This window comes from Penicillium manginii (genome assembly GCF_028828005.1).
Source record: "Penicillium manginii strain IBT 31320 chromosome Unknown utg000006l:1.0-4164085.0:1.0-4166146.0, whole genome shotgun sequence".
Lineage (NCBI taxonomy): Eukaryota > Fungi > Ascomycota > Eurotiomycetes > Eurotiales > Aspergillaceae > Penicillium > Penicillium manginii.
The window spans coordinates 651,408-1,492,096 of record NW_026643107.1 but is presented as its reverse complement, the minus strand read 5'-3'; the positions used below and the strand labels follow the sequence as shown (position 1 = coordinate 1,492,096).

General features: G+C 45.0%; 264 protein-coding genes across 264 annotated transcripts; 140 read left to right on the top strand and 124 right to left on the bottom strand.

The window, feature by feature from the left end:
* Positions 1 to 3,438: 3,438 nt before the first annotated feature.
* N7533_008913 (uncharacterized protein) lies at positions 3,439 to 4,706 on the bottom strand (the record flags this gene model as incomplete). The annotated part of the gene is made up of 2 exons (XM_057105563.1): positions 3,439 to 4,242; positions 4,308 to 4,706. The coding sequence occupies 2 exons, from the start codon at positions 4,704 to 4,706 to the stop codon at positions 3,439 to 3,441; spliced, it is 1,203 nt and encodes a 400-aa protein (XP_056957012.1).
* A 429-nt stretch (positions 4,707 to 5,135) lies between these two features.
* Positions 5,136 to 5,321, bottom strand: N7533_008912 (uncharacterized protein; the record flags this gene model as incomplete). The annotated part of the gene is made up of 1 exon (XM_057105562.1): positions 5,136 to 5,321. The coding sequence occupies one exon, from the start codon at positions 5,319 to 5,321 to the stop codon at positions 5,136 to 5,138; it is 186 nt and encodes a 61-aa protein (XP_056957011.1).
* Positions 5,322 to 5,765: 444 nt separating this feature from the next.
* Positions 5,766 to 6,744, bottom strand: N7533_008911 (uncharacterized protein; the record flags this gene model as incomplete). The annotated part of the gene is made up of 3 exons (XM_057105561.1): positions 5,766 to 6,308; positions 6,378 to 6,521; positions 6,568 to 6,744. 3 exons carry the CDS (start codon positions 6,742 to 6,744, stop codon positions 5,766 to 5,768), a joined length of 864 nt encoding a protein of 287 aa, XP_056957010.1.
* Positions 6,745 to 9,157: 2,413 nt separating this feature from the next.
* N7533_008910 (uncharacterized protein) lies at positions 9,158 to 11,421 on the bottom strand (the record flags this gene model as incomplete). Its single annotated transcript, XM_057105560.1, has 3 exons — positions 9,158 to 10,364; positions 10,418 to 10,487; positions 10,545 to 11,421. 3 exons carry the CDS (start codon positions 11,419 to 11,421, stop codon positions 9,158 to 9,160), a joined length of 2,154 nt encoding a protein of 717 aa, XP_056957009.1.
* Positions 11,422 to 12,898: 1,477 nt separating this feature from the next.
* On the top strand, positions 12,899 to 14,522 carry nop12 (rRNA-processing protein NOP12; the record flags this gene model as incomplete). The annotated part of the gene is made up of 2 exons (XM_057105559.1): positions 12,899 to 13,021; positions 13,080 to 14,522. 2 exons carry the CDS (start codon positions 12,899 to 12,901, stop codon positions 14,520 to 14,522), a joined length of 1,566 nt encoding a protein of 521 aa, XP_056957008.1.
* Positions 14,523 to 14,967: 445 nt separating this feature from the next.
* Positions 14,968 to 15,362, bottom strand: N7533_008908 (uncharacterized protein; the record flags this gene model as incomplete). The annotated part of the gene is made up of 2 exons (XM_057105558.1): positions 14,968 to 15,144; positions 15,210 to 15,362. 2 exons carry the CDS (start codon positions 15,360 to 15,362, stop codon positions 14,968 to 14,970), a joined length of 330 nt encoding a protein of 109 aa, XP_056957007.1.
* Positions 15,363 to 15,529: 167 nt separating this feature from the next.
* Positions 15,530 to 18,138, bottom strand: N7533_008907 (RNA-processing protein PTA1; the record flags this gene model as incomplete). The annotated part of the gene is given in 8 exon segments (XM_057105557.1): positions 15,530 to 15,672; positions 15,739 to 15,809; positions 15,888 to 16,735; positions 16,793 to 17,345; positions 17,410 to 17,540; positions 17,598 to 17,666; positions 17,678 to 17,762; positions 17,813 to 18,138. The coding sequence occupies 8 exon segments, from the start codon at positions 18,136 to 18,138 to the stop codon at positions 15,530 to 15,532; spliced, it is 2,226 nt and encodes a 741-aa protein (XP_056957006.1).
* A 606-nt stretch (positions 18,139 to 18,744) lies between these two features.
* Positions 18,745 to 19,229, top strand: N7533_008906 (uncharacterized protein; the record flags this gene model as incomplete). Its single annotated transcript, XM_057105556.1, has 3 exons — positions 18,745 to 18,758; positions 18,826 to 18,950; positions 19,144 to 19,229. The coding sequence occupies 3 exons, from the start codon at positions 18,745 to 18,747 to the stop codon at positions 19,227 to 19,229; spliced, it is 225 nt and encodes a 74-aa protein (XP_056957005.1).
* Positions 19,230 to 19,808: 579 nt separating this feature from the next.
* N7533_008905 (dolichyl-diphosphooligosaccharide--protein glycosyltransferase subunit STT3) lies at positions 19,809 to 22,333 on the bottom strand (the record flags this gene model as incomplete). Its single annotated transcript, XM_057105555.1, has 5 exons — positions 19,809 to 20,079; positions 20,142 to 21,864; positions 21,953 to 22,033; positions 22,124 to 22,147; positions 22,204 to 22,333. 5 exons carry the CDS (start codon positions 22,331 to 22,333, stop codon positions 19,809 to 19,811), a joined length of 2,229 nt encoding a protein of 742 aa, XP_056957004.1.
* A 294-nt stretch (positions 22,334 to 22,627) lies between these two features.
* On the top strand, positions 22,628 to 23,409 carry N7533_008904 (CSN8/PSMD8/EIF3K family protein; the record flags this gene model as incomplete). Its single annotated transcript, XM_057105554.1, has 3 exons — positions 22,628 to 22,845; positions 22,905 to 23,086; positions 23,147 to 23,409. The coding sequence occupies 3 exons, from the start codon at positions 22,628 to 22,630 to the stop codon at positions 23,407 to 23,409; spliced, it is 663 nt and encodes a 220-aa protein (XP_056957003.1).
* Positions 23,410 to 23,883: 474 nt separating this feature from the next.
* Positions 23,884 to 24,382, bottom strand: N7533_008903 (ATP synthase subunit e; the record flags this gene model as incomplete). Its single annotated transcript, XM_057105553.1, has 3 exons — positions 23,884 to 23,957; positions 24,081 to 24,270; positions 24,362 to 24,382. 3 exons carry the CDS (start codon positions 24,380 to 24,382, stop codon positions 23,884 to 23,886), a joined length of 285 nt encoding a protein of 94 aa, XP_056957002.1.
* Positions 24,383 to 24,629: 247 nt separating this feature from the next.
* Positions 24,630 to 26,835, top strand: N7533_008902 (uncharacterized protein; the record flags this gene model as incomplete). The annotated part of the gene is made up of 3 exons (XM_057105552.1): positions 24,630 to 24,761; positions 24,818 to 25,654; positions 25,711 to 26,835. The coding sequence occupies 3 exons, from the start codon at positions 24,630 to 24,632 to the stop codon at positions 26,833 to 26,835; spliced, it is 2,094 nt and encodes a 697-aa protein (XP_056957001.1).
* Positions 26,836 to 27,866: 1,031 nt separating this feature from the next.
* On the bottom strand, positions 27,867 to 28,975 carry N7533_008901 (uncharacterized protein; the record flags this gene model as incomplete). The annotated part of the gene is made up of 2 exons (XM_057105551.1): positions 27,867 to 28,274; positions 28,361 to 28,975. The coding sequence occupies 2 exons, from the start codon at positions 28,973 to 28,975 to the stop codon at positions 27,867 to 27,869; spliced, it is 1,023 nt and encodes a 340-aa protein (XP_056957000.1).
* A 2,333-nt stretch (positions 28,976 to 31,308) lies between these two features.
* Positions 31,309 to 32,445, top strand: N7533_008900 (uncharacterized protein; the record flags this gene model as incomplete). The annotated part of the gene is made up of 1 exon (XM_057105550.1): positions 31,309 to 32,445. The coding sequence occupies one exon, from the start codon at positions 31,309 to 31,311 to the stop codon at positions 32,443 to 32,445; it is 1,137 nt and encodes a 378-aa protein (XP_056956999.1).
* A 659-nt stretch (positions 32,446 to 33,104) lies between these two features.
* On the top strand, positions 33,105 to 35,577 carry pmt4 (dolichyl-phosphate-mannose-protein mannosyltransferase; the record flags this gene model as incomplete). Its single annotated transcript, XM_057105549.1, has 4 exons — positions 33,105 to 33,326; positions 33,408 to 34,601; positions 34,652 to 35,048; positions 35,117 to 35,577. 4 exons carry the CDS (start codon positions 33,105 to 33,107, stop codon positions 35,575 to 35,577), a joined length of 2,274 nt encoding a protein of 757 aa, XP_056956998.1.
* Positions 35,578 to 38,831: 3,254 nt separating this feature from the next.
* Positions 38,832 to 41,826, top strand: N7533_008898 (uncharacterized protein; the record flags this gene model as incomplete). The annotated part of the gene is made up of 3 exons (XM_057105548.1): positions 38,832 to 39,566; positions 39,624 to 40,809; positions 40,919 to 41,826. 3 exons carry the CDS (start codon positions 38,832 to 38,834, stop codon positions 41,824 to 41,826), a joined length of 2,829 nt encoding a protein of 942 aa, XP_056956997.1.
* A 2,070-nt stretch (positions 41,827 to 43,896) lies between these two features.
* On the top strand, positions 43,897 to 44,653 carry N7533_008897 (DNA-directed RNA polymerase II core subunit RPB11; the record flags this gene model as incomplete). Its single annotated transcript, XM_057105547.1, has 4 exons — positions 43,897 to 44,027; positions 44,166 to 44,224; positions 44,301 to 44,410; positions 44,465 to 44,653. Coding segments are annotated over 4 exons (489 nt in total), but the record flags the coding sequence as incomplete, so codon positions are not given.
* A 748-nt stretch (positions 44,654 to 45,401) lies between these two features.
* On the top strand, positions 45,402 to 46,918 carry N7533_008896 (Amino acid transporter transmembrane; the record flags this gene model as incomplete). The annotated part of the gene is made up of 3 exons (XM_057105546.1): positions 45,402 to 45,688; positions 45,755 to 46,651; positions 46,717 to 46,918. 3 exons carry the CDS (start codon positions 45,402 to 45,404, stop codon positions 46,916 to 46,918), a joined length of 1,386 nt encoding a protein of 461 aa, XP_056956995.1.
* Positions 46,919 to 47,376: 458 nt separating this feature from the next.
* pan1 (actin cytoskeleton-regulatory complex protein PAN1) lies at positions 47,377 to 51,882 on the top strand (the record flags this gene model as incomplete). Its single annotated transcript, XM_057105545.1, is given in 7 exon segments — positions 47,377 to 47,602; positions 47,623 to 47,745; positions 47,868 to 48,983; positions 48,998 to 50,072; positions 50,126 to 50,653; positions 50,711 to 51,630; positions 51,677 to 51,882. 7 exon segments carry the CDS (start codon positions 47,377 to 47,379, stop codon positions 51,880 to 51,882), a joined length of 4,194 nt encoding a protein of 1,397 aa, XP_056956994.1.
* Positions 51,883 to 53,177: 1,295 nt separating this feature from the next.
* On the bottom strand, positions 53,178 to 56,376 carry N7533_008894 (sodium/calcium exchanger protein; the record flags this gene model as incomplete). Its single annotated transcript, XM_057105544.1, has 3 exons — positions 53,178 to 54,334; positions 54,453 to 56,106; positions 56,185 to 56,376. The coding sequence occupies 3 exons, from the start codon at positions 56,374 to 56,376 to the stop codon at positions 53,178 to 53,180; spliced, it is 3,003 nt and encodes a 1,000-aa protein (XP_056956993.1).
* A 624-nt stretch (positions 56,377 to 57,000) lies between these two features.
* Positions 57,001 to 59,750, top strand: N7533_008893 (condensin subunit BRN1; the record flags this gene model as incomplete). The annotated part of the gene is made up of 3 exons (XM_057105543.1): positions 57,001 to 57,077; positions 57,141 to 57,717; positions 57,780 to 59,750. 3 exons carry the CDS (start codon positions 57,001 to 57,003, stop codon positions 59,748 to 59,750), a joined length of 2,625 nt encoding a protein of 874 aa, XP_056956992.1.
* A 580-nt stretch (positions 59,751 to 60,330) lies between these two features.
* Positions 60,331 to 61,218, top strand: N7533_008892 (alpha/beta hydrolase family protein; the record flags this gene model as incomplete). Its single annotated transcript, XM_057105542.1, has 1 exon — positions 60,331 to 61,218. The coding sequence occupies one exon, from the start codon at positions 60,331 to 60,333 to the stop codon at positions 61,216 to 61,218; it is 888 nt and encodes a 295-aa protein (XP_056956991.1).
* Positions 61,219 to 61,826: 608 nt separating this feature from the next.
* On the bottom strand, positions 61,827 to 63,455 carry N7533_008891 (uncharacterized protein; the record flags this gene model as incomplete). The annotated part of the gene is made up of 3 exons (XM_057105541.1): positions 61,827 to 62,387; positions 62,447 to 62,914; positions 62,973 to 63,455. The coding sequence occupies 3 exons, from the start codon at positions 63,453 to 63,455 to the stop codon at positions 61,827 to 61,829; spliced, it is 1,512 nt and encodes a 503-aa protein (XP_056956990.1).
* Positions 63,456 to 67,951: 4,496 nt separating this feature from the next.
* Positions 67,952 to 69,541, top strand: N7533_008890 (C2H2 zinc finger protein; the record flags this gene model as incomplete). The annotated part of the gene is made up of 1 exon (XM_057105540.1): positions 67,952 to 69,541. One exon carries the CDS (start codon positions 67,952 to 67,954, stop codon positions 69,539 to 69,541), a length of 1,590 nt encoding a protein of 529 aa, XP_056956989.1.
* Positions 69,542 to 70,726: 1,185 nt separating this feature from the next.
* Positions 70,727 to 71,319, top strand: N7533_008889 (uncharacterized protein; the record flags this gene model as incomplete). The annotated part of the gene is made up of 3 exons (XM_057105539.1): positions 70,727 to 70,795; positions 70,922 to 71,011; positions 71,098 to 71,319. The coding sequence occupies 3 exons, from the start codon at positions 70,727 to 70,729 to the stop codon at positions 71,317 to 71,319; spliced, it is 381 nt and encodes a 126-aa protein (XP_056956988.1).
* A 109-nt stretch (positions 71,320 to 71,428) lies between these two features.
* Positions 71,429 to 72,513, bottom strand: N7533_008888 (uncharacterized protein; the record flags this gene model as incomplete). Its single annotated transcript, XM_057105538.1, has 4 exons — positions 71,429 to 71,755; positions 71,844 to 72,086; positions 72,159 to 72,327; positions 72,443 to 72,513. 4 exons carry the CDS (start codon positions 72,511 to 72,513, stop codon positions 71,429 to 71,431), a joined length of 810 nt encoding a protein of 269 aa, XP_056956987.1.
* Positions 72,514 to 73,049: 536 nt separating this feature from the next.
* On the bottom strand, positions 73,050 to 74,076 carry N7533_008887 (SRPBCC family protein; the record flags this gene model as incomplete). The annotated part of the gene is made up of 2 exons (XM_057105537.1): positions 73,050 to 73,516; positions 73,593 to 74,076. 2 exons carry the CDS (start codon positions 74,074 to 74,076, stop codon positions 73,050 to 73,052), a joined length of 951 nt encoding a protein of 316 aa, XP_056956986.1.
* A 265-nt stretch (positions 74,077 to 74,341) lies between these two features.
* On the bottom strand, positions 74,342 to 75,558 carry N7533_008886 (Stk19 family serine/threonine-protein kinase; the record flags this gene model as incomplete). Its single annotated transcript, XM_057105536.1, has 2 exons — positions 74,342 to 74,934; positions 75,003 to 75,558. The coding sequence occupies 2 exons, from the start codon at positions 75,556 to 75,558 to the stop codon at positions 74,342 to 74,344; spliced, it is 1,149 nt and encodes a 382-aa protein (XP_056956985.1).
* A 959-nt stretch (positions 75,559 to 76,517) lies between these two features.
* N7533_008885 (putative alpha,alpha-trehalose phosphate synthase subunit TPS3) lies at positions 76,518 to 79,453 on the top strand (the record flags this gene model as incomplete). The annotated part of the gene is made up of 3 exons (XM_057105535.1): positions 76,518 to 76,540; positions 76,611 to 79,327; positions 79,392 to 79,453. 3 exons carry the CDS (start codon positions 76,518 to 76,520, stop codon positions 79,451 to 79,453), a joined length of 2,802 nt encoding a protein of 933 aa, XP_056956984.1.
* Positions 79,454 to 80,080: 627 nt separating this feature from the next.
* On the top strand, positions 80,081 to 81,152 carry N7533_008884 (thioesterase family protein; the record flags this gene model as incomplete). The annotated part of the gene is made up of 2 exons (XM_057105534.1): positions 80,081 to 80,183; positions 80,239 to 81,152. The coding sequence occupies 2 exons, from the start codon at positions 80,081 to 80,083 to the stop codon at positions 81,150 to 81,152; spliced, it is 1,017 nt and encodes a 338-aa protein (XP_056956983.1).
* Positions 81,153 to 81,470: 318 nt separating this feature from the next.
* N7533_008883 (PaaI family thioesterase) lies at positions 81,471 to 82,160 on the bottom strand (the record flags this gene model as incomplete). Its single annotated transcript, XM_057105533.1, has 1 exon — positions 81,471 to 82,160. One exon carries the CDS (start codon positions 82,158 to 82,160, stop codon positions 81,471 to 81,473), a length of 690 nt encoding a protein of 229 aa, XP_056956982.1.
* Positions 82,161 to 83,857: 1,697 nt separating this feature from the next.
* On the top strand, positions 83,858 to 84,085 carry N7533_008882 (ankyrin repeat-containing domain protein; the record flags this gene model as incomplete). Its single annotated transcript, XM_057105532.1, has 1 exon — positions 83,858 to 84,085. The coding sequence occupies one exon, from the start codon at positions 83,858 to 83,860 to the stop codon at positions 84,083 to 84,085; it is 228 nt and encodes a 75-aa protein (XP_056956981.1).
* A 1,149-nt stretch (positions 84,086 to 85,234) lies between these two features.
* N7533_008881 (uncharacterized protein) lies at positions 85,235 to 85,942 on the top strand (the record flags this gene model as incomplete). The annotated part of the gene is made up of 3 exons (XM_057105531.1): positions 85,235 to 85,352; positions 85,408 to 85,484; positions 85,547 to 85,942. The coding sequence occupies 3 exons, from the start codon at positions 85,235 to 85,237 to the stop codon at positions 85,940 to 85,942; spliced, it is 591 nt and encodes a 196-aa protein (XP_056956980.1).
* Positions 85,943 to 86,606: 664 nt separating this feature from the next.
* On the top strand, positions 86,607 to 88,132 carry N7533_008880 (PCI domain protein; the record flags this gene model as incomplete). The annotated part of the gene is made up of 2 exons (XM_057105530.1): positions 86,607 to 86,847; positions 86,994 to 88,132. 2 exons carry the CDS (start codon positions 86,607 to 86,609, stop codon positions 88,130 to 88,132), a joined length of 1,380 nt encoding a protein of 459 aa, XP_056956979.1.
* Positions 88,133 to 88,779: 647 nt separating this feature from the next.
* Positions 88,780 to 89,424, bottom strand: ura6 (uridylate kinase ura6; the record flags this gene model as incomplete). The annotated part of the gene is made up of 1 exon (XM_057105529.1): positions 88,780 to 89,424. The coding sequence occupies one exon, from the start codon at positions 89,422 to 89,424 to the stop codon at positions 88,780 to 88,782; it is 645 nt and encodes a 214-aa protein (XP_056956978.1).
* Positions 89,425 to 89,561: 137 nt separating this feature from the next.
* N7533_008878 (uncharacterized protein) lies at positions 89,562 to 89,843 on the bottom strand (the record flags this gene model as incomplete). The annotated part of the gene is made up of 1 exon (XM_057105528.1): positions 89,562 to 89,843. The coding sequence occupies one exon, from the start codon at positions 89,841 to 89,843 to the stop codon at positions 89,562 to 89,564; it is 282 nt and encodes a 93-aa protein (XP_056956977.1).
* Positions 89,844 to 90,832: 989 nt separating this feature from the next.
* Positions 90,833 to 91,950, bottom strand: N7533_008877 (beta-ketoacyl reductase; the record flags this gene model as incomplete). Its single annotated transcript, XM_057105527.1, has 2 exons — positions 90,833 to 91,651; positions 91,717 to 91,950. 2 exons carry the CDS (start codon positions 91,948 to 91,950, stop codon positions 90,833 to 90,835), a joined length of 1,053 nt encoding a protein of 350 aa, XP_056956976.1.
* Positions 91,951 to 92,051: 101 nt separating this feature from the next.
* Positions 92,052 to 97,733, bottom strand: N7533_008876 (type I iterative polyketide synthase; the record flags this gene model as incomplete). Its single annotated transcript, XM_057105526.1, has 4 exons — positions 92,052 to 94,601; positions 94,723 to 95,798; positions 95,889 to 96,901; positions 97,027 to 97,733. The coding sequence occupies 4 exons, from the start codon at positions 97,731 to 97,733 to the stop codon at positions 92,052 to 92,054; spliced, it is 5,346 nt and encodes a 1,781-aa protein (XP_056956975.1).
* Positions 97,734 to 98,286: 553 nt separating this feature from the next.
* N7533_008875 (uncharacterized protein) lies at positions 98,287 to 99,291 on the top strand (the record flags this gene model as incomplete). The annotated part of the gene is made up of 6 exons (XM_057105525.1): positions 98,287 to 98,328; positions 98,389 to 98,407; positions 98,481 to 98,564; positions 98,616 to 98,918; positions 98,980 to 99,051; positions 99,125 to 99,291. 6 exons carry the CDS (start codon positions 98,287 to 98,289, stop codon positions 99,289 to 99,291), a joined length of 687 nt encoding a protein of 228 aa, XP_056956974.1.
* A 934-nt stretch (positions 99,292 to 100,225) lies between these two features.
* N7533_008874 (uncharacterized protein) lies at positions 100,226 to 101,354 on the top strand (the record flags this gene model as incomplete). Its single annotated transcript, XM_057105524.1, has 3 exons — positions 100,226 to 100,546; positions 100,787 to 101,041; positions 101,154 to 101,354. The coding sequence occupies 3 exons, from the start codon at positions 100,226 to 100,228 to the stop codon at positions 101,352 to 101,354; spliced, it is 777 nt and encodes a 258-aa protein (XP_056956973.1).
* A 2,410-nt stretch (positions 101,355 to 103,764) lies between these two features.
* N7533_008873 (flavin monoamine oxidase family protein) lies at positions 103,765 to 105,156 on the bottom strand (the record flags this gene model as incomplete). Its single annotated transcript, XM_057105523.1, has 1 exon — positions 103,765 to 105,156. The coding sequence occupies one exon, from the start codon at positions 105,154 to 105,156 to the stop codon at positions 103,765 to 103,767; it is 1,392 nt and encodes a 463-aa protein (XP_056956972.1).
* A 1,044-nt stretch (positions 105,157 to 106,200) lies between these two features.
* N7533_008872 (actin-binding ADF family protein) lies at positions 106,201 to 106,787 on the bottom strand (the record flags this gene model as incomplete). Its single annotated transcript, XM_057105522.1, has 3 exons — positions 106,201 to 106,226; positions 106,306 to 106,436; positions 106,525 to 106,787. 3 exons carry the CDS (start codon positions 106,785 to 106,787, stop codon positions 106,201 to 106,203), a joined length of 420 nt encoding a protein of 139 aa, XP_056956971.1.
* Positions 106,788 to 108,129: 1,342 nt separating this feature from the next.
* N7533_008871 (primary-amine oxidase) lies at positions 108,130 to 110,356 on the bottom strand (the record flags this gene model as incomplete). Its single annotated transcript, XM_057105521.1, has 5 exons — positions 108,130 to 108,289; positions 108,348 to 108,471; positions 108,523 to 109,125; positions 109,191 to 110,073; positions 110,135 to 110,356. 5 exons carry the CDS (start codon positions 110,354 to 110,356, stop codon positions 108,130 to 108,132), a joined length of 1,992 nt encoding a protein of 663 aa, XP_056956970.1.
* Positions 110,357 to 112,002: 1,646 nt separating this feature from the next.
* On the top strand, positions 112,003 to 112,359 carry N7533_008870 (uncharacterized protein; the record flags this gene model as incomplete). Its single annotated transcript, XM_057105520.1, has 1 exon — positions 112,003 to 112,359. The coding sequence occupies one exon, from the start codon at positions 112,003 to 112,005 to the stop codon at positions 112,357 to 112,359; it is 357 nt and encodes a 118-aa protein (XP_056956969.1).
* A 336-nt stretch (positions 112,360 to 112,695) lies between these two features.
* Positions 112,696 to 113,367, bottom strand: N7533_008869 (uncharacterized protein; the record flags this gene model as incomplete). Its single annotated transcript, XM_057105519.1, has 1 exon — positions 112,696 to 113,367. The coding sequence occupies one exon, from the start codon at positions 113,365 to 113,367 to the stop codon at positions 112,696 to 112,698; it is 672 nt and encodes a 223-aa protein (XP_056956968.1).
* A 1,881-nt stretch (positions 113,368 to 115,248) lies between these two features.
* On the bottom strand, positions 115,249 to 115,902 carry N7533_008868 (Zn(II)2Cys6 transcription factor domain-containing protein; the record flags this gene model as incomplete). The annotated part of the gene is made up of 1 exon (XM_057105518.1): positions 115,249 to 115,902. The coding sequence occupies one exon, from the start codon at positions 115,900 to 115,902 to the stop codon at positions 115,249 to 115,251; it is 654 nt and encodes a 217-aa protein (XP_056956967.1).
* Positions 115,903 to 116,579: 677 nt separating this feature from the next.
* On the bottom strand, positions 116,580 to 117,197 carry N7533_008867 (uncharacterized protein; the record flags this gene model as incomplete). The annotated part of the gene is made up of 2 exons (XM_057105517.1): positions 116,580 to 117,081; positions 117,139 to 117,197. 2 exons carry the CDS (start codon positions 117,195 to 117,197, stop codon positions 116,580 to 116,582), a joined length of 561 nt encoding a protein of 186 aa, XP_056956966.1.
* A 1,883-nt stretch (positions 117,198 to 119,080) lies between these two features.
* N7533_008866 (flavin monoamine oxidase family protein) lies at positions 119,081 to 120,791 on the bottom strand (the record flags this gene model as incomplete). Its single annotated transcript, XM_057105516.1, has 5 exons — positions 119,081 to 119,338; positions 119,386 to 120,239; positions 120,295 to 120,435; positions 120,484 to 120,552; positions 120,605 to 120,791. 5 exons carry the CDS (start codon positions 120,789 to 120,791, stop codon positions 119,081 to 119,083), a joined length of 1,509 nt encoding a protein of 502 aa, XP_056956965.1.
* Positions 120,792 to 122,024: 1,233 nt separating this feature from the next.
* N7533_008865 (uncharacterized protein) lies at positions 122,025 to 122,852 on the top strand (the record flags this gene model as incomplete). Its single annotated transcript, XM_057105515.1, has 1 exon — positions 122,025 to 122,852. One exon carries the CDS (start codon positions 122,025 to 122,027, stop codon positions 122,850 to 122,852), a length of 828 nt encoding a protein of 275 aa, XP_056956964.1.
* Positions 122,853 to 124,957: 2,105 nt separating this feature from the next.
* N7533_008864 (polyamine transporter TPO5) lies at positions 124,958 to 126,376 on the top strand (the record flags this gene model as incomplete). Its single annotated transcript, XM_057105514.1, has 3 exons — positions 124,958 to 125,064; positions 125,119 to 125,679; positions 125,734 to 126,376. 3 exons carry the CDS (start codon positions 124,958 to 124,960, stop codon positions 126,374 to 126,376), a joined length of 1,311 nt encoding a protein of 436 aa, XP_056956963.1.
* Positions 126,377 to 128,478: 2,102 nt separating this feature from the next.
* Positions 128,479 to 130,531, bottom strand: N7533_008863 (uncharacterized protein; the record flags this gene model as incomplete). Its single annotated transcript, XM_057105513.1, has 2 exons — positions 128,479 to 130,356; positions 130,445 to 130,531. 2 exons carry the CDS (start codon positions 130,529 to 130,531, stop codon positions 128,479 to 128,481), a joined length of 1,965 nt encoding a protein of 654 aa, XP_056956962.1.
* Positions 130,532 to 131,952: 1,421 nt separating this feature from the next.
* Positions 131,953 to 132,638, bottom strand: N7533_008862 (lipase; the record flags this gene model as incomplete). The annotated part of the gene is made up of 3 exons (XM_057105512.1): positions 131,953 to 132,058; positions 132,109 to 132,510; positions 132,589 to 132,638. The coding sequence occupies 3 exons, from the start codon at positions 132,636 to 132,638 to the stop codon at positions 131,953 to 131,955; spliced, it is 558 nt and encodes a 185-aa protein (XP_056956961.1).
* A 1,226-nt stretch (positions 132,639 to 133,864) lies between these two features.
* On the bottom strand, positions 133,865 to 134,074 carry N7533_008861 (uncharacterized protein; the record flags this gene model as incomplete). Its single annotated transcript, XM_057105511.1, has 1 exon — positions 133,865 to 134,074. One exon carries the CDS (start codon positions 134,072 to 134,074, stop codon positions 133,865 to 133,867), a length of 210 nt encoding a protein of 69 aa, XP_056956960.1.
* A 1,332-nt stretch (positions 134,075 to 135,406) lies between these two features.
* N7533_008860 (putative hexokinase) lies at positions 135,407 to 137,038 on the top strand (the record flags this gene model as incomplete). The annotated part of the gene is made up of 1 exon (XM_057105510.1): positions 135,407 to 137,038. One exon carries the CDS (start codon positions 135,407 to 135,409, stop codon positions 137,036 to 137,038), a length of 1,632 nt encoding a protein of 543 aa, XP_056956959.1.
* A 2,515-nt stretch (positions 137,039 to 139,553) lies between these two features.
* Positions 139,554 to 141,246, bottom strand: N7533_008859 (uncharacterized protein; the record flags this gene model as incomplete). Its single annotated transcript, XM_057105509.1, has 5 exons — positions 139,554 to 139,867; positions 139,934 to 140,564; positions 140,662 to 140,798; positions 140,860 to 140,991; positions 141,048 to 141,246. 5 exons carry the CDS (start codon positions 141,244 to 141,246, stop codon positions 139,554 to 139,556), a joined length of 1,413 nt encoding a protein of 470 aa, XP_056956958.1.
* Positions 141,247 to 141,772: 526 nt separating this feature from the next.
* Positions 141,773 to 143,085, bottom strand: N7533_008858 (SDR family oxidoreductase; the record flags this gene model as incomplete). Its single annotated transcript, XM_057105508.1, has 2 exons — positions 141,773 to 142,995; positions 143,055 to 143,085. The coding sequence occupies 2 exons, from the start codon at positions 143,083 to 143,085 to the stop codon at positions 141,773 to 141,775; spliced, it is 1,254 nt and encodes a 417-aa protein (XP_056956957.1).
* Positions 143,086 to 144,499: 1,414 nt separating this feature from the next.
* Positions 144,500 to 146,236, top strand: N7533_008857 (inorganic phosphate transporter; the record flags this gene model as incomplete). The annotated part of the gene is made up of 1 exon (XM_057105507.1): positions 144,500 to 146,236. One exon carries the CDS (start codon positions 144,500 to 144,502, stop codon positions 146,234 to 146,236), a length of 1,737 nt encoding a protein of 578 aa, XP_056956956.1.
* Positions 146,237 to 147,391: 1,155 nt separating this feature from the next.
* N7533_008856 (uncharacterized protein) lies at positions 147,392 to 147,853 on the top strand (the record flags this gene model as incomplete). The annotated part of the gene is made up of 1 exon (XM_057105506.1): positions 147,392 to 147,853. One exon carries the CDS (start codon positions 147,392 to 147,394, stop codon positions 147,851 to 147,853), a length of 462 nt encoding a protein of 153 aa, XP_056956955.1.
* A 1,860-nt stretch (positions 147,854 to 149,713) lies between these two features.
* N7533_008855 (ketopantoate reductase family protein) lies at positions 149,714 to 150,526 on the top strand (the record flags this gene model as incomplete). Its single annotated transcript, XM_057105505.1, has 1 exon — positions 149,714 to 150,526. One exon carries the CDS (start codon positions 149,714 to 149,716, stop codon positions 150,524 to 150,526), a length of 813 nt encoding a protein of 270 aa, XP_056956954.1.
* Positions 150,527 to 150,558: 32 nt separating this feature from the next.
* Positions 150,559 to 150,770, top strand: N7533_008854 (Ketopantoate reductase ApbA/PanE; the record flags this gene model as incomplete). The annotated part of the gene is given in 2 exon segments (XM_057105504.1): positions 150,559 to 150,626; positions 150,641 to 150,770. The coding sequence occupies 2 exon segments, from the start codon at positions 150,559 to 150,561 to the stop codon at positions 150,768 to 150,770; spliced, it is 198 nt and encodes a 65-aa protein (XP_056956953.1).
* A 632-nt stretch (positions 150,771 to 151,402) lies between these two features.
* N7533_008853 (major facilitator superfamily domain-containing protein) lies at positions 151,403 to 152,931 on the top strand (the record flags this gene model as incomplete). The annotated part of the gene is made up of 2 exons (XM_057105503.1): positions 151,403 to 152,672; positions 152,744 to 152,931. 2 exons carry the CDS (start codon positions 151,403 to 151,405, stop codon positions 152,929 to 152,931), a joined length of 1,458 nt encoding a protein of 485 aa, XP_056956952.1.
* Positions 152,932 to 153,491: 560 nt separating this feature from the next.
* On the top strand, positions 153,492 to 154,766 carry N7533_008852 (NAD(P)-dependent alcohol dehydrogenase; the record flags this gene model as incomplete). Its single annotated transcript, XM_057105502.1, has 3 exons — positions 153,492 to 153,693; positions 153,768 to 154,540; positions 154,605 to 154,766. Coding segments are annotated over 3 exons (1,137 nt in total), but the record flags the coding sequence as incomplete, so codon positions are not given.
* Positions 154,767 to 155,778: 1,012 nt separating this feature from the next.
* On the top strand, positions 155,779 to 157,333 carry N7533_008851 (aldehyde dehydrogenase; the record flags this gene model as incomplete). The annotated part of the gene is made up of 3 exons (XM_057105501.1): positions 155,779 to 156,242; positions 156,299 to 156,692; positions 156,749 to 157,333. 3 exons carry the CDS (start codon positions 155,779 to 155,781, stop codon positions 157,331 to 157,333), a joined length of 1,443 nt encoding a protein of 480 aa, XP_056956950.1.
* A 2,606-nt stretch (positions 157,334 to 159,939) lies between these two features.
* N7533_008850 (uncharacterized protein) lies at positions 159,940 to 162,760 on the top strand (the record flags this gene model as incomplete). Its single annotated transcript, XM_057105500.1, has 5 exons — positions 159,940 to 159,985; positions 160,101 to 160,555; positions 160,614 to 161,345; positions 161,405 to 162,176; positions 162,225 to 162,760. The coding sequence occupies 5 exons, from the start codon at positions 159,940 to 159,942 to the stop codon at positions 162,758 to 162,760; spliced, it is 2,541 nt and encodes an 846-aa protein (XP_056956949.1).
* A 1,913-nt stretch (positions 162,761 to 164,673) lies between these two features.
* On the top strand, positions 164,674 to 167,312 carry N7533_008849 (uncharacterized protein; the record flags this gene model as incomplete). The annotated part of the gene is made up of 3 exons (XM_057105499.1): positions 164,674 to 165,222; positions 165,269 to 166,712; positions 166,783 to 167,312. 3 exons carry the CDS (start codon positions 164,674 to 164,676, stop codon positions 167,310 to 167,312), a joined length of 2,523 nt encoding a protein of 840 aa, XP_056956948.1.
* A 5,094-nt stretch (positions 167,313 to 172,406) lies between these two features.
* Positions 172,407 to 175,045, bottom strand: N7533_008848 (uncharacterized protein; the record flags this gene model as incomplete). Its single annotated transcript, XM_057105498.1, has 3 exons — positions 172,407 to 172,936; positions 173,007 to 174,450; positions 174,497 to 175,045. 3 exons carry the CDS (start codon positions 175,043 to 175,045, stop codon positions 172,407 to 172,409), a joined length of 2,523 nt encoding a protein of 840 aa, XP_056956947.1.
* A 10,463-nt stretch (positions 175,046 to 185,508) lies between these two features.
* N7533_008847 (amidohydrolase family protein) lies at positions 185,509 to 186,567 on the bottom strand (the record flags this gene model as incomplete). Its single annotated transcript, XM_057105497.1, has 1 exon — positions 185,509 to 186,567. One exon carries the CDS (start codon positions 186,565 to 186,567, stop codon positions 185,509 to 185,511), a length of 1,059 nt encoding a protein of 352 aa, XP_056956946.1.
* A 1,360-nt stretch (positions 186,568 to 187,927) lies between these two features.
* On the bottom strand, positions 187,928 to 188,287 carry N7533_008846 (uncharacterized protein; the record flags this gene model as incomplete). Its single annotated transcript, XM_057105496.1, has 1 exon — positions 187,928 to 188,287. The coding sequence occupies one exon, from the start codon at positions 188,285 to 188,287 to the stop codon at positions 187,928 to 187,930; it is 360 nt and encodes a 119-aa protein (XP_056956945.1).
* Positions 188,288 to 188,945: 658 nt separating this feature from the next.
* N7533_008845 (CDC27 family protein) lies at positions 188,946 to 189,542 on the top strand (the record flags this gene model as incomplete). The annotated part of the gene is made up of 1 exon (XM_057105495.1): positions 188,946 to 189,542. The coding sequence occupies one exon, from the start codon at positions 188,946 to 188,948 to the stop codon at positions 189,540 to 189,542; it is 597 nt and encodes a 198-aa protein (XP_056956944.1).
* Positions 189,543 to 192,244: 2,702 nt separating this feature from the next.
* Positions 192,245 to 194,623, top strand: N7533_008844 (uncharacterized protein; the record flags this gene model as incomplete). Its single annotated transcript, XM_057105494.1, has 10 exons — positions 192,245 to 192,385; positions 192,459 to 192,832; positions 192,901 to 193,157; positions 193,217 to 193,597; positions 193,645 to 193,802; positions 193,854 to 193,948; positions 194,004 to 194,137; positions 194,188 to 194,247; positions 194,320 to 194,412; positions 194,472 to 194,623. 10 exons carry the CDS (start codon positions 192,245 to 192,247, stop codon positions 194,621 to 194,623), a joined length of 1,845 nt encoding a protein of 614 aa, XP_056956943.1.
* Positions 194,624 to 195,591: 968 nt separating this feature from the next.
* Positions 195,592 to 196,371, top strand: N7533_008843 (C40 family peptidase; the record flags this gene model as incomplete). The annotated part of the gene is made up of 2 exons (XM_057105493.1): positions 195,592 to 196,301; positions 196,362 to 196,371. The coding sequence occupies 2 exons, from the start codon at positions 195,592 to 195,594 to the stop codon at positions 196,369 to 196,371; spliced, it is 720 nt and encodes a 239-aa protein (XP_056956942.1).
* A 332-nt stretch (positions 196,372 to 196,703) lies between these two features.
* N7533_008842 (DUF2458 domain-containing protein) lies at positions 196,704 to 197,556 on the bottom strand (the record flags this gene model as incomplete). The annotated part of the gene is made up of 3 exons (XM_057105492.1): positions 196,704 to 196,961; positions 197,036 to 197,075; positions 197,150 to 197,556. 3 exons carry the CDS (start codon positions 197,554 to 197,556, stop codon positions 196,704 to 196,706), a joined length of 705 nt encoding a protein of 234 aa, XP_056956941.1.
* A 399-nt stretch (positions 197,557 to 197,955) lies between these two features.
* N7533_008841 (cytochrome c oxidase assembly protein COX14) lies at positions 197,956 to 198,932 on the top strand (the record flags this gene model as incomplete). Its single annotated transcript, XM_057105491.1, has 2 exons — positions 197,956 to 198,280; positions 198,442 to 198,932. 2 exons carry the CDS (start codon positions 197,956 to 197,958, stop codon positions 198,930 to 198,932), a joined length of 816 nt encoding a protein of 271 aa, XP_056956940.1.
* Positions 198,933 to 200,140: 1,208 nt separating this feature from the next.
* Positions 200,141 to 201,434, bottom strand: N7533_008840 (3-deoxy-7-phosphoheptulonate synthase; the record flags this gene model as incomplete). Its single annotated transcript, XM_057105490.1, has 3 exons — positions 200,141 to 201,145; positions 201,215 to 201,270; positions 201,392 to 201,434. The coding sequence occupies 3 exons, from the start codon at positions 201,432 to 201,434 to the stop codon at positions 200,141 to 200,143; spliced, it is 1,104 nt and encodes a 367-aa protein (XP_056956939.1).
* Positions 201,435 to 202,420: 986 nt separating this feature from the next.
* N7533_008839 (uncharacterized protein) lies at positions 202,421 to 203,392 on the top strand (the record flags this gene model as incomplete). Its single annotated transcript, XM_057105489.1, has 2 exons — positions 202,421 to 202,489; positions 202,592 to 203,392. The coding sequence occupies 2 exons, from the start codon at positions 202,421 to 202,423 to the stop codon at positions 203,390 to 203,392; spliced, it is 870 nt and encodes a 289-aa protein (XP_056956938.1).
* A 4,661-nt stretch (positions 203,393 to 208,053) lies between these two features.
* N7533_008838 (uncharacterized protein) lies at positions 208,054 to 208,653 on the bottom strand (the record flags this gene model as incomplete). Its single annotated transcript, XM_057105488.1, has 1 exon — positions 208,054 to 208,653. The coding sequence occupies one exon, from the start codon at positions 208,651 to 208,653 to the stop codon at positions 208,054 to 208,056; it is 600 nt and encodes a 199-aa protein (XP_056956937.1).
* Positions 208,654 to 209,207: 554 nt separating this feature from the next.
* Positions 209,208 to 210,445, top strand: N7533_008837 (uncharacterized protein; the record flags this gene model as incomplete). The annotated part of the gene is made up of 2 exons (XM_057105487.1): positions 209,208 to 209,472; positions 209,541 to 210,445. 2 exons carry the CDS (start codon positions 209,208 to 209,210, stop codon positions 210,443 to 210,445), a joined length of 1,170 nt encoding a protein of 389 aa, XP_056956936.1.
* A 2,168-nt stretch (positions 210,446 to 212,613) lies between these two features.
* N7533_008836 (uncharacterized protein) lies at positions 212,614 to 213,324 on the bottom strand (the record flags this gene model as incomplete). The annotated part of the gene is made up of 1 exon (XM_057105486.1): positions 212,614 to 213,324. The coding sequence occupies one exon, from the start codon at positions 213,322 to 213,324 to the stop codon at positions 212,614 to 212,616; it is 711 nt and encodes a 236-aa protein (XP_056956935.1).
* A 987-nt stretch (positions 213,325 to 214,311) lies between these two features.
* N7533_008835 (Zn(II)2Cys6 transcription factor domain-containing protein) lies at positions 214,312 to 216,098 on the top strand (the record flags this gene model as incomplete). Its single annotated transcript, XM_057105485.1, has 3 exons — positions 214,312 to 214,362; positions 214,427 to 215,014; positions 215,280 to 216,098. The coding sequence occupies 3 exons, from the start codon at positions 214,312 to 214,314 to the stop codon at positions 216,096 to 216,098; spliced, it is 1,458 nt and encodes a 485-aa protein (XP_056956934.1).
* Positions 216,099 to 216,621: 523 nt separating this feature from the next.
* Positions 216,622 to 217,914, top strand: N7533_008834 (uncharacterized protein; the record flags this gene model as incomplete). Its single annotated transcript, XM_057105484.1, has 1 exon — positions 216,622 to 217,914. One exon carries the CDS (start codon positions 216,622 to 216,624, stop codon positions 217,912 to 217,914), a length of 1,293 nt encoding a protein of 430 aa, XP_056956933.1.
* A 565-nt stretch (positions 217,915 to 218,479) lies between these two features.
* N7533_008833 (GlcG/HbpS family heme-binding protein) lies at positions 218,480 to 218,965 on the bottom strand (the record flags this gene model as incomplete). Its single annotated transcript, XM_057105483.1, has 1 exon — positions 218,480 to 218,965. The coding sequence occupies one exon, from the start codon at positions 218,963 to 218,965 to the stop codon at positions 218,480 to 218,482; it is 486 nt and encodes a 161-aa protein (XP_056956932.1).
* A 2,222-nt stretch (positions 218,966 to 221,187) lies between these two features.
* Positions 221,188 to 222,816, top strand: N7533_008832 (uncharacterized protein; the record flags this gene model as incomplete). Its single annotated transcript, XM_057105482.1, has 4 exons — positions 221,188 to 222,023; positions 222,102 to 222,509; positions 222,611 to 222,752; positions 222,805 to 222,816. 4 exons carry the CDS (start codon positions 221,188 to 221,190, stop codon positions 222,814 to 222,816), a joined length of 1,398 nt encoding a protein of 465 aa, XP_056956931.1.
* A 452-nt stretch (positions 222,817 to 223,268) lies between these two features.
* Positions 223,269 to 225,050, bottom strand: N7533_008831 (cytochrome P450; the record flags this gene model as incomplete). Its single annotated transcript, XM_057105481.1, has 4 exons — positions 223,269 to 224,384; positions 224,456 to 224,665; positions 224,750 to 224,778; positions 224,843 to 225,050. 4 exons carry the CDS (start codon positions 225,048 to 225,050, stop codon positions 223,269 to 223,271), a joined length of 1,563 nt encoding a protein of 520 aa, XP_056956930.1.
* Positions 225,051 to 226,041: 991 nt separating this feature from the next.
* N7533_008830 (cytochrome P450) lies at positions 226,042 to 227,719 on the top strand (the record flags this gene model as incomplete). Its single annotated transcript, XM_057105480.1, has 3 exons — positions 226,042 to 226,235; positions 226,297 to 226,746; positions 226,813 to 227,719. The coding sequence occupies 3 exons, from the start codon at positions 226,042 to 226,044 to the stop codon at positions 227,717 to 227,719; spliced, it is 1,551 nt and encodes a 516-aa protein (XP_056956929.1).
* Positions 227,720 to 231,101: 3,382 nt separating this feature from the next.
* N7533_008829 (uncharacterized protein) lies at positions 231,102 to 234,461 on the bottom strand (the record flags this gene model as incomplete). Its single annotated transcript, XM_057105479.1, has 6 exons — positions 231,102 to 231,838; positions 232,190 to 232,899; positions 232,970 to 233,391; positions 233,539 to 233,731; positions 233,784 to 233,987; positions 234,040 to 234,461. The coding sequence occupies 6 exons, from the start codon at positions 234,459 to 234,461 to the stop codon at positions 231,102 to 231,104; spliced, it is 2,688 nt and encodes an 895-aa protein (XP_056956928.1).
* Positions 234,462 to 236,046: 1,585 nt separating this feature from the next.
* Positions 236,047 to 237,285, top strand: N7533_008828 (3-ketoacyl-CoA thiolase peroxisomal; the record flags this gene model as incomplete). Its single annotated transcript, XM_057105478.1, has 1 exon — positions 236,047 to 237,285. One exon carries the CDS (start codon positions 236,047 to 236,049, stop codon positions 237,283 to 237,285), a length of 1,239 nt encoding a protein of 412 aa, XP_056956927.1.
* A 158-nt stretch (positions 237,286 to 237,443) lies between these two features.
* Positions 237,444 to 238,614, bottom strand: N7533_008827 (uncharacterized protein; the record flags this gene model as incomplete). Its single annotated transcript, XM_057105477.1, has 4 exons — positions 237,444 to 237,586; positions 237,644 to 237,760; positions 237,815 to 238,004; positions 238,072 to 238,614. The coding sequence occupies 4 exons, from the start codon at positions 238,612 to 238,614 to the stop codon at positions 237,444 to 237,446; spliced, it is 993 nt and encodes a 330-aa protein (XP_056956926.1).
* A 720-nt stretch (positions 238,615 to 239,334) lies between these two features.
* On the top strand, positions 239,335 to 240,579 carry N7533_008826 (mitochondrial 54S ribosomal mL50 protein; the record flags this gene model as incomplete). The annotated part of the gene is made up of 3 exons (XM_057105476.1): positions 239,335 to 239,732; positions 239,832 to 240,189; positions 240,250 to 240,579. The coding sequence occupies 3 exons, from the start codon at positions 239,335 to 239,337 to the stop codon at positions 240,577 to 240,579; spliced, it is 1,086 nt and encodes a 361-aa protein (XP_056956925.1).
* Positions 240,580 to 240,950: 371 nt separating this feature from the next.
* N7533_008825 (replication termination factor 2) lies at positions 240,951 to 242,054 on the bottom strand (the record flags this gene model as incomplete). Its single annotated transcript, XM_057105475.1, has 3 exons — positions 240,951 to 241,418; positions 241,481 to 241,970; positions 242,035 to 242,054. The coding sequence occupies 3 exons, from the start codon at positions 242,052 to 242,054 to the stop codon at positions 240,951 to 240,953; spliced, it is 978 nt and encodes a 325-aa protein (XP_056956924.1).
* A 155-nt stretch (positions 242,055 to 242,209) lies between these two features.
* On the top strand, positions 242,210 to 244,107 carry N7533_008824 (uncharacterized protein; the record flags this gene model as incomplete). Its single annotated transcript, XM_057105474.1, has 3 exons — positions 242,210 to 242,309; positions 242,454 to 243,404; positions 243,458 to 244,107. 3 exons carry the CDS (start codon positions 242,210 to 242,212, stop codon positions 244,105 to 244,107), a joined length of 1,701 nt encoding a protein of 566 aa, XP_056956923.1.
* Positions 244,108 to 248,557: 4,450 nt separating this feature from the next.
* On the top strand, positions 248,558 to 249,640 carry N7533_008823 (GFA family protein; the record flags this gene model as incomplete). The annotated part of the gene is made up of 1 exon (XM_057105473.1): positions 248,558 to 249,640. The coding sequence occupies one exon, from the start codon at positions 248,558 to 248,560 to the stop codon at positions 249,638 to 249,640; it is 1,083 nt and encodes a 360-aa protein (XP_056956922.1).
* Positions 249,641 to 249,840: 200 nt separating this feature from the next.
* Positions 249,841 to 251,799, top strand: N7533_008822 (putative topoisomerase family protein TRF4; the record flags this gene model as incomplete). The annotated part of the gene is made up of 2 exons (XM_057105472.1): positions 249,841 to 251,370; positions 251,431 to 251,799. The coding sequence occupies 2 exons, from the start codon at positions 249,841 to 249,843 to the stop codon at positions 251,797 to 251,799; spliced, it is 1,899 nt and encodes a 632-aa protein (XP_056956921.1).
* Positions 251,800 to 254,866: 3,067 nt separating this feature from the next.
* N7533_008821 (sugar O-acetyltransferase) lies at positions 254,867 to 255,649 on the bottom strand (the record flags this gene model as incomplete). The annotated part of the gene is made up of 3 exons (XM_057105471.1): positions 254,867 to 255,191; positions 255,245 to 255,467; positions 255,556 to 255,649. The coding sequence occupies 3 exons, from the start codon at positions 255,647 to 255,649 to the stop codon at positions 254,867 to 254,869; spliced, it is 642 nt and encodes a 213-aa protein (XP_056956920.1).
* A 1,467-nt stretch (positions 255,650 to 257,116) lies between these two features.
* Positions 257,117 to 258,333, top strand: N7533_008820 (aldo/keto reductase; the record flags this gene model as incomplete). Its single annotated transcript, XM_057105470.1, has 4 exons — positions 257,117 to 257,302; positions 257,351 to 257,546; positions 257,606 to 257,940; positions 258,004 to 258,333. 4 exons carry the CDS (start codon positions 257,117 to 257,119, stop codon positions 258,331 to 258,333), a joined length of 1,047 nt encoding a protein of 348 aa, XP_056956919.1.
* A 293-nt stretch (positions 258,334 to 258,626) lies between these two features.
* On the bottom strand, positions 258,627 to 259,975 carry N7533_008819 (D-arabinose 1-dehydrogenase (NAD(P)(+)) ARA2; the record flags this gene model as incomplete). The annotated part of the gene is made up of 2 exons (XM_057105469.1): positions 258,627 to 259,527; positions 259,566 to 259,975. The coding sequence occupies 2 exons, from the start codon at positions 259,973 to 259,975 to the stop codon at positions 258,627 to 258,629; spliced, it is 1,311 nt and encodes a 436-aa protein (XP_056956918.1).
* Positions 259,976 to 260,934: 959 nt separating this feature from the next.
* N7533_008818 (import motor complex subunit PAM16) lies at positions 260,935 to 261,428 on the bottom strand (the record flags this gene model as incomplete). The annotated part of the gene is made up of 3 exons (XM_057105468.1): positions 260,935 to 261,105; positions 261,167 to 261,343; positions 261,426 to 261,428. 3 exons carry the CDS (start codon positions 261,426 to 261,428, stop codon positions 260,935 to 260,937), a joined length of 351 nt encoding a protein of 116 aa, XP_056956917.1.
* A 537-nt stretch (positions 261,429 to 261,965) lies between these two features.
* Positions 261,966 to 263,820, top strand: N7533_008817 (PEX28-32 family peroxisomal membrane protein; the record flags this gene model as incomplete). The annotated part of the gene is made up of 2 exons (XM_057105467.1): positions 261,966 to 263,126; positions 263,179 to 263,820. The coding sequence occupies 2 exons, from the start codon at positions 261,966 to 261,968 to the stop codon at positions 263,818 to 263,820; spliced, it is 1,803 nt and encodes a 600-aa protein (XP_056956916.1).
* Positions 263,821 to 264,182: 362 nt separating this feature from the next.
* On the bottom strand, positions 264,183 to 266,129 carry N7533_008816 (Zn(II)2Cys6 transcription factor; the record flags this gene model as incomplete). Its single annotated transcript, XM_057105466.1, has 4 exons — positions 264,183 to 264,747; positions 264,814 to 265,023; positions 265,080 to 265,898; positions 265,969 to 266,129. 4 exons carry the CDS (start codon positions 266,127 to 266,129, stop codon positions 264,183 to 264,185), a joined length of 1,755 nt encoding a protein of 584 aa, XP_056956915.1.
* A 596-nt stretch (positions 266,130 to 266,725) lies between these two features.
* On the top strand, positions 266,726 to 268,946 carry N7533_008815 (uncharacterized protein; the record flags this gene model as incomplete). Its single annotated transcript, XM_057105465.1, has 4 exons — positions 266,726 to 267,037; positions 267,110 to 267,689; positions 267,742 to 268,650; positions 268,711 to 268,946. The coding sequence occupies 4 exons, from the start codon at positions 266,726 to 266,728 to the stop codon at positions 268,944 to 268,946; spliced, it is 2,037 nt and encodes a 678-aa protein (XP_056956914.1).
* A 275-nt stretch (positions 268,947 to 269,221) lies between these two features.
* On the bottom strand, positions 269,222 to 270,652 carry N7533_008814 (putative integral membrane protein; the record flags this gene model as incomplete). Its single annotated transcript, XM_057105464.1, has 6 exons — positions 269,222 to 269,591; positions 269,681 to 270,153; positions 270,201 to 270,268; positions 270,321 to 270,357; positions 270,415 to 270,434; positions 270,490 to 270,652. The coding sequence occupies 6 exons, from the start codon at positions 270,650 to 270,652 to the stop codon at positions 269,222 to 269,224; spliced, it is 1,131 nt and encodes a 376-aa protein (XP_056956913.1).
* Positions 270,653 to 272,693: 2,041 nt separating this feature from the next.
* Positions 272,694 to 273,972, bottom strand: N7533_008813 (uncharacterized protein; the record flags this gene model as incomplete). Its single annotated transcript, XM_057105463.1, has 5 exons — positions 272,694 to 272,827; positions 272,886 to 272,955; positions 273,045 to 273,367; positions 273,456 to 273,611; positions 273,684 to 273,972. The coding sequence occupies 5 exons, from the start codon at positions 273,970 to 273,972 to the stop codon at positions 272,694 to 272,696; spliced, it is 972 nt and encodes a 323-aa protein (XP_056956912.1).
* Positions 273,973 to 274,731: 759 nt separating this feature from the next.
* Positions 274,732 to 276,747, top strand: N7533_008812 (putative MFS sugar transporter; the record flags this gene model as incomplete). The annotated part of the gene is made up of 8 exons (XM_057105462.1): positions 274,732 to 274,803; positions 274,864 to 275,138; positions 275,192 to 275,738; positions 275,793 to 275,880; positions 275,941 to 276,139; positions 276,198 to 276,298; positions 276,351 to 276,449; positions 276,515 to 276,747. 8 exons carry the CDS (start codon positions 274,732 to 274,734, stop codon positions 276,745 to 276,747), a joined length of 1,614 nt encoding a protein of 537 aa, XP_056956911.1.
* Positions 276,748 to 278,531: 1,784 nt separating this feature from the next.
* N7533_008811 (putative cyclopropane-fatty-acyl-phospholipid synthase) lies at positions 278,532 to 280,300 on the bottom strand (the record flags this gene model as incomplete). Its single annotated transcript, XM_057105461.1, has 4 exons — positions 278,532 to 278,741; positions 278,816 to 279,567; positions 279,628 to 280,114; positions 280,193 to 280,300. The coding sequence occupies 4 exons, from the start codon at positions 280,298 to 280,300 to the stop codon at positions 278,532 to 278,534; spliced, it is 1,557 nt and encodes a 518-aa protein (XP_056956910.1).
* A 1,866-nt stretch (positions 280,301 to 282,166) lies between these two features.
* Positions 282,167 to 282,526, bottom strand: N7533_008810 (uncharacterized protein; the record flags this gene model as incomplete). Its single annotated transcript, XM_057105460.1, has 2 exons — positions 282,167 to 282,223; positions 282,284 to 282,526. 2 exons carry the CDS (start codon positions 282,524 to 282,526, stop codon positions 282,167 to 282,169), a joined length of 300 nt encoding a protein of 99 aa, XP_056956909.1.
* A 2,221-nt stretch (positions 282,527 to 284,747) lies between these two features.
* Positions 284,748 to 285,069, top strand: N7533_008809 (uncharacterized protein; the record flags this gene model as incomplete). The annotated part of the gene is made up of 2 exons (XM_057105459.1): positions 284,748 to 284,957; positions 285,010 to 285,069. 2 exons carry the CDS (start codon positions 284,748 to 284,750, stop codon positions 285,067 to 285,069), a joined length of 270 nt encoding a protein of 89 aa, XP_056956908.1.
* Positions 285,070 to 287,436: 2,367 nt separating this feature from the next.
* On the bottom strand, positions 287,437 to 288,820 carry N7533_008808 (uncharacterized protein; the record flags this gene model as incomplete). Its single annotated transcript, XM_057105458.1, has 3 exons — positions 287,437 to 288,230; positions 288,295 to 288,525; positions 288,592 to 288,820. 3 exons carry the CDS (start codon positions 288,818 to 288,820, stop codon positions 287,437 to 287,439), a joined length of 1,254 nt encoding a protein of 417 aa, XP_056956907.1.
* Positions 288,821 to 289,359: 539 nt separating this feature from the next.
* N7533_008807 (tropomyosin) lies at positions 289,360 to 290,100 on the top strand (the record flags this gene model as incomplete). Its single annotated transcript, XM_057105457.1, has 3 exons — positions 289,360 to 289,377; positions 289,559 to 289,863; positions 289,938 to 290,100. The coding sequence occupies 3 exons, from the start codon at positions 289,360 to 289,362 to the stop codon at positions 290,098 to 290,100; spliced, it is 486 nt and encodes a 161-aa protein (XP_056956906.1).
* Positions 290,101 to 290,483: 383 nt separating this feature from the next.
* Positions 290,484 to 291,252, bottom strand: N7533_008806 (rRNA-processing protein RRP17; the record flags this gene model as incomplete). The annotated part of the gene is made up of 2 exons (XM_057105456.1): positions 290,484 to 290,996; positions 291,076 to 291,252. The coding sequence occupies 2 exons, from the start codon at positions 291,250 to 291,252 to the stop codon at positions 290,484 to 290,486; spliced, it is 690 nt and encodes a 229-aa protein (XP_056956905.1).
* Positions 291,253 to 291,520: 268 nt separating this feature from the next.
* Positions 291,521 to 292,692, top strand: N7533_008805 (Ac45/VOA1 transmembrane domain-containing protein; the record flags this gene model as incomplete). Its single annotated transcript, XM_057105455.1, has 5 exons — positions 291,521 to 291,615; positions 291,684 to 291,982; positions 292,145 to 292,182; positions 292,249 to 292,501; positions 292,556 to 292,692. The coding sequence occupies 5 exons, from the start codon at positions 291,521 to 291,523 to the stop codon at positions 292,690 to 292,692; spliced, it is 822 nt and encodes a 273-aa protein (XP_056956904.1).
* A 653-nt stretch (positions 292,693 to 293,345) lies between these two features.
* Positions 293,346 to 293,900, top strand: N7533_008804 (uncharacterized protein; the record flags this gene model as incomplete). Its single annotated transcript, XM_057105454.1, has 1 exon — positions 293,346 to 293,900. One exon carries the CDS (start codon positions 293,346 to 293,348, stop codon positions 293,898 to 293,900), a length of 555 nt encoding a protein of 184 aa, XP_056956903.1.
* Positions 293,901 to 293,929: 29 nt separating this feature from the next.
* On the top strand, positions 293,930 to 294,538 carry N7533_008803 (uncharacterized protein; the record flags this gene model as incomplete). Its single annotated transcript, XM_057105453.1, has 1 exon — positions 293,930 to 294,538. One exon carries the CDS (start codon positions 293,930 to 293,932, stop codon positions 294,536 to 294,538), a length of 609 nt encoding a protein of 202 aa, XP_056956902.1.
* Positions 294,539 to 295,111: 573 nt separating this feature from the next.
* Positions 295,112 to 295,904, bottom strand: N7533_008802 (BTB/POZ domain-containing protein; the record flags this gene model as incomplete). Its single annotated transcript, XM_057105452.1, has 2 exons — positions 295,112 to 295,793; positions 295,861 to 295,904. The coding sequence occupies 2 exons, from the start codon at positions 295,902 to 295,904 to the stop codon at positions 295,112 to 295,114; spliced, it is 726 nt and encodes a 241-aa protein (XP_056956901.1).
* A 681-nt stretch (positions 295,905 to 296,585) lies between these two features.
* N7533_008801 (uncharacterized protein) lies at positions 296,586 to 296,957 on the top strand (the record flags this gene model as incomplete). Its single annotated transcript, XM_057105451.1, has 2 exons — positions 296,586 to 296,635; positions 296,801 to 296,957. The coding sequence occupies 2 exons, from the start codon at positions 296,586 to 296,588 to the stop codon at positions 296,955 to 296,957; spliced, it is 207 nt and encodes a 68-aa protein (XP_056956900.1).
* An 888-nt stretch (positions 296,958 to 297,845) lies between these two features.
* N7533_008800 (uncharacterized protein) lies at positions 297,846 to 299,849 on the bottom strand (the record flags this gene model as incomplete). Its single annotated transcript, XM_057105450.1, has 1 exon — positions 297,846 to 299,849. One exon carries the CDS (start codon positions 299,847 to 299,849, stop codon positions 297,846 to 297,848), a length of 2,004 nt encoding a protein of 667 aa, XP_056956899.1.
* Positions 299,850 to 301,570: 1,721 nt separating this feature from the next.
* N7533_008799 (EXS domain-containing protein) lies at positions 301,571 to 303,169 on the bottom strand (the record flags this gene model as incomplete). The annotated part of the gene is made up of 5 exons (XM_057105449.1): positions 301,571 to 301,644; positions 301,768 to 302,084; positions 302,152 to 302,831; positions 302,969 to 303,018; positions 303,085 to 303,169. The coding sequence occupies 5 exons, from the start codon at positions 303,167 to 303,169 to the stop codon at positions 301,571 to 301,573; spliced, it is 1,206 nt and encodes a 401-aa protein (XP_056956898.1).
* Positions 303,170 to 304,188: 1,019 nt separating this feature from the next.
* pex10 (ubiquitin-protein ligase peroxin 10) lies at positions 304,189 to 305,364 on the top strand (the record flags this gene model as incomplete). The annotated part of the gene is made up of 1 exon (XM_057105448.1): positions 304,189 to 305,364. The coding sequence occupies one exon, from the start codon at positions 304,189 to 304,191 to the stop codon at positions 305,362 to 305,364; it is 1,176 nt and encodes a 391-aa protein (XP_056956897.1).
* Positions 305,365 to 305,573: 209 nt separating this feature from the next.
* On the bottom strand, positions 305,574 to 307,094 carry N7533_008797 (flavin-containing monooxygenase; the record flags this gene model as incomplete). The annotated part of the gene is made up of 2 exons (XM_057105447.1): positions 305,574 to 306,883; positions 306,944 to 307,094. The coding sequence occupies 2 exons, from the start codon at positions 307,092 to 307,094 to the stop codon at positions 305,574 to 305,576; spliced, it is 1,461 nt and encodes a 486-aa protein (XP_056956896.1).
* Positions 307,095 to 308,128: 1,034 nt separating this feature from the next.
* On the bottom strand, positions 308,129 to 309,693 carry N7533_008796 (NAD(P)/FAD-dependent oxidoreductase; the record flags this gene model as incomplete). Its single annotated transcript, XM_057105446.1, has 2 exons — positions 308,129 to 309,037; positions 309,103 to 309,693. The coding sequence occupies 2 exons, from the start codon at positions 309,691 to 309,693 to the stop codon at positions 308,129 to 308,131; spliced, it is 1,500 nt and encodes a 499-aa protein (XP_056956895.1).
* A 733-nt stretch (positions 309,694 to 310,426) lies between these two features.
* On the top strand, positions 310,427 to 311,785 carry N7533_008795 (saccharopine dehydrogenase family protein; the record flags this gene model as incomplete). Its single annotated transcript, XM_057105445.1, has 1 exon — positions 310,427 to 311,785. The coding sequence occupies one exon, from the start codon at positions 310,427 to 310,429 to the stop codon at positions 311,783 to 311,785; it is 1,359 nt and encodes a 452-aa protein (XP_056956894.1).
* A 664-nt stretch (positions 311,786 to 312,449) lies between these two features.
* On the top strand, positions 312,450 to 313,763 carry N7533_008794 (flavin monoamine oxidase family protein; the record flags this gene model as incomplete). Its single annotated transcript, XM_057105444.1, has 1 exon — positions 312,450 to 313,763. The coding sequence occupies one exon, from the start codon at positions 312,450 to 312,452 to the stop codon at positions 313,761 to 313,763; it is 1,314 nt and encodes a 437-aa protein (XP_056956893.1).
* A 418-nt stretch (positions 313,764 to 314,181) lies between these two features.
* Positions 314,182 to 316,680, top strand: N7533_008793 (Zn(II)2Cys6 transcription factor domain-containing protein; the record flags this gene model as incomplete). Its single annotated transcript, XM_057105443.1, has 3 exons — positions 314,182 to 315,127; positions 315,183 to 316,408; positions 316,459 to 316,680. The coding sequence occupies 3 exons, from the start codon at positions 314,182 to 314,184 to the stop codon at positions 316,678 to 316,680; spliced, it is 2,394 nt and encodes a 797-aa protein (XP_056956892.1).
* A 331-nt stretch (positions 316,681 to 317,011) lies between these two features.
* Positions 317,012 to 320,360, bottom strand: N7533_008792 (3'-5' exonuclease; the record flags this gene model as incomplete). Its single annotated transcript, XM_057105442.1, has 4 exons — positions 317,012 to 317,169; positions 317,237 to 320,030; positions 320,192 to 320,255; positions 320,317 to 320,360. 4 exons carry the CDS (start codon positions 320,358 to 320,360, stop codon positions 317,012 to 317,014), a joined length of 3,060 nt encoding a protein of 1,019 aa, XP_056956891.1.
* A 345-nt stretch (positions 320,361 to 320,705) lies between these two features.
* On the top strand, positions 320,706 to 321,293 carry N7533_008791 (RNA-binding protein LSM5; the record flags this gene model as incomplete). Its single annotated transcript, XM_057105441.1, has 6 exons — positions 320,706 to 320,730; positions 320,787 to 320,843; positions 320,901 to 320,939; positions 321,003 to 321,030; positions 321,142 to 321,205; positions 321,255 to 321,293. The coding sequence occupies 6 exons, from the start codon at positions 320,706 to 320,708 to the stop codon at positions 321,291 to 321,293; spliced, it is 252 nt and encodes an 83-aa protein (XP_056956890.1).
* A 4,609-nt stretch (positions 321,294 to 325,902) lies between these two features.
* N7533_008790 (amino acid permease GAP1) lies at positions 325,903 to 327,871 on the top strand (the record flags this gene model as incomplete). The annotated part of the gene is made up of 3 exons (XM_057105440.1): positions 325,903 to 326,182; positions 326,272 to 326,689; positions 326,809 to 327,871. 3 exons carry the CDS (start codon positions 325,903 to 325,905, stop codon positions 327,869 to 327,871), a joined length of 1,761 nt encoding a protein of 586 aa, XP_056956889.1.
* A 1,249-nt stretch (positions 327,872 to 329,120) lies between these two features.
* On the top strand, positions 329,121 to 332,049 carry N7533_008789 (GTPase-activating protein RGD2; the record flags this gene model as incomplete). Its single annotated transcript, XM_057105439.1, has 5 exons — positions 329,121 to 329,351; positions 329,449 to 330,607; positions 330,656 to 330,751; positions 330,806 to 330,991; positions 331,055 to 332,049. The coding sequence occupies 5 exons, from the start codon at positions 329,121 to 329,123 to the stop codon at positions 332,047 to 332,049; spliced, it is 2,667 nt and encodes an 888-aa protein (XP_056956888.1).
* A 1,155-nt stretch (positions 332,050 to 333,204) lies between these two features.
* N7533_008788 (uncharacterized protein) lies at positions 333,205 to 335,514 on the bottom strand (the record flags this gene model as incomplete). Its single annotated transcript, XM_057105438.1, has 1 exon — positions 333,205 to 335,514. The coding sequence occupies one exon, from the start codon at positions 335,512 to 335,514 to the stop codon at positions 333,205 to 333,207; it is 2,310 nt and encodes a 769-aa protein (XP_056956887.1).
* Positions 335,515 to 336,433: 919 nt separating this feature from the next.
* N7533_008787 (uncharacterized protein) lies at positions 336,434 to 337,048 on the bottom strand (the record flags this gene model as incomplete). The annotated part of the gene is made up of 1 exon (XM_057105437.1): positions 336,434 to 337,048. One exon carries the CDS (start codon positions 337,046 to 337,048, stop codon positions 336,434 to 336,436), a length of 615 nt encoding a protein of 204 aa, XP_056956886.1.
* Positions 337,049 to 338,078: 1,030 nt separating this feature from the next.
* Positions 338,079 to 339,113, top strand: N7533_008786 (uncharacterized protein; the record flags this gene model as incomplete). Its single annotated transcript, XM_057105436.1, has 4 exons — positions 338,079 to 338,527; positions 338,590 to 338,698; positions 338,782 to 338,952; positions 339,027 to 339,113. The coding sequence occupies 4 exons, from the start codon at positions 338,079 to 338,081 to the stop codon at positions 339,111 to 339,113; spliced, it is 816 nt and encodes a 271-aa protein (XP_056956885.1).
* An 823-nt stretch (positions 339,114 to 339,936) lies between these two features.
* Positions 339,937 to 342,159, bottom strand: N7533_008785 (AAA family ATPase CDC6; the record flags this gene model as incomplete). Its single annotated transcript, XM_057105435.1, has 5 exons — positions 339,937 to 341,175; positions 341,231 to 341,353; positions 341,460 to 341,662; positions 341,723 to 342,040; positions 342,111 to 342,159. The coding sequence occupies 5 exons, from the start codon at positions 342,157 to 342,159 to the stop codon at positions 339,937 to 339,939; spliced, it is 1,932 nt and encodes a 643-aa protein (XP_056956884.1).
* A 692-nt stretch (positions 342,160 to 342,851) lies between these two features.
* On the top strand, positions 342,852 to 344,535 carry N7533_008784 (DNA-protein crosslink repair co-factor UBX5; the record flags this gene model as incomplete). Its single annotated transcript, XM_057105434.1, has 2 exons — positions 342,852 to 343,353; positions 343,439 to 344,535. The coding sequence occupies 2 exons, from the start codon at positions 342,852 to 342,854 to the stop codon at positions 344,533 to 344,535; spliced, it is 1,599 nt and encodes a 532-aa protein (XP_056956883.1).
* A 989-nt stretch (positions 344,536 to 345,524) lies between these two features.
* Positions 345,525 to 347,782, top strand: N7533_008783 (putative Ste20-like serine/threonine protein kinase; the record flags this gene model as incomplete). The annotated part of the gene is made up of 5 exons (XM_057105433.1): positions 345,525 to 345,576; positions 345,633 to 345,663; positions 345,729 to 346,045; positions 346,115 to 347,211; positions 347,321 to 347,782. The coding sequence occupies 5 exons, from the start codon at positions 345,525 to 345,527 to the stop codon at positions 347,780 to 347,782; spliced, it is 1,959 nt and encodes a 652-aa protein (XP_056956882.1).
* Positions 347,783 to 348,521: 739 nt separating this feature from the next.
* On the bottom strand, positions 348,522 to 351,322 carry N7533_008782 (putative C6 transcription factor; the record flags this gene model as incomplete). The annotated part of the gene is made up of 5 exons (XM_057105432.1): positions 348,522 to 349,326; positions 349,397 to 350,774; positions 350,830 to 350,946; positions 351,022 to 351,056; positions 351,141 to 351,322. 5 exons carry the CDS (start codon positions 351,320 to 351,322, stop codon positions 348,522 to 348,524), a joined length of 2,517 nt encoding a protein of 838 aa, XP_056956881.1.
* A 789-nt stretch (positions 351,323 to 352,111) lies between these two features.
* On the top strand, positions 352,112 to 353,530 carry N7533_008781 (L-rhamnonate dehydratase; the record flags this gene model as incomplete). The annotated part of the gene is made up of 3 exons (XM_057105431.1): positions 352,112 to 352,195; positions 352,272 to 352,494; positions 352,563 to 353,530. 3 exons carry the CDS (start codon positions 352,112 to 352,114, stop codon positions 353,528 to 353,530), a joined length of 1,275 nt encoding a protein of 424 aa, XP_056956880.1.
* Positions 353,531 to 354,078: 548 nt separating this feature from the next.
* On the top strand, positions 354,079 to 355,070 carry N7533_008780 (SDR family NAD(P)-dependent oxidoreductase; the record flags this gene model as incomplete). Its single annotated transcript, XM_057105430.1, has 4 exons — positions 354,079 to 354,147; positions 354,210 to 354,478; positions 354,537 to 354,954; positions 355,020 to 355,070. The coding sequence occupies 4 exons, from the start codon at positions 354,079 to 354,081 to the stop codon at positions 355,068 to 355,070; spliced, it is 807 nt and encodes a 268-aa protein (XP_056956879.1).
* A 54-nt stretch (positions 355,071 to 355,124) lies between these two features.
* N7533_008779 (uncharacterized protein) lies at positions 355,125 to 356,279 on the bottom strand (the record flags this gene model as incomplete). Its single annotated transcript, XM_057105429.1, has 1 exon — positions 355,125 to 356,279. One exon carries the CDS (start codon positions 356,277 to 356,279, stop codon positions 355,125 to 355,127), a length of 1,155 nt encoding a protein of 384 aa, XP_056956878.1.
* Positions 356,280 to 356,959: 680 nt separating this feature from the next.
* On the bottom strand, positions 356,960 to 358,609 carry N7533_008778 (Gibberellin 3-beta hydroxylase; the record flags this gene model as incomplete). The annotated part of the gene is made up of 5 exons (XM_057105428.1): positions 356,960 to 357,204; positions 357,273 to 357,864; positions 357,933 to 358,058; positions 358,122 to 358,355; positions 358,601 to 358,609. The coding sequence occupies 5 exons, from the start codon at positions 358,607 to 358,609 to the stop codon at positions 356,960 to 356,962; spliced, it is 1,206 nt and encodes a 401-aa protein (XP_056956877.1).
* Positions 358,610 to 359,155: 546 nt separating this feature from the next.
* Positions 359,156 to 359,602, top strand: N7533_008777 (RidA family protein; the record flags this gene model as incomplete). Its single annotated transcript, XM_057105427.1, has 3 exons — positions 359,156 to 359,207; positions 359,267 to 359,340; positions 359,417 to 359,602. 3 exons carry the CDS (start codon positions 359,156 to 359,158, stop codon positions 359,600 to 359,602), a joined length of 312 nt encoding a protein of 103 aa, XP_056956876.1.
* A 671-nt stretch (positions 359,603 to 360,273) lies between these two features.
* On the bottom strand, positions 360,274 to 361,073 carry N7533_008776 (HpcH/HpaI aldolase family protein; the record flags this gene model as incomplete). Its single annotated transcript, XM_057105426.1, has 2 exons — positions 360,274 to 360,627; positions 360,693 to 361,073. The coding sequence occupies 2 exons, from the start codon at positions 361,071 to 361,073 to the stop codon at positions 360,274 to 360,276; spliced, it is 735 nt and encodes a 244-aa protein (XP_056956875.1).
* Positions 361,074 to 361,881: 808 nt separating this feature from the next.
* N7533_008775 (major facilitator superfamily domain-containing protein) lies at positions 361,882 to 363,408 on the top strand (the record flags this gene model as incomplete). The annotated part of the gene is made up of 1 exon (XM_057105425.1): positions 361,882 to 363,408. The coding sequence occupies one exon, from the start codon at positions 361,882 to 361,884 to the stop codon at positions 363,406 to 363,408; it is 1,527 nt and encodes a 508-aa protein (XP_056956874.1).
* A 153-nt stretch (positions 363,409 to 363,561) lies between these two features.
* Positions 363,562 to 365,641, bottom strand: N7533_008774 (uncharacterized protein; the record flags this gene model as incomplete). Its single annotated transcript, XM_057105424.1, is given in 2 exon segments — positions 363,562 to 364,026; positions 364,040 to 365,641. The coding sequence occupies 2 exon segments, from the start codon at positions 365,639 to 365,641 to the stop codon at positions 363,562 to 363,564; spliced, it is 2,067 nt and encodes a 688-aa protein (XP_056956873.1).
* Positions 365,642 to 366,800: 1,159 nt separating this feature from the next.
* N7533_008773 (fungal specific transcription factor domain-containing protein) lies at positions 366,801 to 368,342 on the top strand (the record flags this gene model as incomplete). The annotated part of the gene is made up of 5 exons (XM_057105423.1): positions 366,801 to 366,957; positions 367,043 to 367,350; positions 367,409 to 367,542; positions 367,602 to 368,238; positions 368,295 to 368,342. 5 exons carry the CDS (start codon positions 366,801 to 366,803, stop codon positions 368,340 to 368,342), a joined length of 1,284 nt encoding a protein of 427 aa, XP_056956872.1.
* A 240-nt stretch (positions 368,343 to 368,582) lies between these two features.
* On the bottom strand, positions 368,583 to 370,053 carry N7533_008772 (Plant methyltransferase dimerization; the record flags this gene model as incomplete). The annotated part of the gene is made up of 5 exons (XM_057105422.1): positions 368,583 to 368,908; positions 368,967 to 369,433; positions 369,501 to 369,624; positions 369,688 to 369,814; positions 369,886 to 370,053. 5 exons carry the CDS (start codon positions 370,051 to 370,053, stop codon positions 368,583 to 368,585), a joined length of 1,212 nt encoding a protein of 403 aa, XP_056956871.1.
* A 636-nt stretch (positions 370,054 to 370,689) lies between these two features.
* Positions 370,690 to 372,543, bottom strand: N7533_008771 (T6SS phospholipase effector Tle1-like catalytic domain-containing protein; the record flags this gene model as incomplete). The annotated part of the gene is made up of 2 exons (XM_057105421.1): positions 370,690 to 372,348; positions 372,412 to 372,543. The coding sequence occupies 2 exons, from the start codon at positions 372,541 to 372,543 to the stop codon at positions 370,690 to 370,692; spliced, it is 1,791 nt and encodes a 596-aa protein (XP_056956870.1).
* A 723-nt stretch (positions 372,544 to 373,266) lies between these two features.
* On the bottom strand, positions 373,267 to 375,045 carry N7533_008770 (uncharacterized protein; the record flags this gene model as incomplete). Its single annotated transcript, XM_057105420.1, has 1 exon — positions 373,267 to 375,045. One exon carries the CDS (start codon positions 375,043 to 375,045, stop codon positions 373,267 to 373,269), a length of 1,779 nt encoding a protein of 592 aa, XP_056956869.1.
* A 1,233-nt stretch (positions 375,046 to 376,278) lies between these two features.
* N7533_008769 (monocarboxylate permease) lies at positions 376,279 to 377,556 on the bottom strand (the record flags this gene model as incomplete). Its single annotated transcript, XM_057105419.1, has 1 exon — positions 376,279 to 377,556. The coding sequence occupies one exon, from the start codon at positions 377,554 to 377,556 to the stop codon at positions 376,279 to 376,281; it is 1,278 nt and encodes a 425-aa protein (XP_056956868.1).
* A 913-nt stretch (positions 377,557 to 378,469) lies between these two features.
* Positions 378,470 to 380,339, top strand: zrfD (putative plasma membrane zinc ion transporter; the record flags this gene model as incomplete). Its single annotated transcript, XM_057105418.1, has 4 exons — positions 378,470 to 378,722; positions 378,784 to 379,863; positions 379,922 to 380,021; positions 380,081 to 380,339. The coding sequence occupies 4 exons, from the start codon at positions 378,470 to 378,472 to the stop codon at positions 380,337 to 380,339; spliced, it is 1,692 nt and encodes a 563-aa protein (XP_056956867.1).
* A 674-nt stretch (positions 380,340 to 381,013) lies between these two features.
* N7533_008767 (putative glyoxalase family protein) lies at positions 381,014 to 381,472 on the top strand (the record flags this gene model as incomplete). The annotated part of the gene is made up of 2 exons (XM_057105417.1): positions 381,014 to 381,147; positions 381,226 to 381,472. 2 exons carry the CDS (start codon positions 381,014 to 381,016, stop codon positions 381,470 to 381,472), a joined length of 381 nt encoding a protein of 126 aa, XP_056956866.1.
* A 795-nt stretch (positions 381,473 to 382,267) lies between these two features.
* N7533_008766 (zinc-dependent alcohol dehydrogenase) lies at positions 382,268 to 383,536 on the top strand (the record flags this gene model as incomplete). Its single annotated transcript, XM_057105416.1, has 4 exons — positions 382,268 to 382,386; positions 382,443 to 382,491; positions 382,544 to 382,700; positions 382,764 to 383,536. The coding sequence occupies 4 exons, from the start codon at positions 382,268 to 382,270 to the stop codon at positions 383,534 to 383,536; spliced, it is 1,098 nt and encodes a 365-aa protein (XP_056956865.1).
* A 3,434-nt stretch (positions 383,537 to 386,970) lies between these two features.
* On the bottom strand, positions 386,971 to 388,551 carry N7533_008765 (uncharacterized protein; the record flags this gene model as incomplete). The annotated part of the gene is made up of 2 exons (XM_057105415.1): positions 386,971 to 388,005; positions 388,102 to 388,551. The coding sequence occupies 2 exons, from the start codon at positions 388,549 to 388,551 to the stop codon at positions 386,971 to 386,973; spliced, it is 1,485 nt and encodes a 494-aa protein (XP_056956864.1).
* A 1,815-nt stretch (positions 388,552 to 390,366) lies between these two features.
* N7533_008764 (uncharacterized protein) lies at positions 390,367 to 390,907 on the top strand (the record flags this gene model as incomplete). Its single annotated transcript, XM_057105414.1, has 2 exons — positions 390,367 to 390,386; positions 390,721 to 390,907. 2 exons carry the CDS (start codon positions 390,367 to 390,369, stop codon positions 390,905 to 390,907), a joined length of 207 nt encoding a protein of 68 aa, XP_056956863.1.
* Positions 390,908 to 391,924: 1,017 nt separating this feature from the next.
* N7533_008763 (uncharacterized protein) lies at positions 391,925 to 395,711 on the bottom strand (the record flags this gene model as incomplete). Its single annotated transcript, XM_057105413.1, is given in 3 exon segments — positions 391,925 to 394,045; positions 394,062 to 395,375; positions 395,436 to 395,711. The coding sequence occupies 3 exon segments, from the start codon at positions 395,709 to 395,711 to the stop codon at positions 391,925 to 391,927; spliced, it is 3,711 nt and encodes a 1,236-aa protein (XP_056956862.1).
* Positions 395,712 to 396,607: 896 nt separating this feature from the next.
* On the top strand, positions 396,608 to 399,874 carry N7533_008762 (uncharacterized protein; the record flags this gene model as incomplete). The annotated part of the gene is made up of 2 exons (XM_057105412.1): positions 396,608 to 399,293; positions 399,354 to 399,874. 2 exons carry the CDS (start codon positions 396,608 to 396,610, stop codon positions 399,872 to 399,874), a joined length of 3,207 nt encoding a protein of 1,068 aa, XP_056956861.1.
* A 2,550-nt stretch (positions 399,875 to 402,424) lies between these two features.
* Positions 402,425 to 404,263, top strand: N7533_008761 (uncharacterized protein; the record flags this gene model as incomplete). The annotated part of the gene is made up of 3 exons (XM_057105411.1): positions 402,425 to 402,817; positions 402,913 to 403,382; positions 403,435 to 404,263. The coding sequence occupies 3 exons, from the start codon at positions 402,425 to 402,427 to the stop codon at positions 404,261 to 404,263; spliced, it is 1,692 nt and encodes a 563-aa protein (XP_056956860.1).
* A 597-nt stretch (positions 404,264 to 404,860) lies between these two features.
* On the top strand, positions 404,861 to 406,272 carry N7533_008760 (cytochrome P450; the record flags this gene model as incomplete). Its single annotated transcript, XM_057105410.1, has 2 exons — positions 404,861 to 405,166; positions 405,223 to 406,272. 2 exons carry the CDS (start codon positions 404,861 to 404,863, stop codon positions 406,270 to 406,272), a joined length of 1,356 nt encoding a protein of 451 aa, XP_056956859.1.
* Positions 406,273 to 407,175: 903 nt separating this feature from the next.
* On the top strand, positions 407,176 to 408,625 carry N7533_008759 (uncharacterized protein; the record flags this gene model as incomplete). Its single annotated transcript, XM_057105409.1, has 5 exons — positions 407,176 to 407,339; positions 407,397 to 407,483; positions 407,550 to 407,772; positions 407,841 to 407,979; positions 408,045 to 408,625. Coding segments are annotated over 5 exons (1,194 nt in total), but the record flags the coding sequence as incomplete, so codon positions are not given.
* Positions 408,626 to 408,967: 342 nt separating this feature from the next.
* On the bottom strand, positions 408,968 to 410,556 carry N7533_008758 (mitochondrial 37S ribosomal protein mS29; the record flags this gene model as incomplete). The annotated part of the gene is made up of 2 exons (XM_057105408.1): positions 408,968 to 409,842; positions 409,911 to 410,556. The coding sequence occupies 2 exons, from the start codon at positions 410,554 to 410,556 to the stop codon at positions 408,968 to 408,970; spliced, it is 1,521 nt and encodes a 506-aa protein (XP_056956857.1).
* Positions 410,557 to 410,852: 296 nt separating this feature from the next.
* N7533_008757 (ribosome biogenesis protein RRS1) lies at positions 410,853 to 411,651 on the top strand (the record flags this gene model as incomplete). Its single annotated transcript, XM_057105407.1, has 3 exons — positions 410,853 to 410,905; positions 411,041 to 411,236; positions 411,286 to 411,651. 3 exons carry the CDS (start codon positions 410,853 to 410,855, stop codon positions 411,649 to 411,651), a joined length of 615 nt encoding a protein of 204 aa, XP_056956856.1.
* Positions 411,652 to 412,876: 1,225 nt separating this feature from the next.
* On the bottom strand, positions 412,877 to 414,946 carry N7533_008756 (uncharacterized protein; the record flags this gene model as incomplete). The annotated part of the gene is made up of 2 exons (XM_057105406.1): positions 412,877 to 414,339; positions 414,403 to 414,946. 2 exons carry the CDS (start codon positions 414,944 to 414,946, stop codon positions 412,877 to 412,879), a joined length of 2,007 nt encoding a protein of 668 aa, XP_056956855.1.
* Positions 414,947 to 418,238: 3,292 nt separating this feature from the next.
* N7533_008755 (Rab geranylgeranyltransferase subunit beta BET2) lies at positions 418,239 to 419,506 on the top strand (the record flags this gene model as incomplete). The annotated part of the gene is made up of 5 exons (XM_057105405.1): positions 418,239 to 418,346; positions 418,410 to 418,695; positions 418,767 to 419,218; positions 419,281 to 419,408; positions 419,464 to 419,506. 5 exons carry the CDS (start codon positions 418,239 to 418,241, stop codon positions 419,504 to 419,506), a joined length of 1,017 nt encoding a protein of 338 aa, XP_056956854.1.
* Positions 419,507 to 420,177: 671 nt separating this feature from the next.
* On the top strand, positions 420,178 to 421,764 carry N7533_008754 (uncharacterized protein; the record flags this gene model as incomplete). The annotated part of the gene is made up of 1 exon (XM_057105404.1): positions 420,178 to 421,764. One exon carries the CDS (start codon positions 420,178 to 420,180, stop codon positions 421,762 to 421,764), a length of 1,587 nt encoding a protein of 528 aa, XP_056956853.1.
* A 614-nt stretch (positions 421,765 to 422,378) lies between these two features.
* On the top strand, positions 422,379 to 425,942 carry msh3 (mismatch repair protein MSH3; the record flags this gene model as incomplete). The annotated part of the gene is made up of 4 exons (XM_057105403.1): positions 422,379 to 422,675; positions 422,713 to 423,223; positions 423,307 to 424,394; positions 424,455 to 425,942. The coding sequence occupies 4 exons, from the start codon at positions 422,379 to 422,381 to the stop codon at positions 425,940 to 425,942; spliced, it is 3,384 nt and encodes a 1,127-aa protein (XP_056956852.1).
* Positions 425,943 to 426,316: 374 nt separating this feature from the next.
* On the top strand, positions 426,317 to 429,298 carry N7533_008752 (uncharacterized protein; the record flags this gene model as incomplete). The annotated part of the gene is made up of 3 exons (XM_057105402.1): positions 426,317 to 426,398; positions 426,464 to 426,614; positions 426,670 to 429,298. The coding sequence occupies 3 exons, from the start codon at positions 426,317 to 426,319 to the stop codon at positions 429,296 to 429,298; spliced, it is 2,862 nt and encodes a 953-aa protein (XP_056956851.1).
* An 862-nt stretch (positions 429,299 to 430,160) lies between these two features.
* N7533_008751 (Nucleoside phosphorylase) lies at positions 430,161 to 431,288 on the top strand (the record flags this gene model as incomplete). Its single annotated transcript, XM_057105401.1, has 1 exon — positions 430,161 to 431,288. The coding sequence occupies one exon, from the start codon at positions 430,161 to 430,163 to the stop codon at positions 431,286 to 431,288; it is 1,128 nt and encodes a 375-aa protein (XP_056956850.1).
* A 285-nt stretch (positions 431,289 to 431,573) lies between these two features.
* On the bottom strand, positions 431,574 to 432,400 carry N7533_008750 (DUF899 domain-containing protein; the record flags this gene model as incomplete). Its single annotated transcript, XM_057105400.1, has 2 exons — positions 431,574 to 432,224; positions 432,383 to 432,400. The coding sequence occupies 2 exons, from the start codon at positions 432,398 to 432,400 to the stop codon at positions 431,574 to 431,576; spliced, it is 669 nt and encodes a 222-aa protein (XP_056956849.1).
* A 971-nt stretch (positions 432,401 to 433,371) lies between these two features.
* Positions 433,372 to 433,974, bottom strand: N7533_008749 (40S ribosomal protein eS28; the record flags this gene model as incomplete). Its single annotated transcript, XM_057105399.1, has 3 exons — positions 433,372 to 433,433; positions 433,665 to 433,748; positions 433,914 to 433,974. The coding sequence occupies 3 exons, from the start codon at positions 433,972 to 433,974 to the stop codon at positions 433,372 to 433,374; spliced, it is 207 nt and encodes a 68-aa protein (XP_056956848.1).
* A 693-nt stretch (positions 433,975 to 434,667) lies between these two features.
* On the top strand, positions 434,668 to 435,808 carry N7533_008748 (ATP phosphoribosyltransferase; the record flags this gene model as incomplete). Its single annotated transcript, XM_057105398.1, has 4 exons — positions 434,668 to 434,684; positions 434,739 to 434,773; positions 434,868 to 435,359; positions 435,435 to 435,808. 4 exons carry the CDS (start codon positions 434,668 to 434,670, stop codon positions 435,806 to 435,808), a joined length of 918 nt encoding a protein of 305 aa, XP_056956847.1.
* Positions 435,809 to 437,195: 1,387 nt separating this feature from the next.
* N7533_008747 (uncharacterized protein) lies at positions 437,196 to 440,030 on the bottom strand (the record flags this gene model as incomplete). The annotated part of the gene is made up of 1 exon (XM_057105397.1): positions 437,196 to 440,030. One exon carries the CDS (start codon positions 440,028 to 440,030, stop codon positions 437,196 to 437,198), a length of 2,835 nt encoding a protein of 944 aa, XP_056956846.1.
* Positions 440,031 to 440,823: 793 nt separating this feature from the next.
* dprC lies at positions 440,824 to 441,376 on the bottom strand (the record flags this gene model as incomplete). The annotated part of the gene is made up of 2 exons (XM_057105396.1): positions 440,824 to 440,943; positions 441,020 to 441,376. 2 exons carry the CDS (start codon positions 441,374 to 441,376, stop codon positions 440,824 to 440,826), a joined length of 477 nt encoding a protein of 158 aa, XP_056956845.1.
* A 519-nt stretch (positions 441,377 to 441,895) lies between these two features.
* Positions 441,896 to 443,030, top strand: N7533_008745 (NADP-dependent oxidoreductase; the record flags this gene model as incomplete). Its single annotated transcript, XM_057105395.1, has 2 exons — positions 441,896 to 442,714; positions 442,785 to 443,030. The coding sequence occupies 2 exons, from the start codon at positions 441,896 to 441,898 to the stop codon at positions 443,028 to 443,030; spliced, it is 1,065 nt and encodes a 354-aa protein (XP_056956844.1).
* A 375-nt stretch (positions 443,031 to 443,405) lies between these two features.
* N7533_008744 (uncharacterized protein) lies at positions 443,406 to 444,860 on the bottom strand (the record flags this gene model as incomplete). The annotated part of the gene is made up of 2 exons (XM_057105394.1): positions 443,406 to 443,567; positions 443,634 to 444,860. The coding sequence occupies 2 exons, from the start codon at positions 444,858 to 444,860 to the stop codon at positions 443,406 to 443,408; spliced, it is 1,389 nt and encodes a 462-aa protein (XP_056956843.1).
* A 1,659-nt stretch (positions 444,861 to 446,519) lies between these two features.
* Positions 446,520 to 449,820, top strand: N7533_008743 (cation-translocating P-type ATPase; the record flags this gene model as incomplete). Its single annotated transcript, XM_057105393.1, has 2 exons — positions 446,520 to 448,521; positions 448,562 to 449,820. 2 exons carry the CDS (start codon positions 446,520 to 446,522, stop codon positions 449,818 to 449,820), a joined length of 3,261 nt encoding a protein of 1,086 aa, XP_056956842.1.
* Positions 449,821 to 450,779: 959 nt separating this feature from the next.
* On the bottom strand, positions 450,780 to 453,167 carry N7533_008742 (transcription factor domain-containing protein; the record flags this gene model as incomplete). The annotated part of the gene is made up of 8 exons (XM_057105392.1): positions 450,780 to 451,011; positions 451,082 to 451,296; positions 451,372 to 451,917; positions 451,980 to 452,263; positions 452,328 to 452,843; positions 452,887 to 452,986; positions 453,055 to 453,078; positions 453,135 to 453,167. 8 exons carry the CDS (start codon positions 453,165 to 453,167, stop codon positions 450,780 to 450,782), a joined length of 1,950 nt encoding a protein of 649 aa, XP_056956841.1.
* Positions 453,168 to 453,677: 510 nt separating this feature from the next.
* N7533_008741 (ABC transporter B family protein) lies at positions 453,678 to 458,066 on the top strand (the record flags this gene model as incomplete). The annotated part of the gene is made up of 10 exons (XM_057105391.1): positions 453,678 to 453,869; positions 453,928 to 454,005; positions 454,072 to 454,187; positions 454,240 to 454,294; positions 454,365 to 454,966; positions 455,024 to 455,600; positions 455,652 to 456,213; positions 456,266 to 456,438; positions 456,488 to 457,984; positions 458,040 to 458,066. 10 exons carry the CDS (start codon positions 453,678 to 453,680, stop codon positions 458,064 to 458,066), a joined length of 3,879 nt encoding a protein of 1,292 aa, XP_056956840.1.
* A 637-nt stretch (positions 458,067 to 458,703) lies between these two features.
* Positions 458,704 to 462,056, top strand: N7533_008740 (glycoside hydrolase family 35 protein; the record flags this gene model as incomplete). The annotated part of the gene is made up of 7 exons (XM_057105390.1): positions 458,704 to 458,820; positions 458,889 to 459,134; positions 459,178 to 459,580; positions 459,601 to 460,551; positions 460,599 to 460,967; positions 461,034 to 461,528; positions 461,587 to 462,056. The coding sequence occupies 7 exons, from the start codon at positions 458,704 to 458,706 to the stop codon at positions 462,054 to 462,056; spliced, it is 3,051 nt and encodes a 1,016-aa protein (XP_056956839.1).
* A 974-nt stretch (positions 462,057 to 463,030) lies between these two features.
* Positions 463,031 to 464,371, top strand: N7533_008739 (uncharacterized protein; the record flags this gene model as incomplete). Its single annotated transcript, XM_057105389.1, has 1 exon — positions 463,031 to 464,371. The coding sequence occupies one exon, from the start codon at positions 463,031 to 463,033 to the stop codon at positions 464,369 to 464,371; it is 1,341 nt and encodes a 446-aa protein (XP_056956838.1).
* Positions 464,372 to 464,842: 471 nt separating this feature from the next.
* N7533_008738 (uncharacterized protein) lies at positions 464,843 to 465,655 on the top strand (the record flags this gene model as incomplete). Its single annotated transcript, XM_057105388.1, has 1 exon — positions 464,843 to 465,655. One exon carries the CDS (start codon positions 464,843 to 464,845, stop codon positions 465,653 to 465,655), a length of 813 nt encoding a protein of 270 aa, XP_056956837.1.
* Positions 465,656 to 466,370: 715 nt separating this feature from the next.
* On the top strand, positions 466,371 to 466,740 carry N7533_008737 (uncharacterized protein; the record flags this gene model as incomplete). The annotated part of the gene is made up of 2 exons (XM_057105387.1): positions 466,371 to 466,437; positions 466,499 to 466,740. 2 exons carry the CDS (start codon positions 466,371 to 466,373, stop codon positions 466,738 to 466,740), a joined length of 309 nt encoding a protein of 102 aa, XP_056956836.1.
* An 823-nt stretch (positions 466,741 to 467,563) lies between these two features.
* N7533_008736 (uncharacterized protein) lies at positions 467,564 to 469,445 on the bottom strand (the record flags this gene model as incomplete). Its single annotated transcript, XM_057105386.1, has 7 exons — positions 467,564 to 467,571; positions 467,628 to 467,949; positions 468,003 to 468,051; positions 468,107 to 468,243; positions 468,293 to 468,797; positions 468,870 to 468,953; positions 469,018 to 469,445. The coding sequence occupies 7 exons, from the start codon at positions 469,443 to 469,445 to the stop codon at positions 467,564 to 467,566; spliced, it is 1,533 nt and encodes a 510-aa protein (XP_056956835.1).
* Positions 469,446 to 472,547: 3,102 nt separating this feature from the next.
* N7533_008735 (oxygenase MpaB family protein) lies at positions 472,548 to 473,408 on the top strand (the record flags this gene model as incomplete). Its single annotated transcript, XM_057105385.1, has 1 exon — positions 472,548 to 473,408. One exon carries the CDS (start codon positions 472,548 to 472,550, stop codon positions 473,406 to 473,408), a length of 861 nt encoding a protein of 286 aa, XP_056956834.1.
* Positions 473,409 to 474,725: 1,317 nt separating this feature from the next.
* N7533_008734 (uncharacterized protein) lies at positions 474,726 to 475,334 on the top strand (the record flags this gene model as incomplete). The annotated part of the gene is made up of 2 exons (XM_057105384.1): positions 474,726 to 474,788; positions 474,849 to 475,334. 2 exons carry the CDS (start codon positions 474,726 to 474,728, stop codon positions 475,332 to 475,334), a joined length of 549 nt encoding a protein of 182 aa, XP_056956833.1.
* Positions 475,335 to 476,173: 839 nt separating this feature from the next.
* On the top strand, positions 476,174 to 477,690 carry N7533_008733 (putative ubiquitin conjugating enzyme E2; the record flags this gene model as incomplete). The annotated part of the gene is made up of 3 exons (XM_057105383.1): positions 476,174 to 476,176; positions 476,233 to 476,562; positions 476,635 to 477,690. The coding sequence occupies 3 exons, from the start codon at positions 476,174 to 476,176 to the stop codon at positions 477,688 to 477,690; spliced, it is 1,389 nt and encodes a 462-aa protein (XP_056956832.1).
* A 1,150-nt stretch (positions 477,691 to 478,840) lies between these two features.
* ssdA (mRNA-binding translational repressor SSD1) lies at positions 478,841 to 483,150 on the bottom strand (the record flags this gene model as incomplete). Its single annotated transcript, XM_057105382.1, has 5 exons — positions 478,841 to 478,880; positions 478,936 to 479,939; positions 480,002 to 482,541; positions 482,603 to 482,986; positions 483,051 to 483,150. 5 exons carry the CDS (start codon positions 483,148 to 483,150, stop codon positions 478,841 to 478,843), a joined length of 4,068 nt encoding a protein of 1,355 aa, XP_056956831.1.
* A 2,304-nt stretch (positions 483,151 to 485,454) lies between these two features.
* Positions 485,455 to 487,091, top strand: N7533_008731 (putative RNA export mediator Gle1; the record flags this gene model as incomplete). Its single annotated transcript, XM_057105381.1, has 2 exons — positions 485,455 to 486,264; positions 486,333 to 487,091. 2 exons carry the CDS (start codon positions 485,455 to 485,457, stop codon positions 487,089 to 487,091), a joined length of 1,569 nt encoding a protein of 522 aa, XP_056956830.1.
* Positions 487,092 to 487,898: 807 nt separating this feature from the next.
* Positions 487,899 to 488,225, top strand: N7533_008730 (uncharacterized protein; the record flags this gene model as incomplete). The annotated part of the gene is made up of 1 exon (XM_057105380.1): positions 487,899 to 488,225. The coding sequence occupies one exon, from the start codon at positions 487,899 to 487,901 to the stop codon at positions 488,223 to 488,225; it is 327 nt and encodes a 108-aa protein (XP_056956829.1).
* A 1,174-nt stretch (positions 488,226 to 489,399) lies between these two features.
* On the top strand, positions 489,400 to 490,502 carry bgt1 (1,3-beta-glucanosyltransferase Bgt1; the record flags this gene model as incomplete). Its single annotated transcript, XM_057105379.1, has 3 exons — positions 489,400 to 489,656; positions 489,730 to 490,193; positions 490,267 to 490,502. The coding sequence occupies 3 exons, from the start codon at positions 489,400 to 489,402 to the stop codon at positions 490,500 to 490,502; spliced, it is 957 nt and encodes a 318-aa protein (XP_056956828.1).
* Positions 490,503 to 491,558: 1,056 nt separating this feature from the next.
* Positions 491,559 to 498,566, top strand: N7533_008728 (putative myosin class II heavy chain (MHC); the record flags this gene model as incomplete). The annotated part of the gene is made up of 3 exons (XM_057105378.1): positions 491,559 to 491,562; positions 491,865 to 495,606; positions 495,656 to 498,566. 3 exons carry the CDS (start codon positions 491,559 to 491,561, stop codon positions 498,564 to 498,566), a joined length of 6,657 nt encoding a protein of 2,218 aa, XP_056956827.1.
* Positions 498,567 to 499,664: 1,098 nt separating this feature from the next.
* Positions 499,665 to 500,401, top strand: N7533_008727 (p24 family protein; the record flags this gene model as incomplete). Its single annotated transcript, XM_057105377.1, has 2 exons — positions 499,665 to 499,866; positions 500,001 to 500,401. The coding sequence occupies 2 exons, from the start codon at positions 499,665 to 499,667 to the stop codon at positions 500,399 to 500,401; spliced, it is 603 nt and encodes a 200-aa protein (XP_056956826.1).
* A 651-nt stretch (positions 500,402 to 501,052) lies between these two features.
* N7533_008726 (uncharacterized protein) lies at positions 501,053 to 502,111 on the top strand (the record flags this gene model as incomplete). The annotated part of the gene is made up of 2 exons (XM_057105376.1): positions 501,053 to 501,325; positions 501,689 to 502,111. Coding segments are annotated over 2 exons (696 nt in total), but the record flags the coding sequence as incomplete, so codon positions are not given.
* Positions 502,112 to 502,171: 60 nt separating this feature from the next.
* N7533_008725 (uncharacterized protein) lies at positions 502,172 to 503,051 on the bottom strand (the record flags this gene model as incomplete). Its single annotated transcript, XM_057105375.1, has 3 exons — positions 502,172 to 502,857; positions 502,930 to 502,948; positions 503,010 to 503,051. The coding sequence occupies 3 exons, from the start codon at positions 503,049 to 503,051 to the stop codon at positions 502,172 to 502,174; spliced, it is 747 nt and encodes a 248-aa protein (XP_056956824.1).
* Positions 503,052 to 503,918: 867 nt separating this feature from the next.
* Positions 503,919 to 511,918, top strand: N7533_008724 (type I polyketide synthase; the record flags this gene model as incomplete). The annotated part of the gene is made up of 7 exons (XM_057105374.1): positions 503,919 to 504,663; positions 504,729 to 505,279; positions 505,332 to 505,869; positions 505,923 to 510,589; positions 510,644 to 510,964; positions 511,017 to 511,535; positions 511,559 to 511,918. 7 exons carry the CDS (start codon positions 503,919 to 503,921, stop codon positions 511,916 to 511,918), a joined length of 7,701 nt encoding a protein of 2,566 aa, XP_056956823.1.
* A 230-nt stretch (positions 511,919 to 512,148) lies between these two features.
* N7533_008723 (uncharacterized protein) lies at positions 512,149 to 512,655 on the bottom strand (the record flags this gene model as incomplete). Its single annotated transcript, XM_057105373.1, has 1 exon — positions 512,149 to 512,655. One exon carries the CDS (start codon positions 512,653 to 512,655, stop codon positions 512,149 to 512,151), a length of 507 nt encoding a protein of 168 aa, XP_056956822.1.
* Positions 512,656 to 513,261: 606 nt separating this feature from the next.
* Positions 513,262 to 514,243, bottom strand: N7533_008722 (uncharacterized protein; the record flags this gene model as incomplete). The annotated part of the gene is made up of 2 exons (XM_057105372.1): positions 513,262 to 513,987; positions 514,052 to 514,243. 2 exons carry the CDS (start codon positions 514,241 to 514,243, stop codon positions 513,262 to 513,264), a joined length of 918 nt encoding a protein of 305 aa, XP_056956821.1.
* Positions 514,244 to 515,912: 1,669 nt separating this feature from the next.
* On the top strand, positions 515,913 to 517,177 carry N7533_008721 (uncharacterized protein; the record flags this gene model as incomplete). Its single annotated transcript, XM_057105371.1, has 4 exons — positions 515,913 to 516,113; positions 516,174 to 516,546; positions 516,611 to 516,728; positions 516,787 to 517,177. The coding sequence occupies 4 exons, from the start codon at positions 515,913 to 515,915 to the stop codon at positions 517,175 to 517,177; spliced, it is 1,083 nt and encodes a 360-aa protein (XP_056956820.1).
* A 2,062-nt stretch (positions 517,178 to 519,239) lies between these two features.
* Positions 519,240 to 520,918, top strand: N7533_008720 (sugar porter family MFS transporter; the record flags this gene model as incomplete). The annotated part of the gene is made up of 3 exons (XM_057105370.1): positions 519,240 to 519,318; positions 519,384 to 520,522; positions 520,586 to 520,918. The coding sequence occupies 3 exons, from the start codon at positions 519,240 to 519,242 to the stop codon at positions 520,916 to 520,918; spliced, it is 1,551 nt and encodes a 516-aa protein (XP_056956819.1).
* Positions 520,919 to 522,680: 1,762 nt separating this feature from the next.
* On the bottom strand, positions 522,681 to 526,572 carry N7533_008719 (uncharacterized protein; the record flags this gene model as incomplete). The annotated part of the gene is made up of 2 exons (XM_057105369.1): positions 522,681 to 525,757; positions 525,912 to 526,572. The coding sequence occupies 2 exons, from the start codon at positions 526,570 to 526,572 to the stop codon at positions 522,681 to 522,683; spliced, it is 3,738 nt and encodes a 1,245-aa protein (XP_056956818.1).
* A 341-nt stretch (positions 526,573 to 526,913) lies between these two features.
* Positions 526,914 to 528,536, top strand: N7533_008718 (caspase family protein; the record flags this gene model as incomplete). Its single annotated transcript, XM_057105368.1, has 1 exon — positions 526,914 to 528,536. The coding sequence occupies one exon, from the start codon at positions 526,914 to 526,916 to the stop codon at positions 528,534 to 528,536; it is 1,623 nt and encodes a 540-aa protein (XP_056956817.1).
* Positions 528,537 to 528,731: 195 nt separating this feature from the next.
* Positions 528,732 to 529,545, top strand: N7533_008717 (uncharacterized protein; the record flags this gene model as incomplete). Its single annotated transcript, XM_057105367.1, has 3 exons — positions 528,732 to 528,992; positions 529,072 to 529,248; positions 529,315 to 529,545. 3 exons carry the CDS (start codon positions 528,732 to 528,734, stop codon positions 529,543 to 529,545), a joined length of 669 nt encoding a protein of 222 aa, XP_056956816.1.
* Positions 529,546 to 531,584: 2,039 nt separating this feature from the next.
* Positions 531,585 to 532,689, top strand: N7533_008716 (RlpA-like double-psi beta-barrel domain-containing protein; the record flags this gene model as incomplete). The annotated part of the gene is made up of 3 exons (XM_057105366.1): positions 531,585 to 531,614; positions 531,785 to 532,245; positions 532,293 to 532,689. 3 exons carry the CDS (start codon positions 531,585 to 531,587, stop codon positions 532,687 to 532,689), a joined length of 888 nt encoding a protein of 295 aa, XP_056956815.1.
* Positions 532,690 to 533,075: 386 nt separating this feature from the next.
* N7533_008715 (uncharacterized protein) lies at positions 533,076 to 533,417 on the bottom strand (the record flags this gene model as incomplete). Its single annotated transcript, XM_057105365.1, has 1 exon — positions 533,076 to 533,417. One exon carries the CDS (start codon positions 533,415 to 533,417, stop codon positions 533,076 to 533,078), a length of 342 nt encoding a protein of 113 aa, XP_056956814.1.
* A 5,032-nt stretch (positions 533,418 to 538,449) lies between these two features.
* Positions 538,450 to 538,965, bottom strand: N7533_008714 (uncharacterized protein; the record flags this gene model as incomplete). Its single annotated transcript, XM_057105364.1, has 1 exon — positions 538,450 to 538,965. One exon carries the CDS (start codon positions 538,963 to 538,965, stop codon positions 538,450 to 538,452), a length of 516 nt encoding a protein of 171 aa, XP_056956813.1.
* Positions 538,966 to 539,111: 146 nt separating this feature from the next.
* Positions 539,112 to 539,348, top strand: N7533_008713 (uncharacterized protein; the record flags this gene model as incomplete). The annotated part of the gene is made up of 1 exon (XM_057105363.1): positions 539,112 to 539,348. The coding sequence occupies one exon, from the start codon at positions 539,112 to 539,114 to the stop codon at positions 539,346 to 539,348; it is 237 nt and encodes a 78-aa protein (XP_056956812.1).
* A 1,262-nt stretch (positions 539,349 to 540,610) lies between these two features.
* On the bottom strand, positions 540,611 to 541,218 carry N7533_008712 (uncharacterized protein; the record flags this gene model as incomplete). The annotated part of the gene is made up of 4 exons (XM_057105362.1): positions 540,611 to 540,883; positions 540,952 to 541,003; positions 541,061 to 541,142; positions 541,203 to 541,218. The coding sequence occupies 4 exons, from the start codon at positions 541,216 to 541,218 to the stop codon at positions 540,611 to 540,613; spliced, it is 423 nt and encodes a 140-aa protein (XP_056956811.1).
* A 659-nt stretch (positions 541,219 to 541,877) lies between these two features.
* N7533_008711 (uncharacterized protein) lies at positions 541,878 to 545,933 on the bottom strand (the record flags this gene model as incomplete). Its single annotated transcript, XM_057105361.1, has 1 exon — positions 541,878 to 545,933. One exon carries the CDS (start codon positions 545,931 to 545,933, stop codon positions 541,878 to 541,880), a length of 4,056 nt encoding a protein of 1,351 aa, XP_056956810.1.
* A 536-nt stretch (positions 545,934 to 546,469) lies between these two features.
* On the bottom strand, positions 546,470 to 546,980 carry N7533_008710 (uncharacterized protein; the record flags this gene model as incomplete). Its single annotated transcript, XM_057105360.1, has 2 exons — positions 546,470 to 546,751; positions 546,828 to 546,980. The coding sequence occupies 2 exons, from the start codon at positions 546,978 to 546,980 to the stop codon at positions 546,470 to 546,472; spliced, it is 435 nt and encodes a 144-aa protein (XP_056956809.1).
* A 92-nt stretch (positions 546,981 to 547,072) lies between these two features.
* On the bottom strand, positions 547,073 to 549,931 carry N7533_008709 (uncharacterized protein; the record flags this gene model as incomplete). The annotated part of the gene is made up of 1 exon (XM_057105359.1): positions 547,073 to 549,931. The coding sequence occupies one exon, from the start codon at positions 549,929 to 549,931 to the stop codon at positions 547,073 to 547,075; it is 2,859 nt and encodes a 952-aa protein (XP_056956808.1).
* Positions 549,932 to 551,806: 1,875 nt separating this feature from the next.
* Positions 551,807 to 553,172, top strand: N7533_008708 (LysM peptidoglycan-binding domain-containing protein; the record flags this gene model as incomplete). The annotated part of the gene is made up of 2 exons (XM_057105358.1): positions 551,807 to 552,001; positions 552,057 to 553,172. The coding sequence occupies 2 exons, from the start codon at positions 551,807 to 551,809 to the stop codon at positions 553,170 to 553,172; spliced, it is 1,311 nt and encodes a 436-aa protein (XP_056956807.1).
* An 817-nt stretch (positions 553,173 to 553,989) lies between these two features.
* On the top strand, positions 553,990 to 555,128 carry N7533_008707 (uncharacterized protein; the record flags this gene model as incomplete). Its single annotated transcript, XM_057105357.1, has 3 exons — positions 553,990 to 554,049; positions 554,209 to 554,453; positions 554,519 to 555,128. The coding sequence occupies 3 exons, from the start codon at positions 553,990 to 553,992 to the stop codon at positions 555,126 to 555,128; spliced, it is 915 nt and encodes a 304-aa protein (XP_056956806.1).
* Positions 555,129 to 557,806: 2,678 nt separating this feature from the next.
* On the top strand, positions 557,807 to 558,697 carry N7533_008706 (uncharacterized protein; the record flags this gene model as incomplete). Its single annotated transcript, XM_057105356.1, has 1 exon — positions 557,807 to 558,697. The coding sequence occupies one exon, from the start codon at positions 557,807 to 557,809 to the stop codon at positions 558,695 to 558,697; it is 891 nt and encodes a 296-aa protein (XP_056956805.1).
* A 189-nt stretch (positions 558,698 to 558,886) lies between these two features.
* On the top strand, positions 558,887 to 560,512 carry N7533_008705 (uncharacterized protein; the record flags this gene model as incomplete). Its single annotated transcript, XM_057105355.1, has 1 exon — positions 558,887 to 560,512. The coding sequence occupies one exon, from the start codon at positions 558,887 to 558,889 to the stop codon at positions 560,510 to 560,512; it is 1,626 nt and encodes a 541-aa protein (XP_056956804.1).
* Positions 560,513 to 561,176: 664 nt separating this feature from the next.
* Positions 561,177 to 561,554, bottom strand: N7533_008704 (uncharacterized protein; the record flags this gene model as incomplete). Its single annotated transcript, XM_057105354.1, has 1 exon — positions 561,177 to 561,554. One exon carries the CDS (start codon positions 561,552 to 561,554, stop codon positions 561,177 to 561,179), a length of 378 nt encoding a protein of 125 aa, XP_056956803.1.
* Positions 561,555 to 561,629: 75 nt separating this feature from the next.
* Positions 561,630 to 562,984, bottom strand: N7533_008703 (uncharacterized protein; the record flags this gene model as incomplete). The annotated part of the gene is made up of 2 exons (XM_057105353.1): positions 561,630 to 562,099; positions 562,150 to 562,984. The coding sequence occupies 2 exons, from the start codon at positions 562,982 to 562,984 to the stop codon at positions 561,630 to 561,632; spliced, it is 1,305 nt and encodes a 434-aa protein (XP_056956802.1).
* An 890-nt stretch (positions 562,985 to 563,874) lies between these two features.
* Positions 563,875 to 565,303, top strand: N7533_008702 (histidinol-phosphate transaminase; the record flags this gene model as incomplete). Its single annotated transcript, XM_057105352.1, has 3 exons — positions 563,875 to 563,960; positions 564,010 to 564,180; positions 564,253 to 565,303. The coding sequence occupies 3 exons, from the start codon at positions 563,875 to 563,877 to the stop codon at positions 565,301 to 565,303; spliced, it is 1,308 nt and encodes a 435-aa protein (XP_056956801.1).
* A 1,235-nt stretch (positions 565,304 to 566,538) lies between these two features.
* N7533_008701 (putative integral membrane protein Pth11-like) lies at positions 566,539 to 568,204 on the top strand (the record flags this gene model as incomplete). The annotated part of the gene is given in 3 exon segments (XM_057105351.1): positions 566,539 to 566,882; positions 566,946 to 567,652; positions 567,666 to 568,204. 3 exon segments carry the CDS (start codon positions 566,539 to 566,541, stop codon positions 568,202 to 568,204), a joined length of 1,590 nt encoding a protein of 529 aa, XP_056956800.1.
* Positions 568,205 to 569,149: 945 nt separating this feature from the next.
* Positions 569,150 to 570,140, bottom strand: N7533_008700 (DNA-directed RNA polymerase core subunit RPB5; the record flags this gene model as incomplete). The annotated part of the gene is made up of 3 exons (XM_057105350.1): positions 569,150 to 569,672; positions 569,860 to 569,942; positions 570,042 to 570,140. 3 exons carry the CDS (start codon positions 570,138 to 570,140, stop codon positions 569,150 to 569,152), a joined length of 705 nt encoding a protein of 234 aa, XP_056956799.1.
* Positions 570,141 to 570,415: 275 nt separating this feature from the next.
* Positions 570,416 to 572,154, top strand: bfr1 (putative nuclear segregation protein (Bfr1); the record flags this gene model as incomplete). Its single annotated transcript, XM_057105349.1, has 4 exons — positions 570,416 to 570,526; positions 570,697 to 571,054; positions 571,093 to 571,871; positions 571,948 to 572,154. 4 exons carry the CDS (start codon positions 570,416 to 570,418, stop codon positions 572,152 to 572,154), a joined length of 1,455 nt encoding a protein of 484 aa, XP_056956798.1.
* Positions 572,155 to 573,658: 1,504 nt separating this feature from the next.
* Positions 573,659 to 574,953, top strand: N7533_008698 (uncharacterized protein; the record flags this gene model as incomplete). The annotated part of the gene is made up of 2 exons (XM_057105348.1): positions 573,659 to 574,083; positions 574,137 to 574,953. 2 exons carry the CDS (start codon positions 573,659 to 573,661, stop codon positions 574,951 to 574,953), a joined length of 1,242 nt encoding a protein of 413 aa, XP_056956797.1.
* A 1,520-nt stretch (positions 574,954 to 576,473) lies between these two features.
* Positions 576,474 to 576,815, bottom strand: N7533_008697 (uncharacterized protein; the record flags this gene model as incomplete). Its single annotated transcript, XM_057105347.1, has 1 exon — positions 576,474 to 576,815. One exon carries the CDS (start codon positions 576,813 to 576,815, stop codon positions 576,474 to 576,476), a length of 342 nt encoding a protein of 113 aa, XP_056956796.1.
* Positions 576,816 to 577,601: 786 nt separating this feature from the next.
* Positions 577,602 to 578,094, top strand: N7533_008696 (uncharacterized protein; the record flags this gene model as incomplete). Its single annotated transcript, XM_057105346.1, has 2 exons — positions 577,602 to 577,619; positions 577,711 to 578,094. The coding sequence occupies 2 exons, from the start codon at positions 577,602 to 577,604 to the stop codon at positions 578,092 to 578,094; spliced, it is 402 nt and encodes a 133-aa protein (XP_056956795.1).
* Positions 578,095 to 578,769: 675 nt separating this feature from the next.
* Positions 578,770 to 579,372, bottom strand: N7533_008695 (uncharacterized protein; the record flags this gene model as incomplete). Its single annotated transcript, XM_057105345.1, has 1 exon — positions 578,770 to 579,372. The coding sequence occupies one exon, from the start codon at positions 579,370 to 579,372 to the stop codon at positions 578,770 to 578,772; it is 603 nt and encodes a 200-aa protein (XP_056956794.1).
* Positions 579,373 to 579,751: 379 nt separating this feature from the next.
* On the bottom strand, positions 579,752 to 583,149 carry N7533_008694 (glycoside hydrolase family 35 protein; the record flags this gene model as incomplete). Its single annotated transcript, XM_057105344.1, has 7 exons — positions 579,752 to 581,082; positions 581,134 to 581,806; positions 581,868 to 582,002; positions 582,054 to 582,435; positions 582,493 to 582,795; positions 582,860 to 582,936; positions 583,015 to 583,149. The coding sequence occupies 7 exons, from the start codon at positions 583,147 to 583,149 to the stop codon at positions 579,752 to 579,754; spliced, it is 3,036 nt and encodes a 1,011-aa protein (XP_056956793.1).
* Positions 583,150 to 584,072: 923 nt separating this feature from the next.
* On the bottom strand, positions 584,073 to 586,912 carry N7533_008693 (tRNA (cytosine-C5-)-methyltransferase; the record flags this gene model as incomplete). The annotated part of the gene is made up of 4 exons (XM_057105343.1): positions 584,073 to 584,379; positions 584,445 to 586,583; positions 586,641 to 586,822; positions 586,889 to 586,912. The coding sequence occupies 4 exons, from the start codon at positions 586,910 to 586,912 to the stop codon at positions 584,073 to 584,075; spliced, it is 2,652 nt and encodes an 883-aa protein (XP_056956792.1).
* A 746-nt stretch (positions 586,913 to 587,658) lies between these two features.
* Positions 587,659 to 588,837, bottom strand: N7533_008692 (AA9 family lytic polysaccharide monooxygenase; the record flags this gene model as incomplete). The annotated part of the gene is made up of 1 exon (XM_057105342.1): positions 587,659 to 588,837. The coding sequence occupies one exon, from the start codon at positions 588,835 to 588,837 to the stop codon at positions 587,659 to 587,661; it is 1,179 nt and encodes a 392-aa protein (XP_056956791.1).
* Positions 588,838 to 590,149: 1,312 nt separating this feature from the next.
* N7533_008691 (Zn(II)2Cys6 transcription factor) lies at positions 590,150 to 591,773 on the bottom strand (the record flags this gene model as incomplete). Its single annotated transcript, XM_057105341.1, has 4 exons — positions 590,150 to 590,894; positions 590,945 to 591,069; positions 591,150 to 591,433; positions 591,491 to 591,773. 4 exons carry the CDS (start codon positions 591,771 to 591,773, stop codon positions 590,150 to 590,152), a joined length of 1,437 nt encoding a protein of 478 aa, XP_056956790.1.
* Positions 591,774 to 592,392: 619 nt separating this feature from the next.
* Positions 592,393 to 594,191, top strand: N7533_008690 (uncharacterized protein; the record flags this gene model as incomplete). Its single annotated transcript, XM_057105340.1, has 4 exons — positions 592,393 to 592,567; positions 592,622 to 592,772; positions 592,834 to 594,082; positions 594,156 to 594,191. 4 exons carry the CDS (start codon positions 592,393 to 592,395, stop codon positions 594,189 to 594,191), a joined length of 1,611 nt encoding a protein of 536 aa, XP_056956789.1.
* A 682-nt stretch (positions 594,192 to 594,873) lies between these two features.
* On the bottom strand, positions 594,874 to 596,586 carry N7533_008689 (DUF1996 and WSC domain-containing protein; the record flags this gene model as incomplete). Its single annotated transcript, XM_057105339.1, has 3 exons — positions 594,874 to 595,569; positions 595,626 to 596,178; positions 596,237 to 596,586. The coding sequence occupies 3 exons, from the start codon at positions 596,584 to 596,586 to the stop codon at positions 594,874 to 594,876; spliced, it is 1,599 nt and encodes a 532-aa protein (XP_056956788.1).
* Positions 596,587 to 597,896: 1,310 nt separating this feature from the next.
* On the bottom strand, positions 597,897 to 599,695 carry N7533_008688 (uncharacterized protein; the record flags this gene model as incomplete). The annotated part of the gene is given in 4 exon segments (XM_057105338.1): positions 597,897 to 598,979; positions 599,037 to 599,280; positions 599,297 to 599,535; positions 599,594 to 599,695. 4 exon segments carry the CDS (start codon positions 599,693 to 599,695, stop codon positions 597,897 to 597,899), a joined length of 1,668 nt encoding a protein of 555 aa, XP_056956787.1.
* A 927-nt stretch (positions 599,696 to 600,622) lies between these two features.
* N7533_008687 (uncharacterized protein) lies at positions 600,623 to 602,082 on the bottom strand (the record flags this gene model as incomplete). Its single annotated transcript, XM_057105337.1, has 4 exons — positions 600,623 to 600,938; positions 601,015 to 601,184; positions 601,262 to 601,692; positions 601,752 to 602,082. The coding sequence occupies 4 exons, from the start codon at positions 602,080 to 602,082 to the stop codon at positions 600,623 to 600,625; spliced, it is 1,248 nt and encodes a 415-aa protein (XP_056956786.1).
* Positions 602,083 to 602,890: 808 nt separating this feature from the next.
* N7533_008686 (uncharacterized protein) lies at positions 602,891 to 603,838 on the top strand (the record flags this gene model as incomplete). Its single annotated transcript, XM_057105336.1, has 1 exon — positions 602,891 to 603,838. One exon carries the CDS (start codon positions 602,891 to 602,893, stop codon positions 603,836 to 603,838), a length of 948 nt encoding a protein of 315 aa, XP_056956785.1.
* A 153-nt stretch (positions 603,839 to 603,991) lies between these two features.
* Positions 603,992 to 606,053, bottom strand: N7533_008685 (putative MFS transporter; the record flags this gene model as incomplete). The annotated part of the gene is made up of 8 exons (XM_057105335.1): positions 603,992 to 604,306; positions 604,366 to 605,070; positions 605,129 to 605,224; positions 605,292 to 605,445; positions 605,502 to 605,692; positions 605,758 to 605,899; positions 605,954 to 605,964; positions 606,030 to 606,053. 8 exons carry the CDS (start codon positions 606,051 to 606,053, stop codon positions 603,992 to 603,994), a joined length of 1,638 nt encoding a protein of 545 aa, XP_056956784.1.
* Positions 606,054 to 607,738: 1,685 nt separating this feature from the next.
* Positions 607,739 to 609,170, top strand: N7533_008684 (uncharacterized protein; the record flags this gene model as incomplete). The annotated part of the gene is made up of 2 exons (XM_057105334.1): positions 607,739 to 607,829; positions 607,894 to 609,170. 2 exons carry the CDS (start codon positions 607,739 to 607,741, stop codon positions 609,168 to 609,170), a joined length of 1,368 nt encoding a protein of 455 aa, XP_056956783.1.
* A 228-nt stretch (positions 609,171 to 609,398) lies between these two features.
* N7533_008683 (uncharacterized protein) lies at positions 609,399 to 612,086 on the top strand (the record flags this gene model as incomplete). Its single annotated transcript, XM_057105333.1, has 1 exon — positions 609,399 to 612,086. One exon carries the CDS (start codon positions 609,399 to 609,401, stop codon positions 612,084 to 612,086), a length of 2,688 nt encoding a protein of 895 aa, XP_056956782.1.
* A 294-nt stretch (positions 612,087 to 612,380) lies between these two features.
* Positions 612,381 to 614,656, bottom strand: N7533_008682 (Zn(II)2Cys6 transcription factor; the record flags this gene model as incomplete). The annotated part of the gene is made up of 4 exons (XM_057105332.1): positions 612,381 to 613,296; positions 613,351 to 614,345; positions 614,398 to 614,541; positions 614,600 to 614,656. The coding sequence occupies 4 exons, from the start codon at positions 614,654 to 614,656 to the stop codon at positions 612,381 to 612,383; spliced, it is 2,112 nt and encodes a 703-aa protein (XP_056956781.1).
* A 1,577-nt stretch (positions 614,657 to 616,233) lies between these two features.
* On the top strand, positions 616,234 to 618,910 carry N7533_008681 (glycoside hydrolase family 92 protein; the record flags this gene model as incomplete). Its single annotated transcript, XM_057105331.1, has 6 exons — positions 616,234 to 616,384; positions 616,445 to 616,477; positions 616,528 to 616,637; positions 616,688 to 617,514; positions 617,576 to 618,259; positions 618,328 to 618,910. The coding sequence occupies 6 exons, from the start codon at positions 616,234 to 616,236 to the stop codon at positions 618,908 to 618,910; spliced, it is 2,388 nt and encodes a 795-aa protein (XP_056956780.1).
* A 341-nt stretch (positions 618,911 to 619,251) lies between these two features.
* N7533_008680 (uncharacterized protein) lies at positions 619,252 to 621,690 on the top strand (the record flags this gene model as incomplete). Its single annotated transcript, XM_057105330.1, has 5 exons — positions 619,252 to 619,527; positions 619,598 to 620,102; positions 620,152 to 620,831; positions 620,895 to 621,542; positions 621,610 to 621,690. The coding sequence occupies 5 exons, from the start codon at positions 619,252 to 619,254 to the stop codon at positions 621,688 to 621,690; spliced, it is 2,190 nt and encodes a 729-aa protein (XP_056956779.1).
* A 594-nt stretch (positions 621,691 to 622,284) lies between these two features.
* N7533_008679 (SDR family oxidoreductase) lies at positions 622,285 to 623,274 on the bottom strand (the record flags this gene model as incomplete). Its single annotated transcript, XM_057105329.1, has 4 exons — positions 622,285 to 622,368; positions 622,420 to 622,617; positions 622,688 to 623,062; positions 623,140 to 623,274. The coding sequence occupies 4 exons, from the start codon at positions 623,272 to 623,274 to the stop codon at positions 622,285 to 622,287; spliced, it is 792 nt and encodes a 263-aa protein (XP_056956778.1).
* A 564-nt stretch (positions 623,275 to 623,838) lies between these two features.
* On the bottom strand, positions 623,839 to 625,577 carry N7533_008678 (uncharacterized protein; the record flags this gene model as incomplete). Its single annotated transcript, XM_057105328.1, has 4 exons — positions 623,839 to 624,501; positions 624,566 to 624,797; positions 624,860 to 625,373; positions 625,433 to 625,577. 4 exons carry the CDS (start codon positions 625,575 to 625,577, stop codon positions 623,839 to 623,841), a joined length of 1,554 nt encoding a protein of 517 aa, XP_056956777.1.
* A 511-nt stretch (positions 625,578 to 626,088) lies between these two features.
* Positions 626,089 to 627,021, top strand: N7533_008677 (L-xylulose reductase; the record flags this gene model as incomplete). The annotated part of the gene is made up of 3 exons (XM_057105327.1): positions 626,089 to 626,355; positions 626,423 to 626,677; positions 626,734 to 627,021. 3 exons carry the CDS (start codon positions 626,089 to 626,091, stop codon positions 627,019 to 627,021), a joined length of 810 nt encoding a protein of 269 aa, XP_056956776.1.
* Positions 627,022 to 627,203: 182 nt separating this feature from the next.
* Positions 627,204 to 628,978, bottom strand: N7533_008676 (uncharacterized protein; the record flags this gene model as incomplete). The annotated part of the gene is made up of 4 exons (XM_057105326.1): positions 627,204 to 627,483; positions 627,534 to 627,729; positions 627,785 to 628,397; positions 628,448 to 628,978. 4 exons carry the CDS (start codon positions 628,976 to 628,978, stop codon positions 627,204 to 627,206), a joined length of 1,620 nt encoding a protein of 539 aa, XP_056956775.1.
* Positions 628,979 to 630,273: 1,295 nt separating this feature from the next.
* Positions 630,274 to 631,905, bottom strand: N7533_008675 (Zn(II)2Cys6 transcription factor domain-containing protein; the record flags this gene model as incomplete). Its single annotated transcript, XM_057105325.1, has 1 exon — positions 630,274 to 631,905. One exon carries the CDS (start codon positions 631,903 to 631,905, stop codon positions 630,274 to 630,276), a length of 1,632 nt encoding a protein of 543 aa, XP_056956774.1.
* Positions 631,906 to 632,435: 530 nt separating this feature from the next.
* Positions 632,436 to 633,704, top strand: N7533_008674 (NAD(P)-dependent alcohol dehydrogenase; the record flags this gene model as incomplete). Its single annotated transcript, XM_057105324.1, has 4 exons — positions 632,436 to 632,607; positions 632,666 to 632,795; positions 632,860 to 633,418; positions 633,468 to 633,704. 4 exons carry the CDS (start codon positions 632,436 to 632,438, stop codon positions 633,702 to 633,704), a joined length of 1,098 nt encoding a protein of 365 aa, XP_056956773.1.
* Positions 633,705 to 634,081: 377 nt separating this feature from the next.
* Positions 634,082 to 635,959, top strand: N7533_008673 (fungal specific transcription factor domain-containing protein; the record flags this gene model as incomplete). Its single annotated transcript, XM_057105323.1, has 3 exons — positions 634,082 to 635,004; positions 635,051 to 635,698; positions 635,752 to 635,959. 3 exons carry the CDS (start codon positions 634,082 to 634,084, stop codon positions 635,957 to 635,959), a joined length of 1,779 nt encoding a protein of 592 aa, XP_056956772.1.
* A 598-nt stretch (positions 635,960 to 636,557) lies between these two features.
* Positions 636,558 to 637,694, bottom strand: N7533_008672 (Major facilitator superfamily domain general substrate transporter; the record flags this gene model as incomplete). Its single annotated transcript, XM_057105322.1, has 3 exons — positions 636,558 to 636,812; positions 636,866 to 636,962; positions 637,021 to 637,694. 3 exons carry the CDS (start codon positions 637,692 to 637,694, stop codon positions 636,558 to 636,560), a joined length of 1,026 nt encoding a protein of 341 aa, XP_056956771.1.
* Positions 637,695 to 638,778: 1,084 nt separating this feature from the next.
* Positions 638,779 to 639,855, top strand: N7533_008671 (uncharacterized protein; the record flags this gene model as incomplete). Its single annotated transcript, XM_057105321.1, has 2 exons — positions 638,779 to 639,030; positions 639,100 to 639,855. 2 exons carry the CDS (start codon positions 638,779 to 638,781, stop codon positions 639,853 to 639,855), a joined length of 1,008 nt encoding a protein of 335 aa, XP_056956770.1.
* Positions 639,856 to 639,984: 129 nt separating this feature from the next.
* N7533_008670 (uncharacterized protein) lies at positions 639,985 to 641,499 on the bottom strand (the record flags this gene model as incomplete). The annotated part of the gene is given in 4 exon segments (XM_057105320.1): positions 639,985 to 640,107; positions 640,124 to 640,318; positions 640,395 to 641,258; positions 641,317 to 641,499. The coding sequence occupies 4 exon segments, from the start codon at positions 641,497 to 641,499 to the stop codon at positions 639,985 to 639,987; spliced, it is 1,365 nt and encodes a 454-aa protein (XP_056956769.1).
* Positions 641,500 to 641,850: 351 nt separating this feature from the next.
* N7533_008669 (uncharacterized protein) lies at positions 641,851 to 642,480 on the bottom strand (the record flags this gene model as incomplete). The annotated part of the gene is made up of 1 exon (XM_057105319.1): positions 641,851 to 642,480. The coding sequence occupies one exon, from the start codon at positions 642,478 to 642,480 to the stop codon at positions 641,851 to 641,853; it is 630 nt and encodes a 209-aa protein (XP_056956768.1).
* Positions 642,481 to 642,975: 495 nt separating this feature from the next.
* Positions 642,976 to 645,042, top strand: N7533_008668 (putative C6 transcription factor; the record flags this gene model as incomplete). The annotated part of the gene is made up of 1 exon (XM_057105318.1): positions 642,976 to 645,042. The coding sequence occupies one exon, from the start codon at positions 642,976 to 642,978 to the stop codon at positions 645,040 to 645,042; it is 2,067 nt and encodes a 688-aa protein (XP_056956767.1).
* Positions 645,043 to 645,212: 170 nt separating this feature from the next.
* Positions 645,213 to 646,475, top strand: N7533_008667 (uncharacterized protein; the record flags this gene model as incomplete). Its single annotated transcript, XM_057105317.1, has 1 exon — positions 645,213 to 646,475. One exon carries the CDS (start codon positions 645,213 to 645,215, stop codon positions 646,473 to 646,475), a length of 1,263 nt encoding a protein of 420 aa, XP_056956766.1.
* Positions 646,476 to 647,305: 830 nt separating this feature from the next.
* Positions 647,306 to 648,602, top strand: N7533_008666 (aldo/keto reductase family protein; the record flags this gene model as incomplete). Its single annotated transcript, XM_057105316.1, has 6 exons — positions 647,306 to 647,562; positions 647,632 to 647,708; positions 647,767 to 647,846; positions 647,912 to 648,002; positions 648,070 to 648,275; positions 648,336 to 648,602. 6 exons carry the CDS (start codon positions 647,306 to 647,308, stop codon positions 648,600 to 648,602), a joined length of 978 nt encoding a protein of 325 aa, XP_056956765.1.
* Positions 648,603 to 648,815: 213 nt separating this feature from the next.
* On the bottom strand, positions 648,816 to 650,272 carry N7533_008665 (uncharacterized protein; the record flags this gene model as incomplete). Its single annotated transcript, XM_057105315.1, has 5 exons — positions 648,816 to 649,008; positions 649,074 to 649,164; positions 649,240 to 649,903; positions 649,974 to 650,095; positions 650,161 to 650,272. The coding sequence occupies 5 exons, from the start codon at positions 650,270 to 650,272 to the stop codon at positions 648,816 to 648,818; spliced, it is 1,182 nt and encodes a 393-aa protein (XP_056956764.1).
* Positions 650,273 to 651,180: 908 nt separating this feature from the next.
* N7533_008664 (NACHT and WD domain protein) lies at positions 651,181 to 656,390 on the top strand (the record flags this gene model as incomplete). Its single annotated transcript, XM_057105314.1, has 5 exons — positions 651,181 to 651,804; positions 651,878 to 651,960; positions 652,026 to 652,143; positions 652,344 to 652,506; positions 652,576 to 656,390. 5 exons carry the CDS (start codon positions 651,181 to 651,183, stop codon positions 656,388 to 656,390), a joined length of 4,803 nt encoding a protein of 1,600 aa, XP_056956763.1.
* A 341-nt stretch (positions 656,391 to 656,731) lies between these two features.
* N7533_008663 (putative GTPase activating protein (Evi5)) lies at positions 656,732 to 659,697 on the bottom strand (the record flags this gene model as incomplete). Its single annotated transcript, XM_057105313.1, has 4 exons — positions 656,732 to 658,121; positions 658,219 to 658,575; positions 658,651 to 659,264; positions 659,353 to 659,697. The coding sequence occupies 4 exons, from the start codon at positions 659,695 to 659,697 to the stop codon at positions 656,732 to 656,734; spliced, it is 2,706 nt and encodes a 901-aa protein (XP_056956762.1).
* Positions 659,698 to 661,726: 2,029 nt separating this feature from the next.
* Positions 661,727 to 667,132, top strand: N7533_008662 (DNA topoisomerase 2; the record flags this gene model as incomplete). The annotated part of the gene is made up of 4 exons (XM_057105312.1): positions 661,727 to 661,810; positions 661,877 to 662,121; positions 662,165 to 662,183; positions 662,255 to 667,132. 4 exons carry the CDS (start codon positions 661,727 to 661,729, stop codon positions 667,130 to 667,132), a joined length of 5,226 nt encoding a protein of 1,741 aa, XP_056956761.1.
* Positions 667,133 to 667,664: 532 nt separating this feature from the next.
* Positions 667,665 to 669,465, bottom strand: N7533_008661 (uncharacterized protein; the record flags this gene model as incomplete). The annotated part of the gene is made up of 5 exons (XM_057105311.1): positions 667,665 to 668,532; positions 668,583 to 668,688; positions 668,757 to 668,841; positions 668,924 to 669,031; positions 669,100 to 669,465. 5 exons carry the CDS (start codon positions 669,463 to 669,465, stop codon positions 667,665 to 667,667), a joined length of 1,533 nt encoding a protein of 510 aa, XP_056956760.1.
* Positions 669,466 to 673,205: 3,740 nt separating this feature from the next.
* Positions 673,206 to 674,745, bottom strand: N7533_008660 (uncharacterized protein; the record flags this gene model as incomplete). The annotated part of the gene is made up of 6 exons (XM_057105310.1): positions 673,206 to 673,676; positions 673,740 to 673,936; positions 674,005 to 674,122; positions 674,206 to 674,237; positions 674,325 to 674,441; positions 674,706 to 674,745. 6 exons carry the CDS (start codon positions 674,743 to 674,745, stop codon positions 673,206 to 673,208), a joined length of 975 nt encoding a protein of 324 aa, XP_056956759.1.
* Positions 674,746 to 675,226: 481 nt separating this feature from the next.
* Positions 675,227 to 676,350, bottom strand: N7533_008659 (phosphotransferase family protein; the record flags this gene model as incomplete). Its single annotated transcript, XM_057105309.1, has 2 exons — positions 675,227 to 675,632; positions 675,713 to 676,350. The coding sequence occupies 2 exons, from the start codon at positions 676,348 to 676,350 to the stop codon at positions 675,227 to 675,229; spliced, it is 1,044 nt and encodes a 347-aa protein (XP_056956758.1).
* Positions 676,351 to 677,057: 707 nt separating this feature from the next.
* On the top strand, positions 677,058 to 681,078 carry N7533_008658 (uncharacterized protein; the record flags this gene model as incomplete). The annotated part of the gene is made up of 6 exons (XM_057105308.1): positions 677,058 to 677,236; positions 677,296 to 677,386; positions 677,460 to 680,060; positions 680,111 to 680,443; positions 680,499 to 680,565; positions 680,666 to 681,078. The coding sequence occupies 6 exons, from the start codon at positions 677,058 to 677,060 to the stop codon at positions 681,076 to 681,078; spliced, it is 3,684 nt and encodes a 1,227-aa protein (XP_056956757.1).
* A 1,133-nt stretch (positions 681,079 to 682,211) lies between these two features.
* On the bottom strand, positions 682,212 to 685,533 carry N7533_008657 (putative nuclear serine protease HtrA2/Nma111; the record flags this gene model as incomplete). Its single annotated transcript, XM_057105307.1, has 4 exons — positions 682,212 to 682,388; positions 682,464 to 682,661; positions 682,722 to 685,022; positions 685,120 to 685,533. The coding sequence occupies 4 exons, from the start codon at positions 685,531 to 685,533 to the stop codon at positions 682,212 to 682,214; spliced, it is 3,090 nt and encodes a 1,029-aa protein (XP_056956756.1).
* Positions 685,534 to 686,529: 996 nt separating this feature from the next.
* Positions 686,530 to 687,973, bottom strand: N7533_008656 (uncharacterized protein; the record flags this gene model as incomplete). The annotated part of the gene is made up of 2 exons (XM_057105306.1): positions 686,530 to 687,404; positions 687,757 to 687,973. The coding sequence occupies 2 exons, from the start codon at positions 687,971 to 687,973 to the stop codon at positions 686,530 to 686,532; spliced, it is 1,092 nt and encodes a 363-aa protein (XP_056956755.1).
* Positions 687,974 to 693,517: 5,544 nt separating this feature from the next.
* Positions 693,518 to 695,262, top strand: N7533_008655 (DUF2841 domain-containing protein; the record flags this gene model as incomplete). The annotated part of the gene is made up of 5 exons (XM_057105305.1): positions 693,518 to 693,716; positions 693,834 to 694,364; positions 694,473 to 694,658; positions 694,714 to 694,952; positions 695,020 to 695,262. The coding sequence occupies 5 exons, from the start codon at positions 693,518 to 693,520 to the stop codon at positions 695,260 to 695,262; spliced, it is 1,398 nt and encodes a 465-aa protein (XP_056956754.1).
* Positions 695,263 to 695,568: 306 nt separating this feature from the next.
* N7533_008654 (putative endo-1,4-beta-xylanase) lies at positions 695,569 to 697,035 on the bottom strand (the record flags this gene model as incomplete). Its single annotated transcript, XM_057105304.1, has 5 exons — positions 695,569 to 696,329; positions 696,389 to 696,502; positions 696,559 to 696,691; positions 696,766 to 696,922; positions 696,980 to 697,035. The coding sequence occupies 5 exons, from the start codon at positions 697,033 to 697,035 to the stop codon at positions 695,569 to 695,571; spliced, it is 1,221 nt and encodes a 406-aa protein (XP_056956753.1).
* Positions 697,036 to 698,175: 1,140 nt separating this feature from the next.
* On the bottom strand, positions 698,176 to 699,591 carry N7533_008653 (HSP70/90 family co-chaperone CNS1; the record flags this gene model as incomplete). The annotated part of the gene is made up of 3 exons (XM_057105303.1): positions 698,176 to 698,891; positions 698,951 to 699,223; positions 699,294 to 699,591. 3 exons carry the CDS (start codon positions 699,589 to 699,591, stop codon positions 698,176 to 698,178), a joined length of 1,287 nt encoding a protein of 428 aa, XP_056956752.1.
* A 1,858-nt stretch (positions 699,592 to 701,449) lies between these two features.
* N7533_008652 (uncharacterized protein) lies at positions 701,450 to 701,803 on the top strand (the record flags this gene model as incomplete). The annotated part of the gene is made up of 1 exon (XM_057105302.1): positions 701,450 to 701,803. One exon carries the CDS (start codon positions 701,450 to 701,452, stop codon positions 701,801 to 701,803), a length of 354 nt encoding a protein of 117 aa, XP_056956751.1.
* Positions 701,804 to 811,619: 109,816 nt separating this feature from the next.
* Positions 811,620 to 815,471, bottom strand: N7533_008651 (uncharacterized protein; the record flags this gene model as incomplete). Its single annotated transcript, XM_057105301.1, has 4 exons — positions 811,620 to 811,624; positions 811,677 to 813,613; positions 813,983 to 815,312; positions 815,372 to 815,471. The coding sequence occupies 4 exons, from the start codon at positions 815,469 to 815,471 to the stop codon at positions 811,620 to 811,622; spliced, it is 3,372 nt and encodes a 1,123-aa protein (XP_056956750.1).
* A 22,553-nt stretch (positions 815,472 to 838,024) lies between these two features.
* Positions 838,025 to 839,772, top strand: N7533_008650 (chromate transporter; the record flags this gene model as incomplete). Its single annotated transcript, XM_057105300.1, has 4 exons — positions 838,025 to 838,273; positions 838,342 to 838,463; positions 838,520 to 839,091; positions 839,144 to 839,772. The coding sequence occupies 4 exons, from the start codon at positions 838,025 to 838,027 to the stop codon at positions 839,770 to 839,772; spliced, it is 1,572 nt and encodes a 523-aa protein (XP_056956749.1).
* Between the last annotated feature and the right edge of the window lie 917 nt (positions 839,773 to 840,689).

Sequence of the window (840,689 nt, the reverse complement as noted above, 5' to 3'; positions counted from 1 at the left end):
TCACGTGTGGATGATCTCCCTAATCTGACATGCATAAGAAGCGAGTCAAACACTTGGCAATGTAAAGTTTGGGGCCAATCGAAGCCGGTCTCTAAACGCCAGCACACGTATCATGTATTATTTACAATAATCGAGATGCAAAAGAACAAACGAAACCTGGGGCTGAAGCCATGTTCGTATAATCAATCAATCACATGCAAGGTGCTACGGTAAATGATTCATACTCTCACTCACTGCATTAGCTTGCTGGGAGGGCGCTCTAGCCGGCCTATCAATGATTCTCACACGCAAAGCACCTTTGCATATTTGGCCTACGAATCCTTAAGTCAAAGCCGGCGTTAACCAAGCACCATCTGCTTTTGCCACCTGGGCATCTTCTACAGATTCTTCTACTGGCAACGTAGTATTTTTTACAAAAGGAAGCCAGCTGAAAATAACTTGAACAACTTGATATGTGTTACTAATAATTACTCATAATACTACTAGTAGGTATCAGTAATAATTTCTCCCAATTCAGCTATATACTAGTCCTATTTGCGACCCCTAAAGTTCAACTTGAACACTGATGCTTCCAAATAGTACTCGATCTTCCTAGGTGAGAAACCATTTCTAGTCGCAGCGCCTAAACTAGACATATTGTGATATCCTTACTAAAAGCAAGAGATTAAGTTTTCTAGTGGCACATAGCAGTTGTGTAATGAGAGAAAATATTATTCAAGAGAAGGTGGCAGAAGAGGGATTCTGTAGCCAACACATAAGATCAGATGATATGACTGGTGCATTAAATTTACATTAGATTTGACAGCAGTGTATCCAAAATCCATATGACTATTACATACTAATCTATGATTGGAAAGTGCCTTGGCTCATGTAGCAAAAATGATTGACCGACTAGCACTTCTCGGGATAACTATAGGTTTAGGTAGCATACAAAGTCAAACTCCCGAGGCTTTAACCCTGGCACTTGCATATGTTATCTAGTATACAATACATCTTTCTTCATCATGCGTGAGCGAGGTTTCGTGGACGTGCAAAAAAAAATTCTTTTTTTTTTGAAGAAAAAAAAGATTCAAAATAGTCAAGCAAAAGATTTTCGTACAGCTAAATTTGAGCAGAGCAATCTACAATAAGCCTCGAATAATTTCCTACTTTTTTTTAATTCACAAGACAGCATCATGATCAACACCATGTTTCAACTTCCTTCAATTTCCAAAAACTCCCATATTGTTCCTCTTTCCCCCTCCGCAACAAGTTTTAGCTTCACATCATCATTCCCGCTTATTTGAAGTGCACACAAGCCATCCCCCATCTTCGAAAGGATTTCATATCCACCGCTCACATAGTGCCGAACGCATAATTCTGGTCGTTTGGTAGTACTTTCTATCATGCAAGCCCCCGAAACCATATTCTTGAAGCGTATCCAACGGTTCTTGCCTTCCACACAGCGCCAGTGACTACCACGTCCATCAATACGAGGGACTAAGAAGTCACGACCGTATTCGAGTAATTCTAGCTGCCCATCCACCGATGTGATAACGAGACCCCTCTCGATATCACGAATAATGAAAGTCCCCCCCATTATATGGAGGTCCTATTTTCGGTGCACGATACGGTGCATGGTACGGGGGTGGAGCGACGTCAGTTTGAAACTCGGGTATACTTGTATGCGTATTAATAGGCGTCAGTACAGAATCTGATGAATAACCCAATGAAGTTTCGATATTCTCCATGATAAATTTTAGTGAGTGTGATCGTGAATTTCGAAAAGGTAAGGGATCTGCTGATCCGAAAGATAGAAATTAGAGATTATGATGATCTATTCATGACCATCTGATCATCAGCCGCCGACAGATTAGGTATATTGAGTCATGTGTCCGCCAATATCGTTACTTAATATGTGAAAAAAGAGGAGAGATATTGAGATAGAGGCCTTCAATTTATTAGAAGTGGATGGAGATGTACAGCATTTACGCGAGACTGGGTGGGTCCTATAAAAACTGATAGTGTGGTTAAAACTGAGAAGGTTATCTACATTTACTAGTTCACTAGCAACTTGAAGATCCAAATCATGGCTCAAGGAATGTTTGACCAGAACCTTATTAGACTAATATACGTCTCATGTTCTATCCAAAGTGAACGTGCACATTGAAACCCATAGCCCTTCTCCTGTTAATATTATTCTGGTGTCAATACCACTCGAAGATTGGTTTAACCATATGCCTGGCCTAGTTAAAGAAATAAACTCCCTCAGAAGATGGACAGTATTAAACTAATCTTGATTTTAGCAATAGTAGATGGTGGTTAACTATAGCAGCAAACATGAAAAGACAATTTCCTAGACTTCTCCGCCCATCAGCCAAGACCCTTCATCTCAAGTTCCAAAAACTCCCATATCGTACCACTTCGTCCCCTCTTAGCCAAAACAAGCTCCTTGTCATCGGCAGCACCTATTTCCATCGCACGGAAGTCATCCGGATAATTTACAAGTATCTCATATCCATCATTCCCATCATGTCTGAGGCAGAAGTATTCATTTTGCTTGTGGACCTCTGCCTTTGCTATGAAACGCCTGTCTGAGCAACTTTTGTCATTCCAGTATCCATAGTTTGCATTATTGTGCCCGATGAAGCCCCCCCGAAACCAAATTCTTGAAGCCTAGCCAGCGGTCCTGGCTTTCTACACAGCGCCAATGGCTGCCACGGCCAGATCGACAAGTAACAAATAGGTCATTGTTTCCGGATAGCAAGGTTAGTTTCCCATCCACAAGTGTGATGATGAGACCCCTTTGGCGATCACGGATGATGAAGGTCGCTCCATCTTCAGAAGGACCTTCAGAAGGACCTGTCTTTCGTGGAGAAGTGAAGTCTGCGTCTGACTATGATGAAGTAGTATGCGGAGGAGTCGCTCCATCGAACAAAGGTCTCATCTTCGGTGATACGGGGTCAGTGACTTTGGCGTATACCCACTGCGGAATGGTGCGTTGAGGTCTCATTGCAAGATCGGATGGATAGATTCTCGAAGTCTCGAAACTCTTTGCAGTTGGAGTGATTATTCGGGTGGGATCTACTTGAATCTACTTGATTGAAACAGAGGCAGGGGAAGATGATCTATTGATGACCACCATAAGATATGCGGGGTCGTATGTTCTCATAGACACGATGAGTGATGGGTGACGAGCCTTGGGACTAGCTATGAAATGGTAGAGGGAGATATTCATCTATTAGAAATGGATGGAGATGCACAGGAGATATTTGAGAACTTGGAATAGAATTAGACTAAAGTAGGTCCTAGATTCTCTTAGAGTAAAAGTAACAAAACTCCTTGGCACCAGGTATCGCTCCATGTCGAAGAAAGCACAAGAAAGAACCCCAGCCGATATGAACCCAAACAAAAGCAGTGTGTTGGGAACAGGGCAGAAAGAAGCAAGTATCACGACCCCTACCAAGAAGGAACAACCTTCTTCAAGAACTTCATAAACTTAAAGAACCCCACCGCATACTCGACATTCCCATACGGATCAACAACCCGCTGAGGAAACGCAATACCAGCGCCAAAAAGCCCCGGAATCTTCTCCCCATCACCAACGGCAGCAGTCTCGTGAAAAGCACCCGTCTCATGATCGAACTCCATACTCAACGGCTTCGCCTCATCCCCCACATCCTTAACCAGCTGGGGCAATGGATCTCTCGTGAATCCCACGGCCTGCGTGATATAATCACAACCCGGCAGGTTGGCACGATACATCTCCTTCTCTTTCGCCTCACCACCGGCACAATCGACCTTGGTCACGATCTTGCCCGCAGCAGAAGTAGCAAGCACGTTCTCTTCCAACTGGCTGCGCGCAAAGTCCGCCGCCAACCCCTTCAACCCCGTGTTATCGCGCAGAATCCACCCATCCATGAACTCCGCATACCGAAGCGGATGGCGGGTGAACCATTTGACACGGAGGCGCGGGTGGGAAGATTGAGCTAGAGTGACGAGGTTAAGGAGGGCCAGGATAGCGCTATGAGAGGCGCCGACAACAGCAACGGTGGTGGGCTTTGTTGTTGGGAGAGTCTCGGCGAGCAATGAGGGTTTGAGAACGGTGTCGAGGTCCAAGGAGTGGATTTCCAGGCCTGGGATTGGCACGGGCAGGTTTGTTGGGTGCGAGCCTGTGCAGAGGATTAGGCGGGATGTTTCGATTTCAAGCTCGTCGGCCTCGTTGGCAGACTTGATTCTGACGGTCCATTTTGCTTGGTCGGGCTGTGATGTCATTGTTAGCGGTACTGTTGTCGTCCGCAGGGGGTTGGGGTTGGTTCTCGGCTTACCCTTGAGGACAAAGTAGCAGCTGTAACAAAGCCCTGATAAGCGTAGACCTGCTCCATTTTGACGAGACCGTTTGTCAGACCGCGGATCATGTCGGCGGCGTAGTGCAGGTGGCAGGTCTTCTCCTGGTCCAGTTTAGCCATGGTGGTGAAGGCATTTGGGCGCGGGGTGTTTTCGATGATGGTTCGGAAGGGTTGGAGGGAGGTGGCGTAGGACTGGAAAAAGGAGACTTTGGTGTTGCTGGGGACCTCGCGATATTTGCGGTTTACTCGGCCTGACTCGAAACTGGGGTCGATCCAGGCTATTGAGCCCAGTTGTCGCTCGAGGAGGTTGCCCACGACTGCGACGCCGGCTGGGCCGGCACCCACGACCACGGCGGCGCATTTGCGTGTGGTTGTCATTTTGGGTGGGATTTGAGATATCTGGAGTCAAGAAATGGGAGGGGAAACTGGGAAGTAGAGAAGGGACAGATTTTAGGAAGAAACGGTAGGAGGGAGGAAATGCAGATGTAGACCAAAAACGGGATTGATTGGGGTATCTAAATAAAGCAAAAGTCACACGGCGCACACCGCAAGAAAGGAGGGGGTTTTGGTTCATAGTATCCGTATTTCAGCCAAGACCCCGACAGGAATGCGTCAACCTTTGAATCCCCTGGGAAGAGTCGCCCTCGCCCCTCCCGATCATCATTAGTAGCGCAGATAACGCAACCAACAACCAGTCGGACCCTCGCTAAAGGAACGGGAACCTCAACTCAGTGACACATCGCGCGGCCAGGAAGTGGGTATCGTCATCGTCTTTCCCATCTCTCGGTCGAAATGCACATTCCGCTCTTAGACCAGACAGACAGAACTCAGCTGATTATCGTGGTCCTCGAATTGGCTAATACCGGCCGAGAGAGTGAAGACTGACGCAGCGGGCCCCACTGTCGCGGACGGTTGTCGTCGGCCTGTCGGCCTGTCGGCTGTGTCGGGGCGTGCGTGCGTGTGAGCGGCGAGAGAGGGGGAAATAATGGACATGCTGGGGATGGCCTCATGGTCGAAGGGAGGCTGCCCTCAGGGGGGGTTGTCGGGGTGTTTTTCGAGTCATTAGATCAACCAGCATCATTTTCCAGGCATCTTTAGGCCAATTCCGGGGAAAGAAAGAAAGAAAGGTGGTGGTGGGCGTGCTGGTAGTCTTATACATCAACGGGCTGTCGATCTTGGCGAGCACGCAATTCTCGACACCTCAGAAATGAGGCATCCAGTGGGACTAGTACGCTTAGGACTTACGGAGTACGGGGTAAGATAGATAGACTAAACCCTGAGATCTATTCTAATTTAGGGAAATGGAAAGAAAGTAGTAATCTACATATGACTAGTCTCTCGTAATAGTAGCAGAGACCCAGTCCAGTCAAGTCCAGTTCAGCCGGCATGTCATAAGCTACGTACAAACTACTCTGCTAGTAACAACAATGACACGCCTCAAACAGCCCAGAACACCCTAGCACTCGCCGAAGAAACATGGTTCGTCCATTGTCCAAACCTCGCTCGTCCCCAAAGCGCAATAGAATCCCCAACCTCCAGCTCACGCACCACCCGTCCGTCAAGGGTATACCGACCACGGCCCTCCGTGCGTTCGATATCATGCGCCTCCGTCGACTCAGACGACACATTATCGAGGTGATGCCAGGTAATGACGCGGTTCTGCATCTCCGAAACCCTCGCGCCATTCATCTGCAATTGCTTACTTCGCGGAAGGAGAAGCTCATCGTTTGGTTCAAAGTGTCTCTTCACTTTGCCCGTCTCGTCTTCTAGAATCTCCTGCTCGGAACCGTCCACGTACATCCTTTTCTTATGCGCTTCGTGAATCACCTCCACGTCGAACCAGGTGAATGACCCTCCATACATGTCATCGTGGATCCGAGAGCCACCCTGGTCGTGAGACGAGATGTGGAAGATGATTTTGCGGCAAGGGTGGGCGGTGCGGTGCGGTAGGGGTTTAGGAGATTCCTCTTCTTCAAGAGCCTAGAGATATAAAGGGTGGTAAGCAGATGCCACGTCTTGAGGGCCATGGTCTTGCTGGGCTTGACAAACCTTCCTATCAAAGCAGAGTGGCACAGTCTTAAACAAGACTTGATCCCGATCCCATGCAATTCTCCTTTCCCCTTCCATCACATGTTCTGTCGAGGGCCAGTATTCAGCCTCGTCGATAATGGCGTCCACCAGCTCGGGGGGGTACTAGCTTCTTAAGCTTCCATTGGAGTATGTATCGAGCTTTGAGCACATCCCACAGCGTGGGAAAGAAGTTCTCTGTATCTCGATTCGGTTTTGAGAGTGAGCTTGACGCAGGCTGTGGGTCGGAAGATTCGTTGTTGTCATCATTGTCCTGGTTTTTGTCGGTGTTGCGATCTGGGAGTCCGAAGAGTCTCTCAACGTCCCGGCGTAATCGGAGGGGAAGCATTGTGAGGTGACGATGGCTGTCACTGTAGGTGTGGTTCCCGGGTATGTGTGTGTGAAGAGAGTTAAGTCAGAGTGTCAGACCAGGGGTATTTGTAGAACAAGTAGCATTGAAAAGAGAGGAGAAGAAAAGAGCCGGAAGGATGGATGGATTGAAGATCAGGCTGTAACCCCACCAGAGCTCACCCGCCCTTTAAGTTCAATGGAAACCTCCTTTTCGAGCTTTTCAAGGATTATGTCAAGGAAACCCACATTCCTATGTAATCTCCATAATAGTTCTTTGATATGCGCCTGGTGGCAATTTAAGTCTTGGAAATGCTAGTAGTTCAAATGCTAAGTTCCCCAGGTTAATTGGGTGTCTACAAGCTCTATCTTATCGTAGTCACCCCGCACGTCATCCTAGGATCCCCCAGGTGTAAACTACATATGATGCTATACATCCCTAGGGTTACAATGAGCTTGCCAGATATTCATCTAGAATGTGACAAATCGAAATTACTTTGTGGCAATGCACCATATTTGATTTAAGGGGAAGAGATTGGTATTTCTAGGAAAGGTTCGCTGAAACGACCATCGTCAATCTAACTTGTTTACATGACGTCAGCATGCTAGCACTTGGCATTTCCATTGAAACCATGCGCGCATTCAACAGATCCAAAAATATTAAGCCGAGATTAAACGTTCTCGCTGGAAAAAATCATGTACCCGAGCAGTTGTTTGCCAGGGAGGCTTTATATACCGGCTGCACCGTACTCACGATATAAAAGAAATGGCAGAGAAAGAGTTATAAGCTAGGTATTCAACTTCCACCGGCCGGGGCAATATTTGGCAAAAGTCTAGATAATTAGGTACTACTACAGAGGTACTATGCAACGAAACTTGAAATCTTTCTTCATACAAGTCTACAGGTGCCATAAGCTATCATGTTTGGGGGAAGATACAAGGGCAGTCAAAACTGCCGGTGCAGGGCGAATCTAGTATGCTGAATTCGAAGCTATCTACTCCGTACCTAGATACAGTATCATTGCGGGCTCGGAATCCCTGACTTTAAGTTCGAACTTGATATGATCACCTGGACATATCATCGAGAGCTTTAGTTGACAGCTTCCCGGCAGGGTTATGATCTGATTTTTGTAAGAAGAAAAGGTTCCTGGATCTGGATTAGAATCGTTTCAATTAACCATGGGGCGGCTTATCAATTCTATTGAGAGTATCTAGGTAGTAGTAGTAGTAGTAGTAGTAGTAGTAGTAGTAGTAGTAGTAGTAGTAGTAGTAGTAGTAGTAGTATACTTCTTTCAAGTTTCATTGCCCAGATGGTTTTGAACCAAAAAGCCCTGGAGAACTTGAAGATTACTCGACCACTCGTTGCAGAAAAATATGATAGAACTCATTACCTAGGTATCTATCTATCTCAACGTTGGAAGATTTATATCAAATAACGTCAGAGCTGGTTACCTTATAGAAGTACCTAGGTAGCCAATGCAGGGTATAATTACCTAGCACCTAGGTACGTAGTTACCTACTAGCACTAGTACTACTAGTAGTATGACTCGGAGGTGGTTGCCGTGAAACCAACAGACTAGTTGCGCTCCAAGCCCTCCAGGGTTTAAATTCGTTAACTTCGTGCCCGGTGGAGAAGGCTACGCTGAAACTGCCTAGGTAAACTACTCATAGTACTAGAAAAGGAACATAAATACTATACAAGTCATTCAAAGAACTTGAAGTCATCCGTTTAATGTCACGCCAGACTCGGACGGCGGGCATCTCGACCAAACACCATAAACAGGCCGACATATATGCGTGGTATGTACACCTACAGACGCCAACATAGAACCAAAAAGAAAGGGAAAAAAAAAACAGATAAGAGAAGATCCACTTCTCCCTGAGGAAACAACCAATGCAAGAGAGGATATGGTTACTCCTATCGATATAGAGAGGGGAAAGATCCACAAATAAAAGGGAAGAAAAAGGCACAAGTCACATACCCCCGCATAACAAACACCTCCGTATGGATAAGAGATAGGGCGAACAAAGTTGTATATGACATTGGGAATGTTCTTTCCATCCAAATCGAACTCGGCTAGGCCAAGCTAGCAGTGAGTGAGCTCACATGTCATATTGAAGATGAACTCAGGAAAACCTGGTCTGACCTGACCTACCCGGCGGTTCATACACAAACAATGCCACCCTTCTCTCTTTCTAGGTTGGAACGCTGATCAGAAATACATTTGCCGGCAGAGAGCAATAGCAGAAGTAAAACAGTGGGGAATCTTCATTAGGGATAGGAGAGATTGAGGAGATGGGATGATGTGGAGTGTCGATACAGATCGAGTGAGGACGTTTCTGTCGAGAAATTTGTTCAGTCATGAGAGTGCGTAAAGGAATTATCAGCGTTGGGCTAGGGTCATCCCCAATGCTTATCGCGCTGGCATATGACTTGATCCAGATCCCGTTAATACCTCGGTCTGTTGGGGACGGTAATGAACAGCATCAACGGGTTTCGAGGTCAGGGGAGAAGCATCTGGTTTTGGACCGACAGAGTGTTGGAACAGATTTGATCGAGCGGGAGGAGGGGAGAAGAGAGGATTGCGGGTGGAAGAGACGTCCGCGACTGGCGAACGGTGCTCGAGGCCGTGACTTGGGTGTGGTTGGGATTTTCGAACATCGAGAGGGGAGGAACTTTGGGAACGGAAGCCGGATTTACGCTCTGTGTCATAGTCCGGATGTCGCCACGACCCTTGATGTGGGTGTCGTGGGTCTTGCTCAATGCCGTAAGGGGTGTTATTGGCCGATGAATTCGCAGCCGAAGCATTCTCGGGAATAGTAGATGCTGATCCATTCGGAGCATGGACATCTACCATCCGCTTCTGAGCTGCGGGTGTCGCGAATGATGATGCATTAGGGGCCTCAAAGGCCCGCCCTTGAGGTCGATGAGGCTGAGGATATTGGTGTTGGGCTTGTTGCTGATGAATTGGATGTTGTGGGTTGGCCCACGGTGTTTGCTCCAAAAAGGCTTCTTCGGCTTCAGCTGCGGTGCGGAACATGTTGGATGACATGGCTGACATGGCACCACGATGTTGTAACGTAGAGGATGATTGTGATTGTCTTGGGGCCACAACACGAGGCTCGACTGTAATTCCCATCTTCTCCAAATCGTCGTCCAGTTCTGATGGACGAGCTCCAAGCAAGGTTGGTGCGGCTGGGAAACCAACATATTTTGCAACACCTGCCATAACTGAAACTTCTTGATTGTACGCAGCTTGGTGCGCGATTTGTTGAGATCGGCGGGTAGGGAATGGGATTACATGGTGAGGGCTCAGTTCGTCCGTCTTGAAGCGATCATGCTGGATGGCATAGAACTGCTGGCTGATGGCGCTTGAGTGGACTTCACGCACATCCCGAACTTTCTGGAAGAAAGTGCTCATAGCCTGCGCACGTTCGGCCATGCTCTTGGTAACGAGCGACTTCATGCGGTAGTAGTACAAGGTCCGTTCGTATTGGAGCTTGGCATCCCGGTAATGTTGCACACACTCGATTTGGCGCAGATATTCGGGATGAGTGGGGTTTGGTCCGTTCAGCATTTCTAGCTCACGATTAAGTTTCGAGATCCGCTCATCATAGATCCTGAGAAGAGGTTAGCAGATGGAAGGGGTCCCGCGACAGGAAGAAGTCCTTACTTATCACGCAACGCAGCAAATTCTTTTTCTAGCGTTGCTAATGACTCCATGGCAGACATCTTTTTCGCAGCTGAACAGTATGTAAGCAAATCTGATCCCAGGTAGGCTCCAGTGTCCTGCGACTTACATTCTTCTTCGACTCTGGCGGCGACCTCTGCATTGTGGGGTCCCTCGACACGTTCCACAGGCTCTTCATCTTCGACGAGGTTGTCATCCACGGCATCTTCTCCGATGAGCTCGCCGCCTTCCGTGTCCCCGTCCACATCTGTATTCCGTTTTCCTTTCCGCTTACCCTTCTTGCTTTTCTTTCCTTTGATTGTGACAGCGGGTAGGTCTGATTCGGGAAGGTCGTCAAGCGGAAGTTCGTCGTCCATGGTCGCTGTAGGGTCATCCATCATTGGCTCCGGGGAGAGGGGGGTATCGTCGTCGATTGGGTCGCTTAAATCGCTTTTGAGGGAGCTCCGGCGTTTCTTAAGTGGCTCATCGTCGCCGATTTCTGTACCAGTGTCGTCACCCAGCTCAACGCGTTTGCGTTTCTTCCCAATGCTATCTGGAAGCTCAACGTCATCGAGCAACTCCATACCTTCCTCGATAATCCCATTATTTTGAGAGGGTCGCCTCTTGCTAGGCGAGTCATCCAGCGCATGCTCCTCTGCCTCGTCCACGTCCTCCAGGGTGGTGGACTGGTGGAGTTTGCTCGGACTGGGACCAGCGCTGCCAACACTAAGCACGATGTCTCGCTTTCGAATGTTGTGAGGGGAATCTTCGAGGCGCTCGGTTTCCGCTTCCGAGTCGTTTTCAAGCTGCCTCTCGGGTTTAGGTGACTCTTCAAAGTCGGATGGCTCGTCGTCAGAAACATCGTCAATTTCACTCAAGCTGCTAGAGCGTCCATCGTCCATGAGGGGGTCATCCAAGAAGGGATTTCGTTCGCCATTGGTCATGGTAGATTCTGCCCCCGTCGTTGGGCCGACGGAGGCTTGTTCTCTGCTTTCGGCTACCTCCATCTGCAGTTGTTCGAGGCACTAAGGCAGTGAGTGGCGGTATGTAGGAGGAGAAGGGTATGGTTGGGGGGTATGGTGCCAAAGGGCTTGCTTGGCGGCGTTTGGGATGGTGGTGGGAGAGGAAGGACGTCAAGGTCACCGATCCACCAGGGAAGGGTTTCGTGGGGAGTCTGGAACAACCATATAATTGATTAGTTCAATTGCCATGCTAGCTGGGTCAAAAAGGCCCGGGTCAAGGTGGTGGAGGGGAAGTGGTAGGGTGGGAGGGAATGGTAGGTCAGCGCCTCCAGAGAAGGCGGTGCGGAGATTGATCATCGCGGCAACGCCTCCACCCCCCAAAGCCGGCAAGCGACGCTTCCTGGAGGGCCGGCAACTGCGCGCGTTCAAATCATCGTGACAAAAAAGCTCCTTAAAAACAAGATGCTTCTTTTCACCATAGCCACGAGCTAGAGGGATCCTAAATGGGACGAAGAGGTGCAAGCGACGTACCGTCTCAACAATGCGCCGGGAGCGCCGCTGGGAACGAGCAAAGCTGCTCGCGACCAAGCACGATTATCACCACCAGTGTGTTTCAGAGACACAGGTGAGCAACTAGGACCACGTCCACGCGTCTCACAGGTATAGAATGCCAGTAGAAGCTGTCGGATCACCGATGCGCCGGTGCTTAGGAGCGAGGGGAGGTCGGCTAGGAAGCGGGCAGGACCACAGTGGAGGGTCGCGGGGGGGGGCGGTCGGCATGAAGAATAGGAGGATAACAAGGATCGTTCGCAATGCTAGCGAGGGCGATGGGGGAAGCAAATCGAGCAGTAAAATCGTAACAGGGGTGGGGAGAGAGCCGAACGACAGGATGATTCCTGGGCGCCCCCATCATAGCAGTCCGTTCTGCCAGGCCCCGAGGCTCACCGCCGCAAAACCTCCAGTCACGTGGACGATGACATCGTCCGGAGACGGCGTGCATAGGTAAGCATAACATACCACATACCCTAGGTATTAGACATGGCAGTTGGCCTATGGCTATATCACATGGTTTAAGGTGGTCTGTGACAACTGAAGGGCCCATGCGATCGTATGATAGTCTGAAGGACTTCTCAGAGCTATATCAGGCAAGAATACGGACAGATTTGGATTAATGCACTGGAGATGACGACACGTCCATCTGTATCGGGCTTTTTAAGTTGACAGAAGTGAAGGGAAAACAAAGTCTGCTAATACTTTTGCATCCCGAAAAATCCTAGGCAAGTAAATACCTAATAGCTTCCAACACACAAGCATGTAAGTGAGTTGACTTTGCCCCAGAGCGCCCTCCAATCATGTGATGCGCAGCCCAGCTCCGCCCGGACCGATAAGCGCAACGAAAAAAAAAGTTCGGGGCTAGATTGGTATGCGTTGAACCCCCCCCATATAAATCAACCTCTACCCATTAAGTTCCCATTTGAAGATATTTGTTTCTTCTCGGGAATCACCATACACACATTACAAGATGGGCAAGAAATCATCCAAGACGCAATCCAAGGAGGAGAGCCAGCCGGCCACCGGTGGCCTCCCATTCATCAGCGGTAGCGCATCTTTGGACCCAACATTGTCCTCGCTCTTCGCGGCAAGCGTACGTTGCAATTATACCAGTGAAGCGAAAATAATGGAGCTGACATTTTCTGCTTTAGTCTGGACCTGTCCAAGCACCGGCGGTGAAGTACAGCAATGCTGCTGCAGGCAAGCCCTCCAAAAAGACCAAAAAGGCCGACAAGGTCGAGGCCGCCGAGGAGGATGATGAAGTGATGGAAGATGCTTCCGAGGAGAGCGAATCTGATTCCGCAGAGGAGAAGGCAGAGGAAACACAAGGCCGCAAGCGAAAGCGTGGTCCCGCGGAGGAAGTCGAAGAAACCTACATGCGCCGCCTCGCCAAAGAGGAGGAAAAAGACGAGGAAAAGCGCAAAGCCGAGTATGCCAAGCGTCAGAAGCCCGATGAGGACTCCGACAACAGCGAAAAATCCGACGACGAGGAGGAAGAGAGCAAGGAAAAGGACAGTGACGACGAGGAGAAGAGTGCTCCGCCTCCAGTTCACGAGAGCGTATCTGGCAACGCTAAGGCCAGCGAAGTTGAAAAGTCCAGCCGAACTGTCTTCCTGGGCAACGTTTCCACCGAAGCTATCAAATCCAAAACAGCCAAGAAGACTCTCCTCCGCCATCTGGCCTCCCACTTATCCAGCCTGCCCGAGTCCAGCGGCCCACACAAGGTCGAGTCGATCCGATTCCGCTCCGTCCCATTCGCCAGCGGTGGTGGTCTCCCCAAGCGCGCATCTTTCGCCAGACGGGAGATCCTCGACGAGACCACGCCCAGCACTAACGCCTACGCCGTCTACACCACCATCCAAGGCGCGCGCAAGGCCCCCGCCGCCCTAAACGGAACCGTCGTCCTGGACCGCCACATCCGCGTCGACAGCATCGCCCACCCGGCTGAGATCGACAACAAGCGCTGCGTCTTCGTGGGTAACCTCGACTTCGTCGACCAGGAGGGTATCACCGAGGACCACAATGGCAAGAAGAAGAAGGCGCGCGCATCCGCCGATATCGAGGAGGGTCTCTGGCGGATCTTCAACCAGCACACAGGCGACACCAAGGACAAGAAGACAGTGAAGAAGAACGTTGAATTCGTCCGCGTGATTCGTGACCGCGCCACTCGCGTCGGCAAGGGCTTCGCCTACGTCCAATTCTTCGACGCGAACAACGTCGAGGCCGCTCTCCTCCTGAACGAGAAGAACTACCCGCCGATGCTGCCGCGCAAACTGCGCGTCACTCGTGCGCGCAAGATGGCCAAGAAGCAGGATGATGATGGCGGCAAGAATGGTCGTCGCGGTGATCTTGCTCAGAAGACGCTTCAGGGTCGTGCTAACAAGCTACTTGGTCGCGCTGGTGCAGCTAAGATCAAGGAGGCTGGCAAAGGGGGTATTGCTGGTAACTCGATGGTTTTCGAGGGTCACCGTGCTACCGAGGCTGGAAATAGCATGAAGGTCAAGGTTAAGAGCCGTGGATCGAAGGGTAAGCCCAAGGGTCGGGGCAGCAAGCGTGCTGCGGCCTACCGTGCTGCCGGTGGTCAGAAGCCATGAACGTGACGAGCTTTTGTTAAAGTCTTTGTCTCAAAAAAACAATATTTTGTATCTTTCACGGGCGTTGAGCTGGGCATTGGAATTGTTGCAAATACCAGGTATAAAATGCATGATATCTCTCTGAACCCATTTAATAGGCAGTCCCGAGGTCGGCTGTGTCTTTATCAAAGTATTTCTGAAAGTAAGAACGTAATTCGTACGATGGTTCTCCTAGACCGAATCTACTCGAACCTCTATTTGCATCAAAATATCCATCTAAGTGATGGAACTCTAGAGGTCTATATAATAATTTAGAAAATCATCGCCTGTTACTCCACCAGATTCGCAACCCCAATACGCTGACTAGAAACACATAAATGGACCTAGCTGGTTAAGAATATGATATGAAGAATAAGAACTAGAAAAGACACGAACACAAACGCTTTTGAACAGAGAGGGGATATGTCTAATAAACATCAACAGGTTTCCGCTTCAAGTTGTAAGTAGCACAGATATGCTCTTTGAAATTTCCACAACTGATAAGGGCAAGGTCAGCTCCGTCCACGCCATCGCTGGACGGGACAATTGAACACCGATCCTCATTCTCAAAAACCTGTGCATCTTCATAGCCCTTCTCCAGGCGCTAGCATTATCATCATCATCATCACGCCGGGAAGATATCCGGGATGATAATCCCGTAAATCTCACCGTGGTCAAAACATCCGTCGCCGACGACATAATTCTTTGCTTTTGCCAGATCTCGATGAAAGCCACCGGCTGGAGGTTGGACCCGCAGCCGTAGCAGCCAAAATAGACATATTCACGGTTGGTGAACTTGTTGGTCAACACCACAGCGTTCATTCGAAATACCCGACTCAGTTGGGCACTCCGCAGCGAACGCTCCGTCCTTTCATAAACCACATACTCATCCTCAGTCTCATTTCCGAAATATTGAAAACTGCTTCTTTTCACACTTTGACATCAAAATCGACCACTGTCCTGAATGGATGATGGAGGTCGTAAGTTGCTTATGTCGATGGCTCCTGGCTGACAGCGGTCTGTGTGTCCGCTGGCTGTGCCGATGAACCATTGGAAGGTTCATCAGTAGCTTGAATAGCCTGTGGTCGCCACTTTGCCAGAACTTTCCCAGCTGCGGGCCGAGATTCCTCGTCTGTGGAGTGATGAGTTAGGACAAAAGCTTCAAAGTGAGGTATCAGGTGAAACCAGAGAAACATACAAGTGTGATAGACATGCTCGAGTGTGTCGAGACACAGCTCACGAGCCGGAGGTCGGAACATGATCAAGTACCTGGAGAGTAGAAAACCACACGTCAGTACCGCAGAAAAAAGTGGTTTGGGGGTTAGGGGACGATAAGTGAAATCTTACATAAGGGCTTGGACGCAAAGATTCACACGTTCAGGGTCCTTTGCGAGACTGGCAATGCGCTGGGTGATAGGAATTGTGATCTCAGGAACCTCGCTGAGGAAGCGCACCGTGACCTTGATATCGCGCGAGTCCAAGTATGGCAAAATTCCATCTAAGAGTCGTGTCGCCCAGCGATCATAGTGAAGCGGGACGACAGGCTCTTCCTCTTCGCCGCTTTCATCACGTCGAGCGGCTGCAGCCTTCATCTGTACTCTATCATTGTACCATTCCTCGTTGAGCCATCCAATACCGATATTAAGTCGGCCACGGAAGTCCTCCAGAACGTGCCGATACAACGTCTCGCGAATAGAATCCGAAATCGTCGTTTGTCTGCGAGAGGCAACTGCGGACTCTCCCTTGCCACTTGGTTCCAGGCCAGCTGGGGCGCGAGTGGCAAGGCGCGTGAGGAGCACGGCCCAAGCATCCCGATCAAAAGTGCTTCCAGCCAGCCGGGAGAAACCGAGCTGTTGGGTTTTTCCTTTGTTTGTCGCGGGAGCGGTCTCGTTCAAGGTGATCATGCTGAAAACGCGCGCAACGGCGCTGCGGCCCACATCGGCGGCTTCTTCCTCGCTGAGAGGGGGTGGCTGAGGCAGAACGAATGGGCCCAGTGATACCAAGTCCGGCTGTAGATCTGCTACTTCATGGGCTGCAGGAGTTCTCTCATCCACGGCGCCTTCGGCTACATCCATGGGCTCATAATCTGGCTCATAATCGTCGTCTTCGTCGTCGTCAGGTGAGGTCGCAATCTGCTGTTGTTGACGCTGCAAATTCTGTTCTTTTGTTATGGACTCGTATCGATTCCGGACAGCCTGAAAGCGCATTTAGCTATAGTCTCTTATAGAAGATGTTTCCATGTATATGCTTACATCAATAGCCTGTGTAAGCATGGATGGGTTAACGCGTTGAAGTAGGGGTAGAGTAATCTTCACGACGAGGTCGATGGGAAGCTGCGTAACATCAAATGAGGACAGTGCGGCGTCTTCAGTCAATGTAAATAGCTTCTCGTAGCTCGGAGGCCCCGGGGCCATTGGGGGAATCTTCATCAGTGGAGGGGCAAGTGCATCTAAACGAGCCCGCTTTGCGGTATCCAAACCATCTGTTGGTTCAATGGGAAATGCACGTTTCCGAGAGGCGTCTTCTACTTCCTCTAGCCTAGCTTGCATGAGACGCTCAATGTAAATTTGCATCTTACCCACGTAAGGGTGGTTCTGGTTCTTCTTGATGATGTTGACGAGTAGGGCTCTAGCGGTTCGCTCCATAGATTTGACATTGACTCGGACGGTTGGCGTGAATGGGGGTCGGACATGTCTAGTTGGGAAGAACTCTAGCACAGTGTTGATGATCTTGTTGGCGATAGACTGGCGAGTACGGATGAGTGGCGAGAGACAATTCAGTGTTGCATTGACGATTAGCACATCACTAGGAAAGGGTGAGTATAAAATTTTATATCGAATGTAATGCCCAGGTGGGTGTCAGGTCATACCATAACTCTTCTTGGAACACGCCGAGGAGTCGATCAAGCAAGCCCGATGCCTCAGCCTCGAGATAGGAGATTTTGAGAACGGGATGAGTTCGAGGAACAATGGCGAGTGATGTCTCATTTTGCTCAGGTCGCTGTAAGAAAGATCAGTATGGAGGAGGCCGCGCAAGGTAGACTTATATAGAACATACTCGTGGGTCTGATATCAGCCCGGGCGTCTGAACTTGAACCACGCGCTGCAGGAACTTGACGCAGCAGATCTTGACTGGACAAGGAAAGAGTCCATCTTTCGCAAGATGTCTTCTTTGATCATTGTCATTGTCTCCCATGATTTATTATCGCCGGGGTGGTTCACGCTGCCAATCGTTAGTACTGAAAACCAATTCAACCATTCTCCAAAACATACATATGTCGAAACACCAAGGGGTACAAGCTGGCCGCGGTTTGAACTAAGGCTTGTAGTACGGCAATATCTGTCTCAGGAAGAGCAAGAGTGTCTTGAATGGTCTGGAGCACATTTGGCGCAAGTTGTTCCTTCAAAGATACGGACAGAACCGGACTAGAGAAGGTCTCAGCCATAAATTCCGCCCCCCATCTTCGCAGTTCGACCCTCGAATTAGCTCCGACGATAGGCAGAATTCCATTGACGATCTGCGGGTAGAGAGCAGCGTCACCGAGGACGAGGTTGCGAGCTGCATTCAACTGATTGAGTTGTACGGCAGTTTGAGCCATGGCGAAAACGGTAGGATTTTGATGAGGATACGCGGTTCGTCGAAAGGCAAGGGAGTAAGGTCGGCGCAATAGGCGATCAGGGCGTGTTTGCTTGCTTCTCGGATCGAAGCACGATTAAAGCAGCGCGCTGTTAGAGGACAGCCACGCGCTAGTGATTGGTGATGCTGCAACGGATGGCGATGTATGATCTGCGAGGAGAAGATGAATGAAGGAGGGGGGTATGGACGTGGGTTGTTCAGAAACAAAGGATGGATACGCAAGAAGCAAAGGTCCGCAGGGGCCGAGAAAAGATGGGGAAGTAATTAATCGATATCGGGCGCGACGGTCTAACCTGAACATGCAGGGTCGGGGTTACCACGGGCAAATTTAGTGGGAATGGCGACTAAGCGTGACCCTAATCAGGACGAATTAATATTTGTGAGCTTCCAAGGGGTATTCCACTACTTTGAATCACCCAAATCACTAACAACATCACTCCAGAATAGCAATCTGCATGAATGAGTACATGCGATGGTCTGACATATTGCCAAGACTCCATCTCCCGTGCGGACCAAATCGACTTCAATGTTACAATTCTTGCCTTTTAAGCCTACCAACACTTTCACCATGGCCGCTGGAATGTCAGTCATTACCTTCAGATATCAATCCGACCTATATCTTTACCCTTAACTGACTTTTCATATACAGCTTCAACTCTACATACTACGGCAAGGATTACCGCGCCGGTGCCGCCCTCCTGCGTGCCCGCCGACCATTCCTTGTCAAGAACGCCCTGACTGGGTTCGGACTCTTTGCCTTTACAATTGGTGTCTGTACGTATCCCTCGATATACGATATTCCCCTATATACAGTTCTCTGCCCCCTCCTGCAACCCAGTCCATCGTGGCGCAGAGAGAGGGTCATGCCACTCTGCGAACGACCACCACCTCCCCCTTCACGCATACATATCAGAGCCAGATAAGGCATATCATTAGACTGTGGGACTAACAGTCCGGATTTTACCAGATGCCTACACTATCCGCGCTGTCGGCCAAGAAGAGTTCTCCGACGTGAAGGTCCCCGAGACCCCCGTCTCATCCGAGAAAAAATAAGCGCAATATCGAGGCCCTATGAGGAATTGGGCCACCAGGCCACCACTCTAGGGGGCGTCATTGAATTGCGATTTCTGCGTGTACCATATAACCGCATCAATGGGAGGGGTGGGAGCAGGAATTAGGCCCGCCAATATGGTCTTCCTGCGGCGGAAAACAGCAACGGAGCACTTCGGGGTTATGGAGTCTTTCATCGAACAGGTCATGATTCTTGACCTGTGAGCTCAGCGGCTTTGATTCATTGCATCTATGATATCTTGTACAGGGTGGATTTGCTGGGGATAGCATGTATACCATTACATAGACCTCACCTGAAATCCACATTTCTCTTCTCTTTCAAGGTTTACCTGGTGTAGTACCAGTAGTTAACTGAACAACTAGTCTACTGTATAATACAAGGTGCAATAATTTCTCCAAGCGGTCTCATTGTATACTATCCATGGATGTCAAAGCTATGGTACTCAGTATATTCATATCACCCGCAAAGAAACAAAGGTCAAAGCCTTGCTGTCATAGAAAAGAAGTGCAATAACAAAAGTAATTCAGAAGATACAGGGAACGTTTACTAGTCGAAAGGGTTTACTCGGTTCGCAGAACGCGAGGTCCCTTCTTCTTAGTCGCGCGCTTGCGCTTCAGACCCTTGTCAAAAGAAACAGCGTTGCTGTGATCACGGCCGAAGTTGTCCAGATCCTTGACCTTGAAGATACGGATGATCCAGTTCTCACTGGTGAAAGCTTCCTCGAGGGTGTTAAGCGTCGGGCTCTCCGCAGGCAATTTAACGCCACGAACTCGGTCGACGGCTTGGCCGGCGGGGAAGAGAGAGTTGTAGTTGTAGTAAGACATTTTGTACCTGGTGATAAAGAGTTAGTAAATGATGGCTCTGTATGTATCAAACTGGTTAAAATCACGTACATCAGGCTGTTCTTCATGGTGGGAGTGGCCTCTTCGTCGACGCGATACTCGCCGCGAGCAGTGAAGAAGTCACGCTCCTTGATCTCGTCGGGCCAAATACCCTCCGCGATGCGGACCATCCACAAGAACTTGTTCAGATCATCACCCGAGTAGCCAAGGAGACCGCCGAACACTACCAGAACGTAGTCGACGTCGTGTTGACGCAGAATGGGGTAGCTGACTTCTTCGCGAGAGCTCATGGCCTTGCCGACGGTGGCAATGTGAGTGTTGTTCCAGGTGTTGTTGTCGACAAGAGTGGGACGGTCGGCCATACCACCGATCTGGTAACCGTAATCCCACCAGGACATGATCTTGGCATTGTCCTCGGTGTTTTGACGGAGCCAGTAGTAGGCCTCGCGATAGTCATCGATGATGTGCTGGCTTCCATCGGGCAGGCGGCTAGCGAGCACGACCGAAGGGGACGAGTACGCGTTCGAGGTAACCCAAGTACAGTGAGCAACAAACATCAGAAGGTAGATGGTCAGGGAACCTGTCACAATAGCCTTCGAGAAGTAGGAGTAGATTCCCACAACGGGCTTCTTGGTCGACGAGAACGCTTTAGCCTTCTCTGTGTTCACTTTGTCCTTGCTCTCGGGAGTAGGCTTGGTCATGACTAGGAAGCTATCAAAGATGGTCGAGAGAGCCAGAGCGGCGGCGACACAGACAATCGGGGTGAGAGTCAGCATCAGACGAACCATGACACCGGCGAAGTAGCTGGAGAGAACAGCATAGATAATGACAAAGACATGCTCATCCTTCAGGTTCTGGAAACACATGAACACACCGGCGGGGAAAAGCCAGATCAAGAAGTTCAGGTCAAAGAAGAAGGCAGGCCAAGCGGTAGGCTGGTGCTCGGAGACGGAGGCGATGATAGGAATGTGAATCTTAGCATAGCCGGTATCCCACAGCGAGTAGAAACGTCCACTCCAGGGAGCAATGACGCCAGAAACGGAGAGAAGGATGAGACCAGTGAATCCAAGACCGAAGGTAAGCAGGACCATAGAAGTGAGGAGTTTCTGGAACTGCTTGCCGGGCAAGTATGCGCGAACAAATTCAGCGAATGCGACGAGCTGAATGAGACCGAAGACACCCAGGGCCGACATATGATCACTGTTGCGGATAGGCAGGAAACCCACGAAGGGAATCTGCATGCTGCCCAACGTTCCCAATGCATACCAGGTGGTATAGCTAATGTAAAGGCGGGAGCTATAACGACCCATGCAAAGCAGAACGAACACATGGAGAGGGATTAGGTTAGTGATAAAGACATATCCACCCCAAGCGGAGACCATGTATCCGTAGAACAGAGCAGTCAATGCACCCCACATGATTGAGCCATTCTTGACAGCCTTGATCCACAGGAAGAAGGTGAAGACAAGCAGGAAAATGGCAATGGCTTCATTGTCGTAGCTACCGGCCACGGAACGAGAGATATAACCGGGAGTAATACCCATAAATGCAGCCGCAAGAAGACCAGCGGATGGAGAATGAGACATCTCACGGGTCAAGAGGTACATTGCCAGGGCAGTCAGACCCGAAAATCCGGGGGCAAGAAGAACACAGACGTTGCGGATATCGACAGGGATTGTGAGGAGGCGGAGGATGTGGTAGATGACACCACTGGTCACCATCAGACCTGGGTACAAAGTGCCACCAGTGACACGACCCAGAGGATGCCATGTTCCTGAACGGGGAAGGAATTGTATCAGCGCTACTCTGCGGCACGGAGGGGATTTGAACGACACGCAAGCATTGGGAAGGGGAAAGCATACGGTCATCAAACCAATCCCAGAAACTGTAAAAGCCATTTTGAACAAGGTATTTTGTTGCTCGGAAGTTGAACCACGGATCGACTGCAATTGAAAGTAGGTCAATATGTCATCTTTGTATATCTGGCCGTTGCGATGTCGTGGGCTGAGAGAACTGGAACGGGGGGATCGTACATTCGTGAATAATACTTTCAAATCCTGTAATTGAGATTAGATAAAATATGCGAGCAGTCAGATTATGGTCATTGACATACGGATAACACTGAAAAGGCGACTGGCGACGGCGGCCGCAGCGATCGTGAGAAGGATGATGATCCGTAATAGACCGCGCGTGCTCCGGCCGGAGCTGCCTTTCAGCAAGACATCAAGGGAAGAATGGGCCATAATGGCCTGGAAGAAGGAGTAAAGTCCAAATTAACAAAGATGAATCATGAAAACTAGAAAGGAATGGGGCCGAGCTGCCAATGGGTTGCCTGGTGGAAAGGTTGCAAGAGGGAGAGCTACGCAAGGTGGTCACTTCTGAAGGTCTTGGCGTCTTTCCCCGACGCCACCTCCGACTGCTCCCCGCATCATCCATTCAACAATCAAGCACCAGCTACACCCACGTCGAAGCCTTGTCAACCTCAAGATACTCCTGAATTCAAGAGCATAAAATATTAATCTCATAGCTACTGCCATATGATGGAGCTTCCTTCCTTCACCAAGGAGCAGATCACCAAGGTGATCGTCTCAAATGCTCCTCCCTCACAGCTCTTCGAGATTCTGTCGCAATACGAATCAGATGCCTGCCTCATGTCTGCTGGTAGTGGCAGCCCTGAAACAGGTGCAGGTGATCCCGAAATGCTGTGCCTGTACTACTCGGGCTTCTTCTTCGCTCATCTTCTTACCAAACAAATGTCAAAGCTCCCCATCATACTTCAAGTGATGTAGTCGCTAATAATTTGACATACAACAGACCAGAAGCGCGCGCACTTACCCAGCGAATTCCAGTAACATTAAAGCATCACGATCCTTCCTTACAAAATTGCTTGAATTTGCTGCGAGCAATCTGGCAGAATGAGCATGGTCAGGTCTATCGGATTCTCCGTGGCTTGCCGTGGCCAGACACCCTGAAACATTTGGTAAAAAGATATGAGAGTATGTGCTTAGCTTCAAGAATGGCTTGTTGGTAATTGCTTACTGATTTTCGTGCTATAGGTTTCTTTCAAGACCAGACCTTGATCGCGGTTAGCACCTCATACGAAGCGATTCGACCCGCCGTAGCGGCAGGATACCTGGGGCTAGATACCCAGGCTGCGGAGAAAGACAATCAGACAATCATTCAAAAGTTTACCGATTGCGGTTGGACCTGGAACCCGGAGACCCGATTGCTGTACCCATCTCCGATCACTGTACCGCCCACAAACAGCCAACCTCCCAGTGGTATTCGTGAGACAATGGCAATGCTAGGGAATCGCTAGAGTATGTTTTGAAGCATATTATGACAAGACATGGAGCAATAAATGGCTGCAAGACGGGCGAGAAGGCGATCTCATGGAATGGCACATTTACAATCTATTGTTGGAGTTCAGGACAGGAATGCAAAGCACTTGATTACGGACCGGCTAGTCGAACACGGAAGCCAGTATTATAACGCCGGAATGCATAACACAATCTTTTGCTCTTGAGGTCCAACTGTATTGTACAGGCGCACGACACAGCCCAGGGTATGTACAGGACCAAAATGATAACGTCTAAAACGATAAAGTAAAGAAAACGAAACCAAAAGAAACCATTCCGTCTTTCGCTCGCAATGTCGCAACTCGGGGGGAAATCAGACCCGATCAATCGTACAGTAAATGGAGCCGAGCAAATGCTCAAATACCCTGGGAGGGAGGTGCGAGTTTCGCAAAGAGATGCGTTTTCATTCCTCCACTCTAGTTAATTCATCGCATTTAAGGGTTCTCGGCAAACTTGGCCTGCAGGAAGGCCTCGAGGTCGAACTTGGGGTCGGAGAAATCGGTAATGACTGTAACATAGCAACCATCGGTTAGCGCGGTGTCTCTGGAATTGGGGCTCTTTCGGCCTCTTCGGTCTCGTCGAATGCTATCATTGTACGAGAACAGATGGAGAGTCTTAAAGGGTCACGTACGGCCGGAGGATTGCGTCTTGGTCTCCTGGGGCTGGGTCTTCTTCCTCCACTCGGCCTTGGCCTGTTCAATCAGACGCTCCTTGCGGGTGTACTCGTGCTCGATCTCGGCGCGCTTGGTCTGGGAGGTGAGGGAGGACTGGTGGTAGACACCATAGACGAGACCGGCAACGAGAGCCGAGTAACGGAGGACCTAGAATGGCGGTAGATGGTCAACATCCGATTTCGCATTGAGAGGGGGGGCGTGTCGGTCCCTGCCGGGGAAGGATACGGATGATACTCACGTTGACACCTTGGCTAGCCATTTCTGTGAGTATCCGGAGGACGGGAATGCGACGTTAAATGAAGGAGTGGGAAATCGGAAAACCGTTCAACAAGAGTCGACCGTCAATGGCAGTGAATCCTCGGGTTGGGCAAGGCGAGGTTTGGTCGTCCCTGGTCTGCGCGAGTTTTTCCGGCGCCGTTCGGGCCTGTCCGCTTATGTCATCCCGTAAATAAAGAGCAACACGCTACTACAGCTACAATGCTTCGACCGGGTCGTATGATTTCAGGATGTCGTCCATGCAGCAGCGCAAGAATGAGATCCTGGCCAAGCGGGCTAAGCTTGCTGAGTTGAAAAAACAGCGTGAGCTCCGCCAAAAGGAATTCACCAACAACCGGAACAGTGTCGGAGATGCTTCAGAGGTATGGAGATACGACCGGGGGGAGCTCACATAGGGAAACTAACTGGATTATATTAGATCGCTTCGCCGGTTCCAAGTCATTCTGGCAGTAGAGCTGAACTTGATGATTTGATTTCTCGGCTGGTGGACCGTCCTGGGTCAGCTTCCCTTAGCCATGGCGCTGAGGACCAGTCGCGCCGAGGAAGTCGGCCAACTTCAGTACTCAGCGCCAGCCAGTTGAGTGGAGAGAACGCCGAAACCTATACCCCTTCATCCAGACCTCAGTCCCAGTCTATCGCCGTTCAAACTGTCGGAGATGAACCCTACACTGCCTCTACGCCCGAAGCTCAACCCCAAACCCATGCCCCGCCGCCCCCTGAACCCAAACCGGAAGTCGTCACGTACAGCAAGGGTGTGCAGACAGATGGCTTAGACTTCCCAGAAGATCCAGATGAGTCCATTGGCTCAGATGATGATGACCTCACCGGGACTTCACGATCAAACAAACGTCTTAGTCGGCGGGGTCGTGAGCGCGACGAGGAGATCCGTCAAAAGATTCGCGCCGAGATTGAAGAGGAATTGCAAGCTACCAAACAAACCGGGCAAGATGCAACTGCCGCACAGTCATCAGACCTAAGATATCCTATGCGTACACTTGAGGATGATGAGCTGAAAGCTGTGACCTCATCGGATGATTTCCTGGACTTTGTGGAGCGTTCCGCAAAGGTCATTGAGCGGGCTCTCGATGAGGAATACGATGTTCTTGCAGACTATGAACTAGGTGGTGTGGATGGAGACCTGGAAGAAGACGAAGAAACTGGCAAGAAGAGGAGGGGTATCCGAGAGATTTGCCAGTTTTGGGACGAGCGATGGAGTAAGAAGCGCATGATCAGTGACATAAGTTTCTCTCCCAAGGTGCGTCTTGTTTGATTTCGGGTCACAGACTCAATCTCAACTAATCCGGTCTTTAGTTTCCTGAACTCGTGCTGGCATCTTACACCAAGAACCCATCTGCCCCCCATGAGCCAGACGGCTTGGTGCAGGTTTGGAATCAACATCTACAGTCACGTCCTGAATATGTTTTCCACTCTACTTCTGACATTCTTACCGCCAAATTCTCTCCTTTCCACCCTAATCTCATCGTCGGAGGCTCATATTCGGGACAAGTACTCCTGTGGGATACTCGTTCCTCTCGTGCTGGCGGGGGTGCTCCCGTTCAAAAGACGCCACTCACCGGATCTGGACACACTCACCCTGTGTATAGTATCTCTATCATTGGCACCCAGAATGCGCACAACATTCTGACCTCTTCAACGGATGGAGTGGTCTGTGGCTGGACAGTCGATATGCTCTCCCAGCCCCAGGAGTATCTCGAGTTGACTACTCCCCCTCCATCCAAGACGGAGGACCTTGCACCAACAACCATGTCATTCCCACAGTCCGACCCAACATTCTTCATTGTCGGTACCGAAGAGGGAGGTATCTACCCTTGCCATCGATATGATCGCGCCGGGGCCAAGGCTGGCACAGATCACCGCCTCGCCTACCGCGGCCACGCCGCCCCAATCATGTCGACCGCGTTCCACCCTGCTCGCGGCCCTGTCGATCTGGGTGATTTGATGCTAAGCTCCAGTCTTGACTGGAGTGTGAAACTTTGGCGTGTGCGGGCACCGGCCACAACAGCTTCTGTCACTTCTGGCACGGCCGCCGCGCAGGTCGTTTCGCCCATTCTGGATATCACTCGGGAGGATGTTGTATACGACGCACGTTGGTCTCCACACCGACCCGGCGTGTTCTCTCTAGTCGACGGCGCCGGAAACTTGGAAGTGTGGGATCTCTACACAGACACTGAAGTCCCAGTTGTACGCACTAGTCCATCCCGTGGCTCCAATGGCGGCATCTCCCGTAGTCTGAACAAGGTTGCCTGGGAAGAGCGTGAGGGCAGACGCATCGCTACCGGTGGGCTCAATGGCGTGGTTACGGTTTTTGAAGTTGGCAAGGGCCTGGGTGGTCCTTCTGAGGAGGTACCTGCTGATGAGTGGACAGGCATGAAACGACTAGTTGGAAAGCTGGAACAGAATGATAGAGTTGCTTAACGGACGAAGTCTCCTGCAAGGCCGAATGCCACTGTTTTACTTTCGACTGTTTGTTGTCTTGCATGTCTCTTGATGTTGCACATTTTGTCTGCCATATACCATATACCCCTTTTTCTCTTCAATAACATAATTCAGGGATATTTGTACCTACAGACCATGAAAGAACCTTGGAATACATAGACCTACCTAGCTACCAGGGGTTATGTGTCTGTCTTAGTCGCTACGGTTTACAGCGAGGATTATGTAACTTAACCCATCCCACTGGCTTACCTTCCATTCCTTCTTATTTCTCTCTATGGATTTGACATCTTCTTGCCTTTTTCAATTTACTAGGATACAGTGACCGCAAGTGTTTGGCAGGGAGGGAGGATTTTGGGGGCTCAGTAGTGCCCGTGGCGTACCTTCGAGTGTTTTGGAAATGTACAATATGCACATCCGTAAGATAAAAAGACTTGAGGAAGTCATCGTGTCTTGAATTTACTGGCAGGAAACATTCAAGTTCCAAATGGCCGTGGTAGTATTGAGCTATTGTCCTCCAGGGCTCTTTCATTGGCCCGAGTCAATAAAGCCTGGGAGGAATACTAGCAGCGGTTGAGGTGCACTAGTCATCTGACTTGGTCATATCCAGCATTCAGACCCAGAAGGGACTACTAGTAGTTACTACTAGTGGTATATATGCCATCATGATCCCGCCTGGCAAGTTTTCTAGAATACAGCAAAACAATAGTCGTGCTAATAACATCACTAAATGTATAACATTACTAACAAAAGATACAGTCAATCGATGACTTTGTCAAGAATATTGAATTCTCAAAATTATATTGGTAGTTGAGCTGATTGTATTGTAGAAAATACTGTCTTCTCAGAAATGTTATCTTGTTGATACCTAGATAGACATAAATCTTAACCACTGGCAAGTGGTTGAAAGAATTTCACTTCAAACCGAATTAAATCGAGGAAAGTGATAGCTGGTATAGATTTTGGAATGATAGTGATTACATAATTTAGAAGAGAGCTGAGTAGAACAAGACTTAATGAATTAGTCCATCCTCGACGGCCTTCTTCAGGCCGTCATCAATGAGAAGCTGCAAGTTATCTTCCACTTTCCCATCCTCCCACATCTCCAGAATGTTCTGCCAAATCTTTTGGCTCTTTGCGTCTTTTTCAATCAATTTCTTGATTTTATCAAGTTCATCTTGGATTGGACCATTGCCAGTGCCCTCGGGTATAGACCAGCACATTCTTGACGCGCCTGCCCCTATGGCTTTTAGCTTCAGGAGACTCGCCATCACAATCATGTTAATGACCATTCCAAAATCCACCTCTCTTTCCTCGTCTTCGAAAATCCATTTGGCCAATTCTTGATCCTTGGGTTTCCATATATCATCGCTTTGAGTCTCGCTCTTGAGATTTCTCACGAGGTATGGAGTATCGAATTTCTATATAGTCAGCAAGAGTATTCACTCAGGTAGAATTAGACTCCGAGTAGAACGCATGCCCAGGTGAGATATAAGAAAATTCGTACCTTGAAGTCATGCGATAATCCCATCCCATAAGCGGACTGGATGTTCCAATCATAAAAGCCTGGATAACCTCCGAATTTCTTCGTAAGCATTTCAATCTTTCTATTTCTCTCGTCTGGACCGTCAGAGAAATGTAATCGCTCCATCAAAATGCCCTTCAAAAGTTCTTCTCTGGAGCCCTCAACGCTGCGGTATCCAGGGATGTCTTTCAAAGGATCGGTGCTTGGTGGCCGAGAATCATGACTTGGGAAATATGGGTCAGAGAGGACAATGGAACATTCAACTATCATGACCGATACCCAATTCACAATTCTAGATAATGATTCCTCGCCAAGTGAGGTAATATCTGGGTGGTATTTGTTGAAAAAGGCCCTGATATACCTTTTACTGATGCGGTTATACTGTTCATCCCAGTGATCACGTAGACTATTGTAAAAGCTGACCAGTTGTCCACGGGCAGTTTGGATTCGCTGATACTCATCTTCTGACATGACGTCGATTTTCTTGGCTGGTCGACGAATCTCCTCTTCACGCTCTGCCTGTGCCGCGTTGAATCTGTCCCACGCTGCCTCGAGGCGTTTTTGGCCGCCTCGTAGGTGGCTGACCGATTCGGGCATTTTGAAAGCTTTTCCACAAGAAGCTTGGTGTAGTTTCTGAGGATCAAAATGGTTGTCTAGATTTCAAGATAGTAGAGAAACGCGGGCATTAAGTATCCTCTCTCGGTGCACGATAGAGTCACATCTTGCCTTTCTAAGCCACACCGCTCCTTTCCAATTATTATCTATCACAATTTCAGAAGAGGAATTTACGTCGTACGAGGTGCGGATCGCGATGGATTCTGCATCATACATGCATGTAAATGAGGGGCGTGCATAGGCGGAGTCTAAGATCTCTCCGATATTATAAGATTTGGACCTCGGGGAATGGCCGATCTGGTGGATCTTTCACTAGCCAGATCTTGCATGCTAGGTCCAGGCGAATCATTAATCACCACGTCTATTTGCTGCAATATCGTATTTCTGTTGCATACTCATGCAAATCTTGTACTACCCTATCTTCAACTGCGTACGGAGTACTCCGTAATTGAATTGAAATCGCTTTAGTAATGTGTCTTCATTGCTTTTTGACAGGGAACTGTTAGTGAATGGATGGGTGAGTCCCCAGAAAGGTAGCCTAATGGCTGAATAGTCAGTTCCATGTTAGAGTATTCTCCTCTTTCAACTCCATTGGGAAGTTGTCTTCATCAGTCGAATAGGATCGACGCCCCATTTGATGGAAGTTAAATAACTTTTGGTCACTCGCTTACTGATTGTAGTCGGCCTCTCGGGGGCACGAGGATTGCGTACGGGTCATCGGGCATGAAACCGAGCTTTTCCGGCATAAAATTTAAAAATTATGTCGGCTCTGGGCCTATCTTTTTGGTGGCAAGGAGTTTTCGCCAAATCAGGAGATGCTTCTCATGCCAATGAGTCGTTACAATAGACTATGAGATGTGTGGCCTGCGACACACAGGAAATTCGGATTAAGCGAGGGCTTCGGTACAGTGATAACTGGGGAGCCTCGACATCCAAAGCCTCTGTATAAATCGTGAGATTTTCGACCTCGGAATCATTCTTATATACATTGTTTCTCTTTCACTGTCGACTGACGCAATATATTCTGGCCTTGGCCGTTGGTTCTGTCACAAGTGTCTCTGTGGCGGGGTAATTACCCCAGCAACAGATGCATGTCTGGAGGGCTTTTGCTTTCTTTTCTTTTCTTTGCTCTGCTTCCCGCATTCGAGTGGCACTTTTCTGGACACTTCTTTCTAAATAAGAACTGGCAAATCCGCACCCAGCTGTTTGCTCCACATCTGCTTGGTCGGATATGCTGGAATATTGCGCATGATCAGGTCTAGCACTATCTGACAAAGCAACTTGAATGCTCCTTGGTAAGAAATCTGATCTTGGCCAACGAGGAGTCATCGGAAATTCATTGGGCCTGCTTTGAAAAGGGAAAAAAGAGTGTTTTTCTTTTTCTCTTAATGCCATGGACGTGCGGACAGTCGGCAATATGACGCCGAAGAAGGAAGTGTTTCGCCTAATTTGTTCCTTTCAACGATCTAGTCATTCAGGGGACAAGCACACTACGAAAAATATCTTGTGATATAGCTGACTCTCCTTATGCCACAAACAGATCAATAGGACACAAAATTGAATCCCACAGCCCTAATCTTCTGCCCTGGCCTTTCCAAGTTTCGTTGATGACAGCTATCCCTTTGGCGAAATCGAGCCCGATTCTGAAGATCCCTCCGCGCCTGTCGGAAGAAAGGAGGATCAACTTATCATATGGTTATAGCGCAGGTACCAGGAGCAAAGAAAATAAGCCAGGGGCTTAACAAGCATCCTATCTCGTGGGGTGTTTCATTGGACCGATAAGCTGCCCCCACAGAAGGACCATCGGGGAAGGAAGAAAGCCTGGACGGCCAACGCAAGGAGTTAGAAATCGGCCCAAAGTTGAGCACTCAAGTGTCCGACACCTCCGATGCCCATAATTTAGAAGTGTCTTCTATGTTGATTATATTCCCAATGCATCTGCAGGGTCACATCGAGCCGAAGGTACCACTAAAAACATGGTCATTGCCATGGCTATGGCTCCATTGCAACGTCAAACCAGTTACTGAGTGGAGTAAAAGGTCAACATATCTCGAAAAGCAGCTGCTTTGATGTTATAAATATAATTCATATGGAAGAGCTTCATGAAGTGAAGATATACACGGTAGTCTAACTACTTCAGCCAGTAAGCTTCCGGCCCGCCGCTGCCCCACGCTTCGGGCGAATGGATCGGCCAGGAAACTGAGGAGCTTTCACTTCACCTCTTCCCCAGGTCCTCTTGTCTCCCCTCTTTTCTTTTCTTTTCTCCTTCTCTCCACACCCCGGATTCCAAGTCACTCAGTATACCTTTTGTGACTATGGTCGAGCTCATCAATTCCCCCGACTCTCGAGCTTTGCTCCCTCCTCTCCTCGCCTGTCTTCCTATAGCCTTTGTCTCCCCACGCCCGCCACCAGCCCTCCTCCCACTACTCTCCCCAATCCTCCGCCAACGACTCCAAATCCTTACCTCAGTATCTACTTCTACTGATGACTCATGGTTGAAGCTTCTCTGTTGGGACACCGCCAAAGCGGACCGTCTCCAGAGCATCGTCGGCAGCACCACTTTTGAGCCACACCCCGTCTCCGGCGAGATTGAGCTCGCAGACGACCTGCCGGCAACCTACAAACGGATTGACGACGAGACTCTCCAGTCACTGGTCTTGCTACCAGAGTACAGTCTAGCAGTGATCTACCTGTGGTGCCCCACCGACGAGCATGGCCGCGGCTGGCGGGTGGCGGAACTGCTTCCGCGGGAGAGCCCTGCAGACGACGAAAACACCTGGGCCTCTTCCATTAGCGAAGCAACTACACAGGCAAAAGACAGACTTCTGGCAGAAATCCTGGATGAGAAGGACGAAAAGTCAAACAGTGAACAAGTCCAGGACGAGGAAGAAGACGATGACGACGATTACTGGGCTCAGTATGATGCCACCCCCGGCGGCGGGGAAACACCTAACGTTAAGACCCCCGCACCGGCGTCCTCAAAGGGTCCATCTGGCCTCTCTGAAGCATCGTACTTTTCCCAGTACGGTGATGTGCAGCCGGCGATGGATAGCCATGACCCCACCGAGGAACAGCCAGAAGTTGGTCCGTCATCTTTGAACGGAGATATTCTTGCCACTCTACTACGCTCGCAAATGAGTGGATCTGATGACCCGGCAAATGGCCCTCGCAAAAATGGTTACTCTCATGATAATATCCCCATCGATGCGTCTGCGCATGCTCTTAGCCACCCCCGCCCCGCATCTGCTTCTTCAGGCAGTTCCGATGCCGTCGCGAAGCTGGAGCAGGAAGCGGAGAGCCAATCCACCTACGAAGTAGGCGTGAAGCAACATATTGGTACCAGTATCAAGAGTCTGTTCCGTCTGGCTAAGGCGACAGGAATGTCACGAAGTGACTTCCAGTGCTTGGTGCAGACCGAGGTGCAGCTTTTGAATTTGACAGATGACGAATGAGGATTTGGTGTTTGATTTTTTATTATTTGCTTTATTATTTGCTTTTATCTTGACTGATACCCATGAGCTACGAGACCTGTTTTTGGCATGTCGGTGTATATTTGGAACGAAATCATCAAACTAGATGCATTCTGGGGTTTGGGAGCATTGTTGAATGTCTGAAACTGCATATCTTCTTATCTCATCTTTTCTTTTCCTCATTCATTCTTATTGATTTCCTTGTTGGTTCTTTATTACTCTTAGCTTTGGTTTTATCTAAGGAAATATTACGATCAACTTCAAACGCACTTAGATGCTATGTATATCCACCGCCTCATGACTGTGCAATCCCGACTCTGATTGGTAGGGCTGCGGTGATGTGCGCCGCCCGGGCCACCGCCCTCCCCAGAAACAAGAAGGACACGCAGCCTCACACGCCCCCTCCGACAACTCCTTATTCAACACCCTGTTTCTTTTGGCACTCGTTTGATTGAGTGCCATGCTATTTGGTGGTTCTGGTAAGTCTATCTTTACCTCTACTCCGTGACCCCTCTCCCTCCCTCGCGATTCGATGATTCGGTGCTGACGTTGCGCGTTTTCGGAAGTCTATTTACTTTAGGTAGTTTCACGGTCGCTCTCTTCCTTTAATATTTTCTTTCTTTCCTTTTATTTCGCCCATCATGTCGTCCTCGCCTTCTCTGCGCAAGAGAGGTGGCAAGAAGGATACTCCCGCCGTCAGCTCCAATGATGGCTCAGCTCCAGTGGTCGCCTCCGGCAAGCGAAACTCGGAATGGGATTACTGGCTGGCCATAACCATTCTGACCGTCTTGGCCTTTGCGACTCGCTTCTGGCGCATTGACTACCCCAATGAGGTGGTCTTCGATGAGGTTCACTTTGGAAAGGTACGCTCCCTGAAGCTCCGCGACACCATCATATTCGACGAAAAGGGGGCCTGGTCGAGCTAACACAATTGCTAAATCTAGTTCGCCTCTTACTATCTGCAACGCATGTACTTCTTCGATGTCCACCCGCCGTTTGGAAAGCTGCTCTTTGCACTCATGGGCTGGTTGATCGGATTTGATGGCCACTTCTTCTTCGAGAACATCGGTGACTCGTACATCGAGAACAATGTCCCCTACGTGGCACTCCGCGCTATGCCTGCCACCCTCGGTGCCCTTACTATCCCCGTTGTGTTTTTGACCATGTGGGAATCCGGGTACTCTCTGCCTGCCTGTGTTCTGGCCGCCGGTCTGATGGTGTTTGACAATGCCCACATTGCCGAGGATCGTCTCATTCTTCTGGACGCAACCCTGGTTCTGAGCATGGCTCTGAGTGTTCTATGCTACGTCAAGTTCTACAAGCTGCGTCATGAGGCGTTCGGGCGCAAGTGGTGGAAGTGGCTGCTTTTGACTGGATTCTGCCTGAGCTGCGTAATCTCCACCAAGTATGTCGGTGTATTCACCTTCGTCACCATTGGTGCGGCTGTCCTAGTCGATCTGTGGAACCTCTTGGACATCAATCGCCGCCAGGGTGCCCTTGATATGGTCACTTTCACCAAGCACTTTATTGCCCGTGGTGTTGGCCTTGTTGTGATCCCGTTCTTCTTCTATCTGTTCTGGTTCCAGGTTCACTTCGCCATTCTCACCCGCTCCGGACCCGGCGATGAGTTCATGTCCCCGGAATTCCAGGAGACTCTCAGTGACAACGCTATGACTGCTCAGTCAGTCGGCGTCCAGTACTTCGACAGCATTACCATGCGTCACAAGGACACCAAGGTTCTCCTCCACAGCCACTACGAGAACTACCCCCTGCGATATGACGATGGCCGTATCTCCAGCCAGGGACAGCAGGTTACTGGATACCCCCACAACGACACGAACAACCTGTGGCAAATTCTTCCCACCAAGCCCCTCGCAGATGATGGCCAGCCCAAGAGCGTGCAAAACGGTGATTTCATTCAGCTCCGCCATGTGGGCACTGACACCTTCCTCCTGACCCACGATGTGGCTTCTCCTTTCTTCCCAACCAACCAGGAGTTCACCACTGTCTCTCAAGAGCTGGCTGCCGGCGATCGCCACAACGACACCATGTTCGAGATCCAGATCCAGAACGGCAAGCCGGAGCAAGAGTTCCGCACATATGCAAGCTTGTTCAAGCTGATTCATGTGCCGACTCGAGTTGCCATGTGGACACACACCACCCCCTTCCCGAATGGGGCTTCAAGCAGGCCGAGATCAACGGCAACAAGAACATCCTGCAATCCAGCAACGTATGGTTCGCCGAGACCATTGACGGTCTGGAAGCTGATAGCCCTCGCCTGGTGCGCCAGGAGCGCAAGCCCAAGCAAATCTCCTTCCTGCGCAAATACTTCGAGCTGCAGGGAGCCATGTTCCACCACAACAACGCCCTGACCAGCAGCCACCCCTACGCCACCGAGCCATTCCAGTGGCCCTTCCTGCTCCGCGGCGTGAGCTTCTGGACCAAGAACGACACCCGCGAGCAGATCTACTTCCTCGGTAACCCCATCGGATGGTGGATTGCCAGCAGTCTGCTCGCCGTTTTCGCCGGCATCGTTGGAGCCGACCAGCTTTCGCTCCGCCGTGGCGTGGACGCCCTCGAAGAAAGTAAGTTATCTAACATTCCCCCACGCACGACCCGTGAACAATTCACTAACGTCTTTTTTTTTCTCCAGTCTGGGGCCCCGGCACCCGGTCGCGCCTGTACAACAGCACGGGCTTCCTGTTCCTGTGCTGGGCCGCACACTACTTCCCCTTCTGGCTCATGGGCCGCCAACGTTTCCTGCACCACTACCTGCCCTCGCACCTGGCGTCGACGATGGTGACTGGCGCGCTGATTGAATTTATCTTCAACCTGCAGCCACTGGATCCTGACACGGCCGCCCCACCTGCCGACGATCCCTCTGGCAAGGCCAAGGGACGGGTGAGCCGGAGTGTGCGCCGATTCGTCACGGCGAAGGAGCGCATGGGGTGCAAGTCTGTCATTGCGGCGTGGGCGGCGACGACGGTCATTCTTGGCGTTACGATCTGGGGCTTTATCTTCTATGCGCCTTTGACTTATGGTACCCCGGGTTTGGATGTGGATGGTGTTGTTGCGCGCAAGTGGTTGAACTACGACCTTCACTTTGCCAAATAGATAAATCCCATAGTTGAGAGGAGGGGAGGGGAGGGGAGGGGAGATGGAGATTTGTGTTTGTCGGGAGATCTGCGAGGAAGAAGGAAGATTGCATTAAAATCGAAGCTAAGCTAAGCTAAGCTAAGCAATCTGTACGATATATTTTTGTCAAGTTGAAAACGGGATAGATGGGACTGGATCGGGAGGTTGGCGACGGAGGTGTTGATCGACTTCATTTTGTGGATCCTTGTGGAGGGATGCTTCACGCACTGCCATTCCATGTTTTGTAGCGATCTCAAGTTATCTTCCAATTATGTGCTTTTATGTATTCTGTCTGCTATTCCAAGGTTCCCGAGGTCTTTAGGGTTGGTGGTTGCACCAAGCATTGGTGGATGACCCGAGTGTGACGGGGCAGGTGGTACGGCTGTTGAAATCGGCCGTGAGGTAAGCGGGTGACTGGTCAAGACTGGTATCAAATTGAATATCCCTAGACAGAATGGGAATATGAGTAGGGAGTAGATCTGGGTACCACTATGCGAGGTCAAGTGAGATAGCTTGTGATTACATTCTTGAAAGAAGAGGCCAGAACATGAGAATGTGATGGTATGAGTACTGTATACTTGTATACAGTGTGTATACTGAGTAGTATGCAGTATACAGTGGCGTTCCAAAAGTTTGAAACACCCCCTATTTTTCTGCCGCTTTTTCTGCCGCACTAAAACCTCGCGACCGGCACAAAATAAAAACCTCATGTATTGACAATTGCTAATAACTAGTATACCAGCCATCATTTTCAATAACTTGCTGTACACGGTGTGGCATAGTAATAGCCAAATTTTCTAGTATCGCTATATCAATCATAGACCACGCTATCTGTGCTACCCCAATAATAAACTGTAGAGTATCGTCGTTATTTGGCATGCCCCTAATCTCAGGGTGCAATTCATATATCTTTGCCTTGAGTAACGACCATAAATTCTCAATTGGACTTAGATCAGGCGAATATGGAGGCCATTTCATAATCTCATAGTCCTGATCAGCAATCCAATCACGAACAATATGTGCAGTATGAACTGAAGCATTGTCTTGTTGAAACACAGCACCTTCAACTCCGCTTAGCAAAGTTGGAAGCACACGCTGATATAATTCCAAGATAACAAATCGGTTCACCCCTCCATTAGGAGAATCTGGATCTCCAAAGAGTGGAATAAGTCCGGATCGACGACCGGTCCCTGAAAAGGCAGCCCAAAACATTTGCTTAACACTTTTGTGACATGGGACCTGTTGAACATCTCGTTCCGCAATTTGGCGGTTTCGTGGTGTAAAAGTCCACTCTCGCCGTCCTCCTTTTCCTCTTTCGATAGTTGTTTCATCTGACCAGAAGATCTTTTTCCATTTTTCAGAGTCATAATCTTGGACTCGATGTGCCCAAGCCAGTCTCTGGCGAGCCTGTTGGTCGGTTAACTCAGGTCGTTGAAGTTGAAGCCATTTCCGTTTATTTTCACCTTGGAGAAGTCGCCAAATAGTCGCTCGACCGCATTTGAAGTTGACTAAAGCTAGTAGAGCATCATACTTAATTCGTGGGTTCTCTGATATTGCTTCAAGTATCCTCAATCGATCTGTTTCATCCAACTTTTTTGGTGTACCAGAACGAGGTAATGCAGCCTGAGTTGGGCCTCGTTTTTCCGCCCGAGCAACTGTAGTTTTGATTGTTCCAATTGGAATATAAGGATAGCGTTCATGGATCTCAGTATATGACCATCCAATAGCTTTCAATTCAACAAGTCGAACACGTTCATGTGGTGCTAATTGACACCGGCGTGAGCGTTGTGTTACATTTGGATGCTGTGACGGTGTATCATATTGGTTTTGCACCAATTGCAGAGCAGTATGACGAATTGGTGGCATTCTAAAGGCCCAAATAGCTCAATATAACGCGTGGAATGTGTATAATATGCTATATACAACGCACGTCGCGTAGTAGAATAGGGGGCGGTGTACTAATATAGTGGGCGGTAGGGGAAGGCGGTCGCTCAGGGTGTTTCAAACCTTTGGAACGCCACTGTACTACTGTGGGTATGCCAAATATGATTGGCTTCCCTCGCTTAGTAATGTTTATTTTTAGGCCATCAGGGCACTACCTCTCGCTATACATAGAAGATTGGTTTCACATGGTCGGGTCTGGCCTGATCAGAGGACGATCCTTAGTATTTAGCACACTGGTATACATCTAGTGTACAATACTAGTACACTAGTACATACCAGTGTGCTCAATACTGAGTATACTGATACTAGTATACTAGTACACTAGTATGTATACTGCTGGTCGACAGCCACAAGAGGCAATAATGCAGGGACTAGACTCTCGGCCTTCCCCCAAACGGTTGGCACCCCTCTAAACTTTTCCTTTCTCATTCTTGCCTCAACATTCTTTCCTTTTTGTCTTTGCCCTCATTCTTGTCTGGTTGCTCTGCTATTCCCACAGTTGTCACCCACCTTGAGGCACAGCTGTCTACTCTACCCGAGCTGAAAGTCCCTGTTGATCCACCTCCCCACCTGCTGCTTCCCCATTCCGATCTGACTCGCTCGTCCTCCTCGGGAGTCAATCTCGAGCGGAGCCCAAGTGAAACCATCCATTCTGCTCCTGAGGTCTCACACTTCTTTCTTTGGCCGTTTGCCCGCCTAATTTTCTCTGGCTTTCACCTCTCTCTTTTCCGGTGATCATCCTCCTCCTCTTCCACCTACCCCGAGGGACAATCCCCAATCCAATTTAATCCACTCCATTCCAATCCAATCACTCCAGGAGAACTGCCAAGGTGTGTGTCGCTCGTTGCATCACCCGATCGCTGTGGATTCTGAATGGGCCTTGATCAGCCGCTAAGGAAACTGTGTTGTGTTGTGGTGTTTCGGGAACTTAACTCCGTGCCAGAAGCTTCCTTTGTGACTGACTCGTTGCAATTCTTTGCTAGCCCATCCCCTGATTAACAACCTCTCCCCCACCGATTGTTGTTTATCTTCTGCTCTCCCCTTGCGACCGCCGGCCGATCGTCTATCCCGTTAACTAGACACGTCCGTTTTCTGCTGGCTGTCAACCTGCATTTGACACATCCAAAATCCCCCCCGAGTCCCCCGAGCGATAATTCCTCCACTCTCCATCCCAGGATCGGCCAAGCAAAACCTTATGGGCGCACACCACAACGACATCCAGAGGACTTAGTGATACATTTGGTTTATTCTAGAACGCTTCCCTTCGTTAGGCCAATAAGCCGCTCACAATGCCAATGAAGCTGCCCAAGAGCTTTCAACGACGCAAGTCTTCCGGAAACATTCTGGAGGACGTGGAGACACGCCCGCAGTCCTCTTTCAAGGTTTTCGAACGTCCGGGGCCTCACAGATCGATGACGGACGGTGCTCCGCTCACTAAACGCATGAGCGAGGGTAATGTAGTCCCGTCCATGTTGGAAGATGACAATATCTTCGCGGGTACCGAGCAACCCCTGGACAAGAATCGGTATGATGAACACCCTCACGCTCGACCTTTGGACTCCCTGAGAATGCGTCTGACCCGAAAACGGCACAGTGGTGCAACGTACGAGAGTTCGACGTCAACTCGTCTGAGCTCTTCGTCCACCCTCCCTTCCTCCACAGAAATCCCATCCGAAGACACCGCATCCCCGCATTCACGGATCCACGATATCCCCGTCCCACCTCCACTTTCTGGGGCCCTCCGCGCCGCTGCTGGTAGAACATTCTCCTTTGGTGGTCGATTTAGTAAGAACTCGAATTCAGGGCCCCCCGCTCCTCCCCGGCATGCAACGCCGCCGGAGGAGACGAGGCAGCGAACAGTGTCAGGAAGTACCAATGACACAGCGACTCCGCCAAAACTTCCAGATTCGCACTGGGATCTAGGGGCAGGGTCGGACGATTTTGGAAAGATGTTCGACCATTTAGGAAAAAGGGATAGCGCCATGTTGCGCGACCCTTCCCCTCAACCTCAACGGTCTAATCAGGTACGCGGAGGCTCTTAATCTTATCATGCAAGGGGTCTATACTAATTGATGATATAGTACTCCTCTTCTCCACCTACACAAGCCCTTCCAGAGTTTCAAGCCAGCAGAAATGCACGACCCCCGCCTATTAGTACAGACCGCTCAGTTCCCGTCGAACCCTCCCCTTACTCATGGGACAGTCGTCATACAAGGCATTATTCCCAGGAAGGCCTTCTTAATGATCATGATGCCGGTAGAGGAAGGGATACCGGTTCACCAGCTCAATCCTCCGCCGATACCGTCACTGGATTTCGCAGGCCGTCACCCGGTCCCAACCAAACCCTCGGTGCTACCACTTCCCATCGTGCCCTCGAACGCCCCAACAGAAGACAATCCAATTTCTCGAATTTGCGCCGGAGTGGAGTATACTCGTACGGAGGGGACGCTAGCCCGATTGAAGACGAGGACGCCAACCTTGTCAGAAAATCTCTGCTTTGGACCGACGGTGGTCCTTCACCCAACGCAACGCCTTATTTTGACAAGGGCAAGGCAGCGAGTCCTATCTACGCAGAGCCAGAGCCAGAATCGATGTTCTCAGGTCGCGAGTCCCCCGATCCGGCCATTGCGGACCATGGCCGTTTGGCTGTGCAGTTCGCTGAAAGCGTGCCCAAGAGGAGTTCCCCGGGAAATAAGGTCATGACCCCATCCCAATTCGAACATTACCGCCAACAGCAAGAACTGCGTCGTTCTAATAGCAATGCAACGAAGAGTGATGATGAATCTGTCAATGATGAATTCGATGACGAGGAAGATGAGGCCGAGAAGCAACGCGAGACGGAGCGACAACGCAGGAAGCAGGAGGCCCATCTCTCTGTATACCGCCAACAGATGATGAAGGTGACAGGTCAGAAAAGCCCTTCACCGTCACTTCGCCCCGAGATGAGCGGTGCAAGCAGCAGCACCCCCAATCTCAATTCAAACCGCCTTTCCCATCTGGGTGACAAATCCTCCAGTGGCAAAAGCGCCGAGGAAGACGACGACGAAGTTCCACTCGGTATCCTGGCGGCCCACGGGTTCCCTAATCGCAACAGACCACCTACTCGTCTGAACAATGCCAGCTCTAACCCGAACCTTCGCGCGTCGTTGCAGCCGTCTTATGCGTCGTCTGCTCACTCCATCCACGGTGCCGAGCCTTATAATAGAAGCAACTTGCCTGCGTTCGCACGCAACCTGCCGCCAGAGCCCTATGTCGGCGCTGGTCTCAGTCCGAGAGTCTAATCGCGAATCACTCGCTTTCGGCGGCGGCTCCGGCTCGGTTTATGGAGGTGCATCATCTCCAGCACCTCCTCCTGGTGGCCTAATTAACGTGATAGCCAATGAGGAGCGGGCTCGGGCCGCGAGGAGAGGCAGCCCGAACACCCAGGCAATGTTCGATCCGATGGGAGGAATGGGAGGAATGGGGGCGATTGGAGGTGGTATCCCTCGACCTTACTCGATGATGCCTCAGCAGCAGGGCCAGATCACCCCATCGGAGCAGGCTCAATTGAACCTCTCAAACCAGATGTCGCAGATGGTGCAGATGCAGATGGACTTCATGCGGAATATGATGGCCATGCAAGGCGGCCAAGGCACCCCACCACCAATGATGCCGGGCATGCAAATGCCTCCTGGTATGGGCATGCCAGGTATGCCTATGCCAATGCCAGGCATGCCAACCGGACCTCCGTCCATCAGCGGAGGTCGACCCGTCTCCATGCCAAATGCAGCCGCCGCCCAGCCGAACTTCGACCAGCGAACTCTCGGCCTGCTCGACCCCAACAACATCGCCAATCGCCGCGGCTCTCCCATGCCCACCATGTCGGGATACCCATTCCCCAACAATAATCCCGGCTACGCCGCATCCATCGCACCATCGGAGCGCAGCAACGCAGGCCTCGCATCCCGCTACCGCCCAGTCTCGATGATTAATAATGAGAACGAACGCCCCGGGACATCACCGAATCTGAAGCCCTGGAATGACGAAAATCATCTCTCACCCATGTCCGCGTCACGCCCCCACTCCGGCCTCGCTAAGTCCACAACCATGGCGACCGTGACCGTGCGACCTGTTTCACAGGCCGGTCAGTCTCCAGCAGGCCGCCAGGCTCAATCTGGCTCTGGGGACGAAGATGAAGACGAGGGTTGGGCGGATATGATGAAGAAACGTGATAAGAAGAAGAGTAGCTGGAAGATGAAGCGGGCTACTTCTTCCTTTGGCGATTTGTTGGGTGCCGTGCACTGAGTGCATTGCACTAACTCCGCCCAATCCCTCGCCCAAGACCAGAACAACCCGCCCCAACAAAGAAGGCTATCTATCCAGCCCGATTGGATTGAAGTCAAAATCACCACCAATTGCAATCACTATCAGAATCACGCCCACCGCGTTGTATAAAAATGACACCCATCCTTGATGTTTTCGCTCGTCTCGCCCGCCTCACTGACATGACATGATATGACAACAACCCATCCATTTATTATTACACCCACTGCATACGATCTAGGCATTCCATGCGGAATTATCCTGCCGTCAAGCAACAATCTCGTCTCGTCTCATATCGTCCGGCGGCGGGGCGGGACGAGCGGTCCTTCTTCTAACTATGAGTTACCATCCTTCATCAAGGCATCAGATGAAGCGCAACAAAGTTTATCATATCAACTGAGTACGAGAACATATGTCCCCCTATTTTCCATGGTTTTCTTTGTATTTTCTTTTCTGGCATTGGCGCAGGAACGGCATGGCGTTAATCTTATTTGTTTTCCCCCCTCTGGTCCGAGTCATTATTTGTTGTTTTTCGAATGTTTTGGATCATCGTCGCATCTCGTTCCGTCCTTGTTCTCTCCGGGCATTTATGTTATCTTCTCTCACATAATACATTTCGGCCGTTGGTCGGTTATACTATCTTAATTTTTTGATTGAGTTTGTGTTGGTTCACTTGGTATTACCTAGGGTCGTGGGCAGTAGGTAGGGTCTTCCAGCTTGAAGGTTGTCCTAAGTACCTAACCTTGGAAGTAGCTAGTAGTACATATTTAGGTACTGGGGAGTAGTTCATGTATCCACCGGAGCAGATATATATTTGAAATTTCCAGAGCGCGGGATCACGAAATCATTCGTAGTATACTAGGTACCTAGTTATCTGCAATTTGACCCCACGAGAATAAGGGCTACTAGTATACGCATTGAAATACGAATATTTGAAATTTAGACTTATTTTCATGATTGTTTCATGCCCAGGTGTAGAATTCTTGCTATGCTGTGGAGGATCAGCACCTGTGGACTGCCGCCCAAATTAACCTTCACAGATCCACAACCCCCAAGTTGAGCGTTAGCAAAAGTACCTGGTACTAGGTATTCTCTAGTACATAGGATAAAATTTCCTCAGCTTACCTTGGTATATACTTAATAAAATTGATCTACCCCTTCAATCGTATGTTCAAGACGTTGAACTCTCACAACCATTTTGGGTTTAGCGCATCACGTGAGAGTCACGGGGTAGTCACCAAATCACGTGTTTGATATCGCGCATTTGCCTTTGATCGCGGGCCCGACACTTTTCAACCTGTAGATCAACTTCGAATCCATCGCCACAGGGTTTTCCACCAGCTCCATCAAATATAGCAATACGATCACTTCGACTGGACGGGCTGCGTTTCTAATAGCTTACATCAAACTCCAAGCACGCCTGAAGCCTTGGCACTTTTGGGATTATCAACCGCATCACCGCAGCGGGTCCTTTTTAATCGCTGGCAAGCGCTTCATTGGAACGGCCTTGCTAGAAGTCCTATATCTCGACACTTGGAATCGGACTAATTGCCTATTGAACTTGGTTATAAAATCCATACATCCAAATCGACCTCACGCCAGGAAGATCACTTTTCGCCTCATCAGTTTCTGTCTTGAAGTCAATTGAGATATCAGCATCATGAACGCGCCGGATCGGTGAGTAATATTTGATTTGAATGCGTGTGCAATTTTGCTTTCATATCTGCTTCACAAATATGCCGGTCTTGTCATTACCTTGTCTCTTCTCATTGAATGCGGTGGATTGATCTACCTCTCCTGGACTCTTGATGGCTTTTGCTGCCTCGAAGCGGACCGGTAAACTGTGACCGCTATTCACAGGAAGGTGCGATGGAGGGCTGCCTGGCCTCACTTGCCTCACTTTCTTCACGGCAACAGCCCTCTTCGCACCTTCCCTCATTCTTCTATCCGTTGTTTCCCATATCCTTGTTTAGGATCGGGACTGTCAACATGATGGATTCTCTTCCCCCAAGACCCCCAACCCCTCCGGGAGTACCTCTTCCACATAACCCCATGGCAAATCTCAATTCGGAATTTCCGTTCGAAGCCAGCAGCGTCACCTTTGCGCGGGAACTCGCAGGACGTCCTGCGCGTCCAGTCGGGCGCTGGGCTCCTCCTGGTCTCCAGACCAATGGCGTTGATGTGTCAGTTTAAGGAAGAGAATCTATTGCCCAGACTCTTTCCTGAATCATGTCCTTGTCCTTTGCCCGTTGAACCCTTGCAAACATGTTTCTCGCACGTCTGGTTTTGCGTAATGCGCACCAACTAACATTCCTTTCTAGTTACGAGGCTATTCTGCTCGCCCCCGGTGAGAACAAGATTGATGTCGACGTTGATACCCGTAAGTTCTCTCAGGCCCATGACTCCAGCCAAAAGGCATCTTTTCGTAACCAAAAAAAACTGACCATGACTATCAGGTCTCCCCTCCGCTGCTATCTTCACTTTCCACAAGGAGGACCACACCCTCGCCAACATGCTCCGCACTCGTCTGCTGAAGACTTCGCACGTTATCTTCTCCGCCTACCGCGTAAGGAATTACTTTCTCTTGTCAATGTATACCGGACTAATGTTTATTGACCAGGTCCCTCACCCCCTGACCCCCAACTTCCAGCTGCGCGTACAGACGGATGGCGAGATCACCCCTCGCGACGCAGTAATCAATGCCTGCCAAGCTCTGATCAAGGATCTGGGAATTCTGTCCCGAGAATTTACCAAGGAATACGAGTTGCGCAAGATGGCCAATGCGGCTAATCAGCAACAGGCTACTGTTGAGTAGGTGGCGAGTCGGCACTCTCACTTCGCTATCTCTCTGATTTACAAGCTCGGTACAATCGTGGATTTGATTCTTCATCTGGCGCATGGAGCGGCGCTAAGATTTCATATGCTTTGCTTTTTCGAAGATTTGGGATTGTCCTTTTCTTTGCTTTTTTACCCCACACGCTGGCGAGTCCTGACCTGACTTGACCGACACCCAGTGGTTCGACGCTTTACTAAAGTCCGCAGTCCTGGCGAGGACTCATGGTAGTTATGAATTGCATTCCTCAATGCCGTGTTTTAGAATGGATGCCTCTGCAATAAAAGCCACCTTGTGGAAACAAGAACATGCATAGCGACTCCCAGGTCTGGAAGGGTCGGCTTGACATAACACTAATTAAATGGACCTGAAATAATAACCAATCTACTGATAGGACCCAACCGCTGGGCGAACAAAACTTTCGCCTAAGATCAGTCATGTCACTATTGTATGTTTGAAGGATTGTCGGGAATCTTGTCGGGAAATTCAACTGGACACCCTTATCAAGGTTCAAATTCACCGACGCCAAAATTATCACTTGCAGGGAAAGACCGCTAAGCTATCGGCTTTTTAACCTAAATCTTATTCTTTGGAATTAGATTCCTGGGCCTGGTAGGTATTTGATTGGTGATAACCCCCCCTATAGCAGTGGAGGAATTTGCCTAAGCGAAAATTGGGGAGATGGGAATTCCATGCGAGGAGGGGATCATCGAAACCTATAAAGATGGCTCGGTCTCCCCGGATTCTCTTATACCTCTCTGTCTCTTTTCATGGCTTTGCGCAGCTTTTGATCAAGTCTATTCTCGATACCTATTATCTAATATCCCTTGTTTACAATTTGGCCAAAGTGGAGGTCAATGCTGTACCACCCGTTTACCAGAATGACAAGATTACGGAGAGAAAGGAAGATTCTGTCTTTGAGGAGGAAGGTCATCTCAAGACTGGTGAAGTCCACGATGCCTTTGGTAACGAGGAGAACGCCGAGATCAAGTACAAAACATTAAAGTGGTGGTATGTATGCAATAAAACATGCTCTTAAACCTATTGAAAAAGAGGTTCTAACGCGATATCTCTCAGGCAATGTGGTCGTCTCATGATCTGTGAATCAGTGTCGCTGGGTGTACTCTCACTACCCTCCGCTATGGCGATACTAGGCCTCGTTCTAGGTGTCATCTTGATCATTGGCCTCGGTCTTCTTGCAACCTACACCGGCTACAACATCGGCTTATTTCGCGAACGATACCCACACATTCAAAACCTAGGTGATGCCAGAGAGATCTTACTTGGCAAGTTCGGCCGCGAGCTCTTCGGTACAGGGCTATTTCTCTTCTGTCTTTTCATTATGAGAAGCCATATTCTCACCTTCCGTATCATGATGAACACCGTCACCAACCACGCCACCTGCTCTATTCTCTTTGGTATCATCGGCATGGTCATTTCTATCATCCTCTCCCTCCCACGTATGACGAAAGGCATGATATGGATGTCCTTCGTCTCGTTCCTCAGTATTTTGACTGCAGTAATGATCACCATGATTTCCGTTGGAATCGAAAGCCCCTCCCCCGGTACTATTATTAAAGCCACCACCGAAACAACCATTTACACAGCCTTCCAGGTGGTCTCGAATGTCGTATTCGCCTACTGCGCCCACGTTGCCTTCTTCGGTCTGATCGCCGAATTGGAGACACCGCAGGACTTTAAGAAATCTCTCTTCATGCTTCAAGGCTTCGAGATCTGCCTTTATCTCACCGTCGCCATCGTCGTCTACTTCTATATCGGAAGCGAAGTGACATCCCCGGCCTTCAACTCCGCTGGCCCTCTAATGAGCAAGATAGCCTTTGGAATCGCCATCCCAACTATTATCGGCGCCGGTGTCGTCAATGGCCACACTGACCTTGGATATATCTACTCCCGCATTTGCACGAATTTGAAGTCCGCCTGCACCAGTGCAATAAGCGCTCTGTCGGTATTTGGGTCGGTCTCCGTGTGTCTTGTTGGACTGTTGCATGGATTATTGCCGAAGCTATCCCCGTCTTTAGTGATTTGAATGGCTTGATTAGCGCTGTCTTCGCTAGCTGGTTCAGTTATGGTCTCTCTGGTGTTTATTGGTTGCATCTGAACTATGGCCAGTGGACTGTGTCGCCGAAGAAGATTGCTCTTATCGGTTTAAATATAGAAATCGCTTGCTTTGGTCTTGTTCTTTGTGTGCTTGGGTTGTATGCTTCATGGGGCGGCTATTAGTGCTAACGCTAATAGTAATAGCTTTACCTATAAGAATACTGATATTTAGGTCTCCTGTGAGTTTATTCATCCATGGATGCTGCTTTGATTATATATGGAAATGAGCTTTGATAGACCTGATTGTGAGATGGGTATCTGGTCAATACTGGCATTGGAAATATCTATAACACTAGCACTTGCCGAATATTCTACAAATTGCAAATATTTCAACCCACCCAACCTTGTAAATGCAAGTAATCATCTATCTTATATCAGTGTTGTATACTTCGTACTATGCTGTGCTATTTTTGGTGGACCGTGAACCCCTGACTAATCAACCGGGCGGGCCTCCGCGTCTCAGCGACGGCGTCATTTACGTTGCTCCTGACACCCACCCCCTCTACATTCATTCTTTCTTCACATCAATCTCTCATCGGTTCTTCTGCTTCTGTTTTGTCCATGCGAGCGCCGTGTCTATGATGTACTCCTCGTCGAATTCCTTCGTCGGCGGTGGTGCTGGTGGCCGACCCGGCCAGGCACCATTCATGCAACAGCAACAGCAGCAACCCCAATACTCGCAATTCCCTCAGGGACAACAGCAGCAACCAATGCAGCCTCAAGCAACGGGATTCGTGCCCCAGCCGACCGGTTTCGCCGGCCAGCCTTCACCGTTTGGCAATGCGCAGCTCCAACCTCAGGCCACTGGTTTCCCCGCGGGACAACAGCTCCAGCCACAGTTCACTGGGTACCCCGGACAGCCCCAACAGCCCCAGCCGACCGGCTTCCAGCCTCAATATACCGGATTCCAAAACCAGAACCAGACTCAGTCACAGCCACCCGTGCCGCCCGTGCCAGCTATCCCGCAACAGCATCTTGCCCAAGCGACAGGCCTCCCTAATCGGCCCAAGACCTCGAGCGAGATCGCGAGCTCCTTCCAACAAACCGGCGCCTCTGGCCCCCCCTCCTCAAGTGCCCCCAAAGAATGGCGCTCGCATCCCAAGTATCCGATTGTCGTTCATTACCGCTCAGGACCAAGCCAAGTTCGAGCAGCTGTTCAAGTCTGCAGTCACCGATAGCAAAACAATGGATGGCGACAAAGCGAGGGATCTCCTGATGCGCTCGAAGCTTACGGGCACTGATCTTTCTAAAATTTGGGTTCTGTCTGACTCTACCAAGTCCGGCCAGCTCTTCTTCCCGGAATTCGCATTGGCAATGTATCTATGTAATCTGCGCCTGACTGGCCGTGAGCTCCCCTCCGCATTGCCCGATACCATCAAGAATGAGGTCTCGAGCATGGTTGACATCATCTCGTTCGATGTCCCCGACACGCAGCCCGAGCCGGCCCAGCGTACTAATGTTCCTAATTTCGATGGCTCTGTGCTCCAGAACAACTCCACACCCCCAATAGTCCAGCAGCCTCAGCCTCAACAACCAAGCAACACACAGCTCTTGAACCAACTTACTGCGCAACCCACTGGATTCTTCAACCAGCAGACCGGCATGCAGCCTCAGCAAACCGGTTTCCCAGGCCAAAATCAGTCGCAATTCCTTCAGGCTCAGCAGACTGGATTCATGGCCAACCCGCAAGCCACAGGATACAGTGGTCCCCGACCTCCAATGCCGCCTATGCCTACTGGTTTCGCCTCCAACCTGAGCCCTGCCCAGACTGGCGGTCTACAGGCACAGCCTACGGGTATTCCTGGACAGTGGGGCTTCATTAACACGCCCTCGCAGGGTCTCCCTAATATCGAGGCCATGAAGCAGCAACTCATGCCGCAACCTGGCCGCGAAGGAGGGTTTACTACCGCCAATCTTTCCGGAAACGCTAAAGTTGCCTGGGCTATTACCAAGGAAGAAAAGAAGATCTACGACGATCTATTCCGTGCCTGGGATGGTTTCCGAAAGGGTTTTATCAGTGGCGAGACTGCTATTGAGATCATGGGTCAGAGTGGTTTGAACCGAAACGACCTCGAGCGGATTTGGACTTTGGCCGATCCTAATAACCGTGGCCGTCTCAATATGGACGAGTTCGCCGTGGGAATGCATTTGATCTACAGAGCTCTCAACGGATATCCCGTTCCTGCTCGTCTGCCCCCTGAGCTCATTCCCCCTCTACTAGACATCTGAATGATTCCATCGGCACGGTCAAGTCGCTTCTGTCGCAGGATGCTGAGACCCGGAAGACCACCGGGGCATTCTTGCAGCCTCAGAAGACTGGAGTCAGCTACTTGAAGGACCACTCCTTCCGCGGTGGTGCTAATAACCAGCCTGGGGCTACTCGCAAGGATGCGACGATGTTCAAGAACAATGATTCTGCAGGCGGCTACCGTTCAAGCGCCCGTCGCCGTGTTGGTAACGATACTCGCACACCATCCCCAGCTCCTTCTTCTCAAAATTCCGAGGGCGATGACCTCACTCCCGACCAGCTGCGAAAGAAGATTCGCGAAGCCAAGGTTATGCTTGATGCCGTTGACTTCCAAGATGAAAACCGTGCTGAGGATGATGACGTCCATGATCGTCGGGACCGCCGTGAAGCAGAGAGCCTCATGGAACGTATCCGACGCGTCCAGGACGATATCGATACTCATCCCAATGCTAGCTTCCGTCAGCTTGATAGTGGGGCCGAGCGCAGATCTCTCCGTCGCCAGCTTCAAGGCTATGAAGACCAGGTTCCGCAGGCTGCCTCGGATGTTCGACGCATTGAGCGTGAGATCGCCGAGGCCAAGCTTGAACTTTTCCGCTTGAAGGATGCTAAGGCGCACCCCACCAGCGCGGGTAACATCGTTGGTACTGGACCCGGTGGTGCGATTACCGAGGCAGATCGGATCAAGGCGCGCGCGCGCGCGCGTATGCAGGCTCGTGCTGCTGAGCTGGCAGGACGTCCTGCTCCCGCTGCGGAGGGTGACGATGGCGAGGCCGCTCGCCGCTTGGAGAGCGAGAGCGCAGACGTGAAGGCGGAGCGAGAGCGTAACGACGTTATGACCCGTGACGTTGAAGAAAGCGTTCGAGAGTTTACCCGCAGTCTTGAGGACAGTCTCCGCGACGAAGGCGAGAATTCCACTCGCGAACACGAGAAGCGCCGTTGGGAGGATGCTCTTGGCGTTGAGGATATCACTCGTGATTTCATCTATGATTTGAGCCGCAACAGCAAGACTGCGCATGTGCGCAAGGACGAGTAAGTTGATCCCTGCCACTTCTTTACCATGACTATATTAATATGACCTCCAGTCGTGAGCGCTCAACCCAGGAGCAGCGCCGCACCCCTGCTGCCGAGGAGGCACCAGTCCGTCCTTACATGCCGCCATCTACTGGCTCCTCGGGATCTACCCCCGGGAATACACACGAGGACCGCGTTGCCGCTGCTAGGGAGCGTGCGCAGAAGCGGATTGCCGAGCGTATGGCTGCTGCTGGTCTGAAGCCTGCCAGCTCTGAAGAGACCCTCGTGCAACGCCAGGAGCGGGAAAGGAAAGAGCGTGAAGAGCGCGTGCGACGTGCCGAGGAGGAAGATGCTAAGCGCGAGCAAGAGAGATCTCGCCGTTTGGCCGAGGAGAAGGGTGATTCTGCACCCGCAGCAGCTGCTCCCAAGGCGGCCGGCAAGAAGCCTCCACCTGCTCCTCCCACTCGCAGAGCCCGGACCGATAGTGCCGGTCAAGCTGACTCGAAGAAGGCGGATGAGGCTGCCAAGGAACATGCTGTCCGTGAACAGGCCATTAAGGAAGAACAGGAGGCCCAGGAGGCAGAGACAAAGCGTCTCGAGTAAGTCTCTTCAATTAGACCTTCTATACTGGTAATTTTGTACTAATCCGATACTAGGGTCGAGGCCCAGTCGCACGAGGATGAGTTCGAGAAAGAGAAGCAGGCCCAAGCTGCCCGGCTCCGTGCTCTTGAGGAGCAAGTCCGACAAGGCAAGGTGAAGAAGCAGGAGGAGAAGCGCCGTAAGGCTGAAGCCGCGCGCGAAGCCAAGGACAACGAAGCTCGTCTCGCAGCCCAACGTGCCGAACTCGAAGCTGCAAAGGAACGTGAGCGCCAATTGCAGCTTGAACTTGAAGGCATCGATGATGAGAGCTCTTCAGATGACGAGGGCCCCGACGATATCACTCCTCAACATAGCACTCCTACCCAGAGCCAAGTTCTGAGTGCGCCGCCACCCGTTCCCACAATCTCCATCCCCGAGCCTCCCGCGCAAGAAATCGAGACGGCCTTCAGCCCCGAGCAGCAGCCTACCTCTCCTGAGAGCTCTCGCTCCCAGCCTGCAGCTACCCCGGATGCTGAGTCCAAGAACCCCTACTACAAGTCCTTGGGCCAGGGCCAGCAACCCGCAGACTCGACCCCAGCGACCTCCCCTCCTGCCGCGCAGTCTACGAACCCCTTCCACCGCCTCCAGCAACAAGAAGCCATCAAGCCCGCATTTACCGGCGCCGGTCCCCTGGAGCGCAAGAGCCGTGCTCGCCCCGAAGAAGACGATGACTGGTCCGCCGCCGGCTCCGACGCCGACTCGTCCGATGACGAGGACGAGCGCGCAGGAGGCGGTAGCGCCAAACAACTTGCCAGCATCCTGTTCGGCACTATGGCTCCTCCCCGTCCCCTAAGTGCCATGGACGAAGACAAGGCCTCTTCCGAATACACCACCCCGGTCCAAGAGAGCCCTATTGCGCCCCCTCCCCCTCCCCCTGCACCCGCAGCTATCCCCGGGCCCGCCAGTGATGATGTATCATCTCCTGCCGCACCAGCTGGTCTCCCTCCCCCTCCCCCCTCCACCACCGCCTCCTCCTCCCCCAGGTATGGGCTCTGCACCCGCAGCACCGCCCCCACCACCACCCGTCTCTGGGGCTCCCGGTGCTCCACCACCACCTCCACCTGCCGCAGCTGGAGCTGGAGGTGACAACCGCTCAGCTCTGCTAGCCTCTATCCAGGCCGGGACGGGGTTGAGGAAGACGAAGACGAATGACCGCAGCACCAGCAATTCTGCTGGCCGCGTGTTGTAAGTGTCAGCTGCGCGAGAGACAGTCATAATCAACCTTTGGAACATAGTTGTACAGAGAGAGAAGGCTAGTTTGAACCTGTCATATGCTTCGTGAGATTGAGGGATTGATCGGATCGGATCGGATCAGTCAATTTAGTTCAGGTTCAGGCTTGGTGCTGGGTAGTTATATCCATGGTATGCGTGCGTTGGTGGTCGTTGACTCTTTATGTAATTCTTCACAATACTTATTGGTGCTTTTTTGCCCTCACTGTTTCTACTTATTCCGTGTTCGTAGTATTTCGTAATCTTAATGCTCGACAAACCCCGGTCGATAACTCTGAGGCTTTCTTGACTATTGACTGCTATGATGATTCTATTTCCAAAACGGCTCTACATGCATTGAGAAAGATGATGACAATTCAATTCATTTGCCTACCTAAGTACGGTTTGTCAACAAACTTCCAGATGAACTGCAACCTTAATCCAAGAGAGTACAATGCAAATAGAAACTGTAACCTCGGACATGCGAGTACTTGTATCCAAACAATTCCACCAAATCAACGATGGCTGAAGATAAAACGTGTCCCGAACGGGTAATAATACATTGTAATATTACAGGCGGTGAGAGCCGCTCTTAAGTATGGCAAAAAAACAAAAAACTCAAGGGATCTCGAAAATTCACCGGACCTTTGATGGCAGAATGTAATTTTGGGGAAATGCTTATGAAATTATAGTACGGTACATAACTTACAATACACCACCTTTATGTTGATAGGCTCGCTCCTTCCTCTCCTCGTCTCCTCTTGCTTCTTACCGATAGTACTAGGACTACTGGTAGAGATAGAGATATCCAGAATGACTCGGATACCTAAGATGATATGAGTCACAGAATCAACCTGTAAATTTGGTGATGTGACCCATTGTCTACTAGGTAAGAAAATCAGTCTTCTTGTACTCTGTAGTACTAAGTGTTGAAAATCTCCTAATATAATGCGCTCCGATCAAAGCTTTGATTAATGACATGGATGATAGTATTGAAGAAATGCTTTAAAAATGTGACCATGCAAAATACAAGTTCATGCAACAAAGTCAGTAGCCAAGCCAACTTGGATTCGACACAAGAAATGCCAAAGACTCCACATCCTTTCCCACCAATGGGAAAGGACGAGGAGAATGCCGAAGGAAAAGAAATGGATAATGCATGATCTCATCAAAAAGAAAAAAAAACGCCAGATGAGCCTGAGGACAAAACCCAATCCCAACCCTAGACCTGCACGCATGCGGAACGGAAACACGGAGTGAGTATGAGCGAGAGTCTTATGTTAACTCCGCAATCACATTGCCAATGGTACTAATACACCAAACAACAATAAGACCCCAGCCAATTCTCTTATCCATGCGCCACCCGTTTAGCGGAACGACAATCAAAAGACCAACCAGGACAACAAGCAAGGTAGCACCGCTGATAACCAGAACCTTGGAGATTTCAATCTCGTAAGAGGTTTCCGCAGCAGTCATACCTCCACTCCCGCCAGAAAAGATTTCGTCACGGCGGGATGGAGTGCCTGATCGATTGAGAGTCATGTATAGCCCGCCCAACCCGATACCGAGGAGGATGTTGAGCATGGGTCCGCCGAAGCAAGCGCTCAGTGCCATGACGGGGTATCCGAGCCTTGCGACTGTGATGTCGGCGACGAGGTCGCCGAGGGAATTCCCGACGGCGAAGACGGTGAGACCGAGGAGGGAGTCTGAGATGTCGAGAATGACGCCGAGTGTTTTGAGGAGGGAGACGACTTCTGTTGCTATTGTTGCAATCCAGGATATTGCGACCAGGAAGCCGAGCATGGAGAGGACGGGGCGCCATGATGATGGGAGGGGTTGCGATTGTGGTTCTAGATCTGGGGCGGTAGCCTCGTGCTCTCCGGATGAGTGGTTTGTTGAGGAAAGTCGGTTATATGGGCGACTGCGTGTCGTGATAATGAGGAGGGTGAGGCAGATGAAAGAGAAGAGCAGAGATATCAGAGCCGGGAGGATGAAGTTGCGTGGATTGAGGGATGTGTCTACGGTAGTCCAGGCAATCAGGGTAAAGAAGAATGGACCCGTGAAGAGTTGGATTGAGACTAGCCAGCGATTCCAGTCCTTGGCAGACGTTACTGTGTCAATTGCTGGAGGCGGGGGTGCTGCTGGTAGCTCCGAGTCCCAACGAGGTCGGCTGTAAGAGTCGTCATGAGAAGGTTTGTGGGGATGGGAATGTGTTGTTGATATCTCGGGGATGGAATCACGACGGCCATGTCCAATGGGATGAATGGTGGGACTGTCGGCTGGTAGTCGTACTCTTGGAGCAGGTCCATCAGTATCGAATTGTTCGATGATCACCGCCGGTATGGGGTCTGGTTCTTCGTATTCCGGAGCTTGAGGTTCGATGACCGGGACAGTGATTGTGAGAAGAAAGACACTGGGTGCGGCAACTATCCCTAGAAAACGTCCCATGATACTTCTGCCTTTCCAGCCAGCCAGTGTTGGGAAAAGTGTACATGCAAGTTGCTGGGGGGGGAGGTAAGACAGAATCAGGCCACCATTTTCTCAATCGACATGAAGAGCTATCCGTAAGCCTATCATCAAAGGGGTCATGGACGAGGAGCTGTTCTGATGGACTGGCCACCGGATTGGGTAAACGGATACTGGGTGCCCGTGATGATGGGGCTGAAGTGTCATCGACGTATATCGGGAACGGGGCCGAAGGGCTTTCTAGACCAGCCATAGATTGATAGCTGCCGCTCGTGCCTCGTGGCGAGACTGCCTGTGGCGATCGGTCATGAGTCGTACTTGATTGATAGTTGGGGGAACTGAAAGCACCAGGTGGAGCTAGTAGATCAGGTGTTTGGGGAGCATTCGCGGCAGTGGGACTTCCGTTTGGTGATGGCTGTGTAGATGCCGAGGGAGAGAGTGTTATTGCCACATTAGTATCGATTCGAGGTGGCTGCACAGATTGTCGACTGGGCACCTCCTCAGAAGGTCGTCTAACAGTAAGCTGCGGTACCTCTTCTTGATGACGACCTAGCACACTGGGGTCCAGTTCCAATCTATCGGCATCATTGGCTGACACTGCTCGAGCCCTAGAGCCTTCGGCGCTATGCGGCGACAGGCGGTCGTTAGACCCAGAGGGCCTGGTAGCACGAGGATGGGATGCCACGGATCTAGTGTCCCAAGTCTGAGAAGATGCATCGCCATCGTCCGAATAGCTGCCTAGGCTGTTTGACGGCCTGTGTCTGATATTCCTCTCTTTCTCAAGCGAGTGTAGCACGGATCGGAATTCCAGCGCACCAACAAGACTTGGTCGAATCGGATTCATAGTGTTTCGTCTCGATCGATTCGGAGGTCGATAAACGTGCATGTTGTCTCGAATCTCGGCTAAATACCGGTTGCGGGTTTCGTCGTCCTCGTCATCCTCCTCTTTCCAACTAGGGGCTCTTTCGGCGCGTTCCAGTAGGTCAAAGTCATCGGTGGATGCACCGCGGAGAAGGTTCCGAGAGTCGCGTGATTCCGATGCAACACCTGGGTCATCGTCATCCAAAGGCTGTTCGTATTCCAGCTCCTGGTTGTCAGGGATATGGAAATGTGTCCGTGCTGCCATGTCCCTTTCGTGACGTTTCCGACGTCGAACCAGATACCAGTGCCACGCCACAACCATGAAAACGTAGAATGCATATAGAGCAACCATTGCAGCCGATTCCCAGACATGGAGCCGTCCATCGGCTAGGAGAAACATGCTGAAGCTGATGGCGACCACGAAATAACCAACATCCCGGACAAAGCTTCTTCGCGCGACCTTGAACGGCCGGACTAGAGCCATGGAGCCGGCCACGACAGACGTGATGAAACTTGCAGCTCCAATCAATTCGCCAATGGCTAGGCTGCCACTATTCGAGCGCATGGCGGCGAATGTTGAGAAGACATCGGGACTTCCATTGCCGAATGCGAGAAAAGTAACGCCCGTGAGACTCTCGCTCAAGCCCAGAATGCTCGCCAGTGTACTCAAGTCGATACATAGGAAATCACTGGCGGCGATGCCGATGGTACTGAAGAGGAGCGACAACCAGAGGATCAAGATGAGAAATGCAAGCGGTTTTGCATCCGGGAGGGCGCAATAGTATAGCTGTAGATAAGAGAATAGGCCATCTTGGTGATCTGGGCAATTGTCGCGGACATATGCACATTGGTCTTTAACTTCACGTACGAGACGACACTATGCATGTCACACAGCGAAAGAATTAGCTTTCAAGTGGTCTAGGGAGAGGCTGCTTATACGGGATTATTGTCATACCTCTGGCTCTTTATTGCGCTTGACAAGAAGTGTGGTCGCTGTGGTACGATCCGCTTGACCCTTTCCAACCCATGCGATAAGAAAGCTCAGTGTCGCAAGGGTTGTAAAAACGGCTATGGAAGTGTAAAAAGGCCGTACGGAGTACCGAGGCGATTTGCGGGCCGGCCGCAGAAAGGGTGATGACTGGAGCATTATGGCCTCGGACACTACTGCATTGTGAGCCGATGAAGCTCTGAAGTAGTCCTTGACCTGCAGTTTATGCTGCGAAAGGGAAGCAACTGTTTAAACGAGTCGCGTGTGCCCTCCATTGACCTGGCATGAACGTGAGGAGCTGCCAATGCGGTGAGCTCGGTGATGTCAGCCTGCACAGCGAAGAGTGGGCCAATGCACTGCCTACTGCATTTTGGGTTTATGCAAAGCCACCACACGAAGTTGAGAAACGTGACGATGTGGATCGATCTGGGAGAAATCAAGGAAATTGTGAGATATCCAAGGAAGTTTTGCATGTAGGCCCCAACGACACAAGAGTCCAATGGGATGCTGGGAGCGATGGTCATAGACACCCGAGAGAGAAGGCATTAACACGTGATAAAGTATACACACCAGACGTGATACTACAATGTACCACGTGATCACCCGTTGTGGCAGGCGCGACTGGCAGTCGCTGCCGTGCGATAGGAAAGTCACGTGGTATGTTTGTTTGTTGACATTGTTTGTGCCCGCCCCTCTCCATCAGCTGCAACCACGACCGGCTATCGCAACCAGCAACCAACATCCAGCGCATCTCGATCTTCCCAGCTGGGGGAAACCGCAATCATGCCTCGTGTAGTCAACAAGGCGCATCATCGCCGTTCCAACGGCGCCTCGACACCTCAGAAGAACTCGCCTATCAAGTATGTCGCATCCATTCGCAGTTCGTTGTACCTGGAGCACCCGGGGTTCTAACAGTCTATCAGGGTTCCTCTTAACGATGATATGGGAGAGAAAGCGGCTCGGAAGGAAGCCAGACAAGCTCTTCATGACCGCCAGATGAACCAGATTAAGGCCGCCGTCAAGACACCCATGCCCCCCCGTCGATACACATCTTACAACAACGAAGGGGCTGACAGTCCCACAACACCTCGAGGATCGACCGGTCACCGTGGCCGCGACAGCGATGTTAGTGGTCGGGGTGTAACTCCGATGAAGCGTGTGCCTATTCTGGCCAACTTCGAAGAGTGGATGAAGATGGCAACGGATAATAAAATCAACGCAAACAACTCCTGGAACTTCGCTCTGATTGACTACTTCCACGACATGTCACTATTGAAAGAAGGAGATGGTGTCAACTTCCAAAAAGCCAGTTGCACCCTCGATGGATGTGTGAAGATCTACACCAGCCGTGTGGATAGTGTCGCAACAGAAACCGGCAAGCTTCTGAGTGGCTTGGCTGATAGCCGCGACAAGCGGGGTCGTGAAGCCGATGCCGAGGGAGAAGATGGGGATGAAGATGAAGACGGTGAAGATGGAGGCACTCGCAAGTCGCGTAAGAAGGTTTGTCCCACTGTACTGCTATCAAGTTGTGGAAATGCGCACCCGCTGACCAGTTTCTACAGAATCGCTCACATGAGGCTACACTTGCCCCGTCATTTGCATCATTACAATTGAAGAAGTTTGAGTTGGAGTTTGCGGTGGATCCACTCTTCAAGAAGGCATCTGCTGATTTCGACGAAGGCGGTGCCAAGGGACTGTTGCTGAACCACCTTGCTATCGATGGCCAGGGAAAAATTGTTTTTGATAGCAGTGACGACGCTGTGGATGACAGCTCTAAGACAGCCGAGGGCGACCGACAAGAGTCCGAGGATCCTGATACACAAGCCGAAGAGCAGCTACAAAACGAGGACAAGGCGAAGAATGCCCAACAAGCCAGCGAAAACTTCGAAGATGACCCGAATCTCGATCTCGCCACTCTTGCAAACCAATTCTTCCCCGATCTGGATTATTTGGACGAGCAGGATATCTGTCCCTCCCTGAAGAATTTCAACCTGGGTGACCCTAACGGATCACTGGACATCCCACTCCTGAAAGCACCCGAGGAATGGCGACAGGATAAGAATGACGACGGAGTCGAAGATCCCTCAGGGATCATGCTTGATGACGACAACGCGGTTGGCTTCGATGATGACGATGGAACACTGGCTGGTTTCGACCTTAGCGGTGACACCGGCTTCGGTGATGGAGGAGAGGCATGGGCAAGAGAGGCTGCTTTAGAACCCATGCTTAAGGTTCACCTAATGGAAGATGGTGAAAATGCCGACGGAGATGGAGACCTCGATAATGAAGACGCCTACGCCATCTCTATGTCGCATCAGCCTAGTAAGCAAGACCATGAGAATATTCTGAGCTACTTCGACAATGCGGCCTCCAAGAATTGGGCTGGTCCTGAGCATTGGAAAATTCGGAGAATCAAGGACCATACCGCCGCTAGCACTACTGCTGCACCAAAGCAACGCAAAGAGAAAGAGCCTTTCGAAATTGACTTTGGGGCCTCTCTTGAACCATCTCTCGCAGAGTTGATTTACACTCCTGCCAGCTCCAATTCCGCTATTTCCCTACCCAAGACGCAATGGAAGACCAAGGGTCGCAATCTATTGCCTGACGATAAGCACTTCAACTCCCGTCAACTACTCCGGCTGTTCCTGAAGCCGAAAGCTCAAATGGGCTCAAGGAAACTTATGTCACGACGGATCAACCACAACCGGCCAGACCAGACATCCGGCAATGGTGATATGGACGAGGCATTCTGGGCGAATCACAAGACTGAAGATGTGGATGAAGAGGGCATTCCTGGTGCCTATGATGCCAACTTCTTCGCTGATGATGATGGCCTTGCTTTCCCTAATGGCATGGATATCGACGACGACGATGACAACCTGCCATTCGCAGACGCACGGGAAATGCTCTCACCACCTACCGATGGTACCCAAGGCACGGCAGCTGGCGATGCCGGAGGGCAGACCGGACTCTCCGCATTATTAAACATGGTTGGTGCGACACCAAGCAAGGGTGGATACGGTTCACAATTAGTCACTCAAGGCGCACGTCGCGCTCGACCAGACTACGTGAACTATGCTCGCGTGGCGAAGAAGGTGGATGTTCGACGCCTCAAGAACGAAATGTGGAGAGGCATGGGTGAGCGACTCATCGCTGCTACAGATTTTGCCTCCGCTTCACAACCAGGTGCCGTGTCAAGCGAACCACCAGCTGAACCTGAGAGTGAAGCCGATCCTACCCCGCCCACGCCCACACCCCAGCAAAGCAGCCCAGAAAAAGCCATCGACCTTGGGGATGACGGCCGACTTCGATTCACGAAGATCATGAACAACCTGAAGGCAGTATATCCCACTGAAACACTGCGGGATATCAGCACCTCCTTTGGATTCATCTGCTTGTTGCATTTGGCTAACGAGCAGGGTCTGGTCCTTGAGAGTGATATCAGCAAGATCGCCAGTGGTGCCGCTACCCTGGAAGAGATCTTCGTCAGTCGGGATGTCCACGCTGTCCTAGAAGAGGGCGGTGGGATGTAATTTTCCATCTTTGACGTGCTAGTATGTATGTACAGGTCCGTTACCTTAAGATCGGAACACGTGTTAGTCATGAATTTCATGGACAGATTGGGTTGGATCTACTTGATCCGCGGAGTTGTTTAGGAATTTGGGCTCTTGCAGAGTGGCGCTGGGGATTTTTTTTATTTGCTGTTCCATTGATTCCCAATGCGAGATCGGTGAACTTTGCATACACATTCAATTTCTTGTAGATCCTTTGATAGGATTAATGGAATGAATCCAGACATCTATTTTGAACCTGTATTTCTATTTTTCAAGGTTTCAAGTTATTCCCTTGTTATGTCTTAAGTGATACACTCAACAAAGAGCTCCACCGCCAAGCCTCAATCAAAGCCTCCAGACTGAGATTATTCATTAAATGGATCGTGCGGCCTCGGGGACTCCCGCATAAATACTGAGGATTCCCCACTCCGTACCTAGGTACTTCAGTTCATCAAAACAAGCTTGTCTGGATTACTCCCGATCTACTAGTAGCAAAGACAACCAACCTACTTTGACCATTCATCCTTATCCAGCAATAGACTCCCCTACTCCTTTCAAAATGATTGAACCACCTCAGAACCAAGAAACAACACCAGTTGACACCACTCGCGAGTCCAACACCCCCCAAAAAACACCAGACTGGCTCTCCCGCCGTCTCGCAAAGACGCTCGAAAACCAACTCTTCGTCGGCAACGCAGGGGCCTTGAAGTACGAATACCTCGGAAGAAACGGCGACGAACTAGAAGGCAAGCATTATACACTGACATCAGCAGTTGGAAGCAAAGTGGGTGTCCACGAATACGCAGCCCAAGGCGAGAACATCAATCTTGATATCGTGGTCCTATTCTTCCACGGAAACCTCCGACCTACACGATATCTCAAAGATATCTTCCAGCCGCTCGTCGAGAATGGCATCACGATCATCGGCCGTGACTTCGTCGGCTACGACGGAAGCTCATTCGTACCGAATGTCGACGGGGCACTGGAAATTGCCGCACTGGCAAACGACGAAGCGGTCATCAACTGGACGCTCGAGAAGTATTCGAAATCCCGCATCGTGATCTGCGGCCGCTCGATGGGTACGCTCGGCTTGGCTGGGCACTTGGCTCGGCCCAGAGTCATTGGGGCTATTGGCATTGTGCCGGTCACGAGCCTGGACTCTCTAGTTGATGGTTTGGTGGCGGTGCTTCCGCGGCCTCTGAGCGGTTTGGTCTCTCTTCTTGGTTATCCAGATTCGATTGCGCATGCGGCGTTTCCACGCGGGTTTCGGTCGACCACTGAGCCGAGGATTGTTAGTAGTGGATTTGCGTCGGATTTTACGGGTGTAGCCCGTAAATTGGTCTTTCTTTTTCCGGCGGACGAGGATGAGTTCGTGCCTAAGGGCCAGGTTGACCTTTTTCGACGGGGATGGAGGAGAAAGGGTGTCGTGTTGATGTTAGTTGGTTGAAGGGGGGTCATCATGCTTTGCCGACGTCTGATCAGCTAATCGAGGCCTTGGAAGCTCTGAGAGATCATCGGGTTTGAGCCTCAGACTCGGATATAGAGCTACAAGGTTCAACCTTGGACCTTGGACTTGAAACTTGTGCGCCAAAGGCAATCGCAAGCTGAACCCGCCAGGAACTAGGAGGGAGGTTGAACTAAGCGTATACTAATAGTATCAGGATATGAAACGAGTCTTATCGAAAGCCGAGGGGGCAATATTTAAGCAAAAGGTTTTTCAAAACAAGAGCAGTAGTAAAACAACCAAGCTCTCCAACTAGTAGTAGGTATCTGTATCCCAAACTCCAACGCCAGTGTAGATCATTCAAGTTTGTCCGAGTCCATGCCTCCCGTAGAAGAGCAAATTAGGGAATATCATGATAAAATAGGTAAAAGCAAGAACAAAGAAGTAACAGGAGATAGATATGTGCAAGATTTCGACCGCAAAACGATCGTATACATTTTTTTCAATAGAGTTTTTTAATAATTTTTTTTGGACGAAATCAAGCTGAACTCTCTCACTCCCACACGCCTGGAAGAACGTCACGTAAAACTAAGCATCCAAACTTGGAAGTTCTAGTACTTGTGCACGGCGGGAGGGAAAGCCGGACCCATGGGGCTGGTATATCCGCCTGGGATAGGCACAGCGGCGTATTCCGTCTCGCCCGGTGCAGCAGCAACGTGTTGCGGGGGAGGCGGGGACGGGGAGTGTGAGGGAGCAGCGAATTCGAATTCATCTTGAGCTGTTTTTGGGGTAGGTTGTTGGACACGGATGGGTGGGGCTTGGAGTTGGAATGAAGGGACGGGGCGGGTTGGGGAGCGCGGCGAGGCATATTGCGTTTTCGTGGGCGATGTCGGGGCCTGGCCTTTCTCTGCGGCTGAGTATGCGTCAACCGGGGTTGCGGCGGCGAAAGGCGATTTAGGCGGGTATGATGAGAAGCCTGCGAAGCCAGGTGTGTTGGGGGCTGATTGGAGACGGAGCTGGGCGAGGTAGAGATCGTCTCGTGCTTGGTCGCGGCCGTTCATGCTCTTCATCAGTCGGCGCTTGGTCCAGATGCGGTAGAGGACTACGGCATAGATCAGGATGGCAAGAACCTCGATGACGACTTCGATGATGGCGCAGACAAGACCCCAGTCCTGCGTTGTTTGTTAGCTTTCCAAGGTTTGTGTACTCGGGGAGGGAGCAGTGGATTTACCTGGAGACGACATAGCAAAGCGTAGTCGATTGTGTTGCTGTAGATCTCTTCACGAGTATTCTGGGCGCAGGACCATCCCCACATATCTTTATTATTCCCACTTGATTTGGAGTGTTGGTAGACAGCTGCACCGACAATCCACATAATCAAACTGAAAACGAAGAAGAATATGGAGAAGACGGTATAGTAGATGGCCGTCTTTTCGGCACGTTTGTGGCCACCTTTCCAGTAAGCCCAGAAGACAATTAAGCAAGCAAAGAGAGAAACACAAGCCATTCCCAGAAGCATATATTGAGCCCATGGGTTTGTGCCCTCGGCCCAAGGAGGAAGAGAGCTGCGCGTCGGGATGGATTTTGTCGCCCTGAAGACGGTCAAAGTCACTGCCAGGAGAGCCAGAATGATCAAACTGCAACCAAAGTTGACGAAACGAAGGAAAATCTTGGCGATGCGAACGCGGAGTTTGATTCTCTGGAAAATATTAGAAAATTGTGCGCTTAATAAGGGTGAGAAGTTGTAGTTTCCTTACCATGTCTCGGGCATTTTCTTTATCCGCAACTTTTTCTTGCTTCTCAAGCAAGTACTCCTCGCGGAACGTGGGGCTGAGCGGGTTCAATGAGCGAGCAGTGTTGGGCACCTTCAAGTCGGCCCTCCATGGCGAGGCTGGGGGGAGGGAGTCGTCCACATGCTTCGCTGGGTCATTCGCTGATACATAACCAAACCCAACGTCCGCAACACCACCACCAGTGGTCTTGTTCTGGGGGTCGGCAAAAGGAGATCTAGCTGATGGTTCGATTGGCGAATGAATTGTTGTGGCCTCGGCAAACCGAGCTGTGCGGGGGCTTTTTAGAGAAGCACCGCTGCTCTCGGAGGAGCTGCGAGTCTCGTTGGTTGTGTGCTGCTGTGGCGGGGGACCCATTGCGCTGTGATAGGAACTGCGAGTAAGATCCACTGGAACGACGGGTGCGTAGTTCTGGGGTGAACCGTTGTTGCTATCGCCAGAAATCGACATCTCAAGGAAGAGCGATACAATCTGAGATCAACAAAGATCGATCAAGAGAGCCAGCTCTTGACAGGAGTCCAAAAGGTATTCCTCGTAGAATTATAAGAGGATCGGCTCAAAGGGAATACCGAGTCAATTGTGTGCTGCGATCCCAGCCGTGTGTGCGTGTGTAACAACTGCTGAGCAAGATAAACGTTTTCGCAGGATCACCTTGGATAACCGTGAGCGAGACCTGCTGTCCACGGATTAAACAAACACAAAACCAGTCAAGGCGGCGGATGGTGACAGGGAGGAGAAAGAGAAAGACGTGAGAAGACGCAGGAGCTGGCCATGGCTTTCTTGAATATCAATCACCGCTGGTGTGTCGACTTGAGGGGCGGGGGCAAGAACTGCAAGCCGATGGTCGCTCATCACTTCGTGCCAGGGTCAGAGTAAGCGCCGGAGGGAATAGTGTTGGTGCGACGGAGATCATGATTGGGGAACGGTCCCTCTGGACGGGGAGCCTGCATCTTCACACTGTCGGTCGTGCAGACTCAGCACTGTGACTGGATGGTTGAGGTGATCGGTCGAGCTTGTCACAGTGGGGTCTCCAGCCAGTGAGAGGCATTCAACGGCCCTGGGCACCTCCTCACGATGCACGCCCATCACCTCAACCGGCGCTAATCCGCTGATCGCCTAGCCAACCACACCTCCTCCCGAACCGCTCGAAAATGGGGTGGGATGTGGGATGGAAGGATAGGAGCACGGGGCATGAAGCCCAAGCCGGGACCAAAATACCCGCCAACCCGCATCCTAGAATGGATGCAAGCCTGTCACACAGGGTCAATAAACACCAGGTCCTTCCCCTGGCGCTTCGCCAGGTTTCGAGTCGAATGTATCCGAGGTCAGTGCGCGGGGGAATTTGAGATCTCGGGGAGGGGTAGGAGAAGTGATGTGGTGTGGTGTGGTGTGGTGTGGTGTGGGAGGTTGCCCAAGTTAGCACCTCACTACTAGCGTAAGAAGACATGACCGTGAATGCTTGTATAGAGTGACACTAGTACATGGCTTAGCTAAAATAATGCTTGTGATAGTAGTCATGCACGCAATGGCCTGCCGATTTCACGATCTCCACATCTACAAAGGACACCGAGAGGCTACTCTTAGTACGAACCACTAGTCAATAACTATGTAGTTAGTAGTACAGCAATGTACTCCCCCAGTATCAATTCATGATATAGTCCAATTCCATACACTACGATCCATAATCTTCAAGCTAGAAAGTTTACCCTTCATATACTCGGCAGACCCCGGCCACTTGCACTGCCTAACTTGTCAGACCCAATGTCAGGGCCTTCATGCTTCCAGTATATTCTATTTTCAGACTCTCTATAATTTAAGATTCACTACGATTTCCGCGGTAAGACAGAAAGCATACTAGGCCGCTGGTCTGGAATCAATAAACTGACCTATCCATTTACTAACTACTAGTCGTATCTCGTGGTGGACAGCGGACAGCACTTATTTATGTACTGCTGCTTTTGCGCGGCCCTCTGAAGCAGAAAGCTTAGCTATATAGCTTGAGTGATGGGTTGCCTTATACTAAAGAGAACCTACATGTATTATAGTATGATCTACAGTATATGTCTCAAGATAGGCTGGTATTATGTTCAAAACCGGCGGGGATTTTATTATTCCCCAACTGGTTAAAATACATGGCTGTGAGTTCTCGACAGGCCGGATAGACCGGCAGTACCTAGGTATCGCTCACCATACTCCAGAAAGCAGCATTAATTCACTTCCAGTAAGAATGATACTTATTTTCTAGGGAGAGAAATTTTCTTCTAGCACACAAGTGCCAATGAGTCCTTTATATGTGCCTAGATCTGGTTGATTCTTTAGGCCATCCTAGCTTCTAAATTAATCTCGCAGCCAACCTCCAAAAAATCGGAGAATTTAAATCCGATCCACCCCTAGAATAATCCTGAGAGGCTAGAGACTATTAAGTAACAAATGCCCAGGTGTCAGCTTACTGTTGATGCTTCTCACCAGCCACATCTCTGATGTAATTGGACAAGGCACCAGGGATCCTGAAACGCGATGGCGGACTTGACCATGGTGTTGGAACCTTTGAGCGATGATGAACTGAAACCCGTACACAGCAACAATTTCATACTGGCCAAGCTGTCCTTTCAATCATATCCACTCTTTTCTGTCTGACGCAGTCCCAAGCCACAATTCCAATTGATTAGACCTGTGATCGATACAATTACAATAAGTGTGGATACACAGGGAAACATTTTCCGATACAACAACTTGAAATATGGGGATGGCTGCCGAATCGGGAATCCAGGTGGCTGTTGACCAAGTAATTATAGAACTACAGCATGGTCTTCGTGTCATGGGAATGGAAATATCAATATCCTTCTAAGCTCTAGAGGTTGCTATGTAGTGTCTTTTCCAAATTCTTCCCAGACCACGGTTTCTGTTTGACCTTGAACACACCTGGACATACCGTGACAATAATCCTTCAACGTATTCAAGCTCGTTTGCTTCAATTCTAGGCCAATTGTTCATTAATTCAAGTCCAAAAGCCCCAGGCAATATCTGCGAACGCCACATTTCTCTAGTGGCCCATCACTTTCATCACCGCTTGCCACCTCATTCCAAGCTATCCCTTGCGCCACGTCCCTGCCCTTGGACTTGACATTGAAGTGCGATTACGAGGAAAGACCCCAGGTACAGACTCGGAATAATAAAGAATCCCTCAAGTGCCAATGGAAGCTCACGGCCCCCAATCCGAACCGTGAGACTACTAGTAACCACTCGGGCTATGCAAGGCCTGCAAGAGCCTCACCGGGCTATGCAGGTATGACCGCCTTATACCTAGCATATTTGCCCCGGCGCCGGGGGAGATGCATCGAGAAGCCTGATCTGACTGATCTGATCTTGATCTACCTTTGGATGCCTTCTCTCCCCAGTCCCACTCCCGTCCACATGAAGATTGGCTTGGTGCGACTGTGACCCATTTAGAATACTACAGCTGGCCTGACCTGACACTGACACCGCTACCCCTTACCCACCATGTATATGCACAGTGCCAGCCTCGCTTCACTGCCCACGCGAGTGCACGCGAGCGGAATCCCGGATCGATTCACGACGCTATGCTTATGCTTGTCGATCCTGGACTGAAGAACAAACAGATTGAGCCTCAGCTCGGGTGGGCGGTAAAATGAAACCGCAGCAGACTGGGCCTAAAGCTGCGGCATCCTCGGTCAGGGATGTGCATTGGTGCATTGGTGCGATGGGATTGGGATTAGTTTCCACACATCCACGGTCAGGCCCCGAACCAAGGTGGGTTCGAGTAGATCTGCCGCCCGCCCCGGCGAGCGACATGAGGATGTCCACGGGGTGACATCACGGGTGAAGTGTGGCAAGGGCTGGTGGTACGTCGGTCGTACATGGCTGTATTATCCGGAGGATACGGTGCATAAGGAGGAAGAGAGGCAGAGTCAAACAGATGTGACCCTCAGCCGCTGAAGATGGGAATGCAAGTGCACACATTTGAGGGACGGGAAGGGAAAGCCTCGTGTTGATGCTGTTAGACCCACAGTCCGCCACAAACACCTTAGCGGCTACACAGCCTCAATCTTATTGAAGTAGAGGTACTTAGCAACACATATAATGATACATGTGGTCACAAGTATCAGTACATACCTGCAGGGTTCATTTCCAAGAGCCTCGACCGTGACCGACCAGGACTGTGACTGATACCAACTGGTACTACTCCGTATATACATAGAGTAATGTAAATTACTTAACCATACCATACGCCAATTGCTCCAATTTATTACTACGCCACGCCAGCCCCCCCCCAGAAATATACGATACACGTACCGTTGCTCTATCCTGTTTCTGCCTGTTGCTGTTGTTCCTGTTCTTGCTCTGCCTTGGCTTGACTCTTGTTCTTGTTCCTACTCTTGTTCTCTGCTTCTCTTCTCTTCTGCCGTCTTGTTTTATGGTTTGGGTCATGGTGTATGAGAACCATCCCAAGAGATAACCAAGAAACATCAACATTCCTCCCCTCTTTCTCCACCGCCCCAACTTAACTCAGCTCTCTCAGTCAACTTCGTTCCTGCGCAACCCGCACCCGCCACGGTTCCAAACTTCCACACTTCCACGCCTGATGGCCTGGCTCCATTCAAATCACCAATCTCCTTGATTCTCCCCCCAGTTACTATTTCAACGCAAGGCCCAAGCCCCCCCCTAGGCATTCCAAGTGGATCTTCTTTTGGGTCCAACGACTCTGAAAAGCTGAAACCGAACCTCGTCAGCTTGCGCCACACTTGCCTGAAGGTGAAGTGAAGTGAGTGTGAACGCCCCACACGCCCTGGACTTCGCCTTCATCCTCCTCTCACCCCCGTCTCTCGTTCGCCCGGTTGTTCCAAAAGCTCTTGTGGTTGGTTTTGTCCTTTCCCCTTTCTTCAGTTTCACCCTCATGCTCTTTTCCACCGCATACATTCTCTAACATGACTTCGGAAGTAGCCATCGCCTTGGTTCGTCCACCCATCGAGGCTGGCGCGAAACCTTCTGCCTCCATGGCGGTATTGATGCACTCTAACAACGAGACTGTCGCCATCTCAAACTCCATTTCTGCTTCCTCTACCTCTCTCTCTAGCCCGGAACCCATCGCCTTTCTCAAAGGCCACTCAAAACCCGATACCAATTTAAGCTCCATCGCCAGCGCCGGTCTACACGTCTCGCGATCTCAACCCCCTCAGATGACAAGTCCAACGACGATGCCGGCCGACCGGCCGGCAGAACAAGACCGGGAACCCGAAAGAAACAACACACAGGTTGCCCGCGAAGCATTGGGGGCCAGCGAGAGGTCACCGGCCCCCTCCATCCACGAGCCTTCGATTCACGCATCGCCGGAACAGATGCAGGTCGACTCACACCCAAATGACCCGGCGTCAGACCCTTACAAATCAATCGATCATAATTCGAACTCTCTCATGCATACATCAACCGTCGCGAGCCCAGGCCCCATTGAAGACTCAGCCTCCCAGGATGGCGATCGACCGCGTCCTCGGGCGGTCTCGGATCTGGAGCAAGAGAGCAACAAAGCTTTTTCGTATCCTATGCCCAGTGGCGGTCCAGGAATGCTGGCGGCAAACAACCCACCTGTGAATGCTCGTCGTCCAAGTCTTAGCGATCCGCGCCGTGGACTTAGCTTGCCAGATGCGGGCTACAACAGAGGGAGCCCGCGCTCGCCGTCCGCAAAGAAGCACCGTTGTCCCTACTGCGCCACAGAGTTCACACGACAACACAACCTCAAGAGCCATCTGCTCACCCATAGCCAAGAGAAACCATTTGTCTGCCAAACCTGTCAATCTCGCTTCCGCCGATTACACGACTTGAAACGACACACCAAACTCCATACAGGCGAGCGCCCTCATATCTGTCCAAAATGCGGGCGTCGATTTGCTCGAGGCGACGCGCTTGCGCGCCACAATAAGGGTCAAGGGGGTTGTGCTGGTCGTCGATCAAGCATGGGTAGCTTTGCAGCAGACGACGACTACGGTGACGGCAACCCGGCAGATGACGCAATGAATGGATTGGTCTACGCCGAGCCAGAGCGAATGGACGAGGAGGATGAGCGACGACTCAACATGCCGGGCATGCGCAAGTCCGATGTTGATTCTCTCTCCAGATCCGACTCTCTCCAGCCCCGCCTGCCCAGTACTTATCCACCGATCGCTGCTGGCCGTGCTCTCTACCCACCTCCAGGCTCGCACGGTGGATCAGGAACATCGACAGCGGCAACATCACAACCTTCAAATATGACGTTCCCGCCCGCAGGTCATACATCCGGCTCGTCCATTTTCACCCCAACAAATGTCGGTGACAGCCCCAAGCCACTCTCCCCGAACTCCCTCTCGCACCACGACGGAAACACACAACCTCACCGCGCACACTCCCCCGGCATGGGCCAGTCTTTGCCTCACCCTCAGTCATCTTTCGCTCGCACAGCGCAGCCAAACCACGCCCCACCCCCCACCGGGCTTGGGCCTGCCATTACCAACCGGAGCGCCCCATCTTCCCCCGCCCGTTATTAGTTCTCCTGATGCCAGATACGGCTTGCAGGCACCAGCAAAACACACATCACAACACAGTCATTCTGGTTCCCATCACGGACCACCAAAGGTGGGGCTTGACGGCCCGGAGCCAAACAATGACGCCGGCCAAATCGATAAGCTCTGGCAATATGTTCGCTCCATGCATGATGAGATGGTCGGATTACGAGAAGAAGTTGCGTCGCTGCGTGCGCATATCGCATCGAACTCGGCGCCTCAACCGGTGGAATTAAATCAACCTAATTCTGGTCCGCGATGATGGTCATATGATGGTCATGTATGATACGGTCTTATCTCGCCCAGCTCATCCTTTGAAAGGAAACCCGTCCTTTCCTGCACCCTCTCCCATTTTTGTCGATATTCTTTTGTCGATATGCTTTTGTTCCAACCTGCAGTATGGAACTTTTTCAATGTCTCATGATCCGACAGTTGCCGGCGTTGGTGGCTTTCATTTTTCTTGAACCTCTACCCTTTTTCGCACTAATCGATATTGGCCCTTTTCCAAAAAAAAAGGACCTTCTGTCCTACAGGCTTTATCTTCTCTTTTGAAATTCCCCTCCTTTTCCTCATATCTTGATTTCCTTTTTGTCTACAGATTCTCTTCTTGCGAGGTGTTCTCTTCAATGGTCAACTGGGGGAGTTCGGCGTACTTGCACTTCTTAGGATGCATGGAACGACCCTGGCTTGGAGTTTTTCAGTCTTATCCCTTTTCTCTATTTTTTTTTATACTTTGACCCGCCTCCCACTCTCACCGCCCCCTTTCACTTCTCTGTCCAGCTATTTGACTCTAGGTAGTGATAATATACCCAATGTTACAGTGTCTAGTAATAAGCATGAACCTCCGGCTTTAGAACGGTTATTCAGTATGGACCACTAATTACAATCCTCATACAATCACAATTAGGATTAGAACACAATCAATTACATAGATTACAATTAATGTTTAAGCTTCAATCCATCCGGCCCCATCCCCATCCCATGCATAACCATGTGGAGTCGATCCGAGACCTCCTCCCCACTCGGCCCAACTGTTGGACCGAGGCTCGCTTCAACCCCCCCCCCCTGTCTAGCTGAAATACCCCCGGAGCTCCGGTTTCTCCATCACATCGCATCTAAACCTTACACCACAACCTTGAACTTACGATATAACCCAGTTCCATAAGAAAAATGTCTGCACCATCAGGAGCCCTCACAGCATCGGCTGTGTCTTTTGTCCTACTTTCCATTGGCCACACTGTACGTACTACATAGTCAAACTACAACTTGAACTTGATACCCTAGGCCCCCCCCCACGCAGCGCATTCGCATTGAATTCGCACTCGCATTTGCCGAATAGGATCAATACCGAGCTGACATCCCCAGATCGGCGGCAAAGAATGGACATCCGACAAAGTCTTCAAAAATATCAAGGGCAGCCGAGCCTGGGCCTGTGGAAAGGTTGGCTGGTATCAGGTAAGAAAGACTAGACATTTCCCTCCTTAACATAACACTCCACCCATACTCTACTCTACCACGGGCCAATCTAACAAAGCTTACAGGGGAGCGCATTCTTCTTCCTCTCCGCAATCCTGCACTACCAGTGGTCCCGCGACCCGTCTGCCCTGCAGGACCCGCTGAACAAGGCCATGGCTGGCATCATTAATGTCCTGCTGTGGTCCAGCTCGGCCTGGTATGTTAAGAATGGGATCTTTCCTAACGTTATTGCTTGTGGGTTGGCGGCTTCGTTGCAGGCCTTTGGCGTGTTGAAGGAGGTGCTTTGAGCGTGGTTTGCCTAGGTGCCAGTGGTTACTACTAGTAGTAATGTAATCGAATGGGAAATGTAAATAGTTTGAATTGCCAATGATTGAGTCAAAACCATCCATCACAATCCTATTTCCTAACATAAACACTCAACATATCCGACCCCTTCCCACTCTCATACGAAATCTCAGGCTTAACATACAACATTCTGTCAAATTGCCCCGTCCTTGGATCCCGCTGATCTTCAACTCCTGCTTTCGGAGGATAAACAATCCCATCACCACCCTCCGCAAGCAAATCCCAATAAACACCCTGCAAAGGCCACGGCGGCCCCGTCAACCTGGGATCTTTAAAGAGAGGAAATTCCAAGCAGACGAGCATACCGCCCGAAACAAGTAGATCGGCCATACGGCCCGCCCACCGCGCGCGCATACTTGGGTGCAGCGCGCAGAGAAACTACGTTCATAGAATAGAATAGTTAGCCTTTCCGAGACGACACGAATCAGACTCGGACAAGATGAGATTGGCACCGGGATAAACTAACAGTGTAGTCATAAATCACGTCGAATTTTTCACCGGAGTCCGCGAAGAAATCACCTTGGATAAATGATACTGAGCCTTTCTCGGGCCTGCTAGTGCTGGAGCCGAAGTTGTAGCTCTGCGGGGAGGGGAATTCTTCACGGGCGTAGCGCTCTGCGGTGGCGACGCCTTTGGCTGAGATTTCGAGGCCGGTTGCGTTGAAGCCGTGGAGGGCGAGCATGACTACGTCGTAGCCTTTTCCGCATCCCTGGGTTTAAGGGTTAGTTGAGGTCGGTTTTGAACTTGGGTTGTTGGCTTGCGGAGAGAGTGGACTGCGTACAGGTATGAGGACTTTCTTTCGCCGACCGTCAGCTGTGATCGGGCTTAGAATATCGGGTCTTTGCTCGATGAGATTGATTAGGGCTGGTGAGGGTTTGCCTCTATCCCACATGTCGTCATTGTTGGTTTCCCATAGGTTTGTCCATGCTTCGTTGTGGTTGTTGATTGAACTATAGTCTGCCAGTTAGGTTTCCGTATTTTCAAAATAATAAGAAAGTAATAAGAAAATAATAAGAAAGAAAGAGGAAGTCGATGGTGGAGGTAGACGATAACGATATACGATACCTTTTCTCAAAGTGTTTAATGAGACGACTCTTTCCCTCGGACGTCTGAATTCGCTCCGGGGTATCCGTCATGATGTCGAGAATTCGCCGTGGATTGGGTGGGGGGGATAGAAGTTGAATTGACTGTTCTAAATTTGATCACGGGTTTAGTTGGTCTTTGGGAAAGGTTTTATAGATGCAGGTCGGTCACTTGGCTTCTCCCGATTACTTGGAGTCATAGGGAGATTCTATCTGGTACGATTCGATGCGATGCGCCTTTGGGTTTGCCGTTTTGGTCGATTGCCCGCCCCACTCATGTCTGTGATTAATTGGTGGGCATTCTCGATTTTGGATCTGGATTTTGGATCACTCATAAATATAGTTAGTCTATGGTGAAACTCTTTATAGAAAATGGCAAAGGGGTATTTATTGTAGTGGTGAGGATCATTTTGTTTCGACCATGTGGGATTTGAGCTGTAGAACAGAAAAGCCGAGTGGATGCATGTTGGCCAAGATAGAATTCGATTCACAAGTATTAATATATTTACTGTAACTTCAACGCAGTGCCAAGGTCCAAACTTGCAATCATCATGTGCCAAATGTATAACTCCCCACGCCTTATCCCCAAACTATGCCAAAGCCCGCCGTTTCGTAGTCCAATCAATGAACAAGCCCACATCCGCTACAATCGCGCGAGGCACGCCACCAAGCGTCCAATTCCTCTGCACCCATTGTGGAATCGACCCGCCAGCATCAGAGGTAGTCGCCATAGTCCATTGAATAAGTGGTGGGTACACATGGCGTTCCCCAGATTGCGAAGAAGGCTCTGGGGGACGATTCTTCTTCGCAACGCGCTCGACACTGGCGTAGTTGGCGAAGATTGTGCGCTTTGATACGGTCGATTTGATCTTTTCATAAATAGCCGTGGGTGTAGTGAATCGGTCTGCATAGAGGGGTATTTGAACAGTCATGAATCCTTTAGATGGGTGAGAAGGTTCGTTGCTGTGTGCATCATATGTGGCGGAGATGGTGAATGAGATGAAGGAGCGTGGGGAAATTATAGCTGTTGGGTGAAATGTGTGAGTGATGAGATTGACTGCGTTGAGTTTGTGTTAGTCTTGGATCCTTACGCTGCAAAAAAAGAGAATTGGTTAGTACAAAGGCGCACTCACCCTCAACATCCACATCTTTAAACGTGACTCCATTCATATCAAGCTCCCCGATCTCCTGCTCTGTCCATTGAAGTAATCGCTCAACGCCGGTGACACTAGGAGTATATTCCATTTCGTGCTCGGCATGCTCTGATCGCAACCCATCTTCGAATTCGGTCCACGACGCGCTACCGGCGACAGCTGCGTCGGGGTGTTCGCTTTGGCGGCAGACCCAGAATTCAGGCTTGCGTTTGGATGGAGATTCCGAAGTCTGCTCGTATTTGCGCCATTTTCGAGAGAGACGGATTTCTGCATATGCTGGGGATGAGCGGCGCGCTTTGGGGTCTTTTTCCCAGGTCGGGAGGTCTGAATTGAGGAGCTCGAGAGCTTCTTGGAGAGCGGTGCTCGCAACCTGTCTTGCTCCTGGGCGCGTGGGCCGAGATGGAAGAGATGGGTGGGCGGGTAGGACTGTGAACGGATGGGGCTGGAGCTGGATTAGGGGCATCTTACTAGTAGTCAAGGGATGGATGATACCAGTACCTAGGTGCTAACTGGGCAATGGAGTGGAATGGGGAACAATCTGGGGGAAAGAATGAACCAAAGCTTGAGGGACCGAGGGATCGGCGGAGCTTGTTTGGTTTGTGGTTCGCGCAGTGACGTTGTTGGTGGGGCGATCTGTTCGCATATATAGATAGGTAGAGACAGAGATAGAAATCGATATTTGTATTTGTATTTGTATTCGAAGGGGTATCATTTTATACAGTCATACGCTAGATGCAGCGGACTCCAGGTCCTACACTACCTGTCTCAAACATTTCCACAAGGCCGGCCCCCACGGTTTCTTCCAGCACCCAGCGGAACTGCATGCCATATAAATCCTTCCATTTCTTCGTTTTACCCGGCAAAATACCCGCAAATTCCCCTCGGGCCCTTTTGGCCAGATGGAAACTCTTTTCAGTTTCCACCGCTCCATCCCAACGGTCTCTCAATAAGCCCATGGGGGCCTCACTGCAGCTGGACCGCCGGAGAAGAGCCATCATGTGAGCACGACCAGCGCCCAGCAAACGAAGATATGTCCCGGTATTTGGCAGTGACAAAAATAGCGTCGCAGCGCGAGATTGGGCATCGGTCTGCACAGATCGGTTGGAATCAGAAGATCGAACCGGTTCATTCCGACTGGCCGACGAGACCGCCGCGCTGGGCAATTTAGGAAGAGACGCAAGACTCAGTGACCCTTGCGTAAAAGAAGAGGATGATACGAGGAATCCCGCACGCATCAACGACCTATATTCTTCTGGTTCAAATACGCTCTGCGAGATCGCAGAGCTGGTTCCGATGCGGCCAAGTATGTCGAGGAATTTCTCTGGAAATGGAGAAATGTCAGCTGCATGTCCCTGACGATAGATCCCGGGCCGAAACTTGAACACATACCCTTGACATCAGCATCGAGAGCTGAGCTTTCACGCACCAATTTCTCCCAATCGTCCGCAAGAACCAGGCAATCACCTAGCCCAGCTGCATCATTGCCCCGGCCTGGAACGACCAGACGCCGGACTCGGCCCGCCTGAACCAACTCTACAATCTCCCTTTCCACCTGCGTGGGAGCATCGATCAACATATGCACATGTGCCACCGATGCTAGCGGAGGCAGTGACCGTCGCAAGTTCAGAACCTCCGCTATGCGCGTGCTATTCATCCCGGCTCGAGCGGGCAGCTCGTCAAACATTTTTGTCCGAATATACTCGATTGCTTGGACGACATTCTCAACAGATGCAGTATGTGATATATAATGCGATACGCCTAGATCTGGAAGAGGGTCATCATCGTCAAGCAGACCCTCCTCGGCTGCCCGCTTCACGCCACTCGCTGCGGCGGAGATTGGTTTGCGTCGCGCATGGGTGGCAAATGGGGAGGCCTGGGGTTTGCGGGCAGCTGGCTTGCGTTTCTTGACACCGGAGACTGGAGCTGAGGTGAGACGCAAGGGCATGCCTGGGAGGAATTGTTCCGATGTTCAGGATGGAATGATGAAGGAGCCTCGTTGCTGCCAAACGCCTACATTGAAGATTACCTAATCAATGTCAGGTGACTGCGTTCCGAAAGTAACCCTTTGGAAAGCTATCACGATTGTCATTTATAGATAGATACCTTAGGGTAGATCCTCTGGGAGAATGGTATGAGCGTTATTTTCCTTTGAATTAAAATGCCGCATTCTTGCAATTGACAAGCGTCAATACGTACTTCAACAAGGACAGGCCGATCAAACCCCGCCAACCAATAACTCCGGAATGTGTCAAACCACCCACATTGAGAGCCCTGATAGCAAACATTAGACCCGTAAATAGATTGAGTTAGCTGCTTGATTGAATATCAACCTTGGAAGAGCAAATGACACCTTCACTGCCGATCAGGCACTTTTGTCACAAAGATCCCGCCAATGACATCAAAGGCCTCATAGTCTGGTATATGTAATACCGTAATAAAACATCAACGTCAGGGTGGAACAGCCGGAAATCTGTATAGCCCCGTTCGATTCAATACAGCCGCCATTCAACGGTGCCTTGAAAGCTTTGGGTCTCGCCCCGTGGTCTCATTCTACGCCGAGAAAAAGAAGAGAAAAAGCAGGACCCCCCCCCGGACTGCTACATTTTAAACGCACCATACCCCCAACCCTGAGTACCCAAAGCATTCCAAGGTATCTACGACTACTCACCGGAGTACCGGGACCACCTGATCTACTTTCACATGACGTAGCCATGAGAAAATAGATCTTAACTTGATCAACTTTTCTTGCTTCCTGCTGGTCGATGACAGCTTTATGCCCGACATAAGGGTTCTTGCTCTTCACTCGCTTCCTGTCTGCTACTTCTCTTCTTCAATCGCTTTACGCGAGGTCCCTGTCGCGCCGTGTCCGCCATTCCTGTCCTCTGTTGAGGTTGGTGTTCCACCATGACGGTCTTCATCGCGTCACTGTAAGCGACCATAAAATCATCCTGTCTCCACCCAATTCAAAGCCAGATTCTAACCTTAAGCTTCTGTCAGTTTTTTACCATACACCGTCAACTTTCACGTTGAAAACTCTCGCTATCGCGCCGTCCCACCTCCTCCGACCGCCGTTAATAATGCGGGGGCTGACTCGGCTCCTCCGCACCCCAATGCGGGCGCCAGTTTATTCGAGAACAACAACCCTACGCCTCAGAAAGGGTTGACCCCCGGTGCAACAACCGATCATGAGCGAATATTCACAAGCAACCCCGCGCAACCCGACGAAGAGGATGGAGGATACTTCGCACTACCCACGATCCCTGAACACGCAGAAAGCCAACTGCTCACTGAGAGTGAAGGCCACTCTCCTGCATGGGGTGCTACGAGATCGCTGAATCAACCGAAGCCTCAGTCACTCCTGTCGCCATCGCCGTCCATCTTGAAGCACCAAGATCATGTCATGCTCAATAAGGAACCTGCGCCCAAGACCCCGGACGCCAAGCCGACCAGTCCATACCTCGGAGTCGTCAAGCCGGAGCTATATGCCCGCAAACAGTCATTTTCCCGGGCAGATTGGACCATTGAAACAGCTGAGCAAGGCAACGGTGGTTTGCGGAATGCGGTTCGTTCTGCGAAGGAGTCTGGATACCTGGGTGAGCTGATGTGGGTCGGGACATTGGGAATGCCCACCGATGCGCTGATCAATTACACGCGCAATGAGATTGCCGAGAGATTGGAAGACGAGTACGATTCGTTGACGGTATTCGTTAGCGATGGTGACTTTGATGGACACTACACTCACTTCTGCAAGACGATTCTCTGGCCCGTTTTCCATTACCAGATTCCAGACAACCCGAAGAGCAAGGCCTATGAAGATCATTCGTGGATCTACTATGTAAAGCTGAACCAGGAATTTGCGGAAAGTATCGCCAAGAACTGGAAGCGCGGCGATTCGATCTGGGTCCAGGATTATCATCTGCTGCTTGTGCCTGCGATGTTGCGCAAGATGCTGCCTGATGCGGAAATTGGTTTCTTCCTACACATTGCGTTCCCATCGTCAGAGGTCTTCAAATGCTTGGCCCCGCGAAAAGAACTACTTGAGGGTATTCTCGGCGCCAATTTGATCGGTTTCCAGACTACCGAGTATTGTCGCCACTTTTTGCAGACCTGCAGTCGGATTCTCTGCGTGGAAGCCACCAATGAGGGTATCCAGATGGAAGATCGTTTTATCAATGTTGGAACTTTCCCAATTGGTATTGATCCAACGTCATGGGACAAGCGTCGTAAGGCAGCCGATGTCGAGAGATGGGTCGATACCATTTCCGATCGTTACCAAGGCAAGCGGTTGATAGTCTCGCGCGATAAGATTGACTCTGTTCGGGGTATCCGGCAGAAGCTGCTCAGCTATGAGCTGTTTCTCAACACATATCCAGAGTGGGCGGACAAGGTTGTTCTCATCCAAGTGGCAACCAGCACCACAGAACAGCCGGAGTTGGAAGCAACCATCTCTGATATTGCTATGCGCATCAACTCCAACCATTCGACTTTGGCACATCAGCCCTTGGTTTTCCTGAAACAAGACTTAGCATTCCCACAATATCTTGCACTCATCACGGTAGCGGACGCTTTAATGATCACCAGTCTCCGCGAGGGAATGAACCTCACCAGTCATGAGTTTGTATACTGCCAGGATGGCAGCTACGGCGATAAGAAACATGGATCACTCATCCTCAGCGAATTCACAGGCAGTGCATCGGTATTTGGAAACCACGCACTTTTGGTCAATCCCTGGGATTACCGACAGTGCTCGGAGGCCATTTACACCGCGCTCACCCGGGACGAGAACAAGAAGAAGGAGGTATGGGAAGCGCTGCACCGCGCAGTATTGCAGAACTCGACTGCCAACTGGGTCAAGTCCTTCAATGAGACTTTGACTCGGGTCTGGAACGAGCAGTCTTCACGAGAGATCATGGCCGTGCCACGACTATCTACACCGCGACTAATCGAAAGATACCGCCAGTCAAAGCGCCGGCTTATGATTGTCGACTATGAAGGCACACTCGCCTCATGGGGATCTCCACGGAGTATCATTCTCACCACACCTCAGCGTGCGATCACAACATTGACCGAACTAACCGATGATCCTGCCAATATCGTCTACGTGATGAGCTCTCGCATGCCAGAGGAGATGGAACGACTATTCCGCCAAGTCAACCACTTGGGCCTGATCGCCGAGAACGGATGTTTCGTTCGCAAGCCCGATTCCGATGAGTGGTCGAATCTTGCCGACAAGCATAGCATTCAAAAGTGGAAGACTGCCGTCTCACCAATCTTGGCTTATTTCAAGGTGCGCAGCGAAGGGAGCTGGGTGGAAGAGCGACATTGTTCCCTTGTGTTTCACCACGGGTCGGCCGAGGATCGCCTCAGCGCTGGGCGATTGGCTGCTGAATGCGCGGACCATATTAATGATGCCTGTGCTGGTCATGGTGTGCATGCGATTCCAGTCGAGGGCGCTTTGATTGTAGAAACATCCAGCACGAACAAGGCAACTGCAGCTGCGAAGGTCTGGAAGTGGTCATTGGAAGCTTCGAAGCAGAACGAAGAGGTCTCCAAACCGGACTTCTTACTGATTATTGGCGACAACCGCGAAGATGAGCCTGTATTCCGGTGGGCGAACAAGCTGGAAGATGCCAAAGCTGTGGACTATGCAATGACCGTGACATTGGGGTCGAGAAGCACGGAAGCTAGGGCGACATTGACGCAAGGCGTGACAGGTTCGTTTTTTTTTTGCCCTTTTATCAAGTTAACGAACTGAATTGACCCCGCTGATTCTTTTAGGTGTCCTCTCTTGCTTGCAGCAGCTGGCTGCGCCCGCAGAGAACAAATCGACCCAGCAGTAACTAATGATAGAGACGTTGTAATCTGTTCAACCAGCATGGATAATCGCTTTCGACAACGCAACCATGAGTCCATGAGGGTTAAAAGGATTGGCGTTTTTTATTTTCGGATTTTTCTTTCTTGATTCTAGTGGATACTAAGGGGTTCTACTATTACATGATCATCCCATCTGGATACATACTACCATACTACCATATATCTACTGCATCAGACACTGTTGGATAGTACAGCATCATCTCTGGCGTCTTTATGCACGCCACAATACCCACGACACATTCTCTACTCTTTAACATTATTCTGTAATGTAATTCAAAAGTAATTTCAAATTCTGTCACTCAAAGACAGCACCAAATATCTTCACATGACCACAATAACATACTGCTCAACCTACTAATTCACAGCTTCTGGCCAACCCCTCGATCGCATAATCTCATAATCGTGCCGAATCCTTTCAAGTGAGCTTCTACCCTAATGCCGATAGGTGGAGGTCGGTCGGTGGGTCTTATGGGGAAAGGGCCTTGGGCCGAGGTTCACCGAGTACCTGCGGAGTACAAGTATACATCGAGAGTACCCCGACGGAGAATCTCTCTCTTTACTTTCCCATTCTTTATCCCTATAACCACTACACCATGTCTCCCGTCAATGCCTCCTTCGAAGACGCGATCCGCGTCACCCCAGAAGGCGCCAACAAATACAGCGCCAACCTGCGCTCGGAGTGGTGCATCGGAGCCGGTATGTCATCCCCATGAATCCCGCAGCAGCACCCCCAACTAACGAAAGACACAAGTTCCTCACGGCGGCTACACAACCTCCGTTATATACCGACTAGCCCTAGTCCACTTCGCCCACGCCCACCCAAACCAATATGACACGCCAGCCTCCCCGATTTCCCTCCAACTATCCTTCCTCCGCCGCACAGCCGCCGGCCCCGCAACAATGGAAGTCGAAGACGTGAAGATCGGCGCCCGAACAAGCACAATTCACATCAAACTCCTCCAACCCTCCGAAAAGAAAAGAGACCTCCTAGAAATAAAAGTGGCGGGCTATATCACCGTCAGCCCGCCGACCGCAGAGGTCGGCATCAGCGCTCCAACAGGCTGGACACCCCAACCCGCCGCGCCGTCGGGCTCCAGACCCGGCGGGCAGATCGATTTCGACGCGTTGGCTAACGGCAAGGATGGCGAGTGGGTTAAGCTTGAGCCGCCTTATCCTGAGTTCCGACGCGCGGCGGCGCAATTGGAGCTGTATGGGCCGGGTAAGGGCGCAACGCAGAAGGCTAGATCGGGGAGTATGGCGATCGATCAGTGGGCGCGGTTTCAGCCTGGCGGTGATGTGAAGGGTCGGTGGACGGATGCGACTATTCCTTATTTGATTGATATGTTTCCCATGGCGCTGGATGGGTTTGATACTGTTTCTGCGGAGGCGGAGGCTAAGGCGCAGGGGGGTAAGGGGTCGGGGCCTAGGGCTAAGTTTTGGTATCCGACTGTTACGCTGAATGTTGATATGAAGAAGCATTTGCCGGCTGAGGGGGTGGAGTGGCTTTATTCGAGGATTGTGACGAAGGTTGTTAGGGATGGGAGGACGGATTTGGATGTTACAGTGCTTGATCAGAATGGGGAGGTTATTGCGTTGAGTACGCAGGTTGGGCTTGTTGTTAGTGCTAGTCGGAATATTGGGACGAGGAAGATGGAGAAGTTGTAGAGTTGGCCAAGCTGGAGCGTCATGTTTTTCGTGGATAGATGTACATAGTCAAGTTTCATAGATGTACATATAAAGTACACATTCCTCCAAGGCTACTTCAAGTTCCGGTTATATTCTAAGGCCGTAGGTGGAAAGAAATAGTCCGTCTCGTGATAATCTGTATAGTTCATGGTATCTTTTCAGTATGTACAATTCTGATCGCTCAAGGTCCATCTTTCTCCAAGTTATAGCTTAGATGTAAAATCGACCCCCACGGTAATGGTCTAATCTACAAGAAACCTCAAAACATCTATATACAACCCATACGCTCCACATCATTCATAGCTTCTCATCCGGCGTAACAATCCAAAAAGCCATAGCCTCAGCCTTAACGACCTTCCTCTTCGCCCACTCAAGATGACCCCCAGAACTCTCCTCATCCTCCTGCAAAGCCTGCGCCCTGACCCAAAACTTCTTCCCCACACGCCCAACAACCTTCGTCTTAACAACCAGCAACGCAGGATTCGTTACCCGCTTCTTATACCGAACATCCAACTGCGCCGTGAAGATACTCCCACGCGCATTATCACCAGCATCAGATCCCGCCCCACTCGTATGCGCCCCAACGGCCAGCGACATCGCCTCGTCGATCAGCGTCGCGACTATACCCCCGTGCACGGTATCCGGGTGTCCCGAGAGCCCCGGGCTCGAGAGATCAAGAAGCATAATTATATCCGCGGGCATAGCGCTCGGCGTGGGGTTTGCCTTTGCGGCCTCGGCCTCTTGTTTTGTTGCGGGGAGCCAGGTGGGTGTTTTGGACGGGGGTGGGGAAATGTTGAGCCGTTGAAGCGTTAGGACGTGCGGGATTGTTGTGGATGTGCCAAGTGTGGTTGCGAAGTAGCCGTCTTCGCCGGTGGGCTTCATTTGGCGTGAGTCGGTTCGGATGGGCTTGTAGTCCGCCGAGGAGATGAGTGAGTTTGCCCATGGGTTTGAGCGGAAATGCGCGATGGCGGGTTCTGTTTCGGCCATTGTTACAAGGTTTGGTCTGCGTGCTGTCGGTGTGGTTTGTGAGGATGGATTTTGAGGAGGAGATGCTCGGAGTAGATGATTTTGGGTGGATTTAATGGCTGTTAAGCTCATCCATTTTTCCGAAGGCCATAGGATACCCCGACACTTTGGCCGCGGGTCTTGGAGAACCGATTAGATTAGCCTCGGTTCGGCTTCTTTGGGAAATTTGAGTGATGATCATATCACGTGAGATATCCATATACATATAAACGCCAGCATTCACATCTGGGCAGTTTCAGGGCTGACCTTCTTGATATACAGATAAAGTTTGCTTATTCAGAATGAGACACGGGTATCCGAATAGTACTTTTTCATTTTTAAGGGGCCGATGATGCTTTGTTTTTTTTTTGAGAAACAACGGTTCATTCACGGCGGTTTCCACTCCGAGAATCGGATCGGAGTACAGAGCGGTCTACATTTAATTTTGAGTACTTCTGATAGCACTATGAGAAGAGCTTTTATCGCCTGCTTGTGGCCTTTATCTTTCTTTACTACTCTTCCACTCTTGATCAATCACGACGTGTCTCACCAGTCTCCCTACAGAAATTCTGTATATGATAATAGCAAACCTACTAGACGATCACTGTCGTTGCGTTGATCTCTGTGCACTTTCTCAGAACAATCACCACTTATACGCAATTGTCACCAAGGAGCTTGATCGCCATCTATGCCATACGTTTTCTCAGGGTCTAGAGAACACTATCTTGGAATGGTCTGCAGTAAATGGGAAAGAAGATTCTGTTAACAGAGTACTCAAAGCAGGGACTCGCATACAGGACCTTAGTGAACATCATGATGGCACTCCATGGTCACTAATTCACGTTGCAGCCAGAGATTGAAATGTCATCATCGTGAAAGCTTCCATCGGCTACTACGGTGTTAAGTTCAGCCAGTCAAGTAAAAAGGTGTGGGATGAGGAGGAGATACTAATATTCCGAGGTGCCATAAGAAGAGGGCACGAGTCAGTTGTTAGACTCTTGATTGATCATGGAGCTAGGTTGAAATCCACACGATTTCATATCAAAGATGATCATCAATATCGGGGCTTCTTCCACGGGATATTTACTAGTCCTTTGTCAGAGGCTATCCGATGCCGACGTGAAGCTGTTGTCAAAGTCCTCATTGACAATGGAGCCAGTTTGTCTATAAAACACCAGGCTTCCGGAGAGGATCCCTTGTCTCTAGCCACACGACACAGCCATGTATCGATTGTCAAACTCCTTCTAGATTATGGCTGCAATCCCTGCCCTCCGGACACTGACGTTCAGAACAACCATACGACTCCCGCGTGGATGATTGCGGCAAGCATGAATATCGAAATTCTCCAGGTATTCATGGTGAAGGGCTTCAAGCTCACATTTCCTGGACATTCGTAGGATTGGTGTATCGTGAGAGCCCTCAAATTCGACAAAATCGAGTTGGTCAAGTTTCTATATGATAATGGACCCAGGTTCATACTCTACGACCTCTGCTTCAACTTCAAAGTGCCGTACTCGGGCGAAAACTGGCCTTTCGGCCAGGATGCTTACCAGGATGACTATTATTTTGAGCTCAGCAGCGCAATCGGCCGTCATCCTAAAAATTTCGCCTTCCTGCTGTATACTCTGGACTTGGACTCGATTATGAAAGGGAATTATCAGTAGCCTGTCGTCTTCTTGATGCAGGGTGCAGCACAAGGAGGCAGCAAGAGCATGATGGAACTCATGCTGAGTGTGGACTGGGCTTCCAAGGAGCCAATGATCGAGCTGCCACAGTGGCAGGGCCGTCTGACAAGTTGTCTTCTTTCCGCTGTGAAAGCTGGAAAACTCCGAGTTTCAAATATGCTCTGCCACCACGGCGTTGGAACAGGTTCTCGGGGTAATCCCTGCCTGGCATTAAACCGTTAATATCCAAGATTGTTCAAGTTAGGCACTGGCAGCAATATCCTTAGCTTTCTCTTTCACCTCCATCTTATTTTCCCATCCATGGATAGCACTGAATACATATTTATGCGACATAACTCGCTTCCTACTAGACCGAAGAGTTTTTTTGCCGCTGGAATATAAATTCAACTTGAAGCTGGCAGCCGCCGATACTGTTGGAAAGCTGAGTACTGCCATAGTATGTTTTCAAGTTCTCCATGAGATAGCCCAGGGCTACGGATCAGTACGGAGTTCTTGGACCACGATAAGGTGCCTAGATATCCGGCATGTTCTTGTTGTGTTTCACGCAGGGTCACCGAGTTATGCTGGAAGTATACTAGCGCGGTGGGATGGGACTGGATAAAACCTGGCGGACGACGGAGCTAGTCACGCTAGTGCCGAAAAAGGTGGAGAGGGTTCGGTTGGAAGAAGGATTCAATTTTTAGCATTCCCATGTGTCTCAAATTCTGGGGTTTCTAGTCAGTATGTATTACAGATCTCAGAGATTGTTTTACCCGGGTATGCGATTGGGATGACAGCTGCAAGGGGGCGAGCAGTGCCGGGGTGATGGGAATTCGGGATTGGAATGTATGTACCCCGTAGAGATAAACAAGGGAAGAGTGTTGGGGAGTGGTTTATCGGCACTATCGGGAGCTGCAGAGGAATAACAACAAAAGTACGTTGAAGTGGACCTGCTAGGGTGAGGGTGCTCTAGGGTACCTTAGCTGTAACTATGGCCCCGGGGGTGCTATGTAAGCTGTACGGAGTACGGAATACTCGGCAGGGTCCAGCAAATACGGGAGTCACGACATGGTCAGTATTGGACGCTGCGAGGGAGAGCATGTTGAATTGTCGATCAAAATAAGAAGCTGTAGGGGAGAAGAGTAAACAGTAAACAGTAAATCCGGGGAAGAAGGGAGATAGATACTCAGGTCATGTGGTATGCCTTCCTCCGTTACCGTAGTCACCCTACAGGTAACTCACCTTGGCACTGGCACTTTCCTTAGGGTGGTATTTGGGCGCTTTGTTTCCTTGTTTTTCTTTCCTTTTTCTTCTCTCCTCCTCACCTTTCTATCCTCCACAGTTTCACTTCCTGTATTCATTTCTCCGACATCCCATACACATTAATCAATCATGCGCTCCTCCATTGTCCTCGTCTCTGCCTTCGCGGCCGCGGCTCTTGGCTCCAACTCCACTTCTTACACCTTCCCCGCAGGGTTCAACATTGGCCTGGTCAAGCCCGATGAGCTAAGTGAGTCAATTGCGTTCCCAATCTGCTTAAGCTGCGCTAACAATTACTCCCCTAGGCTCGTGGTGTACCGGTCAGCGTAATGTCTGCCCCGAGCTTTGCGAGAGCGGAACCAAGCAAAACACCTGCGACCCGGTATGCGATATCCCTATCCGAGCATTGATCATTGATCAATTATGACTGACTTATTATTTTAGACAACCCTCATTTTCAACTGTGTTTGCTCCGACGGGTCAACTCCCGATGTCACTCCATACATCCAAACCGTCCCCTTCTACGTCTGCCAGGCGAATTTCGCGCAGTGCATTGACGCCCACCCCAACGATGCTGATGGCCAGAAGGCCTGCAAGGAGGCTGCTCACTGCGGTAGCAAGAACGCCAGTGCAATCAGCACCACCACCACCGCTTCATCTTCGGCTACCACCACTCTCGCCATGACCACTTCCGACTCGGACTCCAGCGAGACCTCGTCCTCCGTGGCTGAGGCCACGGCTGCCGCCACCAGCAATGTGGCCATTGCCATGGGTGAGGGCTCTTACTCGACCGGTGTCTTGGCCGGTGCCATGTTCCTGGCTATCCGCATGTTCCTGTGAGGGAAAAGCATCCATCTATCCAGGTGTCTTTCGGTTCTGGTCCGAGACCGTATTTTGGAAGTCATCCGCGTTCAATTGTCCTATTCTCTCATTTCAGCGCGATCACGACTTCGGCATTGTTTTGGTTTCCTCTTTTTTCTTTATTGAGTGTCTGATTCCCCGTTCTTCTCGGCTTTTGCGAATGCCCTCCTATCCGCTTTTTATGCCCGTCCATGCTTGTCTTAGCTTAGCGTTAGCATAATGGACCTCGGTGCCTAGTAATAATTTCAACTGTGCCTTGAGGTGTTGTATATCTAGGTGTTTTTTACCTTTCATACCAGTGAGAGTGTGTATCAGCCTGGTAGGTACAGATTGCCTATTTCCTTTGGGCCTACCCCGGTAGCGGTACCCATACAAATATGGCAAATCGTCGCGAGAATATCTCTCAAGTTTCAATGAAATGAATTTAATCTCTAGAATGAATGTAAATGTATCCTTCGTTAGTGTTGGCTTACCCTGTGACCAGTGTAAGTGTACTTGATGGTGTTCTGCGGCAGACGGTGTTCCCTTCGCCAAGACTTTTTTGGCACACACTGAAATTTCTCAACTTATCGATTAGACTCCACCATCAAAGAACACTCTCTCCCTCTCCCTCCCCCCCTCCTCCTCTCACCACATACACATCATGCCCGCTCCGACTACTACCCTCCTCATTGAGGGTTCGTTCTCCGAGCTCGCTGAGGAGTTCGCCAACTACATCGATTCCCTCCGCAAAGAGGGCAGCCTCCAGTCCGAGATCGCCCCGCTCCTCCAGCCGATCCGCGAGCAGGAACAGTCCGAAGGCGAGCCCGACCAGAAGCAGTACGATGAGGTCCTCAAGAAGATTGTCGGCGCTGCGACCGCTCTGAACGGTGCCCCCGAGAAGGGTGAGTGGGAATCCCCGAGGAATTGTGGTGGCCAGACCAGGAAAAAAGACCATCCATCGAATATCATCAGGCCGCGCCGTTGCAAAATTCTGGGAACATAAAGAAATGGAGGAAAAAGAAATGCTGACATGCCTGGAATTACGCAGAGATCACTCCCTCCTACAACTTGCTCGTTCACCTCGTGCACCAGTCTTCCGACCCTGACATGTTCCTCCCTCGCATCTGCACCTATCTCGCTAAGCCCATCACCACCTCTCCCCAATTCGGCCCTACTCTGGCCATCAACATCCTCACCACCATCTTCAACACCCTCTCCGCAAACGACTCCAGCCGCTACCACGTCCTCCTGGCCATCGTTGCCGTCATCCGCCAATCTGGATCCGGATACGCCTTCGAGGCCCTGAAGCCCCAGCTGGTCAACCAGCTGCCCACATGGTTGTCCGCCTGGGAGCTGGACGCCGAGGAGGCACAGAAGTTGCACCTGGCCGTTGCCGACGCTGCCACCGCCGCTGGTGACGAAGATCTCGCCCAGTCGCACGTTGTCCAGGCTCTGCAGACCATCCCCGCTGCCGAGTCCACCAAGCCCGCTGCCCGCGACCTGGGTGTGCGCGCTCTCGCCTCTGCCCTGCGTCGCCCCGCCGTCTTCGACTTCACCCCTCTGACTGCCTCCGACGCCGTCCAGGCCCTCCGCTCCAGCGACAGCACTCTCTTCGACCTCCTGGAGATCTTCACCTCCGACACCCTCGACGCCTACGAGGAGTTCGTCGGTGCCAACCCTCTCGCCTCGATCTCCGGCGGCGTCCTCGCCGATGCCTCCGATGCCCTGCAGACCAAGATGCGTCTGCTCACCCTGACTTCTCTGGCCTCCTCCACCCCTTCGCGTTCGCTCCCCTATGCCACCATCGCCTCCGCTCTCCGTGTCCCCGCTTCCGACGTCGAGATGTGGGTTATCGACACCATTCGTGCCGGTCTGGTCGAGGGTAAGCTCTCGCAGCTGCGATCCGAGTTCCTCGTGCACCGCGCTACTTACCGTGTCTTCGGTGAGAAGCAGTGGGCTGAGGTACAGGGTCGCTTGATGGTCTGGCGCCGCTCTCTCGAGGGTGTCCTCACTGTGATCCGCTCCGAGCGTGAGCGTTTCGTCCGTGAGGGTATCCAGGCTGCCGCTGACCAGGAAGCTGCCGCTGCTGCTGGTAAGAACGGTGACAAGGGCCGAGGCCTCGTTGACCGGCGGCGCAACCCCCAGCAGGCTTCTCAACCTCGTGAGGTTGAGGGCACTGCTGAGTAAAGAATGAAAAAAAAGACAAGGAATAAAAACTTCTTCTGGGTTGCTATATTTTTGCGGAGAATCCTGCATTTGGATTAGGTGTTCTATGAGGCTGGAGTGTTGAGAAGTGAAGTGGACCAAAAAAGAACATTTTGCGAAAAGATTCTTCCAGTTGATAATAGAGGGCAGAGAAAGAGAACCCCCCCCCTCCTCTGTCTTCTTTCTTCTCCTCATGCATTTATTATTTTCTTTTTTTATTTTGTCTCTTTTTTCGAGGCCAGTTGGATTGGAGTGAATGCCATCTACTGGCCGCCCGTTGATATTGGGATCCCCACGAGTCATGTCATGTCTGTTTTTACTTGAGTGTTTTATGTTTTCCCGGAGGGATAACTTTGTTTTATTTCCTGACCTCTGATGATCAAGAATAACAATAACAATATTTCTAGACTTTCTTAATTCCGCGTAGTCATACTAGTACCAGTATTCATAGCTATAGCTATAGCCACATTCACAGCCACAAGAATGCCCCGCCATGGAACCCAATCTCAGGGGCTAATCTAGACAAATTTGCAAAACATCCCATAAAATTACAGCAAAAGACACATCTCTATTGATCTAATTGAAGGCACACAGACCCCTTATACACAAAAAAACACCCCTGAACTCATTTAAGAGCGAGCGTGCAAACCCCGCTCCTCAATCCCCGCCTTAACACTCTCATAAACCTCCTCAACAGACCCCGTAGCCGTAACAGTAACAACCTTATCCTGCGCCCGGAAAGCCTCAACAACAGGCATACTCGTCTCAACGAAAGTGCGGAACCGCTTCCGAATGGAAGCAGCATTATCATCATCACGCCCACTCGTCTCCCCGCGCTTCAACAACCGACTCTCCATAACGTCCTCGGGACAATCGAGGAAGAGCACCAGCTCCGAGGGACAAACGCTCGCTTCAAAGAATTCCGCCTGGTCGAGTTTGCGCGGGAAGCCGTCGATCAGGAAGCGGGCTTTTGTGCCTGCGGGAGGCGGGTTGGTCGCTAGTGACTCGGCCATGGCGTCGGAGAGCAGGTTCACGGTTACTTCCATGGGGACGATTTTGCCTTCCGTGATGTATTCTTTGATCATTTTGCCGCGGGAGGAGCCTTCGCGGACTTGTTCGGCGCGGAGGAGGTCGCCGGCTGAGAGGTGGACGAAGGAGTAGTCTTTGACTAGGTTGGCGGATTGGGTGCCTTTTCCGCTGCCGGGGCCGCCCAGGAAGAAGACGACTGTTACGTCGTTGGTGGAGAAGCGGGGGGTGAGGTCGGTGGGTGCCATGGTGGAATTGGAGGGGGGATTGGGATTGGGGAGGTGGAGGGTTGTTGGTGGGAGATGGAGGGGAGGAAAGGTGAGGTGGTGCGGTGTGGATTGGAGGGGGAGCGGCGTGGGTGCGGGATCAACGCAGGAGGCTTAGCCTAGTTTGACGGGCGCGATTGGTTGGTTCCGGTGCGGGACTTGACGAGGAGGATGTAGGAGCCGGAGCCCATGAGAAAAATTGCGATGATGGGGATGACGGGGAAGTTTGAGCGGCTTTGTTGGGGGGCGTGTGAGGATGGGCGAGGTGTTGATCCTGGCTTGTTGTTGGAGCTGGTGCTGGAGTTGAGGCGGCGCTGGGCGAGGCCGCTGGGGAGTGGTCTGGAGAGGAGGGATCGAGTGGTGAATCGTCCAAGGGCTGAGGTGGAAGAGAAGAGAGACATTGAGAAAGGGTGGCGATCTGAAAAGTTGAACTCGGTGTTGGTGTTGGTGTTGAAGAAAAAGGAGGATACCGGAACGGGTTAGTTACTTATCTCGATGGCATTTGATGTGCCGCATTGGGCCAGAAGATGGATTCTAGATCATATTATACCAGTAGGTACGGATTAGTACTATTAGTGTCATCTTCTACTTTTGAGTAGAACAAGTGACTTCCTGTCCTATACAGACCTCCACTTCAAGCTACTGTATGGGTAAAAGTCGACCAACCAGCGTCGGGGGCGGCCGTCAATCCCGGCATAAAAGTTTGGAAACACCGCTCATGCATCGAAGCTTCCACGGCTGAGCCATAGAAGGCAGCTAGAAATATGCTGGTAAGAGTCAGCCAACCAGCGACTGGATTGACCGTCAACCCCGGAATTCAGATTTCAAAATTGAGGGCAAATGGGTGTAAGTCGATACCAACTGAGCCATGATGAGCGCGGGCTCACCAATGGTAGAGAGATGTGGCGTCGACACTGCGCAGGTAATTGCTGGCATGAATATACAGCCTCGCTTTGATAGAGCAGGCGATGATCTTATCGCTTGAACTTAAGCTTGTCATGGTCACTCTCTAAAAGTTCAGTCCAATCTTGGAAATGGCCACCGAATTTGTCAGGAACACCCAGCGGAGCGACATTGTGTACATGAGAAGAATACTCCGGTCTACTAGGTCAGTTGATCTTCCATTAATCATTAAATCTTCATAGAAGAAAGCTCTATTCAAACTTGAAGGATAGTAGAAGAGCAGACATTCTAAAGGTTTGCTGGTACACAGTAACAGTATCCATATCAAAAGATTTCTATTCCAAGGTATTCATATAGAGATGCAAGAAATGCAAAAGTAAAACAGACGTCAGAAAACATCAACACATGAAAAAAATAGTACAAAGAAAATAACCCTGCTTGCGATGTGGCAAGCTCAATCCAATCCAATCCAATCAAATCGCACCGTCTAGGCCTGCGACTTATTAAGAATAATCTCTGCCAGCGCAATCAAAGACCCACTAGACAAGAGCTCTAACACCTGAACATTGGCATTCGCCTCACGGGCAATCCAATTGCGAATCTCAATTGCAACAAGCGAGTCCAGACCCAACGAGGCAACAGTAATAGAAGGATCCATGTCCTCCAGCGAAATAACAAGGACTTGCGCCAGCTTCGCAGCCAGAGCCTCATAACAAATCTGCAACGCCTCCTCCTTGGACGGCGCATTGGCAAGCTGAGCGTTCAGCGGAACGGATGGTCCATTTCCAGCACCAGCGCCACTGCCATGTCGCGCCTTGGCCTCCTCGTACAGAATGCTGAACTTGGCGTCCTGCGCCCAGAAGTGGTCCAGCGTGCTGCCGAGCTCGAGACCTGTGATGCAGTGCCCGCCACAGGATCGCGTCAGATCTCCCGTGATCGCGGCTGCGAATAGGGCTAGGACTTCGGCTTCGTCCATGCCGTCTGTGCCGATGTTCTTGAGAACCTCCTGCTGGCGCTTGCTGTCGACCTCGGCCAGGTAGCCGACGTCTCGGACGGCGGTGAGGTCGATGGATGTACCAGGCAGGCCTTGCGAGCGGCGGTATTCCATGAATGCGTCTAGGAAGACGTTTGCTGCGGCGTACGCGGCTTGGCCTCTGTTACCGATTGTGCCAGCGACGGAGGATAGGGCGACGAAGAAGTCTAGTGGTGAGTCGGAGAGGACGTCGTGGAGGTTCCAGGCTCCTTCGACCTTGCTCTCGGCGACTGCGTTGAAGTCTTCCAAGGTCATCTTTTCAAAGAGGATATCCTGGATGAGGTTGTTAGTAATTGGCATATTTTATAGAGAGTCAGGGATTCGCGAAGGCTTCTTACCCGAAGAACCATAGCACCGTGGACAACACCGCGCACCGGAGGAAGGTCTTTCATATCTTCCTTGACAAGCTTCTCGACGGAGGCCCGGCTGCTCACATCGCACGCCTTGACGGTAATGTGGGTGCCATCAACGGCCAGCTCATCAATCAGCTGCTGCACCTGATCATTGACAGATGCGCTTCGCGACACAAGGACGATGTTTCTGGCGCCCTTCGAAGACATCCACTTGGCCATACTTCGGCCAAGACCGCCAGTACCACCAATGAGGATATAGGAAGCATCGGCCTTGAGAACATGACCAGTCTTCAATGTGACAGCCTGGAAAAAGGAGTCAGTCATCGCGAACGTATCGGCTCGTTGTTGAATTTACTTACCTTGACCTGATCCTCGGGGTGAGGAACAACAACAATCTTACCCATAGCCTTACCAGTCTGCAATGTGCGGAAGGCAGTCTCAAGTTCCGAGATGCGGTACGCAGTCACAGGCGAAATAGGCTTCACGGCACCCTTACCCATAAGCTGAGTGACATTGTCAAGAAGACGTCTCATCAGCTTAGGCTTGCGGGCCGCAACCTTGGTAAGATCAACCGAGGCAAACGAGACATTGTATTCGAATGGCAGCATATCCAGACGAGTGTTCTTCGTGATATCGGCCTTACCGATCTCAACAAAGCGACCAAACGGTGCCAGGCACTCCCAGGTCTCACGGAGAAGATCACCCGCCAGCGAGTTGACCACCACATCGACACCTTCGCCGTTTGTGGCTCTCTTGATGCCACGCGCGAAGGAAGTGTCGCGACTGTAGAGGATGTGGTCCTCTGGAATACCGTATTGTGTCATGAGGAACTGCTTCTTTTCCACGCTGCCGACAGTAACGAAGATCTCGGCTCCGATCATCTGTGCCAGCATGATGGCTGACTGTCCGACACCACCGGCACCGGCGTGGATGAGAACCCGCTCATCTTCTTGCAGTCTGCCCAGATCGAAGAGTGCGTAGTACGCAGTGGCGAAGACGACTGGGACAGTGGCGGCGACTTCGAAGGTCATGTTGTCTGGGATGGGAGCTGCGCTCGTGGCTGGGCAACGGGCGTAGGTCGAGTAAGCACCCAGTGGCAGAGCCATGACTCGCTGGCCAACCTGGAGGCTTGTCACGTTCTTGCCGATAGATGTCACGATACCACTGCACTCGATACCGATGTAAGGTTGAGCCAGTTGACCCATGGTGACGACGATATCCTTGAAGTTGAGACCGGTGGCCTTGACCTCGATCTCGATGTCATCGTCAGGAAGCTCGGGGACGATATCCTCAGTGAAATACAGAGTATCCAGGGCACCGAGGTTACCAATCTGGAGCTTGAATCGTCGACCGGGCTGTTGGAATGGCTGAGAAGCGATGGTCATCTCGTGAGTCTCGTTGTGAACGAAGGCGTTGGTGGCAGTGTCGTCCATGGCGCGGGGCACCAGGAGGTCAGAACCATTAGCCTTGAACTCGAAGTCATCGACGGGTTTGGCTCCGTTTGTGGGCCAGAGAGCATCAATGGCAGCCAGGATAGGAGCTGTGGGCTTCTCCAGATCCTCGATCTCGAGACCGAGGGTAGCAACCTTGGCAAGAGTTTCGGAACGAATACTGCGGATCAAACCGACAATCATCTGGGCATCTGGGTTATCCAGACGGTAGACCCAAAGAAGGTGGGAAGCATTCAACAGTGTCTTCTGAATGATCTCGAAAACGTCAGCGGTCAAGTCCCGCAGAGTCTTGTTTCCAGTCTGAAGAACGACGACATGTTTCTCGGTAGCATCGATATCTTCCAAGGAGGTGACTGTCGGGTGCCACTTGGCCTTTTCCTTGGAAATGGCATCCTTCAGTTTGTCGACATTGCCATCTGACTTTCCGAATTGGGTGATCAAAAGATCGGTTTGATGCAGGATGCCGTTTCCATTCATGGTGACTGCGTCGTCAGGGCTAAGAGGGGTGAGTAGGCCATTTGAGACACCGTTCGGTACGAGATGGCCATTCACTGCTCCATTAGCGGTCACGGCGTGGCCGTTAGCCTCGACATTGATTGGGCTCTCCAAGCTGGCTAGGGACTGCCATTCGAATTTGTAGCACAGATCGCGAGTTTGGCTATTGCCCAGCGAGCCACCGTCCTTGAGGGGAGTCATGACCAAGCCCTCCATGTTGATCAAGACCTCGTTGGAGTGGATGGGAGTTACCCACAGATCAAACTTGGTGGGCTCAGGCGATGGCTGACTGGGACCTCCAATACACCAAGCCTTGGTATATTCTCCAGGAGTGGAGGGGATCTCACTACTGACGATCAAGCTCTTAATCAGAGTAGGCATGTAGAGAGTGTCAAGCTCCATGCGGCCCTTTCCGAGAATGGGCCAGACAAGGTGTAGCAAGGCATCCAGGAAAGTCGGGTGAATTGTCAGAGGAACCTCATAGTTCTTAGGCATTCCGCTCTTGGTGTCTCTGACGTACAAGTCTGCGCATGAGTGGCGAGGATCGGAGAAGCAGTTCTCCAGCCCTTGGAATGGAGCGCCATAGCCAGCACCGACGTCCGCGAGAACTTGGTACAAGTTCTGAATGTCAATCTTGTACGTGGCTGACTCCTTGACCTTGTCAATCTGAGAGACGAAGAAATTCTCTTCGGATTCGGCGACGTTGGAGACAGAGGTCTGCTGTTTCTTGCTGGCGCGGACGCGGACTAGACCAGAGCAGTGCTCGGTCCAGCCGCGCTTTTCAGACCACGAAAAAATGCGGAACTGATCCCAGATATCCGAGTGGCCACGAGTACCTTCAGCAAATGGCTGAAGAGTGATGGAAGTCTCAGCGTAAGACTCATCCGTCAGAACAAGCGCTGATCCAACGGAAACCTCTCGGAACTCGAATTGGGAGAAAGGAATCTCCTTCTGTACAGCGCGTCGGCGTGCAGCTTCAATGGCCATAGCAAGCTTTCAATCTATTAGTACTTTCCCTCAAGGTTTGGATGAGAATAAAACTTACATAACCAGCCATTGGGTACACAATCATGCCTTGCATCTTGTGGTCGCGCAGCCATGGAATATCATCGAGGCGAACGATGTTGCGCCATGTCGGCTCCAGGTCGTTCGAGTACATCGCCTGTGCACCAAGGACATCGTTTCGGACACCATCTCGCTTAACATGCTTGTCTGCGATACGGGACTCGTGCCAGTAACGGGTAGAGTGCTGCCACGGGTATCGAGGAAGGTCTCTCAGGAAGGACCTGTTCTTAGCATAGCTGGAAGGGAAGTTGAGATCAGTGATCTTTAGTGATGCACCTCGTACGTAAGCTGCACCAGCAGCATCCATGACGGACTCGCTGGGGTCGGCATTACGGACCACAGTCGGGGCATAGCCAATCTTAGACGCCGCCGAGCCCAGGCTCTTCTGGATATCAAGGATAGGTCCCTTCAGAGCAGAGTGGGGACCAACTTCAATGAGAAGGTGGGGACGGGTCTCTTCATCATCGCACATCTTGCTCAGGGCATCAGAGAACAAGACGGAGGATGTCAGGTTCTGAATCCAGTAGGCTGGGCCCAATTCAGATGGCTGGGCGATCTCACCAGTCACGGAAGAGAAGAAGGTCGCGGTAGAAGTAGTTGCCGGCTGGATAGACTCGATGGCAGCCAGATAGGCCTCGGCGACATTCTTCATATGGTCTGAATGGTAGGCCACATCGATCTTGAGGCGTCGGTTGAACAATGCCTTCTCTTGCAGGATAGGCTCCAGCTCGTCAATGGCAGAAACATCTCCAGAAACAGTCACACTAGAAGGGCTGTTCACACAGGCGATGGTAGCGTAGCTTCCCAGAGTCTTCAGCATCGGCTTGACGGCCTCGGGTCCAGCACCGATGGCAATCATCGTGCCCTTTAGCAGCGGGAATGTCTTCTTAAGGAGCTGCGTCATTTGACCACGGCGGTATGAAAGGGCCATCGCACCCTCAAGGTCATAGATACCAGCAGCATACGCAGCACCGATCTCTCCAGAGCTGTGTCCGACAACCGAGGAGGGTAGAATGCCCCAAGACCGCAGCAGATCAGTCAGTGCAACCTGGAGTGCTGTGCAAGCCGGCTGGCTCAGATGAGGAGAGTTGATCTGAGATTCTGAAGCATCCTTCTCAAGCTCCTCAAGAAGAGAAAATTCCGCACCAAGTTTGCGCAGGCATTCGTCGGCTCGCAAAATAGCAGACTTGAACACTGGGTAGTCGGCCATAAGCGGGATACCCATCTGGGCCCATTGGGCTCCTTGTCCAGTGAAGACAAATGCAACGGTAGGCGCACCCAGTACTCGAACTGGGTTGACCTTCAACTGAGCCAAGCGGATACCAAGCTCATCAAGTGATGTCGCCGAGACGGCAACGCGGTATGAAAGCTGCGACAATTTGCTTCCGAGAGTGTAGGCAAAGTTTCCGAAAAGAGAGTTCTCAAACACCTCCGGTCTTTGTTCGAAATAAACGCCGAAATCATGAATTCTAGTCTTGAGCGAGTCTTTATCGTTTGCTGAAATGAGGAACAGGCGACGCTTGGGGTCTCCGTCAGCCTCGGCGTCGTCCGCGGCTTGAGATGGCGCAGGAGGCTTCTGCATCACGACGTGGGCATTGGCACCTCCAAAGCCATAGTTCGAGACACTGATATATTTCTTGCCTCGAGGCCAGGGTCGCGTGGAGTTGACGACCTTCATGTGCCATTCATTGAGAGGGATATTAGGGTTCGGTTTCTTGAAGTCGGCATTTGGAAGCAACAATCCGTTATCCAGGATCATAGCTGCTTTAATGATTGATGCAATACCGCTTGCACCTTCCAAATGGCCGATATTGGACTTGACGGATCCAATATAGAGGGGGTTTCTGGCTGTCCGGTTTTGGCCCAAGGCTGCGTGAACCGCACCGGCTTCAATAGGATCTCCGGCCTTCGTACCAGTACCGTGCATTTCAGCAAAACCACACTCGTCGGGGTTCAAATTGGCCTCAGCATAAACGCGGCGGATCAAGTTCTCTTGCGCCTTCTCGTTCGGCAACGTGATACCCTTTGTCCTTCCATCTTGGTTGACACCCGAATTGGCAATTATAGCCCGAATCGGATCCTTATCGCGGAGCGCAGCCGAGAGGGGTTTGAGAAGAACAACACCAGCACCCTCGCCTCGCGCGAAGCCGGATTTCGCCCTCTCTTCGAATGCGTATGTTTTTCCTTCGTCGTTGAACAGTCTAAAATTAGAAGAGGTAAAAAGTTAGTAAGTGCGCCGAAAGATCGAAAGCCCGGGGAAAAAAGCTAGAGCAGGAGTACTGACTGTGACATGGACATGGAAACAAAATAATCAGGGAGAAGGTTCAATCTGCAACCTCCGACAAGCGCCTCTTTTGATTCACCACTGCGCAAGCTCTGTACAGCATAGTGAAGAGCCACGAGCGAGGAGGAGCAGGCTGTGTCGACGGTCAAACTCGGACCCGACAAATCGAAGAAATATGAAATTCTGTTTGATTGGAGGGACGGCGCATTGCCAGTGGCCTGGTATATTGGAGCAGTTTCAATATCGCGCAAGTTGCGCAGCTCGTAATCGGCGAAGTTGCCACCGATGAAGACACCGACATTACGACCGGCAAGGGATTCTTTGGGAATGCCAGCACTCTCCAAAGCTTCGTATGAGGTTTCTAAAAGCAATCGCTGCTGGGGGTCCATGGAAATGGCCTCCTGAACGGTGACATTGAAGAAGGGGGCGTCGAATCGGGAGACATCCTCGTCGAGAAAGTAACCCCCGATGGGGTTTGTGGTGCCCGACTTGGATGGATTAGGATGATGGTAGGCACCGGAGTCGAAACGGTCTTTGGGAATGGGAGACCATCCACTGCGACCGCGTGTGCATAACTCCCATAAGTCGCCGGGGGAGGAGACCTGACCGGAGAGACGACAGGCGTAACCGATAATCGCGATGGGTTCGTGAGTCTCATTGACTCCATTCACACCGTCGGGCTGTGACCCGTTCTCGGCACTATTCATGGTATATAAGATTCTCCTTTTTTTGTGTAAAAGAGAAGGAGATAGAGAAGGAGAAGGAGAGGAGGGGGGTGGAAGAGGGGTTTAAAAGAACGAAAGTATAGAATTGGGGGAAGTGGATTCGCCAGAATTGACGGGACTCATGATTAAATAGAATAGAATAAACCAAAGACTTTTTATCCAGATGGGCACTGACAGGAGCGATCCAGAGCTTCTCCGAAAAAATCAATAAAAAATCAATGGAAACGATCAGCATCCTCTTTTTTGCGCCGAGGCGATAAACGTATTGGGTGCGTAACTTCGGACTGCAGTACAAGCCCCTTGGGGTTAGACACAAATTCAGGTACGTTTCGACCCACGGCACCCCATCGGCCATGCAACCCACAATCCACGCGAGCTTGAGGCACGGAGCTACTTGGGATCGCCGATCACATGTGTTTCGGAGGGAATTGGCTGATTTATGAGCAGCCAGGGAGCGCTATCTTTATTCTCTTTCTTCCCCTATCAGCTGTGCAACATTCCATTCATTCTCTCATTCGGTCTAGACTAGACAGCCATGAAGTTTCTCTGCTTGCACGGTGCCATTGGCAATGTCGATGTAAGTATTCAACTTGGAATTGAAGTGATCATAGAGGAAATATGCTAACTATCTCCAAAGAACATCAGTATCCAGCTTGGTATGCAGCAAGAGAGACCCCAATCTACGATACCCAGAGAACCTCCTTCTTACTGACCATCAATATTATACAGCTCCCCTTCAGAAAGACCTAGGACAAGACCAGTCTGCGTCCTTCCATTACATCAATGCGCCCGTCAAGATCACACCACCAGCAGGTATGAAGCTTTTGTACTCTTCTGTCTCGGACCATGCTCACCAAGATACAGGATTCGAGGAATACTTTGGTGTCGGTCCTCACTATCGCTGGGCAGACGATGGCGGTGCTGCCGAAGATTCTATGATCAGCCGCGTTCGACAAATCCCCGTGGGACAAAATCCTGAAGATGTGATGCGCGACCTGGTGGGCGATCGCCAAGTTCCCTGGCTCAACTACAAGGGCGTCATGGAGTATCTATACCAAACCCTGGAGGAGAACCCAGACATTGGAGGTATTATCGGCTACAGTGAAGGTGCCTCTATGGCCGCTACCTTCATCCTGGATGAACAACGGCGATTCGAGGAGGAAGGCCGTGAGCGCCGCCTCAAATGTGCCATGTTCATTACTGGTTGGCCACCCATGTCGCCGGAAAGGGGGGGTTCTCCTGGCGGACGAGGTTGAAGATATGATTGACGTCCCCACCCTTCATGTTGTTGGTGCGAACGGTATGTACTCCCAACTATTGGCTCCCGGTCCCCTTCTTTTTTTTTTGGCTCGGCAATACTAATGGCTAGGTAGATCCTTTCCGTCATGGTGCATATGCGCTCTACAATGTTTGCGACCCGGATACAGCCATCTTCTTCGATACGGGGAAGGGCCACACCATTCCCCGCTCAGGATTAGTGATTAACGAATTGGCCAATGCGGTTCGTGATATTGTTGAGAAGTCTCACGAAGAGGAATGAAAATGAGATTCCTCATTCTGGGCTGTGATTACGTCGATCGGCGAATCCCCTTGCGCTGTGCTATTATACAAGTTCTGTATCATTTCCAAGGTTGTGATTGGTTTATGTGATCTGTGATCACCAGGGGTGTACATTGGCGTTACAGGAGAATTACATAGTTTTCATTATCATTCATTTGCAGTATTATTGATCACATTTATTTCGAATTTTGCTTCTTTCTACCCCGTACTAGCACAGAAACTTGGAATATGATGGTTCAATCGCAAGATGCTGCCATAAAGTAGGCGAATGGCGTACGTTGCCTCTAGCTTCAGCGGTTTTGTGCGACATCCTCATTCTCAGTAAGTTTTGCTTTGATTTTTTTTGGCATCTTCGATACTATCTGTACCTTCAAAACACTCTGCAACACACTTAGGGTTTGAAATGTTTCATCCTCCCCTATTTTCCCTTTTCCCGTTTTCCCACACTTCACATGTGGTGGATGATCTTGATCGACCAGAAGGCTCGATAAGCTGAGGACTGCCCCACAAGTATTGGCACCAAACCCTGTTTCCTAGTGGGAGCCACTCATCTTCAGCCTGGTGGATCCTGACGATCCCAATCTCCAGATCTAGCTCGGCCTGTCGCACACCACGGCTAATATCATCAGCAGCCATTTCTCGATAGTATCCAGCATATCCCTAGAGAATACCACCATATGTGTCTAGTCTGTGCACGGACGTTTTGACCTATGGTCATATTAAGGTGAAATGGCACAACTTTACTAGCGATCAGAAAGGAAACAGCCTCAACCCGAACCAGAGTCGGAGCCAGATTCAAAGGAACCACCAGAAGGTAAATCTAGCCCAAACCAAAGTCAGACACGGCAAATCCCCGATAACCATCCCATATCCTCCACTCGTCCGCACCCACCACCCAATCAACTGTGCTCGTCATGCGATTCCAGAACCTCGTGTTGGCTTTCGGTGTCCTGGTCCACACCCAGCCCACGCCACCAGAACAATGCGCCACTGGAGTGCACGCCATTCTTATCCGAGGCCAGGGACCGGGCGATCACTTGAATGTAATGGTGACCATCCAGAATCTAGTCTTGCAACTTATTCCAGGTTCGACTAGCATAGCTTTGCCCTATAAACACGGCGCAGACGATCACCGTGTCGCTGCTGGCAATGGGGCGTATCTGATGCAGCAGTATATCCGAGAATACATCGCCGACTGTCCAAACTCGAAGATCTTCCTACATGGATACTCATTGGTAAGTTCTCCCTCCATGGTCGGACACATCCCGTTTCAGATCGGTTTTTCCATTTCTCCTCCGAGTCATCGAACCCGTGTTTTCCTGCTGGTTGGAAGGTTTATGCGACTACTATCCATCCCCCCCCCGTACGCTAGCAATCAAATCCCCGAAAAACGGCCATGCAACCACCGTAATCCCGGCAGGATTGCTGTCTTCGGTGGCGATATGAAATCCAGCTGAAACATAAACTCTCCACAGGGAGGAATTGTCCTGATGGATGGTCTATGTGGAACCAGTTCGTCCTGGCTATTCCCTGTGACGGCACTAGAGCCAAAGTATAACAAGAGTGGTAAGCTCCATCGTATCAAATCCATCCCAGCCAGAATTTTCCGGTTTGGCGGGAGAACCCTAAATATGTCTGGAACGCTAGTAATTGCCGCTGTCTGCTACGGCGAGGAGACATTCCTGCCGCAACAGCCCTGGAATATCGGGAGCTGCACCGATGGGACGGGGGTAAGCGATCCATTTTCGTTTGAGTCCGAGTTACCTCTACGGTTATTGTTTGCCGTCGGGGATATTACACTGGCAGATATCCCGAATAGAGTCCCGATGCTGAAGTCATTAGTTGTATCCACGCATTCACCCCGAGTGGTGCGATCCTTTCAAGGGATCGCTGCGAAGCTACTGCGACACGGGCGATGTGGAGTGCTGTCTTGTCAATGGACAGTCCGGTGACAATCTCGCGCATTTCTTGTATATTTTTAAATATAATATGGATGTCATACACTTCATTCAGCGCCGACTGAATGAGACGCGTTCTCAATAATTAATTTCCTCTTTTTTTCTCATCTTGCTCGATCATATTTGATCTTTCTACACCTCACATTTAATCAATTTTATTTTTCCCACATCAATGATTTCAAATTTTGAATCTATCATTTATCATATTACTATTCGTTTTCTTCTCCTTTTGCTCCACGCTCCTCCCTATTCAAGATTTGACACACTTGCCGATGCGGAATGTGGATATCTCATCGCTCGATCCAGTTGGCAATCTGACGCAATTGAGAAAAAACCCTATGAGGATGATCCTGGCCACGTTGCCACCGTTCCCGATCATCTGCACCAGTCACAGCGCGAATAGCATAGGGTTTGACTTAGCTCGCCCCAAGTGGAGCTCAGACCCTGAGCGCAAAGTTTAGTTGAACTGCTTAGTGCAGAGGAGTGGAGCACAATGATAGGCTCATATTCGTCCTAGGGGCAACACTAATTTTTTCGCCCGGCAAGGGAGCCCCCAATTCCCGTCGGCTTTGACTCGCGACGCGCTTGCCCTGAGCGCCAATTTTCTCTTTCTTCTATTAAGATTGGCGGCAATCAATAGGGGAGTTTCTCGGCATTTCTCGGGGTGTCTAGCATCGCCCCGTCAGTTTATCCAATCGATAGTTACCATAGGTAGGGAGTACTCCGTGCGGACTCCTCTCCCCTAATTTTTATTCCCGATTGCCTCTGCGATCGAAAATCAAGTGGGGAGCAGACTCGTAATATTGGATCTTCATTCATTATTTTTTTTTCACCTTCCTTGTATCGTAAGGTAGATACCTTCGAGGGAAAGCTAAGCACGAAACTAGTGACTAAAATTCATTTTCGAAAGAGAGGATCTTCTTAGGGTTCGGTCGGGTTTCGGGCGCTATTGATTGTTAGAGCTGCCACAAGGTATGGAGGGACTCAAGTTTAGATTGAATATCAGATTATCAAAAAATTTGGTCGGGCGCAATGCTGAAAATTGGTCTCAACCCCGTTAATCAGATTAATAGACCCGGGGTTTGACAGCTACAGTAGCCCGGTTGTTACCCCAGCCTTGAATTTGAGACCATCCTGTAGCCGTGGGTGAAACCCCGGAATGCATAGCCTAATGAGGATTGACTTCCAAGCTTAGCACTGGGAAGAGCCTCAACTGCCGAAACCTAGACTCTTCTTCGAAACCTCAATTCTCAAGCGCCTCAAATTCAAATACTACCATTCTCAGACTCGGTGAAATTTATCTTTTTTGTTCTTAAATTTCAGTTATTTCATATAATCAGGAACTGGCTTCGTTCTCACCCAAGGCTCCGCTCCTCGGCATCTGAAACAAATGCGACACAACCGTTCAAGATAGCCACCCCGCCTCAAAAATGAGTCTTTGGAAGTATGCAAGACTGATCCACGGCAGACTTTCCGAGAACCCTCCTTCAAGGAAACGCCCTCCTCCCCGCAAACCGCTTCTCTAACCAGGGCTCCCTCTTGCATATCCCAAAACATGGACCCATTCACAACGGTTGATCTACCTCGGCTACAACGCTCGTCCTGTTAAACCTTAAAAACGATCGCTTCATGCCGGATCTTCTGTACCCGTATGTCCTGACTGTGGCACCGGTCGGGTACTGGTAGGGCTTTGAGAATTGTGGAACGAGCACTCTGCCCTGTCAAAGCGTGCCTTTGGGAAGATCGCTGGCGCCCCTGCAGGAACAGAAACGATCAAGAAACAAACCAGTAACGCTATTTCCAGTAAACTCAATTGTAGCTCTGAATAATCAGACCTGTCCTTTGCGGCTGTTCCATGTAGATGAACAGAATTGAAAATTTTTGGGCCCTCGGCTCCCTCAAGCAACCATTCAGAGCAGCGCATTCCCCATACCTGAGTTCCAGGCCCTCTATAATCTTCCTGCCCACGGAGCGAATTTTCATGAACGGTCTCAGCGCATTCTGAATAGATCAATCACTCCCTCCTGCAACGGACCGTGTCGCAGAACCGGGATCGGGAGCAGTCACGAATAGATAACGAGGTTCATTTAGACAAATGTTAACATGTAAATATCGCTTTTCCAAAACATTGATCAAATCATGAATCTCCAGGTGCGCTATCCTCAAAAGATGGTTGGTCATCTCGAAGAGATTCAGTAAAGCTCTAGATCCCGGCTTTCTATCTCGATCATGGTCCCGGCCGGGTCGGGTGAATCACCTGTGACCTGACGTCTAGCCTTACGGAGCCAATACCTGATATGTACTTATCCGTATTCTTATTTTAGAACCTAGCATGTGATAGCGGGCATATTTCAGTGTTTCAATATCTTGCTACGAAAGCTCATTGGCTTTGTAGATATCAACCTAGATAAACCGATGTGGGATTGTGCTCGCTGGCCAAACCTAAGTACTATCAACAACAGTTTTATCCAATGGAGATAGTAGTATCTCTCCAATCAGAAACTATTCAGCAATGCCGGCAACACAACCGTCTCAGTAAAGTTCCAAAGCTTCGACGAATCCTGATCATGAAAGGCAGCACCCGTATACCACGTACTTCGATACCCCTGCAAAGCATAGAGATCATTATAAAACCCATCAGCAATGCTACCCGGAGATACAGTTAATTCAAAAGGAACATGGCTCTTAAAGCGCAAGAAATTGGCCGCTCCGGAAAAATTCCCCGTGAACCCGTTTCTCTGCAGGTTCTGGATATAAGAGAGTATTTCACCCTTCACGTAGGAGTCCGGCAGAATTTTCTGACTGCCATATTTCACGTCGAAAAGTCCGTTGACGGCTGTAGCGGATATAGAGTATACTGCTGGCATATGGGGGATGTTGAAGGAGGTATTGGCTGATACGGAGCTGGAGCTGAAGTTCGATGGAAGGCCTGTACCGCGCAAGAGGGAGGTATAGTACCCCACGCTTCTGAATTCGTTGAAAACCTGTGCTTCGGTGTGATCGGGCTTGAATGGGAGCAGATTGACGAGGGTTTGGGGGATTGTGATGAGTATTTTCTTTGCTTTTATTGTTTGGATTCCGTTCGGTGTGTTGACATCTATTTGAACTCCGTTTGTATCTCTTTGCGTGGCCGATGCTACGGTGCTTCCGTAAAGGACATTGGATCCAAGAATTCTGGACGCTTGGTCGTAGATTTGATGATTGTTACCGCTGGTCGGAAGCAAGGCGCCATTTACCATTGTGTTGAGGACATCGAACCCGAATATCTTGAACACATATAGTGTTGGCTGATTGAGGATGTTGCCAAGACCCTGGTTGAACTGGGCTATCATGAATGTCGCATTTGCGATTGCAGGGTATTTGGCAACAAACTGGCCGAATGGAAGCAGTAGATCTTCTGGCACAGGGCTGGGGAGGTTGTATCCTGTCTCTAGGCCCGGGTATTGGGCGAGTTGTTGGGCGTAGGCTGCCAGCGCTGCCGATGGATCGGGAGGAGTGAAATTGACCGGCTGGGCAGTTTGAGGGTCCAAGTATGCAGTTATGGGTGGGAATATCTGTGAAAGATTTTGCAGAGCGCAGGATATATTTAGTCGTGCGAAATATTGGCGAACAACAGGCAGGTCGTGGAATAGAATGACTCCATAATCCACTACCTTTTTGGTCGATGGATCAACGTATGTTTCGGTGTGGCCACCCAAGATGTTTTCTCTTTCGATAACGACAACTGATTTTCCTTGATCACGAAGTCTAATCGCGGCGTAGGTGCCTGAAGAGCCGCCGCCGATAATGACAACATCCCTAGTAAGTGGTTTGCTAGCACAACCTCCGGAAGAAATGAACAGTCCGAGGCCAAAAATTAGTAGCCTTTTGCACGAGAGCCAAATCATGATTTGATATCAGGCACTTGAGATGGGAAATGGGAAAAAATGGCTCTTGCTGACATTACCGGGTGAAGGCAAGGTGGTATGCGCGGGTTTTAAGTATGCAGAGCTCACATTCCTTGGGTTTGCCCAGAATTACTTGGCAATTTGTTGTGCCAGTCTAGTGAAAACATTGACGCGTCTTTCTCTATGGCTATATTTGCCTAAAGTACCATTACCTACAATAATTTCCCCACTAAGATTATCTTTCGTTTGCTTGGAGCAAACATCTAACGATCCAGAGAAACCAAAAATTATATGGTTCCAAATACATTCTCAAAAACGGCTAGATTGGAGACTAGCTGAACAGAACAATTTAGCTATATGATTAGATCCCAAGCATATTGCTAGTTACACGAAAAAAGTGTCCATGATACGAGATTTGGACATTTTGTAGGTGTTTGACCTTTGACAAATTCTAATGCACGCACCCTCTTGAGCGGTTTGACCACCCACAAATGGCGGAAGCTCAGGTGGATTATCTATTGCCATTGAATTTTTTTGAATTTTCTCTAAATATCGAACATAGGCTCACACCCATTGCCACCGGAGTTATGTGTCTGCTCGGGATATTTTCAGTGTCAATGGTAGATTGTTGCAGACCAGGGATGCCGCATCGCTGCTAGAAGAGGGAAGCTTATTCTACATTGTAAGCCGACAATACCAGGGCGCTTGCAGTGCAGTGAATTATTATGGTTTCCAAGCAAGGTTGGTAGAATTTTCATCTTACTACATAGATTGCCGTTACGTTGTTACTCCCCGAGGTTGTGACGGGAAGAACTTTCAGCGGGAAGCACCGAAGTTACACCCACGGTGTCGCTGATGTGAATTGCGGACATTGGCTGTCAAGGTCCAGATTTTCGCCAAGATATCATCTACGACAATTGTATGTAGGAGAGGAAAAGTCATTGGTAGGCTCTAAACCCTTCTGTCATAGATTCTCGAATAGAGTGGAGGTACTCGGTTTCCCGGCTTCAAGAGCCCCCGGATGCATAAGACATTGGAAATTCCTCAAAGGACCTTGAACTGACCCATGACTGGGAAAAAAAACGCGCATTAGATACTTGTGTGCTGTGATAAGAACCAACGGCGATTCCCCAACAGGTAGATACGTACTTGATGCGTGAGCCAGCTCCGCCTGGGTGTGTGCCTGAACATGAATACTAATGTCCAAGAGTGCCCTGAAGAGGTGGTCCTTGTTGGTGGTGTAGTATGACTTGTCATGAATGCTCGCGCGCTCTGGCACCCTGAACAAAATGGGGTGGTTAGCATGCTCCATTTCAGGGGATCTGCAGGATCGCCGCCTCAAATGCGGGGGAGACCAATGTAACATACCACGTGATGAAGACAAGCTTGTGTCGTTGACCATCGCCAGAGGGAGAATCGTACCTGAAGTCGACGACGGCATATCGGGGAGTGTCGTCCTTGAAATGGGCGAGGAGCTCTGAGTATTCCTTATATTTGCCGGATGCGTTGACGGTTATCTTCTTGTCGTGTGCGCTAGCTTCATAAATGACGTAATCGAGGTTGTCGGTCTCTTTGACCTCGTCAAAGACAGTCTCGCACTCGGGCGAGATGGTTGCAAAGCCTTTCGTCATGATTGGGAGTGTGGATTGGAGAAATATTGAGAAGTTGAAACTGGAAGTGGGAAGAGAAAGGGGTGAAGAAAAGGAAGAAAGAGAGTGTCGGCTGATCAAACCTACCTGCTCCCTGACTTGCGGGGAAGCTATGCGATTAGTCATGCATTGCATGACAATGGAGGTGCAGACACCGTCCAGTGGATGGCATGGGAGCCTGATTGCAAGATTGGCTGGATGGCAAACAATTTGACCTGTTCCTGGTGGGTCTTTTGTTGGATCTACGCTCTGCCCAAGTAGAAATACTGTCATCTGAATACCAGCACGTGCCCCCACTCTTCTATACCAGGCACGAGGATAACCATTTCACTCTCTTCACTCTCTCCTTTCACCTCACTTCTTACATCTTCTTTTATTCCATCCATTTCTCTCCCCAACAAGGTTGATCCCGTACACTTGCGACCGTGATGCCAGCTACTTTGACATCCATACTTGGTGTCTTGGCCGACACCACGACCGACGATTTATCGATTCTTCCCGAAATCAATACCCATGCTACGTGCAGTGAGGTTGAGCGTCGCAAGTATACTCCCTAGCCCGGAAACAGACCTGTTCGTGGTCGGGGACGAGCAGCGAAGCAGCGAGCGTCATCGCGAGATTTCTCAGCGTGGAACTAGGGCTTATTCGAACCCTCGCCGAGTCAGAACAAGGTCCAGCAAACGATCCAGGGGCCAGTTTGGGAAGGGAGGTATATACAAGGGTTCGAGGCTCACATGGATCATGATATTCAGAACAAGAATAAGATCAAGTTTCAAGACAACAATACAGATACATCAGGATTGGATGTAAATGCCCGGTCCCAGGATGTAATTTATCGTAAAGACATGGTCTTCAAATCTTACGGCTAAACTGGAACACTGGTGGGAAAGGTCATACAAAAAGGACCGAGGGTCAAATCTCCAAACCCGTTCTACTAGTGGTCCAAATGCGCGATATCTCAATTTCATGAATTAATCCAATTGACTAATGAGCTGTCAATGTCAGATAGAAAAGACAAAAATAGCCAGAAGCCTGTGTTACAGCTCTTGGATAACTTGGACCTGAAGACAGACCAGGCAATCGGAAGCAACAATTGGAGTAGTTAGAGAGGTCTATTCAATCCGAGTCGACAAGAAAGTTACCACGATGGACAAGCAGCTATCTAACGCGGTACTACATAGTTATCTTACCGCAGTGATTGTTCAAAATTCCATTTGTTGTGACGTTGGAATGCACTTATACGAGAGATTTGCAACTGATTCAAGTAGCCAAAACTGAAATAAAAACGGAAACAATGGACAGGAACAATGAGTGTGCTGAAATTTTAAAGCTTTGAGCTTGACTCATTGCAGCACCTAGCTGTTGCCTCAAGAGAAACCAGCTGGGATTGGTTGGTCTCCTGTCGCGAAGGAGGTACATCGATCGAAGGATTCTGCGTGAAGAAGTTGACAGGCTTGAGCGCAACGTTGAGGATTTCGACAGGCCTTTGAATTTCAATGTCAGCATATATTCGAGTGAAATTAGCGGAGATGAGACACTGACATGACGGGAAAATCTTCAATTCTGGGGACGTGGTTCATGCCAAACTGGACCCAGACGACGATATCGTCATCGACAACCTTGTCATCTCGAGCTGCCCAGCTCTTGATACCATCACCACCGCGGCCTAGCATTAATTAATACAGCGCCCAGTCACGCAAATGGGATTGAAGCTCACTCTGATTGGTATATTTTCCGCCGCAGAACAGTTCATCATGCTTGTACTTGGTTAGGTAAATGCTGTGGTCACCAAACTCCGCACGCTTGAAGTGATAGCTGTCGGGATGAGCCATGATTTTCTGCATGGGCGGAACCTGGATCTTGTAAGAGATAGGCTTGTGGTTGACGGGATTGCGAATCTGGTTGTTCTGCATCATGAAGACGCGGCTTTTCGAGGGGTCCAAGTCCAGGCCACCGGGTTTCTCCACGACAGTTGTTTTGGAGATATAGCCATTTCCATGGGGGTTGAAATCATCCATGGGCATTGGATAGCACTCGGAGTAGGCAAGTTGGTTCCCAGTTTCGTAGTCTCCGATGGCTGGATCGATACGCAGAGAGAGCAGATGCTGGTGGTGCTGTGCGAGAACACCGTTATGCACAACTGTGCCCCATGGAACGGAGACATCAGGGTCAATGGCAGCAGTTGACAGAATTCCGGTCGCCCGGACTTCATAATGGAGCTCTCCTGCCTGGTTGAAGACGAATGCCAGGATATATTCATAGTTGGATACCGTCAAGATCTGCTGGACGACGAGCTGTCTATTGCGAACGACACAAGCGCCTTGAATGGGTTAGTATTTCTTCACCTCGAATGCTTCAAAGGTTTGGGGCTGAGTGTTTGCTTACGTTCAGTACGATAGTTGGAGTGCTTCCACCCGATACCGTTGTCTTGCTCATGGATACAGATAGCATTCTTCTTCATGAGTGGCTCACCGGCAGGATCAGCGACAAGGCCATCAAGATAAGTAATTGAGCCCAGGCAGTCACAACCCAGTGAAAGATTGTTTGCAACGAGACCTGCACCCACATCCCCCAGGTCAAAGGCTTGCTTGCGATGGTAGGGGCTGCGGGGATCGGCGTAGGGCACAGTCATTTCGCTCAAGCTGATACGGTAGAAGACTGGACGGCCATCATATCTCACATCACGCAGCAGAAGACCCTCCCGGTAGTTGAAGCAAATTCTGAACTGCCATTTCTGCCACTGCAGGACTTTCTCAGAGTTGATGGAATAAGAGGTCCCCTCCGGTTGAAGAACACGAAGCGGCTTGAGGTCTTTCCGGAGTTGCACTTCTTCAGGTACATACTCATTAGGCTCGACATATCGCCAAGGTTGAGTTTCGCTGGCCTTGACGCCCGATCCAGTGGGGATGTAGTCGATGTGTGTGACCTCCATGCGAGTAGCATCCACGACGGGGGAGAAAGCTAATGGTCGAGCATAATGGTTACTGTCAGGATTCTTCTTCTCGCCAACGAACATATAGATCTGATACTGGCGTCGGTAGTCATCAACGCCATCTGATCCAAACCCCCACGCCTCAGCAATGGCTGTGAGGTGATCGGGGAGTTGCAGCCTGGCGACTTCGGCAAGCACATCCGGGTTTTTCATCACCATTTCTTCGATTTTCCCGACTTCTTCGAAGTCAACATTTCCGTGGTACTTTGGACTCATGCGCTCAGTCTTCTCAATGATACTTTCAGTCAGATTGGCAAAAGTCGTGATGAAATGTTCCTAATTATGATTTCAGCTTGAACAGGCGGGATAATTATGGATTGAACGGTGGTCCTCATACCGTTCCCTTGAAGTAATATGCCGCAAAAGCCACCCTGGGAATGTATGGAAGGGCCGTGCCATTTTCCTGGGCTTTGAAATATTGAATGACGAGTTCTTTGGGAGGCTCCTCCAGAGTAATGGCTTTGAATGTCAACTGCTGACCTCTGTGGAGCTGACGCACGAGAGCAGCCGCATGCTTCACTTCAGCGGGAGTAAGATCAAGAAGAGGATGGATTGCCATTGTGTTGGATGTCATTTCTTTTCACGTTTTGAAGATACCTGCACTTGAAAACTGCCGAGGACTCGGAAATTCAACTCTGAATGCCACGGCGTGGTGATACCGGGCGATCCTGGACAGCATCCGATGGGGTCCTTTATATACTATGCACCTTGAAATATCTCCTAGTATGAATAGGAACTTGAAGTCTAGAGCTTGTTCCTCTGATCCCATTCCCACTTTCAAGCTGCTTCCAAGGTTTATTTTGGACTCCACAGGGATAATTTTAGCACCGAACAATACTATTACACCCGTGGACGCCCAGGTCAATGGCCTAAGGTTCCGGTTCAAGTTCAAGTTGACGCCACCACTGACTTTTATTCGCTATCATTCTCTCAATGTGGAGCACATATCTTCCGAGCGCGATATTTGCCTGCTAGGGATTATCCGCCAACCTTGGAACTATCGGTATCCTTATCAAATATCACCACTATCTGAGGTCCGAAAAATTACCTGATTGGGAATAATGGCATGACTGGTACGTAACCATGGATCTAGTTTTCAGTGAGGATTACGGACCCTCTTTTTGTATTTCTGGCTACTACTAGTAGTACTAGTGACTAGCTTTGCACGCTGATGCTGATTTATAAGTTTTTGATGAAAATTCCTTTCTGGGGTCCTCACTGCCCAGGTGTTTTTACTTCCAGCAAGCACCTTTGCACTGTTGTGCCGATCTATTTCAAAAAAGGAATATGCCCAGGCTGTCACTTAGTAACAGCCGGCAAGGGACTCGATATGTTCGCCGATCTTCACAGAGTCGTGTAAAATGGCAAAAGGGCTATTGATATGGATTACTCAAAGTTTGAACTGGGCTCTATCAACTTGGATAAGATCGAGGGGGATTGGGGAAGCATGTAGAGTTTGCTCGCGATGATCATGTTTCTATTGGCTTATCCGATGCGGGGATGGCGCGTATATTGGCCTCGATCTGGAAATGGGGCCGTATATTCAGTAACCGGTGACGCATCCGAATAAATCGGCAATCGCACATGAGAGCGGCAAAACCAAGCTGTATTAAGAATAAGATACGCTGGGAAATGTTTCACAATATGAAACTTCAACAACAATAAGGCTCGTAGCATGTACCAAATTCGACTAGTACGATTATGTTCTGGCCGCGCTTGTTGAGTTGGCCACTCGCAAGACTATTGCATTTGTCGCGCGAAGATGCCCTGATTAGTATTTTTGATCCACATTCTCGTTGGCAAAAGTCAAATCCACTTCAAAAAAAAACATTCCAAGATGCGATAGTCGGCCACCTTCTCCACGGGCGGGTTTTTTGCCTGTCTGAGAGCAGGCCTTTCACTTTCGTGTGGTATTTCCGGGGAGGGGGTCCGATCGTAGTTCTGACCCGAGAGATATCCTCTGGTAACTAATATCGGAAGCGTTTGGTGTTAAATAATTAAGCTGTCCCAATTGAATGGATTTCATTCAGCTTCGCCCTATATTCAAATTTTTTTGGAATCACTTCTATTGTCTAGAAACGTCATACATCACTTTCAAGCTGGCATCGATCTTCTCGCTTGGCGTCGAACCAAAGTCAAATAACAATATGACCTCGGCTCAGACATTCTATTCACCCCCGCCCCGTGGGTGAGCTTTTCACTAAAATGGGAATTTCGCACGCGGCCATTGTTCCCGCAACCGCCAAGATCGTGATCACCTCTGGCGAGCCTGGTTTGGATTTGAAGACAGGAGAGTTGGTCACCTCTTCCCCCGAGGCACAAGTCAACGCGGCCTATGATACTATCGACCTTGTTCTCAAGAATGCTGGCGTTGAGAAGGGTATTAGGGGAGCTCATAAATTCACTGCTCTGCTTATCGATACAAAGTATGAAGATGTGCTGATGAGCACCTGGAGGGAACGGTATCCTGGACACAAACCCGTCTTCATGGCCTTTGGTGTTCGGCAACTGGGAATGGAGGGAATGATTGTGGAGCTTCGCGCTGAGGCCATTATCGAGTGAAAAAAACCTTAGGAAGTCGGCGAATTAGGGGTGCTGCCGTTGAATAGAGATTGAACTGGAATAGCCCGGGCACGGCATGTGAATATTTCAATGTCGATTTTAGTGTTTTGCCTCTGATTTTCAACTATCTCGCCTTCTTTTACAGACTATAGACTTAGATGTGAACGATGAAGTGAAACTTAGAGCTGTCCATGAAATTTCAGGCCATCCCCAGAATATACTAGTGGTCGCCTATGATCAGGAAAGGAAGTCGAGGCTTTATAAACTGATATTATGATATCGAGAAATTTTTATTTACTTGATATCTAGTATAAAATATTCTTTCGTTCGATTTAATCAATCAAATGCCGGATGTGAGGAAATGAACGAGGGTGAAACCCGATCAGTCCAGTCCCAGCTTCGAACAGCCCCATGATCATAATTTCTCCAGCACCATGTGATCGTAGCCTCAAATATCCTAAAGTGACTTTCATCACCTCCAGGTATTAGCTTTGAGAATGCCTCCATAGTAATTTGACGATCTAGGTCCTTTCTACAGATTAGGCCGTGAAAGAATATTGGAAAAAGTAAGAGTGCTGGTGCCTGGGACGAAGAGAGGTTTTTGAAATGCTCAATTCCTGGAGTCGCCAGTTGTTGAAGCTTTTCAGTTTCGATACTTTCGGGATAAACGATCAAATGAAGCCAAATGAAAAGTGAAGATTGGTATAACCACTTCATTTCTTCATCGCCGGCTAAGGTTCCAGCGTCGAATCCTTCCCAGTTCTCGATATCCTGCCACAATTTCACCCCTCGAGAGATGGTTGTAGACAATATGGTTGTTTCATTCTTTGCTTGGAAATGAAGAGTTTGAACACGAAGTATCAGTCGCGAGAGTTGATGATTCGAGCTGGGTGTGTGTACACCTCTGGTTGCTTCAGCACCACGGGAGGGTCTTTCGTCGGCGTAATCTTCGAATGCCTTGCGGGCTTGTAGAATTGCGAAAAGGAAGACTCTTGCGTCGAAATTCATTTTCAAGGCGATAGGTTTGGAAATTCGCTTTTGTGGGATTATTTAATACTCGCGATCCCTCAAATTGTCGTACTTCAAGTTGTAAGGCTATGGCGGTATTTTCGCTAAGGGCGCTAGTGTCGCCTATGGGTGAAGTGACCTGTCTATAAGACCGCACGGTGCTTGTCATTTTGTCTTAGTATTCAAATCTTTTACGCACCATGCTTGTACTAGTAATGTTCTGAATATCAATTTGATAATGTCAGCTATCAAAAATGATATCATATTAACAGTATGGCTAGAAATATGAAACTTTCAATATGATCATGGTTTATCGTATCTCTGAAGGACTTGGATTAAGATACTTGGTAAGGCATGGGATAGGCACGCCCTCCCGGGCGTATTTCAAACTAAAGCGCGGCTATAGTAAACCGAAAACGACATAGCGTGTAGATTCAACCAAGGGCAGGGCATTCCGGGGCTACTTCGAGTATGAGAATTGAATTACCCCGCACCAAATATAAATAAACTGAACGTCTTACCTAGGAACATACCTAGGTAGAGTTTGAGCCTAAACACAAGTATTGAAGTGTCTTTTGATGCCTTTTTTGTGGGTATCTGATGTGAAGCCGTGGCAAAAGTTCCAAGCGGTTCTGCATCTCCTTTCGACCTTCCTGCGGGGAAAGATGAGAAAATGAAGAGCTCATGCCTAGTAATTAGAGCCGATTGGTTATGAACACCGGAGGGAAAACAGGATTTCATTTAGGAAATACAGGGTGGATACGCATGTTTTGACACCCCAGTACTTAATATTGCTAGTAATTTTGGTTTGAATATGGTAATATTACATCACCACTGCTAGGAGATGTCTTATAAACTGTTAGGCAGTGGGTCATAGGCCCACCTCTATGTATAGGGGTGCTAAAACCTTGGAAAATGCGTGTCCCCCCGTACTTGTAGTCTCAAAAATTACCTTTACACCACTTAGAAATTATTTTCTTGTTTTTTAAAACACACTAAAAATTCAAACAAGAATCATAGGCAGTATACCCACACTTGAACAAGAATCAGAGGACATTATGATATCAACGCCTTCCCGACATTCTTTCCACCTCTTAATCAGGTGTTTAGAAGCCTGGAGGGCAATGGCAGATCGCCATCCAGTCTCAATCAATTTCAGTCGGGATAGAGTTGCCGAGCGATATTTTCCTGTATTTAATGAGAGCCCCGCGATGAATAAAGGCCAACAGAGGACACCGTTAGCCGAAGAAGTATCGGGAAGACGCTCGAGAGTCTCGAAGAATCTTGCTAAGGTTTCTCTGGCTAATTCATCATAGATTGACGTTCCAGAGTGCATAACTTGCCAGAGCAGTAGTTGACATGCCAAGTAGTAGAGGTTTGATGTTATATGGAGCTCGGCTGAGCAATCGACGTTCTCAGTTCCCAAGATTTGGTCCGGGTTGGTATGAATTGAGACCCGCCAGAGATCGGATTGAATCGCAGATAGCTCCATTTCAAGAGAAGTTTGATTGGACGGTCGGATGGAATGGCGATTGACCGTCACGGAGAGGCGGAGAATGATGTGAAAGATCTCGGATTCTGACCCCAAGAGCATCCCTCGGCTTTGATGACTTTGAAGAAATGGTGAATGAAAAACGCGATAGGCGAATTCGTCATTGGAATTGATGCGGCTGCCATGTGTAGAAGCAGCCAGCGTGAAGAAGTAGCAGAATAGTTCGAGTAAAAAGCCACGAAGGTCGGGGTTCTCAGGCGCGTAGTTGATGCGATTGGAGATAAGAGTGATTGCACCATTTATGTGGATCAACAGCCTGTCGAGACTAGTGAAATTCACGGCCTTTGCATCGTTAGTCGACACAAACAATTAACGGATTCAAAAGTAGCTCATACTTCATGGACACAAAGAAGAAGAACTGCACAGAGAGTCTCATCTGACTTCAGCTTAGCCACCTGTGGACACAACATAAGGAAGGTTGGTTGTGCGTATAACTCACCCGAAGCAAGGATTTCTTGGTCACAACCGGGGCCCATCTCCTTCGTAATAGCGGCTGATAACCCCACACTAGCCCGTGCGTAGTGATAATTTGATATGCTTTGGAGCTCAATTGATTCTCGACCGATCTTGCCAAGGTCACCAGCGGCGACTGCCAGAACACATTCCATCACCAAGGCGTTTCGCATCGCTATAGGGATGAAATGAACTAAGAAGTTCGACCCTTCTAAAACACGAATAGATGCGATCCAAACTGGGCAATACTTCACGAAGTGTGAAATCAGACGCTCTTGCAGGTTCATACTTGGAGCTGCAAAAACATTGATACAGTGGCTCAGTTCCTGGGGAATTTCAAAGTCTCTATTGTAAGCCTGTGGTCGGTGCAAGCGTTGTTTTCGCCGCTGCTGACCCCAGGTACATTGGATATTGTTCTTGCTGCAAGCAAGACAAATTGGATGTTGCTCGTCACACTTTTTCTTGCGTCGACGACAGGTTAGACAACCAGTGCTTGTGCGTTTAGCATTCCGACCTGTGCTGATAGTCATGGTGGCAGAGTGGAATTGTGAGTGTGCGGATTAGAGAAACTCGAACGACAGGTCAAACGGTAGTATTCAAGTGTCCGATTGGAGAAAATAGCAGCGAGGAGCAGGGGATTGGAAGAAGTGTGGCGAAACTAGGTGTGTGTCAACGATAGGGCTGACAGATGACAGGCTTGTCTCGACATCTGGATGTGTTTATCAAACGAAGGCTTCGAGGCAATCGTCCCCTCTCCACACTAATTGCAGAGCGTGCGGGACTTTTTCTTTTTCGGGAAGGAAGCGATACGCGGGAATTCGATGTGCTACCCCAGGATTGTCAAGATAAGTGAACAGCCTAAATCTCCATTGGCCGGCCCCGCTCGCGGCAATTCCCAGCTCCAAATGGATTAGCGCTGTATGATAATGTAATGTGTATTGAAGTATAAATTTATCTGGTTTCAATTGGATAGCGGAGATATGTTGCCCCGCAGCTAAACCCCTTTGGGGACCAAACGAGCCTAAAATCTCGAGTTGTTACGAGATGACCTAGTACTAGTACGTTTTTCGCATCTCCCAAGTCATTTTCCCCCCCAAGCATCTTGGCTACCACGGCCTAAATATGAGGTTCAAATGTGTCATTTCTACTCCTGATCTGGGATACACTGGCACCTCGTCATACTCTCAAGAATCCCGGACTTGGCTTCTCAACTGACGATAAGATCCCACTTCCGTGATTTCAGCGCTTGACGCCAATCTGGAAAGTTGGCATGCTGGATATATCTAAGAAAATCCAGCGCAACACCAATATTTCCAAGACAGGTCCGTGTCCACAACCGTAGCAACAGTTGGAGAGAAATCTCGAACTCCGAACTATCTTTCGTCTCACTCGCAACAATAAATACAAGCGGGCTCGATCCGATAAAGGCTAGACTATTCTCTGGTACACGCAAAACGTCTTCCAAGCAAGCTGAAATTGCTTCTTGCTTGGAACAGGGGAGTAAACTGCGTATCATCAAGATCTGAAGATCCCTTGCATCACTGCCGTGGGTTTGCATGAGCCTTTCTAGGATGATGTGTAGATAAACTACCAAGGTATGCCTGTAACCACTTGCAATATGACCCAGGTGAGCCGACATTTCTGGGGCCATCCCACAAGGCAGCTTCAGGAATTTCAGGTCTCGTGGATCAGACTGTATCATCTGCACTCTGTGCTTTTGGATTAGTACTTCGAATGGGACTGTTTGGAAGGGGGCATCTTCGTACGTTTTCATGGCTGCACGCAGTATGGTGTCCATGTCAATATCATCGGTGAAATCAGACATGATGATTTGTGCCAGAGAATTCAAGACCGAAATAAACCTCCCAGAAAGTCCCATATAGGGATCAATGTGATTGTTTAATATAAGTTGACCCTCGATTTCTTCATCGGAATCGGTATCCTCAGAGGAGAAAGAAAATACCTCGGTTCGAGTAACTCCTGAAATGTACCAATGGTAGGCAACACTTGAACGCAGATGTCAGTTGATACTTAGGTATATGGAGCTCCTTTCAAGTTGATTTGGGCAACATCGCTTACAAACTCTGTATATAGGACACCATCTCTTCCGAAATATTGTTTTTAATATGGCGAGAGATATTAAACATTTTCTGCAATCCTCTTAAATGAGGTCGCCAGTTTTTTGGCTCACCTGAGATGATCTCATATTTGCAGAGGAATATCGATGTCAGTAACATAAGCTCACGCTGTTCCACTGAGAGACTGGGCCCGAGGTCGCTGATTAAATGTCGAAGCGCGCTAGAGGCCCTGTTATAGTATTTTATTGACACCATTTGATACTCGGCTTTCCGCTCGCAAATAGACAGATGGCACGCCGAGGTCGCATATAGAGCATTGGTAACCATTGACGATGCGACGATGCGAGGAAAGCTAATACTTCTTAGGCTGTTTATTGGCCCATCGATATTGATAAGTATCGTGGAAAGCTTCTCAACATAATGCTTCATGAGATAATCCTCAATTGGAGGAAGTTGAGTTGATGGCGAGGGGATGATACATCCGGGAATGTTCATAAAGAAATGAGAGGGCTTGCAGCCAGTACCGGTGGGTTCTAGCACCGTATCCTCGTTGGCTCCGACCGATGATGACCTAGTGCCTGCCTTAGGAGACGAGGTAGGTACCTGATAATCTGAATTGGGTAGTCCCGGCGTAGCTTTCAAGTGTCTCCGAGTGTACGATCGAGAAAGTCTTGAAGCACGAAATAAATCTGGAGTTTCACATTCCAGATTGAGACGCCTACAATTCTCACATCTGTATAACCATCAGCGCTCGCACTACCTAGGTATAATTATACTAGTTTGGTTCTGCCATTTACCGCGGTTTCTGCTCGTCGCATTTCTTCCGACGCCTTTTGCATGTCAAGCAGCCGGTGTGTCGAGAGATTGGCGATCGGGTGGAACAACCTAAGTCACTCGAAAACGAGTAGACAAAATCCATTTCATGTAATCAAGCCTTGCGAGTAGTATGTTGCCTAGTGATAGGTCCACGAGGATGATATGTTTGCATGTAAAGTTTTCTTTTCTTTTATTTTCTTGTGAAATGAATGGGTACTTTGAAGATTGCATATATAACTTGAATCAATCTTGGAATCCGCATCCCTCTTCTCGAGGGGGGCTTGTTGGACCTTTGCGGAGAGGGTTGGGATATTATGCTGTTTACAGTTCAAAATAGCCGCGCGGCCAAACCCGGCTCCCAATTCAATCCGGTCCATGGAAACGATAGGACTAAAGGCCGCCAGGGTAGTTGTATGCAGCTAAGAATGGAGGGGTTCAATCCAATTTTTACTCCATCTGTCTCTGATTCGTAATTAGTCTAATGTCTTCGCTAAAAATGATCGAAACATCACTACCGACTACTCATATCACGGGAGTGGGGGGGCAAGTAAATCTAGCCACCTGATAATCTAGGCATTTTACGTAAACTAAATGATTCTGAGTCAAATCATAGTTGTAAACTGAATACCTAGGTAAACATAATATGGTTTTCCTAATCCAACATTTCCATGGCAGGATAAACTTGCTGGCTGTGTTAAGGACATTGGGACCCTGGTGTGAGTGCTCGAATGGAATTAGGAAATTCGCTGGACTCTAAGTAGATTTGGATGACAACTTCACATTGAGACCTTGAATCAATATCAAACTATCTCCCCTACAAGTGGTAGTCAGTCTTGCGAATTCCAGTCTTGTCCTCATCTCTGAGCTGGTTGAGAATCTCAATTCCATTCAATGTACCCTGCTCGAGAGCACCGTCGATGAAGTTGCGCCAGGCTTGAGCCCAGTCAGCATTTGCGAAGAAGATATTGCCATGGGGTTTGCGCAGCTCCTCAATGTAGGTTGACATAAATCTGGGAGGCATGAAACAGGGTCCTCCTTGGGTGTATTCATCAGTGTTCCAGTTGTGGAAGGCCTACATATGATTAGCAATTATTTACTCTCAAGTCTAACATGACTCACAATAGCTTTGACGTCCATAGAATGAAACTTGTTCCAAGCCTCGACGAGTTTCTCAGGGGCCTCTTCCAAGACAAAGTTATCGCGCCAATCACCACCAAATGCGGTCAGGTGGGCATCACCATCGGGAGTGAGACCATCGCCGAACGCCATGTTCAGAGGGCTAGGGTGACTTGCACCTGCCCATGATGCAAAATCTGGGCCCTTGACGACGGCATGACACTTGGTCATGAAGTTGATATGACCAGCGGCCACGGCCTCTTCGCGTAGCTTACCAAAGGGAGGTTCAAACTTAATGGACTTGAGGGTGTTAAGTGGAGCTGTGCAAAGCACCTTGCGCCCCTTGAAAACACGGCCATCCCGAGTATAGATCTGGGTACCATTTGCCTTCTGCTCAATGGACGAAACGTGTGTCTTGAAAGTGTACTCCAGCCCGCAATCAACAGCATCATTGAAGATTTGGCGGTTGAGGTGAGATGAGCCATCCTTCATTTTGTAGTTGATCCAGATCTCGTCCATGAGATCATATTGATGGCCGTTGATAGAATGACTGCGTATCATATCCCAGTAACCAGCATTCTTCATATCTGGTCTACCTCCAGCAAGATTAACGACCATGGCAGTCAAGACGCCCTGCTCTTCCTCATTGAGCAGGTGCTTGATCTCTTGAAAGCGGTCGTAGCAGGAGTAGGCGTCTACCTTCTTGACAGCCTCTCGGTCGACCCAAGCGTTACCAGTTTGTTGGTACGGCAAAGGACAGATCTTCTTGCCTTCCGCACCATCGATGTTGACAAATAGTTTCCAAACCTTCCCGGAAATCTTGCTAGCCTCCTCGTGCGACAGATTTCGCTTAGACCCTTTTTGACTGGATTAGTACATCTGAGTTATGTAGAAGCACCGCAGAAGTCTCACCAGGAACGTTGATGGAGTAAAAGTCATTTTTATGGCTAGGGTCGCGCGAGCAAATAAGGTCCATCTTGTAACGCATCACCTCACGGTGTGTATATGGCTGAGTATGAAAGATCCAGGTGCCACCCATCTCCCATTTGTAGCCTAGTCGATATTGTTAGATAGGTCTCTCAACAGAGTGGGAATCATTACCATTATGCTCGATGGTGTAAGACCGTCCACCGACGCGATCACGCCCTTCGATAAGAAGTACAGATCGCCCTGAATGACCCGTTACTACCAGATTGCCAGATGGGATATTTCTCATATTTACCTGCGTTTGTGAGATCGCGAGCAGCGGCAAGGCCAGCATAGCCACCGCCGACAATCAACACATCATAGATGGTGCTTGGGGGCGACTTAATCTTTTGAGGCGGGGAGATGGCGCCTTCACAAGCGAAGCCACCATGGCGAAGTCCGTCCTCAGGTGTCCACATGTACGCATCCTTAGTTGTAGCCATTGCAAAAGTATTTGCTTCTTTTTCAACTGAGAGAAAGTCGAGGGAAAATCCGAACCTTGGAATCAATCAAGAGCCCTGTAGTAGAGTAAATACCAGCGGTGCTACTACTAACAGTAGTAGTACTAGGATGATTGTGATCGCACCTGGGCACCTGAGCAGTTTATGAGAAATATTTGATTTTTCCTAGAGACCTCTTGCAACGAATATATAGCCACTGGCATTGGAAATTGAATGCTTTCACTGACCTTGGCCTGTGCCAACGCTTTGCTTAGTTTTTTACGCGGTATTTCCGGCTAAATGGATCGGTACTTTCTGTGGCTTTCAAATTACACATGGGTGGTTAACACATCCATAATCCACTACGTGAATGACATACCGTGGGTGATGTGTCGCAGGGTAAATCTCCGCTTTCCAAGATAGGAGAATGGAATTATGCACCTGCTAGCCGCTTTCAATTAGGATACAGGGCAATATGTGCAAAGTAAGGTCACGGAAAAGGCAAGTTTTCCGCCGCGTGGGGGGTTTTATTTTCGAAAGGAGGTACAGATTAAACTGCCGAACATTGTCTGTGCACAAATTGATTGAGACTAAACCGATCTCCGTTCGACTTAGCCGCGCCGCCCCGCTCGATTTAATTTACTTCGAAATTCTATAACCTCATTCAGCCACACTTTGCCGCGTCCCTCGTCGATCCATATCTATTGATTCTATCTCCAAAAAGGGGAAAATCCACGCCAGTCACTTCTAAGTCCACTGATGATTTTTTTCGGCAACGAAGTGGCGTGCAAGAGTGACTCACAGAGCAACAGAGATAGGGAAAACTGGGAATCAATAGATGTCAAACTCAACTTTAGATGTCCTTCGCATATTGCACAGCCAGGAGGTTGGGATGGCTATAGTTATTGGCAGGGTCAAGGACCCACCAGGGTTTACGGTATACAGTTAACTCCAGGGCCCGTACTCCGTAATTACCAGATATCTACTCTAACCTTTATCTTGCGGCTTGTCAGAAACGTCAATACTCCGTTGTGCGTTTTCTCGAGGGTTGGTCTCCCAGAAGGGCAAAGTCGCGTCGTATTTTCCATATTGGGAAGGTAACACGCAAAATTCAATTGGTAAGCACTGGCATGTCCAGGTTCCAGTCAAGTATATATTTCAAGAACATTGGAATGTTGAAACAATATTGTCCTTGTCATTAAACCGAAGAAAGTTAAACACTTCCTACGTACTAGTATGTCCTGCACTATCGAAGAAGTCGCCGCTCAAAAGCGCAACCCGCGCCCATTTCCCGACACGCCTGAAAATGTATTTGCACAGTTCAGTCTCAAAGGACGCACAGTTTGTGTGACAGGTGCCAGCGATGGTATCGGTTTCGCAGTCGCCGAGGCTATGGCTGAAGCTGGAGCCAACCTCGCACTATGGTACAACAACAACCCAGCCGCCAAGACTAAGGGAGCCGAACTGGCCAAAAAGCACAATATCAAAGTGAACGCGTACCAGGTTGAGGTCTCAAAGCCCGAGGAAGTTCAAGCTGCAGTGCAAAAAGTCGTCAAGTCCTTTGGCAGGCTTGATATATTCGTCGCCAACGCTGGCATGTGCATCTCGAAGCCTGTTCTCGATACCAGCCTAGACGAGTATCGACGCCAAATGGCTGTGAACGTCGATGGTGTATTTTTCTGCGCCAAATACGCCGGCGAAGTCTTCAAATCTCAAGGCTCGGGAAATCTGATCATCACAAGCAGTATTTCGGGTCACATTGTGAATGTACCAGTGGATCAGCCAGTTTATAACGCTACCAAAGCGTATGTGAGACATCTCGGCAAGAGTTTGGCTAGAGAATGGAGGGAATTTGCCAGAGTGAACACTGTCAGTCCAGGCTTTTTCAACACTAAGATGGGCGCAGGCGCGGAGGATGAAAATGAGGTGTATCGTATGGCTGTCTTGGGTAGACAAGGTCATGTCAAAGAAATCAAAGCGGCCTATTTGTACTTAGCAAGTGATGCAAGCAGCTTTACCACTGGTAGTGATATTGTGGTCGACGGAGGCTACCTCTTGCCGTGAAAACTATTCAAGGTTGCGTTATAAGGGATATTTTACGCAGGTGCCCAGGTGGTTGGTAAAATAGGTTGCTTTATGACACCCGATTCTGATTTCACCACACCTATTACCTAAAATCAAGATCTATACAATATGGCAATGTAGTAGATAAAAAATCGCGACTCTAGTACATTCGCTTTTTTTACTTCCAGTAATGACCTATGCCGTGAGATTGTGTCCTTTTAGACGCCATATTCATATATCTTCCTGGGCCACCCACCTGAGCATGCATCTGAATTTCGCCCGCATTGACATCCTAGAAGGTGAATGTGTCTAAAAATGTTCATTATACACTGGCCAGTCTGTATGACGGTGACTAAAATGTCACAAGCTGATTAGCCTTCGGTGCTTGTCTTTTTAGGAGCCCTTTGGGCTCTTTGGAAATATTTGATAAATGCCCAGCGTCACGACGGGGCTTGATAACCGAGTAAATTATCACCTCATCGAGTAAGATACACACTCGAGCAGTTCGAAAAGGCGCCAAAATTGTTTTTAAGAATTGAGAAATTTATAATCCGTACAATCCACTGATCCCGATAATATCTAGAAATAGTGAGGGGTAAATGGTCAAAAAGACTTTATCTGTCGATTGCACATTCGCCACTATTCCCAGGACAACCTTGGAAATTGATAAGAAAGAATCCCGTTCCGGGGCTCGCTTTATCTAAGACGGACAGCGCGCGTATTTTGCACCAGATTTGGATTAGACGAGGCTAGGAATGATCATTCTCTTTACGGATCAGCCAGGCTGTATCCGACGTTGATTAGGACAACCCCCTCTTTGCTGTGTCACGGAGCCTCTGTTTGATGGAATCTGTATACTCTATTCTCTTCGCTCCATTGGGACTTTTTTAACGCGATGTCCCCATCCCTCTTCTACTTTCCCACAGCAAGTACCCCGCATCGGATCCCATGTTGGTCTGTGCTGTGGGATAGATATGATACCAGATTCAGGACTAATGGCTTTTGAGTCCCCGGGTCTGGGTCATCCGCCACTGAACGTTATTTTGAACAAATCATCGTCATGTGATATGGTTTCAACTTACCTCCTCTCACTCCAGGGCTATAGCCTAGATGATTCTTTTTCAAGATCCATATTCAGACAATGATACCTAACACAGTTCAAAAAGCTCTCTGTAAAATCGTTCCTATATCTTTTGGTTAAAAGCCTTGGAAGTTGAAATTATGGGTACCATACAAATATTATCCTGAAATTGACGCGGGGAGAGAGGTTCCATAATTCGGTATTTCGGATTACTCCGGCTAGCACCGTTGATCGTTCGGCGGAACAAGGACAAACAAAATTTACATTGATCAATCAATGGTTCCGAGGCGGATACTCTTGGGGCGACGATATCATGGTATCTACACTGGCGGAGGTATATGCCCAGGTGTCTAGCCGGAAAAATCTACTAGTAGCGCACATTGGCAACAAGTTATCATTGGCGTTTATAGGGCGTTTGATTCATACAGCCCTGAGTAAAACAGAAAAGTGAAAACAAATTCGCCATCTTGTCACAAATATAGGTATTTGTATGTTCAGAGACGACTTTCGGGGCCCAGTAATTTTGTGCAAGGCCGAAACGCAACGGACTTTTAGTATAATATTCGCCTGGTGGGGAGTCACTCATACCCAATATGGAAATGAAAACGCCGGAATAATTTCAGGCTAAAGCCAAACCAAACTCTACTGGTAGACATGTACAATACCATATTTTCTATGAGAGCTCTGGACTAAATCCCAGCCAATATGGATAGGGTTTAACTGCGGAGAATTAATTTTGCTATCGAAGGTTTAGCAATGGCCTCGGGAGTCTTCCAAATACCCTAGGGCACCAGAATACAAGATAAGAACAAATCAGCGTGTGATTGTTTAGCCTGAATCCATCAGAAAGTCTGCTATCTCAGACCTTCCATTAATTTCAGAAGATGATGCCTTGTTATATGAAGCAGGATTCGTCAAATCTTCAATCAACGGTAAACCCAGAAGAATAATACCGAGCTGCGAGCAACTCTACAGTTCATTCGGATTTTCAAGGTGTATAAAACACAAACAATTCAAGTTCTACATGATGACGAAATCGATTAAGAATGGCGATGAATGTATGGACATAGTACAGCCATCTTACGTGGAGGAGCTACCTCGCCATCTCAGCATGATGAGTATTTTCGGCCTGTGAGAGCCACATCATGTCACGAAAGGCCTGCCTATGTTAACCTTCAGCTCCAGGTCATTTGCTATCATTGCCGTTCCATTCGGGCTAAGTACAACATTGTACATTGGACTCATCAACGGACAATCGGTATCTATATTTTATGGGTGGATTCTCATGTCCATCCTATCCACCTGCATCGCAGCGTCTCTGGCCGAAATATGTGCCGTCTATCCCACTGCTGGTGGAGTTTATTATTGGGCAGCGCTTTTATCTAACGAAAAATGGGGACCTATTGCCTCTTGGACTACAGGTTGGCTTTACCTGGTCGGTAATTGGATGTCAACATGTTCCATCGCGTTTGGTGGATCTCAATTGATTCTTTCAGCACCGACTCTATTCTCGGATGAATATTCGCCAACCGCGGTGCACACAGTCCTTACATTCTGGGCCATTCTGTTGCTTTGTATGCTGATCAACATATTTGGGGTTAAGTTGCTCGACAGTATCAACAAACTCTGTATCTGGTGGACCGGCGTAACCGTTATTGCGGTTTTGGTCGTCCTCCTGGCAATGTGCAAAGAAAAAAGAAGTGCAGGGTTTGTTTTTACACATTTTGATGCCTCGGAAAGTGGCTGGTAAGCGATTTAAGCTGTCGCCTCGGTGCAATACTAGATACTAACATTTCCCAGGTCCGATGTATGGTCATTCTGTATAAGTCTACTTCAAGGAGCATTCACACTCACTGGCTACGGGATGATAGCAGTGATGTGCGAGGAAGTCCAGAACGCCGAACGAGAAGTTCCAAGAGCAATGGTTCTATCAGTCGTGGCATCTGGTTTCACGGGCATCATCTACCTGCTCGCCATTCTCTTCGTCTTGCCAGAAGTTGCGCCCCTCATACAAATCGCAAATACAGGTCAGCCAATCGGTATGCTATTCCGCGATGCAACGAATTCCCCCATTGCAGGTGTCATTTTGCTCCTGCTTGTCGTTGGAATCATGTTCTTCGCTTGCATTGGTGCTATGGCGACGGCATCCCGATGCGCCTATGCCCTTGCGCGTGATAAAGCGATCCCGGGACACAGATATTGGAAGAAGGTGGACGATCGATTCGAGATTCCCCTTCTAGCACTGATTCTCACCGTCATAGTCATCAGTCTTCTGGGACTCATCTATCTTGGCTCGTCTGCCGCTTTCAATGCTTTTACTGGCGCTACTGCGATATGCCTTTCTGCCGCCTTTGTGTCTCCTGTCGTTATCTCAGTTATTCAAGGCCGCAAAGACCTCAAGGGCTCCCCTTTACTCCCTCGGAAGATTCGGGTGGACCATTAATATTGTTTCTGTTATTTGGGTGGGCTTCAGTATCATTCTATACTGCATGCCTGTTAGCCTACCGGTTACATTGGCGAATATGAACTACGCAAGCGTTGTGTTCTGTGGGTTCGCAGCGATCAGTGTAGCCTGGTACTACGCAGAGGGAAGAACTGATTTCTCTGGGCCACCAATGCGACTTGGAGGTATCCCCGTGATGAATGCTACCGAGCCTCAGCATATCTATGGCGATAATTGCTCAACTACAGATCCCAAGAAATGTTGAGATGATGCCTCACCTGGGGACACCCAAGTTCTCCAGATCGGCATATACCAGCGCCCCTGCTTTGTTTTTACCTGGATGTAAGCCAAGCTATTCGACATCTTCAAACTCCATTGGTAGGCCTCAAGGAAATATGTCCTTGAAAAACCTTGGGTGTGGTGCCCAGTTGGTCGACGAAATTTGAAGACATCATTTGACTGCCACTTTTCAGTCGAGTGGGTACGAGTAGAATTTAGGAATGGCGAATGAATGAAATCTCAAATAACTGAAAGCCAGTATATTGTAAAAATTCGGACATGTATGAAAATTCTTACGAGTAGAAAGCAAGTCAAAATGAAATTCATCCATGTACACACATACCAGGCACTTCGTGACAGCAATGCGTGTTCCTCAGGCTGTAATACAATATCCGACAGCCTCGGGCCAGGCACAGTGAGAATTTTGCTAGTAACTGTATATCCTTGACAACCTTTGCTGCAAACTTTGGAAGTTCATAAACCCTTGGAAGCCTAAGGCGCCCGCGAAGCAAGAGAGAAATGAGATTGTGATCTGCCCAATTCCATTGTGATTGACAGGGTTCATTCCTTGGCGACTCCTTTATGTTCAAGTTTGCCCACTTACTACTCCGTACTCCGCAGTATTTATTGCCCCTGGCAAGGATTGCGTCCTGCATGTGGGCTAGTAAATGCATAATAGATACGGAGTACAACAAATGTGCTATGCTATCCAGATCCTAGGATAACATGTCAGGGCTCTTCCATGCTCCTTCCGGTGTGTCAATGATGACGTAGTCTCGAGCACGCATTGAATCAATCATATGCATAGAACGAGCCGATGGATTAGATTGTTTCAATGTGCTACGAAGATGATACATCGGACGGAGATCAAACGGAGACCCGGTCCCGTTAGGGCTGTCTTGGCGGGATAAGCAACTCGCCACGGTGTCGCGTTCGAACCGGTATGGATCTACATCAGGGGGCGGGGCCGGACGTGCCAGCTTAACTCGGAGAAGATGATTCTGGGCCCGGGGTTTATTTGAAGGATTGCGTAGACTAATCTACTAGTAGAGAATCGGTGTTTGGAAAAGATGTAATATGATTTGGCTCCTATTTTCAGTGAGACGAAATTTGAAGATATTGAAATGTATGTACATACGTCGATTAGAATGTTCAGAAATACAGGTGCGAGATAAGACGTTGTGAATAGTTTTACACAAGAAAAGAAAAGAAGAACCAACAAATAAGAAAATTGAAAGAATTGAAACATAGACGGGGAAGGAGTTGCTGTCTCCAGCCCCACTGCCAGGTTCGAGGTAGAAGTCGAGTTTGAGATCCTCTGGCTTGATCCAGTTTACTTTCTTTCTCGTTTCATGTTTGGAAGACCCCCACGTAGGTCAGAAGTGAGGAGTGAGAAGACAAAACAAAAGGTAATGAAGACAAAATGTACACCTTAAAAGAAAAAAAACGCCAGATGGGGTATGATATGCGTGGAACGATCATAGCCTGATTGTATGTATGTATGAACCCATACGCTTCTTCTTCCCTCCTCGGCCGGGGGAAAGTGTTGTTTCCGATATTTTCGTTCAAGTCCACAGTTAGTGGATGTTTGGTTTGATAAAAATTCCTTTTTTTTGTCGATTCTTTTTTCTTTCCAGCCAACTTCACCGGGAAGAAAAGCACAGAAAGAAGAAATTCGAAATCCCAAGAAGGAAATTGTAAATGCGAAGACGAAGACAGATGCGACCGCTTGTAATCATGCGTGAGAATAATAAGAATGGACAATAAAATTAAACACGCCTTAAAAAGGGCGCGTGAAAAGCGGAGTGGCTGTGTTTGGAAATTTAGTCATGAGTTTGCGATCGCAGATGAATCTCTTCCACCGGGAGTCCCTCCTCTGAGGGGACATGCTGGTATGAGCGGCGTCTGCGCATTTGGATATAACGCCAGGAGCCAAGGATGATACCGCCGACGGAGCAGGCGACCAAGATGAAGATCAGTAGGCCACCAACGCCACGAATAACGTCGTAGGCACGGTACACGGCCTTGGCGACTTCTTTAGCGTCAGCGTAGGTTTGTTGCGGCTCGGAGTCCGAGTCTGATCCCATGTCCATATCCATCGAGGAGTCGGCCTGGTCATCGGTGGTCTCTTTATCTGCGACGACCTCCTTGTCGCCACTGGCTTTGTCACTGGTGTCGCTTGTGCCCTCCTTGACCTGGTTGATGATTGAAGGGTCATCCGGAGAAGGTCCAGCAGCGGAGCCCTTGAAACCGACAGATTGCCAGTTGCTTGGGATCTCGCTGCGCTGGACAAGAGATTTGCCCATGGACTTGCCCTCGGCGTCGACGGCCTCGGCGGTGATCCAGTCCATGTATCCATCGACGATATACATAGTTTCGAAATCAGACTTCTTGGCGTGGCCGATGAGCACGCTTTCACCGCGGTCGTAGGCTTTGGCGTAGAAGTTCCATCCGGCAACGTCGGTGGCACCGTTCCAGCTAACGTGGATAATGGTGGTCGTGTCATCGTCGTTGGTGCCGTAGACGGAGGCGACTACGTCCGGAGGATTGGTTGGGCGACCGATGAATTCGGACTTGTAGGCGCGGTAGGTCGAGTAGCGGGTTGAGACAAAGCGGGCGGTCATCAAGGTGTCGCCGTTGGGGGCGTGCTCACTCTGATAGCCCCGCTCACTCCAACCAGCGAAGATGTTGCCATTGGGGAGGGTCTCGGCGCTGCCGCGGAGACGGGTCAGGCTGCTGTCGGGGCGGTTGATGCGGTTGATGACACGGGCAGTCATGGCCAGGGTATCCATCTCGATGAAGAGCACCGAGGACACGTTCTCGTCGTTACCACGCTCATCGGAAGCGTTGTTCAGCATCGAGATGACATGGTGAGTGCCGTTGGAAGAGACGAATTTCACATCGTGCTGCTTGGAGAAGGTGAAGTCCATATCGAAGTCACCCGTAGGGCCACTGGTCAAGCGCCACATGATCTCACCGGTCTCGCCGGAAATACCGTAGATGGTGTTAGTGAACCGCAGGGAGATAATGAAGTCACCGGCCTCGTTCTTGTCGACAGCGTTGATATGCACATAATCCCAGCCAGGCCGACCCCATGGCGCATCCCACGAGTGAAACATGTTCGACTCGGTGAGCGCAATGGCATCTTTGCTGTTCCATTGGGACAAAACGTTGCTATTTTCCATGTCCAATTCGACGAATCCACCCGTGACCACCCAGCTCTCCTCCGTCGGACGTCCGAACTCGGCCAGATTGACGACTTGCGAGTGGTATGTGCAGGCAACAGCGGACTTGCCCCCGGGCAAGATATTGAATTCGTGCATGTTGAAGTCGTGCAATTCCTCCGGCTGGAAGACCTGGCGTATTTGCTTATAGTTCTTGTCCAAGACAACTCCGCTTCCCTTACCCCCTCCATCCTCCTCGAGTTGCCAGTTCAAGATAAATGATAGCTCCACCTCATCGTCAATGTTGGTAACGGGTCGGAAGTCGAATACATTTTGGTTATCGTACTGAACGGAGCCGGCCCAGACTAGCTTTCCATCGCCATCGTAGATATAAGGTCCAACTTGATATTGTTGGTACTTTTGGGTGGGGTCTTCAGGCGAGATCTGGCCGTATGGCGCGACGAACCAGTATCCGGGAGCCACTCTCTCACGGTCAAGGTAGTTGACTTCCCACTTCAAAGCGCGAACCTCGGGGAGCTATAGTAATTGTAGACCGTTATTAGCATTTCGTTCAGAACCGGGTCCGCGGGGCCAAGTAAAAAAAGGGGAGAGCGGAGCCACCAACCGTCACGAAGGACATCAAGTCCGCATCTTTGCGCTGTGCGACAACATTATGCAGGGAAGATAGTAATAATAGTGCGGAGAACAACATGATGAAAGAGTGGCTAGGGAAGCACGCGATCTTCCCCGAGTCGAAGCAGGCAACAAGAAAAAAAAAACCGGAGAAAGACGAAAGCAGGGATGGGAAAAGAGGAGAAGAAGAGAGGGGACGGCTACAAGATAGCCCAGGAACGAAGCATTCGGACGTCCCGACTTTCAAACGAGTGGAGAGGACTAAGGCAAGGAAAGGCAGGAGAAGACTCCACGCAGGCCTTTCCTCTTTTTTTTTTGTCTGGCCTTCCAGCCGCCCACTGACCTCAGGGGATGGCGTGGAATCTGACGATCCAGGCGAAGGATCTTGGCATTGTTTCGGACGGTGGAGCCGCGGTCAAGCAGCGACGCTGAGTGGTGCACAGGTGCATCTTTGGAGCGAAGGTCTTGGGAGCGAGGCGGACATCGATTCCACTCGTATCCGTAGCCCAGTCGGGGTTCCACAAGTGAGCATCCTAATCACGGTTGAAGCGTTGGATTCGGTCTTGATTGCCCAGTCTAGCATTGGACCAGCCACGGGGGCAAAACCCCCCGAGCGTAAAAGTGCTAGCACCGCCATTCTCAGTCATGCGTGTTCATTCGATAATTCGCTAATGCAACACGCAAGACACAGAAGGACTCGTCGCGCCTCACAGGGCTAAGCCGGTAGACCCGATTAAATGTGGAGGGACACGAGGCCGGAAGGATGTGAGTGGCTGACAAACCCAGGGGAAGTCTTGGCACTTTATGCGGGTTACGTATGGACTACTCCATGCAATAATATCAATTAAATGCTTTTGCACCATTATACATCTGCACGGAGTAAAATATGATAAGATCCTTCCAGGAGAGATCCACTGCGGCAGAAATGACGATCGTCTCCCATTCCTTCTTCAGAGACTTCACCTGACATGATCTCTGTACACAATTCAATTTCAGTGGAATGGGCTCTCCGCTTTTCTAGCGTCGGCATTAGCCATGTTTAAACGGTAAAAAACTAGTCCGGTGGAGCACAACACGGCATTGCAATTTCTACCAACTCGGAGCTAAGAGTTTTCGCCATGAGGCTATCACAGTTAAGCATATGTCTAAGAAAATGGTGTGATTCGGGGGTTCAATGAGGAGACTGGGGTAATAGAAGATTATAGAAGTAAAGAATAGAATGAAAAGAAGCGATGTATCCACGTTGAGTGCTGGGTAGTTCCCATTAAGGTTGGCCTCCACAACAGTACTACTTCCGTGGCTCAGGAGAACACCTTGGAGAAAAAGGAGAACCCACGCAACACAAAATAAAGACGACAAAAATCAACAGGCCTCTATACTTTGTACTCCGTACTCGCTAAAATGATGGCGACCCGAAGAAAAAAAAGAAGATAAATAAATGAAAAATAACAGAGCCCCAGGACGCGTACCACCGGCCACATCCGCCCAAAAACAAACACTTCAAGACGACGCGTAGCCCATAGGCGGCTCCGCTGTCGTATGTGGCGGGGGCTTATTCAACAAGTGCGCAGCAGCAGCAGCAGCAGCAACAACCACCAAGTTCTGTCTAGCAGATCCGTCAAATCCAGCTCCGCCGCCACCAGCCCACCAACGTACTCGCGATCGATCCGATCCAAGCTCGCGGGCCCGCCGTGCGCAATGGCGTCCAGGGCCAACGCCCACGCAAGGATTATACAGCACCCCTCATGCGTAGACCCCGCCAGCGACCTGACCCGCACGAACGCTCTGAAGATGTGCGGCTGTGACGCCGACGCCGACGCCACGCGCGTCGCGGCGCAATGCCGACATAGAGGGGCCGGGCTGTAGCTGGACGATCTCGTCGAAGGTCGAGTAGATGGTCGTTGTGAGACGTCAGCTGAGTCGCCGTCGTTGGCGCGTAGGGTGCGTATGGATATGGATGAGGTGTTTTGATCCTGTTGATAGAGTGCTGGTGTACATGCAAGTGAGGACAGGACCGGGTAAACGAGAATACGAATCACATTGCCGTAGAAGTCTGGACTGATCGCGACAAAATCAGGACGCTCAGGCTGATGGTCGAAATCTGAGCGCTCATTGGGTGTTCAAGCTGTCAGGGACCAGGTGAGGATCGCCACGGGCAGGTTGGTTTGGGTCGAGATGTAGTTCATTGCGTGGCGTCGGATAGGGAGCGGAGTGTCTCTTCTGTCAACGAGAACGGCGCATCTCCCATTTCTTTGATCGTGTCCATTTTTCTAGTAGCTGGAGGGTTTTGTTTTGGACGGAGTTGAGTTCGCTTGGTGATGCTGTGAGCCGCAACTTCGATGGTGGGTAAATCATTGGACAGCTCTCTTCCAAGGACGGACAAGGCTGTCCCAACAGATGATGGTATGGTCGTTGAGACTGGCTGCTGAAGCAAGCTCGCAGATTCTGATATACCCTAGGGTAGTTGTTGCGCTCTCGTTGTATTCCGCAGTGAGGTCCACGGGTGGTGACAGGGGCTCTTGGGGGTAGCTGCGGGTTGGCCAACAGCCCCCGCAATCAACAAGCCCAAAGAAGACAACTCGTGATCGATAATTCCCTATTATGCGCGTGCCCACCCCTACCAGCTGTACCCTGCCAGGGCCTAATATCTCGCCAACTTCCATCCTCTCCTTACTAGCCAAATCACCCACCACCCGGGCGACGCCCTCGCGATCAAATATCCCATATCGCTAGGCCAAGAGTATCGAAGAAAACCAGTTTGGCTTGCCCTGTGTTGACCCTATACATCCCCTCACTTTCGGCACGAGGAAGATCGCCAGAACTATCAACCTCCAAGGCCATTACTGGGCTCTGACATTGGCTAATCTTTCCCAGGAAACACAGACCACGAGAACAGAGCGTCTCAAGACAGGGAAACCATTCCAGACACTCATTAGTCGACTCTACTAAATCTTACAGTCGATTTCAACCTATGGGAGACGAGCATGGGCAGCGATAATCATTATCGCTGCCTTGACCTGACTCGGACTCGCTCTCCCCGCAGATCACCCCGTGGGGTAAGACACGCGGAATCGAATCACTCTCGGCCCAGCAATAATTCTCTCGTATCTGGCTCGCATTGACGGCAACATACATCAAGACTGACAATTACTCAAAGACCCTGAGTGCCATGCGATGCGCCGTCTCCCGTCAAGTCCACCACGTTTACTCAGTACATCGCACTCAACCCTACCCCTACCCCTACCCCTTACCCCCAGTCCGTGCTTCCCTGTGACAGCCGACCATTTACGGGGGCCGGTCGGATCGGATCAGATCAGATCAGGTCGTGAAGAACAGCCTATTGACTGGGCCGTATGTGAAGATGTAACTTTGCCTGCAGAGGGTTTCCACCCCTGTCGCGCTCGCACCGGGCTTATCCGTGGCGATCGGCTTCATCCTCGTGGCGGCGAATTCGGAGTCGGACAGAAGGCATGGCAGGGCGGGTCGCGGCATAGCTGGCCATGCCCTGCACTGCCACGCCATGGCGCGTGCCACAGCAACATCGGATGTTCGGGCGAAGATGGACGTGGTCGCCGAGAGTTGTCCTAGGTGCCGTTGTGATGGATGTGGATCGCCAATCCATTGGCATTGGAACAAAAGAGTTTCGGTCCCATGGCCTCTGGCTTGGACTGGCTGCTACGATGACCGGGCTACGACTCCGAAGGCGATGGTTATGATTATGATGATGTGATGTGCCGTTTTGACGGGGTTGATGTCATGTTGTTGTGGAGCATTCTTGAAGAAAGTCAAATGCACCGGTTGGCAGTACCTGGCTTCAAGGGATACACCTTGGCAGCTCTATGTCCACAACTATAGGCATCGAGATTGTCGGCAGAGTGTGGAGTATAGGTATGAATGGGATCACTTGGTGATGTTGCTGCAAAGAAGGACACTATAGTGTCTGGCATTGGATTGAAGTGTGGTTACATGCAACTGCATCGACCATCAGATCCTAAAAGGGGACGATGGCCGGAGGGATGTTTCAGAGTATGAAATATGGGATGGAGATACTACTTGACAGCAAAACAAGGTATAACTAATAGCTACTGACTCCAATAGTCTACACTACTGTACAGTCTTTGTACAATCGGGGACCCATACAGTTTTGTAGTTAGGGGGGGGTTCCACATGAGTGTAACCGTCCCGACCAGTTGGGGCCGACTACCACCGTTGCACTCAAGGGGGTCATCGAGTATGTGCATACCACTGGATACCGTCCCTGGCGAGGTATGGTGTATTGTATGGATCATGGGGGATTTGAAAAAGCAATAATCATATTCAGGCAGAATCAAAAGAGGGGAAGAATAGAATACTCCGTAGGATCGATCTGATAACTGATCGAGAAGTCATTTAATAATGTACTCATGGTAATCACAATACCAGGTACTTGATACCACTCCTTCCATCGTCCTCTACAGTGGCACCCTACGGTACACATCTGTACCATACAATACGGTAATCCACCGACTTCAAGTTGCACTCCGGTGACACTCCAAGAATGGGCCAATGTTGATCCATGCTTCGTCCCTTCTTTGGTGGGGATCTCGTCTTTCTCTTTCTCTCTCTGCGACTCTCTTCTACACTCCCACTGTTCCGATCCACCTACGCTACTCCGTGGGAGTGTCACCTTGTCCTTGCTCCCTATAACTTCCATCCCGCGATTATCCTGAAAATCAAGACTTGACCTGCCTTGACGCCCATGATTCCCTCCCACCTCCATTCTTGCAGTCCTTTGCTGCTGTGAACTCAATCACCACCAGTTCCAACTACGATCCCTCCACTGGGAATATCTTAATCCCACCACCCTCCCTTCGGTCCCGAGCTCACTTCGCCTCTCGACTTGCCTCACTCAGCCTCAGCCTTGCTCACCCTCAACAACCTCCAACCTACGACCCCCTCCCTTACACTTTCCACCATGGCGGCCCCGCTGGTCAAAGTCTTGCATCGCCTGCAGGAGCTCTTCCAGAACGTGGTGTCTGCACTCGAAACAATGATCCTCTTCCCCTCCCTCTTCCGCGGCTTTTCGCCTCGTCGCAAGAAGCCCTTCCTTGGCGCTCACTGGCGTCGCCGTACCCTCGACGATTTCGCCATTGAGGTCGAGAACCTCTTCTCAGCACCGCTCTCCACCGATAAGATGATTGACATGTCGAAGATGATCCGCAGCCAGTTTCGTGATTGTCTCCAGAACAGCCCATACTGCATGCTCCCCTCATACACACACGCCCTACCCACCGGTTTGGAAACGGGAATGTACCTGGCGCTGGACGTTGGAGGATCAACATTCCGGGTTGCGTTGATTGAATTGTCGGGTCCCGATAAGGAAATGCGCATTGTCAAGGTCAACTCTTCATACATTGATAATACTGTAAAATTGCTGGAGGGAACCAAGTTCTTTGACTGGATGGCCAATAATATCGACACTGTACTGAAAGAAGTTGGTGCTGATTACGGACGTGGCGAGGCGCCTTTATCCATTGGATTGTCCTGGTCCTTCCCCATCGATCAGACGTCCGTCCGCAGTGGAAAGGTCATTCAAATGGGCAAGGGATTCCGTTGCTCCGATGGAACGGAGGGTATGGATCTCGGTCAATTATTGACAGAATCCTGCCGCAAGCGCGATTTGAATGTTGAAATGGCCGCCATTGTGAACGATAGCTCCGCTGCCCTCCTCTCGCGCGCCTACGTTGACCCCAAGACTCGCATGTCTCTCATCCTGGGTACTGGTACCAACATGGCGATCCATTTCCCCGTCCACGAGATCGGCAAGGACAAATTTGGCACCCGCCCCGAGGGTTGGTTCGACTATGCGAAGCACGTTATCATTAACACCGAAATGAGCATGTTTGGAGGTGGCGTCCTTCCCATGACCCGTTGGGACGATGTCCTCAATCGCACTCATCTGCGTCCCGACTACCAACCCTTGGAATACATGATTACTGGTCGCTATCTCGGAGAGATCGTGCGTCTGATCATCGCCGAGGCCGTCAATACCGCTGCTCTGTTCGGCGGCGAGCTCCCCCACTCCATGCGCGAGCCCTATTCCTTCGACACCAGCATTGTCGCATTCATCGAGGAAGACTCCTCCGTCTCCATGGCTGCCTCCGCCGCTCTCCTTCAAAAGGAACACACTTTCCCTAGCTACCCATCTGTCGACGACCTCCGCTTCGTCCGACGCATCTGTCAAAATGTCTCGCGCCGCTCAGCCGGATACCTCGCAACTGCCATTCACAGCATGTGGTGTCTCAGCAACGAGGTCGAGTATCCCAACAGCACCAAGACTGATCCTCTCGCCAAAGAATCTCCCGAAATCACTGTCGTCGAGAGCGACGATGCAGACAAGACAATGACCATCGCCTGCGACGGCACTGTCATCAACAAGTACCCCGGCTTCCGCGACACGTGCCAGAACTACCTCGACCAACTCGCCAAACAAAGCCACCCATCCACCTCCTCCCCGATTCGTCTCGAGGCCGCGCACGAGAGCGCCATCCTCGGCGCAGCAGTCGCGGTCGCCGTTGCGGTGGCCGAGTCGGATGAACAGAGGTAGATACACATCGATCTTTCAAAAAGCGTCTCCAGTTCGACGAATTTACACGATGCACGAATCCCTGCATAGAAAAATCCTCTACCTACACACCCTTCCTCCTTCTCTGTCACTTTTCTTCCTCTCCTCATCATCGCTCACGGCGTTGAGCCACATCTTTATTGCCCACGTTTATCTCGATTGTCGCTCCGGGTGGCTTCTTGCATGATTTATTTCTTATCTTCATAGGGTGGCGCCGGGTGGGATCGAGTCGAGTTGCTGAGAAGTTCCGGCTAGCCAGCTGGCTCCGGGAATGAGATGAGTAGTCCTTCTTCCTCACTCACTCACTCAGTGATCTGTTTCCCCCACACCCGGAATAATTCATGGTCCCTTCTCCCTGTCCCACAATTACTATTAGCATTTGCGAGGTGTTATCTTTCTTTTACTGTTGCATGGGTCTACGGTTTCTATCGAGTTCAATTTCTATCACGCGTTTTTCTCTTTTTCTACTTTCTCTCTCATTTCTCGCACGGCGGTGTTCGGATTTTCATCTATTACTAGTAACTCGTGCCCTTGTATTACTTGGGCCCCCGGCTGGGTCTTTTCGATCATGATAGGCCTGTCCTGGTTTCTCGGAAGGGAGAGGAGGCGTTTAATGTCTAGGAAATTATTACTCTACTGCCTTGTATTCAAGATTTCAATTGGTTTGCAAGATCGTAGTTTTTTTGGAGCGACATTTGCTCGTTTGATCTTCTTGGAAGCTACTAGCGACAACTTGAAAGCACCATCCCACCCTATATGTCTCTATAGGTACGTAATAGATACACGAGCCATCTTGAAAGCCTTGGAACTCGAACCCAGGAGGCCTGGACTCGGGGAGATTCTCTAAGGTTGTGGGAAGGCAGCGAGTGCCTGTGAGCAAGTCAGTTGGTATCTCTTCCCAGTCGTCACCTAAAACATAAACGCCGGGTTAAACGTGGCCATCGGGTTTAGCATAATCGCTGAGTCATCGAATATCGTCGCGCCATAATCTGGTGAGCATCTATGCCTGCAGGTTGTTGGCCTTGATGTAAAGCTTGAAGTTGGAACCGGTCGAGGTTGCTCAGCGCTGGGGGCAGGTTTCGGCTTCGGTTTTAGTTTCGGCGCCTTGGGCTTCTCTGTTCTCGTACGCTTTTTTCTCTCTCGTCTATGTACTTTCGGCGGGCTAGCTCTATGTACCTTTGGCGGGCTAGCAGTACTAATAGTACTAGTATCAGGTAGTCGACGATGTTTCTGAGGGCGAAGCTTCAAGCAAGCAACACGCAGGTTCTGGTAGAGATGATTCAATCGAAAACGAATTTTGCCACGGTTCCTCTGATCTCCTGCTGTGATCTCCGAGTCATCGCTGGCAGTCTTTTTTGGAGATTTTGTTTTTCGACCATGATCAACGGCTGGGCTTTTTTGAAGCAGTTCTGGTGAACGCAGACTCCGAGGCGGAGATCCTTGTCGGATTTGTTTCGGATAGAGTAATGGGGAGATGTATCTCACGGAGAAGCGCGTGCATGTTTCCTTGAAGCGTAATCTGTCGGCTGCTGAGAGGCACCCAAAAATTATGTCCACTATTTCCGGGGGCAGTCCTTGGAGTGTGGGTCTCGCTGGGGTGTAGATGGGCGGGCGTGTGATGACATCGGTGCGAGCTTGCCCACCTCCGTGGTCTTGAAGTTTCAGTTCAAGTTTTCTCAGAGACCACTACCAGCGGACTCGAACCCGAAGTTGCTTGAAGATGAGAGATATGGCCAAATATGGTATAGTTTAACCTTAGAAACTACTATTTCCTTGATGAGATATTTGTAAGATCTGAAGGCGCGTGCAGTGAAGATGTATTATTAGCACTAATATGTCAGGAACGACGAAAATTGACATCCGCCTTCATTTTAGGCTCCGATCTTTACTATTAGTCGCGGAAAAGAAGTGTGTATGATGATGGTGCTGCCGAGTCCGAATCGGGAAATCGGATAGAGCCACTCATCATTAGTGCATCATCTTCTTCACTTTATGCCACAGTCACTCTATGCCACAGTGAACGGAAATCGAGACCTTCTCATTATGATACTTGCATTTTGGTAACCACCACACGCTACTAAAACTGGCGTATGTCTCTCGGTGATTCTTCCAAACCAAAAGTGCCAAGAAATGAGATGGCCGATGGTTTCCGGTTGAGGGCGGCTGTGATGCCTGAGGCATATGCCCTCAACGAGAAGTTATATGACAATTATCTTTGTGTGAGGGCTCTTGCAATTTGGCATTTCATCTGGATATGAAAGGATCATGAATTGACACGTAACCGCTACTGAAATCTCCACGCGGGCCTTTTCTCCGAAAATAGTCTGTCAAGCTCCTCCGCAGATTTCCCCTTTGTTTCGGGCACTTCCAACCATATCCAAATGAAGCTCAGCAAGCAAAGACCAAGCCACACAAAAGCTGCCTTGCCGCCAAGATTAGCTAGTAAATGATATACGCTTGTCAACAGGCATTCTTCTAAGTGCGAGTCATGCAGCATCTAGCCAAAATAAAATCGCTCACCTTGATCAGTATTGATGAGGTAAGGGGTGGAAAAGCTCAAGGACCAGCTCACAACGGCGTTTGTTACCATGGCTAATCCTTGGGTATGAGATCTAAGCTCTAAGGAGCTTATTTCAGAACACATGCTCCAACAGACTGCACCGATTGTTGGGGCGTGTAGACCTATGGCGAAATTCATAGTATACGCCATGAAAAGTAAGGATACGCGTGTTTCGAAACATCCTGCCACTCCGGTGCTCAGCAGAAGAGCGCTATTTAGTACTGTCCCAACGAGTAAAAGTCGGCGTCTCCCTGTCATGGAAATCGTGTTAACAATGGACTTTTAGGAAGATAAGCGATGAAGGAAATGTGACATACCGATGTAAGACATAAGAATCCATGATAGCATATTACCGAGTAGAGCAACTCCAAAGCTAGCTACTGCCAGCTTAAACGTGAGCTGAACATCGAGTCCACAAATTCCCAAGAAATAGAGGGATTGGGAATAGAGTGCTATTCCTGCAAACTGTTGAACCAAAAACATCCCACAAGCAATACGAGTTCTTCGAAAGTCGGTGCTTTTAAAACAACTAGAATATCCGGGTGCATTCTCAGTAGATCGTAGTTGACGCTCTTGCTCAATTGTTCCTTTGAGAAATTCCATATATCCCTTCGTCATGGCCGGGGACTTAGCGTATAGCTTTTGAATATTTGCCTCGGCTGCTTTGTATTTGTTCTTCCGTATTAGATACCAGGGGCTTTCGGGAAGAATCAGAGCGAAAAGGAGTATCGCGCAAGGGAAAGCCCATTGAGCGGCGAAGGCAATTTTGTACGAATCTGGAGTGAGGATGCCGATCCTCGTACTCCCAATCGCCATTGCAGCTAACTGCCCGCTGTTCATGAAAAAGTTGATCGCGGCGGTAAGAACAGGTCGTAGAGGCAAGGGTGAGATTTCGGAGGTATAAGTAGAAGCGAGTGCTAGGAAAAATCCCAAAGCGAGTCCATTAACCTGGTTTTTTAGTTTGCTTCTTGATCACCCAGAATCAAGTCTCCAAGGGCAAGAAAATGCAACACAGACTTTTAGCTGGGGTAAGAACAAAGCTTACCATTTTTCCAGCTAGGAGCATCCCGTGTTGGGAAGCTGCGTACTGTAGACCTATACCGAGGATAGATAAGAGGCAGCCAAGAATAAACCCTGACCGTCGCCCAGCTCTGTCAGAAAACCAGCCACATAACAGACTTCCTAAAGGGATGATCAATATTCGTAGCCGATCTTGCTTTCTGGGACAGGAACTGATTTATACCCAAGCTCATCCCGAGAAAAGTCATAGCAGACCATAGAGCGTTCCAGGTAGCAGGAATGAGAAACTCGCCATTATACTCGTATCCAAATTCCATTTTAAAACCTGGCATTGCCATTATGACTGCATTTATGGCTAGAGAGTTGGATAAGTAATCTGTAAAGTTCAGGCCACGAACAAGCTTAGCATACCAATGTCAAAGCCCCAAAGAGCCGAGTTGACACAAGCACCTAGGCTAAATAGAACAACTCTGGGATTTTCCTTTGCTGACTGCCATGCTGACATAGTCTGAACCTTGATTGGTGTAGTCCCCGGGGCTCCTGTATGCGTCTCGGGAGCCTCACGGGCCTCGCTTGAGGTCTTCCTGATCGAACTGAAAGAATCCTTCATTTTGAGATAGCACTAGGTGCACTCAGATATGATCTTGAATAGAGACTTTTAAAATGAGCAGATGGAAGTAGGAAATTTCGGCGACGGAGAACGTACATTATTTATCTAATGGGGTTCGGAGTAACATCTTTGTGCTACTTTCCGAACCTAAGATGATTCAAGTCAAGGAAGGTGGGAGAATCGAGATATTAGAACCTTGAGAGAATGTCAGACCCTGGCAAAAGGAGGGTCAAAACCTGATAGTGGTAGGCTACGTTATCGCACAATCTACTTAAAATGACTTCGAATCTACTCTTGGGGAATGTACGGCCGGTTAATTAGCTGCAGTCAGATGTTTTATCGCTGAGAGATTCAAACCTTACGAGGCTCGTTTTGCTTCCAAGGGTTGGAAGGTAAGAATCTTATAATTTGAATAAAGCTTTTATTTAAAATGTAACTAACAAGAAAAAACAATCTCATCCACTGGAATTCGGTTGGTTTCTGAGTCACATTGCTTTTAACTGAATTATTCGATGGCCTTCAAACCCTAGTAATCGTGTTTCAGCTGCTGGAGTGGAGGTAAAATACCGGCTTCTTCGAGCCGCTCGAATGTATCAACCAGCTCATCCCAAGTATCTGCATATCCAGTCCAGCCTAACTTTCTGGCCTTGCTCATGCTGCCGATACAATTCCAATCTCGCCCAAGCACAAAAGTGAGGAAGTCCCATGTGGCCTTCTCCCAGGCCATTTGGTCAAGGCCATACTGCTTCCGTAATCTTGCCCAGATTTCATTCACATCGGAACGTTTGGCCCATTTCTCTGGATCAATCTGTAAACGTAGAGTTGGTGCATCCGTCGCTATCGGATCCTTTGCGAGGCCCATGTTCTTGGCATGAAGAATCAAGGGATGCTGTGTATTCTTCAATTGTATAGTTGATGACTCATAGTCTTTGAAGCCACTGTTTGAAAACATTTGATCGGGGATCTTGCAACCGAATCGCTCGGCTAGCTTGGGCCACAAATTTTGGAACGATTCCGAATCTCCGTTCGTCACATTGAAAATTTCATTTCCAGCGCCCGCAGCTTTAGCAGCCCACAGGCAAAACTGTGCATGAAGATTGGCAGATGTCCAAGTGTTGAATGTGAGGTAATTATCTTTGTTTCCGGGGAAGGGTAGCTCGGAACCTGGCGAAGCTTTGCAAACCACACAGTAAAGGCCGATGGCAGTGGCTTCATTCATAAAGTTTCCTTTTGCAAATCCTAGCACATCTTCAGGGAGTGTACATACCCATTCCCAGTTGCCCGCTTTTGCTGCCTTTGCAAGGATCTGCTGTTGCGTGTAGTAGAAGATTGGCGGCCAAGAGACGCCCCCTGCGCTATCCAATAAAAGCGGGTCGCTTTCAAGTGATGGCTGCTTGACACGTCCAAGATGGACGCCATATTGTTTGAATCCGCAAGTGAGAACGAAGCGCTTGATGTGCTTGTCTTCACCCATTTTGGTCAAGGCCGACAAGAAGCTGGATAGCATGGCCGCATTGATCCGATCAGTCTCGCCGGGATCGTCGTTTGGTAGGTATGCGCAAAAGAAGATGTGTTCGGCAGAAACTCCCGCGAGGTCTTTCGCCATGTGGTCTGAATTTCCTTGGAGGTCGAGATGAACATGTTGAACCTTTGGGTGGTCGAGCCCTGCATTGCTTCGGGAAAGACTGTAGATTTTCGTGTACGAAGGGTCCTTGATGAGATGTCTCACAATCTCACTTCCGGTAATACCTAGGCATTCATCAGCCCGCGAGCTTCGGTCAGTGTTGTACCGTCTTTGATTTTCGTACCGGTGGCACCTGTGACGATTGCAGCTGGCATTTTCACGTTTTCAGGCAAGCAATTGCTCCAGGACTTTAGAAAACATTGACAGAATGATCATCTGAATATATTAGTAGTCGGGGTTGGCTAAGACTGACGTAGCTTTGGAACTCAATAAAATGCGCGATATGTGTATAATACGTCATCTATCGGTATCCGTACTCTGAGTCGGAGACATGATTCAGCCAATGCGGTCGCAGTCGGCATCCAACTGATCCTTCTAGTTTTGACGGAAAGGCAGATATGGTATGAACTTGAAGTGGTGATTGTACCAGAGAGAGCAGAGGATAGAGAGCGAAGCTACCTCGAGACAGACTGATTTTACGGCATGTCGATCTTGGCGCCTCAGGCATCAATATCTCAACATTTCAAAATTTGATACTATCATTATGATAGATTCAAAGGGTAAACTAGGTATGACAACCTTGATATGAGAGTATATGCAGCTTGCACCTGGCCACTGGAACCTTGGAATGCTAATGATGCTATCGAAGGATATCCATTAAAGGGTGCCCAGGTGTTGATCGAGCTTGATGTGATGTCTAAGAGGAGGTTTCTTAAAAATAGATCAGTCTGGTCAATTCGACGGATTGAATGGGATTTACGGACCTGCTATCAAATTTGAATATCAGCACTCTATTATCGGAGATGAACTGATATTTCTTAGAATTGATGCCTTACCATCCCGAGTCGATGAATTTGCATCTAAAGTATCGTGGTTGATTCGGTTAGTTTGCCACTCTAGATGAATTTCAATTCAAAGTATTCTCTGATATGAAGATAATCCATTACATGCTGGTAACAATGGTTAGGACCAGAATCATTGTCGTTCTATCTGGTTCTGGAACGGCGGACATTTGGGGCAGTGCTATCTATCCACTTTCCGCCGAGACGTCCGCCCAGCGGACCAAGACCCCCAAGACCTCGGCGCCGAGCAGCAACAGATAATATTATCGAATTCTCATTCAATCACATTTGCCCAGTAGAAAACGTGTTCTTCAGTAAAATATTATAGGCTGCGGAGCCCCATTTCATATCTGCTCGTCGCCAAGTGATGAGCTCAGTCCGCCCTTGGCATCTTCTCGGCGACAACATCTTCCTCCTACCGGTAGTGAATGTTCGTATGATGGCGAATGAGTCGGACCAGTAGTTGTGAACTTCGCGTTGCACCTTGCTTGTCATGCCATTGTCATAGGCCGAAACTCATATATTGGCGAGCTGAATTTCCACTCGGCGGACCTCGAGCCAAGTGCCCGTGGACCTTCGCTCTTATTGAGCCTTGGCGATGCATGTGGGCTAACAGAGTCCTATAAAACATGTCCTGTCGACTGCATATATTTTCCTCTGGTTCACTTATCACAAACATTTCAAATTCTCATCGTTTTTTCCTCCCGCTTGCGAGGAAGCCGCAGACATGGTGCCGGCAGCTACCGCCAAGTACGATTGGATTCTTGCCCTTACCACAATCGCCTTTGTGTTCAGTGCCTTCGGAAATGGAGCAAATGATGTCGCCAACGCTTACGCCACTTCGATCGCAGCTCGGACCCTACACATGGCCACAGCAGGTGTCCTGGCCATCATCACGGAATTCATTGGTGCCGTGGCAATGGGTGCCAGAGTCACAGATACAATTAAAAATGGAATCATCGACGTTAATAGATTCGAGGGCAAACCAGGTGGTCTCATGCTGGCCATGGGCTGCGCCGAGATTGGCAGTGCCTCATGGTTGATGTTTTCCACAATTGTTGGCTTCCCCGTGTCAACGACCCAGACCATCGTCGGTGCCCTCATCGGTGTCGGTTTCGCATCTCAGGCTTCAATCAGCTGGGCTTGGGAAAAAGGAAGTGTATCTCAAGTGGCTGCATCATGGGGCATTGCTCCACTTATCGCTGCTGCATTCTCCGCGCTTATTTTTGGAACCCTCAAGTATGCGGTACTTGAGCGACACGATTCGTTCAAATGGGCCATGCGTCTCATACCATTCTACCTGGCTATGACTGGTGCCATCTTGGCTCTTTTCATTGTCGTCGAGGCCCCAACTGCACCTTCTCTGGAAGAATTCGGAGCCGGCAAGGCGGCTGGAATCATCCTCGGCGTCTTCTTTGGCTGTCTTCTCGTCGCTTATGTCTTCTTCGTCCCATATTTCCATCGCCGGATCGTTAAAAATGATCCCCAAATCAGATTCTACCATGTTCCTCTCGGACCCCTGCTTTTGAGAGAAGATCCGCCTCTCTATTTCCCCAGTACTAGGGAATCAGCAGTTACCAGCTATTACGAAGACGCTTATGGCGAGGTGCGAGCAGGACAGAAAGACATGGCAAAGAACCAAACTACTACAAATGCGGATTCTGTGCTTCCTTCGCCTGAAATTGCACCAAAACAACAAACCGAGCGGCCCGATGACGACGAAGAGAAGAAGTTGGATTCCACACCTACTCCAGCAAAGAAGCCGCGCAAGAAACACCTTGAGCCGAAAGAAAGGTATCTTGACCCGATTGAGAACCTCTCTTGGACCGATCCCAAAAGGTACTGGGGTTATACCAAGTGGCTGCTTCTGCAGGGAGTGACAAGGGACGTTGTCACTCACGACTCTCCTGAACTACGCGCCATCCACGCCCGGGCGCATCGATACGACGATCGGGTAGAGCATCTATGGACATATTGCCAAGTCGTGTCAGCCATGATGATGTCAATTGCACACGGTTCGAATGATGTCGCTAACGCTGTTGGACCCTGGGCTGCCGTATACAGCACCTACCACGCAGGTGTTGTGGAAACCGAAGCCCCGACACCAGTCTGGTTTCTCGTCGTAGCTGGATTACTTCTGGGTCTCGGGTTCTGGTTCTATGGGTACAACATTGTCCGCGCGCTTGGTAACAAAATCACCCAGATGTCCCCGACTCGTGGTTTCAGTGTTGAACTCGGTGCGGCTATCACTGTACTACTGGCTTCAAGACTCGGTCTCCCTGTTTCAACTACCCAATGCCTCACTGGTGCCGCGATGGGTGTGGCTTTAATGAATTATGATCTTGGAGCTGTCAATTGGAGACAGCTAGCTTTCATTTTCGGTGGCTGGGTTCTGACCCTTCCTTGCGCAGGTCTCATTTCTGGATCGATCTGCTTGATGGCATTGAACACACCCCATTTATAGCATACTAGTAATTATCTGTGAAGACTTTGAATTTCAAGTTTAATTTGAAAATTTCGAATTTCCAAGGTTCAATTTCCAAGGTTCTCTGAGTTAGTAGAAGGATGGATCCAAACTGTCACACAAGTCAAACTTGAACTTGAAAGTTTTTTACTTTCTCAACCTTGGAAATTTTTCGTCGTTTTTGTGCCAGTGGTTTCATTACCACCACCGTGACCCAGGTACTGTAGATTGTAAATAAATTCTAATTCAAGTACTACATTCCAGGCCTTCGAAATTCATTTCGTTGATACTGATAATAGGACGAAGCTCCTGACATAAATTCGCTAGGATCTCAACTGGGAGATAAGCATTATGTTCATTATATTCAAATTTCTTCGATGATGATACTAATTTCTGAATGTTGCTACATGGTTTGACTGTAGCCTAACAAGGAGATAATCCGGAACATAATCTTATTGGCTGGGACGAACGACACCAGGAGCACGTGATAATGACTAATGTAGTATCCCGATCAACAGCGAAATCCGCTACAGACACCACACTGTATTCGATCGCCCCACAAATCTCTCGCGCGCCCTGTACAGTACGTCGCGAAACCGGTGCAACAGCTTCATTCTCCGATAAACTTTACTGCCCCTTGCGCCAAGATGCACTAGTCTGTATTTGGATTTCTTCCGGGAGTTGCGTATGTATTCCTATCTCTCCTGCACATTTTGCTGCGATAAATTCAAAACGAAGCATGACTGGTCACGACACGAGAAAACTTTACATTTGAACTTGGGGGGATGGATGTGTGCTCCTAATGGAGGCGCGCCTGTCTCTCCAATAACTGGAAGGAGGCATTGTGCCTTCTGCTCTTGCCTGGATCCAACTACCGAGCTTTTTGCGCAGCATAACTATACGCACTGTTCTCGCACATTCCAACGAAAGGATCACCTCGTGCAGCATCTACGTCTTGTCCTTCGTCTTGATATATTACCTCTCATTGAAACATGGAAAGCACCCGAGTTAGTGGCTACTTCGTGCTGTGGCTTCTGCGACTGTCGCCTAGGTAGTTGGAACGAAAGAGCCCTGCATTTAGCTGCACACTTTCGAGATGGTCTCACGATTGATAAAAGGAGAGGGGAACATGATTTTCCACCACCCATAGCCCAAATGGTTACCAACTCTCTCCCTCCGTATATTATTGCTTCGGAATCTAATACAGTGGTGCCGTTTTCGGCAACAAGTCCTAGCGTCAGAGATAATTTCACCCAAATCTCGGGACGTGCAAGTGGTTTTCAAGACGAGGGAACTCAATTGGCGTCTTCATTTCAGCAACTCCAGGCCACAGAGGAAAGGGCTTTGGGTACTTTCACAGAAGTTTTGACTAAGCACCTCGGTCGGTACGCGAGGCAGCAAATGAGTCGTGGTATTGTTCCTACGGATGAAATGTTCCAGTATCAAGCGAGGCGCCTTCTTTATGACTCTGAGGATTCATGGAGCCAAACCATAGCAGACAATTCGGACTGGATAGTTTCTTTTAGGGAGGAGCATAGCCCTCAGTATGAAAGCTCGAAAAGTCCTGGAACTGCAAATTTTGGAGACCTGACAGGCATTTCGCATCCCGAGATATGATCAATACAGCTTGGATTTTGGCTTGCTTTCGATATATACTAGTACGCCAACTTGAAAAACTCCAGTCTTCTGTTCAGTTGTCCACTGGTATTTACTCCGCGTCCTCGGCAACCTCATCTGTCCAGACATTGTCCCCGCGACCAAACATAACATCCTTCATCCTTGCGTATCATAGAAAGATGAGGGCCTTCCCCCTGAGAAATTGAGATCTCAATGTCACCATGCTGAATATGAACGACTGGCTGTATGAGGTATGCTGTACCGGCGACAAACGAGCCAACTAGACTTCCACTTTTGGATGCCTCGATAAGATCAAAAACCGTGAAGTTCTTTTCAACCACCTCCAACGCGTCGCATCCAGAGCTAGAATATGTTTTGTCACCCAGTCTTTCCCTTACAAGATCCAAAACACTCTGGGATGTCACACCAGCAAGAATAAGATGATTACTCAAAGGGGCAGTCACAAGCTGCAGCTTTCCCTGAGGAGTTCGCCAAATGATAAAGAAGTTAGCTGAGCCGGCCTCTGTAATGTATCCCTCCGGCCCAAATAGCCATAGAACCTGATTATAGCTACGTCTTTTAGCTTCCCCTTGCACAAGCAATAAAGGGGCGTAGTTACTGCTTACTTTAGTAGATCCCGTTCCACCCGGCCATGAGCGGACTGCGTCCTCGCCACTGTAGAGTAGACGGAGGCCCTTCGATCGGCCGGTAGGGGCTGACCAGTATAACAGAAGTATAACCAACAATGCCTCATTGGGGACGTAGAATCCTAGACTTACATCGGGTCCGATCAAAGTCGGGCGAATGTATAAAGACTCACCGTGACGGGATATCGGAAGCCATTTAGAGACAGTCAATCTCGCACAGCTTTCTGATGTGATTCAATAATTCCTTGGGATCGAATTCAGGGAGGCAGATGTACCTGGCGGAAGCCAGCATTCGTACACAGTCATATTCAGGTCGGAAGAGGCGGAGCTTCCCATCAACCCCACAATGCACCTTCATTGCTTCGAAGCACGAATTAGAGTAATGCAGAACGCTGGCAGTGGGTTAAAATGGGATTGGGGCAAAAGGGACCATCTCTGGGTCAGCCCAGCCCTGTTGGGATGTCCATCGAGCAACTATCATATGATCCGTGCAGACTTTGTGCGCGTGAAATTCCTCCGAATCAGCTGCAGGGACGACTTTGGGGGTTTGAGTCAGGTTTAATTTGAGTCGTGACGCATCGAGAGAGTTGCTTATCGACCGCGCATTGGCATTGACCATTCGTTCAAATGCTAGAGGGAGGAATCCATTGGTGTCTTCAAAAGTCCCAGCCACTTTGATCGATGTTGATGGGTAGAATATGAATACCTAACAGAACAAAACAAATATACCTGGGCAGAAGGTAGGGAGAAGTCAAGTTACAAGTACCCTGAGCTTTATGATTTTATGTGAAGAACCAGACTTCCTAAACTCCCTCGTGTGTCATTAGTAAAAAGGGGGTAGGGAATGAATCCTTGATATACGCCCTTTGAGCAAAATTAACCACCACCTCCTACAGAAATTCCAGCCAGTTGGCTTCCGTTTTTCATTCGAACTCATCGTTAACAATTATGGGGCTCGGTGTGATGATGGTCCTGACGAGACATGGGATGGGGTGAGTGGCGATAGGTTGTTAGTCTCTACCCCCACAGGGCGTGCTGGCGGACACGCCCTTACGCCTTTGCGCCTTCGCGCCCTGGCCCCATCGGCTGTCATATAGTCCCTTCTATGGGTGTATTTATAACTACATCATACACCTACGCACGGCGCCTTGTGACGAGGAATCACATCCCGAGGTCACTGGGGAAGAAACTTCTTTCATTCTCATCTCACCCAATGTACACTACTACTTCCACACTCGCCGGCCTACGGCCACGCGTCCATATAATCGGCCTTGGGAGCATCGGAACATTTGCAGCACATTCTATCTCCGAAATTCTCTCTGGCCCGACCGTGACACTCCTCCTATACCGAAAGTCGCTTCTGCGAGAGTATCGATTGGTAGGCAGTCACATACAATTCGAGTCAAGGGGTGGGAAGAAAATAAGCTCGCGGGGATATGAGATCGAGACGCTCTCCGACTCCCACTGGTATAGCACTCCACCAACAGCCTCTCCAAATAAGAATTATTGGAAAGTCACTCAAACTCCAATCAACAATCCCATCGTCTGTGTCAAAGGAATACAGACTGTCTCAGCCATTCGTTCGCTTGCCCATCGTTTGCATCGAGACTCGAATATCCTGTTCCTTCAGAATGGGTCTGGTGTCATTGAAACACTCAATGATCAGTTATTTCCAGATACAAAATCTCGTCCAAACTATCTTATCGGTGTCACTTCCCACAGTGTGACGCTCAACAAATCTTTTGATATCACACATACTGGATTCTCTGCAACCTCAATAGGTGCAGTTCCTCGCGACCCAGACACAAATATATTGGAGACACAATCGAATTATCTCCTTGATATCGTTCCCAGATCGACAACACTGAACGCCAGATCATACTCATACACAGATATTTTACAAATCCAACTTGAAAAACTTTCAGTCAATGCATTTTGCAACCCACTCTGCGCTCTCGACGATTCACCAAATGAGTTTCTATTCACGATGCCGGAAATGAGACAAGCCATACTCCGGGAAATTTAAAAAAATTGTCTTGGCTCTTCCAGAACTCAAGGATGTTGTTGGTCTGGAAAAAGGATTTTCAGCGGAGACTCTGGAAGTCACCGTCAACACGTGCTCCATGGTATGGGATTTAAGGGCGAGGAGGGAGACTGAGATCAATTTCATCAATGGTTCTTGGAGTCGAATGGGTCGTAAAGTTGGGGTGAAGATACCTGTTAATGACCAATTGGTGAAGCAAATACTTGAAAAGTGCTCGAGTTATTGAATAAAAGATTATATATCATCATCACAGGCCCTGGGGGGGGGGCAACTCTAACGAGAACTATCTTACCGCGATCCTCCTTCAGAGTATGAGGGGCTGATTACTTCTACGATGTAGTCTTCTTCAACAGTAATTGTCGGTAAAATAATCCTATTCGATAGATGAGATTTTGCAGGAGTGAAATCAGACCAAAGGAATGCTTCACTTCCGAAATAGCCTCTCCGAATCTCTGGCCGCACTCTCTCGGGGTGAATGTCCGTGTCACTTAGTAGTACTTACTAGTCTTGGCCTGGAAAAAGTTTAATAGAGCACCTTGGCGGTCCCACACAATAACCTACGTGATCGATGTCCCACTGGGCGGAGGTCCCGCTGTATCTTACCCCAGACAACTGATACCCCGGATTGTCATTACCCCGGAAAATTGAGTTCGGGGTCTGGGAAGCTCGATTGCGCAATCTACCAACAAGTCTCATTGATTGGTATCCCCTCAAGTTGTAAACCCACTTTGATTTGAAAATAAATATCGTTATAAATACTACTGAATCGCAACTCTTACAGCTCAACTTGACTTAGGCTTGAAGTCATTCACGGTGTTTTCACCAAACTTCAACCTTATCACACACAGTTTTATCGATATGAAAGACGCCGAAATGAAAATAGAAAGTGTCGGTTCCGATGCTACGGTCGAGCAACTGGAGTCTGCCCTGTCTTCCACCCCAAAAGACGCCGCTGATCAATATACCCCTCTGGATTGGGCACTCTGGCGAAAGTACTACATTGTGGCTCTGGTCTCAACTTTCACGCTGATGGCCCAGATGGGTTCAGCGCTGGTCAACCCATCATTTGTCACGATTGCGTCAGACCTCCATGTTACTGTCGAGGAGGCATCGTACTCCATTACCATTTATATGCTTTTCGCCGGCGTTTTTCCTCTGTTCATCGCACCTTTCGCCAATGTCTACGGGCGACGCCCTCTGTATCTTCTTTTCACCATTTTGTCCATTGTTGGCTTTATTGTGGCTGCAGTTTCACCATCATGGGGAGGACTCATTGCTGGTCGTGTCATTAGCGCCATTGGATGCAGTATTCCGCTGGGGATCGGAGCTGCAACTATCTGCGATCTCTTCCCGCAAGGACAGCGAGGATTACCTATGGGCATATTTGCCTGGGCAACAACCAACGGTCCTCACATTGCGCCACTGGCTGGAGGTTACATTTCACAAGCATACGGCTGGAGATGGTGCAATTGGATTTCGGCAATAATTGAAGGTGGCTTGCTGCTGTTGGCCATTTTCACTCTTCCCGAAACCCTCGTCTCGGACGACCCGGATGGGGAGGCCAAGCGTTCTGCGATGCAGAGGATGCTCTATTTTGGCAAAATCGTTGATTGTCGAATTCAACTCAGAGACTTCTTTCTGCCACTAAGGCTGATGAAATACGCAGCAGTCACGCTACCTTGTATAATGTACATGGTAAATCTTTCTTACGGCAGTCCTCTTTTCGCAGTCACCGGATCTTTCATCTCTGCCAGTGTTTACCACTTCGATCTCGGACAAACCGGCCTTTTTCTTGGGCTACCACTCACAGTGGGTTGTGTGCTTGGCGAGCTATCGGCGGGATGGGTCAGTGATCTCATCATCAACACTTATGCTAGATATCACGGTGGATATCGAAAGGCCGAGGCCCGCCTATACCTATTACCCTTGGTTTTTCTTACTGCAATTGGCACTGCCACATTTGGTTACTGTATCGAAGAAAGAAAACCATGGATCCAGGCTGCTGTCTGCATGGCGGTCTCGGGATTCGGAACGCAAATCGCGACAACTGTCACTTATACATATTGCTGTGACTCGTATCCAAGCCAGTCCAGTGATGTCAGTGTTGTTATCAATCTTTTGAAATCACGTAAGTTCAAGTTGCTAAGACCCGGCCCCAGCCTCCGATACTTTGGCCAATTCATTCTCATTCGTATCTAGTTTTCGCATTCAACGTCGGTTTCTACGCACTCCCAACAGCAGATCAGTTGGGATTCACAGCAGGATTTAGTATCTTCGCTGCGATTAGCGCCGCGGTAACTATCCCAGTGTTTATCTTGATCATCTACGGGGAAAAAATCAGGCGCACACAGGGAAATCCGAATTCAAGTGCCAGTAATTCCCAGTGAAATGGTATTAGAGTAGTATATAGTGGTTTTAGTTTGAGAACTGGCCGTCCATCCAATTATACTACTTGTTTTATAAAAGTCAAGTCAAGCTTAGAGCCTCCGATTATATCAAAAGCAAAACGGATAACTAGAAGGCATCAATACTAGGCCATTTGTTGCAGGAGAGAGAGAGCCTCAGCACCGGGTGTTCCCCCAAATCTATCCCTAAATAATTGCACTTCTCGCCGAGTAGAGGCTGAAGCATGGGTGTCGGATCTAGTACCAGTCGCTGATTGGTCGTCTAATTGCCGAGCGCTAATCCCCTCTCGGCAAATGACCCGGATATATCCCAATTAGGTCGGTGTTTTAAACGTAGCAGACATTAGCAACATCATTTTTTGATCGGCCCCACCGGAAAAATACGTAACAACGAAGTCTACGTATCTTGGTATGTTTTTCGCGATTAATGTGCGCATTCTTTCAAGGCTCCGTGCCCCCGCGCCATTCTCGAACCACTCTCATACATTGTTTGCCGAAGTAAAACCTAGAAGTCATGTCAGACTATCCTCTACAACGTTCAGGTATTTGAGATGTCAATTACTACGCAAGCACTAGTTGCCCCAAAAGCTAATGGATCGTTGAAGATTCAAGACATACATCTTGATGACTTGCGTCCGAACGAAGCTCTTGTGGAAATCCATGCCGTTGGTATCTGCCATGCGGACATCTCCTGCCTGAATGGCACGATTCCGGTCAAATTTCCATGCGTTTTTGGTCACGAAGGTTGGTGCAATTCATCCCTGAAAAGCAGACTTGCAAACAAAACATGTCTGATTCTTTAATTCACCAAACCAAAGGCGCAGGCAAAATTCTCCAAATTGGCAGTGCAATTAGAAATATCATTCCCGGTGATAAAGTTATTCTCAGTTACAATGCTTGCTACGATTGCCCTACGTGCCTATCGGGCTGTCCAGCATATTGTCACCATATGTTAAAACTGAATTTTGGAGGGACAAGATTGGACGATTCCTACACCATGCGGACAAGTGATGGGTCTCCTATATCTGGCAACTTTTTCGGTCAAAGCTCGTTTTCAAAGACCGCAATTGTTTCCAAGTCTAGCATTGTGAAGGTTCCACCAAACACACCTTTGCAGCTTCTGGCCCCATTGGGTTGTGGCTTGCAAACTGGAGCGGGAGCGATTTTTAACATCCTGAATCTTTCAAAGGGTAGCTCCGTGGTTGTATTTGGCACAGGGGCTGTTGGAATGGCCGCGATAATGGCCGCAAAAATCCGCCGGGTTGATATCATCATTGCTATTGACATTCTCCAAAATCGGTTAGCAACGGCCCGGACCCTCGGAGCGACACATGCCATGGAATTCAACGGGTCGGATTCGATTTTGCAGATAAGAACAATATGCGGCGGGGTTGGAGCAACGTGCGCGATTGATACAACTGGAAACATAACTGTTATAGAAGAAATGATGGAATGTCTCGGACCAAAAGGAAAAGGTATCACCATTGGAGCCCCCTCGCCTGGCCAAAAAGTCAAGGTTGACGTATTTCGCCATATAACCCTTGGCAGACAGTACATTGGATGTAACCAAGGTGATTCCGTGCCACAGGAGGTATGCAAACTTGGACTAAGAACCCGAAACACATGAACCCGAACATTGACTCAAAACCTATTAGATGATTCCGATCTTGATTGAACAGTATTTCAATGGCAATTTTCCCGTAGAGAAGATAGTAAAGATATACGATTTTGCCGACTTCGAATCTGCCCTCAAGGACATCAAATCAGGCCGAACGATCAAGCCTGTGTTGATTTGGCCTGAGGCTAGCCACCTTTAAGATGATTTTCGGTTGAGCCGGATGGAGAGAACCATCGTGAGTTCTTTTCTTCCTCTCATGGCTACGTCTTTAAAGATTTTCAATCCGATGCATTATACGGTCCATGTTTCTACCATCTGGGCGCTCGCAACAAGGGAATCACGATTCTCATTCACGTCACTCTGGGTACATTATTGGATCTTTATCCAAAGTTACTTTACCTTCAAGTAATATTTACCAGCTTTTGGGGATCAATATGGATTATATGGCAATGCAGCCTGGTCTTATCTTGTAGGAATAGCTTTCAATATTACTGGTACTAAATGCAAGACTCGAACATGAACGAGAAGATATATATGTGAGCAATGATTCTTTCCAGGCAACCCGGCTATTGAGGAGAACGGGAAGCGAAGTTGGAATACGACTTACTCAAAATTAGCTTACCTTTTCAATTTGACCTAGGTGGAATGGATCTGTTCCATTCCCATCTTCAGTGCACAAAACCCGTAGTTTCTCCGGGTCAAAGAAAATAGCCTGCTCTATTATTTGTTACCATGATACTATCCAATGAGCCCTGGAGATGTCCAGTCGAAGAGGTTCTATAGGCGCATATGGTGCTGAAAAAGAAGATATACCTGAAGTAACAGTCCCGACGCTATGCCTGGACTTTCATAATATCATGGCATGATCTACCGGTCCCGCTCTGTTTCCAGGTGGCTTTATTTGACCTTCGTATTAATCCTAGTGCTACTAGTACTAGTGAAATAGTCTTCCGGTCAAGATGCCGGGGGAAATCTAGCGGACTTTCGGTGTCTTGTCCGCCCGACCCGGGGATAAGTCGGAATTAATGTTTATGGCCAAACCCCCAGATATACGGAGTGACATACTACTAGTAGAGCACAATGATCATGTATATTTATTTCTGTCAAGGCCCATATACCAACTTGAATTTGAAGAATCTTGGAAGTTTTATATCATCACTTCCTCTCAAAATTATCCAAAACCTTGATCGCTTTGCAAAATAATTGTGAAAATGACCGCGATTATTACGGGCGCAGCTCAAACAGTTCCCTTGATTATCAACGGTCAAGACGTTACTACAGAAGCTACTTTCAGTGTTATCAACCCCAGAACTGGTCAGGAAGTCTGGAAATCATGCTCCGCAACTGCTATCGATGCCGCTAAAGCGGTAGAAAGTGCACAAGCCGCACTCCCTGCCTGGTCAAAAACCAAACCAGCTGTGCGTCGTGATATTCTACTACGCGCAGCAGATTTGTTTGAGAATCGTGAAGACGAACTCCGACAGTACCAGATAGACGAAACCGGAGCGGATCCAAAATTCGTTGATTGGATTCTCCCTTTGACTGTCGAGCAACTCAAGGACGTTGCGGGGAAAGTCACCTCCATCCAAGGCGCAGTGCCTGCAACTTCCGAAGAAGGCAGAAGTGCCATCGTTTACAAAGAGCCATATGGAGTGATTCTCGGGATTGCCCCATGGTATGTGCTCTTCGCATGATATAAAACTTGCAAATTCTGACAATCCATCCTGATAGGAACGCGCCTTGGCCTTTGGGCTGCCGGGCAGTGTCTTATGCACTCGCCGCTGGGAATACAGTGGTCCTCAAAGGGCCTGAGCTCTCGCCACGCTGCTACTGGGCAATTGTTGACATTTTCCGAAAGGCTGGTCTTCCAGATGGCTGTCTCAACCTTGTCATTCACCGCCCCGAGGATGCGGTTGAAATCACGAATGTTCTCATTGCCCACCCATCCATAAAAAAGATCAATTTTACTGGCAGTACAGCGGTCGGTGCCATTATATCATCACTTGCTGGGAAGTATCTCAAGCCAATTATCACCGAACTTGGTGGTAAAGCCAGCGCAATCATTCTCAAGGATGCGGACATCGCAAAGGCTGCACATGCATGCGCTCTAGGCGCCTTTCTTCATGTATGAATTACACCCCCCCTATGTATACGAAAATCGCTAACAATTCATTCGCATAGGCTGGTCAGGTTTGCATGTCCACTGAACGCATCATCCTTCATTCTTCATTGCTTGAGTCTTTTATTAAAGCATTCAAGGAATGCACAGATGAGATTTTTCCTCATTCCGGTCTTTCGCCTGTGCTCGTATCATCGGCTGGGGCTCAAAAGACCAGAGCTCTTGTATCTGGGGCTTTAAATGATGGCGCAGAAGTTGTATTCGGCAATCCCACTGAGGACACATCTTCTCCCACAATGCGGCCAATCGTTCTGCGAAACTTGAAGAAAGACTCAGATCTATATTATACCGAGAGCTTTGGCCCTACCGTTGTGATCTTCACGTTCGAATCAGAAGTGGAGGCATTGACCATCGCCAACGACACTGAATATGGGCTTGCGGGAGCTGTCTTCACGGAGGATCTCGCAACTGGTCTGAGAGTCGCGAGGCAGTACGAGACCGGTGCTGTCCATATCAATGCCATGAGCATTCATGATGATGTTTCGCTGCCCCATGGAGGTTTGAAAAATAGTGGATTTGGTAGATTTACAGGTATGGCAGGCATTGAGGAATATCTGACCAGCCGGGTAGTTACTTGGCGAGACTAGAGCACCATGTGTGTATTTCTACAGATAGCTTTATCTTCCATTCCATGCCGTCAAACTGTCTTTATAGTATAAGGGGAAGTATTCAATTTCCATGAAATTTCTTTCTGATTCAAGACTTCAAAGTTGCTTCCGGAAGTTCATGATATTTTTTATCCTTTGATTAGTATTCTCGTATGTTGCGAGATTACAAGAGCTCGGGGCTCCTTTCCTCAAGCGAGTCGCCATGCTCCAGGCTCGAACACCATAATTACTTATCAATTAAATCGATGCAACTTGAAGGTTGCTCACCTGCTCAGACGGTGCGAAGGTGGGGACTACTATCAAATCCATTCAATAGCTAGGTAGCTCGGGAGCAGACCTTGGAAGCTAGCACCAGAAGTTAGTACGAGTACCTAGCCTACACTGTAATTTTTGGTATCATTGGGAAATAGTACTAATTGATCAGTGCACCCCTTTAACGAACTTTGAAAATACCCTATTGTGGAGGCTGGTATGCAGCCGCGTCAGGCACCCTAGGATGCTGCATGCTCGCCGTTTGTCACCTTATTATTAGTAGTGGCTCTCGCTTAGTTCTTCATCACACACACGATCATTCTTCGACACATCTCCAGTAGTAGCTATCGTCATCACCTATCATATGGATCAAAATATAACTTATCAGTACAGATATTTACCTAGGTAGAATGCGAACAAAGTTATGGCTGTTGATATATTCCAAGGTAGAGTTGTAATTGAATGACTTAACTATGATATTTGGGGCCTGGCGGCTCGCATGAAATGGCGGCTCTCTTAAAATTGTGAAACGAATTAGTCAATAAACAATTATAATTTCTCATACCTCACTACGAGAATTTATGTAAAAAATATTGTATCTGCAGGTCCATACGATAACTCATTTGAATTGTATTCAATTCAATTCAATTCAATTCAAGATTCTATTAACCCAATGCAGCCTAGCTAGTGAGCGCCGTGGCTATGTAGGCGTTCCCTCCATCGGGAACCAGAACCATCCTAACGCCACGCCCGTAGTAACAGCAGACAAAGGAGATACGGCGTATTGCCATAGAAAAACAAATAATAACTCCCACAATGACGGTACCGAAACGCTCATAATGACTGTAATCGGCTACTGCCAGCTCACGCAGCGCCTATGACCACTCTCCGTGGTCTCACCCCGTAGTCTCCCTATCCCCGCCACTACCGATATAACCTCAGTTACGCCCTGGTTCCTCCTGCAGTTGTTCCTTATAGGGTAGTAGCTCCTCCGCCTGTACGACCTCTCGTAGTCGCCAGTTGATAGTATACTTCCTTATATGTATTGTCTTCACCCCTAGTGCCCGCTCCCTTCGAGCGTTTCAACGTTGACGTCGACATCCTCGTATTCCACGTCGCGGAATTGACCAAGGAGTCCAATTCGGTGCATGAATTCGGCCACGTAGCGGATGGCCTACGAGTCCGAAACAATTATATTGTAATCGGTTGTGCGCCCTAGGTCGGTCTTATACCATATCTTGTTCAATATGGTTTCCCGTAGGCTAGTGTATAACGGGCACTATAAGAGGATATGCTAGGGTGTCTGGCTTCCCTTATCGTAGTGACATCGGCCTTTACTAAATTGATCGTCTTATTTCCGCTAATTGGTATATTTATATAGGAAATGCCTCAATCCGATCTACTGTAAGTAGACTGCGGCACGGTTTTGGGTTTGGTCTTCAAATGCTAACCAAACCCAAATCGATTTGGTCTGCGGTTTTCATATCTTTACCAAACCCAAATCGATTCGGTTTGCGGTTCTAAGATCTTTACCAAAACCTAACCGCAAATTTTACGGTTAACCAAAACCGCAATGCGGTTACCTTGCGGTTAACCGCACTAGCATAAAAGATGAAGATCTTACCTATCTAAGCCACCCCACCGTTTTTATACACCTGATAACTAAGCTCAAATAATGCATTCTTACATATGGTTTCGTTATTACTACTGTAATCATTTATTTTTCTTACTTTTTGTTGGAAATGATTTGAAATAGAGCGGTATTCTAAAAGATAAAATATTAGTCTACAAAAAATTCAAGTTCAAAGTTGGATTTTGGACATTGGTGGCGAGATTTACTGTGTGTTGTGATTAGTTTTTGTAATCGAGTATAGTTATCGCAGAAATATATATTTGACTTAGAGAGATTATGCTGCATCTTTAGGTCAGTAGAACATGAAAAGCCTAACTTGACTAATTTTTAAGTATTCTGAATTTTGATCATATGTTATAAAAGAGCTAGTTTTTTACATATCTCTAATAATTTTTAATCTAGTATTACAATATAAAAGTGTTAAAAAATATGTCCTAAAAGTGCAAAGTTGCAGTGATAAATGGTTATATTGCGGTCGTGCTGCGGTTACCTTGTGGTTTTCCTGTGGTTTTTGCGGTTTTCAGGGGTATTTTGCGGTTATCTTGCGGTTATCTTGCGGTTTTTGCGGTTTTTGGTAATCTTAGTGCGGTTATTGTGAGGGGTCTTTGCGGTTAACCGCAGGATAACCGTATTAGTAGCTCTAATATCCAATTAGAGTATATCTTTGACTCCACTCTATAATTGCTTTTGTAACACATCAATGTCCTCGGTCGCGTCTGGTGTTTGTGGTCCTCTCGTCGAATCTTGTAAGTTGTTTGTCTCTCATTTACACATATTGGCTCTCAAGACCATAGCCAAAGATGGCCTATACCTCATCAGTCTTCACCGATCAGCATTCTGATACTGACTTTCTCCTACCAGATGACCTACCATCACTCAGTACATATTGTCGTACTGCCACCGAGTCAATTACACCATCCATTTGCTCTCAACAACTGCAATTACCGCGAGCGCCCTTATTCCTTACACGTACTGGGCCACATCTTCAGCGATTTTGGATCCTTGTAGAAATGGACCCCGCAACAGGCCAAACTCGGAAGGATTTCACTGAGTGGTGGCTTCAAACAGAGTATGGCACAAGAAAAGACATCGAGACCACCATTCATTGGGACCACAAAAAGAGAGCTTCAGTCTGGGATCACTTTGAGCAAGTAGCTCATGAACGGACAGGAGAGCCTAAAGTTATGTGTAAGCGTTGCCTTACTACACTTACTCATCCAAATATTCGGCGTGGAGGAACATCACCAATGAACACACATCTGAAAGGGAATACCTGTCATCCAAAGCATGGGATTGGCAAGTTACTTGCGAAGCAGGTAAGTATATATACTATCTTTAAGATACTGCTTTTAGCTAATAACTTATAATTTGTAGTCACAAACTTCAAGAGCAACTTTAACTACTTTCTCTGAAGAAGTGCTTGCCCAGAAAGTCCTATCTCTTATCCTCGTCGCACGGCTCCCATTCCGTATCCTTGATCGTCCAGAATTCCAGGAATTAGCTGATCTAATTGCTGTTGCTCCTTCACGGGTCAAACTACCCTCGCCCCGGACGATTAGCCGACAACTACACTCGAATATCCAACAAGGACAACAGAGTATAATAGATATGCTCCCAGATGATAGTAGACTATCTCTATCACTTGATTGCTGGACATCACCTTTCCAGCAGGGCTTTATGGCTATTACTGGTTATTTTCTGGATAACGATTGGGAGTATCGAGAGGCTCTACTTGGCTTTGAACCCTTACAAGGCTCACATACTGGGAGTAACCTAAGCTCAGTAGTTATTGGTATTCTCGAAAAGTATAAAATTGCCGATCGGGTTCTGTCAGTAACAACTGATAATGCTACCAATAACAATACAATGATGCTCAGTATTCAGGATGAGCTTAAAAGTCAGGGCATTGGAAGTGACGGGCTTGGTAATGGTATATTCCGTGTTCCATGCCTGGCCCATGTGATCCAACTGAGTCTGAATCAACTTCTCGGAAAAATAAAAGCAATGCCATCCAATAATGAGGCAGAGGATGGATGGTCAGATGACCGTGAGCGCCAGGCGCGTTCCCAGCAATCAAAGAGAGAGATTATCCAGACTTTGAACAAGGTATGTGATGATTCAGCAGAAAGAGAGAGAGAATAACAGCTAATAATAGTTATCTGTAGATCCGAAATCTTGCTATCTTTATTAATGCAAGTCCTCAGCGCCGAGCTGCATTTCTTGTAATCCAGTCCCAGGAGCCTCGACTGCTTCCTCTTCAAGATATACGGACTCGATGGAATTCTACATTTCTGATGCTCGGCCGAGCAAAACGACTACAGAAGAGCTTTCAAGAATACTGTACAGCAAACGGCTATCTCCATTTTCCGCTTGACAAAGAAGAATGGCGTCAGATCGACTACTTACTGTGTATCACTGAGCCATTCTTTAAGTTTACAACTGCTCTCTCGAAAACAAAAGACACCACAATCCATCTTATCTTTGGCGTTTACAATAAGCTTTTCAATCACCTAGAGAACTCCGAGAACCAGCTTCGCCAAAAGAGACTCCCATGGAAGAAATCAATGCTGAGGGCATTACAGGCGGCAAGGGAAAAGCTTTCTGAGTATTATCAAGCAACTGATAAGGAGTTTTATAGGGATCTTTATGGTATTGCTACCATTCTTGCCCCATCAAAGAAACTTCGATTCTTTACCTCAAGAGATTGGCAAGGGGATATTGATTTTGGTGCAAGATATCGTGGGTGTCTTGAAAAAGAGTTCTGGCGATACAAACGGCGATTTTCAGATCAAGCTGAAGAATCATCCTCTGATGTCCGGCAGAACTCCAGTGATATTAATGAGATTGAGATGCTATGTGACTCACAGACTTCATTTTATGCAGCAGAAGTACCAGCAGAGGAGGAGGATGATGAACTGGCTCGATATCTTGCAAAAGGTAAGTCTAATTACGTATCTGTCTATCTCAGATACTAATTTTATCTAGGCCTTATTTCACAACAGCCCCGTTTATTCTGGAGGGAGCATCAAAAAGAGTTCCCAGTGCTGGCTGCACTAGCCCGGGATATTCTTTCAATTCCTGCGAGTGGCGCAGGTGTTGAGCGTCTTTTTAACTGTGCTCGAGATATTTGTCACTACAGACGGGGCCGCCTTAATGCTGATACTATCAAGGAGTTGATGCTGCAATCGTGTGCTGTAAAATTTGAGGTTGAACAGAGAGAGATTGACTTTACAAAAGAGCTTGTACTAGCGGGTGAGGCAGCGATGATTGAACAAGACAGAGGATCAATAGCCCCTCTTCCAGCATTGGATCCAATTAGCGATAATGAAGAGGAGGAAGGAGAGAAGGAGGAGGAGGAGGAGGAAGATAGACAGGAGCCATCAGGAGAGACACAAAAACGAGCGCGTTCTGGAAGTACTAGCTCGCAGGAGGATCAAATGGAACACGAAGGCACACAGCGAGCGACGCGGATTCGCAAGAAGCCTAAAATGCCAGAGGGGTTCCAACTGGCGCCTTTGTAGCTTAAATACTGTCAGATTATATTTCTTGATTTGGTCTTCTATCCAGTTTCTTTGTTCTGTAGTCTCTGTATTCCGTATATCCTGGAGATGATTTTTCGCCTGACAATTAGTCAGAGCTCTCATACATGACCGAAACAACAAAATTACCAAAAAAACTGCATAAAAATCTATCTGCCCAGCAGGTCACGAGGCTTAGCATGTTTGTATTGTTTACAAGACCGCGGTTAACCGCAAAACTGCAGCGGTTTTCATTTGAAGACCAAGACCGAACCGCAAAATTTTGCGGTCTTGGGATGAAGACCAAAACCGAACCGCAAAATTTTGCGGTTTTGATATGAAGACCAAAACCGCTGCGGTTTTGGTTAGGTTTTAGGTTAACCGCGGTCTTTGCGGTTAGTGCCGCAGTCTAACTGTAAGTATATCTATACTAGGATTAAGGAATAGGCCTTCGGTAGTCTACTATATAGCTAGAGGACTTTCTTCAAAGGTATCTCCACTAACTAGTGATATTACTTCGCTATTTTCTTATTTACCTATACTTTTACCTACCTAGTCTTAATATACTGCTGTACCCAGCGTCGTGTAGATGAGGCCAATCGGACTTCGGTACTACAATAGTCTACCCTATCCCCTTTTTTAGCGGTAAACCTAGCTTCAATATTAGCTGTCTTATTATCCGGCACACCTATATATATGGGGATCTAATAGATCTTAATAGTAGTGGGAATTGGGCTATATATAGGTGTAAGCGATCGGAGGGCCTGTATGTAGTTATATATTTAAGCGAGTATGTATTGGTCTGAGGATCACTTAGGATTACTAATAGCTTAGATAGTAGTTTAGCTATCTATAAAGATAACTAACTTAGTTATATAAATATAGTTTAGCTCTAAATCTGTATTCTAGTTAGAACTTTCACAGATTTCTGTGCTTTAACAAGAATCTTCTATACTTTAGCTAGACTTCGGCAATGGGTCCAAATGGGTCCAACTTTTGGACCCATACCCAACCCATGATGGGTTATGGGTTTTTTCAAAATGGTGCACCCATCCCGATGGGTACCCATGGGTTTTTCATGGGTACCCATATGGGTACAAAAAACCCATATTGTGCATAAATTTGAGGCTTGGCATGGATAATTCAGCTGACTGATCATTGTAATTTTGATATTCATGACTTCATGGCTGTATAGTTACAGTCTCTTCTCAAAATACATTTTTTAAAATCAGCAGAAGAATCTTTGAATCAAATTATTTATTTTTTTCAGATCAAATTGTTAAATTTAGGTAGCAGTGGTTCTATTTTTGTAGTATGTAATGTTTTGGCTGTTTTGACGCTTAACCTTGGAAGAACATGGAGATATATATCTCTAGGAAGGTAATACATACTCCAATATAACAGGGATCAAAAATGCTTTTCACTTCAAGAACTACCAAAATCTAGAGCACTAATAAATACTCATAGAGAATAAAGTCTACTAGTATTTATTTATTCATTTTTACTATAGATACCCAGGTAATAGAGAGCTTTTAGAGACAAAGAGTCTATCTTATAGGTGGGATGGTTTTTCGCCCAAAAACTGCCCATGGTCAAAATCTTTTTTCGACCCAAAAAGTGGGAAATGGGTTGGGAATGGGTATTAAATGGGTTTCTGATGGGTATTATGGGTTTCCGATGGGTTTTTGATGGGCTTTCGATATATCACATGGGCTTGATGGGTTGGTGATGGGTTTCAGTGGATCAGATCTGTGCCCATAGCCAATAAAATATCATTTCCCTATATTGCTTTTACTTATCCCCTTTTCCAGCTGGATTTAGAAGAATCTGTCTGTTCAGTCAATCTCTTTGCTAAAGGTATGTTCTCTCCTAATATGTCTCGCTTTCTCTACAGCTATTTTTCAGTTGGTGTCAATATGTCCCAAGGCCAAAGCCAGGAGTCTGACTTTCTGCCCTCTCTTTATGAGGGGGACACAGGTCAGTTAACTGATTTTACTCCTTCAAATCCTCTTATTACGCCGACAAACAGTATTCTTGGTTCTTGTCCAATTGAAGGTAGTGAGCCTGATTTTCTCCGACCGAGCAATCTTCCTCCCCCTGACTTATTTACTCGTGTTGGCCCCAATCGGAGAAAGGCATTTGTACTTTACAACAGCATGACTCACACAGATTGGGTTGATTGGTGGCTCCAGACAGACTTTGGACAGAAAAGCAATCTCAAATGGGATACAAATCGCAATTCAGATATCTGGAGTCACTTTGATCAGGTTGCCGCTTGTAAAGATGGGGCACCAAAGGTTATGTGTAAAAACTGTGCCCGGATCTTAGAGCATCCTGCATCAATTTTACCAAATGGCAGAAGTCTATATGGTACATCAACTCTGTTAAAGCATCTCAAAACAGCAGCTTGCCAAAAGGTCAAGGCCAACAGAAAAGAGGATATCTCTCAGTTCCTAATATCAGAAGTATGTTCTCTATTTACTATTATTTATCTTATATTAACTATTTTAGGGCCAAACAGCTACTCAGTCATTCTCACAAACTACATGGGAGACACAGCTATTGCAGTTTCTCACCTTAAATCGCCTACCATTCCATCTTATTGAACATCCAACCTTCCACACCCTTATCCGATCTGCACGCTTAGCACCTTCTCCTCCGATGATACCTTCTGCAACAACGATTCGGCGACGATTACGAGATATTATCCAAGATAAACAACGCTCTACTCTCAAAACCCTTCCTCCTGAGTCAAAAATATCGATTGCACTAGATTGTTGGACTTCTCCCTATAACCAGGCTTTTATGGCAATCACTGGTTATTTTGTTAATGCCAACTGGGTATATCAAGAGGTTCTTCTTGGATTTAAGCCATTATATGGCTCACATACTGGTGCAAATCTAAGCGCAGTTCTCCTTGAGACCTTGACCCATCACAACATCCAAAATCGAGTCTTTGGAATTACAACAGACAATGCGACAAACAACAAAACTTTGGTGGATACAATTCAGCAAGCACTCTCTAGTGAGACCACTGTTATCCGAATCCCTTGTCTTGCCCATGTCATCCAGCTCTGTCTGAATCAGCTTCTTGATCGTCTTAAAGCTGTACCCCAAAATGATGCCGCTGAGACAAAATGGACCGATCGGCAATCGTCTGCAGCAAAGGCAAATGCAAAACAACAGAAACATGAGATTTCAGGCACATTGAACAAGGTCCGCTATCTTGCAATTTACATCCATGCCAGTCCTCAACGGCGAGAGACCTTTCTCCAGCTTCAGCCTAAAGAACCTAGGCTAGTGCCTATTCAAGATGTCCGAAATCGATGGAACTCAACCTTTTTGATGCTTCGACGTGCCAAACGACTACGCAGCTACTTTATATCATTCTGTGAGCAGTATGATTGTAAAGAGATGTTGCTTAATAATGAGGAGTGGCGTCAGATTGATTATCTTCTCTGTATTACAGAGCCTTTCTTTGACTACACTACTGAGCTGTCAAAGACAAAGGAGGTTACTACACATCTGGTTTTCAAGCTCTACAATGCACTCTTTGAGCATCTTGAGAAGTCAATAGGTCAGCTAAAGAAGAAGCGGATTCCATGGAAAAAGCAGATGCTCCAATCACTTGAAGCTGGCCGACAGAGGCTTGGTGGCTACTATTCGCAAACAGATGGTGTGAAAGGACATATCTTTGCGATTTGTACTATGGTTGCACCAGATAGCAAATTCCAGTTCTTTCAAACTGATGACTGGGAGCAACAGTGGCGTGTTGCATATCGCAAATCATTCCAGTCAGCACTGCTTCCATATCAGCAACGTCTTGCCAGAGATCAAGCCTCACCTACACCCCAGGCATCATCAAGACCTACATCAAAACTCAACAAGATGCTCAGTGGGAGCAAGACTATAGCAAAACCTGTTGGAGATGAGGCTGCTCAGTATCTTGATAGTGGTCAGTCTTGTTCTTTAACTCTTTCATAAAGAGTCTTTATCTTTAATATTCTATACTAATTTATTTCTAGACCCAGTCGAAGATGAACCACTTCATTTTTGGCGTGAGAACCAGTCTCGGTTTCCCGCAACTGCATTGCTTGCTCGAGATTTTCTTTCAATCCCTGCAACTGGTGCTGGTGTTGAGCGGCTTTTTAACACCGCGCGTGATGTCTGCCATTACCGACGCGGCCGTTTAAAGTCTGAGACTATTGAAGAAATCATGCTATTCCTGTGTGCATCAAGATTCGATCTCCAGGAGGCAGAGATGAAGCAGCTTGAGAAGTATTTTACGTTGGATGAGATTGAGATGTCAAAGGAACAGAATGATGAGAATCTCCAGGATGTTGAGATAGTTTCGATTAGTGATAATGAGGAGGAGGAGGAGGAGGAGGAGGAGGAGGAGGAGGATATTGTTGTAGCTTCTACTACTGAATTAATAGATCTTGGTGTTGAGGGTCAAGATCCTCAGCAGCCTCTATTACCAGAGAATGGGACTCAGCTACGGATGTCTACAAGGAAGCGTAAACACAGAGAGGACAATAATTTTGAGCAGTACTAGAATTTGAATAATAGAATTAATTTGAATCAATTATCATCATCATGTAGGTTCTTTTACATGTGACTAGAATACCTAAAATTACAGCTAAATTTGCATTAATTATGCAATCACGAGATTTTTCGTAGTTTGCCCTGTTTACAGCAATATGGGTACCCATATGGGTACCCATGATGGGTTATGGGTTTTGAGCTCCGACCCATAACCCATCATGGGTCGGAGATTTGGACCCAAAACCTAACCCATCGATGGGTTGGGTATGGGTACCCATGGGTACCCGTGGGTCGTGCCGAAGTCTAGTTCTACCTAGTATCTACTAAGTTTAGCTACTATAAGCCCTTAGTGTTACTACCTCTACTACTACTTAGCTCTATAGGAATACCACAGATATTATTAATAGAAGAATCTAATAATATAATAGATAGTACTATTATATTAACTATATATTCTAGTAACAGGGAGCAAAGTACCAGCATAAACTAGACTATTAGTAGGATCTAAGAAAAACTAGTAAGGAAAGCAATAACAAAAATATTATCTAAGTAGGTAAAAAAGGTGACAAAGGCCAGGGAGATGGTTATATTAGATATAGAAGGTGTTGAAGTAATATCCTAGGAAATACCGGAGGTATAGAAAGTACCCTAAGTAAATCTATTTAGGAACTAGTAACAGTTTAACTTTATAACTACCTAAGAACTATATATTTTTAATATATTTAACGTAACTATAATTAATATTAACTTCTAACCTACTACTATAAGTATCAGTAAGACTATTATAACTATATTGAAAGAGAAAGTAGTAAGAGCCAGAACTACTAAGGTCTGTAAAGTAATAGTAAAGAAATATAAAGAGCAGAGTTAATAGAGTAAACCTAATAAGAAGAAACTAGACTGATAATTAATAAGGTTTATTAGCTAATTAGAATAAATAAACTAGGAATTAGAGCTTAGCTCTATAAAGGATCTAGACTTAACAGAGATAGAGAGATAGCTTAATAAGGACTAGATATATAGTAATGTAGACTTTCAACTATTATCGTTACTACCGGATATAACTAAAAAACTATTATTAAATAAGAAGAGGAAGTAGCCCTATAGTGAATTAGAGCTATTATTTAACCTATATAGTAGTTAGTGAACTAATAAAGTAACTAAGACTACTAATAAAAATAGTAATAAATAGAGCACAACTGTAATAATATATAAACGGAAAATAACTTAGTATCCTCTAGTATAATATTAATTAATTAAAGGATATTATTATAGTGTAGTTTATACAGAACCTAGCTATTATTAAAACTGATATTATTGCTATTTAGGAGCCCTAGAAAAATCTATTTAGTAATATAACTTATTATTCTGCTAAGAATATCTATAAACTACTATATCTAGAGTATTAGGGTAGAGGAGTTAGAGATAGAACTAATAGAACTGATAGAACTGGGAACCGGACTTAGGTATATATATTTATCTTAAAGAAGCTTACTGAATAGGTATATATAGTCTATAGTAAGGATATATAGAAGCTTAGTATTAGTACACTAATAGGTAATCTATAAATCATAAATATCTATAATAATATACACACCTATATAGTACTATATCTACTACTAGTACTACTTCTGGAGATAAGTAATAATAGTATATATATAGTCTTAGGGGACTTTAATCTATACTATCTATAGTAGAGAGAGGAAAGTATAAAGGTAGATAAGAAAGTAGAGAAACTGCTAGATCTGATAGAGAGATTAGTAATTAATAACTAGCTACTAGAGGGAATAATTATATATAGGGATACTTGTTCAGAATTAACTATTGACTTAGTACTTATATTAGTATTAGTAAGACCCTATATAATTAATTATAAGGTCTAAATTAAGGTTTATATAGACTTAGACTACATCCCTATCTATACTATTATTAATATAGATATAATAGTGCCCGAGGACCTGGTCCTATAGCGGAATTAGAAGGTAATAGATAAGCCTAAGCTAATCTAGTTTGTAAATAATAATATCTAAAATTAGTATCTAGAGCTAGATAATTATTACTAGATTTAATATAATTAGACTTCGGCAGAACCCATATTTTGGACCCATTCTTGGCATTTCTTGGCATGCCAAGCACCCATAAAACCCATCAAAAACCCATCCTGCATAAAATCTGTATAAAACCTGTATAAGGAGGCCTAATTAGGCAAGTCTTGGCATTTTTATGCTTAAACTCTAAATGATGGGTTCTTGGCGATGGGTTATGGGTCCAACCCTTCAACCCATAACCCATTTTGCCGAAGTCTAAATATAATATAATATAACTACTCTAGACCGTATAGTAGGTAATATAAGATATAGTACTTTGGGCTCGCCTATCTATATTTATAAAGGAGGGATAGATATAGGAGTGTAAGGAGATAATCTTAACTTACTAATAGCTATTTTGTGAGATTAGTAAATACAGAACTAAGGAGGAAAAAGAGGAAGTACACTAAGTATATATAGTAATATAGAATTAGAAGGGGAGGATAATTAAGAAAGTACTTAATATAGACTTCTGCTAGTAGGTATATAAGGTTAGTAAGTCTAAAGGAGGGCTCTGGAAACTCTCTAAATAGGCTTGTAATTAGGTCTAGAGTAATAGTAGTAGTATAATATCCTTATTAATAGGCTCTAATAGTGTAGAAGTTATTGATGACCTAGGGAAGGTAGAACTTCTCTATAAAATCTTCTTCCTACTACTACTAGAGGCTAATCTCTCAGATCTTGTACCAGACCGCTATATCTACTACTGATTAGTAATTGAATTTCTATCTATTACTAAATAAAAAGTACTCGATACTATTTATTAGGTATCTCCTAATAAAGTCCCCGGAGAAGATACTATCCCTAACTATATATAGAAAGTCCTGGCGGCTAATTGTGGTAACTTCACCCCAATTATCACTAGGATCTTTAATATATATATATAAACAGGATATAATCTAGGGTACTTCTAGGAGTCAATTACTATTATACTATAGAAGGGTAGCCCCTAAGACTTCCAAAAACTAAAGTTATATTACCCAGTAGCCCTAATCAATATAATAGCAAAGCTACTAGAATCTATCATTACTATATATATCTCTAATACTATAGAAGCTTATTAGTTATTACTAAGAATATATCTAGGGGGCAGAAAAAGTATCTCTATTAACTATATTATCTAGTTAATTATCAATAAGGTCTATAGGGCCTAGGGATAAAGCTATTAAGTCTTAATAGTGCTGCTCAATATAGTAGAAGTCTATGATAATATCTCCTATTAACGTCTACTATTGAATATATACTATCTAGGCCTAGGCTCTATAGTACCTTAGATAGAAGCCTTCTTAACTAACTGAAGTACCTATATTAAGCTTCTAGATTTTCTCAGTAAGCTATTTCCTATACCTATAGATATCCTATAGAGTTCGCCACTATTCCCTATCCTATTCCTACTTTTTAATACCCCCCCTAGTCCAAATATACTATAAGGAAACCGGGGATAGTATAACTAAAGGATTTAGATAAGTAGACAATATAGTGATTGTGGTAGTATCAGAAAGCTATTATACTAATACAAAACTTCTATAAAAAACCCTAGAATATATAGAATAATAGGTAAGACACTATATAGTATAGTTTACCCCTAAAAAGTTTGAACTTATCTATTTCAAGAACTCTTAAGAGTCACTAATTAAATAAAATAAGACTATAAGTATTCTCTCTAATATAGACCTATATAATTTTGCTGTCTGTTATCTATAGGGTAATAATCGGATACTAGTATTACTTCCTAATAGAGGGTAAATTAAGCCTATAGAGTACACTAAATATCTAGGAATCTAGTTAGATAAAAGCCTCTCTTTTTAAAAATACTAAGACTATACAATTACTAAAGCTAACAGTAGTTTAGAAGCTCTCTAGGGTATTACTAACTCTATATAGGGTATTTTCTTACTCTATATATATAAAGTCTATTAAGTAGTAGTTATCTCTTAGCTATTATACGGTCTCTTAGTATAGTATACCCCGGTAGTAGATAATATAAAGGCCTAGGAACATAATCGAGTAGTAATAGTATTTATCTATATATAAAAATAGGCCGTAATTACTATCAGTAGCATATTTAAGGAAGTAAGTAGTGCCCTACTTAACGTAGAGCTATATATACTATCTATCTATCTACAAATATAATAAAATATTGAGGAAACTACTATCCAGATCTAAACTAACCCAGCCTAGATATAACTAGGGACCCTTCTACACTAATATAAGCTAAAAAGATATTATCTTAGAGGCTGGTGTCCTCTGGAAGCCCTCTAGTGGAAGAAGAACAAGGTTCTATATACCTTTATACTGTTAAATAGGGTCTAGAAGACCCACTAAGCCAATATTCTATAGCTATAGGAGCCTAGGATTAAGTACACTATTACTAATTCTGTAGAGGAAGTAATTACTATATATAACTAATTCTAGGGATAAATACTCAATTAGGAAATTAAGTATATACTCTTACTATATCTCCGAATATATTAAATACCAGAGAAAGCACTAATAGAGCTTTTCTTTACTAACGGTAGTAGCTACTAAAACTATATAGGTATAGCTATAGTCTCACTCCGCCTAATAGAAGCTAAGGGAAGTCTCTATTTAAACCGGTACCTAGGGACTACTAAGAATTCAATAGTATATATAGCTAAACTGAACAGCGTTAAGATAGCACTTAGTATATTCGTTAAGGAGTAGTAGGCTAGCCAGACCTATAAAAGGTATAGCTAAAGTTAGACTTCGGCACGACCCACGGGTACCCATGGGTACCCATACCCAACCCATCGATGGGTTAGGTTTTGGGTCCAAATCTCCGACCCATGATGGGTTATGGGTCGGAGCTCAAAACCCATAACCCATCATGGGTACCCATATGGGTACCCATATTGCTGTAAACAGGGCAAACTACGAAAAATCTCGTGATTGCATAATTAATGCAAATTTAGCTGTAATTTTAGGTATTCTAGTCACATGTAAAAGAACCTACATGATGATGATAATTGATTCAAATTAATTCTATTATTCAAATTCTAGTACTGCTCAAAATTATTGTCCTCTCTGTGTTTACGCTTCCTTGTAGACATCCGTAGCTGAGTCCCATTCTCTGGTAATAGAGGCTGCTGAGGATCTTGACCCTCAACACCAAGATCTATTAATTCAGTAGTAGAAGCTACAACAATATCCTCCTCCTCCTCCTCCTCCTCCTCCTCCTCCTCCTCATTATCACTAATCGAAACTATCTCAACATCCTGGAGATTCTCATCATTCTGTTCCTTTGACATCTCAATCTCATCCAACGTAAAATACTTCTCAAGCTGCTTCATCTCTGCCTCCTGGAGATCGAATCTTGATGCACACAGGAATAGCATGATTTCTTCAATAGTCTCAGACTTTAAACGGCCGCGTCGGTAATGGCAGACATCACGCGCGGTGTTAAAAAGCCGCTCAACACCAGCACCAGTTGCAGGGATTGAAAGAAAATCTCGAGCAAGCAATGCAGTTGCGGGAAACCGAGACTGGTTCTCACGCCAAAAATGAAGTGGTTCATCTTCGACTGGGTCTAGAAATAAATTAGTATAGAATATTAAAGATAAAGACTCTTTATGAAAGAGTTAAAGAACAAGACTGACCACTATCAAGATACTGAGCAGCCTCATCTCCAACAGGTTTTGCTATAGTCTTGCTCCCACTGAGCATCTTGTTGAGTTTTGATGTAGGTCTTGATGATGCCTGGGGTGTAGGTGAGGCTTGATCTCTGGCAAGACGTTGCTGATATGGAAGCAGTGCTGACTGGAATGATTTGCGATATGCAACACGCCACTGTTGCTCCCAGTCATCAGTTTGAAAGAACTGGAATTTGCTATCTGGTGCAACCATAGTACAAATCGCAAAGATATGTCCTTTCACACCATCTGTTTGCGAATAGTAGCCACCAAGCTTCTGTCGGCCAGCTTCAAGTGATTGGAGCATCTGCTTTTTCCATGGAATCCGCTTCTTCTTTAGCTGACCTATTGACTTCTCAAGATGCTCAAAGAGTGCATTGTAGAGCTTGAAAACCAGATGTGTAGTAACCTCCTTTGTCTTTGACAGCTCAGTAGTGTAGTCAAAGAAAGGCTCTGTAATACAGAGAAGATAATCAATCTGACGCCACTCCTCATTATTAAGCAACATCTCTTTACAATCATACTGCTCACAGAATGATATAAAGTAGCTGCGTAGTCGTTTGGCACGTCGAAGCATCAAAAAGGTTGAGTTCCATCGAGTTCGGACATCTTGAATAGGCACTAGCCTAGGTTCTTTAGGCTGAAGCTGGAGAAAGGTCTCTCGCCGTTGAGGACTGGCATGGATGTAAATTGCAAGATAGCGGACCTTGTTCAATGTGCCTGAAATCTCATGTTTCTGTTGTTTTGCATTTGCCTTTGCTGCAGACGATTGCCGATCGGTCCATTTTGTCTCAGCGGCATCATTTTGGGGTACAGCTTTAAGACGATCAAGAAGCTGATTCAGACAGAGCTGGATGACATGGGCAAGACAAGGGATTCGGATAACAGTGGTCTCACTAGAGAGTGCTTGCTGAATTGTATCCACCAAAGTTTTGTTGTTTGTCGCATTGTCTGTTGTAATTCCAAAGACTCGATTTTGGATGTTGTGATGGGTCAAGGTCTCAAGGAGAACTGCGCTTAGATTTGCACCAGTATGTGAGCCATATAATGGCTTAAATCCAAGAAGAACCTCTTGATATACCCAGTTGGCATTAACAAAATAACCAGTGATTGCCATAAAAGCCTGGTTATAGGGAGAAGTCCAACAATCTAGTGCAATCGATATTTTTGACTCAGGAGGAAGGGTTTTGAGAGTAGAGCGTTGTTTATCTTGGATAATATCTCGTAATCGTCGCCGAATCGTTGTTGCAGAAGGTATCATCGGAGGAGAAGGTGCTAAGCGTGCAGATCGGATAAGGGTGTGGAAGGTTGGATGTTCAATAAGATGGAATGGTAGGCGATTTAAGGTGAGAAACTGCAATAGCTGTGTCTCCCATGTAGTTTGTGAGAATGACTGAGTAGCTGTTTGGCCCTAAAATAGTTAATATAAGATAAATAATAGTAAATAGAGAACATACTTCTGATATTAGGAACTGAGAGATATCCTCTTTTCTGTTGGCCTTGACCTTTTGGCAAGCTGCTGTTTTGAGATGCTTTAACAGAGTTGATGTACCATATAGACTTCTGCCATTTGGTAAAATTGATGCAGGATGCTCTAAGATCCGGGCACAGTTTTTACACATAACCTTTGGTGCCCCATCTTTACAAGCGGCAACCTGATCAAAGTGACTCCAGATATCTGAATTGCGATTTGTATCCCATTTGAGATTGCTTTTCTGTCCAAAGTCTGTCTGGAGCCACCAATCAACCCAATCTGTGTGAGTCATGCTGTTGTAAAGTACAAATGCCTTTCTCCGATCGGGGCCAACACGAGTAAATAAGTCAGGGGGAGGAAGATTGCTCGGTCGGAGAAAATCAGGCTCACTACCTTCAATTGGACAAGAACCAAGAATACTGTTTGTCGGCGTAATAAGAGGATTTGAAGGAGTAAAATCAGTTAACTGACCTGTGTCCCCCTCATAAAGAGAGGGCAGAAAGTCAGACTCCTGGCTTTGGCCTTGGGACATATTGACACCAACTGAAAAATAGCTGTAGAGAAAGCGAGACATATTAGGAGAGAACATACCTTTAGCAAAGAGATTGACTGAACAGACAGATTCTTCTAAATCCAGCTGGAAAAGGGGATAAGTAAAAGCAATATAGGGAAATGATATTTTATTGGCTATGGGCACAGATCTGATCCACTGAAACCCATCACCAACCCATCAAGCCCATGTGATATATCGAAAGCCCATCAAAAACCCATCGGAAACCCATAATACCCATCAGAAACCCATTTAATACCCATTCCCAACCCATTTCCCACTTTTTGGGTCGAAAAAGATTTTGACCATGGGCAGTTTTTGGGCGAAAAACCATCCCACCTATAAGATAGACTCTTTGTCTCTAAAAGCTCTCTATTACCTGGGTATCTATAGTAAAAATGAATAAATAAATACTAGTAGACTTTATTCTCTATGAGTATTTATTAGTGCTCTAGATTTTGGTAGTTCTTGAAGTGAAAAGCATTTTTGATCCCTGTTATATTGGAGTATGTATTACCTTCCTAGAGATATATATCTCCATGTTCTTCCAAGGTTAAGCGTCAAAACAGCCAAAACATTACATACTACAAAAATAGAACCACTGCTACCTAAATTTAACAATTTGATCTGAAAAAAATAAATAATTTGATTCAAAGATTCTTCTGCTGATTTTAAAAAATGTATTTTGAGAAGAGACTGTAACTATACAGCCATGAAGTCATGAATATCAAAATTACAATGATCAGTCAGCTGAATTATCCATGCCAAGCCTCAAATTTATGCACAATATGGGTTTTTTGTACCCATATGGGTACCCATGAAAAACCCATGGGTACCCATCGGGATGGGTGCACCATTTTGAAAAAACCCATAACCCATCATGGGTTGGGTATGGGTCCAAAAGTTGGACCCATTTGGACCCATTGCCGAAGTCTAGGGTAGAACTATAGACGTTACCTTACTATAGCTATTAATTAATCAATCTCTGTATTCCTTACCTTACACTCCTTACTCCATATAGTATATATACCCCTATAATTAGTATACTTCTAGCTATTTTTATTATATTTATAGGAGGTACAGTCTTGAGATTAATATGTTACGGACCCCGCGACGCGGGGGCTGCAACTCACAAATGGGCCATCGAGAGCCAATCATTTTGCAACCACCACAACCGCCCACAGGTCACGTGCGGAACATCATAAGAAACCATGGCCTTCCCACCAGAGCCACACGATACAGGATAACTGGGTCAACGGATGGGGAAGACATGGTTAACCCAGGCATCGTGCGAAGGGCAGCATCTTGCGTCGGGCTGGTCCCTACGGGTCGTTCCACCCTACGGTAGCTCGGTCCGCACGACAAGCTAGGGCGCGCGACGGAAGGCGCCACAGGAACCAGACCATCGCACGAATCACCACGAGTTCCTAGTAACCCAGAAAAGTCGTGGAGGTTCGTACGATAACACCCGACGCGGGGACAAGGACGCCATGCGATAAGCACGTAATCACAGGGTATACCAGCGGGTATACCAAGAGGTAGATGGAAGGGCACAATCTGGTATACCACCAGGTGTACCCTCCGATATACCACGCCACGAAGGATTAGATATATAAGGACACTCCTTACACACATGTATTTAGCTCTTCGCGATTAATCAATCTAAGTTACTACAGTATACCTTTTGGGATTACTCTTCATTCAGTTTCAGTCCTGTGACAAACATACTACAAGTAGGGGAGCTCTTCGGACTGACCTACTTGGCGCACTACCTGGCGCCTCCTTGAAGTTACTCTATAAGATCCGAGTCCGTGTAAGGCTTAGCACAGCAACGGTACGATTGCGAGTTGATACTTGAGGAGTACGAGTGATAGATATCACGACAACCAACGACACAGACGACAACTGGTAAGTTGTCCACCCAGATCTAACCACTCACTGTGACCAGTTAGCAAAGCGTGTAACACATTAATCGCCCTGTCAACCGAGACTGTGAAGTTTAATCATCATGTCCGCCACCGGCAGTAACAACAGAAAGACACCAGTTCCCGTCCCGCCGCAGACACAAACTCGGCGCGAGGACGACTGGGAAGATCAGCAAGAAGCCAAGGTGAATGCCTTGGAAAGACACATCAAGATCCTTACCGACCAGCTCAACAACTTCGGCCAAGGACACAATCGCGACATCAACGAGCTGCGCGAGTCCATCCAGCAAACGGATGCCCAATTCCAGGCACCATCGCCTATGGCACCAAAACTGCCCAAGGCAGAGAACTTTGACGGAACTCGCTCTAAGTTGCGAGGGTTCCTCACTCAGATGAACATGTACCTCGATGTCAACAAACTTCGGTTGAACACTGAAGCAAGCAAAGTCATCTTCGTGTCAACCTACCTTCGAGGACAGGCATGGGATTGGCTTGAACCATATGTCCGAGAATACTATGAGAAAGATAGTTCGGAATGGTCAACCACCGCGACAACCATCTTTTCCAGCTATTCCAAATTCAGAGAACACCTGGAGAAGACATTCGGCGACATCGACGCCAAGAAAACAGCTGAACGAAAGCTGAAGCGACTTCGACAAACAACGTCGGCATCGGTCTACACTGCGGAGTTTATGCAGCAAGCAGCCATCCTCGGGTGGGATGATTACGCATTGATTCCTTACTACGATGAAGGACTCAAGTCGCACATCAAGGATGAGCTAGCGCGAAGGGACAGACCCGAAACAATGGACGAACTCATTGACTTCGCGGTCCGAGTCGATAACCGGTTTTACGACCGACAGATGCAGAAACGTGAGGTGGAGGGATGGCGACGAGGCTATGGGCGCTCGCACCATCAACGGAACCAGCCTCAGCGACAGCATCAACGACCTAATCGGGACAGTGACCCGTACGGTCCACGACCCATGGAGCTCGATGCGGCGAGGCTACCAATGGAGGAACAGAAGCGTCGAAAGGACAACAGACTCTGTTTCAATTGTGGCAAACCAGGCCACATGGCAAAAGACTGTCGTGGCAAGAAAGACGACAAGAAACCACAGCAACTGCGCGCGACTCAAGAAAGAGGAGCGTACGACACCACGGGAACAGGAAGGGCGCAACGACTTTGCGCTACCCAAGAGAATAAGCAACCTGAGACGAAGGTCTCAGAAGAAACCCAGACACAAGGCGAGTGGACAGCAGGACGGCCACCACTGCGCACCAGCAAAGAAGAGTTATCCGAGCAAGAGGTCGACGAGATCCGTCAAACGCTCGAAGGGGTCAGTCAGATCCAAGGAAGCCGCGAGGAAAGGGTTGATAGGATCATCGACGCCCTAACCAAACTTCGTGAAGAACGCCAACGGCGGAAGGCCGAGCCCAAGGAGCAGGAGCTCAGGGCCACACAGGAAGCTGACGCAGCTTCAGTCGACTCCCAGCTCGCAGAGTACGACAGACAGGAACAGTATCCGCGGATTGACCTGAATACAGTAGAAAGTCAAGGGTGGACCCAACACGCCTGGGAACCCGTTGACACCCAGGAACCAACGAACGAGTTTCTGGGAACGCCTCAAGAGTCCCCCAGGAACGATGAACTTCCAAGAACAGTTGAAGGACTCCTACGACACTGGACAACCCTTACAGAGGAAGAGGTTCAAGAAATCACAGAAATCCCAGAGACCCCACCAAGGAGATACTGGATGAGTTATGAAGAGGAGCAAGAACTACGACGGCTCTACGAAGCAGGTGGCATGGCCCCCGGAGACCCTCGTAAGTTCCTCTTTGACGATTCGGACGACGACGAAACAGCGCCGTACGTCACTAGCGCGGAAGGAACATGCCCGTGTCACCGGGAAGATTGCGCTTGCATCGGATATGCGCGACACCCCGATCACGACCTGAGAGCTACGATTGGATGTTATGACTACGACTGCAAGACGCATATGCAAGGCAAGCTGGACCATGGAGGGATCGAACCCAAGCCATCGCCACGAATGCGACGCCCAGAGTGGAGACAGCAACTCGCAGCGACAGCATGGGGAAAACACATGAAGGCGGAAGCACTGATAACCTTCCACGGAGGAAACGAGATCAGTGCACGAGTCATGATTGACTCAGGAGCCGCAGGAAACTTCATGGATCCAAGATATGTCTCGACTGGTAGAGTACCAACCGTCAGAAAAGATCAGGTTACTCCACTTGTTGGACTCAACGGAGAAAAGCTAAGCAAGGGAATCACCCACCATACCGAATGGATCGACATGGTCATCGGGAACCACATGGAGTCAATATGCTTTGACATCACCGATCTAGGAGGGTACGAGGTGGTACTTGGTGTCCCTTGGCTACGCCAGCATAGCCCAAGAATCGATTGGCGAAGAGACGAGATCTACTTCGAACACTGCGATTGCACGCAAACAACAACCAGATGGACTGGAGAAGAACCACCGAGCATTGAAGGGCCTAGCCCCGGGACGGCAGGTACCTATTGCGGCCCGCACGAGGTTGACCCTAAGCGGAGCAAGCAGCCCAGAGGCGGGGCATCAGGGAGAATCATGGATGTTGACGTTATCGCGACGACGGAACAGCGACCGGACATGTCGGACGACGAACTCAAGGACTACATCATGATACACCACGAATCACGACAAGCCCTCTGCGCAACAGGGGAAGAAACACAGATACCTGAGGAGTACCAAGAGTACCGGGATGTGTTTGAGCCACCAAAGGATGGTGTGCTCCCAAAGCATGGTCCGTTCGACCATGAGATTAGACTCAAGGAAGGCAAGGAGCCGACCTTCAGGCCGATCTACCAGCTATCACCAATTGAGATGAAAACCCTGAGGGAATACATCGACGAAAACCTCAAAAAGGGATACATCCGGCACTCGACATCATCAGCTGGATACCCAATCATCTTTGTACCAAAGAAGGGGAATGAGCTTCGACTATGTGTGGACTATCGACATCTGAATGACATTACCATCAAGGACCGACACCCATTACCTCTTATCCAGGAGATGCAGGACCGCATCCAAGGAAGTGTTTATTTCACCAAATACGACATCACCAACGCATACAATCGCCTTAGGATCAAAGAAGGCGACGAGTGGAAAACAGCGTTCAGAACGAAATACGGGCATTTTGAGTATACGGTCATGCCGTTTGGACTCACGAATGCACCCGCAGCGTTTCAACGATTCATCTTCAGTGTATTGGAAGAATATCTAGATATCTTCGTGATGGCATATCTCGACGACATCCTAGTGTTCTCCAAGACCATGGAGGAACACGTTCAGCACAACAAAAAGGTGCTACAGAAGCTCAGAGAAGCTGAAGTCACGCTCAAACTCAAGAAGTGTGAATTTCACGTCCAGGAAACAGATTTCCTAGGATACGTAATCAGCAAAAACGGATTTGGCATGCAGGAAGACAAGGTCAGAAGCATCCTAGACTGGCCAACACTCAAGAATGTGAAGGAAGTCCAACAGTTCATGGGGTTATGCAACTACTACCGACGATCGATCGACGGGTTTGGTAAGATTGCGGTCAACCTCAACAAACTGCTCAGGAAAGACCAAAAGTGGGTTTGGGACAACCAAGCAGAAAAAGCGTTTAGCGACCTCAAGAAAGTGTTCGTTGAACGAACGATACTCGCACCAGCCGACCCAAGCAAACCATACACAGTGGAAACCGATGCATCGGACTATGCACTCGGAGCGCGACTCACTCAACCGGGAGACGACGGGAAACCAAGACCAGTGGCATTCTGGTCTCAGGGGAATGATAGCCGCCGAACTCAACTACGACATCCACGACAAGGAATTGCTAGCCATAGTGTCAGCACTCAAGGTCTGGAGAGCGTACCTGGAAGGAGCAGAACATCAGATACTTGTCAAATCGGATCATAAGAATCTCACATTCTTCACAAGCACGAAGGAACTGACGAGACGACAAGCGAGATGGGCAGAAACCCTGGCAAGATACGATTACAGGATCGAACATTGTCCAGGCACAGCCAACAGCCAAGCAGACGCGCTTAGCAGAAGACCCGACTACGCGATAGGGGTTAAGGAAGCCGTACCAGCAATACTCAAGTCAGACAATGACGGCCATCTAGTATATAACCACCAGAGCTTAGCCGCCACCAGCGAAATCAGGAACGATGGATGGATCAACAGACTAAGAGAAAGCCTGATCGGTGACCCGATCCACAAAACGGGATCCACCGAAAGAATCACCAATGAAGACGGATTGATCTACATCCATGGATTGATCTACGTTCCACAGAAGCTTCAACAGGAAGCGATACAGCGACACCACGACGACCTCACGCATGGGCACATGGGAGTGGAAAAAACGGTAGAATTCCTATCAAGGAACTACTACATCCCAAGCATGCACAGAAAGGTCAGAAATTACATCAGGCAATGCGACACTTGTCAGCGAAACAAGCCATCGCGACACACACCCTATGGCGAGTTACAGAACTCGGAAGTACCAACACGACCATGGGAATGGATCACACTGGATTTCATCACCAAACTACCAAAGTCAGAAGGACATGACATGATCATGGTAGTTGTGGACCGATTGACGAAATATTCGTACATGATACCAACAACGGAAACGATCGATGCCAAAGCCATGGCATCCCTGTTGTTCAGATACATATTCGCCAACCACGGAACACCCGAGAAGATGACATCAGATAGGGACAAGCTCTTCACGAGCAAAATGTGGAAATCATTCGCGGATATCGTAGGCATTGAGCATAGACTCTCCACTGCCTATCATCCTCAAACGAACGGTCAAACAGAACGAACGAACCAAACTTTGGAACAGTATCTAAGGCACTACGTGAATTACCAACAAGATGATTGGGCAGGACTGTTACCATTGGCACAATTTGCGTACAATAACGCCATGCACGCAACCACGAAAGAGACCCCGTTCTTCGCAAACTATGGGTATAATCCCTCAATCATCGGAGAAACCATTGGGAAACAAGCAGAGGCAGAATCATCGAGACTTCTGGCCTCAGGACTCAAGCAACTACACCTCCAATTGGCAAGAGACATCGAGTTCTTCAACCTACGAATGAAGCATTACTACGACCAAGGCCACCAGGAGGGACCAGACCTAAAAAGAGGGAAAAAGTGTACCTCCTACGTCGGAACATCAAAACCAAACGACCAAGCTCGAAACTTGACCATCTAAAGTTAGGACCATTCGAAATCGAAGAAAAAACAGGACCGGTCAATTATCGCTTGAGACTACCTGACAGCATGCGACGCATTCATGCGAATTTTCATATATCGTTACTCGAACCCGCACCGAAAAACGCTAAACTCGCTGCAAATGTGGAAATAGAGGAAGAAACAGAAAACGAATATGAAGTCGAGAGCGTCCTAAACATGAAGCGTGTCAACGGAGAACCCCACTACCTAGTGAAATGGAAAGGCTACGATACCTCGGAAAACACATGGGAACCTATCAAGAACCTGACGGACTGCCGCCAGCTGGTTCAACAGTTCCACCAGGAGGCTGGCCAAAGACGCCATCAAGGGAAGAAGCGTCCGGGACGGCCCAGAAAGCATCTGGCATCTGGTCCATCGACGCCACCATCCTCGTCAGACTCGAGTCTGACGTAGCAGCCAGTTGACGAATCTCTTGCTGCTCGGCCAGACGGTCGAACTCCGAAAGCTCAGCAAGAGATGGGGGATCGTCCTCATTGAGACGATCCGACACCACCGAGTCGTGATCCAACATCCGACCACCACGATCTTTGAGAAATTGTTGATGTTTCTGCAAGCGAAGAATTTTCGCCATTGCCTCATTCATTTTTTGGGAATACTGAAGAAATTGTTTTTGGGCCTCAGTAAGGTCCGCCGAAACTTTCTGCTCCTCCCGTTGCAAGTCATCCCACTCCTTGTCGGTATGAAAGCTTCGTTCACACACCTGGCCCCGACGAGCGCAGGTGGAACACTTCTTGCTATTCGCATAAGGACTCATAATGCAACACTTGCCACGGACGAGACAATAATCACAAGGGGATGACGCGGGGCGACCAGACTGTTCGATTCTAAGGGCAAGACGATTGTTGTCAGCGTACTTGTTACGTTTCGGCTTTTGAACAGCGGGTTTAGGCATATTGAACCATGACGGAGAAATTGAAAAACAGAACGGACCAACACTTACCTGAGGGGGGTGGACGTTTATAAAGGATTCTCGAGGACGAGAACCAAGGAGAGGGGAGGATGATGTTACGGACCCCGCGACGCGGGGGCTGCAACTCACAAATGGGCCATCGAGAGCCAATCATTTTGCAACCACCACAACCGCCCACAGGTCACGTGCGGAACATCATAAGAAACCATGGCCTTCCCACCAGAGCCACACGATACAGGATAACTGGGTCAACGGATGGGGAAGACATGGTTAACCCAGGCATCGTGCGAAGGGCAGCATCTTGCGTCGGGCTGGTCCCTACGGGTCGTTCCACCCTACGGTAGCTCGGTCCGCACGACAAGCTAGGGCGCGCGACGGAAGGCGCCACAGGAACCAGACCATCGCACGAATCACCACGAGTTCCTAGTAACCCAGAAAAGTCGTGGAGGTTCGTACGATAACACCCGACGCGGGGACAAGGACGCCATGCGATAAGCACGTAATCACAGGGTATACCAGCGGGTATACCAAGAGGTAGATGGAAGGGCACAATCTGGTATACCACCAGGTGTACCCTCCGATATACCACGCCACGAAGGATTAGATATATAAGGACACTCCTTACACACATGTATTTAGCTCTTCGCGATTAATCAATCTAAGTTACTACAGTATACCTTTTGGGATTACTCTTCATTCAGTTTCAGTCCTGTGACAAACATACTACAAGTAGGGGAGCTCTTCGGACTGACCTACTTGGCGCACTACCTGGCGCCTCCTTGAAGTTACTCTATAAGATCCGAGTCCGTGTAAGGCTTAGCACAGCAACGGTACGATTGCGAGTTGATACTTGAGGAGTACGAGTGATAGATATCACGACAACCAACGACACAGACGACAACTGGTAAGTTGTCCACCCAGATCTAACCACTCACTGTGACCAGTTAGCAAAGCGTGTAACATAATACTTCTCTATATAATATATATATTTTATTTTATTAGTATAGAAGATTCCTATATATCTAAATTATTAGTAGTTAAAGTACTATTATATATAGAGACCTCTATTATATAGAAGTACCTAATACTAGTTTAAATCCTAGAGTACTCTCTCCTTAATAGTCTAGTTTACTACCTATAGATTACTAAGTTTAAGGATAATTGAAGCTAACTTTACTCTATCCTTTAGTATCTATAGCTAGTTAATTTTTATAATTACTACTAGGGTAGTATTAACCTTCCAATACTAAGAGTTCTCTACCATAATAGCTTTTCTAATTATCTCCTAGGTCTCCTATAATACCTAGATTGGGTTACCCCTTATTAGCCGGTTAATTAGCAATTTTACCTATATACTGTATACAATCACCCCCCAGGATAGTATATAGATAAATACTATTAAGCCGAAGCTCTTTACCCATCCCCTGTATAGCTATATTAACTACACCTCCCAGATATTATATACTGTAATCCGGAGATTACCTAATTTAAGCTAGCAGACTACCCTAACTATTACTATCACCAACGTAGCCATACCCAACTCTTTAGTAAAGTCTGTACGGACCTTATTAGTGTAGGCCTTGATCTCCTAAGAGGTCTGGCTACAATATCTTTTTCTCCTAATTACGATCGTTAAGGCAGATAATCATATCCCGGTTACGTACTATATCTAGAGATATAGGGGAAGAGGCATTCAAGGATAGGGGCAACGACAGTTAATAGGCTGGCGTAGGCACGTATACCGCGGCTTAGGCCTAGGTAGCCGTACCTATACACGTCGGAGGCTCTATAGCTGCTTTGACAGCGTTATGAATCTCCTTAGAGAGATCGTTACGGAGGGACTAAAGCTCCTACTACCAATCGTATAAGGGAAGTCTTGCGAGATCGTCAGTGAGCGCTCTAGTACTCTCAAGGAATTCCCTTATCCGGTCTGGTTTCATCGGTTTCTGACTACTATTGAGTTCCATCAATAGCTCCGTGGCGTTACGATTGAGGTTCTGAGCGCGTTCACGATTCGAATGCAAATTTTTCAACGTGGTGGATGCGCCCCCTGAAGGGCGTGAAACCACCTTCTCCACGCGCCGCACCGGCATTTTGAGCTAGGATATACCAAACCGGGCTCAAAATGTAGCGCGTGGAGTTATTTAAAACTTGCAAGGTACTAGAAGTTGCCAACTGGCGTGGTTCCTGAGATATTTCAAAAATTCGATTTGCGCCGAAATAGTTGTTTTTTCATTTGAATTGTAATGTAGTACATATTGAAGCAGTAGTTACAAGATCCCCGAGCTTCACTTAATCCAACTTCAAAATCCTTCGTGCGTTTCCCCAGCCAATCTTGGCTCTCGAGTTATTGTTCAGATCCAAATTATCGAACCACGAGCCAATCTCATTGTAATCCTCGTAGGGGTAGTCAACACTCCACATAAGCCTATCCTCTCCACAGGACTTCAAAGTATTGAAAAAAGTACCATCATCTATGACTCCAGCCGTGGTGATGTAGAAGTTCTTTTCCCAATACTCCTGCAATCGCAACTTGCAGGGAGTGTGGTGAGATTGGAAGTGTCTCAGCCTATGGTCGATGCGATTGATCGAGAACGGTATTCCCTCGCCGCAGTGTCCGAGTATAATCCGCAAATTAGGGTGCTTATCGAACAACCCCGAGATCATCAAGCGAATCGCGTGTGTGGCTGTTTCCGTTCCAAATCCCCATGGGCTACCACCTAGGAACTCGTATCCCTTGTAGGCACGCATCTGGCTTGGCGAGGGGATCCGTGGGTGCATATAGAGCGGCACGTCGAGCTCGGCCATTTTGGCCCAGAATGGAGCGCATTGTGGTTCGTCCAGATACTGAATTTGGTCGGCGCTTCCAATGTTGGAGAATCCATTGATTAGGATGCCGACAAACCCAAGACCCTTGATGCAGCGCTCAGCTTCCGCAGCTGCAGACTTGGGGTCTTGCATAGCGACACAACCAAACGCCCGGAATCGATCGGCGTAAGGCCCTGCGGTGTACAGCTCGTGGATTTCGTTATTGACCTTGCGGGCCGTATCAACCGCAACAGCAGTATCAAAGATTCCTTCGATACCGGGCATGGTCAAGGAGACCACGGTGAGAACCACGCCGGCTTCGTCCATAGCCTTCACACGAGCCTCAACATTGGTGAGTCTGTCTTTCACGTCTGCAACATACTTGGTGTCGACGTAGGGAAGCTCGGCTGTGCTGTTCACAGGCGGTAGTGTCGCTGTGGCATTGAAAACGTGGGTAGAGATTGCCTCCTCGATAGCAATCTTCTGGAAAGTCTTTTTGGCGGCTCCGCTGAACGTAGGTCTTTGGGTGAGCGACTCGGACATTTTGGGGTTGTCGAAAGAGCTGAAACGGGCGACAGGTAGTTTTCAAGACCGGGCCAAGTATATAGATGTAATAGGGTAACGGAGAGAAATTCCTTCGCTGACCTCGGGAGTACTAGTTTATAAGCTTGGAAACTTGATGTTGAACAGGTTAAAAAAACAGCTTTACTACTACTTTGTGTTCGAATTTATACTCTTCACTGGACAGCCGGATGACTCGGACATTCCGAGGCCAGCAACGCTCTTCGGATGTAAATGAACCTTGGAGCACAACCTTGGAAGGCGTTAACGTTGGAACATGCTCCGATGTTGAGGGTTCACATGAGCTAGTATTGAAAGCGAGTCCCACTTCCCATAGTCAGTATGCCTAGTCCCACAGTCCCACCGGCCTTCGGCAGAGCTTCCCAGTAAGTTCGGACTCGGAGTTATGGTCACGGAGTCCGAGAGGTGCGAGAACTATCTGAAAGGTGTTAGTCAAGGTTAACATATTCTACAATCGAACAATTTTTGTACAGTTACTACCGGAAATATGATCAACTGCTTGCCAAACGTCTATATCCGCATAAACGTTCCGTTTGTGTTCAAGCCGGTTAAGAGCCGCCAAGCATGAATGCCTCAGGCATCAAGGATCGCCCCCTTCCGCTCCAAGATCGCTGCCACTCTTCCTATTAGATAATTAGACACTCGCATTTCATCACCACTTTCAGAGCTCCGACTCAGAGCCCCTGCCAGTATAGAAAGATCGTCACAAGTTCGCCCCATTGGTTTTTGGAGTATATTCGATATGGAGATCTCAACGCTTGCTTGACAGAGCCTTTACCCGAAGAAGAGGTGAGGAAAATAGCATACCAGGTAGTTGAAGGTTTGGTCTTCCTGCATGATAATTCTTTCGTTCATCGAGACATCAAACCAAAGGTAAAAAAAAGCCAGAAGCAGATAGGGAGAGAGATTTTGGGATGAGACCGTCCAGCTAACGCGTTTAAAACATCTTTGTCGTTCAAAAAGGCCCTGAGTGGCTGATCAAGGTTGGTGGTTTTGGGTTGAGCAAGCGAACCAGCGAGGATAGTAATTTACGCACCAGACAGGGTACACAAGCATTCATGGCCCCCGAGATCCAGGGTATCCTACCTCCCGAAGAGGAAGAGGGAAACCAGAACTACCAATATACGGAAAGTGTTGACATTTGGGCGCTTGGTGTGGCCATATTCTATCTACTCTTTCATGATTATCCATTTTCCCTGAACTAGCCAAGTAAGCTGCCTCAATATATCCGGGGTGCTGATTTTTCCCTTCCCAACATCGCCGTCGCAAGATTTCAGCCAAGAATGTTACGGCTTCATGGAGGCAGTTATGGCACGGAATTCTAAGATAAGGTTGTCTTCAAGAAAGACATTGGAGAGCAAGTGGCTTGTGAAATGCTATTCCAGCCCTGATCCGAGTTCTTCTCCAAGTCCACCTTTCGGAACAAACTTTTTGAATTCTTCAGCGAGAATATCTCTCGCCACGCGTCCTCAATAGAGTTACCCAGCAGCTCCTCGCCGCCGTTGGCAGCTTCAGAGCCTAGTGGTTCGAAAATTGAATTCAGCATCATGAAGGATCGTGATGTAAGCGAGGATGTTGAAGGCGCATCACAGAACAACTTCATCCCGGAGATCTCCTTGGGTCCGAAATGCTCAGAACCGCAGATATCATTGCCCATTATCTCAGGATCAGAGCTAGACATTCCAAGAGTCGAAAGCAATTGGAGATCTTCTCTAGAGACCTTAATCAAAGACGATGCACAGTCAAGGTCAGACACGCCACTCGCCAAAGCAAATATCTCTGCGAGCGACGGGAGCAATTCGTCGCCCAATGAACATTCGTCTTCAATGCATCACAAAGCTAGAAAGGCTGACCTTGATCATCCTCTCTCCGATTCCTCTACCTACTTCGCAGATCCCGGACTGGATGGCCCTGTTGTCGCATCTGAATACGACGGGTCACTACTATTGGATCCTTTTACGTCCCAAAGAGCTTCCTCCATCCATCAGCGATCAAGCACGGGCGATCTTATGAGTTCAACCAGGAACCATGCTTCCAGCGTTGCTTCCAATTCTACACAATCCATAATCTCTTTTATTGAACCTTCAAGTTCAAGTTCCCACTTGGAGTCCTAAGAAAATATGTTTCAAAAAGAGGTCGCTGCTAGTGGTGGGAGGTGTGCATCGCTCCATGATACTCCACAAACACACATAATGTTGGAAATGCTCAAATACTACAACTAAAATGAGGCAGACAAACTCCTGCAACAGGTTCTCAATACACAGAAGCACACATTTGGAACAAAGCATGAAGCAACGCTGAAGCCATATCACTCTGTGGGGAAGCTCTGTTATCAGAACATGCAGTATTCCACCGCAAGCGCGCTTTTCGAATTCGCAGCAGAGGGGAGAAAGGAGATAATCGGGCTAAAACACCCGGATACTCTGAGGTCGTTTTACTGGCTTGGCGATACGAAATTTGAGCTTGAGCTTTTCCAAGAGGCAGAGGTGGTTCTGAGACAGAACGCAGAAGACCGAGCAAGTATTCTTGGATCCAACAACCATGAAACCCTCCAAACAAGTCACAGACTTGGTATTTCTCTCTGGGCTCAACAGAGGTGGAAGGACACTCTGTCCGTTCTGGAATTGGTGGTCGAGCAAAGACGAAATACCTTGGGTCAAGGGCATCCAAACACTCTGAGCTCTTTGTTTTGGACTGGCTACTCCTTCTACAAGCTTGAGCTGTACGGAAATGCACGGCTAGTTTTCGAAGAAGTAGCCGTTGACCAGAAGGTAACCCTTGGGTTTTTGGGTCACGAAACTATCCGGACGATATGTTTCATCGGCCGCTGCCTCTATCAGTTAGAGAGATGGGACGAAGCGACAGCTACATTAGAAAAGGCGGCCACGTTGAACCATCTCTCAGGGCCAAACCGCACTACGTTACATGTGCTTTAGTTCTTGGTCGCGCTCTCTTATACTCGGAAAGGTATGATAAAGCGAACCGCATACTCAAAGAAAGAAGCTGCAGACGGGCAGAGATGTATCCTTGGGCCAACGCACCGTGAAACCCTATGGTCATTGTATAGGCTTGGTCGATCATTTCAGTAGCTAGGCCAGTCTTTGGAGGCGGAAGCTACTTTCCAGGAAGCAGTGGAGGGTGGAGTCGAGACTCTTGGACTAGACCATTCCGAGACCTTGAGCTCCATGTACAGGCTTGGCGTTTCACAATGCAAGTTGAATTTTTTTGCAAAAGCCAAGGATAAACTGCATCAGGCTCTGAAGGGACAGCTAAAGGCCCTTAGACCCAGCGACGTGAATACTCTGGACTCGCTCTTGTGGCTCGGTTGCCCAGTTCATCACGTGTAACTTTATGATCAAGCTGAAGCCATATATCGTGAGGCTTTAACATGGGAGATCGAGATTTTCGGAAATGCTCGTTCAAGTACTTTGGGTAGCATTGATTCACTTGGGTGGGTATACTTTCGCGATGAGAAATATGACAAGGCGGAGGAGCTTACTGCGTTATTAGTTGAACGCAGAATGGAAACAAACGGGCTCGTGGATACAAGAACACTGGAAGCAAAGAGTCTTCTGGCTTTCACACTTCAGGCACAGGAATACATGAAACGTGCATTATCGTTACACCTTGAAGTATTTGATAGCAGAGTTGAGGTTCTAGGACCGCAGCACGAAGATACGATGAAGAGCATGCATGAAGTTAAGAAGTGTGAAGCCGAGCTACAAGTAGAGGAAATGAGAGGGAACGAGGCATGGGAGCGGACAAGAGCGTCTTACTCGACAGAATCATCGAGAGGATCGCCTGAGGAGGAAAGGAGGAACAAGAAGAATGATTGGAATGATGTGTGGACGCGAGTAAAACGAAGGGTGAGCAAGCCGGATGAAACATTCTGAAGGGATTGCCTTGCCCATACGCTTCAAATAAACGGAAGGTATGGCGTATTCCCGCTCAGTTCCCGAGCCAAGGAGGACCGCGGCCTCGGTGGCATTCCTAGGAAAGCCGAGCCCGGCGCGGCGTACGACCACTTTCTGCTTACGGCCGCTGGATAGTACCGGGGCCAAGCTTCTAAATCTTACCATGAAAAGAAAGCGATGGATATGAAAGTGGGGCCAGGAAAGAGTCACACAAACTGAATATGCAACTGAATCCTTCTGGAAAGTCATGCCAAGACCAAGGTCGATTGTTCATTCCCATGGGTACTACATAGATCGGGCGCTGGATGTAGTAATGGATTATGCGGGTAGAATCGAAGGAGCCTTCCGAAGGAATGAGGCTTTGGGACTATTCCCTCGCGAAATCCTCGCATTTAGGGATTATGCATTTCAGTTCTCCCCTCACGGACCAGGTCCCACTTATGGAACCCGGGGGCTTTAGGCCTAAACTCAAATAAGTATCCGGGGCAAACAATCTTCGAATATGATTAGTGGGACGTTCTAAAATTCTGCCCCAATATCATCACCTCCTTACATGGCTTGGTGAACTTGATCACCTTGCTTGCCCTACCGGCTAAAAAGCGTTCCGCCATGCTGCCAAGGGTCGTCCAGGAGTCCCACGTGCAATCCACGTGTAAAAGCCAGTTGCAAGCTTTCGAGTATGTACCAGCCAAGTGAACCCATTTCGATCGATCTGCAGAGTACTTTTCCGAGTTGATACCGACTTGCCGCGGTGCAGAATCGTACGACGCAGGGGGAGTCAGGCAATGCAAAAAAAGCAAACGGTTCCCGGGCGTTGCTGACTTGAATCCTCACAAGGATACCGTAGCATACAAACTCGGACTAGATCAGCGGTGTGTCAGTGGCGCGCCTCATCTTCTGACCCCCGCTAAGTCTCGGGCTTTACCGAGGGAAGGCTTTCGCCATGTCATACTCCCTACGGAGTCGGTCCGCGCAACCCTCACCTCCAACTGGCCCCCAATTGTCAGATCTGCATGACCAGCAAGTTGCCCCATGCCGTGAATGGCTTGTTATGCCCGATGACTGACTAGGCTACCCAAAAACAGAAGGATTCCCCCAGTCTTGGCCTGTTAGGCAATTGGTGGACGGACCCGTCTCCCCGCTTCGACGCTTACGCTTCGAGCCTGTTAAGTGGGTCGAGTAGGGAGTCAGTCCTGCACAATAATCTCACTCTTTTCTCTCTGCTCGTATGATCATGTATGTAGTTGATGTGCTGTGTCAGGCTACGGTGGCCTATCTTTCTCATATGGGGGATTTCCAGCGCCCGAATTTATGATCTACCAACTCTCAAGCCATCAAGCCACCAAGCCACTGAACTCTCCCAATCAGGGACATTGAAAGTAACAAGTGTGAACTTTACCCCAAGCCGCCCGCTAGGATCCCGCCCCAAGGATCTTAGCCTCTTACGCCCGTAGTCTGTGCAATCATTGCAAATGTAGCCAAGGGGGCTGAGACCCGCCAAGGGTTGCTTTCGGCTTGACCGGCTTTCAGCCCGAGCGAGCTCGATAACGTTATATGTGGGATGCAGGTGCCAATCTGTTTTCCCCACGGGGATTGCCTTTGGAAGATTTCATTGACCCACAGGTGACTGTTTGGCCCAGGAGCTGGTTGACTTCTTCACCACCTCCTTTCACTATCTCTCCGCGTCGATACCCTCAAATCAAAATAGAGAATTTACCATCAAGATGAGTGAGAAAAAGCTCACCGAAGAGCCGAGCCAGGTGGCTCAGGTGGAGCACGCGAAGGACAAACGGACGCTCAGTGTGACCGATGCCACGACCCCGCGTATAGCTTCTGGAGTCAACATCATCGAGAACCCTTTGACGGTGAGAATCATGCACAACAACTGTCACATCTCAAAACAGGTAAAGAAAAAGCTGACAATGATCTTTCTTGAAGCGCGTTTCCAGAGAGCAAGCCGCACTCGATGCCCGCCATTTCGCCGAGACGCACAATATGGCCGAACATGCCGACTTGTTCGCGAGAGCTGCCCAGGTTGCTCGCGAGCCCAAGGAGTTTGAGGCACTCGAACTACACGATGATGAGCGGAATGCGCTTGTATACGAAAGGGATCACAAATGGCACGGCCCCAAGATGCTTTGGTATGCCATCGGCTTGTGCGCCGTTGGTGCGGCTACTCAAGGATGGGATCAGACTGGAGCCAACGGCGCCAACCTATCCTTCCCCGAAGAGTTTGGCCTCACGGGTAAAGGCCGCGACGAGTGGATTGTTGGATTGATCAATTCTATTATTTTCCTGACGGCGGGTCTTATGTACGTTGTATATGCAAGGATTTGAATTTGAGGACACCAAGAATCTCGGGAGCTAATTCATTCGATAGCGGTGCATTCATTGTCGATCCAATGAATCACTACCTGGGTCGACGAGGAGAGATCTTCGTCACTGCATTATGTCTTGTCGCTACGCCGATTGGTTCTGGATTCGCACGAAACTGGCACGACCTTTTTGTCTGTCGATTTATTATGGGCATTGGTATTGGAGCAAAAAATGCTACGGTCCCTATCTACTCGGCTGAAATGGCGCCTGCTCGAATTCGAGGTGCCCTCGTCATGTTTTGGCAGCTCTGGGTTGTGGCAGGTATGTTATTCCAAATCCCGCGTATAATTCGCATTCGCGCTCGTCTGATTCTTCCATAGGTATTTTCCTTGGTTTCTGCGCGAATGTCATCGTCAAGGATACCGGCGATATTGCCTGGCGTCTCCAGTTCGGTTCGGCCTTTATTCCGTCATTTGTTCTTGCCGTTGGAATTTTCTTCTGCCCCGAGTCGCCCCGTTGGCTCATGAAGCATGGTAAACATGACAAGGCGTTCCAATCGATGCTGGCACTCAGAGCCCACCCTATCATCGGCGCAAGAGACTTTTACTACTCGTACGTCATTTATGAGGAGGAGCTCAAAGAGGCACGGGGAGCTGGTTACTTTGCTCGCATGCGGGACATTTTCGCAGTACCGAGAATCCGACGCGCAAACTATGGTGCCTCGACTGTCATGATTGCCCAGCAGATGTGTGGCATCAATAGTAAGTTCTTCTTGCTTCCCCGAGAACCAAGCTCTGACCCCGTGCAGTCATCTCTTTCTTCAGTTCTTCCATCTTCTCCAATGCTGGATATGATGACACGCAGGCTTTGTATGCCTCACTTGGTTATGGCGCAGTGCAGGTTGTGTTCACCATTCCAACCCTATTCCTCATTGATACCAAGGGTCGACGAACTTTGACCTTGATTGTGAGTTCTCTCATATCCAAAGAAAAATAAGGTGTTTTCTAATCATCTCAGACGTTCCCCCTGATGTGTATTTTCTTGTTGGCTGCCGGACTGTCTATCTTGAACAAAGCAGACTCGCCTTCTTTGCATGTCGCACCAGTTGTCATGTGAGTATCAAATAGAAAAGAGTTGGTAAAACGGATGACTGATGACTGTAATCAGATTTGTCTACCTGTTCACCATCTGCTATTCGCTGGGTGAAGGCCCAGTTGCGTTCCAATATTCTGCCGAGGTGTTCCCCACCATTCAGCGTGAGCAAGGAATGGCCTGGGCTGTCTGCATCAATAACACTTTTGGTAAGACCTCGAACAAATCAACTTGGAAATCCTAGGCTAACGATTCTCAGCTGGTATCCTGGGGTTGACCTGGTTCCGTATGGAAACCGTCATGACTCAAACTGGTGCTTGTAAGTACCCGCGGTGACCATGAAAATACCCCTAAATATACTAGTTCTAGCACTAACTAGGATTTTACTCAGTCGGTTTCTACGCCGGTTTGAACCTAATCGCTTGGTTTATGATATTCTGCTTCGTGAGAGAAACGAAGCAATTGACCTTGGAGGAATTGGACCGTGAGTTACTTCAGGCAGCCGACTTGATTCTTCCTCGAATCATATCTAACATATCACAGAGGTTTTCTCCGTCCCGACGAGAGATTTCATCCACCATGAATTGACCGTCTGGCTTCCTTGGTTCATCAAGCGATACATCTTCCGCAAGGATATCCCCAAGCCACCTCCAATCATCGCCACGGCCGACGAGGCCAAGCATGTTACTGCCTAATCAATCGGCCGAGGTCAAGGGTGAGAGACTATAATCAGTCAATAATAATCCGTCTTTTTTCACTTAGTTCGTCTTGATGTTACTAGTTAAAGTGCCTGTGCAGAATGATTCAGCTCCCTAGTTCTTCAACTTGAATGCAAGCGATTCCCATTGCTACTATTAAATCCAAAGTCTCTTTCCAAACTAAAAATAAACGGATCGACGAGGAGTTATTTCGTATCGGACAGCATACACTCAGTGGTATAATTGCAGATTGTATGATCTTCCCAACCTCCACTCACACGTGCGGCAGCCAACGGCCTCCACTGATTAATTTCCGACATGACAGAGCAAAAGGAGCAGGGGTAAATACGAGCGCAATCATAATATTTAGAAACGATCAACCCATCGTCAAACCAACCCAAAAATGCACCGTAACATTCCATTCACAAATACGAAAGATCACCATGCGCTAGAGCCTCAAATGTCGTGCAGAGTTATTTTTAGCCCGTGATCCCGCAGCCACGAACTCTACTCCAGATTACGAGACTATGCACAATGCAGGAACGTCAAAAGCACGATGCTTCTTGGATGGTAAGAATACTAAGCATATTGTGAGTTATTGGCCGGAAAAAATAGCCGTTGTAGACGGAATGGCTATAGTTAGAACAATTGAAATACGAAATTTGGCCCCCGGCGACCACCTCTTCCCGTAATCCGAAGCCTTTAGTGATGATCTTTCACACATTCCTCAATTTTTTGGGGAGAAAATACGAGAGGTTATGATGTCAACCCTCGTGAAATCATTCTACTCTTGAAGCGGGCGTGTCGGGGCCGATTAGTACCTAGGTAGAGGAGAAATATGTATAAAAGCCCTCGACTTTCCATGGAAAAAGTCATATCAAACCCAAGCACATCTACCTTCGAGCTATCAGCAATCGTCCCGAAAATCCCAACTTAGAAAGCATCAAAGTCAACCTTCCTTCATCATGCTGTTCTCTTCAATCCTCGCCGTTTCTCTGGCAGCTTTACCCGCGATCAGCGCCTACCCCATCACAGGGGACACCGTCAACTGCCGCTCCGGCCCAGGAACAAACCACGCCGTCGTGAAAAGCTACAAAAGGGGCGAAGACATCAAAATTATCTGCCAAGCCTCCGGCACCGACGTCAAGGGCGACAGCCTTTGGGACAAAACCTCCGATAACTGCTACGTGACCGATTACTACGTCAAAACTGGCAGCACCAGCTATGTCACCGACAAATGCGGCTCCAGCGGCGGCGGAAGTGGTGGCAGTGGCAACGGAGACGGAAGCTCCATCGTCAAAGCCGCAGAGAAGGAAAAAGGTCTCCCCTACGTCTGGGGCGGGGGTAACTATAACGGACCGACTGGTGGCGGATTTGACTGCTCTGGTCTGACGCAGTATGCGCTGTACCAGTCGCTGCACAAGAAGATTCCGCGCACGGCGCAGACCCAGTACGATGCGACTAGTATCGGGAAGAGATATCCGCGCTCGGAGGCTAAGGAGGGCGATTTGCTTTTCTGGGCTGAGGGCGGGAATTGTAAGTCGGGTGTTTCGCATGTGGGTATTTTTATTAAGAAGGACCTTATGATTAATGCGGCGCATACGGGGACGCCGGTGAGGGAACAGTCCATTTGGACTTCTTATGGTGGGGAGAGTATTTGTGATTATGTTATGAGGTATGTGTTCGAATTCTTTTTGGCCTTTTCTTCGTTGGGTGGACGTGCTAACTGGTGTAGATTCTGGTAGATTCTTCTGATATGGCGTGCCAGAGGTTATAGTGTGAGGAAATTGGGATAGCTCTGTCTTCAAGCTTGTGATGTCGAGATAGAGCTTTTCTTGGATAGCTGAATATTGTTTTCAATTGCACTTCTTGTGCTCCGTAGATGCAGGGACATTCCTGTTACTGAGTAGGGACAAAGACATCGTATCCAGGCGTAGTCCAAGCAGCTGTAAAAATGGTTTGGTTAATCTGTACTGCTGAGCCCTTTCTGTGTTTGGTTCATCGAACCGTCGTAAATATGATTGGAAGGACTTCAATCGTTCCGAGGAGCTCGTTGAAGGTGTCAGCCAGCCGACGCTCACTCTTTACATAAATCCTCAAGCAACCCCAGCATCCGTCGTTGCAATTCAACCAGTTCAGATTTAGTCACTTTACCAGCATTCAATCCATCGATCTCAGACGGGCGATCCGACTCAACGACAAGACTCTGCTTCAGGGCAAAGAAAGGAATATCCAAGCCTCGCAGTTCCGAGACGAGCGCCGTAGCCATTTTCGCCGAGACTTTGTAGACCTTGGCATCGTAGATGTCCAGTTCGGCTTTTTCATCTTGAGCTGTCTGAAAAAGTGAGAGGTGAATTGTTAATGACGGATCTGTGATTGGCAGATAGCCTCCGCATGGACTGTGCCTACCGATATGTCCTTTTGATCAACGGGTGCGCCGATGGATCGTCTGTCAACAAGTAAGTTAGTGATGATACAATTTTGGGTGTTGATTAAGAGAGTGACGGGCTGTTTGATACATACAATACTGCGTCGAGCTCTTTTTTCTTCTCCCCGCGGGACTGTTGCCTCGATATTAATGCCTCGCGACTCTTCCACCACTGCCGCTCGTGGCTATGTTGGCTGTGGATAAGGCCGCGGATGCGAAGTTGGGTTTCTTCATTTTGGCCGACTGACCGCATCACATGGCGGAGTGCGGCGGGCCAGGTGGTGATGGTTGATGCGTCTGTAGTTGAGGTGGATGGTTTGGGTGAATTGGAATGTGGGCGTGGAGCGGAATGGAGCTCTTTTGGTCGCTGTTGCCTTTGCTGGGGTGTTTCTGATCGACTGGGTGGTGTCGATGTATTCTGAGATGATTGCTGTTGCGACGCTAGACCCGATAGTGTTTTGAGGACCGAGTCTAGGTCGGAGCTATTGTAGGGATACTCCATGGTTGGGGGAAGAAATACAAAGAAGGGGGAGAATGTATGTAGAAGACACCCTGTGTATGTGTAGATGTTCAGAGTGGTTGCAGAATGGGTGTTTCTCTATGGAATAAGGGCTGTGGAGTAACTCAGATGCACCTTACGGTGCCTTGAAGGTATATGAAGTGGTCTGGTTGAAGCTGTCCGAATGTCTTGGCGCATCTCCCGCTGAAAATTTACCTTCAACAAGTTTCCACCTGCCCATCAAATCCACCGTCCTTCCCACCCATCATTCCACCTTAACTACCGGCCCTAGAGCCAGATCCACTCGCATTGACAAACCTTCCTCTCTCGACTTCTCATCCATCCCATCGTCAGCCGCCCTTGTTAGGGGGGAATTCACCTTCACATCAGACCACCGCCGTCATGTCCCGATCCGCCGCGGACGCAACGCGATTCACAGCAACAGGCCCCTACGCCAGTTCCAAACCCGGCGGCGCGCCCTACGAACTGCCTACCTTCATGCAGAAAGACAATGCCGCGACCGGCAAGCCTACGGGCCAGACACCGCAGCGCGGACCAGATGGACAACCCGAGACGCCGAAGCAGAAGGTCGAGCGGCTGCGAGCGCAGGCTCGGGCTGCCCGGGTCGCGCAGTCGTCGTCGGGCTCGGATCGTTTAATTGAATTTGGGCGGAAGTTCGCCAATAAGGCGCACAAGGGAATGGTTTACTCACTCATTGTTGCTTCGGGTATGTGTGGCTGTCTGATCTAGGACGTGGACGTGGACGCGGAGGTGACGGGTGTGGTTCTGCCAACCGGCATGAACCAGCCGTGCTATTCTCCGTGATCTACGTGGATGCGAGTCGTCGTGTGATATGGCATTGAACCCGGACTAACGTGCGGCTTCTAGGTGTTTGCGGTGTCCTCACAGTCTACTCGATGGTCTCGCTGACCATGTATAACCGCCGCCAACGCACACTCTGGATCGAAAAGGAACTCGCCGTTCTAAGCGCCGCCCGCACCGCCCATGCCAACGGCACCGCTACCGAGGACCAAATCGAACTGATTAAGAAGGAGGATATCGCGGAAATCATTAAGCAGAAGCGTGCGGAGGAGAAGGCCCAGAAGCCTTGGGCTAAGGCGAAGCGATTCCTCTTCGAGAAGATGAATATGGAAGATACTGCCGCGCAGGTCCCCTCACACGCATCTTCCGAAGTTGAGGCTATGCAGCCAGGTGTTTGGGATGCTCTGCAGGCGAAGCAGGCCGCGGATGCCGCCGCTGCAAAGGCCAACGCCCCGGTGCCGGGTCAATTGGATGTGATGGCTGAGAACGCGGAGCAGGCTGCGAAGGCAACAACGCGCAGTTGGACTAACCGGTTGACCTTTGGCTTGGTGCGGTAGGACCGAGGAGATTCTTCTGGAAGAAACCTGGGGTCGGATTCGGGACGATGGAAAAGACGACAATGAACAAGACCTACCGTCGCATCCTTATAATCATGTCCCAGCCGTGGACGTCACTGTCACTGTCGCTGCCTGCCACTGTACCGTCGTGTCATCGGGGGGATTCACCTACCGGTCCCAGTCCTCGTCCCAGGCCACTCCGACTCCCACCTCCATTCCACAGTCATCCGAGTTCTTGAATAATCTTGCATGGCATGTTACGAGCTCCCTCGCAGCGTGCTTTCATCGTGACAGGGGGGTTCCGGCGTTGCATTTGTCCTTCAGTGTTGTTCTTTTGCCGTTTTTCCCTTTGACTTTACTTTTCCTTTCCTTTCCTTTCCTTTCATTCCTCTCTCTTCTCACCGAGGCTGTGTTCCTATCTGATTCAGGTGCTCTCCCTAACCGAAAAAAAGTCCAAAGGACTCGGAAGAGACACCCGTGTATATTGTGTACAGTACATAGAAAAAAACCTGCTCTTTAAGTTTCTCCACCTCCACCCACGAGTGCAACATAACAAAGAGACACAAAACCAGCGAGTCCCCACCACGTAACAGTCCAATAAAAAGATGATTCAAAATAAATAAAATCAAATTAAAGAACCAGTGAAGGGCAAAAAGGTCCTCCCTTGTCCCCACCGCTAATCCCAAGAGGGTCGCCCGATACCGAGTCGGGAAATGCCCGGCGGAAGAGCGCTTTGCCCTCGCCATTCCCTCGCCCAGTCCATTCCCCCAACGCGCCCCGGTGGAGCGAGGGGTCGATTGAAGATCCTGTGGAAACTCTGGTCCCGGGAGCTTGAAGCTGTGACTTTAATTCTGGTCTGACGGTGGGTCCGGGGTGTTTGTGTCTGGGGTAAGTATACGTTGATCTACAGGTGGGGTGGTGGTGGGAGGAGCATACACAAGCACACAAGGGCGAGAAGTTGAGAAGGGAAAATCTTAAGCACCTGCATTTTGGAGAACACTACTAAGTAGGAAACGCTGCACATACAAGAATAAGCGAAAAGCAAAACTACCAGATATCTATGCCTCTCTCTTCTCAATTTCAAAATAGACAGAATAAGAAATGATTTTTTATCTCGGAAAGGATTCAACCCGGGAAATGAACAAAGGAAAAATAGACAGAGAGATACATCACAACCAACAGACACACACACAAACAAACAAACACACCTAGTTACCATTCGCCTTGGACTTAATCACCTCACGACGAGCACGAACACCATCAGCCAAATCATGCAGCGTCTCAACAGTCATCTCCCAGTTAATACAAGCATCGGTAATAGAAACACCCTTGAGCAAATGCGAAGGTCCCTCGGGGGGTACCTTCTGGTTACCCTCATAGATATTCGACTCAATCATAACGCCAATAATGCCCGTCTCACCCTCGCGCAACTGATCACTAACCTCCTTCGCCACAAGCGGCTGGTTAAGGTGGTTCTTCTTCGAATTCCCATGCGAGCAGTCCACCATCAGCACCTCGCGCTGCTTCTTCGCGCGCAACGCCTCGCGCGCAATGCGGATGTTCTCGCGGTCGTAGTTCGTGCCCCGGTTACCGCCGCGCAGGATCACGAAGCCGTGCTCGTTACCGGCGGTCTTGGTGATGGCAGCGAGACCCTGCTTCGTGACGCCGAGGAAGCGATGCGGGTGTGCGGCTGCGCCAATGGCGTCGATTGCGACGGTGAGATTGCCGTCTGTGCCGTTCTTGTAGCCGATTGGGAAGGAGAGGCCTGAGGCGAGTTCGCGGTGGAGCTGGGACTCAGTTGTGCGGGCGCCGATGGCGCCAAGCGAGATTAGGTCTGCCATGTACTGGGGGGAAATGGTGTCGAGCATTTCCGAGGCGATGGGGAGGCCGGTGCTGGTTAGGTCGACGTAGAGTTTGCGGCTGACGCGGAGGCCTTTGTTGATGTTGTAGGACTCGTCGATGTCGGGATCGTTGATTAGGCCCTTCCAGCCGACGGTTGTGCGGGGCTTCTCGAGGTAGGCGCGCATGATTATGCAGAGGTCCTTGGAGAGTTTGGTGGAGAGTTCCTTTAGGCGGCGGGCGTACTCGAGGGCTGTGTCTGGGTCGTGGATTGAGCAGGGGCCGACGACGACGAGGAGGCGGTCGTCGCGTTGCTCGATGATCTCGACGGCGTCATTGCGGCCTTGGCGGACGGCTTTGATGGCGCGCTCGGGCTGGAGGGAATTGTTAGTTTTGGTTTTGCTGTTGGGTTTGGTGATGGTGGGGGGAAAAAAATGACTCACGGCGGGGATCTCGGTTTGGAGGAACTGAGGCTGCAGGAGAGGGTCGTAGCCGAGGACTAGGATGGTTAGTAGGGGAAATCATAGGATGAAACGAGGAGCAGAGGAGGAATTGAATAAAATAAAATTATAGAAATCATGCAATGGGTGTATTATAGGGAGCAATTCATGAATACTTACCGCGAGTGTCCTCGTTAACTTCGGTGGTGTTGACAAGAGGCATTGCGCAGAGAGACTGTGCTAGAGCAGGGGAGAATGGTTAGGAGGAGAGAAAGGTAGAATTGAAGGAGAAGAAGAAGACGAAGTCAACTTACCAGAGCAGGCGAAATATAAATGCAAAACTTGAAGTGGGTGACGAGGCAAGAGAGAAAGGAAAAGAAGAAAGTTGGTGGAGGGCAAAATACGCTAAATTTAAGTGGGGGACAGCGGAGACCTACTACTAGTAGGGTGATGAGATGTATACTACAGGTACCCAGGTATATGTATACTAGTAGTCGTACTAGTATACATAATACTAGTATGCTGATACTACTAATACTAATACTAGTATTATTATTCAATAATACAAATCAGATTCACCAGATGATAGATCGCCTGCAGACAAACTATTTGCCCACATTGACCCCTCGGAGATACACAGCCAATCAGAGCCCGCATAATTATATAGACCGATGCTGTGGCTAGGCACTGACTACAGCATGTGTCACCATACGAGTTCCTCTCTGGGTCACCCTCCAGCTAAGCCAGTATTCTAGTCCAGCTAGTTCAGTCCAGCTGAGATCAGATCCTCCATGCAGCTGCATTGCATACGTTGCCCGTACAGAGTGGTACACCCGATAGAGGAGAATTCTTTATTGTTGAAAGACACCTGGGCATAATTTAGTAGTAGTACTTACAGTAATAATTATAGTAATACTTACTATATGATTGACCTGATCGGATTCAATACAATGTACTATATCTATTACACATACGGAGTATAACTATTACTACTACTACTAGTAGTAGTAGAGTAGTAATGCTGTTCTATACTATGCTGTACTCAGCTTACTACTCAGTACTTTCTCCCACGGCAACCGGCTCCACCTCCCCTTCTCCGTCTCCATCTCTGTGCTCCTCCACCTCCGAACTTCTTCCGCCCTTACTTCCCATGAGCTCACTCATTCAGAGGATGGCGCATCCTCCCTGACTCTCCCTCTACCATTCATCATGTTCCGTACCCAATCTCTTAAACGCTCCCGCGACGATGTCGGCGACCTGCAACCCCTTGGTCCCAAGGTACGCACTATCTACTCCATACTCTTTCGCGACTTCACGCGTCAAAGACCACCACCTCGCCCACCCCATCTTACATGCAGCGTCGCTGACCCAATCTGATAGAAAATCCGCCCGTGGCATGGCCCTGCGCCCAATGCTGTTTCCCTCCCCGTCCCCGAATCAGCCGACATCGATCAAGCTCTTCGATTTCGCGCTCCGACCCTAACCCCCATCGACTCATCGGACGAGGAAGATGTTCAAAATACCAATAATCACGGAGTGTACACCTCAACAAAAGTGTTCCGCCCTAAACCCTCGGCCCTGCACTTGGATTTGAACGCGAACCTAAATCAAGCCCCGACAAAGCTCCTCCTGTCCGGCGACGACCTCTCCCCATGGCAACAAGCCTACGCCTCGAACCACAACCACCCATCCCCCATCCCCCACGCTCTCGTGAACCACTCCCTCGACATAAACGACTCGGTCCTCACAGCCCCAGGCTTCGGCCACGATGACTTCGAGCCAACACCATCCATAACCCCCGCCCTCTCATCCATGCTCCAACCCGACACCCTCATGGAAATAGAAGACATCGCCCCCTTCCACAAAGAAACCCCGACAATCAGGCTCCCAAGTCCAGTCAGCGATACCGACATGGCAATGGCCGACATGGACCCGGGTTACCCCTACCCATACCCCACCCGCGTGCCCACGCCAGGCCTCGACTACGGAAACGTGTCGCCGCAGCCGGTAGCAGCACACCCCATGTCGCGGAGTACCTCCAGTCAATCAGCCACGCGCACGCCCAGCCCGTGTCCTATTCCGCACCGTCGCTCCGCGCTGGTCATGGGTTATCGTGCCGATTGCGATAAATGTCGGTGCAAAGTTCCTGGCCATTACAGCCATATCATTCAGCGGGCTTGATGGGTTGTGCGAGACATGAGACACCGAGGTGCATTTGACTCGATTTTATGGGTCAGCTGAACGACTGTGATGACTACCGCTACTCGCTTACATTTTCTTTTTTGTTTTTGTCTCCTCTTTGATTTCACTTTATTTTATATTTCCTAGGGTCGATGGTTCGCTTTTTGCTCTCTTATATTGCGCTGTATAACATAGCCTTATATTTGCTTTCGTCGCTTTATACGCACACTGCGAAATCGTGTGGTGGGATTTTCCGCGATTGGCGTTTTGAATTTGAATATGAATACCATGGGTGGGATGGATGGATGGGAGTTTGCCCTGGATGGACTTGCCATTGGATCACAATAGGTTCCTTTTGTTCGTTTCTGATTTGCTCTGTTTTGCTTCTGCTTTTTTCTTAATATGGTCTGCTAGTACTGTATACTAGTAAGTTCACATGTCTAGCTGGGGCACAACTTAAATATAATAAAAACTTGAATCAACATAAATATGACAGTGAAGCCACTACGTAAGTTCAAATATAGTAGTTAGTATACACCTACTACCTACCTAGGTAGTTACTAGTAGTAGTATTCCATTCCAACTTGAAAGTTTTCACCCAATCAAAACCGCGACCGCCTAAATTCCGACGGCGACACAGCCTGTCAAAGCCTCTAAATACGCTCTCAGTCCCCGCCGCTGGCCAAACCATGGTCACAAGATGCAAGTCGGCTGCATCGGTCGAGGTTCGTCTCAGAATTTTCCGCCTTGTCTCACTACGTTCAAGCGGGTGCAATTGTAATTTGCGATGATAATGAACCAGACGAAGGGCACGCAGAGGAGAGACATTTAGAAGTTCGATAGAATTAGCACAAGCTCAGAGTGTGGGCCGTAATGCTCCTCATTTAGATAACCGCGTCCCATGTCCTACTTGACCCTTGACCCCCTAAGCATTCAACACTTCTCATCCCAAGTCGGTTAACAAGTCCTGCATGATTGGGTTATTCACATAAATCGCATCATTGTGGTATTCAATGTCCCCTGGCAGTTCTATTTTAATCAAAGCCTGGAGGAAGATGCGATCAAGATATCCGTGTTGACGAATGGACCAGCGTTAGGAGATGTAGCCGTGAAAGTGGTTCCAGGCGAAGCAGTTGTAAACTGAAGTTTTGCTTTGTTATCAGGATTCAAATTTCAAGTAAGTTTACTCGGGGAAGGGGTGAAGATAATTCGGTCACTGAATGGAAGTTCAAATTGAAGGTGCATTGGGATATCATCCTAGGTCTCGAAACCTTTCCTTCAAGCATGGGAATGGATGATTAGAACCGGCACAAATGCCGGGAAAGAAAGTAGTATTCAACACTCAAAGCAGTGGCCTGTCATCTCCTCCTCTCCCGGTTTGCTTTTGACATAGGCTGACATCATCTCTCTGAAAGTCTCAGGAACTCGACGAAGAACTATCAATCAGTCTTTGTTCAAATCCCCCCACGCTGAGATGCATCAGCAAAAGCCGTGCAACCTACCAGTCAGCCCGGACCCTTCATTCCCATATATTGTTCGGCTCGAAGAATGTCCCTTTGACAACAGTTTGTAGCCAGAAGCCGTCGGGCAGGAGCCAGTCGAATGCGGGTAACGTGTTTCAAGATCACTAAGATCAGAAGTAGCGTGTGAGCAAGAGCCAGGTTGTTGGTCTCAAACAGAGAGACTCACTAATTCAGAAGATAAATCAATCTGACGATCAGCTCTGGAAGAAGGGGTTTTCCTTGAACATCTTCGAAGAAACTAACATGTGCTCTTCCTCGCGGTTTTGTTACAATTTCTTGCGACGACATCATACCATAATGTGGTCGCTAGCATTGAAACCCTTGCTGGCAGGATGGAAACCTCTCCAAGCACGAGGTAGCCAAGGTTAGGTCCTAGCGGAACAGCTGTTCCTCTGTTTTTGGCCCCGATTACTTCAAGGGAATGGTCTTTCGGAAGTATGGCGAAGTTTCCGCATGATAGGCTCGAAACTGGGTAAGGAAATTAGTTCACCTGATCGGTCTGCCCAGCGATAGGACTGGTGACAAATGAGGGTTCCACGTTGGCGTCTCTGTCGCTCGGCATAACCGTGCACCCTCCACGAGTTTGTTCAAATTCGGTGCTTCCATTTTGATGTGCATCGATTCGGCTACTCGTCCGAGAAATTTTCAGCAATAAGCGTGCATCAAGTGCCCAGCGCGACGAAAGTCCTGCTGCCTGGACATTGCACACCTTGCTGGAGTACCGTTGGAGAGGGTCGAGTCAGGAACAAGAGCCACCGGACTGTTGTAAGTGCCACGGTTTGTGGCCGACCAGTCGAATGGCGCCAAAGGTTGTGATCGCAGAATGGGAGGAGGCGAGGGCGAGAAGGAATTGACGCCGTGATCTATATTCCCTATCATAATGCGAGCCAGTAGTCGGCCACTCTCAAGCGGGTCGGCGTTTGGCTTGTACCGAAATACCCATTTGTAGCAGGGTCAAGGTCGGATCGATTGACACCGTCGAGAAAAATGTCGTTTATAACGTCATAGGCGTGCGAGTCTTTTCCTTTTCAAAAATTAGGATACGCCAGAATCCCCCCCCGTGATACGTCGATAGGCCGAGCAGTGGCCCGCGTTAGAGTTGATCTGACATGAATCGCCAGTTGACTAGGCTATCTGTTACCGGGGATGATCTCGTGAGAGATCTTCTGCCGTATTCAGTTTTCAAAGTAATGTGAGATGGAAACCAGGAAGTGGTGCATACATGCGGGTATTGAGGAGAGAAGAGAGGGAGGGTGGCCGGGAGGCAAGATGCGAGTGCTTGATGTGGAGCCTGAGGCTGCACGCGTAAACAAACCCTGGGAAGCGGCAGTCAAACAGACCCTTCCTCTCAAGACGGTAGTAGTATCGGGTGATCCACGGGAGGGCCATTTCAATCTCCTGCAAAATGTCGATGCTCTACTTAGGAAGTGTAATTTTGACATGGAGCTCAGCCCGGTTGTTCATTTGCGGAAATGCGATATCGTGGTGGTGATAGGAAGCATTTGAAACCTTCGCCTCCGGCGTAGCAGCAGATTCGAAAGCATATGCGCTCGATTACTTCACGAAGCAGCGAATATTTCTTGAATTAAACCATAAAGAGACATCGTAAGCGATAGCAGGTAGACTGATCCGGTATGTGGTCTTCTGAATGAAAGGAATACGCTGGAATTCTGATCGGCAAGCTGGGAGTCACTCATCAGATAGATTGTAGAACGAGCAACATGATTGAATTTATTAAGTGGACTGAGAGCCAAGGGTAGCCCGTATGGTAAAGGAGCTAGGTGTTCAAGTTGTACTTGAACATGCACCGTTAACCTACAAAATTACTAGTGCCCGTGGAGTAAGGGGAGATTCCAACGTTAGTGGGACTCTATCAGCTTCAATGTTGATTCAAAGACAATTGAGGAAAACCAAACAGCAGGTGGCTTCAGCCATCAATGGAATATCCAAATCTGAATGATACCTAGGTAGCCAGCCGCAAATAGTACCGTTCGGACTAATGGGCCAGAATATATTGTATGGCAGACTCCCCTCACATAACGGTTCTTATGAGATCCGCAAGACCAAAACGGAAGCGTCAAAAGCACACTATTACAGTGTATCATTCAGACTCCAAAGGTCGTCACGTTCGTATCTCAACTCCTACGCCCTCGGCATATCATTTGCCAATTGTGGAGCGCTGATGGTAAAAACAATATCATTCATGCGACGCATCTTCTTCTAATAGCCGAGCTAGGTATGAGATATGAATCTTCGCATGTTTCCAATATCATAGAATAGGCAGATGAGAATATCTCTTTTAAACCGATTCGTTGTAGTGGACATCAACATTGAAAGCTATAGTCGTCTTCATGAGAAGGCTGAAGCACACCCTTGTCTGACTTTCTCGCCTGGATGATTTCTCCCTTACAGTCAGCGGTGTTCTTGGCCGTATTTTGTTGAATTCAGACCACACCTTTAGCGCCAAGCTGCTCAACCAACATGATCTACATCGCCTGATTTTCAGCAGGGTTGACTATTGAACGTTCATCATTTGGTAAATCAATTGAAGTTTTCCGAGAATCCGATATTACTGAGGGTGGCAGTGGGACTTTTTGGCCGGAGCCAGTTGAAGCCTGGGTAAAATAAATTTGGAAGTAGAACCTTGGAAGGCATGAGGACCCGCTCATCTGCTTGCTGATATCATTCGTCGTTTGAATGGTTACCCGACAGGACCATTTTCAATCTACTTGATACCTCAACTGTGTGATACGATCCTTGGATATTGGCTTAATTTAACGCAATATACAAATCCGAGCCCTACGATTTAGTGGAGTCTTCAACAACCAAATAAAAATATAGGGGAGAGTTTAAAGACCGACGGCACAATAACTACTACGTCGGGCAGCCTGTAGTAGCAGGCACCGGAAGGATAAGAATTAGATACCCAGAAAAGGAGGAAAGGAACACGAATTAGGTACAGATAAGCGGGGGCAAGAACACGCTACGTAGTTCGGGACAGGCAGGCAAGAAAACAAACCGAAGAAGAGAAAAATCCTCTGACAAATGCAGTAGCTTTGTTACTTACAGAAAGCTGATGAGCAAGCAGTATCATTGACATAATATCAGACATGATAGGAAAGAGGAGTCGGGCTAGTCTTACCGTATGGGAGGGCCAGGAGGTAGCTCCTCGAGCCTCTCGAGCTGGTTCGAAGTGACTTGACATCGCTCCACGTAAGCCGTTTTCACGAGTTTGCGAGCAAGTCTGGTATAAATCGAGCAATGTGAGAGAACGGAGAGCGCTTCATTGGATTCCCGACTGGAAGAAACCACGCCCAATTCGGAGTCACCCTCATAAAAGTGATAAATGAGCCGGAAGGCAGAGTTCAAAGATCTCTCCTTGCGCTGATCTCGGGTCAGCTGCCGGTCTCCATCTGACTTTTCATAGTTGGGATTGAGCTCATGGACGATATCACTCAGGCTCCGGCCGACAAAAACGTCAATTTCGAGACGTTTGAGCGTCTCGCAGATCCTGCGATAGTTATTCATTCGCGTTGAGATTTTGCCGAAGATCTCCCCAAATCCATCCCCGAGGGAAGTATTGATTAGCCCGAAGAAGAGGATTTCGGTGTCGAGCATGAGCACCTGGGCCGTCGTGCCTGGGGTAGGGAACCATCGGGTTCTGACCAGCCTTGTAATGAATGGGATCTTGTCTAGGTCGACCAAGTACTCCCTGTTCACGATGCGAATCATGATCATAGTTTCCGCGTTTGTGTTGTTCATCTATAGGTGAAAGCACATGGCCTAGTGTTTGTCAAAATATCTGGTATTTCACCTTTGCGTGCCGAAAGGAACAAATGGAACGGGATAGTGTTCTGTCTTTCAATCCCCTCGTGAGAAATCCAGCTACGACGATAGAAGGAGAAGGAGCTGTTAAGATCTAATAGGAAAACACTACATAGGAGAAGAAAAGGAAAATCCAAAGACGGAGGGACTTGATCCGATACACGTGAACGAAGCGTGCAAAGTTAACAAACATGCAGTTCACTAGACTCCAGGACGCTTCATATACTGATATTTAGCGCTTATGAGCAGACATTTCATTGGGTAGGATAATCTCAATACATGACTACTCCTATACTGATCTGCCACTCTTCATAGCTCCTAAGGCTGTGCTGAGTCGTCCTTTCCGCGCCTTCCCACGTTGGCGTGTTTGCCTCACTCCGCAGGCGCTCCTTCCTCTTTTTACTTCTCAACTTGAACATCCTCTCATCTTTCTCTTAGTCTCACACTCTCCCTATTCTGATCACATCATGGATGATCTTATGCTTGACCTTTTGTTTGACCCAGACGAAATATCTCCGTGGTCGTTACTGTGGCCGTCATGCCTTTTATGTGGCGCCGTAATTCGCCCTGCTCATTGTAGCGTTTCTTCCACGGCATATCAGAGGACTGTAGGCAGGCAGCTCCATCAAAAGAATGACCAGGAACATAAGCAAGTTGTTATTTCCGCAAAAAAGGTCGAGGAAGAGTACCTTTCCGATTGCCCATCACTCGGAGCATCCACGTTCCGAGCCAGTGAGTCGCCCACCAAAACAATCCCCTTGATCCTCGACATATCAATACTAACTCTATTCTACCAATAGTCATGATCGATGTGGATGGGCAGTTTCACTTGACCGGTATCTGCATTGCTGGCTGGAGCTGCAACGACATGAGAAACTTCGCCGTTCTTCCAAGAGACATGTCCATTGCACGCATCGGCGCAAGCAGCCCGGACTTTTCATTCCATCCAGCACCTTGTGAGCCGGGATTCACACGCTTTCGACCCCTGGGGGTGAAAGATGCGCCACCCAAGCAGCCGCCATCTTCCCCAACTGGGTACTTGCTCCATGCACATTGCTGGATGCTCCTGGGTCGAGTCTGCGAGCGGAAGAAAGCGACATTGGAACTCCTCGATTTGGGCCGAGTTGTGCGCGCAGCAACGGCACTACGGACAACAGAACCCAATGCTTGGTACATGGCCGGCGGTTATGGTCATGGCAATCCTCTCGTCATCCCCCGGATTCGGAGTGCAATTTCTCTCGCCGAAAGGACCGTCACACGGACAAGATGTGCCAAAAGCTCTGCGCTCAAGGCGATACAGTCGACACTTTCAATGGAATCGAGCCACCCGATGAACACTCTGCCCCTCGATATCGCCGTTATGATTGCTGAACTGCTCTGCCCTGTTGTTTACCACGAATATCAAGCCGCGACGCTCAGGGACTTTCTTTCTATCTTTCAGTGGACACTGCCCGAGTGTTTTTGGCGGAGTCGAGTGGACGAGGGATTGTTCTTTGAACTGGAGGACCTCCGGAAGTCCGATATCAATACTAGTATCGACTGGCAAGCTCTGCGATTAGAACTGATGCAAATTTACGGATACAGATTACGCTATCGAACTGGATGGGCAATTCGAATTCAGGTACTTGGAACGTTGATAAAGTTGCTGGCTGCCTATCTAGAAGACAAGGAAGAGCAAGCGCCAGGCCACAAGCTTTTACTTTGAGTGCTTGCTCACTCTTACGGGCATGCAACCCAATGTCCGCCACAGCTGAAGATGTAGTTGAGAAATGGAGCACAAATGAGTAATCCCGTGGGTTCGTGTTGGCCATTCTCTATGATCATAGGGACTGGTTTTCGCCACGGTTGATAAGGCCCGGTGCGAGGGCACAGTATGTAGAGATCGATTGGTCAAATAAGACCGTTATCTTCGACATATCATATGAATTCAAATCAAACTAATTTCAATCAAACTTCCCCTCACAACCATTCGGATCTGCCACTTTCAGCCATATTGTCGTGAGAATATGGAGAGTGCGAGATTTTTCCAGGGTAAAGTAACCGATAGTCGGTATTGAGAGGATACTTCTGAGATGTGGAAGAATGTTTGTTCCAAGGTTTGTGGGAGGAGAGTAGAGTTTAATTGCCTCAGGCACCCGATCGTCCCTTCCCTTTCATGGTTAATGAATCCCATGCCAGTGGTTCCTCATGGGATTTCCATTCACCGGTATATAAGTCCCATAAGCTCTTGACAAGGGACGCGGTTAAAACGTGATTCCTATAATATTTCCATTGGAATCTACTTGGTATAGTTATCAGGCTAGGTTTAAAAATTCCAAGGTTGTACATAATTGTGGTAATTTAAGCCGGTTTGAATTATGTTCATTGATTTGTGGGGTGGCAATTGTCAAAGCGATGAAACTAACATTCTACTCTGCATTATTAATACTGTGGTACTACAAGTATATCAATCAAATCATTTCAATCAGCTCTCTAGTCAATTAAGTCTTGGAAATTCCTCACTAATCACCCCGTATAAGTACTGTGGAGATATAAGAATAGTAGGTCTGAGATTTGGAAGCGAAACAAACAATCACTAGTAGTTAAGTGCCTCTGGTATGACAAGAACCTTGGAAGAAGGTCTGTGGTTCAATGAAGGTAGTGGAATGATTTACTTGTGCCTATCCATTCTAATAACCTTTGGTCAGAACTATATGTCAGAACTAGATCAAAAAGCTTTCAAATAAAGAATGTCCAAAAGAGTACTATTAGGTAGTGAGACAATCATCAAAGGGGCTGAACTTGATAGATACAAGTACTAGTACAATGAAAATGTATCAACCCTGGAGTCCATGGATTATGAATATAATCACATCCATTATACATGCCCATAGAACCTCTAAAAGGAAGATCGAATGTTTCATAGAATTAATAGGGAACGAATGCCCGAAGTCATAGGTCCTGCCAGGGCCTTTACGAGGTAAACCGTGCTGCTGGGCGAATATATCATCTCTGAGCTGCGTCTCAAGGCAGAATCCTAGGCCACGAAACCTTTGAAATCATTATCTAGGTAGACACTACTTATACTGAGACGGTTGCCGTTATATCGCGTCGTAATAGTATTTTCCCAATCACGCCCCGCCACCCCCCGCAACCCCAACGCCCGCACCAAGGACCGCGACATTCCCACCCGCCATACGTCTGCGATTGTGCTTCCGGCTCCAATCCGCATACTCCTTCTTGGATTTCTGGTATGCATCGTAGTCAAGAAGATATTGGTTGTAGTTGTTGTATTGGCCGCGGCGTGGTGGAAAGAGTCCGGGCTTCGCGGGCTTGGGGGAGCTGAGGCCGAAGCACATGTTGTTCGGGGTATGAGAACTTGGAAATAATCCTGGATATTTGGAACTTTGAGTGAAATAAATCTAAATCGAGAGTAGAGGTTCAAAGTTTGCAGATGGAATTAAAAATTCGCATGGGGGATGGAGGATTATATGAACTTCAACGGCCCCACTGACTGCACTGCCTCGATCCTTCTTGGTCTTCTTGGGGCGCTCAGGTGGGGGCCAGATCTGCCGCGTATAGTTGAAAGTGGAAGAGAGGCTGCTAGTATGCTTTAGGTAAAGAGGAAGTAAACTAGAACTCTCGATAGAGAACTGTTGCGATCGAAGTTTTTCACTTATTCGAATCAGATAATGATATTGGTGAAGATTCATGATAAGAAGCATTGATAAAACACATAGTAACAGACCTGAAAGAATCAGACCCAGCACAAATTCGCGAGGATCATTCCGGATTACCCCCATAAAAGCAAAGATAGAAGAAAATATCAATAACAGTCGTCGTAAATGAGCCACTTGATCCCCTTGGTGGTCCGCGTGTCTCCGTAGACAGTGTTTAAAACTGCTCCGCGGCAAAAACAGCCAGCGCGTGAGCTTTTTCGTTCATCTCCTTGTTCACCAGCCAGAACTCGACCGTGGTTTTGTTTCCTAGCTCCTCGATCATACTGTCAATCAGTCGCCAGGTACTTTCGTTCGCGACGGCCTGACCCTTACAGTTCTTCCAGCCATTGCTCTTCCACTTCGGCAACCATTCCGTAACACCCTTGACAAGATACTCGGAATCAGACTTGATGACAAGGGTGTGTAAAGGCCAAGACTTCTTCTTCCCATTGATGTCGGCGGCCTTTTCCGACTTCCACATCATTTGAAGCATCAAGGTACGAGCCAATGCCGCCGAGCACGCCTTCAGCGAAGCAACCTGGGCCGTGGGGTGTTCCTCTTCGAAAGTGCTGGCAAAGTTATGCAGATTTTCATGCCCGTAGAAGACTGCGATCGAGATTTTCTTGTTCACCTGCGGGATGTTTGGGTGTATACTGTCGATGGCGACGACGATGCAGTCAACGTGTCCCGGGTGGTTCTTGCAATCCTCGCAGATAACGGGGGAATCTGGACAGGCGAGATAAGTCCAGTTGCCGACTTTGGCTTCGACTTCAAACATGGAGAAGTTCTTTGGATATCTTTCGACCATGAATCGACGATCATGCGAGGTAGGAGTGGGCTTGCTTTCCAAGGAGATGGAGTCCACGGCAGCTTCCAGCTTGGGCATTTCCAGGGCTGGGAAGGTGCCGGTGCCATGGACTGAGACAGGATGGTTTGCCAGATGGGAGGGCAGTTTAGCCTGGAGAGGGTTGGGTGAGCTTTTGATTTGATATTATGGATCCTGAGATTGGGACTCGTTGCTTACTCCGACACAGTGGGAGTACAGGCCGAAATTGTTTGACTTGCGAAGAGTTCGCCTTCTGGTAGTGCGGGACGGAGGAGGATGCATGTTGGGTTGAGTTGGAGGAATTAGAACAGGCAGCATGGGTGACGGTGGAAGACAGAGTTGAGGGGAGATATGGGGGAGAGGAGGTTTTAATGAAAGGAACCTGGAAAAGAAAGAGAAATGGAAATAGAGAGAAGGGAGACCAAGAGGGAAGGAACGAGTGGCAGCATAGCCCATCGCTCTTTCCTTGAATGAATTCCGTGGAGTTAACTTTAGTCTTACTAACCACTAGTACTATGCTATACTACAAGTATCAAAGAGCATCATGTTCATATACTGTACCCCGTTCTTTGTTATCTTCTTTGACAAACTGTGTTATTTGAGTAACGCTAAGTAATGATCCCTCCGCTGGGTTGGATAGGATCATGACGCTTTTCAAGTATTTAACTATTTGTCATTGATTCACCTCTATGCAAACTCTTCCATTCTATAGATATACAACTTCTTGCGGTTGGCAAAGTCTTTATCCCAGGAATAGTTCTGGTGAGCCCATGTCAAAGCATAGACCAGACCTTACTTGATCGGGTTAGTTGACAGCCCATCCAAAAAGGTGGGGGCGATTGGGGGCCAAAACTCCTGGCGCCTGCAGACCTCGGGATTCCTGAATCCATAGCCATCGTTTGACTCGAGGAGTATTGCATCCAGAGCAGTGAGACAGTACCTTCTAGTCTGAAACTCGAAAATCTTTCCCCTTTGGACTCTCCTTTTCAGCGCTCTTGGTAGATAGATACGCTCTCCCATATCGGTGCCCACGCATTCAGCTGCATCATGGCGATAATCTCAAAGGGTTGCGAGGATTGCCGGGCTAAGAAGATCCGTGTGAGTACCAAATAAGTGTTGGACTTCGTCGAGGCACTACTTATCCTGATATTTCTGCGTTTAGTGCGATCAGAAACAGCCCCATTGCGGACGTTGCACTCGTGCGGGCAAACAGTGCCGGTATCGGGATCCAAATGAGTTGATGTTCCGAGATAAAACAGAGCATACTATCAATCGCGCTCGTCGTCTAATTGCAGAGAAAGCAGCCTTGAATCAAGTCAAGCCCATGCCTTCATCGAAACTTTTTCATGGTCTGAATGCTGGCGTTCACAAGCTAGACATAATCTCCGCCCACTCCGTGCACTTACCTCCAGCCATCGATCCAGGGCGGACGATGCGCTACCAGGTTATGTCATCTTATTGCTCCGACTATTTTCCTCGTATAAAACTCACAATCGATGTTAATCCTACCCACTTCGTTTTCTTGGGCATCTTCGCCCTATCTCAAAAGAGTCATATGCTAGAGACTGCCTGTTCTGCATTGGCATACATTTTCCAAGGCAAAGTTCACCATGATGAGCATTCTCTGCAACATGGCATCCGGCTTTACAATCATGCAATTCGCCATTTAGCGAGCGCAGTGAGTCGCAAATCGGATACGGTCAAAACGCAAGATATCGTGTATACCACCGTTATTTTCCAACAGATCCAGGTGAGGGGTCCTACATCATTCAGAAAACAGTACGTGTACAACTGACCCTTTTCTAGATTCATTATTGCTCACATAGCCTTAATGAATGGCTCGCTCATATAGACGGCCTGAATGCAATTATAAGACACTACAGTTCAGCCCTCGAGGGCAAATCTTCAACACCACTACTGCATGCTTGTTGTGGAGAATATCAGAAGTTTCAGGTGGTAAGCAATAATTCAATATCTTCATCTTTGATCCAATCATTAACTTGATGGTTATTCAGGGACTCACTGGGTTCATGCATCTATCAGACGATACAATAGACTGGCTGAAGGAGCCACACAAGGGTGGCATATGGGCTGAGTATCTTGAGAGTATGGCCGAGCTTTCACGAATTGGCAAGGTTGTCAGTACTACCAATACCTCTGATCACGCTGCTTTCAAGTCTCTCCTTTCCGACTGTCTTTCTCTCGAAAAGAAATGCATGGAAATGTGGACGAAGATCAATCCCAAAAGACAACCTCCAACATACGCCCGCGGCGAACTCACAACCGGAATCGCACCCACGGATGCTTTATTTGGCCCAGCTTATCGCTTCTCCAGTCTCGATGAGGCCATATTACATTCCTTGCTCTGGATAGCCCTCTCCTTCCTCTTCCCCCTAATCCGCCAATGCCATGTCCTTTCAAAACCAAAACATGATTTCCCGGATCCCACTTCCATGGTCGACGATTTCCAGGACGAAGCACATCGCATTTCAATATCCTATGTCGCCAAGGCAGTTCGGTGTCTCCCATACAGTAGTCAAAAGGGCATGAATGCGTGGGGGTTGTCTTACGCGGTGTGGGTCGCAACTCAGGCTTCTCGTGTATACGCGCACACCAGGGATTGGGAGCGCTTTTCATGGGCGCAGAATGCTTTGTCATATTTGGAAAACCGCGGATTTGGCTTCGCTGCTCAGTTCCGTGATATGTGGGGAAAGTATTGGTTTGAAACCGATAAACACGATGCGTACAGGGTTCTGAGTTTGAGAACCCCGCCTGAAAAGTATAAAAATGATCCTAATGGAGATACAGAAAAAGGTACTACTATGCTACCATAAAATCATGATACAGCCTCGGAATCGAATTTTATTTGGAGGTCCTCAAGTTAGCCATTTCACGCACTTTCTACTAATAATAGTCCAACAGAAATTGAAAAGGAGAAACATTTAATCCCCTGGCTGTAGCCGGTGGATAAAAAGAATCCGAGCCCAGTACACTGGGTCCTAAACTAGCTCCAAACACAAGCGGTGGGTGCGTTGTACGCAGTACATTTAGTCTTTTTGACAGCCCTTGACGGGGCCAAATGAAGCAATGACATTGTTTCCGGGACCCGCTAGCCTCCACTGCGCATTTTCTTGTCTTTCGACTGGCCCTACGCCATGAATCTAACCAATTCGGCTCCATAGCGCGAGGATGCCGTTGAAACTTGTTTCCACTCATTACGTGGTATTTAAGTTCATCTATGACTGCTGGCGGGGCAGTTCTTCTCCTATTTTGACGCGAACTTCTCTCCCTCCTGGGCATACGATCGACCACTGGCACTGTACCATATTGTATAACTAAGTATTGGGACTGCCCACTATGGGATCCATAGAACACACTCGATCCATCCCAAAGCTCACGGCTATAGAACAGATCAGTCCCCGGGGCTATGCGCGCTATATCTTCCCGTTCCAAATAAGAGAGAACTGCAATGTCGACGAAATCTTCCATGTCGTTCGACAGGGGTACGATTTTCTCGCGAAACAGATCCCAGAGACGGCGTGTGAGGTAGTTCCGGATCTCGATTCATGGCAGAAGAACGTCATGAAATTACGCATGCCGAATGACGGCGAGTTTGACCTGGTCACAGCAAAGGATCTGCGAGAGCCAGGTGCTTTCCCGTATACATTCGCAGAGCTCAAGGCCAAAAGCTTCCCTCCATCCGCCTTCGAAGGAGACCTTCTCTGCCGTCGAGAAGTCTGGCCAACGCCCGATGAAAGAATACCCATTTCACTTGCGCAGTGTAATTTCATTCCCGGCGGCCTTCTTTTATCGTGGAATGTCTTCCATATGATCGGAGACGGCGGGTGCTTTTTCACATGGGCTAAGGTCTGGGCTGAAGGATGTCGGCGGGCGCAGGGTCTGAATATCGATAACCCAGTCCACCTTCCCAACGCGCTCTGGGATGATCGCGAACAGGCTATCAATCCTCCCTCTCGCTACAAGGGCAGACTGGAGGATCATCCAGAATACATCCTCTTACCATTCACGCCGACAGAAATGCCGCCGAAGATGCTGACAACGACCCACCGCGCTCAAATCTTCTACTTTTCGCCCGAATCGCTGGTCAAATTGAAGAAGGAGGCTGATCCGTCGAACGCGACCGAGCTTTCGGATCAGAAATGGATTTCTACCAACGACGCCATCTGCGCGCTGATCTGGCGAGCCATCATGGCGGCGCAATTCCCCCTGAAGAGTCCGGAAGAAGCCGGAGACGGTGAAAACAGTGGAGACAGTGAAGACAGTGATCCCATAACCAACTTTGGCATCTATATGGATGGTCGGTTACGAACGAACCCAAGGATTCACCCCGAGGCCTTGGGCTGTTTCATGACGTGCTGCGGAGCGACAGTTTCTCTCCGCAAAATGCTCGGACAGCTCAATATTGCCGATCTTTCCGTGCTCGTGCGCAAGGCTATCGTCAGCACGGAGGGGCACTCTATCTGCGATGTCGCGGCGCTTGCGAATAATCAGGAACATCCGACTCGACTTGCGCTGTCGGCGAATCTGGATCTTTCCGGGAAGAATATTTCGCTGTCGTCGTGGGTGAATTTTGATTTGTATTCTTTGGATTGGGGGGAGATACTGGGGGGGGTAGGATTGAGGCTGTGAGAATGCCGCGGATCGGGATGATTCATGGCGCTCAGGTTGTGCTGCCTGTTTTGCCGAATGGAGGGGTGGAGGTCATGGCTGGTATTGAGGGGGAGTTTTTGGAGAGACTTCTTCAGGAGCCGATTTTGAGGAGGTTTGCTGTGCCGGTGTAGATGTGAGTGATTCTTCGCTTGGAAGGTAAACCTAGGTACTCGCTGACATGCCCAGTTGGTTGTTCTCCCTGCTTCATGTCTTGTCAATGATGACCACTATTCGGATCCAATTGATCTGTGATTTGTATACTTGCTCCGAATCTGAAATTGTCAGAATCCTTACACTATTAACTTGAACTAATTGGATTGAACCCCTGAAATGATATAAATTTCTACTATTCAACTTCCAATGTTCTTTACCAGATCATCGCCCATCTGATACAACCACAACTTCATATCGAACTTGAATGATTTGATGACACTGGCGTTTTCCGATCATCGACAGACGCCGCTGCAAGAAGAGGAGCCCTGAAAAAGTGAATAGTCTAATGACAAAATGATTCTCTAGGTAATCTATTTTACAAAAGGGCAATCTATTGCAACTTGTCCGCCACCTGCTTAAGTGCAGCCTGGGCACAAGCCTCATCGAAATCTCCGCTAGGAGCACCGCCAACGCCAATAGCACCGATCGTCTCATTGCCAACCTTAATCGGCACACCTCCGGCAAGAATCAAGAAATCGTCAATTGCGACGAGCTGGGCGGCACCGGGATTCTGGATGTTCTTGACCATGGCACTGGTCACCGTACGTGCGGATGCAGCTGTATAGGCCTTGCGACGTGCCGCCTCTGGCGTGTGGATGGCTGCGCCATCGGCGCGAAGGAGGGCTCGCAGAACACCCTCGCGGTCGAGAACAGCTGCGGAAACGCTGTACTGTTGTTTGGCGCAAGCTTGGACTGCGTTCTGGGCGATCTCGACGGCGAGATTGAGAGGGATGTTTTGTTCCTGCAGGAGGTTTGAGGCAGTAGCGGTTGAGAAGGCTGCTGCGATGCAGCTAGCGAGGATCAGGAATTTGACCATTTTGGCGATGTTCGAGTTTGGGTTTGTGGTTGAGTTGGATGGTTCGTACTAGTGGGAATGAGCTGAGGCGATTTGAGGCTCCAGGGAGGTCCTGTAGTACTAGTATTGGTCTGGAATGAAGAGGCAGAAGGCAATGCGTAAAAAAATATAACTGCTCAAGACAATCGAGATACTTATATAGATATTGGTAGAGATTCAACATGGTGCAATTCACGTCACCAAGACCATTAGAGGTTCCTAATTGGGTAAGTGCCAAGTCCTTGGAAATAATCCATGGATCAAGGTATAATTAGGTTAGTCACCGTCGGCATCTTAGCAATGCCTATAGTTCTAAGTGGGGCTTTCCTTTCTCGGCTGCCGCCGCTTTTACGAGTGCGCTCAGCCTCAGGATAAGTGAGTAAACGTCAGTACGGCCTCAAACTCGGTGCTCAAATCACTCGCTCCTGTGAGGTATTCAATCACTAATGCTCATAATATGAATATCTCCATTCAAAAAAGGTGTTGCGTTATTTCTACCCACCATATGAAAAACTTGAATGGGAATGAGCAAGTTTGTTTGCTTTTTTCTTTTAGGATAACGTGGACAGAGGAGATGATTTCTACTATATCTCAAGCTAAGTTAACAACCCATTGTATTCCAACCTTGGAACAATTTGCACAAAGTCGACCGATGTAAGCAAAATGGTTGTGTTCAAGGTCAAGTTGAACAAGAAAATCAAGTAGTCAGGGGCACATAGGGAGAAAGTGTGTCGATATGGATATCAAGGACTCGTAGCAGGTGTGTCGATTTCGCAATTAAACGCATTTACACCCTCAGCCCTGGTTCTCGATTCTTCAAGTCCGTAGATCATGTGACCTTGCAGCAAAAATCGCCATTTTCCCTAATCTTGTCAGCCTATATGGATAGACATATTTCTCAGGTGCTGGAAAAGATCCTGACAAAAACTCAACCTGCAAAGCGAAGACTGTCCTTGCTGTGGGCCGGAGTGGTTCTGGATGACTCGCGGCGGACATGTCCCTGCCCCGGGCAGGGCTGGAAACTGAGCTGATTTGACTCCTTACCAACGATTATCATCTGCCCACATTGGTATTTCAAGATAACTATCGATCTCTCCTGCGGCAGCGAAGCTTTCAAACAGCAACTCAATACAGCGGTTCTGTGCGTGGAAATTAATCATGAGCCTCATGAGGAGCATCAGGGCAGTGAACCCTCATACATAGCGGCATGGGTTGTGATAGCCTACCTATTAATGTGTTTTACTAGTAGCGAGTCGGCCGCCCAAGTGGGTCGTCCAGTGCAAAAATTATAGGGATACCATACTAGATCCAAAATGAAATATCTCAGCAATAACAAATTATTTCTATTCAAATTTATGATTAGTGATTATTGGTGCTCAACCAAAGAAATATGGTTTACTTCAAAGGTTTCCTAGAATGGTTTTAGTGATATCTCAGAAATAAGACCAAAATTCAAACTCCACGGCTTTGAAGTGCCCTCCTGCCCAGGTGATTTTTGCCAAACTTGGAGATTCTGGAGATAGTATATATTCCATCAACAGGATGATAGATAGATCTGAAAGAACTTGAATCTTTTTTTTTGAACTTCCAGGCCCTGGAGATTAAGGGTACGAGAAAAATAATAAATCACTGGAAGGCAAAAATTTCAACGAATTATACAAATAAGTCAGGGTCGCTGAGATCATGATATTGAGTTGTAATTTATTGCTTTAACTATGGTGTTTCGTGCTGGCCGACCCGCTTGGGTAGCCGACCTCGGGACTCGCTATTAAAACACAGTTATAAGAAGACGAAGCTGGAAGCGGTAATTGGGGTTGGTCACAGACATTTGTGGTGCCACTGAAATGGAACTGGGGGCCAAATACCGAATGGCATACATACATACATCACCCTGAGACTAGTGTAAAATATCCCGCAGTCACATTGTGGTGGCTGACTTTTTGGCTGTTCTAATTGGGTGTCTAGTAAGCTGATGGTTACAATTGCTCGGGAGTATTTTGTTTCAGGCATTCTTACTGCCAAGATAGATTACCTAAACCCCCTCCGTAACGTCGTTGTTTTCTTTTCTTTTTCTTTGTCTTTTTTCGTTTCTGGGCAACCCTGCATACGTGGTCAGATGACCGGCCCCTGAGCTCGCCCTGTTGAAAACAATCGAATTTCTCCGATCATTTTGCGATCTCCTTTTTTCATTCCTATTGCTACCAATGGCCGTGTCCCAGAGATCTCCCGCTACCAAGGCTCCACCTGCTAAGGGTGTCAAGGAGAACAAATTCAGAGATGGCGCGTCCGATGAGTTCGAGTTTGGTGGCTCAATTGGCGTATTGCTGCTTATGACTGGGTTCCCCCTCATAATGTGGTATATGTGGATTGGCGCAACTTACTACGATGGCAAGCTTCCCCTGCCTAAGATTGACGAGTCTTGGTCTGATTTTGGCCGTCACCTGTGCCAATTGGTCTATGAGGGTGCCTATCCTACCGCCAAGGCATGGATCATCTACTGGGTCTTTTTTATCATGGAGTCTTTGATGTACTGCTACATGCCTGGCGTTTCCAATTATGGCCGTCCCCTGCTTCATGAAAACGGAAAGAGGCTTCCCTACTACTGCTCTGCCTACTGCAGTTTCTATGCGACACTTGCAATTGTTGGTGCCTTGCATTGGTCCGGCTTGTTTCCTCTGTATACCTTGATTGACGAATTCGGACCTATCATGACTGTCTCTATCCTGTCTGGCTTCCTGAACAGCTTCATCGTGTACTTCCAGGCTATTGTACGCGGGCGGACCCACAGAATGTCGGGCTCTCCCATCTATGATTTCTTTATGGGTGCCGAGTTGAACCCACGCATTGGTATCTTGGACTTCAAGATGTTTTACGAAGTCAGGATTCCCTGGTTTATTCTATTCCTTATTACCTTGTCTGTGGCAGCTCGTCAGTACGAGACATATGGCTATGTTTCAGCCGAGGTGGTTTTCCTTGCTGGTGCCCATTACCTATATACCAATGCCTGTGCCAAGGCAGAGCAAATGATCATCACAAGTTGGTAAGTCGAGATAACCTTGGATATCCCTTCTTTGAAAAGAAAAGATTCAAGTTAGCCATTCTAATACTATTTAAACAGGGACATGTACTATGAGAAACTTGGATTCTTGCTCACCTTTTGGAACATGGCCGGCGTGCCATTTTCATATTGTCATTGTGCACTTTACTTGGCCAACCATCATCCTTCTGAGTATCGCTGGAACAGATTCGCTCTGGCAGTGTTTGCCGTCCTATACATCTTCTTTTACTGGATGTGGGACAGTGCCAATGGCCAGAAAAATGCGTTCCGTCATGAGGAGAAGGGTCAGCTTATCAAACGTAACACTTTCCCGCAAGTTCCTTGGCAAGCTATCAAGAACCCCAAGACAATTCAAACCGATGCAGGCGATCATATCATGGTCGATGGCTGGTTTGCGATTATCCGGAAACCCAATTATGTACCTGACATGTTCTTCTCTATGTCCTGGGGTCTCATTACTGGATTCAAGTAAGCAATTCCTTTCGAAAAGGCCACCAACTCAGATAATAGTCTTTATGGCATCTCCAAATGCCGCCTCAGGTGGCTATTTACTAACCAAAGTTTTACAGGAGCCCATTCCCTTGGTTCTATTTTATTTTCTTCATGGCCATGATCATCCACCGTACCAATCGGGATATCAACAGATGCCGTCGCAAGTACGGCGAGGCCTGGAAGCGCTATGAGAAGCAGGTTCCCTACCTGTTCATTCCAGTAAGTTTTCAAATGATAACCAAGACAGGATTCAGTGCTGACTGGCCTGCAGTATGTCATCTAGATGGCGTGTTGACCATGCAAAATCGGTCAATGTGGCTACTTCTTTGCTTCTTGTACGAAATGGATACCTAATTTGGAGCCCTTGTGAACTCTACTTTCGCGTTTGACACCTGTCGGCCGCAGTCCTTTCTTTTCTTTTTTTCTATTGACACTTGCTAAATTTTGAGGCTACTTTTTCCAAGATCCTAGACTTTATGCTTTGGTATCTGATACCGTCTCTGATCGCAAGAGTGATACTGTTTGTAATATATTAGGCGAAGGATTGATAGAACTTTTTTTTTTCGAATACATTGATTTCAATTGTCTGAACCTTTCTGAAACTTCAGTCATCTATATTCACAGCCCTGGAGTAATTTATTCAGCAGTGCCAGTATTTGTTTAATTCCAGTTTGTAGTATGCGTCCCACTCCTCTAATATCAGCTCCGATAGTCTATAATCTACTAACATCCTCCCTATGCTTGAGTGGGACGGCACCATGCATGCAAGTGTCTGTTAGGATAATAGGCTGCAATACACTCTCGCCACTCCATGTCCTCGGGCGTCGTTCCGTCAATAACCATATCAAAGTTTCGAATCATAGTCGCAAAAGCGATATACATCTCTGCCCAAGCAAGGTTCATCCCGAAACACATGCGAGGACCTCGACTGAATGGCACAAGCCAGTGATCCAAGTTACTCTTGTTATGCGATTTGGGATTTGTCTTTCCATCCTCACTTTCCACTTCCTCCTCGCTCTCTAGCCACCTCGCAGGTCGGAAATCCAGAGCATCCTTACCCCATACATCCGCAGACTGGTGCACATGCAAGATCGCCATGCCAACTGTGGCTCCTCCTGGAATTTGCTGGCCCGAGATGACGGCGCCAGTCGCAGGTACAACGCGGGTTAGTGATACACCCGACGGGATAAAGCGAAGCGATTCTTTAATAGTCGCTGTGAGCAGTGGCAAGCGTTCGAGATCAGCTAGTAAGGGCTGCTTCTCGATATCAGGCCAAATAGTCAGAAGTTCACTTCTGAGCATTTTAAGGAGGATGGGATCCTGCATCGTATGCCAGTGACCCATGAGCAGCGTGTCTGCCACTGTATTCGCACCCGCGAAAATAAGTGTGAAACCCTCGTCGTGTAGCGCTGTCAGGTCCGGGACCTCTTTTCTTCGGTATGCCTGGGGATCAAGCATACGGTGGAATAAGGTTTGATGGGGCACTTCATCAAGCTTTGAGGGACAATTCAGAACAACCTGAAGCTGTTGCTGAATCAGATCGCGGACTTGATAGAGACGCGGAGCCAGCCGTTTAGCATCAGGGACAAGTCGCATAACTAGAGATGGAGGAATGGCAAAAACCAGATCGCGAATCAAGGGGAAGTTCTTCAACAATGGCAGCAGCTTCAGACTAGCATCCATTGCTAGGATCAGAGGATCGCTGAAACCCGGTGCATCGATCGCATTCACACTGTTTCCAAAGGTGAAGCACATAATGGTATCGAGGGTGTAGGACCGGAAGGCATAAAGGAGGTCGATAGAACTTTTTGTTGCGTTTGTTTTGGTAATGGAGGAGGCGAGGCGGGTTGCCTGTGGTTTGAAAATATGTGAGTTAGTAGATAGGAATAATATTGCCGGATAAAATGTAGCAGCACACTTACATTTCGCCAGACAAGATGCTCCAGGTTTGTAATTGCCTTCTTGGAGAAGATGGGAAGAAGCACCTCCCGGCGCTCCTTTGCCTGGGCATATTTCAGGAACACAAAAGATCCTGTGGTGACACCAGGGGTTCGGTAGAGGCCGGGATCCTTGTCCCATCTCTTGCTGCTGTTATAAATGTCATGAAATGCGGATGGATTTCCGAAATGGAGCTAGATGCAGAAAGCTCCCGTCAGTGACACGAGGATAGTAAAGATAGAAGAGGAAAACAAAATAAAGAGTTAGTGAAGTCCTACTTCATTTGGTCCGATCCGAACAATTTCACCTGGAGGTAGTTGTTGCATTAGAAAAGAAAACCATATTTTGATTGCTTTCCCAGTTTGTCTCACCATATTTCGCGTGCAAGTCAAAGAGCTCTTGAGCCAGTGTCTCTTGCTTGATAACTTCCTTGTATGCTTTCCAACTTGATGTAGCGCCGGCCATCCATGGCCCGGGAAATTTCCGTAATGGGTGGAAGAATACATTGTATATTATACGACAAGATCCTAAAAATACCGCGGCTGCCAGTACTGATAAGGAAAGTAGTAGAAATGCCATGATGTTCGTGAGATCTTTTACAAACGTTGGAAGTGAGCAGTCCAACGGTATGGGGAAAGGGACATATTTAAGTTTGAACTCTTCAAGAACCTCTTCCAGGACCATGTCACGAACCTCGCCGCCACGATCATACTTCTGGTAATCTATCCAAGGCGTGACGAGGGGGGGGTATTGTCGGGACTACCACATGGGGGCCGCATATAATATGACCAAAAATAATGATTTAGGGCAGCCATAATCTGGATTCATGTATGTTAAGCACGATAAGCCCTTGGATAATACGGAGTACACCGAGGTGCATGAAAAACTGGCTCCCGTATACGACACTAGATCAAATATAGCATGTGGTTTTACTGCAGCTTAGTGCATGGGTCTAAAATACAGAGTACTAAACAGGCTTGGCTCGGGTCAAGCAAATTATAGAAGGTGATTTGTCAGAGATCTATCATGGGTACGCAGGATGCTGCAATATCTTCCGTAGTTTATAGCATCTGATCTCGATTGAAAACACATCAGATAGTTACCAGGCTCCCTTGAATGTCATTTAAAGTGAGAACGTCTCTTGCATGCATGAGGTTTAACCTCGCAAGGCATAACATCTATGTATTACTAGCGAGTGGATCACACCATAGTCAGCCGGCTAAAAGCCACAATTGTACTTTGTAGTCCATTTAGCATGTTATTGGCTAGAAGCAAAGGTATTATTGTATTGCCTAAATCAGTTCTGTACGGTAATATGGTTTGGGTATCCATTCAGCCGCCACTCTAGGGCTTACGTGTGATTACCGCGCCTGAATATCGGCCAGACTGATGGAATTAACACAGCCCTTCAGTTTCCGCAGGAAGCGAGTAATATTCTACGTGATTCTGATTATAGTATTACCTTGAAACATTATCAATGAGTTTGTTTGAGCCAGCTCGGCACTTTTTGGCCGACGAAGAGTTTTAAGAAAAGCAAACTACAAGTCTCCCTCACAGCAATTACAAAAGTATGGTGCTTCAAACTCTTGTCTTGGTTTTTTTGTTTACTTGGCTTATTTATGCCTCAATCAGTCACAAGCTATCATCAAAGACGAAAGAGGCTGCTTGCTCACCCCCTCCTATCTTCCCCTCCTGGATCCCCTTCGCAAGTCATATTTATGGAATTGCAACCAAAGGTTCAAATCCCTACCTTTCGTCATTATGGTATCTACAGACCCCTTTCTATCCATTTATTGTGTCCGCTATTCACGAGAAAGATTCACAGTTCGACCCAAAACTCGCCAGTCAAGACTCTCAAACTCCCCGGACTGGACATGCATTTGGTTCACCCGCTAGATTCGGCTAGCATGAAGCAATTCACGAATATGCGGCATCTGAGTTTGATGACTGTTTTCCGTGTCGCTGTTGGGCCCTCAATGGGTCTTGTATCTGCAAGTGAAAAATGCCTCACTGATCCCGATACTGGTGACTTCAAGCGAGGATTGTCGAAGTTGTTCAACGGTGAGCTCAGAAAACTGGATAACCTTCGAAAATATGCAAGACAAATGGACGCAACAATTGATGGATATTGGGATGAGACGGCTCCGAAACCTGGTTCAACAACAGAAGTTGGCCTTGGATCCTGGACCTTTGATTTCCTTTCTCACTCGATGGGCGATGTATTTTGGGGCGAAGAAGGGCCGTTCAAAGAGAAAGAATTCCGTGATAATCTCAGGTACGCATAAGTCACTCGTGAAATTCTCGAATCGGTTTCAAACGGCTAAATATTTTCTACATGCAGAATCTTTATTCAAAATCTAGAGAGTCTGCGCAACCCGATACCATGGCTGGTCCCATCTGAGATTCGTTCAGCGCGGAAATCTGTTCGTGACAAGATTAGCCAAAGTACCGAAAGTGAGAGTTATGGGAATCAAGAGAAGCAGGGAGTAACACTCTTCGCTCAACTTGCTTCTCTCTATGAGTCCCTTGAGCTTCCCCGCGAAGGGTTTACTGATTGTCATCTGACAGCCATCGTCGGGCTGATGTCAAATGTGATTAACATCATAATATGGGCAATGTGTGAAGTCCTGGCTAATCCAGAGCTTCTGATGTCCCTTCTCACTGAGATTAAAACCGTTGTCGATGATTCGTTCTCAAACATGACCATCGACGTTGACCATCTCCGGCACTCCTGTCCACTTCTAGTGGCAACCTGGTACGAGCTTCTGCGCACGTACGGAGATGCCCCGGTCGCGCGCGGGGTGCATGAGAACACTGTTTTTGACAATAAATATCAACTCGAGAAGGGATCAATTATCATGGCTCCGATTCATCTGCATAACTTTGATAGGGATATTTGGGGTGACGACGTGGAATTATTCCGACCCAGCCGATTTCTCCAGAAGGACGGGGAGATCAACCAAGAGCTGGTCAAGCATCTCAACGTCTTTGGCCTGCCCGGTATGCATCAGTGTCCCGGGCGATACATTGCTCTCAACTTGACCATTGGTCTTTTGGCTAAATCTCTGCTGGTGTTTGAATTTACGCCCACCCCTGGGGGAGCTCTTGGACGGGGAGTAGTACCCGCACGAAAAGATACTATGTTAGGGTTGCCGGCTCTGCGCCAGGATCCTACTGTTATCTTGAAGCGCCGAGATGGAATTCAAGGTGTACAGCTATTATTTAACAATGTGCAACCCGGCTGGTGAAAATTGCAGTATTTAGAATGAATGTCTGATCTAGCTCGCTAAGTGTCAAAGCCGGGGCTTCAGGCCACATAATCGTCTACAGATTGATGAATAGCAGAATCTTGACATACGAATTGATTGGTAGTTTTTGTTTAAAAAAAAAAACACAAAAGCAAAAGCAAAACAAAGCAAAAACCCCTTAGAAGTCGAGTTTACTAGCTTTTCCCAAATACTACTCCATCACATGCTTGAAGAAATCTCGGTCGCTAGTGTGCTCCATACTTGGCGACAACAAAACTTTCCGAGACAATGACTTGTCATATTCTTACTTTCGTAAGCAGGCAGCCCGATGCCTCGCCCGTCATAATCTAACATCATTCATTGGCCAGCAATTCATGCTAATTTTGGCCCCTCATTGTTGGTTACATCGGAGATAAAAACTAGGTTCGTCGCCCCACGAGCCGCATTAAGCTGTGGACCGGGCCGCTGTCATGGAGACTCCGAGCATACGTAGTACTTGATGATCTTGGGGAGGTGGCTACGGATAGCATAGCGGCGCGGATCGTTTACGATGGGTTGTGGTGGCTGCCGATTTATTTCAATCCACAGTATATGATTAATGGGGTTATCCTGGGATGTCCACGGGTACATACGGTGTGCAGATAGAAAAGAGTAGACTAACGCTAAGTCTTAGTTAAACAACACCTTTCTACCACGGCCGCAGGTCCGTGCGTTTCCTATTGGTCTCGCACCCCCCAGCTCTCTGGCAATGAAATTATTTTAACCGCTTACGAGACAGTGTTCCGCTCCATTCCGAGCCTTCTGGCTAAGCCATACCACCGTGAAATACCAAGGCAGATCTGCCCTAGCCGATTCTCTTTCTCGGTTCTGGTACACACAGTACTAGGTGGTAATGTGTTTTTCTAGCGAGTCGGCCATCCACTTGGGTAAGCGAGTCAGTCATCGCCAAAAATAGGGGGGTACCATACTAAATTTAAAATGATGTCTCAACAACAAGAAATTCTTTTTATTCGAATTTGGGATTAGTGACAACTTGCAATCAATTAGAACTTCAAGTTGAACTTGAAGGTATTTTTACCATATTTCCACAAATATAAGTAATACTACCTCACTATCAAAATTCCAACTTGGAGCACTCGGGCTGGAGTAGAGAAACAAAATATTCAAAGATGCAAGAAAAGTTACCTACTAAATACTTAGGTAAGGCAGCTCCTTCAAAGAATTTTGTGAACTAGTAAGGGTTGTTGGAATATTGAGCTATGATTTATTGCCTTAACTATGGTGTATCGTGCTGGGCGACCCGCTTGGGTGGCCGACTTGCTACTAAAGCAAGTTATTAGTAAGAGTGGTAGTAGTAGCCTATGATTCCTGTTTTCGAGATTGCTTCTATGTAGGTGGAGGGCTCATTCGTGGCGTTCTAAGGTTTGCGTAGATGGCTTCTGGCAATTCCATTTGCATAGGAAAACCTTCTCGGTGCTTCGTGGTAAGGGTTTCGGGGCTTGCTCTCAAGATCCGATCCAAAGCTACCTATTTTGTAATATCGAAAAATCATGTCCCACTGTTTTCCTTCAGAAGGAAATATGTATATGCGTCTCCAAAACAGTAACATTCGTCGAAGGTCATATTCATTCCATATCCCAAAAGCCTCATCTTTTGATTGTAAGAGTTCACAACGCATCTCCTTTTCTTCCTCTGCTTCTCGAGAATTCGAAATGAGTACTACCGGATAATGTCTCAATATATTTTTTTGCGGGCAATGAATCGTTGTTCTCAGCAAACTTCTCGCTTGCCGCCGTTGGATTATCCCGCAAAGGTTGGAAGCTATGGGTTTCAGCCTTCATTAGATCTATTGACATGAATAGTTTGATACTTTGAGGAAATGTTTTCAAGTCTCAACTTCCTCCCCTGATAGACCTCTGCTTTCTTCTTCTCTACAGTGATAACTTCATTCATCTCTCTCATCTTTTCTTGGTCCTGAGGTCTTCGACGCGATTTAAAGATTGCTGACCAACACTCTAAAGCTGAGCTAAAAGACTAGAATTAGTATTTACAATGCCGCTTTCGTGATTCTCCAGTTGTTCCAACGTCAGCTGCCCAAGATCCCCAATTGAAATTTTAGGTCTCGTCTATTGGAATCATATTCACTCCGAGGGTGAACTCATATCATGATCATGATGCTTACCTAGGTATGTTCATCAAGATAACAGTAACATGTTGTAGTTCAGAACTCGAAGTATTGATTGAGTTCAAGTTGCTAATTCGGAGGGAAAAATACTACTGGTACCTAACGCTACTACCAAACTATACCTCGGTCGACTCGGAACTCAAGAGCTTGATTTCCAACCAACCTTGGATTGAGGTTCGTTCTTCGTATAGACCTGTCCACCTAGATCGGAATTTTTGACCTGCTCTACGAATCGATTTGCTGTGTATGCTGGATCTCGAGTGATTAGAGCATCGTGCTCATGACGAAGGCTACTCCCACTAGGCTTAGTGAGCAAACACTCTTATAACATAATAATCACTGGTCGCTCAGGTCGCTTAGGATCGTGCTCAAATCTGCCCAGAGAGTAAAAGCGGCGAGGGGTGAGCACTAGAACGGAAAGAGAAGGCCAAGAGTTGCCAAGCATCTTTCCGCTGCGCCTCCACGATAGCCGACCGCCAAGATTTTCAGAGGCAGCAGTCTCAATTTGGGGAGAAAAATGAACGAAGTTGAATTCACAGGTTAACTACAATTTGCTAATTCAAAATTGATAATTTGGTATACAGAGTTAATTCAGGAAGGCGGAATCGAATTACTAGTATGTTGTGGTCTATATGTCAACTAGGAAGCTTCTTCACTAAAGTAAGGTTATCAATCAGCTGTGGGGAACACGGATCCGTATGCGGCTGAGCATTTACCTTTTTTAACCCTTGCTGTCGGTTTCTTGGAAATCGATGGCGACAGACAAGGAAGAAGCCGACGGTTACTCAGGCTGCCAAATTTCGAGTTCGCCTTTCTCAGCCATCTAGACCGCGCCACTCAGCGAGTATCCGCTACTCGGTAACTGCCGAACGCCGCACTACGCCGAACGCCGCACCAGCCTGTATACACTTGCGTATAGACTCCTCGATTGATCGTTTTCCAGACGAAGAATGTTCATGGGGATCACTCTATCTACTTTTGATGATGAGATTCCGTGTTTCAATATGGAAAGTGACAGGCATGAACGCAAGAATAGACCATATTCTTGCAGCATTTAGAATACTGCTTGTTGGGAACCTGTTTTCATTTTGGTAGGCCTATAGGTATGGTGGAGATCATCAATTCCTCAAGGCAAATACCCGCGGGAATTTCAACGATCGATTGACTTCTTCGGCTGTCGAGGGCCATAGCCGTGTTTTAACTGAGCCGATAGGCGAATGGCCAGCCCAATCTTTCAGAGGGAGTAATAACACTCTCAAGACAGAAGGCCACCTCTTTTCCACGATATCGCGTGTTCGCAATCTGATGCGGGTCCAGTATCGTGAGGATTTCGGAAAGTGAACCACGCCGATGAATGACGGGAGGTCGGAGATGAAGCGTCACTGCACGTTGATGTTTTTGGGATGTTTCGGAAAAGAATCTTGTTCGAAGGACGTTCAAGTTGGCTGGATTCATCACCTCTAGATATTCTAGAAGATCAAATACGAAGAACTCCTCTGATTCTGTCCTATCTTCACACGGATCACTATGCTCATCCGCATGCTTGAATATCTCGTCGTGTGGCAGATATAGCCTGACGAGAAAAAGGACATCGCGAGAGACGTTGTGTTGTAAAAGTTCCTCAAAGCATCGACCCTTGGCCTCCGGGTCCGGAACGCAGCGCAGCCAGAGAATATCCTCGACGCTACTATACAGGAATACCAACCACACGGATGGTGTAATTTCATGAGCTGGCATTGACGTTGCTTGAAAAAGAATCTCGGCGTCCAAGTCAATTACATGCAGCTCCTCCTGTATGGAAACCAATTCTTCAGGATTCCTTCCCTCGTGAAGAAGCTGCTGCACAAGTTCTGGTCTTGAGAAAAGAGCAGCGATAAGTAGCAGATTCGGGCCGGAGGTTGCGTTCTGCTGCTTCAGGCGTCTTAAAAGATCCTCTGGGAGGGATTTTAAACTTATATCATGGCATATCAATGCACATAAGAAGTCGGGAGGATGATTTGATCGCTTTTCACCGCGGCCAAAAGGACCGACACATTGTCGGTTGGCTCCCCAGATATGGCCTTCGAATACCCGTGGCGTCCTTCCCGAAATATCCTGTGTTTTCATCCGTATTTCAGAATGCTTTTCGACAGCATGGTATACCTCCGCCAGAAAGTGTGAGGGTATATCATATTTCCCAATGCAGTTGGCCGAACTTAGCATACCAAGAAGAGTATCAAGCATAATTCTGAACGCTCCACCTTCCGAAAAAGAGAAAGAACAGTCTAGCCATGAATATACCGTACTAGTGCAGTCCTCTTCGAATTTCCTCCGTTCTCTTTGCGTGGCATTATGAAGTGCAGGCGGCGCAAATTTGAATGATGCAAGTAGTAAACGGAATATTCCAGAATAGGCATCAAATTCTGGTACACGATGACACATTTGAGCTTCTCTGGTAATCGAAATATACTCGCGTACACTGCGGTGAAGAAATCCCACCTCGTAGCTAAAGTAATCGTTTCCATCTGCTCCATAACTGCGAACACGCTTCATCTCTAACAGGCCCTGGGAAAGCCGGTCCAACAAGCACGAGACACGCTCAAGTCGCTCATTAAACTCCGCCTCTGTGCATGCTCTCAATGGTAGGTTGTAGGGGAATTCCGAGTTTCCGAGCTCCTCGAGCCATGAATATGCTATCGCAATTCGGACAGGTGGCCGCCAGTGATAGAAATCGGGAATCACCAAGAGGAATAATTGATCTGACATTTGGCAATCATTTGGATCAATAGATTCGAGTATTTGATTGAAGAGCTCATCCAAACCCTTTGGCAACAAATCAATCTGCTTTTTCAAGTCTTTCTCAGTGGCACGATATCCAATACTTTTCAAGAGGGAGCGCACGGCCAGCCTCGCCCACAGAAACACCCCGTCGGCAGCGTCAACAACTTTGATTACCAGATCTCTATATGTATTCTTTACTCGATCGAAGTTGGGATCATTTTCAAACATGGCCAAACTGAAATTTGAGATATCCCCCCCAAGTCAGCTCGTGGATGCTTATTTGATGATTGCAGTTGTTTTTGAACGATTCCATGAAAGCAACATGAGGTCGACTGCTGACACAAAGCTTGATGTTCTCCGTCTGGGATGTCCAAGACTTAAGGCTTCGACATAAATGCCAGTGGTCAACTTCGTCACCTTCGAACTCGTCCAGCCCATCAATGAAGAAGCAAAAATAACTCTCAGAGGAGCTTGCTTCCTCGATTAGGCGGCCAAACGCTTCTTTGACTTCTTCGAACCGAATTGGAGCAGTCGCTAGGCTTGAGCTTCGCCAGGTATCTGGAAACAGCCGTGGGATGAGACTAGGCAATTGTCTGCAGATTTCGAACAATAGACTTCGATATAGACCTTCGAGGGACATTTGTTTCTTGTCTCCTGAATTCCAGAAGAAAAATCGAACAAAAATCAAGGTGTGATCAACAGACCAAACCTCCAACTGATCCTTAACCTGGGAAGACCCAGCAAGAAATTTCATCAATGTGGATTTCCCCGATCCTGCCTTGCCGGATATGTGAAAGACGCCACAGCCAGAATTGAGCCAAGCAAGAAAGTTCTCTCGCGTACTCTTTCGCAAGATTTTCTGCTTTGTTCTTACCCTCTTATGATGAGATCTCTGAGAAACCATCTCCGAGTCGTCTATTTTATCCTGCGGTTGAATAGGGGCAACTCCCTGATCATCTATCGATTCAAACTCTTCGTCAATCATCCATGCAAAAGTTCCACTCTCGGAGTTTTCAATATAGTTCTCGCGTTCATACATGGAGTCGAAGACGAGGCGTTCCAATACTCTATTTTCCCGCAAGAACGAAGTTGCCACGGTGTGGAAATCTAACAACGAACCCCCCCAGCTGAGCCAAAGACGTCTCCGTCGGTCCATGTATCATATTAGCTGCAGGATTAATTTGGAGAGACTGGATTAGTGCCAAAATAGTCTGGTGCAAATCGTCCAACTGTGAGGTTGTCTGGCTCTGAAGTGCTTCACCCTCGCTGCGGAGCGCCTCCAATTGGTCATTGATGAAACTGTTCTGCGCATCTGAATGTTGACTGAGCTCTTCTTAGTATATCTTGAAGCTCCTGAGTTTCCCCCATTACGAACCTGAACATGACTTGCAATCTAATCAAGATCTGTGACTGGTAACCATTCAGTCGCCTCTCGATTGCATCGATTTCCTTCTCCTTCCGCATACTACGCCACTTCACTCTCAGGCCGTCCCATTTTGAGTGCTTGTCCCCGAGTTTCAAATATCCCAGTATTTGGTTGAGCTCTTCTGACAACTTATGGCAGTTTCCCGCCAAGGCGCACAATTGCTTTTCGTTCTCAGTCTGAGCTATGATGTCCGTGGACAGTTTCTGTGTGACAAGATTCAAGTCGACAACTAGAATGCTTAAGCTTTCGTTCTCTGAGGTCATTCCACTTGGGCTGGAAAGAACTTTGTTGACGCCAGAAATGACTTTGTAGGAAAAATCAATAAATGCAAGAATGTTGCCAGCAAGGCCGATGGCCGTGAGGGGATCCATGGTGCCGCCCCGTCCCGGGTTATGTATGAGGTAGGTATGGAGAAACAACAACCGTCAGCAGGTGTCAAGGGAATTTGAGTTGCAATATCATAAGAAGATGAATGGTTGATGAATTGTGGAGAGGTTTCGAGGCCTTGCTTTGGAGGTTGCCAGTTACCCCGCCATCTCAGCCTCCCGAAACAGCACATTCACATCTTAGGCGCTAAGCCAAAAATAGCAGCAAGAGTGAATATATGAAGCGTGTTTTTATTTGATATTTATGAGTATACTGCTACGAGCTTGTATTGAATGTTCTGAGTACTCGAGAATGAGACGTGAGTACACATATCCATAAACACGGCGTCCATGTTACTGACTCCAACACGAGTAACTGGAGCTTGATATCGAACATTTTCACATCCACCAACACCCCGCGCGTTTACTCCCTAGTGATACTGTTCTGTCATTTATTTAGGAACAAATCCAACCTTTACTCATCTGAGAGCTTCCTAGATGTGTTGACGTGGCATGGGCCTTACTCTATCCCGCTTGGCTGGATATCATGGCTCGGCTCATCTTGCTTGCATGACCTCTGGCATCATCTAAAAATGAAACCTGGAGATGATTAAAGGTAACGAATGTTCGCTTCTATTGGTCTATCGGGTCTCACGAGAAACCGAAGAAAGGCTGATCGTCAAAAGAGTTCCTCCGATACTGGAAGCCACGAGTGAGAATCAGGTACAGTCCGAACGATATTTCGACAATTACAATGAGTGATAAATCGTATGCATTAAACGGCTGAAGTTGTCGGGCGTGATATAATAGTATTTTAGGCAAAGATCAAAGGGCCCTTGCACCACATGAAAGAATACAATATCTGGATTGAGGACAGGGTTCGATGTCTGCTCTGTGAGGAAATGTTTCAAGAGAACTTACTAGTTCACATCACGCCGTAGAGAAGAGAAATCCTCCATGAATCCAGATATTATAATCAAGCAGAATTTATCAAATTCTGTCGGCAGTATCCATGGATGTATATGGATGGTCCGCCCATGGTATCTCTTCCGATCCGATGATGACTAATCGACCGAGTCGGCTCGGTGGGGGAGCCGTCGGATAATCCAGTATGGGGACGAGTTGTCATCTTTTGACCTAGAAGAGAAAAAAGTGAATGGAAACTATATGGGCTCGTTACTCTGACCGTAAATAAACCTCCTTAAAGGTCTCAGTGGAATGACGGTTTACAGGGTGCTAAATAATTATGGTTGAATGTGTAGCCAGGGCCGACCCCACACGCGGCAGAGCCCTTAGCCGATCTTCAATGCCGGGCCTCGCCACGGGACTGGCTTCTCTCTCCTACTTCCGACCCCGGAATTTCACCCGGCATTTTCCTATAAGAGTTGCCGGCGACAGCTAAGGCCGATTTTCTGTCGAGCTTCAATCTTCCTCCTCCATCTCCGCGCTCGAATTGTACAGTGTGCAGGCATACCCCAGATTCATTCGAAGAGGAGTCTCGAAATTCCCGGATATACGCACCCTCGGCCCATATACACTTTTCGCCGATCCCCATTGTTAACAGCTTATTTCTCCCAACAAAACCGCAACAATGGCCTCCCCAATCCCTCGTGGACTCAAGCAGGTGCTCCAGAAGTCGCCGAACGACATTGTCATCCTCTCCTCTCTCCGTACCCCCGTCACTCGCGCCAAGAAGGGTGGTTTCAAGGATGCCTACCCCGAAGAGCTGCTTGCCAGCGTTCTGCGCGCCACTCTCAAGGCCAACCCTAACCTCGACCCTGCCCTGATCGAGGAATGCACCATTGGTTCCGTCCTGCAAGAGCTCGGTGGCGCAAAGGCCGGCCGCATGGCCCAGATCCACGCCGGATTCCCCAACACCGTCCCCTTCAACACCATCAACCGCCAATGCTCCTCCGGCCTGGCCGCTATCACCGCCGTTGCTAACGGCATTCGCGCCGGCGCCGTCGATGTCGGTGTCGGTGGTGGTATGGAGTCCATGACTCGCAACTACGGCTCCCGCGCCATCCCCACTGTCCTCTGGCCCGAGCTGAAGGAGTCTCACTCCCAGGATGCCCAGGACTGCATCATGCCCATGGGTTTGACCTCTGAGAACGTCGCCAAGCGCTACGGTATCACCCGCGCGGACCAGGACGCTTTCGCTGTCGATTCGCACGCGAAGGCTTCTGCCGCCCAGAAGGCCGGTCGCTTCACCGGCATCGTCCCTACCACCACCAAGTCCTACTCCGCCGAGAACCCCGACGCTGCTCCCCAGGAGATCACCGTTGCTCAGGATGACGGTATCCGCCACGGTCTCTCCCTCGAGAAGGTGGCTGCTCTCAAGCCTGCTTTCGCCGCCGACGGTGCCAGTACCGCCGGTAACAGCTCCCAGGTCAGCGACGGTGCCGCCGCTGCTCTGCTGATGCGCCGTTCCACTGCCGAGGAGCTCGGTCTTTCCGGTTCCATCAAGGCCCGCTGGGTCGCTTCTGCCGTTGCTGGCTGCGCTCCTGATGAGATGGGTATTGGCCCTGCTGTTGCCATTCCCAAGCTGCTCCAGAGCGTTGGTGTGACTGTTCCCGATGTCGGTGTCTGGGAGATCAACGAGGCTTTCGCCTCCCAGGCTCTGTACAGTGTCCGCAAGCTTGGCATTGACGAGGCTAAGGTTAACCCCAACGGTGGTGCTATCGCTATCGGTCACCCTCTCGGTGCTACCGGTGCTCGCCAGCTGGCTGATCTGCTACCTGAGTTGGAGCGCAGCGGTCAGGACATTGGTGTTGTCAGCATGTGCATTGGTACCGGTATGGGTATGGCTGGTATGTTTGTTCGCGAGTAAAAAAGCCTTATGTTCTCCGGAGTTTCTCTTTTCCTTTCATGTTACACTATGATATGAGCGATGCAGTGTATATACATTTTCCGTACAATAGATGATTGTATATTCAATATTTCTTCTTTTCTTTAATCAGATGGATCATCGTGTTGTGTGTGTAATATCTAGTAAGGGAAATCCTCACCCACCAACTTCTCACTCAATCTCCACAACCTTTCTGCTTCGAAGTCACTGGTTGCCCATGGTTTAAGAGTGTCTACCAAGGGATCTGCGATGTGCGAGTCGATGAGATACGCGCCATTATGCGCTGGATGAATAGTATGTCAGCTTGCACTTTGGGGCCAATTTGCAAATGTTCACATACATTTGATAAGAGGGTCGAAAGAAGCATAGAAATGTGTCGCGACGCCTCTTTCCGGTGCCTTGAAATCAAAGGATGTTTTCCATCCCTCGGCGTTCCCCAGTCGCCGATCAGTTGACCCTATACGCGAATTAGATCGAAGGTAGGACAATGCCATCTCCAGGGCCAACCTACAAAGTCCTTTTGCATCCACATCGTCCCAATCAAGATGACTGCCCAAGTTCGTGAGAATAACACCGGGGTGTAAGCTAAACGCAAGCAAGCCATGCTTCATGCTCAACTTGTTTGCCAACGACAACGCCATTAGCATATTGGCTGTTTTAGACTGTCCATAGGCAACCCATTTATCGTAGGTTTTTCCCTCCTATAATTATTGAGCACATAATTCCTTGTTTCGTAGCATATTTTTTAACCAAAGGCTGTTCACTCACATCGAAGTTGTAGTCATCAAAACGTAACGGGCTAAGTCGGTGCCCATCACTAGCAACCATCACAATCCTCGGACTCGTAGATTTGAGAATCTTCTTCATAATCAAATTCGTGAAAATAAAAGGACCAAGATGGTTCGTAGCAAATTGTGACTCAAACCCATCCACCGAAACTCCGTAGTCTGGCGCCATGATCCCGGCATTGTTGACCAGGACGTCGATGACAGGAATGTCATTCCAGTTGTCTACTATCTCGGCAGCTGCATCACGCGTACCCTGCAAAGAGCTCAAGTCCAATTTCAGGGTGCGGATGTTGACGTTTGGGCTTTCGGCTTGGATTTCCTCGGTACATTGCTTGAGTTTGGTTATGTTTCGGCCGGCAAGGATGATGCAAGCGGGGCTGGCATTTGCGATATTTTGAGCGTAATATCCACCCAGGGATCCTGGAGAGGCTCCTGTAATTAAGATTGTTTTGCCTTGGATGATAGATTTGTAGTCGTTGACTAGTTCGCTGGCCGTGGTGTTCGTGTCATATTGGGCAGGCATAGTGAGTCGATGATGAGGCGGTATATTGATAGGTAGTTGGAGTGGAAATGAATGTGCTATAGGGCGATATTAATTGCTATTTTATACCTTGATATCTAAGTTTCTGAGTAATAGGCCTTTTGATCTTCCAAGGTTTGTAATCTACTTAGTGGAAAAGTATATCGGGAATATGTTCGGTAACCCCGACTATCTTCGGATCCATCTTGAAGTTCGGGGTTAGCTGGCTAATGGCCATCCACGAATCAGCTAACCCCAAAAATTAGAGAATTGGCTAGTAGTAGATAGTACGTAACTTAATGTTGATTCAGAGTAATTTGCGGGTGTCTTAATCGAAAATTACGGCTCTGATTCGATTTTTTAGTACTCAAAATCTTTTAGCAGCCTTGGAACTTAGAGCAGGTGTAAAAATTGGAAGTTATTATATAGTTATATCATGTACCTACCAGATCCCGAGGTCTAGAACAATCTGAATGCCCTGAATTCTAGTGCGACCGCATATTTCCCCTGCGGAAGTAGTTACTTGAACATCACTTGTGTCCAACTTGATTCAATTACTCCTCATAGACCTCATAAAACGCAATATTACTTAATGTGATGGTACCAGTTCATAGATCAAAAATGCCAAGCATTAGCGTCACGTGACCCATATCTCAATTTGTTTCGCCGAGCAAAAGTTGCCCGCGCATCAAAGCTGATCACTTCAAGTTCCATATCGCGACCATGCGCCCCGTCACACGCCTACCCTTGCGAGAGGCATTGTATGTCTGCTCGAGCTGCAGACAAGAAGCCGTTCCGCGTGTCTCACCACTGGCACGCCAGTTCCAACACCAGACCCGTCGCTATGCCTCCGACTCCCCGTCTTTCTTAGACCGCACTCGTCGCAAGCTATGGAACTCTGAAAAGCCACCTGGCGCGGCCGACCCGTACACCGGAGACTCGCAACTGTCACAATCGTCCACTGCTGCGGAGGGCGAATTGGCTGGAGGCGAGACCTCTGAACTCGCCAAGGGCGACAACTACGTCCAGGCGGAGACCTGGGCGGGATTGGCCAAGGTTGGATATCTTCCTGAGCAAGAATGGACCCAAGCTGGCAGTTCCAATGCCGATAAATATCACCGGTATGTGCTGGATTCGCTTCACCTTATTTACGCGGAGAGACCACGGTCCCCGTAACCCCCGAAGATACCGAATGGATTTTAATCAATCGATGCCTCTAGATTCGGTGAACAAACCCGCACTCGTCCCATCCTCCCTGCTGCGCACCAAACCGCCGTGGAGATCTGCCTGCTTCACCTGCTCGGCAAGCCCTTGGAGAGCATCTGCCAGGTCAACCGACACAATACCCAGATCCGCGAGATGATCGAGAGCTGTACCGTCCAGCCCTCCGAAACCCAGGGATGGGAGATCAAGTTCCCCGACCAGCAAACCAAGGAAGCCCTCGTCTTTGTGTTCAACCAGATTGGAGGAGAAGAAGCGGCCCAAATCGAATCGACCGAGTTCGTCAAGCGCGATCGCCAGGTCGAGACCGAGCCCTACCGACTTCTCTCCCTGGTCGACCCCAAGATCAAGTTTGCTGTATGTTCCTCTTCACCCTGGGCCTCCTGAGTGAGAAACTTGCTAACTGAACCGTAACAGTACATCAAGCGTCTCAGCCAGCTGCACAACCGCCGTATCCCGGACAAGGCTATTACCTCATCCAACTCCATCGGCGAACTGATCGTCGCCCTCTCATCCCGATTGAAGGAGAAGCCCAAGAACGTCACCAAGTCGCTACACAGTGCTTGGGACGCTGGCCTTCTGCCGCCCAACCTCGCTTTCCAGGCCACCCGCATCCGCCAGTCCGACCGCGACGAGGACGCTGGTCGCAAGAAGGTCATTTACTCCGAGTACATTAAACGCGGCCTCATTACCCCCAAGACGAATATCAAACATAAGAAGCCGGAGACGCGCCAGGGCCGGGCTTAAGTGAAGGGCATTGATCATGACCGAGGAGGCAATGTACAACTTGGCCAAGGGTGGTTATGTTTACAAGCGTTCCCACCCAATGGCGACTCTGTAAAGAAGATGATGGACCGTGAGGCTGGCAGGAAGCTTTCGGCCATTCTCGAGGCATTTGTCGTTTTGATATCAGGCTATCCTTTTGTGTATACTAGAAATTTATTTGCATTCGCTTTATTTGAAAGAATTCCATCATTCCCAAAGAAATGTACAGTGCTCGTGCACGATCGTAGCCATCTTAGCTGGCATCAAATACGCCCCTCCAAAAAGGCCCCCTGTAAACTCCGTGACCAACTCCATAGAAATCAATCGACATGGCGAATCACGCTGAAAAGAAACTACCGACGCGCTGCGGGAATAGAGAAACCTCTAGTCATGAAATCTGCACTCTTTTTACCATCGTCCTTCTTAGTGAATAGGCTGTCGAGATTCTCGTTGCGACCCATCATCTTCCGCCGCTTCTTCTTCTCATTCTCTTCTTCTAGTACGCGCGCCGCAAGCGATGCCGTGGATGCATTCTTGATTCCATTCCCAGAGGAAGCCGGAGTAGGCGTTCCCGTGTTAATCTGGTTCTTCGGCTTGGGAGCAGACGCAGTATCGGCCTTTTCTGTAGATCCGCTAGGAACATCCGTCGTGTTTTCGGTGGTAGCATGCTTCTTGCGCTTTTTTGAGCCAGGAGCCTTCTTCAGAGAGTGAGTGAGGCCCTGCTCGGCGAGTTTCTGGCCACGGGCAATCATGCGTTGCTTGTCTTCTTCTTTGGTAGGGAGGATTGAGATGATGTTTTCTTCGGCGTAGGGTTCGTTGCACTGGAGACATTTTTGTTAGCTTTGTTGTTCTTCGCAAAATAGCTATAGCAAAAGACACTTACCTGCAAGCACTTTTCACCCTTGAGTTGGCGAATAGCTTCCTCGGCAAAGACATGTCCGCAGGGCACGAGGTAGACAGTCTTCATGCCTGGTCCAACTGGCTTTGCGGTAATAGGGCAGATCCAGCCCTCGCGGCGCTGGTGTCGGTGCGCATTGACGCGGTCCGCAGGGTGCTCGCTCAGCTCGGTGTCAACTTCGAAGTGAAGCTCGACCACGTCGCGGAGAGACTTTACTCGGCCGCACAGGACCTCCTCGCAGTCGGACTTGGAGCTGATGCCCTCACCATCGTCTCCGGGAAGTAGGAATTGCAGCACTGCGTCCTTGTTGTATAGATTTCCGACACTGTCCGATACAATCGGTCGCGCAAGCGCCTTATGCGAAAGTGGGCAAGTTGCCCAGAAATGTTCTTGCTGTTCGCGCTGGGTTTCTTTCAGTTGAGCGGTCGTCGGGGCGCGGGCCGCTTCACGAACGAGTTCGCGGCGGGTGGGAATACTGTAGATAACATGTCAGATGTTTCTCAATAGCAGAGCTGATACTTGTGTATCCAAAAACTCACCTTCCACCGTCGTTGCCCATGTTGTGAACTGCAGAATCAAGATCGTTGCGCTGGTCATCTTTGCCACTGCAGGCGATACTCTTTAAAGATAGCGGGATTCCCAATTAGGTAAGCACTTATCACCAGCTGGCCCGAAGCTCTCTCCGCAATCCTTCCCCAGCTCAATGCCTCAATCATGAGACTCCCTCAGTCGCTTTTCCTGCTGGCTGTGGCCGGGTCTACTGCCCGGGCGAGCAGCGACAAAATTTCACGCCCTCGAGGTGTTGCCCCGGAGTGTAAGCACCCGAACCCTGATCTGTTTATCCCCACCCCCAAAGTGTCCACACCCGGCGGATCATCAATGGGGTAGTAAATAGTGGCCTCTACTCAAATATCTCGTGCTATTGACGTCGATTATGCTAATTCTTATGGATCTGCAGATGCCAAGTTCTACCAGGATCAAGAGACCTTCACCTGCATTTCGAATCCCTCGGTTAAGATTCCATTCTCCGCCGTGAATGATGACTTCTGCGATTGTCCCGACGGAAGTGATGAGCCCGGCACATCAGCCTGCTCGCACCTCTCCCGCAACTCGCCATTGACGGTGGCTGAGCGTCCAGGATACAGTGATGTCGACCTCGCTGTCGCATTGCCCGGATTCTACTGCAAGAACAAGGGCCACAAGCCTTCCTTCGTGCCATTCCAGCGTGTCAATGATGGAATCTGCGACTACGAGCTGTGCTGTGATGGTAGTGATGAATGGGCCCGCCCTGGTGGCACCAAGTGTGAGGACCGCTGCAAGGAGATTGGTAAGAAGTGGCGGAAGGAGGAGGAGCAGCGGCAGAAGTCTAGGACTGCCGCGTTGAAGAAGAAGAAGGACCTTCTGGTGGATGCTGGACGACAGGTCAAGGAGATTGAAGATCACGTTATCCGGCTGGAGGCTGAGATTAAGGGCTCTGAGGTCAAGGTTGAGGGCCTCGAGGCTGAACTGAAGAAGGTCGAGGATGAGGAGCGCAAGGTGGTCCGCAGTTCTGGAAAGGGTAAGGGCAAGGTCAATGCCCTTGCTGGTGTTGCCAAGGGTCGCGTTGAGGAATTGCGCGATGCGCTTTCTGTTGTTCGTGGACAGAGAGACGAGGCTCGTTCCCGGCTGAAGGAGCTTGAAGATATTCTCTCTAAATTTAAGGTTGAATATAACCCCAACTTCAACGATGAGGGTGTGAAGCGCGCCGTCCGCGGTTGGGAGGACTATGCTGCCCGTGAGCTTGGTAACGATGAGGATACCGCCGAGGAGCGAGATCTCGATGAAATTGCCAAGGCTGATGATGAAAACTCCGGTATTGACTGGGCGCACTGGGAGAACACGGAGGATGGATGCAACGAATCTGACATACGTAAGTGGAGCCCCCAATAGTCCCACGGGCAATTTATTAACAAAATATCACAGTATACAAGCTTGCAGCCTGGCTTCCGCCTACCCTTGTCAAGTTCCTCGAAGACCAGTTCTTTTCTCTCAAAGCCTTCCTCGAATCCAGTGGAGTCGTGTCCAAGACCGAGGAAGGATCGACCTCAGAATCCAAGGCTCTGACGGAGGCGCGCAATGCACTCAAGTCCGAGGAGGATACTTTGAAAGATCTTAAGAACAAGCTTCGCGACCAACACGCCGACCTTGAGAAGGACTACGGTACCGCTGGAATTTTCCGTGCCCTCAAGGGACAGTGTATTAAGCTCGACGCCGGCGAGTACACTTATGAACACTGCTTCTTGGAAGACACCAAACAACTTCAAAGAAAGGGCGGCTCGTCTATGTCTATGGGCAAGTTCGTCCGCATTGGCTACACGAGCGTCGAGGAGCTGAACGAGGCGGGAGATGTCATTTCCATCGAGAAGATCTCACTCGAGTACGAAAATGGCCAGCACTGCTGGAACGGTCCTAACCGATCGACCAAGGTTGTCTTGGAGTGTGGTGAACAAAACGAGATCCTCAAGACGGCCGAGGATGAGAAGTGTGTCTACTCGATGCTCGTCACAACTCCAGCCGTCTGCCCTGGTGGCGATGAGGGCGATAGCGCGCCCCGGTCGAAAGACGAGCTATGAACAGATCTCGCCGTGTGAACTATTTGATTGCATATGCATCGATTGATATGCCGTCTTGCTTCCATATATTCGAGGTGTGAGGATTAGATTTTGATTTGAACTTGAATACATACCAGCGTGTTACATTTCCAGAGAACAACCTCACCACCGCAGTAAATGCACAAATGCAAACTACTCAAGCGTAATATCTTCAAAGGTAAGGTTTGAGTTCACTTTTCAAGGTTAAAACCTTGGAATTTCTAACTTGAACCTTGGAAGCCTCTCCACTATCAAACATTCCCGGATGAGGCCGAATTGCGAGTAGCTTACGATGAAACAGAACTTGAACACTGGCACAATGGAAAAAGCCCGAATATGATATTGCAAGTCTCAAGGACCGAAGAGCATTAAACATACACTAAAAACAAAGCAACCCATCCCAAAGACCCCAAAAATCAAAACCAGACCCAATCATGATCGAATATTGTATTGCACAGGAAAAAGGACCACTCGTAGTTCAGTAGCAGATACTAACTAGTCGTTCCCACTAGTTTGAAAGTAAGGGAAGGCCGGGTCTGGTATGGGTTGTCGAGTTGGAGGAGGATGGCGGTGGCGGCGCCGGGTGTGCTAGCTTAGTGCTGGTAGAATCATCAGACCTTCCTCCTTAACCAAGTCTACCCCGGGGAAAGGGAGCAAATAATATCCATTTAAAGGAAAGGGATAACATACAGTGCAGCTGGAGCAGGAGCAAGAGTTGCAGTTGCCGGAGCAGCAGTTGCAGGAGCAGGGAGACATGTTGGGTGGATGGGTTGGTTAATGGGATAAAACCGTGAAAAGATTTAAGAATGCTTTGTTTGGAAGATGGTCGGATGTTTGTTTGACTGGATGAAGAAAACGAAACTGACTGGGGGGGGGAAAGGCTAGCTTTATACTTGATTTAGTACCAAAATGCCCAGGGTGTTCTCGAGCCTCGCTTTAGCTATTCATGCTATGATGTACATACATACTCCGTACTCTCTGCCTCCCAGCTAGGTAGTAGTGGTAAGCTAGGCTACGACAACTGCGGAGTAAGTTGCCTCCGATTCGATACCGGAAAGAAAAAAGGAAGACTCAGTACGGAGTACGGAGTCCAAAAAAAGAAAAGAATAATTCTCATTTCTTCATTCGTTGCCGACAGGAGTTTCCTCCCCAACTACGGGCGAGGGTGATCCGTGAGGCAAACCCCAGCGCATCGCGTGGTCGAGTCAAATGCTCTTGCAATACGGAGTAGGTACGGAGTAGGTAGTAACTATGCATCTGCTGTATGGCCTTGTTACTCCTCACGGTCTCCACTTTCTTTTTTCCACGCCCACTCACGCGCTACCCGCCTTGATAGAGCGGGTAAGCCTTAACGCTCCCGCCAATGACCGGGGCATGGTTTGGTTTGCCTGTCCGGTTTTCGCCAGTTCGAAGTGGGGAAGACGTGGTATTGTATGATGGGCGGTGGTGGCCGTTGTACATACTACTTCCTGCTGCTATCTCCGATATGTTTTCTTGTGTTTTGGAGTACCCTTTCTGGCCCTTTCCGCAGATCGATGTGTTGGTGTTGACTCGGGTCGGTTAGGTTCATGCAGATGACGAGGTGTGGTTGTTGTGGTAGGTTATGGCAGCTTGTTGGGGGCGATGTGTTTTCCGTTTCCGTTTCTGCTTCTCTTGTTTTCTCAGCATTTCGACGAATGAGGATTCTTTGTTTGTATTCTGGGCGTTTTGTGTTGCTCTATGGGTGTGTTGTTTAGGGTCCCCCGGGGTGCTAGCTCGCCATGGACAACTTACCTATACTTCATTAGAAATTGACACAGCTTCGCAGTACATATCACTTCCAACTTGAAGCACTCTCCATTTACGCATATAATGACGCCAATATTGAGCAAGCATTATGCTGCCATTTTAGTTATCTTACGATTATGGAGTTGCTCCGCGGTATACTCGGCGGTTTGAACTATGTGGACCTGTGACGAAGGACACCATACCAGACTCGCCTTCCATAAACAAACTTTGGACCACCATCGTACCACGATAATGATGGCCATATTTCGGAGATCCCATGTAAGATCGACCCTAATAGGCGCAGGTCGACTAGATCTCCACATCGTTTTCGGGACGGGCCTCACGTTACTTGATACGTACAGTCACCATATTCAGAAGACAGAGGCAACGTGGTCATACAGTGGGGTTTACTCAAGATGAATTTTCCGGCGCCAGGAGCGGCGAAGGGTCGGGATCTGGGCGCTGCAGCCTATGAGGTGGTGTTTGCGTGGATTGGGGACCTTGGAGGAGGGGCGCCCCGAGGGCTTATTGGCAGTTCTGTATTATGAAGCTGCATATCCAAGCCCACTGTGGTAGGAATGCTGCGGTCTTCGTTGTTCCATGATGCTCTTTGTGAACTAAAAAAGCAAAGCGAGACGCTTTGGATATCGACTACATGGGAGGTTGCCGCCAGCTGGTAGAGTTATCAAAAGCGAATACTACTCACACCTCGGGCCAAAGGGATCGGCAGAACGGTAGAAACCGTAAAACCCCACGCCATAACAGCCTTTTGTAAGCGGCATGGATATTATCCTCTTTGAGAGGCGAGATCAGATAAATGGTGGATTCAGAAGCTCCCTACGCTCTCACCGGGACTGGGACCTACAGTAGCTACCCTCGCACGGGTCCAAGATCGGGCCCAACGTACGTACCGGTCCACATCCAGCACAGGCACAAACTTGCTGGAATCGAGTAGGGCCGAAGCGCCGAGAAACCAAAGTGGATCGTTTCGTCTCCTCCTGCAGACCCAAGTCAAGGCTACCGAAGCATATCATACTTTTGGTCCCCACGGACCCTCGCCGATATGCACGCGGTCCGATACCTATTGGGCCCAAGACGAGTATTGCAAGGCACCCAGGCCATTCGCAGATGACCCGCTATTCTTTTCCTGGGTTGGTGCAGGCCAATGTATGTCTCTGCAGAGACATCATGGAATTACGGGGACTGTTCTCGAGGCAAAAAAGACGCATCGGCAAAATATCAGCCGCGGAAGCCGATAGAAATTGGCAATGGCGGCGTGGAAATACTGCCGGATACGGTTATTACGACGAGAAGGATGGGGCGAGGTGGATCAATATGTTTGAAAAGAAAGACCCAGGTGTAGACTTACTATAGGGGAGATTGGTTGTGTTGAGCAGTCGAGGGTAGCAAGGGTAGCAAGGGTTGCATGCTGATTCGGAGAGATTACGCCAGGCTGCTGCTGCTGCATAGCATTGAGCACTATATGGTGACTGTTATCTACCCATCAAGTACATCAAATCGATGTCGTGGCATAGCTGCTGTCCAGGGTATGATGGGCAGTTAAGCTCATCACCTCCAACAAGTCTAAAGGGCCCGAAAATTGGGTCGATGCCCACAAGGTACTTGATAGACAGGAATAAAAGTGATTCAGTAACCCGGAGTCATGATATTTCGACTACAACGATTGACTAGACATTTTTTGGGGGTTGTTTTGCTCTGTTTTGCATGAAAAAAGAAAACAAAAAGGACGGTAGAACTCCACAGTGCCCGATCTCACATCACATCACTACCAGCCTGGTAGATGAGATCTCTTCCTCATCGCTTATCTCCATTCGCATTTCGATTCGACAATGAACAAGATCCGTTCAAGCAGCTCCCCATCACAACGTGGTGATCAAGTTGAGTGGTTTACTTCTAGAGAGTCGGGAAAAAGCGGGGGGGTTAGCCAGCGGGTCACGTCACGTCATTTTTCGGACGGTGATAAAGGGGTCAAGATGATGGGACTTCACGTACGGGGCACTGGCATGCGCCGGCAGGGCACTGGCAGGAAGCACCGCAGCTGCAGCCGTGGTCGGAACCTGGTGGTGGTCAGCGTCTGTCAATGACTGAAAGGAGGGGAACACGAGTGCAGGTAACCCCGCCATGACCCCGCCTTGCCAGGGTCTCGTGCAAAACGCAAAGATTGGAGAGTGCAGCGGTAGATGCGGCATGCGTGTAGTGAAGGGGTCATATAAAGGATTTGGCAACGTACCCATTTTGAGATAGAGAGGTATTGGTGGTTTAAAAGGTGGGAAACGTAGAGTTGAGCGTGAAGCGAAGCGGCAGAGAGGATGAGGTGGGGGAAATTCCACTTTGGGGGGACCAGCTTTTTATACTCGGACCGCCCGTGACTTCCCGGTACTACTTTACTCTTTACTTGCCAGTGACTGATGTACTCTCCGAGTCGCTGCACTGGCAATTTTTAGTTACAAGGAGAGCACATTTCTGCACTCGCCCCGCCTGAGCACATTTCCATCTTGCACTTGCGCACTCGAGCACTCGACCCTGTGAATATCGGCAAGCTGAGTGAGCCTCGACCCAAAGTCAACATTGATCCGCCAATCATCTACCCTAAAAAGCAAATCAGATTCTCCAATTTCCAAAGTAAAAGGCAAACAAAGCACGCATGGCAACCTCGGTCACTTGTTTGTGTGGGGGCGTTAAGCAGTCCATCCAGCTGGATCCCGACGCAGACCATTCCCTGCTCCAACTATGTCATTGCACCAATTGTCGCGCCATTACTGGCCTCCTGGGTGCATCGTATTATCTCATGCAGGACGGACCCGTCAACTTGGACGGACTACAGATCTACTCAGAATCTCCTCATGTTAGCCGCTTCTTTTGTAGAAACTGTGGTGCTCACATCTTTGCCCGGCTGGCATCGAGTGGGAGATATCTAGTTGCCTCGGGGGTCGTTGTAGCAACTGACACTCTTCCAGTGAAGAGTGTCCAGCACTGGCAGACCGAGGATACTGGCGATGGTGGACTAAGCACATTCCTTCCAGGTTGGCCATCGAGAGAGAGATGTGCTTTACAGGCCGGTTTCGAACAGTTGTCTCGCGAAAATGTCAATACCAACAACACAAGTCAGGATACGTTGACCATTTCGCCACACCGGGACGAACTGCATGGTCAATGCCACTGCGGAGGCATTCGATTCTACGTCACTTCACCAGACATATCTTCATCCCAGGCATGGTCACCCTGGCCTGACTTGCTAGTTCCCTATCACTCCGAATCCTCAGAAAACATCAACGATGTCAAATGGTGGCTGTCCGATGGAGATACCAAGTATCTGGCAGGGACATGTGCCTGCACTTCCTGTCGGCTCGGCAGCGGATTTCCGATTCAAACCTGGGCCTTTATTCCCAGATCTAATCTCTTCAATGATGACCGATCGCCACTATCCTTTGATCGTGGAACAATGCAGCGGTATGAGAGCTCCCCAGGTGTATACCGGGAGTTCTGCAATCGTTGCGGAGCCAATGTCTTCTGGCACAATACTGGGCGACCAACGATAATCGACGTGAGTGTGGGGTTGTTGAGAGGGGAGGGAGCCAGAGTAGAGGGTTGGCTCAAATGGGCAACGGGGAGAGTTAGCTTCACCGAGCTTGCCGTGCAGAAGGACCTTGTTGGACTTCTAGAGAAAGGCTTGCAAGAGTATCATAGGAGCCCTAGCCAGGCTGAGATAGACAAGATGTTTAAATAGACCAAGTAGTCTAAATTGTGTGTGAAGTGTGAAAGTTGGCGATTGACCCACATTCTGCCATCTAACACCGCCTCCATGATAAGGCGCACATCTTTTTTTTTCTTGGCCTGAGACGGGCCTCAATTTGCATCGCATCTTCTTTCGCCAAGTTTGCTTTCGAGTTCGTCAAGTTACACGCCCAGTCCATCCCTCTCAACGACATGGCGCCCTTCGTTTTCCAAGGGAACGATGCGCCCCGAGGACCATCCGGAAGAGGTCGAGACCACCGAGATCACCGAGACCACCGAGACCGTCGGTCGCGTCCCAGACGCGAATTTACCTTTCGCTTCCCCCATACCTCAGAGCGACCTTTGCTAGCGCCGAACCGAGAAACAACACCAGAGCTTCTGACAGCCAATGACGAAGAGAAGGCGGCCCCCAAATTTGCGTCTCTCGACGCGCTAAGTGACAGTGAAGAAGCGGAAATGGACCTCTCGGACTCTTCAGATGATGAATCGCGCCCGCGAAAACGACGTGCCATCGCCTCTGACGATAAGGATGGCGATTCAAAGCCTAAGCCAGCACCAGCGCCAACTCCAAAATGGTCCAATCCCGACCCATACACAGCCTTGCCGCCGCCCGATGAGACCACGGGGAAGAAGCTTGATGTGGTGAAGCTGATTCGCAAAGCTAGGCTGGCAGCCGTAGCACCAAAGCAGGAAGACGCGGTGGCCGAGAACCATGACTTCATCTCGTTGGGCGCGCTGGGTGGACCAGGAGAAGAGGAGGAGGAGGGAGAGGACAAAAGAGAAAGTCCCCCGGCAAATGCCCCCAGAGGCCCCAAGAGCATGGCGAACCAGAGCCAGGTCCAGAGTCAAGAATCAGCACTTTTGCAACGCAAACGAACCCGTGATGACGAACCAAAGGGATTCTCTACAAAGGTCGGAAAGCCAATGTCAAGGTTCCACAGTGATGGCTCTGTGCTGTATGCCTGGAAGGCCTTGTCTCCGCAGTCGGCTACACCCTGGACCGATGGAATGAGTGCTCTGCACATGGGTACCCGCCTACACCAGGAGGTTCTTGGCTTTTACAATTGGATCAAGCCCCATGATTTTGAACACCTTGTGCGACAAGATCTCATCCAGCGGTTAGAGACAGTGTTCAAGGAGAGGTATGCCGGCGTAGAACTTCATGCTTTTGGTTCGTTTGCTTCGGGACTATATCTTCCCATTGCCGATGTTGATTTGGTTCTTATGTCTCGGGATTTCGTTCGCACGGGGAAGAGAAACTTTGGCGAAAGACCTGGCCAGATCTATGCATTCAGTGCTTTCATTAAGAACGCGGGGATCGCGGTTCCCGGCTCCATCGAAAGTATTGCGCACGCTCGTGTGCCCATTATCAAATTCGTGGACAAGGTTACTGGCTTGCGCGTTGATTTATCCTTTGATAATGACAGTGGCATTAGGGCGAACGAAACGTTCAGAATGTGGAAGGAACAGTACCCAGCGATGCCGGTGATTGTTTCGGTCATCAAGCAGTTCTTGCTTATTCGAGGGCTCAACGAGGTACCAACCGGAGGCCTAGGTGGTTTCTCCATCACTTGTCTGGTTGCGAGTCTGTTGCAGCATATGCCGCGACGCGAAGAGTTCAATCTGGGCAAGATCCTGTTAAACTTTTTCGATTACTACGGTAATATCTTCCAGTATGAAGACGTGGGTATTCGTATGAATCCGCCAATGTTCTTTAACAAGGTAAGTGGAACCCTAATGCGCGACCCATTGCACAACATACCATCCTAACACCCGCCGTAGAACTTTGGCAGCCGGGACCGTCTCACGATTGAGGACCCGAACAACCCAGACAATGACATATCGGGTGGAACGAAGGAGATTGCGTTGGTGTTCCGGACATTCTCCCAGGCCTTCACCATTCTCTCTCGGCGTATGCTCGAGTTGACAAATGCCCAAGACACCAATGGCAGTATTCTGGGCTCAATAATCGCCGCCAACTACGAAGAGTACATGATCCAACGGTTCCAACTGCGCGAGGTATATGAGTCCTCCAGTAGATTCGACATCTACCGCAACCCACCACCACCTCCTGCTTCCCCACCTCCGCAACGTTCCCAACCGCCTCCACCTCTGCCTCCTGGTCCGCCGCCCACGATTCGTGCCGCCTAAACGTCGCCCGTTCTCAGGTCCTTATGACTGCGCGATATCGGTCAACTTCTTCTGCGTTTGATTAATTGTTAGAGATACCCTCCGTTACGCTCCGTGGAAATAAAATACATCTACGATGATGTCAATGTCGGTCTTGACTTACGTTGGTAGCTTGGCAGCACCATTTTTTGCATTTTCAGCGCCTTTCTTCGTTCTTCTTCTTTCCCTTGCTGTTATTCATTTATTCTTAACCCACAAGCCGGAATGAAATCTGGACTTGAATGATCTCACCTCTGCCAGGTATGCCAGTTCGAGTTCGAGTTCGAATGTCCCCGAAACGGCCATGATTTCCCCAGCGTTCTGTCCGACTTGTGTTGATGCACTGCACTGCACTGCACCGCGCTTCATTTCGAGCATTGGCAGATCTTTTGTGACTACTGATCCAACACACTCACTGTTATCATTATTCCAAAGGTATTTTTTATCTAGTCATCCAATGAAACCTCTTGGTCAAGTGGTGATCTGAGATTATCTGCTTGTCTGACTGGTATTTACTCCCCTTCCCATCCTCCTTCTCATCAAGAACGGGCTATATGCTCATTCTTGGAGAGGATACGAGGCATGCAGTGAAATCGGAGAATTCGTGGAATCAATTTTCTTCCTAACACTTCTACTTTGACGCTAGGTAGAAGAAGGATTGCAAGTAAAATCCGAGGACTTGCTTACTTGTCAAATCGATGCCGACAGTGATGATTAAGCGCTTAAAGATCTCAGGTGGAAGAGGCAGAACCAAACCCATAGCGTAACGCCCCGCTTCACAATCAGAATATGAGGTCCAGGAGAGATAGAAAAGACCAATGGATCACAAATTCGTGTCTTATACGAAAAACTTGAAGTTGCATTATGCTCGTGGCCCTTGCTCCGGTATTTGGGACGGGGATCATTTGATCGAAGATGGGGGTGAGCAATGAATCCAGATATAGTAAGCCGTAAAATATCACCCGCATCAAACGTCCAGCCAAAAAGCCAAATTTCCAGATCTGCAGAAACCACCTCTCCTGTCTTGAGGAGCTGTTCTGTGGAATGGGTGTAGACTGGCTGGAATTTGGTGCTTTGATCCTCGTCGAGACCCCAATGAGAAACCCCAGAGACAGCCAAGAGGTCCTTCACTGAAATAGAGATAGTGATGGGAGAAGAACTCGAGATACTAGAAATTCTGGCTTTTAACGGACTGTACAACATTGCCGTGGAGTTTCTGCCTGAGCATAGAGATGCACTGTACCGAAATTTTCCGAGCTGGAACGACAGCATGCTCGATGGGCTCTCATTTCTGCGCACCTCAGATTCCTCTGCGATCTACTACTTCATGCATCTTATATTCCAGGAATATTTCGCGGCTTCGTATTTCGTTCAGTGCTGGATAGATGAAACGCCCCTGGATCTTATCCCTTTGGGCACGGAAACCCAAAGTTTGGAGCCCGAGGAGTTTTTAGGACACGAGAAATACAACGGACTTTACAATGTCATGTGGAGAATCATTTCAGGGCTACTTTCGATGTCACGAAAACTCGGGAGTGATCGCAACGCGCTGCTTGGGTTCTTTTGGGCATTAGAATCCGAGCCTCGTGACCTACTCGGGCTAGCACACCTGAGACTTCTGATGCATTGCTTTAATGAAGTTGATTGCATTCTGGATCAAAACAGTAACAGAGGAGTTAAGCGGACATTCAAAGCATACAGAAGATCTTCTCTATCGCTTAAAATGTGTTCCTGTACCAGAGCTAGTATCGGTCACTGTCCAGGTGGTCTTTTTCTTTGAGCGGTTCAAAGATCTCCCATAACACACTGTACAAGGTCTTCTTTTTCATTTAGTAGACGAGCATTCAATCGCCAGAATCAAGACAGCAAAATGCATTGGGGTTCAACAAGCTCTCTCAGAGAGGATTTACCAGACTCTTACCTCTCAACCCGGGGAAAGGAACCCCAAGATTAGAGCAAGTGCAGCTTTTGTTCTCAGTCACAGATCAGAATATCCGAGCGAATGTCTTAACGCTCTACTACCGCTTCTGCACGACCCAGGGGATAACGTGGTAGAGTCTGCGATCCGAGCATTGAAAAGCACATAGCCAATATCTAAGTGCTTTCTCAAAAGCCCGGAATTGCCACTGGATGTTTTGGAAACAGTTATCCTCCACCTTGAGGACCCTGATATCGAAGCGGTTCAGATTCTCGTGACACAGAAATCTCTACCAATGTCCATTTTCGAATCACTCATCACTCTCCTCGGAAAGGAATATAATTCACCAAAAGGCCACGGTGCATGGAAGGTATTGAGCAAACGCGTCGAATTTTTTTCTATCCTTCCAAATCTTACACAAAAATTTGTGACACCTTTAACCAGGGGGTTGGTGGCATTGGCGTTCAAGCAAGACCTGTGCTGTTACTTCCGAGGCGTAATCCTGGTTTTCGACCTCCCTGAACGTATGTGGGAGATACCAATGCCGCGTCCAGAAGATAGACACAAATTTGTCGCTGCACTGAAAATAGCCCGAGAAGAGATTTCCGACTTTGTACCTACCGAGTCCCATAGTCCATCAGTGCAGTAAAGTTTGATGTATCATACGAGTCAGTTTGGGGTTTCGACGTGGCGTTTACTTCCTTCGTTCAATGGATCCTGCAGGAGTCTAGATCGCTTTGAGATGATTAGGCAGTCATCCATATCTTCTTTCCTCGTCGTCGTTCACCTCTGCCTCTCTTCCATATCACCGAATACATTGCTTTCAGCATCACTATGCGTACACTCCGTACGGGAATGTGTGGAATGTGAACAGATCATGTTCATGATTTGGGAATACCAAATAAACTAGTCATTCCATCGTAAATATGATGAAAGATTTGAAGATACCGACCAACTGCTTCTCTAACCCGCAAGAACCCTCACAGCAGGAATCTTTTACATTTGGCTGGTGGCCCATAATCGGCTCAACGGCACACGCGAGCTCATGGCTTCCGATTGTGCAACAAGCCATATCTCGCAAGATGGTCGGAAAGGATGCCAAAAAGCGGAATAGAAATAAAATTTCTCAAGCTATTCAACAGTTGAACCCTGTTGGGTTGAACGGATCACCCGCGCAGGAACCCCCACCGCAATACTAAAAGGTGGAATATTTGCCTTCACGACAGAGCCGGCACCGATCGAACAGCCCGAGCCAATCGTCACACCGGCTAAGATTATAACACCAGCACCGATCCAGCAGTCGTCTTCAACAACAACGGGCCGTGTAAATTCATATCCTCGGTTTGCTCTTCGGTCTGCGATCATGGTATGGTGCTCCCCAGTGATGATACTGACATTCGGGCCGATTTCCACATTGTTCCCAATCGTGACCAATCCACAGTCAAGAATGGTAAGACTAAAGAGACGGAGTATTAAGTAATTTGTTTCCAGTCGGGTTGTGGCACCTACTGGAAGTTGGCATAAAAGTTCTCCCCTATACTAATGTTACATCCATAGTCGACAAAGAGAGGTGGTTCAATATAGATGCTTTGTCCTGTGCAACCGAAGAGTGTCTTGAGGATGGATTCTCTCTGTTGATCGGTCTTTTTTGAACTGACATCTCCGCAAAGAGATGCATTAAATTCTCCAGTGAGCTGTCTTGCTCGCAACCTACCCTCTATGAGCTCTGGTGCTAGGGGAGTATATCTGCGCTCGGAAGGCGAGGCAATAGTTAGTCGTTAAACGGAGGCAGGTGAAGAAAATAACATACAAGCAGCCACTTATCATTCGCTCGTATTCTTCTCCCGAGCAGATACTTTGGAGTCCTCGAGCCTTGGCAATTATCTCCATATCCTTTTCTGTTTTGGGAATCATATTGAACCTTCAACTACCTAGGTATAAGTTGAAATGACTTTAGAACGGTATTTGTGTCGTGAGGGTTTTCTATGATTCTCCAAGGCTTATGACCTCGATGAGACCTCTTCGCGGAGTAGATGATCAATTTATACTTAGGTATGGTCCACCTCGGCATTCATCTTGATAGTCATCGCCGCTAGTTCTAGCTCTGACACCTCGAGATCAGTTAGCCGTCCAATGGGAGGATAGTATGAACATGGCTCGCCCGGGGGTTGCTCGAATACGAACATGCGGAGGGATGATCTCGGTTACGCGGGCCTGCGACCCTGTGAAGAGCGCGATTTCCACGAAACTTCGATGCAATACGACAAGTCTAGATTCGCGTTTAGACCTCCCGTGGGTGACTCTCCAGACTCTCCACCCGCACCGCGCTACGGCGGATAGAGCCCTGGAGGGACATCTTGGGCCCGAGGATCGGGCATCTCATAGTCCTAACGGCTGTTCTGTGTTTTTGTACATAAAGGGCTCTCCTGACCCTCCTCTACTTCTATATCACAAATTAGCCTGTCTTCGCTTATATGTATACACGGTGTCCAGGTGGGCAAATTACTCTTTTGAGACTACTAGTATGGTGTCAGTCGCACAAATTGGCGCGCTCTGGTCCATGTCACTCAGCTGAACTCGATAAGACTCTCCTGGCTGAGGCCATCCCGAAGATTACCCGCCTTCCAAGGTTTACAATGACCTTTTCGAGACTCACTTTCCCACCTTACGGGTGTTCATCGACCTCCTCTTGATGGTACCGATGAAGAAGTGTAAGCCTCGTATATGTGCCTGCATTGCTAGTCAGCCTTTTTTGCAAAGCGCGACTGTACACGAGTTCCCGGTCAGTTATGAATTGATGGCTGAGGCTCAATGTGATATCAGCCCCGAGCAGGCTGCGGCTCGTGTCCGTGACTGGTGGTGAGGCTCTACTGCAAGAAATTACAGTAGGTATTAGTGTTCTTGAGTAGTAGAGTGCAGGGGATGAAGATGGTTTAAAAATTGGCAAATATGTTACTAGTATGCACTTAATTATCCTGGAAATATACGGAAACAAACGCTCTTTCACGGCTCTATCAGGCCCTTGGGGTCATATTCCAAGGGTTTTGATTGATGTTTGTTGGCTTCACCGGCCCGACACTCCGAGAATTACTCACACCTACCTCGTATTCATCCCTGGAAAGAAAGGAATCACCTCGAACTAGGGGAATCACAAAGAGATATCTTTCTATGTGATTTGAAATCAAGATGATGCCTTACGACTTTGAGATTCCTCGACGGTGCCGATAAGACTTATTAACTACTTAAACCCGATCTATCCCAGAGAAATATATTCATCTTCATCGTATGAAACTATTACTTCATTGTCTATCTATCTGAATCGAAAATTTAATTTCTCGAATACTATACATCTCTGAAAAATGGCTGCTGAACTCCCCCCCCATGCTACGAGAATCCAGAAACAAAACAAATGCCTCCTACAGACGATTAGGAAGCAGTGGCCTCTATGTCTCGGTCCCTGTTCTTGGTGGCATGAGTGTAGGGTCCTCGGAATTCGGCAATTGGATTCTCGAGGAATCTGAGGCACTTCCTCTGTTGAAAGCAGCATACGATCGTGGAATTAATACTGTAAGATTGTGAATTCGAGATGAGAAACTTGGCACTGACTTGAAACAGTGGGACACCTCCAACAACTACTCGAACGGTGTATCAGAGGAAATATTCGGCAAGACCATCAAACACTACAACATTCCTCGACATAAAATTCTCATCCTTACCAAGTGCTGGGCACCTGTCAGTGAGCATGAAAATACATACGTTGTCCCATTCGCTGAAACAATGAGGGAAGACAAGGAATACGTCAATCAATTTGGTAAGCCCTTTGTATCTTCTACTATTGCCTCTTTACATGTCACATACCAACCAGATCAGGCCTTTCTCGTCAAGCCATTTTCAATTCAGTGGATGCCTCACTTCGACGACTTGGCGTAGATTATATCGACCTTTTCCAAATCCACCGATTCGACCCAAATACCCCCATTGAAGAAACCATGGAAGCACTGCATGATCTTGTTCGAAATGGAAAGATTCGCTACATCGGAGCTAGTTCGATGAGAACCTATCAATTTGCGATGATGCAGTTCTGTGCTGAGAAACACGGCTGGACCAAGTTCATTTCTATGCAGAACCAGTACAGTCTCACATATCGGGAGGAGGAGCGGGAGATGATCCGTTTTTGTAACGAGACAGGCGTCGGTTTGATTCCAGTATGTCTCAGTCCTATACAGCACTCATGGTTTGGATCAAGAGCTAACCACGGTTTTTTACAGTGGAGTCCACTCGATGCTGGTCGACTGGCGCGACCTCTACAACAAGTCGGGGCAACTGATCGTCTAGAGACGACTCTCCCAAGCGATATTCCGAGTATAGATGCAGAGATCATCAACCGAGTGGAAGAGATAGCTAAAAAGAAGGATTGGACTATGAGCCAGGTTGCCTTGGCTTGGGTGAGCCGTCGTGTGACTGGCCCCATTGTTGGCTTTAGTTCGGTGGAAAGAATCGATGAAGCTATAGACTGTGGAGTTAGGACCTTGACAATTGAGGAGGAAACTTACCTCGAGGACCCATATTTGCCTAAGGGCATTAGTGGTCATGATTAAACACTGCTTCTATCGACGGAATGATTATCTTGAATTTTGAGGGCATAAAACAGACAACTTTCTACTTGCAGTTCGTTCAACATTTCATTCATTTAATGCAGCATCCGGAGGCATTGCCTTTCTCTCTCAGAGATCCAGTACATGCAAACCTTTTTTGACTGTTCAAGTTGATGCCATTTAAACCGTCGTGGGCATCGATGAGGCGTTTCAACATTCACCACCATGCGCTCGTCCTTGTATTTTCTGCGCAGCGAATCTTAATATACCGACACTACGTGCCGGCCATCTCTTATTTACTCAAGCTGTCTCTCCACATCCAACGGCGGGGTCAACATTCCCTCATCGAGAGTAGTATCGTCGGCAGAAGCGTGGACGACCTCCCCTTCAACCCCAAGTCGTTTAACGAGAGCCAAATGCTCTTCAGACAAAGAGTTCTTGAAGTCCGCATCAGGGCTCGCCCACACATAATCAACCCACTCCTCCCCAATAACCTGACGAATCTCAGCAGCCAGCTGCAAAATATTTGCGCGGCGCGTACGAGACCAAGCCCGATCCGTAATCAGACCCTCAGAAGGCGTGAGAATATTCGAAGCAGACGGCGCAGCACCACCAACCACCTCAGTCAAAGCCGTTGGAGTAGAAGCCCCCTTACTCTCAAACTCCCCATCCCCATCCTCACAATTCTCAAGCCCCTCAACAATACTATTCCAAACCCTCAACGTCTCATCCAACTCGGCAACATTACTAACCCCCATAACACTAACCCCCAACCTCCTCCCAGCACCAACACTCTTAACAGAAATAAACCCGGGATCCGAATCCACACCCCTCGCAACCGGCGCACCAAGCCCACCAACCGCCGCCCCATCCCTCAGCCAAGACTCAAGCGCAAACCGAATAGCAACAACCTCCAACTTCTCCCCACGCACATCCGCCAGACTCGCCGCATCACGCACAGCAGCGCGCAACGCATCAGGCGCAGGATGAAAATCCCCCATAGACCCAATCGGCACCCCATCCCTACGCAAAAGCCCCATCCCCAACGGCGAAGCATTAGGAACAACGTCCACGCCCGCAGCCAAAAGCCTCGGCAACGCAGTCGTCGCGAGCCGCGTATTCTGCAGCGTGAAGTTCGCGTAGCTCATGACGATATCGAGGGGTTCGCCCGTCTCGCGGAGGATCATTTCCGCCAGGCTGGACAGTGTGTCGACCGGGTATCCGGAGATACCGACATAGCGTATGAGTCCTTCATCGCGCATGTGGCGCAGTTCGCGAACGGCGGTTCAGGACTTCGGTGGGGCTGACGAATTCGACGTCGTGGCAGTAGACGACGTCTCAGGTAGGTTGTATGGAGTCTGGAGAGACTGCGGCGGACGCTGGCGCGCAGCCAGGGCGGGGAGTAGTCGAAGGAGGAGGAGGCAACGCGGCCTACTTTTGTGAGGAGGTGGTATGTGTTTCTTGGGTGGGAGGTGCTGATTTTGGGAGAGGAGAGGGCTGCGCCGAGGAGGTCTTCGGCTGGGCCGTAGTAGGGGGATGTGTCGAATGCGCGGATTCCGTGGGAGAGGGCGCGGTGGACGAGTTCTGTTGTTGGGAGGGCGTAGGGGTCTGCGTTGTATTGGGAGTTGAAGGTTGCTGTGCCCATTATTAGTGGGGGGGGAGGGTTGTTGAGAGGGGGGTTGAGGGGCGCATTGTTGTGGTTGTAGTTGGCATTGAATTGTGAATTGAGAGGGAGAGGGAGATGAAGAAGATAAGGACTCGAAAGAAACTTGGAATTAGAATATAGGACAGATCGGGGGGGAAGGACGAAGATAATTTCGATCGAATTATCCCGATGCGGAGGCCGGAGTGGGACAGGAAAGATTCCACGATTTCCCCCACTTCGCTCCGGATGGCGCCATGGCGGTTAGTTTACTAGGTTGCAAAAGTCTTTCCATTTTCAAGTTAGTTCCCCGTTAGTTTGCTTTTGGTTTGCTTTTGGTTTGCTGTGCCTGGGGTGAGTCGGGGGTATTCAAAGGCCGAAGAGCGGCTCGGAGGGTGGACAGTTGGTCGTTTCGTGGCGGTGGCAAAATAATGTACTTTTGTTACTTTGTTGCTTTAAATGTGTTATGCAGGACATGCAGGAGAAATAGGTGAGGTGACAAGAACAGCATTAGAACATGTGCAGTTTACAGCTATAGTACATATGTTTTCCCAAGAGTGGAGAAGGGGAGGGGCTGCAGTAATAAGCAGGATGATATACACAAGGCCCCGAGAGGCTGGAGAGATCAAACCATCGCCATGAGTTGATGTCGATGTTGATCCCTCTCTCTAAGACAGGAAGGAGAGAAACAAATAGAGGGCTTCTCCCTCACGAGAACCCCCCAATAAACGCCATGCTATGCCAAATCAAAAGACGAGCGGTTCCGTGCTTTTGTCGCGAGAGGCGACCGAAGTGGGCGGGTGGACGAGCGGAAGGGAAAGGTGGACGAGGATCCCCAGGTGAAAAGAAAACCGGAATCCTAACCACATGTCGGAATGAATCAAACGCGATAGAAGATGCGACGACAAGCGCAGGAAGTGATGATGGGATCACGGAAAAGCAGATGTCCTGGGCGCACTGCTTCACCGGTCCTTGTAGACCTTGGGGTTCCAACCCTCACTCAATTCCTTATCCTGCGCAGCCTTTCGCTGGGTCTGACGGACTTCCATCTCTATCCGTTCACGCGCACGCAGAATCTTGCTCTGGAGGTAGAAACTGCCACCCTTCTGGGGATCGTTCAGGTCGAACAGCTTCTTGAATCGATCCATAACATGCTCGACGTTGGGTTCGGCACCGCCACCGGGGGGGCTTGACATTGAGGATCTTGTAGGACTCATCGAGGGTGATTCCGGAGCCACCGCTGAAGGCAGAACCTCCCTTCTTGCCGGCGTTGTGTTTGCCGGTGGCTTGGGCCTGCTTGTAGGCTTCACCGAAGGCGCGGCCGAAGACCCGGGCTCCGGTGATGATGACTTGGGAGACAATGCGGTGCGCCTGGGAGAGGAGAATTGTTAGTTATAATTATAATGAATGAAAGGAGATAGTATGATAATTCTATTTGGAAGAAAGTACTCACCATGACGTGAACGGGGAAGGGCGATGATCACAAGGAGGTGAAGAAGGAAGAAGGGGAAAATTTCGGCTGCGCGTTTTAGCGTCGGCGGGTCGGCATAGCAGTATACAAGAGTAACTATACTATAGTTAGGTACCATAGTAGTATATAGGATATTATATAGTATCTCATTAATTATCTACTTACAATACTTTATATCTGATTATTCTAACTATTCTGATCATGACTAGTATCATTTAATACAATTCACTAAATACTGTCATCTCTCCTCCATGTGTCTCGGCCTAGCACAGTCACATGTCCTCCCCAACTCCCCCCCGCAGATCACTTGAAAGCCGACGAACCCCCAGGCCTTTCACCAGGCCCTTAAAAGCATTTGATCGCCCGCTCCAGATGAGCTGACAACGACTCCCATGACGTCTCCGTAATTGGATGGCAGCTTTAGGTACCTCTCCTTTTGCCCTTGCCCATGCCCACTTCTCCTCCATCTAATGCTATCCAGACGATCTTCCGTGGATCGATTCCATGGCACCCTCAACGCCCATGCAGGATGGCCAGTCTGATTCTCTACCCCCAACGATAGCCGCCTTCTCCCCTTCCACCATCTCAGGCTCAGCCCTGACCTCGCGGCAACGCTCCAGCGTCATCGTGCATCGCAAATCACCACTGCTGGTGGCTACGCCGCCGCCCATCACCAGGGCCCTCGCCTACTCCCATCCATTCCTCCTACCACTCAACAAATTCGCCGGCCTCTTATCATGGTCAACAGGGGACCCATGGCAGAGCTTTCTCCTCGTAGCCACTTTCTGGACAGTGGTATTGTACAGCGATGCCATCATCCTCTGGGCCGGCCCGATTCTCGTCGTCATCGGCTTAATACTCGGCATGTACGGACGGCGCTATTCACCCCTCTCATCAACAACGTCCACAGGCGAAAAGCACCCGGGCAAGACGTCGACGGACACAACGACCCGCCATCAGAAAAGTCTGGACGATATCGTTGAGACACTCCGCATTTTCACAACAAGGTGTAATATCCTCCTCGAACCGCTGCTCGATTTGACCGACTTTCTATCCACGCAGCGCACGGCTACGTCCGCGACCACTCGGCCTGCACTGACTGCCTTATTCCTTCGTATCCTCTTGGTGACGCCTATCTGGATAGCCTTGACTCTCCCTCCCCTTTACATAATTACCACCCGCCGTGTCGTCATGATCGTCGGCACTATAATTCTGACATACCACTCGCGCCCGGCCCGAGTCTCGCGCGTTATTCTCTGGCGTTCGAGGGGTGTCCGCCGACTTTGCGGCATGATCACTGGTCTTTCGGTGGCTGATGGGCCGAGCGCGCAGAAGACGCCCGCCCAAGACCAGGGTCAGGGCCAGGGTTTGAATATCGCAACTCGGCGGCGTGGAGATGCTTCCGGGGTGCGATTTACTTTTGTCGTGTACGAGAATCAGCGCCGCTGGCTTGGGATTGGGTGGACTTATTCGTTGTTCCCGGCTGAGCGGGCTGCCTGGACTGATGAACATTTGAATTCTGTTCCAGCGAAGGACTCGTTTGAACTTCCTGATGTTCAAACTGGTGGTTCGAAGTGGCGCTGGGTGGAGGGGAGTGAGTGGCGCATTGAGGGTGCGGATAACTCCACGAACGGCAAGGACAAGACGTCTACTGTCGAGGGGTGGATCTACTATGATAACAAGGTATGTATCAAATACGGCTTACAAACACCTCGAAAATTTCTAACAGTTTCAGTGGAACGACGGACGCCGTGGCCAAGATGGCTGGGACCGATATACACGCCGAAGAAAATGGTACCGCGACGCCGAACTTGTCGAACTCCAAGAAGACAGCGAGCCTTCCGAAGAAAACGTCTCAGCCTTAACCCAGGCCCTAGAAAAGGAAAAAGAACAGGGCACCAGTAAAGAGAAAGACTCCGAACAGGAACCCAGCAGCACCAGCGCCGGCCTTTCCAACTCCACGCCTCTCAAGTCTCGCCGCCGACGCTGGTTCAGCAGCGGGAGTAAGGAGAAAGATCGCGCCAGCAGTGGCGGTGGCGGCGGCGGCAGCACTTCTGCGGATGTTGGTCGATCTACCAGCTCGAATCCGAATCCGAATCCGAATCCAACGCCTTCGGGAGACGGTTCTGTTTCGGATGGAAGTGCACGTGTGACACCCCCGCGCCCGATCAGTACTAATTCCCGCAAGGCCTCGCAGTATAGCGGTCGTGAGGGAAGCGTCATGACAAGCGATAGCGCCAGCGCTAGTACTCGCGAAAAAGAAATTGCGAGTTCGCAGGATCGGCTTGATCGGTGGGGAATGCGTGCTGCTGGTGGGACAGAGAGGGCGGAGCGGGAGTTTGGATTGAGCGATGAGGTGAATATGGGATTGAGTTGAGATGTGCCTTCAGGTTTTTTTTTTGTTCGTACCATCCATCGTCCTTCCGGGTGTTGGTGCTTTATTCTTGTCATTGCTGTCTCTGTCTCTGTCTCTCTTGTTGGTCGCTTTTGGCGGGGTTGGTGGTTTCGGTTTGGATGGGTTATGGGTTTTACGTGAACGCTTTCAAATACCCTATTGAAGTTCATCATGTGGACGTTGTCACATTGCTCGTTGCTCTATATATTACAATTCTATGCTGTACAATTCACATAAACATCATTTCGTGAGGGGGGTGGTGTGTGCCAGAAACTTTTGGAGAGAAGGAAAGGATAAGTGCAAAGAGAAGAAGAGGGGAAGAGAGCAGAGCAGCCAAATGTGATTCATGCAAGGGTCAAATCCCACTGAAGCTCCTCCAAAATATCAAACCAATGCACGTTTCCCACATTTGCGCCAGACGGGTTTCGAATATGGGCATCTCTTCTCGACCACAATATCTTTAGTACGTCCTTGGCGCGCTGGGTATTTCCAATGCCGAAATTACTCTGCAATTTGGTCAGGGAATCGAGGACAAGATCTCTGTGCGCAAAGACCGAGCTCTCACAGCCGGAGATAAAGAGCGGGAATGTGAGTGCCGAGTACTCGCAGTGGTTGTCCAGGTGGAGCGATTCGATTCGTGAGAGGCATGTATCAACGGCAGTAGCTTTCGGTATGGAAATTAATGATGTAAATTCGGTTTCACCGGGGTAGGGGGTATCAGCGGCTGATGGTGGTTGGGATTGGGGTTGATTGTTGTGCATGCGTTCCAGGATGGAGTGGAGGTATATGAATCCTGCGTCGCGGAAACATTCTGCGACGAGTTGAAGGCGGCTTAGAGCTTCGCTTGTGAGGCCTTGGGGTATTATATAGCGCGTGTTTGTGTGGGACCATGTGAGGAGGGAGTCGTTTCTATAGGAGTCAGCTAAGGCAGTTCTTCACTTGGGAATTGTTTTCCCTGGTGAGAGCGAAACGCACATGGAGGCTATTGCGAGGCGAAGAGAAATAGTGTCGTTTTGTAGAGAGGGAAGTTCGACGATGCGTGCGCAGAGATTCAAGATCTGTTCAGTGTACCCGATGTATATGTCCAATCGGGGAGGACCTAGGTCTGTATGTGTGGCGAAGTCCTCGCTAGGAGTAATGCGTTTACGATTGCTGATTCGAGCCATATTATAGGCATAAACATATCTATGGGTTTGTTAGTTAAATGGTGGCCTTGACACCGATGTCAACTTATGACTTACAGGCCTCGAAGAAATTCTGCAGCATCACGGTCCATGGCTACCAACCCGCCGCGGGAAGCGATTAAGCGCTGCAGAGCATTCAAGTGAACCACCCATTGCTTCACGCTTCCACGGACAACTTCGTACTTGCACAGTAGGCCAACTGCCAACATGGTATCGTCAGAGAGACCATTCGTGGAGCTATCGGCGATCTCTGTGCGGATACCGCTGAGAGCTCGGCCGTAGAAACCTGCCGCGGCAGTTTGTGCGCTGAATCCTGCGGACCGGTTGGCAAGATGAAGAGCAGAGACTGCACATACTGCCTTCATTAAGAGAGGCGATGATATTGCGCGAGGAATGAGTAGAGAGCGTAATGGGTTATCGTCACTTTCGAGGTTGGCGAGAAGCCGGGATCCAAACTCGACGTGATATTGCAGGTAATGCGTCTCGTTGTCGCCAAGGTGGCTGATAAAGCTGTGTTGCCGCGGGATCATCGTCAGAGCGTCAGTCTGGCTCGATGATGAAGGTGTTTTGTATTTATCAATCTGATCCGTGTGGTCTGGCTCTTCGTTCAAATCGATGATTCGTCCTCGTGGCGAGGACAGTTGAGATGGACTGGGGGAAAGCGAATCTGTGGTAGGTGAAGGCTGTATGTGCAGCCACAAATCTGAAGAGGGCGACGGTGCCGGAGACAAGAGCTGAGACGGCGTGGAAACACTCAGTCGTCGTCGTTTCTGTTCGTCTGGTTGGTTGAAGACTTGCGCTGACGGGCCCAACGGTTGCACCCAGAGATCTCCATAACCCTCGCAAGTTCGACCTTGTTTGATGCAATTGTTGCAGCTATCTAAAGATCAGTCATTTATTCTTTTTTTTTTAATTCAATCTAATTTTGCGAAAAGTAATCCCCTACCTCGGCTTGGCCTTGTCGCAACCTTTGCGGCGCTTTTTGCAGGTGATACATCCTGAGCGAGTCCAAGGAGTACCAGATTGACGGTTTCGGATCTTCTTTGCAGCCTTTGTCCCGGAGATATCCGGAGAACACGGCCAACCGGTATCAGCGTAGGTTGTCATTGTCATGATGGATGGGGGAGTGAAGGTCGCATCAAGATCTGTTCCCCGCGAATTGATAACCGCGTTCTACCCGCCATACCCGATCAGGACAAAGTTGCGCCAGCACGTGACTCTTATCGGGCTGTCAGGGACGACACCCTATGGGAAGCAGAAAATCCTTAGGATTCCTTACCTTATGTGCTGTAGGAACATACAGACTGTGTGCAACATCATCATGCGTTAATCCTAGGAAAGAAGGTACTGTCGAGGATAATCGCATATGATCATGATTAACTCTGCTAGTACATACCATATTTATTGTAGTACAAAGTACAAAGCACATACATTAACGCATTCCATGCATCAAAGCATGCGCCAAGCCCCCGCGATCCACTGCCCTTTGGAGGACCACGCTAGTCCGTAAATGGAAAGTACAACCATTTGTTGCCGATAAGAAAAAGATACGCGATCCCATCCTTAAATTCCCCGTCGCCCTTCCCCTCTCCAGATTTCCCCTCTTCACTTCCCCGGATTCTCTCCATTGTGTCCTTCCCTCTCCTCTTTCTCTCCAATTCCTTGCTCCCAGTCCCTCGACCGGGCTGATCTCATACACAAAGATGGTGACTCAAGCCCGCCATCCCTTCGACCCTATTTCCCCAGAGGAAATCAAGCTCGCTGTCCGCATTCTCGAGGCCACCTTCCCCGGCGTTGAATTGCGCTATAAGCGAATTGATGTGAACGAGCCTATTAAGAAAGATGTGCTACCATACATTGAGGCCGAGCGCCTACGACGACCTCTTCCTGCTCCGCCGGCCCGTCTCCTCTACACCCTCTTCCACCGCCTCGATACCGGCGCATTCTATAAGGCTGTCTTGAACGCCGATAAGCGGACCATTGTGTATGCCAAGGAGCTTCCCCGCGAGGTTCAGGTATGCATCATCACCCTTCTTCGAGTATTGCTTTGCAACAAAGATCCTTTGTCTAACAGGCTTGTTTTATAGGGCCCCATTGATCCCGACGAAATTACTGAGATTGAAGAACTTTGCATGAGACACCCCGCCGTCCTTGCCGAAATTGAGAAGTTGCAATTGCCCGCCGGTGTCACAGTTTGCAATGACCCGTGGATGTATGGAACAGATAACGAGACCGAGTCAAGGCGGCTCTTCCAATGCTTCATGTACCTGATTGAGGTGGATCACCCTCAGAATAACCATTACTCCCTGCCGTGCAAGTTCTCTCCGGTGTTTGACGGTCTCACCCACGAATTGGTTCGCATGGACTATCTCCCTGGTGGGCCGGATTTTGAAACTACTCAAACACAGCCCTGGAAGCCTGTCAAAGCTATCCAATACACACACGACCTCTTGGACGAACCCCTCAGAACAGACCTGAAGCCGTACATCGTTCAGCAGCCAGAGGGTCCCTCCTACACAGCAGATGGAAACTCGGTCTACTGGCAGAAGTGGCGCTTTCGTCTAGGTTTCAACATTCGAGAAGGCCTTGTCCTCTATAACATTACATATGATAACCGCAATGTCTTTTACCGTCTCGCTGTCTCGGAAATGACTGTGCCATATGGAGGTAAGTTATCACTTTATCGATATATCATGCCTCTTTTGCTAATATTTCGAAGATCCCCGTGCTCCATACCACCGAAAGCAAGCGTTTGATGTAGGCGACACAGGGTTTGGCATGAATGCTAATCAGTTATCTCTCGGATGCGATTGCCTGGGCCACATCAAATACTTTGATGGCTACCGAAATGACTGCAAGGGCAACCCTGTTCAATTAAAGAACGTGGTCTGTATGCACGAACAAGACAATGGCCTCCAGCACAAGCACACTAACTATAGGACCGGTGCTGCCACAGTCGTGCGTAACCGTCAATTGGTTCTCCAAATGATCTGCACGGTTGCCAATTACGAATACATTTTCGCATACATCTTCGACCAAGCAGGGAATGTGGAACTTGAAGTCCGCGCCACTGGGATTCTATCGACTGTTCCATTCGATAATGAGAACGGTCAGACCGTCCCCTGGGGCACGAATGTGGGCCCTGGTGTGATGGCTCCCTTCCATCAACACATGTTCTCATTCCGCATTGACCCTGCTATCGATGGTTTCAAAAACACAGTTTATTATGAAGATAGTGTGCCTATGCCTGAAGACGACACTAATCCATGGCTTGTCGGTTACACTACTGAGTCTACGGTTATCAACAAGGCCAGCACAGCAAACACCAGCGTCGACCGGAACCGCGTGTTCAAGATCCGCAATGATTCAATTAATAACCCGATCACCTATAAGCCAGTGGCCTACAAGCTGCAGACTGCGCCGAGCCAGATGCTTCTTGTGAACAAAAACGCCCTCGGCTACCGCAGAGCCGAGTTCGCTACCAAGCCTATATGGGTAACTAAATACCAAGACGACGAACTCTACGCCGCTGGCGAGTTCACAAACCAAAGCCGTCGTGCCGAGGGTGTCGAGACCTGGGTCCAGCGCAAGGATAACACCGAGAACGAGGACGTGGTTCTCTGGCACAGTAAGCTTCTCTTCGAATATCCTTTCGTCTCTGAAATAACAATTACTAACACTCATCTAGCCTTCGGTCTCACTCATAACCCCCGCATTGAAGACTTCCCTGTTATGCCCATGGAGCGTGTCAGCGTTATGCTGAAACCTGATGGGTTCTTCACCAAGAATCCTGCTTTGGATGTTCCTCAGTCTGCTCAAACCTTCAACAAGTCCACTCTTCACCCGGAGACCGTCAGTGCTTGCTGCGCTCCCTCTGCCGGATCCGGATCTGGTAAAGCGAAGCTGTATAAACGCATGGATTGAGTTATGAATTGCTTTGATACCCTTTCCTTTCTTTTTCCATCTCCAAACGTGATGCTTGGATCTTGAATTTTAGATATGACATTATGAACCTGCACAGTTGAATGAATTTGATTTCTAGGCCTCGAGGCCTAGGTTTATTTCAATAGATATTCGCACCTGCTCTTATTATTGTAAGAAGCCATATATTCTTGTTCGACAATCTATCGCCTGGCATTATTAAAAGTGGGGGTTTCCCTCATACAAGCATCACATCCCAAAACTTGAAGCTGGTCGTTTTAGACATCATGATGTCGGCTTTCATGAGCCGAAGAAACGTCCACGTCAACTGTCCTTGTAACCCCAATACCACCAAATGATGTACTTCGTAAACTGTCATGTTTTCCGTTGTCCACGTTGACCGTGGTCTCAATCCTTGGATTGCCTTGTGCATTGTACATGAGCACATCCTCATCAGACTCCCTCTCAAGAACACTCATTTGCTTTGTGCTTCGTTGTGTCTTGCTTTGGTTTCGTAGTGTGTCCATTTTATAATCGGAGGGGCTTGTTGTTGCTTTATTGCTCGAGTATTCGCGGAGGACCTTTTTCAAGAGGGCGGAAAGGGCAGGTAGACAGGTGCAAATCACCCCGATGGAGATTTCAGCATTGCTGTAGAAAATGGACGAGTCAGTCGGTGGATTTTCAAATATGCATCATTTGAGAGGGATTCGGATGGGCTTGGAGAACTTTCGACATACCCTAGCATATTGACCCTCATAAAGGCCAATGTGGTATCTTTCGATTTAGCGGTAATAGCAATTAGGATCAAGCGAATGATACTAGATGCAACGGCCAATCCACCAGCTCCGAGGATAGCAATTACTCTCATCTTCTTCTTGTTAGACATTTGCAGACTCAAAGTCAAGGGTAGTGGCAGCAGCAGAACAATCAGATCACTAGTAACGCTGATGACGGCGTCGGCCATGATGATAGCGTTCTCGTTCATACAGCTTCCCTCGATACTATCATCCCAAAATTTCGATATCGGGTTGCAAAGTCTGATTTTGACAATGACGGCTGGGATGTAGTACGCGAGCATGATTCCCATGAAGGCGTAGATGAAAATGACGGCTTTGCGGAAGGGATTGAATACGCGGGTCATGATCCAAAGAAGGCAGAATTTGGTGATGTATGCTGTCGGTCCGTACATGACGAGTGTCACGTAGACGGTCTGTGAAGTTAGTTACCGTAGCATTTTTTGAAGTTTGCCTGGCTTACTTTTGAAAAAGGAATGAGGTTTTCATCTGGTACGTCGGCAAGATGAAGGCCTCCTCCATAGTGGCCCACTTTAAGAATGTCAGTGAAAAGACTCATGTAAATTCATAAAATACCACTTACTGAGGAGGGCAATTATCGAGTAGCAGACACCCAGGAACTTTGGCAAAAATTAGTCGACGTCCTGTAACGAGAACACACTTTTTCTTTTTCATACCCATGCCGCCATACAGGCCCCTTTGGCTCATGTTAGCTCTTAATATTTAGGGTACGGTGAAGGGAACAAACTCACAGTCCTCCTTTCCAAATCCATTCAGAATGAACTGACGAGTATAAACTCGAAGACCAAAGAAAAGGGTCATGGTAATGATACATAGTGACTGGCAGGCATAATTCCACTTCTGCACACTGCGATCGATATCGACATCACCAGGATCGCGAGGCAACAATGCCATTATAGACGGCATCATATCAACACCATAAGTATACTCACAGGGCCGAAGTCACAGGACTCGAGTCTGGCTGTTTCGGGGTGCTCTCTAGATATTATACTCCAAACAGTACTTGGCATTGCAGACCCCTGCTCAGGACTCGCACAGCAAGCATCTTACGACAATTGAGTTCACAATTCCTGTATTGATAGTATCCACTTCGAACTGACGGCGAACCGGTGGACTGTAAAGGTCCGATCGGCTTTTTTTTTCGAAACACTCTCTGCAAGAACGTGCCCCACGAGGGAAATTGGCAGATACCCACTATAGACAAGATGGGCATGTGCGCATGGAGAAGAAGTAAGCGGAAGTGGGGAGGCACGAGCATCTTTTACTCTTCCATTTTAGTGCACTGTGTGGAATATGGAGTGCCTACCTAGGTATTGGGGTACTAGCTAGTAGGTTCAAATAATTGCAATATCCCAAAATTACCTATAAGGACTACCTAGGTATTGAAACCTGTTTCCACCGGACATGGTATGTGACTAGGTACTGATGGAGAAGGCTTAAGCTTGGTAGGCTTTTGAATATACATTTTGTAAAGTCTATCAATGAGCATACTAGAACTAGCGATTGATTCCACCCAACAAAACGCAGGCGATAGTATGCTTTCCAAGGCCATTAACGTGGGCTCTACCATACTTTTCTTTCTATTATTTGAATATTTGACTTCGGAAGCTCAATAGGGCGATTAGACAGGGATTTTAGGACGAGGTCGAAAACCATTTTGTAACATTCCAAAGCCCTCTTACTACTACTAGGTACATTTCAAGGCTTATAAGAAGATTGGTCTACTGGGATTTGGACGTACACCGAGCAACCGATTCAGGCTACCACTAACTAATACCACCTAGGTATATGTATAGTACTACGTAAGTTCAACTTGAAGTTGAAGTTGCTGCCCACTGGCAAGTACTCAGTATTGCCGGTAGTTTTGGAAACACCTCGATACATTACTTGGACATCGAAGCCTTGTATGTAATTAGTACGACAATTACGCACTTCTGAGTCTGGAATTTGGTCGCGACGCGAAGGATTTCGATGCTTTTGGTGGAGCCACGCTATAACACGGGAAGAGGCGGAAAGTGGAGCCCAACGTTAGGATCTCCACCAGTCAGTTGCCCGGGGCAGGGGTTCTTGCTGCTGAAAATATGCAAGCTAACGGATTAGATAGGCTTGGGGGTGGATCGAGGCGGCCAGAACTGAGGAGTGCGGTGGAAACTCTTAGTAAAGAGCTAGCAAATTGGGAATGACGATGGAGAAGTCAAAAATACGAGATGGGATCCACACACCTCGCGCTGGTGACTGGAATCCCTCAGGGACTTAAACCCGATAATCCTTCGAAGACGATCCCTGCAGAGGATGAGAACTGCAGAAAGGCGTTGGTCGGAACATCGGCATCATATGGATGCCACTTTTTGTTCAACGCTGGTCATTTCCTGGGACGGCTGCTTCGTCCGCTGTTCTGATTTTTCTGATTTTTCTTAAAACATGAATTGATCTGATCTGTCGGCCCGCCAGCCTGGGGAATGGGTCCTTTGGCGGATGTGGACCTTGGTCCAGGTAGGATATTGGAGGCGAAAACCAGGAGGAACTCCCTACGGAGTACTGGATCCTATAGTCGTATCTATGTACATACCGAGTACCGAGTACCGAGTTGACAGGGGCGTGGCTCGTTCTCGTTTCAAGACAAACTCTCAATTCGTTCCGTTCTCCGTACTGATCTTCAAAAGTGGCGATAGTATCCATTCGTTTATTGGATTTCCAGTTGTCGCTTTCTTGCCGGCGAATTCAAGGAACGTAAAAGTCAATCCAATCGTTGTAGAAAGATGATTGGAACTAACTTTATTAACTTATTGACGTGAAACTTTGAGAGCGATTAATTTTTCGGTACTTGCATTGAGTTTTATTGATGGTCCCGCTTTCGGTGAAAGAGAAAGCCACCGATGCCAACTATTTACACTCTTTGTAGGAAGTACATAGGGCCATACTTCGTATACAATGTCTAGAAGATGGCCATCATGTTGGGAGGAGAGGATACGCCACCGGGCATATTTAACGGCACGGAAGTCACAAAGAAGCTCCATCGCTGTAGCTCCTCACATGTTCGCGCTAATGCTTCTAGATCGAAGAGCTCGCCTGCTTTTGCTTTAGTACATTCTCCCTTCCTCGGGGTAAATGTCGCATCCATGCTTACCGATCGGCATGCCCCATCCTGCGAGTACATACTCATGCAAGAAGACATCAGGGGATTGAGGCGGGTAAACCTATGACGTGTGTTAAAGAATTATCCTCTTGCAGCATGATATCCGACTCTTCAGGTCGCTGAAAAATGGCAAGGGATGTGTCGTCTTACCTCCCAACTGATGGCATCACTGGCAATCGCGGCGAATCCGCTGTTCCACAGCCAGCGGAGCACATCAGTTGTCGCTTCCACGCCAGCGTGCTCAGGACTGGCATTGTCCGAATAGGCCTTCTTTTGGGCATCCGTCATTACGGTGTCCCATTCCTTCGTAACTCCAACCCGAACGAAAAGGGTATCACCCTTTTGGAAGGTGATATTGTTCTCCTTGGCGATCTGCAGAATGTCTGACAAGCGCACCTGGTGCGTCGAAAAAGTGGAATATTCAATCCCCTTTTTCTCAGCCCATGTGGCATAGTCGATCAATACTCCACGTCCTATCACGCGAGAACCGTTAGTCCCAGGGGCTCGGGGAGTAGTCCGAAGGATTGAGACAGGCAAAAAAAAGGAAATATCAAGACTGACCGGCAATTCCTTCCCGCGCCCAATGCTGAAGTCCAATACGATCATTTTCGCGATCATTGATTTCATCCACGGTCGTTCCGCCGTAGAATACGCGTTCTGATTGACCAGGAACTGTTTGGGAAAAGTGGCGCAGTCCATCCCACTGGCTACTTTGTTCTATGTGGCAGGTCAACTTCCATGCAGGCGACGCGAGCAACATTCCAGACCTTGCTCAATGTCGTAACTTACGGGGATTCATAGTATAAATATCATCAAATGCAACACCTCCGAGGAGAGGAACAATTTGATGCTGACATGACTGGCGGTTGAGATTCGGATAGTCCAGTTTGGTCAACTCCCACCCCATAGTAACGCGACGACCAGTCTTGATTTCATTCACAGCCGCCTTAGCTACCACTTCAGGGGTCAGAATAGCCAGTTTACCCAACCCCTCCTCGTAGCTGCCAGGCTTCCCCGCCCAAACCTGCTTAGGGTTGGGAAGCTCATCGAAGGGGATATCAAACGGAGACTGAGACATGGCTCTGTTTTGCTATTCCTCGTATTTGGCCTGATCGTGTCAAGAAGGGATATGATTAGAGTGCAGTATATTAGAAGCAGGCTAAATAGTGGTATTCTCTTTCGGAAGAGAACCGAGTCAATCTTCTGAAAGTTTCGAGAGTAGTTCAGGGTGGAGTCATTTACCCCTCGTGGGTACATTCGGTGCATGCTGCCATCCCAGACCCTCCAGAGAGCACGGCCAAATCAATCGGACGTAAGTCGTGCGCTACAAATTGCTTTTTTTTTCTTATCCTTTTTGCCGAACTCGAACCATCTCGACTCTGCACTGCAGTTTGACCCCGCTCATGAACGTGACTTGCCAATAATATAGTTTATTGAGATTCTGCCGGGACTTTGATCTGCATCATCCCTGGATGGCCCATCTGCGTAGGTTTGAGCACTCGTTCTCACCATTAATACGCCTTGTACAATGGGCCCACGCGTGTGACAGCCTTAGCCGCTGTTGTGAACGATCGGCAAGTGAGTTGTTTCTGCTCACGGTCGAACTTTATTAAAACAATTGCATCCACATGCCAGTGGGTCAGCTCCACCAAGCTGTCAGCGAGTAACTTCTCTGTCTGTTGCCCCCCTTGCTGGTCGCAATGAGGGAGCAGTGTGTTTTGCTCGCTTCTTTTTCGCAAACTTAGGCCTGCCCAATCCTGGACCTATGCTCGCATCATCCTCTCTGACTGTCTAATCATCATTCTTTCCTTTGGGCCAGACTTCGGGCCGCTTCATCATGGCACGATTTGGGTCACAGACCAGTACCTACAACAGGCTGGTGACTATCTTTGTTGCCATTGGGTCTATGGTGAGTAATTTTCGCTGTCATATACACCAGCTACCAATTTAATAACACATTCAATTTTAGACCTACGGTTATTGTGCTTCAATCATCTCCAGTACGATCGGTCAGCCAGGATGGTATACCTATTTCAACCTTCCTGCGGAAGGCATGCCTGGATATGACACGATCACCACGCCTGTCATCTCAACTGCAAATGGTGTATTCAGCGCTGGTGGTGCCGTCGGTACATTATTCATTATGTGGTCCTGTGAATACTTCGGTCGCAAAGCGAACATTCAATTCGGAGCTTTCTTCGCGATGTTCGGAGGTGCACTGCAGGGTGGTGCCAATTCACTTGAGTATGAAAAACGCCTCGTTTCAATGCTATCAGTCAATTACTAACATCTCAAAGGATGTTCCAAGCAGGCCGTTTTATCTGCGGTCTTGGAATCGGTATTCTGGTCACTGTTTGCCCCATGTACCTCTCGGAAATGTCGAGCGCCCAGCGTCGCGGCTGGCTAGTTGGTCACCATGCCATCTTCCTTGTCTTTGGATACATGCTCGCTGGATGGGTCGGGTTCGCGTGCTACTACGCGGAGAGCACCATTCCTGCCTTCGGCTGGAGATTCCCCTTGGCTCTGCAGTGTCTGCCCGCGTTGGTACTACTAATCGGTTCACCTTGGCTGCCACGCTCCCCTCGCTGGTTGATTTCGAAGGGGAAGTTTGACGAGGCCGAGCTTGTACTTCAGCGACTCCGTCAAACTCCCGATGACCCCGACAATCTAGTCGCAAAGGAAGAGTTCTATCAGACGAAGGAGCAGATTCAACTTGAGGCAGAGAAGCTGGCAGCCTACGGTAGTGTCTGGAAGGCCGTTTTCAAGAAGCCTTCCTACCGGAAGCGCATGATCATTGGTTTCCTTACCCAGTGGGGTGCTGAATTTGGCGGCCCTCTCATTATCGTGAGTCCATATATTTTTGGTTTTCCGTGCAGTATATCTCACTAACATAAACAGAACAACTATGCTGTTCTTTTGTACACCAATCTCGGCATGGAAGGCAGTATGCCTCTGCTTCTAAGTGCTGTTTGGCTGACAACCGCCGGTAAGGCTTACTCTAAGCCCTCCGGAGAGTGTTGATATCATAATACTAACCCCTTCTTAGGTTTGATCTACAATCCACTCGGTGCTTGGCTTCATGACAAAGTCAACTCTCGACGCGGAATGTATATGACCGGTTTCGCCGGTATCATTGTTAGCACATCTTGCCTTGCTGCTATGACCGCACAGTATGCTGGCACGACCAACAAGGTTGGAAATGGTTTCGGTATCTTCTTTATCTACCTTTACCTGGCTTTCCAGGGGTCAGTCTTAATTCCCCCGCCATCAATTCATATCTTCGTTATACTAAGTCCTTAGCAGTACATGCTGCGACACTACTATGTACCTCTATGTCTCCGAGATCTTCCCTACCGAAATCCGTCCGATCGGTATGGGTTTCTCGTTGTTCGGCCAGTTTGCCGGTAAGTCCATTACTCATTCCGAAGGAGAAAGACATTTACTAAATCATCCAAGCTACACTAATACTTCTGGAAACGGCACCTATGGGCTTCAACAATGTTGGCTGGAAATACTATCTTGTCATCATTTGCTGGTCTGCCTTCTTCATTCCGGGTAGGTTCAAAACATCAAACTCATTGGAGTTTCCAGTAGACTAATCACGCTAACTATCTTGGTAGTCATCTACTTCTTCTGGCCTGAGACTGCCCGCCTTACTCTGGAGGAGATTGCTCAGAACTTCGGCGAAGAGGTTGCCGTAAAGCTGACCGATGCGACCGACGAGGAAAAGGCTAAAATTGATCATCAAATTGCCCATTCCCATGGTATTCTGCCTCCCTCCGAGAGCTCAGGCTCTGCGAAGGATGTCGAGAAAGAGGGTGTCGCTACGGATCAGAATGGCACTCAAGCCTAGATCCAGTTTATCTAGTCAACCTTGAAAACGCTTTGAGGGCCATGGCGCCTTGGAAAGGCATTTACAAAATATCATAATATGGTGCAATTCAAGTTGGATCGACTTGGTCAAGTTGAATCCTTGAACCACTTGATGCCTCTTGACAATCCTTGGCGGGTTATTTTTAATGAATTTAGGTAGCAGAGATATGCCTTCCAATACTGCTCACCTGGGCAGGTGTACTCTTCTTTTGAAAGTTTCATGTCTAACTTTCTCGCTCTGTGTATTTTTCTTCACTATTTCTAATTCTTCACTATTTCTAATAAACTGGGAGAACTGTTAATATGTAAGCTCTATAGAGCGGGTCTTCATTAACGCCATCGAAATTTCAATCGTGCATAATATTCGATCTAAACATATGTACTGATATGGTTAAAAACATGTTCGACGCTGAGAAATTGGAATCTATTTTAGAAGGATGTGACATCCTGAGAACGCCATGGAATAATGTGATCCAGGATACATTCATTGTCGTGTTAAACGCATGGTTTGATGCTTGCCAAGGCCTTTCAAGAAGCTGGCTCGAATAGTCTCAGACCACCTTGTCCTACAAGATGCAATAAAATAGGGATCAGATTTGGTCGTCCACTTGGCAAAACACGTATCATGAGAGCAACCAAGTACTAGTATACTAGATACACAAAGTCTGGCCTGGGCCCGGATATCACTTACGCGCTATCATCAGGCAGAACACATGCAGGGTTACTAGCTTGACTGATCTTCGTCAAAAGCTGTACAGAGTACTCAAATCAGTAATCAGAACTATCCCCAAGGGTATCGTTTCCTTCGATATAGACATACCGGGTCACAACAAGCTGCTTTCCGCCCATCTTGGCAAGAGCTATATGTCGTCTTTCCACTCTTGGCTTCATCCACTTTATTGGCTCGGACACCTTCAACTCGAGCCCATTAGCAGCTATCCTTTTTCTTTCGCAGATGGCACAACAACGTTGCTCATCGGTTCGGGGACAAGCATACACATTTTCCCGGTATATAAAAAGCCTATGAGCGCATTCCGGTCCAATTTGTCACAGCATACGCCAGGGGGGGCCGGCAGGAATGGGGTTGACAGGCTTGATGCAGGAGAATTCAGCGCTCACGACGGCCACGAGGGCGAATAACGCGGAGATTTTCATATCCTCCTGTTTTGCTCCGACGCTGTGGCTCTATTTTTTTCACTTGGTTTTTTGGAAGAAAATGGCGTGGCTGCAGATTCTGTCAAGTCTCGAGGGGCTGAACGATCTTCAGTTTCCGCATTGGGAATGGACCGACCCACTCAGTCAGGGGAGATCGTGATCGAAAATTGGCTACGTCATTCAAGTTGGTAATGGGTGAATTTACGGCGAGCAGAGTTTGGGTATCATCAGTAATTTGAATATGGTCAATACAAAGGAGTAAATAAGCCCATATCGTGAGATCCCGAAATACCTGAAATATGAGGGATCGAACCACTAGTAGGAGATCGAGTTACGGACATATAAAGAACACGCCATGGGCATGATAGGCACAGGCATAGCCTGGATCCATATCCCCATCCCCGCCTGCGGTTCATCCCCAGATGTGACTTTGACTCGCCGGTCTATTCACTTCGGTTCATACTCAGAATTTCATAAAAATATGTTCGCAGCCCGTGGGCTAAGGATTACCACGTCACTCAGACGTTCATCAACACGCTATGAATGCGACTTGATCTGTGCAGATCAAGTTGAGACGCTAGAAAATGGACGATGACTCTGGACGAAAATTTACAAGTCCTTCTTGATGACATGGGCACTGGGGACAGTGCCATTCGCGCGGTTGATGGCAGCTTGGCGAGCACCGGTGAGACCGAACTGAGATTGGATACCCTCGACACGGTGGGTAGAGTTGATGTTCTTGACGAGGGTGAGCTGCCAGCAGGTAGCCCCACCCTGGCGAGAGGTGATAGTGGAGGCGGCAAGGAAGTATTCCCAGATCTAGAAATTTGTCAACAAATTTACATCAAAAAGGAATCATGTATAGAATCTTGGAAGCCTTCGTGAACACTTACGCGGAACCATCTCTTGCCGTACTTGTCTTCAACCTTGTCTTTGTTTCCCATCCAATTCCGGTACCAGCGCCATAGAGTAGCAGAGTAGTGAACACCGATAGTGTCAATGCCCTTGATCTCGAAGCCGGCACCCTCGAGGCGGTCGACGACAAATCCAAGAGGAGTACTAGCATCAGCACCAGGGAAGATGTATTTGTTCATGAACAGACCCCAGATAAGGTCCTCGTATTGCCAAGACTTGCGGAGACCGGCGATCTGCAAGAAGAAAACACCATCATCATCGAGCATATCGTAGACCTGAGACAAGAAAGTGCTGAAGTGACGAACACCAACGTGCTCGGCCATCTCAAGACAAGTGATCTTTTGGTAGCCACCTTCGACACGAGGGGAATCACGGTAGTCTGAGCACACGATTCGGCTTTGGTCCTCCTCAATACCGGCGACACGGAGACCCTTGTTTCCCCAGGCAGTCTGGTTGCGGCCGAGGGTGATACCAGTGACGTGGGCGCCGTAGTGAGCCGAGGCATACTTGGCAAGAGTACCCCAGCCGCAGCCAAGGTCGAGCATCTTGTCACCGGGTTGAATACCAATCTTCTCGCAAACAACGGCCAGCTTATTGTCTTGCAACTCCTCGAGAGTCTCCTCTTTGTTGATGTCACCAATAATCCCGGAGGTATAGATCATACGGGGGCCGAGGAACCAAGCATAGAAGTCATCGCCGCGGTCATAGTGGTCACGGACCTGCTCCTCGTCTGTAGGGCTAGTTAGCACATCTTCATTTAACGAGACACACTTATGGGGATGATCCATACCCTGGGAACGAGTGTGGAGGAGCATCTCGGGGATGAAGCCAAACAGGAAGTGCTTGAAAAGACCCATGGTGAACTTAAAGTTGGCCCAGTCGTGGCGGTATTCGAGAGCCTCGAGGGCATCCATCTTGAAATCAACCTCACCATTGAAGTACTTCTCGTAGAACACCTCCATGGGGATCTTGCTCTTGCCACGGTAGGTAGCACGGTCGTGCTCGGAGTGGAATTGCAGGTAGTGTTCGACGGGGCGGCCACAGTACTTGGCCTTCTCGGTCTTGCGGGGAGAGATAGAGGACGAGATACTCCAGAAAGCCATGAGAACGGGAATTGTAGTGAATAGAGCGAAGAAGATGGTGGTGTAGAGGCCGCCGCTGACCTGGCGGGCCAGGTACCAGGGGACCACGAAGAGCAGGAAGGCCATCAAGCCATTGGAAAAGCTATCGCTTCCCGGAGAATCGGCGGGGACGGGAGCATTCTTGATAGCCAGATACTGGAGGTGTATACTGCGTTAGTTTTTGGGCGTACTTGCACCTTCAATAGCTCTCTACTATAGAGCTAGATTACTTACTAAAGTAGTTGGTACACCGCAGTCAAAGGCAGGTTTGGACTGCACAGGAGCCGGAGGAGTTTGAATAAACTCAAAGTCCGTACTGGACTCCGGATGAGGGGTCGTCATGGCTTTGAGATTTCCAATTGAGAAAGGTGTGACGATGAAAAGGAGACCTCGGTATCAGTAAATAAATGGCAATTTGGGTGGGCGGTGAGTTTACTTCCGCGGCTTCCCATTTGCGCTAGTTGGAGTACAAATAAACATTAATTATGCAATCTAATTTAATCTAATTGGTCTAGCTCCTATTAGGCCAGGCAACCATATTGATGAATGTCAGTAATTGGTTATCATTTAGTCAATACTTGATTGGCACTGTCCTCTCTCTCCAGGGCTTTACTTGGTAGAACATGAATTCAACTTGGAATATCCATGGCCAACTAGGAAGTGGGACCCAGACCCAAATAAGCCTCACTAGTATCTGTTAGTCTAGTGTCAAATATGCAGAATAGCCAGAGGGGCTGGAAAACATTGGAAGTACTATATCAGCACTGCAGTGATTCTAAATTCACACAGTACCTACCTGTCTATCACTTTGTGATCATTCATTCCTTTAAATCATCCTCCAGGGCTCTCGAGGGTCTAGGCACGGTCGTTAGGTCCACCCGCGGGTCGTGGCGAAGTCTAGCCCAGGTACAGGTCTCCGCAAAAGGAGGGTGGCTTGTGCTGCCAAACCCTGGATCCAATCAGGCCATATTCTTTGTGGCTTGAGTTGCCGTGAGCCAGTTTGCGGGTTGGCAGGTTCAAGTTTATGAGGTGTCATCGTCATAGAAGCCCACCAGGACATTCAAAAGTACCCCCAATAAAAACTATATCAACTGGATAAGGGAGATCCTGATCGATACTACATTGATTATCACTACAATGTATTGCCCTAGCGAAAAATCAAAACCCGAGGTAACAAGACCCGCCCGCTTTCCCTGAAAAGCTGAAAAATGTACTAACAATCTCCCAACCCAGCCTATGACTAAAAGCGAGAAGGAACATTTTAGCAAATACGACAAATGGCCATGTAAGAAATATTGCGCTCCTAATGTACTTTCTGTGTGCCTTCCTTTGGAGAGGTAACTTTTAGCTAATTTTGAACAGAGCCTTGAAGCTTTTCATGCCAGGGGTTTCTCTCAGAAAAATACGCCCAGTCAGATCAACCATGTCCACCACCTCTTAGGCTGTTATGAGACCAATACTCAGAGTCAAAATAAATCGCACCAAACCAATTCTCACTTCCAACGTGATGTGATACCCTCTTTGTCGGAAAGACGATCATCTCGTTCAGAGGGAGAAGAAGAAATAAGCAGCGAGAAAGAAGGCTCATATTGATGACTTATGCTTGATGAAAGTGAACGTTTATGAGAATTGAAATGAATGACTCGGAAGAATACGAATATTTTATCAGATATATGCTCTGAATTAGCAATACCACCATCTTGAAGTTATATCTTAGTAATTGATAGTAATCAATATCTTCCGAAAAATATGGCCGGGGATGTTACTGCAGGGAGTGTCGAGGTTGAGACCTCACCTGGGCAGATACCCAGTTCAGCTTCCTCCGTTGCGGACTTACTCCCTCCGAGCAATCCAGCTATTTATTTCTATCAGTCCACCGCTGTCATGACACTAAAATTCAAGTTCACTTAGTTAGGAATTGGTATTCCTTGCAAGCTCCGAGTCTTTTCTCAATTTGAAGATCTCGTGGTCCCAAATGCCCGCAGCCTGAGCTTATCTGAGAAATTACCTTCAGGCACTCACTGGCAAGAACAATATAAAATCATGTCTAGGGCCTCTTCCAAATGTTCGATTCTACGTGTACTTAAAACTTGCCATTTGAATCGAAAGCTACATGTTCGAGGTTGCGTTTGTGTGGAATTAATAGATATTATTTTATTAGGATTAGCCTCACTTGTAGGATTATGTCCATAGGTACAAGTCTGAGATTTAAAGCAAGTGGTTGAGACTGCACTGGAGGTTGAGATCCAGGTTGATCAGACCAGTCTGCGATATAAGTTAGCTTTTCGTTTTCTTTCTTTATTATCATTATAGAAATCCACATACCTGCTCAACGTCGCTCTGCGAGCAGCAGTAGACGTCACCGCCGGAGCAGGACTCGCCCAGAAGGCCGGTGAGCAAGTTGCCGAGGGACAGAAGACCACCGTTTCCGTTGTTGCTGCAGACAACAGTCTGGTGGCTGTCGCAAACAGTCTTTCCGGAGTCATCATCACTACCCTTGACCTTGCCCTCGGAAGTGGGCATGGCCAGGGCAGTGGCGAAGAGAAGAGAGGCGATGAAGAACTTCATGATGACTGGCTTGGTGGTGGTATCTATTCTCAGTCTGTTAGCTGAAATGGGACTCCATGAGAAGTAAATTGCATGCATATCATCACGTACCGTCGGGTCGGCGGTGGAAAGAGAAATGGGATAATCGAAGGCGTAAAGGTCTAGGAAGTGAACATGGGAGTATTTATAAAATTCAACGCTGAGCTTTCATCTACCAAGACTTCCAACTGAAGAAAAATAATCATGTAACCGTGCTATACCACCCCGTATGCTGCCCAATTACCCATTTGGTAGGTTCATTTGGCTTGAATAAGCATAGGCTCGTTTCCGAAAACGGTTCCCCCACGACCCGCTGATGAATCATACACAAAACCTAGAAGCCTTCCTTTACGTCAAGTCTCAGTCTGCGTCAAAATAAATCTCTCATGCAAGAACAATATGTAATTAATAAATATTAGGTACAGTCAGAAACCCCGCAGAACTTTGGAAAATTAGGACCCTGCAGGTTCAGAATTTTGCGCACCCCGAAATAGACAATGGTGAGACTTTGAAATCAACCGGACCACCCGCCCCCAGTGAATAAAAGGTTTTCCGCCACGATAAACTTAATTCACCTTGCCATGTGTCTAATCCGTCGAAAAGAGTATTTGGCGCATTGCGGGACCCATTTCCAACATCTAGCAAGCTGAAAGCCGCCTCGCGTATTAACCGCCCGTTGATATCCAATATTGCCACAGGAAGATAAGTGTTAAGATGGTTCGTTGATTCAGGAGCTGACTGTGTTAAAACTAACGCGTTTTCAGCCAAAGGGTCAAGCGCAGCTTTAAAACTTCACGGATTACTAGATCTTGAATAAAATATTGATTTAGTGCCCCGTGTGACATGACTACTAATTAGTGAGTCACAACAATTTCTTCATGATTTTTATCCTAAATATACTACTAGCACTATTCCAACTTCAGGTTGGAGAACATACGTCTCAGAACAAAAAGAAAGAACTTGAAGAATATCATCGCCTCCCCCGAGAACAGGACTTCACAACTAGGCTCCACAGAAAATCAAAGAATTATAGTGCAACAAACCTCTGCTTGATGTTCATCTTTTCCTGGCACCCGAATGCAGTCCAGATGAGTTTTCTGATTTTCTATGGGATGCCCCGATCCAGCAATCCGGTCGACGAGTCGTGAATATACTCTCCTCTGAATTACAGGTGGTGGTGGTAGAATGGGCCGGTCTCAACTTGGCAAATCAAGGTCCGGACGGAAATTGCGGCCAATGGCTATCCACTGGTAGCTGGGGAGACAATAGTTAATATTTTCAGTTACCTTGGTCCACTTCAGTAGTGGATTTAGGTCCATGAAGTAGGTGGGTTATGACAATCTTTACTAGATATGCTATTTCACATACCCCAAGGGCCATCTCGGATACCGTTTCCGTTCCTTGTTACATTGGTTGACCTCCATTTCATTCTAAAAACACCACCCACGCAAACATCATCAGAGTTAAGTCAATGACGCTCCGCTATGATAGGAGCATTCGGGACCTTTGGGGGCCCCTATATTGATCAAATTCTTGTAAGGCGGTCTATTACATATCTTGGTACTTTTGAATATGTGTGGAATCTCATAAAACAGGGTTGCTCCACAGTTGCCGCAAGCAGTCAGATAATCTTATCCAAGCCACCAAGCCACCTTGTCATATCTCCGGAGTGACGATCCATACCTTCCGAGGGCTGCTCATTGGAGCCTCCCTTTCCAAACTAGGGGAGCCGTGCTATGAAGGGACACTGGATTATCGCGTGGTTACCCAGGTACGCTGGGGAAAACGGAAGTCATCTTACAGCCAGTGTATCACTCTACATTATTTCGTCTGTGAGTCATGACCTAATAATTTCATCAGCTGCTGAATAGAATCAAACGCTTTCCGTCTACCTTGGAATGGTATAGTGCAACATGTAGTGAATAAAGGTGATGATCGACTCTACATACCACATCAGCAAGGGATGTGATCTGCAACGTGGAATGGAGATCTCGTACAATATTTCTCGGCATCATAATTCAGCCCCCTCCGGATTTAGAACTCTCGGGGGTGCTTTAAAAAGGGCCTCAAGGTCGCTCAGTAGAATCATCTTAACACATCAAATCATCTCTTCAATCAATCCATCTATTCAGTATGAACATCAACCTCCCGACCATCTATGTTATACACTAACCTTTCTAGAACCAATCCACACACCTTCAAAATGAAGTTCATCCTCGTCGCTCTTACTCTCGCTGCTACCGCCATTGCCACCTCCTCCGGCGAGGGCAAGGTCTGCAAGTCTGGCCAGTCTGTTGTCTGCTCCGACAACGGCAACGGTGGTCTCCTGACCCTGGGCAACGTCGCCCCCGGTGCTCTGGGCGAGTCCTGCGCCGGCGGTGACGTCTACTGCTGTGACGACAAGGATGTCGCCGTAAGTACTCACTTTCCAACTCGGAATATACACTCGCTAATCATTCGAATAGAGCGGCAACCTCGTCAACCTCGACGTCAACGCTCAGTGCTCTCTCAACCACCTTCTGTAAGAAGCTTTCACAGTAAAGCTTTCTTGCTTCTGTCTTGAATGCCTTATGTCCAATTTTATTGTTTGATATATGGTTGTTGGGCCTCGGGTCAGAAATTTTGATGGATGACTTGCTATATGGGTTTTAAAGTAGTCCTAATACGAACCAATTAATCCTGACTACTTGCTCCCTTTCTCATGGCAATGCTCTCAGCTGGCCAGTCAACTCTTTTTTGTAGCTTCTTCAGTATTGTAAATTTCCTTTCACTATGTCTTTTACGGGTTCAACTGTACATTGCCTAATTCCCAGAGATACAAACCGCTCTACAGTATCAGTATGAAATGACACGACTCTGTAAGTTTTCAATTGAATTGCATCAATTATAGAAACATGAATTTGGCGAGGGAAGGTAAATAGAGCAAAATAAGCTTTAGCCCCTTGTCCTGAACCTCGGAACCTCCATGGGGTTTGAAAAGATCACGTACATCCCACTAGTCTACGCATTTAGTAGTATGTAGGCTCGGAAGTAGAGTTTTGAGTCGAGATTGATATATGTCAGCAGGTAGGAAGGTCTAATGCCCGACCGCTACTAGCATGCTTGACCGTACCGTGTGAGTACTTGCGTCATGCGTGTGGATGAGTGTCAGCTGCACAAGTACGAGAGAGAGTCGAAAAAGGTTGACAACGGAATAATTTGACAGATTGGTAGCACCGTATAGAAACGATTCCTTTCATGAATCATCTAGACATGTTCCTCAATACTATTGCCAGCATCAACTAGCTCTAACCATCATGGAATATATTGAAGCGCACTCAGAAGCCGTCAGCTTCGTCCTACAAGTACTGAGGTACTACATAGGTAGGTCAAGCTCAAATATGACGGAGGGGGCTTTTTCCATGTGATATCTCCTTTTAGACGCGTCAGTCGGCTCTTACCGGAGCATTCCTGCCGGTAGATCCATTCTCAGGCGTCTGGGTCATAACGCGTGCCAAACTTTCTCGGAGGTGAGGTCCCGGGGTCTCTTCGCCCGGTCGCGTCCCTCCAAGGTTGAAACGATAACAAAACTGCGGATCCGGAGTTCTTTTTTGTTAGTTTACTTCCAATATTGGAATCCCCAAATGACCTACTAGTATTACCAAGGTATGTCAGTACTAACTTGTTTTACTAGCGAGTCGGCCAGCGCGAAACACCATAGCTTGGACAATAAATTACGACTCCCGAGGTTGATATATCAACAACCCTATTTTCTAATATAACCCTACAACAAAATTGTATCATTGTTGATTTTCCTTGTATCCGAGTCCTGGGATATTTCTTTAACCTCCTCAACTTGAACTTGAAGTCATCGGCCCGGGAGTTTCCAGGAAGTCCCAAACCTTGGAAGGTTGTTGGAACGTCAAGTTGAAACATACCTAGGTAGGTACTATATGTTTGTAGAGTACCCAGGTAGGAGTAGTATGTACTATTAGGTAGGTACTAGTACTTCAAGTTGATAAAAGTTCAACTTGAAGTTATAAAGCATCACTCAAATTACTACAGAAAAAGATAGATTGTTACTTCTATTGATTATATCAACCGAACGGAATTTTAAATAGAAAGGATCTGTTGTTGAGATATTTTATTCCACATTTAGTATCCATGGATGGTATCCCCCTATTTTTGGCAATGGTCGACCCGCTTGGATGGCCGAATCGCTAGTGAAACACGTTGTATATACTACTTAGGTAGCTTGTCGGATCCGTGGAATTCACCTGGGCAGTTACTACAATACTAGTAGTACTACTAGTCCATGTTTTATCAGTCAACCATCATGATACATACAGTCAAGAATCGGGAATTGAAAACCAGATTCAATGCCGATTACTAGTAAGACCAACTCCTCAAAGTCTCAGATAGCACTGATCCTTGAAGGGAAAAAGCTCTCTCAATGCCCCTCCCCATATACTTATGGCCAGATCAAGGTACAATCGGTTAAGTGTTTCTCAAAGGATATCACCTGACTTCGGTCCTATTCTTGGCTGAGGGCGACATGATGTTCTTCTAGTCTCTAGCTGTACACTAGTAGTATTGGTACATTGTCAGTGTGACAGATGGAACATCGGTTTTTTTTGGAAAGGCCATATGTGAACTTTGTTCAAGGTCAGATACAATTCTCCACTACCCGAACCTCGACGAAAGCCCAGCTCAAGCCCGCAGCTGTGCAGAAATCCAATTCCATCCTAGAGGTCCCATACAATAATACGCCATAATCCACCCTCACAGCCTAGACCAGCCCGATCAAGAAAGCAGAAAGAAAAAAGATAGTACAAAACGAAAGTAATTCAAATGATAGTGGTTAAGTTTCATAACGATGTCATGGCAAGAATAAAAGAGTGAAACCCAGCTTACTACAGCGCCAGCTGGAAATTCAAAGCCTCGTCATCTTCCTCGAAAGTAGGCAGATTCTCCTCGAGTTCCTGCGCAGTGCTGGTTTCTTCGGGAGAGTCGAAGCTGCCGGCGGCCTTGCAACGGGTCCACATGTCCGAGCCCAGCGGGGGAGCGCCGTAGAGCTGCATGTATGTCTCCGGTGAGAGTGTTGTGTGGGTAGTAGACGGCTTCGAGTCTTCTTTGTTTTCGTTCAGAGTGGAAGACACACTTCGGCCCTTGGAGTAGCCGAGAGTGCTATTGGACGCAGCGGCAGCGGCGGTGTTGCGCATGGACGACGGGTTGGTTGGGACCCGGGTCTTCTTCCTCGGCATCAAAGCGGAGGGGAGAGCGGAGGGCAGTCGGGACTTGGAAGCCGGAGCGACACGAGCGGGAGCAGCGCTTGGTGTGGGTGCAGAAGCCAGGGCGCTGGCAGCTTCACGGGAGCGAAGCGTGGAGACGGTGCGGGTGTGACGCGTGGTAGTCGATACGGGAGTCCTTGAGCGTGTGCTGCGAGGTTGCGGCATCGGGGCTTTCATCAATTCGTCTTCGCTGGGCTCATTGAGGGTGATTGTGTCCAGCTGCTTCATGATCATTTCCTCGGCCATCTTATCGCATCTCAGTGAGTCCTCGCGGAATTTCCGTTGCCTTTGGGTGAGGCCATCGCGGCCGACTTGTTGTTTGCCGTACACACTTTCCAGTCCGAGTGCGCGGTTCCTTGGTCGGAACTGAGGGAAGGTTGTGTCGTATGTGATATCGTCTGGAAGGTCCGGGAGATCTGGAAAGTTTATCAGTATACGCGCGTTTTTCGGCTAACTCCACTCGAAATATCCAGGTCTTACCTTTCGGCTTGGGTGGCATGTATTCAATATCTGGTACGTCATCTTGAGGAGCTTCGGTAAAGACCTTTGTTTGGGATTGCTGGAGAACAGGACCGGTCTTCTTGCGCACGGTGGAAGCGCGTCGGTTCGTGTTTCCTGGCTTCAAAGCTCCTCCAAATGGAGCGGGTGTTTGAGGAGCTCTGGCTTTCTGATTGTTTGTCTTGACACCCAGAGGAGCACGGTTTCGAGGTTCTAGCAGCACATTTCAGTTAGCTTGGGTCTATTCGAGTAATATCAAAACACGGAATTCGCGCGTACCCATGGGAGTGACTGGGGCCAGCTTTCCGGGCTTGCCATTATCTTGACGAGCTCCATTTCCCTTGACTGTATTCTTGCCAAATGCCAACGGATTGTTTTCGTCTCGAAGAGGGATCTGTCTGCCGGGAGTCTTGGGAGCAAGCTGTCTCATGCCTTGGTTCATAGGCTTGGCGGCGGCGGCGGTTTGGTGAGTGTTTACCAGGTTTTCCTGGTCACGGATAGCCAGCATGGCGGCGAGAAGGTATATGCTGTGAGCATGCACAGCACTTGATTTCTTGGGTATTGTGTGAAGTGTCTCGGTCTTGAAGGTCTGGAGGAGTGAAGGAAGCTCTGTTCTAGAGCATCCCATCTGTCAGTGAAGGTCGTGGTTGCCCGTGGAGACGCGGCGATCGGAAGGCGGTGATTGGCTGGTTGACACGGGGGCTTTGTGTACAACTGATGCCTGATTCCTAAGGCCTGATTAAGGCCACAATACATTTATTGTGGCCTGTGTACATCCACATTGGGCAAGTACCGAGTACTTGTGTTACAGCGTATTTTATAGTGAGTAAGCGAGTACTGTCTACCGCCTCATGCTTCCCCCCCTGCTCCATCGCTGGCCCCTTCTCTCCCAATTCTGGCCCAAAGGATATTCCCTCTTCCCCCCCCCACCATTTCCAACCAACCGGCTACGCTGAGCGACAGCCTTGACTTCCTTTCACCCATACATATTAACTTCCATCTTCTTTCTTCCTACCCATCCTACATCTCTCAAATACTTCACTCAAAATGGACAAGATCAAGGAGGTATGTGTTTTGGCCCCCCCCTGTCCTTCCCTGGCGGGGTAGCTTGACAAGCTGTCCCCTTTGCCCTTTGCACCTTGCACCTTGCACCTTGCACCGTTCCCCTTCCGTGCCCTGCATATTAGTCCTGCATCTGCACTGCCGAGCATAATCACACGATGCTAATCACCAGCTTCGCCAATAGCGTATGAACGCCCTCCGCGTGGAGGCTGACGAGGCTCACGATGCCGTCGAGGAGCTGAAGGCCAAGGTCAAGACCCTGGAGCAGGAGAGCCTTTCCAAGGAGCAGGAGATCACATCCCTCAACCACCGCAACCAGCTCCTCGAGGAGGAAGTTGAGAAGCTTGAGTCCTCCGTTAAGGACGCCAAGGACGCCGCCAACCAGAGCGCCCAACACGACACCCAAAATGAGGCCCTCCAGCGCCGGGTGCAACTCCTCGAGGAGGAGGCGGAGGAGAACGACAAGACTCTGCGCGAGACAAACGAGAAGTACGCCCACGCATCATCTTTACCACGATCTCTTGCCGCTTTGCACCACAGCCAGCTAACTTTCCAACCTACAGGCTCCGCCAAACCGACGTCAAGGCCGGCCACTACGAGCGCAAGGTGCAAGCACTGGAGACGGAACGCGACCAGTGGGAGGCCAAGTACGAGGAGATGTCGGAGAAGCACAGTAAGCTCGAGAAGGACCTGCACGAGCTGGAGGTCTCCATCAGCAACGTCTAAGCAGGACGCTGAGTATCGGTGGAGGGTGTCGGAATACGTCGGGTTGGATGCAGGCTCACTTCCCTTTTTCGAGCTGTCTGCTTTGTTTTCTTTTTTTATCATACAGCGGCTGGTTGCGTTATTCCTCATCCTTCTACCGTGCTGGAGAACACCTTTCATTTCCATTGCACACATGTCATATTGACTACGGTACCGGGTCGAATTGCTCGAATTAATCCACCATTTTTTGTGCCCTCCCCAGTCGTCTCGTCTCGTGAAAGTCATAGATATTTGATGCGCAAGCAGTATTTGCATATGGTGTGGTATAAGAATAAATCGACAGAAAATAACCAGCTCTTTTCTTCCTTTTCTTTCCAAAGTTTCCTTTCCTTTCCTTCCCTCGATCATTTCTCTTTGCGTTTCTCGGCCTTCTTGGACTTTGATGCCCGTTGCTTGGCGTGGTTGATTTTCCGGTCTGCCTTGCTCTCGTACCGGAACGACCGCTTCTTATTCACCTTCTTAGGTCGGTCTGCACCATACTTCTTCGCCTTCTTGGGTTTCTTGTCGTCGGCGTTTTCTTCGGTAGCCTCGACTGGGTATTCCTTCTTCTCCTCCTCTTCCGCGTCGGAGTCGTCCTCTCGTACGGCCTTTCGTAAACCCTCTCGCGACGGGTCCATTTCCTCCACGGTGACAGTTGTGTATTTATCTTCGTCGATATATTCCGCCTCATAGTCCACCGCGGGTGGTTCCTCGATGCCGCCCCATTCCTCATCGTCCTCCTCGGCGTCGGAATTGGCGTCGCTGGTACCGCCGTTCACCTCCCGATCAATCTGCTTGTCCATCTCCTTGAGACGCTTCAGTTGCCTTTGATGCTCTTCCAAAGCTTCCTTGTATTCAGCGGCACGTTCTTCGCGCATCTAGAGAAAAAAAAAGAAATTAGTCCTGCGACGGCATTTTCACCCGGGGACAGAGAATTCTGCAAGAAGCAGAACTTACCCTGGCACGATCATGTCTGCGCTCCTCCTTGTATCTCTTTTCAGCCGCAGCCTGTCCATGCTTAATGCGCTCCTGCTTGCGCTTGCGGAACCCAGTCAGCCATTCCTGTCGGGCTTCTGGGTCGAAATTGACTTCTTCGGTCTTGGAGACCTTGCGGCGTTTGACGGAGGGGCCCATAGTGACAAAATAGCAATCAAGAAATAAGTCGGTCAGAAGATTAACCCAATGGTATAAGAAAATAAGAAGAAGCAAAACCGCACTGGCGCTGTGCGATAGGATATTCTCAAAGGCCGAGAAAAAAAAAAGTCGGGTTGAATGTGAAGCTCAGGCGGGTCGGGCCTGTCGACCGCCTCCGAGACCAGCGGCTGAACTCCTCCCCCGTTGACGTTGGCTATTGGCATTAACCATCCTCCCCCAGTTTCACACATCCACACACACCCACGCCATGCATCTAAGCAGGGTTGGACTGTTGGCCCTTGCGGCAGCTGCAGTTGATGCTTTCCGCGATACTTCGCCATTCTTCCTGGCCTCGACTTCCGAGTATGTTTGTTTCCTGTGGCCCATGGCCCACCTCCGAAAGCTACGGCCAGCTAATCACTCGCCCCTAGGTTGTTGGCCAACTCCGCCTATATCAAGACCAGCGCTTCACTATTCGACGACTTGAGCTCTTCGCTGAGCAGCTGCCCGTCGGATTACTATGTCGTCGTTCACCAACCCGGTGTCCACAGCTCGGATTTCTCGACTCGCAAGTCGGCACCCCGCCTTGGCGCGAAGATGATGGGCAAGGACAAGTCCATTCGGTCGCAGATGAGCGTCAATGAAGTCGCGGGATTATTGGATGTGAAGGAGATCAAGAACATCCTCCAGGAGAAGTGCAAGGCGGAGACTACTGCTATCGACGGCTCATGTGAGTTGCCTCACCCTCCCTGCCGGAACCCGTTGCGGAACAGGAGGAGATATATGGGATATGCATGGGAGCTGCAAACTGACATCGGCGTGTAGCTGGAGAATATCCCTCTTACTTTGACTCGGCTCCTCGGGTTATTGACATTGAATTTCCCATGCTTAGCTTGGGCTCGGATCGTGCCAGCCAGCTGTCCGATAATGGTACGTTGATGCTATCCTACTCTGGAAGGATAATCATGAACTTGTTCTGACTCTAACCGTCCACAGATGGCCTCATCTCCGATATCATTGACCGTCTTCCCCCCCAAGTCCAAGTATACTCTCCTCTACGTTACTTCGCCTCGCGAGTTCCCCGAGTCCGACTCTGTGATCTACGAGTCCGATGGAGCTGGCTCTAGCTACCTGGATCCCATCCACATGGACCTGAAGCGGGACTACTCTTCCTACAAGTCCGACTCCAGTGATTCCGAGTCAGACCGCAGGATCTCCCTGTTTGACGAATACCAATTCTTTACTCCCGGTTCGTAGCCCCTCCTTGGCTTCGTTTGTCGATCCCTTCTAACGTTTTTAACAGGTATCTTTATGGGTCTGATTGCAACCTTCTTCTTTGTCACCATTTTGTATATTGGTGTCAGTGCTCTGAGTAGCCTTCAAGTCCCCTACGCTGCGTTTGAAAAGGACACTTCCGCCGCCGCGAAGAAACAGCAGTGATCGGAGTGAGTAGGTGGGCTAAAGCTAGACTTATACCTTGCACGTGGCATGTTTTTATCAAATTTCCTTGTTTCTTTTCGGGTCCAGGGGTACATTTATTGTTGCGTATTTTCATGTATGATATAATATGTTCAACAAATTCTTACTGCGTTGCGATGCTTTGCTATGCTATACTAGGATATCATGTGACACTACCCCAGAGTTTGGCCTGAGGCTGCCAATCTCGTCTCGCTTTGCCTCAACTGGTTTGGTCTTTTCGCTTCCTTCCAATTCTCGCTTACCCCAAGCAGCTTTTCTCCCTTTCTTAATCCCCTAACGCTCGTTGTTTCCCACTCTGGGATAGTCATTCGTTTTACCTGCCGACCCTCGATGGTCTACCTCTCACACTGCGGCCTGTAAACTGTGCGTTAAGCCCCTGATCTGCCAGGAACACAGGCACCGCACCGACCAGGCTTTCTGTCAGCCAGGACGAATTACGATCCCCTTTACGGGCCAGGGCAGCGAGGAGCAGGGATAAGGGTTCGTTGAAAGAACTGAGTATCAGAAGATTCTTTGCCTTGTACACCCACACTGATCGTCCATCTACATTCCACTCCACAGACCCGCTGTGGAGAATCGAATCCGTTAATTTCATTGTTTACTGTCTGGTCACCATGAGACTTCTCCCACGAGGGCTGGGGAATTCCCAGCCGCGACTGATTCTTCTTTTTCTGTTGGTGATTGTCATCGCAGCTCGTGTGTCTGCCCAGAAGGCGGGGGATAAAACGACGGAGACAACAGCCGATGCCCAGACCACCGACGATCGCTCGACCAGTGACAGCAGCACAACCACCCCTAGCGTGACCGAAACCACTACCACAGCTAAGGAAACCACTTCAACCTCGTCCTCCGAAACTGGAAAAACAACCACCACCACCACCTCCTCCTCCTCCTCCTCCTCCTCCTCCTCCACAAAGTCGGACAAGACGACCACTACCATGGATACAACGACGACTTCGTCGACCTCCACCTCGGAAACCTCAACCTCAACTTCAACCACCGACACCACAACATCATCCGTTTCCACAACAACGGAATCAACATCCTCATCAACCACCACAGGCGCCCCAATAGTAACCGTCCCCCCGACCGCAAATGCACCATACATGCAAACAACAAACACGCCAGAAGGAACAGTCTTCATCGCCGTCGGCGCCGCCTCGGCCTAATCGGCTTAGCCGTCCTCGCCTGGCGCGGAATGGTCGCATGGTCCGTAAACCGCTCCGTCCGCCGCGCAGCAATGGCCCAATCCGAATCCAAGCGCCTCCTCCGCGGAAGCCGCAAGAAGCGCTCAACAGTCTACGCCCCGGCCCCCGCGACCGACGTCTCCCTAGAAAAACTCGGCGCAGCAACCCGCGCAAGCTACAAGCCCTCCTCCAAGCGCGGCCCCAGCGGCGGCAGCGGCCTCTTTTACTCGCCGACAGCTGGCGGTGCCGGAGCGGGCGCAGGCGCAGCGGCCGGATCGCACCATAGTCTCGGCGCGACGAATAATCGTGGCTCGACGTACCTCCCGCCGGGATTCTATACTGCTGCTGGTAATAACTCGACCAGGGACTCGATTGGTGGTGCGCCGGGTGCGGGTGGTGGTGCGGGATACCCGCCTAATGGTTCTTCGCCTTCTTTGCCGCCGACGGGGCCTGGGACGTACTATGATGCGCCGCCGCGGCAGTCGTATGGTGGTGCGTCGACCAGTTCGTTGAATCTTAGTCAGGTGCAGCAAGGCCGGGCGCCGAGTGCGTATCTGGAGGATCTTTTTGAGAATCATAGTTCGCCGCCGCCGCGTCGGTCGGATCGGCGGGAGAGGTAGGGTGTGAGGGTTTGTCTGTGTAATGTAGCATGGTACTTATGACAGGGACGATATGATATTCGACGGGTTTGATTGAGCATTTATTGTTTTGCGATTTACTTTTTATGTTTTGATTCTTCTTTCATGTGTGCTATAGTTGTTTGATCTTTTACATTTATCTAGTGCTTGTTGTTTTTTCGAAAGGTGTTTATGGTGTTCTTTTTCTGCTCTCCTCTTTTCTTTTCGTTTTGTTCTATCAGCGTGCTATTTTCTTTATATAACTCATCGGCCTTTTGAATGTTCCTACTACCTGGTCATGCACAAATATCATTCTTTCTTCCTCTGGATTCGTCTTCCAAGGTTGAGTGATTCATATTTTAAACTTAGCAGTCTTCGATACCCCATTGGTGTCAATGAAACTTCATCTATCGTGAAAGTTCCACTACTGGTTTTTTTGAAACTGGAGCTTAACTTCAAGTTTGCCAGGGGCTTTTCATTCTTAGATTTAGATTAAAATCGATGTCGTACACACAAACGCTCGCCCTCGACGAGGACCCGTGGGCAACTTCCATCCACGCAACTGGTTCGATCTAACTAGACTTTGTTCAAATCGAAACGAAATCTTTTCCCGCTGATAGGATCTTCAACAGTGACCTCATTCGTAGGTGTCAGGGTATACAGGGCACTCTGAATCTCTTTGAGGAGGTCAGCTCCGAAAGAGGGGCAAGCCAGGATCTCTCCGTTAAACTTGTGATCTCTGCTGCGAAGAAAACCTTCAACACATGCTGAAGCCAAAGCACGTCGCACCGGATGCCTGCTCGGCAAAAAGCTTGCTGAAACAAGATGATCTCGTGTGAGACAATAGGTGTTGTGATCGATGTCTCGGCCGTGTCTGTTGGAATTTGGATGCGGGTTGGATACTATGGTGTCCTTGATAAAGGGCACGATTTTTTCTTCTATCCCGGTAATTGAGTACTTGTCCGCAAATCTTGCGAGTCTCAGGAGGGCCGAGATATGTTCTTCCGGGCCTCCGATATCCAAGTCGAAAGTGCGTCGATACAGCCATTGAATAAGTGCTTCGAGGCTATGCACTGAGACATCGTCGTCGGTCTCTTCCAGAGTGACCGTCTGCTCCTGTGACTCTAGGAATTCGCCGTTGAACATTTTCGAGAAGACTGGCGATTCTGCGCAGAGGAGACTTTTCGAAATCACGTATTCCTTGTTGCTAGGCTGGAGGCATATTTTGACGGAAGGGCCCTGATAGAGGGGAAGGACCCTGGATCATGATACCACAGTTTTCAGAAAACCGCTTTCCCAAGATATCCCAGCCTAGAGATACTTACTTGGTTACAAAGTGCTCTGTACTTCCTTGGGATGGCTCGCTCATTGTTATGGAATCAAACTTGAAGGATGCTGCGGTTGGGAGTAAATGGTGTCGAGAGACTCGAGAGTTTGGAATATGGGAAGAGAGAAAGTTCAATCTTGGAAGTTCAAGTTGTATTGCAGGTGACTTCCATGTGTGAATGGTGTTGAGGGTAAGTGCTCTAGGCGTCCACTGCCTCAGGCGCCCCCCGCCCCTTCCCTAGTATATACCTACCTAGGTAGGTAGCTTCAAGTTCACCTTCGTCTCCACAAATTCTTGCTAGACAATGTTTCTTTTACATTCTTAAGAGGAATATCAACTTAAACTGAATATACTTTGTACATAAATAACATCATTTTCCCATAACTATAAGTTTCGAGACATAGCAAGACCTTGAAGCAGAGTATATCAAGGATATCCCAGCCATCGGTGGAAGCTATTCTACGTATACAAATTGCTTGATTCTACGTGTTTAAGGTACTGAGTGTATTGTCTGGTAGGATACCGGGTTAATGGAACATCAATTGCCGGTATGATTCACTGTCGACAAGATATAAACACCTATCTATCTATTCGTACGAATATGAAATTATACTCCCGATACCTCTATATTATCAACTTGGATATCGACTTGGATAAAATGTGCTTTATAGTATCCAAATCTATCAAGCCTTAGAGACAGCACTAGGAGTGAATTTACCCATAATGGCTGTCTCTATATCTCTCAAGCAGCAGAAAAAGGAATTCAGCAACATGTTACATAAGAGACCTTTTACTAACTGAAAAATCAAATTCCACAGAAATTCGGGGAATATCGAAGTATCGAAATATTGTGAGTCTTCAATCTATCTCCAAACATTTTCTACATTGGAAAATACTAACTTAAAAAGTGAGACAAAATATGGCAAAGGAAGTTCTAGAAAAGGTTCCAAGAAGGGCTCCAAGAAGGGCTCCAAGAAGGGTTCCAAGAAGAGTCATAAAGGCAAAGATACAGTTCACCAATCCTCACACAACCCAAAGGACGATGAGAAAGTTGTCAAATTCAAAGTCATTGGCAAAAAGGGCACCAGTAGATAGAAAAGACATGCCATTGTTATCCAGATGGACGTGTCACTGAGTCTATGAAAGATGAAGGCACATCTCGAGGCGGAGATTCCACTTCGCAAGTGTGATATTTGGAACAAACCATCTATAGGACGAATCACAGGTTTGCATGTAGACTTAGGCCTCAGGCCTTGGGTAAATTATCTGCGTATCTAGTTCTTTCTGGTTTATCCGCCCCCTTGTTCTTCTCTTTCCTTTTCATGCTTAGATTTCCCGTCAATACTACTTAAATACTACGATTGTTGACATTTTTGATCATAACGTGACTGAGCTGTTACTGTCAACCTAGAAAAGGGTTCTAACTGAATATGATCGTACTACTTTACACTTCTAGTAGTAAAGCCACCCGGGCAGATACGAGGACGTAGGGGGGACTTGTCAGAAAGCTCCCGAAGCACCTCCGCTGTTTCGTTCAAGGCGATTGCGCGCTCAATGATTTTGTCTTTTTAGAGCTTTTGAGATTGAAATAAATTACGGATCTAACAACCTTCTTTTGGCAGAAGTAAGTAACAAGGATTTATATGTAGCAAACAGGCCTAGAAGCCTTACTGCTTGGTATTACAGCAGCTTCTAAGATAATCAATCCTCTGGTAGGCGATTCACCATGGCTAGAATTAGTCACGTGCTCATGGAAACTTGTGTCGTCCTTTTTGCTTCCTCGCTACACCTCGTACGGACAGTCAATTTTAGTTTATAATGTCATCGATTCAGCTTAAGACGGTATCTACCAATTACTATAAGCAAGATCGTTGCAAAGCTTCTCCCTCGAGAATGAAAAGCTAAGTTTAGAATTTTCTTTCACTATTCCATCTCGCATTTCCACCCTGCAAAGACAATCGGAACAGGCTACTAATATCAATGCTATGTTGCCGAAGCATCGAAACTATGTAAATAACGCCTCCACGTCGGGATAGCTAAATTATGTTCCTTCTCCCGCTTGGCCGCCAGTTTCTTTGATATCTTTCGAGGCTGCCCTTTGGGTTTTGCTGCTGGAAACAGTCGATAAAATATAGGCTCCCAGCTCGGATCAAGATGATCATGTCTTCCTCCTGCAGACTGCCATCCTTTCAACAGTTCAATTTCTCGAGCTATCAACTTCTCACGACGACCAATATGAGAATCCCTCTTCACACGCCAATTACTGGAGAAAGTGTTGACGAACCATGGTGAATGAGCACCATGCACTGTGATCGTAAGGTCTTTGAAAAGAAGTGGACTTTGCGGATTGGCTTCGGAGATGCTTTGGAAAATTTGAAGGGCAAGCTTTTCGTCCACTATAGAGTCAACTATCACCTTCCGCACATGGCCATTTCGAAGTCTGAGAGACGTGCCCGATTCTTCGTCGAGGAATTCTTTATTGAGAAACTCATTCTCAAACTCGTCGAATGAAGGATCACTGGGCATCTCAGATCCCACTCCGGTGAAACCTTGTGATGAAGAGGTAACTTCAACTCTAGGCAACGTAGGTAGCCCTTTCAGGGCGACTTCAATGTGGAGATCAAGGCATTGGAGATTTCGTATCGACCCCAGAGCAGCATAGACTTCGGACTTCTCAGCGTGGCTTTGTGCACCGTCAATCCCAAGTTCTAAATTCTCGAGCAATGTGCACTTTTGGCTGATTTTACGAATTTGATCCCTGCTCACAACCTGCCAAGCTGCGGGCGTCCCAAGCTTAAGCTTGCGCAAATGAGACCCATGGGTATCGACGAGAGAATCAATGTCAATTCGTAAGTGCCAATTGTTCAGTTCAAGTTCGGTTAAGGGCGGCAATTTCTGCAGGAATTCACAAGCACCATCATAAAACTGCACCGGACGAGGATCTCGTGACCCATAGCGGCCAGGTCCAAAATTCAGACGAAGAACCTTTAAAGATGGGAATGATGACAACCCCGTCTCTTTCCAAATATCAAACGTCTCATCTGCCAGTTCAGCATGAATCTTAAGAACCTGCAGGACCGAAAAGTCCGTAGCATAACTCCATTCGTAGAGACGCAGTGGGTGGAACATCTGCCAAAACTCAAATTGCAGAGCCTCCAATGATGCAGTACCTGACTGAAAATGTTCTGGTCCCAAGAAAGCACCCCTAGGAACACATCTCAATCGAACCTTTTTGAGATTAGGAGGGAGCCCCGCGAAACGTAAAACTTTTTGGTAAGAGTGGTTGTAGGGATAGTCATAATATCCAATCTTGAAAGAGTGGATAGATGGAGATGTAAGAAAGTCAGGATCTTCTATCAGTGGGTGGTCTTCCGGGTGAAGAGTGCAAAAATAAAACATGTTATCCAGTTGAAGACGACACTGTGGCAGATCTTGATGCAATGCTTCAAGTATAGATGGCGAAGGATGAGTTTTTCGACTCCATATTAAATCAGTCAAGCCCGGAAGTATTTTGATCAGTTTAACGACCGCCTGAGAAGCACGGCTGTCCATTCCCTCATAGGAATGACGATTATAAATCGGGCTATCCCTCTCGAAGGATTCTATCCATTTTTCATATTGCGTCGTGTATGTTTCCATCGGTTTGTCACATCGTAGTTCAGACATTCGAGGCGGCTCCCAGTCGAGCCGTTTGGCGCGATGGGTTGGATGCTGGACGATAAGCTGGCGAACGTAGCGGAGACCATCCTCGACTTTGAGTCGTTCAATCAAGCGATTCACATCCTCTACTACCTCTTTTGGTTGAAGAGAAACCACTAGATTGATATCATGGAATTTTATGGATTTGATCGCCGGGCGACAGCATGCGTAGAATGTCTTGCTGGCCTTGGCAAAGTTCAAAAGCGTCGGAGGGTTTTCAAAGGCTAGATACCCGACAATAATTTCCACCACTTCGGGTGGAAAATAGAGTGAAGATTTCCGCTGCATTTTGTTCGAAGATAATTTTTAAACCCAAGAAAGCCACATGTCGTTCAAGATGAGGAAAGTTTTTCTGGCCCCCCAGGGCCGAGCGGCTCTACAAAAAAGGGGCCACGGCCGCCTTGGGAGCGTCAGCAGACATGGTAAATGAGTCACAAAATGTTCTGATACTACTCACGACCAACCGAGTATTTTGATCGTTCAAACGAACTAGTGAATCAAATATCATAATTGGGCGTTAACTCAGTTATCCTTGAACCGGCCTTTGCGTCCATAGTAAATATGCTCCGCACCCGAAGGAACGGTCTTACTATACGAGCTCAGAACGATTGAAGCGGATAATGGCTCGGTGCAGATATCTAGTCAAAAAACCGGAAATAACCTCAAGATTGATCGGGGATGCAGAAATTACATCTATGGATGCTAATTCCGACAGAGCGTTTTACCATTTGACAGAGCAGCCTCAGCAATTCCAGCCATCGCCCCCACGCATATAATATTCGATATCCTGTTTAGAATCCACAGCATTCTCGTCCAGACATTCTCCATCCAGGTAATTAAATATCAGCTGAGCTGCCAAATCAGCGCTCTCATGAATCCGGAATGGAGGAAGAACCTCTCCCCTCTGATTCACAGCCAAGAACAACACCCAGACCTCTTCACACGTTTTCCGATCCGCAACAACGATCATCATACACTGGTCCGAGTCATATCCAGTTGAGGGATGCACCTATAAGATTTCTCGGGTCAACCGCGCTTCTTTAAACCTGGAGTGAAAGAATGATGTGAAGAAGTCCTGGGCTACTAGTCAATACTTTTCCTTAAAGAAAGACTAATGACGTCTAGTACAGCTCTTAAGCTAAGTAAAAAATTCCATAATCTGCCAAGGTGGTTAGGGTCTGGCACCTGGCGAATAACTTCAAGCTGCAGGAGATAGATAGCGCTGGAGAAAAGTACTACGAATTAATCGACATCCATGGCGAATCATATCGAAATCCCATTAGCAAAGAACCGAAGTCCTTTGGACCCATATAGTACATTCACTCGCAACCCAGCAAGCTTCCCCAAAAGCGCGAAAGAAAAATATCACCGATGGAAGGAAAGCGAGACAAAAAAAAAAGGAAAGGTATATGTACAAAGGCAAGTCAAGCCCGTCGATGCCCAATCAGTGCTACCCCTTGGAAAGTGAGGTCCAAACGAAAAGGTGTCAAAAATTGACTCGCAAACACCTCCGGCTCCATTCCATGCATGCCACCCCACCCGACTCGAAAAATGACGAAACAAATTGAAAAAGCCGAAACACTACCCTAATCGAATCGAGATTCCAAACAGTGGGGAAAGCGGGGGATAAAAAAAAGGGAAAGATGCCCAGCCTGGCAGAGTGGCGGTTCAAATGAAAGGAACCCGAGGGTAAACAAATCAAGTATCGATCGGAAAATGGATAATGAATAATGGACAGTAGGCAAATAGGTGGAATCAATGCGCTTTCCAGATACCGGGTATACATTTCGGAGAACCGGATCTCGTCTCGTATCTTTATGAGTGTTCTAGAGGGTATTTGTTGGAGGGGGTGGTCGGTGGGATGTAAAGTGGGAAAAATAAAAGGAAAATTTCTGTGTCTCATGCTCGTTTTCAAGTGTGTTGGTCGAAGGTGAATTGCGGTAGAGTGCGATTCTCAACGAGGCAGATAATAACCTAGGATTCAAGTGTTTCTCTTTTTGACAAAACACTCAATCCTTGTCGATCTTGCCGTTCGATTCGCCAAGGCGGATCTCTTCATAATTGGGACCGAACTTGTTCCGGACTGTTGCACGAGAGACATTATTGTTAGCTAATCAGGTCATCGGACTCATAAATCCGAAACCGCAATGGGCGGTTCGGGTCTATTTTCGTAACGCGGGAGGGTATAGCGGGTAGTGAAACATACAGTGCTCGGCCTCGACTCGGAAGAACACCCACATCCACCGACGAGCTACTTCGAGGAACATCAGGATGAATAGACCACATTCTGTCTCGGTGATCCATGAGAGGCCTGGGAGGATACGCCACAGCCAAGAGAATCGGAGGGCAAGGTCGGCGAAGATCACCAGGTGATACAAGCGATCGGAGTGGAAGCAGCGGTTGAATCGCAGGCCGTAGGGGTGGCTCGAATCGCAGCGTTCGGAGGAGAAAAGGGTCAGGTCCCAATCCTTAACCACATCCCACCAGAAGGAGTAGCTGGAATTGACGAATGAGGCAATGAATCTGAGAGAGGTGCAAGATTAGAGGCCGGGCTATGTGAATTCAAATGCGGGGAGGGGGAATTCCTTACAGGAGGCGCATAATAGAGACCTCGCTGTAGCCATGGAAAGTCAGAGGGCTATAGTTGCGAAGCCTGGCGGCCAGCCAAATCACGGGGAAGGCAGTGGCATATTTCAAGGCGTTGGCCAAATGTTGGTTTGCCTTGCTGGGCACCCCACGTCGTGCGGGTGCACGACGAGCCCGGAAGTATTCGGTCAAGCACTGACGGAGTCGGATGGCGCTCGGGACGGCCAGAATGATCGGTACGACGATTTCGCTTCCGCAGGCCCGGTTGGGCTTGTTTGTGGAGTGCCAGCCATCGGTGAAGAACATACAGAAGGACACGTATAGGTCGGCAAGCACGCGGGCATAGCTAGTCAGGGCATCTGCCAGCAGAATATCACCGAACTTGGCCTCTGCGTTCTCGGCCAGACCGCCGATAGCAACCCGCTTTAAAGTCAGGAGAAAGCGTACGCGGCCGGACCGGGCGGCTCTGTTGAGTGGCCATATGAGAATGAGGAGAAGGATGACGAATACGGATTGTGGAATGAAATCGAAATGTTCGACCAGCTTGAATTCCCGGCGTGTGGCGATCCAGAAGGCGATTTGCCAGATGGCCAGGGGAATGGTGAAGATGGTAGCAAGGCGGTAGGCGGCGGTGTGGTGTCGTGGATTTGTGGAGGAAGGATATCCGACCAGATCGTGAATTTTCTAAAGCAAGAGAGGGACGATTAGTTAGAAGGCAGTTCATATGATCAGTGGTTTCGGTGTTGAATGTTGGCCATGTTGATTTGATCCAAGAGGGGTTCCGGATTGCGCGGATTGCGGGTACGCCATGGGACACTTACAATGTCGGTCCTTTCGAGGTATTGGAGGATTATGGCCCATCCCCAGAAACCTGTAAAGGATAGATGTTAGCAGTTGACTCTGACCCTTCAAGGTATAAGTGAAATCCCCAACGTACCGGCTACCATAAGGGCAGCTACCCGGATGGGGAATGGGAAGGTCCGCCCAAAGCCATCCAATTGAGCATGTTGATCTGGCCCCATTATTCCATGGATGAGAGGGAGAAAGGGTCAAGGGGAAGTAGATGTGATTAAGTCAAAGTAAAATCCCCGTGGGGTCAACAGTAGCAAAAAAAGAAGAAAACGAATGACTAGGGGTGAGGAAGCAAAAGAATCAGAATAGATTGGATTGGGGTTGGATTGAAACGGTTGCCGCGTCCGCTTTCGGGGTTATTAAGCATGCAGTCCGCAGACAGTCAATAGGGCGGGCAACAGCAGTCCACGTCCAGCCAGTCCAGCCAGTCCAGCCAGTCCACTGGTTAATCCACAGTCCACGGAGTAGGCAGGTCGGGGCCACTGCGGACGCAACACTCGACTCAAACGCGACTAGTCTGGGCCCAGTGGAGATGCTTTCGCTACACCAGAGCGGTCGCCAGGCCATGCGCGCGCAAAGATCCGCAGCGATCGACAGTCAGGGGCGCGTCCAGGTCTTCCAAAGGGAGTCGCTAAACCCACTATGGCATCATGGTGATCCCTGCACCCACTTGGCTGCGTCTTTTCACTGGTTGAGAGTCTTCGCCTGTGTTTGCCGAAATAGCATCAATTTCGAAAGGTACTGTACATGCTCGCTTGTGTACACATACTTAGTAGTAGATGCCGTCCATTGGAGTCGAGTACTGAAAATGAAGGTGAAAAACGCAGAGTATCAGTAAGGAGTATGTACTTTTGTACTTTCCACAAAAGTCTTTCTTCATGAACAGGCAAGGTTTTGGTGGCTGGCTGTGGCTGGTTGTGGCTGGTGCCTGCCAGGTGCGACCAATTAGGTAATAGATCATGTGATTATTCATCAGGTGATAATGTATCAGGTGACCGTGACCCTCTGCCTCGGCTGTCGCGGTGGGCAAGTCCGGGGATCGGCCATCTCCATCTTGTCTCCGGGGAAGCTTCACTTGCACTCTGCTGTGTGTGTTGTGTGCGAAACAGCTGGGAATTCACTGTTGTCAGTGTAACATACATCCAGTCAATTACATCTTCACCATTCACACCATCACACCTCCCTCACCATGGCCGACGACGACCCCCATCTCTCCCTCTCCACACCCAACACCGACTCCCTCGGCTCCTCAACCTCCCACTTCTACCCCTTCGCAACATCCCCGGATATCATCCGTTCCCACGAAAAAGATGCCTTCTGCACGGGTGGTCTCGTTCAACAAGCCCAATCAATCGTGCGCGCCCTTCGCGGAGCCCGCTACGCTCATGCACACTCGAACTCCATCAAACACATAACTGAACTCATCTACTTCACCCTGACAACCGCCATTGGCAACCGCACCCTTGGCGAAGAATACTGCGACCTCGTCCAACTAGAAGATGACACCCTCCGCCTACCAGCCATAACCCGACGAGTCGGCTACATCCTCAGCACGATCCTAGTTCCATGGACCTTACAACGAGCCCTACCATCCTTTCGCCAACGCATCCGCGCTAAACTAGAACGCAGCATCGCAAAGCAGCAATTCCGCGCCGCACAACAAGCAACCCTCCTAAACAAACCAACCCTCTCCACCCCCGATGCTCCCAAATCATCATCAGCATCGCCCTCGTCTTCGTCTTCGCCCGCCCGCCGCTTCTTCACAAAGCTACGTCTCCAGCAATATATCCTCGAACATCTCGACTCCCTCACATCCGTCTCCCCAATATACGCCCTCAGCATAATCACCTTCTACTTCACAGGCAGCTACTACCATCTCGCAAAGCGCATCTGGCGTCTGCGCTACGTCTTCACGAAGAAAATCGACCCAAACGAGCAGCGCGTCGGCTACGAAGTCCTCGGCGTCTTGATGGTCCTCCAAATTGCTGTCCAGGGGTTCCTGCACGTTCGCAAGATCAGTGCCTCCGTTACCGAGGACGACCCGGCCCTCGCTGCGGGCGATGGGAATCGTTCTGAAGGCAGTGGTCTGATTACTTCCATCCAGCATCCTGCCGCGGTTCCATTGCTACCTGCTTCGGCTGCTAGATATGACCTGGAAGAGGAGCCTGGTGCGGTGTCTTGGATTCCGGAGGGCCAGCAGCGGAAGTGTACGCTTTGTTTGGAGGTTTTTAAGGATCCTAGCGTTACGACTTGTGGGCATGTTTTCTGTTGGACTTGTGTGAGGGACTGGGTGAGGGAGAAGCCTGAGTGTCCGCTTTGTCGGCAGGAGGTTCTTTTGGCTAAGGTTTTGCCGTTGAGGGGGTAGGAGAACGGTTGGTGGATGTGTTGTGCATAATAATGCTTGTTTTTGATGGAAATATTTGCATCTTTGTATATACTTGATAAGATCACATGAATGTATACCCAGTGACGCTACATGGCAACTTCAAGGTTAACATGCCAACTAGGACTGGTTGCCTTCCAACTAACTAGTACTAGTACCTAGGTAATACTAATAGAGGTGTAATAGGCCTACTAGTATTTCAACCACTCCAGCCCAGTCTCAATGTCACCCCACCGTGAGATTGCGATATCTCTCCAGAAATACGAACGTGGCTGCCACGGAGCTATGGAGGCGGCTTTGGGGAACTCACTCCCACCTTCCTTCACATATGTCGCTTTTAATCGAAGAAACGGGCGCTCTTCGAACCTACTGCTATTTCTCTCCTCGGCCGTCATTCGTGGAACTATCGCCGATACACCATCTTCTTTCATTTTTGCCAACAACCGACATGCCAGCTGCGCAGTAGAATCCGCACCAAGTGTCCAGCTCGCGTCGACATAGCCCCACGATAACATTACATTAGGCAACCCTTCCACCATTGCAGTTCTCCAGGTAAAGTGATCCGAGATCTCATATGGCTTCCCGTCGATAGTAATCCCAATGCCACCCCCAGTTGATAATTTGAGCCCAGTCGCTGTCACGATAATATCTGGATGCAATTCCTCGCCAGATGTCAATCTTATAGCCGACGCTGTGATGTTCTCGATCCTCCCAGTTTTAATACTTCCCTTTCCACTCTTGATAGCATCAAAGAAATCACCATCCGGACACAAACATAAACGCTGCTCCCAGGGATTATATGAAGGAATGAAGTCTGGCTCGAGGTTCATGCCCGGGGGTAGAAGCTTGGCCGTCCTGCGTAGGAGAAAGGCCTTAGCCATCTGAGGAAAAAGACGACAGAAAGACACCATGAAGAAAGAAAATAGCATCCATTTCAGGCGAATCAGCCGGTTTGCTAAGAACCCCGGTAGGAATTTCAAAGCAAATGCTTCGAATCCACCCTCGCTTGGAAGAGATGCGATGTAAGTAGGCGAGCGCTGAAGCATGGTTACTTGTGCACTTTTGGCGAGCGAGGGAAGCAATGTAATTGCCGTAGCGCCAGAGCCAATAATCACAATCTTCTTGTCCGTATAGTCGAAGTCGGTGGGCCAGAATTGTGGATGGATGACCTTTCCTTGGAAGTTGGAAAGCCCTGGGATTTTTGCATCGAGAGGCTTCTGGTAGTCATAGTAGCCTGTGCCCAGAAACGCAAAGCGACTAGTCAAGGAAAGGCGTTCGGCGGCGGAATTGACTGTAATATCAAAAGTCCATGAATTTGAGGATGACGACCATCTCATTCCTTTCACTCTGTGGCCGAACCGAATCTTGCTGTCGATGCCTTCTTTGACAGCGGACTCCTCGATATAGTCGCGTATCAGAGAGCCATGAACGATAGAATTCTTTCCAGTCCAGGGATTCCATGCAAATCCGAAGGTGTATAGGTCTGAGTCTGACCTGATACCTATTTGAAGTCGTCAAAAGAGGGTACGATTGTAATAACTCGGCGGGGGTAAGGTCTTACCAGGATACTGAAAAAGGCTCCATGTTCCACCGATTTCGTGGCGGTCTTCAAGGATACAGTAACTGAGAGACGGATGACGCTCTTTTAGACGATAAGCGAAGTTGATACCGGAAATTCCGGTGCCCACAATTATAATATCGAAGTCCAACATCTTTGAAACGGTTCCGAGCCTTTTGTGATGGGTTTATTGCCTCTCTTGCGTTTACAGCTTGCAATTCTGCTTTATACGTGACTAGGTAAGATAAAGTACCTTGTTGCTATCTGATCTATTACCATTGGCCCGAGGTCTTCTCCAAAGGCTCCTTCTACCGGGACCTCGGAGATGCGGAGCCGCGGAACCGCGAGGCGGACTATATCTTCATTAAACTGTATTATATCTTCGGCTCCGAATATGAAGAAATGATCCGCAGGTTTTCTATCGAAAATCCAGTCTTGGGCCTAGCTTGTCCCGGTTCACGGAACTTACAGAAATTTCAAGTTTCTTGCGTGATTCAATAGTATTTGGCAAAGTTTCCGGACAACCCGACTTTTTGGTTCACGTTCTAAACCACTTCGCCCAAATAGGAATTCTCAATATTCGGCTGTGCATTAAATAATCGCAAATTTAATGGTCCTCCGGGTCATCACAAATTGATGATTACTATCAGGTGGAATGAGGCACTAAAATAACTTGAAGGAGCCGTTAAGAAAAGAAGAAAAAAGACTTGAAGAGAAGAGACAGTCTTGAAAAAGGAAATGTAGCCATAGATCACTTCAAACCTTGGAAGCAAGTTACCTACCTACCAGTACTAGTAGGTACTGCTTTATTTACCTTTGAATGTTGGTAGTACTACTAAATAGTAGCAATACCATGATCAGATAAGGATGTTCTGCTACACGTAACTAGCAGTTAGACAATATAGCACATCAGTACGATCATAGTCGTTGCATCCTGCGATATCTACTAGTACTGGTTCCCCAATTAAACTAGTATGTGATGAAGGCCTGTTTTCTTTTTCATAAAACAAGTGCATTTGACGCGAGATGATAAGTCTGAAGAGAGCAGACATAGAGACAAAAAGACAAGAGAGACAAAAACAAACAAAAAGGACAGGATGGCAGGTTGTAAGATATAGTACTTGCACCCTGCACGCGAGGCCCAATCGGGCGACAACAACAATACTATTTGTTTCCGATAGTCACAGATTACCTGGAGAAGAAAGATGCCAAGGCAGCCTTAGCGCCCATCTTTGTCTCGTCTCCAAGACGCTTCTCTGTGCTCAGGTAAACCTCTGGGAGCCATTCTGGCCTTGGCTCTCCCAACGCCATACGAGCAATAGCTTGACCGGATAACCAGGCCTGACACATGCCGTATCCATTGAACCCGGCCGCGATCCACTCCCCTCCATTGAGTTTCCTTCCACTTATGGACTTCGGTACTTCTCCCACGATTGGAACTTGATCAGCTGTCATGGCGATAATTCCGGACCACATACGGTGCATCGCAGTGGCAGAAGATAACGTGCTGTTCGTCATAGGGTTGTTCCACCCCTTCTCGAAAAGTCTCTTCGGCAATATCGTGGTTTGATTGTTCACAGAATCTGCGCTGATGAGAGAGTCGTCCGAAGACAAATAGTCATCAATTCTCTGTATGTCCCCTCCCACGAAAAGGTCACCAGACTTGGCATTCTGCTGCATCCAGAACAGACCTAGCTCGGATAGTGTGGTACTTGGGTCCCAGGATTGCTTCGTGTGAAAGAGCCACGCGTAGGGGCGGTTTTCCCACTGGGCGCCGGGCTTTTGTGTTGACATAGATAGCCGACACGGGAAGATAGGTCCCCTCAATTTAGGCAGAAGGTGTCCACTGAACCCATTGGAGCAGTGAAGGATTTTCGCCGCTTTGACTACACCGCGCGGAGTAGTGAGGATATAGGGGTATTTGGCATCACCATCCTTTGAAAGCGTGATTGAAGTCACTGGTGTATTGGTTTCGACTGAGAATTGTTCCTGATGTTTTGCAAGAAGCTGTTGCAGAAGGTTTGTGACCAATTTGTATGGCCAGAAGACATGGGCCTTGACAGAAATAACACCAACGCTCTTTTTGAGGTTGTATTTCTGTGAAATGAAAGAAATAAGCAAGTGGCTACCAAAAATAATTGAATGGCCCTGGGATGCCTTACCTTCATTGCGGCCTCACCGTCGATGATGGTATACTTTTCCTTCCTGTCAGGAACTGCCTCTTCATACATTCGAACCGATCGACAAGAGCTTTCGAATCCATCCACATCTTCGAAGCTCAAGACCGTAGTGACCTCTCTTATCTCACTGATCTGAAGAAGATTCTCGGCTTTAGCGACCTCCATAAGCTCGTCGAGTGTCTGGTCGCAGAATTTTGCGATTTGCTTAGCAGCTGTAGCACCAAAGGCTTCGACGAATTTCTCGTAGAATTTCGGGGCATGGCTAAGCAAATAGCCTCCATTTCGACTTGTCGCTCCGGTTGTCAGAGAACGGGCCTCAAACATTGTCACCGTCTTGTCGATTCCCAACTCATTTTCGAGAATCGTCTTTGCAGCACTGCACCCAGTAATGCCAGATCCGATAATGGCAAAGTCTGTGTATTTAGGCAAATCTTTTGATTGTGTAGTTGCAAGTGGATGTGGTGGCTCTTGCCAGGCAGGAATTGTCGGGTTTGGCAAGGGAACGCCAGGGTCTTGGATGACTTGACCAGCCAGCTTGAATAAAAGCTCTTGCGGAAGCTCAGGGGTCGCCATATCGTCGTCTGACTGCAAGTCAAAGAATCAATGGTACTATTTGGATGTTAGTTTATCCTAGAAGTTTAAGGCAAACGAGTTGCTGTGAATGGTCTAGATAATATATCAAAATCAAAACTTCGAGGGGTCTCTCTATATATCATTAATTTGCGGTACTAGGCCAGTAGTAGCAGGTGCAACCTAGAGAGATACTCAAACTCGGAGTAGTAGTACCCCGGTACCTACCTAGGTAGGTAGTATGACCTTCCCCCCGGAGCCGCTGGCAACTCAAATCATCCCACAATCATGCCTGCGGAGAAAGAAAACCTCCATTCATTTTGTTTTGCTGCCTCTCAAGACATTTCCAAGGTTTCTGAACTTCGAAGACAAGATTGTAGATTTTCCGAGTCCGTCGTGGCTCCCGCGGCTCCGCGGCTCCACCCATTAACTACCTTCGGCCTCATCCTTGAATTCAATTTTGGTTCTCCATTGCCCACATGAATTGCTATCGCTGATCATTCGAACCTTACTGGGCCCAGGTAAAATACGACCCGGAGCCGCCGGTCATTCAGTCGCCCCGAATCCAAAGGCAGCTTGGACTTTCTCCCCGTGCATCAAGAACACAGCTTAAAAGCACGCGGATGCAAGATGTTTGAGAAAGAAAACTCCAATTTTCCTTCTACCTTTTGGCTGGAACTTATCTACACGACTAAACCCAAAACACTAGTCTCTTCTTGATTGAGACTATTGCAACATGAGCAACGTATTCAGTTCTCGCAGGCCGGTGATCTTCGTTGGTGCTACGGATCCAATTTGCGGCGAAGCTATCAGGTTCTTTGCAAATGCGACAAATATACCTATCGTCCTAGCCGATCTCGACGAGGATTCTCTTCGCCAGGTTTCCAGCAAGCTACCAAACAGAAGCTCGATATCCATCCGACTGCTGGACATCTTTGATTCGGATCAGATACGGAGTGTCCTTGCTGATGCTGCTCTCGTCATCCAAGGGGCACAGCCGTACCATACAGCCTCGACTCCTGTCCTCACTGCGTGCATAGATGCAAAGGTTCCTTACTTGGACTACTCCGACGATGTCCATAGTACACAGGAATCGCTCAAGCTTCACGAACGGGCAAAGAAAGAAGGCGTTCCTTGCTATATCAATTGCGGTTCATCTCCCGGCATGACAAATCTCCTTGCGGTCGAGATCGCAGAGGAGCTTGATATTGTTGATACACTCGATATTTGCTGGATGGTTAGCGAGGAGGGTGGTCAGCTCGGCAGAGATGTTCTCGAGCACCTCATGCAGATCACTGGTGGGCCTTGTTTAACCTGGGCCGATGGGAAGGCAGCTCTCCACGAAAACTGGGTTGAAACCTGCCAGGTTCCTATGGATGATAGCTCGGAGACTTTAGTTTATGAGAGTGTTCATCCGGAGCCAGTCACGTTGCCTCGCCGATTTCCAAATGTAAACCGAATTCGCACACTAGGCGCCCTCAATCCAGCCCCGTTCAATGGGCTTGCTCGTGGACTTGGAGCTGCCGTTAATAGCGGAACTATCTCTATGGATTCAGCGATCGACTTTCTGGAAAATATGCAGAAGAAATCAACTGGGAGCTGGAGCGACATCATTGGTGCTGCTACCTCGCAACTACAAGGTGGTAATATTTCACTAAACCAACTATACCAGTTGGCTTCAAATGGCGCTACATCCTTGAAGCCGTGGAACCTTGCACTCTGGGGCATGGTTGCCCAAGTTGGTAAAGGGCAATGTTCGGCGGCTGAGAGTTTCAACTTCTTGATCAACTATGCACGAGGAAAAGAATCGCCGCGACGGTCTGGTCTTCTCCTTCGGGGTATTGGCACCCACAACGGACAGCCCGCCGTGGTCATTAAACGGACTCCGACTAGTTCGAGAGGCTCGCCCCTAGATCAGAGTATGGCAACATCCATCGGAGCCTGCTGTGCAGCCTTTGCGCTATTGGCCCTTGACCAAAAATATCACAAGTATGCGGGTGTCAATTGTCCGGAGGATTGGGTTAAGCCCAAGGAATTTTTCAAGTCAATGGAGAAACTTGGGTGCCCACGAGATCAGATCATTGAAACGCTGTAAATATAGGTACCATAAATTACCTAGGTACTGTCGGCTCAAATCTACCACCTAGCTATTATTTTGCTCTCGAACTCGTATTCCAACTTGAAGTTCCTCGTCTTGCCAATGGGATACAACTTGAAGTTTAAATATCTTCCCCGAGTTCAACTTCAAGTTGAAGTTCAGCATATCCATGGATATTTAGTCACATCTCAATAACCCTCATTTTCGAACCGCGCAGGCCAGTAAATATCGAAATATGATCTAAAAAAACCTAGGTATTAAACCTTGTTCGCTTGCCGAGGGCTCGAATTCGTGAAGCTTTCTTTCCGGCATGCCGATCGTCTCGGCTCCGGTTGTGGCAAGCCCGCGGAGCCGCAAAGTCAAACGGGCCGCGCGGGCTCCGCGGTACAGTTCAACCCTTTTACACCTGGGCAGCAAATCGGTGTGAACTCCAAATGAAGCAACCAGAGAACAGAAAAGGGTTGCCTGGATATGCAGATAGTACCTACTACTAGTACTAGGACGAGGCGGGTATCCATTCGATGCATATTTAACCCGCTTTGTTCCCGCGACGAAAGAACCCAAGTTCACCTGGGCAGTTCATTCGCCAAACCACTCGTGGAAGCAAAAAATCTTTGACAAAGCACCTGGGCACCTGGGCACAAATTTCCTTCGCGTCAAAATGGACGAAGTCTTCGATGTCGCAGTCATAGGGGCCGGTATGGCTGGCCTTATTGCGGCGCGCGATATCAGTGAAAAGGGCTATAAAGTGGTACTCATTGAGGCCCGAGATCGTGTTGGAGGACGAACCTACATGGATCAGGCTTGTGGTGATGTGCTTGAGCTTGGTGGTGGTTATGTACACTGGACGCAACCGTATATTTGGACCGAGCTTCAGCGCCATGGCATTACCCTCAATCCACCGATGGATGAAGGAAAGAGTTACTGGCTTGCTGACGGAGCCGTGCACTCTGGGAGCTCTCAGGAATTTTCCCAGATTGTGTCTCCACTTCTAGACCGGTTCTTTGCAGACAGCCGTGCTCGATTCCCTGTGCCGTTCAACCTTACCGCCATCGACAACTCAGAAATCGAAAAGGATTCGATTGAAGATCGCATCAACTCCTTGGGGTTGTCTTCATACCAACGTGATGTTTTGGAAGGTGCATTGTCTGGCCTGGTACATTCCTACAAAAGTCATGGCATTGCTCAATTACTTCATGCTGTGGCCACCTACTCCGGGAGTTTTGATGCATTTTTCGAAACAGCAGGCACTTGGAGCATCAAGGGTGGAACGAAGAAGTTAATCAATTCCATTTTGGCTCAAACAAATGCCAAGCTCCTTCTCTCGACACCGGTGAGCTCTATCGTCGACAAAGGCTCTCGGGTGATTATTGGGACTCGGGATGAGCAAACGATTCATGCGCGTATGGTGATTACTGCCCTCCCACTAAACACCATCGGCGACATTCACATGACGCCGAATCTTACCCCTCTGGCACAATCTATGATTACCGAAAAGAACCCCACCATGGCTGGCAAGCTCTGGATTAGAGTCAAAGGCGAGGTCGAGCCCTTCACGATCTATGCACCAGCCGGGAAATACCCACTCAATGCACTCCGAACTGAGCGGTATTCTGATGGAGACACTCTTATCCTATGCATGTGCTCGGATGATGCTACTATACGCTCTCAGGACAGATCTGGGGTACAATCACTGCTACAAAGGTTTCTACCGGATGTTCAAGTGATAGATATCGCTTACCATAGTTGGGTTAACGATGAATTTGCCAAAGGAGGCTGGATGATGAACCGACCTGGATTTTTTACAACTGGCGCAGTTGAACTTCAGAAACCACATGGCAATGTCTACTTCGCAGGAAGTGACATTTCCGCAAGTGAGCCTGGCTCTATTGAAGGTGCTCTGTCTAGCGGAGCTCAAGCTGCTCGCGATGTTTCTATCGGGCTCGAGCTATCTAAAGAGAGATCAAAGATCTAGTAGCCTCCAATTGATCTGTCTTGGGGATTGATTTGTTCCATATAGAGATAGAGATATTCAAAGAGTCCGATTTGGGTTTCACTGAGAAACAATCAGGTTTGAGAGGTGTAACTGTCATGAAGCTCAGGCCTTTTTACAGGATTTTTTGACTGCTGGATTTTCCACCTCGGACCATCACCATAACTTAGCACAGCGAGAAAAAAAACTTAGAGACACCACTGCTTTCTCATTCGTAAATCGAAATAAGGAACGCGAATCATAGATGGATTATAGTTTGTCGGGGCTTCCCCTCTCGGAGCCCGCGGACCCGCGGATCCGCGAGTACATCGCTTTAAGTACCATGCGGCATCCCACCATGGAAATGGTCTCGGAAGCGCGTTAGTGATGGCTTAATTTTCTCTCCACGTCATTGCTCACTATGGATATTGACGGTATGACTGTCGGTGAAACACCTGGCTACCCGAATCTCCTTGACCCGCTCCGCAACGAAGATGACAACCAGCGTGATATGATGTCCAGGCCGGATAATCGAAAGTTCTCCCTCTTTTCTGATATTTTTGGGTGTGGTGGAGATACCGGGACATTTTCCTTCTCCTCATTATGTGATGGGAGATTGTACTCGGCCTACCTCGGTCAGCAGACCGAAACGCCTGAATCACTACAGTCCAGCGAGAAGAACCTAGGCCCAACAGAACCCTTCAGCCGCCCCTCGCCACATGACAAACCCCTCTCCTTATACAATGAAATGAACGAAATTCCGTATTCAAAAAACACAAAACCAGCGAGCAAGCGAAAACCAACAAGAATCCGAAGGCAGAATCGCTCATGTGATCCCTGCCGTTCGGCAAAAAGGGCATGCGATTTGCCATTACATCCCTCGCCCTCGAGAAATCTTCCTTTATCTGCTTGCTCTATGTGCAAGCTGCGTGGCAGGGACTGTACAGTTATATGGCGAACGAACAAACAATCCAGTAACACGATTTACACATCTGCATCTCCTTCGTCCGATGCCCATCACGAGGTCGAGGGAGGTCCTGTCACCGTCAATGAACAAGGGAAATACAATGTCCCATCTGTTACATCGCTTAATTTATCAATTCATGAATCTTCTCTCAATTCAAATCTTATGAGGCGGGAGGCTTGCTCTGAAAGATTAGCAGTGTACATCGATGTCTTTGACATTCCGGTGTCAGACCTTCTTTCGGGTGGATGTATTCTTCCTTGTCACTCCGTGGGTGTTGCTGCTTTGACTTCGTTGGGCCATAACTCAAACATGGCCGCAATAATTGATCGCACTCAATTGAGCATCAAGGATAGTTGGAATATTGATTCATCCCCACATCTGCCAGCCTCCGCCGTGCCCCGTTTGTTTGTTACGGCGAGCATTCTTGATATGATATTTCAACCCGCGAAGCCTAGATCCGGAAATACCGAGTATCCATCACGCAATGATGATTTCGCAGAAGTTTTTAAATGGGTCGCCATTGCGACTGGATCACAATTTGATATTTGTGGATCCAACTCTGAGAGAAATGCAAATTCCCAAAAGGAAGCTCGAGATATTGCATATGCTGCGTGGCGAAAAAGCAAAGGAGATGGTATTTACAAAGATTGCGGCAAGAAAGTCTTTCCGTTTAGGATTATCTTTGCTACTTTTTGGAACGATCCTGTACCCTACCGGGACTGATCGAAGCGATGAATTTGAAAATGATTCTACATATGCGTTCCAAGAAGGCATCAGCCGCCTCCGGATGCTATGCTCTGAAGCACGGATTCGTCTCGTTCTTGGTGAAGAACAACCAACTCTAAAAGCATCCCCAGGCAAACGATTTCAGCCAACAATAACATCACCTCCGTGGGCAAGCTTGCGTACCGAGGAGTCGGGAGGACTCTTAGACCTAATTGTTGCGCTTGAATGGCTTGTTGACATATCCCAATCGGTTGCAATTGCGCTTTTCCCAAAACGAGATCTCGTCATTACGCCATCTATTCTTGACCATAGCACCAACATCAATCATCCAGTAGGGGATGAACTTGAATTTCAAGGGATGGCTACGAAGGTCCTAGATGAAACTAATGTTTCTCAGGACATGGAAGAAAACAAATCAGTCACACAACTGTTGTCTCAATGCTGCTCAGATAGTATCATACAGAGTGCACTGTCGGAGTCAGGCTCCCTTGTAGTGTTGCTGTGGAAGTTGCTCGCCCGCTTAACGCAAGCCACGCGAGATATCCGGAATGGGATGGCCAATTTTGAAGGCACTCGTCGAATTTTCGATACCACGCTAATGACCATTGGTGTATGGAGGACCACTTTTGGACCATTGAATCCTATCACAACGGATCGACTGCAAAGAGCAACCGCAGATCTGAGACGCAGTGTGATATTTTGCGCTACTGACGGTGACCTTGCAATTCTCATATTTCACAAGCTTTCGTGTCAAATTGAAAGACATCTGGCAGGCCGGCTACAACCATCAAGCGAGCATCTGCGTGAACGAATGCACCAAACTGCTAACTATCGAAGCTTGCAACGGTTGACAAGCGCGATCCGGCTATCTTCTCTCGCTTCGGTGATCCAGGGGTCCTGGTCTCGAGGGGAAGCAGGGCTTAAGGCTAACATTGAAGACATTACGGCACATCCGGTAACTCAGTTCTCCATGATAAGATAATATTCTCACTAACATCCTTGAAGCATCCTACTATGGTCGTACAGGCATACGAATTAGCGGCAACAGGGCTTGCAGAGGAAATCCGAAGCTCAGTTTCTACTAGCAAGGAAAGAAACATTTCAGACTTGTCTGGTGCACTGCAAAATTGTCTTCGGGGGTTACGTGGCGTTCGAAGGACTCTCGTCATGTACCCATTCACAGAACGAGATGAGGAAGATTTCGGTTCATCACCTGGGCACCAGTAAGGTCTCAGCGTGAGGAAATTTAGCGATCTCAAGCACCTAAAACCCCATTAATTGTACTGGTATTCAATATATACGATCACCCAGGTGCCCAAACTGTGCATTTGCAGGTAAAAAACCCGTGGAATCCAATGTGTAAGCTTGAAAATGGACAACAAACAAGAGTGGGATGAGATGAGATGAGATGCGACGCCCGCTTCTATATGAACTGATATATGCCGAAAAATAACAGAGGCTTTCAAAATGTTGGATGAAGACAAGGATCGAGAAAGTGACGGAAAAGAGATCAAGGATGACCATTGATATCGACATAAGATGGTTTATCGGCAATAATTTACTTCTCTTCACCACTTGCCAATTTCTCTTGAGGGAGAAGAATAGGTAGATTGAGTTCTGCATGCGCAGGGCGAGGCGGCATCGGATCCATAGCCACCCTCTTTTGCTCCATGGTGTTGAAAAGACAAATGCAAGCGTAAGGGTCGGTTGCAGCGTCTATAGGCAAAACATCTGTCAGCACTGCTCTGTCGCAATTAAAAAGGCAGGGTACAAGGAAACTTACACTGTACTTGGCGGTAATTCAACGGACGGGCCCAATCGCCACAGCGCACATCCTCACTCTTCTCAAGAGGTAATCCGAAATGCTCCTCCATTTGCTCACTAAGATTGACCATTCGCTTGTTAACCAACTTCGGAGCCGCGTGGCCGTGCTTCACAAGCTTGAACAAATGACTAAGCTCCAAGATAGAGCGGGTGTCGACGCCGAGGAATTTGCGGAGACGCGTTGCGTCCGCTTTGATCGAGACGCCAACCTTTGTGACATCTTCCGACTCGAGGATACGCTTGAGTGAAGGCGCGACGAAGTCGTCTAGTGTACGCGCTGGCTTGAAAAGGGCGATTTGGAATAATCCGATGCGTTCTTCGTTCGCAATTTGGATCATGGAGAGATTGTTTTGGATCGTGTCGTAAGCACTTGCTTGTGCTTTCCACTCCATGTCAAAGCCGATGACTTTGCTGTTGAGGAATAGTTGGGCAACTTCTTCTGTGCTTTCCAGGGACCGGCAGTAGTGGACGATAGGCTTTTGACCATTTGGCCCCCGCTGTGAACTGTGACTCCAGAACTGGGGTGGTGTCATTCCGCTGGGTGGAGCTGCATCTCCCGTCGATGGTGAGGCGGTCCCGGTGGCCGAAAGATTGAGATCGGATGACTGTTCAAGTGTAGCATCAAGCTGGCTGCAATCTTTGATTCTGCCCAGGGCTGGCGCGAGAGTGCTATATTCTCGCTTGGAAGAATTTTGCTGGAAGAAATCAAGAGATTTGAAGTAAGAAGATCCACGGCTAGAGGGCTTGGCTGGATCATCGCTCTTTAGAGGATGTCTCTCTGTATTTTTCTTCGAATGTGGACTCTGCCTCACGATTTCGCCCACGCCTTTGTTGGATTCTTTTCGCATACCATCTTGCGTTGCACGTGCTGACAGGCGGTTCCGTTTCTTCTCGGCAATGGTTTGTATTTGAGCGCGAGAAGCAAGCTGCTCAATAGTCTTATTTTCGGAATCCTTGATTGTCATTTTTTGGATTTCCCGTAGCTTCTGTGCTGCCTTAGGATCCTTGACTGGCGTTCCCGGTTTCTTCAACGGGTTCTTGGCCGCAGCAGCATCTTCGACTTTCATTTTTTGAACGGGCCATGGCTTCATTTCTGCAGGGGGGGCTTTTTTTTGCTCCTTTGTAGGCAATGTAGGGCGAGTTCTTCCCCTGCGTTGGACATGAACGAAGCCCAAATTCATAGTCTCGGCACGTTTCTCAATAGTTTGTCGCCTTTCAATGTCTTCGAGATCCCGCAGTAACTTCGTCCACATCAGGCCAGTTTGGACGGAGCCTTCGCTCAGCTCAATGGCCTTGCGAGTGATCCAGGAGTCTTGGATCAACGAGGCAAGATTTCGAGTCCAGTCCCCAAAAAGCCGGAGATTATTGCTCAACGGGTTCCGCACCACGAAAGAACCTTGGATCACATTGGGCAGATTCTTATCAGACAGTTTCCTCTCTAGTCCAATACGAATCCAGTTGATATATCTATATGCCTCGAGCTCCGCCATCAGATCAAATCGACTTTCCCGAATTCGTCCAACAAGTTTGTACAAGGCTGTCTTGTGAACATCCATTCTGTTCGGTTCGATATTAGACCACAATGGTCCTGTCTGGCCAGCAAGACTACCCAGAAGATAACGAGCTTCCTGATACAGAACATCAAAATGCTTCAACTGAAGGAAGAAAGGTGCCATGATATCGAGCTGTCGCCAATGCAAGTCAAGTTCTGGTGATTGGGCGGATATTCCCGGTTTCCATTTACGCATGAACAACATTCGAATACGACTTGCATGTAAAAGAGGACGCTTCTCAAGCTTTCGCCGTACAGGAAGGTATTCTTTATCATCAAATAAAATGGCGGGGATTGGTTGCAAGCGAGCAGGAGGTAACTCAGCTGGTGAGTGGGTTATTGGCCACAGCTCTGCCGCCTTGAGAGGGTTGAGCCTTTTCCGGCGATAGGACCAGGCACGGCGATGAAAGTGCGCCGCAGTAGAGTATTCGTACAAATGATATCTGAGCTTAGCCTCGTGTTTTTTGAAATTCGGCCCTAAAAGACGGCAGTCATGTGCGATCTCAAGCAAGTCTTGCTTGACAGTTCTGTCTTTTTCTTTTAAGATGTTGTATTCCATCCCAAGATTTATGGAGTAATCAAGAAGTCCATCGATCTTGCGCCTTGCGACATTTCGGGGACGGATGAACTCCTCTTGGAGCTGGTTTCGCAGATCCTGCGCAGCACGCTGCGATTGCATTACCAGCTCGTTGTATGCCATTAATCGTAGCTTGGTGATATTACGGATAGCCCGTGATACATCCTTGGTCAGATCTGGAACCTGGCGGAACGCAACCCTGCAATATTGGTCTTCCAGACTTCGGCAATCCACGCTGCTCTGCAGTACCTGGTCCTCGATCTGGGCGACCAGCGCCGAAAGGACTTCGTGGTACTCTGTCTGAAACTGCGTGTAAATCGCCGCGCATTGCAGGATATGGTCCTCGAGATGGGCCCATTTCAATTGCAGAAAGTCACGACTCAACCGAGGCAGATCGAGCGAGAACGCCAAGCTCGCTTTCTTGTCAATTGCCCGCAGCTTGGCCGGGTTGAAAGGTTTTGGAGGTGGAGGTGAAGGCACATCGTTTCTCCGAGACCTTATAAGCTGTGCGAGTTCAGCTTTGGCAGGCATGGGCTTCCTCAGCGGGTGTTTTCCAGTTCCTCCATAGCGTGGGGTTGGGGTGGGCCGAGCTGGTGGCTCCTCTCCCTCGTCCTCTTCCTCGAGCTTAATTCGTTGACAGCGTGTATTCGAGAAAGGGCGTACGATTCGTGCGTTATTTACTCGCCGGCATATCCTTTCTCTTGCGTGGGCGACTCGTGATGAGGGTGCTGCATAAAGTGCGGAGTATTGAGCGCTGTGAAAGGAACGGATGTCAATAAACTGACATTGAAGATGAGAGACCAGGAATAAAGCACAAACCTCGAGCCGAGCGCAGCATTCACGGCAGGGCTATTGCAGCAACGATTGAAGGGACTGTAATGAGCTGGGCAGGCCGAGGCACGCCTCAGACCCGCCGGAAAGCTCGCCCAGGTCCGCATACTGCGGAGCAAGCATAGTGGGGTTTCAGGCGATCAAATCTCAGTTGGTCATGACACATAAATGTGCTGGACCGATTCAAATGCGTGAATAGCTTAATTCACCGCCAACAATTAGTTCTCAAGGGAAAGTGAGCTTCAAAGAAGTGCGAGGTGCGGCGACAAGCAGTCACGCAGCGGAGAGGCGACACCATACCTATCCGGGACTAGTGTGTATACCACGTGATGCAAAGAGATCGCAGCTCCCGGACGGCCGATTTTTGTATATACATCCTCTTCTTTGCACGCCTTATCAATTCATTGCTGGAATAAGTTACTAGAGAATCTCGTCAGGTCACGCAGATCTCACTGAATACCAACAATCATGGCCTCCCAGCTGCTCCCTCTGGGTGAGATTCCAACTGCCCCGCCATTCACGAGACCCCCCCCGCTAACCCTTCAATAGAGCTTATCGACAAGTGTGTCGGCTCCCGGATTTGGGTTGTGATGAAGGGCGACAAGGGTAGGTTTTGATAGGTTGATTGTGAGTGATGGGCTGAGAAGCTAACATGACTTGCAGAGTTCTCCGGAACCCTGCTCGGGTTTGATGACTACGTCAGTGAGTATCCCTTCCCTGATATGAAACGTATTGATCGAAGAGTTATACTAATGGAATTCGCAGACATGGTCCTGGAAGATGTTACCGAATTGTATGTACCCTGCGCGGTGTGATTCGCGACGTGACTCTTGACTGCCACGTTCTCGTGGATCCCCACAACGAGAGACCCTCTCACATATCATGGCGGCTAACCTAGTTTTAGTGACTACACTGGCGCCCAGGTCAAGCTGCCCAAGCTTCTACTGAATGGAAACAACATCTGCATGGTATGGTTAATCCACAGCTCTCTTTGGGTGCTTTACTGACCCTTTCCAGTTGATTCCCGGTGGAGAAGGCCCTACTGCTGGCGCATAAGCGAGCTTGCTTTTTCAATATAACGAAAAGAAATTTGTGTGTTAATGATACCGAATGCAACGAAATGAAAACACCAATAGAATTAATTGATTCAATCAAACACCTGATAACCCTGTTCCTTATCCGACCATCCAACCCTTGATGATGAAGACGCGCCGGGTCCAGGAATTACTTCCGGTTCATCCCCCTTATTCTATTGTTTCCAAGATAGCCAAGGAAATGGCCTGTCCCTAAGGCTTTAATGTCTTAGACGTCTCAGACGCCATCCCGCCAAACGCGCCCCGGGAGTCCTGCGCCGATATCACACCAGTTCTAGAAGCACTTGGCGCGCCGTCACAGCACCCCTAATCTCCCCCCAATCACAAATCCAACGCCACTCAAAGCCCCAATGCACACTGTAAGCCATTGATCGCCGCCACCCCAAGATAGATACTTCAGCTAGCTTAGCAGCGGATATAGACGGTCATCCAGGGACCCCTGGCTGTATACCCCGGGCGTGATAGCCGGCTATTCAGCTAATATCCTTGACACTGCCACGATTAAACCGCGCACGATATTGAAATCGATGGCTCCACAATCACGGGCTTTTGCATTCAAATGGAGAGGGCGGGTCTGGATCCATAGAAAGAGGGCCAAATAAACAGGTTGTGGTGGATGGCTGGCTGGGGAGCCCCAGTTACCCCGGACTGAGGGGAATGCAGGATGAGAGTGCCCCGCGGCCGAGTTCTCCAAAATGAAAACATAGCGAATCGCATATGCATACTATCGGGATATACGCCTTCCCCAACACCTGCCTGGTTCAAGTTGGAAGAACGTGCGTGAACTAACTGCGGCAACTAGTTAGCCACCCCCCGTCCGGGGTGAAGATCACACCCATGTTAGAGGCAGTCTGGGGTAAACCGAACCGGGCCGGTTTATGGGGTAAGGTGAAAGATGGAGAGAGTTTTCATCGGAACTCAAGAATCTATTTTAGCCAAGGTTTGATGCACGTATGCATCTTTGAAACGAGCAGAGTCTAGGTAGAGTTCAGGATTCATGATTCACGCCTGGCTACTATGATATAGATTACCTAATAACTGATAGGGTAGGAAAAGTTCCAGGGAGTAGTAGCGATGTCAAATATTCATTAAATGTGGACAAGCAATTTTATTTTATTATAAGACTCGCAGATAAAAAAAAGCAGAGGGGAAAAAGAAGCTTGTGGCCCTACCGAATTCTGTGGGGGCCCTGGGGGAACTGATGCTAACACTGTGGCATCATGTCACCAAACAACAAAATTGGGGGTTAGTTCGCTCAAAATGACATGTCGTAAAGACCGAGTCATCATTCGAATCATTCGTCAAGCTGTGCCGTGTGAATTGGTCTACCCCAGAAAGCCGGGGCGAAAGTGTGGAAACTGTTACCTAACAACTTGCATCTCCCCGCATTTCGTAGTAAGAGCTAAAGTCACACCGTCGGCGAGTGGGACAACTCTAAAGCGACCAGGGATCTCGCTTATCCGCTGAATTTCTACTCAGGTCTTACTGCGATCCCCTTGGCGAGTGGCGAATTAGGCAGACGAGATTGGATGATTCGTAGGTGCGCGTCCTGAATCAGGTGCTGTTCCGGTGGTTGGGCTGTCTAGAAAGTACTTATGCTGGCGAGGGGTATTAGTAGAACCGTAGTATCCACCTTTTCTTCACTTCTGTGGCGGTCTATTGATGAGGGGATAACATGTTTAATAGCAAGATGCAGGGTAGAGGGAAAGGGAGCAGAGAGAATTATAAGAAAAATAACTCCGTACTAGTATCACAGGTGACCGTAGGATAATCTCCGTCCTCCGAACATCCTAGTGAATGCAAACATCCACGATCGCATCGCATCACCAGCATCAAATCAAAATCCAAAACACCAAATAATAACCAACCCAGCTGCAACACCCCGGGCGGCCTTGGTTCCCCTACAAAGGCAATGCTCGCCCGAGGAGCACGCGCATTGCCAACCCAGCCCGATGCTACCGTGGCTATCTGTCCAGCGCATGTAGCCAGTGACAACGCCAGCCGGACGCCTTCAAAAAGGGGTGGCTGCTGTGGCTGAAAGTCAAGCATCGAGCGCAAAGTATCGAGTATCGGGCACAGAAATCGCCGCAGAGAGCCCGAGCTGAGGAGTGAGGAGCTGATCCCCCCTGCGATCCTGCGATCCTGCGATCCTGCCTGGGACTCTCTACGATGGAGTCGGGTGTTTAGGATCTAGATTCTGCTCGAACGGTGTTAGCTCTTGGCTGGAGGATTCCCTATGATAACGAAACGCGTACGTCCAGGGCTGATCTGACCACATGTAGTGGCCAGACCCAGTCTCTATCCAGTTACGCCCAGCTGCAATACCTATGCTTCTGGAACGATTTAGTCGTACGATCTACAACGCATCGTTTGAGATGAGAAACTTTTCAGATCTTGCTTGACTTGCAGTTCGCTACGCTTCTCCCCATCCAGGGGAACGAACAGGTCTGGCGAAGCTAAGCGAAGCAAAGCAAAGAAACTTGGCAGCTGCCGAGCCACGAGATCAAAACACTCAATTTCCCAGACCTGACCTCGAGGAGTTCTTGGTGATCCGGGAAAGGTGCCCGGACATCTGGGCGCTGGGGGAAAACACGAGGATTCCGATGCAGCATCCAAGCCGGGTTCCTCGAATGACCGTGATCGAGGTCGCGCCGCCATGCCGCGTGATACTATGGATGCCTACGGAGTACATACTTTGGGGAATACTTGCCCACCCCATGGTTTAGCATTGGTTCTCCCGTGCTTCCATGCATGTCAATGGCAGAGTGAGCGACGAGCGGGACGAATCACGGGTGTTGGCGGATACCTCGCTGCGGCTATCACGCCGGGGAATTGCCTCGGCCAGTGGTTTGCACCTAGCACAACTTGGTGATGATGGTCCCGGCGGCCCCGGCCAAGTCTATCCAAGACCCTGAATGACGGAGACCGGAAGAGTCCGTTAGATTAGCGCCCAAGAGCTAGCTAGCTAGGTACTCGCTAAGAGGTGTGAAGGTGTCTTGTTCGTGGTATACACATGTGTGCCACGCCCGATTCCGATCCAGCCTCGTATGTAGCCAAGTCGCCTCTTTTACCACCTTCCACACAGGGATCTGGAGATTGCACACATGCGTGGCCACACCCCCATGGCGCCCAAGAAGAACGGATCCCCGTCGGGAACCCTTCCCATAGGTAAGGGGGCGGTTGTTGGCTGAAAGGAAGTGCTTATCCCGTCCGGCCGCCACCATCCATGATTCGACTGATTAAACGGGTGGGTGAGATGTAAGAAAGTTGTTAGGTTGGAACTCCATTGACATGATTGGGTCCCAGATAGACCCCAACCTGGACCGCCCCAGCAAAAAAGGAAAAAACCCAGAATTCTAATGTATGGGGCCCCCCCGAGATGAGATGGCATGGCCGCGACCCACCCACCCCTTGGACCTTTGGCCTTGGACCTTATCAGTCTACATATCCTATAGGATGGCCACACTTCAGTGATTGGGCCAAGATCGCCTATCGCTGAAAGTGCGGAGAGGCAGCCGCATGGGGACTAGTGGGGGGCACGATCCCTGCCTTTCTTGTGTTTCTAATTGGGATGTGGCGGTGGAAAGGAAGCAGGGTTAAAATGGAGAGGAAAGGCAGGGAGAAAGCACTCTGTACAGATAGACACACCGATGGAACTAAAGGCTGAATCAGACGCAGGGTCGTACCAGGGGTTGAGGCATCGGAGGTCAACCCATGTGGTAGTCGTTGAACCACGGCGAGGCAAAAAGTAAGCTGGGATCAAACCGTAGCGTATCGGCCACACCGGGGTTAGGATCGTCCCGTTCTGACATTCTAAATCACGCGAGTGATAGGTGTGGGTGGCGGAGAGGACGCACTAGTACGAACAAAGTCCGAAACAGTGAACCTGCTGTCCAGGTGCTCTGGTGGATTCGGTTCCACTGTGGGCATTTCTTATCGAAGTTGAATAGATAGTTATCATCCCATACAATGACAGAGGGCAATGATATTGTCGCGAAGAGCTTCGAAATGCTTGGTGAAAGACGGGTTTGTTCAATAGCTAATATCCATCATTTAGGGGGTTATAGAGAAGACTAGGATCTACAATACACTCCGTAGGTGTACTAGAACTCTGAATGCAGCTTAATTCCCCCAAAAACTTTCGTCAGCGCCAAGGGCTTCATTGGATCACTCGATGCCCGCCAACTCTAGGCTCGACCATCCGTTGTCCCCAAGCGCGATATCAGTGGCACCCATTGGCCCGATCACACTGTCAAAGAATCGACCGCGAGAAATACCTCTCAAGAATCCCTGGCCTCGCTTTCGCCCGTATTTAAATCAACTTGCCTTCCGCAATTTCCTCACCTTTCTTTCCTCTGGTAGCCTCGGTTCTTCCCCCTCCCTCCTCGATTCCCTCCGCCCCCTTTCACTTTAACTCTTTTAGAGTAGTGACCCCAGGCGCTTCTATCTCTGCTCAGGGTAAAGATTTTTGGATTTACATTTAGAGTCCTATTTCTGGAAAAGTTCATCCCCTCTTTTCCTCTCGATAAATCCACACCACCCCCTCACTTTGGTTCAAACTATTTTCCAATATGGACGAGAAGAAATTCGAAGAGAGTACGGTCCAGACGTCGTCTCCGGAGCACCTACCTGCATATGGAGACTCTCATGTCACAAAGGGCAGCTTAGGCCAGCGATTCATTGACAGCTTCAAGCGCGACCCCAATGCCAACGTTACGGGCGGCCATGTCGAGGGTGCTGATGGATCTGGATTTGATATCGAGGGCGCTGCTGCTAACACAGCTGCGTCGCCCCTGCAGCGTCGGCTGAAGGGTCGTCATTTGCAGATGATTGCCATTGGTGGTTCAATTGGTATGTTCCCAGTTATTCATGTTCTTTAGTATACTACTACTCGTACTAGTATACTATTATCTTGCTTCGACAGGTCTAACATGTTCCAGGTACTGGTCTCTTCGTCGGTTCCGGCTCCGTCCTGGCAACTGGTGGTCCCGCGTCTCTCATCATCGCCTACTGTCTCATTGGTGTTATGTTGTACTGCACAGTTCACGCCTTGGGTGAAATGGCCGTTCTTTTCCCGGTTGCTGGTTCGTTCGCTCACTACTCAACGCGTTTCGTGGATCCCGCTTGGGGTTTCGCCATGGGCTGGAACTATGCGCTTCAGTGGTTGGTTGTTCTGCCATTGGAAATTGTCGCCGCGTCCATCACGATAGATTACTGGAGTCCTGGCATCTCAAATGCGGCCTGGGTTGCAATCTTCTGGGTGATGATCGTCTCTATCAACATGTTTGGTGTTCGTGGATATGGTGAAGCCGAGTTTGTCTTCTCTATTATCAAGGTCGTCGCTGTTGTGGGATTCATGTAAGTTTCCTTTCCTTGTTTCTTTTTTTGTTCCTCCCCTTCTTGCGGAAAGATGCCATATTCTGTAAAATATTCCTTCGTCATAACACCTTGCTAACCTATCTCTTTCTACTTTCTAGTATCCTCGGAATCGTCCTCAACTGCGGTGGTGGCCCTGAGGGTGGATATATCGGTGGAAAGTACTGGAAGGACCCCGGTGCGTTCAACAACGGCTTCAAGGGTCTTTGCAGTGTGTTCGTCAATGCTGCCTTTGCCTTCGCCGGAACTGAACTGGTTGGTCTGGCCGCTGCCGAGACTGCCAACCCCCGCAAGTCTCTTCCCACCGCCATCAAGCAGGTTTTCTGGCGTATTGCTCTCTTCTACGTCGTCTGCCTGACCCTTGTTGGTCTCCTGGTTCCCTACAACAACAAGAAGCTGCTTTCGGGTAGTTCCTCGGCCGATGCTAAGGCTTCCCCCTTCGTCATTGCCATTGAGAATGCCGGAATCAAGGGTCTTCCTTCAGTCATGAACGTCGTTATCATGATTGCTGTGCTCTCTGTTGGTAACTCTTCCGTTTATGGTTCTTCCCGTACTCTGGCTGCGTTGGCCGAACAAGGTCAAGCTCCTCGCTTCCTCGCCTACATTGACCGTAAGGGTCGTCCCATCTGGGCTATTATTGTTGCCTCTCTCATTGGTCTACTCTGCTTCTTGGCTGCCTCTGACAAGCAAACCGAAGCCTTCGGCTGGATGATGGCTATCTCCGGTCTTTCCTCCATCTTCACCTGGGGCTCGATCTGCCTGTGCCACATCCTTTTCCGTCGTGCCTGGAAACTGCAGGGCCACACTTTGAACGAACTCGCTTTCCGCTCCCAGCCGGGCGTTATTGGTTCTTATATCGGCTTGGGCTTCAACTGCCTGGTCCTCATCGCCCAATTCTGGGTCGGATTTGCACCTGTCGGTTACGCCGATATGACTGACAGTGCGCGGGTGAAGAGCTTCTTCAACTCATATCTGGCTGCCCCCATTGTTATTGCCTGTTATCTCCCGTACAAGTTCATTTACAAGACCAAGTTTGTGAAGTCTCGGGAGGTTGATTTGACGACTGGTCGTCGTGATATGGATGTTCAGCACTTGATTGAACAAGAACGCGCTGAGCAGGCCGCCTGGCCGATGTGGAAGAAATTCTACAAGCTTTTCTGCTAATCGGCTTCTTACATCTGATGTTCAAGTTGGCCGGGAGCTTCTGTGAAGACTCGAGGTCATTCATGTAATACTTTCCTGCTATTTAGTTACTATTTTTGCACATCTCCCATCTTGGATCATGCCTTATGACCTTTTTCGATGACAGATACCATAATCAAGAAGATGATCTTTACATGCAATATTTTCCCAAGATGCTAAGTTACTCGTAAGCGCATTTTCTGCTCGCACTTTCGCACTGTTATACACTTCTGGAATGTGCGTGCGACCCACGACATTGCCGATCCTTGGAGCCTCCAGACTTGGCGTGCTCACATCTGGGGCTGTGTAATCTTGTTACTTACGTTGGTTGGTACCAGAGTGATTCGGCCCTAGAATTCCTGAGACACGGGCTTCTGCAGCTTATGCCGAGAGTGATGCAGAGAGCTGTCCTGTTCCTGCTAACTCGGTCAATATCAAGATGCGTCCAGTGAACCTAGTCAACCCAATAATGGCACCAATTTCAAACAAGCATTCTGTACTCGGTACTCCTTTTTAGCTCTGTCCAACGGCCAGGATTTTCCAGATCCAAAAATAGCCATGGCCGTGGCTAGTGTTGTGGAGTCAGGCTGTTGTACCGAGAGTCTCCAACGTAATTCGTACCTGTCCTCGTAACGCCAGAACAAGGTAATATTACAAGCCACCTGACGAACCGCATGGGATTTCCATCAACATCATCCTGTTGGAATCAACTTCCCCTCCCCCTTTTATTCCTCTTTGGTTCTGCCATTACTGGGTGGACTTGCATTGTTTTCTTTCGCATTGTGCCGTTTCCCATTCATCCACATACGCTCTCTTTCTCGTTTGTTTCCCAACGCCACCTCCGGCGCTTACCGTGCCGCGCGACTCGCATTCCCCAGTTTGACCCCAGGTTACTCGAATTCCTCGATTGATCGCTCGCGCATTCAAAAAGCATCCCCAGTCACCTCCCTTTCATATCCTTCGTTGTCAGTCCGTTGGCTTTCAGCCCTGTGCGAAGATCCCCCGTCCGGAGAAGACCCAATTTCAGCCCGGACAAAGCTGAACTTTCGGTCCCACCCCGAGCTCGCCTTTTTCCTCTTTGCGCTCTCTCAGTCTCGTCTCCAATTTCTCCCATCTCCGACCGATACGAATCTTCAACTCCGGCTTCACAATCATCGCTAGGATACTCCATCCCGCTATTGCTGTTCTTTGAATCCCCGTGGTGTTCTCCGTCGGCGTCGGCTCGGTCATAATGCCTGGCTTCGCGGATTCCTTTTGGACCCCCGATTATGCTACTGGTCTGGGGGTTCTGTATGGGAAGTTGCAACAGGGTGTTACGGAAAACAGGCAGATCTTGACCATTGCGTCTCTGCGCGCAGATGCGGAGGAGCAATATGGTCTCCGCATGGGTGAGATCGCCCCAAGCGTCGATCGCATGACTGCGACGGGCTTCGGCAAAGATGACGGAGCTAGTGTGAGAAAGGTATGTCTCACTCGCAAATACACTAATCGATACATTGGTCTTTCCGGGTCTTTTATTTCGACATGGACGAGAACTAACGTCTGCATGACTGGACTAGGCATACGAAGGTGTCCGAACCGAGATGGTCGAGGCCTCCCGCAATCACCAAAAAATCGCCAGCAACATCCGGGAACTTGTCGTGGCGCCTTTTCGCCGATGGAGCGACGGTCACGACTTCCGGGTTCAGACCTCGCATGATACACTCCAAGCACGGATCAAGGAACACTCGAAGCAGGTGGAGGTGGTGAAGAAATTGCGCAGCCACTACTTTAACAAGTGCCGTGTGGTCGAGGATCTCGAGGAGGAGAACAAACTTGCGTTCCAGGACCCCGAATCCAGCCCGAAGGTCAAGCCTACCCCGAAGATTGTGCTGCCTTCCGAGGAAGAGCCCGAGGAGGAGGAAGAACCCGTTGAGATAGGCGATCGAGTCTACTCGCCAGAGGAGGTCAAGAGACTCCTGCTCCACATGCTAAACAATATCAAGTTGGGCGAATCGAAGGTGCCAATCATTGGAACTTATCAGAACACCTCCACTGGTGCGGATATTGTCGAGTATCTCCAGAATCATATGGGTGCCACCAACCTTGCCTCGGCGGAACATCTTGGGCAGGAGCTGGTTGACAATGGCTTCCTTCGCTTGATCGGTAATATGGGCAACACATTCGCCAACAGCTCAAAGATGAACTACCAATGGCGCCCTAGGGTGTTCGAGATCACTGGTATCCCCGAAAAGAAACGACCCTTGATGCGCGTCACATCGGTGGCTTCCAGCGAGGACGGAAGTGGAAGCGACTCGCCTATTGCATCTGTCTCCGAAATGATTGCTGGCTGGAACCCATTGAACAACCCGTACCCGAATGAGACCCCCGCCGAAAAGTTGCGGCGCGAGGCTCGTGAGGCTGATGAGCGTTATAAGGGAGCTATCCGTCGACTGGATCAAATCCGGTGCCGCCTGGAGGAGGACGTCATTGATAATCTGCGCTTCATGGAGCAGTGCGAACTTGATCGCCTCAAGGCTATCAAGGCTGTTGTGCTCGACTTCTCTGGCGCCATCAGCAATGTCATTCCCAACCTTCAAAGCACTGTCGATAACATGATGCTGTATCAAGAAACCATTCAGCCTCTGGGAGACCTGCGTTATCTTCTGGAGAACTATCGCACCGGTGGCTTCGTTCCTCGTGTGCAGGCGTATGAGAACTACTACGGTTCCGTCGAAGGTATGCTTCCCATATCATATACCTGAAGGCCAAGGCTGACTCGTGTAGAACAAAATTTCGGTGTCGATCTTGAGGCCAGGGCTCGAGTTGATCGTAAACGTGTTCCCATTCTGGTGACCACTATTTTAACTTACCTGGATAACCGTGAGTCCAGATTTTAGGACGTTCACAGTGCGACTTGGAACTAATTATTGCTAGAATACCCCGAACTTGAGGGCGATGAGGCTCGACGTGGAATCTGGCTTCACGATTCTTCGCTAACCACAATCCACCAGCTGCGTTCTGCCCTGAACAACAGCAATGTGGATTACCGCGAAGTCCTGCCCAAATTTGAGATACCCATCGTTGCTAGCGTTTTGAAATTGTACCTCCTTGAATTGCCAGGTACATTACTCCCTCCTGATAGCTCATAGTAGCATGGATCACAAGACTGACAGCCAGCTCCAGACTCCCTTGTTTCTTCTCAAGTCTACGAAATCGTCAAGACCGTCTATTCTACTACCGCTCACGAGACCACGGAAGAGGGACGGATCAAGGTCCTGCAAAGCACGCTTGGACAACTCCGCCTCGTTAACATCGCCACGCTTGATGCCATCATGACCCATTTCACACGCCTGCTTGACCTGACTTCGGCCGACGAGCAATATACTACCGCCCTCGCTCAAAATCTCTCCGCATGTGTCCTTCGTCCTCGCTTCGACAGTAGCCTAACCATGGACGAGCGCCACGCCTATCGACTGATTCGCGACCTGTTTGCCCACAAGGATGTTATTTTCGGTGAGCTGAAGCGCCAGTCAAGTGCGCTGGGTATCTCCACATCCAGCCGCCCCCGTGCCATCAGCACCGACGAGAGCAACCGCCGTGCAGCAATGGAAGCCCGTCAACGAGCCATTGCCAGCAAGAGCCGGGCCACCAGCCCCGCCCCTCGCCAACGACACCGCCGTGACCGATCCAGCGGCGCTTCTGAATCCACCCGCTTCCCAATCAACGTTACAAGTCCACAAGAGCGTCGCACCCCAATTGCTCCAATCCGCACTAGCCTGGACGTGCCCAATGAACCTCCCTCCTCCGCCGAGCACCCCACCGTCAGCACACAGGCCGAGGAAGTCGAGTTCGCAACCGCCATGAACGGTACTGGTCTTGTTGACTCTCCCAGCGAAGTCCTCGAGAGCAATGCCTCTGATGGCTCCGTCAGCCCTCCCTTGCCAGAGACAGCCTCTGACGGCTCGCCAACGCCAACTCCCACGCCCGCCCCAACATCCTCTGAATTCGAAAAGCGCAGCTCCGTCCCCCGGACCACCGCTCGCTATGCCCGCAAGCCCGGTCTGGGCAGCCTCTCCAACTTCCCCACCACAGCTACCGCCGGGACGGATAGCAACCGGAGTAGCATTGTCGAGGAACCCAAGGGCGTGACTCTGGAAGATAAGCCCATGGATGATTAAATCGGGTTCCTTTCTTAAGTTATCATTTTCCTTCCTCGATTGACTGGATGCCTATTTCTACTAGCTTGAGAGTGAGCTTCTTCTTTTCTTTTGTGAATTTGGAATGTGCGTACGACGGGTCTTTTGTATAGATCCATATTTCGGCCCGGTTCTCGCTTCGTGCTTGATTCGGCTGGACCCGGACATACGTATCATTAGGGGCTTGCGCATACATATCATAACATACCCTGCCTTGCCTGTTCTGTTTTGTTTTCAAGCTGTTTATTCGATGGATTCCCCGGTACAGCCACTTTCGCGCCTTGGTGGGGTTAGTGCGGGATTGAAATGTTTTCTTCTCTTTTGTTATTTTGTTTTATTCTTCCAGCCCGATTCTCATGCCCATGCTTTGATGCATCTCTTTCCATTTGTTTTTCTTTTGTGTGCCTGATTGTAGTAGTTATGTATGTATACTTCAGTTATCTGCATAAGATGTGTGAACAAATAGGTTCGCGCCTTTCTGCCTTATCTCCCTCCTATTCAGTAATGTACTTATCGGCCGTTCGTTGAATACGCTCGGAGGAAGAAGAAGCGATGAGATTCGATTGGCTACAGGACGTGAGCAAAAAAGAAGTGAATTAACGACGGCTGCTGGATTTGACAGTGCCCCCGAAGAAAATTGATTTCGAGTTAATCGCCTTAGGCCACTCTTACAAACCGCCTTATTTAATGATAGAGCCATCCTAAATGCAGCAGTATTCCTCAGAGAGGTGGGGTTAGAATGACGAGGAACGAACAATATTTGTGATCATCAAAGCGTGAAAATCACTAGGTACAGGCAGTTTTTCCAAGGCCAGGATGAAGTATCAATTCTTCTAATTACCAGGTAATTTCAAGGCAGTTTTCGAATGCAATTACCCGTGAGATAACCTTTCTACGGTCCAAACGAATCGATATCAATCCATTCATAGCGAAAGCAATTCCCTTCGGGCTCAATGTCGAATCCGTTAGCTGTCGATTTCACGAAACACCTGAATCAGATTGGAATTCTTTCTGGTGAATTTATCGCCGTCTCGCTATTCTCGATGAAATTCCACCTTCGTCAGACGGTGCCTCGGCAATGGATTGACTTCTGAATGAATGCGGCTGGGCAGGGACCCGCAACGGCCGGAGGAGACATCAGGCGATCTTGCGGGAAATATCGCCATGCTGATGCCATGCCTCTATCAATCTGACGGCATCTGATTCTGAGATCAGTTTCGGGTCAATAAAGACATCATACAATTCCTCATGAGATCGTTTTATCTCATCCGCCCTATATCGAATCTGTGTGAAAACGTCGGGGACATCCAGAGTGCCCCGTTGCTGAGAAACCGAGATATCCAACAACATGTGAAGAAATACAGCGAGTGCAGCATCGTACTTCGTCGTGGTCTCAATAGACGTAAAAAATGAATCCATCCGTCTGAATTGCTCGAGGTAATCTGAAGACGGAGGCAGAAGATACGTCCCGTCCAACTTCTGTATAGATGTAGACAGTCCGTTCGGTGACACGACCAGGAACGGCTCATCCAAGTCTTTATTTGCCGAGCTCGATGACGAAGGAGGTCTCTCAAATATGATTTCCTCGAGCTTCGAATTCGCCTCATCAAATCCAATCTGCGCATGAAGTTTGATATGCTGCTCAGTAAAATGGTAAAGAAGTCTTCTCCACACAAATTTCTCAATCTGGTGCGGCTCAACACGCTCTAGGACCTCAGCGACGTGGACGATGGCTACAAATCCATCAATCGGGTACATCAAAAACGACGACTCGATCAGAGCCGCGCTTTTGGGCGAGAATATTAACCCGACGGCTTTCTGTAGTGACATCGTCTCGTCCACTGTGTAGGACATTGGAGTCCCGGCCGGAGTGAGGCCCGCAGCGATGGCAATTCCAGGTAACTCGGTCAAGGCCCGGGCGCACCATTTGAGACTTTGGATGAGATCGTATGCGTTTGGTTCGTCGTTTGTGATTATGTCTTCTATTGTTGAGTAGAGGGAGGAAAGGAAGACTAGTAGGACGATTCGTTCGTGGAAACGATTGCCGAAGACTCTGAGTAGCGTGTTTATCCATTGTTGTCGGTTCACATTTTCAGCCAGTGAGACTAATGGTAATGCGCCATCGATGCGCTCTCCATTTGGTAGCTCCTTTTCTTGAATCATGAGCCATGCGCAGGCGTCGCAGGATGTCAATGGTAGAATTATGTCTGTCTCGGGGTAGTTCCCAAGGACCATTGGGTATTTGTGTTTGGCGTGACTGTGTTTTGTTGGGAAGTTGTGGGTTTCTTCGTCGCCTCGGTACTTCTGTAGTAGGAGTGTCTGAATGACATCTTCTTGTCCGCAGACGTAGCAAGTATTGTAGTTTGCCTCTCTCAGGTGAGAGCTGCCGTGGAATTGCCTCTTTCCTTTGAATTCGTGAAGAAATAGAAGATCTTGCGCTGCGGAATTTCTCTGTGCTCTGTTCCGCGACATATAGGGGGCATGTCTCTGCTTGTTGGGACTAGTATACAGAGGGCTCATCCTCTGGTCTCTGGCATTTCCTACTGGAGGGGATGTCATGGGCATCAGCATTGCTGGAGAGCTCGTCCCGCATTCCTTGTATGTGTTCATGGTGGTAATGACATCGTCAAAGACTTGATACATTTTCGTCGACAGGTCTGATTCTGAGTTGAGTTGTTTCTCAAATGCGTGCCAGTTCTTGGCGTGTTGGTCGTGAAGGTTGAATTTCAGACCATTTATAGATTCCGATGAGGTTCGGATATTCTGCCACATGAGCTCGGGCTGATCTGCGACGATACTCTTTCGGACGGCGTGTTCCAGGATGGATAGGAGGTAAAATCTCGCCTGTCCGCCCGAATCCTCACGTCGTAAGAACATGAGACTTTGAGATTCTCTGGCAGTGCGAGCATTGGAGATCCACGATTTGACTTCTGTGTCTCTTCCTCGAGTTTTCGCGGCCAGGATGATGACATCTAGAGCCGAGTAATCGGAAAGTAAGTCCATTTTATCAGCATCTGACAGATTGTTATTGTAAATACTGTTCATGTCGAATTGGCGTCCATCCGGAAGTAGCACAGTATCTTGGGATAATTTGGTGGCAGCTGGCACCCTCACCCGTGCCAAATCTTTATAGTCAATTCGGACAAGATCTGTCCATCGCGTCCACTCCCCGAATGCTGCAAAACGCTTCTCTTTCGGCAACAGCGTCGCGAAGCAGCCTTTTGCCTGGAATACATAAACCTTTTCACTCCTCACGTCGTGGAAAAGGAATATGCAGTGTGGAGCGACGGCGAAAACGGAGATTCCCACGGAAACATTGCAAGAAAATGGAGAATGATGGGCAGACCCGAAAAGAACGATGACACAGGCTGTGCCGTGCACACCAGCTCCTGGGAGCGCGTTTGCAAAACTGTGAACATGAGGCTCATCGATAATCCCATCCGTCATGAGGAACCAAAGATCCGAATTCTGAAGCTGGGATCTACAAGCCTGATCTTCCAGCAATACAGCAGGATTCGTTCCACCCCTCGATCGAAGGTCTTGAATTTTATTCAACTTGACAGGAAGAAGGCACAGTGAGACCAAGGCAGTACGGCAGAATTTGCTTCGAGGGCTTGCCTAGTGAGGGTGGAACAAACTGCTCGAATCGCTTTTTTTTCTTGATGCAAAACAGTTCCACTTGTGCTGCCGGAGACATCCACTGCGAATGTCAGTGGTATTTCTTGCAGTGTGGGTGATGTATCTTTTTCGCTGGCTGGAATGGCGATCGGAGCTGATGGTTTGGCTGGGACGGGTAACGGGGTCTTGCGGATCTTTGAAGATGAACTTGAGGGCCGATTCAGAGTAGAGCCAGACAGGCCTCTAATTGCAAGTTCGACAGGGAGCTCCGTGGAACTCCGTGGAGGTGTTTCATCGCCTTCTGATCCGGATGGTGTGAAGTGGGAAAGTGGAGATGGTTCGAGGAGGTTTCTTGATCGATCACCGCGAATTCCTGCAAGGAAATGGCCAGATGATTAGACTTCGGACTTCAAAAGGGAATATTTGCTGGAGGGTTATTACTGTCTCGTAGGCCCCTCAGAATATTGTTGCTTTGGGTGCTTTTTCGCGGAATGGGGTTGTTAGGGGTTATTGGGAATTTTGGGGTCTCCATCTTGAATATGTTTTACAGATAACAGAATTTTAGATTAATGCAAAGAGTGTAAAGAGTGTTGTGATGAGTACAGTTCTCAGTCTGGATTAAGATAACGAAATATAAACGATGGGCAGGGTGTTCATCAACCCCAGCTTCAACCCGGTCTCCCCCCCTCTCCATGCAAACACAGCCGGAGCGCCACACATTTTCAATTGGCTGATGATAATAGAAAGGTCACACGGAACCATTTCTGGGGGAGTAGCTCGACGACAAATAGCGCCAGGGAGGCACCGGGGGCGCAGCATTGCCCGGGCTCGCGGTTGGCGTTTTGTCTATGCGAAAGATGGAAAAGGGATACCCGTGGTGAAATGCTGTGACGGACTGGGTTGTGTCTGCCTGCGGCTCTTCCTCTTTCGTGGGGTCTTCACTTAAGTTACTTTGTCGGTTACCTGCTGAAAAACTCGATTCTGGACTTTCGTCCAGCCACATAGAGGAATGTTCTTTCGCGTAGCGCGGCTTGATCCTGTTCCTTGTTGGATTGTACTGTGTCGCAATGTGCTGATGCGATATATGCGGGACTTTCGCTTGCCCTTGGGAAGCCTCGTTGCCTACATCAGTCGTAACTTCCTGGTGCTCTTGAAAGTTGCTGGAATCCGTTGAGTTGATAATCGGAATCAGCTGCTCACTCCTGGTGATCTTGACGGTGGATGTGGCATAAGTTTCATCACTTGTATCGTTTGATGTTTTTGTAACTGCATCGCTCCGCTTCTCTTCATCCGATGGAAGAATCCATGAAGCATCCAGAGCCGAAGTCTGAGATTTTTCTTTGCGTCGACGAAAACCAGGCATGTCGGGGGCGAGAATTTGCGAGAGTATTTTCGAAATACGAGGTGCAGATCTTGAGGGTTTTGTATAATGTAATGCCCAATGGTAATCTCAGGCTAAGATTACCGCTTGCGGGAGCGGGCGCAATGGCTGTCAGACTGAAGAGGCTGGCTGGCGCTTATGCATTGGCCTTTTACTTCGACGCAGCCGATTACCAACTGGGTTACCCCGGTTTTCCTGGGGCTTCTGGTGGTAGCAATCATACTAGTAGGCCTCCCCCGTTTCTCTTCTACGATACGTCCGGCCGTTATGAAAAGGTTGAAATGGCTTTGGACTCCAATCAGTCCAGATGATGGATTCTATGTATCAAAATGGACATGCCCCTGAGCTGTAAGTACTGGCCAATGTTGTCTAAGAATATTTCCAAGTTAAATTTCTAGTGATCATCTGGATGGAAGCACAACGGGCTCTGCCTTTCTATTTCTCAGAAAGCAGCTATCCGATACAACATTTGTCAAGCGTGCAATCTATACTCCTAGTTCACGGGTGATACAAGAACTAAATTCCCAAAGAGACATCGAGTCTTGCGTGAGTATAAATCACATTATTACCAGAGTTGATATTGACTTTTAGGATAGAATGCTACACACGCAAATAATTCGAGCGAATTCTTGTAGGGATTTATTTTCAAGTTTCTTTTCAAAAAGGAAACCTGGTCCATCCAGATAGGCATTCATGAACTGACGAAGGAAGCTTTATACACAAACACCTTGTCCATGATGGAAAAGAAACCCCGCCAAAGGATGCCCACCAGCTCCGTATTTCTGCATCATGCTTCCAAACACTCGTCGACAAGCTACAGATACCACTCAGTTTTGTCCTAGCCTTGTCACACCACTATCTCCCCAACGGCCGAGGTTCACGAAAATTGCAAATCCAAAGGGCCGGAGCATTCGACTTCTGGTACATCCTCCCAATCCGCGTCCAAGTCGGAGCCAGCACCTCCAGCAGCAGCACCAGCAGACCTCCAGAAGAACCCCGAGACCCAACGCAAATGAACCCCTTCCACAAACTCGACCTCCCCGACATAAAACTCAGCATTCACCGCTCATGCATAGGAATATTTTCCCGCGTCATGCCAGACTCAAAGCAAACAACATTCGTCGCATTCGACTTCATGCACGGCCGCTGGACAAAAGTCGCCCTAGAACCAAGCCAGCGAATCGACCAAGTAATGAGCCTAAAGCAGAACGCCCGGATGGGCTACGGTTTTGGCGCCTTCAGTCACCTCGTTTATCTCACCAGCACGACGCGGTGGTGGACGCACGCATTAAATAGCGTGAACGAACAATTAGTCGAATACGAGGCCCGGCTCCAGACCGAGCTGAGTGGCTCGCATATCACTCCTGAGACGGTTTTCGGCGGCATTAATCAGGCGCTGCATTCTATTGCGGCGCATTTGCATCGGTATATTTCGGAGCTGAAGTCTTTGCAGGGGATTGTGTCAGATTTGGCTACGCATTTTGATGCGCTTTGTGCGGGGATGCGGAGGATAAGGATTTTAGGACCCTTGAGCAGGCTTCGAGGGGTTTTAGTCAGGTTTCATCGCAGGTTGAGGCTTTGCATGATTTTACGAGGGAGTTGGAGAAGAAGATTGAGAATAATCTTGCGCTGGTTGGTTCCCTAAGTTTCTCTTTAAGATTTTCTGTTTCTTTTTATATGGGCCTCTTTCATGCCGTCTAACGTGTGCTTTATAGCTCTTCAATCGCATTCAGATCAACAGTAATAGACGACTCGTCGCGAACGGACAGGATATGCAGGCTATATTGAGTGCAATGCAGGAAGATACTCTCGTCGGTCGTGAGATGGCCAAGGCTTCACATGAGCTTGCTCAAGAGATGAAAAGGGACAGTGTAGCAATGCGAACTGTGCGTATAAAGAGTTTTCATGATATACCTAGGTACTTCCAAGGTTTGTTACTGACTGAAGCCTCGTTTTCAAGATCGCCGTCGTCACAATGTTCTTTCTGCCCGGGGCAACATTTGCTGTGAGTTCCAATGATAGAGCGTCAATTCTCCACCCCGGATAATGCTGAGAGAATTACCAGCTTAGAAACAATGCTAATTCTGTCTGGAATTTAGGCGCTATTTTCAATGCCGTTTTTCAGTACCAATGAATGGCTAGCGGAAACGTCCCGATTCTGGGTCTGGATTGCTGTGACAGTGCCTTGTACCGCAGGGTGCTTTCTTTTCTATTACTCGGTGTCGCGTGCACGAAGGAAAGAGGATGAGAGCATAGAGCTGCAGACACTTTCCAATTCATAGTTTCTGCTTTCTGGATGATTGTGGGAATTTATTTATTTTCCGCCCAGGTGGCTCCGGCCTTTCAATACCATTTATACACTACTAGTTTTATTACTAGTAGTAGTCGAACTGCCCAGATCACAGTTGCCCTATTTTGTAATTTCTCCCACCTGGGGGCAGATAACGCTTCGGGGTCCCACTAGCACCTGGGCTACCTCTACCAATTCAACATGATTACCAGCCAGAAAGTCTACTAGTACTACTAGTGATACTGCCAATCCCTAACCTTTGAACCTTTGTATCTTAAAAAATGTTGTATTGGGAATAATGCACATGGATACCATCGAGTAGACCGTTCAAACCGGACAAGTCGATGGAATGAGTTCACAAAGGAAAGATCATAGAAACAAAGGAGAATCATAACAATGGCGCTAAAACATAAAAAGATGCAGGTCGAACGCCGGAGATGCCAAATGTGTATCACAAGAGAAATGTCTTCTTCAGAGGACGCCAACGACCCTGAACAGAACGAGACAAAGATGAGGAGATAAAAGAACATAGCGCATTGGAGCAGATGCGGGATCATGGCCGGGTGGGAATGTCCTCAAACTAAAGACCATCACCCCGAAGGAGTCGGCGCAGGATACCCTCACCAGGGCCCGCAATCTGGCCCTCGATTTCGGATTGAGAGACGAAACAGAGGATTCCCTGTTCATCCATGCCTTTGTGGGGCGTGGACATCACGCTGCCGGACTTGGAGGGTGTTCGACGGACATCAGATCCGGCACCGAGAGTACCACCACGACCACGACCTTGGTAGTCACCAACGAGACCCATAGTCTCTAAGTTGCCGAGGACGTCTTTGAACTCGGTAGAGGTGAGGGGATGAAGGATATTGTCATTGCGGCAGAGCGTACAGTATGTATCGAATGCTTGTTTGACAGTTGGGGCTCCGGATCGAGATTTGGACGGTGTGCTGGGGATATCGAGTTCTCGGCGCTTACGTTCAAGGGCGATCAGGGAGCAAATTGCGGCTTTCTGTTGCAGGTTGAGACCCTTGAGTCTCTGGATGGTGCCCTGGCCGAATGCGGATGTGGTGATGCGGGCGACGTGGGCAATACTGGCACGAGGTGCTGTCAGAGAGTTGTAGTTGGCCATGAGAGGAGGTCGAGGCGCGGGAATAGGCTTAAGGGTCGTTGAAAGATTCTTATTCTCTGCAAGAACCAAGGCGTCGGCCGCATCGGCAGCTTGCTTCTCGAGCTTTGAATGGGTTTCCTGTTCGATGGCATCGATTGCGCGCTTGATAAGCTCGAACGCCTTTCGAAGATCTCCAGTTTGCGAGGCAACCTTCTTTGCGCAGAGCTGGATAGCTGCCGGCTGCAGAAAAGGAACAAATTTGGGATCCGAATCTCCTCCATCTGGGAGCAGAGTTCTAAGTTTATTGGTGATGACATTGGCGATTGATGCTGCGTTGTATGGTAGAAATGGTAGAAGATTGGGCTTCAAATTCTTTGCCTTGAGCTGTGGCAGGGACCGATCTGTCAAATCGAGGGCGTTGGCAATACCAATTAGGATCAGGCTCGACCTGGCTTGCAATGACCATTCGAACAAAGATTGCAGTACGCCAGAGTCTCCGGTAAGGAGATGATCCATTTCGTCAAGAGAGACCAGATAAAGACCTTCTACCTTGGATGGAAGAAACATGGCCTTCAGACGGTCACCTTCACTTTTCTTGAACATATCTGTCTGGTCGCCGAAATCTTGGACGAGTCGGCTATAGACATCGCGGGCGTTTCGCATACTCGCGCAATTCACGTGTGATACCTTGACGGAGGACAGGTTGATATCCTGGCAAACTTCACCGATCATAGCGCTCTTGCCAGTGCCTGGGGGGGCCACTGACATAAAGGCAGCCGCCCTTCTGAGACTTGACACAATCGCCAATGAAGGTAGCCACTTTCTCTCGCTCAGCATCGCGTCCGACCAGTCGACCTGAGTTGGCACCACGGGCGAAGAGTTGGCGAGCCTGCGAGTAGACCGATTGAGCGATAGTCGGAGTGGCACTCGGACGAGGAGTTGGCGGGAGATCAGCGTGTCGTGGGGTTCTGGGGGGTTGAAGATTTGGCTCCAACCTGTACCCGATGGCGAGGAGTGACGGGGGATTGTTGTAAAGCATCACGGAAGCGGGACTTTTGAGGTGTTTTGAACTCAATGGGTGCCGGTTTCTCATTCTCGGTATCATTTTCAGTCTTAACCGCAGTGTCGGTTTCTTTCTCGATTTCCTTCTCTTCTGTGGGTTTTTCTTCAAAGATTTTCTCTTCGACGACTTTCTCTTCTGTAATTGACTGTTGTTAGCTCCACTCATTTATGCAGATTTCCGGCGCACTCGGCTTACCCTCGACGAGCACGAGCTTTGAGGTGCGGAAATGCGATTTGATCTTGGTTGGAGACGCACCCTGTACAGTCGGTATAGTTGGCTCCTCGCGGAGAGTATGCTTAGAAGAGGGTTTCGCTTTCGCTTTCGATTTCACTTGAGGCTTCTCGGCGAGCTGCTTGACGTCCTCGTTTTCTTGGTCCGGAGCCGGCGATGCTTGGTGCGCGAGTCTCGCACTGGACCGTGTCCGAGGGAGAGATTTTGGGGGAAGCGCGGCGACGTCACGAGGAGCTCGAGGGGCGACTGTGCGGCGCTTGCTGGCAGTGCGCACCGGAAGACCTTGAAAATGACCGAATTAATTCATGCGGAAGGTGGGAAGCAGGTGGGTAGTAGAAGGAAGTCAACTCACCTTCGGTGTCGGCGACACGAGAGCGCTTGCCCAAGATTGACGCTGTCATGGCTGATGCAAGTAGGGAAGGAACCAGACAATAAGCAAATAGAAAAAAGGAAGACAAGGAGAGCAAGAGCGAAGAGAGTAGATGCCCGTGCAAATGTCATGCAAGTGTGAACGTTAAAGCAATCAAACCACGCGGATCTCGTCTTGTCTCGGACTCGCGACGCGTCGACGCGTGGGAATCGCCCAACACGGCAAAAGTGGACTGTGGTGGACTGCAGTGACCGGCTGCGCAGGTTTACACGTGATATCACGGATGCACATGACTGCACAAGAGGTCTTTAAAGACCGCCGTACAGCTGCGTCATGGGAGATCCTCGATCTAGTTATCTACTTGCTAACTTGCTAACTTGCTAACTTACTACCTTCTCCGTGCTTTCTGTACTTCTTGCAAGTCCACTCTCCCACTTCGCTTAAGAACCACTAGCCTTCCTTTTTTTCAGCATTCTCAAACCTATTCGACTCTTGCATCTTGATGTCATCTCGCCCTCTCTGTAGCTGTGTGGGGTCCTCATCGAGTTAAATCCTCAGTTTGCAGCTGTTTGCACCCTCTCAGCTTCCCCACACCGAAGTTATCAGGTGAAACTGTCACATTTCAAGACTCCTGCACGCGCCTCTGACTTTACCTTTCACATCATTTCCAACTTTCCTCTCCTTTCCTTTCTATCCATTCTCTCCCCATCACAATCTTCCACCATGGAGAGTGACGTGGTGGCCCAATTCTGTGAAATCACCGGCTCGACCCCAGAGCTGGCGACACAGTACCTGCAGCTTGCCGATTTCAACATCGAGCAAGCCATGCAACTCTACTTCGAGAATGGAGGTGCACCATTAACCGAGGAACCTCGGCAACCTCCCCGCCCTTCCAATTTTGAAGACGAATCCGGTATCGTCCACATCGACTCCGACTCCGACGATGATAATCGTACCGAACGTCCAACAAACCCCGCCGCCGGCACAACATTCGAGGATGACGCCGCCATGGCTCGCCGACTACAAGAAGAAATGTACGGCGGTGGTAGTGCAGGCGCTGGTCAAGGTGCCGGAGGAGGCAATGGAGATTTTGATGATGAGGGTGTGCGAGCGCCCATGGCGCGCACCACGGAGACCTTGGTGGGGCCTGGAGCAGCCGATTTCGACGACGAAGATGATATGCATGCCAATATCTTGAGCCAAGTGCGGGCTCGTCAGCGAGGTGGTTTGTACCCCCCTTGTAACCCCTAAGAGCCCTACTCTTCTTTTTCTTTTGGTACGAAGACTAACGCTTGATCAATTTTCACCAGGTCGGCCGGGTATCTTCAACCAGAGAAATACCGCATCGATTTGGCACGGCGATTCTGTAGATACGCATCAAGAGCGACTCTCTAGAGCCACCGGAGGCGCATCGGAGACTTCTTCCAAACAGAACATGCTTGCGGAAATGTACCGCCCTCCATTCGAAATTATGTCGAGAGTGCCCTGGGACGTGGCGCGGGATGATGGAAAGGCGGAAGAGAAATGGTTGCTCGTCAATATCCAAGACTCGTCTGTCTTTGATTGCCAAGTTCTCAATCGCGATCTGTGGAAGGACAAGACAGTCCAAGAAACTGTCAAGGAACATTTCATTTTTCTTCAATTCGCCAAGGATGATCCTAAGGGGTCCGCCTATATTCAATATTACTTTCAAGCCAGCGATGTCTCCGATAATTACCCGCACATCGCCATTGTTGATCCTCGCACCGGCGAGCAGATGAAGATCTGGTCGGGTCCTCCGGTGATCAAACCTGCAGACTTTCTCATGCAGCTGCATGAGTTCCTCGACCGCTATAGTTTGAACCACAACGTCCGGAATCCCGTGGCTAAGAGGAAACAAGAGAAGGAGAAGACTGTCGACGCAATGACTGAAGAGGAAATGCTCGAGATGGCGATGAGGAACAGTCTTGGCGAGGGCGCAGCTGCTGGTCAGAAACAGGGAGATCCTGATGATTTGACTCGCAGTACCGACGATGTTAAAGGCAAGGGCCGAGCTGCCGAAGAAGACGACATCATGGGTGGGACCCCCGAAGAGAAGGAAGAAGAAGAGGAGGAATCCCAGTCAACTTCGGCGTTTTCTTCCATTCCCAGCAATCAACCACACACCGAGCCTGCTGCAGACCCGGCTACGACGACTCGTATTCAATTCCGCCATCCTGCCGGACGTGTCATCCGCCGATTTTCGCTCAACGACCCCGTCCAGCGTATTTATGAATGGCTCAAGGCCGAGCCGCCTCTGGAAGATAAGGCTGGAGTTGGCTTTGACCTGAATGCCATGGGACAAAACTTAATAGATCACCTCTCGACGAGCATTGAGGAAGCGGGGCTGAAAAACGGCACAGTGAACATCGGGTACTTGGAGGAGTAAGATGATATAAATCATCTCATTCGCTCGGCTCTCATTTTCTCTGCAGAGCATCTTGCACATGCAAGGACCCGAGTATTCACCATGCAGCAGCCACTCAAGAGTGATGAGGGGTGGGCGATGAACTATGAAGTAACCTTAGAACCCCATTTCACAGCCTCGGACCTAGATTTCCAATGAATTATGCTATAAATGTCGCGATCATGTTAAAGTGCAGCACTGCACTATTCTCAGCGATTCTATGTTTCCATTCCCTTTCTATTAAGAATGAGTAGTATTATATTTGTTGTTTCTATAGTGATGAATTCCATTGTTTACATCCCACTCCTATACATCAGCCGATAAGGCCGGGCGGTGGCAGAATTTGGCCCCGCGTAAAGAGATAAACAAGGCAAGGAAGGGTTCCCATCACCATCACTCGGCATTAATTCGCAATTGGCACCATATTACTTGGATTGAACTCCGCGCGCTATCATGTCCTCCAGCTGATTCCTGCTCTACCGCCGTATTTACGGGCCCTACCCTGCCTTCGGCTTGTCAACTTCTCTTGCCAACTTTGTTCACGCCCGCATCGTCAATTCCTCCCCCGGTACGTCGATCCCGACCCATTATTGACCCCTGCCCAGTTGCTCCTTCATAACATTAGCAATCCTGGCTAACTGTTGGGCAGGATTAGCGGTTTTTTTTTCAATCGTCAACTACCACCTCATTCTCTTCCTCTCTCTCCCCCGCACTAAGACTCGTCTCCGTCTTGTCGATTCCGACCCCATCCCGCACGTCTCACCTCCGCTTCTCCCGTCAGCTCTCCCAGCACAACTCAATCACGCAAGGAGGATACTTCACACCTGTCGTAACTCACAAAGTCTCGGTTCTGCTTTTTTGGGACTGGATATTACTGAATTTACCACTTGTCCATTGTTGATCAGAGCATTCGGCGTCGTGGCGCAGTGCTTCCCCTTGGGTATTTCTCATACCACAAGAATATCGCAAGTATGCCTGGACCGATAGACCCAGAGTCTATCTACACCAAGCAATCATGTATCGGTACGATTTTTCCGCAGACCACGAGTTCAATTTATTTCATTACTGACATGTTCCAGGTGGTGGAAGCTTCGGCAAGGTGTACAAAGGGTAAGTCGAACCACGGTCTCGTTGCTTTGCTTTGAACCTTAACTAAGACTCCTCGTCTCTCATAGAGTCGATAGACGTACCGGAGAATCGGTTGCGATCAAGATCATCGATGTCGAAAACGCCGAGGATGAGGTAGATGACATCATCCAAGAGATCGCGATCTTGTCTGAACTCAAGTCTCCATACGTGACGAAGTATCATGGCTCATATTTGAAGGGCTCCAATCTGTGGATCATCATGGAGTTTTGCTCGGGTGGGAGTTGCCATGGACTGCTTCGCCCTGGTGTGATCCATGAAGAGTACATTGCGATTATTCTGCGAGAACTTCTGCATGGTTTGGATTATCTGCACAGTGACCATAAACTGCACCGAGATATCAAAGGTGAGAGCTACCCATTTTTCACCAAGAGCAAATTCGAGTGAGAGGAAACTATTACTAACCGTCTATCAGCTGCGAATATCTTGTTGAGTGCCAGTGGCCAGGTCAAATTGGCTGATTTTGGCGTTTCGGGCCAGTTGTCGGCCACCATGACGAAGAAGAATACTTTTGTTGGAACGCCTTTTTGGATGGCCCCGGAAGTCATTAAACAATCCGGATATGACTACAAAGCAGACATTTGGTCTCTGGGTATCACGGCTATCGAGTTGGCTTGTGGAGATCCGCCCTATGCAGATATTCATCCCATGAAAGTTCTGTTTCTGATCCCCAAGAATCCTCCCCCGACCCTGAATGGCAGCTTTACCAGGCCATTCAAACAATTCGTCGAGATGTGTCTCAAGCGGGATCCCAGGGAGCGGCCGTCTGCCAAGGAAATGCTTGAGCATCCTTTTATCAAGAAGGCCAAGCGAACGACGTACTTGACTGAGTTGATCGAGCGGGCTGAGCGTTGGCAGGCCACGCACCGGGGGGAAGGCGATGATGATGATGAATATGACGAGATCGAGGAGCCTCTGGAGGATCCTCCTGAAAACCATGAGGATCTTTGGGACTTTGGAACCGTTAGACCCGCTGGTCGAGCTAACGGACCTGCACTGCAGCCTATGAGGGACTCTGATACGAATTCGCGCGGCCAGGAAACTGAAGAGTGGGATTTGCAAGACGATATTAAACAACCTGTGGCACCACCCATGTCGAGAACACAACAGTCACACGGTACACCTTCTGCCTCGAGCAAGGTAAACCCTCCTCCTATCGCTGATCCCTTTTCACGCTCTTCTACGGCCACTCTACCGACTCTCCCCCTATCACCATCAAAGCCGGCTGCTCAACCAATTCCCTCGGCTGCTCACCACGCCCGCCAGATTTCAACCCCCAATACACCACAAAAGAAGTCACCCACGAGACAGAATGACCACTACGCAAAGGCGGCCCTAGAGTTTGCCAGTAACGGTGCAGGATCATCACCGAAGCCGACCCCTACCCAGCTTCCCGTCATCAACAGCGCTCAACCCACCAACAACCTATCCAGCGAGCAGCCACGTACTCCTGGACATATCTCTCGCAAAATCCCCCCATCCCAACGCCCTCTCCCAGACCTCAAAGTGAACGTAAACGCCACTCCTCCTCGTCCCAATCCGCACTCTGCCCACCAACACCAACCCACCGCATCCCCAACAAGCGCAGCCCCCAGCCCAGGTCTTAAGTCTAAACTCGCAGCCGGCCGTCAAGACCCCCCGACTCCGAACCGGCAGCCGACCCCAAACCCCAACCCGACCACCAGGTTCCAGTTCCCACCCAACCCCCAACACCGACCGCAACCTCCCACCGGCCCGCCAAACCCCCGCAGAAATCGAGCGTGCCACAGCCTACGGCTCCGTCCTCCTCCCAGCCCTGCGCACAGCGATGAATCGGCGAGGCCGCCATCTGGCCCGGCACGACCCGGCGCGTAATTACGGGCAGGGCCAACGGGACCCAACCCGTGAAGAAGATCAGGATTGGGAACGACGGGTCCAAATCCATACTGAGATGGAGGGGCTCGCGAATGACATTTCCGGCCTTATGACTCGACTTCATCAGTTGGATATGACTGATCCTGTTCCGATGGGTGGGGGCGTTGATGCTGTTTTGGACGTTTTCCTTGAGGAGATTCTTGTGAGGGTTCAGCCTGGTCGGCGTTGAGAATAGGGGAGGGTGTGAGTCCTTGCGAAAACGATGGCGATGGAGATTGAGGTGATATTGGAGTTGGAGTTGGACATGAAGATACCCGTGCTGATGTACGGCAAGTGTCTCGTCATGATTATTACTGGCATGCGATGTATCTACTGCAATTCAAACTGTCGTTTCATCCTGGTCTGGTACCTGGATTGTTGGCGAAGTATGTCCTTTTACTTTTATTTTATTTTCCTACTTCCAATTTACTTTCTGTTTCGCATTAAATGGTATTCTGTCTTGCTTCCGGACCAGCTGAGGAATGAATACTATGACATACCTACCTTGCCTAGGTAGGAATTAAATGATAAACTCCATTTCCAAGGGTTTCACTCGGAAAGGTAGGCCCAGAACCAAAGCTGGAGCTGAGTCCGATCTACCTAAGAAGCGGTACGATATATTTATTAGCATGGTAGAACACGAATCAAGTCGGAAAGTGCAGCATCTCAAGATCCAATGATTCATTGACGAGTCGAAGAAACAGAGAGAGAGAGAAATAAAGGTTTGCAGGGTTCTTCCTACTTCGCCAGACGAATATGTACAATGTCAATTATGCCAATGGCCTAGGCCAGCAAGGAAAATGGGTTATTGAAGCGGGGTATAATGGAAGAGAATAAAACACATCACTTCGTGAGGCGGGCCGGGAGCGCACTACTAGTATAAACAAAACAAAAGATCAAAGCGAGAAACCAGGGACCTCCATTTATCTTCAACCATTTGGTCGGAACAGCCAATCCGTTTCCGGTGTCGGGATGAGATAGTTCGTTATATTGAACTCGTTCGTGTTGACGGGGGGATGGCCGTCAACGACTGGGGTCGTACTTGTCAGACCGTGGATAGACATCGGGTTTTGTATGGCCGAGTCCATATCCAGCTGCTGGACGGCTGCGGTTGATGGGTCAGGGGCTCGTGTCGGTGGGACGCGAGGGACGTTGAAGAATCCGAAGACGTCGAGGTATTCCAGCTCATTTGGTGCGAGGTTGCGCGGGGCTAGACCTGAGGTTGAGGCGCGGGGGTCGTTGCCGCTGAGACTTGCTGTGGAGGGCGACTCGCGAGGTTGGCGGGAGATTAAGAAGTCTAGGTCAAAGGCGCAGCGGCGCATGTCTGCTAGGATCTTTACTGTTGAGGGTGTTGATCTTTCGGCGTCTAGGGCGGCGGATTGTTGGTACTCGCCGTATTCGTCCAGGACGCGTTGGAGGATGTTGCTGTAGCGTTCGGCTACTTTCCAGTGTTGGCCCATATGGGCGAGTGTGTCGACGAAGAATATTATGTCTGGGCTGACTGTGTGGGCAATTGTGGAGCCGTGGACGAGGAGGAGGCGGGCTGAGACCCAGAGGGTGAAGGCGAAGGGGGGTCCTAGTTTGTCGAGGAGGTTGTTCTCGACGACGAAGCGGGTTACTGAGAGGATGTTGTCGACTGCGAGGAGACATCGCTGGCTGGCGCTGTATGATGGTGTGAAAATTGGGGATCTTGTTGTTGGGTATGCGGCGGATGAGTGTAGGCGGATTACGGCACTGGGAACTGTTAGTACGAAGTCAAGGTGGAATGTAGTATGTATGATATGGCTTCCTGAGTGAGACTCACGTTTGGTAGGTTGCGTGTAGTTGAACCCAGTCACTGTGCAAAGTCCGACCTTGCTTTGGCCCGCTGAAGAGCCGAGATGAGTTCTCATATGCATACTCGGCAGGTAAATTGAATTCCCAGGATGTGAGCTCACTATCGAGTTTTCGATAGGTTGCCTGCCATTCTTCAACGTCGGCTAGAGATCCAATGTCCACAGGTCTTTTTAGGAAAACGTGAACACGGGAAAGAATGCCCAAGATCTCGATATATAGGCCAAACGATCCCACATTATCTGCGTGGCTGAGATAGTCGGTTCGGTCACTAGAGCAGCGGAAGCGTCTTGTCTCCACCGGCTGGTTCTTCATAAAGAACTCATCTTTGCAAGGGAGCTTGCGATCGATGTCTTTGTCATCCAGGGCAAAATTAAATGCCGTCGCAATTGTGGAGTACCGGTCCAGAAGATATACCATCCAAAACAAACGGCGTCTACTCTCATCTTCGATCCAGGAGTCTGGCTCGGACAAGGTGACAGCGCGTAGGGTATAAATCGATGGATATACAGGCGCGATGAGAGAGGACTTTGATTCCACTGCGAGTCCTAGTTGAACTACAGACCTCGTTATGAGAGCAAGTAGCTTCCAACCAGGAGGGCCATTGGATGAGCCGACCAGATCCAAGGCTAAAATGACCAGCGCTTGGAGAGCCTTGACGGATGAATTTTCTAGTCCATAAAGCAGGACTTTCTGCTTCGAGGAATCGTGGTAGCGCTTTCGGTTTTGGTCATTTAATCTGCTGTCTGTTGAAAACCGAAGGGTTGTTGCCACAATAGAATATAAGACCATGCGATCATCCTCCTCCAGTGGGGATGGACCGAAGAAGGTGTCGAGCGTCGATCGTCGATGAAGAATGGGGCACCAAGAGTTAATATGGTCAAAGTAGAGATCCACCAATGCATATAGCAGGTCGTATGGAGGGAGATCCAAATCAGGATCTGCAAGCGACTGTTCTTGGTTGGCGAATAGGCTCACCGGAACCTCCAAAGATGATTCATTCCCAGTATAGTCATTACTATGCGCATTGGGTGCCGGCGGCAATGCACTCATCGCCGGCGCTGGCCCGCCATTGTGTATATTATTGGACACCAGGTTCTTGACCGATGAATCCGAAGGAGTCGTGATTGATACCTCTGCGTGACGAGATGGCAGCGCTACCGACGAATTGTGATCGTTAAAGTAGAGGGCGCCTCGGGGACTGGGGCCGTGCACGGCTGAGGGCTCTGAGGGCGAGCTGTATGCAATGGATCCAGCATGCGGCATATCATGACGCATATTGGGTTGGCTGTTCAGGATATGCATCTCGATAAGGCGAGCTTGAGATTGAATGATATCTTCCAATCGGTCTAGTGAGAGATGCCGTTAGACCTCGGCTGAATGGAGAGATGGCTGGGCACATACCAAGACGTTGCTCTAGTTCCTTGCCATATCCAGCTCTCAGGCCTGGCTTCTTGCGCTCTTTGTACTGGCATAGATGGCCATTGCGAGTGCACCAGCCACAACTAGGCTGTACTCGGTCTGTTTAAAGTAATAACCTAATCAGATTCTGTCGCGCGTCGCAGGCCAACATTATTGTTCTTTGGCACTACTTACCACATTTGACTTTTCTTTGCTTGCAGAGTTCACACCTGAAAGGAGTTAGTTCAGATGGTCAACTAATCAGCGTGCGTCGAGGTGGTCGCAAGCGCGGCACCGTCGACTCGGAGACGTACGAGACGGTGAGGGGACGTTTCCGTTTCAGCGCCCGCGAGCCACTGGAGCCATTGAGGGTGATAGCATCGTTATCGGAGTCGAGGCCAGAGGAGTACTCAGCGGGGCTCTGGTCTCTCTCGGGATCCCCGAGGTTCAAGTTGTGGCCGGACGGCAGAGATGGGGCGGAAACATCGTTCGGCATTTTGCTATAGCGAGATAGGCCGGACCTGCAGACAAAGCTAGCGGGGGTCACACCATGACGCGGGTCTAACTTGAATCGTGATAAGATGAGCGGATTGAGACCGAGAGGATCGCAGATAGTCCGAGAAGATCCAGGCAAGTCAGGGCCGAGGAAGCAGAAAGAGAAGAGAAGAAAGTTGGGGGGAAAGTCACTGGACTGCAGCCTGAGGCAGAAACCGGGGCACCCCGCAATCTCCACGTGAAACAGGAATACCTAGGTACAGTTACAATTATGTGTGATAATTGTATATTTTACTGTAATATTTGTCAAATAACTTCAAGTTGTTACGTATTACATACTTGGAGAGTATTATTAGTTCTAGAAACAGATGCTACTCTTAGTAGTACTAACTAGTAGTTAGTTAAGACTATGTACTCATAGTACTATCCATTGGCATTTATTCAAAGTTTCCTGTACTAGTACTAGTAGGCTGAAAATCATTCTACAGATGCCACTATACTGGGAGTACTTGCTTTAATATTCTTTCTAGAGTACTATCTATACCACACACCTGGGCAGAATACTGCATGTCAGCTGCCTCGTGGCCGGACTTGGCATTCGCCCCTCGGGTCAGCAACCACCGAAGCCCTCGGTCTCCTCACAACTTTGCCCGCTTTGAAAAAGTGTTGCTCCCCCACGTTATCTCGGAGTTTCTCCTTTTTCTTTTTCATCTCTCTTTCTTTCTTTCAATTGAAAATTCTGCATTGAACTCTTTTACTCGTGTCTTTTCCCATTCTTCCACACGCCATCATGGGTTGTACCGAGTTTCCCCGCATCAAGGAGATCCGCACCTTCATTATCGATGGTGTCGGCTCCGGCGGTGATTACCACAATGTAAGAAACATCCAGGGGGGAATTTGATTCGGGGATGCTTAAAAATTCATTTGGGCAAGCACTAACTTCCTCCAAGGTGAAAGGTGGCCACTGGCTCATCGACAGCAACATCTCCACTCCCATGACCAAGTGGGCGGAGTACCGAGGCTCGCGTACTTCCTGGGGAATCAACGTCTTGGGCTCTTTCTGTGTTGAGATTGAGGCCACAGATGGCACCAAGGGTTTCGCCACCGGTTTCGGTGGTCCCCCTGCTTGCTGGCTTACCCACCAGCACTTTGAGCGTTTCCTAATTGGCGCAGGTATGAGATTGTCTCAGCGCTTTCATGATGCATTGGCATGGCTAACATGATGGATTGATTTTGATTAGACCCCCGTGATACCAACAACCTGTTCGAGAAGATGTACAAGGCCTCCATGTTCTACGGCCGCAAGGGTCTGCCCGTGGCCGTGATTTCGGTGATTGACCTGGCCCTGTGGGATCTGCAGGGAAAGATCCGCAACGAGCCCGTCTACAAGCTCATTGGTGGTGCAACTCGCGAGCGTCTTGATTTCTACTGCACTGGACCCCAGCCCGCTTCTGCCAAGTCTGCTGGCTTTATTGGTGCCAAGGTGGCCCTTCCCCACGGTCCTGATGAGGGCACCGAAGGCCTGCTCAAGAACGTCGAGTATCTCCGTCTGCAGCGTGCTAGTGTTGGCCCTGATTTCCCCCTGCGTGTTGACTGCTATATGTCTCTCACCGTTCCCTATACTATCGAGCTGGTCAAGCGCTGTGAGCAGCAGGGTCTGAACATTGACTGGTGGGAGGAGTGCCTGACTCCCGATGACTTCGATGGCCACGCTCTGCTGAAGCGTGCCCACCCTACTGTCAAGTTCACCACTGGCGAGCACGAGTTCTCTCGCTATGGATTCCGCAAGTTGGTTGAAGGCCGTAACCTCGATATCATCCAGCCTGATGTTATGTGGCTTGGTGGCTTGACTGAGCTTCTGAAGGTCTCTGCCCTCGCCGCTGCCTACGATATCCCCGTTGTCCCCCACGCCTCCGGACCTTACTCCTACCACTTCGTCGTCTCCCAGTCCAATAGCCCCTTCCAAGAATATCTGGCCAACTCTCCTGACGGCAAGTCTGTCTTGCCCGTGTTTGGTAACCTCTTCACCAATGAGCCCATCCCTGTCAACGGATTCCTTGATGTTTCAATTCTGGACAAGCCTGGATTTGGTCTCGAGCTTAACCCTTCGGCGCCTCTCATCTCTGGAGCCTCCCTGCTGAACCCCGCGCCTCAGAAAGCTCTGCGGGCTCCGGATAATGAAGAGGCTACCAACGGCTCTTCCGCTTAAGTGCGGCCATTTTGACGACCCTTTGCCACTTTGAAATATTTCCCATGTTTATCTGCCTTTGATGAATCGTTCTATCACGATGTCCATGTACATAAATAGCATTACCCATTCAATCCAATAGACTGAAACGTTCCGGATGAAAAAACAAAACAGCCTTCTAGTATAGTGTTCCTCTTCCAAGCAGGAAATTCGCCGAGCCCTTAGGAGTAGGAAAACAAACTTTCAGGGCTGAGACCCTGCCACGACGGTGCGATTCAATTCCACAAATCACAGGAAATTTTTCTTTGGCACGCGCCTCGGAGTTTCCGGCCATACGGGAAGACCGCTGCCCCTCGGTGTGGGGAAGCCACCCCACACTCGGGCGAACATCATCGCGAGACCCCGAAATCTTATCGGCGGGGCGAGAAAATACGTCGCCTTGGTGGGATGTTCCAGCTGTCACATTCTCGACACGTTTGACAATTTTCTCGCTTTAAAGATCAAGGGCATCGAACACTGGAGTCCGGAAACCCTTTCGCGAGTTCAGATTCAGTATCTCCAAAACCGCCATGTCTTTTCCTCAATTACTTGTTGGTAAGGTTGCTGCCATCACTGGCGGTTTGACCGGCATTGGACGGGTCAGTGTGCCTATTTCCCCGCAGCTACGATAATGGACATTGTATTAACCATCTATCGCTAGGCAATTGCCCTGGATTATATTCGGCATGGGGCCAAAGTTGCAATCAGTCACCTCGGCGGACCCAAAGAAGACGACTTGCTAGAATCTCTGCGCAAGGAGATCAATGAGCTCGAGGCAGGCGCAGACAAGACTCGATTCATCACAGTATCAGGCGATATTTCACAGCCAGAGACAGGGCGCAATTTCGTCGCGAAAACTGTCGAGGCTTTTGGCCGACTAGACGTGTTCGTCAGCAACGCAGGCGTTTGCCAGTTTGCTGATTTCCTCGAGTAGGTGTCATTTTTCTAGATCGAAAGATTATTCTCAGTTTGCTGATTTTTTTTAAAGGCTTGAGCCCTCCCTTCTGAATCACACCGTCTCTACCAACCTCTCCGGTGCCTTCTTCGCTACACAGGCCGCCGCCCGTCAAATGGCAAAAGCCCAGTCCCCGCCTGGCGGCTCTATTATCGGCATCAGCTCTATTTCAGCGCTTGTTGGCGGCGGCGAACAAACTCATTATACACCTACCAAGGCCGGTGTGCTTAGTCTTATGCAGTCAACCGCAGTGGCACTGGGAAAATATGGCATTCGCTGTAACGCGTTGCTTCCGGGTACCATTCGCACTCAGCTTAATGATGCCGACATGGCGGACCCAGTGAAGCGTACTTATATGGAAGGGCGTATCCCACTGGGCCGACTTGGTCAGCCGCGTGATCTGGCAGGCCCAGCGGTGTTCCTGGCTTGTGAGGAGTTGAGCAGCTACGTGGTAAGTTTCTTTCTTCTACAGCATTTCTCCCTAGAGATGTATCCGCTAATTGATTCCGGGTATAGACTGGTGCACAGCTTCTTGTTGATGGTGGACTATTTGTCAATCTGCAGTAAGAATAGTGTTTTGCATGATTGATTCCCCTTATGATAAAAATAGAGCTTTCTATGTTATAGCTGAATACCATAAGCCTTGACTGCTACTTGTCCCCAAACTCCCTCCTTCTCCTTTTCTGTCAGCCCTCTCCGGTCTAGAATGGTCTCAACAACCCTAATCCACCTGTTCCAAGCGACATCATTTCCGCCACCCCCGATATTGGCCACCGGCCAGTCAGAGCCAAACATCACACGATCAGGGCCGAACGCGTCGAACACAACATCAGTCCATGGTTGAATTTGACTAGCCAGGCCATTGATGTCGACGTCATCTTCCGACGAAAGGGGTAAAATCTCAGAGAAAGCGCCAGAAAGCTTCATATAATTCACTGGACTCGCTTGGGCCATACGGGTAACCAAGTCCTTCCACTCCACATACTCAGGGTGTGTAGTAAGAGCCTCAGTCCCAAGCCGAAGATTAGGTTTGCAAAGATGATCTGCCAAAATATGAGCATCAAAAAGCCGGTCATGTAGCTGAATAAACTCACTGATCACAATAGTTACTGGTGTCTCACTACTTTCCTTCGCGGCACTAGATACCTTCTCCATCATCTCAATAGCCTCTCGCAATTGACCAAGCCCACCTTGTCTCGCGTCAACCCCTAAGTCAAAAGCAAGTCCCTGCTTTCCCAGCCAGCCAAGTCCATCGATGAATCCTTGTTCAAGCATGACCCCGGCAGCCTTATCCTGAACCAAATATCTCATGCCGCACACCTTGCGCCAGACCTCTGCGGTCTCCGCCCTCTCCTTGACTTTCTCCACGTACGCGCGCAAGGCATTTGGCCCACCGGGTACGGGGGCCCAGGGGACAATCCCAACGCAGAGGTCTTTATCAGCATCTTGGTGTCCTTCGCCGTCGACGGGCTTTCCTTGCGCGATGCGCGATAGGAAGGACACTTCGTCGAGGGCGTGTTTCCAGCCCGGGGTATTTGAGGATTCCGATTCCGATTCTTCGATCGAGGAGATGCGGTCCGTTTCCAAGAATATGAATCCCCTTAGAGACTTATCTTTGCTGGAATTCGCAGAGGCGGGGATGCTGGTTGTTGCGTGTCGGTATTGGTCCACGCTGTGCTGCGCGCTCAAGGGACCATCTGGGGTGTACCAGGCCAGTGTTGGGAGATGGGATGCTGGGAAAAGATGTATATGCGAGTCGATTATTGGGATAGGCATTTTCGGGCTCTTATGATAGGTTTTCAGGGCGTCGTTTTGAAGTCGTGCTGTGTTTGCGGGGAGATGCGGGGTAAATGTCGCGTCTCTGGGAGGATTACTGGATCGACGATGAAGATCTTCCTGCTGAACACGAAACAAAAATATAGGTTTTGTTTTAGGCAACTTGAGGTTCTAAACTTTGGAATTATCATCAATTTGTTCAGGATGAACTCGTAGGTGGATAATTCGGTCGGATATTTGGGTGTCGGTTTGGTCGGTGGTCATTCTCCCGAACCAAGCGGGCTGGCGTACCTGGCGTGGGCAAATTAGCCGGAATCACCGAGCCGGTCTATTCACGTTGGAAATTTTCCGATTTACCCATTTGAAATGGAGAACATCAAAATGGAGTATTTCCTTCATGTTTTCATTCTCTTGGCCTCCCATCATGATTGGAATAGATCTCTCACAAAAGTACTATATCGCTCCCACAGCACGGATCGGATCGAGGCATCCTAGTACTACCAATGAAATCCAAAACCTTGGTATATAAGTCTGAAAAAAAAAATTAAAAAAATCGTAAATTGCATGCTAAATAATCAATGATACATCTTGTTTACTTCAAATCCTTATACACATAGCGCACGGATATCCCATATTCCCATATTCCCGTCTTAGGTCGTAAATAGAATCCCCGCCGTCGTCTATACGGGCAGAACAACCTTCACACCCATGTACTCCCTCTGGTGCATGATCTTCCCATCAATCATAACTTGATGGACACCAACACGGTTGTGCACTTGGTCGGTAGGGTCCGTTGCAGTAGCAATTTGAATTTCGCGCCATTGCTTGTTTGTGGGCACGAGTTTGCCTTCAGATGTGAGCCTCTTGAATTCCTTGTAGACACCTTGCTCTTCGACACATCCTTCACGCTGAATCAAGGGGGAAGCTAGAAAGAAGAATACGGTAAGCATCCAGTTATTTCAAACAATAAAAGATAGCACTCTTGGCACTTACCAGTGGCAGGGCCCATGCGGAGATCACCGAGAGAGCTGTTGAAGAGTACCAGTGAGAGACGCTCCTGGGTCAGTTGGTCGGCAGGCGGCTTGTAAACACGGTGGCGAGTAGCCTTGAAGTGTCCACCAGACACAATCTCGAGAGTGTCTCCGATGTTGATCACCAGTGCACCGGGCTTGTAGGGGACATAGTACCACTTTTCATCGCGACCCCAGATCTGAAGGCAGGAGATAGGGACGGAGAAGAGCTGGGTAGTCAGACCGAAGTCGGTGTGACCGTGCATACGAAGTCCCTTGGAGGCTTCTTGTGTCTCCTTCTTGACTGGGCGGAATAAGGCGTGGCGGAAATAGCCCTCGCCGGTTGGGCAACCGTGAGATTGAACGTTATCCCAAAGGTAGTCATCGGGCAACTCGAGAACCCGCGAGAATAAGGTAAGGAGGCGTCGGTTGACGGACTTGGTCAGGTAGTTGGCAAAGGCCTCAACCTCATCCATCAGGGGGTGGAGACATGTCGGAACGCGATCCTCGATGTTTTCCCAGTCGCGCTTATACCAGTTGAATTGTTCGATTCCATCAGCGGGTCCACGTTGGCGCTATCAGTAGTATTTTTGTCAGAACTCTCTTGCGTCTATTTACTCGCGCATATGGATGACTCTCTTACCTTGAAACCATAAGGGTGCTTGTAGCCAGACCACATGCCACTTTCGGGGTCGAATAGAAGACGTTCCTTGTCCTCCTCAGTTATGTTGTCGTACAAATATTGTGCGATACCAAATTGGCGATGCAGCTATTGATAAAAATGGCTATTAGTGACTGTATGTTGGGGCTCATTGCTGCAAGGTTTCCTTACCTGCTCTAGGGAAACACCATAGTTCTCCAGGAAAAGAAAGCCATCATCTCGGATAGCAGTTTTCACTTGTTGAATGAGAGCATCGACGACGGCGGAATCCTCCGAGTCCAGCAAGGAGAGATCAATCGACTGGAGTGTAGCAAAGTTCTCCTTCACCTGTGTGACTGGGGGAGGAACCCACTGTGCCACAGCGGGCTTGCCGGGAAGGTTGGCTGAAGGGGGGGTTGAAAGCGGCTGCGGGTGCCATTATTGAATCTTGGATAATGAGAATGTTCAAATTATTGTTGCAATTAATGCTAATTCTAGTCTTCCGGTTGAATAGCGTCTTATATTTAATTGAATCGCGTGATGATATGACTCGGAACCAATCGTGCCAATCGTGCCGCAATACAATTCTACGAGACCCAAGCCGCCCGCGAGCTCCTTGTTTGGACCAGAGGAGCACAAGAAATAATTGGCATTGTCTTTTCTCCACATACCAGTTCCATGGCTCTAGCAGGGCACTAGTGAGACTGCTGTGCACAATCTCATCTGCTCCTCCGCGTGGAGTTGTGGGGTATCTCAGCTGACATCCTCTATCTCCCTGGCGAGCTCCTCCCGATTAGATCAATACCGACTATCAGACAGAGATAAAGCGAAAATAAGATTCTGTGGTCGATACTAACCAATAAAGGAAATCGATCTGCGACGTGCGGCGAGTGGAGCTTGGGAGGAGTGAGAGGAGTGGGAGGAGCTCCTCCCACTCCTCCCGTTAAGGCTGAAGCCACATCCGTAGTGTCTCAGATAGAACAACAAAACTTCGCATTTGGGGATTCCTAGGCCGATTCGGACATTCACCGATCAAGAGCTCCTCTTTCCCAGATTTTGGAGAATTGCCCCTCCTTTGGAGCTGTTGACAATCTGCTATCGTCAGGTGGGGGAGGGGCAAAATAGTTATACAATTTAAATCGGAATCATCAACCTTTTTCGTTCATCCAATTCAAACTTCTATCTCAAAAAATTCCATCTCTAAGTCTTTACTACCACACGCCAAAATGTCTCGCCAGCTCATTTCCAGCGAGAAGTTCCCTACCAAGCCGCACAACTGTGAGCTAGATGCACATACTACTTCATTAGAACCGCAGCTAATCAATTTTCTTCTCCAGGCCCCGCCACCAAGGTGCCCGGTCTCGTTTTCTGCGCTGGCCAAACTGCCACCGGTGAGATCAAGCAAGCGACTGTAAGTTTTCCAAATCCGACGATCAATTATCTCCCCAGCCTGAACACGACATCTGACAATTGGATCGTCATTTCAGCGCACCGTCCTGCAGAACCTCAAGGAGGTCCTCGAGCTTTCCGGCTCCTCTCTCGAGCAAGTCGTCAAGTACAATGTCTACCTCGCCGATATGAAGGATTTTGCCGCCATGAACGAAGTTTACATCGAATTCCTGCCCCAGCCCATGCCTTCGCGCTCCTGTCTACAGGCCGTTCCCCCCTGGTGATGGAACCGTCATCGAGATTGAGTGCATTGCCCAGGCTTAAGAGTGGAGCTTATATGTTACGATTGATAGACAAATAATGAAATAAATCAAAATTATATGAAAATCCTTATCCATTGAAATCTTAACTTCAAGTTACGCAGTGAAAGTTAGCCGATTGATTAATAGATCAAAACTTTATATGTTCCAATGAGGGTAGAATAATAGGTCTCGGAGAATTGCAACAGCGATTTTTGACTTCAGGCACTAATAATTCCCTTCATATTACTTCTTTATGGCAATTAAATGTCTAGGTAGCTAACCCAAACAGGGGAACGAGTCGCCTATTTGCAGTCTTGAGTGAATAAATTAGTCATGGAATGCATTTATCAACTATGGCGTTACGGTGGTCTCTTTACATCATCGATATTTCAAATTCATTTTCTGTAAGAACCTACTAGTAGCAAAGTCTCGTGAGAATTATAGTTGGTAATACTTATCAAAAATTTGTAGTTCAATCACAGAAACTAATCATTGAAGAGCCGCGCTCTCGCTACCTGGAAATACTGTAAAACCCGCCAACGAGACAATCGTGACCATGAACCAGATAGAGATGCGCGATTGGAAGTGAGAATGATGTTTCATTATATCTATAAATTTTCTTTCGCATAATATCGTGGCAGTTCCATCCACCCTTATGACCGAGCAATATCGAACTCGGCCATATACCAGTTCTGAATGGCCTTCGTGTCACCAGTAATAGCGACTGTGTCGTAGCGTTCCCGCGCCTCCTTTGCAGTAGTGCCATTGTTCACCATGCGAGCGGCCCATTTGCCATGCTTGCGGGCAGCGTTGATGATCTTGTCAACCGCAGCAACGAACTCGGGCTCATCACCACGGGCGGGAGTGTATCCGAGAAGTGACTGGGCAAGGTCGTTAGGACCAATGAAGATCATATCAACACCATCCACAGCAGCAATCTCCTCAACATTCTCAACACCAGCACGCGTCTCTATTTGGATCATGGTCACGATTGTCTCGTTGGCGGACTTCATGTATTCGGGGTGGTGAGGCCGTGTCCAATGGCTGGGAAAGCGGATCCTTGACCGCGAACTCCCTGAGGGGGAAACTTGGATGAGGCAACCACCTGGCGCGCCTCATCTGCGTTGTTGATTTGTGGAACCATGATGCCGTGGGCACCAGTGTCGAGCGCGCGCTTGAGGATATCGTGGGCGGGTCCGCGGATACGAATGACGGGGGAGACGCCGAGGGTGGAAATGGCTGCGACGGAGTTGTGCATCGCTTCGTCTCCGATGTGGCCATGCTCGCAGTCGATGATGATACCGTCGACGCCGGTCAATGAGACAATCTGAGCCATGCGAACAGAGGGAAGGGCCATGAAGGTCATCAAGGGGAACTCGCCCGATCTGAGCTTGTTCAGAACCCTCAGGCGAGAGTTCTGAATCTGAGTAGTGTGTGCGGTAGGGTAGCTCATTTTTGCGGTTTGAGAACTGAGTTGTGTTGGTCGATCTTCTCGGTGATTGAGAATTATAGGAGTAGAAATTTGAATGATATAGAAGAGAAGAAAATATGATATGAGAATACTCGTGAATAAGTATGCTTGAGTTTCGATGAGCAAGTATTTCTTTCGAACACGTATTACCTCGGTAGCTCAAATCATTCTTGAGAGCTCTCCATCTTCGCGGGGTCAGATCTGAACAGCCCCTCAATTTTGGAGAATTGGAGTTCATAGATGCCGCTATCTCATCCCAGTTGGGTAACTAGGGCACATCGCCACTTCGGGCGAGTCCCACTCCGCTTATCGGCGGGAGGAGCTCCCCCCCCAAACTCAACATTTGACAACCTCGCCTCCGCCCAAGACACTACTCAGACCCGCTAACTATGCACTACACTCCTCCCGGTCCACCCCAGCTGTACCCCAGATCTGCAGTATGACACGGACCATCCGGGGATTAGCTCCAATTGGGCTGTGATACCAACTTGGGCGCTCCTCCCAGTGCTTATCTACTGCTGCGTCGACCGGCTATCAGACAATGAATCAATGAGTCACGGTCAATTGCAAAGGACTCGCGATCATTAGTCGGTTACTCTTTGCTAAGACTCTTCGGGTTCTTTCCCCAAGTTGGAACCAGATAACGCCCGGGTTGTCTGTCGCGTGTTGGTTATATAGATCAACATCGACGGGAGGAGCTGTTAAGAAAGCCATTGCCTGCTCACCGGACTGAGCTCTTTTACAAAATCACCTCATCCATCAATTTGATTACATCTAAGATCTCTTCAAGATGTCAGTCAGCATGGATACCAAGAAACGACCCATGTCGTCTGCGACTGACGACAACCTATCAACCACTGAAGGACAGGTCGACATCACCGATGCCGCCTACCGCCGCATGCCAGATTCCCTTCGGGGTCTTAGTCAAGATGAAATGAAGACTTTGAACAAGAAAATTGTCCGCAAGGTCGATCTCTTCGTTCTACCAACCATCGGAATTCTCTATATCCTCAACTATATCGATCGTCAGAACCTGGCTGCAGCCAAGCTCCAAGGAATCATGGAAGATCTCAACATGGACACTCAACAATTCGCCACTGCAGTTTCGATTCTCTTCGTCGGTTACCTTCCTTTCCAGATTCCAAGCAATCTCATTATTACGAAAATTTCTCGACCGGGAATGTACATTTGTGCTGCTGTCTCTATCTGGGGTTGTATATCGGCTGCAACAGCAGCGGTGAAGTCGTATGGGCAACTCCTTGCCGTGCGTGCCGTTCTTGGTGCTGCGGAAGCCGTCTTCTTCCCCGGTGCAATCTATTACCTCTCGGCTTGGTACACAAAGACAGAACTTGGCAAGCGTATTGCTGGTCTATATATCGCGCAACAAGTCGGAAATGCTTTCGGTGGCCTCTTCGCCGCAGCTATCCTCCAACTAGATGGCAGACACGGGATTTCTGGCTGGCAATGGCTTTTTATCATCGAAGGCAGTGCCACAGTTGGCGTTGGTATCATTTGCTCCTGTATCATGCCCGAGTTTCCACACAACAGCCGTATTCTTTCCCAGGTGGAACGCGACTTCGCTGTCTGGCGCATCGAGTCTGAGTCTGGTGCCGCAGAGGCTTCGGAGAATGAATCTGTTTTGCGCGGTTTTGGTAAGGCGTTGTCAGATCCAAAGCTGCTGCTGCTGATCTTCTGTAACATGTTGTCCCAAACACAGGGATCTATTGCCAACTATTTCCCTACCCTTGTTGGTTCCTTGAATTTCAACAGCACCATCAGTCTTCTGCTCACGGCCCCTCCCTATATCCTCGCCGGCATTGTCTATTATTGGGTCATGTTCTACTCTGATCGGAAAAATACTGTTTACCCCTTGATCCTTATTTGCATCGCCATCGCAATCGTGATGTACGTGATTCTGATCGCGACTCTCAACACCGGCGCCCGATACTTCTCAATGATGATTCTACCCTTTGCCTCCGTCGGTCCACAACTCCTCCTCTACAAGACCATCAACTTGCACCTGGCCCGGCCCGTCTCCAAGCGCGCTGCCGCCTCAGCTCTGGTCAATGCCATCGGTGGAACCTCCAACATCTGGGCTTCCTATCTATATTACTCCTCCCCACACTTCTATGCTGCCTTTGGCACTCTTATGGGCGCCGCATTTCTCTTCGCCATCACTATCACCGTCTACCGCTGGCTGGTACTTCGTGAGAATAAGCGCCTCGACTCAGGAGACGAAGACCTCATCGCGAAGGCTATGAAGGGCGGCGTCACAGAAGAGATGGTCCAGCTCAACTGGCGGTATGAAATGTACTAGTACTTATGGTATACGCATGTTACGAAATCCTTGTGTTTTTAATTGTAATCATCAAAGCCTTTCAGCTAGTTATCAACGTGAAGCTTCAAGTTAATGTGATACATATTGTTTCAGTAGAAGCAAAGCCTCCAGGGCTCCATCCATGTAATAACCTCATTTCCCCAATGCATCCACACATTCTAGAATAAGCTTACCCAACTGCCATCTCTGTCTGCGTAAAAATACCTTCCTAGCCCACTCAAGCGCACCATTCTCATCGCCATCAGCAACACCCACAACTTCCATCGCGCCTGGAATACCCCCTCGCAGTAGTTGCCACGCTATTAAGAAGGCTTTGTACGCATACAACGCGACCCAGGGTGCTTCCGACCCCGGCACAACAACAGCCTCAAGATATCGAAGAAACCAGTCAACGTGGGGCTGAACAGACTTTGCAGTGTCAGGCTCGCACAGGAACTCCGCCGAGGGTGACAAAAAAGTCGACTGGCTCAGAACGGCATCGATGCTTCCTTCCACAATACCGCCCGTATGGGAGGGCGACCAGAGCTGGATCTCTATCATGGCGGTTTGCCAGGTTGCTTCGCACAGGGCGAGGTTGGTGAGATCCCCCCGTGTGCACTTCCGGTCGGACGAATGGGCCCAGCGCTATAAGTGATGATCTCAATGCGCCGAATCTCTCCATGCTGAGCATTCCTGTCATTGTGGACCATCCTGATATCTCGCGGGCGCTGGATATGAGAAATTGCGCGATGTTGACGGCGCCGTATGGATCAAAGGAGGGCAGATCTCGGAGTTCTGGGTCCGCGGATAGAAATTGGCGAACTGCATCGGCGTATTGTACCGAGGGCCCGGAATTTCTTGAGACGAGTTGTCTGTGAGCCCACTCCGCGGATGAGACTGATTTCCACTGGTCTTCGGGGCAGGGCAGGTCGTGCTTAACTTCGAGGTGTGATATAGAACGGGGGATGGATAGAAATTGATACCAGAGGGCATCGATCTGGTGGACGGCGAAAAGGGTTCGTTTGTGTGATTCGGCTCGGGCAAATTCTCGCCAGAGTGAGTCGAGATCGGTGGCTGTTGAAGGCTCGACTGGATTCGGCTGCATAAGGCCTGCCGCTCGGGCGAGAGAAATCATGCTGGAGTGCATCTTCAGGCCGTGAGCTGAGTCTTTGCCGCAAAGAAACATCATGGCGCAGATTTGAAGGAGTAGGTATGATTGGACCATGGCAATGTCTTGTGGTGGCATATCCGATCTTGTATCACCGGAAAGTGCGAGAAATCGGGCGCGGTGGAAGCAATTTACGGACAAAGCAGCGCCTGACCCTAATTGATTTCCACAATCTGGATCTTCTCCGTGTTGAAAAGCGAGAGAAAGCATGCTTAATATTAAGAAGGGGGCAGTTTGTGAGGGATCAAAGGTCGGCTGGTGGAGGAATGGTATGTATGGTGAAACGTGTCTGAAAAAAAGGTCGCATCCGCGTTCGATCTGGAGAAGAGAAGGAAGCCAATCTCCCTGTGCTTCCAGTAGCTCATGAGATGAAAGTCTGTCTGGGGAGCTGTGGCTGGACTCGATGCCTGCCAAATTTGGGCCAATCGAATGGGTGGGTTCCGGTTGGTGAAGTTGTAGCCCGAAGGAGTGTGGAGGTTTTAGGAAGGGTGCGCCGAGTAGTATGCTCTGCTCAAGATCAGTTGCCTCTTGAACAATCTGGTTGATACATGTTGGATCGCTGAGAAATGGTTGAGCCAAGGAAGCAGTAGCTGCACGATGGCTGCTCTCTGCATGGTCTCGCTGAGGACCGAAGTCGGAAGGGCGCTGTTCATATGATACGCCGGAATTCCAAATTCCGCCGTTTATTTCAAAGTTGTCTCCTTGAGAATGATGCGACTGCAAGTCATTATGGCTGTCTGTTGGTGATAGCGAAGCAGAATTCTCCCTAGGAGAAGAGCCTTTCTGAGAAGCCCGTGACCGCGCGCGCACATCCCCTTGGGTTCTCTTGGTGACCCGAGCATCTTCTTGATCTGGATGCTTCCTCTTCATATGACGATTTCGTAGATCTGGCCGAGAAAATGTGGCGTGGCAAAAGTCGCAAGGGAGGGAAGTTTCATTTTGGGAGCGATTATGCAGCGCAGAATGTCGTTTGAGGTTCTCGTGTCTGGTAAAACGGCTCTGACATATCAGACATTGGAATGGTTGATAGGATGGCTTTCGTGCTATCACTGGCGATACAGACATAATCGAGGCAGGGCGAAAGAATAGCTTGTTCTCTGGAGAATTATCTGGTGTGGTGGGAGGTGGGAGAGATGCAGACGGAGAAAATCCGGGGCTATACCCCATTCTATTCCCCCGCAAGAACCAAACTCGGCAGATGCTCGGGTCAACCAACAAGGCTCGTGGTCGGATTAACACACAGCAATTGGACAAATAATTGAAATTCTCTGAGGTGTTTTGAAGCTTGGAATTTCTAAATAGTGAATACAGATACACCAAATCCTACTAGCAAGGGAAATTAATCCTCTTATCGTGGTTATCAACAACTACCATAGGGTATGCGGAATAAACTGGACATGTGGAGTGTCATCGGGCTGGGGATATGCGTACACCCAGTGAACGTGCAGGTACTTATCAGCAGACGGCTATCAACCCTTGGAACGACCATCACGTGTGTGAAAGCGGCAATCGTTGGGAGAACCAATCCAATCGTTGTTGTATAAACGCCCCACTAGACCGGGAATCGGCGTGAATCCGAGTATGGTACTGGGTACGGAGTAGATAAAATGACCATAGCCACATGTCGGGACCCCGAAAGTGTCAATGTTCGGTAGAATGAGTAGGGTGAAGCCTAGTAGGTATTTTCTAACATACATTAGATTAACACTGACTGTTATATGGAGGCCATTCCGAACTACTTATATTGTCGATGTTGTAACTAGAATTTCACGGTTCAAAATGTATTACGTAATGTGACATATTCACGCTTCAACGCGACTCTTCTTGCGTTACCTCGACCCCGCGAGGACAAGGCGCGATAGTCACAGCATTCAGCTTCTTTCTTCTCTCCTAGAAACAATGAGGCGGTCATGATATTGTGACCGTGAGAATCCAAGATGGGACAACGAGGTAGGTCAAATTTGCAACGTATCCACTTACTGGCCAACTTCTGATTTGTCCAGATGCTCCCTGTCTGACATGTCGCCAAAAGGCGCGTAAGTGTGACCGTGCACGGCCGATGTGTAGGCGATGCATTCGAATGGGACTTCAATGTGAAGGATATCCAGACAAGTTTCGTTTCTGCGGGATAGCCAGTCGTGGCAAATGGAAGAATCAAGACCTTCCAATCAGCAAGGACTCCGTTTCTACCCCAACGACAGATTCCACCGCCACGGAACCAAATATGTCTCAAGGCTTAGAGTTTAATTCATGGGTGCCTCCATCCCAAAATAAAGCCAGCTCATCTGTTACCACTCCAGAGGGCAATATTGGCACGCCGGGGCACCAAGAGCATAGCAAGATATTAGTCTCGAAAGAGGCAGAAACCCTCCTTGTCCACTGTATGTATACACTATCTCCAGGTCATTCGATCATCCTAGGATGGGGTCAACTTCAAGTTCAGAGTTTACTAACTGGATATCACAGATGACCGCATCATTTGTCCCCATCAGATTGCACAGCCTAGCGACAAAAAAGAAAACCCATACCGACTCTACGTAATTCCATTGGCATACGAGCAATTGAATGTTCTTTACGCAGTTCTTGGTCTTTCAGCCTGTCATATGGGGCATTTGAACTCAGAGATGCACCTTTATGAATCAGTCGCAGTGGAGTATCGCGCCAAGGCCATCAATGCTCTCGGTACTACCATCAATAAGGTTTGCTCAGGGAACTTCAGAGGAAGCGATGTTGATTCCGTTTTTGCTACCATCCAAATACTTTTACTGCACGACGTGAGTTGTCATTCGGCTTCATTGATTGTCAGATCCACGCTAATATAGAATTTCGTAGATCTGCGAAACCGGCATATCTTCACATGGTGCACATATCTCGGGCGCTATGTCAATCTGCTCTCAACTCAAACTTGATCAAACTTTGACTGTTGATCAGGAGAGGACCGTCTTCTTTCTAGGGAATCTTCTCTGGTGAGTCAATCAGTTCCCTCCTCTGTTTTGTCTTCTCTAACATCACGACTCCGCCAAAGGCTAGATATCATACGCGCCTTTTCTGCTCCCGAGAGACTCTGCTTCACTCACGAGCTTCGCTCGAAGATTTTATCTTTATGCAACTTACGTTTCGAGTCAGTCAATGGCTGTCCCAGGGAGATAGTCCTCATCATTGCTACAATCCTAGAGTACGCGAAACAGTATGCTGCTGGAAGTATGGAGCACTCAGAGTTCCATGATACTATCCACAGCTCAATTCGCAAGCTATACCTCTGGGACAGCTCACGATGCTTTTTCCCAGATAACGATGTGCTTTGGGGTTCAGTTTCCAATGCATTTCGCCATGCATGTATTTTGCGCGCTTGGCGCTTACTCGATCCATCCGAGTCTGCCTCTGAACCAAAAATTAGAGATTCGGTTTTCGAAATCCTGGATTCAGTGGCCAATATTCCCTCGACCAGTCCTTTGCTAGAACTAATGGTTCTGCCTCTGTTTATGGCTGGCGCCGATAATCTGTCAGCGCACTCACGTCATTATGTTATCTTGAGATTAGAGCAGATCAAGGCTCGGTCGGAAATGGGAAATACAGCCCCTCAGGCTTTGCTTGAGAAGGTATGGACTGCCCGTGCGGAACAACCAAAACATGACAATAGTAATATTCCCTGGATGTCCTTTGTGAGTGCTACCGTGAAATTTACCGCTTGTGATTGTTCATTTCTAATTACTTGCAGACTTTCAACTCCGATTCGTCACATCAGGATGACTACTTGATCATATAGACGTGACAGGGCCATTATTGCTCAATCAAATATAATCAAAGACATGCTTTTCATATAAAGGTGGTATTCAAAGTATTTGGATTTCTCAAAATTGAATGAATGGAGAAGAAAAAAAGAGGAAAAGGAGCCCCTCCGTTCAACGAGAGAGTCTCGTTGCTTTTTTGAGTTTAGAAAATGAGTTGACCACGGCTGCGAGTCCCAATTCGATTCTGAGTAACTAAATGTCAAAGATATGGAACTTTACTCGTCAAACAGAGGAACTTCCGCCTCGATAATTCCCATTCCATCGCCTCTGGGAACCCAAAACTGCAGAATTTTCAGGCCAGTCAACGTCATAAGATCAGTCCAGCGTTGACGGTTTCGCTCCAAGCCCGAAGAAAATAGCATGACCGCTAGATCAGTCATGCAAGCAAGTGACGGGGCATTTTTCTCTGGTAAAATAAACTCTTCAATGATCAGTTTAGAGTATCCGGGCTTCATTGCATGCTTGATATTATTCAATATAAAGGCGGCCTTTGCGTCGGACCAATCATGCAGTACGGATTTCAAGTAGTACACTCGCGCATCTGGAAAATGGGTTAGAAGAATGAATTTTGGTTCAAGGAACGGGTCCAATAGTAGTACCTTGGACCGGTTGAATATCTGCAAAAAAATTGAAGGCAATGGTCTCGACTCCCGCGGCTTTCAAATCGTACGCTCCCTGAATCTCATCGATCACGGTAGGCAAATCTTGCAAAATTAGTCTTCCAGGGACATCTGGGAACCGGCTCCGGAATTTTATAAGATTATAGCCTCTTCCAGCACCGATATCTACCAAAAGCGGTTCATTCTGAGCCAGTACCTGGGAATCAAGAATACGCTCACGGACGGGGAACCAGTCACTCCAATGTGGGCGATTTCCGCGGTACCCTTCCATGAAGCTGTTAAAACGTCTCAGGGTGTCAGGGTTTTGACCGAGCCAGGTAAAAGTATCAATAGTCAAATTATGACTGTACTGGACCGGCGAATGGAGCGGGTCGTCTGGGTTGCAGTAGTTGATAGATTTGAGATATTCGGGGAGCTTTTGGATACAGGGGAGAAAGTCTATAGCGCTGCAGTAATCAGCAGTCATTCATGTGTCAATGATTCAATGCTGAGATACGCCCGTGAGAAGCTTACAGCGATTCCACTATAGCGAGAGAGCCTATTTGAACCATTTCCTTAGAAAGAGCTGTGGGTAGATATTCACGCTGCACAGGCTCTTCCGCAAAGCCATTGGCAACTAGATGTCTCATTATGCGTTCTATGGGCGATTAAGCCAATAAGTTAGTTTTCGATTCCTTTCTCGCTGAAATTCGTTACTAGCCAACTAATAGCGGATCGGCAGGTTTCGCGGCCGCCAGATCTGCCAAAGATACAGGGACGGTCGCTCGTGAGAGTATGGTGAAGATCCTCATGTCATGAGCAACATTAGCAATTACCAAGACTGTTGGCTATATAATCAGATTATCAGCATCTCCAAGGTTATAATCACGTCTTCATCTAGGGAATAAATGGTAATTACAGCGAAAAATAACTTGACGATGGCATCCCGGGGATTCTCTAGTGCACGCGCCAGTCGAGTCGTATCTTCACGAGCGTTTACTAGGAACTCTTCGGACCCAGATGATTCGTATAGATCAACTGAGGCGGTTATGTTTGCCACGAGACCTCGAATTTTTAGAACGTTCATCGCGATAGATTCAGGTTCAACGAATATCACTATTGAGGCGTATAACCAAAGTCGAGACTGCAAGAAATGATTCTCCTCTGAACTGGAAACACAATCATATCAAATCCGAGTCCACCGGGCTTTTAGACGGGTACTTTTCTCATCGGCATTGTTAGTTGTTTGTCCCACCCGAATCATTGACATAATATTTTATTTCATACCAAGCCTGGAAATTATAGATGGAGCGTACGCTTTTAAGCTGCGAGGGCTTTATCTTGAACTCTGCTGGTTTCAAGTTGAAGGTACAAATAAATCAAATAAAAATATACTACTAGTAAGCTAATTCTGTTAATTTACCAAAGCCACTGGGCCTTATATTGTACCATCTAGGACTCGCAGCACTCTCCAAAAGGATGTACAAACTAATGGTCTTTGTGCAACAAGAAAGCGTTACACCTTCATGCTCAAGACCACCTGCGCGCACATGATTCTGCCACATGGCCAACGGGGCAAATTCTAGTAATTGTTTAGCAGTGTAGGTATCGAGGATGAATTTCATCCATTTGGCAGGAAAGTCCCTTTGAAAAGTCAAACCATGGAGGGAGTATTTGTTCAGCAGAAACATGCCATTCCAACTAGTAGTAATAAATTTATCGACTATACAGTCTCATCTTTGCAAGCAGTCTCAGGCTTCTTTCGAGTATAGGTTTCTCGGACAAGGTCCCCCTCATAGTTACAAATTTCCCACTCCCCAATCCCGTATCTCTCGGGCGCCCGCTTGACACCTCTTCCACCACCGCCAATAATAAGATTCCCAGGTCGGTAATTTTGATCAGTCCTCAAACGATGGATGGCGGAGACGTGAATCTGAGCATTTTCTGGAATATCACGTACTTCGCCGCGAGGAAGAGGCCAGCTGATGGGTTTCCAGGACCCATCGGGCTGCAGATCCATTCTTCGGAATGGTAGATATTCCATAAGTCTCCAAGACAATGTGGAGAAGAATGATAGTCCACCCCCATACGTGAGACAGTCGTGCACAATCCCTTGGTTCATGGTGCGGGTCACTGTTTCTTGGAATGGATCTGAGAGGTTTTGACGGTGGAAGCGACCACTTTGGGTCTCCAGGGTGTTGATTGGTAAAATGTTCTCGTGAAAGTGAATTGTCTCATCTCCCTTATCGGCTTCGAAACAATTGAAACGCTTGAGCTTCTCGGGATCAAACTCTAGCCCGACAAGCTGGGCTTCTTTGACCATCCACACAAGAGGTAAGTGACTTAATGGCCAATTGTCCTGGGGATTGAGTTTCCAGCCCCCTCCAACATCGCCATGTTGGCCAGGAAACCACACCTCTGAAATGTCTTGTCCGTGATCATCTTCTTCTTCCTCTTGTTCGGGCTCGTCTATATAAGGGACATGAAGTGATTGTCGAGATATGGCACTTTTGAGTGAGACCCTATCGGACAATAGAGCATTGTTCCTGGGAAATTCCGTGCTTTGTCGTCGATTGGGCGAAGGCGAGGGGGCGCGGTACCTTTCCTCCTTCGCACCGTGAACTACCTGGCATCTCGAACTTCGCTCATCTTCGGCAGCATTCAGTACAATTTCAGGCACTTCGGCTTTCTCGTGATGATCATCCCTCGAAAGAAAACGTCTCAGTCGATGGGGATGCTTCGAGTCGTGAGCGAGAGGCTTCACCTCAGAAATCAAATCCTGTCGAAACTTTGCTCTCCGCTCATCAATCGAGACCGCATGACGAATAACCCGCGCAGTGGTCTGCGCCGTATACGGAAATTTGCTCCGTTCCAGCCAGGCATTCTCAAACATGGGCACACTATTGACCGTATCAAACAAGCCTAGAAACCTAATCCGACTAACAGGCCGACTAAACGTTTCACGAAAGGCCTTCATGAACGCGAAAAGTCTGCGTCTTTCCTCCTTATCCTTCTTTGTGGAGTCCTTCCGCTGCTGCCATTTTGCGAATGTCTTCCATGCGAAACGGATCAACTCTTCATTTCCGGGTTGGAGAAGACCCACGAAATCGAGCATTTCGGACAGAAAGCGCGCTGTGTAGGATCCTCGACTGAATCCGAAGAAGAAGATGTTGTCGCCGGGTGAATAGTATCTCATGAGAAACTTGTACCCACCCAGGACGTGCTCGTCGAAGGAGGAACCCAATGCGGCATCTTTTGCTTTCTTGTACGACGATTTGACGCGGTTTAGTCTCCCCTTGCTCCCGAGCGAGTGTGAGGTGAGGTACGTGCCGATTCCCGGCTGATAGTAGTGGTATTGATGAGATTGGCTGCGATCGAGCATCTAAATGAAAAACACGGCAAATAGTTAGAGCAGCGAGACTTCGAATCAGGACGGTTTGCTTACACGATAGATTTTCACGAGGTTAGTATCCGACGTATCACCGGCGAATTTATTCCCGGTGCCATCAAAGCACAAAACAAACTGTTTCGGCTGCCGATGAAGCTCAGGCTCGTGGTCTTTTCTAGTCTCCGCCATTCTTTAATCTCGCCAGTTTGCAAAAAATAACCCAGGCCAGTTAAGGCGTATGAGACGCATGGTTTGTATTTAAGGGTCAATAACAAACAAGGCGTTCGCACGGGGTGCCTGGTACGTAAAGCCCGGGCGCAGTTGTTTTGCCCGGGGCTGTGTGTTGCCCAGGTGTGTCACCAAATCAAACGCATAAATTCAAGCATGCTTTTTCATTCGGCGTCATGTCTGGCTGGTAGATCAGCAGGGCTGTCAGTTTACCGCTTAGGAATAAGCTTGGAGTTGCATCTTGATTGGATAAGGTCGGTGGGTCTCTGCAGGATTAGGTGAATCTTTCCTTCGTTTCACAAGCTCCAGATCCGATCGCAATTTGATTTGTTGATTTGTTGCAGTCGATGGGGTCGCGCTACTTTCAGAGTCCCGATCGTGAACATGTTCGTCAGGGGCGATGCTTATTCGTCCCGGATCTTGCTGATCATTCGACATGCATGAAATTGATTAGCTAACACTCAATCGACTCTGATCTAGTGATAGATTGGGCTTCAAATTCCATGGTGCTTTCTAACAGTTCATTGCATTGAAGGGTATTTAGTTCTGTCGTCAATTCTTAAAATACATGGTATCTTCGTCATATGTCTGTACAACTCCTGCTTTCTCGAAACTCGGCCACTCGGTGGCGGACCACGCCCATGAATATTTCCACGAGTAACGAAAGTCTATCCGGCTCCTAGCTTAAACCTCGGTTGTTTGCGATGAAGCCTTTATAGCAGCCGGAGAAAGATGCATTATCGCGGCAACTTCCTCATCAATCAAAGGACCGGAGTACTCCTTGCGGGCCCGCACAACGTACCAGATTCCACTTAGAATGAGCACACCGACTGTGACGACGATGCTATAGTTCATGGTGGAATAATCAACTGGCGTGCTAGGAGGCCAGACACTCCAGAAGATGACGAAGAGCATGTACGCGCATGCATAGAGGTTGTTAATAGTGCCGAGGATACCCGGAACCTTCCAAGGGCCCCAGATCAAAGGCGCCTGAGAAATTTCATACTCGAGTTGCTTGGTGGTTTTTTCAGATGGGTTGCGTTCGGGGCTAGAAGAGGGGCCAGGGCTGGGGCTGGGTTGATTTGAGTTCGCATCAGGGGATTTGGGGCGCAAGGGGGCAGCAGGTTTCTCCTTAGTACTGGCGCTGGCGCTGGCGGGTGCATCCGGGAGGCCATCGAGCATTGTTCCGTGGGGGAGAATGTGTCCTTTCATCCGGTGGTAGAGGAGGAATGCGCTTGGGAGGAAATAGGTGCTGTAGAATCCGGTGACCGTCAGGGAGATAACATCGTTGAAGGCGGTTGTGGAGCCGATGTAGATGAGCGTCAGGGCTGCGGCAAATCCGCAGACTACGGAGACAGATACGATGGGAATTTTGGTGCGATGGTTCACCTGCTTCAGGTAGTGGGAGAAGGGCAGGCCCTGGTCTCGCGCAAAGGACCAGGTCATACGAGATGCGGTGGCAGTAATGCCGGTCGAGCAGGCCATGGTCAAGACCATGATGAGCGCCGTCATGACAGACGCACCTGCGTACGACTGTGTGCTGTTGTAGAAGATCTGGATGAAAGGGAATCCGGTGTTGGAACCCAGGACCGATTTAACATCACCAATGCAGAAGAGAACGGTGAGCATCATTGCGAAGCCAAGGGCACTGTTGAGCGTCATGCCTGTGATGATAGCCCGAGGGATCACAACAGCTGCATTGGCAACCTCCTCGGCCATGTGAACGCTGGCGTCTGCACCGACAAAGGTTGCGACATTGCCGATGAAGCCGACGCAGTAGGAAATCCCCTGGGTAGGCCAACCACCCTCGTTCAGACTTGTGTGGAAGACAAAGTCAGGGGTGCTCTTCGGAGATAGAGCCAATAATGTAGCCATGATAGCGACGAAGCCCGCCAGATGCAGTACAAGCATTGCGATCTCAAAACGGGGAAGCGCGTTGGGCAACACCACATTGATGAAGAATGTTCCGGCGATGCTAGCCCAGGCCAGGAGAGTGTTTTGCCAACGCTGCTGAGCAAATCCTATATCATTCAAAGTAATCAAGCCTTCGATCATGGTGCCCAGGAAAATGGTCTCAGTTGCGATGGTCGCAATCCATGCAAGTGAGGTGAGCCATCCGATCAGGTAACTCGAGACTTTCTTCCAGCGCATGGGTGCAAGCATATACACCCAGTAATACTGACCACCGGCGATAGGAGCCATCGAAGACAGTTCCGCAATGACCGTGTAGGTGGATAAGGTCGAAAGACAGGCAATGATGTAGCCATAAAAGGCACCCGCCGGACCTCCATTTTCGAAGGACTGATTGAACAGAGTCAGGACGGTCTCCCAAGTAATCAACTCAGCCATCGCGAAACCGACAATGGAGAGAAAACCGAACCGACGCTTCAAGACTTGCTTCTTGCCGAGCCGAGCCAGGGCAGCCTGGTCATCGGTCCGTTCGAGACCGGAGTCGGAGTTCATGATGGAGATGTGATCGGCACGACGACCCGAGAATTCTTAAATTCTTGGAGAAGAGATGGTTTCATAAAACAAAAAGGACTTGTACCTCTATCCCAAACATATTATAAAGTCTCGAATAGCGTCAAGATTTCCTGTTGTGGAAAGAAAGAAGTTCAAGATCGGAGGGAGGGCAGGGGGGGGGGACTTTAAAGTGTTTGCCGAGGCCAGCCTTCCTTCGCTAAGCATTCGCTCCACTTTCTTGGTTGACTCTCGTTTACAACCGGTTAGCGCCAAATAATTCGTGTTGGTCGTTATTGCCCCTTGTTTGCGGAGGCGGACCGTTTCTGGGGGAGGGGAAGGTGCATCCATTTTATTAACAACTATACTGCACTGCCCTTGACTAGAGAGGTAGTCCTGTCCCGCAATCTACATTTTCAATCTGTCAATAATCACCAACAACCTCCTCGGGAATCATATTCCCAATTCGGTAAAGCATCGTGCTACCGGGTTTTTTTTTCTCTTTAATTTTTTTTTTCTTGTCTCTAGGATCGAACTAAACCCAGGCGGTTCTAGCGCAGTCAAGTGCAATTATCGGCATTCTCCGACCAACCACGGAGCCTGCTATCACCTCTCAAATGTCAACCGATTGGATTACCCATTCCACTGTCTTGTCGGAGCTTAACTTTCTGCCGTCCGCCGAACTCTCAGTGATACTCAATGGTTCAACACACAGTGTCAGATGACGCGTGGGCGCTCTTTAGCCCTCCCTTGCTCCCCCAGACCGTGTCCCTGAGCCCCAAATCCCAAGGACCTGAGCGCTAACTGATAACTAGCCGGGAGGGGTCACTCTTGCCGTGCAGGGACAAAAGTTGCAAAACATTCAGCCGCCAGATAGATCCGAAACCACTCGGGTTGGTTCCTAGGGATATGGGCATGGGAAGTCGGTTCCACTCATTGTCCTCTCTTGATGACGACTCTCCTATCACCAAGTTGGACAGCTACAAGGATCTTACGGTTATCAGCCAGCTGCAGAAGACAGGAGTTCACTTCCCTGTGTGGCTCGGTAACCCGCAGCTACTGGTACAAGAGCAAACCCCACCAATTTGTCTTTCTTTTGATACGGATTCGCGATATTACAACTCCCGGGGGGATTTTTGCCGTGGGTAAGAGCAGAGAAAAACAACATCACTATCTAGGATTGAGCCGAAAAAATGCACCCGAATTCGGAGTAATGTGACATGAAGTTTGATTGCCTTACACCTTCGCGCCTAGGATCATTCCTGTCTTTGCAATTCTTGCCCCCAGAGCCATAGCGGCGCCGAGAAGAATCGATGTACCCGCAAACATTTGAGCCCCCAGATAGCTTCCATCTTGTCTTCTGATGAGGGCGCCGCAAATCGCCGGGCCAGTGAGATTTGCAAAACTAACAAAGCCGAGAATCATTCCCACCCGAGTTCCAGTCCTGTTTGGATGGGGTGTCATTGTAGTCGCGACTGCTGGGAGAAGAGCTTGGAGCGACGCTGCAAGGAACCCATACACAATGGTAAAGGCAAACAACCCCCCGATTGAGCTTATCGCTGCCCAGCAGTATACAAGCAAGCTTGACGCAAAACTCAGCAGGACCAAGGCGTTTAGTGGGCCCGTCCACTTATCTGCGATGACTGATGGAACAGTTCGTCCGACCACACCAACGCCATTGAGAACCATTAGCAGATAAATTGGCTCCGCATACTGAAGCTGATCCCGAGCAAAAGTACCCATGTAGAAAAATGCAAAATAGAGTCCCCAGAAGATAAAGAACATGCTCAACGAAAAGAAAATAAACGGCATCTCGGAAAAAGCAGATGTATCTATCAAGGGGCCGCTTTTCCGAGGTGCTATGCGTGGCTTGAACCATATCAAACATGGGATGTATGTTCCAAGCATAATGAACCCCATGGCTCTCAAAGCCCACGGAAATCCAACACCATCCTTGAAGATCAGCCAGTTGATCAAGACCGGATAGACAAGTCCGCCAACCGCGCCGCCGGCAGCCGCTAGCCCAACGCTGAAGGCTCGTTTCTTTTTGAAGTACTGTGAAAGAACTGCCAACGCTGGGCAAAATGTCAGGCCGTTGCCAATTCCGAGACAAACAGCTTGTGCGAGGATTATTTGCCAATATTTTGTTGCCAACGAGGTCATAAATATGCCCAACACCTGCAGAAAAACTCCTGAGGCAAATATGACTCGGAAGTATCCGCCATCGGTAAGACGCCCTGCGAAAACGCCGATGAAGAAAAGAAGAAACATCTGGACGCTACCAATCCACGATGCTGCCGATTCTGAAAGGTCGAGTGTTTGGGTGTAGTATTGCTGAAAGATGCCGTAGCCATTCGCGACGCCCCAGGTATTAAAGAATACGATGTGCATAAGAGCAACTTGCACCCAGGCTATGAGTCCCCCATCGGGAACTTGGTCTGGTTTAGAAGATGCGAGCTCCTGGTCACTCTTTTCGCGATCGACCTGTTGGTCGTGCTTTCGATTCAGCCGCATCGCCGGTATAAGGAATTCGACACCCGCTCAAGTTTTGGGGAGCGAAACTTCGGAACAAATATCGATCGGTTAGCTTGTCGAAAGTAGATGTCAACGAATCAGTAAGAGGAACCGAGACAGAATAAAAACATTCATGGAATTTTGCAAGTGAGTCAAAACAGAGGTCGTTTGAGGGGGTTGCGTCAAAACTTCTGGGGATTCCCGTAGAACTTCCGCAATTACCGCAATTGCCTTCGGCTTTGGCGTGTTCCCGCAGCTAAAAATGCGGAGTATGAAACTCACCATTTCCGGCCATTGTAAGAGCTTACCCTGCTATCATAGTCATTAGACAAGGAGAAAAAATAATCAGGAAATTCTATCATCGCGTCTAAGCCTCCTTAAAAGTAAAGCCAGAGACTTATAGCTATATTTGACCAGGAATCTCCTCGAGCACCTTCACAAAGCTGCAATCTCTTTGAAGTGACTCACAATAGCAGTATTTTCCGCGATACTTTCACTTGTGATAAATATGGTAGAGCACTAGTAGACATCGATCCTATATCATCGTCCTAGGTATGAAAGGAGTGCCTATGAGTGGCCATTTCTGCGTCCCCATTTCTCTCAATAGTTGTGACTTGGTCAATTCGGAAGTAATTCTTACCCCATCCACTTCACTTGAAATAAACTTCGATCTATCATATCATCTATGTTTAAAAATACTAAACCTTGCGTATTCGGCCCGATGGTTCAATCAAAGCCAGCCACGGAGACAAAGAGGGCTCCGCTGCCTCCGCTGCCAAGCAAAGTCGGACCGGCCTGCCAAGCCTTCAGAATCGATGCTGCCTTATGTCTCGAGGTGGCTCAAATAGGGCCCCTTTGACATTCCTGGATCCCAGTAAGCAGACTAGAAGTTACCTATTGGAAGAATAAAACAATGAATTGCCCCTCCCGCACCGACGACACCTGGTTGCACGACGACTGGAACCAGAACCCACCCCGTTTCGCGCCAGATCTGACGACTCGCCAAGACCTCATCGGGATTTCAAACGCTCGCGAGAATCAAGCAGAGGAGAAGGGATCGGAGCTGCTGGGAAGTGGCTCGAGTTGTGCACATCGACCGTCTCTAGGGAGATCCGATGCAAGCGATCGCCCGCTTGCACTGGACGAGGCGTCCCTGACAAAGTCAGGTATGAATGAGGCATCCCCCTCTTCTCTATCCATCGACCTCATGGCTAAATTTCCCTATAGGACGCCTCACTTCTGGAAAGGACCCAATTGAATCGGTCTCTCAGAAATCATTTCCAAAAAACAACAACTTCATCTCATCCCAACGCGTCAAGGACTGGGGACTATGGCTGCTCTCGGTTATTTGCATGTCAATTCTCATCTCCCGCATTGGTAGCAACAAACATAAAAGTTCGGCTCAGCCACTGCTCTTCGAGGTTTCGCCAGTCGAAAGATCTTTTGTCGAGCCAGAAAAGCGATCGCGATGCGCTTCTGGCGGAGTCGGCGGCGATACGTATGACATGCCACTACATGTTGCCGCTCTTTTCATCATTTTCTTCGTGTCGGGATTTGGCTGTGCATTTCCAATTCTCGCAACGCGCTTTCCTCGACTGCATGTACCCGCCTCCTTTCTATTCTTTGTGAGCCATTTCGGAACTGGCGTTCTGATCGCCACGGCCTTCGTGCATCTTCTCCCAACTGCCTTCACCTCTCTTGGGAACCCATGTCTGTCGGACTTTTGGACAAAGGACTACCCGGCAATGCCGGGAGCAATTGCACTAGGCGGCATCTTTCTTGTCACGGTTATCGAGATGGTTTTCAGCCCAGCTAGGCATGTCTGCCGGGGAGGAAACCGTACCCCTAATGCAAATATTGACCGGACCCGCCCCGGCCAGGAAGAGGATTCCTCTCCAAGCACAGATAACAATCTCCACGCTATTGTTTCAAGGCCAAACATTTCTCAGCCCATCGGGCTAGACGCTGGATCCCATCTGCGGGATATGGGTCCGCTTGTCGGAAGGTCAGCGAGTATCAGCAGGGCCATCAATCGAATGGGCGAAGGCAATGAAGAAATTGTTCGAGTCGCATCTGCTCCGAATATCCAAACTCACCATGAGAAGGATAACGGTACCATTCACACTGATCTTGAGCGTGAAGACGACTCATTCGCCCTATCGCCAGAACAGAAGCAGAAGAAAGAGACGATGCAAGTTTATCTCCTCGAGATGGGCATTCTCTTCCACAGTGTTTTCATCGGCATGTCTCTCAGTGTTTCTGTTGGGAAAGAGTTTGTGGTCTTGCTCATTGCCATTGTCTTCCATCGTGAGTTTATTCTCGTGTGGCGTTTAAGTATCTGGTATCGTCTAATGAAATGTGACAGAAACATTCGAGGGTCTGGCATTGGGCTCGCGAATTGCCTCTTTGCCTTGGAGGAAGGACCAACTTCAGCCGTGGATTATGTCCCTGGCTTATGGCTGCACGTAAGCTTTTTTTCTTCTTAGTGTCCTCTAAAGGTTCTTCGTAATTGACTTGTTTCTAGAACTCCCATCGGACAGGCTATAGGCCTTGCAACTCACACTCTATACAGTCCCGACTCGGAGGTCGGCCTGCTGGTCGTCGGTTGCATGAATGCTATGTCGTCTGGACTTTTGATTTTTGCCTCTCTGGTCGAGCTTATGTCTGAGGATTTTCTCAGTGATGAGAGCTGGCGTGTCCTTCGTGGAAGAAAGCGAGTGTACGCCTGCATTTTGGTTTTCCTGGGTGCCTTCTGCATGAGCATTGTCGGGGCTTGGGCCTAGCAAAGCATGCATTGCACCTAGGTATATCAGTGTATGTATGGCCGTATAACTCAGGGTCCAGCTGTACCGGAAATGGTAAGTCAACTCCCGGTTCGCGACTCCCTGGTATCGGCTATGTCTTCATCCGGGTAAGAATCTCCCTCACGCGCCGTCTCTCCAGTACTACGGTGGCCCGTATGATGGCGGTATACGAGCTCTGGCTTTTACTGCTTCGGAATTCGAATCGACATCGGTGTTCAGATATTTTGTCATGGTTTTGAGCTCCTGTATTTCCATAGCCCAGAAATGAATGACAAGATATGGCCATCAGTGAATCCGGTCCTCTGGAAAATTTCCCGTTGCGAACAGACCCGGTCACCTGATATAAACCCCGATATTCAATAATGATGAGATGATGTGACTCACTCATAATTCGCATCTAAGCCAATCCCAGTCGAACATTTTCGGTGTCAGCGAGAGATCTACTCCGGTGTGGAGTGCAGTAGATCACCAATCAGCGGGATTTGGTTTCCGAGCCTCCGAATGGTGTCACCCCGCGTACCCCCCCACGTATCCCCCGCGTCTCTGATAAATATAACATATCTCGGACCGCCACGCTTATGTTGCTTTAAAACCCTTCAAATAATCCAAAAGAAGTCCTCAGGTCTCTCCTCTTAACTTTCACGACATTCATCATGATTTCCGGTATCGCACACGTCAATCTCACGGTAACGCCCGGCACGCTGGCGCAAGCAGAGGAATTCTATGTGAAGACCCTTGGCTTGACATCAGCGCCTGTGCCTGCGCTCCAGATAGGAACAATCTGCTGGTAAGTAACCGTAATACCAAACCCTTCTCTCTGCTAGACCTCACCAAAGCTCCAGCTAATCGGCTTGATGCCCCGCAGGTTCAACATCGGCTCCAGCGGACAGCAGATACACATCACCGACCACATCGCAGCGGATCCGGAATCAACCAGGCACCCATGCTTCAAGATCAATAGCCGCGAGGAGCTGGAGCAGCTCAAGAAATCAATTTATGATCACCATGTCCGAGGAGGGCCGGCAGCTCCGCTAACAGCCGATAAGCCTGGAGAGGTGGATTCTGGTCAGTTATTTTCTTTTCAAAAGCCCCCGGGTCAGTATAATGACTAGATTTCTTTTTTAAATGCAGGTACAAAGGGAAAGGAGTATCCCACTCGTTTTTTCGCGCGGGATTATGCAGGAAACCGGCTAGAATTTTCGTTGTAAAGATGGAATGGAGAAGATACTTTAATTATGGAGATCAGTGGATAAAGAAATTAGCGTCATATTCTTTTAGTGGTCCTTGTAAAATTGAACCCCCGGTATCATTTAAAGCCCTGAGGAGCTCCTAGTACTTGTCGCCCCATTCTAAGGATGCTCGTGCTGGCGTCGGGCTTGATGCGGGGATGCGGGGCTCGCCGAGCAAGCAGCAATGCATTGCCCTGCAGTGCAACGGCCAGACCGAGGACCTTGAGGCCTAGATTTTTATATAAATATTCAATCCAGCTTCAATACTCTTGTTTTAATTGATTTCTCGCGATATCACCTCAATTCAAATAACTCACCTCTTTGATTTGATCTGGGGTTGGTCACACCTATGGAACCGAGGCTACATGATGGCTCCACCACGCACCCCTCATCAGCGTCTCCCTGTTTTCGGTTACAGTGACGAATAAAACAGGCCTAACTATGTTCTCTTTTGTTCAGGACTAATTCGCCTCCGAGGTCCCGATCATCTTGTGGATTCGGATAGGCTACGCCCCGCCTCTCCACATGAACCGGACCTCCTCTTCACTTGGCGGGGAAAGCCTTCAAATAGCTCGCCGTCGATCCTACCTCACCCTTTCCCTTCTTTTCCGTCAATCGAGCTGAAACTCTTCACATTTCCCTACACTTTCTTCTGTGATATATTATCAATCTTTCAGTATGGTTGAGATTCCAAAGAAGCAAAAGGCTGTTGTCTTCGACCAGCCTGGAACGGTCTCGACAAAGGTCGTGGAGATTGACGTCCCTGAACCCGGTGCGGGTGAAGTTCTTATTAATTTGTCTGTATATCATTCATTCACTACCTCTTGCTTGTCGGGAATTAACTCCGTTGCAGGACACACTCCGGCGTATGTCATTCTGACTATGGTATCATGACCAACACAGTAGGTCTTTTCTCCTGACGGAATGGGTCCGTCCATCTCTAATCTATGACAGTGGAGCATGCTCCCTTTCCCTACTCAACCTGGCCAGGTTGGTGGTCATGAGGGTGTAGGAAAGATCGTCAAGCTTGGCGCAGGTGCCGAAAGCTCCGGTCTGAAGGTTGGCGATCGCGTCGGTATCAAATGGGTCTCCAGCGCATGCGGCAACTGCCGTAAGTTTCTTTTTCTCCATAATACAGTTCTTGTCTACCTAGGTATTAACCGAGATACCACAGAACCCTGCCAGGTGGGCTTCGACGGACTCTGCTTCAACCAGAAGGTCTCGGGCTACTATACACCCGGCACATTCCAACAATACGCACTTGGCCCCGCCAACTATGTGACTCCAATCCCAGACGATTTGGATTCCGCCCAGGCAGCTCCCATGCTGTGCGCCGGTGTCACCGTGTACGCAGCTCTAAAGCGCAGCAATGCGAAGCCTGGCCAGTTCGTCATTATTTCCGGTGCCGGCGGCGGTCTCGGCCATATCGCCGTGCAGCTTGCCAGCAAGGGCATGGGACTGCGTGTAATTGGCATTGATCACGGCAGCAAGGCCGAGCTCGTGAAAAACTCCGGAGCCGAGCATTTCGTTGATATCACCCAGTTCCCTACTGATGATGACGGAGCCGCCCTTCAGAAGCATGTGCAGTCCCTAACCGATGGATTAGGCGCCCATGCTGCTGTCGTTTGTACGGCTGCGAATGCTGCATATGCTCAGGCTCTGCCGCTACTCCGATTTAACGGCACGCTGGTCTGCGTGGGTATTCCCGAGCATGAGCCCAAGGCTATCGCGACGGCTTTCCCGTCATCATTCATTAATAAACATTATACTATCACGGGTTCTGCGGTCGGGAATCGCACCGAGGCAATTGAGACGTTGAAGTTTGCTGCGAGAGGAATCATCAAGGCTCACTATCGGGTCGAGAAGATGGATGCTTTGACCTCTGTTTTCCAGGAGATGGCCGAGGGTAAATTGCAGGGCCGTGTCGTTCTGGACCTCTCGGGCTGAGTACCCTCGACAATAATTGAGGTAGTGCCGTATTAGTATTATGTGTATCCATTGATGAATAAATAAATGAAGTGATCTTATCATACATTTAAAAGTCTCGGCTCAATAAGAATTGAAGTTTAGATAATAATTTTGTGAGTGCTCAGGGGGGTAGCAAAAGGAGGTGTATGTAACCTGGCCATTTGGAGTTGTTGCGCAACAGATGCAAAAAGAAAAGTCTTGCTTAAAGAACATAGCATAAGAATGTTCAAATGCACAAAAAAGTTGACCGACGCAGGGGTCGAACCTGCAATCTCTTGATTCGTAGTCAAGCGCCTTGCCATTGGGCCAGCCGGCCTGTTGTATATAATGCTGCTCCACTTTTGCCGCTATGGAGCAGGAAGGAAAATACCTTAAGATTTTCCAATTCCCCAAAACGCATTAGATATCTCAGGATCAAATAGCCACCAACACTACATTTAGACTTCTCAAGGACTATTCTAGTTATACCAAGGTAGTGTTTTGATACCCAGGCACCAGCTCGGATAGTTTTAAACCCTCAACTCCAAGGGTGACTGAGCACCTGGGCAATGCCAACTTTCTCAAATATTGCTGGATATATATAGTGGTCTGCACTACTGATTCTCTGGTGCTAAATCTCCCTGTGGTACGTTCAAAAACCAGTAAACTTTCAATTTTCCTAGTTTATTTTCGTAAGGAAACTTTCAGATCAAGCCAAAATATTAGACTAAAGGATTTTTATGTCCTAAAAGGGCCAGTCTCGCGAGATGAATATTGGAAAGCAATTCACGCATGGCAGGGGCCAACCATTCCCGAGGTCTATCATTACAACCGCTATCCTGCCACCTCATAATTACGCTATATCAGCAAATACCTCCGAGGTTGACGAGGTAGCACTTAGGCTGTTGGATGTAAATATTATCAAGATACACCTAATGTTATCCTCAACCATCATCCAGATATATCAAGGTTTCAAAGTTTGGATCTACTAGTAAATGAATGACCGACTCTGATATTCCGATCTAACACAGCCCCCGGCGCGAAGGTTCAAGTTGATCACTACCTTGGAAAATCATGACTGCATCAGAGGAATGCGAGATTTATCTGGAAATAAATACTTCCGAATTATGATTGAAAAATACCAAGTCGATAAGAATACGAAGCAAGGAACAGGTGGCGGCACTTACACAACACCTGGGCATTGAATCAACTGTACGACCTCGGTAGGAATAGTACTAGTAGTTTGACTCAATTCATACCTCTCATTGTAAAAAAAATAACCCACCAAAACCCCAGGAACCAACCATCCTTCCTGGAAAACACTTGCACAAACAAAAACCTAGCGCAACGTGTGCGAATTAAAGGCCACCAACCCTCCACTAAACACGGGCTACCCGATCAAATTTACACCCCCACCTTGAAGGAAAATCCTCAGCAGCCCAGAGACTCCGCCGAACAAGAAGCCATTATCTGCAAAGCTCCCAAAGGAGCGAGAGTCTACACAGCCAGCCAGCACAGGCAAGTTAAAAAAGCGGACAAAGCTGAATTTAATTTCCACACACAGCCGAAAAGCTCGGACCAACCCCGAGGCTTTTAAGGAACCGAAAGGGGGAAAGTCCAACGCAAAATATTCTTAAGGCGCCCCGTAATAAGTGGAGAATGAAAATATAGGCGCGGGAACGAGTGGAACGAGAAGTGAGCGTACGATTTTGAAGAGCTGCATGTATGTGGTATACTCGACACCTTGGGCGGCAATTAGTAATAGAGAAGAAAAGCGTCCCGAAGTCGGACAGAGAATCACACAGGCCAGTACCTTTTCGGTTGGAGTTGATATTCTCTGTTTTTATGAAATCCAAGGTCGAATCCGCGCAATGCCGAGTCCATGTTCTCCGCTGACTCCACCATCGCACTACATACCATGACAAATAGAATTCTTCCTGTAGAATTCTGAACAATTTTTGTGTCTATTCGTGGAGTATTCAAGAAACTTGGTAGAAGAAATAGTGCAGCATCTTCATATTTGCAATTGAGATTTGTTCTCAGCTTTCTTTCATCAACCGCAGTGGGGATGTTGTATTAGGCGATCTTATTTCTGCCGCGCTAGAATAATATAACAAACCATCCGCCGACAGAGGATCTCTTTGGAGCTGCCAGATATATTATAATAGGGAGGATGAGTACTTAGACTGGAGTGGCGTATGATCATCCAAGAAAGATATTATATCTTAGTCTCTTTCACTAGTATGTCATATATTTTCCTGCTAGTTGATCATAACCAGAATGATCGCATATAACGGTGTAAAATTTGGGGATATTGTGCCAGATAAACATGAAACATAAAGAAAAATGTACAGGAAACTTACAGAAATTGAGACGTTGCTAGTACAATCCTGCTCATTGAAGCTTTTTCCAGTGCCAGCACCCCGGTCTATCAGTGAAATTTCCAAAGAAATCAAAGTCGAGATATCATTCTATCATTCGGTCCCGAAACTATACAGAAACTAATTATAGAATATATTCGATCCTCAAGCCTCCACGATATGAATATCCAGTAGAAAAAAAAATCGAGAGAAAAAAAAGAATTGACCCGACAGGTAGTCGATAGACCCACCCACTCAACCATACCCTAGGGACAAGGCTGCACTGCACCCTGCTCACCCACGATAGACAAATCAAATCCACCCCCCCCTACGCTACTCACTACAAAGAATAACACAATAATCCCCTCATCCAACTTAAAAACCAAACATTGTTATTATCTTCGCAGCCCGTGCTGTAAAGTGGGGATCCAAGCCCCAAAACGCGGTGAGGTTTCCACGGTTCGCGCGCTCAAATCGGGCTACGGCGGCGAAAGTGACACGACCCATGCGCGTGCCGGACCATGGGCGCGGGGGCCCCAGCCCGGCGCGCTGGGATTTTAGGAGGGTTTTATGACGCCATGCTACACCTGACGTTCTTGTCGGGTTTTGTATAGTGGTCATTATGCTGTCTTGCGGGGTTGGGGCTGGGTCCCAGGGTGAAGCGTGATGTGAATGAACCGGGTTCTGACGAGTGGCGATCTCGATCAGGTGTACGAGCTGGAAGATCGGTGATATAGTAGTAGTCAGATAATTTTATGTATAGAAGGGAAAACCGGGGAATGTAATGGGAAGACGAAATAAGATCGATCTGATTAGATGGATGATGGCAGACTAGAACATGGGCTAGCTACACTAAGGTAAATAAATGATAGTGGCATTCTGGAAAAGAGAGAAACAAGCATTTTGGAGTCTCGATGTGGGTCAAACAAACGATGCAGGGGGTATTTGATTGGAATGAATGCGATGGCCGCCCAAGAATGACAATGACAGAGTATCAGAAATCCACACAATGACAGTGATGCAGTAAGAAATGACGAGGAGAAGTAAGTGCAAAATCAAAAAATCAAAAATCAATCAACGAGTCCGTTTCGAATAGCCTCCTGGGCCCCCAGCTGCCGGGCGTTTATGTCCAGATCCAGACGCAATCTCAGAGCCAGCTGACTGCGCCCTTCGAACCAAAGCACCCAACCGAAGAAGGAACGCCTTCGGTGCACGATTCACCTCCATTCGCTGCTGGATAGGCTGCAGCTGGTTGATGAATTGGTAGAGATCAGACGGGGCGAGGCTTTCCAGCGCATCAATGACAAAAAGCTCCTCATCAGAATCAATATCCGAATCCTCCGACCCGATCAGCAACTGGTATAAATTCCGCTGATCCTCATCCTCGCCATGAAAGGACGACCGGCCCCAATTATTTCCATCCAACGGATCCTTATTGCGAGCCGTCACCGCTTCAAGAATAGAAACAAGTGCCTTGGCCGCACCCTCCGAACCATGCGGCGAGCGCAGCGCAATGTTCATCCGAATATGCTGCACCAGTTTCCGCAGCTGCGCCACTACCTCGTCCACTTCGACCATACCGCCGCCAGGACTCCCGGGATCCGTGGGCCGCTCGCCTGTCGCGCAGTATCGGTCGAAATCGCGGAGGAGTCGCCGGCACTGCTCTTGGATTTTGTCAAAGTAGATGGAGGCACAGGCTTGCGCGGGCTGGGATTTGCAGAGGTCGATGAATAGGCCGTCATTTAGCATGGCGAGGCGGAAGATTGTTGCTTCCACGTCCCCCTGTACGACGCACTGCTCTGCGGTGCGTGCGTGCGTCGTCTTCTCGACGAGATCCTGGCGGAAGTTTTCTGTTAGAATGCTCGAGTTGAAAGCTGAGAGTATGTCTCGGAGTTTTTCTGCGCGTGTCATGCCGGTTCGTCGGCCGTCGCCGTCAATTCGCATATACTGCCAATCCAGACGTCCTGTGACTGCTTCCAGCTGGCCTTCTAGGAGATCCTCAATGCGTGCTCCGACCTGTGGTCGACCGTCGGGAGACAAAGTTACACCTTCGTCGGAGGGCGGAGGAGGATTGGAAGGGAAGCAACCGTGGAGTTGGTCGAGAACCCACTACATATGGGGCTGGATTAGCAATTGTATTTGTATTTAGTAGCCTGACGACTGGAGGAACCCTGTTTGTTTTTCTCAGTGCTTGGGACGACTCACGAAGATATGGTGGCACGCTGCTTCGGGTCTTTCTTGAAAAGCCGAGCAGGTACAGGTAGTCGAGTCCTTGCCAACGTGAACTCGAGGTCTATCCGAAAGCTCAAAGTCATATCCCGTAGACGAAGCGCGGGCATTCACGACGTCGATTTGTTCTCCCAAACCCACCAAGGCGTGAGCCTCAGATTGGGTATCTAGATGGCTGAGATCATAAGTGATTCCCGAATGGGCCGAGACAGTCGAAGTGCCCACAGCAACAGATTCATCCTCAGACTCATCCTCTTCATCACTGCTTTGCTCACTGTCTTCTTCCTCCCCACTCTCCTCTGGCGAAGTATTATCCTCGCGAAGTCTCTCGGAAGGGTCCGCCCGCCCCGCGCGGGCGGACCTGGAGTCCCGCGCAGGCATCTGGCCGATAGAGAGACGGTGGAATTGCCTTGTAGGGGGAGGCATGATGAGAAATAAAGGGGAGGGGGAAAGGGAGGGGTGAAATATACAGAGAGAGCTGTGGATTTGGATTCACGAGAGTTCTTCCGACCCAAGGACGGAAGCGGGTACCCTGAACCATGGATCGGGCTTCCCTGGCGCCCGCTTTAAATAATTTCTTGGGAAGTTCAAGTTTTGCTGCTGGTTCATCTTTAGGTACTTTGTAAAGTAATGTTGAAGTAATACTGGATCATCATTTGGTATCCAACAAAATGGTTGCCCAGGTATGCCTGTGCCTGCACCTGCACCTGCGCCGGTGCTGGTATCGGTATGCAACTGTGCCGACTAGATGACTAGGTTCATCCGCAGACGGGGCTTCCGAGAGAGGAGATTGAAGAGTGTGAGTACATACTAGAGAAGAGGGGGAAGGGGAGAAAAGAAAGGGTAAAAAAATTTAAAAAAAAATAAAATAAAAGAAGAGGGCTGGAGAGCTCTCGGATCGAATAAGATCGGTGGAAAAATAATTAGATCAGGAAAAAAAAAACCAATAATAAAAATGTAAAAAAATGTAAAATGGCAAATCAAATGGCCCGGTAACTTATCAGGTCAATCAATGAAAAAAAAACCTCGAAAAAAAAAAAACACATGTCCACTTCCGTTCGGCGCAGTCAACTGAAAGATCCAACGGCGCGTAAGGATAGGATTCTAGGGGTGGCAAGGGGAAAGCAAATTAGGGTGTGGACAGGAGTTGAAGGGATGAGGTCTCGACAAGGCCGAACCGTTTAATTAGGTCCCTCAATCCAATGGCACTAGGACACTAATTTGCAGCATGCGCGCACAGACGTCGTGTGGAATGGGAAACAAATCTGGGGTTCATGCGTGTAGTTTTCTTTCTGACAGGTTGATCTTGATCTCGGTTCTCCTAACCATCTTTAGTGGCGGCAGGGGAGGAGGACGGAGAGGGACGAAAAGAAAAAGAAAAGAAAAAAGAGTTGAATGGAATACCCTACCCGGGCACGAGAGCACAGTTGCTGGGTGAGCTATCTCTCCGGAATCACGCGAGATATCTGTCCGGCAAAGCTTCCATTGGGAATGACTGGTTCTACTTGACCCTGTACAGGACGAGATGCATGCCGCAGGTTGGTAGACGCCTTTGGCGAATCTGCTGGGGTCAAGAGGGCCCGGGCTCGGGAATAAAGGGAAAGTGGATGGGTCTCCCGTCGATTGAGATGCACGATGAATTGAGGAAGAGCCATGTTGACATCAGTATGGCATCAGCTTTACCTTCAACCGGGGCGTAGCTTCGTATCTGTGCTGGCTTGGTTTGAGTTGGCCTGTGCTGTGCTGTGCTATGCTGCGCCAGAAAGACGTGTGTCTGGGCTAGATGATCTGCCAGCCCGCTTGGGGCACAAGCTGCTGTGCTGCGATCGTCCAGCGGGGGAACGAATCTCGATCTTCCCTTCGGTGCTAGTGTGAGGCGTCACACCCGCCCGTTCCCCTTTTCATCCCCCCCCTCTTCGCCATTTCGCTTTTTGCTTCCACCCTGGTGTTAGCTCCTGATAGCCGTGGCCTCAAAGTCAATCCTGCCAAAAAAAAGCTCTAGCTTGTTAGTGGTGGGCAACCCCTTCAGATCTGATTTTGCTGCAATGGATCCTTATGCATTCCGTACCATGTCATGCCAAGGTCAAATCCACACCAACTAGCGAGTCATTGAGGAATGGGGGGGCTATCTTAGCACGCACTTTGCATACTCATTTCTTTCCGTGCATTTGGAGGGTAGATTCTATGGAGATCTTACCCCATTGAGACGTAGGTCTGTTTTCTTTTTGTCCCGCCACTTCGATGGACGAAGCATGTACGGAGTACGCGTGAGCGTGCCTGAAAGCTCGGTCCATCTCGGCACAGCACAGCAGGGACACTTCTCGAATTCGATCTCCAACGTCAAAACTTACTGTATACCTGTGACAGGTGTTGGACTGGCTGAACAATACTAAGAAGAGTAAGCCGGACCCGCCACACATTCAAATTAACCCATTCTTGTCATTCTTCGGAGCAAAATTTCTCGAGTTGGTGATTCAACAGGGCTGCCTTGCATATCGCCCCCCCCGTGTCAATTGGCAGGGAGTTCACGTTGAGAATGGCAGCGGCACTGGGCACGATCGATTCGGCACCAGGGCGAGAACTTTTATTAATTAGGTGCGTGGATTCGAGTCTGACGGTTAGCGCAGGTGATATGGTCAATCTGCGAGCGTGCTTTAGTGTTGCTGTGCCGGCGCAGCAGAGCACAGCACAGCACAGCACATCAGGACCCGCTGGTTTGGATGTTGGGTCTGGAGATGCTGGAGACTGTCTGGCCATAGGCTTTCTTTTCCCTGTCCAATAATCTTGGTCTCTTTTTGTCGATATTCCTTTTCCACTCCTTTCTAGACTAGGAAAGTGGTGGGGTGGACTTGGTCATCGCCCAATCTCATTAGGTGACTTGCGGGGCAGTCGAGGTTGAGATCATCGATGTCGGCGTAGAGAAGTTGTGATCGGCGAGAAATTGGCGTCTAATCCAGCCTGACTGGCTCGCGGCCGCCAATCATTGTGGACGGGCGCCTAAAGTGTGCCTGGTCTGCACAGCATCGGATCGGATTCACACGGGGCGTTCGGAGAGACCACATGGAACTGGGATTAATTTTTCAAGCCCTCTCCGAAGTTTTGCCAGGATTCGTCTGTGCGTTTCTTCGGGGTTTCAAAATAAAAAAGAACGTCCTTGGCCCCTGCTTTTCGCAGCCACACTTGGTGGCGCTGGCATTGTTGCAGAGAAAATAAGAGCGACGCTGAGCGTCGACGCCGGATCAAAAGAGTTGGACTTGAATTGCTGTGCAGAGTGTTGGTTGGTACCTGAGTGAAGCTGAGCGGTTAGGCAAATCGTCGCTAGTGTTTTGATTGATGTTGGACTGTCGGTATGCGAGGAGGGGACTTGTGTTGGTTTTGATGAATGCTTTGTGTTACACGGGAAAAAGTACTCCGACCAACCCTGCAGAAGTGTCCACTCATAGTTGGCCTTGGCCTGTGCCCCATCCAACAACTATGGAAGTACTTTCGTCAGAACTATATTACAGCAGGGCAGCAGGGGCTGTTGATAATTAAACCGGTTTATGTAGATATGCGTGCAGTTCAATCAAATTGCATGGAGGTCTAGTGGTTACGATGTGGCTGAACGACACTGTATAGAAACGAGCGGGTATCGATGGTCAAAACAACCAAAAGAAAATATAGCTGATATCAAGAAAGCCGTGGACACGCTATGCGCATGCAGATAAACGAGGGGGATATCGTAGAAACAAAGAAATTCGTCGCGTCATGGGAGTTGCCCAGGCAAATGCCCAAATAAAACAACGAGACTGCGAAAGGATCATGGATTCCTAGCCGCGTTACGTTTCTTGGCTTGCTCCAGAGCCCTGCGTAACCTTTCTTGATGCTCTGACTCCGCACCGGAAGCTCGATCAACCTGAGCTGGTGGAGAAGCCACCGGAGGGGCCGACGGAGGGGCCGGTGTGCGACTGGAGGCCGCCGCGCCTGGGCGAAGTTCCAATGGAGGGGGAACATCATTAGGCTGACTGGCCGGCACAGATTTTGGAGATAGCGCAGGAGGCGCAAGAGAAGCCGGTGTTCGACTGGGGGCTGCTGTGCCTGGGCGAAGTTCCAGGGGAGTGACATCAATAGGCTGACTGGCCGGCGCAAATTTTGGAGACAGCGCAGCAGGAGGCGCATCGGCCAACGTCTGGAGAAGGCGTTGAACGTTCGCTTCGATATCCGCGGGCGACTTTTTAATACTTTGCAATTTGGAATTCAGATCAGTCTCCAAGATCGCATCTTCCTTCTTCTTCTCATCCTCCAGTCGGCCGAAGGTTTCCGTGTCCGAATTGGCATAGCGTGCTTCGGCGACGGAGACGTTGTAATCGGCATCGTTGAGAGCCATGTCGGCAATTCCTGAGCAGCGCAAGATGGCCTCGGAATCGGCGCGAAGCGACGTAGCGAAGGTCGCGGTGGCCTTGAGGATCTGTTCAAGTTCAGAATCCGGAACGCCGGATGCGCGGAGGGTTGTGAATTCCAGATGGGCGACTTTCGATACAAGCTCGTCCAGTAAACTCTGATTCATACCTAAGCCGTGTAAGATTGCATCATCGAAGGAGTCCATCAAGCGATTGGCACGGTCGTCGCGGTCCTTGGCGGCTTCCAGAATGTTACGCTTTTCCATTCGATCGAAATCTCCGTCTAGTTTGCGGAGACTGGCCATGTCGCCCATGAAAACCAGCGGACGGCGCTCGGCCTTCTTACGACGGCGCTCGCAGTCTAGAGCAATCTCCAGTCGCTTCTGGAATCGAAGTTCCAATTTGCTGTGTGTCTCATTGACCATCTTCATCGTCACGGATGGGCTACACTGCTCAACGGGCGAGTTCTTGCCCTTCTGGTCCCGTTCCAATTGCTGGAGCGCGGAGTCATAGGACTTGCGAAGAGCAGAAATCTCTTCCTTGAGTCGCTCATCCAGCGGGTTAAAGACCTGGGAGACGAAGTTCTCAACATCTTGCCGCTCTTCGTCCAGCTGAACGCGAGCCTCTGTTTGTCTGAAGTCCTCTTCTAATGTATTGATGTCCGCATAGCCGATCTCTTTTTCATTGAAAAGCTTGTCGATCTGCTCCTCGGACTCTTCTTGGCGGACTGTGCGTTCCTGATCGAGAGTCTGTTTCCGAGTCTTTGCAGCATTTTCCCACTCATCGATGGTCTGTTGGATATACGAGAAATCATCGGGCAACTTTTCGAGGCCCTCTCGGATAGTGACATGCCATGAACTTTCGGACTGCTTGTCGAGTGGCGTCCAAACCATCGCACGCAGTTCTTCGACAACGTTTGGCTTCCCTTGTTCTTGGCGGAGAGCTTCCGGCAATAGGGCAGCCGGCATAGACTTTCGATTGGCTGCTGTTTCTAAGTACGCAGAGCTCTTGTGACGAATAATCCCAAGGAAAGTCTCATCATTCTCGTTCTGAGCGGGAGAAGTTAAGGTGGCCGACCGAGAGCGACTTGTAGGTGGCGGAGCATTTGACATAATTCGACCATTCACAGCAGATGCGCGTAGATCAGAGTAGGCCTGGTAGGCGGGACGACCAAAGGAAAGCTTATCCGAGCCTCGCTGAGGACCCTCGGTATACCGAAAAGGCGTGTAGATAGGCCGCGGAGGGTTTATCGTGAGAGGTGCCAAGTCATGTGCCTGTGCGTTCTCCTCTGACAGCTGGGCCAGAGAACTCTTGGAAAGGCGAGTCGTCGGGTTCTCTTCGGGGCCTAGACTAGAAAGCTTTGGCGTCCATTGAGATCCTCGGCGTGCTCGCTTGGCGGAAATAGGCCGCCCACCGGCGCTATACTCGCTTACCACGTCATCCATGTCGTTGCCTTCATCTGTGACAGTGCTTGGCGTAGGGGGCACTGTGTCTTCTGTCTCCACCGGAATGAGACCTGACTCATAAGTCGAAGTTCGATCCTCCGAGAGTGATGACAATCGTCGTGACGGCGCGGAGACACGGGGGGGATGGCTCGGGTTGTTGTGGCTCTGGTTCAATATTGTAGAGGATCTCGCGGAGCTTGGCTTCCTTTGCCATGAACGCCGTGAATATCTTGTAGCGCTCTTCATCCGAGTCAGCGACTGCCTCTTTGCGCAAAGTAGCGACATAGCGAGTGAGAGAGGACTTGAACCATGGATCGAGGTCCTCATATGGATCTACAGCTTTGATTGCTGGAAGGGCTGCTTGAGGTTCCGCTGGAGCTGTTGTGCCTGGACTTGCTATTTGGTCCTGAACAGGGGGCTGAATATTCTGAGGAGGTGGCGGGACTTCGACGGGGGTCTTCAAATTGTTCTCAGACGCCTCCTGTGAGGTATCCGTTGGAGGATCCAAACGAGATGGCGCATCGGCCTGGTTAGATGAGCTTGTTCGAGGGGTAGGCGCCAGAGGCTTCACCCATGCATCGATGACATTGTCGATACTGTCAGCATGGCTTCTCATGGATGTGCCTGAGCTGGTACTACCCATTCGAGCTGGAGGAGGCGGGGGATTCTGAGCACCCAACATAGTCATAGGACTAATAGGCGAAACTGAGTCATGTCGGCGCGTTTGATCAAATTGATATTCCGCAGGTGGGGCAGCCTGCTGATATCGGTGCTGGTAATGATAGTTGGTATCTACATGTGGAAGAGGATTGGCGGCATGATTCTCCCGACCGGTCGTAGGGGCAGGAGTAGGGCCGGGAGTAGGTATACCGGACGAAAACCCCGGAGGGGTTTGAATGACCTCTTGGGGAATCGGTTCCGGTTGTCTGGGTGGAAACCATGCCGAATCATCAAAATCACCGGGGGTTGGACCAAGGTGTTCCCAATCGGACGGGGTCCCTGGCCCCAAAGCCGATGAGCTTGTCTGGGGAGCTATACTCATCATCCTTTGGGGCCGAAATTCGTAGGAGCCTTGCGTGGCAGCAGGACCCGCACCCTGGGCAAGCAATGGGGGCTGCCCTATTGGGTTAGGCGGATGAACTGGTGCATACTGATACCCCTGAGGAATTTTCGGGGGCGGGGCCGGAACGATAGGAGCAGGGGCTCCGTGCGAAGGTACATATGGCGGTGGGATAGTGCTAGTTGTTGATGGGGACTGAGCATCTCCAAAAGATTCGTAGCCATGTGTTGTAGGTGCGGAGTGGGTGTCGACGACCGGAGCTGATGTGGGTGCGGGGGGTGGTGGTGGTGGCGGCGGCGGTGGCGGGGAGAATGGTTGGGAATAAGTATAGGCATATGGTTGCTCGTTTGTACTCGATGGTCGAGGCTATTCCGAGAGAGTCAGCCCGACTCTCGTCAACACAAAGAAGTTGGCGCATTTCCCTACCGGCAGTGGAGGCGGGGCATGAATGGGGTGGATGTGTTGATGTTGATTATATCGCACCCCCCACGTCCTTGGATCATTTCCTGACCCTGAATGAGGGGTTATTGGTGATACAGTATTCGAACCTGAGATCGGACCATAAGTAGCTGGCGTATAGACTGAGCTGGTTGGACGTGGAGGTTGTGGAGGTGGAGGCAGAGGCGCATCATTCCTGGCGGGGCGTGGGGAGAGTCGCCATTCTGGCTGAGAAGAGTCGGACTGGGGCGGTTGACCGTACATTATCGTTCATCGTCTTAAACTACCAGATTCCAGAGGCGAACTCGGAATATATGAAAGGTAGAGGAAGAGAGCGCAAGCCAAGAGAGATGGGGGGAAGAACAAAAACAAAAAAGGAGAGAGCGGAGGCCAAGGCACATTCGACTCCACCTAAAAAGACTCCAAGTAAGCCGAAACTAAACGAAACCCCGAAACTATCGGGCGCGAACTCTGTTGATTATGAGGATCTTAGTGGGAAAGAGAAATTTGAATAATACTAGTAGAGTTAAATTTTTTTAAGAAAATTAAAATTAAAAGATATCTCTAGGTACGTGACACTCTAAGCCATCATCAACCAAATGATAGTGGCACATGATAAATAAAGATACAGCATGTAGATGTACACAAAAGTCACACGGCATACTAGAATATCTATTTTTATTTCTAGAAACGAACTAAAAAGTCCAGATGACACTAGGGATGTAAAGTGGATATCCCCCGAGTTAAATGCTTTATGCGATAGCCCCCACGGCCCTAAAGTTGTACCATGTGAAACAAACTAAACCACCACACTTGCCTCGCACTTACTGGCTATTCCGTATAACCAACTCTTCTTTTCCATTTTGGCCCCTTTGATTCCATTTCAATCATCCATAGCACTTGATTTGCCCTGCTAAACAAGAGGGTAGCCATGCGGTAATTATGAAAGAAGATCTAGGTTTCTTTGTCGCGTTACTCTTTGACACACTTCACACCCCAAAATTTCCTTTAAAACCTTGCCAGACTCGAGGAATTCAGCATGCAAGTGCCCTTCCTGCTAGCAGTATTCATTTACGCCGGAAAAGACTCTTCATAAAAAGCACATATTCCAGTATAACCATACTACCTCATCCTCCCATTTCATAATTAAGGCTGCTCTCATGGAAGACAGAAGAGGAATAGCAGACCAGAAGCGGCCAAAAAACGGCCAGGAAACCGAAGACGATCAAGCTTGGGGAGACAATCCGGATGGTCCCGGTTTCAAGCGATTCGATAAATCATTCCTGCCACAAGCTCCATGGACCTCGATAAAATCCGCAGAATGGCCCCCAAGACCAAATAATACCGTAAAGATCATCCAACTTGGTCCTCTCGTATCGAAAGTAAATGCAAAATTGGCCTACCAAGTGTGGAAGTTGGCCGATGACACCCTGGGAAAAGCATGGAAAGATCGCCCCGATCACAACCCCTCTCCCGAAGCAGAGGAGCCAGGACTGGCCCGTAACGTGTACGAGCATCTGATGGTTTTTGCAATCTTGCCTTTGAATCGAGACGAAGCCAAGGTGCTGTTTGCAGAAGAGGGCTTGAAGAAAACATGGGACACTGCGGCCATGATTGCATCGATGAAAGCCGAGATCATAGCCGATAGTTCGATCCGCGGAGTCGCCAACTGGAGCACTAACGCCCTGAAAGCCGAATTGAAAGAAAGAGAATTATCGAAAGTTGGAAAGTCCGAAGAGCTTCAGCAGCGACTCATTGATGATGAGGTGCAAAAACGCTGCGGTGTCATGTCTGTCTCCAACCTGTCACACTTAGGGATCAAGCGCAGCAACAAGTACATCTTACAGCCAGCGACCAATAAAGCCATGACTCCGATCGACATGTACACTTTTGCAATCCACCTCAGTCCTTACAATCCAGCCTACTGGCTTAGTCGAGCTTACTGCCATTACCAACAAGGGTTTTTCGATCTGGCGCTTGGAGACGCCTATCGCGCGCAGATCCTCTGTAATACTATCGAACAGGCCCAGGATCGCTTCTCGAAAGATGGATTACACACGCAGATCCACCATGCAATGGAGCAGCATATCTTGGTTGAACCTACGGATGAAGATAAAGTTTGGTCAGAGTTGATCACTGAGATGCGAAAACCTCAGGGCATCTACATCTTTATCTCGACCATGCAGAAAACACTTCTCAATATCATCTGTCTCAGCCTCGAAGCACTCAACTGCTGGGATGACTTTGATTCCTATCATAGACAACTAGCCGCCCGAACCAACCGCCTCTATCTAGAGAGGTTCGTGGCGGATCTACGAAAGCAAGTATCGAAGAAAGCAGAAAAGGCATGGAGAAAGGAGAAGCGCCGCCCGGGCCTTTTCTGGTTTGAACGACACCAGGGCGCAATCTCAGCTAGTAGCATATATCCATACGAGAAGGATGATGTTCTGGACCTGTTCCCGGTTAAAAAGAACCTGGCGACAAAGCTCACGGAAGAGATCTTTCAGCATAAACAGGAAGCAGAGGAGAGCCCCACTGGCCCGACGGACATTTGCGAGGTTAAATGCAAGCTAAATCAGCAAGGGCTAGGCGTCTTTGCGAAAAAGGATATCAAGAAAGGTGACTTGATTCACTGGGAAGAGCCCACTATTCGAGGCCACCTTCCAGCCCGTCGTTTGAACAAAGACAGGACGAAAACGCCATGCGTGGACGACATACGATGCGAAAACTGCAAAATCGAGGTCGATGACACGATCAGAAGACCTTCCGTGGACAATAAACGCACACACGGTGATGATGACGAGGAGGAAGAACCGTATTGCAGTTGCGCAAAACATTGGAATCGAAACCCTTCCGATAAAAGGGGACTTATATTCTGCCCATCAGGCTCGAAGGAAAAGACGTGTGTGAGCATTTCATATGACTTATATCATTACGATGGCTGTGGTAGAGACTGGAAGTGGTTGTACGATACCATGCGACCGAATGTTTGGCAATGGGGACAAATAGAGCATATTTCCCACAGTAACGAGGTGCACGGGACGCTTTTGAGCTTACTTCTAAGAAGCGTGACTGAAATCACTCTTCTTCGCCGACAAGATCATGACGAGCCGGGTCTGGCTCCACAAGAGATCGACGAACTTTTAATTATTAGTCGGAATAGCCATTCGTGGCGGGATAGTTGGTTCCCATTCACCATGTCCGCGAACATCATTATCCCATTCGACATAGTCTCGTTCCTGGGCGTGAATATCTTCCGTGATCTCACTTTTGACACGTGGGCCTTGCAAACCATTTTGCGAAAACTACTTGTCAACGCAGTCCCCTGGGACATGAAACGTCGTGGAGATGTCCGTGATGTGGATCCCAAGGAGGAAGATAGAAAGCTTGAAAATCCAGCGGAACAGAAGCGGAGACTCATGAACGGGTATACTTTCGAAGATTGGGACCCTTCTTTTATGAACTTATACGTCTTTCCTGGATTGAACATGTTTAATCATACGTGTGCGGGAATGCAGAATGCAGAGTGGGCCTATGACACGCAAATTTTGAACAGAGTGATTGTGTGGGCACATAAGGATATCCGGGCAGGAGAGGAAATTCGAATTCGCTATCAATGTGATCATTTCGGTTCCAAGAATGACGCCCGGCAGATCCTGGGCGATCCTTGTTTGTGCCCCAACAATGCAGCACATAAATACGAAGACGAGATGGATTTGGACGAAAAAAGTTCAGATGAAGAGTCTTCGTGGTCATCCGACTCGGGTGGTGGTGGTGGAAATTCAAATCCTCAGCGCTACGGGGCTGCAGGAGGAAGTTCAGGTACCAAAATGTCAGGGCTCGAAGGTAAGTTATCAGTTCCAAAGGGAAAGAGAATACCGAAAGTAAATTCTAAAATTCTCAAAGTGAGGAAAAGACGGAAAGGCGGCGGAATGAAAGTAAAATTTGAGAAGGAAGAAAGAGACTCGGACGAAGAGGACGAGGATGAACTTCCGGAACGCAATAAAAGGAAATACGAGGAGTATGCCAAAGTCGAAAAGGATAGAATTGCAATCCGACGCTTACTGACACTGAAAGAAGAAGTCGAAAAAAATGAACGGAAGAATTTTATAGCAAGCGGAGCTGGATCCGCCAGCATAAAGACACAGGCGAGGAGGAGAGAAGCTTATGTCCCTATGGTTCCGAGGAGGCCAGGTGAGGATAACAAGAAGTGGCTAGCGAAGGAACGATTGGCTCTCAGGAACGACCGAGATGCGAACAGGCTTAGAGAACTGGCGGAGGAAATGGAAGACCATGAGATGGTGGAATATGTCGATGTACCACAAGTAGCGAGAAGCCCTGGCGACCCCATAGAGATTGTGACAGTCTTGGCTCCAGAGTATGTTGAGGAAGTGACCCACTGGGATCGGTTTAAGAAGAAGAAATAGAGGGCGTACTTAGCAGATGGAGAGTTGGAGGGTTTCAAGCTTAATTAAATGTGTAGCTTTTTAGGATTTACAATTAGTACTAGTACGTGTTGCCAATTTTCAGTTCAAACATTTTCGTTTCGGATTTTGCACCGGGGCCTGTCCATGTGCTCTTATATTAATTAGTATGCCCTTACAGATCGAAGCTCATGTTGGTATCCTGGAATATCTCCTGTTGATTGTCTCAATCATACGTTTCTTTTGGACAAAATGCACATCTTTCCTCCCCACAACTGACGCAACTGTTGTACAGACTTGAGTTATGGGGACCGAAGTTGCACCCACAACAAAACCAAAGAGCCACGGGGTCCTTATTTTCTACATTCGTTGTTGAATTTCTCCGACTTAATGTTGCGCCGGTGTCTGTGATGTTGGAACCGGCTGAACTCTTCCAAGCTCTGCCTGGATCCACAGGTTGTTCATCCAACGTAATTTGCTCTTGGGATGGATTATTCAAACTTTCGATATACACGTATTAGATATTATAGTGATAATTATTGGTCAATATCATACACTCACCGGCGGAATGATTTGTCGGATTGTACTTGAGATTTAGATGTACTTTCTGGACCGAAAGGGTTGGCGCCTTCTTGGGGTTTATGGCTCGCAGGTAGAGAAACGTTTGTTCCATCGGACCCCGATGAGACTCGAGACGTCATAAATGAAGCTTTAGCCTTTGCTGGCTTCAATGATTCTTCCTGTACCGTCCTTGCGTCCGGCTGTTGTTTAATTATATCTCCTTCTCCTAATGATTCGGTGGGACTCTGGAAATCTCGAACGCCTTCATGAGATGACATCGTAAATTGATTCAACTGGTCACGCATTTGAAACAATGAATCCCCCGAACTATCAGAGTCTACTGCCGCTCCTTCGGAGTCTTTCATGGAGTTTTCGTCTTGGCCATCGTCGATTGATGAACGCGGAAGAGCAAAAAGCGCAATGCGCCGAAGGTGCGAAGCAACGTGGGCGGCGGATGCATTCTCTTTCTCACAAAATGCACATTTTCGAGTCAACAACTTAGCTAGCTTATTAATGACCGATGTTTCAGAGTCAATTTTTTATTTGGAATGCAATAGTGAACGACTAGATACCTGAGACATATTGGTATGTTCCGAAGCTTCATGCGCCATCCAGTCATGAAAACTGTCATATTGCTGGTCGGGATCTTTGCAGTTTTCAAAAGTGCATATGTATGGGCGTAGGTCACGATATATGTGCAATCTAAAAGGTTTCCAGAGACTGAGTATGGTTTTATTTATTACAAAGAGTCGGATGACTTACTCCCACTTGGATCTGCTTTGTGTATCTGAAGGAAGGAGATAATAGCAGTAGGGGCACTCGAATTCTTTAGCTCCAGGCTCGAGAGGAGGAGGCCTGGGAATGCTTATGTATTGATCAGATTCCTCGCTCGGTGATATAATGGACGTGTTCAAAGATGTTGCGGAGTGGTCATCGTTCAAATCAATTTTGTCTGTGTCGGGAACGGTAGCAGTTGCTGGCTGTGACATCGTTGCTGCAATGCCCGCAAGTTCAAAATTGTTTTGAGCTTCAACTTGATCTCTGCGATGTTTCCAATATTCGAATTGCCGCCTTCGTTGTGCATTAGCCCTTACCAGCCGCTGAATGAGGTAGTCGTATGGTGCAATATCTTGATTTGAACGATAGGAGAGAAGAAGATCAGAGATACGAGCCACATCTAGATCTCTAAAGCATTCTATGAGATTGCTTTCTGTCTCGGAGCTTGCGTTTCCATGAAGCGAGAATCTTTTACGACCAATGCGTATTCTTGGATTTCGAATTTTAAACGCAAGTCGATACAGCCTATCAATGATAGACGTGATCGTAGTAAGAAGAACTATAGGCATCGGTTCAATTTCGTAGGAAGATAAGTCCTCGGAATCGCTATCGTCTATTGATTCGTCATCTTTCAACCTGAAAGCTGTGTTTGAAGCATATTCAGACTGTACATAGTGATTGGCATCTTCCTGCAACGTAGTTTCAACTAAGATAAAGTAAATTAGCCATCTGGTATACGGATATTGGAGCTAACTTGCGCTTTAAAATAGTCTTTTGAAGATCACGAAGTAGCCCAACCGTATAGTCGAACAGGAAACTTGAATCCCGAAGCCGGTAATCCAAAGAGCTGTGTCCGTGATGATAAAGACCAAGATTACGAGCCCACAGTTGGAAGCGCTGCTGCTCGTTTGAAATCGCCTTGCTTGTGGAGCCGGATTGAGTATCAAATTTCTCGAGGTCAGAAAACCCAGTGTGTATCTGTTTCCCAATGCTGGCTAAAGCCTCGGCAGGACTTGGAGATATTGATGTATTCATCTTCACGGGAAAATGTCAATCAATGACCTAGGGGTACTAGTAGGAGCAGAAATTGGAATAGCCCTGCAAGTTTGATGGGTTGTCCAGGCCCATCACGTGTTAAGGCGAGGGGCTCAACTGAACTACCCCTCCTTTCCGGCCTAAGTGAGCAAGATCTACTGAATTTGATATTTTATCACAATGAGTGGCTTCGAGGTCGTAGGTGTAGTGCTAGGCGCAATACCTTTGCTAATATCGGCCATTGAGAAGTATAAAGCCACTAGTCGAACACTGAAGTTTTATCAACAGAAGGAAACACTTGTGGAGGAGTTGATTCGAAGTCTCAAAGAACAGGAGTTCTTCATTAAAGCCGACTTTTCTTTGACTCTGAAAGCGACTTCGATCGACCAAGAAGAAATTGAAAACCTACTCAAGAATCCGACTCCCACGGTTTTTAATAACCCAGAGCTCTCAGATGAGATCAGGGATTTCCTTGGGGATGGGTTCGATCCTTATATGACAGAGCTAGCCCGGTGTCAAGGAAATTTGATGAAAATAGCTCAGAGGCTTGTTGGTTTGGCCTCGAATGATCAAGTATGTCGCACGGTATAATATTTCGAGCCCGAGTGACTCCGCAGAATTACACTTCAAAGTTTATGGATGAACCTAATAACTCAATTTCTTAACAGCTGAGTTTATTGTCCCTTGTTCAGATCTACCCTCAGAGAAGCGGGCGTTACGAGTTTTCTAGAAAAATAAAGTTCAGTATCGCCAAGGATGATTTGGAGCGTCAAATCAATGAGCTGGATCTCAATACATCAAAACTCGAGCGAATTCGACGATACAAGTCACATCTCGAACCAACCTTCCCGTCGGGCTCACGAACGGTCTCAAAGATAACCTCATTTTTCGACATGGTCGCCAAGCATGCATATCATCTTTATTCCGCCATTTCCATTGGTTATACAGAAAATTGTCACACAGAGGGCCATGAAGCGCAATTTTTCATTCAGCATAGAGCAGATTCAATGAAAAGACCGAAATCGGTCAAAAAGATACCGTTGGCATTTATGGTAGGCTTTGGACCTGCTAAGCCAAGGTTATGCTACAAGGCGGAGATCAAAGTACTAGAAGAGATGCAATCGTACTGCTTGGATAGGTACGTGTAAAATCGCCTTCTCGTGGGCTAGAACTGGTAGCTAAATCGTCAGTTCAAGCGATCAAAATAGCACCTCTGCAAGCCAAGCCCACCCGTCTGCTATGCCTATTCCAGCCAATTTGAAAAGAAGTGAAAAGTCCAAAGTTTCTTTTCAGTCTACAGACAACCGTCAGGATCCAGGACCGCAGCTCAGACTTATTCACGATTTATGTCAACATTCCACCGGCCTGAGTTTCGAAGAACTTTTCCTGTCCAAAGGAGGCCTTCTCTGTCATTCTTCTCCACCGGCAATCTCATCAATGAACGTGAATACTGCCGAAATAATTCCACTCGATTTCGCTTTGCAGGCAGGAAATCTATCATTGAACCAGCGGATGACTTTAAGCCTGAGCGTGGCTTCATCTGTGATGCAGCTCAATTCCACGCCATGGCTTGACTTACCTTTGAATATCAATATGGTTTTTCTGGTTTCAAACGGCTCTATGACACCCGCTATGCCACTTCAGCCTTTGATAAAACACAACTTCATATTTGCTACAATGCAAAAGCCGCATTGCAGCGTTCGGCGCACGATGCTAGAATTAGGCATACTTTTACTCGAACTGTGGAACCAGCAGACCTTTGCCTCTTTTATTGCCGATGCCAAAATCTCTGCTTCCCATACCGTTGGATGCCGATATGATGCTGCATGCCAATGGGCAGATGAGAGTATTGACCACATCATGCCATTTCACCATAAGGTGATCAAAAGATGTGTCGAATGCAACTTTGCGACGAATCCTGGAGGCCCTGTAGAAATTGACTGGAATGATACAACATTTCGAAAGTCTGTGTGTGAGCATGTGTTGCAGCCTTTGTGGGAAGAGTGTAGATTTATCTGAGAAGATCATTGTCACAATTTGATTTCCAAGGTCGATGGCTGCCCCAAAATCATTTATGGAATAGAGTTTAATAGCTTTAGAACAAGATCTCACTACATGACAGAGACGACTCATCGGTTTAAGTCGGAAGGTGCTACTAGGAGGAAGCCCAAGCACGAAACTGGTGATCAGAGGGAAGAGAGAGAGCTAGAGATGAAGGATGAAGCTATCTAGGCAGGGGCAGCCTGGGATGCTTTGTATACCTGAGGCGCCGGCTGGGCACCAGCCCTTGACAGTTTATGATCGCATTGCCTGCCAAAATAGGTTAGCCGCTCATTTCAGAATGCCTTCCAATCATGAAACAGCATGAAGCTACAGAAGACAGCAGAAAAGCTTGGTTGGTCGCCTAACCCCATAATTGATAGTTTTCAGGGCCCACTTGCACCCATTTGACCAAACGTAAGCATTGAAGTAAGCCCAAGAAAGTTACTCTGTATATCGGGTTTTGTTTCAGCTGGGGCCGTTGCATTTCCTTCAAGTTGGGAACCTCATATTAATTGACCCACTGCCATCTCCCACTCTTTCGCTACTAGCAAACTATTTCAACTGCGAGGCAAAATGATTTCATTAATATTTGTGGCCATTTTCGGGCTGTTAATTGGTGTGTATACTCTCAAACGACGCAAAACAACTTCGTCTTTGCCTCTACCACCGGGCCCTAAACCATTGCCTATCATTGGTAATGTCCACCAAGCTCCCAAATCACACGCCTGGAGAACATATCAGGAATGGAGCAAACAGTATGGACCCATCGTGTCTGTCAATATGCTTGGACAGCCGGTGGTCATATTGAATACCTCCGAAACAGCCCACGATCTCCTAGCGAAGCGCGGGGCCACATTTTCAGACCGGCCTCATCTTTTTGTAAGAGTCTCCTCTTCTGATCTCCAATTGGGTGAGATGATCTAATATAAATCAAGTTGGCAAACGATCTAGCCTTGAAAGGGCTTAACATCCTCATGATGAATTATACAGACCAATTTCGAAGACACCAGACGCTAGAGGTCTCGGTATTGAATGCGACGCCCGCAGCTGCCTATCACCCTCTACAAGCCCTAGAATCACAGCAGTTGATGCAAGATCTTCTGATCAATACTGGCGAGGCTGGTACCGATGTGAGATGTCATTTTCAACGCGCGGTCGCAAGTATGATGCATACACTGCTGTACGGCTTCCGTATCAAAGACTGCGATGACCCAATTCTTCAAGTTGCTGTTCAACTGAACGAAGAATTTTCAGAATTTATACAAGTCGGCGCAAATATTGTTGACCAGTTCCCTATTCTCAATAATTTGCCCAGCTTTCTAGCTCCATGGAAGGCAAAAGCTGAGAATCACTTCACGACCAAGGTCAATATGCAAGGCGAGAACTTCCGGCAGGCCCTGTCTTCGGACGGATGGAATATCGCAAAGTATCTCAAGAAGAGCATCGAAAAGGACAGTCTCAAGATGCCCTTGAGTGAGCTCGAATTTGAGCTTGGTACCATCATCAACGCTGGACTAGACGGCACTACAGATAGCCTCATGTGGTTTGTGGTAGCATGTGTTACGCAGGACCAAGGGTTCATCACCAAAGCACGCGAAGAACTAGATACTTTTGTCGGACGTTCTAGGCTTCCAGTTCCAGATGACAAGCCTAATCTTCCTTACATCACTGCTATCGTCGAGGAAATATTCCGATGGCGGCCCGCTGGGCCTGAGGGGGTTCCTCACATGAACAAGGAAGAGACTACGTACAATGGATACAAAATCCCCAAGGGCTCTGTCATTGTACCAAATGTTTGGACGATTTCTCGAGAAGAAGCGTTATTCGGACCGGAACCTGAGAGTTTCATACCAGATCGCTGGATCAACGACGGCGATAAAAAGACACTCAAAGCGCTACCCCGGCAGCCTTCGGATATGGCAGGCGAATTTGCCCCGGACGGTATTTTGCCCGCAACTTTATTTGGATCGTTGTTGCTCAATTGATTTGGTCATTCGATATCAAGGCTGGACTATCCGATGAGACGGGTGAGCCTACTGCCGTTGACCCAATTGCATGCACTTACGGCCTGGTTATGCGATCGCTACCTTTCAAAGCTTCGTTCAATCCTCGTGGACCTTGGGTGCGTGAAGTGATCTTTAGAGACGGTGACACTTATATGAAAGATCATACGGCTATTCTCAATCGGATCGAGGCGAATATTTCTAAGCTATAACGCATCAAGGACCCCCTTGCCTCTCTTATCACCTGTGTTAGGCAGCTCTCCATAGCTTCCTCCAGGGCTTCCACTCCTCTCTTTATCTTTCCATAGCGCTGAACATATTGCTTCCACCACTACTGCGCGTACATTCCTACAATTTATCTATCATTGTACTCGTCACATTCAAATATGTATGATTACCAACCAATTCAATGATAGCCATGATGGCTGTCATGATATGGATACGAGAAGCTCAACTATGATTTCATTGCGATTTTAGGCTAATTTAACGGATCTACACAATATCCGCATCACAGCTTAATAATAATGTTGTTTTGCAGCGGGGTCGGGGTCGGGGCAATCCATCGGAGATAACTTGTAGACTCCGGTATTAAAGCCTTCACAATTGTCAGCGAGACTGGTGATCTATACGGAGTTAGTGTAACATGGCACATGGAATCAAAAACCTTGTCGTTGAATATGTATTGATTGATGATGTAGTAGTACAATGATTGTTCAAGTTGATCCTGTGCTTGGTCCCCGTTGTTTACATCATAACCCCGACTCCCACTTGGTTATAAAGCTCCTGCAGCTCTCACCGTATTTCAAGTTTTCCACTTCCCAAGATCAATTCCTCCAGGGCTCTCTCAACAAAAGTTGCCTCAGACTATTCAGACCCGGAACAGTCCAGAGCTACATAATCCACCCCATCAATACAAAAACGTCCGCGAAAATGTTCCCCGCTTGTAAGCCACCCAAATCGCTTCTTGGCCGCTACCGCCTTCTTGCGCCATCGGCTGGCGTGAAGGTGAGTCCGTTATGCTTGGGAGCGATGAACTTTGGAGAGGGCTGGTAGGTTCTGAAGCAAGAGATGCTATTGTTTTACGATTGGCTAAATCAAAACAACAGGCAGCAGAGACTAGGTGAATGTGATAAAGAGAACTCCTTCAAGATCCTCGATACATTCTATGAGAACGGAGGCAACTTCATCGACACGTAAGATTATTCCGCCATGGTTGTGCTAAAATAAGCCAATGCTAACAGTTCTTTCTCTGCCCACAGGGCCAATAACTACCAAAACGGAGACTCTGAGCAATGGCTCGGCGAATGGATGAAATCCCGAGGCGTGCGCGACGAGATTGTTCTGGCAACCAAGTATACCTCGTCCTTCCAAACACACACCAACAAGGGAATCCAGGCCAACTACCTTGGGAATAACTCGAAGAGTCTGAGAACCTCCTTGGAGAGGAGCTTGAAGCTCTTGCAGACAGACTATGTCGACCTGGTAAGAGCAACGAACCAACCAACACGACCACAGGCAGGGCGTGAAAACTAAAGAAACTATCCGTCTAGCTATATGTTCACTGGTGGGACTTCAGCACCTCCATCGAGGAAGTCATGATCTCGCTGAATCAGCTCGTCACCTCTGGCAAGGTCTTGTACCTGGGAATCAGTGACACGCCAGCTTGGATTGTCAGCCGTGCGAACCAATGTGAGCGCAGAATCGCCGAAGCAACGATACTAGGATGAAAAGAGAACTAAATAATGCATACACAGACGCCCGTGACCACGGTCTACGCCCATTCAGCGTCTACCAAGGCCAATGGAACGCTGCTCGCCGCGACTTTGAACGCGAGATTATCCCCATGGCCGCTGCCGAGGGAATGGGCCTCGCACCCTGGGCCGCCATCGGCGGCGGCACATTCAAAACAACCGCCCAGCGCGAGGAGATCGCAAAGAGCGGTAACCCGGGACGACAGGTCGAGCCGCGAGCGATCGATGTGGCGGTTTCCAAGGTCCTCGAGAAGGTGGCTGCGCGACACGACACCGTCATCACGAGTATCGCGCTTGCGTACGTCAGGCAGAAGGCTCCTTATGTGTATCCGATTGTTGGCGGGCGCAAGGTCGAGCATTTGCAAGGGAATATTGATGCGTTGAAGATTCAGCTTACTGAGGCGGATATTGAGGAGATTGAGGGTGCTTATGAGTTTGATATCGGGTTCCCGATGAATTTCCTCTTCCGCGGTCAGAGTCAGGAGGCGCACCCCGGTAATTCGACTTTTATGAATTCTGCGGCTCGGGTTGATTATCCTGATTTGGTGAGAGCTCCTAAGGTTAAGACTTTGGAGGAGGTTTGAAGTTGAGGGGCTACTACTAGTACTAGTAGTAAATACTAGGGAGTATACTTCTCGAGGTTACTAGTTAATATGTACTGCAATCACGGTAGTACCTCAAATCCTACGGTCGTTACCTTTCTCAGAGAGTAAAATAGTGGCGAGAATAAGAACAACTTTGGAAATGAAAGATGATTTTTGGAAACATATTCATTATATGCATACAAAACACGAACCAGGGAGATAAAACTTGTAAAGTACACGGAAGAAACAGAAAAAAGGAAGCCCAGACATCCCATTTACAGTACAGCATGGTGGATCCACTTATGGATCCCCAATGATTGGGAAGGATGGATATATTCAACATCAGTTCGCAGCAGGAGTAGGAATAGCCGCACTGCGGACGTGACGGCCCAGCTTCTCCAGCTCGCCAATGATACCACCACCGGACATACTCCACTTCTCGCCAACCCAGTTCTCGTTGACGGGCTCGCGGAGCAGACCGCTGCGGGCAAAGTACTCAAGGTAGCCACGAGTCTCGTCGCGCGTGAGACCACCCAATGTCTGCAGCTCCATCTGGGGCTCCTTACCCTCGATGGGCTTGAACAGATCCAGGACGCGGGGGTCGGCGTTGCTGTATGCCTCGGCTGAGGGGTACTCGGGGGAGGTAGGCTTGATGCCAGCCTGGCGAGCGGTCATCTGGTCCAGGGCAACCTCCAGAGCGTAGACACCGGGGTTGTTGGAGGTGGAGGTGGCGTACAGAAGCATACCACCGTTCTTTAGCTCGGCTTGGCCGTTGCGCAGGAGAGAGAGGAAGTGCTTCACAAAGACGAGGTCGTGCGGGTGGACGAGCTTGTAATCAGTGTCGCGGTAGGCGCTGTTGTGCATCCAGTGGGCGAGGCCGTCAACGGCCACGAGCATCGGGGGACGAGGCTGGAAATCCTTCTCCATTCCGGGAGCTGCGGCAGTAGCAGTCAGCTCGGTCCAGAGAGCCTTGAAAACGGGCCAGGCGACGGCAGGGTCCTGGAATCCGAGCTTGGCCAGGTCCTCAAGAGTCGAAGTGGGCTTGACGCCGTTGATCTCGGGGTGATTCTGGGAGACCTTGAGGCCAGACAGGACCTCGCGGTTGGCCTCGACGGTACGCATCAACAGGGCAGAGGTGGCGCCGGGCTGGTTGTATTGGATGGGATTGGAACCCTCGACGGGTACATAGGCGGTATCACCAGAGACAAGCTCGCGAGCTAGAGAGTCCAAAATTAGCAACTTCCCCAAAAGCGCATGAATTGACAAAGAGCTTAATAGAACCTACCTTCGGGAATAGTAACCACAACCCACTTCTTCAAGAAAGCCATGGACATGGCCTGCAGCAAGTGCACAGTCTTTCCAGTTCCCTTTGTACCAGTAATGACCTTCTTGACGACCTTACCCTTCTCGGCAGCATCGCCCTCGCCAGAGATCTTCTCAAAGAGACGACCCATCTCAACGGTGTCACGACGGACAACCGCACCAGGCCGACGGAATATCGACCAACCCTGCTTCGGCTTGAAAGCTTGCACAGCCCGCAGCTGGTCAAGCATGGGAACAGGCAGACCAAGCACGGAGCCACGGAGACGAGCATCAACGATGTTCTCCACTGAGATCTCCTGCATACCCTCGACCTCCAAAGCATTGGGGTTGCTCAGGATAATGCGTTTCCGCAACGCCTTGCGCTCGCCTGGGGCCGGGGGACGCGCGCGTTCAACAGTCTTCTTCTTCTTCCTCCGCAGGGTCTGACCTTGTCGGTACTTCATCTGAGTCATACTGTTGGACTTCTTCTTGAGAGGCGGGGCATATTGAACCGCAGACGAGTGGAAGGGGGCACTCGTTAACCGGGGAATAGCGGACGGCGGAGGGAGAACTGCTCGTGTTGTCGGGCGCAGTCTCGAGAGGCAGCTCCAGCACCAGGCGGAAGCCATTGTTCAGAAACACCGGCAGTCGTGCCGGTGCAAGAATCAATTCGAGACGAGGAATTGAAGGGAGGGTGGATGTGATTGACGAAAGGCCCTGGAGCAAGTCCGGAGTTGCCCATAATAATTTGATGAATTCCTCATTCCCTAATACAGGAGGCGGTGTCTCACCACATCTCCTTAGTCATCCGGCAGAAAAGGGCGATTGTCCCCGAAGAAAAAAAAAGTTCAGAAGCAACAGATTGTCACCGCCGCATTTCCGCCCCAATCAATCCTCCTTTACACCCATTTCTCCAGTCTTCAAAATGGGAGACGTCGAAATGGCCAACAGCGCTGCTGAATCCAAGCCGGAGAAGCTGTACGAACCCCCCCCCGCCTCTCTCTCTGAACCCTCCCCCTGCTTCTATTCTACGCTACTCCATCCAATATCAAAATGAAGCCTCAAACCGCGAGATATATAAAAACCACCATTACTAACTCCACCAACCACTAGTCCCATCACCGTCTCAAAGCCCACCCCCTACACCTTCGACCTGGGCAACATCCTCGCCAACGACCCCAACCCCCTCGAGCTCCCCGCATCCGAAGACCTAGAAACTTCCCTCCAAGCAATCGCCCGCGATGGCACGCAATCCCTCCTCAACCAACTGCTCACAACCTGCCAAATCACCTCAACAGCCGCCAACGGCGTCCTGCTGAACCTCCCCGCCCCCCCAAATCGAAACACCCCGCCACAAGCCCCTGCCCACCCCCAAGCCACCCACCAAGTGGGAGCTCTTCGCGCGCAAGAAGGGCATCGGCAAGTTCAACACCAAGCCCGGCGCAACACTGGCCGACAAGGAGCGCCGCAAGAACCTCGTCTACGACGAGGCGAGCGGCGAGTGGGTGCCGCGGTGGGGATACAAGGGCAAGAACAAGGACTCCGACAACCAGTGGCTTGTCGAGGTTAATGAGAAGGACTGGAAGAAGGAGGAGGATGCTGCTGCGAAGGGTAGCAATATCCGTGGAATGTCTCGTACGGAGCGCAAGGAGAAGCTTAAGCGGAATGAGCGCAAGATGCGCGCTAATGATCGCAGGGCTAAGACTGGGAAGGGTGGTAACTAGTAGGTAAGCCTGGTTATAGCCGAGGGCTCACGAAATACCTGCTTGCTTGCTTGCTACCTACATTACCTACCTACCTTGCCTGGTGGACCTTTTTGTACATTCCGTATTCTCTGTTTTCTACTATTCATGTCCTTGGCGTTGGGGCTGGTGTCTGGGCCTATCCTAAGACGGTCGAATCTTCCTACATCAAAAGCATTGTTTAAACGATATGTTGCATCCATACTTGTACAACTTGAAGACCTGTCCTGAATCGCACCAATACGAAACTTGAAGTAGTGAACGTTAGTACTAGTAGTACTAATGTACTGGTAGTAATCCACGGCCACGGGGTCAGGGTTTCCTGATAAAATCACTACCAATATCCACAGATATACTACACGAATTTGGAGATGTCAGAGGAATTACTGGATCAGATGGATAGATGAAACTTCAAGTTGATAGTTGAAACCAAATTGGTAATCATTGAACCGAGAAAAATTGCCTGCCCACTGCGCTATTGTACAAAGCACCGCAAAGAACGCCATAAATGAGAAAAAAAAAAAAGAGAGTTGACGTGACAAAGAAAAGATCAAAGAACACGAAAGAAATAGACATGTAGGACCGTCGAGGGGAATCTGAGATGAGAAACAGAGAGATCGAGCAAAAGCAAAAGCAAAGAACAAACTGGCCCTGTTGCCGCAAATAGAACATGGCCAAGGAGAGCGTGCGCGTGGTGCGAATAAGAGAAGATGATGGATAAAACAACGAATCAGAATAACACAAGAGAGAATGAAAATCCGCCTCCCATTTCGCCGGGACCAGAGGTGCATGGAGTAAAAAACAACAACATATACAACGGAGAACTGGAAAGGTAAGAAAGAAATCAATAACGGAGACGCCGGGCATGCACTCCGACAAATGCTGGTTCGAGACCAAATGACAATTGGCAGGTCAAACAAATAACCCCCAGTGCAGGATGGAGCAACAAGGGAAAAAGTGAAATGGGGGTCTCAACTTTGACCAATCCTTGATCAAACGGGAAGAGAATGGTGTCAAGAGAACCCGTAGGCCTCGAGACTGCCATTAGTATACCCAAAGCGGACCAGCCGAATGAGTGATGACAACGCCATGGTTTTGGGCCAGAAGTGAGTCCATAGGCCATGTGTGGCATCTATGGGTTTATTGTGTTGGGAAGATGCAAGTCCATGTCAATCCGCGGAAAGTGCGGTGCATGTGCCTATGCAAATTAGATTTTGATGGGAGAAAGGGGAGGTCCGAGTTCCGGGAGCTGAGAAATGCTTCGTGTATGGGCGGTCTCAATGTTATTGGGCTTTGCCTTTCGGGTTCGAGGTTCGCCCCGAGTCTCAGGTCGAGACTCACTCCGGGTTTCTGGTCGAGCCTCACCACGAGTTTTTGGTCGAGGTCGTTCCTCTTCGGCCTGCGAGCTGGAACTTGAGGAGACGGCGCGTTCGTGACTGGATGAAGACTGGGGAAGATCGGGCCTGCTTCGGCTGGCGGTGTTTTTCTCTGCAACAGCCTTCTGTTCTGCCTCGTCCATTTCCTTCTCTTTTTGCACGTACTCTTTCTCGGTCCAGCAGCCCTGCCAGCAATTCTTCCAGTCGCAGACCAGGAATTGGAAGCAGAATGCGTCGATCTTCATGCAGGGTTGGAAGCAAATGCAGAGGTTGCGATAGTCCATTTTATTTTGATCCACATATGAGTGGAGGAGATTGAGATGGCAGGTGATGGCGAAGAGGAGGTAGTAGTTGTAAGGTGGTAATTTGGAGAGTTCGTCCTTCAGCAATTGCGGAGCCGTTGTAGCGCCCTCGCACTTCTCGGCGATCATGTCTTGGGTCGCTTTGGGGAACAGCTCGTCGGGGAGTTCACGGAGCCAAGCCTTGAACATAGATCCAATCGTGTTGATATCATAGAGGTCCGGAACATCGAAAAGATCGATGTCTAATTCTGTATCGAACCGCCTTTGCCAGTGCTTGACTTCTCGGCCACTTCCTGGTACTCGGTATAGCCCTTCCTCCTCGCAACCCTTGAAGTTGAGATAATCGATAGAACGATATGGAAGCGCGGGCATCCAGAACTCGGTTTTGTCGCGGCAGGCTTCCAGCTTCTTGCAGATACGAGTCTTCCTCGCTTGCTGTATCAGCGGAAGGTTGATCACAGAGCAGACGTAGTTGTCGTCGTTGATCAGCTCGCGCTCGTTCGTGCTTCCGCTCCGAGTAATCTTGCCGAAGAATCCCTTTCCAGCCTTGCCTAGACGATCTGCCGCACCGGACGATGATTGCTTGAGGTTGTTGAAAATAGCGGCTGATGCACCAGAAACTTGGCTCAACGAGCCTGATGTCACCATAGATCCCCCGTGGCTTCTCTCCTTTCGCAAGGAATGACCATCTCCTCCGCGGCTAGGAGGAGGTTGCAGGCCACCTTGCGGAGGTCGTTCAGGGCGCACTGTTGCATGATGCGGTGCAGTGGTCGTATCCTTCTGGCTGAATTCTTCCAATTTCGCTAGACCAGTCGAAGGTCGGCGGCCGGCGGCGCGATTGCCGGAAGATTCATCGACACGAATTGACCGAGAGCGGCCCAGGAGGTTGCCGAATCTTGGTTTCATCTTTTTCGAGGCTGCCTGCTCCGGATCGGTTCCTGCTTTCTTGTGGCCGGTTTGTTGCGTACTGCTTTCGCTCGTTTGGTGTCCATCTATCAGGAAACATGATTGTTAGCTCGCTGGTACATGTGATCGACATAAACTTCTTGACTCACTCTTCTCACTCTTCTCGCTCTCCCCTGCTTGGGCAATCACAGTCGGCAGGTCGGGACTCGACTCGTATAGTTTGGGTGGCATGTACGATTTGCGATCCCGAGAGCTTCCCCGACTCTTGGGGGGCTCGGTCGAGTGATCTGAACCATCTGATCTTTGCGGGCGATGAGACGTTTTGGGGGCCTTTAGCGTGCCGAAGAATGATTTGGAAGCATCGCGACTGTGTTTTGACGAGTCCTTGGATGAAGGAAAATGTTGAGGAATGGCCGTCAGACCAGGAGTTGGGGGTTCGGCTGCCAAGGACCCCGGCGAGGTTGGAATTGTCGGGCTGTTCACCTTGCTGCTATCTTGGGTGACCGGACGGATAGTGGCACCCTTGAACAGCGGAGAGCTGGACGCGGACTTGGGCGAGGAGGGTGATAAGGGGCTAGGCAAATCGGAACTTTGCGCACCGGGTGTGATAGGCGACGAAAGTTTTCCGTTATTTGAGTCCACTTTCAACGAGCCTAAGTCGAGATTGGGCACGGTCGACTGTCGGGAAGGCATATTGGCTCGTCGGGTAAGGCCGGTCCTTGATAGTGGGAAACGAACTGGGTTATAAGCGAGAGGCACCGGGCTCGTTGCGCGTGTTTCGAGTGTGACGTTGGAAGTCGAACAGGGTTGTTGGCTGTAGGAGATATCTGGTCAGCGTGCGTCTTGAAACCAGGCGACCAGAGCTGAAGAGCTGAGCCGTACCCGATCACTCCAGATCCCTCTGGATCACCTATTATCTCGTGTCTGACCTTCAGCTGCAGCACTTTGTCCAGGCTGTTCGGTCTTGCCGATGCCTATAATGCCGGGATGGTCGTTGGGATATCCGCCGGGGATGGGCAGTGAGAAAATGCTATCGAGGGTGTAGAATCTGCACAAGACGGTTATACAATCAGTAAGGTCATTCCAACAGATAAGAAGGTCACCAGAGCATCTAAAAAAAAGACCAGTGAAACCGCATAGAGCCATGACAGATGCAGGGGGGGCACGGGGAGGGGTTGTTGTTCAAAGGACGACCGTTTAGGAGATATTGATTGACAAGGCCAGGTACCAGGATGAACTGGTGGGAAATAACAATGAAGATGCGATTCAAAGGGAAGACACTCACCAAACCCCTCATGTTATGTCTCAAAGACAGAGTGATTCCCCTTTGCAGCGTAATTTCCAGACGAGGAATCTCAGAGCCCCCTCTTTTAGGCGGGTCAAGGGATCGACAGGACAAGGAGGTTGTCCCAAGTGGTCGGAAACCGTTTCACGTAAGGAATGCAAAGAAAGAAAGGAGAAAACAGTCTGGTCAGAGGAGAGCCAGCTGAAGATATGAGGTATGGTGATCAAGGAGAATCACAGAGACAGAAATAGGACCGGAGAGTGAGAGAGTGCACAAGTCCCCTAACGGACTTTAGCGTTGGGCGTAGCGGCGGTAGGGGAGTTGCACTTGCACGCTAGCAGTAATCAAATGGCCCAAATTTGACAGCCACTAAACCTTTCTGGGATTATGCGTCTAAGGGGAAGACAAGAGGGGAGAGAAGAGAAAAAAAAATATAACGGGTGTTGGAGGGATAAAGTTGTGTGGGAGATGGAAAAGGAAAAACATTCCACGGACAGAGAGAAGAGTCATGCAATAATGGCCCAACGAGGGGGGGGGATCTACTTGAAGCTGATCATTTCTCTTACTTTTTTTTAATTGCTACCTTATCGTATAATTTGATTCGAACTAATAAACAGATTGGTTCTAACGGAAAAAAGAGAAGAAAAAAAAAGACCGGTGGGGTTGTGTTTAATTTCATCTTCCAAACAATACAATCGTTTCCAATCTGATGCTCCCCTGGGGCCGACGTCACTCTATCCAAGGGTCGCCTCGGAGAAGGACCCAATAGTGACGGTACGCAACATCATCTGCCGATGTACACAAAAGGTGATCTAACTTGTCAATCATTTTGGGGTCCGTTTGGTCCGTTTGGTCCGGTACTTCCACTTCCACTTCCACTTCCATACGGAGAGGTGTTATCGTGCTCCACCACTATCGCTGTATCATGTACATTAATTCGATGGCAAACTGTTTCGCTCTCGTTTTCCTCTCTTCCCAGAATACATACAATTCACACCGATCGACCTCCACAATCACCATTGGGTCAGGCAGTTAGAGCCACGGGCGGGATGATGTGCTTGTCTTGCGTCGCCTCATTGAACAGGCTGATTGGCCGATCAGCCGGAGCATGGTGGAGATTGTAAGCCTCCTTGACAAATCCGCGGTGTGCATTCTGTTCCTGTCGTCAATCCATGGTTGTGCTTGTCTGGTCGGCCGATGGACGATTTGGCCGGGCGAACCAGCTTCTGTTGTTGCATGGGGAAAATGAATATCATTGTCAATTCCTGCTGATCCCCAAGTTGATCCCCATCAATTGACGATAAATTCCATAAGCATACGTGATGGAATATCCTGGATTGCCTTTCAATTCTTTCGTTTGCCTATTCTGACAGGATCGGATCAGGGGTAGCAGTCGTCAGACAAAAACGTGTCCGGGCGCTTGAGGAGGGCCCCTCCTCCACTTGGTCGCATCGTTGGCCCGAGTTTCAGTCAATGCCCACTCACCTTCATCCACATCCACACTGGCTCCGTATTTACACTGCCTTGGAGTGGGCCTTGTGTCTCTTTTTTAAGCAAACATGCCACTGCTCCAATTGCCTGTCGGGGAAGTGCGGTCTGCGTTGCGTCCACATCCGCGCCTGCGCCTGAGTTATTCCGGGGTTGTCACTGCACTCCGGCGTCTTCTCCGGCGTCTTCTGTAACAGTTAATTTTGCCGCACATAAGCCACCTGGGTCTGTACAAGCACATGCGTGACATTCAGCGAAATTTATCACGGATGATAGCCCTTGGATACTCCAAGTCCGGAGACAATTTTCCCGGGCGCATGCAGCGGCTTATCGAAGTATATATGCCAATATATACATATACATCGCGTGCATCCTGGATCGGCAGCAATTGATTGCAAGGAAGCGCTCGGCGGTCGCCCATATCAGGACGGAGTACTTAACAGCACGAACAAGGAAGCGAGGTGGAGACAGCTGAGCATTGTTAAAAACGGCGATTTCCTCGTTAGTACTCGTCAGATGCTATTCTCATCCTCGAGTGTCCACAATGTGGAATATTCGAAGCGAATTCTTCTGCCTGCCTTTCCATGTGCTTCGACATGGCGGTGCACGGGCATTCCGGGTGGCTCTTCTGAAACATGGCATGGCCGATCTGAGACTAGCGGGGGATTGGAGTGCACGGAGCAGTGTACAGTGCGACCTCAGGGGGCAAGGATTGTGGCGTCTGTGGAGTTCACATTGTGGATTTCAAAAACAAGTGGATCTCAGCCTTCCAAGGTTGGCCTGACGGGGGTGGCAGTTGGCATGATCATGTGATCAATCGATCAATCGTAGAGGCACGTGCAGTCATGTGCAGTTATGTGCAACCGTTATCGAGTTCACGTGCAGTCACGTGCCTCACGTGAACACACACAGCACAAAACTGGCCCGATTCGGCCTCGCTCCAAGCCACAATTTGCCTCGCGGGCGACCATTGGCAACCACTGGATGAACTCGGTTGATCCTAGACTAGCGTCGCGGCTCTGAACTGCCCTTGAAAGCTCCCCCCCGCTCATGCATCTTCGCTCAATGACAGCATGATCTGAGCGCGGATAACATTAACCCTGACAGTCTTTTTTCTTTTCTTTCTCGTCCCGCAATTACTAACCTGTCACTCCCCTCGCCCAATCATTGTTCCCCTCGCTTTCCAGCCACCGCCATCATCCGCAAACCATAATGTCTTTGGCACACGGTCCTGGTAGGGCTGGTGGCCTCTCAGGGTCCTCATCAGATCAAGAACTGCATGCCTTGAAACACGTGGCGTACATCAAAAACCTGGATACTGTGCGTCCTACTCTTTCATAGCGGCCATCCACTTTGCGGACAATCCGTTGACGGTGATAATAGCGCAAGGATGAGTTGCAATACTGGCTGACCGAGCACTTGCGACTCAATGGCATATACTGGGGATTGACGGCGCTTCATCTCCTCGGCCATCCCGATGCATTGCCTCGCCAAGAAACCATTGACTTTGTCCTTTCGTGTCAAAGCGACAATGGAGGCTTCGGAGCTGCCCCGGGCCATGATGCTCACATGCTCTACACCGTATCAGCGGTCCAGATACTGGTAACTATTAATGCTGTGGATGAGCTGGAGAAGCAAGGCCGTGGCGGTAAAGAAAAAGTTGCGTCTTGTACGATTCACTTCCCTCGCTGCAGATGATTTCCTCTTTATTGTCCCCATTTTGTACTAAACAAACTCCAGTCATCGCCGGTTTGCAAAATAAGAATGACGGCTCCTTCATGGGAGACCAATGGGGTGAGACCGACACTCGGTTCCTCTATGGCGCCCTGAATGCGCTCTCCCTGCTCGGTCTCATGGAGCTTGTCGATGTTCCCAAAGCTGTGACCTATGTCCAGAGTTGCGAGAACTTTGATGGTGCCTATGGTATCTCCCCGGGTACCGAGTCTCATGCAGGTCAGGTGTTCACTTGCATTGGTGCTCTCTCCATTGCTGGCCGTCTAGATCTGGTGAACAAGGACCGTCTCGGAGCTTGGCTTAGCGAACGGCAGGTTGACAACGGCGGTTTCAATGGACGTCCAGAGAAGCTTGTTGATGCATGCTATACCTGGTGGGTTGGTTCAAGCTTGGCCATGATTGACCGGCTGGACTGGATCGATCGCCAGAAGCTTTCTGCCTATGTATTGCAATGCCAGGTTAGTGCACCATTCCCTGATCACATTTTCGTCTCTTCTTTTCTCTAATCATACGGATACAGGACCCCGAAGCTGGTGGGTTTGCTGACCGACCAGGAAATATGGTTGATGTTTACCACACCCATTTTGGTCTGGCTGGCTTGAGTCTGCTTGGTGTGGTGGAAGGACTGCAGGAAGTAGATCCAATATAGTAAGCGGCGTCTCTTTCCTCATCTTGCAATGAAGCTAAGCTCACATGGTCCCAGTTGTATGCCCAAATCTGTCATTGCTCGGTGCTTCGCCAGGTGAACAATCTTTTTTGATAAATCATCTCATGCATCTTATGACACAATCATTCGAAACCATTCGTCCCATGGGCCCATCCCTCCCACAATCTAATAACCCATGATTCTTTTTCTCCATGGATCATGGGATACAATGTGGGAGGAGAGCATCTCCACTTTGACTTATTCCGCTTCATACCCTCCCACAATTGCCTGAAGGCTGTTAAGACATCGTGGTACATACATAGTTACCTTTATCTGCATTCTTACATATTGTCTAGCATAGCCTACTATTGAATATTACACAGATCAGAATCTCTTATGAGATCCGCTCCCAACAAATATCCATATACATACCTCGCATAGGATAAGATGGAATGCCTGAACTCTGGATCGTTCCTTCCCCGTGGGGAAATTCTGGGTTGAGGGCTGCACCTTCCCCATTTTGGGGTTGTTGCGTCCCTTCCTCGTCACGTCCACTCGAGGCTGCCGTCGACCACAACAAGAGAAATCACAACAAACCATGGTCTGGCACTCTCCTTCTCAATACTCACTTCTCTCTTTCCCTGTTTCTCTACTATTCTGCATTTTCTGGTCTTTTGTACGTTCAATTCGACGTTGACATCTTGATCTCCAATTTGGTCTTGCTTGCATCTGCATGCTGGGTTGGTTCATCCAATCCCTCCAATTGGACCAATGGACGCCTCCAATCTGAACTGCATTACCTGCCCTGGGCAACCCCGGTTCAGCGACGTTTCTCACTTGTTGACTCATATCTCCTCGAAAGGCCATCTCGCAAACACTTTCAGACTTCAAGTCCGCAGCCACCAGGATGAGAACGCCACTCAGCTGCTGCAGGACTATGAGGTTTGGTTCCGCGAAAACAATCTCGCAGCTCTTCTCTCCGAAAGAATAGCCACCACAGACGAACGAAAGAACAAGCGCAAGTCCCAGTCAAGCCATGACGAACCTTACCTTCAGCCACCAGCCAAACGGTCTTGTCGCGTCAAGAAACCCGCCGCCACCCCTCCCCTTCTCGCCGAACTCCCAAACTATCTGGATCCCCGACTCATGGAACCTGTTCTCGTACCAGTCACACCCAAGACTACTAGTCGTCGACCCAAACGAAGCTGCATGACCAAGACACCCCTTAACGAGGAGCAGCTAAACTCTTTGTTTCTAGACGAAGATGACGAAGCAAACCCGAAGCGCAATGAAGACGCCTTGACCGAAGCCGAGAAACAGCGTTCGGATGAAATGTCCCGGTTGAAGGGCATTTTGTGGCCTGGAATGGATATTTTCGACTCAGCAACGGGCCAGATGCGACGCAAGCGTAACCAGAAGAAAGACGGCACCGTCGTCAGACGCATGCAGACCACATCCCTGATGGTGGCACCCACGGAGCAAATATTTTCTCCCGAGGGCAATCTACTGAAAGAGCGTTACATTTCTGGCGATGTGGATGAAAACCAGACCCCATTGAAAGGCGAGACACCAATCCCCAAGCAGCGGCCGTCTCGTTCCAGGCAGAGACGACCTCTTGCCCAGAACGACCCCAACCTGCCGATTGAACAACGCATCAGAAAGAAGGCAGCGGTTGGCACTTCCAAGAAACGCGAACCTGTTCAGAGTGTCGCAACGCCTCGCCGTCGTCCACAGCGTCCGACAGTCATCAAGCCCCCTTATGCCGAAGATGATCCAGACTTCCAAATCTCTCTTCAGGCCTTTGAAAAGTGTACAAAGGGACCGCGTGGCGGCTTCCGTATCTTCGCAGACCCGGAACACGAGGCCAGGGACGCTTTCAAAGGCCACCAGCCTTCCAAGCAACATCCGATACAGCAAACTCTCACTCCCGCCCGGCTTATTTTGGACCATAGGGGAAACATCCCGAAGAATCCCGGACGAAAGGGTGATGGCCGAGATATGCAAGAAAAGGAAAACATCGAGCCAATCCTAGATCCACATGGATACATGGGCATGAGTGACTGGGACTCACCACTCGCTAAGCGAACTGGCACGAATCAACCTAACTACCCTCCTGAATTCTTTTTCGTTAAGGATGAAGGGGAAGACGAGGGCAAGTGTTCATTCCAGTGCAACCCATTGATTGCTCCGACCTTCAGGAGTGGGGGCATGGGTCTCCTTGGAGATGGCTGCTATGACGATTTCTCTGTAGCTGATGCCAGCTGGAACATGCATCGAGCGCAATCATCGGAAGCGACCATTTCGGAGGAAGATCACCAGGAACTTGCACGGCTGTATCTGGCTGGCGGCGCAGATTAGATAGAGTGCTGAAGTGCTGGGGTCGAGGGCTGAATGAGGTTGTCGATCACGTTCAATTGTTGTGCATCACGAGGAGCCATGCAGAATGACTAGACACGAGCTGGCTGCCACCGAACATTCTTTCTTTCTTTTTCTTTTCCTGTTTTTGCTTTCTGTGCTCTTCCTATGGGCGAGTATCTGACGGGTTTATCAATTGATGGCTAACCCTGGAAGGGTTGGGACCTTAGGATTGGAGATTGCTATCAACCCTGGGAAAAAATCGGGATTCGGAGACTGGAGTCTGGATTATGGGGATGGGGACTTTGTTTTCAAGTGTATCTCTTCACTGCGCAAGCATTATGCTTTGTATGTAGCCTCCGTATTAATAATTTGCGGTATGATTCATTCACTTGAACTTCGAGTAGTTCTGCTATAACTTCGTATAGCAGCTTTAATGTAGCTAGGGCACCTTAGTCAGCAACCCATTAACGCCTCCGCGCGTCAACGCGTCGAAGCTCCGCGATTGCGGAGTCAACTGGGCCATCTTGATCTTGCAGTTTGGCTTTGAAGAACCCCCAGTCTCCTCTGGTTCAGTTTTCTAGCTAAGGGCTCAGGGTCCAGGCTTCACAGAAATAATGGCGCCCCATTCCTCGCAATCGTCGGCACCGTCGCCATCTCTCAAGCGCAAGCAAGCAACCATCTCCAGCTTCTTTGGCGGCAAGTCTTCTCCACGAACACCCTCCGAAACGACCAGCACCACGACCCAGGAAAAACGATCCAAGAAACGAGCAGCCTCACCGGAACAGGAGAAACCCGCAGCGAAGCCCATCCGCGAAGAAGACGACGACGAGGATGACGACATTGTGGTTCGACCCTCTAAACGTGCTAGAGTCACCTCTACCTCCACCTCCACCAAGGATAGCTCGAGCAAAGTCCCGGAAGAAGAAGAAGCGATTTCTGTTTCTAGAGATATCATTCAAGCCCAACCCCCCCACCTCACACACCCAGACCACCGAAATAAGCAGCCAACGAACAGAGATCTTCAAATTCCAAAGCTCACCAGCAGCCACCGCACCAAAAGGTGACCAGCCCGATGCCAACACCAACGCCGAGGACGCCGACCGAAGAAAAGAAAAAGAAAAGCTACACCAGAAATTCGTCCGGAGGCTCGGAGGAGCAGATTGCCTGATTGGAATTGGACGCACAGCCCCGGCAGCAAATGATGCCTCCACCGGCGCAGTCGAAGGCGAAGAAGACGACGAAGACGAACCAGCCCCACCACCAAAAGGCAAAGGCAAGAAGACCGGCAGCAAACTGACGCCGATGGAAAAACAAGTCATCGAGATCAAGCGCAAACACCTGGACACGGTCCTCGTCATTGAAGTCGGGTATAAGTTTCGGTTTTTCGGAGACGACGCGCGCGTTGCGGCGAAGGAACTTGGCATTGTGTGCATTCCAGGGAAATTCAGGTTCGATGAGCGTGCGTGTCTCCCATCCAATTCTAATTCCAATTCCAATGTCACTCTTTCCAGTGGAAAGGAAGTTTCTTACTGACTTGGTTAGATTCATCCGAGGCGCACCTTGATCGCTTTGCTTCGGCGAGTATTCCTGTGCACAGGTTGCATGTTCATGTTAAGCGGCTTATTACGGCGGGGCATAAGGTTGGCGTTGTGAGGCAGATCGAGACGGCTGCGCTCAAGGCTGCGGGCGATAATCGCAATGCGCCGTTCGTGCGCAAGTTGACTAATCTCTACACTAAGGGGACTTATATTGATGATGTGGAGGGGTTGCAGGGTCCTGCGCCTGCGGCTGGGGGTGCGTCGCCGGCTACGGGGTATATGCTTTGTATTACGGAGAACAAGGCGAAGGGCTGGGGAAATGATGAGCGGGTGCAGGTTGGGATTGTGGCCGTGCAGCCGAATACGGGCGATGTGATCTATGACGACTTTGAAGACGGTTTTATGCGCAGTGAGATCGAGACGCGGCTTTTGCACATTGCGCCGTGTGAGATTTTGATTGTGGGGGAGATGTCCAAGGCAAGCGAGAAGCTTGTGCGGCATTTGTCCGGGAGTAAGATGAATGTTTTTGGCGATGCGGTGAGGCTGGAACGGGTCGGAGAGAAGAAGGGTGTCGAGGCGCATAGTCATGTTTCGGGCTTTTATGCGGGCAAGATGAAGGCTACGGGCGAGGAGGAGGATATCGTTGCGGCCAAGTTGCTGCAGAATGTTCTGGGGTTGTCGGAGAATGTGACGATTTGTCTTTCTTCGATGATTGAGCATATGACTGAGTATGGGTTGGAACATGTTTTTGATCTGACGAAGTACTTTCAGCCTTTCTCGGCGCGATCGCATATGTTGCTGAATGGGAATACCCTGGTTAGTCTGGAGATCTACCAGAATCAGAACGATCACTCTGCGAAGGGGAGTTTGTTCTGGACGTTGGACCGGACGCAGACGCGGTTTGGGCAGCGGCTTCTTCGAAACTGGGTTGGAAGGCCCTTGCTTGACAGGACACGCTTGGAAGAGCGCACAAATGGCGTGCAAGAGCTGGTCAATCCTGCTCGGGCGGTTCCTGTGGAGCGTGTTAAGAGGTTACTGAGTAAGATTAAGAGTGACCTCGAGAAGAGTTTGATTCGGATTTACTACGGCAAGGTTAGTGATTCCGAGCTATCCCCAGTGAAATGGAATGTTGTACTAACCCGGTGAGTGCAGTGTACTCGACCTGAACTCCTCACTGTTTTGCAAACCATGCAGACCATCTCAATGGAATTTTCGGAGATCAAGTCACCAGCCGACACAGGCTTTGACTCGACTCTCATTAGTGAAGCCATTGCCTCCCTCCCTACCATTCAGGAGGATGTCACCAGCTTCTTGGACAAGATAAACATGCATGCCGCGCGAAGTGACGACAAATATGCTTTCTTCCGAGAGGAAGAAGAAACCGAGGACATCAGCGACCAAAAGTGCGGCATTGCCAGCATCGAGCACGATCTACAAGAACACCTCGCCGTGGCCGAAGAGCAAATAGGCCGAAAGAAAATTGAATATGTCACAGTCGCCGGGATCGAATACCTAATCGAAATCGAAAACAACTCCCTCGCCATCCGCAAAATCCCAGCATCATGGGTCAAAGTCAGCGGCACGAAGAAAGTCTCCCGTTTCCACACGCCGGCAGTCATCCAAATGATCCGCCAGCGCGACCAGCACAAGGAAGCACTCGCCGCCGCCTGCGACAAAGCCTTCAAATCCCTCCTCGCCGACATCGCAACCCAATACCAATCATTCCGAGACTGCGTCCAGTCCCTCGCCACACTAGACTGCCTCCTCTCCCTCGCAGCCATAGCCCAACAACCCGGCTACGTGAAACCAGAATACACAGACGAACCCTGCCTACACGTCGAACAAGGCCGCCACCCAATGGTCGAACGCATCCTAACAGACGCCTACGTCCCAAACGACACCAACCTCGAAAGCGAAGGCACCCGCGCCCTCCTCGTAACAGGCCCCAACATGGGCGGCAAATCAAGCTACGTGCGCCAAGTCGCCCTCATCGCAATAATGGCCCAAATAGGCTCCTACGTCCCCGCCGCCTCGGCAAAACTCGGCCTGCTGGACGCGGTATTCACGCGCATGGGCGCATTCGACAACATGCTCGCCGGCGAGTCAACGTTCATGGTCGAATTGTCCGAAACGGCGGATATTCTCAAGCAAGCTACGCCGCGCTCGCTGGTCATTCTCGACGAACTGGGTCGCGGGACGTCCACGCATGATGGCGTCGCTATTGCCCAGGCTGTGCTGGATCACATGGTGCGCGAGATTCGTTCGTTGACGCTGTTTATTACGCATTATCAGCATCTTTCGCGGATGGTGCGGTCGTTTCCCGGAAAGGAGTTGCGGAATGTGCATATGCGGTTTACTGAGTCGGGTGTTGAGGGCGATGAGGAGATTACGTTTTTGTATGAGGTTACTGAGGGTGTGGCGCATCGTAGTTATGGGTTGAATGTTGCGAGGTTGGCAAATTTGCCGGCTTCTGTGATTGATGTGGCGAGGGGGAAGAGTTCGGAGCTTGAGGAGTCTATTCGGAGGAAGAGGGTGGCTGGACTGGTTGGGGCTGTTGGGAGGATTGTGGAGGAGGGTGATGGAAGTGATGTTGATGATGATTTACTTAATCGTTTGATGGCGAGTGTTGAGGTGGTTTAGCTTTATATTCGCTTTGTATTTTCCTCATCATTGTACATTATTTCGGGCATTGGGGTTTCTAGGTGTCTTTTATACCAAATTAAGCTGCATTGAGTGATCAACTTCGCTCCAAAGAGTTGTCTGGGATTAAGTTGGTAAATCAGGGTTGAAGACTTAATACCACCACTACTTAATGCTGGGCAGTGAGCACTATGTATACACAATACCAAACACACGCGCTAGTGGTGGTGCTAGACTATCGAGTCTTGATGCATACTAGTATAGTAAATTGCCCCGCCACGCTCGGACCGGGGCCAAATACGAGATGCGGCTGATGAACGTTCTCGGGTTCATTTCAAACGTCACTTAGCTTATGCTGTCCTCAGGGCTTTAGTATGTCGGATCTATCATTTGGGAGTGGTAATGCTGGCTTTCAGCTAGGGATCAATAGCGGTTCAGTTCACTACTATGCCCTAGGTTCGCAGATATCAGATTGAAATGCCTTTTTGCGGAGTTGTGCTGATGACCACTTTCTACCATAGAACAGCCAGAGCCGACTCCATGCCCACTGTCTACAGTTCCATTTCCACGAGATCCAGACTTCGTCGAGCGTGGGGCCTTGCTCGATAATATCCGAGACAAGCTTTCTCTACCAGGGGAGAGAGTAGCTCTTGTTGGCTTGGGTGGCATTGGGTTCGTGATATCGAAGCGAAGCTCACTTGCGCTTGCACCACTGACGTTCTGGAAGAAAATCACAATTAGCGATTGAATATTCTTATCGAATACGAGATTCTTCTCCCCAGACATGGGTGTTCTGGATCCATGCTAGTAATGCAGCACGGATCGAACAAGGATTTCAAATGCTTGCCGACCGCGTCAAGATACCAGGGTGTCAGAGCCCCAGTGTCAACATCTTTCGACTGGTGTATAGCTGGCTCTGTGTTGAAAAGCATGGCCCTTGGGTACTTATCCTTGATAATGTCGACGATGATAGCCATCTTCGCCAGCCCCTGGTTTTTAGCTCTCAAAGCTCCCCTTTGGATGCAAATTTGGATTCTCAGTTTAATGGCTGCAGCCATGCTGGAATCTCGGGCAGTACTATCTTGCAGTTTCTACCTCGCGTTTCTCACGGTAGTATATTGGTCACGACTCGGAGTCTAGGCGTGGCTTCAAGGTTGGTCAGAGAGTCTAGCATCGTTACCGTTGATTCGATGAACAGGTCGGAAGCATCTTCTCTCATGATGGCCAGTCTCGGAAATCAATACAGCCAGGAGGGTATCGAAGAGTTGTGCGAGACACTTGAGTTCATGCCTTTGGCAATCGTCCAAGCTGGGGCATATATCAAGAAACGAGCACCGCGTTGTTCAGCCCTTCAGTACCTGGAAAATTTTCGGAAAAATGATCGCAAGAGAACAAAACTCCTCAAGAATGAGGGACAAGGCCTCCAACGCGACGAACAGGCCTCAAATTCGATCCTAATTACCTGGCAAATATCTTTCGAGCACGTTCGGGAGATCAGAGCGTCCGCAGCAGATCTTCTCTCTCTTATGAGTTTTTTCGATCACCAGGGCATCGTGGAGAGTGCACTTCGAATTTCCTCTGGCGCACAAAAAACAGATGAGACGAGTTCTAGAAAGAGACGACGAGATTCGACAGATAGTGATGTACAATTCGAGGCAGACTATGAGTTTGGAGAGGATATCGTCATATTGAGAGATTTCTCCTTCATATCATCAACTCAGGTTCCACATACCTTCCAAATGCATGCACTTGTGCAACTCGCGACAAGATCATGGCTTGAGGATCATAACCAAATCTCCCGATGGCGAAACCAGTTCATTGAAAATATCAGCTATGAGTTTGGTGGTTCTGACGAAGAATACGCTCGGTGGCAAGAACGCCAGATTCTTTTTCCTCATGTCAAGTCTGCGCTCGATCACCGCCCAGATTCACCGCAACATTTGGAAACATGGGCTTCCTTGATGCAGCGAGGAGCAGCCCATGCCGTGGAAAACTCAAACCATCAAGATACCCTCCGAATGGCCTCCAAATCATTGGAGACGATGAAGAGCATTTTTGGTGCGCAGCACGACAACACCCTGCTTAGTTTAAATATGATGGCAACAGCCCTGATCATCGGAGGTAAATTTAATGATGCCCAGGCTATGCTAGAAACAGCGCTGGCAGACTCGGACAACGACCTTGCATGCAAGGAACATGTTAGGACCGAAATAATGTACTCCCTTGGGCTTCTTTATCATCTCACAGACCGACAGTTGGAAGCCGAGCCACTACTGAAGAAAGCGATAGAGGGAACGACGAACAGATCTTGCCCAAGCGAACGTGACACTTTGACCTGCATGCATACTCTTGCAAATGTTTACTGTCGACAAGGTCGTTATTCTGAAGGCGAAGACCTAGCTCTACGAGCGATGGAGGGCGCAATAAAAAATCTCGGAGAACGGGACTATACCACCTTGCGCTCGATGAGTACACTGGCTCGTTTTTACTTTGCTCAAAAACGATACCAAGAAGCTGCGACGCTGCAAAGGCAGGCGCTGAATTCTGCCGAGTCTTTTTTTGGGAAAGGAAATCTTCGCTCCCATGAATTCGGTCATGCTCTGGCGAGGACCTATGCGAAACAAGGCAATTTTGAAGAGGCCGAGAGACTTTACCGAAGCGCCAATGACGTTTTCCGTGCAGTGTTAGGGGACGAACACATAACGGCAATAAGTTCTTCGGCTGAGTTAGCTGAGTTCTTTATCCAACGAGGTCGTTTCATAGATGCTCTGCCAATTTTGGAGGAAATCGTCGACATATGCTCCAGGGTGATAGGAAGACAGCACTCATCGACTATTAAATATTCATCCCAGCTGGGCTTCACCTATTGCATTCTTTCTCGATTCGGTGAGGCTGAGTTGGTATTGAAAAATACCATCGAGGCATCGGAAAGGAACTTTCGAGAAGACAGCCACCACGATGCTAGAGAAGACATGTTCTCGCAAGAACTTTCTCTCTACACTCTGGCTAGTATTTATCATATTCAAGGGAGGCTGAATGAGGCAGAGCCGATTATAGCCAAGCTTGTGAAAGGGGCAACCGAACAACATGGTGAGAATGCTTCAGTTACATTGCGTTATGTGGGACAGTTGGCAGGAAATTATAAGGAGCAAGAGAGGTGGCATGAAGCCTTGTCACTGCAGATGAAGATTCTTAATATACGGAAAGAAATACTTGGGGAGTCTCACGAAGACACATTAGCTGCCATGGAAGGCCTGGCGGAAACATGGGAATTAATGGGTCAAGCTGATGATGCAATGGAAATGCTAAATACAATCACAACATTGCGATCTGAAGCAGCGAATAAAAGCAGTTAGGCGTGTTTGAGCCTTGATAGGTCAAAATTTTCCTGAAACTCTTTCGAGCGATCTCTGTTTTTGGTAGACTTAGCGAGGTAGATACGCAACAAGGCATACCATGTGCCCAGAAAAAAGACCTTTTAGAAGGTCCCAGAATCATGGAGGGCAAAGAGAGATGCCAGAGACCGTAGACACCCTGCAATCAGCCTTGGGCACCAGAGAGGCGGTGGAAGAGGGCTGCATTGTCTAAGCGCCTACCCACATCAACAAAGGCAACTCAACGAGTAAAGTGCATGCGTGAATATCGAACTGCATCAGATCCTTCGTGCGATTGGCTATGGATTTGTAATTACGCAGCTGCAGAACCAACCAGCAGCCTGCAGGTGGAGCTGAAGAGGCCGTATTATCGAACTGGTGTTTCCGATAACGTGGTCAGGCGAGTAGTATGCCAGGGATGTTTACACAGTTTTATTATTACTATGGATGCTAGGACTTGAGTTTCACCCAACTCAGACTCAGAAGATTGTTTTCCAAAGTTGTACTATACATTTGGAACAAGGGCTGGGTATTCGTAGAGCTATCATCCAAACATGTTAGAGACTGGGGCTTACGACACCTGGACAAAAACCATTCTAATGCGGCTAGTATGAAACAGGATTAGGGTATAATTATTGAAACGAGGGGCAGTGTTCAGCCTCACCATCAGGTGACTACAATTTACGCGCTATAGAATAAATAGCGAGGCTTTTCGTCGATGGGGGCCAAAACGACCACCTTGTTTCCCCTTAAACCCTTGAATTCCTCCCCCGACTTTCCAAGGTTATCAACCCAAGTTAGTACCTAGGTACTAATACTAGTACTCTCATCCATGGATTCTACAATGCCAAGCCTGAGCACGAAGGACTACAGCGTGGGCTGGATTTCGGCCATCGAGCCAGAATATGTTGCGGCAGAATTATTTCTGGATGAACCACACGAGCGCCCTACCGATTTATCGTCTGATGACGACAACGATTATACTTGGGGCAGGATCGGGCAGCACAATGTGGTCATCTCCGCTCTTCCAAAGGGAGAATACGGCATATCTTCAGCTACTGGCGTTGTGAAGGATATGATCCGTAGCTTCGCCAATATTCGGGTTGCCCTCATGGTTGGCATCGGCGGTGGTGCACCAAGCTCAAAGCATGACATTCGGCTTGGTGATATAGTTGTTGGGGTTCCTGGTCAAGGCGAAGCTGGCGTTCTGCAATATAACTTTGGCAAGACAATCCAAGGCGAAAGCTTTAAGCCCACTGGTTTCATCCGAGCACCGTCTAGATTCCTACTTGGGGCGGTACAGGGACTCAGCAAACAACACAAGATCAAGGGTCATAAGATTGAGGAGATGGTCAACGAAGTTCTCAATAACTATCCGCGGCTGAGAGCAGAATTTGGACGGCCGGAACTTGCGACTGATCGACTATATAAGAGTGATGTTGTCCATCCGTCTGGTAGCGAAGCACCTTGCCATACTGCTTGCAGCGATGATAAATCCTCGTTAATTATCAGACGTGAGCGTTCCGGATATGACGATAATCCCAAGATCCACTACGGTCTGATCGCATCCGCCGACAATCTTATGAAGGATGCTCAGATTAGGGATCGATTTGTCAAAGAAAACGATGTTCTATGCTTTGAGATGGAAGCAGCTGGTTTGGTCAATCATTTCCCTTGTCTTGTGATACGTGGTATCTGTGACTACTCCGATTCCCACAAAAATAAAGAGTGGCAAGGCTATGCGGCGATGGTTGCCGCGGCCTATGCTAAGGACCTGCTAAATCGGCTTGCCCCGGCTCAAGTTGAGAAAGAAACAAAGGTCACTCTAGTGCTGTCGGCTGGGAATACCTATAATAATGGGGACACCTATAGTAATACCATCACGTTCGGGAACAACAACCGTGGCTTCCAAGTTGGTCAAAACAGCGGTACAATTACGCAGGGAGCAGCCCATTCAGGTTCAAATTGGTGACGCGTGTCTTTCTTGAGGGAGCTAGTATTTCTGTTCATTCCATATTATTTTCAGAAGACTCTTTTCTTATAGCTGTAGAAACAATGACATCTCTACATTTTCTTTTTATTATAAATATGGGCAGTTCGGACAGCTGAATAAATACGCATTTGTACGATCCAGAAACCAACTATAAACTTGAACATTTTTTCCTTAGGTACCCATCCCCCACAACCTTTTTGTTTCAAAGCTTGAGAATAAAACTCAAGACCTACTAATTTAAATGACATGGATACCCCATCAGCATCAATACTCATCAAGTCGTCGAAACATTCCCATCCCATTCCCCACCTCCTGCCTCCCCAAAGCAGTCATATCAAGAAGATGATAAGTCGAAAGAATAATCTCCAACCCCCTCGACGAAGTCTCATAAGTATGAAAGACCTCATCCCCATCCCTGAAAAAGGAACAAAGGCCAAAATACCCATTCCCAGGTTTCCAAGTAATCACCTCCCCATTCCGCTCAGCCTCTTCCCAAGCCCGATGAGTTTTGGCAGAGCTATAAAACGGAAACTCCCACCCCATCCGCTCGCCAAAATCAGCAATCTCTTCGATAGACGCAGTCGCCACGGCCGCAAAGGATGTATCCCGACTATGTAAGTGGCCTAGTGGGGGAATATGGTCCATGCACAGAGAACAGCCCACGCAACCGACTTTCTCGTGCGGGGCGAGCATGAAGTGGTAGAGGATCAGTTGTTTGCGGTTGTCGAAGAGGTCGAGGAGTGTCTTTTCGCCGGTGAGAGTGTCGAATTTAAATCTGGCGGGATTGGTGATTCGGACCATGGGAAGGTTGCGGCGGGTTTCGGCGAGCTTTTGGAGAAGGTGGGTTGATGCTTTTTCTTGGGTGAGGAGGTGCTTGCGTGCTTCTTGGTATTCCTCTGCGGTGACTATCTTCTTCTGTGTAGTTATTAGTATATTACTACGATGTGATGGTATTGTTTCAAGGTTCTTCCAGGGTTGAACCATGGACGATATTATCAGATCGGGTGCAAGAGGAAACTGGGGATCCCTCGGCATGAAGTAGTTGGCGCGGCTGTCGGGCTGCTAGCACATACCGGTTGATCTTTGTCCATTGTATCGGATGAGCTTAAATTGACCTTGAAAGATGAGGGGTGCTAGTTAATACTCGAATTGTGCTGTTTCAAAGGCCCTGTGTTCTTTTTCTGATCATGACCAGGACCAAGTGTCCTGCTGTCGTTACGACTAGGTTTTATACGCAGTACCGGCCATGACTAACCCGAAAGGTTATTCGATGACAATCTCGGGCACTCACACATATGGACTTGGAGGATCAGTTGAAAGCACATTTGCTCCTACAGATAGATAGAATCTACACCGAGTACTCGACAGGCGCTACAGATTACCATTTCGACATGGCAGAACCGGATTTTCAAATTTTTTTGGATTCCATTGTTCTTTTTGTCGGCCAGACCTGGTTCGAGTCTCGGCTTCTTTCTAAGTTCGAGCACGAAAGCGAAGAGAAGAAGAAATGCACATCACAACCTCGTTTGTCGCATTGAGCCCATGCACACACGCCAAATTGGACGCGTAAATGTATTAAAACACCAAGACCAGAACAGACCTAACCAATCCCACAATTCCACAAACCAGCGATCGCGCAACCTCATTTCATTTCTCATATCAACAGGGTCTTTTTTTAAAAATTGAATCTGCTCGTTTTCTCTCCATCTCTCTCTCCCGTACGGAGCCCAGATCGACTTCAGGAACTTTGCTGAAAAAGGAGTAGGAGGGGTAAAAAGCCCCCTTTCCTATTCCATAAAGTCCATCCACCCAGAATTTAACACCACGTCCGATGGAGCATCAAAAGGTCGGAGAAGGACGATTTCGAAACGACAAAGAGGCGAGTGCAAATGGGCGGCGCGGCGGTTGAGGTGGAGGGGGTCGGGGAGTCAGAGATACGGCAAGAAAGAAAAAGCGTGGGACACAGTTTTGGCCGAAGAACGATCAATGAAACCGGACGAGAGGGATATGTGAGAGACGAAGAGAGACGAAAGACATGGCGCGAGTGAATTGGTGGGGATTTTTAACGGAGACGGCGGGCCTCACGCTCGGACTCGAGCAGGCACAGGATGTCGTCAACCTTGACTGTAGGTGGGTTAGCGGGGTTGTGCGTGATTTGGTGGTGGGATGTTGGTGGGATGCGGGTGTCCAGAATTTCCATATCCAAAATTCCGCAATTTCATGATTTGTTGGTTTGCCGTTCAAAGGTGACATCGGTGTCGTTTGTTTTTCTTCGATGATTCGTAGTTCCTCCTCTTCTTGGACATTTTGGAAATCCTGAACACTGCATCGCACCGGGGTTATCGAATCGCATACCTGGGCCCTTGACGTTACGGATGATGGAACGGGAAGTGTCGTCCATGAACTCGACGCGGACCTGGGTGACACCACCACGGGAGCCTGATCGAACAAAGGTTAGCCTTCGATGCCTTTTCAAGAGTCGCGATTCCAAATTCGAGTATTATCCGGGCCATCGGCGATCGTTGGAGGGCAATGGCCCGGCGGAGATCGAATTCGAATTTGTGGGAGAATTTTGCGGTGCTGAGAGCTGGAGGATAGACGTACCGGTGCGGCCGAGGACACGGGTCACCTTGACGAGCTTGACGGGCTGCTTTGCGGAATCCATTTTGGAGGGGATAGGTGAGCTCGAACGAGGTTGGTAGTTTCGGGGTAGACGGAAGTTGGTGGTTGAAGATGATTTTGCCTTGTGTGGGTTCCAAATTACGCGAGGGCTCAGGGCTGTCGACACCTGACCCGACAGGCATGAATCTGAGTCAGCAAGGGAGTCAGCAGAGCTGAGTCATGGATTTCGAGTCACATGATATTGAATTGATGACTCAGTCATGCTGACTCATAGTGGGGTTGACATCTGACTGCCTGATTGCCTTACCGCCTTATCTGTCAGGCAGAATGAGGGTCTTAGTAGAGTAGAGTTCTGTAGAAAATGAACTCCAATAGTTACTTGGTAGGATAAAATTGGAGTATATTCATTGTAATTGTCTAAAAACAGCTCAACTGTGTTCACTTTACTCATACATATCCCAATTCCTCCTCCATCTTATCTACACGTGTGTCGTCCACTGCTGTCACTGGCTCCGCCTCTGCCTTCTCCTGTGGTACACCGGCCGGCATCGGCTGCCCCTCCAATTTCTGCCGTAACAAGCTCCCCTCGTCACTTCTCCATTCTATTCTCAATTGCACTCCCCTTCCTCCTGTCGCGCAATTGACAGATTCACACGATCTTCTTTCTTTTTCTCTACCTCCAATCCCTCCTCTTTATCAATTTTCACGCTCAATTCCCTCCCCGCACCCCGCTAAAATGGATCTCGTTAACCAGTGAGTCACTCCAACAAAGAAGCTATACCAGTTCACCACTAACACCTCATTCAGCCTCGAAGGAAGACTCCTCTTCGCCGTCCCCAAGAGCAAGTCGTGCCCAATTCCAACACTGCTCTACCACCTCCGCGCGGGGGCAGTCATTCACCAACCAACGAATCCAATTACTAACACTCTCTTTAGAGGGCCGTCTCCAACAAGCAACCCTCGATCTCCTCGCCGGCTCTGATGTTCAATTCCGCCGCGAGACCCGCCTCGACATCGCCCTCGTGAAGAACCTCCCCATTGCCTTGATCTTCCTGCCCGCCGCCGACATCCCCACCTTCGTTGGCGAGGGTCGCGTTGACATCGGTATCACTGGTCGCGACCAGGTCGCCGAACACGATGCCACCCTGCCCGCTGGCGAGGTTTCCGGCGTTGAGGAGATCCTCGACCTCGGTTTTGGCGGCTGCAAGCTCCAGGTCCAAGTTCCAGAGAAGGGCGACATAACCGACGCTTCCCAGCTGGTTGGTCGCAACGTCGTGACCAGCTTCACCGCGCTGTCCGACGCATTCTTCGCTAAGCTGGAGGGTGTTGCGCCGGGCTCGAAGCTGCAGACCAAGATCAAGTATGTTGGCGGTAGTGTTGAGGCTGCCTGCGCGCTGGGCGTTGCGGACGGCATTGTCGATCTTGTCGGTACGTTGAACGAATTTCCTCCAACAAAACTCGATTGTCTCTCTTTTGAATTGCGTGACTAATTGACTCCCGCAGAATCCGGCGAAACTATGAAGGCTGCCGGCCTCAAGGCCATTGACACCGTCGTCGAGAGCACCGCCGTCCTCGTCAAGTCCCGTAACTCCAAATCGGATATCCTCGACTTGCTCGCTGCGCGTATTCGTGGTGTCATTACCGCCCAGCGCTTCGTTCTGTGCCAATACAATATCCCCCGCGCTGAGCTGGCCGTTGCCACCAAAATTACTCCTGGCAAGCGTGCCCCCACGATCACTGCTCTTGAGGAGCAGGACTGGGTGGCTGTCTCTTCGATGGTGGAGAAGAAGCGCGTTGCTACCGTCATGGATGAGTTGATCAAGGTCGGTGCGACAGATATTCTCGTTCTGAATATCGCAAACTCCCGGACAGACTAGAGGTCTTTCTCTGGGTAGTGTGCCGTTATATAGTACCTAAGGAATTCTTCGTACGTATGATGGCAGTACAGGATGATTAGTGATGATTTGTTTGCTTGGTCTGTGAAGCCAAGCCATTGTTTTCTTATCGGGCGTTTTCCCTTTTTCTTTCTGCCCTTTTCTTTCTGAATAATGATTTGTGTTTCAGCCTTTTCGAATATTGTTTGTTTCTTGGTTTAGGGGTTCGTGTCTGCTAGATGCTGGGAGATCAAAATGTCCATCGTACATAGAAGAGTTGGGTTTATATAGCAAGCAAACTTGGAGGTCTCAAACTTTACCAAAAATTGATCATATACCTAAGGTTTTCCTTATTCTTTTTCTTTGTAGACATCAGCTCTGTTAGACAGCCGTCTATAACTATAGCTTCCTCCTTTCCTTCTTCCACCTCTCTTCATAGTACTAGTACATAGTTATCACCTGGGCACATACTATTTATATTGCTCCATTCACACCAATCTGTACTACTAGTATCATGATACTATACACTCTGTACTTCCAAGAAGTAAGTATACTTAAGCCCTGAAGGAGATAGTCCAGGTTTACTAAATTGCCGGGCCTTTGGATGCACTAAGTTATAGAAGATGCACGAGGCTTTGAACTGGATGATCGGCCACAGCGCCCCGTCTACCTCCTTGCTGTGGTTCAACTGTGGCTTCTTTGGCCGTGAATTCTTAAAGTATTTATTTTGATGGTATTTGTCATGTTGAATTGTGTTGCGTTTTATAGTGTAGTGACGCTCAGATGAGGAAGGAGCTTGAACTATTGTAGTCCTCCGTGGCTGCCTTGCCAGTATCCATACGGGTTTCTGTGAGATCCTCCAGGGCTGTTGGAATATTCTCTCTCTCTTCATCCCTCTCTCCTGCTCTCTCTTCTGCTCCATATTCTACCCTAATCAGATTGAGGAGAAGAAGAGAGGGAAGCAAAAAAGTCATTAACAAAGATCTTTGAGTATTGGTATTGTTTCGGGTGGCTCCTGTGACACGTAGGTATTGGGGCATGCCAGTGTGAGATAACTAAGCTTGTCTCAATAGAATGAATAATTCTGATAAAGGCTTGGAGTTGATTCTAACCTTGGAAGGGTGCGTGAATTCTAGCAATCTACCTCATTCATCGGAACTAAAGGATATGTATAAGTATTTATTTTCTTCAATAGTAGACATAGACATCAACTCTATCATACATCAACTAAACATCCATCATGATCATATCCAATCCAATCCAATCCAATCATCCCCAAACTCATAATGCACAGGCAGTGGTATCATCAAAGAAGTATATATAAAAACGCAATATAAATGCAAACACACCCCAAATCCCAATTCCCAAATCCAATTCAATCCTGCACACTCTAAACAGCCACCATCGACGCATCCTCCACCCCCATCCCAACCCCCTCTCTCCTTCCCCTAATAACAGCTCTCAAACACTCCCCCACACCCTCCAGATCCCCCAAAAGCCCCACATGCCCCCTATCACTCTTAACAAGCCCATTCTTAATAATCCGATACCCCGGCGGCAACATCGCCGCACTAGCAAGACAAACGCCGTCGCCAGCCGCGAAGGCCAGATCATCGTAGCAGTCCGCTTGCTTGATCGCTTCGCGGGATGTCACGCGTGCGCCGTAGACGGTTGGTACGGATTTCCCGTATATTACCGCTGCGGGCGGGTATTTGTTGGTTGATTGGTGGGAGGGCTGGAACTCGAGGGCTTGTTTGAAGCGCTTTACCTCGGATAGGGTGCGGGATAGGTATTCTGCTGCGGCGGCCGGGGGGATTGTCACTGTTGTTGAGATTTTGGATGCGCTTGTGCTGCTTCGTGGGGCGGAGGGGCCGACGATGCCTTCTAGGGGTTGGGGTTGGTGGTGAAGGGCTTCGGAGGCCTTTTCTTGCGCTGTGTCGGGGAGGTTGGGGATGCTGTGCGGGCGGTGGGAAGCAGAGGCGTTGTCGACTTCTTCGGTGTGACTGAGGTCATTTGGGTCCTGGATGTCTGGGAGGGAGTCTCTCGGACCGAGGGAGAAGCGTTTGCTTATTGTTGCGAAGTCTTTGAAGACGCTTCCGTTTGTGGGGGGTTGGAGGGCTGGACCCATGCACGGTGATAGGCGGTACTCTTCCCAGTTCTTCGCGTCGAAGAAGTCGACGCGGAATTCCTCTTTCGACTGCTTGTCGATGAAGCAGTGGCCGTCCTCGGGGAGGAGGGCGAAACTGGTGCGGAAGGTGAAATTGACTTGGGCGGTTAGGACTCGTGAGCTGAGGAGGACGTCGTCGCCGTTGCGCAGGGGGCCGAGGATATTGACGCAGTGTTGCGGTACGCCGGCGTATATGACGCCGGCGAAGAGGTCGGGTCGTTGATTCACTGCGTGTCGGGTGATGAGGCCGCCCAGACTGTGGGCAATGACTGTAGCTCCGCGCTTGGTCTTCAATGAGCCGTCCAGGGATGGCCGGTTGCAGGGCAGACGTTCCAGGAAGTCGATTAGCCTTGCGGAGAGTAGCTCGGGGCTCAGTCGCCAGTCGTACCCGTAGTCCCAGACCCGGAGGTCTCCACGGACGCAATTGTCGCATTTACGCAGTCGTTTCATTAGGCGGCGGCAGACGTCCACGGGGCCGACGTGGGATAGCACTCCGGAGGGAATGATCGATTCTTCCATGCGTTCCTCGTCCTCACGGGTCAAACCAACCTCCAGATCAACCTTACGCAGATTCAAGCCCACCTTCATCGGAACCCATAATTGCCGATGCGGCGGCTTTGCAGACCGCAATATCGAGCCGCGGTAGCCTCCCAGAATCACCACATCGCCGGTCAATTCGGACATGGCCTCTTCCAGTATCGGATGTGTCGATTGAGGGTTATTTTTCGGCGGCGGAGGTGGCGGGGCCGTATGAGCATGTGGAACATTGATCCCTCTGTCGGCGGTGGTCGTGGTTGGCTCCGGACCATTCTCATTGAAGAAAGATGGGCGCGATCCCCAATCATAACGAATATCCTGCAGATGCAAGGAGGGCATGCTCAACAAGCGACTGCTCGAATCCTGCAAACTATCCTTGATGGCCTTAAACCGGCTATTGACCTGTGAATGTACATTCTCGTAGAGTGGTCGTTGCTCCAAAGAAGACGCTGTGGACGAAGCGCGCAGATACAACGATTGATCCGAAGAAGATCTTCGCAGACTCGGCGGCCGCTTTGGTGTTGCGCTAGGCCGGCGCGTGAAAGAATGCTTCACGGCCGATGCGCCATCGAGCGATCGGAGCTCTGATAGTGGCCGCGCATCATCTCCTTCATCATCCTCGTAGGGATTAACAGCGGCATTGGTCTCGGCGTTGCCGTTCAGCGTCCGCGATGATGATGGCGATGGCAACGGCGAGTGTCGATTCAGAGAGCATGTTGTTGACCCGATTTCTGGGCTTCGTTTCGCGGCTGTGGCCACCGTCTGGCTCCGAGCTCGAGGGCCATTATTCGAGCGGAAAGACAGGGAAGGCCGTTTCGCCAGGGATCCCAGGTCCGGCAGGAACTTCTTCAATTCCCCTGACCAAGCACGCGGTCTCCGTGGTAAGGAGGTCTTCAGTAAGGACCGGGTGAAGCTCGAGCGCTGATTCGAACCATTATCCTTGGAGTCGGACCTGGGCGCAGGCGCGGAGAGCTCCTTGTGGGGGCCACGCGGCGTGCGATGCTCCACTGGAATGGAGGAGGCGGGTGGAAGCGTGGCGGGCTTTCTGGCAGTCGCTCGCCGGTTCTTGGTCTTCCCTTCTCGCTCGAACTCGGTAATTGTGCTCTCGTTGCTGTCCGGGTCAACGGACTCGGGTTCGGCGGTGAGTTCAGAGGTGAAGAGGCCGTCCTCGCCCACTTGATCCGGCACCGTGGTGAAATAGCCCCCCTGCTGTTCCAGCACACGCGATTTCTCCTCGGCAGGTGTGGCACGGGCTTTCATGCGGCTTTGGAAGCGACCGATACTAACGCCGACAACGTCACCGGCATCGTCTTCGTCGACGACCTCGGTCGCACCGGGGATATGGTCGTCGCCATCGCTGTCGGAGCTGGAAAAGGAGGAGTATTGCGAGGGCGAAGGGGAATCGGAGGCGAGGACATTGGAGGAAGATTCGGAGGAGTAGGAGATTGATTGATTTTGCGGTGGTGGGGGTTGCAGCTGCGGCAGATCAACCGGAGCGGGATGGTCGGAGGTTGATGCCATGGTATATCCTCCGGAATTTACCTAGGGATTGATTCAGGGCATGAGGTCGTACAAGAACTGTTGTGCCCGTGGGAAGATCTTCAGGATCTCCAGATCTCCCAGGATGTCCCAAACCGGGCTATTCAGGTCCACAGGTCCACTATGATGTAGTGTAGTGGTGCAGTGTGATGCAGTGTAGTGCAATGGACTGCAATGCTGTGACTTGGATGGCCCAAAGCTCAAACCCGATCCTCGATTATTGTAAAATGTCAATTGAAGAATGGGAATGAATCCAGTTGGGGGCAAGTGATTATAAGCCGGAAACGGTGGATTCGTTAAGGTTCCACAGCACAGCCTTCGGCTGAGCCGGATGGATTCAATTTTGCTCCAGGGCTCCCACGTGAAGATGGATGAGATGAGTATACGAGTATGGATAGTTGGTATACATTGTATACAGCCAACTGTATCCTCATATAAGTAGTATCTCTACTCTATGTGACCACACTGGTAAATATAACTACCGATCGGCCGGGATCATCAGCTGGCCCATGGTACAGCAGAGTACAGTATGCAGTCTAGTAGAATGACTAGAAGACTGAGCAAAATAAGCAGCTACTAGGTATGTAACTCGGTATACTGCCAAGCTTTTACACTTTCTACTCGATCCACTCAAGACGTAATAGTGCAGCCCAGGAACCGGTTACTCCGTAAGTACTCCGTAGTCCATCATCAAGCCCAGACAAGTAAAGCTTAATTACTAAAATCTGACCAGTATTGACTCGGCGCTTCATACAGCCTCATCAGTACGCACAGCTCAAGTCCACTTGCCCAATCTGCCCGTGCGCATCTCCTCTTCACGACGAGTAATCTCCTCATTCCACTCCGCGCTTTCATTCGATCCAAACGCGCGGTCCACTGCCGAGTTAAGCGCTCCCTGTGGCAGCATTAGCATTACCATTAACATTCGCATAATCATTCGTGATTTGAGAAGTTAGAACAGTAAATCATACATGTACCCCCGCCATCACTCCCTGAGCCTTACGTCCAACATCCTTCCCCATTTGTCCCACCGAGCTGCTCGATCGATCGCGCGCCGCTTTCTCCTGCTGCTCCTCCATCTGGACCCGTTGGGCCGTGCTGGGCGCGTGCTGGATTCGATCGTCCCCGGCAGCGACATCGAAGCTCTTCCTAGATGCGCCCTTGTCGGATTTCGTGTAGGGGGCACCGGTAGCTGGATTGACGCCGGTTGTGGCGGGATCGTATTGAGCGCGTTGATCTTGGAGGCCGGTCGGGATGCCGGGGGCGCCGGTCGAGGAGCCTTGGGCAAGGCCGGCGCCGGCTGTGTCGGTTTTGTTCCGGTTGGACATGATGGTACCTAGGTAGCAGAGATGGATATAGTATTGGTGCAGTGCTAGAATACTAGCCTGGAGTAGTAATACCCTAGGATATAAAACTTGAATGATGAGTTTATAATATATAATGGACTATAGTAGTAGCACATAGGTGTGCTACTATATATCTCACACTCATAAAAATCATGACGTCAACCTGATCTCAGATAAGCTTATACTTTTTTAGTTCTTCGATCTGGGGAATTCTACCAGTAGTATTCAGACTTTAAGTCTCATTTGTATATACTAGTAGATATACTACATTAATTCGCTAGCCCAGCTGCCCAGGTGTTGAATAATCGCAGCCAGTGACCAGCCGAGGTCCATGGAGCAGTTTTCCTAATCTGGGGTACCTCCGTCCCTGCATCCATCCTCCACTCCTCACTCCTCCTGCACCGAGGTCCCTAACTCAATAATATATTTACCACCACTTCCCCAGACTCCGAATCTCCACATCTACCTACCTATCCCAGAGCTACATCTACTACCGTCACCATGTCCTACAAACAAATCCTCTACAACACCCCCCCAACCGACGCCATAAACCCCTCCCTAACCAACAATGGCACATTCCGCCTCAACACCGTCCCCCTCCCAACCACAATCCCCGCAGACAAACTCCTCATCCGCGTGCACTACCTCTCCCTCGACCCAGCAATGCGCCAATGGCTAACCGCCAAACGCTCCTACATCGCCCCCGTCGAACTAGGCGCCATCATGCGCGGCCAAAGCATAGCCCAAATCATCTCCGTCGGCACCTCCCTCTCCAAATTCAAGCCCGGCGACTGGGTCGTCGCATACTCCGGCTGGACCGAGTACGCCCTCCTCTCCGCCAAAGAAGTCCAACCCTTCACCGTGCCCGCTGGCGGCCGGCCCACAGACGCAATGTCCGTCCTCGGCATGACGGGTCTAACAGCCTACTTTGGCATCACGGAGGTCTGCAAGATCAAGCCGGGCGACACGGTCGTTGTGTCCGGGGCAGCGGGCGCAACGGGCAGTGTCGCGGGACAAATTGCGCGAATCCAGGGCGCGAAGAGGGTAATTGGTCTTGCGGGGAGTCGCGAGAAATGCGAGTTTCTGGTCCGGGAGCTCGGATTCGACGTTGCGGTGAATTATAAGGATGAGGATTGGAAGAGACAGCTCAAGGATGCGACGCCGGAGTATATTGATGTTTTCTTTGATAATACCGGCGGTGAGATACTAGATGCGTGTCTTGCTAGGGCGAATCGTGATGCGAGGTTTGCTATCTGTGGGGCTATCTCGCAGTATAATACTTCCAAGCCGAAGGGGCCGGCGAGTTTTATGACTGTTATTGTGAGTTTTTATCATACCGGGGCCAGCCGGACTGGATGAGATGTGAATGGATGCTAATGGGGTTTTATAGTCGCAACGTGTTACGATGAAGGGATTCATTGTTTTTGATTATGCGGATAAGTATGCTTCTGCTGTGCAGGAGTTGGGCTCTTGGTTGGCGCAGGGTAAGCTTAAGCGGAAGGAGCATATTGTGCCTGGTGGAATTGAGGGAGCGCCTCAGGCTCTGGTTGATCTGTACAAGGGTGTTAATACTGGGAAGATGATGGTTGAGGTTGCTCCGGTCAGTGAGGCTCTGGCAGACAAGGCGAAGCTGTGAGCTGGAGTTGGAGTAGAGCTGTGAGATAGGTGTTGCGAATTAGTTCCGGGTTCTTTCGAGTTTTGCATAAATGTAAAGTATTTCCAATCTAGACGGTGACGAACCATTGAGTTTGAAGACTCAAGAGTGACTTTTGACGAATCCGTGCTAGCCGCACCCAATGGATAGAAATGAAGGTCAAGACAAAATGTAGATTGTTAATATGGCCGTTATTACATCAACTTCGTCCTTTACCAATTTCATTATTTCGTTATTGAGACAAGCTAGTTATCTCCCTGCACACTGGTATACCTCCCCACGGTGCTGTACGTCCTATGTCTATGGGTAGTACCTCGCCACCCTACCTTAGACAACCTTATATTCAGATAAGAGCTCCTAAATACCTGAACCTTGATACCCTGCATCCCCAGCCTCACAAATAGAAACACTATCCATCCACTCCGACTTGAGCATATCCTTGGACGTGATCCGTTTCTTCGGATTAGGATGCAACATCGCATAAATAGCATTTCGTCGTCTCTGCGCGGGCCGCGTTAGCTAGTCCAACGATATGTTGACATAAAGTTTAGCTCCAAGGGGGGGGGGGACTTGAAAGCAACATACCCTCCCCAACGCCTCAATAGGCGGATATCCATCCTCATCAAGTCTACAACTCAAATACTCCAAGAATCTCGCATCCTCACAACGAGGACGCGTCGAGCGCCACGGAAGACGGCCGTTGATCATTGCGAGGTAGATTATCGCCGCGGACCATACGTCTGCGGGACGGGGGTCGTCGCCGTCGTAGACGTCGCTTGATTCGTCTGTGGAGCGGTGGGCTCGGTACCGTAGGCCCTCGGGTGGAATGTAGGGCATGCTTATTCCTGGGAATGAGGCTGTGGAGCTGGAGTAGTCGCCGTTGCCGCGGGCTGTGGTTTGGTGGTCTTGTTTGGACGGGAAGAGCCAAGGGAGTGAGAATGACCAGGTTGATGGTTGGGAGTGGGCGTGTTGGGGTGGGTGGGTTGTTGATTCTGATGCTTCGGGCTCAGGTTGGATGGCGGACTCGTTCCATAGGCGTCTGATGTGGCCGTTGCCGAAACCGGCGAGTTTGACGGTGCCGGTGGTTGTTAGGAGGATTGTTTCGAGGCGGACGTCCCGGTGGGCGGTGTTCTGGGTGTGGATGAAGGAGAGAGCTCGGAGGATTTGGGCGAGGAGACAGTCTGCTTCGGTGGGTGGGAGGGGACCGTGGCGGGATAGGAGTTCATGTAGGTCGCCGCCTCCGCAGAAAGGCGTGACGAGGCAGAGTTCTTTGCGTTCGTTGTAGAGGAGGTCTGTTATTTGGAGGATGTTGGGGTGGTCTGGGTGGAGATTTGATATTGAGAGTTGGGAGCATGACCGGGCGTGAGAGAGGGGATTGTTGGAGTCCAGGATATTGTAGCGGTATACTTTGATTGCGTGGAATCGGTGAGGATGTTTGTGTTTGGAAGATAAGTTGCCAGTGGCTGGTTTGCTTTCGTGGAGACGGGTTGTGCTACTGGATCCGTAGTGTAGTATTTCGAGACAGCGGCCGTACTTCTCTGTAAAGGAGAGAGTGGGTTCGAGGTCTAGGGGCGTTGTAGTATCCGTATCTTCTCGTACTAATGGCTGTCGATCGGTTGATACAGATGCGAGAGCTGGCTGCTCGTTGCCAAAGAAGGGCCAGCTAAGTTTCCTTGCGCCTTGGGAGGATTTTCCATCTTGCGCGCCAGGCGACCACTTTGGCCGTGTCACGTAATGATAATGTGTGGTGAGTTTGGGTCGGTGCACAGCAGTGCCATTCCAAGCGTCGTAGTGACGACTGTTATCCTTCATGGATGGGGTCGATTACGATATTGAAAAGAGGAAGAAGCAAGTAAAAGGTAAGCGAAAAAAGAAAAGAAATGGCAAACTTAAAATAAAGGATCCAGAGTGCAGTTATAGTAACTAAATAGCAAAATAACATTTAACATGAGGTTTGGCATTCAACTGGCTGCCTTTATAAAAACAGTTCCCATTGATGACGGGGGTATCCATGAATACAATTGATACCATGGGTGAGTCGTCTACGGATATTCCCTCGTAACACAGGAGGACTCTAGGCAGAGATGAACCAAAGCCTGCTGGGAGATGACAGGGGAGAACACAAGACCATCGTTAAGATTACGCAGTGGTTGTTTTAGTCGAAGAACCAAGCAAGACAGGCCAGCCTCATGGGAACTATTTGGCATTGATCCAAGCTACGCCGATTGGCCCGGGCAAACCGCGCAATCGATGATCGCGGCTGTTTTCCACGCTAGTTTCCCCATTGATGGATTGAGCGATTTATGGCCGTGAATGAAAGCTGTCAGATCAAAGTGGGGAAGGGAAAATGAAAGGGAAAATAGAAAAAAAAAATAAGCAAAGAGGGAAAAAAATCAGGAAAGAATTTTCCCTTAGATGAAACCCTCCGCAGAGTAGCCTACTTCGCGGAGTACTCGGTAGTTCTGCTATCCTTTGGTGACAAAAAATCGCGCAGACGACCCGGGGAAAATCTGACAGTGACAGATCCCACTTTTTCTAATTTTTCTATTGTGGCTCAGTCATTGCATGCGCCATTTCTTTCTCTCGTATGTAAAAATTCTTCACACCCCAAGCTTTCACTCAAGAAAAAAAAAGAGTAACCTGGCGCCCTTGATTCCCAAGGGACTGCTGTGGCGTAGACCTTTAATCCTTAGGGCTGGACTATACCATAGGGAATTGGGGTGAGTAACGTATTGTCACAGTCTACAATAGTCTATGAATTGTGATTTATCATTGGGTGGGGGGAGGTTCGCGCGGTAATATAACGGTAACAAATGTTAAGGTACGGTAACAGGCGGATATCAAACGGTCAACGTGAGGGATTTCCCTGGACCAAAGACTTATTTGTATGATACCAGTAGCATAGGTACTCCTTAAATTATGGAGAGCTCCTATACTTCTTAGGTACCTTAATTCGACCCACCTTCCGAACCACTATTCCATTCCTTCTGAGGTCTGAGCTCGGAGAATTATGATGCAGCGGCTTGCACCTGCTGGAATGGGCTTCCTGATGCAGCGCTAATAGTAGGCCTACAGCGGGCTACAGCAGGCACACCTCGTGGTGATTCTCGCGTGGCTCCGATGTGATACGAGAACCAGTTTTTTTCTTTCTTTTTTTCTCTTTCCTTTTGCTCGTCCCGTTTACCCAAAGTAGTCACGACCAGATCGAGTTGATGTCTGGAGACCATCCAACTTTGGGTTAGTTGGTGCCTGCATCGAACTACATAAGATCCCTCAGCCTGCACCTACCACATTCTCTCTCAACCTCTCTCTCTTTGTTTCTTTCCATCTCTCACACACAATTTCTTTCTCTCCTCTGCTGTACCCGTTCTAGGTTGTTGGCTGTCTGCCTTCCTCTCTCCCCTCGCTAGCTTTCTAGCTTCCTTTTCCTTCCCCCCACCTCAATTTCCCTCCCCCAAGACAGCTTTCGCCATGGACCCCAGCTCCCCTCATAGCAAGCTCAACGAGATCCAAACCGAAGTCGATATCGAGGCAGACGATGTGGAGCGCACAGGGCGTTCCACAAGGATTGCCTTCGAGGATGGTTCGACCACCGATGCCGAAGTCAACCGTTCCATTTATCGTCCACCTGGGATCAGGCGCACTCGCTCCCTCAGTCAGGATACCATCCGCAGTACTCGCAGCAGCAGTCAGACGGCTGCAGCAGCCAATGCTGGTTTCCCCATCGAGTTTCGCACTCTTTCAATCCAGATCTCCGAATCGCAGAATGCCCCCAAGCAAGTCGTCGAGGAGCCACCCAAGGAGAAAGTGCCCAACCAAGACTATTTCGAAACTCTCGACTTTCACTCGATACCCTCAGATAAGGTGTGCCAGGAATTCAATGTCGATCAGCGCACCGGCTTGAGCAGCAGCGCAGCCGCTCAGCGTCTCCAACGGGACGGAAAGAATGTCATCGCCCATCACCGTGAGAACTACCTCAAGAAGATCTTCTTTTATGTCTTTGGTGGATTCTGCTCCGTCCTGTGGGTGGGAGTGGTCATCTTCTTCATCTGTTGGAAGCCACTCAGCAACCCGCCGTCTCCTACCAACCTTGCCATGGCGGTTCTCATCATGATCGTTATTACATTGCAAGCCAGCTTTTCCGCATTCCAGGATTGGTCCACGAAGCAAGTTATGAACTCGATCTTGGACCTTCTTCCCTCAGAAGCCTTGGTCATGCGCGATGAGAAGCTGGTTCGTATCACCGCGACCGACCTAGTGGCTGGCGATATTGTGCAGATCAGCGTGGGAAATAAAGTACCAGCGGACATGCGTTTGCTGCAGACCTCCGGCGATGTTCGATTCGACCGTGCAATCCTCACTGGCGAGTCTGACGAGATCGATGGGGCTACCGATGCTACCGATGCAAACTTCCTGGAGACTCGCAACATCGCAATGATGGGAACGTTGGTTACCAATGGCAATGCTACTGGAATTGTTGTGCTCACTGGAAGCAACTCTGTTATGGGCCGTATCGCGAAGATGACTGCCGGAGTCAAGCAGAAGCCCACCCTAATCCAGAAGGAGATTAATCGCTTTGTTACTATTATTGTCATCTTGACAGTTTTCCTCGCCCTTTTGATCTTGTTCACCTGGTTGGGATGGCTGCACAGGGATCATCCAACATACATGAGCGTTGTTGCCATGCTCAACAACGTCATGGGGTGTGTTGTCGCATTCATTCCCGAAGGTGTCCCTGTTGCTGTCGCGTTGACTCTCATGATGATTGCCAAGCGCATGAAGAAGACTAATATCCTACCAAAGGGTCTCGCGACAGTTGAGACTCTCGGTTGCGTGAATGTTATTTGCTCCGACAAGACCGGTACTCTCACCCAGAATCGCATGTTTGTCAAATCTGTCGGTATGGTCGATTGGGAATACAGCCTCGACGATCTAGCCGCTGGTATGGAGATCTCCCATGGTCTGGCCAACATGATGCGCGCCTCAGTTCTGTGCAATGATGCGACCTATGACCCGACAACCATGGACCGACCTATCCCCGATCGCATCGTCAACGGCAATGCCACCGATTCTGCTGTTCTACGTCTTGCAGATGGTGCTGGCGCCGCAGCTCCGAAGAACCTTGCATCATATGACCGTGTGCACCAAATTCCGTTCAACTCGAAGAACAAGTGGATGTTAACCATGCATAAGGATCCAACAGGCGCGGAAGGATACTTGGTTTATGTCAAGGGTGCACCGGATGTCCTCTTGCCTCGCTGCAACTCCTACTGGTCAGCAATTCACAGCACCGTCCGACCAATGGATGATGAGGCCCGTCAAAAGTTTTCCGCTTTCCAGGCTAAGTTGTCTCGCCGTGCTGAGCGTGTCATTGTTCTGTGCCAGCGCCGCTATGTCCCCAAACAGGAGGTTGGCTCCAATGAATTCAGTGACGAGATCATGAACTCCGGGGCACATGACCTGACAGTTCTTGGTATTTTTGGTATCATTGATCCCCCCCAGACCGGAAACAGCCCAAACCGTCGCTGCATGCCGTCGCGCTGGCATTCGATTCTTCATGGTCACAGGTGACTTTGGTCTCACCGCAGCTGCTATCGCCAGGGATATCAGTATCTTTGACGGTGTTGCCGAGCCAGATACTATCGACGATCTTCGTGATCAGGATTTGGAAGAAAAGGAAAAGATTTCCCATTCGAGACACAGCCTGCTTCTTGAGGGTACCAGCCTGTCTTCGCTGACACACGATGAGTGGGTCACCGTGTGCGGCTACGATGAGATTGTCTTTGCTCGTACTAGCCCCGAGCAGAAGCTCCGAATTGTATCTGAGCTCCAGGCCAAAGGAAACATTGTTGCTGTCACCGGCGACGGTGTCAATGATGCTCCCGCTCTTCGCTCCGCCGATGTTGGTGTTGCCATTGGCTCTGGTAGCGACGTGGCGATTGAAGCGGCCGATTTGGTTCTCCTGGGTGGGTTCGACTCTATCGTGGAGGCTATTCGTCTTGGCCGACTTGTTTTCCAGAACCTGCAAAAGGTTATCGCCTACCTGCTGCCCGCCGGAAGTTGGTCCGAAATTTGGCCTGTGCTCATGAACGTCTTCTTCGGAGTCCCTTCTCCTCTGAGCACATTCCTGATGATCATTATCTGTGTCTTTACCGATCTGTTCGTCTCGCTTTCGATCATCATGGAAAAGGAAGAGTTCGATCTTCTCAGCATCCCACCTCGTCGTCCTAAAGAAGACCACCTCATCAATTTCCGCATTTACGGCCAATCCTACCTCTTCGTTGGTGTCATGGAGGCTTTCAGTGCCCACGCCATGTTCTTCCTCTACATGTGGAAAGCAGCCGGCATCCCATTCTCCGATCTTGTCTTCTCCTTTGAGAACTTCACAGACGGATTCCACGGCTACTCACAGGATCAGCTGAACAGCTTCGTTAATACCGGCCAGTGTGTCTACTTTGTCACACTGGTCATCATGCAATGGGGCAACGTCCTCTCCGTCCGCAGCAAGCGCATGTCTATCCTCCAAGCCGATCCCATCCGCCCCGCCCGCCGCAACCCCTGGCTTCCCCTCGCGATGCTCATTTCCCTGATCATCGCCATCTTCGTCACCGAAGTCCCTGGTATCCAGTCCCTCTTCCAGACCGCCCCCGTGCCAATCCAATACTGGTTCATCCCCCTCGGCCTCGCACTTGGCGTCCTCGTTATGGACGAGTTGCGCAAATTGCTGGTCCGCCTATTCCCCAAGGGACCGGTTGCATGGGCTTCGTGGTAGAAGAGGGAGAAGAAGAGGAAAAAAATGAACACATGGCGCAAGGATATGTGTTTGTGATGATTGATAGACGAGGATATTGTTGCATAGTTGAATACCCCTCCATTTTTGTTTTTCATTTCCTTTTATCTTGATATTGGCTATGTGGTATTTCATGGCTTATTTTTATTTGTTGTTATCTCTTAGCATCAGCGGTCATTTTCTTGAATATGACTGGATTTTGTTTATAGACTATGTCAGGCCTCGGGTGCTTTGCTCGCTCTAGACTGAAATAGAAATAGAAATAGAAATGTGGACCCGGGAAGTTCCACTGGATAGTTAAATCGAATAGAACAGACTGATAGGTAATTCCCAATCTAGTTTTCCTTTCAAGGTTGTCAAGATCCCTTAACTATATCCAGGATACCTAGGTACAGTAGCTGACACCATATCTCTAAAATACAAATAGTAGAAATATGATAATTATGTAGTAGTAGTCACGGTATTGATATTAAATCTTTTGAAGATATAATTAGTATTTGTAGTGTAGTATTCAACTTGTACTATCTTAACTTGAATTTCTGTATCTGCTAAATTTTGAAATAATAGGTGCAGGTACTATATTATATCTGCAGAGCTCCAGACTCTTGATTTTTCTCTTCTTACTAGTAGTTATCTTCCTCTTCTCAACTTCCAAGATTCTTCTCTTTCTCTACTACTACTCATCTTGAAGATCTTGACATTGATGGGTACTAATCTCTCCGCTCACCTTCTCTGCTAACCTTTGAGATCTTGTCATTGACGCGTCTTTATTGTTGTGTCATTATTAACGCGTAATATTTATTGATAGATAAAATACCTAGATAAAACAATATTTATAATAAAATTTTGTCTAAATTTAGAAATTGGTTTAGAATACTCCATGAATGTACATACTGTATTTTCACCATATTCTAGAACTAGTGGTTCCTGGAACGGCACAACTACTCACCCGCGCACAGCCGATCCATCCTCGTCTGCTCACAAGCCGTCACCATAGCCCTGATAATAATCAAAATCGGCCTCAACTCAACGCGTTCCTCAACGACGACGGCTACATACTCGCTTAACCAGGACACCAAAGAAAGATCCTCGTCTAGACACTCGTGATCCGGATTCCCGAGGATATCCAAGCAAAGGATGAAAAACGGCACGAACTGGTGTAGCAATATAATACTGCAATTCAATCGAAATCAGTCACCAAGCCAGACGCTGAAGTTTTGAAAAGGCACCACGTTTTACGTACCTAATTCCCCAAAAAGCGTGCATAGACACACCCAGAAGAGCGCGGAACTTGGTGACGGATTTTCTGGCAATTGTTACGGCGCCGGCGGGCAGGGTGCGGCCTCGATTGCATCTCTTTGATTGGTAGAGGATTATTAGCATTTTGTAGCTGCTGAATAGGATGTCGACGCAGAACCAGATGTCGACGTGGTTTGTTGCTATTTGGAGGAGGCTCTCCTAGATGCGAGGAGATGGGATTAGCAGCTAGCGTGCGCGATTGGGGGACGGGACGGAGGGGGGGGGGGGACAAACCGTGTCCCAGTCTAATAGTATTGACTGGACCTCGTTGATGAATCCGTCAATTGTGGTGTCGTGGGATACGTCTGACTCGGGCTCGGACTCAGATGCTGTGCCGCTGTCGATCCAGTCTAGGTATTTCATCACGATTAGGGCGAGGCGCATTGAGGCTAGGAAGTGGATTTGGATGAAGCGTGATATCGAGGAGTCGATTCCTATTATTGTTGTGTCTGGGAAGTTTACAGCCCAGGAACCGGGTGGTATGAGGGTTGGTTTGCCGAAGGATGTGCGGAAGAGAGAATCTGTGCGGAGGATGTGCCAGAATTCGAATCTTTTGCGGTTTTTTTCGATTTCGGTTTCGTGGGGGGTTGTTTCTGGGTGGGATTGGGATTGTGATTCTGGTGCTGGAAGATGTGATTGCTGCTGCTGCTGGTGCTGGTTGGGGCTCTCGAGTGGCGTTTCGTCGATGGTAAAGTATCCTAGTACTTTTGATATCCGGCATGCTTGGCTAAATGCCTTCCAGGATAGATCGGTGTTACAGCCTTCCAGGGCCATTGAGATCTATCGTGATGAAAGATACTGTTATTCGTGTTTGGTTGTATTTGAAATCTCATCATGCATACCATGGAAAGAGCTGCGAAGAGATCCGCTGGGGTATCTTGGATATTTGCCAGCCAGTCCTCACTGAGAGCGACGCATTTTAGATAAAGATTTCGGATGATACCCCTGTTTCCTGAATAGGCGTCCGGGTCTAGAACAATTCCCTGAAGAAGGACGGCGTAGTAGATTATTTGGACAGTAAAGTCCAATTTGACGTGAGGACTCTCGATCAAATCCGGGATGGAAGATAGAAAAGATTTCTCGAGGGGGACTTTGAAGCCTTCGTATTGGTAGCAGTCATAGTAATCTAGCCATTGTTAGCAAATAACTTGAAGACCACGGCTGGAAGAGGGAAGAGAGGAATGGTTTACTTTCAATAAATTTCCTTGCTAGGTCCTTTGGAATGACCGGGTCTCTTAGCGGCTCGGCTTCTTGCGTGCTTTGCATGAAATCGATCTCCAACATTGCGGACGTAACGGCACGAATGCATTGTTCGTTCTCGAAAAAGCAGGATTCTACTGAGCGCAGATGACAAAAGACATTGGAGAGGAGCATGGATCGGCTACCCTCGTCTTTTATACGGCTGACAACGTTATGTATCACAGCCGGGACTAGCGTAATCGGAATTGGTATATCTGCAACTGGCAAGGATGTATTTGGAGTGTCTCTCGCTTGCACCAGGGCCATATTTCGATCGTCGTCTGATTCTACAGAGGACGATATGGACATTGAATCGTCGTCATCGCCATTGCCTTGGGTGCGCGTGTTGGAAACATTTTCCAAGCCGCAATGTTCCTCTAGGCGTTTGAGACGGCTGAGAACTTCTAAGAGAAGTCTCTTCTCGGAAATTTCGGGCCTACGATAGTTTGTCAGCTCCTCAATTCCCGCTAGAAGTACTTAAGGTTAGCTCCCAGGTAGAGAATAATATACTCTTTTTTCTTGGATCGTGCTTTTCGCGCTGAGTAGATACAATGCGCTCCCACAGCTTCACATTTGTCACAATGGGGGGGGTGACTCGATTGCAACGAATCTGCACTTCAATTAACCAGGCTGCACTATTTCGTAGCAATGGCTGCCAAGACTATATCGGTTCAGTACCTTCTTGGATTGACAGCGTCCGCACTAGAATAGCCTTAAGTCAGTTCAAATCCAGCCACGCGTCAAGACAAAATTCTCACCGAGATTCTGGCTAATGCACTGCCTGTGTCCATCTTGGGACTTATTACGGTGTCTCTGTTTTCACGTAGGATGATGTTGCGGGGAAAGAGAAAAGCCCGAAAGTCCGAAAGACCAAAAGATCCCTAATCTATTTGCTTCACTCTGATTGGACGCATTGACGTCGCTCGTGTTGAGTGGGTCCGGGATTTCGGTGATACCGAAACCCCGAATGTCCATTCCTGTTTAGGGGACGCGCTATCCCTGTTTAGGAATCACCAGGCGCCCCGTGAATTATGACTCTCATGCTGTCAATTTAACTATGACGGTCATTAAAGACATGTGGGCCAATCAGGGTAAAGGGAATTTTTGATACACTAGCTATGTCCGGGTATTTTCGTATTGTTCTGTCCGGTGATCCCCTTGGCAGTGTACACTAAATGATAGCCGCTAGGTTGCAGCCTGAGGTCCTGCCTAGAATGTTCTGAATATAACTCTTCAATGTCTCCGTTTTTATTGGTGATTTTTCTTCATCCATCCTATACCAAAAATCAACTCTTCTGACTATGGGAGCCTCTCCAGATGAGCCCAAAGCTCTTGTTTCAGGGAGGCAGAATACACCGGAGGTGCCTCCCTCTTCATCTTCACCAGATGACGAACAACTGGAACTTGATGTTATCAAGGTCGATGAAGATTCCAAGCAGGATAAGGAGAAGAAAGATGAGGCCGAGCAAGCTGCCTCGTTGGGAAATTATTTCGTACGATCGAGATGTCTGAGATAATAATTCATGGAACTACATCGCTGACACTACCCAGAGAATCCTGTCCTACTTGACTATCAAAGATCGCATGGTCCTGGCAGTCGCTCTGATATCCTCGATGGCCTCCGGAGTGGTACGTTAACTGTGCCTTGATTTATCTTCGAATACTACCCGAGAAAAGAGACTAACCTGTCCTCAGCCACTGCCTCTGATGAATATTATTTTCGGTCAGCTGGTTGGTAAATTCGGGAACTATTTTCTTCCCCACTCAACCACAACTGAAAGCGAATTCAAAGCTTCTGTCAGTCGATTAAGGTGGGCTAAATTGATAATTACTGCTTTGGTACTACATGGCTAACCTTCGAAGTCTGTTTATTGTCTATCTTTTCATTGCAAAGTTCGTTTTGACTTATTTTTCCATGGTATGAAAACCCCCGCAATATGAGTGTGCCACGGGAAATTGAAATTGATCGGTTCAAATCTTAATTGCAGTACTGCTTTCGCGTTACTAGTCTTCGAGTCTCTGCAGCATTGCGACTGGAGTACATGAGCTCTCTCTTTGCTCAGCCTATCAGCAAACTGGACCAAGTTTCAGTCGGCACCGTTGTCAATGCAATCACTACCTCCTCGAACTCAATTCAACAAAGTATATCCGATAAACTGGCAATTCTATTCCAATCACTCGCGCTATTGATCTCGGCCTATATCATCGCCTTCAAATATTCATGGGCTCTGACACTTGCGACTAGCTCGGCCATCCTCTTTATCGTGATCGTCTGCTCTTTAACAGTTCCGGCGATTATGAAGATCCAGCAGGAGGTGGACAAAGCGAATGAAAAGCATTCAACGATCGCAGCGGAGGTCTTTGGATCCATCCGAACAGTGATTTCACTTGGTGCCGAGGCGCCCCTGGCCAAAAAGTATTGTCAGTGGGTCGAGGAATCGCGCAAAAGAGGGACCAAACTATCTGTCATCATGGGGTTTCAATTTGGCCTTCTTTTCTTCGCCATGTATGCCAGCTACTCCCTGGCGTTTTGGTTGGGATTGAAACTGTTTCGGGAGGGCCATATCCCGAACATTGACACAGTCATCACGTACGTATTGCAACCTTTCCCCTTGGCTAATTCCATAATTAATCGTCCCTTTTACAGGGTATTCTTTTCCGTCATGATCGCTGTGAGTATTCTCGGAAGTATCGCGTCGCCGTTGATGATGATTTCCAAAGCAGCCAGTGCTGCGACTTCATTCTTCGACATAATCGACGCGGAGAGAATTGCCGCAGACGGAGACCGGGATACAGACGCGCTGGCTTCGGGAGATATCGTATTTGAAAATGTTCGGTTTTCATACCCGGCACGACCGGATACGCAAATTCTCTTCAACTTGAATGCGCGATTCGAACGAGCGAAAACAACTGCCATCGTGGGCCCATCTGGATCGGGAAAAAGCACGATCGTCGCACTTATAGAAAGGTGGTACTCGCCGGAAAGTGGCGGTATTTCAGTCGGTCCGCGCAATATTGCAGAGTTGGATCTCAAGTGGTGGAGATCTAATATTGGGCTTGTGCAGCAAGAGCCATTTCTGTTCAATGATACAATCTTCAAAAATGTTTCGTTTGGATTGGTTGGCACCGAGTGGGAAGACGAGTCCGACTCTGTGAAATTGGAGATGGTGAAGAATGCATGCAGAGAAGCATTTGCTGACGAGTTTATCGATCGACTGGAAAAGGTAAACCTAGTTGGCTACTCTCTTCTTGTCTTCATTTTTAACATTTTATAGGGATATGAGACTCTGGTAGGCGAGAATGGCGCAAAATTGAGCGGTGGTCAAAGACAACGCCTGGCTATAGCCCGAAGCATCATTAAAGAACCGACTATCTTGATTCTAGATGAAGCCACCAGCGCCATCGATGTCCGTGGGGAAAGAATTGTTCAGGCAGCCCTCGATCGTGTCTCTAAGAATCGAACAACTATTGTGATTGCTCACCGGCTCTCCACTGTTCGGCGGGCTGATAAAATCATTGTTCTCCGAGGAGGCATGAATGTCGAAGAAGGAACCCATGATGATCTTCTAGCGATGGACGAAGGCCTTTACAGAGGCCTGGTCAATGCCCAGAAACTCGACACCGCTGCGGATGACGACGAGGATACGGTAGAAATTACAGAAGCCTTGAAGCAAGAGATTGACTATTCTACGACGGCCTTGGAAGATTCACAAGAAAACAACAAGAAGAAAGTTGACAAGCGTGGCTTCTTCAGAAGTGTTGGACTTTTAATGTACGAGTCACGAAGCCATTGGAAATTCTTCTTGCTGGCATTGCTCGGAATTTTGGGCGCTGCTTGTAAGTACTGCCTCAAGAGACTCATTCGCCTGGCTAAAGCTAATTTGACCAGCTGCCTACCCTCTACAGAGTTGGCTTTTCGCCAAGCTCATTCAAGTCTTTTCTTTTACGGATCAGAAACTGGTTGACGCCGCCAATTTCTGGGCATTGTGGTTTTTTGTCCTCGCTCTAGGCATTGCAGCCTGTTACGCAACAATTGGATTTTCGGCTAACAGACTCGCTATCGTCGGTGAAATCAAGTCCAAATGCATAATCAGAACTGACGATATCATAGGAAATGTCCTCAACCTCACGAAGAGAATACTTTGAAAATATTCTTAGAAAGCCTGTTCCATTCTACGACCTGAGCGATAATGCCTCCGGATCTCTCGTTTCACGCCTGGCCACCGACCCCAAGCAAATCGAAGATCTGATCGGAATCAACGGGGTCTTCCCCGTCATTTCTCTATGCAGCATGATCGGTTGCATTGCAATTGCTTTCTCCTTTGGCTGGAAATTGAGTCTTGTGGCCACTTTCGCTGCTCTTCCTTTTGTCTTCCTTGCCGCCTACATGCGTATCCGGTATGAGCTGGAATTTGATGCGATGAATTCTGCCGTCTACTCGGGTAGCTCTCAGTTCGCTGCTGAAGCCATCGAGGCCTTTCGCACCGTTTCAGCACTGACGATGGAAGATTCTATTTTGAAACGCTACTCGACTCTGCTGCAAGAACAGCAGAATAAGGCTTTTCGGAAAGCCTGGTACGCCACTCTTGTGTTTGCATTCTCTGACAGTGTTGAGCTTTGTGCGATGGCCCTCACCTTCTGGTATGGTGGCCAGCTACTCGCATCTAGAGAATACGAGCCCACTGCCTTTTTTGTTGTCTACATGTCCATCATTCTAGGTGGACAGCAAGCTGGTCAATTCTTCAGCTATGGACCCAACATTGCCCAGGGAACCGCTGCCGCGAACAGAATGCTGGACTTCCGCCCCTCCCTGGAAAGTTCTGAGAACTGCCCTGAGAAGCGTGAGATTGATCAATCCTGTGGATCTGGAGCACATATTGAGTTCAAAAATGTCGCCTTCAAGTATGACTCCCAGGAGAAGCCACTATTCACCGGTCTTGATGTCAATATAGAAAGTGGCCAATTTGTCGCGTTCGTTGGTGCCTCGGGTTGTGGTAAAACAACGACCATCTCGATGCTCGAGCGATTCTACGATCCTTTCCAAGGAACTCTTCTTCTCAATGGAGAAGACATTGCCAACATAGACAAAGCTACCTATCGCCGATCATTGTCCTTGGTTGCTCAAGAACCGCGTCTTTTTGAAGGCTCCATCCGGGACAACATCACTCTCGGGCTTGACAACTCGGAATATACCGAAGAAGAACTAATCCAAGCATGCATCGATGCTGAGATCCATACATTCATCACTTCCCTTCCCGAGGGATACTCAACAGATCTAGGGATAAAAGCCCAGACAGCTCTGAGTGGTGGTCAGCGACAAAGACTCTGCATCGCACGTGCCTTGCTACGAAAGCCGACCCTCCTACTCTTGGACGAAGCAACATCTAGTCTCGATTCGCATTCTGAAAAGACCGTCCAGGCTGCCCTCGAGCGACTAGCTGGGCGGAGAAGTATGACAATCGTTGCCGTTGCACATAGACTCGCAACTATCCAGAAAGCGGATGTCATATTCGTCTTTGGAGAGAGTCAGAATGGAAATGGGTCGACAATCGTTGAGCAGGGGTCGCATCAGGAGCTACTGCGCAGCAAGGGCATGTACTGGCAAATGGTTAGTATTAAGCTTCTGCTCATCAAAACATTATTTACTAATTTCGGGATTTTAGTGTCAAGCAACTGGGCTGGACAGATAGGTTCATTCAAGCTCTCCCCTCTCTTCTCGGCCTCTACCTCTCAACTTTGCCCTCGGCCCATAACTCCACTACATTATACATAATAGATTTAATCGGACAATATCTCCACTTCATCGTGTCTGCGAATACACTACTTGAGAAAAATACAGGCCACCGCTGCCATTTGTTAGAAATTCCAGTTGTACTGCATATACGCATGTTCGGCGGCATTTAACCCGAGAAGTCGCAATATTAATAATAGTGCATTGATTCTGTTGGTCGATTCGAGGAGAACCCCCCCCAATTTCATGTTTACGGCGCGATTATGCCTTCTGGGGTAGACCCGCATAGGCCGTTGGGCTTCTCCTCCTCCTGACTGAACGGGCTTAGCGTCAGTGCGAGGATGCAGATCTACTACATACCAAACTCTACATTCAAAATTCACTGTCTGTGCAGTTGCATTCGCTAAAGAATACCCCGACCAGGAAATGCATTACTAGGAAGCCGCAAAATTCGGTTTATAGAGATATTAGTACATTCCAATCAACTATTCACTTCTCGGTTCGCCTGCTGGAAAAACAGTCGGACACATCATTCGTGAGAGATTTTGCTCGTTTGCGTCGAAGACTTGGGGTAGTACTCCAGCTCTCAGTGAATCATGATTTTGAGAATTATTTTGGCTGCCTTGTCAGTGGCATGCATCTTCGTGCAGCAGGTTGCTGCTTCGAATGCATCGCTTGGTGGAGGATCTCAGGACATTGTGACATGGGATAAGGTATGAAAACTCCCAATTTCAACCTGAAGTTACCTTGAAAAAAACTAAAGTCTAATCCAACTGTCAAGCATTCTATCATGGTTCGCGGCCAGCGCGTGATGTTTTTCTCTGGGGAATTCCACCCCTTCCGCCTCCCAGCCCCCGGGCTATGGCTGGATGTACTCCAGAAAGTAAAAGCTATGGGATTCAATGGCGTCTCCTTTTACGTCAACTGGGCTCTGCTCGAGGGTAAAGAGGGTGATTTCAGTACAGAGGGAGTATTTGCACTTGAGCCTTTCTTCGAAGCGGCAAAGACAGCCGGTAAGCTATCGAGCGTGTGCTTGGATATTTACAGAATAATCAGAAGATTAACCCCAGACCGAAGGTATCTATCTCCTCGCACGACCTGGACCCTACATCAATGCAGAAGTCAGCGGCGGTGGGTTTCCAGGATGGCTAGCTCGCCTTCCGACAGGACTTCGCACGCGGAACTCGACTTACATGGATGCAACTGAAAACTATGTTTCCAGCATCGGCACGATTATTGCGAAAGCGCAGATAACAAACGGGGGACCCGTGATTCTTGTGCAGCCCGAGAACGAGTATTCATCAGGAGACCCGCCTTTTCCAGACCCTGTCTATTTCCGTGCTGTCGAGCAACAATATCGTGATGCTGGTATCGTTGTTCCTTTCATCAGCAACGATAATAGCCCACATGGGTTTTTTTATGACCAGGGACCTCCCGAATGGCCGATTTACGGGCATGACAGCTACCCTATGGGTAAGTGGCATATATACCAGCATCGGAGAAGGATCAGTGTGAAGCTAAACGTGTGAAAGGGTTCAATGATGACATATCAGAATGGCCGGTTGATGCATTGCCGACTAACTATGGGGATTTGCACGAAGAAATGGCACCCAATACGCCGTACTCGGTGATTGAATGTCAGGGCGGAAGTTGGGATCCCTGGGGCGGATACGGCTACAACAAGACAGCAGCAAGGCAGGGACCAGAGTACCAGCGTGTCTTTTTCAAGAATTTCTATAGCTTTGGAGTCACCATTTTCAACGTCTATATGGGTGTTGGCGGAACTAACTGGGGAAATATGGGATACCCAGAAGGATATACCAGTTATGACTACGGCGCGCCAATCACTGAAATGAGAACCGTCGAGCGGGAGAACTTTAGCGAGTTGAAGCTACAGGCGATGTTTCTTCAGTCCTCTCCTGCTTATGCGACTGCAATTCCGCAAAACAACACCCATGCGAATGGCTCCTATACTGGAAATATGAAGATCGCAACGACGGCATTGTTTGGAAATGAAACAAACTTCTTTGTTCTTCGACATGCAGATTATACTGAGACGTCCACAGAAAAGTATCATATCACACTGCCAACGAGTAAAGGAAATATTACTATACCCCAGCTCGGAGGATCCTTGTCTCTTGTGGGCCGCGATTCGAAATTCCATGTTACAGATTACGATGTTGGTGGTATCAACCTGCTATACTCGACTGCGGAGGTTTTCACATGGAGAAAATTTGGAAATCGCTATATTCTCGTCGTCTATGGCGGGCCAGGCGAGACCAATGAGCTCGGGATTCACGGTGGTGGAACCCCTCACATCCTGGAGGGAGACCAGCATTCTATCAAATTTGACCAGAAGCAGGGCTCAACAATCTTACAGTATACTGTGAGTGATCAGAGAATAATTGTTGAGTTATCGAACGGTCTCTATGTTTACCTGCTTGGTGAGTACCTCTTGAAAGATGAATTTCCCTCTTCTGATTATCGCTAGATCGCTTTTCTGCCTACAATTATTGGTCTACTGATCTGTCAAGCGATCCTGTCTCGGGAAACTATAGCAACACTACTACATTCCTCTCGACTCCTATAATCAAGGCTGGGTATTTGATTCGGGACATCAAAGCTACGGATAACACTTTGCATCTCATGGGAGATTTTAATTCTACTACAGAGATTGAGATCATCGGTGCCGAAAGTGATATCAAGTCTTTGATAGTGAATAATGCGCCAACAGAATTTCAGCAAGACAGTCATGGCGTTGTAAAGGCTACAGTCGTTTTCAAAGGACCCGATTTCTCCTTGCCAGACCTCTCAAAGACTGGCTGGAAGGTACTCGACGCTCTGCCAGAAATACAGAAAGGTCAGAAGATTCAGCCAATTATCCACCATTCTTGACGGATCCCAAAATTGATCTATTCATATTTAGACTACGATGATAGCCGCTGGACAAAAGCTTCCCTATCTAGCAGCAACAATACTGAGCGCAATCTGAGTACCCCGATATCTCTCTATGCTTCGGACTATGGATTCCATTCAGGATATCTCATATACCGGACCAGTTTCACCTCAAATGGAGGGAAGAGCCTCCGCCTAGAAACCCAGGGCGGATCAGCTTATGGGCATTCTATATGGCTCAACGAGACCTTTGTGGATTCATTTTCTGGGGAAATCACAGCTTATTCGTGGAATCAAGCCTTTGATCTCCCAGCGAAAAATGGGGAAACCTATACCATTACTATTCTGATTGACCAGATGGGATATGAGGAAAATGGTTCAGCTGGGTCGAGCGACATGAAAACCCCACGTGGAATTTTAAACTATTCGCTTTCCGGATTCAATCAATCGGATTTGTCCTGGAAGATCACCGGCAACCTGGGTGGAGAAAGCTTTAGAGATCGCACTCGAGGTCCACTGAACGAAGGTAGGAGCAAAATCTTTCATAGAAGTGTGTCACGCGAGAGTCTCTAACGCGTTTGCAGGAGGACTATTTGCCGAACGACAAGGCTACCATCTACCAGGTGCTCCGATCTCCTCTTGGAAAGACAGCAAACTGGGCCCCATGGAGGGGCTCAGTGGACCAGGAGTAGCATTCTACGCGACCACTTTCAAACTTGACATTCCGACTGGATACGATATTCCGATTTCGTTATCTTTCGCAAACAGCACCGACACAACCAGCAGTATCCGGTGCCAGGTCTATGTAAATGGGTATCAATTTGGCAAATGGATTCATAATATTGGACCACAAGATATTTTCCCGGTTCCAGAGGGTATTTGGGACTACCATGGTGAAAATTATCTTGCTGTGAGTCTATGGGCACTGGAGAAGGGTGGTGGGAAAGTGGAAAATTTGAATTTGGTTGCTGGTCCTGTGATTCAAAGCAGCTACCCGCGGCCGATCGAAATGAGTCCGATCTCTCAATGGCACAAGCGCGATGGGGCATACTGAGCGTCGTAGGTTGATTTCGATCGAAATTTTCGACAGGCTCAAGAGTTCGTTGGTGTGGATAAAGGTTTTTTTACGAGGACCATTTTATCCTTTGGAAATCTAATTTGGTTCAAAAGCTGGTACTCGCCATCCATGGCTACCTGAAGAGTAGAAGCTGTATGGAGTACATTCACGGACGGCTACGGAGTGAATGGATTCATTGCCGAGTTCTGCGCTGATCAATTCGATTTCGGGGAGGTTAGCAGGTGCCGATCTCGGGTAAGAATTCGTTACGAGGCGGGGGTTGGGCCCGATATTGCAGCGCAAAATTCGTCTCGGGAAAATTCCGGGGTGCGGGTGCCCTTGTGCGTCCCGTGGGGGTCTTTAGTTAATGACGAAGAGCCCGAGGAAGACTCGGGAGTCAATTTATTTCCCGTTTCATCCTCATTTAACAAATTCCCTATGCGTGCGACGAAATCTGCATGCCATTCGGGCTAGCAATATCCCGAGATGCCTGTATACCTGGATCAGGTCAAAATATCCAAGGTAAGTTTCTATTGAAAGGAAGAGAAAGACATCAAGATCATCACCCCGGATACCGTAAGTGGCTTAGAATGCCAGAAGATAGTCCTAAGCTAAGCCTTTTATCGCCAAGGCCCTGGCTGGAGATGCGGGGCTTTACTGACATCCTGAACAAGGAACGAATCATCAACTTCGGAGAATAGCCGACCTTGTCACCCCGCTTGACTAGGCCTTTGAAATAAATCATCTCAATTGCCGTTTTCCCTGACAAAAATATGCAATTGCAGGCTATTTGTTTAACCATAGTTGACTGTGGATAGTATGATGTAACGTCCGAGTCGACAAACTCCATGTCTGTGGGGGTATACGGCGGGAAATACCGCATGCAATCGTGCATTGGAGTAGTATATAGAGGTTGCCAGCCGCCGTAGGATATTATGTATTAGGGTTTTACAAATTCAAGACGAACAGCTATGAATTTGTTATTGGGACTTACTCTCTGGGTCACCCTGGTTGCGGCCTGGGTTGACAACCAAGGCACAACATGCACTCTGTACCCTGAATCCCTTGTCCACCATGGCCAGGCTGTTGATGACTCGCCATCTATTCAGCAAGCATTTGAGATGTGTGGCACCAACGGCACTGTCATCTTCTCAAAGAACGTCTTCCATGTCAACACCGTTCTCAATACAACCAACCTATTGAACTGCGATGTTCATCTTCGTGGAGAATTGCGCTTCTCTACCAACATCCCCTACTGGAGAACCCATGCCATCAGTGTCGTTCTGCAAGATCAAGTCACTGCCTGGCTATTTGGAGGTACCAACGTGAACTTCTACGGCGAGGGCGGTTTCTACAATGGCGGAGGCCAAGCTTGGTACAATGCAAACAAAAACGAATCGAACCAGCCTGGACGTCCGATGAGTATGACATTCTACAACTCAACCAACTTGTGGGTTGATGGGCTCAAGATCATCCAACCTCAATTTTGGGCCACCTTTGTCTGGGCGAGTAAGAATGTATCTATGACCAATCTGTTCGTGAACGCTACTAGTGATAGCGAGTGGTACACGATGAACTGTGACGGTTACGACTCTTGGCAGAGTGACAACCTCCTTGTGGAAAATGCTACAATTATTACAGGTGATGATTGTATTGCTGCCAAGGGAAATACCACAAACCTACACGCCAAGAACATTTACTGTGAAGGTGGTACCGGAATCACAATTGGATCTATTGGACAGTACCCCGAGACCCCCGACTACAACCTCAACACCACCTTCGAAAACGTTCACATCAAGAACGCAATGGACGGTGCATACATCAAGACTTGGCAAGGAACACGCATTTATACCCCTAGCAATGGTGACTGGGGTGGTGGTGGTACCGGCTTGGTCAAGAACATTACCTTCCGCAACTTCACGATGGAGAATGTGGGACTGCCCATTCAAATGTCGCAGTGTGTCTACTCGGCCGATTCCGACAAGGGCTGCAACACATCGAAGCTCCAGATTGAAGACGTCAAGTGGCAAGATATTCGCGGTACATCCCGGTTCAACATTGCTGCGTCTCTCTACTGTTCCGATGAGCGTCCCTGCCCCAACATCACTTTCGACAATGTGAACATCACGAGCGTCAACGCCTCGCTTGGTCTTCCCTACTATGACACCGATATTCAGCGCGAGCTGTTCCAGTGCACAAATCTCGTCAACAAGAAGGGTTCCGGTATTCCCTGCAACCAGGCCGCCCCAAGCAACTTCAGCCAGTGGATCTATGGAAACGTTGATAGCTCTGGTCTGGCAACTCTGTCGTGAGATTAAGTTTATTAATATCTATAATATAGTATTTCCAAAAGAGTTTATAGACAGAATTGCTTTATTAGTGACGCGACTACTTACACAAGCCTTTTCGTCTGAATGAGATAGATTGATGATTACTTTGTTGAATTGAAGCACTACCCACACATGCACCGTAGAAAATTAAAATTTGGAATATTTGTCAAAAAAATTAAGTACTAAATTCAACTTCACTACAGGATTGAGGCAATGGTAGCGATGGCTGATAGTTATAAAAACTCGGTCGCCTTGGTGATCGTAGGCTGCGACCGGACTCGACGCGTAAACAACCCCATATCATGCGGCTGACTAGGCAACCTTCACCTTGATAGCACAGCCCAGGCCCAGCTGACAACCTTTATTTCTAAATGCTGTGGATTAATTTAGTCTCTTCATTTCATCATACTAGGAAACGGACCAGCAGCGTACTTCATTCCAGAACCAACAATAATGCAAAGTGCCAAGATGGCTGCGCAGACTAGGGTGCTCGCGTTGCCAGAGATCCTCACCTTGGTCCTGCAAGAACTAGACCTGCAAACGCTGCTTGTTTCCGCCCAGCGAGTCTCTCGGATGTGGAGAGCCGTCATCAAAGACACTCCATCCCTGCAAGCGAAATTATTTCTTCGCCCAATCAGCACAACAGAAACAAGTCTAGCGCCGATCTTCAATCCGCTTCTAGCGACCAAGTTTCCGACATTAATTCCCAAAAATGACCGATCCATCAATCAGCCAACCGAGTTTGTTGACCTCACAAGCGTCGATATTGCTCTCCGCCCAACAGAAGAGTCTGCCTATCTTCGTCCTGAAGCAAGTTGGCGACGCATGTTGACCCAACAACCACCGGCATTTACACTTGCTTCAATAACGAGGAGTGTGAACGCTGAAGGAGTGAGCCTTAAGAGATCAAGAGGGCCTCGCCAGGGTGAGGGACTACGGATGGGAACTCTCTTTGAATGGGTTCTATCCCTACCGGGCTATCTCTTCCCCATTGGTGTGACCATATTCTTCGGAGGGCCATCGCCTGTGAATGTCAACACGCCATTTTTCAACTCGGGTGGTTTCTGGGCAGATTTGTATAAAGATATTGTCGCTAAGCATGACGTTATTCTGTCGGCAGATATGGGAAGTACCTCGGATATTTCCAATGAGGACGAGAGGTGTCTGTCCAGCGAGGATGCGGACACGAGAGATCGTCTGTACGACGCTTTTCTGAGGGCTGGTTTGTTGACATCTGATTTGTTATTCGAAAACTATGAGTCATAAAAGCCTGCTAACTACCGAGTGTTATTCTGGGGATCAAATAACTTTTCGTTATCAAAGCTGGAGATAATAATGCATAAGCAACTAAAGCCGATGAAGGGAGTAGAGAGTACTATTAAATAAAGATTTTTTTTGACTGCCTCATCATGTATCGCGAAACTAATAGGCCCTTCTCAACAGGTTGGCTGAAGTTCTACTAAAACAGATGTGCAGTAGGAGCCAGTACGTGGGATGCTTGGATATTGAGCGACATATACGAGGCTGTGCGATACATGGCTATAGGTACAAATGACATGAATTTTAGCTTGGCGACCTGGAAAGGTCCATCAACTCTCCATGGTGGTTACATGGTGTGGCTTAGGCAACCAACCGCCTTAAAAATGCGAGAAGCGGCAAAGATATGCAGGGCAAGGATGCAGAGACTCTGCAGGCGAGATAAAAATTGAAACGCCTCTTGTAATGATCTTGTATGTATTATGCTGCTGAACTAGCTATTGGGTTTCATGTTAAGTTTGAGCGTTAATCACTGTAAAGTCTACATTTTGATTATGCAACTAAAATATCACGGCGTGAGGGCCAAGTGAGTATAATGTAACACAGATAATAATGAAATTTCTGGAAGGTTATAAATACCCTGATAGTTACTCTCAGACTAGCCTTTGATTTGAAGGTTACATCAAATACACGAGGCCTCTACCCGATCACAAGAAACGTCAAAATGAAACTCTTCGCCTTGATCGCAATGTTGGGGTTCTTGACCAATGGAACCGTGGCCTTGGCTGAAGGTGACTCAAACCACTCATCCAACTTGAATCAATCCTATCCATATGGACTTCTATTGACCAGCCATAGCCGACCCTAATCCCATCCCCGAAGCCATTCCCGAAGCCGAATCCGAGACTACAGTCCTTGAGCCGAGGGTTTGTGTCAGAATCCGAGTGTGCCATGACTTCAACTTCAAGGGGAGCTGCTACAGCCAATGTAAAGGACCTGGAACGGCTCATTCGATCAGAAAGGAATGGCAAACAAATGCGGGCTCATTCGCTGTTGATACCGACGGCTATTCATGCACTCTTGGCACGATGTAAGATTTTGGTTCCTCGAGCTCTCCATTTATCTTGCAGTTTTATCTGACCATTACCAAGAAATGGCCCGACTTGTGCGGGCAAAAGAAAGCCTGGGTTTCAGAGGCTGCCAAATTATTGTGTTAATAATATCAATGGGTACTAGTGTAATTTTCTTAAATAAGCACCCGTCTTCCTTTTTCAGCAGGAACCCGAAACACGATAATATCACAGCAGGGATAGAGAGTTGTGTGAGTTAATCTTGCAGTCAAGTCGATTGAGTCTTGGTGAGAGGTGTTTGCTTTGGAGATAATTGCAGTGCGATGTGACGAACTGAAATAGATTTGGAACACATCCTTTTGGCTACATCAATTTCATTGCTACCATGGGATTCAATATTTTCATTCCAGAATTCTGCTAAGAAAATTATCCACTGTCTAGCTCGTATTATCGGAGCTTGAAGTACCTGATCTGTTTCCCCGTCTTGTTTATTGTCAGGGGCTTGTGTTCTTTTTTTTCAGATTATTCTAGTATTCTGAATGCGGGATTTGATTGCTCAGTTTTAAAAATAATCCAGATTCAAGATCTCAGTACTAGGATTCATGGAATATTTGGACATTACCAATTGCAATTTAATTTTCGGATCTTAAACCGCACAAACTCTTTGCGGAACGCGAGCCATAAAAATTACCTTATGATTTTTCGTTTCTTCATCTTGAGAACTTGCTATCTTGCTGGCATAAATTTTAATCAAATCATCTCTCAAATTTTCGACACCCCTTCCTTTCACATGTTGAATGTATTATAGGTAATAGCCCCTTTCTTAGCAAGACTTACCCTCCAGGCGCTAGGCCGCTAGACTTTTATCAGCTAATAATAACCTCGACGCTGGAATGGAAATATCAACATACAGTGTCCTGGCAAAGTGCAGTTCTCATCAGCCACCACAGGGTTCACGAATTGTGGGATTGTTGAGCCATTATACGCTAGCTGGATCAATGTATTCTCGTTTATGTTGTACGTTGGCCAGCCTAAACTGGAAAGACCATTGATGGGATCTTTAGCAAAGGTTGCCCATGCCTTCTGAATGTACCGGCTAAAAGCGGCCTCTTCGGGTGTATTAGGACCACCGAGCTTGTTACCTCCCCAGGTTTCGGCGGTGCCCCAAATCAGAGGAATTTCACCTGAGACAAAGGTCAGCCAAGACTCATGCGCAACATTTTCGAGGTTAATCTACTCGAGTGATAGGATCCAAGCCAAGAGAAGGGGTTTTGATTAGGCCACACCCCACGGTAATAGTATCTCCATTGCGGAGTTTCATTGTCCGAGCGCTCACTGAGAATTGATGTTAGGTATTTATCGCACGATCCGGCCGAGAATAGGGACTCACGTTGCTGATGAATTGCTTGCGCAATTGAAAAGTAGATCGGATTGAACATAAACCAAGGTCTGATTCGGTCCACTTGTTTCAGAAAATGGCGTGATGAGACTTTCGCCCTCATTTGCGTTGTTACCAGTTAGATAGCCCTATTCTAGATTCAGCTCCAGCATGAAAAACTGCTTGATTCGAACTTACACCCTTTGCATACTGTCCCCGCCGCCTGAGATCATTGTAATCGCTGAAAATTGTTTGGTTATCCGGCTGGGGGCCAAAACTCAGTTTTTTGCCATCATTCAATGTGGTATTGTAAGAGTAGGAGAGGTCAATTAAGTCCTTCCACGGGACTTCTTGCAAACACTTAAGCTGTTGGTCTTGGTTGCCAGTGCAGTTAAAGTGATCGACCACATACGTCCAGTTGTTACCAGGCAGGTCGAAATTCCCAAATGATCCTGCGACGCCGCTTTCTGATATAAACCCTTTTACAAGGGGATCAGTCGACCAGGCGTAACTATAGTAATCAACGTTCGCTCCACCGGCAGATTGCCCAAAGAGAACCATACTCTCTGGATTTCCTCCAAAAAATCTGATATATGTATAGGTCCATTCGACGGCTTTTCGAATGTCAAGCTGGCCAGGATTCAGATTGCTACCTCCGAATGCGGGTACATAGCCAGGATAGCCAAAAATGTTCAATCGGTAGCTAGCAAAAGCACAAAATTAGCAAAATGAATAATTTCCCGATTCGGAAAAAGGAGCCCAGGGAATAGATTACTCTAGAGAGACTACAATGACATTTTGGTTCTGAGCAATGAAAGTGCCTTCTTTGAATGGTTGAGCGGCGTTACCACCAGTATTTCTAGTTCACAGGTTTATTAGTTTGACTCATGCGAGCTCGGCAGTTACTGAGTAGAGAGATATACCCGCCGCCATGAATCCAGATCATGACTGTCAAGTTGCTGTGATATGTTGCATTGATAGGAGTCCATATATTAACATGAAGGCAATCTTCCCCTTGCTCCAAGTATGAATAGGGTTGATCGCCAGTAATGTACTCGCTATAGACACTCGGGCCTCCCTGGTTCCAGATAGGACATATATTTTTGTACTTTGTCGCATCAATGATACCGGATACGGGTTTCTTGGTAACAGGAGGTCGGAAACGAAGGTCTCCGAGAGGAGGCTCAGCATAAGGGATACCACGAAAAACGCGGACCGACGAGGAATTATCGGATACGGCGCCTTGAACCGTGAATATTGGAAGCTTAACATTCAGGGATTCATTGAATTGTTCTGCACGTCTTGCTGCCACCAGACATAGCAGGGATAATATAATCAATTCATGAAACATTTCGGTTGTAAATGGAGTGACTTCGAATCAGCCCTGAGGACTCGCTATTTAATCTAGCTATGTGACTCGCTTCTTTATACGTATCTTGGATGAACGCTCTTCCGCCGCGGAATATCGCTTTTATGCAAATGTCAACATGCAGTGTATGGTAGATGCGGGGATTGCGGGGTATGGGGTTGAATATGTCGCTACGAAGCTAGCCCGAAATCCTTCCACAAATAGGAGCTTTTCAACTAAATTCACTACCTGTTTCCGACAGCCCATTCGTCCCTTGGTCTTTGTTTTTCTTGCAGTTCTGACGGAGAGTGGCAAATAATCACCAGCAAAGTACCGGGCTGGGGTAAGTGTTTAGTATCGTTGCTGGTCGGATATCCAGATATCCGACCCTGTAAGCCATACTCTATTCCCTACCGGCTATATCTATCAAGTATGAATAATTGACCGGTATATAACAGATTAATCTCCCTGACTCCGCTTGGGGATTCTAGGGTATGAAATCTAAATCGGAAATTCTCTCAGAGCATCAAATAGTATTTATTACCCTGAAAAAAGACTTTCTTTTCGTTTTTACTCTCCTTTTTTCGCTTTTCTTCCTTTCAATATTGTGTTGTGAAACAAACCTAACATCTTGTCCTCTTTCTGCCTCCAGCAATTTATGCCCAACCAGAAGCCATAGCAACTACCAATTCGCCAGCGCACCTCAACACCCAAGACCCAAACCGAAATCGCGGATCGCCATAAATCCCAGCTCGGTGAGTCTAAAAGGGACATGTCTCGAGGGCCGCTTCGATGAATTATTAGATTAGAATATTCCGAAAAAAGAGATTGGAGACAAATAGACAAGACATACCGTGGGTACAATGAGAATCAGTATAATACCCGGGAACGAAGCAGTCGTAGTCATTGGCATAATCCCAAGCACTAAAAAAGATCATGTATTACAGTATATCTCTCTAGTAAAGCAAAATATTCTTACGCAATTCCTCTAATGGTTTGGCCGTTCAAATAGCAGTTGAAGTTGTGATAGGTCGAACCCGCAAACGCGGTCACGATGTAATTTGAATTTCCATGTCAGGTACTAGCGTGGCTTGGCCAGTACCAGCAGTCGACAGTGGTTACAACATGCACAATTTCACAGACAAGGTCAGCTTTTTCACGAGACTCCGGGTCGAGTTGCTTCCCTGTTCGCTGCGTGCCAGTACTGCACTCGCCGTGGCTAAGAGGCAAGGCACAAAAGAATATTCATGAAGATAGATATGACAATCATATTGGATGAGAAATAAGATAATTTAGTGTCACTGGATATGAGATCGATAGGTCAGTGTGATTAACAAATTTGGATGTGAATTATGAAAGGCTTAACCAGCGATACAACTGTTCCTTCTTGTTTCTCAACCCCTCGACCATAATTCAGCTTACTCGGACGATTTAATCCAGAAAGGCCGGTCAGATATGATGTGTCCCCGCTATTCTATTCCTCCAAAAGAAGGAAGCTCAGGATAAGCAAGCTACAGTGGTAGGGTATAACTTTAGAACCCTGAAATTAATGATACGGGGTCAGATTCCGAGCTGCAAGCATGCAAGCATGCAAGTTCGCATTCTAAGGGTCTCAAGAGGCTGGTCTAAAAGCTTGAGAGCGCCTCTTCGAAGATTCTGCTCACATGACAATTTCAAATATCACAATGCTGTGGAAGGTCTTGTTTCGCTTTATGGGAGCTTGCGGCCTTCGTAAACTAAACAGACTTTATCCCCCACGTAACTTGAAGATAAATATTATTCACTTGTTTCTCGGATGTACCACTCCAGACTCTGGCATAGGCGACATGGGGTCCTTAATGCCACCCTTCTACGCAATCGTGGGAATTTAAACAATGCCAAGAGATTTGTTGCCGAACGTAGTATTGAAAAGGCTTCCTGTAGGAGTTATTTTCTTTCCATGATTCGGAGCTCGATTTGTGTCTGTACTAGCTCACTTTTGATCAGTCAAGTGGTACTCGTCAGAATTTTAGCTCAGGTGAATACGTGCTGCTAAAGCTTCGAGTCACTGGGACACAGTGAATGTGTACTTTACCTGTGATGACGTTTACCGACGCCGACACTGACGCTGGCATTGACATAGTGCGGAAAATAATAAGCTTATAAGCGTATAATGAATACGGGTGGTTTGAGAGGTAGACTATTGTAATGTACCAGGGGAGAGCTTTTTGTGCAGCTCTACCCGCTCCGGAAACAACACTAAGTATTTTACGTAGCAACTGGGGCTTTCGTGCTATCAAAGTTATTTCAAGTCTGAGTGAGACGCAGCAGCCTATGAAAAGCAGGCTTGGATCACATTGAAGCAGGCCTTTTCTAAAGGTACATGTCATTTCACATGCTTACAGCTCTTAAGGAGTCACGAGGTCTTGCCGCTGAGAAAGTTGTCAAGGCTTATTCAAAGATACAATATTTCTAGAACGATATTACAGGTCTGTTTATGTTATACCACCGACGCAGCCTCCAGATAGTGTGGAGTGAGTTTAAGCTAATCTACTGAAAGTCAGCAGTACGAACATACAGCAACGGGACTTCCTCGTTAACTATGCACTCAGTTTGTTAGGGGGAAATAGATTGATTATGTGTGAGAATTCTCATCGAAGTTAGACCACAGTAGAGAAATGAGTCATGACAGTATTCCCATGCGAAAAGGAAAGGGCTTTCCGACGGGAAAGAAAATTAGTGCCTAGAGGAAATGTGCAGTGATCGACAAATTATGAATTCCCCCAGCATGTGACAGCCGGAAGCTTGGAAGGAGGGGAAAGTCTTCCCGAGATTGATTCGTCGCAGATGGGCATCACGGGGAACCTCGATCGCAGGGAAATCTTAGAACTTTGTAAGCCGCTCATGCCAAATAGCAGGTGTCAACTTCATATGCTCAGGTGCAGAGTGGACAGCACACGATCTTCAGACCCTTTCCCTTAGACGAATCTACCATCCCGCGATCCTCGGTCCGCGGCTCCACTACTGAGAAGATCTGATATATCTCCACACACGCCTTGCATGAACTGCAAAGGCCAGGTATAGAGCACAGCAATCGTTGAGAATATTGCAAAAGAAATCATCATAATGTCGAACGATGAAGAGACCCCAGTGAAACCCACAAACACAGCGCCCATCTTCCAACCCATCACAGAACCAAAGGAACTCCGGAACGTTGTGGAGAATGACATCTACTTACTAGGAGGGCAAGTAGCCATCCTATGCCAGTTCGCTCACCCCGCCCTCGCCAAGGGCAGCTATAAGCACTCTAGTTTCGCGACGCGAATCCCACAACGCCTCCGCAACACCGCGCGCTTCCTGAACGCCGCCGTATGCGGTACCCCCGAGGAAAAGCATGCCATTTTCTCCGTCATCCACAAGTACCACGCGCGCGTCAAGGGCGACGACTACGACGCAAATGACCCCGAGCTACACAAGTGGACAGCAGCGACTCTCTTCTTTGGCATAATCCTAGTGCGCGAAGCCTTCTTCGGCAAGATGTCCGACGCGGAGATGGAGGTGCTGCTCAAAGAGTCGGCTATCTTCGGAACGTCACTCCGCATGCCGCCAGAGATGTGGCCGGCCACGCTGGCGGAGTTCTGGACTTATTGGGATCATAATATTGCCACGTTGGAGGTCACTGATATGGCACGGAAGTTGAGTCGGGACTTGCTGTATCCAACCAACCTCCCGCTCGGTGTGGCTGCATCTATGCCGCTAGCGCGGATTATCACTGTCAACTGGCTGCCGGAGCGTCTGGCGCTGGAATATGATCTCCAGCCAACTCCCGCGAGCCGGGTTGCTTATCAGGCGTTTGTGGCGTCTACTCGACTCATGTACCCGTGGATCCCGCAGAGTATCAAGCAGCGACAGCATGATATTTACATGGAGGATTTGCGGAAGGCGGTGCGGAGGATCAAACAGACTGGACATTGGGTAGGGGCTTAGGGTTTTGAGGCATGTTTCGAGAATTCCTTGAATAATTTTTTCGGGAGAGACAAGATGGCACTGTACGGAGTACGGAGTAGGGTCTCGCGATGAATGCATGAAACTTTGACAAACGCACTGTGTACGGAGTGTAGGTATATTAATAGGTCGGGGTTGTCTTTCTCCAAGACAAATCAATGTCGATCTATGCCTTGTGAGTGGAGAAGAGTCAGTAGGGCAGCAGGAAGTGGAGCTCTGTCAAAAACAAAAGAAAAAGGGAAGGGCCTTGCATATTGCGGCAGGATCAACAGAATATTGCAATAATCAAACGCCATGCCGACTGGGTCAGGTGCAAGACGCAGGCGATCCTTTCTCGGTCGATCGCGACATCGCGAAAGACAACAACAAAAGAAAACTATCCCTCGTATGTGCTAAGAAAAAAAAAACAAAAAACGAATGGTCAATGTGATGTCTCAGGTGCTGATCGCTGGAGACGGGAGAGTGGTCTCTATTGTCTCACCAGCGCCACTGAGGATCGAGAATAGGTCTAGCCTCTAACAGCTGGAAAATCGGACTTGGGACCGAGGAGGCCAAATGTTTGGATCGTCGGTCTGTGGGTCGATGGTGAGTGGCTGGCGAAGCCCGAGATTCGTATGCCTCCACGCGGTCCACCCAAGAGGGTACCATATACCCCGGATGATACAAAGTCAACAACGCAGCATTCAGGGTTACTGTGACCCTAGATTAGGCTGAAGGGTCTTCAGGCAGGACGGAGAGGAGGCATTGCCACCCCTAATTTCTTGTTTTCCCTTTGGGGCTCGGCAGGATGTACTTTCGGACTAACAACGCCACTCGACTCGGGTCCCGCGAATAGATGACGGTGTGGGGCGATGCTAAACTTGGAAGTTAGCCAAGCATCAGCAGATTTGAGGAGGAATGACAGAGGGAATAAGTGATGGAACAGTACAGAATACTCCGTAAACACTGAATATTCAACGGCTTACGTATCGAAGCAGCACGGCAGGCAGCCGGTGTGACGGACCAAACCAAAATAGCAGCCCAGTACCGACCTTGCAGATCCAGCGCCGCACTAGAACTGCAGCCAGGCTGTAGTCTGCATGCTCACTGGTCCATTGACTGGCCAGAGCTGATGCCATTTCAGGGCCGGGGGCTGGCATATAAGACCATGTCGTATCTCCTGGACACCCATTTCTTGTTTTTGTTTTTTACCCTAACTCTCCTCCATTTCCACTTTCACCTTCACCCTCACACCCCACGGTCGTTCACTCCGTCTAATCTATTCAACACTCGTTACTTGTTGACTTAATCACTTTCACAATGCGTTACTCCGTCGTCTTCGCTACTCTCTCCGCTCTCGCCCTCCAGGGTGTTGTTGCTCAGGTTAGTATCCAACATTCAACCACCATCTCGAGTCCATGTCCCTAACTTCAGACCTAATAGAGCAACCCTGCCACTCAGTATCTGACCGAGACCAACTCCAACGGTGTTGTGACTGGCCAGCCTGATGTTGTCACCTCCCAAGCTGCCGCCGTTACCTCCCAGGAGCCCGCTGCCAGCATCCCCGCCGGTCTGACCTCTGAGCCCTCTGGTGCCTCTGGTTACCCCGGTCAGACTGGCAGTGCCACTTCTACTGGCACCGCTACTGCCACCGGCTCCTCTGCTCACGGCTCGTCCACCGCATCTGGCTCTGCCTCCAGCTCTGCCAGCGGCAGCAAGAGCCTGACCACCAGCACTCGCACCAAGTCCACCACCTCCACTGGCACCTCCACCGGTACCTCCACCGACTCGACTGATTCCTCCTCCTCTGGAACTGCCACTGGCACTTCCACTGGCTCTTCCTCCAGCTCCACCGGTGCCGCTGCTACTGCTGGCCCCGCTGGCCTCGGTCTCGTCGCCGGTGCTGCCCTGGCTGCTTTCGTTCTGTAAGCGAGCTACTTATCTGTAGCTATGCTGGGATACATTTGAATGGCGGACTCGACTCGGGAATAGTGAATACTCCTTATCCCGGGTCGAGACGAGGGATATGAAAAATGCAAGCGAGATAATTCTTTTCTTCCTTTCCTTTGACACTTTATTAATTTTGGGGGGACATGTAATTCCATCATCTATGGGCCCTGGTTCGAACTTTTTGTGATTTTTCGTTTTTATCATGCAGTGAATGTGATGGCATGTTCATGGTGTTTGCATCTTCTACTCTGCCTCTTGATCCTACTCTTTTACATTCATGGTTTTGAGGTACGATTAGCTTAATTCGTGGTCAATATGAGAAGATTGGTGACAATCGATGACAATTACCCCTGGGCAATCGATCTGAAGTAGAAGTAGAGTGAGATATCAGTCAGGTGCATTGCATTGCAGGAGATACATCCACCTGCTCCATCCAACTCTAATCCTGCAATCTACACAATGCAATGCACTGGGCAAGAACTCATCTCCACCGTTCTACTAGATAGATCCACTCCATGGAATGTGATGTATCCACTCTTCCCTGTCCATTGTGGCTTCTGAAGATACGGAGAACTCTGATAACAAAGTACAATCAAGGACAATATTGTGTAATAGAATGTAAGAGGGTGTAATCGAGCGTAGTGTCAAGAGAGAAATCGTGCAAGTCCTTCCTAATTGGGATGTAATTGAAACGCGTCGCGTCGCGTAACACGTGATCCCAAAGGGGACTAGCCCCCAACCCGTCGTTGAAGTAACCAACTCTTCTGTTTGTTGTTATCAACCAACTTCGTCATCGCAATCGCAGCATCATCCTCGTCATGGTAAGTGCTCGCTACTTCAATGCAGCTATCACAGTATCTCTAACAGTTCTATTCAGCCTTCCAACTTGCGCCGGTTGGCAGCAGACCATGCTGCCCTCCACCACGAGCTACCACCGTACTACATGCTGGCACCAGCTGACAGCCACCTCGCCGATGACCTGTCACAGCTCGCCATTCTCCTAGCTGGTCCGGCGGGTACTCCATATTCGCAGGGTCTATGGCGATTACATCTCAAGATGCCGGCAGACTACCCCAAGAGCCCGCCTAAGGCGACCTTCCGGACCAAAATCTGGCACCCAAATGTCGAAGAGAACACAGGCGCAGTATGCGTGGATACATTGAAGCGAGACTGGCAGTCAAAACTGACCCTCCGTGATGTCCTTGTAGTAAGTTATAAAGCTGAAGACTTCGATTCGTCTGTTGTATCACGATACTTTGTGCTGACCTCTCTCCGCTAGACAATCTCATGCCTCCTCATCAATCCGAACCCAGACTCCGCTCTCAATTCCAGTGCAGGGAATCTCCTACGAGAAGACTTTCAAACCTTCGCCCACCAAGCCAAACTCATGACCTCCATCCATGCCCCCGTCCCACCGGACTACGCAACAGCCGTTCGAGAGGCAAAATACAGAGGCGAAGATCCGGACTCCATCTCCGAGGAGGAGAAGAAGGAGGAAAGAGAGACAACAGCCCACCCCCGACCTCGCAAACACCCCCGTCTAAACACCGGAACGACAATGAAATCAACCCGCAGAGCTCCAACTGCCCCTCCACTCCCAACCAACCAACAATCCTCCCACCCATCCCAACCACCAACCGTTCTCACACCATCTCAAGACGAAAACATGAGCGATAGCGAAAACGAAGACCCAGCCAGCGCAAGCAAAGAAAACAACCCCTCCCTCTCTCCAACCCCAACCCGACAAAACCAAACCCTCACCCCACCAAGCCCTCGCAAAGCCCCCGGCAAACGACCCCTCTCCGTCCTCTCCCTCCAATACCCAGACGAAGATGCGGAAATGATGATCATCGACACAGACGACGACCAAGACCACCACAATAACCACCCATCAACCTCCGACCAAAACATAACAGCAAACACAATTACCCACCACCCAAATACCCGCTCCCGCTCTCGCTCCCCGCGCAAATCTCCAAAACGCATCTTCCTCAGCAAACAACCCCTACCACCACCCACCCCGCAAACAATCCCCCCCTTCCGACTCAGAGATGACCTGCAAATCTACGAAGACGTCCCAGACCGCACTGTCTCCGATTTCTCATCTCGTTTCGGAACTGCTCCTGCTCTCGGGATGCCACACAATGTCCACGAATTACCAAGCCCGCACCGCGGTGATACAGCACGAGCACCTCTCCTCCTCAACGCCAAAACAGGAATCAAGCCCATCCCATCCCTCACGGCTCCGATCCAGAAGTTAGTGAAGAAGGGTCCTTCCGGCACTCGAAAGGGTGCTCCGAAGGCGAAGCCCAGGATCGGTGTGCGGAGACTTTGATGCTGCGCTGCGCTTTGCCAGTGCTGGGAAGATGTGGATATCTGGAAGAATCACATTATTCTTCTTCTCGGCCTTGTTTCTCTTTTTTTTTGGCTATTTCTGCGGCATAAATGGTCGGAGCCGGATGTGATTTTAATCTGATACCCATGGGTTGTCCTGCGATGGTTCAGGACTTAGATGTGGCTTTTTTTGTAGTCTAGGAACTCGGAGTTGAAATCATTATTTTTGTGCATTTTCTGATACTGGGGTTTTGTTATTTGGCTGTTCTGAAGGTGAAAGTTACCAGTGTGTGTGTATCCTTGTAGATAGTAGCGGTGCTTCGAGACTATATTCCAGTTGGGAGGTGTGGCCTTCCAAGTTTCTTATTGTTGCTGATCGAAAGATATCGATCCGAGCCCTTGTACACTCTAGGAGCTAGTAGTAGTAGTAGTAGTAGTAGTAGTAGTAGTAGTAGTAGTAGTAGTAGTAGTAGTAGTAGTAGTAGTAGTAGTAGTAATCAAGCAGAATCCCTTTTAACTTGAAATCGATCTACACGGTCGACCTCTACGTCGACCTCTACTACCTACTAGTAGTAGTTGCTACCAATTCTACTGTCTACGATCACCACACAGAAGAACTATGTAAATACCTGGATTAATTGAATTCCACTTTGGAAACTATCGAGCAACAATCTTTCCCCTCGAATCTCTCCAGCAATCAATCAATGATGACCACGACCTCGATTGGGTGAAAGAAAGACCGAGACACAAGCTCAAGCATGGGATACTTTCTCTTTCTCTTTCTCTCCTGAAGATTTGAAATGCTCACAAAAAAAGACAAACAACCGCTGCACAGCATATAACAAAAAAGGAAGTATACGAGCCCCGGAGGACGTTCGAACATAGGGGGGATGAAGGAATTGAGGTCATTGATTGGGTTTGAATAGCAACCGATCGATGAAAAAAATAGCGGAGGGGGGTACCAAGAGACAATGAAGTCTTCGATAATGATATGTTCGATCCGCGCCTAGGGGTGAGGATTATGTTCGTGGGTATGGTCAGTCAAATCGGTCTGCAAAAGTACAGGAATCTGACGACGGCCCAGAGAATCTGCAGGATACGCATGCAATAATATGTCCCAAGGAGAGGATAAACCATCTATGAGACTATCCCTACAGGGCGTAAGGGTTGACAGACCGAACAGTGAGGCATCTAGAGGAATGGTCAGTGAGGATCTGTCTGGGATATCGTGGTGGGGGTAGCTTACGGTGGGCTCTTGCTCAGGTCAGTCTTCAGGATGATGGGAACGCGAGTCATCTCAGTGACGTCCTGGATGAACTCTCCGTCCTCCTCTCTCAGCTTGAAATGCTTGAGGTATTTCTCCTTGTTGGTGAGTTTGTTTTCAGGAGCATCGCTAGTGCTCGAAGCAATCTTAGGATCGGAGCGGGTGCGGTGGGGTCCCTGCTGGTGGTGGCCATTGCGAGTCGGCGACGGCGGCATGCTCTGGGTCGACCGGTCAGCCGAGTTCAGAGAGACACCAGCAACTTGTTCGGTCACCTCGTCGACATCCTCGTCATCGTCATCGAAGAGAGCGTCAACATCGTCCGCAGACATGGTACCAGTCTCCGTCTGCTTACGCATGGCCTCGTCGCGCTCACGGGCACGCTCCTTGGCAGCCTCGGCCTCACGAGCAGCAGCAGCCGCTTGAGCAGCGCGAGAGTTACCAGGCTTGGGGCGCTCATCCTCGGGAATATAAGCAGAAGAAGGAACACCCTTCTCCCAGTAGAGTTCGAGCACACGCGACTCCTTGCGGAACTCGGCCTTCTTGAGAGGCAACTGGTCACAGTGGACACGCTTCTCAAAGCCATACTCAGGGATCAGAACGTCAAAGGCAGACTCGTAGACGCAAAGAACAATACCCTCGGTGATAAGGTCGCCACCGATCTCACGAACCTTCTTGTCCATGTTGCGGCAAGCCTCGATGTGAACGCTCTGCTCCTGCGCGTTGTGAGCCGAGTCCTTCTTGTTGTTGCACAGATCGGCGGTCTTGTTCAGTGACTCGATGTCATCAGTGAACTCGATGGCGCCCTCGGACAGGACAGCCTCAAGCTGACGGTGCACGAGGAGATCGGCGTAGCGGCGAGATGGGTTGGTGAAGTGAGTGTAAACTGGCACGTTGAAGGTGTAGTGCTGACGCTGCTCATCGACAGGACCGGATCCGACGAAGTACTTGGCACGTTGCATGGCCTTGGTAAGGAGTGTTTCCATTCCCTGAAAGAGGATTGTCAGTAAATTCTCGCAGACCTGGATCTGGTAGCGCTCCATCTACATACCTTGCGGAGATCCACATCAGAGACATTGCACAGAGCACTCTGCAGGCTTCCACTGCTGGAGGAGTCAAAGTTGTATCCGAGGCGGTTCATTCTCTCAACAAATAAGGTGAGGCGGCGAGAGTTGGGGGATGGTTGGCGGCGCAGGAAGGCCTTGTCGGGCATGGCGTTGGCCAGCTTGCGTGCGACAAAGTGGTTGGCTTGGCGACTGAGCTCCTCGACCAGTTCATGGGCCGGGCTGGAGTCGAAAATGTTAAATTCAACAGGCACGTTCTCATCGTCAAGCTGCTGGATCAGACGCAAAGGAGGAATGTCTGCGACACGGTTTCCGAAACGAGCATCACGGAACTTGTTCGCAACGGCGCTCAGGAGTCGGACGTTCTCGGTAGAGACATCAGTGCCAGTCACGCTGGACTGGCCAGTGATGATCGAATTGGCAGCCTCGTAGCTGAAACGGCCTGCGCTCTTGACAATACCCTTGCCGATCCAGACATCGTCATCAATGGCGCCGGTGTCAGGGTTGGCGTGGAAGACCACACTGACTGTCAGGCGATCCTCGCCAGGAACAAGAGAGCAAAGCTCATTGGAGACACGGGGCGGGAGCATGTTCATAACGCGGTCCACCAGGTACACTGCGGTGCCTCGCTTCTTGGCCTCGCGGTCAACAAGAGAGTTACCCTTGACGAAGTGGGCGATGTCAGAAACGTGGACACCAATTTCGACCTTGCCATCGGCAAGCTTCTTGACGTGGAAGGCATCTTCGAGAGACTTGGTGTTCTCCGGGTCGATGGTGAAGGTGGTCTCTTCACGGAAATCACGACGGGAGGCCAGGGCTTCACCCTCGTTGGCAACAGTCCAATCTTCCCAGCCAATGCTCTTAATGACGGCATCAGAGAAGTCGTCGGAGCCAAAGTTGTTGTCACGGAGTAGGGCGTCGGTTTCAACCCGTAGGTCGCCCATCTCTCCGAGCTGCTCCACGAGAGTACCGAAGGGGTGCAGAGATGTGATGGGCCAACGCTTGATAGAGGCAACAAAGATGCGATTGGCGTAGTCTTGGTGCTTCTCCACGAAGTCACGGGGAGCCTGCTCGGTGGGAATGGCGATCAAGGGCACACGCTTGTCGGTGGGCTTGAACCAGACAATCTTGGGCTTGTCTTGGTGGCGGTCCTGGTGGCGACCGTGGGCCCCATCTCTGGCCTGTCGCTCAGCTTCTTGCTTCTCCTTAGTAGCCTGGCTGCTAGGACGCAGGAGGCCCAGAGTTCCAGAGAACATTTGACCAGCAATACGCTCAACGACTGCAACAACATGGCCGGCATAGAGAGGCTTTTGCTCATCGCTGATCTCGTCTTCCTCAACAAGGAGAAGACTCTGTCCCTCGACTTCAACATCGTCATTCTTCTTCTGAGTAGGACGCTGGCGCAGACTGCCACGACGACGGATGCTTCCATCCGGACCAATCTCTTGCTTCTCGTTGTTGGAGTCAGATCGACCAAGCTTGTCATTTCCAGCATTGCTGCCGGAACGAGCGTCGGTGATATCCTTACGCTTCTTCTTTTCTTCCTTCTCCTTCTTTTGAGACCAGACCTCATCAACGTCCAGAAGCTCAATGGCGACAAAGTCACCCTCCAGAGCGCGGTTGCGGTCCTTGCTGCCACAAATGAAAATGTCGGCATCCAAGTCTGTACTAGTCACGTAGGCGTCTGAACGGTTCTTCTTGTTAACACGGAGAACACCAGCGACAAGCTGGCCATTGCTAATGAGTGCGGGCAGGTTGGCCTGCGGCAGATAAGGAGTGAAAAGCGTCTTGCGCTGTTGCTGCTGCTGTTGCTGCTGTTGCTGAACAGACAGCTGAGGAGGTGCGTGCTGGCTGGCCTGAAGACCGCCCAGGCCCTGACCGTTCTGCTGCTGCTGCTGGATAGCCTGCAGCTGAGCAAGCTGGATCGGGTTCAGTTGCTGGTTGCCGGCAAACATTGGTGGTGCCATCACCATTCCTTGTGGCAACTGGATAAGCTGGGGCTGGCCGGGGTATTGGAACTGGCCGATGGATCCCATCGACTGGTTCACGGAGCCCCGGGAGCGGTGACCAGGCTGGAAACCACCTTGCTGCTGCTGCTGCTGCTGCTGCTGCTGGCCAAATGACTTCTGCTGGTCTTGACCCTGGTTCTGGTTGTTGGGCTGGCGCCAGTTGCCATCAAAGTTACGAGATCCCGAACGAGCGTGGCCACCAGGCTGACTGCCTCGGCGTTGGTTATCAGCGGAACCGGCATCGCTGGGTGCTGGGAATTGGAATCCACCTGCACCACGGCCTGAAATGGAGCCTCGGTTGCCACCGATAGCCATCGACTGGCTCCGGCCATGACCGCCGGCTCGCATGTTTCCGGCGCGCTGCATACCAAGACCTTGGGGTGCTGGGGAGGTGCTGGAGCCAGGCTTATCATCTGATGTAGCCTGGTTCTCTGATGTGGCTCCACCGGGGGAAGGAGCTGGGAACTGGAAGCCCGAAGCAGTTCTCTTCTGCTGAGCAAGCTCGGCCGCCTTCTTAGCTTCAGGCAAAGCCAGGGAGTGACGACGTTGGTGGCCACCGCCAGGGGGGGCCTCCGCGACCGCGGCCGTGGCCGCTGTTTTCGGGCTTCTGGTTCTGTCCTTGCTGATTAAATTCGGCATAACCAGAAGCTCCAGAAGATGGAGCAGGAGGTGGGCCCATAGCGAGACCCGGAAGGGCGGATTGGTTACGGCGATGCGAGTGTTGGGCGGACTGGTTCATGGGAACATTCAGTTGCTGTCCCTGTTGCTGCTGCTGCGGAAATTGGAAGGCGTTGACCTGGGGGTTCACACCTCCCATGTTGCCACCCTGTTGGAAAGCGTTAACCTGGCCCAGCTGTTGAGGCTGCAACAGTCCCATGTTTACGTATTGTTGGTGTGTAGCTGCAATTTGCTGCTGCTGCTGCTGAAGCAGCTCGATCTGTTGTTGAATGGCCAATTGTTCCACTGAAAACCCAAAGTTATTAGTTGAGATGAATCACAACTCTCAGTCAGGGGGTGGAGGACATACTCATCAAAGGAGTCAGCTCAGAGGGACTTCTCCGGTGAGCAATATGGAGCTTGCGCCCAGCGGGGCCTGGCACCCCGGACTGGCCGCCTTGTTGATCCATGATCCTGGATGAAGACGGCGATTATTGAAGTGTGTAAAATGCGAAGTGTCGGAGGGGATCCGAGTTCAGGAGTGACTGGCGTTGCCTCCAAAGGCAATCGAACCGAGTTATTTGGATCGCAAACCGATCGCAGAGGGGTTGAGTATGTTCGAATACGAAGTTTCAACACAAGGATGGTGAAGAACTGTAGTGGTAAAGAGAAACGAGTGGGTCAGTTACGGCGAAAGAGAGATTCCGAGATGAAAACAAATGGAGATGGCAAAGGCGGGAGAGGGATGAATGGGCCCAGTGGTGGAGTAGAGTGAATGGTAGAATCAACAACAGAAGGCACCAGGTAGGGAAGGTGTATGAAGTTGGCAGTTACGATGATCGAATTCCACGGCGGGGCAACAGTTCGAACAAGCAAACAAGTTCAAAGGAGTGGAAGTGATTGTTTGGGGGTGTGGGAATGGGGAGGGGGGTTGAACAGGGAGGGGCGATGGGCAGCCAACGAGAGCATCACGCAAGCCAGTTGTTCATTTGGAGATCGGTGGATGGGGACTGCATGAAGAGCAAAACACCGAAAAAGGAAAGCCCTTACCTGTAAGAGAAACTAATGACAAGCTCGGGGTCCTAGCATTCCAAAATGACGTCTGCGCTTAGATCCAACGTGGGATTAAATTTGCCAGAGGCCAGTGAAGCGGTGAAAAGGAAGTCGGCGGTCAGAGTGTCGAGATCCTAACGGACAGTTCAAGTCAATTGCACGCTCAAGGCACCAGGAACGGGGAAGTCCTTCGAACCGAATGAAAGGAACGAGACTCGCTCGATTCAAGATTAGGAGCTGAGAGGGACCGAGGCGGCGGATGACGTTACAGTGCAGAGGAACGCACAGCGACGACACCGGGGCACAAAAAGGTGTGGGATGAAAGCAAAATGGGCACTCAATGGCGAGAGCCGGCGGGGTTGAGCCTCGAGAGGGCGAAACAAGAAGCTTGGAGAGCTCTGGTCGGCGAGGAATGCCGGGATTTCTAGCAAACGGGTCGAAAGGGTTGCAGTTCCCCGAAGAGAATGACAACAAGAGCTGTTAAGAGGGATGGGACGGAGGATGAAAGCATCAACCGAATCGAACTGAAGGAACGATGGGGGGGAGAGAGAGAGTAGAGAGAGAGAGATGGGAAGAAGAGAAGGGGAGTCGAGGAGGGGGAAAGGAGAAGACAAAAGGTGATGATGGGATCCATACAAAGCGGGTGTGGGGGATACGTATGTATGGAATTGGTATTGTCATTACACGTACTCAGCTGGAACTTCCACACCACTTTATTTCTGTCATTACATGTTCATACACTCTCCAAACACTCCCCCATGGCGGATGCGGTGGATGATCTCCATTGCCCACCTCATCATTATCCCAATGCAGCATCGAGGATGTCCGTCCCGAAGAGCGCAAAGTCAGAGAGTCTACTTCTACTCTGTGGAACAGCTATTCTACCCTCTTAATTATGAGGTCCAGCTAATGAAGAACAATGGGTTAATAAGTCTGCGGCGTTAGGGCCATTTAAGCTGGAGCAACAGGCTCGCGCTAAGGGAATGGTCCGAGTGGCTGCAACAAGATCAGTCGATACGAGCTTTACTGGGTCAAGAACAGTGAACAGTAGCCCTACACAGCTAGAATCTGTGGTAAATGGGGTATATTTAACATTCAGAAGTGGCCAGGCAGAGCTAGCTCTAGCTATCTATAGCTATAGCTCATTGAAAAGTGGATGATGCTCACAATCACAATGATGCGAGGGAAGAACCAAACTTGACGGTGGGTCTTGCTGACTCATGTATTTTATTTTGGGTCTATCAATTTACCATTCACTATTGACCTTGGCTATGCTTCACTTTATGCTATCCTCTTTCTCATAGCTTCCCTCCTGTCCTTATTCCTTTGGCGACATTCCATTCTCTCCTTTTGCTACCATCATTGGTAATCCATCTGGCTACTTGTCGCTCCTTCACCCACGTGGCTGGGCAAATTGACTCGAAACCTCGACAGCTGCGACAACTCCCGAACTTCTCGACCACACCCACAATCACCACCATTCCACAAACAATTGACCATGTCCTGCGTGTCTTTGTTCTCTCCTTGAATAAACGTCCCCTGTCAAGTTAGCTCGCACCCCTCTCGGCCACTTCCCCTGCGATTCGAATTCGTCCCATCTCCTCTTCGCCGCGTGTATCAACTCCTCTCTCCGCACCCGCCCTTGAGGCTGAAGACTCCGCTCCAGCGACTCTTCCTCACCACCTCTCAAATCCTCTCCGAGTTCAAGACCCCCTACTATCATGACGCGACCAAAGATCCACGTCCCGCCTCTGGACAGTCCATCCAAACAACTCGTCCTCGAACTAGCCCGCGAATTCGAGAACGTGAGACTTTTCAACGAAGACCTGAAGAAAGTCAAAGAATACGAATTAAACTCCTACTACGAAAATCTCGACCGAGTCGACCGCGAACGTGAGGCCGTCCACACAGCTGCCCTCGACGAAGCCGCCGCCTACCACGAGCAAGTCCGCCAGGAAGCCGAAGAGACCCTACAAGAATACATCCGCGCCGAAGAAGACGAGCGCCGACGAAAAGAAGAACTCGCTCGCAAGGAACAGGAGCGCATTGAGCGTGAAAGGGCGGAGAAACTTCGCCGACAACAGGAAGAGGCCGCCCGGGCCGAAGCTCAACGACAAGCTCAATTAGCCGCTGAGAAAAAGGCTGCGGAAGAGGCTGAGAAGGCCCGCAAAGCTGCGGCCGAAGAGAAAGCACTTCAAGAACGCCAAGAACGCGAGCGCATAGAAGCTGCGAAGCGCAAGGAAGCTGAAGATGCCCAGAAAGCCAAGGAGGAATCCGAGCGCGAGGCGCAGGCTCAGCAAGAAGCTCAGCAGAAGAAGAAACTCGGTGCTAGCATAGTCACGCCCGAAGAGGTTAAGGTGCATGAGCGATATCTCCAGCTGCACCAAGATCTGAAGAAGTTCCGCAAGTGGCTGCTCGAGGACTATGGCAAGCAGAACCCCGCGTTCAAGAAGAGCGCCGGTACAATGCGTCGAAACATTACTAAATGTGTTGGTCAACTCCGTGATGGAAAGGGCACGAACAAGAAACAGGTAAGAAACCCACTGTCTCTCTCTCTAGCACTACTTGTATGAGGTGCTAACTCGATTCGACCCACCAGACTCAAGACATTCGCATCGAGCTCGAACAAGCTCTCACCGTCCCCGAACCCACAGTCGACGTCCGACAATTCCTCGCATTCCCACCCGAAAACATCGCCCAGACAGAACAACCAGTCCCCGCCCTCCTAATCTACGGCCTCCACATCCTCTCCAAAAAGCTCATCTCCGGCCTCATCGCCGAAGCATCCCTCCACCCCGCCCACGCCGAACCCATCGGCATCATCGCCGCCCAGATCTTCTCAATGCCAAACTTCATGTACAACGGAATCCACATGTCCGACATCCTCTGGGCAAAGATCCGCTTCGTCTGCCCAGCCCTGTGGGGCTTCAACGGCAACCCCAACACCGAAGCTGGCCGAGACGCGCTAGGCTGGCGAAGAGAATTAGGCAAACACATCGGCGAACAGCAACATCTGGACCGAATGACCGCCCTAGGCGGCGGCTTTGCCGCCATCACGCTGCGCAACTTTGGCAAAGCGCAGCGTCAGAATCCGTTCCCGAATACCATTTTCTGGTCCTCTATCCAGAAACTGCTATCCATTCCTACGGCCGAGATCACAGATACCCAGGTCATGCTTATCAAATCAATGCTGTTCAACTCGGGCGATCGCATCATCGGTTTCTGGGGCCAGTTCGGTGTGTACATTCTTCATCGGGCTATTATCGATCTACCCGGTTCTTTGCCGGACTCGATGTCGGTGACCCAGTTGAAGATTCTCCGTGATATATACCGGGACGAGCGGTATATTATCTTTTAAGTTCCCCCTTTTTTGGCATGTGCAGTAAAGGATGGAGTTTGGATTTCCTAGGGTGGTGTTTTTGGTATTTATTGGCGTCTTTGGTGGGACTTTTGCATCTGTGATGATGGGAGCTGCTGTCTTGATGTGATGCTTACGATTGCATTTTGTGAATTATTGGAATGTCTTTCTATCTCGATAGGCATATACATTGGGATTGAATCGGAGGGTGGGCCTTGCCTAGGGTCAAGGCTCCATGTCTGGGTTATTTTAGCGATGATAGGCAATTATCCATTCAACTATGTGTTTGAATCATATTTGATTCTTGAGAAAGAAACTCCAAAGTGCAGGTGCTTATACATTGCTTATACATCCCTCTCTAGGCGTGGGGTGTAGAGTAATGAAGGAGTCCAAGTTCATGCCTTCGTTATATCAAACCACTGGTACTGCAATTGACTAAACGAACCATTCATGAAATAATACGATAACCAATGGATTCTAACTAAATGGTAGGTACCTTGACTTATGCAAGTAGCTCGTCTCGTCCCGATTTGGACGGTTGATGCTGGTCACGGTGTCGAGAAGCGGTGAATAGTATACAAACGAAACACCATCCCCTCGCCACGACTCTGACAATCACACCTTCAGCCCCATAGGCTTAGAACTTGAATTAAATCATTCGCAATGACTACCTCATCACCCGACAACCCCTGTATTGCATGCGGATGGACAACCACTCAACAAGACGAATGCTTCTACACAAGCCACGTGAAACTATTCTACGGCGCAAGCAGACGAGGCGTATGATCCATCGGCTCGGACGTAATAATGAAAGAACGACCAGACGAGGGCCCTAAAAGCGAAGTAAAACCCCTCCGACACCTCACAAACTACCCGGACATCCCGGCCCCAAAGGTCCTGCGTGACTGGGTCGATAGTAACGGCCGCTACTTTGTGCTCCAGGAACGCATCCAAGGACAAACGCTCGAGCAGGCTTGGCCTTTATTATCGGAGTTTGAGAAGGTCACTATCGCGGACCAGGTTGTTGGTGTACGCGAGCAACTGCGTCAAATTACATCGGAGTCTAATTACATTGGAGTCTATGCAGAATGTCGATCAGGGCCCTTGCTATCCTGGTTTACTTTTCTCGCATAGAGATCCTCATGGGCCTTTCTGTTCTGATACTCAGCTCTGGGACGCGATATGTCTTTCCCTTCACGATCTGCCTGGATAAACATTTCCTCGGCAAGCATTGGAAGAGTTGAAGAGACGGATGCCGATGAGTGAGGCTTATGTTCTTACCCATTGCGATCTCAACCTGGGGAATATTGTGGTTAAAGATGGGGTCTTGGCTGGGATACTGGACTGGGAATTCGCTGCGTATTATCCCTTGTAGAATTAATATGTCTCCGCTTCTTGGGAGTGGACTGAGGATGATGCTGAGTGGAAGAGACTACTCCAGCGGCGGTTTAGTGTGCATGGAGATGCGTATGAGGATGCCAAGGGATTCTGGAGGGACTTGCGTCTTTTGAGAAAGTACCCGAATCTAGATGATCAAAACCAAGAAGTTTTTCAAGGACTGTTTTAGTGGAAAGTAGGAAGATACATTTAACTTGAAGTTGATGCTTTATTGATCTTGTGCTAAAATCTTGGTATAGATCGGGCATACCATGGTACGAATGGAAAGCCTAATTTTGGCACAAACCCCACAACTTGAATACTACGTGATGATATACCTTGAAAATAACCCTTGGGAGAGTCTTCGGATGTTTGTATTGTTATTTGGATCTAAATTAGTAATTACTGCTACGGAGTACTGATCCATTGGGCAGATGGATCCCTTACTGCGTCTGAGTCAGGGAGATCTGACCGCCAAACTCGGTCAATGCAGGTGTTCAGGGCGAGTGCCTAATTATCTATACCCAGATTTGTGTAGAAAGATCTGCAGTTCATGTGCATCCAGTCTGCATCCAGTCTCGAATCCAGAAACCATAACAAACAAAAGGTGTAGGAGTACTCGTACTCAGCCACAGTTCAAAGGAGTGGAGTCCAGACCCTTGAATGTTTCATCGAAATGGACTCCTATTGGGCAACCCCTGAGCCCCACAAACAGGGGACTTTCACGGAGTACGACCCTTGGGCAGAGGCAATGGCACTGGTAGCCTGTTGCTGTAACTCCCTCCTCCACATCTGATCTGACGTTCTCTCTTCTCCATTCGCACCCTTCCCACCCTTCTACATTCCTTTGTAAACCCATTCCCACATTCTTTTGATCAATTCCTTCCCCTCCCCCACACTTTCTCTAGGTTCGAGCCTCCACGAACCCACCATGCGCGTTTCTAGCATTCTTCCTTTCATGCTGGCCGCGGCCCCGGCCGTCACAGCCAGAGGTACCCTCGGATTCTCCCTCGGCGACAAGCTGCCCAGCGGAGACTGCAAGACCACCGAGGATTACGAGAAGGACTTTGAGGCCCTGAAGGACCTGACCTCCCTGGTCCGCACCTACTCCGGCAGCGAGTGCGACACTCCCAAAGAGATCCTCCCTGCCGCCAAGGCCAAGAACTTCAAGGTTGTCCTGGGTATCTGGTACGTCTCCCCGCATCAATTCACCCTCCGTCACGTAAGACCCGATTCAGAAACTAACGCCCTTCTCACTCAGGGTCGGCGCCCAGAAGAAAACCGACACCAGCACCAACGACCCCTCCTTCGTCAAGGACTTTGCCGCCCTGAAGAAATACGTCCCCGGCTACGAGGACCAGGTCGAGGCCATCACCGTCGGCTCCGAGACCCTGTACCGCGGCGATTTGACCGGCCCCCAGCTCCACAAGTACATCAGCACCGTGGGCAAGGCGTTCCCCAGCACCACTGTCGGAACGGCGGACTCCTGGAACAAGTTCGCTGACGGTACTGCCGACGACCTGTTCACTACCAACACCGATGATAACCCTATGGTCACCTATGTGCTTGCCAATGCCTTTGCGTACTGGCAGGGTACCGCCGCCGACAAGGCGTATCAGACTTACTTCGACGATATGTCCGGTGCTATGAAGCACATCCAGAAGGTTGCTGGCGATAATGCTGACAAGATTCGCGTTATTACTGGCGAGACGGGTTGGCCTACCGGTATGTACCCTGGCCTGGGCATGTGATATTTTATTTTCAAATGATGAATTGTGACTGACTGACTCGTTTCTAGATGGTGGTTCCGACTATGAGGCTGCCATTGCCGGCACCGATAATGCGAAGACTTTCTGGAAGCACGGTATCTGCGGTATGCTGGCGTGGAACGTGGATCTGTTCTACTTTGAGGCCTTTGATGAGTCCTGGAAGCCTGATAGCGTTGGTGACAACGGTAAGGCTCAGGATGAGAAGCACTGGGGTCTTTTCACCGATAAGCGTGTGAAGAAGTTCGACACCACTTGCCCGAAATAGGGAAGTGATTCGCGGTGTTGAGTGGTAGATATGATGCAGATACAGCTGTGGACATTTTCTTCGTTGTATTTTTTTTGGTTTTGTATGTTCTTCAGTTTTGTGGATCCCGTATAGATAGATGGGGTCTGATCAAATTGGATTGAATGGAAATATTAATTTGGTGATCTTGGGCAGCTTGCGGTGTAGGTTGTGTACATAGTGTAGTGCCAGTGTGTCACGTTGGCCTGACCTGACGTGTCCCATGTGAATGTGAGGTAATATGTGGGCGGGTGCAGGAGATCACCCAGCATCTGCAGAGTGAGAGTATTTTGTATTATTATAGAAATGTACTAATCTAGATACTCGGTCTACAGTATACTGACTAGTTATATGTATACGATGCTATGCTATACTATAGTATACTATGGTATACCTATGGTATGCTTAGTCATAGAGAACCGTGGTTCGGCAACCCCTGAATCCCCCCAAATCCCCCACGAACCGCGCTTGCTTGTTTACCATTCCACTGAAACTGTGTGATGTGATGCACTGTGATGGCATTGCTGCTGCAAGGGAGTGGGTACTGTAGTAGAGCAGAGCCGAGAAGAGTAGAGTAGAGTAGAACAAAGAAGAGTCGAGAAGAGTACTCCATACAGTACTGTTGAACGTTGAACAGTGAATATCCCTTCCAGGTAAGGGCCCACCTTACGACTAACGCGAAAGACTAATGGGGAACTAAATGAAATGAAGAAGTAGAATGCTCCATATGTACTGATACTTCTGTGAATACGGAAAAGGGGCTACCTCGGAAGTAGAGTGACTTAGTTCACCAGTTAACTAGCGTGTTGGTACTTCCCCAGTTCAACGTGACGTGACATAATAGCCACACCTCTTTTTTTTCCCCTTTCCACTCCATGCTTCAGGTCTTGCCGTGATTTATTTCTCTGTGTTCCTGTGATCTGGTGACTGCAATTTGCTTGCCAATTTGCATTTCTCAATCTACCACATCCCTCCTTTTCGGTGACGCGATTCTTCCCACCGCCAATCACGGGTTGTCTGTTCTTCGCTGCCCGTTCCATGCGTCAACATTCTGGACAATAACCGGAGCGGCAAGCAAGTGCTTGCTGCAGGAGTCGACACGGAAGGTGTGTATTCAACTTGTCTGCTATTGCTATTGCTATTGCCATCTCCATTTCCGATTCCAGGGGGTATCCGCTGCTGCTCAGTCCATTACCCCGAGTCATGGACCCGCGCCGCCACGCGATTCTCCCTTTCATTCCATTCCTTGAAACCCCTCCTCCACTTCCAGAAAAAAAGAAAAAAAGGGAGAACTTCTAAATTCGTCATGGAATGCTAACCATCCCACTTCTCATGGTTTATCAGATCTAGATCCCTCCGTCTCTGCCGCCTCTTCGGCGTCTTCCCCGTCCTTCCATCTCAAGGACGCGCGCAACCTGCGTGACAATTCACGCCGCGCCCCGGAGCTGTTCTTGTCTTCCCCCTCCTCAAGGGAATCGAGCCCATCGGATATTGGCTCTCCCTCCCAGCAATTTTCCCCGAGTATCACTCTCGATCCCCCGCCTTTGCCGTTCTTCTCGACAAGTCGCCGGCCCGTGGAATCTTTGACTGCCTCTCCCGAGAACACCAGAGCCGAAAGCAGTGTCTACTATACCACGGCCTGGGGGTCTCCGTATGCCGCACCCAGTACACGTCGCCTTTCTCTGACTCTGAGCCAATTCGCCGGTATCGACCACGGATCCGAGGCTAGCTCGCCCGCCCCTTCGGTCGCAATCCCAGAGCTTCGCCGAACAAGCGTCGCAGTCAATTCAGCCGATCTTGACGATCCAGCGGAAGAAGGAGGAGGCAAATCGATCCGGGATTTCACCCAAGATTGGATTAATCAGTATCTCTCCGGTCAGCCGAGAACCGAGCGCAGCAACTGGTTGAGCGACGACTCTGGAAGCGAGGCGCCCTCGTTTTTCACCGCGAAGAATCACCTTGCCGACGACCTTTCGGACGACTGGCTTGGTCTGGAGGATAATACGCGTGATAACGACCTCCTGAAAACACCGACCCTATCCGATTTCGTGGGTCGAAGAGCTGCTGCTCGTACCAAAGGGAAGAAAACCGTGCACAAGCGCACCGACACTTTGCGCCAGGAAGATTTTTGGGGTTTTGCATACGATAAAGAACCGTCTAAAAACATCATGTCGGATACCAAGGAATCTCATCCTCCCGGCGAGGTGATATTTGATGCCGAATCGCCGACAGAGAAGCCCCTGCCGCCTCCTCCGTCAAGTAGCGTGGAGGTAGAGGAGAATACAAAGACTGGCATTTTAGAGGAGTTAAAACCTGAAGCCGTGAATCGATCGGCGGCTCAGACTCCCAGGAGAAGAAAGAAGCTTAATTGGCGCGGGAAAGCATGTATCATTGAGCTGCCTGCGGATGATAGACGTGGTACAGAGCAATCCGGTATCCACCTTTTGACCCCCGCCGATGTCGAAGCTCGGATGAAGAAGTGGGAGGAGGATGGATACGACACCCGCGGTTTCACCGTTGGTGATTCGGTCGATGAATCTCAACCCGCTGTGCTTGGTGGTCTCAGCCGCGCCTTGTTCCCGGACCCAGCTGAGTTGTGGGAAGAAACTAGGGGCCAAAAGGCTCATATCCAATTCCCTGACAAGGCCGTGTGGGATGACTATGTGAATGAGCTTCAAGAGGCAAAGCTACGAGCTCTGGGTGTTGACTTTGGTCAGCCCGAGCCCCAGCCCTCTATTTCACCATCAATCAATGCTTCTCAAACGCCATTCCCCGGCCTCGCATCGCCACCTATTCCAACCGCTTCGGCAGCGAGCAACCCTCTCGGTGGCATTCATCCATTCTCCCCGCACTTTGGCCAGTCTACTGCAACTACGAGTGGTGGCATTGGCTCCCTGGCATCACCAGCTTCGCAATTCAGCGTCCAGACCCCATACATGGGTATGGACCAGAATATGATGCCTGGATTCCCCTTCCAATTCCAGCCCACGCCCCCTGCACAAGGTACCATGACCCCTCAAAGCTTGATCAACCTCCGCCAAGCTAGCGGATCTGGTGTCCCTGGAGCGCTCCACAACTTCAACTCGATCATGTCACCCGTGTCGCCATTTAACGACCAGGGCGGTTTCCATGGTGGTGGATTTGAAGGAAAGAATGAGTTTGATGAGCAGTTCGCGAATATGGGTCATGAACAAGGACTCCCATACCAGACTCCTCAAACCCCCGTCAATGCTCCAGACCACTTCCATGCATCAAATGTTGAGATCGCACACCCCACTCCCCGTGGTCATGGCCATAACCTGAGCGAAACTCTACAAAGAGGACTGGAGCAGATGAGCCACAATAATTATCACATGGACCAATCTGTTGATCATCAATTGGAGGAGAATGACCACGATGCTGCTCACCATGCACTCAATGCCAACATGCTCAAGTCTCACTGGGGTATGCCGGAGCATGAGCAACATCAGATGCATGACCAGCACTCATTCTCCCAACAGCCACACCAATTCTACCATGAGCAATTCGGCCAGGGCAACAACCACCATGAAGGCTCCGACATCGACACCAACCCCAGCCTTGCTGGAACGCCCCATACCCGCGGAGTTCTGCCAGATCACGGCGCGTGGCATGATTCCAAGCCAAGCCACGAGTCATTTGGCCATCAATCTAAGCTTTCAAATTCGTCTCTTAACATGGAGGCCAAGGAATTCGACCCAACCGCATCCTTTGGATCCCAGCCCGCGCCATTTGTCAACAGCGCTTTCCAGTTTGGTGGTATGAATCAAGGCTTTGGCTTTGCTGCTCCTCCTGCTGCCCCTTTTGCTCCCAATGGCATGATGGGCGATCATATCGAGCACAACCCGGCTCCCAAGCCAAGTGCATTTAAATTCTCCGCGGCATCTTTCAACGTCGACGCTCCTGTTTTCAATCCCGGTGCTAGTATCACCTCCAACGCTAGCTCGGAGCATCCAGGTGCCAATCGGACAAAGATCTTCGGCGACATCGACCTCAATGAGATCTCGAAACCTTCAAAGGAGTCTAAGGCGATTCCAATTGTCCGACCCGATGAATCTGAAGCTGTGAACGCCGACGAAGACCAGGCCACTGATAAGGACGGTGATCGACCAGTTCCTACTGATCGTCATAAGCGTGCTCGTCGCGGAATCGGCCATGCTGATGGTGAAGCTCGCTATAGCATTTCCACTCACCCCTTGGGTGAGACTGGTAACGCTCAAGCGTCGACTATGCTTCATCCGGTTGCTGAGGGCAAGGAGAACGCTTCGCCGGACGAGAAAACTATTGAACGCCGGGGCACACCCAACAGCGAAGCTGAGACCTGGACTTTGTTCGATTACAAGACCGAAGGTGCAGCTGCCAGATCCCACACTGCATCTCCGATCCAGGCTGAACACGCCGAGGAGAACGAGAAGAATGTTAAGCAACCCCAGCGCAAGCGCTCTGCAGATGGTCTTCAGGTTGACTTCAAGGCTTCCCAGCACGGTCCTTCCGATTCTAAGAGCTCCGTGAAGAGCACCACGTTGTCGGCAACGGCCAAGCCTTTCGAGTTCAAGCCAGCTGTTCCCAATTTCTTCCCTACGACTGTCAAGCCTTCCAGCTTTGCAGAGCCCGAACCCCAGCCAGAGCAGCCCAAGTCCGTTGAGAAGACGAAGTCAAGTGGTGGTCTTATGGCTTCTCGCTTCGCTACTGCCAGCCCACCAAAGGCTCAACAAGCAGTCCCCGAGCCAGAGAAGACACCTGCCCGTCAAATGCACAAGGGATTCCACTCCGATTCTGGCGATGAATCTCTCGACGACGATGAGCTGAACGCTGTCATGGATCAACTCAATGACGACTCTGACGTCGGTATCATGCGACAGACCACTCCCATGCCACGCCAGCTGATTTCGGACTCCGCCCCCACAAAGGAACGCCAGTTCGGTCCTGCAGAGGGCCGAACCGAAGCTCCTAGCCCCAGCCCTGGCGGTGGTCCAAAGACACATAAGCTCGATATTCCCAATATCCATTCGGATGGCGACGACCAGAGCAACTTCACCTTCTCTCCCCCCGAAGAGCATTGTCTCTCGTCTCCAGTCCCCGGTTCGCCATCTCATCACCGAGAACGACCATGTCAGTGATTGGGATGACATGATCTCCTCTGGTGAGGATGAGAAGTTCTTCAACCGCAACCGCTTCTTCGACCGCCGCATTAACGACATTGTTGGTTCCACACTCGATGATCGTCTTAGTCCCATGGAGCGTGCTCTGGCTGTTATTCAAACTTCCGTGGCTACCATCGCCTCTGGATCTGCTAGCCGAAGAGCAATTCGCAGCGTCTCCGGCGATGTGGAACACAGCGATGCCGACGATGAAGATGACGAGGAAGAGCGCGAAGTCACTGTCCGTGACCGTTCGCCTCACCACATGCGTGATCGTAAGCTGGAGATGCTGAAGAGTGTTGTCACAGAGGCCCTGCTCACTCATGAGCTGCCCCACCGCAATTTCCAACACTCCAGCCACAGTGAAATAGCACTTCTGAAGGAGAGCATCGCCGAGCTGCAAGCTTTGACTATCAAGAAGCTTGCTCAAGATCCCGTCGGTGACATGCGGGAGATCCTCGAGGAAACTCTTGCCAGACAGCTTGCCCAGCAGACCCCTCGTCTGTCCGAGGCCGAAGAGATTGGTGCCGACAGTTTGATGATGCAAATCGACGGGCTGAAGAGCATGCTGCGTCTCGCTGATGAACGCGCCGAGGCTGAGTACAGAGCTCGTCGCGAGGCGTCGGACTCTGTTCTTGAGCTCCAGCGTCTTCTCAAGGTTGCTGAAGAGGATGCTGCTCAACACAGCGCTGCCGCCGAGGATGCTGAGACCCGGTTCCTGCAATTCAAGGAGGAGAAGATTCCTCACTTGGAGAAGATGCAGTTCCGCACCGAGTCTCTCAGCGAAGAGAGTGAGACTCTCAAGGTCACGATTGCTGAGCTTTCTTCTAAGAACATTGCTCTCGAGGGAACTCTGGACGAGTACCGTGTTTCTAGCGACCACTTCCGCCGTCAGCTTGAGACCACTAAGGATGAGAACAAGTCTCTCCATGAGACTGTTGATCACTTGAGAACTCGCATCGAGGACAGCATGGTTGCTCGCCAGAACATTACTGAGAAGTTTGATCGTCTCCAGCATGATATGGTCACCGTTACATCCGATGTTACGACTGAGCAGGCCAACTTCCGCAGAAAGGAGGAAGAGCAACTTGCCAAATACAATGAGCTTCGTGCATCGCACGCTCGGGAACTTAAGCTGCGTCAACAGCTTGAGCAGGAGGTTATCGATCTTGCTAAGCAAGAGAGGGAATCTGCAAAGATCAAGTTTATCCACGAGCAATCACAACACGAGAAACTCAAGCTTGAGGAGACCGTCGCAGCTCTGCGCGCTGAAAACCACGACTTGCAGATTAAGGCTGCTCGCTTCGAGCGCGAGTTCAATGAAGCTCGTGAAAGTAGCCGTGTGGAAATCCAGCGCACGCGTACTGCCATGGAGGCTGATATCGAAGCTTCCAATAGCCAAGTCAACATTGTCCGAGCTGAACTTGAGGCCCAGGTCATTCGTCTTCAGACCCAGCTAGACGGTGTCAACATGGATGCTGATACCTCCCGCGAGCGCTACGAGATGCTCTTGGAAGAAGCCAACGAGGTCAGGTTGACTTCTCTAGCTGCTGCCAAGGAGTCCCGGGAACTTGCACTTGACGACCAGCGCAAGACCCACGAGCGTGTTCTCAACGATCTCCGCGAACGCCACGCCCGTGCTCTGCACAACTCCTCTGAAGATCGTGCTCGCGGCGAGGCCCATAATACAGACCGCCTCGCTCTCGCCAACGAAAAGAACAAGCATCTGCAAGAGCGTGTCCAACATCTCGAAGAGAAGGTCGAAATCGCCCAGTCCGCCGCTCGCCATGCCGCAGCCGCCGCCAAAGGCAAAGCACCAACCCCGATCCCAACAGCACCAGCCCCAAGGCACGCACACTCGCCCTCCATGACCTTCAACCAAGGCTCCAACGAGCCAGAACGCATCTCCCCGCAGGCCCTCCGAGAATCGATCTTCGTCCTACAAGACCAGCTCCAACAACGCGAGACCCGCATCGAAGAACTCGAAGCAGAAGTCGCCTCTGTCGACAAAGACGCACCCAACAAGATCAAGGAAAAGGACACAGAGATAACCTGGCTCCGCGAACTCCTCGGCGTCCGCATCGACGACCTAACAGACATAATTAAGACAGTCTCCCAGCCAAACTTCAACCAACACGCCGTCCGCGACGCCGCAATCCGCCTAAAAGCCAACCTGCAAATGCAACAGCAAGAGCGCGAACGCGCACTAACAGGAGGCCACTCCTCGCCTCTCTCCCTCCCCTCAATCTCAGACATCGCCGCCTCACCCCGCGCCGCCTTGCCCCTCGCTGCGGCCGCGGCTTGGGGCAATTGGCGCAAATCCCGCGACGCGGCGAATGGCTCGGCTGAGAATACGCCGTCTAAATCTAGCAATGCAGGCGGATTCCTCTCCGGGCTTTTGACGCCGCCTAGTTCGCATGCGCGCTCTGCGCATGCGCCGCATGGGTCTGCGGCTGGGAGACCGGGTCGAGCTGCTCCATCTCCGTCTACCTTTGAGACCCGGCCGTTGAGGGGACTCAATTCTACGCCGCGCCGTGGGTCGACGCGTCAGGAGGTCCAGGCTCCGGTCGTTGAATTGCCCAAGACACCCCTTTTGCTCCGTCGCTCGAGCTATGATCATGACGCTGAGCCGGGGAATTACGAGGAGGGCAGCTTTGCGGATGATGTTGAGAGTACGGTTGATGGGGTTGTTTCTGATTCGCCCAAGGATGGACCGTTTGGGCCGCGGATTACGTCTGATGCGGATGCGTTGGCTGAAATCGGGGGTCTTGGTGAGGATGAGGGTGATGCTGAGGTCTTGGGCATGGGTGAATATGAGGATGAGGATGAAGGCGAGGAGACGGAGACTGAGGTTGAAAATGAGATTCGGGCTCAGGCTGGGATCTGATCTGATCTGATCTGATATGTTTTCCTTACCTTCCGGCTCACTCAACTTACATCCTCCCTTTTTCCCTTTCCTTTTCTAATAGACTGTTGAAAATCATGCCTATCTAGTTGATGTCTGCTTCGTTTCTTTTTTCCAGCGTTTTCTTCACACTTCACCCTTTACCTTTCCACCTCTCTCACTCTCTCACACACACACATACTCCACTCACTCGACCTGCAAAAACAAAATCAGGGCCACCCTCCATTCGTTCCATTACATATCCTTCTTTCTCTTTCCTTCTTCTTTCTCACTCAGATCTGTGATTTGTGATGTCCTTTCGGATTTGATTTGATTTGATACCATCCCTGTTTCTGTCTTGTTGACTTTCTGTTTATGCTATACATTACATTACATTGCTTTTTTCAACACCCCGGCCTATGTATATTTCTACCTATTTTCATGTCCTATTTTTATCTTCAAATTACATATTAATCAATACGTTCGCTCTTTATTTTGGTACTAGTAGTAGTACTCGTGTAATTACTGGAGGTTGGCGAGGCTTCAAGTTGTATATATGATAGGTACTAGTACTATTTCACTTCGGGCTATTTCCAAGGTTTCTGTTATCTTCTTTGCTACTAGTACGTTGGAATGTAGTACCTACCTAGGTGATAGGTACCTAGGTAATGATGCATACCTACCTAGGTAACATTACTTGCCCTCCAGGGCTGGAGTACTATCAACCTGGTGCGTGTATATATCCACCACTGCAGGTCCCCTCGTTGAACTTGAACAGCTTAAACTCCAAGGCTCAGGGGCTCCCTAGGTACTAGTAGTATCTCCCTTTCGATTTTATTCTCTCAATTGCAAAATCAAACCACCCAAGCACTAAAATTTACAATGATATTTCCATAACTACTACTGGTAGGTAGAAACACCGCCTGTTTACGAAAGTGGTCCGAGCGTCCTCCGACTTGACACCTTCCACCTTCCGCAGGCCGAGCCAACTTCCAAGGTTCCAAGACATCAACACTCGTCCACCCCAACACCTCGTCGCGAGAATCATTCCTCCAGGGCTACTACCTAGCACGGGTACCCGTTCACTCACTCACATTCACAATGCGCTTCTCCGCCGCCTCCCTCCTCGTCTCGGCGCTGGGCTTCTTCTCCGTCGCGACCGCACACACCATCCAACTCAAGGCTCACTCGCGCGAATGCTTCCACGAAGCACTACACAAGGATGATCTCATGACCGTTACGTTCCAGGTCGGAGACCGTGAATTTGGAGGAAGTGGGAATCTGGAGATTGATTTCTGGGTACGTCTTTTACTCCGGGTGTTCCCTTCCCCTGGTCGGGTCGGGGGGTGTCCGAGTCAATTTCAAGTTCAAGAACAGAGGATACATTGACGAAACTATTATTATTGACTTCCTGCTAACCGCTCTCTCTAGGTTGAGGACCCCCCTCCCGCAACCGCCAATACTACAAGCAAGCCATTTCCAACGAGGACTACTCCTTCACTGCCCAGACCGACGGCAAATACAACTACTGCTTCAGCAACGAGGGCTGGACCTCCAACTCCAAGGAGGTCTCCTTCAACGTCCACGGCATCGTCTACGTGCCCGAGGCGGAGATGTCGCAAGATCCCCTCGAGGCCGAGGTCCGCAAACTGTCCGATAACATGGCTCAGGTCCGCGATGAGCAGGGGTACATTGTTGTTCGCGAGCGCGTGCACCGGAATACGGCCGAGAGCACCAATGGCCGTGTTAAGTGGTGGAGTTTGTTCCAGCTGTTTGTTGTCATTGGAGAGGGTATCTTCCAGGTGTGGTGGTTGAAGCGCTTTTTCGAGGTGAGTTGAACTGGACTGCACTGCACTGCACTGCACTGCAAAGCAGATATGCAGCGCGATGCTGCGCAGTGGACTTGTATACTAATCCGATTGTGTCGATCTAGGTCAAGCGTGTTGTCTGATCTTTCGCATTTGGGACCTTTTCCCGCCCTTTTTACTTACCCCTTGACCCTTTGTCGAAAAGAAATGAAATGCGTTGCTGAGCGATGACGGTCTGCATGTGGATATTGGAAATGTGACCATGTGTTCCAACCATTTCTCATGATTACTACCTTTTTTTTTTATTGTCATGGTGCCATGCAAACATCTGATAGTTCTAATATACCTATACCACCAGTCATAACTGTAGATGGAAATGTATACAAAGCCGAGAAATGCCCCGTACAGAAAGAGGCGCATGACTAAGCCCTGAACGGTCAAGGACAGCCAGTTAGAGAACTTCCTCATAATTTCTGATCTTATGATGTACTATCAGATTGGGCTCTGAAAACCGCTCTGCGAATGAGTTGTGGTAGTCATTCTCTCCCCAAGGAAGTCCCCTCCGCCCAGCATCACACTTCCACTTCCACTCCTCTCGTACTTTTGCCCTGTTCCTCCTTTCATCCGCATCGCTGCAGCAACAACCTGCACGTAAGGAGCTTATATATTGGAACCTCCCAGGAACAACCACCCAACCTCCGTTTCACCCTCCTTGGAGGACACCTCCGATCGCAAAGTGGTGCCTTACATGAAGATCGAGCCGACATGGCCCTCGAACTTGAACACAGGAACCACTCCAAATCCGAATCCGAATCCGACCTATCTCCATTTCCATTTTCATCCCTAGATACCCTGACCCTCGACACAAGCGATCCGCTCTTCTTCACCTGCTGGCGCCGCCAGTCGTGCTCGTACTGCCTGGCCGGCGATGTCGCCTGCAGTTGGTGCGCAACAGTATGTGACACCAACCCGAACCTTTACTGCTTATGTTTAATTCTACACTATCATATGATCTTACCTGTGAATGGCCATTTGGACCGTGACCATGCGATGTACCCCCTGGTTCATCAAGGTTCAAGTTGTTCTGTTTTTCTCTCCTTCGCTTCGCATTCTCCGATATAACGTTTCGCCTTTTTTTTTTCTCTCCCTTGCATTCTCACGCCCCATTCCGGGAAACGTCGCTTTGCTGGGATTGGGCTTGTACTCCTCTCTGCCTGATGATACTGCATCCACTCTGTACCGAGTACTGAACGGTGTACTCTACTCTGGCTACCGTTACTTTTAACCCATCGCTAACTAACCTCGTATCGAACCTAGTCCTCAGCCTGCGTGCCTAATCCCGCACGCTTACCGATCATAGCCCCCATCAGCAATGCAGAGATCTGCCCGCTCGGCTCTAAGGAGCGGTGGGAGCTCAGGGCATTGCCGTTTGGTTGTAATGTTAGTACGTTGACGTTTCTGTCTGTTGTGGGGACAGTGGTGGGGATGGTGGTGTTGGTTGGGATGGGGGTTTTTGGGTTTTACTTGGTGAGGTCGGTACGACGGCGATGGAAGGAATCTGATTATGAGCGAGTGAATGATCGGGGGAATTTGAATATTGGGTTACTTGCTTCGTTTGTAGGGTTTATGTTTGGGCGTGGGGGTGAGAGGGTGTTACGGTCTGGAGAGGAGGGGGAAGGGGAAGAAGGGTTGGACGAGGGGGGGCGAAACGAGGCCTCTTTTGGAAGGAATGTGAGATGAAAGCTTGAATGAGATGGACAAGAGAAGTAAGTACCAGAGATGTACTATGTACAGGATTGATCAAGCAACAATTGCGTCCATTTGTTCCCGGACAAAACTCGCCAGATCATCGACCGTCTTCTTCACGCGAGGGATCATATGGCCTCCGCCGTGATCATAGATCTCCGAGGTATCGGGGTCACACATGTTGTATAGAACCATCGATCCGTCCAGGAACGGGTCTTGAGCCCCGATGACATGGCATGTTGGAACGGTTATCTCATACTCATCCGCATCCTCGTCTCCGACCATGATGTGGCCCTTGATTGGGTCGAGTGGAGGCCAGCCACTGAACAGAATGCCCAATTTCAAACGAGGCTCTCTTCCATATTCTTTTCGCCTTCGCTCTTCCTCAATCAGCAGGGATGCAGCTATCTGGCCGCCTTCCGAGTATCCGATGACGGCATCGATGTCACCCTCCGCATCAACGATCTTGATTAAGCGATCCAGGACGCTTGAGATATTAAGATATATCGGATTATCTGCGAGCTCGATGGCTTCTCTCATCGATACCTCTGCCGACTCGCGCTTGGGAAAGTCGCTCATATTGAATTTGCCTAGATTTCCCCTCGTGGCTTGACAGAATGAATAATATGGCGGGGGCCCGAAGAACGCCGCATGTTCCTCTGGTGGATGCACTTCTATCTCGCCCTGAACAAAGAAGAACTTGGCTTCTCCATTGTCCTGAAGTGAAGTGATGAATGGGCCTGCATATACAAATGGATACTCGCATTAGTATGCCTGCATCTTTGACTGGCTTCTTGCTTCACGCAGCTTACCGAGTTGCGCTTTGAATCCCTAATTGCATGGAAGGAGCCGTTAGTCAGGGGGCAGAACTAAACTGGCAATAACAACATACCTTTGCACTGCAGTAGGCCCCCAGTAAGCAGAGAAATTTCATGGTGGCGATATGAATGAGGTTCAATGCTCCCAAGGGCCCCCCCAGGCAGACAGCCTAAGTAATAAGGAACCAGGATACGGAGTACTAAAAAAGAAAAGCAAATATGCACTAGAAAGCTTACCGCCACCAGATAATAGTAGGCCCTTGCGAGAGTACACTCGCTAGGACCGGGGAAAGGTGACCGTTTGCCCCTTCGCTGGAATGCACCCTCACTTGAGCAAGGGCCCACCAAAAGCACCAGCAGCGTGAGAGGAGTTTCGCCAAAGAATGGTCTGTGTCTGTGGTGTGATCAGATGCTGGAGACCCCGATCTGCGACCCTAGAGACATACGGGAATAGACTATCGAGGGATTCGATACTGTACTCCCGTCTGCAGGTAGGACTGCGCGGGATGGGGATTAGATTTCAGTTGCCGTCATCAAGGGAAGAAGGCATGGACCCTTCGATCCACCTATCATTGAACAGTGTCTCGAAAAACCCCCGGCTGGAGAGCCTCTGTGGACCACTGATCTACAGTCACGCACTTGATCGTCATGCAAGGGCGACTATCTACTCCATAACAAGCCCTCTCGTGGGAGGGCGTGAAGGTCCTGCCCTGTCTTTAGTTGTCGCGTCTCGCCACATACATCGTGGAAAAGGGCCCCATGGCTTCTGTGTGAACATACAACTTCTTTCCTTTTCTTCCCTTGCCCAAACACACAGGAAATTTGCTTTCCGACTCTTCTTTTTCGCCTACCACTTGCCACTCTTTTTTCATTGTTTTCTTTTTTTTGTCAACACGTGCCGTGCCGTATATCGATATCGGTAGTGGAGGGTACATAGTTTGATCTTCGAACAGCCAGACAGACGATTTCAACCGAAACCCATAATGCATTTAGAACCGATTAATGGGACTGGCACGCCTGTGCCCGATGGTGTCAACCAGCGACAGCCGGAGGAGGAGCAGCAGCAACAGCAGGAGCAGCATGAGGAAAACCTTGGCGATGCGCCGTCGAAGCTGGCCATTATCGGCATGGCCTGTCGACTTCCAGGTGAGGTGACGACACCAGACGAACTATGGGAACTATGCTCTCGAGCCCGAAGCGCCTGGTCACCAATGCCGAAGAGCCGATTCAACGCCGAAGCATTCCACCACCCAAACCCAGACCGACCAGGCTCATTCAACCCAACAGGAGCGCACTTCCTACACGAAGACGTCGGACTCTTCGACGCGCCATTCTTCAACATAACGCTCCAAGAGGCGCGCTCCATGGACCCGCAACACCGCATCATGCTAGAATGCGTGTACGAAGCGTTTGAAAATGCCGGCGTCTCGAGCCAGTCCATTACTGGCGCGGATATTGGCGTTTTTGCGGGTGCTTCGTTTCCGGATTATGAGGTTAACAATACGAAGGATGCGGATGCTATTCCCATGTATGATTCGACGGGGACGTCGGTTGCGTTGCAGTCGAATCGTATTTCTTACTACTTCAATCTGCATGGGCCTAGTATTACTGTTGATACGGCTTGTTCGTCGAGTTTGACGGCGTTGCATTTGGCGGCGCAGAGTATTAGGAAGGGGAGTGTTCGATGGCGGTTGTTGGGGGGTGTCATCTTAATCTTGTCCCTGAGATGTTTATATCTATGACGCGGTCGAGGTGGGTCTGAGTGTTTCAAACTTGAAGTTTTCTCGAGTGAGATTCGAGTGCTGATTGGAAATATAGATTGCTCGCTGATTCGGGTCGATCTTATGCTTTTGATAATAGAGGTACTGGGTTCGGTCGTGGCGAAGGAGCTGGATGCATCGTTTTAAAGGACCTTGAGGATGCTCAAGCCGCTGAAGATGCCATCAGAGCTGTCATTGTCAATACCGGAATCAACCAGGATGGTCGGACAAGAGGTATCGCAATGCCTAATGGGGAGGCCCAGGAGGCATTGATTCGAGCTGTCTACAAGGAAGCAAAAGTCGACCCCGCCAATACCGGATTCGTCGAGGCACATGGGACTGGTACCAAAGTTGGCGACCCACTCGAGGCCACGGCCCTGAATGCTGTCTTTGGAAAAGGACGCACGCCAAAACAGCCGTTACTTATTGGTTCTATAAAGTCAAATATGGGCCATTTGGAAGGGTCCAGTGGTATAGTCGCGGTTATCAAGACGGCCTTAATGCTGGAGCGCGGATTTGTCTTGCCGAACTGCAATTATCAAAAGACGAATGAGGAGATCCCAATGGAGCAGTGGAACATGAAGGTGAGGAATTACGAGGACATATTTTGTTATTTCATTTGCTCATCTCGAACAGGTTCCGAAAAAGCTGCAGCCCTGGCCCCGGGGTAAAAACTACGCAAGCGTGAACAACTTCGGCTTTGGCGGGACCAATGCCCATATTGTCATGGAGCGTGCCCCTCGCCACAAAGGTCTAGGATCAGAGAATACGGATCCGCTCAAGAGGAAGGTGTTTGTTGCATCCGGTAACGACAAGAAGGCCGCTCTCGATACAATCAAACAACTCGCAACATACATGGATCTAAACCCGTTCATCTTTAACGACAGTCTAATGGATAATTTGGCCTACACTCTGGGCCAGCGACGCAGTTTCCACCCATGGCGCGTGGCCGTCGCATCTTCGCACAATTCGGACCTTAGCGCATCCTGGGCGAAAATCCCAGAGCCTGTTCGCTCATCCCGTGAGCCATCGATCGGCTTTGTGTTTACTGGCCAGGGTGCCCAATGGCATGGCATGGGCAAAGAGCTTCTGAGCACGTATCCCATTTTCCGGAAGACGATGCAGGATGTGGATACTTGCTTGAAATCTCTCGGGTCAACTTTCTCTATCATTGGTATGTGATGTCGCTAGCCTATATTTGGTTTATTTCCTAACAATGCCTTGCAGATGAACTCCTTTTAGAAGACTCAACGGCCAGCAAGATTTCCGCCGCCTACATGAGCCAGCCGGCATGTACGGCAGTCCAACTCGCTCTGGTAGACCTTCTGTCGTCATGGGGAATACAACCCAAGGCAGTTGTGGGTCATTCTAGTGGAGAGATCGCTGCCGCATACGCTGCCGGTGTCTTGACTCTGGAAGAGTGTGTGCGGGTGGCATACTGTCGAGGCGTGGCTGCCAACATCGTTGCCAACGATGACAGTATCCATGGTGCCATGTTGGCTGTTGGTGCTAAAGCTTCTGATATTCAGCAGATCCTGGACGCCATTAAAGGAAAGCGAGCGGTCATTGCATGCGAGAACAGTCATACCAGTGTGACTCTTTCTGGCGACAAGGACGTCATTTCAAACCTCCAGGTCGCCTTGGACAAGGAAGGAATATTCACTCGTATGCTTCACGTTGACGTCGCTTACCACTCTCACCACATGAAGAGCGTATCTAAGCAGTACCTATCACTACTTGGAAAGATTGCACCCAAGCCATCCCGAGTCTCGTTCCACTCCACAGTGTATGGCAAACTTGTCCCGGGAACTGTCCTTGATGGCTCTTACTGGGTTGAGAATCTTGTTTCACGAGTAGAATTCGTCAAAGGAGTGGGGAGCCTGCTCAACACCGAGGAATCTACAGGACAGATCGATACGCTGGTCGAAATCGGTCCCCATCCTGCGCTACAAACACCCACGAAAGATATTGTCCATACTCACGCCCCCAACCGCAACATGCAGTTTGAACATACTTTGAACAGAAAGCTCGACGCCATAGAAGCAGTTCAGAACCTGGCAATGTCTCTGTTTAACTCTGGAATGATGACTCTCAACTTCCAGGAGATCAACTTCCCAAATCTGAATACCTGCGAACGGAAGCCTGCCATCTTGACCAATCTGCCCAAATACCCCTGGAACCACTCGGAAAGGTACTGGATAAATGCCAGGCTGTGTGATAACCTCTACCGACCTCAATTTGCCCGCAACGATATTCTCGGCAAGCTCTCCATAGAAAACATTGATTTCGAGCCTCGATGGAGGAATCTTATCCGGGCAGATGATCATCCGTGGATCAGACAGCACCGCGTTCACGACAGCAATGTATATCCCATGACTGGTTTCTTGGCCATGGCCATGGAAGCAATCTCACAACAAGCACAACTACACCACTTGACCCCTGGAAAGATTGAGCTCCGCGATGTATTCATCAGTCGAGTCCTTCCGATTCCTGACAATGCGACTGTGGAGACAATGTTGAGTCTGCGCCCTGTGCGACCTGATGCTCCAGGAAGAGCTATTCTCGGCTGGCATGAGTTCAAAGTCTTCTCCTGGGCTGAAGGGAGAGGCTGGGATCAACATGTCAGTGGTTTCGTCATGGTGCAAGAATCCAAAGAAGCCAACCCTGTGAGCGGTTCCCGGGAAGAACTGGAAGTTGCCGGCATCCTTGAAAATACGGTGCAGCAGATAAACTCTTCTTGTGGAACGACTGTGAATACCGACACCCTCTATGAAAATATTTCCAGCGGCGGTATTCACTATGGTCCTCTATTCCAAGGCCTGAAGAATATTTCTGTCAACACAACGAAGGGAGCTGTTGCCACGATTGACGTCCCAAATACCAAGGAGTGCATGCCCCATGAACATGAAACCGACTGCATCATTCATCCTGTGACCCTTGATCTCTGCACCCAAACAATGTGGCTGCTTCAAGGGTTTGGCGAGCCAGGACCACATGTGACATATGTTCCTTCGCATGTGAAGCACGTCTCTGTATCACTGAACTCCAAGATTGGTCACGGGGCTACGCTAAATGTATACGGATCTCAGTTCGGCGTAGAGTCAGCCAGCAGGCCTCTGAATAACCGAATCTTCGCCACTCACTCTGATGACCCCTCAAAGATCGCGGTTGAAATCGACGGCATCACTCTGGTCCCTATTTCGAACGATATCAAGGGGTCAACGGACAATGCGCCAAATCAAATCTGCTACAAGCTTCACTGGGAGCCATGTTTCGAATTTCTGTCGGAGGATACCTACCGTCAACTCCCGCGACCTGATGTCAGTGACGGTGGGAAGGGTGTTCAGAGGATGCACCAGCTCGACCGAGTTGCAGAGAACTGGCTGCGACGCATGCTGCGAGCTGTCCCCGAAGATCAATACCCATCTCTGCCTCATCATCTACAAAGATTCTATCGTTGGGCACAGCAAACATGCAGAGAGGCAGACATCGCGGAAGACTTGCCCGCAGAAATCGTCGACCAGACACGCAATGCGAACGGTGCCGGTGAATTCAATTGCAAAGTTGGAGAGCTACTTCCCCAGATCCTGCGTGGTGAGGTTGATGCGCTTACCCTCATGCTTGAGGAGGATCTACTCAGTAAATACTACGAGGACCTCGATGGTCTCCGCGAGGCGTATGCAAATGCTTCGGTCGCTATTGACAAAATCGCCCATCAGAATTGCGACATGAATATCCTGGAAATCGGTGCTGGAACAGGAGGAGCCACAATGCCGATTCTGAAGAGCCTGGGAGGCAACGAGCCTGGGTCAACTCCCCGGTTTGGACACTACACTTACACCGACATCTCCCCTGGATTCTTCGAGAAGGCAAAGTCCAAGTTCGAGGACTGGGGTCACCTTATGACTTACCAGACCTTGGACGCTTCTACTGATCCTGTTGATCAGGGCTTTGAGCTTGGATCGTACGACATGGTTATCGCTTGCAATGTTCTCCACGCTACGCCACAGATTAACGAGACTATGGCTAATATTCGCGCTTTGTTGAGACCCGGTGGTAAGGTTATGTTGATTGAAGAGACTGCCTCCAAACCCCGCCATTTCCCCTTCGCTTTGTTGCCTGGATGGTGGCTAGCCAGTGACGAGGTCCGCCCTGATGGGCCCCTTCTGACTCGTGAAGGATGGAACGATGTTATGAAGGCGAATGACTTTTCTGGAGTCGATCTTTGCGTCGAAGAGTACCCGGGAGCTTCTTTCCAGTCTGGTTGCTTGATAATGTCGACTGCCAATGGTCCTGTCGCCGGCCCTACAAACCCCGGAGATATCGTCATCGTGGGAGGTGAGAACATTGGAAGCCTTTCCTTCTTGAGTCTTGAGGCCGGCCTAGCCGATTCAACTGGCGTGAAGCCGACAATTGTGTCTGACTTGGAATCGGTTGACGTGTCTGGAAAATGGTGCATCTTCCTCGCTGGCATGGATCAGTCATTGCTGTCACACCTTACGCCTGAGAAGTTCCAAGAGTTCCAACGGCTCATGAGTCGTGCTCGTGGTCTTCTATGGATTGTCCGCCACACCAAGCTTGATAGCCAATCGCTCGGAGCAAACATGGTTGTTGGACTGGCTCGCACGGTTCGGTCAGAGACCGGCTTGCCTTTCGCAACGCTCGACCTGGGAGAAAAGGAGAGCATGTCGGATGCTCAAGCTGTTCATCATATGCTGGATGTTTTCAAGGGCGTCTACTGCCACAAGTCGCAACTGATGCAGAGTGACATGGAATTCGTTGTCCGGGATGGTCACGTCTGTGTTCCTCGTCTGATCGACAACCATCAGCTGAATATCAGCGTTCAACAAGAAACAGCCGACGCACCACCAGCCTTGCAACTATTCAAGCAAGCGGATCGTCCACTCCGTCTCACTGCTGGAGACAGCAGAACTTTGGATGAGATGTACTTTACTGACGATGATGCCCGGAACGACCCACTTCCCGCAGATTACGTTGAGATCAGAGTCACTTGCACAGGTCTGAACTTCCGCGATGTTCTCATGGCGATGGGCCAGCTTCGTGGAGATAAACTTGGGCAGGAGTGCAGTGGTGTTGTCTCGAAGGTTGGTTCAGCAGTGACCAATTTCGCCACGGGAGACCGAGTCTGCGCCATGTCGCCGGGCTCCCTATCAACATACACGCGTTGTGCAGCATCATGTGCATGGGTCATCCCAGACAATATGTCATTTGAAGTCGCAGCTTCAATTCCAGCTGTTTTCTGCACTGCATACTATTCTCTTGTTGACCTGGGCCGTCTGGTTCAAGATGAGAGTGTTCTCATCCATGCAGCAGCCGGCGGTGTTGGCCAAGCCGCAATTATAATTTCCCAAAGCATTGGCGCTAAGATTTATGCAACAGTCGGCAGTGCAGAGAAGAAGAAATTCTTGATGAACACATACAATCTCAAGGATGAGCAGATCTTCTTCAGTCGTGATACCTCGTTTGCCGAGGGCATTCGCCGTGCCACTGGCGGAGAAGGCGTGGACGTTGCTCTGAACTCTTTGAGTGGTGATGCTCTGCAGGCTACATTCGAGTGTATTGCGCCATTTGGACGATTTATCGAGCTTGGCAAGCGAGATATCACAACCAACTCTCGGCTTGAGATGTCTCACTTCAATGAGAACGTTTCGTTTGCTTCAGTGGACTTGGGTATTGTGAGAGAAAAGCGACCCAAGCTTCTGAAGCGCCTCTTCCGTAATTCTTTCCAGATCTTCGCCAACTCCAGAGCTCAGTCGCGCTGGCCTATCACTACACTACCGATCTCCGACGTGGAAGCTGGCTTCCGTGCTCTGCAAGGAGGACAAGTTATTGGCAAGATGGTTGTCTCGATCACGAATGAGTCCAAGGTCAAGGTTTGTCACAGTATTCAATCTAGTCGTGTGGAATTGAACTAATTACTTCTGCAGGTATACCCGGCGCGGAGAGAAGAAAAGCTTCTTCGACCAGACGCTACCTACATCGTTGTAGGTGGAACTAGTGGAATCGGTCTTGATATTGCCAGCTGGATGCCACAAAAGGGTGCTCGTCACATTGTACTGGTATCTCGAAGTGGCGCGGCAACCGAGATGGCACAGAACACGATCCGCGACCTGGAAGGACAAGGTGTTACGGTTGACGTGGCTCGCTGTGACATTTCAAGCCAGCAAAGCGTCGAAGAGAACCTGTCTGCGCTCCTCGCTGAGCTACCTCCAGTTCGAGGTGTTGTATACGGTGCGATGGTTCTTCGAGTAAGTATCCAACCTAACTTCTTACGAAGAAACTGTATTAATTTGAAAACAGGACATGCTTTTCGAAAAGCAAAGCTTCGACGACTACGAAACAGTCATGAAACCCCGAGTTCACGGCATTTGGAACTTGCAAAATACCCTGCAGAATCTGGAGAAAGGTAACCTCGACTTCTTCGTCACACTTTCTTCAGCCGCCAGTTTTGTCGGAAACATGGGTCAGGCAGCATACGCAGCCAGTGGCACATTCATGGCAGCCCTCGCCCAATACTCGCAAACCTCGAACATTCCCTGCACGACAATCGATCTCCCTGTCGTCCGTGGCATCGGCTATCTCTCCGACGACAAGAAACGCGAGCAAATTTCCTCCCAACTCGGAACTGAATCCGTCTGTGCGGCCGAGATTCGCGGCCTTGTTGCAGCTGCCATCCGCAAGGAGATGCTGGATACCTGCGCCGGCCACTGCGTAGTAGGATTCGACGGCGTCAAGAAATACCCCGCGAGCGAACAGCCATTCTGGGTCAACGACACGAAGCTCTCGCACTTGCTCGCGTGTCTACTCTCGCTGGCGCAGGTGACTTGGTCGATGCCGTGCAGTCCAATACCGAGATCTCACCTGCATCCGCGATTCGTCAATCCCGTGGCCGTGAGAGTGCTGTAGCCGTCACTGTCAACGCTCTTGCGCAGAAAATCTCAAGTATCCTCATGCGTCCTATGGAGGAGATGGATCCTTCAGCGCCAATTTCGGTCTACGGTCTTGATTCATTGGTTGCGATTGAAATTAGAAACTGGATTACTCGGGAGTTGGAGGCTAATCTTCAGATTCTTGAGATTCTGACGAGCGATTCCTTGCCTGCGCTTGCCGAACATATTTTGAGAAAGTCGGGTATTCTTACCGCGGAGGTGAAGTCTGAGTGGGGGTTGGATGTTGCTGAAGTACGGAATGGCGTTGAGTGATATTGTATCTGTATCTTTGACATTTCTGTATTTGATTGTAATTGCACAAATTGGATTTTCGGTCTCTAAAAATCCTTGTCTCAAATATTCGAGGTATTTAAGTAATTTGTAGATCATGGAAATACTAAGCATTGAAAGCTTGGAAAGACGTGTTGTACTGAGATAATTTCCATTTCACACCTAATTCAGTGCGAGAACCTTAAGAGGCACTGAGAAGCAGTCTGGAACAACTAAAATACATTCGAGGGAGAAGTGCGCTGCGTGCAATCGAAGGGCTCGTCAACGAACCAGGTGTTGTGTTGCGAGTCGTATACAATGGGATAGCTCGACTTCTGGCTGCAGAGTTTGTCGATTTGAGAACGGTTGCCCGAGCTAATAGTGAACCAGTATAGATTGGTATCGTGGCTGATCGGCTCGCACTTGTAGAAGAAGCCAATGAGGCCCTCGCCGAACACATCGCTGCGGAAGTCGACGGAAAGCTTCTTGTTTAGGTTGATATTGTCGCAGTCCTCCTTCAGACCCTCGACGCTGGCGGTGTTCGCTTCTTTGCTGGTGAATCCCTTGGCAGTGTGTGTTCCATTGGCGGACCAGGTGAACATGGGCAGCTGGACTGTTTCGGCAATTTGCGTGAGCAGGAGACTGTTGGCAGTTCCCATGGCGGAGCATTCAGTTGCAGCAGCAAGGAGACCGACTGCTCCAAGCAGCATTCCGCGCGGAGAAAAGAAGGTAGATCGCATTTTGTAAATTGATAGAAGTGGCGTGACGTTGACAAGGTGGAAGATTTAGACAGGAACGAATATCTGGGGATATTTCACATCTTTATAAGGTCTCTAGGTTATGGTTCCACTTCATCTCCGATATTTCTGAACTTCCCAAATGGGTTTAGAGAGAGGCCTTCACAATGATGTAACCTTGGCGGGATGCTTGAAATGGGCGGTTTACACGCGGTTGTGACTCCTCGAAATGGAATTGTGGATTTTTAACCCGCGATCGGCCAAATGATTGCATTGTGATTGGCGTTGAAGACCCCGCGCATGCACTTGCTCGCTTTCACTCCGCGAATTCCCCAGATTTTCAGAAATAGCCTATGACCTGGGCCGATGGGGTCTTTTTAAGATGAAGGAAGGACGTTTCAAGCCTTCTATCGAGATATTCCTCACAATATAAGCTTAGCCAAATTCGCATCATTTTACGAGGTTTGAGCACTGTCTGTTTGACATCCGACTCTTATTTTCTACATGCGAACAGAGTTTATAACATAAATGGTTTCCATTGCTCCTCACACCATTCCCAAAATAATTTGCCATAGCCTAATCCTCCCTGTTCAGTCGAAGTTATGGCTTTTACGATATCTTGTCGGGGCAATCGTTATTTGGTCGAATTCTTCCCCAGGGAATAACATATGCACCGTTATTATCCAAAGAGACTTCAGGGGATAAACCAGCGTATAGTTGGGTATAAGCGCCAAATTTAGGTGGATGGAGCAAAGGGTTGATGAACCACATCGCCAGCGCAGGCGTACCCGCATATGAGCCCGCCTTCAAGTTACCGGGATTTTGGATGATACTCAGAATTCCTTCCTTCCCGTGTCTGTTCGCAAACTCATCACCCAGAATCCACGTTCCTGCTTTTGATGCGGCATAATTGGCAGTTCGGTCGGAAATCCCATCTTTGAGATGTTCGAATGAAATTCCGTTGATGGGCGAGGCACCCTCGGCTAGATAGCTGGATGTCCAAACCACCCGAGTTGACCCTGGATTGTCGGGTTCGATAGATGCTCGGAGTTGCGGGACGAGGAGCTCAGTGAAGAGTAATGTTGCTACGCAATGCATTCCCATCATGGCGTCGAGGCCCTGGGCCGTTTTTGCCCCTGGATCAACCATATTGGCACCAGTCCCTGCATTGTTCCAGAGAACGTCGAGTTTTGATTCTTGCTCAGCAAAGCTATTGGCTGCTTGTTTCACAGACTCAAGGTCGTTCAGATCGAGGTGAAGGAACTTGAGGTTCCCGGGGGTGCTAGGGGCTGGTTTGAGAGATATGATCGATTCAATCGCAGATTCGGCTTTTTCCTTTGTTGATAATTAGCTTTGTGTGACCAAGGGAAAAGCTGATAAGCAAGCAAGTAAGAATTACTTTTGATCGTGATGCCATATATATGATCGCACCTGTTGTATACAGAATTTTACAGAGCTCATATCCAACACCGGCATTTCCACCAGTCACGATAAAAACTTTGCCCTTTTGTGAGGGCAAATTCACTTCGGTGAAACTAGGAGTTGGCGGGAACCACTGCGAGCGTGCGCTACAAAGTTTGGCGATGGACATTATTCAGAATAAAAATACTGCTAATAATTCGTTTTTGAGGTCGCAGAAACGCCTTATTTATATTTGTTAATATCCTAGATGAGCTGAGTGGTGTTTTGTTGAGGGTGGATAACACTACCCTAGCATGGTCGTAGCTATTGGACACACGAGTCATGCGTGCATTTGTCCGATAATTCATCCGTCAAGATAATATAGGAATTTGTCAGCTCAGCAAGGAAATCAGTAATCAGTCTACGCGATAGAATGTGGCCCCCAAAGTACGGCCCGGGGGCCAGGGGCGCCTTGAGATCCCCAGCTTCAATATTCAAACACACTGGTACAAAATAAGTAAATCTTAAGTATTATTGGGCAGCACCCAGGCTACTACCTAGGTAGCATACAGCGTAATATTTACCGGGATTTATCCTCTCAAAAATTTCCGGTACTTGACATGTGTATTTTTTGGGGGACTCCATTGACAATTTAGTACTCGAGACCGTAAGGACTTAGAGGAGCCAGAAAAAAAAACGATTCAGCATTGGGTCTTGCTTACATAGAGGCTGAGCATTCGGAAAGGTGGTTTATGTCAGAAATTCTACAGGCAGATAGCATGGAAATGACAATTGATGAGGAGAGAGCAATAGCCGAGAAGGGGGGCATATGGAAGGCGTTGAAAAGTGACTGCGACACCCACAAAAATCAACGATAGTTAAGTGATTGATTCAGTCTATGGGGTTTTGGCCTCAGACGGGAATAACCGGGCCGGTCATCTCGCCATTACCTTCCCAGTTTTGGTTCTGGGCGATCGGACCTAGAATATTTGGCTTTTGTTCCTGCTTGATCTCTTGGAATGGATCGCTTGAGGCTTACAGAACATCTATTCATCAATGGTAAAAGCTGCGGGTGGCGCGAGCTAGATTTTAACACCCAGCATACCTTTCTATTTACCAGTGAACGAGTGGTTTTGTTGGTTTCGCAATCAATACACCATTGCGACTCCGGAGAGGGGGAATAATCGAAGATAGGATGGAGATGAATTAATGAAAATCTCCATGAGACCAAGCAAACAAGCTGATCTTCATTCCTGCTTCCAAACCTTGAAAAGAGAGAGGAAATTGGGAGATATTCCGCAGAAGATCGGCTTAACTACAGATGAATGAACTTCACTCAGATTCGAAGCCCTGGAGGTTGAATAAACGACCTCAGCGAAATTGTGTAATTCTAGGAAAATACTAGTATAATTCAACTTTCATCGCATCGCTCATCGTATCTGTCGATGGCTTGCGGGTTAAATAGGTCTGTGCGACCGCTCTATCTCCAACTGATACCCGACATATCAATGACCCAGACGAGCCCAATAAAGATTGTGCACATTATCACAACTCCTGGCATCGACAATAAGCTTTCTCGAACGCCTCGTGACACGAGAACCACCGGATGCGGTCTCTTATCGCGTGGACTAGGCGTAAGAGGCAAAATGCGGAGACCTCCGAAAAACCCTATTCCAGGCCCCAGACTTTGTTAGTCAGTCAGGGTCTGGAATATAAGGAGAGCATGGAGATCTCCGATGGTCGAGATTCTGTCTCGTCCATGATGATAACGAACTGATATGGCTCCCGGCATATAATCATTGAATTGATGGGCTGTTTGTCGGCGTTGCGAGTTGTCATGCTCTAAATCCAGAATCATGATGCCTCTGTTACGCAGAGATTCATCGAATGATTATGGCCCTCAATTACTCAGAGATGTCTGGGCTTTAACTGCAGTGGCTATTCTGATGGTCATTTTGAGGATTATCGCGAAATTGAGAATCGGGAAATTCGGAACGGATGATCTGCTCATGACATTTGCATTGGTCAGCCCAAACCTCCTGCTCGCAATTGAGATCCGAGTAGAATAGTCGGCTCTCACCTTTCTGTGGCGAATTTTCCTAACTTTTTTTTACCACCAGTGTCTGGCTTTGATAGGATCAATTCTGCTTACCCTGGCTATACAATATGGATTCGGTCGGCCAGCGTCTGAGAATGACTCGGAGGTATCGAAGATAATTATGTATGACTATCTTTCGCAAACATTCAGTCTTGCGGGTGGGACACTCGGACGAGTATCCTTTATTGTCTTCATTGTTGGACTCCTGGTTCAGAGGTTGTCTGAACGAATTGTTCTGTGGGCCCTGGCTGCCCTGCAGGTGATCGTCAACGGCATGGTGATCATCATAATATTTGTTCAATGCCCTGGACATGCGTCGGCAATTTGGGACCATTCCGGCAAATCGAAATGCTGGGATCTTCGTGTCCAAGAATACTATGGCTACTTCCAAGGAGGTGAGTTGTGCAAATCTTCAAACTTGATTGAATTACCAATGCTAACCAACGGACTGCGAAATAGCTTTCAATGCCACGACAGACCTATACCTTGCCGTTTTCTCAACGTACATTTTTTGGTACTTGAACTTGAAGCTACGTGTGAAGCTAGGCTTGGTGGCTTTACTGGGCATGGGCATCTTGTTCGTTGGAAGATTCTATTTGAACTGTGAAATTCATGCTAACTAACATTCTTTATAGCGCCATGGTCGCAGCCATAATAAAAACCGTCCAAACCCACGTCCTCGGAACCTCCGACAGTGACCCGACCATTGCTACCGTCAATTACGATCGCTGGCTGTATATCGAAACCTACCTTGTTATAATCACAGCTTCAGTCCCTTGCGTTCGGTCACTGTTCCGCTCCTCCAACAGCCGAAAAATAAGCACTGGGAATACTCATGAGCTCAACTCTCGACATGCAACTAACTCCTCACATAATACACGACCCAGAAGGCGAGACTCTTCTATCGACGGGAAGAGGATCATTGATTTGTCCGAGGACTATGCTAGTAATGATGATGTCTCTAATAACCACTACGAGGCGCCAGAGTCCAGACAGTCAAGAGAATCAGTGGCCATGTGCGTCTGAAGATAATAATTTTTCTAATTCCAATTTATGAATTTACGTTTTCCCAGCTCTCACGAAACTTGTTTATTTTTACTAAACCTTCCATGGCGATGAAGCCAACACGAAAGTTAATCATTTTCAGCGGGAATCTAGAATTTAGGATCAAGGCAAAATCCGAACATGATCTTGAGAGGTTATGCAAAAAAAATTGAATTCATGGTATCGACATCGGGATAAATCTTATTTTTGGCTTTGAATCCATGGATCGAGAATCTTGCCCCCTTGCTGAGCTCCTTTGGTCGTCCTAAGTCGCGGGGGTCCGCTCTCTGGCTTCAACACGAGGCTGGAAGCAGCAAAAAATAGTCAATTGAATGCTGAGAGTCAGGAAACTGCAAAAATTTAAATGCTCACGTCCAGATTTGAACTGAAGACCTCGGCATTACTAGTGCCGCGCTCTACCAACTGAGCTACGCGAGCTTATTGGTGAGGTCTTGGTCAATCTTTGCCGATATAATTGTGGGGCCATACTGAGAAGAGAATTCAACCGTCAACACGACAAGTCATCTTGCATGGACTTTCAATTAAATCAGGGCGCACAACTTGAATGAGGTAGTCTCAATAATAATTATGATTCTAAAATCGAACGCTATATTTCCAAGGTTTTTACCCCTATATAAAATATCTATAAAGCACCTGGGCAGAACGGAAAGAGGACAAGTGCCTAAAGTTCCAAGGTTGGAGGGGAATAATGGAGAATAGCGAGGGGAACATCCAGTTTGGCTGATATCATGGATCAAGCCATTAATATTGAGGTCTTCTCAGCGGACTGAGCAGTTTCAAGTTTAGAGATTGGAAGACCCGGGTCAGGTAGTGCCTACTACTCCGACTCGGAGTCGTCGAAGCATAATCAAATGCATAACTAGTAGGTATACATTCCCGGATCTCCCGAGTCTGCATGGAAACCAACTCAGTTGGATATTCTGTTGATTGCCGATATTAAGATTCAAAACTCTAGATGTCCCACTCCCACACCGACTCCGAACTTCCGGATCGCTTATTTAGACTTTCGACGGTGGATGTCAATTGCTCGGCATACCCGATCTCCAATAAGGAGGCATGGAATGACATGAGGAGGCTTGAAACGATCAATTTAATATGTCAACATGAAATGTGGCATCGAAAAGAGGCATCTGTAGCGCCATAGCGCTGTATCTTTTACCTATCGATGGTCATGTCGGCAATTGACATGCTTGCCGACTACGGCATTTGAAAAACTAGGGTCGTATTGGTGGGTATATCGGCAGACGATCATCTTTCTAATCGCTTCAAGAGAAGCAAACACGAGATTGTGATCAGTTTCTGGTACGGATATTTGAAAGAACGATGTAGAAAAAGTTTGATGCCCAGACAGCGGCATCCCCAGGTTTTAATCCAGAAGATAACATACCGAGTGGGCCGACGGACAAATTCCTCCCCAGAATCCCATGAATCAAAGCGCACAGTCTGAGTCCCGGCCACCCGAGAGGCATGAAATGGCCCGTGCCATGCACGCTGAATGAAGCCAATTAGGTTCGCAGCCCTGAGGGACCTCATGCCACATGCTAGCTACTCTGGGCCGCCAAGTGGGCTTGTCTCGAAGCTGACTGGACGGAAAAATGAAGTCCAGAGACCGGCGATTTCCCCACGACTCATCCCCGCGGCTTCTCCCCGCCCAATTTCCCCCATTCGGCCCCGTATTCCCCCAGTTTGGTGTGGCGTCCCCAGCCAAAAGCCTTGATCAACACGCAAATTGGCAGGTCTGAGGATGGGAAAAGTGCCACTAGATCGCTTAGATGCTTAGCATTTGCCGAAGCCGTCATCGGTTGACCCGCTGATACCTTTGTAAAGGGTGAACCAATACCCAATATATAAGACCATCCCCGGAGGAGATGAGTTTCCTTTTTTTCTTCTCCAGTTTATGAGGAGCTAGGTCATCAGCTTGCTTACTCCCCACAAATTCCCCCCATTTTACCCCTTCATCTATTCATCCATTCATCCACTTCTACACCCACACAAGTGAGATAATTCTCACACAGCCGCCATTATGGTGCAGCCTCGCTTTATGAAGAATTACCGGGTGTACATCCTCACCTCGGTGGCCTATATGGGCTCCCTACTTTTCGGTTTGTTTTCCAAGGTTGACGAGCCCAATTATGAAGATACAGGCTAACAATCAATTTTATTCTAGGTTATGACACGGGTGTTATGGGCTCAGTGCTCGCCCTGAGCAGCTTCAAGAAAGATTTCGGCCTACCAGACGACGAGTCCGGTTTCGCCAGCACAAAGAACGCCTCGATTTCTTCAAACGTCGTCAGTCTGTTGACAGCAGGCTGCTTTTTCGGATCCATTTTTGCCGCATATATCAACGATCGCATCGGCCGTCGCTACTCACTTATGTTATTCTCCGTGATCTTCTTGATCGGCGCAGCAGTCCAAGTCGGCTCCCACCACCAGATCGGCACAATCTACGCTGGACGTGTCATCGCCGGTCTTGGTATTGGTGGCATGTCTAGTATCACGCCTGTCTTTGTTAGCGAGAACTGTCCTCCCGAACAGCGAGGCCGAATTGCTGGTCTGTTCCAGGAATTCCTCGTTATTGGTAGTACTTTCGCCTACTGGCTCGACTACGGTGTGGCTCTACGCATCCCTGAAGGCACAAGCCAATGGCGGATCCCAGTTGCTATTCAGCTCATTCCTGGCGGCTTGATGCTGATCGGACTTTTCTTCCTCAAGGAGTCCCCGCGTTGGTTGATGAAGCAAGGCCGACAAGAAGAGGCACTCAAGTCTCTTGCCTACATCCGCAATGAGGCCGAGGACAGCGAAGAAGTGCAACGGGAGATGGCTGAGATTCGTGCTGCTATCGACGAGGAGGTTACTGCCACCGAGGGTGTGACCTGGAAGGAATGCCTGCAGCCTAGCAACCGATACCGATTCATCATTGCATTCGTGATGATGTTCTGGCAGCAGTTCTCTGGCACCAACAGCATCGGATATTATGCTCCCCAAATCTTCAACTCCATCGGTATCAGTGCAACAAACACATCCCTGTTCGCGACCGGTATTTATGGAACCGTTAAAGTTATTGCGACAGCGATTTTCCTGTTAGTTGGAATTGACCGCTGGGGACGCAAGTACAGTATGATGGGCGGTGCTGCTTGGATGGCGGTCATGATGTTCATCATCGGCGCTGTTCTGGCCACTCACCCACCGGTTACGGGGGCTACTTCAGTCTCTTCTCCCTCGATTGCGATGGTTGCCATGATCTATCTTTATGTCATCGGCTACTCCTTCTCTTGGGGCCCCACACCTTGGGTTTATCTCGGCGAGGTATGTATTTTATGCGGCATCTTTGCTATCCCTTCATGAACGCTTTTACTAATTCGCATATAGATCTTCCCCACTCGTCTTCGCTCGTATGGTGTCGGCCTCGGAGCTGCCACTCAATGGCTCTTCAACTTCGTCATCACGGAGATCACTCCCCGCGCCATCAACTCCATTGGCTGGAAGACTTTCATCATGTTCGGATGCTTCTGCACTGGCATGGGTATCTTCGTCACCTTCTTCCTGAAGGAGACCAAGGGAAAGACTCTGGAAGAGATGGACCTTGTGTTTGGAGCTGTCGATGAGATCCAGAGACAAGCTGATGTGGAGGCGACCTTGCAGAAGCAAAACTTTGAACATGCTGAGCACCAAGAGGAACGCCAGGAAGTCACCACCAAATAAGTGGGCTTGGAGCCCTCCATTCTAATGCTTCATGACGATTGCGTATTTGAAATATGCTTTATGAAAGGGATCAGGTAATCCCCAGTGTCGCGCAATAGAGACCTTGTATATAGAAATACACTCTGTACGAAAGTAATTTTGATATCCCTAGATGTGTAGTAACTCACGGTGGGGCCAAAACGGTATCATCGTCTTGCTATCGTTGGCGTAATCTGTAGAATATGAAGGTTTGAATAAATGCATGAAATTGTTCCAAAGAGAATATTTAGACCAAATGAGCGGTGCACCACATCGTCTAGTTCATCATGGGTCAACTGAGACCTAACTGAATCAGCCAAGTTTCAATTTCCACCAAACTACATAATTGGTAGGAATTTTAGCCCAAATGATTTTGCTTTTTCGGCGGCAAGCCGCAGCGATCCTTGGCGTGGACCCTCACAAGAGGAGTCATAAGGAGACTTTTTAGTCTTGTGAAAGCAAATTAGTATTCAAAAAGTGATTGAAAGTATAACTATCGAAATATTTCCCCTCTGACACGTCAAAGACAAATTCAGATTTGTTTGGCTGTTCCTGCATGTGTATACTGTCTATACAAGTAGGGTATCCTTGCTACATACCCAGTGAATACACAGAATGCAACCTTAACGTTGTGAATGACACCACAATATCACGGTGTTGTAGTTCGTCCGACTCGGATGTTTGCCTGGACAATGGACTATGCAAAGCTAGTACAAGAGAAGGAATACTAAGAACCTACTCGAGGCCCGGTTGTAAGTACTGTGCGGTGAGTGGGAATTGTTTGGAATTTGAATACCTTCTGATAGCTACGCTAACACCTGCATTCATTTCCAGAGTGGTGCGGGAGCTGGAATCTACAATTTGGACGTTCAATTGACCCCTTGTGATGGGACGGATACAGCTGTAAAGTGGTGCTGTGGGACCTTGACTGATTGCTGTGGAAATGAAAACGACGTGCTATACCTGGGTGTCACTGAGCACTAGGCGTTCACAACTATCTCCACCTTGACCAGCGTCTGTCGAAGTTCAACAGCACCCCGACGTCAGTTTCGACTCCAATATCGACTCCGACATCAAATGAATCATCGGAGTTGGGCTCTTCATCAGATTTACGATGGGCGCGAAAGTCGGCAGCGGTATTGGAGTTTCAGTGGTCGTTGTTGCGATAAGTGTCGTTGTTACATTCCTTTTCTGGGGGCGAAAGACAAAGACAGGGACTTTATCTGATGATTCGCAGGAGACTATCCTGCCTCCTGTATGTGAAGAGTCAGCCGAGCACGAGGACTCACGATATGAATTGTCCGCACAGCAAGCTGGGAATAAAATATCCCCGAATCATGCAGGTCAAGACGACAGGAGGTACGAACTACCCTGAGAACTCGTTAAAAGATAGAATTTGGATGGCTCAGCGATAGTGGCATAAGAGCTGCGACAATAGTGCTCTTGTTTGTTCTTCATGTAGGCCGTGGAAGTATTGGATTCTGAAGCGTCTAACGTTTCCATAGTCATCTTCATTTGTACTATATCTTTCTATCGTGGAAGTCATCACGGGTCTAACTCAACCTCCACATATCGGCCAAAACTGATCCTCGGCATGTATTTCAATCCCCCATGGTCAATATTGGTCCCGTCGTTACAGTAAGGCCAACGTTTATAACCGAAGTGATTTCGCAGCCACGTTCCACGGTACTTCATCAAGGCCAGGATTACTGCAACACTGGTTCAATCTTCCGGCGTGGTGGAGTCAAGCTCCCATGTGGGTATACAATGCCCAGGATAGCGGACTGTGAAGATACCGTCTTCGAATCCTAAGCGTTGCGTCATGAACCGCTTCCGCAACCGCACGGTTCTGATCAGTAGCAGTAATACGCCTCGTAATCAATGCCTCGTAGAAAAAGGCTGCCATATCGACGCACACATCGTCGTCAGCCGGCCATAAAGAGCCAATGACATGCGAGAAGCCCGCAATTAAGAAGCCGCTGGTGATGTGGAGCGCTTCTTCCTGCAGGCACGTATCACGAATTTCAGCTGTAGAGCACGCTGAAAGATACGCAATCCATGCACCGGACATAGATTGGGAGTCAAGAAGCTTTTTCACTGTGAGTTTGTCTACCACAGGGCCTGAGTCGCTGTCTTTCTGCAGGAGGAGATGACTATGATCAGGGTCGCCAGGATCGGAGTACCCATGGCAAGCGAAATGCACGAGCTCGTAATTTTGCAGTTGAGCGAGGACATCATCGGTAGAGGGACTGTTGAGTTCTTTTACATTCATGTCCTGCTTAACTGTGCTGAGGATGGTTTGGGCTTCGTGACGGACCCCGGGTAAGGCCCCATAGCCCGGGGTATCAGGCATTGTTGCGACCAGGAGCGAGTGTTTCTCTCTTGGCTGGCAGATCGTCCTTGCTGCCCTTTCCCGGGCGTTTCGAAGGACCTTGATCGTCGGTGTGTAGGAAGAAATCACACGATCAAGGCAGTTTTCGTTCTCGTCGATGGCTCCATTACTGTAATCGCCGGCGGCATGAAACGGAAGCCCGGTCGCAGCTCCCACTCCCATCCACCAGACTCGACTCTTCTCCCCAGATATGGAGATATCTCCCCTTGAAGAAAGGCTCTCGAGAATTGGCTTGACGCAGGTATACCACAGCCAAGACAGCAATTCTTCGTCGTTCGCCTCGGGCGGCAAGTCACTCTCTAGATCTCTTGTGCCTGGCTCCAAGGCGCACCGCGCCAGTTGCTGACGAAATTGTGGGATAGCGTGGCTACTCATGTTTTCCAACTTTATATTGCCTATCTTTGATGGGGTGAGGATTAATGCATGTGCAGTGACACAAGTTGCGTTCACAATGATAATCGGTCCCTCACGGGAGATTTCAGCCATCTCTGGGGCTCTCAGGGGCCGAAGAAAGGACTCAAAGCCTGCTTTCTCTCGGATTCTATTCTCGCAATGCTGCATTCGCTGAAATATAGCTCGACGGGAGTTCATTAGATGTTGTTCCCCACACTCCCCGTCATTGGACTCGATCGAGCCCAAAGCTTCATCACGAAGCCTGTCATACTCCTGGGCCAGATCAGGGTGCTCCCGCGTTAGGTCTGATAGATTGTTTTTGATGTCTATTAGATCTCCAATCAGTAGGCCCCGGCCCAGCTCGACTTTTTCAAGTGCGTCGCTAGGATAGCCCAGGCTAAGAAATGCAGCGCACGCACCGCTGGCAAGGCCGGAGATGCTTCGGAGATTGTGAATCTTGTCATCATGTCTGAGGTCCCGGCTGCTGATTAGCGACATCAGTGGGAAGGTGGACTCTGCGATTAGACAGCTCTGATCCCAGTTCCCCGCATGGTTCGCGCTGTGTACAAGGACGTTGGCGGCTCGAACACGCTGGCTGGGCAAGGCTTGGTCAGATAAGCAGCATTGCCCGAGGAATTGGATCCCACGCCTGTGAGCGGCTTTATCTCGTGTGAGAGAAGCCTTTTTGATCCACAAATTTCCCAAAAAGCCAAGATTAGAGTACTTCTCCTGGCTAGTCTCTTCGGCGAGGTCCAACGAGCTCTCCATTGACTCGATCGCCTTGTCAAGATCAGTCAGCTCCTTGGTACAATCATAGAGCCTTGAATATTGTGCGCTCAGTATCTTAAAAATTCCTCTTTTAAAACCAGGACCTATGCGATCGTTGTGTTGAGTCCGTATGCTTTCAATCTCTTCGATTGAGTCTCGTAGGACGCGTACCTGGTCCGCCCCATCTGGCCGTGTAGGTAGCCACGCAGCTCGTTGCACGAGGCAGGATAACTGAAATGAGCTGCCTGGCATAGCAGCATCTGCCGCCTTGCTCATCAGGTCAAATGCTGTATTTATATCAGAATAACACCTATGACGAGACCATCTCAATAACAGGCGACAAGCTAGCTCCATCCCGAACGCTGCGCCCAGGATCGATGGACCGTTCTCGAGTATGCGGGAGTGGCACAACTCAGCCCTGGAGATTGCAAGGTCCAGATCCCTACTGTGGCCTGTTTGATCGTATCGATGAGCGTACTGCCGGGAAAGAGTTTCCAGGAGCTTCTCATATGTATGCCCGTCACTAGGCACACTACTGAGAGCATGCTCTGTGGTTCCAATTGCCGTGTCAAATCGTGCCCCAATGGCCAATTCTTCAATACCAAAAGTTTTGAATTGGCTCTCCCGGCCAGATATTACGGCTTTATTGGGGGATTCTGGCGTCGAATCATGCAGCTGGCCCATTATCTCTGAGGATTTCTGACGGTCATCTGCACTCCCTGTGTGGAAATGGCGCCACGAGTAAACGCCGGCAAGGATGTTCAATGCTTTAACCCGCCCCGGCCACTCATTAGTGCTTCCTATTGCTGTTTCAAGCTCGATGATTGCGAGATCGGCATCTGCAATACTATCGGTTCTAGAAGATCGCATAGCCAATGCCAAAGCAAGATTAACTCGGTATTCAGGATTTCCAGGCTCAATAAGAGCAGCCTGTTGGAGGTATGTGAGCGCTTTCTCCAAGTTTTGCTGAGTGGAGCCCTCGGCGCAGTCAGTCAAGTATATTAGCCCGATGACATAAAGAACCTGAGGTTGGAGATGATGGTCGTTGGGCAATTCAGACAGTGTCCACTCCAGCATAGGAAGCCACTTGGAGTTATCTGATTCAGGTAGGTTGAATAATGGAAGCCTGTAGCCGTCTCCAACGACGCCTTCTCTTACTGCATGATTTCGAGTTGGAGATGTGGGCTCGGCCTCTGTAGTCACTGATGAGGAGCGGCCAGCAGCAAGCCAGCCTTGAAGGAGCTCAAGGGCTGCCGGCACATCATATTCTATCCGGTTGATTTCGCCTTGCTCAGTAACGGTACCCGAGGATGAACTAATGTCAATCTGGAAAATGCGACCGGGGTAATCAGGTCAGTTATCTGGGTGCATTAAGGTCTAGCACACTGGATTAAAGACTGTTCGTGCACCTGGAGAACTCACCTCGCTCACATTTGCCCAAGTTGATATCATTATTCGAGCCTCTTGGACAATGTTGATCCACCCAGGGTACTGACGACTCTTTAGCATCTCGTCGAATAGATTCATCCGGCTTGAACGGAATAAATACCTTTGCCCTCGCCCAAATTGCCAGTCGATCTCCCTCCTCGAAGAGATCGAGAAACTCTTCCACGGTTTCATCGTCACCGCCCCGTTTCCAGGTCAGGGTATGATGCTGCCAATCCGGTCGAATAGCATTGTCGATGATTGTCATGCTAATTTCAGAGTCGGAACGAGTGAGATGTGTAGGAATGTCCTTGAAATATAGTCCTTGATCTTGGATCAAGTCTCCAAATTCCTCTGGAGTCGGTCTAATATGGGCCAGCTCCGACAGGTTGTGGAACTCAGCGACTGTTTGCTCCGACAACGATCCCAGAATGGACACTTCAAACCAAGACCATAATCCATTCTTGGGATTTCCATATCCCTGGTCACGACTGATGATTTCGAACTGAATGCTCGAGATATTGTTGGGCAGTGGCTGAGAGACGAGGTACAGGGCGGTCGATGCTTCCCCGCTCAGTGAATACGCTTGGGGGACTTTCACATCTTCTTTGCGAAACCCCCACAATCTTAGATTTCCTCCTCCGCGTAGAGTGCTCATTGCTCTGTTCGACACTTCAAAAGCTCAAGATCGGGACGTGAAGAAATACCGAGCGAGTTTTGCGGGCGAGCACTTACGTTGCAAGATCCATTAGTGCGGCTGAATGGCTGCCTGCATTCAAGGGTCACGGCAAGGCATCCAATTAAAGGCGATATGCGTGCCAGGGTCGCCCTCATAGCGAATGAAGCCGTGTCTCTATTAGTGCCACGTCATGTTGCATCGCGTGTGTTTGATCTTTCAAGACTCCAACATGCGAAGAAGAAAACCCATCCTCGCGCCGCTGCTTTCTTGATTTGCCCTATTTGGTTGGAAGAACTGACCTTTCTGGTTCTCATGATACGATGACACAGACAAAGAGAGCCCTGGTCATTACCAGCCCGTGGGGAGATCTCCGAGGCACCGAGAACGATGGGCGCTGTATGCAATCAGTGCTAGCACAGTACGGCTTTCAAGTCATGTCCTGCCACGGTTCCCAAGCAACGCGAAAAGGCATCCTGGAGGCATGGCAGCATCTCATCTCGCTGACCTCCTCCGAAGATTTCGTTGCCATATATTACTCGGGACATGGGGGCATCGTGGAGTCTCCAGTCAACCAGGAAGATGGAAAGGAGTGGCGTCACCAGTTTCTCGTGCCTGTAGATTTTGAGGACCCCAGTTCAGGTGGCTTCAATGGAATCCTTGATGTCGAACTCGCGCAGCTTCTTCGCTCAACCACCGCGCAAACTCGCAATGTCACCGTCATTCTCGACTGTTGCTATTCAGGACGAATGGTTCGAGCACCAGGATACGGGGAAGCGGCAGGGCCCAAGCAGGTCCCATCCGTACGCTATCAGGATGTCGCTCAGTTCCTGACTACTTATGCAAAGAGTGTCCCGAAAGAATCATGTCCTATTAAGTGGGATGAAGACCCGGATGCAGTTCGTGTAGTAGCGACAGCTCCTTCTGAAACAGCTTGGGAGGTTCAGGACAGGGAGGGAAGGTGGATGGGGTCTTTTACCTCGGCACTCGCTCAGGTTCTGGGCGAGACACACAATCATCGGATTCCATGGCGAACAAGTATCTTAAGAGTTCAAGATCTGGTCCAGAAAGATTTCCCTCGTCAGCATCCACGGGTGGAGGGTCCACATACTCGCCTTCATTTCTCTCTTGAAGAGGTCATTTCAGACGGCATTCACCTCAAAATCGAGGATGGCCGACCCGTGCTCCAAGCTGGGCGTGTTGCGCATGTCTCGGAAGGGGACATTTATGCTGTTACAGGCCTAGATGTCGAATACTTCTCGAGAGAAAGGCAGATAGCCTCGTGCGAAATTATCAATGTGAATGCCTTCGAAGCTGAAGGAAAGCTGTCTCAGACGACTTCGAACCCTGCGCAAGAACTTCCATCCGAAGGAGCCCTGGCCTTTTTGCAGCAGAGTGCTCGTTACCGGTGGCCTATATCAGCGCCTGAGTCGGTTCTACCATTTATCAGTCCTAACGTTCACCAATCCCGCTTCGTTAGATTTCTGGACGAGAATGAAAAAGGCAGTGCTCTCATCTCGGTATATCACCGGGAAAATTTCATCGGCATCCAGTCTCAGAATGGAATTCAGCTTACGACACGTTTTCTTGATCCAGATTGCCCCACAGACACAGACCATATATACCAAGCAGTCGTGGCAGATGCAGATCGTCTGGCCTGTGCTCAAAATCTCCTTGCCTTCCACAACAACAGTGTTGATGAGCAGTTTAGCCACCAGGTTGATATCAAAGTCGGACTGGTCGAGAATCATCAGCCGACAAAGGTACTGACTGGATCAGGGCGCGATCATCTCAACGAGGACCAAAGAATATACATATCCCTTCGAAATGATGGCACGACCACTGCCTATGTGAGCATCCTGTACATCAATGTCCAGGGCAAGATATCTCTGATATCAAAGTCCAGTCCCCTTGGAATCGAGCTTCCTCCACAACGCTCACACTGACTTCGAAAAACTCGATTCGGTGTTCTAGAAGGCCTCAGGGTTTCTTGGCCAGCTGACTTACCCCGAACCCGTCCTATCAACGAGCATCTACTGGTTTTCATCACGAGTTCCCCGGTGGACTTGCGCGCGGTCTCTGATCCCCACGTCAGCTCCCAGCGCACAGTTGTCTCAAAATTGGAGCGCAAATTGTATCAAATGTGTCGAGGTGAGCGGAGAAATGTGGAGGATGACAATGGAATGGATCAAACTGCTTACGACATTGTCCATATTCCGCTTACTGTGTTCGCACGGGAGCAGGCCGCGAGTCCACACTCTGATAGCCCGGCAGGACAACAACAGTTACTGGACAAGTGCAATAAACCATTTGATGATGAAAATGAATTTGTTATTCCGTCGATGCTCAGTGAAGCTCAAGACCTTCCAGAATTGCCCCCACATCTCCTTCCAGCGTCTAGAGTGAGTCGCCTTTGTTCACCTCGTTCACCAACTCCCACCTTGATATCACCGAATTTCCGTCTAACATTCGAATCAAAAGGGATACTTAAGCCGGACAATCAATCGAATTAAGGGCATTCCCGCTTGTATATGGGTGGTAAATGAGCACACCGAGGCCATAACAGTCGTTGTATCACAGTACCGACCATCCCGCCTATGGACCGAGGCTGGTTTGAACATCTCCACCACAGGTGTCGGTTTCGACCTATCAACTACGGTAAGTGCTTCTACCGCATTCCCATGAAGTGTCAGAAGCTCATCAATGCTCATATAAACCGAACAGTCATTTACGCCCCCTGTAACGCGAAAGACGCTCCCGGCTGCAATAAAGAGCCAGAAGCCATTGACGGCCGCTTTCCCGCTGTGGACTCGGCGCGACGGATTTGGAGTGATCACCGTGTTTGTGGGTGTTGGGCAAACGCTTTATATCGAGAATGATCGCATTCCAATGGGGGCGACGGCTTACTTCCGGAATGAACCCAACTTGCATATTGTGGGGTTTGAGGCTCTGTAGACGGCGCAGAGCCGCTAAAGTCAGAAACAGTTGATTGGGACAAACCCCACACCGTGATCCACGCTGCCTCATATGCAGTATTGTAAAATGAGACTCGCAAAATAATCGAAAGGGATTCTGCCAGGGAATGACCTTTAGAGCTCGCGATTGCGGAACTATTCTTGTGTCGTTACATTCGCTTCGAGGGATCTCCCCTAGGGGCTTTACCCTTCTGAGAATCATTCAAAACAAATTTTGAGACTTAGTACTCGAAGAGACCTCATGAACTGGGTAAATCATCAGAAAGAGAATGTTAAGTAGAATTTTATCCTTATTTTCTTCAGAAGATGGTGGCTGGGGACCTTCTTCCTAGCATCACTCGCAATAACCCTCAAGCCATCTAGTAGCAAACAACCTTAAGCAAAACCTCAGTTCGAGCATCTAGCATGCTGAAGTTATCTCTCAGAACGGAGCACCAGTTTGTGAAACAGTCACTAATCCCCGCGAACTGAAAAACAACCCTTTTAAGATTTGGCGTGCATGATCTCCAGTCCACCAGCCAAAATTTAAGCATGTTGAGAATTCCATCATGCTCACATAAGAATGTTGCCATCTTTGCATATGTCAAATCGTATGTGAGAGTCACAAACTCGACATTCCTCGGCATCGAATCCTGCAAGCGCTCGGTCAAGTTTTGCTTAAACCCTGCCACAAACACCCGTGGGATTTCAAGTTTCTTAACCTTTTCCACGTCGACTAGCGCATGTGATGAGCCCCTCACCAACATGGTACTCGGGACCTTCGCCCAAATTACAATATCAGTAGGTGAAATTGTCAAATGAGTTAACGTATCGCGAAGAAGACAGATTGCACTAGCAATGCAGTTGAGATCGACAACGTATGTATCAGCTGGCTTGACGCCCCTGAGTTCGCCGCCATCGAAACAAAATTTCCAGCGAAGTCCTTTAACATTTCGGGTGACCAAAAGTATGGTGCTAAGGTTTTCCCTCGGAGGTCGGCCAACTCGAGTGATCTAATAGTTGACACATTTGGCCGGTTTGGGGTAGGCCAGGTCCATGTAGCCACAGTGTCCATCGAGATTGACAAGTGCTTGATCTTAGGCAGATAGAAGAATAGCTGAACGTGTGGGGGATTTTTGTACTGTGTCATCTGGCTATTTCCGTTGTAATCTTGCGTGAATGTCACCTCTTCAAGATGCTGGAAGTAGAGTGTCGTGTCATAGTGGTGTAGATCTACCGGCCGCTCAAAAAGTCTCGACCGAAGGACCATACCCGTCAATTCATTCGATTGACTGAATGGAGGGCCTATGTAGAGATATCGGAGATTCGGAGCTTGCCCTAAAACGAAGGCGACAAAGGCGTCAGTGCTGCCTTTCTTCAACTCATTTATCCACAGGTCAGAATATGGGGCTTTGGTGTCTCGGATAAACCCGTTGAATTCGGCCAGTACACTGTTGAAGAGGACAGCCACGGTGGATGAAGGATGAAAGATGGTGAAGGGTGGTAGAATAGGATGAAAGTAATGAGATTGAGGAGAGAGGAAGAAGAAGAGAGATAAGTAACTACTTTAAGCTACAGTTGTACGGTGTAGGCGTGGTGCCTAGGCGGATGCCACACAACCAAGACACCAACGCCAAATAGTAATACCCATCGAGTTCACTACATCTACAATCAATAAGTTGCTCGATCTGCGTATCCCGTAGCGCTATGCCTGAGGTCCTCACAGAAGAGACAAAGGAGGAGGTTGATATAGGTCAATCTGGAGATGTTGAGGCATGTGTCTCAACACCTGTCTTATGGGAGTTGAAAATAAGAGTACAGCAACAGACAGGAAAATAAAAAGGAGAAAATTAGATAGGCCTTGAAAGATCTCGATTTGAGATTCGAGAAGTTTAGAAGTCCGCATTCATCAAACAATGATTTGTCTTTCAAGGTAAATTGTACGGTTGATATGATAGGAGCGGGGGCCAATTAAGCTGCGAGGGCGGGGCATAATCAAGGATCGCCAATTGTGATTGAGCCTGCACTAGCGGGCAATTAATGGGCGAATCAGACGAAGCTGTCTATCTGGTGCATGCATGTCTAGTCTAGTCTAGTGTTGTATGCCCCTGAACCCAATCAACCCAACTTAAAGAGCAGCGGCAAACGGCCCGTCTCCACCTTTCCCTTTCTCTCATTTCTTTTCTCTTTCAACTCCCCGCCACTCTCCCTATATCACACTCGACTCTAAGCTCTCATAGTCGAAAATCGAAGACCTGCTTGGTCGTGTTCTCCACAACTCCACTGTTGCCTGCCACCCGCACCACTTCCCGCTTCAACCCCGTTATGAATTGCCGGCGCAATGGACACCCCAGAGAAACACCCCCAGCACTCCACCATGGACCCTGAATCCCCCCGTGTCTCCAATATCAGACCCATCAGCTCCACACGACAATGCGCACGATCTCCGGACCTCGATGCCAAAGCGCAAACCCGTCCCAACACCAATAACAGCGCCCAGCACCGACTCAACCAAAGAAACAGCAAGCAAACCCAAATTAGCCGGACTAGGGGCCACCTTCAGCACTCTCTTAGGCTTCAATTGGTACCACAACGCACCGCAAAGGCAAAAGCGCAAATATCTCATCTTCGCCGCCGTCGCTGGCATACTTCTCCTCGCACTGATAATAGGTCTCGCGGTAGGCCTGACCGTGGGGAAAAAGTGAGCATTTCTCCATTTCGGTCAATACGATCCATCCATTCTAACAGCGAAAGAAACTCAAGTTCAAGCTCTAATCTCGCCCTGCCCACTGCGCACGGTGGCCCGTATAGCGGCGACCTCACTTATTACAATCCAGGCCTTGGATCGTGCGGGTACACGAATTCCGAGACCGACTTGATCTGCGCTGTCTCGCATGTTCTGTTTGACGCTGCTTCGACGGGGTCGAATCCGAATGAGAATCCGCTTTGTGGGATGAAGTTGAGGCTCAGGCGTGATGGGGTTAGTGTTGATGTTAAGGTCGTTGATCGGTGTGTTGGGTGTAAGGAGACTGATTTGGATGTTACGGAGACTGTGTTTCGGAAGGTTGCCGATGTTGATTTGGGGAGGGTTGGTGTGGAGTGGGCGTGGCTTGAGCAGGCGCCTGTTGAAGTTTCGGGTTCTTGAATGGAAGCGGTTTCACGCTTAAGGAAGGATATTGTACATAATAAATGGCGGGGTTATAACCTTGGGATGGGAAATTGATGAATTATGTTTACCAGGGAATTGAGGAGTAAAAGTAATGCCACAGCCACCTACATTTACTTTCGTGGCAACCGTACTAACTTGATCTCATTGACGTGATTTCAATAGCCAACGAAACTTCTCACCCATTCTCATGAGCTATGGTATATTTGGAGAGAAAGAAAAGGTGGGATGATCATCGAAATGAAGAAAGTGTGTACTGGTGTGCTATGAGAGAAGAGACGGAAGTATGACAACCTAGATACATGCCCGCGGCTGTAGACATGGAAAATTAAAATCAATGCCAAGTCATGATCATCATAGTACCCTTAATGCAGGGAAGCCTTCTCGAGCCATTCCATTACCCTGGTTTCCGAGGGGTGGACCAGCATGTATGCCTCTTTGGCAATCTGCATGTCCGCGAACTTGTCGACGTTCTTGTGTGTCAACCTGGGATGCGGTTTTTTCATATCTGCAAGAGCCGCCGGCGAAGGTACCTGCTTTGAGAAATCGCGTGGTGGTCGAGGCACTTGCTGCCGATCAAAGGCATCATCGAGCCCCTCCGCGGACTCACGTTGTGAGGCTGGATTGAGGGCAGTGCTCGGGCCGTGAGCACCGGGGGTGATCTTCGACGCTTTTCGGATATTGAGGTTTTGGATGGCTGAGGTCATTTTTTCAAAGACCATTTTTGCTGATCATTGTCAGCGATTCGATGATATTTGAGTGGGGGAAGAGTGGATTGGAAATACCTGTGTCAACCTTGGGACTGGGCTGTTTTCTTCAAATTGACATCGGGTGAATTGCGGTAGAAATGGTTGCTCGGCTTGTAGGTATCTCTCCGAGTCTGTGGTTAAGCTTGGATAGTATCCATGGCCCTGGTAATGGACCTGGTATGATCATTTCTGAAAGAGGAAAGTGCGAGTGTTTACTATTTTGGTAGGGATTGGTGCGGGAGTACTCAAGAGTTTAATGATATTTTATGATCTCGAGGTTAAGAACCATATTCTGGCGGATAATTAGTAGTTTTAATCATACTGGAATGCCATGAGCGTATACGGGAGAATGATGAACAGAAAGAAAAGAGATGGCTATACGGGTTAAGCATATAGTGCGTTTACTTACTAGTCATGTGAGACTTGAAAGCCCTAGTTAGTTACTAGCAAGCACCGAGTACCTTTGTTATGATAGCTAGCAATGATACTACCAGACACATGTTTCCTCTTCACAACAGTATATCACAATAAGAAGATTTCGAACAAATTTATGATGATAGAAAGGTGTTACTATTTGAATTGCAATCTCATGAGAGAATAAGAATAATTCGAAGCACATATATACCGGATGATGTCTGGCAATTCTTGGCTTTCCGTTCCCATTCTAGTGCTCACCCCCCTCGCCGCTTTTACTCCCTGAGTAGAATTGAGCACGCCCCTGACCGGCCTGAGCTGATCAGTGATCACTATGTAATCAAACTGATCACTCACTGAGCCTGATCGAAGCACCCTGATTTGCTCAGTGAGCCTGCCCTGAGCACCATGATCTGATCACTGACCCTAACCCAAGGTCGCTTACTAGGCTATTGTAACTCAGGTGGCCTGAGTAAGTTAGCTTATTAAAACGCGACACGCTAGTTTGACTGCTGTACATGAATTAGCCTCGTGATGTTGCCACTAACTGGTGATTTTTCCCTTTGCAAACAGAATATACCTGATTAATTTTGTTCTTATAAATAGTTGGACCAATTGAGATTTGATGCTCCTAGTAGTATTCTCTGTTCTCCTAATATATATCTGATTTAGGAGAACTATCTAGGTAGATATTTAACTAGATAAACTACGTAAATGTGAAGGGCTACAGCCGAATTGATTCAATTGAGCGGTGCCTGCATGCTGTTTTTCTAAGGCTTGGAGAAGTGTAAGAAAAAGGGGGCGACCCATGGCGACTAACTATCCTGGGGAACTGATAGATCACATCGCACAGGCCAAGCCTGGGCCGAAGATCGGGACCTGTCCCGTTACAATATTCTTACACTATCAATCTATTTCTCACCCTACATAGTAAGTAACTTATGATTAAGATAGGACAGAGGTTATAGTGGATATAGAGACCCTAGAACTTTGCCCTAGAATAGGTTCTAGGTGGATCAGAGAGGAAAGCTAGTTTCAAAATTTATAGCTTAAGAGACTAATACAGATAGTGGAAAAGTACTATATACACTCATAATTTATTAACACCTAGTAGCTAAACTAAAAGAGTAACTATTACTAATCTACCAATATATATCCTAACATATAGAATATCTCCTTGCAGTCTATACATAGTTACTTTCTATACATATTATCTTAGCTATTATTATTATACTAGATCCTTATATGATAGTAATTTTGTTAGTAAACTAGCTTAAAAGTATTTCTTCAAGTATTCAATATCCTATTCTCAGTAGTTAAAGCACATCTACCGTCTCTGGTACAAGGTAGTAGGTAGGGGTTAGTTCAGAGAAAGGGATTTATTTATATTAGTCAATATTGTTAAGTAGCGTCTAGTTAGCCTATAACAATTACAAACTATATTAAGGCTTACACTACTTCTAGATTCAGCATTCAGTTCTAATCAACTAACAGTAACTTTCCGCCCAGAAAGAAGAATATATTACCTTAGTAAGTGTAAGTACATTACAGTATTCCTGTCGGTATACAGTCTACTTCCAATATCAAAAGAGAAAGTATTCAACAGTCTCAGCAACATTAATTTGATAAAGATATCCGTTAAGTCTCACTATACCAGTCCGGAGTTAGGCTAGCATACTTACTTCTTTCCACAATAATTGATTATGCAGCTACCAGGTGTGTTTCCCTAGAAGTACTATATTCACTCGTTTAGAATATCTCCCTACGTAAGTACTGATTTATATTCCTAAGCTAAGCAAGCCTGATAATATATTATAGAGGTAAGAGAATCTACCTATATAGATCCTCTACCTTACATCCCCTTTAATTCTTCTTCCGCATCCTTCACGGAGCATAGCCGGTTCCGCAATTTAATACTAGTTTATACCTTAAGCCTACTTCCATAGCCACCCTAAAGACTCCATCCTTAATAGCTATCTTCAGAATCCTATTCTCTCAGTAGACTAATACGTACGTCTGTCCTCTCAAGCTATATAGAAAGTGTCGTATCTATGGTCCACCTGCCCAGCCTTCCATCACTTCCATTATATACTACACCCCACAGGTTATCAAATCTAATTTACGCTACCTTGTAAGATCTCTCTAATAAGACCAACTATATCTTACAAGAGTTTGCCCAGTTATATTCTCTCTGTATCAAAACAGCTAAGTAACACAGTATTACCCCTCCTACTAACTAAAGTACCTTGTTATTCTCTGTATAGATTTAAGCATGCCGGATCGTGCTATATCGTTTATACTTTTATTTTGACTATATCATTTCTGTGTCTTTAACCCAGTAATATCCTTCTTTTAATAGAGCAACCTAAGAGTACCCCAAGGGTATCCTATCCTACAACCCTAGTATATACTGATTATGGGATCAGTTTCACAGTCGTGTATCAGGTAGTTTTCAAAGTATTCCCTTATTATCTGTTACGTAGGGTCATAGCCCCTAACCCCTAAGCTCTCGCTCTGGCTATAGCCCTAGCTAGAAGACAGTGCTAGCTAATAGTAACTCTTCTTAGCTCTGTAAATACTACCCAGACAAGGTTTTCACAGGTTCCTAGCCAACACCACGGGGATCTAAGAGTCGTTACTTGTCTTAGTACTATACAGTAATTCTCGAAATTACCTTAACTAGTATATACCAAGATTCTCTTTCTCAGCCCCACTACTAAGCCCTTAATGTAGATTATATTTTAAGTATATTACATTAAACTGGGTACACTGTAAAATATACTTTGTATAGGACTGTAACTTCCTACATAATATTACACATTACCTACAAAAGCTTAGTAGAATTATATAGAACCTATAACTAGTAGGTTTCTACAAATTATATAGGGAGGACCGCTTAGCACCTATTAACTTAGAACTTAGTCTGCTTAGTAACTTCGATTTTCCTCATCAGCCTATACAGCACATACCAGTCATCATTTCTAACAGATATCTCTGTACATCGATATAAATAATAAACTAATTCCTGAAAGAATTTACCGGCTATTACATATACATCGGATAAGATAGTGATAAACTTAAGACTTACCGCCTACTTATCTCTAAGATCAGGAACAGAGTTAAATAATACTAGGAAGGATAGTACAAAAGATTGAATTAAGATCATCATTTAAAGAGACAAGTAACAGTATTTCTCTTCTCCTTCCCTCACCCCGCCCGCTAGTACATCTACTCCACCTAGTCAAGCTTACCTTAAGAAACCAATCCTATCAATATAGTCTACTTAAGCATAGGAAACCTAAGCCAGATAGAAGTTTACGATAATTCCGTTAGTTAAGCCAAGGTACAGCTCCAATAGTAAATCATAGTACATCTAGTAATCTAAATCATTACTCTATTCTAAGATAAAATATTAAATAAAAATAATAATAGCTATTGGGCTCAAGATTAAAGAATCAGAATCAGAAAATAGCTCTCTCCAGAAGTACGTCTCATCAAGAGCCAATATATCTCCGTCCCATAGGGCTACCGCTATATCTATCACGACACGAACAGTATCCCCTGAGTTCCCCTATCCTACAAGAACGGCAATTGATACCATATCTGCCATTTCACAACTGACAAATCGGGAGTCCCATCCTCTAGCAATGAGCTTTTCGGATCGATTCAATACCGCAACACGTAAGGTGTTTGCTAGGCGATTCCGGTGGTGATCTATCCTCTGCTTTGAGTAAGCAGTGAGGATATCACGTAGTCCCCAATAAATAGACCATGATAGGGACGACCACGGTAGACTATCTAAAGCCTCGTCAAGAACAGCTGATTCTTGATTTCCGACATATAAGAGGACATCAGGAACACCATCTTCTTTATTAGGCAGGCGAATAATGACATCACCTTCTGATGATTCGTTTTCCATATCTCCTGGCCTCATCAATAAGTAGTCTACCTCATGGTTATAGGAACACATAAGACAAAAAACCATCAAAACTTCACAGCATTCTGCCCGAGTGGATCTACATTTATGCCTAATAGATAGTGGCTTGAGCTTCCACCGCCCCTCTACGGAGTACATGATGCAACTTGAGATTTTGAAGAACAGCGGTCAAGACGATTGCCCTCCGCTACCGTCACGATGCAGTTAATATTAGATTCGACACTCACGACTAATTTCTCTTAGGTTACGCGTCCGCACCGGGCCGCCCCGCGGCGACCCAATCAAGTACTCTGTCTGGAATGCTTTACCTCGTCACCCAACTTAATTAACCAACGAAATTCACGGGTCAATGGGACACGCGGCTAAGTGGGACACGTAAAACACCATAGTAAATACAGAAAAATGGCGAAGTGCAGAAGAAAATGATGATGGCATCTTCGTGCATCTAGATTATTTATGTCATCGAGAATGATGGGTTCAAAATAGCACGATTAGACACCAACGAATATATACAACAATTGTTTGGTATGTTGGGATTACACTAGATTGGCGTACTAGTCTCAACTTTCTGATGCACAAATCCAACCCATACTAAGAACGATAATGGCAGTCCGTCTTTGGAGAGTCCACAAGAAGCATTCAATATTTACGGCGGCCCATTGCCTTAGCATTGTTCATCCATGACAGGAAATTCCTTGTATCCGCATTTGCATGACCCAAGGTCTGTTGTTGCCTTTTGTATGCTGCTCGGAACTTTCTCTCTGCAGCTTTGTATTTTCCCTGACAATATATAATACGTCCAAGCCAATGAATAGAGAAAAGGGTATCTTCATGAGAAGGGCCAAGAGTGATCTCTTGCCCATTAGCAGCTTTCCGGAGCAATTCTTCTGCGTCTGTGTATTTCTCTTGGTTATACGGTGAATTTCCAAGCCAAAAAATCGAGTCAAGGGTATCATTATGAGCAGGTCCAAGAGTGATCTCTTGCCCACCGATAGCTTTCCGGAGCATTTCTTCTGCGGCTGTGTATTTTCCTTGTTCATACAGAGAACGTCCAAGCCAATAAATCGAGTCAAGAGTGTCTTCATGGGTAATTCCAAGTGTCCCTTCACGCCCTTCGTGCGCTTTGCGGAATAATTTTTCTGTTGAGAAGCGCATTGTGCCGCGGTGAACAGAGGATCGGTCAAAGGGGCGTAATGAAGTTACATCAGATTGAGTTATTGCATTGCTTTTCTCCACATAGTTGCCTGCTTTTCTCTCGGATACGCCTTTCCCTGGTAGCGCGACCTGGACCTGCCGCACCGATGAAATTGTTCTCCTCTTCGTGGATCTACAACCTTTCACACGAACAACTAGAACAAATCGCTGGGGAGGAAGCAGCTGTCCGAAGGAAGCGTCGCCAGTTGCAGAAACAGGCGAAGGAGCTTGACACTGGCAGAAGAATCCTACTCCAGCTTGTGAAAGAGGAATTCTATCTCCTCGAGTTGCGCAAGGCCAATTTCCCTTCAAAGTGGTCTTTCTTACGTTTGAGTTCGAAGTAGCCAACGAGACTGGGAGCCTATCATGGAACCCTTACTGAATCTTCTTTTTGTGGCAAACAAGGAAACGCTGAAAACATAATTCTCTAAATTAATCTCTTAAAACTGCGGTTTCATTAAAACAGTATCCAGAAATTCTTCTTCCGAATCCAACGATTCTCAATAAACATCTGGAATACTTTTCTCACGTTCAGCCGCCTGCATGACTCGCCGAACAACACTTTTCAGAAGTTCAACCATGTCCTTTGAACATTGCAAGTCCTCTCTTATCATTGCTCCCTTCGTACTCTTGCCGCGTATTTGGGAGCTTTATTAATAGATCCTGGCTATTAGAAGCGAAAGGGAAATAATTACTTTTTCTGCAATTTCCTTTTAGGTGGTTATCTTCTGATTCACTGCAGAGAATATGCTAATCATAACCAATTCCTTCTCTTTTTGAGCTTTAATGTCCTTCTGCAAATTGACTAGCTTTTCATATAGAGTCTGGATTTAATCCTATTGCTCTTTGACCCGACTAGAAGTCGACGATGCTTTCCGAAAGTCAGGATCCAAAGTAAGTTTGCAGAAGTGCTTGATGATTTTGTCCTTCAAGAAATCTTCATGTTCTACCTGAGGAGTGACAGACCCTTATTGCGTGGCTTTCTTAGTTGTTGGTAAAGACATAATGAATATAAAGAATAATGACAGAGGGGAGTGGATTGAGATTAGTGGAATCAAGTCGATAGGGGCTGCATTTATTTATATTCTCTTTTATACTCGAAGCACATATGGCTGCACACAGACGTTTGGTGGTTGTAGACGAACGGTGGATTCACCTTTGTGCGCACAGAAATGAGCCCTAAAGCTGTAGAAGCTTGGCCTTCAATTGCACTGTTTCCCGTGGATCATCACTTGAATCCATCATCAAAAAAATTCCAGAGCGTTCGACTATGCATGAACACTCATATGTAGACAAATTTGGAGCATTTCACTGTCTATCTGTTTTTAACAATATCATCCTCACGGGCCGCTTGTCATAACTTATAACCTAAAACCAGATAATACACCTCACGACGGGCAAATCGCAACACTGCCAGTCTCAACACAACAGCCCGCACTTTCACCGCAAGAGCAACCAGTACCGGTAGTAAGATAATCAGAGAACTTCCTCCCGTTTTTATCCTCATAGTCTTGGCAACCGCAGACGCTATAGCATAAAATGTTTGATCAGTTTTTTGTCGCATGATTTAACGGAGCGAGGGCCGGGGAGTTGAATCGGTATTATCTTACCTAGCAGTGTAGCCGTATCCAGGATAGTCCATGTTCTCGTAGAATTTGGAGATGGACCATTCATCTGACGGGTCGCAAATCAACAGGTTGAACATTCCCGGCTGAGTGTAGATCTTCCTCTCCATAATGTCCGAATAAGACCATTTCAAGGTTGTATCAACATTTGTATCCACCGGTGGAGTATAATTGAATCCTCCAGTCACAAAGCTATTGTAGCTTCCCTGGATGACGTGGTCAATCGTGAAGTTATAAGTTCCGGTGTCCAAGTCCTGACAGTTCACCACAGTTAGTAGATATTCGAGGCCATTTTGAGGTGCCCAACGTATTTGCATCTTACCTTGTAGCCAGGAGGGTCGTCATATGTGAAAATGACATTATAATCGCTTATTCTGCACAGAATCAAGTCAGTAGAGTAATGCGACCGTGGCAAGGGCCTGGATATTTACCCTTGTAAGTAGCACCCGTAACCATCACCGTGGCCCACCCAAGCCTGGAGCTTCTCGTTCCACTTGTCTTTATGACCGTTGACTAGAAAATAATTCAGCAAGTTTCCCCTGTTGTTAGAAGATTGACGAATCAAAGCCTTACAGGTGCTCTCATCCATTGGATAGCAGTATAGGAAGACCGAGTCCGCGTTCCACAACTTATTGACAATCGTAGCTTCGAAGATCTGTTGAATATGATGTAGTTCAGAGGTATTAAATTGTGTTTTTACTCTAGGAGGAAAGATGAGGCTATATATACAACGTGTAGCCAAGTTGATTTCCAATCAACTTGGTCTTCTGTATAGACACCACGGAGTTAATTCCGATGGTTCGGCTTGATTCCTGATCTGCACCAGCCTCATATCACAACATTCCCCCTCAGAATCGCTTTGCTAGCAGGGCGATACTGGACTCGCGCAGAGCAGTCAGGCCTCAGTAAAACCACTCAAAACCCATGTTGGGAAAATAAAGTGGAAAGAGCGCCTGCGCTGTCACGCGGTGTGTCTCGAGGTCTCTGAAGCATCGACGCCTAAGAGACTACAAAACTTGGCAAAGGCCATAGGTCCCAATGGTTTGGTGAGACCGTCCGCGGCCTGTTCCCCAGTTGGAATATATTGAAGCTGAATCTCGCCTGCATCCAGCACCGCTCGCTGATAGTGAAATTTCACATTGAAATGCTTCGTCCGTTTGTGGAACTCGGGATTGCGAGAAAGCGCAATGGCGGACTGGTTGTCAGCCATGATGTTAGTAACCGGCGACCGATACAGTTGCGTTTCGGCTAGAAAAGTGCGGAGCCACTGCAGATGCAGAATAGCGTTGTACTGCCCGATGTATTCGGCATGTGTCGTAGACGTGGCCACTTCCCCTGTCTCTTGGACGACCAGGAAACTGGCGCCCCTGCAAGCTGGAACACATAGCCCGAGGTGGAGTATGCTCCGTCAGTGACGACGGAGCCCCCAAAGTCGGCGTCCGTGTACCCGATCAACTGCCCACTGCGGTAGGTAATGCGATGAGATTGCGTGGCTTTGACGTAGCGAAGCAATCGCTGCAGAGCGACTTGGTGATGCGATTGCGGCTGGGACGTGAAGCGACTCAACACGCCCAGCGCAAATGCAATATCCGGTCGCGTGCCAACCATGAGATACATCAACGAACCGATGGCAGTCGCATACCGAGCTTTTCCTTCCTCGTCTGGAGGTTCCTCTGGACGATGGTTAAGGGTTTGCTTGGGATTCATCGGCGTAGACTTCGGCTGGCAAGTCTCCATGCCAAAGTCGGAGAGTATCTTCTGAATGTACTGGTGTTGGTGAATAGACACGGACCCATCGATGTGATAGTCGAATTGGATCCCGAGGAACGATTGTGGAGTGCCCAGGTCGTTTAGGCGAAACTCTGTTTGCAAGGCCCGCCGTACTTGTTCTATTTCGTACGTGTTTGCCGTAGCAACAAGAAAGTCATCGACATAAACGCAAACGACACAGTCCGGTTTGTAGAAGACACAGTTGTCCGATTGGGCCATGGTGAAGCCGTGAGAAGCCAGGACGCGGTGGACGCATTGGTACCAAATCCGCGGGGCCTGCTTCAGGCCGTATAGTGAGCGGCGCAGCCGACACACATATCCTGGTTCTTCGAAGCCTTCGGGCAGCTCCATATAGATAGACGAATCGACATCACCATGAAGGAATGCGGTGATCGCATCGAATTGGTGAAGTTTCCATCCGCGCAGCACGGCACTGGCAACAATGCAGCGAACGGAGTCCATCCGTGACACCGCGGCGAATGTTTCGTGATAGTCGATACCATGTTTCTGCCGGTAGCCTTTAATGACCAATCGCGCTTTGCGCGTTCCGTTGGCTTTGGTCTTGAAGACCCATTTGCACCCAATTACATGATCTGTGGCGGGAACGTCCTTTCGCGGGACCTTTTCCCATGTTCCGTGTTCGAGAAGTGACGCATATTCTTTCTGGATGGCGGCCCACCATTCCAGCTGGTTTGATCCAGACACCGCTTCACGAAAGGTCGTCGGGTCAACTTGTCTGTCCGATGCAGTGTTCAATGTGCCTGCCGAGTATACCTTGCCGAGTGATTCCAGGAGGCGCCGTGACGGTCTTCGTCTGCGACCATAGATTGAATACCCAAGATCCGATGTCAAGTCGGTTCCTTGTTGGCTTGGATTGACCACTGGAGGTGTCTGTTCGTCACGCTCAGATGGCGTTTTATCTTTATCACCTGACAGAGGTAATGGCGATGGAGGTGGTGTAGGTAGCCCACTGGCTGAGCTCGGCATTGATGGAAAGACGGGCGATGGAGGAGCGTTGTCCGGGTGGTCATTGCCTGTTTCCCCCTCGACGAGTGGCGCCACCGGGGTCCTCTCGTCGAACTCGACATCACGGGAAAAGACCGTCTTTCCCGAATGGATTTCATAGAGCTTGTACTGATTCGGCTCGCAATAACCTAGCAGTCGGCACTCAGACGATCTCGCTCCGAGTTTTGCTCGATGCTCTTTTGGGATTAAGACCCATGCCCGGGAGCCAATCCGTCGTAGATGTAACAGTGATGGCGGCTTCCCGTAGATAATTTCGTACGGGGTCTTTTTCTGGAGGATTGAAGCTGGCGCGCGCAGCTTCAGATAGACCACAGTGTCCACTAACTCGAACCACCAGGAAGGAGGTAGGTTCGCATCGGACAGGAGCGTGTTGATCCGCTCCCGGATAGTGCGGTTGGTGCGTTCGGCCAGTCCATTCTGTCCTTTGCAGTATGGCGGCGAGGTGTCGAACTCAACTCCCTGGCTTTCGAGGTGTGTTCCGATCGGCAGGTATTCTCTTCCATTGTCGGTGAGGAACCTCTTGATCTGGGCGCCGAACTGTCGGTGCACCCAGGCCTCAAATTGTCGGAACTTCTGGAGCGCTTCATGCTTCCATCTCATGGCATAGGCCCACGAGCCTCGAGAATAGTCGTCAGTAAAGGTGATCACGTACCTGGAGCCCTCTTTGGCCATCGGCATCTCCATGATGTCCGAATGGATCAATTCGAATATTCTCGTTGAATGCAGACGTGGCCGTCGTGCACGGGAGTTCCTCTTCTGATGCTGCTTACCCGACATACACGCTGGGCACTGCGGCGTTGCCTGCAGCTGCGCCTGTGTCAGCGGTCGGTACGGAGTGCCAGTCTGCCGGAGGACCACCCTCAAGTCGCCCCGGTTCAGATGTCCCATCCGAGCGTGCCACAGCGCTTCGGGGGCCTGGTCCACTCCTGTGCCCGCATCTGCTTCGAGTATCCGAGCTTCACCACCGAGTTCAGAGGTTGACGCTGTACATTCTACGTCACTTGACTCCTGAGGGTCGTCGACGTCCATGGCCACCGCCTGCGGTTCCAGGGAATCTGCATGGTCATGGGTCGCCGGCGCCCTCGCCAGTTGGACTCGCTCTCGGGATCTTTTGCTCACATGGCACCGCAGGATCAGTAGATCCTCCTCCGTATGGTAGGCGGTCCCCACCGTCCGTCCTCGGCGTTGCACAAAGACGTTCTGCGGGTGCGCCACCACCGAGTAGCGGTCTCGTAGTAGCTTCGGCACGCTGATCAGGTTCATCCCGACGCGTGGCGCGAAGTATACATTCTTTAACACCAGGGGTTGGTTGAACTTCCCCCGGAGCGTGAGCTTCACCGTACCAATCCCTTCGGCTTCCACTGGATCGCCCGCCGTGTCCAACATCTCGCGATGAGGCCGAAGACTGCTGAAGCAGCTGCGGTCCCAGCAGATGTGGCTGGTGGCGGCCGAGTCCAGGATCCACCGGGGTTGCGGTGCGTGGGTATAAAGGGTCGTCACCCTCGCCCTCACGATATTGATCCGCGGTCTCTTGAAAGTCGGCGGGCCCTGCCGATCTTCCATCTGGCTTGATGGTATATTTTGCATGTTGTTTCTTGGTGAGCCGGAAACACTCCGTTCGGTCTTCAGGGCATGGTCCCTGGGCGGTTGTTGTTCACGCTGTTTCTTCCAGCATTCCGCAACTACATGACCGCGCTTCTTGCAGTAGTTGCATTTCTTGGTGTTCTTCTGCACCGTATTGATGGAAGGGTTGCTTGTTCCGCTGGAGACTCGCTGCGGGAATGTCGCAGCGTCCTTTCGCTGCACTGTCTGCTCAGCATTCGCTAGACGGTTGCCGATATTGGCCGGGTTGACAGGATCCTTGTCATTTTGGATCGCATCCACAATCAGGATGTATTCCGGTCCGATCTGCGTCAGTAGGATTGCAATGTGCGCTTTGTCACCGATGGAACCAGGGGCGATCGCATTCAATCGATGGACTAGCATCCGTACACGATCGACGAATTCACGTGCACTGCCGCAGCGCTCGCCGGTGGTCTCGCGCAGCTGAGCGAACAGCTCGCAGAACGTGGCGAGTTCCATCCGCCGGTACCGTTCTTCGAGATCATTCCAGAGGTCCCGGGATGTCTCCAGCCCCGCGACATGGACACTGATATGGGGGGACAGATACCGGAAGATAGTGTGGTAGGCTTCGGCCTCGCGGCGCGACCATTCACGGTGGCGCTCGAATGCCTGGACCTCCACTTCGAGGCGCGCTTCGATGGCGCGTTGCCTCACCGCCCCCACGAGGTGCGATTCCACCAGGGGGTGGATGTCCGCCGTAATGGGCTTGGCGTACTTGAAAGAGCAGTCAGGGCGCTCAAGGTCGCCCGACACGACATCCCAGACCTGCCTTGCCTTGAGGTAGGAGGTCATGAGGCGTTTCCAGGTTGCGAAGTTGTCGCTTCCTGTCAGGGGCTCGATGGCCGTGACGGCTCGGTCGGGCGAGTCGTGAACCAGAGCAGACATGGTTATGGTTGTGAAAGCGGGGTAGATATATAGTTAAGATAGTCAAGATGAATCTCAGATGAGTAGAGACGGCACCCGAGAGTTGCTGCCGGGCTCATAACCTGATGTAGTTCAGAGGTATTAAATTGTGTTTTTACTCTAGGAGGAAAGATGAGGCTATATATACAACGTGTAGCCAAGTTGATTTCCAATCAACTTGGTCTTCTGTATAGACACCACGGAGTTAATTCCGATGGTTCGGCTTGATTCCTGATCTGCACCAGCCTCATATCACAACAGAATATGCTGTTGAATTTCAAGCTCACTGATTTGATTCGAAGCCTTTGGACTGATAATAGGAATATTCCGTTTATCCAAAAAGACACCATGGTCGAACAAGTCAATCATCTTCTTGCTGCCTCTAACAATATCGTCTTTCCAGGTGTTAATCCACTGAGTTCGAAGGGCACCCGACCATGAAGTGGCAGTGCTATAAAACGTTGTCAGTATAAGCTGCATATACTTTACTTCTTTCGCCATCCTGCCTGGAAAATTACTCACAGACTCAGATTGTCGGCTGCGGTCGAATCAACGTCATTAATTGCGTTCAGACCTTCGGTGACCATGCCTCCGAGGAAAGCACCCGCTGCCGTCACCTCAACATTTCCTGTAAGAGTGGTGACAACCACAAGCATTGTACTAATTGCTGTTAAGAATTCTGACCAGAAGAGGCTCATGTCTGGAGGTGGTGGCCAAGTGAAGTCTTTGTACATGGACTCTGCGAGGTTGCTGAAGTTCGAGGGCATATCACCGGTTGCTGTGTAAAGAGCTCGCATAACCTAGAGGAGAGATAAGAGGCATGTCAGCAAAACAAGGTACCTCGGTATAGAAAGATTGAAATTCGGATGGACTCACGCCGTTGAGATTAGCAATCGACAGAGCGGTGCAATACTTCCAACCTGTACCCTCTGTTGTCGTCGTACAGTCTGGTGCCTGACATACGTCGTCATCGATTCTAGAGCACCCTGATACACTTTGTCCTGTGCTCAATGAGTTTATCATTTCCATGACAAAATCGTCGCCATTATAACCATCCAGGTATGAGGACAATGCAAGAGTGGTTCCTATTTTATCCCAAATAGAGGAGTCGATGATCCCAGCTAAAATTGTGGAACAAGGTCAGCAATCAGTTCCTCCACAACATGAAAATGCAAGAGCACTGTCCAATAATAGGATAATATGAAGGAAAATGGCTTACAGGCACCAACGTCAGCACAGCTTGCATCACTTGTGAAATTAGCATCAAGCAGTTCCAATGACATGGGGTTGTCGCAGGAGTAGAAAGTTGAGCTTGTCATCTGCTCGCAATAGTCTTCTGGACAGTACCCATATTTGCAGCTGAAGGCACAAAGGCCAGAATAACTGGTGTCCAAAGTGGAGACTGGGCAGTAGCTGCCAGTGGCTGAAATTAAAGTAGAAATAATTGTACCCTTCTCGGTGCAGGTACACATGGGACTCGGGCAGAAATCGTACTGGCAACTGAACTCGCACAAATCTTTGTAGTTAACATCGCCAGTGCCAGCAATACAACCCGTAGTGGAAGTCTTGGAGGTACAACTTGGGAAGGAAGATCCAGTGGCTGCACTCAAAGATTTGCACTGGGATTCGAGTGTACTCTCGTCTCCTTCGAGATCCACTGCCCAATCCGTTGTGCCACCAAAGTTGAGACTCTCATACAGTGCTGTTCGGACCGCCTTATTTCCATCACTCATCCAGGCTACCCACTGCGTGTCTCCGAAATTCAGCGTGTCGGAGTAACTATCCGCATCAAAAAAGTAGATTGAGTCGGACATGGTAGACTGCGCGTAGTAAATCTCCGCATTGCCGAGATATCCAGCGGTATCGGTACATGAACCCTTCCATGCCCCAGATTCGGGTCCAGTGTAGGTGCACATTGGGTCATAGCACTCTGGCGTTGTCATTTGGAAAGATCGGCCATAGCTAGTGACACCAACCATGATCTTGCTTGAAGCTACGCCAGCCTTGGTGATCATTGACAAGGCGTTAATGGTTTCCGTGAGATTCACAGCGGATCGCAGGCAGTTTCCGGCAGGGCAGCCAATCTGGGCGTTTTTGTTGTCGTAGTCCCATTGTCCATGGAGATCGTAGGTCATGAAAATGATATAGTCGACGATTTGGCCAATAGCCTGGATTGGGAAACCTTGCAAGTACCAGAATGAGGCAGGGGCAGCAATTGAGATGGATGCTCCAGGCTTAGAGGATTCCAGGAACTGTAACCGCAACTCATTCAAGAACATGAAATAGTTGATACCATCTTGCAAACTACCAGCCGGAATGTACTTGATATCCGGCTCGCTAGGGTATTCCCAATCGAAGTCAACGCCATCAAGGTTATACTTTTCCACAAAAGCGACAACGTTGGAGGCAAAGGTAGCACGGTTATCCTCAGTCACAGCCTGGCGGAATCTATCGTATGTGTCCAAGTTCGTAGAGAAGTCCCAGCCACCAAATGAAAGAATCTTCTTCCAGTTGGTGTCCAGATTGACGAAAGTATTGAACTGTCCTGTGATATCGGACACATTGATTTTGAAATCGGAGGTGATAGTAGCAAATCCGAGATGAACATGTGTATAGTCTTTAGTAGCAATGCTCACCACGGAGGCGCTCAGGCAGGGACGTTTTTGATCGTAGCCTTCAAAATATGCGACTTTCCTAAATTCTGAAGGGGCATCGGATTTGACAATTGAAGTTCCACAGTTCGAGATGCAGCCGTTTGTGTTATTCTTCGCAGTGCCAGGTGCTCCAGTACTGGATTCAGTGATGGTACAAAATTCGTCTGTTGTGCCACATTGTCCCCAAACATCACAACAGGCATTTAGTGGGCATTCGTTCATTGTGGATAAATTTGTGCCCGAGGGCGGGGTTATTGTGCCAGGGACCTGAGGACCACAGACAGCATTGGCGACCGGAGCGGGCATAGGGGAGGAACCATCGCTAAGGCAGATATAGCCCCCAATTTGAAGATCATTGCAACCGAACCAGCCCCACGTTTCTTTGTTCCATTTTCCAATATCATCAGCATCTATGTCATAGGCAGCTGATAGACCCTGGCAGGTATCGTCATGCAGAACGGTATAGGTATAACAGGTACCGTTGGAGTACTTTGAAGGCGTATAGTCAGGGAGTGTGCCTGAGGTACAACAGACATGCTGGCCTGGTATCAAGTTGTTGCACCATGTGGTGGAGCCTGAGTTATACTCATAGAGCTGAGAGAGGGTAATACCACAGGCCGTTGCTAGATCACCACATAATTGTCCAAGTTGAACCTGAGCGGTGGAACAAATCGATCGAGGGTGCAGAGAGCGAGCTGCATGACTTGCAGAGGGTTGGATTGTGGAGGCCGGAACTTGGTGCGGGACTTGCATAGAGAAGGTGATATTCTTCCGGTCTGAAGAGTCTCCAAAAGAAGTCACACAATCGCCCTTGGTCCATGATTGGACCGCATGTTGAACCGCAGCAATGTCACCAGTAGCATCGGCAATTATTCCAAATCCATAACGACTACTACGAGTTTCATCGCAGAGTCTCAGGAGGAATGTATCGGGCGAGTTGCTTTCCTTCAATGCAGCGACAAATTCTTTCACAGCGGTATCTACCAAGCCCTGTCTTTGTATCTCAGAGCCAACGTAGATACCAACCGCGGCCTTGCCAGATGTGGCAAAGGCAGTGGTCTTATTACAAGAGGCTTGTTGCTTGACATATTTCTCGAGATCTTGAGTTACAGCGACAATATCTGACACCTCACTTGAAGAACCACTTGACTTCGTCTGGGCCACTTGTAAGCTTGCAGTGACGCTCACAGTGGTACCAGCAGAGGCCTCGCATGAGACACTGCTGATAGAAAGCGCCGTATCGTCAGAATTGACAGCACAGGCCCGGATGCTCTTTTGACTGTTCTCACTGGAAAGTGAGTTGAAAAGTACAAAGTCGAGCATCATGGTTTCATTGCACCATGATAAACGGTCAACGCTGTGATAAACAGTCCAGTTGCTAGGGTTGGATCCACTTTCACTACAGCTCAGTGGACAATGGCTTAGGGCAGCCCGGACAAGTGCAGGGTTGGATTGAAACACGCTATGGATAGTAGCAGTTGGACTACTATGGGCGGTTGCAGGGCGAGATAAAGTTGAGATGGGGTGTAAACGAAAGTAATCATCCAATTCCGAAGGCAACGCACTGACCAGCCAGGACTGGCTAGCCAGCGCGGCCAACAGTGGATAGAATAGGTGCATAGGAAATGCAAAGTAGAAATATAAAAGAATGGATTAACGAATGAATGGATAGAATGTTTGGTTGTATTTATTGCAAATAATACGAGGAAACAGGCTTTTTATTTGTACACTGAACGTGAAAATTCCATTCAATAACTTTTGTGACTTCGGCACGACCGGCACCTCAAAAGATTCTTTTCCTCAGCTCGAATTGGAAGCAATTGAGTCTAACTCAATACGAGACGGCGATGAAAACCGAGGCCACTTGTCGTGATTACTGGATTTCCACATTCGTCCTATACAACCAGGGGGCCAGAAGGAAGTATAGCGGTAATTTGAGGACATAGTATCCATTTGACCTGGATATCGTGATTCCATTCGTTACTTTCAAGTACTAAGAACGCCTAAGCATCTATATTCCAAGACTCGGCCCCAAAACGCTAGCGACTGCTACATCGCTTTGGCACTGACTTACTTCGCATAGTACGCTAAGAAAGATCATCCCAATACATCGGCACTATAGGAACGCGTAATAATGGCATGGTACCCATGTTCCTTGAAAATCGTAGTAGTATTGTCGCCTCCAGAGGCAACAGGAGTCATGAGATATTCCAGCTCAAGTTTAGTTTTGAAGTTTAGTTTTGGAGCTAACAGGGACATTTTAGCAAATAAAAATGCGAGTGCCTCAGGTTTTCGAGCGTGAGATGAACATACCTCTATTACCTGCGTGTTCCGTACAGAAAAAGCGTTCCGCCCCCCGAGGACGACCATGTTGGCTTTCTAAACGCACTACACGAAGTCTGACCCCTTGCCCACAAAAAGCCTCCTTTCTGCCCTACGACTAGGGTTCTGACCAGTTCTAGCCATGGTAATTAGCCGGGATGTAACGCAGTCTAGTTTCTTGCCTTAGCCTGAGGCTAGCGGGTAAATAAGGAAAGAAAGAAGTGCACGGACCTTATGAGAGTTTGCCAAGAAGAGCGCAATTGACAGCGCAATTAAATGATAATGAAGGCTCAGAGAGTCTCAATCAAATAATTCAAGTCCAACCAAAACTAGTGTGTCTCGGTTACAGCTGTACTTCGGAGGGTAGAATTACCAGGCGGACTTGATTTCCAAACTTGGGAAGTAAATATTCCTAGTCATTTTATGAGATATTTGAAGATTTTCCATGAAAACGGATAATCGATTTCAACAAAAAAAAGGGCGTGACTTTAAGAGCTACTCGTACATAATATGTCCCACCTTGTTGTCGCCAGGGATGTTGAATTTAATCTTCCACATGAAGCCACCAGGGCTGTATTCAAATTTCAAATCCAGAGGGTAAAAGGCCTTCCAGCTTGAAGGCGACCCTAGATGCGAAGTCCGGGCCGGATCTCCATTGTAACATTGTAACTCTCCGATTTCACGGATGTAAAAACGACGGCCACTATCATTTATGGCTTCAAGCTAGAGTTAGCCCATGATCCCTCGGTAAAAGCGGCATAAAGAATGTACCGTGTTCCTTGGGGAGTATAAAATCCTTCGTATCAATGAAAGGTCTCTGCTCTCAGGAAACTCTCACCTCTCACAGATTCGAAGGCTTTTTGATCTTGGCTTGTAACTATGAGACTCCTTCTATCTCCTTTGGCTGTCATTGTCGGCACCCCACTGGCTGCAGGCTATCTGGTGGCTCCTCCAGGAACTGCTTTCCCAGGCACTATATCGACTTGCAGTGAATGGGTTGCTTACGCCTCGGGCATGACCTGTGCCTCAATTGAAAGCACATATGGAATTACTGCAGCAGAGTTTGCTACTTGGGTGAGTGTTCACTATAGTTATATCTATGTTTGGGTCAATCAACTAACATTTCTAGAACCCGGACTGCGTTTTAGGTGGCTCATGCTCAGTGATTACTGGCTTCGACTACTGCATCGAAGTCAATTACGGCACTATTTCTGCGTCATCTGCTTCGTCCACCACGAGCACTTCTACTCAAACTACATTTGTCACCTCTACCACTACAACGGCTGGGAATGGAGTAACTACTCCAACTCCAATTCAAGCTGGGATGGTTGACAACTGTAACAGTTTCCATATGGTAGTCAGCGATGATACTTGCGCTACCATTGCCTCCGCAGCTGGAATTTCCCAGACTGATTTCGCCGACTACAATCCTGGTGTTGGCAGCGGATGTTCTTCCCTCTGGCTTGGCTACTATGTCTGCACTGGTATCATCGGCGAGACTGCTAGCAAAACCACCGTAGCCTCGACTACCACCGCAGGAAATGGAATCACTACTCCAACCCCTACTCAAACCGGCATGGTCGATAACTGCAACAGCTTCCACATGGTTGACAGTGGTGATTCGTGTCAAACTATTGCCACAGCCGCAGGAATTGTTCTGGCTGACTTCTACTCCTGGAACTCCGGTGTCGGCAGTGGTTGCTCTTCTCTCTGGCTTGGATACTACGTCTGTACTGGTGTGGTCGGATCTACTCCCACAACTACTGCAGCAACTACAACAACCGCTGGCAATGGAATCAGTACTCCCACTCCCACCCAAGCTGGCATGGTCGGTAACTGTAATAGCTTCCATATGGTAGTTAGCGACGATACATGTGCCACCATTGCATCGGAAGCGGGCATCTCCACCACAGACTTTTACTCATGGAACTCCGGTGTTGGTAGCGGCTGCTCCTCGCTCTGGCTTGGCTATTATGTCTGCACCGGAGTTATCGGATCCACCCCCACAACTACCAAGAAGACTACTACTTCAACCGGGAATGGGGTTACCACTCCGACCCCTACTCAGCCTGGAATTGTTAGTAACTGTAACAAATTCCACGAAGTTGTTAGCGGGGACGGGTGTCAGGCCATTGCTAATGCGGCGGGTATTACTTTGGCCCAGTTTGAAGCATGGAACACTCAAGTGGGCAGCAGCTGCTCTACATTGTGGTTGGGCTATTACGTTTGTATTGGAATCCTTTAGTTGGATCCGCATGTACCGAGAAGGGACTAACTAGCATTATGAAAACGAGTACACAGTTACATAGTGAAAAGAAAAAATGAACATTGATTTGGTGTTGTTGACCCCTTTCCCTCGATATGACCCTTGGACCCTCGTATTTGTCTCTAGCACTTCGTAAAGGGCACTAAATTTAGGGGGGCCAGCCCAGGAGGCCTAGCAATCACCAACCCCATTGGCCTCCCCTGCAGCTAGGGTTTCGGCTAGATTCCAGGCCGAGTTGGGTTAAGCCGGGCTAAGCATTGTGTTAGCTCGAAAAGACCCGCCCTGATCATGAGGTCTTGTGTTAGAGACTATGCCCGACATGAATAGATTCCTCCCCGCGCCATGATAATTCGGCTTTTCGGTCTCCAAGCAGCTGCGGGGTAGCATCCGACAGAGATTTTAGACGAAAACGATGCAAATTCTTAGAACTAGTTTAAATTGGACCCAATTGAAGTCCTAAGTTCCTAACTACAGACTAGTTTGCGTTGCATTGTCCACAGGGACTACGGACCATAAGGAGAAAAGTAAGTCAGCCACAGTTCAGGGTCGCTAGTCCCTATTCCAACTTTCTCAGGGTCACATCGTCCTGCAGCCACCATCCCGCCCTAGTCTCTCTGGGGCTGGTTGGGCGCCTGGGGTCGACCCCGGTCACTGAGCTAAACACCCGTGGGCTTTTCACGTTTTCCTCCGTCTTTGCCTCTTTTAATCCTTCCTATTTCTTTCTTTGTCATTTAGCTCCATACCCAGAGAGCGTTCTCCCCTTGGTGTTCAATTTTCTTTTCGACGACATAGCACGATGAGACGAATTTTGTCCACACTGGCTTGTTGCCTCCTTCACCCTCTAATCGCATCCGCGGTAGGAGACGCGAAATACAATGCTTCTCTCCCATTCCGACCGAGCAATATTACAGGACTAAGTGATATTTATCTTTGGGTTGGATCGTATGTTGGTTTTTATTCACCTACATCGCTGTTGCTAACTTTCGGGTGTAGGTATTACAATGCCACGACGAAGATAGAGTTCACGCCCGAGATCGGATCGACAGCGAACAACTCTGTATGCAAAAACCTTCGGGGCCAAACGTTCACTGCGGAATATAAGTCTTTACTCGCTATCACAGAGAGGGGCCCTTACAATCTGGGATCAAACCCAGTCAATACCCTCTTGACCCTCTGGAACTCGGATGCAAACCTTACCTCGCTCTCCTCGGGGTCACCATGGACCTCCTCGTCCCTAGAATGGTATATCGAGTCAGCCCCGTAAGTCAAAACCCACCCTAAATTGAAGCCTGTAAACACTTTCTTACTAATTCTAATTCTTAAAGCTGGGTGTACTATGCGAACAATGGCTTAACTGAAAGCGATGCGGGTACCGATTCTTCCGTCAAAGATGTCTTCAATTTGACCCTATCGCCAGACACTGAAGGGCCCCCATATAAACTGACAGGAACCATCAAGGACGCAGACTTAATGATGAGTAGTTTTGAAATGGATCTCAAGCCCTGCAATACTTCCACTGAGACCAGCCAGAATCGCATGACGCTCGTTGATCGTGATTGGACTAATAATGCTGGTTGGACCTGGACATATCCCACGGTTGACTTTCAATTTGATAGCCGAACGGCCAACTTCACTTTGAATGGATATGCTGCTGGGTTTCCCTATCTGATCAATAGATCCGATCCCTCAAAGCCACTAGGTCCGGATGAGGTACAGGGGAAGATCAAGGTGTCCTTCTTCGGGGTCATCGACTCTTACCACTCTGACACTTTAGTCAACAGCAGCTCAACGCCCACTTGGCTTCGAACCGTCGGTTTTGGAAACAACTCCGCGAATATAGGCTATGATAGTGGCTCTCTTAGCTCGCCCCGTCCATTGCACTGGGGAACTGTTGCGGTTTGCTCTGTTGTTTCCTTGGCTTTTATGTATTTCTAATCACCCCCTGACGAATGTATATATGACTATTATGAAGCATTAATCAAGACCGATCATTAGTGCGTTCAAAGCTTGTGTAAAAGTCTTGTTTCATTAAGAACGATCGATCTCCCAGGATGGAGTTAAATCACTCAGGGGCAATTTTATTCCCATGTCAGTCCGACCATCCACTTAGCGTGTGCCCTAAATTCCCATGATCAGTGGGGCTGTTCCCAGGACGCAGAGGAATTATTTTTACCCAGGATCATAATCTAAGCTCCCAGGAGCCCCTGAAGCACATATGTTACACGCTGGGACCGTAGACACTTTCTCCCATTTAAACCTGTTCATTGCTGCATCTTCCTCGTTCAATGTACTAAACTTCAACAATTTTCTCCATGCTACATTAAGTTCAGAACTGAATCTCTTCTCTAAGCACAGGGGTAAGTTAAACATCCTGATCCTACTTGTGGCATGGTGAGTACCCAGCTAAATCCGCTTAGGGGAATTGATTTTTGAATGAGTCTTGGAAGCATGCTACGAAGATTATGAGCAGAATTAGATCAGAAACAGCTTCTCGAGGCCATTTTAAGAGCTTTTGCCATCTCTAGGTACTGTCGAGGGACTTTGGTCCTTGAATGGAGTATCTGCAAGCACCTCGGAATCATTAGAGCCGCTTATGTTGAGAAAAGGTCATGTGAGTCATGAACATCGCTTCTGCGTGGAAAGAAGTGACATCGAGGACTTACACACACACACAATTCATTAAGGTCCGGCGGCTGAGCCGAGAGGGCAACTATCACCGATATACCAATATATGCATGTTTGAATATACGCCGTGTCTCCTTGGAGCCCATACAGTACTTTCTTCCGTATCTGATATCTTAGCTTCCAATCTCATAGTCGGTCCCTGTGGGTCAGTATTGATTATTAGACTGGCTTGAAGGCGCTTATTCAAGTGTTCAATATCCTATCCTCGGCAGTTGAAGCGCGTCTATTGTTTGCCACAAGGTGTTGGGGGTTAGGAAAAAGAGGTATTCTATCAGTTCGTCGGCAAGTCTAGATGGCCTCAAGTCGGCCTGTAGCGATGGCGAATTGTATTGACGCTCGCACTGCTTCTAAATTCGGCTTCTACTTTTGATCATCGGAGGGTGACTTCCCTCCCAAGAAGAAGGATATGTTACTTCAGTAAGTGTGGGTACATTGCAGTATTCCCGTCCGGTGCACGGTCCACTTCCGACATCGAAAGAGAAAGTGGTCTACCGTCTCTCTTGCTTGTCCACATACATATTGATCTCTCTCGGTGGCATTAATTTAAAAGAGATATTTATTAAGTCTTACTATACCCGTACGGAGCTAGGCTAGCACAGTTACTTCTTTCCACGATAATCGGTCATATAGCTGTCGCGTGTGTTTTCCTGGAAGGGCCTTATTAACTCATCTCAAATATTTCCCGATACTCTCGGGTAGCTTACTAATAGGGATTACTTAACTAGGTACGCACGATCTTTAGAGTCATTGATTTTATTTTAGGGACCTATCCTTGTAGGATAGTATCTTCTTACATTATAGCTCTAGCCTGCTCTTTCGCTAGCCCTAGTAGCTTGTTATCTTTACTAGTAGGGATCTACTAGACACTAATCTGATTCCTATACCTCTGTAGTCTTTCTATTTTCTTATAGATTTAACTGATAAATTCCTGGCCTGGCTGTTGTCGTAGGTTTCTTAACGTAAGAGCTACTACTTTATTACTTGTGATCAGTGTAATCTGAAAGTCTTTCAATCCTTTAAGTATCTTAAGTATATATACTATTACTGCTAGCTCTGTAAAAAATAGATTATACTCTATTCTTATACTTAATATAATAGATAAGGTCTTGAGTCTTACTTTCTAAGAGTAAGATAGTTATTTCTTAATTATTACTCTAAATCTAACTAGCTTATTTTATACTAAGCTACTAAATATAACCTATATCACTCTACCTAGTATAGTTAACCTATCTAAGACAGACTTATTATTAGTCTGTATATATACTTTCTATAGTGCTAGTGTAAACAGATTAATAGTTTTCAGTAATTCTATCTTGATGTTTTTCAGTATATTTACTACTTAGTATAGTAGTAAGTAGTAGTCTCTTCTGAACTTTCTAATCTAATCTATATTTCTACGAAGAGGATTAGTCTCTGGTAGTGTATAGAGATCTATCTATATCTTTACAGCTTACCTCTAGATCTAGTATTATACTATAGTAATATAGGCCTTAGCCTCCGCTATACTAGTTATAATAGTGAGGAATATACCTATAATTATTTATACTTCTATCTTTCACACCTAGTTAATTGGTCCTATGTTTTGATTCTTGAAGGTGTGTATCCAGATACTCGAGGTATAGTCTATTACTACTAATATAGAATCAAAACTACTTAAATTACCATGATTTTATGTAACTTCATGCACTAGCCTTGTATAGTTAGTATCAACATATGGGATTCCCATGGGATTCGCCTTTTGCCCATAGCCTCATACCAAGATCCCATGGGAGTCCCATCGCCCATGCACCGGTCTAGGCGGGGTACAGCATATGATTTAAAGAATCTCCTCCGCCATCCCTTCCGCGCGCCCTTCTTCTATTTACTAGCCTGCGTTATCCCCGCCTTTTCCCCTCCCCTCCTGTAACCTGTTCAAGAATCCAAAGAGGATGCCCCGCCAATACACCGAGCTATGTCGTATGTGTCCCCGCTCCTTCCTCTTCGCCGTCGTCGCAAAGGTCGGCCCTGGTTGCGAGAGCCGCCCCCTAGCCGTGGCCTACCGCCAGGGGAATAATTCTATGGAAGACACACATCTGCAGCGCGTGGAACACTTCGCGGCAGACACTCTTACACTTATTGAGATCCTGTCCGATCCTGCGAACCGCGCGCCGCTGGAGGCGGAGACGGCCATTGCACGAGACTGGTATTGGCGGACTCAAGGGCATGACAAGGATCGATTTACTCCGCGACCCAGTGTTCCAGACTCGGTTCAGCCGGCTTATGTGCCCTGGGAGAAGCGGAGGGAGTCTTCCCAACCCCGACCCCAGCTGCCTTGGCGTGATGACGCCCCTACCCAGTTTCCATTCGCCACAGCCTGCCTATTACTGGGACTGTTGGGCGGCAAAGGGGATTGCAATCAAAGGAGTCGCACGCGTTCGGGCGACGTCCAGCTTCAGCCACTATCCACTGTGTTCCTGGGCAAATGCATCGAGCATGGGCTGGTCGTTGTGGATATTTCCGACCTTGACAGCGGCGTCAAGTATGGCATCGCGGCCTTTCCCGTGCGCTACATGGCCGATGTTCAGTACAAATCGGACTCACGTGGCTGGGATTCCAGGCAAGACCCCGCGCCTGAAAAGGAGCCGGACGTTGTACCCTTCAGTCCACGACCTCGACGGCTGTTGTCTATTCATCAGTGGCTAAGCAGGTACTTCCACTATGACAACCTGACCAGTAACGCTACTCTCTGCCGCCTGGATAATATGCCCCGTCTTGGCACTGCCGCCTTGGATTGTATATATGTTCCCACGCGACCTGTCAGGGTGAATTGCAGCAACTGACTGAATGGTAGATATCTGGCCTCGACAGATTAAGCCATATATGACTACATTCGAGGGCTCGCCTCAGGCATCGTGGAGAGATGTTACCTGTGACATCTTTAACAGTTTGTCGAATCCCCAGACCTTACCTTGAACGCATAGTTCTCACCATTCCTAACCTATAAAGCAGCTCTTATCCAACCTTTAAAGATGGTGACCCGTATCAAGAAGACATCAAGCACAATACCTCCTGCGGGGACAACAACAAACTCCATATTATCTGGCCCGTCGAGGGGTACTTCCTTCGACTGCACAGAAGATGATTCGGCCACAACCGCCTCAAGCATCAGCATATCAGACGACCAGCCGCAGCACATCCCAGCGGACATGGAACGCGTTATTGATGAGCTGCTTGTTCTTACTCACCAGCCCGACGAGCATCCCCTCGAGAAAGCAGCGGTCGACAACTTGCAAATAGTATCCAGGTTCCCCGAGCAGCTGCGGGAGCAGCTCGAAGAGGATCCACACAGACTTGGCCCCTTTAAGGTCTCAAGCCATGTTCTGGCTGTTGCGTACGCCGGACGCAGTCACCTCAACTGGGCCGCCTTTCTTCACCTCACGCCCAGCGTGATCGCTGCTGCCCTTGCATCTGATGAGGTTCGGGGTGCGTCTGCGCTTAGCCTGGGCGCTGATCAGTTTGGGCTGGACAGTGGCGGAGACCTCAAAGAGCTCACCGCGGCCATGTCAAAGTGCACGGGCCTAAGGCAGCTTTGCCTCTTCCAGGGACTTAACAGGCATAGTGACGATTCCTCCACCCATTGTTACTCAGAGCTGCTGCTTCTTTGGCAGCGGAAAGCGGTAGAAGAACAAAGACACTCGGAATGGCTCCAGCGCAAGACCATCCATGCAACATGCGCCTTCTCAACATCCCTGCGTAGCCGCGAATGCCTAACCTTGTCTTCAACCATCACTCGCAGCCTGGCCTCGGCCCACGCCCCCATCCTTCCTATGATGCACATGTTCATGTTTGGGCACCACCAGGATGGAGACGGCCCAGATATAGCTACAGAAAACGTCCAGGCATACCAAAACTTCTACTCCATGAAGAATAGCCTATTAGACGGTGAGAGCTTCGCCGTCCGCTTCCTAGCCTATTTGTCGGCCTTGAGCTCGGGTTCGGAATCCGACAAAGCTATTCTGCAATTTGCATACCACGGGGCCGCATCACCATCGTCAGATCCACTCGGTGTCATCCCCATACCAGCGGGATTTTTCAATTACCACTTTTCGCCCAACGGCCCATCAAGACCCAAACCCAGCGACATACGTCCCGGCAGCTGGGTGATACTGGTCGGCTCTTCGAAACAGATATCTGATCATACTGAAACTGTGGTGGACACGCCATCAGAGCTTTGTGGACCACCTCTACTTGATTCTCCACGGGAATACCACGCTGACACTAGGCAGCGCTCTGCTAACACCGACCGAGGGAGCCGCACGTCGAGGCCTAGCGACGACACCGTGGTCGCGGACAACGACGTCGTCATACAATACTCCTTTGTAAGGATCCGGCAAGCCCCTACTGAGACGATCAAGCATGGCCAAAGAATGCCCGCCTACACCGATAGTCGTGCCCAGATAGTTGGCGGGCTCACGGACTTTATCCATGAAACCGCGCCGGAAACCAACCTCTCCACATGGGAGAAGCGGATCGGGGAGATACAGATGGGCCTTTGTGCCCAGCGGGGCTCCATTAGAACAGGGAAACGTTACATCGACATTGGGACCATGTCCGAGAGCAGGACTAGGGACCTGCTAAACCGTTTACTATCGTAGAAAGAGAAAAACAGAGAAAGGCCAGGACGCAAGAAACAAGAACAACAAAGCAAAGCGAGACCACAGAAAAGTAAAAGAAATAACAGAAACTTTCCGACTATCACCATAGACCCCTGGCCCTCATACTCTTCAGTCAACGCAGCAGCACCAGGGGTAAAAAAGAAAGCAGAGGACCCCCCCGGAGAAAGAAACCGGAAGATCTCAGTCCATCATATTTGCTTCCATGTCAACCCAGATCTGATCGAAAAGTTTCTCCTTGTCAGCTTCCGAGGTGTCCATCGGAACATTGGCATAAGACCACTTCTTGTTAGGATCCTTGTTGGCCAGGTCCTTGAGAGTGGCGTTGTCAGCGCCTTTGCAGATTGTGGGGTCAAACAGCGTACTGAGAAATAGAACACCATCTTTGCATACAATCAGTACTTCCAATTATACACAGGCTGAATTATGTAGGCAAGAAGGCGGCAGGAGTAATGCTGAATGGATGAAGAGAGATGCCTACTAGGTAAGTGGGGGTATCAGATTTATGCGTAGTGGAAGAATTTGATTCAGAGGTTCAATTTTACCAACAAATAGTAGAGAGGAGGAAGAAAAAAGATCACTGCTAGAGCTCTGCCATCAAGTCTTCGGCCTTATTAAGGGTGATCCTTTGGCGTGAATTCTCTCACTAATTGTCAAACGGCCAGCAATGATCCCAGACACGTCGCTCATCCTCGGAACAGCCTAATTGAGCCATTAACTCTTCTTTTTTTTGTCTGAGAAGTGCTCTCGCAGCATCGTAACTATCGTGACGGACCATACCCCTATCTGGGCACAGATCGCCGAGTGAAACTTTCAAACTGCTCATCAACTCCATTCCTAGCTCTGTGTCAGCGGCATCTTGATCTATGGTGTTAGCTTCCTCGGAAGAAAAGTGAAACGGAAAAGATGGGTTTCCAGCTGCTCGAACGCCTGGAAGGTTGGACCATTCCTCTTCTAGGCCCTTGAGCAGCCATTGATACATTGCTTCACCATCCTCGGCGAGTTTCTGGACGAGTTGCATCATTTCAAAGGACTTTGTTTCTGTAAACTCCATTGCATGGTAAAGTGTGCGAGTATCACGGTATGTAAGCAGTTTGAATTAAGCGGACATTTCCATCAGGTAGTGGAGATTTTCTGCTTCCTTTTGAGCCTCTGGTGACATTTCGCTGAAATTCTCTGGCCACTTTGGCCGTTCACGAAGTTTGAGAGGTGGACCTTCATGGTCCAGGAAAAAGGGCTTCTGAACGTGGTCAAAAAGAGGGCGAAGATCGCTGGATTGCCAGTCAATAATACTCGATATTTCCCACGGCTTTTCAAGGTCGACGAAGATGTTTTGATAATGAAGGTCGTTGTGCCAAAGGAAGGATGCTGAGATTGACGGGTCAGTCGGTAGAAGATGATTGACCAGCTGAAGATAGTAATCCAATGCGGCCAGTTTCTTGGGTCGAGATCGAGTGTATGTGCGTGGCCCATAAAGGCCCACAGCCACTGGAGGAAGCTCAGCCATTTGCTGTATGCAAGAGATTTCTCGATAGCCGACTGCTCGCTTGTATTGCTCGACTGTGTCCCCTAGAAACGTTCTGTCAGCATGATGCAATTACATGTTGATTTCGACGTACATGGGCCACGATCAAATTTCACATTGATTCTTCCATCATCAAGCAGAGATCGGGCGTTGGAGGGTCCAACAGCGAAGCGAGGCTCTTCTACCCGAGAGCCGTCCCGTTTTGTGAGAAGACATGGTTGCGAGTGATCAAGATCATATGCGTAGTACAGGGATCCGTACCGAGAAAATCTGGTGGAGGCCCAGGCATTTTGAATCTTGCCGAGGCTTACAATAAGTTTGCATTTGGCCTCGATGCCCATCTTATCCCATACAACAGCAAGTGGGATTCCTCGGGCTACCTCCATGAGGATGAACTCGGCACCGATGGGGCTCTCACTTGCCCTGGAACTCCAAGCAAGGACTTTTGGTGCCGGAGTACCAAGGACGTTTCTAGCCTGGGAGTAAACAATGAGATCAGCATATAGGCTCAGAACGCTGGTCAGGGATCTTACAAAATCCATTGTGGCCACTTCACTTGCCGTCATGAAATGTGGCAGACCTGCATTTCGGGTGGGTACCTTGCCCACGACTTGGGAACCATCTTCCATCGTGAATATGAACGGCTTGCAGAACAAACCTTGACCCATTTGCTCGACATTCACGCATCTCGCTGCGCCGACAGACTGCGCAGCCAGCTTGGCCAGTTCATTCATGTCGAAAGGAACGTGTCGCATTGCCGTTTCATGCTCCTCATTGCACACCCATCTAGCGGCTGTGAATTTGAAGAACTCGGGACGGGAATTCCAATCAGTCGGGAGTGAAGTGCTACTGTGAGCTCTTCTCAACATGGAGACGAAACTCGGCAGTTTCCCTGCAATTCGGGATCTGGTGAAAAGGCGGGGCATCATGGTTGAAATATGAGAAATGGAAGTAGCGAGATTCAGCTAACAAAAAGAATCCATGATTCCACAAAATGATCGGGACTTGAACAGAATTGTCTGAACAATCTACTTCGGGAAGAGTGGGTGCCTTAGCGGGTACCTTAAGGTAGTCGCGTTCTGACTGGCCCATCACCGCCGTCACCGCCTCAGGCAGAATCATTAACATTCTCCTAGTATTAAATTAATTGGACCCCCTATTCACTCTCTGTAATATAGTGCTAAGGTCTAAAAAGTTCGAATGAAGTATATAGTAGCTAGTAAATTAACCACCGTAGCAGTATACCTACTAGTAATAGAAGCGTGATGATTTGATCTTTGTATGCCTTGATGCCTGAGGCAATCACGCGGCTCAGCTGACTCATCCATGTCAAGGTCTACTACATTGGAGGATGATTCGATTCGGGTTTGTGTCTATGTATTTATTTTATTTACTTAGTTACTAGCATGACCCCCTCCTTTTGTGTACCTAGGTACTAGATTCTCCAAATTTGAATGCATTGAGTTCTGGCTATACCCGTGGACTGCTGCTGCTATACTCCTAGTACCCAGCTGTGGATACTCATACCAGTTAGTATGACTGCAACTCCGATACATCGGCCCTTCGAGTCACACTATGTACTGAGTCATTCCTACTGGAATAGTCCCTTTACTGACTTTCTGGACTTCTAAAGAGAGAAGTGGCCCTCTTAGACCTTTTGTCGATTTCATTTTAAAATACCAACCGTCTTATCCACCCAATTGACGGTGACTCACTACATTGCGGTACAATAGAGAGCTTCCGCTTTCACTCCGATTCCCCGCCGAACCCCCACCAACTTTTGCTTCCCAACTCTCTGCCTTCCACTCCAACCACAACAATGGCTTCACGAACATCACCATTTGACCTGTCAAAATGCGCCAGGCCCAATATTCTGCAATTGCAGCCTTACCGATGCGCCAGAGAGTATGCCACCCACTCCCCGCAAGACGCCGCATTCCCGCTAATGAGTCAGTGACTACAAAGACGACGGGACGAACGTCCTCCTCGACGCCAATGAGAATGCCTACGGACCTGGATTGGCCTTGAACAGTGAAGGCGCATTACAGGCGTCTGAAACAGGCAATGCGACAGGTGCATCCAAGCCCGAAATCGACTTCCTGGGCTTGAACCGATACCCCGATCCGTGAGTGAACATCCCTCTTCCACACGGAGACTTGCTTGACGAGCTATTCTAATGCAATGCCGGTCCATGCAGTCACCAGATCGACCTCAAACAGCTCTTCTGCAACCTCCGTAATACCCACCACCACACACCCAAGACCCTCAAGCCCGAGAACCTCTTCGTCGGCGTCGGATCAGACGAGGCGATCGACGCCCTCCTCCGCTGCTTCTGCGTCCCAGGAAAGGACAAGATCCTCACCTGCCCACCGACATACGGAATGTACAGCGTGAGCGCACAGGTCAATGACGTCGAGATCGTCAAGGTGCCTCTAGACGCCACAAATGGCTTCCACCTCCAGCCCGAGAAGGTCAACGAGGCGCTCGCAGCCGACGCCTCCATCAAATTGGCCTACATCTGCTCACCGGGTAACCCAACCGCAAACCTCATCCGCAAAGAAGATATCCTCAAGGTGCTACAGCACCCAACATGGAACGGCGTCGTGGTCGTCGACGAAGCATACATCGACTTTGCCGAAGAAGGATCCAGTCTGGCCGAGTGGGTGACCGAGTGGCCGAACCTCGTCGTGATGCAAACGCTCAGCAAGGCCTTTGGTCTGGCGGGTATCCGACTCGGCGTTGCGTACAGCAGTCCCGAAATCACGCGGTTGTTGAACAGCCTGAAAGCGCCTTACAATATTTCCAGCCCCACCAGTGCGCTCGCCTCCGCCGCGCTGACAGCTCCCAATATGGCCGTGATGCGCCGTTTCCGCGGGCAGATCGTCGCTCAGCGCGAGCGGCTGATCAGCGAGTTGCCGCTGATCCCCGGCGTAGGCCGATTCCTGGGTGGCTCTGATGCGAACTTCTTACTGGTGGAGATTTTGGATGCTGAGGGGCGCCCGAGTAATGTTGCTGCGCTGGCGGCGTATGAGGCGATGGCGGAGAAGCGTGGGGTGGTGGTGCGGTTCCGTGGCAAGGAGTATGGGTGTGAGGGTTGTCTGCGTATCACTGTTGGTACGGAGGCCGAGGTCACTAAGTTCCTGCAGGAGCTGCGGCTGGTTCTGGCCGGGGTTCGTGCTGGAACTGGTGTTCAGTCGCTTCGTGACGAGGAGAAGCGGGAAGATGCGGCTGCTGCGGTGGTCGCATAGGAGATTGATATCGAATTGGAAATAGAGAATCTTTGGATGGTTTCTAGTATCATTCTATTGGAGATCAAAGATAGATGGAATAGAACAGCCTCGGGCTTAGGTCATATCCATGATGCCATTGCCCATCCCATGTGCTTAGCATAGTATGATGTCCATGGATGATATGCCAATAGTTACCTATCTAGGTAGCCTATTACTGGCATTCGTACTATACCTAGGTAGTGGACTACCCTAGTTTTACCATAGACCATACCGAGGTATGCTCTGTAAACCCCCCTTGTATTGTACATGGTAAGCTAATGCTAGTAGTGCAGCCCAGGAAGGAAACCGCCCACGTGCGAGAAGGACGAGAGCTCCCATGCAAGAAGCCCCTTCAATCCCTCAAGGCTCACTTCAATCTTGACCTCCACTCCTCCACTCCACTTAATATCGACGACCACTCCTCCTCCTAAGGGTTCGCCCTTAATCACGAGTTCATCTCGACCTCAAACCATCACTGGTCGGCACTGTAGCCCCCTGATTGCTCGGCGGCTCTGATTCGATGACACCTTCAAATCCCCCGCAAGTGAGGGCCAAAGCTCCCGGACTCCGGTGGCCCGCCCCAGTCACCGCTGCTCGAATGATATGCGACACATCGATACGGTCTATCGTCTTTATAACCGAAGCGTCAGCATTGGTGCAATGTTGAGCTCCTGGCACCTGCCAGATGGCAATGGTGATTGCTGACGCCAGCGGGTCCCAATTCCACTGCCCCATCGATAAACGAGTGGATTGTCACTGGCCATGCTCCAAAGTTGGGGGCCCGCCGTTATCATTGAGCTTTCTGACTTTCGGATCCTTGTTCGCTCACGGTGTGGCTCTTATGTGGCCTCCCGAGACCGACCGATGGCTGGATTTTGCCTTTACCAAGAATTTCCCTTCGTCCCCCCTCTCCGGGTTTCCCTGTCGTGATCTTTTGAATACTATACAAGCTCTCCCAACCACCATTTGACCCTCCATCTTGAGGGATACATACATACCGTGACTGTGAAATACTAGGACCATCGCTAGCGGCGACCTTCTCCTCTGATCGCCCCGAGGACCCTCTTTTCGACCCTCCCCCACACGGCTAGTCTCACGTGCGACATGTAAATCGCGCGCTCCAGCATCGCCAGCCTCCTGGGAGATTTGGATATTCTTCGACCGTTTTGCCCTCCTCTTTGGAGAAGGCCCTCTCCGGGCCGATGGCAACAAACATGACGGCCTCGCAAGGCCTTTACCCCCAGATTCCACCACAGTATGAGACCCGCGACCAAATAAACCCTACCTTGATGATGAGTTGGTGGGCCACGGCCTTCTCACTTGCCATAATCGTCGTCCGCCTTTGTGGTCGATATGTCCGCATTGAGAGATTCTTCCCCGAGGATAAGGTTATGATGATTAGTGTGATCCCATTAACCATCCGCATGGTCCTGATCCATTTTGTCCTTATCTGGGGCACCAACAATACCCAGATTGGACAGGTAACGAGAGAGGAAATATCGAGGAAGGAAATGGGGAGCAAATTGGTTCTGGCGGCTCGGATCTTTTATGCTATCTTGTGAGACACCTCTCATCAATAGACCAATGGCTCGGTGGTATAACGTTACTCACGCATCGATAGTATCTGGACGGCCAAGCTTACTGTTTGTGAATTTCTCAAACGTGTCACGGGAATCGTCACGCGCCGCTCCATCTCGATCTTCCTACGCTTCATTCATTTCTTCCTCATATCAACCCTGGTCGCCGTTATAATTGCGACACTAGCCGAATGCCAGCCTTTCGAACATTACTGGCAGGTGATTCCAGACCCGGGACCTAGCTGTCGGAGTGGATATGCCAACCTCATCACGATGGGTACATGCGATGTCATCACGGATCTACTTCTGATCGCCTTCCCCGTCCCGATCATTCTCATGGCTCAAATCCCACTCAAGCGTAAACTTGCTCTCACCATCCTATTTTGTCTCTCCCTGATCCTGGTCGCCATCACTTGTTACCGGGTTCCGTCGGTAATCAAACATTCCGGCTCGCAGCAATACCGCTCCCTGATTGCATCGTTCGAAATCCTTGCCGCCACAGCTGTCTCGAACATGGTTGTCATCGGTTCCTTCGTCCGGGATAGCGGTGTCAAGAAACTCAAGTATAAACGCGACCAAGGCTCTGCATCCGTCACCGAAAGCATGGATAATAGCACCGTGCGGCGTAATACCGTCATGCAGTCTCATTGGGGCAGCGACTCCGATCTTGCCGCCGGCATGGGAATAAAACTTGACCCCAAACTATACTCCTCTACCCCCGGAGGCAGCATACCAGTCTCCACCCCCCCCTGTGCCACTCCTAGTCGCCCGCACCGGCTCCATCGACCCATCCTGGTCCTTCAACCAAGGACGCTCCTCGGATGACCAGGCCTCGTCGCCAGACAGCCTTGACATCAAGGTTAGTCCACGCGAGTACATACAAACCAATCAATCACCACGAGAAAGAGCAACCACCTCATCATCAAACCTCTCATCCCGTCGCGTCTCTTTCTTCGACGTGGGCGGTCTTCTCAACCAAGAGGAGCCTCGAACCCAACCTACCTCTCGTCCTTTCACCGTCGTCTCATCCCACCCCTCGTCAACCAATCTGGAACCCCGGAGAAATCGACGTGGCAGTCGAGCCTTCCTCGAAGACCTCGGTGTTCTCACACCTCGCCCAATCTTAACCCCTGCGCAGAGAGCATATACTTCGCCCCCTGCGTCGGGTATTGTATTACACACTCTGCCGCCCTACCGAGTTTCCCCGTCGTCGTCTCCCTTGACGTCGACGTCGATGTCGAACTTCAAGATGTTGGGGGCCTCTTGTCCCGGAACAGGACGCCCCATTCATGATGCATACTAATTATCCCCATACACGATCGATGAACGACTCCATTTGCCTTGTCATAAACGCCCTATTCTTGATTCTGTTTCCATCTTTTGTTTCTTGGATTGCCTGTTGCATTTCTGTTGTTTTTGATTTCTCACGCCCTCATACCCCATTCGCGACGTTGTTTATTCTTACCCTGTATATCCCCCGCAATTTGTTTAGCGCCGGCGTCGGAGGTGTCTGAGTCCATCTGCGTATATTTGTCTATCGGTCCATCCAGGCGCAACGGCGAAGCTACACGAAGCTGCAGCGAGGATTGTTTTGCTATAGTTTATACTACCCGCTTGATTGCAGTGGTTTTGTACACCAACCATTATTTGCCTACCACTTACAACGAAGTCACGAGACCAAATGAACTTGAACTTGAACTTGAATAACTTGAACCTTATGAGAACGTTAAATATCGACATCCAATATATTGCCTCTAACTGAATTAGCGAAACAGAGATAGAGATTACTATGTGAAGAAAAAAATAGAGGAACAGTTCACATAATCAGATCAACCAGCTCCCCCGCCGCCTCGCCCCGTGGATGTTGGAGAAACTTCGCCTGTACGCCGTGCTGCCCATAATACAAGGGGGATCCAACTTTTTTTGTTTTGCGTTTGATGAGCAGAATGAGAACTCCGTGTCCGATCCGCGGCCCTTTCCCGGAGGTGCTGTTTGTTTGCGGTTCGGTGGGCTGGCGGGGAAGGACCGTATGGAAAGGACTGATGCGCAGATGGGTATGGTATGGTATGGTGTGGTGTGGTGTGGTGTAGTATGGTATGGTATGGACTCCACCGCCCACCTCTATAGGATCCATCTTGGAGCTAAAATGATGAACGGACAGAGAGAAATAAGAGGAGACCGACCGTGGAGATAAGGGGAAGTCAATGGGATTCCCCGTCCACAGTCTTTATCATTGGCCCCCCCTGCCTTAAATCACCCAGCGGTAACTGGCATACCGACCAGCTGTTTCGGACTTGCGGATAATCTTCACAACCTGTCCACGGCGCAGACCCAGATACCTAGAGACGGGATCGGAGACTTGCATGCGCGGCAGCTGCGACTCCTTCAGACGGTAGCGCTCCAGCAGACGGCCCTTCTCCTCGGGGCTGAGGAGGACGTGCTTGGGGACCAGCTCATGGCGCGTGATGTTGACCAGCAGATCCTGCTCCTGGAAGTGCTCGCAGATGTGGTTGGGCAGACTGGAGAGCAGGCGGACGGCGGAGGGGGAAATCGGGGTTTGCGTGATGAAGATTCCGGTGTGATAGTTGCTTTCGCCGACGATATGGTTGAAGGCGCGTACTTGCTTGGTTCCGACGCCTGAGGCGTCTGGGCAGAAGTCGACGTAGACGGTGCCGCAGTCCGGTGTGGGGTTAGGGTTCGACTTGGTTTTGAGAGTGTATTTCATTTCCATGGTTGTGGTGGGGCGGGCTTGGATTTTCATCTTGTTGCGGCTGGGTTGGAGGTTAGTTGAGGTTCTTTTTTTTTATTACATATCTTCGGTGCTGGTTTTGTTTTTGAAGGGCTTGCAAGGACCGACTGCGAAATCAAGATTGGAGAGCTGCATAAGCTCCCAGTCTGCCTTTCGCAGCGATTCCAGCCAATGCAAGCTTATCTTTGCAGGAGGTAGGGTGTTCGTACTCTGGGTATCCCATGGGGTCTGAGTATTTCTGGCGGAATTCGTCTAGTGAGATCGCGAGCTCATCGTCGGAGACTTCGTAGCCCTGTTGTAGCGGGGAAAAGAGGTTAGTTTAGATCTCTGGTGCAATTCTGATCCATGCGAAAACAATGAAGTCATATCCCCGTGCGATTGTCAAACTTACTCGGTCTGCCAGCATCTCATAGACAGTCCGGAAGGTGCGCCAAAGACGAGTGGTTTCCTTATCAGCCTCCTGGCTGTGCGCAGACACATCTCCGTCCATGATTGTCAGTGCAACTGCTCAAATTCAGAAAAGAGAAAGAAAGAAAGTGCTTGCGCCGAGCAGTGCAAGTGATAGCAAAAGTCAAGGTGAGGTTAAAGTGAAATCGAAAAATCGGCGGGAACTTTCTGCCGGGAAAGCGGAGAAACTGACCGAACCGTTGGATTTCCGGAACTTGTCTTGACGGCTTCCTTTCCCCTCGTGGGTTTCTCTCTTCTTTTCTCTCTCCTCTCTCCACTTTCTCTTCTTTTTTAATTGTTCCTTGTTCTCTGTTCGCAATGGCTTCCCCTGCCCCCGTGGCGGTTAAGCCCACCAAGCCCGATGAGGAGGCCTACAAGATTAGCCTCGCTCAAGCCGAGAAGGAGCACACTGCTGCTCAGGAGAAGCTGGTATGATTCATTGTTCTCTTTCCTTTTGATATTCGGGTCAATTATGACATTTGGACTTAATGAGACATTGCATTGCATTGTGTCCCGCCAATCTGTCCCTCCCGAGACGATCGCTGCTGCGACTCCACTGCTTTTTCTTGTTGTCCATAACTAACCACGTGCGCAAATAGAATCAAATCAAGTCCAAGTTGGACAACGCCAAGCCCAACAACCAGGACTCCCCCACCGTCAAGAAGCAGCAGGAACTCCGCGCTGAGTTGTCCTCCATCCGCCAAAAGCAGTCCGGGTTCAAGTCCTCCCGCTCCAGCATCCAGGAGAAGATCAATGCCATCGAATCCACCCTCAAGGCCCGCATTGCGGAGCAGAACAACTCTCGGGGCAAGATGGCCTTCAAGAACGTCGACGAGATCGACCGTGAGATCGCCAAGCTCGAGAAGCAGGTCGACTCCGGTACCCTCCGTCTGGTCGACGAGCGCAAGGCTCTCGGCGATATCTCCAACATGCGCAAGCAGCGCAAGGGTTTTGCCGGTTTGGAAGAGGCCCAGAAGAACATTGATGACTTGAAGGCTCAGATCTCTGCCTTGCGCAAGACCCTCGACAACCCCAGGCCAAGGCTCTCAGCGACAAGTACTCTGAGATCCAGAAGGAGCTCGACACCATCAAGGCCGAGCAGGATGGCGTCTACAAGAACCTGAACTCTCTCCGTGATGAGCGCACTAAGCTGCGCAACGACCAACAGGCCAAGTACGTCGCCATCAAGGAGATCAAGGACACCTACTACAAGGCCCGTCGTGCGTACAAGGAGTACGAGGATGAGGCTTGGCGCCAGCGCCGCGAGCGCCAGAAGCTCGAGCGCGACGCTTTCGAGCGTGAGAAGCGCAAGAAGGTCGCTGACAAGAAGCTTGAGGAGGCTTCTGCTCTTGCCTATGCTGATGAGATCCTGACTGCTCAAGGTCTGATCCGTCACTTCGACCCCGCTTATGACTTTGCCTCTCTGGGTCTTGATGACAAGAAGGTTGAGGAGAGCAAGTTCCGTGCTGGTGTTGGCCGTACCGTTGATGACTCTGCCCTGAAGGGTATGAAGGTCGTCCGCAAGGACGAGGAGGAGGACTACTTTGCTGGTACTGGTGGCAAGAAGGGCAAGAAGGGTAAGAAGGGCGGTGCTGCCGCTGCCGCTGGTGCCGAGCCTGCTGGCAAGTTCAACATGAACGTTGGTGTCATTGAGGACTTCGCCAAGGTCAAGATCGACCCTCCCATGAACCAGGCTGCTGTCCCTGCCTCTGTTGAGCAGCTGGCTGCTAAGATTACCGAGTGGAAGAAGAACCAGGCCAGCAAGACTGAGGAGGTGAGTTATTTGATTATCCGCACCCGCTGTCTCTGACGTGCTACATATGAAATATCGTTACTAACAACCCTCGCAGAACATCAAGAAGGCCAAGGAAGAGATCACCCGCCTGGAGGAGGAGGAGGCTAAGATCGAGGCCAACGGCCGTGCCACCGACGCTGCGAAGAAGCCCGCGCAGGCCAACGGTGCCCCCACCGCCGAGGCCGAGCTGGCCCAGGAGCAGGACGGTGCCGCCGATGCTGCCGATGAGCTGAAGAAGGCTTCGCTGGAGGACAAGGAATAAGTGGCTTCTTTTCATTTCATTTTCTTTGGGTTAATTGAAGTGTCGATGAGAGTGAAGTTGAGTGAGGTGTGCATTTCTCTGGCATTTTCCTACGTACATCTGAGCAGTCTAGCATTTGCCTAGCATTCTTATTGGTTTGATTTTTTATCTTGGCTCGTGTGCATTATAATTTGCGTTTATATATGGACAGTGTTACCAAAAGTCCGAATCGATACCTCCTTGCTGGTGAGATCTTTGTATATTTTCAGTGCTTGTAAAAATAATCCTATTGCTAAATTTAACTTCTCTCGTCTGATGCTGTCGTTGCTGGCTAGCTTTGGTGCAGCTTCCTAAAAGCCTTCTCATGGCCGTACTAGCAGCCCTAGAGTATACCCTCAATTTCCCGTCTTGGTTCCACTTTGCGCAAGGCCGCTTATGAGTATAGTCAGGAATCCATTCTCGTTGTGATACTTTATTAGAAGTAACAGCTAAGAATTTGCTTTGGAAGATGTTTTCAAATTTTCAAGGTTGTTGGAAAATAATTGCATATTGGACAGTGGGGTTATCGTCCTGATAATTACTAGTAAGTTTGACTCGCAATACTAGCCCTTGATGTGCCAAAGACCTCGGGGATGGACTGTGTTTTTTTGAAATATCAGGTTTCGGAAAAAAGGAGGCCGTGCCAATATTGCTTTTGGATCATACTGAAATTCAAGCAAAGAGAGTCGGGATAAAATGAGCACATCGAGATATCTGCCGATGGCTTGACAGGGCAGTTCGCACGCTAGAGATATACATTTTTGATTCAGCGTCTTAGGATATAATATTCCCCACAATCAGCCCTTCAAATTGGAATTTTCTTTCTAGAATAATATAAAAGACAGGACGTATCATTTAAGAAACAGGAATAAATCGGCGTCTTAGCAATTTTGGAGCTATAGCTCAAACTAAGGGATCTCGAATATTAATCGGTATACGAGGCCAGTCATCCCATTCATCTCGGAGGGAATTTCACGGTAATACTCATGGACAAAATCATTTGCTGAAATTCCAGCTCGGTACTAGTATCATGCCCATTACCGCACATTATCGAGGCCGCGATTTGTTCACCCCATCCTTGTTCACGCCCTTTCGGCGACTCGATCCGAGATCCACTTCCCCTCTCATCCGATCATATCCGAGCCATTTTGGAGTCCTACATTGGAGATTTGGAATAGGTACGGATAATGCATTGAAATGTATTAGTTAGCGGTCAGATGCGTTATCGTTGGCAAGAAAACTCCTCCTTAGGAGTCTTCATTTCCTGAGTTCAATCATACACCGACGAGATATTTTCCCTCTCACAAGAATGTCTATACTCAAACAACTAGTGTCTCTGAAGCAATCGAAACCCATCCTTCAGCAACTGAGGTTCGTGAATAATGTATCCTTTTGCAGAGGATACAAGTCGGGGGTTTCTCCGTCGGGAGGCCTGAGAACGGAAACCAGCACTCAGCTCCCACCACATTCCTTACTTCCAACCAAGATGTTGTTGCGGTCTTTGCTAGTAGCTACAGTCTCTTCCCATCGATTTCTTCTGACCCCTACACTCTGGTTTCTCTCCTCGGTCGTTCATCCCCGATTCTCACTGTTGGACGTGAATAAAAACCCATTTCTTCGCGGTATTCTGAAATCAACATTCTACAACCATTTCTGTGCCGGCGAAAATGGTAAGGAAGTTCGATCTACAATTGAAAATATCAAGAACATGGGTTTCAAAGGAGTCATTTTGACATACGCTCGAGAAATCGTGGTAGATGCATCGAAAGAAGTGTCGGAAAGCTCTACCACAGCCGCCACTACAGAAGCCTCTTCTCTCGAAGCGGAGCAAAACCCGGACATTGAGGCATGGAGACAGGGCGTACTTGAAACTGTTGAGATGGTGGGAAATGGCGATATTCTAGCACTTAAGTGAGATTGAATTCCTTTCTGCGCTCCACAGCTTGACTGACACTCTTTACCAGACTAACCGGGGCCGGGGAACCGGCAATGCGTGCCCTGCTGGCTAAAGAGCCTCTGCCCGAAGAGATGATGCTGGCCCTGGAGCAGATCTGCAAACGCGCTGTAGAGCGCCAGGCTCGCATTTTCATCGACGCGGAGCAACAATCTGTCCAGCCTGGAATCGATGACGTTGCTCTCGGCCTCATGGAGAAATTCAATGTTGATGGCAAGGTCGTGGTATTTAATACTTATCAGGCTTATCTGAAGATCACTCCTGCCACACTCCTTGCGCATCTCGATATCGCGGATAAGAAGAAATTCACGCTCGGTGTTAAGCTGGTACGGGGGGCATATATCAATTCCGAGCCCCGGGGCGTGATCAACGATACGAAGGCCGATACGGATGTTTCATATGACGCTATTGCGCAGGGTGTTATCAAGCGTGACCTTGGGCCTTTTGGCAAGGGAAAGCGCCCATTTCCTTCCGCGGACCTCTTTCTTGCGACGCATAATAAGGAAAGCTCTTTGATGGCTAGCAAGTGGTCGAATGAGCTGGTTGCGGCGGGACTTCCTGCTACGAAGGTGCAGTATGGTCAATTGCTTGGCATGGCTGATGGAGTTAGCTGTCGATTGTTGCAAATGGGATGTGTTGAAACAGATGGTTCTGGAAAGGTATCTCCTGAGGTTTTCAAATGTCTTAGTTGGGGAACATTAGGTGATTGTCTGTCATATCTGCTCCGTCGTGCTGTGGAGAACCGAGATGCGGTTGGTCGAACTAGGGAGGAATACCTACAGGTTCGTCGGGAGGTTTTCCGTCGTATTAGAAATATTTTCGTATAGATCGGGTGAATTGAGAATATCATCATCTAAATAGTCACCAAGATCGTGCAGTGCTGATGTAAATGTATGTAGGAAGGCAAACTGGGGGAAATGACACTGTTATAGGTGTATTAGAAGTGTAGATAGAAGCTATGGAGGTGAGGAAGTACTTGAAAGCCCGCTGCAGAAGATATTTCCGCTTAATAACCCTCGACCTCGTTCGTTTGAGATGATTAATAGCTTGTCTCGGCTCACCAAGACACATTGTAAAGGCTTGTCATTACTATGGCCCAGCGGTGGCAATCGCAAATTTTGCAAGCATTCAGTGACTTACCTTGGAACTGTTGTTGACCGTGGTTCTTCGGCCACGGTCTATAGTATATTCAAATGGGATTGAAATGCTAGCTCGGGACCCGAACCTCGCTGATGGTATTCTTTTTCGGCAATCCAGATTTCCACCGGCGAACACCGTATTGTCAAATCGTCGCCAACAATGCTGAAGACCGCTCAATCTGCAATCCCTATAACCGCCATCCATAGACCTAATTAATTAATACTGTTCGAACATAGATTGAAATTATTCAAATGCTTGATTGAATTTACCTAATACTCGTGATAATTATTTTATCCTTTGTGAGATAATAGATTTTTTTGCCTAGGTAAAACTGTCTATAGGTCTCCAACAAAAGACGATACCAATTTTGACGATACTGTTACAAAGCAATGTGCCGAATAGTTAGATTTATTAATTAACCTGGAGAGCTGCTTCAAATTCCAAGTGGACTGTGACATAAATGAAACATGGAATAATACAGAGTATCAGTCGTATAAGTTAAATCGTCGAGAAATTTTGTTCGAATTATATTTGACGAAAGATCAAGACAATGGCCGTCCTGGAACAAAGTCTGAAACACACACTATCTTTTGAGACAACGGCAGCTCATGCTCATCCCCAGATGTAACTGGGCCAAAAGCTGGGCAATCCAGTAAGAACCCCCAGTTGGATGATGAAAAATACTTTATCTCTGATTGATATTCTCATATACCTAGGTGCCTTTGGGGATGGCTGAGTTTGCAACAACCCTTTTGACACTCTCACTTACCATGCTTGAGCTCCGGGGAGTTTCCATCCAAAGTGTTTTCACCGGAAACTTTTGCTTTGTCGGTAGCATCGCCCTGCTTATATCGGCACGGTGGGACATTATAATATATTGTTTTCAGTGCATTCGGTCTGTAGCTAGCCTGGAGTATTTGGATAGTTCGAAAGTCAGAGCTACTTGTATGAGGGAGAGTAGGTGTGCCGTTATTTAGAATATTGATCTACCCCGGAATGTCTCTGCAGTGCGTGAAGCTCAGGCGCAGTTTTCTCATGACATTCCACTGAGTCCCTCGAAACCCTGTATGAAAGCGAGGAAAGATGAGCACAAATGAACGAGGAAACCTTTTTATCGGGACTCGGAAATTTGGCTAATAGATAATACGAGGTTCGCCTCGTCTACATGGAAAAGATTGTTCAATATGAATCCATTCGAGTAACACAACTAATGATGTTCATCCTGCTCTTGAGATTTAACATGAACCAGGAGCAAGCTGTGATTCCTCATCGTCTGGTCGTCCGCAACATAGAAGACATTTCTTGCTACTTTGTTTCCGGTAACCTTTCCGCGAAGAAGACAGATAATATCATCAATAGTTTTTCCGTGGAACGCAGACGTGTTGTATTCAATATGCGAAGCTAGAGCACTCATTGCGTACCCTTCAATATCATCATCTTCTTCAAGGATGTAGAGGTAGTGTGGTGAAAAGAAGCTTCTTCGGTAGGCCGTGACAATAATATGAGTCAGAATCCATAGACTTGAATCAGACCAGAATACAAAATGCATGGAGAACGATCTCTATTACAAATTGTGGAATACATTGTATACAAAGAATGGGGTATAACACTTGGTCGTCCATTTTTTGTGGGCCCTTGCTCCAGGGCTGGTGATAAAATCAAAGAGTTGGGGTTGCTAAAGGGAAGATGTTCTAGCAGAACGGAGGCCAACAAATAATGTGACATTTTACTGGGTCCGAAATTGCCTCCAAATAATTGTTTTTGCCAGGTTTTAACCCCATTACTTGTATATTTTCTGCAATATCAAGTCTATTAGGCTTCCTCCCTCTTGTTATTATTAGCTTAGTAGAGTGCCGGCAACGTATAGTATGGGAGCACGTGACACTACGAATCCGGCGATGTTTTTGGGCTTCGTTTGGCCTAAATCTCCCTGATCGCATGGAAAATGCAACTTCATTTGCGGTGGCTAATTATTTTGATTCTCTTTATTTTCTTGGATGAAAGTTTCAAAGTTTTCCACTTCATGAATATGACAGCCTGAATGGAGGCAGTGCATAGCTTTATACCTCGGAACCCCGCCACGATGCTGCGCCACAGCGTTCAACTAAAAACGTAACTCCAGTCAACTTTTTATGGTTCAACTTCTTGGCCCTTGGCTTCCCCCCCCAACATCCCTCCTTGACGATCTCTCTCTCTCTCTCTCTTTCCCCACTCCTCTTCTTACCCTCCCTCTTGCACTTCCCCATCAATACACACCCCGGCTAGATCAACACATCCACCACATCCACAATCCCCAGATCTGTCACATCCGGATCCACTTTCATCAAGCTCTAACATGTCTTACAACAAGCCGGTTCGTCCACCCACGCTAGCCCCTCCCCGAATTATTTCCACAGATCAAACTATATCCACAATCTCTAGCATCAATCTAACATCTTTGACAGACTAGTCCGCCCCCTTCCTACCAAGACCCGGCTTACTCCGGCAACTTCCACCAGAACGCGCCCAGTCCTAGCCCCGGCCCCGGCGCCGCAGGCGACTACTATGGCGGCCAGCAGCAACAGGTAGGATACTACCAGCAGCAGCAAGGGTATCCGCAGCAACAAGGCTATAACGGTGGCGGCTATCCTCAGCAGCAGGGAGGTTACTACGGCGGTCAGAGCCAGATGCAATACCCCCAACAGCAATATCCTCAACAAGGATACCCGCCTCAACAGTATCAGGATGATCGCGGCCGCCACAGCGGTGGTGGATCCGGCGCTGGTGGTATTTGCGCTGGTATCATGGCTGCAATGGCGTGCTGTTGCTGCTTGGACATTCTGTTCTAAAGGCCTTCGCTGGAGTACAGTGGCTTTCTTGATCCGATCGGCCTTTTGACACACAAGTTACGCGATTGGCACGTCCCTTTCTCCCTCTTGGGACTATTCAAAATACCCCCCCGCTCTTCAGATCCAACGACCGGAAATTGAAGGGATCATGGGGTTGGCGCGAGATGCGTCATATACGACTTTCCTTCTACTGTTGGCGTTTCCGAGAGCTCGACTTGTGGAGACTTTTGGTGTTTTTGATATGGGCGTGGTGGAGTTTGGCTCTCTTTTGTTGTCTTTCTGCGCTCGTATATACTTTTACCTGCTTTATATCTTCAATCATCCGGCGCGAGAAGGATGCGGCGTTGACCTTGGTTCTACGCTCTCACTTCTTTCTGTATAATCCTCAATTCACTATTTCTACTAGACCCAGCACTTTGTACTAGTATCATTGTAACCTTGGAAAAATAACTGCAACACCGAAAAACTGAAAAAAACAGGATGTAGATAGAAAATATGGCTGGAAATAGTTCATATACAGCATCACTCATTAATAAACACACTCGGCGGAAGTAAGCAGAATAAGTCACGCCCATGAATATAGCCGAAAAAGGGGGTATCGCAATGCAAAACTTCGAAAAAGCACCACCCAGACATTCACCCCAACCCAAACCACTCCCCTTCAATCATCCCCACTCATCGATAGCGACTCCCCTGCGAACTCCCACCCCCATACGCGAGCGGATCAACAGATCGATACCCCCGCCCACCCCTCCTAGACGGCTGAATAGAAGAAATCCCCGAAGACTCCTCCTCCATAACCTCAATAACGTCCCTCCCACCAGACGTCGTCGTCCCCGTAACCGAGTCCTCCTCAACAATAACCTGATCATGCGACGGCGGTCGTCGATAACTCCTCGGCCGACTGCCGCGTTCCTCGACGACCTCGATTACATCGCTGCGCCGGGAGCCGCCGCGCCGACTGCGGACGACGACTTCTTCGTCGATGGATGATGTGCCCCCGCTGCCGCGCGCGATGCCGCCTGGGTTCAGGGCGAGGAAGGTTAGGTAGAGGATTATTACTATGCCGCCTACGCTGCCGAGGACGATTCCGGCGACTGTGCCGGGTGGTGGGCTTGTTGTTAGGCCGCCGTATGAGGCTGGGATTGAGACAGTTGTGTAGCGGGATGTTAGGTCGCTGGATATGTAGGTTGTGCGTTTTTGGTGGGTTGTGTTTGGTTGTGGGGAGAGGAGGTTGTTGTTGTTGTTTGCGGGGAGGGGGAAGTTTAGGTCTTCCATTGTGGATTTGGGTGTATGGATGTCAGCGAGGTTGGCGCATGGAGTCAACTTGAAGCTGTGTAGGGATTTCAAATTTGAGGAGGAGAGGTGAGAGTGGAAGTGAGAGGGGAGCTGTCGTACGAGGGAGTCAGAGTAGAGAGAAGGCTGGGGTGGCTGGGGATCGGCAAAGTGGAGCCGCAATATGGGTGGGTCTTCTCTACTTTATATTCCATCCCAACCCATGATACTCCGTTAGACATTATTCTACTCTAGTCGGACTTGAGAAATTGTGATTAGATCAAAATAATTCATCTGCCTTTAACTCAGAGCTATTTGAACAGAATAAATCTGGCCCCGTTCTCGGGGGAAATAAAACTAATCACCAGGTCTACGCCCACGCCTAGTAAGCGCCACGGCGAGATTGGTACTTAGGCTGGTCCACAGACTCGATCTCACCCAAAGAAGTAAGAACAGGAGTAGTATGCACCAATTCAAAAGAGCTAAGCTTCGCACCACCCTCCTCCTGAGCCCACAGGCTCAGCGCCAGCCAGTTGGTACCACGGTAGTTCAGAATACCCTCCGGAACAGGGAAACTAGTCTGAGGACCAATATTGTTGACATACTTGCCATACTGGTAACCATTGACATACAGCTGGGCCCGATAGGCAACCGGGGGCGTGGTGGTATTTCCAAAATTGAAATAAAGCGGAACGTCCCAGCCCTTGGGCACGTTCAGATCGAAACTGGTGCTATAGAATTGAATGCCAGGCTTCGAAAGACCAGTGAATGGGCTGCTGGAAGCCCATTTCTGCGTTGGCGGCTGGGGCTGGTGGAAACCCTGGCGCTCGGCGTAGAGGCCGCCCTCGTTCAGTGGGCCTCGCACGGTATCCTGGTAATCCTCGCCGCCTAGGTTGCCGGTCAATTTCCAGGTGATGGCGCTGGCGGAGTGGCCGGAGAGGCTGTAGTTGAGAATTCCGCGAGGATTTTTCATTTCTTCTTCGCCGACGGTCCAGTCCTCGTCTAGGCCCATGTTGTCGATGACTACGGTGATCACGTAGGGTTTGCCTGACTTTAGGTTTGGCAGGGTGTAGGTGGCGTTGGAGTTTGTTGCTGCGTCGATTCCAACGGCAGAGCCCAAATATGTCTCATTGATCCAGACTGAGCTACCGGATGCTGAGCCACCTTGAGTGTGCAGGAATATGTCCTTCTCGTTGCCGTTGGCGACGAAGTGTCCACGGTAGATGAGCGCTCCGGTGTGGAAGCCGTAGTCTGAAGAGTATAGAGAGCTGGGAGTCGTGAGCGGGTGGACACTGTTGTTGGTATATGTGTGATCAGCGGAAGGCCAGGCTGAATCATCGTATGTGTTTTTGATTTCAGGTAGAGTGTCGATGGACTTCCACTTCAAGTTCTTCAGGGTTGGGATCTTGATGTCAGGGGCCGAGTATTTGACGTTGGTGGTCCAGATGCCATTCTTATCGACTTTGACTTGAGACTTATTACCGTTGATGACCAGGTTCTTCGCCTTTGATGGAGCCCCGATCACTTCAATTGGGGTCGTGGCATTGAAATCGGCCGTGATGTGGAGATCACTTCCATCAAGGTATGCGGTTCGGACGAGGTAGCCAGCTTTGATGATAATCGAAGAGGCAGTGTTCTCTTGGGTGCTGTATCCTGGGGCCTTGCCTGATGCAGGGAGCTGAGGAACCCAGTAATTGTAGGCAGAGTTTCGATCTAACAGCAGTTAGTTTTCGAGTTCAGTTCAATACTAGAAGTTGCACATACCGAGGAGTAGGATATTGAGGTCGCCAACCTTGACAATGCGGCGGGTGGAAGATACATCCCAGCCAATGACGACAGCATTGCCCTTCTTCTTGGTGGTAATGCCTGACGACGAGCCCTCAACGACAGAAGCGGAGGCCTTACCGGAGACCGCAAGCTCGTGGTGCTCATCAGGGCCACCGTACAGAACAAGGACCTTCTTATTGCCGAACTTCTTCCATGTAAAGACCTCGGCAGTCGAGTAAAGAATATTCGTGCCAGCCACATCGTAATCCACGACATGGATCTTCGAATCACGACCACTCAGCGTCAGACTACCTCCAAGTTGGGGAATAGTGAGGTCACCAGCACTGGTGGGAACCTTGAGCTTGTAGTCAACGGAGTTGAGGGAGGCGTAGTTTGCATGTCGGACCACGAAGAAGGACGATGCGGTGCTGTTACTTCCAAGCAATGGGGTGACAGTCAGGTCGGCGGTGTTAGTATAGGTAGCGTTGGTGGCATTGCCGGGGGTGGCCACCAAGTACGACGGAGAAACCTTGGCAAAGTTACCAAGAAGCTTCAACTCGCTGTACTTCTCACGCGTCACATTGCGGGACTCGGAGATAGGGGAGCCATAATCATAGGATGTGTATCCACCGGGATGACCCAGGTTACCCCAGTTAGTACCACCGAATGTCTGGCCCAGTCAGCATCTCTAAAAGAAATTTGTTTCATCCTTATGAGCTTCCCACACATACCATATATAAATTCAGGAAAGCAACGCCGAAGCTGAAGTCATTCTTGTAGAAGACTCTCTCGAATTCGTGATTGACGAGCGCGGCGCAGGCATCGAAGCCGTTTCCTCCCCATGGGTCGAAGGCACCACCTTGAAACTATAAAACGTAAGTTTTTGATCTCAAGATATCTTAGAAGTCCGTACATACCTCGACAAGAGAGTACGGGGTGGAGGGGCTTTGTTCCAGATGAGATTCACGGAAGTAGGTAGGCAGAGCATTGTCAGGCCACACGCTCGGATTGGCGCAGTCAAACCCTAGGGGATAACTGTCATGTCCGTAAATGTCGACCTCGCCTTCACCAGTTCCAGGGGCATTGTGACCAGCAGCCCAAGCATCGTTGCTGAGCAAGGGAACAACGATTCCGGCCTTGTGGGCCTGGTCCTCAACATATTGCATGTAAGCACCATCGGGAAAGTTATCTACACCGCAGCAAGCGCCGGAGTATTCATTCTCAGGCTGATAGAGAATGACTGGGCCACCCTCTGTGATCTGAGCCTTGGCGATGGTGGCAGCAATGTTGGAAACGTAGCTATTCGCGCATGTCAGTCACTTATTTCTTTCTGTCCGAGTGCGAAGGCTTTCTTACTTGTCAGTAGCCTTCAAGTAGGCCTCTTCGCTGGTTCGTAGGGTGGCATTGACTCGCTGCAGCCAACCTGGGAAACCTCCACCAGAAGCCTCCGCATTAATGTAAGGACCAGGTCGTGCCAGTAGGTAGATACCAGCCTCCTTGGCAGCCTCAAAGAATGGCTCGAGGTCGAAGATTCCATCGGCACGGTAGTGGCCCGGTTTGCCCTCGAGAAGAGCCCAATCGATGTAAATTGAGACACCATTGAAACCCAAAGCTTTGATTTTCTGAAGAATATCAATCCAAAGAGATGGAACGGGCAAACTAAGCAAGAATAATGTGAGATTGAATTATTCAAGGAGTCTCAATTGTTGCAGTAAACACCTACCGGAAGGGATGGACTTCGCCGCTGAACACCATCAGCCTCTCACCATTGATGAAGAGGGAGTGCTCGTCCCAGGTGACCTGGCAAAATAAGCAGCAATGGTAAGCAAATAGCCTCATCCAGTCCCCTGCTTGCAATCAAACAATCAAACCACGCACATATTTCTGCAACAGAGCTCGCTTCACAGGATCCGGATGCTCCGTAATGGTAAACCCATCAAGCTTATGGCTAAGAGCAGCACCAGCAGCTTGCGCAGCCAGCGCAGCCAAAGCCAACGTCGACGAGAGCTTCATGGTTCAATGGATGTACCAGGTGAACACAGGCGCAGTAACGAGAGCTGGGAATTTCAAAAAGCTCTCCCCTGGCATGCAGGTAGGCAGGGATCGCCGCGGCTTCATATATTGGCCAATTCCCGGGGCGGCATACCTCTCGAATCCATGTTCAAAATATCGTCATCGACAGGGGCAGCGGGGGATTTCGGTCATAGCTCCGTTGCATACATGCACCTCGCATGATAGCCCCAGTCGGTGAGGTGGGGATGTTGCTTGTCCTGGAAGGCGGGCCGATGATCCTCCCCCCGCGCGCCTCCTGCGGGGGGGGCTTGTGGAGGGTCCGCCGCAATTTTTCCGTATTTTGCAGATGGATGTGGGATGATGGTCGGTTTGGTATTTACTGGAGGATGAGGGTGTGTGTTATGATGGATTACAATTGAGAATGAATTATATCCTGAGTGGTATGGACAGAGTATGGTTCTGTGTAGATACGTGTTGATACCTAATTACTAGAGCTCTAGTATCATGATGCCAGGATCTTCGGGAAAACTCAGGCCGATGTATAGTAGTAATTTCCCCCGGACCGACCGGATGTCGAAGCCAAAGCAAGTAATTACCTTCTCGTTTAAACTGAAGCAAGCTAATTGCGGGGTCCAAGAGCATCAATTTAACCGGGCTATTGTACTGCCGACGATTCCCCGAGCCGAGCTATAGTGTAGGGCGTTGCACGATGCAGATCGCTCAAGCTTGGCTGGGATCATCCGATACGACCTCAAGGTCCTACCATTGAATGGAGAAGGAAGTTTATTTAATGCTTGAAACGGTAAATTTCCAGTTTGCTTTTATTTAGTACAGTCGGTGAGCCATCGCTTCCCAGTAAATTCAATCCAATCACATCTTAGTCCAGATCCAGTTCGTATTTTGCCTTTTAACATAGTCGGCACTTAAACCGTTGTGTTCATCCGGTCTTCCTCATCGCCAGCCTTAGTGTAGGTCTCACGGGCGTCAGTGTGGTCCTGCTCAACTTCGCCCAGTTGCTCACTCTCGGCCTGCAGCGCTTTGTCCTCTGCACCAGCGGTGGACTCAATGGGAGTCGCGGCCGTGGGGCTCTGGTTGCTCGACTTCAAGGTGGCATTGATGAGAGGAGTGTCACTGTTGAAGATACGGAGGAGCATGGCGCGTCGGTCCTCCTTGGGAAGCATGAGGTTGAGGGAGTGCAGGGATCGCCAAAGGGGCAGCACCATTCGCTCACTGTTAGATGGTATTAGCGTGGAACTTCCAGTAAAGGGAATAGAGTGTAGGGGGGGGCAACTTACGTGAGGCCGTCTTCCTTGCCAGTAGGCTCAACGCGCAAAATGCTGCAACCCATGGGGATGTCCTTGACTTGCTCGCCAATCTCACCCAGGTTCTTCCAGCCCTCGTCGTTGACCTTGGGAAACATCTCGACCAGAAGCTTGCGCAGGGTCTCGCGTTTGGTCAGAGTGACAGAGCGGGAAGTGCCAATCCAGGGCTCGATAATGTTCAAACCATCGGTCTGGATACGCCAGCGGCAGACGTTCTCACGCTGAGCGTCCTGTTTGACGAACATCTTCACACCGCAGTGAACGAACTTCATACCGGAACCTTCGTTTTGTTGGAGAATGTCGCGAGCGAGCGCGCTGGTGTAGTAGACAGTGCGGGTAGGGTTACCCTCAGCATTGCGGACCATGAAACGGTCCTTAGGGAATCGCTCCGACAACTCGAAGAACTTGTAAATAGGTTCTAACTCTTCGTGGTTGGGGTCGAGATACTTGTAAGGCTCCTCTTGGTGCACCTTCTTCTTCAAAGCCTTGGCCGTAGCGACGGGGGCAGATGGGGCAGGAGTGTTGCTGTCTGAGGTCTCAACGGCCTGGGCCTCCACTGCACCTGCAGGCTTGTGGATGGGACGGTCACCCAGGAGAATTTCCTCGCCATTGTCGAGCTTCGTCTTCTTAGCAGGGATCTCAGCTTCAAAGTCATCCGCAGTGCGCTTGGTAGGCGAGCCAGGATTGGGGGCGTCGAGAGTAACGGAGTACGGGGGTTGGTGACTGGACTCGGCAACAGTCGCGTTCTTTGCGATCTCCTTGGCAGCCTCCTGGTCAGGGGCAACGAGGTCGTCCAGAGCATCGAGCTTCTTGTAGGGCTCGCTGTCATCCTTCTTGCGGGCATCCAGCTCCTCGGCAAGAGCCGCCACTGGAGCCTTGGGGATGACATCAGCAACGTTCTCAGGCTTGGCCCGAATCTCCTGAGTCTTTTCGAGGACAGTGATGAAGAAACCACCGGTATCCTGGTGGTGAGGATAAACACGCATGCAGCGCTCGAGAGGGAGATCACTGTCCGCCCCAGGGGCGAACATGCCCTTGGCAATTCGGGCCAGGCCGTCGATTCCTTCCTTGTCCTTGTGCTCCTCGACATCCTTCCAGCTGTTCCAGATACGGCCCTCGCGGTCCATGACCTTCCAGTCCCGCATACCGGGAGCTCGCTTGAGGCCAGCCAGCTCCTCGCTGCAGTCAATGATCTTCACATTGACGGATCCACCGCAGCGCTCAATGGCAGATGCAACAACGGCTTCGTTCTCAACAGGGTTCATACTGCAGGTGGAGTAGACAACACGACCACCGACCTTCAGCATCTGAAGGGCACGGACCAGAATCCGGGCCTGGGTAACGTAGAGTCCAAGAGCATTGGCAGGGTTCCAGTCCTTCCAGACAGAAACATTCTTGCGGGGAGTTCCATCGCCAGAGCAGGGGACATCGGCGAGAATACGATCGAACTTGAGGTATCGGTTCATCTGGGGCTTGCCCTCAGCAGCGGGGGCCGGGGGAAGCTTGATGGAGGGGTACATAGTGGCGTCATGGTTGGTGACAATCAGATTAGGCGAGCTGAGACGCTTCATCTGGTGGATAAGCATGTGCGCGCGCTTGTAGTCGCTGTCATTGCAGATCAGCAGGCCAGTGGTTCGGCCATCGTCGTTCAAGCCCTCCGGTCCGAGAGGCTCGGGACCAACACCGCCCTCGCGCGCCTTTTGGGAAGCTTCCTGGATAGTATCCTCCTCGCCAGCGTGAAGCAGTTCCATCAACTGGGCGGACTTGCTGCCGGGAGCGGCACACATATCCAGAACAGTCATACCGGGACGAGCATCGATCAGAAGAGGGGGAATCATGCTAACAACCTCCTGGCGACTGATGTTTCCGACCTCGGTCTCGGCGACGAGGAACTTCTGGAAAGAGGAGAAGGGGGCGAATCGTCGAATGATTTGCTTCGGGGTGGTCATGGCCCAGGCAAGCTGGTCAGGGTACCACTCAACGGGGCGCGGGGGCTCGACGAATTCACCCTCATACTTGATGGCGGTGATCTGGGGAACGTAGAAATCCTTGAGACGTTCCTGGACAGCAAGCGCGTGTCTATAATACAGCAATGCGACGATCAGAATGATGCTAGAGACGAGAACTGCGCTGCGCGATTGGGGGACGCGCAGAATTGCGCCAACTCACCCACGAGAGCCGGTGAATCGGAAACTGTTTGGCAGATCCCTACGGATTGCTGCCCAGAATTCATCCTTCTCGGCCTCTGAGACTATTCCCAGCTCATTGTAGTATCGCTCAAGCTTCTCGTTGGTTCTGGCGATCTCGGACCAGTTGGTGCGACCACCGCCGCCTCGGCCACCGCGATTAAACTGCAAAGAGGATGTCAGTCAGGATTCGAGGGGATATGTCAATTGCATTGGAACGTCTGCGCATACCTTTTTGCCGCCGCGTTTACCCATTGTGTGTATAGCTCTGCGGAACATCCAAGCAAGTCAAACTCGACTTTCAGAAAAGCCGGATAAGTTTCGACTGACTAAGCAGGGTGGGGTGACTGGGCATTCCTTATTGGTCGACGGAGGTTTGATCTATAAAGATCGCCTCCTCGTATGAGAGCTCGAGCAATCAATACGAGGAAAGAGGTAGCAGGTAACGAGAGTAACCGAATTGAGGAAAGAGGGAAAGAAGAAGAAGATAGGACGGAACTACGTCCATAAGGCGTGGGTGCCTAGGTGGAGGCCTAAGGCATCTTCACCAATAGTAGTAACCATAACCATCTGGTTCATTACACCTCGTCAAAATTAGAATTCAATTGGTCTATTCTCGTTTCAAATCGAATTATTCTAAAATTCCTTGACGCTTTATCCATTGCAGGGATTTTCTACAAAATTCCCATGATCACCATCTTAGTATGCACCTGGGCATGGAGCAGTTATCATCTACTAGTACCTAGTAGTAGTTAGGACAGATGCTGTCTGCCAACTTGAAGTCTATATCTACGTCACGGTGTAGTACGATGAAAAAACTCCAAGGTTCAAAATATTCATAAGTTCTCTGGAGGATCACAGATAGAGCGCATAGTTGTACATATTTTCATTCGCTAGTCATATGGCCAATCAACTCCCAAGCATCCACATACATAGCTAGCCCTTCGCGACTCGATTTGTCAAAAACAACCTTAAATTAGCATATAGGCCTCATAGAGGTCTTAAGACATGTGGTTGACGCGAGCATTGTGGCGACGTAGGTGAGACTCCTGTCGGCGCTGAACTGTGGCAGATATGGTGAGATCCTCAGAGATACCAGCAGTGCACTTTGTTCCCAAAGCCACGCTCTGAGAAGCATCCCATACTCCGTCAACACAGCGTTGGAAAGCCGAGCCACCATTGCAATACCAGTATCCCTCCTGGCTACACGATCCACTTAGGACACCAGAGGTAGAGGTAGAGCTGCTAGCGGTAGAAGTAGTACTAGCGACGGCAATGGCTTGCGAAACTGACTCTGTGGGATCAGAGGGAGAAGAAGCGGCCACAGTTGTCACCGCAGCGGCGGCGGCAGCAGTAGTAGTACTCTCGGTAGCAGAAGAAGTTGTAGTGGAGGTCGATTCAGATGAAGCAGCGGCGGCAGTGGCGGTAGCAGCACTACCGGCGGTATAAAGCGTGGGACCAGGGATATCATAAGTGCTGAGAGTGTTCCAAATATTGACAAAGATACCCGGGTCACTGGCCTTGTAGAGAGCAGTTCCGAGAGTTCCACTGGGAGTAGCAGTACCGCTGCCTGACACCTTCAGGTTGATGCACTGGGGGTAGTTCTGGGCTCCGTCGGTGTTCTCAGCACTGTGAAGTGCGATAATTTCGTGGCGAAGGACATAGTTTCCAGCCTCGATGTCAGACGGGATAGTCATGGTTCGGCTATAGCTGGCCTCGATGAGCTCATCAGATGCCCAAGTTCCAGGGATCGCAGTCTCGCTGATAAGTCCACCCGCATCGATCTTGAAGAACTCCAGTGTGGTCTTATCCACATCGGCGCAGTCGCCATCGCACTTGGCGAGGTAGGTAATCACTGGGCCATGATGGTCATCTGGCCAAGTGCTCCAGGTCATTTTCACGGAGCCACCGGGGGTGACTGGTGCAGATAGTGCTGCAGGAGCTGAACCACGATGACAGATAATGTCAGACGAGCTGTAGGCTGTGGGAGCAACGAAGCCGTCGTCGGTAGCATTGGTGGACCACGCAATGATCTTGGGAGGATCGGATTCGTAGTAATAGGTATCAATCAGATATCCGCCGTAGGTAGTGCCATCGACGTCAATACTGTTAACATAGCCGTGGCCTGCGACCAGCGCAGCCGAGGCGAGAAGCAAGCTCGCAGTTTTCGACAAAGACATGTTGAAAAGGAACGATGTTTTCCGAAAATGGGTTATAAAAGCTGGGGAAAGAATGTAACGAGACTTCAGTCAATGAAGCTCAAGAAAAAGAAGTGAAGGGAATGGAAGTGAGAAGGTCTAGCCGGAGATCTACCAGGAAGTAGAGAATGCCGGGAGACCTGCGTCTTAAATATCCGAAGACACTCTCTCCATCCTTTCTTCCTTCATCTCGGCAGTCATGAGTCTTGTGAGTATCTCAAACACGCTTTCGGGGTCAGTTTTTCGAGTCATCCAATAATAACCCAGCGGGCGAAAATGTGGATATCCTGCAGCCCCTAGTCAGAAGAACAAAGCGACAATTCCGATCAGGTCAATATAAGCCGCATCGGGGGGGGCGATTCATTCCTTCATAACGTTTTTCTTTGGCGTGTTTCACCAGTGTTTGTATCCCGTGCTTAGCTTTAATTGAGGAACCATGCCATCCCCTTATGAACCTTCATGTAAAAATAGAGGGCGTCTTTGTTCGCACCCTCTGCCATACCTCAAGTCCCTCATTGTACCTTTGCACAATTAGCCGCCGGCCCAGTTTGTTATCGCCAAGGTGTGATTCAGTCTTTTCGCAAACAAAATTGGCGCGCGGCCTGCGGTGGGCGCTATGCAAGTTCATAGCACATGGCGGAGAAGATGAAACACGCCAGCGGTTAAGCGAGATCGGCGACGGGAACTCCTCCACCGTTTGCTATCGAAACTTAGGCATCTCGGCAGTTGAAACTGAGATATATGAAAAATTAATATAAAGTCATTTCGAGTTGGTGAGGTATCGGAAAATAAATTTGAGGAGTAATGGGGGAAGGGACCGAAGAAGGGTGCTAGTCCTAACTTGTAGTAACTAATGTAAGCGGATGAACATTAGCGGCATTTTCAAGTGGATAGATCCCTGCATGCTTTGAAAAAACGTACGGAGCACCTGTCATCGGCACATAAGTCGGTTTCTGAGTGATTCCCGATCACCACTATTGAACTTGAACCTTGGAATATCGGAATTTCTCGTCCATTTTATTGCCCAATCGTAGTAGAATGAGTAGCTCTATGCCAACTACACTCCACTGGCACTGGAGGCTATATTCCAAACAACCTGGGCATTGATACTCCACAGAATTGATCGTGAAACGACGACTGGCGATTAATGATGTGGTTTTGAATGGAGTACTTTCACGTTTTTTCAAAGCCTTTTCCTGCGATTTTAGCCCTGGCTTCTAGGGAGATATCTATCATCATTGAATGCTTTTTTTTATTGATAAATAGTGACGATTGTGACATTCTAGTTCTGCGGTCATAGAAGCTCAGCCAGCACGCTACTAGGTTGAAATGTTCTTCGAAGACCTGGTGAACTCGACCGAGACTCAGCAGAGAGAAATCCTTCACACTGCTCATTGAAGATAAACTCAGTCTGTGGCTTATCAAGCCACAAAACACCTTTTATGCAATCGAGGACTTCTTGGGCGCTCTTCATATATAGACGACTGGCGGTTTCTGGCGCTTTATTGGAGAACCACTCATATAGTGGCGTTCCTGTTGAAGCCACCATCCCAACTGCAATGAGCCAAACATCGAGTGACTCCGGTTCGGGCGATGTGCGATTGCGTTGCTCGAGGTTATTGATGAGTTTAGCGATCATATTGTTAAGCATCACGTCGTGGGGGTAATATATTGGGCCTTGAACAATGAACAAGTAGAGAATTATAGCATATCGGATGCACTCGGTCGTTGGTGATAGTTTAGGTATCGACTCGGACGCACCCGCGGTTGAAAAGAGAAGACGATGTACAACAAAGCATGTGAGATCATGAAGTTGTGTGTTTGGGAACGGCCCCCGGTTGGCTCGTTGAAAAACATTGCGCAGACGCATAAAAACGTTAATCACCTCATCCGGTCCCTCCATATTGAGATTTTCATGTAAGTCGTTGTAAGTGAAAGCCGGTTCAATCTGCCATTCTGCAATGGGGGGTATGCCATCTCCGATTCCAAAGTCATCCTGAGTCTCAAATTGCGGATGATCCATGATCAGCATTGATACCCTATGTCAGAATTAGTATAAATCAATTTAAAGTGCTGTGGGATTACTGACCAACTGATCATTCTTGCTGTTAGTGGACTAGTCTGTCTCACCGAGCTGATGCCTCCTCTTAAACTGACAAGTCGTTTCACGCCCTCGATGTGCATTTGACTGGTTTCATAGTTGCCTTTCCCAAACTAGAAAAGAATACATCAGCATGAGAAACTGGGAAAGAATGCTATGCACGCATGTATTGTATCTTTGGATACTATCTTACCTCAATTGTTGCCAATGTAATCACGGAGTTCATCGTGCCGTCTTGAATAGCAAGAGATGTATCCTCAATCTTACGCCGTAGTAGAGCTATAGAGTCAGTCATCAGAATTTCGGAAGATCGAAATCCCTTCTGCGCCGCTCGCTCTTCATCAAGACACGCTGTCTGTAATGAGACATGGAATAGTGCAGGATCCCCAAGAGCAAGTGGCCACCATGAAATGAGGAATGGATTCGAGGTCGCCTTGAGGTCAAGAGGATAATATTGAAATGCTATTTTGTGATGGACTGAGAAAAGAAATAAGTTCACTACCATTGGAATGGTTAATTGGAATAGGCACCTACAGCTATAAATGAGGCGTTGAATCTGCTCTCGGGGAAGTCTCGTTGGCGGATACGAGTCAAATGGGTCAAGCGATCCAAATGTGTACCCCGATAATGACCCAGCTCCAATTGGGGGTCCTATCAAGGAGGCATTGTTAGTGCCGGTAGATGCCGCGGAGGGTTCATTCGCATAGACACAGAGGACTTTGCGTTTGACACATCTTGAGCAGCGCGGTAACCGAAGGTCACAGCCGTGTTTCAACTTCGCACATGCAGCACAAGATCGCCGAAGTGTTTGTCTCATCCTTAAATACTCCCAGATGAGGTGTTTGGAGGAAGATGTATGTAAATGGTGCCACCCCTAGGGCGGTGGGGCGTGTGATTACGCGAGTCAATGCGAGTCAAACAGCGTCGATTATAATCCCAACCAGATTTCCCAAATAGGACTAGACTCCGATGGCTTTATTTCGGGGTTTCATCGATGACAAATTTGTGGTGTCGAAAGTAATAAATGTAGTGGAAAAAGTCATCATGTTTATTCCTACCTAGGTATGAACTATGTAGTATTGTCGTTACCAATGGCAAGAACAACAGTTCTGGATAGTGGGAGGAAGGCGATTAGAGAGGGTCTTGACACTATATCAAAACTAAACTGAAATGTGGCTAGGCCTTTAAGTGATGTCCTAGTCAGACGTGCCATCTTTCCCATTTGTATCTCATGATTGAAGCTCGTCTCCATACAACTTCCAGTGTCAATTTATTCTAAGGGGCGAGGAAATAGAAAATGGTGGAGTCACTCCCTTCGGAGTCTAATCCTAATCTGGCAATCAGTATACAGCGCTGATATTCATAAGAAGCACAAGTTCGCAAGTTCCATCCAAATGTTGAATTGTCTTCTAATTTCTGTTGCCCAAGACTCGAAAATGGAGCTTGAAGTATTGAACATATCCAATGCTGATCAGCTTCAAGTTAAGCTGGGAGAAACCCGGATTGTCAGCGCTGGTGACGCGATCTCCACAGCACTTGCCGTTCTTTCGACATGGCCCCTTTGGCGGTATGTCGTGACTACAATCCTCGGTGTAATCCTTTATGATCAAAGTACGTGATATTCATCTTGTCAAGTGAGCTCGACCTACTGACCTTTGCGGGCAGTCATGTACATCAAGCGCAAGGGGTCAATTGCGGGGCCCACCTTTAAGATCCCACTTATGGGCCCATTTCTTCAAGCCATCAACCCCAAGTTTGAATCGTATCTCGTGCAGTGGGCGAGTGGTCCACTCAGCTGTGTTTCTGTCTTCCATAAGTTCGTTATCTATCTCTCGACGAAAGAGACCCATCATTCATACTCACATTGGAAATTACAGGTTTGTCGTGCTCGCCTCCGACCGAGATATTGCCCACAAAGTGTTTAAGTCACCTTCATACGCCGAGCCGTGCATTGTTCCGATTGCAAAAGATTTGCTGGGTCGAAAGGCATGGGTTTTCCTGCAAGGCAGAGACCATGCGGAGTACCGAAGGGGACTCACGCCGTTGTTTACCAACAAGGCCATCTCTACCTACCTCCCCGTGCAAGACAGAGTTTTGGAACATTATTTTGACAAGTTCGTCGCGACAAGTGCAGAAAACTCCTTGCAGCCATCCTCTTTCATGCCTATGTTCCGCGAGATAAACTGCGCACTTTCTTGTCGCACATTCTTCGGTGAATACATATCTCAAGATGCCGTGAAGAGAATCGCCGACGATTTCTATCTTGTTACTGCTGCGATGGAGCTGGTCAACATTCCACTTTCAATGTACGTTCCGTTCACCAAGCCCTGGCTTGGGAAGAGAACGGCGGATGCTGTCCATGTTGAATTTGCGCAATGTGCCGCAGCATGCAAAGCAAACATGGCAATGGGCGCGAAGCCCACTTGTATCGTGGACCATTGGGTTCTTCACATGATGGAGTCAGAGCGATACCGGGAGAGAATTGCCGCCGGCGAAACAGATGTTGAGAAACCAACGAATCTGATTCGAGTGTTCACAAATGAGGAGATCGGCGAGACTCTTTTCACATTCCTCTTCGCGTCTCAAGACGCGTCTAGCAGTGCCACCACATGGCTATTTCAAGTCCTAGCTCAACGTCCGGATGTGCTCAATAGATTGCGAGAAGAGAATCTGGCTGCTCGCGGTGGCGATAAGAACAAATCATTTGACCTTCCTATGCTCGAGTCTCTCAACTACACCACCGCAGTAATCAAGGAACTTCTTCGCCACAGACCGCCAGTCATATTTGTACCTTACCTTGCGACGAAAGACTTTCCAGTTACACCTAATTATACAGTGCCAAAGGGGTCTATGATCATCCCCTCTTGCTATCCAGCACTGCATGACCCCAATGCTTACCCAGATCCCGATTCATTTGACCCCGATCGCTGGATTACCGGAGATGCCGAGTCCAAAACCAAGAACTGGTTGGTTTTCGGTGCGGGAGCGCATGATTGTCTTGCTAGAAGATATGTACCATTATCAATGGCTGGTATGATCGGGAAAGCAGCGCTCGAGCTGGATTGGAAGCATCATGCGACAGACAAATCGGAAGAGATCAAGGTTTTTGCGACACTATTCCCAATGGTAAGCCTTGGCTTTCATTCTGGGAAAGCCCGTTCTTCTGAACCTTGAGCTTTGCTAACCTTGGGTATTACAGGACGGATGCCAACTCGTTTTCACCAAACGCCAATAGGCTTACCACTATTAGTATATTTATTATTATTTGATTTAGATATAAATGTGTGTGCAGCACCTGGGCAAGCTTGAGAAGAGACGCTAATTAGTGGAGAATAATAATAGATTTCCTTATATTTTAAATCATTTATGAACGTAGTTCTTTCTGCTTTATTTTTTTATTTTATTTTTTATTTATTTTTGAAATGACTCTGGTCTACTACAATTATGCCACCCTCTTGACAACCATACTACTCGTATAACCAACTTTCAAGGAACGTCTCAAATTAACCGTAGCCAGGGCGTTATAATATCAAGAAGAATACTCTACTACAAACCTGGTGGTAGAGACCTTGCCGTAAGTGCTTGACTAAGTACCCGATTAGGTACCCAGGAAGATTTAAACCCCAATGTATATTCAATGAGATGTGTATTGAGAAAATACTCCAGCGCACAAAACTTGCTTATAATCAGTATTTACTACCACTGAACCGGTTGCCGCTATGGAGCGCCGCATACTAGTACTTAAAAGCGATGAAAATTGAGTGTGACAACCAAGTGAAAGAAAAGAAATTGTATTGTACATGGTCCCATTGTGTTCCCCTGAATATTCTAGCAACTCTCCCACAGAACCACTAGATCTCCCGCCGGTGGTGTATATACAAAGTCTTTAATCGGCCCCGGGCCCCCCTGCCACCAATTTAACTCATCATGTTGATATGCCGACCGAATCGGTGACGGGAAAGGTGTCGCGTTGATTTCTTCGACGAAGTCTCACTGGCCTTTCCATACACGCTCAGTGCCAAACTTCCACCACAGACCTGAGATGCGTCCCCATCGCATTTCATATTGCACTTATTGGCTGCAATTTTTGAGCTGGCTCCTAGATCAGTTCCACAGAAACATTCACCAGCATACTCCGTACCTGCCATCGAGAACCCGGCTTTCTTGCAGTAACTGATGCAAGCTGTGGAGGTTACTTTTCCTTCGCCAAGATCGGCAAATTCAACTCCATTCAGGACTCGAGCAGAGAGGTTATCGGAATAGCAGCCAAGGTATGACCACTCATCGGTATGGCTCTCATTTTCGGGGCTTTTCTCTGACGTCGCAGTGTCGGTATAGACTGCGGACTTGGCATTTGCCGTGGTCGAAGAACCGGTATCCTCTGATGAACTTGAGGAGCTACTAATTTTGCCTTGACCCCATCCTGATGGTGGATTGTCTCCTGGAAGCTTTTCAAGGACTCCAGAAATAGTCTCTGGAACTTGGTTCTTGATGTTGCAGGTTTTAGATGAATCATTGATTGTTCCAGCGTCGGCGCACTTGTCCATTCCGCTATCGCCAGCGTCGCAATTGTTGATGATTTTTTGCAAAACACTTTCATCCCAGCCAGCAATCTGTTTTTTCTTGTTAGTGATATATCCTATTACTTTTCTTACTATTGCCAACTCACAAAGTCTCCGTGAAGGGAATATCCAGTGCGATCACCATTAGCCAAGATAAAAGGCTGCGTGCCCTTGCCTTGCTCCCACAAGTCAGCAAAGAGAGGAGTATTCCAGTACACCTCATAAAAGATATGCGGAAGATGAATCCATCCTTCGGGGCAATTGGCCTTTCCAGAAGTCGTTCCTTTTCCACTTGGGAACGCCATGTTATTCTTATAATCGGTCAAGCCAGCCTTCGGGTTATAACACGAGGGAAAGTGGATGTCCGCACGCAATGGGGACGCAAATCCATCACAATTCGCATCTGGGAAGCCAGCACCAGCTCCTTTGTTGTTGGGGTCTTGAATACCAACGCCATGAAGCCCGTCGGAATTTTCAGGGTATGAAGGAGGGTCATAGGAGGTTCGAGGGCATGTCCATTGAACAGGTTGGATTTTCCCTTGATTTGTGTCCAGTACGTTTGCGGCTCCGCCCGCTGGTGGTGTTCGTAGGTCTTTGTCGCCGCTCATCATGCGGAGTCCAACGGGGAAGGGTTTGATCTCATCATCGGTTGGTTCGAAGCTATTTCACGACTCGGTTAGTGGGAGGATTTTTTAGTATGGTTTTGTGGGTGACAGACAAGTAGTAAACATTCATGTAGTAGAATGGAACCGCAATGAAGCTTCCATTAGTGGGATCCTGAAAATAAAGGGACGGTGTCCAATAGTTGCTCTTGTCCGCATCAACCAAGGACGAAGTGCACTGCGAGTCCATCAGGTCGTTATTACCCATCGTCAAGTTGAAGCTACTTCCGCCCTGAATAGCGTGCACATGGCTAGCCGGAACGCCAGGATTAACGATTGGATCCATGCGACCCTCCGTCAGAGGGCCTTGGCCGTAGAAGTGGTTGACGGCAAAGGTTCGAGCATCCTTTGCAGAGGCCAAGCGAAGCATTGCCGCGAAAAGAAGAGTTCGGATTTGGAGGTTCATTTTGAAAGTATTCACTCAAAAAGTGGGTAAGTCTCAAAAAAGGAAGGTTATGTTGACCGATCCAGCCGGTAGAATCAAAAGTGAATGAGCAAGGAAGAGAATGAATGGAACCGAGTAACCAGACTCGAAGTATCTTGAAGGAGTGAAATCTTGCAGTAAGTGAAATAGCAAGCGCCAAACTCTGCATGGAACCTCCTACTTTATAATAATCTCAGAGCCTCCCCTCCCCATTCAAGACGCAGATTGCCAGGATGTCAAACAATATGGCGTTCGGTAGGCAGTTTCCTTTGAAAGTAGATATTATGTATAACAAACTAGACATATTCAGGGTCCTTTCTCCACATTTGCTGTGAATGGCCAATCCTGCTCTTCGAAATTGTGGTGGTAGCGCCAGGGGTAGCGCCACGATCTTTGAAGGCGATAATGCATCTTCCCCGTTCGGTTAAGCGCCAGGTTCGCGTTTCAGGATCATGAAAACGAAACAAAGACCCTGGGCTGTTCCTTTTTAGGGAACTGCTCCTCTTGCATCAAGCGTATGGGTATGATTTAATTATATTACGCCATACCACTCATTCTCGGGGGGAAGCTACTCTACACTCGCAGTCCACTTGGTATGCGCAGTCCGCTTGGCTCCGAGACTGCCGAGCTCCTATCCCCCCCACTCATTAACCCGGCCCTGAGGTTGATTAACAGGGACTTTCAGCGCATTTTTACAGTGTAGTTTATTTAAGTTGCGAGTATTTATTTGCACAGAGTTTAAACACTAGTAGGTATACACCGCGGACACGTAGCAATAAGCTGGCCTGAACAGGGAGGTTATAAACAGCCACTTCTTTGTCTCCCCAATAGAATTAAGATGACGGCATATATCGCACTGAAGATCATTATCAGATTATATTGAACAAAGGATCTCAACGTTCAAGTTTCAAGTATTCTAGAATCTCCGAGTCCCCGGTAGTTATTGTTTGAGGTCAGCCCGTGATGGTTGGCTAGGGCTAGTTTCAACCAGTAAAGGCTCTAGAATGCCCAGCGGCCAGCGCCGGCGCCAGTGCCAGCACAAGTTGGTATCATTTTCCTGGTACTAAGTAGTTATTGGTAACTGACGACCGCTCGACGTGAAAACCTGGAGGAGGAAAGAAACTTGGACCAAGAAAAAAACGTCCGCCCCACCATGGCAATAGACTCGGCACACGTTGACACAACAAGACAGCCAAAACGAGACATCTCCTATCAATTAAATACTGGCAACTTCATAATATGTACAAATATGTATGTATTCGCGGAATACACGGCCAGACGACTGGTGAAAGCTATCCGTAATATGGAGCAGTCTGCCAGAACCGACAGCGGGGGTTATTAGTTGTATCCAGCATGACGGCGATAGTGTCATTTGCAATGTTCATGAGTTGCCCGCGGGTTCCAAAGCGCGGAAAGGTTGGGGCCAGTGATGATTTCGGGGTCCCTCCATATGTGAAACTGACAAACCAATCCTGCATCGCGTGAGCGACCGTCACATTAGTGACTGACACTCCTAGATTGGACGTCACCGAGCTGGTGCCATTGTCGGAGAAAGTATATAGGACATCTTGGCCATGCAGCCCCGGCGGAATGCTGAACTCATAGGCGTATGTCTGATTCTGGTATGCCCGATTAAGATAGTCGGTGTTGCACTCAAACGCCGCATCTGATAGCACAAGCGCGGCGCGGGCGAGTGGATTTGTATAGCCCCATTTGCCATCATACCGGGCGGGATAAAGGACATCGGTAATGTATCGAGTCACATTCGTCTGAATGTCCGGAAAGATGTCCTTCAGTATATTCGGCAGGTAGTTGGTCTTTGTCCCGTTTGGATTCACGAACGCAAGGCCCTCGTTGGTGTTATGACCGACCATGACACTGATGTTATGATCGAATTCGCCCGATAGCAGAAGTTGGCCCGGCAAGGCAGGCGCAAATGTGCCATCCACGACTGGTCCGTAGATAAAACTGCCATAGATGGCCTTCGTGCCAATCTGATACGCGTTTCCAGCAATCAGAGCTGCCGACGGTAGGCGGCGAGCCTCTGCAACTGAACTAACATTCAATGCTTCGAGAAATTGCTGCATAGTTTCCTCTTGGTGCTCGGGAGAGACGTTCGGGTTCCATCCTGGGCTTTGAATGATTGCTTGTTGAAATGGAGCTGAACCGTTTTTGCCGCCGTAGGCTGTGATCTGGTGCATGATAGATCCTGCCCCTGCTGATTCGCCCATAACTGTGACTCGGGATGGATCCCCTCCAAAAAGATGGATATTTTTCTGTATCCACTTGAGGGCGAGGTGTTGATCGTGTAAGCCGGCATTAGCAGTGCCGTCGGCAGTGAGGCTGCTCCCGGCCAGCCAACCGAATGCACCCAACTAAACAAAGTATGAGATAAAATGTTCAAAGGAAATGAAACCGCAATTTTTACTTACCCGATAATTTATTGCCACATACACGATCTCTTCTCCGCGAGCCTCACTTCGATCAATCAGCCCTTCGGGGTTGTATAGGGTCTTATCTCCCTCCGCGTAGCCACCGCCATAGATCCAAACCAGCACGGGCGCAAGTTTCTTTCTTTCGACAAAGTCCCTTTTCCTTTGATGAGCGCGGTGAAAAATCTTCTGTGGAACAATCACATCCAGGAACAGACAGTCCTCGGTTGTCCGGGGGGTCCACCTTATCCGGAATATACGGATAGGCGGAGATATCGGTTGACAGATTGAACTTGGTGCCGGCAAGAAGACTCAAAAGAAAGGCGGGCTCAATCTCTTCCTCCCAGATGGGCAGTGCCTGAGGGCAAACTCGGCCAGCCGAGCCATCTTGAATACGCGACCGGTTGAGTTTGGGCAACTCGGGGGCCCGAAAGCGCAGGTCACCTACCGGAGGTGCTGCATAACGGATATTGCTGAAATTGTACAGCCCATTTGCTTCCTGTTCGAATTATTAGCTGGAAGTTATTTTTGTGTCCATTAGAAGGAAGCTAACTCACATTCAACGTATTTGCCCTGTGTAATTCATATCCCAGGTCTACGACTGGCAAAGCTGCCCAGCAAAGGGACACCAGGGCTAGGAGTAGTAGGATGGCGGTCATATCAACAGACGGTGAAAATAAAAATTTCAACTCAGATCAACCAGACTCAACTCAACTCAGCACTTCCGCGCCGGCTATTTGAACTCCCAACTCACAGGGCATCAGGACCCATTCGTCACTGTGGAGTTGCACCCGGGCCGTCCGAGGGACCCAGAAAAATCCAATTTATGCAGCGGAAGTGGAGCTTAGAACATCTGGTCGAGAGTTTAATTTGCACAGGTTGCAGTTTGATGAGAATCAGCGGTCAATGGATGAGCCGGGGGGGTTCCTGGAAGTGGTATAAAACTGTGAGTTGGTGCAGCATTCTTCGTCGTTCGTTCCACGGCCGCATCCGCTGACGTCAACTAATCCGGCGATCCTCAGAATTTTCGCTTTTGACTCCGTCACGATAGCTTCGATTTGCTTGAAGTTGCATTTACGTGACTCTTTCTCTTTGTGTGGATCTGCATGAACAGATTTTTCGAGGTTCTGACTGGTCAGAATACTGTTGATATGGTTCTCTGGGCGGTAAAAGCAGCCGCCTCAGAAGAAATCAATTTTTAAATACTAGTAATTGCATGAACTGAGAAACTTGGTGTCATCCCAGGCACATGCATTCAAATTCAACCATGAAAGTTACAGCGGCTCCCGTCGGCCCCCAATGGCCCCAAGCTTAGGTACATCACCTGGACCTTGGTTGGGTTTGGATAATACGGACCCGCCATAAAGACCCTAAGCAAGGGGAAACCTTCTCCGCGATAGTTAACGCACGTCCAAGGAGACCCAAGTGGTAATATGCAATTATACAGCACTAAATAGGTCAGCACCCCATGGAAGAATATCCAAGATGCTGGTGAAAATCTAGAATTTATGTTTTTGATTCCTTATTATCGGCTTTGGGCAAGATCTGCATGACAACCACGTGGATGCTTCGCCCATTCCACATCCTCAACGATCATCCACCTCGCGGATCTTGTATTCGAACATCCCGTTCGAAGGCACATCATCACCATTCTGCAACTTATCTGCAGTCTCCACTCCAGCCGCAGGCACACGATATTCGAATCGCTTCCCTGGTGCAGGAAGAGTCCCGTCGGCCAGTGCATAAGGGAAAGGAAGATATTCAGGAAGCAGGCCTAACTGTACGAGCACTGTTGCCTGATCCCAGGCAATGTGCTCGTGGTACAATCGATCACCTCGGATATTCACTACGGAGGTGAATGGAATGCGCAGATGCTTGCCAGTCGGCGGAATACCCGGAATCCTGAATATTGAACAAGCGTCAGATTCCAAATCCACAGAAGAAAATGCAAAAGGCTGAAGAGGGGATGGTCACTCACAGCCAGTCAACTTGTTTCACATGAGTGAAGCTGAAAATAAATTCGTCCACCACGCGGTCTATACCAACGGTTCGGCTGACAAGATCAAGTCCCGTGTCGTCGGGGTTATTAAAGATAAAATGATGGAGGTAGAAATGGCTTAACCGAGCTCGACCGATGCCACCTGTCAGCTGTGACAGCCACGGACATATTCATTAGCTTGGTCCATCCCTTGCATTCCAACAAGTCTGGGGCAGGGACACTTTACCGTGGGGATATGGTTCACATAGGGCTCCTGCACCATCGTGGCCATGGTCTTCTCAACAGACCGGTCGCCGAATTCAAAGTAAGTGTGCTCATCCCAGATCTTTTCAAGATCAAAATTAGGCCCTCCAAGATGTTTCTTGAGGAACGTCAGGCTGCGGGTATGAGAGACCCCGGCTGTTGCATATTGAAAGTCGGGATGGCCCGGGATCACGAACCCTGGAGATGAGGCGTCGGCATAATGATATTGTATCTGCGAGTCAGTTTGTGAAAGCTTGCCGGGGCCTGACGCATGTAAAAGTTGTGGCAATTTATTGCTGATATCCAAGGAATCGAAGGAAAGCAGCGCGGCAAACTTCAGATTCTCATGATTGGCTAGCACTTCACGCAAGGTGGCCTCGAACTGAGATGTGTAGTCGGTCTTGGATCCGAAGACTGCATGAGAGGTCAGTGATTGTGGATTGCATTGCAAAGTTTCTTTCCTTCAAATTTACCTAGCAACCCGAACTGGCCCTGGGTACACTCCGGTAGAGCCGTCAGTCCATCCTGAGCTTCTTGCATCAGATTTTGTATAGCTGCCTTGTCCCCACTTAGCCCGGTATCAAGTGTGATTTGCGCTACCGCGAAGCTTTCTTCGGCCCATTTTTGGAGGGGCTCGGGGTCCAGGCTGGTGCTTTGTTGCTGATATCCCGCATAAATTGCTGGCCGGAGTAGAAGGAGTCCTGGTCCCTGTCCACAGCGAGAGAGCGGAGGCTGTACAACGATTTTGCCAGTGTCGCCCAATTGAACTGGCTTGGCAGAAGGTAACTCAGCTGCCATGTCCATTGCGATGCCAAAATAACAAAAAATCTCTGCAAGCTCTCTGTTGTTCCTGGGGTTTTAACAAGAGAAGCCCGCAGCCATTCCCCTCCTTCCCTGCCCCGCTTTTGGGGTAGAAGTGGACCACTCGCATCAACCCCATAACCAAACATTATGGCCTGGAGGATAAACTTCAGTCCTACTTCTCTCCATTAATTTGTTTATTTCTTCTTTTTCGCATTATCAGAATAGATAAATACATAAAATTGACGATGGGCGTGCTAGTAAGAACTTGCAGCATACGATGAGTTGAGCGATTAATAGTAGTATATGATAACAATATATAGCTGAAGTAAGTTACTACTAGGTACTAGTAGGTTCTCACGCAGTAGTTGTATTACTATTAGCACTATAAAAGGCACATCAATATTATTACACAGCTTTCCCGTATCTTTGCTCGTATATTTCAAGTTTATAGGCGGAGTAGGGGCTCCTGGCAGAACCCCGGGCAATTCGCTAACTGCACTACAAAAGGACCGCAAGTGTACTAGTATAAATAATAAAATTAAAATATGCTAAGATCTAGTATCTTGACGACGTCATGGTTTTTATACTCTGAAAATTTCAAGGTACTAATTGTGCCGTATTAAGCGTGTAATCCCCGGGTGTTTGGTGGGGGAGGTTTGTATTATTTACATAAACATTACACAGTAGCTCCCCCACTCACCGCTTTTGACATGGATGCGCATCTTCGCATCTTCACATCTTCTTTCATAACTTCATCTCTTCAGTTCGGCTAGTGGCTCCCTCGCATGAGCTTCCTCCAGTCTTCGTCATGAACAACGTCGTTCAGTCCTCACTGACTGACGTCGAATCTAAACTCAATGCGCTTTTGACCACTCTCACCCACTCTCCCACTGCCGCCGGAGCTCCAGCAGCAGCAGTCGCCCTGCTCAACGCTGACGACGGATTATCCTCCACCATTGAAACCCTCCGACGGCACCAAGAGAACTACGCAAAGATCCTGAACCTACGAAGCGAGGCGGAGGAGTTAGAAACTCGTGTCAAGGGCATTGTCGGTGATCTTGAAAGATTCGATAGAGAAATCCGCACAGCCTGCGACGACGAAAGCGACTCAGACTCGGACGCGGACGAACAAAACAACAATCGGGGCTCCATACGACTATCGCGAAAAGAGATCGATTACCGTTTACTATTGGACTTTGCGCGCCGCATTAGCAAATATAACCACGAAGCAGCAGCTGATGCTGCGAACGGTGCAGCAGGAAAGGGCCAAGCTACACGCCAACAGCTTCCGGACAAGGACGTGCAAATGTCAGGGATGAATGGCGATTCTATTGCAGATGATGAAAAGGAACCTGTGTCTTCGGTGACCAAAAACGCCACTCGGTGGCTGGACGACTCGGCAAACGTCACGCGTGAGGTGTATATGATGCCCTATCCAATGGAGGATCGCATTCGGATGGGATTGATGGGACAAGTTCAGTTGGCAGCTGGCCAGGACCCGGACAAAGAGGTGGAACGATTGATTCGAGAGGCAGAGGGACTTGGGGTAGCAGAAGCCCCTGCGCCGGTCCCCACTACGGATACAAGACAAGACGAGGCCGCGAAAGCTGCAGCCCAGGCTGGCTCTGTTGCTGCTAGTGCTCCACGCCCGCCACCGGCTGCTGCACCGGCTGCTGCACATGCGCCTGCGCCGAAGCCTAAACCCAAAGGTCTTTTGGACCTCGACCTCTACGATCCTGACGATGACGATGACTGAGCATTTTGTAGCGGTTTTGCTATGCGATTTCTTGTTTATGATACCACCTCCAGAGCCTAGCTCTCCATTAAAATCGCGAATACAAATATTGTTGGAACTTTCTGATTCGATTCTTGCTCGATGCTCTATAATCCGAAACTCGAATCTCGACACCTACATCTTGTGCACAGAAGACTTGGCTGTCCATCCCCTGAACTTCTTGCCGTACAGATAGAATGGAATCGCGAAGAGACACCATAGTGTACACAGACACATATTCAGCATGATCGGCTTTACAAATCCAGATTCCTCAACCCAGGGGGTGATGAATTTGCTAAATCCGTATCCCCAGACATTCTTGTTCACCGTGATGGACACGAATATCGAACCTGCCACGGGCTTGTAGCTGTCCACAGCGTATGTGCTAGCAATCGCCGGAAGTGCTGCAACTTGGATACCCGCTGCGGTATAGCCAATAATCACAATTGCCTGTGATGGTTAGCCTTCAGATCAATTGCCATGGCCATGACTCTTCGGAAATTACTCACCCGCCAATCCCATTTATACTCATAACCAAAAGCGACGACGAAATTTCCAATGATCATGATCACGACATAAACAGCCATGGCCGGCAGACGCATCTCTGGCTCTCGAATTCCCCTGTTCTTGCGAGTGGCTTTCATAGATATCCAATCCGAGAAGGGGCCATTGGTCGCAAGTCCAATAAAAGCGCCGATCAGAATGGCAAAATTGAAGAACCCAATAGTTTGACTGTTGAAGTTATACGGGGGCTCTGCGAATGCTTGGCTTTGCGTGAGATTCAGGGTCAAGAAGCAACTAGCAGACCAAGAAACGACAAAGGCAGCTAATTCCACGATGGGGAAGGTCAACAGCTTCCACGGAACCAAGAAGCTCGTCAGAACTGTTTTCGTGTTATTACCATCAAGTTGCCACAACTTGAACTGTTTCTTCGAAGGAGAGCCGCGGTGTAGATATGGATCACGGTCAGCAGCATCTTCGACCTCAACATTCTCCTTCTGATGTACCACGCCCGGCTTCTCTGGCTCGGAAGACACCCTCTGCGCTGCGTTTTGAGTTTCCTGTGTCTCATCGGCACGCGAGCGGTGCCATTTAGTTTCGGGGAAGAGGAATATCTGCAGTAGGAGGACGATGCCGAGAAATCCGACGTTCAGCCAGAAGAAGCTGCGCCATCCGACGTGCTCTGCCATTGGGCCTGCGATGATAGGGCCGACCTATTTCTGACATCAATTTGCTGTTCTTCTCGAATGGGGAGGGAGAAGGGCGCCGTACCATCAGCGAGCCAAAGTATGCGGTGAAATATAGGGTATTATAGGCACCCCGCTCGTGAAGGAACATGATATCCGTGATAATCTCGGGTTGGGAAGTCTGGTTCGATATGACATTTTAGACATGGAAGACCATAGTGTGAGAGAGAGTTACGAAAAATACATACCTCTGCAGGACCAGCGCCAAATCCATTCAATACACAGGCGCCCATGTAACTGCCATATGTATTTGCCTTTGCGCGCCAGATATTACTCACAAGGCAGATGAGGGTCGAGAAGATCAGAACAGGTCGTCGACCGAAAGAGGTTTGTATGGGAATCCTGCATCACTCAGCGGTAAGCTTAGTTTTGTAAAGTTCATGCTGGCAGATACCTACCAGAAGAAATTGCTGAATCCTAGAACAAGAATGCAGATGCCGGTAAACTGTACCACGCCGGCGAGATCCGAATTGAACGTCTCCATAAGCTGCGGAAACATTGGTGCTAATGCTAGCGGTCCCAATCCCTGGCTAAAGGAGGTCGCCGTAGAGATAGCCATGGCGCTCATCTTCCAGAATCGACTCCAATTCTAGTAAGATGTATATTCTGTTAGGGCTCATCACACACAGACACCAATGTACTCGATGGGCTCACCAGTGGATCATGAGGATCTTGTGATGGTTGTGGCACCAGCACTCGATCGGATTTCGCTGAAGACTTGACAAAGTGATGCGTGCCCACATCGGCCATGATCTCCGTACCCGGATAGATGGTTGTGCCCAATTCATCCTCGATTCTGAAACGATATCATTAGCAAGGGATGAGATATCGTGGAGCTGGGATCACGAACTGATGGAGAGTCTAAACCGCATAAACTATTAGCTTCCTAGATATAACGCGATAATTGCAATGGAGTAGTTACTTACACCTTCATCATAGTTCATCTCCATAGTGAATTGATTTGCGTGACAAGACGCTTTTCACTGATATAGGTTTGTTGTTGTCAAAAAGAATGTTCTGCCAAGCAAACGAAGCTCTTGTGTAACATTCGCGACCAGCACGACCCAGACTGGGATCGCAACGGTTTATGTTTCAAAAGACAAAGGGTCGACCGATCCCTACTCAGTGCGGAACTGACCCGGGATTTTCAATTCGACATCTACCGATGACTCGAGGACCGTGCTAGGATATAGGAGGAAGCTTTGGTGCCACTGAGTGGGCACCCCATAGTGGCGCAAACCAACCACTCACCACGTCTGATACGGAGGATTTGATACTGCGATTTCTTGGTAGGGACTAGTGAGCCTCTCCACCCCCAGATTCTTGAAAACCCCCGCACTTCCCTACCTACACATCGATATGTTCACCTCGGTCGCTTTGTACCTCACCCTCAAGTGGCGTTGCTAAAAGCTTGCTACTCGGCAATGCACCGCGGTATTTTGCCGCACTCGGCAGTGATGAGGCATTTGAAACTGCGCTCTATTGTTACTATATCAGCGATTCCATGGTAGAGGTGGGCCGGCGACACTAGTGATAATTTAAGCATAGCGAGTCCAGCTTTATGGAGCTAGTTAGAGGCTCCTTCTTTCTGATTTACTGAGCCAGGAATGAAATGATATAGAAACTAGGAAGGTACCACTTTTTCTGTTGATCTAAATGATTATTGGCCCCCACTGTCAATAACATAGCGGAGCAAACAATGGTTTATAGCCTTGTGGGACTCCGACCCATTAGGAAAAATCAATACTAGCGATGGTTAAGCGGGTTCCTCTCTTCAATTATTGAAGGGAGAAGAGGTGCATAACTCCATAGAAGGTCGCGATGACCCCACGAGGTGGAGACCTGACTTCAAGTCAAAAGGGGCTCGGGGATATTCCGCCTCCTTTCTCCGCAACGCCCCGATTCCGTACAATCTACTCAATATTTATTGTGCCTTTGAGAATGTACCGTTATTGACGATTCTTCTTCTTATCCGACCTGGGAACCGTCTAGCTGCTCCATATCTGTGGTTACCGACATGGATTGGCCATGTTGCAGACGGCGTGATTTGCTGTTCTACGTTACATGTGCCCGCTTATAGCTGAATGATGCTGACAAGGATATAGAGGTACCTCCCTAGGTAACTAATTAGCAGATTCATGTACTAGTTCCCTCTAATTTTACTTTCTAAAAATTCAGTATCGCTTTCTGGTAGAAAATGCAAAGATATTATTGTTGAGGCTAAGTAAGAGAGTCGAATATGGCGATACTAAAAATGTGTATATTGTAGAGGGAAAGAAGAAATAGGAAGCAAGCTGTAATTATCTAAGGACAAAGGTAGGAACCTAGATGCCTGAGGCGACTATGCCTCAACAATTAACTAACTACCATTATTCTGGATCTGACTGCAGCAAATTTATCCGGTGGGGAATTCAAGCCGAGGAATTTCTCTATTGTTGCTAGCATGGCCCGCTAGTGGCGTTCTGCGAGGAATCCAAATGGCTGGCTATCTCGGGCCCTATTAAACCCGGGTTCGTCTTGGACTAGGTACTTAATTCTTGCAGGATACAAGCGTCGGGGCCAAAATGACAGCCGCATCTCACAATGGCAAACCCAGAGACTTCTTCACCTGTCACTCCCGGACTCAAGGCCCATGATGGAGCCAGAGCCGTCCGATAACAAGAGCGCTATTGAATACCCAGGGCTTCCCGCACAAGGCAGTCCCGAGTTTAAATATGTGATTTCCCGTGAGTGCTGCTTCAAGACCATTAGGTCGAACCAGCGTCGGTTCCTCGTCGCTGAACCCCGCAGCGTCGCAGCACCCCGATGAAAATCGCCACGCACCTGCTACACTCCAGTCCCAGAATCGGCAACGGGAAAGGCAAGAGAGCACTAGGCGCCATGCTCCTTATGTCTCATTTGGCGATCGCGGGATAACAGCCAGTGCCGGCGCATATGGTCAGCTACTACGCATTTGCCGTCCCATCCAGGACAGGCAGAGGGGCCAACTCCACTCGGGTTTGATCGGGCTAGGACCCGCCGAAGAATCAGAGGCATGGTATATCCATGGGCGCGCATCGGAGTTTCTGGAGAACTCTCGGGTTTCCGCCAGAGGAATTGGTTTGCGAATCTTAAACTCCCCTTCCTCTGAGCCACCCACAGTTGAGTTTTTGGAAGACCGCTGGCCGATAATATCATATAGAACCAAGGCAGGAGTCACCATCACTGTCAGTCTATGGTGCCATAACGGCCTAGTTGTGCAGCAGATGCAGGCGATAAATACCTTGAATACGGGTGAGCACCTTCAACTGGAGCTTAATGCAGACTTCAGTCTACAAGACCTTGACTATCAAAAGAAGAGAGAGAAATTACAAGTGCGTCAAGCCAGTGGACCCCATGGATTTGGAGTTGTTACATTGGAAGATAGTCCTGATTATCCAATTGACCAAGAACGCATCTGCGTGCTTTTGGGCCTGTTCAAGGATGGAAAGCCACAGAAAACATTATTTGACAAGGACGAGGAAGATCCATATATCAAACCGTCATCTCTGACCTTTAGGCACGAATTTGAGGGACCGAATGTTGTGGAATTCACTGTGGCCATTAAGATTCAAATGAGCACTTCCTCTGCTCAGTGGCAATCATTTCTAATTCAGCCCGATGATCTCATATTCGACTCTCAGGTCGAGAAAGCTGAAGACCAAAATGCGTCTTTGTCAAATGATCGGGTTCTGAATTGGCATTTCCGCCGTAACCTTGAACACATTCTATCCGTCTGCAGTATCCCATTGGATTCAAGTTTATTCAAAAGCCAAGCCACCTCGGGACTTGCGGGGACAAAGAATGAAGATCCCATGACAAAGACGATAAAGATACTGGGCATTGACGCAGATGAAACATATCTCGAACACAATGATGAACCAGTAGATGAAACAGAGCATCTCACCGGCCCGATGATAAAGCTACAAACACCAGACGGAGAAGAGCATGTTCTTCATCGAAGTGCGCCATCCCAAGACAGAATTGGGCCAGTGGCACTCACATGTGGCGATTTTGGTGATCATCGAATCAGTGTGTCAGGAAGCTAGTAAGAATCAGCGCTCGCTCACCTCTTCTCGAAAGTTATCTGCCTCAGAATCTAACGGTTTGAAAATAGTTTTGCATTCATGTTCATGCTGGAGATGTATCCAAGACTCTCTAGGACACCAAAGCTAAGAAAACGAATTTATTCAACATGCAAGGGACACCTCGAATGGGTGTCGAAGTTGTGTCTTGAAGAAGCCTGTTCTTCTAACATTGGAATCCATGGCAAAAAGATGGACGATAGATCCGGTGACACGGAACTCCCACCAAATAACCCGACCAATATCCCCGGACACATCCTCAAAGCATTGCAATATCTCACGGTATTTCACGATACTGAGGACTTGCTTTTCGTATGCAGTTGGCTGGGCGGGTTTGCCTTGAAATGGTTCCGAAAGTTGGCCCAGGATAAGAACCCGCTCACCCCGACATGGCAGCACTTGGATGACTCGGAAATTCCATTATATCGTTTGAGCGACCATGTTTGGATATGGAAGGCTTTTGAAGGTATTGAACAGTTGATCCAACATGTCGAGAATACACAAAGCAAAATGCCTCACAAGACTTGGGAAGAATTCCTTCGCATCACTAGGCATCTTCCACATCGAGCGACGCGAAAGTTTAGTGATGATTTCATTCTTGACTTCACAGCCGAAGAAATAAGACAACAGAATCTTGGCCGCTTTTCAGTAGAGAACGATATTCTCAAGAAGCGCATGCTTAGTGTTACCAGAAGTGCTCGTGAGACCCGCTTCCTGCTGCATTCTAGAGACACTGTCTTGTACTACGGCCTTGATTGGGGATTCTTCAGTGGGGCGAAATTGGTTTGGGAGCAGCTTGCCAAAGCACAGACTCAACATAATGAGGTCAACAATGATGAACCCCAATGGGATAACCCACTTCGCTACGGGCTAGCGATCGAAATGGCTAAAGAGGGTCATCGCCTTGAGCGCACCCTCGCGCCAGTTGAGATGTTCGACCATGCCCAAGATATCATCTTGAAATCTTCGTCCGAAAATGGTCTTTTCCCGGGACAGCTGGATGATTTCAGCAAAGAGCCTGCACTCTTTGATCGGGAGCTCTTCCGCGACTTCTATTTCCACGTCGGCTTTGAGATCCCATATATTCTCCTGCGAACCATAGAGCAGCCAGGACAACAAATTTCTGAAATGCCTCCGAAAACACCCGGACAGAGGAGACCTCGATCTGAAACGCGGGAATCACCAGTTCAGAGGAAAAGAGAGCTGTCGCCGATGCCAGAGCCGGTAGTCGGGACTGTACCCGGATACGTCAATACGCAAGACGGCAGAGCATTCGCAACCCAGCGTACTTTGAAGCAACTAACCCCATACGGAAGGATCGCTGATTTGAGCAATATAGTTGATGTGCCTGAAGAATGGATTTATCGCCAACAGGATTTCCTTAGCTTCATCCCACCGGCGGATCAACCGACGCTCGATCTTCTTCAAAGCGAAGCTCCTAGTGAGATTAAGAAAGCCATGGAACAATATCTATTCAGAAATGCTATTGACCGGACAGTCACAAATGTTCCACCTCGTGGCAATTGCCATGTGTCAATCAGCGATGTACGCAAGGACCGAAAGGAGAGAAAGTGGTCCGTCGAAGAGAGATCCGCTACCTATTCGATTTTAACATACAAAGAGCTTTGGTTTAGACTCCAGAAAAGACGAAATGCCGAATATAGCAAAAAGAGGCTAATTTACTTGAGATCTCCGGACTACATTGTCGCTTCTTTATGCTACGTTGCATCCCCAGAGCTCGAAAGGGGCAACGTTGCGCAATTCTTCGACCGGCATGCCAAAGTTCACGCAAACTGGCTCTATGATGACACTGCGGCTGTGCTTAATAGCTGGATAACAGAGGTTCACTTCCGATTTTTTCAAGTTATGTCAGCCGATGTCGGCGAAATTCCTTCGCAAGAACCGACACCTATTCGGCAGATCAAGTCGCAACGATGTGGTATATCGGGTGATAATGCATACCTCGTTGATGCCATAATCAGCTTTCGCATATCTGGTGATTTCTTTGATCGCTACTGGACTTGCTATGTAGCTCAGCAATTTGCAAATCCCAAAGACCTTGAGTCCCCTCTCATAAGTGATCTCCTTGACCAAACTGCGCATTGGCAACAGAGGAAGGTGTTGGAGCTCATATTGATGAATCTCGTTCTGGAGAAAGTATCCACCAGTACCAGTTTGATTCTTCGACGAATCCAACGAGGCGCTGGGAATAAAACATCTGATGTGGAAGAAAAATACTTCTCTAAAGATAGTTTTGAGGATCGAAAGCTCGGAGAACTTCGAGAATGTTTTCAACTCCTTGCCATCCTGCAAGATAATATCGCCAGTTTACAGAGTCTCATCGAGCAATGGAACAGCAGGGAAAGCTCGCGGGGACGTGAACGACCACGCTGGACACGCAGCGATGAGCAGAAATATCGAAAGCTGATCAACCAAAAGACGGCTCAATTTGAAGATCAAAACCGGCGTATCAAAGGCATTGCAGCGACGATCGAGTTCCTCATTGTACTGGTGACAAATGCCCAGCATGCGATCAGGGCTGAAAAGTCGCTTCGCGAAGCTGAGAATATCACTCTTTTTACATATGTGACTGTTTTCTTCTTGCCTGTCGGCTTAGCTGTGAGTGTTTTCGGCATGAACGGGATACCTGATCGTACCACGATCGTATCAATGCTCGTCACGGCAGCAGTTGCTCTGCTAATCACAGTTGGTGTGCTCTGGCTCGTTCTCAGCCATCTGATTTCCTTCGGGTTCCGCAGTGCGTTCTCGGTATTCAAAACTAGAACTAGTCTGCAGAGGCCGGTAGATTTTGACGGCGGGGGGGCCGCAGGAAGAATACCCCAACCAAAGGATTCGTCGACGGCTATCTCTTGCGTATAATTCACCTTCGAAATTGAGGAAATACGATCGTGATCTGGAAGGCCAGTTAGAATTGACCCGGAAGGAGAGATTGAGTACTTCGGACGAAAGATCTTCCGAATAGTATATGAATGTTCTCAGATTCCAATGTTTATTTCAAGGCGATTTGCGACACGCCAGCGAATGTCAATTATTCGAAATAATGACTCATTTTGATAATGACATTGAATTAGAGCTGAAACCAATATCGTGAAGGACTTGATGTATGTCCGTCTATCTGAAGATATTTCTGAAATGAAACGAGGAAGCACACTGTCATCGATTCCAGGACGCTTCCAACTTTGTAACAATGTATTCTGTAGCCCAGCCAAGCTCGGCCTCAACTCCCCGGAGGAGATTGAGAATTATTTGATGCTCATCAGGGGTCTCGAGACATTGACCAAGTGCAAGCAGTACCGGGACCATGTGAACCCGTACATCACCTTGTGGGCGGCCCAATGCAATTCCGCAAGCTTCACGAGTGCGATATTCTACTTCTTTGGTGACCTCTCGATAGCCCTGTAAACGATCAAATGCCGTGCTTGGGGCACTAACAACGTCTTCAGGTTGGTTTATCAATAGAGCGATTCTGCCAAAGTGATAGTGTTGCATAGTGGCAGCACATGTCGAAAGGCTGAAAAAGACCTCAGGGAAGGGCAACCTGATATTTTCAGATGGGTGTGAGAAGTCTCTTGGGTGATCGATCCGCACACAGGGCCGGAAAGTCTCAGGTACACGCTCAAACCAAGTTTGAAAATCAAAGCAAAGATCAAGCCAAGTACTTGCACTCTGATCAGCACTTCCTGGGGATTCCTGGTTTCCAGCTGGCCTATTAGATGGCGACCCGGTCCACTGTGCAATCTGCGATTGCTTAGATTCTGCTAGAAAGTTGATGACCTTGGAGACCAGCCAGCAGATCCCGTTCGCTGCCTGGTCTTCCTGGGAGAGATTGCTTGAGCCGTATAGGCTTATCTGGAATTTTTCGTTTTCGTCGATAGAAATTCCTGCAGCTCGCCACATGGGGAGATTTGTTGGGTCGAAGTGAGTCGGACATCGTGTAAAATACGAGCCGAGGTAGTCTTGGCGAGCAAGGTTCCAGAAACAGGCACGAATGCCGTGGGTGAATGCCGTCAGGTTCAATTGATCTACACTCATTAGGGTCTCGAAGACACCGCGAATACCAGTAAGGTGCCTAGATGAATTATCAGCCCGGTTTCCAGGTAAAGACTGAGTTCAAGAAACTGACGTGGGCCATTGATCGCCATCTGCATCAAGAAGCTTATAGAATATCAAAAGTACCGCTGTTGCCAAAATTTCCTCTGTTTTCCGAAGAAATTTGCCACCATTGGAGGGATCTCGTGTGCCTCCTTGCAAAACGGACACTTTTAGCCATCGGCTGACTATCTCGATAGGCGATTCTAAGACGGCTGAGCTGTGTGCGCTGTAGCCAAAGGAGGAGGAGTTATTCATGTCTGATGCCGCCATATAATAGTAGTTAGCAGCTTTGAGGAACCAGTCAGTCTCGGCTGCATTGGGGTACATCTCAGTTGTAGCCGAGCTGGTGAACATGCCCCCTCCAGCCGACAATTTATTTCCTTTCACGCGACCTAATTGTTTCGCAGCCAAAGCTGCAATGGCGTACTTCAGCGACGGGGAATTGATGGCTCTTATTGGCACGTAGACCGAGAAAAACTTGGTTGAATCAGAGAGATCTAACCAAGGGGCAATTATCTCTGTGAAGTGACGGGATAGGAATGCGAGTTCGTGCTCCGAGCCCGTCGTTAGCTCCGAGAAGATGTCTTGAAATTCTTCCTTCTCACTCCGCTGGGATACACTTTCTGAAGACATATATCTTTCGCGTTGTGATTGACCGACAGAGGCCTTGTTGTATGTAGATTCAGAAGCCGGGGTGCGTCCCGTTGTGGCATTCGGCGATATTGAGTCCACGATTGGACTTCGGGCGGCACCACTGGTAGCAGATTGATTCAGACGAGAGCCGGAGGGAGCACTTATGTCATCAAAAACCTGGAATTGACTTTGTAAAGATCCCATCTCCGGTTGAAGCGATGAGCCGGCCTGAGCCGGTTGGGAAGGATGGCTTGAAATAGCTCTAGCCTCGTCTCTCTGAGAGCTAAGGCCCGACCGGGGCATCTCCGTACCCGAAGGACCTTCTAATTGCTCAGCAGAAGGATCTGATGGAATATTTACATGCTGAGTTTGACTTTTGTGATCTTCGGAGCTCTGGCCCAGATGTTAGCTTCTCGTTCATGCAGATCGAAGATATATGACCCACTTCACCGGGCTTCGCGTGTGGATACGGAGCATACCGGCGCCGTACTGATGCTCCTTGGTCGATAAACTTTCGAGTTTGAACATACCCGGGGCATTCCACGCCAGCGGCTTCACATCGTTCACAATGCGGGCGAGTCTCATCACACTGGTGACGTTAGGAAAAGCCTCCCTTCATCCTGGTTTTGAAGTGAATCAGTACAAACCTTCAGATGCCGCTTCTTGCATCTCTCGCAAGCTTTATTGGAGGGGACTCCGGGCATTGCTGAATTTGACAGGGCTTAGCGATTCTTCTGGAAGTGCGTGTCGGGTGTTGAGGTCATCCACGATTCACAAATGGCGGTTCCTCTTCTTTAGCGCATGTCAATTCGGGACAATCTCACACGGGATATAGTATACACATGTATTACATGCCGTAGATGACAATCAGGGCAATAATGACGGCAGTGACCATTCAAGTACAAGGGCCGAAAGGCTCAAGGGTCCAGCCGAAGACGAAGGAGCAAATGCTAAATGATGATTATGTCATTCGGCCCGATCTCGGCAGATTCTCGGCAATCAAAGGTAGTCAAAAGGGGTTGTCGTCCCGACTTGCATTCGGTATTCTCTACAAGACTCTATCCAAGTGATAAGATGCTTGAATAGAGATTTCTTCGAGACACATTTTACATATTATCAGCCGGAAAGGAAACCCCATTATTGGAAGTGCGCTTTCTCCGACAACTGCCATCCAGGATCGTAGTATGCAAGAGAAGATTTTGCTGTAGTTAATTGATACGAGACAAATCTTAAAATCTATCCTTTTTAGTTAACCGCCTACAAGCTTGTGATCATAGGTATCAACATTGGACATGTCAAGGTGATCTTAGTAGTATTCTAAATTGTAGTGTAGTTAGTAGTACTACTAATGGCAAATATAGTATATCCCATCGGAAAGAAGACCGACCAACTAATACCGGAATACAGCTAGTACCAGGTAACAATATGAGGGGAAACTTCCAACCTTGGAAGGATGAATAATACTAATAGCAGAAATCAATTGATTGTTGTCATTTTTCACACGAGTAGATATTTTTAAATACCTATAACTCGAAGCGAACTCTCTGATTTAGATAGTTGCTGGTCGGCCAACTGTTTGTTGTTCCCGTGCCCCAACAACCATCACCACTCCCACTTCTCTGAGTCTCACCACTATTACTCACCTACCTCCCACCTATTTCTCCGTACTCAACAACTGCCCATTTTAATTCCGACGTCGCGCGAAGAGGTTACATGAGGGCCCAGTACTTCCCCACTTTCAATTTCGCGGGGCCTCATTCCCCGCAGCTCGGAGATACTGGGGGAGACCAACAATTCGCCCAACTCGCCAGGGATCGGCACATAGGCCAGGAACCCGGCGGGTGACCCCTTCTTTTATGAACTCGCCCTATCTCTTTTGGGCATCTCTATCGCTCATCCCTGCGGCCGATACCGCTTTTTCACTCGTCATGGCACGGAGAAAATCAAGTGCACGCGGTGTCGGTCACGGCTGCCCGCGCAGAGGTCACACGCGACGTGGCTGGGCGATGTACTCAATGTTACCTTCGCTCTTACAACATGTGGGCTTTTTGCTACACAATCGGTCGAATCAACGATGAAACAGTCTTCATTTGAGGGGGAAATACCGAGATTTTTCCTCAAGCATAGTATGCGCCTTGCCGATCCGTTCGCGAGGAATGCTCGTAAATAAGAGAGCATCGATCCGACGTGCACCACGCGCTCAACCTCGAATTTCGTTTTCCCCCCCTCTCGCTGATTGAATTTGCGCTCTTGCAGCCCATAATTCATCCTGCGGTTCGTCATGGGCCCACGACTGCTTCCCCGTGTGGAGGCATTTGGTGCCATCGCCGCGGTTTTGTATGGTTCTGTTGCTCTAAATACACAGGTGGCATTGGCGGACAACTTCGATCCTCTGGACTATGTCGATCCTTTGATCGGGACAGCTAATGGAGGTATGCCTCAATAGGCGGTTCTACAACTACGATTGATATTCTAACTAATGCCTGATTTAGGCCATGTTTTTCCCGGCGCAACACTACCCTTTGGTGAGTCGTTCGAATGGACACAATTGGAGCATGCTGCTCACAGACGATAGGCATGGCCAAAGCTGTTGCCGATACAATCGGTGAGAACCAGGCGGGCTTCGCTTTCGATACGACTGTTGTTTCGGGATTCTCGCACATGCACGATTCGGGCACTGGTGGCGTATGATTCTCTCCTCCTTAGTGAAAAGCTCTTTACATTGACAATATCAGTCACCTTCTATGGGAAACTTCCCCATATTTGCCCAACCATCGTGTCCGAACGACGATCTCAATCAATGCAAGTGGCAGCTCAACGACAGAGCCTCGACATGGAAGAGAGACTCGCCGAAGGCTCGCCCGGGATACTTTGGCATATCCCTCGACAATGGTGTTCACGCTGAAATGACAACAACAAATCGCTCAGCACTATATCGATTCACCTTCGAGGAGACTTCGGCCGACGCGTTGAGCCCTGTGATCCTGGTTGACTTGATTGATCTACCACAGTCACGAACGAATGGTACCGCCGACGTGAACAAATCAACTGGCCGACTGACTGGCAATGGCACATTCAACCCCAGCTTTGGAATTGGAAGCTATGATCTTCATTTCTGCGTCGACTTTAAGGGCGCTGAGCTTCGCGATACTGGAGTCTGGACTAAGAATCGCGCAAACTTCAGCCGCGAAAGTGTTACTCTTGCAGCTGATGGGACCAACACCCCAGCGACACTCTCCGCTGGTACATTTGCCCGATTCCATGCACCCAAGGACAACACGATACTCGCTCGTGTCGGTGTCAGCTTCCTTAATGTCAATCAAGCATGCGAAAATGCAGAGCGTGAGCAGCCTGATTTCGACTTCGAGGGAACTGTCTCTGCTGCTGAGGCTGCTTGGAGAAAGAAACTGGACGTCATCTCCGTGAATGCCGAGGGAGTTTCCGCCGATTTGCAAAAGGTCTTCTGGAGTGGAGCCTACCGCACCATGATCAGCCCCCAGGATTATACGGGTGAAAACCCGCTATGGAAGAGCGATGAGCCGTACTATGACAGTTATTACTGGTAAGAGACTTATCACATAGATTGGTCAACCGGAATTTCCAGCTAACCTGAGATTATCCAGCATCTGGGACTCATATCGCAGTATCCACCCTCTATTGACTTTGGTCGATCCTCTTTCACAGTCCCTAATGCTGCGAAGTCTGATTGATATCTACCGCAATGAAGGCTATCTACCCGACTGCCGCATGTCGCTCTGCAAGGGCTTCACCCAGGGCGGCTCTAATGCCGATGTAGTGGTAGCTGATGCTTACCTAAAGAAGATTCCAGGTATCGATTGGGATACCGCCTACGAGGCTGTGGTCAAGGATGCAGAGATTGAGCCGGCCAACTGGAATGTCGAAGGCCGCGGCGGCCTACACAGCTGGAAGAGCCTCGGATATATCCCGACCGACGACTATGACCCTTATGGTGTTGGAACACACACGCGGAGTATCTCTCGTACGGTCGAGTATGCATACAATGATTTCTGTATTGCTGAGATGGCCCACGGGATGGGTCACAAGGAAGATTATGAGAAGTACCTGGGACGCTCCGGTAACTGGGTGAACATGTACAAAGCAGACCAAAAGTCCAGCATTCAGGGCGCCGACACCAACTTTACTGGCTTCTTGCAGCCTCGTTACACGAACGGAACATGGGGGTACCAAGATCCAATCTTTTGCAGTCCTCTGCTTAACTTCACCTCCTGCTATCTCAACCCCGACGGACACGAGACTTATGAGGGAAGTGCTTGGCTCTATACTTTGTAGGTGACATCTTTCCATCATCAACGAGAAAAAGGAAGGAAATCGCTAATTCTTTTTTGCTTCGCAGCTATGCACCCCATGACATGGGATCCCTCGTTCAGACTCTCGGTGGTGCTGAGGAATTCACGAAGCGTCTGACTTACTTCCACGAGTCTGGCCTTCTCTATGTGGGCGATGAACAGGCATTCCTGCCGGTCTACCAGTTTCATTATGCCGGCAGACCCGGTCTGTCCGCCAAGTACAACCACTTCTACATTCCCTCCCAATTCAACACTACTGTCGCTGGTATTGCGGGTAATGACGATAGTGGAGCGATGGGATCATATGTGGTCCTTAGCATGATGGGTCTCTGGCCCGTTCCAGGCCAGGACGTATATCTGATTACACCCCCATACTTCAAAGAAGTGAGCATTCGCAATGGCATCACAGGAAAACTGGCGACCATCCGCAATGTCAACTTCGACCCCAGCTACAAATCCATCTACGTCCAGAGCGCCAAGCTGAATGGCAAGGAATGGACCAAGAACTGGGTTACACACGACTTCTGGACTGAAGGAGGAGTTCTGGAACTGACTTTGGGATCCGAAGAGAGTGACTGGGGCACTAAGATGGAGGATCTTCCTCCTAGTATCAGCAACTATCATGCTTGAGCTTCTCCTGCATCAAAGCAAAGCTCATTGGTTATGCCGGTCGATCAAGCAATGTTTATAGTGTGAGACCTTGTTCGATAGCCAGACATGAATATTATTAAATATTCGCAATTCAATTCCCTGGTCATATTAAAGTAGTTTTCCTCGAAGCCATCTCGAGTTGTCCCCAATTCTCATCTATACCAAGTCAAGTTGAACCATCCATCACTTTTTAACTCTTTCCACTTCAACTTCCACCCTTTCCTTCACCTCACCGACACCTTCCCTCTCGATAAGCCATCTTACCTTCTTCAAATATCTCATCTAAATCCTCTCAATCAAAGTCTGTGACTCTTCAACCAATGGCAGACCCTTTCATTCTGTCCTTCCAAATGGTGTTCTGCCTCAAATCTGAGGTGTCGATCGGAGATCCTCCGGCGATTCCTAGCAATATGAGTGTCACTCCACAACCCCCACCGACCGTGAAATGGGATATGAGAGGGAATGTAGAGGCAAAGGACACAGTCATGTCTTCACCAGAACCACCCAGTATCACTCGACAGAGTGGCTTATATGAGACCGAACACCGCACAATCCCGGAGTTGTCTTGCAAAGAGTGTCGTCGCAGGAAATCAAAGGTAAGACGCAACCCCCTCATCTCTTGCATTGTTCTACATTAGAATATACACTGACACTGACTGAATCAAGTGTGACCGTCAAACTCCAAAGTGCACATTGTGCGTGAGAAAGAATCGTACTTGTGAATACGGAGCTAAGAGTCGGCCTCTGACCCGTCGCTATGTGACAGAGTTGGAGAGTGCACTCCTCAGCCTTCAGCAAAGTTTGCCAACACAAGGTGATTCCAACATTTATTTAGACCTCAACAACTCTAATTTGGGCGAGGCGACCGGCCAGCGCAATCGCTCTGTCGATATTTCCCACTCCCCTCTTCACTCAGGGGCGACAACCGACCAACAACCCCATTCTCGCTGTCAGATTGCTGGCCCTGTTGGCATGACACAAACTCCACGGGCGTCCGAAATTAGAGGAAGGGTTAGAAAGAGATCGATCAGTCAAGTCAACATGCCTCTTGAATCCTCCCCTCTGTCCGGCAACTGGGAATGGGATGAACGAGCTGGCCGGGCGAATGGAAACGAATTTGTTGATGGCATGGCCAGTTTGACAAGCGATCCAAATGGAGGTGGTTATCTTGGTAAGTGACTCTACTTGTGCGGAGGGATTGTCCACTAATTGACGACTAGGGGTTGCGTCTGGCGCTGCATTGCTGCGAGTCACTGACCCGAATCCAAACGGACCGAAAGATCAAATTGTATCAGCCCAGAATATCGAGCCGTCAAATATCCCAGCCTCGAGCATTCCATATTCATCGGAATCTCTTGGTGAGCTGGAACCTTTCGTCAAAAAATACTTCGACGTATTTCACAAATCCTACCCTATCGTCCACGAGGCCACTTTTCGAGCGCAGTTCATGCATGTACTTCCGCGACCAAAAACAAAGGCCTGGGAAGTACTCTTGTTTGTAGTAGCTGCCGTGGGTGCTTTCACTGCGTCAACACAACCTTCGCAGGAAGACGTGGGTCTCTTTGAAGCCGCGAAGGCACGCATGTCATTCGACATGCTAGAGACTGGCAACATTCATCTCGTGCAAGCGTTGACTCTCATCTCGAACTACATGCAAAAACGGAATAAGCCAAATTCGGGCTACCATTACATGGGTCTAGCTCGGCGTACTGCGATGGCTATCGGTCTGCACAAGGAAATACAATCACCGGTAATGAATCTTTTCGAAAGGGAAATGCGGCGTCGAATCTGGCACTGTCTCTACATATTTGACGTCGGTGCTATCATTACGTTTTCGAGACCTCTCGACTTTCCTTCCAATGGCGTTGATGCAGAACTGCCAATGGATGTACATGATACGGTAAGGACCTGGATCCTTTGGTTTTCATCCTACTTCATACTAAATATTCGATCTTCATAATAGGCCATTACACAAGGGACAAGGACAACGCCACAGTTTTCCACAGAGACAACGATCTACACTCATATGCGAGCCCAGGTCTCCTTTCACATGGTAACAAGTGAAATATACTCGAGGATGATTTCCACGTCTTTCCCGTCAGCATCAGAGCTGATAGAGGCGGATGACCGATTGATTTCACATTGGCTATCATCTCTACCTCCTCATTTCCAAGAAGACGCCACTCAAAACGTGACATTCAGACTCTGCCATTCCATCTTACGATGGCGATACCGAAATTTCCGAACTCTCATGTATCGACCAATTCTCATTCGACGCGTTATGTCCCGACGTGGTCAAATCTCTACCAGTGGCGAAGAAAGTAACCACCACGAGGACATTTCCATCGAGAGGTGTCTGCAGGCAGCACGTGAGTCTGTGCAGCTGATCTCGACTTACTGGTTAAACGAGAGTAAGAATACGATGACTTGCTGGTACGGACTGTACTTCCTATTCCAGGCTGTACTTATTCCGATTTACTGCCTCCGAAATGATCCGCAGTGTGCAGCGGCCGACGAGTGGCGTGAACAGATTGGTCAAGCTATGCGAACGATCGAGTCGATGGCTCAGATCATCGAATCAGCCTCTCTGTTCCTGGAGAAAATTCGTTCCGTTTGTGGGCAATATCTGAATTACTCTCTTGATGGGTGGGGGGGTTCCGACTGAGGAGTCCCCGCAGACACAGATTGCCAATCTCTACCCATTGATGTGGCCAAATCTGGATATCACACACATGGATGGCTTTGATACGTCTCTGTAGGTGATTATGACTTACATGCTATCGTGAATACGGGCATTAATGAAATTATTTCACAGCCAAGCTTCAACGATCACCGATTTCATGAACCAAATTCCAGGTTTCGAATGATAGATGGACATTGGATGAGAGATGTGGGCTTCAGGTAAATATGGGACTGGCCAGCTTTAACAATGCTTTTCAATATGCATATTTCGGGCGGGCATAAATCTGGTTTATCGTACGCGCACAATGGATTGACTAGTATCTTTGATAATTTGTATACCATCACCGTAGCTGAGCAGTTAGTCTACCACGTGGAGCAGGCGATATCCGTAGTCTATGGCAATTCACACCTGGGGCCCAGCATCCTTTTTTGGATAACAATTACCTGCTCACTCCGTGTTGGCAATATTCAGATTGTTGTCCGGTACTAGAGACGAAGCCACCTGCTAATAAGTTACTAGCTAGTAATATTCCCGGGCAGTGTCATTTAGGTGACACCAGAAACTCAGAGGCCCTGCAAACAGAGCGATGAACCCCTGAAAACCTAAATCTATTCTCTGAGATATTATTTTGCTCTTGATTTTGGAGAAGTTAATTGGATACATTTTATGTCTAAGGTAGAGTATAACCCCCGTCCATCACGATGTTGGAACCGGTCATATATGATGAGGCGTCGGATGCGCAGAAGACATACGCCTGTATCTATGTTTAGTTCAAGACCTTGAATACAGACTCGGGTATACTCACTCCTTTAAGCTCATATGTTTGCGCCATTCGATTGGCAGGGATCATACTGAGCCATTTCTCACGCCACTCAAGGGGGTGGATGTCAAGGATATCGGTCGCGATAAAACCTGGCGAGATGCAATTTACACGGGCAAAATCAACCCACTCAACAGCGAGACATTTGGCAAGTTGAACAACGCCAGCCTTGGAAGCGTTATACTAAGCAAGATGTCAGTTGCATATCCTTATTAAGCATCACTTTGCATCACTTTCCACGGGAAAAACCCACGGCAGCTTGTTTCTGAGGAACGTTGACTAGCGTTGCGCTCACGCTTGCTGTAAAAACAACATTTCCAAACCCTTGATCTTTGAAAACACGAGCAGCTGCCTGTGCTGAATAGAAGGCACCGTCAAGATTCACCTTCATGATCTCACTCCATTGATCGGCCGTGTAATCCTCAGCCGCAACGCAAGAGGCAATGCCAGAGTTGGCGATCATAATATCGAGCTTGCCAAAGTCCTTCACGACTTGTTTAACAGCGGCCTCGATATTGGTTTGAACAGTCACGTCGGACTGATATGCAGCTGCTTTGACATTGTTCGTTGATGCAATCTCGGCAGCGGTCGCGTCGGCTGTCTTGGATGAGTTGTAGATTATAGCCACCTGGACCCCGCATTTCAAATATTAGAGATCAAAATAATTACATAGGGAGTTCGGTTTTTTTTTTTGGTACAACGTACGTTTGCGCCAGCCTCGGCGAGACCACGAGCTACCTCTAGACCAATTCCCCGGGAACCACCAGTGACGATGGCTACTTTGCCGGAAAGGTCGAACGCCTTGGAGACGTGTTGGTTTGCAGGTTGAGCGAGGACCATCTTGTAGATTTGCAGATTATCATTCAGACGAGACAAAATTAACCAAATTAATTTAAACCATGGAGCTGCGAAAGCTCAACTCGATGGCTGATTATCTCATGCTGCAGCGGACAACACTCACCCTTCCCCGCCGGATAGCCCGCTCCGCCACGGACATCCGCGTCCGCCCCGTTGTTACCGGTTTTTGGTTAGGTTTCAAAGCTCCACTCTGATTACAGGGTAGATTTTGGTGCTACTGATCATCGTGGGGGTGGACTGATCGCGGTGACAGCATCTTCCGGAGCTGGGTTGCCAAGGCAGCACCCCGGACTCCAATGTGGGGAGCATGGGTCATACGGGATTCCCTGCATTTTCCGGCTAATCTTATTAAGAAAATGAATATTCAAGGGTGAGGGCAAGTTGAGACTATTTTCACCAGAGCTATCTATTTTTCGCTTAGATGGCCTGTTCGGAGAACTCGAAATTGTGAAATTGCCCAGGTGGTTCGGGAAGATATCTATTAAATATAACAAATCTTGGAAGCTAGCTAGTCCAAGTGTCGGTAAAAGCAAATTCAAGTTCAAGCTATGCGACGTGTTCTGCATGCTCTGTGCTACATTTCCCCTTCCCATCAAAGTCATCCTGTTTATAAAGAGTTGAACTGTTTATCGCGGCAGAGGGCCCATCGAAAACCTCCGCAATTTCCTCCAGGGAATGACCTTTAGTTTCGGGAAATAGGAACCAAGTCACGACTAGCACGACCACGTCGAAGCAACAGTAAAAGATATAGTAGTGCCAACCAATCTTATCCAATGCGATTGGATTGACAAAAGCAAGTACAATCAAGGAGCCGTAGACACTCATCAGCTCCACGGTAAGTCCCTTGCTGCGGATGGAATATGGGAATATCTCGGTCGGGTAGCCTAATAACAGTGGTGTGTATGCAATATCGTAGTGGAAATAGAAGATAAACACGAATGCTATCACCGTCTTCCCCAGAGCACCCGCGTTTGTTATATCAAATACGGCCGAGCATGCGGTCCAGATGACAAACGAGACCAGCATGCCCGCCGCAGACCACAAGAACAACGTTCGGCGTCCGAGTCGATCGACTAATAGGGCTGCGCTGCCGGCTATAATGAAATTAAAAACTTGGAGAAGACCATTAATGAGGGTTTGAGTGTCCGAGTCTTTGATTCCGACGGTATCCAGCACAAGCGTGAGATAGTAGGATACCACCGCAACACCCTGGACTATGTCAGCCTCAACGGTCTCCACTAGATGCATGGTTCATGAGTTAAGATCGACTTACATTCCACTGAGCAAACACACCGATGCAAATAGCAATCAATGTACGTTTGCGGTTTCCAGGGGTCTTAACTAGTGTCGACCATTTGGTTTCAGAAGCTCGACTCTCCATCTCAATTGTACGTGCGATCTCGCTCATTTCGAATTGAATTAGCGGGTGCGATATATCGCCAGCGGTATGAAATCGCGCCAGTAGATCCTCGGCTTCTTTCTTTTTGCCCTTTGCGATAAGCCATCTACATATATGAGTCAGTCGATAAAGCCTTCATTTCAACTTCTTTCAATGGTCTGTGAATACCTTGGGGACTCAGGTACAAAGGACCAGAATATTATTTGGACGACGGGGAACCCAGCCTGGACAATTGAAGGCACTCTCCAACTCCAGTCTGACCCACTCATATGCTTTTGTGTACCATATGAGGCCCATGAAGCCAATATAGCTCCTAGGTAGTAGAATGTCCAGAACGCACTTGTGTATTTTCCTCGATGAGTTGGGTAGGCCAGCTCTGTGATGAGCATGGGGGATGGCTGTGTTACCAGCATTGAACCAACCCCCACCAGCACACGAGAGAACACAAACATACCATACTGCACAGAGGCAGCTTGGATAATTGATGCAATTACGATCACGATTGCGCCTGAAAGTAAGGTCCAACGACGTCCAATTCTATCCGACAGAATGCCAACAAAAGGCAATGAGATGACACTACCAATAGACTGTGCGGCATTGACAACACCGAGTATTGACCCGGACGGGTTGCCGAAGTAGCCCTTCCATTCAGCAATCGATTGCAGGCCGTTCATCAAAGAGCCTAGTACAATTTGGGTTTGTCAGTACTCTGTATGCATCAACTTTGTTTCAATACATTACCATCATATCCAGCGACTGCAGATGAGAGAAGAGGAACGAGTAGGATCAGATTGAGTTGCAGCAGATGTGGGACACGAAACCAGGGGCGGTCATGTTGAGGCAAGACGGAAGCCAAGGCGGCGCCGACAATATCTTGATCTCTCATAGTTGTCCGAACTTGAAGTTCAAATGGGATGTGGGAATTCTCATCGGAGCTGCACATCCATGACCCGGCGGCTCAGGAGTAATATATCCCCCACCGGTAAACTTGAACCTAATATCATAGGGAAAAACTGGCAAGAAGTGACGGGACGGCATCGCATGTTTCTTGGACCCACTTGGGCCTCGCCTCTCCTCGTGGGGTTGGCCCATGACGCTTTCTGGTTTGCGGGGAGGGAAACGGAGATCCACTTCCGTCGACGGAGAGGGCTGTCCGAGATTTTCGGCGATATCACCGGCTAACAAGAGATACTATGGCAAGAAGGGTGCATTATCGGGACTGAAAGCGGCTTTGCAGCTAAAATTGGCTCGGAATGGGACATCTGGCTACAAAATACGGATACCAAGGTCCTTGCCGTGAGAATATATGAGGTCGCAGATCCTACAATTGATCTTCGAACAAATGGCGAGCGCTCAACTCAGCGCATATCTCTTTTCTCACATTCATGACACAGACAATGGGCTCTCAAAGTATTCGTCGTTCAAACCCGGTCCTCCCGGACAGTATTTTCCAAATGTTTCGGTTGGATGAGAAGGTCGCAATCATCACTGGTGGTGCCGGTGGAATTGGATACCAGGTAGCTCGTGGCCTCGCAGAGGCCGGGGCCAACATAGCTCTCTGGTACCACGGTTCTTCACATGCCGAAAAGTTGGCGTCAGAGTTGGAAATAGACTTCGGAATAAAAGCAAAGGCGTATAAATGTTCGGTGCAGAACTTTGAAGATGTGAGAAATCCTTGAGCTCCACGAAAGAAAAGGCAATATTAGCGGGAACTAACGTGCAATTTCGTAGGTTCAATCATCAACCAACGCCGTGGTGCGCGACTTCGGCCGACTCGATATTATGATTGCAAATGCTGGGATTCCATCAAAGGCAGGCGCATTGGATGACAAATTGGAAGATTGGCAACGGGTGGTGGATGTTGACTTTTCCGGCGCATATTATTGTGCGCGTGTTGCTGGAGAGATCTTCCGTAGACAAGGACATGGGAATCTCATTTTCACTGCCTCCATGTCTGGTCATGCAGCGAACGTTCCTCAACAACAGGTAAATCGAATCATATCTCTGATGTATCTCGTAAAGAAGCTCTGACAAACTTTTAGGCCTGTTACAATGCTTGCAAGGCAGGTGTCATTCACTTGGCAAAGTCATTGGCAGTAGAGTGGGCCTCTTTTGCTCGTGTCAACTCTGTTAGTCCTGGCTACATTGACACACCTATCAGCCAAGATTGCCCCTTCGAAATGAAGGAGGAATGGTATAATCTTACCCCCTTGAAACGTGATGCCGATCCTCGCGAGCTCAAGGGGGTATATCTTTATCTTGCCAGTGATGCGAGCACCTACACAACCGGGTGCGATATAGTTGTAGACGGCGGATATACGTGTCGTTAGAGAATCTGCATCAATACCAAGAAATCATTCAATCTAACTACCAGTAGCATGCATAATCTTAGAATGGAAATTGTAATGAAGACTTAGTCCTTTCCTAGAAGACCCTTTTTGATGTATATCTTATTTCTCTGTGAGTTTTTATCCATACATGCCCGAGAACTCGTCTTCTCAGAAAGACGCTATCATAGCTCGGCGTTATCCACCTCTTCCCATCGCCGTTTGAGTGTTTGGTATGGCTTTCTCATCGGCCATGCATGCAGCTCTTTTGTGCGATTTATGATTCCAAGTAAGGCATTGCGCTCCTCTTGGTCAGTAAAGTATTCCCCATAAAGAGTAACTGCAATGACAGCATTGACCAATGCAGGCTGGATTCGAAGATGGCCTAAGGCAATGCCGCAAAGGTTCAAAACAATTGACCGTACTTGGGCCTCGGCTTTCCGATGTGTCGCACGGGTTGCTTTTCTAGATGGGATGAGTATATAAGAATTGCATCAGAATATCTCATCACTCACTCCAGATATGGGCTCTCCGCGATCAAAATCATCTGTGCTAATCGAAAATGCTGAATGGCAGTCACTTGAACATCAAAACTGTACCACACGGTCGGAAATATTCTTCCCTTTGCACGATCAGCGCCAAGTTCAAGAATCGGCTCAATCTCACCCATGCAGTCATGAGCGAGCTGTTGCTCTCTAAGTTTGAGTTGTGCTTTTTAAGATAGGTTAGTGACAAACATTTGCTATACGGGATGGAATGCTCTCACTCCACTCCCCGGGGTTCTTTTGTCCCCAGCACCAGGTGGCAACCTCGCCAGCGAACATGATAATGCTGTTCGCTATAGAAGTGTTTCTCCAACGGTTTGCATCGAATCTCATGTGTGGTATACTCTCTCTCGAAAATGCATAATAGATCTCTTGTCGTATGACAATCCAGTATGCAGCGGACGCCAAAGAATTCTCCAAAGGGGACTCGATCATCGAATCAATGATGGTTTGCGTGATAGCCAAGAAGCTTACACGCCTGTCATCATAATAATCTGTATCAATCTCATTTTCATCCATCTCCTCATCCATCTCCTCATATTGTCGTAAAATAACAGTGGCGGCCATGATATTCTCTTGTTGTACTGGATCTCGAATTTCAGGGAATTGAACAAGGTCCGGGATGCATTTGAGCATGTACTCTAGTGCGCTTGACTTCTTCAATCGAGGTAGCAGCTGTCCATGATATAGTATTCCTTTGGATGTCGAATATTTGGGTAGGCGGCAGAGACGCCGCGAGGAAACGGCGAAAATGGCATTTCTAAGAGTTGGACAATGCCGTGCGCGCTGGGGAACAATAAGTTGAAATTGCCTTTGCTCATCGCAATGATCAAACTGGATTCTGTCAGCCCTGGCAAGATTTGGTAAACATAAGGGCTTCATACCCATGGAGACAACTCTTCAATAAAGTATCGCATCAAACAAGACTCTTGGACACTCTCAAATGAAGTCGCTGTCAATTCAGTGGTTGAAGATGGAGATTTAGAATAATTGATATCTGTCTCGGTTTCCCAGTATTGTAAACTAGTGTGTGTTCCGGGGTCCGTGTACTGGCGATTGCTTTCACTGGCAAATAAACATGTGCCCCTGGGGCTTCTGGACCATGATGCGGGAGATGACAAATTCAAGGATTTTTGATGTTGAGAAACTTGGCTCAGCCTATTGTCTAGATGATCGTTGTGGTTATCATCTACCTGCATATCATTGGATCCAACCGAGGCTTCCCTTGGAGCCGGTCGAATGGGGGCCAGGGGGCTCTTGTGAACCTGCTCCACTGAGACGGATACAATGGGGGGGGTGTAGAATCTGCCAGCCCCTCCTGTGAAAAAGCCGTTGTGTCTGAATGTATCGGTTGGTCCAAAGAATTCAACGCCTGCTTCGGCGGCCGCCATGTCTTTGGCTTGCTGTTGACCCATACTTGGCCCAGGGTAAAGCTCGTGTCCAAATTGGCGGTCGATCCATGTCTGAAAACAGCCTTCTTTTGTACAGGCTTGCAGGCTAGTCCCTTTGCCTCGCATCTATTACAAACTGGGAGACGCTTATCACATCTCTGGTGGCGGGCTGCAAGTCACTAGTTAGTCACGACTGACATCCACGGATCGCAGACTTTAGAATCCTTGCCTCGGCAGTTTGAGCAAGGCACTTTGGCCAATGGTGTATCCGACATATCACTCCCTCGACTCTTATTGCAGAGGTGTTCACGGCGAGGTGTTACGACCTCCTGGAATTTGGCGTAGTCAACGCTTACCCCGCTGGGGTAAAACAGCGTGGGGAATCTTTCCCCGCGGGGAAATGTCCCAATAAGGCTAGCCCCGCCGCGTGCACATAATGAGCATGATTCTGGGCAGCTTGGAAATACAGTGGCTAAAATGATAGAGACCATTGAATTGGATTGGAAAATATATTATGTCTGCTGGAGGGATCTGTATACCCTTGAATATCCTCTCGGCCTTGGTGGAATTACAGAACAAAGTCATCGCGACCCCTTTCCGTTTGGGGTAATTTTCAGCAAACAGCCAAACGGATAACTGCGTGTCTCAACAAAAAGTACAGAATACTAAATGGTGGATTATTTGCAAGGCAGGCAACATAGCAGGCAACATAAAATTTCCACTCTTCTTTGAGCAACATGTTTATAAATGGGTTCTATCACGACTGGTTTATGGTAACACTTGATATGGTTACGAGCCGAGAATTGCTTGAAAGCGATCTATTCCAAAATCAGACGATTTTCAAGACCGCGTAAAAGTAAAGGCGGGACTGAGTAACTGATCAGCCCAAGATTCTAGACCATCCAACAATATGACCGTGGTGGGTCCCGGACACCTGCATTTACGCGCCGCCCGGCAAGCTGCAAATCAACATCACGAAATATTGCTAGTCACTACTGGCATTTCTATTAGTACACATAAAATCTCGGAAATTTGCGCGATACACGTGGATTTCCTAAAATCCGTCAATCGAATTTGAACTTGAAGAGAATTCTCGTCTGAGCAGCCCTGGACTTCTCCGAGTCTGTCTATTCAATACTATTACAAGGCATCCGCACCGCGGGAAATTAGAAAACATTTCGAAGAACGAGCGAATGCAAAGCTAATTTTTTTCTTTTTCGCAATCACAAGGGCGTCGCAAATTCAGATCTGAAAAAGTGTGTGCCAGCGACCTAGAGCTCACATTCCAATTCGAAACTCCAACCCAAGTACCCACCCCCTCAATGACGCATGATCTTCGGTTGATCGAGCGCATACACAACCCACTCTTCACGCCATGGTTGGTCGATGTTTAAGTTCGCGTCGGTATATCGAGACAGCCGATACAAAAAGTGCAGATCGGACTTTTTAGGAGGTGTCTCGACAATGATGGATTCTACACGTGAAGATTCCGGGACCACATCTTCAGGCGTGAGACCTTGCATCTCGATCTCGATGGTGCGTTGCAATACAAGAACCATCGGGGATACTGAAGAGTCTCCGTCTAGAAATTGCCATTTGTGTAGTAAGTCAAGTGCTTGTTGGCGAACTAGCCAGTCCCGACATTTGAAAACACAGAAGAAGAGAGCAGGGACTATCCCAGTCTTGACTGGAAACGTTGGCTTCGAGCCTTGGCCGGTATGTGCCAATAGAATCTCTGCTAAGTAAACCACCTTTTTAAAGTGGAGTAATAGGCTGTCGTATTTCATTTGCAGTGGCTGAACACGCGTATTCACTGCGATCAATATGGCAAGAACCTCACCCCACAGCTCAAGAAGGGTCAATGCGTCTACATCTTTTTGCCCCATGAGGTCTTTATGAACAGCGAGTGTCGCTTTGAGCTGGGTGCTCCATCCTCGCAATTTTGTCATGACTGCAAATGGCTCCAAATCGAGATCCGGGTCGGATGATATCACTCTGAACCCGCGAGAGTCATTCTGCATGATCATTCGGGCTAGGGTTACCAATAAATCATGTAATTTCTGAAGATTGTCTTTGTTATTTGATGGTTTGTCAGGGACAAGCCACGGGGATTCTAGATCTTCCTTTTCTGGGATTTTGTTGGCGAAAGTTGTATAGACTAGTTGAGTCGCCGCGAAGGTTTGTTTCAAAGCTGTACTAACTGAGGTTGGGTAGGGGTTTTCGCATAAATACTGCGTTAAAAGGCCTTTGCCCGCTCGCAGATGTCGACCAGCAGCTTCGGGTTCCTCCTGAAAAAGGATCACACACACCAGCACCAAACAGGTCACCAGAGCGGTCTCCACTTTGGCTCGACCCATCTGATCATCGGCTAGGTTCTTTTGGAGATGATTGATTGCCTTATTGCATTGCTGGAGAGAAAATTGTCGATCAAGAGACCCTGAATTCGTACCGATGCGAAGCTGTGTGAATTGCCAATTGAGAGCGCCCATACCGATGGCGGCGTGACGGACCGCGGGCTGGATTTCACTCGCTTGATGGACGAGTCTTTCCCAGAACTCGTCAAAAAAATACGCTGAGCACTGCAAGGATGTGACCTTTCGAAAATAAGTCAGATACCACAGTTCCTCGGACGTCAAATCCATGAGTCCTCCAGGCACGAGCGGGCAAGACGGGGCAGGAGACCCGTTGACTTGTAAGAGACTCATTGTGTGCGAATCATCACAAAAAATAGGGACAAGGCGCGAGGCTCGAGTTCGGCGGTCGGGAGTTTCGCGATATTCGCATTGGCGACCACTGCTGGTACACATCGAGCAGAATGGGCGCTGTTCGTCGCATTTCTTGTGTCGGCTCTTGCATACCACACATCCCGACCGCACCTTCGGTCTGCTCGTACGGTATCTTCGCTGCTTCTTGCAGCTCTGTATGTCTATATTTTCCGATACTGATGTCATTTCGAGGCTCGGACAAGGCCCAGGATGGGCGGAAAGACGGTGGAGAAGTTCCCCCCTTTGGCCCCCACTTGCCCCGATCCGCCTTGGTGACGCTGCATCCAATCATCGCGTCTTTTTGCGGGTTAGTGATCCAATTCACCCAGCATCGCAAACCTCTTTTGTCATTAAGATCAGAAACCAGGCTCCAGGAGGGCAACGAATCGTTACTTCGAGAATTCTAGAGCCAAGAACCGATTTAGTGGGGGTTTCGGGCTAAATCCTCTCGCGAGCTTCTAATACTTTTGTTTCCTTCCCACTGGAGCACCGAATCAAGAGACCTGGAGAGTCTAGCTGGCTAACTAACTTGCTGCTGCATGTCATCACATGGTGCGGAATGGCTGTCCGGCAACGGAGTGGGGACTCCGCCGTGCGGGGATTGAAGTAGAACATACAGTCACTTTTAAACCTAACATCTTTGAAAGTGTTGTGTCACAAAGTTAGGCTAAAAGCAAAGATCTGCCACGCAAAAATTTCATTTGCAAGAGAGAATAATGACTACTCGGGAGAAAAACAAGTCTTTTGTTCTTCGAGCTGTCCAGGATGTCATCCTCGAAGATCGCGAGATTCCGGCCTTGAAAGATCCTTGGGATGTACGCGTTCACGTTGCACAGACTGGTATTTGTGGCAGTGACGTGCACTACTGGCAGCGAGGACGCATAGGAGGTGAGCCAGATTCAATAACGAAGCCATTCAACACCTAAGCTCATTCTCTGTCCTGTAGATTTCATTCTCAAGTCACCTATTGTCCTTGGTCACGAGAGCTCTGGTACAGTTGTCGAAGTTGGATCTGCTGTGAAAAACCTCAAGATTGGTGACCGAGTAGCTATTGAACCCGGTGTTCCATGCAGACAGTATGTTTAGCCCCGGGTGCAGCCATCTGAACAGTTCACATCAACAAGACTAACATCATTTTAGCTGCGATTACTGTCGGAGTGGATCTTATAATCTATGTCCGGATACCGTATTCGCTGCAACACCACCACACGATGGAACGCTCTCTAAGTATTACATCACTCAAGCAGACTACTGCTACCCTATCCCCGAGCACATGAACTTGGAAGAGGGGGCTTTGGTAGAGCCTGTCGCAGTCGCTGTTCAGATCACCAAAGTTGGTAATGTACGCCCAAATCAAACCGTCGTGGTTTTTGGATGTGGCCCTATAGGGCTTCTTTGTCAAGCCGTGAGCAAGGCATACTCTGCGAAGAAAGTTATTGGAGTGGATATAAGCCAGTCCCGGGCGGAGTTTGCACGTACTTTTGGTGCAGATGACATATTTGTTCCACCCGTCAGACCCACTGATACCGATGAGACAAGTTGGAGTGAAGAGGTTGCCCGTATCATCAAGGAGCAGTTTGGCCTGGGTGAAGGTCCTGACGTAGTGCTGGAGGCGACCGGGGCACAGGCTTGCATTCAAACGGGAATACATTTGACGAAAAAAGGTGGAACATACGTTCAAGCTGGCATGGGTCGTGAGGTAAGTTTGCGATTCCCAGCAATAACAGTCAGAAATTGACCAGTATCAGAACGTTGTCTTTCCAATTACGACTGCCTGCATTCGCGACTTGCATATTCGAGGTTCGATCCGGTACACAGTTGGTTGCTATTCGACTGCCGTAGACCTTATCTCGAGTGGAAAAATCAATGTAAAGCGACTGATCACAAACCGTTTCAAATTTGAAGAAGCAGAAGAAGCTTTCGAACTTGTTCGACAAGGAAAAGAAAGTGTGATCAAGGTTATCATTGAGGGCGTTTGTTCCTAGGCCAGAATCACATCTTATTTCGCATGGGGATTATTTGTTATTATGAACAAAACAATAAATATCTGCCAACGAAAGTGAATTCCTAGCTCCTCTATAAATTCAATCTATCAAAACTACTAGTCACGTGCAAAGTGCGGGAGCCCCACGGGGTACCCCGACATTACCTCGTTGCGTCCTCCACTCCCCATTCCTTGTACCCCGATTCTTATATCAGACCATCCATGATGAGTTTCACTAGAAAGAGAGTACCTCTTGCCTGCAGCTTTTGTCGCAGTCGGTATGCTTCCGAAGTTCGATGCATCTTTTCTCAAATTAACGCCAGAAACAGCAAACGGAGATGCGACGCTCAAAAGCCTTCCTGTTCACATTGCATAGAGATGGAGACAGAATGCCACTATATAGAGGCTCCTTCACAGAGGTTTGCTTTACAATTTTGCTTTTTGAATTCCTATCTCACAATAACAAGGATTGACACCACTGGCGGCACGAGAGAAATTATGGGCAAACTGCATGAAATCGAGACAATTCTGAAAGATCAAACAAGCTTGATCTTAAATTTTCCAAAAGAAGCTGAACCATCTTCATCGGAAGCTTTTATGGAATCGCCAGTGCACAATACAACCGGGGCCATCGCAGCAATTTCATCCAACACCTTTACATCGCCCTCTCTCGGATTTGCAGATTTTCAACACAGTTCGGACATACAAATTCCACCATTATTAATTCCACCCGAGCATAAAACCTCATCGAGCTATCTGTTAAGTCTTCCACAGGTCAAATCACTTGTTGGAGACTATCCACCTGATTTATTTTTCCGTTTGGAGTCTTGCGAGCCACTACCTCTTGAGACAGAATGGAGCAACCCACCAACCCCACAGCAGCCATGGCGGATTGACGAAAGTTATGCCGCAAAATTGGTCGATTCATTTTTCTCATCTGCACACCAACACCACCCATTACTAGATGAAAGTGATTTCCGTGCTCTATACAGCCGCTTCATCGAGAAGGAGCCAGATTCTAGCATTGATTGCGCCTTATGTATGGTCGTATTGGCAATTGGAGAGGCCGCCATGGCCGAAGCAGATATTTCTTCTCTGAAGACTTCGCCACCTGGGATGCGATTTATAAAACATGCTATGCCCACTCTTCTCTATCAATCATCTTGGTCATTCTCATTCGATTTATCATTGCCCCAGGCACTCGTTCTGTCCAGCATATACTACGCGTATATCGTTCGCCCACTTCGAAGTTGGAGGATGGTTTATTCTGCTGCAACAATACTTCAACTTCAACTCTCTAGGTATGAGCCCCAATTTCCAAGCAATATAATTCTAAACTTCACATAGGCATGCTTCATATCAGAGAACGCCTCGGGAGAGGGAATCTATCATCCGACTCTTCTGGTCCTGCTTTTTGGTCGAATGTGACCGAATTGCCGAGCTTGAGTTGCCACGAAGTGGACTGCAGCAACTGGCCGACACCATTAGCCTCCCGGCATGCACGGATCTCGATATAATTCAATCAACCAGCTTTCTAGCTGAAATATCGGTGCGCAAACTATTGAATCGCATTCACAACCTGCTTTATCAAAGCGGTAAAACTCTTCCAGCATTTTCATCCACTACGCTGACCGTGCGCAATGACCTTTTTCCCGTTGACAATGTGGCTCTACAATCATTTTGCGATGAGCTACACTCTCAGCTTGAGATTTGGCATTCGTCTATACCTGACGCTGCGCGTCCAAATCTTGACCCTGGGTCTATAGGGATAGCTTCCAGTGATCGCCAAACTATACTACGAATTAGATATTTCGCAGCTCGTCATATTCTATACCGACCCTTTCTCCTTCAGATAATCAGCAATCCCGGAAGCTTACCTTCAGGCGAAACCATTGACAAGGCTTGCATCTGTATTGAAAGCTGCCGAAATTATATTCACAGCACGACCCCGGTACTAGTCAGTCCAAGCCAATATACTTGGACATTTTCAATATCGTACGTAATTCATGGCTGAAGACTACCCTTACCCTCTCGCTTACAATACACAGATCGCTGGGCGCTATTGTTGTTTTAACCTTGGCCTCTATGAGCCCAATTCTTCAAGGCTTTGTTACCGATATCGAAGAGCTGCAGGACCGGGCTATAGACAATATTCGACCATGGGCATTTTCGAGTCTGGAGGTGGTGATCAATATCCTGGATGAATTGCGAAGGAAGCACAATCTGCTATCTCGCATGCAAAGTAGTGTCTCATAGTACTATCTACGTCGCTAGAATAAATGTACGGGCCATGAGACTGGTAACTTCATTTCCTTGAAAATATCATTATGTAGGATCTACCTGATTTCTCGATTACTAGGCGAATTCGGAGTCTATTTCAATTATGAAAAATAATTCGAAAGCTTCGAGCTGGCTGGTGTCAATCCAGAAAGTCACATTTATCCAATCTTCGCTCGGCAATGTTTCTCAGGTAAATTTACCACACAAGAGCGTACTATGTTGTATCTCGTTGAGCATTTTTCATATAGAAACTAGATCTCAAGCTCACTTAACTCTCCGTGTTTTGATTCTTACTACGTTCGAGCTATTCATACCCGTTCATGATGGGTAGTTGTCGAAATCGAAAAGCCATCTTTTCCATTCTCGACTTCACCCGCTATTCTCTGCCTCTCTGCCTCGGCAAACTCCTCCGGTCTCGCTCGCTGTGTGAGCTGTCGATTTCCACATACTATCAACGATGGATTCTGAATAAATATTTCGTCCATATCCTCCAACGTACGACGTGAAGTTTCTGGATAAAATAAAAAGACAATAGGGAAAAAGGACCAGGAGATGACAGCAAAAACTGCTTGTATTAGCATTTTCGTAATGGGAGAGCAACTTCGAACTTACTCAAGTAGAAACGCCAGTGTAGGTTCTTAACCCCAATACTTGTAAACTGTGTTACAATAAAGCCGCAAATCCAGTTTGTCCCTGTGGCTGCTGCTGCACCCTTAGTGCGCCAGCCGAGTGAGTTGACCTCTGAGTTGTACACCCATGGAACTTTCGCAAAGCTTGTGCCATAGATGAAATAATATAAGAAAAACATGGCGGTGGTGACCTGGCCCATCTATTATTTTCTCAGCGTGAATAGGGCTGGTCATCAAATATCTCTAGACATACCAACTGTTTCTTCATAGGGTTACCCTCTCCGGCTTTCAAACACATGGCGGCAACGAAATAGCAGGAGCCCATGCCCACCGACCCGTATAACATTAATCTGGAAGACATCAGTCAATATTATTTTCAAGACACATTTACCATCTTCAAAAACTAACTTTCGACGACCGAAAAGATCAATTACAATTAGGCAGCAAAATGCAGCGCAGAGATAGGTCGTTCCATTGATGGCTGTTAAGAGACGGCTTTCTTGTTCTCCAAGCCCCACACTCTGTACCAATAATGTCGGAAGATAGTAGCCGAGCGCATTTACCCCGCTGAATTGCTGCATGAATTGTGTACCGCATGATAGAAGTAGTCGTCGTAGATTCTTCATTTTGTCCCGACCGGTAAGAATATCCATGAAAGGTGCCCGCTCTCTTCTTTCCATCTCCAGTGCAGACTTTATTGATAGAAATTGTGCTTTGACATCAATGTCGTCGATGGACTTTGTCGGGCCTTCTAGGCGTGCAAGTGTGTGAAGAGCCTCTTCATGCCTATCCTTCAGCAGTAGCCATCTAGGGGACTCGGGAACAAAGAGCATGGTTAAAGAGACTATCACGGGGAAGATGAGCTGAAATCCTAAAGGAAATCTCCACTGCAGAGCTTCCCCTTGAAAGTAGAGACCAAAGTTCATCCAATTTGCAAGACAGAATGCAGCAGTGTTTGACAAGGATCCGACAACAACCAGCTTTCCCCGTGCATGAGGCTTCGAACACTCGGCCTGGTAGACTGGGCAGGTTGATGATGTCAGTCCCATACCGAATCCGTTGATTATGCGTCCAACAATCATTTGACTCAAACTCCAAGAAACAACTTGAAGAACGGCCCCAATGGTATTGCATGTCAGACCAATAATTATTGCTTTTTTCCGACCAAATCGGTCTCCTAGAGCAAATGCAAATATGGCACCGAAAAATGCACCAAGCTGCAAAAATTTGTCAGAATAGCAATGCTTATCGGCTTAAAAAAAGGCTTACCGAGAAGCAACTTGAAGTTATTCCAGATATATTCGAATCATTCGTTTCAGGAAAGTGCTTTTTGAAATCTGTTGAGAATTTAGACTCTGGCTTACCGAAGCAACATATACAGCTTGTGAATATTTCTCACCTGCAGATATGAGAACTCCAGAAAAAACACCTTGGTCATACCCAAACCAAGCCATAGAGCTTCAAATTTGCGCCAGATCATTAGTACTAGTCTCCGATAAAAATTCAGCTAATTAACTCACCAAGCATTTACGACGGTAATGGCCGTAATGAGCCACGTTCCACGCAAAACCTCTGACAAATTAAGCATACCCATGGTTGCTTCTAATCAAGTTTGCTTCTTTTCCCAACACCTTATGATGTTTGAAACGTTTGTCAAAGAGAGGCTATCTCATTCCAGGTGACAATGGTTGAACGAGTTCACCCTCCCAGTCCTAATGTCTAGGGTATTTGAGGCTATCAGTAATAAGTCTCGGAATCCAGGTGATCTGACAAATTTCATTGGCAATTGACAGAAAATCTCAGGAATGTGAAGATTCTGGACGACGCGATGCCTTTTTCAGCCGCCTTCAGGAATGCTGGGAGTCGTTCAAGTTTCAATCGTGCGCAACGACTGCTTTTATGGCTCGGATCTTGGAGCTCAAGGTCGAATGGTCAGCTGAAGGCTTTCGAGCAGCAATCTGGGCAGAACGGCTAGTTCTCCGCTTGTGGAGACAAGAAATGGGAGAAATCCGTGGGGTAACCCCATATCTCCACACGGGGATAGGCGGCAGCAATCCCCGCTCAGGAGCCACTCGGCGCGTGTAGACGGCTCGGTATGAAATTATAATCTTCGACTCGAACTCTCGCACATTTTCAGCGACGGATTTTTTCAACCAATAGAGCAGAATGTCGAGATTCGTTTTGGTCACGGGCGCAACAGGCTTCATCGGTGCCCATATTGTCGATGCTTTGCTCTCACGCGGAATTCGAGTGCGAGGAGCAACCCGGTCGCTAGAAAAGGCCGACCTCATGATAAAAGCCCGTCCACAATTTTCGCATTTACTTGAATTCGTTCAGATTGGTGATTTCGAAACTCGAAACCCGGAGGGCTTGGTGGCTGCGATTGAAGGGATAGATGGAATTATCCACACTGCCAGCGTAAATTGACAACCCCTCTTCTTGGCTATTTCTTTTCTTGAACAAGCCGCTGACTGCATTCATCGATAGCCATTCACTTATGATACAATCAACAATGAGCGAGAGCTTATTATTCCTGCGATCAATGGTGCCATTGCGATTCTAGAGGCTGCGAGAACGAACCCTCAAATTCAACGCATAGTCATTACTTCTTCTTTTGCTTCCGTCCTCGATATTGATCGCAAAGGGCCATATTTTACTTATACCGGTGCTGATTGGAATCCTCTCACTTATGAAGAGTCTATTGATCCTGCCACAAGTGCAGTTGTTGCGTATAGGGGCTCCAAAAAGTTTGCGGAACTTGAAGCTTGGAGATACATTCAGGAACGTAGTCCTGATTTCGATATCGTCGCTCTGTGTCCTCCTATGACATTTGGCCCTGTGGTACACCCCGTCGACCGTGTGAGCAAGCTAAATGAGTCCAACGCGATGCTATGGAAGGTCGCAAGTGGTGTCAAACCCCTTCCTGTCTCTCGAGTGCCGTTTTGGATCGATGTCCGTGACCTCGCAACAGCTCATGTGGAAGCCCTCACTTCGGCCAATGTAGATGGGAAACGATATATCCCAGCCTCCCCTGAAAGATTTTCTTACGGGATTGCTGCACAAATTATATCAAGCGCATTTCCAGACCTAAAGGACGGGGTGACCCAGGAGAATCAGGCTATCGATTTAAGCTGTGGGGTGGATGGAGAAACCGCTTCCAAGGAGCTCGGTTTCACATATCGTTCTTTTGAAAATACCGTGAGGGATTTGATAAGCCAAGTTGTTCTCCTCAACAAATCCTAGCTTTATATTTTATTGTCAAATAACTACTTGAGACTTGATTTTTTAATATATGTGTGTTTCTTTACTCAAGTCTATGTCTCAACATAGCTCTCGGATTATGTCGTGGGGGATGCCAGAGTTTGCTTTGAGCTATAGCTCTCCACCAGTAGGTTGATCAATGATTTTCAACCCAATATCACTCATCCAGAAGCTTCCTGTTGGGTATGTGTACTTTTTCAAAGCTTCCTTGGTATAGCCTGTCGAGTATCCCGGCTCAAGGGGGGGTAACATAGTGTGCATTTTCGATTTTTGAAGGATGGCGCAAGCTTTCGCGATGACTGTCAGCAAACTCAAGCATGGACTTTCGCCCACTAATTGTCACATAGTCAATGGTGCTCAAATGAGAGGTCAATTCTGTTAGCCCCATTGCTCCATTGTGAGGAACACATGGGACATTATACTTCAGCGCCATAATCATAACCGCCTATTTTCCATCGAGTTAGTATTTCCTTTTCTGGAAATAAATTCTTTGAAGAAATATCAGATTTGCTGCAACATACCAAACACTCATTGACACTACCAAGGCGTACTGCATCAATTTGACAAACATCTGTGGCTTCTGCTTGAAGAAGCTGCTTGAATGTAACGCGGTTTTGGGCCGCTTCACCTGTAGCAACACCAACTCCGTAGGGTTTGAGTGCCTTTCGAATTGTCGCATGGCCAAGTACATCATCGGGGTTCGTGGGCTCCTCGATAAAGACGGGTTTAAATTCGACCAGCTGCTTCATATACTCAATGGCCTCTGGCACACTCCAAACTTGATTCGCGTCAATCATAATTTGGTAACCATTGTCGTACCCTAGTACATCTCTGACAGCTGAAAGTCTTTCTCTATCCGACTGAATGTTGGTTCCGACCTTGAATTTGAAAGTGCCATATCCGGCTTCAATGGTTTCCTTCAACACTTTCCGCATTTTGTCTCCCGAGAATGCTAGCCAGCCAGCGGATGTAGTGTAAGCAGGAACAGCTGTGTTCTCCAATGCCTCCTTCAAGCGAGAATCTCTGTCTTTTTGTGTCCCCTTTAAAAGCTCGATACTTTCTTCCGGCGTAATCACGTCAGTGATATATCGGAAGTCGATACAATTCACAATTTCTTCAGGTTCCATATCACAAACAATTTTCCACACTGGTTTGGCAAGTATTTTACCCCAAAGGTCCCAAACTGCATTCAAAACGCCTGCCACGGCAAGATGGGTAATGCTCTTTTCAGGTCCAACCCATCGGTATTGCGAATCAGATACCATATATCTCCACGTTTTGCCCATGTTCCGGGTCAAGACGTGCATAGACTTCCCAACAACTCTTTTGGCGAATATTTCAAGTGTCATACAAATCAATTCACTCCCTCTTCCATTGCTGAATGCCTAGAGATGACAAGAATATGAGCAAAGATTTGGTAAAGAGATGATTGCTACAACTTACAATTCCTTCACCGATCAAATCACCCTGGTTGGTCATCAATCGGATGTAAGGGTGCGAACCGTTTGTTCCCACATGCATCGCATCTGAGCCGACCCCGTCTAGACTGGTAGGAAATCTCAAATCAATGACTTCGAAGCCTGTGATAGTCACATCATTCTCGGTGAGTATAGCAGTTGAACCCATTTTGAAGAATGAATAATGAAACGTAGAACTTGAACCAGAGCAAAAGTCATGGAGACGAATTTATTTGCCTTCACAGCCCCGCTATTTGAAACACTGTTGTGATAAACCCCCCCCCCCCCACGATCAGCAGATCTGAACATCTTCTTGTTCTTGACCCCGCTTGGAGAAGGGAGGGTGGAGCTGCCGTCTCCCCCGTCGTATTTGATTGGATCCTTGGTTGACACCACATGCAGTTTGTTATTTCTATCAACATTGCATGAGTGCAATCAAATTACCTACTTGAGGGGGATGATGGATAGATTATCATGGGAGGAATGACCCGAGGTTATCTACACATTGAGTGGCGTGGGTTTAATTAACTATGGGGGTGCCGGGCAGGTCACTCTCAGCGGGTTTTGGGATCGAACAGCAATTGCAACTTCCCAGGTTGAATCCTGCGCAGATATCTATCTCCTCATCTTCCAATGAAACAAAAGATCCATTGTGCGGATCCTTCTGCGCCGCCTTCCACCAGTCTTCCAAAGAGACCTCATCGGCATGCCGACGCCGAGCGACGTAAAAATTGTTAACAAACCGCTGCAGGCGAACACGTAGGTAACCTTTGTATCCGCTGGAACTTTGAGTTTCAGTATCTTCCACGTAGTCCGGATCGATAGCCCAGATCCAGAAGCCATCCGCCAAACGGTTCTCCTGGATAGACGCTGCAGAATTACCATCTACGTATAGAAACACATTCTGCAGAGTTCTCACCGTAAGACCTTCAGGTATGGTGTCAATAATTCCCTCTGACAAGTCGCCGTTGAGGAACCGTGCTTCCTTCTTAGGGGGGAACGATCGGAGATAAATGAATTGCTTCCTTAGTTCTCCCCGGATGACGGGGAATTTGTCGTCTTCAGTGGGTGTTTCAGCAGGCCAATCTAAACATTCAATAGAGTATTCCGATTGAAGTGCAATAGTGCAGGCAATCGTACCAAAAGCCATGTGGCTTGCCTTGTCTGATTTTCGCTCATACGACTCCCACCGATCAGGATCCTCTGCCTTCCATTCAGGATTCTTATAAATCGCATACCCCAGGTTTTTTCACCCCGATCTTCCTCCCATGGCTGCCCATGTTTGAACATGAACTGCAGCTCCTGTTGTTCCTCAGCTTCACTCTCTTTTTTCAAGCGTCGTTTCTCCTCATTGGATGCATTTCCAAATGCCTGTCTTTCCTATTTTTCGTAGAGGGAGTAGCTCTGGAAGTTTCTCGGGCAGCCCGAACGTTCTCGAGTCAGTGACAATAGGTTGTAACTGAGCGTTAATGATGGTAACTTGTGTGTGGCCTAAAAGGAATCATGTGAAAACATGCTTAGTCATCGCCTGATTCAGGGCAACTAACTATTTTGTGCCAAGAGCCGCAAGATAACCTCACATCCTAAGCCCATTCGGGGGGTAACAACAGCAACAAGCCATTCTTCTCCTTTGTGAGCTACTTCGATGGCTGATATTGGATGCCAAACCAACAATAGACTAAGACCTATTGCCCCAGCTCCCACAGCAAATGGTGCGCGGGGCTTGGGTTATGGAAACCCTTCCTTGTCCCCAATGCCACAGGCTTGTCAGACATGCGCCAGACGCAAAGTCAAATGCGACAAGGTGGCGCCCATTTGCTCCAGATGTCGCAAGGGCAGGTTCGAGTGTCTTTATCAGACATCAGCCCAGCCGCAATCACGAAAAAGAAAGGTCAGCGATGAGGTGTTGGAAAAGCTCGCTCGATATGAGCGCATACTTCAAGAGAATGGACTTTTGGATGCTGAGATCCCAGCCTCTAATGGACACACACCCTGCGAAACAACTCGGCTTGTCCACCCTAGCCACCAACCCGGGACCTCAAAAACGGGTAAACTCCTGACTGTTGGAGGCAAATCGCAATACGTCGATAGTCACACCTGGTACACTCTCCCAGATGATGAGATCCACCAAATTTCCGACGATGACGAAGAAGATGAAGTGGCTCGCAGAAACTCTGGTGTGTCGAGGATTCCCCTCTCGTACTCGGATCTATTAACCGGTACGCTTCTTGGAGGCCTGACACATCAAGCTCTTACTCAATACCACCCAACCCATTCCAATGCCATGGTGCTGTGGAAAAAATATGTTGAGAACGTGGAGCCTATTTGCAAAGTCCTACACACTCCGTCAACAACTCAGATCGTGGACCGGGCGTCACAATACCCTGAAACAGTCTCAAAAATCGAGGAATGTCTGTTGTTTGCAGTTTACCATGCCGCAGTATTTTCTATGACAGAGGAAGACTGTGCAATTCACCTTGGAGAGAATCGCAAAGCAATAATTGAGCAATACCACCATGCTGCGAGACAAGCCCTTGTGAACGCATCTTTCTTAAAAACAACTGAATTGACGGTCCTCCAGGCGTTCTTCCTATTCCTACTGCCCGCCCGCTATTCATATGACCCGCATACATACTGGATCTTGACCGGTATCGCATCCCGCATAGGGCAACGAATTGGGATTCACCAGGACGGAGAGAAACTCGGGCTACCTCCTTTTGAGGTTGAAATGCGACGGCGGCTTTTCTGTCAAGTATTCCCGCTGGACTTTAGGGCAGGCTCATCTGTTGGTACCGATTTCATGGGGTTGCCTGTTTCCTGGGATACTCAGCCTCCCCTTAATATCAATGATGACCAGATCTGGCCTGGAATGAACGACCCTCCAATCGAGCAAAAAGGCGCCACGGATATGATCTTTTGTTTGTCACGCGCATATCTTGGGAAGAACTTGAGTCGGGCAGGGCATCCAATCAACGGCGCTGCGCCCTGGGGGTTTTCGGACTACCATGAGGCAGAAAGGCTTATTAGCGCCGCAGAAAACGAGGTGGAACAGAGATTTATACGATACTGCGACATAGTCGATCCACTGCATTTCCTCACGGTTGGGCTTGCTCGGTCAGGGCTGACCGCTATGAGGCTCAGGGTCCGACTTCCTCGGATCAGGGAACCAGGCGCTACGGACAGAGAGAGGAAGGAAGCATTTAATCTTGCACAGAAAACGCTGAGTATCGATGCAGCTGTCCATGCTCATAACGGAATCAGCAAGTTCCAATGGCACATCCGACCTTTCTTTTTGTGGGGCACACGAGAGGCATTCATCTTTATCCTTACAGTTTTATCAAAAAGCCGCGACTTGCTCACTATTGAAGAGACAGAAACTACCTGGAACAGCGTTGCGGAGCTGTACAAAAACCATGAAGAGCTTTTTGATGGCAGAGAAGCTTTATATGTAGGACTTCGAAGACTGACTCTCAAGGCCTGGAATTCCTCCCAGTCAGATATTGTCGCTGCAGAACCAGAATTCATCCGGACTCTTCGGCATTTACAAGATAAAAGGGGGACACGACACATTCAATGCCAGGGTGACACATCAGAGACTCCATCAGTGGAAGCCAAAATCATGGGCTTTTCAACGAGCACCGATTTTGAGTTTGATGTTGATGACTGGGTTGCCTGGGACAAAATCATCCAAGACCATCAAAGTCTAGGTTGAATACCTCGCTGTTATTGGCTTAGAGCTCGGGTACTTTCCGGCCGAGCTAATGCCCGATACCGAGGACTTGACCAATCAACAATCTTACCTCCTCGGGTTGAACTTGTCCGCCAGTCAGTATATAAACTGATTGAATTCATACGATCATATCGTCCAGAAACATTTTTATCATGTCCAATTTGAAGATTCTCGTCGTGGGGGCATCCATTGCCGGTCCATCAGCAGCTTACTGGTTCGCCAAGATTGGCGCGAAAGTCACAGTCATCGAACGATTTCCAGAATTGCGACCCGGTGGTCAGAATGTCGACATTCGCACAATCGGTGTATCCGTAATGCGAAAAATACCTGGGATGGAAGACGCTGTACGAGCCAACCTTGTGCCGGTCGGAGGTATCAGCCTTGTGCGCGAAAATGGCCCACCATACGGCACCATAAAGCCTACTGGAGACTCTGAACAACAGTCGCTAGTCTCTGAATACGAGGTCCTCCGGGGCGACCTTTCGAGGATTCTTTTCGACTTGACTAAGAATCACCCAAATGTCAAGTATATCTTCGGCGAGCAAGTTGCATCGATCCAGCAGGAGCAAGATGATGGACCGGCAAGAGTCGAATTCATGAACGGGCTTCCGACTTCGGAATTCGATCTTGTTGTCGCTTGTGACGGTGCCACGTCGAGAACTCGTGCTATAGGTCTTGGCTGTGATGTCAGAGACCATATCTCACCGATGAACTCATGGGTGGTGTATTTCACCACCCAGGAAGATCTTCTGAACGGAAGTCAAATTGCCCAAGCACATAGTGCCCCCGGTGGGCGATTCTTCGCCATCGGACCCGACCGCACTGGCATCAATCGTGCCGCGATTATTGGCATCAACCCCAAAAATGGACCCGACGCCGTCCAAGCCTTCCGTGAAGCCAACAAACTTGGTCCCGAGGCATTAAAGCAGTATGTGGCGCAGTATTTCAAAGGAGCTGGCTGGAAATCTGAAGAAATCATCCGGAACATGATAGAAAGCGATGACTTATACGGGAGCGAGATGATTCAAGTCAAACTGCCGACACTACATAGAGGCAGATTCGTCACGGTTGGCGACGCTGGCTATGCCTCCGGTCCTATCGGCACGGGAACCAGTCTTGCCCTCGCGGGTGCTTATGTTCTGGCTGGAGAAATAGGAAAACATCCCCACGATTTGGCAGCCGGGTTGAAATGTTATGAACAGCAAATGCAACCACTGATCGATGAGATGCAAAAGGTCCCACCGTTAGTGCCTGCAATCATGGGGCCCCAAACTGCCTGGGGAATTTGGCTCCGAAACAATATATTCGCTTTCATCTGCTGGAATAATCTTCCAAAGTTGATGCACAAGCTCTTTGGGGGCGCCTCTGCTCACGCTGATGATTTCAGTGTGCCTGAGTATAAATGGGCTGCTTGATTATGGAGGTCGTTTTCGCTGGCATTTGTCTATGTGTGCCTTACTCACGCCAATATCCTCATTTTTCGAAAGAGAAGAGAGCCTGTTTCAAATCTTAACTTTTATTGATACTCCCCTAGATTTCAAAATACCACTTAGTTTTCGACTATCTCCGGTGGCAGTTGGCATATCTGACGAACCTGCCCAGGGCATAGTTAGCATTCCTAGGTCTTCCATATCCGGCCAGGCTGGATGCTTATGTACTTATCTCTCAATTATTTTATACTGCTTTACAGCGACACCGATGCATTCATTATCAACAAATAAAATTCTTTGTGACCTTATGATTAAGATTTTACCTATAAACATTCGTTATACTTCTTTCCGCGCGGCCATCCTCTGCGCAGGAAACCGAGTAGAGAAAAGTGAGAAGTCAGCAATCGCACACCATTTAAATACATGGACTGTTCTGATACGTAATTCTACCAGGTTTTCATCTGCGTTGTATCAAAACATACCCTTGACGTTCTGGCCAATAGCTTTGACCCACGTACGGAGTAGATATGCAAGTGCATAAGTGGCCAAAAAGCCATGTTGCCCGGGTGAAACACAAAACCACCTGGGCAGCCTATGGCATGATGGATCTCTTTCGGTCTATTGCATAGATATCAGCGAAATTGGGGCTAGCACACATATCCGCCTTTCCGTTCACCTTCCTTTTCGGCTTAACGAAATAATCTTCCCCGCCCCAGACGCCCACTTATATTCGGGTGCCAAGATAAATCCGACGCACAACTTCGCAGTGTGAGCTCTAGACACAAAATAAACAACCTTTGAGAATTGTAGCCGCAATGCTACCCTCAGAATCCTTCTCACTCGCAAATACAGACATTCGAGTCCCATCTCGTGGTCTAGGTACATTTCAGGCAGACCCAAAAGTTTACCCTGCTGGCTCCGTCAAAGACTCGGTATTGCAGGCTTTGAGGCTAGGATGTCGCCACATTGACGCCGCTTTCGCTTATGAATGGGGGTCTGTTGAGAGGGAAGTTGGGGAAGCGATTCGTGAAAGTGGGATATCAAGGGAAGAGCTCTTCATTGTTACGAAGCTGTAAGTTACCCCTTTCGATATCTCCCATAGGACAAGACCTCTGAATTCAATTGACACGCTCAATAAAAGTCATAATTGCTTCCATAAGCCTGAGGATGTTGCGATAAATATGAGTATGAGTTTGAAAAACTTGAATCTTGACTATGGTAAGTTGTGAGACGGAAGCGCAACTCAAGCAGCGTCAATGCTCTAACATTAAATTAGTTGATTTATACCTTATGCATTTCCCATATGCATATAAATCAACCGAGGGCTACGGTACTCAACGAACTTCAGATGGAAAGGTCAATATCGAATCTCCGTCCAATTTCTTTCTGTCAATCTTAGCACTTTCTAAATTGATTTTAAGCCCGTTGTCGACATACCACTTTCTCGAGCCTATGGTTCTACTTGGGCGGCGATGGAGAAGCTTGTCGACACTAGAAAAACAAGACTCATAGGTACGACTCAATTCCAATTATTATGAATGTGAAAGCTAACATACATAGGTGTCTCTAACTTTTCTAGTCCAAAATTGGAGCGACTACTCAAAACAGCAAAAATATACCCTGCCGTCAACCAAGTCGAGATCCACACATATTTTCCCCAAAAAGGTCTTGTCGAGTTTTGTCAGTCTAAGGGGATTCACGTTACTGCGCATTGCCCGCTTGGGGGGGGCACTCATCCCGGCAATCACCGGTCGGCAAGGTCCTGGGCCCCTTGAAGATCCAACAGTAAGTTCACCATTCACCTTGACCAGTGCAGCTATGAGGGGAACTAACTGACCATGGAAGATCATTGAAATATCTCGGAAATACCACAAAACGCCAGCGCAGTTGATGCTCTGCCATACCATCTGCCGTGGTATATCTGTTATCCCCAAAACGAACAACCCGAAGCGCATTGCAGAGAACTTCGATGTTTTATTCCAAATTTCCGAGAATGACTTTAACACTCTCGATAACCTCATGGGAGAGCGCGGAGAATTGGGGATTCGGAACCTTCAAACAAGGGAATATCTTGGGTTTGATAATTTCAACGAAGAGATAGAGGAGCCGTGAAAGAAATCTAGGTCTGCAGCTTTATAGGATAGTTGGAGGGTGATTTAGCCGCCCTGCCATTGCTTGCGATTATTTAAGAATGTTCTTTGTTACCAGTAAAACGTCGTCTCGAGAATTTACTCTTCATTGACATCCTTGATATATTGGCAAAATTCAAGCATCTTTATCAGACAGATGGGAAATAGGTAGACCCTTTACGTTCTACTCTATTTATCAAGTTCGGTTCCTTGCGTGTCCTTTCTCCTGTTCCTCCTCCTCTTCCTCTTCATCTTCTGCCTCTTCTTCCTCTTCTTCCTCATCTTTTTCTCCTAACTCATCCGATGCATCCTGGTCAGCACCTTGCATAACCTTGCGATAGTCATCTAAGCAGTAGGTGCGACAGAGTTCCTTCATGCCCTCGAAAACACTATTTGTAATAATATTAGTAGCTTTCTGGGGTTGGTTATGGTGTGGATTATTTCGCAAACATACACCTCGCGCTGATTACATCCAGGAATGAGAATTGCTGCTCCAACATTAAACCTAAGGGAGTAGAGAAGGTTTCTTCCATCCCAATCATCCTCTTTATCAACGTTAGTGGCTTATGCCATGGGAATCTGATATTCCGTTTCATCCAGTCGAGGAATAAATAACTTACCTGGCTCCGAAACTGCGAAATGACGTTTGTAATTACGAACATAGACTTTGCTACTCAGTCGATGACGTGGTGCTCTCCAGTTTCCAATATCATACTCATTATGGCCATAAAACGATCCAGCATCAAACACAAACGGCTCGCCGTTCTCCATATCTGTCGCTGTATTTTCATCCCAGCAGTCTCCGTGGAGAAGACACGGCTTGATGCTGCGGCCCTCGCTTTGCAGAGGATTCAGAAGCCGCGGAATGACTTTTTTTAGCGTCAAATCGGACAATTGCTCAAATTCCGCCCAGGGTCCATTTTTCTCCAAATCTATAGCTAGCATGTGAGCCAGCTGTTTTTGGTATAGAACTGCCCAAGAATCTTCCCACATATTTGTGGCCTGGGGTATAAAACCATGACAGGTGGTCGTATGAAATCCGAATCGGCCAGTTGGCGAGACCGATACTTCGTGCATCTTCGCTAGTCGGGAAGTAAATTTGATAGGATCGGGCGGCTGCTGTCCGATCTCACGAAATTCGGCCATCATAAAATATGTATCTTCATTTTTATACTTACCCCACGCCAAAGCCTTTGGTGCAATTGACGATAAGGCCTGGTTCATGGCATTCAGGGACTCGAACTCGCCCTCGCACATCATGGGAGCATTCGGACCCTTCGCCACCTTGGTACTCCCAAAATTATCAGAAAGGTACATTTTCTAGACCAAGTGCCACTACCGAGTATTATCTCACCTTTAGAAAATACAATATCGTTGTTTTATCGGGAAGCTCTGCGAGAATTTTGCAACAACGACCCCACAGTGACATGCCGTAGGTCTTGGAGGAGATGACTCGCGTTCCGGGAATCGGGAGCTCTAACCATATGTTATCATCAATCATTACAATTCGAGTTTTTTTTTGAAATTCTGGATATTCTTACTCTCTAGCACTGCCTCATCTAGAGGGAATTCCCCAAAAGTAAGAGGAGGTTTGATGGCCTCATCTGGGGGAATATCAATTCGACGATTAACATGCGGGTGATCAGTTGACATTTTCCTGTTCTTTATCAGTGTTCTGCATAAGATGAGCTTGAATAATGAGCGATTTCTTTGCGGATTATAACGGGCGGGGCTCAAGGTCAATGGAGGTTTCCAATATTTAGTCTGGAAACCATTCAAGCCTTGGTTTTCGACGTATTTTACATGTTGCATTACCAACCGTCTTAATACCACTAGGTCATACGAGGAACTGTCGGAAGATACAAAGTCTGCTGACAGTTAGTTAGGAGACGCACCTGCTCGTGTTCAAATGCACACGGAGTTCAGTATCAAGCTTATGGCTAATGTATCCGAAGCGGCCCAAGTGTCAAAAATAAGCAAGTTCAGCTTTATCCGGCGACTTTGATGCATAAACTGTTCATTGAGATCAAGATACGCAGCTTATCATTGTGACGGACCAATACTATTATTACTTGGTAAAAATCAGACAATGGGGTTGAGGCGGCTGTGTGATAGATACGACATCTACAGGCGCCACCGCGTATGGTTGGCTCATGAAATTCCCGGCATATGACATTTGGAAGGCCCATTGGGTGGGCTATGAGTGCTCCCGTCCAGAGATGATGTAGAGGCTTAAAGGAATGGCACCAACAACACTAAGCTGTCTGTGCGGGTTTCAAACAAGAGGGGTGGCTCAACAACCCTGTTTTGTTTCTGTCCTGCGTGGAATTACAAACTGCGGGGCACGCTGACAAGTATGATGACGAATATGTAAAAAAGAAAGACACTTTGATACTCAAATTGATGTGACCATGTATATTTGCCAATTTGAGGCTGAAAGTAACCAAAAATCATGTGCAACCAACTTCTCACCCGTGGGGTTCCCTTACTATTCTAGTCAACTCTATGGCATGCGGATACTTGCTAACCTAAATTATTCCTCATTTTGACTCGTTCGAATCATGGGGAAGTCCGACTCTCGATACAAGCTACCGAAAATTCTCGGGCGCAACCGATCGGACCAAGACCAGGACACTGATCAGCCCGATTTACTGGCGTCGAGCTTCGATGTTTCTGGTGTCTCCGATGGTCATTCTGCTGACCCTCGGAGAGCCTCAGAACCTGTCCGTTTTTCGAAAATTGACGAAGAAGCTTCCTCGGATGTTCCGTCACGGATAGAGGGAGCCCTACCTGAACCATCTGTTCGCAGACACTCCTCAGTATTATCGATTGGGTCCCAACTTACTCGCCGAACTGTCAGCAGAGCTTCTTCTTCGTCGGATCCACTCGGCTTAACACTCATATATGAATCCGAAAAGCCATATGCAGACCTTATCTTCGTCCATGGACTTGGTGGATCTTCTCTGAAAACATGGTCATATAATCGAGATGTGGAGAAGTTCTGGCCTCCATGGCTAGCTTCTGAGCCTGGGCTTTCAAACACCAGGGTGTTCACGTTTGGGTATAGTGCATCGTTTGTTCAGCAATCACCCACGCTGAGCCTGCTTGACTTTGCGAAGGACTTGCTGTTCAAAATAAAAATGTATCATGATCCTAGAAGCGAAGACAGCAAGTTACTAGGTGAGGTATGATATTCGTGTGATGGTCTAGTCATAAGCCCGAAATAAAAGCAATTATCTGAGCTCTAACAAAATCCAGCGTCCAATGATATTTGTGGTTCACTCTTTGGGCGGCCTTGTTGTGAAAAAGGTTGAAATCCTTCTTTCTAGCGGATTTGAGGTGTATCAAGCTGACAGTAGATTATTTAGGCCTATATTGTTGGGAAAACAGACGACCAGTTTTCCAGTGTCATGTCTCAAACCTATGGAATCGTCTTTCTCGGAACGCCGCATCGAGGATCCAATCTGGCCGGCATTCTCAACAACATCCTTCGGACATCACCAAATACTTCAACAAAGGTGTTTGTAAGTGAGCTAGAGAAGGGATCGACTTCTTTGGCGGATATTAACGAACAATTTCGACACGTGTGTGGCGATTTGGCATTGGTTTCCTTTCACGAAACATTGAAAACAACGCTTGGGCCTGGGGTGAAGGCAATGGTATCTTTTCTTCGAATTAATTTATTGAAAGCACGTACTAACTCATACTGTCTTTTCACCTCTAGGTTGTCGACAAAGATTCCGCGGTCCTTGGATACCCCACAGAGACATCGGCACCTCTGTTGGCGGACCATCACGGGTTGACGAAATTCCCTAATCCTGACGACCGAAACTATGGCGATGTCAGAAACGTACTGAGGAGATTGGTGAATAATATCAAAGAATTACGTATGTTTTGAACACACTATGTTCGCGCTTAAAAACAGAAACCTTGGAAGGCTAAAAATGTTCACACAGGATTTTCTGCGCCATGGTCACCAAAATCGGCGGCGAGTTCGTCACCAGAAGCCAGTCTCGAGGAAATTACCGGTCTCAAATATATCGGCGTTGAGCTTGAAAACTCCCGTCAGAGAATTTATCCTGGAACGTGTCGCTGGATACTTCAGAAAAAGGAATTCCGGCAATGGCTCGATGGAACCGATGACCAGTTGTCCATTTTCTGGCTCACAGGCCTGCCGGCCGCCGGGAAAACAACCCTTTCCAGTTTTATAATTGACTATTTGAGTCAGGAGGATGTGGTTGGAACCTGCCATTACCACTTCTTTCAAGTGGGTCAGCATGATACTCGCACCGTCTCATTCTTCCTTCGTTCACTCGCATTTCAAATTGCCAGTAAATCTCAGATCTTCCACGGCATGCTTCTGGATCTACACCAGCAGACTGGCATCTATTTTGGATCGCAGAAATACAACTTGATCTGGGCTAAGGTATTTGAAGGCCTCTTATTCAGAGTCAGACTGGAAGAGCCGCTCTTCTGGGTGCTCGATGGACTTGACGAAGGCGAAAGTTCCCCGACACTCATATCGCTGATTACCAAAATAAGCACTGTGACTCCAATCAAGGTCTTTCTCGTCAGCCGGCTTACGAAAGACATATCAGCTGTTCTCAACGGCGTTGAATGTCCCGTCTACTATCAAGACATGCAACCGACAGACACGGCCAACGACATCAAACTAGTTGTAGAAGCAACAGTCCGCCATTCAATACCAGCCAATCAAGAACAAGAAACCGTCATCGAAAGCGTTCTTTCCAAATCTTCCGGAAGTTTCCTCTGGGTCGAACTAGCCCTAGCCAGACTCAAAGACAACTGGCACACCAAACCTGATATCGAGCGAGCTCTAACAGACCTACCAGAAGGAATGGAAAGAATGTACGAGAGAATGGCCGACATAATCTCCGAACAACCTCCCCGACTCAAAAAAATGGCGACAGAAATTCTCACATGGGCATCTTGTTCGTTCCGACCCCTCGATATCGAAGAATTATCCGTCGCCCTATATCCAGAATTCGGCGCATTTCTCGACCTCAAAACAACAATCACGCAAATCTGCGGCAACTTCGTCGTTATCAAAAATTCAAAATTAACCCTCATCCACCAAACAGCCCGCCAATTCCTCCTCACCAAGGATCATCATCATGAGGCATCAAGAATCAAAATCGACAGCCGCATCGGCCACAAGCGAATCGCCATAACTTGCATGCACTTCCTCTCAGACACCAAATGGAGATCAAAGCTCGCTGACACGCGCGAACCAAACACCTCAGACTCGACAAACCCCCACCGATCAGAATTCTTCCTCAAAGAACCCTTCATGCTCTACGCAACGTCCTACTGGGCTTACCACGTCAGCGGCGCCCCAGCAGACTCGGACGACGACCTACCAAGCCTAATCTGCGACTTTCTCGAAAAATACACGCTTATCTGGATGAATGCGGCAGCCGTAGCCGGCAAGCTCCAACTAATCACCCAGTCCGCGCAATATCTCAAAGCGTACGCGAAAAAAGTCACACACCATCGCAACGAAGTGCCTCCGACGAGTTTCCAGCTCAAAGCGGCCCGTGATACGGACTTGCACCACTGGGCGACGGATTTCATTCGCATTGTTGGCCGGTTTGGATCGTATCTGTATGAGAGTCCGTCTTCGGTATATAAATATGTTATTCCGTTTTGTCCGGCGAAGTCGATTATGAGTCAGACGTTTAAACATACTGCTTTGAGCACAGTGTCTGTGATTGGGATTTCGTCTGAGAGCTGGAGTGACTGTCTTGCGAGACTAGCTATGGGCGGAGACGAAACTGCTTCCAAGATCGTTTGCAAGGATAATTATTTTGTTACGTTGATTGGGGGTAGTGGGACTCTTGTTGTTTGGTATGCGGAGACTTGCAGTGAGGCGAGACGCTTGCATCATGGTGAGTGGATAACTGTCATCAAAGCCAGTGAGAATAAGAGTCTCGTTGCGTCGGCGGGGATTCGCACTATTCGGGTGTGGGATATTACTACAGGTCGAGAGATACATCGGATTCCCAAGTCTAGTCAAGGGAGATTGATGGCCCTGGCGTTTACGTGTAATGACACGAAATTGCAAGTTGCTTATGATGACTTTACGATCCGGTGCATTGATCTCGATACCGAGAGTGAGGAATGGTGTTTCTATGCTCACGATGATTTGTCTGAGGCAGAATATGGCTGTCCGCGGTTTATGGTGTTTAGTCCGGACGGCAAACGAGTCGCCATCGCTCAGCGTGGTCGGCCGGTTTTTATATGGAGAATCAGTCGCCATCGGGAATCCCCGCGTCGTTGTGTTCGGAATGTGGAACTGTGGAAGAACGAGGAGGACGCATGGAGTGCGCCAGAAGTGGTGCTCTGGCAGCCCGAATCCTCGAATATCTTGATCCTGTACCAGGATACTACACTTCTGGACTGGAATTTCGACGACGATACGCAGACGGAGCATTCGCATCTTGCGGCGAGAGAAATGGTCGTCAGTAATGACGGTAATCTTCTCTTGACTACTGATAATAATGGCACTTTGAGCGTCTGGTCGACGGAGCAGTTCCGCCTCATCTATCAGGTCAAGTGTGATGAGTTTGTGAGAGACCTTGCTTGGGCACCTGATGCTCAACGATTCTACGATCTGCGCGGAACATTGTGTAATGTCTGGGAGCCAGATGCACTGATACGCTCTGATGATGCCAGTCGAGAAGATCAGAGTACTCACGACACCCTATATTCTGACCCAGTCATTTCCTTCGACAATAACAACCGGATCCAAGTCACAGCTCTAGTGTGTGGCCCACGTTCAAAGTACTACTGTATAGGAAAAGAAGACGGGAGCGTAGTAGTTTTCGACCTTGAAACAGCGCAGAGGCACCGAAAGCTTTACGGACACTCGACAAGCGTCTGCGTCGTGGAAATCGCATGGTCTTCTTCTCTCAAGTTCATCGCCTCTGTCGATGATTCCGGCCGTGTCATGGCTAAAAGACTTGAGAAACCAACATCCCGAGCTCCAAAGAAATGGGCTGTTTATCCCTTGTTCGATCAGCGATTCGGGTCTACAGTGACCCAATTGCTATTCAGTCAGTCGGAAGAGTTCCTCCTCATCTCCAGTGGAAATCTTTGCCGGGTCTGGAGTACCAAGAAAAAGGAAAAGCTCTTCCAGGTGGAACATCCCGATGCGGGCTATAGAAGATGGATGCAACACCCGCAAGACCCGGCTCTGCTGATCTGCATCCAGGGTGAGAAGCAATCCATCTGTAGCTGGAGTACCCTTGAAGTCATTAATCCACCGCTTGGCAATCCCATTCAAGACACTCTGGATCTTTCAAGCTTAAGGGTATCCCCGTCATCTTCAGGCACACTCGAGCGAGTCTTCCAGAGCAAAGACCGCTACATAATTCTAGAGTACATCTCACAGCACGGCTTCATCAGCGACGGAAACTCGCAGACCTCGTCTCGCAAATTAGAAATGATCGACCTCCGTGAAGAGTCAAGCTCACTGGGTCTTCGAAGGAGAAGTTTATCCAAATTATCTGAGATCGTGAGCCGGCTCATTGGAATCTTCCAAGGACATTTGGTCTTTCTGGATCATCAGTACTGGTTATGTACATGGGATATAGAGGGTGATGAAAAAGCTTGTCGGAGGAATTTCTTTTTGCCAAAGGATTGGTTGTCTCCGGATTCTTTGAGTCTTGTTGTGCTAGATCAACTTGGGACCCTTCTTTGTCCGAGGAATGGGGATGTCGCGATTGTTAGATCGGGATTTAGGTTTTGATATGAAATGTTCCAAGGAAATAAGATCTCAATTTCAATTTCACTGGGTTGAATGTTCTGGTACATAATACATTGGTCAAGAAGACAAGACAGAATTATTGTAATCAAGTTCGAGATTTGAAGCTCAAATATCGAATCATCATGAACAGCAAGCAGACAGTATTGATAATCATAGTAAGAAAGATATTGACACAACCGCCCAAAACAAAACATATTTCACAGCTGAGACGAAAAAGCGAGTCCGCCTCAAAAAGGGGGTAATGTTACAAAGAAATAGCGCTTAAACAGACTCAATCAAATTCGCATTCGCATTTGCGTTCGCGTTCACATTCGCATTCAGATTCATGAAGGAGATTCGTTGCTCGTCGCAGCCCGTCGACCCCACCCACTAAAGAACCCTCCACCACCAGCACCGACATTACTCGAGGTTCCGGGCGTCTTGATTGGTTCAGTGGAAGCTTTGGTCATACTTGCTCGCGAAGGCGAGCGGCCGATGAAAGAATGCCGATTTTCGAGATTCGCGGCCGAATTGGAATGAGGTGCGCTGATCATCTTTCGCAGGGCATCCATTTTGCATTTGACTTCTTCGAGTTCTTGTTTGGCGACGGCTTCGGCGGTCTTGGCGTTGACGAGTTCTAGGAGGAGGGTTTCTTCCGCGGCGGGTTTGTGGTTCTCTGTTGCTAACACGCTTTGGAGACCTAGGCTGCTGGAGCGCTTGTTGAAGGTTGTTGGGCTCTTTTGGGAGTTTGTTCGCACGAGCCTCAGTTGTCGGAGACCGTTTGGTGAGGCGGTCTCGTTGGATTCGGTTGGAGAGGTGGTTGACTCGGGGGGTGTTGATGATTCTGCATTGAATGTCTTGAGACTCGGTGTCTTGAGAGATCGAAGTTCCTGGTTCATTCGCTCCAGTCGCTGTCGATCGCGATAGCCATCCTGGATCCGACCGCGAGCCTCGCGGAGCTGATCTTTCAATGATGAATTCTCCTGTTCGAAGTCGTCCATTCGTCGTGTGAGATCCAAGCAACGACTAGCTTCTACCTCATGCATTGATTTCCATCGGGTCATGTCATCGTGGAGCTGGTGCTTTGTTTGGGTGATGGACGTTTGTTTCGGCTCTTCGGATGAGAAGCGGACTTGGGCTTTGGACATCAGCTCTTCGGGTTGGTTTTCATTCGGCAGTTCTCGGAGGTAGCTGAGCATTTCTTTGGATAAGGCGTTGTCCTCCTCTCGTTCCTCTCTTTCTTGTTGCAGATCGCGTGTGAGATCGGCGTGCTGGCGTTGAAGATCGCTCAGGGCCATTAGAAGATCCTCAATCTGTGTGTGGAGGTCGCGATCCTTGTGCTGAGCAGACATGTTGGACTTGACGCGTGTTTTATCCGTGCCTACCGTGGTAGTGGACAACTCTGTTGGGGCGGTGCTCGCGTCGGACGTTGTTTCAACCGAATTGAGCGTGGAAGTCATGCTTTGTTTCGACGTGGATCGACGGATTGTACTGACAGGCCGCGAGGGGCTCGAGTTGGGGTTGAGCGATTTCATCGAGTTATGAGATCCGGATCCAGCCCAGAGGCGACCCAGGAAACGAGATGCCGTGGCTTGCATTTGGGGGAAAGAGATGCCAGTTGGAACACCCTGGGATTGGTTGTAACTAGCTTCCAAAGCCTGGAGGCTCTCCTTGGTGACGAGTGAAGTTAGAGAAACAAAGTCATTGACCAGGTCATCGGCGTTAAACGCGTAGCTAGTATAAACATTGTTAGTATACGCGTGTACACGAGTGGTGACGAGTGTGTAGAAGAGAGGAGACACGTCGAGGAAAGAAAGAGAGAGAAACTCACGTATCCCAAAGACTCCGCGACAGAAGAAGTTGCATGACGTCTTCGAATTCGCTGCACGCCAAAATTCGCTTTTCGTTGCGCTGCATGAGGGAAAGAGCAACCCGCATTAAAGTCTCACAGGCTCCTTCCAAGAAAATTACATCGTAAATTCGAAGGAGCATTGGCAATGGACAGGCGACTGCGAAAAATGAAAGGAACCACTGGGAGACATAGATCGGTTCGACATTTAATGACTCCAAGTGATCAAATAGAGCTGGACGGTGTCGTGCCAGGAGATTTTGGAATTGGTACACATGGAGATGCAGACCCGAAAGATCGGGTAAATAGCATGTTCGAAGGTTGTAATGGTCCATCAATCTGGAAAGGAAAGCATTAGCATGAAACAATGGGATCCACCTGGAGGCAGTGGAGGGTATCACAGCATCTTCTTACCGGACAAGCACACAAAAAGCCTCAGCATCCGACATGTGCATGAGCAAAGGACCAACAACGAAACCAAGGCCTTGACAATATCCAATCTTGGCATCATAAAGACTGAAACATCTCAGTACTCGGGCTAACATTTGCTGGCCTTCACCATTTGGGTCCCGGAACATTTCAACATTGGGAAAGCTGCGGCCAATATCCTTTCCGATCAGCCCATCGTAAGGGCTACTTTCACCGGAAAGTCGTTGGAACTCATCAATCAACGTGGGATCGCGGGCTCCAGCCAAACTGGGCCACACAACCCCTCGAAGTGGTGGCGGGACACCCCCCTGAATCTTATTCGAGGTCAAAGTCGGCAATCGCTGAGCCGTTTGTGGGTAATCTGCCACCAGCGCCGCCCAGAATTCCAGCTCTGTCATCGGTGGCGGGGAGAGCTGTGAATAGCGCAGTTCTGATCGCGCCGGGTCTTTGATCAACCGTTTGATCTGAATGAGCGACTGCGAGCGAGATTGCCGCTGGTGTCGGGGTGATTGGGGGACATTGTTGGACAGGCCGGATTTAGGGTTCGTGGCTAGAGCATTGTTTTCTTGTTCGAGGCGAGCGAGTAGGAGAGCCGTTGACTGTGTAGGGAAGGGGGAAGAATGTCAGCGCCTGGTCAAGTAAAGGCCCCCGTTCCTTCGAGATGGCAAACTTCTTCTTGTCACCTACATCATCTGAACCTTCTCCTCGCGGTTCCTTCTCTTCGGTCTTCTCTAGATTTGTCCAGTCGACCTCGTTATCGATCTCCTCCTCGACATCCTTATCTCTCGTTGCCGTTGGGGTCGAAGGCTCGGAGATGGGCACCGGGGTTGTCCTTGCGGCATCCTGAAGCGCCATCGGACCGAATGACTCGCCTTCGTGAGTATTGTTCACCGGAGTTGAAGGAATATCCAGGTTGCGCCACTCTGGTTGAGTGTGTTCGGAGCTCGATTGATTATCAGAGAGGGCGACAGTAACCATGGAGTCGTGATTGGGGGCATGCGGCGCCGGGGGGGGGGGTTCGGAATTCTCCATAATGCGACACACGGGGTTCAGAGATGGGGAGAATGGGGAGAGGGTGGAGGGGAGCAAAAGGATCGCCGACACGGGTCAATTAGACTCGGGAAGAAAATGATAGGACGGTTGAGGGGATATGTAAGGCCAGCTTCATTTCTATGGGGGAGGAAGAGGATTAGCTTAGGGAGGTCCACACAGACACGCAGACGCAGACGAGACACGCAGACACTGGAGCAGCACAGCACGAGGGCAAGTTGAAGAATAGAAAGAACATACCTTGAGGTGATCCAGCACCATATAGTTGAGGAAGACAAAGAAAAAGGGACAGAGGAAATCGAAACGGCGGGACTATTCGACTAGCCCCCCTTTACTTTGACTAGCTTCCCCCTCCTGCAGTCTCGCCCCTCGTCGATCTCATACACCGACTGTTTGGCTAGTATGGAGTACCTTACGGAGTAGTCTCCAGAGTATCGTGTACGGACTACGGAGTACCTTTCTATACAATCCTGAATCTGATGAACCACAGGAACCTTGGTTCAGGCCCACGGTTCTTCCCATCACCCCATATCATCATCACCAACACCATCTTATCTAACCTCGACTCGGCGAGGTACAGTGAAGGGTTAATCCAGCCCGATCTGTAATCAGCATGTCAGTATGACCTGCAGGTACCAAGTACACATACATACAAGATGTACGAATACCCCATACAGCCTTCAATATTGATCCATATTGGTCCAATATTGGAGGGGTGGTGCGCCCAGCCTGCTGGAGTAATTTCAATACACTGCGGGTGGTATTGTAATTTATTCTGATTCTGGTTGGTACTTAATATACTTTCTGGCCTCTCATTGGTGAAGGTCCAGTGTTCGGTCTGAAACGGTATGACCACCCCCTAGCCACCCTGTTTCATCTTCTATTCTGCTCCAATCGTCAAGAAAAGGGGGAGGATTGGAGGCTGGTTCAGAGAATATCTCAAATCTGGGCTTTGACGGAGTGCGGAGTAGTGATGCATCATTCAATCATAGAATTGAACCTCGCTGGATGACTGTATCCAGTTTTCTGAGGGGCCGCTGTCAATGATCCCCTTTTTTCAAGGTTATTTCTTGGTGGATCTGCAATGGCCCAGGCGGTCTAAATGGTCCGTCACGGTGATTATCCTCCGAGTTAGTGTAGTGGAGATGGCTTCTGGAAGACTTTTGTATGGATGGAGGATTGTAATCCGCAATCCATGGTAGTTCCTAATACAATTCATGCCAGTGGATGTTCCAGGGTTAGAAGCTGGTAAGTACGGGATACAGACAGTAATTTCCGAAATGATGCAAGGGTGGGAGACAGGATCTTGGTGCAGTGCAGTCCTAGAAAGGGCTGCCAGCCTCCGACTACAGTAGTATACACAGGGACACGGGCAAAATGCCCAATCAGTCAGAGAGAAGTGAGAGAAGTGAAATAGTACTGGAACTATTAGTACAGTCATTGTTACTAGTACTAGTAGATTTATATGATAAATTAGTAATTGAACTTGATATGATGGTAGGATGCTAAAGATATATAGAACAGTGATATCGAGTATATCCAAGTCTAACAACTAAATACTAGTAGGCAGAAGTGGCTAGATGATAGCTACTGGTATACTATATGTGAGACTCGAAGTGTGAGAGTAGAATGAGGATGTACCTAGGTACTACTAGTATCTCCAGTGTACTCTGTGGCCGCACTTCCCATGACGCGCCTTTGTTTGTTTGTTTACAGCGGGGGCGAAGGCGGTGAGTAGGGAAGATTAATGATCCGACCTTCCGAGTGGCCACAACTCTCACCGCCCGGCTTGGCAGGCGCGTTTCATCGGCGCCAAACGGAAAATAGCAACAGAGGAGACGACACATTCCTCCCATTTTCTCCCCTTTACCCCCCCCCCTACAGAGCATGTTGGGCTTTGTTCAATCTGTCGCGTAACTTTTAACCCTTACCGACCTGATTGCCCCCGCCATTCGTTTCTCTACCGGTCTGATCCCGATTCCGTCGGTTTTTCGGCTTCCGGTCCTTCATCATGGACGACTCGATCATGGATGATGATATTTTTGATGTCGAGAGCGACGCTGGCAGCTCCGACTTTGTCCCTGAGCCTGTTTCGGTAAGCACATATTCTTTGCGCCTGGAAATCTAGCCACATGATTTAACACGCCTCTGCAATATATAGAAGCCCAAGGCGAAACCAGCTCCCAAGAAAGCCGCCGCCAAACCCGCGGCGAAGAAGCAAACGACCCTAACTGCGACCAAGGCCAAGGCCGCCCCGAAGAAAAAGGCCAAGGTCGATAGTGAAGATGAAGTTTCTGACGTGCAAATGTCCGACGACGAGTCGCTCTCCCACACCCCTCCCAAGGCGAAAAAGCCCGCTGCCACCAAACGCGCCGGCTCCAAACCTCTCGCAGACGTGGAGAATGAGTCTCATGCAGATGGGGGGCCCCAGTGCTCCGACTGGTAACAGTGGCGACAAGTACCAGAGGGTGAGTTGCCCATACCATTGAATCCAGAGGAGCTTGACTGAACGGTGTTACTAACGTTGATCCGGTCTTAGTTAACACAACTCGAACACATCATCAAACGCCCCGATACATACATTGGCTCCATTGAGGCCACCCAGCAACAAATGTGGGCCTTCAACTCGGAGACTGAGATGATGGAATTTCGCAATGTGACCTTCGTCCCCGGTCTCTACAAGATTTTCGATGAGATCGTCGTCAACGCAGCCGATAACAGGCATAATGACAAGGGCATGAACGAAATCCGGGTCACCATTGACCGCGAAAAGGGCGAAATCAGTGTTTGGAACAACGGACGTGGTATTCCCATCGAGATTCACTCCAAGGAGAAGATCTATGTACCGGAACTGATCTTCGGAAACTTGCTCACATCCTCCAACTACGATGATACCCAGCAAAAAGTGACTGGTGGTCGAAACGGTTACGGTGCCAAGCTTTGTAACGTCTTTTCCACCGAGTTCACCTTGGAAACTCAAGACTCCAACCAGAAGAAGAAGTACAAACAGACCTGGACAGAAAACATGAGCAAGATTGGCAAGGCAAAAATCACCGATGTCAGCAAGGGCGATGACTACACAATGGTCACTTTCAAGCCGGACTTTGCCAAATTCGGTATGGAAGGCATTGACGATGATTTCGAGGCGCTCGTGAAGCGTCGTGTCTATGATTTAGCTGGTACCTCGGGTGTCACTGTCAAGCTGAACAAAACACGTGTCCCGATTCGCAACTTCAAGTCATATATGCAGATGTACACCAAGGCCATTCGTCGTGAGCGCGGAGACGACGGTCCGGCCCCCAAGGATGAAATCCTCACTTGTAACCCAGATCCTCGATGGGAGATTGGCTTCTCCGTTTCAGATGGTGCTTTCCAACAAGTATCATTCGTCAATTCCATTGCGACTACCTCGGGTGGAACTCACGTCAACTACATCGCGGATCAAATCTGTAACCGACTCGCTGATCAGGTGAAGAAGAAGAACAAGACCGGCGCCACGTTGAAGGCGGCCCAAATACGTAACCATATCTTCATTTTCGTCAATGCTCAGATCGTCAACCCGGCCTTCACCTCTCAGACAAAAGAGCAATTGACCACGAAGGCAAGCCAATTTGGTAGCAAGTGTGTTTTGGAAGAAGATTTCTATAAGAAAATTTTGAAGACTGAGGTGATGACCAACATCCTGCATTTCGCTTCTCAAAAGGCAGATCAAATCTTGAAGAAAAGTGATGGCGGCCGTCGTACCCGCATGAACAACCCCAAGCTTGTGGAAGCCAACAAGGCAGGCACCCGGGACGGTCATCACTGTACCTTGATTCTGACTGAGGGTGATTCCGCCAAAGGTTTGGCTATGGCTGGTCGTGCTGTTGTCGGTCCCGATCTGTTCGGTGTCTTTCCTCTTCGTGGAAAGTTGCTTAACGTTCGCGATGCGTCATTTGACCAGATCTCCAAGAACGCCGAGATCCAGAACATCAAGAACTTCATTGGCTTGCAGCACAAAAAGGAATACACAGAGACCAAGGGTCTCCGATACGGTCACCTCATGATCATGACCGATCAGGATCACGACGGTAGTCACATCAAGGGATTGCTCATCAACTTCCTCCAAGCACAATTCCCCAGTCTTCTCAAGATCCCCGAGTTCCTGATTGAGTTCATCACCCCTATCATCAAGGTGTGGAAGGGAGATCCAAAGAACCCTACAAAGTCGCAATCGTTCTTCACCATGCCCGAGTACGAGGATTGGCTCGAAACCCACAAGGGTGAACGTGGTTGGGACCACAAGTACTACAAGGGTCTGGGAACCAGCTCTACAACGGACGCCCAGATCTACTTCCGCGATCTTGATCGCCATCTCAAGGAGTTCCACATCATGCAGGACAGCGAGGCTCAACTCATCGAACTCGCTTTCTCGAAGAAGAAGGCCGACGAGCGTAAGGAGTGGCTACGTCAGTTCAAGCCGGGCACATACCTGGACCACTCGGCGTCGAAGATTTCATACACTGATTTCATCAATAAGGAACTTATTCTCTTCAGCATGGCAGATAATCAGCGTTCCATTCCATCTGTCGTTGATGGTCTGAAACCTGGTCAACGCAAGGTCCTTTATGCTTGCTTCCGCCGTAACCTGAAGAAGGATATGAAGGTTGTTGAGCTGGCTGGTCTTGTTTCAGGAATGACAGCCTATCAACACGGTGAAACTTCCCTCCAGCAAACCATCGTCGGTCTAGCGCAGACCTTCGTTGGCTCCAACAACATCAACTGCCTTGAGCCAAGTGGTAACTTCGGTAGTCGACTCCAGGGCGGTGGCGACTGTGCCAGTGCTCGTTACATTTACACTCGTCTCTCACCATTTGCCCGCAAGGTGTTCCATACTGCCGACGAGCCGCTGCTGACTTACAACGAGGATGATGGCAAGAAAATCGAGCCCGAGGTCTACATGCCTGTCGTACCGATGCTTTTGATCAACGGTACCGATGGTATTGGAACCGGTTGGAGTTCTTCCATCCCTAACTACAACCCCGAGGATGTGGTGAGCAACTTGAGACGTTTGATGGATGGTGAGCCAACCCAGCCTATGCAACCTTGGTTCCGTGGCTTCACGGGTGAGGTTGTGGATATGGGCGGCGATCGATGGAAGTTCAGCGGTATCATCAAGGAAACTGGCGATAAAGAGGTTGAAATCACTGAATTGCCCATCCGCACCTGGACTCAGGACTTCAAGGACAAACTCGAAGATATCATCAAGGCCGACAAGGTGCCTTCCTTCATCAAGGACTACAAGGATTACAATACCCACGACAAGGTCCACTTTGTGATCCAACTGGACGAGAAGAACTTGAAGTCCGCCTTATCCGATGGCTTGGAAGACAAATTCAAGCTCACTAAGAGTATCGCTACCAGTAATATGGTCGCCTTCGACCCCGAGGGTCGTATCACCAAGTATGCCACTGTGGATGATATTCTCAAGGAGTTCTTCCATCTTCGCCTCAAGTACTATGAGCGCCGCAAGCAACACCAGCTGAGCGAACTTCAAAAGGACCTTGAGAAGTTGAGTAACCAGGCTCGCTTTGTTCAGATGATCATCGACGGAAAGCTCGTCATTTCCAAGAAAAAGAAGTCTGTCCTAGTCAACGAGTTGAAGGAGAAGGGCTTCAGGGCATTCGCCAAGGTGGCGGATGCTGTCAAAATGGGCGAAGAAGAAGCCGTTGTTGACGAGGGTGATGAAGACGGCGACGCTGACGTCGAAGTCTTGTCAAGCTCTTACGATTACCTGCTCGGCATGGCTCTGTGGTCCTTGACCCAGGAACGTGTTGAGAAGCTCCGCCGTCAGATTGGTGACAAGGAGACCGAAATCGATGCTTTGATCAAGCTTTCCAAGGAGGACATCTGGAGACATGACCTTGACGAATTCATCAACGAGTGGCGCTTCCAGCTCGAAGACGAAGCCCGTCGTCTCCGTAAAGTCAACAACATGGGCCGCCGTGAGTCTTCCAAGCTTATGACTGGCGCGCGCCGTGCTCCAGCATCCCGCAAGCGCAAGGCTGCGGCGACCGGCGATGATCCTGATGATGAGGACTTCGGTGCTCCTAAATCAAAGAAGGCAGCCGCAGCTGCAGCTAAGAAGGCTAAGCCCACTAACAGTCTCGCCAACTTCCTCAACTCTAAGCCCGAAGAAAAACCAAGCGTATCGGGAGATGGGGCCGCTGATTCCGACGACGATTTCGAAATGGAAGTTATGCCTAAGAAGAGTCGCGCTGCTGTGAAGCCCAAGCCAAAACCCAAGGAGGAGGAAAACGACGACGACTTCATGGATATCGATGAAGCTCCTTCTCGCGCATCAGCCCAACCAAAGGCCGAGCCTGATATTTTTGATATCGACAGTGAGCCTGAGGCCAAACCTGCTCCCAAGCCCAAGCCTGCGGCTAAGCGGGCACCCAAGGCCAAGGCTGAGCCTGATCCTTTCGAAATCGACAGCGACAGCGAGGCCGAGGCCGAGGCTGAACCTGAACCTGCTCCAAAGCCCAAGCCCGCGGCCAAACGGGCAGCAGCCAAACCAAAGGCAAAGGCACCTGTCGACGACGACGGATCAGACGACGATTTCCTCGAAATCGCAAAGAGTGAAGCTGCCAAGCCTGCCGCTGGAAGTCGCTCCCGTAAGCCAGTCAAATACTCTGCCCCCAGTGACTCGGAGAGTGACGGGGAAGACATGCTTGGAGATGTTAGCCAGATGGTCAAGGGAATTGGTGGTGCTGACTCGGAGCCCCGTCAACTCTTTTCAGAGCGTTCCCGTGCTGGAAGCAGTGCAAGTCTGAAGGCTAGTGGTGCCATGTCCCCCTCCAAGTCGCCTTCCAAGGTCAGCGAATTCGATCCCGATGAGACGGATTACACCAAGCTCATTCCCTCGAAGTCCCCTCGACGACGCTCGCTGCAGATCAAGCCTAGGGAGGTTACAAGAATTGACGACGAGGACGAAGAGGAAGAAGAAGAGCCCGTCAAGCCTGCTGCCAGGGCCAAGGCTGCGCCGAAGGCAAAGGCCGCTCCAAAGGGTGCAGCTGCAAAGGCCGCTCCTAAGACTGCTCCTGCCCGTGCAAAGAAGGCCGATGCTCCTGTTGCCTTGTCGCCAGCGGCCAAGGCTTACGCTTCAAAACAGTCCAAGGCTGCGCCCAAGACAAAGAAGGTGGTGGAGGATTACTCAGAAGACGACATCGACGCCATGGCCAATGACATCTTGGATTCTCCCGCCGGCAAGGCGAATGATGACTCTGAAGATGACGAACCGGTCGCTCCTAGACGGGGCGCCGCCGCCAGGCCTGCCCGTCGTGGTGCAGCGCAGGCCAAGAAGAGTTATGTCATTGAAGACGACGAGAGTGAAGAGGAGTCGGAAGATGACTTCGACGATGATGAAAGCGATTGAGGGAGTAATTGTTGCTGTGTGTTTGGAGTGATTGATCCTTGACCCTCATTTTGATCTTTACCAATTCCTTTCTTACTTGTTTTACTTTTTTCCTTCATACATGTCTTTTTTTTTTTTAGTGACAGGCTGAGCCGGCGTTTATCAAGATGCGTCTACAATACTATTCTGCATATTTGAACCAGTTCGACATACCAAAGAATACTTCGTAGGATACGAATGCTTCGCTCTAATAGAAATCGAATTCCCGATCTCTGCTGCAGCGTTATCGTCATGACTTTATTCTTCCAAGATTATACTGAAGCCAAGTCCATTCATCGAGGTAAGCTAAAAACAAAAATCGCACGTTCCCTTCTCTATGAACACAAAAGCCAGAATCAACCCATATCACCGACCCCAAACGCCAAACCACTCTAAATCCACCCATCCCCATGCAAATAATCCCATCAAATACAAACAACCCCCAAATCAAACCAGTCGACAGTGCAGAACACCCATCCCCATCGTCTCGAAACACACGGTCCGGCCAGGTGCTCTACACAGAAGCCCGGCGTCTCTTCCGCGCACCAGCACCACCCTGATCCAAAACACGTCCCAGGCCCATATCAGAAGACTTATCAGGCAGAGGCACGGCGTCATCCTCATCCCCACCCTCGTCCTCATCGGCAGTAGCCTCCTGCATATGCAAATGAACCAAAGCATGCGCCGCCTTAACCTCCTGCGCGAAATGCTTCGGCGGACTCCGAGTCATCCTCGCTTCTGAACGAGGCGTGAATCTCCTTTCTGCGTCCGCGTCTACATCTGCACTAGCACTAGCACTAGCAATACTTCCCACCGAGACAGATGAAGGCGACTCCATCTCGCGCCAGTCTCCATCGTGCTCGTCGTCGACGGAGTCGATTACTGACTCGCTTGTATCGGTGTCGGAATCGTACTTATCAAGCACCTTCCCAAGACGATGAACCCTCCTATTCACCGGGGAGAATCTCGACCGCGACGACTCGGCCTCGCTATCGGCGTAGCTGGGACGTATACTTCCGCTTCCGCTTAAGCTTGGACTTGGATCCGTGCAGGAGAGAAATGCCTCCGTGTGCGAGCGGGGTGCATTCACCGGCGTAAAGGACCCCGGACTTGAGGGGGACATGCAATACGGTTCAGACGATGACCCGCGCGTACTGGCGATACTATCTGCGTAACTCCGGCGTGGCAACTTATACGCGCGTCTGTCGGGTAGTGCTGGGCAGATGGGTATATGTGTTTGTATCTCGGTTCGCCATGGCGAGGCGGAGGCGGAGGGGGAGGTACTAGTACTAGTACGAAGAAGGCAGCTGGTGCTGCTCGTCGTGGTGGGTGCTTCGAGGGAGCGGTAGTAGTGGGCTGTTTTTGTGGCGCGGTCTATGACGCTTTGGTCTCAGGACCATGTTGCCGAAGTTTTCGTGCTCTTTTTCGAGACACATTTTTGGGAAGTCCGGGCCGAATATGGGGGGTTAGGGCGTAGCGGATTGGGTGGCAGAAGCGGATTGCTAGGGCTCTGGCTGCTTCGAAGGGCATCCAGTATCCTTTGTGACATTAGATTAGCTGGTGTTTTATCTTATGTGTTGAGGAGGGAGGAGAGGGGGTAGTTTACCTTGGGCTGCGATTGCTCCTCCAGTTATGCTGTGACAGATGTCGCGGAGTCCGGGGTTTTGAGCGAGGACTTTGGCCGGGGTTGTCTGTGTTGAGATTAGATGCTAGTCGTATGATGGATTGGACATGGCTATGTCTTTCATGCGAAGAAAGCCCTGGAGAACACACCTTCGTATAACCCAGTGCTTTGAATAGGTGGGTGATTCGAACAAGTCCGATGTTATAATCCCACATCATGATCCATCTCTCCCCCGGATCCCCGTAACGGAATATATACTGGTAAACTGAGCACAATGGTGAGTATAAAAAGAGTAATGGCTGAGAATGGAGAACACAAGACATACCCTCAAATTTACTGCGGCCCGTCTTCTCCTCGAAAGACTTCTTCTCGCTCCGGTAAGGAATCGTTCGAGGATATTTACCAATCCTTGCATCCGGCCCCATGGGTAGAGTTCCAATTTCCGGTGCTCGTCGGCGATTGGATCCGGACGGTCTTCACAGGGAGGATAGCGAATCTCGCCCTGTGGGTCATTTTCCTTGAAGACGGGAGCGTCTTTGGGGATCTTGTATTTCGCGGCGAGCCTGTGGCGGCCCGGGTTTAGGCTTCTTGCCATGCTTATGCTAGGGGAGTTGTATGAAGCACCGAAGCTGGGAGAAGTATGCACGGGAAGTTCGGGGGCCGGATTCAAGAGGGACTTGATCGATGCCATGGGTGAAGGAGAATATTTATGCAAGAAGAGTGAAAAGGAAAGAAAGCTTCGGGCAATGGGAGGAAAGGTTGAATCAGTTCAGATTCAGAGTCAAAGTCAGAGTCAGAGTCGGATGGAAGAGGGAAAGAGAGGGGGAGGACGACCAATGTAAATGGCAAATGACAAATTATGTGGAACAAAAGGCGTTTTCTAGAAGGCTTGCGAGAGACACGCTTGATGCCTCCGCGCAAGACACGGCCCCGGTTTGATATTGCCTCCGACGTCTTTGTCTCCAGGTTTGTCCTGTACCTTTAACGAGGGTGATTACAGTCCTTGTTTGACCTTGCGAGCAATTTCTTGTCTCTGTGATTCAGACTGATGAAACGAGACACACGATGCGTTGTCGAGGAGATAATAGTGCAAGACAAGAGAATCCTGGAGGGAGAGGGGGAATAGCGCCTGGCGGTGTATAGTATAGTATAGTACACACTTGGAGCAGCGTCTGGAATGACTTTTCCTCCTTGGGTGATCACCTCACCGATATCTTTGACAGCATCACAAGGGCTATTCAAGTCGGACAGATTTCCTGGGATATGTTTGTCTCTCTCCTCGGCTTGGGGGGGTCTATTCCCCCTCCATCGAAGATCTTCGACTCTGGACTGACCGCTATGCTGTGCACATGCTGTCATCGATCTCCACCATTGATGCCCCTGGATGAGAGGGGTGGGCATGAGTGAGTGCTCTAGAATGAAACCCGTGTCTCCAAGCTTCGAGGCCTCGTTGGTTTCACTACCGCAGAGGTGGGTACCCAAGACCTGGAAGCCCAAAGCACAAAGTGCCCATGGGACCTTGTCTGGCACCATGTGGATATCCTGCACTACAGCTACAGCTACAGCTACAGTGCTTTGGGAACAGAAAGGGACATCACGCGTTTCCACCGCCTCATTCACTTCCTGTGCATTTTAATACTGTATGCGCATGCAAACAGACCGTTGCGGCAGTCTGCACACGGTATAATCAAGAGCGTGGTTATAAAAAAATATTAGCCCTAACCACTCTTCCGGCTGCCTGGTTACAATGGCGCCGATCTACTTCCGAACCCCCGTTTTTTTGATTGGGAATACGACGGCTATGATAGAACCTTGATCGAGCCTCTGTCACATTAGATCATCCTCTCGATACGAGATACTATTGGATTACCAACATTCTACTTCACCCGGAGAATTTACTCTGGGGGAAACCTCGTAACCAATCAGTGGATTAGCCGCCGCATAGTGGCTCGATGAGACGGACATCAAAGAGGTCTGAGACCTCGGCAAGCTGCAGGGAAACTTCTTCCTTGTATGACGGACAGTTGCAGGCTCCGCTGGCGAGTTCTCTACGGCCGGGAAGTTGTCTTGGAGAAAGCAATGCTGCAAGTAGAGATAAACTTCTGACCGGATTCAAAGGGAGGGGGGACGCTTACACTTCCAGCACTGTGATCTTGGAGAAATTATTTCCTGTGGAAGTGCATCGTCCTCTCACAAATACATGCCTCAAAGGCCCCTTTTATTTCTATCAGCCGCATGTCTAGGAATTTTCGTCTCAGCTCGCGCGTTGTCCCGGTAGCAAGACATAATCACGACCGCACCCGATGAGACCGCTCTTTCAGTCTATGTTTAGGGCCGTCGTAAAAGTAAAAAGAAAAAGAAAAAAAAGTGGTTCGATTCAGAGCCTCAAGCAGGAAATATCAAAGAAAGTTCCATGCATACTTCTCTGCAGAACTCCGACACGTTGGTGGCTGTTGAAAAATCCACTTTTTTTTGGCTCCCTCTTCCCTGTTGCCCGTCTCCTAGTCTGGGCATTAGTTGGTGTTTTTTTTTTCTGCGTATGCCACATTGACCTCCAATCCTTCCAGTCCGTTCTGCAAAATTTCCCCATTGTACCCACTTTCTCCATGCGGGCTGGGTATAGTTCCGAGCAAGGTACAGGGTGGCTATCTATCGACTAATAAGCATAGGTCAGATCCGCACTCGGGAGTACAGCGTCAACGGTGCAGGTGTTGACCGTTAGGACACATCACAACCTAATGATCAAGTCCAAGTCGAGAATACATGGCTGAATTAGGGTATGTTGGAAAATGAAAATGAAATTGCAATAATAGCGATATCCATCACGACTAGCTAAATGGTCTTGTTTGGGGGGTAAGGGGGGAAAGCAGCCCAACCATACGAGTCTGAGACTAAGGAAAGTCTGGAAGGAAAGGCTGCGATTCCAATGTTTAAGACAGCCAGTTGATCGACCACGACACTATTGGTCTCTCAAAGAGCGGTATGTCTGATAATACGTGCTCCTCGGTGTGAGGCTCAATGGTTTCTCGGGGTTCTAGAAAAGGGGGATGAAGGAAGGCTGACTGTTTCAACTGGGTGTTGTGTACGAGCTCTTCGATAATCCATTCACCTCAACGATTCTTCAAATCTTCGAAGGGGAGGTTGTATTCTGGGGTCGTATAGGCACCGCATATCCACTATTTCGAATCGTCAATTGACTAGTCCTGCATAAGCCAACGGAGCAATACCAGTCTCAATTTACATTTACCCTCGAGACTCGACATAAGTTAGCTAGTATTCCAAGGTTATGGCTACCGCTGGACTTCGCCCAGCTTCCTCCAGGGCTGTCGACAATCCAATTCGAAACGATTCTCGACACCCGCCTCCACGCTACCCTACATCCACCACACCACACCCCCAACAAAGAAGCCAACAACCGCCAAACCTAGCCAGAGAAAATCCCTGTACAACAAAACCGCCTACATTAGGAAGATAAAACACGTCCAATTTACTCAATGTCACGGTACAAGACTCCCGGACCCATAGCCATAACCATAACCATAGCCACATCCACAAAGGCAGAAACGTCCATGGAAGAAAACAAGGACGCTCAGCCAGCCCGATTCACGATGCGGAGAGTTGGGGCTAGAGGGCTAGGGCTAATTGTCCATATGAAACGCAACGGCCTCGTACGGGGGCGGGGGCATGTTACGCATGCAGGAGAGCAAAGCATTGCCAACTTGTGCGAGCGATCATCTGCTCTGCTCTGCCCTACACGGCTTGCGCTAAGAATGCCAATGCCAATGCCTTGTTACAGTCGAGTCGAAGCTGCAGATTGGAGCTGAGTGGCTTCTGCCGGCCTTCTAGATCAGCCGCGCTGCGTGTTAAGGGTTGTACGTGGGAGATGGAATCCCGGTGGGGGGGCTCGAGGACCGGAAGACTGCAGAAACGGGCTGGAGTTGGAACTATGATGGGGGGGGGGAGGGTGAAGAAACGTCAAATTCATGAGATTATTTTAGGACAATTGCATTAAAACAATATGGACCCGAGAAGAAGTAAACAAATGCGGTGGTGGAGGTGAAGATAAGGTAAAAAAGTAAAGGGTGGTAAGTAGAAGGCAGAATGGACAGGCAAGAGAAGAATTTGTAGGTGATGTGGATAAAAGGATTGCAAGAGACAATGGAAATCAATCCATCCCCCGAGCGTTCCACATAGTTTTCGTCATCGGTGCTAGGATCGCGCGTCGGAGGGCCCAATATACAGTCCAAAATGTGACCAGGCAAATAATATGGAGAGCCCCGACGACAATCCTGCGAGCCGTAAAACATAATTCGCTGAGATTTGGTACGGGTATGTGCCGTTCGTATTCTCATTGAATCATCGACAGATAATCGTGGGCAATCGTCAAAGCCCTAGTGTCTTGTAAGACACTCGGATCGCCAAGGGGCAACTTTAAACTGCCAGGAGAGGCTCGCGCTCCTCCTCCTTCTCAACCGACTCAACGGGATGAGAAATGGGCTCGGAGACGGGCTCGACCTTGGGAGCTTCCGGGAAGTCCTCAGTCTTAATGATGGGCGCGGGGTTGGCATCGCCCTTGACAATAGGAGAGACGAGCTTGGTCTTGTTTGCCTCGGGAGAGGCAGAGCGACGGCCGATGTACTCCTGGGCCTTGGAGCTGTAGTCACCGACATATTGCTTCATCAGACCGGTAGCGTGGGAGGTGTGCTCGCCAGCCAGATCCTTCAGCTGGTTGGTCTGGGAGCTGATGATAGCCTGGAGGTTGGCGATCTGCTCATCGATGATCTCACGGTTGCTGATGTACACAAGAGGGCCGAAGTAGGCGATGGTCACGGAGATCACAGCGAGTCCCCAGATCGGGACGAAGCGGATCAGCCAGTAGCCAGTGAAGGTAGCAGTGAAAGCCTATAATATTTTAGTACACTCCCTCCTCGTCTGGTTAGGGAAAAGATTTTGGCATTGACATACAGCAACGGTGTGAACGACATTCTCGGCGAACAGAATACGTTGGAACTCAATCAGGATAAAGTCGAATAGCTGGGAGATGTCCTCGAGCACGGCCTCGTGGGTTTCCTTGGGGATGGTATAATAACGACGAGGGCGGAATGAGCTTGCGATACCCTGCTTAAGGATCACAAGGCCAACAACTTCGACGGCGGCAGTCACTGCGGTACTTTGTTAGCGGACGGCTCGGAGTTTCGGTCACTCCACTCTGGTCACGCGACCAACTCACATCCCAACGACATGTACAGAAACTTGAAGGCCCAGCGGAGGAGGGGTAGGTAACGGGCGGCGAAGATGAATCCGATGACACTGGCGTAAGACACAGCGGTCGCGCGGGGTTGCTCCCACTATATGCACGAGGGGGTTAGAAGCGAGCCAGGCGCAATCCACGCGGGACCACAACAAAAGGTGGATTCGGGTCCAAACTCACGCTCAAAAGGCTGTACAGCAGGGAGTGGTAGTCTGCGCAGGGTCAGCAATATGCTTCATGGTTTATAGATAATGCGCTCTCTGGGGTGGGGGGGGTTAGAGAGCTCGGCCAGAACGTACGGGTCAAGGGCTGGCCATTTTCGGTAGTGGTGGAGGGGGTGACACGCGAGTTCTTGAGGTCGCGAAGCTCTGCGCTGGTCTTGGAAGCTTCGGACTTGACGCTATCGACAACGGGGCCTAGAACAAAAGCACGTCAGACAACTGGAACACGCTAAAAAAAGCCCCCCCTTTCTCATGGACTCATTACCCTTGGTGACAGCATCACGAATGCCTGGAGCAGAGAAAACCCAGAGTTAGTGGGATTTGTTCGTTCTGAACGGAAATGGACGACGGAAGCGATATGGAAGGAGATTGAATAATACTGCAGGAAACAGGACTGGTTAGCATGAATCTGCAGGCGAGTCGGGAGGAGTCGGCTGTTGTAAATTCGGCATACCTTACTGCCCGTGTCGGGGTAGCTCACATCTCCAGAATCAGCCATGGTGTGGGAATTTCAGGGAATCAATAGATATGAATCTGAGGGACAAGAGAAAAGGGTGAAGGGGTGAAGGTGAAAAGGTAAAGTGGAGGGGAAGTGTGGGAGAGAAAAAGAAAGGGAAAGATAAGGAAAAGAAAAGGGTTTGTGATGTCAACAGCATGTGCAAGTGTGCACTGGGCAAGTGCCCGCCAAGCCTAAACTGGGAACGGGAACGGGTCTGGGTAGCTCCTGCCAAACTTGCACCGCACTACACTTTAATGATGTCAGCACTGCTTATGGTACTCCATACTGGGTTCAGTATACTCCATACTATGGATGAATGGATGAATGATAGGATATGGTAGCCATGCTACATGATACTGCATACATGATACCGCATACTAAATCTTTTTTTGCTGCCTACTTTGGACATATCAATCCTCTCTCCCCCTTCCCTCTTTCTTCCCTCTTTCTGCCTCCCTCGGAATCACATTCAGCCCACTCACTAGACTTCCTTCATCATTGCGCGGATTCTCTGCACTCCCGCATGTTTCTCCCACTCTGGATGAACTGTAAGGACCGCTTGGAGCTGTTGATTGGCAATCGCCATGTTGGCATCGGTGCGGGCGCAATGTGTCTCGACGAACTGCTCGTGGATTCCAGGCATCGAGATTGCCGCCTGGAAGAACATTCGATCCTTGGATCCGTGAAGCAAGGTTGAAATGCTGCTGTCAAGCTTTCTCTCTTTTTCCTTGTTTCTGATCACACCTTCAAGATATTCGCGGTCTTGCTCGAAATTCTGACCTTCCTGAACCCAGTCATTTTTCCATCCTGGGATGTCAGCCATAAACCACGGATGATGGATCACAGAGGGTAGCGGTCCAAGATACAGCCAATCCCAGTCGATCACCCTATACCACAATTGTCAATCAATAAAGATAAAGAGAAGGCAATCTAGCAAGTCAGTGCCAAAGGAAAGGTGAAGGCTTACCCGGAGAGACGAAGGTCACGATCCACCATGATATTATGAGTGTTCAGATCTCCGTGAGCAATACCGATGGTATTGTACTCATCCACTGCGACGGAATAGTAGGGGATCATGGATCTCATGATGAGATATTCCATAGCATCTCCCCAGCGCGATTCTCCGCGCAGGGTCCGGTTGAGCTGTCGGTCAACCGTATGTGTCAACCATTTCGAGTATGGTACCACTGGCGTGGGGTATGGTAAGGCTGGAGCCGGGGTCGACCAAAGCAGCAGGAGAAACTCGGCAAGGTCTTCAAGGAAACCCTGACGCGCCCTAATCGGGATCTGAAGGTCCCATCTGCTCAGCGGGGCACCCTCTATCCAGTCCATGAACCAGACGGGGTGCTTTGTGCCATGAACGGTGGGGACGAGAATACGAGGATGATGTCGTTTGATATGCTGCAGGGTCTTGACGGCTCGTAATTCAGCGGGCCAGTCATGGGCATCTCGGCAGATTCGAAGGGCCCATTGAGTTGAATCGGCAAACTCGAGCTTGAATACGTCGTGGGTTCCGCCTTTGAAAGGGGAATCGTTGGGCAATCGACATTTCATACCAGAGTGAAGACGAGAGGCCTCTGCTAAAAGGCCAGGTAGGTTTGGCATCTTGCCTGTTGGGTCCAAAGGACCGAACATGAGATGGAAACGCCGTCGTAAAGTGATGGAGCAGAAGTGAAAAGGGCATAAACGAGATGATTAAGGGAATTCGATCTCGTTGGAAGGGGAGGGAATGAAAACAAAGATGAAATGAGCGGGAAGAGGGAACAGTCAGGTGAAGTGAAGTGAGGTGAGGTAAGTGCCAGTGTTGAACTAAAGGGAAGGAACGACCACAGTAAGAGTAAGAACTTATAGATACAGTAGATACAAAATAGTACCCAGAGAGTTATCTCTATAAATATGTACATGGAACTGGATAACCGCTCTGTAAAAGATGATCTGTTTGTTTAATCTAATTGCCAGTATGGTGATATCCGAAAATCAAGTATATCATACTGTCAAGGAGTACACTACTCGCTAGGGTACTTTGGTATACTCTATAGTATCTAAATGTGGGGCCCACGTGACCACGCGTTACCGAGTTGGGTTGTCTGTTTATCCAAACTTGAATGTCTCCCGCTCCATCGCCATCGCCATCGCCATCGACATTCCCGACCACACCTCGACACCTCAACACCCCCGTCGACTGCTGCTCTCACCCATGATTTCCCAATAATTCACCCATCCTATGCGGAATCTCTTTCTTCTATCTTTTGCGCCCACCTCCGACTCTCCTTGACTCCCGAGTCCGCACCTACTACGCGTTTGTTTACATCATGGCTGCTGCTGGCACGAGGGCACAGAAGCCCGTTGGCTCGGCCGCATGGATCGCCACCGAGAAGGAAAATGTAGCTGAATTGGTGGAACAAGAACTGGAAGAAGTCGAATACCCCGTCCGCCATGAGATGGACTGGCTCAACGAGCACATGGCCGAGATCTTCTCCAAGGGCCAAGCGTGAGTCGCGACCTGTCGCTCACCCGCCAACGTCGCCCTGGTGCTAATGCATGGTCCAGAAACTTTACCGACGTATTCAAAACTCCCGGCAAAATGCGAGGAAAGACTCCTCGCACAGCTCGCAAGCGAAATGTGGAGGATGACCGAGTCGTAAGTTCTCCGCGCTGGCCTGTGTGGGGTGGGGATTGCCTGCAGCTGAAATGAGGAGCTAACCACGCAACAGCCACTGAGCGAGATTTTCTCCTCCTCCCACAAGCAAGTGGAAAACAAGGCTGTGAGCCCCAGCCCATTTATTCATCGTGTCATCTCCAAAACTGCTGCGCCCGCGGCGGTTGCCCCTCCCCGCCTCAAGGAAGCCGAGGCGCCATCGCAGCCCCAATATCCAGATCTCACCCAGAACTTGAACTCCTTCCAAAAATACAACACCGACTCCGGCTACCATGGGATGGAGGATGAAGATGAAGAGGAGATAGATGATGATGATGAAATGGTGTTGCCCGATACACAGCCAGAATCAGAGACCGCCACACAACCATTCGAAGTGGATGAGCCTGCAAGATCGACCACCCGATCCGAACTTTCAGTCAGTCAACGAACAACAGAAAACTCTTTCGTCTCAGCTCAAGAGAACGTTCGTGCTCGGGGGGAGACTATCGAACCGATGAATGTGGATCCGACACCGACGCAGGAGCGCACTTCCCGCGCCGTGAACGCCGCCCACAAGGAATCTGAGCCTGAACTCGATACAACTCCAAAGGTTGTGCCTCCGTCTAAGACGAAGTATCAAACGAAAGCATCGACCTCCCAGGAAGCCCGGTCGGAAAAGCCCAAGGCCCAGGAAAAGCCCAAGGAGCAAGACCATGAAGACGTGATCTCCAGTGTTAAGAACCAGAAGCCAGTGGCTACCCATCAGCCAAAGGAGGAGGAATTTGAGTCTCATGATGACGAAATGGAAATCGAAGATACGGCGAAGGATGATACCATCCTAGACGACAACTTTGATGATATTGGATCGCCCTCCGATGGCTCTACACCAGACAGACTGCCTGTACGCAAGAGTAGCCTGAGCTTTGCCTCTCTGCCGGCTAGAGAGCCTCTGACCAAAAAGAGTATGGGTGGTGCAAGGATTTCGCGTACCAGTCACATCGATCTCGCAAAATTGAGCCACAAGAGAAACTCCAATTTCCTTGGGGTCCACTCAAGTGGTCATAAATCGGTACAGCCATCCTCAGAAGACAATGCGAGCGATCCGGCCGTGGACATTGACGATGAGAAGAAACCGGAAAAAGATGTCGATATGGACCAGGCTAGCAAGTTGCACAACAAAAAGTCGACCCAAAGCCTACATGACAGGATCAGCATGCTCGGAAAGCCGCAAACACGCCCCAACAAGTCAATCCCGACGGCAGCGGGGTCTGCCGGTCAAATTGCCTATCCTGAGCTCCCGGCTACCAAAACTGGACCAAAACTGGACTCTTCAAATGAGAAGACTAGGAAAACCCCCGCTCCGAAAACGGACAATGTTGGCGATGACGATTGGATCAAGGCTCTGGATTCGCCTCAGCGACCGAATCTCGCCAAGAGCAAGACCACAGATGTCATGGAGAGACTTTTTGAGCCGGAGAGACCCAAATCTTCCTACCAGAAGATGAGCCCAGCACTTAAGCAGAAGCTTGCTGAAGAACCCGAGCGGCCTAAATCATCCGCTTCCATCTTTTCCTCTCCTCGCCCACGGGGTCATCAGCAGAGCGCGTCTACTTCCATCCTGGGAACTACAACTCCCGTTGGATCTCCTCGACGTTTCGAGGGTCCGCTCAGTGCTTCCAAGATAAGGTTGCAGTCAATTATGAAGTCTGCCAAGGGCTTGTTCACCAGCACCGGCAGCCCTTCGAGAATCGAGAGCTCTTCCCCAGTGGCACATCGTGTGCAGACCCAGGAGCGAATGAGCGTCGATATCAATGAACATGACGTTCAAATGTCTGAGCCACCTCATATTCCCAGTCCTCCCGCACGACAGGAGGGCCGCCGCACTCGGAGCTCCACCGAGAAGGAGGAAAAGCGTCAGCGAAAGGAGGAGGAAGACCGCCAACGAGAGGCAGAGGCACACCAAGAAGAGCTGCGACAAGAAGAGGCGCGTTTAGAAAGAACCAAAGAACAGGAGAAACAACAACGAACAGCGCAGCTCAAGGCCGCTCAGGACAAATCTTCTGTTGAGATAGATGAGCGCAACGCACAAAGGCCATCGCAACCGCAACGACAACAATCGCGGGAACCTGAGTCAAAATACGGAATTCCGCAGCCAAAGCAAGCCGATCGACGACCCAAGCCCCTGACCCGCGAGGCGGTTCAAAAGCCCGAGCCGCGACCCGTCTCGATTCGCGTTGGTAGCACAATGTCCACTCGCCAAATCCCTGTCGCTACTTCTGTTTCGTCTAGTTTTAATGAGGCAAATGCCCCCGCCCCAGCTCCTACCTCTAAGCAGACAAGCTTGAAAAAGAAGGGAAGCAACCAGTCACTCCAGACGGCTTCCTCGACGAATAGCCTCAAGAGCAGCACTTCAAGCCAGACACAAGCACAGCGAAAGGCTCAATTAGCGAGCGAGCGCAAACGGGAACAGGATCGGAAGCGAGCTGCCCAGCAACAGCAAGAGGAATCTCGTCGTCAGGAGGCCCAGAGCCGTGCTGAGAGTCGTGCCGAGGCAGATCGCGGACGACGAGAACTATCTGCCCAGGAAGAATCTAACAAAGCCGCAATTGAGAGACGGAGGCAAGAAAATGCTCGGCGACAACACGGCCGCACCGGTAGCCAGCAGGTCGTCAATGAGGTATTCCACCCCCTTGCACAGTCATCGAGAATTTCATTAATCATATCTAGGCTCCTACCCTGCAACACGAGAAATCAGCCCTTCAATCCTCTCAGAAGAGTGATCTGGGAGGAACGAGGCCGCAGTCTCGCGCGGGTCCAGCACCGAATTATGGCCGGATCAATCCACCTGCGCCTAATCCTGCCAGACCTGCCAAGAGACCCATGAATGAAGAGGCTAGTAACCGACCTCCAGTGAAGAAGATCAGCAACGTACACTCTGTTATCGGGGATAAATGGGGCAAGGGCGAAGATGAGCAACAGCACCAATTCCAACATCAACCCTCCAGGCCATCGGTCCGACCCCCCATGGGACCCCCTAAACGGGTGTCTAACATGCGCCAGGTATGTATTGAATCATTCCAGTCTCACTCAGTAAATTTTAAACTAACACCTTCAGCCGCAGCATTCCACTATTAATCAGTCTAGTATGGCATCTTCATCCGGGTCTAGCATCTTCAAGCCCGGTCAGGTACCGCGTCCGGCTCCCAATATGTATCAATATGCCAACGGAAAGATCCCCTTCGCCGAGCCAAACCAAGCAGCAGCACCTACCAATGCCACCAGGCCAGGGGCCTCCAGCTCCGCCCAGCGTGCCCCAGCTCAACCCCCCCGCCAAACCATCTCCCAAATACCCCAGCGGAGAAAGCATCCACCTTCCTGAGATAGCGACGGACAGCGAAGACGAAGACGACTCCGACTCCGAAATGTTCCCGGTCCCCAAATGGGCCCAATCGAAAGAACTCAACGACCTGCTCGTGATACAGGATAGAATGGAACCAGATTCCATCTTCGGGCCTATCGCCCCATTCTCCCTCGAAGAAACCTTCAAAGCAGACAAGAAGATCAAGAAGTTCCGTGACCGCACTAGTAGCGCAAACTGGTCGGGCCCAGATGGTCTTACCCAGGAAGAGATTCGCAAGGACCGCGCCGAGCGCCAACGTCTCCGTCTCAACGGCGGATGGTCCTTTGAGACATAAGCGGCTGTGCCGCATATCGTGACAAACACGATCAATATTCAGTTCATCCGATTCAGCCACAGCGTTTGTTGTGGCTTTTTGAATAGCAGCGGGGCACTGGGGTGGGCCCACGCACGAGTTTTGCAGTATCATGGTGTTATTGGTGTCGGGGTTCTGGATTTATCGGCGTTGTATTTGTTTTTCATTCATGTCTCTGTGTTACTGCAGATTATTAGGAGAGCATTCAGTGGTGTATAAGACCGTTAATCGAATGATTGGATTTCAATTTTTCTCGGTGTGGACTTGATGGTAGCTGATTTTGCTTGATGTTGATGTGTATTCTATGGCATATTTTTCTTTTGATTTGATGGAAAAGCGTTTTGGATTATAAATACAATTGTGGAGCATCATAACATCAACTAGCATCATTGGTCTAGTGGTAGAATTCGTCGTTGCCATCGACGAGGCCCGTGTTCGATTCACGGATGATGCAATCTTTTTGGCTTAGTTTTTATATTCAACAGATATGGTCAGGTCTGAAAGACCTCCTTTTTGACCTCTGACTTTCAGTATATTTTTGATAATGCCGGGTTTTTCCAAGGTTGCTCGGTTCTAGGTTATGGTTTCTAGTGACTTGGATTGGTTGGTCAAATATTTCAAGTTGTGTGCTGGTGGTCCTGGCCACTGGATTATATATTTTAAGCACCCAGGTGGCAGGGCTGAATTTTTAAGTATTTGAAGATGGGGGGAATTCAACATTGGAAATGCTTAAATTTTCAATTTCCTTGTATTAACTTCCAAACGCCCCTAGATAAATTCAGTCCTGACTACTAATAGGTAGTACTAGTTGTGCCTGGAGGTCTAAGCAGAGTACTGGTGGTAGTAAAACAATCAATACTAGTACGAGCCACAGTCCTATCTAGAGAGCCCTGGAGATACCAGAGAAACATTTGAACTTTTGAACTAAACTTGGTATAGCAAAGGAATCTTTTTAATCTAGACATAACTGCCCAGACCGAATATACACCTGCCCTATACATCAAGAAACCAGAAACAAAATCCGCCCAGTCAGACCCTGGCCTGGTCGCGCCACCATACCGAATATTATACAAGACTACATGGGGTCGTGTTCTCACGATCGTGATGCTTTGCTTTTACTCCATGTCGGGCTCAGCATCGCTTGGTCCACCATCACCGCCTTCGTCCATAGCGTCGGGGTTGAGATTCGCCGCATCAGACGATACGCCCTTCTTGGTCTCGGACTTGCCGTGGGAAACGGTGCTCCAGCCTGCCTCGGCGGAGGGGTCCTTGATATACTCGGACATGGGGAACTGTGTAATGCCAATCGTTAGTATTGGGCTTGAGCTTGGAGGACTGTCGAGCTAGTAGGCTGGGTGGGTACTCACGTAATGATCGTTCTTCTTCATAGTCACCACCCATGGAACGTTGTCGAATGTCACGGCGCGGAGTCGGAAGTAGGTGTTATCCGGGATCTTGCGGACTTCCTTGACGAAGCTATCGAGGTTGGGTGTGGGGACGCCGTTGACAGCGGTTAGGAAGTTAGTAGGGGCGAGTCCGTAATGGTAGGCGGGTGAACCGCGGCTCTGGGGGAACTGTTAGTAACGAAGCTTAGAGGAAATTGACAAGACGGGGTACCCGCTTACCCTAGCGCTGACGTAGATTTCACTGTGAAGCTTTGAGATTTGTTGACGCACGGCGTGGTGGGGTTTCTGGAGGACGGCACCGCAGAAAACGACGGCACGGTCGGTCTCGAGATCTTCGGTTGGAACGGTCGGGACACGAATGTGCATTTCTTGGCCGTTACGGATGATCAATGCATCTAGTACTTCCTTCTCGTACATGACGTCCAGTTCTGAAACGCGAGTGATAAGCTGGTCATCTAGAGTGAGGATGATATCGGCTTCTTGGAAACTGTCGACCTCAGAGGTGAAGTTCGCCGGTGGGCAGTCCACCTTGCGCACCATGAACAGCTGGTGACGCGAAGGGTTGGCCTGTGCCACCTTTTGAATCCACTCCTCTGAGACACCCATGATTCGCGCCTGGCTCATCTGCACAACATAGCTCTCCATGTTCAGGATGCGAAGTTTGGGGACGACACCTTGTTGAATCTTTGACGTAACAGGAAGTAATGATGGAGTGGCAAATCCAAGGTGGTACTCGACGTCCTTGTGGGAGCTTGGAGTGCGCTCACCAAGGTAATTGAGCCAAAGTGCTTGAACTACTCCATCTTCACCGATCAGCACTCCGTTTGTGCACTGTCCACTGAGTCCAGTGTCCACTGTGATGGCATCTAGATTGATTGCCCGATACCGAGGGGCGGAAGCATTGGCAGGGATCGAGACAGTAGTGATATCAGTGACCGCAGTCTTTGCAACAACAATGCGGTGGTTTTGGTTGAAACCAACAAAAATAGTGTCTTGACCCTGCTTGATATACTCAGTGCTGAGACGAGCACTTTGCACAGGTGCCTGCACAAGACTGGGGTCATATTGAATGATGGTGTAGTTCTGAAGAGGGTGCAAAAATACAACCTTGGCGTTGAGAATGACGGAATCAGCAACGGTAATGTTGATATCGCAGAGGTCGTAGGGTACAATAGCCCGGGAGACGACAACCAGACCCTTCTCGGCATCGATCACCAGACCGAATCCGGTTTTCTTGGCTTGAGGGTATCCGTCAAGCTTCAATGGCATGGTACAAGAGACACGAACGAAACTGCGCACAATCTCCGCTGCCGCAGGTTGGCTAACACCATCCAGCTGGATGAAGTCGGCCTTGCGAGGAACAGGCTTTTCCGCTGGGATAGGCCCGGCCAGATCCGAGAAATCCCAAATACCAGATTCATCATTGCGCACTGCCAAGCGCATCTTTGGATGCCAGTGACGGTCGACATAGATGATGCTAGTGCCCTTGGTATGCAGGTCTCGGATATGACGGTAGGAGATGACTACTCGTGACCGGTCAGGGATGTTCCTCATCACTTCCACGAATTCGTCCAGATTTCGGGTTGGCTTTTTGTCGACTGAATCGATAATCCATCCCGCCAATGTATTCTCCAGTTTGAAGGAGCCTGCGGCTTCGCAAACGAACACACCACGGGTAGCAATGGCGTAGAGACGGGATTGTTGGTATGACAGGTCATGGAAAGTGCCTCCAGCAACCGTCACAAATCGATCGGGGGTGATTGAATGGAGGTCACCAACATCACACTCAACCTCCATGTCTTCTCCTCCGCGCTGCACCAGCAGTCGGATTTTACCACCGACACTGGAGTCTAAGATATCATCAAGACGAACGAATTGAGTAAGAAGCTCTCCATTCACTTGCAACAACACATCTCCCTCTAGTAGCTTGCCATCTCCAGGACCTTCTGGCAGAATGATCTCAGCCGCAAGCATGTTGGTTTCTGTTGGGGCCGCTTTGCGAACAGCAGCCTCCCACTCGGGGGTCAGACCGAGACGACGACACTCGTCAAAGGGTTTGAGAATCCATTGAGTCTGAATGGTGCCCCTGGTGACTGGTTTGCTTTGACGAATGCACTCCAAGGCACGCAATGGACGATCTAGAGGCAAGAAATAGTCTGTGGCAGCACCGTCTGCGCGTCCACCTGCTTGCAAAGCTACCGCATGCCCGTCGATATTGACGACAGGACTTCCAGAACTACCACCACTTGCAGCCGCCGCAGCCTGGATATAGTTTGTGTTGAAATCGCTGTAGCCCTCTCCATATTCCGGAGCATTGCGATCAAGTCGACTGATGACGCCCGAGAGAATACTCAGCTTCTCACCGGCGTCGTTACCCACGACTCGGATCTCCACACCTACGCGAGCTGCGTCCGGTTGGAGCTTGAGCTCGGTCAGGTTCATGTATTTAATCGCCTTCGGGTCGAACTTGAGGATGCCAAAATCGTGAACGGGGTCTCGGTATACAGGTCGGACATCGCACTATGGAAGAGCATGTCAGTTATTGGACTTTGAATCGAATTGAGCTCCCTTTCTCGGACTGGAGCTGGACTGCAATTTTTCTTCTTCTGTTTCTTACCTCTTCATGGTTGTCAAAGATACAGTAACCCCAGAATGGACCGGCACCCACGACATGGCGATTGGTCAAGATGTATCCGCGCTCGGCATCGACGACAAAGCCAGTAGCCTGACTGCTCATTGATAGCTCTGTGTCGAAAGAGCACGTCTGGCAGAAGTGGATCGAGACGACACTCTTCACCACCGTTTCAATGGTCGCCTGCCACTCAGGCGAATCTGCCTGCGCAGGGCCAAGAGCAATCATATGGGAATCCTCTTCCTCCTCCTCGATATCATAAACGGTTCCATTGGCGGGAGTCGCGTCGCCGGGGGTCAGCACAGAGCCCTCGGGCTTCAAATGTTTTGCGGGACGTTCAACAGCTCCAGCGACAGTGCCGCGCTTCCGCTTGGCACCCATGTCGCCATTAGCATCCATGGCACAGGGGAATTGCAGGAATGGACGGTGGTTGATGTGTAGGTAAGCTGTGAGGGAAGGAAGCTTCGGTTGATGAGAAGAGAAGGGCGAACTTGAGTGTCGGGCGGCAGGCGGCAGTGGGGATAAGGACGAGGATGACGGTAAGAATGATCGATTCGAGTGGTCAAAGGGACGAGCGAAGGAGCGGGAAAAGAGCGAGACAGACAGACTCCTTCTCGCCAACAAAGACATTCGCAGGTGTTGAGGCGAATGTGAAAGGCGGGAGTGGAGAGGAGCGATTGTGATTGGGCGGGTCCATTCGATCCGATCCGATGAGATCCCATGCCAACGCCAGATGATGAAGGCACGCGCACGCCGATCTTTGTGATGTAGGAGTATTTGATAGTATATTTTTAGATGAGAAGTATAGTATGTACTCGATAGTATATAGTATATGGTATATGGTATATGGTATATGGTGTATGGCATGTACTATATGGCGAGCATCATACAACTATGCTATTACATATGAAGTGATCATTGTAAGGGTACATGGATGAATACATCATGGATACATGGATTAGCCTCCTATGCATGTGCGCCTGCAGAACGGGTTTTATTCTCCACCATGCACCCCTCTCCCAGATGACCAGGTCGGCTGGTGTATTTGCAGATTTGACCAAGGTCAGCCAACACCCCCTCGCCGACTATTGCAACCCCCGAGAGCTCTCTCATTGGACTATGCGATACACATAGTTGGACGGGAGGCGCCGCGCGGACCGATCTCCGACATAGGGAAACAGGGGTCCTAGCCTTTCTGTGAACAGGAGGAGCTCGGGACAAGGGGAGAGGTGGATGAGGGAGATGGAGAGGGAGATGGAGAGGGAGATGGAGAGGGAGATGGAGAGGGAGATGGAGAAAGGTAGTCAAGATAATTCATGCGGGATTCACCGCAGTGAATCCAAAACCAAGAAAAAGATCATCAATAACATGGCACGAGGTCCTTTTCTCCCCGTCTCAAACAACCGACTCAGACACGGGTGATGGACTTGGGCCCCCGTTGCCCTGCATCGTGCCCGGGCTGAGCTTCTGGGGAGTCGACGATTTCCCCGAATTTGGGAATAGCTCGTTCAGTTTGACGTAAAGCTCCTTCACGGAGGGGAGGTTGGGGGGAGCTGTCATGATTGCTGGGGCCTGGGGTGTAATGCCACTCGCTTTCTTGGCTCGGTCAGCGATCGTCGCTAGATAGGCCAGGTTGGCCTGCAGCCGCCGCATGCACTCGATGTACTCTTGTGTTGGTTTTTGCCCAGGAGGCTTGTTCATATCCCCTCCCTGCTCCACAGAGGCATTCGCTTCCGCATTTGCCGCCGAGCCTGCCTTGCCAGCCGATTGCAGATTCAAAACCTCCTGCAACAATGTGGAGTTGATGTCGAGGAGGGTGCTGACACGCGCCTTTTCACGAGCTGCCGCCGCCGCTTGAGCCTGAGCTTGAGCGGGGCTTTGTGCCTGGGGGACTTGACTTTGCCCTTGCATCTGTGCCTGAATTTGAGCCGCATTCGGAGCTTGTCCTTGCCCTGGACCTTGGGCCTGGACCGGGGTCCCGGGTTGAGTGACGTGGGGTGAGTTGTTCATCTGCGATATCTGCTGGTTCATCTGGGCGTTCATTTGCGCATTCATTTGAGCGTTCATTTGGGCACTCATTTGCGGATTCATGTGGGGAGGCTTTTGTTGGTTGGGGAGCATGTTGTTTGCTGACAGAGAGGCCATATTTTGAGAGAACGTCTGGGCGACAGTGGAAGGGGTATTCGTCGCTGTGCTAGGTTGGGAGAATTGGTTCATGCCGGCGGGGACGGGGGGTTGTGAGAACGACGCCGAGAAATTGTCCATGGGTACTATTATCACAATTGGCGGTCAGTCCACGTCAATCAAACAGAGACTTGCGATCCTCAAATGTCCTGCTGCAGATTAAATACGACTGGCAACGAATCGAAGCACCCCATCTCGCCAAGGAACTGGTTGAAACAATTGTTGGCGCCAGTAACAGGGAGATCGATTAAACCTGCAGGGGCTTCGGGGGTAACGCGACGTGTTGTAGAGAAATATGATCGTCCCTAGGCCAAACCACTGGCGAATAGGGTTCGGACCGTTCTCCAGAGACTGGAGAGCCAGGAAGACCCCGCAGGACAAAGTGACAAGTACAGCGGGCTAATCACAGAGAAAAGGGGGAAGGGATTGGTCACGTACCGTTGGATTGCTGGGGAAAGCCTGAGGGCATCATAGCTCCAGTGGGACCACCTGGCTGCATTTGGATGGCGCCAAAGGAATGCTGTTGGTGTCCTGGCTGTCCTGGCGGTTTAGACTGGGGGTATTGGGGAGCTGAATTCTGGTAGAAAGCCATCGGGTTTGGGGGGCTTTGAGTCGGGACGGGAAAGCCAGCGGGATAGACGGCGTTGGGATCCATCGTGTATTAAGGGCACTATCGCGGACCCAGACCTTTGGCGTCTGCACAAAGGAGACCCAGAGAAAACAAAGGGTATCAAACTTGATGGCCCGCTGTATAGAGTAATCCTCCGCCTTTATTTTTTTGTTGCTGAGCTCCTGGACGATAGAAGTCACGACCCAAGCAATCACGTCGATTACGCAAAAGCCACACACACGCGCAGACAATGGGAGAGTCCTAGTGGGAATCCAGGGATATAGGTGATTGGTATAGCGGCTGGGGAAATCCGTCAAAGAGAGGGAGAAGGGAGTACGATGATTGGCTCAGACAGAACAATATTGGCAGGGGTGGTGCTGGAGCGCGATCGGCCACTGCTTTAACAGAGCAGCTGGACTCGGAGCAACACAAAATTTGGGAGGGGGTGTGGCCCGGATTCAGAGCGATCAGCCGTGGGCGGACGGGCTAATGCAGCGGAGCCTTTTTGGTTGGAGTGGGGACACGGGCCCGATGACAGTGGTCTCTCGGTGAATTTCGATCGGGACGTGATTGCACACCGATGGAGATCGAGCACCTTTGAGGGGGAGCTTGTTGCTCACAGGGTTTCTCTGCAGGAATTGTAGCCAGTGATGGTGGTGGTTGGAGTGGGAGGTAAAGTTGAAGTGGTCCCGGATAGTCACGGGAACACAACACATGGCTGCCTTAGGCTTACATCAGCAAAGCCATGTGATTATCGACTTCCTACGACCTACGACACTTTTATCCTAGGGTACTACTTTACTTTACTATCAAGACTCCTTCCATTCTAGGTACAAGACCCATCGGACATCCTCGCGCTACATACGAAAAGCTCAGACCCTTGCATATCCCTCAGCCGCACACCAATAGCGCCTCAATGACGTGGATCGTGGGTCAAACTGTGGCGCAAGAAACTGCCTCCTCCTTGTTTTTGACTGGGCTGCTGGAAGAACCCAAGGAAGCTTCGTCCCGATGGTCCTGTGGCTGATGCCTACATGCCAAGAAAATCCTTTGTCTCAAGATGTTCAAGTTGTTGGTAACGTGGGGCTATGATACGTATTTACGTACGGTGTATGGAGACTTCGGCAGGTTTATTCCAGATCGGACAGATCGGACAGCCGCCAACTGTTCACCTGAAAGCATTGGAGAACCCCGAAGAATCACTATACACCTGTTCTGTTCTGCATCATGACTTGCACCTGCCAAGCCGGCGATGGAGTGCATATCAACCAGTTTATTTGTCCGGATCTCCAAGTAGGGCTGTCCAGCTGTCGTGGCCCCGCCAAACGCTAAAAGACAAGGAGGCCAATCAAAAAGATCGGTCATTCTCCCTCGTAGCCACAATCATTTGGAAACGGCGACCCCGAACACGATGACCATTTTGTGTTTGGTACCTTTGGATCTGCAATACGATCTGCGGTATTGGGAAGATACGAACGAACGGCATGTGACATGAAGATGACTTCAGCCACATTTCCAATAGGGATCATCTATGTAGCAACGCACCCAGTATGTCAATCAACAGTCAGCGGAGCATCAGCAATTACCTCGGGGGTAGGGGAGTCCCCCACTATGGTTATCTCGGAGATCCACCACAGCGAAGAGCTTTTTGTGGTTAGTATCTCGAACGGGCTTGTTGCAGCTCGCTAAGGAGGAGGCGCAGTGGATAAGGAAGTATCACCCCCACCACCAAGCCACTTTGGAGGGATCCATTTTTCCCAGTTTCCAGGAAATGCAGGTCGAAGATCTTTTCATAGTACGAAACTCACTATTTCTGACCACGACGCTTTTGAAAAAGGGGCCCGGGGTCTACATACTTCTTACTCTGTACTTACATATTCCTTTGTAATATACTCTATGGTACGGTGACAGCCGGTCAGCCAGCCACACCAGGTGGAGCCACGGATATGTTTTTCCGCCCTGGCACTAGAGAAGCCCTTGCTGCTTCAACCTGGGGTAATGGGCACAGGAAACCCAATGGCATGTCCGAATAAGTGCATTTTCAACGCACTAGATTGAACTACGGTATGATAAAATCCCGGTGCTCGGGAAGATGAGGCGCTTTCAAGTTCTCTGCCCAGGTGTGCTACCTGCCTAGCCCTGACTGGCCTGATAGATCCAATGCATACTCTGTAGTGAAAGAGGAGTGCTGTGTGAGGGGACGATCCGTTGGGTATCTACTGTAATGTGGCGCACAGCTTCTTGTAGTGACTGGGCGTTTAACTACTGCATACGAGTATCTAGATACATACAACATTACTTCCGAGTCATAAATGAATACGGAGTATCTGATAACCACTGCCACATATCTAGAAATCCTTGTTATGGGGGCGTAATAATGAACCTCGGCTCCTTCCCCCCTCCCGATACTAACGGATTCTTTTTACTACTTCTTCTCCTGTCAACCTTGGATACATCGAAACTCAATCGTGGACCTTAGGGGCAATAGGATTATTGGCGGAGGTACGCTATCTGGAACTGTATGTGAACCATCGAAATATGTAAGTACATACGAGTACTAGGTACGCGAACTACTCCGTACTCCGTACAGATAATTGACTCCTTAGGCCCCCAACCTGAGACCCCGCTACCATGCAAAGGAATTTGTCAACCCTAAATGAGGCTGTCGATCCACATCGTGCATGTCTTGCAGGACGGAGAACTCTGATTCATGTTCTCCGTTACAGACAGCAGCGTCGGGGCCCCCGAGGGGTTGCGCCTCTCGAATCTGTCTATTCGTGCTGTCCGAGAACGCACGTTGCTGGGCCCAAGCACAGGAAAATCCGGACCAGCAGGAGACTCGAAGGGTGCGCTCGCTGGTCTAGCCAGGGGAGAACGGCGAAATAGTCCAAGTCCCCATTGGTCACTAAAGTCTTGAGTTTCTCCGAGACTAACAGTGTCTCATCTGGATCGACACTCTAGTGACAGCACTTGAGCGGGTCTCGGGATCTGTTTTGAAGAGCTAGGCGGGTCGAGTGGCGAAATTTGAACGGCCCAACGTCTCCAGGACCCAGTGTTCATTGGTATGTTACGGAGTACTGAGAATGCGAAAGTTCGTGATCCAAGGATCCGGGAATCACAACTGGACATAACCAGGAGTCCTTGTTTTTAGGGCTATTGAAAACTTGCACCGAGATGGCTCCGGCCGGCCGAGACTTCGGGTGGCAAACTATAACGTACGGATTGGGGAGTACCATTTCCCAACTTGGTAGAAGATTGAGCCAAGCTCACAATGGGATTCAAGCTGTCGAGTAGTTTCAGCTCTTCCCCTCGCGGGGAAGCGCCATTTCTTCCGGTATCCGTATCCACATCCGCAAGGTTTTCCTCCCTTTTTACCGTTCTGGTAAAGGCTATAGATCGTCAATCTCAGCCACAAAAAGTGGCGCCCCGTTCATGTTTGGCATCAGGTTAGGCGTCGTACAAATTTCCTGAAACGCATGCGACTCGGCAGGGAGCGAGGCTCCGGTTCTCAACGGGCTCTGTGTATGTATGTCGCCGACGATCCCCATTCTCCATGTAAGAACCCGTATTTAGAACCGCCACCTTGTATACTATTACATAGTACGAATTACTTTATGCATCATGACCCTTGGAACTTATTCTGGGGATCTACTCGTTGCTGCCTGGCACCTTTCCACCTCAAATGCCCAGGTGTATCTACATTGGGTCGCACATTAGTGCCTTTTCTGGTCAGTTATACAATTGATAGATCTTTTGATCGGCCGCCGTTCTATTAACGGATCAATTCCGAGAAAAAGCACATCATCCTTCTAAGTCAAAGACCACCCGAAGCGATAAGCGGCTTTGTCACCGACCATGGCTCGGTGGATCAATGCACGTCGAAGTCATTCTGCATCAATCAACACCAAGGTCCATGCAGTAATTAGTTGAACACGACTAGCTGTAGTTTTCCTGCAAGCATGGCGGCCACAGAGGTATGCTTAGGTTGCGGCGTTGCAGCGGTGAACGAGGGAACTCTTGTGACATACCATTGGCGATGATGTTCAAGGACTTTCAAATCAAATTTGATCTTTTTTTTTCCTTTCCCAGAGCCAAAATACCTCGGCAGCAATGATCAGCCAAGGGTAGATTTTTGGATATTCAGCTACAAGCCACACAAACAAGGTCGGTTTTAGGCCCAGCCTTACCGAAACTATCGAAATGAATCACTCTAGAGTGAGGAGGGACCCACCGCGAGAATACAGATGAAAAAGGAAAAGAAAAAAAAGAAAAAAAAAAAGCAAACCAAAAGAGATCCAAATCGAACGCTTCTAAGCCATGTGGATTCGGGTATCGCACAGAAGCGATCTGGATCTTGCATACATAGGATACGGGCCGGCGCAACAGGAACAGAAGAGTGGGCCACGGAGTTCCCAACGTTCGAGGGCCGATCTTCACTTAGCAGTGTCAGCGCCACACGGCACTTTTCCGTAGTTGCTTAGGCCCCTGGGTGCTCCCATCTTCCATGCAGGCGCAGACAACACCCGCTCATGATAGTAATGGGGGCCGATTTGAAACCCTGGGGAAAGAACTGGAGACAGTTCGCATCCTTGATCTGACACCATGGGTGCCTTGAAGGGACATCGATGCACCCAGCTCGAAAGAGAAGGGTATTTGTATTTGACAGAGTACTCGGCTAAGGCAGATCCGTACTTCTGTCACCACTCTTTTGATCTGCATAGCAAAGCCCGATAATCTTGAGAAGTCGTAATTGCCATGAATTTCGTGCTAACCTTGCTTCAGGGCTAGCCGTTTGATTCGAGTATTGTTCACCAGTAAAATTTTGGCCAGGTAAGACCCAACCAGTCTGTCGGTTTCCATTGAGGTGGAAATTCCCTCAAGCCTTTACCCACAAAAGCCTCCCCCTCGAAATATCTTTCTAATGCAGTCAATTCAAGTGATGTACTGCATCATAAAGATACTGATAGTGCGGCGACAGAAGGAGGGGAGAGACAGGAAGCTCGGAAAATAGAAAATAGAAAATCAAATAAAATAAAAAAGCAATCAATGATAGGTATAGATCCACCCCCAATTCTGCGGTGGGACAACGGTAAGGGCAAAACAGCCGGGACCGCCGTGCGTGCGCTTAGCGGCCCAAGTTTATAGGATGAAAGTGGAATTGGGATCCAGTGCTTTTTTTTTTGATTCTGTCGTGGGTTCTCCACAATCCTCGAAGCAACTGTGCAGGTTGGTTGCGTGCACTAGTGGGCGAAGCTGGCTGAGGACTTTGTGGGCTTGAATAGATTTACATTGTCTATAAATCTCCGGATCCCAGAGCTGCCCCCCCCCTTATTAGTGGGACGAGCTTTTCTTCGCCTCCCAATGTTGTTGTTTTTGTGTACTCACCAATCCATTAGAGATGCTTCCTGGCTATAAGCCACCCCTTTCTTCTCCTTTGTTTCATTGGGACACGTCCACCCCGCTGTTTCCGAGCAAAATCGAGATCAGCCCTCAATCGATCAGCCTCTGCTCCATGGTATCACGTTATCCTCTTTTTTTTGCCCTTGTTCTCCCCCGCTGATGGCCAACCCCGCGCAGGTCCCAGCAAGCATGTCGGCGCAAAACCAGCAAAATTCGCCGGAATATCCGCATTTTGCTCTAATCTACATTGACCGTCAAGGTAATCTTCGTCACGAGTCGTCTCTATCCGTTGCCAACAGTCGCGAAACCATTCTATCTCCACTGGTGACAGATGAGTTTCTGCGAGCCGTACAGCGCTCAAGCGCCGCTACACCGTCACATTCCCGATGTAAGTGTCACATATCACAGTTGAGATACCCCCAAAACAAAAGAGGAGAATCCCCTGGAATGCAAACATATGGGAAGATGCAAAGATAGAGGTCGGGAAGCCGCTAATCCGATATAGTCGAGTTGGGTGCACCGCCCACATATCACCCGGTTGCTAGTGGACAGACCCCTGTTTCAACCCAGATTGGCAATATTCAGCTCGGCCCAGAGAGAAAAGCACCTGAGGGCCAGTCTAGAGGCCCTCTGGTTGCAAGACCTCCCACTCAACCCCCACTATGGTCAGCACCCCAAGGGCCAGGAGACTGGTCTCGCTGGTCGGGCCAGCACCCGATCCCACAACCACAACAGAGACCCTGGGGCATGGAACCGAACATGAGGGGCAATCAGACGGCTTTCATATCCATCAGAGATAAAGATTTCCTACGTCGATACTACGAAAAGATCTTCCAGAATCTACAGCAGACCAATTGTCGTGTTCTGGCCAAGGCCTACGTCAAACTAGTTGAACCGCGCAAGCAAGTGAACTTTCCATACAATGGGCGAAAGATCGTGGCCGGACAGACGCAACAGTTGGATCCCGATGATACTAAGCCTCCTTGGTGGCCGACTGGGGTCAGTCACCGAGAGCCAGACCATCTTCCCAAAGCCGGTAAGGAGTTGACTCTTTCCCTCCTTTCTTTTGTCTTTGGTTCACACCCGCCCGCGTTGATTCTCTGATGATAGACCTCTATTAGATGATTGCTGACCAAAACGAAAGAACGTATTAGGCTCCTGGTTCACATTCTCTGCGAACTGCGCACCACTTACGGTATCACCGCACGCAAGTTAAAAGCTTCAGACCAGCCAATCCGTCGACAAATTTTGCCAGCCGAGCGATTAGAAATATTAGACGAGGTCTATCAAGTCAGAGAGGAGGAGGAAAAGCTTTTGGATGGTGTGACTGGTATGATGATGGAGTATACCTCTGCCCTCCAGCCAGCCGAACTGACTGGTCGCAGATGGAAAAGCCATGGTGTCGATCTCGCGCTCAAACCTTCCCGATGCAGCAGAGGCTCTCGTCAACCGTGGCGAGCAAAAGCAGGAACCGGCCCCGATCAATGAAGACCCCAGCCCAGAGCCGAAGACAGAAACCATGCCCGTCGTTGGCGGGCCCTCGAGAGCGAACCCCCCCACAACCTATATTCGTGACCGGCGCAGACAACCCTCCCAACCCACAACCCACCCCGAGTCCTACTCGGTATATACACCAAGACCTTCCTATACACCCCGGCTTCGACCACGCTTCAGCTTCCATTTCGCCGCAGGTGAAAAGGAAACGGCAGGATTCAGGGCCAGATGTTGCTAGTACTGTCAGCCCCACGACCATGGGCTACTATTCCCCGATATTTGTAGGCTCACAGCCATTTATGACGGAGCCTTATGCTGGAATGCAAGGCTTTCAAGCCTCGGGTGTTACGTCGCAGAATATGGCTCCTGGACAACCGATACCAGAACATTTCAGGGAGCCCATGGAGAACTATGAATTTCCATACTACTTTGAAAACTAACATGGAACATTCAAAGCGTTCATTGAAGTTGATCATGATGACGAGTTTCTTTTCTACAGCGTTTGATTAAAGTGCGACAGCACTTGGGTGGTTTCTTTTTATTGACAGTTCTTTTGAAGCCTTGAAGCAAGTATATGATTAGTTTTGTGAAAGTCGAGACGGATTTTATCCAATAGCATATCGCAATAGCATTGAGAAATGAAGTTTGCAATTGATGACCAGTCTTCTGAGATTTGGATATTATATCCGAGATTAACTTCTTCAGGGAAATATTCTCCTTCAACCACTAGGGCACAGCCTTTCTACTTAAAGACACTGGGAGTAATAGTCATTGGAATACGTGCAAGTATACCCACTTGCACAGGTTGTTCCTCCAGTCCACCCCTTGCCACCGCACTGACCCCAATGGGCAACGACGCCCGTGGCTGAGCTGCCGGTACTACTGGTTGTCGTCGAGGTCGACGAAGTACTGGAGACGACACTAGTAGTGGTACTTGTCGCAGTGCCACCTAGCGCAGTCAGGATTCCTGTGTAGGCAGGCTTCTTCGCATAGTTCTCGTCCCAGGGACAGGCGGCGCCTTGTCCAGAGAAAGTGTTGGGGACCCATGAGTATTTGTCAGTCCAATCCCAGATGGTGACACCGACGCAATTCTTTGTTGCAACACAAGCTGCCACGGTGCCGGAGTAGTCCGTCTTCTGCTGCGCAAGAAGGGCGTCTGTGGACGGAAGCGTCATGCGAATATCAAGCTCGGTGATCGCAACCTCTACCCCAAGGGCAGTGTATGCAGCCATGGTGGCAGCTTGCGAGCTTTGACTAGGGGTGCTTCCGACAATGAAATGGCCCTGCAGACCGACACCATCGATTTTGACTCCGTAAGATTGAATCAATTTGACAATGTTCAAAGCACCTGTTGCCTTGGAGCCGGAATATTCGATATTGTAGTCGTTATAATAGAGTTTCACGTTTGGGTCTGCCGCTGCCGCTGTCGCAAATGCAATTGGGAGATATGCCGGACCGATCGTTGTGTACCAGATACTTTCGCGGTAGGAGCCGTCCTCATTGAGAGCTGTGAGAGGAAAAGAAATATGAGTTTAACCCACAATAGGAGGAGTCCAGGTTCAATACCTTCGTTCACAACATCCCATGCGTAGCATTCGTCCTTGTAGTGGGTCACCACATTAGTGATGTGGTTTTTCATCGCTGCGAGGAGCGTCGCATTGGTCCAAGTACCACTGCTGACTATTTCAGAAGATAAGTAACAGAATTAAATATAATAATTAGAGCGCAAAACCCACCCCAGCTTGGAAGTTGGCTATGCCAAACTAAATTGTGACAGCGAAGCTTCTGACCATTTGCCTTGGCAAGATTGGCAATGACATCTCCCTTGGTATAGGAGAATGTATTTTGCGAAGGCTCGATTGTGTCCCACTTTTGAGCGTAATTTTGTCAGATTATGAATGGCCAGAAAAAATAAGAACGATAGGATATTGTAGAGAACTGACCTTTTGGGAGTTTCCGGGAGTGATCTGGCCAAAATCGTCGGTGTTGTTGAGCTGCGTCACATATGCAGTGTCTGTTAACTCTGGATTATCTGTTGCGGTTCCGAAATAAAGCTGGCCTTTGGCTACAGCTGCAGTGTTAAGGCCTGCTCCTTGCACACTGCCGAATTATGATTAGGTTTCTCGCCTGAACAAGAACTTTCAATCAAACACGTACAGTTGTGGTAGAAGACTGACCGCTAGCGCCAGCGTCTCAGAGGATAGTCGGACCATTTTGCAAAACAATATAGATTGGAATGAGGAACAGAAATTTTAGCCAGGACCAAAGTGACTTTATACCGAATTAATGAAAGGGGTGCGCATATAGTCGATTCTTCCGGCGCTGGATACCCTCATGCCATTCTCCATTCGGACCTATGGCCCGTGGCGTAGTAGTCGCGGCTATACCAAATGAAAAAGGGTCTCTTTTCCATGTAGTTTCGGTGATATAGCCGGTTTGTTGCATTAATAGCCTAGCAAGGAGAAATCTCACGCCGTGGTTGTTTCAGGTATAGATTAAGGCCGGTGGAGCCGTTTGAAGTACCAACCATGGCTTTAGACATTCGACCCACCCGTTGGTCTCGATGAATAAAACAAGTCAAGACATTTTTCCCGAGCTTCAATGTGAAGCATTTTCCTGAAGAAAGCATGGTTCGCGCTAAGGACTATTCCTGACAGTCTGAAGATGCGGGGGAGTGGACGAAGCGGGGATAACTCCGTCTCGCGTCGGCAAATTGTAGTAGTACTTGTTTACTTTTAGGCTATTATGCTAAGAAGGTCCGCGCCGTCAAGTGGCTGATAGCTAGTACTGCACTATTAACTGCCTAGTATCCAGTAATGTTGCTTGTATTTCGTCACAAGTGTCCTCTTTTCCCCAATGTTGAGCCTGATTTCGATCCAGCCAGCGACCCTTTTTCGACTATTACGGTTTCAATATACACTAGGAGGTACTTCGAAATCCTCATGCTATTTCCACACCAAGAAGCATTTTATTCCACTTGCAGGTTCATGGTTGCTTTTGTCCGCTTTTGGAATCGTAGCTAGCAGTTGATGGATTGGACTGGGATCAATTGTTGGATCATCTCGTGATTTTGGAAAGTTTCACTGTTCTAGTGAAATTATCTATCTTGATGTGTTTATTGAACAGACATTTAAAAATGGGTATCAAGCTTTTTTAGCGTATCCCGCCCTGTGAGGTTGTCGTCTCAATATACTGTGTATGGCGCTGATGAAAGCCCTGTTGTATCAGTGCTAGATGACCGGATTCGATGTTATTCAATATCCGTCGAGGGTCAGATTCGGTAAGCAAGTCATCGAGAACTTGAAGACACGGGTAATCCTTTGAGTTGGTTGAAAGTCACGATATGATCAATTTCAACCCTCCTTGCGAGCCTTCATCTCCGCGATGAAGGCAGCAGTCTTGGAGGTCGGTACGATAAAGATCCGGACCATATGATCCACAACCTCAACCTTTCCACCGGTGAGAATTTGCAACAAGGGCAGTTTCTTACCGGCCTTAATTAGGCCCCCGGAAACAGTCTGCATAAAGCACTCGACATTGGAAATGGTGTACTCCTTCTTTGTATCCCACGGCAACGGGAAAATATAGTCCAAATGATCAACAATGGAATGCATCTCCGAGAAACCCTTGATAAAGTCGGACTGGGCGTCCATGGGGTACAAAAAGACAGCAGGAAACTCGATCGTGCTTTCTGGCGAAAGAGGATCGGGTACCAGCCTGATGGTGGAACCTTCCATGTCCGGGGGCTGGTCGGTTTTGCGGGTTCGGATTTGGCGTGCGCGCAAAGCTGTGCTAAGGACCAAGTTTTGTTTGCGAGCGAGCTCCTCCTCGGCCTTCTTTTTAGCGACTTGGCGCTCCTTAAAAGCCTTGCGCTCGGCAATTTTTTGGGCTGCAGTTTGAAGAGATTTGTTATCGGGCCCGACGACCAACCCACGCGTCGCAGCATCTTCGGCCTCGTCGATCTTGTCTAGCTTTAACAAAGCCATCGCGGAGCGATAGAAAGCCTTGACGTTTGTGGGGTTCAGCTTGAGGGTGGCTGCGCAGTCCTGAGTACATGAACGGTAGTTTCCTAGAAAGAAGAAATGTATGAGTACAGTTCAAAATCATATCGGAAATAACGGAACATACCAAGTTCAAGATTACAACGTGCGCGATTGATATGTGACAGCTCCTCCAGTTTCCGAAGCGATTTCTTCTCCTCAACAAGATCCTCGGGCTTTTCCCATTTGTCCTCTTTGGCATAGATAACAGCGATAGCCTTCGTGTAGTGCTCCTTGGCATCGATCCAGCGGAGTTCGGAGACGGCCTCGTTACCCTGGTCCTTGAAGCTTTGCGCAACATCGGCACGAGTACCTTCGTTCTGCATGGCAGAAATGGCATCCAAGAGGATATTCTCACCATCTGTCAAAGCGCGAAATGTGTATTAGTGACCGATTCTGCTGGACGTACAGAGGGAAACGCTGAGACATACTCTCATCACCCGCATTCGCAATGTCCGTCATAAATAGCGGGGTCTTGTTCATCATGTCGAGCAGTTCCTCCTTCGTCTGCGACTTGACCGACGCCATGGCTGGAGGCATTTTTGGCACGGAGGGGTCATTCTCCAATTCCTTCAGCCTCTCTTCGTTGATAGGGAAGGGCACTTCCTCGTTTGCTGCGGCGAAGGCATCGAAGCCGGGCTGTGGCAAGTCGGGCGGTCCCTGAGGAGGGGCCGCGTTGAGATTGAGCGACTCATCGAAGTCATCTGGGAGCTCTTCGATTCGCGACATGGTGAATGGAATGCAGAATAAAGATGCGAAAGGGTTCAAAAAGCGACGTCGGGACTTTTTTTTTTGGCGGGGGACCGAAATGTCACCAGGCAAACAGTGCAAACACGAGGGGTTGGACGGCTCCACCAATCAGAGACAAGAATGCTTCTATAGTTGAATGTAGATCTTGTCGAGGTTATTCTATCTTTCACTGATAATTCATTTATGCAGATTGGAAAAAAGAAAATCCGTTTTCTTCTTTCAACCATGAGATATAAAATAGGGAGCTGAAAATCAAGTGTGTGGCGCGCGATTGTAGCATAGAGTGTATTACCACAGCCCTCCCCCTTGCACGTCGCCATCAGCTCCATTCTCGAGAAGTAGCTTAAAGGACCCGAGCTTAGGACTGGCACTAGCTCCACGTCTAGGAGATTTTGTATCATTCTGTCAGGTCCATCGTAACAGGCAGCTTGTAGTGCACCCCCATAGTCCCCTCCTAAGGTGTTGACATCAGCGCCATGTTCTAGAAAGATCACGCACAACATTATAATAAACACCCCGGTAAGCAACAAGAAGATAATTCCCATGCTCACCACCCTAGGCATTGACATCAGCTCCACCTCCAATAATTTTGGAGAGTTTCATACAAGAACATTCTTCGCTCATTCAGAACCGCTGAAGTTTTATTAAAGAATAGTTAACGATAGTGATATTCTTGTAAATAGCCAGCTAAAGTATCATCTCTTGTCGGGCAGTAAGAAGCAACAGCCCTCGTTCCCTTTTCACCTTTTCAACGCAAGGTACTTGCCCGGCAGGCAAAACATATCTCAAAGCTGCAAATCAGTGGCATGTCTGCAAGGCCCCGTATTCCCATCTAGTCATATATCTGGCCCTGAAGCCTTCAGGTTAATTCCAGGAGCCATAGGCATGAGCAGTGTCTTTCAAATTGAGGCATGCGTTCTTCTTGAACGGATCACTGCCCCCATATACCCACCAGAAGTTGTAGCTTTTACCATCGCAGCCGGCACCCTTGTAAAATTTGGCTCTCTGACGGCTTCCGCCGTAAGATAGGACTCGGAATGATTTCGTTGGTGGGGCCCATTGGTCGTGGTAAGTGTTGTCTCAAACATTGATTTCTTTGGTTTTTCCGCTACAGTTGGCTCCTTCAAAAGCACGGATCTTGAATCCCAGAGCCTCCGAACTTGCGGTGAGGTAGATTATTGCGAGGGCCTTTCCAAGATGCATAGTGCGGGAGTTGAAGTTGAAGTTGAAATTGCGGTAGTTCGGATGAATTAAAAATTAGAGTATGGTGATTCAAAATAAATGTTTGCTTGATTTAAATGCCAAAGTTGACTCGGGGTAGTTTAAGCCTTTTATATGCAGAGAATATATTTCCTTGGTCTAGAGATACGAACAGGAATAGCTGCAAGTCAGTTCAATGACCCATACTTGCCTACTAGCCGACCGGTATATCTGAGTATTGAACGCCTCGATTTTGTAAGACTGCCGGCTATACGAAGTTATATTACGTGGAAATCATGGATGTGGATAAAGAACTGATGTCCAGGATACACATAGTTAGCAGTGAAGAGCATACTAATAAAACCAATATTAAATTATGTGAAAGTGTAGTCGCTAGTTCTAGGTACAATAATCTTAATTGGGGTGGTTGGATCTCTGTTCCACGTGAACAATGTTGTATCTTGTAAGTCAGGCGTCCACCAATGATCTATTTTCCGATAAGGACCTCTATGGGTCTGCTCTATTTGATCTTAGGAAGCCTCGGTACTTAAAGGGTTGATACCCCTGACATATTCTCTACAATTCTCAACTAAGAAACATTATTTGTATCAATTCTCACTTCCTCGAACTTTTAACCATGCATCTTGGAAGGCTCTTCGTTCTATCCTCTCTGGACTTTGGTGTATACTCACACAAAGGTCGCGCATTTACCGGTACAAATTGCTCAGGACAGGCCAAAGAAATCAATGTTTGGGTTAACACTTGCCGTGATACCGCAGTTCCAAAGACCAGATCAATTCGAGTCCCTGAATATGGTGGCCATCGACAGAGAGCTACCTTTTGGGCAGAACAAATTAGCGCTCACTGCGGGTTTATGTGGCAAAACTCCAACTCCAATTGGTGGGCGGATGGTGGAAGCAACAAGTTCAAGAAGGGTTTATGCATTAACCTGTCTGGGACCTGCAATGCCTTTAGTTCTGTCTCCGCTTAGAATTAATTGATTTGGTGAGACTTTTCGTCCAAATTATTGAGAACTAAACCTTGGAAATGGCTATTAAAGCCCGAATGCTGGAATGGAGCATTCGATTATACTTTGTGGTGAGGTGCTTCTGGATCATATACTAGTATCTGGTCTCTCATTTATTTTTCTCCGGGGCTCTTTTCCTGCTGTTCAATCTTGTTTTTATGGGTCTTCTGCGTGGACATGTGTTACATAAATTTATATAGAGAGCTTTTTTCTTTATAAGTTTTTTTACTACTACTATTAGGTATTATTATCTCTTTTTTCAGAGCTATCTATGATACTGGCCTGTCTATTGTAAAAATAGGTGCATTTGACATGTAATAATAAGTATTTGTGGCGGATCTACTTTTCAGGGTAGCTATAAGGGTTACTGAGGTATCAGCCAGTACTGATTGGTTAGATAAGAAATATGAAAGAAGCCTAGGTATCGATTGTAAAACAGAGACTGATTCTTGAAGAACTATCAAAGAATTAAGTCTGAGCCGCCTATTTATTGTACAAAGTGATCCCCTGTTTTATAAGATAGTTATCTCTAAATCAGATATAAATCTAGTCTGATATAATCTTATTAATATCTTTTTCTATATATAAAAATAGATTCTATTCTAGGGTTACTTTGTACTTTCTTTTACTTTCTTTTTAATACTGATTAAATTTTAAATATAATCATATTTAGTAGTACTATAACTATTATTACTACTACTTTAATTACTAATTAGGATTATTATAGAGTATACTCTTAAATTACTAAATATAATTTTTATATTTAGTACCTAGATTCTATAATAGTATTATATACTAACTAATTACAAATTATCTTAGTAGTATATTTAAATTTAAGTATATCTTGAATTGATTTATTTTAAGAAATACTACTATTATAATAAATAAGATACTAAAAAATATATAAAGTAATAAGCTTTCTAGAGGGTTTTTGAAGATTTTTTTACTAATATATTATAGATTTTTAACTAGTATAATAAATTATATTTATAGTTTAGTACTTATTTTAAACTAGACTTATTATATTATAGTAGATATTACTAGTAAAAAGACTATAAATTATAATAGAATTAATATTTACTTAGGATCTAATATTATAAGAAATAATCAAAAAAAGTCTATCTTTCTAATATCTTTACTTTAGTATATAATCTCTACTAATAAAAATACTAATAAAAATACTAATAAAAATATTTAAAATCTAGTAATTACTTAGTATATTTAAATTCTATAAGAAAAATTATACTAATTTTAAGTAATTTAGTTTAAAATCAGAAAATTTTACTTGTATTTTCTTTAGTTTTTAGAAAGTCTTTAATTATATTTTATTTATAGTTTAAAATTCTCTTTTTTTAAAGAGATATACTTAGTTTATTTTTTTATTTATATTTTTCTTATTATTTAAATTACTTAATAATATTTTAAGTATTATATAATAAATCTACTAATTCCTAAGTATTAAATTCTATAGACTATCTAGTCTATTTAATTATATAAAATAGTTATTTCTTAAAGAATTACTTATTCTTAATTTCTTTAACTTTTTATTCTCTACTATTTTCTAATTCTAAAATTAGTAGAATTATTTAAGTTTTAACTATAATCTATAGCTTTAATAAATAGACTAGAAATATATTATATAGTCTACTATATTTCTTAGAGATAATAAGTTTATAAATTTAAGATCTTATTTATATACTAATTTAAAATAGATATTTTTTATTAATAATTCTACTATTTTACTAATATTAAATTTTTCATAAAATACTTTTTATTATAGTATTTTTTAATAATTCTTAGATATATCTTATTATTTCTATAATATTTTTATAAAAGCTTTAAAAGTAAGTTCTTCTTATAATTATATTTAGTACTTTCATAATTTCTAATTTAGATTCTCTAATTCAGAAATTTAGTAAGTATCTAAATAGAATCTAGAAAGAAACTCCCTAAATTAACTTATTATAAATATATTAGATAATTTTAATAATTAGAGTTAATTTACTTATTTTTTATCTATAAAATAATAAAGATAGTTTTTTAGAACTTAGTTTATTTATTTAGTTTATCTATTAATTTATAGATATAAAATAGTAAAATATTAAAATTTAATCTTAGAATAATAGTTTAAGTTAGACTAGAATTATAATATAAAAATTAGATTATAATCTAATATAATTTCTTCTAGATTACTATATTCTAACTTAATTTTATTAAAGAAAATTAAGGTAAGATTATCTATATTAATCTTAATATAAATAAAGATAAATTTAATAAATTTTATTATTAAATTAGTAAATAATTTAAAAAAATAGTAAAGATTATAATTTATTAAAAACTAATTTTAAAATATTTTAGTTTTTGAATAAATTTAGTATTTTTTAATAGACTTTACTATATCTTATAAAAATATTTCTAATAGTATTTATACTTTAATAATTCTTTAATCTTATTCTAATTAAAGTAGTTTATTAAAGATTTATTATAATAGATTTAGATTATTTATATTTAAAGTTTTTTAGTTATAAGAATATAGATCTAAATATTATAATAAAGAAATCTATAGAAATTAATTAATTACTTCTAGGTATATTTTTTATTTTCTACTTTAATAATTTTTTTTATTCATAAATTATAGAATTTTTAAGCTATAACTAGAGAATAATATTCTAAAGTTTTTTAAAAATATTTTTTTAGACTAGTCTTTTTTACTATAATAGTAAAAATAGTTTATAAAAGAATATCTTAAAAATAACTTAGTTATTAGTAATCTAATACTTTTTTCTTAACTTATATATAATCTAAATTTAGAATATTTAGATTTATACTAGATCTATTTTTATTACTAATATTCTTTATAGATTTAAATATTAAATATTACTAATTTAAGTATAATCTTACTTTAATACTTAGTTATTAGAAAAATAGTCCTTATTTATATTAAGATTTTTATTAGAAAGTTTTTTTATAGTTATAAAAGTCTATATTATAATAATATATTTAAATATAATTTATTTACTTCTAAGATCTAAAATTTTTTTAATTAGTAGAGTTTTTTAATTTCTAGAGTTCTAGAAAAATTACTTACTAAACTAGATTTTTTTACTTAATAATAAATAATAAAGTTATATAGGGTTAAATAGAGATATTATTAGATCTATTTTCTATTAATTTTTTGTTAATTTATAAATATTTTAAAATTATTATAATCTAATAAGACTTTAATATAGAACTATACTCTATTAAGATATTATCTCTATTATTTAAAAGATTATATAATTATATATAGTTCTTAATCTAGTATTTTCTAGTTTTATTCTATAAATAAAAATTACTTTAACTAGAATACTATAAAATATTATAACTTATAATTATAAAGTTAAAAAATATTCTAGTTATTCTAGAACTAGATATATTAATTTTTACTTAATAATACTACTCTAGATTAAAATATTATAATAATAGAATTTTACTAAATAAATTAAGAAAAGTCTAAAAAGTAATTTTTTATTTAGAATTAAGTTTTATCTTTTCTAGTTTTTTTTTTTCTATTTATACTTTCTTTAAGTATCTTTATTAATAGTAAAATAATTAAAGATATCTATAAATAAATTAATAATAGAAATTATAAAACTTAAAAAAGATTTAGAGATCTTAGATTATTTAGAGTTATTTCTAAATCTTTATTATCTTAAATTAAACATAATCTATTATAAGATATAAAGTCCTATAAGTATTAGGGGATAATTAAATAGCTTAATAAGTAACTAAAAGAGAAAATTATTTTAAAATATTATTCTTAGACTTAGTAATCTAAAGATAAGATTAAAGAGATTAATAAAGATAATAATAAAGATAGGTTTACTAGGGGGTATAGACTCTTTTTATATTAAATTTCCTAGATAATAAGTAATATTAGACTAGACCTAATTAGGCCTTAGATAGAATAATATTTATAAGTAGTATAACTAAATAGGCTAAGCTAATTTAGGTATTTAGTAGAACTCTAAGTATCTAAAATATATTTTAATATTTTGTCTTAAGCTTAGTTAAGCTTTAATAATTTTTATTAAGCTTAATAATAATAAGCTTCTATTTAAGATATTTAACTATTCTATAGTTATAGAAGTTATATATTTAGATCTATAAATATTCTAATTTTTATATAGAGATTATATAAAGATTTTTTTAGGATTAATATTAATTTAGATAAATTTTATTATTTTATTTATTTTTCTAGTAATCTATCTTTAATATTTCTATTATCTTTTTTAGAAACTTTATTTCTAAATAGATTTCTTTTTTTATCTAATTTATTATTATATTAGAACTATTCTAAGTATAATTTCTTATAATAATTTTTATATATTTTTATTTAATTATAGAAGTCTTAATAGTTATTTTTATAGTTATATTTAAGTTTTTTAAATTCTAATTAAATTTTATATTTATATTTAAATAAAACTAATTATTTATCCTAAGAATAAATTTATTAATAAATATATAAATTAGTACTATTTTACTTTTAGTAATATACCTATATAATTTAGTAATATTAGTTAAGATATTATACTATTTTATTAATCTTAACTTAGTTATTATTATAAATCTGAATATATCTAGTTAAAGAATCTAACTATAACTTAGTTAAAGATATAACTAAGATATAGTTAAGAAGTTTAACTAAAAAGATATTCTAAATATAAGGATAATTATACCTATTTAGGTTAATATATCCAGAACCCTAAGGTTGTCTAAACTTACTCTCTAAATAAGAGAGGTATTGATAGTAAAATAATATTATACTATTATAAAGAAGCTATTAGATATATATAGGGCCTACACCCTCTAGATAAATCTAGGAGTATTATTATCTTTAATTATTCTAAATACTATCCTTATTGATTACTTAGTTAATTATTAAATCTTTCTACCTATTACCTAATAGGTATTTCTTGAAGCTATTCAGATCTCCTCTGTAGCTTATAGGACCCTAGGTCTTATAGTAAATAATTAGATTTTCTTTAAAAATAATATTTAAATTAAAAATCTATAATTCCTATTTTTATTTTCAGAAAATTCATTAGTAAGAGACTTAATCTTAATTTTTTTAATCTCTCTAGATTTAATTTCTAAATTAGTTATAGATTTTATCTATATAGTAGTAATAATAAGACTAAAAGAAAAATCTAACTATTCTTTCTAATTTTACTAATATCTTAAAAGATCTTAAATTAATTATTCTATCTCTAATTACTTTTTTATAAAGATATTATTACTTTATAAAAGTAAGTATTAATATATTCTCTAAGATAAGTCCTATTAATAGATTTTTCTTAGAATAGTTTTTATACCTAATTATAATAGTTTTAGACTCTAGATTAACTATATAGATTTAGTTTTAAATATAATTTAGAATAGTTTAGTTATTATTAGAATATTTTTCTACTTATATATAACTTTATAAATATTAATTAATATATATTATAATTTATAGATATTCTCTCTTTCTTAACTAACTTAAAAAAAGATTTAGAATTATAAAAGTTACTAAAGTATTAGTAAATACTAATTAGTTAGGTAAGAAATAAATAAAAGCCTAAGTATTAAGTAGAAAATAGAGACTAATTCTTAAAGAATCTTTAAAGAATTAAATCTGAACTATTTATTTATAATATAAAGTAATCTCTTATTCTATAATATAATTATGAATATTATACTATAAAACCCTATAACAAAATATGCCAAAGCTCCGGCTATAATAACCGATAGGTGACACCTAAGTGGCACCTATGCCGACAGCCGAGCGGCACCCATACCGATGGCTGAGCGGCACCTATACTGATGGCTGAGCGGCACCTATACCGATGGCCAAGTAGCACCCATGCTGACGGCCGAGTGGCACCCTGTGCTGACGCCTAAGTGATACTCTGTGCTGATGGCTGAGTGGCACCTGTACTGATAGCTAAGTGGTACCTGTGCTAATGCCTGAGTGACACTTATACTGATACCTAAATAGCACCTATATTAGTACCTTAGCTCACTGTTACCCTACTTATAGTACCCGTATTAGTACCTTAGCTTACTAATACCCCGCTTATAGTGTCTGTATTAGTACCTTAGCTTACCGATACCCTACTTATAGTATCTATATTAGCACCTTAGCTTACTAAGACCCTACTTATAGCACCTATATTGGTACCTCAGTTTACTAAGACCCTACTTATAGTACCTATATATCACCTAAGCCTACCTATAACGAATAGGGTGGTTATAATAATAAAAACTAGATATAGCTATAATACTTGATATATATATAGGACCTTCTTGTCTATAGAAGAATATATATAATAAGATAAGTAAGATAATTAATATAATATCAGTAAATATTATAAATACTAATCTTTTTCCTTATCGAATAAACTAAATACCTTCTTCTTCTTTATCCAATTTTCCCTAAGTCTATTAAGATATATAAAGTCTTAGAGGTTATAAGCTTGGATTGCTTTATATCTAGTTTATACTACTATTACTTCTTTATTTTCTTTTATCTAATCTTTTAGGGTTTATAAACCCTAAATCCTAAACCCTAAATCCTAAATCCTAGGGTTATATTAAAAATATTGAAAATATTGAAAATATTGAAAAAATATTGAAAAAATATTGAAAAAATATTAAATCTTCCAAAAATTAAGGTGCCTAAGCTCTTAGGTATTAAAAACTATACTATATAGTTAATTAGGGCTTATACTTTATTAATTAAGGAAGATCTAGGGTTTAATACTCTAGACTCTAATAGGATAATATTAGATAAAACTAATATTATCCCTACTAAAAATAGGAAGGTACTAACTATTATTAAGTTACTATGTAATAATAATTCTCTATTATATATAAAGAATAAAATTAGTACTATTTAGGTATAGAATACCCTAAAGGAGTTATTTAACTTTAAAGGTTTTACTACTAAATTCCTAGTATTAAAAGAATTTTTTAATACTACTTTAGGTAATTTTAATACTATAGAGTAATACCTTAATAAGGTAAAATTGTTTATTAATAACTTTAAATCTAAGAATATTATACTACCTAATTAGATAGTTATTACCTAGATTTTAAATAGTTTAGATAAAGACTATTTAGGCTTTATATAAAATATTATATAATCTCTATATAATAATCCTAAAGTATATACTATTAATTTATTAATTAGATTACTTATTGATAAATTATATAGTAAAAATAATAATACTATCTATAGTATTAATAACTCTTTCTATAAATAAAATAATAAAAATAATAAAATAAGCAAGAATAACAAACAAAACAAATAAAATAAAAAACTATAGAAAAAATAACCTTTAAGTAGAAAATTTTATAAAAATTGTTATAAAACTAATTATAATATCAATAATTACTACTTCTTATATTCTAAGAAGTATCCTAATTAGTAGAAATTAAATAATACAGATAATACAGATAATACAAATAATATAAATAATACAAATAATAATCAAATAAACAAAAAATAGTAAAAATAACAAGATATTACTATTATTAATACTATTCTCTCCGATTTAGATAACCTTAATACTATACCTATTCAGGATATTAATATAGAAATTAATAATCTCCTATTAGACCTAGATAATAATATAAGTATTAATAATACCCCAAAAAATAATGAAAATAAAAAACTTATAAATAATAAAGGTTATCTAGGTAAATTGCCCTATTAGATTAGACCTATTTATAACTTTATTATTAATACTACTACTACTATCTCAGTTATTACAAATTTAAACTATTTTTGTTATAAAAGAGAAGTAAATAAAATAGTAAACTAGGAAAAAGTACTTAAAATACCTATAAAATATAAAGAAACAGTTATAATTCAAACAAATCTAAATTATATATATATTATATATAATATACTATATATATCTGAATTAGGTATTAATATACTAAGTACTAATAGGCTAAAAGACCTATCTATTTTTAAGAAAAATAGTATCTATATATATAATAATAAAAAACCAACAATAAAAGGTTATAAAGATATACTATATAAAACTAATACTAATATACTATATCCTAAAAAGATATTTAATAATAAAAATAAGCTTCTATATCTAGAAGATAAAAATATAGAGATAAATAATTAGTATGAAAGACTTAGTTATATTAATCCTAAGGCCCTTAATTATATATTAAAAGATATTATTAATATAAATATATCTAATAAAAGCCTATATAATATAATAAAAGACTGTAAGATCTGCCTAAAGTCTAAAGTAAAAAGATATATAAATAAAAAGTTAAATAATAATATTCTCTATAAAAAAAAGAGAAAGAATTTATAGTAATATAGGTGGCCCTATAATACTAAAGATATATAATAATTATATATATTATATAACCTTTTTAGATAAGTAGACACACTATCTATTTATTATATTATTAAAGAATAAAAGCTAAGTAATAATAGTCTTTAAAAAGGTAAAAGCTTTAATAAATAATCAAATTAGTATAAATATAAAATAATTATTTACTAATAATAGTAGAGAATATATTAATAAACCAATAAAAAATATAACTAATAAATATAGTATTACCTATAATACTAGTCCTATCTATACAAAAGAGCTAAATAGCTTAATAGAGCATATAAATATTATTTTATTAAATAAGGTAAGGATAATACTATCTAATAGTAATTATTCTAAATACCTATAGGGTGAGACTTTAATAGCAACTACCTATTTATATAATAGGATACCCTATAGTACTATAGGGTTTAAAATTCCCTATAAATTATATAATAAAAGAAAACTCTCTAATAATATCTATAACTAATTAAAGATATAGGGTTCTACTACCTACTATACTATTAATAAGTAGATTATAAAGTTAGAACCTAGATAAGAAAAAGCTATACTAGTAGACTATATTGATTATAGCTACTATAAGTTATATCTATCTAATAAAAGAACTACTATAATAATAAGAGATATAATAATTCTTAAAAATAGATACTATAATTCTAATAGTATCAAAGAAGATATAATAGATATATTCTAATAATAATTTGGATAAAAGAGTTACCTAGAAAACTCTAAACCCTAAAATATATAGGATAAATATAAGAGTAAAAGAATATACTAAAATTTCAGAAGATCTATCTTATAAGATTAAAGTTCAAATACTAATAAAAAATACTATATATAATAATAATAATAATAATAATAATAATAACAATAATATACTATATATACTATCTAATATAGTAGTAGAAGCTATATATAGATCTCTATATAGTAGTATATTAAACTTTATTTTAACTATAACTACTACTAAAAAGTCTAATACACTAAAATAGGCCCTAGAAGACCCTAATAGCCTATACTAGCAAAAAGTCTGTATAGTAGAAAATAATATATTAGTCAGCTAAAAGATATAGAATATTATTAATATCCCTAATAATACTATACCTATTAATAGCTAATAGATTTTTAAGATAAAATCTACTATAAATAGAACAGCCAATAATACTAGTTATATTACTAATAGTAATAATACTATTTACTATAAGGCTAGATAGGTTATATAAGGTTTTAACTAAAAACTAGGAATAGACTTTCTAGAAACCTTTTCAATAATATACAGAATAGAGTTATAGTATATACTATTATTAATAGCTATTAATAAAGACCTATATATATAGTAATATAATATAAAAAATATATTCTATTATACTAATATTAATACTAAGATATATACTATATTACTAATAGATCTATATAACCAAGATATATATTAAAATAAATATACAAAACTAAATAAAGTACTATATAGATTAAAATAATCTTCTAGACTATAGTATTAATATCTAAAATTAGTACTAGAAATACTAGATTTTAAGATATTTCTATATAATAAAGGAATATATATAAATAAAAAAGATAGTTATATACTAATATATTATATTAATAATATACTAATATTACATAAAGATCTATCCTATATTAAAGTCCTAAAAAATAAAATAAATAAATCTATTAAATTGGATAAAATAGGGTAAATTACTACCTTCCTAGGTAATAATATAACTATTGACTATAAAGCAAAAAGACTATATATATCTCAAATAAAATATATTAATAGATTATTAAATAAATTTAATATATATAATAATAATAACTATAAAACTAAGGATATACCTAGTAATCCAGATATAAAATTATTAAAAAATATTACTACAGTTAGTAATACAGATATAAAACAATACTAAAAGGAAATAGGCTCTTTATTATATTTAGCCTTAAAAACAAGACTAGATATAGCCTTCTCTATAACAAATTATACTAGATTTATATTAAATCCTAGCCAAGAGCACTTTAAAGCTATATACTATATATAGTACTATATACTAAATATAATAATTAAGACCTAATATATAATTACTCTAGTAATAACCTATATATAAAAGGTTATTATAATAGTAATTGGGTAAATAATATTAATAATAGAAGATCTACTACTAGCTATATATTTAGCCTAAGTAATGACCTAGGTCTGACAAATCTAATATCTTAGAATAGCTAGCTACAAAAGACAGTAACCTTATCTAGCTATAAAGCTAAATATATAGTACTAAAAGAACCTACAAAAGAAACTATATATCTAAATAATATACTTAATTATATTAATAATCACCTAAAACTAGACTATACTAATACAATACCTATAATATTAATAGATAATAAGGGAGCAAAAAAACTTGCTGAAAACCCTGAATTTCATAAAAGATCAAAATATATTGATATTATATATCATTTTACTAGGAATACTATACAAAAGAATCAAATAAAACTAGTACTAATACCATCAAAAGATAATATTACTAATATATTTACTAAAAATATGATAAAACCTATATTTATAAATTATATACCTAATATAATAACTAATATTCAGAGCTAATCTCTATATATAAAAAAGATATATATAAAGATTAAGGGGGAATATAAATATTATACTATAAAACCCTATAACAAAATATACCAAAGCTCCGGCTATAATAACCGATAGGTGACACCTAAGTAGCACCTATACCGACAGCCGAGCAGCACCCATACCGACAGCCGAGCAGCACCCATACTGATGGCCGAGTAGCACCCATACTGATGGCCGAGCGGCACCCATACCGATGGCCGAGTAGCACCTGTGCTGACGGCCGAGTGGCACCCATGCTAACACCTAAGTGACACCCCGTACTGACGGCTGAGTGGCACCCGTGCTGACGGCTAAGTGGCACCCGTACTGACGCCTGAGTGATACTTATACTGATGCCTAAATGGCGCCCATATTAGCACCTCAGCTCACCGATACCCCGCTTATAGCGCCTGTATTGGCACCTCAGCTCACCAAGATCCCGCTTATAGCGCCCGTATTGGCACCTCAGCTCACCAAGATCCCGCTTATAGCGCCCGTATTGGCACCTCAGCTCACCAAGACCCCACTTATGGCGCCCATACATCGCCTAAGCCTACCTATAACGAATAGGATGGTTATAACAATAAAAACTAGGTGTAGCTATAATACTTGATATACATATAGGACCTTCTTGCCCATAGAAGAACACATATAACAAGACAAGCAAGACAATCAATACAATATCAGTAAACATTACAAACACCAATCTTATTTCTTATTGAATAAACCAAATACCTTCTTCTTCTTTATCCAACCTTCCCTAAGTCTATTGAGACATACAAAGTCTTAGAATAATTATATCTAAATTAGATATAAATTTAGTCTAATACTACTTTATTAATTTCTCTTTTATATATAAACAGGCTCTATACTAGTAATTATTTATATTCTTACTTTAATATTATATAACCTAGTATTATATAATCAGGAACTAATATTAATTTTCTATAGTTAACTAATTCTTAAAGAATATTTAAAAAATTAAGCCTAAGTTATCTATTTATAATATAAAGTAATATCTTATTCTATAGAATAATTATATCTAAATTAGATATAAATTTAGCCTAATATTATTTTATTAATCTCTTTTCAATATATAAATAGGTTCTATACTAGTAGTTATTTATATTCTTACTTATACTAATAAAGGAGACTCTAGAGTTAATTTTATTTCTACTTTAATATTAGATAACTTAGTATTATATAATCAGAGATTAATATTAATTCTCTATAATAATATTAAATAGCTTAAAATAAGACTATAAAAAGTTAAAGATAAGGAGATAATAATATAATCTTTATTTAAATTAATATATAACTATAGACTAAAAATTAAAATATATTTACTTAAGATAGATAAGTTTATAAGATAGAGATATTTAATTAATTAATATTAAATATATTTTGAAGAGAATCTTAGTATTTTTAAAGATAATACTATAAAGATTCTAGAAGAAATTAAATATTTAGATTTAAATTTAGAGTACTAATATAAATAGAGTAGAAAAAAAAGAAATTTAAATAATTTAATAATTATAGAAAATTATAGTAGAACTATTTTATAGATTAGACTATTTATCTTTTATTTAATAAAAAGAATTCTATTTAAATAAGTAATAGTCTTAAAAAGATTTATTAGTAAAAAGATAAAAAATTAACTATATTTTATTAATAACTTACTATAATTAAATAATAATTTTCTCTAGTCTCTTAAGTAGAATAAATATATTATTTATGATAAATTTAAGAAACATTTATTATTAAGTATATACTATTTTATAAGAGATATATCTAGGATTTATAAAAAATAGATTAGTATTATATAAAATTAGTATAATTTTAAGAAAAGTTTATAAATAAATTAAAAATAAAAGTATAAAAAAGATATAAGAATTTTTAGAATATATATATATATATATTTCTATTTATAAAAAAATTAAAACTCAAAAAGTTATATAAAGAAAGGGAAAAAAAGAATTATAAAAGAATTAGAACTCTTAAGAAAACTAAAACTAATTAAATTTTAATTCAATTTAATAAGTAAAAAAATCTCTATATAAATTATATTTTAAGTATATTCTAATTAATTACTAAAGATCTAACTATATCTAACCTAAGTAAAAAAAAATAGAGATTTAAAAAATAAAACTAAAAGAACTAATCTATAAAATTAGCATAAAGGAAAACTAGTTATAAAAATAAAAAAAAATAAAAAAAAATTAGATTCTATAAATCTAGACTTCTAATTATAAGTAAAAACTATAACTTAGTTATATATACTAATATTAGTAAAAAGGATTTTTTAAATATATATTAATCTAAATATTTCTATAAAAATTAATTATATTAGTTATAGATTTATTAAAGAATATTATCTATTTTTTTAAAAAAAAAAATAAAGAATCTATCTTAATTAAAGACTATAAAATAAATAAAAGTATATATATAAAGTATAGAATGTACTAATTATAATCTAGAACTTTTAGAAAATAATTAAAATATTAACTTAATTTTATATTATAATTAATAAAGATCTAAAACTTAAAAAGTCTCTAGTTTCTTACTTAATAATAACTATTATAGAGATAAAAATTCTAGTAATTTAAGTATAATAAATTTAATCTAGAGTTTCTTATACTATATAAGTTTTATTATAGTTTAATTTTCTAAGAAAATATAATTACTTTATAAAGAAAGAAATAATTTAAGTATAAAAAAAGTTAGAATTCTTTCTAGACTTATAAAGTTTTTAAATATTTTTTAAACTAAAAAGTTAAAAATTGTACTTCTAAAAAATATCTTTAATCTTTTTTTAGAAAATAGAATACTCTTTTATAAACTAAGCTAGTTAAACTTTATTAGTATCTAGATAAAAATCTTAAAAATAGATAGATCTAATTATTAAAAAGGTTTATAAATACTCTAATTTTCTTTAATCTAAAAAATAGAGAACTAAAATTATATATTAACTATAAGAGACTTAATAAGATTTTAATTAAAAATTACTATTTATTACTCTCTATCTTAGAAGTTTATAGTAACTATCTTACTAAGGCTAAATTTTTTAATAAAACTAATATCTAAGATATATATTACTAAATAAATCTAGAAAGAAAATAAACAGAAAACTATATTTTAAAATTATATTTATAATATTCTAGAGAGCCTACTAGATATTTATTATATTATATACTTTGATAATATCTTTAATAAGTTCTTAAATATCTTAGAAATACTAAAACTATTTAGAAGAAAATTTAAATATATATTTTATTAATTAAAAGTTAAATTCCTAAGTTTTATTATTAGTAAATATAATTTTTTATAACCTAAAATAAGTTAAAAATATCTAAGTATAGAAAAAACTTAAACTCTTTTAAAATATATAGATTTTTATTAGATTCTGTAATTTTTATTAAAGATTTATCTATAAGTTTATTATTATTATACTATCTCTAATAAAAATTTCTAAAAATAGAAAGAAATTAATAATACTAGATAAAAGATAGAGAATTTTTTTTTCTAGATTTTTATAAATATATTTAAATTAAAACTAATATTTTAGACTTTAGTATAAATAGTATTCTATTATAACTAAATAATAAAGATATCTAGTACTTTATTATATTCTAGTTATATAAATTTTTATTTATTAGATAAAAGTAGATATTAGTATAACTTACTAATAGGTCCTAAATACTAAAATCTATCCTAATCCTATAACTCTATAGATTTTACCTAATACTCTAAAAATACTTATCTAAACCTAAAACTCTATATAAATTATGTATAAAATAATTTTTCTATTTTTCTGGAATTTTTACTGGTCATAAACTAGGTTTTTTAGCCTAAAACTTTTTAAAAATTTAAGAATTTATATACAAACTCTATTTATAATATTTATTCTATAATAGATACCTAATATATTATCTACTAGTTAGTTAGGTTGTTAGTTTTTATAGATTATACTAGTATCTAAATAGAACTATAAAATTAAGAATTAAGAGATATTTATAATTATAATTTTCTTTAAATTTAATAATAGTGATTTAAAGATAATTAGTATAATTTAAAGTACTCTCTAATTACTAGAACTTAAAGTTATTTATAGGCTAACTATAGTTAAATAAAAATTAATTATAATAATATCTTTATCTAATTCTCTAAAATTTTAAAATTTATTATAGAATAGATAAAAATAATTCTATAGATAAATTATCTAAAATATCTAGAAAAGAAATTCTTTAGTAGAGAAAGTATTAGATCTAATTTAAAATTATTTTATAATTAAATTAGTATTTATTATATAGTCTTTAATATTATATCATAGTACTAGGATAAAAATAACCCTAATATTCTAGATTTAGTAAATATTACTTTATTAGTCTAAAATTCATTATTTAATTCTAGTTATTAGATTATAAGTATATTACTATATTTCTAAGAGTTTATAGTAATTTAGTTTAATAATAACTTTATTTTATAAGTAGACCTAAATAAAAGATTAATAAATAATAAAAATAAATCTAATATAGGTAGTATAATCTACTCTTACTTATAGTATAAATAATTCTCTATAGAACTCAGTTATAAAAAACTTATAAAAGAAATTATATAAAATTTAGTAATATCTCTTAAATAATTAAATTATATTTAAAATATTTTTTGCTTAATAGTTATATTTACTAGTAAGTGATATAAAGTTATAAAAGTTAAAAAAATACTTAACTTATCTATTTAGCTATAAAGTAAAAATTCTTTAATTCATAAGTCTAATTAATTAATATTAAATAAAATTCTAAATAATATAAACTTATCTATTAATATAAAATAATTAATCTATTATAAGGATTTTCTCTATATTCCTATTTTAGAAATTTTAATATATAAAACTTATTAAGAACTTATATAATAATAAATTTATTAGATATTTTAGAAGAAATTAAAGCAAATTTCTTTTTAAAGAAATTACTATCAAAAATATTTTATAAGAGATATATAAGAGTATATTAAAATCTATATAATATATAAAAATATAGAAGTACTCTAGTAGTATTAATTATAGAGTATACTATTCTTATTATTCTATTTTATAAGAAATAGGAGTTAGACTTAAATAAGATATAAAATCTTTATAATATAGAATTAAGATTCTAGAGTAAAGTTATATAGTTTCATAGACTATAGGATACTATGTCTTATATATATAAGGAAATGATACTGATATCATAGGCTATAAAGGTATTCTAGGGATTATATTCTCCCCTACCTAGATAAAAATTGCTCTTAAGTTTTTATCTTATATTTTTTAATAAAGATAGATTTAGAATAAATCTTATAATAGTTTTTATAATAAGTTTATCTTCTAGTAACTTTTTACTCTCTAGAAAGTATATAATTATATTATATTACTCTTCTTTAGGGACTTTTATTCTAATTTAATTAAATTTAACTACTTAAGTTATAGTAAGATTAATATTCTATAGTAATTTAGATTTAAATATATTTATAAAGTTTTCTTTAATAAAGTCTAGCTATCTAATTAATATATTAGAAATAACTATATTTGATCCTTTTTAGTACTAAATTTTAAGATTATACTCTTAAAACTATTCTTTCTATTATATAAGATATTTACTATAGATAAATATTATCTATAGATATTATAAATTTATATAATTAGTTATAATTATAGTAGTTATACTATTCTTAATATACAAATTCTATTTTTAGAGTATTTTTTTAATTACTAGTAACTCTTTCTTATAGACTAGATAGTTTGACTCTATACTTATAAACTTTTAACTATTAAAGACTATTAGATATAGAAGACTATTCTTTCTTACTTAAAGTAGGACTATCCTAATAGTCTTAGATATATTAGCTTTAATTATAAATAATTTACTTTAAGTAGTCTATATTAAGATAGGTATATTAACTAGTACTTTCTTAAGTATTTAATATAAACTTTTATTGATAAATATCTAGATAATTAGTTAGAACCTTTACTTATATATATTTATATCTATTTTTTAAAACAATTTCTAAAAATATATTATGAATATTATAATATAAAACCCTATAATAAAATACGCCAAACCTCCGGCTATAACAACCGATAGGTGACACCTAAGTGGCACCCGTGCCGACAGCTAAGCAGCACCCATACCGATGGCCGAGCGGCACCCATACCGATGGCCGAGCGGCACCCATACCGATGGCCGAGCGGCACCCATACCGACGGCTGAATAGCACCCGTGCTGACGGCTGAGTGGCACCCGTGCTGACAGCTGAGTGGCACCCGTGCTGACGGCTGAGTGGCACCCATACCGACGGCTGAGTGACACCTATGCTGACGCCTGAGTGGCACTTATGCTGATGCCTAAATGGCGCCCATATTGGCACCTCAGCTCACCGATACCCCGCTTATGGCGCCCGTATTGGCACCTCAGCTCACCAAGATCCCGCTTATGGCGCCCGTACGGGCACCTCAGCTCACCGATACCCCGCTTATGGCGCCCGTATTGGCACCTCAGCTCACCGATACCCTGCCTACGGTGTCTATACATCGCCTAAACCTACCTATAACGAATAGGGTGGTTATAACAATAAAAACTAGGTGTAGCTATAATACTTGATATACATATAGGACCTTCTTGCCTATAGAATAACATAGAGAAAAAGACAAGCAAGACAATCAATACAACATCAGCAAACATTGCAAACACCAATCTTCTTCCTTATTGAACAAACCCTAATACCTTCTTCTTTATCCAATCTTCCCTAAGCCTATTGAGACATACAAAGTCTCAGATATATATATCTATAAGAACTTATAAATAAACTATTATTACTAAAACCTAAAAACCCTAAAGTATATAACTTAGTTAATAAACTATTTAATCTTATAGATATTCTTAGGATATAGCTAGTTCTAGATAATATTAATCTTTAGAGAGACTAGATAAATCTATCTATTTCTAATAATATAATTCTAAAATTCTAAATTTATAAACTATAATAGAGTACTTTATAAATTATATAATTGGTTATTTTTTTTAAAATACTACTAGAACTTTTAAGAATAACTATAAGATCTTATTTATTATTATTTAAAATATTACTAGAGTATTATAAAGTCTAAATGATATTACTAACTACTTATAATTCTTCTAAATTATATTAAATACTATTTTTAAAAAATTCTTTTCTATTTGGATCTACTAGTATCTAGATACTAGATTAATCTTTATTAAGAACTTAGATATTCTAATATAATTAAAGAAATCCTAGATCTATAGTAGTAAGTAATTATCTTTATTTATAAGATTATTTAAGATCTAATAGTTAATATATATTGTCTATAAATTGTCTAGTTTCTTTATAAGTATAATTAGAAAATCTTATATACTTATAGATAGATAAACAAATTCCTTTTTAAGTAGATTTCCAATCTATTATATTTACTTCTATAATTTCTTATCTAAAAGACAATAATTATTACTATTATATTTTAGTAAGCTCTTATTTACTTTTAGTAATTCTTTATATTTCTATACTATAAATAGTATAGATTTTATTCTCTTTTTTTCTAAGGATCTATACTATCTACTTTATAAATAGTAGATTAAGACATATATTATTATTAACTAATATAGTCTTAAATCTAACTGCTTTAATTATATATATCTAGTATATATTATATACCTTTATATATATACTAAAAGATAGGAATGCTCACTAGCTATCTGTCAAGTAGATAGGTCAATCATAAGGAGATAAAACCACTATACTTAAAGAGTATAGAAGAGTAGTAGATGGAGTATAATACTATAGAAGAATAATTGAATAAATAACAGAATCTCTCCTAGATAGTATATTAATACTATAACCTTAGTAGCCTTAGTAGAACATTTCGAAAAGGGGAATATATATAATAATATTAATATTAAGGAATAAATACTACTTATTTCCTTAAAACTAAAAAGTAGCCTTATTACTAAGACTCTAATTACCTAATTCTAATATTAAGATTAAAATCTCTACTATATACTACCCTCCCTAAAAAATTAACTATCCCTTAGCTAATTTATAATAAAAGAAATAAAAAAAGTATAAGAAATAAAATCAGTATTATATCTAATAATACCTCTAATAGTTATCTTCTAGAATTTACTTTTTATTAATAGATACTCAGATATTATAGAGAAGATTAGTATTTATCTTAGAAGTAGATTATTATATACTTAGTAGTAGATATATTTTAGTAGTTATAGGAGAAGATTTATTAAGTAAAAGATCTAGTTTAGGGTTATTAATAAGTATTTCCTTTTTAATATAGTAGAAGAAAGAATACTTATTATATTCCTTTTTCTCTAAGTATATTATTAGATTAAAGTAGTATAGGTATTTATACTATACTTCTTTCTATTAGTCCTAAATAATCTATTTTATAATATCTAGATTCTTACTAAAAAGATTATCTAGTTCTAAATAGACTAAAAGACTATTCTATCTTTACTAGCCTACTAAGTAGTTTAGAATATTATATTATAATATTTAAAATTATACTTTAGTAGTAAAAGAAAATAAAATAGTACTATACTATAAGAAAGTATATCTAAATAGTATCTTTATAGTTAATATTTATATATAATATACTTTAGTAAATTTCTTCTAGATATTAGTCTTAATATAACTAAGAGTTTTATAGTTATTCTAAATAGTAGTAAACTATAGAAATCTATTTTTATACACTATAGTAGCTAGTTCTACTAATCTATAAAATAGAAATAGAAGAGAAAGATATATATTACTAATACTATAAATCTTATAAGTCTATTTAATACTATACTTTTCTTATTATTCTTTATCTATATATAAGATTTGATATTAGAGATAAAACTATTAGAAACTAGACTATATAACTAAATACTCTTCTACTAATTAGTAAGATACTCTATCTTATATATCTCTTTTAATATTATAGTATAGTTCTATTTATTCTTCTAAGTAAAGAATACTAATTTTTATAAGATACTACTACTCTATCCTATATTAAGATAATCTTAGATATTAATATCTAAGTATTAAAATTTAGTATTTTTACTAATCTAGATACTTTTAGTATAATAAAAGTAAGAAATCAGATACTATATATAATTAGATTAGAAGAATATATACTATATAGTAGAAGAGATCTTACTAAAGTAGTTACTAAATATTTAAATACTATATTCTATAAAACTATCTAATTGTTATGGAACACAACGAAACCCCACAGATTACAGGAACTAGTGTTAGATATTACAGAAGGATCAGGACCAACCAACTTAGTCTGAGGAAACAAAGGTCAGAAGGATTACGTAATAACCTTATATTATGTGATCAGGAACGATATAAGGATTACAAAGAACTCAATATTACATAATTAGTACAGTACCTACTGTGTAGGAGTATAGTAAGTAATAGGACAATATAGTGACCGCTATACTTAGGTATAGTAAGTGACAAGAAGGGCTAAGATATATAAGGATATTTATTTATAGTATATATTTAGTTCTTTGTGATTAATTAATCTAAATTACTATAGTATACCTTTTGGATTACTCTTTATATAGTTTTATCTCTTATAATAAATATACTATAAGCAGGGAAGCTCTTTAGACTAACCTACTTAGTATACTATCTAGTATCTTCTTTGAAGTTACTCTATAGGACCTAAGCCTATATAAGGCTTAGTATAGTAATAGTACGGTTGTGAGTTTAGACTTAAGGAGTATAAGTGATAGATATTATAGATAACTAATAATACAGAGAATAATTAGTAAGTTATTTACCTAGATCTAACTACTTACTATAACTAGTTAGCTATATATAATATATTAATTATCCTATTAATACAAAATTGTAAAGTTTAATTATTATAGTACTAATAGATAGCTATAGTAAAGATAAGGTACTAGTGTCTGTACTACTGTAGACTTAGTTCTATCAAGAGAAACTAGACTCTAATAAAGAAGAGAAGCTAGTATAATAGGAGGAAATTTGATAGCTTAAGATTATTATTAAGAATCTTACTAAGTGATTTAAATATATAGAAGGAAGCTTTATAGTCTATACTAAGGGGACCGATAATTATATTAAATAAATTATAGAATAGATTAAAGCTATTCTACCAAACTCTATAATTACCTATATACCTAAGTTGTTGAAGGTAGAAAACTTTAATAGAACCTACTCTAAACTATAAGGATTCCTTACTTAGATAAATATATACCTTGATGTGAATAAATCTAAGTTAGTAAATAAATCTGATAAAGTTATCTTTATATCAACCTCTCTAAGGGAACAGACTTAGAATTAGCTTAAACTATATATCTGGGAATACTATAAAAAAGATATCTTAGAATAGTTAACTACTACAATTAATATATTCTCTAGCTATAATAAGTTTAAGGAATATCTAGAGAAAATATTTAGTGATATTGATACTAAAAAGATAGCTGAATAGAAGCTTAAATAACTCTGATAGATAGGCTTAGTATTAGTATATATAGCTGAATTTATATAATAGATAGTTATTCTTAGATAGAATAACTATACACTGATTTCTTACTATAATAAAGGACTTAAGTTATATATTAAGGATAAAATTACTAGAATTAGTAACTTTGACACTATAGATAAGCTAATTAACTTTACAGTCTAGATCGATAACTAATTCTATAACTAATAAGTATAGAAATAAGAGGTTAAAGGATAGAGATAAGGTTACAGATACCTATATAACTAATGACTCTAGTCTTAGTAGTAATAATAGTCTAACTAGAATAATAATCTATATAGTCTATGATCTATAAAACTCAATATAGTAAGGTTTCTAATAGAGGAATAGAAGTACTGAAAAGATAATAAACTTTACTTTAACTATAGTAAACTAGACTATATAGTAAAAGACTACTGTAGTAAATAAGACAATAAAAGACTATAATAGCTATATATAACCTAGGAGAGGGGGATATACAATACTACTAGGACAGAAAAAGTATAATAACTCTATATAATCTAGGAAGGTAAATAATCTAAGAAGAATCCCTTAGAAGAAATCTAGAGAAAAAATAAGTAGGTAGTAGGATAGCTACTACTATATACTAATAAGGAAGAACTATCTAAGTAAGATATTAAGAAAATTAAATAAACACTTAAAAGAATTAATTAGATCTAAGAAAGTTATAAGGAAAGAGTTAATAGAATTATTAATACTTTAAGTAAACTTTACAAAAAGTACTAATAATAGAAGGCTAAGTCTAAGAAATAGAAGCTTAAGACTACCTAAGAAACTAATATAGCTTCAGTTAACTTCTAGCTTATAGAGTATAATAGATAGAAATAGTATCTATAGATTAACCTAAATATAGTAGAGAGTTAAGGATAGATCTAGTATAACTAGGAATCTACTAACTCTTAGAAACTACTAAAAGAAATACCTAATAAGATACTAGAAATACCTTAAAAGTCTCTAAGATATAATAAAATCCTAGAAATACTACTAGAAAAATACTAAATAAGCTTAGAAAAATAGTAGAAACTGTAATAACTCTATAAAATAGATAGTATAGTCTCTAGAGACCTTTATAAATTCCTTTTTAATAACTTAGATAATAATAAAAAACTATATATTACTAATATAGAAGAAATATACCTATATTATAGAGAAAACTATACCTATATTAGATATATATAATACCCTAATTATAACCTAAGAGCTATAATTAGATATTATAACTATAATTATAAGATATATATATAAGGTAAATTAGACTATAGAGGGATTAAACCTAAATTATTACTAAGAATATAATACCTAAAGTAGAGATAGTAATTTATAGTAATAGTATAAGAAAAATATATAAAGGTAGAAGTTCTAATAACCTTCTATAGAGAAAATAAGTTTAGTATATAAGTTATAATTAACTTAGAAACTATAGAAAATTTTATAGACCTAAGATATATCTTAACTAGAAGAATACTAACTATTAGAAAAAAATAAATTACTTCTCTTATTAAACTTAATAGAGAAAAACTAAGTAAAAGAATTACTTACTATACTAAATAGATCGATATAGTTATCGGTAACTATATAGAATTAATATACTTTAATATTATAGATTTAGGAGGATATAAAGTAATACTTAGTATCCCTTAGCTATATTAGTATAGTCTAAGAATTAACTAGTAAAGAGATATAATCTACTTCAACTATTATAATTATATATAAATAGAAACTAGATAGACTAAAGAAAAACTACTAAGTATTAAAAAACTTAGTCCTAGGATAATAGATATCTATTATAGTCTATATAAGGATAAACCTAAGTAGAGTTAGTAGTCTAGAGATAGAGTACTAGAAAAAATTATAGATATTAATATTCTAGTAATAACAGAATAATAACCTAATATATTAGATAATAAACTAAAAGAATATATTATAATATACTATAAATTATAATAAGCTCTCTATATAATAGAGAAAGGAATATAGATATCTAAAGAATACTATAAGTACTAAAATATATTTAAACTATTAGAGAATAGTATACTTCTAGAGTATAGTCTATTTAACTATAAGATTAGAATTAAGAAAGGTAAAGAGTTAACCTTTAAATTAATATTATTAGCTAGATATCTAATTATCTTTATACTAAAAAAGAGAGGTAAGCTCTAACTTTATATAGACTATTAATATCTAAATAAGATTACTATTAAAGATTAATATCTACTACTTCTTATTCAGAAAATATAAGACTATATTTAAGAAAGTATTTACTTTACTAAATATAATATTACTAATATATATAACTACTTTAGGATTAAAGAAGATAATAAATAGAAAATAGTATTTAGAACAAAATATAGATATTTTAAGTACTTAGTTATACTATTTAGACTTATAAATATATCTACTGTATTTTAATAGTTTATCTTTAATATACTAGAAGAATATTTTAATATCTTTATAATAGTATACCTTAATAATATTTTAGTATTCTCTAAAACTTTAGAAGACTATATTTAGTATAATAAGAAAGTATTACAAAAATTTAGAGAAGTTAAAGTTATACTTAAATTTAAAAAATATAAATTCTATATTAAGGAAATAGATTTTCTAGAATATATAATTAGTAAAAATAGATTTAGTATATAAGAAGATAAGATTAGGAGTATTCTAGATTAACTAGTACTTAAAAATATAAAGAAAGTTTAATAGTTTCTAGAACTATATAACTACTACTAATATTTAGTTAATAGATTTAGAAAAATTATAGTAGGTTTTAATAAACTAATAAAGAAAGACTAAAAGTAGGTCTAAAATAACTTATTAGAAACTTTATTTAATAATCTTAAGAAACTATTTATTAAGTAAATAATACTTATACTAGTAGATCTAACAAAACTATATATAGTAGAAACTAATATATCGGATTATATACTTAGAGTATATCTTATCTAGCTAGAGAATAATAGAAAACTAAGACTAGTTATATTTTAGTCTAGGAAAATAATACCTATAGAAATTAATTATAATATCTATAATAAAGAATTATTAGCTATAGTATTAGTATTTAAGGTCTAAAGAGTATATCTAAAAGAAGTAAATTATTAAGTTCTTATTAAATTAGACTATAAGAATCTTATATTTTTTACTAGTATAAAAAAATTAACTAGATAATAAGTAAGATAGGTAGAAATCCTAGTAAAATATAATTATAGGATTAAATATTATCTAGATATAACTAATAGTTAAGTAGATATACTTAATAGAAAATCTAACTATATAGTAGAGATTAAGAAGGTTATTCTAACTATACTTAAGACTAATAAAAGTAGTTATTTTATATATAATTACTAGATTTTAGTTACTACTAGTAAAATTAAGAATAATAATTAGATTAAATAAATTTAAGAAATTATAAAAAATAATAAAGTTATATAATTTACTAAAGATTAGGTATAAGAGAGTCTTAAATACTAGGATAGATTACTCTATATTTATAGATTAATCTATATTTTATAGTAACTTTAGAATAAAGTAATATAATAATACTATAATAATCTAGTATATAGATATATAGAAGTAGAAAAAATAGTAGAATATCTCTTAAGAAACTACTATATTCTAAATATATATAAGAAGGTTAGGAGATATATTAGGAAATATAATACTTATTAGTAAGATAAACTATTATAATATATACTATATAGAGAATTATAGAATATAGAAGTTCTAATTTAACTATAGAAATAGATTATAATTAACTTTATTACTAAACTATCTAAATTAGAGAGATATAATATAATTATAGTAGTTATAGATTAATTAATAAAGTACTTATATATAATACTAATAATAGAGATAATTGATACTAAAGCTATAGTATTCCTATTATTTAGATATATCTTTATAAACTATAGAATACTAGAAAAAATAATATTAGATAGAGATAAATTCTTTATAAGTAATATATAGTAATTATTTATAGATATTATAGGTATCAAGTATAGACTCTCTACTATTTACTATCTATAAATAAATAACTAAATAGAATAAATAAATTAAATCTTAGAGTAGTACCTAAGATACTATATAAACTACTAATAAAATAACTAGATAGAACTATTACTACTAGTATAATTTATATATAATAATACTATATATATAATAATAAAAAAGACTCTATTCTTTATAAATTATAGATATAATTCTATAATAATTAGAGAAATTATTAGAAAGAAAATAGAAGTAGAAATATTATAATTTCTAGTCTTAGAAATAAAGTAACTATACTTTTAACTAGTAAGAGATATTAAGTTTCTTAATCTATAGATAAAATAGTACTATAATTAAAACTACTAGAAAAAACTAAATCTAAAAAAGAAAAAGAAAGTATATCTTCTATATTAGAATATTAAAACTAAGTAACTAAGTATAAAGCTTAACTATCTAAAACTAGGACTATTTATAATTAAAGAAAAAATTAGACTAGTAAATTATTACTTAAGACTTCTAGAAAGTATAAAAGAAATATATCCTATATTCTATATATTATTACTAAAATCTATACTAGAAAATATACTAAATACTACTAATATTAAACTTAAAGAAACTAGTAAAGAAAAATATAAGATTAAAACTATCCTATAAGATAAGTAGTATAATAATTAGTAATAGCTATTTATAAAATAGAAAGAATACTCTACTTTAGAAAATATATAGAAATCTATTAGAAATCTAAGAGATTACTACTAGTTAGTCTAATAGTATTACTAGAAGATAAAGTAGATACTACTAGAAAGAAAGTAAAAAAAGTATTAAAATTAGTATCTAATAATAGATTAGATAATATAATTAGTTGTGTTAAAGTAAGATTCTTAGATATTACTATAAGAATTTAATAATTCTTATTAAAAGTATACTAGTTACTTTTAGAAGTAATATAAGAAGGTCTAGTCTTATATTCTTTTTGTTTAATCTTAATATACTCTTTTTTAAGATAATCTTACTCCTTAGCCTTATAGTACTTAAGTTTCTCTAGTTTAGTAATCTCTTTATAACTATAAGTAATAAAATTACTAATATATCTATAAAGAAATTTATCTTATTTTTGAAGTTATAGTAACTTTATAAGTAACTCTTCCTTACTCTCCTTAATAGTATTCTATACTTTTATAAGCTTATACTACTCTGTATCTAAGTATATTAGCTTAGATATCTTATACTTTACTTAACTACTACTAGAAATATAGTTACTATATTTATCAGAAGACTTAGATAGAAGGATATAGATTTTATTTAGATAAATATAATAAAGATAAGGAATAGTTAACTTAAAATCTTTATTAGTAATCTGATAACAGAGGTTAGCTTAATAAATAGAAGAACAGGATAGTATAATAAAGATATAAAAATTAAGGAGTAAGAACTAAAAATAAAAAATAGAAAAATAAAAGGGAAATCTATAGATTTAAGAATCTTTAGGGACCAAAGAACTAAAGGAGGGGATAATATTATAGAATATAATAAAACCCTATAGATTATAGGAATTAATATTAGATATTATAGAAGAATTAGGACTAACTAATTTAGTCTAAAGAAATAAAGATTAAAAAGATTACGTAACAACTTTATATTACATAATTAGAAATAATATAAGGATTATAAAGAACTCAATATTATATAATTAGTATAGTACCTACTATATAGGAGTATAGTAAGTAATAGGATAATATAGCGACTATTATACTTAGGTATAGTAAGTAATAAGAAAAACTAAGATATATAAGGATATTTATTTACAATATATATTTAGTTCTTTACAATTAATTAATCTAAGTTACTACAGTATACTTTTTGGATTACTTTTTATATAGTTTTATCTCTTATAATAAATATACTATAAGTAGGGAAGTTCTTTAGACTAATCTACTTAGTGTACTACCTAGTACTTTCTTTAAAGTTACTCTATAGGACCTAAGCCTATATAAGGCTTAGTATAGTAACAGTATAGTTATAAGTTTAGACTTAAGGAGTATAAGTAATAGATATTACAGATAACTAACAATACAGAGAATAACTAGTAAGTTATTTACCCAGATCTAACCACTTACTATGACTAGTTAGCTATACGTAACAATATAGTTATTAGTAGAAGTAATTAATTCCTTATTACTTTCTTTAGTAGTAATCTTCTTTAGTTCTTATTACTATAATAGAGTAATATTAAGTATCCTCTTATTACTCTCTAATTCTAGTTTAATATCTATATTTTTAGTTATTATATCTATTAATAGTAGGATATAAATTAGGGTTTTATTACTATTAATATCTTTACTTTTATCTTCTCCTATTTTATAATCTTCTAATTTATTAGTAGTAATAGTGATACTTTCTAGTAAAGAAATATTCTTTTCTAGAGATAGTAGTAAAGTATATACTCTTACTTTAATCCTAGGAAGATTAAAATCTTTATTTTTTAAGTAGATAAATCTATCCTAGTCTATCTAAAGACCTATATAATTAAGTTATTCCTACTTAATTAGTATTAGAATATAGCTCTTATAGATCTTAAGTAGATTACTAAGTTCTATATACTTAGTTTTTAAGACTCTACTTTCTTTTCTAAAAGTATATTATTTAATAATATAGTTATTAATTAATAGTTTTATATTATTATAAACTATATCTATATTTAGGAGTTTACTAATTTTCTTAGAAAATACTTAATTTATAATCTATTAGAAGAACTTAGTAGTATTTTTACCTATAGAATTTCTATTATTCTATTTTATAATAGTTTACTATTAGATCTTTTTAATAGTTTTTATATTCTTCTTCTTCTACTTCTAAAGTTTAATAACTTTCTTCTATTACTATTAGAATTTCTTATAGTTCTTATAATAATCCTTCTATAACTTAGTAGAACTAATATAGTTAAATAGTCTATAGATACTATTACTAAGTATACTATAGATATTATTTAATTTTCTATAATAGAATAGAGTAAGACTATATTTATTTAAAGATTCAGATCTTTCTAAGATATTAAGTATTCCCCTAATTATCTAAATTCTCTTACTATTAATAATTAGTCTTATAGGAATAGATTCTTCTATCTTAGAGTTTCTAGTAACTATATAGTTTATTAAATTAAAGATATTTTAGCTTTCTACTATCTTAGAATTAGATATCTTAGTATATCTTTTATATATTCTATATAATAAAGAAGATAATTTAAATAGTTTTTTAAAGTAAGAGTAAAGAAAAGATAGTACTAAAGATTATATTACAGAGGTAATAGTAAGTAAAGTCTCTTTTAGGAAAATAAAGAGCTATAGGAATAAAGAACTAAATCCTTTTCTCTTCTCTTAATTTAGCTATTCTTTAGTCAAATTACTAGATTTTAAATAGTTATAATATTGTAGATTATTTATTATAGTTTTAGAAAGATTTAGTAGTACTAAGGGTATATAAAAATATATTTTAAAATAATAAAAATAATAAGAAAGTAATAGAAGAGAACTTAATAAGAAAAGAGACATTAAAGAAATTAAAATCAAAATAAAGAAAGATATAGTTATATCTATATCTAAATTAGTTAAATATAAATACTCTAAGGTACTAAGGTACTAATTTCCTACTAGAAAATAATCTTCTAAATAAGATAGTCTACTTTCTTACTCTTCTTAGTAATAGTCTTTTTTATTATTATAGTAATTACTCTTATAGTATTTTAACTTATACCTTATACTATTACTATTCTTAGCTACTACTATAATTTCTTTAATCTCTAGGATATCTAATAGAATTATACTATAGTAATAATATAGCTCTTTTATAGTTATCTAGATTATTCTAAGAATAGAATTTCTTTAGTTAATCTCTATTAAATAACTCTAGTTAATATATTAAATTCTTTAGTACTATACTATTAAGTTTACTTAGTAAATATAAGCTATTTTTAATAGTATAAATTTAATAAGATCTTAATTAGTAGAATTATAGTTTTATCCTAGAACTATAATCTATTCTATAAATTAAGTTATATAGAAGAATAAAGTTATCTTTTTTAAATCTCTTATTCTAAAGAAGATAATAATTATTAAAGAAATATATATTAGTTTCTTTTAAATAGTATAAATAGAGAATTACTTCCTTAATATTCTACTCTTATCTTTTAAATTATTATATTTTTATTACTAGTAGTAAATTCTTCTAATCTTATACCTTATACTATAGTAGTATACTCTAAGTAGATATTTATAATTTAATTAGTATAATTAGATTCTTTTTATAAAGAAAAAAAAATAGACTAATTCTAGTTATTATATTAATAGTAAATTAATTAGCTATTAGAACTAAGTAGAAATATAGTCTCTATAATCTCTTATATTAGTAAGTTATATTATTAATTAGATATTCTTTTATTATCTTTAAGAGTATATCTTTTATTATTTATATTATATACTTAATAGACCTATTAGAATCTAGATAATTTATAGAAATTTTTACTTTTAATATTTATTTATATTCTAGAAAAGTTATTAAACTTCTATAATTCTTAGGTTCTATATTAATTACTATTTTTTAGAGAACTCTATAATAGAAAATAATATCTTTTTTAATAAATTAAATAATACTCTTTAATTTTATAGAATATAATACTCTTATTTCTGACTATTTACTAATAGAGTCTCTTACTTAAATAATAATACTTTTACTATTCTCTAGGAATATCTAAGTAATATTAATATACTATTTATTAAAGAGTAATAGTAGTTATATAATAATAGTAGATTTATTTAGATAATTTAGAGCCCTTATCTAATATAGAGAATAGATTCTGATATATTTTAATATATCTTTATTTATATAGGGTTACTAATATTAATACTTAATTAAAGTATAGATAGTTTTTATTCTTTATAACTAAGATTATTATAGGTACTTTCTAATATACTTTATTAATTCTTCTTTTTATCTAGTATATAGTAGAGTAATTTAGTATTATCTTTAATATATTAAAATAAATAAGACTCTTAGATAACAAACTTTATATATTTTCTTTTAAATAAATAGAATTTAGATAGGCTTATATAGCTAAGTCTTTAAAGAGTTATTAGGTATCTTACTATTTACTCTAATTCTAAAGAGTATTCTTTATATAGTATATTAATAGTAGAATTACTAGGAATTTTAGTATTAGTAGAGATAGAATAATAACTAGTATAGAGAAATAGTATCTCTATATTAATAAATTTATTAATATTCTATTCTTAGTTTTTCTTATATAGATCTTTCTTAGTTAGTAGATAGTAGGATAGAGTATCTATAATACTATTACTAGTACTAGAGATATATTTAATATTAAAGTTAAAAAACTAAATCTATATAATCTATTATATAATAAGAGTACTAAGTAGATTAGTTATAGTATAATTTAATTAAGTAACTAAAGTATTAGTATCTATTTCTAAGATAAAGTATACTCTATATAACTAATAATAAAATTTCTTAAATATTATTAAAATAGTATAATACTCTAGTTTTCTAGTATTATATTTTAATTTAGTATCTAACTAAATTCCTAATTTATACTAAATAGACTTATAGATACTATTTTAAATCTATATAAATACTCTACTCTATTCTTTTACTAATATATCTATAGTAATAACTATAAAAAATAGATAGAAGTTATAATTAATAGATAGAACTAAAAGAAACTCTAAAAGATATAGCTTTATTTTCTTAAAAGTTACTTAGTATATCTTAGTCTATATAAAGTAGATATTCTTTTATAGTATTTTATAGAGAGATTTTATAATAATCTAAAATCTCTTAATTAGAATATAGAAATAGATAGTAAGACTAATAAATAATTAAAGCTTATTCTTAGATAATAGAATAGATTACTATATAACTTTTATAATTTTTATTTTATTAGATCTTCTACTATTAATATTATAAACTTAGCTAATAATTTTAATTCTCCTTATTAGAAACTAGGACTTTTTAGCTAAAATAATAGTACTAACTAGTTCTAAAAGATATAGGGTTTTATTAAGGTTCTAAATATACTTAAGAATATATTAATAAATACTATTTTCTATAAATTCTTTATTATATATTATTTATAGATCTTTAACTATAATATTATTAGAAAAGAAATAAACTTTAGTACTAAAGATACTATATAGAATAATAGATATTATATATTAAAACTAAATAACTAAATTTACTATTTCTTAGAGAATTATAGTTTAATAGAGTAGACCTAGAGATATTTAAATTATAGTTAGATCTTAATTATCTTTATATAGTTTAATCTAATTATAATTAGAGAAAAGATTAACTAAAGAGACTATTACTATTTCTATAAATTTTTCTATAAATTTATCTACTATTAGAGATATATTAGTATCTTACTTAGTTACTTTATTAATTATTATAGTTATATTAACTATTTAGTATTTACTAGTTTACTTTTTACCTATAAGAAACTATAGATTTTAGTATAGACTATTATAGAATTTAAGTATACTTTTTTATAATCTATTATATAGTATTCTAATAACTATAGTATTTAGAATATAGAGAATCTTAAATCCTAAATACTACTATACTTTATAAAAAATAGTTTTAATATACTATAGAGATATTACTTTATTATATATTCTTTAAATATACTTCTATTTCTAGATTAGTACTCTTTCTCTTTTAAATAGGAGTTCTTAAAAAAATACTCTCTTATATAGTAATAGGTCTTTTCCTACTAATAGAGTAATCTTCTATTCAGAAGTAAGATATACTTTCTTTATAATTATAGAGATATAAGACTTTAGTAAATAATTAAATTCTATTTAAATATCTAATATATAGTACTATATATAGTATTTCTTAAGATATCTCTATTGCTAATTAGGGTAACTAATAGAGATTATTCTATTAGAATTTAATAAGTTTATAGATTAGATCTTATCTACTTTTTTTTTTATAAAGTATATTAATCTATACTTAGTAATAAAACTAATATTTAGAATAGCTATCCTATAGTAACTATATATTAGATATATCCCTAAGAGAGAAGATAGTATAGTATTCCTAAGTAACTAATTAGCTATAACTAATATATAACTATTAAATCTAATAGAGAGATAGTTTTCCTATAGGAAAATCCTAGATTAGTATTATATAGAACTTAAAATAATTAATATATTTTTATAAAATTTTATTATTTTTAATTATTTTTAGCTAGGAAATTTTTATTTTCTAAGAACTTAGAGAGTAATAAGAAGAAAATAGAGAAGATATAATTAATTTAAAAAGTAGTAATTTAGGATAAAGAATTAAAGTCTCTATAAGTAGTACTAAAGTAGAGGATAATAATATACCTATATTCTCTACTTATTATTTAAAGCTAGGAAATCCTAAGACTATAGTTAGTTTTTGAAGATAGATCTACTATTACTAGGATAGTATATAATAAATAAAGTTTAATATATACAGTCTTTATCAAAAATAGTATATATAATATAACTATCTACTATTTCTTTAGTTTATAACCCTATATTTTTTATCTATAAGTAACTAAGAAGTAATTTATTAGTAGTATATCTATTACTATTATATAAGAATTTACTATAACTCTACTAATAGTAATTAGTAAGTACTTAAGATATACTAAAATACTAATTCTATAACCTCTATCTACTAGTATAAGTTAAAGCTATAACTTTAGTCTTATATTAGACAAAACTTCTATATATTTTATTACTCTATAATAGATAATATTAACTATACTATCTATATTAATTAGTACCTTAATAATTTAGTCACTAATTACTACTATTATATATATAAACCCTTATATATATTCCTAAAGAGTCTTTATTAGGATATTAGTAATCTATATAGTTTAGAAATTAACAGATAAATTAGTAACAAGAGATATATTTACTATAATCAGGACTAAAGAATATAAACTAAGAATAAGCTTTTTACTAGATATCCTTAACCTAGGTATTAATATATTAAGATAGATCTATAGTAGTAGTATTAATAGATATTTAGTTAATAATCTTAGTAAGTTTTTAACTTATAGTATTAGTATTAATATATCTTCTAATACTAGTTTAAATAAAAGATATAGTACTAAGTAGTTTACTAATAGAGATTATAATACTAGTCTTCTAAATCTTTTATAATATTAAGCTAGTAATTATAGATTATTTTTTAGCTATAGTCAGATCTTATAATCTTCTAATATAATAGACAATTATACTAGAAAATAGAATTTTAGTAGGAAAATCTTCTAATACTTACTTCTAAGATATTTTCTATATATTATCTATCTAGTATAAGTATAGATTTATTCTTATTAGTTTCCTTAATATATACTAGAAAATAGTCTTACTAAATATTCTTAGTATATATATTTAGATATATATTACTTCTCTTTTCTAATATAATCCTTCTAAATCTATTCTCTAATAGTATTAACTAGCTCTATCTAATAGTTCTCTTTATATTCTTTCCTATTTTCTAATAATTTTTCGTAAGTAAGTTTAGATCTAAGAAAAGATATAGTAATATAATAAACTAAAGTAGTATGGTAATTATTATCTAGTATATTATTAAGAGATATACCTAAGAAATATATTAGTACTAAAGATATTAACTAGATAGAATTACTACTAAAGTATTATATTTTAATTTACCTATATAGTATATTATTTAGAAATTAAGTTTTTTCTTAGAATATCTATTTATAGTCTTAGTTTAGGATCTAGATTTATCTTAGTTTCTAGAGTTATTTAACTAGTTATCTTATTATAATAAATTATACCTTTTATCTTAAAATTTTAAATAGTATAATATTATTTAGATATACTACTATATAGATCTTTATATATCTAGTATTCCCTAGGAAAGTTAACTCCTATACTATTTAAAGATATCCTATAGTTTTACTTATATAAGAGATTATTCTGATAATTAATTCTTATATTTAGCTTTAGTATAAAAGTTTCTAGTTTTTAGACTATATTATTAATTAATTTTGAAGTATAATCTTTCTATTAATTGTTAGATACTATAATAGAAATAAATTAGATAGTAGAAATAGGGAAAGTAAGAGAATATTAAGATATAGGTAATAATTATTTATTAGTAGATATAGTATATTTATTTTCCTTTCTTTTAAGTTTCTAATAAATATCTACTTTAATATATAGATTTATTTAAATCTATTTATATAATTTACTATAAAAGATCTTATTACTTTAGAAATAAGTCTTTAAAGTATAATATTTTAGTATCTTTATTTACTATTACTTAGATAACTAAGTAAAAATACTTTAGTAGAAACCTTATAAAATTTACTTAGATAATACCTAATCTTATTATTAGTAATCTAATTACTATTAGTAAACTTATTAAAATATCTCTTATTATACCTTAATTACTTATTATCCTAGTTATAATGATAGTCTAGGAAATCCTCTTAAAATATCTTCTAATCTCTTATCTTTTATATAGTATATTCTTTAATCTAGATATATAGTAATCTTTTATAATATTAGGGAAGAAAATCTATAATTATCTTATATTAGATAATACTATTATAATAATAAGTATTCCCTAGTTTTCTTAGGAAATTAGATATATTAGTTTTATTAAAAGTAAGGATTCTCTCAGATCCTAGAACTAGTATTATACTATATATTATTTAATATATTAGTTAAGAGAATAGAATAATATAATAATAAGTAGATAGTATAAAATCTCTTAAAAGTATTATTATCTAAGAGGATGTTATAGTAGTTTCTAGACTTATAGAATAAGAGAGTTTACTAATAGTTAATTTAGAGACTTTAGAAAATAGTTTATAAAACTAAGTAAATTATTTTATAGTAGTAATAGGTATAGCTATATTACCAGAAAGCTTACTATTATCTCTACTATATTAATAACTATATTTTTAGAAGATTATTTTTCTACTAGGAAATAAAGTATAGATAGATAAGTAGAATAAATAGAAGTAGTATCTAAGTATAAATTAGTCTAATAAGATAATTCTAATATAAGAATAGAAATAGATAAAGATATAGATAGAGAAAGAGAAATAAAATAGAGAATAGAAATCTTAGTACTTCATAAAAATAATAGTAATAAAGATATAGTTAATAGTAACCTATTTAATAATAATTTAGATAAAACTAGTTTCTTACTTCCTAATAAAGAGATATATATCTTTTCTAATAGATACTATGATATAAAAAATAATAGAATATTATATAGTACTAAATAATGGATATAGTTAATACTAGGGTATCTTAAACTATAATCTTATATAATTAGATTAGTATTATTTATAAAAACTTTTCTAATACTATAGTATATCCTATATACTAACCTATAAGTATTAATTATAAAAACTATATATATTCTGTAAAGGGTAGTATTCTAGTGAACTTTTTAATTAATATTTTAAACCTAGATAGGCTAGTCCTACCTAGAACTAAGTCCCTCTTTTCTCTTCTATACTATATCTAGATATAGTAGTATTTTCTGTCACGGGATTCGAAGTATATAGCACCCCAGATGTTTGATATCGATCTGTACTTGAATCCCCTTTGAGCTACCTACATATCGAGGCCTACCTGAACTCTAATGTATTTAAGATCCCATAAGTATTCAGGATTCTTAATCTTGTCAAGAATTAGTCTGTGTATTAACTATCTAATCTAATCTCTACTATCTGATATCCTTACCTAGTTATAGGTCTCTAGTCTGATAACTTAGTAACTATTACAATTCTGATTTTTCTTTATTAACTACCTAAGGATTAAAGATAGTGCTCTCTATACATTAAAACCCTATATCCTCCCATAATAGTACTTGTTCCGGATCCGCTATATCTCTAGCTATCTAATAGTCTAAGATTGAATCGATCCTGGATTAATCTAGAATCTCTATTAAACCTAAACCAGACTAGATACCTACCTATAAGGTTACTAAATATATTATTGAGATATCACTATTCTCTCCCCTATATAGGATATAGATCTAAGGAATTGTAAGTAAACTAATAACTAAAAGTATTATAGAACTTAATTAAGAGGGCCTTAAAAAGAAGAAGTATAAAATTAAGTATTTTAAAAAGTTTCTAGTAGTCTATATATATCTTAAGAAACTTACTACTTAAATCTCTAAAATTTATATAGGAAATTTCTTAGATAGTCTACCTACGAATTGTAGGTAAATCAAAACTAAGAAATATAAGAAAGTAGAGAGTTTTAAGGTTAATAAGTTTAAGAGATTATTTAGTATTTAAAAGTAAGGGAATTAACTCTCCTAACTTAGTTATATTTTCTAAGGTAATTCTAGAGTCTATAAGAATAAGAAGATAAGAATTCTTATAGAAATTAAGTATTTTGATTTTAATTATAAAAATAATTAGACTATAGAAGAAAAATATTTTAAGAATAGTAATAATAAATATCTTAGTAGTTAGAAATACTTTAAGGAGTAGATTCTTACTCTAATATATAATAAAAATATCTTTACTAGAGAAATTAGTAATAAGATAGAGTACTATTATTAGTAAATTAATAAGAAGTTAAAGGTTTTTTACTATTACTTTATAGACCTAGAGTACTATCTACCCTAGGTATCCTAAGATAAATAAGTTTACTATTATATATTAAAACTATAGTAGTAGTTAACTCTATATATCTAATAATATATAAAGAATATATCTACTACCTAAATAGAATAGATAGAAGAAGTATAAAGTATATAGAAATTTAATAAAGTAAAAGTACAAAAATATAATCTATTTAATAATAATTTAAATTTAAGTTTAAAATATCTATAATCTAATAATTTATTCCTAAACTAGTCTAATAGTAAAGAATAAGATTAAAGAAATTCTAAGTACTTATATTTAAGAAACTTTTATAGTTCTAGATTAAATCTAAATTAAAATAACTTTAATTTAAATCTAAATCTCTTTTATTTTAGAAATAGATCTTACCTATTTTCCCTATAAAATAAAGATAATTCTAATTATACTCTTATTACTAGGAATAGTTTATCTAGTTTCTTTAATAAAATATCTTTTAACTCTTATTTTAACTATAGTAAGTTAGGTTATTAAGTAAGTAAATATTATTTACTACTAAAAATCCTAAGAGCTAGAATCTAGAAAGTTTACTTAAGGCTCTAGTATTATTATAATAATATTTAATTAAAGAATTTAGAAAAAGGATAGGAGTTAAACTAGTTTCTATAGATTCTAACTTTTAGTCTTAAGTAGAAATAGTTATCTACTTTTATATTCTAATCTATATTTAAAATAATATTAAAATATATATAGATATTAATATTTATATAGAGATAGATCTTATTAGTTATAAATTTATTTAGAAATATTACTTTAATTAAACTAAATATAGTATTTTCCTTTTAGAAGTAATAGACTAATAAGATACCCCTATCTATAGTATATAGACTATTCTAATTACTATATATAACTCTAGAGAAATAAAGTAAGAGTTTTTATACCTATATATTATAATTAATAGAGATCTTTGTCTCTCTGGATCCCTAATACTATTATTAAATATAACTATCTAAGAGATATAAATTATATTAGTACTATAGTAGAGATAATAGTAGTTTAAATATAAAAGGAAGATAATAGAATAGTTAAAATCTTACTAGTTTATAAAAGTATATAGAAACTAAGCCTATATCTTTATAATTATTAAAGTATCTAAAGAAGTTTAGTTTTCTTTAGAAGATAAAGAGAAATTAGCTAAGAATTAAAAGTAAATCCCTCTTAGATTAATAGTATTTTAGGATATATTTAAAACTTAAAATTCTAAGATTATACTACTATAAAAGGAGACTAATTATTTAATTAAACTTAAAGAAGATATATTATCTCTATATAGTCTAATTTACTCTCTTTTATAAGTAGAACTTATAGAGCTATAGAAGTATCTTAATAAAAATCTAGTAAATAGTTAAATCTAACTTTCTAAGAGCTCTATAGGTATTTCTATTCTATTTATACTAAAAAAGAATAGAGGTCTATATCTCTATATTAACTATTAAGGGTTAAATAAAGTTTCTATTAAAAATTAGTACTCTCTACCTCTTATCTTAGAGATTCTTAACTATCTTTCTAGTACTAAAATCTTTAGTAAAATTAATATATAAGATATATACTATCAGATTTATATTTAAGAAGGAGAAAAATAGAAGATAGTATTCTATATAAGATATAGCTATTTTAAATATATAGTTATATCTTTTAGTCTTACTAATATACCTATAATATTCTAAAGTTATATCTATACTATACTCTATAGTCTCCTTAATACTATTTCTGAAACTTTGTATGTCTCAATAGGCTTAGGGAAGGTTGGATAAAGAAGAAAATTGGTGTTTGCAATGTTTGCTGATGTTGTATTGATTGTCTTGCTTGTCTTGATTGTCTTGATTGTCTTGTGTATGGGGGGAGAAGGTTATATATATATTTAGCTGGCTTAGGCAATATTGCTAAGTATGGTAGCAGTGGCACCGGCATAGTTACATCCGGGGCACTAGCATAGTTACACCCGGAGCACTGGCACAGTAACCCCCGGGCACCGGCATAGTTACACCCGGGGCACCGGCATAGTTACACCCGGGCCACTGGCACAGTAACCCCCGGGGCACTGGCATAGTTACACCCGGGGCACTGGCACAGTAACCCCCGGAGCACTGGCACAGTAACCCCAGAGCACTGGCACAGTAACCCCCGGGGCACCGACATAGTTGCACCCGGGGTACTGGCATAGTTACATCCGCTCTCTAAGGCTTGTATAGTCTAGGCAGCGGTAATATTTGTAATATTCATAGGTGCCGCTCGGCCATCGGTATAGGTGCTGCTCGGCCATCGGCATGGGTGCTGCTTAGCTGTCGGCACGGGTGCCACTTAGGTGTCATCTATCGGTTGTTATAGCCGGAGCTTTGGCGTATTTTGTTATAGGGTTTTATAGTATAATATTCATACTATTTATATTATATACCTTAATAATATTCTTATCTTCTTAAAGATATATAAAGAATATATAGAATATCTAAATCTTGTATTTAAAAGGTTATAGAAGGTATAACTATTCGTTAAAGTATTAAAATATAGTTTCTATAAGTCCTAAGTTAAATTCCTTAACTTTATTATTAGTTAAAGTAGAATCTTAATACATCCTGTTCCAAAAGTTCTTACCCACCAACTTATCTACACTAAAACCTAACAATTTCAACACTGTGAATGTTAATAATTTTGTATAATAACTAATTTTTTAAAAAATAATATGCTAAAGAGAATTACTTAAGCTCTATTTTATATACAGATATCTTATCTATATCTTATTTATCTAGAGAGTAGTCTTCTACTAAAGTTTACTACTATAGAAGACCAGATAAAAATCTAGGTTAAATTATAGGAAAAAAATAATCTTTAACTTTAGTAGAAGATTACTCTCTAGATAAAATAGATACAGATAAGATATCTATATATGAAATAGAGCTTAATTAATTCTCTTTAGCATATTATTTTTAAAAAAATTAGTTATCATACAAAATTATTAATATTTAGAGTGTTGAAATTGTTAGGTTTTGGTGTAGATAAGTTAGGTGGGTAAGAACTTTTGGAACAGAATATAGATCTAGAATAAATTTAAGTTATTTAAGAATAGGAATAACTAATATTCTATAGAGATATTTAGATTTTTCTTGGATTTTATAACTTCTATTAAAAGTTTATTAAAAAATACTTATTAATTATATTACTACTTACAGAGTTTCTTAAAGAAAGTAAAGATAGAAAAAAACTAGAAAATATTAAGCTAAATAATAGAGAATTAAAGGTATTTTAAGACTTTCTTAATATTTTCTTAATAGTACTCTTTCTCTATTACTTTAATCTAAAAAGACCTATTTAACTTAAAATTAATATATTAGATTTTAGAATAGTTAGAATTCTCTTATAACTAGATAACTAGAGAATATAGTACTCTATTATATTTTAGTCTAAAAAGTTTTTACCTATAGAATAAAACTATATAATACTAGACTAAGAACTATTTATAATTATTTATTTATTTAAATATTAGTATTAATACCTTAAAGGGAATTAGTATTAGATTAAAGTTCTAACTAATTACTATAATTTAAAACTCTTTATAAATTAACTAAAGATTAATAGAAGATAAATATATTAGTATCTCTTCCTTATCTCTTTTAATTTTATAATATATTACTACTTAGATAAGATAAATTCTATAGATAGATTATCTTATACTCTAGAGAAAGAGAAAACTTAATCTATAGAGAAAATATTAGAGTTAATTTATAAAAGAATTATAACTGAATTATTTATAAAAGTATAGTAGTTTACTATTAGTATAAGACTATTTAGAGAGAAAAGTAGAGAAAAGTAGAAATTAATAAGTATAACTATATTAGTCTATAGAAGTCTATTATAATCTCTCTCTTTAACTATAAGTAGTTTAGTTAGTAATCTAAAGTTAGAACTAAACTAGATTTAAAATAATACTACTACTTCTATAGATTAGAGAAATCTAGAGAAAACTATAAATAAGTCTAGTAAAGCTAATTATTTAGATTTAGGGAATAATAAAGAAATTTTCCTAAGTTAGAACTATAATATAACTAAGTTTCTCCTAAATTAGAACTATAATATAATATATTATAAGATTTTAAGTTACTCTTAATTTATACTCTCTTAAATAGTATTTACTATAGTTATAAATAAAGATCTATTTATAGATAAATTCTTAAGAGAACTAAAAAGATTAATTAAAAAACTCTAAGATAAAGATAAAATAGTCTAGAAGAAAATTAATATAACTCTAGAAGATATTCTATAAGGAAAGTATTAAAGTATTAACTCTAAGAAACTCTTATACTATAAAGAATATTTATATATCTCTATTATAGAGAATCTAAGGTAAAAGTTAATTAAACTTTATTATAATAAATAATTTATAGATTATTTTAAAAGAATCTATATAAAAAAATTAATTAAGAGAAAATTTTACTAGAAATACCTATCTAGAAATATATAAGAATATATTAAAATATATCTAATATACTAGAGAGTTAAAACTCTAAGATATTAATCTTATAGTAAACTTTAATCTTTTCTAATTTTCTATTAACTATTTATAGAGCTAAGTATAGACTTTATAATAGGACTACTAATTATAATCTTTAAAGAATAAGAATATAATATAATTCTAGTAATTATCTACTAACTTATAAAATTCTTTTAATTTCTCTCTATATTAATAATAATATCTATAGAAGATTTTACTAAATTTTTCTTTAATTAAATTAAACTTAAATATAGAAATCTAAAGAGAATTATATCTAATTAAAATTCTATCTTTATAAGTAGATTCTAGTTATAATTCTATTACTATTTAAAAATTAAACTATAATTCTCTATAGTATTTTACTCTTAAACTAATAACTAGATAAAAAAACTTAACTAAGTTCTAAAAAATTATTTTAGATATTTTATTAATAGAGAGTAATTAAATTAGACTTAACTTCTTAAGATAGCTTAATTTATATATAATAATATTATTAATATATCTACTAATAAAACCCTCTTTTATATACTACTAGAATATAATTCTAACTTCTAAGTCTAAGTTCTAGAGAAAATATTTAAGAAGAAAACTCTAAGTACTAAAGAATAGGTAACTTACCTTTAAAATATCTAAGAAAAAACTTTAAGAAAACTTTAAATTATATAAAAAATATAATAGAAATTGTATAATAAAAACTATAAACTAAAAGACTTTAATATTAGAACTTTTATATCTTTTTTAATAAAGAATATCTACTTTAAAGCTAAAGAAAAGAAACTATTTTCTTAATAAATTAGACTCTTCTATATTCTTATAAAGATTAGTATATAGATATATTATATTATACTACTAGAGAAATACTTAAGATTATATAATATTTTCTCTATCTCTTTTCTTAAACTATAGAATAGCTAAAATAAAGGTAATTTATTAATACTAATATCTAAACTTAAAGATAAAGAGAAATAGAAGATTAAAGAGATTTAAGATAAAAGAATATTTAATAGAATTTTATATTATTATATTAAATAGACTAGATAGTTCTTAGAATATAATTAATAAGAATCTATAAAATATCTAGAAAATATAAAGAATATAATATCTTTATTTAGAAAGAAGTAAACCTAAAAAATTATTTTCTAATAATAATAAAAAGCTACCGGAACTTCTTTAAACTATACTTAAATTAATAAAGAAAAGAAAGAGAAAACTACTCTATCTAACTCCTACTAAGTAAAGATACTTAATTATAAAAAGGGAGAATAAGTAAGATAAAGAAAAGAGACTACTATAGAAGTAAGTATTAATTTATAAGTACTTCAATATTAAACTAACTCTATCTAGAGCTATATTATATTAATATTCTATAGTAACCTCTAAAAAGAAAGTTTAAATAGTACTCTACTAAAGATTATAACTAGTATTACTAATTTAGAGTTATAGAAAATTACTAGGATATCTAGGGGGATAAGTTAGAGGTAAGTCAGTCTTAGTATTTAATTCCTTCTAATATTTAGTAATAAACCCTATATAATTAACTATAGTCTAATTAGTATTCCTTATATTAAAGTATAGATTATATATAGAAAGATAAACTAAGATTATCTTATAAAATAATATTAAAAAATAGAGAGATTCTAATATAGTTACTTTCTTATTTATAGTACCCTATATAGGTATAGTATCTCTAGAAACTATAGTAGTAGTACTACTAACTTTAACTTTATAAGTCTAGATAAAGATTAACTAAAGTTAATATAAATTACTATAGATTCTATAGGGTAGTTAAAGCAGATTAGTATTAAATTAAATATAAATTAGAAGGATATTATACCTAGAAATAAGTCTTACTTTTCTCCTTATAGAGAGTATAAGTAATTAAATTTATATAATCCTAATTATACTTAATTAAAGAAATAGTATCTATAGGAGTATAAAGAGCTACTTCTATAATATACTTTATATAGAACGTAAAGAAAGAATAGAGAATTTGATTATAAAGAGGATAAGGACTAAGATTAGTACTTACAATACTCCTAGGGCTAGATCCTCTATCTCTATCTCTATCTCTATTACTACCTCTAGTTCTATCTCTAGTACAATCTTTACCTTTCTAATAACTTTTCTAACTTATAGCACCTCTAGTACCACTAGAGAGACCAGTAGTAGTAGAAGCCAAAGGAGCAGTAGCAGAAGCTAAAGAATTAGTAGCAGGAACTAAAGAAACAGTAGTAGGAGCCAGAGTAGCAATTAATATAATAAAAAGATATAGAGATAAGAATAAGAGAAGTAAGGAAAGAGAGAGTTACAAGAGGGAAACTTTTATTGTAAGGTATCAAAGAGAGTATATTACTTTATTTATATCTATATACAAATATACCTAATTAGGACAGACTTTAAGGTCTTTAACTAAAGGTAATACTATTACATTTAAATCATTTAATCTAATTTATACCTTTATCAATAGTTAAGCTAACTATCTATAAAAGGGGAGAATAAATTATCACAGGATTTGAAGTATATAGCACCCCAGACATTCGATATCGATCCACACTCAAATCCCCTTTAAGCTATCTATATATTAAGGCCCACCCAAACCCTAATATATTTAAGATCCTACAAGTATTCAGGATTCTTGATCTTGTCAAGAATTAGTCTATATATTAACTGTCTAATCTAATCTCTACTATCTGATATCCTTACCTAGTTATAGGTCTCTAGCCTAACAACTTAGTAACTATTACATTTTCTTTAGGTTAAATATAGTATCTATTTCTTATAGTAATATTATCCTTATTCCTAGTTACCCTTTTATTAATTAAGTCTTTCTAGTGACACTATATAAAATATAGGAATACTTATTAACTATCTATTAAGTAGATAGGTTGATTATAAAAGGATAAAACTACTATACTTATAGAGTATAGAAGGATAGTAAACAGAGTATAATACTATTAAGAGATAGGAGAGCAAAGAATAAAATCTTTTATAAGTGGTATGTTGATACTATAACCTTAGTAACCTTAGTAGAATATTTTTTAAAGAAAAAGAAAAAAGGGGAATATATATTACTAATAATCTCTAATACCTGCTACTTATAATTGTGAAACAGAAAGATAGCCTTGTTATTAAGACCTTAATCACATAACTAGCGGACTCCGATATTGAGTGCGAAAATCCCTATTACAATATCTAGTAATCTCCCTAGTATATATTTATAAAATACTCCTATCCATATATCTCTCTAAGATATTCTCTAAATAATTATAGGATCTAGTATTTACACTGAGGTTAAGTTCTAATTCTATTCCAGAAATTAAGCTTAGTCTATTATCTAGTTACTTCCTAAATATAACTTACTTATTTAATTAAAACTCTATATATATATAATTTTATTATTATTATCTATCTGATCTCTAGTAAAATAAACTATTTTCTTGAAATAATATCTATAAGTAAAGAGGAACTTTTAGACTATATTATATTAAATAGTTTGATTATAATTTAGATCTTCTTTATCTTTTTTAGAAGAGCTTTTTTAATTTCTAATTAAGAGTTAAGAATATTACTAAAGAGTTTTAATATAAAGATTATTAATATAAAACTTATATTAGTAGTTTTACTTCTACTCTTATAGTTATATCTATTTATACTTTATTAACTACTTTATTAATTTTTATATTCTTTAAGTAAATATTAATAATCCTCTTTTTCTAGCTCTTTAATTAGGCTCTAATATATATATATATATATATATTATATTTTCTAGTAGAGATCTAAGTAACTACTCTATTCTAGATAAGATAGAGTAGAGATTTAGAATACTAACTTAAGGATTATTATTAGATATAGTAAGGAATTTATTTTTTCTAAGAGAATTAAGTAATTAAAGATAATTGTATTCCTTTTTCTAGATAGATTAGTCTAAATCTTTAGATAAACAGATATATCTATTTTATATTCTCTTTTTTAATTTTATTTAGCTAAGACTCTAGTAAATTCTCTATTAGAAGAATATCTTCCAAGATAACTTATTAGGACTATATTTATATAATTATATTCTCTTATAATTATTACTAATTATATTAATTCTTACTCTATTTCTTTTATATTATATAGTTCTAGGTCTCTATAACTAGAGTTATATAGTTCTTAGAGATTTAGGAGTCTTTTATCTTTCCTACCTAAGTTAGATAAAAAGATCTAATTTATTTTAGGGGTCTTATACCTTTATAAAGGGAATTTAGTAATATAATTATGGCTACTTATTCACTCTTATATAATCTCTCTATTCTCTTTCTAGAATAGATCTAAGTAAAAGAGTTCTCTTACTAAGATAGATATCTTCTCTAAATAACTATAGAGGGTCTATTTAGTTTTAGATATACTACTATATTAGATTCTAGAGTAAAGTTTTATAATTTTATAGACTATATAATACTAGTTTTTATGTATATAAGGAAATACTGATATAATAGGCTGTAAAGATAGTCTGGGGATCACAAGATTCTGAAGATTCTCTAAGAATTAGTTTTAATTCAACCCTAGATATGATATCTATCTTTGTTATACTATTCTTATATTATCTAATTAATATTTTAACTTTTGTAATTCTAATTCTTTTCTTTCTAACTATCTAAGTTATAATATAGTCTTTTACTAGAATACTTATTAAAATCCTTCTAATACTAATATAATCTTAGTTATAAAAATTACTACTAAGATTCTGGAGTGAAGTTATATAGGTTTTATAGACTATAGAGTACTAGTTCTTATATATATAAGAAAATACTAATATAATAGTCTATAATAGTAGTCTAGGTCATATCCTTCCCTACCCGATAAAACTTATTCTTAATTTTTTGTCTAATCTTTTCTATATTTTTAGAGGATTCTTAGAAGGTATTAGAAGTATCTAGAAGGTTGTAAAAGATTTTAACTATATATAACTATAGCTAGCTATAGCTACAACTAAGTATACTTTAGCTTTATAATTATATTAATTTGTAAATAGTTTTACCCTTTCTATTAATAGTATTATTAATATATATACTCTATGATTAAGGGTACTAACCGGCCCCACATTAAATTTCTCTAATATTAATTGGACCCTCGCTTACAAGGGTCAGACACCCAAATGATAATATGTCCCCAAATGACACTTTTTTACTATTCCTACATTCAATACTACAATATACCACACAATACTATATATACCACTTAATTATATATAACTATATATAATATAGTGTATAAAGTACAATATATTAAAATTTCAGCGCTATAGACGCTGCCCTAAACGCTGAGATTTATACTTTAATTCCTCTATAACCTTACACTATTTAGGGTATACTTTATTAATTACTTCTAATTCCGTTAATTTTTCCTTATCTTACTTTATTTTCTATAGATTCTAAGTTAATATAATACTTTATATATAAATACCTAATCTTAAAAGGTTATATCACTTATTACAATATAGTATAGTAGCTTTTGTTACTTCTATTTTCTATTATACTTCCTTTAATTAGTATATAGCTAACTATACTAACTTTACAAACTTTTAAATAGCTATTGTATAGTTATATATATCTTTACTACTTTAAAGAAGTTTTTCTTTAAGTTTTTAAATCTTCTGAATAGTTATTAGTATACTAAAATTAGATAAAAGTAATAAAGTTAAAGATTTAGATTTATTTGGTAATAGGGGTAATTTAGTATATTTAGGTATATAATTAACTATTTTATTATATATAATAGTAGGATTAAATAGCTAGATACTAGATAATTGATATCTAAGTTTAATTGTATATAATATAAAGATTTTTATATAGATTAAAATAATTATAGTAAGAAAATTAACTTTCTAAAACTTTGTATATTTAGTAGTAATTATAGTTTTAATTAATTTACTATAGTAGTATTTATAGATATTAAATACACTAATATCTAATAACTAAACTAAATATAAAGTATAGGTATTTAAGAAGAAAGGTTAAATAGTTAAAGTTTTATAAAATTTAATAAATTTATACTTTAGATATAAACTAAAACTGTTATAGATAAGTAACTACTAGGATTCTTTAGTATATAAATATATAGATTTTTCAAATATTTAGATCTACTAATATATAAGTAGATTATTTATATAGTTAATTTTAGTTATAGTAATTTTTTTGTTATTCTTAAGGTCCTTAAACTAGTAATATTAAACTTATTTTATAGCTAAAATAATTAATAGTAGGATAGTAAAACTATCTATTAATATAGCCTTAATAACAGTTATATATTTATAATTTATATAGTTTCCAGAAATAATTTTTTAACGTAGTTTTTATATAACAATCTACTAATTTTTACTAACCCTAATCTAAAAGTCTATTTTATTAAAATTATAGATATTCTTAGGTTAAATCCTATATTTTTCAATTATATATTAAAATATTTCTCTATAGACTTTTTAGTATATATATAAAGCTATTCAATATTAAGACTTTTATATCTATATATATAATACTTAGGGTATTGATTAAAAAAGTATTTAAGTATTTATTACTAATTATAGCTATATTAGGTTTTATTTCTTATAGAATTAATAGAGTAGCTATAGTAATTTTAGAATGTTTTACTAACAATCTAAGTTTATTATTATAATTAATCTAATAATATAGAGCTTCCTCTTATATAGAATTAAACTTATGACTGTTGGGTTCTTGTTTAAATAGTGAATTAGTACCCTATATATAGTGAAGAAACTATTAATATAGTATATTAAATTTATATGTAATTTATACGTTATTCGGCCGAGATTATAGGAGTACTTTTTTGTATACTTACTAAATATAGTGCTCAATTTACTTATTGGTATCTGCTATATTAGTGGTATAGTGATGTAACAAAGTTGAAATGTAATATTTTTATGTAATGTGTTATTTGGGGGTATATTATCATTTGGGTGTCCGACCCTTGTAAGTGAGGGTCCAATTAATATTGGAGAAATTTAATGTGGGGCCGGTTACTATATAAATTTTTACTTTCCAAATCTTTTAAAAAAAAATGTTTCCTTTTTTTACCTCTTTTTTCTTTAATCTCTTCTTTCTTTATTATCTATTATCTTTTTTATTAATAACTATTAATATTTATTATCCTTATAATAAGTAAGTATCCCTATTTCTATCTCTACCTTTATAAGTAAATACTAATATTTTTTTTATTAATAGTACTAAGTATATATAAGTACTATACCCTAACTTTAATACTAGTTATCCTTATTTATAAAATAAAAGAATCTTACTATATTAAGATACCACTAATACTAAGTATTATTAACCTTAATATAGATAGAAATCTATTAATTATATCTCTATCAATAGTAAAAAACTAGATACTTCTAGCCTAATCTATTTTTAGGAATATTAATTAGTATAATAACTAATTAAAGTTATATTAGAGGCTCTAATAACTTTATATTACTTAGATTCAGTAGATTAGAAAAATCCTAAAGTATTAGAAGTCTTATAGCTCCTATTATAATAAGAATATTCTATTCTACTTATATATTATTATTATACTCAAGTCTAGGCCCTTATTTAGTAATATATAAATTAAAAGATAGGAATGCTCACTGGCTGTCTGTCAAGTAGACAGGTCAATCATAAGAGGACAAAACCACCATACCCACAGAGTATAGGAGAGTAGTAGATAGAGTATAACACTATAGATGAATAATAGAATAAATTATAGAACCTTTTATAAGTAGTATATCAATACTATAACCTTAGTAGCCTTAGTAGAATATTTTATAAGGGAGAATATACTATATTATTATTAATACTATTAAATAAATACTAATTAACCTTATAAAATAAAACAACAACCTTATTGCTAAGGCCTCAGTTATATAACTCTAGGATACTGATATTGAGAGCGGAAATCCCTATTATGATATCTGCTATATATTTAGTTAGTATAACTTAGATTTTTTTAGTAATTATCTATCTACTATATTTACTTATATCATAAAAGATATAAGTTTTTTATCTAGTAATAAAATTAAATACTCAGATTTATCAAGCTCTCTCCTACTATAGGCCTAGATATCTATATCTAGTAACTATGGTAAGTAAGATTCTATTAAGTAAGATCCTAAAATATATTAGTCTATAAATATAGTATCTAGCCCTTATAAAGATATAGGTAAGTTTTTAAAGTTTAAGTATTTATTTCTGTCTACTTTACTCTTAGATCTTTATATCTAGAAGAAAAGAAAGTAGAATTAGGCTTTTATTTATAAGATATATTATTATATTCTAGATTTAATTAAATATCTCTAGTAAGAGAGAGTACTACTTAGTTCTTTTTAGGAAAATAGTTAGCTTAATCTAGACTTAGATATAGAGATAGTAGAAAAAAAAAATTTTATTAGTAGATAAGTATAAATATAGTTATTTAAAGAAAGATATAATTATATATAGTTATATTTATATATATATATTCTTTTTTTTCTAGAACTTCTCTTTTTTAACTCTCTATTTTTTCTTCTTTTTTTACAACTATCTCTATTCCTCTAATAGCTAGGGTCTTTTTAATTTTTATATTATTACTATATATAATAGTACCTATATAAACTACTTCTTCTAGTCTAGTTAGTTATCTTACTTTTTTTAGATCTATCTATCTAGTCTACCTATATACCTTCTTAGTAAATTATAGATATAGAACCCTAGATATAAGACCCTCTAGGCTAGTATTCTTAAATCTATGATTAATCCTCTATATGAGACTATAAATCCTATTATACCTACTTATTATTATATAACTATACCTTCTACTTTACTATTCTATATCTCTATATTTCTAATAACTCTATATACTCTAAGTATAAGTATTTTTGATGTTTCTATTATAAACTTTTATATTTCTACTTTATAGAATTCTTACTTTACTGATATAAATAATATTAATTAGATATATATAATTATTACTTATATTAAGATTAATTATAAGTTACTTTAATATAATCTAGATTATATTATCTAGTTTCTTAAGAAATAAAACTAATTAGTTAGTTCTTCCTATATCTAGTATACTATCTTTAAATAGAGAGATATATCTTTTCTAGCTATAAATTTTATAATCTTTTTTTAAGAAACTCTAATATCTTTTATTTAGTTCTATAGAATCTTTATCTTACTATAGACTTCTCTTATTTTAATTTAATCTCTTCTCTAGTATTTTCTCTTTTTTTTCTATAGAAATTATAATAACTAGAGATTCTTCAAATAATTATTATTTAGTTATATTAGTATTCTAATTACCAAATATCTTTATCTATTAATAAATCTGACTTATTTTCTCTAAGTCTAACTAAAGTTTCTCCTAGTTTCTTTTTATTTCTATATAGATAAGTTTAATTTTTTTAATTATATACTCTATAAATACTTTCTCCTCTATCTATCTATAATATTAAGTTATCACTATTATAGTTAATAGGTATAAGTCCTATATCTTTATTAGTTTATTTATAAGATATCTTATAAGTATATATCTAATAAGACTATTCAAATTTTTAATTTCTTTTGTTTATCTATAGATAATATAGTATGATTATTCTATACATAGTCTCCACAAGGCTTATATAGTATATAACTATATCTAATATAAAACTTATATCTTAGTTAGAGATTAAATCTATTGGTATACTATAATCTATAAAGGTTTACTTGTATAAAAATTATCTTAAAGTTTCTTTATTAGTCTTTAGAACTACCTGAGTAAACTACTAACTAGTAGTATATTTAATAGTAGTAATTATCTATTAATTTCTATTTAGTATTCTTAGTAGTTAACTAATAAAATTAATCCACTATCTCTAAGATAGATAAATTTATATAGTAATCATATACTAAACTATCTCTTATTTAGGAGAGTAGTTTAATCCCTATAAAACTTAGTATTTAGGATAGATCTTTACTATCTATTCTATATTATATCTTATCTTTAGTTATTAACCTTAAAGTTTTATTACTTTATTTAGTCCTAGAAACCCTAGATAACTAAATTCCTTATATATCTGATATACTAAATCTCTATAAAAGACTTCTTTAATAAAAAGTATATAGATACTATCCTTATAGATAAAGAATAGTATATATTCTCCTATATTTATATAATTATATAATAACTTTTATAGTAAATTTATTGTCTAGTATTTTTTAGCTCTCTAAAAAAAATATAGTTATATTATACTACTCTTTCTTAGGGACTTTTATTATGATTTAACTAAGTTTAACTACTTAAGTTATAGTAAGAGTAATATCTTATACTAGTTTAGATTTGAATATATCTATAAGACTTTCTTTAATAAAGTCTAGCTATCTACTTAATATATTGGGAACAATTATATCTAATTCTTTCTAATACTAAATTTTTAGATTATATACTCTTAAAATTATTCTATCTATTATATAAGATATTATAAATTTGTATAATTAATTATAATTATAGTAGTTTTACTATTTTTAATATACTAATTCTATTTTTAGAGTATTTTCTTACTTACTAGTAGTTTCTTTCTTATAAACTAAGTAGTCTCATTCTATATCTATAAACTTATAACTATTAAAGACTACTAGGTATAAAAGATTATATTTCCCTACTTAAAATAGGACTATCCTAATAGTCTATTTAGATATGTTAGTTTTAATTACAAATAGTTTACTTAAATTAGCTTATATTAAAACTATGAATATTATACTATGGTACCCCATAACAAAATATGCCAAAACTCCAGCTATAACAACCGATAGGTGGCACCGGTGCTTATACATAAGTGGCACCCATATTCAGCTTATAGCACCTATACTAGCACCTACACTTATCAATACCCCTCTTCTGGTGTCTGTATATCGCCTAAAACTACCTATAATAAAAAGGGTGGTTATAATAATAAAAGCTAGGTGTAGCTATAATACTTAATATATATATGGAACCTTCTTCCCCACAGAAGAAGACACAACTCAGACAATCAATACAATATCAGCAAATATTACAAACACTAATCTTCTTTCTTATTGAACAAACCAAATACCTCCTTCTTCTTTGTCCAACTTTCCCTAAGCCTATTAAGACCTACTAAGTCTTAGAAATAGTAATAGGTCTTAGCTTACTAAAACTATTAAAGTTAAAGTTAAAAATCTTTGAAGTTACTTTCTTATCTAAATCCCTAAAAACTTAGTCATAGAATATCTTTAAGTTTAAATACTCTAAGAGTTAGATTGAATTTCACTCTCTTACTAAGTATAAAATTAAAGAGATTATTTATAATACCTCTACTAATAAAGTCCCTAGAGAAGATACTATTTCTCACTATTTTTAGTATACTTTTATCTAAATCTTTGTTATATTTAATATCTTATATTAAATTTTTGATAGATATCTATACTTAAGTTTTATTACCTCTTATTTATGATACTAAATTACTATTAATTTAATAATTTATCCTATCCTATTATACTACTTAATACTATTAGCAAAAAATATTTTATATTATCAAGACCTATAAGTTTTTATCTAAGAATTACCTTATAACTATAAGAATATCTCTATTAAGTATACTATATTAGTGTAATTACTACTATCTATAAGACATAGAAAAAAAAGAATGATTATATACATTTTATTACTTATTTATTATCTTAGATATCTATCATAATATATTTTATAAGTAACTATTCTATAATCTTAAAAGGTAATAATTTAGTCGTCTTATTTCCTGAGTATAGATTTTTCTTTCTAGTTAAAAACTAGAATTTATCTTTCTAAAAATATCTCTAGTTGAATTAATACTAACACTAGGATTTTATAAAAGTTTATTATTTCTTTTGTTCTTTGTTTCTTCTATGATATAAATCTAGTAGATATAAAAAACTAAGAGTTCAGTACTTAAAGCTATGTTAATGATTTTACTTAGATAGTAACTAGGTACTCTATCTAAAAAAGTAAAAAGTATGCTAAATTTACCTCTAGAAAACCTACCCTCTAGATCTAATAGTATATTTTAGTTTTTAACTTGAAAAATATTCCTTCATCTATTTTGACTCTGAATAATAAGTATAATAACTAAGAACTTTATAGTCTAGATATAGTAATAATAATACTTTACTATAAAAGAGTAATCTGTCTTTATTATATAGTATACTTATTAAGAGATAAGGTATAATAATATCTAGATTTCTAGATTAATCTAAAGTTATAAGTTTTTACTAAAGGTAAGATCTTATTAAAAGTACTCTATAATCTTACTAGTTCTATATAAGAGATCTTTACTAAAGTTACATATAAAGTATTTTAGTTATAGTACTGCTACAAGTATTCTTAAGAATATTTATATAGTATTTACTACTAATAATACTATATCTTTAAACTAGTCTCTACTGTATTATATTACTATTAATAATTAAGTGAAGAATGGTTCTTATATATATAAAAAAAAGGATAGTGACTAATAGAAGTCTATATATAGAAGATAGATAGATATTTTATAGTTTTACTAGAAACTATAATAGATAGGAAGTAAGAAAGCTAGAAAGTATTTATCTCAGTATTATAGTAGAAATTTCTAGTAGTAATTATTAAAAAATAAGAATAAGTAATTAAGTTATATAATACTAGTTATAATAAAGTATTAGATTTTAATTTACTCATAACTATCTATATAAATAATAGTAGCTATAAAGGTAGAGTAAATACAATTATATAGTTAGATATAGATGTAGCAAGTAGTATAAAGTCCTAGATAGGAACTAAAGTAAATATAACTATATATATATTATAGAGATATAGGATTGTAAGATAGTATTTAAAATTATAGAAAGCAAGAAAAAAAAGTAAGATATTATATACTATAGTAATAGGGATTATAGTAGACATTTATTTTATAGTAGTAGTAGTAGAATTAATAGTAGTAGAGATTTGGATATAGATTCTGTAGGCTAAGATAGAGATTAAGGTAGTTTCTATTTAGTAATATCAGGGATAGTCTTAGAAATAGTAAACTTAGAAAAAAGTAATACTAGTAATAGTCTATATTTATCAATACTATAAGTAGTTATAGTATTAAATTATATAGTCTCTCTTTATAGTAAGAATATAGTTTTCTAGCTAAAAAGTTAATAAATAAGATAATATAGTATTAGAATTATTAAGGTAAGACTTAGATATTAATAAGTAATATAAAGAAGATAAAGATAAAGAAGAAGAAATAGAATAAGGAATAGAATCCTTGGTACTTAATAATGATAGTAATAATAATAATACTGATAGTTATAGTGCTAATAATAGTTCTTTTGGTAGTAATTTAGATAAAGCTAGCTCTTTATTTTCTGATAAAGAGCCCTTAAGTATGTACTATAATATAAAGGGTAAATATATATTTAATGGTGTTAAATATTATATATATCTAAGATACTACTTTATATAATTAACTAGATATTATTTACGGTAGACCTTCTAGTACTATAGTATCTCTAGTATACTAATTAGTAAGTATTAACTATAAAAATTATATATATTCTATAGATAGTAGTATTCTAGTGAATCTTTCTACTAAAAATTTGAATATCTGATAGGCTAATTCTACCTAGGACTGAGTTACTCTTTACTCTTTATAATATATTCAAAAACTAATATATTCTCTTAGGGTTAAATATAATACCTATCTCTTATAGTTGTATTATTCTCTGTTCTTAGCCACCCTTTTATTAAATAAGTCTTCTCTGTATTACTTACTATTTAAAAGATAGGAATACTTACTAACTGTGTATTAGGTAAATAGGTCAATTATAGAAAGACAAAACCACTATATATATAGTGTATAGGTAAGTAGATAAGGTAGTAACCACCAAGATAAAATCTTCCAAGATTTTAGGAGCAAAAGGGTATGTTCTATTACCACTGGAGGGTTACATAGTTATATATATCAAGGTTACTAAGGTATAGTGACCAAACTAGACCTAAAAGATACTTCTAGGATTATATTCTCCCCTACCTAAGTAAAACTATATTCTTATATTTTAAAGTAATTATCTTATACTATAAGCTTGTATATTTCCTTTTTGGTCTGATCTTTTAAAGTATAAATAAAAAATATAGTCAGTATTATATGTATTATTATGATATTATTCTTAGAAATATCTATTTTTTATCATAAACACTACTTATTACTTAATTCTATTAGTCTCTTTTGGTAACTATATTGTTTATCTATTATAGTAGTAACTTCTATAAAATAGATAGATATATACATAATAGTTTTATAATTTTTCTTTCTTTACTATTTCTCTATGTAACTTTTTATATTTAGGGTCTTTTCTAGTTAGTTTTTATATCTACTTATTTTTTTTCTCTAAGATAGGTAACTTATTTGTTATAAAATTTTTAGTATAATTATATCAATATATTAATTTAATTTCCCTAGATTACAAATATTAAATTATTATACTAATATTATTACTACTAACCAATATATCAAAGTAACTATTACTATATATATCTCTACTCTTTCTAAGTCTTTATATTTATTATAAATTATATATAATTCTATTATTTCTTAAGTTTTTACTAATAATTTCTATAAAACTAGCTAATCTAGATATAGATAAAATTTACTAATAAAATATTTTATAACTAATTTTAATGAAGGATTTCTTAATTAAATGGTTATTTAAGATATTAATTAGTAGATAAAGATAAAGAACTATTAGGATTCTTAATAACTTTATATAGTATAAGTATAGTAAATTAGTAATATTACTTTTATAGAAAAAGTTTATAACTCTTTTAGGAATAATTCTAGACTATTTACTTTTATATAACTATAATTATTAGTCTCAAACTAACCTTTAAAGATTTATATAGAAACTATATTTTTAGAACCTTTACTTCATAATATTTCTTTTAAAAGAATTTACTAATTTTTATCTTTTAGAGAAGTTAGAGATAGTTAACCCTTATTATCTACTTTTTTATAAGTCAAATATAATCTTTCCCCTAAAAATAGTAAGTATATTCTTATGTTAGTATTTTTAGGTAACTTATCTTTATCTATACATAGTTTACCTCCTCCAATCATCACAAGATAATAATTAAATCATACAAAATATATAGTATCTACTACTATACCAAAGTAGTAATATAATTTAGACTAGATATTACAATATATTCAGATTATAGTTAAGAGTACTAATATCCTACATAATATAATTATAAAGATATTAACCGTACATATACTATTATAACACAAATATACTAAGTATTAGGTTGAACCTCTATCTCAAAATAGTATATTATCCAGAACAGACACTGATCATAGTATTACTAAAAAAAGACTAAAAGATAGAAGACCACTACTACAAAGCTCCATAATTAATACAAGGAAAAATAGGGCTATTCACCACCACCGAGGCCTATATTACCAGATTTATTTTCAACTGACGTAGAAATAGGAAATATACCGGACAGCGAGTTTTTTGTATAGTTTCAAAGCGGTTACATGGATAGGTAGTGTAAATATTTACAAAATTAACATATGGCCGTGGCCTACCAATATCACATAAGCGGTATAGATAGGCCCCTCTAGAAGATCGATCCACCATAACTACTACAGGATATACAACATTTTAGAAAGTTAATTCTTTAATATAATTACTTGAATCTTCACAAAACTATTCATATTTTATATAATTAAGTTTGGATATAGTACATCTAGTGTCTAGTCTTTTAATTCTACTACTATACATAATAAGATAGTTAATTATATATCTAAATATACTAATAACTAATTAGAAGATTCAGAAGCTTTTAAAGTTCGTATAGTTAATTATATATCAATTAAAAGAAGTACAACAGAAAATAGAAATAACAAAAGCTACTACGCTATATCACGATAAGTAATATAATATTATAATATCAAGTATTCGTACACAGGGTATTATATCCACTCAGAATCTACAAAAAAAATGTGAGATAAGGAAAAATTACCAGAATTAGAAGTAATTAATAAAGTACACCCTAAATCGCGTAGAGTTATAGGGGAATCAAAGTGTGAATCTAGGTATTCGGAGTGGTATCTACAGCACTAAAATTTTGATATATTGCACGTTATACGCTATATTATATAGGGTCATATACAATTAAGTGGTATATATGGTATTGTATGGTATATTATAGAATTGAATATAGAAATAGCAAAAGGTGTCATTTAGGGGCATGCTGTGATTCAGGTAGGGGACCCTCATAAGCGAGAATTCAATTAATATTGTAGAAATTTAATATAGGGCCAGTTAGTATAATTTAGAATATTATTACCCTATATAAAATACCTAGGGTATATACTAATACTTAATAATTAAAACTAATTAGATTTAAGTATTATGCTCTATTTGGTATTAGATACTATACTAGTTTATAAATATATTTAAGAGCATATTATTAGATACTCTTAAGATTTTATAATATATATTTTCTGTAAAGATTTCTATAAAGTAGTTTATAAAGCAGGTCTATCTTCATATCTATATCTATACTTTAGACCTACTAATTAGTACTATAAATACTTATACTATCTCAACTATTATCTCTACTACTACTACTACTACTACTACTACTACTACTACTACTACTACTACTACTACTAATTATATCCCCTCTATAATATATAATATCTTAGATACTATATCTATTATAAGATTAGTATCTAAATCTAGTACTTTGGACAAATCTTATTTTTTATTATTATTTCATAGTAGAAGCTATTAACTATCTATTTTAGGGATAAAGTTAATACAATTAAGGAATATACTTAAATTCTCTAGAATTAGATAGGTCTAAATACTAGAGTTATATCTACTAATAGTAGTAGTTTAGAGAATAAAGTAGAAGTTACAATAATAATATAAGTAGAAATCTAGAGTAAGTATTAATATTCTTCGCAACAATATTATATATATTATAAACTAAATAATCTTTACCAACAACTAGATAGATATCTAGACTATTAGATACTCTTATATAGTCTTTAAATAATTAGGTAATTAACTAATTATAAAAATAAAATATTATTCTTTAAAGATACTAGATCCCCATGTATTTTAGTATCCTAGGGAATGAATATACTAATATAGAGACTAAAATTACTACTTCTAGTCTAGACTTAGATTAATATACCGATATTTTTATACTCTTATTCTATATATAGTTATAGAAGATAACTTATAAGAAATAGAAGTAGTAGTAATAAATTAGTCTCTATAGGTACTTTATATATTTTACTATTTTTAGGATCTATAAGGGAGATACTTAGTCTATATATAGGCCTTAGATACTCTAGTAGTATTATACTTATATAAATACAGATAGGTAGGTAATATTAGTGACCTACTTACCTACTATTACTAAATAGTAAGAGAAGGTTCTAGATAAGAATCTAAACTATAACCTAGTAATATAGTTATAACAAATATATATAAAGCATACATTATATTCTACTATAGGCACTATAGTAGAGATCTTACACGCGGAGGTATTGTGTGATATAGTAGTATATATGGCGGCTAATGCGAGCGCGGCGAGCGTGATGCTATAGCGTGTTGTGAGGTTACACTAGCCTATTTAGGAAGACGGAGTCTCAGGCGGTAGATAAGGGGGGGTCTCAGATTTTTGGGTCGCCACTATATAAGCGTAACTTACCTATTCCTGCTATATCCTACTGATAATAGTAGTAAAACACCACTTTAAATAGAGTACTTCACTCTAGATATATAATCCCTTTCCTTACTCCTTTTCTATAGTTAAGACTCTATCTAGTCTTATCAAACTCAAGCTAACTACTTGACTATACCTAAGAATAATAATCTACTCAGTTATACTAAGTAATGGTACTATAGTTATTCTAGTAGTAGTAAATATATAGGTTAATAATAGGGCTCTGAATCAACTAAAGAACTAGATATTTAATATAAATTATACTACTTCGAGTACACACTCTAGTTTGGTAAGTTAGTCAGTCTAGTTAGTATTAGCTTAATTAGGTCTAAGGACTTTAGTATTGAGTTTCGTACTCTAGAGACACTATAATGGAATATAATATATAAGTTTTATATCTTTATTATAACTATATACGACTAAATTTAGTTCAAGTCTCTATCTAAAATCTTTTCTTACTGTTTAATAATAGTTACTAGGTAAACTACTAGTATTATCTTACCTATTTATATCTATATATATAAAGTACCTATGTAGACTGAATTACTACTACTATATCTACTTTTAGTAAACTATCTTCTATAATTATATATGATATAAAACTAGAAAAATATAAGTATCCTAATTAAGACCAGGGCTATAGTTGAAAATGATAAGTTCAATTTCTATCTTAGTATACTTATTATCTGAGATACTAAGATACCTAAAGATCTAGTATATTGAGATACTAATATTATACTTCTATGATTACTTAATTGCTTCATTAATCTGAATAATAAAATACCATCGAAGGAATCTACAGAGATACCTGATGATCTGGATATTGTAGCTGTTTCTCTATTCTCTAAACCATTTCTATCAGTATATATAGTTATAGTAATTAGGATTCTCTGACTCTGAATAATTTGACTATACTACTTTATAGTAGTAGTTTTATAAGAGGTAACATGAGTAGTTAGTGATTTTACTATGAAGAAATAGTAAAGAAAAAGATATAGTTACGATATTAGATTTAAATACTAATGATATAGTATTCTAGATGTTATTAGGGGAGGGTACTATTAGTGAGTAAGAGGTAAGAAAATCTAGGTAATAGTAGTAGTATTAGTAATAATAGTAGTAGCACTAAAGATAGTAGAGATAATGATCTTAGTAGTTCCAGCTGAATAAGTAACTATAGTAGTAGTATTAATAGTAGTATTAATAACTAAGAAAGGGATAGTAAGGATAATAGTACTAGATATATAACTATATATAGTAGTAAGCCTAAAGTATATAGCATAGAATCTTAAGGATATCTAATAATACAGTTTTAAATATACTTATAATTTAGTGTAGTATCTAGTACTCAATAAAATATAATATCTTCATCTAGTTAGTTTTAATTATTAAGTACTTAGATATAATTTGAAATAGTAATACCACTATCTATATTTTATAAAAATATAAAGTAATGATATTCTAGATTTTACTAGTAATTGAATAAAGTTTAGTAATTAATTAGGTAACTTTTGACAACAATAAGTAATATAGATATTACTAGTTAGTTTTCATTAATTAAGATACTAAGATATTTGATTAATTTAGATAGTTTTCCTTTCATATCTACTAAGTACTTAAAAACTATTTAGAAGTACTATCAAGTTTTTACGAACAAAGTTATAAAGATTTCTCTAATTTTTCTAATAGATATGGAAAGGTTTATACTTACCTAGAGTAAATTAGCATATATACTCATAGATCTATTAGTTATAAAGATGATACAAATATTGAAACCAACTGTTTATATTCTCTTATATAATTTAGTTCTAGATTATAATTATAATATAATTCATATGATTTCTGATCATAACTATAGTTCTAGGACTAGTTGAATTAATTTCTAGTTTTTGAATAAGATTAAAGTTAAAGCATATAGATAGAATTACAAAGAAAAGGAAATTGTAAAAAATATTTATAGTAGTAAGTTCTAAATTTTAACTAGATAACTTAGCTATATAACAAGTATAGATTTATAAATCTTACTAAAAGTAGAAAGTAATTAAATACAAAAATAGATCTTAAGCGTTATATAATTCAAAATTTTCAATTTTTAAATAACTACTATAGTAATCTCCTAGAACTATTTTAGGACGTAATTATACTAGAAATGGGTGTTTAAAGGATCTATTATATATTAGAGTATTTTAGAGATCAAAGTAGTATATTTTTATATAGTATTCAGGATTCTATTGGCTCTAAGTATCTATAAAGACTTAGATGCTTTGAAAGGTAGCAGTAGTATTAAATAAAGATATTAAGCTAAGACAGAGAAGAGAAGAAAGTCAGAAACTTCTTTTATAAATATCTATATATAAGTAGCTGTCTACGTCATATGCTTAGGTATGTGCTATAGGTACTCAAGACTTTAATTGTTATATAGTCTCCCTCTTTGAAAGACCTAGGTCCTAGACCTAAGTTAAATTTATCATAAATATATTATTATTATTGTAATCTGTATTGAAATATTAATGTTTATAGTGTTAAGTTATATTAAAACTCTCATGGAAGGCCTAGACTTGTTAGAATGGCATAGATAGAAGATAGTAAGTTTTCCTAGAGTATTCTCAAACCTACTTAGATAGTACTATATATTATTCTTATCCTTGATCTAGCTAGCCCTATACTTTAGTTTATTCTAGTATATTCTCAAGTCCATCATTTTATTGACTTCATTTTTATTTTTAATGATAGAAGGAGATTTAGTATTGGGAGTCTAGTCTGTTGATAATATAGATTAGATACTATAGTATAACTTTTCAGTAATGAAAATCAGGTAGACTTTTATACTTTCTGGATTATAACGTCTAAATATTATCTATTTTCTTAATGTTCTTAAAGAATCTATAAACTTAGTATAGAAGCTTTCTATTCAGGTAACTAATGTCTTTCAACTTAGTAGTAATAAATACTTAGTTATAAAATTTAAGTTATCTTTCTTATATGACTTATTAGCCTATTTTTTTCTACCTTTTCTAACTTTTAATAGGTTTATAAATTTTTTCTAAACTTGATATATAGTATTGACTATATTATAAGTATACTAAGTATTCTTAGTAATATCTTTAGGGATATTATATATTCATTTAAAAGACATTTAAAGATTCAATTTCTTTTTAGTAAAGAATAAGAAGTATCCACTACTATTTTAGAGAAGTTTGTATAGTAATAAAATTCATGATTAGAAAGTAATCTAAATAGACATCCTATTAGTAGTGTACTACTATATATAATCTCTATACTAAATATTTTTAGTAATCTCTCTTTACCTATTCATCTCAAAGTAGTAGATAGTTAATAGTTTATACTAAATGTCTAATATATAACTAAATTTCTACTAAAATAAAGATATAAACCATACTCTATAATCTAAGATGATAGTATTAAGTATACCTAAACTAGCATATTCTAAAGTAGATAATAACTAGATACGTTTTTTAAGAGTTATAATTTTTTTAATAGAATACTAAAATAAGTATTTTAGCAAAATAGTGAATAAAGATAATGATAATATTATAATTATAATAGTTTCCAGGGAATGAGTAAATTTTTATTAAGAGATACTGTTCTAGTTAATTAGGAATAGATGAAAGTTATAATGATATAGGAGATTTATCATATGAGTAGATTGGTCTACCTAGTAATATTAGTTCTAGATAAGTTTGTATACTTTTTCTATACTTGATATAATTTAAATAATTATCAGTAAATCTTATCTAAAATGTATATACGGAGTAGATAAGTTACCATTGCTGAGTATAACTATTTAGTCTTTAAATAGGAGTTACTATCCTTACTTATAATATTTATTAAGTAATAGGTGAATCTAATAACTTAATAGAATATATTCTATCATATTATGTACTAGACTATCTACTTCTCTAAATCTTATAGTTATATACTTCAGTTTTCACCGAAAAAGATAATAGATCTAGTACCTTAAATTTTAACGAGATAGGTTATTTAATATAGAGTAAAGATATTTTCTTTTAGAATAGGATATTAGTAGTAATATCATTTGTTCTAGACCTATAGTATATTATCAAGTAGATATAAGATAAAAACTTTCACCAGTAAGACTAGTATCTATTTAGCTTCTTTATTATTATTGATATATAATAGTACTAGTATAGTTCTTAGAAATATTCGTTTTAATTATAGTTTTGGTATTAGAGTTATAATATTAAAGAATACAGATAGAGTTAAAATTGTTATAGAATTTGAAGGTAACTTAATATTTAGAGGACTGTTTGAATAGTAGTTTTTTCTGTATTAGATAATATAGTAGTTAACTAATATAGTCATAATACTCAACAAATTGTCTATAGGAGTTATAGAACTATAAAAAGATTTTATACTATAAACTATCTTAGGGATCTTCGAGTTTTAAATAACTCTTATTTGTATAAGGTTAGTTATAGCACTTCTAATACTAATTATAAAACTAAGGAATCTGATATTTAATATATCAAATTTATACTTGGCTATTTATTAAACCTTAGAGCTCTATATTTTGTAATTTTTGAGAATCTTCTAAATATACTTTATGTAAATTTTAATTAAATCTCAATATAATGAGATATTCTATAAACGTTGTAGTAATAGATCTTTAGAAATTATAGATATATCTATTGTACTAAAGAATATAGTTCTATATTCAATGATGCTATATTAGATTTCAAAGATTAGGAGTTCTTCTGTATTTAGACTTAAGTAAAGACTTAGTAAAAGTCTTATTGAATATTAAGTTTCGTAAAGATTTTAACTTTTGAAAGATACAATAATAAATTATTAATCAGAGGGAGAGAGTATTGGTTTTTTATATGAGTATATTTAATTCATAGTATTTACTATAGAAGTAATGTTTTCTATTTAGTTTATTATATACACTATCGATATAGAGAATATAAATAGTATTATATTTAATTTGATAGAACCTAGGTTAAGTTTCTTTATAGTATAGTTCTTATAGACTATTAACTCTTTTAAAGCTTATCTATATAGTAGGGAGTATCTAGAAGTGAACATACTATTAAGTAAAATCTAATAATTAAAACTTCATTAATATAGTAGTATTTATTTAATTTAATAATTAAGAAGATATTAAGAAAGTTATACTATTAGATTATCTTTAACTTTTTAGGAACTATATTTATTTTCTAGGATTCAATTAATTGTATCTAGAGATATTATAGATATCTCTGTATACTTTCTTTGTTTATATAGTAAGAAGAATCTATAGTCTGAATAGTAGTAACTTAAATACAGGAAATAAGGAATTATTTATCTAGAGAAAAAAGTAGCTACTTTTTAGCTGGAAACTTTATCTCTATTAAACTCTTTTAGATCTCTTTATTATCTTAAGAGAGTGCTTAGTCTATTTTATTTATTAGATTATATTGATTAGTGATTATAATAATTAAACTAATCTTTCCTAAAAAATAATATTATACCACTTTTGACTAGTAATCATTATAGACTCCTAACTATTAATATTTATGAATATGTAGTACAAACTAGATAAAATAAATTATTAGTATACTAGGGTATCTATTATAGTTCTGTATAAGAATTAGGTTATTAAATTTTTTAATATATATACTACTATTAGAATATAACTATATTACTAAGAAGGTATTGATATATATTTATACTCTAATATCTCTAACGACTAAAATAGAGAATAATCATCTTTTATAAACTAGCTATAACTCTGATAAAAACGTTTTGAAGATTATTAACTTAGATAAATCTAGATCTATTAGGAATATCTTAGGTCTATTTAGTAAGCTGTTACTAGGTCTAGATTATTACTATATACAGGGGCACCGCAAAAGTCTGAGACCCCCTTATCGTCCTGCTCCACTAAATCGCTATCCCAGCCTATGGTATGTTGTGGAATAAGGGGCTAGTGCCTAATTTGGTGGGCGGTAAAATGAAGGGTCTTAGACTTTTGCTGTACCACTGTAAGCAGTAAAGGTAGAAAATATAGGTAGTGTTGCTATACTAGTATGGTTAGTAGTAGTAATAGTAATAGATTTATTCAAGAGGTATTGTATTTACATGAAATAATTCTTACTAATATAGTCTATCATATTGTATTTAGAACAATATTTTTTAGCTCTTCATTGTAGTCTTTTAGTTATATTATGATAGAGAGAAAGATTACTAGTTATGGTAGAGATAAAGAAAGAGATTCTAAATTATTAATTCTAAATAGATTAATTAGTATTTAGATCTGAGGTAAGACATTTTCAAACATACTTATTAATATCTATTATCTCTAGTATAGAGACTAAATAAAAGATCTTTCTAATATATCTGCTAAACATAATGCTTATTTTAGTTATTTTTCTAGTAGGTTTACACTATAGTTTTATAGTTAATCTCTACAAGGGTAGCTATACTCATTTATAAATAGAGATTTGGATTTTATCAATAACAAAAAAAATAGGTTAGTCTTAGTTAGGAACATAGGGAACTTACTTGTAGACTTTATCTTTACTTATTTAAATTTATATTACACTTTTTCTTAATAGGTACAATCTTTCTAGATATTTCCTAGGTAATCTAGGATATTATCGCTATCACTAAAAAGGAATTCTTTCTATTATTATTATTATAATTGTTGTTATTATTAAAAATACTTAGTATTAGGATGGATAACTTAATTATACAATGTATTACTTAAGTAACTAGTAATGTACATATAAAGTAAAAAATAGTAATAGTATTATAGAAAGACTTCGGTAAAATAGAACTAGTTATTATAGATATCTCTTAGAGCTTATCTTTCTCTCTAATTCTATAGTTAAGCTTACTAGTACTAGATCTAAGAATAATATTGTTACTATAATTTAGTATTAAACTATATATAAAAACTATAGGTATCTTAAATAGTCATACTATTTTTATAACTACTAAGTCTAATAACATGTATACTAGTTTACTTCTAATGAGTATATATTTCTCTATATCTTTTAGGAAGATTAGAGAAATCTTTATACCTTTATTTGTAAAAGTTTAATATAACTACTAAGTAATATTATCCAGAAATACATGGTAGATATTCGAGTAGAACTATGTAAATTAACTATATGTCTTAGTATTTAAATCCAGTACTCTGAATAAATCTTTTTTTATTATCCTCCGATAGTAGAAACTACTAAGTATCTATATCATCTCTAATAAAGTTACTACTATAAAGAAGTTGAGTTAAATTTTTTAGTTAGATAGACCTCAATACTGTGGTTATATATACTAATAGCAGTAGTTTAGAGAAGATTATAGAGATTATTATAGTAATATTCGTGAGAATCTAGAGTAAGTATCTTAGTATGTTTCTAAAATGTACTATTTATACTACTAAATCATACAGTATTTACTTACTTTATAAGAACTAAATAACCACTATACTAAGCAGATATGTTAATCTAGTATTATAATTAATTATATAATCTTTACTAATAACTAGACAGATATTTAGATGAGATATCCTTATAGGTCCTTTAGATAATATTTTATTATCTAAATTAATTAATTAAGTAATTAAATAACTATAGCAGTAGATACTAGTATCTAGATATAAGAACCAAAATTACTATCTCTAGTTTAGACTTAAGTTGGTATATTTATATTCTTACAATCCTTTACTATATATAATTATAGAAGATTATGTATAAGGAATCAACGTAGTAGCAGTGGATTAACCTCTTTAGGTATTTTATACATGTATAATTTATAGAACTTATAAAGATGTTTAGACTATGTATAGATCTTAGATATTCTGGTAGTACTATAATAATATAAATAAATAAATAAGATTAAATTAGTGGTTTATCTATCTACTATTATTAAATAATAAGAAAAGGTCCTAGATAAACGCTTAAACTATAATCTAGTAATATATAGTTATAATAAAAAATATATAGAGTATATATTACATTCTATTATACTACCTTTAGTTTGTTAAGTTTTATCCAGAAGTCTTTAGGTCTAATTAAACCTAGAATTAGACTAACTAACTTACTAAGCTAGGGTTTAAACCTAGAATAATATCATCTATATTCAACATCTGGTTTTCTTTAGTTAATTTAGAGTCTTACTGTTGACCTATATTATTATTCTAATAATATGGGTTATTAGTTACTATAGTAAATGATCCCTTTATACAGTGGAACCCCAAAATTCTGAGACCCCTCTTATCTCCGCCTTTCTAAATAGGCTAGCTTAATATTATAGCACACTATATCGCACTTGCGTTAGCAGCCATATACATGACTATATTAGACAATACCTCTATATATAAGATCTCTCATCTAGTACCTACTACCTGAAGGGCCTACACTACCTACTAGGCCTTCTATATTATCTAATACTATACCTATTAGTAAAATATACTACCGAAACTACAAATCAGACCTTAACTTACATACTTAAATTACTATACTAAAAAAGACTACTAGATAGTATTATAGGTAAATTTATACTAAATATCCTGGTCTATCGCTCTCTACATCAAATTTATATACTTACAATCTAGAATTTAATATAAAGAAGGGTCTATAAAGTACTCTGGGTATCTTAAGATTCTTGATGAATATAATATTAAAAAGATTTAATAGAAGATTTATATTCTATCTTAAGTTATATATAAAGACCTACTTAAAAACGTTAGTAATGAATATAAGAAAACTCTATTACCTAGCTTCTTTTAGTCAAAAATATACGTAAGTAGTAGGTTATAAAAAGACCCTATCTTAAACCTATTTATACCAAAAAAAAGAAATATATAATCTTTATAGTATTAACACTATACTAAAGAGAATTTTAATCAGGATTTTTAGTCTACTAAATATATAATTGAATAAAGTATTAGACTTTAGCCAGAGTATATATTTATCTATACTCAATATTAAGAACTTAGGGTAAAGTTTATTTAACTCTATATATAGGGGTTTAGACTAAGCAAATATCTTAGGCTGTATTTTCTAGTTATTCTTAGAAAAGCCTACTAATCCTACTTTAAGGTAATCCTATATTAGGTTAGGGAAGAGTTAAGTACTTTATAATCCTTAATCTATACCGCTAAATGTTACTAATATTATTCATTAATCCTATATTTATTTTTTAGTAAGATAAAATACTCTAATCTACACTTTAATTATTATTTGTTCAAGTCTTACTAAGTTAGAACGTAAGCTTATAATTTGACTATCCTATTCTCTAGATCTTAATCTAATTAAAAACCTATAGACATTATTAAAATAAAAAATCTATCAGATTTGGCTAAATCTCCTTTAGATACTGAATAATCTTATAACACTAGTAATTATAATTGCTATAGTATAGGAAATAAGGAAATAACTTGATCTTAGTATCGTAGAGAGTCTATCTAAGAGTATGCTTTGTAGGATATAGGTTAATACTGATTCTGATAGGTGACACACTAGATTTTAGGTAGATATTGTAATTGATGCGGAGTTTTAGCTGGCAGAATATTACATAAAAAGTGGGGCGGTAGATAAGTGGGGTCTTAGACTTTTGTGTTGCCACGGTATATATATGCTAGTGTTACTAACAAGTATATTTTGGTTATAATTAGATTTATATTATAGACTTTGGCTTGTTCTATATAAGTATAGTTATATCGGCTAGCTTTGGTTATATAGGGTTCGAGTTCGTCTTAATGGAGATAAGAAAAAAGGAAAGGGATTATATATCTAGAGAGAAGGACTCTATGCTATTAGTATTCTACTGCTATCATTAGTGGGATATAGTAAGAGTAGGTAAGTAAGCCTAGAGAGTTTTGAGTGTTGCGAGTTGAGAATAGAAGAAGAACGTATACTACACGCTAGTGGGAACAGGGTATTAGGTTATGTAAAATTTCCTAGTACTATGTAAGGTAGTTTGCTCAACTACTTGTTAGGTTCTACTGTTAAATTGGGGATTTGCCCTGATAGATATTTGAATAATAACAACAAATATAATCCAAAGAATAAATTATAGTAGATGTCTCTCTACTTACTCTTATTAATAGTAGTAGTAGTTATTTCTTTATAGTTTTATAGGTAGGAGTATTTATTTAGTTTATCCTTAGGTTTAGACTTAGCTATATTATAAGTAGAAAAACTCTTAGTATTATTACTGTTTTTTTTGGTTTAATTTGTATCTTTAAGCTACTAGTAATAGGTTTAGCTTATATTTATTAGTTGCTCTTAGTCTTTGTAGAATAATTATGGACTATCTCAGTACAATGATTGATTGTGTTCGGTTTGGTTTGGGGGTTAATTATATAAAATAGTCCCAGGTAGTTAAGATGTTATATGAGTAAAGTAAGTATAAATCTATATAATCTTAGGTATTTGGAGAAGGGAAATAGAATAGGTGTAAGTTTAATACTACGTAAGGATTAATATACTTTCAAAGATAGTAGTAGTACTACTTAAAGGTACTAAACTAAGAGAGAGAAAAGAAGAAGGAAAGAAACTCCTATTATAATGATCTATACATAAGCGGCTTCCTAGGTCACGCGCGGCAGGCACTGAAGTCTTCGATTATTACAGTATCTTACTTATAGTAGTTTTCTAAATAGTATATATAATTTCCTTAGTAGCAATCAGAGGGATTTGAATAAATTTAGAGTAATAATAACAATTTATATTAGGTAATTAATTTTAGGGATAGTAGAGAAGAGAATAGTATAGACAAAAACTACTTTTTTAGTATTAGTAGTAGTATATTCTGAGTCTAAATAGTTAATCATAAGTATAAATATTATTAGTCGGTCTTATAAGTAGTCTTAGTAAGATATTAAAAATTATTAATGTTATCAGCTACTGTTTCTATATATTTATACTAGTTCTTTTTGAGTAACTTGGTTTATTCTTAAACTAGGAGTATTCTACTTAGATCTTTGTTTAAGTTTTTTTTGTACTTGATATCTATTTCTAGATTTATTAGACTTGTGAAAAGAGAAGTAGATAATAATAATAATAAGTAGTATGTCAATAATAGTAGTAATAGTAGTATTACAAGTAGTATTAATTCTAGTAGGACTTTTAGTATAGTATATCTAGTATATATAGTAGTATATAATCAGTAATATAATATTACTACTACTATATATAATTAATATAGTAGACACTTAAGTTGAGTCTGATATTAAGTAAATCCATTATTTAGAAATAGGATCTTGAAAATTAGTAATTCTTTTCTTTATTAAGAGATTAACTCTCTATGATTTTTTATTATTACTATAATAACTTGATTATTATCATTATAATAATTAGTGGACTACATCTTAGGCTATAGTAGGTAATATAGATTAAAGTTATCTATAATAATCTATTCACTAGTATTACAGATATATATAGTTACTAAAACTACCTAAAATAGATTGACTATAATCTTAGTCTTAGTTTCTCTATAAACTCAGATACTATGATTAGTATCATTAATAGTATTCACTAAATATATTTTTTGAATATGATATTACCTTATCTCTCAACGTATTATGATTCAACTTAAAATTAATATGTTTTAGGTAGTAATACTCCTAGGTAGGATACTTAGGACTATAGTAGAATATATTCTAACTAAGGATATTATGTAATTTATTATTATTATTATAATAAGTACCATAATCATGATAGATTTTCTTATTACTCTCGAAACTAGTTAAAATTACTCAATAATAGAAAGAAACTCTACAGAAAAGGAAAGAATAGTTATTAATCAAGACTAGATAGAAGAATCATTATAAAGATAGTCTTCGTAGTCTCTACTTCCCTGGTTTTAACTTTAGCTATAGAAATAGCTCTAACTTTAGTATTCTAAAAATTAGTTTACTAAGTCTTAGTTTTAGGGATAACTATAATTATAACTTTACTAATAACTTTCACCTACTTAATCTATTATGTACTACCAATATAGGCATTTCTATCTATAATAGTAATACAAAAATCTTCTTTAGTAATATTCTCTATATTAGAATGAATATAAACCTACTTTCTAGAGATAGAATTTTATGCTTAACTATCTTTTTAGTTCTAGAAATATAGCTAAGATAGAGAGTAGCATTGATTCTAGTTTACTATAGGGGCCTAAAATTACTTTCTTCTGTCTCAGGATAATTATAGGGGTGTAACTTACTGAAATATTGTAGTAAAATTTCTGAGGGATAGTAGTTATATTAGTAAGATTAGAGGAATTTTCAGGAATATAGGTATTAAGGTCTAGACTATCTAGTACTAGGAAAATATTTTTTTTAGTTATTACTATTATCAAAAGTACTGCTGTTAGTAATTAGGATTTTCTAGATAAATATATAGTATTACTAGAGATTTTATGATCAAGATACTAAATATAGATTAATTAGTCTATCTATACTAGATAATTCTGATGGAAAGTAGAATAATATATATACTTCTTATAAAATAGTATATCTTATAATCTTAGGGTTATAGGTATAATAATAATTATTAGTAGTACAGTTATATATATAATTTAATATATCTCTGGCAAAATATAATCTTACTGCATCTTACCCTATATATATTATAGAGTATCTTATTTTATTTCTTACAATATAGTAGTTATTTTAATCTACCTTTTATCTAAATTTTGATGTTATAGTAACTACTATAGTGAAGAAGAGTAAAAAGGGATTATCTAAGGTATTATAGCCAATACCAGAAATTTCTTTAGGTAATAACTATCTTATAATATAGGCTGATACTAAAGTTATTAATAAGATAATTTATACCTAGAAGTAATATATAAGTGATAACTAAAATCTCTCTTCTATTAACTGATTTCCGGACCTTCTTGATACTATAACTACACTAATATTTCTATAAAGAATAGTAATATCCTTACTAAACTATAGGATATCTGTACCCTATCAGTTTAATAGGAAAACTAATATACCAAAGCTTTCTATTATATCTAGATTACTATATAGTAGTACAAAGGTCTATTTTCGAAGTCTTTTAATTTTTACTTTTTTATACTAGACCTAATCTAGCCTAGTTATTTTCTAACTTGTATTTATCCAGTTTAATAACCCTTTATTCTCTTTATATTTATTACTCTCTTCTAAGTATATAATATCTCTAATATATCTAGGTAGTGAAAGATAGGAATACTCGCCGGCTGTCTGTCAAGCAGACGGGTTGATCGCAGAGGGATAAAACCACCATACACATAGTGTGTAGGAGAGTAGGCAAGGTGATAGCTACTAAGATATAATCTTCTAATGTATCTAAGCCTTTATAAGTAGTACACTGATACTACTACTACTATAGGAACTAAAAAGACTAAGTCATGACACTTAACAGGTATATATTCCTAGAATATTCTTATACGAACTAAATATCTCCCTATAAATAGATACCTTGTTATTAAGGCTTTAATTATATAATCCTAATATTAAGAGTAGAATCCCTATTATATACTACCTTCTCTAGAAGATTAGTTATCCCTTAGCTAATACAAATAAATAAAGTTGTAAGATAATAATTTCCTGCTAGAAACTAATCTCTTATCCTACTAATAATAGATAAAGATAATAAAACCTAAAATAGACCTATACAGCTATTATATAGTTATATCTCAGATCAGTTAATACACTCCTTTCATAAAGTATAGAATACTAGACTAAGTACAAGTATCTTCTGAATAATCTTACTTTAGATATTTAAGTCTATCTATAAATAGTAAATAGTATCCTAATAGGTATTAGAGTAAGTGATATTATTATAGTAATAATAATATCCCTAGGTATAATTTTTGATAATTCTATATTATATATACTCTAGAAAACCTTTTATTAGTAGATCTATATACTTACTATTACCTCAATAATTTAGTTAGAAGATCTTTATAGAAATCTTATAAAATTTACTTAGATAGTTCCTAACTTTATTATTTATTTATTAATTATTATTAGTAAACTTATTAAGATATTATCTATTATATCTTAATTATTTATTATTCTAGTTATATAAATAATCAGAGAAATTCTTATAGAATATTTACTAATCTCTTTTTTTTCTAGACCTTATAATTGTTAACTTATCTATATATGATTTATAAGTAATACTATAAGAGTAGGTCTATAATTACTATATAATAAATACTACTACTTTACTGGTATATATTCTCTAACTTTCTTAGAAATTTAGATATATTAGTATTATTAAAGGTAAGGGTACCTAGTATATTAGGACTAAATATCAGACCTATTATAAATATTAGGATTAGTAGTAGAGAGAAAAAAGGAGAGTAAGATATTATATACTATAATATATATAGGGATTATAGTAGATATTTATGTTATAGTAGTAGAGACTCAGATATAGGTTCTATAGACTAAGGTAGAGACTAAGATAATTTATATTGAGTAGTATTAGGGATATTCCTAGAAATATTAAACTTAGAAAAAAGTAATACTAGTAATAGTCTATATTTCTTAATACTATAAGTAGTCATAGTATCTAAATTATATAATCTCTCTTTATAGCTAGAACATAATTCTCTAGCCAGAAATTTAATAGTTAATTAATGAGATAATTTAGTATTAGAATTATTAAAGTAGGACTTGGGCATTAACAAGTAGTATAAAGAAAATAAAGACAAAGAAAAGAGAATAAAATAAAGAATAAAATCTTTAGTATAGAATAATAATAGTAATAATTACTATACTAATAGTGGTTCTTTTAGTAGTAATTCAGATAAAACTAACTCTTTACTTCCTAATAAAGAGTCTTTAAGTATATACTATAGTATAAAAGATAAAAATATATTTAATAGTATAAAATACTAGATATATTAAATACCTAGATATATCTAAAATACTACTTTGTATAATTAACTAGGTATTATTTATAGTAGATCTTCTAGAACTATAGTATCTCTAGTATACTAATTAGTAAGTATTAATTATAAAAACTATATATATTCTATAGATAGTAGTATTCTAGTAGATCTTTCTACTAATATTTTAAATATCTAATAGGCTAATTCTATCTAGAACTAAACTACTATTCTCCCTTTATAATATATCTAAAATTATTATACTCTCTCTTAGGGTTAAATATAATATCTACTTCTTATGCTAGTGTTATTCTCTCTTTTTAGCTACCCTTTTATTAAATAAGTCTTCCCTATATCACTTACTATATAAAAGATAGGAATACTTATTAGCTATCTGTCAAGTAGATAGATTAATTACAGCGGGATAAAACTACTATATATAGTATATAGGAGAGTAGATAAGGTAATAACCACTAAGATAGATCATCCTAAGGTATCCAAGCCTTTATAAGCAGTATACTAATACCACTACGACCATAGGAACTAAAAAGACTAAATCATAATACTTGATAGGTACACATTCCTAGAATACTATTACATAAACTAAATATCTCCCTATAAACAGACACCTTATTACTAAGGCTTTAATCAGATAATCCTGATGTCAAGAGCAGAATCCCCATTACAGTAGTTATTTAATCTACTACTAAATATTCTCCAATAGTAGTATATACTATACCTTTCCCTCCACTTTTATTACTTACATTTTACTCTTTAGAGTATTTTTTCTAGTTGTATAATACTTTATCTATAGCTATACTAACTTAATAGTATTAAGATCTAGTAAATTTCCTAGTTAAAATATATATATAGAGACTTTAATAAAGATTTATAGTAAGGTTAAAGAAGGGATAAAGGTTAGAGAGATGTATATAACCTAAAATAATACTAGTAATATTAAGAATACTAAAAAAAGTAAAATTTAAAAGACTTTTAAAATAGATCTCTATAATCTACTCTCTTTCCCTTTATCACTACTGCTACTACTATCCCTAGCTTTAATATCTATACTAAATTATCTTTATACATAAAGTTAGTTATATAAGTAGCCAATACTAGTAAGTATTAGTATAGATAGATAATAAAAAGATAAATAAAAGTAAATTACTATCTAATAAGATTATTTCTAGTAGTAGTAGTATTGTATCTATTCTTTTTAAAAAAACCAAAAATTAATTATTTATAGGACAGAATATTAGATTGTAGACCCTCTATATTATCTTAATAGTTATTAGTTATAGTAATATTACTAGTACTAAATCTATAGATATATTATCTATATCTAGAAAAGACCTAAAAATATATACCTATTATATCAAAGACTATACTACTAATAATTACTACTATACCTATAATTCTAATATTACTAAATATACTACTTATATGAAGAGTAGTATTAAGAGAAAGAATATCTATTATTTTATATTCTACTAAATCTACCCTATTTATATAGACTTATTATCCTAAATTTAGTAACTTTACTTTAAGGGACCCTAATGATATTATATACCTATACAGAATATTTATAGTACCCCTACTAATAATAGTTATAATAATGGTTATAATCTCTCTCCCTAGATACCTTATAGTCTAGATCTTGGTATCTATACCTCTAGAAATTATCTTAATTTTACTACTATAACTATTATCACTAAGAAACCCTACTAGACTACTTTAGTAAGCTAAGCCCCTAAAATTATCCCTATAATAAGCTAGAGCTAATCCTACTCTTTATTATATATCCCTTGAGACTATAATAGTAGAGTTTTAAGTAGCTATACTCTTGGAAAATAGATTTCTATTAAATCTAATACTGAAGATATTATCAAAGAATATTTCTATATTTCTATAGTAGCTAAGAGTATTTATATTAATGGTATATAATAGATTATATATACTAAAGCTACTATTATAACTATTACTAATTTTTTACTACTAATACTACTATAGAGTCTTAAAAAGTTAAATCTTAGATAGTTAGGACTAGAGCTACCCTTATAGCTAAAACCAAAGCTAGGATCTATAATATAGAGATAACTATAATTACCTCTTTTATTAGTCCTAATCCCTAACCCTAATTACTAGCCTTTCTTTCCCTATAAAACCTCCCCCTACCCCTCAGTAATCTTAGCTAGTCTATAAGATACCAGAGAAGTATACTAGAGCTACAGTACCTATTATAATAGTAATAATAAATTAGATAATATTCTTAGTTAGAATAAGTAATATTATACCCCTAAGTATCCTTTCTAGTAATATCACCACCTATAATATATTAACTTAGAACCAAACTATATCTAATATTTGATTATCTTCAGATATTATAGGCTAACTATAGTAAATCAAGAGATATAGAGATAATTTACTTCTTTACTAAGAAGGGGTTATACAAGATAGAAATCCTGGTACTACAGGAACTAGAGAGATATATATAGATAAAGCCAGAAATAGAGATATACTCCTATATTTTTAGGGGTATATTCTATATCACGCTACAGTTAATATTAGGGATTCTTACCCCTAGGAGGGCCTAGATATATGCCCTAGAATATGCTTCTATATAAATAAGAAGATTAATCTAAAAACTTATCTAAACACTATAACTATAATCTTAGTATACTAACACTAAGTACTAATAGGTATATTATATATGTTCACAATATACATATAGCCCATAGCACTAATAGACCCTAAGTATTGTAAGTAAGCTGCTAAAGAAGCCAAGGTATAAAATACTTTTTGATCACTCTAGGAAATCTTAGCTATATATACCATATATACTATATAACGTGTTTCACAAGCGAGCCGGCCACCCAAGCGAGCCGGCCACCCCACCTAAAAACGTATTACGTGTAGCAACCCTCCTTCTTCAAAGCACCACTATGCCACCAATTCGTACCGGACAAGCTTAAAAACGGACTGAGTAAGAAGGCAGGATCAAACTTGCTATACAGGCACTTAGAAATAAGAAAATATCTTCTATCAACAAAGCTATATAGGTTTTCGATATACTATATTTAATATTGTAAGAGTGCGTCAAGGGAGTGAGTTATTGATAAAATACTTATACCAATAGTATGAAATTAGATAAAATTAAGGAGGATTTGCTAGAGTAATAGATATTAGACCTTAATAAGTGTAGTAAGGTCTCTACCTTTGCTCTTACAAAAGAAATAGCTAATATACTACTTACTTAGCGTTCTGATTACTATTCTACTACAGTTGGTAAAAACTGGATATATAACTTTGTTGTACGTTGTAATAACCTAAAAGCATGTTTCTTATATTGTTATACTGTATAGTATATATTATATAAAGATCCGGAGCTTATTTATAAGTAGTTTAATTAGTATTACAATATTATTGCTGAGTATAGTATTTATAATAACAATATCTATAATTTTAATGAAACTAGATTTGTAATAGGGATTACTAGTACTTTAAGAGTACTTACTAGTTAAGAGTAGTAGAGGAAGTATAAGCTCTTACAACTAGAGAACTAAGAGTAAGTTACTACAATTAAGTATATCTATTTAGATAGTATTCTATCCCTAATTATTATCTTTAAAGCCAAAAACTTTATATTAGTATAGTATAGTACTATCCTAGATAACTAGTACTTTAAGGTTAGTGAAAATAGATAGACTACTGACTAAATTGGTATTTTATAGCTTAAGAATTCCTTTATTCTATATACTACTAAACGTTGATATAGTATCTGGTTGCTCTTAGTTATAGATAGCTATAGGAGTTATCTTACTCCTTAATTTAATACTCTATATATAGAAAATAATATTATACTAATCTATATACTATCTTATTTATTATATCTATTACAATCTCTTAATATAGGTTGTTTTAGTGTATTAAAGTACTTCTATAGTTAGACAGTACAAGATCTTGTCTATGTAGGCTCTACACATATTAAAAAGCTTAATTTTCTCTATCTATACCCTATAGTGTGTATAGTAATATATATAATCTCTACAATTACTAGTAGTTTTATATCATTAGGTCTTATTCTATATTTACTTAAGAGAGTTCTGTTAAAACTTGATATTTATCCCCTATTACCTATACTACTATTGTATAGTAGTACTAGTAGCTGTAAATTTATACCTTATATACTATCAAAAACTGTTAATTTTCGACGTTAGGCAGTATCAATTAAGTAATTACTATAGTATAGAGGTATAATGTCTAATAGCAATATATTTTAATAGTTAGAGCAGACTACTAAGGGTATATAATTACTTACTAATTAGCTTACAATACTGACCACTATATATAAATGTGTAATGGTAGAGAATGGACGAAAACAGAAAAAAAAGGCTATACCTAATAGGTAGATGTCTTACAAAGGTGGAATGACCGCAGAAGAGATGTAATTACGACTACAAATTGAGAGTGAGCACCAAATAGCAATACCATAGGTGGGTGCCACGCCGCGCTCCGGTCGCAGGTGGGACAGCCGCTGAGAGGCCTATACAACGCTGTAGCAATTGCAGGGAGCCAGGGCACAAGTGAAATAGGTGCCCAGTTATGAATAGCACCTAGTTTTTGCAATATATCATATGGTGGTTGCATTATATTCAATATATATTGTTGTAGTAGGGTGGGGTGGCCGGCTCGCTTGGGTGGCCGGCTCGCTTGTGAAACACGTTAAACCTATAGTACTAGTAGGTATATTATTATAGGTAATTTTAATCTACACCACCTATTATAGCCTAAGACATAGTCTACATACCTCCCTAATAATAATACTAAAAATATTATATTAATAATAAAGAATTACAAGCTAAATCTCTTAACAAAGAAGAGTATATTTATATTTAAAGGCTCTATCTTTAGTAACAATGTCTATTCAATATTAGACCTAAACTAGGTATCCTCTCCACTAACTATATAAAATATACAGATATACAACACAATAATAGTAGCTCTATACTACTAATCGTATACCTATACTAATAGAGTTTAACTCTACTCTATCCCTTAAGGAGATACCTCCCCAGATAAAACATAGGTAAAAGAAAGCTAATTAAGAGACCTAAATCAAGGCTCTATCAATATATTATAAGAGCTAGTTGATATACATAGGCACCACACAGGCTATATAGAGGCCTAGTCCCACTACAATCAATACTATTGCAGAAACCACCATTTAATCTATAATAATATCACTAAAACTTCTATACCCAAGGCCACTATTACCCTCTATTCCTAGCCAACCTATCCTCTACTCCTAAAACCCTTTTACTAACAGGTCTAATAGATATATGAAGAGATATAAGAGACTAATGAAGAGGCCTAAGTAAGACTAAGATAGAATACTCCTAATTAAAGAATAGACTAGGTTATACTAAGAAAAAAATTATCCATAAGAGCTAGTGGGAGTGTATAGAAGTAACAGCCAATAATATTAATAATTTCTAGTACCTTGCTAAGGCCACTCGAAAGTAGGACTAATCTACTACCTTTATACTAACACTTAATAATATATTAATTGGGCTGATAGTATACTACTATAGCTGAAAAACCCCTCTCTTCTATAAAGCTCTCTTCCCTATAGCCTCTAAGGCTAATCTATCTAATATCAAAGACCACTGCTACCTAGACCTTATAGATAATGCCTTAATTACTACTAAGAGATAGTATAGACTATCAAACAGGCTACCCTATATAAGGTCCTTAGACCTAATAGAATTCTAAATACTATACTTAAGTAGAGAGATCTCAGAGATTCCATACTTTATAAATAATCTCTTTAATATCTATCTATAATATGACTACTTCCTAAGGTACTTCTAGGAATCTACTATAATATTAATTAGGAAGCCTGGAAAGCCTAACTATATGATACCTAAGGCCTATTACCATATCTGATTACTCTCTATACTTAGTAAGGTCTATCAATTAGTACTTACTATATAGTTAAGTTATCTAGTTAAAACCTATAACCTATTACGATAGATATATATTAGGAATAGGATTAGTTATCTCTATAACTATACTTAATATCTAATATATAAGGAAGCCTACAGAATATATTAAAGGAATACCTAGTAGCTATAGTCCTAACCCTAGCACCGCTAGAGCTTTTAATAATATATCCCTAAAATAATAGTTAAGCTAAAGACTAGCTTCTAAATAGAGTGAAAGATAGTAATAATATTACAAAAGGGCCCTAGTAGGATAGGGCTAGTTATTACAGATATCCCCTAGGGCTTATTTCTCTCCCTAATACTATACCTACTTTTAACTCTAATATTATGAAGGAAATAGAAGCTAGTAAGTATACGCTTCTCTATATCTATCAGAAGGGCTAGAGGAACTATACTCCCAGGCTTAAAAGCTCACTATAGCTCCCAAGTAGTAATAGGCAACCTAAGGATATAGTAATAGAACCATCTGATTTAATTAAATACCTTAGTATCCTAAATAATCAGTAGCTCACTAGTAAGGCCTATATAACCTATTATTATAAGAAAGCTATCTGGTTAACTATGGTACTCTGTTCAATCATTAGTATAACCTAGGGTGTTACTACCCTATATCTCTATAGGATATAGACTGTAGTTATTACTATAGATTACATTCAGATGCTTAGTATAATATACCAAGGTTATCTATGATTTCTTAACTATTAAGAAGAACCAGAATCAGATACTACACTCTACTCAGTACTAGATACTATACTAGATTATAGATATGTCTAGGACTATATCCCTGGATATCCTTAAAGTCCAACTATATATACCCTCTGTGGAGATCTCTATATAATAGCTTACTAAGAAGGCCCATCTCTATATCTTTACTCATATCCTTAGTCCACTAATCACTATATATATGATAGTACTGCCCCTCACTATTCTTATCCCTACTACCATTACTGCTGCTACTACTATTACAGCCACAGTCATAGCTATCATAGTCCCTGTAATAGCCGTACTAAGTACTAATATCACTATCCCTAGAGCTAGAGCCTTAACCTCCTGGTCCTGGGCTATGGAATATTATACTATCACAGCTACTACCGCCACTATAGCTATATACTATATATATTTACGGGAGGTTGCCTATTAGGTAAAGGAGTAGTAGTAGTGGGTCAGCCTCTATAGGCACTTTACACATACTCTATTTACAGAACCTACTAAAGAGATATTTAGTCTATATACAGGCCTAATGTACCCCAGAAGTACTATATTAATACAGATACAAACAGATAAGATAACAGTAGTGACTTACCTATTCACCCTTACTTAGTAGCACGAATTAGCCTTAGATAAGGATCTAAATCAAGATCTAGTAGTATATAGTTATAAGAAAGATATACAGTGTATACGCTATATCCTGCTATACTAGCCTTGGTTTGCGGAGCTTTGGGTCTTTACCCTCAGGACCGAAAATACTAATAATTAGGCTTACTAGCTTACTAAGTCAGAGCTTGTATCCAAAGTACTACTAAATAGTAATCTATATCTTATAGAGAGCTTTAGTATAATAATTATTTGATTAAACTGAAAAAAAAATACAGATACTCTTTAATATAGTAAGAATATTACTATTCCTTATAGTGGTAGTTAGGAAGATAATTATATTTAGAAAAGTAGGGAATTTATTAAGAGGAATGAGCCTTTATCTATCACTTATATACTATTTCCAAGTATAAATTAGTTAGCTAATTATTTTAGTATTAGTTATATTATTCTAGATAATCTCTTTTTACTTTTCTTTACTATAGTAGCTACTATAATACCATAAAGAGTATAAAAAGTAGACTAACATTATTAACATAGAGTAATAAATAAAAAAATATATATATTCTATAATATGTATAGGGTAAGAAATAGTAATAATGAAGCTCTAAAATAACCCCAAAAAATTTCAATATAAATTATACTACTTTAAGTATAAACCCTAATTTAGTTAGTCTGTCAGTCTAATCAGTATTAGTTTAATTAGGTCTGAATACTTCAATATAAGACTTAGTAAACTAGAGGTATTGTAATAGTATATAATATATACTACTAAGTTATAGTTTAGATCTTTATTTAGGATCTTTTCTTACTATCTAATAATAATTCACATAAATTATTAATATAGGTTTACCTACTTTACATCTATATAAACATAGTAATACTAAAGTATCTGAAATCCATAAGTTATATAAACTAAATATTATTTCTAGGTTTTATGGATAATATATACATAAAATACCTATAAGAGCTAAGTTACTACTACTACTTCTATTTCTTATGAGTAATAGTCTATAAATAAATATAATATAAGACTATAAGAGTACTAGTATACTAATCTGAATCTAGATTAAAGATAGTAGTTTTAACTTATGTATTAATATGCTTATTCTTTGGGATACTAAGCTATCTAGGGAACTAGTATATTTAGATACTATTATTTTATTTCTATGATTACTTAATTACCTAATCAATCTATATAATAAAATACTATCTAAAGACTTATAATAATATCTAATTATCTAAAGATCTACCTAGTTATTAATAAAGATTATATAATTTATAGTAATACTAATCTACTATATTTACTTAGTATAGTAACTATTTAGTTTCTATTAAGTAAGTTAAATACTACATAATTGAGTAGTATAAATAGTATAGTTTAGAAAGATACTTAGATACTTACTCTAAAATCTAACCAGTGTTACTATAATAATCCCTATATTATTCTCTACACTACTATTATTGGTATATATAATGATTAGGATTAAAAGTATAGTTGTAGTAATATAGAATAGTAACTATAAGAATTGGTAGGTCTTAATAGGCTTAGGGAAAGTTGGGAATACCTTCAAGTACTACCAATTAGGTAGTAGGTAGGTATATAAGATTTGTTGATTATCTTAATAACCAATAAGAATAGTGTTCGGAATGATTGAAGATGATGATTGCTATCCTTATGTGTATAGGGGGGGAAGGCTTTATATATATTAGTAGGCTTGGGCAATATCACTAAGCCTGTATAGCCTAGGTAGCAGTGATATTCATAATATTATTAGGAATAGTTAGGTCTGTCTGGTCCCTATAAAAATTAATTTTATTTAGAACTAGCTATATTTTAGAAATATCTATAAGATTTATTATTAGTCTGGTTATATACTAGTATTAGTTTATTTATAGGTTCTTAAAGATATATACAAGTAAAATTTAATATATCTGTTTTAATATAGACTAATTAAAAAGTAAACTATTTATAATTATAAAACTAATTATTCTAAATACTACATTTTATAGGGATTATACTACTTTTTAAATAAGAGATAGGGTATTAATTTCATCAATTAACTCCTAATAATACTAAATAGAAGTTAATAAACTATTACTACTATTAATTATATTACTAGTTAGCTAGTTATTTAGATAGTCCTAAAGACTAATAAAGAAACTATTAGATAATTTTTATAAGTAGATCTTTATAGATCATAGTATACTAATAGAGTTAATCTCTAACTAAGATATAAGTTTTATATTAGATATAGTTAGATATTATATAAATAGAAAAATAGAAAATGTTAATAGTCTTATTTTATATATATTTATAAAATATCTTATAGATAAACTAATAAAAGTATAGAACTTATACCTATTAATAATAATAGTAGTGACTTAATACTATAAATATATAAATATAGACTATAGTCCATATTTTCTTATATATAAGATATATCTCTAACTACCTGGTAATAATTTAGATATAGCTCAGTTCTTTATAGAATAGGAATAAGAGTTGTAGAATATATAGAATATAGGAATAGAAATAGATATGTTACTTCTTATATATATAATACTTTATTTATAAAAATAAGTTTTTAGAAAGATACTTATATTCTTAAAAACTATCTACTTGGAATTTGTATACTAGAAAAGCTAAATAACTATATATCAAGGAATCTTATTAATAGATTAAGATTTATAGAAATAGAAATAGTAGATCTATAATATCTATAGATATTATCTATAGTAAAAAATATTCTAAGATATACAAAAATCTATATATAGAAATCTAAGGATTTATAGAAGTTTCTTAAAAAAAATCCCTATCTACATACTTAGACTTATCTATATCTACTTAAGAAAAATAGGATAAGTTTAGATATAATAATATATAATATAAGTAAGTAGGAAAGAAAGTAATTTTTAAATATATAATTAAGAAAAGTTTAACTTATCTATATAGAAATAAGAAAGATTAGAAGAAACTCTAATCAGACTTAGAAAATAAGTTAGATTGATCAATATACAAAGACTTTAAGAAAATAAAGAAGAATATTTCAAGTAGTAAAAATACTAATATAGCTAAACAAGAATTATTCAAAGGACCTTTAACTATTATAATTTCTATAGAGAAAAATATATTAGAGAAAAGATTGAATTAAATAGTAAGATAAAGATTGAACATGACTAGATAGAAGATACTAGTACTTCTTGAAAAAAGATTATAGAAGTTATAGTTAGGTAAAATCTATATACTTATTCAAAGATACTATATTAGACATAGAGAAAAGTAACTAATTAAATTTATTTCTTAAGAGACTAATATAATTTAGATTATATTAATTTAGCTTATAATTAGTCTTAAGATAAGTAATAATTATATATTATAATAGGGATTTCTGCTCTCAACATCAGTATCCTAGAGTTATATAACTAAGGCCTTAGTAATAAGGCTATTATTTTATTTTGTGAGGATAAGTAGTGTTTATTTGATAGTATTAATAATAACTATATATATTCCCTCTTATAAAATATCCTACTAAGGCTACTAAAATTATAGTATTAATATACTACCTATAAAAGGTTCTAAGATTTATCCTATTATTTCTTTATAATATTATACTCTATCTAATACTCTCCTATACTCTATAAGTATAGTGGTTTTATTCTCTTATAATTAGCCTATCTACTTAATAAATAGCTAGTAAGTATTCCTATCTTTTATATAGTGTTTCTAAGTAGGTCTAATTAATAAAAAGAGTAGCTAAAAACAAGAATAATACTATTATAAAAAGTAGATATTATATTTAACCCTAAGGGAATATAATAATATTTAAATATATTATAAAAGGTAAGGGTTCGCTTAGTCCTAGATAGGATTAATCTATTAATATATTTAAAATATTAGCTAAAAAGGATATTAGAATATCCCTATCTACTAAATATATATAATTTTTATAATCAATACTTACTAATTGGTCTACTAGAGATATTATAGTACTAGAAGGAGTTTTATAAATAATACTAAGTTAACTATATAAGATAGTGGTTTAGAGATATCTTAGTATTAACTATATCTAGTATTTAATACTATATCTATCTATTTTTACTATTTTTTGATACTTTATTTTCGTATAGGAAAATAGTCTTATAGAACTATAACTATTAATAATAGTAGAAATAATAGTAAATTCCTAGTAATATAGTTATACCTATTATCATTATAGATTAATCTATATAATTTTATAAACTACTTTCTAAATTTTCTAGATTAATTATTAGTAAACTCTCTTACTTTATAAGTTCTAAAATAGTTATAAAATCTCTCTACTTTCTTCTCTATTAATAATACTATTATAAGATGTTATACTACTAACTTATTATTATATAATTTTCTCTCTTAACTAATATATTAAATAATATATAGTATAATACTAACTCTAAGATCTTAGAAAATCCATATTTTTAAAAAAATTAATATATCTAATTTCCTAAGAAAACTAGAAAATATATATTATTATAGTAGTATTATCTATGATAAAGTAATGATAGATCTTTTTTCAAATACTATAAAAAACTACTATATATCTAGATTAAAAATTAGATTATATAAAAGATAAGAGATTAGAAAGTATTTTATAAGGACTTTCTAGGCTATTATTATAACTAGGATAATAAATAATTAAGATATAATAAGAGATATCTTAATAAATTTACTATTAGTAATTAGACTATAAATAATAAGATTAGATATCATCTAAGTAAATTTTATGAAATCTTATTAAAATATTCCTACTTAGTTAACTAAATAATAGTAAATAAGTAAGTTTACTAATTAAGGATTTTTCTAAGAAATAGTAAGTAAATATATCAAAATATTATACTTTAAAGATTTATTTCTATAGTAATAAGATTTATTATAATAAAGTATATAAGTAAGTTTAGATAAATCTGTAAGTTAAAGTATATATATATTAAAAGATTTAAATAAAAGACTTAGTATACTTTATCAACTAAAGAATAAGTATTATCTATATCTCTATATATCTTCATATTTCTCTATTTTCTCTATTTTTATTATCTAACTTATTTCTATTCTAGTACCTAATAATTAATAAGAAAATTATACTTTAAAGATAATTAATAATATAACCTAGAAACTAGAGACTCTTATACTAAAACTAGATACTTAAACTAATTATTAAATAAATTTTTATATAAGTAAAATTGACAAATACTATTAAATAAAATAGAGATTTATCTCTCTAGGAAATACTAGATATATAGAGACCTATATAGTAATACTCATAAGTAGTAAAATATTATTTAGGACTTTAAGTAAAAGAGTATAATCTATTATAATAAAATAACTAGTTAGACTACTCTAAGAATAAAGATAAATTCTAGTTCTAAGTTAAGACTTAGGATATAGATTCTATAAAAAAATCTAATTCCTAAATAATATATTATAGACTAATTAGAATAATTACTATACTATCCTAGTTTATTATATTACTATATCTCTTCTTAGATCTAAATCTGTATAAAAAAAGTTATTAGAAGATAAGAAAGAATATAGAAAGAAATACTAGATAAATTTATTTAATACTATTAGAGATTAGATTTAGAATAATTATATAAACAAGAGAAAATAGTATATATCTATATATATATATATATTAGGAATACTTTGTAAGACTATTTTTAACTATATATTAAGAAGGCTAATAAAGATAAACTAATATTTATACTATATTATATATAGGGAATATCTTAGGAATAAATATTATAAGATTTTCTAGTTAGAAATCTATCTTCTAGTATAGTTCTATATTGTATCAGAGAGCTATAAGATTCTACTACTACTAAGAAATAATATATAATTACTAATCTAATATCATAAAAGATCTAACAGACTAGTATTATAATCTTTATTAATAAACTACTTAGTACTATACCTTATAATTAAATAGATATTAGAAAAAAATATCAATACTAATACTATAAGTTAGAGACTTATTAAGATAATTAACTAAATATCTATTATTACTATTACTATAGATCTATTTTAATATATTTATACTTAGGTTAAGGATATCTAATAAAAAATTTATTTTTAGCTTATATTCTTTAGTCCTTTTAATAGTAATTTTATTCCTAAAATTCCTAATTTATCTATTAATCTCTAAATTACTTAGGTTATAGAATATCTAAGAAAATAATATTAGATAGAGATAACTTCTTTATAAATAAAATATAGTAATTATTTATAGATACTATAGGTATTAAGTATAGACTCTCTACTATCTACTATCTATAAATAGATAACTAAATAGAATAAATAAACTAGATATTAGAGTAGTACCTAAGATATTATATAAATTACTAGTAGGATAACTAGATAGAATTATTACTATTTATATAATTTATATATAATAATACTATATATATAACTATAAAAGAAACTCTATTCTTTATAGCTATAGGTATAATCCCTTAATTATTAGAGAAACTATAAGAAAATAAATAGAGATAGAATTATTAAGACTTCTAGTTTTAGAACTTGAATAGTTATATCTCTAACTAGTAAGAGATATTAAATTCTTTAACCTATAGATAAAATATTACTATAATTAAAGTTAATAGAAGAGACTAGACTTTAAAAAGAGAAAAAAAGTATACTTTCTATATTAGAATATTAAAACTTAACTATCTAAAACTAGGACTATTTAAAATTAAAGAAAAAAAATAGGACTAGTCAATTATTACTTAAAGCTATCTAATAGTATATAATATATTTATGTAAATTTTTCTTATTATTTAAAATTATACTAAAAGATACTAAATCTACTATAAATATAGAAATAGAGAAAAAAAAACTAAAAATAAATATAAAGTAGAAAATATTCTAGATATAGAATAAGTTAGTAGGGAATCTTACTATTTAGTAAAATAAAAAGAATATAATACCTTAGAAAATATATAGGAATCTATTAAGAATCTAATAGACTACTATTAGCTAGTTTAATAGTACTACTAATTATAGTCTAGTCTAATAAAAAGATATCTAGGTTATTCTAGGAAAGAGATAGTAAGAGATCTACTAATATAATTATCTATATTAGAGTAGGATCCTTAGATATTACTATAAAAACTTAATAGTCTATATTAAAGATTATTAATTCTCTTAGAAGTAATATAGAAAGACTTAGCCTTATACTCTTTTTACTTAGACTTAATATACTTATCTTTAAGATACTATAACTTCTTAGTCTTATAATATTTAAGCTTCTCTAATTTAGTAATTTTTTAATATCTATAAATAAAAAAGTTACTAGTATACTTTTTTAATAATCTCTTCTATTTCTTTAGATATACTAACTTAGTATCTCCTATTAAGTAAAAAGGTTTTTTTCTCTTTATTCTCTAATAAGATCTAAGAAGCTAGTAACTAATACTACTTAGTATTAGTAAATAATTCTTTAAGATATCTTATACTTTATAATACTACTAATATAATTATAACAAGTATAATAATAAGAATAGTTAGATTAGATATATTAGGTAATATAATAAAGATAAGGAATATTTAATTAGCTAGTAAATTTTATATCTAGAGATATCTAAGAAAGGTATTATTAGTATATATTAGAAAAAAAGAGTAGAAAATAAAGGGACTAATACCTAATTAAGAGAGACAAGTAGTTATAAGGGATTCTTAAGAATAAGTACTAAGAAGAGAGAGAGATAATATTACAGACTTTATAATGAGGGGTTATAATTTACTAATAGGCTATTAAGAGCTAACTAAACCAAAGAGAGAGATATTAACTCTAAAAGTTATATATACTAAGATAGATATCTAAGGTACCTCTAGAACTATAGATCAAGAATAATTAAGATAGAATATATAAATAGATATTCCTTCTACTATTACCTATATTATACCTAAAGGAATAAAGTATAGTAAAAACTATATAATATCCTAATAATATAATAGGATCTTATCCTATCTATAGAATAGAAAGTACTAGATATATATAGAATACTCCTTATATACATATATATATTTAGTTCTTTATAATTAATTAATCTAAGTTACTATAGTATATCTTTAGATTACTTTTTATTTAGTTTTAACTCTTATAATATATATGTTACGGACCTTGTGACAAGGGGCCGTAACTTACTGATGGGCCACCGAAAGCTAACTAAACCGAAGGGACATGTATTAGCTCTAGGGATTACGTGCACAACGATGGGTATCTAAGGCACCCCTAGAACTACAGGTTGAGAATAATTACAGATTACGTAATAAGTAGCCGGAACCAGCCTCTGATTTACCGAACCAAACTATACTATATATAGCCATACAACGGCTAGTACGATGTAGGAAACAGCCATGCTTTTATATGTATCAGATTACACCTAGAATACTAGAACCTATAAACCACTATATGATCTTACGACAGTGTCCAATCTATTCGTATAGAACGGACCTAGCCCAACAACAGAATAGGAATCCCATCCTATCGTTAGAATAGGATCCCTACCCACAGAATAGGAAGGATTAGATATATAAGGGACGCTCCTTATATATATATATTTAGTTCTTTGTAATTAATCAATCTAAGTTACTACAGTATATTTTTTAGGATTACTCTTTATTTAGTTTTAGTCTTATAACAAATATACTACAAGTAGGGAAGCTCTTTGGACTAACTTACTTAGTACACTACCTAGTACCTTCTTTAAAGTTACTCTATAGGATCTAAGTCCATATAAGGTTTAGTACAGTAATAGTACGATTATGAGTTAATACTTAGGGAGTATAAGTAATAGATATCACAACTAACTAACGATATAGATAACAACTAGTAAGTTATCTACCCAGATCTAACCACTTACTATAACTAGTTAGCTAAGTATATAATATATTAATTACCCTATTAACTGAAACTCTAAAATTTAATTATTATAGTATCGGTAGATAGCTATAGTAAGAGTAAGGTACTAGTACCTATACCTCTATAAACTTAGTCTCGTTAGGAGGAACCTGACTCCGATAAAGAATGTAAAAATATCTGAAAAGTAGAAATTTAGTAACTCAATCAGATTATTAAGAATCTCGAGAATTGCTTTAAGAACATAGGTAGTAGTTTTACCAAGTATATAGAAAGTATAAACAATTATATCAAACAGATCTATACTTAGCTTAGTACTATCCTACCTAATAATATAATTACCTATATACCTAAGCTACTAAAGGTAGAGAATTTTAACGGAACTTACTCTAAGTTATAAGGCTTCCTCACACAAATAAACATATACCTTAATGTAAATAAATTTAAGTTAGTCAACGAGTCTGATAAGGTTATATTTATCTTAACTTACTTATAAGAACAGATATAGGACTGGCTTAAATCCTATATCTGAGAATACTATAAAAAGAGTAGTTTAGAATAGTTAACTACTGTAATAGTAATCTTCTTAAGCTATAATAAGTTTAAGGAATACCTTAAGAAGACTTTTAGTAATATTGATACTAAGAAGATAGCTAAACAGAAGCTAAAATAACTTCAATAAACAATATTAGTATTAGTCTACACTATAGAGTTTATATAGTAAGTAGCTATCCTTAGATAGGATAATTATATATTAATTCTTTACTACGATAAAGGATTTAAGTTATATATTAAGGATGAGCTAGTATAAAGAGATAGACCTAAAACAATAGATAAACTTATTAATTTTATAGTCTATATTGATAATCGGTTCTACAACTAACAGATACAGAAATATAAGGTAGAAGAATAGTAATAAGACTATAGATACTTATACTATCAATAATCCTAGCCTTAGTAATAGTATTAACGACCTAATTAGGACAGTAACCCGTACAGTCTATAATCTATAGAGCTTAATACGGTAAGACTATCTATAGAAGAATAGAAATATTAAAAGAATAACTAACTCTATTTTAATTATAGTAAACTAGACTATATAGTAAAGGACTATTGTAGTAAGAGGGATAATAAGAAACTATAGTAACTATATACAACTTAAGAGAGAGGAGTATACAATACCATAGGAACAGAAAGGGTATAATAACTTTATACTATCTAAGAGAAAGAGTAACCTAAGATAAAGCTCTTAGAAGAAACCTAGATATAAGGTAAGTAGGTAGTAGAACGGCTACTACGATATACTAGTAAAGAAGAATTATCTAAGTAAAAGGTCGATGAGATCTACCAGATACTTAAAGGGATCAGTCAGACCTAAGAAAACCACAAAGAAAGGATTGATAGGATTATTAATACCTTAACTAAACTTTACAAAGAATATTAATAATAAAAGGCTAAGTCTAAGAAACAGAAGTTTAGGGCTATACAGAAAGCTAACGAAACTTTAGTCGACTTCTAGCTTGTAGAGTATAATAGATAGGAATAATATCTATAGATTAACTTAGAAACAGTAAAAAGTTAAGAGTAGACCTGGTATACCTAGAAATCTATTGACTTTTAGGAACTAGTAAATAGATCCTAGGAGTAGGGTATACAGGTCCTAGAAGCTATAAGTGGACTCCTAGGAATATTAGAGATCTTAGGAACTCTACTCTAGCTCCTAGAAATAACTAGTAAGTTCCTTAGAATGTCTTAAGAGTTCTCTAAGAACAATAAACTTCTAAGAACAGTTAAAGGACTTTTATAATACTAGATAACCCTTACTAAGGAAGAAATTTAAGGAATTACAGAAATTCTAGAGACCCCACTAGAGGGATACTAGATAAGCTATAAAGAAGAGTAAGAACTATAATAGTTCTATAAAATAGGTGGTATAGTCTCTAGAGACTTTTATAAGTTTCTCTTTAATGATTCAGATAACGATGAACTAGTACTGTATATCACTAGTACAGAAGGAATATATCTGTGCTATAGGGAAGATTGTACTTACATCGGATATATATAATACCCCGATCATGACCTAAGAACTATAATTAGATATTATAACTATAACTATAAGATATATATATAAGGTAAGCTAGACTATAGAGGGATTGAACCTAAGTTATTACTATAAATATAATAACTAGAGTAGAGATAGTAATTTATAGTAATAGTATAGGGAAGATATATAAAGGTAGAAGTACTAATAACTTTCTACAGAGAAAATGAGATTAATATATGAGTTATAATTGATTTAGAAACTACAGACAACTTTATAGACCTAAAGTATATTTTAACTAGTAGAGTACTGACTATTAGAAAGGATTAGATTACTCTACTTATCAGACTTAATAGAGAAAAGTTAAGTAAAGAGATTACTTACTATACTAAATAGATTAATATAGTTATTAGAAACTATATAGAGTTAATATATTTTGATATTATCGATCTAGGAGGATATAAGGTAATACTTAGTATCCCTTAGCTATACTAATATAGTCTAAGAATTAATTAGTAAAAAGATAAGATCTATTTTAACTACTATAATTATAAGTAAATAGAAACTAGATAGACTAGAGAAGAACCACTAAATATTAAAGGATCTAGCCCTAGGATAGTAGATACCTATTATAGCCTGTATAAGGTTAACCCTAAGTAGAGTAAGTAGCCTAGAGACAGAATATTAGGTAGGATTATAGATATTGATATTATTATAATAATAGAATAATAACTAGATATATTAGATAATAAACTTAAAGATTATATTATAATATACTACGAATTACAATAAGTCCTCTATATAATAGAGAAAGAAATATAGATATCTAAAGAGTACTAAGAGTACTAGGATATATTTAAGTTACTAAAGGATAGTATACTTCTAGAATATAGTCTGTTTAACTATAAGATTAGGCTTAAGGAAGGTATAGAACTAACCTTTAGACTAATCTACTAGCTATTACTAATTGAAATAAAAACCTTAAAGAAATATATTAATAAAAATCTTAAGAAGAAGTATATCTAGTACTTAATATTATTAGCTAGATATCCGATTATCTTTATACTAAAGAAGGAGAATAAACTTTAACTTTATATAGACTATTAGTAATTAAATAACATAACTATCAAAGATTGATACCTATTACTTTTTATTCAGAAAATATAGAATTATATTTAGAGAAGTATTTACTTTACTAAGTATAATATTACTAATATATATAATTACTTTAGGATTAAGTCTAGTAACGAATAGAAAATAGTATTTAGGATAAAATACAGATATTTTGAGTATATAGTTATACTGTTTAGACTTACAAATATATCTATAGTATTCTAATAATTTATCTTTAAGGTATTAGAGAAATATCTTAATATCTTTATAATAATATATTTTAATAATATTCTGGTATTCTCTAAAACCATAGAAGAATATATTAAGTATAATAAAAAAGTACTATAGAGACTTAGGGAAGCTAAGGTTATACTTAAACTTAAAAAGTATAAATTCCACGTTTAGGAAATAGATTTCCTAGGATATATAATTAGTAAAAATAGATTTAGTATATAAGAAGATAAAGTTAGAAGTATCCTAGACTAGCTAATACTTAAAAATATAAAAGAAGTTTAATAGTTTATAGGATTATATAATTACTACTGATAATTAATTAATAGATTTAGGAAAATTATAGTTAACCTTAATAAACTACTTAAGAAAGACTAAAAATAGGTCTGGGATAGCTAATTAGAAAAATTATTTAATAACCTCAAAAAAATATTCGTTGAGTGAACAATACTTATACTAGCCGACCCAAACAAACTATATATAGTAGAAACTAATATATTAGATTATATACTTAGAGTATAGTTTACTTAACTAGGAGATAATAGTAAACTAAGACTAGTAGTATTCTAGTTCAGGGAAATAATAGCCGCTAAGCTTAACTATAATATCTATAATAAGGAACTACTAACTATAATATTAGTACTTAAGGTCTAGAGAGTGTACCTAGAAGGAGTAGAGTATTAGATTCTTATTAAATTAGACTATAAAAATCTTATATTCTTTATAAGTATAAAAGAATTAACAAGACAATAAATAAGATAGGTAGAAACCCTAGTAAGATATAATTATAGGATTAAATATTACCTAGGTATAGCTAACAGTCAGGTAGATATACTAAGTAGGAGACCCAACTATATATTAGGGGTCAAGGAAGCCGTTCCAGCTATACTTAAGACAAATAACAATGGTTATCTAGTATATAATTACTAAATATTAACTACTACTAATCAGATCTAAGATAGTAAATAGATCAACAGACTAAAAGAAAGTCTAATTAGTAACCTAATCTATAAGGTAGGACCTACTAAAAGAATTACTAACGAAGATAGATTAATTTATATCTATAGATTAATCTATATTCTATAAAAACTATAGTAGAAAGTAATACAGCAATACCACGATAGCCTTATATATAGGTATATAGGAGTAGAAAAGATAGTAGAAGTCCTATTAAGGAACTACTATATCCTAAATATATATAGGAAGATTAGGAATTATATTAAGTAATACAATACTTATTAGTAAGACAAGCTATTGTAATATATTCTATATAGTAAGTTATAGAACTTAGAAGTACTAATATAACTATAGGAATAGATTATACTAGATTTTATTACTAAACTACTAAAATCAGAAGAATATAATATAATTATAGTAGTTATAGACCGATTAACAAAATACTTATATATAATACTAATAACAGAAATAATCAATACTAAAGCTATAATATCCCTATTGTTTAGATATATATTCACTAACTATAGAATACCTAAGAAAGTAATATCAGATAGAGATAAACTCTTTATAAGTAAAATATAGAAGTTATTTACGGATATTGTAGGTATTAAGTATAGACTCTCTACTACCTATTATCCTTAAATAAATAGCTAAATAGAGTAAATAAACTAAACTTTAGAATAGTACTTAAGATACTATGTAAATTACCAGTAAGATAACTAGGTAGGACTATTACTATTAGTATAATTTATATATAATAATACTATATATATAACTATAAAAGAGACTCTATTCTTTGTAAACTATAGATATAATCTCTTAATTATCGGAGAAACTATTAGGAAACAAGTAGAGATAGAATTATCAAGACTTCTAGCCTTAGAACTTAAGTAACTATACCTCTAACTAGTAAAAAATATTAAGTTCTTTAATCTATAAATAAAGTATTACTATAACTAAGGCTACTAGAAGGGATCAGACCTAAAAAGGAGGAAAAAAGTATACCTCCTACGTCAGAATATCAAAACTAAGTAACTAAACTTAAAACTTAACTATCTAAAACTAGGACCTTTCAGAATTAAAGAAAAAACAGAACCAGTTAATTATTACTTAAAACTACCAAAAAGTATAAAGAAAATATACCCAATATTCTATATCTTATTACTAGAACCTGTACTAGAAAATACACTAGACACTACTAATATTAAAATTAACAAAACTAGTAAAGAAGAATATAAAGTTGAGAAAATCCTATAAGATAGATAGTATAGGAATCAGTAATAACTTTTTGTAAAATAGAAGGGATATTCTACCTCAGAAAATATATAGGAATCTATTAAGAATTTAAGGGGCTACTACTAACTAATACAACAGTATTACTAGAGAGTGAAGTGGACACTACTAGGAAGGAAGTAAAGAAGATATCAAAATCAGTATTAGACAAAGAACTAGCTAATACAATCATCTATATCAGAGTAGGATCCTTAGACATTGCTATAAGGACCTAATAGTCTTTTACTAAAGTATAATCGATTCTCTTAACAGTAGTATAAGAAGACTTAGCCTTACACTCTTTTTACTCAGACTTAATATACTTATCCTTAAGGTGTTATAACTCTTTAGCTTTACAACACTCAAACTTCTCTAACTTAGTAATATCCTTATATTCACGGACAATAAAGTTGCCTATATATTTATATAATAACTTCTCTTACTTATAAAGATATATTAACTTAGTAAAAATCTTATTCTAAGCCTAAAGAAGCTCTTTCTCCTAGTTATAAAGGGAAGACTAAGACTTCAGCAGACAATACTACTTAGTATTAGTAAAAACCTTATTAGGTATCTTGTACTTAGTACTACAACCAGTGTAAATATAGTAGGAACAACTTTTAGAATAATCAGAATAAATACAAATATGCCAGAGATAAGTACAATAAAGATAAGGTATAAGGGACTTAAAATCTTTGTAATTAATTAGTTAATAAAGCTTATAGTTAGAAACACCTAAAGAAGATATAATCAGAAGGATATTAGAAATAGGACAAGGAAAACAAAAGGACTAGTACTTACCTAAGGGGGGTAAACAGTTATAAGGAATTCTTAAGAATGAGAACCAAGGAGAGAGAGAGATAATATTACAAACCTTACAATAAGGGGCCATAACTTACTAATAGGCTACCGAGAGCTAACTAAACCGAAGAGATATATATTAGCTCCAGGGATCACGTATATAATAATGGGTACCTAAGGCATCCCTAGAACTATAGATTAAGAATAATTATAGATCATATAATAAGTAGCTAGAACTAGCCTCTAATTTACCAAACTAAACTATACTATATATAGCTATACAACGGCTAGTATAACATAGGAAACGGCTATACTTTTACACACATTAGATTATACCTAGAATACCAGGACCTATAAACCACTACATAACCTTACAATAGTATCTGATCTATTTGTACAGAACGGACCTAGCCCAACAACAGGACAGGAATCCTATCCCATCGTTAGGATAGAATCCCTACCTATAGGATAGGAAGGATTAGATATATAAGGGATACTCCTTACACATATATATTTAGTTCTTTGCGATTAATCAATCTAAGTTACTACAGTATACCTTTTAGGATTACTCTTCATTCAGTTTTAGTCTTATAACAAATATACTATAAGTAGGGGAGCTCTTCGGACTAACCTACTTAGTATACTACCTAGCACCTCCTTTAAAGTTACTCTACAGGATCTAAGTCCGTATAAGGTTTAGTATAGCAACGGTACGATTACAAGTTAATACTTAGGGAGTACAAGTAATAGATATCACAACCAACCAACGACACAGATAATAACTAGTAAGTTGTCCACCCAGATCTAACCACTTACCGTGACCAGTTAGCCAAGCGTGTAACAATATATACTATAAGTAGGGAAGCTCTTTAGACTAACCTACTTAGTATACTATCTAGTATCTTCTTTAAAGTTACTCTATAGAATTAGAGTCTATATAAGACTTAGTATAGTAATAGTATAATTATAAATTAATACTTAAGGAATATAAATAATAGATATCCTAGATAACTAATAAACACAGAGAATAATTAGTAAGTTATTAACCTAGATCTAATTATTCACTATGACTAGTTAGCTATATATAATATATAGAATATTCTTTAATTTAGGGATTATAATTAACTATGATATATATTTAATTTATTTACTTTTTAGTTTCTTTACTATTTTAAATAGTAATTGATATATTTTAAATACTATAAGTAAAGATTTTTTCCCCTAATAACTTTAATTATAGATATATTTAATTTTACTAAATAAATTTATTATTTCTTTACAAATTTATAGTTAACTAAATTAGATTCTATATAAGTATCTAGATTAGTATATATTTTAATTCTATTAATTTTAATCAATATATAGAGTTAGATACTAATTCCTACTATTAATTATAAGTTAAGAGTTATAAAATCTACTCTAATTTTTTTTCCTGATTTATTTAGATTAGATTTATCACTTTGATTAATAGTTACTTCTTATATCTTTATCTTTTCTACTTTAACTTTAGAGTAATTAGATTTCTCATATTCTTTTAATTTATAAATATTATAGTTTTTATATAGAGACCTTTTTAGAATTAATATTAATTCAGAGAGATTTTATTACTCTATTTATCTCTCTAAAAGTCTATCTTTAATATTTATAATATTTTTCTTAAAATTTTATTTTTAAAAAGATTAGTCTTATCTAATTTATTATTATATTAGAACTATTTTAAGTATAATTTCTTATATTAATCTTTAATCTATTTTTATTTATTTATTAAGAAATCTTTATATTTAGTAGTAATAATTTATTCTATCTATATTTTAGAAGATTTCTAAGAGTTATTCTTAATTTTACTTATTAGAATTTTGGAGAGTCTAAACTAAAAGTAAGTAATAAGTTTAGATTTAGAGATTTAGTAAAGATAAATTTTATATAGTTTTATTTACTTATAGAAATTTTAGAGATTATTCTTATAGTTATCCTTAAACTTTTTAATTTCTAATTGAGTCTTATATTTATAGTTTTCTTTATTAAAAATAAGACTAATTATTCATTCTAGAAATAAATCTTACTAATAGATATATAAAATAGTACTATTTTACTTCTAGTAATATATCTATTTAGTTTAGTAATATTAGTTAAAGTATTATACTACTCTATTAATCTAGACCTAATTATTATTATAAGTGTGAGACATAAAGTCCTACAAGTATTAGGGGATGTTTGAATAGCTTCACCGATTGCCTAAAGAGGAAGTTGTATTAGAATATTGGTCTTAAGCTTAGTAATCACAAGACGAGATGAAAGAGATCAATAAGAATAATGATAAAGATAGGTTTGCTGGGGGGTGCAGGCCCTTTTTATGTTAAATTTCCTGGGCGGTAAGCCACAGTAGACTAGGCCAAATTAGGCCTTAGGCAGAATATTATTCATCAGCGGTGTGATTAAATAGAATAAGCCTATTTGGGCTTTTGGTAGAACTCCAAGCATCTGAAATATATTTTGATATTTTGATATCATATAGTTAGGCCTTTAGTTAAGCTTAACAATAATAGTTATATATGATAAGCCTTCTGGTTAAGATATTTAACCAGAGAATAGTTAAGTCTTTTAACTAATCTTTATATATTCAGAATAAGTAATTAGATCTTCTTTAAAAATAATATTAAGGTTAAAGATCTATAATTCCTACTCTTATTAAGAATACTTATTAGTAAGAGATTTAATCTTAATTTCTCTAATCTTTCTAGATTTAACTTCTAAATTAGTTATAAATTCTATCTAAATAGTAAGAATAATAGGACTAAAGAAAGATCCTAACTATTTTTCCTAGTTTTACTAATATCTTAAAAGATTATAAATCTATTAGTAATTTTAAATAATATCTAAGATTAATTATTCTATCTCTCACTATTATTTATAGAGGTATTATTACTCTATAAAATAAAGTATAAATATATTCTCTAGGATAAGTCCTAATAATAGATATCTCTTAGGATAGTTTTTATATCTAGTTATAGTAATACTAGACTCTAAATTAGCTATTATGAATATTATACTATAAAACGCTATGACAAAATATGCCAAAGCTCCGGCTATAACAACTGATAGATGACGCCTTAGTGGCACCTGTGCTGGTGCCTAAATAGCGCCTGTATTGGCACCACAGCTCACCAATACCCCGCTTATGGCGCCCATACATCGCCTAAGCCTACCTATAATGAAAAGGGTGGTTATAATAATAAAAGCTAGGTATAGCTATAATACTTGATATATATATAGGACCTTCTTCCCTATAGAATAATAAAAACAAAAAGTAAGGCAATCAATACAATACCAGCAAATATTGCAAACACCAATCTTCTTTCTTATTAAACCAAATACCTTCTTCTTTGTTATAGGGCTTATGTCAAAGAGGGTGAGCTTCAGTGAGAAGTAACTAACTCTCTTTATATTCCCTGTGGTAACCTGATCTTGTCTTAGCTATGCTAGGAGTTTGTACCCGATTCGATACCGATTTGTGCCTGATTTATGTGATAGTCAGGTTGAATGACTTAATATAGTGTTTCCTTTGTTCTTAAGTTTTCTTCAAGAATTAGTCTCTATTACTATTTATATATATTATTAGTTGATTCTTCTATTCTTTAATTACTATCTAAAGTCTTGTCTAGTCATAGGTCTCTAGTCTATCCCTTAGATTATTATTACAATTCTAATTCTTCTTCTTAACTACTCAAGACTAAAGATAGTCCCTTCTATCTACTAGAACCCTACTTCTAAATCTAGTAAACCCTACTCTAAGTGTATAGACCTAATTTACTCTATTTTCAATATTAATTTGGGATAGATTTAAGTTAAAGAAGTAGTTAAGGAAGAACCTAGTCTAGATCCTACTAGAATTAATCTGAATCCAAACCAAGGAAGTTCTACTACTAAATCCTTATCTTCTAACTAAGGGGGAAATAACCTTAAATACTCTATTAAAGAATAAATTTAAAATTAGCTTATATAGTAATAAAAACTAAATAAGCTCCTTAAGCTTAAGAAATATACTTAAGAACTTTAAGAATAGCTCTATAGAGAAATTACTCCTAAGTAAAATATATCCTTATACTCTAAACTAACTAAGATTAAGAAAATCAAAATTCCTAATCTTACTACTAAATTTACCTACTAAAAGTAATACTCTTAGGTTAATACTCTTTTAGTAATCTTTTAGGAAACTCTTTATATTTATTATTCTAAGAATACTAAGATTACTAAGAGTATCTATTACTTAGAACCTTTACTCTAAGACTAATAGATCACTCTTAGTATTAAAGATCCTATAAATTATATAATAATTATATAGAAAGGATTTTTAATATAGACTATTAGTATTATCTTTTAATTAGATAATTTTGAAATAGATACTATTCTTAAATATAATAAACTTTAATAAAAGAATAATAAGAGTCTAATCTAGTTTTATTTTTATCTCTTAGGATATAAGAAATATATAGAATAAGTATCTAAAAAGAAGAAAAAGAATTAATTTTAGTCTAAATTAGACAAATTACTAGTAAGGAAAGTTCTATTAACTTATAGACTAAATAAGATTCTCTTAATCTAAGATAGTTAGATTAATAAGATAGAATATTAATAGAGAATTATAAGAGAGAAAAGAATAAGTTAAAATTATCTACCTAGAAATAGTCTCTAGTTAACTCTAAATTAGAATTAAAATAATAACTTTTCTTAAGATAACTAAAATAAAACCAAAAATAAGTAACTGAGATAAGATAATTTAAAATTAAATTAGAAGTAAAATAAAACTAAGAGATAGTTAAAGAATACTAGTAAGTCCCCTTAACTCTTTAGTACTAGTAAGAAATACTCTTTTAGGACTTACTAGGAATATAGCTCTAAGGATTATATAAAGTTAGACTATCTAAAACTTAAAGATAATAAGGTAAGGATCTAAGAAACTAAGAAAACTAAATATAACTCTTTAAAAATAGTAGAAAAAGGTAATAAGTTAAATTAAATTCTATAGATTCAGATTTATAGTCTTAAGTAGGAACAGTTATATAATTATATATCCCTATTATAGTAGGGAAGGATATCTAAATATATACTAATCTAGATATATATACTAAAGTTGATTTAATTAGCTATAAATTTATTATTAAGTATAGTTTATAATATATAAAACTTAACTCTTCTATTTTAGAAGTAATTAGGAAGAAGAGTATATATACCTATAGTATTTAGACTATCTCTATTACTATTAGTAACTTATATAGTACTGAAAAGGTACTAAATTAATCCTATATTATAGTTAATAGGAATCTAAGAACTAAAGGATTCCTAGTTCTTCTTTTAAATATAATACTAATTAATTATAAAATTATATTAGTTCTGTAGAAGAACTATTAGTGGTTTAAGACTAAGAAGTTAAAAATTAAGATATTAACTATATTATATTTTATAAAAATATATAGAAATAAAGCTTATATCTTTATAGTACTAAAGATACTAGAAGATAATTTAATTCTTCTAGATAAAGATAAACCTAAAAATAACTTAAATCCTAATTAAATCCCTTCTAAACTATAGGATTATATATCTATATTTAAAGTTTAAAAATCTAAGATTATACTTCTAAGAAAGGAGACTAATTATAAGATTAGTATTAAAGAGGGTAGTATACTCTCTTTTAGGCCTATTTATCTCTTTTCTTAAGTAAAATTAAAAGTTCTCTAAGAATACCTTAATAAGAATCTAGAAAATAGAAGGATTTATCTGTTAAAAAGTCCTATAGAAATACCTATTCTCTTTATACTAAAGAAGGATAGAGATTTATAGCTATATATTGACTATTAAGGGTTAAATAAAGTTTTAATTAAGAATTAATACCTATTACCCCTTATTTTAGAGATTCTTAACTATCTTATAGATACTTAGTACTTTAGTAAAGTAGATATCTAAGATATATACTATTATATTTGAATTAAGGAGGGTAATAAATAGAAAACTATATTTTATACTTAGTATAGATATTTTAAATATATAGTAATACCTTTTAGGCTTACTAACACTCTAACTATATTTTAGAGCTATATCTATATAATACTCTATAGATTACTTAATATTACTTATATTACCTATTTAGATAATATTTTAATTTTCTCTAAGACTTATAATTAGTATATAAAATATATCTAATAAATTCTTAAGTAGTTTTAAAATACCTAGCTATTTACTAAAGTATCTAAGTATACCTTCTACTAGATAGAAGTTAAATTCCTTAGTTTTATTATTAGTTATAATAGTATTTTAATAGATAAGAAAAGGATTATAACTATTTAAGAATAATAATAATCTTAGATATTTAGAGATATCTAAGTCTTTCTTAGATTCTACAATTTTTATTATTAATTTATATACTAATATTTTTTAATTATATTACTTCTTACTAAACTCCTTAAGGGGAATAAAAATAGAAGAAAATCTAGAGTAGTAGAATTAAATAAAAGAGAATTAACTATATTTTATATCTTTCTTAATACTTTTAAGAAAGTACCTTTACTATATTTCTTTAACTCTAACTAACTTATTTATATTAAAACAGATATATCTAGATTTAGGATAGCTAGAATTTTATTATAACTTAATAATAAGGAAGTATAGTACCTAGTTATATTTTAGTTAAAGAAATTTACTCCTATAGAGTATTATTATTTAACCCTGGATTATAAACTATATATAATAGTATAGTTATTTAAGTATTAGTATTAATATCTAGAGGGAAGTCTATACTAAATTAAAGTTCTTTCAGATTATAATAACTTAAAATTATTTATATAGTAGTAGAAGATTAATAGGAGATAAGCCTAATAGTACTTATATTTAACTCTATTTAACTTTATTATTAAATATCGGTTAGAGAAGACTAATCTAGTAAATAGTCTTTCTTATATACTAGATATTAAAGAATCTTCCTCTATAGTTAAGGTTCTAGGTCTGATTTATACCTAATTTAAGAGTAAAGAGACTTTATTTATTTAAGAGTTTATTATAATTAATAAATACTTTAAGAAAAAAAGTAGTAAGGCTAGTCTATACCTAGTATTAACTAAAATATTAGCCTATAGAAAGTTATTAGGAACTAGTATCTAATCTATTAGTAATTATATACTTAAAGACTAGGAATTAGGACTATTTATCTAAATTAATAACGTTTTAATTATATTTTAATATAATTCTAATAGTACTAGAGAGGAGTCTATTTAGGACTTACCTACCTACTCTCTTAAACTAGATAATTCTGGCTTCTATAAGGAATTAAGTTATACTTAATATATATTCTTTAGAGCTATTTATACTATAATAGTAGTAAAAGATATTTTTATAGAAAGTACTTCTAATAATCTAGAGACCTTTATAGTTTATTTATAGGATAAAGATATTATAATTTATAAGTATAAAGAAACTATTTTAATTAGTAAACTAGTTAGTAGATACTAGAAAGTAAACTTAATAGGTTTACTTTATTATAGTAACTACTTATATATCCCTATTTTAGGTAAACTATATATTAAGCTTATTAAGCTATACTATAATAATCCCTTAGTAGATTATTTTAGTTAAAATAGGACTGAAGAGTTACTAAAAAGGAAATATTACTAAGAAGGTCTTTCTAATTAGGTCTGATCCTATATAAAAATATATCTAGTTTATTAATAAGTTAAAACTCTAAGATACTGTCTCTATAGATAGTTATACTCTCTCCCTATTCCTTCTTAATCTTTTACTAAATTAACTATAGATTTTATTATAGGTCTACCTTCTATATAGGTTAAAGGAAAATTTATAGATATAATTCTAGTAATTATTGATTGTCTTATAAAATATAGTCAATTTTTTACTATTTCTACTATAACTACTACTAGAGAACTAACTAAGTTCTTCTATTCTAAGATAAAGCTTAAATATAGTAACTCTAAGAGTATTATCTCTAATAGAGGATTAGTATTTACTAGTAAATTCTAGTTAAAGTTTTACTATTATTCTTAGATAAAGTTTTATTTCTTAATTACTTTCTATCCCTAGACAGATAGTTAGATAGAATAGATAAATTAAGTCTTAGAAGACTATCTCTACTATTTTGTTAATAAACAGAGAATAAATTAGCCTTAACTACTAAAAATAGCTTAGTTTACAAGTAATAATATAGTTAATTAGTCTATAAAGAAATCTCCTTTTAAGCTATTACTTAGGTATTCTCTAAATTTCTAATTATATAATAATAATAAAGAGATTAAGAAAAAGGCTTCTACTACTATAGAGAGACTTAATTGACTTTAAAATATCTAGAAAAAGACTAAGAAAGTAATCCAAATTGCCTAAGAATCCTATTAGAAGGACTATAATAAATAATATAAAGAAAAGATTTTTTAAAAGGGAGATCTAGTAATACTATTAACTAAAAATCTCTACCTAAAAGATTAACTAAAAAAACTATTCTCTTAATAGATTAGACTATTTTAAGTCTAAAACTATATTAGTTTATTAGTATATTAACTTATTCTTCTAAATAAGTATAAGTAACTATATAATATCTTCTCTGTATTATTACTTAAATTATAGAACTTATATACTAGAAATAAGTCTTTAATAATACTAGATCTAGATAAAGATAAAGAATAGAAAGTTAAAGAAGTATATAATAAATATATATTTAATAGAGAGAAGTATTTCTATATAAAGTAGAAGAACTAGTTTTCTAAATATAATAACTAGGAACTATCTATATATATAGATAATACCTAAAAGGCTATTATTTTATTTTAGAAGTAAAGAGATAAGAAGATATCTTAAAAATCCTCTATATAATACTACCCTATTTTATACCTTAATAAGACCTAGTATACTATATATAGACTAAGATATATATAATCCTAAGTTACTACTAAATAACAATCACTAAGATCCTAAATACTCTATATAAACTAACCTTTAACTTCTATCTAAGTATTATATTCTTTATTACTAATATAGTAGTAAAGAAACTAATAATACTAGAAGATATAGGCCTAAGACCTATAAAGATTCTCTCTAGTAGTATTATAGTAGTCTTTAGATATATCTTACTCTTACTTAGAGTAAAGATATAAAAGCTTAATTATACTTAGTATCTTACTAGTAGATTAGTAGATAAAGATTAATTACTGAAAGTACTTTAAAAGAAGAACAACTTAGTATCAAAGTAAAACTATAAAAATATTTAGTAAAAAAGTAATATTATTCTTATCAGTAGTAAATAGAGATTTAACCTAGATAAGAAGAGAATCTAAATTATAAAGATTTCCCTAAATAAGAGCTAGTAACTATAGAAGGTTAGTAAATAGAAATAGAATTAGGGTAGTTTCAGAGATAAACTAAATTATATCTACTATAACTTATTTAATAAGTCTTACACTTATAAGACTCTAAGTTCTAAATATATAAGATATATAGAAAAAAGTTATCTAAGTCCTTAGGATTGAGTTTCTTAATCTAAGATAGGATATACTCTTTATAAGCTTTTCTAACTTCTCTTATTAACTAATTAGTATAAATATCAAGATTAATATTATTCTTAATATTTACTACTATATTAACCTTAATCTAAGGTTAAACTACTTCAGAATAAAGTAAAGGGATAGATAATATAACTTAAGATTAAGAGAAAGCTAGAGATATAAAAGGCTAATAATTTAGAAGTATTATTAACTAATAAGATCTTAAGATTTTAGGACTAAGACTCTCTTAAATATTACTTAGACTATAGTCTAAAGAATAAAGTATATTAATAGTCCTAGAATAAAGACTTTAAAGTTAGAACTAACTAAATTAAAAGATACTAAGAGTTAGAGAGTAACTAGGACAATATTTAAGTATATTATTAAGTAATTTACTATTTATAGTAAAAATAGATTTAGTCCTACTTAGATTATTTAGAATAGTCTTACTTATAAGTCTCTCTCAAATAGGACTAGCTATAGTTATAGATAAGTAACTTTACTTATAATAAGTATATTAAGTTTAATAAGTAGAGATTAGTATTATAAAAGATTGGTAAAGCTAAAAAAGTAATAGTAATAGTAAAAAGATAAAGTAAGAAGGTAGAGAGATAAAGAAGGAAGAAACTGATATATTAATAAAATAATAAATATTAAGTAACCTTTAAATTATATTTACAAAGAAAGTATAACTAAGTTATTACTATTTACCCCTATCTACACTAATTATATATAACTTAATATAATAGTTAAGTGAGATACTTAATATTGGAAGGGAAGATAATTTTAGAATAAATAAATTATACTACTAAAAAATCTATAGAATATAAAACGATACTGAAAATATCTTAAATTAATACTAAACTCTACTAATCCTAAGTATATATATCTATAAGATTATAAATACTATCACTAATTATAGTAGAAAGACTATTACTCTTTTAGTTAATATACTGAGTTACTACTAAAATAATATCTTTATAAAAAGATCTAATTATACTTATCTAAAGACTATAACTATTATTAACTACTTTAAGATAGTAAAGGAAATTAGTATTTTCTTATTGACTAAAAATAATATTAACTTTTTTCTGTTTAAAAATTGCTTCTAAATAGACAAGTTTAGCCTTAGTATTAGATCTCTTCTTATTAATAAGACTATACTGGCTATTATACTAGCTAAGGATATAAGAGAATAATTTTCCTAAGGAATAAGAACCTTAAATCGTAGCCGATTAGGTAGTAAAACCCTAAGTAATCTAAGTACTATAAGTACCTTAAGAAGTATTAGTAATAGGAGAAGTAGCTATAGTTACTATACTACTACCTATAACCCTAATAGGTATAGGTCTCCCTATAATAGTAACTCCTTTAGCCTAATAGAGTATCTTAACAAGAATTCACATATCTCTATATATTAATCCAGGAACCTAAACCGATTAGTAGCTAAATTACTATCAAAGGGAATTACTTATAGTCCGATATATATAATTCTTCTTCAAACTATTACAATGAACACAGTGTATTAAAGCCTCTTAATTAAAGATATAATCAATATCAAATTTTTGAGAATAAGACATTATAATACTACCCTTTCGGATAAGTTTCAGTTTTACTAGAGCCTTAGTCTAAGTAGTGGTCTCCTTCCCTTTAGTTATAGCTCAAGTTTTTATAATCTCTTGAGCTCTCCCTTTTCCCTTATTATAGTTTTGAGTAGTTCTCACTAGTATAACGGTTTTCCGTACCTGAGGAATTTGAACCTCAATTGAAGGAGAGCAAACTTTATTATAATCCTTATTCTTATACTGATCTTCCTTCTCTATATCCTTATTACTATTTTCTTCTTCTTTCTTAGCCCTCTCAAAACTATTAGTCTCTGAGACTAGTTTCTCTTTAATACTACTCCGAATCAATCTTAAGTAGCTACCTCTATATCGTCTAGTACAAGGTACACTAGATACAGAAGAAGAAAGTATTTTACAAATAGAATAGAGATTTCTAGATCTTTTCCCTCTCTCTTAGAAGGGTTTTTAGCCAGTTTTTATCTCTACTTAGCTCAAAGAAATATCTAAGTCTAAAAAGCAAAAGTTTTCTTTGACAGTTTTCTAGGTTTTTTCTTATTTAAGTTTTAGATTTTTCTCTATCTTTAAATAGGACTTTCTTTCAAAAGTCTATTTTAGTTCCTTTTCTCTTTAAATATCTTTAAAAGTCCTTTTAATAGTTTCCGGGATTTTCTTACAAGCAAGTTTTTCCGGTTTTTTCCTATCTTATTCTACGTCGAATTCTCTGATTAGAATCACTATTAAATAGGTTTTAATAGGTATTGTCTAAGCTAAGCCGTTACTTAAAGGATCGCATCTCTTTAACTATAAACGCCTAAGGTCAGACTTTATTGGAAGGGGAGATAGTTGTTACGGGGCTCATATCAAAGAGGGTGAGCTTCGGTGAGAAGCAACTAACTCTCTTTATATTCCCTGTGGCGACCCGATCTTATCTCAGCTACACTAGGAGTTCGTGCCCGATTCGATACCGATTCGTGCCTGATTCACGTGATGGTCAGGTCGAATGACTTGACGCAGTATTTCCTTTGTTCTTGAGTTTTCTTCAAGAATTAGTCTCTGTTACTATTCATACATATTATTGGTTGATTCTCCTATTCTTCGATTACCATCTAAAGTCTTGCCTAGTCACAGGTCTCTAGCCTGTCCCTTAGATTGCCATTACATTCTTTATCCAACTTTCCCTAAGCCTATTAAGACCTACTATAAGGGTTACTAAGGTATCAGCCAGTACTGATTAGCTAGGTAAGAAATATAAAAGAAGCCTAGGTATTAATCATAAAACAGAGGCTAATTCTTGAAGCACTATTAAAGAATTAAGTCTAAACCATCTATTTATTATACAAAGTGATCCCCTCAGACTGGGCCAATACTAGTTGTGGCGGCTATACCTTTTCGAGCGTTAATGTGGAGTCTGATCTTTGGTTTTCTTTGCTGTGATTGGATCATATGTATTGGCAGAGGTTTCCAGAACAGAAGTATGTGTATTTCTCATGGAAGCCAATTTCGAATCCGTGTGTATCTCAAAGATATTCAGTCCTAGTCAAGGCATGTTGTAATATCGAGGAATTGAATTTTAGGAACAATACTCGTCCCGAAGCACAACCAAGACATATTGTTGACAGTGACACCGCAACAGTATTTGGGCGGTACTCCGGTGGCAACCAAAGCAAATTCTCCGAATTCCAAGTGATCCAAGTACGATCAGTACTTATACTATATGCATCAAATCGTGGCGATGGGGACTCGAAGCTAGTCGGTTCTATACCCGCAGCTAAAGAAAGACGAATATTGCCATTATCAGTTTTAAGGTATAAGTTGGTGATGTCAGCCGGTATCGGAAAGGCGGATTTCCCAATATCGAACCCTTGACGGCATTCACCGTTGTTGACATCCCACACCTTGACCTTGCTATCGGCTGAGATGGAGACGAGGATTTTCAAGTCACGGGAGAAGGTGACTGAGCGAACCGAGTCGCTATGGCCCTCGAAATTCTGGAGGCATTGACCGCTGCTGGTATCCCACACTTTGACCGTACAATCCAGTGAAGCCGAGGCGACGAGTTTCGAATCGTGTGAGAATGTGACCGAGTTGACCAAGCTGCTGTGATTTTCAAGAGTTTGGAGGCAATTTCCATTGCTAGTATCAAATAATTTGACCGTGCGATTGTCTGATACCAAGGCGAGGACCTTCGAATCATGGGAAAATGTGACTGAGTCGACCCACTTGCTATGAGCCTCAAGGGTCTGGAGGCAACTACCGCTGCTAGTATCCCACACTTTGACTATACAATCGTGTGAAGCCGAGGCGACGAGCTTCGAATCATGGGAGAAGGCAACTGAGCAAACTGAGTCACTATGATCCTTGAGGGTTTGGAGGCAACTTCCACTGCTAGTATCCAACAATTTGACTGTGTGATTGTCTGAAACCAAGGCGAGAAGTTTCGAATTATAGGAGAAGGTATTTAAGCGGACCGAGTCACTACAACTCTCAAGAGTGTAGAGGAGCTTGCTGCTACTAGTATCCCACACTTTGACAGTACCATTATTCGAGGCCGGGGAAAGGAGCTTCGAGTCATAGGAGAAGGTGACTGAGCGGACTGAGTCACCATCATCCTCGAGGGTCTGGAGATACTCGTGGCTGCTAGCATCCCACACCTTGACCGTACGATCGTGTGAGGCCGTGACGAGAAGCTTTGAATCATGCGAGAAGTTTACTGAGCTAATTGAGTCGATATGGCCCTTGAGGATCTGGACGCATACACCGCTGTTGGCATCCCACACTCTGACTGTAATATCAAAAGAAGCTGAGGCGAGAAGCTGCGAATCATGGGAGAAGGTGACTGCGAGGACTAAGCTACTATGGCCCTCCAGAGTCTGGAGGCATTCGCCGCTGTTGGCATCCCATACTTTGACCATGCCATCGTTTGAACCTGAGGCGAGGATTGTCGAATCATGCGAGAATGTGATCGAGTTGACCGGGCCGGTATGACCCTCGAGGATTTGGAGGCATTCGCCGCTGTTAGCATTCCATACCTTGATTCTGCCATCGTCCGAACTTGAGGCGAGGAGTTCCGAATTATGGGAAAATGCGACTGAGTTGACCCGCTTGCTATGACCCTCAAGGGTCTGGAGGCAGCGGCCGCTACTAGTCTCCCACAACTTTATCGTGTTATTTTCTGATGCTGATGAGAGGAGCTTTGAATCATGAGAGAAATCAACCAAGTCAACTGAACCGCTTTCAAAATCATCATCGAACGGATCATATTCGTAGATGCCTGAAGCTGAGGCAAGAAGCTTCGAGTCATGAGAGAAGGTTACAAAGTTGACCCACTCACTATGACTTTTGAGGGTCTGGAGACATTCGCCGCTGTTAGCATCCCATACTTTGACCATGCCATCGTTTGAACCTGAGGCGAGGATTGTCGAATCATGCGAGAATGTGACCGAGTTGACCGGGCCGGTATGACCCTCGAAGGTCTGGAAGCATTCGCCGCTGTTAGCATTCCACACCTTTATCAGACCATCGTCCGAACCTGAGGTGAGGAATTTCGAATCATGGGAAAATATGACTGAGTTGACACGCTTGCTATGACCCTCGAGGGTCTGGAAGCAAGCGCTCCAGTCATCTGGGATGGCTGGCTGCGCAATTACCCAAGCCGGTTCCTCTACCCAAAATTCTTTTCTGGTGACACTGCTGGCGGGGCTAAATATCAAGCCCGAGGCGTATACTTGAAGCGGTCTATCCTCAATCACTGCTTTGTGGTATAAGATAAATCGACATGCATCTCGAACTCTATCAATCAGCCGTGAGTTCTCTTTTATTGTCTAACACAATCCCGTTAATATTCTCTCGTGGTTGCATCTAGGAGAACGGACCATTAAAAAACTTTCGAGCTTCAGCATTGAAGCTACTCCCTCCGGTAAACTTCTTAAAAGACTAAGTGCCTCGAGCCAGTGGAGGTAGTCACGACACAAGAAATTCATAATAGGGCCGCTATCTTGGAGAAATTTATCTGTGACATTTGTCGGAGAGCACGCGCTAAAGTGATCAACCCAGTAGACACAAGCGTACCGTAGGGCAACTAGCGGGTCTGGATCCGGCTGCTGAACCCTGTCGATTGGATATCCAGGGTGAAAGAGGCTATATATGTCGCGTCGTAACGCACCAGACATAACTTGCAACGACTTCAAAACAATAGAATCGTGTACTCCGTCTTTTCCGTGCGGAAAAACTTCATGAACCACATCTCGAAGCAGAAAGTCCTTGGCCGACTGATGAACAAGGGAGATCGTGCGTCCCCGGAATGTGAGGAAAGAGCCACAAAGCCCTATAATCTCTGCGACATCTAAATCGTCCACGACTTCTTCAGGCAAGTCCATACAAAAAGGTAATTCATCCAACGTGATAGGTCGGTAAACGGTCGTGATAACGCTCAGGAGCGACTTGCAAAGTTCAGCATCATCTGAATCATTGATCTGGCCTAGCATACGCCGATAAAGCTCATCAAGGCCCGAAGGGAATTCTTTCAACTTCTTTTGGACGTGCCTCCGAGGAACATTGGCGAGTGCCTTGCACACCAAGGCTACCCAGAGAAAGGTTCCATGTGCATTTGACAGCAAGTGTCGCGAAATAGCATCGCAGATCTCGTTGGTGTATTTTTTTTGTTCAGTCAATTTCTGAACCTTGTAGTGGATAAAGGCGGCGACAGCCTTGGAGACAGACACCTCATTTAATTCAAGCCAAAGATTTGTTTTTTGCTTCGCCGTGTCGAGAGTCTCTTGAATAGCTGGCCAGTTACGGCTCGAGACGATCCATTTGACATGTGGGTATACTGTTGAATTCTGAGCAAGAAAGTCAAGGAGTCGATTTAGGCCCGTAGTACATTCGTCCAGAGCATCGATGATTAAATAGGTGGTCTGTAACCTCGGATCTTCGAGGATACTAGTGAGGATTTCTGAAAGAGCTTCCCACGCATTAACATCTTCAAAAACCTGCTTCCCAGCCTTGTCGTACTGGCACCGTATATAGGAGACGAGAGATGGCTGCTGCTCAACCAGCATGAAGATAAGACCGCGAAGGACTGCAGTCGCGTGATTTATTCGTATGTCGGTAGCCTGGCAAAAAAAGAACGATACGACAGCAGATTCAGAAGTCTTCAACAGCTCGTCGATAATTCCACACAGGAGCATTGTTTTACCCTTCCCAGGGTCACCCTTTACCCAGAGCAATGAGCTCTGTTCCTGAGACTGCCATCGTTTGAAATCAACATGTTCAAGAATCCAGCAATATGCGTCTTTGAGTAGCCCACCCTTGTCCTTCTCGATACGATCCTTGTCATGTCGAGGATTGGTCGTCTGCAAATCCTGTAAACATGCTCGATTCGCTGATATTTCAAACTGCTCTGAGACAGTTCATAGATATTAGTGCGAATTCGGCTAAAATGGTATTTTCAAGACCTACCAGTGGAAGGATTAAAATTCGCGGTGATAGGACCATAACTTTGCCCTATCTGAAGTCCCGAGTTCGAGCCGCTAATGGAGGTCGTAGACGATATAGCCATTGTGAGGTGATCGCTTTGCACAACGGATGTGATCAGGCACACCGCCAAATGAAAGCCGACCGCTAATCCCCTCTATCAGGTGACCATGTATACTAAGCAAGCAACCAGATGACAAGAGAATTTAAAATGACAGTCTAGCTAGCTGCTGGTTTCTTCGCTCGTGATGAATGTATCTGAGCTTTGCCTTTGCATATCATGTCATAAATTAGCCCATGCTTCGAAAGGTTTCGTGATCTTTCGTACCTAGGGACGATGATGCTTTGAGGTGGGGCAACGAGATGTTAGGTATATTATTAATACAACTCAATAGTTACCTACACCCCACCTTTACTCCTGGCTGACATTCAGTGATGGTAGAGACCCAGAAGCTAAAGCTTACTGTTGAGACTTTTCATATTAATCCCAGATAAACTGCAGGGAAGCATCAAGCAGCAGTATAGAACAGCAACAGCATGATGCAGAAGGAAAGTTTTGACCCTTTATCAGTTCAGACGTTATTTTGTTTGCGCTGTTTGCATGGAACCTTCCAGGAGTCTGTATTTGACTTACGGTCTATACAGTGGCGACCCAAAAGTCTGAGACCCCCCCTTATCTACCGCCTGAGACTCTGCCTTCCAAAATAGGCTAGTGTAACTTGCAACGCGCTATAGTATTACGCTCGCCGCACTTGTGTTGGCCGCTATATACACTACTATATCACACAATGCCTCTGTGTGTAAGATCTCTACCATAGCGCCCAGTACCTAAAGGGCCTATACTTCCTATAAGGCCCCCCTAGGTCACCTATATCTACTAGTAAAACATACTACTGAAACTGTGAATTAGATACAAATTTATAGACCCAAATTACTATATTAAAGGAGACTGCTGGGTGGTCTTATAAGTAAATTCAGGCTAGATTCCCTGATCTACTACTTTCTATAATTAAGATAACCTATCTACAATCGAGAATTTAATATAAAGAAGAATCTATAAAGTGATCTAGATATCTAAAAGTTCTTAATAAAGATAATATCTAAAAGTTCTTAATAAAGATAATATCGAAAAGATCTGTTAGAAGATCTATAAAATACCTTAAGTTATATACAATAATCTACTTAAAGAGATTAGTAATAAATATAAAAAGAAGTTAATTACCTATCTTCTTTATATTAAGAATATATAAAAATAGTAGATTATAAAATAACCCTATCTTAAGCCTAAATATACTAAAAAATAACTTACTTAGATTTTATAATATTAATACTATACTAAAGAGGATTTTAATTATATTTTTTAGTCCGATAAATATACTATTAAACGAGATATTAGACTTTAGTTAAAGTATATTTTTATTTATCCCTAATATTAAGTAACTTAGAGTAAAGTTTATCTAACTCTATATACTAGATTTTAAGTTAAATAAATATTTTAGGCTTTATTTTTTAGTACTCCTTAATAAAGTTCTCTAATCCTACTTTATAGAGACCCTAATTTAGCTAGGGGAGAGATTAATTATTTTATTATTTTTAATTTATATTATTGAATCTTACTAACTTTATTAATTAATCTAATATTAATTTTTCAGTAAGATAATACTCTAACTTATACTATAATAATTATTTATTAATATCTTACTAAGTTAGGGTATAAGCTTATAATTTAGCTTTCTTATTCTCTAGATCTTAATTTAATTAAAAATCTATAGATATTATTAAAATAAAAAATCTATTAGATTTGGCTAGATTTCCTTTATATACTAAATAATAATACAACACTAGTAATTATAATTACTATAGTATAGAAGACCTAGTAATAATTTAATTTCAGTATCTTAGAGAGTCTATTAGAAAGTATACTATATAGGGTATAGATTATTATTGATTCTGATAGGTAGTATACCAGATATTAGGTAGATTTTGTAATTTATATAGAGTTTTTGGCTAGTAGAATATTATATAAAAAGTGGGGTAATAGATAAGGGGGGGTCTCAGACTTTTGGGTTGCCACTGTAAAAAGGAGCTTGTATTATCACGGGTACGTAGAGAATGTGTTATTCAAATCAGTCTCGTGCTTAGGGTTTGAAAAAGCATATCTATGTTCGCGGCATGGAAGCCAATTTTGGTTACTTCTGTAGCAGATTGCCCAATATTGAGAGATCTTCGAAGGGAATTGAGACAGAAAGTGGGGGACGCGTTCGGCAGCGTGTCAAGTCTGCTGGGACGCTCAAAACAAGGTGAGAAAGGTAAACCAGACACCGTCTCCAGGGCGAAGATGGTCCAGGCCGTATTGGACTTCGCCGAGGCCTCACAACGGTTTCGCAGTCGCGCGCCTCAAGGACAGCCTAACAATGGGAGCGGCAATTAGGCCACGGCAGGCCGTGACGAGGCTCTAAGTTAGTTGTCAGGAAGTGGGACATTCTACATGTACGGACAGGGATATATATAGTCGAGGTAGCCTGCATATCACCGTTGAGAGTTGGGACTCTGAACTGAGATACAAGTGTGATGCTCCTTTTCTATCCAGGGGCAGATATGACTACTTATAGACCCAACGGGTGCCTTGATACTACCTCGCACAGCAGCTACCCTGTGTCACTCCTGTACCAGGATCTTGGATCCAACTTTGAGGTGAGTGGTCAGGGTAAATGAAATCATCATAATCATCATCTTCTGTAGCAGCAGAGCACAAGTATCTAGACATATGACTCATGGAAACATCCAAAATTATCTAGTAACTAATATATTCGGGGAAGGACTAGTTAGCCTCTATTTCAATTTTAAATTGTTGCGTGACATTAAAGTGTACATATTTCCCGAATCAGAATCCTTCGATAGTATTCATAGCCTAGGATCTCTGTAATAAGATTAAACGAGAAGCCGTAAGCTGAGACTGGGATTGGGGATTGAGTAAATACTATTTTTCCAGCCTTTATGGCTTATGTGTTCTATTCTCTATAAGTGCTTCTAGGAAATAATTTAGTTCTTTGTAAGAATAAACTTTATTACTACTTAGTATAAGACCAATAACTAAAGACTTAAACAATTAGTAGAGACTAGTAAGAGATAGGTAGCAGTTAATAATATAAATAGATAAAGTATCTACTATCTTATTCTAGAATACTGTTCTTTTACCTCTATTTTAAAAGTTAGTAATTTAAGTACTTAGAGACTAGAGAGCTTATAAATATATATTTAATTTACTAAGTCTTTATTAGTTAGTAATAGAATACTAAGACCTATATAAGTAGTAACTTTCTACTAACACTTACTCTAGTAATATTGGTCACTAAGTAGATTCTAATCTATTTTCTGTAGAGTAAATTAATAGCTATAAAGAGTCTATAAAATAGAATCTCTAGTAATTATAGAAATCGAATAACTATTATATCTTATAGGAAACCCGTTTTTTTTATAAGTCTCTAAATAATTAATTATATTTTCAAAATAAATATAAAGCTAAACTTAGGTAAGGTAATAGTATATATTGTTTAAGTTCAAACTCAATCTGTTTATAGAGTTAATATACTTTAAATAGATTATATATACTATTAGTAAATAATTAAAACTATCTAAGGTAATACTAAATAATATATATAGGTAATATTTAACTAAAAGAGACTATAAGTTTATAACTACTTTATCTAATTATATACTTTTTATTAGATTATTACTATAATTCTTAATATTTTAAGTTTGGCTATTAGTTAAGGTTTTACTAGTTATAATATTATATATTATCTTTATATAGCTAGTATATCTATATATCTATACTAAAATTAGGACTAATAATTTTAGTAAATTTAATATATCTACTTTAGTAAATTATAAATTAGTTTCTTCTAAGGATTAAGTATTTTACTAACTTCTATTTCTAAACTAGAAAAAAGTATATTAATTTAATAAATTTCCTATATACTTAGTATAGGTATTTTCTTTATAAAACTACTCTCTCTATCTATAGACTAATTTAGGTATATAATCTAGCCTAAAAAGTATAGTATAAGAAGATAATTTAGCTTTTAGGAGAGATATATATTTAATAAAGTTTTATTAATTAGATTTATATAATTAGTAAGTATAATAGAGATTTAAATTATTTTAGACTTAAAGCTTTACACTTAGCTATAGTTTTAGATATAACTAGAGAGAGATCTTCTAGCTACTTTATAAGAACCTAAGGAGTATATTCTTCTAGAATATAAATCTTACTACTATCTTTAGGGTTATTTAAGTTATAATATAAGAATTCTAAGTTTTTATTATCCTAGAGTATCTCTATTATAAATTAAATATTCTATTCTATAAAATCTTTATCTTTCTATAGGGAACTTAAATTATCTATATATAGAGATAGTATTACTTAGATAGTAGTTAGTAATAATAGAGAAGAGAAATAAATAGAAGTTAAGATAAAGTAAATATCTTATAAAATAGTTATAAAATATTAAGATTATAATAGAATATATACTTTAAATTTATAATAGTTAGGAAGAAAGATATTAGAAGTTAAAAGAGTTATAAGAGTAGATTTTATATTAATATATAGATAATATTTAAGTACTCTTAAATAATATATCTTAAATAGATAGTAACTATACTCTATTTAGTAGTAATACTATTTTAGGTATTATAACTAAAAGAATAAGTTTTATATACTGTTCTATTCTAGTACTAGAATACTATTATAGCTAAAGTAATATATAAATTATTTAATTAATTTAATTAATCTATATGATTAATCTACTTTAGTCACTATATACTCTATAGTCCCTCCTAAATTTATAATTTATTAATAGTAAAGATTTTATTAGTAGCACAGTTTTGATATTAACACAGTTTTGGCACTAATAAGGTTTATGTTAATACAGTTTTTTATATGTCCCTGATTGTCCCTTATACCTAGATCCTAATTGCTATATTTATATAGCTAAGAGATATCCCTAGTTACAATTCTTTAGTAATCTAAATTTAGGATAACCAGGGGCAGGACCAGTTTAATGTTCTAATATTAGTAAATAATCTATTTATTATTAAGGGTAATAACCACAGTAACTAGGTATAATTAATAATTTAATAATTACTAGACTATTATATAGTCTACTCCCACTTTTTTATCCTCTAGTTAGTATAATAAATTATTTTTGATAAATATTCTATTTTTACTATAAAGGTTAAAATTCTATTTTGTATAGCTTGTCATGGGATTCGAAGTATACAGTACCCCAGACATTCGACGTCGATCCGCACTCGAATCCCCTTCGAGCCACCTGCATATTGAGGCCCACCCGAACCCTAATATATTTAAGATCCCACAAGTATTCAGGATTCTTGATCTTGTCAAGAATCAGTCTGTATATCAACTATCCAATCTAATCTCCACTATCCGATATCCTTACCTAGTCATAGGTCTCTAGCCTGACAACTTAGTAACCATTATAATTCTGATTCTTCTTTATTGACTACCTAAGGATTGAAGATAGTACCCTCTACACATCAAAACCCTGTATCCTCCCACGATAGCACTTGTTCCGAACCCGCTACGCCTCCGGCTATCTAATAACCTAAGATTGAATTGATCCCAGATCAACCTAGAACCCCTATTGAACCTATACCGGACCAGATACCTACCTATAAGACTGCTAAACACATTGTTAATATATTGCCATCCTCTCCCCCATATAGGATATAGATCTGAGGAATCGCAAGTGAACCAATAACTGGAAGTGTTACGGAACTTGATCAAAAGGGCCTCGAGAAGAAGAAGTGTAAAATTAAACGTCTTAAGGAGTTCCTAGCAGTTTATATGTGTCTTAAGGAACTCACTACTTAAGTCTCCGAAATTTATATAAAAGACTTCTTAAATAGCCTGTCTACAAATCACAGACGAATCAAAGCTAAGAAGTATAAGAAAGTAGAGGGTTTTAAGGTCAATAAGTTTAAGAGATCGTTCAGTATTCAGAAACAAGGGAATTAGCTCTCTTAACTCAGTTATATCTTCTAAGGTAACCCTAGAGTCTATAAGGATAAGGAAATAAAGATTCTTATAGAAATTAAGTATCTCGATTCCAATTATAAAAATAATTAGACTATAGAAGAAAGATATCTTAAGGACAACAACGATAAATATCTTAGTAGCTAGGAGTACTTTAAAGAGTAGACTCTTATCCTGATATATAACAAAAATACCTTTACTAGAGAAATCAGCAATAAGATAGAGCACTATCACTAGTAAATCGATAAGAAGCTGAAGGCTTTTCACTATTATCTTACAGATCTAGAGCGTTATCTACCCTAGATATCCTAAGACGAACAAGCTTGCTGTTATATATTAAAGCTATAATAGTGGTTAACTCTATATATCCAACAATATACTAAGAATATACCTACTACTTGAGTAGAATAGATAGAAGAAGCATAAAGTATATAGGAATTTAATAAAGCGAAAGCACAAAAGTATAATCCATTTAATAGTAATTTGAATTCAAGCTTAAAATACCTATAACCCAATAACTTATTCCCAAACCGGTCCAATAGCAAAGAATAAAATCAAAAAAGTCCTAAATACTTACGTTTAAGAAACTTTTATAGTCCTAGATCAAATCTGAATCAAAACAACTTTAATTTAAACCCAAATCAAAATAACTTCAATTTAAACCTAAATTAAAACAACTTCAATTCAAACCCGAATTAAAACAACTTCAATTTAAATCTAAATCAAAACAACTTCAATTTAAATCCGAACCTCCCTCATTTCAGAAACAGACCTTATCCGTTTCCCCTACAGAACAAAAGCAATCCCAATCATACTCCTATTACTAGGACCAGTCCATCCAGTTCCTTCAATAAAATACCTTCTAAACCTTATTTTAACTATGGCAAGCTAGGTCACTAGGTAAATAAATATCGTTCACCGCCGAAAACCCCAGGAGCTAGGATCCAGAAAGCCTACTTAAGACCCTAGTATCATCGCAATAATACTTAATCAAAGGACTTAGGAAAAGAACAGAAGTCAAACTAGCTCCTATAGATTCTAACTCTTAGCCTCAAGTAGGAACAGTTACCCACTTCCACGTTCCAATCCATATTCGAAATAACATCGAAACATATACGGATATTGATACCTATACAGAGGTAGACCTTATCAGTTATAAATTTGTTCAGAAATATTACTTCAATCAAGCCAAATACAGTACTCCCCTTTTAGAAGTAATAGACTAACAAGATACCCCTACCTATAGCATATAGACTATTCCAATCACTATATACAACTCTAGAGAAATAAAACAAGAGTTTTCATATCCCTGTATTACAATCAACAGAGACCCTTATCTCTCTAGATCCCTAATACTATTATCAAACACAACTATCCAAAAGATATAAATTATATTAGCACTATAGCAGAGATAATAGTAGTTTAAACATAAAGAGAAGGTAATAGAATAGTTAAAATCTTACCAGTTTACAAAAGTATACAGAAACCAAGCCTACATCTTTACAGTCATCAAAGTACCCAAAGAAATTTAGCTTCCCCCAAAAGACAAAGAGGAATTAGCTAAGGATCGAAAGTAAATCCCCTCTAAATTAATAGTATTTTAGAATATATTTAAAGCTCAAAATTCCAAGATTATACCGCCACAAAAGGAGACCGATCACTTAATTAAACTTAAAGAAAATATATCGCCCCCATATAGCCCAATCTACCCCCTCTCACAAACAGAACTTACAGAGCTACAGAAGTATCTTAACAAAAATCTGGCAAACAGTCAAATCCAACCTTTTAAGAGCCCTACAAACACTCCTATCCTATTCATACTAAAAAAGGATAGAGACCTATACCTCTATATCAACTATCAAAGGTTAAACAAAGTCTCTATTAAAAATCAGTACCCTCTACCCCTCATCTCGGAGATCCTTAACCACCTTTCTAGCACCAAAATCCTTAGTAAGATTGATATACAAGATATATATTATCAGATTTATATTTAAGAAGGAGAAGAATAGAAAATAGCATTCCGTACAAGATATAGCCATTTTAAATATATAGTCATACCCTTTAGCCTTACTAACGTACCTACAATATTCCAAAGTTATATCCACACCACACTCTATAGCCTCCTCAACACTATTTATATTACATACCTCGATAATATTCTTATCTTCTCAAAGACACATAAAGAATATACAGAATACCTAAGTCTCGTACTTAAAAGACTATAGAAGGCATAACTATTCATTAAAGTATCAAAATATAGCTTCTATAAGTCCTAAGTTAAGTTCCTTAACTTTATCATCAATCAAAACGGAATCTCAATAGACCCGGAACAAGTTCAAGCTATTTAAGAATAGGAATAGCCAACGTTCTATAGAGATATTTAGATCTTTCTTAGATTCTATAACTTCTACCAAAGGTTTATCAAAAAATACTCATTAATTGTATTACTACTTACAGAGCTCCTTAAAGAAAGTAAAGACAGAAGGAAACCAGGAAGTATCAAACTAAACAATAGGGAATCAAAGACATTTCAAGACCTTCTCAATACCTTCTCGACAGCATCTCTCCTCCGTTACTTTAATCCAGAAGGGCCTATCCGACTTAAAACCAATACATCGGGTTTCAGAATAACTAGAATCCTCTTACAACCAGATAACTAGAGGATATAGCACCCTATCATATTTTAGTCTAAGAAATTCTTACCTACAGAATAAAACTACACAATACCGGATTAAGAACTATTTACAATCGTTTATTTATTTAAATATTAGTGTCAATACCTTAAAGAGAGCTAGTATCAGATTAAGGTTCTAACCAATTACTATAATTTAAAACTCTTTATAAATCAACTAAAGATTAATAAAAGACAAATATATTAGTATCTCTTCCTTACCCCTTTTAATTTTATAATATATTACTACTTAGATAAGACAAATCCTACAGATAGATTATCTTATACCCCAGAGAAAGAGAAAGCTCTACCTACAGAGAAGATATTAGAGCCAATTTGTAAGAGGATCACAGCCAAATTATTTATAAAAGTATAGTAGTTCACTATTAGTACAAGACCGTCTAGAGAGAAAAATAGAGAGAAGCAGAGATTAATAAGTATAACCATATTAGCCTATAGAAGTCTATCACAATCCCTCTCTCTAACTATAAATAGCTCAGTCAGTAATCTAGAGTCAGAGCTGAACTAGGTTCAAAACGACACTACCACCCCTACAGATCAGAAGGATCTAGAGAAGACTATAGATAAGTCCAGCAAAGCTGATTATTTAGATCCGGGGGATAATAAAGAAATTTTCCCAAGTTAGAACTACAATATAACCAAGTTTCTTCTAAATTAGGGCCATAATATAATATATCATAAGGTTTTAAATCACTCTTAATTCGTATCCCCTCAAATAGTATTTACTATAGCTACAAATAAAGATCCACTCACGGATAAATCCCTAAGGGAACTAAAAATATTAATTAAAGAACTCCAAGATAAGGACAAGATAGTCCAGAAGAAGATAAATACAACTCTAGAAGATATTCTACAAGAAAAACATTGGAGTATTAACTCTAAGAAGCTATTACACTATAAAGGATATTTATATATCCCTATTATAGAGAATCTAAGGCAAAAGTTGATTAAACTCTATCACAATAAATAACTCACAGATCATTTTAGAAGAACCCATACAGAAGAACTGGTTAAGAGGAAGTTCTACTAGAAATACCTACCTAGGGACGTACAAAAATACATTAAAATATACCCGATATACCAGAAAGTCAAAACTCTAAGGTATCGACCTTATAGCAAACTTTAACCCCTCCCAATTCCCTATCGACTATTTATAGAGCTAAGTATAGACTTTATAATAGAACTTCTAATTATAATCTTTAAAGGACAAGAATATAATACAATTCTAGTAATTATCTACCAACTTACAAAATACTCTCGATTCCTTCCTATATCGACAACAATATCTATAGAAGACCTTACCGAACTCTTTTTTGATTGAATTAAACTTAAATACAGAAACCCAGAAAAAATCATATCCGATCGAGGTCCTATCTTCACAAATAGATTCTAGTTATAACTCTACTACCACTCAAAAATCAAACTACAATTCTCTATAATATTCTACCCTTAAACTGATAGCCAAACAGAAAGACTCAACTAAGTCCTAGAAGATTATCTTAGGTATTTTATCGATAGAGAACAATTAAATTAGACTCAACTTCTCAAAATAACTTAATTTATATATAATAATACCGTTAATATATCCACCAACAAAACCCCTTTCTATATACTACTAGAATATAATCCTAACTTCTAAGTCCGAGCTCCAAAGAAAGCACTCAAAAAGAAAGCCCTAAATATTAAAGAACAGATAACTTACCTTTAAAACATCCGAGAAGAGACTTCAAAGAAGTTTTAAATTATATAAGAAATGTAACAGAAGTTATACAACAAAAACCACAAACTAAAAGACTTCAATATTAGAACCCTTATATCTCTTTTAACAAAGAATATCTACTTTAAAGCTAAAGAAAAGAAGCTATTTCCTTAACAAATTAGACCCTTCTGTATTCTTATAAAGATTAGCACACAGATATACTATATTATACTACCAGAGAAGTACTTGAGATTATATAATATCTTCTCTATCTCTCTTCTTAAGCTATAAAATAGCCAAAATAAAGATAATTTACTAATACTAATATCTAAACTTAAAGATAAAGAGAAATAGAAGATCAAAGAGATTTAAGATAAAAGAATATTTAACAGAATTTTACATTACTACATTAAATAGACTAGATAGCCCTTAGAATATAATCAATAGGAACCTATAAAGCACCTAGAAAATATAAAGAATATAATATCTTCATTTAGAAAGAAGTAAACCCAAAAAACTATCTCCTAATAATAATAAAAAGCTACCGGAACCCCTTCGAACCACACCCGAATCAATAAAGAAAAGAAAGAGAAAACCACCCTATCCAACTCCCACTAAGCAAGAACACATAGCTATAAAAGAGAAGAATAGACAAAACAAAGAAAAAAAGACTACCATAGAAGCAAGTATTAATCTATAAACACTTTAATATTAGCAACTACAGCTATAATAGCAGAAGTTAAACTAACCCCATCCGGAACCATATTATATTAATATCCTACAGCAACCTCTAAGAAGAAGGCTTAAATAGCACTCTACCAAAGGTTGTAACCAACATCACTAATCTAAAGTCATAGAAGGTTACTAAGGTACCTAAAAGGATAAGCTAGAGGCAAGCTAGCCTCAGTATTCAATTCCTTCCGACGTTCAGCAACAAACCCTACATAATCAGCCACAGCCTAATCAGTATTCCTTACATTAAAGCACAGATCATACACAGAAAGATAGACTAAGATTATCTTACAAAACAATATCAGAAGATAGAGAGATCCTAACATAGCCACTTCCTCACTTACTACACCCCATACAGGTACAGCACCTCCAGAAGCTACAGTAGCAGTACCACCGGCCTTAACTTCATAAGCCCAGACAAGGATCAACTAAAGTTAATATAAATCACTATAGAGTCTATAAAGTAGCTAAAGCGGATTAGTATCGAATTAAATACAAATCAGAAGAGCATCATACCTAGAAACAAGTCTTACTTTCCTCCTTACAGAGAGCACAAGTAATCAAATTCACACAATCCCAATCATACTTAATTAAAGGAACAGTATCCACAAAAGTACAAAGAGCTACTTCTACAACACACTTCACACAGAACACAAAGGAAGGACGGGGGATTCAATCACAAAGAGAACAAAGACCAAGATTAGTACTCGCAACACTCCCAGAGCCAGATCCTCCATCTCCATCTCCATCTCCATCACCACCCCCAGTTCTACCTCTAGCACGACCTTTACCTTTCCAACAACCTCCCCAACTCACAGTACCTCTAGTACCACCAAAGGGACCAACAGCAGTAGTAGGAGCTAAAGCAGTAGTAGCAGGAGTCGAAGCAACAGTAGTAGGAGCCAGAGCAACAGTTAACATAACAAAAAGATATTGAGATAAGGATAATCGGAGAGATAAAGATAAAAGAAGTAAGGATAGAGAGAGTTACAAGAGAATAGCTTTTATCACAAGGTATCAAAGAGAGCATATTACTTTATTTATATCTACACACAAACATACCTAATTAGGAAAGACTTCAAGGTCTTTGACCAAAGGTAACACCATCATATTTAAATCGTTTAATCTAATTCTTACCTTTATCAATAGTCGAGCCGACCATCTATAAAAGAGGAGGATAAATTATCACGGAATTCGAAGTATACAGTACCCCAGACGTTCAACATCAATCCGCACTCAAATCCCCTTCAAGCCACCTACATATCGAGGCCCACCCAAACCCTAATATATTTAAGATCCCACAAATATTTAGGATTCTTAATCTTGTCAAGAATCAGTCTGTGTATCAACTGTCCAATCTAATCTCCACTATCCGATATCCTTACCTAGTCACAGGTCTCTAGCCTGACAACTTAGTAACCATTACATAGCTATACTTACTCTTCGAGATATTTTAAAACTATTTCTCTTAAATAATCTTATACTTTAAGTAATATAGATACTAAACAGTAAGTATATATTTTATAGTCTAAGAAAAAGGATATACTAAGTATAAGTACCTTACTACAATCTTTATATATATTTACTAGTCTTTTAATATTCCGACTGGAGGTCTCTTATATAATTATTTTCTTATAATCTAATATTCTATTGAAGACTATTACTTAGTAATACTAGCTAAAAAACTTACTATACTCTATTATCTTATTTAATATAATATAAAAGGATATTTTAAGAATCTTTTATAGTTAGAGAAATAGAGCTTAATAAAGGGGAGTTACTTATATAGCTATTATCTAAGATATTATTACTTAGTGAACTATTAAGTAATAATTAGGTAACTACTATAATATCTAATATATTAGTATTATATTACTTTATACTAATACTATAAAGTATAATTTAAACTTATCTAGTATTTAAACCTACTATATAAAATATATCTAGTGGATATATAAGATAGAGATATTATATCTATAGAGAAACTTTTTAAGATAGAAGATAATTCCTACTATACTAAAATTAGTTATAATTACTAGAATATATTTATACTGATTAACAGATTTACTAACTCTATATAGGTTACTAATAAATACTGTTAAGAATATATAGCCCTCTAGAGCTATCTAATAGCAGATTTTCTGGGTAAGACCCTTTTTAGATTAAATAAAAAGCTTAAGAATATCCTACTTTTCTAGAGACTAAGATATTACTATAAATAGATATATTTAAGTCTAGAAGAAGAGACTTACTACTAATATCTAGATATATATATATATTGACTAGCTTGTATATTTAGAGCTCTTAGAAGTACTACTCTAAATTTCAAGGATATATTCTCTCTATCTTATATAGGTATCTACTATAATATATTATACTTAATAGAAGTATAAGTATAAGAATAAGATATTAGTACTCTATTTCTTATAAGAAATAGTAATAGTTTAATTAAGAAACTAAGTAGTATTATACTAAGAGGGATATAAATATATAGTCAGGGTAGTAGAGTATTAGATAGTAAATAGTACTATATAGAATATAGGTAAGTTACTATTAGAGTTTAGTATAATTAAAGGAACAGTTTGTAGAGGAAATAATATATAGCTAGAAGAAATAATAGTAAAACTACTACTATTACTATAGTCCCCTAAGAGAAAGATTAAAATTTAATTATTATTTTAGGTAGTAAGGATAAATAGTAAGTATAAAGAGATTATATTTCTAATTAAGATTCTATTCAGTCTATCTTATAATAATAGCTATTATATATATATTAGAAGAAAAATACTAGTTATCTAGTCTATAGTCTAATAAATATATTTATATATTAAAAATAAAAGACCTAAAGTATTCACAAAGAACCCCAGATAATACGTTAAGAAGAGAAATCTAATATTAAGAACTAAAAGTATTCTAGTACAGTCTCTTACTACTATTACTAATAGAAATTTAAAGGTAGTAAAGAATATATTTAATATTATATAGGTAATATATAATAAGATATCAGCTTAGGTATAAGGAGTAACTAACTTATAATAACCCTATAAGAAGGGGTATATTAGATACTTTATAATTATAAATAATAAGAATCTAAATACTTTTAGTAAGGATAGAGTAATCTAGATAAGAAAAAGTAATATCAATAAGCTCCCTACTATAATAGTATAGAAGATCAAAAAATCTATAACTCTCTAATTCTTAAGTATTTATACTAGAGAATTACTATACTACTTTATATAAAGATTTATACCTTACTATTAAATTAACTAAGAAATTTACCTAATCTCTCTAGAAATCAACTATATAGGATATTCTAAGACTCTAAAGAAACCTATATATCTGAAATAATATTTTTCTCTCTAGGTAACTAACTTAGCCTAATAATACTATACCTAATAAGACTAGTAAACTTTTAGAAGAAGTTACTAGAAGAAATAGCCACTAGTAGAACCTTATTAGAGAATACTATTAGTCTAACCTACCTATATTATATAGGTAGTATAGGTAGACTTCCCTGAAAGGTTAGTCCGCTATAACTATTAGCTATATATTTAATCTAGAAAATATACTCTTAGTATTATAGGGTTAATATATTCTAGTATTAGAATATATTCTAATTTAGTAATAGTATAGGATAAAAAATAAATATACCTTTAGATTATATTTACTACTATTAATCTTATTTTATTAATATATAGGAAAGAGAGTCCTACTAAGAAGAAGTACTAAGATATAGATATATTAATAGATAAATTTTATAATTATATCAGGAGTTATAATATTTATATAGGTAAGAGATATAATAAGGAAGATATTAGACAGTTTACTAAGTATTATTAAAGAAATTAAACTTTAAGAGAAACTTATATAAAGGTATAGTAGTTAAATCCACTAAAATAACTAATTGTGATATATTACCTCTAACCTTACTTAATATAACCTAAACCTCTCTTACTTAATATAACCTAAACCTCTTTAGAACTTTATATACAATATTTAGTAGTTATATTCTGAATATATAAAGATTAGTTAAAAGACTTAACTATTCTCTGGTTAAATATCTTAACCAGAAGGCTTATCAAATATAACTATTATCGTTAAGCTTAACTAAAGGCCTAACTATATGATATCAAAATATCAAAATATATTTCAGATGCTTGGAGTTCTACCAAAAGCCCAAATAGGCTTATTCTATTTAATCACACCGCTGATGAATAATATTCTGCCTAAGGCCTAATTTGGCCTAGTCTACTGTGGCTTACCGCCCAGGAAATTTAACATAAAAAGGGCCTGTACCCCCCAGCAAACCTATCTTTATCATTATTCTTATTGATCTCTTTCATCTCGTCTTGTGATTACTAAGCTTAAGACCAATATTTTAATACAACTTCCTCTTTAGGCAATCGGTGAAGCTATTCAAACATCCCCTAATACTTGTAGGGCTTTATGTCTCATAAATATAATAAACTTTAATAAGAAAATAATTAAGAAATCTAACTTAATTTTATTTTTATCTCTTAAGATATAATATATATATAGAATAAATATTTAAAAAAAACTAATTTTAATCTAAATTAGATAAATTACTAGTAATAAAAATTTTATTAACTAATAGACTAAGTAAAATTTCTTTAATCTAAAATAACTAGATTACTAAGATAGAATATTAATAAAGAATTATAAGACAAAAAAAAGTTATAATTATTTCTCTAGAAATAACTCTTAATTAACTTTAAATTAAAATTAAAGTAATAACTTTTTTTAAGATAAAGAAAATTCTAAGACTTGGTAGGTCTTAATAGGCTTAGGGAAAGTTGGGAATAGCTTCAACTACTACTAATTGGGTAGTAGTTATATAAGATTGGTGATTATCAATAAGAATGATATTAAGAATGATATTAAGAATGATTGAAGATGATGATTGTTGTATTTTGTGTATAGGGGGGAGAAGGTTATATATATATTAGCTGGCTTAGGCAATCTTACTAAGTCTTGGTATTATTAAGTATTAGGCCTTAGTACTACAGGCACTAGTATAGTAGCACTGGCATAGTAGCAGTAGCACTGGTATAGTAGCAGTAGCACCGGCATAGTTACAACCGGGGCACTGACATAGTTACACCCAGAGCACTGGCACAGTAACCCCTGGGGCACTGGCATAACTTAGATAAGCTCCCGCACTCTAAGGCTTGTATAGCCTAGGCAGCGGTAATATTTTTAATATTCATAAAAATAAAATTAGAAATAAGTAATTAAAATAAGATAATTTAAGATTAAATTAAAAATTAAATATGAATAAAAAGTAGTTAAAAAATACTAGTAATTTCTTCTAACTTTTTGATACCAGTAAGAAATATTCTTATAAAATTTTTAGAAATATAATCTAGAGAACTATGTAAAATTAAAATATTTAAAACTCAAAGATACTAAGATAAAGATCTAGAAAACTAAGAAAATTAAAGATAATTCTCTAAAAAAATAGAAAAAGATAATAAGTTTATAGATTTAGATTTATAATCTTAAGTAGAAACTATTATATAATTATATATCTTTATTATAGTAGGGAAAGATATCTAAATATATACTAATTTAGATATATATACTAAAAAGATACTAAATTAATATGATATTATAGTTAATAGGGATCTAAGAATTAAAGGATCTCTAGTTTTTCTCTTAAATATAATACTAGTTAATTACAAAATTATTTTAGTTCTATAAAAGAACTATTAGTAGTTTAAGACTAAAAAGTTAATATCACTATAATCTTTAAAATACTAAAAGATAATATAATCCTTCTAGATAAAGATAAATCTAAAAATAGTTTAAATCTTAATTAAATCTATCCTAAATTATAGAATTATATATTTATATCTAAGTTTAAAAATCTAAGATTATATCTCTAAGAAAGAAGACTAATTATAAGATTAGTCTTAAAAAAATATACTCTTTTTTAGACCTATTAATTTTTTTTATATAGAATTAAGAGTTCTCTAAGAATATCTTAATAAAGATCTAGAAAATAGAAGGATTTACTAGTTAAAGAATCCTATAAAAGTATATATTTTCTTTATATTAAAGAAAGATAGAAATTTATAATTATATATTAACTATTAAGAATCAAATAAAGTTTTAATTAAGAATTAATATATTTTATTTCTTATCTTAGAGACCTTTAACTATCTTATAAATATTTAGTACTTTAGTAAAATAGATCTTTAAGATATATACTATTATATCTAAATTAAAGAGAATAATAAATAGAAAACTATATTTTATACCTAGTATGGTTATTTTAAGTATATAATAATATCTTTTAGACTTACTAATACTTTAGCTATATTTTAGAGCTATATTTATATAATATTTTATAAACTACTTAATATTACCTATATTACTTACTTAGATAATATTTTAATCTTCTCTAAATAAATATTATATAAAATATATCTAAGTATATCTTCTATTAGGTAGAAATTAAGTTCCTTAGTTTTATTATTAGTTATAATAGTATTTTAATAGATAAATAGAGAATTATAGTTATTTAAGAATAGTAATAATCTTAGTTATTTAGAGATATCTAAGTTTTTCTTAGATTCTATAATTCTTATTAATAATTTATATACTAATATTCCTTAATTATACTATCTCTTACTAAACTTTTAGAAAAAAGTAAAAATAGAAGAAAACTTAAAATAATAAGGTTAGATAATAGGGAATTAACTATATTCTATATTTTTCTTAATATTTTTAGAAAGATACTCTTACTATATTTCTTTAATTTTAACTAGCTTATTTATATTAAGTATTAGGATAGATATATTTAGATTTAGAATAACTAGAATTTTATCATAATTTAATAATAAAGAAATATAATATCTATTTATATTTTAATTAAAGAAATTTACTAAAGTATTAACTAGTACTGATTAGTTAGGTAAAAAATTAAAAAAAGCCTAAGTATTAATTATAAAATAAAAACTAATTCTTAAAGAATCTTTAAAGAATTAAGTCTAAACTACTTTTTATAATATAGAGTAACTTCTTATTCTATAAAATAGTTATATCTAAATTAGATATAAATTTAGTCTAATAATACTCTATTAATTCTCCTCCTATATATAAATAGTTTCTATACTAATAGTTATTTATACTCTTATATTATACTAATAAAGGAGACCCTAGGGTTAATCTTATTCCCACTTTAACCTAATATTATATAATCAGGAACTAGTATTAATTTCCTATGATATAAGCTACCTAGTAAGCTTTAATATTATTATAATAGTAAACACCTAGGCTTATATACTATTCTAATAGACTAAAAGACTATAATATTAAAGCTCTTACTTTGATATTCCTAGGTACTAATGTATAAATAAACATAGATATATTATAATATGATAGTGAGCTATTACCACAGTATCCTATTATAGAGACTATCTTAGTATAAACTGATGTTTTCTTCTTATAAATTTTCTCTTGTAAACTATTTTAACTATAATAGTAAAAGAAAATAGTCTAAAAGAGAGTATCTCTAAAAAGCTCTAAAATATTACTATCTAATTATAACTTAAAGAAAACATAATCTATAAGAAAGAAATCATTAAAGTAAGAAATAAAAGATATACTTAGAAATAATTAATTAATCCTGATAGACTTCTTTATTATATTAACTAGATCTATATTCTTATTAAAATCTATTATAATAATTTTTAGTAAGCTATTTGAATTAAAATAGAACTAAAAAGTTATTAAAGTAGAAGTATTACTAGAAATTTTCTCTAGAATATAGTAAGATATATCAAAGAATACTAAATTTATTTAAAAGCTAAAATATCCTAATATTAGTCTCTTAGTAAATTATAATTATTATCTATTCTTTCTTAACTATCTACTAAGTTAATAATAGACTTTATTACAAGACTATTAATAATTTAGTTTTTAAACTAAATTATTAATATAATTCTTATAATTATCTACTAATTTATAAAATCTATATAATTTATTCTCGTTTCTGCTATAATAAGTATAGACAATCTTACCTAAATATTCTTTAATAAAATCAAATTAGAATATAGTAATCTAAAAGGAATTATATTAGATTATAGTCTAATTTATATCCTAATTCTGGTTAAATTTATACTATTACTCTAAGATTAAGCTCTAATATTTAACTTTTTTCTATCCTAAATAGATAGATAACTAAATAAATAAATTAAATCTTAGAAAATTATCTTTATTATTTTATAGATGAAAAATAAATAAATTAGCTCTTATTACTAAAAATTACCTAATAGAATATATAATAATATTTAAAATAAGTTAATTTAAAAGAGTTTCTTTCTAGATTAGAAAATCTAGACTAGAAATAATTAGATTATATAATATAATTATAAGAATAACTTACTTTTATAATCTCTATATAAAAACCAAAAATTAGTAGAATATATCTAAGAATTGTAAAAGAAACATTATAATAAGAAATATTTAATTAGGAAGACTAAGTAAGAGAAACTACAAGCAGGAGAGAGGGGGATAAGAGGTAAGAGTACTTTAAGGATAAGAGGAGGAACAGAATCTAGCCTTTTAGATAGAGAGCTAAGGCACTATTAGCGATGGTCAACTTAGCAATTTTAAATCGTGAATCAAAAGAAAACCTAGAGAAAAGTAGAAGTATACCTATTCTGTTAAACTTAAGAATATACATACATATCTAAATTAAAACAACAACAAATAAAATACCGCGATTATACAGTAAAAGAGATTAATATTATCTTTTCCGCCCTTTTCCTTTACCATTTCCTCTAATTTTTCTCTCCATAAACCTAGACTCCTTTAACCTATCTATAAGAATAGAGGAATCATATATACCTAGGAAATCTTTCATTATATATACGTAAAATAGGTCCGACTAGGCCTCTGTAAGAATAGGTATCAACTGTCCCGTATTCTCAGCAGAGCCCTAGTTTACAAGCCGAAATTAGAGGCAGTACAGCCCTACAGAACTGATAGAGAGATCAGTGAATACAAAGAAGGTAGTAGGCTGGTGGAGCTCTGACGAATTTGGGGGGTTTGCAGAGCCCGAGAAAGAAAAGTTTTTTTGGGAGTAAGGTCGTGAGAGTAGGGATGGATAGGGGCGGAGTTAGGGTCGGGATCTGCGTCGACGTAAAAAGGGGACATAAAGACTTTGCCAGAGAGGCTGGGGGTAGAAAATGTATCTTCTGCGACGCCATCACTCTCTCTATCACGTTCTCTACGCCGGCCCTGTTCGTACTCCGGGAGAGGTTTTCGACTAGATGAATCTAACACCGGTAATAATAAACAGCCAACTGTGAATCGTGGATCTTGCAGAACATCGCGGTTATCGGATAACTCAGGGTCGAAGTCTGAAAGGAGTATCTGGACTATCGGAGGTGGGTCTACCAATCGACGGTCTCGATCGCCTACGCTGTAGGCTCGTACTACGGTGGGCTATTGTCAAACATAAAGGTAATAGCTTTTTCCGTGTATACCTTCTTCGAGGTGGTGTAGGTGGGTCAAACTCGTGACGAAGGAGTTTTTTTTGAAACCACGGGGCATACTGTAATTGAAGCTTCGTGGTGCAGGCTCTTGTTGAGAACTACCCGGCGATGGGGAGTCGTCCACTAGGGAGCGAAGGTTTTTGTCAGAGCGAATTGGGCTTGGTATTGCTGTGGACTTGCTACTATGGTCGGATTTTCTTGTGTGTCAGAGCAGACTGATTTAAATTTTAATCTTGCGCCAAGTAGTGATTCTAACAACTATACGAGAGAAGAAATACGGCTGATGACTAGAGGTGGTTAGGCGAGTAGAAAAGAAAAGGGAAGGAATTTATAGGAAACCTATCTTGAGTGTCCGTATTCGATGACTAGCGTGTTCACGGCTATGGCTTGTCAAAAGACTCAATATTGATTTATAGGGCTCAGGTTGTCACAAACTAGTGACAAATGGAGAATTGTGATGCATTCTTCGTGGGAGCACCCGCGGCACCGGCTGGTAACTCTTCATGTAGGCATTGTTGGACGAAAGCATATGCCTTGGTCCTATGATTGAAGAACGCCGAGGGCCGGGTTGTGCTGGTAACATAGGACGTTCGGAGCCCACAACTGGAGGTACAATATGTCGAGGCCCATGCCGTGCATATGCATGATATGTCTGGAGGGATTGCTGTGAACCATACCGGGTCGGTATAAGTTATGTTGGATGTGGGATGTGCAGGCCAAGAAGCGGTCAGGTCAGCCGGCCACTAGAAGTTGATGTATCGTATTCAGAGCTCTTTCTAATATTTGTTACGGCGTTGACGAATCACCTAAAATATTTGAATGATGCATATCCTGGATTTCCCTGCGGTCAAGGGAAGGCAACTGATGAAGCACAGTAAAGAATAAACCCCTTTAACAACTCCGGGCCATGGGACCCAGAGTTCTAGGTGTGACCGCTGGAATTTTTAGTTGTAATAACTTAGACCTGCCGAGTAAGTGTGATTGGAAGCCTCAGCTTTAAGAAATTGTCAACGCACATCGTATCTGCTACTCCAAAGTGGAGAAAGGAATAGCATCAAGCCAATCAGATGTGGCAGAGGTATCAAATGTTGTTTGAGGCCTTTTGGATCGTTCATGATCGTATTTAAATCGTTTTTGGGGGTCATTAAAATTGTCATCTTGTAATTTTCCTTAAATTAATCTTCAGGGTGCCCGTCGGGGTGATCCTGGAGCGCTAGGTGGTGCCATTGGATCTCCGACTCATAAAGACCAAGAGAGCTGCATAATGTGGTCGCTGTAACTGGTAATTTTCAGTGTAGCCGTACTACGGTAACCAACAGAGTTGTGCAGGGAAATCATCAAGTTAACAAAATTATTTCAAGGAGCGATTGGCAGTGAGCTGGGGGGAATCATGCACGAAGTACCGTTTAAAAAAGAAATGGGGAGTAACAATAGGCCGCAAGAGCCAATGTGTGATTGGTTCCTGACCACTCCTTGCGCCATCTTGGAGGAGCTCCAGACGAACTCGATCTTCCTAGGCTGATCCCATAGGAATTTCCTTGGTAAAAATGCTATGACTTGATTTTGACTGCTAACTCGGATGGCTGCCAAGAAAGCTCTTTCCATTGCTTAGCACCGCCTCGGTCCTGTAACGTAACGCGAAGGCAGTGACATTCCTCGTCCGAATAAGGTTTCCTAGTTTTGTATTGCGCCACAGCACGTGCCTCCAAACCCTATCTTTGATTGGTTGTTTTGACTGTGATGCCGGAGCTTACCAAAACGTCTTAGCACCCATCCATTTCATACATGGATTCCGCTCATCCAAGTATTCAACCTCGAAAACACGACGACCGAAGGCTTATAGGAGCACTCATTCGGTTGAATATCTTATTCTTCTTACCTACCTTACTATTTATCCTTGAGCGATCTATCTGTGCAGTTGTTAAGGAGCAGTATGCCACTCGCCCCCTTTTCCCAAAGCGTCTCTTCACTCGCCCATCTGAGTCACAAATGGAGAAGCCGGGCTTCAAGAGAACATGAGGGATCCGGGAAACCTCTGCCGAGTCGTTTGTTGGACGTCTTTCTGCGCACATGGGATCTTGGCTTTACAGCCTTCGGAGGACCACCAGTGCACTTCCAGATTCTACATAGCAGGTTTGTGGAGGGAAAGGGCGATAAGGAGAAATGGGTCGATGAGCAGACTGTACGGTTTTTCTTATCCACCGAATTGGCGCGTCGGGATATCATATGGTGCCCTAACAAAATCTATAGTATCAGGAACTCTTTGCTATCTGTCAAGGTCTTCCGGGTCCCGGTAGCACGAAGATGGTTTTCTGCCTAGCCCTATTACATGCAGGATTCATTTCTGCCATGCTTGTGTTTTTCCTTTGGAGGTAAAAAAACACCCTGATGCCGCCCAGCTATCTGTCGATTTAACTAACGGTGTCAGTCTTCCTGGCGCAATTGGTATGTATGCCCTCTCACTTGGGGTGCAAAACATGAGTGAAACTCTTCCCGAACCTGCCTACTCCTTACTTTCTGGCCTCAATGCCTCTACAGTAGGTATTGTTGCACTTGCGGCCGTACAGTTGTCCGAAAAGGCCATTCGCGATAAAATGTCCCGTATCCTGGTGATCTTTGGCGCGTGTGCTGGTCTCTGTTACAATGCGCTCTGGTACTTTCCCGTACTGATGATTATCGGTGGCTTCCTAACGAGCATCTGGGATGTATATTTGTATCAGCAATTTTTGAGAGCCAGAATCGCATGGGAGAACAGACATCGTCCTCCTCAACAACCGGATGAGGCAAATGAGGACGCCATAGTTATGGATGATATAACCCTGGAAGAGAATAGAGAGGCAAGGAGTAAGACGATGCGATCGCGAAGGACGGCTCCTATGGTCGAAGAAATACCACAGAGCACAGTTGATACTACAAGCTCAATGCCGTCCGTTGAAGCCGGTGCACAGCAGCACATAATTCGGATTCGGGTCGGAGTTTTGATTATGTGTCTCTTTTTCGGTGCGTATCCCGTCCTAAAAAGATGTCTGAGCGTCAACACTAATATAATTAGCTTCCTTTATTGCAATTCTTGTTACGAGAGGACAAATCACCACACCCCCACTTGTCCTCGACCTCTTTGCCAACATGTACCTTGCTGGCACTGTTATATTTGGTGGAGGTCCTGTTGTCATTCCCCTTTTACGCTCCTATGTCGTCGATCCCGGATGGGTCTCTAATAGGGACTTCCTGATCGGCCTTGCCATTATTCAAGCCTTCCCTGGTCCTAACTTCAACTTCGCTGTCTTCTTGGGGGCACTAGCTCTACAGCGCTCGCAATTCCTGACCGCACTCGGTGCGTTCCTCGGAGGTCTAGGAATCTTCGTTCCGGGAATCACGCTGGCCGTTGCAATCCAAAGCTTCTGGCGCGTGTTGCGGAAGAAGAAGTATGTGGTCGACTTCCTCAGGGGGGTGAATGCCACTGCAGTTGGGCTAGTATTCACAGCTGTATACCGGTTGTGGGAGATTGGATACCTAACCTCTGAAATAAGCGACGGACAGAGTCTGGGTAAGGATCCATGGTGGGTGGCTGTTGCGGCGGTAACATATTCAGGGAGTGCATGGTTCAATGTGCCCCCACCCGTCGCAATTTTAATGGGCGCTATCTTAGGATTATGCTGGTATGGAGCAGTAGCGCGATAGCATATTCTGGCAGCCGTCGTCGTTAAGCCTATGTGTGTTATGGCAAGCGACGGGTCAATTTGTAAAAGTACTGTTTTCTTTTATATACTAATTGTATCGTTCACGAGTCAAATCGGCTTGCCGCCTGGTCGAGAAGGCGTTACGGCGCTTGTGAGGCTGTAACGTCACTATAGCGTACTTTCGGCACTAACAAACTCTTCATCATTGCATGTCCATGACCTCAAACACGATCTACTCGACGTGGGAGATTGCTTCGTCGATCGGTTATAATAATCCAAATTGAAATGCAAACATAAGTGTAGGCAAAAAAAATAATGTGGAGTGAGGCATTATCATGTTGGCAAACGATAATATACAACGGTGGTCTAGGAGTCGATAGTTGACTAACCTAGTTAAGTTACTGGCCACCATACTTCATCTCCCGCCACCGCTATTTTGATCCCTCATTTGTCCAATAAAAGCTCATCATATCCTCGCATCGAACTCCTCCATCAACTCAGTATAATCCAGCCTTAACCCAGCCGTTGATTCCACCCTTCAAAATCAAGCTTCGCATAGTTTTATCCTGTCTCTAGTAAAGATAGTCGGCAAACCATGCAGCTGATAGAGATCCACGACTTTGAAAAAAGCCTTTTCAACAAATCATTAGATATGTCTACTTTCTACCAAGCATTTCTTGTGTATTGCTCGAAAATGACCCCAATTATGCCCGATAAAAGCCAAAGTCAACGCTTCAAGAGCCCCAGGGATCATTACAAGCCTCCAGTGGATTGTGGTGAAAATTCCCAAGGCCGTAGCATATAGGTCTACAAGTTAAAATATTCTGTTGACAAGCCATAGATATATGGAATTTTGATCGCTAGCTCAGCGAACGTGTATAAAATTGGCCAAACTAACGTTGTCAGTGCAGAGAGGCT